At 32.9% G+C, this 1153433-nt stretch overlaps 1 protein-coding gene and 2 pseudogenes across 1 annotated transcript; 1 reads left to right on the forward strand and 2 right to left on the reverse strand.

Annotated features, from left to right (window-relative positions):
* Positions 1-83859: 83859 nt before the first annotated feature.
* Positions 83860-730116, reverse strand: Cdh12 (cadherin 12). Its single transcript, XM_076856175.1, has 13 exons — positions 730040-730116; positions 485267-485411; positions 358093-358503; positions 273310-273604; positions 176785-176904; positions 162828-162995; positions 144708-144895; positions 133136-133389; positions 113504-113640; positions 95338-95459; positions 91789-91906; positions 87055-87306; positions 83860-84436 (listed from the first exon to the last, which is right to left on the reverse strand). Exons 3-13 carry the CDS (start codon positions 358321-358323, stop codon positions 83937-83939), a joined length of 2385 nt encoding a protein of 794 aa, XP_076712290.1. The 5' UTR covers positions 358324-358503; positions 485267-485411; positions 730040-730116; the 3' UTR covers positions 83860-83936.
* On the reverse strand, positions 361119-361465 carry LOC143399462 (ubiquitin-conjugating enzyme E2 D3-like; annotated as a pseudogene).
* Positions 528045-528292, forward strand: LOC143400508 (ATP synthase F(0) complex subunit f, mitochondrial pseudogene; annotated as a pseudogene).
* Positions 730117-1153433: the final 423317 nt, after the last annotated feature.

The raw sequence follows: 1153433 nt of genomic DNA on the forward strand, positions 1-1153433 counted from the left end.
CTTATTCCATTCTCCAGAAAAAGGAATCAGGGCTCCTTGGAATTATAGATAAACAATGTTTATATTTATACAATATGCAAATGGATATACTACAAATTGGTTAAAAAAGAAGGCTATCCGATACTATAAACGCAAAAATAAAAGTATACTGAAATATTGAAACTAGAAAATCACCATATACCAACTATCCGAAATGTGATTGTGGCACAAAATATGAATACATAAATTGTGAATCAAAATCTCATGGAAAGTAAATGCTTTGTACACTCAAAACAACTGCTCATAAATAATGCTTTACTTAAAACCTGTAAGTTAATTTATAATGGAGAAACTTGACTGATTTCACTCATGGTCAAAAGTACCTCACCACTAATGTACTATATGAAAACTGTGTATCACTTGAAAAAATGAAGTAACATTCTTGACAAAAAACATGGATGATCAAAGTTCAATTATGAATATCAGATAAACCAAAATTTGCTAGGATATTGAAAATCATCAAATTGTGAAAGTGAAAGAGAGTCTTAGGAATTTTTTCAGATTGAATAAGACAAAAGAGACATAACAAATAATTGCAACACATTATTCTATAATGGATTCTTCGAGTTTGTGGCCTACAATTTCTTCAATATTTATTGCCATCCAATGAATACTTTATAACAAATGTTTTTGTTTTAGTTTATGTTAAAGTTCAATGCACATATATTTAATCAAGAATGCTGATGATATTATTCAAGTATTTTATATACTTATATTAGTATATGCATTACTATTACATATTTATAGTTGTTACATTGAAATGTTTAACTACAAAGTCTAATATTTGAGCTTATGCACAAGAAATCAATCTCTCTCTCTCTCTCTCTCTCTCTCTCTCTCTCTCTCTCTCTCTCTTTATTTTCCTTGTATCTTTTGTTTGAGTTACACTCTTTTGTTTCCTGACATGGCCTACCGTTTTTTCTTTTCTTGTTGAAAACTGGAATATCTATATTTTTTGAAAACTGGAATGTCTATATTTATATCTACACACTCACTAGTCAAATGTTTTGCTTTTGTTAAAAATTATATTATTTTATTTTATTTTCTATTATTCTTCAGATTAACCAGCTAACTACTGTATTAACTATTGAATTTATTACTTATCCATTTCTTGGTTAATACTAAACAATATAGTTTTTTATTATCATATAGATGTGGTATAATCAACTAAAAATCAGTTGCTTAACTCCAATTAGGAAAATGAGGACATATGGAGTAATGAAAGAGATGCCCCACCAAGCTGATGAATAACAGATGTAGAAAGTCATGGGAATATAGTTTCCCATGTATATTGAATTTTTTAACATCAATTGAGTCTTGTAAGGTAACCCACAAAATGCTCTGTTTCGGTAAAACTCATGTATATTTGAAAAAATGTTGATATTTTTGGTAGCTATAATAAAATTCTCTAAATAATTCCTAGCCTTAAGGTGTGAGTGGACCATGTGCTCGCACTTGATGAAGTAACCAGAGAAAGAAAGGTATTTGAAGGATCCTGCCTAAAAGAATTTAAGATTGTTGATAGAAAATAACAGGCAAAGGCAGTATTGCTTAAAGAGATATTTGGGAATTAATAATCCACCATTTTTTCCTCCCTTATTCTAATATACATGTGTAGTGTAAAGTACAGGAAGAAAAGTCGTATAGTTCTAACTTCAAGTTCAGGACAAAAGGATAATTGAATAGATTGCATCAGGACCTGACTATTTGCTCCTACAAGAATTTCACATTAAATATAACAATAGATATGATGTAAAGTAAAAGGATATACAATACTTCAAAAGAGTCAAAAGAGGACAGGAAAATGAGAAAAAAATTGATTTCAAGACATAGAACATGACCATGGATAAAGAGGGCTAGTCATAATAAAGTGCTCAATTCAAGAAAAACATAGAAATCATAATTCCCACACATTTTAAACCTTCAAAATATTTTTACAATGGTGAAAATTCTAAGAGAACTAGACAGATGAGCTATTATGCTATAAGATTTCAACACCCTACGTCAATACATAATATAATTATAAAATAGAAATTAAGGATATAAATGAATGGAAACTATCAACACTCTTTTACTTCATTAAGTTTGTAAATACTCCAAAAATATCAATATTTTTTTCAAATATGCATGAGATTTATCAAAATAGAGCATTTTATGGGTTACCTCACTAGACTTGATGGATGTTAAAAAATTCGAAACATATAATTATTTTTTCTGATCACCAAATAATATTATTAGAAATCAATACCACAAACTTGTCTGGAAAAATCCATGAATGACTGGGGGAAAATGTTACAATTTCAAATGACCCATGCATGAAAAAAAGAAAATTAAAGATAAATTAGAAAGTATTCTGAGTTTAATTAAACTGAAAATGAGAATATTAAAATTTCTTGGATGTAACTTTTTTACTACTGAACTCTTGTGACAAAAAAGAAAATCTCCCAACTTCCACTAACAAATCTATAAGTAAAAGAGCAAATGAAACCCATAGTACAGAGAATAGAGGAAATAATAAATACTGGTGGAAGCATCAAACAAATAGAACAAAGAATAAGCAATAAAGAAATTTTACTCTGGTTCTCTGTTGAAGGCAAAAGAAGATAAATCCTGAGGCAGATCAATTTGGGAAATGAAGACAGAAGTTATCAAAATAGCAGGAAAAAGAGAAGTTGCATCACTAAATATTATACCCATATTAAAATGACAGTAAGGAAATGAGATAAACAACTTTATGACAATAAATTTGATAATTAAATGAAATACACAACAAAATTTTAAAAACTCAAATAAATAAATGATATAAATATTAAAATATCTACTGAAGAAACTGAATGTGGTTTTTAAGGAAGCCATTCCACAAGGAAATATTTTGTACTCTTTTTCAGAAAAAAATGGACTTTCTGAAAATAAGAGGAAATGAGACAATAGTTAAAAATTAATTTGCTTAACAGTTAGATGGCTACAACATAAACTAAAAAATACATATCATATTGTATCATCAGAGGAGAAAATGAGTGATGTACCTAGCATGCCTCAACATGGTGGAACCTCACAACATTAATGTTGAGCAAAAGTAGTCAGAATCTATTTAATTCCATGTTGAGACACAAATCACAAAGGCAAGCACAACTTCCCTTGCAGGTTAGTCAGGATAAGCATCACTCATGGTAGTCTAGAGTGATTGGAAGGGGATATTTATATGCTAGCCGTGCACATTTTTGTCTCCGAATGTCCATCATATAGGTGTGTGAAATTCACTAAAATTAATTGAACAAAATTCTTTAATACTTTTCTGCATACATATTATGTATAACCAAAAAGTTTTAAAAGTAGGAATATGCAACCTGTTTTATTAAAAAGACATTTTTCTAATACATTTTCAAATAAAATTATGTATCTATCAGTAAAACCTGATCCATTGGGTAGAACAACAAATATTTTCTTAAAAAAAATGAGATTATGTTTTTCCAAAACATTAATGTGTTTTAAGTATATATTTGCAACTTGTCTAAGCTATAATTAAATTTTATTTTTCTCAGTAAATAATTATTTTTGCATATGTAAGTTATAGTTAAATAAATGATGTTTCAACTTTACAAATGTGTTTGCTTCTTTATAAATTTTCCATTAGCTAACATACCACATTGCAACTTTTAGTCTTGGGGAAAAATTAGTTATCATAATCTGAAAAATACATAATACAAATTACAATAACAACATAAATACAAATAAATGTCTGATAGTCTTATGCAATTCAGGTTTTTTTTTTTCACTCTGGTTGAAAAACTATGATCTTAGAAACTCTTCTTTTTTTTTTATTAGTTGCTCAAAACAATACAATGATCTTGACGTATCATACATTTGATTCAAATGGTGTATGAATTCTCATTTTTCCACGTGTACAGATTGCAGGTTCACATTGGTTTACAGTCATGTATATACATACAGCAGTACTAGTGTCTGCTGTATTCTGCTCCCCTCCCCTCCTATCACCTCTCTCTACCCAATCTACTGTGACACTCTTCTTAATATTAAAATATAATATTAAATGTTGACCTGTTATTAATTCAAAACTTAGTTTTCCCTTTTTAAGAAAAATTAGCCAAAATAATTAAAAAATATATTTTTCTTTTATTTTATGGCAGAGATAGGTTTTGCTATTTTATTCATGTACTTTTATTGAATATTTCATTTATTCTTACTTGGGACTTTACAGTTTGTAATTCTGGGTTAATAATTCACCTGTCAAGTATGTTTGGAAATAGATAACATAAATAATAAATGAATGAATGTTAGTTGATAAAATACTAATATTTTGGACAAAATAGTTAATGATTAACTGTGCAGCCACAATTTTAACACTATTGTCAAGTGAGAAATTTATAGGATGCCAAAACCATGATATATTGTAACATCCCATGAAATATTTTCATTCAATCACAACCTGGAACAAAGAAGGCTAAATTAATTATCCCTTCCTTGGTGAAAATAAATAATGGAAAAACAGTACTGAAAGACAGTAGATATCTTTAAATAATGAATGAATGTGGGATAGTTTGCAAATAAAACACTTCAATTGAGGGGAACCAAGAACTCTGAAATGCCAAATCTGTTCTATCCAGACATCAAATGTATTACTTTAGGAATTTCTTCCCCTGTGGATATTTTGGTCCAGGATAGAAAACTTAAATTATTGATTAGATCACCACTAGCCTGTCATTTACAATAGTATCAACTACAGATAAAGTACAGAGTTGCAGCAGGAGAGCTTCAAATCTCATCTTTAATGCTATCAGAACAGTGTGCACTTAGGAATCTCACTACACTCAACCTCAAAGATTTATGAGTTTCCAACCCAAATACAGCATTGTAGTTCTAGTATCCTGGGAAATGAATCAGACAGTCAACATCATTTATTTGGTCTGGCACTGGCATTGATCCACAGGAGAGTAATAGCCCCCCCTAAGGTGAAGACGTAGGAAGGAACACACATTTTATGTTTTTAAACTGTGAATACTAGTCTAACACCTGGGAGAAAAAGCAAAGGTTTTAAAAATTCAGCAACTTTTCAACATAGATAACTGTAACTATGTTTGTGGCCTGCTAATGTTTGTGAGAATTCTACAAATTCACATAATCTAAAGTAGCCAATTTTGTTTCAAATGATGCATATTGGCTATAATGAATTTCTGATCAGTCATAGGCAAATGAGTTAAAATGCAGATGAATAAACAAAATCAAGAGTAAGTTTCACTCTGTGTTGCTATTACATCAAGATGAAAGCATACCAAATAAAAGTAAGTCATAAATCCAAATAATTTATTTACCATCTCTGTTTAACAACATTTAAGTTGTGGAATTCACCTAACAACTAGATTTTCTTTGTCTCTTTTTCTCTGTAGTTGTATTTCCTCTCTTCTGTTTGATACAAATTAGTATCAGAATTGAAAATGGAAAAAAAAGTGTATCCTGTATTTAAAAATATCCATCGTAAATATACATGAAAATAGAGATTCAAATTTTTTTTTTAAAATTTATTAATATTATTATTGAAAATAAACAATTGAAATACATTGATAAAAGTACAAAACATAATTTTAAAAAGGCTTAATAACAGAATGCAGGGTTTTGGATTATCAGCATTTACTAGAGTACTTTTGTTTTTGTATTTTCTTTTTTTTTTTTTATAAACGAAACATGATAAACAAAACACATAAATAAAACATACATACAATTTGTAATTGTATAATACACGAGTCCAAGAACTATTACATTGACAAATCTGTAAATCTTTCACTTTCTTGCATCAAATTAAATTTCATGATAAAAAGTGTTCTTACAAATTTCATGTTCATAAGAATACAAGTGGATTTTTAGTTAAATAACCCCCAAAATATGTTGCTCTTTTTTTGTTTTTAAGTTAGATTCAGAGGACTTTATTGATGGAACATGACCAAGTAATTCCCTTTTTTAGATCTGAAACAGAAACTGTGAGGGGGAAAGAGTTTATGTGTCATGAGAGCTGACTTAGGTTAGGGACACCTGGCAGCTGAGCTCTTCTCTCTTCCTCTCAATGCTCTTGATAGGGCTGGAATTCTTGGGGTTCATACTTCCTGGAAGCCATGTGGAATGTAGGGTATACCACCCTATTGCTGTTGTAAAATTCATTGTCACATCATTAAATGAAGCTGATAGAGTGCTCATTGAGGGCAATGAGAGACCCAGCATTGAAGGTGTAACAAAGAGTCACTGTCAAAGTTGCAGTAGACAACCTGGTTCCTTGTGTAACCTAGAATGAATTTTAGGGATCTTGCTGATGTGCTTAATCAACTTCTTATTTGCATCATTTTTGGCACCTTTATATAGATTACTGATCATGCCCATAAATGACACATTGGGGTGGGTCCGAAGAAAGCAGCGCCAGTGAGCTTTCCATTTGGCTCAAGGATGAATTGTTTATGGTCTAGGATTCAGAAATGATATTGTTGGTAGCCCCAGGGTGTTGCACCACAGTTTCGCAGAGGGGCCATTCACTGTCTTATGCATCTCTGCAATGGGAGGAACTATGGTCATGAGTCCCTCTGTGGTGCCGAAGTTGTCATGGGTGACTATTATAAGCAGTTGATAGTACAGTAGCCACTGTTGATGTTCTTGAAGTAGTTGCCTTACTTCTTAGAATTCACACCCATCACAAATAAGTGGTTCTCAGCAAAAGATGCAGAGATGATGATGATTTGTCTTCATCTTGAAGTGAATGGCAGTCTTCTCCATGGTAGTGAAGATACCAGTGGACTCCACAATTTTTTCAGCACAAGTACCATACCATGTGATGTATGCAGGATCTTGCTCCTGGAAAGTGAAAGTGAGTTTCCCATTGATGACCAGATTCCTGTTCTTGTATTGACTGGGCCATTGAACTTGGCATTGGTGGAATCATAGTGGAACTATATAGATCATATAGTCGAGGGTAATTAAGAGGTCACTGACAGAAACAATACCCACTTTACCAGAGCTAAAATGGGTTCTGGCGACCAGAAACACAATATAGTTAAATTTGTATACAACTTTTATCGTAGTGTATTAGGAGCATAGATGGTTCTACATGTCTCTTAATGAGTAGAAGTAGAGCCAAAGTGTCATGATTTTCAAGAAGTAAAACTATAAGCTTTACCTAACATAAATATTAATAAACTTCATCATTGAATTTGAATATTTGAATATAATGGTGTTATATAATAAATATAATTTTAAAATAACCCAGAACATCTACTAACATTTTTTAATTTGAAAACTTTTTATTAGTGCATATAATTATACATCATAGTAGGGATTATTATGTCTTATTCATATAAGCACATAACATAATTTGGTCAATCTCATTCCCCCAGTATATTCTATTTTCTTGAGATTTTTTTTCAACTAAATTATAGATACAAATGAAACATCTAAAATTTAATTAAAACTAATATAAAAAAACAGGAATTAATTTGTAGAAAACATATGGAAAGAGGATAAAGAAAAACAGCCTATTTAAAATATATTTTAAAATTCCTAGTCTCCATGTACACACACATACACACACACATACACACACACCCTACATGGATATAAAAGTGCTTCTAAAACACGTGGATAAATACTCACCTATAATTAATGGTATGCATATTCATAAGACATAAATGGAATTTACACCTGTTATAATTAGTAAATTTTAGTTAAGCATGTTTAATAATATACTTTAATGAGAATGCAGCACAATAGGGACATATCTGTCATCCTAGGACTGTTTTTAAAAGGCATAAATACAAATATAACCCAATCTTAGTAACATGCACATCATGAAAATAACAACTGTATGAATTGTTCTGCATGCATTAAAGAAAATTATTATATATCACCTGTTTAGCAAAGTGAAGCAAACCTGTATGTTCTGATCATGAAAATGGTAACAAAACATTTCGTGCCTAACATATATAAGACATTTTTGACTTCTGGGTTTAAGACAGACATGTAATGATATTAATTTAAGGTATTTTTCCAAAGCTGTGATATTTAATAAAACTTTAATTTAAAAGACTTTAATATAAATTTATATAAAATATAAATGGTAGAATTTTTTCTAGTATACCCCCATAAAATGTGATTCTAAAACTAAGCTAATAAAGGGTCCTTATAAAGTTTTTTTTTCTTTTATAAAACCTATGATAATGTCTTCAGCTGAAGAGATATCATTTTTCATTTCCTCTGAGGATATCATTAGATTTGAATTTGACAAATAACACTAGGTGTTCAAAATTGTTTAACCTTATATCCTGCATATGCTTGAAAAAAACATTACAAGCTAATCAAGAATGTAGGCATCTTTACTTTCAGTTTACAGAAAATAGAGTGATATAGAATCAAGCCAAGTGTGTGGAAACAATACGAGAAATTGAGAATGTGGAACACTATACTTGAGCACTAGTGTGAAACCTTTCAATATTGAAATTATGAAAATGTAAACATGACCCAAGAAATCAACGCATTGGAGAGTAAAAACCCAAAACTAAAAGTCATTCAATGTAATTAATTTTTGTTGTTCATTTAGATCCTGGTTTATAAATCAAACTCAATAAAAATATTTCTGGAACAAAATCTAAAAATTGCTGAGAAAAATTTAAATTCTGATAGGATATTAGATAATGAGATGGTTATTTTCATTGTGTCCACTTGACAATGATGTCACTGTTGTATACTTGTAGGAGACAGCTCTTATGAAGTAGTGATAGAATATTAAGGCATGGAATGTCATGCTTTCTTAGATGGGCTAGAAAGACAATAGATGAGAAAGGCAATGTACAAAAATGGTAAGGTTTTACTTTTGGAATCTAGTTGAAAAGTAAATGGATGCTCCTTGTACAATTATTTCAACTTTTATGTGTATAGAAAATTAACATGATAAAAGTGGAGGAATAAATATCACTAACTACTAATGTACCAATTAAGAGTTACAAAAATTTTAATACTTTCTTTTTAGAAAAATTACCTGCTAATTGAATGAAAAGCTAATTAGCAAGTACAAATTTTCTTTGAATAACAAGTTTTTCAATAAAGACTAGTTTTTTATACATTTTTCATTTAATAATTTTAATAGCTTAATTAATTGTTTACTAATTAAAATTATATACTAGGCATGAAAGTACATGGATCTCTAGATAACTCTGAAATAAACAGGTTTATTTTTCCTGCTAGCAATTGTATAGTCAGGCATATCCATGAACCTGAATGGGTTTTTTATTAAATTAAAAAATAGAGTTTAAGGCACAAAACAGACTTATGTGAATAACATACTCGCACATACAAACACCCACACACATACACTAACACCACCATAACACGTATTTGATAGTGATCACTTAAAAATACATATTTTATTTATTTATTTATTTTGAGAGAGAGAGAATTTTTCTTAATATTTATTTTTTAGTTCTTGGCTGACACAACATCTTTGTTTGTATGTGGTGCTGAGGATCTAACCCGGGCCGCACGCATTCCAGGCAAGCGTGCTACCACTTGAGCCACATCCCCAGCCCCATATTTTAAGAGTTAACATATGAAATAACAGAGTCTTGATAGAATTAAACTTATTTGCATTGTTTTCTATTTTTTTAGTTTGCATATGTGAATAGAAGATGTCAGATATTTCATAACATAATTGTCCTTAATTGTAACTAACATGGTAACATCTAAATGCCATGCAAGACAGTACAGAAGAGTAAAAAACCCATCACAGAACTGAGAATTTCAAGGTCAAATCAGCCTTTAATTATAATAAATGGAAAAGTGAGAGGTATAAGTCAGGATAGCATTCAAACACAAGAACCTTTAGTTTAGTTTTGAGGGAGAGTCAAGATCAATTTATATCAGTGAAATTGCAATATTTAAAGTTCAGAGCAGGTGAAATACATATGCACAAAATGATTTTCCTCTCTTTGGAGTATATCACCAAATATTCTGTTGCTGTGAGATTAGCTTTTGAACTAATCACATTCCTTATTCCTTGCATTCTCTAAACCCAGTGTGCCCCATAGCCCTGTTCAACTCACTCTTGCATTCCCTGGGGACATAAGGAAAAGAAAATCAGAGCTCAGTCAGCTGTGTTTCATTATCGCTGTGATGAAACCAGAAGCTGAATGCAAGTCCAGACCTCTATCAGTATCCGACAGTTAGGAGAAATAGTATACAAAGCCGGGAGAGATCTTTGTCTACAATGTTTGTAATTATGAAAAGTTGGGTAATAGGAGTGATTTTACTAGATGTGGAATCCTGAAGACCATATCTTTTTTGTTGTTGTTTCCTTTTAGTTACACATGACATTTGAGTCCATTTTCATATAATTATACAAGCACAGATATATCTTATTCTAATTTTGACCCCAGTAGCTCTTCTTCCCCTTCCCTTTCCCCACACCTTTTCCCTTCCCTTATCTTTCTGCCATTTACCCATAGTTATTTTTATTTTTACTTTTTCATTAATTTCTTGTCCTTATACATAATGGTGAGATTAACTGTGATGTATTCACATATGTAAGTAGGATTTCCTTTTCCTATCCCTTCTCCCTTCCCTTTATTCCCCTTTGTCTGATCCACTGAACTTTTTGTTTCTCCCCCTGACCTTTATTGTGACTTACCTTCCACTGTCAGAGAAAACATTTGACCTTTGGATTTGGGGGATAGTGATATTACATTTAAAATATGGAATACTTCACAATTTGTCTATCATACTTTCACCAGTTTCCATGCTAACCTTCTTTGTTTTGTTTCAACTTCGGTAAGTGTGCTGCTGACATGAATAACAGAAGACCTTATCTTCAGTGATAGTATACTTCTGGGAATAGGAAATGTTCTTTAATAATAAATAATAGCCAAGACAATAACGATGTGTAGAATAAAAATTAACAAAGATAAAGACCATGAATACAGTGCTTTTATTATTTATTCATTTAGGCCATGTTTTACTCTTAAACTATCTAGTGCACATTCTAAAAGCTAGTAATATAGAGTATTATATTTCAAACATGTCATGTCAATAATCCTGTACAAAACTGATCTTTATTTTAAATATTCTTCTTTGTTAACAAATTATTCAATTTGAAATCACTCTGCATAAGGATATATTGACCAAAGATTAAATATAATTAATAGTGAATTTTCTTAATTTCTCCGAAAATTTTATGCATAGACAAATGTAAAGATTGTTTGCTTTAAAAGTCCATTGTGGGGTTGAAGGTGTAGCTGGGTAGAAGAATGCTTGCCTATCTTCCACAAAGCCCTGGGTTCACTACCCAGTACTATAAAAACAAACAAAAAGTCTATTTATGATTTCCTATGCTTATAATTTATAATAAAGTTCATTAGATTTATAATTTCGCTGGCAGCTAAGCAGATTGCATTTTAAAATGGTGGGTTTTATAAAATAAGAATACATTTTAAAACTTTTATTTTTAATGTTACCATTCTAAATTTAATAATAGAGGCAAAAAGGAGTGAATAGAAAATTTTATTTAATCAAATATGACAACTCAAGCAATTTATATTAACTTACAAATTAAAATTTTTTTCAGAAAAGGCAACAAATTAAGATGTACCATATGCTTACATAATACCTAATGCTAGGGTTGGAAAATTCTCCTAATTGTTACTAGTTTATTTGAGGAATTTGATACATAGAAGAATAAACTTATCAAGATCACAAGAGCTGTAGGAAAACTATCACTAAAATAATATTTGCTGCAAAACTTCTAAGTGCCCCCTCAGATTAAAATATCCAAGCAGAACATACTAAAAGATTATAGTTTCTAATCATGCTATGTATTTCTGGCTGAGGTTGTAAGTAGAGACATGAAGGGAAATATCGAATTAAAAATGGTTCTGGTATTTTACTCAAATTTCTCAAAATCTCAGGTCCTATTTTATGCTACATTGTTATATACTATTTTTTTGGTAAGTAGAAATGCATATATTAAAAGTTTCAAGAGAGTCAAATGTAAGTTATGTTGGTATAACAGCTGCCTGAGCATAAAGCATAATTTACCATATGAATTAATTATGAAAATATGTCTAACACATGTGTGATTTTCATAATGCTTTACACAGTCTGCTTGCCAAGAAATTCATAATATCTATTAAACCACTTTATATTATAGGAAAAGTGAAAAATAGTTTGGCATGATTGAATATATAATTTAATAATCATTATAAAAAGCTGATATCACTTTATCTTATTGTTGAAAGTGACAATTCAATGATAACACCAGATTGTGGTTTGAGATTTCTGGGTCTTTGACCAGTTGTTATGCTAACAATTCAATATATTTTTGAGACTCATTTTGCTGTGAAAACCTGATTATTAAAATATATTTAGACTGTTCTCAAATCTGAATGACATTATCTTGACCTTCCTGACCAGAATACTGAAGGAAGGACCAGAAGCTGAAAACTGATGGAACTCTCAGCCCACTCCACAGGAAGCTTAACCAGGTCCTTTCCTAACCACAAAAGTAGGAAAATGATATTGTTTGAAACCAGATCTTTTGAGGTAACATCTTCTATAGTTATAGATAATTGTAAGCACTGCTTCACTCTTATGACATGAATTAAAGTTTCTACTAAGGGTTTTGTTCAAGTACATAACAACAGAAGAAATATCAAATTTTGTAATTATGCAGATTTGCAGAATTGAGGACAAAGAAAACCCAAGCACTTCCACAAAGTAAAACAACTTTAAATTCAATACTAATCCATATAAATGCATATGCCTACTTATGGAATTCTTTTGTGGTCAAGAGGGCAAAGTCTTTATTCTGAGGCCAAACACTGCTTCAAATTTTATCCCTCAAATTCTTTAAAAGTCCAGCTGTCTAAACTATAAAACACCTGCTTGAAAAAGTCTTATTTGTAAAGTGTGTGGTAGAAGTTTAGCTAACCTATGCTGCTCCTAGATAACCAACAGACAAGATAAGTAGACAAGATGCCATTTCTCTTTACTCAGAGACAAGAATGAATATTGCAGACATCAAAGTAAATCATGTGATGTATCACACATTAGAACCAACAGTCGTCGTTCTATGCTAAATATTTGATTGATTCACTTCAGAAATGTGATAATCAATGAATTGAAGATGTCTCTCCTTACACTGATGTTAAAAGCCAACCACACTATACCCACACATGCAGAGATGTTAAAAGCCTTCTTAGTATATAAGTGTGACCTGTGTCGGAAGGATATTTTGCTTTTTTAATACCACCAGGGCAAATTGAATCATCTTTTGCATGAGTGGGTATCTCAGTCACAATTTCTAGCAATGTGTCCTTAGAAAAGGTGTTTTTTCTCCTTTGTAAAATATTTAAATCACTCTGCATGTGTGGGTATGAGTGTGTGTGCGTGTGTGTGTGTGTGTGTGTGAGAGAGAGAGAGAGAGAGAGAGGGAGAGAAAATTGAGTGAGTTAATATATCAAGTTTAGAAAAGTACTTGACACAGTATTCAACATAGGTTAGCTATCTTTATCATAGTTGTTATATTGGAATTTTTGGTATTAAAATATAGTTATTATTAAAGTGCCTATGGTGATACCTCAGCTATTTATGAGTTGATGTTAATATATCCACTGGATATCTATCTAAAGATTTATCTATCTATATATAATGTACACATTTATATTTATATGTACACTTTGTCTCTTTTGAAATTATTTTCTCAATACGAATTTTTGTCATTTGAATTTTTGTGTCAAATGTCATGTGAAAATGTAAGGATTTTGTTACATGTGAAATATATGGCCTCCAGAATACATGTATTATTTAAATTTCTTAAAATTTATAAGATCTTTCATTTTTCAAAACAATTTCTACTACTAGATATTATCTGGTTTGCTGTTCTTTTAACAGAAATGATTAAAAATAACAACATAATTTTGCATTTAGAAATACATATTTTTACTTTGTTGTGATGAATGTTTATTGGAAATTTAAATTATAAATTTCTGCATTAACAAATCATACATGGTTTTCCTCCATGTATTTATTTAAATGATAATACATTACTATCTGTTTTTCTAAGCCAATTTTTATAAATTCTGATAGACAAAATGTTGTACATATATAATGTAGACACTGTCATTCATTTGGAGAAAAGCATATATGCATCATGCCATCACATGATCTATGACATATCTATCTCCATTATTCATTCCTTCACTCTATATTGTTCAAAGGATTTGCCAATTTCATAAAAACTGTTCAATCTGTGGCCACAGGAATGTTAGATAATTATTACTCTCAATGGCCACAAGATTAGAAAGGATAACTCTTTTTCATTTATGATATTGGAAACTTGTGTCATCTCATTTTTTTACTTGTGTAGTTTGGCTAAAAGTTCATCAATTTTTTAGTGTGTTTCAATGAACCTGTTAAGACTTCTCCGGCTTTTCTCCAGTTTATTTTGATTTCAATTTCATTGATTTCTGCTCTAACTTTTATTACTTCTCCTCCTCTTTGATATTCTGAAAATATTCTTTTATCTATATCATTTCTCAAAATTGTTGTCTTTCTCATGAAGATTTTTAAAAATTTATTTATTTATATGCGGTGCTGAGAACTGAACCCAGCACATCACACATGCAGGGCAAATGCTCTACCACTAAGTCACACAACACCAGCCCCTGTCTGTATCATTTGAAGGTCAGAGATTAGATTTTATATTTTATATCCTTCTAATTTTCTATAGGAAAACCAACAATACATTGTAAAATTGTTACCTTATATCAATGTTGATCTAATGAAGTTGAGAAAAGAAAAACAGTACACTTTAGCAGTAAATCTTCATCTGTTCCTGTGGATTCAAGTGACTCCTTTGTCATGTTCCTACCCTAGTGTAGATGGACTCCCTTTTTTGTCTCCCTTGTACTGTTATTTTCTTGGTTTTAGATTTCTCCTAACTTTGTTCAAAATAAAGTCACTTCCACTGGGAAGAACTTTGGACTTATCTGTTCCCATTGTAAAGGGAAAAATAGATGAGGATGGCTGGGATACAAAGTTTAGAGAATAATTCTATATAAAAAGGCCCATTATACTGACCTCCACATGTTTTCTTTGCCAAAAAGCAATTGCCTGATCCCCCACCTGGCCTGACGGGACAGAAAATATCACATTCCTTAACAAACTGAGACAAAGGGTAGAAGGCTTGGAAGTAAGTGTAAGTAATGAATGATGAAATAAATGAGAATATGAGGGCTGGTTATCAAAGAAATGACAACAGATTGCTGACGTCTAACTTCCTCCAGGATGACACTTTTCAGCACAAGGAGTTACTAGTGATCACCCTGTGCTGCTCTTTCCCCTTAGTCAAGAACAGAAAAAAGAAAGAGAAGGTGGAATATTCTGGGGTCTACAAAAGAGCAATATGCATTGACTTCCACAGGCACCCAGCTCTGGGCCCCACTTCTTTCCACAGAAATCTGTCTCTGTCTCTTTCTTAAATAAAACTTGCTTTCCCCCTTTGTCTTGGTGTTTCTCGGCAACACCAGAGGAACAGGACCAGATACTGATCTCCAAGACTGTTTTCACCACAGTAATCTGCATTTCCCTTAGGAGTAAACTGGGCACTGGGAAGGGACAATGGCCTCTGAACTTCTTGGTTGTTCTCAGCTACATGATGCCTCTACTCCATAAGTAAAATGAGACAAGAAAATGGGAGTTCATAACCCACTTGAGTCAAATGTATGAAAGATGATATATCATGAGCTTTGTAATGTTTTGAACAACCAATAAAAAAAGTTTAAAAAAAAATTAAAAAAATAAATAAATAAAATAAATAATATTTTATATTTACATAGCAAAAAAAAAGAAAAAAATCTTAAGTAATCTACAGAAAAACCCTGATATAACTAATAAACGATTTTAACATATTTATGGAATAAATAGCAATATGCAAAGACCAATTGGTCATTTATAGATGAAAAACATTATTAAAATGATAAAATATACGGCTGGGATTGTGGCTCAGTGGTAGAGCGTTTGCCTAGCATGTGTGAGGCACTGGGTTCAATTCTCAGCACCACATATAAATAAATAAATAAATAAATAAATAAAACAAAGGTAAGTCCTCAACAACTAAACAAAAATTTAAAAATAATAAAAATATAAATGGTTTGTAATCAGCATGGAAAAATCATAAAATGTATAGTGATAAATTTAATGTAAACTTTGTAAACTTCTAAAACTCGCTTACAAGAGATATTAAATAAAATCCAAATGAATGGCAGAAAAAAAAAAAAAAAGAACTATGGAGGCCTGGCTATGCTCAGCCTTCTGCACCATGGAAGACATAGGTAGAGGCCAAGGGGTAGAGGACACAGGCAGTCTCTCTAAAGAATTTAGCTTTGCAGCTGAGCACAGCATGCACTCCTATGATCCCAGAAGCATCGGAGTCTGAGGCAGAAGAATCTCAAGTTCAAGACCTTCCTGGGCAACTAAGGAAGATGATTTCTCAAAATTTGAAAAATAAAATAAAAAGTGCTAACTGCCAGGACTCTAAGATAATAATACATTTTTATTACTTTAAGCCAAAAATATTGTTGTAATTTCTTACATTAGTGATTAAAAATAAAACAATTTGTTAATGTTTTTATTCTTTAAGCTGTAAAAAATCATTATTTATTTTTATGTACATATATGAACAGTGAGTGGTTATTGACATTACAGTGGATTTTCATCTTTGTCAAATATTTCTGAACATTAGATTTTGTTTATAATTATGACATATAAGTTAAATAATTAGGAATCTACTTGAAATATGCAAAAGAGTTGAATTTTTGCAAGGTATTTGAAATACATTATCTAAAAGAAAGAGAATAACAAGATTAGAATGGAATAGAAAGCTTGGGAGATGTGTTGGCTAAATTATGGAAGTATGAAGAAAAGAGATGTAATGGAAATCAAATTAGTTTGTGAGGACTTTGTCCCTGTAGTAGATATTGAGGATCTACTTAAGGTTTTTATGAAAAAAAAAAATGAAGATAAGCCCAAATTTTGTAACAATGCTATATAAACTATTATGAGAAATTAATGGAAGTAGATACATAATTTAATGGAAAACTTTTCTTTTTATTTAAATTTTATATTCAAATGCTATATAAACTATTATGAGAAATTAATGGAAGTAGATACATAATTTAATGGAAAACTTTTCTTTTTATTTAAATTTTATATTCAAAGTGTGCTATTTAAATGGCAAATGTATTTTCCATTATATTAATGAAGCAAGACTAGAAGACAAGGAGTTAGTGTAGATAGATGATCTACTAGAATCAGGGAGATGGAAGGTGATTTGGCTCTGGGAAGATGAAGACTGCTTCTGTGGGATTGAAATGTTAAAACCTCTGATGTCCTTCCCCCTGCTCCTCCCCTCAGTACTAAGGTTACCTGCATACAGGAAACTGATCCTCCCAAAATGTTGTTAATGAAGTACTTCCAGGGCAGCCCTTCCAATGTCAGTTGGGCAGACACAGACTGGAGAGGCACCCCAGGAGGGCTCCCTTCTCACCTTTTAGCTCATCTTCTGGGCACTGTCAGATAGGGAAGAGGAGAAAGGCAAGATAAGGGAGAAGGAGAGCATGAGCACAAAGGAAATCTAAAATCTATAAAAGGGGCAATACATACACACACACACACACAGACACACACACACACACACACACACACACCCCTTCTTTGGTTATCCAGCACTGGGACCCCTTCTCTTCAGAGAAGTGTATGTCTATTTTATCCTTTAAATAAAACTTGCTTTCTATGCCTGCATTGGCATTTCTTGGGTGTTCAATCTTCACATCTGGGGAAAAAGAACTGGGCCCTGGTTAAGCTTCATCAAAAGCGGTATCATTAATATATTATCTATGTTATATAGAAAGTAAAATATATGAATAACCATAAAATACATTAGAAAATAATAGAAGGACTCCAGTATATTTTAACTTCTTATAATCCCTTACTAAATAGGGGGGAAATGAAGACACAATATTTGCCTGAAGTTGGTAAATTAAAGTTAAAATTTTATTTCATCCCCCGGTTAAATGTGACATTCTGTATCTACTTTATAGGTAAGTTCTACTCCATGAGGAACTTTGAATTAGAAGTATAAAACTGCAGTTTAAAACAATTTGTTCCCTCTGAATTTTTTTAATCCTTTAATGTTCTTGGAAATTACTAATATTTCTCTGTGGTCCTGAGTACTGTTATTAGGATACTGTTATTTTTGTAGGACTTTTAGTGTCAGAAAAAATCATTATGTATTGATAAAGTGATGATAGAATTTTGTGATTCTATAGGGAAAAAGTGCTTAGCACTTAGTGTCATTCTTGAAGAAAACCTTTATGGTAGCTCTAAACCAGTAATTTTATTCAATTGTTGTATATTCTAGTAACTCGATCAAATTTTGCTTTGTAGTAATACAGTTTTTTGTGTTTGTTTTAAATTCCCAGACCTAAAGAAGTTCCAGAAAAAAAGATAGAATCATTTTAACCATGAATACAAGCTGATATGCTAATTATATTTCTTTTAATAGGTATATTTATGACAGTTTTGTTTTACATTAATGACAGATATCATAACTTAAGCTTAGAATATATAGAAAGAATTAAGAGAAGGGAACCCATTTCAGTAGTTGGATGAATGGAAGTGCTTCTTCTTATGTGCTCTTTAAAGTGGCCCAATATTTTGATTAACTGAAAAATAGATCAAATTTTTACTATTTTGATTTCTATACTTTTTTATTTATTTTTAGGTGTAGATGGACACAATGCCTTTATTTTCTTTGTTTATTTTATTTTTAGTGGTGCCAGGGATCAAACCCAGTGCCTCATTGATGCTAGGCAAGCACTCTACCACTGAGCTACAAACCTGGCCCCAGATTTCTGTATTTTTTGACAGTTGACATAAGCATTGCAGATATTACAGTTACCTTTTTATAAGTATATTAAGCATAATTCATTTCTACCAATAAATAAAAAGTGTTATTTATGACATTTACCTTCTCTTAGTGTATCATCCCTACTTCTGGCAATTGTACCTTAATTTTCTGTGTATGATTTCTGGACACCAGCAAAGAATATATCAGATGGATATATCTGATGTATCAAAGACAAGTTATTTTATATATATAAAAAGAAGAGGTTTATATAGCTCATGATTTGGGAGACTGAAGGTACGAGATCATATTGCCCACCTATGAGGCCTCTGGTGTGGCCCTCTTGTCAGGTGCCATCACTAAGTGAGCATGCAGCAGAAAAGAGCACATGGTGAGCCAGAGAACTTCAGGGGCCAATCTCTTCTTTATAACAACTAATTCTTGAGAGAATTAACCAAAGAAGTTATTCTATGCTTATTGCTCTGCTTCTGCTTCTGATTCTTGTTACACCCACAGGTACACCAGAGCTTAAGTAGAACCAGAGAAGTCAAATTTCCCTCAATTAAAGGAAGCTGATATTCAACTCTTCCATTCTATGCCTATGCCAGTTTTCCATCTGGAAATCAAAGAACACAGCCTGTCAATCTGTATAAGAAGAATAAATATTTGCAAACAATTTTCTAGTAACGGGTTAATACCACATCACATAAAACAATGACAAAAAAAGTGTAATAAACTGATTGAAAAAAATGAGCAAAGAACTAAAGAGGCATTTTTCTAAGGAAGATTTATGAACAACCAAGAGGTATGTTAAAAAGGGCTCAAGATCTCTAATCATAAGAGAAATTCAAGCAAAAATCAAAGGAAGTATCACCTCAGACCTCTAAGATGGCTATTATGAAAAAATTAAAAGAGGCTTGAATGGTAAATCAGGCTTATAATATCAGCAACTCAGATGGCTAAGGCAGGAGGTTTTCTATTTCAAAACCAGCCTCAGCAATTGAGCAAGACCCTAAGCAACATAATGAGACTCCATCTCAAATAAAAATAAAATAGCATAAATATCAAAAGGGTGGCTAGGGATGTGACTTAGTGGCAAAGCACATCTGGGTTCAATCCCTGGTAGAAGAACAAATAACTAAAGACAAAACAAATATCGTAGTGAGAAAAGAATACCCTATACCCTATACACTGTTGGTTGGAAACAGAAGATTGTAAAGTTATTATGTAAAACTATTACATAAGAAAAATGACAATCCCAAAATAGTGAGGCCTGGGAATAGGGAGTAAAAAAGAAAGCCACACATTGATAACATTGATTATTTTCCAATACATTCTTTCCCAGTGACAAGACAAGCCCTAGGGAGGATATATCCATCCAAGTCTACACTGTTCAATTTCTAAAAAGAAGCCAAAGTATTGACACTTCCCCCAAAAAAGTCCTTTCTCAGTGACAGTGCAATGAGAACCCAGAGGGGAAGAGATAAATACTGACCACTGACTCCAGTCCCTCCATCTGGCCCATTGACTGCTGACTCTGGACCTTCCATTAGACACATTCAGGCATTAATTATAATTATATTACCTCTCAATATAACCTATGTAAGCTCAGACCCTTCCTTTGTCCATTGGCTCATTTTGCATCAGGAAAGTGGGTCCATCAGAGGCATGACTCCATTCCTGAATGAAGGCTTTTGGCTGATCCATGAATTTTGTGTCTGGCCCTGTTGGGGTTGTCTCTACTCTGAATAATGCTGTGACATTTGAATGCAAGATTTTATGTGAATAGGTGTTTACAATTCTCCCCTGGGGAAAATACAAAGTTAGACTTGTTGGGTCACCTTCCCTTATTCACATGTTTTGATGGTCTACTGATTTGTTCTCCAGAGCAGCTATACAATTTCACATTCCCAAGTTCTTCAGTCTATCCGTGACTTTTCAACATGTCTTATTTTTGTCTTTTTAGGTATACATTACATTCAAGTTTGTGTGAAGTATGAGATATATATATATATATATATTGTGTGTGTGTGTGTGTGTGTGTGTGTGTGTGTGTGTGTGTGTGTAGTGTTGGGGATTGAACCCATTGCCTTGTCCATGCAAGAGGCAAGCACTCAACTAACTGAGCTATATCCCCAGTCCCATATATTTTCTCAATAACTAGTTTTGTATCTCTATCTATGAATACATATCTCTGTATATCTGCTGATAAATTTTCCCACTGTGGTTGTCCTAGAAATTGTTATTATCATCTTGATTTATCCCAGTTTAGTTTGGAGTAAAACTAATTCAATTTCAATAACATTCAAAAATAAAAATTACAATTCCATTTTCCCATTTGGTCCTATCATTATCATATGTATTATTTATACACTGCATGGTAATCAACACAGACTTTAAATTATTTCTTTATGTAGTTGTTTCTTAAATCAAAACTAGAAATAAAAAGGGTGATGCAAATATACTCTATACTTGTGTCCCTGTCTTTTACATTTACTAGCATAGTTACCTTTACTGTGTTCTTTGTTTCAAGATGTAAATTGGAGATGTTGCAAATGTCCTTTCAATTAAGCTTGAATTACTCCATTTAATAATTCTTGTAGTTTAGGTCTGCTGGTGAAGACCACTTGCAATTTGTTTATATACTGATCTTTATTTTTGAAGGGTAGTTTTTCTATTTATAGAATGCATAAGTCCAAGAATTTATAGAATTCTTTATTTTCTCTCTCTCCTTTCTCTTTCTCTTTAATATCATTGAATATGCCATGCCACTGCCTCCAACCTCCATAGTTTCTTATAACAAATTACCATTTAATATTTTTGAGGGTCCTGTGTTTGTGATGAGTTGTTTCTTTCTTGTTTCTTTCACCCTTTTCTCTTTGTCTTTTAACAATTTTATTACATGTCTAGACATAAGTCTCTCTGAGTTTAATTTGCTTCAAGTTTGGTGACATGGTGATACACACACACACACAAACACACACACACACACACACACACACACACACATATATATATATATATATATATATATATATATATAATTTTTAATCAAATTAGGCAAGTTATACATCAATGCTACCTTAAATGCTATCTCAAATATTCTGTTTTTCTATTTTTCTCCTCTGTCACACATACTATACACATGATTTTATGCTTTGTCATTTCACTAGGTCTCTAAGGTTCTGTTCATTTTTCTTCACTCTTTCTTTGCTTTATTTCTCTGACCTATCTTAAATTTTGTGTATTTTTTATTCTTTTTCACTACATATGCCTTTGAACTCTTCTACTGAATTTTTCAGTTAACTTTTACTGTTTTCAAATACAGAATTTCCATTTGGTGCTCTTTTATCTATGTTTCTATTGATCTTCTCCATGTGGTGAGAATTTTCTCTTGTGCTTTTCTTTGTTCTTGGTACATAGTTTTCTCTAGTGCTTTGAAGATACATAAATTGCTGATTTAAAAGTTTTTGTGTAATGAGTAATATGTGTGAACTTCTTGAGGATAATTTCTTTTAACTGTCATCCCTGTCTCCTGTGTACTTCTCTTTTTCTTTGCATGCCTTCTAATTTTCTGTTACAAAATGGATACCACCAATGATAAAAATCATTCAGGGCTGAGTTCTAGAGTTCTGTTTTCCCAGATGTGAGGACTGAATACCAGAGGCTCTTCAAGTTGAGAATAGAAAGCAAGTTTTATTTAAAATTTAGAAACAGACTTAAGAGAAGAAGGGGACGAAGGGTTGATTTTCCAAGAAGTGGAGGTATCCTGCCCCTTGTGCATATTTTAGTTTTTCTTTGCTCTACTTCCCTCTTGCCCCCTTATTTTGCCTCTTTTCTTCTTTCCTTTCCCCAAAAGGTGAAAAGCAAACATGCCCAGGACTGCTTCATTAACAGCCTTTTGGGAGAAACAGTTTCTTAAAGGCTGGTAACTTTGGAAATAGGTAGAGGAGGTGGGGAGGGCTCTGGAGGCATTAGCATATCAATCTCCCAAAGGCAATCTACATCTTCCCATATCCAAATCAGATATTATTATTATTTATTATTATTATTATTATTATTATTATTATTTACTAGTCTCCCCTATCCTACAGATCACCTGTCTACATTAACTGCCTGTCTTTTACTCTTGTTTCAAAACTAGACATTTAAAAATATTATAATGTGAAAATTCTTGCAGTTACTTTCTTCTCCAAAATGGAGCCAGTTTTAAAGATAGGTAGTGTAGTTAGGTAAATTGGTCTCATATGAATCTAATAAAGAAAATGGAGTCCATGAAGAAAGTGGAGTCCAATCTGAGCCTGGGAAAACCAGCACAACACCTGGGAAATTGAAATGTTAATATCCCCCAAGTCTGACCTGTCCTAAAGAACTGTTAATGAGGTAGCTCCCAGAAAAACAGGGAGATGTTAATCAAACCACCTTGATTCTGCCCAGATGGCTCCTCCCCACCCCATCAGTCCACCTGTTTCCTACCTTTTGGCCTTCCCACCTGCATCCCTTATCACATGCAGGAGAGAGGGAAATAAAGGACAGGACTGGTTTCCAGGACTCTGCCTTTTGGGTCCCCTTCTTCCTCCAGGGGGAAGTCTTCTCTGCTATTCTTTTTTTTTTTTTTTTTTTCATTGTAATTGGACACAATACCTTAATTTTATATATTTATTAATTTTTATGTGGTGCTGAGGACTGAACCCAGCACCTCACAGTGCTAGGTGAGTGCTCTAAAGCTGAGCCACAACCCCAGCCCCATTCTCTTCTATCCTTTAATAAAGCCTTCCACTTTCCACTCTACACTTGCCTCTGTGTACTTCTCTGGTGTTACACTTCAGGATTTAGGGAAGCAAGGACTTGTTATGGTAAACAGCAGAAACAACCAGTAACAACTGGTTTTTATTATCTGGTGACTTTTTAAAGTAATTCAATAAAATTTTGTGGTTTCTTGCCACAGTCTGGCTGGGCACAAATCACGGGCTGCTGAAGCAGGAACAAACTTTATTTCCGAACTCCCGCGAATGCCATGCACGTGGCCTTCTCCCAGAACACACTACACCAACCAGAATATCCCTCCTCCGGAAATCCCTCCTCCTGCACTTCCCCAACCAATGGGAACTCTCCGTGAATCCCCAAACTCCAAAGTAGCAGGACTAGGCGGACAGCAGGGGTCTAGTATACAATTGAATACACAGCTTAACATAACCATTATCATCTCAATGGCTTGCTGGCATCACCTCTCAACCACTCTGTTCTGGCAAAAATGCCATACATCATTCCGACTGGGCTATGGCTCTCAGCATTTTTTCTCTTGTATGATAATTTAATATTATTTTTTCTTTTCTACTTTACTAGTCAATTTAGACATATCTTTAAAACTCTTAAGCCAGTACATCTCTCTCTCGCTCAGTCTTTGCCGAGTGGTTCTATGTGAAGGTGATAGGGCCAGTTATCACTGATGAGTTCTGCTTCCTCAAATGTTGAAGTTTGAATGCTAGAGAAGCACACTGAGGCAAGCATAGAAAACAGGTTTTATTAAAAAAAATAGTAACACAGACTTCTTCCCAGCTGGAGATGAGGGTCATGGCTGTGACCTGGTAACCCTAGAAGTGAGAGCATCCTCCCCTTTTATATATTTTATGTTTTTCTCTGTTCTTCTGCCCTCTTTCTCTTTATCTCTCTTTTTCCTGTATGCATGACTAGGCCAAGGAGATGTTGGTGAGATGGTCCAAAGGTGAGAATGTAGTGCCGCTGGAAGGGCCAAGGTGGAGCTATAGGAAGGGGAGGAGCTGCCCATGGGGTATTAATTAGCAGGAGTCTTTTCAAGGGATGCTTTATTAACAATTTCCCGGAAGGGGCAGTATAAGCAGGTAATCTTGGAAATCAAAGGGCTCTGGAAGCAATAATAGTCCAATCTCCCAGGGGTGGTCTTCAACTTCGGGGACCCAAATCGGCTTCATTTTTGATATCTGACCAGATTACATATCTACACTGACTGCCTGTCTTTAATTCTTGCTTCACAGGTTGGTGAATGTCCTCAATGCTCAGGGAATAAATAACCTACAACTCCACCATAGCCTTCACTTTCTGTTTGCGTGAATCTTCAATGTAGTCAGGCGTAGGAGTTTAGGACTTTCTTAGTTTCTTGTGCTCACTCATGGGTCTGGATGTGTACACAGCCTGAAGTATGCATGTGGCATTTTAGATATCCAAGAATGGCAGAGTATCTTAAAGTACTCTTTGGACATCTCATTCATCAGCTTTTGTTTTATGTATTGTCTTCAGTGTACTGTTGTCTCCAACAATTATTCACTTCTTCAGGGAGTCATATGTCAAATGGTTGCCTCTGATTGTTCTTGAAAATGCACCCCTGGGGGGGGGCAATTCTGTTGAGGCAAGGTTTAAGTAGGTTTAAGTTATGCATATTAAGTGTGCTTGTGTAAGAGAGGTCTTTGGAACCACCAGACAGGCAACATAATGAGGGTTCACTGGAAATAGGCATTTGAATTCACTCCAAACCTATTCTTTCCCTGCACTAGCTGTCAGACTGTTGTTTGCAATTTTAAGACCATTGTGGAGAGGAGAAAGGGAAATGGGAATAGTGCTAGTTTAAACATCACAAACTTGTTGTTATGATTTCTACATTTTCCTTGAATAAGACCTTGCAGAATTGCTGCAAGGCTTTGGTTAACCTGTGGATCTCTGAAACAGTTGGATTTTTTTTCCAATGTTCTTATTGATTTTAAGAAGGAGAACACTTTTGAAGCTCATTACTTTATCATTAGCTCTTGCATCATCTGCCCTGGATTATTTTTAAAGTGAAGGGAGCTTTGTAGTGGTGAAACCTATTGACATTTGTTTGTTCACTATAAATCTAAAACCAATACAGTTGTAGCTATTTGAGAACAGTGGTCACAGTTCACGGAATCTGTTACAGTCCCTCTTGTCTACTAGGTACCAGCATTGTCTCTCCCTACCCCCATTACCCCCTCACTTTTTCTCTCACTAATGATATTACCTTCTTTCCTTCAGGATCTACAAACTCTCTTTTGTTTTTGAATCACTATAGTTTTCTATAGACCTGGACTGTTGGGAAAAAAATAAAAGTCATTTCACTGAATGTCCTGGATTTCAGAAATAGCTTTCCTTGCCCCATTTTATAATAGTATCTTAATTTCCTCCATAATAATAAGAATCAATTACATTTTGTACTCTACCCCTACAGCTCTATGTTACTAATCAAATAATTTTGTTCCCTTTAAGCCCTTGTTCAGCCACCTGAGTCATCAATTACTGGTTATCTATTAATATCAAACCTTCAGAACTTATCCCTCTCATGAGGTGCAGAAAACTATAAAATACTGTACAAAGGGCAGAAGTTTCTTCCTCTTTGGAGTATTTCATTTTATCCTTGCCTTTAGGGTCACTCTAGGTAGGGATGTGAGAAAATATATTCATGTGTATGTGGTGTAGACCACAGGACATACTTACAAATAATCCATAGCTACAATTTTTTGTCCTTTATGAACTCATCAAATGCCTCATGAGTCTTCAGGTAGATTTTGAAGCACATGCATACACTCAATCTTATATGCACAATTTCTATTTGGCAATAGATTCCTGTTGCACACATTCAAATTTGTTATGTGACAGATGCTATATTAGCAAGTCCATGATAAATACATTTATAAAGTCACTTAGAGTTCAATAATTAGAACTTATCACTTATGCAAGCACAGTAAATCCATCATCTGCTTTCCCAAAACAAGTTGAAACAATATAATATAGTTTAGTATAGGTTGTTCCTGAAAATTCAAAGAAGCAAACAAGGGTTGTACCTACAATCCGTCTTACTTTGTAGTGGGCAAGTTATAGCACTTGACTCTGAATTTAGGGGATAATGTCAATACATTTTTTTTCTGGTAACTTATAACTGCATTAACTTGAAAATTAAATTACTAAAAAAGCCAAAATAATTTACTTTGCTCTAGAATTTAATATGCACAAATCTCAGAGGATAATGAAAGTAGTATTTCTGATGCATAAGATACAATGATCCCAATAGGACAGAATAATCTACTTTAGAGATAGCTGTCTTATTACTAATGAGTTGATGAGTTGATAGTGACTGTGATCAGTCATAGCCTTCCATGTGGCTGCTTAGGCTTTATCAAAGAATGAGTGTTGCACATCAGATCTAAAATTGCTCTTCTCTGTAGTCATGTCAGTAGATGATTTACTTGTTTTATCCCTTGTTGCCAGTGATTATTTAGATGCCACAGATCTTTGCATGATAAAATGTTCATGTTATCAGTCGCTTTCAGTGGCTTTTTGTGGTAATGCATCCGAAATTTTTCAAATGGTTAATTGCTAGCACTTGGCCTGTACATCTCCTGAATCTCATTATTTCCAATGAAATCAGAGAAAGCAATATAATTGCAACATCCATCACCATTACCTCCAATCTAGAAAGTACATGAACCATAATATTTTAAAGGATACTAGTGTTCTCTCACTAATCCACTTTTAATTTCTTATTTAAGGAATAGACTCCAGGTCATCAAAGTGGTACGGATAAGATGTCTCAACCGGTCTACAAAATACATCCATTTCTATAAATTCACTCCCAGAAACTTGCAATATCTTAGTATGTCACAGAAGTTCAGGCATTTCAATTTCACTAATAGAAAATCGGGTTTTTTTTGGGCCCAGGCTTCCATTAAACAACTTAGTAGATTATAAACAACACTCCCATCTCCTCATCACACTAAATCCTCAAGTCAAAGTGAGAGTAACTGTAACAGTATTTGGCCTAATCAAGCATTCTACTGCATCCTTTATAATCTAACACCCTAGGAATCCTTTCCCATAAATCTTACCTAATTTCTACCAATAAAGGATAAGTAGAACTTGAAACATTTTTCAGACATAAATTATATGCTTACATGAGAAGATTTATACTTCTCCATCTGAACTTTGCAACTCTACCCTATATCATGGCTAAAAACAGAGAATGTTCCTGAGACTTGTCCTGAGAACAGCTGTGCGAAGAGATAGCCTAAGAAGGCAAGTTTTGTTTTTGTTCCCTTTCCATCTTTCTCTTTTCGTAAATGTAAATGCTGATTCCTTTGGAAGGGAAGGCATTGAGCTGTCTTCAAAGCAAGGAAATTGCAAGACAATTTGGTAATGGTTCACATTTCCCAGCCTCTTCTGTGAGTGTTTAAATGTCTCAGTCCTCTATTTCCAAGTCCTATGCTTGATACTTCAGTCCCCTTGATACAGTCTAAGACACCTGCTAGTATTGAATTTAAGTAAAGTTGTAGCTCTACAGGCCACAGAATAAGCCTCTGGACTTGATTATTAGTTATGTCAACTTAGAAGTATTTACTAGTCAGGTGAAACATGAAAAACTGAGAAAAGTGACTGAGTTGTGGCCATGAAATATTTTAACTCATTTTAGGTATCTTGAGAAAAAATTTTCTCAATCAAAACTATATATATATATATATATATATATATATATATATATATATATATGAAGGTGATATATCTAATGTGTAAAACAAATCTATGTCTAACATGTAACTTCTGATAAGAGAACCCAAGCCACCAAGCCAATAGATAACAACTTTAAAAAATATAGATTCCATTTTAAAATTTAAAAAGCATTTTGCATAATGTACAATTAAAACCGTTTGATTGTGTACTAGCTATTCCTATAAACTGCATTCTAATTACCTTGAAAGAGTTTTTTATTCTCAAATGAGGATAACTAGTCAAATTGTTGTCTTCTCTATTAAGGAAAGGATCAATTTACTAAGTATGATTTCTGTATAATAAACTTTATCCTCTTAAAGTGCATAGTTAAATGAATTTTGATATCTATAGTTTCACCACTATAATCAAGATGCAGAAAAAGGTCTGCTGCCTTTCAAACCTTGCTCATGTCCCTTTGATATCCATCCAATAACTCCTTCTACTGCATGCAAGTATTAATCTGCTTTATTCACAATAGATATGTTATAATTTTCCAATTATTATATAAATGGAATCATATAATATTAGATATATATAAATGGAATTACACATTATTTATTCTTTTGGTTTCTTTGATTCATCATAATTGTTTTGAGACTGACCCATACTCTTGCAGAGTTATATTATTTTCTCCTTATTGCTGAGTAGTATCTCAATGTTTGTTCATACAATGTTATATTCAACTATACACATATTGATAGACAAAAATGCTTTCTTTCCACTTTGGGGATATAATGATTAAAGCTGTGACAAATATACACATACAAACTTGTGTGTGCCCATGACAGTAAAATGGTAATATCATTATTGCACATATAAATTTCTGAGGACACTTCAAACAATAAATATACCACTACATGCTCCTATGCAGTGTTATGGTCTCTACATGTCCTTGGCAGCACTTTTTCTATTTCAGTCCAAACATTTCTGAAGGACATAGCTTACAACACTGCAGTGTTGAAACTTTTTTCTGATTACAGAAGACGCTTGATGCTTTCATATGTGTTTACTGACAATGTGCCTATAAAATATTTTCTTTCATTAAATTTTGTTTTTAAATTTTTATTTTTTGTTGAAAATTATTGTTATAAACATTATTTTATTCAACGTTATTGAGCGATAAACATTTATTAATATTCTGCATATAATTCTTTGCTGACTATATTATCAAGAATATTTTTCTTGGACAGACATGGTGGTGGACATCTGTAATACCAGTGGCTCAGGAGGCTGAGGTAAGAGAATCACAAGTTCAAAGTCAGCCTAAGTAATGGTGAAGCACTAAGCAACTCAGCAGCACCTCATCTCTAAATAAAATACAAAACAGGGCTGAGATGTGGCTCAGGGGTTGAGTGCCCCCGAGTTCAATTCCTGGCACTCCCCCCAAAAATTATTTTTCTCACATTTTTGACATGTCCTTTAATAGGTATTTTTGAAATAGTAGATGATTGAAAGTTTTATAAAAACAATTATTGAATTATTATTATTATTATTATTATTATTTTTTGGTTTTGTTGAGTACATGTCCTAAGAAAAAAAATTTCCTGCTCTAAGAGCACACAGATTATCTCCTGTGTATCCCTGCCCCACAGGTTAGCATTTTACATTTAAATGCCAAGAATTGTTTTGATATGTTACAGAATTAGGATAATGTTAATTTTTACCACAGATATTATTCCATAATTATTAGTTATGAAAGACTCCATTTCCTCCTTGATTCTTTTTGGTTACTGTGCTAAAAAATAAATTTATTATGTATGTGTGGACATTTTCTAAATTCTATTTTACATTATTATCTATGTGTTTATCTTTGTGGCATTTCCATCTTGATTAAAGAAGCTTATTGTGCATCTAGAAATCAAGTAGTAAGTCCCCTAGCTGTATTATTGTTTTACACAGCTGTTTTCTTTAGTTTAGGTCATTTGCATTTCCATGAACAATTTAGATTCAAATATTTTGTTTCTGGAAAAATACAGATGGGATTTTGTAAAATTTAAGATTCCTGTTAGTTTACTTATGTATATAATAAACAGTGACAAATAGTGTACCTTAAAAACAAATATATGTAACCTTTCATGTTTTATGAGGATGTACGTACAGCATCAGGATGTCAGAAAAGTCAGTTCCTTCTGAAAGTTCCAAGAAAATAGATTTTTTTGTCCCATTCCAGCTTTTTACATTAACTTTAACCCTCTAAGTTCCTTAGTTTGAAAATGTATAACTCTGAATTTTACCTTTATTTTCATGGAGCATTCACCCTGTGCCTCTGTGTTAAAATCTCTCTCTTACAAGCTTCTCAGTCACATTGGATTTAGGGCAGGTTCCAATCTAGTATAACCTTGTCTCAATTGATTACATTTGATTTTACATGTGATGATCAGTCTTGGTTGTTCATTTGATTGGATTGAGAGACACCTAGAAAACTGGTAAAGCTCAATTCTGGATCTGTGTATGAGTGTTTTTCCAAAGATTTTTGGCATATGGTTCAGTGAGCTGAAAGAAAATTCTGCCTGAATGTGGGTGGCACCATCCATAATCTGGGTTTCCAAGTGGAACAAAAATCAGGAGGGAGAAGTTTGTACATTAGAGTGTGAGATTTTTGGTGCTGCCATTACCTGGACAAAACCTGGGCATCAGACTCCAGATTTTTCAGCCTTTGCAAGCCCACTCACACCAGTGACTCTACAGGGAGCTTCTAGGCCTTCAGCCTCTGTGTGGAGCTGTGTGGAGCTCTGTTCCTCCTGTTCTAAGGCTTCCAACTTTTTGAACTAAGCAGCAACTGATTTTCCTGGATCTCCACCCAGAAGATAGGCATTATGGGGCTATCCAGCCTCTTCTTGTATAAGTCAACATACTAAATCACTTCTTAAAAACCTATCTACATTCTCTTGCTATCTATTCCTCCAGAGAACTCTCACTAATACAGTCATATTTATAGGTTGAGTAGACATGAATTTTTAGGAGGCAATGTTGGTATATTCCCCAAGCCACACCATCAGTTTCTAAGTCTAATTTTGGGTATCCAAGATTATGCTCAGGTTAAAGTTCTGGTTTTGAATAAAAAACATATTAAAATTGGAAGAGAGAAACAGCATATAGAGTGTTGCACAAGATTTATCCAGGTGGGCAGCTTCCAGTTGTGCTCTACCACTGAAACCCTGCACAGAAAACTGATTTCTCCCAACAGTGATGTGAGAAAATACACATCAACTATGCAAACCAGGAAGGTCACCAGAGAGCCCCTGTCCAGAGAGTTTATTAGGGTTCAATCTTGTAGAAATTATTTCCTTATTCATGTGTCTGCACTTGGTCTATTGCTTTTTTATAAATCAGTATGATAATATGTAGATCAAATGTTTTCTTGATAAATGGTGTTGTTAATATAGAATATCTGGTGTGTTTATAAGAAAAACTTAAAATCAGTTAAACAAAGATACTCTTATTAGGTACAATATTCCAGGATTTTAAAGAATGATTCCTAGGAGCTAAGTGCAAATGTAAGATTTTATTTTGGCAAGAATAATCCTTTACCAATTTTTTATTAGTAGTTTTTGATCATTTAATTAACCTGGGAGACATTATTATCTGAACACTCCTGGTAAATATAATTACCAATTCTATATTGTATACTTGAAATTTATAAGAGGGTAGAACTTCAGCATTCTCATTATAAAATAAAAGAAAGAAAATGGTAACTATGTGAGGTGAATCAAGTAGTTTTATTATATAATCATTCCACAAATAGCACATATACTATTTTAAATTGCATGTGACAAATATAATTGACTTTGCCTCTATTTTCTGGCATATTGCCCCCAAATTATTTCAGATCTCTGTAGTGATACGAGTGTCTTTTGTATGCTGACCAATGACTAACTGGCTTCAAGTTGGGGGATTACCCCTAATAAAAAGCCATTGTGTAATTAGAAGTTTGAAACTTTCAGTTCAATCTCCAACATGTAGGTAAAGAAGGATGTTTCTCAGTGTGATCTCCTGGGACATATACATCAAAATCATTTTTTCAATGAATTTATGGTTATTAAAATAACATTTTCACAAGTGGTTATGAAAATGTTATATTATGGATTATAAATCAAACTTACTAAGTCGAATGGTATTTGGAAATTCTAGGAAAATAATTTCTGCTTAAACATATTTATAAAGATATTCCAAATCTTATTGTTAAATTATTCTGATTATTACAGTTTGGAGATGAAGTACACCCACAGACTCAGATGTAGAAGGTTTGGCCCCTAGTTCAGTAAGATGCAGAGATGGGGCTTTATAGAAGTCACTGGATCTTGATAACTTTCATCTCATTAAAGGATTAAGAACTAGAAGTCATTATTGGGAACTGTAGGAGCTAGAACCTTGTTGAAAGAGGTAGCTCAATGCAGGAATGTTCTTAGGCACTACATCTTGCCTCTGGCCCCTTCATTTACCTCTTTAATTGCCTGGCAACCATTATTAGTATAGCACCTTTCCTCTGTCATGCCCTTCTGCCATAGTACTCTTCACTTAGGCACAAAGCAATGTAGTAGAACATCACTGACGGAGATTATGAGCCAAAACAAATCTTTGTTCCTCATGTTGTTCTTGTCAGGTGTTTTGATCATAGTGATGGAAAACTAATTAACATATGCCCATCACAAAAAAGCACAGATAACTTGTTCCTTCAAAGAACTGCTTCCTTGAAATACATTCTGTAGCAGTACCTATAAACTATGGAGGAATGTAATAAGTTGTACATAGAAATTTTATTAAATATATTGTAAGAATGTTGTTGAATATGTCATAAAAATCTTTAAGTATGTTCATTATCAAGGAAGAATCCAGAATCAGTTATCTCATATATAAAGAAGAGATTTTAATTTTCTGAAAAGTGTTAAAAATTAGATTATTTAATTTAGTTAAATGTACAGCTAAAATTTAGTCATATGTAAGATAAATTAGTTGAATACAAGCTGCCATGAAATATAGTGAAGGGAAGATTTATAAATTACAAAAAAAGCCAATAGAAAAGGGAAACAAATAAGAATTTATTTTGTTTTATTTTCCTCTCCCATGGCAAAGCTTATTTGCTGAAAACTATCAAGAAGAGCAGTTTGCCCTGGAGCAAACTGACTCACTTATAAGGGAAAGTAATTTCAGTTATTTATGGGTTTCCAGAGAAGCCTTGTGAATTCAATACTGTCTTGTTTATCTCTGGGCAATGATGTTGTTTTCCTTCTGCTGGCATCTCCACCTTACTTAATCCCAGAATTGCACCATTTCCCTCTTTATGATTCCTTAGTGCACTGGTATATTAATTTTATGAATGAGTTATGAATTTTGAAACTTGTTATACCAGTTATAACTTTTGAAAGTCATAATTGAGCATAATTCTCTGTGTGCTTTTGCTGCCAAAAAGCTATGCATTGTTTTGCCATTGAAATTTAAAATCTATATGGAATTTCAGGGAATGCAATTTCTATGTTTGGACTCTATTTTGGTTTAATAATATTCTGTTGTTTCTATCCTGCTGTTTTCTATTTTTATAATATATTTCTATATTCTACTACAAATTCTATTAAATGTGGAAAATATGATTGGTTTGACAACTTATGATGTATTATTATTGTTATTACCTTCAATATCTTTTCTCATGATTTTCCCTTAAATAGGGCCAAAATATGTTGGTAAATACCTTGACCTAATTTGTTGAATTCTGCCCATCTGATTTAACTAGATAAAGGCATCTATGAGTTCTCCTCTCTTTTTAAATAGTAAGAAAGTCTCCAAAATAGAATAGTATAGGAAGTATTAAAATGTAGGTAGTTCTGATTGAGCAAACATTTTTAAGTTAAGCAGAAAATAACATACCCTCCTAGCAACAATTCTGCAACTTTGATAATAATTTTTATTGTTATCCATTTATTCCAACCACAATCTTAAGCAAAAGCTTTGATTAAAATTTTTGTAACTTACTTTGAAATCCAAAATGCAATCAAAATTCATCCCTGAGGCCTGCAATTTGCTTTGGATATTCAGGAGAGCTTGCCAAAACATTCTTGTAATTCTTCTCATGCACTAGTTATGGATACTTCATCTCAAAGAATAGCATGATCATTTTTTCAGTGATTGGTACTACAATATTTTCCTTCATATTTCAACTGCATTTTTTTTGTTTCTCATTCACAGTATACAAAACAGAAAAAGTACATGGAGAACTTCTTTTGCTGACAGAAGAAGAACATTTCTGATTTAAATCTCTGAATTGTAAAGGTTATGTATGATAGTGGGGGAAACATTATAGGAGTTAATATACTTCATTTTTGAGGTCTACACAGTTTGTTTTTAAGAAAGAAAAAAAAGAACCGTAGGCATGGACTATAAACTCTGAATTTCAATTTTCAGATCTCTAAAAAATAATAACATCAGCTGGCAGTTTCCACACCTGTAAAATTTAATAATAACAGCACTTGGTCAAATTTCTATCTGAGAACAACTTTTTAATATATACAAACAGTCCCTGGCTTATGAGAGTTAGGCATAGGATTTTTCTGCCTCGTAATGGTGAAAACAGAATTTGAATTTCTGTATTTTCTTGCACTAGCAATAAGTGGTATGATACTCTTTCAAAATTCAAGGCAGTGAGAACTATCTCTTGATCACACAATCCTGTGGACAAACAACTGATCCTCTATTGAGCATGGTGTTGCTAAGCTATGCTATTTGGTGCATTATGTGTATTAAGTAAACTTTTGACTTTTGATATTTTCAGCTTACAGTGGGATTCTGCAATGTGCTGCAACTATATGTTAAGTTTAGGTCTTTTATCTCACCCATTAGAACAAATTGTAGTTTTATATTAATATTGAGTGGACTCAAAAAATCATTTTGATTTCAAAATTACTTATTGATATACTCAATGATTAAATTTTTTATTCACCATTTCTCTGTGAGTTGTGCCTCATGAATCTATAACTCTAGGTTTACATTAAGTAATTTATATGTGATACATTACATCATAATTATGTGAGTCATTGGGTTTTCAATATTTTTGGTAACAAATCCAATTAACATTTTCACAAAGGTGTCTGTTTAGAATCATTTATTTCACCCATTAAAGTGAGGAATAGTGAAAGAGAGACAGTTATGCTGTTAAATTTTTTTGCATCAGTATTTTCATTGTATTAAAATTAGTCAAACAAATGTTTTCTGAGTCAGTCTACTGTGTCAGGAATCTTTGGCTTTCTCTCTCCATATTCTAGAATTTCATGAAGGTGCTAATGGAAAATATATCCTTCTAGCAATCCATTTTCTCAAACTTCAAGTCGTCTTTTATTTCTATTAATTGATCCTGTGTTGATACATAAATTCGTACTTATCGGCCAACAGTGGTTTTCTAATTTACATATAAAATAAATTTTTTCTCCTTTACAATACTTTGTTACTAAAAAAGGTGTTTCTTGGTTTTACCTTAATGTTCCCCTAGGTTTCCTGGTACTAATTCTGACTTCCTGCAAGATCTTAACATTTAACATAATCTCATTCAGTGTTTCCTAGAGGTTTACTTTCATATTTTCTGTGTTCTATAACCTCATTCCCCACTTACACTAAACATACACTAAAAAAAAATATATATATATTTACTGACTGGATCATGGTGATATTACTGGTTCCATAACCCTCTTTCCCTCTATCATTATTTTCCCTTAGAAAATATTTAAATCCCATAAATAATATTTTGTTTTTATATTTTGAATATAAACTTTGTTTCTTCTCCAACCCATTCTACATTGCTTTGCAGTGCAGTTAATAGAGTGAGCCCAATATTTGGAATCATTTTTTTTAGTTCTAATTTCAGACCTTCCCATTGTTTGTTATGTGATCTTTAACTATCAGAAAATAAGCTCAATTATTATCATTTTCCATTCTTTCTGAAAATATTGCAATGGCCTGATCACTACTCTGATCAAAAGACTTCACATTCTCCATACAAAGAAATTTTATGTTCTTTGATCATCTTTCATTACATTCCAGGACCATCTTTCTACTCTCATGTTCCCTTATTCTTCACATACAAAAAAATGCCAGTTGCTTCTTTTCATTTTTCATTCCTGAGACACTTCATAAAAATATTTAAACTTTGCTTACACTTCTGATTTTCATAATATAATTACATTAATACTTCCAAAAATTATTTTGGCATTTTCAAATATTTTCATTATACAAACCCTTACAATGTAACAAATACTTCACTTTGACAATGAATGTAGAAAAGATAGCTTTTAATGAAGGAATATAATTCTGTAGTAAATCAATATATTACAAAAGAGAAATAAATGCTTCTGTAGTTGAAAATATGGGTAATGTTTGAGGTTATTTATGGATGACATTCAAATTTGTGATTTTATGAACAGATAATAGACTTCCTTAGTCCTTAGTTGCATGTTTTCAACACATTTTAATTAATCCTTTTGATTATTGTGAAAATATGTATTGACAGGCATGAATATTGATATTAGATTGATTCTCAGGTTTGATGCTTTTAAATGTTCAAGTTCTGGGAAAAGCAAATGTAAGTCTTCTGTACCTATTACTAAAGTGAATTTTAAAATAATTTGGTATTATGAGTTCTTTATTTTTACTAAAAAATAAAAACAAATAATTATTTTCTCAATTATGAGCTCTTAAATAGTAACATCATTTAGAGAAAATGTTTCAAATCTAAATTTAAATTCTGCAGACATTTCTAACTATTGCCTTAATTGCCTATAAACTAGATTATTACTTTCATTAATAGCAGACAAACAACAAAAAAATCAACTAAGTTACCTTAATACTTTATGATTAAGCATTATTTCCAACTTTAAATGGAACCATCTAGCATTTAAAATGCATACCAAATGATACTAGATACTTTTTGTGTTAATAGTGTCAACTAGATTATATTATATAAAAGCATTTGTGAAGTGAATTTGGGATTTTTCATTGTTTTTATTTGGTCTCCTTATCTACAATTTTAACAACAGTTTTGAATTAGTTTATAATAGGAGTTTTTATTTGTTTGTGAAATTAATGTAAGATTTGAAAACCAGTATTAATGATGTCTTTGTTGTGGTTACTACATACTTTTTATTTAGTGAATAATCTAAATTTTTTACATATTAATTAACTTCTAATTCATACACTTAAGTGTCATATAAACAGATTTTAACATGAGCAATGTACAAATATATTGTAAATAGGAAAACTTATTTAATATGCTGTTAACAATCACATCAATCACATGTATTATATATCTTATACTATGCTTAATAAATTAATTTATGAGCCATTTCTATGGAGAGTATATATATATCATTTTGTTTTGAAATTCATATAAATATGTGTGCTTAATATTTTATTATGGGGCTGGGGATGTGGCTCAAGTGGTAGCACACTTGCCTGGCATGCGTGCGGCCCTGGTAGGATCCTCAGCACCACATACAAAGAAAGATGTTGTGTCTGCCGAAAACTAAAAAATAAATATTAAAAAATTCTCTCTCTCTTTAAAAAATATTTTATTATATTAATTCCACATACTTTTTATTAGTTCTTAATATTAGTTGTGATATTATTTTATTGCATGCACTATCTTATTTATTTCTTATGTATAATATAGAAATAAACTTTATGGCTATTTCAGAGAAGAGAAGATTGAGATAAGAAGTCAAATAATGGCCAGTTTTCACAAACAAAACAAAACAAATCCTCATTTTAAACTTAGGTAATTTGATCTCAAAAGTTGTTACATAAGAAAAAAATATATAAAATATACAGAGAAATTGTGAGCAAAACAGTAGTGATTTAATCTATAACATAGCTTATACATTTCAATTTATAAACAAAATGCTTAATCAAAGAGTAACAAAGTTCTAGATTAGTTAAGGCAATACAGAGCAATGATAAGAGCTGAAATAACTATTTCTTATTATCATGCCAGTGGTACACTTTTTTAAAAAATTCTTTTAGTTGTATATGGACACAATACCTTTATTTTATTTTTATGTGATGCTAAGGACCAAGCACAGTGCTTCACATATGTGAGATGAGCACTCTACCACTGAGCCACCACCCCAATCGCCAGGAATACACTTTTAAAAAATAATGATTATTTGCCAGGAACAGTGACACTCACTTATAATCCCAGCTGCTAGAAAAGCTGAAGCTAGAGGAACATAAGCCTTAACAATTTAGCGAGATCCTGTCTTAAAATAAAAATAAATAAATAAATAAACATGGGCTGGTAACTAGCAACCACTATCACTTTCTAGAGGCTACCCGCACCCTCACTTTTGTCTTCTGGTCCCCTCCATCTTCCAGACAGTGAAGTGCATCAAAACCCTCCCACATTTAAAATCTCTGATTTTCCCTTTTGCTATCACCTACACCAGATTCTCTGTTGGACTTCATGATCAAGGCACATCTATCTGGATAATGTTCCTATGGAGAGGTCCACTTATTTAGGTTTATATTTATAATATCTAAAATCTTTTTATTATCACACCTTGATTATGTTTGCTTCAAATAAAGTCAAGTGTCAAGTAAATTCAGGGGTGACACTCATCTTTGGAATTTAGTCTATGATTAACATTCATTAGTGGAAAACAATTACATATTTAGTCTATGATTAACATTTATTAGTGGAAAACAATTACATGTATCTCAACATTTAAGTATAAAGATCATGGCAAAAGTTTCTAATATTTATTGGTATTTTTATTATTCCCTTTGTAGATGATAAAACTGAATTTTATTGAGGATTTCTCTGGTCATGTTAACCCACTTAGCTGAATCTAAATTTAATCCCAGAGATGTGGTTGTAAAACTCAGACATCATTATTAGGCTCTGAGCAAAATGATACTGGGAAATAAAAAAGATAAATGTTTGAGAGGAAGTAAATTGAAATAGTTTGCTAATCTGCATAGAACATCTATATTAAAAATGTTCTACTTCTGATGCTATTTTGTGCTACAAAAAATGAAGATGCTCTAGAGCTCAGGGATGATATTTAGATTTACTCTTTTCATTGCCTGTCAGTAATGTAATAGGATAGATCTTGCTGAAATATTGGAGCTTTGTTTCTAAATCTTTTACTTTCTTTTTAAATTGTGGTTCTCCTCAATGGGTTTTATGTTATATAGGACTAAGTTTCAATTTCCTGGTTTGTTGCATTTTCATATTTCAAGCACCAAGTCAGATTTGAAGGATTAAATTTTAAGCTTCTTAATGTATTTTCTGAAAAAGGTTTTCATAGTAAGTACCTGGAGAACCTACTTCAAATTTAATTTTGTAAACATGACCTTGAATTTCTTCCATATGTTAACTCTTTTTTTTCTATTATTTTTAATATATGTATTTTCAGTTAACATTTATTATTTTATAATTAATATGTAATATTTTATTTATTTATGTATTTACTTTAAAGAGAGATAGAGAGAGAGAGAATTTTTAATGTTTATTTAGTTTTCAGTGGACACAACATCTTTATTTTATTTTTATGTGGTGCTGAGGATTGAACCCAGCGCCCTGCGCATGCCAGGCGAGTGCGCTACCACTTCAGCCACATCCCCAGCCCAATATGTAATATTTTAAATAAAGCAAAATAATCACTTCAAATATCTTGATATTTGATCTTACTTATATCACATTCCAGTTGAAAATTCCATACAAATATATGAATTCAAAGAGAAAGGTAAAAAATGGACAGAATATGAATTACTGATTTAGTTATACCTAAATTTAATGTTACTTAATTAATGTTTAATATATTGTATTAACAAATTTGGTTGAATTTTTATATTGCCTTTGTTTTGACTTTTTTGTGTGTGTGTTTGACATTTACATTTTAATTTCCAAAAATGCATATCATAAAATTCATTCATCATAACTGTGGAATTCTATGACTCAGTGATTATCTACATTTGTACAACATTCTCATAATCAATTTATATATTTATATATTTATTTATTTATTATTTTTTAGGTGTAGATGGACACAACACAATGCCTTTATTTTTATGTGGTGCTGTGTATTGACCTGGTCCGGCCCATGCTAGGTGAGCGCTCTACCACTGAGCCACAATCCCAGCCCCTCATAATTATTTTTTATGTTAGAGTCTGTAAACAAGTCAGGATGGTGCCTGGCATTTTGCCAGAGAAATGTTAGAGTCTGTAAACAAGTCTGGATGGTGCCTGGCATTTTGCCAGAGGGAGTGGTTTTTGAGGTGGAGCCAGCGAGCCATTAAGTGTGGAGATTCCTTATTGGTTGACTGCTGTATCTAGTTTATGTTAATGCCATTAAGTGTGGAGATTCCTTATTGGAATTGAATTCCTTATTCCTTATTGACTGCAGTATCTAGTTTATGTTAATTAGATAAGCTGTGTGGAATGTATAAATACCGCTCCTGTCCTACAATAAACGGCGGCTCCCATTCCTGTTGTATCAATCTACACAAGTTGTTCGTCACCCAACCCCCCCTAGTTTGCTGCAGCCGCAAACTAGCCACACTAAAGTATCCTGAAGTACCACACTAAAATATCCTGAACTTTGTTTTGTTTTCAGTCAGCACCATCTTCCATATGTGCCAGTCAAACGTTTACATTGTGCATATAATTCATCTATCTGTCCTTAAATCTGAAATATACATACATATACAAACAGTCACATTTATACTTTTTTTTTTCTGTCATGGACATTTGTTAAGTGAAATGATATAATATACATTCTCTTCAGTTTGGGTCTTTCACAACATACTATTTTTGAGATTTATACACATGATTAGATATGTTTGTAGTTTTTTTTTTTTTTTTTTTTTTTTTTTTTTTTTTTTTTTTAGGATGGTACATGATTATTTCAATACTCTGTATTTTTTTCATCCAGTAACTAGTTTCTGTCATTCAGATGTTTCCACTTTGGGACTACAACAAATAATGCTGTTAGGAGTATTTGCTACAAGTCTTTGTGGGGATATAGATTTTATGTTTGCTTTGGTCAATATCTAGAAGTAGAATTCTGGATCATATGTAAGCACATATTTTAAAAATTATCTAATTTTGTCCAAAGGGCCTGGACCAGTTTGCATTCCCACTATCACTACAGGAGAATTTGCATTTCTTCACATCCTCGCTAACATATTTTTTTTTAATTTTTAATTTTTATTAGTTGCTGGAGACAATACAATGATCTTGACATATCATACATTTGATTCAAATGGGGTATGAATTCTCATTTGTCCACGTGTACAGACTGCAGGATCACATTGGTTATACAGCCATGTATATACATACAGTAATACTAGTGTCTGCTGTATTCTGCTGTCCTCCCTATCCCCCTTCCCTCCCCTCTCCTCCCATCACCTCTCTCTACCCAATCTACTGTGACACATTTCTCTCTCTCTCTTTTTTCCCTTCCCCCTCAAACCATCATACATGTATTCTGTGTAACGATAAGGGTCTCCTTCCATCTTCCATGCAATTCCCCTTCTCCCTCCCATTCCCTCCCACCTTTCTTCCCTGTTTAGTGGTAATCTTTTTCTCGTGCTCTTCCTCCCTACTCTGTTTTGAGTCATCCCTCTTATATCAGAGAAGACATTCAGCATTTGTTTTTTAGGGATTGGCTAACTTCACTTAGCATAATCTGCTCTAATGCCATGCATTTCCCTGCAAATGCCATGAACCTTTTTATTTTTAGTGCTGAGTAATATTTCATTGTGTATAAATGCCACATTTTTTTATCCTCAGTAACATCTTATATCAACAGCACTTTTTATTATAGTCCTTATAAATGGTTATTAAGTTTGCATTTTCCTATTGAATAATCATATGCAATGCCCTTTAACATGTATGCTGGACATTTGTATATCTTCTTTGATTAGTCATGCTATAATTCATGTAGGGTCAATGAAATCACAGAGGTCTTTATCAGAGGAAGGCAAGAGCATTAGTCAGAAGGGATGTGCTAAAGGAAGCATTGGTCTGATTCCAGTGCTGGACTGCAGCCCAGAGCCCAGGTCTTTGGGCTGCCTCTGAAAGCTGCTTTTCTATGAAATTGTTTCCTAAACTGGCCACAGTTTTAAACTGGTTGCAATTTGATCATTTGTAATTTACTTTAAAATAAGTTGGAATTATTTAATCAGTGGACTTTGGGTAAAGAATCAGAATTGCATTTTTCAAGACTCCCATTTGATTTTCACGAACAATTAACTTCGATATCCTTCTTCTGCAGAAAACTCAATCTTAATACAAAGGATATATTATATCCATCTCAGAACTCAGCTTCCAGTTTTGTCAGTCCTATAAGGACTTTGCTATTCTACCCTGTAAATCCATATTTTCAAGTATTCTGACTTCTGTATGTTGAATATTAGCATTTGAGTTCAGTCTTTCATTTTAGGTATAAAAAGCTTACTTTTTGTTTTAGTTTGCCTTTGGCATGGACACTACATATTTTACAAAATATATGTTACAGCATAATCTTTGGTAGAATTAATGGATATGTTTTTCTTTCTGGATATTTCTCTCTTTTATCCTGTATTCTACCCTCATTTAGGTTAACAGAAATACATCTCCAATGCTGCAGAGAAGGGTCCCATAACCATGGTCCCTGCAAATGCATTTTGAGCATCATCTTGGAACCCTCGAATTCTCGGACCTTTAACTGGTATTGAGCATCAGAAACGTCAAAACTGGCCCCAGAAATAGTGTTTATTCTTTAATGATCCTGCCACATGTTTCAAGTTTGAGAACCCCTGTAGGAAAATTGTCACCACCAAACAACAAGAGAATCTCGTTAAATATTTGAATTTTAATTATTTAAATAAAAACTACAATTCAAAAATATCTATTTTCTCTTGGAGATTCTCATCTTACATTTCAGCTTTCAAATTTAAATATTCCTTTCTCTCAGTTGCACAGTAGGAATCTGACCTACAAAAAATTGACTCACAATTTTTTGACTTTAGAAAAAGTGAAACTGATAATGCCTTAATTAAAATGCCTACTTGGAGTTTTGAATTTTGATGTTCTCTGGACTAGGGATATGCTGTATGATAGGCTTTTGTGATATTGGGCAGGGGCAGGAGGTGAAGCCTCCAGTCATCCACATATTCATCATTCTGAACAATCAATATGCTGCAAGGCACTGTTTTGCCTGGGGATTTGGAATTTTGTATTTTGTGTTTTTTCAACCTGTTGGGTGCACAAAATGTTCACATGAAATACTTAACAATTGAGTATAAAATAGGTTTTGTATTAGATGATTTTTTCCAACTCTGGGCTAAAGTAAATGTTTTACACATTTCCGTTTGTCTAGGCTAAGCTATCATGATTAGTAGATTAGATGTGTTGTGTGCATTTTTCACTTGCAATATTTTAATTATGTGATAAGGTTACATCCTGACAGATGGAGGTGCCAGAATCCCATCTTAAGTCAAATGGCATCTGCATGACCTAAATCTTACATAAATTAGTGGACACTCAGTTTTGTAACTCATAATGTTTGGGAAAATTCCTCTCAATCAAAGCAGTAAATAAGACTTTATTTAAAATTTCAAACCTTCTCATATGTCAAGTTATTTTATTCAAAGGAATTGAACATAAGTTTTCTAGCTGAAAATTTCCATAATTACTTTATAAATTGAGTATTCAGAAAGGCAAAAACACACAGAATCTTGTGCAACATGATTAGAGATGAAGAAGGAAAGAAAGAAAGAAAGAAAGAAAGAAAGAAAGAAAGAAAGAAAGAAAGAAAGAAAATGAGAGAATAAAAAATTTATTTCAATGTCCATTCAAAAGTTTGATTCTGGGGCTGGGGTTGTATCTCAGTGGGAGAGCACTTATCTAGCATATGTGAGACACTGGGTTCCATTCTCTAAATCCCAAATAAATAAATAAATAATAAATGTATGATGTTTATCTATAACACACACACATATATATTCTTAGAATTTACCTATATATAAATTCTTAGAATTTGCCTGCAAATGTATTATATAAGAGGGCATAATCATATGTAATTCTATATTGGCAGGTACTACTAGTAATAATCAAAACAAACATGATTGAAATAAGATTGAAGCTGATCTGGAATGTGGAGCCATGTGCAGGTAGTTGAGCTAAGGAAGCAATATGTGATAATTCTGCATTTATCACTGTTCTACATACAACTTCTGTCTGGGTTGAATGATAACTTTCTGGGCCTCAAACACCTGAATACAGGGCTCATGTTGCTAAGGCATAAAGAAAGTCTTTTCGTCTTCCTATTAAAACAAGTTTTACTCTCCAATTCCACTAAGATTTCCTGACCAGAACTTAGCCATTGGGAGATATCTATCTATCTATCTATCTATCTATCTATCTATCTAAGAGATCTATCTTTATGCTAGTTTATGTGTGTATGTTTGTGTGTGAATACACCCAGACACACACATATATATACACACACACATATACAAATACATATACATATATATCTGGCAGTGAGTTTCAAAAATATGGACTCCTTCCTAAGGATGCAGCCATTTATTTATAATATAATGAAGATTTATTAAGAAGAATTAAAAAATGAATATTGGGAAATAACTATGGTTTATATTAGAAAATATAAAATTTTGGTCTCTAAAATATTTACTGCTTAAACTTTCTCCTTTATTGACATTGGATTTATATAAATTTTAAAAAGTACATTTTTAGTTTGCAATATGTAAAAACTCAAAATGTTAACCATTTGCCGCAGTCTGGCTGGGCACAAAATCATGAGCCACTCAAGCAGGAACAAACTTTATTTTTTGAAACTGCCACCAATGCTCCTTTAACTATGTCTTGTCCCTGTGGATTGTATGGAATTTCTGTTATGTGAGTAATGCCAAATGATGAGCAAAATTGTTTAAAAGAGGTAGAAGCATAACCAGGACCATTATCTGTTTTTAACTGTTTTGGAACTCCCACAGTGGCAAAATTTTGTAAGCAATAAGCTATAACATCTTTATTTATTTATTTTTTTGGCATGAAGGGAGCCCATCAAAAATCCAGAAGAAGTATCAACTGTAACATGCAAACATTTTAATTTTTCAAATTTTGGCAAGTGTGTGACGTCCATCTGCCAAATATGGTTAGGTATCAGTCCTCTAGGATTGACTCCAAGATTAACTTGTGGTAAAAATGTCACACAACTTTGAGATTGTTTTATTATATGTCTGGCTTGTTTTTTAGTTATTTTAAAATGCTTTTGTAAAGTATTAGCATTGACATGGAACCTTTTATGATAATTTATAGCTTTTTTTATTATGGAGAAAATATGTATGTCATGTGTAGATTTATCTGTTAATTTATTGCCCAAACTAAGGGTTTCAGGCAATCCTGTATGTATCCTGATATGTCCTATAAAGAATGGATCTTTTTTGTCCCAGATTACACTTTGTATAGTGGAAAACAAAGAGAAAACAGTAGAAGAAGGGAAATCCTACCAGCATCTTTAAGGGATACTATAGCATTAACTACATACTGACTATCAGAAAATAAATTAAATACAGAATCTTTAAACATCATAAAAGCTTGTAATACTGTATTAAGCTCTACCTTTTGAGCTGATTGTTTGGGTACTAAAAATGTAAAAGTTTGATCAGGGGTAACTACTGCTGCTGTACCATTATTTGACCCATCAGTGAATATATTTGGAGCATTCATGATAGGGTTTTTTTTTTTTTTTGTCATTTTTGGAAAAACTACAGGATGCTTAGACCAAAAAGACAACAAAGGATTAGATGGTAAGTGATTATCAAATGAAATATTAGATTTACACATGATTATTGCCCAAGTATTTAACTCATTAGCTAACTCATCAATTTGATCCATAGTATATGGAGTAATAATTTTATTGGGAGAAATCCCAAATACTCCCTTTGCTTCTTTTATTCCTTTGAGTATTAATTGTCTTACAGCCTCAGGATATCTAGTAAGAATAGTATTAGGAGAATAAGATAAATGTATCCACAATAATGGAACTTCTTGCCAAAATACTCCTGTAGGAATATTTTTTGTTGGTAGTACAATAAATAATAAAGGCAAACTTATATCAATTCTATCCAAATGCATATTTTCCATATATGTTTCAATGATTTTTAATGTCTTTTTTGCTTCAGGCGTTAACATGCGGTGTGAATTTGGATCTGATGGACCTTTTAGGATATCAAATAAAGGTCCTAGCTCTCCTGTTGGTATGCCTAGATAAGACCTTATCCAATTTATGTCTCCCAATAACTTTTGAAAGTTGTTAAGTGATTTGAATTGATCTACTCGTATTTAAATTTTTGGTGGACAGACCATGGTTGAGGATAATAGAACTCCTAAATAATTAATTGGAAGATTTAATTGTACTTTATCTATTGCTATCTCTAGATTATAACTTTTTAATAAATTTGTAAGTGTGGCATAACATTCTAGCAATGTGTTTTATCTTTATGTGTCAATAACACATCATCAATATAGTGAAATATTTGTAGTTCAGGGTTTTGATTTCTAAGTGGCTGGATTGCTTTGTTAACATAAATTTGACACATAGTTGGACTATTAGCCATCCCTTGAGGGAGTACTTTGCATGCATATCTCTGATCAGGACCTTCATGATTTAGTGCAGGAATAATAAATGCAAAATGTGGACTATCCTCAGGATGAATTGGAATTGAAAAAAAAACAATCTTTAATATCTGTATCTAAAACATACCAGGTTTTTGGTAAAGCAGACAATTGAGGAATCCCTGATTGAGCAGGTCCCATAATAACCATCTCATTATTAATGACTCTTAAATCTTGCAATAATCTCCATTTACCAGATTTCTTTTTAATGACAAAAATGGGAGTATTATGGGGAGATACAGAAGGTTGTATATGTCCCTCCACTAATTGTTGTTTGACCAGGTCATGGGCTACTTGTATCTTTTCTTTAGTCAGGGGCCCATGAGGAACCCACACTGGTCTTTCTGATTTCCAAGTAATTTTGATTGTCTCAGTGGCCCTTTTTGAAAACCCAGTCCATGTCTATTTATTTCTTGACCTATCTGAATCGGTGCTGTCATACCTTGTTCTTGTTTTCTTAATCTTTTTTCTTTCCTAAAGCCTTGTCTAGCCCGAGTAGTGGGTGCGTTAGGACTGATGTTATTTGTTAATGTCAAACCTAATTGATCTAGGACATCTCGTCCCCATAAATTTATAGGAAGATGATTCAATACATAGGGCTGTATAGTTCCTTCACATCCTTCAGGATCCTTCCAATCTAATACCATTGCACTTCTATGGGGATTAGTCGCCACTCCTAGGCCTCGAAGCGTTTGAGTGGCTTGTTGTAATGGCCAATGTTTTGGCCATTCTTGACGAGATATGATGCTAAGGTCAGCACCTGTGTCCAGTAGCCCATTAAATTTATGTCCTTGAATATTTAGTTTTAGCATGGGACGAGAATCTAAATTTAAAGACAGCATAGCCCAATCTACACCTGTGGAGCCTAATCCCCTGGTACCTCTTTCTACAGCACGACTGGAAAATTTATCATGTAGGCTGGGTACTATTAATAAAAGTGCTATTCTATCTCCTGGTAAAATTACTGATATACCTCTTGGAGAACTAGCTATAATTTTTATTTCACCTTTATAATCGGGATCAATTACCCTGGGACTTATCATAAGTCCTTTTAGTGTAGAAGAACTGCATCCCAATAATAAGCCTACTGTTCCTTGGGGAAGAGGTCCTTTTACTCCTGTGGGAATGATTTGAACTCCCATCTCTGGAGTTAGTACTGTTCTGACAGAGGCGCAGATGTCCAACCCTGCGCTCCCTCTAGTTTGTCTGATGAGGGATTTAATGGATAATGTGTCCTGGGCACTACCTTGATGGTGCTGCTGGGTTCCTCCATTGCCCCGTATATTTGTGGTTTTGGGCCCCCGAGCATTGGGCCCTCCAATCTGTTTTTTGGCAATGGAGCTTAATGTCTTTTTCCATGATATCGTGGGTAAACACTTGGTCCTTGTCCGTTTTTTGATAACTGAATACCCTCTATGGTGGTTTGAGAATGGCACTCATTAGCCCAATGTCTCCCTCTATGGCATCGTGGGCAAATACCCAGTATTCTATTCCTTTGATACTTAGCTTTGTTAAACTCTCCTCCTATGGGACAACTCCTTTTAAAATGTCCTGTTTGATCACAATTATAGCATGTTTTTGGCCTGGCATCTAAAGCCTGTTGTACTGCTGCTAAGACTTACCCTTGTTCATTAATGTCTCTACATAATTTAATATATGTGTTTAAATCTTTATGTCTCCATGGTCTAATGACCTCTCTGCGGCAATGATTTGCTTGGTCATAAGCCAGTTGTTTTATAAATGGCATTGCCTGTTCTGTATCTCCAAATATTTTAGAAGCTGTTTGAATAAGCCTATCTACAAATTCAGCGTAAGGTTCATTAGTTCCTTGTATTACCTTAGATAATTGTTTTTGTAAATCTCCATGCCCTTGTAAAGTTTTTCATGCCCTAACCACATCTACAGCAATTTGTGTGTATACACCAGGATCATATTTAATTTGTTGTCGTTGACCCTCATAAGGTCCCTTTCCTAACAACATTTTTAGATTTTTTTGAGGGTAACTGGCTGCTGCATTTTGCCTAGCTGTCTCCGTGCAAAATTCCTCATTGGCAACCTTCCATAACAAATATTGTCCTCCATTTAGCACAGATCGACACATGTTAGCCCAATCTGCTGGTGTCATGTCCAGGTTGGTAATAGATTCGACCATACTTATGGTGAAGGGTGCTTGCGGCCCATAGGTTGTTACAGCCTCCTTTAATTGCTTCACTGTTTTGAAATCTAAAGCACGGTGAATTCGTTGCCCTCCTGCCTGTTCAAGTACAGGGCATGCTAATCTTTGGGGTCCTGCCTCAGGATTCTGTCCATTAACTAGGGGAGTTGAGGGCCGCTCAGCTGTAGATGGAGCTGTTGGTTGAATTACGCCCTCTGGTGTAGAACGGAGTTAGTAGCAGCCTCCTGTTGTAATTCCCCGCCTGATGGTTGTTTTTCCTCTAAGCTTCCTTTTTTCAAATTTTCCTCTGTCTGACTAGCTCAAGAGACCTTCTCTTTTGCTTGACCTAACATGTTTTCTACCATAGTCTGGACCTCTAACAATTTACTTAACACTCTTTCGGTTTGTTTTTTACTAGTTTCTAATCTACTATAAAGGTAACGCAACCCAATAAGATAGCATAAAACAAAACCGAAACAGATTGAAACAAAAATGGAACAAAGGGTAATTGTATCAATTTTCTCTTTCGCAGGGCCGAACAACTTCATACCTTGAGCCAACCATTTTTCCCAGTTTGCCTGAGAAAATTCTAGGGATACGCAGCTTGAAACAAAACAAAATGAATCAAAACAAGAATCACATTTTTTTTGAAATGGTCACCCATTCTGTCGCCTTCCCTCAGGGGCGAGCAATTTTACTCACCTCCAAGCTTCAGGCATTCCCCGTTCGGGCCACCAATTGCCGCAGTCTGGCTGGGCACAAAATCACCAGCCACTCAAGCAGAAACAAACTTTATTTTTTGAAACTGCCGCCAATGCTCCTTACGCGTCCGGGAAGATTCCCGATTGACCCACGCCATGTTCTCCCGGAACCCCAGAGGAAGGTCCTCCTCCAGAATTCCCTCCTACCGCACTTCCCCAACCAATGGGAACTCTCCAGGAGTCCCATAGCAGGCCGAGGTGAACAGCAGGAATCCAATATCCATATAAATGCAAACCTTAACATAATCATATCATCTAAATGGCTTGCTGGCGTCACCTAAACCAAAAATGCCATGCATCATATTACTTGGCTGTGGCTCTTAGCAACCATTTACTTTTATCTTTGACTTATTTTATCATTCAGCTCTTGATTTAGGACACCATCTTCATATTTTTTTTTTTTACTTTAACATATAACATGAATGTGGTAATAAAATTTCAATGGGAGTAAATTGATTTCCATTTTAAATTCATTGCTAACTCAGTCGGGTAAAATAGTTTAAAAATGCCAATTATACCTTGAATTCAGTAGTTACTTCCCATTGGTTCTAGTAATATATCTTCATAAAAATCAAGAAGGTTTGCATTCTTTGAATTAAAATGATTCCTTCATCCTGTGTGCTCAAGAACTCCTAAGGCAATCATCTTCAAAGTCTTTTCTCTGTTGGGTGGCTATACACACAGCATTTTATAGAGCCTGTGTTCAGTCTTTCTACATGAGCCTAACAAAGTACTTTTTGCAATTCAGCCTAAGGTCAGGCTCTGGCTTTCTATTTAAACTTCCAGGAAGTTAGATTTTTATGAAACAACAAATCACACAATTGCAACTCAATCTGAAATCAACTATTTTGTAAGTATAGGAAGAAAAATCAATTGCCCTGTAAAGGAAATGACAGAAAAAAGCTTGCATTTCTAATATGATGAAAACAATCATCATGATATGTCATGGAGTGAAATAATTATAATAAAATGTATCCCTCTAGATTTTCTGGGCATCTGTTAGAAGAATTTCTAGTCATGTGTAGTATTTCACTATAATAAAATGGTTTTCTATTAAATAGTTATTTTCATCTCCTAAAGGCAGAATAATAAATATGATATAACATACTATATATGAAACATAAGGTACATAAATCACATTTAAAATGGTACATAAGAATTTTGATATAAAAATGTATGTTAATATTTAAATATTTAATTTAAAATGCATGAGTTTGATTTATTTGTTTATTAAATAGTCATTTTTTAGTTGTAGCTGGATACAATACCTTTATTTTATTTATTTTTATGTGATACTGAGGATCAAATCCAGGGCCTCACACATTCTAGGCAAATACTTTACTGCTTAGTCACAACTCCTGCCGAAGTTCAATTCATTTTTTTAGCTTGAAATAAATTTAGGATTTGTTTCTGAAAATACCCTACATAAAAAGTTATAGGTAAATAATTACTGGACAAAAAGCAAAGTAATAAATAGCATATTCAAACACAAATTTTGAGGAAGACACTCTCTGGAGTGCTATTTATGGATTTTAGTCTGAATATATTTTGTATGCCCTTTTAAATTAATGAATTAATTAATTTTCACTTACTTTCTATAATTTGCAGGTATGGGATGGATTCTTTTGTCACAAACACCTTCGTTAGAATAAATGTTTCTCGAGGGTTTCCATGTAATGTCAATTTTAGAAAATATATTAAAAAATAAATGTGAAAAAATATTATCCTGCAATGGTTTGCTTTCTCTAACATAAACAATATTTAGTAGTTACTATATGATACTTGAGACATGCCAACATAAACTAGATGAAGTTTTGTTTTCCATATAGATTATTTTTCCTCTGGAAAATATGGAGGAAATAAGAGCTGCCTTCAGGGACTCACAGTGCAGGAAGTTCTGACTCTTCTAGAGTACAGCTAGGACATAGGGCAGTTCCAGGAGAGGCAGAACAGGTGAGGTCACTAGAAGGAAAAGCACAAAGGGAAACCTAGAAGGAGGGTTATGGGAGAAGAAACCGAAAAAGAGCAAAGAGAGCAGCAGCCAGAGAGCTCTCTGAAGTAAATTCTGCATAGCCTAAAGGAAAAGGACAAATCTAGATATCTATATTTGCTAGAATCAACTTGTATTCGATGTTATCTAATAGTAATATTTCTGATAATGACAGTACCTAAATATTCTCTAAAACATTATGAAATTATTAAGGAATTGTGGAAAAGTGCCATAATATAGGGGGATAATGAATCATGGCATTATATTCACCTGCACTGAACTTATAGGCTTGGGGTTTCTCCAGTGAGCAATCTAGAAAAGACAGTGCTAAAAACTCTTAGTGGAACAAAGTTTCAATGGTGCTTACATTCTTATTCTCAGATGGAGGGTGAGTTTGAGGTGGTTACAATCAGTGTACTACAGACAAGAAGGTATCAGAATATAGGAACTGATAATCCATCTAAAAGTTTGGTGATGGGCTTTTCTGTATAATTTTATCTTAAGTATTGTAGGAAGGAACACATGGAGCTTGGTTAACATATCTCAATTGTCCAATATTGGATCACTAAATTGATCACAGAATTGTGCCTGGAAGAGCAATCTCTGGCTCTGCTTAGGCTCCCCCAGGCACCAGGGATAATCCAAGAGAGAGTCTAAAACCAGTAAATTTTAAAGGAACCTTGAGTTAAACACTGTCAGACCATCTAGATTCTTCTGGGGATATAGAGTAGTTTTCAGAATTCAAAGTTAATAAAGTATAAACTGAAAGGAGTACAAATACCCATCTAGGGAAAGAACCATAATATGAGAAGAGTTGTGTTATTCATTAGAAAATTCCAAAGTGAAGGATAATGTAGTGAAGGGAAACAAGTATAAGTATAATTATAGGTATTATAGTAAAATTTGGAGATAAAAAAATAATTATTTGTGAAATGAACATAATTATTTGTGAGGAAGCTGGACCATGCAGATCAGAGTAATAAAGATAATGGCCATCAGAGCTCCCCATCTTGTTCAAGAGATCTTAAAGTGCCAAGTTAGCAAAACCTACAATACTTCGTATTAATCCTGAAAGTGTCAGAAACAATCATGCTGTAAAAGTGGTAAACTTTTTCATTATTATAGTTGCATTATAATTATATGTAATATAGTGGGATTCATTGTGACATATTCATTTACACATGTGACAATTTGGTCAAATTATCTCCTGTACCTTTAGTTTTCCTCCACTCTTTCATCCCTTCCAAATTCACTCTCTCTAGTTTACCTTAGTACTTTTAGTATTATTATTTTAATTAGTGCATTAGTGTTATATACAAAATATGTATTCCTTGTGATATATTTGCATGTGGACATAGAATAATTTCTTGGATTTTGTTCCCTAGTATTCCCCCATGCCCTCACTTCCTCATTTTCTCTGAATTCCTTCCTCTTCCTTCTATTTTTATGAGCTCACTAACTGAAGTAACAACATTTCCAGATCATGCAATGTTTTTATCAGTAATATTGTTTCATATTTGGTGACAAGATACATATGAAAAAGTCTAATTGAATCAGATCCCTAAAGATAAGATTATATAAACAAATCCATTGTAAACTATTTGACCTATATGATTGAAGACTAGAATTTAGAGTATATAGTGAAGAGAGTTGCAAATCACTTCAGCAAGTTTTCAATTTTTATTATAATTCATAAACCATAAGTAATGAGTCCACACTGATAATTAGATTGTCAGGAGAAATTTTTGCATTACAGTTTTTTTTTTCTGTCTGTTGTAAATGTATAGCCTATTCTAAAGTGAACTAGTGAGACACAATCTTCACAAATTTAGTGGGATATATTTTACATTCCATAAATTTTGTCCTTGTTTTAAATGCACTATTCAATAAGTTATAGGCAATGCTATATTGCATTATGTGTCATTGAACTTTTGAAGAAAGTCTGGACATACATGGTTATTAATGAAAGAGGAGAATTATACCTTAATTGAATATATAAAATCTTCTTGTTATTGTTTGAAGTGCAGACTGGAGTCATTCTAATGCATTTTTTTTAATGTGGTACAATACTCTTCTTATTAAAAAAATTTAAGGAGAATCCTAAATCCTTTTTGCCCCAAGTTGGATCCACAATGATTTGTGATTTTACTCTCTGGTTTAGTGCCTGGTTATTGTGAAATTGAGTTGAATGCAGAACTACGAGTTTTAAAAGCCAAAGAAAAATGAATGGTAAGTTTAAATTTTTGTTATGAAATAGGACAAGTTGAATAATATTGTTCCTTCAATGGAAATTATCCTACTAGAGAACGATAACTGGGCAGAGTTAAGAGCAGACTTTGATCATTTCACTTAGAGAAATGGCAATTTCAAAATGAAGTTTAAGGATTTAAGATATACATTGTGAAGCAGGTGCATGGTATTCTGGTTACCAACTTGTTTGAGTCCAGTGAGACAGAATACACTTGTAGGTAGCAAGATACATTAAGTAGATTCATTACTTATAAAGAGGCTGCAAGGGACAACAGAAGTTTAGGATTCATTGCATTAATTTAAGGTAAAAAAAATGTATGTACATGTTTAAAGTATTACATATTTTCTTTGTGATTCCATGACTATCTACCAGTTTCATGATTTAATCAAAGTAGTCAAATGATTTACCCTAAGTCCATATTTACAGATAAGATTTATGACAATAAAGTTAATAGGAAAATAATTCAGGAAAACAATATATATATATATATATATATATATATATATATATATGCAAAGTCATATATAAGTCAGAGAGGTCATATGCAGTTTCTTTGTCCCTACTCTTATAGAAGTTAAAAGAAAACATCCTTCTTACCTCTTCCAAATGGCAGGAGCATATAAGAGAAATTCCTGACCCTGAAAGTCCTTTTGAAAAAAGTTGATAAAATGAACTAAGAATCATTTAGTTGTACTAAAATGATACAAATATTTATATTTCTCTTAAAAATCAAGGGAAGAAATTGCAGGTTATTGTGGATAAAAGTAATTTATGTTCATTAGTAAATGAAGTATAATATTCTTTATAAAAATACAAGGCATCTCAAATAAAAGTTTGAACACATTCAAAACCAATAGTCTTAGTCTATTATTTTAACTCTCAAATTAGTTAGAAATACTTACACATGTTTTTGTATAATGATGACCCTCTTCTTCCACCATCCTTGCTATTCCCCTTCTACCTCCCTTTCCATCCTACCCCTATTCCCTATATAGAGATAATCTTCCTCCCATGCTCTCCCTCCCTACCCCACTTTGAGTCATCCCCCCTTATATCAGAGAAAACATTCAGCATTTGTTTTTTTGAGACTGTATAATTTAGCATAATCTTCATGTGAATTTGGTGTCAACATACCTTATATACAAACAGAGATCTGATAAATTATGGTATAAAGGTGTATTAAAAATTGCAATGCAAAAAAAATTAATAAGAGAGCTCAGTATAATGGCATAATTTGGCATGAACATACTTTATATACAGAGTTATGAGAAATTGTGCTGTGAATGGATAATTATGAATGTAATACATTCCACTATTGTCATGTATGAAATAAATAAATAAAAAGAAAAAAAAATACTTACACATGTTCTATTCCCTATGTTTCATTTTCAAGAGTAAAGGGGAAGTGAAAATATTTATCCAATGTCACAATAAGATTTTAACCATTTTTCCAAATGTTAAATGTTATGTTTAAGGCACTATTGTCGAACAAAATGTCTTTCAATAATTTTATTCTCTAATACTCCTAAGTCTGCATAGCTATTGGCAAAGAGATGTATCACTGCTATGATGGACAAAACCCAATTTTTAATTTTATATTTTATTCATTTTAATTCAATTAGGCTCATGCAAATAATGCCCCCCATATGGACAGCACAACTTGCAGTTATAGATATGGATATTCCTTTGGACAAACACTTTATCTGGAAACCTGTGGCACATGCTATCAGTGTCCACTCATAGAATATTGTTCATATTGTTCCTGCACTTTCTGTATACTCTCACCCACAAATAGGGAAAACTGCAGGGAAGTTTATTTTCATGAAATATAGCCTTCAGGAAAGAAGCAAGTGGATTGATAGGAAAAGACTCTATCATTCTCACACTGCAGTGGGTGTGGAGATATCCTGAGGACAATGCTATTACTGGTCTGAGGATCTGCAATAGGATTGAATCCAGTTGCTCACTCCAATTATTTATTTATTAATATTCCTTATTCTTTTTTTTTCCTGGTATTCTTCCTTTTCTTAAATGAATTCACTATTTCTTCTTACCAGTAATTCCTGGAATCATCTCCCACATAAAACCTTGCTTTAGGAGTAACTTCCTTATTTACTTGAAATAGAATTAATAGACTGTCACTTCTCTCTATATTCATGACATTCCTTCCTTTTCCCCTCACTAATACATTTGTGAGCCATGTCAATATTTTAATCACCATTGCTACTCAAATATTGATATACTGCCTGACAACATTAATGAATATAAATATTTAATGAATGATTGGTTGGGTAAGTGAATAAATAAATGTATGCATAATCAATAAAAAAATTAAACAGAGTAAATTCCAAAACTCAGTGGTAGTTATCCACTTTTCTACTGCCTCTAAGCTGATGTCAATTTTCCTTTTTCTTATGATTGCTAATTAATGTATTTGTTATCTACTTTTTATATTATTGGGTTTTGTGTTTTTATTTTCTTTTTTCATATTTTCACTGTTCTCTCAAGAGAGCTTATGCACATATTTGCTTTGCTAGATTAACATACTTAATCTAGGTCTTATATAGTGCTTTCTTCCAGTTTTATCCTCAGAATCTACCCTGTATGCACAACCTTCTAATTGTTTTGTTATCCAACACTTTTATCAGTGCACAGTTTTTAACAAGCACATAAGCTGGGAATTGTATTTCCTTAGTTTTGCAAATGAGGTAAAACAATAACAATTTTTAAATTAAATGTTGAGAAAAAATTCAGATATCCTAATGTATCTGAGTCCCAATAGGAAACACACAACACATTCTAATTTGAATAATATTACCAAGAGGTTAACTGCAGAAGCACCTCAAGAAATAATAGTGCATAAACCTGGACCTGATCAAAATTGATATCACTGTCCCTAGAGACCTTGTATTGAAGAAATCTAGTTTCCTGAGTTTCTCATACAGGCAGAACCAAGGAAAAGTTACTCTCCCTCTCATTTCTCTGCTTTCTTGCAAGGGCTCCTCATTGGCCAATCCCAGCAGAAACCAGAGCTCTGTCAGGATGGTTGAATAGAGCAGGAGAAGTTACAGGGTAGACCTGGAGTAGCAATTAGAAGACCTAATACATACTCATGAATAGAAAGCACAATTCAAAGCTCACTCCTATTCAGACAATTTCTACACTTCCAGATCCCCTTTAGCGAATAAATAAAAATATTTTGCAGAACATCTTAATATTTTGATAATTAGTATAATGAAAAATGTGGTAAGAATATCTTTCTATTCTGCTTCAATCACATTTAAGATATTATAAGGAAGCTTACAACTGCTAATAGCATGCTAATGCTTAAAAATAACAACACAGTTATGTGGCATTTTTAAAGTTCAGAATTAAAGCAGAATTAATAATTCAGGTATGAGATTGCTCAGTAGGGTGACTATATACAATAACAGCATATTGTGTATTTCAAAATGGTAGAAGAAGAGGTTTCTTAAGTATTCACTACAAAGAAAAAAATGATAAAAATTGGAGAGGGAGGGATATGTTTAATGTGAATCTACAATGTGTACCTATTGCAAAACATCACTTGTTGAAACATTAATTGTGTATTTTTGTCTTTTTTAAGTATCAGTTCAAGATAAATTTATTTTAAATAACAAAATTTAAGAATAGTAAAATATTTATGCAAAAGATCTAAAATCAGCATATTATAGTGATATAGTATTCATAACAGCACAATACACAATTGCAAATTTATGAAAGCACTCTATGTGCCCATGAAAGGCAAATGAATTAACAAAATGTGGCATATAAACACAATGAAGTTGTACTTAACCAGAAAGAAGAGTGAAAAGATGGCATTTGCAGGTAAATTCATCGAACTGGATAATTTTGCTTAAAAAGTAAAGCAACACATATAATACCATATGATAAAAACATTTTTCTACCTTCTCAATATCATATGCATATTTTTATTAAAAAGTGTAAACTGATTCCCAAGTATGTGATATTTTTATGTTTTTACTGTATTATTATATTTTTCGTTATGTAGTGAAAATGAATGTATTATTAAAAATCATTTTCGTGTTCCTGATATTAAAAAATTATAGTTAGATTTTTGGCTCTTTTAATTGTCTACTCATTCAATGTATTAATTTTTACTATGATCATTTTAGAAATTCAATTCTATACTAAATACATTCAAAGATTGAATACCATTTTTAGACATGGTAAAGGCGAGATTCAGTCATGCTAATATAGTTTGTTTAGTAATGGTGATGTTTAACATCACTGTGAATTATCTTAAGGAAATGTTAGGATAATATCTCATGCTTTAACACCAGCAGCTAAAATTTCTAAGAACAAGGCCATTGTCTCTTTAAAGTTGAAAAATATTAACTTTTTCCCCATATAATCTTATAAGTACATTTTCAAAAGCAATTTCAAATATTTGGACATACTTTTAAAATTTGTTGAAGTTGAGAAAATACTTGCCAGATTCCCACAACATAGTTTTTAATAAAATATAGAATTTATTTTCTTTAAAATATTGACTCATAGATAATATTTTTGAAATAAAGTTTTAAGAAATTTGATTTTAAAAATCCATGATTAAACAAATAAAACAAATAACAGTATCCTCAGAAAAATACAAAATAACTTATTTCTTAAAACATTAAATACATACTAACCTCAATATAAAAGTTTTGAGAATACACATTACTTTAAAAAAATTGAGTTTTATTTCTTGGAGAATAAGAAAGACAAAAATATGTTTGAATAAATCACACACTGATAGTAGACCTTGTGTTAAAACCAAAAGGAAACTGATTTCTTCTCATGATAAAGGTCCATGTAATATTTATAATTCTCATCCATTCCTCCTTCTTGCCATAACCCTTGGCATCACAGTCTTTCTCCAAATGACTAAATGGTGCCTCATCTACCCTGAAAACATTACTGGCTTCCAGTTCAGCTGCTTGCACTCTGTTGTATTACGTTTTTCACCTATAAAGTCTGAGTCAGTTAGCATCAAACACACAAATTTCCTCATTGAGAAGGAACATGTAAACCAGAAGTGTAAATATCCCTTTGAAGGAAGCTCTGATTAAGGCAAAGCTCTTGATTAGGATTTATTTTATTAGTATTAATTGATATTAACATTAGTATATTACAAAATATTTTTCATGCATTAATTGACTTTACAATATAAAGATTATAGTATATGTTAATATGAAATAAAAGATAAAACAATATTATGCTTATTTAAATTTTGTTTACTGTGGTCTTATATTATAAATTCCTCCTACATGATGGTAAAACTCAATGTAAACACTTTTGAACTGAACACAGATTATGGCTAACCATATAATCAGACTTCTGCAAAATGTGGGCGTGTGCTGTGATATGTCATATTATTTTATTGCTTTTCTTTCCTTTAATGTGAAGATACTACAAAGGCTTTTCTATGAAAATATTTTATTATAGGATTCTGTTTCTCCTAAAGTTAAGTAAACTGAACTTTTCTAAGGCTGTGTGGTATCTTGGATATCTTTGCAAGTTAAGTACATTCATTTAAAATGTTGTATAATTGTGTAAGTTATAGGCAATGAAAGGTACTAAATTGTGCTATCTGTGTTTTCATTTAACCAGATATAAGTTGTAAGAAACTTTAGGAATATCAATGTATTGCATAATTTTTTTTTCACATCTGAGTCTCTCTTTGCCAAAATATCTATCATAACAAAAGCAAAATCTCTAAAACTTAGGTAAGTAAAATTGTTTCAGTTTTGAAACCTAAAGAGAGCTCAGAGAATTGCATATTCTGAACATTCATCCTTTTAGTATACTCTACCATGCTGAATCAACAGGTGGAAAATGGCATGGACAACCAGAATTTTCTCTCTCACAAATCACATTAATTTTTCAATATGTCTCTTTTCCTACAAAAATATGGTTTATTAAATGTTCTGCTAATTTGATTGGGGAAAGATCTGTAATATTTATTTTCCTATATGTACCATTGGTAAAACCATGCTTTGTCCCTCAAAGGTGCTTAATAAATAATTTGATAATATTTTGTAAAGTGAGATTGAATTATGTGATAAGGCCTAAGGAAGTTCAGACATTGAAACAATTTAAGATAATCTATGATGAGAGAATCCCCCAATATATTTTATTACACACTTCATAAAGTTAAAAAAATAGTTTATATATTTTTTTCTGATGGAATCCAGATTCTAACACAAACATTTATTGAAATATATTTTCAAAATTCCAAATACTAAAAATTAACTCAGATATTGCTGTTGCAAGTGAAATAAGAAGTCAATATTCTTACATGTGAATTTATTTTTTTTAATTATGGTGCTTTTTTCAAAAATTGCACAATCTTAAATGATTTTATTTTTAGAATATTAAATATGAAGTACCCTTTGATCCTTATTTTGGTAGAAAGATTAGTACTGTTACTTCTGACACAAACACCCGTGAGGCATTCCTCCTCACTTCTACTCCGGCTGGAATCCACATGAGCATTAAGTGGGCTCATAACTTCTAGATAGCACCATGATACTTATAAACAGGCTGAACATGTCAAAGAGTTAAATACATCATACTCCAGAAGTTAGTCTATGTTCTCAAAATAGTATCTGGTACTAATACTTGGAACTGAGACTATTTCTTTTTTCTTTCTTCTTTTTTATTTCATTAATTTATTTATTTAGTTGTATTTATTTAAACTTCTTGTTGAACCTCCAGGGAAAAGGAGGTCAAAAATGGTGTCTTTGGAGAATCTTTCATTTGATTACTTTTTTAAACTGAACTTTTCTAAGGCTGTGTATTATCTTGGATGTCTTGGCAAACTTCTCATTTTCTCTAAATTTCAGAGCTAAAATTGTGTTGAAGAATAACTTCCTGAATGTGTTTTGCAATACAACTTACTAAAGCTCCATTTTTCAGCATAATGTTCAGTTATAAACCATAAATAGAAAAGTTCTAACTGGAATTAGACTTAATATTCTCATTGCTTTGCTGAACTTTCAAGTCCCAGGTGCTGTTATTCTCAGATCTTATCACCTGAAAGCCTATTTACCACTGCTGAAATCAAATGCAGAATACTTTTACTATCAAAATAGCACAGTTTATTAATAATTTTCTTTCAAATAAACTTCTGTCCCTGGGCTATTACTTAAATACCAAATAAATCTTTATTCAGAGCTTTACAAGGCAACAAAAACACGTTGAGAAATGGTTTATTTAGCATAGGTTGTACTGGAACACATACAAATAAAGTCAGCCGCTGGTTCTCATGCATTGCAGTAAATCCCACTGTCTCTCCTCATTGCTCCTATTCAGAGATTACGAACATGTATAAACTATTTTCAACTAATAAGATATTCTCTCTGGAAATGCATTGACAATTACAATGAAATATAAATATTAAATACAATTTTAAAAACAAGACATGATTATATAAAACAGAGACTTGAACCTTTGTGTGTTTCTCTAATCCTCACTGAAGTACTTTAATCACGCTTGTAATCAAATTGGATGCATAAATTTGCTTTATCTATATACTCTATTTTCTATTCCACATCAAGTCACTCTTGTTTCTGGTATTTTCCTGCCGTTTACATCAATAAAAAGCCACACTCATCCCCGCGGAGAGCATTTTATTGCCAAATACATCTAATTTTCTAAAGTGTAAACAGCTTTGTATCAGTGTTATCCATGCTGTCAACAATTAGCCTGTGAAGCAGCACTATAAAGCACATAGGGCTGATGTTGATCAAATTCCAGTACTTTGACTCAGGATATAATTTTGGAACTAAGTGCCTGACTTGCACTGATAAAGAAACACTATCCTTATTTATCAATGTCTATCTGAAGGGTCAGAATTCCAAATATTCTCAGATGGGAAGTACAGTAGTTAAGACTGGGAAAAAAGGCTATCTTTACTAATAATGTTAAAAATAATATGAGTTTCTTGGAGGTATTACTGAGAATATGAGCCCTAATGAAAAGGAACTTATGCTATTTAGCTCTAGTTAATTTTTCACATATGGTGCTGGTAACCTACAGCAGCATCATTTTTTCATCTCTATGTATTTTTAGGAGACAGAAAATTTAAATTCTTTTCTGACTTCTCCAATAGTTAAATGTTAGCAAAAATACTGACAGTTTTCACAAAAGACTAAACACTATATAACTACTCTTGTGAGCTCTCAAGTAGAATAATAATTTATTATTTAATAAAACACATGTCCTTAATTGAACACTGGTGGTACAACCAGTATGGAAAGTGGGATGGAGATTTCCCAAGAAACTTAGAATGGAACACCACTGGCCCAGTTATCCCACTCCTCAGTATATAGCCAAACAACTTAAAATCAGCATACTACAGTGATGCAGCCACATTGATGTTTAGAACATCTCAATTCACAATAGCTAAATTATGGAGCCAAACTAGATGCCCTTCAACAGATGAATGGTTAAAAATGTGGAATGAATATATATATATATATATATATATATATATATATATATATATATAGTAATATTCCATTATATATATAATAAAGAATAATAAAGTAATAAAGAAGAGTGAAATTATAGCATCTCCCAATAAATGGATGGAAATAGATACTATCATGCTAAGTGAAATAAGCCACTCATAAAAAATTCATAGGGCAAATGTTCTCTCTGATACATGAATGCTAACCCACAATAAGGCAAGGTGTGGTGGGATGAATGGAAACTCATTGGATTATATAAAGAAGGATAAAGGGAAGAGAAGAGGGATGGGAATAGGAAAGACAATAAATGAATCAGACATAACTTTCCTATGTTCATATATGAATACACACCAGTGAAACTCCACATCATGTACAACCACAAGAATGGGATCCTAATTTTATACTCCATGTATGTATAATGTGTCAAAATACATTCTACTGCCATGCATTAAGGGAAATTGCATGGAAATGGAAGGAGACCCTCATGTTATACAAAATTACATATAAGAGGTTGTGAGGGGAATGGGAAAAAAACAAGGAGAGAAATGATTTACAGTAGATGGGGTAGAGAGAGAAGATGGGAGGGAAGGGGAGCGGGGATAGTAGAGGATAGGAAAGGTAGCAGAATACAACAGTTACTAATATGGCATTATGTAAAAATGTGGATGTGTAACCGATGTGATTCTGCAACCTGTATTTGGGGTAAAAATGGGAGTTCATAACCAAAATTAAAAAATAAAAAATAAAATAAAATAGAAAAATTTAAAAGTATATTTTAAATAACAAAATTTAACAAAACTTTAAATAATATTAGAAGTAACCTAGTGAGTTTCTCTTAATTTACATATAGTATGGATCTAATCTTGTAGGTTATTTGCCTTGAAGTCAAAAAAGTATATCAAATAATGCTCACCAGCAAGGGACATGTCTCTCTCTTTCTTTCTCTCTGTCTCTCTCTCTGATTTCATTAAAATGTGAAAGAATTAAAACAATGAAAAACTTTCTTTGTTTTAATGAAAATAGGTGAATGTAATGCATTAAAAATAAAATTGAGTCTGGGGTTGTGGCTCTGTGGCAGAGTGTTTGCTTGCCTAGACCTACACATGTAAGGCACTGCGTTTCATCCTCAGAAGCACATACAAATAAATAAATTAAATTAAAGTATTAAAACAGTTTATTTTATTTCATTTTAAGTCACATAAATTTTTAAATGAATCAATATTTTAGGAAAAGAGTAAGAAAATAAAGCAATAATAAATTTTATAAACATCTTTTAATCAAATCAGTATTTGTTACAAAATTGATAGAATTCCTTTCAACATTCATATATAATACATTTATATATTCATGCAACTAACATTGATATTTATAATTATGAACTAAGAAAGACCTAAAGAGAAACAGAAAATTTGACTAAGATCTCTATCCTTCACTGTTAAAGCACAAATATTAATGTGGTTAGTCGAATGAATTTCTTATTGAAATGCAAACTACATTGAGGGCTGGTATTGTAGCTTTGTGATGGAATGTTTGCCTTGCAAGTATGAGGCACTGGTTTGATCCTCAGCATCATTCATAAAATAAACAAGATAATAAAAGGTATTATATCCATCTACAACTAAAAGTATTAAAAAACAAACAACAACAAAAAAAAACTACACTGAGATTTCTATCACAATCCAGTCAGAAAGACAATTATCAAGAATATAAGTAACAATAAATGTTGGCAAGGATATGGGGAAAAAAGATACATGCATACATTGCTAGTGGGACTACAAATTTGTGCAAACACTCTAGAAAGCAGTATGGAGATTCTTCAGAAAACTTGGAATGAAACCACATTTGACCCAGTTATCCCACTCCTCAGTATATACGCAAAGGAATTAAAATCAGCATACTATAGTGACTCGGCCACATCAATGTTCATAGCAGCTCAATTCATAATAGCTATGCTATGGAACCAACCGAGGTGCCATTCAACAGATGAATGGATAATGTGGTACATATATATAATGTAATATTACTCAGCCAGAAAGACAAATGAAATTATGACATATGTCAGTAAATGGATGGAACTGGAGACTATCATGCAAAGTGAAATAAGCCAATCCCTGGAAAACAAATGAGTGTTCTCTCTGGTAGGTGGATACTGACTCACAATAGATTTGGGGGTGGGCGGGGAGAGAGGAGTGAAGTTCATCAGATTACATGGGGGAGGGGGGATAGGAGAAATGGAAGATGGATAGGAATAGGAAAAACAATAGAATAAATCATACATAACTTTTCTATGTTCTTATATGAATATACCACCATTGTAACTCCACATCATGTGCAACCACAAGAATGGGAAGTTATATTCCATATATGTATAAGATGTCAAAATAACATTCTACTGTCATGTATAACTCAGAAGAACAAATAAATATTTTTCAACCACTGTAAATTCCTAAAAACTCAATTTCAACTTTTTTAAGAAAATAAGGGATTAGACTTTAACAAATTAAAAAATTCAAAAGTATGGCACTGAGATTTAGCTTTGCCCATTTTACCTCTGACTTTCCTCTCCCTTAGTTCTGTGGATTAATTCTTAGACTCTATTGTGATCAAGTAGCTATTTGTTGCTTCCAAGTTCATCAAAGTAAAGGGATTTTTTTTTCATTCTACCAAGAATCTAAGATTTTTTTTTTCATGTATTTAGTCTTGTTTTCATATTTTAAGTGCTCTCTGTGGGGATGTGACTCACCAAACAAACAAAGCAAGGTTGTCACTGGTCTAGTGGGTGTGTTCAGTGACACCAGAATCAAAGGGCCAACAACGTGAACTGTATGTAATTCACAATTTCTTAGAAAGAATGAATGCTCACTGGGTGATAAATCAACATATAAACCCTTCTATATTGAAAATATCTTATTAATTGCATATTTGAATAATTTGATAGGGAAATGGAAACAATAAATAAAATTCAGTGAATTATTTAAGTTTCTGAATAATTTAAATCCAAATACAAGTAAAATATGTCAGTCCTCCAATGAAAATTCACCATCTTCTTTCCACCTTCAAGCATGTTCAAAATGTCATTGAAAGTCTATAGTCATGCTACAGCTGTTATCATTGGGTGGTGGGCTAACCACTCTAAATATGTCCCTACCTGCTGCTTCTTCTCATGGTGACTTAGATTTTTCTTTATTTTGGAGATCATTTAAAATGTTAATTCAAAATATATTTAAAATTTTATTTCTTGGCAAAATGTTGTTTTAATAATTTTCCATACATGCTATGAAAAATTACATTTGTTGGATTTAAACAACAGTAATTTATGTTTGCACAGGTCTGGAGGAAGAAGTTTGATATTAGTTCCAGTAGGTCAAAACTGAAGTATTGGCAGGGCCACATGCCCCCTAGAGGAAAAGTTGCTCCATTCCTGTTTGCCTTCTGATGATGGGCAACGTTTTTGGTCTGTTGGCTCCATGCAGCGTTCAAGGAGAGCATCTTCAGATTTTACCTTACTTTGTATTGACATCACCTTCTCTCCTCTGTTTATCAGACACCCTTTTTCCCTCTTTTATAAGGTCACATGTAATTGTATTTAGAAACCAAGCACAATCTGAGATAATTTCTCTCAAAGTTCTTTTCCTTATCACATCTTTTGCAGGGAGACATTTTCTAGCATACCACAATAAAATCTGATTTATCAAATATCTGAATGTAAACCTTTGTAAATATACTATTATAGTCTGTAGATTTAAGCATTCAGATTTTCTTTTTTCTACTCAATACACTCAAGCACTACGATTTTGAGTTATTTGAATATATAATTACTTGATCAACTATATGAAATAAAATATATAATTTAATTGCATATAATTGTACTATTTTTTTTTCCAGGATTATCTTATGTCTTTGATTGTGCTGATGGTCCACTGCTCATGAAACACTTTCTGGACCTTTGCCATATGCTACCCTTAGTTCCATAGGTATGTGGTGTAGCAGAAAACAAATGAATAAAAACAACAAGAAAGAAATTTTAAAGCCATAAAAACTTAGAAGTTTGTAAGAACAAGCAAAAGAGTAACTGTGAAGGCATATTGCCTCTAAATTGCTGTGCAGATATTATATATTATTTAATAAACCCCACACTAATCACATAGTCCCTATAGCTAGAACAATCTCAACATATATCTTTGTGTCATGCTGTTATAGAAGAAAACTCTCTAAAATGTTGGGGTTTACAAAAGCATTTTTTTTTGTCAGTCAACAGTGTGCCTTGGGCCATCTTTTGTGGTTGTTTGCTGGTCTTCTATGATTACTCAAAAGGCTATGATTACTCAAAATAAAATTGGCTTGAGCTGTATGATCATGAGGGCCACGTTTAGGATACTCATGATTTTACTTCTGGCCATGTGTTTCCATAGGATCAACATAGGCATTCTCATAAGGTGAATAAATCCAAAGCAAAAATGGAACAGAGCATGCCCCAGGTGCAATCACTTTTAACTTTTTACACTGCAAGTTTTGGCTTTCTATTTACCAAATCATGTCACATGATGAGGTCCTCAGGCAATGTTCAGAGCATGGATATAAAGAGGCATGTATCATTGACTATTGGTGTTATAATATTCTCCCACATTTCTTTCTTTTTTTTTTTTTTTTGTTTAAGCATTTTATGCAGTGTCTTTAAAAATGCTTGATTATTCCATACTGGGACCTAAGAGAATCTTTACTTGTTTACAGGAAAGATTTTATGCCCTTGAAAATGCTCAATTTATTAGTGTCTACAGCTTCATACATGAAAAATTATTACATTGTTTTAAATTAAAAAGGGGCTTCTGTTTACCCTTTGGAAATTCAAAATATCACTGAACAAAATATTTTGGAACAATGATATTACCACTGTACAAGAGTTACTCAATTTCTTAGACATGCAAGCCAAAAGAAACCAGAAAATGTGGATAGACAACATACTTGGATGAGACTGTAGAATGAGATGCTGTCAAATAATGTACTTTCATAATATCTAACCAAATAGTTTCTTATTAAATCCTCCTCAAATTTCTCTCATATCTGAATGTTCTTTTTAAAATTAACTACCTGTTCATTATTTTCTAACATGCTAAATTGTGTGTTAAGCATAAAGAAAACAATTGAATAGTTTATTACTTCATTTATTCTTGTAAGAATTTGTTTCCTGCTTTATGGACAGAATACTAAGATAAGTCTATACATGCCATACTCTGAACGGAAAAGTAACACAAATCCACATGCGATTAGTTAAAGAGAATTAGGCTACATAATAAACTGAAAGTGTCACCTCATTAATTTTACAGATAAAATTCATAAATAATAATTATGTTTCATGACATTTATAGATTACTTTGCATGGATTTCAAGAAGGTACACTAAGCACTGGGAAAATGTGCAATTGATTAATCCACCACAAGATTAAAGAACAGAAACACAATTTCCTTCAGATATCTAGTATATATACATACAATCTGATGGAATTCTTTATTTTAATAGAGTGGAAAAAAATAAGAATGAGCCACATGTGGTGGCTGGAATGCCAGTGGCTTGGAAGGCTGAGACAGGAGGATCCTGAGTTCAAAGCCAGCCAGCAAGAATGTGAGGAACTAAGTAACTCAGTGAAACCTTGTCTCTAAATAAAATGTAAAATAGGGCTGGAGATGTGGTTCAGTGGTAGAGTGGTCCTGAGTTCAATCATCAGTATCAAAAAAAAAAAAAAAGGAAGAAGAATGATTTTATAATTTTTATATTTCCTTGTATAATATAACATCTCAGCCTACTAAATTATCAATAAATATTTGTTGCAAAAATAAACAAAATGTTGAATTATTGAATATAAAGCTACCTGCCTATTTAATGAAATGCTAAAATTTATAAAAATTATGACTTGAAATAGTTTTATATTGTTATAGGCTATTTTAAAAATGAACTCGTTATCTGATTGGATAAGTGAGTTTTGGTACAGTTACTATGAAAAAAGTTATTTGTTTATCTGAAGCAAAACATTTCATATAAGCCCAAGAAAAAAATAATTCTTAAATAGTTCAGTAACTTTTAGTGATAATCTTAGTAACCTGAGCCTGAAAACTTGAAAAAAAGATGGCTCTATTAAAGAAGCTTTATACCATGTATTTTTTTGTGTGTTATCTAAAGAAAAAACAATTGAATATTTGTTACTTATGTTATATGGATGTATTAAGACATGTACAGTTTCGTGTCCAAATTATTTATTGTTTATCTGCCCTAATTCATGTAAAGACATATAAAAACAGATGCCATCATTTTGATTTTTTCCAATGTAGCTTCTTTACTGACTGGCACAAAATAGATACACAATGAATGGTATTTCTTGAAAGAATGAATAAATGACAATGACAGTACTCAAGAGAATATTAACATAATTCTGATAGTGATCTGAAAACCTTGACAACTTGATAATCAGCAAAATAAAAGATAGATAAATTCTTAGAAGAAAAAAGATAAGGAAATGTATAGTGACTTCAAAATTATATTCTTTGGAGCTTTATCCGTTAAAATAACTTTCAAGAGTACAAGCAGTATAGTATGCTTTGGCTCAGATACTATCAAATTGACACTACTGAAAATTGTGCAAATGCTATCTATAAGAGACAAGGGAAGAAGGATGAAGTGGGAAACTGTGGAACAAAGAGAATTACTAGTTACTCTATAAAGCTGCAAGTATGATTTTCTGCAGAGATTAGCTAGAAGGGTGGGTGTGTGCCAGTGAACGTAAATGAAACCACCAGATAATTTTTAAACAACTTCTATAACAAATGACAAGAGAAACCGGCCAGCGATAAGTAAGTGATTATCAAGCTTAGGTATGTCAAGAAGAGACAGAGAAATGAAACTGGAAGAGCTTAACTCCTGAAGGAAATTCAACAAAAGCTCCTATTAGAGTTTTCAAAATTATTAACTTTGAGGCTGTGGAAAATTGTATAACTTCTAGTGTTTCAGTTTTCACACCTGAAAAAAAAAATTAGAAGTTCAAATCTGACCACAAACAAATTGACAAAACAGCATATTTTGCTTTTCCTTCAGAGTGACAACTGAATCTTAAAACAAGACTTTTGTTAGGGAAGAGGTTTGCCTGTCTAATTGTACTGATTGTCAATGAGAGTGGCTTCTTTTGATAAAAGAGTCCACTTCAGAAGTGAAGTGCCTGAGAAGGAAGGAACAGACATCAGAGCAGATGAACTTCTACATCTTTATGCAGAAACAATTCTTTGTGGAGTTTAAAATTGAGCATTTTTTTCTGATCTCATTTTTATGGTTTCTGTTTTTGTAAAACTGGGCTTTTTTTCCTGACCTTTGTTTTTACTGTTACCATTTTTATTTTACTTTTTTTAAGAGAGAGAGAGAGAGAGAGAGAGAGAGAGAGAGAGAGGAGAGAGAATTTTTTAATATTTATTTTTTAGTTTTCCACGGACACAACATCTTTGTTTGTATGTGGTGCTGAGGATTGAACCCGGGCCACACGCATGCCACTTGAGCCACATCCCCAGCCCACTGTTATCATTTTTATTGGAAATATTTTTCTCCTCAGAAAACTTGTCACATAAGAGTTATGTAACTGTAGGTGCATTTTAAACTCAAGCTGATAATTTCCATAAGGTTTTTGTGTAGATTAAATGAAAAGATGGCAGTAACTGAAACATGAATGTTATTGTTAATATTCATTCAAATAATTATTCCAGTCGAAAATTACATGTCTATATTTTAAAATGCATTTCACTAAGTCCTAAATATTTTTAAATTATGAATTGTGCTTTTGTTTCTTTATGAAGTTTTCTTAGAACTCTATAAATTAATCATATTATTTGAATATCTACAAGGTAGCATTCCTTGAGAGATAAATTCTCTGAAACAAAATACAGCATACTTATGAGAACAAAGCTTTAAGCATATCTTTAATTTGCTTTGTGAATTTGACTTAATCTTTTCTAGCCATTCAGAGATGCCATAATGAGGCTGGATTTTTAAGGGTAAAAATTTCAGATTTTCCTCATTTTCTATCTACAGCTGGAACATTCATACGCTGTGTGCATGATGTATTTTTATCATTTTAGTTTGCATATGACCTTTTCATTTTTCAAGAATTTAAAGGAGTTTATAATAAATGCTCATTATTAACCACTAATGAGCAAAGCCTAAGGTTTTTCTCTGCTCATTCTTTGTGTCCATAGTTTAATAATTTGTTGAGAAATGGCATCTTCCATGTTTTATTCCTAAATAACAACTTGGTATGTGATATTGCCGTAATTGAACAAGTGTGTATAAAATAGCCAGCCATAATATACCAAACCCTACTTCCATTTCATAATGTTGTTGGGTTTAAGAACAGTACATCCACCATGTTTAATATTTAGAGGAATGTGTATATGTATACACGCACACATAAACAATAATATTTCAAAAATCATCTGAACAGGCTATTATAATTGAATGTTCAGCAAATTTTACTTGTTTTTTTCTCATGTATCATCAGCAACTCACTTTTATTCTAGTATATATTTAGGCAAGTCTAATTTTCACTTTTTATTTTAACTTTGCAATTTTGTATAGAGAAAATTTAAGCAACAACATATAAGAGTATATGTTGACAATGAATGAAAAAAAACATTTCTGAACTACAAATACAAAGAAAAATAGTTTGGAAACACTAAAGAGAGTAAACACCAGATAATAAAATAAAATTCTTTGTCACAGAAAAGTACTTTGAAAAGTCATAGACTTGAGATACATTTTTAGTGAAACATTGATATTTAATCAGAAGAGTAGAGAAATCTCCTAGTCCCTCACACTCCCCAAATGCAAATGAACTGTAGTATAATGTTTCATATATGCCAATTAAAAGTCATAGATGATCAGAGTAAAGAAAAAAGAAGTACTGATATTTTCTATATAGATACTGAGTATACATAAATTAGAAATGGATGCAACAAGATGTGTTTCAGATTTTGCTTTATTTTTTGTATATTTGAATATTTGCACGTGCATAATGAGATATCTTGGGGATAGAACCCAAACCTAATCATAAAATGTTTCATTTGCAATTTATATTCATAATCTCTTGGTATTTTTGTACCATATTTTTAGAGTGCATATAGTTTGACTGTGACTTCTTCCATGAAGCCTATTATGACATTTCAACTTGTGGTGTCATGATGGTAATCATAAGATTTTAGATTTTGAAGCATATTGAATTTGGCTTTTCAGATAACCTGCACTTGAAAATAGGTTTAAAATTATTGAGAGGTAAAAATAAAGAGGTAAATGTATGCAATGCTAGCATTAATAAAAAGAAAGCTGTATTAGCTATACAAAATTTAGAAAAAGCTAATTTCAAAACACAAATTTTCAGGCATAAATAAGGACATTTATCAGGTGTTAGGAAGGTGTCAACCCTCCAAGAAGAACCACAATTGTAGATTCGTGAATGAGGCAAAAGAAACAGACATTATGAGAGAGAGAGAAAAATCCAAAATTTTTATAGGAACTTCCACATCTATTTGTTGGATAGATATTTACAGATCAAACTGGCAAAAAAGTCAGTGAAGATATGAATGAGATGCATCTACCTGTCCATTTTATGTAATTGACATTGAATATTCCATCCAAAGACAGAACTATGCACATTCTTTTCAAACAGGTATGGAACATTAACCAAAATAAACCATATTCTTGGCTAAAAACTTGCCGAGCAAACTTATAAAATTAAAAATCATACAAAATAAAATGTAGAAGTCAAACAAAATATTTTCTCGATTTTCAATGGAATTAAAAGTATAAATCAATAACAGAAACTTGGAAAAAAAAACCTTAACTGTTTCTACATTAAAGATTCTTCTCTAAATAATACATAAACTAAGGAAGTTTTCAGAGAAGTTAAAAATATGTATGACCCAATGAAAATTAAAATGTATCCTGTTAAAATTTCAGGGACACGGTGTAAATTCTCTCTTCAGAGAAAAGCATGTATGAAGTTGGACCACTGTGGAGTGTACCCGCAATCCCATCTCCTCATAAACAGAGAAGGATCATCAGGAATGCAAGAAAAGCCTGGAAAACATATAAAAACCCCACCTCAGAAATGCATATATTTAAAAACGAGTTAAACTGATGCTCTACCTAAAACATCATAGAAGAAAGATTAATATAAACCACATAAGGTAAAAGAAATAGTTACAATTAGAACAGAAGGTGGGAGTGGTTGCTCAAAACTGTAATCTAGCTACTAGGCATGATGGGGCAGGAGGTGCAGGAATTCAAAGTCAGCCTGGGCAACATAGTGAGACCCTGTCTTAAAATTTTGAAAAAAGGTGCCCAGGGATATCTCAGTGATAAAGTGCTGCTGAAGTCATTCCCAGCCCTGCAAAACAAAAACAAAAACAATAAACAAAATAAAATAAAATAGAGCAGAAACAAATGAAAATAGGAAACAGTATAATAAAAAATCTGTTTCATTGAAAAATATAAATGACGAATTTATTTTTATTTAGCAATCAAACTAACCATGAATAAAAGTAATAAGACAAAGATTAGCAACACCAGAAACAAATTAAAGTGGATCACCATTGTTGTGAATTTGAGAGGCATAGAAATTATAACTAGTGAATACTGTGACCAAGCCTAGGGTCACAAATTTTATAACCTTGATACCAGAGTCCTATTGTAAGACACAAACTAAAAACAAAAACAAACAAAACCCCACCTCACACAAGGAGAAATAGATATCCCTGCACCTATTAAATCAAGTAAACACACAATAGGTTTATACTAAAAATGTAACAGGTCCTGATTATATCACTTGGGATTTCTTCCAAACTTCAAGTAAGAATAATACCAATTCTAAATAATATGTTTCCAAAATATACAAGGATATATCATACTAGCTAATGTATTTTATGAAGCTAACATTACCCTAATTTCAAAACTAGAAGTGATATTCAAAGAAAGGAAATCCAGGTTATATATATATAACAAACACAGGTGATTCATTTCAAGTCTGCTTCGATATTCAATATTTATAAATGTTATCTACAATGCCAATTGATTTACCAAGAAAAATCATTATAATCATATAATGAATAGAAAAAATATTGACAAAGTCCAGCAATCATTCTCTATTTTTTAAAAAAAGTCTCAACAAATTAATAATAGAAAGGAATATTCCTAACTTGATTTTACCTAAAAAAAAAATTATCTAACATCAATCACAATACAGGAACATGACAAGAATATCTGCCATAACTATTTCTTCAACATTGCAGTGAAATTCTTACCTAGAACAAGGAAATAAATAAAAGGATATATTGATTTTAAAGAAAGAAATAAATATTTGTTTATTTGAATATGACATAAATGTCTATGTATAAAATTTGCAATGTACAAAAATCTCAAATGATTAGCAAATATAGCAATATTACAGGATGCAAGTTTATTTAGAATGAGTCAATTGCTTTCCTATATACCAGTGAACAATTAAAATTTTAAAAGTTTTATATGCCATTTACAATACACACCAAAAAAGAACCATTTGTGTATAAATCTAATAAATTATATACAAGGTCTTTACACAGACTACAAAAACTATTAAATAAAGTAAGAGACATATAAATAAATGGAGAAGTAGTCAATGTTTAAGGATTAGGATATTCAATTTTGTTGAGAAGTGAATCCCTTCCAAATCAATTTAAAGATTTGAGTCATTACAATGAAATTCTAAGAAAATTACCTCCTGACTATCAACAAATTTGTTCAAAATGAGTATTAAAAAGCAAAAACCTTCAATGACCAACACAACATTGAAAAGTAAAACAGGAGTACTCACATTCTCTATTTCAAGACTTAAAGAAAGTGATGGTGATCAAAAGACTGTGGTTTTGTGAAGGAGTAGACACAAAGATCAATAGCACTGAACAGAAAGTCCAGAAATATACTCCTAAAAGCCACTGGACTTCTAAATATTTTCCCAAGTAATTTGAAAATGTGTGTTTACACAAAGACCTGTATGTGAATCTGTATAAATCTTTATTTACCATCTCTGAAAGATAGAAGCAACCAAGGTGTCCTTCAGTAGCCAAACTGATAAACTGGTACATCCATACAGTGGAATGAATTCCATAAAAACAAATGCATTATCACATCACATCACACAAAGTCAAAGATGACTCTTAAATTCATATTGCCAAGAAAAACATCCAGTGTACAAGGGCTACACAATGTATTATTCTATTTATATAACAGCATGGAAGTCAAAAACACAAAGATATTTCATAATTCATGTTTCACAATAGTATAGGGAAGTCTCTGGAGATTACGAGAATTGCAGCAGATTTTCTTTTTTAAAGCAGTAAAACTATTTTGTTGAGCCTAAAATGGTAAACTAACAACACTATAAATGTGTCAAAATCTATAGACCATTATATTACAAACAGTAACTTTTAATATGCAAACTAGAATTTTTATTTAGGAGATTAAAGGATCTAACAATTGAAAGAGAATGTGACAAAATAATCTCACTGTTTAACAAATGGTCAAAACTGCATCACTGGTAAAGTTATGATGAGTGACACTGGAAAATCTAAGACTGAAGGCTAAAGAATTCTGATAAAGTCGTCTTATGGCTTAATAGTTCTTAAACACTATACTGGGATTGAACAATTCCTAAATGGAGGACTGATGCTAAGAGGTAGTTTTCTCAGTAATGGAGTGAAAGTTTTTCATAAACAAGAAAGACTACAAACAATGATGTAGGTGGTAAAGAATTATAGAAGTGATATTACCCTGACTCATTCTGAACCGAATGAAGCCACCACAGATGGTTACACACTGCAACACTTACAGACAGATTCTGATCCTCACACATGTATTTTCTTGTTCTGTTATCTGAAGACCTGAAACACACACCTGGTAATGAGAAGCACTTTTACCTTCCCACAAATTTGTAAGATAATTTCCAACAAAAAGAAATAAGCCTTTTTGAAGAAATGGCTAATTCCAGAACTCTGTCAAAATAGTTTATAAGACAAGTCTGGAGATTGCAGTGGCAGAATGTAAGACAGTGTTCAGAATATACTAACAACCAAACACACACACACACACACACACACACACACACACACTAAAACTATTGAGGACATGCAAAGGGCTGTATGAATGAATGGAAATAGGTTTATGAATAAAGTAACATTGAATTATAGGCCAAAATATCAAATATCTATGAGTCCATTGTCATATAAATAGATGACTAAATATATAAATTGAGAATAGACACATATCTCATGCAAAATTCAAATGTTTTATGACGAAACTCTGCTCTTAAGTCACAGAACACAGCTCCATGCCTCTTACATGTGGGCAACATGAAGAAACTCTCTTGCAAGAACTGCATAAGGATTTGGGGAAAATTAGCAATGTACAATAAGGAAACCTGAAAAACTAACTCAGCCAGAGGATAAAAGTTAACATCAACAGTGATGTCATTTGAATAGCATATCATTCTGATCTATGTGAAGAGAGTGACACTTTATCTCTCTGTTCTTCCCCAGAACACATCCTCAGTCAAATCATGAAGTGAAAATATCTGACCAATACCCAGTGAGGGACAGTCCACAAAGCACCTGATCAGTAATCCTTCAGACTTCCAAGAACCTGTGAAGTAGAAATCTGAGAAACTGTCACAGCCATGAGAATCTTAGAGTGACCATAAGCAATGACAACCCTGCATGGGATCCTGAACGGTGAAAGCACATTAGGTGAAAATAAGGAAAAATAAGGATTACATGTCTGTAATCCCAGCAGCCCAGGGAGCTGAGACAGGAGGATTTTGAGTTCAAAGCCAGCCTCAGCATAGTGAGGAATTAAGCAACTCAATGAGACCCTGTCTCTAAATAAAATACAAAATAGCGCTGTAGAAGTGGCTCAGTGGTCGAGTGCCCTTGAGTTCAATCTCTGGTACCCTAACAAAAAAATATGTAAGAGTAGGGGAAACTAAATATAGGGTATTTATATGTATATATACATATATGTTCATATTTATACATATATATGTTTTCTGCACTTAGTAATTTTAAAAGTTTATTTTTAACAGTTGTTTTATTACTATAAGAGCAATACAATGAGAGAGTGGCAATAGTATTGGAAATAAAGATTATTCATATCTCGGTGGAAGTATATTGACATAATAGGGCAAGTGATAGGAAGGTTTTATGTGTGTGTGTGTGTGTGTGTGTGTGTGTGAAAGAGAGAGAGAGAGAGAGAGAGAGAGAGAGAGAGAGAGGGAGGGAACAAAGAGTTTAGAGTACATTAGAGTCCATTTAACAACAGAAATATTACATTCAGAAAGTGGAATATATAGATTTGGATCTAATGAATTCAAAGCCAAAGAATTGCCAGGAGTATATATTTAGAAAGTAGCAAATACTACTTACTTATGAATATGTTTTATATATAAATACATATATATATATGCTATAGGAATTATATGTATGTATATTGTGTATATAGATATACACACATAAATTTAAGAATTCTTTGAATGCTATTTTGTACAGAGATAAAAATTGCTTCATGAAAGAACTCCAAATGTTGATGATACCAAAACAAAGAAAGAAATGAAAACAGAGTGAGCACTCAGTGGAATTACCTCTGTAGAACATGTGAGGGTATAAAATACTTAAAAAAAAAAAGAATGAACTGAGGGGTGGAAGCAGAATTTGAAGATGAGAGATGACAATGTGCTTAAAACCATGGAAATCACAGGAAGATGAAAGGAAAGGTCGTTGGAGGGTTTCAATTTTGAAGTTACTAGTGAGCTTCAAAAGAGACAGACTTCAGGCTGTTAGTCAGTCATGAGTGAGTGAGGTAGGAGAGTACAGTACACTGTACCTCATTACTGACTGAAGTGTGCATTTCAGAATTCTGTTAGGGTCCTGGCTCTGCCACTTGCTTTTGTCTAAATAGAGGCCTTTCGTTACATTTTTAAACCTGATATACTAATTTACAAAATAATAATGATAATTAGTGTCTCATCAATGTATTCTAAGAATTAAATGTTTATAGTATAATTGTTAGCATAGTATGTGCTCAGTAGAAACTCTTTCTATTTTAGTTGTTGCATTCTTTTAAAATGGTTACAGAGCAGAAATTTGGAAAGAAAAATTTGATGTTACTGACCATCTTAAATCATTCAGTGACCATATATATATAGTAATTTTCAATCAGGTCAAGCACCATATTCAGTGAATGATGTATTGGGAGAAATATAAGGTAAGTAAATTACTTTTGGAATTTGTATCTTTAGTGTTGCTAAAGGTTAAGGTAGAAGTGCACTCAAGGCAGCTAAAAAGAAAAGACGTTGAACATAACTGCATTGAAAAATAAAGGCCAAGGTTGTATTTAGATGACTTATGTGAATGCAGTAAAAGGTATAATGCAAGGTGGTTTCATATATTTGGATTACTGGTAATACACACATGGATATCTTCAATTATGTAATAGAGTTCTATTTGTACTGTGGAAAAATATTGTGTCATTCAGTCTTGACTCTTGGGTAAGATATTGGATATCAGAAACAATGATGTTATTTCTTGATAAAGTATACTAATATGTTGTATTATGAACCATAATTCCCAGAAGTTACTGTTGTTTTTATTTTTCATTGTGGAGTAGTAAATAACAGTGTTGTGGTTGGAAAACCAGTGAAAAAATACCAAGAATGGAAGTTAACATTAGATTTATTTAACTCTCCATGAATGAAGAACTTTACTTCCTATTCATTTATTATTTCTCAACTTTGCACAAGTTGTTTGAGCATCAGTACCTCCCATAACATTAATTTTAAAGTTAGACAATAAAAAATGTGATTAAACATAAATACCTAAGGAATTTAAGAACTTTGGAAAAAAATAGAGATTCAGACTGACTGTTATAAAAATCTGTGCACTAAGAATTACAAGAAACTTGAACAACGTGGTGGTTCATAATAAAATTTAGACTTATTAACATGCAATGGCTAATATATAAGTGTATTATTTATATAGTGTAACATATATTAACCAACCATGGAGGATTTAGTCTCACTGTTTTATAACAATGTCAGAGACAAATTATTAAGGTTATCCAAGTTTTTATATAATTGTGACTGTTTATATGTCCCTGCCATAATTAGACAGAGTTATGAAGATAAATAACATAATGTTAAGGAAACAAATATTTATGAATCATCTAGATATGCTATTTTTATATTATTCCTATATGCACATCAGTGTATTTGTATTTTTACACAATAAAGAATGTGGCATATTGTCTAATAACAGTCAAGAGTTTTGGGTAAATGACTGGAAGGTTGGTGGAGCAGGGATGTGTGAAATTATAAACTCCAGAACTCATGTTGCTGCTGTTTGAGATTCTATCTTCTCAACAGAATACTTAAAAGTTTCAGAATTTGTTCATATCATGTTTGGCAGAAAACTGAAATGAGATCTGAATTTGAAATGGAATACACTACAATTAAATCTATAGTTCTTTTTCCTGTACTCATTTGAAGCTCATAATGTATGAAAGAATAAAAAAGTGTAACTATTTTTAAAAAGAAGCTACAATTAACATCATCACAGAAAATGAAGACTCATTTAAATATGACTCATCTAAATATAAGAGCAGAGCAAGCAGGAAAAAAAGAGAACTACCAAGAAAATTATTATCACGAAAATAGGATAAAATATTAAAAGATACAAAATTAAATATAAGACAATGAGCCATTACATCCAGAGCACCAAACAAACAAACAAACAAAACAGCAACAAAATAAAGAATACCAGGAAATCTCCCAGAAGTGAAGGTTCTGAGGCTACATATTTAAAGAAGCCCTCAAATATCTAGTCCTAAGAATTAGGAAATTCTCATCCTTGGCTCATTAGTATGAAATTTTGTAACTCCGAGGGTAAGAAAAAAATTTTAATATCATCCAACACAAACCATTTCATATACACATGAAAGAGTAATGCAATCATATTTGTCTCTTCAGCTGAGTTGTATGCCAGAATATGATAGAAAAATACTTAAAATAATGAGGAAGGAACGATTACAACAAGAACTGAATATCCGGAAAAGCTGCTGTAGTTGAGGAGGCAAAAATAGATATTTTCAAGCAGGGGGTGATTTATACATTGATCCATTGTACAGGCATACTCTTTGGAAGGATACTGAGACTGTTTACTGATTTTTTTTATCGCCTCGTTTTTATTTCTAGTCACAGTTTGACCACCTCACATATAATACGTGCGCAGTTACATCTGTTATTAGTAATTCTCAGTTTTATACAATAGCTATTGAAATTTTTGCAAAGATTTCTATAGGGAATAGTGAATATCTTTTAATCTTTCCTTCCGATGATTTATTTTTCCTCTTTGCCTCAAGATCTGGACTCTAGCTATTTTCGTACTATTTTCTCTCTCTTCCTATGTACACCTAAAGAACTTCTGCATCTGTATTTTAAAAATGGCTCCTTTCTGTGATACAAGTGGAAAATTTTAATGTATGATCAATCAACGACATACTTCAAAGATTTCTGTGATTTATGACTTAAAGATCTCTATGAGTCTCAAGATTTTTTTGTAATCCACAAATGATTTAATGGACTTGTGATTATAGCTAGAATTTAATAGCCAATAAATTTTAGAGGAAGTTTACAAAACATTAGGGTGCAACAAATTAAGTTTACCACAGTGACCACTAGAACATTGAGAGATGAAGAAGGAACTTGCCCAACCCTTGGACATTACTAGTCAGAGACAGAATTTGGTACAAAAGCAATTTTAGATTATTTCTAGTGTATCAATCACAGAGTTTCACTGCTAGATCTTGATAAATATTCTTTGAATAAAATCAAAGGTAGTATATTTAAAAATTTATAACATACTTACTTATATATAATATGTACATATATATTTGTATAAAGATACATATGCAAGACAATAAAATTATAGTTTAATTATAGTTAATAGTCAATATTTACCCATATAAATATAAATTATTAGTAGTTTTATATTGCTTAAAGCTTGAATGAAGTTTTGTGATTGTTAATATAAATTTTTAAAAAATTGACTGGGTTTCTGGTTCAGTGGGAGAGTGCTTGCCTGCTACATTGAGGTACTGGGTTCTATATTCAGCAGCACGTAAAAATAATTTAAAAATAAAGGTATTGTGTCCATCTACAACTAAAAAATATTTAAAAATAAAAATATTGATATATTAAATCTATTTTTTGTCATAGCATAAAAAGTATTCTGTAACACTTCTAATTAGTTAATATTAACAGATATCTTTCCCCATATCGATTTTTCTAGTTTCCCATTGTAATGAAGATTATTTTCTTCACTTTCTTTTGACATAATTGGGTGGTTGGCTATTAGAAATCAAATGCTTTTTTGGTTAAAAAAAAAGTTTGCTGTGATTATCTGTATTGTTGTTATATGCCAAATCCCTATGCTGAAATCTATCTCCTAATTTGTCTTTGCGACTGCATTCAAAGATAAGGACCTAGAAGAGATTAGTAGGGTAAAAAAGAGGTTACATGACTAAGACCTAATCTAATATTCAGCAGGTTCTTTTAAAAAAATAAATAAAAACATAAACACAGAGTGAAGACCATGTAAAAACACAGAACAAAGGATTTATCCTAAAGCAAAGAGAAAGGCCTCAGAAGAAACCAACCATCCAGAACTGTAAGGAAAAGCACCTCTTGTTAAGCATTTCAATCTTTGATATTTTGTTAAAGTAGCCCTACCACACAAATAGTGTTGAAAATGTAAAAGAGATAGATGTCCTAAAAATAAAATTTATTAATATGATTAAAATAAGATCCACAAGTTTCATACTTTTGCTTAGTATTTTAGTCACATGGTTTTACATAATCTGCCCCTCCTAATTTTCTTCATGTCACATGGCTTCTGTTGAATGTAGATCCAATGATATTCCTTTACAAAATGTCAAATGCAATAATTTCTGCCAATAATAATCATTTCAAAAGGGAAAGATATTGCACATTAACCTTCTTCAGGAGGTTTTTCTTCATTACAGTGAATCATGTTGTGTGGGCAAATCTAGAAATTATCTTAATTTTTCTCTTGGGAAAGATGATGATATTATAAGCTTCCTAAAAAAAGTATGTAAATATTTCCCAAAGTGTACTATATTAGAAAGTATTATACTACATGAATATTGTAGTTCTCAGGAATGAGACTGAAGTAAAAACTGGGTGATCAGTAGAGGAAAGCAAGTTCGTCAGTCATTCCTCAGAAGGAGAAAAGGAAACTATGCAACTGGTAGAAAGAGGAAAGAGACGGGAAATGCAGATTTGAAGGATCCCATTGCCATAGCATCAATAATAGATAATTTTAAAGTAAGCATTTGTGTGTGCAAAAGGCTGAGTATAATTTACCAGTTATTCATATTTCCACGTGATTTTCCCATATGTGAATTCTTGGTTTTATGATCTTGTAAATGTTAAATATATTCATAGATATTTTAAAACTATAGTTAGATATTGATCTTAGATTTCAGATGGAACTACAACTTTAATTTTCTAATTATACATAGTGTTAATCTTTCAGAAGACACATTTATAGGTTTAATATTGAGAAATATACAACTTTAATTAGTTGATATCTGTTATGTGTATTTCTAAATAGTATACAATCCAGTTGAAATTAACATGAGTGAAGTTTACTAATATGCTCATTAAATTGATATTTCTTAGAAACTTGTATCAAATTGAAAATCTATTTACAGGGAAGTTGTAAAGGATGATGAATCTGAGGATTGTTGTTTGTGAGATAGCAAAGAGGTAACTCTGAGCTGTAGTATAGAATGGCATTCACAAAGTACATGTTAGTAAGTGCATCAGCTGCCTGACTTTGCATTTGTGTCCCTTTTAAGATTTAGTCATTGGATTTAACATTCTGAAGTCCCTGACTCATTTGTTCAATAACATAAAAAATATTTAGAGATGTATTGTACATCTAGCCTATGTTATTTGATATGTATTTTTTTTTCCATTGGCCAAGAAAGAATCACTAGAATGTAATAAAATCCAAGAAACTGTAATGAATTGCTCTTTCTCTATTTAAATTAATAGCTGTTGTTCCCTTTGAAAATATTCATAGAAATATAAGCTGGTATTTTATCTACAACTGAGAGTTTAAATGATTTGGTGACTTTTTAAAACCAATTTCCACACACCACTACAGTATAAAACAAAACCAATATTTATTTTAATGTGGAATTTGAGCCCTGAGGCCTCCCTTTATAAAGAGGGATTTTTTTTTTCCATTTCTTTTTTAAAATTTTATTTTTTTGGAAAAAAAGTAATATTTTAATTAACATTCTTTAATATGAACTGATGTTACGATCAAACATTGCTTTTCAAATTCATGGGTTACATATTTAATTTGATATTATTATATTTATTTCAATTTTCTGAAAGGGTAGGAAAAGCAAATATGTCTTGGCATACAGTTTTAAAAAGAAACACTTTTGAATTATAAGAAGATGGAGTTCAGAGTTTCCTTTTTGTCTCAAAAGGAATGAGAAGAGTCAGCAGGGTGCTATTGCTCCTTGAAGATGTCTTTGTTTATTCCTCTTTATCACTGAATCCTGCAACCACATCACAGCAGAGTGTAGGGTACACCACTTTAAATGATAAGAGTTTCAATAGGCACTTTAGTGGAATTAAGAAAAATCTAACACTCTTCCACCGTGATGCCACATAGCTATCTTCGTTGTAGGTTGTCATGTCAGTAAATCGTATTTAATAGGCCTGAGCTTGTCTCAGCGTGTTTCTGAAATAACAAAACAAAACAAAGCAAGTACATATTATAGGATTTATCTTGTGTCGACAGAAAAAACCAAAACTGACAGTATGATAAATATAGCCACTTGCTAGAAACCAGATCGTCAAAAGAATCCTGCATTATAAAGCCTGTGTGTGCGCGGGTTGATGTCTACTTGTGTTGCTCCTGTTAAAAAATCTCTCCTCCTCTGCACCTAGCCTCCGCCTCTCCCTAAGTGACTTTGTCGGGGTGGTAGCTCTCTTCTTCACCGAACATGTCAGCAAGGACCTTGAAGCGCGGTCCCCAGTCGGCCAGGTAGTCGTAGTCCTGGTCAGCATCAGTAGCCAGCGAGTCAATGGAGCTGAGCGACCCGGCTAGCGACCCTGCGCCCTCGTAGGCGAAGGTGGCCAGCGAGTCATAGGGCGGGGCGGCAGGGTCCAGGTCGTGCTCCTGCAGCCTCTGATGGATGAAGTCCCTGATGTCCGTGCTGTCTTCCACCGGGGGCCTCTGGCGGGGCAGGCAAAGAGAGTCTGGCTTGATATCCCTGCGGATTTTGTTCTCTTCGACTGCTGTGGGGTTTCTCAGCGCCCCAATGTCGAAGGCCTGCGTGTCCTCCTCTCCACCTCCTTCGTCGTCATAGTGAATAACGTTGTCTCTTATGTCTTCCTTGGAGGTCATCAGAGTATCCTTCTTCTTCTGCCTGCGCAATGCGATGTACAGCACAACTATGGCTGAGAGGAGACAAATTGTAATTGGGGAAAAGAAGGCAGATGAGTCATTTATCATTCCAAGAAAGTTAAAATTGATCAAGGCATGCTGTTTCCAGTCTTAGATTAAAAACACTACAATCAATAGGAGCACGTATGTGTTTATGTTTTTCTCATTGTCTGAAGTCAACAACTTTATTTGGAAAGGATAACAAGAAACCACAGAACAGTTATTCAAAATATCATTTTTGCCCTTATATTTCCGTATTTTAGACTTCAATGTGACAAAAATGCCTGGGTGGGGGTGGGGATGTTCTAACTATACAGAGTTGTAAGAATTGATACAAAAAAAAAAAAAAAAAAAAAAACAACACTTAAATATCATCATCTGCAAGATGTAAATATCATGGTTAATTTCCAAATTGTAGTATTCTCATTTGGAAATTGGAAATTTGTGTTTTTAATGAAATAAGTAATTTTTTGAGATAATCAATTAAAAATAATTAGGGGAGCAAAATCCTTTTGATTTACATTGGAAGAGTCTGGAAGACTCTTGTCATAAAACTAGAGAGTAGAGAAGAATACATCATGATGAAACTAGGTTATTTCTCTTTCTCCATAATTAGAGTCAGGGCATTGGAAGAAGGGAGGGAACCTAGGGAGGACAATGGGACTTTGAGAGAAGTTTAGCAGCTCTGCACTTTCCCTATGACTTAGGGAATCCCCAAACCTAAGAGACTGTTGTTTGATTGCCTGGGGAGTATGTGAGAGACTGAAAGCCTCATAGAGAATTCCTGAATGCAAACTGGTTTAGGAGTCATCATGAAAGTAAAGCAGACTATTTTAGACTTCCCTGAAGTCCACCTAAAAGAAAATCAAGTAACACTGAATTCTTGGGCTTCCCATCAACTCACAAAGGAAATGAAAATGGCAGACCTAGTGAAGTCTGTGATTGGTTACAGAAGTCAAAGAATAGTGGATATTTAAGCAGACACCATGGAAAGATGAAGAGTGCCAATATTCACTACTCTGTTCCAGTGAATTCACAGCCTCTAGAATAGCACAGGTATTTTGCAGGCATTAGGAAGCATGGAATAAAGGAGTGCATGGTAGATTTCAGGGCTTTGTAATGATGAACAGACATGTTACTTGCTACCCTGTTTCAAGGTAGCAATACAAATAGACCAATACACTCCCAATGTGCCTACTCATTTTAATCAATTAAAAATAATTAGGGGAGCAAAATCCTTTTGACTTATATTGGAAGAGTCTGGAAGACTCTTGTCATAGAACTATAGAGTTCTTTCATCACGATGAAACTCAGTTATTTCTCCCCAGGAGGCAATCAAACAAGTCTCCTAGGTTTTGGGATTCCCTAAGTCATAGGGATAGTGCAGAGCTGCTAAATTGCTATGGAATTACTCTGGTATTCCAGTAGTTACAAGACAAATGAGCAGAATGAGAAAGGAACACTTGATTTGAACTTAAACCTAATTGATTATGTTCAATTCCAGATGTTAGAATTTTTTTGAATGTGCTCTTTTAAGTTTTATATCAACAGCACAAATAGATACTAATACTTATTTATGATAAATTATAAGGACATAATATTTCATTATGCTTATGAAAGTTATTTAGATGTAATTAATAATACACATGTAAATTGGACTACAACTTTATCATTCAAGACAGCATGAACATTTGACTCAAGGCATGTTCCCACAAGGTATCATTCCTTACTCCATGTTCTACCTCCTACAAGTGGTTTAACAGTTTTGCTTTCTATCCTACAGTTACTGGAAAGTGTTCATCTTTTTCAGAATATTTTTTCCTGAATGGAAAATATGCATATACAAACTTATCCCACAGTGCCCAGCAGTGTATCTGTTGTAATTTGATTTTAAAGAAGTGATGCAAAATTGAAATCTCTCTGTACTAGTGTGAATATGGCAATAAATTAGAAAGTGAAATAGAAAAGCTGAACAGTTGATGGGAGAGGCAAAGCCCTGAAGTTGGTTGACATTCACTATCACAGAGATGGTGAACACATTTTACTTCAGTCCTTTTTCTTTGTTCTGTGCCTAGATATTTTAGTCAGTTTTCTTCAGAGTAAGAATAGTTAAAATTTTGATGTGAGGGGATGTGGGGAAATTGGAAGAAGAATTGCTTCTGAAAGGCAGTTTTAACCGAAGGAAATAAAATTTGGGGATTCCTTTATATTCTATTTCTTTACTGCCCTTTTCTTTCTTCTCTTTTCAGAATTTGAGAGCTTTTGTTCACCTAGTACATTTCTTAGAAGACTATAGGATCTTTTATTCAATTGTAGTAATTACTAGAATATAAAATGAATTGAGAAATTGTTGCCAAAAAATAGATATTTTTAGAGAGAATCTCATTTTGCAAAGGCCACAAACTTGAAGATCCAGTTTTATATTTTAAATGATGTGATTTATGAGGGATTAAATAAAAAATATATCTCATAAAATATTGTAATATAGATAAATTATAACAAGAAGTGACAGCTCAGTGAACAAAAATCTATTTACATGGTAAACTGAGAAGGAGAGCATGCACGCTCTAGAAAGAGAGAGATAGAGACATAGGAGTGTGAGAGAGAGAACTTGATCAATGTTGAAACTAACCTAAAAGTATAACGATGCATAGTAGGATTGCAATTAAAGCGCCAGTGCTCAATCCAACAGGCAGAAAAATTGCTTCCACATTACAAGACAGGATGGTACCGTCAGAGTCACACCTACAAACACGAATAGTCATTGTGTTTGTACTGCTCTGGACAGGGTAGCTGCTGTCTTCTATTACAACAGGGAGGAAATATAACTCTTGCTGTCTGCGGCTGTATCCATTTCTTCTGGTTTCAATTCCAGCTGTGTTGTCTACAAAACAGGACATTCAGATAACATGGTGACTGCGAGTTTCACTTCAATTCTTTAAGTTGGTATCCACTAAGTATAAGAAGACCTTCTTGAATTGGTAAAATGCAACCTTATATTATTTATGTCATATATCATCATGAAAGCTGCCAGAAAAATAATCCTTAAAAAAGGAGTAAACACTAATCTTGTCTGCTGCGAGAATTAGCTTTCGTATTTGGAAAAAAATACAGAATGTTTTATGAGAAAAGAAGTCGTTGGGTTACTCTTTTTTTTTTTTCTTATATGAAAATGTCATTGAGGAAAAGAATATTTCCACACATATTAGCATAACAAAAAAATTAAAGCATTAATCTGTTGAATATTTTATATAAAAATCTATTCTTTAAAATTCATTAAAAATCTATTGACGGAGGCTATGGTTGTAGCTCAGTGGTGGAGTTCTTGCTTGCCTAGCATGTGAGGCATTGGGTTCTATTTCAGCACCACATAAAAAAAAAATAATTAATTAATTAATTAAAGGTATTGTGTCCATCTACAACTAAAAAGATTATTTTTTAAAAAATCTATTGACTCTTTCAGATTAAAACTTGTGATTTTTCCTGTGTTTTACATGGATCATTTATACATAAACAAATATACATGTTTATATACGGATCCCCCATATTCACACATTCCATAGCAATGGATTGAAAATTTGAGAAAACAAGCAATGGAAAAAAATTTCCATTGCTATACATAAAGAGTACAATTGACTATTTATTTTTGTATCATTTACATTTTGTTAGGTATAATAAGTAATGTAGAGATGATTTGAATTTTTCAGAAGACTGTGCACAGATTATGTGTAAATACTATGAAATGCTTTATAAGGAATTTGTATTTCTGAAAAATTTGGACTCTATGGGTGTTAGGTTCCTGGAATTAATCCTTAACATACCAACAGACAACTGCAGGTATGAGTGTGTGTGTGTGTGTGTGTGTGTGTGTGTGTGTGTGTGTGTAGGTATTTAAATGCTTTCACTCTTGAACATCAGATAAAATAAGAGAGATGGAAAAATACATTCCAATTATAAATGTAAAAATACATAACAATTGTGAAAATCATGAACTATTACCACTTTAATGTAATTACAAAGGAAAATCATTTTAACTTGAATAAAATTAATAGTAGTGATATTTGTAGAAATAAAAGACACCAAAATTCCATTTCATATAAATTTAATTAATGTTTCTATTGAAAATATTATTTTGCATTCATTTGCTCTTTTCTTATATGTTTCTATACATGAAAGCATAAATTTTAGTTTATTTGAAAACTCTCCATTATTATTTCCAATAAACTCCCCCCAAATGTTTTATTTTTACAAATAAATTGACATGTAGTTTATTATTTATCAATATATTAACATTCATAATTCCCACTTGAAAATAGATTTAAAAAATTAGAAAAATATATTACTCAATAAAATATAAGTCTGTTAAAAATGTTATCATTTCCATTATGTTACATTGTACTGTTTGTAGATACTCAATGGAGCCATCAGAAGTTACTGAAAAACGAAGTACCTTGATGAGCAAAGTATAAATGTGATAAGATCAGGGTTTGTTTTGGTAAGATTACTTTGTTATTATTACAGACATAATACTTTAAAATTAAGAAACAAAACTTAAAAATGCCAGGTGTCTACTAGGATACTCCCAATTAGATTTACGTGTCAAATGATTGTGGGGACAATAAGGATTGAAAAATGGAGACTAGTCTAAGCAATGCTAAAATCTTCAGCACTTGATGTTTTTCTACATGAATCTGAGGAAAAGGAACAAAGTTTAAGTGTTGTAACCTGAGTGAAAATAATTAATAGGTTTATTTGTTTCTGTAGCAATACTGAGGATTGAACTCAGGAATGTTCTACCACCCAGCTACTTCCCCAGCCTTTTATGTTTTTTTTTTGACACGGGTCTCGCTAGTTTGCAGAGCCTCAAACTTGTGATCTTTCTGTCTCATCCTCTTGAATAATTGGAATTACAGAAATGCACCACAATGTCTAGAATCTTTTGGGATATTTAAAATATTTATTTTCAGTTTATTATTTTTTTGAAAATAGATTGCATGAAAATTGTACATTGTCAATATTGAGATAAAAAAGGTACAGTAAACCTCATTTCCCCACTTAAAACATTTTCTGTACCCTAAAAAGTGTACAAATATAGCTTGCAGTAAAGAAGAGCAATAATTGACATTAAATTCTGTAGCAGGTATATGTGCAGTTTGTAAGCAAACACTGCTCCTGAGACCAGAGGGTCTGGTCCATATTATCATGATTATCTTGGTCTTCCAACAAAGACCGATTAGGGGGGCATAGCAGATACTCAGAGTGAGTAAGTGATATGAGCGTCAATCTTATGATCTGGAAATCTGATTTGTCTGCATTATATTCATGAATTAAACCAAGAGCATCCTGCATTGGGCTCTATGAATTCTTTCTCCATCCTCTTGTCTTCATTTTCACAGCCAGTCTCACCCAATAATGCAAAGGTGCCAGGACTAGTCTTTTCTCCCTTTCATGTCTTTTCCATATTACATAAGACTGATCTTCCCAAAATGAAAATCTGAACATGTTATACTGTTGCATAAACTTTTCAAAGACTTATAAAATTACTCTATTTGAATTACTATACCTTTAGCTTATTTATAAATAGTGTGAACATAATGACCTGATTTGTTTTGGACAGCTCTATTTTAGATGGGTTGCTCTAACTGAAATCTATAAATATTTTCTACTTCTGTTCTCAGAAGTGTTACCATTTTCATGATAAAACATGTGGTTGCTTTATTCATAAAATCCTTCAACTTTGGGGTGCTATTTCATGTACAGCTGTGCTTCAGACCCCAGCATTGAGTCATTCTCACTCAACTTTCTTTGGTGACAAAACATGGGTACTCCAATTTCTTTCTCTAATTATTTAAAGCAAACCCAGTTTTCTCAAAACATCCTTAGGCATCTACCAATAATCACCATCATTATCATCCCATTATAATTTAAGTACTTAGTTCTAGAAACAGAATTTATTAAAACTTTAGCTTCTCACTACCCAATATTATAAAAATTGGCATTTCAATTCTTATTTTTTAGCATATAGAAATTTTGAAGCCAGGAGCAGTGTGGCACATGCCTGTAATCCCAGTGGCTCAGGAGGCTGAGACAGGGGGATAACAAGTTCAAAGCCAGCCCCAGCAAAGGCGAGGCTCAAAACAACACAGTAAGAACCTGTATCTAAATAAAATATAATAAAAATAAGGCTGGGGATGTGGCTTAGTGGTCGAGTGCCCCTGAAGTTTAAACTCCAGTGGTCACTTTATTTATAAAATCAAAAAAAAAAAAAAAAATTAAGAGATAAAAATGTCAAAGCAAAAAACAAACAAAAAGGCAAAAAGCAAAACTATAATTTGCAATTACTTAATAGAGAACACATAAACCTTAATATAGACAGTTCCCAACTTCATGGTTAAATATTTTTAGTCCATATGTTGTATGAAAGCATACCTATAGTATGAAATTATTACCCTTTTCATTTTTAGTATGATATTTAAAAATTGCATGATATATTCCAAACTTTATTCTAAAATAGACAATCTGTTAGATGATTTTGACCAACTGCAGATTAACAAACTGTTCTAAACACATTTGAGATAGGATATGCTAATCCCTGATGTTTAGTAGGGTAGGTATATGATATGCATTGTCAATTTAGTATATTTTCAACTTTATGATGAGTTTATGGAGACATAATCCTATCATACATTGAGAAGCATCTGAAATCCAGTATTCTTTATGTTTTTTGTAGTGGATATAATAGTGTCACATGCAATAGTAATAGCAGAAGTAGTAGCAATGCTGGCCATAATAGTAGTAGAAAGTAAGTGTAAACATGGTATATGAGGGGATAACTAAAATTATAGTGGCAGTAATATATTATAACCATTATGTTTCATACTTTGTATACATGAATTTAATACAAGTACGGTGAAGTTCTCATCGTTTAGTACAATTTTCTGAGTGTCAACCATTTTGGTATGGCCTGGGAATCATTCTAATTACAATATCTACATTAGTAACCAGTGCTATACTGAGTGTTATTAAAATAAAACAGATACTATAGAGTTACCTATTTGTATGTACAAGAAATATGCATGGAAGCCAAAGGATATATTTGATAGGAACAACTTTCAATTTGTCTGGTAGCTTTTTACATGCATGGCTCATTAAAAGACATTCCTTTGTATGGTGGAAATACATTGGCCTTCTAGATAGATCCATATAAATATTTAACTTATTACTATTTAGACAATGTTGGATTTCTCATATGTGGATTTCTTTATTTTACAAAATGGAATGCTTTTAAGAAAAGTATCGATTCCTCTATGTGTGCCCTTTGAAAAAGCTACTTGAAAAAGGTAAATCTTTAAGTGTTTATACTTACTTCTGAAGTCACGGACTGTAAAATTTGGTTTGATGGCAGCCTCAGGGGATAATCTAAAGGAGAACTGCTGCCCAGCAGGTGAAAGATCTCGATCTGCAGCACTGACTATCTGAATTATCTGAAACAAAGTTAAGATTAAACTTGAAGTCAATCAGTTTTGAAAGGAACTTTACATAACAGGTTTATAAATCCATTTAATGAAGCATGCTACAGAAATTATACTTTTTGAATTCATTTCAACAGGCCAATTACTCACACATAATTTTTATTAACAATTTTCTAAATGTTTACAGGTTTTAATAGCAGGCTCAATTATAGGACACAGGTTAATTCTAAATCAATATATGTGAAACTGAAAAGCTTAACAGCATCGAAAATTCTCACTATTAAGCAAAATGAAATTAAAATGTACTTGTTTGCATTTTAAATTAGATGAATTAAATTCTTTCCAGCCTAAACATGAAGCTGCTTACTGGAAACAAAATATTTGATTATCTAAAAGTGCTAGAAATAGCAAAATTTTAGAACTGTTGTTTGTTAGAATGAGTTTTATTTTCATGTATAAAACAATGGGAAACAAAGAAAGAATTTGTATATTGTTTCTTTTGTTACATTAATTTTCCTTCATTGGTTAGGAACAAAAATATGTTATTATAGATTTCCATGATAAGCATTACAATCTCTATTTCAAAAAAATGTTCTTCACTGTCACCAAAAGTAGCACATAGTCTAGTTAAATTCCTGATATTTCAGTAAGATGCTCTTAAATTTGAAAACAATCAAAAGTAATTTCTCAGAGCCAAACTATAACATGCATAATTAACTACATAGATAAGCAAGTTACAATGGCTTTAAGTGATTAGACAGGCAGCTCAGTGGTAGAGTGCTTACTTAGCATGCACAAGAATATGGATTCCATTCCACCAAAAACAAAACAAAACAAAACAAAATCAGAATGACTTTCAGGCACTTTTGAACCAACATATCCAATAGCTGTGTGCCAGACAGACTAATTTCAGGAAGCATGTGTGGGAAAAGACAAAGGATGTGTGCTGATCAGAGGATCATGCTTTTGAACTAAATTTCAATCTGGCAGAGGAAGACATTTATATTCAATTATGGTAACCTGCCATAATTGTGTAAAATATTCATCATATGGCTGATGCTATTAAACTGATGCTTTTGATTTTTGTTTTATTTCTGGTTTTTATTCCTGGTTAAATCCAGTCTCCTGACTACAATTTACCTTCCCATATATTTGGGCACACAGAGAGATACCTAAATGATGGATAGATGAATCACAGCTGTTATTGGCATTTATGTATCAGTGCAGCATTAGTAACAAAATTAGGAATTTTGGATTCTGGATTTGAAATTTTAATCTTACCATAGTTCAAATTCTTTGCACAGAATTTATTTTCCCTGTATAATTGTCATAAATAAGACTTTTATAATTCATCATTAGACAATGGGATATGATAATTTAGAAAGAATCTTAATACATATCCTGAAAAATTAACTTTTTTGACTCAGACCAATGTACTCCAACCATAGAATTTCACCCCTAAAAGTTCTGTACATTACTTAGGGACCAATATTTGATTGTCAATTTTTATTTTGTTTTCTTAATGCTGTTAGCTAGTGCCACTATTAAATTAAAAAATATTTAACAACAAAATATCAAGAACATATTTTTGAAGAAAGAAAATGGTCTTAGGACAGCATATAGAAACTATTAAAGACATTCATTTATCTGGAAACGTTATTTGGAAAGCACTGCCCTGAAGAAAATAACTCTCACATAAATTTTCACAGGCTTACATAAGACAAACTTATTCCCTACTATTTCTCTCCTTTTTAGAAAAGTACACACACACACACACACACACACACACATATTCATATATACACATGTATGTATTATATATATATTCAAGAATAATCCAGAAGAGAGAGCTATTTGCTATGCATGGTTTGTAGGCCAGGGGCGCTATAGTTGGGTACCCAAAGCAGAAAATGGCAATATATCACACACCCTGCAAACTTAAGGGACATTTCAGCACTGTGCTTTGAACATAAGTATTGAGGAGTAGGACACAAAAACCCAAAAGATATTTTTTGATATAGAGTTCGCAAGAACACAACAGATTTTTCACTACTTTGTCCACAAATAAGAAAATCTGGTTGATCTCTAGTGACATGGACTTGTACCAGTAGTTCAAATCTTTTACTTTATTAGACAAATATAGCTAAATAGAGCTCTGTTCCCAGAGGCTAATTTCATTTGGAGCATTATAAGATTTTGATTAGTCTGATACTATTGATATTCCTAAGTATCCAGAAGACAAAAAATGGCTTTTTTATATACTTTGGCACAGTGGAGCTCCTCAAAAGTGAAAAAATAGTTAATTTGTAGAATTTTTGTAAACTTCTATTAATTTTCCAATTATCCAAAAAAATTAATTTATGCTCAAATACTTATATAGCATCTACTATTAAAAACATTGGAGCAGAACAAGCGAAACAGACATCCATGAATATTGTGGATGCTTTCAAGGTGATAAGGTTTAATCCATTCTGTGACTATTATAAATTAATGATGCAGATTTCTTATTTGAGGTAACATGATGAAAATATGTAGTAATGTAATTCATTTAGTGATTTCCTCACATCATCTATGAATGATTGGGACAACACAGTCAATCTAGAAGTCTCCATGCTTATGAAAATGTAACTTTACTCACCAAAATGGTGTCTGCTTGACACATACAATTTCTGAGCACTTGAAAAGTTACTAGAGTGAACATGGGCTCTAAATTTTATTTAAACTTCATATAATAGTTATATTGATAGTACATATCACTGGTGCACAGCTTTTGGACAAATAATCTACTAAGTAGTATTACATGCACAAATTGAAAGACAGTAAATTTTAAAGCGTGCCCTTTAAAAATATTCTTTCAAATGTAAAATTTATTTCAAGAATTAAAACTCATTCAATTTACCTAAGTAAGTGGTTATGTTATTTAAAAGTGATTGAAGTTTACATCAATATATCAGCATAGAGTGTTTGCTCACAGTTAAGTTCTTTAGAAAAGCTACAGTAAGAGAGTACGAAAATGGCAGAATGCATAATCCAAAGAACTTGCTAGGAAATCAAAACTTTATTCCCCATGGGATTATTTTCACCATAATCCACACAAGTTTAATATCTCTTATGATTTATTTTATGAGGACTTGTTCTGAAATATGAGCATATGCACATGTATATATGTCTGGACTTAGAGTTGAAAATATACACATATGATATGTCTTTAAACATTTTTTTTTTTTTTTGGAAGGGGGCAGTGGGTTCTGGGATTGAACCCGGGGTTTCTTTACCAATGAGTTACATTTCACTTTTCTCTTTTTGAAATAGGGTTTCACTAAATTTCTGAGGCTGACCTCAAACTTGTTATTTTCATTTCTCAGCCTCACAAGTCAATGAAATTACAAGTGTGTACCACCAATAGTTTTATATATTCTTGATTCACACTATTTGTAAGATACCTGTCCTGGTTTTGCATTTTCACAGACGGCTGTCTCATATGGCACAGATATTTCTGGAGGAAATTCATTGACATCTAAGACATTAATTAGTATGTTGACTTTGCTGGTTAATAATGGGTTACCTGTTGAAACATAAAAACATAAATTATGATTCAAATTGTTTTAGTTATTCTTTCTTCAATAAAGAACATCAGTGCAACACTGTTGCTTAGGTGTCAGAACACAAACAAGGCATATTACCAGGAAACTAAAACTCGCCATTAGGTAAGACCAACCACTTAGCTGGCATTTTATAAGTTTAGGGCATTTCTGGTGGAATGACTTACCTATCTTACCAGGATTAGTTCACAAGAGTAATCTTTGCCATTAGCAATATTTTTATTAGATTAAAAAACATAGTTTTCTAGGTTTTACAAATGTAGTAAAAATTTTACTCTCTGCCATGTTTTACATCTTAAATGACCCTTTTGAAATTAATCATCTCAGAAGTTTCTTCCTGAATAAAAGAATAATGAGTATCAAGAAGAAAGAGAAATTGCTTTACTTAAGTTATAATTAGGAAAATAGCTTTAAGGGAGTAAAATCAAGGAATATCAGAGAAAACTAGGATATCCTGAAATTACTTGTTGGTTATATGAAAGAAAAAAATAAGCAAACTTTTGTTAGAGAATAGGTTCTTTCTACAGTATCAAAATAAATCTCAACTGAAAAGGTATCAGTTAAAATCCCATCACAGGGTTTGGGTTCAACCTAATAACTTATCCTTTGCTACCTGTCATTTGCTGAAGGATGCTCTAAATAATTTATTACAAAACATAAAAGTATTACTTACAAAACATAAAAGTATTATGCTATAAATAATTAGTTTAATAAATTATTTATAACATAATACTTTAATATTTTGTAAGTTTTAGCTTACAACATACAAAATTTACCTTTAAGATTTTATAGGTGAATCAGTTGTCTCAAATTTTTAAAGGCCTACCCAGATCACACAGCTAGAAGAATGGGAAGTTAAAAATGTAAGTCCAGGAGTATGAAAATTGAAAGACGTATATATTCTACCATACATTCTGTCTTGATTCTTCTGTAGAAGAAGTTAAATTCTTCTATAGTGTTATTGAAAATTCAAAATATTCTTATACACCTCTATCTGTAAAGCTTTAAAGAAATGAGTACACAAATATTTTGAATGACTGATTGTCATAAGTCTATAAAATTCAGTAGAAAGAAATTTAAAAAATGTTGAACGTTAATACAAAAAATATCAACACGTTGCCATATGTCACTGTGAAATCTACTCTTGTATACCAGTATGGACAGAGAATATATGAAATGAGGATATTTGGTGTAATTATGAAAAATATGTTGTTAATCTTGGAGAATGATTGTGAAAATACATATGATGTAGACATTGATATTGGTGAAAGCATACTAACTTATTTGATAAGAAAAACTTTGGCTTAGTTTTCAAAAGTTATTGAACCTTTCTTATTCAGTTATTTCACTGAGTTTCCCCATATAAAACACAGGATATCAATAAGTCCTACCTCATAGATTTGTTGTATTAAATAAGATGCTGTTTTACATAACTTTCAATGTTTTGGTGAAATTCTTATTATTCTTATGACCAGTTATATTCTGTGGAGATTAGCTAGAGACAGTTATTTTATTAGTACTTACATTTCTGTAGTGCAGAATAGGGATAAAAGTCAGTAAATTTGCTAAACTTGGTTTAAATTTCTAAAGAAACTGTATATCAACAATAAAAATAAAACAAATGCTTAATACTTTAAAAAGTTAACAATGAATCAACAACATTCTAAAACACATTATACAGATTAACTCATTTATGGTTCATGGTAACTATTATATAGACACTATCATCAACCCTATTATGCATATGGAACTCTTAAAAAAATTGGCGAGTTGTGACTTTTCCAAAAACCACAAGTGAAGGTAAAAATGCTGACTTGGAATCAGATGTTCTGGCTCCTTAGTGCTTCTCAATTCTATTATATATTATTATTTTTAAAAAGCACACTGATAATTATACAGCCACTTAAAATAGATAAATAATTTATATTATGTCTTAGATTTCGCTGTTAAGAAGAATGACAACATGTTCAACATCTGGACAATGGGAAACAGTCTACTTCCCATTTTACATGGTAAAGTGGGTTCAAGTCCAGAGCCCACATGAAGATAGAGAATTTCTTTTCCACTTTTTTCTAGGGTAGGAGTTTTATTTCATTAGGTTAGAGTGAGAGGGAATTTCTTCAAGAGGAGACAAGTCTTATCCCTCAATTGTATTTATCTTAACAATCTACTTTTATAATATATAAAAAGGTTATCAAAATGAATTCAGACCTACATTCATTCATCAAAAATTCTGGGTATTCTTTGAATTATTTAATTATTGCCCTAAAATGTCATTTTAGTTGATGTTTTCTATGAGTAAAGTGTCACAAAAAAACATCAATACTGTAATAACTTATTATTAATAGTGTTTCTCCAGGGGATGCTTTAAGCGTTTTAACTAAGACAAATCTTTGTTGTGTGAAACAATTCTGTGCCCCGCAGGACACCTAGATTTCCTGAAATTAAATGTCAGAAGCCAGCATTGCAAAAACCATAAAATAAATGTTCAATCAAGGATAGAAGAAAAACAATAACAACAGCATGTTCATATTGCTGAAAATGAGTAATGGGTTTATGGATTTAATTATGTTATTTTTTCTCTATTAAATACATTTTTAATTTTTTCATAATTAAGGGCTTAAAAACAAAATACTGAATTCCTTAGTGCCAAGCTAGGTAGGAAGAAACATCTCTGTTTGAGAACTACTGAAGTCTAATAAGCCTTGAACTTTTTGCCATAGTATATAATTTATAAAAGTAATGCAGCATTCTTTCATTTAGGTATATAATTTACTAAAGTGTGTTGACAAAGTAATGACATATTTTCTTTCTGACCCATCTAATCTATATTTCACAGAGCAATAATGAAATTTCATTTAACTTTGATTCAGCAAGAGTATAATGACCAAATATTTGACAACAAAATTATACAGGGTTTAGTTATTATTTAATACTTAAAAAAGCAAATTCAATTATGGGCTTAGTAAACATTAAACAACTGATGTCACACATAATTGTGATGTTCCTAATAGACCGTTTAAATTTCCATTATCATTAGTCTACTTTGTTTATATTTTAGTTATCTGTTAATTAATAATTTGTGGTCCATTTATGATAACCAAGATATAATTCTGGTCAGGTGCAGGGTGCACATATGGCTGCTTTGAAGGCTGAGACAGGAGGGTCAAACAAACCTCAGCAATAGCAAGGCACTAAGCAACTCAATGAGACCCTGTCTCTAAATAAAACACAAAATAGAGCTGGGGATGTGGCTCAATGGTTGAGTGCCCCTGAGTTTAATCCCTGGTACCAAAAAAAAAAAAAAAAGAAAGAAAGAAAAAAGAGAAATAAAAGAAAAGAAAGTATTCTGTATATGTCTCTCATGCCTTCAAAATATTTTGTCAGATGTTTGTCCAAATCCTAAACGATATTGCAGTCTGTTCTCATGCTCACTCAATGAATGAGAATTAGAATTGCTTATTCATATTTAAAGTACAACTTTAAAATAGGAAAAAGAAAAAAAATTACCAAAATCAGAATAAAATAATAAATATATTTTAATCATAAACAAAACAAAATATTGTAAAGAAATATGATAAGTTATTTTATTGCAAAAATACTAAAAAATTATGGTCAAATTCTTATAAAGATTCAAATGATCAAAACTGACAGAAGAAATAGGAAACATTTGTGTTCCTAAAACAGGTATGAAAATTTAGGTATAATGAAAAATCTCCTCACAAAGAAAAGCCTTTTTCCATATGTATTTACTAGAAATTCTATCAAACGTTTAAAAACCAAATAGTGTAAATTCTTCAAAATAGAGGAAACATTTATCACTTGATAACAAAGCCAAACAAAAACTTCACAAGAAAGCAAAAGTACAGACCAGCATATTTTATAAACAAAGGCCCCAAAATTCCTTAATAAAATGTTAAATCAAGTCATCTATCCAAAGTATATGTATGAAGACACGAATTGTTGTGCATATACTATGTATACAACCAGAAATATGAAAAATTGTAGTCTATATATGTAATAAGAATTGTAATGCATTCTTCTGTCATATATAAATAAAAAATTACATAAAAAATGTTGAATCTATCCCAGAATTTAACAAATAATAATAATAACCAAATGAAGCAAAGACCATTTAAATTCCACTTAAATGATATTCTAATGAAGCAAAGTTAATATAACATCAAAGAATAAACACTTATTGATGGTACCGGTGGAAGAAAGAAAAAAAGTCACACCAAATTTCAAATTTCAAATTCAAAATTAGTATCTGAAAAGAATCCTACATCCATTCATTATAAAAGTTCTATACAGATTAGCAACTCAGATTAATGGCAGCTTCTTCAAACTGATAATGTATCCCTAAGACACTGAGAGCTAACATCATGGTGAAAACTAAACACATCTTCTCTAATATACACAGGGAAAGAATATCTGCTCTTGTCATTTATATTTAACAATGTTATGGAGGGTTTCACCATGGAATCAGATAAAAATACAATCTTTCAAAGGTCTCCAGTTGTTTAACCATTCCCATTAGATAAATCTTTTTAGAATTCAGAACCAAATAAAATCTGTGATTTGTTATGCAGCAATATATAACTACTGGTAATGATGAATATTTAAAATTGTATTAAAGAAGACTGGCGCTGGTCTTTGAGATGTTTTTTTTTTTTTTTTTTTTTTTTTTTTTTTTCTTTTTAGCTGGGGCTGTGTGAAGTTTCCTTTATTATCATGTTAGGTGCTCAAGGCTCCAGGTCTGTTAAGAACTATTTGGAAATGTACACATAGGAACTCTCCCAGGACTCTTCATGTAGTCTGGGCTTCTAAATAGTGTAGTGACTATGATCCACATGTAAACATGACAAGAAAGAGAGAAACCCAGACAGAAGCCACTGCTTTCAAAATCTAAGAGAGTAACAAAACAATACTTTTTCCCTATATTAATCAGAGCAGTCTTTAGTTCCATTCTAAGTTCAAAGGAAAGGAAGACAGACCCCACTACCTGAGGATGTTAAGATCAACCTCAGTGTCAAATGCTTGTGGGAATGAGATAAAACCTTAAGGGAGCACCACCATTGTGTTACAGGGCTGGAACTTGTTGAGGTAGCATGAAGCAAACCATGCCCCCTATCTCTAGCCTCCATGCAAACACTGATTCTTGGGATCAGGACAGAAAGACTTCAGACATGTTCCTTAGAGTAACAGGCATGAGTTTAACAGCATGTTGGAGGGATAGGAAAGCAGAAAGTGTGGGGAGACACCCTTTGCCCCTGAGCTGAGCTCGTTCCCCAGGCCTGTAGCTATGGGGGCACAGGTCTGGCACAAACATGAAAGCTGTGCAGAGCAAGTGGCCTTTACCCCCTAGCTCAGCAACAGAGCCCACTTCAAGCCCTACCTGGGCGTTACCTAATGGGAATGGGCAACCCCCTGAAACCCAATCCTTGCCTTATTTGAGTGGAATATTCTTGAATATCTTTTCCCCAATAAATAGAAAGTTTCCCATGTGCTCACTCTTTTGTATTTTTTTTTTTTTTTTTTTTTTAGTTATTGGCGGACACAACATCTTTGTTTGTATGAACCTGGGCTGCACGCATGCCAGGTGAGCGCGCTACCACTTGAGCCACATCCCCAGCCCAAATCTTTTGTCTTTCCAGTGCTGGAGCTGACCCTTGGGGTCACCGAGGAGAGCCATCCTGTCTTATGTTTCTGTGCTGTGTGGTTAATTAACCATTTTCTTAGTTATTGATACAGTCAGCTCCTTTGATCCCTGTTCATCGCCAGTCCAGCTAGGTGGTGATAGGAAAGGGGAACATTCTCAAGGCAAATGGTGGGTTGGTCCTCTCAGAGAATGAGAATATTTCCTTTCCTGTCTTTAATTTTATTGGGGATCCAAGGGAAGTTTCCAGAGAATCCTACCCAGGTCTATCTCTTGTCTTGACTGATAGCAGGATGACATTGGACTTTCAAGTCCTCACTGTCATCACAAGTGTAGGTCACTTTGGACCAAGCTGACTGTACTCACAGGAAACTGTTCTTATAGATTTTATGATTTGGGTGGATTATACTTTTCATCCTGAGTTATAGGATCTGGTATGTGTAAAAAGCCCCCCTTTTCAGAGAGAATAATTTGTATTCTAATTGGCATTTGGGCCTGCATTTTTCCTTCATATAACAGATAGTGTGCTGAGGACTGTTAACATATTCTGTCAACTTAAGCCAGGCAGGACTGCAGGTAAATTGGTTTTTAAAAAAGAAAGCATGTGGGAATTAACACAATTAGTACATTTAATAAAATTATTCCCTTCATGTTCCCATAACTCTAGTCTGCCTGTTATTAATTGGAAATTAAATCAGAAATCTCTTTTACAAACAGGTCACTAGTGACTATTCTTTATATATAACATTGATAATCCTAGATAAATAAGACTGTTACCTAAAGAGAATGTAAAATTCATGTAACTGTACTATTCTCTCCCAGGTCTTCTCAGTGCCAAGTGGTTTCATAGAGAGCAAATCGAAGGCAATACATTTATGGAGAGCTCTCTTTTACATAGTATCTTGAGACTCTGTACCAGATTTAAATCTGCCATAGTGTCTTAGTGATCTACAAAATTTGAAAATTTTATATCTATGAATAGGTGAGAAAATGGGCAGAATCTTCCCTAAGATTTCTGCAGAAGCCAAAGCAGAATTCTGAGTCTCCTCAGTGTTTTTATCAAATCCTGAGATCTGAGATGTCTATGAAGGAACTGAAGGGCAAGAAGGCATGCTGCCTTAGATTGCCCAGGCAATTATCACCTCTCTTCTGCAAGTCACCTCATAATGCACTCCAGCCACCATGCTATGAGGAAACCCCTTTCAGAGCCAAGAGAGAGTTTTGCAGTATTCAGCTCTGTAGATACTCAATAAATATAGTCAAATAATGCAACATTTCTTAGAACCAAGTGAGAAGTCTAATACAAAATGTTTTGAAAATTGTAAAGTTCTAACAAATACCAGGTTCTGGTTATATTAATAAACATGGGAACTACTTTGCTTCCTTATTTAAAAATGACAAGTGCTTTGGAATAGCTATATGAGTGAAAATTCCATTTTGTGATTGTGTACTAAATTATAACTACAATCACTTCAAAATTGGAATTGTAGCCTTTTATACCAAAAACTGAATTATAATTGTACAAACAGTATGATACATGTAAATGAGTGAATAATAAAGGCTTTCTTTGGCTTTCCTCTTTAAACCAGTTCACTTCTAAATTGCAAGTCAAGTTAAACTATGTTTAATGATAGCTCTGTTTAGTGGTGTGATCTGCAACTAGACTGAGCAATCCATAAAAAGGATTTAAATTATTCATAGATGCCTATGGTAAAGTCAAATATTACCTTCTGTGCTTCTGGTTACAAAATGTGATCTCCAAAGGAAAAGAAATCCCTAAAAATACCACTAATCTTTTTATTTTTCATAATAAAAACTGTATGAAGAGTAAATTTATATATATATAAATTTAAAATAATATGAAGTATTAGATACTTTGAATTCCTTGAGGACAAGAACTGTGCCATATTTACCTTGACATTCAGAATATAACACAGTGCTAGTACATTATACTCAATTAAATATACAAACAAATAAATATAGTATTAAAAACAGACTAGGCTGAAAAGCTAAAACAGTTTAGATGGAGTTGACAAGACAAGAAAACTGTATGGATCATGCCCCACTGATGCCTTGGTTCTCAGTGTATGTTCCCTGAATTAATCCAGGCTTAATAAAATCTATACACCTATCAATTCTATTTTACTTTATGTAAAACCATTTGTAATATAAAAGGTTATTCTCAAATTACTGCCTCTATAATAATTACAACAACATTAGATTAATATTTTATGGTCAACAAAGAATAAGAAAAAATGCTAAACATCACTAATCATCAGGGAAAAAAAATCAAAACCACAATGAGGCATTTCATCATCCCAGCAAGAATGGCTGTCATCAAAAGACTAAAGATAACAAGTGCTGGGAGAAAATAGAAAAAAAGGACCCCATACACATTGTTGGTGGGAATGTAAACTAGTACAGCCATTTAGGAAAACAGAATAATAATCCCTCAGGAACTTCAAAATTGGGCTACCATATGATATAATATTTCCACTCCTGGGTATATACACAAAGGAAATGGAATAAGTATGTCAAAAAGAAAAAATACACTGCCACGTTTACTGTAGCCAAGAAAAAGAAACAACAGAAGTGCAACACTTGATAAATAAATAAAGAAAATTTGGTAGATATTTACAATGGAATATTATTCAGCCATGAAAACAAAATGAAATTCTATTACTTATGACAATAAAAATAGAAATAGAGATAATTATACTGTATACTTCAGAAAGCTAGAGAAAGGATTCTGTTTTCACCATAAAGAAATGATTAATGTCCAGGCAATAGATATAGTGAGTGATCCTGATATAAATATTACAAAAGTTCAAAAATTTTGAGATATTACTTGTTATTCCACAAATATGTATACTTTTTAGACCTTAATGTATTAGTTAAAGATAAGTGTAAATAAAATTAATAAATGAACAATAAATAATTTGAAATATTTGAATTTTGAAAACACATAAAATTCACTAATATTAATTTTATAATAAAGATGATTTTGTACCAAAATTAATTAACAAATGTCCTTTGGTAAGTAATTAAATTTCTGAAACACCCAGTTACAGAGATTTAATAAATCATTAATATTTTATATTTCTATGTAGTTTTCTTTCATTATAATCAACTAAGATGCAAAAGCAATAAGAATATAATGCACAAAATAATCAGTTGTGTTTTAGCCTCTTCTATATTTTGTTGATTAATCAAAATGTGGTTTATAGTTTCTAAAAATATTTGTTCATTTCTATGCATTCATGTCTTGTTTGTCCTTCTACCTCCTCATCATTTTTTCTTCTAAGGGCACATTTTCAGTTTACTTAACTTTTCTTTTTCATACTCACTTATAATCTATTTTGCTGATAAACACATATATCTACTGAGATCGAACACAGTACCTCATACATGCTAGGTGAGGGTTCACCGCTGAGCCTCAACCCCAGCCCCACCAAATATATTTTTCAAAGCTAAATTATTACTGAATTATGACAAGTATACACAATTGATGGCAATGATTTGTATGAGGAGCAAGCATATTCTACCCTTTATGTTCAAAACTAAGCTCAGAGTTTGCAAACACCGTTATTTCTGTTTCTCTGTTCTACATCAGTTTACTGCACCCCTTACTCCTATCTCCTACCTGAAACCTGACCCCTAATACTGATGTCTCACTCCCGACCCTGTGTTTTCACATTAAATGAGTTTCAATTTTCATCATTTTAATCTTTCCATTTTCATCCACTGTCAACGCTTCATAGAACACTAAAGTTTTTGTCTTAAATTATGACAAAATTTTTTATTAGCTTTTTCTACTGTTCTCCAAACCTGCTTTTCTTAAATCCTTTTAATTATTCTTCAATCAACATACATTTTCAAAAATACAATTCATACTTCTATTTCATTTTTTCAGATTTTACCTCTTCACAATAATATTGAAATATCACACAGGCTGGAACAGAACACAAACCTTAATTTTTTCTCACCTTGATTATCTTTATTATAGGGATGAGAAAAGTATGGGGAGAGAGACAAAGACAAATACAAAAGAGTGTCACCTTTTACTCACCCTAAATATTTTCCATATACTTAATTATTTCTTTTATATTCAATTACTTTATTCTTAGTATCAGTGCTTTTCCAATCAAGAATGAAATAGATGATATTTCTAGTATCCAATATACTAATAATTTTAATATCTTTTCCCTGACATTGTAGTTAACATGCAGCATTATTGTGGAGGTACTCCCTGATACCTTTCTCTCTGCTCCCACAGCACCCTCCTTCTTTGCTTTCCTTTGATTGACATTTTAACATGCTATTTTTTTTACAGTATACTGTGCTTTATGGTCATTATTCCATAAGCCCATCTAATGAAGTTTTTTTTTGTTTTATAAACATTAAAAATGGCATGTTAAGATACACTAAGGAATAAATAAGTGAAAAAATATTAAAATATTGCTGTTGTATTTATACTCATGATGAATAGTTTTGAGAATCTAATGAATAGAAGGTATAATGTAGTGTTGGTGACTTAAATTATTAATATGTAATATATTTCAAGAAAGGTTGAACATTCACAATATATTAATTACAAACATATCCATGTAGTTCATAATGTGTAATATACCTTGGAATCAAAGATGTATAAGATAAAGACATTTCTTCTAAAAGTTCATGCTAAATTGATAATATCACTCTACAAATAGATTAGATATGATATATCATGTCAATGTAATAGTTTTGATATTTTTTTTTCTATCTTGAACTCTGTCAGGTTAAAGGAATATTTCTGTGTTAATGGAACTTTATATATCATATTTGTATAAATATATATTTGTATATGGATTTCAGCAATTAGGTGAAAAGTTCATCATGTAGTTTTTACTTCCTGAGAAAACTGATACTAATTAAGTAAAAAATAAGGCTGACATTAATGTTGTACATGTGATTTTGTTGAAGCAATTATATTGATTTAAAGTACTCTTAAGCAGTTTGATTATGTTTGTATACTCATAAGCAGTTGAAGGTTTAAAATAAAATATAAGCTCTCACAACATAAATTTGGATTTCATTATATTTACATAGCATAGAATAGTGAGCAAAATGGCAACATTTCTAAATTAAGCTGATAATCGAGATGACATTAATGATTATTTTTTCCATGTTATATGATACACTGCAGAGCTTTATGAAATAGTTTGAAAACTTTACAAGTGATTCATTCTTCACAGTATCACTCTTAGAACTACTATTGAAATGTTGCCAATTCTAGTATAAATAAAATTTATTTTCATTTGAGAATACAAATTAGTTTCAAATAGTTACTTGGGGGAAGAAAAAAAGGAAATTAGAAAATGGTAGACAAATTACCTAGATTCTACCAGGAATCTATGAAAAGGCTTCTATGAAAAGTAAGAGAAGGTTAATTATCTGGGCAACTGAAGGAAGAAAAAATGACATGGGTTTAGAATCATAAGCAATTGCTTCATGCAGTCATCAAACCTCATCTATGCTGAGTAGTGACAGGTTTCACATTTTTATTTCCCTCAATTTGTGCTCATCTTTAGGACACTGGAGAGTTTGGCAACATTCCCTCTGTACATCCAACTGTCCCACAATGGTTGCAGTATCTGATCTCAACATGAACTTTGATGCCTCTTTGACTTTGCTTAAGCAGTTTCCCCACCTGATGTTTGTTTAATGACATAGGGTGCTTGTTTCCAGTACAGGTTTCTTGACAATAATCCCAGAAATTCTGATCCAATGTGACTTGAATGTACCCAAACATCTGTCTTATAAAAAAAAAAAAAATCCCAGATGACTGTGATACTTGTGATCATAGTTGGGGAGTAGAGGAACAATAGTAGAAAAAAAAAGGCAACCCAAGGATATTACTTTTCAATAGCATACATAGAAATATTATAACTTTTTTGAAAAGTGATCCAATCAACGGGGGAAGGAGAGTAGGAGAGTACTGCTGGTAAGACACCACAAAGAATTGCAACTCACCCTTGTCACCAGCTCCCTGGTCAATCACAGTGAACCAGATAATACACTGTGAGGCAGTCAGTGCTGGATTAAAGAAATGCATTCCAAATCCACCAACAAAAAAAGTTGGAGAAATACATGCCTTTTAGAAAGGTGTTAAGCAAAGGACATACAGGTAGAAACAACAAAATGAGGGTAGACTCAAACACATAGGAAAAACTAAATTCTCAGTGAAGCTTTAGATAGCTGAATGAGACTACAGACAATCTTTCCCCTCTATTCCCTCTGTACATCCAACTGTCCCACAAAGGTTGCAGGATCTGATCTCAACATGAACTTTGATACCTCTACGACTTTACTTAAGCAGTTTCCCCACCTGTAATTCCCTCTTCTCCCTATGACAAGGTACATTTTTCCATAAGTTTCTTTAAGCTTTAAAGTTTTATGTGGTGGTAGGACTTATTGTCCCTTGTTCTTACATGCACACAATGTATGTGTGTGTGTTTTAATGTTTTAAACACTCAGCTTAAATGAAAAGTTATATGGGATATAGTGAGAACACTTTTTATTTTGATTGGGCATTTAATTCATTTCACCAGATATTTGCTTCTCTCACAAAATTTTCAGGACTTAGAGGCAGATAATATGGTTCCTAAATTTTCTTCTTTTTAAAGTAACTTATTTAATTGCCAAGAGTCACATAAAATAGTCAACCTTTTTAAAATGGTCTATAATTATCACTGCCTTCTTTTTACACACTTGCTTTACTCTCTGTTTTTACATATTGTTTAGATTTAGTAGTTTGCCTCTACTGAACCAAAATGTGGCAAAAGCGATGTGATGCAATTTCTCAGAGTAGGTTATAGAAAGTTCAATTTCATGGAGTTCGGGTTGAGGCTCAGTGGTAGAGCGCTTACCCAGTATGTGTGAGGCACTGAGTTCGATTCTCAGCACCGCATATAAATAAATAACAAAATAAAGGCCCATCAATGTCTAAAAAAATTACAAAAAGGATTAATTTTGATCTTTCACACATTCACTGTCTCCTGTGTTTATTTTGATCGCACTGACTGAGAGTTGTAAACTGCCCTAGAAGCTCTCATGACAGGAAACTGAGAACATCCTGGGACCAACAGCCTCTGAGATTCTAAGTCTCAAGTCCAGCATCCTACAAGAAACTGAATCTTAATATCACCTATGGAGTGAACTTAATTAAAGTCTAATGAGAGAACATTTAGAGGACTCAGTTCACCCATGAATGAATAAATGAGATAATAAATGTTGGTGTTCTATGTGACTGAATTCTGATGCAATTGGTAACATAGCATAATTATCTAATATCCCATAGTTAACTAACACCACACCTTTAAGGAGAGGTCTCTTTTCTACTTTCTCATAGGCTTCCTCTGCAAAGACTGAGAACCTGTTGACAAACAGCAGTGGTGTGCTTGAGAACACATTTCAAATCTTCCTTTCTTAATGTGTAAATATGATTCCCAGTATCCTCTCCATCTATTTTTGGAAAAAGTGTTACTGGTTTGTTTTTGTAGCATTGCCAGCCCATTTACAGAACATCTGTACTATATTTTTTATTCAAAATGCATTTGAAAATTACCATGACTATTGTTATTACTCATTTAAAATAAAAGAAGGAAGCAGAAGTTAGTGGATACGCATCCCAAAATGTATTTTGGAGAGTCAAAGGGTCCAAACCCAGGTTTGTCCTCTTTAGCTGTGTGGTGCTGGGCTACGAAGAAATGTCTCAAGGCATTGATTTCTTCACTCCTACACCATGGATAGTAATACTAACCTTGCAGTATTATCAAAGGGGACCATATGAGTTAATGGGTATACAAGTATTAGAATAGTTTAACTATTTTATTATTACTTCACCTTGTCTGAGAATATTATTATATAGCTAGTTTTTTGGCATACAGAAAATCATTTCAGAATATTCTGCCAGGGGCTGGGGCTCAGTGGCAGAGGACGTATGAGGCACTGGGTTCAATCCTCAGCACCACATAAAAATAAATAAATAAAATAAAGGTATTGTGTCCATCTACATCTAAAAAAATGTTTTAAAAAAGAATATTCTGCCAAAAGGTCATTTATTTTTACTTAAATCCTTCATCACTTTAAAACCACATAGTGGTCAGTCAACCCTTTACAACTTCTTTCTAGTATTTACTTAAATATGAATTTTGTAGAATTAAACACAATTTTAACAATTATAACTTATTTTAATTCATTAATTTGGTTAATTTCTATCTATACTTTCACTGCAATGTCCTTAAGAATTGACATTATTTATAGTTTTCTCATAACCTACAACAAATGATGCTTTGCACAAATGGTTCTTAATATAGTGAATAAAAATAAATGCATAATTCATGTTGAGCTTGAATTATAGTAAAAAATCTTATAACTTGATTTTTCTGTACATATTAAAATCATATCACATCTTCTATATTAAGTAAAACAAGTTGTAACATAAAAATATCTTCATGCAGAAACCTTAAAAATTGATTACCAAACAATTAAATTTCAACTCATGAACTTACACATATATATATGAAATTTCACAAAAATAGCATTTAGGAAAAGAGTTCATTGATTTTTTTTACTTATTTCATAATAAATGAAATCAATCCATGTTATTATTTGAATATCAATAAGAAGAAAATTGTCTCCTATGTAATTTGTATATATTATAAATATGGAATAAATTATAGGACTTCAGTGTCATAGTCATTTACCCTCTTTAACTAATAGCATTTGCTACATTAACACCAAAATATTTAGATACATTGGCCTTTTGAAATTTTCTGATAATTTGAATGAGGTGAAATTTTGAAGCTTCCCTCTCTTTTAAAATTTTGAGGTTAATATTATAAAAAGAACAAATTAGTAAATCAAAGAGAATTATTTGGACCTCTGACTATAGCAACACTGATAAATGATTGAATTTTAATTAATTTAAAGTTGTTCTGTCATTGTACCATTTAACTTAACCTGAGAGTTTTTAATAGAAGAGTCAGGTCAAAATATATACTATTTCAACCTGCAGTTTGGTCTACTTAAACAATTTCATTCTTCATGCAAGAGCAAGTAATGGGTATTTATTTCTCATCCATTCACTATGATAATAATATCTGATCAGTGGGATAGCTTGATCAATGAGGTCAGCTTAAGGAATTGGAATATGAATAATGTTTACTTTAAAAGTTCATTGGCAAAAAATAAAGACTCAAAATTAGCTTTTATTATGGAATCTCTAATTATCATATGATGATATTTTGGCATCTTTATTTTGTCCTAGAAGACTTCTTTGATGGGTCTGATATCCATTCAATCGCCTTTGAACAGATACTGAATTCCTCAAAATGGAATTGATGGTCAGTCTGTTTTAGGAGTATTAATTTGGCATCACTCTCATATTGTGTGTGTGTGTGTGTGTGTGTGTGTGTGTGTGTGTGTGAGAGAGAGAGAGAGAGAGAGAGAGAGAGAGAGAGAGAGAGAGGAGTATATATAACCCACATAACTCTCACAAATAAGCATGGATATACAACTGTTGGTACCCAATCCACAAAATATACTTTGGTAAAAGAGTCCAGGGCTCTAATCTTAGGTTTGTCATCATTAGCTGTGTGACACAGTGCTATAAACAATTTGAATTCCTTTACTCCTACACTGTAGATAGTAATACCTTGCAGGTTTATTGAAGAAATTGATTTCTTGGACACATGAGATACATATGTACAGATGTATCTTATATACCTAAGTTCCAGTGCTGACTATCAGGGCTAAGAAACTACTTGTTATCCATAAACTAGGATTTCCTAACTCACATTTTGCTAAAATCTACAGCTTACAATTTGGGAGAGCATGTGCACTAATTATAGAGATAAGTAACCAAATATGGTTCTATAAATTTAGGAAATCTAATTTTTCAGTGACTGAAGACTTTATTTTCACACAAGGGTTTATACTTTCTTCCCTGTTTCAAGCAGTTGAAGCTAAAGGCTCTAAAAGGAGGCCCTGGACATTATTTTTATGTCTATTCTCACACCATTACCATGGTTTTGTAGCTACTGGGAGAAAGAAAACTTTTATAGTATGGTAAAGATTACCAATGGATTATCCACAAACATTTAGCTTGAAGTAAGGCAGGGGTCTATTACTCCTACTTCAAAGTGATTTTAGCAAGACTCACAATGGTTTTGTATTAAATAGTTTAGGAAAATAATTTTCATAAATTAATTGTCCTCAAAATTCTATAGGAATTAATCATTGAAAGTTATCAAGAGGGAAGAATTAACCTATGCAAGTACAGCAGATACAGAACAGAAGGGAAGAAAGATGTCCATCGCAAGTGAGACTACAGCAAACAGTGTACGGAGAATGCAGGTGGAGGGTCCACCAAGATTAGCTGACTGGTATTCAACTCTACAATAGCACATTCGCTCAAGTAGTTCACTTCATACTCTTGTGTCTGAGTCTAGCTGAGCAAGAAGGTCCAATCTGAACAAAAATGACAAGGAAAAGACATTGTGGTAGCACAGCCTGGAATTTACCTTGGCAAGAGTTTTTGAGTTTTCTTAGGGTACAGTGGACACAGCAGATAGGAACTGGCATGGAGAAATTATACTGTTATCAAGAATTATACTGTTATCAAGAAGGCTGCTTGACAATCAAGAGGAAATTAAGAAAGTCTAAGGTTTACCATTGTGTGGTGGTATCTGATTCCTATGCAAATGTTTCCAAAAGCCCCCAACATTAAAGGATCAAATCACACAAGAAAATAATTGGCCTTCAGACATTTACCTTTACTATCAGTGCAACTCAACTCTAAAAGTGGTGGGACAGATAAGAGGAATTCATGCATTTTTATTTCCTTTACTCCCAACCCAAGAGACCTGAATATCTATATCCTTATTCCCACATTCTCAAATATACAAATTATGGTTTCTTTGTAATCTTCAGTCATTTATTTCCATTTTACCAAAAAACAACCTTGACATGGAAAGTAAAAAATAACATTTTCATGTTTCTCACAATTCCATGAGTTAATATTAGTTTCACAAGGCAATGGGGAGTACACTGTGGTATTCATCTAGCAAATGGAATTCATCTAGAAAGTAGATTGGATGGGGGGTTTCAAGACTGACATAACCATCAGCTGACATGTAGTGTCGGAAGGCTGTACTGAGCCCCAGTTGTGATCTGAGCAACAACAGGCGATCTCTCTTTTATGGCAGCCTCAGAATAGCCAGACTTTCCACATGACAGGTTGAAATTTTAAGAGTTAAGTGTTGAAACAAACAAGGCAGTAGTTATTTAGCAATCAAGAGTTACCTGAAAGTCGTGAAATTGGCTAAAGATATTCTAAAGGCGTGGGGTAAGGTATCTGACTGTTCATGTTGAGCCGCAGTTGTTTCAGATAAACAAAATTGTTCCACATTTATGCCCCCACCGAGTTGAGACTGATCAAAACCCCTCCACAGAACTATTCATAGCTTCTCTCTGATCTGAAAGGTGAAATTAGCTGCAAAAGTGTTATAAATTTGTACCAGATGCACAAAACAAATGAGAAAACGAAATGAAAGATACTTAGGGATTTTCCAAAACTTTTAGGAAATCATAAGCAGAAGAACTAGGGAAATGCATTTCTGTGGAAAACAACCAAGTAAAAAGAGTCAAATGTCACATTTCCACTCTAATTGATTACTTAAAAAAATTTTTATCACAGTCTCTATTATACTGTTAAACCATAAGAACTACAATTAAGCTCAGTTGACAGGATTCTATTTTGGACCAAGCAGAAATGAACACAAGGAACAATTACAAACAATTCTAGGGATTCTGTGCAGCTCTTTGCAGAATTGCACTTATAAGTGTATTCCACAGTTTCATTTATTAAAAATATATTCTAGTTACAGGAAAGAGACAGGGAGACGATTTTTTAAATGCTCTTCTTGATTTCAAAAAATATTTTAGAGTGAATAATTTTATTTGATTATTATTTCTTCTTGACCAGCCTATGAAACTCTTAGGATCATGCATGGCAGAAAAGCTGTCACTCTGGTGACTTTTTGAGAGTACAGAGTGAAAACGATGAGACCTCACAATGAAATGCTTTTCTAGGTATTCATTCGATACTGCAAACAGGGCTCATTGGCAGCTGTCACAATATCTCTGGACTTATGCTAGGAGGAAAAGGAACAGGTTTCTGAGTTTCCCCGGGAGACCACTCAGCTGTCATTGCAAAAATAAAAAACATCTCAGCAGGGACTCATTTAAAAGTGTTAAATCCAAAGAACTGCGGTATAACATTGATTCTGTCCATGCCATACTTACTAACTTTACTCGCAATTATGGAGAAATTATACTGTGCAGTGCTTTCTCTGTCTAGTAATTCATTAGTGGCGATGGTTCCTTCTGTTCCATCTATTGTAAAGTAGCTGTCCCCATCACTCTTCCAATCTATGAAGTACCTGCATGTGAAAAGAGTAAATGCAAATGTGCAATGATTACACATTAATCATAATGGCAGTTAGGCTAACTTGACACAGTTCCTTATTTTTCTCCCTGTAGCTATTACCCACCTTGCAATAAAGAAGAGTGTAAATGACAGCTTCTTTATTGCAAAGTCAGTATGCTCAAGGGGAAACTGGAAATAATGAAAGATTTAGTACTCCTGCTGTTCATATTATTTTAGGGTCTTGACACCTTGAAAGCTCAGCAGAGACTGAAATTCTAAAGCTGACCATGGATTTCCTTAACCTGCTGAATATTAAACTTTTTTGAGCAGTAAAAAAAAAAATCCTTAACAGTGGCTGTGAAAGGGCTTTGGATGAGGGAGACTTCTGCAAACAATAACAAAAATCTATACCAGAACTGAGGTAGAATCTTGATGTTAACACAGACAGGGGAAAAATCACATTATGGAAAATGAAGGAAAAAACTTTGACAATTTGGTGATTGTACAAAAATATTTTTCTTTATACAAACATAAAAGAGCCATTGCTGTTTTATTATACTATATGTCAGGACAACTTTCAAAAAGAAGTGGTGACCTTTGCTAATGATGTCTTTTTTATCGTTTTTATTGTCTGACATATTTGGTAATAAATGTTGCTGACTTATGTGAAGCAATAGGAGTAGAACATCCAAGAAAATGAATAATAAAACAGAAATTGCATTCACTTAAGTCGTTAGGAAATGGTGAACACATGAACTGATATGTTATCAATTATAATAACAAGAGTTGGCATTTTTAAAGCTTGCCATATTTCTCTCGATGTTGATAAATATTATCATTAATTCATACAGTAGCTCTAAAAATATATTATCAATCTCCCCACTTTACTTATGAAATTATAGAAATGAAACCATAGAAACAAGAAAGAATTTGTCCAAGTTTACATAGATTCAATGTTTTATGCTGATATTTGAACAAGTCAGTAATGATCCCCATATGATCATCACTCTGTATTATTACCAAATTGACAAGGGATATTATAAGGAAGAGCTCTGCTAATCATATGGTGTGATGCACAGAACATTTACCAACATTATGTTTCTGGCAGGGGAACAAAAGATAGGTTCATAACAGTGGCTGAGAGCAGGTGACATTATTGCAGCTGGCCCATTGAAATACCCATGCCACACAAAGTGATCCTGTGTTCATCATGGAAAGTCAGTTAAGGGAAGTGTATCTCCAAAGAGCAGGTTATTATTCTGGCAAGCTTGTTATTATTCTGATAAGTTTGTAGTTCTCATGTCACTGCAGTCAGAGATCAAAACTTGTTTGCCTTTACAAATGAGATTTATGAACTTAACTTGTCAATATTTGTTAGTAATTGATTTTCACACCTGAAGTTACTGAATGTAATGGAAGAGGGTATAAACCCTGCTATTAATCTTTTTATATCATGGCTGTTGATTTGAGGTGTGAGAATGCATTGAAGCCATGTGATTTCAATATAATAGCTTGTCTTATAGGAATGCTCTCAAAAATATAAATGAAGTTAAGTTACATTTAAAAGTCAGGAAGCATGAGGATATAATAAGTCTAATTCTCTCTGTAGCATGTTCTTTTTTGAACAAGAAAGCATTGTCTCACAATAGTCCTTTTAAGCACTTCTATTCAACTAAATATATGCCTAATTGAAGAAGAAAATTTCGACTGAATGTTTTATCAGCTAGCATTTTGAAAAGAATTATCAATGCATACTATGCTCAATTATGCAACTCATTATATTTGATGAGTGTACACCATGCAGTAGACACCTTGCTAGAGTTGAAACATGAAAATTAAGTAAAATAAACAAGAATTGGGGTTACACATATCAACACATGATCTTAATGACTGATAGAGGGATAGGGAAGACCATAGGAGAGCCAAGAAAAGGCAACAAGTGTAAAATCAAATGGTTCAGGCAAGACATCCTGTGCATGATGTTTGGTGGCACTAGAAGGATATGGAGAAATGATCCTGAAAAAGAGACTGAAAAACCCAAAGTGAAGGGGAAAAGATGGTATTTTAGAGAGCAATGCAACCACACTATCAGACCTGTGAAAGTAGTATGGAGAATTATACATTGTTAGTACTTGCTACAGAAAATACTTGAGAGGAACAATAATGAGAAGATGAGTGATTTAGGTCAAAGAAGGCCTTACACATACTATTAAGGAGGTAGGCCACATGCTAAGGGAGATCAACACTGCTGAGCAGGGTCACTGAGGCTTACATTTAATCCCTAGAAAAGTAACTTGTTGGATGTATTTGAAGAGGATGAGACTGTGAGCATTTCTGGATCTCCAAAATCTTGACAAAAGACGGAGAGTAAGCAGGGTTGTAAAGACACTTGATTCAACAGGCTTTGAGGAGTGATGAGGAAAACTAGGGACACTTGCAGCCCAAAGAAGACACAAGATACATTAGCTGACTTTAAATTGGTAGAAATGGACACGTGCAGGGGTGACAGAATTACTTGTTATGTTTTGATGGAATAGGTAGGACTGAAGAAGAGAACATATATAAACACAGATTTCAGATACTTAAAGCAAATATGTTTATATTAGAACTGTAAACATTTATAAGGGGTTTCCTCAGGAAATAGTACACACTGTGGGCGATTTTGGAACTGCTCCAGTAAGTTCCCACTTTGCTAAAATGTACTTCACCTTCCATAAACTTTATTGAGATATAATTTATATGCTAAAAAATTCACCCACTACATCCGTAAAATTCATTCATTTTAGGTATCATGAATGTTGTGCAAGAATGTGGTAGTTTTTAGAAAATATTTTAAATTTATTAACTCTATATGTATATATTGTTATGTGTTTAATTTTCTGGAAATTTCATTTTTATGGATAAAAATTGTGATGGGGTCAAGGAATAAAATAATTCTGTCCCTGAGGAGTTTTTAATGATAAAAGACATTCTCTTGCCTCCTGTTTAAAAGTCATTTGTTCTTGTGTAGGTAGACCTTGGTGCAAGATTTATATTAGGTACTCTCCAACGTGACAGACAAGAACTGCTACTTTATGTTATTTTTAAATTTAAATTCATCATACATTTCTAAGAACATTTTAGAATACCTCTCCAATATATTACTTGATAATACTTTCCACATTCATTTTTAACTTCATGTACACACATGTATTAATGTTTTAACAGACATATTTGAGAGTGCCTTACAGGTTTTATATCCCCTGGATCCTAAATATTAACATGTTTCTCCAAAATCAAAGACAACTAATTTGTCCCAATATTGTTGAGGGTTAATGTTAACAATTTGGTTAGTTCAGAAATAAATACTTACTCACACACTTAATCTCAGAATAAAGTCAAAATAAACAGAGGTGAGTTCCCTGTAATTTTAGGCAATTCTGATGCCCAGCCTATGGGGAACTACAAGTCAAAATTAGTGGCTTTAACATTTTTATGGTTTAGATATTAGATATCGCCCAAAATATTATGTGTGAAGCAATGCAAGAAGGTTTAGAGAAGAAATGATGAGTTTATGAGAGTCTGAAAGTAATCAGTGAGTTAGTCCCCTGGTGGAATTGGCTAAGTGGTAACCAAAGGCAGGTAGGGTGTGTACGGAGGACACGGGATGTCTTTGGGGTATGTATTTTGTATTTGGTAAACGGAGTCTCTCTCTTTTCTTTTTCATCATCATGTGAGCTGCTTCCCACTGTCACCCTCTTTCATATAATGTTCTACCTGACCTCGAGGCCTAAGGAATAGAAGAGGCTGTCTATGGACAGGACCCCTGCAACTGTGAGTCCTCAAATAATCTTTTCCTCCTGTAAAATTGTTTTTATCAGATATGTAAGTCACAGCAATGAAAAAGCTAACCTTTATTGAAATCCTATGCTAAGCGGCAGAAGGAGACCCCCTTACCAAGAAACGTCTCTGACTAAATGTTTTCTCAGGGTCAATTACTCTGTGTTTACAGACTGACTTCACTTCACCCACTTTCATATTGCCCCACACTCCGTGGCAGGCCCAGTCTGATAGGCAGAAACTTTCCCGGCTCTCCAAGAATAATATCTCTGAGCCCTTCCCCTATCTATGATCTTTGAAGTCCCACAGTATCAGATTCCCTGAGGGAAAGATGGGATATACTGCAAAATGATATAAGTGTGTTATCTATACAAAAAAGGGTTGAGACATTTGTGAGGCCCAAAGAAGTAAGGTTGCCTAGTGTAGTTACTTGCTACAAAATATTGAAAAAAAAATGCGTGGCCATTTGCACAGAACCAAGGACTCAAATTGGCTAACTTTGCTACCAGAAATTTATAATCATACAAATCATGTTTCATCAGATTTTATGTAGTTTCATATTTTCTGCCTTTTGATTAGATTGTTTATTCCTTTTACATAGAAGGTCTTTGAATTAATATTGAATCTGCATTTGCCAGTTTATTTTTTTTCCATAAGTTTGTTTCTTTTTTCCTCTATTCCTTCTCTACTGTTTTCTTTTTCACTAAGTGAATATTTTGCATTGTAATATAAATCCTTATACTTTTTTTCATTGATTTATTTTTTCTTATACCTATTCTGAGGTTTGACCATATACACCTTATCAGATTCAAATTCCCTAACTGAATTCCAGTACTATCTATAAATATTGCTCCTATATATCTATGTGCTTTTATTAAATATGGTATAAACATATTTACACCAACCTTTATGTATCTATGTCACAAGTCTAATAAAACATGGTAATAATTATGAAATATGTCTATTAAGGCTTAATAAAAACAAGTAATTGGAGAAGAGCTTCAGATCTCTGGGTTCTCAAGGACTCTGTTTCAGCCTGGGCAAATTCTCTGAGCCAGTGCTCTAGGCATTGGGTGAAGACAGCAGCCTGTGGACTTCCTGTTCTGCCTCTCATTGTTCAGGGTGTTTGGGCCCCACATTATTAGTCTCACTGGGGTAGAACCTCCAGCTGTGTGTGGTACTGACTGGAGAAGAGATGCTACTGGTCCCTTAGTCACACTCACTAGAAATTTAGCTTCTGAAACCTGGAGGTGGAGGGGATGAGAAATATTGGCAGCCTGACCCTCCTAGCAAACCATAATCTCTTGATTGGCTACTGAAGAGAGGGAAGACATGTCTCTTCAACCACAAATACCCAGGGCAGGCATTTCTACCAAGGTAGCTGGGACATAGTAAGGGGGGAGGTAGTGGCTTTGGGTCCACTGCCAAAGTCTGTTGCTTTTCACAAATTTTTGTTGACTTTCTTGAGTAAATAGTTCTTCTTGTGCTGTTAGCCTTTAGAAAAGTTTTGAGAGACAGTAAATGATTGTTTTTTATTTTGATCATATTTTTTTAAAATTTTTATTTGTTTATTTGTTTTACCAAGGAATGCCTTTGCAGAGTTCCACATTGGCCATTCATTAAGTGGAATCTCCATCAATTCTTACAATTCTTTTCTTCCTTTATATTGCACTTAACCTGCATTTTATTTTTAAAATATTTCATTATTTGAGACTCTACCCATCTTGGAAATGTGAACATCTTTCTTGCATGCAATGTAATATGTTAGGGTCTGTAAACAAGTCAAGATGGTGCCTGGCATTTTGCCAGAGGGAGTGGTTTGTGAAGTAACGCCAGCGAGCCATTAAGTGTGGAGATTCCTTATTGGTTGACTGCTGTATCTAGTTTATGTTAATTAAAATAAGCTGTGTGGAATGTATATATACCCCTCCTGTTCTACAATAAAGGGCTCCCACTCCTGCTGTATCAATCTACACAAGTCCCTCGTCACCCCCCGGTTATTTTGCTGCAGCCGAACCCCGGCAGATGGTGGCCCATATGGGGAGCCCCAGGACACTTGGGGGTAAGTGACGAAAAAAAAAAAGCTGCCCGTCCATAGATAGGAAGGGAACAAATCTGCTCGTCCCTAGACAGATAGGGCGAGAGGAAAAATGGCCATTTCGAGAAAATGGAGAAGATTGATACAGTATGTTTGTGTCTTGTTTTGTGGAGATTCCTTATTGGTTGACTGCTGTATCTAGTTTATGTTAATTAAGATAAGCTGTGTGGAATGTATATATACCGCTCCTATCCGACAATAAACAGCTCCCACTCCTGCTGTATCAGTCTACACAAGTTCCTCGTCACCCTCAGGTTATTTTGCTGCAGCCGAACTCTGGCAATAATATTCAATTAATACGGTAGATTCCAAATAAGATAACATAGCTTGTATATATTTCCTGTAGGTGATTCAATCTCTTTTCTTTCCCACTGCCTTTTAAATTATGTAAAAGTAGAGACTAGTTTTGTTCATCTTTCTGTTACCAACTGCCTGGGATAGTAATCTCCACAGACAACTTGCAACTTATATTTTGCACTTAATTTGATGCACAGAAACAATTCTTCCAGTTTATATGACAGCTAAATATTTCCACTAGAAGGCAATAAGACATTTTAACATGTCTTATTCAGGAAAACCAATTTATTTTTCTGATTTGCAGAAGAATTTATTAGCTTTAATACTCAAATTCCTAAATCCCAGAAAAAAAACTTCACATTCCCAGACAAAATAAAAATTTACCATTTTACTTATACTTAATACTTGGAGACATGTCATAATTTACAAATTTGATTCAAACAGAAATACAACTTTGTGTAGTTAATTACATACATTTTAAGTTTTTTGACAACATATTAAATATTCAATGATTTGTATAATGTATGCATAAAATATTATGTCAGGCTGGGGACTTAACTCAGTAATATAGTACTTCCCTAGAATGCACAAGGCCTTAAATTCAGTCTACAAAACAAATAAAACCTCTAAATAAATAATAATGTGTCTATAGCATCCTGTATCTTGTTACCATAGTAAGCAAATTTCATTTACTTTGCTCAGTCTGACACTGACATATAAGTGCACTGCATAAATTGACTATTACTGAAATGCAATGAAATAGTTTGAAGAACACTTATTTTCTGGACAGAATGAGTGATGTAAAATATCACTCACTCTTTTTACAGTTAGGTGTGGAATCTTTCTTTCTAATGCACACTATTCTTCATTTTTACAAAATTTGGAAAATAATATGTACCTGACTGTGTAACTGTCTTGTTAAAAAGATAAAATGTGTTGCTTAGACCCAAAATCACACGTGTCAATTTGCACTGTGTGTTTGTGTGTGTGTGTGTGTTTTCCCTTTCCACATTATTTCATTTAATTTCCAGATAAAATATACTTCCATACCCACAAACTAATGCTTAGTTCTAGCATCAAGTTATGCTATACATTATCTTCAACTTTAAAATACCTGAACTACGAAGCTGCACACAAATCTCTCAAACACAAACCATGAGCACAGATTCTCAGGCTCTGTATTATAAATGGTTTCTGTGTTTGGCTCTCATTCACCATTTTATGTCACCCAGTTTTTAGATTGTCCCCTGGTGAGATTTGGTACCCTTTTCTCTGGATGCTCTCCTATGAGGAAGCCCCCTGACTTCTGGAATATGGCTGAAACTTATACGGACTAGTATTTTTCTGATGCCCTGCCTTCACATGACTGACTGAATCCAGTGCCCAATGAAAGAGTAAATGTTGAACAAGAGCTATCATTTTTTATTGTGATATTTTACCCAATATAATAATTGGGAGACCAATAGCAGAAAAAAAAAAAAAACTGCCACGATCTAACTGACAATGAAACCACAACTATAATTTTTGAACATTTACAAAAAGACACGGCATAGTTTCTAAATATAGAAGGGCTTTTCAGGAGATACACCTTCCTAGAGACAACCATCACACACTTTGAGTTTCCAAGAGTCTTCATAAAATCTAAGGATAGATTAATATTTACTTGCAACCAATCCCAGCAGTGTAACCTGAACTTATAATTTGTTTAAACATACCCTTTTCAATGAACAAGAGACATAACTATAAAGTATGTTTGTACCATCTTCTACTTACTCAGTAATAGTTGAGATTTAAATGAAAAACTAGATACTTATGATATATGAAACAATTCATACAATTATTCAATGACTATTGCAAAGAAAACTGGTTTAACAATTGAATAGAAAAAAAAAAAAAAAAACTAAAACAGTAACCTGACCTGTGAAGGCTACCTGATAGAGTACAGTTTTTATTACTTCTCTGTAAATGAGATTTTAGAAATGCCTCAAAAACTTTTATTCTCTTCATTAGGTAAGCATTCCCCTTAAAATTGTTTCTTTTAATTTACCTAAATAACTTCCTCTGAGTTAATGGAAATGCTAACTTTGACCCTGTCCTAATTCTCAAAACATTTTGTAAAAAGTACTTGATGGTATAGAACTATACTAAAACTATTACATCTTATACTTAGGTAATAAAATGTAAAAATAATGATTCAGGTCAATGTAGGAAACAGTCTTTTGTTTAGGTAATAATTATATATCAAAATCTCTTCATTCTTATCTCCTCTAAGTTGCTAATATTTTGTTGTTGTTGTTGTTGTTGTTGTTGTTGTTGCTGCTGCTGCTTTTGTCTTTGGGCAGTTAATGAAATGAAAGTCAATTGAATCTATTTGCAGAAACATTTTACTGAAAACTTCAGCCATATACATCAACACTCAGAGTGTAATTGCTTCCTTAACAATAACAATTAAGCTTTAAACTTTTTTCTTAGAGATCTCAGTGTTTATATGAACCTTTTTAGGCAAACATAAGTTTAAAAAGGTTCATATAAACACTGAGATCTTTATTTCTTTCATTTATTTATTTCTTTATCTTATATTTCTCCTTATTTTTAATTTTTTCTTAATAAATTTAAAGTTGTATCTCAGTTTGGATAGTTGATTGTTTGTTTTAGATGTTTAATGACAAACTAAACACATTATAAAGTTAGAATGGTTAATAGTTAGCACTCATGCTGGGACATGGGACACAGTGAAAGGGGAGGCTAAGGAAGGAAGATTGTAAGTTTCAGGCCAGCCCAGGAAATTCATTGAAACCTTGTATCAAAATAAAATAAAAAGAACTAGGGACATAGCTTAGTTGTAAAAACACCCTGGGTTCAAGAGAGTATTAGAAGTAACACACACACACACACACACACACACACAGAAATGTTTCACTTCTTTGTTTAAGTTTCTCATTTGGATATAAGTAATATGCTTAGAATAAGTGTCTAAAGAGGTATAAATATAAAATGTGCTATTAAAATTATATATATATATTTTAGAGAGAGAGAGAGAGATAATTTTAATATTTATTTTCTAGTTTTCGGTGGACACAATATCTTTGTTTTTATGTGGTGCTGAGAATCGAACCCGGGCCGCATGCATGCCAGGCGAGCGCGCTACCACTTGAGCCACATCCCCAGCCCCTAAAATTATATTTGTTATGTATTTATTTTCCTTTAATTTTCTCATACTTTCCTTTTTTTTTTTTTTTTTTTTGGTATTGAGGATTGAACCCAGAGATGCTTTACCATTGAACTATATGAACTCTATTTTCATTCCTTTTAAGTTAAGACAGGGTCTCACTAAGTTGTCCAGAATGACTTCAAAATTGCCATCCTCCTGCCTCTGCCTCCTGAGTACCTGGGATTACAGTTGTGCACCAAAGTGACAGGCCTGTTTTTGTTGTTGTTGTTGTTGTTTGTTGTTTGTTTTTTTCTTAAACAGTCACACATTGTATTCTAACTATGAATCTTTTTATACATGTGCATGTCAGTGTTCAGACTCCCCTGTACTCTGCCATTCTCTTCTTCTATGTGGACCATATTTTGTCTTTAGATAATCTCAGAGAAAGATTTTTTTTTTCCTTAAAGAAAACATCATCTGTTCCCAGAGCTTTATATGTGACCTTTTGTTCAATTTGTTGAGACCTGAAGCAGCTTGCTGTAATGGTGGAAAATGTGGTTTACACCAATACTGAGCTTGGGTTCTGAACTTGATATCTTGAATATACAACACAGATTCTCAGTTTTGTTATGTATTGAAACATACAGATAGCAGGGTTTGATAATACAAATAAAGAATGTGCTTAATAAATGTAGGCATTTCATCCCTAGAAATATTTCTGACTCTGGATTTTCTGTGTCCTTCATTGGGCCGTGGTTCTCAATTCAATCCAGCTATTTTCTGAATTCCCTGCAGCACTAAATGCACATTTTGCCTTTGCTCGTGTTGTTCCCATGAAGGGTTCTCAAGTCCTTATGAGTGACATCCATCACTTCTTTCCTACAAAATCCTCCTATGTTATTTCTTTTGTCTAACCTACATGTTTGAATTGATGTTAATGGTGGTTTCTCTAAAATGAAAATAGCAAAACAAGAGTTTTGTATTTTGTTTTGTTGAGTACATCAGAAGTTCCTTTCATTAGAGTTCATCAGTGAGTTCCCTGTTCAGTCATAGGGCCTTGTACTTACATGGGTGCACTGTATTATTTTATAAGAACATCTGACTGCTCTTATTAACAATATCCAGGCCAGAGGGTAGACATGGAATTTCTTAATTTATATCAATGAGTGTTAAACATACTTATCCTGAAGTACTTTCCAGATAGCTTCATAATAACTACTTCATATTAGTGCCTTGAAGTAGTATATGTTTGTTCAGGTCATCATTAATTTTATTTACTGTCTCTAGGAGCCACAGCAAAATGATCTGAATCTGTTTGCTATTTTATCTAAAGCTATTTACCATTTGTGTCTTAAAAGCTTTTATATTATGTTTTAAAGAATCTTTTATTTCTTCTAAGTAAGCTTGATTTCCTACAAAACTAGACATGTGTATTCTTTAGTTAATTTACACTAAAATTATTCACATTCTAATAATTCATTGAATGGTTTATGACAGCTTATTTCATGGACTAATTTCTTTAATTTTCTAATGATTATTGACTGTTACAGTATTTTTTCAGGAAAATATATGATGATTATTTACTATGCATTTAAAATAACTAATTATTATGTGACAAAAGAACTATTCTTCAAAAGCAACTGAAGAAATTATAGAGAGAATGAATGGAGCCAAGTGTTGTGGTACACGCCCATAATCCCAGCAGCTCAGGAGGCTGAGGCAAGAGGAGCACAAAGTTAAAGCCAGTCTCAGCAAAGGTGAGGCACTAAGCAACTCCTGTCTCTAAATAAAATACAAAATAGGGCAGGGGATGTGTCTCGTGGTTGAGTACCTCTGAGTTCAAACCCTGTTACCACCACCCTGCACACTCACACACAAAAGATAGAAAAGAAGAGAAAGAGAATGGAAAGGGTTTTTTAAATGTTTGCTCCCTCAGCACTTGGAGATAAAGCAAGTAACCTGAACCACTAGCAAAAGGAAAGCATAGCAATTCAGGTCCATGATGCATCCCATGTTCACCTGGGTGGTCTGAACTCCTGAGGAGTTACCTAAGGCAAAACAGGTTAACCTCTGAAATAAATCACCATCCTTTCCATTATAGTGACACTGCATAATTGAATGTATTACTAAACTAATATAAAATTTCTTTGTAAATAAAAGCAAATTCTTTGGCTATCTAGTTCCAAGGCTTATAATAATGAGAACTTGGGGATCTAGCTGTATTTCTTCAAATCTTTTGCCATCCTTCCTGAAGACATGATTTGATCTTCTGGTATCTTGATTTCTCTCTCTGTAAAATAATATCAGCTATTCTATTGTGTGTGATGTGAGACATGTGCAAATCCCAGAACTAGTACAAATTAAATATGATGATAACATTATATGTTGATAGTCACTTGCTACCAATATAAATAAATCCTTATTTGGATATAAGTTTTGAGGGAACAGAATGTTTTTTTCCTAGTGAAAACAAACTAAGCAATGCATTCTTATAAGAGTGTTGTTGTCCTTTTGTATTGTCAACTAGAAATATGGTATATGAGCAAGATTCAGAAGGACCAATAACATGATAAGAGCATGTCTGCAACAAGTATACCTAATTGTCTCCCAGGGGCTGGTTCCTGCTGAGTTTACAAGCAATGGTTACTCAAGGAGATTAGGTGAGATCACAGTTATGAAAATCAAATCACTGATAAGTTTTAAAATGCATTTGAACAATTATGAAGACATGATTTAGCACCACTTTTTTATTGTTCAAAAAAATCACATTCCCTATCACTAAAATAATTTCTTATACTCCACTTCTTTTCCTTAATCCTAGACTTCTGCTTTCACAGGTACCAAAATGATATGCATATTTCATTGCCAATTCCAAATTACTGGAAGAACATTTAAGAGGCATAGCCTAGTGGAAGGAAGTTACCTCCATCATTGGGAGCAAGGCTATGACAGGGATAGTGAGAGCAGGACTTTTTTTCTTTGGTTTTCTGGTCACCCAGAGGTGGACAAACCTTCTATGCCCCACTTTTCCACTGCATATGATACTGAGATGCCACAAGTCAAAAGCATCTTGGCCAAGAACCTGTGAACTGAAACCATAAACCCAAATAACCCATCTTTCATTTAAGTTTATTTTTCTCATGTATTCTGTGACTGTGATGAAGAGCTGACTAACATGGTACTATTTAACAATAACCCCCAAATGTGCAAGTGAAAACCTACTTGATTCAATACTTTATTGAACAAGCTTTAAATGCAATATGCAAAGTTAATATTTTTGGAAGTAAAACATGTATCCTAATATGCAATGCAATGTTATTAATAAAATGTATATGCATATGCATATGTATATGTGCAAGGGCATTTTTCCAAATTTATCATAAGCAGAGGTGTGTGTGTGTGTGTGTGTGTGTGTGTGTGTGTGTGTGTGTGTTGGCCTTTTTTTCTTAAGGGCTTACATACATGAGAATTTTGATATAATATTTATAGAACTTATGCTCTAATGTCATAGCAAAAGGCAGTTTGATCAATCTCTTCTCAGAAAAATTTCTTTCCTCCCCCACTCTTTTTTTTTCCCTTTGTGTAAAATAATTCTCTGTTCTTAGCTTCTATAAATGCAGTTAACGAAAGCTAAATGCCATCAGCATATTTGCAAGTAGACTTCATACAAAAACCAATTTCAGAAAAATAATTCTCTTGAGAGTCCTAAATCATAAGGATAGCATAGTTGTGACAAATTCAAATAAGGCAAACTCCCCAGAGATTAACACATTCAGCGGTTGCTGCAGTTTCTAAATTCAGTGTCCCCTTTAATGCTTGGTTTGCCTTGAGTTTCTTTGAAGTATTTCAAACCATGTCCTGTCTGCTTTTTCTCTTTGGTCCACCAATATTTGTACACAATATCTTTATGTTTTTCATTTAACATTTTTGGAGTTGTTTCTGCTCATTTGATTCTGCACGTTTTCAAGTGATGTAAGAATTCATAATATATCTTTTAGTGGAACTTAGTGTTAACTATTGTAAATAGTTAGCTGTTCCTAACTTAATAAAATAATCCATGAAGAATAGTTTATGGCATAGAAACCAACACACTATTTGTTTCTTATTGTAAACTTGAAACATACTTCCTTTTCTAGAGTCCAGTTGGTTTTATGACTCTAGTAAGTTTTTCCTGTATTATATTTTATCAGTTAGTAGAGGAGAATTATTTCTGTTTTCATGACCACTTTTCATTTTAAAATACTGATGATTCAGATAGGTATCAGAAGGAAAACTAGTACCTATAAAACTTTATAAAATATTTATTAAGATAAAATATTTAATACTTTTAAGAACTGCAGCCTTATCTCTTTACTTTGTATTTGCAATGTAAATTTTAATTATATATATATATATATTCTTAGAATCATTTAAAGATTGTATGCACTACAAAAATTTGTTATATATAAAGATATATGGTCATGATCCATAAAAAGTATATATGCAGTGTTTCTTGGAAGCAAGTCCTATCAATTAATTACTGAGTTTCCCATGTATTGTTCTATATTTGTAAACAAAATATTTAATCATTTTGATTTTTCCTTCATATTGAAAATATTTATAAATGAATAGTTTGCTATTTGGTTGTAGTTTGTAATATAGAAATCAAGTCATTAATTTAACCAATATTTATTTACCTACCCCTATGTTCTAGGTAATTGTATTAGTCAGCTGTGTATTGCTGGGAGCAAAATAACTCTCAAGAATAATTTAGAGTAGAAAAAATTATTTTGGTATCACAGTTTCAAAACTTCAGCTCTTTAGAGCAACTCTATTGCTCTAAACTTATGATGTAGCAGAAGAAAGTCACACAACCCATGGCAGTCAGAAATGACGGGCAGGAAGAGAAAGGGAGGGAGGAAGGGCATAGAGACAAATATATTATATTATTATAATTATATATATATGTAATATGATGTTATATATAATAAAATATAATACAATACAAGAACCCTGCTTCCAGTGACATTCTGGATCATGACCATACATCTTTATATGTAACAAATTCTTATAGTGCATACATTCTTTAAATAAATATATATAATAATTATATATATAATATAATATATATAATACAATACAGAAACCAGACTTCCTTTAGCTATGCCCCATCTGCCTACAGTTACCACCCAATAATCCATTCAGGTTATTATTCCATTAAATATATTAATCCACCAATTATCTTCTAGCCCTAATCACTGTAGGAAAGCCCTACCTCTGAACCACTGCTTCATGGGGTGACATTTCTAGAACAAATTATAACATTAATGTTTGAGGTATGTGGGTCTCATCAAGACCAATGCAGAAGAGAGGGGCTTGGTAGATTGTGATTATATCTCAGTGACTATTAAGACTGAGACAGAAGAATTGTGAATTTACATCAAGCTTGGGCAACATAGTAGAACCCTGACTCCAAACATAAATAAATAGATAGATAGATAGATAGATAGATAGATAGATAGATAGATAAAAAGCCAGTATAGAGCAGTATCTGGCCTTCTGAAGTTTATATGCTGAAGGAAAAGTAACAAATCACATATGCAACTCATAGAATGTGGCAGATTAATCTAGAAATATTTTATACCACCACATATTTTAATCATCACAAAATTCCTGCTAAGGAAGATAAAAAAATAGAATGGACATTTTTTGAACATGTAGTATCTCCCATCCAATTTTACCAATAAGTAAAATGAATTTTATCTGTTGCCTTAGCATGCCATATGGGAAGCTTGGCCTCACTTTTGTGTCTCTTCCCACATGTGCTTTGTGGATAAATGTGTATTTTTGCCCATCTGATTAAATTTCCGTTGTATTGAAAAAGTAGCTAGTAATAGGTACACTTGTTGCAGTCAGACTTGACTCACTAGAAATCATTTTTATGACCTTTATTGTGATAAGTTCTACCACAAAGGGTAGACAATACTAGGGGCAGAAGAAGAGTGCATTCAAAAGCAAAGGCTGGAAGAACAAAGGGGAAAATATTTACAAATTAAACTAAGAGTACTAGGGAACTGTGTGGTAAGTTTGCCAGGCAGAAAATCAAAGCCAATCTTTCTTTGAAGCTGGTTTAGTTCTTGGTGATGGTATTACTTCTGGCTTTCCTGTGCTTAGTGATAATGATAATAATAATAGCAGTAATAAAATATCCAGAGATAAAGATTAACACTACTAAATTTTACCTTGCATAGTAACACTGTGAAAAGACGTTAAACAAAGAAAAACAAAACAAATAGATCGTACCCAAATGTGTCAAATAATTATAGATTTGATATTTAGTTTTCAGAACATATTTTCACTATCATTGTTAAGTGAACAAACATGTTTTTACACCAAACGAAGATGACTCAATAGGATATTTCCACAACTGGTGTGATTCAAGTTTGTTGTTTACTCCATGAACATGGACCAGTTTCATGTTTTCAAAACAATTCTGCCTTCTGACAACTCCTCACAGAATCAATTAGATCCATCTTCATCTTGGAAGCAGGCACTACTCATTAGAAGAAAGACTAGGGTGTGACTTTAACATAAAGTGGCATTGTCATGACTCCTATGACATAAACAATGAAACTTGAAAGCCCACTTGTGCAGGATAATTTCTCTGAAATGTATCCTTCTTTTCCTTCTCACACCAGGATCATGAATTAGACAATTTTCCTGGGTTTGAAACTGTCCCTTTACCTAAGGATGTGTTCTACTTATATAATCTTTAAAATTTTCTGTGTGAAAGGGTTTTGAAGTACTGCATTAGAAGGACAACTTTAGTTAATGTTTTGTTTTTTTTTTGTATCATCATGTAATTCAACATTTAAAAACTTGAATGTGATTTTGATATATGCAATTAGATTATTACCCCAATTCTCTTTTATTAAACTGTAGGGAGTTTTAATCAGTGTTTTTTTTTAAAGTTTTCATTATTTTTTGTTAAAATCTTCAGTATTTCTTTAATAGCTTTACACATTTATTTAAAAAACTATAATTTTGTTTGCAAGGCATTTTCTACTCATTCTCTTTAGATTAACTGGAACTGAATCATGTTGCAATGTTGACATGCAGAAAAACACCCTGAGCCCCATGAGTAAACTGGCCAGTATTTGACCTGAAAAGTAAGGTGTGCTCATTACTATTATTTTTCTCCCTTTTTGTGAGACAGATGTGCTTCTTTAAGAGTTCTGTCCTGATCACAGATGTGCTATAGAAAATAAAGAATCTGTTGTGATCTGAGTGGTCATGCTCCCCTTGTACATATGTTGATGTTTTAACCTGCAATGTAATGGTATTACAGGTCAGCATTTTGTGGATTATTTAGGTTCTGAGGTGAAACCCTTATGGATGGGATTAGGGACTTTTGCATTTTGACAAATTATGGGCATTCAGAGTCATCCTGCATAAGGCACAGAAAGAAGGAAAGAAGTATAAAGAAAGCTTCTATCTTCTTAGAGAACAGGTATAAAATCACCAACAAATACTGTAGAAGGTAGATGGTAAAACCATTCTGTTGAAGTTGAGAGAGAAATAAATAACATACTAGGAACTGGAGGAAAGGTGATATTTATTATCAAAGAACAAAGAACTTGGGGAAGTGTGTTCATATTCTAGCATTTTGTGGAACATAGAACTTTCAAGGGCTGAAACTTGCTATTTAGCTGAGATTTCTACACAAAGTGTTGGAGAAGAAACTTGGTTCATTCTAATTACTTATAGCAGAATGTGGAGTGAAATTAACTAAAGGTAGAATGGTTATGCCAGTGGGAATCATAAACTTAAAATGTGGAAATAGCTCATCCATACAGTAAAACATGAGAAAGTGTGTTGAGAAGAGCACAGTAGGGGTTGGCAGACTACTAATTTGATAAAGGGATTCCTGTGGGTGTGAACAACAGACTCCATCCACCATAACAACAAAAGCCAGGAGTAAAGATGTCATCACAGCAGCAGCAGCACTGCCAAAAAGGACTGAAGAAAGCAGAGAGTGAGAAAAATAAAAGAAGACTCTTAGACTTCCAAAGCCCTACAGTACCAGATCTCAGAACCCTTCAGCTGAGAACATGTGCTTTCCTTCAGTTCAAAAGAAGAAGGACTCCAACATAATTCAACCTCCCCAGGGCTAGGGTCATGGCTGCCTTCCCAGTGATTTCATAGTGCAAGATCAATGCCTATAGAGCCAAGGGGTGAGGATGCCAAATAGAGGGCTGGGAGGCCACCTTCCTACATGGGTAGGGCCAATATAGAGAGTCACAGCATGTGTTGAGTCCTGCTCAGAAGTAGGGATGATGTTAGCACCCTGGTGAGTGCAAAAGCCTGGAGCTCTGCCCCAGTGGTCCAGGAGGGCAGAGGACTGACCAAGAGAAGGTTTATTCTTAAATCTTAGGGCTGAAGGGAGTCTGGCCAGCTACAGTCCACATTCACATAGGACTTGTCATCACTTTTGCATTGCCTGTTTTTCCCTTTTTGAATGGTGATGTCTGACCTAGGTCCCAGAATTGTATTTTGGGAAAACATAACTTGTTTGGTTTCATTGGTTCATAGCTAGAGGGAATTTTTGCCTAAGCATGAATCTTACCTTGAATCTCAGCCATACTGGTTTAGATTTAGGTGAGACTTTGTACTTTAGACTCAAATGATTATGTTGGAATAATTTGAGACTTTGGGAGCTCTGAGGATGGAATGAACATATTTTGAAGGTGAGGACAAGAATCTTGGTAGGTCAGAATGGAATGTTAAGGACAGTGATTGTGAACATCTCACACCCTTAAGTCATGATACAAAATCTGAATCTCCAATATGATGGTATTAAGAGATGGTGGTAATTAAGCTGTGTGAGAGGGGCCCACATGCTCTTAAACAGTGTACCACAGAGAACTTTCTGTCTCTTTCTGCCTCATGACCACTGACGAAGATGACCACCATCTTCTGTATATTCACCAGATACCAGACTTGCTGGCACCTGGATTTTGAAAGTTACAGCCTCCAGAACTCTGGGAAATAAATGTTTATTGTTTAAGTCACCCAGTCTGTGGTAATTTAAGACTACAGCCTAAACTGACTGAGCACCCCATGGGATAGATTCAGATGAATACAATAAAAAAAAATACATGCTTTCAAACCACTTCTTCAGATTGTGCTATCTACAGTGATGTGCTTTCTACCACTGAATACATGATGCAATTTTTTGGTATTTACTTACCACTTGTCATAAAATCTTAAGAGATATGTTTATTCCTATCTATATCAATAGAGTATTTTTGTTTTAAAAGACTACATAATGTTTTCTTAATTTGGTCCAGAATAGCTTTCATTGCTGTTCTCTATTGGTTCTCAAGAGTTGAAGGCGTGTAAGGTCAGTTAGCAAACAACAGAATATGGAAGGAAGTCTCAATCCTATTGCAGGATCAATGTAAGGAGAAGGGGATTTTATCCTCCCTCCACAGTGCTATTGTAAGTTATCGCTTTATGGGAGATAGGGAAATAGGAAGGGAGAGAGAGAGAGAGAGAGAGAGAGAGAGAGAGAGAGAGAGAGAGAGAGAGAGATTAGTGAGGAGGTATCAATAGAAAAGAGCTCCTTGCAAAGTCTGAGTTCTGAGCAATTCCTTAATTCATCTTACTCTTGGACTGACTAAATGTGTTTTCATTGTCTCAATCTCACATTCAGAATGAAAAGTCATTACAACAAGAAAAAAAAAATCGCTTTCAAATCCCAAATGGCAAAACCATCCATTTTTAAACACTAACATTGGGGACAGAAATTTTAAAATAATTATAACATGACTGCTACGTTCTAGGCACTGTGAAAGTATTTTAAATTAACTAATTTGGAAAATCATTCTTTGAACTTCATTTATTAAATCTTTCATAGATTAAAAATTGAGATTTGTTAGTTTGTGTGACATATCCAATAGCCTATCAGCGGTAAATGTTGCAAGGAGGACTGATACAGATGTTTTGTCCAAATCCTATGGCATTTCCTCTATTCTTATATATAATTTCTAGCATAATATTCTATATGTGAATCATGATGCACTTTTGGTCAGAAAATTGTTATTTTTTTTGTTTTTGTTTTGTTTTCATGACACATAAAAAGAAAATATTTCTTATTCTTACCTAACAGCACTACTGCCCACATCCAGGTCTTGTGCAGTTACAGCGCCAATGATGGTCCCGACAGGGGTGTCTTCATAAACTTCCATGGTGTAAAGTGGCTTGCTAAATACGGGTGGCTCATCTACATCCAGAACACTGATCTTCACTGTAGCAGTGTCTTTGAAAGGGCCAGCAGAGTGAAACCGGTGGTCAAGGTGAAGGTTGGAGGCCTCTACTTTAAAAGTATATGCCTTCTTCGTTTCAAAATCTAAAGGCTGTAGTGAGGAAAATCAAAAGTGAAGTGTTACATTTGTATAGAATGTGGCATAAACCATGAGCATCATTTCAGAGCAATGCAAGTTGGTATTAATTACACTGGTTTTGAAATGTCTCACTTTTATAATTAGTGTGTAAGTAAAGCCCAAGGTCAAACTTTCTGGGTAACTCATAAGCATAATCTTTTGCATATATTAAATTTACATAATGTACTTTTGAGCATACATACTAGATAGGGGTTACACATTTTATAAAAGCAGTTTGAGATCAGTTAATAGTTTAAGGAAAGCACTTCTCACATCTTATCCAATACTGACATCTAGTGGAAACAAGCAGTGATAAAGAAATGGAACAAAAATGGAATTGTATAATTGAAAATTTCTAGATTCCATTTGTAAATTTGGCGTAACAACACGTTTTTAAGCTCATTTTTCCTATTGTGACATTAGTATAATTTTAAATACTTATGAATTAATAGATCTTTCTATTAGAAAACATTTGTATCAAGATTCAAAATCACATACAATGGTAATTATGAAGAGTGTTGGTCTTTTGTGTTCCCAGAACTGCATAAAAATACTGGGTACTCCCATGCATTGTCAGTATCACCAAGAATTCAGGCTTCCAACATATATGAACAAATTAAAGAAAGCACTGGCACAAACATACAAGTCATTTACCAGATCTTCAGTGATGCTCAATTTTAACTAGCTACTACTTACATTCACCCTCACTGTAAATGTTAGTTTTATTATGAAAGTAACTGAAAATGCTGTATTCCAGAAATATGGTGCTACTATGTTGCTTTGTTAAGTGATAAGCTTAAGTGTAATGACTCAGACTTCTAATCTCCAAGGAAAAACTAAGACAACACAAATTTAACATCAACAGTGAATACGGGGACCCTTAAGTTTCTGTTTGCTAAAGCAGTTCCCTATAGTGTGACCACAATGATTTGCTAATTGCCTTGTCAGCATCTGTTCCTTTATCTAACACACCAGAGGAAACTAAAAGAGGTTTATTTTCATTTTTAAAGACATGAGTATTATTTTATGTATTTCTTCTGAAAAAAAGAGAAAAAAAATCACTTATGTATTCAAAAACTCTCACAATTCAATGGAATCTGCTATGGTAAAAACAGTTATAAGTCTTGTATATGCAACAAGTAAGTCTCCTCACAATATTTTTAATGCATGAGAACATACATTTATTTTCCCTTTAATTATTCCCTTTATTTTATCAAGTTCATTATATTCTTGTTCCTATTTTTATCTTTGTTCTATGCAAATAATTGATTTTGACTTTCTGATAATTTAGTCATACCTGTTAACATATAACATTGATTTCCTTCAGTTTTTATTACTTTCCTGTTATAAATGTTTATTTCTCTTAAAACAAATAGAAATAAAATTGATAATATGGCCACTGGTCCCATGATTAGAAATGAAATATCTAAGAAAGCATAGATAGAGGATAATCCCATGATGATATTTTCACCCATCTAAAGCTTGACTCTCATGCTTTGAGAAAGGAATCAGACTCAAGAAAATACAGCTAATTTCCAGAAAAATATGTCAAAACGTTATTTAAGACAAAAAGAAGAAATCAGTACAAATAGTGAGAATGAACAGTTTCGAATAAATAAGACCAAGACACGATAAGACACATATTTTAAATATTAAAGGACTATAATGGTGAATATAAGTTAGGATTATTATGTAGGTTTCTGAGTAGTGAATTTGTAATAATTTAAATTCTTTACAAGAATAACTTTAGTTTGGAAAAAGGAAGAAACAAATAACAAATTAAAACTTTCAGTACTGAATTAGTTAAAATATACAAAGTTCTGGCAAGGCAAGAGATATCCCCTCGGAAGAACTGAAAGGTACAAAGGTAAATAAGATTTTTTTTTTCTCTCAGCATTCAATAAATTCTAGAATAAAGGCATGTTGTCTAATGGAGGAGTTTGAAGAAGCAATAAAATTCATTTAAAATACCATAAAAGTTGTCTGAAAAAAAAAGAGAAAAAAAGTAAGTTGGAAGAGTACACTGGCTAATTCAAATTAAAGAAAATACAAAGTTCTTCTTGCATGTAAAAAATAGGTGCTCCATAAATGTTAAACAATGTATTTTCCTAACAGTGAACCCTAACATCTATCTTAGAGCAATCTAATTTTAACAACTTAGGAGTCCTTGATTTCAAAGCAAACTGAGTTGCCCCAGCTCAGACTTATTCTCTTTTGGGCTCCAAATCCACTGCTATCCTAAAATGTAGGCATTCTTACCAACTGTTTCCCATCTCTAATTTTCCTATAGATGTTGAAATGCCTCTGACTATCTGTACTAATGTGTATATTTGTATATATAGTTTATATATTGTATCTATAGTTTTATTTTCCCTCTTAATAATACATTACATCTGTCTGGATGAACTTGACTCTTTACTGGTAAATCGATTTCAAGCCAGAGACAGAAAGAGACTTCTGAAACATTTTTCGCTTTTTTAATTTTACTTTAATTTTTAGGAGATAAGACATGATGTATGTTTTTAAAGAACAACTGGCCTATCACAACAGATAAAAATTTGGCAGTGAGGGAAATAGAGAGTGAGATGAAAGAACCTTTTTGTACATATAGATTTTTTTTTTTTTTTTTTGCAACCGAAAAGTTATTTCCTACGAAGATCAAAGAACAGGAGAAAATTGTAAGAGAAATGCCACAATTATATTCTATGTGGACTTCTTCATGACTCTGACCCTTAGGCAAATTCACAAAATGGTGTAAATCTGAAAGAGCAAAGAATCACCAATCATCTCTACTTGACTGTACTCACCCATCTGACGGACCAAAGCCATATTTGGAGGGAGATTTTGTAATCGACAAAAATTCTAACATTTGATATAATTATAGAACAGAAAAGATTTTTTTTTGGTAATTGCTAGAAAATTAGTTCTATTTTTGATGGGATTAAATAAATTTGAAATATTTATTTTTTACACAGTACTTTGAGAATTTTATGACATCTGGGCATATTTAATTCAGTGAGCCTTTCTAGAAGAATAAGAAAAAGACTGACTGAAGAGAGTTTAACTGAGCAACTTCTTTGGATTTTTCTGTAACGGAAGATTAGTAAGATCAGAACTTTTGGAAAACAATTCACAATATAGGAAATTGTGCTACATAAGACCGTGACTATGGTGAATTGGAGAATGGCATATTTAGCTGCTCTCTGAAATACAAAGTGAGAGAAGGGTCAAATTATCACCTTTTACTTCTTTTTGTTACATTGCTTTCTTTACTCTTTGCTGAAGTCCAGATAATTAAATATACTTAAAATGTTAAGTGCCAAATATTTTTTTCACTTAAAAGGAGTATAAGCTATTTTTAATATTAAATATCAGAATAACCCCCTGGGTTCTTTTAGGCCTCCTCTTGTTTCCAGATAATGTTGAGTGGAAACAGGTACCTATAATTATAGATACATGAGAACTGGAAAAGAACAGCTGTGGCAGACAGAATTCTGAGATGCTCCCTATTTTTGTCCCCATTGCCCTCAACCATTTTATGTAATAATTCTGCTCCTTAGTGTGAGGGACTTGTGAATTAAATGGCATATTACTCTTGTCAACTTGTTCAGTTCTGTAGAAAGATTAATATGAATATAGAACTAAGGCCCTTAATCATTTGACATTGACTTAAGACACATTTTGGAGATGTCTGACCTAGCAAATGGTGTAAATGATTCTGGCTGGAGTTTTTTTTTTTTTTTTTTTTTTTTTTTTTTTTTTTTTTTTGGTCGTGCTGGGGATTGAACCCAGGGCCATGTACATGCAAGGCAAGCACTCTATCAACTGAGCTATATCCCCAGCTTCTCTGGCTGTTCTTGAGCAAGTTCACATGAGAGCACAGGAGCCAGCGTGGCAAGTGCCTAAAGGATACCTATGAGGACTGAGACTTGATCTCAGCCAAGAATTAACAAACAATCATAAAACCTCAGCAAAGTTAATTCTGCAGGCAACCAGTTAGCTTGGTAAAGAGTTCCAACCTTGTATCAGATTGCAGCCTCAACCCACACCTTCAATTCAGCCTGAAAAGCCGACAGTGAAGGACCAGGGATGTGGCTTAGCCGTCTTCCCATCTATAATGTTATTGCAGCAGTTTTCATGATGAGCATCTATCAGTTTTACCAACACAGTGAAGGGAACACTCCAAAAATGAACAAAAAACAATGTATCCTTGGCATTAAGGCTGTACTCAATCACTTTGTAGGTCTTCACAGTCAAGAGAATAGAAAATTGTGAAGGGACACAAATGAGCGAGGGATGTAATGTTTTCCAAAATGTACTAGTCCCTTTCAAGATAAGGAGTTAGAAAACAGACTTAAATCAGACTGAACCATGATGAAAATACATTAGAAAAACACTCTTCCAAAGCAAGTTTATATACCAGCTGAACAATAAAGATAAGATGTTCAGAATACATATTATTTTGAAAGAAAGTCAAGTTTTCCATGAGTTAATTTTATGATCAATAAAGTCAATTCCTCTCTGAGAGAAGAGATGGGAAAGCTTATATATGTATATAAAATCTCCAGTGAAGAAGGAATTAAATTCAATATTTCACTAAAAATAATCAAAGATTTGATGAATAATTGATATTCTTGTACCACATGAGAAAGTCCCTATAGTGAAGAAGCATGCAACAAAATAAAATGTGGATATTTTAAATATAGGCTTTACTTTTGACAGTGTTCACAGTATTTCTTATACAATTAAAAATTATATAACTATAAATAAAAAGAATTGCCATTTTTATTTAAAGAATAAAATAAACACTACATCCAACTTATCTCTAAAAATATTACAACAGAACTACTTATTTAAAATGCATTTAGTTTTTCTTTGCAAAGTTATTGCATTCCAGTCTTTTGTAATACTGAAAATATTTTGACAGTTGTTTAACAAGTACCTGAAAGACCATGGACATTAGTTCAATGTCTGTTTTTTAGTGACAATAATTTTTGGAACAAATCTAGTAACAAAGACAAAATAAATCAAAACAAAGGCAATAATGTAAGGGCTTCTTGCTACACATTGTCAATAATAATTTTCATAAAATGACAAAAGGTTTCATCAAGTATTATAAATGCTTAAGTGAAATACATGTGTCACATACATGTACAGTATAAATCATTCCTATCTGGAGAGGCCAGTTATTTTTTTGTCACATATCATTATTCATAGCAATGAAAGTATATGCTTTTCAAAATATACCATAGTTGAAAATAAGCCATGTGATTTTGAAAAATGTATCCTTCTTCCATGCACTTCAAATTTCCCATTAATGAAATCAATAAAACACTGCTTTTCTATATACTTTGCAAAATATTTTGAACTTTATATAGTATGTAAGTGAACATGAAATGTTTTTTGTCTTATCCAACAAAACATTAATACCCTATATATTTTAGAGATTTTCTTTAACAAAGAGGACAAAACATAAACACGATAAAGGACTTCAAATAAAAAAAATCAGATATGTCATAAATGAGTGTCATAAGTACAATAAGTGCTGTTGCAGAAATGCTGAAATTTTGGAAAATAAAGTAAGAGACAACCAGTTTGGGAAGAAGGGCTCAAAAAAACCATGACAGTGTGTACAGAGGCTGGTAAAAGAAAATATGCAGCCTGCTTTTGACCTTTCCAGCAATGGGGACCAGATAAAAGTCTAAGTAAGATAAACAGATGTAGTTCCCACCCTTCATTCACAGGATGAAGGAGTTCTTGAAGGAAGATACAGGGTGAAGCTGGCAAATACTTAGCAGTGTTGGAAGGGAGTATTAAAGAAGGATATAAGCCACAACATTAATGTCTGCTCAGAAGAAATCACTGGCTAAGCTCATGGCCTGTTTTTGGCAAACAGAGGTCTATGGGAATGGTAGAAACCTAAGAAATATCCTCGACTTTTTGTTTAAAAAACTAGAATAGACAAAAATAAGACAGGTCACATGTTTATTGGAGAAAAAGAAGGAATATGGCTTTATACATTTTGAGGTTGAAAAAAGCATTAAGAAATATTCAAATAGAAAAATCTGCAAACCAGTAGAAAAATTGGCCTTGGTTTTGTTAATTTGGGGTTAATTTAGAGTTGAATCTGTTAAGAAAAGTTGGGCAAGGTATTTAAAGAATATAAAGAAGGTTTAGAAATTTAAAAAAAAAAAAAAAAAAAAACAGAAGAGAAAGACAAATATTTGGGGAAAAAAAACACAGGATGTTTTTATTTGTAGAAACAACATAAGGAGTACCCCTTTCTCTGAAATTAGGAATATCAGAGTTACTAAAAATAGAATTTTTAAAATTTATTTATTTTTTTGAGCATATAAATTAGTCTAAAATTTATTTTCATTTTATTCCTAAGAGATATTCTAAAATTTACCACATGATGGTGCTGTTACCAAGTAATATAGTGTGGAAATACTTCTCAGTCATATAAAATGATAAAATTAATGAGTTTTACTGATTCATGAGTAAATATAAAATATAGATGCCCAATGGAACCAATTGAGGCCACAGCCTACTTATGAAAGGGTTCTGTTGAAAAGTCAAATCTTTCATCTCCTATTTAAAAATCCTTCTACTTTAGATTTAATGTGATCTTTAGTTATGTAAATTCAAAATAAAAAAATAAGCTAAGATAACATCAAACTGGTTAAACTTTTTAATTTCAAAAAATGTTTTACTTATTTTATAATAAATAGGCCACTACTTCATCATTCTTCATTTTAAACAGATGCCACCACTACTTTGTAGTTCTTAACAGACATTTTTATAAAGATGGTACAGACTCTTTCTGAAATTCTGCAGGATATTAAACTGTTCTTTGTATAACTGAAGTATTCACTCTACTGTTTTAATTACCTAAGTTTTCATTCAGCAACAAGCAAACCAAAGTGTTTCTCAATATATTTATCCATTTAGAGTTTTTTTAACTAATGTAAATTCCTATTCATTTTTATATTCAAAGAGTATATATTTTATTTTTATTTTTCTCATAGGGAGTAATTACTAAGATATAGCTTATTTGTCTTTTTAATATAAGAAATTTGTTGAATTTAAAACAGCTGATTTTCTCATTGCAAATATATCCCAGCTCCTAGATTTAAGATGTGATTGAAACTTTCAGAAGCATTATTCTAGTTTTTCTAGTGTTGGTATTACTATATTATTCAAAAACACATAAGAGAATTTTAATTTCTGTATACTTTGTTCAGTGTAACATGCAAGAGTAGAGTAAGAGTTGGTTTGTGTTTTTACCAGTATTGTGTGCTTTGGAGAGATTTACAAACTTTCCTAATTTTACTCTGAATTCAACGTGATACAGTGAAATGACACCTTTCTTCATTCTCCTCATCTTATATAAACCTGAGTTTCATTTTTATATATCCTCACCCTACAGAGGAAAAGGAGAGAAGTATACAGTAAAATAAAACTAAATAAAAGATTTTGAAGATAAAACAACATTGAAAATATGTGCTTCAGAACATTGAGCATTTGAATGTATTTTAAGTGGGTTAAAAAAAGAGAAGCTCTGTTAAATTGAAGAATATATCATTTCATTCCTCTACTGCTGCTTAAAAGTTTGTCAGCCAAAAATTTAAAATAACTCATCTTTAAAATACAGCTATGTATTCATATGTAGGATATATATTTATGGATTTCCTAAATGTATTTAGTATACTTAAAAATATGATTTATGTAGGAATTCATAATTCTTGCATTGCAATTCTATGCTGAGATACAAAATGGGAAACTGTCAAAAAAATAATTTTAAGATCATATGGAAAATTAAAATACTACTGTTGATGTTTACATTCATATTTATTTTTGCTCATTTCATTCTTCAAAGACCAATAATAAGTGCAAGATAAAGTTTTCTGAGAACCTACTGCATGTAATGCTTGAATAGTCTTATTACATGAGCTTTAACCAAAAGGATTCTGTATTTTAAATACAGCTGTCATTTTAATTTATTTTGAGTTTTCCATGCACTTTATTCAGCTGAATATTTTTCCATTATTCCTTTTTCATAAAATCATACCACCATGTTTGATAAAGATATATATATATCTTTATATATATATATATGTGTGTGTGTGTGTGTGTGTGTGTGTGTGTGTGCGTGTGTGTGTGTGTTTGTGTGTGTGTGTATGTATATGTACATAAGCACATTTCATGCAATCCAACACGTAGATAGATGTTAGATAATTCAAAAATTGTGTTGCAAAACTTACTTCTTAGATTTAATAGATGTAGTCTATAGATTGCATTTTTTTTTTCCAACAGAATAGGTTACTAGGTAGTGATTGCCCCTGGTGGATCCTTATTTAGAGATCACAGCAAGTTACAACATTGAAAGTGACCAAGTATTCTGTCAGGCTTTGTAAGTACTGAATTGTTTGGTGTAATTTTCTACATGATAAAAATAGTTATAACAATATGTTTTGACTGTTTCTTTAAAATTTAGCCAGAATCACCAATTCTCGCAGTCTTTACTTCTATGAGCGTCTCAATCTGTTTCTTAGATTAATTTCAGTGATCTTTTCACTGGGCTTTTTTCAGCCTTACTTAAGTAAGTCTTACTTGCTTAAGTCTGATTTTCCTCAAAGCATACAGAGTAAACTGACTCTATTAGAACAGAGGTGATTTACATATAGCTCCCCTTATCATTACCAAGCTCAGAGTCCTTGACCTGACCTACAAGACCTCCATCATGGGACATTGAATACCTTGTCTCCAATCAACATTCCTTTTATTCATTGACCTTTCCAGTCTCTTTGTCCATCAGTCCCTCCTCAGAGGGAGATTTTGCAATTGTTGCTTAGTTTTTCTGAACACATGTAATGTACACAGTTGTTGTTCATCTGTCTTTCTTCAGAAATATGCTTATATTTCACCATAGCCCCAAAGTCTTCTTGGCCTTTACTATAAGACTGCCTTTCACATTCCTGTAATCTCTTTACCTTGATTTATGTCTATCAGCTTGAATCTATCATTGCTGATAGAGATATTTCATGTGTTAATTTTCCGATTTTCCCAATTGAATGGATGGAGCTGGAGAACAGGGAATGTCTATCTTTGAGTCCAAAATGGATCTGGGACATGGTGGCTACACCATAAATATCCCTTGAATGATGAAGGGAAAGGAATAATCACATATTTATTTGGACAAGGAGTTTTATGCCAGTAAGATGAATGATTAATTTACCTCAGGAGAAAACACTGTTTTGTCTTTTTTAGAGATACATTTTTCAGATTGATTATCTGCATTATGTAATTCAATTTTAATAAGGCATTTCCATAGTTTTGTAAATTTCAAAGTCAATCCAGTAAAAAAATTTTAAAAATTCTCAAAAATTCAAACAAAAAATGATGTAGCACCTACTCACTATGAATCTTTCCTTGGACTGAAAATGCATTTTTACTGATTAATAATAGTTAAGTTTTTTATAATTTATAACTACAACACTTCCTTAAAACATTATATTTTTGACATCATAAAATAATAAAGAAATATAACACTATTTCTTTCCAAATATATTTAAAAATAAAGATTTTTCTGATTGACATCTAATCATCAGTTACTTAAAGGCATGGATGAAAAATAGGTGTCTATAAAAGTAAATATAAAATATATACAACTACATTGATGAATATACAATACTTTTATAATAGCAAGATGAAAGAATATTTAAATGTAGATATGCATAATTTAGTATTAATTCTGTCCCTCAGATTAACTTTGTAAATCTAATTAATTTAATGGTTAAATTTTAAATTTTAAGATACTATTTATGATCATAAATAGTAAAATATTTTCTACCATTTTTAGTATTATTAGCTTATTAATATTTGTTACAGTTTTTTCATTTGGATTGATTTTGAAAAATATTTAAATATTATTACTTTTACATAAAATTAATAAGAATATTCACTGATATGTTACTGAGTATAAAAGAGAAATACTAAATAACAATAGAGAAATACACAAGAATCATACACCTTTTTTCTTTGTGTATTTCTCAAATTCAGCATTAATGCATAATTTTAAATGGTATCATGTGTGTTAACTAACTTCTGGACTAAGTACAATTTATGTACATTTGTGGGAATAAAAAAAAATGACTATCTATATGAAGCTTACATTTACTTTTAAGATGATTTTCATTATAATTCAGTGTTTCTTATTAAAATTCAGAGCTCCTAACAAATATGAGAAGAAAAGACTGATTAATAGCACTGATTTCAAAAATATTTCTTCTGGGTTGAAATGATCATAAATAGTAACAGAAATGACATGTACTGCAGTTTGGGGTTAAGAGAGTAAACATTGTACAAGGAGAGGGGGAAAGAAGACCTAAATTTAATGAGGTTCACTTTTTTGCTATACTTCACTACTCAAAATTCATTGTTTTCTTCATTATAATGGAAGCAATCTACATGCCTCCAATGGAATCGGGTTTCTTTCTCACATTTACACACTCCTTCATGTGCCACTACCCAATAAAAGACAAAACTACATATTGGGCAAGTAACGATTTCTTTCAAGGGTCTGAATAACTTTGCTGTCCTCCTCTACTGCTCTTTCCACTCTCCCTTTCTTTCTCTTGCTCTAAAGTTTGGCCAGAATCACAATTCTCTCAATCTTCACTACTATTAGCATCTAAATCTCTTTCTTGGATTATTTCAATGGTCTCTTCACTGGGGATATTTCTAGTCTTACTTCCTAACTGATAAAAGTAAAAGTCTCTGTAGGCTTTTTTCTTACAGAATTCTCAAGTCCATTATTATCCTTTCTTATTTCTTCCACTTCTGCACTGAATAAAACTTACCAACAATAGTGTATCTCCACTGTGATATCAACTCTCACCAATAATGTGCTAACTTAGATATTTATACTCTGTGTTCTCCAAAAAGTCATGAAATGTCAAGATCAACTTTGGTAAGATAAGAGTTATTGACTGTTTTTTCATTTTTAAATTGATCATTTTTGTACATACATTGCTATAAAATTAATTAGAAATTAAACTCTGATAAGAGTGTTAAAAAAGTACATAATCAAATTATTAGGCTTCATTATTCAATATAAATCCATATTTGTTAAATCATAGAATAACACTATCTGTGGGAGTGAATATTTCATAATTATAACTTTTTTATTTAAAATATTACTAATTAAAGGAAAATTAAAATTGCTTATACCCTTTCATTTTCTTTAATTATTTTTAGATAGTAAACTGTCAAAACCTTTGTTTATGTACCTTTTTCAGTTTGATAACTCCTTCTTGTGTATCCTCATCTGTGACGATGTCAAACAAATTCCCTCCATCTCCGGGAACAATAGTGTATTCAATTTCCGCATTTTGTCCAAAATCAGGATCCACAGCTCTTATTCTTCCAATAGCTGAGCCAACAGGAGAAGATTCAGGAACTTTCAGATGGAAGATGCCTGATAAAATATATGTAATTTGCATTGACAGTGAACTAGTAAAGGAAGATTATCAGGTTTGAAAAATGTAGACTGCACAAAGTAAATCAAATTTGGAACATTATAGAGCAAAATGCAAAGGCAATTTGTTGTCAAGGATTATGATTATATGTAATAACTTCATTTTCACTTCAGTAGACCTGCTTTTGATTTTTAAATGGGTATTATAAATAATAGAGTGTGCTATATTAAAATTACTGTGTGGAAATATTTTAATATGATGGATATCAAAGTATACCTTCTATGTGAGGGTAAAAGTCTTCATAATTGTCATCAAAGTAATCAATACCAATAAAATAGAATCTAAAACACAATAAAAAGATATATATATATATATAATATAAAAAGATATATATATATATATAATTAATAAATTGATGATAAATAGATAAAAGATAGATGGATAGTTATTTATGAATGTGAAGGTTATGTATCCAGAAAGTAATCATTACAATGACTATGAATTTATCTTACAATGAACTGAAATAATAAGCTGTACACTAATACAAAATTCTACCTCGATGAATTTAAATAAGGCATATTGGAGACAAAGATTCAGCTCATTTTTTTAAAGAGAGAGAGAGAGAGAGAGAGAGAGAGAGAGAGAGAGAGAGAGAGAGAGAGAGAGAGAGAATTTTTTTAATATTTATTTTTTAGTTTTTGGCAGACACAACATCTTTATTTGTATGAGGTGCATCAAACCCAGAGCCACGCGCATGCCAGGCGTCAGCTCATTTTTAATACATATTAACTTGGCATACTTTCTAATATTTAAACTGAGTACATAAAGTTTGAACTCCCCAATTTTTTTTCTTTTTCTCATTAAAGGAGAAAAAATTAAAATGATTATTTTTACCACCAAATGGAATACTTACATTACATGAAATAAGTACTGGATCAGAAAAAAATGTAAAAAAAAAAAGAATACTTATCTGTGGAAAATATTCCAGGACTATGAAAAATAGTAGACATAATTTAAAACCTTTGTCAAAAATTTAAAGTTTGAGATGAAGAAAATAAATAGGACATACTATTTTTTTACCATCTCATCAAAGTGAATATTAATGGGGTAAACAATAATATTCAAATCAAAGTTAAAAAAAGGAAAAGAAAAGGAGGAAATTAAAAGTGCAGATGCTAAAATGAATGAAGAAGTTCAATGTTTAATTTTGATACTGGATTTCCAGTTTCAAATTCTATAAATAAATTTTGAATGTCACTTTCCCATGGACAAACAAAGTGCAGTGATTAAGTTCTTTTAGAATTCTAGTACATATGTGAATATTGAGTTATGACGGCACTCAAGAATTTTCTTGCATGGTGAAGTTCACTCAACAAATTACTTTTAAAAATTATAATCATTTGCTTCAAGATGGCATGAAAAATTATTAAATTAAGTCACTTCATTTTTCATTAACAATTATTTTTATAGAATATATAGTTATTTCACAACCAGTTGGCAAAACTTGGTAATCTCATCAGCCCTGGTAACAGTTAAATCTTGCAGCTACCCTCTACCTCCCAAATATTTCCCATTTTTTCCCATTTTTTTTCTTGTAAATTATTTTGAAATCTGCCTTATTTTAACTGACATCGAAAGAACATCACCTCAATAGAACACACATTCTGTCTTAAGAGGGCCAAATATCCACCCAGATCTTGTTTATTTGATGCACAAGAAAGAAGGTATATATATATATATATATATATATATTTGGGGTTGGTACCAGATATTGAATTCAGGGGCACTCAACCACTTAGTCACATCCTCAGCCCTATTTTGTATTTTATTTAGAGACAAGGTCTCACCAAGTTGATCAGCGCCTTGCTTTTGCTGAGGCTGACTTTGAACTTGCAATGATCCTGCCTCAGTCACCTGAGCTGCTGGGATTACAGGCATGAGCCACTGTGTCCCACTAGAAGGTATAGTTTATACTGACCTAAAATAATTGTGTGTAAGTAATTAATTGTTTAGTATTACACATGTAAGATGACTTTCTGAAAGAATACACTATACAGTTTAAATAAGTAAATATACAATACAAACTTTCTTTTTAATTTTTTTTTCAGAGTAGAAATTAGAAGTTTATTAAAGGACAGCAGAAAAGACTTCTCCCGGGGGAAGAAGGGGACCCAAGAGGTGGAATCCCCCTTTTTAAATTTTTAATGTCTATTAAATGGAAATATGATTTATTAGGAAGTGAGTCTACAACATTTGATTCTCACTGTGTGATTGGGATAAAAATCAGAAGAAACAATAAAAGCCTTAAATTGATAGTATGATTAGTCACAGTCTAATCTCATGGTCCATCAGTGTTAGAGTCTTAAATTTTTTGCTGAAAAAATAGAGAAATGAGGTTTAAGTTGAATGAGTACTATAAATCTCCCTCTAATAGGATATTTAGTTAGGAAATTTATTGTTAAACATTACAAAGTAAAGGGATAAAAATTGATTTGAGAGCAATAGCATGATGCTCTATACAGGGGATTTTTGTTGGGTTGGTGAGGATATCTCCCTGAGGAGTGCAGGGCAGGTGTTGGATGATATCTTTAGGGAAATAGGAGGATATAAAGAGCATAGGGTATTTCTGCAGACACCTTCCAATATATTCAGTGAGAGCAGCTTCAAGTTGCGTATTAGATTTCATAATGTAGCTTTTCATTTGAAAAGTATAGAAGCAAAAATAAATAAATTGTATATTGAGAAAAATAATAAAGACTAGAGTCATGTCTACTGGATAATGGTTAGTGAGTATGGAAAGTCTAGCCAGAACTGAGACCCTTATTGTGAGAAAAAGCACTTTAAACTTTGACGGGTACCAAATAATGCAGACTAGACATGAAATAACCCCCCTTGAAGACACTATGCCGAGATGTGAATTTTATGCTTTAAAAAAGAACACTTTATAAGGCCATTAACAATAAATGTGAAGATAGCTATTCTTTGTAGTACTCTGTCAATCTAAGTTATAAGTTATCTAAGCAGTTCTTTTTGAAAATTGTCATCTCAGAGCATTCTCACAAATTTCATTAATATTTAATGGCTTTGGAAAACTTGTGATAAATTCAGAGTGGCATTGTCCATAGATGGTTGATGTAACAGCATTTGACTAATCTGTATCCCTTAAAATTAAGACATAATGAGTAAAGAAATTATTTATCACTTACATTTCTTCTGTGCATCGAGGTTTTAGTGCATGTAAAACTCAAATACACAGAACAGTGGATTTTCTGTTCTTTACATAACAGACATATATTTCAATAAGGTGAAAGATGTGCATGTTCATTAAGACAAGCATTGCTCTGTAAAATACTGCAGCTGGTAATAGAAGCTACAGAGTACGGAAAAAGCCAGAGAAACTGTGCATTAGTCACATCAGATTGTTTAGGTTCTGTCGGTTTATTTTCAATGACTTGACATTTTATCATTTCTAGAATCTCAACAGCAATAAAGCTGGGGTCATTCAGATTAATTCAGAACTCTGAAGTAATCTTCAGCTGTGCGAAAGTCGAATCGTTTATGATGTACTATGAAATTACACTGCCATCATCTTCTGGGTGTCCTACTTTTGATGCATATGAAACATCTTAATGGTACTACCTGTACAACACAGATTAAGAAATAAAACAGATGACAAGAGATTGTACACACAGTAAAATATATATTTACATATTCATCGAATGCACAAATGATGCTTTCCCAAAATCCCTTGGGAAAGAAGAAATATTACAGGTAATGATCTAAGGTGGAATTTTAGTGATCAAATTTATATAGTTTCCTTCAATTTTTCCCTTTTAGAAAATTCAGAAGCATTAATGAAACTATCAAGAGAGATATATTTACTTAAAAGAATATAAATAATGTTTTAATTTACTGAGAAAATATAAGATATAACCAAATATATTAAATGAATGAACAAATTATAAATATCATGAAAACTTTCAGCAATGTGAAAATTTTTAAAAAAGATGAAATAAATTGTTACATATTTACTTTTGAAATACATTTCATATTTAAAGCAATAAGTCTTCAGATAACAAAAAAATTGTGTAAGAGCTCAACATTCAACTATTTATAAAGATCATTTGTATATGACAGGTAATAATTGGAGCTTAAAAATACTAGAAGTTCATTGGATTAAATAAATGAGAATGAAGGGAAGGGAGAGATGGGAATAGGAAAGACCACAGAATAATTTGGACATAACTTTCCTATGTTCTTATATGAATATACAACCACTATAACTCCACATTGTAAACCAAAAAAATGGGAAGTTATACTCCATGTATGTATAATATGTCAAAATATTTTACTGTTATGTATACCTAGAAAGAACAAATTAAAAAATTTAAATACTAGAATGTTAGGGTCTGTAAACAAGTCAAGATGGCGCCTGGTATTTTGCCAGAGGGAGTGGTTTGTGAAGTAATGCCAGAGAGCCATTAAGTGTGGAGAGTCCTTATTGGTTGACTGTTGTATCTAGTTTATGTTAATTAAGATAAGCTGTGTGGAATGTATATATACCCCTCCTGTCCTACAATAAACGGTTCCCACTCCTGCTGTATCAATGTACACAAGTTGCTCGTCACCCCCCTGGTTAGTTTGCTGCAGCCGGACTGTGGCACTAGAATGCTAGAAATACGAAATGTTTAAGAATAAATTGATATGAATTATTAAACATTTTAAGAACTCAAAATTGTATCCTTGAGCCCACCTAAATAATTATACTATTTTTTTAAAAAGTTTACATTTAATATTCAGAATGTGTATATGCATATACATACACAATCACCTAACTGTAGATTACATAATTAGATTTAGACATAGAATTGTTTAAATAATGATCCTGTATGCTTTTTCCTTGAAATGCCATCTAATTGCACCTAATTGCATATGATTTGATTTCTTAAGCAAATGTAATAATAGACAAATAATGTAGTATGTAAAGAACATACCAAAAGAAAGCAACCAACACCGTTGTAAATTTAAAAAAAATAATAACTTTATAGAAACTTTACCTATATCTCTGTGACCTTGGGCAAAATATTTAGTAATTCTTTTATTTGTAAGATTGGTGTAATAAAAATTTTGATTCACCTTGTAGATTTATTTTCAAAAATTCACTGGTACAATAGTAAATAAAATTTAGTATTATATATATGTGTGTGTGTATATATAATAACATAATTTATATTATCCATTACTACTAATTAAATTTTAAATGATATTTTTATTGATAATGTCCCCATGAATATGCATTATAATATTTTTTCTATATGAATAACAGTAAGAAAGAGAAAGCTGCATATAAATGTGTGAGAATGAAAGAAAGTGAGAGAATGCTGAAAAATTATTTAAAATTTTACTAAAATATTTATTTTCTTATTCTGAAAATTGGAGAATTCAGGAATAACAAAATATTTTGATAGTTTAGTAATATTTTAGGACCTCTATCTTCAAAATCCTAAAGCAGTTTTTTAATTAAAAAAAAATAAAGTCCACAAGAAAAGACCTTTCTGATGACAAAATTGAATTCAAGCTGGGCTTTAACCAAACACATTAAACATCTGTAAATAGGACCTCAGGAATGACAAATCTATCCCTACTCAGTCTCAGAATGTCTATGAGACCAGTGACAATAAATGTGAAGAGAACTAGTGTTCATTCTACTCTACTGATATAAGTTTTCTAAAAAAGTTTTGAAATTTTTCACCTTAAATATGTTCACAAACTTATCATTACCTAAAGCCATTGAAAAACTTGTATCAATTGAAAGAGAAGCATTTTCTAGCAATGATTGACTTAGTAAAAGTGCAGGCTGAACATGTTTTAAAATGTCAAGGATTGGGCACCAACAACTTTACTATTTTAGTTAAATTATTTCCCCTTTAAAATACAATAGTAGAAAAAAAATAAAGGAAATTCAAAGAACTCAGAAGAGGAAAGGAAAACAAAATGTTTGTAAAATCTAGTGCAATTTAGAAATGTTTATATCTAACACAATCTCAGTTCTCAACAACTAAAAGAGAAAAGAATGTTTACAAAGGTTATAAATGTCCCTTCTAAATTGTACAAGCATGTACATGAATTGTTAAGTATATATCTAAAATTAATGGATTAAGTTTTATAAATTCTATGTAATGATAGCAATAAATCTTTTCTAAGAGTGATAAGAACTCATCCATCTAAAACTTCTGGTTCTATGCAAATAAAACAATGCAAAAATATAGGGCCAGATGTAAATCATATTTATATAGTAAGTTAATTACTTAGCATGCCTGTAATTCAGGTAAGAGATTAGGTCCAACTGCAGCTTCTAGTAGCTTTGTCCACAGGATGATGAAGACAATATAAAAATGGATAAACAGATTTTTTATAGTTTTGTCTTTTTCAGAATTCAATAATTTTCTTTTGAATGATTACATAAGAGCATAAATTTGTACATATTTATGAGGTTCCCCATCTTTTAAAAATATGTATATATTGGGCTGGGGATGTGGCTCAAGCGGTAGCGCGCTCGCCTGGCATGCGTGCGGCCCGGGTTCGAGCCTCAGCACCACATACAAACAAAGATATTGTGTCCGCCAAAAACTAAAAAATAAATATTAAAAATATTTAAAAAATATATGTATATATTGTGTAATGTTCAAATGAGTTTAAACATATCTAGGAGTGTTAACAATTTAATGTCATTGAAGAATTTAATTGAAAAATCACAAATATTAGTCTAGCATGGCAACCTCAAAGGTCTGAAGCAATGTATATAATTCTATTCTGTGTGTGATATTTAGACTGAGAGTCTGAACTGAGCCAACTTGATATTGGGTCTGTGAGGTCATCTAATAGGAAACAATCCACAGAACCATCAATCCATAGAATCAATCCACAGAAACAACCACATGAAAAAGCTAATAGGCTAAGAATTTCCTGCCTTATAATTTTCTTTGTTCAGCTACTCCCACTGTGATCTATCAACTCCAATATCAGAAGGACCACTGGTATATTAATCTGTATAAATTCTCATCTTGTTCCTGTCCTTTCCATATCCACTTGAAAAGTTTGATTTATCATTTCAATAAAATATTAATGTGTGGCCTACATATATTCCCAATGCCCCCCACCTTTTTTGTACCAGGGATTGAATTCAGGGATGCTTAAACATTAAGCCACATCCCCAGCCCTTTATCATATTTCATTTAGAGACAGGGTCTTGCTGAGTGGCTCAGGGTCTTGCTAAATTGCTGAGGCTGGATTTGAACTTGTGATTCCCCTGCCTCAGCTTTCCAAGCTGCTGGCATTACAGGGGTAAGCCACCATGCCTGGTTTCTGACATTCTTTTATTACTGTATCTGACAAAAGACAACCCTTAATAGTTATAATTAATCTTCTAAAGAGGAGAGATGTATGACTAAGAAAAAACAAGAAAGACAGCTAGATATTGGTTTAAATTATGATCATTAATCTAGAATTCACCTTCCTCATTGCTTGCAAAGTATGCAGATGCTAAAGTAACTACCATTCTCTTTTCATTTCTATTTTAAACCAATCCACTCTCCACAAACTCAGCTTTACTAACTTCACTAATTCTTTTCCCAGATAAAGACTGTGAACTGTATTTCACAGAATGAAATTAGAATGGTGTTATGTAGATTTTTCACTTTCCCAAACCTGCAAACAATTCCTCACTAATATTCCTATTATTGGAATAGGTACAGCATCTTCATTTTTCTCCTTCTGCCCCTCTCCATTTCCTCAGTGAATGTCTTCTCTTGGATGAAAACAATGTTGAGCCAGAACATCATCTGCAGCAGTAACTACAATATAGTGGTCAGTTTTTTGTTCCCTATTAATTCTCCAAGATATTACTCCCCAACTGTAGGACACAGCAAAGCTAGGAGTTTGGTGTGTCCTTGTTTTAAGGTATAGTTTTGCTTCTCCAGGTCTGATTTATCTGAGTGGCAGTGAGTGAACAGCTCTTGGAAGCATCTCATCCTGCAACCCCCAAGAGCAAGGAATTGCCTCTACTTTGATAGAACACTGCCTCACCCTCCAGATCCCTCAGTGATGCACTCCACACACAGATTATCAATATGAGGAAAATCTCCTTTGTAGGACTTAAAATGACTCTAGGGTATTTTTCCCTTCTGCAGCTACATCTTTACCCTTTATTTTGTTATCATGTAATTATTTTTACAACAGCTTTCCTTGGGTACTTCAACATTCTTAAACATATGGAAAACACTATCCCAAGGATTTGCTCCCTGTCTGGGAAAATAACAGCAGCCATTGTGATCTGCCCTGGTTGCCGAGGAGGCTCTTCTCTACCTGAGGCTATGAAAAGAACAACCACACTCCTTACTTTGATTATATGGGGACTCTTCATCACTCTCTCAAATAATACCTCTGCATAAACTTTTTCTATTATTCCCCATACTCTATAAAAAGTGTTTTAAAAAAAACACAAAATATCTTGTTCTGACTAATGACTCAACAGTCTTAAATGCATCCTGACATTTTCATTTTAAATTCTACATTTGACTTGGGACAATACTTGGCTAGATGATATTCACTGCATTTTAGCATCATGGTAAAAACTGCAATAATAAACTTTTATTACATCTGTAAGCATCCCCCTCCCGCTTTTTAGCCAATTTCAATTGAGATATCCTTCATCTTCCCTTCTTACTATTGAACTCCAGCAATATGCAAATACTGGTACAATTTATCACACAGTCTGTTTTCACAATCAATATTCTTAACTGAGATATTCCCAAGAATAGACAGTGTTCATATTTGATTATTTCACAAAGTTTTTCTTTTGCTCCAAACTGAATCCAGGCACTCTTTTAATTATTGTCCCCTTTTTAACATAATTTCTCCTTTATTGTCACTGTGACCTATTTCTACCTAACAAGCAAGCCACATGTAGACTTAGGCTGGTTTTTGAAGCCACTATTCTGTTAAAGATTTCCTCTGATATTGCCAGTTTTATTTCTTTGTCATTAAATTCTTAACAATTTTTCTGCATCATTCAACCCTCTTGATCATTCCCTCTTTTCTGAAGGACACTTCTAACATCTCTTACATGCTCTATATAGAGTTCTGGTTTCTCCCACTTCACACTGTCCCCTCCCCAATGCCCTTTGTTATGTCCTCAAGATCAGATAAAATTCCTGCTGCATGTTAGCATCATATGGAAAGATTTGGATACAATGCTGCAGCCCAAGAATAACCCAAAGAAGAGTTACTTTAGTGGTTCTGTGTTTAGACCTGAATAACAGGATTTTTTACATTCCTTCTGGTTCTATTGACAATCATGGTCAAGAGCCATTGTCTCCAGCCACCCCTTTGATTTTTCTCTTCTAGTTAATTTCATCTATCCTCTTGACTTCATTTACTCTCTTCACACTAATTTTTTTTTATATTTTAAATTTCTCTATATACAAATTCTGAGTTTCATACTTGGCAAACCATTATGATGTTCCAAAACTTCAAGGCATCGATCTTGATGCATTCCACATAGAGCTTATAGGATTGCCATGTCCCCCAAAAGATTTCTAATATGCACTGTCTCAGCAAGTAGTATTTCTCCTGTTCCATAAATTAAAATCCTCCATTGATAGAAAATAAATACTACCATTTTTTATCCAATAAAATTGTTCAAATCTATACACATATTATCATTTTCACAACTACCATAGTCTTCGCTAACAGAGATCTCACACATATTTCTTCTCTGTATTACTGTTATTGTGTGCTAACTGAGTCTCCCCTAGTACTTCTCTCTGAGGTACCTGCAATGTCTTCCTCATGCTCTTCTGCAAGAAGAGACAGGGTCATGTCTATCACTCACAGGGAGTGAGTACATTATTTTATGTCACAGAAATAACATGGAATAAATGTATAAAGCTTTTAGAAAGTCAATGGACATAAATATGAAGGAAAGAAAGACATTTTTAAATAGATATTACCCTTTAAGAGGAATAAATATTTTTAGGAATCATTTCTAAACTGCTTTACATTTTGTAGCATGTATCTAAAATCTTTTCCATCATTAAATATTTTTATCATCACATTAGAACTATGATGTCTATACTGTTATCATAATTCCCATTCATACCCTGGTAGGGTATGACTATGAACATACATATTGAGTAGGGAGGGAATGCAGGTATAAGCCCTGAGTTTTAGTGTTTCTCAACTTCTATGGCATAAGAACTCCCACCATAGACAATTTAAAGTCAACAATGTGTCATCATTGAACACAGTCCTGGGAGATGTGCCCTATAAGCTCAGATAATCTGTTCAACACCTGTTTCAGGTGTTCTAGGTTATGAGAAGGACCAGTCAAGTGGCTCTCTGACCCACAGAATGATTACTTTATTTGGTTTGTTCACTTGGTCTCATTTTACTACCTGAAATCAATTAAACTGAGACAATATTTTGTTAGTAAGCAAGCTTTTAAAATACAAATAACTCAAAATTAATACTTTCAGCCATATTGAAGCATGTACATTTCAATAATGTGTGACTTAATGGGTTAGGCATAAACAGGAGGGTTTCTATTTTCAAAGTTTAAAGAGCACAGTCAGTGAAAATGTGGAGAAAAAGATCATTAGGAGATATAAAAATATTCAAAAGGGGATGAGGCTTTAAAGATAAAATCAATTTATTTCTACACCCTTTCTATGCCTGTAGTGCAAAAAAAGAAGGAAAACTGACTACATTTTTTTTTCTGGACTTCTGATTCTCCTTTCCTTTTTACAAAGTACCTCCTATGCAAGTATAAGTTTTTACATCTAATACTGCAGTTATAGTAGCTACAGTTTCAATAAACATATCTATATTTCCCTACAAATCTAATTGTCCTTTATATTTTTTTTCAAAAAATTGCATTGGAATTTCAACAGCCCATTCATATTACTTAATTATTATCAGAATAAAAACCTCTTTCACATTCTATAAAATATATATATATTCAATACATATGAATTATATACTCACTATTCCTGTTACATGGTAATAAACATGATGTAGATCTTGGCAAGAGTTCACATCCTTTCAAGTGCATCAATAACTTTCCATTGTTCATTCATCTTAACAGAGTGCATTTAATATTCCCTTAAATCCTCCATTAAATATGTAAACAGTTCTTTCGGTTGACTTTATCCCTATAATTTCTGATTAATCAAATAAGATATAGCACATTAAGAATTCTAACATATATTGTCAAATGACCGTATCAAAATATTCCACAAAAAATAATACAAATTTTCTTATGATTTAGAAAAAAAAATGAGCACCTTTAAACTAAGAGCCTATCTGGGCATGGTGGCAGATGCCTGTAATCCCAGCAATTCAGGAAGCTGAGGTATGAGCATCACAAGTTCAAAGTCACGCTCAGAAAATTTAGGAGGCCCTAAGAAATATAGCAAGACTATGTCTCAATATAAAAATAGATAAATAAAAATGGCCAAGGACGTGGCTCAGTGGTTATTTGCCATTGGGTTCAATTCCTGGTACCAAAAATAAGCAAACTAACAAAATTTTAATAAATATTTAGACTTTCAAGACTGGGATTGTGGCTCAGTAGTAGAGCACTTGCCTTGAACCTGTGAGGCACTGGGTTTGATCCTCAGCACCACATAAATAAAAATAAAGATAGATATAGATATAGATAGATAGATATAGAAATACTTAAAACAAATAAATATTTAGACTTTCAAATTCAGCTGACCTCATCTATTTATTCAAAGGTTTGGTTACTCATGAATTTCCTTTTGAGACTTTAATAAGGTAATCTGGAAGAGATGAAGTTTTGTAATAGTCTCTCTCATGGCAGAGTTTAGTTTCTTTTAGCCAAAACCAATTCCTTAACTGACAGTCCAACTAGCTGTCTCTTAATTTGATTTCTTAATGGCCATCATACCATCATGAATCATGTGCATATGCACTGGCTTTTCTTTTTTTCTATTGCCTGTATTTGACTGTTGGACTTTCCTTGTTTAGTTGCCAGTGCCTTAATGTTTCACAAGCTATTACTACAAATCTCTTCATGTATAAATATCTATCATTTATTTTTCAGGAATGGTTTCAATGCACTCTTTGATTTTTTTCTCTCTCCCCCTTCTCTTTCTCCTTCCTTCTTTCCTTCCTTCCCTTTCTGTCTTTTCACTTCCACTTTTTCATAGTTCTATGTATACAAACCTTTAAATAGGATGTCATGTTTTGCAGTGCTGTAAGTATTTCAGTATAGCTTTGGTTTCCCACTAACACTATTATAAGAATATTATTTCAGGAATCAATGTAGATATCATTTCTTCCAACATTTCCATTGTTCTGTAATGATATGGATTCCCATCCAGTACATTTATATATATTGTGTTCATAAGTTTATCACTGTTTTTATTCCAAGTTATGTGATTGTCAGTTACTTAAAAAATCTATACTTGGTGCTTGAGGGAAGAAATTTAAAAATGTATTCTCTTTATGCAGGTTCAAATAAAAAATTATATTATTTTTACATTATTCAATTACTTCAATTTATTACTTCAATAAAACTGCAGTTTTAATTATTTTTTCATTCAATGATATATTTTATTACATCTAATATTTGTTAATAAGATATATTTCTTACATATCAGAATTTTGTTTCCAAGGTTTTTACTATTACACTTGGTTCTGTGTTGCTCTTATTAACAAAACGGTTTCAAAATCCAGTTTCTTTGTATAGCTCCTAAGACCAATAATAAAGCAAAAATGAAGTAGAGAAATGTGAACCATATGGAGTTAAAGGTAGCTTTAGGATTCTTTCACAACTATGGTTAAAGACTGTCACTAATGTCAGAAATTTAAGTAATAAAGACTTGATGTGCTTTTCTTCATCTTCTCATAACTTCATTTTCCTTTCAAGATTTTTCATACTCTAATGATAAACAGAGCATGATTTCTTTAATTCAGTTATTTTTTCTCTTTGTGTGAGAGTTCACGTATCACTTCTTTGCTTATATATCTTAGAAATATTTCTTTGTGGCTTCGATTTTGAAAACACTTTTTAAGGATTTTAAAGCCTTTTTCAATGGCCTTTTGCTTTCTCCCCTCCATCAAGCTCATCGTATTAACACAAAAGCCATCTTCTTGCTGAAGTCATTTCTTCATTGGTCTTCCTCTTACTTAACTTCCTTTTTGAGTCCAGAAGATCCCCATGTCCTTTCCACTCTGTTATTGAGGTATCTCCAGGCTCTGCTTCACTTACTGTTTCTGTGGGCTTTCTCTACACTACTGGATACTTCAGTCCTTATCACATATCAAAGCTATTTTATCTAAAAAGCAATACATGGCATTGCCCTTCTGCAATAATGTAACATAAATACATAGTGTATACATATTACAACTTTGTAACATTTGTATCCAACTTACTCCAGGCTCAAAGGCTTTGATTAGCCATATTATGGGGGTGTTATTAGGTTTTTGTTAGTTTATTTTTTTGTGTTTGGTGAATAAACAGGTTGCCTGCCCTTAGCCAGAATTTCCAGGCAAGATAGGAAGCGAGGTGTAAAACATGCACTTGAGAGTAACAAGGAAGCTTGTGAAAGGAACTGAGTGATCCTCACCATATCCAGATGAGTAGTACAAGGCCTTCTCTGAACTCAAAGGCCAGGAGATATTCTATTTTATCCTAAAATGTGATTTTGTTTTTCTGAGACTGTGTGTATGCTTGTGTATATATAACCGCATAAATATCTATGTGCGTATATGTTTATACTCTTGAATTGACCCCATTACTTAAGTAATTTGATTTCATAATATATACTTTAGATCAGCTTGTTAGATGGTTTAGCCACTTAAAATTCATGTAATAGAAATCATTAATATTTTTGTAGCTTACTTACAAATAAAGATCCTCTAGAGATATCCCTGATTGTAATAGATAGGAGCCATAGAACTCTCATGCAAAACATTTTTAAAAGAAAATACTTTCTCTTCATATGATTTCAGATAGAGTTCTTTTTGTAGGTATTGGGTTATTTCCACTTCTGATCCAGTATTGTTGGTTTCATTAGTGGACACTTTTCTGGGTTACTTGGAGGATCTTTTTGGGTAAACATAGGCATCAAAAATAAATTTCCAGAGAGAAAAATTTCTAGAGAGAGAGTTAATTTAAAAATGGAGTTCCTGGATGAATCTTTTTTACTTTTTAAACAATATAGCATTGCAATTTTATTTCTGAAACTGAGTCATTATAAGAGTTAAGTGAGAAGAAACATCCAAATCATTGTCACACAACAATTTCTATGTTGTGTGAAACATAGTAATTTATTAGTCAATACCATAGTCATCATCATCATTATCAGACTGAGAAAAGTTATAAAATCCTGGGGCAATCCATTTTAAATCAACAGTAAAATGACAAACTATTTCCATAAGTTTTATACAAATACATTTGCCATTTATGGTTTCCCATGTCCTTTTATAGAAGAAAATGGATGCAAATGGGGGTTTAATAAGTCATACATGCATATGAATACACATTGCCATAAAGCACTGTGATAAGTAAATTCTAAGAAATTATGTTGTGCATGTTTAAGCAATGGAAAAAGTATGTCAAATTCATCTGAAGCAAGATTTTTTATCATAACTGCTTAAGAGTCATGAGCAAATATAGCTAGTCTGGGGAATTCTCCTTTAAGTTATTTATGTAGGAAATAAATGTTTTCTTGACATTAACATTCAAATAGATATCATTTCAGTTCATAATTTTATGTCACATTTGCTGTTTAATTGCTCCATATGAGAAATGTTTCTACTAAATGAGCACTGGCCTCGAAAGAAATGGTTTTACTGTGTATAAATGTATTCTGTCTTTTCCTCTGATGAATGTAATTCAAAATGATGTTACACTAAAAAGGTTTTGACACAAAGACATGTAAAACTTCAGGCAGTTGGACTAATTTTTTATTCATGCAAAACATGAAAACCTTCTTCTTTCAAATAATTCAACAATATCTCCCACTTATTATAATGCCAGACAGTGGTTCAAATGTGCATGTAATACAATCATAAAATAATTTGATCACATTGATCTGCTAGGTAATTTTCTATTGCCCTCTCATTTTTCTCTTTATGAGTATAGGCATTTTAATATATGTTATGATTGTTTTAGAGGTGCATTTAAAATAATATTGTTTTAGAGTGGCATATAAAGAAAACCATAGTTTTTATTTTTAATATCATGTTAAATTAGAAGAATTGTGAACTTCAGAGTTTAAAAACTTGTAACTTCAATTCATTGTTGATAACTGAGTATTTATCTCTCTAAGGGTCCATCTTCTTTATAGGTAAAGTGATAAATATTAATCTAATAATGTTATTGTAAAAAAGAAAATAAGACTGTAATCATAAAGTTTATGGAATAGCTTATAAATGTTCTAACAGTTTCAATGCTCTGATCTCTCACATACTTTCTTGTTTAATCACCCTTAAAAACACAAATTGAAACTTGAATAAATACCCAACAAGCCTATGGACCTATCCATATTCTTTTACCCCCTACATATGATCTAAAGTTATCTTTCTGTTTCAGTGGGATCTAAGCAGGAATTTGTGTCTCCTAACTATATGTAGCTTCTCTTGAATCGAGACTTTCACTGTGTATTTTCCAGGTCTATTATCCCTGCCCAAACTTCTACAAAATACTCTTCACCCATACTTGTAGGACATGACTTGCTGCCTGCTTCCCGGTCTTGGGGCTGCACATGTGACTGGGATGGCGCCTGTCAATCAGCCAGTAGGTGGTGCAGTGGTGACAGAAAAAACAGACCACCTCCAGGATAGATAGGTCCAGGACTCTTCCGCCCTTGTGGACAGCTCCTGCCTTTGCTTACAGAACATGGGAAGGGTGTACACGTGAACTCACTCCACCCCTCTGACCTTTATCCTGATTGGCTCCTGTGCATTATATTAGCTGTGTGTACTTCCCCAATAAACAAGATCCTGCTTTGACCTGTCTCCCTAGCGTGTCTGATTGTCCTTCGTGGAGGGAGGGCAGGGTGTGGGCGCCTGGATGCAGACGGCCAGTCAACCTTTGCCTTTCTTGGCTCATCCTGGTCAGGGCATGCTTTCCCCATCTCTCCCGCAGGTTAGGAGGAAACCAGGGGCTAAAACCCTGACACATACCCACTAATAGGACATCTTTCCACTGGTAGTGGTTTTGAATTTCTGACCTGGAAACACCACTATCACCCATATAAATAAGAATATCACATTTCCCAGAACATATTTGCTACACTATAGATTCCACATGCTTTTATATACACAAAACCTGAATCTGAACCCATGTTTAATATCCTACATTTTACAAGCAAACAGAATAATCTCTCAATCTATACTGCTCAGTAATCTATCACAGCTTGCCGTATTTAAAGCAGACATAAAAAAAAAAACAGAAAGAAAGGAATAAGAAAAGAAAGAACTAAAGGAGAAAAGAAAAGAAAAACATGGAAAGCTTTTAGAATTGGAACCATATTCTTTAATGAGATCATATGATAGGTAATCAAATTAATTATTTGTTTCTCCTTTTAAATTTTTTTCTGTTTCCCTCAATGGAAAAGTAAGAAAAAATATTGCTTTAAGGAATTTTGTGTTATTTCTCATAACGTTATCTAGTAAACTTTGTTATATACTTTCCATGTTCTAAAGTTTGGTGTTATCTTTGAAACAAATTCATACATTTTTTAAATTGACAGAAACTATGTATGTTTAGCATGAATCACATGGCATTTTAAAATATGTGTCCTGGTAGAATGGTTCAATTGACTAATCAACATATGCATTAAAGTATAATGATTTCTAAATGCCATTCCAAACATTTGGCAATTAGACTTTCTGATTACTAAATAAAAAATATACCAATGAAGAAAATATAGGTTGAAACTATAAAGAAAAAAGTTACAAAGCATTCAAATATGAAAACATGTAGCCAAAACAATAAAACATACAATTATTTAAATATTCTTAGTGCTACAGATTTTAGTAGATGAGCTTCCTAATTGTCCTTCTGAAGTGGAAAAAAGAAAAATCATTTTGGTTTTTAAACTCTCTAGACAACTACCTGGTGACTTAATCAAATTTCTTATAAAACTATGACTAAAACCATTCAGCATCAATATTCTAACTCTGAGGAACAGAGAAATAATTCCCCAAAATGCACTGGGAAGTGAATAGGTACTGATTGGTGTTAAATGTAATACTGTAACAGAAAACTAGATGAAATACAAGTGAGAAATACTCATTTTCAAAGGGAAACACAGAGTTATAGAGAGGATACAGGTGTGAACCATTCTATTATCAAAAGGAATTGTAGCAATTTTCACCTATTGCAAAACTAAAATGAAATAACTAGTCAGAACTAAAATAATAAAATATCATCAATATCATTCTATGCACAAAAGTATATGAAAATAGTTCCATGTGTATATTTACAAAAACGTAGTCACAGAATTATTATGTTAAATATATAATAAAAAATATGATGGTACATGTGTTATAAATATGATGTCTTATATCAGATTATGCATATTTGTGTTACATCTTAAGTTAATAATGTATCAGGGTAAGATCCCACCCAAACAACTATAAATATTTTGTTTTAGTTAACATTGATTTAATAAGTCTGATTGTTCAATTATTAACTCTATTTTCTATTAAAATAACATGGGATGTGAATTACATTGAAATTATAAATTGTGAAGTCATGCAATTTTTATCTGTTGACTTATGCTCCCTAAAACCAAAAAAATGGGAAATGATTTTAATTGCTAATGCATTATATAACATTGTAATTCAATAATTTCAAATGGCTCTGCAAATTTTGAGTTAGGGTAAATTACATACTTTTGGGGAAGCGAGGTGGATTGTCATTGACGTCACTGAGGGTGATGTTGACTACTGTTGTTCCAGCCAGTCCTCCTAGTTGTCCTCCCATATCTTTGGCTTGAATGAGAACTTGGTATTGTTCTTTGACTTCTCTATCCATGTTTGGCAAAGCTGTTCTAATAATACCTTAAGGGGGAAATAGTAACAGAAGACAAACATCACAAATCCTGTACTTTCCTTAATAAAATAGATTGCAACCACAATAAAATGATTCTATGTAGATTCACTCGCAAAGTTATGCTGGCGAAAAATCATGTGTTATTTAAAAACACCTTAAATGCTCAATACTTAAGATATAATTTAATATATTTTGGAAACAACCCTACAATGAGATATAGAGCAGCAGTGAGGAATTATTAAAAACTACCATATTAGTTCTAAAATGTAATTAAGAACATTAGGTTAAATTTTATTTATACAAATGTGTCTATTTCAAATAAGAATTGATTAAAAAAATTGGTAAACATAATCATGTGAAAAAATGTATATGGTCAATTTCTGTTGAGTGTTCACTTTCTAATGATTACCATTTTCTTCTTCACTTTCATTTTCTAGGATAAATATGCCACTTAGTTTTTTTTAAATTCATGAATAATCTCCTTTGCATATTATATTTTGTCTTTCACCATCTCCCTCAGTTACTTTAGCAATAGATTTTTCATTTAGGTATCATTAAGCTTTATAACTTCTGGGACTTCTGTCTCCTTTGTCACCAGGTCCTCCAGCACTAGGACAGTGCCTGATATTTGGAAGGAACTCAACAGCTGGTTGACCAAATAAATGATTGTTCGAGTGAATTTATCCATAATTACATTTTTAGTCATAAATTTAATGGTTCATATGCATATTTATACATGATGTTCATTTTCTACTTTTGTGTCCAAATTTAGAACTAATTTATATTTACACTTATTCATAAGGAAGTAAGTAAAAGCTTCCAGCATTCTTTAAAAAAACAAAAACTGAATGCATTTTAAACCTAATTCCTATTTGCAGTCAATGGTTTTAGGGTAAGATGGGACAGCCTTTGCCTTCAACCTGTGTGGCATTGATAGTGTGGTTTCGTAAGGGAGCAAGTATGACAAAGAGTGTCAACAGGAGCACATAACATTGAAATCACAAACCAAATATGCATCCTCATTTTATCTTTGCTTTCTACTTACTATCCAACTACCAAATGCCATTTTGAAGCCAATTCAGATTTAACTGCAATCTGAAATTTCTTTTGACACTTGGAAGAAATAATTATAAAATGACAGCCTTCATTTTGCTACTGATGTTTTATTCAAGAATTGGTACTGACACCATTTTGATTCAATCTGTTTGTCTCCAGCTTAAGCTCCTGATGCCTTATTTCCAACTAAATCTTACAACTAAGATTTTTCATCTCTACTTTTTAATGTCTCTGTCCTGCCTACCTTAATCTGTGTGACTTCTTTCTGAGTTATGCTTTCTGCAAATTTTAGATAAATCCCTGAGTTTGATTCGTATGTTCATATGCTTACTGACTTGTTCTTCTATTCACTAAGGCCTAGCTTTGCACAATTTATTTTAAATATAATAACTACAAATATATACAAAATATTTTTATTTGTTTAATTCGTTTGTGCTTGAAAATCCTCAATATCAAATTAGAGAGAAAGAAAAGAGAGACGGCAGGAAAGAGAGAAAGGGAAAGAGAATTTTGGACTTGATTCTTTCTGCTTAGTGAAGTGTATAAAAAAGCTATCTACTGAAATGAAGTTAGATCAAAACATTAAGATACAATTGCAAAGGGGGTAGATACATATAACTCACTTTCAGAATATCTGTTTTTTTTTTTCCTGTGATCTTTTTTCCCCCTGTGATTTTTAATTTTGTCAAGATGTCCCCATGGCACCTGCCACCCTGCCCTCTTCATCTGCCCTGGGTATGATAGGTGACCTGCCTTCTGCTCCCTGCCCTCCTTTGGTACCATGCTGCCTAACTATAAGGTAGTACATTAAAATTTTGGAAGAGCAAGAATATATGTGATGATGAGAATGATGGTCTTACCGCCATCACTTACATTCAAGAAACCACGGTTCCACAGAAATAAAATGCAACATTTGCACATTTTTGTATCTTGTACAAATCTGGGGAATCGGGAAGACTACAATATTGAACATGAAAAGAGAATTTTTCATTACATCACTTTTTAAAATGCTGAAAATTTCTCTTTCAGGAAATTATTCCTCTTAAGGCCACTTGTTTATCAATCAATTAAAATATGAAAACCAATCAAACAAGCAAGAATAGATTACATGGTTTTGATGTAGGAGGACTTTGCAAAGAACTGAGCTGCAGTACTTCCATACCAGACAGCAGGAAGCAGAAGAAAATGCTTCATGCCAACTAAGTTTACATGTTAGTATTAGTGTCCATCCTATCTACCTTCCTTTTGGTATTTGTATATAGATACAGTGGCTGACTTATAGGAGAGCAGTTGAAAACAAACCCATGAATTTTATAGAACAGTATAAATATTTCACAAAAATGATGCCACTTACTTTAATTCATACCATATAATTCTAAAATAAATCATATTTGTTGGATAAAAGGAGACAGAGATAATTAATCCTGGGATGATTTGAATATCTTCTAACTGAGGATATTTCTAATGTATTAATCAAGACAAGTAGAATGGGAAAAATATTGTTACATAGTTTCTGCCAATATAAATGGACATATATGATTGAGATAGTTTTACACATTTAAAATAATATAACAAAGAAAAATAGTCTGCAGAGAGTTTATTTTCTTTGGCAATAGTCCCTCAATCTTAATGGATGTCTGATTATTTTATAAAATAAAGTAAATGTTCCAAGAATGCCATTTTGAGATGAAAAATAACACAATATTATATAGGAAAAAAATATCATAAACAGCATCTGTGATCATCTAGAATATAATTTTACAAAAGCTATTTTTTGAATGAAGAGGTAAAGTGCAGTACTAAGACATGGGACCACATATCAGGCAGGCCTTGTACTAAAGTAAACATTTCATTCACCTTTTGTTATTAGAATTGAGGATATAATCTTCTTCTCCTGCTCTTCCTCCCTATCCCATTTTGAGTCACCCCCCTTATACCAGAGAAGATATTTGGCATTTGTATTTTAGGGATTGACTAATTTAACTTAGCATAATCTGCTCTAATGCCATCCATTTCCCTGCAAATGCCATGATCTTGTTATTTTTTAGTGCTGAGTAATATTCCATTGTGTATAAAGCCACATTTTTTTTTATCCATTCATCTATTGAAGGGCATCTAGGTTGGTTCCACAGTGTAGCTATTGTGAATTGTGCTGCTATAAACATTGATGTGGCTGTGTCCCTGTACTATGCTCTTTTTAGGTCTTTAAATAGGGAAGAGAGATGGGTGGGAAAAGGAGGGAGAAGGGGAATTGCACGGAAGATGGAAGGAGATCCTCATCGTTATACAGAATACACATATAATGTTGTGAAGAGAAAAAAAAAGAAGAAGTGTGTCACATTAGATTGGGTAGAGAGATGTGATGGGAGGGGAGTGGGGAGGGGAAGGGAGGTAGGAAGGGCAGCAGAATAAAATAGACATTAGATTATTATTATATTATTATTGCTATATGTATATAGGTGACTGTATGACCAATATGATTCTGCAACCTGTACAATCAGAAAAATCAGAAATTACACCCCATTTGATTCAAATGTATGAATTGTCAAGATCATTGTACTGTCATGTGTAGCTAATAAAAAAATAAAAATAATTAAAAAAAGAATTGAGGATATAATAGACACACTCAATTGCTGCCTCCACCCCCGCCCCCACCCCACAGATCTACTTTAATGCTTTTCTAGACTTTGCTCCTTGGCTCCAGGAAGCCTTAGGTCTATTGGCAGTGTATTGTCAAGTAAAACAGAAATTGGCCTGGGCTTTTGTTCCCATAGTAGCCCACAACCCATTCCTTCTATCCCAGGGACCCTCACTAGATAATGCCTGTGTCCCTAGACCCTCTCTCTCCTTAAGTCTTAGTGAGCTAACAGCACCCTCTTGTTATTCCTTCTCCAGGTACTATGTATGCCTTAGTGATTCTCTAAAGTGTGCATGTGCTTTAGCCAATTGTAGTTTAATTAAACTAATCTCAAACTGTCCCATAGTGGCATATGAGACATATGGGATGATAATTCATACACTCTCTGTACAGTTCCTTTCAAAATTTATATTTAATGGGTTTGTGTTTGTGGGAGTAAAAAGCAGATCATAAGGAAGTACACAGTGATTTAGGCAATTTCATATGATGATGAGTGTTGTGAAGACTATAAGAGCAAGTGCCTTGGACTCGGGGGCTTTCTAAGGAGAGGAGACAGCAGAGCGTCCCTACTTCAAAGCCCACTGGAAGAGCCCTCAGGCCCAGCAGATGAGAGAACATGACATGAAACAAGACTGCAGAGGGGCAAAACAGGCAGACAACTGTGTTATTCAAAGACAAATAAGCCTTTTGAGAAAGCATCTTGAAAATTATGTGATCACTTTTCAGTATCACAAAAAGTCTTCTGACATCTATTTGGTGACAGTCCAGAATAAAAACACAATTTGGGGGACTATTATGCACAATCCCCTACTGGATTTAATATAGATTTACTATTATTGTTGTTGTTACCATTACAGTTGTTATTATTATTATCTGAGACAGATTGATAGATTCATCCTGCTGTCTTTCATTTTCAGCAGTGTAGTGACTGTGTCAATCAGTGGGAGACTGACATTTCTAATTTGTGGGTGACCATGGTATACTAGCATTGATAACCTAACTTTTAGTCTTGGACCAATCATGATATTACACATATATTCAAAATGATGGTGATTTAAAGAAGGGACAAGGTGGTCGGGAATCATTTGAGCAATGCAAATTCCAGAATTGTTATATTCCCTATAAACAGAGTTGGGGTAGAGAAACTCTCAGGAGAAATGCCTTCACTGCAGTCACGCACCACCACCAGTCATAGATTCCGAGAGGGTGGCATTTCAGGTTCACACCTTGGAGCACTCCACCTCTGCTATCCCAGCCTTGCCAGGCTACCTGTGCCCCTGTACTTTTCCAGGCATCTCACTCTTATTGTCTCTGTTCCACAGATGGCAGGCTGCTCATTTTTCTCGTTCCTATGAAGTCATTTCTGCCTCAATGACCAGCTCCATCTCTGACTCATCTGTGACTATATCCAACAGGATTCAGGTACAGATGCCCGTTATTCATGGTACACACTTGCTCTTTTTTTCTTATCTTCCCTCAATAGACAGAAGGCTGCCAGAAGACTGAAAAGATTCTTAATAATTTCTATGAATGTATATCTATTTTCCTGTTTCACCTTTATTAATACAACTCTCTATATTTTTTCTATATGTAATAAAGGTAAAATTATTTACCTTCACGTAATAGAGGTAAAATAATATGCAATATTTTTTAGTGTACTTGATACTCATTATTTTGAAACCACTTTCCTTTATGTTTTGTTGCCTGCAAATCAGAAAATACAAGCATGTTTTTTTCTTTCCTTTTATTTAGGGAAGATACACAATATCCCCCATATCAATGCTCTGATTTAGCAATTCACTATGGTCTTTTTCCCGTGTATCTATTTATTTTGCAATAAATATCAAATAAATACATAGAATAAGGTTCATTGCAAAAGCCTTTTACATTCTTCCCAGTTCATCTCCATGTCATTTTAAAGCTTAATTCCGAGACAGAAATGTCTATGCTATATTTTAATCAATCTTTATCGTGTCATGGAAGAAGAAAATATTTTCAAAGACAGAAGGGAATCAGGTTATTTTCTTCCCTCCAAGTCCTAGAGATTTAGAATAGAATTATAGTTTGGGTTTGGGAGATGAACAACAAATGAATCCCGTCATTCTCCATTCACTGAGTAATCTAGCCCCAAGAAGTCCCCAAGGCCACCAATGTGTTCTCATTAGAGCAGCTATAATGGTGAGTTTCCAATGATCTTCTCTCTGAAGTCTTCAGAAACTGCAGGACTCAAAGTTTTCACAAAATCCCCACCTTCCCACTGAGCTCTCTGATTGTCTCCCCTTAACACCCTTCCTGACTCACTGCAGGTCTCTACCTTCTCTTTTTGCCTCCTGCAAACGTTATCCCATCGTAGGTTCATGAAAATTTTCTCAACTTCCTTCAGATTTTTTTCTCAAAGTTATCTTTTAAAATATTCTTGGTCATTTGATCCAAACTCTCATGCTAAATTTGTTTCCTATTGCTTCTGTCACCAATTACCATAAATATAATGGCTTGATACCATATCAATTCTAGAGGGTCTTGTTAGCCTCGAGTCCAGCTGTCAGCAGTGCTGTGTTCCTTTCTAAACATTTTCATCTTCTGGAGGATGCCTAACTGCCTGTATCCTCATCCCCATTCACCATCTTCTGAGGCAGCAACAGAAGCAGCATCTGTAATTCTTTTTTGACTCCTCTGATTCATTAAGAAAGACCCTTGGGATTACTTGGGTCCACTGAAAGGAAACAGGATGATCCCCATCTCCATAGCAGATTATCTGCTGGATAAATTAAATAAGCTACTTAGCTCTTCTTTGCATATAGTATAACACATCTGCAAGTTCAAGCAATGAACAACTTTTCATACTCGGGTTGGGTCATTATTCTATGAGAGATACTAGTCCTCAGCATTTCATGACCTTTGTCATTTTCTCTTTAGTTCTTATTGCTATTCAAAACCCTGTTTATTTTTCTTAATTATTCTCTTTGGTTTGTGGTCCCCAACAAAATATAAGTTGCTGAAAGCAAGCTTTTTTCTCTGTATTTTTGGAGAATACTTACTTACAATAATGTCAAGCATACAGAAGCCACTAAAAAAATAATATTTTAAAAAGTAGATTTTAATAAAGTAATAGTTAATTTACCATATGGAAAAAAGCATACATACATTTTTTTCAAGAGAGATTATTATTTAATGTGTTTTTAAAAATTCTGGTCACTATTTGCAGAAAAGAATTTCTGATATAATTTTGAATGGGATGAAGGATTTAGTTTGGACTTAGCTGTATTATAATTGCTCTATCATGAGAAACATCTTGAATAAACATTATTTTTGACCAGAGAGTGATCTCTTTAAGTAAATCATAGGCTCCAGGATTGACCAAGTAATAATCAACCTTTACACAAGTAATAATGTGGAGAAAGCAGTAGAAAATATATTTTATATATAAGCCTGTTAAAGATAGATGGCAGGATAGGAAGAACAATAATAGTGTAAGAACTAAGAACTTTAGCAGGCATAATATATATTTCCATTTTCAATTTCACAGCTAAGTAATTAAAAACACTAAATAAGAGATCTGGTTTTTGTTATCAGTTGATTTGAAAAGTTACTGAGTTTCATTTCCTTTTAGACTTAATTGGCCAAAAATGATGCATTTTTAAACCATATTGTTTTGATTTTCTCTCTCTGACAGAAATTATCAACAAGAACAAATAAGAGGAAGAACTGCTAATTTGGGGCTCACAATTTCAAAGGTCTAGTCCATCGCAGACTGACTCCATTGCCCTGGGCCCAAGATGAGGCAACACATTATGGGGGAACATGTTCAGTGAAGGAAAGCTTCTCCCCTGTGGCTGGGTGAGGAAGTAGAGAAAGAGAAAGCATGTGGCGAGGAAGGGCCACAGGGAAGATACACTTTCAGGCCACATCCTTTAGTGATCTATCTCCTCCAGCCACATCCCACCTGCCTGTAGTTATTACCCAGTGATTTAAACTAAGATGGACAGATAAGTTTATAGGTCTCATGGCCAAATAAGTTTACCTCTAAATATTCCTGCATAAACAGGAATTTTCAGGAAAAACCTCATACCCAAGCCATTATAGATATTAGTAAAAATTCTGCATCCATCACTGCATACATGAAGTTTATATGAACTTCATGTATGCAGTGATGGATGCAGATGTAAATGTTGTCAACAATGTATTTAGATAATAAGAAGAATTAACAAGTTATTTTTAACAGGGAACTCCCACTATAATAGGCCTTAACAGTTCCATAGGACTTAGGAGTCATTTTCCCCAGGAGATGTTTCTCAAGAAGTTTCACCCCTCTAATCAGTCTATATCTGTAGTGTCCATTAGTAGCATTATTCATCATAGAAAATCGTGTCTTACAAAATTCAAATATAACCTTCTGAGGACTTGATGGGCTCCACCCAGTAGATGGGAATCTACTTGATTCATCTCAGTATCACAGTGGCCAAGAACCTGCCAGGCCATAGGTTATAAATAAATGTACATAAAACAAATTATTAATTAAATACATTACCGGTCATGGTATTGATCTATGATACCAAATCCAGTGATGTCAAGCTCATAAGATTATGACACATCCCCTTTTTACACACACAAACAGTGTATTTAGATGAGAGAGCCATTGAGAGAGCTTCTCCTCGAAAGCAACACAGAATGAAACTAATTCCTACCAGCATATTTTACATCCCTCTGGAGTATTGTCTTTTCAAGGTCAAACATTCTTAGATCTTTCTGCTCATTCTAAAACAAGGCTAGTGGAACTCAATTACACTTCTCTTAAAGAGGGACAATGCCCAATATAAGGGGATCTTTTTCTATGATGCATTCATGGCCAGCTAATACTGCTACACATATGCAAAACATTGCAGAATAGCAAAACATGTGTGCTTTTTTATCTTAATAATGGTGCGTTTCCTTGACACATTTTTCTTCTTAATATGTACTGCATCTATTGATTTCCTTGCCCTTGGTGTGTCCATAAGGAGTCTTTGTTTTAATGTTTCCTGGCAATTCATTCACTCTGGCCAACACATATTGAAGGAATGGCTACTTTGTGTGAGCACTCTAATCCTTGAAGGATGGAGATATTAGAAATTTAAGTTTGACAAAATTATATTATGAATTAATATGAAAATAATTTTCAAGACACAAGACATCACAGGCATTTGCATGGTCTTATAAAGTATTGGCTCAAAACATATGGTATGGTCCATGCTGCGATATTAGTATAAACTTTAGAATACCAACACACTTTAAAACCTAAAAAAAAAAAAAAAAAAAAGCTTTAGTCAAAACATAAGAACACATAGGATATAGACTTGAAGATTATTCTATCTGGATGAACGATGATAGACTCAAGAACAAAAATCTTGGTAAGGTCACTGAACTAAGGAGGGTCACACAGCCTGGAATATCAGAACAACAACAACAACAACAAAAAAAAACCAAAGTAGCTCATGCAACTGCATTTTCCCTTAACTGTTTTGGTATAAATTATATAAATGATGTATACATCCACAAATTCTAAAAGAATTTAGAAAGGACACATGTTTAAAATTTAATGTAAATAAATTGGCCAAAAATTTCTGGACATAGAATACTAGTTTTATATCTATATCTATACCTTGTTATTTATACAATATATCTGTCCATTGTTGGTTGCATAACAATGTAAATATACATAATACTGCTAAAATTTGCATTTAAAATGTTAAAATGTTGATTTTTTTATATCTTGTATACAGACAAAATTAAAGTTTATGGAATAACAAATATATTGAAATTGATATCAATAAGCTTCCTCAAGTAGGGCTCAGATATTTTAGAAAAGTACAAAATATCATCACCATATGATACACAATGTAGATATACAATGTGGAAATCACTAGTTAATTAATGCAGACTAGTTACTTGGAATCATTTGGAAAAAAACTAAATGAATTAAAAAATGTTAAACGTTAATTAATGCATTAGATTCAGTTATTAAGAGTAATATTTTTTGTTCTAACTTGAATATCTCTATTATTAAGGTTACTATGTTCAGCAGTATTCTGATGCCATGCATTAGATAAAATACTACATTATTTTGCTTTTTAAAAAATATTTTATAACTTATGAAGGCTTTTCATTGCTCTTTAAACATTAAGTATAATTAAGCATTATAATTTATATAATTAGCTGATAAAAGCTTATGATATAATAATGTCATTGTATGATATAATAAATAATTAAATATCTTATAAACATTAAATATAATAAAATAATGCATGTTTTATAGATGCACTTACATTTGGATTTTTATGAATATTATTGATTTATAACTTAAGGCATATATATGAACATACCTATAGCAAAGTATTTCTTGGTTAAGACAAAAAAATTATCAAATAAATAAATTTTAAAAAGTACCCTTTCTTGATTTATTGCATTCAATAAATTAATTTATACTAATGTCATGTGTTTATATTTAGAAAAAAATCTTGCCATATCTACTCAGAAATGTTAGAAAGGCTTATCAAAGTGAAATATCAGTACAAACATTAATTTTATTTTCTCATGTCTAATAAATAAAATATAGAAATATTAATCTCTTCCTAAGTATTTATGCACCAGAAGTTTTGATGAGACTCTTCCTTTAAGAATTATTTTAAACTGTTCTCTACACTCAAATGTGAAAAATTTTAGATAATATTGGCTTTTCATGCATTTTATTTAATAACAGCAAGAGGAATCATAAAAAGAAGCTATATGGCTGGAACAAATGGAAAGTATTTCTGAGAAATTGCAATTATCCTTGATTTTTGATTTATTCTTATCTACCACAAGGTGATAAATTTGACAAAAAGTCTTCTTAATGGTTTTTGTGCATGAAGAACTAGTTTTCATTCTCTTAATGAAGTGTCTCATCATCCACTCTTTTCCTGTCTAGTGGTCTGAGGCATGGCTACTACGAAGACTTCTGTCTCCAGTGAAAATCAATGCTTCAAAAATCTATTATGTACTTTGTGCCAGAATTGTTTCACATTTGGTTCTATATAATAAGCACTATACAAAAATACAAACATGAAATTATAAAGTCGTAATGTGTATTCATATATTATGGTGTAGCGTAATACTTTTGAAATGAATTAGAATTTATTTAAAGTTAATACTGCCCAAGTAGACTCAAAAGGAGAGCATTTGTCTTGACTCACATACTTGATATCTGGATGGTATTAATTTGACTATAGTTAGTATATTCTTAACACAAGTGTTTAGTTTATCTCTGTATATATTTTTTTCTTATTTTCAGTTAGGTTTTAATTATATCCTCATCACCTACAGTTTTTCTTAACAGCATGAAGTCATTCATCTTTCATTGGCCACTTCTCTGTATATTTTTTAGTTTATCTCTGTATATTTTTTTTCTTATTTTCAGTTAGGTTTTAATTATATCCTCATCACCTACAGTTTTTCTTAACAGCATGAAGTCATTCATCTTTCATTGGCCACCCTGCTTAGGATGTAAACACATGCAGTCTATAGAGTACATAATTGCAAACCCATGAGAGTATTCTAATACTGACCCTCTTTCTTCACAAGTTGCTATATACTTTTTTTTTCTTTCTTTTGTCTCTCAGGAGTGCTCCTCAGAGACTGAAGTAATTCATATTTTCATTTCTTATCAGATTATCCATAAAAGTAAATTTGGATATGATTTAAAACTCTTTAAGAAAAAAAAATAGCCCAGGGGCTGGGGTTGTAGCTCAGTGGTAGAGTACTCACATAGTACATGTGAGGCACTGGATTTGAGCCTTATCACCACATTAAAAAAAATAATAATAATTAAATATAGGTATTTTGTCCACCTACAACTAAGAAAATCACATATATATGTATATATGAAGAAGAACTAATGACCCAATCTAATGAAAGGATACATTTTAGATGATGTCCCTTCATCAATCCTTTATATATTCTGCCCATTTTCCAAAACTCTGTAATATCTTGGAAACTTTGTGTCAACATAAACTTCATTGAACAACATCCTCAACTTTTTTCTTCTTCAATTTTCCCTGTTCTTCTAAAATAAATAATTTCCCATAGTTAACAATAATCAAAAATCTTGTTTAATAATGATATTGATATATATCTTCCTACATTCACTGCCATATTTACTGTAAAATACCTTCTAAAGGTTACTTCCCCATCACACACTCACTGGTAGCATTTCATGGTCTGACTTTTAATCTACAATACTCTGTCTAAACCAGAGGAGGTTTTCACCTTGTGGATTCTCTTCCCCTTATAATTGCTTCTTGTTTTAGTTAGCCTTTTATCTCTGTCCCCCAAATACTCAACAAGAACACCTTAAAGAAAGGAAAATTTATTTGAGGTTCACAGTTTCAGAGGACTCAGTCCATAGATGGCCAATTCCTTGCTCTGGGCCCAAGGTGAGGCAGCATATCATGGGGGAAGGGTATGGTAAAAGAATCCTGCTCTTCTCCTTGCACTAAGGAGGCAGGAGGTGGGGAAAGGAAGATGTACCCTTGCAGGGCACATTCCCAGTCATATGTCTCCTCCAGCCATGCCCAACCAGCTTACAGTTACCATCTAGTCCTTTCAAACTAAGGTGAACTTTAGGTTTCAGATCTCCCAATCCAATTACTGTACCTCTGGACATTGCTTCATTAACAGAGGAGTTTTGTAGCAATACCTCATATCCAAACTATAACACTTCTCAAAGAAATTCTTAAAGGAAAGATGTGTTCTCTTTACTCTCAACTCTTTTTTTGGATCTAGACAAAGAAGAAATTCACTATCTTACTCTCAGCTTCAAAATTTCTGTTTCCCCCATTGACTTCATCACAAGGGAAATAAGTGAGCATGACAGTAAGTTCTGTAGGTCCTGCATTTGTTTCCAATTTAGTAGAAAAACAATATGCTTTGTTTCTAGGCAACATTAGTAGATGGCTAATTATTAATAACATATCTCATTGGCATACCAGATTTCAACACATACCTCTTTTAGGAAATATATTTGGATTATATCAATAAATTGTATACAAACATATATATATACATAGATATAATGTGTCTTAAAATTTATAAATTTAATATTTTTCATGAAGAGTAATTGATCTACAAATTTTAAAGATAGTTTATTTTAGTATATGTTGACAATTCTGATTATCTTCAGCTAACATAAATAATAGTGCCCAATTTATTTTGCAACTTATTTAATTGCACTATATAAGAGGGGATAGAATGGCTATCACCTGGAGTTCCTGCTTTAACTATGATGTGACATGGAATACCTTCTTCATTCACTGGTTAGAGTGGATGAATCTCCATAACAATGTATTTAGTGTTCAAAAACAGACTGCTTAGAAGAACAGAGATCTCATGTCATATATCAGGGAAAATAGGGGTGAGGGTTTCCTCAGTGGTAGATCACTTGCCTAATATGCATGAGATCTTGAGTTTAATCCCCTGCACCACAAAAAAAGCGGGAGGGATATAAGATCTTTTATGTGCATATGTTCCTGCCCTTTCTACATCATCCATATTATATTTGGCCTTTAAATCTGCAATTTAGGTTAGGTTGTTGTTGTTGTTGTTGTTGTTTTTTAGAAGTGTGATGGCTTTGAAGACACAGACTACAGAATCAATGGTCTTCATGTCTTTCATGCTCTACTTTGCTTTATTACAAACGTGTCTCTTGGCTTTAGCCAGCCACTTATGACACTTATACAGACAGCAAAAATGATCTAGGATTTCTCCATGCACTGATAAGCCTAAAAATGGAATGTAATTTAATTCAGCCAAGAAACCTGGAATGAAAAGTTATTTAGCCAGATATTAAAAAAGTAGACTTTTGAAAATTTAAAATAAGACAACCAGAGAAGTTGTAAGTATATGTGAAAATGTTTAGATTTACACAAGTCACTATCTATAGCAGATAGGTGAGATGCTAGTTTCTTTGCTCAGTATGAAGCTCACAGAATCTTTTTTGCTGTATTAGAATAGGTGATTTCCATGCCAAGAATTAGTTAAAGTTTAAATATTTGAAGGAGTGGTGATTAGGTTTTCTCTAATAAAAAATTTACCTGTCTTGGGATCAATAGAGAAATAAGGTTGTCCCTGAAGAATGCTGTAAACAACTCTGGCACTGTTTCCATAGGTCGGGTCATCTGCATCGGTGGCCTTGACCTGGAGCACATATGCACCTGGAAAATAAGACAGTGTGATTCTAGCTTTCTTCCTGTACAGAGTTGAAAGCCATTTCTATAATTTGCTGCACTCTGTTTTCCTTTGGAATTTGGCATTTCTCATGGATGTCATGAGATATTATGCCACTGAAGAAAATTTAACTGTTACCATCAAAACATCATATAATAATATATCAGAACCACAGTGAGATATCACATCACCCTATTACAAATGGCTAGTATCAAAAAGACTTAGAGGCTAACAAGAGCTGGTGAAGATAGGGGAAAAACAGAACTCTTGCTCAATGTTTGATAGAATGCACATTAGTACGTCCATTTGGGAAATTAGTGTGAAAGATCCTCAAAAATCTTATAACAAAACAACTTCTGAACCAGTGGTTCTAAGAGAAATATATCTAAAGAAAATGAAATCAGAATGTGGAAGGCCATCTGCATTCCTCTGCTCATTGTGGCACTATTCACAATAGCCAAGAAATGGAAACAACCAAAGTGTTGCTCAACTGATGAGGAGATTAAAAAAAAAATGTTACAAAGAGGATAATAATCTGCCCGAGAAATTAAACCCTGTCCCTTGCGGCAGCATGGATGGAACTATAGATCATTATGTTAAATGAAATAAGCCAGGCACAGAAAGACAAGTATTGCATGATCTCACCTATGTATGGAATCTAAACATTTGATATTATAAAGGTGGAGAGTGATATGGTGGTTCACAAAGGCTGGGGAAGTCAGAGTGGTGGAGAATAGGGGAAATGTTGATGAATATTCTGAGTAACAAGAGGAGGAGCAAGATGCTCTGATGTGGTACTGCATCTAGGGGACTATAGATAACAATAACGTATCATCTAAAAGCAAAAAAAAAAAAAAAAGTATTTTTAAGGTTTTCATCATAAATAAATGATAAATATTTGAGGAGAATCATTAATTTGATTTAAACATTTCACAATTTTTACATGTGTCAAAGGATACCACAACATATCATTAATATATATAATTGCTATATTTTCACATATGAGTTAAAATAAATTTAAAAATGTGGAATCATAGAGCTGTTACTTCAAATAGCACATATTTTAGACATCTATTTTAAAAGTTAAGTCCATTTCCAGTAGATAGATCATTGAACTGAAAGTTGTCAAGATAGTATTATTGATTTCTACACTAAAGAAAACATGGACACCACTTACATTAGCTCATCTGCCTACTGTGGATGCTTTAATTTCATGATTAGAATATCAATAGCTAAGCTAAAAGGTTTAGAGGCTTACTGAACTTTAGAGGTTAAGTGATTTGCAATTTCAAGTTACAAATCAGCAAATGCATACACGCATTAGGAAGCCTTTAATTAGAAAAGAATACTTGAAAAATTGAAAAACCATATTTAATTGCAGTGTCAAATAGCTACAGAACACCTCTTGGTCTCAAGACTAAATTAAACTGAGGGTTCATTGGCATTGAAAGACAGTCCAAATTATCTGCAGCTTTACTCCTTTTTTTTTTTTGAAATTGAGAATATTATTTAAGTACTAAAGGGAAGTTGGAGAGAATTTTTCTGTATTTTTCTCTTATCTACTTAAGCACATTCATAAATCAGTCTTCAAGAACTTTTTAAGTACCGCTTCCCAATGTCTTCTTCAACATTGTTATTCTTAAATGAGTAAAAAAAAATCAAAGATATCATACATAACTTGTAAAAAAATTATATTTTGCTTTTACTTAGAAATCTCTGCTAAGCATACACACACACATATGTATATGCTGAGCAGGGATATATATATATATATTGTGTGTGTGTGTGTATGTGTGTGTGTGTGTGTGCATCCTAAGTTTTACTGTGTACTCTATCCCTTGGAGGCATTCAGAGTAGTTGCTGTGTTTGGGGAAAGCACAGTTGGCCCTTTCCATCCAGTTATTTATTTAGTCTTTTCTCTCAAGTTGGTACCAATTTGAACTTTGAATAAACTAAGTCTTATAAAGCCTAAAGGAATGAATCCACTCTTCACCATTACTTTTTTAAAAAAGTAAAGTATTAGAGATTAGAGTAAGAAATGCTAACTTTCCCTGGGCACGGTGGAGTGTACTTCAAATCCCAGCTCAGTAAGAAGCTGAGGCAGGTGGATTCCAAGTTCAAAACCAATCTCTGCCTCTTAGCAAGACTTTGTCTCAAAATACAAAATAGAAGAGCTGAGGGTATTGTACCACAAAACAATAAATCAATAATAAACAAATAAATAAAAATTATAAAGTAAATGACAACTTTTTGTAGATATTCAATATCAAATGCTTTTGCTTAATATGCTTTGGTATATTCTATCAACAAATGAAAAACATGTTATAGCAGCCTTTCCCAGGGCAAGAAACTTCTAGAAGGAAGAAAATATTGCTAAGTAGTTAAGAGTGATGAGTAGTATTTTCCATCACCAGCACCAACATTTCCATGCCATCAATAGTTGCATTAATCATACCACTAATCATAATGAAACCATAATTACACACACACACACACACACACACACACGCACGCACAAGAAATTTCATTATTGATTAGTGTTTGCTTCTGTGAATCACTATGTTCCTGTCTTAAGGAGTCATCAAAACTGGTCTCAATGTTGTAGATATGAACATTTTATCAAGAATAAATTTTCCTCTCCTCAACAGTGATTTTTACCCTCAGATTGATTACCTATATTTCTTTACCATACATGTGTTTTATAGAAAAGCCTATCAATTTTAAATATTACCCCAATCCTAAATATGAAATTGCAGTTTGAGAGGTGTGAATTGTTCTACTGTATAGGTACATTTGAACTTAAAACATTTTTTAATAAGTAGCAAATAAAAATATTTAACAAAATAGATATATGTAGTAATAAATTTAATAAAAGTTTGCCAAACCTATACCACATGCAATATCAAAGAGGAATACAAATATAATCTTGTCTTCCTTTTTACATGTCTGTTTTTAATGTTAATATGAACTTCCAATAAACATGTTGAAGAAATTTTTTTCTTGAAATCTAATATTAAAATCTTGTGTGAATCATTTATAAAGTTTGTCACTTAAAAGAGTGAGAGTACTTCATTAATACATATAAGTAGCAGAGATTTTTCATTCAATCCTATTAGTCACATGATAGCAAGAATACATGTTTCTCTACTTGAAGCACATTATTAAAAAGAGCTGTCTGTTCAATTTCAGAATAGGTGAGTCCTGGCTTGCTATGTCAACTTTCCCATGCTTTTCTCTATACTAACACAAAAAACAAAACTTTCATGTTGTTTCATGTTTCATGTTGTTAAGAATTCTCAGTTAGAGGGCTGGGGCTGTAGCTCAGTAGCAGAGTGCTTGCCTAGAGTGTGTGAGGGACTGAGTTCGATCATTATCAGCCCCCCAAAATAAAATAAAATAAAGGCATTCTGTTCATCTAAAACTATAAAAAATTTAAAAAAAATAATTCTCAGTTAAATTTAAGGAATATTTATGCTTCTAAGCAAGACTACCTTCTTCAGTGCTAAACTCGCACACCAGTTGTTCTTAACACTATTAAATACTAAATGCCCAGGAAGTAGAAAAAGATTGTGGATTTGAAGCGAAGGCATTTAGTGTGCAATAGGGAAATAATATACTAATCAATGATTTGCACTGAAAATGGAGGGGTCTTCTATGTTGACAACAGCCTGGAATTTATTTCCTATGCCTCAAATTCAAATACAATAATATAACATTCTAACTGCAGTGCAGAGAGAATGTAGTTCACAGAGAAAACATTACTTTATAAATGGTTGCAGATAGTGTGCAAAATGAGGCAGAGTATCAAATCACTTCAAGTTCACTTTACACTGCCCTAATCATTACAAATTTAATAGTGTATTTTTAGTAATAGTTAAGCCAACCCTAACATATACATATAAAACTAAGAGCAACAGAAAAATTGAACATGGAGTTATATTATACAATAATGAAGAAAGAAAATGCATCAGGGAACCCAATTGAGAGAAACTGAACTAAGTAAGTGTTCCCTAACATCTAAATCATCATATTTAGAATTCATTTGAGATCCAATTTGGATGTGGCATTAGTAAGACTATGATAAACAATAACAACAACAAAATACTAAAGGCTTGGGTGGCTTAAACAACAGAAAGCAATGTTCTCACATTTCTGGAGGGAAGAAGTCTAAGACCAAACTGTGAATTTTTTTTTTTTTTCTGGTAAGACTTTTCTTCTTCCCTTCCAGATGGCCACTTTCTCACTCTGTCCACATGGTCTTTCCTTTGTGCTCATGTGAACTGGGAGAGCTCTGCCATCTCTTCATCTTCACATAAGGTGACCAGATCTATCAGTTTAGGGCCCCACCCTTATGACTTCATTTAGGCTTAAGAACTCTTAAAATGCTGTGTCTTGAAATACACATGAATAGTTTGGTATTGGACATATAAATTATTACAATTCAGAATAAAATTGAGGAATGTTTTCTATAGTGATCAGGAAAAAATATTTGAGAAAAATAATTTATATGGACAAATGAATAAAATGAGGTAAAATTTTTGTACTTTTTTCTAGTTTATTTCTTTTTTTAAGAAAGGGGAGAGAGAGAGAGAGAGAGAGAGAGAGAGAGAGAGAGAGAGAGAGACAATCTTTTTTGTAGATGGACACAACAAAATGCTTTTATTTTTACATGGTGCTGAGAATCAAACCTGGGTCCCGCCTGTGCCAGGCGAGAGCTGTACTGCTGAGCCACAGTCCCAGCCCTAGTTCATTTCTTTAACAAATAAAATTCTATATCCTTATTGTATACAGCTTGATGTTTAAAATATTTGCATACACTATGGAGTAGCTAAATTGAGTTACTTTTTATATGCATTACTTGACATACTTATCAATCTTTGGGTTAAAAAAACTTAAAATTTGTACTAATTTCATTAGTGATTTTCAAGTATATAATACAGATAGTTTCTGACTTAGTGACAATTCAACTTAAGACTTTTTGTTTTAGTTTCAAAATAATATGAAATTTGTGCATACATTCATTTTACAGTCAGTAAAAACCATACTTCAAATTGTGAAATATGCTCTTTGCCTGAGCTAGTGATACACAGTAGATAGGACACCCCCTTAGTAATCTCAGAAGCATCAACAGCAGGCAACAGCTCCCCCAGGTAACCATGTGACCATGAGCGTAAACCACCAATGCTCTTTTTTGGAGATAGGTATAATGAATTAAATAAAATATTCAGGACTTTCTTATAAAATGAGTTCATGTTGATTTCACCCAACTCTAACCTAACATAATGGTTCTTAACATGTTGAAAGCAGGTTTAGGCTCAACTGTGATTTTCGTATGTTGAGTGTATTATTCAATACTTAAATTATTTTCAAATCGCAATGCTTTCATTGTATGTAAATCCACCTGTACATTGTTATTAATTACAGTCACTGTGTTGTACAGTACATCTCCTGAATATATTTACCCTGAGATTTTGACCAAGAACTCCACAATCCCCCTCTTCCCAGCTCTTGGGAACCACCATTCTACTCTCGGCTTCTATGAGGATTTTTGAAGAAAGTTTATTCCATGGAGAGACAAACTCTAGGGCTAAGTCACATTAAATGTGCTGAGGGATCCAGGGAGCAGTGAGCCACACTCACTGGGGATAACAAATGACACAGAAGGGATAATAGAGAAAATGAATGTGTATGGCTTTCCAAAGCCATTGTTAGGCCTGTCCTACTTCTCCAACACGTCATTGTCTTTGTCTCATTATAACTCATTGTACTGTCTAATTACCCAATTATCCCTGTTTCAGCTTTCTTTTATATAAAATATAGAAACATGCACACATTCTCAAACCTTACTTTGCTCACTCAAATCTTGAGAAGACATCCTACAAAAGCACAAAAAAATTCTTCTGATTTTTAACTAATATTTACTTAGTGAGTACTCATTTTAGAAGTTTCTGTTTATTGTCTCTAACACAAATAATTCTGAAATTGGAAAATTCTTATCCATTGGCACAGCTCAGTCTAAAGGCATTTGAATTCAAACATATCAATATCCATTGTCAAGTTTTTCTACAAAGGACTATATAATTTACATTTTGACCAATGTATGATTTTTAGCGTTCTCATCAGTTCTCATATGCAGTTGTGTTTTGACTGCACTTTGGTAGTCCATCACCTTATGTTTATTGTTATTTCCATCTTGTGTATGCATTAGATACACACACACACACACACACACACATACACACACATACACACACACAAATATAAATTGGTATCATATTCTTAACCATCTGTCCTTTACACATTATGTTATATATTAATCGGCAAATTGGTCATATATTTTCTAGCTTATTTTTATTTATTTTTTTACCTTTAGTTTTTTATTTTATCTTGGTTCGTGATTTTTGTGGAAAACCCTTTTTTGGTTTGTTTATTTTTCCCTTTAGCATTACTAAGGGTTTAATCAAGGGATACTTTATCACTGAAATACATCCCAACACCCCTCCCTTTTTAAATTTTGATGCAGAGTCTTGATAAGTTGCCAAGATTGGCCTCAAACTTGTGATCCTCCTGCCCCAGTCTCTCAGGTTGCTAGAATTAGGTGTGAGCCACCACGACAGGGTTCATGAAATTAGGTTGTACTAATTAGAACTTTTTATGCATATATGTTAACATATATGTGTGTGCATGTACATTACATACATACTTTAAAATATTATGCTCTGTCCCTGGTGAGATTAAGTTGTCTTTATTGTCTCTTCTTCATAATTTCTATCACAGTGTATATGGGTTCTGGAACACAGAAAAGACTAGTCACTTTCTTTCACAATGGAACCACAGAGGCCTTGCTTCTGCTTGCATGTGTCTTGTGATAATTATGCTTTATTTATTTGATTAAGTTAAGAGTGATATCATCAGTGTCTGAAAGTAATTATAGTATCTCTACTGTCTGCATTTCATAACACAGGAATTGAAGGTCAATGCTAATATCACTCTCTTTGATACTACCACAGATGACTCTAGCAAGACAATGGTAGATTGCAGTTATATTAATTCACAACTTCAACTGAAATAGTCATTAATTTGTTGGTGCATGAATTTATCCTTTCAGTCAACATACATTCTATTGTATCTACAGATATCACTTTCAACATACAAGAAAGCATATTGCATAAACATATATTCTGCCAATGCCACTTTTAGCATGAAAATTTTATATTCTGCATATTATATTACTTGCATTTTGAGTACTTAGTAAATAAGTACATAAACTTGCTAGAAATACATAGACAATTTAAGTGTATTAAATCTAACATACAGTTTCTGTAGAATTTTTCTTTAAAATATTCCCAATATATAGGAATATTCTATTCATCAAAGACGTCCTTTGCTTTTTATCATTCTGAGACTGCCTAAATCCATTTGCATCCTCACCACTATGAAGTAAAAAGCATCTCAAATGCTTGAGCAAAGATTAGGTTTATCATGAGGTGCATCATATTTTTGTTTTTTGGTTTTTTACTTTTACCTTATGTACATTGTATTAGAACATTGTAAATGTTCTAGATATATAATAGGATGTATGGAATGATATATATTCTGACACTTATTCGGCTAACATTTGAAAAGAAAAATACATAAAATTGAAAAACCATGAATTTTATTATCTAGAAAAGTGTATGTAGTATATGCTATTTAAATACATGTAAAATAAAATAAATACACAGAAATTTATTATTTTTTCTTTTTTTCATCACCTATAGGCTAACAAAGTTTAACACTAAAATGAGTGATGAGCTCTTCCCTTCCCTTAATATTAAATTCTCATCTGAATTTTATTTCCTATGTATTAGACAAAGTGACTTTGGTACGTATTTTTAAAATATAATAAAATACAAAAAAAAGTAGACTGTAATAAAATTGGCCCACTATATATACTTGAATTCAGAAGTACTCTAATTAAATGGAAATGTGATCTTATGAAAATTATTATTATGATAATGTAACTTCAGTGCATGTGTAGTACTAGAGATTAAATCTAAGACCTCACACATGCCAAGCAAGTACTCTACCACTGAACTACATTCCTTTATTTTTATTTATTTATTTTTAATTTTGGGACAGTGTCTCAGTAAAGTACAGCTGAATTCCAACTTGCAGTCCTCCAGCCTGTTTCCTGAATCGCTGTGATTACAGGCATTTGCCATCATATCCAGTGAAAATACAATAAAATACGAGAGAGAGAGAGAGAGAGAAAGCAGTCCCTAAACTGTCCATACACTAGCACTGTTTCTATCACCCACTCTTCCATGCATGCAAAAGTAGAATTCTGTGGAATCAATAGGCTCAAGTTTAAACTATATAATTTTTTAAAAAATGTTTTAACAATGATTATTTCAGGATTGCATATGTTACTCATTTCAAGCCAACAAAACTCAAAGAGATAGGTGCTGGGACTTTCTAGAAAATGTTCTCTTTATTTTTTCTCTAGAAATAGATGTGTGGATGTCTGAAATTGATACAGTCTTTTAGAACACCTTGGGAAGAACTTGAATGGAAAAAGTCAAACAGAAGAGGATATAACCCTAGAATTATAAGAATGGAAATCAAGTCTTTTTTTTTTTTTTTTTTTTTACTAATGCTGCCTGAAGCTCAACCGTCAACACTTTCTATAATTTGAAACCAGAAACCACTTTTTAAATGCTACTTTAGACTTTGAGTTAGATTTTCTGTTACTTCTACACAAACAATATTTTGCAAGTTATTTAAACCCTATTGGCCGCTTTTACCTCAGAATGGAAGTATAAACTGTCCAGTCTTCATTGAACTTATTAATGCATTAATTCATGTGAAAATATGAAAAACTCCTAAGTGTAATAACTGGCACATAGAGAAAGCTTATCACAACAGTTGTCACAGTTCTTTAGCATTGCAATGAAAGCATAGAGTCTTCCTCTATTTCCAGTAATATATTGTACAATTTGAGATGGAATTCTATCAGAATTCCTCTCATAATAACTTTTCTATTACTGCAGCATTATCTTTTGGATACAGGATTTTAAACATATCACTGCTCTTTCCAAAACCAGGCCCACGAATAGCTGTAGTGTGAACATCAAGACAGTCTGATTTCTGTTTTCCATTCTGAAATTTACCTAGTCAGCACCTCCAAACTCGATCTATAGGACATTAGTTTTTTCTGCTGTCCAACAAAAGTTAGAACTTGGCTGCTTAATTTTGGAGACTAACAAGTCTGAATTGCTAAGAATTGGAAATTTTGTGTTATACTTTGACAGTGTGATGTCACTGACAGTTCACCTTAATTAAAATCCTGGTTCCCCTGAGACTCCAAATATCTGTTCAGCATTTAGAACTCACAACAGCACTGCTTCAGCTTTCAGGTACTGCTTCCAATCAACTCAGTTTGCTCTCAAGAGAGAAAGGTGCTCCTCATGTTTCCTGGTCTCTTTGAAGGTATTTAATTTGGAGGTCCCAATCTTTCTTCAAGTTATTTCGCTTTATGGTTTCCTTAACACCATTTCCTCTTTGCTTTCTACTTGCTTCTCTGATCATCAGTTAACCTTTTATATAAAATCACATTTAGCTCCCTACCTGGAAAGGTTTCTGTGCTGTAGACTTTTACTCTAAAGCTGTATGTTCTACTACCTAATCTCATTCCTATTAGCTGCTAGGTGCTAGACCTTGGTCAACATCCATAGTTTTCAGTTGTTTCAGAAGCAAAATTGCCAGTAACTAGAACAAGATAAGTCTTGATTGTATTCTAGAATGGCTTTTTTTTTAGAACTTATTTTTCAGATTCATTCCAGTCTATTATTAGTGAATCATTGATAAAATATGTCCCTCCTATCTGATATTATTTTTAATTAAAATATTAGTTTCTCATCTAGATCATAGTATTGCAATAACCCCAAAGCTGCTTGTTCAGTACCTAGCATCAATTCTGTGTAATTCAATCACACTTTTCTTTTATGTAAAAATGTAAATTTGACTTTGTCCTCAGCAGTATCTCAGATGTTCTTGTGAACTGCCTCTCCCAACACCTCCGGGTTCATCTCTCGCTAAGGACTCGTGTTTATGCTGCCTCTGTAAGATAGCAGTTTCCTAAGAGATAGTGCTGCTCCATATTCTGCTATGGATTCATGCTGTTGTTGATGTTAGAAATATCCTCTTTGCCTACTTCAAAGACTGGATCAGTAGCTCCTCTTACAGAAACTCACTTCCTATATGTTCAGAATGTCTTGGTTCCTGTCTATCCTTCCCCTACTGTGTCTTCCACTAGTCACCTACAGACTGATTCAGCTTTACTTTCTTTTGGAATCTCAGAAATACTATAGATCTTGGTTTATAATACATACTTAATACATGTATCTTGTGTAAGTTAATAAAGGAACAAATGTGTCTGGCTAAAAAAGTAGTTTCAATCAATTGATGTTAGAAGTTTTCAATGAAGCCTTAGATTCCTTGACTTAGCCTAAAGGCTCAATGTTCCACCCTGTCAATAATTGTGACAGCAGCACTCTTTTGCTGTCTGTTGCAGAAATCAAAGGAGCAGCTTCAAATCAAAAGTGTCTTGAGAACTCTTAAGGGCAATGGCAAAATAGTACCACAAAGAGAATATACTTTCCTAAGGGCAAAAATTAAACTGACATCATATGCAGAAAATTTGTTTGAATAACATTTAGAGATTGTTATTGTAGTTCACATGACCTGGAATTAGGTGACATTAATACTGATTTTCACACAGAATCAAAGGCATGATGATACATATGACTTTACCACACTTGCAAAATTGTTTTGCATTCCCTTGAGTGCTAGGCCCCATGTTGTAAATGTGTGATACTAGTAACCCTGGAGTCTGAGATAGGAGAATAGCAGGTTTGAGGCCAGCCTGGGCAACTTTAGAAGACCTTCTGCAACTTAGTGAGATCCTGTCTCAAAATAAAAAACAAAAATTTCTGGCTTAGTTCATGTGCCTTCTGATCCAAATTCTCCCAATTCATTAACGTGACATCAGTTTCTTCTTGTATAAAACAGGAAATTTTGGAATAGATTCTTCTATGCAGATAAATATTATGAATACTGACAGAGATAGATTGTATTTATAGTTCCTGAAATCAAACACTGTTGAATGGCCCAATCTTCACATATGATCAAGTTATCATTTCACATCATAGGTTTCTGTATGAAGATTGGAACGTGTGATTTGCTTTACAGCTGCAATATAGCAATCATTCTCATGATGATTTTTATTTTAATATTATAAAACAACTTTAAAAGTTAGGTATCAGTTTCAAAGCTCACTAAAAATAAATAAATATTTGTTTTTATAACTATTTATGTTTATTACTAATTTATCATTTATAGAATAATGTTTTATTGACCACTTTGAAAATTTCAGAGTAGCACACACATGAAAAGGAAGAAATATTGTATCATTAAACTATAATTCCATGCATACTATATGGAACCTTGAATTTAACCAAGAACTTACACGATTAATTCCGATAGCTGGAGCATTCCTGTTACTTACAAAAGAAAAAAAATGTTTTTTGTTTTTTTTGTGCTGTAGACTTTTTTATGACATTTTTTATGACAAAAGTAGAACTAAGTATGCCATTTATTTCCAAATAAATGTGATGGGTCTTATCTAATTTAGGACTTCAGTATTTATCTTGAAGCTTCTGCCTCTATACTGAAGTATTTTTTTTTCTTTTTAATATCTCAGTGATTATGTCATTACATGGAAATTTTCACATATAGTATTTTTAGAAAAGCTTTCAGGTTGTAAACCAATGATAAAATATAGTAGAGATTAAAAGACAAAAAAGGGATTAAAAGTCCAAGGGGGAATGAGTTATAGCTAGCTGAGTTTACTTAGGAATGTATTTTATGACCCAGCTGTGGAGACAGAAAAAAAAAAAAAAAACTAATAAAAATCTAGGGCAGCAGTAGCTGATGCTCTGGGATGAATATTAGAACAGTGAATTTGATTCATGTTTGATTTAAAAGATAGATTAAAAATTTGGTGAGGGGCAATTTTGCCTAGTAGAATTGAAAATTATTAATGAGTGCTATTTAAAATAATAATACAAATAAAAAATAAAACTGTGAGAAGATAAATTTCAATAAATTTAGCAGCTGGCTAGAAGTCCATCAGGCAATTCAGAGTCCTGAATGTGTGCTAGGCCTGAGATTGGGCTCAAGTTGTCCTCTCCTTTCCTGAGCATTGACCTGGGGCCACATTCAGGCAAAGGCTGCGAGGACTCTGATATTTTGGCTAGCAGTATATATGGCTTTGAAGTTCCAGAAAGCAGTTTGGCCTATTCCATAAATCTTACCCCAAGGAGGACCTCTTACTCAAACAAATTTATATTTCCTTCAAACCATTCACCCTCACTGCTATCATGATTTCCTTCATGACCTCTTTTGTAGAGAGTGCTCTTTTCCTTACAGGGGAGTTGTACCTGGAGTGTGGCTTCCTTTTCCTCTTCAGTGTCCCTGCACTAGGCTGGCACTTGTTTATTAGAGGATCATGTTAGCATGGAATACTTTACATGTAGTGCTCCTTTAGTTTTTCTTCTTTAATCTGACATATTTAATAACCAGAAGTGCATACCCTATGAACTAGAAAATAATAGATAGCTAAGTCCTTGTGGTCCCCAGCCATTAGCATTTCCTTCTTCAGAAAGGTGATTTTATAGGCTCAGGACTTCTTCTTTTTTTTCTTTTTCTTTTTCTAATGGTAAAAGGTGGGATTTTTGCATTTAAATGCAAACACAAGACTTCCCAAATTTCAAAATTCTGAAACCACAGAACTTCCATTTACTCTTCCAGTAACTGACACTGAAGATACATATTTAATACCAGTGGACATTTTTTAGATGTTCTCTGGTGTGATTTTTCTTTATTTTTAAAATTTTTTCTCAGTTTTTAGTTTTTTTTTTTTTTTTTTTTTTTTTTTTTTTTTTTTTAATTTTAAGGCATGCGTTAAGTGACCAGAGTTTCAAGCAGCTAACTGAAAATAAGACCCCAAAACAAGCAAAAGCAACAACAAGAAGCACCACCATAAGAGCAACCAAAAAACTCTGCTGTTAAAAACAATGTTTGAAGAACTTAAGACCATTTTATATGAGTTTTGGGGAATTCAGAAAGTAATTCTCATCTGCAGCCCCTCTTCTTCCCTAAAATGATAGAAACACAGCAATTAATATATTTGGATGTACTACAATATGTGAAACACAGTATAAAATATTTGATGTGTATTATTGCAATGAAAGTTAAAACTATCCTACCTCTATGACTCACACTGTTTTTATAAATGTAAACACTTACATGAAGTTTTAGTCAGATTTTTTATTGCTGTGACCAAATGATCTGACAAGAACAATTTAGAGGAGGAAAAGTTTATTTGGGGGCTTATAGTTACAAAGATCTCAATCCATAGACAGCCTCCTCCATTCCTTGGGGCTCGAGGTGAGGCAGAATATCATGGACTAAGATTATGGTGGAGAAAAGTGGTTTAAGCGGAGAGAGAGCTCTGTTCAACAAAGAAAAAATATATACCCCAAAGGCATGCCTCCAGTGACTCACCTCCTCCAGTCACACCCTACCAACATAGTTACACCCATTTAATCCCTATCAGTAGATTAATTCACTGATTGAATTTAGGCTCTCATAACCCAATCATTTCATCTCTAAACCTTCTTGAATTGTCCAACACATGAGTTTTGGTGGACACCCTATATCTCTATACCATACCACATGATAAGGCAGGTCATCTAAAGTCAGGACTTTTAACAAATGCAATGGGAGGAAACTCATTCAGCTGAAACCAAAGCCTTTGCTCATAGCCACCATAATGATCAACTATAGGGTGAAAGAAACTCTGGGTTAAGTATCAAATTTGCTTTTATTTGTACAGCTTGGTACAAAAGTTTGTTTGATTTTATTTGCATTTTTGTTTTAAATCAGGAATTCAGCTCTTTAGAAATGCATTATTCATTGTATTTTGTTTTATAAGTAACCAAATAGTCTATTTCAGTGAAATTTAGTTTTATATTTATGGTTTTGCTTTTTTGATATTAAATGATATTTTTAAAAAATACATATATATTATAGGATTTCACATTAACTGAATATTTAGTACACAACTTTGAAATCAGTTTTGTATGCTTAAAGCTAAATATAAGTAATATATATTAAGACTTAGATCTTTATTTTATAGTCTTATCATTTAAAAAACTAGCTCCACTATAACCCATATTTGACATTGAGCAACATAGCAGAGGAATTGATAATTTATCAAAGTGCTAATTTCTAATGCATTTGTGTACTTCATGATTTATTGATTTGGGATTTCAAGATAAATAATAGATGTCTTATCAAACCAAAATAAATTCCAAAGCAATATTTGTAAAGTTAGATCAAACAATATTTCCAACAGTTAATTAATAAAACAATGTCCAGGATTCTTTGCTTCGTTTTTAGCATGAGACAGATATTATCTATAGAATTTTGTTCATGTTATGACAAAATAAGCACTGCTTCATTGTGCTGATTCTCCCATTAATTGAAAAAATTTTGTCAAATTTTATTTTTATGTCAAGTTGTTCGAGTTGTTCGTGACTTATATGTAATTTGCTTTATTGACACACTCTCACACAGGCAAACACAGAAAGTGATATGAAGCAATTGTAAAATTTATGAAAGAGATGAATCCTTATTATTTTGCTAGTATTTCAAGAGGAATTTTTAAACAGAAAAAAAGTGTTTGAACCAACATAGATTGGTTGTATTATTCTCATTATTGTGCAGGTGTCTATGTATTCTATTTATAGTACAACTACCACATTTAATAGTTGACTAATTTAAAGTACTATATTAGGCAGTTTTTAAAATTGTCATTTAAAAATACATTCAGTTAATTTTTGCAACTCCTTTATGAGGTAATAACTTATTACATTAGACTCTATTATAACAACTTCCCTTGTTTAAACAAGTTAAGTTCTCACAAGGATACTATAAAAATTACCATTTCATGCATATTTTACTGGTGAGAAAACTAAGATTTTCTCAACTTTACCAAAATCCTAAAATTATAAAAGTCATTTATGATTGGACAGCTGAGCCACTGTTATTGGTTATAGTGTGACACAACTTCTTCCTTTACATAAAATGGGTATTTGCCAATTGAAGTAGGTATTTGGCAGCATCACCTTTAGCTCCACATAAATTCACCTATTATATAAAAAATTCATGCAAATTTGTAATATGTGGTCAAACACAATTTGTGGATAGCAAACTTGAACCCATGACTGAGATAATTTTATAAATATTTAAATATGTAATATAATTTTAAATTTAACTCTTTTTGATTTGAGTTGCATTTCCATGCAAGTCTTTTTTAATTTAATATGTCTTTACCAAAACATATCTTCCAATGGCTTAAAGCAATTATCCTTTCCCCATTTATTTTCTTTTTATATATTTAGTATTTTTCATAGTTTCAATTATATTTATTTTATTCCATACTTATATTTATAATATCATCAGTGTTTTTCAAATACTCCTTTATATTAGTATGTTATTAAATCTATTTTCCTAAATAGTCCTGGATAGTACATTCATCTTTTTTCCTTACAGTTTTACTGGATAACTTTCTCTGTTCTCAGTATATCATGTTTAATTCTTTCTTGACTTGGTTCCTTAATTTTGAAAGTGTTCAAAAAATTACTTGGAAGGTATATGTGTTTTTATTTACTTAACTAGATCATTTTTGGAGTACATTGACCATCTGGCAACATTTAGCATTCTTGGTTCAAAATCATGTTTCTTGCAACATAAAATGCATTGCTCCATGAATTCCTAGCATCCTTGTTGTCATGTTCCTGCAAACTCTAATGTCACTTTGGTTCTTTGTTTATAGTAAATTTCGAGACAGGGTCCAGGCTGGCTTCATACTTGCAATTCCCCTGCCTCAGCCTACCAAGTTGCTGGGATTACAGGTGTGTACCACCCACTAGGCTGATTTGTATTTCTTTAACATTTATTTTTCCTCTCTGAAATTTTGGAAAGGTTTGTCAAACTATGCATTCTGATAACTAAAATGAAGAATAGTTTTTTTTTTAATTCCTTATCCTGCATACTTTTTAGTGAAATTTTAAGTCTTTACCTCATATAATCAGATTCATAAAATTATTATTAACTTTGTTCTTCCTGACTTCTTTTTCCTGTAATTCTTATTCTCATATTCTCTTGCTTATAATTTCTCTTGCTCCCCCACCCCCAACTTTAAAAAAGAAGAATCTCTTACACACTTTGTTCTATTTTTTAAAAAATGCCTCTTCTTTGCTTAAAGGTAACTTCAAATATTAGGTATAAGAACTTATTGTATGATTATTTCATTTTTTCACATTTTCTAGTTCATTTTATTTTCCATTGTCACTTGAATTTCTATAATATTGGTAGAAGTGGTTTCACAGTTCTTTTGAGTATGCTGTTCCTAATGTTTTTGGTTTAAAATTAATTTTTATCTGCTTTTACGTTATAGTTTTCCTCAAATGTGTGATGATCTTTGCTCTTTAGCTCAACTTTTAAGATGAACAGTAGCATCTTTTTGTAAGATAGGCATGTGTGGTCAGAGCTTGTTTACTTAGGGCAAGGGCTTCTAACAGGTGTGCTGTGAAACATGGTGTGCAGTGAAGGTGGTTCATGTTTGGTAAGAGATTGATTACCTCTCTCCAAGAAGCAGGAGTCAGAGGCCTCAGATCAATATCCTCCAGTGTGCTACACAAATTGTCTTATTATCAACATGGGTTGTCACAGGACCGAGTCACTGTTGAATATATTTATGTGATAAAATGTGATATGAAAAAAAGCAGGAAAACTTAGGATTTTCCTACTTATAAATAACTACAACTTATTTAAAGTTCCTGTTTATAATTTCTCAACTACACAATATTTGAGAAGATGTTCCACTTATGTTCTCATTGTCTTCATCTTTATACACTCATTGAAAAATATTTCTCTGGTGATAACTCTTAGAACATTCTTAATTTGCCCATTCTTTTACTTTTTGTGGAATTTTGGATTTAGACACCTACTTTTTAAGGTTGATGTGACTTGGTTGTTACAGATGGACAAACATATAAATATATAATAATAACTATAATACAAAAACTGTAACAAATACAATATTTTGAGAAAGTAGGTAAATACTAAGTTTATTTTACTCCTTTTTGAACACTAACAGCTGCATGAGATATGAAATGTGAAATGTTAAATTCTTCTTACACAGTTAAAATATGTCCTCCAGTGACTTTTTGCTCACTTGCCCCATGGAGACACCGTGCTTCTATAACTTACAATGATAAACTTCTGAAATTGGAATTTGGCTATCATGTTACTCTTTATCTCTCCTTGTTCCGAATGAATATATTCACCTTCTTCAACTCTGCCTTGTATAACGTGATTTCTCACTATGAGCTTTATTGGCCAGCCCTCCTTGGTCCTATGGAAACTGATAAAAGTCATTTCTTGTGTCTAGAAACTCAATCTTGGGTGGCAGACAAATCAGTACTAAGTTGTAATAGGATTACACTTTTATGTTAATATAGAGCTGTTATGAACTATTTTACATAATTTGCTATTTGGGGGTACATAATCTTTAAGAATAAAATCACTTATGAGCAGTGGTGAGAGTAGATGCCCTAAGCAGGAATGGTACAAGTTATTTTTCCTCTTAGCCCCAGATTTTCTTTCATCTTGTTTTTTTTTTTTTTTTGTACTAATGAGACAATTCTTTGAGAACATGATAAAACAAATCACATGAAAGTATAAGATACAAATATGTACATTAATGAGGGCCTGAGAAGACCACTGTAGATAAGTCTCGGGAAGTATCTTGCAGGCAAAATATTTGTTTGCAATATTTTGCAACAAAAAGTTAACTCAACTGGGCATGGTGGAACAATGCCTGTAATCCCAGCATCTTGGAAGGCTAAGGCAGGAGGATCTTTAGTTCAAAGTCAGTATCAGCAAAAGCGAGGTGTTAAGCAACTCCTTGAGACCAGGTTTCTAAATAAAACACAAAATAGGACTGGGGATGTGGCTTAATAGTTGAGTGCCCCAGAGTTCAATTCCTGGTACCCCTCCCCAAAAATGTTAACTCATATATTGATGTGGACCACACAGTGTGCCAAGTGTAAGAAAGGGTGGAGAAATACTTGCCAGACTTTCATTTCTTTCCTATAGTTTTGTTTAATACACAATTGAATTATTAAAAGTTTAATTTCTTCATAAGAAACTTAGAGGCTTCTTGGTTTTAAGAATTAAAGGTAATTATTAATCAATTCCAAAAACCTCACATAATAACTTATAGATAATATATGTCATTAACATTACTGGGGAACAGAAGGCCTAGCTTGTGATTTTAATAATCTATTTAAAATGTTTTTCTCTAAATATAGAAGTAACATACGTTCATTCAAAGTTCAGTTCTTTCATAATCCTGATATCTAGTAAATATTTGTTTTAATATATTTTAGGTTTTTATTGTGCTTTCTGCATAGAGAAAATAAATTTTTATCATATTATTCATAATATATTATAATCTGCTTTTTAACAAATTTGAAAATATATAATGATAACCATTAAGTTTCTTAAAATATTGTTGTTGATCTATTTTTGTTAAAATACAAGGTGTTTCATGAAATAAATTACTAGACTATTTTTAAAACCAATCTTTTAATGGTTGACTGGTTTATTACATGGTTTAAGCATTATAAGGGCATAGTGTACATTCTTACACATACAAATGAATGCATATTAGAGAATTAATTTACTTTTAAGCAGGAACTAAGAATTTAAAATAGAAAAGTATATCTTATTATATATTTATGAGAGAAAAATTATTGTATCTTAGATACTACTTTACATACTTAAGAAAATATAAAATCGACATGCCTTGTGTACATGATATTTTTGTATTTTTATCTCAGAAACAGATTTTCAATAAAAGATAGAGAAAAATGTCTCAAACATTTTTAAAAAAATAAAATTGGCTCATTAAAACTATTTACTGACTTAATTTCTGAACTACACAATGTGTAAGGGCTATTTTTCCTTTAATTATTATCACAATTTAGCAAAACAACATGGGAAGAAGGGAGACTTGGTTTCTGGCTCACTGCAGGGGTACACTGCAACTCAGGTTAGGAGGCCCCCTGGTCTGTGAACAAGTTCCCTACCTGTCACCACCTCACAGCTTTTGCAAAGCTCTACTTGCTTGTACCTATAAAGTGAGAAGCTGGCATTGCCTTTTTAGCCTTTGTCTTCTATTAAAAAAAAAAAAAAAAAAAACAGTCAATTAAACATTTTGAAGCCAGACTCCGGAAGTTGCTTATACAGAAAGAGTGTGAAACAAAATATTTCACTGAAGGAAGCCTCTTTCCAGTCTATGTACTCACATGTGTGAGACCTTGATAACACAGAATTCCTATGCCTTCAGTATCTTCAATGCTGAGAAATCTGAAAGGCATATTCTATTCTAGTTGTCTTGAAAAGACTGGTTAATTTTTTCTCCTGCTTTGTTCTCTGTTGCCTTGGGAAATTTCTTAGTACAGATGATAAAGAATGGCTGCCTTTACCTAAATCTCTTCCAGTGTTAGCACCAGAGGCCATACTCAGCTCTTTCCTTAGTCTGTAAATTACCACACCCTGGCATTGTCTGATTTGCCTACATAATCTGTTAAAACGTCAGTTATAGTGTCAGAAACTTTCTCTTACAGCTATATGACCAAGAAAATAAAAATCTCAAAGCTTCATTATTTGTATCATGAAATAGGGGCAGGAAGTTTAAATGACTGACAATTAAATGAATCAAATCCAAAAAAAGATCTTGATTTTTCCCCTTGTAAAATATAGTAAACACACATACACATGTGTGTATATGTGTGGGGGATATGTGCTGCAAGCATGTAATTAATTTGTTTTCAGGACTTAAATATCTACTTTACTTTACTGGCATTCATTTCCCCCACTCATCTCCTCTTCCCCACTACCAAGCACAGCATCACAAACTTTTGATGAATGGCTGCTTAAGGACTGAATAATTCACAAGAATTTGTGAATTAAGTTTTGAATCTCTCTCTCTCTCTCTCTCTCTCTCTCTCTCTCTCTCTCTCTCTCTTTTTTACCCAAGAAGCATTAAATCAGTTGTTTGTTATAATAGTTAATAGAAATCAAGAAGAAATAGAACTGTGGCCTTACTTTCAGCTAGTTATTTGGCTAAGAAATGATTTCACTTAGTGTATTTCTCATGTGATTTTAATATTTTTCCTTCTACAAGGCCTCAAACTCAATGGAGGAGAATAAAAATTATTATGTGTGTCATATTTAATTGCATTTGCATATTACTAAACATGGATACACCCCACTCTCCTTAAAACATACTTTTAGAAACAGAGTGGTTTTCCATCTGTAGGTTTTTTCGCAAAAATGTACATTAAATACAAGAATGTTTGTGATTCTGCATGTATTTGAAAGCAGAGTTCTTCAATAAAGCTGATTTTATAAGACTGCACTAAAACACCAGAACAGTGTCAAGTATATCTTATAAAAGTAAATGTAAATGGTTTTACCTATAGTAAAAACAAAAAGTGAAAAATGAAAATCTAAAGAAATATCAAAGTAAGAAAACAAGTTTAGAGACAAAATTGTTACTTTTTTCATTTGAACACTGTTTTCAATGTTATCCAAATTATCCAAACACCATTATAATTGTACAGAATATATAAGTATTGTCAGAATTCCAATAAATGATGATGTTAAGTACCCCAATCATGATGGGTCAATATTTATAGATTTCCTTCTCAAAAGAAACAACAATCAGTCATATCCTGGTTTTTTGTATCAAAATTGCAATTTATATTTCTCTATTAAACAAAAGATTTTCATCACTTTTGAATCAGCATAACATTTGAGATAAAGAAGTATTGAGAAGTTTAGAGGTCAGGAAACTATGTCCTTAGATATTTGATAATACATTCCAAACATTTTCTTCATATAGAACAAAGTAAATTTACTAATGTGAAACATTTAGACCTAGACTGATTTTGGGAAGATTCAGCAAAGGAATATTAACTTTGATTTCTTCTTAAGCTCACAATGTTTGAGTCACACATTACTTAAAATTCAATTGCTAGCCCAGTGTGGTGGCTCATGCCTGTATTTCCAGCCTCTCAGGATGCTGAGGCAAGAGGATCATGTGTTCAAAGCCAGTCTCAACAAAAGCAAGGCACTAAACAACTCAGTGAGACCCTGTCTCTAAATAATAAACAAAAAATAGGACTGGGGAGATGGCTCAGTAGTGGAGTGCCCTTTAATCCAATCCTGGATACCCCCTCCACAAAAAAATGAATTGCGTTTTAATCTTCACTTTATATGTGAGGAAAACAGCCATAGAATGTTAATTGATTACATATTGCATAGCCTATACTGTACCACCAGGTATAAGAAATTGAGCCCCTTTGAGCTTCAGCCCAAATTCTTTTCTCTGCCCAAATTTAAAGAAAATCTTGATTTCTTCATCCTTCTTATAGCAGAAAACACGGGGGCCCTTGAGTGACTTGGAAAATGATGCAAGCACAATCACAATTAAAGAATTTTATCTCATTTTCTATGGTTTCTTTTCATAGGGAATACTACTTACAAAACCCATCAGCAGACTAAAGAAGGATCAAAAGTCAATCTCTGGATTAAGTCATCTCTGTGTGGATGTGGCCAAAGCAGCTGAATTTATCTCTGTGAGTCAGTACAAGCAAATCAATATTCCATGGTTACAGTTTCTATTTTTACTTAATTCTCCTTACTAAATGTACCTTATTAATTATTTGGAAACAAGGGGATGGATGTGTGGCTGGGTCAAATCAGAACTTTTAAGAAAGGGAGGAAGGAAGAGAGGTAGGAAGGAAGGAATGGAAGACAGAGAGGGGTTGTGGAAACTAGGAAAGATTTCTATTCCTTTTTAAATCGATGGGTACTAATATGAGTTCTATTGAATTTTTTCTAAATCTGAACTGACAAATTTAAAAGTCCATGAAAGTTATGTCAAATTGATATAACACATACACAATACAATTTCTTTGACTTTAGAAAATTAAAATCATAGTTAATTTCTCATAATTTATTTCAATAAATAAGAATGATCCCAAAGATTAATTCAGTTAAGGAATAAAAAATGAATACCACTTTTTTTTAGAAGATTTTTTTTAAAAGATGGACACAATGTCTTTACTTGATTTATTTTATTTATTTTTATGTGGTGTTGAGGATCGAACCTAGTACCTCATGTGTGTGAGGCAAGTGCTGTACTGCTGAGCTATAACCCCAACCCCGTGTGCATACCACTTTTAAATGACAACATTGATAATGTTTGCAATGCCACAGATGTGTTTAATAAGAGAAAATCAATGGTTAATAAACAGCTGGGTATAGTAAAGATATTGGCAAGGCTCAGAGTGATGTGGCTGTCAATCACAGTACTGAGCTGTCTCGGTGTGTATGATTCTTCCTGGAATGAAATAAAGTGCCCCTTAAGGAATCCTTAAGCTTTGGAGTGGATAGTGATTTCTAGGATAGCAATGGGAATAAGTAGAAGCTTTTACTTTTGTCACTTTACTCAATTTTCTCAATCACATGGAGTTAATTACTTAGAACAAAGATTAATTTGGATTGTAAAAAATCAACTTTGCTTTTCCAGTCTGATTTTATTCACTCAAGCATCAAAAGACATAATTTCTTGCTGTAACCAAACATCATAATATATGTTAAAAATGTTTATTTTTGCTCAAATGCATGCAATTAAATATTAATGTATATATAATGTTTGTGTCAGAATAAATTGATCTATAATGGTAAAACTTTTGGAAAATAATGGAAAGTGGTTGGCAAGGATTTGACCTATGATGCTTTTGATCCTTGAACCTAATGTTGCCTGATTTGGATTTAGAAAAAGCAATATTATGTTATCCATCTTTGGTTGCACCCTCACAAAATCTGCTTTATCTATTAACTTAATAAGTTTTCTAAAATGATAATTAAGATATTTTGGGTACCCTTGATCTACAAATGTGGTATAATAGAGTAACAAAAAAACCCTGAAATACTGCACAGGTCTTGTTCTTGATAAAAGGGTTATGTAGATCAATTTTTTCCATCCCTGTTCCTTCCTCTCTGCTGTGCCACCTACAGTAACAGCATTTCCTGCATCTTGTCATTGTCCCTATCTTTTAGACATCAACATCTGTTAGCAGATACCTCATTTGCACTGCACTACAAATGACTCAGAACAGGTTTGATCATTGCCTTTCAAGTTAATTGTGAAATTTCAAGCATGAATGGATCATTTTAATGGGTAATTGCAAGAACTATTTAGTCTAAGCTATAGTTGAGGGTTGAAGATAGGATTCAGGAATTACATTAATAGGAACTCAGCAAAAAGTGTCCACAATAAATGGAAAATTGAAGGGAATGAGAAGAAAGAACATAAGCAGGTCCAGAATTGCATAATGAATTTTAAAATGATTATATAAGAGAAAAATGGAGCAAATCCAGCCACATCCCCTTATGAAGAAACACATACCTAGAGACATATTATTTGTGTATCTTCTCTTTTGATAAATAGTGCTGGTTACATTTATTGATACAAACTGAACCTAACAGTCTTGAATTCTCAGTAAAATAATGTGAAGTTAGCACTTTTGAGCTATTCAACTTTTTTTTTTTTTTTTTTTTTTTTTAGAGAGAGAGAGAGGTAGAGAGAGGCAGAGAGAGAGACAATTTTAATATTATTTTTTTTAGTTATCGGCGGGCACAACATCTTTGTTTGTATGTGGTGCTGAGGATCCAACCCGGGCCGCACGCATGCCAGGCAAGCGCGCTACCGCTTGAGCCACATCCCCAGCCCTATTCAACTTCTTAAAAATAGGAATTCCAAATATTCTTGTCATCTTGACATTTTCTGTAAAACTTAGAGTTGAGTGTAACCATGGCCCTAAGATTTTTTAAAGTGATGCTGTATGTTTTCTTATCTACTGGCATAAAAACATAGAAGCAAGTGTGATATTTAGAATTATTTATATGACCTTTCTTTACCATTGGTTTTAAATCCCCAGGGAGTTTAAAGTAAAAAATTCCTAAGAGGAGTGTACCAACTGAATTTCATCCTTAAACACATAGTTATCCACGAGTAAAAATTTTCTCTCTGTTGTTTATTATAGTCAGAGAATGAATTTTTTTTCAATTCTTTATACCATAGACTAAGAATTCAAGATTTTTTTCTCTAATAAATTATTCACTTAAAAAAAAAAACTGCAGCTGATAAGAAACTGGAGCCTGATTCCACCACCCTAGAGAGATTCAGGTCCTGCCAAAGTGGTTAGGTATGACCAGTCCTCATGTTGGTAGACATGTTTCCTGTAAATAATTGTGCATGAGGGTACAGATAAAAAGATCACCCATATCCAGGAGCCAATAGAGCATGGCAGCACCCCTCAGAGATCACTTCAACAAAATCTGTTTGTTTGTTATAAACTGAGTGGCAGGATAACTATGAACCAGTCTGAACACCTTCACTTGCCAATCTTGAATTGGAGAATAAATAAAAGTACATTGGCTCCCTTGACTTGACATAGTGTGGGGTTTTCATGTTGAACTTTGGATGTAAATGATGACCAATATTTGCCCTGGCAGGAGGAAACACTGCTCAAACTATTTAATTTTGAAAAAAAAAGTAATTTATAGAGTGTGGATATATATATATATATATATATATATATATATATATATATTATATATATATAATAAATATATATATGCATATATGTAACATTGAAGAATTTTAAAACTTAATAATTGTTGTAGACAGTCAATGTGTTTTAATATCAATGTCTTTCCAGACTACTCTCTTTACAGTACACAATTTAGAGATAGCAAAAAATAATTTTTCTTTCTTAAAAATCTAAAAGATGTCACTTTTTTTGAGTATATGAACTATTTCACAAACCTGGATATACACATGATGCAATATAGGTTTTGACAATTCTGAAAATCCCTCCTTTCTGTTTCGGTGATCTATGAAATATCAGGTATCATAAGAACTTCTAATAACTGCACTCAGTGAATAAAATGAGTATAGTGTTCAATGGCTAATTGAAGGCAATCCACAACCCAACTCATGTATAAACAAATATTGTCTAACTGGTGTGTGTGTGTGTGTGTGTGTGTGTGTGGTGCTGAGTGATGAACCTAGTGCTTTGGACATACTAAGTGCACATTTTACCACTTAGCTTCCTGTGTGTGTGTGTGTGTGTGTGGTGCTGAGTGATGAACCTAGTGCTTTGGACATACTAAGTGCACATTTTACCACTTAGCTTCCTGTGTGTGTGTGTGTGTGTGTGTGGTGCTGAGTGATGAACCTAGTGCTTTGGACATACTAAGTGCACATTTTACCACTTAGCTTCCACCCCAACCCCTAGCTTGTGATTTGAAATTTAAAAATGACAAATATCTGATATTAACATTTAAATGAAAATGTATGAAACATATGCAAATATTGAATTTTAGACAAATAGCTATCTTGCTCATAGCCTGCATGATCTAATACTACAGAATATTATGCTATAGATTCATGAGGTATTAAACTTGACCTAGCATACAGCTTTTGATGTTTATTTGGTTTTTAAAATTGCAGTCAGTATAATTCTTCTAAAGCATATTTAAAGAATTTCAATTTGCTGTATTCCTAGTTAAAAATGTAAACAAAAAAGTAAAGCTGTTTAATTCTCTGCTCTTTATCCACAGAATATTTGGAAAATATAAGGTGACCAAAAATCATAATAACTACTGATGACTAAATTTGAAAAAAATATTGTTTGAATGGATCATCGTATGTTGTTGCAGTAGGACTTGCCAGAAGAATATGATCAATTGAAAATCTTCTTAATATGGAAATAGAAAAATAATTATAAGTAGAACCATAGACAAGCATTATAATCTTTGATGACCCTGTGACTAATGTTCATTCTGTTTTTTTCTCATCTTTTACCAATCAAACTTTTATAATCAATTTAAGAATTAAAATTTATTGATCAAAAACATAAGTTTTATGTGGCAGTGCACATCTAGGAAGCATTGACATTATAGGCATTTGTAACATTGATCTTAGTTGTATTTTGCTTATCAAAAAAATCTCTCAGGAGGTGACATCTTGATATTTTATGGGGAAAAATGATGTAACTGAGAGAAAATGAAGCACAGAATACATGTTGAATGAAAATTTATCGACATGGTCGATCCTAAGTTTTTAGAGAACATCATTACCCAGTCCCATAGGACACCAAGTTTCTGTGTTACCCCAAAATAAAACAAAGAGTGGGTCACAAAGTCATATATATGGGTAGCTTAGATTGAATTTACCTCAGCTCTGAGGGAACCCTAGACACATGAATTTATTACATCCTTATTATGTACATAGATGTTTACAATAAATCTTTTTATAGTAAAATTTCACAAGTATTCCCCTCATATATAACATATATGACAAAAACTCAGGGTAGTTTACAGGGCCATTTTGAAAATGAAAATGGGAAAAACATTTAAATGAAATCTCAAATTTATCTTTTGCAGAATGCTTCAGGCTTGTTCATCATTTGGACTCTATCCAACTACTTCCAGGAGACTAAAATTGTAAATGCTCACAGTTGATAATTACATGATAGAAAACATCATCATTAAAAATATAAAGAAAAATTGAATAGGTAATATGTCACTTAATATTATAATGGTTCTGATATTTTTATTAAAGTCATCATAAAATTGACATGTTCTTTCTTAATGACAGGCATGACCTTATGTAGTAAAAAGACTATTTTGAATATTCAACAACTGCTTAAATCATCAGAATAAATCAAAAGGTTGGCTTACCTTGGGAATAAATTATAGGAGGAATTCATACTTGGGGCCATTAAATGTCATTTAAAATTTCTTAAAGAAAAACTTTCAGGTGAGATAATTTAAATTTTGTTAAAGAAACTTGAAATACATGCACAATTAATTCAAGCTGAACGTAGAGAAGAAATCATGAAGAACTGTGGGGAAAATGATATCCATGAAATGCAAGTTTCTTTGTCAAATCACAAAAAAGATTCCATCTGAGAAATAAAAAGATGTTTATGGACTGGTGTTGTGGCTCAGGTGTAGAGCACTTGCCTAGTATGTGTGTGGCACTCTGTTCCATCCTCAACATCACATAAAAACAAATTAATTAATTAACCTGTCCATCTACAATGAAAAATATTTTTTAAAAAAGACATTTGTAATGGAAAACGTAGTCATAGCTTACATTCCCTTTCCAGATTATCTATCACAATTTGTCTTATCTTTCAGGAAAACCTGACTTCTGTTTCCTAGTGTGGTCTTCATGATGTGGTCTTTCTATGTGTATGATTTATTTCACACTTTTCTTCCCAACTGGGGCTCTGTAGTTCTTCCATCTTTCACATTGGCTGTGTGTCTACCTGTCCTTATGATCTAAATGTAAGTAACATAACCCCAAGTATTCATCCATAATCTTTCTGCCTAGAATTAACTTTCTCCTCTCCTGTGCATCTACAATGTTTCCGACTCACATTAAAGTACTACTGCATGTCCCCAGGTGCTCATTTGCACAATTGGGTTCTTTCTGGTTCACAGACTTCCTGATTTGCCTTGTATCCCTCATAGCACCCCGAGAACATAACACAGCTCCACATTAAAAATTAGCTGTCCAATTCAACACAAGGTGAGCAGGTCTAGAACCATAGTTATAGAGCTTGCTGTTGACTAGGTTAGAGTCTCAAGGTTTCAGGTTTACTGTGTTTAAAAAATTAAGTATGTAGACTGTTAAAAAGCAACAAACATACAGTTTAAGTCCATTTAAAATTTTAAAGGTCTTAAATACTTGAAGACCTCTAATGCAAATCAGAAATTTAAAAGGCATGTGTGGCATTGCATTCCTCTAATTTAGGAAAACGAACTTTGTAAGTAAACTTAATAGGATTCATTAGAGCAAATGAGAATCTATCTAACAGTTTACTTACCAATAACCTTGATATCGATAACATGATGATTATAACTGTATAAACTACAAGTCAAAAGCCATTTTATATGCTCTGTGTTTATTAAATAACTTAGTATTTGTGATATTATCCATTTTTGTTCTCAGGAAAGCCATTATCATGATCCCCATGATAAAAATGAAAAAAAGGTCAAGAGTATAGAATTTTTTGGAAACTTTATAATCCTCAAACAATTATTTAACATTTTGTTTGTATAACTATGATGTTAAAAGATACATAGTGAGATATTAAAATATCTTACAAGTCTTAATAAAAGTTAGTTTATATTTTAATTGCATACATTAGATTTTAATATATGTTACTTTTAGTTGCTGCTTTATTTGTTACCAGCTCTACAAAGTACATATTCATGAATCCAATTGTGTATGTCTGTGCATTCCAGTATTTATTCTGGACAATAATGTTTGTTACTTTACACCTATTAAAAGAAGAAAGAAATGAAAGAAGGAAGAAAGGGAAAAGGAAGAAAAATGTGGGAGAAATAAAGGAAGGAAAGAAGGAAAGGAAAATGAGGTTGAAAGAAGGGAGAGAGGGAGGAAACAATAAACGCTTTTTAGGGTATGATCAAATGACAATGATATATAAGAAAGAATGTTTGATGGTAATTAACCAAACATTTACCAGCAAACAAGTAAGAATGCTATATAAAAGCCAGTTAGAGGGCTGGGGCTGTAGCTCAGTGGTAGAGCGCTTGCCTCACATGTGTGAGGTACTGGGTTCAATTCTCAGCAACATATCAGTAAATAAAACTATTGTGTCCATCTACAACTAAAATCATATCTTTTTTAAAAAGCCAGTAAGAAAGGACTCTCTTAGCAATAATTTCTAGTAACTCTGATATCAATAACATTACTATTATAACAGTATTAACTATATATAATCCTATACACTAGCATACACTAACAGTACCATAAATCTTACAGCTTGTATGGGTCAGGTATACTGAACTATTTAATAGCTATTCTAAATATAAAAAGACTGAGGGCTATATCATTTTTTATGTAATGTTATGTGAGTTTTATCAATATGTTATTATAGTCACTATTCATTAGTAAAATCACAGAAAATCACTGAAAGTTGGTAGTGACCTGGGTGCTACATCCCTGAAGGAAACAAATACACAGGAAGTGTCACAGTATTTATGTTTCTTTGCTGTGGGTGATCCAGTTCTAATTTGGACATTGAACAGAAAACACATTCTTTAAAAATTTCATTAGAAATTGGCCTCCTCAAAATCTCCATCATCATCACAACACTGGCAAACACAGTACTAAGCAGTTAGCACAGTGAGAAAAGCAATCTTGATATTAAAAATTCAGAGAGGCAAAGGGTTGCTGCATGGTGCAAATATCTATCTTTAAACCTAAGTAGGGAAGAGAAATCCCCGAGACAATAAGTGAGCATCACAGCACACATGGAATTGTCACATTGATCTAGATTCAGCCAGAGAAGAAATTGTTCATGCATCTGCACGGTTTTCTTCAAATGCTTACTGAAATGGTACATATTGAAGTACATGTTGCACATCATTCTTTGTAAAATGTAGATTTAGTCATTTTTTTAAGAACATTTTTGGGTTTTATAAAGTTCAACACTGAAAAAAAAATTTTTTCAAGAAAAGATACCTGGAATTGGGTCTGGTGCTATAGATCAGTGGTAGAGCACTTGCCTCAAACGTGTGAGGCACTGGGTTCGATCCTCAACACTATGTAAAAATAAACAAAATAAATAAGTAAATTGTGTTCATCTACAACTAAAAAAAATTAAAGAAAAGATGCCTGGAATTTAGGAATTATATTACCTAGTAGAATTAAGATTCCAGTTCTGAAAGTGGGCAAAAGAGGATAAAGTACGCCATTTATAAGTATCTCAAAATATGATTTCTACCAAGTGTAAATTCATGTTAAACATAAGAGCTCATGTAAATCTTTAACTCTTCAAATCTAGACAAATTGCCTCAGAATAGCAATTTTCAAATGTTCTTATTTTTCAGAAACTCTTTGACCTTAGTGCTATGACATATTTTCCCAGCTGACCATAAAATGATATTTCAATTTCCTTTGATCTGTATCTCTGAAACTTCTGCTTTAGTGCTTTCTGATTTCATACCTTCATAATAATGTTCCTGTTTTGCCCACAAACATTTGGCAATCCCCCCAATCTCTCTATATACTATCTTCCTCAAGCCTCCAGCCTTATTTCAACCAACAATCTCTACAGGGAATTTTCAGTAAATCTTAGTTCACAAACAACAAAGTCTTCTTCCTTATTTAGTCCATCTGCACTGGCAAATAGCATAAACATTCCCCAGTTTTATATACATTGTGAATTTTTCCCAAACGTCAGTCATTCAATTATTTTTCTAATAATTATGTTTTACCTGTATATCACTATTATCACTATGATGTGATTATATAGCACATGATCCCTATGATAAAATTATTTTCATATATGAACAGAGGTTATAATTATATTTGACATGTAGTGAGTTCTCAGGATACATCAATTGAATAAGAAAGTGGACAGATTAAGGCATGAATTCACAGATGTAGTAAAATTCTGTGAAACAAACACGATAGTAGATCTTGTCACTATACTTTTAACTTCTTCAGGATTCTTTTAAAAGGTCTACATCTTTTTTAAAAAATTTTAAATAATAAACAAATACAAACATTTACTAAACCAAAATGAAGTCTTTCCTTTCTCAGATTCTTGTTATTCAAAATGTGGTCCTGGGGACCAGCAGTTCAAGCATGGTACTATAGATCAGTGAGTCTTTTTTGAAATGAAGAAACTCAAACTCCCTTCTAGGTTTATTAACACACAATATTTGGTTTAAACACATGCCAAAGTGATTCATATGCATTTGTAAATCTGAGAGGTTCTGTCCTAAATGTACTCAGAAGGATAAGAAAGACTAAAGATACATAAAATAATTGAAAAAGAATATTTATTTCTTACTATATGACCAAATTTTACTTAATTCTATTTTTCTTATTCACTACTAGAAGTTGAACCCAGAGGCAATTTAAATCTGAACTACATTCCACGCCTTTCTTTCTTTCCTTCTCTTTCTTTCTTTCTTTCTTTCTTTCTGATACAGGGTCTAAGTTGCTGGGGGACTCTCTTAGGCTGGCCTTAAATTTATGATCCTCCTCCTTCAACCTCTTATATTGCTAGGATTATAGGTATGCACCACCTCAGAAGGCTAATGTTACTTAATTTTAAATTAGTGTTACTAATAAAAGACTTTGCAATGACAAAAAAATGTTCTATATATACTTATCAATACTCTATCCACAAGGTATATGTGGCTATTGGTAATTTTAAGAAACTAAAATGAACTTTCGTTCAATTTTAGATTCATTTTTAATTAGCTACACATGTCCAATCGTTGCTATGTTGGAGAATATAAGTGTATTTAATCAAGGTAATAACAGCTAAACATTGGGGAACATGTTTAGGCTCATCTAAGGACATTGCAAAATGGAGAATTACATAATAATAATGAGTTATATCTAAGAAAACTCAGGAATAAAAAACCCTGTTCATTCAAGTTATTATACTATGTATTTTATATACAAGTTAATACACTTATGATAACATTTCTGAATAACAAATGAGACAGAACTATATTTAACAGAAAACAAAAATGATTAGACTCTGTTGTCTTTTCCAAATCCCATCACAATACTAACAAACAAATAAATATGATATTCAGAAGAGACAAGAAAAAACTTTAAAAGTCACACACACACACACACACACACACACAGAGAGAGAGAGAGAGAGAGAGAGAGAGAGAGAGAGAAATAACTAACAGAGTAGTCCCCAAATATTGACTTTTATGAAGTGGTAGTGGTGAAATTCAGGAGTCATTGTAATCATACCATAGATGACTTTAAAGAAAGAAAATTGGCATTATTTAATCTCCTTTTGAAAACAATGATAAGTGAGAGGTTGTAAGCAGGAAGTTCAAAAAATTATACACAAAACATATAGATACCAATGTTTTCAAGCTCTCTCTATTGAGTCAGGTGACTCTTAATCTTATCCACCATCACCCATGGCCCAGTCTCAGGAGAAGCCTCAGTGTTTACTCCCTATAAGGAGTAAAATAGAGTCCTGAACACTAGACATAGCTGAGCACAGGCGCAATTAGTTCATTCTGAAAAAAAGAAATTAAGAAAAAATTTACATTCTAAAACCTGAGGCTGCATATGTTTGGTCCAATAAACTCACAGAACTGCCACTACTTAGCTTTAGACCCTGTAGTGAAGGAACAGAAAAGACTGTTTTGGTTAGTAGAAACAGCCAACATAAGTAAATAAAAATAAAATCACAAAGGAATAATTCACATTAAAAGACTTATGGAAATCTTCATGAAGGTAAAACAAAACAAAATAAAACAAAACAAACAAATAAACAAACAAAAAATAACAGATGAGAAGTAGAGGCCAAAAGATAAGAAAATGCAAATTAAAAAAATCCTAATAATAGTAATTCCAGAAAGAGAACAGAAAATGGAACCCCAAAAGACCATCAAGGACATAATTTTTTAGAAGCAAAGACATGCATATCCAGATGAAGAAAAGTTCCCATTAAGCTTCCTGCACAGTGGAAGCATAGACCAGCACCATGAAGACTAGGAATTTTCAACACCAGTGTGGGTTCTCCTGTGTGTTGTCTTTAAAGAGGCATTCATCTCAGCAAATCTCAGCCTTCTCTGCCAAACAATTATAACTACTGTCTGCTTTGTTGATTTCCTTCTTTAAATTCTGCCAATAAATCTTATTAAATATTTTTGCCATGTTTCTAGTGAGAATTGGATCCTTTCCAGTCAAATGACACAGGAGCTCAGTAATTTTGCCTAATATAGGTCTTGTCTTGGAAGTGTCTGGAGATATGTGGAGGAAGCAAACTAGGCAGAAGAAGATCAGAAGTTCTGAGAAATAGGTGAATGAACAAAGTGACAGGTGGAAGTAATAAAAAGAGGATGATTATTTGCCACAGTCTGGCTGGGCACAAATCACAAGCCACTGAAGCAGGAACAAACTTTATTTCTGAACTCCACCAGCACACTCCACACACGCTCCCAGGAAAAAAATGCCGAACCACACCACTTGGCTCCTCCCGGGACACACTACTCCAACAGAAAATCCCTCCTTCGGAATTCCCTCCTACCGCACTTCCCCAACCAATGGGAACTCTCCTGGAGTCCCACAAGAGCTCCAAAGTAGCAGGCCTAGGCAGACAGCAGGGGTCTAATCTCCGATTGAATGCACATCTTAACATAATCATTATCATCTCAATGACTTGCTGGGGTCACCTTTCAACCAAAAATGCCATGCTTCCTTCCTACTTGGCTATGGCTCTCAGCAATTATTAAAATACTGTCACTTGGTGCTAGAATTCTACAAAATAATCAAACTAGATTAGTGTGGTTCAGAAGACCCAAGGAGAACTTCATTAAGACTATACAATTTTTAAAAATAGAAGATATATTCAGATGTGACTTACACTAGAGGGGAGACTGAGGCTGTATCAACAATAAATAACAGCATGTCTCCAAATAACCTCAAAATTCACGATTTTTATTCAATTGAGGAAAACCAAGGTAGTATGAAGAAAAGTAATCTCATGGCTCAGTTACGAAAGCATTGTTGCAGGCTGATGATGTATGTTCTGAATGTTGGCTCATCTCTGGAAGAAAAGTAGTCAAGAAGATTTTTAAGTGGATGCAGGTTGATCTTTTCTAATCTCAATATGTGAACTTCAAAATCTCATACTTTTTGAACATCAATGAGATGCCACCAGCAGGATGTTTCATACCTGACCTCATGACAATTCACAGTCAAACTGCAGGTGTGCAAGAGACACCATAAAAAATTATCCTCAAGTCAAAGCATAAAATGTATATGAAACAATTAAGCTTTATGTTCAGATTGAGTCCCATAACAAAGATATTTCATTCTGTATGTGCAATGACTTCAAAATATATACATGTTTTAAATCCAAAACTTGTAACACTTCTGATCCCAAACATTTGGATAAGGGATACTCAACCTGTACCAGTGAGTAGAGAAAAGGGGTGACATGAAGAAGAATAGCAGACAAGTTGGGTGGAGGATCCCTTTGTCTCTCAGTCTTACAGAACCTCTTGACTGGATGAATTCACATTTAAATGGGCAACTCATGCAAATGACAAATTGACAAAACAAGTGAAAAGCTAAGTATTAAACAGATAAAGATATGGTAAAATACTTCCATATCAATTTGAAAATACCCTAATTTTAATTTAGGACTTTCTCTTGGTTTCCCACTAGGCAATGTCCTAGGCACTAGACACAACATTAAATAAAACATCCCAAATCACTGACTTTGCAGTTTGTCTTCTCTGCACAGATTGGAAAATATAAAACCAAATCAGCCTTCTGATTTCTAACTCCAGATTTTAGAATTTTCAGAAGATTCAAGCTATTTGTGTGATTTCTTACCCTGTGACTTTCCCTCGGATGCCACCCCCAATCTACTTCGATACTGTCCTTCACAATTCATATATTCTGTTTCTTATGCTAGAAACAGTCAAAACAGGTGTTCCAAGAGGCTTATTTGTTTCAATCTGGGGGAAAATGCCATCTCAGCAGAGATCTCCTCCATCACTGTCTTTAAGTCCTCACCCCAAACCTGGTCATTCTCTCTTCTTTCACTATTTTTTCTTCCTGGAAATTCTAATGACAACTTAATAGGATATGCACTTATTTATCCTTATGTTTATTGTCAATGTTTCCTAAGCTAAGATGTATGGGAGCAGGAAGTGAAATGTGCTCTGGCTGTTTCTCATTTCATTGTGCCTATAAAACTACCAACTTAATCCAGAGGCTCAGTAGTACTTATACCTGGAAGAAAGAAGAAAAATCACATAGGAGAAAGTAAGATGATGAATTGCAAAAAATAAGCTTTTATTTTATCATGTCTGCACTGTGTGTGTGTTTGTACATGTTTGTGTTTTAGTGAGAATTTAATGTAGGGATGTTCTACTATGTGCTATACCCCTGGTCCTGCTTTATTAAAAAAAAAGAAACTAAGAAAACAAAAACGTTATTTTAACTTCTAATTATTAATCAATACTTAGACCATTTTTTAGAGACTGCTAATTTAGTTGAATGCTTGAATGCAATTACACTTAAAATACCAGTGACTCAGGAGGTTAAAGCAGAAGAATTCCAAGTTCAAGGCCAGCCTCAGAAACTTAAGGTGACCCTGTCTCAAGATAAAACAAAGTGCTGGGGATGTAGCTCAGCTGTAGAGCTTCACTTGGATCAATCATCTGTACAATAAAAGAGTAAAAGACTAGTATTTTAGGTAGCTTTAGAAACAAAAATTAGTGCTCAAAATTGATTATTGAACTAGAATATTATCCAGATAGGAAAACAGTTACATAAACCTGAGAGGTCAGAGTTTTTCATAGCCTTGGCCATTCTTTTCAAGGTTCTTGACATATTTATTCATTGAGCAGACTTTTTTTTATATACATTTATTAAAAAATAAATAAATAAACAAAATTTTCAATGCTCCCTGTACCTCATAATGAGATTTTGACACATACTTTAAAATACAGCAACACCTTATTAGCTACAGTATAACAAAGTGGTATAGAAAAAAGATCTAGACAACACTGAAATCCTTCTTTCCACATTACTCTTTGGGGAAGAAAAAGGTGTTAAGAGGTGATGAATAATAATCACCAGATGAGTCACTTCCTGACATTGTTGTCTTGCATGATTTACTTGAATATAACCTTTCAGGTGACCTTTGCTGTTTTTTTTATTCCTTCCCAACTCCCCAAAGGAGAGGTTATTTTCTACTGTGGTTGTTATATTTTATGTATTAGAGTTTAGGCAAATTGACCAGAACTTTGCCTGCCACCATTTGCAAGGCTACAGGTAAGTCAGATGTCCTTCAGTATCTGATGTAACACTTTGAGCTATAAACAGATACCTCTGAGCACCCATTCTTTTCAGATGTACCCTGCCATTACTTAAATATGAAGTAAGAGATGGTAGTTTTTCTCTTGATAGAGCCTAGTTCCCGTGAAAATCAGCAGTGAACATGATAAACTGGCTATTACAAAAGACAGGCTCCATCTTAACAGAAATACAAGCTACTTCTATACTGTTATTTATTGGGCAGACCAAGCATATAAACTCTAGCACATCCCAAAATGTGCTTAGGAAACTTGCAGTGCTGCTACAGCATAGCAGACAGCTGAAAGATGCTAACAGGATTAAAGGGTTAAAAAAAAAATAGGCCAAATAGATAAGAGTTAAATTGAAAACCTTTCTGCCAAAGATATCCAGGGTATGCATAGGGGGTGGGCAGCTACACAAAGCCAGTGACCCAGATAGAAAGGAAAGGAGAACAGGGGGATGATTTCTCACTAATCTTAAGAGCACTGGGTGGGATTTAAGTGATGAGTATATATGAAACTGCAAAGCAAGCACATAAAATATAATTTGTTTCTATGCTGGGAAAGGGAGGGGACTGCAGGTGGGCACTGTGAAAATCTGTATCGTGCAACGTAAGCCTGATGGAAATCATTTCAGAAAAGCGTATGATTGCTGCAACCAATTTGAAGTTGGAAGTAAAATATGATTACTCTGTGTCTGGGAGTTCCTGCCCTAGCTCCATCCCAGGTGGCATGCTTTCTTTTCCCAGCCCGAGACTCATGCAGAGCCTTTAGGGCAATATGTTGATAGAAATAGCATTCCAGAGCAAGATGTTGATAAAAATTACTATTTTCAAAAATTTGTAGCAGTTTTTAGGGATGTTCCCTTGTAGAAAATGAAAGGTTATTTGCCTAGGACATTCTTGTCTGCTACCTTGAACACCCAGGATGACATCACCCCCTCACTGAGTCTCAGTCTTCACAGTTACTTCCTTATTTCTCTTTATTCTGAGGCTGAAGTTGATGATAAATGTTTCCATTGTATGGAAGAAGTTCTATGGCAATTGCAGAAGCAAAAAAGTAAACATTTCAATGCTACATAGACATACTCAGTTCTAGCCTCTGTTGGGTCATGTCTCTTTATATACCACAGACCCAAATTGTATCATCAAGTCCCAAATCAAGGAGATAAATACCTTATAATGTAATAGGAGGCCTGGCAAAGTCACACAACCAAGTGAATAAATATATGAGGAGTGCTAGTCTTCAATACATCTGAAAAGATGGGGAGCTCCTTCCCTTCTTTGCCAGTGCATCTCCAGAAAGGGCTTTTCTTGTTCTTCGTTGCATTTGGAAGCATAATGTAACTACCCCTGTGATCTTTATCAAGTAGAAGCAAGGCATACATGAGGGTGTCAAAAAAAGGGGGAGGGTATTTATTTAGGTTTTCTCCACTTAATAGTTTTCTGGATCTTAGTATTTAAGAATCATCTTTTCTCTTCTGCTTGTGCCTGCATTTTCATAGAACAAATTTGTCATTAGAATAAATAGACCAGTAAAAACAATCAAGAAAAACTCCCCTTCCATTGTTTAATAATTTAAACTGCAGCTGTCTGAACATCACCAAAGCTCAGGTTTCTAAGGAAGCCCTCATGCCACCACCCTCCAGCATCCTCCTTTCCTGTGTCTATCTTTGGGGTTTGGGATTTATGGCATCACTAGTGATGATTATTTTCAATGTTAGGGATCCATGCACACCTCTGGGATAGTATCACATTTTGTATGTGTTTCATCTACTTGTTTAATGCTCCCAAAGACACATACCATGCCTCAAACCTCCCACAGCAGCCAATTGTAAGAGCAATACAGGTAAATCTGAACTATTTCTAAAAGAAACAGATAAGACATTTTTTGGTAAACTTGGCCTTCAAATTTTTTTCCATAGATTAGAATGTAATGAATAATACCATGTTATAATCAGAATAAAGCAGAGAATACTTAGTACAATAAAGTCTTGGTTCAACTGCTGAGAGCCATAGCCAAGTAGGAATGACACATGGCATTTTGGGTTAAAAGGTGACCCTGCTCAGGGATTAGGGTGGCTCCGGGTTTAGGGTGGATCCTGCTGGGAATAGGGTGGCTCCAGATTTAGGATGGATCCTGCTGGGAATAGGGGGACTCCAGGATTAGGGCGGATCCTGTTGGGATTAGGGCATATCCTGCTGCCTCAGGCGCCCGCTCCTTTGGAGTTCCCCTTGAGTTCTCCAGGGGTTCTGAGAGAATTGGTATGCAGAACCCAGTGGAGGGAGTGTATTCCCAGGTAGTGTGTGTAGAGTGTCGGTGAGAGTTCAGGAATAAAGAGTTGCTGTTTGAATCTACAAGGTTTTTGTGATGGCTCAGTTATTTTGTGCCCAGTCAGACTGCAGCATTCAACCACTTTGGATTGCTCAAAACGATTGCATTTCATCATGTTGATAACAATAATGACAGCAAAACAAACTAAAAAACTGTGTTTGTTAATATTTTATTATTAAGAATAAGAGCATTGAAGAAAAACAAATAAATGCCAAAACTATAATAATCATAGATTCACCTTATAGAATCATGTGTAAACCCCCTCATTGATAAGACAGTTTACTTTCATGGGAAAAAGATGCATGTCTTTTTCTTGATATTTTCTCATTCTTTCACTCCTAGATGATAACATCTTCACAGACTGGAACTTAGGGATCAAAGTGCCTTATGTATTTATCCTTGACCCACCTATGTCAAGATTCATCTGACTGGTACAGAACTGCAAATGCCATGGGGGTCAAATGGAAATTTCTTTTGGTCACAGAGAGAAAATAGCTGTTATCTGACACAGAACTAGATTGTTCCAGTTTAGAAAAATTTTGTGCTTCTCAGCTATTTTTACTATTGACAGGGTATGGTTAGCAGTCATTCCCCATTTAACACCTAAGCCACTACTTATCTAAATGAGTCACCATGTGGAAAAATGACAGAGCATTCCGGATGCATTATTCAGAACTCTCCCGGCTGCAAGTGATAGAAAATCAACTTAAAAGTATCTTAAGGGAGAAATGTCCTTTATCGACTCACAAAACAAAAAGTAAAGCCAGATCTGACTTCAAGCACGTTGGATGCAGAGGTTCCAAGGATCTCATCAGGAAGTATGCTTTTTATCTCAGGGGTCTGTTTTCATCTGTGGTGCCTTATTCCTCAGCCACAGCGAAGCGACAAGGTACCTGCCAGCAGGTTCCTGTTTGCTCATTTTTTATCAGCCACTTTAGGAGAAAGAAAATGTTTCTTTCTTGTGAGATAGATTCAACTTAAGCCCTAGAAATGGAACCTGTTGGTGAGGATCAGTTTGCCATGGGTTGCAGGGCATCTTTGAACTTAAAGTGAATTGGCCAAATATATTTCACCTCTTGACAGGATGTTGCTGTGACCCACAGCAAAAGGAACAGAGAAAGTGAGAAAACATACTTCTCAAGAGAAAAAGCAGTTTTTTTTTTTAAACACACAGTATTCCACCAAATCTAAACCAATGGCAACAAACTATAACAAGCCCACTTTCTGCAGGTTTATCTACAATAAAGTTCATCCACTTTTCTGCACTAGGAAAAAGTGATTGATAGTTCCCTCATTTTATGAACTTGCACAGGCTTCAGTAACTAATATTCCAAAGGTCAAGAGTGTTAAAGGATTCAACAAAACCAGTCCAATTAGCAAATTTGTCTGTGACACCAATATGTTGATTAGAGATATTTGTCAATGGTTTTAGGCATGTTAAGTGAATAGCCTAATAGGAAGCCATGCAATGTTTCAAATAAATTATTTGCAAAGTTAAGTTCCAAAATATAAAAAATAGCATACGTATTTTTACTTGCACCTGAAAATGTATTAAATTTATTTTCCTTAAAAGCTTTGTACAAAGACAGAGATAATTATTGTTTCTCTTTCCTGATGCCTATTACAATATATATCTTTTGAAAGTAGTTTTTAGAGACATGTTGACATGTTGAGTTTCATTAAAATCAGAACCTAATTCTAGTAAGTAAAATAAATATAAAAATCCCAATATATCATATTAAAATAAAACCATTCTACAAGTAAAAATTGAAGGTTGTACTTATTACTGATTTTAAGGTACTTATTAGAATTCTCATCATTATTAATCACCAGTGACTTTTGCTTAGGGTTTATACAGATGAAATGCCACTAAATTAAATGATAGTACAATCCTATTGATAAAATTTTATATATAGTACTTATGTTCAATCTACAAAAAACAAATGATAGGAGATATAGAACAATTATTTAAAATGGTTAAATTAATCAAAGTTCGAACACTCAGATTTATTTATGAAAAACAATAAAGAATTCTTGAAAAATATAAACTAAGACTATACAACATTTTAACCTTGACATAGTTCATTGTATCTACATTTAAAAAAAAATTTCATTTGTGCTTCTTGAAGGGAAACATATCTGTACTTGTTCTTTTGATCACAATTACTCTTTAGCTTGAAAAATATAAGTCAAATTATTTTATATAAAATGCTATATAATTCATCAAATATTAAATCTCATGTGACACACATTCTTGTTTAATTTAAAGATCAATTAAGTTTCACAATATTTTTTTTACATTTTCACATGGAAGATTTTGTAACTTCTGTGAGTATGCTAAAGTTTGCCCCTGATGACTATATTATATCAACTATTTTAAAAATTTCAATTAAAAATCTTGAAAAAAAGATTCCCTAAGGAAACTCTGAGTCTTATAAAGATAAATCAGTTTGGGCACTTTTGTACTGTTTTTAGCATGAAAGTCAAGGGAGAATAAGACAGAAAATATCAACTCCAAATATATATATAAATTACAACACATCTTAGGAACCGTATATAAATGTTTTGAATACAGGTATTCATCATTGTTCTACAAAGGATTTCATTTAAATATACTTACAAAATTGTAGAATACATATGTACGTATACATGTGTGTACATGCATTTATATGTACATATTCCATGAGAAAACTAAGAATCTGTGTGATTTTTGAGACTATTAGGTTTGACACATTTGAACAAATATTATATTTACCTTGTTTTGTGTCAAACAAGGTAAATATAATATACAAAACCAAGGACACAGTATGCTTTTTGAGTGAAAACAAAATTATACATACAAAAGAAATGGACTGGAAAATTGATAAGCAACATTCCCCCCCCCCCCCGGGGTCGGGTAGGCAAAGGCTTATAAAACTCTTGATCCTACCCATCAGCCCTATATTCAGTCAGATCACTTCAATAAACCCTTCCACAACAAGGTATCAAATGAAACTCCTACTTTCTTAGTGTTTAGACTAAATCCCAAAAATGAGAATAAAAAGTGTCAAATGCCTCACATTCATAAAAGAAGCTAAAGCAAAGACAGTTCCAAAGCCCAACTGGTGGAAGTGGTATATTAGCTACTAGCAGGTTGTCTTGAGATAGATTGTTCTTGGAGATGGATGTCAGTAGGTAGAACATATTTAGAGAAGCTACTGTTGATCTCGAGTCATAAAAGATACCCAGGTTACACCTGAAATGCCAAGTTAGGGTTAGTGGGATTCAACAAGCCCCTGGCGGCCTTAAAGGCTCATAGATGATTCCAGAATGCAGCCAAGTCAGAGACACTACCAGTGTTTCACTCTTGCTTTCTCAAGTTAAAAAAAAAAAAAAAAGGCTTAGGGAAGATTGAGAAAGACCACTAGTGTGTTAGAGAGTTCAGGGTTGAGAGGAATTAGTACTGAAGAACCCTTGAAAAATGTTCAAAGGAGGGAGTGCGGGAGTGCAACCCATAAAAAATCCGCCTTTTTTCCTTAACCTGTCACTACAGGTCCAACTACAGAAAGACAAAAAACGACTATTGGTTAGTAGAAGTTGGGTGTTAGGTGGGATGAAAAAGAAGAAATGAACTCTGCTCTTCTTCCTAATTAGCTTTCAATAAGGCCATACCTTTGAAGAAAGAGAAGATTGGAATCAAAAGAAAAGTATTGACAATGGACCTCCTTGGAATACCACAAATGGGACTCACTTGATCTGCTGAAGTTTTGACACAAAGGCTAGATGCTTTCAATGGAGCTTGTAGCAAAAGAGTGCAATAGAAACAAGTTAAACTTTTCTTGTATAAAAATAGTCTATTGGTGCATCATAATTATACAAAATGGTGGGGTTCATTGTGCCACATTCCATGTGTAATGGACTAAAACCATTACCTTTGAGAATTTCATTTCAAATGAGAATTCAATCACTGTTGTTTCCCAGGATTAAGTTTTGACCTTCCTTTCAATAATTATGACACTTAAATCTTAAATTCCTATGTATCAGACAACTGTAAGACTAAATGCTAAATTTATAGGAGACAAATGTGATTACATTTACATGTGTACATGGCTTATCTACCATTTTGATATGAATTCCTTGCATATAAAAGAATTATAAGGTCATAATTATTACTACTGATTTGTTGTTGTAGTGTTCATTATTACAAATTATTATTATTTGTCTCATATCACTCATGCCTGGCACTCATAAGTGTTCCAAAAAATTTATTAAGTGGTTAGATAAATAAAGAAAAATGTAAGTATTAATTAAGGTTAGATTCACTGGCACTGTGGAAATAACCACATATTTATTACTAAATAGTAGAGCTTATACTTTGTAGTCTATGTATTTTTGCTAATTAAAAGTACCAAGGCCTAATTTCTATTTCTTCACTCTAGTGAAGAATGGCTTTTTTTATGTTTCTTATCCTAATCTATTTTTTTTCCCAATCTTTAAACTACAAACAGTCACACATACTCTCAAACATATATTCTTACACATTATAGGCTGCAAGGAGAAGTAAAACTAAAAGACAAAATGAACAAACAAAAACTTCACCTAGGAGGAGCCTGATGAAATAACTCAAGCTGTGAGAAACTTTGGCAAGCTGTGCAGAAGGACTGTGAGGTATCTTCTCTTCCTCTGTACTTTTCTTGAGAACTGACCTTCCTCCACATTTCTCCCTTTGACTTAACCTCCTCAGGCAGTGAAGCAAGGGTGAATTTCCTACTCCTCTGTGAACAGCTTGCTATGCTAGGGAGGAGGGATTAGGATGTGGCCTTGCCATAGTCCACACTGCTAATGGGTAAATCTGTCTAATCCTGGGATTTCTTATATGAAAAATTCTCCCTAGCTGCTGATAGAACCTATGTTTTCCAAAACAAATCATATTAGAAATGGATGTGGTAATTTGGTTCCAATTTCTTACTCTTGAATCTATTCTTAGTCAAGTCATGAGAGAAGTTATTTGTTGTGTTTCTTTCAAAAATCTCAATAATAATCTTTGTTTTTCTCCTCAGTGATTAGGTCAGATCTTGAAAGTACATTCCTGAACATTTTTGTTTGTTTTCTCATATTTACCTTCTCTCAGCATTATTTTTACCATTAATTATTATTAACATGTTATTTATTACAATGAAAATAAAGCCCTTGATCCCAATCTCTTCTAATATCTAGGCTTTTGTTCAATTTGTGCTGTAAAACAATAAAATCAAATTTATCTTTCCAAAAGGCAAATCTTTTTATCTTACATTTTGATGAAAAATCTATTGGTATTATTTGCCTTTAGGGGGGGAAAAAAAAACTGGCTTTTCAGATCCTTCCAAGCTGAATTCACCCAGCTTCCCAGGGTTTCACCCTTCCTCATCCTCTCTGCATTGACCAAATGTGCCTGACAAAGTACTATGTCCCAAATTTATCTCCCACAATTTTTCTACATTTTCATCTTTTGTTATATTAATCATACACTTCAAAAACTTCCTGTTCTTTAAACAAATGCTCATTTGTATTAATCGGCTTTCCATCAATGGGACAAATACCTAAGACAAAGAACATGAAGGTATAAAAATGTATTGTGGCTCATAGTTTCAGAGATTTCCATCTTTCAGTTCATGGTTGACTGGCTCCATTGATTTTGGCTTGTGGTGAGGCAGAACAGTGTGGTGCAAGTGTGTGGTGAAAGAGAGCTGCTCATCTGTAAGGAGAGAGGGAGGGTGTTGGCGGGGGAGAGAGAGAGAGAGAGAGAGAGAGAGAGAGAGAGAGAGAGAGAGAGAGAGAGAGATGCCAGAGATAAGAAATACCAAGGCCATTGCAGGGTATGCCCACAGTGATCAATTTCCCCAAACTAGGTCCCATCTCCTGTTTTCTGCCAGGTCACATTATTGTCATTAAATTATTAATCCATCAAACAATGAATCCATTGATGAGGCTAGTTTTCATGATCCAATCAATTTACAAAAGCTGCACCTGTGAACATTGCTGCAGGGAACCAAGCCTTCTACACACAAAGTTTGGAGAAAATTCCAGATCTGAAACATAACACCACTCTAAAAAGCTCACCCAAATTGGAATAAGTTGTTGTGATGGTTAACTTTATGTCTCCACTTTGGAAGTGTGAAGTGCCTGGTTATTTAATCAGACACTAATCTATGTATTGCTCTGAAGAGGTTTTTTTAGATATGTTTCTCATCTATAATCCATTGACTTTAAGGGAAAGAGATTCCCCTCCATGATTTTAGTGTTGAAGTTAAGAGCAAAAATGTAGATTACCTGGAGAGGAAGAAATTTTACCTGAAACTATAGAATCAACTCCTGCTGGAGTTTCTAGTTCCCTGAAGTCCTATTTATTTCAGGTTCACTAGGTCCCATTATCACATAAAGCAATCTCTTATTCCCCTCTGCATCACTATCTGTCCCTCTCTTAGTCATTCTCTGTGTACATATGGATACTTCAAGACACCTGCATGAAAGTATACAGTCATGTGATGTGTAACAATGATTCAGTCAATGATGGAAAACATGCATGGCCAAAGTCCCATAAGATCACATCATCTAATGCCCTGTTAGTTTGTGTTAGCAGACCTTGTGTGGTTTGTACAATAACAAAATCACTACCAGGACGTTTCTCATAACATATTCCTTTCCTTAAGTGACTCATTCCTCTTTCTCTCTCCACATACGCATCCTGTTGGTGTGTTTCTGTGGAAACCCTTACGAATATAACTGGTTCTTCTCTATGTTTCCCTAAAATGTTTCCTGCTCCTCAGGTGCATCAGCCTTATTCCTGCCCAAATGTTGATATCCTCTTGTTCTTTAATCTTATTATATATGGCAATTTGGTATACTCTGACAATGTTTTAAATCTAGAAGATGAGCAATGAGTACTGCATTGAAGAAAAAGGCAAAAAGCATTCAGAGATTTCATCTCAGTTTTTCACATTAGTTCATTTCCATGCATTAGTGTACTGTATATTTCAAAAATCTAGGATTTTTTTTTCAATTAACATTACTCTTTACAAAGGGGAATAATGGCATCTGTCAGTGAGAGCAACAAAGGCTTCCTGTTTGGGGAGGACACAGGTCATGAATGATAGTCCACGTGACATAGGACCCAGTTTACCCAATGGTGAGAAATTACACTTTCAAAATGTGGAGCAGTGTCATTCATCCTCTAGTTAATGTGCATAAAACAGTTTATATACATATGTGATTAATGCTAAGATTAATTAATTTCTAAAAAAGAGGCTATTATAACAAAAGTGAGATTTTGATTCTGCACAAAATTTATAGTTACTTCAACAAAGAGTGAATTGGGTCCCAGACAGGGTACCAGAGAGAATCTTTGTTTTTCTGCATATTATGAAACTCCCTTGGATTTTTCTTTTATCAGAAGAGGGTTGAGCATTTCCACAGAAATAAATTCCATCACATTTTGCTTGAAAAAGAAGGATACAGTTTTGAAAACTACAGTTGTTTAAATGTATGAATTTTTATCATTTTCACACAATTCAATTTTAGATATTCTGTAAAAGTCATGTTTTCATTTACTCCTTTACAAACAATATTTTCTTAGCCATTGTAACAAGATAAGAATCTACTCAAGTATGAGGATCTGACAAATAGAGGGTGATCTCCTGAGCTTTTCCTAATATTAATTAAAAAAAAAATTGTCTCGACTTTTGGAAAGTATCTTAATGCTCATTCCAATGCAGTTAGAGAAAAAAACTGTCAAAAGTAGATTTCCTGAGTCAATATCAAATGAAAGACAAATTATTTAGATTTTTTCTTTCTTTTATAAAAGTATCTTATGCATGCAAAACTAATTCATTCATCTTAAAGTGTTTTTTCCCTTAAAGAAATAATGATCATCTTAATAATATTATTAATATTAAATTAAAAGTAGACACTGAAATATAACAGTATTTAATGGGATTGTAGTCAGCATTCCCTTATTATCTCCTCTCACTCTGATCTTTGACTTGTGTTTAATATATGTTTCCATTAGAGAAAAGAAAAATCTTAAGCACATGGGTGAGCCAATACAAAGGTAGAACTGTGCTTCTTATTTAGACTTTTCTGTTGAATAATAATGCTTGAAATGCTTAACAAGGCAGGGATTTGTGTCTTAAAATGAAAGTAATATTTTATAATAGACAAGTTCTCATCCTTCTTATTTATTTTCTGTCCCTGAACCTTCTCAGGGATGGCTGCTTCTTCTTTCATGACCACATAACAACATTGACCATTTAGCTCTCCTGGTGGAACAGCCAAACCTTGAACATAGGACAATCTAATCAGTCCAGGAAGTCTCTGACTTTATTTGCCCCCTCTTTTTGACAAAACATCCCAGTTTTCTAAGTATGTGAGCACAGAATTCATTGTCTCTTCCTCTAAAAAGCCATTTGTTTTCAGCCTCAAGACGATCTTATTCTCTTGGGGGAAAGCAGCCATTAGGATTAGACAAAACAGGTTGTAGAAATATGTGATACCCAGCTTTGGATACCATAAGAAAATACCTGAGATAATGAAACTATAAAGAGATAAGGTTCACATTGGAGGTTTCAGGCCAAGATCCATTGGCACTGTTGCGCTGTCCCTGTGGCAAGAAAGACTGTCTTGGCACAGGAGTGTAAAAATGGTGGAGGAAAAACTCCTCATTTCATGGCTTGGGAACAAAAGAGAAAGAGGAGGAGGCAGTGGTCCCTCTGTCCTCTTCAAACTCACACCCTCAGTGACCTAAGACCTCATAGTAGACCCTAGGATTTACAGGCCGGACCACCTCCCAATAGTACCACACTGAGGACTAAGCCTTCACCACATGGACCTTTGGAGTCACTTAACTTCCAAACTATAGCATAGTTCATCTGTTATAATCCATATTCTCACAATATCAAATATAAAATAAAAATTGTTCATTTAATATTTGTTTTGAAAATTATTGAGGAATTTATTTGTGAGAGATCAAGAAATGCCATTCCAAACTATGGAAGGTTAGTGAGCTGAAGACTAGAAGCAGCACATACAGAGACTCTTTCTGGCCTCCCTTGGTTTTCCTAAAAGCAGGAACTGTATAGACAACAGGTATGATGACCCCTCTCAACCAGGAAGGACAAATGTTAGAGGCTCAGGAAGACAATGTTAGAGGCTCATGGCCTGGCAATGACACCAAAGACATGTTCACTATCCAGGCTTTTATAGCCTATTCATTACTTTCCCTCCAGTTGCAGCCTCTCTTGTGACTATTCTAAAAAAATATACTGCTCTTTATTGAAAATAACATGTAAATGGAAATTAAATTCACCACTGAGGACTATTCATTCACTCTCCTGTATATGTATATGTGAAATATACATGTTTATAAGCTTTTCTTTATTTTCTCTTGTTAGTCTATATTCTTTTTTTTTAAAGATAGAGAGAGAGAGAGAGAGAGAGAGAGAGAGAGAGGAGAGAGAGAGAGAGGAGAGAGAGAGAGAATGAGAGAGAATTTTTTAATATTTATTTTTTAGTTCTCGGCGGACACAACATCTTTGTTTGTATGTGGTGCTGAGGGTCGAACCCGGGCCGCCCGCATGCCAGGCGAGCGCGCTAGAGCTTGAGCCACATCCCCAGCCCTAGTCTATATTCTTAATGAAACAGATTCCAAGAATTATACTTTGACCGTATATATTCAATAAATTTAAACCCCTATCATGTCCAGTAGGATGACAAGCTTTGCAGAAAAGAAACATTTTCATCTACTACTTAAAACCATTGTGAACGCATGAAAATATTCTCTCACTGATTATGTAAAAGCTATTGCTTTTATTTATTTATTTATTTTAGTTGTAGGTGGACACAAAATGCCTTTATTTTGTTTATGTATTTTTATGTGGTGCTGAGGATCGAACCCAGCACTTCACACATGCTAAGCAAGTGCTATACCACTGAACAACCTCAGTCCTAAAGTACTATTATTTACAATTATGTTATCGACAATCTAAATATGAAGACTGAAGTTGGAAGAGATTATGTGGTTTTCCCAAGGTAATGGAAGTAATAAAAGCCAAAACAATTCTGTAATGCAAATTCATATAATTACAAAACACCCACATGTTGCCTTCCAACAATGCCAAATTACCTTAAAAAGCTTGTGTGTTTGTACTGGAGAACATATAACACGAGGTGAGGAGTATGTTCTGAGAGAGACAGAATGTAATCATTACTGCAATGTTTATATAATAGCCAAGTTATTATTTTTAATTAAGAGGGTCAAGATTCTGGCAGCATATTTGGCATATGTATTTTCATCCTAACACGTAAATTTTCTGCTCAGCCCATCTGTCAGTCCACAAAGTAAGATAAGATAAACTAGCCAAGTAAAATCTATAATCAGTGACAATATACCTATGTGATTTATGCCACAAGATTTTAAAACTTTATGTGGCTCCAAAACTTTAGATCTTCATTGACTGAAAAAAATAAACCAAAAGCATAATTTAAAAACAAAAATTTCAAAAGTAATTATCAATGTCAACCTTCTTTTTTCAACAGTAATGAAAAAAGGAAAGGGCTTCTTGATGTTCTACATTTGTTTGTGCCTGGAGATTAATTTTAGAAAAAAAGAGGCAGTCATATTTCAAATGTTAGCATATAATGAGAAAGCGATAGCTTGTACAAATACTGCTGTATGATTTTTAATTTGATTATGCATTCTATTGCAGGTACTCATTGATCATGGTAGCATTTTCATTATTGTTATTTAATGCAATGAGCTTCACATTAGAAAAGCAGAGGACTCGTTTGAATTTCACTGTTAAAGCAGAGAAACAAACAACAAAATGATTTGGAAAAGTTTTATTTGCCAGCTATTGAAGGTCTGAAGCAGTCATTATGTAAATCTGACTCCTTAAAATTAACCTTTTTAAGATAGGTTAAACTGGTTTGTTATATTCTTAGATCTTCATGGAGTTCCTATTTATGGTTCCAATTCACTTCTAGACACCAAGGACAAACTACCTTACCTCGTGTGTGTGTGTGTGTATATATATATTGCATGATGAGCCTAACAAATATATATTGAAAGGAAGAAAAAAAAAAAACAAAAATAGAGTTTGGAATAGGCAATATAGTTTACTGAATGCCCTTTCAATGAAATACTCAAGTCCTCAAGGCTTATCTAATCTTATGGGGAGTGTGACTGTCACTGGCTAGCCTATTATAAACATTTATAGAAATACAAGCTAATTTTTAGAAAAATGATAGCAATGCAAATATCTCTGTTCCATAGATATGCAATTTGATTTTGGCTATCTAAATGCAATAGATCCTTGTCCCATGGAAATACCATATTTTCTAAATAATTTTAATATTAGTTTACTATATATAAATTCTTCTTTTGATTTCTCCTTTATGACAGTTATAACATCTTACTGGCTCCCTCAATCAATGAGATAAAGAAGTTCTTGAACACATTAGTTTGAGTTCAGCAGAAAAGTAAAGATTTGGCCTGAGTTTGTGACCCAGTGGTAGAACTCTTCCCTGGTATGCACAAGGCCCTGGGTTCAATCCCCAACACTGCAACAAAATAAAATGAAAAACTTTCTCACACACATGATACCATTGAACTATATTCCTAGCCTGACTCTACCTTTATATTAAGTATTTAATATTTTTAGGTTGTATTTACAAGTAAGAATAAAGATTGATATAAAACTGGTATACAATATATTACAAAAAGATTTTCAACGTACACTGGGTGAGTTTAAAAAATGTTATGTCATTTTATTTTAGTTGAGTTTCTTGCTTACATATAATTGTGCACTGGCATTAAAGAAACTTCATTTCTCTGTAATATAAATTATATCTAAAAATAATAATTAATTTATATGTGTGTCTTTGTTGGAAAACCCATCTTTTTCAATTAAAGTAACTGAAAACATTTTTGGTATAAATTATACTATCATATTGCAATTTATTTTAATTCACAGGGGATTACATAATTATTTAAATTAAAATATTGCTTAAATTCAAGTTTGTTGTTTCTTCATTATTGATATTTTAGTATATATACTACCAACTAAATTATATGTTTGAAAAATAAAAAAAATTCACTTTACTTCATAGTACTAAGAGAAGTGTGATTGTTCCTTTTACATTCCCAAGTCCACTAAAACACCATTAAACCAACATAATTATTATAAACCCAGTCAGAGTAATAAGAGCACCGAAATCATTTTAAAATTAAAATGTTCTATTCTGTTGAAAGAAAAAATCCAAAATATTAAAAAATCTAAAGTAAGTATGTTGTTGTCTGGCCAAAGTTTATTTATTTTTAAATGTGCGGATGATAGCAACCTTTGACAGATCTGAACCACTTTCCTCAATCATGTTCTCTTGATATAATTTGTGCTAAAGTGTTTTTGTCACAATTACCTAAATAACTGACTGAATTACAAAATATTCTTTACCAAAATACAAACATTCAAATGTGTGATTTAGTTATATATAGCCTATTCTATATTTTTGTTGTCTTGATTGCTTGACAATTTAAACTTTCTCATATTCCACACAGAAACTAACATGTAAATACCTCAATTTCATTTAAAATACCTTTATTTTATAAGCTTATTATTTACTTTCCCTCTTTCATAGAAATTCAATTTTAATTTTTTTTGTTTTAATTAGTTACACATGACAGTACACTGACCTTGATATATCATACATTTGAATCATATAGGATATAATTTCTCATTTTTATTAGTGTACAGATTGCAGAATCATATTGGCCATGCAGTCACATATATACACACAGTAATAATAATGTCTGTTTCATTGTACTATTCTACTAGGGACCCTCAAGCTTCCTTGTCCTCTGCCTTTACCCAGTTGAATTATTAATTGTGACCACTAGATGTCACCACTCTCTTTGAAAGAGCAACTAGCTAGAGGATAAAAGGAGAAACATAGTGATAAATACATAATTTATTAAATCTAAAGTCAACACTTTCTGTGAGGAATCATTTAGATGCATTAAAATTTAATTAATAATGCATTTACTGCTTAAAGATGATTATACACCTGACACATGAGGATCAAGCTTTGATAAACATTTTCCTTGTCAAAGAGTTTTATGTTAGGATTTCTGAATGACTTCCCTTCAAATATTTAAGGAAAGAAAGATTTCTACAGCTACCACTGTGTTGTTTCTCCTAATGACAATATTAAAATTAACATTCTCATGTTCATTTCCTAAAAAGTACATGGAAAGTACTGAACAGTTTATTTTATATCCTTATTGCCCTTAAAGTTTATTAACATTAGAACACATTTTTAACTGCTATAATATTATTTGTTAAATATAATTATGAAAGCATCCATCATACACTGACTTAAAAACATTAAGACATTGTAAAATATATGTATTTATTTATTCATCCATTTATATAACACATATTTATTGAGACTAACAATGAAAAGTACTGTATCAGATACTTAAGCTACAACCGTGAATAAAGTAAAAGCAGACAAATTCCCCAGCATTGGTAGAACATCATGCTAGTAGACATGTAAAAAAAATATATATATCATTAACAATAAACAAGGCACTGACTGAAAACAAGTGGCTTATTTCTAAAATCAAATATTTTGACTACATCAGAAGCTTTAGGGAATTATAGGTTTCTTTTGAATACCTCTGGGACTCCAAATCAACCAATATTCTCCATAGTGGAAGTAGCCTTTTTTAAAACTTAGCCTATGAAACCATTCAGATGAATAACATGGTGTATTAGCATGCTACAGTTACCAGTTCCAGATTGTGTGGTGTACTTTCACTCCTACAATTTTATCCCTTTTTCTTGAGCCTTCAACAATCCAAAAGTATTTAAGAAAGAAACTAGATAAAACAGAAATAGTAGGAAGGCAAAGAGAGAAGAATCATGAATGTTTAGTCAGATCTGCTTCCCTGAAGCAGCTGCTAGCAAACTACAGAGGTTTGCTAATTTTACATCTGCTGCTCACATTTTAGAAACCTCTTATACATAGAAAGCCTTACCCCCAGCAGCATCAAAATTGTCATCCCTCTTCTCTATTGTGTCCTTGAGGGACATAAAGTTGATCAATGTATTTGTTGAGAATTTTACGCTTACGAAATGTGAGAAAAATAAACAGAAATAAAAAAGGCACAGGTCATTATACCCTGTTTTTGTGCAGCACTATCCTAAATTTAAGACTTAAAATCAGAAATGATTTTATTTATATGATTTATTTATATAAAACTCATATATAAAATATATATTCATATATAACTCATATATTAAAAACTCATATGTTTACTTACTTTATTCCCAGGGAAATAGGTTTCTTTCTTTCTTTTTTTCTTTATTCAGATTTAAGCTTGTTTCTTTCTTTTAGAAAAATTTCCTTGTCTTACATCTGTTCTTTGCTACTGATTGACTCTCTTTTTTCCAACCCCAATCGTGGGGTTAGAATGGAGTGTGAGAGATCATTACCATGCTATCCACTAAGTGTTTTTTGAGTTAAAGCAGCTACTCTGAGGCACAGACAGGTTTACTGGGGTTATTTCCAATCACCTAATGAAAAAGATAGCCCGTTCTTTCTTTTTTTCCGTCCCTCAGTGATGCCACCGCATTTTTCCATTTTAGATATGACTGGGGAAGGGAAGAAATGCCACTAAGAATTTTCCTCCAAACCAAATCAAATAATGTCCTGTCAATTTTTGCCTTCTACTGACTTCAGAATGCACAACATCCATGTGAGATACACGTGGGCCATCAAAGAAACACATGGAAGGCCACTCCAAACCCTTTGCTGTGTAAAAGTGCTAGCTTTCCTTCCTTTGTCATCTGCTAATTTTAGCATGTCCATTTTTCTGCATTGCTCACACTGACTGAATGTCCAAATCTCAAATTGTAACTAGAAATGAAAGAGAAAAACACATATTTTCATGCAATGTACATGTGCCAGATTGTTGGTAGCAATTCTTGAACCTGACAGCTCCCTAACATTGGCATAATGAAGTTGATAAAATAGAGAGAAAAGTCTCTATGATTTTGACTGAGTAATTAATGATTTATCACTTTCACCTTCGATACCAATTATTATAGTTCTGAAATGGCTTATGGAAGCTCCAATGCAAATATTTTTAGAAAACTGAGACCTATTTAGAAATGTTTATTTGTACATTTCACTTTTATTCAAAATAAAATATTCATAGATTATCATAGAATTTCAGAGTCTAGGCTCTGTACCAGTCATCCAAGAACCAATTATTGATGACTTTTAGGAAAGATGAAAAATCTGGCTTAACATGTTTTTTAGGTGAACATTACTTCTTAAAGTCTGCAATTATATTTTCTTTTCTGGAAATGCTAAATGATGGGTCAACAAAATCTATATCTGCATACCAAGAAGGCTGTTGAACTTGAAGATGAATATGCTTATCTCTAAACTTTCACAGAATACATAGTGAAGAATTTTGTAATAATGAGTGAGTTTAACTTTCTCTGGGAAGAAACACTCTACCCAGGTAAAAGCAGAAGATAAGATGTTGTTATGCAACCATAGTTCAAGTTGAGAGATCTCACTTACAAAGTCAATGCAAACTTATGTGAATAGACACATTGCTTTACTAGAAAAAAATAAATATTTAGATGCTGTTGCTATATCCTTTCTTTGGATGACTAAAAAAAAAAAAAAAAAAAAAAAAAAACCTACCTATACACCACCCTATCACTTCTTTTCTCTTTCAAATCCATTTATATTCTTTCAAAGAGCACAAAGGAAAGGAAAAAAAATTGTTTAGAATCCTCAGTCAAAATAACAATCTAGATCTAAACATTAATAATCCCTCCAAAATCTTGTGTATATCATATTCTTCCCTATATGTTAAATAGGCTATAGTAAAAAAGGCATTAAAACAGAAATACACACACACATACACATACACACACACACATTACTTGGCAGTTTAACGCAAACAAAACATTTAAGCAAAGATTGAATTTTGTAATTTCAATATTGTTTTTTTAATATTCTTTCTTATTGTTTTAATGCAATAAAGTTTTAACTTCCATTCCATACTAAAGGTGATAAATTTTAAGGCACAATATTATAACATGTTTTGATCACAGTGAAGTGACAAAATCTTGTCAAATATGTTGAAAACTACAGCTAAATTATGATAGGTGTATTGAAGAATTGTGAAATTTGAAGGGACATTCTGAGCACTGTAATTCAAATTGCACCCATTGCAAGAATCCTTTAAGGTTTTCAAGAAGCATTTTCAGTGTCTACATGAATACTTGAACAGGTAAGACTCTCTTTTGAACTTTTTTCAGTGTTAGGTATTATTAGTTACATTAAACTGAGATTCCCCACCCCCTAACAACTTTCAACCCTACTCCCACCCAATTGCAGCTAGCAGCATCCTCTAAGTCCTGCCAGTAGCTCTAGTTTTGTCTCTCAGAACAAAACTACAGGGCATGAACTTCCTCCCAACTCCTCAGTGCCCAAAGACAACTGTTCTCTTTCTGTGTGCTGCTGTCCTTTGTGAGCTAGATTGTGTTTGCTTTCTTTAGTGAATCCACAGATGCAGCTGCCATTCTAGCATATCCATGCCTGAAAAGCTTTTGTTTGTTAAAAGTTGATAATTCCATTGCCATCCTACTTAATAACTTTGAGCAGCTCTTAAAAGAGAGAACTTGTAAGTCCTATAAATATTTTGGTGGAATGTTTGGGCATTACGAAGTTCCTTGTTTTCTCTGAATGTATTTCTCACAGTGTTGGGTAATATTTTAGATGACTTTGTGTCATAGTTGTTTTTATTGTTGTTTAATCATGATTGACAGGAATGCATCTAAGTTTCCACATTATGAGAGTGAAAAACCTATGGCTAAATGTTGGAATCTGAAGTTGCATTGCTGATGGGAAGATATCATAGATGTACACTGTCTGCATACTGAAGTCAAGGGCTACGGATTTTAAGAGAAGATTCAGTTGACTATCTTCTTCCTTTCAGTACTAATCTAATTTTTCTGCTTAAAAGAGTGAACATTCAGACTGTAGTAATGCCAATCATGCTATAGGTGAGGAAAACTTTGAAAAAGGAAAACCCTAAGTTAAGATTATAGCTACCAAATGCTTTTCTTCAATGAAGTGTGAAAGACACAATAAGGTAGTGAGAATGAGTGGGAGTGAGGATGATGGGCTGAACTGTCAGTACCTCATTTACTGCCAGCAGTCCTGTCTAGCCTCCAGGAAGCCTCAAAACAAACTTGTAGGCAGCTTGATTGTAGAGCACTTGCCTGCAAGGCCTCAGGTTCAATCCCCAGCTCAGCAAAGGAAAAACACCAGTTGGCAGGAATGACTTTGATCTTTTATTTCCACCATTGTCATTAATCCCTATCCTATTTTTGTATGTGTGGTTATTTCAAAAAGCTGAAGGACAGCTTCATCGATGTCAATTGACTGCTTGACAGTGTAAGGATTTTATAACTTTTCCTCAGATGTCTTTAGTTTGAAACCAGTGTGAACATTTTGCTTTGAATACTTATTAAACAGAATTAGTCAAAGGCATCCCCCTTTTATGTAGAATATCTGTTTTCAGAGTTTTACATAGACAAAAGAAATAACTATATTATTTAGAAACTCATCATCACAGAGACTGAAGCCTTTTCCTTGTTGAGATAATTGATTAGATCAATAATGTACAATAATCCAGGCCAATGTATTTCTTTCACAGGAATACAACCAGCTTAATTTAATTGGGAATTCAGCACCCTTTGCCCTGTATGACAAAACTGAACATAAAGAACAAATAAATAAAACAAGATTTTTAAAAATAAATGAGAAGAAAGAAAGGTTATAACACGACTGCAGAAGCAAAGATTGGAGAAGCACGTCCCGAATGTTTTTAAGTCCAGCTCCACACTGCACTAATACATGCAGAATCTTTCTGCAAATCAAACTGTGTTTTGTAGTTGTTTCCCTTATGAAAAAATTGAAGACAGTTTTAAAAAATCATATACACAAGATTCGCTCTAAAGTAATCTGCTTTGCAAGTTCTCTCTAAATTATTGTATTACTGAAACCTTTGACTAAATAGAACAATCATCATTTTAGTGAAAAAATAAAAAAATAAGATAAAATTCTAATTACAGTTGACAATAATATATTGATACGATGTGACTTGTTCTTATCCCATGACTCAATGTACTCAGACTATTAATCTTTTTTCATCAAAACAAAAGTATTTTTTTTCAAAGCCAAAAAAAAAAAACACTTTTGGATCAAAATATTTTAATAGAGGCTACTGCCATCACATAAAGGAAAACTATCAGTTATAATAAATATTTCCAAATGTTTACTCACTGTAACAAACTTGGTTCTTTTTTATTTAACATTCTATGTTCATATTTTTAAGTTCTTTCAGCTAATTTAGATATAAGAAGTGTTTCATAAGTTCAATTGTAATACTTTTAATATCACTGGACATTGTTCCCTCAAATTCAATATTTAATTAACAAGAGTGAATCTGTGCTCCCCTGTGTGCCCCACAACTGGCAGCAGCAGACCAGAAGATGAGTGTAGGACACTTGAAAGCTTACTGTTATATCCTACTGACTTTCTATTTCATTTCCTTGGAAGTGAATTATGACTCCAATAATATGCTTTTGGTAAAAAAAAAAATGATTTCTGGCATCTTGTGGGGGAGGATCTGAAGAGGTTTTAAATTATATTTTGTCATGAAAATACACATCTTGTCATCTTTCTTTAGATGTTAGAATCTTTCATCTTGCTTGAAAGTTCAGATTGATCTGTAACCTTTTTTTGAAAAAAAATCATATGTCAGACACTTTGATGTGTTGTGCATATTTTTGCTCAGGAAGCTATAGGGCTTCTGGCAGACCATAACTGAGAAATGCAATTGAATTTTATACACTATCTGCTGACCTTGGGATGGTATCGGATGCCCTGGGAATCAGACTGTCCTACTTTCAGCTTCTCTGGGCAATTCAATGACATATTGACTTGGCTTATGTTCTGCAGATGAAGTTTACACAAGCAAGATGAACTTCTTCATTTCCTAAACTCTGATGAATGTTCTGAGAAGAAACCTTGGCTCATGGACTAGAACCAATGAATATTTTAATTCAATTTCCAAAGACTGTCATGCTTTTTTGGTCTCTCCCTTTCTCAACTTACCCTGGGCAAAAGTATCTTGTAGGCAATGTCATTTCAACAACTAATTTAGCCAGCATTTACAAGTGTGCCGGCTTTATTGGTTAAATACTGGGTTGAATAAAACTCTTGAGGGCAGGACTATAGAGACAACATTTTGAGAATCCCCCAAATTAAATGATTTCTGTGATGTCTTAAGGCAAAATCTTATGACTTTTGTTTCATCCATTTTGGAAGGAAAAAAATGGTTTTCTTGAAGGATGTCCTTGACTGAGCAAAAATGATAGCAAGTAATGTAGAATGTAGGAGATGGCCTCAAGAGAAATCCCAAGGGAACAGTTGAAGGTTTGAGGAAGAAGTGTAAGATACGGGGAAGATTGTAGGCTTGAAACTGACTCAGTGAATGAGTGCCGCAGTCTGGCTGCAGCAAAATAACCGGGGGGTGATGAACAACTTGTGTACATTGATACAGCAGGAATGGGAGCCGTTTATTGTAGGACAACAGAGGTATTTATACATTCCACACAGCTTTCTAATTAACATAAACTAGATACAGCAGTCAACCAATAAGAAATCTCCACACTTAATGGCTCGCTGGAGTTACTTCACAAACCACTCCCTCTGGCAAAATGCCAGGTGCCATCCATTTGTTTACAGACAAATGAGGGAGGGCAATGTTATGGGGCAGCTGAGGAGAACATAAGGCCATGTGCAGACAACAGCATGGCTGCATATTTCTTCTAGCCACATTTCACCATCAAGTTTATAGGTAGGGAGTAAGTAGAGAAGAGGATGTTACCAGGGTTGGGGTATATTCAAGTGATTAAGGAGCAAGGAATATAAAGCTGTTATAATAATAATTACCCATAAAATTTAACATACGTTAGGAAGGATGTAAAGTCATGGACTGGGGAGGTTAAAATGGAAAAATAATAGAATCAATCTGTGATATTCCTATTTGTGTGAGAGAGTTTGTGTGTATATGTGTGTGTATTGTTAGAATAGCAGAATGGGGGTACCAAAAAGAAACAACAGAATATATTGTGGTTAGGTTTATTCAGTTACTTAAAATTCATAATATGAAGTCTACAGCTATTGGTGATGATGAAGAAGAGAATGATGATGAACAAGAACATATGTATGTACAACATGTTCATGTATCATTTATGTGGATATTGAACTCACCTAATATTTTAAGTGGAGTAAGACAGGAGAGAGACCAACGCAGGACTCAACATAAAGTTTTAAGTATTTTGAGAGGTTTTAGTGAGGACAAAATAAATATGGCCTGGAACTGACAATAAGGAGAATAAAAGACATTTATCCTCACTTCCAGGGGTCCTACTATGAGGTCTGTGGGAGAAAACTCAGACATTACCTCACAGAATTTTGGGGGGCAGTAGATGCTTTTAGAGAAGACTCTAGAATTAGATGAGCCAAAAAGATGAGAGAAATAAAAACTAATTATGAATTCTAATAATGTTAGATCACATGTTTCAGTGGGCACTCTGGTTTATATCAGAAGATGCCGAAGTTTGGAGGATGGGGCAGAAGAGAGAATATGCAGAGCTATAATGTCCTACAAACTAGCGCCAAAGTTTACTGGCTATTCTTGTCCCTCTGTTGAAAGACGTATGTTCATGTCTTTTTGAATGTGTTAAAATTTTAAATATTGTATATTCTAGTTCTTTATTAAGCCTGTGTGCCTACTCTTGGAACACTTCATTTCCTAACTAGTAATTTCATGCATGTGGGCAGATATTTTATCTTCTCAAATATTATATTTTGTCTTTTGATTAATCCTGAAAATGGCAAAATCCACTTTTTTTATTGCATTTTTGAGTGACTTAAACATTCAATATATGAATTATTCTTTCAAATTTGACATTATCTAAAACAAGATCACATATTCTTGGTTCTTTAATCATTCTTGATATTTTTCCCTCATTTTTTGCTCATCTATATATAATAGTACGAATCACACTAAAGTCCAAACTTGTCATCCCTGCACAAATTTTCAGGATGGAAAGGAGAAAAATGAGAATTATGGTAATGAGAGCACCCCAGGGAATGAAAAGTATGTGTGAAACCAAGGATACATTCAAAATTGGGCTGTAGGAAAGTGTTCTGTATTTTCCTTTTCCAGTCCACATCAAACATAGGAAATCAAGTGGCTGTCACTGTGGTGTTGAAATGAAAAAAGGCTTTTTCAGTTTATAAAACTACAAAATAAAATATAGTTTTAACATGTGAAAGTTGCATTTCTCTCTATATTTTTTTCTTCCTCCTAGTTATGAGAGATTTTTCAGATATGTGGAGAGAAAACATTTGCCTTTTCAAGACATAGGGACCAAGATGTAATGACATGGTAATTATGTACAACATCAGTGATTGGGAAGTATGTAACACATGGTGAGATGTATCTATGCATGACAAATATCCTATTCTCCAAAAAGCCAAGGATACACATGACATGCTCATTAAAACTTGGAAGTTGTAGTGACAGAGAGTGGCAGATGACAGAGAACAGAGATTAGAGTTCACTGATGACTCCAAGACATTGTCTCTTTTCTTTATTTTCCTTTTTATCTTGTCCTTAATTGACTCCTATTCTCAGTCCTTCTCTCTTTTCCTCCCCTAGGATACCTCTGGTCTTATCTGGGGGTAGTGAAATAGTCAGATTCCTTGTTTTTTCTTGTGGTGGTAGGTAGTCTTAATTCCAATACAAATATTATTTGCTCATCATTAGAAAAAAATATTAGCTTAATTTTCAATCTGATAAAGTATATTTGAAAGAAAAGAAAATGAAACCATTTTAAGTCCTTATGACTTAATACCTGGATTTTTCCTCATGAGCAAATCAGACTGATAATCACAGTGTCTGGAAAATTCCATTGTCCAAATATCTTAAAAGTCTTCCTAAAGTTCCACCTCGGATCACTCATTCCGAATAATGAATGGTTTCCTTAAGGGCTAGGAAAATTTAATTCAAGGATACTTTGTAGTTAATAAGCATCATTAGAAACTGCTTTACCAGTTGGCTAGTGAAAAAGAAAATATGGGAAATGTTTGTGATTTGGTCACTGACTTTATGGATGAAGTGAGGATATGGAGGATTGGCTTTAGATGCTGCAAAGTTGCTGAATGCTTGTACTTGGAGCAACTCATCTTGAAAGGGATTGAGTCAGAATTCCTCCAGAGAGTATGCTGCATTGCGTGCTGGCCTCACAGACTCCAGCCTGATGGGGGCACCATTGCTTGCTAGTTAGGCTTGCTGATGAATGTCATCTTTATCACTATCATTAAATCCAAGTTAAAATACAGAATAATTGTATGTATCTGAAAGTTTTACAGACAATGGAATCAGAGAGATAGTAAAACTAACTTTTCTAAAGACCATCTTCCTTTACAGCCATTTAGTAAATATCACCTAGACATTTTCTTTCTTTCTTTTCTTTTCTTTTTTTCTTTTTTTTTTTTTTTGCTACTGAGAATCAAGCCCAAGAGTGCTTTACCACTGGGCTACATCTCCAATCTGTTTTATGTTTGTGTTTATTTAAATTCATTAAATAGTTTATTATTTATGATACTGGGAATGAAACTTAGAGATACCTCAGCACTGATTTGCATCCCCAATCCCTTTTATTTGTTGTATTTTGAGAAAGGGTTTCTTTCTCTGTTGTCCAGGCTTGTCAGCAACTTGAAATTCTCATGCCTCAGCCTTGTTATTTCTTGTCATAATAGGTATGTGGCATAATACCTAGCTTACCCTTACTTTTATTATAAAGTAATAATTATATTATTGTAAATGAATTCTATACTACTAAGTTAGACTGAAATTAATGAATTATCGTCTTGCATCCAATAACCCTATGATCCAAAAAAAATTTTAAAAGGATTTCTGACAATCAGGGAGAACTTAAGAGAAACAGGTATGTTCCAAAAGATCTAGCGTTTGAACTGTATAAAGAGTTCAATCTATAAATATTAATATATGGGAAGATTATCTATGAAAGAGCTTTTGGCTGGATTACTCAGAAGTCCAAGTGGCTCAAGATATCCTTAGACCCTGCATCTTCACAGCTACATCAGAGTATCTTATTAGTATTCTGGAGCATATGATGCCACAATTTTCAGTATTCAAAGCCTGTGAAATTGTGAGAATATTGAAAGTTGTGATAGAGGGGAAAAATGCTAAGAAAAGACGAGCATTTCCTTCACATTTGTTCCCAGCTGGGATTACAGCTGCTTGATTCATACCATCTGGGGGTGTCTAATTAGAAACTACCTAGAATAGGCTCTTAAAGAAGTAATTTGGGAATAAACTTAACATCAGCCGCAGTTCAGATCCCAGAGGTCTGGGAGTTAAGGTTGCATGAACTAATGGATCAATGAACAAAAGAAATATTCACTAATCACGTTGAACAATGTTATTTTTGAAAGAAACAAAATGCCACTTGTTTCTTCATTGCATAATAAATCTGCCTGAGACTGAGTGACCTTTAGATTAGCAAATAAAAATAAGTGGAAAAAAAAAGACATGCATATTAGACTCTTCAACAGGCCTATCATGGTTTAAGTGCGCTTTCATTTTAGATCCAATTTTCAAAATACAATAAAGCATATATTCCAAAACAACCTGTACTTTTCACCTACCAAATAATTATGGCTAATTATGTTTAGATTTCTCTCCTTAAACTCCTTGGTTTGTTTCCTAACAGTAGTCATAAGGAGATACTTTTTTTTTTTCCTGTTTAACCTAATTAATAAAAATTTCACTTACCAGTGAGATTGATTTAGAGATGTGAATGATACATTTTAAAATCTACATCATGCTGCTGGTAGCACCAATGCTAAGAGTTGAAATGGGGACACTGGGGTTGATGAAAGAATTTTAGCCCTTTAACATTTTAAATATTGCATTTTAACTACCTTTCTTGGTGCCATTTGTCTATCACCAGTGTTGAGCTTTACAAAATACCACCAGTATACTGTATACACATTATACAGTACTGTGTTTAATCATAATAACAAATCCTTTCATTACCCTATATTCTTGTCAATAACTTACAGTCTTGTAAAAAAAATGTAATGTTCTCTTGACACATGAGAGATTGATACTTAGTTCACAAGTATCAAGATAATTTAAAACCCAAAAGAGAAAGTACCATGGGTTGTATATCCAACTTATAATTATTTAAAATAGTGTCATTATATTTGCACAATTATTAATTTTATTATCTTGAGCAATGATCATTTCCATGTTTTAAATATCAGAATTAAATATGAGTCAAATGAGCTGCACAACTCTATGAGCCTTAGATAGTACAGAAAGAAAATCCTATCAGGGCTCAAAGATCACAACTAACAAGGAATAAGGGAGACCATCAGTGATATCTTTCAGTATTCCAAAATGCATATCAAGTAATTCAAAGTCATAACAAAACACTATCTCTAAATAATCAAAAGTAAATGAGCTTGGGCATATTAAGAAGTATTTTGAAGTAGGAAAAGGGTTCAGAAATAGTGTTTTTGGAAAGCACACTATGTGTTCTATAGAATGTACTATTTTTACAGAATGGGATTTTTTTCATTTTAATTGATTTTTTAAAAATAAATGACACAGAATACATTACAATTCTTATTACACATATGCAGCACAATTCATATCTCTGGTTGTATATAAAGTATGTTCACACCAATTCGTGTCTTTATACATGTTCTTTGGATAATGATGTCCATCAAATTCCACCAATCCTGCTAACCCCTGCCCTCTCCCTTCCCCTCTCACCTTTCTGCCCTATCTAGAGTTCATCTATTCCTCCCATGCTTCCATTCTCTACTCCACTATGAATCAGTCTCCTTATACCAGAGAAATATTCAGCATTTGTTTTTTGGAGATTTGCTAACTTCACTTAGCATTATCTTCTCTAACTCCATCCATTTACCTGCAAATGCCATGATTTTATTCTCTTTTACTGCTGAGTAATATTTCATTGGATATATATGCAACATTTTATTTTATTCATTCATCAACTGAAGGGCATCTAGGTTGGTTCCCAGTTTAGCTATTATGAATTGTGCTGCTATAAACATTGATGTGGCTGTATCCCCGTAGTATGCTGTTTTTAAGTCCTTGGGTATAGAACAAGGAGAAGGATAGCTGGGTCAAATGGTGGTTACATTCCTAGTTTTCCAAGAAATCTCCATACTGCTTTCAGTATTGGATGCACCAAATTGCAGTCCCACCAGCAATGTATGAGTGTACCTTTTCCCCTCACCAACACTTATTGTTGTTTGGCTTCATAATAGCTGCCATTCGGATTGGAGGGAGATGAACCGATGTCAATCTGCAATATGTATACGGGGTAAAAATGGGAGTTCATAATCTGCTTGAATCAAATGTATGAAATATGATATGTCAAGAGCTTTTTAATGTTTTGAACAACTAATAATAAATAAAATAAAGCAAATATTAATTTTAAAAAAAGAAATATTAGAGTGGTTACAATTTTACAATTTGCATTTCTCTAATTGCTAGTGACGATGGATGAACTTTTTAAAGTATATTTGTTGATTGATTGTATATCCTCTTCTGAGATATGTCTGTTCAAGTCCTTGGCCCATTTATTGATTGGGTTATTTGGGTTTTTTTGGTGTTCAGCTTTTTGAGTTCTTTATAAACCCTAGAAATTAGTGCTCTATCTGATGTGTGAGGGGTAAAGATTTTTTCCCAAGATGTAGGCTCTGTATTCACCTCACAGACTGTTTCTTTTGCTGAGAAGAAACATTTTAGTTTGAGTCCACCCAATTTATTGATTCTTGATTTTAATTGTTGCACCACAAGTGTCTTATTAAGGAAGTTTGGGCCTTATCTCACATGATAGAGATTAGGGCCTACTTTTTCCTTCTACTAGATGCAGAGTCTCTGGTTTAATCCCTAGGTCCCAAACAAATCAAGATACCACATCATTTAGAATCATTGGCAGCCACAGCAAAAGAAATGACAGAGAAGGAGTTCAGGATGTACATGGTTAAAATGTTCTGTGAACTCCAGGAAGATATTAGAGAGCAAATACAGGCAGTAAAGATCACTTCAACAAGGAGCTACATAAACAAATACAGGAAGCAAAAGATCACCTCAACAGGGAGATAGAGATTATTCTAAACAACAACAACAACAACAAAACCCAGAAATCTTTGAAATGAAAGAAACAATAAATCAAATTAAAAGCTCAAATAAAAGCATCACAAACAGAGTAGACCATTTGGAAGATAGGACATTAGAAAATGAAGATAAAATATATAATCTTGGGATCTGTTTTGATTCAAGATTTGTATTAACAAAATGAGTAGCAGACCAGCACAGGTAGAAGAAAGGAATTTGTCAACATGTGTTTGAGAAACATGTGTTTGCTCTGGACACATGAATTGAATGTTAGAAAAGTAACAACAAAAGAACAGAAGATAATAACAGACCTGAGAGCAGACTCTCAGGGATAAGTTTATATATGTCAGAGGCTGAAAAGAGGGAATGGAGGAGAAGCAGTAAAGCAGAAAGAATTCATTACACAATTATTCATTGATCTCAAACATGGCAGTGTAGTTTCATGTGAAACTTTTGTAATCAGATAGAAGATAAAACTAACAGAAAGCATGAAGCAGTCACTAAATCTTTTTACTATCTGTGAATTCTAGGAACACTCTCACGACGTATTTGACAAACAGATTGCTTGAAAACTGTGATTGTGTCATTTGCTGCTTCTTTGGAAAATATTTATATTACTTCAACTTTCCCAAGTTCAGTTTCTACAAATGTAACTGCTTATTGAAGTGACATAATACACTTCACCAAAACAATATGTACTTTAATTGGTAATTTTTGTAATATTTCAAATGAATTGAAGAGATTAATTTTGTCAGAAATATTTTAATAATAAAAGTAAACATTTATGTTATGAATATTATCCTTTCATTTGGCAGAAGAACAATAGATATTAAGATGATCTCCAGAATTCGGTATTAATAATGAAGACAAATAAATATTTTCTAATATACAATAAAACTTAAATAATTATTTGTTAAATTATGCCAAATAAATATGTATGGTAAGTTCTTAATGTGAGTAACCCCTATCATGAAAGTATGCAGTGGTTTGTGGCTTAAATATAGTCTGTCTCTTGCAATCTTGTCTCATATTATGCTACAATGATTTTTTTAATTTTGTTTTTTTTTTAGCTGTCAATGGACTTTAATTTTATTTATTGGTATGTGGTGGTGAGCATTGAATCCAATGCCTCACACATGCTGGGCAAGCACTCTACCATGGAACCACAACCCCAGCCCAAAGTACAATAATATTTAAGGAGTGCTGTATATTTAGGGAAATTTGGTGCATGTGCTCAAGACATATGAATTTTTTTTTCAAATATTATACATTGTCAATTTCTTTAGCCAGGTATTTAAGATGCCTCCAAGCTCTGTGGTTAAATTCATAAATTCCCAGTTAGGATAGTGAGAATGGTAAAAAAAAAAAAAAAAGAAAAAAAAAAAAGAGTTCATAGATGGGAATTTATGCCTATCTTTACAATTTTATAGTTTGAACCTAAAGACAGTATTAAAACTTGCTGAGCCTCTACTACCTCCTCTGGTAAGTAAGTATAAACATTAATTCATCCATTCATTTGTTTAGAAATGTATAGCAAACATCTTTTTGGTGCCACATTATGCATGTCCTATTTATGACAGGCCAATGTATAGATTAAATAATGCATATGACGTTATTTTAAATGATGTACCCCAAGCAAGTATGACATTCTTTTTTTATAAATTTAAATTAATTTTTACTTTTATTGTATCATGTGTGAAATCTAAGTGTTTTGCAGACTGATAGATAAGTATTCATCTAACAGAAGGTTGTCATTTAAATTATGATTCAATTAAATTAATTTGCCATCCAAGAACTGGTAAAGCTTGATATTTCCCACCTAGTGTGAATAACAGATTAAGAACAAATCTTTGTTTCTGTTTTTGTACTGATTCACGCTTAGTCCACTTTTTAATTAGAAATAATTGACTTAGCAATGAGTTAAATATTGTGGAATATAATATTGGTGAAGGTTAATATTCTTACATATCATAATGATATGAATTGAAAGATGTTCACTGAAATAGTGTTTGTAGTATTGAAAACTGGAAGTAACTTAATTGTCCTTAAAAGGTCCATGCAAAAAACAGAGTGTATCATGCTATAGAAAAATATGCATTAAACAGATAAGTGAGCTGTATGTGTACTGTCGAGAAAAAAATGTATACTTTATAAAAGTTTTTTTAAAAAATAATAAGTGTAATAAGCAGGTCATATACCTCCTGTACATATTTGAAATAATATAAAAATATTCCAGATACATACATGTAGAAAAAATTAATAGCTATTTGAGTTTTAAATATTATGAATCTTTGAAACTTCCCAATCATATATGAAAATCCTAATTTTAAAATGCCAGTAAGTTAATTAACATAATATTTAATTCAAATTTAATAGAAACATTTGCAAAATATATTTTAATAAAACTTTAAAATATAGGACAGAAACAAATTTAGCATTCTATTTTCTTTTCAGTTTCCTTTAAAAAGTACTTATATAAATTTTCTTCTTGTTTTTCCCTATTAAATATAAAAAGAGAGGGTTGTATGAAAAATTTCAGAAATCATTATAAATGGGGAATCATGTCTAACATGAAATGAAAAAGCAAATGAAACAGGTTATTTGTGTTTTTCTTTCTTTCTTTTTTTAATTTCCTTGTAATACTGGGATTGAATCCAGCAGGACTATACCCCTGACCTACATCTTTGGTACTTTTTATTTGTTTTATCTTGAGACATTGTCTTCTTAAGTTGCTGAGGCTGATTTTGAGCTTGCCACCATGCACAGCTGCATTTCTGCTTTTAACTCTGAACAACTGAATACTATTCAATTGTTAGTGCTAAGCATTTATGAAAAAAAAAAGATATTTCTTCCTCAAAAAGTTTTACAGTTTCTACCTAATATATCCATAGTTTTCTTTTCTTCTAATGCTTAAAAAATATTCTGAGACATACTCATGATAAACAAAAATACAGAAAACTATACAAATTATTAAAAGCAACTTTCAAAATTAGAAAACAGACCAAAGTTCCTTTTGTTTTTTATTTCATCCTGGAGAAAGTGTGAGCACATTTTGCTTAAAATGTGTTAATACTAATTCTCATTTATTTTTGAGCAAAATAGAATTCTATAATGTACATTTACTTGACATAAATGGAGGCATATTTCCACATTGTTTCCCCATGGGAAAAAAAATCTTGTGAAGTTCATCTCACCTAAATTATCAAGTTCACAATGATTTTTATAAGTTAGGATTATTATAAAAATGATCATCATCTCCCCCTTCAACAAACAAATTGAGAACTAATAAGCTTCCAAACTCAACTTTAGCATACTATTAAATCTACTTTTCTTCCTAAAGTGATCCAAATGCAACTGTAAATTTCTATTATAGTTAGGAAATATTTCAGTCTCTCAGTTTGTCGGTATCCCCACTCCTGTATCTTCTCTTCTCCTCTCTCTCTCTTCCTACCCTGTATGTGTATTAGAAAACAATCAATCTGAGATCTTAACATAAAGTCCAAAATATGTCCATAAATTGTCATAAACCTGTGTTTTACTTGAAATCTACTGTACTCATGAGACAGTAACAAACTTGCAAGTTTTGAATATTCCCTTCACTTCAAAAGGGATTGAACTTCTGAAATGAACCTTAGTACACCTATTTTAATATTCTCTGCTGCCTGCAAGCTAGCTTCAGGATATTTTAGTTACCAGAAGCAGCACTAATTTGCAATATCTTGCTATGACTATTTGTAGGTAAAAATTGCAAACAGCCAAAGGCAAGCTTTAGGACACCAACATAATTCCTAAAAGAAATAAGGTAACTATCCAAACATCAAAAGGAATTGCACCTTGCTTGACATTTTCTTGGGACAAGATAATGGTTTCTGCAATTGTTCAACTTTTATGAAAAGACAGAAGTTAAGATAATGAGCCATTTAAATAGCATGCTTACTTAAATCAATAAAACCATTTTTTATTCTATGGAAAACTCTTCTTTAAATTTTTTTTTTGAGCACAGATGTTTCAAATAATGAATGATTTTTCATGTTATGTTCAAATCCAAACTTGAAAAATGTGACTGGTTATTCCCATTAAGAAACTCAACTCAAAATGTGTTCCACTGAATCAAGATAAATCACTAATTATGTACTTGGATATAGACAACTTCAATAAAATTTTGGACTCAAACTTTTAAACCAACTATATATTTAGTACACTGGTTGATGTTGCTTGACCACAAAGTAAGAAGGACATATTCATTGACAAATCATACAGTGGGAAGAGAGAGGAAATGTCTCTTCAGTGTAATGAGAATGAAAGATTTGACTGTACTTAGACTTCAATGGATATGAAATCTAGGCTGTGGCCAGATTCATTTCCTAATCTAGAATCTCTGGGAAAGTACTTAGTTTTCAAACATGGAAACTGAAGGTCATTCTAGTAAACAGAAAAAAAAAATATGCTGGCTCCCCAAAATATTCACATGAGAATACATTTGCTAATTTATTTAAGGATCTTGAAATGAGAAGATCAACCTGGGCCATCTGGTTAGAGATAATGTAATCACAAGGAGAATATTTTTAATGATATAAGAGTTAGAAAGCAAATGTGACAGATAGAGGATGGAATGATGGAGATGGAGCCATAGCAAGGAAGACCGGTGGCTTTTTTATGGAAGACGCTTTCTTTCCAAATCTAAGTCTATCTTGGCAGGATACTACTAATAATAATAAATTCACATTGCTTTAATTCACTATGTTTGTGGTAATGTGTTACACTTGTACTATAATAGACAGATACAGATATATATATATATATATATATATATATATATATATATATATATATATATATATCTATAGAAAGAATAGATCTAATTCTAGATTTTCTGGACCATAAGACTAGCACTAGAGGTCAAGCCCACATCCCAGATCCACCACACCAGCCTGTGTGAGTTTCAGGAGCACAGAAGGCATGACCTACCCCTCCCTTGGTGGGGCAGACACCCACCACAGCCTAACCTCTGATGAGGGATCACCCCTTCCAACAAGGAGGCCAGGTAAAACCCAGCAGCCCAGATCCACCCACAACAACTTGCACAGGACCCAGATCCAGGATGTAGTAGCCTTCATTGAGGGACACCAGCAGGCTCTGGAAGCCCAACATCAAGATGAGGTACAGACAATCTGCATAGGTACTATAAGAATATAGGGAAGAAACTGTAGCATTTCAGATCCACACTGCAGGAAAGGAAGACACATAGACAACATGACAAAACAAGGAAGGAAAGTGCCCCAAACAAATCAGGATGCTACAATAACAGAACCCATGGACAGCAAAGTTGATGAAATGTCAGAGAAAAAGTTTCAAAGGTTCATAATTAAAATAATCTGTGAATTAAAGAATGATCTAAATGAGCAAATACAAGCAAAAGTTGATCACTCCAACAATGAGATAAGAGAGCAAATAAGGTAGCAAAAGATTAATTCAGGAGAGAGAGAGAGAGAGAGAGAGAGAGACTCTGAGAAAAAATAGTCAGAAATTCTTGAAATGAAGGATACAATAAATCAAATGAAAACTGAATAGAAAGCATAACCAACAGACTAGGTCACTTGGAAGAAAGAATGTCAGATAATGAAGACAAAGTCTACAATCTGGAAATTAAAGTTGATCACACAGTGAAGAAATTTATAACAATGAACACAAAATCCAAGAACTATGGAACAGCATCAAAAGACCAAATCTAAGAGTTATTGGTATAGAGGAAGGCACAAAGTTTCAAACAAAAGGGATGTACAATCTCTTCAACGAAATAATATCAGAAAATTTCCCAAGCATGAAGAACAAATTGGAAAACCAAATACAAGAGGTTTACAGGAACCAAATGTACAAAATTACAACATATCTACACCAAGGTACATTATAATGAAAATGCTTAGCATACAGAATAAGAATAGAATCTTAAAAGTTGCAAGAGAGAGGAATAAGATCACATATTGGAGGAGACCAATTCGTATCTCACCAGATTTTTCAACCCAGACCCTCAAAGTCAGGAGATCATGAAAAAACTTATACCAAGCTCTGAAAGAAAATGGATGCCAACCAAGAATCTTATATTCAGCAAACTAAGCTTTAGATTTGATGATGAAATAAAGACCTTACAGGATAAACAAAAGTTAAAAGAATTTACAACTAGAGTGCCTGCATACAGAACATCCTCAGCAAAATATTCCAAGAAGAGGAAATAAAAACAATGATGAAAATCAGCAGAGGAAGGATTACATTAAAGGAAAATCTAATCTGAAGAGACACCAAGCCACAATAAATACCAAAAATAAGCAAAAATGGCTGAGAACACAAATCATGTCTCAATAATAACCCTGAATTTTAAGAGCCTAAACTCACCAATCAAAAGACATAGACTAGCAGATTGGATACCCCCCAAAAAAAAAAAATCTCATAGAAAAAGACATCCACAGACAGAAGTTAAAGGATTGGGAAAAATTATACCACTCACATGGACTGTGAAGCAAGCAGGGGTTTTCATCCTCATATCAAATAAAGTAGACTTCAAACTAAAGTCAATCAAAAAAATAAAGAAAGAAAGAAGGACACTACACACTGCTCAAGGGAATGATACACCAAGAAGACTTTATAATTATAAATATGCCTCAAACAATGGAGCATTTATGTTCATCAAACAAACTCTTCTCAAGTTCCAGAGTCAAATAAACCACAAAAGAATCATTTGGGGTGAATTTAACACACCTCTTTCATCACTAGATATATCTTCCAAACAAAAGCTGAACAAAGAAACTATAGAATTCAATAATAGAATCAATAACTTAGACTTAACTGACATATATAGACTATTTCATCCTTCAATGAGAGAATACACTTTCTTCTCAGCAGCACATGAATCCTTCTCTAAAATAGACCATTTACTATGCTACAAAGCAACTCTTAGCAAATATTTAAAAAGTAGAAACATTACCCTACATTCTATCAGATCATAATGGAATGAAATTACAAATCAACGAAGAAACAAGAAATAAAATCCACTCCAACATCTAGAGACTAAATAATATGCTACTGAATGAACAATGGGTTACAGAAGACATCAAAGAGGAGATTAAAGAATTTTTAGAGGTATTTTTTGAGGCTACTTAAAAAGGGGTGACTTTCTGTGGATTTGTCACTGATATACAAAAATGCCTTTGATTTATAGGTGTTGATTTTATATCCTGCTACTTTGCTGAATTCATTTACTAGTTTTAGAAGTTTTCTGGTGGATCTTTTAGGGTTTTCTAGGTATAGAATCATAATATCAGCAAATAGTGACAATTTGAGTTCTTCTTTTCAAGAACTATGTTAAATAGAAGTGGTGAAAGAGGTCATCCCTGTTTTGTTCCAGTTTTTAGAGGGAATGACTTCAATTTTTCTCCATTTAGATGATGTTGGCCTGGGGCTTAGCATAGATAGCCTTTATGAGGTTGAGATATGTTCCTTTTATCCCTATTTTTTCTAGTGTTTTGAAGATAAAGGGGTGCTGTATTTTGTCAAATGTTTTTGTTTTCTGCATCTATTGAGATGATCATATGATTTTTATCTGTAAGTCTATTGATGTGATGAATTACATTTATTGATTTCTGTATGTTGAATGAACTTTGCATCCCTAGGATTAATCCCAATTGATTGTGGTTCATGATCTTATGAAAGAGGTGAAAGATCTATATAATGAAAATTACAGAATCCCAAAGAAAGAAATCAAAGAAAACCTTAGAAGATGGAAAGATCTACCTTGCTTTTGGATAGGCAGAATTAATATTATCAAAATGACCATACTTCCAAAAGCACTACACAGATTTAATGCAATTCCAATTAAAATTCCAATGAGATTCCTCATACAAATAGAAAAAAACAATCATGAAATTCATTTGGAAAAATAAGAGAACCAGAATAGCTAAAGCAATCCTTAACAGGTAGAGGGAAGCAGGTGGCATCACTATACCAGACACCAAATTATACTACAGAGCAATAATAACAAAACAGCATGGCACTGGCACAAAATCAGACTGGTAGACCAATGGTACAGAGTAGAGGACATAGAGACTAACCCAAAAAAACTACAATTATTTTATACCTTATATAACTTATATATATCTTATACAAAGGTGCCAGGAACATGCATTGGAGAAGATAGCCTCTTCAATAAATGTTGCTGGAAAACTGGAAATTCGTATGCAACAAAATAAAATTAAACCCCTATCTCTCACCATGCACAAAACTCAACTCAAAATGGATCAAGGACTTAAGAATACAACCAGAGACCCTGTGCCTAATAGAAGAAGAAGGAGGCCCTAATCTCCATTGAGTGGGATTAAGCCCCAACTTCCTTAATAATACTACTGTGGAGGAAGAATTAAAATCAAGAATGAATAAATGGGATGGTCTCAAACTAAAATGTTTCTTTTTAGCAAAAGAAAACAATCTGTGAGGTGAATAGAGAGCCTATATCTTGGGAGCAAATCTTTACCCCTCACAAATCAGATAGAGCACTAATCTCCAGGGTATACAAAGAACTCAAAAACCTGAACACCAAAAAAAAAAAAAAAAAAAACCTCAATCAATAAATGTGACAAGGACCTGAACAGACACTTCAGTGGACTTTCAGTAAGTTAGCCTTGGCCAATGTGATAGATACAAGGCATAGAAAGTATGTATATTGCATAGAGTTTCCATATATAATATATGTGTTTTATTAGAGCATGCTAAAAAATGCTTGAAGTAAATTTTAAGGTGGCATATTTTTTATAACATTTATTCTTAAAATATTGTTCAACCAGTTACTTATGTATTTTTTTAAAATGAACTTCATTTTACCCCATATAGTAATTCTTTTGTGATACTTCTCCTCAATATTGTTTTGCAGAAAGAAAATATAATCTTAAATTTTTAGATAATTATTATTATTTTTACTTAACTGCAACACCCTGGTCAGTGCTAATACACAAAGGGTCACCTGAGGAAGTGCCTTTGCTTTAGGTTTACCTATTGTAGTATGCATTGCTTCTACTGTTTTTATTATTACACTAACAAACAAAGTGAAGCAACTGAAGAACAAAGAACTAGAAAGTGGGAGTTAATATTACTAGCATGATTGTGTTAAATTTGATAATTAGTTGTAGAAATTATTTTATTTTTAATTTCCTTATTAACTATATTGTATTTTGCACAGAAATTTCATCAAAAAGTTAACAGGGACTGGGTCTGTGGCTCAGTGGCAGAGTATTTGCCTGGCATGTGTGAGGCACTGGATTCTATCCTTAGCACTGTGTACAAAAATAAATAAAATAAAGGCATGCTGTGCATCTACAAGTATAAAAAAAATTCAAAAAAAGTAAACAGGACCAGCATGAAAATTTTCAGGTGCTTAATTCAAAATTAAAATTGTCCAACACTTTGTTCAAATAATATTAAAAATTTATGCTGAAGCTGAGTATGGTGGCTTATGACTATAATCCCAGTGGCTCAGAGGCTGAGGCAGGATGATCATTAGTTCAGAGCCAGACTCAACAAAAGCAAGGTGCTAAACAACTCAGTAAGACCTTACCTCTAAATAAAAATACAAAAAAAAAAAAAAAAAAAAAAAAGGTTGAGGATGTGGCTCAGTGGTTGATTGACCCTGAGTTCAATCCTGGTACCCCCACCAAATTATGATAATAATAGCATAGAATTACCCAAATGTTGGATCCATGCAAATGTTCAGATCACGTAACCATAAATCTAGCCTTGTCAATGATTCAGTTGTAAAAAATAAGAGTATATATATATATATATTTTTTCCCGTAACTGTATTTGTATTAGAATGTTTGTATCAATCCATCTGTATCAATATCTATCTAATTTCAAAACCTGATTGAAGAGAAAAGGTAATGACAAATGATCTAGTCCTAAGTAATTTTCTTTCAAAGGAAAACACTGAGCCACACAGTACTGGAATCATTTCAGTATGTGATATTAGAAAGAAAAACAAAGTAATAACTTTCTAAAGATATTTATATATTCCTTCTGATGACCAGTTCAGTGTTCCTGTGATGACTGGTTTATTTTGCTTAGAATTTGAACTGCATATTTCTGCTCTAATTCACTGTTCAAAGTGGTCTCGGAATAGAATGTTTCATCCTGAATTCAGCAGAATAAAGAATGCTGATGATATAAAGAGAGTATAAGAATTTTGAGGAACTGATGATTGTTACATAATTTTTATATAATTTCTAAAAAGTATAAGGAGGTGAATTACATAATTCATCCTCTAAACTGAACAGGGACACTTTTGAGAGTTAACAAGGACACTATTAATAATTATGTTGAGACAACAGAGAAAACATTGCTGTTGAGCAAAACCAGTACCATACATGAAACTAAATCTAACATCTGAAAGAAATTTAGCATTTTGTCAGGCACATGATGTACAGACTTTGCTTGTATCAAGATCTTGTTTTCTCACAACCTCACTGTGAGCTTTACAGCTCCTACATTTATTTTAAAGATAAGAAAATTTAGACGCAAGTGGATGACCCACCTAGCTCTACATGTACATATTTTTGTTGGTATGGATGTATTAATATTTTAATGTGAAACTGTAATTCAAATCCTGCCTGGTATCTGTATATTGAACAAATATGCAGTATTATCTCGTGTATTCCATGGTTTTAGGTTGGCATAAATTGTTTCAGCCACGAGAAAAGCACTATAAATGGAAGAACTTATTATGGATGCTTCAATTATCACACCAGGCTTTTGCACAGCTTCTCCTCACACACACTGCTTGGAAACCACAAAGTGTTGTGTCAGCACCCATTTTCCCAACCCTGGGGAACATTTGGGAATTGAGGGTATACCTTTTCTTAGACACAGCAAAGACACATGAGTCAGTGCTCCATTTTTACTGTGAAGTAGTCAGGGTTTTGAGGGAGAAGCTAATCTTATGCCTCACTAGTCTTTAGTGAGGAAGTGTGAGTCATGTGTCAATGCCTCACTTTTGGTAGGGTAGTTTTAGCGGGTCCTAGCAGGAACAGGCATGCCCATCCAACTTTAAGCTGTACATCAGTAGAGGACTATCTAAAGGAGGAAAATGAGGGAGGAGTAGGACAGAGAACAAAAAGAGAAAAAATAGATTAAAGTGAACCCAGAATGTCATAATAAAATACCAAATGTGTCCAGAATACAATAAAAGTCACTATTTCCATAGATAAATAATAAACAAATAAATGAAACCTGTATGAGAAAAGATAATCAACAGATTTCAACAGACTCCAACACAGATGTGAAGGCGAGGTAGGAATCATCTGACAAAGATTTTGAGGAAACCTTAAATAACTAACTAGAGTTTCTCCTGAAAGAAAAGAAGAAAAAAAAAAACTCACCCTTATTGAGAATTTATGAAATAATCCAATGGAAATTATAGAAGCAAAAAAAAAGTACAAGGCTAGAAATAATATCCTGAGTGGATGGACACACAGTGGAGACAACAGAATATAGCCAGCAAGCGTAATGACTATTCTGAGCAAAAAACTGAACAGGAAAATAGCAGATTTGCAAGGAACACAATATCCAAAGAGTTAACAGTTATTATATTCTCCAAAAGGAGAGAAGATCAAGTGTGGGACTGAAAATGTATTAAATAATAATGACCAAAACCTTTCCAAATTAGGTGGAAGGCATCAATCTAAATATGTAGGAGGCAGAATAATCCTTGAAAGGATTAACTGTAAAGTACACATAAAAGCAGTTGTAGTGCGACTTCAGAAAGCTAAGGACAAAAACCACAAAAGCACACAGAAAAATGGAACATTTCTTATGATAGACAATAATGTAAATGACAACAGATTTTGTTTTTAATCTCAAACAAGGAAGACCAGAAAGAGGTAGATGATGTTTTCAAAATACCGAAAGAAAAGAACTGAGAACTGTGAGCTATATAATTATTTAAAAAAAATATCTTCTACATTCATAAGCATCTCAACTGGTAGGGTGCTAATTTTGTTTCAACTATCAAAAATTACCTAATAAACTCAATAGAAATTTGATGCATATATTACAGTAATTTTTACACACGTGGATGGATTTTTAAAATGCAGAAACTCTACCCTTTTATCATTTCTTTTCCATTCAGATAAATTCCATTAGTGATTCCTAAAGTGTAGGTGTGAGAGCAATACCTTTGTTCTCCTGCATTTAACAATGCCTTGTGTCACTTCGATCCATGAAAGTTGTTGTTGCTGAAAGTTGAATTGTTAGTTCATATAATTTTTCTTTTATGATACTTTAAAACATCATCTGCTTTTTCTGGCTCTCATAGTATCATATGAAACTATGTGTTATTTACATGACAGTAACAAGTCTACAATGCTGATTGTACTTAAGAATTCCTACATTATATTAAGAGCCCTGCATGGAAGTAAGCTTTTCACTCTTCCCTTGAAACAGTAAGACATTGATAACAGAAGACTATAAGTTTATATATATATATATATATATATATATATATATATATATATATATATAATATGCATATATATATGTAATTTTAACCAGAGCAACTAAGAAAACTAAACCATATCATATACTTAAAATATTGCAAATAAATATAGAATTCCAAAGTTTTCATGTAACCCATAAGAAAATGATAAAGACAACGGAAAAATAAAAAACTGACTTAAAATAGAAGTAAATAACAAGTGATAAATTTAACCTCTAATTTATGACTTAATTCATGGCATATTTAAATAACACAAACTAACAAACATGGTCTGGAAGGTAAAATGATTTCTTAAAATAGTGTCCCAAAATACTCTGTCCCCCTGAACTAATTTCAAATACAGCATAATTAATGAGAGAAAAAATTTATCAGGTAAATATGAAAAATGTTACGTTAAGAAAAAAAACTGAAGGCAAGGTAATATTATTATCATTTTTTTCATTTTAGCAACAAAAATTAAAGAAATTAAAATATTAAATTTTATTTCTATTTTTTTGTATTGCTAACTCACAAAACTAAATATGTTGTCAGTAAGATAAAAGATAGTGACACAATTTAAAAAATGCTGCTATTATTTATACACTGTTTACCACCTTTCCTTTTAAAATCAATGTGTTTCTAATTCCAATTTACTTGTTGAAGTAATTAAAATATATTTATATGCAAAATAAAAGTAAGCAAAATAAACATATGACAGCCACTTCTCTATAGTAAAAAGAAAGTTCTCTTGGAGTAAATTAGTCTTATTTAAACTCTGAAGGACCTTGACCTTAGAATGATGGACAACCAGAGTAGGGGATATCCTAGCACAGCAGGTTGATTTGTGATCAAATGAAAGTCTTAATATTGTATTTGTTTTTATTGGAGCATTGATCACCTTTGTGAATTTCTAGGCAAGAGTTTTCAGTGAAAGAGGCGGCTGCCTCTTTAAAAGACTGCTGACATTCTTCCAAGGTGTTCTTTGTTGAAGATAAGGCCCTCCGGAGAAAACAACCATATCCAAACTAAAGCACTGAGTCTCTCTGACTCACCCTTGTAGGTGAACTGCAGAGAGTTTTGTTCATATTATCTCAAAAATTCTAAATCCTCCACCAAGGAGTCATTTCCCCCCACCATTTTTGAATGTGTGAACCATGATCGTGACCTGAGAGTGCACAGGCATGTGCCCACTCTACATGTGATGAGTCTTTCCATATGGATATGCATATATTTCCTAAATAAAAGCTCCTTGCTTTCTTTGTTCAGGGAGACTCTGCTTTGGGAGTTATCCTCAGTGCTGTCCTTGCACAAGTAAAAATTTTTCTTTCTGGGTGCTCTGGTGCACACCAGTAATCTCAGAGACTCAGGAGGCTCATCACAATTCTAAGATCAGTCTTGACAAGTTAGCAAGATCCTGTCTCAAAATAAAAACATAAATTTTAAAAGGGTGCAGGTGTACCTTGGTGGTAACAATGTCCATACAGTCAGTCCTTAATATTGCCAAAAACTCATCAACCTACCCTCAAAAAACACAATAAAAAATAGTTCTCTCTCTCTCTCTCTCTCTCTCTCTCTCTCTCTCTCTCTCTCTCTCTCTCTCCCTCTCTCTCTCTCTCTCTCAAATCCCTGGTTCTGCTTATTGGCTTTGGACTCAACAAGGGGACACTTTGAAAACTTATTTGAGAAGAGAAAATATTTGAGTGAATGTGTATCCATGAGGAGTGAACCAGTTTCTATTCTTTTATTTTTGAATTTATTTTTATTTTTTATTTTTTTTTTAGTTTTCAGCAGACACAACATCTTTGTTTGTATGTGGTGCTGAGGACCGAACCCAGGCTGCACGCATGCCAGGTGAGCACGTTACCGCTTGAGCCACATCCCCAGCCCCAGTTTGTATTCTTTAAAAATCATAGTCAAGTATGACTGAGGCTAGGAGGAGGACACATGGAAAAGGAGAGGAGAAAAAATGAATTATCGTTTTCCTATTCCCAGTTCTAGAGGATTAATGTGAAAGTGAAAGTCATCTGGTGACTTATCTTGTAATAGAGTATTGAAAACCCTGTTTCAGTTCATATCTATTCTACTACAATGTAATAACCATTTTTAAAAACACCTGAAATGAAGACTTTCTTCAGTATCAAAATGTTATTGTTTGCATATAAAGTGTCAACTGAAAAGTTCATGTATTGAGCAATGCAGGAGTGTTCAGAGGTAAAATGATGAGATTATGAGAGCTATAACACCATCAGCACATTAATTTATTTGCTGGATTGATAAATTTTAGTGGACTCCTGGTTGATAACCAGGTACAGTATGACTGAAGGAAGTGGGGGCATGCCTTTGAGCACTTAATCTTATCCCTGGCTTCTGGGGCTCATGCACTTTCTCTCTCTCTTTCCCAGCTGGCACAAGTGGTGTAGCTTTCCTCTTTCACACCCATCAATCATGATATTCTGCCTCATCCTGGGCCTAGAGCAAAAGAATTGTCTGATGGTGGACTGAACCCCTGAAACCTGCAACCAAGAGCCCAAAACAAACTTTCCTACCTCTAAATTATTTTTGTTGGGTACTTTAACCACAGTGATGAAACATTGACTAATACACCACCATTAGTTCTTTTGTGATTCAGAATCTACAGAATATATATATATATAATATATATATATATTATATATATATAGTCATGTATATATATATATATATATATATATATAGTCATGTATATATAAACAGAACAAATAAAATTATGTTTACTAAATTTAATAATATACTTCCTGATGCAGTAGTGCACACCTCTAATCCCCAGCATCTTGGGAAGTTGAGACTGGGGGATCACAAGTTCAAAGCCAACCATACTAACATAATGAGGCTTCCTAAGCAACTTAGTGAAACTTTGTCTTATTAAAAAAAAAAAAAAAAAAGCAAACCCAGAAAAAAAAGAAAAAAGAGAAAACACACTGGGGATGTGGTCCAATTTTTAAACTTATCTAGGTTCAATCTCACACACACATGCAGAATATATTTCATAAGTTATGATAATCTCATTAATTACTATGAATCAAAGACATTAAATTCTAATAATTTTTATTCCCTAAGCTGGTATGGATGGAAAATATTTCTAGTACATGAAATAAGCTTAACCACTATATTGTTTTTGGTAGCATATCATTCAGTCAACCTATGTGGGTAATACTATATAGCACATAAGTATTATTTTTATAGCTTAATAATGATAATAACTATTTTCACTGCTGTAATTTTTTTAAAGAGAGAGTGAGAGAGAGGGAGAGAGAGAGAGAGAATTTTTTTAATATTTATTTTTTAGTTATCGGCGGACACAACATCTTTGTTTGTATGTGGTGCTGAGGATCGAACCTGGGCAGCAAGCATGCCAGGCGAGCGCGCTACCACTTGAGCCACATCCCCAGCCCCACTGCTGTAATTTTTATTCTGGCATATTGACTGACAACAGAATATCTACTTGCTAAACAGGTTAGTTAATAAAAAAAATCCTTGTTTATTATTTTATTTTCTGTAATACAAGAGGGATTTTACTACTGGTAGAATAATGCATGTATCTGTGAAAAAAGGAGAGAGATTAGTTGTTAATTGAGTTGAGGAATGGCTTAGCTCAGTAGTTTCTCTTCTCTAGTTATTATTTGATTGTAATTGTGAACAAATAAGCCATCCTCCATTAAATGTAAAATCAACAGTAGAATGTAGCTATTTAAAAGACACAGGGAAAATTGTTTGAGGAACATGGTTCAATTTGGGAAAAGTACTGGCCTCAGAAGATACACAATGCAATTCATGTTACTGAATAGAATGGTCATAGTCTTTTCTCCTGTGAAGTTCATATCCAGGACTTTCAGTGGCAGATGGGAAGGCTGAGCGCACTAATTTTAGACATCCTATTATTTTCAGGTACGATGTTGTGTGTGTGTGTGTGTGTGTGTGTGTGTGTGTGTGTGTGTGTTAGTTACTTGGGTCAAACCTAGGGCCTCAAACATGATAGACAAGCACTTTTCCATTGAGCCATAGCCTCATCTCTGTTAGATTTTTATACAGTAATTCCTTTAATACACATGTACCCTAGTTATACATTTCCATTTTACAAATGAAAAAAAATATGCACTTGCAAATTTCAAATAACTTGCCCACAGTCATTCAGGTACAAATTTGTGGCACTAATGTCATCTTTATCAAATACTAAAACCTTTTCATATAAAATTAAGGTTCAAAATGTGTTCTAAACAAAGTTAATTAGAAGTTAAACCACCTAATATATAAAATGTACCCCACATATTAAAATGTCAGGATTTAATTCTCTAGTAATAATGAAATAAGTCATTTGGATTACTCTTTCCATTCCAAAATGATTTTTCAAAAATACCAGTTATTACACATTGTAAGATAACATTTTTTAAAGTATGGACAGCTTATAGAATTTTAATGAGCTATCAAACCAAATATGAGGAGAAAAAAGGAACCCTGAGGGATAAGGATATTGCCTTCCTAGCTGCAAATTGCTGATCCCTGCAACTAAGAATATCTAACACACTCAGATTGAATTAGGAAGCAGAACACAGAACTAACTTGTGTTAAGAAGTATGACAAGAACCCTTCCCCCAACAATGGAGATCATCAAGTCCTTGTAGCCAACCAGTTAGAAAGCACCTGTGGCATGGGTCTAGTACTTGGATTTGTGCATCTGTATGACTCAGATAATCTCAAGATTGAAAACATGGTTTAAAGTAGTAATACTTATGTTCTGCCCCATGTATTAATAGTAAAAAAATTCAAAGCTTTTATGAATGTCTCCAATCAAAATCTTACAGTATTCTCAGAGAACACAAATCCAAATAAACCAGAATTTACAAAGTCAACATAAAACAAAAGAGTTTAAACACTAAACAAGTCAAATGCAGATAGAAAATATTTTACTGTTTATAATTTTAGTAAAAAGGATAAAATAATTGCAGAGTAAATTTGAAAATATTATATTCTACAATAACTAAACAGAACTTTAAAAATGAAATATAATTACTCAAATTTTTAAAAAATGTATTATTATTTTCCACCAGTAGGCATAGAAGAATCAATATACAGAAATATAGGCCAGGAGAAATTTACAGTTCAGCATGGAAAGGTAAAAAGACAGGGGGAAAAATATAGATACCCAAAGAAATGAATGATTATGATGAGAAAGATATCAAAATTAATGGATTAAAACTTTTGGTACCTTTAAAAAGCCTCAGTCATCCAACAAAGCATGTCTGTTAAATAATTGCTCTGACATCCATTTAATTATTTTTCCTCACAAGGCAGTTCAGATTGCATAATTTTTTTGGGCATCAGCTTTATTTTTATATTATTTAGCGTTACCAAGTATTGTTTTATAAATGGATTATTGTTTCTTATTTTTACATATAAAATTTATGTTTATGTATTGAATTGCATCATCATTAAAATGTGAGGATATTAAAATCATTCATACTTTATTTACTTTCTTGTGTTAATCCTGCTTTCTTAGTATTTATTTCATTTTTAATATAGTGTTAACTTCATTTTATTACATTTGTTTAAATATTTGGTAATTCTCCAATTCCATGCCTTATTTGTTGGTGAGGGTTTTGATTAAGCATTATGGGTAGATGAAATTTGTTTCCTCTGCTCACATGAGAATCTTTCCCTCAAGTAACTGAAGTTTCTTATTATTAAAACATCTGGTATGCCTTATGGGTTTACGCTTTCTTTTCAGTGGTCAGTACACAAATCTTTTGAAAATGGGGACATTTCCTCCCAACATGCTTGCCACAAAGGACAGACTCTTTTCAGTGAACTGTAATGCTGGGGAGTGCCTGACTGTGAGTTCATCATTTAGACAATGACATGGGGGCTTTCATCTCAGAGCAAAGGCATTAAGGAAATATTGACTGAGTGTGGGATAAGAAATCATTTTTTTTAAAGAATTTCTTTTTTATTGTAGATGGGCAGAATACATTTATTTATTTTATTTTATTTTTATGTGGTGCTGAGGATCCAACCCAGTGCAGCACACATGCTAGGCAAGCATTGTACCACTGAGCCACAACCCCAGCCCCAGGAAATGATTTTTAATAAACATTGTAGCCTCTTCTTCAAGGATGTAGCTTTTCTATTTCTAATTTGGAGATTATTTTTTAATTCAAATGGAAGTATCACTTTGTAGAAATTCCTCATTTTTGCTAGTTTGGGATCATCGATCCCTCACATCTATTAGGATTTGCTATCAGCTTATTTGCACATGATTTATGCATGTATGTATACATGCATGTTTTGTGATTATGTATGTATATGAGTGAATGAATGCCATTTTTTTCTGCTTGGAAATTTTTAGATAGAATAAATTGCACCAAAATTAAAATTTCTATTTAATGAAATTTTCACAAATGTTGAAACCAGTTAACCAGCACCCCAATAAATGTAAAAACTATTGCTTCACTCTTTAGTCTTTTAGACTATTTTAAGACTTATTTTATTGTATAGAATACATGGTCCTTCATAAATGGTCCATGTATATTTGATAAAAATATTTTCGTGTAACATTTTTTAAAAATTTATTTATTTATTTCTTACATACATGACAATAGTGGAGTGCATTACATTTATTATTATCCATTCACAGCACAATTTTTCATAATTCTGTATATAAAGTATGTTCACACCAAATTATGCCATGAGCTTTTTTTGCATACAATTCTTAATACATTTTTATACCACAATTAATCATAACTCTGCTTGTATATAAGGTATGTTGACATCAAATTCACATCTTCATACATGTATTTTGTATAATGATGACCCTCTCCTTCCACCATCCTAGCTATTCCCCTACTCCCTCCCTTCTCCTCCCCTGCATTCCCTATCTAAAGGTAATTTTCCTCCTATTCTCTCCCTCATGTAACATTTTCGATAATTGAATATTAGATGAATTGGTTGATTGCATGTATTTTATTTTTTATTTGTGTATTACTTATTGTGAGCTGAGTGTTAAAATCTACAACTACGAGTAAAAATTTTCTATTTCTGTTTAGTTCTGTTTGTTTTTCTCCTTGCATTTGGCTGCTATGTTGCATTTGTAAAAGCCCTGAGGATTTCAATGCATTTCTGAAGAGTTTACCCTTTTCACAATGTTAACTTATCTCAATTTCTTTCTTTATGTATTGTTTCCACATTTTTTTGTTAGTGCATTGTTGTTGTACATAATGGTGGAATTTATTGTTACATATTTGTACATGCACATGATATAACAATATAATATGGCCAATGTCCCTCACCAGAATTTCCCCATTTCCTTCCCTCCTCCCTCTGCCTTTTCCCTTTCCTCTACTCTACAGACCTCTCTTAGATTTTTCATGAGTCACTCCCTCTTCACCACTCCACCTTTATTTTCCTTTTACCCCTGTAGCTTCTACACATGAGAGAAAACATGATCATTTTTCTACATGACTCACTAAAACTGTATTGTGCATATATGCCAAATTTTCTTTACTGATTTGTTGTTGAACACCTATGCTGGTTCCATTAAACTGTATCATTTTATCTCTAGAAACCCAACTTGTTTGGAATTGCAATCTGTCTGCATTGTCTTTCTATGCTTACTGCTTCCATGGTACTCCTTTTATTTTTAATATATTTCTGTCTACATGCTTAAAGTGCATTTACAATAGAGGGTTATGGACTTGTCATATTTTATCCACTCTGAAAATTTTTACTTCTTAAGTATCTTTTGTGTTGAATTATGTGCTCCCCAAAAGCTATGTTGGAGTGCCAACCCCAGCAATTAATTTGAATCTTCTTTCAAGAAGGGGTCTCTATATAGTTAATCATGTTGCACTGTTTTATTGGTTGCTACAAACTTTAGGTAATGTATTGTAAATAAAACTGGATGTTGTTTTCTGATAAAGGTTCTTAAGACATTTCTTTGAAAGCAGTTAAACTGCTGAGAGATCTTTATCTGGCGTGTCTCATTTCATTATTTTTTAAAGTAAGTCTTTTTTTTTTTTTTTTTCATTTTGTTCTTAGACATAGGGCATAGGCTTCACTGAACAAAATGGCCCTTGTTCTTACTGCCTGAGATAGTCTCTCCTCTGTGGCTGGTCAGTTACTTCCAACACATCCCCTTCCTGTATTAAACCTGAATTCGGTCTCCACAGAAGGTGCTTTCTGCAGGTTTGCAGGGCTGTGTCCATGCACAGAACATGTCCAAATCCCATGCTAAACCCTTTTTACTACTTTGTAGTGCATTCTATGTCTTTTCTCCCCTTCCTACACAATACCAGTCACATCAGTAGCCCCAAGGTCTGATCTCTACTTCTCTACTCTTTCTTTTTCTTTTCTTTTAAATTGATTTATTTATTCTAATTTGATATATATGAGAGCAGAATGCATTTCCATTCGTGGTACATATATAGAGCACAAATCTTCCTGTCTCTGGCTGTACACAAAGTAGACTCAAACTATTCATGTCTTCATACATGTACTTGGGGTAATGATGTCGATCTTATTCCACTGTCTTTCCTAACCCCATGCCCCCTTGCTACCCCTTCTTCCCCTTTGCGGTTATCTAAACTTCTCTGTTCTTCCTACGTTCCCCAAACCCCATCTCAGTGATTGATCAGCATCATCTTATCAGAGAAAACATTCAGTATTTTATTTTGGGGGATTGGTTTACTTCACTCAGCATAATATTCTCCAACTCCATCTATTTACCTGCAAAAGTCTACTCTTTATTCTGAGAATACCTTTCTGTGTCAATCACCCTTGTAAAATTAAAACCAAAAAGTGCCCCTAATCAGAATCTGGCTATGTGTGGTACTCCTTCCATGTTTTTTTTTTCCCCTCAAGGATAACAAATTAATATGGCTCTCCCTCAGCCTTAGATATGGACATTATATATATATATATGTGGTCCAGTTTTATAAATATTTATGATGAAAAATCAAATGTGGTACCAATGATTCTATTGTGTTACAAATAGAAGCCATATTGACATATTTTCTGTCTTTAAGAAAATTCTTATTCTTTGTTCTGTTAGAACTCCTCCCCCACTTTCCAATTATTTGTGTAATTACTATATTCTATTTACTTCAATGGCAGTTTGAAGAAGAAATATGTTTGCTCAGTCTGTTTTTTAGAAACTCAAATTGTATCACTTTACTTTTCACATAAACTAGGCATATTTTTACAATAATTTGTTATGCTTTATAGACCCATCTCATTTGTTTTCTGAGTTACTATTCAAATATTTTGGATAAGTCATATTTACTAATGAGTATGCATTCTTAAAAGGTTTCTGAAATAACCTTCTTAGGTGATTTGTTGGGAACAATTACAAGGATAAACATAGAAAAGAAGTCATTGAAGACATCCATTACAAAACTAAAACCCAATAGGAAAAGAATCTGCTGACATAAGACAGAAGGAAATGGCTAACATTTATTTAAACCCTTCTAGGGTTTAGTTGTTGTTGTTGTTGTTTTAATAGCATCTCTTTCAATTCTTATAACAATATTTTAGTGGCAAATAGTACTTACTCACTAAGCTTGACAAAAACAATACCAATTTCCAAACACTTCCCCATCCTACAACAAAGTTTATAAGCAGATCTTTTGTACTCCAGGGATCCTTCTCCCCTCAGAGCCTTCTGCTTTTCTAGAATTAGCACAGGTGTTTTTTAACAATATTCTGTAAACCTTCTTATCCTTGATATTGCCAGGTTTAATTATTCTCTATTATAATATTTCTACAGATAACCCTTGTGAGAAACAAATATCTGGACCAATAAAATGATTTTTAGAAGTCTTTCTTCTTTTATTATTTACAAAACAATAATCTTACTGTAGGAAAAACTCTCACAACTATTTTGCTTTAATTATGCTCCCAATTAAGCTAAGCCTGCTTCTGTTGTAATAGATTCTAACATATGCATACAGTATTTCTTTTGATTCAAGGTGGGGATTATTGATGTTCCTGTAGTAAATAAGCAAACTATATTTTTAAAAACACAAAATAAAATTTTATATGTTTAAGTAACTATTGGTGCAAAGTTGAAATGTGTTATACATTGAGTTCCACATAATCACTCATTAATCCTCATAATCATTGTTATTTCTTATATTTAGAATTAATTGTCACCTTGTATATAAACCAGATTTTTTTTCTAAACACCTGGGGGTGAGAAATATAGGTGATAAAGCTTATATAACATTCTTAAATTCCAGAATACCCATTCTGACTGACAAGTGGCAGTGAAAATAGTGAGTGAAACTTCATATTAAATATAAAGTGAATATATCTGACAATGGAAATGAGTAGAGAGCTACTCCAAACTTGGGTCTTTTCTTAAGAGGTATTTAACATTACCAAGGAAGAATATAATTTTTGTAAATGACAAATTCTTTCAGAAATGATAATCATATTACTTAAAATGTTTGAGGAACATGAAATATGTTTTCTAATCTTTTAGTGAATTTTCCACTAAATTGTTGTGACAGTGTTTTCAGTATGGATTACTTCACTGTATAATAACATGTATTTTACTAAATACAGTTAAAAAGTAGGGAAAGGACATGAATCTGTCCTTTAGAAATTCAGGCTGCAACCAATCTCTTTCATATTTCATTTGATTCATGTATTAGATAATCATATTTTGGCACTTGCTAGTCATCAAAGTATTTTATAAAATTATTCCATTGCAATGCTTTTCTCAGAGGCAAAATATGGTTAACTGTTCAATTGAAATGTTTCTTTTCCTTTTAGTGCTTTTGCCAATGAAATTAATTGCACCATATTTTCATATTCATTTTTGTTAATCATTTGTAAAATGTCAGCCTCTTGAGCATTTTTTTAAATTTTAATTGTTTAGTTTTGATTTCTGGGTCAGAAATGGAAATAGTGATATTAATAAATTCATGATATTCTTACCTTATGAGGACATTTTCTGTAATACCTACTTGGTAGTAAATATTAATGCTGGTGAGCTTTTAAAAACATACTTTCAGCAATTTTGCATTTTTCTTCAAATTGACTATATCTCAATGAACAACTAGTCTGTAAATCCAGAGGAAGCAGATAGGGAAGTAAGTAATGTCGCAACACAAACTAGAAGCTGCCTCTTTGAAACTCATTAGTATTGTTTTAGTTTTTGTGTAAAATAATAATAATAATAAAGTTACATGTTTGTAAGAATTTTTATTTTTGCAGGATACATTTTTTCAAAGTCCAAAAAAGAAAACCCACAAAAAACAACTTCATCATGAATCTTTAGCCCTTAATAGGAGTGTTGAAATCATTATAATAAAGCCACACCAACACTTCCAGCAGAGACTAGAGACTTCATGTTACCACAGGTTAATGTGGGACTTGCTTTTCCTCTTCATATTTACTCTTGTTTTTGCAATTTCCTTGTTCCTTTCTCTTTGTTTGTTAATATTGTTTTTCTTCTGGAAAAAAAATTCTTGTAGATGCAACATTCTTTTTCTTCATGATTCTATTTTTTAGATGTTGGTCTTAACCTCTTTTCAATTTGCTCAATTTACTATCCAATAGGTCAAAATGCTTTTCTGTAAGTACCAGATAGGAAATGTTTTAGTCCCTGTGAGCCATATATTCTCTGGTGTTGGCCACAGTGTAGTTTGAGCACTGTCATAGACAATATGTAAATGGTTGAGTATAACAAATCCAAACTGTGAATTTAGTTCACAGACCACAGTTTGCTGCCACTGTGTGACAGCTTTGTGATGAAGGCTTTCTGAGGACAAGGGTGGTTGTCTTTTTCACTTATTTTCTAACACTGCAGTATGCTTGTCACATAGATATATGATTAATAAATGATTTTATTGAACTTATTCCTACAATAGAGAATTTAGGAAGAAGAAAATGATACACAATTTGGAAAGCAACTAGATGCTACAGAAATCAAAACTTAAGTAATTAATTATTTGGCTTGAGTATTAATTTTTGTGCCTGGGATGATAGAACCAATTCATTTTGGAATTGTCTCATATAGCACACCTAATTCTCATGTGAATTCGGTTAAAATGAGCACATTTTCAGGGTTAACTTCTGAGTAGAACTTTATATAGTAGTTTCCTCTTCACTTCAGAGTTATTATGCTCAATTATTTCAAATTATTATGCTGAATAATTTCCAAACATAGACTACAAGTCCTTTATCATATTTGAATTACAGGTCTCAGAACTTTTATAGTCTGCCATTTCACCTTTGAGTCTTTTTCACTTTGTGGAGTATCTTTGCCTCGATCGATGGTTATGATAGATCAGTGACGAGTACTTGAAGGTGTTTTCTTTCTTTTTTTAAAAAAAAATAATGATGTTAGTGCATGCGTATCTTTCTACTTCAACACAATACACAGATGAAAAAAAAATATTTTTGAAAACAGAACTGACCTCTGTGGAATTCCGGTACAAGCAATTGAACCTCAGCAAGCTTCTGTTACCAGCAGGGTTTTATACAGGTGCAACTGTTTTCCCATGATCACTTACCATAAAGCAATAGACAATTGGGCCAAGGTAGCCTCTTGCCTGCTTTTGTGTACAAAATATAAATAGAATGGAAGAAATAAGGGAAAAAAATCCCGCAGCTGGAAGGCAACTTTAAAGAAAAATGATGTTCATAGCTATCCTGCCAGTAGCTGGCAAAGCAGTTTTTATAAAACATATTTAATGTTTACAACCACTTGGAGGCTGGGGAAGGAGTAATACTTTGAAAATGTGTTTAATGTTTTGAACCACTCTGTGGCCGAGAAGCAACTCCTGCTAAAATATATTTAATGCTTAGAGTCATTTGGCACTTTAGGAAAAAAGAAACTTCTTGTTAATTTTTAACATTTATTGCTGATCAGTGGCTGCTAAAGCAACTATCAATTCGGCATGTTTTATGTTTAGGGACACATTGTGCTGCTACTAAAACAATTCATTCGCTTTTCTCAAGGCTGCACAAAATCTGTCAATAGCATTACCTTTGCAATTGCACCACCAATAAAAACATGGGAATCAGACGGAGGAATAAAATGCTCCCTGAATGCTCAGTCATAACATCCTATGACCCTGAAAAGAGTTCTGCTATGCCAAGTGCCATGGACATTTCACGGCTGACACAGGCGAGATCATAAGGCCCTGCTCAATTCCATCAAATGTGTTAAAGCCATGAAGAAGACTGTGAAGCAAAAGAGTAATCTGATAATTGATGCTTCTTACAAATCAACACCTTGTCTCCACATATTAAGATAAAAGAGTCCTCTACACCAAAGCAAATATAAATTGGAATAGAAGGTCCATTGTGTTTTAAATAGTTTAGTTTGTAGAAAGGAAGATGGTAAATATTGAAGTTTTGTCAGAAGGAGAGACTGAGAAAAGAGAAGGAACATCTGCAATTTAGGCTTTCTCTGGCTAGTCTCCTCAGAATGCTCACCACATCGGGAACAGGACATGTCCCCACTTAATGACTGCACTTTTCCAGGGATTGTGTTAAGTGGTATGTGCACATTTTTCCCCCCTTGGTACTTCCAATACCTTTGAGAAGAAGATATTTAAATTATTCACTTGCTGGTAAGAAAAGCAAAACACAAACAAGAAATATCACCTATCCGAATGAAATAAGAAAACGTATTTGGACTCTTACCAAAGTGTGGTTTGAAATCTTAACAAATTCAAAACCCATATGTGATTTCAAATACACGATACAGCTAAGCATGTTGGCTCACACCTGTAGTCCTAGTAACTGGGGAGGTTGAAGAAGGAGGATTGCAAGTTTAAAGCCAATCTTAGCAATTTAGTGAGGTCCTAACTAACTTAGCAAGACCCTGACTCAAAGTTTAAAAAAAAAATAAAATAAAAAGGGTTTTACATAGATAAAATGTTTTTGCTGTATTTTATGAAAAAGCAAGTAGGACATGGAAAACCAAGGGCTTAGACAGTGAACCTCAGATTCATGGGCAATTATTCCCAGGCATTAAAGCTAGTCAAATGATTTTCCTCATTGACGACCCAGATTTCAGAATTGCTATTCATTATCCCAAATTTTCACAGAACTGTATGCAGAAATTATATCATGCTTACCTTACCATCGTGTTCTAGGTGTGTCTGGGGTAAGCAACTTAATTCTGTAGTTTAACAGGTCTCAAATATAGATGAGCTGACTTGTCCCATTCTGGACTTGATTTAGATGATGAGGTCCTGGTTGGGGTCTAAGAAAGGGCTTAATATATATTACAGGAGAGGAATGTCCAGAATCATGACAGCACAGGAGGCAACAGAGTGTTAGGTAGAATGTAAAAGAATCAAAATTATCAGTTTCCTCAAGTTTATGCCTTTGTGTCATCCCATGATCTGAATGAGGGCTGGACTTATTTCTAAGAAGTCATGGGATCTCACTCTCAATATCAGATTATAAAGTATATCTTCAATCAAGGTTTCTCTTTCTCTATTTTTGTCTCTTTGCTGACTCTGTTTCTCTCCCTGTCTCTTCCTCTCACTCTCCCTGCCCCACTCTCTCAGCTGCTCTTGGGGAAAACCAGCTGCTGTGCTGTGGTATATCCCTGTGAGATCTGTGTAGCAAGGGACTGAGGACTAGTGATGATCACACGACTTAGTACAGGAGCAAATTCCCACCTATCCAAGATTAAACCAACCTCAGCCAATAGTTTGGCTAAACTTCTTAAGTTTTGGGTTAATGCATTAGGTAACAATAAATAATTGATACACAACCTTCATCACTTACTATAAAGGAATGTCACTAGTCATGAGACAAATCAGAACCATCTTCTACCTGGTGGTGGAACACTAAGAATACTGCACTGGCTCTCTGATATCTCCCACAAAAATATATATCTTTATTTAAACATGAGGCAACTACACAAACTCAAAATGAGGGATATTCTAAAACATTACTGGCCAGAAATCTCCAAAAACTGTCATGTCTACCAGAAAAAGGCAAGGAAGTGCTTCAGATTGAAGGAACTAAAGACATAAAATGTAAATGTGATGTGTGATTTAGAACTTGAACTTTATAAATATAACACCTCATTGAGACAACTGATGAAAGCTGACTCAGGTCTAAGGATTAGACTGTAAATTCCCATGTCTGAAGACTAATTTTGGTTATAGAGTGAGAATGTATTATATGTAGAATCGTCCACATGCTGCCTTGGAGTTCTTGACAAGGACAGTGCTTATGGGCAGAGACAGACACCCAGGAGTTTCCTGCTCCCCTGTGCTATGCAGCTGCTCCCAGTTGGTACGTCAGGCACTTAGACAAGGCAACGTATCTATTTTATAGTTTGTTGGGTTTCCCCGCCCCCATTGGAATCTCTCTGAAAATAAGTAAGTGGGGGTATTTATATGTGTTCCTAAATTGTAACAATGATGTAATAAGTTAATGCTAAAAATAGGTAGAATCTTCACTTTTTCCTTCCTGGAGATATTCTTTTTCAGTACAAACATGCAATACATACCCTACAGTCAGAAACCTCTAAAATACCCTAAAAAAATTTATTTTAGCATTTGTCCCCAAACTTTATGTGAAAAAAAATAGTTATAAGAAACTAAGAAAGGAATACTTTTTATTCTTTTTTATTAAGCCAGTTGTTAATTTTTTTTCAATGTACCAACTTCTACTAAACTTTTTTTTTTCTAAGAAGGTGAATAAGAGATTCCTATTCTTCAGATCAGTTTTCAGTAGGAACCCTATCCTCAGATTATATTATCTAATATAAATATAATATATTTACTATAAGGCAATAATAGGCATTCCAAACTCCTAAGATTATCTGAAAATGAAAGCTAAAATTAAGTTTCCCCAAGATTTTATTTAGTAGCTTCTAACCCTAGGAAAACAGTGTCATTATGATTAATTTCTTTCCAAAGAGCCTAGAAGAGGTTCTTATTTTCTCAGATACAAAATTTACTGTTTTTATATTGAAAAATTAAAACAAAAATAATGCACAAAGTTCTTTTTCTTTCTTTTTAAAGATGAAATCAAATAAAGGATAAAAATTTCCAGTTACATTATCTAGTACCTTGGTATTGCTTAGGAAGCAGCACATTTTACTACATAAATTATGATTCATGATTCAGAATTGACAACTACTAAAACATGTCATAGAGACCTGGTTATTAATAATCTAATCAGCTGTCTCAAAATGAGTTAGCTGAGGCAGAGAAAGAGAACACAATTGTGAATATGGATTTAAACACTTGAATTCTTCCAGTGCTCCATGGAAAGTAACTTAAACTGCATAATCTACTGATGCATAATCATCAGACATTAAAGAGGGCACATTTCAGCAATTCATTGTAACTCTAGTGATCTTAAAGAATTAAGACCACATTCATAAAGTCTAAATTCGTCTCCAAGGAGTAGCTTTGAGTTGGAGAATATCTGGATCATTAAGTAATTTCCTTAGGTCAAAGTAAAAGCACTTTATCTCTGAATATTACTTCCATGGCATATTGGATATAGCAGGAGTTGGTAACAGAGTGACCTTTCTCTTAAACAATTCATAGATTCACTAGAATTTTCTTCAACTTAAGAAATTAAATGCACTCCATAGTGTTATAAGTCTTAAATATTGATTTTCCTCTAAAATCTCAAACTGTTCTGATCACCACCATTCTCTCTTTGTACACTTATATTCCATGTAATGTTAACTTCACTTAATTTCATTGCAGGTTATTTGAATACCATGATTTCAGGTTTCTAATCCATTACTGACACATTGACATTTGTATAAGACACTTCATTCCACTGATACTTCATGTCGTTCTCTTTTGTATTACAAAATAAACTATTTCACTGTATGCATTTTTCAATTGGTTTTTTCTTCCCTTTTCAGAAAATGAAATTGCCACATTCTCGATAGTTAGCTAACATTGTGAATTTAACAGGGAGAGTTCCATCCAGTCTTTTTTTTTTTTTTTTTTTTTTTTTTAAAGAGAGAGGTGAGAGACAGAGAGAGAGACTGACAGACAGAGAGAATTTTTTTTTTAATATTTATTTTTCAGTTTTGGGCGGACACAACATCTTTGTTTGTATGTGGTGCTGAGGATGGAACCCGGGCCGCACGCATGCCAGGCAAGCGCACTACCGCTTGAGCCACATCCCCAGCCCTCCATCCAGTCTTGACCAGTAATTATTTAAATATGCCTAGAAAATAATAAGAGGAATCACTGTCTAGATTGCTTGGTGCTGGGTGGTAGGTAGGAAAATAGAGAAAAATATAAATTTTCCTTTGCTTATTAGAGCAGGGAACCATTTCCACTGGTTAATATGGGCATACTTGAGAATGGAATTCAAGAACTCTTGGTATATACAGTAAATACAAGTTTTGGATACACAAAAGTCGTTGGTAAGCTTTGAATTAGTCATGGAAAAAGAGAAGCAGCAACAGATGCCACAACTCAAGTTGGCTCTCCAGTGTTTGGGGGACTTATATATATGGGGGATTATGAAAAAAGGCAACAATGCATGGTACGTATTCTACTTTTAACATTTAATTCATAGGTGGTACTTTACCTCTGTATTCATTTGAAAAGAGAACCTTGTGTAAATGTATTTCAAGAATACCCAGGCTAAGCTACAGTATGTAAATAGGTTCAGGTTCAAGAGAAATACTCCTGCTATAAAAAAATAGGAATACACCTCAGGGACTGTCACCATCATGTACATCCATAAAACTGGCATCTTAATTTTAATGTTATACTCCATGTGTGTATAATATGTCAAAATAAAATCTATTGTCATATATATCTAAAAAGAACAAATAAAAAGAGAAAATAAAACAGAGAAAGTGGATAGGGTGGTGCAGGCCTATAATCTTAACTGCTGCAAGACTGAGGCAGGAGGATCACAAATTCAAAGAAAAACAGGGAAACTTAGTGAGAACTTCTCTTACAATAAAGTGAAAAGGGTTGGGGGGGGCAGCTCAGATGTAGAGGTCTTGCTGTGTAGGCAAGGAAGACCCTGGGTCCATCCCCACTACCATGGGGTGGGGAGGGATGTGTTGCAAACCAAGTTAAGATTTTACTGGAGTCTCTTGAGTAACCAATAGAAATTTCAGTAATGGCACAGGACAGCACACTTCACAGAGCCTCATTTTCTAAAGACCTTTCCAATTTCTCATGATCTCATAGTATATGGTGTCAAACCCCAAAATTGCAAAAGCTGCATTCACTTTGCTTTCTCACTTACCTACCTTGCTCCTTATCACCCACATTGATTTCTCTCTCGGGCACTAGCTACAAATTTTCTAAATCAGGGCTTCAGCTTTTTTAGCCCTACACTTTATCCTAATCAACAAAAGACATAATTGTTTATCTAATGAGACAAAATTTCTAATACTGTAACAAGATGTGTGTGTTTGCTTTAAGGATGTTGTTTTAGTAATAGAGTCACTTAGCATTTCAAACTCATGTCGATATTTCTAATTTATACAAAGTGGTTGGGTTAAACTACTTATCCAATGAATAGCTCTGCCTTCTTAAAAGCCTTTGTCTCAAAGTATATTACCTCTACTTTTCTCCCCTCTGTAAAATAAAGACACAATTAATAAAATAGTTCACCTCATTTCCTGAGATTATTTTCTAATACAGCATGCTTTTTCACTATTGCATTTCTAAATCTCTAGCAATCATAACACTGCTGAAAATGGACAACTCAAAATGTACCTGAAAATGAATGAGATCTGCAGCTTTTCCTTTGATTTCTTAGGTAAAGTAGAAAATATGGTCTCTGAATGCCTGATAAGGTCATATATACAATTTCAAGTGCATTTGTTGTAAATCTATGTGACAAGTTCTACAGCCACTAACTTGTTTCTGCCCTAAGGCAGTGTGTGCAATCTTCACTGCATGTCCTGAGTGGTTGAAGAGTAATTTGGGGGTTACAAATACTATCAACCTGAATATGTGAATGTTGGAGAGATTCTTTAGCATCTGACAAAGTATTCACGTGCCTACTTACCCACAGGAGACATTTCTGGAACACTAGCAACATAAGGTCCATCCAAAAACTTTGGCTCATTGTCATTAATATCCTGCACTTTGATGATGAATTCTGATTCAGGCTCCAAAGGCTTCCTGGTCTCTATGTCTACAGCCTGTGCACGCAGGGTATAGAAAGGTTTTTCTTCTCTATCCAGGCTCCTTATTGCATGAATGTCGCCTGTGGTTTCATCAATGGTAAAAACGGTCCCGGCACCATCTCCTGAGAGGGTGTATTTAACAGTACCCTCTCCCTTGTCCAAGTCAGAATGAAGCTTTGGGGTGGGGGAAAGACAAGGAAAGAGAGGAGAGAAGAGAGGGACACCATTAAAAATTTTGCCATTATTAAAGAGTCATAATTTGAAAAAAAAAAGTGTGCTGTGAAAACCTATGTAAATAGATAGATAGATAGATAGATCCTTGATATTCCAATTTCACATTTGAGTTCCTTGCCTTATTTCATAGATGGACAACAAATTCGTTCTTTCATTGATTTTACTTTCAGTTCATTCTATTTTTTAATGCATTTTGAAGATTAGAAGCACACTCCAAACCTAGTGTAAGTGTAACAGATTTTGAACATTTGTTGAGTTCCTTTGTATCTCTTTAGGAATAAAATTTTCATCAGAAACTATTCACAAATCTTAAGCATAGTTTTTGTTTTAGATTAAATGATCATATGAAAATAAGTAAGCTCATAAATACCAAGTTGTAAGTCTTCCACATGAGCTAAAGATAGAAATTAATGACCTAAAATAGAAAGAGATGAGTTAAGAGAAATCTCAGAAAACACTGAGCCTTTTTCTTTGGAAAAGTAAGATACGATCTTTCAGTTATATGTGGTAGATTATCTCATTTTAACCAGTCAAGATTGTATTAATTATCCAATATTAACCAAACTATTGATAGCATCCATGGTTATTTTTTCAGATTAACAGATAAGTTTCTTCTAATTCATTATGCATATAGAATATTTGTTTATTGTAATTCAAATAAATTTAAATTCAGTTAATTTCTTTTAAATTTCAACACATTATTAGTTCACTGTATTATAGCATGGAATAAGATGCACATGAAATCCAAAAGGGAGAGAATCAAAGAGAAGGGAAAGTATCACAGGTATATGGTCAGCATTGCTCAAACTGGAGTCCAAGAATAAGTGGAGGCTCAACATATATTTGGAGAAACATAAATTATCTAAGAATAAGTATATACATACAATAAATATCACCTTAAAATATTACATTTTACAGCTTATTTAAAATATTACATATTACAGATTGCTAATGCATATTCTTATGATTAATATAAATAAATGTATAATTATTTTACACAATAATTTATATTCTTATAAATGATATCATCTATATTTCTTTCATTCAGATGCTGAGCTAAAGTGTTTTAGACTATTTTCATTCAGGATTGTCTAGTTTTCTGATTTCAGTATCCAAGACTTTATATTTGAGAGCTTAATGCCCTGAACAGATAATTTAAAGAAAAAACTTTGAACTTTTATAGTGCTCATAACCATTGGGATGTGCCTTACAATCTGCATTCAGGTGCTGCTCTCTGGCAAAACTTTGGTAAAAAATGGCTATTGTGTTTGTTAATATCGCAGCACAAAAAGAGATTTAAAATATTTTTAATTACATAAACATATATTCTATGCAATTACTCTTTCTGTGAGTTAGTATTAGAAACAAATTAGAAATACCCGTTAAATGTAATTCAACATTGGCTACATCTTAGCTTTCAAGCTTGACATTGTGGTTTAGGTTCAGTAAAATGCTATCCTTCAAATTAATGTTACTAACATGAATTTATTCACTTTAGAATTTGTATTTACTTCAAAATTTGCTCTGAAAATATGTTTGTGTATGAACATAAGCATAAGGATTTATACTTGATTGTGTTAGGATTCAGGCATGAGTAAGTTGGTAGGGGTAGGACATCAGACATACACATCTAAGCGAGTCCATAAATCACAGGACTGGGGATAACAGAAAAGTTTATCAAAGCAGGTGAGCATCAGGAAAATGGGAATTGGTATTTCCAAACACTCCGGACAGTTAATTGTAATACCTTAAGGCAACTATTGTTTCAAGATCTCTTGAAACCAGGTCCTCACAACTCTCCCTCTGTGAAAGATCATCACCAAAAATAGGTCACAGCCACCTTGTGACCATCAGGATCCATACAAAGTTTTTCTGAGGTCTCTACAAGGGGTAACAAACCACTTAATGGAGTATTAAAAATTGAGGTAAGATGAAAGGGACTCAGTTCCCTTAAAAAACCCAGACTCTTTAATAGCTACCCTATTCTCTCATGGGAAGGTCAGCTCAGTGCCAATCCCTTGCATGCTTATTCCCATTACTCTGTGCAACATAGTTAAAATCTTTTCTATGGGATTACCAAGATTTGGTCCTTGAAGTCACTTGAACTCTGTGATTCTTCTCTTCAAGAGTTAAGGGACATAGTTAAAAGACTAAGGCAACAATTAGAGGGTATATGAATTTGATATTTCTTTAAGTTTCTACATTTTACGTAAGTATGATGAAAATTGCTATAAATTGTAGGAGGAAGTTTTTCCCCCCTCCTAATATTTTAGAAATGCTATGAAGCATGGGAAATTCCAAGCATAAAATCAAGCTGCAGTTCATCATTCTTTGAACTTAGGAATTTCAATTCACAAATTTCAGCCATATTATTTAAGATATTCAATACAGTGAGTATTTCTTTAGCTTTCAAATTTATCTAAAGATACAAGACAGGCAAAAGTTCAATGCAATACAAATGATTTTATAAACTAGATCCATTATGTCAATCGTTCAAAGAATATGTGGTGATATTTTGAGAACTGAGTGAAAATTCCAAGTTGGTTTTTGAAAAATACTCTGAGTTGCCCCCACACACCAAAGTAAAAATTTAAAAAAATCATTTAACTAAAATCAAAACTGTTCTTTTGAAAATGTCATAATAAAAACAAAAATGTGTTTTCATTCCTATCCAAAATTAAAATTAGATTCACCTGCTGATTCTCAATCTTCTACCTTTTCCTTCTAATTTAAAAAAATGTGTTTTATAGAGATTATAGCTTTATAAGAAATACCTGAAAATACATTAAATCTTTGAGTTGCAAATGAACTTGTTGAATGTAAAACCCTTGAAAGATTACAATTTTTACAGGTGTTGAACATGTGATAAAACGTTAATGCAGATCACAGGTGTTATGCTGAATTGACTGGCAATATTTAAAATTAGTTACTCAGTGCTAATTGACTCAAGAGCATGTGTGACTAGTATAAAGTGTATCTATTTTTCTATATCAATTCTGATGTGAGATAAATAATAATGCTCTCACATTGAATAATATAAAATTTTATTTAGTTGGATTAAATATTTTGAATAGAAAATGGAATAAATTATGATGAAAATATCTATCATCTGTCACCTACAAATAGCTTGTTTTATTTTACCTATATTTTCCAGCAATATAGAAATATAAATATACAGATGAAAAGGATAAAAATAATGCAAATATACATTTGCTATAATTTATACATATATATTTCTCTGAATAGATATGAACACTTGACAAAAAAACTGAGTTGACATATTTCAATAGTATTTTTATAATTATTTTTTCATATCATTTGAAATTCTTCAATTTTTTTTTTTTTTTTGAGTAACTGCCTTATATTCATTTGGTGAATTTGAATGCTATAATGAACATCATCCATTCTTTTATAAACAATATGGTGAGTGTGTGTATGTGTATGTTTTCTTCTGTTTATTTCTGAAATAAAAAGGCAAATATCAAGACCAAAACTATGATCATTTTTATGAATCCTGGAAGATATTGAAAAATAAGATTCAGAAATTGATCTCCATAGATAGAACTGCTATCCCAAGCCTTTCAATAATGGAATTTAGGCTGAGCCTACACTGTGAAGCTATTTCATAATCTCATTTGCATAAAGAGGGCTGGGGTAGAAGGATTCACATGCTTTGCCTCATTTTTGGGTGGTGTTAACTGTAAAAATAAAATCATGGGGCATGCATCATTTTACAGTCACTTCAAGCTACACATACAGCATGCTGATACCTCTACCAAAATTAAATTTATTTTCCTTTATGACAATTTAAAAATAACTGTCAGAAATGTGTCTTATCCCAAGTAATAAAAATAAGCTGTTGCTGAGTAGGTGCCGACTACATTCACTGACTGAAGCAGCCAAGTCCAATAATACCATTTTTTAGTATTGACACTTAAAATAAAATTTCTCCCAGAAACAGAGTTCCATAAATGATGGATGTGGAAATAGACACTGTCCAGGCAGTTGCTTTGTGGAAGTGGTGGTGTTATTTTCTGATGTGTTCCAAGTCATCTCAGATGGTGCGTGAAAATGAGATGCCAAGAGAGGCTTAAAAAAAGATACTGAGGACTAGCTTCAGAGTGTGAGCAAATCTTCAATTTCTGTGCTCAAAAGTTTTGAGAAAGCTAATCTAAAGTTAAATGTTTACTAGCATCTCTCTGATTATATTTTGGAAACTGCTGCAAAAAAATGGAGTTTATTCTTATTTTATATGGGTTGAAAAGTGCACATAAAATGGAAAATGCTTTTGTATCACCATGTCCAGCAGTGATTTTGTTTTCATTTTCCATTTGCCAGGACAGGAGAATGTTTACCAGGCATGAAGCGAGCATGGGGTGTGCTAGGAGGAAAAACCATTGATTTTAAAATTATAGTATTTGTGTGAAAACCAATAATTGTGTTTTTAACAAATGCTATTTATTAATTCATATGTAAAAAATATGCATTTTACATTAGTGCAGTAGACATACCTGTGAGAGAAATGTCACTGAATTACCAGCTTACTGATATCTGTAACAATTTAACGTTTAATTATGCATCATTATGCAGACCCTAAGACTTAGAATTAGGAATATTTCCTAGAGGGAGATGGAAATAACAATGCTGGACAGTTAAAGTTAGGCTCTTATGAGGTAATCAAAAAAGTTGTGAGGCAAGGATAAAAATGGAAAGCTAATAAACAGCATTTTTTTCAAGGAATTTTACCAAAAAAATATTTTAATATTGTTGCAGCCTTTGAAATATTGTTTAAAATTTTAATTTCTGTGCTCTTTAAAATGGCTGCCAGTTTGTGAAGTGTTCCTTGTTTTCCAAATCCCATTCATTCATCCCTGTCTTAACTTTCATAAGCATTCATTTTACCTCTTCTCCTATGGCCTTAGTCTCTGAGGTTGTGATTAGCATAATATTTTGAGGGAATTTTGTTTTATGTTTTCTTAGGCTAAATTATATGAAATTATGGAAATAAACATGAGGTGGGGAATATTCATTGTTAATTTCTTTACCTATTACATAGGTCAGCATTTTTGCCATGAGCAAAAGACCTCAGAAGAACAACATACAGGAATAAGAGTTATTTGGTTTTCACTGTTTCAGAGGCCTTAGGCCATAGTCCAAGGGATTCCATTGCTTTGAGCCCTTTAGGAGGCAGAACATCATGAGTGTTGCTGAGGAACGCAGTTTAGGACTCTGTTTAACAGAGACAAAATGTAAATCCCATTAAGCAACCCCTGATGGCTAATTGTATGTGTCCACTGATTGGTCCATGAGATTCCTAAATATTATTCTGGGTGTGTCTGCAAGGGAGTTTTTGAAGGAGATTAACATTTGGGTTATCTCAATAGAGTGAAAAAAATAGATTGTCCTTCCTCATGTGAGTGAACCATATCCAATCAATTTATGGCCTGACTGTAACCAAAAGGCTAACAGTTTTGTGAATAAGAAGGAACTCTGCTGCCTGATTGTTTTAGAATTGGGACACTACCACATCTTTTAAAGAATATTCTTTTTTTATTACTTTATTTATTTATTTTTGTGCAGTGCTGGGAATTGAAGTCAGGGCCTTGTACATGTGAAACAAGCACTCTACCAACTGAGCTATGTTCCCAGTTGTTAAAGAAATCTTTTGCTTTGAACTTAAACTGAATTATTAGCTCTTCTTGGGTCTTGGGGCTTCCTATATTTATACTGGGAACACAAAACTAACTTTGCTGGGTCCCAGCTTGCTGATTATATGTCTTAATACTAGACAGTTTCCATAATGATGAAGCTGATTTCTTATCAGCAATCTCTTCACAAATCTATATCAATGTCTACATTTATATTTATCTATATCCATGTGTGTATCTAATAATCTGATTATTTCTACTATTCTAGGGGACATTTACTGATACACAAGTTTTCTAAAGTTATTCTGTAATTTGATGCTAAAATATTTTTAAAATTCTAACACTATTTTATAACAATTGCATAATGTAAAAATTTTTGTTTCACCATTGGATAATATGCAATGCTTAGGTGATTTCTGTTTTCATTTTAAATATGGATTTTTTTTCTATTTTATCATGTTTGTTCATTTCTTTACATTATTTGATTTTTTCATACCCTTAATCTCATTCTGTCTCTCAGGCCAACATCAATATCCTTGTCATTACATACTTTCCATAAGAAGGCCTAAACTTTCCAAATCCAAATAAGAGAAGCTGAACAATTGTCAGACTGGAAGTTTTCTTTATGAATCTTCTAATTTAGAAACAGATCTTGCATCTTATGTTTTCTTCTATTTGGTTCATTCTTTTGTTTGCCAGCATCAATATCATATAATGTCTTAAGAATGTTTCTGTGACTGGAGTTTTTGCATATCAGAAAACCTTTATTTTGCAGTCATGTATAATTAATTATTGTCTGGGTACATATTTCTAGGTTGTAAATCTCTTCATACATTTGAAATCATTATTATGTTTTCTTGTATATTCATTGATTTCTAGGAAACAAGACACAATGTTTCATGTTATAGGTAATGAGACTTTTTTCTATTTATTTTAATTAATTTACTTATTTATTAAATTTTTCTATTTATTTATATTTTTTAAAAATCTTGGTATTCTAATTATTTAGAATATCATATCCAAGTATGTATTTTTTGAAAAATTTCAATATTTTTTCTCCAGGTTAAGTTTATGTGTGTTTTTCCACATGATATGCACTTATAAAATTTTCAGTTAAAAATGTATTTTTTCAACATTTAGAAATTTCCTTCTATGATTATTTTCCTTATTATTCCTTATCGTGTTTTCACTGTTATTTACCTAGAATTTATATGTTCAATGTTAGAAATCATGCATCTTCCCTATATCATATACATTTCACTTGCATTATTCATTTTCTGTTTTTTTGTCTATTTCTTTAAAAATGCTTTTATATTAGAATAATTTATTGGTATCTTTTCTCATTTTCAAAGTCAGTACACACATAAGCCAAAGATATATCCTGAGACTTCTTTCTTTTACTTTGAGTGTGTTCCCATTTTAAAGAATTATATCATTATCTTGCAGACATTTTTTTCCCCCACATTTTTGAGGACTCCCACTTTTCGGACTTTGCCTGAATGATCAGTTCTTTAAACACTTATTTAAAGCTTTGAAATCTGAACATTTCTGGCATTCCATGAAATCTAATTACATTTCTGGCATTCCTCAAATATCTGACTACTCTTAGTCTCTTAGTTTTCTGTTCATTTAAAAGATACATAATATAATTTGTAGTTGTGGATTTGTGAGTTAAATGTTTTCATGATAATTTTGACCTAGTATTAATGCAAAGAGTACCAATCATTGCTTGAGTTTCAGATACATGGTGAGGGTATTTTAACCATAGTGTTGTGCTAGTACTAATATAAACACAGATTATCTGAAGAATAATTTCTTTTTTAAATTATAGTTTCTGTATTGCTCATGCTCTGATCATTTATACCTGACTTTATTATTTCATACAGGTGAGAAAAAATTTGTATATATAACACCAGTCAATATCTGTATTTTCCCTGGCAGACTTTATTCCTTTTGCCCATAATAGCTGACAATTGTAAGACTTTTTTTTTTTTTCAAAGTAGCCTCTACTTTGCTGGAGCTCTCTAAAACTCTTGCATCTAGCATCCCTGAGCTTCTTTGACCAGTTACCAGTCCCTTACCTATTTGTCATTTTACAGAAATTAGTTAGCCTTTCTTATGCCATTCCCACCAAAATCATGGGTTGGAACTCTTGTTCTTATACTACAAATTACTGATGATCTCAGGAAAGGAGTTAAATATTTGTGGGCAGTACACCATTTTACCTTAACAAAATTATGTAGAACAAAATTTAAAAACTATAAAAAAACGGATAGAATGATAACCTATATTCTTACCATCTAGAGTAAACAAATATCAACATTGTGTTGTACTTGCTTTGTTCTTATATGTGGACATTTTAGAAGAAAATGCAAATATAATAGTTCACTATACACTCTTAAACAGTGATTTATTTAAAATAAAGTTTTACCTTACACAATCAAAATGCTATTAAATCATTTAAGAAAATTAATGAAATTACTTATTATCTTTTAATAACCATTACTTATTCAATATTCCCCATATCTCTATCCAAATATCTTTTTTTTTCCTTAATTCTGCTCCACATAATTGGGAGAGCTTTGTAACCAGAAATGGACACCTTTGGGGCTAGAGATATAGCTCAGTGGTAGCATGAACAAAAGAGAATGTTCTTACAGCCATTTCTACACACATACATTAAAAGGTAAAGGAAAAATTCCTTGTACAGGATTCCTTCAGGAAATTTTCTTGTAATAATTGCATACAAGTGGTAATACTTATTATTAGTTTAAAATAAATATAGAATGATTTAAGCATAGGGTTCAGTAGACAATGCTTGAGATTTGAAGTAATATTGTACATGTCTTATTTAAATGCAGGATTTACTCAGACAAACTGGCCAAAATATGTTTTAAACTGAATTTCTTTGACAGAAATACTTTTATAACATAGAAAACAAATGATTTTTGCTATTTCTTTACTGGTAAGCCTGTAAAATACTTAATGTTTCCTTTTGTGTAGTTGTTTAGTTTCATATTAATACTTATTCTGCACTAAGAAAGATCACATTGGTTATTGGATTAGATAAAAACCCATCAGATTGTGATTACAGTGTTGTCTATAGACAAAAGGAGACCAGACCTGAAGATGATCTATAACTCTGACTGAGTAATGCTATAATGCAAATTTCTTTCTTCCCAAAGTCACTGAATGCCCAAGAATATTTGACATTCTGTGTGATTCTACTCTCATGAGAGGACTCATTTGTTCTTCCTAGCTTGATTGTTGCAAATTGAGCAACATGATTATCACTTACAAGGTTAGGAATTCCTTTTAAACAGTCCAATGTGAGTAGAGAACTCCCCCACCTGGGTAACAGACCCAAAGCTATTTATCATCTGGAAATGTTTCACTTTCTATTTAAGAAAGTAGAAATCCATTTCAAAAAAGCCCACACTTTCCCCTGAGATATGCTAAGGAAAACCAAAGGAGAACAAAGACTGCTTGCAATGTTCAGGAGCAACTAACGTTAGTGTGCTAGGATATATTATATATCCTGTTAAGGAAAAAATCATATATATATATATTATTCCCCCACTCTTCTCTTTCATCTCTTTTTCTCCTTGAATATTGCATGCATGGTTGGTTGCATGTGACAGGAAAGCTATTTTCTCAGATTGCCATATTTTACAACTGTGCTTAATTTAGATTATATTCTATCATTTGAGATTGTCACAAAATATTAATAATCCCTTTGATAAAAGTTAGAGTGGTCACTGGCTTGATGACAGGATTTTGAAGGAAAAAATTGGAAGAAGGTTAAAATAATTTCTTTCCTACATTTCCCAAGCTGTGAAACATTTTTCACAAAACCAAGTTTTTGGTAGCAAAACATTACTAGAAGATAAGTATTTTAAATCAAATATTCAGGAATATAATCTCTATTTTGAATAAAAATAAATATTATGTATAATATCAGGCAATTTGATTATTTTTCAGAATGCTTAAATATATACAATTTAGTCTGGTCTTAAATTAAGTGATAATAATCACTTATAGCAACATGTTACTATAGTTAGATATCATTTACAAATTTTAATATTAACTATAATTTCTGCATTTTATTATTTTATCAATATTCCTTACTGAATAGCATATACTATGTTAATATCCTATAGGCTTTATTTAACTTTCAAGTCAATCAGTAATATGTGCTCTCAAGATATATTTGTGAAATCTTTGAAAATAAATTCACATATTCAAAATGAAAAGTATAATTTAAAAATACTATATGTCCTACAGTAATTTGTTTGTATATACATTTAATAACACTAATAACACAGATGAACCCTAATCTAAACTCTAAAGTAAAACTAAATTTAACTAGTTTCTCCTAAGTCATTATTATTATTATATGCCTATATCATCATATGCATGTTTTACTTCTCCTTCCATTTTTTTTTTAATTTTTAAATTTTTAAATAGAAATGGATTTTATTTGGTAATATAAAATGTCTTATTTCATGAAAACAAATAATTAGCATGAAGTAAATATAAATAAGATTTCAAAAGGAAATCTAAATTTATTTAAAAATTCTGTCACTTTTCAGTATATCCAAAATATACATAATTGGTAACAAATTATAATAAATATGTCATGTAAAATGTTTTAAATATATTAGATTCCTTCATACTCCTTAATTTTAGTACAGATTAACTGATTTATAAGTCAAGTAGATCCATAATGCTTTCTCTCTATTTGTTGTTGACTCCCTCTTACTGATATATTTCAAAAACATCTTCTTTCCTAAGAGAGAACTAGAGAGATGATACTGGATCTCAGAGCAACACCTGAAAAACAAAAGGTAGCAAATTTCAACAGTCTCACTTTTTCTCCATAACTGACACTTTGGGCCCCAAGGTCTGTTTCATGGGAAGAAACAATTGGAGTCTTAAGTTTCCCACCTCTATTCCTTACTAATATATAATATGAGGAGTTATCTGCTCGCTATAAATCAAACCCTTCATTGTCCTTAGTGGAACCATTTTAATAAATAAAACAATTTTCTATCAAATGTCATGATGGCTGTAAATATATTTAAAGTACTTAAGCACTTCAGAGAAATGTATATGCAGTTTATGAACTCTGGATAATTCAAACGCCTTTTCTTGTTCAAGGAGAGATAATCATAATTCACAGATCAATATTTAATGCATATTTTCCCTAAGTGGATCTGCTAATTAAAGAAATTGAAAAAAAAATCTCTTTCACTGAGTCCTTTGCAACAATATAATATAATCTATTATGTCTGTACTTGCAGACTTAAGTCAAAACAGAGTAAAATGTTCCAAAACAAAGCTATTTTCATATCCCCATAAAATAGCACTACAGATTATTTTGATCAGTTATTTAATATCACAGAATATCTAGACAAAATTCAAAGTAAGAAATATTGTAATTTGGGGCTGGGGATGTGGCTCAAGAGGTAGCGTGCTCGCCTGGCATGCGGGCGGCCGGGGTTCGATCCTCAGCACCACATATGAACAAAGATTGTTGTGTCTGCCGAAAACTAAAAAATAAATATTAAATTTTCTCTCTCTCTCTCTCTCTCTCTCTCTCTCTAAAAAAAGAAATATTGTAATTTTCTCTATATGAGAAGAACACTGAGATATCACTGGGCATTTCAAAAAACATCAAGGTATTTCAAGATGAAAAATCAAGAATGTAAAAGAAATTCAGAGGAAAAGCACATGTAAGATGTTGAGGCAAAGATTAAAATGTTATCTGCAAAGAAAAAGAAAAGCAGAAAGAAAAATATTGGGAGGAAGAAGAGATAAAGGAGAGAGAGGTCAAAAGTATAATCAGAAGTCAAAAGTAATAATTAAATAAGAACACATATTATTTTTCTAATAATGAAAATAATTAGCACACATTATGCTCAAATAAAGTGTGAGAAATAAACATTTACTTTTTGCAGTAGTTTTTAAGTTTATTAGGAAATTTTTCCTTCTAACTAGTTTACCTAATTATTGTGAAGATGATTGAGTTCTATGTATCAAGGGACTTTCTTCATTTAAAACAGTTAATTAGTTTTCATCAAAGAATGTTTTAACTAGTCTCTTCTCCGTGTTTGCTAATCACTAGGTTTGATATTTATCTCTGGAGTAAAAGGAGACAGCCTCTTTGCCGACCAGGAGTCCTCAGGTTGTTATAGAGACTGCCATTTCATAACATCCCCAGTATTCATTGTCTCTACGTAAATTTAAAAACAAAATGATTTCTTAACCCAAAATAGTAATTTTTAGTATGTTAAAATTTTAAAATATATTTGATTTTCAAATGATTGCATTGTTACCAGTATAAAATGATCTTAAGAAATGAAGTTGAAACAATGTTTTCTTGTTTTCAATGAAACGTACCCTAGATATTACCAGCTCTACAAGTGGCTTTATCTTGTGTTTAAATAGGTACAAACTTAGTTGAAAGGTGTCATGTTCAATTCATAATATTTGATAAGATAAAATATTATATATTGATATCAAATACTTTGTTTAATCATATTTTTTTCTCTGGCAGACACACATTTTCTCTCTGTGCCTGCCCAATTTTAGGACTTCTGTTAGTTTTCTCAGATTTACATTGATATTGGTCTAACTTCAGAGGTCAAAGTTGTTATATATTTTTCTTTTTTTAACTTGGTATAGGGGATTAGATACAGTTGGACTTATACTGAGTTTTGTGTTTCTAACTGATCAAATAAAGGATACCTGGTGTGTGCTCAGTAATAATTTAATAAACTTATAAATTAATAGACGAAAAATACATGAAAATCTTTTATTTTTTTCTTTATTTTTTTTTTAATTTTAGTATGTAAAAGGACACAACATAGAATGACCTAAAATCAATGATCATGAATAATAATTATCTGGGAATTAGGATCTTAAAGTTATCACTTATAACCTCTGTGCCATTGTGTAAATTACTGAATTTCTTTGAATTTCAATCTTTATATGCAAAATGTGGATTATTATATTTATATTTTTAATTTTTAAGAATATGTTAGATAATTTGACTTTATAATATTTGTTTTTCTCTTCTTTTACATACAAGTAAGTCTAATTCAGAAATATTTGTTTCAATTTACATTAATTTATATTAGTATATACAATAAAAATAATTGAGTTCAAAAAACAATAAAAATCCTTATTGAGATTTCATTTCTTGCTAGTAATTTCATAATGCTTTTTATGTCTAAATTCACTGTAATACCCAGAATAATTGTATCAGTACAACTTTGCTATTATCATCTTCCCTTTGTAGATAGAGAAAGCAAGACACAATCAAGCTAATAGCTACAGGTGCACAACTACAAAGACACAAAGCCAAGATACAAACCAGGTATTCTAACCCCATGTCTTTTGGACTAGCACTTAAACCATTACTGTACATTTAATTTGATTACAAAGTATCTTATTTTGTTTAACTTTTAAAACTGTTATGATCTTGAAAGAAAAAAATAAATGACCCAAATAAACCTGAATATTTGATCAGATAATTTAGAATAGCAACAAATGAAAATTAGCCAATAATTAGTTTTGTGACATCATTTTGTTTGAACAAAACCAGATTTGTATTATTATGAATTAATGAATGAAAATAGTTTCACTAAAAAACACTTTGTACTGCCCATTGATAATTGTACTAGAAACTAGAATAGAGAACACAATTCAATATTTCCTCCCAGGAGACAGGAATCCTGTGGTGAATAGCTTATGTCATGATAACACAGATACTTATTCAAAACAGTTATTTTTTATTTTTATGCCACTAAATCATATTTTCCTATAGAAATTTTAGTTCAGTATATCTTATCTAAAAGCATGTGCTATTTATACCTTTTTTATCAAAGATATTATGTTTTTAGTCAGAATTTACCTATCTTAATAATATATTTAGAATGATGAATACTATTACAAGTCTTAATTTTATATTTGCAATATTTGGTAGTCAACTAGAAAGAGTGGAAAATATTTACATTGAATAGAATGTAATTTAACTTTATGTCAATAAAATATTTCAATGAATTTTTTTCCCTGAGGTTGTATACATTGTTTACCCATAATTTTCTTTGAAAGATAAAAAGGTCTACAATATTAAAAATATAATAAAATACTTCTACTTAATTATACAAATATTTAATAGCTATATCTCACAATTAACTAACAACTTTACTAATAAATATATGAATGTGTATGAGTATGTTTATATAGATGTGTTTATATAAGTGAAAGAAAAATGAGAGAAAGGTATTTATATTTCCTTTTATTCACACAAAAGCACATTTTTGTGAAACAAATGAAATGACAATTGTTTATATGTAATATAAAACAATGCTCTGAAGAACACAACCTGAAATTTCAGGGTCTTCTTACTTTCAAGGTTTGTTTGAAGGTGACCCATTTTCTGTAGCATACATTAATATGGGAAGTGCTTTTGTGTTTTCAAGCACAAAGCCACCTCATTGAAGTCTTTTATTTTCTTACTTCAATCTATAGTAACTACTTTAAACAGAATTTGAAAGTATAATATCACAAATCCTGGAAAAATAAACCCAAGAACTTAAACAGCTTGATTTCTTTGTAATATGAGTCAATTTTTTTGCCAAATTTATTGTTAAAAATTCATATCTCTCAGTCTTATGTCCTTTAAGTATTTCATAAATATTACATTATTTGCATGATAATTTATACATTACATATTCATATTTTTCCCAATATTATGAAAATGACTCATCTTAATGCTAAATTTAAATGTGTTAATGAGAAATAGTAGCAGTAATTCAGTAAGTGGCATCTTATTTCTAAATACAGGTGAGCTAGAGATTTTTTTCTAAAGCTCTCATTATAAACACATTAAGGAAGAAATCATTCTCAGAATTCACTTATTTCCCACTGGAGCTAATAGGACTCCCAAGAAACCATCAAATAGTTCCACTTTGACAACTTTAAAGGAAAAAAAAGGATAAAGAAAAGCTACCACAGATGCTGTAACTTAAACTCTTTTGCTTTTAGCAAATATATACCATAGTATGCCTGACTGAAACTGATTTTTGGACAGTTGTATCTATAAAGGTCAGAGATGATTATTTTTTTAACAAAGAGAGTCAGGACTATGAAAGCAGATGCTTAATTTGACGTTGATGGAGGCCTTAAATGACAAATAAATCTTTAATGTCTGATTGCTTTTTAGAAGGTACTGAATTTCTTTGTTAGTAATATTATCCTAAAATATCATGGAATCTATATTTGGAATATGTTTATGTGTTTGTAACACATTTTTCTAAAACTGATGAATGCTATTGATTTTACTGTTCTATTATTTCCAAGATTAAAATGAAAATTTGTTTACTGATGTTTTTCAACTGCTTTTTAAAATGCTTCTTTCTCCAGATAGTGCTTGTTGTTAAATTGTATACAGAATTTTTGAAACTAACCAGATTTCAAATTTAGTTCATAATTTTATTGTGTCATTTTAGATCATTAAACGTGAGCATTCTCAACAGAAAATTGAATCCAAATCATGTCTCATTTCTCTATTATGATTGAACTGAAACATATGGGGAAGTAGGCCGGATTCTACAATATTCTGGAAGATTTCTCTCCCCTTGGTGTATGTTCCTTGTTTAATCCCCAGGACTGTGACAACTGTTGGATTTCACTTATAGATAAGATTTATTATATAGCACAGCTAACCCTAAAATAAGGAGGTTATTTTTGTGGCCTAAATAAACATATGAGTCCTTTCAAAGAGAGTGTATTTTTGTTTTTCCCATTTTAGAAATGGAATCAGAGATGTGTCTCAGCTGGCTTGGGGGCGAACAAACACCAATGTGAGCTGCTGACTGGAGGAGCAACCTCCAGGAGTTGAGGACAGACCCCAGCTCACAGCTTACAGTAAGATGGGGACTCCATTCTCAGCTAAAAAGAAAATGACTCAGCCAACAACCCAAATGAGTTTAAAAGCATCTTTTAACTTGAAAGCCTCACTGACAACTTGTACACAATCTTGTGAGACTCTGCATAGAGAGCTCAGGTGTGCTGCACTGGACCTCTGCCTGCAGAAGTAAGAGCTAATGAGTGGATATTGTTCTAAGCTGCTAAGTCTATGGGAGTTTGGAATAGAGCAACAGAGTGCAGAGTGTAGAGTCACTACAGAACCCTTTCATTTAAGAAAGAAAGTTAATTAAGTCTTTAGATTAAATTGGCAATTGTTATTTCTTGGTTATGTGACATGATTTGAGGCACATTATCTAATGTGTTTGATTGTTTAACTTTCCTGCTAGTATCCCTTCTCTTCTGATTCCGATTGGGCACTCTATGTTGATACTTTAATCTCTGTAAATCTATTGATGTTGATGGTTACTGGATTTTGTACCTTTGGCTCCCATATGGCCAAAGACCTCAGGTTTGGCACCAACATTTCTAATGGAAAAGAATAGCTACTTAACTACTAAGATGGTCCCCGCCCTCCTCATTTCCTACCCTGGACAACACAAAAAGACACCTCTGACATCAGAGGAAATGAAGTCTCTACACAAAGGGTAATTGAGAAGAGAGAAATAAGGAATGTACAGAGGAAACGTCTAATAACATCATGTTAGTTCCAGGGAATACTTTTTACTCCCCTCATATAAGAGCCACCAAACCTCTTAAACATGAATTTGGTTTTGTCAGTCTAAAATGAAACAAAAATCAAAGAAACAAAACTGCCTAAATTCCCCCCAAACAAACAGAACCACACTTTTTGCCACTTTCTGTTTCCATGAAACCTACATTTTTTGAACAACAGTAGTATTGAAGTTGCTCTACATTAAAGCCAATAAAGCAATGCCAATCCCTTAAAAACAAATGCCGAATGTCTTCTTTGATATAAGGAGTGCAACTCAGAGCAGGGAGGAAGAGCATGAGAAGAAGATTACCATTAAACAGGGACAGAGGTGGAGGAAAAGGGAGAGAGAAGGGGAATTGCATGGAAATGGAAGGAGACCTGCATTGATATACAAAATTACATATAAGAGGAGGTGAGGGGAAAGGGGGGGAAAACAAGAGAGAGAAATGAATTACAGTAGATGTGGTAGAGAGAGAAGATGGGAGGGGAGAGGAGGGTAGGGGAGGAGGGATAGTAGGGGATAGGAAAGGCAGCAAAATACAACGGACACTAGTATGACAGAATGTATAAACGTGGATGTGCAAACAATGTGATTCTGCAATCTGTACTCGTGGTAAAGATGGGAGTTCATAACCCACTTGAATCAAATGTATGAAATATGATATGTCAAGAGCATTGTAATGTTTTGAACAATAATAAAAAAATAAAAAATTAAAAAATTAAGCAATGCAGCACATTTTACTATTGCTACTATTTCATCCTTTATACAGTTTAAAGCAACTCTGTTTCTTATGTTAGATCAAAATGAAGTGTCTGCTAACCATATCTTGTGAAGGAGGGAATTGTAGGTCATGGATCTAGTACATAGCAAGTAACTACTTTCATCTTGTAAATATTTGCGCAAAGGCAAATGAAATCTTATTTTGTTGTATCCTGCCACTTTGTTGTATGGGCCAGTGCTTCTGCCATTCTAATAATTACAGTTAATTAAGTTTAATCAAATGCATGGATTCATTAATTTTATTGGGATCCCTACCAAACTTTTCCTAGACAGCCATCCTAAGCACTTTATTTAAAAATGGAATTTTGAAAATTAAAGCTTAGCAGCCACCTCATTATACCAAATGTATGCTTAATGAAACAGGGTCATGGTTTGTAGTTGCTCCCCAGGCCCCTTTCCAAATTCAGAATCAAAGTCACACACAGAATCTCTCATGGAACTAAACTTAAATCTTTGGCTTCATACTTCACAATATCACAATTTTGCTGTTGCACAAGCCAATGTCCCCCAACCCTAATTTCTGAGGAAAATTATTTTCACTGACATAATTTTTCTTTAATTCCAAGTGTTGATTTTTCTCACATAAAAAGTCATAAGAAATATTGTATGTTAGTTTAAAACATATTTCAGCTATTGCCTTATAAAATATTGATGTTTTTCCTTCTATGATCTGTCTATGCATGCAGATATAACTAAGTTGCTGCACATTTTACATCCTGAAGCCTTCTCTGAGTAGTTGACATTTCATTTGTTGGTTCTGAGTATACAGTGGCCTCTTATGGAGTTTAAATATTTTGGGCTATTCATAATATGAAGAATGGCAAGGCAATTGAGCAGTCAGCTCACATACACACAGCTGTCCATTTGAGGCTTAGACTCCATCATTCTAGTTCTAGATCTACTTCTATCATCACTCTGGATCTGGCCAGTCTGGTCAATCTAGATCACTGTGTAATCCCTGAATTGAAAAGATGGGCTATGTCCCATGCCAGTTGTTTCTTGGTTTTATAATAGAGGATATAGGCATCTATCATACCAAATTATATTCATTGTCAGATATTGAAAAATTACTATTAATGTGATGTGAATTGATAAGGAGATCTAGACTTAATAAAGAGTAGTCTTCATGCTCAGTGTCTGTAATAGTATAAAATCAGGCCATTGGAACAGAAAGTACCTTAGAGAGCATTGTTTCAATTACTTCATTTCACAAATGAGGAAATTGAGAATCAAAAAGACTAAGTGATTTTCCCAATATCTTATGGCTAGTTAATTACAGAAATCAGAATAGAAACTGGGTTATCCAACTCTCTGCCCAGGATTCTTTCCATTACACTAAATAAATTACCTGTTACTGCTTCAACTAGGTGGCCCATGAAAGGGGCCTTATGATGTTTAATAAATCAAAATATTATGTTACTAGAAAAGTTAATGCATTTTAAAGAAAAAGAAGCTTAATTTTCTCATGGATTCAGATAAAATAAATTACACTAAATGGATTTCATAATAATTTCATATATAAATGCATTACAGCACTTATATGAGAAAAAAGCCAGTACCACCAAAAGGCATCAAGGACTGAGACTAGATCGATGCTGGGATTAGAAAGGACAACATCAATTTCAAGCCTCATTAGCGACACAGGAAACATAATAGGGTAAAATTAGTAGATATAAACTTTATTTTCAGACTCCGGTATCTGTGAAGAGAAAAACATAAATCAAAAGACATGGGATTTTTAGCTTATTAATAATTATACTAATATTTTCTATTTAAATAATTTATCAAAACTCATGTGTTATTTCACAAATGTTGTCTACTTTGACATTAACATTCTTTTTCTTCTTAGCAATGCCAGTGAGGAAACCGAAGCTTTACCTATTAAAATACTTATCCAACAGACTAGTTTTCAGGTTCAGAGACTGAGAACAGAACTCAGGTGTTCTGACTTAGACTAAATAAAGCATTTATTCTTTTATTTTACTTTGTATTTTATTTTGGAAACTCTGAAACCATTTCTCCAACATTTATCCCTATTTTAAAAGGCCCAAAAGTTGTGGACATGAAGTAGCAGTAAATGGTAAATATTTTCTGCACTTCACATCTTTTATTATATGTTATATATTGTGGTACATAAAATTTTATGAAATTATAGTTACAGTTTTGAAATGGATTTTAAATCTCTTCATTTTCGATGTCACAAGTGAGAGTGGTAAGCCTGAAAAATTAAAGTTGCAGTGTAATTTATCTTACCCATAAATAGTCTACTATACATTATACAGTTTTGAAGTAAACAATAATAGACAAGACTTAAAAATGATATTTCTCCATGGAAAACCATGTGATAAGTAGCTTGAGATGCATGAATATAGCTGGAATTATATCACTTTAATAGAGAAAGGAAACTTTCCACTCCCTAAAATGTCTCTCATACTTAGCATATAAGAAAAAGCCAAATAAAATGTATAATATTTTATTTTGTTTGCACTGCAATTATGTGATCAAGTTGATAAGCAAATTCCTATGCTAACATATTATTATTTGTTCAGCAATGTTCCTATCACTAAAGATTATTTATGAAATCTACAGTGGTTTCACACTTCAGAATGTTGTTTTCAATTGTGGGGTAGGAGGTTTAAAAGGTATTATATGATATTAAATAACTTTTAGTTGTGTGTTTTAAGTAGAAAACTTGCTATAAAGAAACAAGTTTAGTTATCTTTATTTTATTTTATTTTTTAAGATTGCTCTTATTTTGAACTTTGGTAATTGTGTCGATTGTGAATATGAGAGCAAAACCTACCTGTGAGAAAGAAAGAAATTTTAATGTTATGTTTGGATGTAAATTGTCCTTCATCCTCTTCTTCCTCTTCTGTGTAACTGCTTAATTTCCTACTTCTGACCCTACAAATTTATTTATAATAAGCACTACTTACATACATAGCAACAAAAAGAGAGCAGTAATAACCATTTTTAGCTATGTAGCATAAGCAATAGTCAGCAAAGGAAATAAAAGGGAATAGAAACTAGAATGCCCCTTCTTTCCTAAATCTGAGAACTTTGTTTAAGATTTCAAAAGTTAAAAGCACTACACCCAGGCAATGTGATTCTACTCCTTGGTCAGCAAATTATGTATTATTTTCATTATTATCACTATTATTAATTTTCTCTTTCATTTCATATCCCAAATTAACTTACATAGTATAGACTACATAAATAATTTCCTGTTATAATAGAACCAAATACCTTTGTGACATTAATAATTATAATATCAAGTCACACTTTATAATTTAAAAGAAGACAAACTATCCAAAATATTGAAAAAATCAGCTTACTTTCTTTTGTTTGGGTAAATTTTTGTTTTTGTTAGATCTTTACACAGGATTTCCAGGGTCAGCTTTTCAAGAGGAACAGGAGTAAATAGTTTCTGACATAAAAGTAAATTTAACCCTACAGAGACGATTTATTTTTCATGTGAGTTGACCTGAGAGGCTGTCCCATCCTTGGTTATGTTACTCAGGACAAAATTCTGTACCTTTTATTTTACTTTCTCTTCTCATGGGAATTGGAAAGACTTTTATCAAAATAAGTCATTGATAGGACAAGTTTTTATGTAGAGTAAATTTTATGCAGGTTTAATTATTTTAAACCTCACAGGTAGGAAATTAATACTCCCCTTTGACAAAGGAGGTATTTAATTTTAATGAGGATCTTAATGCTTCTCTGGTTCCATCCACAGATTAAAATGCTTCCCCCTTTTACAATTTTCAGCAGGACATTTGAAGGAAATTTTATTAAAGCAATAGTAGCCTGTTCTTTCTTTATAAATTAATAATTAATTTTGTTTTAATATATTGTCTAAACTGAGGTTCACCAGATATCGAGTAAGGTAGATGTATTGTTCCACCATCAGAAAATCATTGTTCAACCATCTTTGGATTTATTTTTGTCAGATGCTCTATCATCATCTTAAAAATGAAGCCTTAAAATTCAAAAGAGAAACGTGAGTCTGTCTCTTCTAAAGTTCCCATTGCATCTAATAGTATTTGATGCAAAATATGAGTCTAAGAGCAAATAAAAATTTAACTCAGAATACAAACTCCTTGAGCAGTCCCTTCAGGTTTGATGTTCCATCAGTTAACACTACAGTATTTTCACAAGAAATATGATTTGATCTGAGAAGAACTGCAGCGTCTAAAACATATATTCCCAGAACATGTCTTCAAGAGTACTGTAGCCATTAAATGTCTTCTGTAATGTCTGTGATAAATCTTAGTATTAGTGGAAGCATCGGTTAAAGGCATCTCTTTGGAACTGCTGGTCTAGTCTTACAGGTGCTCAGAAGCTATGAAATTTTCAGAAATGTGTAGATGCCAATTTATCACTGTGTTTCTCAATGAAGTAACCTCACCAGTAGATGAAGGGATAATATTTTAATCTATTTGTCATATCTATGTAGTTACAATGTAGACTATAATTTAAACATCCAGACTTTGGAATTAAAACAGCTTAGGTTTAGCATTGTGACCTTGAAAAAAAGATTTAACTTCTTGCATATAGAATGGGAATAACTGTGATAAATGTGAGGACTAAAATAGATAATAAAAGATAATAAAAGGACTAAAATAGATAATAAAACCCAAAAGAGGGTTTTGTACAATGCAAATAGTAAGCACTAAATATTAGCTACAGTTTCCCTGTAATTGTGCCTGTTTTTTCTCCTCAATTTCTGTTGGAGGCCATCTCCTCTTTTGCTATTATTACTGAGATACAGTCATGCTTTATCTTCTGTCATTATTTTTTTTTCCTTGTGTTTGATTTTCTTCTCTCCTTTCCTTCTCATATTTGGTAACCTGAGTCAACATCTATGTCTCTTATAGAAATGACACATGGAATAATTAGGCTGGATCAAATCTCCTTGAGAATAAATGATATCTACAAAGCAAAATAGATGAATGGATACATGGAAGTCTCATAGAGGGCAGGAAACAGGCTGTTTGGGTACTCTATCTTTTAACCATGATGGATAAGCCAGGGCTAGACTATAAATCTTGATTCTTACTGTAGCCACCTAGAACCATTCTATACCCATGATGGTTTTACTGGTATAAAATGAAATAATTGTTCCTCATTCAGGATTCAGTTATAAATGAGTGTATGAGTTTTATTGGCTAAAAATATTCATCAACAGCTAGGACTTTCATATCTCTCTGTGTATAATTAAAATTGCTAATTTCAACCTACAAATGGTGTCCTAAAACATGAACAAATGCTTTACATGCCATATTTTGCTGTGTGTGTGTGTGTGTGTGTGTGTGTGTGTGTGTGTGCGTGCTACCATCAATGTTAAATTCATTTTGTAATTCCCTTTAGCTATAAAAAGGTATTGAGTGTCTATTCAGATTAAAACAAAGCCTATCATAGTTCTTAAAAATCAGAGGGATTTTTTAACTTAGTTTTTTTTTTGTTTACTTACATTACTAGAATAAAAAAATAAAATCAATTCATTGCCATTAATTTTTTCCTTTACCCAATATTTTACTAATCATTGCAAATATAATTGATTTCATGAATTTTCAGAAAAAAAAATATGGGAGTCAGTTAATCTTTGAATCTACTTAATGCCAATTGATATTTTCGCTCTAATTTCTCCAATTTTATAAATTAGGAAATAAATGCCAAAAGATACTAAATAACTTGCTCAGTCTAACAATTTAGAAAATAGAGAGTAAAAAGTAAATGTGATTCTATGCCGTTTTCTACCATTAATTGTGATAGCTTTCAGTAAATTGTTTATTCAGTTCATTAAATTATGAAAAATAGTGAAGTATGCTACCTTCTATTCCAGTGTGAACTTCTATTTTGAGTAATCCCTTTAACAATATCATAGGCTTTTGGTTCTGATTCCAAACTTAATAATGAGCTCTTTTTAAGGTCACACCCAATATTCAGTTCCCTTCTTTATTTATAGAATCCTTCCATATCACAGTATGCATTGTCAATGGCCTGTACCTGGGTAGTAGTGCTCATTTCCCTAGAATAGAGCAAGGAGAGACATGTGAATAGACTTTCTCTTAATGAGGTAACATGGAAGAATCCTTTTAGGTCTTTCAGGATAACATTTTTCTTTTAATGGACAGATAATTTGGTATGCACTTTTTGATGTTTTTTTTTTTTTTTTTTTTGCTTTTTCACTTCTTGATAGAATAATGAGTAGACATGCAGAAGCTATTTTCAATGGAATGGAAATTTAGAAGTCCTATTTATGATGTTACTATGGAATCACTATACCAAACCTCAGATACATTTCTCTGGGGTTCTTTTTACACAAGGAAATACATTGCTCTTTAAGAAATAATAGTTGAATTTCTATTTCTTACTGCTGACTTTAATTCTGACTTAAATGATTAGTGAATATTTTTCTTCATGTAGTGATATTTAGACCTTCAAAAATTATCAACAACTTTGTAATGAAAATTATATCTATATAAGGAATATACAAAAGAGAAAATCTTAAACTTATTTAATTAGTTATATAAATATGCAATTTGATAAATATAACATGAAAAGCATCCTAAATATTTTGATTGAGCCATTTTATTTTGTATTTTTCCTCAATGTCAAATTTGTAAAAAAAAAAAAAAAAAAAAAAACTAGCATGAAGGGCTAGAGTTGTAGCTCAGTGGAAGAGCACTTGCTAGGCATGTGTGAGGCACTGGGTTCGATTCTGAGCACCACATATAAATAAATGAGAAAATAAAAGTTCACCAACAACTAAAAAATAGTTTTAAAAAACTATTATGAATTCATTAATAAATAATGACACAATGGAAAACTTGAAAGCAAATGATCTATATTGAAATGCAACTGCCCTTCTTGTCACACGTTAGTTAACTTTTCTGTATACTTAGTTGCATAATATCATTATGTAGCTTGTGTTTCCATAATGTTTTCATTATTATATTAGATTTTTAACAAAATGTGTGGCAGATTTCTTAAATGATAATCATTTCTTCATTGGATTTCTTTTCCATACTCCTTTTACAATGTAATCAATATTAAATTTACCTAATTAAAATATATGCAGTTTTCGGTTTTCTGAGCATCTGTAAGTAGTATGTTTGAGCAAAATGTCATTTTTATGAAAATGAAAAGGTAGTGAATTTTTGGGACATGTGGCAATTCTTTTATTATAGAATATTATATAACGTTTGGTCATAATATAAAGTATTTAACTAGCTTGCTAAGATTCAGTGTGCAGGGAAATATGGATAAAAAATTAATATACTGAACATATTCACATGTTCAGATTTTCTGATTAAGATAAGATTCTTTGAAGATTGATTTAAAATTGATACAATCATAAGTATTTTCTGATTGAGTACTATAAGAAAAAATTCAGAGCACATTCACAATTTACTGTTGTCTAATAGGACTTTTTTTTCTGAGCCTAATAAATTGCTTTGCAAAATCACATAATGGAGTTGAAAACAAATATTTAAACAAAAAAATAAGTTTTTGATTTAGTGTATGTATATAGTTATGCCTAAAAAGTGCATTATTTTGTTTTAATGGTGTCTGGGCAGATAATATAAATGGGTGTTAAGGGATCTTCTGCCAGTCAAAAATGTAATTTGCTTTTATAAATTTATATATAATCCTTTCCTTAAATAATATATATATAAAATTTTCAGTATGATGTATGTATATTACATATCTATAAAAAGGATCATAATCTTCATATTTTTTCCAAGCATTTATGTGAGTTGGGGAGAAAATCTGGAGTTCATTTAACTAGAACAAGTTAATCTAGTCAGCCCTTTCAATTTTTATATTCCCATTGTCAAAACAACTTAAACCATATTGAAAGCCAAACATTGCACTCATTAATACTCAAAGACCATGCTTATAAATCCAGTAATCTAGACTTTAACAATTTTATTCAATCATAGATTTATACCATATGAGGAAAACCAAGAAGACAAAGTCAGGATGCACATCATTAACAGGAATTAAAGTTAAAAGGAACTCAATTACACTGACAGTGCACAGTTATTCTGAAGACTATGGGAAATAATAATTCTGTAGAATAATTCCAGTATTGTATTGATTGACTTGAAAAGTGGGTATTTATATGTACTGATGTAGAGCAAAATACATTACTATAATATGGAAAATAAGTGGAGAGGAAGCTTTTGGGAATATATATTTGTTAGATGGAATATTTCTCCAAGAGCCATCTTAATTTGATTTGCTTTGTTTTATGAATGAATGAATATTCAGTGGACAAACAAAAGAAATATCTAGACTTACTTCAAACTGAATTCCAAAGGTATAATATTAAGACATTTTTTAAATGTATAACAATCATGGTGTGTCAAAATATTTTTGATCCAAAATTTTATTTCTTGTCTCTTATCTGCCCCAGTACATTATAGCGTTACCTAGGTTCTTCAAATGGGAGTCATTTGACAATGAGAAAAAGAAAGTATGAAGCTAAAAATTTCTCAAATTTCTTGATCCTGGCTCAATGTATCTATCTTTTTATCAATGAAACAGAACTACAAACTCCTCATCCATTCCCCAGTCCATTTCCTCTTGCTTCTTCCAATACAGCCAACCTGTTTTTTTCTTCCCTCTGTTCATTATGAAGCTGAAAACATATGGTCTTGCATTTTCATAAGGCACTTGTCATACTGTATTTTTGTTATACTGTATTTTTGTAGTGACTGTCAAAACTGGTTTTGCAGTCAGCGCTCAGGGCCTATAATCACAAAATGAACATGACTGGGGAAATTGGAGGACTACTGCCCCATTGTCAGCAATAAAAATGGCTCCTGTTTGACTCAGTGAAAGTATGGTCCTGGCAGTGGCATTCTAGATTCTAAACACTCTTGCCCCTACACCATTTCCTTGCTATTTTAACTCCTCCATTCCTCTCCCTTTGCCACTTGATCCCCTGTCAGAAGTCTTGTTTCATCTGGGAGTCTGCACTGGCTGTTCCATCGCCTAGAGCTCTTCTCCCTACTTACCCATGTAGATAGTGCTACTTTGTTCTGTCTGCATCTTTGCTGAAACACCACCAAAATTAAGGAGAGCTGTCAAATCCATTTTAAATTGTCATCTTCTGTTACTTCAAATACCCTTTTCTTTCTAACTTTGATCCAATTGCTGTTTGTTTTCCTGATACTAGGTATTGAGCCTCAGGGAATCCCTCCCTACCCACCAGCCATATCCCCAATCCTTTTTCGCTTTTATTTTGAGGCAGGGTCTCACTAAATTGCCCAGGCTGGCCTCAACCTTGCAATCCTCCTGACTCATTCAGTCCTTGGGATTACAGGCTGAGCCCACCAAGCCCAGAAGTTCTAATTGTTTCTTAAATACCACTGATTACCTTTAACATATTGTGTAACATTTTTTTTTTTTAAAAACCTGTGGTTTGATGCTTTTGTTATTGATCAGTTTATTAGAAATCCATTTTCATGAAAACAGGGGATATTATCTCTTTTGTGTCCCAAATAAATGAATCACCCAGAATTTTGTCTTATTCACTAAGATTATTCAATAAAATATTTTCTATCCATGTATACATATATAGTCATTCTTTCAATTTTTTCCCCTGAGTTACCTAAAATTGTAGATCTGTCCAACTAATTTCCTTAATCTTTGGAATGGTTATGTGAAACTGACTTAGCCTACTCAGAATTCCAGGGGCTTCCCCTTCACTTGGGCAGCTTAATAAAATGACCCATATGCTCAGTTTGGCTTAATCTGATGAACACGTTTTTCTATTCTCTATAAACAGAAAACATGATGCTACTTTCTATTTTACTTGAAGTATTTCTCTTTGGCTATAGAGATTATACTGACCTGATTTTCTTCTGTCTGGTTGTCTTTATCAGAAGCATTTGCAGGATTATATTGCTTTGCCCACTTACTGGATAATGTTGCCCACTTACTGTCTATGTTTCAGGACACTTCTCTTATTCAAAATTAATTCTCAGGTAACTAACTTTTGCATTTTGTTATTATTGATATATCCTAATATCCCTCTCAGACAGACTTCCTTTTAAGTTACAGAATGCGTCTCAAAAATATGTACACAGTTTGTCTCTTAACCCTGTCTCTACAAAAGGGCAGTAAAAAGAATTCCATCTATTTGAAGTTATATGCTTTCACTACATAGAAAATTAAATATATTTCACTCCATTTAAAATTAAATATATTTGAAGTGGTACATAAGTTAGCTTGTTTAGCCATTTCACAACATATACATATCTCTGAAGACTTTCTTTTATACAAGATAAACATATTTATGTTAATCAATTTAAAAATTCATAAAATGAAGACAATAAAAATAGTAATCGTTGCTTCTACTCACTCAACTTTAGAAACATAAGCACTTTGCTACTTATATTAATTGGTTTTCAAAGTATAGAGGTGAGGACGTTGTTTTTTTTTTTCAATATTAACATTGGTTTTACTCAGTTCCACTGTTACTGCTAGAATACCAATTCTTTTTATTGGTACCAAGATTGAATTTAGGGGCACTCAACCACTGAGCCACATCCCCAGCTCTATTTTGTATTGTATTTAGAGACAGGACCTCACTGAGTTGCTCAGCACCTCACAGTGGCTGAGGGTGGCTTTGATCTCCCAATCCTCCTGGCTCAGCCTCTCATGCCACTGGGACTACAGGAATGTGCCAAGGCACCTGGCCTAGATTAACAATCCATAAGTGATTTTATAGAGATACAAATTGAAAACCATGAGAATGAACCTGGCAGGAAGGAGAAGATGAGTGCTGAAATTTGTAATTTTTGCTACTCTAATTTATAAAATCCCACAGTATCCTGGTTACATAATATGTGTTTGAAGTTTTCATTGTCAATTGCATACATTGTTTTGCCATTATGCGGTTGTTATGGTTTGAAGAAAATTTGCCCCTCTGTACCACATGTTTCAACTTGACTGCCGTTGTGGTGTGGTGGGATCTGTGGCCTTAAGGATATGATTAAGTCATTACACGGGGGTAATGCCTTTCTCTCCATCCAGAGCTAATTCTTATAGGGATGGATGGATTCATTATCACTAAAGCCCTAAAGTGAATTGTTAGAAAGCAACTCATATTTTGCCTCCTGTTTGTGTGCGTGTTTGGCATCTGGCTTTTCCACTATGATGTCAGCATGAGGCCTTTGCCAGCAGCTGCCACCACAGCTTTGGTGTACCCTTGGACTTCCTAGCATCCAGAACCATAAGTCAAACCAACTTATTTATTAATTATCTGGTGTCAGCATTTGGCTATAGAAACAGGCATAGATTTTCTAGATTTTTATCATTATTTTTGTTCATCTATTTTCAATTAAAACTGAAATCATATATGTGCATAATATATATAAAATAATATAATACAAAGTGCAGTGATATACATGCATTATATATATATATATATATATATATACACATATGCATATGTATAAATTCATCTATGGAATACATATTTGTGGAACAGTGAGAGAGAAAGAAAAACAAAAATATAGAGAAAGACAAATAGAATAGAATGTGATATGGACTTTGTGTTCACTAGAAGGAAGTGCCAGGTGTGTGGTAAATTTTTGTTTTCCAGCCTGCTATATTGCCAGCATTGCTGTTTTCCTGCAGTTCCTTGGTCCCCTGGACACTCACTGTGTATTTATTGGTGCATGGTGACATGACCAATAAGAGACTGTTCTGAGGATGCAAAGGTTATTTATAAAAGTAAGCTAAATGGTAAATATCCTAAAAAGCAAACAAAATAGAGTTGAGGTGTAACTCAATGGTAGATCAATTTATGAGAGAGACCTTGGTTCAATACCTAACACCTAAAATAGAAAAAGTGAAAATCCTTAGAACTCTGCCCAGGTACACCAGAGGAATTGTTTAAATTATAATCTTACTGTTAATCCACTCAAGTTTCATTACTTGAGTTTTGACTCAGTACTTTGCTATATTTATCAATGTGCTCAAGGTGCTCTTCTGCTGCTGTGTTTTGTGATGTTATTATCATGAACTCATTTCCTTAGAACTTGCTGGTCTGAGGTTCGAGGCCTGGGAGATTTGAGGCCTGGGTTTAAGGCATATTCCTTAATATATGCTTTGGTTTTGAATATCGTAGGTGGCTAGCATTTCTTCTGACTTAGAAACAATTTTAATTTATATATTAGAATTCAGTTTTCCCAAGACCACCATACAGTGTGAAGGAGAACTTTGAATAAGAATTCTCTAAGGAGTTCTCTTCTGTGCTCACAGCACCCTCTAAGACAATCATACTTATCTTCCGTTCTCCTCTAAGAATTTGCTTAATATTTTAGTCTAATTTGGGGGAACTAACCTGAACTTCGCAGTACCACAGGGACAGAACTTTTGTTTTCTTATACCTGTAGATGGCCCATTAAATCTCAGATTCTAGCTAAATGGCAGGATAACCTCAGAAGTATGCTTGGAGGGTTTTCTGTAGAGAATCTTTTGCTGGGAATTGAGTTGACTGATAGACTCTGGCTCTAGTCCTCTGGATCCAGCATCACCAAGGCCATGTTTCCCAAGGGTATCTTGTTAGAGAATGAGTAAGACAGAATTAACAGTACCACCCACTCTACAGACTGTGGCTTTTCTATTTGGTAAGAAGGCTCCCAAACTTCCTGGTCAATGATGCTTATTTAAGAACTCTGATGTCGTATGAGGATCATCCTATACAGACTGATTCCTTTTCCAGGCATCAGACTTGCAACACACACTAACAGATCTCTTGGTCTTCTTCTTCTTCATCCTTCACAAATTGCCCACCCACAAATCTCTTGCACATGAAATTGCATTTTCGTGATTGTAACTGATATGAGCGGCAGGCACTATTCTAGAAATAGCACCCTTCTCTACAGCAAAATTCCTTGTCCATTCTGCCCCTCACAAATTATCTTATATTGAGTTCAATTTAATAGCTGAGAATGAAAAATAAGCAAATTAATATTTAAAATTTTTATTTCTAGTGGTAGATGTTTTAGGAGGAAGTCTTTAGTTTTCTATTTTGCCAGAAATGAAGGACATTACTGTCTTTTTATTTTCAATTTAATGAAGCAGACACTGTGGCAAAGAGCAGAAAATATATGTAAGAGGCTGAAGCACTGAGGTTTTTGTTTTTGTTTTTGTTTTTTAATCTTAAACATTTTCTTTTTACGTTTGTTAAATCCTTACTTTACCATTGTATTGGAAAGTATGTCAATAGTAGTCTAACATTTTCTGAATCCTTATGCTACATAAATATCACTAGGATTTCAAGTAATGGAATTAATTAATGATTTGTAACATTTTCCTTTTCTCTTCCCCTTTTCTAATGCCAATTTCCACATAGAGATCTTTCTGTCCTTTTCCTGTGATCATAAGAAGGGTGCCCTAGATATTCATGGCCATTAGCCCATCCATTTAACCACTTGCACAACATGTATCCCTGATTTTACCAGGGTTGACTTAACAAGGCTTTTATTCTGGGTGAATGCCAGCTTCACCCAAATCATGAATGCTCCTTGCTTCATGGAACTCTATTGCTTTTGTTCCCAGAACCAATTATATCTTAGCTAATCTCTTTCCCCTTTAATTCTCCTTGATAGTTTCCTGAATGCAATGTGTAAATGATAATGCACTATTACTCCCACTCTTTGGTAAACCCAGTCATGGGTAAGGATGGAATTGCCTGAACTTTTATTATTATAAAATCATTATTCTCACTTGTGCCTAATAATAAAATTTGCCTTCTCCTGATTCAGCAATATTCTCGGTTATCTTTGATATTTAACTAAATCTCTCTTAAAATTACAAACATGACATTGTATTTATACCCCCATGACCTATGTGTCCACATCCCTGTAAGTCCCTATTTTGTGACCATGCCTCAAAATGTTGGGGCCTGATCATCATTTATTCATGTGCTAACAATATTTACTCTCTAAGGGTCCCTAAAGCCCCCTTTGAGAAATGGTGAAGTGGACTTTCATCCAAGCATATGTCCTGGTTTAGCTGGCTTTTAAAAAGATTATTTTCAATTAATATGCAATAAAGCCTCTAAACTCTAGGCTGGTAGTGGTGCTGCACGCCTATAATCCCAGTCAGCTCAGGAGGCTGAGACGAGGATAGGGAGTTCAAAGCCAGACTCACCAAAGAGGAGGCGTAAGCAACTCAGGGAGACCCTGTCTCTAATAAAACAAAACTGGGCTGGGTATGGGGCTCATTGGTTGAATGTCCCTGAGTTCAATCTCTGGTACACCCCAAATATTAAAAAGACTGGAGTTCTAAGCACAAACATACCGCCACTCCATACATACTGAGAGGTAAGCGAGGATAAACAGTTTGTCTGAAACCTTGCTGGGAAAACATCAGGTAAGTCATTTTCCTGGGATTCTGGAATTTTTTAAATTAATCTACACCAGAACCAATTATATCTTAGGTAATCTTGATACCTCACACTTGCTGAGCACACATTTGTTTACAAAACAAAGAAAATAAAGATTCGAAAAAAACCCACTAATTCTTCAATTGTTTTATGCATCTTAAAGTTTTACTAAAGCTTGTAATATCGGCTGAAATTTAGCATTATTACCTACGTACAGAACTTTGCTTTACATATTACTTGCAGTCAAAATTCATATACATTTTTGTAGAATTAAAACACACGTTATATTTTAAAAAGTTTATTTTAAAGATAGAAAATCAGTCAAAATATCTCAAAGCTTCGAGTGGTAGTGCCCACCATTAATCCCAAAGATCCGGGAGGCTGAAGCAAGAGAATCAAAAGTTTGAGGCCAGTTTAGAGAAATTAGTGAGACCCTCACTCAAAATTTTAAAAAAAGAAAGGGCTGGGGATGTAACTTAGTGGTAGCATACTACTACCACTGGGTTCAGTTCTCAGTGGTATAAAAAAATATACATCCACAAATATCAAAAACGTTTGCTATTGAAACTTCTAATTAACCAGGAAAATCTAATCTTTAATCTGCAATGACATAAAAAATCCCTTTTATTTGTTATATTTTTAAACATCAAAAATTTCAAAAGTGAAAAAAATTTAAAAAACTTAACTCCAATACAAAGTTGTCAAGTAATTGAATAAGCTTAAAGACTTTTAAAAACTCCTACTGCAATAGTGAGGAATATGTTATTAGTGATTTATAAAGGAGAAAAATAATGAATTAATGTATTAATTCTATTTTAGTTTTTACAAACAAAAACTATACCATTTTGTATTCAACTTAAAGTCTGTTTCTTCTGTTTTAAAAGAGTCAAATTTATTTGTCTTTCAGTTGTTAGTGAGTTATAGGGAAAAGATTTTACCCTGGTGATTTATAGAACTACTATAATGTCTCTTTGCTATCCCACAGGAGTTACAGTGGAGTTTAGTAGCATAAAGCTATGAAAAATATTTATTTACTTCATTATATTATATTTATTTGGTTAAGTGAAGTAACAGGAAAAACAGATAATTTGGAAGTTAAAAAGCCTTGAATTCAATTTAGCTTTTGTTACTAAATGAATACGTGACCTGTAACAAATAATTCATTTTTCCAAAGCTGTGTTCCATCTTTCTGGATAAAGATAAACATATCTACCTTACTTTCATAGGACTTATTGTGAGATCAGAATAGACTAATATATCTGAAAGTACAATTTGAACTTGTGTTTATGTTATTTTAAAACTACTACTTGAAACTTGATTCTATCTGAAAACTACAAATTTCATCCCTAAATGCAAATGCACTATTTTCATTATTTGATAGGGATAAATAAACATGGAAATTCAGTTACAATTTATTCCAAATTATGTGAAGTGTCAAATGAGTTGGCCAAAAATATTGACCTGTCAGAACACCAAATAAAGAACCTAAGTGCTTATTTTAGGAGCTCATCTGAGATATGTAGTATAATGCAGGCTTCTTTCTAAATGCAAAATCTATAAATACAGTGAATAAATTGAGAATGGTAGAATGTATACCCCTGTAAAATTCTATGCAGTATTGAGGAGCAATAGTGTGCATGTAGGATAATATTAAGTCTCTAGTATTGTGTCTGATCCCATTAGCCATGATATAGAAACTCATAAAAGGAAAGCAAGTTAAGTTTTCATTCCTAGCTACTCTTAAGCTAAAGCATCACAAACAAAAACATGGTTATCAGATTACAAAAAAACTCTAAAAGTATACAATAGATTATGGTATTAATAAAATAAATTTTCTTTCTTGTAGTCAAGATGCCTTTTGTAAATTTAAGTTTTAAGTGTCCCATATTCTTTTTTCAACATTGGCTTCCTAGAAGAATCTTAAAGTTAGACAAGAGAAGGCATTCTACATCTTGAGAGAGAAATTGCTTGTAATAATGAGTAAATACAGTAATGAAAGTGATATAGTCTCACATTTGCTTGGAATATCCCCTAATACCACAGCATACTTAGAGTTGGGATGATGATGGAAGTTCATTGACTAAGTATTAAGTTATGTGTATGGATTTTCAATACATATGTGTGTATAATGTATATTCAAACACATGTTAGATATCTTCAAAGATGTTTCATATCCAGTATGTATATAGATATTATATCTAAGAATACATTCATTATTAGTAATGTGTAATGAAGGTTGATAGACATAACCTTCTCTTGATGGATTAGATTAGTAACCACCTGAATCATTTAGCATAAAGGTCACGTTTATGACTGATAGAGACAAATCAATGATTTGATATGAGCAGCAAGTGATAAAATTTTTTTACTATGTAAAAAGTAGCATAAAAAATAAATAATGATATCAGAAAACTTTAGGACATGCATTTCATTCATATAATACCTCCTTCCAAATTAACTATCCTATCTACAACCACTTAATATTAAAAATCTTTGTGATCACGTCATGATTGTTTTCAGATCCTCATTAATCAGCTCCAAAGTGTGTGTGTGTGTGTGTGTGTGTGTGTCTGTGTGTCTGTGTATGAATGTGCTATGTACACTCACACACAATTGTATGGAGTATCAGCAAAAAACTTATATGTCAAAGAGACATACACTTTAAAACATCATATTCCTAGAGAATATTTCAAATTACAAATATGTATACGTAGAACCAAGTTGATACAGCTATAGTGTAAGTGCTACAAATATAAGTTCACACAAAATATCATGATAACATTTCCTGTAAATATAAGGAAACAAAATCATGGAAAATTTCCCAAAGACTTCAGCAGGAGATAAAACTGGAAGAATGTTTGTTCAATCTTAATTGTGAATCAATCTATTTAATTTTCTTGCAGTTGATTTTGTTTAATTAGGAGATGACATTAGCTAACTTTGCAGTTCTACATCATTGCAAAGAGGAAAGAGGAAATCCCTGACATACTGTGTCTTTCTTATTAAAAAATTCTTGTTCAGTGATTGTGTAGTGTAACATTTCTGTTTCTGTATTTTTGCTCTGAAAGTAATACTTATAAATTTCAGAACACAATAGCTCATCCCAATATAGAGATACACATATTGTACCAATTCCTTTTTAAATTAGTGATAACATAGCATGAAAAAAATGTAATTCAACAAGATAAGTGAAAATTTATGTTTTTATCTATGAAATTGAACACTGACTCTCACAAAAATCATTTGCATTAATAAAATCTGTCAAAATGTGTTGAATATATGCAGCATTAGACAAATGTCACCATTATCTCTTGCCCAGACATGGTTTGAGGCACATGTTCATCATGTCCTTTATTATATCACCCATGCAGATTAAGAGTACAAATGACTTCCAGCCATTTAAATACATAATCATGATATAATGTCTGGTGCTTTATAGAGTCCCAGCAGAATTTCATAAATATTCCTCAACTTGCTTTTTCCATGTAGTGCAGTACTGTGACAGAATGTAATGCCAGATATTTCCAAAGCAAATGATCAGCATATATCCATCTAGTTTACAATATCATATTAAATGTTCATAGATGGTAAAAAATATGAAAACTGAACAAACCTAATTGGAAAGGACATTTTATTTCCTCCCATATCACTGCATACTCTTGGCTAGTAATTACAATGTAAACAGCAAGGGGACTGAGAAATTTGCATAATCTCTCTCTACTTTGTAAAAATCTGTTATTATTTCATGTAAGACAGGTGTCACAGTTGTATAATATTCTTTTTGGAATGATATAAATGTAAGTTGCTACTATGATATGGACCACATTGGTAATATCTTAAATTAGATTAATACCTAACATCATTGTTTTGAAATTGCTTTTCGTGGACATTTTGGGATCACTGACTACATTGGGAAATGTGGAAAATAGCCATCAGTATGATAGTCTCTCAGATTTTAGTGTCTGATTTTTCTACTTGGTTAGTTTAACAAATAAGAATAAAATCAATTAATAGTATTGCAAGGTGCTGATGGAACTAACAAATCCTGATTGAGTGATTGTGATCAGGTGCATATATGCTTGTGAAAATCATTTAGTTAGCCGTTGTTTAATTGATCAGTTTTGTACGATTTTTGTATTCCCACTTACTCAAGAAGCTAAGACAAAGGGTTATTGAACCCAGGACTTTAAGGCAACCAGGACATCAAAGAAAACCACTGTCTAAAAAAGTGCACACATACACACTTGTGTGTGTGTGTGTGTGTGTATTAACGAATCTAAGCTAACCTCCACTAGTGTATGAATATCTTACATAGTAACACTTGCATATATCCAGTTGCACTTCAGTAATTTTTTTGTTCTTCTCTTAAGTGACCCTTTATATTTGTAGGCATCAAAAGCTCATGCCCGTTTCACAATGCAAAATACATTTAGTCCATTTCCAAGAGTCCCCATAGTCTTTACAGTTCCAGTGTTACCCAAAAGTTTTAGTCCAAAATTTCATCTGAAGCTCAAGACAAATTCTTAGCTGTGAGTATTAAAAGTGAATATTAAAAGCATGTTACATAAATCTAATATATAATGATGCATAGTATACATTTCTATTCCATAAGGGAGAAATAAGGGTGTAGAAAAGAGAGATGGAACCAAAGCAAGACCGAAATCCTGTAGGGCCAAAAAGTTCTGTAGCGCAGCACTCAACATCTGGGACACATGGTATTGTGATTTTGTCTCCAAAGGGCTCTGCTCTTATGGCTTTGCCAGTTGCATCCCATATGGCCTCTGTCTTCAGTTGTTTCTACTCCATTTCTACATATTTCGTTGGCAGATGTCCTGCATTATTGGCATTTCTTAATATTGAGGTTCACCTCTGCAGCCTCAGTTTCTTCTCACATCTTCATATGTCACCCTCTCAGGGTAATCCCACAAGGACTCAGATTCTGTCACACTTTGCTTGGCTTCCCTGGCCTTCCTTTGCAATCTCAGTGGAAGCCTTCATGACCCCCTAACTCCTGCATCATGCATTTCTGTAGAACCAGCACCGTTTGATTGATCCCAAGGTCTGCTACCATGTTGAGCAATAGTTAAGCCTCCCAGTACCCCAAATTCCGCAGCCTCTGAGTGCCTTGGCAGCTGAATGTGGTGAAACAACATTCTACAGCCCCTGTGCAAGCACAGGGACTTCATGATCTCTTCTCAAAAGAATTTTTACATTTATCCTCTGGCCTGAGATGGGTGTGGTCTTTCTAGTTCCTGAGATATTTTCAAGCCATACTTCCTATTTTTGGGGGGAAAGTCTTCAGCATCTTGTTAGTGGCTATAATATCTAACAACCACATCTTCCATAGTCTTAGATTTGCTCACTCATTTCTGGCCAAATTGTAAGTTTTTGAAATCTTTCTGCTCTGCTTTCTTCTCCTGATTATCCCAGTAAACTTGGCTAAAATTTACTGTAATATCCATACTACCTCCTGAATGCTATGCTATTTTGAAATTTCTTTTGCCAGATTAATTAGTTCATCACCTTTAAATTCACCTTCATAGAAATATCAACATATGGGCAAATTGTGAACAACTTTTTGCCAGAATGTAACATGGATAACATCAAATTGAATTCTCAATGGAATCCTTATCCCTTAAAACTCATGAGCCTATTGTTTTCTATTCATAGTCCTATTGACATTCTGGTCTTCTGGGCTTCCAACAGAATTTCCCATTAAGCTCTGCCTAAAACACTAGAAAAAACCCAGCTTGCAACTTTAAACTTTTCAAGATTACTCCCTTAACAAACCAGCTCCAAAAGTTTCTAAACAAAATGGTCAGGTTAATCACAGTAATGATCCAACTTATCGGTACCAATTACTAATTTAGATAGCTTTTTCTCCATTGTGAGCGAAGGGTCAAAAGAGAAACACATAGAGGAGAAAAATATATTTGGGGTTAAAGTTTTTAGAGATCTCAGTCCGTAGATGACTTACTTCATTGTTTCTGGCCCAAGATAAGGCATAACTTCATGACAGAAGTGCTTAGTGAAGGAAAGCAGCGGCACAATGTAGACAAAGAATTAGAGGGTGATCTGCTCCCACTAATTTAAAACACAAAGGCATGTGCCTAGTTACCTTCTTTCTTTAGCCATACCCAACCTGTCTACAGATTTGACACAATTAATCACTCTCAGTTAATCCACTGATTAGATCACAATATTTATAATTGGATAATTTCACCTCTGAACATTATTGCCTTGTTTCTTCTGTGAGCTTTAAGGGAATGTTTCATATCTAAACCATAATATTGGCTTACTTTAATTTTTTTAAATTTATGCTTCTTTTGTATCAACTGTGTGTGTGTGTGTGTGTGTGTGTGTATTTCTAAGAAAAAATGCCTCTATCCCCATCAAAGAGAAGACTCCAGTATCTGTTTCCACTCTATGACTTACCATTGCAAACTCAATCTGATTGGAAAAAGAGAGAACATCTGAGTCAGGGGTTGGCAATAATGTCCACTCACACTGTAGACTACTTTGTTTTGATCTATTTAATGCTTAATTCATTGCTTTTGCTCATTTTCTACTCTTTTCTTTTCCTTCCCTTATTCTCCTATCCCCTTTTTGTTAAATCCTATGTTATAGCACGGATGGATGGGGCAATTCCTGGGGAGTGATATTGTCCAAATTATATGATTATATTATGCACATGCACAAATATGTAACAAAATCCCCATCGGTATGTACAATTATAGTGCAGCAATAAAAAATGTGGAAAAACAAGTAAATAAAAAAAGTTGGATTATAGATATTAATCAATACCTGAAAAAAAGAACTCTGAAAACACTGTTCTGAGCACTATTCTAAAAAAAACCACTGATGATTCTGAGCATGAACTACCAACAACTGGAAAAATTTAACTTCTGCAGCTACAACCAATGGTCTCAAAATAATCACAACAATTTCAAAATAAGAGAACTGATGCTTGTGCTAGATTATAAGGCAACAACAGTTTGCATCATCCGGTGCAAACTCCAATCCTTTTCCAAGGCATAGCTGTTCTTTAGATGATTGTTAGAGTCTGCAAACAAGTCAAGATGGTGCCTGGCATTTTGCCAGAGGGAGTGGTTTGAGAAGTAATGCCAGCGAGCCATTAAGTGTGGAGATTCTGTATTGGTTGACTGCTGTATCTAGTTTATGTTAATTAAGATAAGCTGTGTGGAATGTATATATACCCCTCTTGTCCTACAATAAATGGCCCCCACTCTTGGTGTATCAATGTACACAAGTTTTTCATCATCCCCCAGTTATTTTGCTGCAGCCGGACTGTGGCAGATGATCCCCAAAGTGCACCAGATGAATAGTTTTTAATCTCTATTTATATAGTTTCATCTTTTTAGTACTCAACATTATTCCATTTTCTATAACCTTTGGAAAAGATTATAAAGAGACTAATGGCCCTCTATTGTAAAGAAAATGTTTCTGTATTAAACAGAGAAGATGCAGGGGAGAGAGGGAGAGAGAGAGAATGAATGAATGAATATGAGTGGACGTAATGACAACATAGATAGTTTGATTTATTTTTTCCTGCTAAGACCTTTGCTTAATTTTCACTCTTACTATCATTTAGTCAGGTTGTCTGAATTCCTTGGCTAGTTAGAAAAAAATCGTGTAAGTCTTGTAAATATGTTTTTTGTCCATGATTATCTAAGATAGTTTACAATTATTTAATTTTTAAAACCAAAATTACCTTAACTAACATAGTTTTGAAAGACAATTTTCTCTATCTCTTCCTCTGTATTCTAAACTTTTTTGAGGGCTTTCACTTAAAAAAAGAAGGCTTATAGGAGCTTCCGCACAAAAGAATATCAGTCCTTTGCAATTTAAAATTTACTATTATTAAATCTCAATAAAACATATGAGAAATATTATCTGGTGTTTTTGTATTGATGAGGATGACTGGCTACATATAACTAAAAGAACACAAATTCAATGACAGAGATAGTTTTTAATTGTTAGCTGTGTGTTGCATCTACTGGCATTCATTATTATTTGCTGAATAAATGAACAAATGCATAAAAACATGCACAAATATTGTTGGGACAAGAAATTAGAACCTCTGGAGTTACAGAAATCTTCCTTTCAGACTTTGGATACATTAGGCAAAGAAGTTTGTGTATGGTTGTTTCAGAATAGCCAACTGTATACTGTATAAATACTTCTTCCACACTGTTAGTATTTATCGGTGGTTCAATTACAATGAATCAGTGACAGCATTAATCTAGGTAGCATGAATTAAGTACATAAATACATTAAGGATTACTGATTAAATCATTTGAAATAATTGTCTACCTTTCTGTCTCTCTCTTTCTGATCTTCCCTATTACAGATTTTATTTTGTATTTTGAAAAAATAACTGCAACAAAGATAATACCTTTGCCTTTATGTACCTTATATTTTAATGGAGGATACAAAGTGAACAAATACATATATCTTAAAGGTTTAACATAATTTTTTCTAAGAACCTACTTTGGGAAATGCCAGATTGGAAAACAAAGATCATATATTATCATGAACATCATTTTTTTCTGAATGTTTGTATATGGTCAAAATGTACATATTGAATTTTTAACTCCAGTGTATTGGATGGTAGGGCTTTAGGGAGGTACTTAGGTTTAGATGAAGTCAGAAAGTAGAGTCTGCATGAAGAGATAATGTTCATATACAAGGGAAATGTTAGAACATTGAAGCAAGAAATTGACGAAGAACCATATAATGTGAAAAGATCTCTCTTACTCTTGGATAAACTGGAATAATATTGTCAAAATAGCCTTATTATAGAAAATGCTATGTGGATACAATGCAATTCCCATTATAATACCAATGATATTCTTCACAGAATTAGAAAAAGCAGTCCTAAAGTTCATTTGGAAGAAGAAAAAAACCAGAATAGCCTAAGTAATACTAAACATGAAGAGGAGTGCTGGAGATATTATAATACCTTATCTCAAATTATACTATATAGCTAGAGTAATAAAAGCAACATGAGGGCTGGGGTTGTGGCTCAGACATAGAACACTGCCTTGAGTGTGTGAGACACTGGGTTCAATTCTCAGCACCATATATAAATAAAAAATTGAAGATCCATTAACAATTAAAAATAAATAAATAAATTTTTAAAAACCATGATATTGTTATCAAATTAGACATGATGACCAATAAATAGAAAACAGATAAGCCCACACTGCTATAGTCACCTGATAGTTGACAAAATTAACAAAAACACATTTTGGAGAAAAGATGACTTTTTGTTGTTTTTGTTTTTACATAAGATGCAAAGAAAACAGCGTATGTAAGATAGTGAAACTATATCTATATTTTTCACACTGCTTAAAAGTCAACTCAAAATAGATCAAAGACTTAGAAGTTAGATAAGAAACTTTGAAACTTAGCAACAGTGAGAAGAAAATATAGGCTAAACACTCCAACATATTGGCACAGGAACCAACTTTCTTAATAAGACTCCTAAAGCTCAAAAAAAAAAAAAAATCAAAAATCAATAAGGTGGTGGCATCGAATTAAAAGATTCCTGCTCAGAAAAAGAGTGAAAGAGAGTACCTACAGAATTGAATAAAATAATTGCCAGCTTCTCCTCCAACAGGGGATTAATATGCAGAATACTTGAACTCAATATATGTAACACCTAAATAAGAGAAGAAAATGATCAGTAAAATGGCAAAAAGAAATAAGAACATATTTCTCAAAATAAGAAATATAAAAGGCCAACAAATATATGAAAAAAAATGTACTCAACATTCCTTGAGATTTCTTATCACTCCTGTGAGAAGGACAATCATCAAGAATAGACAGAGTAAACACTGGCAGTGATTTGGGAAAAATGTATACTCATGCATTATTGGTAGGACAAAAATTAGCAAAAATATTTTAGAAATCAGTGTGTAGATTCCTCTAAAGACTAGAGGACCACCATATGACTCTTTGGTATTTGTACAAAAGAAACAAAAGAAATAAAATCATTATGATATGGCTACACAGGCACATTAATGTTTATAGTAGTACAATTCACTAAAATTAAATTGTGGAACAAACTCTGATGTCCATTAACAGATAAATGGCTAAAGAAAATGTCATATACATACATACATACATACATACACACACACACACACACACACACACACATTTGTGCATCTGTGCATGGATGCAGTAAGGATTCACTCAGTCATAAAGAAGAACGAAATTATGGTTTTTGCTGCTAAAGGGATGGAAGTGGAGAACGTCATGCTAAGTGAAATAAGTCAGTATCAGAAAGTCAAGGGTCAAAATGTTTTCTCTCATATGTGGAAATTAGTGCAAAATGAGGGATTAAAGGGGGAGGGGAATCCCATGAAAATAGAAGGGAAGTAACATAAGAGAGTTGAAGGGGAGGAAGGAAGGATGGGGAATGGAGGAAAAGCAAAATGAAATTGACCAAATTATGCTAAGTACATATGTGAATATTCCATAGTGAATTCTAACTTTATGTATATCTATAAAGCACCAACTAAAGAACAATAAATAAATAGAAGAGGAAAATAAAATAGAGGAAGGAAAATGAGCATAGGAAAGAGAGAAAGAAAAGAGTTTGTACTGGGGCCTGAAATAAAGATTCACATCATGCATTTTGATTAGGTCAAATGAACCCCATTATTACGTATAATTATAATGTACTAAAAAAATATTTTTTTAAAAAGTTAAAAAATATTTTATCACCCTCTGTCTCTCATTCTCTTTCTTTCTCTGTCTCTTTATGTAAAGACAGAGCAAGGAGCTGACCACCTGCCAACCAAGAAGACCCTCACAGGAACTGAACACTAATGGCATCTTGGTCTTCTTCTTCAAGTCCCCACGACTGTGGGAAATAAATTTCTGTTGTTCAAGCCACCTGGTCTGTGATGCATTGTCTGAGATGATTTAGACAGACATTTTTCATAATGGACTTGATGCTACATGCTTTGGAGAATCATGGATGATAGATGATACCTTAAGGGGCTCATGAATGAGGAGAATCTCCCAAAATGATTGGTTATACTTCAATTTGATCCATTCCATAAAGATACATAAAAGGAGGTGAGAAAGAATGGAAACTTAACAGCAAAAATCCAAGGAAGTTGTGTTGTAAGAAATTTTGCACTGAATCACAAAGTGATTCGGTAATGGCTTTGGGCCATTAACACTGTGAAATTTATTGAGCAGAGAAAATTAATACATAGCATTTGAACAAAAAAGCATACACATAGAGATAGGTTAGAAAGACTGAAAGAATATTCTATGAGTGACAGGTAAATTGATTTGATTTGTTTCAGATCCATTTTGAGGTATAACAATAAGAATGCTAAAAATAATAACATTATGGAATAACTACAATATGACAAGTTGTTTTGGTAAGCTTAGGCTACCATGTATAAAACCACAGACTTTGCATCTTAAATTTATTTCTATCCTATCAGAGTATCCTATCACATGCTGCTAGCCCTGAAAAAGAACAAAATTCAAAATTTGAAGTCTGCTTTCTACCAAATTCTCACCACTTCCAAACCATTATATATTCAACAGACTTTAAGTTAAACCATCTTATGTTGGGGACCGACTATAAAGAGGAAGTAAGAGAAAGTTTAAATATTTCACCCAGAATGGCTATTTCCTAAAAATAACTTTCACAGAACCACTGATGCACACATCAGAAGCACTTTGACTCAGAAGCCTCTGTGTAAAGCATATGAGTTAATGATCCAGAGAGAGGTAACCAAGGACTCCTCAGTGGTCTTTCTCAAGACCTAATTTTATGTAGTGAGCAGATCACACTCTGCCAGGGAAAGAATGTAAGTTAAATGCAGCACACTTAAGAATGACAAATAAAACTGCCACTCAAGTTGAATATGGAGAGCTAATAGCATCATGAGAATGAAAAATGATATAGATTATGTTGGATGGATTAATCCTAAGTGCAGCTAGACAATATGGTTCTGACATTTCAGGAAAGAGTTGGAATGGACCCTTGCCTATTGCCTTTAGATCTACTATAAAGGCAGTGTCAGCTTCTTACATCATGAACAACACTGATACAACAAGGTATAGAATGGCTATTCTATCCATTCAAATGATCCCAAAATATCAAAGTGTATCAATCTTTCTATTCTCAAAAGTTCTTGGTCACTTTATATAGCTTTGATTACATGGAAAAACCAGATCCTTGACAGGACCTTTGATTATTTTCCTTCTTCTATTACCCCCAAATGTAACTTACCAGTATAAACTACTTACTTTTCTTCCAAGTAATAAATGGTCTTTATCGGTTTGTTATTAGCATAACCTCCCATGAACAAAGTCTCCATTATTTCTTATCCAAAGCACTACAATATAATCAAATTTGTTCACTTCTTTCATCCTAACCAATCTTCAAAGAATAATTTTATATAGCAATCAGTAGAGCTTTAAAAATTAGCAAGGAAATCATATTGTCCCCTTCACTCTTGGCTGCATTTAGCATAGCATCTAGCTCATTTGGTCTACAAGGAAATACATGAAGTATTCTTGACTTATGTGATTCCATTTGTTTCACTCTCTCTCATGTTTACTAAATACACTGAGTATTCATATGACCTCAGATCCAAATTTTGTCCTCCTTCATGACTTGTATGAATGCTTTCCTTCTCTGTAGAAATGTTCCTTCTCTCACTTTCTAAACAATGCATTGCACCTAGATATTATGTACTTCAATATTGTTTATTTCCCTAAATGTATTAATCACAATTTGATTAAGAAATGGCATACAGAAGTACTAAAAATATGTCTTGAATAAATACTAAACATTTTACTTGTTTTGATATGTATTTCAATGATTTATACATGATCTATGACTTCATGAAGTACTTGCCTGGCATGTATGAGGCCCTGAGTTTATTTCTCAGCACTGCTATGAATAAATAAATAAATAAAAATGAATAAATAAATAAATAAAAATAAAGTCTATCAACAACTAAATGTTTAAAAAAAAGGATGTATGACCTATTATAAAATATCAGTTCATAAATATCAGGTTTAATACGACAAATGCTTAACTCATGCTAAGTTCGTGTTCTGCTTTGGGTTTTCCAGGAGAGCATTCTTAGACACAGTTGCACAAAAACAAATCTACCACCAATCTGTCAGAGGATGGTATGGGTGGACCGAGAAAAATAATTGCTCTTGTAAACATTATGAACATTTTATACACAATACATGTATATTAACATATTATGCTTATACCTATTTATATAAAAATGAATATATTCTGGGCATTATTGGTATGGAGGAAAATGAGTACAGCCTAATGAAATCAAAGACTGTTTTTACTGCCACAAGTAGTTCCTGACTTCCTATCATACATATTAAGTGCAGGGGGTTCAATTTGTAGAAAGCCTTGCTCCTTGCCTATTCTGAGCTTGCATCATAATGCATGACAATGTACAAGGAGGAAAGATTCCCAGTGCAAGCTATAACTGGGTATGTAGGGACACAGTGCCTTGCCATGGTGTTACAGAGGTGAATCGACATTATGCCAGAAACAGGGGCACTTCTCCCAAAGCCTTTCTATTGCTAAGCATTCCTAGTACAACCAAGAGACTATGCAAATGTCTTGGCCCCCACCCTACAAGAACAACAAATGGCCCAGTTTTACAAAGACTATTGTTTTACATTTTCAAATAACAAGAGGCTATAATTTTATGATGAGTATAAATGTGGAAAGTTTTGAAATGTATTTTACTGCTAAATGCACTGAATACCTATATTTTACAAGTGAAAAAAGTAGCTGTAAGGTATACATTTCAGAAATTTTTCTCATTATGTGGTCTCAGCATTAAAAGAACAAACCAAGCAAGGTTGGAAATCAAATCTATTGTCCATGATGTGGTTCTCCACAATTATTCAGACACATGTTTGAATTCTTTCACAGCAATTACCTAGTCTAGGGTTTTCTATCATCTCAATTTTGCCAGGATTGAAAAGGACACAAATTTTTTTTCTCCAAAATATTAAAGAACTCCTTTATTTCTAGAGAAAAAGACCCTGATGTTTCAGACTACACAATTATGTGAAATTTCACAGTTTTGTGTCAATTTTAGAAAAGAAAGATTTCTTTTTTATATATAAAGCTTTGTTTGGAACTGTCCTGGATGAATGGAAATATCTAATCTGATTCAGGTGGTTATTTGACAAAAATATGAAAATAACTGTACAATAAGTCTAAGTGAATAATAATAATTTTAAAATATAGCTATTTATTTGTAGGCAAAAAGACAAAGATGGATATTACAATTTGAAGACAAAGGAAAAAAAGAAACATTCGAGAAATGCTAAGATTCATGAAAAGTATTTTTTACATATTGTCATTAGATGATAAAAAGCAGTGTAAATGTATTCCCAATTGTGCCCAGGAGTTTCTTTCTCACTGGACTTTCCCTTAATGGAAAATCATGTGATACATTGTGTGTTTCCAAGTGTCTATGAAACAAAAATTCCTATTTAGAACCGTGGGGTCACATGACCTACCATGGTGATTCCACAAACAGCTAAAAATGCATTCTTTTAGTGACCTCATGCTACAACAGATATGATGTAAAGAATAATTTTCCAAACTCACTCTTGCTAGACCAGGATGTTATCTGTAGGTCACTGAATTAAAATTTAGTCATAGAGAAAATCAAATTTTCATAATTGCCATATATTTTTATTATTACCTTAAAACACTTTCTATAAGTGTTTTGAAATGAAATTTATGTATTTGTTTGTTTGTTTGGTTTTTGTACTGGGAATTAAACTCACAGGCACTCAACCATTGCCCTATTTTGTATTTTATTTAGAGACAGGGTCTCACTGATTTGCTTATTGCCTTGCTAAGTTGCTGAACTCGTGATCCTCCTGTCTCAGCTTTCTGAGCCACTGCGATTACAGGCATGTGCCTCTGTGCCCGACAACTTTATTTTCTATTTATGTATAAAAACATAATAATGTACATATTAATGGGGTAACATGTGATGTTTTGGTGCATTTATATATTATGCCACGCTTAAATCAGGTTAAATGTATGTGTCTCCTCAAACAGTTATCATTTTTATGGTATAAACGTTGAAAATACTTTCCTCCAGCTTCTTTTTTGATGTTTTTATGGTGATGGGGATTGAACCCACAGATGATCTAGTACTGAGCTATGTCCTCAGCTCTTTTTTGTTTTGAGAGGGTTTTGCTGAGTTGCTGGGACTGGCTTTGAACTTGCCATCCTCCTGCTTCAGGCTCCCAAGTAGCTAGGACTGAAGCATGTGCCACCATACCCATGTCTTCTAGCCTTTTGAAATGTACAGTTCATTATTCTTATCTGTAGCCACCCTACCAAGAAATAGAACACCAGAATTTCTTGCTCAAACTGTGACTTAGGACCTACTGATCTACTTTTCCCCATCCTTCCCACCTAAACTCCTCAATCTCAGTAGGAACTTTCTGGGGGAAAATTAATTCAATTGTCAATTTTCCAAACAAGTAAGAAAAATATGTTATGAATAACTAAAGAACAAATTGTTAAAGTTGTATGTGAGTCTAAAATATAACTCTAGATATAGGTAACTTGAAAAATGCATAATTTTTTAGTATTCCAAATAAACAAACAAGACAGTTAATATTTACTTTTATCATTTTGTATGTATAATAATTTTATTGTACTACAGTCCCAGGTTAGACTGTATCCTGAGAGCCGCAAAATGAATCAAACTTCATTCTCCAGGTATGTTTTTGGTCTAGTTGAAAATTGGCATGAGTTGGAACTGCAGCATTTTGCTCTCTGGCACACAAAAACGTAATCAAGAAGAAAGGTCCAATTTATACAAATGAGTAGGTCTGACTGGCTTTGGATAGGTTAATTTTTCTGGTCTTCATGTTTTTGTGCCATAATATTAACTTCAGTACAAACATTCAGTCTTATAGAAAGCAATAAACATATAAAATATGAAAATGTGCTTGAAATCTGTAAATAATTACCAATTCTTATGGTTTTATTGTTTCATACACTGAAACTAGGAAGTATAAGGGCTAAAATGTATCTTAATGCTCTATTACCAACAGAAAATCAGAAAAATCAATCATGTATTCTGAAATCGACCTCAGTTTAGAATTAAATGTTGATGAAGAAAAAACTAATTTATACTATTAACTATTTTTACATTTTTACACACACACACACACACACACACATACACAAACACACACACATAGGTTTAATATATCTGTCTCCTCAAATAATTATCATTTTTATGGTATAAACATTCAAAATACTTTCCTCCAGCTTCTTTTTTGATGTTTTTATGGTGATAGGGATTAAACCCACAGATGATCTAGTACTGAGCTATGTCCTCACTCCAGATGATTTTCAAAACATTATCTGGATTTAACAGTATGAAAGCCAAAAGCCTTTCAAAAATCTTAAAAGGAAACTTGACCATTGTTTCAACTCTTTCTTATACTCGCTTGACAGCATTGAAGCTGTACAAATGTCAGCTGCTGGGATTCATTAGAATCATATGAAAATTCTCTTTTGAATCCACAGAAATCCATTGATTGATTCTGAGTATCTACCACTCCTATCAATTAAGGTTAAACTAGAAACAACTACCTGCTGTTGGGTAGATGCTGTTGGCATTGATATATAAGGGCCATTAACTGGTTTCTGTTATGCATTTTTTAAAAAAAAGCACAATAGATGGTAAGATTGGTATCCTACACTAATGATGGAAATGCTCTTTCCTGACGCTTACTGTTCATCAATTGATGCATGTGCAATTACAGGAGCAAAATATCATTTTTTTTTTTTTGAGCACTGGCTTGCTCCTCCATGCTGCACCTATTGCTTGTGGTGATTGAATGCTAAGCATCATGTGAAATGCTGAGGAGGAGAGCATCTTAGTGGAGAATTATATCATAGTAATTCTCATCGAGGGACTATAGGCAGAGTTAGCAGACAGTAACAGGGCTCATTTAAAATGTGGCATGATAATGACAACATGATGAGCTCATCCAAAAAAGAACATTGTCAAGAATCAGGAAATGGAAACCTTTCAGAAATCTAAATTGGAGACTATTTTCTGCAATGGTTAATATTCATGTAAAGAAAGAAAGATGGAGGTCTGTTGCTGATCTCAGTTTGTAGGGTTTTGGTGTTTGTTTTCCCTTTTTTGAGAAAATTTACGTTGAAATAAATACCACATGCAAATGTTTAGAGCCATGACACTGCTAATGAGCCCTGTGTCCTGGAGACCTTTCTTCATCATCTGGAAATAGGGAATATTACCAGCCTTTAGAGACTGTAAAATTTAATCAAGCTAGAATTGGTGTTTTAAGGCCCTACAAAATTTTCTTTAATCAAGATTATACATGCAAATAATTTTAATAATAAAATTTTCTAAACAAAGATACCCCAGCCAAAGATACCAAAGGACACCTTTGAGACTATTAATTGCCTTGATTTAATACAGTTATTTTTCTTAATCTAAGAGAATTTTACTTTTGATTACTTAACAGATGAAAATTGAAAATTGACTTCAAGGGATATAAGAGGAACATTAATTTTTAAAAAATCTTCATCTATAGTTTTTTCTAATCAACTCTTAAACTGAGGAAACAGAATTTGCAGAATTGATAGTACAAAGGGAACCTCAAAGGAGGGGGGCATAGTATAAATTAGTTATATTTGAATAGTTATTATATAAATAACTATAAATATAAGTATATATTGTATATCATCCATTGTTGACTAACATTTACATTGTATTTTACAAAAAAAAATTACAGTCTCCTTTAAATAGTTATTATATTTATATTTAAATTAGAAATATACAGAAATAAGAAAACACCTAAAAATTATAACTTAAAAATTAGAACCTAATGTGGTAGGTAGAATAATGCCTCCCCACCTCACATTTCAAAATGCTTACATCTGAATCCCTAAAGTTGTGGATATTTAACTTTAAAAAGTAAAGAGATTATATAGGTAGCGTTGAATTAAGTAAAACACTTATAAAGAGAGGCCTAATATTACCCAAAGGTAATATTAGGGTATTAAGAGAGTACCTTAAGTACCTTAAGAAAGTCAAAGAAGGAGATTTGGGTCTAAAAGCAAAGACTCAGAATGACAAGTTTTACACAAATCCTTTAGGCCACATGACTTTGAAGATGAAAGATAATTACAATCACAGGAATTTGGGTTTCCCCTAAAAGAAAAAAAAAATAAAAAATAAAAAAGGAAACAGAAGAAAGAAAAAAAACAAAAACGAATTCCTACTTGGAAGAATCCAGATAGAACACAGTACCACTAACACCTTGATTTCAGGCCACTGGGGCTTATATCATATTTCTGACCTACAGAATGTAAGATGTTAAGAGTTGCAATGTTGGGCTGGGGATGTGGCTCAAGTGGTAGCACGCTCGCCTGACATGCGTGTGCCCCGGGTTTGATCCTCAGCACCACATACAAAGATGTTGTGTCCGCCGAAAACTAAAAAAATAAATAAATATTTTAAAAAATCTCTCTCGCTCTCTCTTTAAAAAAAAAAAAAGAGTTGCAATGTTTTAAGATACTCTGTGATGATTTGTTACAGCAGCCACAAGAAGGTAACACATAATATAAAAACTCATTGGCATTAGAAGTAGCCCTGTCCAAGTAAATATTAGATCACCTGTAATCAGTTATGCATTTAATAACAATTTTGAGAAAAATTATGAATGATTTACTTGTTCATGTAGTGTGGCTATTCTGACTGAATCTGTAATCCAATCAACAAATAAAGAGAGAGAATTAAGAAATCAGAGTCATTTGAATCATCCAATGGGTTTTACAATTAAATACTTTATTTAATCAAAATGCCTATTTTCAGTCTCATGACAATCTAGAAATAATTAATTCAAAGCAACTAAGCAGAGTAGTAGTTCCAGCAGTAAAAGTTTCCATCTGCATCCTAACTCACACTGATTTGCTTACTAAACTTGAGAAGACCCTTGATCATTGAGCTTACTTAATGCACTGGTATTTTGTAATCACTATTTTCTCATTTATGAGGAAACATCCTCCAGAGAATTACAAGCTAAATTATGTTTGAAATGCAGCTTGGTACAGTGGCTGAAAGACATGTGAAACATTATCATACCAAATCTCTCCTTCACATTTGAATCATCTGAAATCTTTGAATTTAATGAAAATTCTTGCACATGTATCAGCCTGATCTACTTTTTATTCTATTCTTGGAGACAGAGAAGTGTTTTCCTTTGGGAAGTATGTTCCAAAACCTTGTGAACACCTTCTAAAGCTTATCATTTAAAAATATTTTTTTTTCTAAGAAGGTGCTATAAATCCACTTGGTTACATTTTGGAGATGCACCTGCTCAGATGATAACCAAATAAAAAATGATGTTTGAGGACCTCTTAAGAAACAGTTGTTCGCTGTATCCTCTTAAAATATTTCTGGTGTCTCCCCAAAAACCTCTAAGTTTAAAACCTAAGACATATACCACTCAGTCACAATGCATAGACATGTCTATTTGATGATCCCATTCAGGAGAGGTTTCTCTCAAACCAGGAGAAACCTGGTTGCCTGAAATTCAGAATCTATTCTTCTCCCTCTATTTACTTCCATTCTAATTAACTATTCTTAGGTCATACCATTTTATTATTTTTCAAATGTTTGCCTGCACACTCTAGGGTCCTTTTATACCAAGTACTCAGTCTATTCTCTTTAAATGTACATTGTTGACTCATATTTCTTACTTCCTGGCTATAGGTATCAAAACATTTATTTTGTTTTTGCTACGCTAATTCATCCATTATTGACTAACATTTACATTGTATTCCACAATGAAAACTCCTCTGAGAACTTAAATTACAGTCTCCTTCTATTCAGTTCTTTATAACTACATATTACATGAAAGTATATAAGAAAAATTGGAAGCTAAAAGTAGAGACTTCTGATTGCCACACCCTCTGCCCCAGCTATTCATCAGATACTCATTAAATACTCATTGAACACACTACCAAGAATTCAGTCAAGTAAGACAGATTTCACAGCTGAATTCTTCTGAGTTTTCCCCTATGTGCTGTTGTCCAACCACAACTTCAAAGTCCACTGAACACCATTCACTTTATGCTGGTCATCATCTCAAACATCACATGTCTATCATTCTACTTTTTTTTTTTGTGTGTGTGTGTGTGGTGCTGGGAATTATACATGTGAGGCAAGCCCTCTACCAACTAAGCTATATCCCCAGCCTATCTCATTCATTTTTTTAAACAACTACTAGCTCTTCCTCTTTTATTCTCTCATCTTACTGATGGCAGTGTAATTTCTGAAATGGTCACAGGGAAGCCTTTGAAAAACAGCAAGGTAAACAGTGTTGTAGGACATGACATACATTTCTTTTTGAGTCATCCATATCAACCTTTTTTGAAAGATTCCATATTTTCCCTCTATCTATAAATATCATCCTAAGGAGGATTTTCAAATGTCATAACCTAGCTTTCAGAGGCAGGCAAGAAACAGAGGCTAAAGAAAATTACCATCCTTTCTCTCTGGCATACACAGGTCATACATTGGAAACAGGAAAACTGGGATGTGAGGAGGAAAAAAATTCCTATCTTACCCCATCATGAGGCTGTCTGGACTAAAACGCAATAAACCCTGGCTCTTATTTTCAACACAGGCTCTAATAGAATAAAGCTATATACATGCAATTAAAGAGAAGAAGCACAAGAAAATATGAAAATTCAAAATTAAGTTAAAGTATTCCTGCTGTCAGAAACATGTTAACATATATTTTGGCCATGCCAAAATCATTATTAGTGAATTCATGGCTTGGACCAATGATTTCTTTTTTCCCCTTGCTTGAGATTTAAGTTGTATTCTTGGTACTTGCACTAAAATGCATTAATACATGAAAATTATAATAGAACTGAACAATAGGAAGTGTATTTTTGTTTAATATGTAATCTAATTTGACACTATTTTGGGGTAAATAAATGAATTATCTATTAGAGAATGCCGCAGTCTGGCTGGGCACAAATCACGAGCCACTCACAGCTTTGTAGATTCAAACAGCAATTCTTTATTCCCGATCTCACACTGGCCCTCTACAAACACGTTCTGGGGAAATCCACATTCTCTGACCAAATCCACACCTCCACTGGGCTTCTGTCTCCCAAATATATTCTGAATCCCGTGAGAACTCAAGGGGAACTCAGGCAGCAGGATACGCCCTATTCTAAACCTGGAATGCCCTAAACTCGGATTATCCTAAACCGGGAACACCCTAAACACAGATCCGCCCTGGTCCTTGAGCAAGGTCACCTTCCAGGAGTCCTTCCACTAAGAAACATGGGGGTACGCTGGCAAGGAAATTGTCATACCTACTTGACTAATGGCTCCCAGCAAGAGAAGACAATATAGATTAAGAAAGGGAAAAAAGGACAGAGGGGGAAGATGGATGGGGAGATAGCAACAAAAAAGAAAACATAGAAATAGAATGAGAATTTTAAAAAGAGAATGTGAGAGCATATAGTAGTCTATGCAAGATTCTGTCTAAGACAGTAAGAGCAAACACAAGGTTTTCAGAGCATAAGAAACAAATTAATAAAATTTATACATCATTAATAAAAGTGCCAGAAATATTTGCAGGCAACGTAAAGCATTCTGAAAATAATAAAAGATCATGAAGAAAGGGATCAACAACTTATCATAGTACTGTTACAAGTAGTAAATGCAACAATGAATAACTGCATAGTAATATTCCAAACAGAAACATAATAATAATATTTTTTTATTATTTTAACACATCATAAAGTACACAGGGTATACTTTACTGCTTATAATTATGCTTCAATCAACTCTAAAATAATTTGCATATAATTCTTACAGATAATATATTCAATCACTATCAACAAAACACTAGGTTGCACTAGCAAAATTATAAATTAAATATCCTTGGCTGGTGCTGATATATATACATGTTGGTATTGATATAAATGTATTGTGGAAATCAGTGATCCATATCTATTAACAGCACAAGTCTGGGACCCAGATTCAGCAATTCTTATGAAATGACTTGAAAAAACTATTTCAATTGATTAAAATTTATATCAATGTCCATTTTACACCAAATAATGTCCACCGATAGTCCTGATTCTCTCCTTTCTTTCTTGCCCAAGACCAGTAAATGTTAATAACAAAATAAATCTCTATTTTGTCTTTATCTCTCCACAATAACTGCAGTTGCCTTAGTTCATGTCGCGATGGCCTTAACAACATCTTCTTAGATTTCTTTCCTGAATTTTACTGCATATGAAGTGTACTTCCATATTACCATCAACATCTAGCAAAATAAAAATGTGATGATTTCCCTCCTTTGCTTTAAATGCTCTAAAAAAGCACCACATTTTCCACAGAATTCAAACCAACCCTCTCATCATGCTCAGCTTTTCCCTCATGAACAGCCACATTTGAAACACTTTCACATCATTTCTTGCCCCTCTTAAATCTTTTCTCTGTGCTTCTTCAAGTGCTTTGAACATCTTAGAATTTTGCCAAAGGTCTGTATTGATTTGTGCAACCATTCCTTGCAAATGCAGTTTCCTTTTTAGTGTATCTCTTCTTTTTTTTTTTTTTCTCTAAGAGTAGATTTAAGTTCCTATCACTACTTATGAAGAACAGTAATTCCCTACTCCATAACACCTTCCTAGTGGTTCATAAAAATCCCTATCCACCTGCATTTCAAATTACCTGAACCTGTCACTGCTGTATTGGAAATGTCTTTTCAATTCTGAAATATGACTGTCACTTAAGATACAATAACTTAAAAATTTTGTGTTGTGCTTATCTAACTTCAAAATTGTTCAATCATGAGCTCCTGGTTGTATTCCAATGTTCAAAACACAAATATATCCTTTGGTGGGGTTCACAAAGCTTTACTTAATTTAATTAAACAAATTTAGTAATTGACTGGCTCATTGTGTTACATTTTCCTACAAGAATGATGCAGTTAAATTTATTACTATACATCTCAGCAATTAAATACTTCTAAACTATCAAAGCATGCATTTTCTGTTACTATGTCAGTTCATCTGCCAATTATCACTCTGTTAAGCTACACACACCTGGAATTAATTTAGTCTTGGATTACTGTGACAATTTCAAACTCTTTTCTGTTGTACATTATGAGCAATTGAGGAAATTACAGTCTGTTCTCAATACTTGGTATTCCATGAAAAGTTTCTGAAAAGCTGACAGTTTGGAAACTAAGATTCCCTGTTGAGAATTCAACCAAGAAATCAACAACTATTCTGAGATGTTGAACTACGTGCTTTGATCTTAAAACGAACATGTAAAAGACACAATTTTTCTACTAGTCAGGCCTCATGTTGAGCTCTAAGGTGATGTTTCTCAAAGTGTAATGTCTGGAACTCCTAAATCTGATCCACAAGCATTTTCCTGTTGAAAATGGGAATTCACACATTTGAATAAGACCCTCTCGTGCAGTTTCAGAAAGGGATTTGAGAGTCTGATTTTCTCTCTTTTTAGTAACTATTATTCTAATTAATTATGATAAACACTAAATATATTCTGGTTTTTAAGAAAATTAGAACTACAATGAAATCTGTTCACTGTTGCTCACATCTGGATGACACCTTCTGAAGATAAACTGCCCTGGAGGTGGACCCTCTTGCTTCCCCAGTCTAATTAAGAAACTCCAAGTCTGCCTCCTAGAAGCACTTAAAAATTAAAAGCTATAGTTATTACTTCGTTTTATTTAGGCAAAGTCAATTCTAAGAGAAATTCACCAATCCACTGAATTATAATATTTTCTTTTATTGAGTTGTCAATTTTAATAAAATATGACATTTTTACTTCATAAAATTTTTTTGGTATTGCTATATGTAGTATGCTATAAAAGTAAATGACTGGGTAGATGTAGATGATTCTATACAAACTTTTTGTTGTTTTTATTTTGTTTTGTTTTTCTCTTTTGGTGATACAGAGCAAATCAATGTGACTCTCTTCCAAGTCAGAAGATTTAACACTTGCTCGCTGCTCTCCTTGAAAAATAGTGACTTTGACCACTCTATATCATTTCTTTAAGGGTGGTTTTGTCATCTCTGAAATAATAATATACATGGCACAAGATATAAAATATTAAAATAAAAGAACTTCCAGTCTCCAGGCTTTCCATTCTATTACTTCCTAAAATTATTATTCTAGCTTGAATCACTTTAGTCATTTCTCCTCCTTTGATCTTTAATCTTGACCTTAACTAGCTGACAAGGTGCCCATAACCCCAGAGACTCTGGAGGTTAAGTAAGAAGAACTACAATTTCAAGGACAGTCTGGCAATTTAGTGAGACCCTGTCTAAAAAAAAAAAAAAAAAAAAAATGAGTTAAAGATGGCTGGGATGTAAATCTGCAGTAGAGCATTTTCCCAGCATGTGTGAAGCCTTTGATTCAATCATTCAATCACTACAGTACATGTGTGCATGCATGGGCACGCACACACGTACTTCCACACACATACTACTTGGTTTTATTTATTTTTATTTTTTTAGTTGTAGATGGACACAATACCTTTAATGTATTTACATGTGGTGCTGAGGATCGAACCCAGTGTCTCTCATGGACGAGACAAGCACTCTAAGCTACAACCCCAGCTCCACTTCTTGGGTTTTTATAAACTCTACTGAGGACAAAAAGTAGTGGTGGCAGAAAGTTAATAGAAGAGAAAAAAAATAACTTTTTAGAGATGATACAGGGTAGTTTAAAAAACATATTTTGGGAGAAGTAAGTATGTAATAAGCATGTATAGAAGCATGTTACTTTGGGAAAATGTATTTTCTTCATAGTCTCCAAGAAATGAAAGCAAGTAATTTGAATATGAGGAAATTTCCTTTATCAGATGGAATATTATTTTGACAGAAGTTTCTATCTGGGAGTCAAACATGTTTCACAGCGTCACATCCATCACAGCCTCCTGGTCACAACCTGGTGATTCAGGAAAGATATTCAGCACTTTGCCCTGACAAAGCAGAATTGTATTCAATTTTATTTTTCTTTTCTTTTTTTTTCTCCTCTTCTAAAATCTTGTTTTGAATATATATGTGCTACTCTTTTCCCACAGTTTCCCCACCAATAAAGGATTAGGAGTTTTGTTGCTGTTTTACTTTGTAACTCATTGGTTTCACTTCAGTGACTACCACTGACAACCTAAACCCATATGTGATTATCTTTGCATTCAGCCAGGGCTTGAGAATATTTTCTTGGGAATTGCTCACCTTTGACAGTCCACCCTCCCTCCCTCTAGTGTCCCTTTGATTTATGAAGCTACTTTAACCAAGAATGTGAAGTCCAAGTCCTGAAATTTAATTTTGACATTTTATATATGTATGTATGTATGTATGTATGTATATATATATATATATATATATATATATATATACACACACACACACACACACACACACACACACTAAGGCATTTTTGGGGTTTTCTGTTTTACTCTTTTGCTTTGTAATGAGACAAGAAAATAACAAGTTTTGTGCATTTTCCTTTAATTTGCAAGATTTCCTTTTTTTTCTTATATTTCAATGAATTAATTTCAAAACAATTTGGAAAATGGTATATGCATTTTTCCATGTAAATTTTCTTGTGAATTATTATAGACTCTTTCTTTTTACATGAAATAAACACTTATACATAGGTTAAATTTATAATAAAGTGTGAAGAAGAAAGTAAATTAGCTGTTGAGCTGTTTTAATAAAAGAAAGCAAAGCAACAATAAACTAACAGCATAGGCTCTACCAGGAGGCTTTTCAAAGCAAAACCCAAAACTTCTCGGAACATATTATATATTTTGTTATCTATTATTTATGTAGCAAGAAAGTCCTGTACTTATTCCCTATTTGAAAACAGCTGCTGGAAGAGAATTTTATCACCAATTCTTTTATTTATTGAATGATTATACCTTAATTGTTTTTTTTAATTTAAAATGACTGAAAGTTCTTTTCTTAAAAAACAAATTATCCCCAATAAGTTAGATTTTAAAACATCTGCATTTCTGATTTGTCTGAAACCATTTGGAGTATTGCCTTTTATCCTTGCTGTTCCAAAATACTTCCTTTCCTTTCCACTGAAACATATACTCCCTCAGCCATTCTTTATCCTGTATTGAGTAATTGCAATGTCCTTCTTCAGCAATTGAATTAACATATGTCTTAGGTTATAACCCATTCAACTTCATCTTTGTAGCTCCTTGAAAGTGACACTATGAGAATGAATAATGTGTGTGCCACTACGTGCTTGCCCAGAACTTTCACCACCAGCCCAGTCTCATTGAGGAGCTTGCTCAACTCTCGGTTAACATTCTTGATGTGTCAGAAAGCATATTAAACACCATGAAACACTTTCCTTGGCTATGCAGGTACATCTACTCTGTATCAAAGTGGCTGCTATACTAGCTTGTAATCAGGAAACCCAGCTTTGGACCTCCAATTTCATGAGTTCCCTGTGACAGATGAATGAATTTCCCTTTTCCTCTATTTTCCTATTCTAAATGTATAGGAAAAGATGGTACTCTCCTCATGAAAGTGCTGAATTAATGAAGTCAGTCCTTGATTATTCTCCATATAGATATGATAAATTATAAGGGAACTGTTCAATTATTAACCGTGTTAATTAACACTTCTTATATTACTCCATGATCCCATCCATCACAGGTATTTTCAAATATATATTATTCTTAGCACTCTTAAGTCTTACATCAAAATTAATTTTCCTATGCTAACATTCTTATATCTTTAACACCCATTTTTTATTTCAATCCAGCAAAAGGAATCTTCAACTGTTACTGAAAATCATGTTGTGTCATTTCTCAATAGCTGAACTAGTTTTAAGGAAATCAAGATGATTGAATGAGGCTAGAACTTGAAGAACCTGACTTCTTTAAAAAAAACAAAAATCATGTTCTTCACTTGGTTGTGCTTAATCTCTCATCCTAATGTAGCTTTTGCTCTACAACCCAGGGAAATTTTTCCATGCTTTATCTGCTTCTCCTGTACTGGGGATGCAGCTTAATTGACAGAGCATTTGCTTATGGTAGGCTAGGCCTCAGGTTCAATCCCCAAATCCCCCCATAAATGTCCAACAAAATGACTTTTCTAAAAGCACCATTTATTTATCAGAATCTTCTCTTTGGAATTCCTCACTACTCAAATTTTGTAAAAAAATGTAAATAATTCCAAGAACTGGTAGAACCAGAAAGCTTATCACTAAACTATTACTTTTGATAATATTAGTGGGTATCTTATGAAGTGCTCATTTTATATTTTGGCTGTTAGAAATATTTTAACTGGACATTTTTTTCATTAGTTTCAACCTTTGAAAGTAGGATGACTAGCATTTACCTTTGGACCAGACTCTTTCATAGTTCTGTAAAGAACTAATAGAATGGGTTAATAACTATGGGGATACATCTTGAAGAGGGAAAAAATGTGTAAAAGGACATTATGGCAAAGATCTGCCCAAGTTTTAGCTTATAATGGCTTTTAAAATTAGATTGTTCTTTTTTTTTATATGTATGTGTTCATCTGAAAGTTTAACAAGGAGAAGAATAATTTTTTTTTCTGGCAGAAATGTGGAGTTTATTAATGCAACCAAGTATGCCTCAAGTATGTACAGTCTTTGACAGAGCCTGAATGATCAGAGGACAATAGGAACCCTGAGAAAAAAGTCATCTTAATAATCAGAAGCTCCTGTTTTCAGACCAAAACTACGTCATAGGAGAATGGTGGTATTTTATGCCTAGAATCCACTTATTTGCATAGACATACTCTGGGAAAAACAAATACAAATCTGTGTAGTGATTTTATAGTTTTCTAACAATGTCATCTGATCCTTCATGTCACAGGCAATTTTTTGAGTGATGTACACACTATAGGGGTCATGCAATATGTTGTATGACAGGAACACTTTGAGAGTAAAATAGGTACTATTAATAATTTTAACCTGCCACCAAAAGCATAGTTCTGTATCCCACTGAGTGACTGCTGGGCAGGCAGCACCTCTACTTTTTTATCATGGGAAACAAACCTGGCCTTGCATGGGTAGTAGGGACCTGCAACTGAAGACCAGGTAATTCTTGGATGACAGAATGCGTTTTGGCAGTCAGTGCCTCACACCCTGCAGAGGTAGCTGCCAGAAACACTTTTGCATGACAGGTGCAAACCACCTGGGAAAGGACTAGATGTTCTGCTCAATTGGCCAGAGGAACTTCTTTTCTAATGATCTCAAAATAGAAAGTCACAATGACCTGATTTTGTAGATTTTTACTACTTATACCAAAGACTTAATGGGAGGATACTGAATAATCTTGCCCTGACAGTATTAAAATATATTCTTCTAAGATTGTATTTTATCTTCATCTTAAAATTCTCAGTTTCTGGGTTTTTTTCCCCCATTAATCTAAATCTTTTTTTTTTTTCTGAATTTTCCCTTAGGAAGTTCAGTGCATTGAGACTGTATGTAATATTTCCCTGTAATTATCTTTCTTAATTGAATCGAAAGTATTCCCCTACTCAATTATCCAATTATTAATTTTGTAACTGCTCTCGATCATTATTTGATCTCAACAATTTTATTTAGTAGCATCCATTCACTAATAAAGTTCATTAATCAATTAACTAGTAAATAAAATTCATAATATGTAAAAGCATCACTTTCAAAATACAAAATGATTATACTTTTAAACTAATCAAATCATAAAATAGACAGCTCTTAAACACCTCAAATGTTACTGAATAATTGAATCTGTGGAGTCAAAAGCTAAAAAGTCATTTGGCAAAATAATAAGTGCCTATTTGTATATATTAGTGAAATATGTAATTATACTTCTAAACTTTGAATTTAAACATTGGTTTTCTGAATCATTAAATTAAGATTTTCCTATGATACATAATATTTGGAATTTGATATGTTGCACAATTTATTTACACATCAGTTGTTATAATGTATAAAATAGAGGCAAATGCTATACAAAGTAAGTAAATGTTAACACCAATGAACCAAAGAGAAAAAACAGAAAAGTTTTTTCAACAAGTATTTTACTTTTTTTCTTTTCATTAAAGTTGTGCTACAGATCTCTGTATTCTTGATTTTATTTATGTTTTTTCTTTACATGAATGTATTTGGTTTTCTCCTAACTTCTCCAATGCTTCCTAAACTCAGAAAACACAAATTTTACCTGTGCTTTGGCAGAAATCTCTACAAAGTGAGCTTAATGAATTTTGGTAATAAATTTATCACTTACTATATATTAGATATTTCATTATACTGTTGCTTCATGTTGATAAGACAGGAACGTTTGGAGCATGGCATGCTTGCAACACTGGGAGATTATTGAGAAACTAACAACAATAGTGTAAATGTATTACTTTATAGAATGTGACAGATTCCTCCTTTATTATTCTTTCATTCCAGTGAGTGAAATGTACTTTCTGATGAATCTAGACATTGTTCTGTGAAGCCCAAATCCTCACATGCCATCCAGAAATATTACAATTTTGCAGCCAAAAAAAAAAAAAATGTGGAGTCAGTGTAGTGCAGAAACAGTTGTGAGATTTGCCTGAGAGAATCTACATCTATTTCCCACCTGTGGACTAAGTAATGTCCACAAGAGCTTTTATATTTTTCTTTCCATATCAGCCTAGTTTAAAGATGAGGATATTAGGGTAGAAGTTTATTTGAAACTACACAAGGGCCTGTGTAGGAAGCACAAGGAGACTACACAAGTTGACCTGTTCTGACAATCAGTCCCTGCCCCTAAAAACTTGAGTCTTCAGGACAGAGGCAGGATGAAGAGGGAAATTTTGTTTGTGCACAAACAAAAGGCCTAAATTTATATAGTATTCTTATGGATCCATTATAATTGTCTTAATGAAGATTAGCAAATTGTTAGGATTCAGATATGAGGTATACCCCAAAACTCATGTTTGACAAAATGTAAGAATGTTCAGAGGTGATTAGATTATGAGAATTGTAATCAAATTGTAGATTAACACAATGATATATATTAATTGGGTAATAACTACAGGTGATAGGTGTGGCTAGAGAAAGTAGATCACTGGGAACATGCTTTTGGGGTCTCTATTTTGTCCAGGTTTCATGGACTCTCCCTGCTTCCTGGTGGCCTTGTCCTGAATGGCTTTCTTCTACCATACTCTTTTATCATGATGTTCTGCATCACTTGTGCCCCTCTGCTGAACATCTGAAATGGTAAGTCAAAGAAACTTTCATTCCTCTAAGTCATTCTTAAATAACTTTTTGGTCACAGTGATGCAAAGCTGAGTAAACGGCAGTGGGATCATTGCTATAGCTAACTTGATCACAGAGTTTCAGATGTTTTGGGAAAGTTTTGGAGTTTCTGGGAGGAATTTTCAAAAGATTAGGGAAGCAAGCTAGAAAAGCTTTAGAATGTTGTAGGAGATCAGAAGAATGGACAGAATATAGGACTGTGGAAATTAAAAACTGAGTCCATGAGGTTTCAGAGGTAATGGATGATTCTATTGGAAATTGGCCTAGAGGTCATTTATATTATGTTCTCTCAAAGAAGTTGTCTATATTCTACTCATGTACTAGAACTTTTTATGAGGCTCAATTTAAAGGCAATAGACTAATTAATCTACTGGAAGAAATTTTAATTCAGCAGAGCACTCACTCAGTGGCATGGATATTTGTTCACTGTGATGATCAAAAGTAGAAAGCAGAATATAAAGATTGGAAAACACCTCACAATTTGGCCAGTAAAGTGCAAACAAAACTGGGACAAAGAAAGATAGGATTGTTAAAGAGATTATGACCACTAAAGAGATGCTAAATAGTTTAACAGAACAATAGGAAAGATGGCTTGAGGGTATTAACAAAACCACCCACCACAGGCTCCATAGTGTAAAAGTAAAAATTTCTTTGAGAAGAAATCATGGAAGCACCCTGATTGCACGAGGGCAAGGGGTGTAAGAATTTGTGTCACTCTCCTCAACTACCCAGACAGGCCAAAGCTGCTATGATCATTGTCTCAGGAGGTGTTGCTGGTGCTCATGATGGTGGCAGACTCTTGGTATCAACCACATGCTGCTGGTTCTTCAAGAATGTGCGATGCTGGATTTAGGGATCATGAAGGCTTCCACTGAGATTTCAAAGAAAGCCTAGGAGGGCAGGAAAACTGTAGCAGAGTTAGAGTCCTTATGGACTTCCCCCGAAAGGATGGTATGTGAAGATTTGAGAAGAAAGAGAAGCTATAGTGGAAAATTCCATGATGAAGAGATACCAATAGCATGGGACATGCTTGCAAGGAAGGAACAAAAATTGAGTTTAAACAAGTTGAGAGGCCATATGTGCTATAAACAGCAGGCCTTAGGGACTGAGCTACTCAAGACTTTGGAGAGAAAATCATAACACCATGTGCCCCAGGAGCAAGAAAAATTGTTTGACCAGCAGATTTTGGTCTTGCTTTGGTCCCAACCATTCTTTGTTTTTTAATAGTTTTATTTATTTACTCTTATTTTTTATTTTTTAGGTGGACACAATATCTTTATTTTATTTTTTATGTGGTGTTGAGGATCGAACCCAGCGCCCGGCGCATGCCAGGCAAGCGTGCTACTGCTTGCGCCACATCCCCAGCCACCAACCATTCTTTCTATGTCCTTATTTCTCCCTTGTTGGATGAAAATGTTTACTCTGTGCCATTATATATTGGATATATGTAACTTGATTTTAATTTTTATAAGAACTCACAGTAAGAATTTACCTTGATTCTCACAGGAGACTTTGGACTTGGATTTTAGAAGGAGGCTAAAAATGTTAAGATTATGGATCTCTTGAAATGGGACTTAATGTATTTTGCATCGTGAGATGTGCCTGGGCTTTGGCAACTAGTAACTGAATGCTATGATTTAGATATGAAGTATTCCTCAAGAGTCTCTCTGTGAGGCAAAACAAAAAGGTTCAGAGGTAAAATGATGAGATAATTGCAACCTAATCAACGGATTGGATCTGCTGATTAATCCCCTGATAGAGATTACCTATTATTAATTATAAGGAGGTTGCGAGTCACTGGAAGAAGTAAACCTGTGGAGATATAATTTTTGAGTTTATATTTTCTCCCTAGTGAGCAGAGGTGTCTCTCTCTGCTTCCTTTTGCCATGACCTTCTGCCATGATGTTCAGCCTCAATTCAAGCCTTTGGTTATGGAGTCAGCTGACTATGGACTGAATCTCCGAAACTGAACCCAAATAAACTTTTCTCCCTTGAAGTTGTTCTTGTTTGGTCTTTTGGTCACAGTGTTGCAAACCTAACTAAAACACAAATGTTTCCCATGAAAAGTTAGGTAGCAAATACTTTAGGTGTTATGAGCCATATAGCCTCTGCCATATCTACTCAATCTTTCAATCATTGCCTTAAAAATACATGCAAACAAATGAGTGTTGTATAATAATTATCCTTCACTTATGGAAATAGGCAACACTGTGAATAGGGGCTGAAGGCCATAGTTTACCAATCTCTGATACAAATTTATATTGATTGGCTAGAATTAACATTTATTTTTCTTTATTACCTAAAATATTTACCTGGAACTCCCTGACCTTGAAAGGAGAGCAGGAGCAAGGGCAATAGAAGCAAAGAAGCATCTTTAAGGAAGCAAAGACACTTATTTTGAACATGCATGCAAATATATGATTGAATTTTAATTAAACTCAGTGTCAGAACCCTGGGGAGAGGGAAGGATTAATTCAGGGAAGGGATTGATTGGTCTGTTAGTCTATCTAGTGTATTTAGTCACAATGAAACTGGGGAAGAGATTTCTTCAGGAGTTCTTAATTTCTATTACTTTCACTTCCAATCCACGCAGATGGAGGGTTGGTGCTTCATGATCCACAGACCCAGATATTTGTAAGCAAAATGCAAAACATTTACATGAATTCTTATTGAGTTAATGATGAAGTTCTATTTGCATAAATGCAGTAAGATGGTCAAATTTGTCTCTGGTACATATGTTTCCTTTAGAAAACCAAGGGATAGGAAAAAATTCACAATAAAAGTGTGTCCCCTGCAGAAATTTTATGACATTTGAAAGTATGTTCAAGAATTGCCAGAAGTATTTGATGACACTATCTAGACAAAGAGAGAACTGGTGACATTTTTATACATGTTTGCTGATTTTTTACTATTAGAATAGACACTTTATCCTGTTTGCTCCTTCTTTAAGTGTTTTAAGCACTGCCCTAATCAAGAAAGAGAAAAAAGGAGCAACAACAACAAAAGGCTTACCGAAAACGTTATCTTGTAGCTCACTTTTTGAAAAATATGTACGTTTAAAAGCTAGCCATTAAATGAGGTGAGAGACTCTGGTAGTTTGAGTGACAGAATGCCACCCCATTTATTTGATAAAAATTAAACTATTGCTACTTTCCATGTGCTGCTTCTTTGGCACCATCTGCGTATAGTTATAGGAACAAGGAAAGCATTCAACATTCTAATCTACAGACATTCATGAAGAAAAGGATAATTGAGTTTTAGAAAGTCTGTGATCATGATCATGCAATTAATAAAAAAGATGTGTTTGAATATTTTCCAGTTTGGTGCTCAAAACATTTTTTTTCTTTTTTTAGTTGTGCTGAGGATTGAACCCAGGGCTCTGTGCATGCTACAAAAACACTTTACCAAGGTGTTATATCCCTACCCTCGTGCTCAAAATATTTTAACTGAAGTAGAAAATGACTGGAAGAGCTGTATTTTCAATCATTTTTTTATATAAATAAGGTAGATTGTTTTAGCCAATCGCCAGGATTCATGAAGTCCTTACAATACTGTTATGCTCCTCGCCTATTCTTCATAATCCACCCAACAGAACAAGTCTCCAGCAACTAGATAAAATCTTGTCAAATGTCTTGAAAATTCTAATCATTCTTCAGAAATAGAAAGTCCTGTGACTAATTTAAATCAAAAAGAGTCTAAATTTAATTATTTCAAAGCCCAGTCCCATGGAATTTTTAAGGAGGCTAAATTTTACTTAGTTTCAAAAACTGTCCTTCCAGCAAAAAGGACTTATTATAGTATAAAGTTTGGAGACCAGGAAGAGGGTATGATTAAACTCTTCTTTTCTCTGTCCTTTTTATTTCTACTAACCAATCTTTAGTTCTGGCTCCCCAAAACTGAAATATAGAGAAGGAGGACAGAAAATGCAGGCAGAAAATACTGGCATATTTATTTAATTGGTATCATTATAAATTAGCTGCCATCATCTGAAAGTTGCTTCTTATTTACACAGTATCTAGTAACTCAACAATACCTACAGCCTCTCTTTGCTGAAATCTTGATTCTTGTAGTAGGCTCTGTTGAACAAGAGCTAGTGCCATCTTATTTAAGCTCTCTCTTGCATAAGGCACCAGAAATATCTGTGTAACCCTTTGATCCAGTAAACTTTTGAAGTGCAGGTTTACTCAACCCAAGCACCTTCTTCTAGCCTCCTACTAGAGTAGTGATCCTGGAGTAGGCCATTGCTCACTTTTCAGATTTTCTGGATGGGAGAACCAGAACTCTCCATCCCTCTCCACACTCCAGGAGACACATATTTAGAACTTTGCAGGAAGCTTGGCTATAGCTCTTTCTCCTCTCTCCCTCTTTCTCTGTACCCTCCTCCCCCAAGAAAACAAAATATTTCCCTTTCTAATCTTTGCTATTCTCTTTCCATGAATGAATAATTGTCTTGACACATAAAGGTTTTATATCTAGACTTTTCTCAGATATCATTTTATAAGTTTCTACAATGCAATCTGTCATCTTACTTTGATATCTGATTCCTCAAGGTTTTGAGGAAAATATTCCAATTATAGCAACAATATTTATTTACTTTTAAAACATTTTTTTATTTTATTATCTTAACATTTAGGTTTTATTATTTTTATTTATTTATTTCTTATTTTAGAAACTACAACATTTCTTCATTTAGGGCTTCAGAAGTTACTATTTTAAATATTTGCAAAAGTAGCTGATGTGGTCAACAAGTGAATTATATTTTTTCTCCTGGTAAGAATTCATTGCTCAGTTCAACATAAAGTAGTTGTTACAGCCCTTAATGTATCAGGGGAGAATATCTTTGCACTATTTCAATGTCCATCACTTGGCAAACAATACTTTGAATTACAATTTCATATTATTTATGATAAATGAATGAAGACATTGTAAAGTTCTGTAAATCTTTCAAACTGTCTCAGAATATTTTAAAATTCGAAAGTACTGAAGAGTTAGTAAAATGAGGAGAAATTTAATTTGATATGAGTGTTATACTTCTTATACTAATTCACTGTGAATGATGAAAAATTAATTCTTACATTTTAATCAAGGATTGAGTTTATCAGCACAATTAGGAAGAAACTATATCCAAGACAATTATTCATATGCAGTGTATGAATCATCAGCTAACTTTTGTCCTCAAGATAAGTAAAACAAGTACAAATTCTGTAATGATTGTATTTATTGAGAAGTTTAATTTATATTGACAAACATCACTCAAGATCAAGAAGACACTTAGAATTCCTCTTCATATATACTGTTCCATTATTCCGTTATATATGCAATTGTAATTCTAAGATTGAGAATATACCAGGCAGGGATATAAGCACTGGAAGAACTTTTTTTTTTTTTGGTTTGTGTTACTTAATGTGTAGTAACACAAAAAGAAAGAGAATAGGCACTAATTTAACTTCTGACTGAGCAATTGAGTTAATTAGTAGGAGTTACTTAAATTGTTTCTAACTTTTAAAAGCTAGTGTAATATACAGTATCACATTAGTAAGTCAGATTACTATTAAATTGTTAGGGTTTTGATCTGGAATATGCCACAAGTTTCAAGTTTGAAGGGTTGGTACCCAATGCAGGAATGTTCATAGGTGTTATTTTTAGGAAGAGATTGGATCACGAGGGATCTGACCTTATCAGTGGATTAATGCATTGGTAGCTGAATGTACTGCTGGGAGGTGGTGGAAACAGTTGGCAAGTGCAGTATGGTTGAAGTATGTCACTAGAGGTATGCTCCTGAAGACTATATCTTGTCTCAAGATCATTTTTCTCTCCACCTCCTTGTCTCTTTCAGCTATTGTGCACTCAACAACTTTACTCTGTTGTGCATTTCCATCATGATATTCTGCCTCACCTTGGGACAAAGCAAGGCAGCTGGTTACCATAGACGGAAACCTCTGAAACCATGTGCCAAAATTAATCTTCTCTCCTGGAATTTGTTCTTCTAAAGTACTTTTGTCACAACAGCAAAACACTGACCAACTCAATAATGTCTGAGTACAATTCTTCATAGGTCTCTCATATTCATGCAGGTCTCATATAGAAAGCACTGGATGTTCTTAAAATGATGCTTTTAATTAATTATGTTTATGTGACAAACATCCTTGAAAAAGAATCAGACTGTCCTCTTTCAAACAAAAGGAAGACATTCTAATTGTTCAGTAAAATATAGAATATGAGAATTAGCAGAATACTTCTCCTATAAAGTCACTGAAATGGGAACTGATAACATTATGCTGATATTATGCTGCTTTCCATGCTGTAAGGGTTAACAAAGTTTCTTTTCTATGATGTAGGCATCACTTGTATTCTTTAAGCATTCATGAAACTTAATAATTATTGATAGGTGACATAAATTATCAAAAATAGCACTGTGTAATAAGGAGAATGAGTATTTAGTGAAAGTTTCTTGTAAGGTGGTTATACGAATATATGTTGGAGAGGAAACACCCTTATGCCATCTCTTTGAGTAAAAAATAATATGCTTTCTGTATTAGTTTTTCATTGCTGTTTTCCAAAACACCCAAGTAATCTACTTATAAGGAGGAAAGGTGTACTGTGGATCAGGATAGCAAAGGATTCTATCTATGGTGTTAGAGTTTGGATTTAAAATGTCCCCTAAAAATCTCACATCTTTAAAAAATGCAGCAATGTTCATAGGTGAAAAAATGGATTTTGAGAGCTGTAACTTCATCAGTTGTTTAGTTCAGTGATGGGTTAATGATTTGAATGGACTAATGGGTGATTACTGTCCACAAGTGGGATATGACCAGAAGGTCACTGGGGACATGTTCTTGAACTCTATCTCTTTCCTGGTGCGTTCTCTCTCTCTCTCTCTCTCTCTCTCTCTCTCTCTCTCTTTCTCTCTCTCTCTCTCTCTCTCCTCCCCCCTCTTCTTTTCCACTGTTAAAATATGCTCAGCATATTCCCTTAGTACAGCCTTCTGTCATGATGTGGCTGCCTTATCTAAGGTCAAGACCAACAGAGTCAGCCAGCCATGGAATGAGACCTCTGAAACCATGAGCCTTTTCTTCCTCTGAGTTGTTCTTGTCAGGTGTTTTGAACATGGGAATGAAAAGCTAACTAAAACACATAGTGACTAGGCTCTATCATATGGGGGCCAGTGGTGAGACAGAATATCATGATAGGGAGCAGTATGATATCAACATAATGTCACAAGTTCCATTGAACTTATGCTGCTGACCCCATAAAGAACAGGAAGTAGAGAAGGAGGGAGGGACTGAGGTATCAAAATAACCTCTCAAGGGCATACTCTCAATGACCAACTCCTTCCTCTAAGCCTCAGCTCCTCTAGGTTTCACTATCTCCCATAGTGGCACACACTGGAGACTAAGGCTTTAGCTCATGGTCTTTGTGAGATGTTTAAGATCCACCCAATAATGATTTCCTAATAAAAATTTCATATATTAGTTACATTGATTAAATGTCAAGAGCAATAAATTACGTTGTGCCTTATGAATAATGTAACATATATAGATGGATGATGACTTCTTTGATACTGGTTTCTCTTTTTTCAGAGTCAGGAAACAGAAAATTTCTTATTTTTCACATGTATATGCTATGATTAAATTTTGCCAGAACATTCATATTTTAAGTATAAATCGGAGTGGTATAACTGTGGCATATATTCATGAATTCAATGATGGTAGAAGATGAAAATATTAAATTCAAAATCATTATCATTCAGTTCACTCGAGCATTTCCTATTTTTCATGTGAACCTTTCAGACTTTTTTGCTTTCCTAGGATTCTTATCAAAACATTCCATTGGGTTTTGTCTCTTCTCACCTGGTATAATATACACATTGTAGTTTCAAATGTTAGCCCACAAGCAGTACTGTTTTCAAAAGAATTCAGCTAAGATTTTAGAGGAATGATTTTTGAAACATGCACATGCATGCATACAAACACACGATATGGGAACAAACACAAATAAAAAATAATTACTATGCATTTTCTGATGAATGCACTTAAGATATTTTGATGCAAATACAATTAATGAATGTGATATCACTTAGTGATATGGATTGAAAAATGTGTGCCTAAGTAAGAGCTTTCATGTGGCTGTTTATTACAGGACCTTGAAGTAGAATCAAATTTATCTCATCTTTTAAAGTGACTATCGGGAGGACACTTATAATATAGATAAATGATTGAAAGGGAAGAAAAAATTGAAAATTAATTAAATGTAGGAAGGAAGAATAGCAGGAAGAGAGTAAAAGAAAGAAGAAAAGGGAGAAAAAGAAAAAGCAGTGTTCAAAATTTTTCCATGTTATTTTTGAAATGATGGTTTTAGTGATTCATATATCGATTTAAATATAGCTGAATTTCATTCAAAGTCCTGCCAATTCAGTTTAAAAAATACATTGAATCTTTATGGTAGAACTATTTTTAAACAACTACCATGCTAGAAGCAAGGCACAAGGTTTAAAGGACATAAAATAATTAGCATAAAATGGATATCAAATATTTGAGAACTTTATGTACTGTATGCTGTTGTTATTTTGCTCAAATATCATTTCAAGCAATTTTCCTCTCAAATGTATCGCTATTTTTCATATTTAAATTTAATTATTTCAAAGATGGCCTCAAATTAGAAGAGATTATACATTTCAAAAACATACTTAAGAATGAAATTGTACCCTCAAATTTCAGGGTTACCTAAAAAGGCTTTTAACAAAGAAGATAAATTTGTTACTTCTGGTATTTTGCTGCAGAAACAGCAGGTAGTAAAGATGATTTGATGAGAAGCAATGTCAACCTACTTGGCAGAAAAATGGATTTGAAACAAAATTTTGACTTAGAACACTTGAATTTTCAGCAAAGTTCTGAGACAGGCAAGTGAGGCAGGAGTCAAGGGGATGCATAAGTTTTGGGAAAAAACAAGCAATATAAAACTTTCCTTTCTCTCTGTTTCAAAAATAGCTTTTGAGCTTTCCATTTTCTTCAACTCAGGGGACTCTAACACCTGAATGGCAGTGGCATAAATCAGCAGACAGAGTTTGATGATTGAGTTGTTTTTTTACTGAGTTTTTTTTTTTTTTTTACTGCATCTTAAATGAACAAGATTAATTATAATATTAACAGCTCACACTTGGGCTAGGGTTGTAGCTAGTGATAGAGTGCTTGCCTAGCATGTGTGAGGCACTAGGTTCAATCCTCAGCATAAAATAAAAATAAATACTTAAAATAAAGGTATTGTGTCCATCTACAACTAAAAATATTTTATAAAAAGTTCACACTTTAGGAGTAAATTGCATAAAGAAGCTATTTTATGAACTTCTGAAAAACCAACATGACAAAGATAGATTAATAAACTAAATATTGAGCTATGAAAACTGTATTTTAAAAGTTAGTATAATTTCTAATGTAATTTCCATTTTTGTTGAGTCCAAAGTTTCTAAATATGGGTTCTTTCTAATATGAAGTGTTGAATCAGAAGAAACACCGAATGGACAAATTATTTTTGCAGTGCAATTATTCTATTATAGTATACTACCATACTTCTTCTGTTTGAGTTATTTGCTTTTTTTAACTGATGCAAAACCAATATATACATATTATTATACATCAAGTGAAATTCTATCACTATCTTGAACTTGCCTTCCTGAACATATGAAAAAAATAATATATATGTATGTATGTATGTATATATATATATATATATATATATATATATATATATATATATATACACACACACACACACACACACATACACACACACACACATACACACACACACACACACCTTTGGAATATTTGTTTATAGTAAATTCACTGCATTTTCCCCTTGACATCTCATTTATTAGTAATCTTTTTCCATCACACAAACCCTAGCAATACACAACAATGAATCAATCCAATTATTTGCTCCTTTTCCCTATTTTCTTGGGATTTTTGCTGGAAAACAATCATACATTTCTTATAGGTTCCACCATCTTAAAATCTTTTATAAAGTTTCTTCCTTTAAGTTTGAGAATAAACCAGCAATTTTTTCTTGTACTAGACCACTTAGTTATGTCTTCATTAGCATTTCATTGAATCTATTATTACTGAAAGGCAAGTGACTCACCTGAGATGGAGATTTAACCAAGAGATTTTATTGGAGGGTTGCCCAAAGGGGAAGAAAAGGAGAGGCAGAGAGAAAGAGAGAGCAGAGGAAGAGAGCAGAGAGAAAGAGAAAGGGTAGAGGGAGGAGAGAAAGAAGAGACAGAGGGCAGAAGGCAGAGAGAAGAGAGTGTGTGCTTATAAGTTTTGGCTTAAGAAGGGTTGCCTAGGAGGATGTGGCAGGTGCTGACTGGCAGGGTGACTCAGGAACAGTGAGCAGACACTGTGTCCTGCAGGGATTGGTTGAAAAAACCTTTGAATTTGGCACTCTTCTTTGGCTTGGTGCCCTTTGGAGAGGAGGGGGTGGGGTAAGGGATCCCATGATGTTCTCTGAGAAGGGGGAGTCTCCCCCACACCCAACAATTATTGTAATAGTAACTTACTGTAATGGTTAACTGTAACTTCCTCAAATATTATTCCAGATGTTTTATAATAGTGTTTCATTGTTATTATTGTTGAGATTGACATTTAAATTCATAGACTTTGAGTAAAGTAAATTATCTTTCCTAATTAATGTTGATGGACCTCATTTAAGCAGGAAAGTATTATGCTAGAAGAATTTCTTTGTTTCTATATTTGTATCGAGTGCACACACACACACACACACACACACACACTATTTCCTGTTCATTCTGTTCATCTCTAGTACCCTGATAAATGCAGATTTTGTTATGTGGTTCTAAAAGAAACATACATTTAATTTTGACATTCTGAACTGATTCTGGAGTTTCTGTAATACACTTTCTAGTTTGCTTATATTTAAAGAAAATAGTGATACTGTGTGTGTAGTAAATATTGCTATGATAGTCCCTGGGATAATGTGATAATGTCACTGTTGGATATTCCTAATCAAACCCTTATAAGGTGCAAGGATCTAGGTCACCATATGTAAGATACCATAAATGCTTTTGTTAAATTAATTATTATTACTAAAATTGTCTGGTTGTTTTAATGTCCCTGAATAAAGGTAGGAAAGAAAAGGATGTGCTAAAAGATTTAATCCCAGGTGTCTTCTACTGTCTGCAAAACATCCTTATTTCCTCTACCACAGAACTGTTTTTATTGAAAAACAACCTGGACTTCCATCCTGAGTGGTTGGGTTACAATTTAAATTCAATTCCCAACCTTATGGTGTTGGCCATCAAAGAGGATGCAATGGTTGTGAAGCAGTGGGGTATAATATGTTGGACTAGGAGTGTGCGGGAAGACCCTGATGTACCTAGAGACATCAAGCCCCTAAATTCTGATGAGTTGTCTTTGTCAGTAGAATCAGCCTATCCACATCAACTGAGTACATTAAACTCCATTTTCCAAGAACAGTGTTATGGCCTTCCTTGAAGCCATGATCTTGAGAGAACACTGAGGGTCCTTGGGACTCACTTTCACTGGCACTCTTTATTTTTGGTTCTATAACTAGAGTCAAGGCCCAAAAATTCCCTAAATATGAAGTATAGGATGGGACCATAAGATCTAAGAGCGCTAAAAGCAAAGAAACTACTCAATTTTTCTAATTCTTATATCCAGAAATTTGGGGAATAAATGTGGAAATAGATAGTAAGGTTGTGGGATAATATGAGAAGAACATACAGTTGGATTGAGCTGAATTTATGGACAAGAGCTCACTAAGAAAAATTCTGAATTTAGTGTTGCAGTTAGGGGAGTAGAAAGGATTTTAATATTTTGTTTCTTTGGTTGGCTGAAATACAAAGTAAAGTATTCCCCATAGTAAATAAATTTCAATGAGTAAATGTCTTGGTTTACTGTGCTGTACATGTTCAAAGATTTACAGAGATTAAAATCTTAGATTAATTTTTTGTTAAGACTTACTCACTCATCCTGGGAGATCCAGACGACACACATTTTCTACCATTGTGAGAAATAAGTTTGTGAAGGGAGTACCTGCATCCCAGTGATAAATATTTTCTGTAGAATGAAACTTGCAATATTGTAGCTGCTGCCATAAACTAGGAAACTTGAATGCAAGAAGAATAATCAGATCTTTGAATGATGGGGGCCAAGTGACAGCACTCATTGTCCAAAAAGCAAATAGTACCTAGGTACTTATAAAGGACTGGAGTCAAAAGAGCCATCAGATTATTATGAATCATGACATATTTAGGCATTGGTAGGAAGATCATCTTGTTCCTATAAATGAAATAGATAGGAAGCCTATTAACTTATTCTTTTATCTCTATAATCAGAAAAGTTTAGGTCAAGTGAGTAGAAAACCTATCCCAAATCACATAGTAATCACTGTCCCTCTCTAAATTCTCTACCTAAAGAAAGTTTAGAGATTAAGAATAAAGACATGGCAGGATCCCTTCAGGAAGGATCATACACATCCAAAAATTTCATTCTGCTAATCTTTCTCCCATCTTTCTCCAAAGGGACGAAATCTTTCACCAGATTGACTGCACATTGGGGAGAAGGCAATAATAAAACCTTTTGGTGATTGCTATCCACTAGCTATGAACTAACACTAATTTCAGGAAACCTAAAATGTCACTAATTAGTATAGGGGTTATGATTTTAAGGGGAAGAATGGGTCTTGACTCAAGTCTATTTCACAGTGATATCAGTGGATTCCAAAACCATCTTGTGGTTATTTCCCCAGGTGAAGAATGTATAACAGAAATAGATATATTCAATATCTGGCTTAATTCTCAAATGGTTTCCCTGAACTCTAGAATAAAAGCTATTATGGCAGAAAAAGCCAAGTGAAAGCCAACAGAATAGCTTCTACCTAGAAAAAAACATTAAACCAAAAACAATACTGAACTCCTTGAGGAATGGCAGAGATTAGCAGTACACCAAGGACTTGACACATCCAGTGGTAGCAATTCTCACCACATTCCCATGAGAGTCTCCTTTTTGGCCTGTGAAGAAGACAGATGGGTCTTGGAGAATGACAATGGATTATCATAAACTCTAACAGGTGGTGACTCCAATTGTAGCTGCTGTACCAGATGTGGTTTCATTGCTTGAACAAATTAGTGTATCCCCTGGTACCTGGTATGAAGCTATTTATATAGCAAATTCATTTTCTTCTATATCTGAGAGTAAATAACTCCATTAAGCCATTTGCTTCTGGCTGTCAAGGCCAGCAATACAAGTTCTCTGTTATCCTTCAGGATATATCAACTCTCCATTTCTATATAATAATTAAGTTCACAAGAAACTTGACTATCTTTTTTGTAGGTATAACATTGGCCTATTACACTGATAAAATTTTATTGTTTAGATCTAATGAGCTATAAGTAGCAACTGCTTCAGACTTACGGAAAAAATATTTACTTATCAATGGGGTACATTATATATAAGAAAAAAAAAAAAAAACCACAAACAAAAACTCAAGGGCTTTAAATTGAAGTGAAGTTCCTAGTAGCCTAATCATGTGAGGCATGTTGAAAGTCCTGCTAATATGAAAGACAAATTCTTATGTGTAGTCTCTCCTACAATCATAAAGGAGGCCCAACTCCTAGTGGGCCTGGTTGGATATTGGAAGCGACATAGTCCTCATTTATGGTTACTTTGGCCCATTTACCATGACCCCAAAAGCTGCTCATTTAGAGTGAGATCCAGAACAAATGAAGGCTCTGTAATGTGTCCAGACTGCCATATGATTTCATTATACCACTTGAGCCATATTATTCAGCAGATGCAATGGTGGTCGAATTATCAGTGGCAGATAGGGATGCTGGCTGTCAATTCCCTGTTGGTGAACTGCAGCACAAACCTTAATAGTTTGGAACAAAACCCTACCTCCCTCTGTGAATACCTACTCTCATGTTGAGAAACAGACTATGACTTGCGACTGAGCCTTAGTAAGGCTAAATACCTAGCCACGTGACACTAAGTTATCATGCGTCCTATGCAATCGTGAACATTGCACTATTTGACTCAGAAGGCCATTCAGTTGTTAGGTACAGCACTTCTCTGTAATCAAATGACAGTGGTATGTAGAGATTAGGCTTAAGCAGACAGTAAAGACACAAATAAGTTACATGAAGATGTGTCTAAAATGCTCAGGGGCTCCACTCTTGGTAAATTATCATCTTTCTCCCAGACTATACCCATGACTTCATGGGGTGTTTCCTAAGGTCAGTTGGTTTACAGATGGTTCTCCATAATACACAGATGTCCCTGATATTGTACAGCTATAGTGTTATAGCCTTTTTAGAGCACCACTGAAGGAGAGTGGTAAAGTTCAATCCTTCCAGGTACCAGACTTACAGGACAGAATCAGGTACTTAATTTGGCTTAGAATTCGAAATTGCCAGACATGAAATAATTTATTGATTTGTTGACCATAGTCAATGGTCAGGTATGTGATTAGAAAAGGAATGTGTTTATAAAATTGATCACAGTTATATCTAGGGAAGAGTTTTATGGCTAGATGTTTCTGTACAAAGGAAAAAATGAAGCTGGGTGAGGTATCACTCACCTGGGTCCCAGAGACTTGGGAGTGTGAGACAGGAGAATGGTGAGTTCAAAGCCAGCCTCAGCAAAAAGCAAGGCACTAAGCTATTCAGTGAGACCCTGTCTATAAATAAAATACAAAATAGGGCTGGGGATGTGACTCATTGTTTAAGTACTTCTGAGTTTAATCTCGAGTATTCCCACCCCCGACCTCCCAAAAAAAAAGAGAAAAAAGAAAAAACATGAAGATATTTGTGTTGTGTGTAAATGTTCACAGAATGGGTTACATCAGCAAAGAAATATTGTAATAATCAATAGGATGATCCATTCTGTGGATACCAGTAAGCCTCTTTCTCCAGCCATTCCTGTTACATCCCTATGGGCTCATAAAAAGAGTGGTGATGGCAGAAGAGATGGAGGCTCTTCATGGAATAACATGAAATAACTAAGGCTGAACTGCATACAGGCACTTGTTGAGGGCCCAATCTGATAGCAACAGAGATTAACAGTGAGTGAACCCTTTCCTGAATTGAGTAGCTAGCTACCCTGTAGCAAGTTGATTATACTTGACCACTACCATCTTGGGAGAGTCAACTTTTGTTCTTATTGAGTAGGCACTCATAGTGGGTATAGACTTTTCCTTCCCGTCATTTAATGTTTCTGCTCAAACTACCATCTGTAGACTTATGGAATACCTTATCCATCATAAAGTTTTTCTATATTGTGTTGATTCTGACCATGTAAAACAGTTCATAGTAAATAAAGTTTAGTAATAAGCACAAGCTCATGAAATTCACTGATTTATCATGTTCTTCACCAGCCTGATACAGCTGTTTATCATGTCAACTAGGCAGCAATACTTTGTAGTTTGGGCATGGTTCTCCAGGAGGCTGTATGTGCTCTGTGTCAGCCACAATGCACGGTGCTATTATTATTCCCACAGTCAGAAATCAGTACTGAGCCAGGATTCACCGCTTTTGAATCACAGGTTGTAAATGGAAGTGGCACCACTATTCTGCACCATACTTTGACCCATTGGCAAAATACTGTTTTCTATCCCTCTAACCTCTGCTCTGCTGGCCTAAGGATCTTAATTTCAAAGGGAAGAATGCCTGCACCAGTGTAAAACGTGATTTCATTGAACCACAAGTTAAGGCTGGCCCCAGCCATTTAGGGGATCTTCATGCCTCTGAAACAAAATGCAAGAGAATTACTGTGGTGGCTGGGGTGATCAATCTGGGCTACTAAGCGGTAACTGGACTATTACTCTACAATGGAAGAAAGTATATGTAGAATATAGGGGATGCTTTAGGGCATCTCTTATTTTACCTTGCCTCTTTTGCACCTTAGAGAAAATCATTTTGGTAAAGGTCACTTCTGGCTCACTAATCACAAGATAAAATGAACTTGTTTCAGTAACTATTTTGTTTGACCTTGGAGCTTGTCACTTTTTTTTTTTTGTTTGTTATTCCTAAAACGTTTTTCTTGTTTTGTCTTCCATGATACTATCTTAGCCTTATCTTTTACTTCCTACTAATGACAGCAAAACCTTCACCTGATTTACAATTAAAATTTAGGATTCTCTTTCCTCTGTATTTTTTCCTAGAGTATATTACATACTTGTGTAAATTTTTTCCACTCATATATACACAAGATATTTTTAATGAATTCTAGATTAATGAATTCAAGTATCTGTAATAGACTTTACCTGGTTATTTTCAAGTAATTACAGAATAAAATATCTAACACTGATTTTTTTTCATATTCTCATCCCAAATCTTTACAAGATACTAATAAAAAATAAGTCAAACATCTGTGTCACATTTTTACTTCTCTCTTATACTCTATGTGCAATTATCCACTAATTTCTGAAAATTTTGCCTCTAACAGTGTTCCTCTAATCTGCCTCATCCTTTATATGTCCATGGTGAATAGAAGTTGACATTTTTTAATTTTCTCCCATCTCTTAGATCTTCAACTCTAATATCACATTTCCTCCATTACTTCCTATACAAGCTCACTATGCCCTTTTCCTTCCTTCCTACAAATATCCCCTATCTAGATCTCAGTTTCTCTGTCTTTGATGCATATTTTATTTATTAATTTATTTTAATGTTTATTGGTGCATTATCATTATATACAATAGTGGAATTCTTTTTTTATGCCATATATGTACATATGTATAACAATATGATAATCACATTCCTAGTATTTTTCCTTTCTCTCCTCACCTCCCCCCCCCAATTGCTTTGCTCTACTAATCTCTCTTCTGTTATTATTATTTTAATCATATATATACATATATATGTATATATAATATTCATAATGGTATAATCATACATGGACATAGAATAATTTATAGATTTTGTTCCTAAGTAATTACCCATAATCTCCCATCATCCTCCACTTGTTTACCCTTCTCTATTAGTCTATTAGTCTACCTTGTACTTTTTTGAGATTCCCTTTGTATTTCTCTTTTCTATCTCTCTAGCTTCCACATAAAAGAAAAAAATATTTGACCCTTGACTTTATGAGTCTTGAATATGTCACTTGGCATGGTGTTCTCTAGTTCTATATATTTATCAGCATGTTATAATTTATTTATCTCATTTTTCATGGCTGAGTAAAACTCTCTTTTGCAAATATACCACATTTTTTTATTCATTCATCCATTGACAGACATCTAGGCTTGTTCCTTAACTTTGCTATTGTGAATTGTTCTGCTATAAACTTTGGAAATCTTGTTTTCACTACAGTATATAGATTTTAGTTCTTTTGGATAAATACCAAGCAGTGGGATTGCTACACCATATGGCAGGTCAATTCCTAATCTTTGGAGAAATCGCCATAGTATTTTCCAAAGTAACTTGCAGTCCCACGAAATATATAGAAGTACAACATTTTCCCCACATCCTCTCCATCAAATCTTGTTATTTGCATAATACCCATCAAAATACCAATGACATTCTTCAAAAAACCTGGGACAAAAAAAAAGCAGGCCAAAAATTCTTATGAAAGAATAAAGGACTGAGAATATCCAAAGCAATACGGAGCAAGAGTGCTGCTGGTGGCATCACATTACCCAATCTCAATAAATGCTACAGAACTATAGTAACAAAACTAGTGTGGTCTTGAGACTAAAACAGACATGAAGACCAATAGGATAGAATAAAAGACACAAAGACAACCCCACATAGATACAGTCATCTGACACTTGGCAAAGTTTCTAAAAACATGCACTGGGAAAAAATATATAGCCTTTTAAGAAATGGTGCTGGAAAATGTTCCTTTGTATGAAGAAGAAGGAAATTACATTTCTTTCGATCAACCTGAAAAAAAAAAAAAGCAATTCAAAGTGGATCAGAGACCTAGGAATTAAACCAAAACCACTGCGACTACGAGAAGAAATCATACGATCAACACTGCAACATATTGGCAGAGGCAAAAATTACCTTATTAAGACTACTAAGGCTCAGGAAATAAACTTAAGAATCAATAAGTGGGATGATGTCAAATTAAAAACCTTCTGTACAGCAACAAAGTAAATTTAGAATGTGAAGAAAAAGGCTACAGATAGGAAGAAAATCTTTGCTAGCTACTCTTCTGACAGAGTTTATGAAGAACCTAAAAACAAATAACTCAATCAATAAAAGGACAAATGATCTAAGCAGCACTTCCCTAAAGAAAAAATACAAATGGTCAACAAATACACATGAAAAATATTCATCATCCTTAGCAATCAGGAAAATGCAAATCAAAACTACTCTGAAACTTTATATCAGGGTTTTTAAAAACTTTACTCCATACAACCTCTTCTGGAAATGTCAATCAAATCATTTTTCCAGACTCATCTCAGGTGCTTCCTCATCTGTGAAAACTTTCTTGAAGTCCTACATTTCTTGATACAGTTGCAGAGCATCCAGTGTCCCTTCAGTCCCACAATTTGTCTCCACTATAGTGTTTTTGGCATAGTACTGAAGTTATTGTTCACCTTTGGGAGCAATATAGAATTATGTACCCTGATATTGTCTGGTGCAATGGAGCAAAATGGAGACTACCTAATCTTAAATTTTAACTTCAGAATTTACTGGGTGTTGGACAATGGGTAGATTACTTAGCTTTCTGCACCTCAGTTTTCTCATATGTATTTTTCCTTATAATGCTGTTATGAAAAGATACATAAATTTACATTCGTAAAGCAATTAGAGGTGCCCAAAGGAATCACTCAGTAATGTTTACCTATTATATTTTAATGTAGGGGACTTCATATTTACTTTTAACCTCACCAGGCTTAATATGTATCAGGGTTTAATGCATGCTGAATCAAAATATATTCAATAAATAGAGGCCACTGAAACTAGGGACTGTATGTTTCTTTTTTATATTTTTGTCGTTTTAAACAATTTAAATTTAAGTGTTGCTTCTAACTATAATCATCTGTAATGACAACTTGGCTTTCAGAATTACTCTTAGAGGAAACAAGGGTCAGTATTGTCTTGATATATTGCCTTGAGGCTCTGACAAAACTTGGAAATACACAGACATAGGCATGCAATTGTCTGCATTGGAGTAAGCAACCAAATTATCATTAATTTGTGTATGTATACATGCATGTGCATAATTATGTGGATATTTGTGATGCAGGCTTTTTCCTTTGTCTTTAGTTTTAGCAACTAGCAATACCTAATATGTAATTTTTTTAAAGTAAATTAATTTCTGTCTCACTTGACTACATAGAAACTCACACCCAGGTTATTTTAGTAAATACAAAACATGTATTTTGAGAAATAATTGGCTTCAGTTTAACATACTGTTATGATTTTTTGTATGAAAAGTAAAGCAGCATTCATTCATTCAAAGCACTATATATATATATATATATATATATATATATATATATATATATATATATATATTACAAAAGTATATCAATGTTAACATCTGCTTCTTTAAATACAATTGTTAACAAGGCTAATGGCCACTGAGCCACACACTGTTCTTTCTACGAATTTCTACATTGGATCATTCTTTCATATTTTGATATTTGGAAATAAATTTTCTCTAAATGAATGGAGTCTCCAGTAGTAGGGACTAAGCCTTCTTTTAGAAAGAAAAAAGAAAGTTAAATTGGAGGCACAATGATAGTAGTCATTGTGGTGGGCAATTTTGCATTTGCCTTTTCCCTTGGCCCTCAATTCTATATAGTTGGTAATAATCTGCCTTTCTGTGTGCTATCTCAAAGCCTTTATAGAATGAGCAGAAATATAAATACATTTGTATATTGTTTACATACATATATAAAATATGTTGAATTGGCCTCCATGCTATCATAATTTTATTCCAAAAATTAGAAGTATCAACACAGAGTTAATTAAACTTTAATTAGTTTCCTTGAGGAAAGAAAATGTTGGCAACTGACATTTCATTTACATTAGAAATGTATTTTTGCTTAAGAAAAAGGAGTTTTTATTACACATTACCAATGTACAGCCATATACCTGTAGAAATGACACTCTATAAATGTCGTAATAGGTTAGATGTTGGATCTACTCCTTTTAATACAATCTACAAATGTTAACTTGTCTTCTAAGTGAACCAAATAAATTTCACACCATAAAGTTATAATGGTGGAATTCCAGAATACCAAATAAGAACTTGGACAGTTAACCTAACATTTCCATTATAACTTAAGATCATTGGTAGGTAAAAAACTATTCTACCTTGAAAACAAAACAAAACAAAAAAAAAAGTGTTATTAATTTGTTAACAAAATGTTGACTTTATTATCTCTAATTCTTGTGACTAAAGTCTGTGAGTCTGATCTAATTAAAAATAGAGAGTACCTTCTCTACAGGCATTTTCCAGGAATTTCAATGTGATATATATCATCTATCATAAGCAGAGCTTAGAAAACTGAAATCTTCAAAATGGTTTGAAGCTCTGCCTTGCATTCATTTGTACTGGGTTTCAAACCTCCATCTTTATATTTAGTTAAATAAAAAAAGAAGCAAGTGCACCAAAACTACATGAAATTATCTAAACAGGTCTTAATGGTTTTTACATCACATGGTCCTATTGCAGAATTGTATAAGCAGAAGTTTTCAGCAATTACCTCAGAGACATCAGAACTTTGTAGTACCTTCTCCAAACTACCTAAGACCCTTCTTTTGCCTATAGTCCTAGTGGGTAGCTGTTATATTAGAAGGACATCTTTAAATTGGAATTCTTTGGGCCTCACTGTTTTTCTAACCATTTGGACTCACTATGACCTTCTGCTTAACCCAAGGTTTAAAATCCAGGGATTGCATTTAGAAGGTCATCCCAGGGCTACAAACCCAGACTCAGAATTCTAGTAAGCAGCTGTCAAGGAGATAGCTGAACAATGCCATGGTATCTACTGTTATTATTGTTCTTTTGTAAGATTATTTGAAACTGAATACCCAGAATGGATCTTACATGGAAAGCCGAGGGACTCAACTTTTATATATAGATAAATGTCCAGTAAAAAAACAAAAGCAAACCAAATTATTTTGGGACCCATACAACTGTGTGGTAATCCTGAGTATATGTTCATCTTCAGCAGTTTCTACTGGAACATATTTTTCACTCTATTACTCAGTAAAATTTAAATACATTTCTAAAAGGCAAATTTTAAACAAAATAATACAAAGAACGTAGAGCATGAACAGATATGCTACTTTTATCCAAATTTTGGAATCACAAGTCCAATCATGCTTCTCTATAGCTTAAATTTTCAGAAAACTCACAGGATTTAATGTTCAAGAGACATGACCTTCTAAACCATGTCCAAATATCCTTCCTACCATTGTTTTCCATTTCTGTCTTTGCATTTATTTTGCTTATTTTAAACTCTCCTCAAGAGAGTTAATCTGATTTCATTAAAGTTCATGACAAAATCATTTAGACAATTTAAAAGAAATTTCACAAAATCAAAATAATATAAAATATTCATTTTTCTGGAAAAATGTCTTTTTAAAAAAAATTATATTTTAGTTGTAGTTGGACAAAATACCTTTATTTTATTTCTTTATTATTATGTGGTGCTGAAGCTGGAACTCAGAGTCACACACAGGCTAGGTGAGTGCTCTACCACTGAGCCACAAACCCAGCCCTGGAAAAATGACTTTTTGATAATGTGGATAAATTTTATCTATCTTAGACATAAGGAAAATTTTTAATAAAAGGAAAACAATTATCAAAACAAGCATGCTGAAACTATTACCATTGACTATTTTTTAAAAATCTCTAAGCTTGTAATATGGTTTCAAAATTGTATGCTAGTTTCAATATCAAATGGTGCACATTTCTGATCCAGTATTTATGCCTTTGACCATAAGTAACTTTGAAATAACTTGCAAAACATAACAAAGAGAAATTGTTTATAAATATAAGTAGGTCAAAACAGACAGGTTTTTAGAACTACAATCCTGATGGTGTTTCAAGCTTTAAATAAAAAGGGAAGGAATTAATCCTGCTCATTCAAGAACTTCAATATCAATTTAAGCTATTATGCCTGGAGATTTTTCTTTTTGTCTCTGACTTGACTAGTGAACAATTTCAGACTGGCTGCAAACCATATGTGCTAAGGCTTTTTATGACATCTACATATTTTAACTTCGTTTCTTCTACAAAGAATGACAAAAATGCAAGCAAAATAAATAAACATGGAATGTATTCCAAATACACACACACATTTATTATTTTCATTAAAATAATCAGGGGGAATTAAAGTAAAGAGGGGTTAAATGATATTCCAAAGCTTACCCAGGCCATGAGTCAGGAAGAGAAATCTTGGATTGTAAGTCCAGTGGTCTAGTCACTGGTTTTTTCACTTCCTGTGCAAAACATCCATACACAATACACAATTCATATTCCCCCTTCCTATCAAGTGGTTGTCAAAAGAAACACGCCATTACCTTTCCCACATATTGAGGTTCGGAGCCCATGTACTCCTCCAGCACAAAAAATTGATTCCATACCCAGCCACGTTTAACTCGTTGGAAATGTGATCGTCGCCCTGGCAGATGGATAACATTTTCTCTTGGTTCTGTGCCTAAAGTCTGTTGTGGCTGTGGTTGAAGTGGTGTTAGGAGACCTCCATCAAACAGGATCCAGAGAAGCAGGGATAAACAGTTCCTTGTAAGCATTGGCAAAGGCTTTCCTATAGCAGAGTACTAAAAACTCCAGTGCTCAATATAGAATTCTGGAATCCAGGTTTGAGGTGCCTGTGGTCTTCACCACTTAGATTTCTGTTTTATTGCAGAAATGATAATCCAGGCATTAATCCTTTTGAAGCTTCTGCTTTATTATATTCCATCTAAGAGGACCTATGAAATAGAACAACAAAGATACATTAAATTAATGAGACTTCATAATGATATCATCAAAATTGTCATTGTATCTCCCAACATTTAAAGAAACTAAAAGTACTATCTTGGGAAATATTCGGGGCTATTCAAACTGTTATAAGTTGAATAAATTACATAAAATTTTTCCAGACTTGAAAAGTAATAAATTAAAATAAAACAAGATGAGTTACTTCAAACAATAATATGTTTAAATTTAATTATCATTTAAAGGAAAGAACACAGATAACTGTTTAAAAGTGAACAATAAGAATAGGATTTTGCAACTTCAGCACTAGTGACATTTGGGGGTAGATCATCCTTTGTTTCTTAGAGACCCTTTATACAATTTAAAGGTTTTAGAAGCACCTCTTTATCTACTCTAAAGACGACAGTATAACTTATCCCATTCCCAGTTATGACAACCAAAAATATCTGCAAAGTTTGAAAAACTTTTCCTGACAGAAGAAAAATAGGTCAAGATGGAGAAGCAAAGATTTGAAGAAGGAAAAACAAACAAACAAAAACACCCAAACTATTATTTTAAAGTATAAAGATTCCTAAAGTAAGAGAACTGAAAGAAAATAATTACAAATGTAAAATGAGTAAAAATATCTCACTAAACTGCAAATGATTGATAAATTCATATTGTTATAAGAACTTTTAAACTTTAAGTAGAAAACGTGCTTCACCAGATTCACTGTACTAGAAACATTGAATGTATAGGAATAATTTTGTAGATAAGGTGCAGTGTAGAGCAAATGTGAATCCCTATGGCCAGGGACAGGGGATATCTATTCTGCATTTAGGTATAATGAGATTTGAACTTTCCTTTATAATAATTTTTTATAAAGGAAAGTTTTTATATATAATTTTTATATATAATTTTCCTTTATAATAATTTTTTTTACTTTTGCCTAATGTTCAGTGACTAAAGACATTATGTGTTAGTTTAAAAAAAATAGACAGGGACTTTAGATAGTCCCTCTAAAATCATAAACAGAAAACAACCAGTCAAATAAATAATTATAAGCAAATTATGCCAATAATATGAAAAGGCAACCCAAATATCCTGACAACTTAGGTGAATAAAATCCTTCTTTAGGTGACAATTTCATTGAGAGCTACAATAGGACCATTCCTGTGTTTTATGAGTAGGTATGTGGAAAATGGTGTTGTTCCAGGGAGGATTTATAGCATTAGGGGCACAAGGCCCAGAGCCTATGAGGGTTTCAAGAGCCAAAAATGTTGCAGGCCAGAAAATATACATAATACTTTCTAAAGAAGAGAACTGAAACCAAAGTTAATAATGGATTGATTAAACATCTATAAAAAATGGAAATTTTTGTCAACCAATCAGTTTTAACTAAGGCCAATACATACTCAGTCATGTATCATAATTAAAATGTATAAATAATTCTTCACAAATATTGTAATTTAAACATTTGAAGTGGGAGCAATTCACTATACTTGAGATAAGATGTGCAGTGTGCAGTATCCAAAAGTTATGCTCTGGAAGTATTCTATAAGGACATTCCTAAAATAAAAAGCACAAAGAGGCATGGCATTTTCTCTATTACCCAAAGGAGTATGACTGTCAAAAACATAAATATTATATATTTTATTACATTTGTAATTGTGGTGAATATATTTTATTACATTTGTAATTGTGGTGGAATGATGTTTCTATAATGTTAATTACACTTACATTGTCCATTATGGTAACCACCATTTACACGTGGCTATTTAGTAAAAAAATGGTGATAAGGAAATGTACTCTTCTTTTAAATTATACACTGAATTTCAGAAACTTAGGATGAAAAATAATGTACAATATCTCACTATTAAGTTGTATATTTATTACTTGTTAATACAACAACATTTTAGATCAGAATAAATAAATATATAGTAAAATTAATTTCACCTATTTATGTTTGCTTTATTTAATGTATGAAATAAAAAATTAAACCTACATAGGCAACTCAATTATGCCTTACATTATTTTCTGTTGGAAGGCACTAGTTCACATATTAGAGTTTACAATCACAAACTTTGACTGAATATTATTCTTAACATTCAAAGGCAAATACCTAAAATGAAATATGTTTGTAGGAACAATGCATTAGGAGGTTAGAGAAAAGATGAGTCTATTTTGAATGATCATAGTAGGCATATTTTCCTCATCTGTTTTTAAGTTTAAATTGCTAATGTTAACTTCTAAAATGTATTATTGACTTAAACTTTTCATTTATTCTGTTTCTTCTCATACCCAACTCAATCCTAGTCCTATCACATACAGGTTAGATGGGGAGATAAACATAAAGAGGAATTCCAGAACTCTAACTTCTCCTTCTACTATAAGTAATTGGTTTGTGCTTCTGCCTTCTTACTTCCGTGACATCTTTCTCCTCCACTTTTTTTGAGATGTGAGGTTCTGAAACCCAGAGTTTAGAAAGCATCCACATTTAAGTTCAATACTCAAAACAAATATTTTCTGTTGTATATTTCCAATACATTTAAAACTTGCATCATTTTTTTTAAAGTAATTTAAAGTTTATTCCAGCTATAGTGCAGGTTATACTGACTTTAAGGTAGCATCACATGGCATACTTTTGAGTCCATTCCCAAGATAATCTGTTGTGCTTATGTCTGTTTTATGGATCTGTGCAATATCTGGCACTAAAGGGTCATCTGGGTTTGGATCACATAGCAATGAAAAAATGGATAAAAGAACTTTAGAAATAGTTAAAGCAAGAGACCATTGTGATCTTAGAATATCAAGACAAATGTTGCCATTACTGTTAATATTTGGATAATAAATTCTTGTTGTAAATGCAAACTTAGCTGGTTTGAAGAGGTAGTCTATAGGAAAATCAATTGTCAAAAAGAATACACCACACTGATATGGGCTGTCATAAGTTCCCATAATTGTATCTTGCCAATGAATTAGAGCATTTGTTTTTAAGTTGAACATTGGGTTATATTCACTCTCATTACCATTAGAGGTTAAAAGTGTTTAAAAGATGAGTTTTCATCTCCTATGGAATAATAAATAAGAATTTCTAATCTACCATGCTCTCCTTCTCTGTAGTATTAGAACATGGTTCTGTGATATGAAGTAATTAGTTCACAAATAATCAGTAAGTAGTAAAGAGTATAAATATAACATGAAAAGCTTGTTATTTCATTAAGTCAGTTTTCCATCAAATTTAAAACTTTGCATGACCAAAAATGGCAACTAAATGCAAAATATATGCATAAGGCTGAATTTAACTGGAGCCACAGGAAAAATCACTGTGGAACATAATGTTCATTTCTCTCCAGTTCACATTCTGTTGGTTCTTTTGACTCTCATAATAACATGCTTTGTTTCTTCCACATTTTTGTGTATATCTCTCTTTCTCTTTTCTTAAGTAGTCTATTACTTATATCCATGTAATTAAATCTTTTTTTAAAGAGAGAGAGAATTTTTTAATATTTATTTTTTAGTTTTTTTGTGGACACAACATCTTTATTTTATTTTTATGTGTTGCTTAAGATCGAACCCAGTGCTCCGTGCATGCCAGGCGAGTGCATTACCACTTGAGTCACATCCCCAGCCCCGTTATTAAATCTTTATCTTTTTTTTTTTACTAGTATATTTCCATTTGTTCCATTTCTATGACCAAATACTTGGTACTAAAAAAATGTAAGTATTATGTATTTCATTATGTCTTTTAATTATAAAACAAATGTTCGTAAAATTTTAACTTAGACCTACCTTGTCCAATATGGTAGCCACCAGTTTTACATGATGATTTAAAGGGGTGTTTAAGTAATTTATTTTTGCAAATATCCTCATTAAAATGATGATTGTGAGTGATGATTTTATGGGTTTTAGGAAGCATCTATTTCCATGAATTTTGCCAATTTAATATAAACTTTGTAGGAGGCAAAATTAATTATAAAATTCCATATCACATGTGATATTTCAGAATTTATTAGGACTGCATAAGGTACCTCTGCATGCTTGACCTTTGGCAATTTCCCCCTCTCTTGAGTTTAAAATCTTCAGTTTATATTAATACTAATAATCTTTATTAGAGGAATATTCTTGCACTCTTTCTGGGTGAAATGATGGGTAAAGAGAGGCTGGGAAGTAGTGGAGGTGTTTCTTTTGTCATCTGTTCTCTCTCCAGTGTTTATAGTATTCCCTGTTATATGGTAGGTACTAAATCCTTGTCCACCACCATGTTCAGTGGATTATTCACAGGATGACAGTAGTTAATTTTATTGAACACTTACTAGTTCCACATAGCACTGATCTGTAACTGTACAACAGCTCTTTGAAGTGGATGGAATTGTAGTACACAATGTACAGAAGAAATGGAAAAACCTAGAAGTTAGAAGACTTTAGCATAGTCCACAAATTAGTACATAGCAGGTAGGTTTGAATATGGGAAGTCTGACCCAGAGCTCATACACCTAGTTGATATGGTATGCCACACCTCCATTAATGAATGCATAAACAGATAAAAATGTCAAGGGATTCAAATTCTAGCAAAATAAGGAATATTCACTTGAAGTCCTGAGATCCAATATTTTTTTCTAAACAGAAGTAGGCATTTTAATATTGGTTAGTTTAAGTTTCCTCAAGTAATTTAGCTCTTCTGTAGAAGAAAAGATTGAAACTATCAGGTCAATGTAGTTCAATTGAAGTCAGAACATTCATGAATCCTTTTTTCTAACCCCAGGAAGTGAGAAGGACACATAATTTGAGGAAGAGACAAAAAAAAATAATTCAATGTCTTACAGCACTAGTATGCTAACAGAATTGGATGGTGACTGGGGATTCTGAAAGTGCTCCTACAATGTAACTAATCCACCTAAGAAGTGCTAAACTAGTCCTGTGACTTGCACTAACTGCTGTACTAAGAAGAAGGCAAGTTGTTCCCAGTAACTGCAAAGCTGCAGGGACTCTGAACTATGGGTGTTGTCCTAGGTTGGACAGGATTGGCATCCTATTTGACTCACTTGACAACTCTGGATGTCAGAATAGTTCCAGGATTGGTTTCACTAAAGATAAATAACTCTAATTAATTAATAAAAGGATGGGCCTGAGAACTATATTCATCTTAGGTGTCATGTTAAAAGAAATCATATCATGCTTTTATGCTAAGTAACAAGTAGCTTTTGACTATGGAATAAAGTCACAATATTCTTCTACCTGTAGAGGATATAGATGACTCCATAAATATTTATTAATTTCTTTAGTCAACTAAAACATGTATAAATACAACTATTAACTCATAATTATTTTGTGAATCTAACATCCATTTCAAGTCTGTAGAACTCTGCAGTCATTTAATAATCAGTTGAACTGATATTTTCAGTGTATGATGGTGCTCCCCACATATCCCATCCTCTGGCCTCAGCTGTCAGCCAGAGAGCTTTAAAAGCATAATATCACAACAATGAGAAAAAAAATTGCAAGCAAATTGAAGGACCCTGGTTCTTAGTTGAACTGGAAACAACTATCCATGACATACAACATCAGCTAAACTATAAGGAAAAAATACATTGAGCCCCTGTATCAATGATGCTGTTATAACTTCAGAAAGTTCAGACTTATTGTGATGTATCATTGCTTTGTGTAAGCAGAAGAACCTCAAAGAAAACTTAATCATTAAAAAAGATATTGCCAGAGGGCTCTTTTATTCCACATACCGACTTCAGGCATAGTGTTTAAAAATCCATACTTGTCTAATATTACTAAACTTTGTGGAGCCAAAGTAGTTTTCCTAAGACTTTCTAAAACTGATTTGCATCTCTAGGAGCCAAATATACCTTTTAGCACAAAGGAGAGTTTAAAAAATTCAAAAAGATCATATATCAAAGCAGGGGATGGTGGGTTGTAAAATATCTATGGACTGTGACATTTCCCTGTGTGCCTCCAGAGCTGAGATATAGGGGCTATGGTTTCTGAAGCTATTTATTTAATTTTGTATATGTTTGCTTTTAAGATAAATACTGATGAGGGGCCTTATTCATATGCATAATGAAAAATGCTTTTCAGGAAGCTTTTATTAACCTGACAGATGTGTTAATTATGGCTAACATTCTATGACTACATTTATTATTGGATAACTCTTTAGTGGTAACAATGCTTGTGGTATATTTTAAAATAATATTATATGGATTCTCAAGAGCACTTTTCAAAGATGAAAGAAAAAGAAGAATCATAGTTTTTCTTGTCCCTTCTTTTGATAAATGGACTTTTAATTTGAAATAGTAATTGAAAATGATCCCCTATCCAAATAACATGAGGGACAGCCTTATTTTTCCTTAGGAAAAGTAATCAGTGGCAACAAAACATATGTCATTCACAAATTATTAAAATATCAACAATAAACTTTATATTTTATCTCAGGCTATACTTTACCTTAAAAACATAATTTTAAAAAATGTGACTTAACTTCACAAATTACATTTTCTTGATTCCCATTCTATCAAATTCATCATAATCAATAAACACTTAGAGATTCCAGGCAAATCAAATAATGTAAGAATATAACTCCTGGGAAGATTATCTGAAAGTTTTAATGGGCATCATTATGTAAATTTTGACTTGTGTTCTGAAATAAAAGTTCTTCTCACAATGCTTTGGGGATGAGCAACATTCTCACCAATGCTCTCTTGGTTCTAGTTAAACACATGCCAAAATGAAACTCTAATCTTTCTGTGGAGTAGCAAAACCTTTTCTGTGGCTCCTCTGTTTTGAAAACTGGCCACTGAGAAGTAGAGGTAGTTAATCTACCTCTGTTGCCTCTTATGAGTGAAACAAGAATGAAGGTGATTCTTGCTCTCTGGTCTTAGTTCATAAAGTCAATTAATTCCTAGGTCTATGACTTGTCCAGATCCTCCTTCTTAGTTCACAATTATTTAGGAAGCCAACAATGCTAACTAATTTTATCTGAAAGAAAATGTCTGATACTGGTATCTCCTGTAATCCAAGAAAAATATATTGAAAGAAAGAAAGAAAGAAAGAAAGAAAGAAAGAAAGAAAGAAAGAAAGAAAGAAAGAAAGAAAACTAGTCAAATGAGTCATATTCTCAGTACTTGATGATAGGGACGGAATCTCTTTTACTGAAAAGAGAAGCCTGAGCACAGGCTTACTTTTGTGGGGTGATTTTTAACTGCAGTCTAAACTCCTTGATGTTATGTTTTAGAAATAGTGCTTTATTTCTGCAGTCTTCCTCATAAAGACCCAGAATCACAGCTGTAAGAGAAAACCATTAGACAATTCTCAATTGAGGGGAATTTTGTAAAATATCTAACTAACACTTCTAATAACCCTGAATGTCATCAATAACAAAGAAAACCAGAGAAACTGTCACAGCCAAGTAGAACATAAGGAAACCTCACAACTGAAATCCTCCAATGGAAGGAGATCCTTGAATAGAGAAAGGATCTTAGATAAGAACTAAAAGTGTGGACTTGAGTCAGTAAGGATAGGTCAATAGTCTGTACAAAGTATACCATAAGAATGTCAGATGCTAGGGAAAATGAATGCCAGATATATGGGGACTCTGATCTATATTTTCAATATATTTGTAAATCTAAACATATTCAAAAACAAAGTTTATTTCAAAAAAATAAAATAAAAACTGATTGTAACATATGAGATTCAGGAGTTTAAAAATCTAACAGAAAGACAAAGAAAACTTTCAGAGAAAATGGTAGAAAGTCATCTTTTGAAGATAACTATGGTATAGTGAAGGGGCAAGAAGCATCAGTCCAGATTGGAGCATCCAAGAGACAGAACATGAAGGAGTGAATATTAATGGATCAAAATGAAAACATTATATGGGACATTTAAATGATGAAGTGGAAATGTACCATTTGTTTAATAATTTCTTGAGGAAGTAATGATTGTACATAGAAGAGTAAGTAAACCAAAAAGGCAGTAATTTACTTCTTGGAAACAAAAAATATACATAAGAATGAAATTCAGTTATATCATTATGTTACATGATTTTATTCAAGGGAATACAATTTTGTAGAATCATGAGTTGGCATAATTTTAGATAAAAAAACACTTATGCTAATATTTACTAGAACGATAACTTCAATGGGCATCATAACTCAATCTTAAGAAAATGAAATCATTTTTTTGGTAATTTGAGAAATTATGGTCAACTAAATGAGATATCTTCAAAATATTTCAAAATATTTGCTGACAAGTAGCTGAAAGCTCATCACCCAAGGACTAGATTAAAAACAACAGTAAAAACAAATGGTACAATTTACATTCTGCCCAACACTGAGGGAATATATAAGAAGTCCTGGAACAAGAAAGGAAAATAAAAACATGATTCCTGCTGAAAGAATTCCTTCATAATGGATGGAAATCTTCAATATTGAAGATAATTCCAGGGCCAAAAGCTACAGAATTTTCCTTTTCATTGCTACTGCATAATGCCTGGAAAAAATAAAACTATGGACAAAAATAGACTTTTAAAATAGCATTCAGATTTTCTATTAACAAAGCTCCAGCAGGGATAGATTGAAGAACATTTACAGGAATTCAGACACTATGGCCTAATGGAGAATAGCTCAGAAAATCAGCTCATAATAAACTTCTATTAAATTTTTTTTATAGAAAATATGAAGATCATCTGAAGAACCTTCAACTCACTATATTTTAAGTGGCCTTCCTAAATTCTCAGTTATATGAAACTAATCAGGTCTGAAGGAAAATAAATAATTAGCACATTCTGAAAGCATGATGCAGTATTTGTGCAATACTTCTGGGATGGCAGAGTATGGAGTTCAGCAGGTTTACAATACAACCCAATTTCTAGGGAAATTATTTAATGACAATTTTTTAAAGTCTATAAAATGTCTTCAATGTGTATGGCAAATGAAGAAACATTAATTTAAGGAAATCTACTAAATTTTGGCAGAAACATATCAAGTCTGTAGCATTGAACCTGCTTTATCTGGGTTCAAGAATCGAGAATGTAGCCAAGAAAAAGGCTGGATTTTTTTTTTTTCTGTACCCAGTTCCAGAGCTATGATTTCACCCTGGGAGTGACAGACTGTCAACCTGGATTCTCATCACATTTCCCAACTTTTGTTACAGAAACACTATTTCTGAAGCAGGTGTAGCAGAGAGGACTAAATTTCAATTATGTCCAATCCCAAGTATAGCACCAAAACATTACTCCAGACCCATCAGGGCAAGGATACTGGAACCTGATCCTGTCACTCTAGCTCTCTTATGGAGCAGAGATTTCCACATTTTTAAGAGCAAACTGGGAAGGCTAGAGATTGTTACTGCTACCATCTCCACCCCAATGCTTTCTCATACAATGAGAATATTACAATAGAAAAAGTGACTCCTGACTCCCCTTTGCTGAGGTGATTCAGGTATTCTTACTAGGGGGGAGAAAGGCCCAAAGCACAAAGGGTTCTAAGACACTGTTGAAAAGGATACACATTGCTTGGAACAGAATGCAAATCCTTGTCTAATTATGCTATTGAAATTAATGAAGATCTGGAGAACACTTAGAGCAAAATTACAAAGTAATTTGAGATTAAATAAAATGAGAAAACATGATACAGAAGCACAAGGGAAAAATGTTAGCTATCCATCACTGGCAAAATACCAAAGGGAGGGATAGGAAAATAACAAGAAGGAATCATACCAAACCAACTAAGACCCAGAGGGGCAAACATTCAATCCTAGGTGCTCTACATTCATGTGGTAGCAGAAAATGAGATCCAAAGTGCTTGAGCATCCCACCCCTATACCTTGCTGGCTACATTCCCCATGACCTCTCTCTTATGCTAGCTCTGATCCAGCAACACACTGCCTTGGCTCACAGACTTTCCCTTGAAATCTCAGCAGAAGCACCTAGGACCCCCTCACTCATACATTCCACTTACCTGCACACTGGCATAACACAAAAGATAGAAAAGTGTGTCACTGGCCAAAGCAGTAACATAATCCACATGAATTATGGATGCAGCAACTTCTGGAGTTCTTGGCTAACTGAACACAGGGAAATATATCCAAGGGAAATAATTCCCTAAGTGATCCTGTGCAAGCAAGGTGAACAAGGACTCTCTCCTTAAAACAAAAAATAAAAAATAAATGAGCCTATAATGGGTGTGGTTTTGCTGATTGTTGAGAGGCTCTCAAGACATTTTATTATCTGCTGTCCCAGTATTTTGTACTTGTTTTTATTTTAATGACCTCAATCTTTTAACCAACTCTACCTTAAATTTAAAGTTGGGGCCACAACTTTAAACTCACTCCTTTTCTGATCAAACCACAATTTTTCCACATTATTCTCTCTGAGTTTTGCTCCTATACTCCTAATCCCCACTCTAAAATTGGCTAAAATAACCAGTAACATCCATTCTATATCTTGAATGTTGTATTATTTTGAAAGTTATGCCATCAGATAAACTGTTCCATCACCTTTAAACTCAGACTCTACAAAGTCTAAGGGTATGAACAAAAATAGAGACAAGATCTTTGCTGGAATGAAGCACATGTGACTTGTAGTCCTATTTTTTTTATTGATTGCTCAAAACATTACAATGATCTTGACATATCATATATCATACATTTGATTCAAATGGGGTATGAATTCTAATTTTTCCCACATGTACAGATTGCAGGATCACATTGGTTATACATTTGTAATAGAGACTTCATTTCCATATGAAACTTCATCAACATGGCCTTAAATGTTTAAATTCCTAATTGACATTCTGATTTTTGAGTTCTTCCTAACCCTAGAAACACTCATTAATCTACCTCTACCATTACAGGCTTTCTCTGCCTACTTTTACAAATTTCCCCAAACTCCTGGATACCAATTCCAAATACTTCTATACCATTATTACATATAATCATGGCAATGGCACCACCACTGACAGTTTTCTACAAGGATACATAATCAACTTAAATTTAAGTGATGATACTATAAGACTCAAATAAAATGTAAGATAGGCAATATGTATTTCAATAATCTGTCCTCAAAAGTGCACATGACAAATATAAGATAGTTGGACTTTGTTAAAATTGAATTAACAACTTCTTCATTTCAAAAGCACCAATTATGTAAGTGAAAAGAGAGCCTACAGGGTGAGAAAATATGATTAAAACTTATGCATGACAAGAGATTTGTATTTAAAGTATACAAGAACATTTACTATTCTCCAGTAAAATACAACACCATCAAGAAATCAAAGAGGTAAGGTGAATTCACATTTTCCCAAATAACATATACAATGGGCAATGAGCACATGAAAATATAATAAAAAGTATTAGTCACTATAAAAATGCAAATAAAAATCACACTAAGGACAGCTATAATCAAAAGGTAGATAGGTAAGTTTTCAAGTATTTGGGGGCTGATCAAGGAAATGTGTAACTAATAGAAGTGGTAACACATAAGTCTTATTAGTATGCTTACACAGTGTTCTCTTATTTATTGAGACCACCCAGAGGATTAAGGTAAGGGTCATTGTTCACAGCGGAAGAGAATAAGGGAACTCCCAGGCAATAAGAGATACAGAGAAATGATTTACATATTTGGAGGAGAACAAGAGAAGTCCCAGGCAATAAGAGATACAGAGATTCGATTTATCTATTTAAGTGATATCACTCAACTTCATGACCAGGGGTCTCTGTTCCAATGAGCTCCAAAGGGCTGCAGAAGTTTAGGTTTTATAACCACAAAAATATAAAGCAACCTGGTAACAATGTAGAAGGCTCACACTTGGCTCATTTATATGACACCATGTAATGGGGTGTTAACACTGAAAAGATATACAGCACATGCTATAACATAGATGAAATATTAAAATGTTATGCTAAGTGAAACAAATTAATCACGGAAGACCACTATACATGCCGCATGGATTTCATTTTCATTTTGTATAAAATATCCTGACTCAGCAAATATACAAAGCTAGAAGGTAAATTAGAGGTTGCCTGAGGCCAGTATTTGAAATAGAGCTTGGGGAATAATTACTAATGGGTCTCATCAGCTTTTTGTAGGCAGTGGTATGTTTCAGTATTAGACTGTGGATGCTGGTACATATGAACATACTAATAAAACATTGCATTTTATACCTTCAGTGGATGAATTGTGTGGCATGAAAGCTGTATCATAATAAAGCTGTTGTAAATATATTTAGAAAAATAATGACTAGATGACACACTTTATACTCAAGAGTTTGGGCTATCACTAAGGGACCTGCAGTTGTCTTTGCTGTGTAAAGTAAATTGAATAAAACAAGACCCCAGTGTATTAATCAATGTATTATTTTATAAGACTAATCAGAGTCTTGCTCAGTATTTGAGAATGTCCCTAAAGATTTACTTACTGTAGCACCTGAGAACTTTCCTGTGACTACTTAGGCTTCATATAAACCATTTAGAGTTGAACAGAAACCATCTAAGTAGGAAAAATTCCAGTGTTTGCTTTATCTGTGCTGCAGAAGGCAATCAAGAGGCAAATTGTTAACACAGATCATTTTCTTTAAACAAAGGCAATTCACTTAGGTGAAAGAGAAGTCTGAAACTATGCCTTGGCTTATTTGTCAGACTAAGCCATGAAAGCCCATATATATATGTGTGTGTGTGTGTGTGTGTGTGTGTGTGTGTGTGTGTACAAAAATAAATAGCCTTTGAGTTGGAAACTAGATGACATGCTACTCTTTACAGAGAACAGAAAAGCTTTGAAGAATGAGAATATGTAAAGGGTAGTGACTTCTTTTCTCCATAAGTACTCCAGAGAAACTTACTCTAGGGTGAAAATGAGGTTGAATTTAGCACAAACTATATTTTCAGAGAAATATGTGGAAGTAATGAGAGACCATCAGGACCGTGAAGAGGTCACATGGTATACAGGTACAGGGTGTGTAGAGAGAAAGAAAAAAGGAAGAAGAAATTGTGGAGCCAGATTTGGACTTGGGGTATATTTTAATGAACATTAAGAGGATGCAAAATGATCAACTTCATATCAGTACAAATTTCAAGATGCACAATAGCAGCTACAAAGTTATCAATAGGATTTTTAAAAATCAAGACAATATTTTCTTTAACAAAGAATTCCCTAAAGTCTTACCAGAATATTATCAGAATGATGTCCATATCTATTATATTGCCATATCTATTATATGGCCATATATATTATATGGCATAATATATATTATTATATATATATTATAAATTTATTATTTAAATTTATTATATATATAAATAATATATATTATATATATATAAAAACATCTATAGATATCACTTAAATATGTACATGTATAATTACATACTTTATATATAGAGAAATCATTCTATTTTTAAAAAACATTTCCTAATTATAAATTAGTCTATTACACTCTTGAAGATGTCCCTGCTCATCATTGTCCTCCTTATCTTTATATACCACAGAGGAGGAGACCTAAGGGGTTCTTTTTTTGCAAGGCAGGGGCTGTCTCATAATATCTTACCTCATAAATGGATTTAAGTTGTTATTGCAGAGGGCTGACTACAAAAGAAGCACACTAGGGTCCCTCCCACCATGTGGACCTTCCACCATGGGATGATACAAAAAGAGATCCCACACTAGATGCCACACAATGGTAGACAAATAGGTAGACACCTATTTGCCCACCATAAGGTAGGGAGCTCTGACATCATCTTTCCAAACAAGGAACAGACCCTGAACTGCACTGCCTGTCATGAGGCTCTGAAGAAGTGTTCCCAGGGTGACTTGTTCACACTCCTCACTCTCATGAGTAATGAATACAGCATTTCAGCAGATGCCTGCTCTGACTTTCAATTCTCAGAGACAGCAGATGGGTGACAGAACAAGAAAAACAAAACCGTACTTCCGTGACAGCTTCTAATCTTGGATCTTGATGTATCCTGTCTCATGAAATTAGATCTAAAACCCTTTCTCTCTTATTTATTTATGCACTATTACTATTATTTTTCTTCTTTTACCTTCTCCCTCTCAGGAGTGGTTTTCAAATAGGTAAAAAATATGTTCATACTGAACTCTAAAGGATGATGCAGATAGATACCTTTCATTCTTGCAGTTAAAGGAATGACAGAGGGGAAAAAGGATCTTAACACCTTTGCAGCTATTCTTACTCACAGATATCCTCAAATGATAAATAAACTGCCCTCTATCTGCTGTTGTGAACACATAGACAAATATTGATTTGGACAGATGTGCTGGGCTTTTCTTTAATTTCATAAATTTCTTTGTGTTCCCTCTTTATTGCCATGAGACTCCTTATTACTTTTCATGCAGCTAACCATTTATTGCTTTTTAGACAGCCAAAGCCAAATTCCCCAAACTAGATTTTTTTTTAACAGATTAATACATCTCTTCAAGAAATCTATGTCATGCTATGGTTTCATACTCACTCACTTTGAACTCAAGGTTTTTTATATGACAGACAGAAATAGCTCTTCCATATCTAATTTGTTTTCAGAAAGTAACATTTTGTATTTATTCAAGTTTAAATTCTTTTGTAGTGAATTTATTTTTTACGTATGCAATAACAGGGATATAGAGGTATGTTTAATGGTGACACTGTGTACTTAAGGGAAGTCATGTCTTTTCAAGTTAGAATTCCATAATAAACATCAATTTGTTTAGATATTGCAGTTTGAATCATTATGATTAGGAAGAAATATCAATAATGTATTTTTAAGGGTAGTGTTCACTGAATCTAATCCCAGACACAGTCTTTGATAAGGCCGCACTTTAGATGAATTTACAGTGGAATGTTATAAAAAAATTAATGGCAAATCCACAGCCTTAAATTTGAGAAACTAATCATCAGTTATAGAAACCTTGCACAAGGAAATATATGTAGCATCTATACTATACTGTGTATGTCATGCCAAATTAGAAACTACTAAAAATAATTGACTATCAAATAAGCACTTTCAGTTTCTTCATAGCTATATTAATTAAATAATGTAAAAATTAGTATCATCTTAAAAGTTTTTAAATCTAGTATTTAGCAATGTCTATATTTTGATGTACCTACACATAAGAAAAGATTTATTTGGAAAGGGTATTGTTTCATTTTGAGCCAGTTTAATGGAGAAAGGCAGAAATGAAAAAAAATACAAAAGGAAGAAAGAAGAAAATAAATTTGAAAGTGTTTTGTTTTTTTTTTTTTTTTTTTTTTTTAGTTTAAATCTAAAAATGTTTCCTAAAGAGTTTATATTCTAGGCATTACAGCAACATGTAACAGCAGCAAATTGGATTATGGGACCTATAACCTCATCAGTGGATATGAATGGATTACTTGATGGTAACTTGAGGCAGATGGGCCATGACTAGAGGAAGTAGGTACTGAGAGTCACTTGGATGACATCTGTCCTTGGCACCTTCCTTTCTTTCTCTCTACTTAAAGGCTACCAAGATGTGAGCAGCTTTTCTCCATCATGCCCTTCAGCTAGGAAGTTTCTCCCTTGGAGCTAGCTGACCATGGATTGAGACCTCTGTACCCATGAACCCCCCAAAACCCTTTTCCTCTATTTTTGTCAGTTATTTTGGCCATAACACAGAAATCAGTACTAAGAGTTGTGGTTACGGATATGACAACACGGGACTACATGGTTCAGAAGCATTTTAAACTGGCTTGTGTCGGGGGGGCGGTGTGGAATTATTTGGAGATTCAGGATGGAGAAGCTACAGCATTACTGCAATCATAATTAATGAATAATTCTGGTGGGAGATCAGAAGACCAGAAGACCAAAAGGAATGTGCATAGTAATGACAGAACTCGTGAAGTTCAGAATGGAGGGAGGACTCAGTTAGGAACTGGACTACAGGCTACACATATGACATTCTGCAAAGAACTTGTCTTTATATCATTCATGTCCTGAAATTTTCCAAGAGGCTGAATTTAAAGGCAATGGACTAATTAATCTGGTGGAGAAAAATCTTAAGACATCTCAGCATTCAGGCAGTGATATAGGTTTTGATGGCAGCTTTTATCCAGCTTTACTGTGAGAAAAGAGAGTAGAAAGCAGAGAGAGAATATTCAGAAAACTTGCTGTTTGACAAGAAATCACAAGCAAAATTGGGACCAAGGAAGGTGAAAAGATTATAGTCATTAAAGAGATTCTAAGTACTTTCACAGAGACAATAATAGGAAGAATGTTTTGAGGGCATCTCAGGAATGAGCCATAGCACACACATACTGGGAAAACTCAAGGGTATAAAGTTAAAAAACTTCAAGACCATGGGAGTGTCCTAATTGCACAGGGGTCCCTATGAAGGTCTATTCCAGGACTCATTTCAGCAACCCAAGAATTCAGAAGCTGTTGCACACAAGGTCCAAGTGTGTCTGGCTACTGCTTTAGCTGATGGCAAACCTTGGTATCATCCACATGGTGCTTGTTCTGTAGAAATACAGGATACTGGAGTTATGGGGTCACAGAGGCTTTAAAGGAGATACCAAATGAAGGCCTGGAAGGTTAGGCATAGGATAGCAGTATTGGAATTTCTGCAGGAAATTACTAAGAGGGCCAGGTGTGAAGGTGTGTGTAAAGTAAAAGTCCCAATGGAGACCACTGGTTTTAACAGATGTGAGTAACATGGAATCTCTGTCAAGGATAGCTGTACTTAAACAAATTCCAGCAAAAAGAGAAGTCATATGAGTTACAACAATAAGGACATAGGGATAGAGGTATGCAAGTCCTTTGGAGATCCTATCTTGATCCCATGTGTCCCAGATGATGGATATGGAACTACAAGGATTTAATGTTTGCATTTCTGGGTTTCACTCTTATTTTGGTCCTATTCCTTTTTTGCAACACTCCTATTTCTCTCTTGGAATGTGAAAATATTGTATATTGGATGCATGTGACTAGCTTTTGATCTTTGCAAGAACTCTTAACTGAGAATTTTCCTTGAGTCTCAGGACAGACTTGGAAATGGACATTTGAGAAATGCCAGAACTGTCAAGACTATGAGATTCTTGGAGACAGACCAAATATATTTTGCACTGTGAGATGAACATGAACTTTCTGGGGAATGGGTAGAATGTTATGGTGTGAGTCTAGAAATATCTCCCAAATGTTCATATGTTAGGAAATATAGCAATGTTGATTGGGGAAAATATCAGATTTTGAAAGTTTTAATCTCATCAATGAATTAATTCACTTCATCAATAAATAATTTTAATGGATATATGGGTGGTGATGTTAAACAGGTGAGACATGGCTGAAGGAAACCCATTACTGGGAATGTGATATTAGCTTATATCTATGCTTAGCACTTCCTATCTTTCTCTCTGCTTCCGGGTTACCATGAGAGAAGAAGCTTTTCTCCACCATCCCATTTGGTCATTATATTTCTCCCTTGCAGCAGCTGACCACGAATTAAGAACTCTAAAACTATAAGTCAAAAATAAACTTATAGTTCTCTATGTTATCATTATCAGGTAGTTTGGTCACTGTAATGAACAGCTGATGAACACAATTGTTCTATTTTTAGCAATTGTGCCTTGGAAGGAAGGGATTCCCTAACAAATTAACAAAAGGACATGTGTCCTGATAATCTCAAGAATACGTATATTTTAAACATTGGGTGATATTCCCAGATTGGCTTTCAATGAAGGTAAACATTGGTATCATTTCACTAAAATAATAAGAAAACCTACAGTTTATATCCTCTAGAATTCTTTCTACTTCTAGGCTTTCTGATCTTTATAAGCTAATGACAGTTGAGATTTATAAATTAGTTTTAATTTCACTTTATGAATTATCACAGTGGTTTCTCATCAATCATCTATCTTTCTAATGAATACAAGGCATTCAACATTTATATGTATTTATTTATTACTTTTTGTACATTTTTTTACTGGAAAATATACAAATATACAAGAGTTTCTATAAGCAAATATTCCAAAAATTTTGTGGCTAAATTTTTTTTTCTTACATTTCAGGTAACTAGAAGTCTGAAACTAAGATTTTGCAGGGTTGGTTCCTTTCCTTGGTAATGAGAAGACTCTGGTTCATGCCCCCCACTTGGCCTTTTTTTTTTTTTAGCTTCTAGTAGCTTTTGCTATTCCATGACATTTATAAAGCACTCTCTTTGTACCTTTACATTATCATATATGTGTAAATGATATAAATGTCTTACTTTTTTATATTTATGGGTATTATATCTATTCTCTGATGTTTTTATCTAGTACTATTATTTTATTTTTATGTCAATCTTCAGTCCTTGGAATGTATTTAAAGATACAGAATGATGTAGGTATTCATCTATACTTTATCAAACAAACATGCCAACTGCCCTAATATCTTTTAATAAATAATACATTTAAGAAAGTTGTATAATAAAATATAAGTGAATATTTATTAAATGTGCAAGTTAATATTTATTGAATGTTTCTTTTATAAAATATAGGCAGTCTTCTAAAATCTTTATATTATTATTCATTCACCTTTTTAAAAACAACTATAGTGTTTTTTAATATATATATATATATATTTAGTTGTTGATAGTTGTTTATTTTATTTATTTATATGTGGTGCTAAGACTCAAACCCAGTACCTCACACATGCCAGGGAAGTGCAATACTACTGAGCCATAACCCCAGCCCTGATGGACCTTTATTTTTTTTTAAATTTTTTATATGCAGTGCTGAGGATCAAAACTAGTGCCTCACACATGCTAGGAAAGTGCTCTACCACTGAAGCTCAAACCCAGCTCAATACATATATATCCACTGAAGCTCAAACCCAGCTCAATACATATATATATATATATATATATATATATATATAATTTTTTTAAGTTGTTGATAGGCCTTTATTTATTCATTTTTTTTAATATATGGTGCTGAGAATTGAACCTAATGCCTCACACATGCTAGGCAAGTGCTCTACCATTTGTCCACAATCCCAGACAGACTATATTGTTGTTTATTTGCATTTTATATACCAGAAAACAGAGAGCTGGACTTGTCCTGCATGTTGCAAACATGCAAAGGTTCCATGCCTCCAATCTCCCTGGTTAAGAAAATATTTAATACATCCTCATGCTCTGGAAAAGAACGTTCCTCCAACAATTTATACAAATACTGTTTGTCCACCAGATAATAATATTTTTGTACTACTGTTTGCCTCTTTCCTCCTCTCTTCTCCACCAAATACATGAAGGATGTCAAAACCAGCCCCTAAGAACTGTCAGAGAATGAAATTTCTGTATTTCATGTTATATATCTACTTAAGAATCTTAAGATTTTGAGCAAAATAGTATGCATTGGGCTATCTTCAATGTAAAGGGCTTAAATCATGTATGACACCAAACTAGGATATTAATTACTTCAGTAAAATTATATTTTAAAGCTTGATGTATTAAAAACAATTTACAAGAGTTCTATAATAACTCCAAGAAAAATCTGATACAAAAATCAGGTGAGAATATGAATCTTGCTATGTGTATTACTATGACTCGTCTATCAGTATGAGTTTAGGATAGACAATGGATGTAAACACATAATTATGTGTCATTATAGCAGCAGGCATATAAAGGAGTTATAGCCATAAGATAAGATACTATAAAGCAATCAAAAGTAATGGAGTTACATGTAGCCACAATATAGTTTTGAATGAAAAAGCATGGTACACAAGAATATTTTTAACAGTGACAATGTCTGAAATTTAAAATCATGCATAATCATAATTAAATTTTATCACATTCATCTAAGGAATGTCATGAGAAGACACAAATATCCTTGAATGCCTATTTCTAAATGTATGGAGGCATGGAGAAGAAGGGTGATGGAAAAATCCTATACATTATACAGATTTGATAAGTATTGCATTGTGCAATGATGACAGTAAACTATGATGTGAAGTATACAATCAATTCAGGTTTGGTAATATGTGTTCTGACAGAAAGTGGAAAGCAGCTAGGAGTATATAATGTGGGCAAGGCAAGCCCAGAGTCCAACACTTAGACATGGAGTGGTTCTATTGCTACAGAAATGCCATCCTGTGTCATAACACAGATGACAAATGATGAAAGACTGCAAAAACCTTCAACATAATAATGTGTCTTATATCACATTAGGCTCATAATGAAATTGGAAAGGACTTGAAGAATTAATCAATGTTTTTTCCAGCAACTCTGATGAGAAAATGAAAATGTTATACATGAGTACTATATTAATTTTAAAAGTACAAACACATTACTGATTTGAGATAATTTTTATTCAATATTGGTATGTATAATTTAAATAAGCATCTTAATATTTACCACTCAGTTAATAGAATGTTTTGAATCAAATACTTGACAAAATATCATCATTAGTATGTGTACAAAACTATTGACTGTGATATATGCTACTTCTTTTTGAAATTTGGAGACCACTCTCCATGTATCTCTTATGTTTCTTTACATTTTCACACAAATGAGGTACTGACTACATTTTTGAATCTGGACTGTCTTTTCAAGGATGAAAGATAGAGATAGCATCTTTCACTGGTGCAAAGGGCAGGTCTACTTAGAGTCTCAGGTGATAGAGATAAAATCTCCCTCTAGAACAAAAGTCAAGCAGGTTTACTGCCCATTATAAATGATTCAAACTTTCTAAGCTCAGGAGTCTTTTCCAGTAATGCAACTCATTATGTGTGCAGGTGTTACTTGGTCCTTTTCATATCACCTGTGGGATTAGAAGCTCAGAGAACTGACACAAGAAAATGCTGATACATTGGCTACTGCTGTCAATGTGAGTAATGAAGTATATTGTCTCTGACCTGTGAATCTCATGCCTTCTACCATCATCCATGAAACTGGCAGTCTTATTTCAAATTGCAGGAAGGCTAAAATCTTGAACAGATCACTGGTCTTGGAAATATTCAAGAGTTAAAACATTGGTACTCTATACTTTAATTTTTGTCATCATCTGCAACCGCATCAAAAAGAGTATATTTTATTTATCAACAAAGAGATTCATTCCTTAGGTTATCAAAGTTGTTAAAAGGGGAAAAAAGTCCACTTTTAGTGTGTCACCATGAATTCTGCACAAGTATTTGAAACAGTTACTAAACTATATTATGTGAATTAAGTAATTCAGAATGTTGGCCAAATCTAAGATGACTGAATAGGAAAGAATTGTATTTACATCCACCACAGGAAAGAACAAGAACAACAAATAAGCAACTGAAGCAGAATTCGGGAACTCAGTGCGGAGTAATGAGAACTGAAGAGAAAAGCACAGAGACTTCCTGTGCCAGTACAAAGTGAAGAACAAAGTGGACTATGGCCTTGATCCTATCTCCTCTGCCAGGAGAAGTTAACTGGGAAAGCAACACTGATCTCCATTATCACTACAGATTGGCAGTTCTAACTATGCAAGAATTCCATAGTCCTCATAGACTTTAAGTTCAGATGGGGAAATTCGTAAAGTCCCTGCAACTACTTTTCTCCAGAAGAAAAAAAAAAAAAAGTTACATTGAGTACCAAGTCCTCAGAACCAAAGTTGCAATTGTATGTCACCAGTTTCAAAACAGAGCTATTGCTAGATTCTGCTCTAGGAGTAATGAGACAGCTCCAGCACTCCTGCTCCTCAAATCCCAGATCTGGTCCTTACCCAACAGAGTGAGAGGATAGGCCCTTAAGCAAATAGCTATTTAAGGATTGCAGCTACAAACAACATCAGTCAAGCACAGAGTGGGGCCTGATTCCATGCACCTTTGGAATGCTACATTCACTGAAAAGTTACATCACTACCTTCACAAGCATCTGCAGTCTAGATTATTGAGGTTTTCATAAAAACTGCTTCTATAGATTATAACTACAGCAATTGCACAGAAGTTATACTTTTGAAAACTAATACCAAAGAACTCATGCAACTGACACCTGATATCCTATCTAAACAAAAAATTCTTCCTGAGAAAATTTTAATCCACAGAATCGAAAAAGGTGACTGCTATACCAGGTATGCAGGAATCAATGTAGGATCACAAGAAAAAGAAAAGGCAAGAAAGCATAGTATCTTTAAAGTAACAATATTTTTTCCCAATATGATCCTAAGGAAATTAAACAAAATATAAAAAGATTCACATAGAAAATTCGATGAAAAGAAGTAAATAATCCATGGTATGAATGAAAAATTTACAAAACCCATAAATCATGATAAAGAATCAACTAGTAATCTTGGAACTAAAATTTTCAATTCAAGAAGTATACCTACAGCCTACACCAAGCAGAAGAAATAATTTCTAAACTTGAGGATAGATCTTTTGACACAACTCAGTTAGACAAAAAGCAAACAAACAAAACAAAAAACAAAAGACCTAAACTAAAAGTAATGAGGAAAAATTATGAGACTTCTGGGACAAAATATTTTTGCCTTATGAAAGTTTTAAGAGGAGAAAAGAAGGTAAAGGATATTAAAACTATTTAAAGAAATGATAGGTAAAAAATATCTTTGAAGAGATGTTAAAGAAAAGGGCTTTCAAGTGAGCAATACCATCAAACTCCTATTAGATAAATTGGACTTTCAATTTAAAAGAAATTGTAGAAAGAGAAAAAGAATGTCATTATATATTGAAGGAAGCATCAATTTGGGAAGACAATTTAACAATTGTAAATATATGCATACCCAACTCTTCATGAATTGAATACATTATAAAAATGTTATTATATCACAAGTTATAGAATCCAGTATCTTAATAGTTTGGGGTTTCAGCACAATACTTTCATTGATGGACAGATCATCTGGATAGAATACTGACAAAGTCAAATCAGAGTTGATATATATATATATATATATACATATATATATATATACTATTTATAACATATCAGAGTTGATATATATACTATATATATCATATACAGCATATCAAATGGAGTTAATTCATATACAAAATATTTCATTCAAAAATTGATGAATACACATTATTCTCCTTAAGCCCATGAAACAGTCTCCAAGATAGACCATATGTTAGGCCATAAGAGAGCATTAACATATTTTTAAAACTTGAAATCATATTCTATATCTTCTCTAATTATAATACTAAAAACTAGAAATTGACAAGAGGAACAATGGAAAACATAAAAATGTTTTTATGCAACATGCTTCTAAACAGCAAATAGGTCATTAAGGAAATTAAAAGGTAAATTAAAAAGTTTCTTAAAACAAATGAAAATGAAAACAATATTTTAAAATCTGTGTGATAGCAGAAAGAGTACAAAAAGGAAAAATTATAAATGAAAACATAAAAAAAGAAAAACGCTTCAAATAAACAACCTAATAATGCACCTCAATGACTTAGAAAAGCAAGAACAAATTAAACACAAAATTCATAGAAAATAAATAATAAAGATAAGTTATGTTTTCTCTAATATGTGAAAGTGTCACGGAGAAAAAGGGTGGAAAACTAATGTCATGAAAGTAGATAGAAGACCATTAGGTAGAGAAAGAGGATGTGGAAAGGAGAGGGATGCTTGAAGAAGTATTGGGGATTTGACCCTATGTTTTTATGTATATACAAACACACCACAATAAAACCCACCATTCCTTATAATTAACATAAACCCACTTTTTTTTTAAAGTCAAATTTGGCATGAACATACTTTATACACAGAGTTACTAAAAATTGTGCTGTAAATGGGTAATAATGAGTGTAATGCATTCCACTCTTGTCATGTATGTAAAAAATAAATTTAAAAAAATAAAAGCATAATGTGTTTGTACAGGGGAAAAAAAGTCAGAAAAAAAATGAGGCGAAAATCAAAATAAAACAAAACAAAACACTGAAGATGAAATAGCCAGATATGGTGGCTCCTACCAGTAGTTCCACCTAATTCAGAGGCTGATGAGGGAGTATCCCTTGAACCTAGGTATTTCAAGCCAGCCTAGGTAAAATAGTGAGACATTCATCTTAGAAAAAAGTAATAAGTAGTAAATAAAAATTAAAAAAAACTTATTAAATGAGATTGAGGTGAAAATGTGACAACTAAAACTGGTATCACAGAAATATGTAAACAGGTAGAAAAACTATTATGCACAATTGTGTGGTAACAAATTGGAAAACCTAGAAGAATATATAAATTCCAAGACATATACATAATCTGTCAATATTGCATTAAGAATAAATACAAATTCTAAACTAGCCAAAAATAAGTAATGAGACTGAAGCAATAATTAAAATTCTCTCACCAAAGTAAAACCCAGGAAGTCTTCATAGTTCAATTCTACAAAACATTTAAGGATGAACTAATTGCAATTCTCTTAAAGTACTCTAAAAATTGAAAGTGAAGGAACTCTCCCAAACTCTTTTATAAGAGCAGTATTATCGTGATAGTAAAACCAGGCAAACTTTCCACAACAACAAAGAAATATACCAACCAATATCCTGAAAAGCATAGATTTAAAAAAATTCAATTAAATAGTAGCAAATGGAATTCAAGAGCACATCCAAAATATTATATGCCATATTCAAATAAGATTTGTCCTAGGGATTCAGTTATGGTTCCTCATTCACTGATCAATGAACATCATAACACCACCACAATGAAGAATAAAATTCCTTTGATCTTCTCAATAAATGAAGAAATAGCATACAAGTTTCAACATTACTTCATAATTAAAACTCTCAGCAAATTATGTATGGAAGGAATATATCCAGCCCAATAAAGCCTATGATATTTATCAATTTTTCTTCACTAAAATAAGATACCTGACACAGGCTGCTTATGAAGAAGAAATCATTTAACTAACATTTGCAGAGGGTCAAGGGCATGGCACATCCATACACTCAGTTCTTGGTTTTACCACACAATGGTGGACAGCAATGGTGTGAGTGGAAGCAAGTTAGCGATTATATCTTAAACCAGGAGGAGAGAGACTTGGGTCCCACATTAATTTTGCTTCCAATTTATCTAATACCTCCCACGAGGCCTCACCTATTAAATGTTGTAAAACAATTCCAATAACACCACCATGAGGTCTGAGTGTGCAATCAAAATAGCTCATTGGGTGACAATCAACTATAACAAAACCATATCAGATTTATCCGTAAAGCCAACAGTGGACATTATACTTAAATGGGTTAATCCAATTGTTTCCTCTAAGATCTGGAACAAGAGAATTATGCCCACTTTTACATGGTTTAAGAGTAAAAACAAGAAAAATTAGGTAGGAAAGTAAAATAAACAGCATTTATATTGAAAAGGAGAAAAAAATCACATTATCCTTGTTTGCAGTTCTATATGTAGAGGAGCCTAACGTCTGACCCTAAATCTGTTAGAATTGACAAAAGAAATCAGTAAAGGTACAAGCTCTAGAAATCAACATATTTTTATACACCAAATAAAAAATGTTTCAGTAAAGCAAATCAAAGTGCAATCCCAGCACACACACATACACACACAAAAAAACACAGTGAACACATAGTAAAAAACCTCTATAATAAAAATGATAACATATTGAGGAAAAAAAAATTAAAGAGGACGCCAAAATTTGGAACAATATTCCATGTTCTTAGAGTGGAAGAATCTATATTATTCAAATGCTTCTACACATCATTTCCACAATTGGTGGAAATGTAACTTCCTCAGATATCCAACAGCAATCACACGATCCAGTAAGCTCAATACTGGATATTTACACAAAGGTAATGCAATTATTATATCAAAGAGATACCTCCACACCTATGTTTATTACAGCATTACTCAAGACAGATAAATCTATATCAATGAATGAATCCATAAATGAATGAAAGGATAAAGAAATTATGGTATGTATTCACAACAAATTATTATTTTTATAATATTACAAAAAATAATAACATTCTTTCATTGGCATCAGTATGGATAAAACTGAAGGATGTATTTACATAAAGAAAATCAGCCATGGGAAAAATGCTGCCTGTTTTCATTCATTTGTGGAATCTAAAAAAAATGATCTCATGGAATAAGAGCAGCATAATGTTCACTAGAGAGAAGAGTAGTGGGGAAAGTGAATGAAAACAAGATAAAGAGGCTTCAGAATATAGTTAGGAGGAATTGGTCCTGGTGTTGGATAACTTAGTAACAATAGTCTACAAAAATCTGTGATATATTTAAAAATAACTATAAAAAGTATGGTTTCCAAAATATAGAAATGATTAATGTTTGAGAAAATAAAAATGCTTAGTATCCTGATTTGATTATTACACATTGTGCATATATATATCAAACTGTCACATTGTATTCCATGAATATGTATATATTATCTGCCAATAAAATATATATTATAAAAAGTTCTTTGAAAGAAGTTTGGGGCAAGACTGATTTTGAGAAGAAATCTTGCCTGATGCTTATCTTTGTCTGAATTAATCACCACATCAAATATAGTCTGACAAGATCTGTTTTACATTATTTTTTAAAGTGGTTGAAGAAGGGATTGCTAAACAGTGTTAGTAATTTTTGTCATTGGAGAACTGTATTAAACATGTAGTATTCACCCGAATATTTAAATTCTTTTCTTTTTTTTTCTTATGTGTTTTTAATTTAACCTATACTCATTATTTTTTTTTTAATTTGCACAGTCTGATAAGGTAACCACAAGTCATGTATTGCTATTGATTATTTAAAATATTCATAGCGTGAATTGAGATGTGCTAAAAATGTCAGTTTTGCACACTGGATTTCAAAGACGGTACAAAACTTTAAAATAGCTCATTGATAGTTTTTGTATTGATTGAATATCGAAGTGACACTCTTGATTTATTGGGCTAAATAAGATACATAATTAATTTTTAAAAGTTCCCCAAGCCATATTTCTCTTATTTTCTTAAATAGGTGGGGGTGGTAATTATTCATACCCCCGTTTTCCTGTGATCTCAGGTAAATATTCTTCTGCAGGTAAAGCTCATGTATCAACTCAACATGTACACACTTGCCAGATGATGTCCTAAGATGATAGAGTGATTTGACAAAGCATGAATGTGAAATGAGGCTGTAGTAAAGAGAGATATACCCATAAAAATCAACCTTCATTTAAAATAAGAGAATATATAAAGGTTAGGTCAGAGTATGTGGATCATATGCAGCTGCTTCCTCCCCATTTTTCCTGGGACCAACCCTTTAGGCTCTGATCATAAATTCACGAACATTCTCTATACTTTGTTGAATAATTTAATTTAAGTTTCACTTTGTATCTGGCGCTCTTGGTTTGAAGTGAATTTTTCATTTACATAATCACATTCTGCCCACTTGAATATTCCCAACGCAGTTGCACTTTTATATAATATACTTGTTCACCATCTGTCCTCAATTTTGGTCAAGAGATGCTTCATATTTTCTAACACTTTGCATAGCAATTATACCACCCCAAAAGTCATTTTTGTTAATACACATCTTGCTTGTGTACTGTCAATAAGACACGTTAGGCTTTTACTGGCTGAAAGATGGCCTTTCTTTGGAAGTTCTGCAGCCACAAAAGATAACTTTCCTACACAGCCATCAATTATAATTTGAAACTTAAAATGCATGTCTACACACATACGTGCTATAATTGATATGAAGGAACTGCTAAAATAAATGACCTTGCATGTGCAAACATAAACTACAGTAATTTCTGTCTTGATTTCATATATTTCAATTACAGAATTTATCTTAAAATTATAATGAGATGTATAAGTAATTTAATACCACTCATAATTTGTAAAAAAATTTCCTTAGGCAATCCCTTATGAGATTAAAATATGAAATATTTATTTATTTTGAAACTATTTTAGATTATCAGGCAGATTAAACCTCACTCCTTTTTTTTTTTTTTTTACCTTCTGGTAATGTGAAAAGTACAATTAAATGTGTATGGTAAATAAAAAAAAAAAAATTTAAAGGCTTTGACTAGGACCAAATACTTTGCCTGAGTTTTCTTCAAATACACAGATATCAGAAATTTTGATATGTCTGGGAGGCTTTCCCTCAGGTCAAACTAGTTTAGTACATTCATATTTGTATATACACACACATTCAATGAAAATCAACAGTTTTGCCTATTCTTATAACACATTACAAGCTACATGGTCAGTTGTTTTATAGTTAAATTTTTATGAGAGTCACCAAACTAAATGTAATATATCAAATTTGAAACATCAAGAGATTTTTACAACTTTTTCTTATTCTTCAAATTAGCATTTTGTAAAATTGGTTGATTTCATGGTTTAGCATGGTCCTGTTGGTGAATACTTAATTGCAAAGAAAAGTGATTTGTGATGGGCATGGCAGCGTACACTTGTAATTCTAGCTATGTGGGAAACTGAAACAGGAGGATCCCAAGTTGGAGTGTAGTAAGGGCAATCCCAAGTTGCAGGGCAGTATGGGCAGTATGGGGCCCTCTCTCAAAATAAAAATATAAACATCTGGGGGATATATACAGAATTCCTGGGCTTAATCCCTAGTATAAATAAATAAATAAATAAATAAGGTTGAAAATCCTTTCTTAAAGTGATATTATGTAGATCTCCAAGCTCAGTAGAGCATAATAAAATATTTATCAAAATAATCAAATTTTCTACTAATAATACTAGAGACTCATGTCAGTTTGTAAGTCAAAGGAAAGTTTTAGTAAAAACCTGAATTTGATTGCCCACTGAGGACCTTCCTGGCTGTAGGACTTTATGTAAGTCTTGTATTATTTTACAGCTAAGTCTGTCTGGGCATTTATTTCTGTTAAAGGAGTGATTTAATTCAAACTTTTCAATTCACACTGTGTGAAAATATATATGCAAAGTCATTAGCACAGCCCATGGCACAGGATAGTCTGTCAATAGAGCATAGTCATTATCATTTTAATATCAGTTTAAACTATAACCAAAGAAGATATCAGAATAGAACTGTTATGGTTTGGGTGTGAGATGTCCCCTAAAAGTTCATGTGTGAGAGAATGGAAGAAGCTTTAAAGGAGAAATGATGGTGTTATGAGCGCCATAACCCAATCAGTGAATTAATCCCATGGTGAGATTAACTGAGTGGTAACTGAAGGCAAGTAAGGTACAGCTGGAGGAGGTGGGTCATTGGGGGTGTGCCTTTGGGGTACATATTTTATTTAATATATATGGAGAGTGGAAACTCTCTCTGTTGCCTAAGCACCAATGTAAGCCACTTTCTTCCACCACACTTTTCTGCCATGATGTTCTGCCTCCCCTCGGGCCCTAAGAAATGGAACAGGCTGTCTGTGGACTGAGACCTCTGCAATCATGAACGCTCAAATAAACTTTTCCTCCTCTGAAGTTATTCTTGTCAGGTCTTTTAGTCACAGCACTGCTAACTCTGAGTAAAACAGATATAGTCTCTCATTCTCTCTGCTTTTTCCACTTACTTTATTATAGTATTCCCAAAGACTGTGTACAGGTGCTTATTTTAATAATCTTCCACTCTCTCTGCCTTCCAAGTGGCTTTTTTCCTGAGGGGAGGAGAAGTTCTCAGCCTGAACAAACAAATATTAGCAAACTTAACTGCATTGCTGTTATATTTTCAGCACTAGCTTTTTTATTATTTAATATTTATTATGTGTAGTGCTACAGATGCCTTTTAAGAGTACTTCAATCAAAGAAAAGACATGTGTACAAATATATGGATACCAATTTCTGATAAAAGTATTATTTTTCTTTTTTATATCAAGTGGTGAATGATCATTTTACAAACTTTAGTTAGAAACATAGCAAAAAGTAAAATATATAAATAATTTTTATGACCCTACCATCCAGAGTAAATTACTGCTAACATTTTATGCTATGTTTCTGGATTTTTGATGTTATGCTTTCTTAAATGTAGTTTTCTATGTATTTTAGCCTTGTTTTACTTGGATGCCATTTCTTAGGAGTAAGTACTTTTGTTGAGCAAAGTAAACTTTGCTAACAATGTGTAAGCATAGATTTCAAAAGATAAAGATATGGTTGAGACACTTGAGGCATCAGAAGATGTACAGACATTATATAAATATACACACAAAGAACAGACAGCTGTGTGCCGGGTTTCTGTTCTCACAACTAAAAGGCTCAGGAGTCACTCCAGAAAAACTGGGTTGACTGGACTGTGCAAAATAACCACACAAGAGACACAAATACTTTTTTCTTTGGGGTCACTGTGACGGCTCCTCTGATCTTAAGGGTCTGCAGGAAGAGAGAGAGAGGGAGCATGTGTGACCCCTTTTATTTAGGAGAAGCTATTTAAATGAGGCAAGGGGTCAGGTTTCAAGGGGCTAAGTCTATCTTAATGATGTCCACTGTCAGCAGGTTGATTGACATCTAGGTATGCCACACCCAAGGGCACAGTAAGAGAAGGGGACACACACAAGGCACTTCCATGGAACATTCTATCCTAAACAGGGCAAGGGGTAATATTACAAAGAAACAGGTGAGCATAGCTCTACCCTTGGGGTTGTAGGAAGTCATGCCTGGGCACGAAGACACAGTCACTTGAACCTTAGAATAGCGGGGCAGTCTAGCAGCATGGGTGCCTGATGCCATATCGCCCAGCAGGGAAGTTAATTCATCATGTGCTAGGTTGGTCTCCCACAGTTGTGCAAAAATAACAAAAAATAGAAGTTCTGAATCTGTTTCTCTTCCTTCTCCACCCCTCCATGTTGCTATTAATTGAGCACAGGACCTCATGCATGCTAGTAAAATGTTTTACCTGAATCTTGATTAATTGATTTTCCCTTTACTACTGTTAAGAAAGAGAGATAGACAGAGAAAGAGGGAGGAGCAGAAGAACTCTGTGTGGGGGAAATATCTCAAAAATAAAAACTGCATTACAGTGTTAAACAATGTGCCCAAAGATCTGGATCCTTGGGTCTTCAGAATGTTTGCCTTCAAATCCATCCATAGATCTCTGGGAGGCACTCTGGGATGACTTGCAAGTACTTGTCAGTTAAACTCCCTCCCCAGATTTAACCAATTGGAGATGTTAGAGAGATCTTTAGAGCAGGAAGGAAAAGCTTACATGTTTCATCTCCTTCAGCATCAGATAAGTTGGCTTCTGTAGCAGCTGGCTGGAGTTCCCACAGAGAGGTCTGCTTGATTTCAGTGCCCACTGTGTAATAAGTCAGGACTTTAGAATAAGCAAATCCCCTTCTGTGCTGTCTGTAAACAGCAGGAGTCAAATTTTGCTAGGCCATCTTACTCTACTTAATTGGCTTTTCAGCTTTTCTTCTTCCCATACTAGCAGTTCCCTGCCATGAATTCTGTTTCAAATGCTCAGAATGATCTTTCTTTCCTGGTTGGTGTGCAATTGATACTGTGTGCAATTGAAGTGTTATTCTATAGGCTATTTCTACATGATATAAACATATATCATTTTCTAATGATATGAAATTTTATCTTCAGTATTAACTCAGGGCATATACTCTCTCCCCTTTGGATATGCCTTCAGAGCTCTGTGCAATTTGTTAAACACATAAAATGTAGCTTACTACAGAAAACAATCACAAATGATTAGATTCCAAAAGAAAAGGATTATAAAGGTGATATCTTCAATTGTTAAGTGCTTTGCTTACTGTATAGAGGATAAAAAGACATCAAGTAACTATTGCTTTAATAAAAACTGCACGCGAAATTTTTGTATTTAATAATAAGGTACATGGCTCTTTATTTTTTATTTTATTTTTTTAAGCTGTTGCTCTCCTTTGGGAAATAATAGTACTATAGTTTTAATTTTGTTATCAATTAACATATGCATAATCTTTCGATTTGAAGGCACATTGTATAAAATAATTCTTTACTATCTATTGATAGATACAAGATAAAATCCAGGATATTAATAAATTTCATACCATCTCTTTCCAAAAGAGAAAAATCAAGTAAGTTTACAAATAGTTTCATATTTAAGAATGAGAAATGAAATGATTCCCTGACACCACAGCACAGTGGATATGAAAACAAAGAGGTGAAGTTTTCGAAGCATTACTTATTTGCTATAGTGAATGCACATCTCCAGAGAACAATTTTGAGGCTAACAATCCAGGAACAAAGAGGTTTAAAGTTTACATCTTGGTTTCAGTCAGTAAATCCCAAGATAATCTATATTGTCTTTTAACCACCGGGATAAACACTCTTTTATTTACATAGATGCTATTTGATAGTATTCAAACACTATCAAATCTTAATGCTCTTGATAATATTGACAACATCACTTTCAGCTATCTCTGAGGACTGTCTTTTGTAAGCTGACTTTGGAGTGCTATGCATTTTAACCACAAGATCACATTGTCTGTTTCCATAATGCTTATCTTTATGACATACAGCTTTGTTTCTTGCATGGTTTAACTTCATCTTAGAAATTTTAATTTATTCTTAATGTTTTCAGAACATTAACATAGTTACAAACACATAGTTTTTTTCTCAGCTTCAAAAATGGATATGATAATAAGATGAGAGTCTGCATTGTAAGATGAGTGGCTAAAAAGGCCTTATTGTCATCAACTGCTTCATGGCACCAATTTTTTATTGGTTAAGTATCTTTGTATCTTCCATCCATGAAAAAGTTAAGTTATATGTGTTGGTTGTAATAATATTATGATGATATATGTTTGCCTTTGATTGTTTGACCAATGGTACATGCAGAAAATTTGGTTTTGTGACTGTTTGCTTTTCATCAATATTGTAACCTTGGTTTGTCACCAAAATAAGTAAATTTGGAGCCTTTATGTATTGTTTATTCTGGCATTGTACTCCTAAATCTATTATATTATATGGTAAAATGGACTTTGCTTTTGTTAAGTTACTACCAGTTAACTTCTAAAAGATTACCTTGACATATATGGTGGGGCCAAACTCATCATGAGTTAAAACAGATTTTCCACACCCATATATGGGCATAAAGGTAGTTAGATCAGGCAAAGAAATGAAAAACATTAAAATTCCTAGTGCTATTGTGAGCTTGAAGATCAAAGGGGCCATGTGTAGAGAGAATGGACATTATTCCTGCAATGACACCTGTAAAATCCTTGCTTAGCATCTGGATGGCCATCCTAAGTGACAGCTGCCATTTTAAGGAAAAAGTTTCACTTTCACATCCAAGGGCATTTCTGAGAAAGGCTCACCACTGGCCCTCACACCAGCTGAAAACCTAACCGCTCACATTAGGACTCACCTGGCTCTGATTTCTGAGCCTGCCGCATAAAAGTTTTGCCAAGCCTGTTTTGCCTCTCCACTATACAGAGATGGCCTTTATTTGTCAGCTTTGACAAACTTGCACGTGTATCTCTGACTGGTCTCCATCTTTCATTTCTCGCATACCTATTTCTTGTTCATTGTTTTCCCTTCATTTTGGTGCTGAGACTGGGATCAGGTTCCTCAGTGTGCCTGCTCCCCTCTTTGAGTGTCACTGGGCATCCTCGAGCCCCAATCTAATTCCACTATAGGACCAGGACCTCCATTCTGCCAAAGGCCTTCTTTGCAACTACCACCAGACATTCCAGGTAAGACGCCTGTCTCCGGTCAAAGTAAATGGCCTACGGATCCCAGGAAATGACTGTTGATCATCTGGCCCTTCCAGAGTTACCATATGGTTGGGCGTACCCCCAGCCACAGCTTTCACAGATATGGCTGATTCCTACTGTTGACGGAGTCTATAGGTGGTCTTTTATTTGGGTCCAGGGTTTTGAGAACAAAACTACTGAGGGTGATTGGGAGTTATTCCTGGTGGGACTACCTCTTGGGCTTGAGTTAATTTCTATGGGCTTCTGCCCCTTTTATGAGCTTTTGTCCCTTTTACTGGCTTCTGTTCCTAATAAATAGTCCTGGCGGGGTGCCCAAGAGCCTCTTCGGGCTCCTGTCCTGATGCTTACCCAGTGGTGGTGACCACCCCCTAAGTGTAACTGTCCTCTTGACTACGTGATATTAGAGACTGGGGGACGCCCCACCTCTAAACTCATCTTCTAAGTCTCACCATGGGCAGCTCCTGATTATTCCCTCCCATAGTTCCCTAGGCTACCTCCTGGCTAACCTAGGGTCTATCTCTCTTTCTTACTCTAGACCTAAAACCCCCAAAACTTATCAGTTTGTGCAATCAGACCTGGCTTCAATATCCTTTGGATAACTACTCTAAATGGCTGCTTAATGGCACTCTAGATCGCAATAATACCAGGGATTTTTTCTACTATTGTGAGCGTTCAGGAAACTGAAAAGAGATAGCATACATTCAGGCCTTCTCCTCTCTCTAAGCCCTCTCTCTACAACTCTTGCTCTCCTGCACAAATCTTCTTAGCTCTCACCTCCCCTATGACTGCTTCCAAAGGGACAGAAGATCCTACCCATGATTCCTCCTCCTTCTACCCCCACAATAACACAATTCTCTTTCTGATGGAGCGACCACAGCAACTGTCCCCTCAGGCCCTCCGCCCTTCTCGCCTCCTGCCACATGCTCACAGGCTGCTGCTGCCCAACCAGCATCTCTGTGTCCTCTATGAGAGGTGGCTGGGGTAGATGGTGTAATCCAGGTTCATGTGCCTTTCTCTTTGTCAGATCTTTCACAGATAGAAAAGCCGCTTAGGTCCTATACTTCAAGTCCCACCACTTATATCAAAGAATTTCAATATCTCAATCATATGATTTGACTTCCATGATGTCCAGAGGATCTTGTCTAACACCCTCCTGCCCGAGGAGTGCAGGCAAGTTTGGAAGCAAGCTAGAAATTATGCTGATGAGGTACATCAGACCTCCCCTGCCCATCCCATTGGCACGGAAGCAGTCCCTGATACGGAGCCCAATTGGGATTATAATTTGCCTGGAGGAGTAACTAGTAGAATCCAATTCATTACTTGCTTCATAGCAGGACTTAGAAAGGCAGCCCATGAGGCTATCAATTATTAAAAGCTCCAGGAAATCATCCAAGATAAGAATCAAAACCCCTCAGCATTTTTAGATAGGCTAACCAAGGCTTTATTACAATATACTAATCTGAATCCTGAGAGTCTAGATGGAAGACAACTATTAATGACCTACTTTTTGTCACAGAGTTTCCCTGATATTAAGGCCAAACTAAGGTGCTTTGAGAGGGGGATCCCTAACTTCCCAAGCTGAGGTTCTGGTAGTTGCCTTTAAGGTATATAATGGGAGAGATGAGAAGGCCTGGAAACAGAAATATTGAATGCTTGCTCAAGCCATACATCCAGCCTCATCATCTGGCCCTGGTTCCACAGGCCCATGGAAGGGTCCCTTGGGACTGCCCAGACTCTGTTTTAAATGTTGTCAGATGGATCACTGGGCTCGTACATGTACCAAGCCTTGCAAGCCTCTGGGCCCTTGTCCTATATGCCATCAGGAGGGATAATGGGCCATTGACTGTCCTTGATCCCATAGAGGCCCCTGGCCATCCAGCTCTTCTATTTCCCATTTTCAACTCTTAGGTATTGCTGCAGAGGACTTATGAGGCTAAGGTCCCCATCACCCAACCACTACCATCACTCCGTGGGAATCCAGGTTAACTTTGCATATTTCAGGTAGGCCTGTATCCTTCCTCCTAGACACAAAGGCTACATATTCAGTCCTCAAGGATTTCTGGGGGCCTACCACTTTTTCTATGACCTCTGTTGTTGGGGTAGAGGGTAAAACTTACCAACCCTTTTAGACACCTAGCCTTTTTTGCACTTTTGGCTTTCTGATTTTTACCCATTCTTTTTTGGTCATTCCACAGTATCCTGTTCCCCTTATGGCAAGGGACATCCTCACAAAGATGGAGGTTACGCTTTCCTTCTCCTTTCATATATGCTTCCATACCGACTCACCTGCGGCTCCCCTGGTCCTTACCCTTACCTTAGGACCATCCCCTATTCTATCTGCTAGTGCCTTCCCATTACCCCCTTACAAGGTGGGCCCTATTGTCTGGGATATTTCAAGTTCTATCAACTCACACCACAAGCCCATTCACATTTGTCTCAAAAACCCCTTCATTTTCCGGCCCAATAAAAACTCCTCTTGCATAAGGAATTCCTTACACCTACTTATTCCCCTTATAACACCCCCATGTTGGCAACAAAAAAGCCCTGTGGTTTCTTCTGCTTGGTCAAGATCTTTGTTCCATCAACTCTTCGGTCATCCCAGTCCATCCCATGGTAACCAATCCTTATACCCTTCTATTCCAACATTCCTTCTGGGACCCTGTACTTCTCAACGCTAGACCTGAAAAATGCCTTCTTCTATATTTCCCTTCATTCTGACTTTCAAGACACTTTCGCCTTTACATGGACAGAGCCTGAGTCATATAATTCCACTCAGCTGATGTGGACACTTCTCCCCCAAGGGTTCCAAGATAGCCCTCATATCTTCAGACAGGCCTTGGCTAAGGGCCTACTATCCATATATCTCACTCAGTCTATGGTGCTACAGTATATTGATGACCTCCTTCTTTGCCATCCCTCAGGATACCTGTAAACTATTCAACTTCCTTTCTGCTCATGGCTATAGGGTTTCTCCACCCAAGGTACAGCTTTCCTTGGCAATGAAAACATACCTAGGCCTCCTCCTGACCCCTATACATAAGGCCATTATGGTTGATAGGAAGGGCCTTATCACTAATACACCCTCTAGTAAGGAAGAAATTCTCTCATTTCTAGGTACGGCAGGATTCCTGAGAGCTTGGATTTCTAACAACTCTATATTGGCTAAGTCTCTGTATGATGCTGCCCAGGGTCCACTCTCTGAACCTCTATTGAACTCTGTTACAAAGCTGTTCACCAGGCTCCAGCAGGCCCTCCTCTAGGCCCCTGCTCTCCGTCTCTCTGATCTCATGTGCCCATTTTACCTTTACATGGCTGAGAAGCAGGGATTTGCTCTAGGGGTCCTTGGACACATGCTGGAGCCAACCTTTTCCCCATGGCTTATTTAGTGAAGGGTCTTGACCCTACTGTTTGAGGATGGGCCCCTTGCCTACGAACTTTGGTCACAGCCTTTCTAGTCATTAATAAATGCAAGAAACACACCTTTGGGGCCCAATTCACCATCCTGGCTCCCCATTACCTAAAGAAACTTCTCGCCTACAATGGCTTTCATTCCTTACCCCTTTGTCCAATTTTATCTCTATGGGTTTCCCTGGTGGAAGATCCCAGTCTTACTTTCCACATGTGCTCACCTTTAAACCAGGCTACTCTCCTCCCCAATCCTCAGGACTCTCCATCCTCTTTTCCTCTTACCCATTAATGCAAACTCTGGAGGAGCTTCTTTCACATTCCTCTCACATACAGGAAGTCCCCTTGAATGCTTGCCCCAAGTCATTAGATTTGTTCAAGACCACATCCAAAAAATCTCTAACCAAACTATAAACCAGCTTTTGTTACAGGAATACCAATCCCGCACCAAATTTGGGCTGCTGGAGACAGCATTCCACCATCATTCAATCTCCATCATCATTCAAATGACATCCCAGGCCCATAATGAGGGACTCAAATACTGCTCCTTCCAGCAGGAAGGAGTTACAGAAGATTGACCTACATCCCTGTTCCCTAAGGGGGCAAATAAAAAACAAAAATGGTGGAAATATAAGATCCTTCCATAGCATCTGGACAGCCAGCCATCATTTTAAGAAAAAAAATTCACTTTCCCACCCAAGGTTGTTTCTAAGAAAGGCTCACCACTCCCTCATACCAACTGAAGGCCTAACCGCCCACATTAGGACCCACCTGGCTCTGATTCCTGAGCCAAACCCATTAAAGTCCCAGAACCCAAGCCTGTTTTGCCTCTCTCTGCTTTAAAGAGATGGACTTTATTTGACAGCTCTGACAAATAAACTCTTGTGTGTATCTCTGACTGGTCTCCATCTTTTATTTCTGGCTTACTTATCTCTCTTTCCTCACTTTCCTTTCAACACCCAAGTGAATTCTGCCAATATCAGTGATCTTAGAATGGAATCCAAGCACAAGATTACAGTGCAACCCTGGCCAATACAGACATTTTGGCCCAGTGTTGCCTTATGCAGAGAGCCATTTCAGCTAGGCTAGGCTTCTGTACTTTAGAGCCATGAGACAACAAGTAGGTGTTTTTAGGCTATTCCATTTGTGGTAATTGTTTTCAGCAGCAGTAGGTAACAAATATGTTGACCAATGTCAACTTCACTCAACTGTTCTAAAGCACCTCCAATACTCATGGATTTTGTGGCAGTATTTTGTTTTTTTCCAATCATTACTTTTCTCTAAGCAACTTGATTGCCCTCTGAACTCTGATTTCACATCTATTTGTGAAATGAACAAAGAAGCAATATGTTATAATGATGAAATAAGAAATAGGGGTCATAAGGTATGAGTCTAGGTCCAACTTTGCCTTACTTCACATTGCAAACTCATTCAGGTCAGGGAGCCTTTCTGGGTCACCCCTTCATCTGCTGAACACAATGAAAGTTCACTCTAATTTCCACAAAAGTGTTAAGGTGCTATGATTACATGACATATTTATTGAATTTCTTACATATACTGAATTAATTTTGTCACTTTAGACAATATGAAAAAAGTTTAAAACAGAGTGTCAGCCGCTAAGTAGTTTATTTATTTGAGGTAACTTGGATAGGTACATAAAAAGTCTTAATGAATGATATGAAAATATAAAAAAAAAAAAACTTATGAGCTATCTACTTCAGAAGCCAAGAACTATTCTGTTACTTAAGAAAGTATATCACTGGGGGAGTAGAGGAAATGTCAGGAGACTAAAATTGACTAAATTGTATTACTATGCTGCGTGCATTTACAAATATGTAGCAGTGAATTCACCCATTATATATAATTATAGTATGCCAATTAAAATAGTATATATTATTATTAAGAGCTATGGGTCCTTGATTTAGAAAACTGGATATAACTCAGTTATGAAATGATAAAGAAAAATGTTATTCATTTTAAATTGACAATTTAATGAGTGTTTAAGTACCAGGCAATATAAGAACAAGGAAGATAAGCAACCTCCCCTGGTCTTGATGGGATTACAGTTCTAGAAGTAGATTTATGTGCACACTGAGTGCAACAGAAATGATAATATAGTGTCAATAATAACAATAGCTTTCCTTTATAAAGTGCTTTCTCCTTTGGTTTACCAAACTTTATATTGATCACAACACTTTAATCCATATAATTTTTCAAATGTTTAAGTGTCACCATTTCTCCTTTTTTTTTTTACAGTAAGCCAATCAATGAAACTGGTAATATAAATAATTAGTTTAAAGTCACATATGTAGAAAACAATTAAAACATGACTTATACCTACAGTTCCCTACTCCAGAACCAATGAGGAATCAAGCCAATGTCCTGTAGCTATCTCTATTGTTTCCTTGGAACATAAGTATGTCCACTTTTCCAATTACTGTATCTAATAGAGATAAAACGTTATGACAAACAACCTTTCTTTCCAGTTCAATTCCAACCCATCATCAAGTGTGTTGCTTCAGCCTTTCCTGCTTCTCAGATTTATTCACTATCTTGGTATCTGCAACCATGGACTCACTGCCACAACCATCCTGAGATTGTGATCTAGATGTTAGAGCCCATGTCATGATGGGAATGTTGCAATCCGAATTCAAATCTGGTCCAAGTACATTGAAAACCGGAATTCTTAACATGAGCTCAAAGCCTCAAATTATGTGCTCTTGCATCTCTAGAACTATGAGTTAAGTAAATCTCTTTTATGAGTAAAGTTCCCAGTGGCAGGTAGTTTGGTATAACAACACAAAACAAATATACTCTTTTTATTCACATACATTTCAAAAACAAAAGAGTACACCATTTTTTAAAATAAAAATTTCTGCTTTTCCTTATTCTTTAGGATCCCAAAATGTCAAAGAACCATTAATATTATACTTCAGAACAATATTCTCTACCTTTGTACTTATTATTTACAGTCTTCCATCTATTTTGTTTACATCTCTTCCTTTTCTCTTTGCCACCCTCTTCTCTGTCATACTCTGAAAATGTCCTATGTGAGTTTCTTTAAGGAATATGAAATTCTTATTGTACCAAGTTAGTCAGCCTTCCATATATGTGATCTATATCTAATTTTAAAATGGCTATAACTCCATAGCTATAACAAATACCTGACATAATCAACTTATAAATAGAAAAGTTAGCTGGGCATAGTGGTATATGCCTGTAATTCCAGTAGCTGGGGAGGCTGAAGCAGGAGGAATATGAGTTCAAAGTTAGCCTCAGCAACTTAGTGAGACCCTGTCTCTAAATAAAACATAAAAAGTGGTGGGTGTGTGGGGTGTGTGGATCAGTTGTTAAGCACCCCTGGCTTCAGTTTCCAGTACAAAAGAGAGGTGGGGGGCAGATGGAGGGAAAGAGGATGATAAAAGTTTTGCTTTGGCTTATACTTTCAGAGGTTCAAGTCCATGACTACTGAACTCCATTGCCTTTTGGCCTGTGGTGAGCCTATATACACATCATGACACAAGTGTGTGCCAGGGCAAAACCACTCACCTCATGGTCATGGAGTAAAAAAGAAGAGGAGAGGGCTGGACACCCATTATCTGCTTAAAGGCCATGCACCAAGACATGAGACTCCCTATAATATCCGACATCTTAAGGGTTCCACCACTTGCCAATACTGTATTTAAAACTTGAGCATTTGGAAGACATAAAAAATATAATCTGTAGTCCACCCTAATTGTTTTTCTCACTAGAATAAAAACAATATAGGGATAAATTCTGTAGGAGAATATTGGTAGTAAACCAATTAAGCAGGCCACATTGAAATGTTCTATTCTGGGGACTTTTAACTGGAGTTATAAAGTAAAAATTTGACAGCAAATATGATGAAAAGAACAATTTAAGAATGAGAAGACAGTAATAAGATCACCTTTTTAAATCTTCCTATGTGCATGGAAGGCTTCATTTCCAGTCAAGTCCTTAAGCACTGAGAAAATAAAGATCATATGCACTTGATGTGGATTTGTTTGTAAGAGGAAGACAATACTCTACCCTGGTCAACTTAAATGCCTTGTATCCTCAGTATAAAGTTGTTAGCACTAACATTCTTTTTTATTTCAGTGTACGCAATGTAGCTAAAGAAAAGTATAAAATTGGACACTGCTGTCTTCTGTTTTTTAAGACGCATTGAAAGAAGAGTTGACATTTCAATATATAAATTAGTAGTTCTTGTCAAAGCACTTTATGTCTTCACAGCCAAAAGCACTAGCAATCTCTGTGATCTATCTATGCCTTGATTGTCTTTTTTATTCACTCACACAAAGTAAAGCCTTTATGTACAAGAAAAAATGGAAATGTGATATATATCTAATTTTAAAATGGCTATAACTCCAAATACATACCAGTGTCCCTAGGTTGCTTGGAGATTACAGATTTGCATTGTTTAAACATTGGTATTATTCTCAGAATAATAGAATGCTAATAAAAATTCCATTAAAGAGGAGACAATTTGCATTTGAACAAGAAAACTCCATTCCACAAGGATAATGTTTGGTTTTTTGAGAGCTAAGCAAATGTGACAAACTTGCCTTGCTGCCATTTATTGATTATTTTCGCACCCCTAGGAAATCAAGGGGAAAAATTCTCAGATACTTTATTTCCATCATCTTTCAACAGACTGAATCATCACTTTCTTTTCTGGTAGCTGAAACTCCCAGTGCTAGTATTTTCTTATGGATCAAAATTCTTAGAGGTTAAATGTCTTTTCATTGAGTATCATCATAACTGCATTGGACCATGTAAACACAAAGTTAATTTTGCCTTGACAGCAGAATTGAGAGCTAAAAGGCATACCATGACAGGGAAAATAAATATACATATCCAGTTGAATTTAAATGAGCCTTCAATACAGCATCCCCCACAAAACACCAGTAGAGAGGACCAATATTACATATTATGGGGTGAAATATTTTCCATATGAATAAAATTATATTTGAAGTTATGAAGGTTATAAAAACAATAGGTATTCAAGTTCAGAGGCAGAAGAAAGCAAGAAACAAACCAGTATAATGAAATGCTATGTTGGCATATTTATAGAAAACAGAAGAAGATATTTACATGAATTTTCATATGATATTTTGACATCATGAATAATATATTTTACTTGATTTTAAAATACGTAAATATGAATAAAATAGTGCATAGTAAAACAATTGTTATGAAAGCCATAATACAAACTTATTAGAAGTAATTTATGAAGGCAACCTGATATTATATGTTTTTACATGGTTTTATTTACTTTACTTTCTTTTCTTTGATTGTCCTAATTTCCTAATGAAATGAGACTTATTCTATAAGAATTCAAGGGTGGAAGGTAATATGGATTTTTTTTACTCTGTAAATTTTATTTAATTTTTTTAAATGATCATGCCATTTCCATACTTTAAATATTTATTTTCAACCGAATTCAATAAGTTTATTGTTACATGGTGATTTTTCTGGACAATTTCAATAGAAGTAACAGGACAAAGTATTTTTTGAGGGACACTTTTTCTAAAATAGTTTGTTAATTGAATGAATATTAATCAATTTTATTATAAGCAATTATACTTTTGAGATAACCAGAACAAATGGCTCCATTTGTATTTCACTTAATTGTCAATTTAGAATTCAAAATTTATAATTATATCTATATTTTGATTAAAAAATACCTTTGCACTTGTGAATGTTGACAGAAAATTCTCCTAGGTCTCTTGCATTTCTGCAATCTAGGGAAGAGACATTGATGATTTTTGTTTTAGAATGTCATTTCTAGGACGTGTGTATTAACAGCAGCCTTAGAAGATAGAGATAATGTCTGCACCACCTTGACAGGTATTTTACAAGCTTCCCTCTTATAAGATTTCTGGTATCTTAAACTCAACAATCCTCTGCAATGATACAAAACCACTATATGTGCAGCATCTCTGTAGGTTGCTTCACATCACCTTTTTGGCTTTGAGGGAGAAATAGGAACTAGTATGTGCATAAAGTTTATGCTATCTGCTATTCATGAGTGATAAAACGTCTGATTCAGGAGTCTCAGATTTTCCACTTGTATCCATGAAACTGTGAAAAGCTCACTTGGTAACTTGCAAGGAGGTTAAAAGGTTAAAAACCCAAACAATAACACTAAACATTAGGCTTCTGTTTATAATACTTTTGATTGCTATAAACAAAACATAAATTGTATAGGAAGTTACATAAGCTTTTATGAATAAAATTTTATGTACTCTTTCATATAAAAGACTATTGCTCTTTTATATTTATAGCTTGTCATATCATTGGGATACTGCTAGATGCATTTTTATAAAATGAACAGGTATGTTGATCTAGGTATGAAGACACCTAGGCCTGAAATCTAGAAACAGAATATCACCAGCCATCTGAAAATTCTCCTACTCAGTATTAGTCATATATTCTCCATCAGAGATAATAACTAGCTGAAATTTTAATTTTATTTTTTTAATTAGTTATGCATAACAACAGAATGCATTTTTATTAATTGTACACAATGGAGCACAAATTTTCATTTCTCTAGTTGTACATTGTAGAGTTACACCATTCATGCTATCGTACATGTACTTAGAATACCTCAATATTGTAAGAGTTATCTATGTTAAGCCCCAGGCCAACATCATTCTAAATGGAGAAAAATTGAGAGAATTCACTCTAAAAATTGTAACAAGACAGGGGTGCCATCTTTTACCACTTTTATTTAACATAGTCCTTGAAACTCTAGCCAGAGCAATAAGATGAAAGAAATTAAAGGGATACATATAGGAAAAGAAGAACTCATACTATTACTATTTGCTGACTATATGATTCAATATTTAAAGGACCCAAAAATTCCACCAGAAAACTTCTAGAATTAATACATGAATTCAGCAAGGCAGCAGGATATAAAATCGATACCCATAAATTAAATTCATTTCTATACTTAAGTGATGAATTCTCTGAAAGAGAAATTAGGAAAACTACCCCATTCACAAAAGCCTAAAAAAAAAAAAAAAACTTGGGAATCAATCCAACAAAATAGGTGAAAGACTTCTACAGTAGAAACTACAGAACACTAAATAAAGAAATTGAAGAAGAACTTAGAATATGGAAAGATCTGTCATATTTTATATAAGAAGAAATGGTATTGTCAAAATGGCCATATTACCAAAAACATTATACAGATTTAATACAGTTCCAATTAAAATTCCACAACATTCTTCACATTAATAGAAATAGCAATCATGAAATTCATTTGGAAAAATAAGATACACAGAATAGCCAAAGCAATCCTTAGGGAGAAAATTAAAACAGGAGGCATCAAAATACCAGAACTTAAAACTATTCTACAGAGCCATAGTAACAAAAATGCCATGGCATTGGCAACAAAATAGACACAGTCCAATGGTACAGAATAAAAGATATGGAGAGAAACCTTCAGAAATACAGTTATCTCATGCTAGACAAAAGCACCAAAAACATACATTGGAGAGACGATATTCTCTTCAACAAATGGTGCTGGGAAAACTGGAAATTCATATACAGCAAAATGAAATTAAACACCTCTCACCATGCACAATACTCAACTTGAAGAAGATCAAGTACTATCTGAAATTATAAAAACATAAATTAATTGTTCCTTTCTCCTACATTTCTTACAGATATATTTAATTAACAAGGATTATTTTGTATCTGCCTCACTCAATCTTATTATTTTTTGAGACTAATATTTTTGCATAGTTATAAATTGTCTATGTTTATTACTGTTCAATATTTTGTCATATGGATGTGTCAGTAGTTATTTAGATATATGTTATATTCTTGATCAGCCTTTACACACTTTCCTGTTTAAAGTCACTACAAATGCCACTATGAATACTCTGGTATGTTCTTTAATGAACAGATATGAATATTTCTGTTTGAACTTTGTCTATGACTGGATTTTCTGAGCCAGAGAATAGTTATTCCTTCAGCTCTGATAGACATTAGCAAAATCATTGTACTAATTTACACACTTAAAGTAAAAAAATATAAAAAACCATAGTGGTTCCTATCATTGTCCCCTTATTATTTTCTATCATTCTTCTGTTAACCATATTATTAGATGAGCAAATACATCTCCTTCTAACTTTAATTAGTAATTCTTGAAGATTAAGAAAATTAAGCAAGATGATGATCAATTAAAATATATTTATAGATAGATAGAAAAATAGATAGATATAGATTCCATACAAAAAATGCTACAACTGAAAAAAAAAGTCCTCCAATGTTCCAAAACTATGAAATGCCCACAATCATATGCTGGGCACGATGGCACATGCCTGTAATCCCAGAAGCTCAGGAAATTGAGGCAGGAGGATCACAAGTTCAAAACCAGCCTCAGCAACTTAGTGAGGCCCTAAGTAACTCAGTGAGATTCTGTCTCTAAATAAAGTACAAAAACTGGTTGGGCATGTGGCTCAATGTTTGAATACTCCTGGATTCACTCTTCAGTTAAAAAAGAATTATCATCAATTCTTCTATTTAATAGAAAGACAATGAAAACCTTCCCCCTCCCCTGGTACTATTCTAGGATTTAGGGTAAAGTGGTGGAGCTAGTCAAGTTTTCCAGAGATTGTATTATAGGTTAGAGATTAGAAAAAGCTTTATTAAAGGACTTGGTTCTCAAGATTATGAGGCTAAGCAGTCTTCAGATCTCCAGAACATGCTGCGAAGCTGGAGATGCAGGAGACTCAGGAGAGTTGATGGTTTAAATATGGTCTGAAATCTATCAAACATGAAAACTAAAAGCATATTTTCAGTTAGAGCTCAAAAGCAGGAAAACAAGTTGATGTTTAGCTCAGGCAGTCAGACAGCAGTTTACCACCTTACACCTGAAAGGGCCAGCTTCTGCGTTATCTGAGGTCTTAAATGAGTTGAATGGTGGACATCTACATTGAGGAGAAGGGGCATAATTATAAAATACACTGATTCAAATATTAATCTTATCCAAGAACACCCTAACACAGGCACATGGAACGATGTTTTAACAATCATCTGGACACTCCATAACTCAGGCAAGTTGTCATGTAAAATTAATCATCATACCCCCCACATTTTTCTTCACACTTCAGCTCCAATTAATCAACATTATCTTGAAAGTAAGTTATCAACTTCAATGCTCATAGCCACCATGCTTTTTTATCCATCCAAGTATCTGATTTCCCATGGCAGCCAGAGTGACCCTTAAATGATATATTTTAGGTTATATTATATGTATCCTGTTTAGAATCTCTATTCCAATATAAGTTTATATTTGTCCTTGCTTCAAGGTGAGTAGACTGTATCTTTGGAAGCTTTAATATTTTGAAAATGTGTGGTTTGACATAACTAAGTATAACTAAGTTGTATTTATTTAGTTACTTTTTTTTTAATGACTCAGCCAATTCTTTGTTGGTTTTACATATTCCCAGCTGAGTTAGTGACTCATCTTTTTACTTTACTGGTATTTTTTAGCATTTATTTTTATTTTTAATTGACACAGAATATTTGTTCTTATTTATGTGGTACTGTAAGACAATTTATACATACATAAAATATGTAATGATCAGTATAATTAGCATCTTCATTTCCTAAGAATTTTTTTTTTATTTCTGTGTACTTGGAACTTTACTCCATTTCTGCTACTATCTTCTTCCAAAAAACACTCAACAGCATTTGTAACCTAGACTGGAGGCTGCTATATATTCATATTGAGGAGAATTTGAAGTACTTCATCTTTCACCTTTCCCCAAGTCACCTGCATACCCTGTCTCCATCCTCATTTTAAAAACACCATTGAGCCTTTTTATACATTTTCCTTCTTGTTGCAAAGTAAAACTGAAGAAGGGGAAAACCTGCACTGATATTGTGACTCTTCATTTGATTTATCTCAAAATTATTCTTGGTCAGAATGATATCTCTTAAAAGTTGGGGTAGAAATTGGATACTTCCCTATTTTCTGCTTTCATAACATTTAAAAGAATATCTTGTTTATTCTAATACTTTGGAAGCTGCTTTTACTATTATCAAGTTTCTACTGATAGTCACATCATTACTTGTTATAAAAACACACAATAATCTTAATAAAACCTTTAGAAGTAAAGTATGTATAAAAATCCGTATTTATTTATCTACAATAAAAATAATGTGCTACATTCTCCAAAGACTCCAGGTTGCTCCTTGGTGTTGCATGAAGCATTTATGGAAATGCATCAAATAATTCAAGTCATACATAAGAACATTATTAGACTTTAATAAAGACAACCTGAAATTCTCAGCTCTCTAATTGGCCTTTTGTTTTGTGTCAACCACTGTTCCCCTCTACACTAAACTATCTACTAATACTTATTATAAAGTACTAAGGGAAAGTTACTGGCAGCAGCACCTTGTTCTTTGGTTTGAGATGAAAAGAATGGCAGAAATTCTACACATTTTCATGAGAGGCATTAGAATACATTTTGCAAAGTAAGCAAACTGACCCTTGAGATTATCAGTTTATCTTGCATCTAAAACAGCTTGCAAATGTTTGGGGTAATAATAAAAATAACAAATATCAAGAAAGTCAGTTTTGGAAAACCAATTGCATGTCCATGGATATTGAGTATTTGTCATATATACTTGATTCACTTACAAGATATATCTTCTTCACAAAGTAGGCAACAACTCTGTCCCTGGAGTTGTTGCAGCACCTGTGTTGCAGTCTCACCTGCACCTGCCTCTCAGTAACTTGCAGAACTGGCAGCTGCACCAGAAAAACTGGTTAAAAGATTTGCAATCTTTGAACCAAACTGTTTTGATTTTAAGAAAATGACCATTTCCTTTTATTACCTCCAGTGCCATGTAAAAATGCTGCAAAAGCAGGTGTTTAATGTTTCATACACATTGAATCATCCTAGTCTTAAGAACTGTGCTGTGGGGAAAACAAAATTTACCACAGAATCAACAAGAGAGCATGTGTTAACAGAGGACTTCCGGACAATTTTACGGAGTTGGAGAGTCTCAAAATTTGTGTATGTATTGGAGCATTGAATACTCATAGTCTGCTATTGAAAATATTTTAAAACTACCCCCCCAAAAAAAGCATTTTCCCCAATAGACACACATAAAGAAGAAGCAAGAAGAAAGACAGATGTTAGAAATAAAAGAAAGAGAAAGGTAGGTGAAAAGAAATAATTAAATGGGAAAAAGTATGTCAGGAATAATTGTCTGAAATACAAAAATCCAAAGAATGACTTTAATGTATTTTGAGCCAAAGAATATTAACCAGAATCTTATTTTTCTTCCCTTCAGGCTCTTCATGTTGAATAATATCCATGCCATTTTCACAACACTCTAAAACTTCAATGTATTTTGTACGTTTTCAGAATATAATATCATGCAAAAAAAAAAAAACCCCTCAGAACTGGTAAAATTTAGATTATCTAAGGTGTTCTTATATGTTCTGTAGGACATACCATCATTTTTTGGCAGCATGATTTCCACAGTATTGTATTCAGTTCTAGAAATTGATTTAAATAAGTTATTAACAAGGAAATATAAAATATAAGAACTTATTATGAATCTGAATATTAATTTATTAATAGAAGAAGATATACATAGTGCACTTTCTTACTCAGAAAATCACTGATATAATGACCTGGCATTAGCATATTTGATGTGGAATATGCTATCCAACTGGGGCTTTTTATGAAAGCTACAGGTTACGACCTACTGTTCATTACACTTAGTTTCTAAGGTGCAGAGATTGATGTGGAAGCCAAAGAGCATTATTGTTCTTCACTGGACCTTTGCATTTATGAGTCACGAGACTGATGCTAATGGGATTCACTCTTTTGTTGGATTGATGTTTAAGGTTAGATGGGCAGATGAGTCCCTGATCTTGACCAGAAATGATTTGCCCACTGCCAATTAGAAAAGGAAAAGGGCAAGGTGGAGGTTGAACTTGGAGTTAATAGGAATAAGAATAATGCTGAGGGTGCATGATGAAACTCAATGAGATACTGCACTTTAATCTTAGACTGATTGACAATACTGCACTTTAATCTTAGACTAACTGACAAATTTACATAGTGAAGGGACTTTTTATCAATGTCAGCCAAACAAATATGATCCTATGAAAAATGCCCCGGCTACTTTTGTACTCTCTCCTTCTTTTAACCTGTGCAAGGGACAAGAATTTAAAATAATCTGTTAGAAGTATGTATTATTTAATACATTTAAAACTGTCTATTTTTCATACATGAAAAAACAAAAAAAATCATTTATTTTAACACATAAACTCTCAGAGTATATGACCTCCTATAATTACATCTAGTAAAAATATAATTCAATATTATGATAAAAGTGAAAAACAGAAACAGGACAAAGTAGTTTTTAAAGTTATATCTGCCCTTCTAAAATATTGTCACACTAAAGAATTCTTTCCACTTTTTCTTTTTTTTTTCACTGTGAATCATTCTTCAAAATGTAGTAGAGACCTTTGTGGTTACCAATGAGAAATATTTTGAACAAAAGTAGTCTGATGCCATTTTTAAGAACTTTTTTTTTCTCAATTAATATTCTAAAAGGTAAAAGTACTTAATTTGCACTTGTCCAATTTCTCTTACTATAACAAAATACTTAAATCTGGGTGACTTTATCATAAAAGAAGTTTATTTTGGTTCATAGTGTTAGAGTCCAAGGCCAAGGGCTCACATCTTGTGATGGCCTTTTATCTGGCAGAATCCCAGGTTGATAACAGTATCACATGGCAAGAGGCTGGGAGCACTTGTGTGTATGTGTCCTCTGGTCTCTTTTCCTCCTGATCTGTAAATGGGCTTAACAAATCCAACTTCATAGAATTGTCATGAAAATAAAATGTATTATTTTCATGCAATTCTATGTGCACAGATTGCTAGGCAGAGAGTATGTGCTGCATTGAGTTCTCTACAAGCAATATCTACAATTTTTATTCTTATGATTAGTATTTTCATTCTTCCAGGAAATGAGAAAATCTCATTAAAAGTAATCATTGTAGGCAAGATCTAGGCAAAACTGTCTCTGTAGTGTGATTTCAAAGCATAATTGAAAGTGATCAGTTAAAAAAAAAGAAAAATTAGAGGTTAAATTGAAAATTAGATCTTTGAGTGTTAACAATAGAATACTGAGCATGCCTATTTTTTTTCTATCTACATATTAGCACATACCTGTGCTTTTTATTTCTCAAAAAATATTCCATTACTTTTTTTTTTATTTAAACAAAGTTTTCTGATAAGCACTGAGAACAGGCAAGGAGATATAAGATTTAACATGACCTGTGCATTAATGGTATTCTCACGTAACAGCAGTGTATAGGGTGAATTGGAGAAGAGTAGAATGTGATTAGAAACACTAAGCCTAATGATAACTATAAATATTTGTCAAAACAACTGCTGAGATATGTAGACAGGGTAGAAATAAGAATATATGTAAAGAAAAATCCTAAGGATTCATTAAATAGGTGTGTGATAGATCTAAAGGGAAGCTGAGATTTAAGTTTCAGATTCAAGGTATTTCTTGTAGAAGAAGATTTGGAAAGTTAAACTTAAGGTATTTGGAATTACACCTAATTATAGACAGTGGGATAGATTTAGACAGTTGTACACCCCCACAGGACCATCTCCACATTCACAAAGTAGAATAGTATTGCCACCCATAATGCATTTCTTTTCCACCTCATCATCACATACCCTAACAACATGTGAGCACTGACTTTGGATCTATCACTATGAAATGACACCTTTCCAAAATTGTATTTAAATGTTATCATGGATATGTCATATTTTATTGCTGGCTTATTTATCTGGGCATACAGTTTTTGAGATCAATACTGTCACTAAATGTCTCAGTGGTTATTTCATTATTGTTCCTAAACATATTTTATTGTATGAATAATATTCATTCAATTTATCCTTTTATTCATTTTTTTTTCAATTTTTGAAGCACATTTAAGGATTTTTCCCATATTATGCCTAATATTAATAAAGCTGCTATGAACTTTCCTATACAAATCTTTGAGTATATGTTTAACCATTCTTGGAAAACTCAGAAAACAGACATTGAAAATTCAGCATTGGTGTCTTGTGTAGATGAGGTATTAGTTTTCTAGTTTATTAAATAGCAGGACTACACCGTACAAAATACCTCTTCACAAGTCAGTTACGTACTTGGACTCTGCAGACATTCAATTGCAAGTTGCTGACGGTAATCCTAACCCACACTGAGCCAACAGTCCCTGGGATAGATTACAGTGATTATAAGCTACAACTGTCTGTAATATGTCTTCCTCATCCAGTCTAATTAAGGTTGTTTAGTGTTTGTGAGTCAGCTTTCTATTACTTTAATAAATTCTTAAGATAATTAACCCATAATGAGAAAAAGTTTTATTTGTCTCACAATTTTGAAGGTCCCAGTACATATACAGATTGGCCAATTAGCTATGGGCCCCCAGTGGGGAAAGCAGATTGCAACAGCTGAGAAAGTGTGGCAGAACAAATCTGCTCACCCCATGATGATCAGGGGGTGAAAGGAGGGAAGAGGAAGGGGCTGGTTCCCACTCTATTTCAAGAGCATACTCCAATGACCTAAACAAACCTCGATAGCCCCACCTCTTACCCTTTCTGCCACCTGCTGTAGTATCATCTGAGGACAAAGTTTCCAAAACCTGAGGCTTCAAGAGACATTAAAGGTTCAAGCAAAAGCAAAACAAATGAAAAAAAAAATTCATCTCCTTAGTGATTAAATGACTCTCCTCTTACTATTCTAGGTCACCTGCTGCCTTAGTAAAAAATACAGACAGATCCTTGCCTGGCTCTTGCCTCTCATCTTGGCATACATTCTCCACAGGCAAATCTCATTTTGCAAGGATCTCTTTCCAGGTAGAATGTGAAAGTATTTTTTCTCTCTCGTACATGAGATTGAAAAGTGCATCCTCCTATTTTTCCAAATCTAAAGAGTATAAATTTCTCTGCTATCATTTTCAAATTATATAAATGTTTGGTGAGTGAAGACTCCTGTCTAAAAAATTGATCTAACCCAAGGTAAAAGGGGAAATAAATTGTGTGTGTGTGTGTGTGTGTGTGTGTGTGTGTGTATCAGATCCCTTGCTGTTTCTCCATTAGCTGGAGGAAGTTGAGATTATTCTGAAAGGCACTATACTCTAGCACTTGTTCTTAAGCAGAAATGAAAATGATCAGCTATTAAAAGAAGAACTTAAACTCTTATTTCTAAAAGTGTAAAATGAGTATCTCCATGAAGGGTCTGCATAACCCTTGCAGGCTAGGCTGTATTGCCTTCAGGAAACCATGTTCTTCCTCTAGTCTTTCAGTTCCCTAGAGTGCATGCTCCCTCTCATTCCCACTTTCTCTCATAGACAAGATGGACAGAACACACAGGCAGACATCCTTCAAGTCTTCAGAGGAAGTGCCACAACCTCTCTCAGTACTGTGCTAAATGCCTTCTTAGGAGATGTGGCGGTTGGGTTGGGAGGAGGAGAGGTCTTCTACGGGCAGAAGATAACATTTTCTGAAGTGGAGAAGAGCAAAGAGAAATAGAGGAACAGAATAACTGAAAGGGGGCAGAACCTGGGAATCAGGTCACAGCCGTGCAGGAACTCTGCTTGGGGTTTACATTGCTTTACTTTTCCATTGGACATATACAACAGTTATACTGAGTACCCATAATTTAAATTTGTTGCTGTTTGGGGTTTTTATTTGGAATATTTCCTTAGAATACTCCAGTCATGGGCAAAAAGAGTCACACATCATGAGGGTAGGGAAAAACAACAAACGTGTTAAGGAAAACAGAAAGGAGACAACCAAGCAGTTGTTTAGAAAAACAACAGTTAAGCTTCAGGGTATTTATTTCTTAAATTTCCTTGTATGAGAATAGAAATACACCCCTGCCTCCAGAAAAAAATGAAATTCCCATGGTGTCATTGCTACTTGTCATCACATGCAAATAAAATATAAAGGCAAATACTTTAAAAGAAGGAGGCCACTGAAGGAGGCAGAAAGTGGCAGGCATTTAGGGGATATGAAGTTTTCATCCAACTTAGCTAAGCAACTTGGCCCAGGATTCCTTTCAGCTCCTAATTGTTCTAGATTCCAAGAAGTCCCTGCTTCACATTAATGCACTCTGCTTTCCTCACAGCCTTCAGTTCTGATCAATTATGCTTTGGTCTTTATTATTGCACAGTTTATTCTAAAGCCAAATATTATTTCCAGAAAATATGTTATATCATTTTAGAAACTGAAAAAACTCTGAAATGATTGTATTTATTTGACTACTTTGATGGTTGACTCAAATATATAAGCTGGAATTTAGTGTAAAGTATTATAGTTTGTCAGTGGATAAATTTGTTTTGAAGATTCATTGAGACATTCTTAAATTTCCTTGAATGAGAAATGAGTTAAATTGATTCTGCTAGTTAATATTTTGGGAGGTATTACTTTACTTTAACTAGTATATTATAACTAGAAAGTATCTATATCTTCAAAAGAATTTCACTGGATGCCTTGGAAAGTGTGTCTCTGGCAATAGTTTAGCCCAAAAGTCTAGAGTGGGCATTGGGGAATTCTCAAATCCACCCATCCATTTCAAGTTGTGGCTCACATTTTGCCCCAAATACAAGTTAGAAATCTGTGGGAAAATTATAACACTTCTGACATTTTAAAAACTAGTTAAAAGAAACTAATGTCTATGCAACAGTGAAGATAGAACTTTTTCTTATTTATAATTCAATCTGAATTAAAGACTTTTAGTTATAACATTAATCAAGTTTAGTAGTGCATATGGACTAGATAAACTGATAAGTTCTAGATAAACTAATAATTTGAAGTGCCATTGTCTGAACGAGGATGGTTTCTGTGTTGTGAGTTTACTTATAAGTCATCCTGCATATGAAAGAGTGAAGTCTACTTGGATAAATGAATAAAGGAATTAAACAAATGCTACATTTGTTTTTATTATGCAAGTTCCCATGTAAGTAAATACATATAAATGTAACTAAAAAATTGTCTTTTTAAAAAAATATATTTTAGTTGTTTATGGACCTTTATTTTATTTATTTATATGTGATGCTGAAAATCAAACCCAGTGCCTCACACATTGAGGCAAGTGCTCTTCCTCCGAGCTACAAACCCAGCCCAAATGTCTTTTTTAATAGTAAGTAAATGAGAAAAATAGCATATGCTGGGCTTCACTTAATCAACCATGGGTATTTTAATCCAACTTATTGTTAATTTTGTAACTAGAGAACAAATTTCTTTTTTTTTTCTTTTCACTTTTTACTTTTCTTAACCACAACTAAGGTTTTCACATAGATTAGACATGGAATAGTGGTTAAATATTGAAAAGCCTTGTTGGAAAGTCATGCCAGCAGTGTAGCAGTTTGCATGGTGAAAACCAAGAAATATCAATGAGCAAATACAAGAATAATCGTAGAGTTGATATTATCCAAGGTTCTTAACTTCAGATAACCTGTTCTCATTGTGAGAGCATATATTAATATTGTATCATTTATCATTTATCATCTCTACCTTGTACCCACTTCAGGATCCATGAATAGAATAATAAAGAATTTGTCCTGATTCTTCTAACAGGTAGAGAAAGCAAGTGTCCAGATGCACTGCTTTGGAACAACAATGCTACCTAGAGTGAGAATTCAACTTGAACTGTAGGATATTAGCTTTCTCTAAGCATGACTAATAGTCACCATGAAATTCACTGGGCAGGGCTCATTCTGAAAACCCCACCACACTTCCTTTTTGTGATAAAGTATTTTCTAGGATCAGTAGTTGGAGTTTGCATTAGAAGCGGGGAGGGTATAGGCACTTTAGTCACTGTTAGAAAGTGAGTGGGCTGTGACATTGACTGAAATAGATTAACTCTGGGAAACAGATATATTTTTGATCGTTTTATATGCAGCTGGGTAGAAAGACATTAAGCAACAGGAAAGGAGGGACTGATAAAAGAAAGTCTCTTTTCTTCCTCTTCATTCTTACAATCTCCTCATTCTTTAGCCAGGAGCTTTAAATATTCTTGTAAGGACTTTCTTGAGAAGACTGTTGTTTTACAGTAGTTTTGTATGTAGTGAGATCCTAAAGCTATGGATGCTGTACAAAGCTACAATGTAAATTTATTTCTCTTCATAATCCCTGTCACTTGCCTTGTCTCCATATAAAAAGCCAGCGATGTAACATTTCATTATTAATTACAGCAGCAGCAAGCTGGCTGTCAGAGTCAAACCGATACACTTTCTGGACCAACTGCTGAGCTTTCAGACATTCACTCATTAAGCTTATGATGATGATGGAGTTTTTAAAACCTGCTGTTTGTAATGGACAGTGGAGCTTAAAAATCTGTCATAAACTGCTCAACTGAGGAAACCAAATTGGCAAAGAGAGTGAACAAGCGTAAGAGCAAACAAATTGCTCCATAAAAGAAAGTTGTCTCGTTAAATGAGCTTTTATTTTTACAAAGAATGTGAGGGCAACTCTGAGACTATAAGTGAATGCTGTGGAATTGTTTAACTGAGAGCAGTTATTCACATTAAAGAGACTGAGCACATAGAGAAAGAATAGAAATACACCCCCGCCCCCAGAAAACAACAACAAAAGCACCCTGGAATGTTTTTGTTGTGGTTGTAAATAATATGGTCCCAGTGAATGAAAATGACTAAATCATTTTTTTAAAGTGTGTATTCTCCTAACATTTTAAAACAAAACTATGTTGAAAGCACATTTCAGGGTAAATAGAAATCAAGTTAAGGATCTAAGCATATGACAGAATAAACTCTCAATTTATAGGTTTTCAAAATGCATATTTTTGGACATTTTTTGTACATTTCTAAGAACTTAGGAATACAAGGAAGAATTAATTTTAAAAAGTCCTCTCTAAAAGAGGAAGCAATAATAGTGACAAAAAAATGTGTGTGTATGTGTGCATATGTATATTACGTAGCACACATACACATACATACATATATATGTATATAATGTGTAGTTAAGTTACAAGAGATAAATGATGAAAAATAGGAAAAGCAGTCCAGGCAGAAGGGAAGAGGAAAAGCAGATATGGTGGTGAAATAAGAGGAGGATGCAAGCTGCACTGGGGCTGAAGTTGGTGCCTGGAGGAAGAACAGCTTCCAGGTGGAGATTAGATCAGGGAGATTAGCTGGGGAAGCAAACTCTCCTTTGTATTCAGTGGAATGTCTTATACCTTCAGGGAGCAGAGGTATTGTCAGGCTCATTGTTTTCCAGAGGAAACAAATCATAAAACAAATTTTTGCAGCCTGGGTCAGGGAGTTAAATCCTGTTTCCCCACAATGATTATATATACTGAGCTCTTTTCAAGGTATATATTTAGCCCCCCAAATGTCTTTACAAGGGGGACCTGTGTACATCTATTTTTACTCATATATATGTCATTCTCCAACTATTTATACATAATAAGAAACAATAAATAAAATGTAAATGTGCCGATGTACTATCATTACTATTTATATTGTTACTTTTTGTATCAGAGGAATGTTTTTCTATTGTATTGTATTGTCATATAAGCCAATTCTTTAGAGTTATTAATCCCAGGAATCTATTCTACCTGCATAATATAGATACAAATTTGCAGAGAAAAATAATTGCATTATTACAAATATATTAAAAACGAAAGAAAATCTACTTTTATAATATAGAATATGTTGGTTAGTACATAAAATCTTACCTGCACAAAAAGAAATAATTCTGAAATTGTATCGAAGGTGACATGAAATGATCAATAGCAAATCACCAAATATAAGCTAATATAACAAAAGAAAAAAAATTACAGATTATGACCAGAGCAGCTCATGTCTGTAATTCCAGTGCTATGGGAGGCTGAGGCAGGAGGATCACAAGTCGAAATTCAGTCTCAGAAATTTTATGAGAACATGTGTCAACATAAAAATAAAAACATCTGGGAATGGAACTCAGTGGTAGAGCTCACCTGGACTCAATCCCTAGCACTGTTAAAAAAAAAAAAAAAGGAGGGGAGTAATGTATGAGTCATTAAAATAAAACTGAGCGTTTGTTAGTCTCAAATGTGACTAACATGATGCAAAGCTCTTTAACTTGACTTCTCAGTATGATCTGCAAGGCAGTTTCCACATGTAAAATCCTGTTACAACTCAAAACTCTGTAACTTTTCTAAGAAACACACTTGAGTGTAAAGACTTCTTTTGAATTTTATGCTTTTTCCTTTTTTGTATGTTAATTGACATTCAATTTTGAGTAATACATTCTCCATGTTCCTAAGTATGTGACTGTGCATACAAATTATTTTGAAATAGGTTTTCCCAGTGTTCTGTAATTATGATATATATGTAATATTGACATAACTGAATCTCTTCACAAGTTTTTGAGTCTTTGGGGAGTGATATTCTCTGTCTGGGTGTTGTTTTAGAATATTTACTAAATACAGTACTGTATGTTTCTCAGTGATTATTGTTGACAACATTCAGTAGCTTTTTTGTGTGTTCACAGAACATGAAACACTGTTTTGTGTTCCCATTTAACATGTCTGATTTTAATCGTGGAAAACGACCTTTGCCATCATGGATGTGCAGTCCTCTCAATCCATCCCACCAATTTCCCAAAAGCAAATGGTATAATTTATTTATTTTAAATCTATTTTTAAAAATTTGTTCTAATTAGTCATACATGACAGTAAAATGCATTTTGACACATTGTATACAAATGAAGCACAATTTCTCATTCTTCTGGCTGTACATGGTGCAGAGTCACACCAGTCATATAATCATGCATGTACATAGGGTGATCATGTCTGTTTCATTCTACCATCCTTCCCATGTCCACACCCTGTCTTCTTCCCTCACTCTCTTCTGCCCAATCCAATATGCCTTCATTTTTCCCTATCCCCCACATTATAGACCAGCATCTGCTTATCAGAGAAAACTTTTGGCCTCTGAGTTTTTTTTTGTTGTTGTTGTTGTTGTTGTTTTGTTTTGGCTTATTTCACTTAGCATGATATTCTCCAGCTTCATCCATTAACCTGCAAAAGTCATAATTTCATTCTTCTTAAGGGCTGGGTAATATTCCATTGTGTATATGTACCACATTATAACTCAAAAATATGAAAAAATGACAATTGGCATAATTTAAATATTTACCTAACTATTCTCCTTCTATTGGAATTGAACTCATCTATTTTTAAAGTAAACTCTACTCTTATACCATTATGCCACTTGGGTAATTCATTGAAACCCACTGTTTTAACAGACACAGAGGAGTTATAAATAAAGAAATCTGATAATGGCTCAATCAACACTAGGTTCAATGGACAGACAAGGAAATCTCATTAAGTTTAAGGTAGAGAAGAGTATATAACTTCAGATCCCTGCACACACACACACACAAAATAAAAGACAAGCATTGAGAAGTGTCTGAAATTTCTCTGGATAAGTTCTACCATGTCTCTGTACAAACTAGTGTTCATCATATAAAACGAGTTTTGAAAGACACCAGCAATTTGCTTAAACAAAGCCTAAGTGAAACATGGTCACAGAGGCATAATTTGTTGTTCTAAATTGAAAAGACAAAATAAATGACTGTGTAAAAAAAAAAAAAGAAAGTATTAATATGGAATCAATGAGGCTTCCAGTATAGAGATATTTCACATTTTAAAAGCTTGCTTCCAAATTTCCCATTTTGACAATTTTTCTTTAATTTGTTCTTTTTGTTATACATGATAATAGAATTTATTTTGGCATAATTATGCAAGCATGACATATATCTTGTTCTAATTCAGTTATTTTGTCAGTTTGCTAAATAGTTATTTTTAAAATTAGTTTCTGTGGATACACACAATGGTGAGATTCACTGTTGTATATTCATATATGTGGTAAGAAAGTTATATCAGATTCATTCCATTGTCTTTTCCTTTTCCCTTCTCCCCTCTCTTCCCTTCATTTACCTTTGTTTACTCCACTAAACTCCTGATCCTTCACCCTGACTTATTCTGTGTTAGCTTCCACACATCAAAGAAAACATTCAATCTCTGGTTTTAATGGATTGCCTTATTTCACTTAACATGATAATCTTCAGATCCATCCATTCAATGACAAATATCATAAAGTCAGTCTTCTTTATGGATGATTAATATTCCATTGTGTATTATACCATATTTTCTTTATTCATTTTTCTGTTGAAGGGTACCTAGGTTTACTCCATAGCTAAGCTTTTATGAATCGTGCTGCTAGAAACATTGATGTGTCTGTGTCACTGTAATATGTTGATTTTTAAAATTCTTTGGATATATACCAAGGAGTGGGATAACTGGGTCAAATGGTAGTTCCCTTCCTAGTTTTTGGAGGAATGTCCATACTGTTTTCCAGAGTGGTTGCACTAATTTGCAGTCCCGGCTACAATGTATGAGGGCAGGCTTTTCTCGTTATCATCGCCACAATTTATTTTTACTTGTATTTTTGATAATTGCCATTCTGACTAGATTGACATAAAATCTCATCATAATTTTAATTTGCATTTCTCTAATTGCTAGAATTGTTGGACATTTTGTTATATACTTGTTGACCATCTGTGTTTCTTACTTTGAGAAGTATCTATTTAGTTCCTTTGCCCATTTATTGATTGGATAATCCATTTACTTTTATTTTCTACTTATACTTCACATAACCTATCCTGTCTTTGAAAATTAAAAATGGCACTCATGGTCTTTTATTGTTTTCATGAACAATTCAAACAATATAATCTAGTATTTTAGCTTGACTGAGGAATTATAAAGATGTAGGTCCAAAGGTTGCTAATTTATAAAATGACCAGTTACCTTATCTACAATGTGAAAGGTTTATAAATAGGAAGTCTGAAATCCTAATTATATTTAAATTTATAATATAAAATGGAATTAAAATAATAGAAAATAACTCTGAAAAAATAAATAGGTGCATTTGTTTTTTCTGTTAGTGAAAATTTTAGCTGCTTTTCTTTCTCAAAGATTATTTACAAATTGTGTATTAATATTTATGCTTTAAAACATATTAATTATGAGAAAATAAAGTCATAATGAATATAATTGTCTTCCTTTCATAGTTAGAAGGAAGACTCTAAATTATTTGTCTTTGAAGTTTATGAAATTCTTTTTAAAATTACGTTTACTTTTGACACCTCAAGTGCATGTCTGAACATGAATAAAATCTAGGATATTTTGAGTCAGACATATAAGATCTTACAACATTTGTTTCATTGTCATTTGAGGTCGGATAGAATTGATAAAAGAATAGGTAGAAAGGAGACATAAAGGAAGAACAGGGGAAAGACTTTAATTCAGAATTTTCTTATATTTTTCAGAGCTGTCAATCCCCAATTCAGTCTCTCTTTCCTGCCGATTACATACAAATTCCTAGTAATTCTGTAAATCTCCCTGTGCACTATAAAATAACTCCCAATAAATAGATTAAAGAGAGATGTAATATCTTGAGGAAATTATAATTTTGGGGACTTTCCAATGCTCTTTATTGATCAGATAATGAAGACAATGTCAGCCTAAGAATTTGGAGATTTGCCAAGAGCACCAGAACCCATCTTGAGAGCACCAAACTGATATTATCCCTGCATACATTTCCATATACACCCCTCACCACGTTTCCTTTAAGAGATGAACTGGGACTCCCCCCAAACTATATATCTCACTCTCAAGATCGCCCATATTCTCCCTTGAATGTATATCTCATGTAGTTTACACCAAAAGGCATTTCTGTCTTGAGATTGCCCTCATTCTCTCTTCATCGTGTATGCGTTTTCTTAAATCAGACTCTATGCCTCTGACTGGCTTGTGCTAAATTTTTTTCCCATCATATAAGCCAAGAACCCTAGATGACAATGCCCTCTTCTCTCTGGCTAGTCCATGGATTCTTCTGAAGAGACCACTTCTTCTCCCATAGCAAATTGACTCCTCTCCAAATTTTGACATGGCAAATCTTATTGATTATTTATAAATATGTAGGATGAAGTTATGTATATAGATATGTTATATGGAAATGGAAATCTTGTCTATTGACAATTACCAGTCACCTTTAACATCAGTCATGAACTGAAATCTGGTAGACACAACAGACAAGATATTCTTTTACATTCTTCAATAATTTGAATATTTGTTAAAACTGTTAGGATCAAATGTTTTGACAATTAAAATCAAGTATAGTAATTGTGGAGGATTGATAACCCTGTGATTTGTTATTTCAATCGCAATGATTCAATATATTGATCAAAGTGGCCTTAATATTAAAACAAGCAAGAAAAAAGAACCCTATGTGTTATTTAATATATACAACTTTGTAAGTGAGGTTTCACAGCAGAAAACCACTGCTTCATTGGCAAAAGTAGCATCATTCTTTAGGACCAGCCCAAGTGTTTAAATCGAGGGCGGTTTGCAGTGGCATGTGAGTTGGCAGGCCTGTGAGGAAGCATCTGCAATGACTGTCTACAGCATGTTTCCTTTTAGCTGGTGTCACCATGCTGTCACTTTCATCCATTCCACAATTTGCATGAAAAGAAAGCATTCCACAACAACCCTTTAAATTCTGGAAATGTATGGTAAATTGTCAGTTTCTTTTCAATGTAGTTGTTTATCTCAGGATGCTTCTTGGCACATAATTTCTCAGTAGATACAGTCCTCTTTCCCAAATGCAGCAGCAATTCCACTGATCAATGCAAGTTACAGCACTTTTCAACATCAAAATGGAGACAGTTTAATTCCTTACATTAGGATTTGGCTCAAATCCGTAGAGTTTTCCTGATAAATTACTATTAATACATTTAAAAGTATCCAACTTTTCTATCTTGTTTCTATCGGCTCAAAATATAAGCCATTGCCATGTGGCTGCATCTTAATCATGCTTGAGCTGGAGAGCCATCCGCTGAAAGCTTGTCTCCGTTCATAGATATGAGAGATTGTAATATTTTAACATTTCCTACTGCCAAGTTGCTAAGCAATAAAACTATCTTGGCACTTTCCTGCCAGTTCATCATGAAGAACTACTTTAGTTTTGCTTAGTCTCTTGATGAAACAAATGTAAGGCAGCTGCACCAAAAGGCCTTTCAGAAATGTGTTGCCAAACAAATCCCTGGAACTTTCACCCCTTTGCATAGCTAATTGAGATGGCTTGAAGCAGAGAAATCCCACATATGCATCAGAATAGAAATCAAGTCTTAAATGTTAGTGATTAAGATTATACAAATATTAGCTCATTACCATTCTAGCATCCTGTGCTCCTTCCACATGTGCCTTCTCCAAGGCACAGAGAAGTATGATGGTTTCTTAGATTACAACACATTTTTCAAACTAAAGTCAAACTAAAGTCAAGCATACCCATCAAACTATATTCTAAGTGAAATACATATTCTACCTGATATTTACTAATCTTTTTAAAGTTTTAATTACACAATTAATGTCAAAAGGTATGTGAGATTGATAAGCAAACAAGAGATATGTGTAAAGTAAAAAATATATAAAGTATAAACAGACTGTATGAAGATTTTCCATCACATGCAGCCAACCTATAATGTTGTATGTATTTTTCAGAACTTTCTCTCTGTGTATTGGGGTTAATATATTTGTGTGTATGTATAAACTAAGAATTTTGATCTACAAATTCATAGCAAAAGTCAGCATATTTTTTTTATTATATTTATTGTCCTTAAGAAAATTGAAACAGATTTTGAGTCCTCAACCTGACATCATATCAACAAATTTCTCTCCATCTCAGAGGAATCAGAAAGTCCCAGAAGTCTTGATTAGAGAAGAATGTTTTGAGAGAGCCCCTTGGGCTTACAAGATATGGGTCTCATGGGATCCTCTGTGCAAACTCACACTATCCACTGAACAAGCCACTTGCCTCCTCTTTCCACAGACTGTATCCTTCTTGGCCTCAGAGAGTGTGCAAAGGAGTTCTTCCTCAGCCAGTCCATATCCTTCACCTAGCTACTCCAGCTCTCCTGCAATCTTAGCCTGAATCAAGCTAAGGCTTGTCCCCATGAAGTAAAAAGACACTGTGTATTTCCCTCATGATACTTCTCTCACTTGCTTTTGCCGACTCCCATTTTGTTATTAAACTCTGATCTCCATAAGAGCAGGATACAGTGCTGGATATTTATTTCTCCACTGGACAGGTGAATTAATATGCTGGATACTGAGGAAAGAGTGCTGTATTGAGATGCCCTGACATTCCCTCTCACTGTCCTTACCACTGAGATAGAGGTGAACAATAAAGTTCCTACAGAGTTTCTTAGCTATAGTATTGGTCATGTTTATGACGGGGAGTGTGGTAGTCAAGTGAATGCTCAGAGTAGGTTAGTCTGGTTTGAGAGGTGTGTGTTTAGAGAAATGCCCCAGGAGAAGCCATCTTTGTATTGAGGGGCTTAGTAAACAGTGCTTCATCAAGTAGAGATGGGAGTCCTTTGCTACCTGGGGAAATGGGAAGTATGTGGAGTAAAATGATTAGAGATCTTCAGTGGATTGATACCTGCCTGGAAGGAGAGGGAGTCAAAGATCAGGCAGGTGAGCCACTTACATATAATATTAGTCATTTGCATTCCTCATCCCCTGAGAAAGCTGGGAAACAACAAAGCAGTATTAAGAAAGGAAATTATATAAGTAAATGTGCAACAAATTACCTTGTTAGATTTGCCCAACTTCTGGAAAGCAAAGAGAACAGGATTCAGAAATATTTTGGATTTAGAACTGGAGGAACTTAGTGACTGACTGAGTCTGGAGGGTCTGCATTGAGGAAGATAAAGGTAAAAAAATAAGAAGAAAAGCATCCACATAGTGCATGTACAGTACCAATCATTATTTAAGTGTTTCACATTTTAACTTTGCAATAACCACATGAAGCGGGTACTAATATTATCACACATCATGGATGAGGAAAGTGAAGGGCAGAGATAGGAATAACATTAGGTAGGATAGCTGTCGTTCAGTTTTTTGTGGTTTGGCTCCAGAAACTTTCACTTGAAGTTGCTCCTAATCTTATATAATGAGAAGTCAAGAAGATTGTGCTGCCATAAATGGAAGCAGAGTTCACTGGAAAGGGTACAAACCAGCATTAAAGTATGACTTGAATTTTGGACATCTAGAAATTGAAGTGCCTCTAGACATGCTAGTGAAAATGGTGAGTCTGGTATTCTACAGTTGAATGTGAGCAGAAAGCATCATTTGGGGACTTAATGAAGTGTATGTGAAAACTAAAACCAACGGATAAATGAGGTCTTCAATCCTTCAATAGCCAGTAGGAGAAAAGAAAGCCCACGTTGACTAGAAAAAGGGTACTGTCATAGGACTCTAAAAAGGAGTTTTCCGAGTACTCAGAGAAAAATAGTGGGATTATGTTGTTACAAGAGATTTCTGTCAAAGAGAATGCAACCAGCAGAGTGTAGGTTCTCAGAATGAGTATTGAATTCCTGATTATTCCTTAGACTGTGTGCTGACATCTGTATATTTTATCCGTGTTTCAGAACAATTTTACCCATGTATAAATCTGAGAATGTGGTCTATGAAAGTCAGTCCTTTCACTACTCTATTAAGTATAAATTTTAGAAAATAATAAATTATTTTCTCTAGAAATATAAAATGTTCTTTTTCAAAAACCTTCCAATGAGTAGTTCAGAAATATAATTAATTTCTATTCTGTAAAAAAAGAATAAATCTTGAAAAATCATATCTATGTTTAAATCTAATATATTTAATATATCTCTAAAAATAAGTAGATGTTAGTTAATTTTAATTTCATCCAATTACTACTTGAAAAAGGGCATTGCTTTATATCACTGCCAGCTTATAACAATTTGAATGAGTATATTATTAGTTACAGCAGCATTAGCTTCAATTTTCCATATAGACACAATGTCTTGCACAGGAAGAAACTCTTTTGATTATTGTTTCCATCATGGTAAATGTACTATGATAAAAAATCAACTAAGATTTTATAACATAGGCTGGAAGCATTACTCAATAGTAGGCCATCTGCCTGGTGTATGTGAGGTCCTGGGTTCAATCCCAGGCACCACCAAATACATAAACACAAATATATTTTTCTCTAAAGGTAAAGTAGAAAATTGGGCTGGAAAAGTGAAGTGTGTTTTATTTGCAAAGAAACATCTTCTTGGTAATGACATTTAGTTTAATGAGAATTATATAAACATTTCTTCCCAATTTTTCACCTTGTGATAAGATAAAAGTTTTGGCATAGTCTTATGCCAAGTTTTGATTGCAACACAACCCAAATCAAATATTCATAGTTAGATATATAAATTTAGGAATAAGTATCAGGTACTTTTTATGACAAATGTAGATAAATACCTTAGATGTCATTTAAATTGAATTATATTTACTTGACAGTAGGGATATGAAATCATTTGACAGTGCAAACACATAAGATTTTAAATTCCTTTCTAAAAATATATACCTTCTTAACATATTGACATCCAAAACAGCACCTCGATCTTATCTGAAGTGAGAGTTGATTCTGAGCTATTTTCACCCATTTGAACACATTGATCAATGAATGACTGATTTTTAATAAAAATTATTTCATTTTTGAAATATTTTTGAAATTAATTTAAGTAAACATATTTTTTTTCAGAGATGTAGATTTACTTAGGAAAGCAGATACACATTCAAGGGGGAATGCAGTGTGGACTCTTTTAAGGGAAAGAAAGTCTTGGTAAAAAATGCACATTCAAGATAGAATGGGGATCATTTCCAGAAGGATAATCTTAAATATATATTTTTTAAATGTAGAATTTAACATTTTATCTAGATCCTTGGGAGAATAAGTTTTAAAAAGTAATATATTAATAATTTATAGAGGTTATTTTCTCATATAATATTCATTAAGTTTCAAAAGTGATACAGGAATACAAGGTTTTCATTTCTTCATCAATTATCCACTTTCTCCTTCATTATCATTTTGTCTCTTTATTCTAAGTTATTCCCAAAAGCTTTTAAAGAATTATGAGATTTTTTCTATATATCTTTAAAATTTATTAAAATTTTATTATGAGGAATAATAAAATATTATTAAAATATTATTCCTAATCCAATAAAGCACCCATCTGCAAATTCTGCTGACTTTTCTCAAAGTCATATATGACCACTCAGCCCACCTGACATTCTACCTTTAAGGCCAGCCGCCACCATCTCTCCCACCTGGATTTCTACAGTGGCCTTTTACAGTATCTTCTGCTTTGCTCCTTATAATTATTTCTTCCTGCTGCACCCAGTAATTATTTTAAAAGGTAAATCAGGTTATATCCTCTCCTGCTTACCATTATCCATTGACAACCTATCACACATTGAAAAAAAATACAGATCTTTATTGTGACTTCATTGTGATCAGCTCATACTTGTGTCTAAACTGAGTTACTTTCTCCTCTGGCTGGCACTCCCCAGTTGCTGACCCTCTCCCTTTTGCTTTAACAGTTCAAACTCATCCCTTCTCACAGCAAGACATTGGGATATCTTCCTTCAGCCAGGGAAACCCTTTCTCAACTACTTAGTCTGTCTGTTTGGCCTCTTAAGTGAAACCCTGCCACTTATTTCTCTTGCTTTTTCTTTCTACATAGTTTTTTATGTATTTTTTTTTTAATTTGTAGTTGTAGATGTAGTGCATACCTTTATTTTATTTGTTTATTTTTATGTGGTGCTAAGCAACCAAACAAGTGCTTCACACATACTAGGCAAGCTCTCTGCCACTGAGCTACAGACCCAGCTTTACATAGCTTTTCATCAATATTTACTATCACACTTTCTCTTCTCTCTTTCTTTTTTTTTAAAGAGAGAGAGACAGAGAGAGAGAGAGAGAGAGAGAGAGAGAGAGAGAGAGTTTTTTTTAATACTTTTTTTCTTTTTTTTTTTTTTTTTTTTTAGTTTTCGGTGGACACAACATCTTTATTTGTATGTGGTGCTGAGGATCTAACCCAGCGCTGCGCACATGCCAGGCAAGCACACTACAGCTTGAGCCACATCCTCAGCCCTCTCTTCTCTCTTTCTTCTATCCCTCTCTGTCTTTCTTTCACCCTTCCCTCTTGATTGTCCTGTTTTGTGATTATGATCCTTCTATTTTTCAATTCAAGGAAAGGCAATCTTTCCACATTTGAAGCTGAAATTTTGGAACTTTTTTATTTTTATATCTGGAACATAAAATTAAAAACAGACAATTATTTCTTATTCTAATTCAAATGGAAACAATTTTAAATCTTGTTTTATACAGGCATGATCAATAGTTAATAGAAAATATTTTTGTGTTCCATGAATACATATCTTTTTTTGGTAATTTTTCATTATTATTTTATTGAACTATATGTATTATATATTATATAGTTTTCAAATTAAATGAGATTATTATAATTTTATAGAGTTTAGCTGTATTTCCAGCTGGAGAGACTATGTTTATATTATCAAAAGAGGGAAAGTATCCTAGAGTTGATGTAGCAGCTTCCTTTGTTATTTTACAAAGTAAGATGCCAAAACTCTCAGCATTTAAATTACCTGTCATAAAAGATAGAGGATTCTGGAAACATGGTGACATCAATCAGGGTTTTTGTAAACCCATATCAAGACAATTATATTTTGTGAGAAAATGTCCACTGCCGTTTTTAATTAATAAAATCATAAACAATTATGTAAAATTAATTGTGTACATTTGTATTTTTACATATACTATATGACCTTAAATTATTAAGTTTTTTATGGCTATACAACTAGTTGTGTAGGGATATGGGACCACACCCCCTTCTTATGAGATCTCTGTTCTTTCCATTGCATTTGTCAGCTTGTTCATGAAGTAAGAGGTTCTTAACTATTTACTGAAGTACTGTGAAAGTGATGGCAAGAGAAGTTGCCACCTGGATCCTCTCTGGTACTAGACAAATTCACATTGACTCCTAACAAGTTAAACTTCAAATCAGTTTTTGCCAGTGTGATGTTCTTGTCCATGATATTTTGCTATGGATTACTGTTCCATCTATATCTGTTCCAAAGAACAAGCATACCTGCATATTCATCTCTTATTTCATTTAAACAAAAATTGAAATAAAGAGAAGGGAAGAAGTCCAATTGTGGGAAATGGCAAAACATATGTGAGACTACAAAGTATTTTCTTTGAAAATGGTATAGACTAGCAGAAAGCACTTGTTGAATCAATGTAGTTTGAAGGCATTCACACTTAGGGACAAATTAAATAAAATTTTCATTAAAATAAAATATACATATACATATGTGCACATATATGTGTGTACATACACACACACACACACACACACACATATATATATATATATATATATATATATATATATATATATATATGCTAACATACTAACATAGTGAGACAATGCATTAATAAAGGAATGAATGATTATCCTGAAAAAAGAGATCTAAGATTTGAGAATAAAGATATTTGTTAACCATAACATAGCTCAGAAATTCATTCTGAATATATTCAAGTTCAGTGCCTTGCAAAAGATGCACAGTGATTGCTGATTCTTTCTCTCATACAAAACTAATTCATAGAATTTATACACTTTCAAGCATGACGATGCACCTAGGTTATGCAGTAAACACATTACCTAACTATGAATATAGTGGTTATAAGCTCTTGATTGCAATAACCTGCAAAACAAGCTGTATTTTTAACTCAAGAATTCTGATCAACAGTACTTAATGAGATATGTGACAGTTCATAACAACTTTTAAATACTTTTTGTGGCCACAATGATAAGAATTCTCCCACTTGTGTTAAATCTAAATTTTAAACACTGCATTAAGTTAGATAAAATACATCTGAAGAACATTACATGAAACAGTCAAAGAGAAGCTGCTCTAACATGTCCTTAAAATGTTGATCTACTGAGATAACCATAAAAGCATTTTTTCCTGTAGTTATTACTATGATATTCTTTATGTCAATCAGTATTATATTTTCAATTTTTCATATACTTTTACAGGTACAATGAAAGGCTTAAAAGATTTTTAATACAAATTAGGAAATATTTTCTATAATTTAAAGACAGAAGAGATACAAACAACAATTTGGTAATCTAAATGTGCTTATATCTGTGTTCCATGGCCCCATTCCATTATGTTATTTATTTCCCTATAATTATAGATCTTTGGCTACCAAATATATTAAGTGTACCAGATACTTTTAACTAGGAACTAATCATCTGTAGGACTCTTTGATTTGGTTTTGACTTTGTAATGAAATCTCATTAATTTAAAATTTGATATAATGAAAAGGCAAAAAAATATTACTTCTATATTTCTTAAGATATATGGAGAAAAATAGTTACATATCAATCTTGATACAACAGGTGTTTTTTTGTTTTTTTGTTTTTTTGTTTTTTTGTTTTTTTTTTTTTTTTTATCACAGTGTTGTGATAGTTTCTCCTTGAAAGGTTATCTCAACTTTACTTTGTATCATATTAAAGAAATAGTCTCCCGGGAAGCTGTGAATTATCTATTTCCACATCCACAAAAACTAGCTAAGACTGTAAGAAATAGAGGACAGCTTAGCTATAACCTTCAGAAAGTTCCAGAAAAGATGTTTATTGCAAATAGATATTTATCATAAATGTATGTAAAGTTACATCTTTGTGAAATTAGTTAAACGTGTTCTTATGGAAACTTAAATTGTACATCTGTTCTTAGCTTTTCTGTAATTTATTTATTGTTACCATTAAGTGAAATCTTAGCACCCTACTCTTTTTTTGCTTTTTATTCCTATTCTGTCACTTATTTTACTTACTTAAAAGTCCTTTCAGCCTAGTTAATTTCCAGTACCATTTTCTTAAGGAACTAATGCCACTTAAGGAATGATTACCATTTGATGTTTTATTCCAAGGGACAGTAAGGCACATGTCTCTAAGTTTTCACTTAATTTGTAATAAATACTTTCAGATTCTCTTTTAGTTGTACTGTTCGTTCTTTTCTTGACTTGCTCCTCAACTTTAAAATTAAACTATTAAAACTTAAACTTTTAAGTCACAACTGTCTTCTCAGGAACACAAGAGAATTGAAATTAAAAAATAAAATATTAATTATCAGTAACTGACATAGTTTATTAATAGCAGGTCATTTTTGTTTTTAAGTGCTGGAGATTGAACCCAGGGCTTTGTGCATACAAGGCAAAGGCTCTACCACTAAGCTACATCCTCAGACCACAAGTGATGTTTTTGGAAAATACCATCCATCAGACCCATCTGGCAATGGCAGGTTAGCTAGGTACAACATCAGAGGCAGCTGGTTCTGGACTTCCATGCTTACTCACACACATCCTTCATTTCTGAACTTAAGTGCATAAACCAGCTATTTTGCTCTGTTTTTTTTTTTTTTTTTTTTTTTTTTTTTTTTTTTGTATGTGTGTGTGTGTGCTCCTAACCTGATGTTGTACAAGTTACTTCAGGAATATCTCTCTATACCATGTTCCTTTCCTCACTGCCACTTACACGCTATTAAGTACTTAAAAACTCATTCTTGTCACCAGAATTCTGATGCTTGCTTATACTTCCTTATGCCAAATGTCTATGTATGAGTCTCGTATACTTGTTCCTGCTGCCGCCTCTATAGCTGGAAGTTACCATCTATTAAGCATTTGCTGCATTTCAGAAATTGCTCCAAGTACCTTACTTCTGTTGTCTCACTTCATCTTCATAGTCTTCTCAGTTGTGGATTGAATGTGGTCCTTGTCCATATTTCCCCCTGAAATTATCATGGCTTTAAGTTTATTTTTTTTAGTTTATTATATGGCCAATGAAGATTTGGAGAAGTGAGAAGTAAATTGGCCAATACCATGCAGTAGAGACGGGAACGCCTTTAAAGGTGCCTCTATCAGTTTCTGAGGTTTGTCATTGAAAAAGACCACAAACTGGCATTTGAACATAAATTTACTTTCCATGTACAGAGGCCAGAAGCCCAGGATCGAGGAGTCAGTGGAGTGTTTTTCTGGAGGTTCATAGATAGGGAAGGTCTGAGTCATGCATGTTTCTTGGCTGTGGGTAATAGCCTGAACTTAGCTGTGGGCGACCGCCAGCTATGGGTGTGCCTTGACTAGCCACACTCTTTATTAATTGTCAGTAGTGTGGCTTTCTTACTCCTGTGTGTCCTCTGGGACTCTATAATCTATCCTCCCTTTCCTTTCTTTCATAAGAGCATGAACCATTGACTTTAGAAACCATCTCATCCAGTGGGAACTCATCAAGATGACTCCAGCAAAGACCCTATTTCTAGATAAATCCACTTTCTGAGTGTTATAGGGATTGGAAGGTGAACACTTCTTTTGAACTTGACCTACTGAAACATCTAACTCCAAAACATGGGCTCAGCTGCAGAGCTTGAGGTCCATAGCATATGGCCCTTCTTACTGCTACCTCCCTGCTACAGGTCTGCATGGTGTGGATTCCACCACCTTCCTTCTCCACATCCATTCCAATTGCATTGTTCTGTATGTTTTTTAGACCCAATTTTAAGCCATTCTTGGCAAGAATTTGAAGGAGAAAATCTTTAATACTACATAATGACTCCGACAATCCAAAATAAATAATTCCTTCCCTGCTTAGTCCTACTGTGTTCCTCCTGCCTCTGGAACCACAAGAAAGCTACTCCTCCTGAGCTCTATTAGAGCCTTTGTAACTATTACATGTATGATTTGATAATCCATAATCTCAATAGACTTCAGACTGGTAATTAATAGAAAGTCCTTGATTTTTATTTAGAATATTTAATTTTTTTAAGAGAGAGGGGAGAGAGAGAGAGAGAGAATTTTAATATTTATTTTTTAGTTATTGGCGGACACAACATCTTTGTTTGTATGTGGTGCAGAGGATGGAACCTGGGCCGCACGCATGCCAGGCGAGCGCGCCACCGCTTGAGCCACATCCCCAGCCCTAGAATATTTAATTTATGAAGTAATTTGCTCAAAAAACATTACATTTAGATTCACTCAATCACAAATTTGCCCACATTAGCACATGGTACCACTGATACTTGACTTTAAATCTTGGAAATACCTCTAACTCTGTCTATATCTACTCAAGTATGAATATTCTAATTGAGTAATTTTTGTTTCTGCTCTCCCACTCTTTTGTGATATGCATAGCCTCCTTATCTGTTATCACTTTTAATCTGATAATTACCAAATTATCTACAAAGTTAGTTAATATTTACAAATATTTAATATTCCTTTGTTCTACTAGTTTCTATTTACTTTTCTTGCCTTCTAAATAAAATAGAAGCCCTTTAAAGACAAGTACATAATGCAATAACTTTATGAATTTCCATCCTACTCTTGTATGCATTCAATACTCAATAACTGTAAGTAACTATAGTATCTATACCAATAATAATTTTTACACACACACACACACACACACACACACACACACACACACGGAGAGAGAGACAGAGACAGAGAAGAGAGAGAAACATGACTATGATACCTATATTCAGCATTTAGTCCTAAGAAAAAAATATGCTTTATAGGAACTTAAAAAAATGAAATGTTTACTACATTTGGAATATCCAAGATAAATTATATCAGTATTTCCTATTCATTAAATAGAGCAAAATTTAATTATAAGCATTGGGACACACAAAGCAGAACTTTATTGGTCTTTTAACTGGTAGACTTTACTAGTACCTTGACTAGCAAAAAAGTGTACTTCTTTAGTTGGACACATCAGAAGGTCTAACTGGCTATGAAAATTCTCAAGCCTGTGAGCATTAGCAGATCAATGGAAGTGAAGATAGAGTTTTAGGCTCTAAGAAAAATTCTGCAAGGTAGCATTGTGCAGTCTACACACAGCACAACTATACAAGGTGGTCCCTGTTTTTATTTAGAGGATAAAATAGTTTTTAAATAAGGAAATAAGATTTTAGGCCCTTACATAAAATCTTAATATGTATTATGCCCTTACTGGTGTCAATGTCTTATATAAATATTTATACCTACATATAAGTGCATACACACCTATTTACTCATGTGGAAAACAAGGCACAGAGAAGTCAAATATACTCAAGCACACAAAACTCTTAAGTTGTAGATTCAGTAATCAAATATGTATAACCTGATTCTCAAACTGTGTTTATTTGCATTTCATTGTTACTGCCTCTGAACTGATGAAGAAATTAGAATAAATAAATGTTGAATCCCGGAATTACAAAAACAAAAGCTTAATAAGAATTAAGTAAGAGGCCTTAATAAGTCAATAAATTCACTTTGAGAAATAGCAGCTTATCACATCACAGACTTATGATAGGATTTATTTTTATAAAGGAAAGCACCATACATAGTTCAGAAAACATCTTGTGAGTTGTAGATAAAGATCTTATCAGTGTTTGTACCAGACTAAAATCCTTTCTTCAGAGATTAAATCAGAAAAAGGTCATCCTTTTGTTTTGCCAGAAATTTTTCCACTGCCAATTATCTTGGTCTCTAAGTAGCAAATAAGTAATTCCCAATTTAAGAGCATTTTAGGCCTATAGGTCCTCATTTACCTAATTGCAGAGAAAATTATTTTAAAAGTAATTTCCCCTCAGAAGCAATTCTAAGAGTGAAAATTAAATATGCATAGAGGGTATAACTCAGTTTTTTTAAAGAAACAGAAAATGATTTTTTAAAGAAATGTAACTGAAAACAATTGCAGTTAGTATATTTAATTACTAGGATTTTATTGTTCATTTTACTCACAAAAAAAGATTTGAAATATAACATATATCCTCTTCACATACTATCAGATCTGATAATTTCAACTTTGTGAACAGATAGTTATGGCACAAGGAAGGTTTAGGGAGTGGCAAAGACTGCTCCTACATATCTGGAAAAATGATTCCATCTTATCAGTGTTTTGCTGTCCTTGGAAGAAAGGAAATCACAGAGCTAAATACAACTTGGTATTTTCAATAGTTGGAGGTTAGCTTATGGGGCTGTGGAGCTGGCAAGCCTATTGTATCCCATTCTAGAAGTCTCATCTGGCCTCACCACACTATTATGATGCCGGATCACCAAGGTAGAAATGTGATTACAAAGCCAGGCAAACTTCATAGAGACGAAATTCCTAAGAAGTTCTTAGTATCACCCAATTTTGTTTACTTTCATCATTAAAAAAATAAAGATAGCTATAATTTATGAATTATTACATGGCAGATTATGTGCTAGACATTATAGCATAATTAGGTTTTAAATTAGTATCATGTCTCTGTTTTATAAACCTATGAAATCATCAAAATGCTGGTGTACACTTATTTGGCTACTGAGAAATTACCGATTTTTATTCAACTTTTTTAAAAAAAAATTCTTAGGACAATGACTATGTATTAAAACTTTTTGTCATTTATTTTGGTACTTGGAATTGAACCCAAGAGTGTTTACCACTGACTACATCCAGACCCATCTGTAATTTTTTTTTTTTTTTTTTAAAGACAGGATCTCACTAAGTTGCTTATAGCCTGGATAAATTGCTGAGGTTGGCCTCAAACTTGCAATTCTTCCAAGTCACTGGGATAACAGACATGTGCCACTTGCACCTGGCTCAAACTTTGCTAGATTCTGTATATAAATGATACCATGCAGTATTTTTTCTTTTGTTTCTGTATTATTTAATTTAGCATAATGTCATCTAAATTCATCCATGTTATTACAAATGGCAGGATCTCCTTTTCTAAGGCTGAATGATATTCCATTGCACATCTATACCATAATTTCTTATCCATCTATCCATCCATCCATCCATTGACAAACACATTAGTTGTTTCTACATCTTAGCTGTTGAGGGTAATACTGCTATCAACATATGAATGTAGATTTTTCTTTAAAAGTGGTAATTTAATTCACTTGGATATAGTAGTTCTTTCTACAGTGTTTGCTACTCTTACTGTACCAAATACCTTCACAAATTTAAAAACTAATATGCAGACAAATCCCCTCAAGTTACTGATAAAATGCAGCAGCTCATTTGGGTCTGGTGTTGCACTTGCAATGTTGAATTTCTCAAAAATTTCTCTTGGAGAAGCTAGGGTCTTCACCACATTACTTGTTTTCCTATTAGAGCATGTAATCAGATTCCCTGAGCTCTGAGGTTGTATGAAACCCTGAGGGGAGACTTTTTGGTTTTATATTCTGAATTTGATATTTAGTTACCATTTTTACCTAAAGGAGATTATTCAAAAGTCTTTAGCCCTCAGTTTCTCCAAGTTCCGTAGGAGTAAGAGTAATATAATATTACAATATATATAAAGAACAAATGAGAAAATATATGTAAATAAAAACTTACTTTAATAAACATGGTAAGTACTTAACCTATGCTAATGAATATTTTAATTGGAAAATGTATTGCAATATTATTCATTAATGAAGATATAGAATCTATTTGTGTCCATCAAATATATATATATATTTATATATATAATGTGATACACACAGAAAGAGAGAAAGAGAGAGAACCTTGGAAAAGGAAGAAAATTAACTTCATTTATGAAACTCTTCAGAACAATATGCAAAGTGAAATAATTCAAGCATAGAAGACAAATTATTTATTTTCTTAAATAAGGAAACTAAAAGCCATAAATTTCATAGAAACAGAGAGTAGGGTAGTCATTTCCAAGGGAAATAGGGAGATGATAGACAAAGGGTGCAAAGTTTCAAATACACAGGATGAACATTTCTGGAGAATTAATGTACAACATGGCGATTCTAGTAAATATACTGTATTTTATACTTCAAATTTGCTTAGACAGTAAATTTGAAATGTTCTAATAAGCAAAATAAGTAAATAGATATGAGGTTATGGAAATGCTTGAGTATGATAATCATTTCACAATGTATACGTACATCAAAAGATTGCATTTTACATCATAAATGTACTCTATTTTTGTAAATTATGCCTGAATTAAGCTGGAGAAATTCAGCCTGAGCCAACATTTAGAAAATAAATTAATAAAAATAAATTTAAAATGGTTTACAAAACTAAAGCAGCAGGATCTCCTTCTGAACTCCCTTAGTTCACAAGGCATTGCATTTTTGTCTGTTTTTTTATAAAGCATTCTCAAGAATGTAGGTACTTAAAGCAAACTTATTATTACACCATTTCTCTTGGTCAGGAAGGAGTCTGACATTTTAACTAAGACCTCATGTGACGCAGATCAAAATAATATCCAATTGTATTCTCCTATTGAGTCCTGATTTAGGAAAGGTCTACTTCTGACTCTTCTCAGATGGCCAGTGCACATTTCTTTTCTGGTTGCTGGACTGAAGTCCCTGTTTTCTTTCCATAGTCATTTGTGATTCATCACAGATGCAGGAGGCTGCCTCATGCTGTGCCTCCATCATAGCAATAAGATACCTTCCTTGATTGAATTCCTATCACAACTCGAATCTCTCTGGCTGCCCTTCTGCTTCCAATGAGAGAAAACTCTACTTTTATAAAGGCTCGTATGATCAAATGATGACCTTTTCTAAGATCAACTGTACCATGTCACATGACCAAATTATGGTATGAAAGCTATGACAGGGGCACAATGGCAGAATTATGCAGAGTATTTACAAGAGCTGAGGGAAAGCTTGAGGGCTAATGCATATGAACACTTAAGTAGAGCCTGTATATAACTGGAGACACTCAATAGCATAAGCAAAAAGTGGAATTTTCATTTGACTGAAGAAAGCATATAGTTAGAAATTCAGTGTTTTGAGCTGATATAAGAATCTTCTAATCATGGTGTCATTTAACTGTAACATTGGATAAAAGAATAATAATTAAGAATATTCTATATTTCAGCAAAGCAAATTATAACTTTATTTTAATGGTTTATTCTGTACAGGCTTTGGGTTTTGTAACAGTTCATTGAGTATAATATGGTTTCAAGTACTTAAAATCTCTTTAAAATAAAGTGAATTATTTTATAGAAGCAAGGACAAAAATATTAAGTGGGAAATATTGTATCACATTATTATTATGCTTAAGGAAATATGCTCCTAAACAATAGGAGGAAACAAAGCAGTGATTATTTTAAAAAGATTTACAGACATGAAATGTGTGCATGTGTTTTATGTGCTCGAATAATTCCATACCTTTTAGAAGCAGAGAATATGCAATGTCTTATTCTGCCTCATGGGCATTCAGAGCTTTTAATCTAATAAAACCTATGTGTCAGCCAGTAGCATGTCAGGGTCTTATTACTCTGCTTCCGTAGCACTTGATGTGCATGGCTAAGTCCCTGCACAATGTACCCTTTGGGGCTTCCTGAGGTAGAGTCATGCAGGTTTGCATGTTTACTTACTGACAATAAAGAGAGAGAGAGAGAGAGAGAGAGAGAGAGAGAGAGAGAGAGAGAGAAAGTGCGAGCAGTAACATTAAATGTTCTATCCCTGTTTATACTTGTGCATTCACTAAGAATGATGAAAGCATAGACTATGTGGAATTGTTTGAGAATTGTGCATGAGCACGTTCTTTGTCCTCCATGTCTCATGAGAAGTCAGTTTCTAGTCATGTTCAGTAGACAAATGTGCTACCTCTTTGTTACAATACAACTTGAGCTTCCTCAGAGAATGCAGTCATTCAAGTTAGCTTCAAAGCCCAACTAATGACAAAAATGTGCACTTAATTTTCACCTAAGTGAAAAAAAAAATGACAGAGAATTGAAAAACCTTTTCAAATACAATTTTGAAGGCATCATTTTTATTAGCAAACTATAATTGCCTATGAGGCTTAACTTAATGAAAAAATGCTAAGGTAAATTTTAGAGAGCCCTCACATTAATACTTTACATTATGGAATCCCATCAACATATGCTTAAGGATGAAAAATTAATAAAATTTATCAATCACTGAAAAAAACAGTTTTTAAAAACCACATGCAACATTTAATTTATTTAATGAATGAAGGTGATTGTAAAGCACATAGCTTTTATATAAGATACCAAGTAGCTTTCTGGGATTGTTAATGTTTTAAAATTTTCAATCATTAAAATAGAATACTGCAATGAGTGTGGGAGAACAGAGAAGTTTTAAAATCAAATTTTATCTGCACTTACTCTCATATTGTCTCCTTAACCTTCTTGACACTTTAATTGCTTGCCATTTTTCACTGAGATGGCAAGCGTGTTTTTACATATGCAGAATGCAGCCTGTGTTAATGTGTATTGATTAAAGTATAGATGGTGATGCTAGGATGTTGGAATTTTCTCCAGTGTGACTACTGAATAGCTTTTTATATCATCTCCACTCACTTTCTTTTTTAAATAGAGGAAAGAAAGCATGCATTTTCCAATATGTCTCTGTTACATAAACTATAGTATTAATAGGTTAAAAAAAAGACATGATTTTACCAAAGAAAAATCAGAAAACAGCTATATCAAGAAACTTGCTAAGTCTTTCATTTTTGTTTTTTTTTAATTAATTTTTATTGTAGGTTGTTCAAAACATTACATAGTTCTTGATATATCATATTTCACACTTTGATTCAAGTGGGAGAGAGAGAAGAGGGGACGGGAGGGGGGAGGGGGGATAGTAGAGGATAAGAAAGGCAGCAGAATACAACAGACATCAGAATGGCAATATGTAAATCAATGGTTGTGCAACTGATGTGATTCTGCAATCTGTATACAGGGTAAAGTCTTTTATTTTTGTATTGAAGACGCTACAGGAAAATCAGTAGCTTCCTATGAGTCCTAGTGATCTTGCAGCTTCTGAGAAATTTACATCTCCCTGACAGGCACTTTGTAAGATCTAGTTCACCTGGGTCATGAGAGTTCACATAATTTGCATCTTGAGCAATTTCTCTTTTTCCTTTACCTGTTCCAGGAGGAAGGAAGATTGAACCTGGTCATAAAGAGGAGCTCATTATGTAAGTCTCAGCTTTCGAAGAGTAATTTTGTAGGTGTTCCTAAAGTGCAAGAATGTCACATAATGATAATATTTTCTCATAGCTCCTCAGATCTCCACATACACTAGAAAATGGAAGTGTCATATACTGATGCACATTTGAAGTTTCATTCACCAAATAAAATTGAAATGTCCCATCAAGGTCATTGGAGAAATATCATCCCAAGATGGATTCACAAATTATTTGCCAATGAATATACAAAAGAGAAAGATACTTGGTTTATCTCTCACAAAACAACAACAACAACAAAACAAAACTATATATATATTCTCCTGATTTTATTCTGTCCTTTAAACTTGACAAGTCTAAACATCAAATATATATTTATATCATGATATGCTATTAATTCATAGCAATGCAATAAGCACAGTTAATAATAAATAAAAAGCACATAGGCAAAACTGAAATATTTTGAATTAAAAATAAAGTGCAATAGCAGTGACTAAATAGTTAGGGCTTAAGTATGCTTACTTGAATTTAACCGATAGTTCAGTGTGGATATCTTTCAAAATAAATTCTGGGATGGTGTCTGAAATCCACTTTACTTCAGTATTTTCATTTCAGGATAAGGTTTTGCCTAGATTCAGATATATAAATTTTCCAGTATTCATAAAAACTACAGTTTAGATATAAATGAAATGTATTATTACAATTCACTCTCATATTTATACACCATGTATGAGATCTGATATATAAAACAAGTGGACAATTCAAGTTTAAAATGGTATTTGTATATTCATTTTATAGTTTTCCCCTTTAAAATGTAGGATGGATATCCTTTAGAAAACATTATTTTGGCTCCTACATTATCATGTCTAATTAGAACAACTGAAGTCATGTACAAATAACCCTCAGTGTTTAAGGTTGCCTAAATTGTGGTTGATTGAAGTAAACCATATAATCTTGCAAAAATATTCTGGAATGGGACTAGACATTGGCCCCATTTGGAAAGGAAAAATGACACTACCGCTTTTTATGTTCATACTTACTTCATTGCTTTTGCATATAATAAAAACAGATGATGTTTATTGAGCACTTATTATTAGTCAGATGTCTTATTAAGTGACACATGAACATTTTCTGTTTCTCTCCAGAAAACCATTCTGTGGTTGGAGTAACATAGCTGCATTTTATTGGAGGATCCATTCATGAAGACCTTGCTAACACATAATGAAGATTAATTACCCACAGGAGCAAATAAATAGCTGAATGGGTATTCTTTCAAACTTTATTTAGAGTGAAATTCTACTGTCTGGTTCACTGTATTTGGTGGCTTGCCTTACAACTTTATCATTTGCATGCCTTAGTTCAATATTATTATTACAGAATGCACTTATTTTCTGTATGGTCACCATGCATGTTCAAAAAAACCCTGCACATAAGCACAATCAGTCACACATATTCTGAGCTTCAGTAACCATAAAGCTCATCTAGGTTTTACCACAACTCCCTGATTTACTACATGCTGACAAACTAGGGCTTGTCACTCATTTTATTATCTAAAGTTGTATTGTAATATAAAATAATAAAACATTTATAATGGTCTCCTCTCAGTTATGAAATTTTCAGACAATAATAGCTTTACTGGTGATTTTAAAGTTTGAAATACTAAATGAAACTTCATTATTTAAAAGTTTGTGTAGAGTTATATTGCTTGCATTGTTTCACCAGTTCCCTAAAAGGCCTATAGTTTTCCTGGAGCAGATTTTAGAGCAGGGGTTTATATGAGGGGAAAAAGAGGAGGAAGAAGAAAGACCTAGTAACAGATCAGTTAAAAGAGAATTTATTAATGCACACCACTCAACAGAGGACAAGACAGGATATGTTGACAGTGGGATCTACAGAAGGTAATATTTTTAAAAAAATACTGCTTTCAACTTCATTAAATACAATCACCTATCATTCAAATATCTTCAAGTTGAAAATTACTAGATTTCTCTAATCAAATCTTCTAAGATAATGAGCACATGCCTATGAATACATGCATTTGTGCTGGAAAAACCCGGTTATTTTAATTAGAAAATCAGGCTTATGTATAATTTTCTTGGAAATCTTTTTTTTTAAGTTGCCACATTTTTTCTTAAATTATATTAACTGAAACCATACTACTTTCCTTTATATCTATTTTTATGATTTACATGGCCTGGATGAATTTCTTTTCTGGAAGCTTTCTGTCTAACATAATCATTGCTGGTAACTAATTATCATTTTTATTTTATTACCTTTTGTTTGTATTGCACATGTGTAAATGCTGAGAACTACCTAAAGCTCATCTGAGTTTTACCTAGTAAATAAATGACTTATCTAATTGGGTCAAACACATGAATTGTATGAGAAATATCTATAAACACTAGAACCAAGTTTGTCCTAAAATACCTTAAACTGTTTAATATTTTACAAATTGCTACAAATTTCTGAAAAGAAAAGTTAGTCAAATGTAAATTTCCAAAAGACAATAGCAAAAAGTGTGTATATGTGTGTATGTATGTGTGTGTGTATTTGTATTGTGATTCCTTAAGATACTGTTAGAGACAACAAACAGTAATAGGGTAAGAAGAAAATATGTACCCGCCAATGAAAATTAGAAAAACTTCACAAGTCTTTTTAACATATGTTGCTCTTCTTTTCTAGCTCAGCTTCATAAGCATGTGTTCTACACAGTTCAGCAATTACTCAACAACTCTTCGTTTCAGTAAGTTATCCATTTTTTGGCACATACACTTGAAACTGGCAAGAGGTTCAATCTGGCAATAAAATTTTCACCAGAAAGTTCTTTTGTTTCTTTTCTTTTTCTTTACATAAGAAAAACATAAACACATCAAATTTAATTATTAGCACTCCACAGTAGATATGTTAGATATTTTTTCCTATGGACCCTGTGGTATCTTCTTGACTGGATATTTTCCAGAAGTCTCAATGTAATACATTCTTACGTTCTAATACTGGTTCTCTTTGTCTTTTGAACATGGAGCAGACATATGAATGCTGCTTACCAGGAGGAGGTAGATCAAGTCAATGATTCTGTCAGATAATGAGGATGGGAATAGGCATGACCTTACACAAATCAACCAAAATGTTTGTCGTATTCTGCATTACCATAAAAACCCATCACAAACCAGGTAGCTTGTAAGCAACCAAAATTTATTCCTAAGAGTTCTGGAAGATTTGTTCGACTGAGGGTACAATTTCTGGTTCCTAAATATTGTCTTCCTTATATTCCTAAATATTGCTGTGCCTCCCCATGGTGAAAGGGACAAATAAGGATGACCTTCCTTAGGCTTTTAAATAATGGTAATAATCCCTTTCATGAAGTATTCACCATAATTCCCTAACCATCTCCTAATAGGACCTACATCACCTCAGGGAGAGGATTGGTTTCAACATATGAATTTTGAAGAGAAATAAATAGTCAGATTATGGCAACATCAAATGCCATAAACAGCAAAACACTAATTCTAGAATGTTCTTTATAACTGTGTTTGGGAAAATTGCCAGTGGCTTTGCACAGATTCCCTGCTCAGCTCTCGTTTAAAATGCATGGCCCTTGAAATACACATGCTCTGTGACTTTGCCCAAATTCTGAGTCTTCTGCACTATAATTGAAGGAAAATGTATAGAAAAGGTGCATAGAATTGAGCTGTCACAGGAGTTTCTATATTAATTATTTTTCCCTCATTCCTTTCATTTTTAACATCTATGCTATAGCATTCTCTTAAACTTTACTATCTTTTTGTCACCCTGTTATCTTATGATCTGTTGTAAAAATTAAGGAGAGAGATTTTAAAATATATATGAATCCTTATGAAATAACAATAAGCCAATTTAGGAAATTAAAAATACTAAAACACTTAAAAGAAAGCAGAAATGTTTTATGAATGATCAAAAACTGCTAGAACAAAGAAATCCAAGGACTTTGTGTTGGTTAGATGAAGTTGGATGCTTAAATTTAAATTTACTTTAAGCTGAATTACTAGAGAAGCATATATGTTTATTGTTTATTGTAGAATGAAGGATTCACCTTCCACTAAAATGCACTTGTCAAAATTACCACATCACTCAAGTCAGACTCCCATCTGCCATCCCTTCTGAAATACTCCCATCTCCTGCATCGGGCTTTCAATATAGCCTGTTCTCCTCCTACTACCATGTGTACTGTTCCCTGACAGTTTCTTTTGTCAGTTCCTTTTCTTTATGCTCTCCTTTTAATGTCATGCCTCAGGGCTCAGTTCTTGGCCCACTTATTTATTCTGTTTATACACCTTTGGTTATATTTCTCACCTAGGGTCCTCAAAATGATCACAACTCCCAGATATATACCTCCATTCAAGACTTCCCTCCAGCTTTGTGTATTTCATGTGCGTGATATCAAGAACTGTATTTCTTCCCACTCAATATACACCACTCTGATGTCTAATATATGTGTCAAATTTGGCACTTACAAAACTAAGCTCTGTCTCCAGTCCCACGCACACAATCTATTTTCAGATTCACCCATTTCAGAAGACAGCCTCTCCATTCAGACTAAACATTTTGAAGTTTTTCTTGAATACACACATTTTAGTTTTACACTTTAAAACTAATACTACACACACTATTCATAATTTGAAAGTTTTCATCATCATGGTTGCTATTTGCCTGACAGGAGCCACAATTGTCTCTTGCCTGGGTTATTGTTATTGGTAGCAGTCCCTAGGATTGGGCTGTCAAATGAGATTCCCCAAAATCAGATACTTGATCCTCAAATGATCTTATTAATATTCTCAATTTTGCAAAGTAGATGAAGCATGGGGAATTCCAAAATGCCCAGGATGATGTCCTATGACATTTTTTATATCTTCAAATTGTATGTGTTCCAATAACAGATAAGATTTCTAATGAAATGTAAGGCCACCATATTTTAAAAGATATTGATAACAGAACGTCACTATTTGGTACTTATATCGGTACATAATTGCATTATATAATCCATGGATCTAAGTCCCACCAATCTATAGCTTTCAGGCTTGCTTACCAAAAACAGTTATAGAAACAGCATATACTGTTCAAATTTTTCCATAATAAGGACTTTCCTCCCAGCACAAACACAGAGTTTACTTGCAAGAGGTCTGTGTCATTTTCACTTTCAATGGGAGATCAGACTTATCTTTGAATGCTCCTTGCCCAGGATCTTTCCTTGTATGGAAGGAGTTCATTCACCAGTTCATGAAGACCCGCCATGCAGACACTTTCATCTCATCTCTTAACAATGTCTCTTTCTTTTACTCTTCCCCTGATTCCACTCTGTTCTCAAGGCAGCAGTTAGAAGATGGTCTGACCATGTCATTCCTTTGCTCACCATTTGCAAGGACTCCACATTTTATTCATGAGGAGAGCCAAAGTTTTGGCCAAGTATGACAAAGATTCACATGAGCAGTCCCTGACTTTGTCTTCTACCATGTCTTTCACTTTCCTCATGGCAGCCACACCAGCCTCCTGGATGTCCCACTCATTAGGCACATTTCTGCTGCTCTTCTCATAGACACACAGGAATAATTCTCCCATTTCCTTAACACCTTCACTGAACTGACTCTTTTCCAACATACTCAGACAGACTCCAAACACTCATGGCCTGAAGCTCTATGGTGTTTTAACTGTTCTGTCTTATCAGTTACCAGTATATTTCATATACTAGTAAAATATACTGTTAGAATATGAGGTTCAGAAAAGCAAGAATATTTATCTCTTTTGTTCACTGAGGTACCCCAAATACCTAGAGGAGCAGCTATGTACAGTAAGTTGCAAATATATTATAAAGAGTGTATATGCAATTGTGCATTTGTCTTCGATATCTGGTTATCCTCTAATAGGACTAATTATTTTTCTCAGGTCCACATCATACTGCCTGAAAGTCAATTATGAGAATAACTTTTCCCAGAATATCTTTCACTAAACAATATTTTTCTTCAAATTTGCTTCTAATAAAATGTTTCAGTTATTTTGTTAAAAATATTTTAAAAGTGGATAAATCAGAATAAATCTGAAGGATAACTATTTTTTATAATAGTATATTGCCAAGTCCTTGTTTTGCAAAACAAAATATGCATATATACTTTAAAGATATTTTGACAGGTAGAAAAGCACAGAGTAATTTTATTTTGTTGCATATGGATTTCTAGTTTTCCCACCACCATTTGTTGAAGAGGCTGTCTTTTCTCCAATGCATGTTTTTGGCACCTTTGTCTAATATAAGATAATTTAATTTTGTGAGTTAGTCTCTGTGTCCTTTATTCTGTACCATTGGCTACCAGACTGTTTGGTGCCAATACCATGCTGTTTTTGTTGTTATTGCTCTGTAGTATAGTTTAAGGTCTGGTATAGTGATGCCACCTGATTCAATCACTCTTCCTGCTAAGGATTGCTTTAGCTATTCTGGGTCTCTTTATTTTTCCAGATAAATTGCACGATTGATTTTTCTATTTCTATGAGGAATGTCATTGGGATTTTGATTGGAATTGCATTAAATCTGTATAGTGCTTTTGGAAGTAAGGTCATTTTGGTAATATTAATTCTGTCTATCCAAGAGCAAGGTAGATCTTTCCATCCTCTAAGGTCTTCTTTGACTTCTTTCTTCAGGGTTCTGTAATTTTCATTATATAGATCTTTATAGCAGCACAATAGCTAAACTGTGGAACCAACCTAGATGCCCTTCAGTAGATGAATGGTTAAAAAAAATGTGGCATATAAACACAATGGAATATTATTCAGCAATAAAACAGAATAAAAACATGGCATTTTCAGATAAATGGATGTATTTAGAGAAAATAATGCTAAGTGAAGTTAGCCAATCCCCAAAAAACAAATGCCAAATGTTTTCTCTTATATAAGGAGTCTGATTCATCATGGGATAGGGAGCGGGAACATGAGAGGAATACACAAACTCTAGATACGGCAGAGGGGTTGGAGGGGGAGGGAGGGGACATGGGGTAATTAATGATGGTGTAATTTGATGGTCATTATTATCCAAAGTACAGATATGGAGACACAAATTGGTGTGAATATACCAGAGATATGAAATATTGTGCTCTATATGTATAGTAAGAATTGTAATGCATTCTGCTATCATATATTTTAAAAAATCACAAAATATATGTTGTTGTTAATGCTTTTTACATTATAGATTTTATATTTTAAAATAAACATTCTGAAATTTTTTAAAAAAGAAAAGTACAGAGTAAAACACTACTGTAAAATAATTACAAGGAACTTCATTTCATAGAACTATTGATGCTCTAATTAATATATTTAAGGTATATTTTTAATTCAGTGTTTACATTTGAAAAATTTATTTAGTAATGATTGTTCCATGGATAGAAAGAATAGATTTTAAAGAAGATAATGATTACTGTGAAAGTCATTTTGAATCAAATCTAGTAAGTCTTTTAAGTAATGTCATGAAAATTTTTATTCTTTAAGTTTCAGTAAAATCTTTAATTGGTGAGCTTGTTTTAGATAAAAATGTTTGCAAAAAAGTTATTTTGAACTGAGCAAATGATTTGAAAATAATTATTCCCCTTTGCTAATAATAGTTACATGAAAAAATATATACTAGCTTTATACATATAAATACTCACACACACCCACACTTTATTTGGCAGTAAACATACATTCAGAGGAGAAAATAGAGGTGTAGGTTATTTAGATCAAGCTCCTTTCAGTCCAGTGGGTGGAAGTGTATACATACATGGCTTGGAGACAATGTGTTAGAAAATGTTTATATTCAAAGAACTGCTAGTCACATGAGTGATTTTAAGCAGCAGAATATATAAATGCCAATCAAGGAAATCACTCACAGAGAGCCAGAGCCTTGCTGAAAGAAAGGTACTCCAGGGAATTGGAATGACCTTACACTGCCAAACCAAAGTGGATTGAAAAGTTTAATGCCACGGACAGATTTTGACAGTGGTAATGGCATTGGTGTCCTTGGCTTGGTCCCACTCTAGGGAGTTATAACTTTAAAAGCTTTGATTTTTGTTTATCATGACAAGTTCTTCAAATATATTGCTCTTTGAACTCAATGCCTATGACATGGCTCATTTCTCTTCTGAAGACTTGGAATCAACCACAAGAAAAGAAAACATAGCAAATCTTAATTTATAAAACATTATTTCAATTTTACTTCTATTTTGGTACTCCTAAATACTATAAACAGAGAGTTATGATCCAATAATGATGTCATGATAAATAAAACAGGTTTTCATTTTACATAAGTTTGTTGAATAGCTTTCCATTACAACACTAATATACTTGAGATTATTGGTGTGTAAGAGAAAAAAATTGCGTTAGCACACAGTTCTGGAGATTGAAGTCTAAGATTGAGAAGACCCGTGACTTTGGGCCTCTGTTGGGAATGCCACAAGGTAATCATGGTGAGTGCATGGTGGAGCAAATTGCTACCTAATAACTAAGAAGGGGCCAGCATCCCCAAATACACCTCTGGGTTCACCTCCAATGACTTAAGAACCTTCCACCTCTTAACATTTCACCATCTCGCTGGGGAACAACCCTCTGACACGTGGGCTGATGGATGATTTTTAGTATCCAATCTGCAGCAATAAGCTTGGCTAATTTCTTTTGTCAAATATTCTTAGTGTGATTTCTCTGAGGTTTTACCAATGAAATTAAAGTTGAGCTTTAAAAAAAGTTTTTCCTCTCATATGTGAATATATCTGACCTCAATATGCCTTGCCAATCCTGCAGGCTTAAAATCTGAGCATCTTGGGATGCTGAGGCAGGAGGATGGCAAGTTTAAAGCCAGCCTAAGCAATTTAGCAAGGCCCTAAGCAACTTGGTAAGATTCTCTCTCTGAAAATAAAAATAAACAGGGGCTGTAGCTCAGTGGTAGAGCGCTTGCCTAGCACATGTGAGGCACTCAGTTGGATACTGAGCACCACATAAAAATTCAAAAATAAAACAAAGGTATTATGTCCTGTTAGGGTCTGTAAAATGTTAGGGTCTGTAAACAAGTCAGGATGGCGCCTGGCATTTTGCCAGAGGGAGTGGTTTGTGAAGTAAGGCCAGGGAGTCATTAAGTGTGAAGATTCCTTATTGGTTGACTGCTGTATCTAGTTTATGTTAATTAAGATAAGCTGTGTGGAATGTATATATACACCTCCTGTCCTACAATAAAGAGCTCCCACTCCTGCTGTATCAATCTACACAAGTTCCTCCGCCCCCCCCCCACCGCCCCGCCCCGCCCCGCCCCGCTAGTTTGCCCAGCCAGCCGGTTGCGGCAGTGTCCATCTAAAACTAAAAATATTTTTAGAAAAAAAAAAAAAAGTAAATAGCCTGAGGATGTGGCTCCGTGTTTTATTGCTCCAGAGTTCAATCCCTGATACTAAAAAAATAAATAAATAAATATAAAGATAATAAAATGAAATTTAACATTTTTTTTTAAATTAAAAAGAGTGAGATCATGCTTTCTTTCCTATGTCACCTTTTTCTCAACCTCTTGTCAAAGCAATGACATTAGGATGCATACATTTTCCATTGTTCCTATAAAATCTTCATTTTCCTCCCAGTATATACAATTGCCACACACAAAAGAGGATGAAAAGATTTTCCAGCACCCAAGGGGATGCTGAGGACTGTCAGAGAATGATCAGAGTTTGTCTTTTTTCTTATTTTATAAAAAATTATTGGGTTCTGTACTGATAGCATCTTTGATCTGGTTAGGAGTAACATAACTTTGCAGGATAATGTGCTATATGCTTATACCCATGAAGAAATAGGTACATTTGTAGTTTTTTATTAATTTTGAAAGAATCACAAAAATTATGTGGTTCTTCTTTTCATATTTCTTCTCTCTTTATTACACTACTGGGCACCAAACCCATTCATATTTTCCAATTTCCTGAATTCCATTCCACAGTCACAGCTCAGTTCTCTAATATGCTATCTACTACTTGTGTTGTAATTGCTTATATATACTGCTGTCATCAGAAATCCGATGGAGTTGGCCATGTTAAGCCACTTGAAGGAGAGAGGCATTTAATTTTAAAACAGACTGTGTAGTGATTACAGTCTAACAAAGGCAGATTGATACCTGTTTATAGTAATATTCATATTTAATATTTATGTTTCTCCTGTTTCCTTTTCATTGCCCTAAAATTAAATTAAAATAGGCAAAATCTGGTTTTTGTTTGCCTGGTTTTTACTTTTCAACTTCTAATTCTCTGTCTCCTTGCAGTGTTCACATATGGACACATATTATTTGTGTTGAACATGATTCAAGTACTGTTTTGAGTTATGTGGTTCAATGTTTGAAATATGTTGTATATAAAAATAAAGAGTCTAATACATTCCTTCAAAGAATAATCAAGGTAAATAATGTGCACACAGGGAATACACTGCACAAATAAATACCACAACGAGACAGCAGTCCTTGTTGTGCTGCACATATCTTCCTTGGTGACCTCCCCAATGACAATATTCACACTTCACTAAGGAAGAATAAGGATTCTTTTTATTCTAGCAGATGAGAAGAAAGTACTATTATTTTCAATGTTTTTATCTTCTCTTTTTTCATCTGTCCTTCTGCTTCCTTGTCCATCCCATTTCTATTTCTCAAGTCTAATTCAACTTTTCAGACATGACATGGTTTTTGCTCTCCAGTCCTATATGTCTGTCTCCCTTTCTCTTTCTCTCTGCCTTTCTGTTATATATTTCTTTGAATCTCACTTTCTCTCTTTGTCTCTGTGTTTGTGTTTGCTGTATGTTTGTGTTGTGCATCTCCCTCTATTTATATACACACACATTCACACTTCATTTTCCCTCTTTTTGCTTTATATTCACACACACACACACACACACACACACACAGAGAGAGAGAGAGAGAGAGAGAGAGAGAGAGAGAGAGAGAGAGATTGAGAAAAGTGAGAGAGATAATTAACACTTTATAGGGTTAACTCATTCTTGTTCTGCTCTCTTGAATAGTAAAATATCAATCGCACTAACCCACTTACTGAGCCAAAGTTCTTCCTTACAGTCAAGAAACCTCCTAAGAGTCTAAAAATGAACAGACTTATCCATAATGATGACAGCATGCATCTGATTTGCATAGTGCCTCTTCAGTCAGACTCTTATGCAGCCCAGTTAGACCTCTGAGAACAAGAGTACATACAGACTTACTTAACACAGTGACCTTGACAAGCCTCACAGTCAAACCACATTTTGAGAGAATCACACTTGAAAGAAAAAAAAATACATGTAGCATTCCAAAGTCTAATTATACCCATGATAGGCATTATTTCTCAGGGCTGAATCTATGGCTACATTATATAGTGCAATGGGAAAGGAAAAGAAAGAAAGAATTGTTTGTTGAATGCATATCAGTGACTAAGCACATGGCTAATTATTTTATGCATACTATCTCATTTTCTTCTATGTCACACATTTATCCTTCTGGGTTACTTGTTATATAAATGAGGAAACTGAAGTTCTAAGAAACTAAATGTACTTATTTAATGTCATAAATTTAGAATGTGGTATGTTGAGGCTTCAATCCCAGAGGCAGAGGATTTAAAATGTGCAATTGCTATTTCTTTGTTGGATGTTTTATTGAAACATGCTTAATTGGAATAACCCCCTACACTTTTGGTTTCCATTGCCAACTTCAAGTTAGTTTTCCAAAAGCTGACATCTAGAAATTCCTGAAAGTGTGAAATGTGTGGCAGAAATACAGGAATATAAGAGGAATATAAGGGCAGAAACCCGAGTGTCACACACACACACACACACACACACACACACACACACACAAAGCTGCTTCTCTTGAACATAGGTCATAGAAAAAATAAATATTCCAAAATGAAAAGTAATAATATGATCAGAACACTTAAGTTGTTCTTACTGTCTGGGCATATCAGTTTAGGGTAACTGAATACCTTGACTAATTCAATTGACTAGTTATGTTCTATTGACTAACATTTGACTAGTAAAGAGCTGAATTCTGTTAGGAAAGCTTGAATCCTTAACATTTTTCACCCTGACAACAACCATAAATACATGATACAGTGGAGCTAGAAGAGTCTGGTTAAGTATTCAAACTTAGGTATTAATTAAAATGTTGAATCAACACATATATTTTTAAATTTTTTTCAAGTTCAATACTTTTTACTAATCACTATTTTTCCCAGATCAAGTGAAGACTGAGTTTTCTATACCAAAGTAATATTCTGTGTTAACATTCTAAAATCCAACCTTTAGCAATAGAACCCCTTCTTCATTGAATTTGAGAACTGGTGGCATATTACTTGTGATAATGATGACCTTAATAGTAAGAATTTTTTTCTAACCTTCAATTGATTGAACTATAAAATTAACATTTATCTTGTTCTACTCATTTTGTCAGTAGCTACTGTTAATTAAAATTTTAATTAAGCTGCAGTTGTTAGCAATTCTAACTTGTTAGAATTCATGATTGTCTAAAATGAAAAGGTTAGTAGATACATGATTAAAAATAGGGGCTATCTGAAGTCCATAAACAATTATTCTTGCCTGTTTTAATGGCTAAGTTTAGGTATACTTACATGTTATTTGGAAGGAAACAATTTAAGGATATGCAGTTCAAAAACTAGCATGTTTCTCTTAATACAATCCTTGACAAGGAGTCAGGCCTTTGCTTCTATTCCTGCTTATAAGCTGAAAAAATCAGTTTGAACTGGCACGCAGCTCACTGGTTTTCTATATCAGTATTGTTATCAGTAACACTGAGATAATAGTTCTGACCTACTTCACAGGGATCTGTAATGATTAATTGGATAATGTCCACTAAGTGCTTAGCACTTAGAATAAATGTACTATATAGCTATTAAGCATTGTTATTATAAGATGTTGCTTCAATGTAATATCAGTGACTGACTGTTCCATGATTATGAAAGAAATTACTTCCTATAGTATTATGAGTGCAATATGTATTGATTTAAAAATATATCTTTTGGAATACATTTAGGTTTTTTGAATGAGCTAAGCAAAGGGCAGTATTCTGCATAGTTTTGTAGTTGTATATTTAATTACACACACTACCAGTTATTTTATAAGCACTAATACTATACATAGACACTATTTTCTCACATTTTATAGAAAGAACCTAGGGCATTAAAACTTTAATGGTTTGCCCAAAGCCACAGAGGTAGCAAACTGAAGAGCCAAAACAAAATCCTTGGAAAACTGACTTTAGACCATTCAAACTTGAACACTTAGTTACACTCCATGTCTCTTATGATTACACTTACATTTATCTCTTTGTTCAAGAAAGTAGAAGGCTCAAGTGGTTCCATATTACATGTAAAACTTGCTTATACATCTCCTTGAAGACAAGTACAGGAAAATTTCCCAAGAAAACAGTATCTTAATGATGGATTGACATACACAGAAGGCAAGAGCTAGAGTCACAAAAGAAAGGTAAGCTGAAGGTTCCTTTCCCTGTTCAGCCTGCTCTCACTTCCTATTCTTTGGGGAACATATTTCCAGTGTAATCTCAAATTTAGTTGTTTTAGATTTTTGAAAATACAAAAATAAAGAATAATGGAGAAATAAAAGAATTGTGTATGCCTCTGGGAAAGCAACAGATATTTTTTATTCTCTAATCTTTCATCAGCTGGAACAATTTGGTTTGTAAATAAAATGAATCCCAGTACAATGTATTTAAATAAAACCAAATTATTGTTTCTGAGATAAAGAATCCCAGAGGTAAAATCATATAATTTAACTTTTAGTTCAACACCTCAATAACCATCACTGGGGCCTAGACTCTTCCCATGTGTCTCCTCTCTACCCCACAGCATGGTGCCCGTTTCTCTCTTCCTTTGCAAGAAAGCAGCAGCAGCAGGTTCACATACCAGTTTCCACACACAGATATCTACCAGAACTAGTGCCCCATTTTCCACGTTTTCTTCCAAAACCCTGCCAGAATCATACTTCTAATGTATCACTGGATAAAACTTGATTGCATGCTTACCTATTATAAAAAAAAAAGTAGCAAGAGAAATTAAACAACTTCCATGGCTAACTAAATTATTTAAAATGCATTCCCTTGCTCAAGGACCTGAGCTCCCCATTTTGAACCCCAAGATTCATAAACAAATGTGGTTTTCTGAACATAATTAGCATTCTCTTAACAAGAAACAAGAAGAATGTCTATTGGATGGACGATCCAAAAGGGTCTGATATCACCATTATATTTTAATAAATACAGTTCTGTTTTTTCTATCCTTTATATTTCTAAAGTGAGAATGAATGTATTTAATTTTTATTGATTATAAACATATCTTATTGAAATTATACATAGCAAAGTGAGGAAAAGTCCAGTAGATTCTATGGCACTACTGACCTGAATTTTCTCCTAGTTTCATAATTCTGAGTATGACTCACAACCCATTTTGAAACAAAAATACAGACATTACACAAGATTCATTAATCAGACTCAATGACATTTATGTCTGATGTGCATGATCCTCTAGATGTCAAACCAACATGCACAATGCACAAATGCACAATGCAAACTTCCCTAACAGGCATGCCCATTTCAGGACTCTATCCTCTTTAATATGCCATTTACATTTTGATTTAGTGATTTTTTTAGCATAGCAGTTTGTGGTTGCTGGTGGTGGTATGTGTTTATATGTTTACCTATGTACATATATTACATGTACCTATGTAATTGTATATGTACAAACAGTGAAATGGGCTTTGGGTACCCTCTCTTACCTTCTGTATGGGTTATATCAAATATTATGAAGGATCACTTAACTTGATTTTCACAACACTAATTAGGACTCCCTTTCTATGTGATTTGCACTGTTTTTATTATGCTGTGAGTCTATGTGTTGCAGCTATTTGTATAATTATATCATTACTCCTACTATACTAAGATAATAAAGACACAACTAACATTTACATAATGTATAATTTCCTCAGGATTTTCCATGGTATAACAATTTCCTGCAGTGATAATAGGTATTGTATGACAAAGGACTTCAGTTACAATTTTTGGAGAATGCTAATTTAAACAAAATTTTTAAATTTCTAAATGCTTATATGTAACATGCCACTCTAAGTGGAATACATATAGTATGATAATAGATATTATGTGATGTATTTCCAAAAAAAAAAAAAATTTGACCAAGAATCACTTTTCTTGAAAGTCTTAGCAGGACTAGTATTTGGTGAGATGAATTACATTAATAATAATATTATGATTTGTAAAGCACAAAATACACTTCAAAATATGTTTTATATGATTTTCATAAAACATTGTGTGTAGGTAGATCAAGAGTTAATATTAATTATTCATTAGATGAGAAAACAAATATTTAATATGTGCCACATTACTATATTGTAAATTCAAAATAAAATGGGTTCAAATTTCTACTAACTTGTGCTGTCATCATTACACAATTAGAAACACATGCTTATATATTGATTTTCTTTGTATTTCTTTCTGCACCTGGAACAGTAATTTATGCCTTGTTACATACTTTAAAAACTACTGGTACTTTAAACTTCATCTGCTTTAGTAGAAATTGCCATTAAAGCAACAAACATGTAATCAAGATATGTAACTAATATTATACAAATTAGTATACAAGATATACCTAATATTTTGTGCACACATTTATATAATACAATTATTTTTATTTAATTAGTTCTAGGTCCTATGAACTTTTTAAAAGCCTGTCAAAATGCAATTAATTCTGTTTTATTTTCTATCAATCTGCAAGTCCATAATATAGTGAAAAATCAGGTGTAAATCATGAATTGGAAAATCTGTTCTGACATAGCTCTAGGTATGAAATGGGATGATTAATCCAGACCATAACGAATATAAATGGAGTTTTACCTGTTCTATTAAGTCAACCACAGGAACTAGTCAATACCATTTGTCTTGAAGACAAGTAAAGATTGAGCCAATGTACACACTAAAAAGGGCTCTATCGATGTGGATTGGTAATTAACCAGAGTCCCCACAATCTGGTCATGAATAATAAAAATATTATACATACATATCTGCATATATATATAGAACTGATGTCAATCCCTGTGCAAAGGCATAATATTTAATCTCATATATTTTAACTATTTTACTTTTGAAATAAATTTTCCCATTTAGAGACTCTAAGAATGACTCTGTGAAGTTTGTTTATCTTTCCCTTTCACCATGAATGTTATTATTATAAATGTTCTATGTCTACTGAGAGTTAAATTGAAAATTTTACCTAAAAATCAATTAAAATAGGTATTAGCTGTCCAATCACTAAACATAAACAAAAGTACCTACTTTTTAATCAACGTGATATTACAGACAAAAGGAAAAATGTTTTGGCTTCATGAATTATCTATAATATAATCTCTGGTCTTCCTTTTGGCTCTGATCATACCTGGTTTAACAGTTGCCAATATTTGCTAAAAACTCATGTGATAACACTAACTTGGAAAATTTAATTTACAGCCCAAATTTCTTTATTCATAAAGAGCAGTGTATCCACTATCAGATGTAGAAAAAATACATTTTAATAATACAAAATGAAATATGACAGCTTATCCTCTGTGGGGTTATTTCATTAAATGTTGGAGGCACATGGACTCAAAGGAGAAGTTGATGCAAAACTATTTGAAAAGTCTGAGAATAGAAAAAAAAAACAAATACAATGTTTTTTGCCTATTTGTTCTGTTTGAGTTTTTTTTTTTCAATTATCAGAAGAAAAGTGTATTTCCATGAGGTTAAATTGGAGAATATGGTATTAATAGGATAAATGAAACACTTCTGAAAAAAACGAATCTGCATGGGGGCCATCTACTCAGGACAAATTGCAGAGAAAAGTGAAGATGACAGCGGAAGAATGAAGTTTAACTGGGTTGAGGAGAGAAGACCTGTTGGCGCCTTGCCTTCATCCTTCAAGTGATTTCCAAAGAGATGGCTCCTTTCCTCTGAATGGCCTAGGAGGGACTGGATGAAACTGCAAGCTAACCTCTGAGCACTCTCCTTTCAGCGTGGCCACTTCCTTAGGCAGGTCCAGTAAACATCACAGAGTGGCTAAATGCAACTCTTTTTTTTTTTTTTTATAATTACCGTACAATTTATTTTTATTTATTTTTTAGTCATACATGACAGCAGAATGTATTTTGACATATAACAGATACATGGAATGTACATACATCAATCATATTGTCTATTCTATCCTGCTGCCCTTCCTATCCTGCCTACTCCTCCCTTCCTCTCCCATCCTTTCTCTCTATCCAATCTAATGTGACACATTTTTTTTTTATTTTTCTTATTCTCATCACAACATCATATATGTATTCTGTATAACAATGAGGTTCTCCTTCCATCTTCTGTGCAACTCCCCTTCTCCCTCTTTTTCCCTCCCTAAATGCAACTCTTAAAGTGTGTAGACCCTTACAAGATCTGGAGGCTCTCTACTGTAGTTCTTGCTGTGGTGAACTACAGGTGCACCTGCTTTTAATGAAAGAAACTGTAGATCATTTGTGTCATCCTGTTTCTCAAAAACAAACAAAAAAACCCCTCAATATTACATATACACTTTAGAGTGCTATTGATGAGTGTCTATCACCCCTATAATGTAAGCCAAGAACCTTATATCTAAACACATCTGCAAAATCTAGATTTTATATTAAACAAAGGACTTTGGAATTCTAGTTTGGTGATAAAGTGCTTGTCTGCCATGTAGGAAGCCATGGGTTTGATCCTGAGCAACACAAAAAATACTTAGAACATATTAAACAGAAGATTCAAAGTCATGTAAACATGAAAATGTCTTTCACTGTTTGGGGTTTTGCTATTTTTATTTTAAATATCTCCTTTAATGTAAGTTTTTTTTTTTTTTTATGACTTAACTCAACCTATTCTCTCCTAAGCCATGTGTTTAGGAAGCAGCCCTTGTACTTGTAATAGCTATTTGCAGACATCCACGTGAGTTCTATGACACTCTGTGCTCTATTATCCTCTAATTTTGCTTTCTTCCTGCATTCCTCACCTGAATAAGCTAGCAATTTAGCTTCTAACAATATACACCAGGTTCCTTCTTTTATTGCTTTCTTTGATTTCGTCTTTTATTAATAGTCACTCCAGTTGGTTTCACCTCAAATATCTTCTCGATTCTTGGACTTCACATCTCTCCATTGCAAATACCCTACTCCAGGACAACATCAGTGTCTGCCTACTGCATCCTAGCTTTCTCTCCTTCCTCTCACCCTCCTTTCAAACCAACTCTCCTTCACAGGGAAATGAAACTATCATTTCATTAGACCATGCCATTTCTTTCCCACTAAGAGCAATGTTCAAATTCAGAATTATTGCTGATCTGGCCATTTTCCACTACTACTTTACCATCTACCATTATCCATATTTTTCCTTGGAATTTCTTCCCCTAGATGTTCTCATGTTTTGTCCATTTACATTTCAATGAAAATGCCATCTGATCAGAGAAGTCTACTTTACCACCTCACTCACAAACAGGCCCATGTTCATATATACAACTTTAATCACTGTCACTTTTGTTTTTTATTCTATAATATTGATGACAACTTTAGTCATACCTATTAATTTTCATTCATATTTACTTATTTATTGCTTCACTGAATGTAAATGCTGTAAAATAGGGAACATGGCTTTCTAGATTATTATTGAACACTTTGTACTCAACACATTTACTAATGTAACTGTTTATATAAATTATGCAGTCATATGGCAGAAACAATAAATTCTTCATTGTATGTACTTATTTTAGAATTTTTTTTTGTATTTGTGGATCGACAGAATGCCATCATTTTATTTGTTTATTTTTATGTGGTGCTAAGTATTGAACCCAGTACCTCACACATGCTAGGCAAGTGCTCTGCCACTGAGCCATAGACCAGCCAGAGAATTTTTTCTTTTTAATAGAGAAATTATTTTGCTTTTTCTCTTGTCAATTACATTTATCTATTGAATGCAATGAACATGTATTGAGAAATAAAATGAAACTTCTCCAAATTTGAGTGTGAGACTCACCCTGTAATACCTGGTGCCTTAAGATTTTGCTTCAGATTGGAGGATATTTTGAATTCCAGATGTAAATTGCATAGCACAAGAAGATATTATATCAACCTAGACATTTCCAGAAGTTGATTGAAATTACAATGACTCAAAGAAATCCACACAAAATCACAAACTATACTTTAGAGTTACTTTTCTGTTGGATCTGTACATAGCCTGCAAAACAAAACTAGCTTTGATTTCTGCATTAAGGAATTAATGACACAGCTGGATCATGGCCATTGAGGGTGCAGTATTAGAGCAAACTTGCTCTGACAGACTATGAAAATATTAGGAGAACAGCCCCCACCACACCACCATGCACTCCTGCGTTCATACAACCTACAGAGGTATTGCCTCATATGTTCTGCTCTCTAAAATCATTAGTTGGAAATTTCTCTCTTAGCTTTAGCAACTCTTGGTGAGTTTTTAAAAATGACAGATGATTTTGACAGATTGATACAATCTCGTTTAATAAACATAGGCCTGTCAACTCTTAATTCCCATAATAGAATATTATTTTACTATCTTCATATCATGAGAAGTAGGGAATAGGAAATGTCAGTACTGATGGTGAGATAAAGGAAGTGAGGAGCTCCTGCATGTGTCTCCAGATACATTGTTCTGCACTGCTGTACTGTTGCAGGACACTTCAGGAGAGCCAACATGTTTGCCATGTCCTGAATAGCACCCTCAGGGCTCAACTGGCCATGCCTCTGCCTAGAAGTAAATGACTTTCTCTCTTTCTTCTTGCTCACTTTTATTCAAATTTTAGGTGAGGGTCCAGAGTTGTTACTCTCCTCCAGATGGCCTCATTCTCACCAGGGATCCAAATGAGGCATTGTTCAAGCTGGACTCAACTGAAACACTATGGGTATTCTGAAATATTATTGACTTAATCATTCACATGCTCATTAAAGCCCTCCTTGTGTTATTGTGCTACATTATTGTTAAGGAGGTTATTAATTATCCTCACACTGACTATAGCTATGAAAAGAACAGTAACATTTTGTGGGTATATCATTTATATATATTTATATATATATATATACATAGTTCTACTTATTTTTAAAAGCATTTTGTTATAAATAATAAACATTAATTTATGAAGTGGAAAATTTACTCATTAGTTCTTGCACTTTTTTCTGGTTGTTTCTATTAATTAAATTGTTGGAAGCTGAAATTACTGGATAAATGATACAATGTCATAGTGCCATTCTGAATAGTTGTACCAGATTAAAAAAAAATGTTAATGGGTATGTCTCTTTCCTTACATAAATTCTGGGTATCATCAACTTTTCTAACATTGAAAAACTGAGATAGAAATGAACTGTATTGTTCTGTGTTCTATTGTACCACAAGAAGACATGAAAGCAGACAATAAAAGTCTTAATGCCATTACAAATTGATATTGAAGAGAATTTCCCTTTCTAGTTATACATATCTACTTTCAAGTTTTTTAATGAATATACTACACTTTAATCATAACATATGTACTAAAATTATTTTCAATTGATAAGTCTCTTTAATAGTGTGACTTTAAAAAGACAGTCTTGCGCATTGTTTAAGATTGTGAGGTCAGAAGTCAATTGGACCCAAGTTCAAATTCAAGCACATGCAGTTGAAACTTAGTGTCTTTGTCTGGACAGAGAGTGTGATAAAACTTGCACATTTAGGGAGCATATACTGAGGACTCACACAAGCATCAGCACATAGCAGTTAAAACATGAGGTTTTAACATTGAAGAAACTCATGTTGAATACTGCAACTCAGACTAGTGAGTTTTCAAAACAGAATAGCACTCATCTCTCTGTGTACTTGAACATCTAGTCTTCATCATGTTTTTTTCCCCTTTCTTTCTTTCTCAAAGATAATGGATAAAAGGAAGCTAAATTAATTTCCATGTGATCATTTGTTTTGTTATCAAATATGGGTTTATGACAGAGTATTGTTTTGGTGCAGATTAATTGCATTTGTCCAATAAAAAACAGATTTAGTACTATAAATAGAAATCACTTAATTTTTTTTGGAATTTGTCTTAAAAGTAATTGAAGTTAAATATAAACTATGATATTTTTCTCATTATCTTCAAGTGCAAAACAAATTAAAGGTTTCAGAAATTAACTATTTTAATGTGAACCTGGAGTCAAATTACTAGTTTTTTTTTAAATACAATACATTAGCTCTAAAATTTTTACTCAGTTATAAGTTTAAGTGGGGGGGGGGACCTTGATAGTTTAGAGTACTTAGCTGTGGTTGTCTACAGTATTTTTTTAATTCTTAATTTTATCACCCTAGTACTCCCACTGAATAAAATTCAACAGTATACACAATTAAAGAAAACTATCAGAAACAAATTAAAAATAAATTCACATGTAAATTAATTGACAGAACAAATTTTTCTTTCCCAATATTAATTTAGCATGCATGAAGTTTAAGACACTAGTGATTCAGGGCTGTATTGAGGGGGTAAGTTTTGTGATCTGTCTCAAAAACTGAGAAGCATTAATGTACTAAGCAAAGAGAATGGTCAGGTAATAGAGCACAAGAAGCAGCTAACATATGCAAACAGAAGGGTTAGGCCAAGACACAGTCCCCCAATCTGTTTGGTGTGGGAGAAGCTTGCCATGAAGCTCTTGAGTTCCATCAGAGTCATGGTAAAGAATGGACTGTTTTGCATGTTGTAAAGTTACGGAATTGTTTTAGAGTTGGTAAACAAACTAATTCACATTAAATTTAATAAGTTATTTTTTTTAAATGAACTTTTAGGAGAGTCTACCTTATTTACTTTCTTCACTTATCAATTAAATTTGAAATTCTCAGAGATTTTGTCTCCATTAACATATACTGCAATCTTGGGATGACATGAATGGCACAATTGATAACTTAAACTGTCAATCATTTTCCTGCCTAATCTTGCAATTTTTTCTACTTTGGCTGCTCTGCGGTCATTCTCTTTTCTCTACACTTCAAAACATAAGCTTCAAAATCACATGACATATACATGATAAATGTCTTACTCTTCTTCCTGTAACAGATAAATTAATCTAAGTTAACAATGAATAACTTTTTTAAAAAATCCTTTTATGACAGATAATCTATTTTCTTATGCAGTACAATCCTTTTACCAAAGTTTTCTGTACTCAGTGGAAGTATTTCAGTTTCTGAATCAGAATGCTTTTAAGGAATAAACTACAGTTCTTCACAGCATACATAACAACATACTGTTTATAGCTAGTGATTTTTCCTATAGAGGTCACATTACTAGAAATCACAGTCAGGGTGTGATTTTAGACAAGGCACAGAATACCTATTAACTATGTTTCTTTGTTTATTGAGTGGGCAACAATGACTTAATCTGAAGAACAGATTAAGACAACTATTCAAAATATTTGGCATGTAACACCTGCAAAAGAGATAAAAATGTCCTGCAGGATGGCTCATACCTGTAATTCCAGCAGCTCTGGAATTTGAGACAGGAGAATCTTTAGTTTAAAGCCAGCTTTAGCTAGTTAGCAAGGCACTTAGCAATTCAGTGAGACCCTGCTTTTAAATAAAATATTTAAAAATTGCTGGGGATGTGGCTTAGTGGTTAAGCACCCCTGAGTTCCAGTACCAGAGAGAGAGAGAGAGAGAGAGAGAGAGAGAGAGAGAGAGAGAGAAACAGAGACAGAGAGAACACCATTTTTCTTCTTGACAGAGCCCTAACTTGCAAGAAAATAGTGAAATAGGTAAAGGGGTTTATGGCCATGTATGTATGTATATTAATTGTCACTAATAAAATTTTCAATGCTGCTTTTTCACTAAGCTGAAGTTCAAGGCAGCATTTAACTTCAGAGCCATAAATAGCCCTTGTTGGGGAAAGCTTCTTTATCCATTCCTCAACAACCATATCAAATCTTTTCTCTGGGTATAACATTTCCATTCCTACTAACTGTGCAAATAGTGACCCAAAGCAAATAAAGAGTACCAAGCTTTTAATATACATGCATTCAGAACAAATGAACACTGGAGTCACCAACCCAAGAAAGAAAGACCAAACTGGAAAGCAGGAAATAGAATCCTTCTGAGTCCCCTAATTCTTCTCACTTAGGGTTCATGTACTGACTTCACCCATGAATACTTGGATCAAGATTGATTTGTAAGGATCACATCATTACACTTCTGTGAACTCCATCACCAAACTGTTCTCTCATTCTTCACATCTCTAGTTTGAAAACAAGACCTTTCATGCATTTGCTTAAAGTCTAGTTTCATTAACACAGTGCCTACTACATAGTTAGTATTCAAGGCATTTTTATTGTTTTATCTCATCAAGTCTTGTTTATCTCTAGATGTGTGCTTATAAACTTTCTCCTCCCTTTCACTTCTCACAAATAAAATATTTGATTTGCTCATCTTAAAAACTAAACAGATTTCTCTCTTTCTCCAGGGCAAATATCAGGGTATATCATTAATCTCCCTTTTCAGAAATGATACACCTGAGCTATTGGCACACAACCTCATTTGCTTGGAAGAAATAGCTATGTAGAAAATCTAAGATGTTTACCTTACCATTTACAGTATTGCCCTTGTCAAACCATTTCTTGTCTTAACTACATTTAGGTATAAATGAGAGAATCTGTGCTTATCTTTCATAATATAAGTGAAGAGGTTCATGGTCAAAATTAATCAGACCATGCAGCAAGATTTTTATTTTTATTTCTATTTTATAATGTAACAGAAGTTTTTTACTAGTAATTTATCACTGAAGTAGATGTTGAGAAATCAGTTCAATTCACATTCTTTCTACAAGAGATTTCTGTTTCTTATCTATACCTGAGCATATATTAATTTTGCTGTTGTTATTATTGTCATTATTGGGGATTGAATCCAAGACTTCACACATGCTAAGCATGTGCTCTACCACTGAGCTGCACCCAAATCCCCTGCTTGTATATTCTAAAACTCATTTTTAAAAATGCTGTGTGATTTGCACTAAAAATAGTAAAAGCTAATATTGAGGTACTTTATAGAAAGAATTTGGGAATACAAGTCACATTAAACACATTTGTAATTCCCAAAACATTTTGAGGGGATACTTGAGTCATTCATTTGATTCTGAATACACCTGATAGAAATTCATCTGGGCATTCCCTCAGGGGAATTTTCTCTCCTTAAGTGCCCTTGAGTTGAATCTCTCTGGCTAAGTACCTGGTATTAGGAATCTTAATTTTATACTTGCATTCTTATACAGGCCCCTTAAAATTTAGGAAAAGTAACACTGCCTCTTTCAAAGTCAATTTAAAACACACTTATGTGGGGAACTTTTAAAAAGTAACTATTTTATTCAGTAAATCTTAACTGAAATTTATTAATTCTAAGCCTTTTTTCTATTTTATTCTGACTTCATTTTATTTCATAGAGATAAGTTTGAAGTCAGTCTTTGAACACAGAACTTTGCTTTTCTGAAGACAGAAGAATTAGTGAAAATCTCTTCACATATTTTATTTTTCATTGTCAGATATAGCAACTTTTCTATGAGCATTATCTATGGCATTTTATGTACCCACATAAGACAGTTTGAAATTATATATTTTAATCATGTAATTGAACATAATGATTCCCATTTACATAAGAGTATATTAGGAAAATCACTTAATAACATAAGAGGTTTTAATAAAAATATCAGATAGTAAACTTCTTATTTTTATTTTACTTTTATTTTTTACTTATATGGTATTAGGGATCGAACCCAGAGGTGCTTAAACATGAAGCCATATTCCCACCCCATTTCATTCATTATTTTTATTAATTTTTTTCCTGAAATAGGCTATTGCTAACTTGCCTAGGTCTTTACTACGTTGCTGAGGCTGGCCATGAACTTGAAATCTTCCTACTTCAGGCTCCTGGGCTACTGGGATTATAGTCATATGTCACTGCACCCAGCCTGAGTAATCTTCTTGAAGAAAACATTTTTAATGACAATTTTAGGAATTAAACCTAAGCCTCATGCTTAAATACTTCAGTATATTTAAATCTATTTAAAATAAAACTTCTGAAAAAAAGTCAGTATTCAGATTAGGGATGTTGTATTAAAGGAGGAGTAATCATAAATAAGTTCAACATTAGGATATGATTTTGCTTTTGAGTTACCAAGTCGAGACCTCTGCATTTTTTTTGTGGGGTTGTTGTTTTATAAATTACCAGTGTTGCTCATAGGTGCATGTAGTTCACAGCTGAGGGCTCTTGTGCAAACACCAGAAGGAACACACAGCACAGTCCTGAGGAGTAAGAGACCAGTGCTGGTACCCCAGCAGATGGGACTTACATTGCTGGGCAGGTGATTAACTGAGAAGACTGAGTTATCTCAAATTCCAGGGACCAATACTTTCATCCCAGAAATGAAATTACGCCACTTACCAATCCCAGAAGTGGAAGAATCTCCTACTGAAATCATTCTAAACCATTCCTTTGTTCTGTCACCCTCTCAAAAGGAAACACAGAGGCTCTGTTCATTTAATAAACAACTAAAAGTTATCTTTCCTCCCCTCTCCTAAGCTGCTCATATTCACCATAACAGTGGCCATTTAATCAAGATTCCTTTTAAGCTGGTGAGCACTAGCAGAATATCTCAAAGAGGGCTGATTTCCTTCACTTTCAAGTCCATTTTGACCCCAGATGCATTAACCTGGGTTGCCCACATCTCTTCCTGTGCTGTCATGTAAGATATACTCCACATAAAATAAAGAACATCGACCTTGAAACCAGAGAGAAGAAGGGGGAAAAAAGCACATTTAGTAACCCCGACTAGAATCTAGGCTCTGTCAAAGTGATTTCTTATTCCATTTTACTGAAGCAGCTCCATGCTTTATCACTCCTGGGTCCGTGTCTTACAGCTGATGCAACCCACTTGAATTGCTAAGTTGCTTAGTTAAAGTCTACATGTGCTGTTCACATTGTCACTGCGATTTAAAGTGAAAGAAGTATTGTGCAGGTAAAATGCTATGGAAATGCACTAAGTAGGAACAAGAAATGTCAAACTATGTGTAATTAACAGCTCTGATTCAAACAGGTCCTCCGGAACTCTTTCAATGGCTGGAATGCAGATGCCCTATTGCAGGTAGGGAAAAGATACTTAGTGATGATGGTTCTGATTTAGCATTATCCTACATTCTTCATTTAAGATGGCTTCAGGAATGAAAATGAAAAACATAGGTCTGATCATGGCAGCTATATCAGCTGTAACTGTTATCTACCTACAACATTGGAATACTATATAATCTCACAAAAATTCCACAAATGTCTTCTATTAACGTTTTTAAAGGGCTTTATGAGCACCACACTTTCATTTTGGAGATAGGAAAGTTTCATTATCTTCGATTAAAACTCTCTAGAAAGAAAAATTGGCAAGCATTTATTTATATATTTTTCTTAGAGTCAGCATGGGAGGCATGGATTTTGTAAAGTAGGCAGGGTGCTGCTCTGTGCTGCAGCAAAAGGCAATGCTGATTTGGAATAATTCTCCTAATGTGAAGCTATCCCCATTAAAACATAAACCATAATTGTGAAAAGCAATTTGCTTAGTAGCAGAGAACTAACAGGGTTTCTTATTGTGATTCAGTAACAAGGGAGCACAGAGATGTAATGCTGAAAAGGCTACTGAAACTCTTTTAATTTTGTTGAAATGTGATTTTCCTCCATGAAACCAATGTGAAGAGTTGAAATCATTTCTCTTACGCTCAGAAGCAAGACGTATGTACATTTTCTGTAAATTAGCATTTACCAAGTTCAGTGAATTTCAACACTATCATTTGTACATTCCAAAATGTGAACTGATAAAAACTTGAGCCTGTGACACTGCTGTCAAACAGTGGAAGCAAATCAACAGCTGGGTCAAGAGTGGGTTTCCTTACAGTTCTATAAGATTCATAGTTACACAGTTCCTCCCTTTCACTAGCAATTGATATAATTCAGTAAGTACATATACCAATGTGAAAGCTTAATAAATATCAATAATAAATATGTTGAAAACTAATTACATTATTAATAGAATCCTTTCAACATAATATAGTTAAAATCAATAATCACATATAAATATATTAGATTCTTAGATATTTCATATTATATGCTACTAAAGTAAAAATCAATATTAACAGTCAGTGGATCTTTTATTACTTACAATAAGTAGATAGTCCTTTTATATATCACTGTTTATTAGGTATACCATGGATTAAGCAAGTGTTGGAAATATACATGATTCTAATGAATTTAGAAGAGATTAATTTGTCTAAAATTTGTAGCCAGCTCATTTTTTTTTAAGCATTATCCACTTTCAAAGACAAGAAACAAATACCTTTTATTTTCTTTTTAATTTTAGTGGTAGTGCCCAGTAGTTCTACAATCAATGCCTTGGGGATTCCTGTGACCCAGGGGATAAGAGCACAGGTGCACCCTCCCCAGTCCCTTGGCCCTGTGTGCCACAACTCCCTGCAGTCCCTGCATGCTTGTGTAAGTCTTGCTGGATTCACAGCTGGAGAGCGGATACTTTCATTCCTTCACCTCTTGGCAACAGATGCCTCTCACTTAGGCACAGATGCTCAGTACCCCTCCCCGCATCCCTAACATTAGCCTTGTGTTCTGGACTAATTGGGCCAGCAGAGTTGCAATTAAGATTTGAATAATTAGATAACAGACATGATTACTTTTGTAATTAATCGTCATATTGAGTCATCATGATCTGCCCTGGGTGAAGACCACTTGTCCATACTTAATTCAAATGGAAGCAACAACGAATATTAAAAGCAAAGCGTTGCCAAAAATATTGTCTTATTTCTCCCCAAGAATGAAAGTATTTTTAATATGACACTATGTATAGATATATAATTTCATTTCCGAGTAAATTTTCATTGGAATCTGCTAGATGAAGAGCACTCATTTTAATTCAGTTCATTCTAATGAGTTTGGCTGCTACACAGTTTCGTGCTGGATACCACATTAAAAAGAATGCTTTTTTTGTCCTTTTTCATGAAGTTTATGTTACAATAAAAATATATCCATAAAAAGAAAACTGAAGGTGACCCTTCTTCTCTCTCTTGCCTGCACAAAGCCATAGATACTAGCATTTCTTTTGGATTGGCCATGAGTCCCTTCTCTTATCCCTTCTCTCTACATCTTGTCCTCATCGATGGCCTGCAAAGTAATACCAAGAAGAACTCTAATGCTGAAACACACTAAAAACCAAATTCCAGAGTAGATTTGTCAGATTTCTTTTTTCTTCCCATCATGCACTGGGATCCACTTTGAATCCACTTGGATTCATCCTCATTTCAGTGAAAGAATCTACCTGCTCCATAAATCAGAGTTGTCAGCCACATTCCCCTCATTGCTCATTCCCATGATCATAACATTCCAACCCACCATCAAACAATGATGACTTTTCTTTTGAAATATTTCTCAAGTCCACCCATTTTTCCCCATCACCATAATGCAGGGACTACTGATATCTTCCCTGAAGTAATGTATTACATTTCCTTTCCCATCCCTGTCCCATTCCAAAATCTTCACAACTTCCTTTTCTTTTCTTTTTTTAAATTGTTGTTCTTTTTAGTTGTACATGACAATAGAATATAATTTAACTTATTTATACAAACATGGAGTACATCTTATTCTAATTAGGATCCCAGTCTTGTGGTTGTACATGATAAAGAGATTCACTGTGCTGTACTCATATACATAAATAAGAACTTTATATGTCAGAATCATTCCATTCTCTTTCCTATTCCTGTCCCCACTCCTGTTCTACAACTATGTTCCCCCATGTCTGTCTTTTACAACTTTGCCATCTTTCAATCCTCTGAATATAGCAACATCTTGCTTCTGCAGGAATCTGCCCCATCAGCCTGGCATGGTCTTTCTTCCCTCTTCACCTAAAACTGCCCAGGCTCAGGGTCTTCTTCTTTGGTTCTTTCAAGGAGCCTTCTCAAGCTCTCTAATTCTTTCTTTATATTTTTTTCATAGCATTATTAATATTTATTTTGGAGTACTATACTCATTTTATGATTATATCCTTTTTTGTTGTTGTTTTTGTTAATACTTTTGGCTATGGTAACTCTGAATCTGGCCCAGTTTCTGAAATATGAGACTTTTTTTTCTATTAAAGTAATAAATAGGGCTGGGGGTGTGGCTCAAGAGGTAGCGTGCTCGCCTGGCATGCATGCGGCCCGGGTTCGATCCTCAGCACCACATACAAACAAGGATGTTGTGTCTGACGAAAACTAAAAAAATAAATAAATATTAAAATTCTCTCTCTCTCTCTTTTTCTCTCTCTCTTTCCCTCTCTCTCTCTTAAAAAATAAAGTAATAAATAAGATAGCATTAGAATAAAAACTACCAATTATATGATAAGTAACCAAGAACGAGGGAGATCTCAAAAGTCATTACTTAGTATAATTTATAAGTTGGTCATAATATCAATACTCTGTAATGAACAAATTCCTTCATATATACTCATGTTTAACAGAATTAGTAGTGAAGTATAAACAGTGACACAACAGTATAGATCATTGAAAATATGAATAGACTTAAGAGAGAGGTTGGGCTTTCAAGGAAACTGAAATCTCACTGGCGATACAGATCCAAATGGCAAAATTGAGACATGATAGGGCAAATGTAGTAAAGTCAGTGAGGCTGTGGGTTGGAGATCAGAGGGAGGTGCCTGTTGCATAAGATGTCTGTTTTGAGTTTCAAAGAGAAAGTAGGAATCAGAAAAGTTAAGAGGAGTGTAAAGATAAGGGGTAAAATGGGAACACAGGTAAACGTAAGGCCCCATGGAGGATGTGGATGAGATACATAGAGGGTACAAATACCCTTAGGGATAAGTGTGTGTGTGTGTGTGTGTGTGTGTGTGTACAAATTTACATGTGACTACAGATTATGGCAGTGTCTAAAGACAAAGGAATGGTGAAACGTAAATGGGATGGGAAAAGTTGGAGTCTCACATGAGATCATTTTCGCCTTGACTTCCTTGTTAGAGACAAGTTCTCCATGTAGGTAATAGCCATTAGAGGTTTCACGTAAGAAAGTGGTAAAGTCAAACCTGTATTTTAGAGAGATCACGACTAGGAGACTGCATGTAAAGGAGAAGATTCTGAGGCCAGAATATGAAAGTGGCGGCTGAGCCCAGGAAAATGTTGCTATTCTTGCCTGTATAGCAGTGTAGCAAGAATAAGGTGCTACCTTTCAGGGAAAAACAGCCAGTGTGAGGATGAGGTTACAGAATTCAACAATCAGGAAGCCAAACCAAGAACTTCAGTATAGGGATGGAACATGGAAAAAATATATATATTTTAGTAAGGCATTCAGAATCAAACATGCATGTTGGGGGAAATTATAGGTTAAACAAATACACTTGTTATCTCTGACTGATGAATTCAGTTCTTACTTATAAGGCTTTTTGTTTGCTTATTTTTGAATGCTGCTTTTACAGTTTGCATGAACGCAAAGTCTAACATGAACTAAAGTTATTATAAAGTCCCAAATTTTCAGGCTAATGTTTCTGGTAGAACACAAAGCCGAAATTAAACTAGGAATATAAAGAAAATTGATGGAGTAATGTGAATGAAACTATTTTCTGAGGTTGTATTTTTGAAGCTGTAAATGGTAGATGATGGGAAGACTGTCATTTCCTTTATGCTTTCCATGGGGTATTTTTTTATTCTTCTGTTTTGTTGGCCACTTTTCCAGGCACTGAGGATTATAAATGGATTCATACTTTACCTTTGGAGTAGGTTTTCACCTTGTGCTGTCAACTTTGTATTTGAATATGCACAATTTAGTTTAGAAAGATAAGTATTCTGTTAGGCTGTACTCCTTTTAAATCTTTTTATCTTCAGGTGTGTATGGGCTTGTGGAAGCAACCAACTCTGACAGACATATATTTGGGAAGATCCATGCTTACATAATCATTCTTGTCATTATTTACATACGCAAAGACCAATGAAAATTGCTGGTGAATTAGGGGTCTCTACTGCATATTTTTGTTGCAGAGAAACAGGTAATATGAGTGTTGTATGGCTCAGAATGATTTTCTAAACTGCCCTTACATATGTTATTTAAGAATAATAGAAACAATTTGGGTAGGATTATTTTCTTTTAATTTTTCTGTCATGAAGAACTTGGTGGATAGAAGTGAAGAATGATTTTTTTTTTTTTTTTTTTTTTTTTTTTTACTAAAATCAGTGAGCATTCCCATACCCAGTACTTAAGAGAATTAGCATCAGGAAATGAAAATGAAAAGTTCCCTAATCAAAGTGCAGAATGGAGTCTGGGGTTTTACCTTGTATGCCTCATGGGATCTGAGTCCTGACCTCTATTCAGAAGATCTGTTTGAATGTAGTTTTGATGAGCAAAGAAAGCTGACTCTTTTCTCATGGTGAGTGAAGTTTTCATCAAGCATTTGGGTACCTGGCCGGAGACTTTGAGAGGTGATAAAATGCCTAGCTGTCAACTGTGTCTTTTGTATTCTACCTCCCTATCACCATTTCTTGACTTTGTGAAAGGAAAACAAAACTTGATACTTAGTCTTGAATGTGCTGTGTGGCCTTGATGAAAAGGCCAGGCTCATGCTATATATAAAAAGCATAAGGAAAAGGACAGTATTCTAACCCTGTGACTGCAGTTATGAACAGTGAGAACCATGTACAGGGGATGGTTTTGCCCAGAGGAGTTGTGATCTCCCAAGAGACATCAGCAGCATGGGTCTTACCTGACATATGGCAAGAGGTTAGAGAAAAAAACACAAGAATCTCGTTTTCAAAAACATGAGCTTGCATCTTGGGAGCCCTCACATGCAGCCCGGGAGACACTGAGTGCCCCAGGTACAGCAATCAAGGCAGAGGTCCTGAATCATAAAAGTAGCCTTTGATGAAAATAGAATCCAATTTTATTACCCCAGGACTAGACATCTGGGTTGTCATAGCCCCTCAAAAAAAGTTAATTTTCCAACCTCCTGGTACACAAAAGCTTTCAAGGCTTGAAATTAGTAGAAATATTTGGGGTCAAGGTTAAAACTGGGGTCAGAAAGAATGAAGCTAGCAACTCTGAAATGGAAAGAGGCTGAAAGATTACAAGGGGATGGGTGAGGAAATATGTGGACCTGGGCCATGTAGTTAATGTGATAATGATAAAATCCGCAAAAGCAGTGTGAGTGTTATAAGTCAAACATTTTGCTAAGCACATTTATTATGGTAGCCTACTATGTAATGACCAATAAGATTCATGATATAATCTGTGTTACACTAGAGCAGGAAACCAGGGCTCTAAAAGAGTGAAGAAACCTGCCTAAAGCTCAAAGGAAATAAGTGCTAGAGTCAGTGTCCAATGGCAAATGCCATCCCTTTAATCATTAAATCATTACCCTCTTTTGGGTTTTTCCTCTATAGTCCTGGGTGTGCTACCAGAGAAAAAACAATTATTATTATTATTTTTCTTTAGAAATTGTCATTCATCAGGCACTATGATGGGCACCTTTTTCATGCTTTATTTCATTGATTCCCCCCCCCCCCCCCCCCCCCCCCCCGCAAATGAGGAAACATAACAATGTATACTTTAGACCTTTTAAAAACAAACAAGCAAGGAGACCTCTGACTTTTACTCTATTACACCAGGATTGTTTCTTAGGAAGATTTATCTTCTATAATCTTCTGAAAAATAGAGCATGTTCTGTCGTGTTTTTCTCCTTTACTTTCTTGTTCCTGGATTTAGATCAACATGAGGGAATAAAAAATTGGGGATGAAGTGCTCACTTTTTTTTTCCCTGCACAGTATCTTTTTTAATATATATGTATGTACATACACACACACACACACACACACACACATACACATACACAATCAAATTTTAAAGCTTAAAGAAAAAGAAGCATCTCTATATTAATCACAAGATTTAATCCTGTATATCTATAGGAATTTTAAGTAAGGACATAAACATCTTCATTTTACATTACATAAGTCCTGGGAGAAATTGTGTAAATGTTTGTGTATTTTCAAACTTGTGTGTGTACTTTCCATTCACTTCTGAGAGATAAATATAATTTTCCTACTGCTGTCTGGTGTACTTCGTTTCATATAATAACACATATGCAAGTCAAATATAAAGTCAGATCCTGCCTCTACTGAATTGACCTCAATTAGGTGGAAGAATTTATACAGCATTTAAAATGCCCTTACTTTTTTCCTCAGAAAAGATTATCTGCAAAGAAGATAGGGAATAGGGGAACTTACTCCAACATGCAAATCAGGTTTAACATGACTTGGGAGGTACCATAGGCTCATATAGGCCTCTCTTATCCTTTCGCTTTGCTGTTCCCATTTCTCCCTCATCATCAAGTCACTGTGAATTTGGGATACCACTGTGGCTCCTGGCAGGATCATCTTTCCTTTTAATTATCTCATATGACAGTCTTTTCTTCTTTACTCCAACACTTAGGGTGCAGAGTGGCTCAGTCCCAACTTCTCAGTCCCCAGCCAATAAGATAAAAATAGATCATGATAATATATTGGTTAGGAAAAAAAAAAGTGCTGTTTGCATTTTCAGCACCAGGGACTTCAATATTCTCAAAGCAAAGAGGGTTGGGGGAACTACTAACCTTGGCAAAGTAGGTTTTATCAGCAAGGTTTGGGGAATGCTTTGGATGAGAAGAAACTGCCAGCATTGTCACTTCTGTTCTGCTCAGGCAACTCCACTGTTTTCTCTTAAATTAGCATCCATTGCTCTTTTAAAGATTATGTTGTGGGAAAGTGTCTATATTGCATTTGTTCATCTAAAACTATGATGCTATTATCACTGATTTCTAAAATACACCTGCACATTTAAAAGTTTGGACAATTATTTTATTTCTGTCCCAACCTTCCATCAGATAAGCTCTTCAAACACAAAATCATTATCTTTAAAAAAATGTCTCTCCACAAGTATGGATTTCTCTGATTTACAAATTTGAATGCTTCTTACAGAAAATTCTTGAATGCTTCTCAATTTCTTTTCCTATGAAGCTATGTGCTATCAGTTTGAAAGCTATAAAATATTTGGCATACAGTTCCTTACTTGAAAACTGGTGAAACAAATTAATTATGGCATAACTGAATATAGTGAGTATTTTTTCCTTCACAATAATATCAATCAATCTTATTTTTTAAATAATCAAATAATATATTTATAATTGCAAAAATGTTTATTGCAAACTATTCAAAATAATATTTTATTATTAAAAAGTCATACTTTATATGTGTCTGTGTGCATATAGATAAGTAGGTAGAGAAATAGATAGGTGGACATAAATTCATAGAAGCACATTTCCTATTAAAGTATCCATTTCTCGTCATTCAGAAGACTATACATATATATATATATATATATATATATATATAGAGAGAGAGAGAGAGAGAGAGAGAGAGAGAGAGAGAGAGAGATGGACACAATATCTTTATTTTATTTATTTGTTTTTATGTGGTGCTGAGGATCAAACCCAGTGCTACACAAAAGCTAGGCAAGCACTCTATCACTGAGCAGCAACCCCAGCCCCAGAAGACTCCTTTTTTGTATCCTTTCTCAGTCAATACCCCCAATAGCAAATCACTTATAATGTTGACTAATATTAAAACATTTTCTTCTCATTTTATGCTTCCATTATATAATAACTAACAAGTTTGAAAATTGTTTCAAATACAATGTCCACACCAAATGAACATGCTGTGTGTATTAGTTCACTTTTTAACTGCTGTGATCAAAAGCTGACAATAACTTAAGAGGAGGAAAATCTTATTTTGAGCTCATGAAAGCAGAGGTCTCAAGTCTGTGGTTAGTGGACTCTATTGTTCTAGGTCCAGGTGAAGCTGAACGTCATAGAGGAGGGTCATAAGCTATTCAGCTCAAGGTGACCAGAAAACAGAGAGAGAGGGACTGAAGTGCTAGGAAAAAAGTATGAATACCAAGGACCTGTCCCCCATGACCTACTTCCCCACCCATACCCACCTTGTCTTCAGTTAATATTCAGTAAAATAGTTCTTTCAAATTATTAATTCACCAAAAGGATTAATACACTGATGAGGTTACAGCACTCACATCTAATTATTTCACTTCTGAACATTCCTGCATTATCTCACACATGAACTTTCAGGGAACACCTCATATATAAACTATACGCTATACAAACATGATACATAGATGATAATTATGCTATGTGGAAACAGAAAAAGCCAACGTTTTGATATTCATCAACAGTTTTATTTTATTTAGGAATCATAAATAAGGCCCCAAAACCTTAGTTTACATTAAATTGTTTCTGCTGTTTAAATTGTGTTTAGCAACACAAATGGTTAACCAGCTCCCTTTGCACGTACTCTTTAGGTCCCATCAGATTTGAATGAACAGCTTCATTCTTTGTATTCCTGTATCACTTCAATAGCTCTACTGTATACAGTAAGTACTTTATACACAAAACTCAAGGTTGATATTTGAAAATATCTGTTACTTATGTTGTTAATAATGGTTTCATGCACAGAAACATTTCATTAACTCTAGAATTTCCTCCTTAAAATGAAAACCAATGACACATTTCAATGAGTGTAAGACTAGCAGTCACCTTTCTTACCAATCTCAAAGATTCTGAAATGTTTAACAACCCAGATGATATGGTTTGGATATGGTTAGAATGTGTCCAACAGGAATTCATGTGTGGAAATTTAATCTGCTTTGTAAAGTATTAGAAGATGGAAACTTAACCCACCTGACTATGGGGTTTAGAGATGGGGTCTCTTGGGGGAGTCTAGGATTAGACAAGATCATTATGGTGTAGCTGCCATGATTGAATCATGGTGGCTTTGTAAGAAGAGGGAAAGAACCAGATGAGATACAAATACACATTTGTTCCCTTTCTCTGGCCATGTGATGTCCTGTAGCACCTCAGGACACTGCCAGAAAGAAGGTCATCACTATATGTGGCTTCTCAATGTTAGACCTCCAGAACTGGGAGCCAAAAAAAGGTTCTTTTTCTTTCACCTATCCTGTTGTACTAGCAACAAAAAATAAACCAACACACCTGGCAAGGCTTATTTTTTTTTGTAAAGCAAGCAAATAAGCCATAGCTTCATATATGGAATAGGTCAAAGGTAAGACAGTATGTGGTCTTTCAAGAACCTCAAGCTATCCTACACTCAAGAGTGGATCGTGGATTTATGCATGTACCTGGAGTCAGTCACAGGGAAAGCATTAGAGTACTGAGAATTTTAAGCCTGGATAATATTAATTATATTAGAAAAATGGTTTTCATATGGAAGAATAATTTTATTTTGCTTATTGACTTGTTAATTATTTTACAACCACACTATTCAGAACCAGCCAAAGGTAGTTGAAAAAATATAATTTCATTTCTATGGTTCTAAAGAGGATGATATCTGTAAGCACTCAATTCTGCTCAGAATGAGGGAAAGCATTTTCAGTCTGATTCCACATTGGGATGAGCCATTTTGAGAAAAAAACATTTTAACTTTACTGCTTCTAGTCAAGCAAAAACCAACAAATTTTTGAGTAGGATGCTACCACCACAGACACACAAAAATATAAAATACAGAGTCTCTAGGTCTCTGTTTATTTGGTCATGAGAGTTAGATGACTCAAGTCTATAGAAACTAAAGTGAGAATATAGAAGGTAGTGAGGTTAGTGCTGGCTGCTTCACAAGTTACTATGCTGTTCAAAACCCAGGGCAACATGAGCCACCGTCACACAAAATTTGCTTGCTAAATGGAATCAGGGTGACACTTCCATTACTTCATGTAAAGGTTTCTGTGTTAGCCATTCTCACTCACTACTGTTTAAGTCTGGGCTGGTACTTTTTCCCATGCCTGCATTCTTAAAGAGCATAATTGAACCTCTTTTTTTTTTTTTTCTGTCTCTCCCTCAAAAATAAAAATGGCTTATCACTCAGCAGAGAAAAAAATATCCTGATGTCTAATTATAACTCTGAGTACATATAGAACTGTAAAATATTAAATCAATTTACTATTTTATTCTGACAAGAGATATTTCTCTATTATGCTTATATTATGTTCCTCCTTAGACACTAGTCACAACATTTATCTTTGCATTATGTTTCTCTCTGCCTTTCAGATGTTTGCCTTCAGGGGCACTGAAAGAAAACATTATATTTGGTGGATCTGCATTAAAAATCACTTCTCCTCCTGACAAGCTATTTAAAATGTTATTTGTGCCTTGTGAAGGCTTTTAGAAAAATCCAGAGACCTAGACCCAGATGACCCAAACTGTGTTTCTGCAAGGACTGCAATTTCCTTTTGAGGATTATGGTTCCAGGGAAGATTGCTGCTAAATATCTGTGAGAAAAATACCTTCCAAAATTAATGCTGCTGTTCACTCTGTATTGATTTTTAGAGCAGTTCACCTCACCCCATATAAAGGACAAGTAATAAAATACAGTTTAATTATGGTAATATTAAATAAAACAATGCAGCCATTCTTTAAACATGAGAGGTTACAACATATCTATTCAGGATGTGCTTTTTGATTACTGATTCATAAGTAAAAAAAAAAAATCTGTTGTTTACTCTACCAATTATATTTTTTTTAAGATCAAAAAGCTTAAAAAATAAGAATTAGTGTATATTCCCTGCACTAAATATCACCTACTTACAAAATAAGGAGGCATAAGAGTCTAACTTTTGTAGCGAATGAACTGGTGAATTTAAATCTGCATGTTCATTGTTCACAATGGGATAAGAAATGTCATCCTGTTATTACACAGAAAGGAGCTGGTTAAAACAGGTGACCTTTAGTCAATGTGTGTGAATAATTTCTACTGTTCATTAAAGACAAGATATCTACATAGTTCATAAGGTGGATATGGTGTTTGAAAGCATTAAACAGGTTTTAGTAGTTAGAATCATTAATCTAAATGTTACTATATTTTCATGTTTTTTAAAATTTCTTGAAGATGATTTGGAAGATGATAACTCTTTTCTGAATGGTAGGAATTTAAGTTCTCAGGTGAAAAGAACAAACACTTGCCTATGAATAAATGATTATTTTTAATTCAGAGAGGAAAATTAACTGATATTTTTACCAAGGATTTTTGTATGTAAGCCTCTGCCACAGAGAATGTAGTAGTGAATAAAAAAGGTTTAGAGCTTGCCAGCAAAGAATTTGGAGTTTAGCATTAAATAAACAGCACAGTGGATTCTGTGATTAGAGTTGAATTGTCATAGAGTATGTTTCAGAAACTTCTGGGAGGGGCCCTCAACTTGTTCTGAGAATCAAGAGATCTAAAAATGCAAAATTCAACTTAATATGACAGCAAAAATAAAGCCTCGGAAATTAAAAAAAAAATGATATTGACTGAGGCCAAGTCAAACACTGATGGAAATCAGGCAAGAGAAGAGGATACAGCATCCAGGCCATGTGAAGAAATGGATATTAAAAGAATGTCTTCATTCCTAAAAGAGATGGGAAACTCTAGGTGGAGCCTTTAAAGTAGGAGAAATTTGACAAGTTTGCGTTTAGAGTGATCAGTTTTCTAGCACTATGGAGCATTTATCCTGGAAAAGAGGAGTACATAAAAGTAACCAGAGGGCAAGTAACACACTAAGGTGACATGAAACATGGGAAGAGAAAAGGAAAACCCATGTGAGAGAGATTTAGAAAACAAGATTGACAGGACCAGGTGTCTATTGGATGTCTGCATATAAGAAGTCATGGGGTGCTGGGCTGTAGCTCAGTGGAAGTGTTTGCCTAGCATGTGTGAGGCACTGGGTTCTATCCTCAGAACCACATAAAAATAAACAAATACAGGCATTTAAAAAAAAAAAAGAAGTAATGGGGCTCCTATGTAGATGTATTTCTAACTGGACACACTGGTTAAACAATAGCCCACTGTCATTTACCAAGGTAGTATGGACAGTAGTGTGGACAACAGAGGTAGAAGATTTATGCACCAAGACTGGAAGATGCATTCATCCCTCCAGCCTGCCTTCTCCACTTTTTCTCTTTTCCTTGTTCCTTTCTTTCTTTCCTCCATTTAAGGCAGAAGTGCTAGCTACATGATAGACACTGATCTATGTGTTAAGGCAGTAGCAATAAACAAAGCAAGGTTCACAGAGCTTATGTTCCCATAGGAAGACTATCATCAGACAGTAAATAGTAAATGTGAGATGGACAGTCAGAAGGATGCTACCTTAGGTGGAATAGCAAGAGAAATCTTTGTTGAAGAGGTGAAATAATCTATTTAATTTCAGCTAAAATTAACCATACCAACAAAAAAAGTACCACATAAAAGAGGCAGAGTTTTGCCAAGTAGAGTTAATATCTAATATTCTACCTCTGAAATGAAAGGCTCAAAATGTTTTCCTCCAAAGAATGGTAATGCTGATAATTCTGGATAGTTCATGTAGAGTTTGGCTATCCAAGAAAAGTAGAGGCCTGGCTCTATGATCACAGACAGAAAACAGGAGAATGTGAACACTTCTCCATTCAATATTTGTATATCCTTTCATAGTCTGTTACTTTTGCTAAATTTTGAAATTGAAATAAATTAATCAACTAAGCTTTCAATATAGAAACCTTAAAAGTTACTTATGGATTATACTTGGCCAAGTTCAATGATCATTGAAGCTTACATGTGGTTCAAAGTTATACATGTGAACTTCCAGGCATCCTTTGCATAGAATTTTAAGTGTGTTTCTCTTTCTTTCTTCAATCCCCATTATAAAATTACTTTATCTTTTGATATTTTTGGGTTGTTTTGAATTTTCATGTGTCTTTTTAAAACTGCTGATGTCATCATTGTTATGTATTCTACAGTCTGGTGTCATTTAATGATGGGGATATGGGAGAAATTAGTATATAGGCAAATATTTTGTCATTGTGTGAACATCATAGAGTTCACATACACTAGCTGAGAAGGCTATATCTTACAAGAATCTCACATTTTATCATATGATAAAATCTTATGGTACCACTATCATATATGGAGCTCATCGTTGACGGAAATATCATTATATGCACATGATACTGTGTATTTTTTTTTTAATTTGAAGTAATGAAAAATAAAAAGCAAGATTCAGAACAAATCACTGAAAAATTTTTGTTTTCCATTTTCAAAATTCTTCCAGGGTTTTCATTGTTCCTAGGTTAAAGTTAAGCCTTCTTATATAGGCATATATAAAGTTGACATTTTTTTCATATATACAAGTTTTTCAAATATTATAATATTAATGTGGTGCTGAAGGGTGTCAGGAATTCTCAAATTCTGTCTCTGTTCTTTCATGCATAATATGACTTCTTTTAACAGTCAATGATCCTTCTGTTTAATTGCAAGTTACCCTTCAATTTTTAGCTTAGGTAACTTCTTGGAAGCAAGAAGTTCATTAGCCACTCTGAGTTAAATTAGGAACTATTCTCTGGGTATTAATAATACCTGATACATATTTTCCATCAGTGTACACCTCAGCGTATTATAACTACTCTTTCTCTTATCCCTACTGCCATCATCCGGCTTAGCATATTATGCTTAGGAACTAGGATTTGTCCACATGTATCCCTAGCATCTAGCACAAAGTAGCTGAAACTTGGGAGGTTTACAATGATTACTGTGGTAACCAAATGGATAGATTCAATAAAAATCTGTTAAAGTCCTATACAGTCCTAAGGGAATACAAATATCATTTAGTACTTGCCTCTGTCCTAAAATACAGACCATACATCTATTTGATTACATTGGAACATCCATCCATTCATTCTCTGTTCACCAGATATTTTCTGAGCACCAGCGTGCTCTCTCTCTCTCTCTCTCTCTCTCTCTCTCTCTCTATATATATATATATATATATATATATATATATATATATATATATATTTGGCTGCAGCTTTGAAAAGTATAACAAAAATCTCTGCCTTCGTGAAGCTCACATTCCAAAGTCTGACAGGAAGTGGAACAACAAATAGTAATAAAATCAACTTAAAAGTATATGTTCACCAAGATGTCAAACATTCTAGAAAAAGTATTGGAGAAGCATAGTAGGAAATGTTGTGAGTAGGTTTGCAATTAAAAAAAGTAGAATAATATAAATTATTTCAACTTTGTGAAATATTACAATTGGGAATTGAAAGAGAAAATAACAAAGAAATATCACAGTTGGGAATTGAAAGTGAGAAAAGATTAAATAGATTGCTAAAGTCAATATCCTTACAATTCACTTGGGGGGAAAAAAGAAGAAAGGGGAACTGACAAATAACACAGCCTTAGAACACCATTCCCAGAATAAAGAGATCCAAGAAGTTAACACTTTCTGAAAATTTTTGAGCCCTGGTATGGAATTTCTATGGATGGAATTAAAGAAAAAGCTTTTTGCTTGCTTGAAAAGTTTGGGATAACAATAAAAACCCTGTTTTCCTCTTCACCACAAAGAGTTAGACATGTTAGTGATGCTTACTTAAACATTTAACTTTGTGAAGCTTCTAATTATTCTGTGTCCAAAATGAGTAACTGAAAATCAAAGATACTTGTGTATGTATAAAACAGTTTAGTAAATATTATACTATATATTCACACATATGTATATATATTTGGGGTGTGTGTGTGTATGTGTGTGTGTGTGTGTGTGCGCATGCATGCGCTCGTCAGTTTTGACCTGACTCAGATTTTCCCATCACCTTCCAGAGATGAGAAGAACTTCTTGAGAAGACTGATACATTCTGGTAGTAAGTCACAGCCCTACTAGGTCTTCAAATAAATGTTTGCACACTCGCAGGGACCATGGAGCAGAGAAAGAAGGTGGGGTAAGATAACAGCAACATCGCCCAGTGACCTCAGCATGAACATTTCTGGGAGGTTTTTATAGAAATGCAGAACTCAGGCCACACTTCAGAATTACTAAACAATACTCCAAGATAATTTACTCAGATTTTGGAGTCACTAATGTACTTTAGCATCCTCAACTTTGGCTGCATAGTAGAGTTACCTGAGACATTTTTAAACCCCTGATGATTGGACCACATTTTTACACATTCTGATTTAATTGTAATTACCTACAAAGGTCTCAAAACTGTGTTTCCTCTGTCTTTTTCTAAACCTACTAAATCAGTACTTCAGTAATGAGACTCTGGTAGTATAAAGTGCATAGCAATTAATTCCTGTATGTACTAAACTATAAGAATACTTAGCTGGGACTCTACAAAACAATAGGTTCTATTATAGGACCTATTATGCTAATTACATGAATCAATATACAAAGTATGGACTGGAAAATCTTTGCATAGATAGAAAGGATATGATAAATGATAACTTCATCAAAATTTAAAATTAAAAAAGATTTAAATCCCATATTAAAATATGATGAGTTAGTGGATAAAAGGAAATAATAACTATGAATCTATAAGTACATGGACATTTTCAATATATTTAATTATTTTTTGTCAAATATTCATTGCACATATAATAAAACACCATGAAAGATGAATATTTTCTCATAAACAAAGAGTCAGTAAGCTTCTTTTTTTTAAAGGCAAAATAGGAAATGTTTTCAGCTTTGCAGACTGCATAATCTATTTGTGCTCAACTGTTCAACTCTGGCCTTGCAGCAGGTGTGAGGCAATCGACAATACAGATGTGAATAGCCATGGCTGTGTTCTAGTGAAGCGCCATTTACAATAATAAGTCACGGACCATTCTTTTTATGCCATTATAATCTAGTTAGGTGTTGACTAACAGTAGGTAGTCAAAAAGGACTTGCCTTTTAATTTTTTTCTCTTCCTGCCAACATTCTTAAGACAGCATCAAAGTGCTCCATTAGTCCTCTGTCAAAAATGGGAAGGTTTCTGTAAACTTATCCCTAACTTACATGCACTCACTAGTGTAAGCCCTCTGTTGGAAGAAAAAAGGCATGTTTCTAGAATTTGAAGTTACAGAGATAAGCACAATATTAAGAAGCTAATCTAGGACCTCTAGCAAGATCCAATTGTTCATTATTACTTAAGAGAGAATATGTCCTTAGTTTTGTATATATGATAAATAAGGGATAAATAACAAGGTTTCCTGTTAATAAAAGTAACTACTATTTCCTGAACTTTTGAGAAATTATGTTAGACTAATTATGTTTTTTTAATTATTTCTCACAGTCATTCTGTTGGAAAGTTAATATAGCCCACTCCCTATTGAAGAAGATGAAGAGCATAAAGACACCTTAACTCATCTGTCCAAGGGCAAAGAGCAAGCAAGTATCCCAAGCTGGATCTGAACCCAGAGGGCAGAATGCAGAACATGTACTTGCAGTTACTATCAGAAATATGAATATGTAAGATGTTTAGTCAATCACAATCTTTTTATTTTTAAAGAAAACAAATGTGTTCAATTCAACTTGATTAATGGAAATGGAATCACAAGGTGGAAAATGGTAAAAAGGCTCACCATTGCATGCTTGGTGCACTTGGAATGCCACTCAGAACCATACAGTCTCAGTGCCCCTCCACAAGGGAGCAACATCCTTGCACTTAATCATTATGATTGGTCAGAAAAACGTGTCTATTTGAATTGATCTAAAGCAATTTCCATTGCTCCTATCCATCTCATGATTGAAGTTTATTTGTAAATCAGAGAACTACCATCTTCACACGGCTCAAATTTTGTTCCTGTCCACTAACTACTAGCGATTCATATGGTATTTTGTATAAAAATTCACCAAGTAAGATATTTGTTACCTCATATGGAGACTCTATTATCATCATGGTTTTCCTATGAAGTCACACGGTAGCTACTGGCCTTTCTTCAAATGCTGTCTAGGCCTGGTCACACATGTGGTGAGTCCCTGGTCAAATATGCAGAACTAACACATAGTCAAAGAGTCTTAATGGGCACACCTGTGCATTGTGAACACTCAACATTGCAAGCTCTTTTGCAATATAACTCTTTAAAGACCGTGTTTATTCATTTGGAATGTTAATAAATAAATAAATGCTCTTCATTATACAATAGTTTATCAAAGCCAACAGTTGATTAAAAATAAAACTCTAGAAAATCAAAAGTACACTGGTTAGTGATTGAAGATTATACATATATATTTCCTCATCACAATTCTAATAACTATATGTTTTTATTCTCAGCATCTGGTACAGTGGACTTTTTATATTTAAATAAATTTGCAGACATGCTGAGGCATAGTAATTGATAATTCTTACTATGGAATTTAACTTACCTCTATTACCACCTTAGCATGTCCTCGCATATGATAGCTAATTGTACTAAAATTTTCAGGGCAACTCTAACTTTTTAACATCTCTCCCTACTTTCACACAGTTGTGTAAAATTTTAGTTTGAAAATATAAGTATTGTTATAGATCAACATAGTTAGGTACAGGGGAAATTTTATGAAAAACTAATAGAGCAATAGGCACCTGAAAATCCAAGTCTATTTGCTAGATAAATACACTTTGGGCACTCAATTCCAACCATTAGTTTCTCTGTCCTTTTGAATATGTATGCACCTTTTGCTACTAAAATGAATTCCCCTTTTCTCATTTTGATACAAATGGCATTAGTATTATATCTTTGTATTTTATTTTTTCCTAATAGTTTGTCTGTCAATTTGGAAAGATGTGCATATCACAAATACTAAATTTACATCACACTGATTATTATGTTCATGATAGAGTGTTCTGTCAGTAATAATCAGAACATCTAGAAACAAAGACTTCTAAAAATACTACTTTCAAAAGTTAGAAGTAAAAAGTACATTTTTTTTTTTGGTGATACTGGGGATTGAACCCAGGAGCACTAAACCACTGTGCCACATCTCCAGTTCATATATATATATACAGGGTCTCTTTGTGTTGCTTTGGGTCTCACTAAGTTGCTTAGGTTGGCTTTGAAATCACAATCCTCCTGCCTCAGCTTCCAGAATTGATGGGATTATAGGCTTTTGCCATCCTGCCTGGCTACAAAGTATATTCTTATTTCAAACATCTGTGCCTATGAAATTACTTATAAATTGCTTTAGATCAATTAAATTACTTTAAGTAAAGCAAGAGTTATACTATTATAATGGTGATAGAATTACTTGGTACCATTATGAATATGGTAAAAATATTCATGTGTTTCATATCAAATACTGGAAACATTCACCATATAAGAGGTAATAAAATAGTATGGTATAAGGATCATAAACTCTGAATACCCAGATCTGAGTTTGAAACTGTTATATGAATTCATAACCCACTGTGGTGTACCCTTGGCCGGGTTACATATCCTCTCAGCTTTTATCTCCTTCTCTGGAAAATGGAGATAAATAACATTATAATTTGGAATTGATGATTCTATCAACATACACATAAAGTTTATAACTCAGTTATCTGGAATTTTAAACCACTTCATGTATGTTATAGATTGCTTTTTTCTGTTTTTTTTTTAATTAAAAAACCATATAGTGAAGCTTCATGAAGTTTTAATAGTCATTTTTCTTTAAAATGTGAAACTGTGTTATTCCAAATGAGGTTGTCCTATAAAATATTTTCTGATCTTATAACAGAAATAAATTTTCATAAACTGAATGAAAATGGGAAAGAGATATGGTGGTAGCTGAGGGTACTATAGTAACTTTGAAAAATAGAAGGGGGAAAGGGCTAACTAGTTTCCATAACTACTAATTTTCAATTGCACTCAATACTTTCTTCATTTCTTATCAGTGTGGATGACGCAAATTAAGACAAAATATACAGAAATGACAAAACTCCTTTAGAAACTTTAGATAGATGCTTTGGAATAAGAATTATAATTACTTTCATGTTTAAACATAAATATTTCATTATGCACTAAATGCACACTTCAGTGACCATACACTATTTATATACTTGAGTGGTAAGAACTTCCAATAAAAATTCAATGGGACTGACAGCCATCAATTTTGAACTTGGCTCATGGCACTATCTTACAAAGATATTTTGACCAATGTACAAGTTTTTTAGTATTATATGTGCTCCTGCTTGACTAATGCTCCTTATTTCTGTTTATTATGTTTGCTTTCAAGAAGAACAATGAAACCAAGGACCCAGTGACAGTCACTGTAGTCAACACAATCTTCTCATAGTTTTCCTTGAATTGATCAAGAAACCATTTGCTCCCCAAACAAGATAGAAGTCTTAGTGCACCAGAAGTGGATAGCTGTCTTCAGTCTTTGGCTGAAAACATGCAGACAACTGGCAAGAACATGTCAGAACCTATCCATATCCTGGAATTTTCCCCCTAGGGTAAGAACCAATAACATCAAGATCAGTTTGAAAAGTTCTTAAAGGAATTTCAGAAGGACAGCCAAATACTATAAAAAGTGTTCTGGCATCTTTATAAAATATGCTACATCAAGATACTTAAAAATACTAGAGGTACTCAAGATACCCAGGAAATATGAGTGCTCATTCCAGAAAATATGCTTAAGATGCATTTTAAATTCTAATACAAAAGCAGTTAGATTTTTACACTGCTACCATTAGATATTTACTACTGAAATTCGTTTTCTATATATGTTAAAACAACATGTAGCTATTTTAAAATGTTTTTTCTCATTATCTGAAAATAATTTCCTAGGGAAAGTCCTAAATAATAGCAAAGTATTTGATTGCTACTTTTCATATATTTAGAGTGCTAACAAATAGGTCACATAAAATTATAGTAATAGAATTAGTTTGTTTCTCTTAATTACATAAGACTTAAACATAAAATTGAATAGAATCATCATCCTATATTTACATGTACTAACTAAAATAGAAAACAAAAAGTTCAGATAACTAAGCCTAAGTTGGGGAAAAAGTTTCCTCTATTACCTTTGTAAATTTTATTAACCAGCTTATGAGGAAAAGTAGAAATAGAAGAAACAACACAAACAAACTTATCTACATTACCTGGACACTTACCCTAAACTATAAAAAAAATGTAAGGCTAACCTTACTTCACTATTGTTTGATAACAAAAGCCTACTCAAACATAAAATATCTAAAAGTCAGGATTTCAACAAATGCATAACATTAATCTCTTAAAAAAGAAATTTCTCATCAAAAATAGGCATTTTAGAAAGTAGTTAATTTTCTTTACTTAATTTATTAATCTATCTCATACAAGAATTACATCTCTCATATATATGAACCATAAAGCATATCAATGGAATGTTAAAACTTCTAGGTTCAGTTTTCTTAACAGTTTCATCAGAAACTGTAACATTTAAATTTTAATCTCTAAATGGAAACATTTAAAATATTAGGGATTCAACCCTAAACCCTTAAGCCAAAAAGGATCTCAGTGACACTGCTAACGTAGAAAGCTTCATGAAATTTCAACTCCCATTTGCAAATTTTCTTTTTATCTAATTTAACTTTCAAGCTTTCAACTCAGATTTTATCATAGGACATCAACAGACCACTTCAAACAAAATCCAGTCGCTTTGGCAGTGCACAGTCCTCTAAACAGATTATTTAAAAGACAAAATAAGAAATGAACTCTGTTTTCACATTTTCTTCTATTTTATTTTGATGCAAGGCAGAATGGCTGTATTTCAAAAGAATTGCTCCAAATTATCATTATCCCCCAATGCCAGGTCTCATTCTAGGACACTTGCTTATAAGCTAAGCCTTTTTTCTGACATAAACAGTCACTTGCTGCAGTGCAGAATGTCAGTTTAGTCAGTTAGAACTTTCAATGCAGAAATTCAGTGCGATGCAGTCACCCAGATAAAGCCGGCACTTACCTTAATTGAAATATTTTCTGTGAACGAGGTGAGAAATCAGTCAAATCAACCGTGAAAGGGGTGGGAGATCGAAGTTTTCAATCAACACTCTCCAAGTAGCAGCATACTGTGCTCTTTCCCCTGTTTATGTTGAGCTCCTCACTGTCTAAAGGGAGAAAAAAAGATCAGCTGAAATCCTCAGAGATTCCCAGTGAGTAAATGAGGACTAAGCGGTGTTTCTTAACGGGAGATTTCTCCGTGAGCGTGCAATATTTGGAGGCTCCCTAACTGCTGTGATAGACTCCTGTCATGTCCCTGGAGCACGGAGATACTCATTGACCTGATTAGCAGGAAAAGCCCCCTCTGCCCGGCAACACGCAGAGATTTGGTGGGTCTCCAGGGAACTGGGAAAGGAACCGAGGCCACTTGGGGATCTGGTCTTTTCCAGCCTAACGGATGAACTACAACTATGATCATAATTTGCAAGATTAGCCACCGTGTTAGTCATTGCAGGATTTAAGCAAATGTGCTTTCTCCTGCTGGTTTTCAAGATGCATTCGTGCTAGATATAAGGTACAGTGAAACAATTACTAGACTGAGAGAGCTGATTTGTAAGACAAGTCTAAAGCTGAAAAATGTTTAAAGCAATGTGATAAAACAGATAGCTGCACTTGCCTTTGCCCCCAGCCTGCCACATATATCAACCTTTGTCTAAGTAAAATGAATTTAAAGGTTTATTACAGCTCTCCAGAGTGTAACTTCTGAATTTATAAAAAGGTAGTATTCATACTAAATAAGCATATTTGGCAGTTTTCTACAGATATCAGTACTCAGACCAAAGCATGCAGGAAACAGCATTGCTTGTGTAGTTTATCAAATAGCATTTTCAGTTAGCACCACACTTGCAAAAATGTTTGCATTGTACCATTAACCTGAGTAACGCAGGAGAGCACAGTATTACACATCTCTTCTATTACCTGTCAAACTAATGATTTACTAAAACAAAAACAAGCAAGGGTATGAATGGATCCAAAACATCAAATAAATGTAGTCATGTGTCTTTGCCTACCTACTGATCTCTATTCCTCACCCACTCTTTCTGCCAGTGACGCCCTTCTCAGTACACTGCTACATCTCTCAAACCCAAAGTTACTATTTCCCTGAAGAGATCTCATTCTCTGGAAAAGGTCATAGAACTGAATGGAAAACCCCAAATGGTTAATTTTTTGACAGCTCTCACTTTTGTGGAAGAAAATTATGCAAATAACATAAAAAGAACAGATGAAAAAGTCATTTGCATGTCTTGAGGGTGAGAAACTTCTCATTGCCAGAGATAAAACTGACTGACTGTCCTCTCACAAGGATGCTGTGTGTTATGTTCAGCACTTCTGTTTTCCATGTAGGTCTCACTTGGGACATATGGCATTTCCTTTCTCTCTCTCTCTCTCTCTCCCCCATCTCTCTCTCCCCCATCTCTCTCTCTCTCTCTCTCTCTCTCTCTCTCTCTCTCTGTGTGTGTGTGTGTGTGTGTGTGTGAGAGAGAGAGAGAGAGAGAGAAACACTATATTTGCATTGCAATATTTAGATGCATCTCAGAAAACCTTCAAATATCCATTGGAGAATAATACACAAAACATACACAATAAAATTTGCCTTTTTATAATCCCAAGTAAACTTTCTTTAAAGTATCTAATTAAATACAAGTTATTTGATGCAACTTCTTGGGCAAAATAAACTTTTGTGTAATGAACTTGCTGTAAACAGGATAGATGCTCATACTTGAGCTTAAAATGCAGATATCCCCTCAGAAGCCCCAGGAGGATGGGCTGATACAGCCTCCTGTGCAGAGGTCTCCTGCTCCCTCAGCTGGTGGAGGATGAGAGCTGAAGATGAAGAAAGCTGATCAATACACCCCAGGAGAGGGAGAACAACTTTAGCTGCTGTTAAGCAGGAAGCACATTATCCAATTATAGACTGGCATCAGAGTGCTCCACTAGAAAAGAGGCTGCTTAAATTGAAATTGATGAACCCTGAGCATAAATAGCAAACAGGAAACATAACTGCTAATTTCTTCTGAGAGGGTCCTGACTAGTCTTTAATACAGCCCTTGTCAATGAATATTGGTTGGATTTCATGGTTCTGGTGCGTATTTGTTCATGCAATTAAAGCACTCTGTTTCTCCTAATGCTCTAAGCCCCATTATGTGGATCTTCACTTTAATTATAATCTTTTAAAAACTTTTTAATGCTTTAACATAGAGTTAATTTTCCTGAACCCTATTCACTGGACAAATTGATATAAACTAAAGCAGGTGCCTACAAAACTTTGTGCCATGGTACATGTTTATACCTGGATCACTTACAGTGCTAAGACCATAATGATGATGCTTCCAAACAGTCTTTCCATTCTTAAAGAGGGTTTCTTCACTCTAACCATGCCTTCAAGGAGAAAAACTGATGCTTTAGGAATTCTTAAACTTATGTCAAATCCCTAATTGACCTTATGTGGGTGTTTACGCACGACAAACAAAGCAAAATTAGTCTATTCTGTGGAGACATGTTAATAGTAGAGATGTTTCAATAATAGTTGCTGTATAGTAAGAACATGTTGTGTGACAGGTGCTTTTAATGCACTTTAGCTGTAGCTATTCATGAAATCTTGTTATGTGGACTTTATTTTTAATATTTTTAATTAAGTCTCAAAACAGTTAAATAAATTGACCAATTCCAGACAATCAGTTCAGAGCAACCCAAGAATTACCACATAAACATTAAGAAATTACTCAACATTAAAACCAATAAAATATATACTTCCAACAGAATAGACAATTTGTTTATTTTTTATGATTTGCAAAAATCACTTTTGCATACTTACAAATATGTTTCCAAACTGATAAAATATTACAATGTAATAAATTACATCCTTACAAATGTGTTTTAAAACTGATAAAATATTATGTACTGGTATTTTTTAACCAAAAATATATTTGGGTATATATTTCCATAATAGAGAATTCAAAGTAAACTTTAGCCTAAAAATAAACTCAGTCCTGAACTGCCAAATATTTTAAGTTAACAACACTGATTGACCAAATTCTAAAAATGTGTTGTATCTTTTGTAATTAATTTGTTCCCTCAAACAACCATAGTAATTATGCTTTTTTTAAAAAAACAGAAAAATAATCTCGTTCTGAGTATGTGGCTATTCAAAAACACTAAATATATATTAGTCAAAAATTATGGTGATCTTTGATATTCAATTTTTCCAAGAATCACAATGTAAGAGCAAAGCTCAGAAATAATGTGGAGCTAAAAAATTCATTTCTAGTTTGTTCAGGTTTTATCTAGCAGTTTCTCCAACTTCACAGGAATCCCACTATTTCATATACTTCTTTGAAATTCCCAGACACATTCATAAGCTTCCAGAAAAATGTTGTGACCACATTTTTATAAAGTGTCTAATAAAAATTCTATCTGAAAAGAAATGATGAGAACTCATATTAATTCAGTCTTTAAACTTTGCCAAGAACTTTCTTACCTATTATCTCATCCAATTCTTTCAGAAATTTTGTGAAATAAGTCTTTTTAAGTATATTCTCTCATTTTAATAATGGAGAAATGAGTTATGAAAAAGATGATTGTTTGTCTTTAATCTTCAACTTTTAGTGAAAACTCTTTGTCCTCCTTTTCAGAAAAGGTTTAATATTTTTCACTATGACTAATAAATATGTTTATCAGAGTCATGTTGAAATCTAAAGTGTTTCTTAGTACATATGCAAATGCAGGCACTCTTCCTCTGTTTACTTACATTTGTGTAAACTGGAAAGGTCATTTAAGAGAAGGTAAAATTACTAAGAGCCAATAAGGAGATTGCGAATGTAATTCTCCTCTTAGATTTCTCCTAGACTTTGCCTGATCTTGCCTACCATTATCTGAGTCTTAGCTATGTTAAGATAATTGCTCAAATGTAGTTTTTATAATTCTTTTGAAATCTAATCTTATATCTCCATACAACTTTGGATGCCAATATTACCTATTTTCAAATCTTTGTGTTTGTAAGAAAATAAGCCCCCAAATATTTAAATATAAGAAAAACAAGTCACTTAATAACAAATTGATCTTTCAGCAGCAGCATGGAGCTAATACTATCACAGAGATATTTGCTGAATGCTAATAGATTCCTATGTATTTTAGATATTTCTGCTTATGTCAAAGTCATAGAAGTTGAATGGTGCAATTTAATAGCTTTTTTAGGGAAAAGTTTTATATTTTGGGAACCAGCTTTATTCATATATATATTTGTGAGTCTAAGATACAATAAAATTTATGGGGAATAAAGAAAGCTAGACTGGATATTAGAAAGCTTGGCCTATAGTCAAAAGTATGACACTAACTTGCTTCAGAACTTCAGCCATTAAAAAAGAATCTAGTCAATAATTTCTTTGTATAATGTGAGGAAATTAAACTAATTGTCTCTAAGATCTCAGCCAGCTATAAAAACACATTATCTGACTAATAATTTGTGATATCATTTCTACCTAACTCAAAAATAATCAGGCAGTCAAGAAGAAAATGTTTAAAAATTCTGATTCTTAGCTGAAAAAAAAAAAAAGAAGAAAATGTTGTGCACAAATAACATTGTGTCCTCTCTCACCCTTCACAATTTGTTTTTGTGTATAATTAAAGAAATAATATTTTTATTTTATAGTTCAAGCAATTTAAGAATCAGCTTCTAAGTTACCGATACAACATTTTATCATGGGTCCCATGCAGTACTAGAAAGATTGCTCAAGTCAGAAGCATTATTTAAATACTTTTATATTACTGGGACATTTGCCTATAAAAGGATTTAGTTGTTTTATTGTAATTACATTGGATGGTTTTCTTTTTCCTTTATTGTTGTGGTCAGTGAGAAAAATGAAAGTAATTTAATTAAAATGATTAAAAATTAACTTGGAGCTGGGGAGCATAATTGAAAAATGGACACATAATATTAATATATTTTGTCTTTTTTAAACCACATTTTCATGTTAGGGTTGTTACTACAAAATAATAAAAAAGGACACTGCAAATTAAAATGAAAAAAAAAACTTTCTGCAGACATAATAGCTTGGCATTTTAAACATTTCTTGTTAGCTGAGATTTACTGTTTTGTATCTTTCAAATGTGACTGCTAAGTGCAAGCAAAATGAAATAAATAATATGCAAAGTTTTTGATAATATTAAGTTTAATTTATATTAAACAGACTTAAAAATTAGTGATGACAAAAATCATACACATTAAGCCCAAATCTAGCACATTTTATCCATGGTTAAGAAAATAAGTCATTAAAAATATACATATGTGAGTTTTCAATGATGAGTAATATTGCTTAATAGTAAAAAGAGGGGCAAGCTTATTTCTTAATATATTGAGTGGATTTTTTGACCTTTTTTTTTTTTTCTTTCTTTTTGGAGAATGGAGAAGTAGAGTCAAGCATAGAAAGACCTAAAGTCATTAATGTGAGATATCATATAAAGTCAATTTTCTGATCCTATGGTTGCGGTAAATCTTCATTTAAATATTCCTATTCAGGCTAGAGCAGGAGGGCAGGCTGGCCCATATCCTCCCACACTGACCTGCATGGGACCCAGGCTCACAGTAGGCCCCAGTCCCTCCTACCACCTGTAGACACCAGCCAGAGCCCATCCTCTGGCAAAGGACCACTCTTTTAAATCAGCAGACTACTGTGGGAGCTCAGGCCCAGACCAGATCTGCCCTCACTGACTTGCAGAGGACCCACGTCCAAGATCTACACTGCAGGAAAGGAAGACACATAAACAATAGGAAAAACAAAGAAGGAAAGTGCCCCAAACAAACTAGAATACTATAATAACAGAACCCATAGACAGCAAAGTTGATGAAATGTTAGAGAAGGAGTTCAGAGGTTCCTAATGAAAGTGATTTGTGAATTAAAGAATGACTTAAAGGAGCAAATACAGGCAAAAATAGATCACTCCAACAAGGAGATGAGAGAGCTAATATAGGTAACAAAAGATTACTTCAAGTGAAAAATAGAGACCCTGAAAAACAAAAGTAAAAAATCCTTTAAATGAAGGATACAATAAACCAAATAAAAAATTCAATAGAAAGCATAACCAACAGACTAGATCACTTGGAAGAAGGAATGTCAGATAATGAAGATAATCTATACAATTTGGAAAATAAAGTTGATCATACGGTGAAGATAGTAGTAAACCATGTACAGAACATCAAAAAATTATGGGACAACATCAAAAGACCAAATCTGAGAGTTATAGAGATAGAGGAAGGCACAGAGTTTCAAACCAAAGGAATGAACAATCTCTTCAATGAGATAATATCAGAAAAATTCCCAGGCATGAAGAATGAATTGGAAAACCAAATACAAGAGGCTTACAGGACACCAAATGTAAAAAATTACAACAGGTCTACACCAAGGTACATTATAATGAAAATACCTAGCATACAGAATAAGGATAGAATCTTAAAAGCTACAAGAGTGAGGAATCAGATCACATATAGGGGAAGATCAATTCGTATCACAGCAGATTTTTCAACCCAGACCCTCAAAGCCAGGAGATCACGGAACAGCATATACCAAGCACTGAAAGAAAATGGATGCCAACCAAGAATCTTATATCTAGAAAAACTAAGCTTTAGATTAGATGATGAAATAAAACATTCCATGATAAACAAAAGTTAAAAGAATTTCCAACTCAAAACCCTACACTATAGAATGTCCTCAGCCAAATATTCCAAGAAGAGGATGAAAATCAACAGAGGGAAATATTACATTAAAGAAAAAAACTAATCAGAGGAAAAACCAAGTCACATTAAATAAAAAAATAAACAAAAAATTGCTGGGAATTTAAATCATGTCTCAATAATAACCCTGAATGTTAATGGCCTAAACTCATCAATTAAAAGATATAGACTAGCAGATTGAGTAAAAAAAAAAAAAAAAGACCCAACAATATGCTGCCTCCAAGAGACTCACCTCATAGGAAAAAAAATCCACAGACTTAAGGTGAAAGGTTTGGAAAAATTAGACCACTGACATGGACTGCAGGGGTTTTCATCCTCCCATCAAATAAAGTAGACTTCAAGCAAAAGTCAATCAAAAGGTATAAAGAAGGTCACTACATATTGCTCAAGGGAATCAAACACCCAGGCTTGACAATTATAAAAATATATGCCCCAAACAATGTAATATCTATGTTCATCAAACAAACTCTTCTCAAGTTCACGAGTCAAATAGACCAAAACATAATAATTTTGGATGACTTTAACACACCTCTTTCACCACTGGATAGATCTTCTGAACAAAAGCTGAACAAAGAATCTATAGAAATCAATAATACAACCAATAACTTAGACTTAACTGACATATATAGAATATATCAACCTGCATCAAGGGGTTACATTCTCTTCTCAGCATCACATGGATCCTTCTCTAAAATAGACCATATACTATGCCAGAAAACAACTATCATCAAATATAAAAAAGTAGAAATACTACCTTGCATTCTATCAGATCATAATGGAATGAAATTAGTAATCAATGATAAAATAAAAAAGAAAAGCTACTCCAACAGCTGGAGACTAAATAATATGCTACCAAATGAACAATAGGTTGTAGAAGACATCAAGGAAGAGATTAAAAAATTTTTAGAGGTGAATGAGAACACAGATACAACATATAAAAATCTCTGGGACACTATGAAGGCAGTTCGAAGAGGAAAGTTCATTGCATGGAGTTCATTCCTTAAAAGAAGAATAAGTCAACAAATAAATGACTTAACATTACATCTCAAAGCCCTAGAAAAAAAGAATAAATCAACACCAAAAGCAGTAGAAGATAAGAAATAATCAAAATCAGAGCTGAAATAAATTAAATGGAAACAAAATAAACAATTGAGACAATTGACAGAACAAAACAATTAGTTCTTTGAAAACATAAATAAAATTTACAGACCCTTTGCCATGCTAACAAAGAGCGGAAGAGAGAAAACTCAAATTACTAACATATGTGATGAAAAAGGAAATATCACAAAAGACGAGATAGAAATACAGAAGGTAATTAGAAATTATTTTGAAAACTTGTTCTCCAATAAAATAGAAAATATCAAAGCCATTGACAACTTTCTAGAATCATATGATTTGCCCAAACTGAATCAGGATGATATACACAATTTAAACAGATCAATTTCAAGCAACAAAATAGAAAACGCCATCAGAAGCCTACCAACCAAATGCCCAGGAGTGGATGGATACACAGCCAAGTTCTACAGAACTTTTAAAGAAGAAATAATCCCAATACTCTTCAATTAATCTCAGGAAATAGAAAAAGAGGCAGCACTTTCAATCTCATTCTATAAGGCCAATATCACCCTGATTCCAAAACCACACAAAGACACAGCAAAAAAAGAAAACTTCAGACCAATATCTCTACTTAACATAGATGCAAAAATTTTCAAGAAAATTCTGGAAAACCACATATAAAAATATTTCAAAAAAATAGTGTACCATGATCAAGTTGGATTCATCCCAGGGATGCAAGTGTGGTTCAACATATGGAAATCAATAACTGTAATTCATCACATCAATAGTCTTAAAGATAACAAGCATATGATCATCTCAATAGAAGTAGAAAAGGCATTTGACAAAATACAGCACCCCTTCAAGTTCAAAACACTGGAAATATTAGGGGTAACAGAAACATATCGCAACACCATAAAAGTTATCTCTGCTAAACCCCAGGCCAACATCATTCTAAATTGAGAAAAAATGAAGGCATCTTCTCTAAAAACTGGAAGAAGACAGGAATGAATGCCAATTCTATTTAACATAGTTCTTGAAACCTTGGCCAGAGAAATAAGACAGACGAAAGAAATTAAAGGGATACACATAGGAAAAGAAAAGCTCAAATTAGCACTATTTGCTGATGACATGATTCTATAGCTAGAAGACCCTAAAAGATCCACCAGTAAACTTCTAGAACTAATAAATGAATTCAGCAAAGTAACAGGATATAAAATCAACACCCACAAATCAAAGGCATTTCTGTATATGAGTGACAAATCCTCAGAAAGGAAAACTACCCCATTTACAATAGCTTCAGATAGATAGATAGATAGATAAATAAATAAATAACTTAGAAATCAACAAAAGAGGTGAAAGAACTTTACAATAAAATCTACAGAATCCTAAAGAAAGAAACCAAAGAAAGATCTACAATGAAATGTAGAAAATGGAAAGATCTACAATGCTCTTGGATAGGTATAATTAATATTACCAAAATGATCATACTTCCAAAAGCACTATACAGATTTAATGTAATTCCAATCAAAAACCCAATGGCATTCCTTGAAATAGAAAATAAAGTCATAAAATTCATCTGGAAAAATAAGAGACCCAGAATAGCTAAAGAAATCTTTATCAGGAAGAGTGAAGCATATGGCATCACTATACCAGAATTTAAACTATACTACAGAGCAATGGTTAAAAAAAAATGGTATTAGCACCAAAATAGACTCATAGACCAATGGTACAGAACAGAGACACAGAGACTCACCCAGAAAATTACAATTATATTATAAAAAGATTCCAAAAACATGGATTGAAGAATAGATAGACTGTTTAACAGGTTCTGTTGGGAAAACCAGAAATCCATATGCAACAAAATGAAATTAAACCCGTATCTCTCACCATGCACAAAACTTAACTCAAAATAGAGCAACAACTTAGCAATACAACCAGAGACCCTGCATGTAATAGAAGAAAAAGTAGGCCCTAATCTACATCATGTGGGATTAGGCCCCATCTTCCTTAATAAAACTCCTTTTTCAAAGAATTAAAATCAAAAATCAATAAATGAGATGGATTCAAACTAAAAAGCTTCTCAGAAAAAAACAATCTGTGAGATGAATAGAGAGCCTACATCTTAGAAGCAATTTTTATCCCTCACATATCAGATAGAGCACTAGTCTCTAGGGTATATAAAAAACTCAAAAAACCAAACACCAAAAAATACAAAGAACCCAATCAATAAATGGGCCAAGGACCTGAACAGACACTTCTCAGAAGATGATATATAACCAATCAACAAATATATGAAAAAATGTTCAGCATTGCTGGCAATTAGAGAAATGCAAATCAAAACTACTCTATGATTTCATCTCACTCCAGTCACAATGGCAGCTATTATGCATGCAAACAATAAATGTTGACAAGGATGTGGGGAAAAAGGTGCACTCATACACTGCTGGTGGGACTGGAAATTGGTGCAGCCAATATGGAAAGCAGTATGGAGATTCCTTGAAAAGCTGAGAATGAAGCCACCATTTGACTCAGTTAACCCTCTTCTTGGTCTATACCCAAAGGACTTAAAAAACAGCATACTACAGGGATGCTGTAGTATGTTTATAGCAGCACAATTCACAATAGCTAAACTGGGGAGTCAACCTATATCTCCTTCAGTAGATGAATGGATTAAAAGAAATGTGGCATATAATCACAATGGAATTTTATTCAGGAATAAAAGAGAATAAAATCATGGCTTTTTCAGGTAAATGGATGGCATTGGAAAAGATAATGCTAAGTGAAGTTAGGCAATTTCAAAAAACAAATGCCAAGTGTTTTCTTTGATATAAGAAGCCTGATTCATAGTGGGGTAGGGACGGGGAGCATGGGAGGAATAAACCAAATCAGGATGGGGTTAGAAATGATTGTGGAGTGTGATGGTCATCATTATGCAAAGTACATGTATGAAGACATGAATGGTGTGAATATATTTTCTATACAACCAGAGATATGAAAAATTGTGCTCTGTGTCATATGAATTATAGTGCATTCCACTGTCATATATAAATAAAAAATTAATTAAAAAATGTTCCTATTTGTTTGAAAGGATACAAAAATGAACTGCTTATTTAAAAAGTAATTTCAAACACAATTTCTATTAGAATAATTTAGCTCAAAAAGGAAATATAGCCAAGTTCAGTGGCACATGTCTATAATCCCAGTTACCCATGGGACTGAGGGAGGAGGATTCCAAGTGCAAGGTCAGCCTTAGCAATTTAGCAAGACCTTTAGCAACTTAGCAAGAGTTTGTCCAAAAAGAAAAAAAAAATTATGGGTCTGTCACTCAGTAGTAAATTATCCTTTGGTTTAAAGCCCAGTACAAAAAAAAAAAAAAAAAGAAAGAAAGAAAGAAAGAGATATAAAAATTAACAATACCAGGTCTCACTAGGGATGTGAAAAATCATACATGGTATAACACTTTGAAAAACATTTTGGTAATTTATTTGAAAGTTAAGCCTATGCCTATTGTATGATGTAGGTACTCATTCTGAAATATTCACTCTAAAGAAAAGAAAATGCTGATGTTATTCTGCAATCTGTATATGGGGTAAAATTGGGAGTTCATATCCCACTTGAATCAAAGTGTGAAATATGATATATCAAGAACTATGTAATGTTTTGAACAACCAACAATAAAAATTTTAAAAAGAAGAAGAAAAAAAAGAAAAGAAAATGCACATTCTCCTAAAGACTTACACACATGATGACCCTAATTGCTTCAAACTGTTAACAACCAAAATATCCATCAACAGATGAAGGGATAAACCATGAAAGTTTTGTAAAACAAAATACTACTTGTTTATTATATGAAAAAAAACTAATAATTCACCAAAATTTCTGAATTACTACGTCATTACACAGTTAAAAGAAACTCAAAACCAAATACATTACTATTACACTATTCCATTTATAAAAATTCAAAAATGTGGATGTTAGTTGATAATGACAGAAAACACATAATTGGTTGATCATATTGTGGGGTAGAATAAAACATGGTAAAAACCTTAAAACATTTGGGAATAGCTGGGCAGAGTGGCCCAAGTCTGTAATTCCAATAACTCCAGAAGTTGAGGCAGGAGAATTTCAAGTTCAAGGTCAGCCTCAGCAACTTAATGAGATACTCTATCAAACTCAAATAGAAAAGATTGGAGATGTAGCTCAGTGGTAAAACACCCTTTGGTTCCATACCCAGTTTAAAAGAAAAAAGAAAAGAAAAAAGAAAGAAAGGAAAAGAAAAAAAAAGAGAACCACTATCTTGATTATCATGGTAGCTTCAGAAGTGTAAAAATCCCTCAAAATTTATTTAACTTGCAATTTAAATATATGCATAATTATACATCAAAAAGTTACAAAACCCCACTTCTTCCCATTTTTGTTTTATAAAAGATTATAAGCAAACTTAAAAATAATGGATATAATATGATATTATAATATGATATCATATTATATCCATTATAATCTAGCAATCTATATACCTTTAACACTATTTCTTATTTTCTAAAGAGACCATATGGAAGATGAAGTAAAATCACGTACTTTATATTTCTAATGGTTTCTTAAATCGTGTAGAGCATTCTCCACTCAATCACAGTTTAAGACAACTTTAAACTTAATGTTTTAGTACCTATCCAGATAATAGTGCAGTAAAATTTTATATAGGGAAATAAAATGCCAATCCATTTCAAACAATGACCATTGTGAAATGCTTAATTACTTTTTGATACACATATATCATTGTCCATTTGTTCTTAACTTCTTTGTAATGTGTATGGAACTCTCACTATAGCATATCTTTAGCATCTATGCCACAGAAAGTGACATTATATTATAGAAAAATCATTGGGCTTTCTCAGGCTCTAACTGCATTTGACAAGCCATAAGATGAAAACACCTTATGTAGCATAATAACGCTGGCCTAGTTACAGAGTGGCTCTAGAAGGAGATCCCTCTTACCTTTATTTACTTATTTACTGAATTGAATTTTTCTTCAGATTTCATGGTGACTCTATTTAAACTTCTAAATATCAGGTTCTGTTCTGCTCTCAGTTACACTGACTATAATACCCCATTTCCTCTTATGTCAACTAGCTCTTTTTCACTCTTGGAAAAAGTCAATAATCTGCTGCCACAATATAAAGAATAGGTAACTTCTGCCTGGCTCATTCTATTTTACTTATTAAAATAATTTAAACTCTCCATACAGGATTGAACATATCCAAGACTGTTGGGGAACAATCTGAAGTGACACTTTTACTGTCTACATAAACTATTCAGGTGTAAAATTTTGTAGTAATAATAGGAACAGTGATGAAAATTGCTATAGTTTCGGTGATTTTCTTTTGAGTTAAAATAACACAACAATGACAAACAGCAGTCATGAATCATTGGTCTACTTAAAGTACCTTTGCCTCAGTTTTCTAAAATGAAACAGGGTAACAAAATATTGTGAAATGTGTTGATGCACATAGCAAATCTGATTGAGTTAATAGATACACAGCACTAATAAGAGAATATTAATGAAAGAAGAGTCAATAGATATCAGCAGACAGTGTTTATGCACTGTGTATATCTCCAAATAAAACTTTAGTGTAAACTGCAATGATCATGTCTATTTTGATGTTGGATGAATTACACATACTATTGCTCATACTTTGAATCATGAGATTTTTTTCCCACCAAGATGTCTTTACCATTATCAATAAAAATGTTTTAAAATTTTGTAGTAAGAATGACAATGGATGTAATAACAAAATGCTGGTGGAAATATAAATTTCTCCTACATGTTATTGGAGCACCATTGAATTTTGTAACAAAATGGCTTGTGTATTCAGGTGTAAGCATGTGTGTGCATGCATCTGGATGTGTGCAAGTAAATAGACCGGGAGTTCTACAAATAATAATATTAAGAAAAAAAATCATGCTTATAATAGTGAGAAACTAGAAGTATTAACATTTAAGATTATTTAGATATAACATGAACATTTCTTTGATGAAAGTATTCTTTATTATGTTTTATAACTATATTTTACATACAGTTGTGATTTAGTAATAAATCTAAATAGATAATTTAAAAGATAAACAAAAACATTTTATTTGTCTAATTCTACTCCAAATACCAATGTAAAACTCTGATTCCATATCTGCAGTAAAAACAAAGACCCTGGCAGAGTTGATCCAACAGGGAAAAGCAGACAATTATACCACACCTTGGGAATATGTGTATGGAGTTTTCATAGGTTATCTGGTTCATAAGTACTGTAAGATTGAGACAATGAATGAAAGTGATAATATTTATTCTGTTTATCTATTCCCCTTCCACAAAGAAAGACAAAGCCACAATTTAGGTAGCTATATAAAATTCAGGTTTAAATATTTTAAATGAGAGAATACCTGACTTCTTTCAGGGCATATATTGATTCTCTCACAAATGGCTTCAAATGCCCTTAGCAGATGCATCAACATAAATGTTCAAGCCCCAAAGCCTTATGGTGGACAAGTATAATATCATTTTCTCATTTTGCTTCCATCTCCATCCATCAAGAATGGGAAAAAAAATAAAAAAAAAATGGTTCTCATTCCACAGAGAAACAGTTTAGCTATTATTTTATGCAAAGCTTCTATGAAGATACCTCAGCCAAATAAAAATATAAATATTCTGGAGTTGGGAAAAAAATTCCATGACTTAGTGCAATCTTGTGCTTTTTATAGTTGGATCAACACTGTCTGGGTCTTTGTTTGCATTGCAGAGATGGAATCAGACATTCATATTGGTCTTTGGAGTAGACTAAGGCAAATAAAATGTTTACTTTTGTTTAGTTTTTAATTTATCTATTTAGACTTTTTATTACTAAATTTCAAACAAATACAAAAAGTAGAGGAAACAGTGTTAATACACAGGTATATGCCAATCACTCAGCTCCATCATTTAGATATTCTTGGCCAATCTTGTTTAATGGATATTCTCTCATTCTGTCATGCACTTGCTATAGAGTACTTTGAAGCAGATACTAGATGTTAAAATTAGTCTGCATATAAATATTTCAGTTTGTTGTATAAGGATCTCTTCCTCTCCCCCCTCCTCAAGACATCCACAATATCCTTATCATATGGTGTTTTCTTTTTTCTTTTTTTTTTAAAGAGAGAGAGAGAGAGAGAGAGAGAGAGAGAGAGAGAGAATTTTAATATTTATTTTTTAGTTTTCAGCAGACACAACATCTTTGTTTGTATGTGGTGCTAAGGATCGAACCCAGGCCACAAGCATGCCAGGAGAGCGCGATACCGCTTGAGCCACATCCCCAGCCCGGTGTTTTCTTTTTCATTGGCTTTTTTTTTTTTTTTTATACCAAAGTTTGAAACCAAGGGCATTTAACCACTGAGCCACATCCCCAGCACTTTTTTATATTTCATTTAGAGACAGGTTCTCGCCGAGTTGCTTAGGGCTTCACTGAGTTGCTGAGGCCAGCTTTGAACTTGTAATCCTTCTGCCTCAGCCTCTGGAGGCCCTGGAATTATAGGCATGCACCACTGCGCCAAGCTATTTTGTGTTGTCTCTTAAGGGACTACCACTAATGGTAATATGTTGAGCATTTTATCCAGTAGAATCTAGTATTTTTCTGCATGTGGTGTGTTTTAATGCTCCAACTAATAAACATAGTGTATATTATTCTACTACAGATTTCAAAAAGAGGTTAACTGGAAAATAATGAACTTGATGTGGGTAATGACTTCACAAATTAAGTTTATTGAAGCCATTATCCATATCTCCCAACATGTCCACTGCTAGTGGTGAAGAACAACATTATTTATTATAAGGTCTGTAAAGTAATTTCCTATAATTTAAAAAATGAAAGTTGATCGTTTTAATTGTTATTATACTTTACTGTTTACCCTCAGTTTTCAATTCTGGTGCTGTGCCTGATTTCTTCCCAAACTCCAATATATGTGTGTGTAAGTAAAAGAACATGTTACTATCTGACAGCTCCAGCAGTGTTCAATGTAAGTACTGGATACTAAATAGACACTAGTTAAATATTTGCTGAACAAATCGTATAATGCCTTATTGAATAAAGCATTGCCTCTCTGTAAATGGCATATGTTTACCTGCACCATCATTTCACTATTCTATTTTAAAGCAGCACTGAAATATGTTTGGGGAATATGATTTCCAGATGCTGCTTCTCTGCTTGGGAATATGAAAACGTATTACAATTCACTGCACCAGAACTATTTTCATTTAGGACAGTTTTCTCAAAGGGACTACAAAGCAAGGACCATTTGTCTTTATCATATAGGGCTATTTTTTAATTTAAAGACCAAGAACTAGGTTCATGATTTCTAATGGGAAAAAACAGTCCTGACTTTGAGATGCCTTTTTGGTATATTATATTTTAAAACAACAAACCAACTTTACAATCTTAGTTGGTCTCACTGATTTTGTATTCCATTTAAAAACTGAGTTATCTTTCATTTTATAAAGTTGTCATTTTTAAATCCATTTTAAACCCAGTGCTATGGATATGAAAATATCAGAATCATATATTATTAATAAATATTTCTTGTGAAAATTAATATTTCACAGTTTATATCTTCATTTATAATTAAAGCGCACACTTCATTATATTAATGACAGAGGACAAACATGCTTTCAGTTAGTTGCAAGATGATGAATTATGGTACAGCAGATTTGCTATACTTTCCTTTTACTAGCTTTAATTAAGAAAAAAATCAGATAATTAGGGAACTCATTTGTAAGCAAGATAATTTAGAAATAATTTAACACATAAAAATCATTTAAAAGGAACAAAACTATTATAAATAATGTTAAGTAATTCTCATTACTACAGAATTATCAGGGTGCTAACTTTATGTATTCTATCCAATGCTTGTGTTTAATAGGAAGATGGTTCGTCACATTCCTGGTGAACCTTTTCCAATGCCAAAAACTTGAAAAAAAAAAACTGCCTTTTCTAAATTGAGGTTTGACATATGATGAATATGATGAAATAGATACTTTAATTTAAGACTCTAATAAGACTGGGTCCTTTCCCTAGAGCTGACCACATGGGATTGGACCTCAGGTTCAGACTTTTTAAAAATAAAGGAAAATAGGAAAGTTAAAGGTAACAGGCGTTCAAGATACCGATATTTCAGGGCATAAATACTAAATGTCAAGCCGGTCTACCATTTGTAGCAAGTATAGATGACTGAGGGATATAAATGAGACCAAAGCTGGGTGAAGTTGAATGTCTCTGAATTGCCCTATGAGGAGCAGTGGTTTAATCAAGAAAACACAGGCTTTTAATAACCGGTAGGAATACATTATATTTCTTTCTTTCTGTTTTTGATACCAGATGGATATTCCTAAGTGTAATCTTGCTGGTATCATTCTTGGATGAAGCAAGTCTAAAAGTGTGATGTGTCAAGCCCAGGAACAGGGCTGTACATTGAGTTTTGTAATCTGAATTATGACTCAGAAAATCCAACAGGATGACTTTTTCTTAGGAGATTTATTTACTAGAACTCTCAACTATTGCTGATGTGTAAGCCAATGAAATTCACAACATGCCTACCCAAGGAAAGGGGCGGGGGTTCTTATAGTAGGAAATTTATTTGAATCTATTTAGAGTTCAGCAGCAGAAAATTGACCCACCCATGCACTATTTGCAAAGGCTCCTCATTACCCCAGGATTATAAGGAAACAGATTAAATCAGAAGAAGACAGACCCTCCATTAATGTGGCAGGGGAAGTATTGTGGAGCATGCATGAAAAATAGCCTGAAAAATCACAATTCTAGGAATAAAGGACAGGTTCTCAAAGAGAAGATCTCAGTCAGGTGTGGTGTTTTCTCAGCAACTGAACCACAAAGACCTTCATTCCTATGAGAAGGGCATTCCAGAAGAAAACAGTCATTATTAGGGCATATGACACTGTCCAGGAGAGAAGCAGGTAAGAAATAATTAGGGACATAGGACCCTACTAACAGTTGCTTCTTAATTGGGCCTCAATCCTCAGTCTTTATTAGGGCATATGACACTGTCGGTCCAGGAGAGAAGCAGGTAAGAAATAATTAGGGACATAAGGATCCTACTAACAGTTGCTTCTTAATTGGGCCCCTATCCTTGTACACCAAGAGGTTTTCCAAAGATTGCTAGGGAGACTATCCTAAACTAACATGGGTAATTTTTCTTAAATCAACAATGTTAGTAGGTGACCCACACAACGTTAAAATCCAGCATTCACACAGTCTTCTTTTAAAGTTGAGACTTTTTAGTATTCTGATTTCTCAACATGTTCATTTTATACTGTTATATTCTTTGCAAAGAGATTTTTAGTATGCTATTTTCTTCAAGAAGGGAGACACTGTATAAGTAAGCAAAATCACATTAATATGTCCATTTTAAAGATGAAGAAAATTTAGGCAGGCTAAAATAAATGGTTATGTTATGAAATTACATAAATTAATTTACAACCTGCCTAAGATGATTTAGAGAATGACTTTAAAAACAATAGTTCAAAATTTATGGCTTCTGACATCTCACTTCCCTGTGTTTACTTGACATGAAGTTTAGAACACTTTTTTCTTAAAAAGATTTCAAGCAAATATCTTAGATTTTGAGACAAGAAGACAAAACTGAATATTATGCACATATGCATGGAATCATCTAAAATATAATCATTTCCAAACATAATAATATCTTTCTTTGTGTGAGTCATACAAATACATGCAGAAGGTCAGATCTAAACCATGAGCTGTAATTTGATAACCCTTGAGTAGCAAATGCTGAATTAGAACTTAGTGTATATCTTTTATTCAATTAACTTCTGATTTTTTAAAAAAGAAACTCAAATAAGTCTTGATTTACACATAAGAAATTATGTGTAATGGCAGAATTTATAGAATTTTGTATCCACCAATGCATATATGTGTGTGTGTGAGATATGTGTTTTATATATGTATATATATATATATATATATATATATATATATATATAGAGAGAGAGAGAGAGAGAGAGAAACAAATACATAATCATTCTCACACACACACAAAAAAAATGTTGACTGGAGGTAAAATACATATGTCAGCACTTTTTTCTCCAAAGTAACAATTGTGGATTAACATAATGCCATAATATGTCTTGTAGCATTTCCACAACAAAGCAATGGTTTCAGGTATGTGAAATTATGGTTGCTTACTCAATCTGTGATGTTTCCTGATAATGTTTTATGAGAATTTAGTTTATACATATGTTTAGAATGATGTATAAAATAACTCCATAATTATAGACATTAAAACATTTTTCCCCTCTTCAGGAAACAAGTAAACTTTGGGAAAATATTTTTTACTCAAATATAAATAAATAGGAAACATGTCACTTTGTCTTCCTTGTTTTACAGGCTTTTATAATTTCCATGAATAAAGGACAAATTGAAGGCAATGACAGCAGTTGTTGGTAATACAAATGAAATGTCAATTAGCAATCACTAAAATTATTATGGCTCTGCCATAAGCTTTTCATATTTTTCATCCCTAGGTTTAAGAAATAGAGCTTTTTTAAAAGAAAAGTTATTTGAACATTTTTGAGGATAAATAACTTTTTATTTTTATTTTTATTTGTACTCTTAGAAATTGCCTAGGGAGAATGAAGTGTCCAATTGTCATGCTCTGGTATGATGTATGAATTGGAATACAGTGAAGCCCTTAAGGAAGACTTGAAATTAGGGTGTACACAAAATATATGAGATTCACTATCAGAATGAAGCAAATCACAAACTTTTGCCAATTTTAAGTGCCTTCCTATATCAGAGTGTGTTCTAAGTCAATCTCTGTATGGCAAATATAGAATGTTTGTCAACTTTTCCTTACTATGATTAAATATCTGATAATAAATAAATAAATAAGTAAATGTCTTAGAGAAGGAAACATTTATTATTTTATGTCATAGTTTCAGTGATTTCAGTCCATAATCACTTGGAATATTGCTATAGCCTGAAGGTGAGGCAGAATATCATGGCTAAGATGGTGTGGCAAAACAAAGAAGTTCACCTCATGGTGACCAGGAAGCAGACAGACACCAAAGAAGGGACAAGGGACAAGATATATTCTTCCATGGCATGCCTCCAATGAGTCACTTCCTCCATCTAGATTTCATCTTTTCCAGTTTTCAGACTTCCAAATAATGCCATCAAACTACTCATTTATCAGTGCCTTAATCTATTGATGAGGTCAGATTTGATCTCTTGATCCATTTACTCCCCAGAAACTCCTTCTCTGAACATTGCTACATTGGGGACAGAGTCTTCAATGAGAGACATTCCAGTTCCAAACCACACCACAGCATTGAAGAGAACAAAAAAATATTCAAGACTGTGATAAATTGCTTTTCACCTGGAAACATTTTACTAACCCCAAACCAGTTCTGATTAATTACAGGGTCATAAGGAACTTATTGCAATGTTAAAGTTTTAGAATATGTAGAGATTTTGTATTTGTGCTACTGATTACTACCTATTTTTCATCTAGTGAAGCATATGAGCAAATGACTATTCCTGATTGTGCTAGTTGGGTCCTTATCAAGGCCATCCGGGAGTTGCACACCATTTCCTGGTGCATATGACAGTTTAATATATTAATCAATTGAGAAATGTCATTGGAAAAGGCAAGAACTAGTTTTGATAGGGTGTGATACAATGATGCATTACCAAGACAGAAAAATGTTTGTTGTTTAAAAGTATTCATAGCATTTTATTCTTATGAAAACTTGGCTAGGATAAAGTCCCCAGTCATGTAATTAAACATCAGTCTAGGTGTTATTGTGAAAGATGGGATTAAATACATTACTAGTTGATTTAAGTACATACGTTGTTCTAGAAAATGTGAGTTGGCTTAACACAATCTGTTGTAAGTCTTAAAGAGTAAAACTGAAAGTTTGCTAAAAACAGAGAGATTCTTCTATGGATAGCAGAGTTAGCAGAGCTGCAGCTTATTCTTTCTGAGGCCTATGCTGCAAATGATGGACTTGCCTGGCCAGCCCCTTCTCTTCCTTAAGCCAATTCCCAAAGACATATAAATCTCTTCATATATATTCCAGTTAGTTTTTCTTTTCCTCTAATATAGACCCACCTGATTCTCCAAGCCTTTCATTTGATTAAAGATTCAAAAACTTCCTGTAAAATCCCCTAAGGAAAGTGAATGATTCATAATATTATCAACAAATACATAATGGATGGCCAACAACAACAAAACCAATAGAAATAACAACTGTAGAAGCAAAAAATAAACACATGGGGATCCAGAGTCAAACATGAAACAGAATAGGGAAGAGTAGCCTCAAACGTAGAATGCCAATTAGCATCAGTTTAATTTTTATTTTGTGTCAAATTATGCAATGTAGATTAATATAGATTAATCAGATTAATCAGAGCTAAGGAAAATGTGGATAATATAGAAAGGCTTCCCAATTGCCCTACACTGTATTTTAAAGGAACTAGATAGATGTGGAGTACTGTTGTCCAGGAGTCTAGACCTTCTCTAATTTTCCCTGATCCCAATTTCTTGAATGGTCTACTGTAATGGAAGAAGCAAAATATATGTAACTATGTGGGGGAATCATCTGTATTCTGAGAGATCCAATGGTTAAAAAATTAGATGAATCAGTTTATATAGATGAATGAGGTCCCACATAAACTGCCTTTTCAAATTAGAAACACAATAATGGTTGAATTCTGCACATGTAGAAAATTATTTGGTCAAGGAATTATTTTTTTTTTATTTCAAGGCTTTCTCCAATACACTTTAAGGTTGATTAATTTTCAAATTATTCAAAGTGGGAACTTTGAAGAGCAACTACTTCTGAAACCTCAGCTAGTGTAATTTAGAGTCTTTGAGAACATTCCCTTGAGTGAGAAGCAGGCCATCTCAGTGCAAGAACACTTTTATACAATTATTTGTAATATATTCTCTTTATTATGTTCAAAACACTGGAAACTTCAAAGATACAGAGGAAAAAAAAAATGCTGTGGGAAGTTGATGAATCTTTAGCTCCCTGATTGCCCATAGTCTCTTCCCATCCTTAACAAGTGGCCACAATGGCCCTGTTAGTCCCCATTCTCAGAGAAAAGAAAACCATGATTGTCATTGGACAACACTGTAATTCCTTCACATATCACCCTTGATTATTCCTTGGTAAAGTGAACCATTCTCGATCATATTGTCTCAGGATGGAATTCAAGGTCATCACTATTCTATATCTGCCACATTTTTCAGGTAGTGTAAAATTATTTGCTATTCAATAACAGCAAACTTGGGACAAGTGATTTCATTTTCAAAACCTCAGTTTTAACATTTGTGAAATATGATATGGCAGTGTCTATATTTAGAATATTTATAAAGATAAAATGAATGTATTTCAATAAAACATTTAGTGGCTGGGGACATGGCTAAGTGGCATAGAGCTTCCCTAGCATGTGGGAGGCCCTGGTTCAATCACCATGACTATGAAAGATAAATAATAAAAGTTTAGGGAAGTGCTATTAAATCATAATTAATTAACTTACACCAGCTTACTACTTTAATGGTGAGTTGGCCCCAAGGACCTATGTATGTAGAGAATCCCAATCTTGCTGGTGTGCAAGTAGATAGTACTCTAACCTAAGAAGATAGCTGTGCAGATAAGCAACAGAGGCCTTAGCCAATATCTACATCCAAACCACTGCAGTTAACAAGCTATACTTAAATAAGGCAATGTCAAACTAAATAAATCATAATTTATTATCTTTCTGATTATAAAAGGAGCTAATTCCATTGTAAGACAAGCATCCTGAATGAGGTATTGTCAGAAATGTTGCTGGGTGCTAGAGACTTTTCCTTGTGCAAATAATCTTCAAATAAGCTTTTTCCAAAAAATAATATTGTGAGCACTTCTTAATAATGGTACCTGCTACTATTATTCATACTAATACAAGTTTAATAAATCATAGTGATGAAGTAATAGATGCAAGTATAAAAGTATCTGAAAAATTTGGTCAAAGGTCATTAAATATGTTCTTCTTCTACCAAAATTTCAGACAGTTTTCCTTTTTATGTAATGATGAAATGAAGTTTTGAAAAATGCTAAAGTTGCTAATTAAATTTTTAATATTGGTCAAAAAGTATTTTCTGTGAAAAATTATAATTCTGTGTATAATGCTTTTCAGTTCTGTTAAAAATGAATTAATATGTAAATAAGTCAATGAATAAGTGTACTCAATTTTTTTAAAAAAAATAATAAATCATTTTTCACTTTTTTAGTGGAAAAAATAAACACAGCTCAATATCTTGTAGTATATATTTTTATCATGTGTTTGAGGAATTCTATTCTACTCTCATTAATGAAAGCATAAGCATGATTCTAATTAGCCTGACTGTGCCCTGGAAATGCATAAATCCCTTCATCAGAAATGAGAAATGAAGTCTGGTCACCACCTTGAAATGCCAAATATATTATATTCTTAGAAAAAAAATATTTTTTCTTCTAATAAAGCCATAACTTCTATAATAAAAATAATCTAATCAACAATATAATAAGATAATCAAGAAATGTTTTACTTCATTATATAAAATCTTATTTCAGTAGATACATTAAAAGGATAATTTTATATTTCCTTAGAAGTTACAATTTAAGTTTTCCAAAATTAAAATATGGTAATTATGGGGCTGGGGATGTGGCTCAAGTGGTAGTGTGCTTGCCTGGCATGCGCAGGGTGGTGGGTTCGATCCTCAGCACCCACCACATAAAAATAAAACAAAGATGTTGTGTTCACTGAAAACTAAAACTAAAAAATAAATATTTAAAAAGTCTCTCTCTCTCTCTCTCTCTCTCGCTCGCTCGCTCGCTCTCTTTAAAAAATATGGTAATTATTCAACTTATTAGATATCCTGTGTTCAACTTATTATATCTCCAACCCAAATCATGAGTATTTTGAAGAATTACACAGCATCAAATTTGTAGCATCAATTATTTCAATACCAATACTTATGATTCTGCAGGACTGCAAATTCTTGCTCTTCTTTTGGTGTATTCCACATTAATGTAATGAACTTTTCAGAGTGTGATTGCAATTTGTCTTCCAAACAAAATTAATTTTGGCACCTTCCATTCTTATTCTTTCGATTGGAGATGGATATTTATACCCATTCTATTTTATCATCTTGTTCCATAATTTCTAGGATCAAGCATAGATGCTATTTACTTATTTTTTTTTCTCATAAACATTGCTATGCATCATGTCTAACATAAGATTCGGCTTTCTTCAGTAGATGCTGAAAGAACCCAAAAGTAAATTTAAATCATGGAAATTATATAAATGTTTTAGAAAGATCAATACCTTAAAATGACAATTATTCAGTTATTTGTTTTGCAATAATGTTCATAGCAACAAAGAAACTCAATGCACTTCAATCCTTTTGTAAGCTATGTTTTATTTATTTATTTATTTATTTATTTATTTATTTATTTATTTATTTATTAAGTTGACTCAACATTTCAAGCCCATGTCTGAAATGTGTGTCCTTGTAGTGATTTTGCCTTCTCTATCACCTGCAGTTTATTCTGGATTCCACATACCCTTTGTATTATAGTCTGTCAGTGTTAAAAATACTGCCACAGGTTTAATGTCAGGATGCCTGGCCTCTTAGGACTCTCACATATATCCATGCTTATACATTACTTCAAATAATAAAGTAAAAACTTGCAAATTTTTAACCTTTAAAGAAACATTTTAAAGGTTAGTAATAAATTAGTTAAAAGTAGTATCTATTGATATGTGGGGGTGGGACTTTGCTTCTACAAAGGCATATCGGTTTAGAAAATAAAAATAGGACAATTATTTGGAAATTAAAAAACAGTGTTCAAAGCTCAAAAAGCATATGGATTTTTTGGACAAGAACTTGAATTTAAAAAAAAAATCTATGTGGACAATACTAGTTCTACATGAATGAATGGTCATGTAAGAGTGCACACACACAATGAGGTTAAGTGGTGCTACATTTTTGTCCTTTTGAATGACAAATCCAAGAGGAAAATCATTGAGAGAAAAACGGAGGAACCTCATTTTTGCCTACCATTTTGTTGCCATACATTAAACAAAAAAGTTTACTTTTCAATCTCCTTAGTATTGCACAAGAATTAGGGAGATCAGCTCTCTTATACCATCACCACATCTATTAACAATAACATAGCTTTATGCAAAACTAGATTTTATTTCCTTATTTTTCAACAAATTGTTACTGATAAAATGAGAGTACTGAAATTTTGTAGTATTTTGAATGATTCATGGAAGGAGACTCTCCAAGGCATTTGTGAACTGCCTTTACTTCCTTTTCTTTGTTGTAAGAAATGGATTTAAAGTTTGCTATCTTTACTTCAATTTATGAATAATAAAAATGCACAAATAACATGTAGTAAAACACACTGAAAAGTTAGATTAGGGTGTTTCTTTTTACTGTTTTTAAATAATGCCATGTGTTTATCACTTCAGTTGCAATGTGGGCAGTATATAGAAAAAAAATATGATTACATTCTGCAAATTCCAATCAAAACAATTTTGTTACACTAGGCAGAAATATAGATATATGCAGGAACTATTTTATGATAATACAGAAATTTTAATCATTTGTTTCTCTTTATATTTCATTTTAATGTATATTTATAATTATCAACATGAAAAATTATCTCAAAATTAACAATAAAGGAGGAAATCCCACTCTACAATATTCATTACAGCTGGTAGATTAGGCTGAAAATTTGGAAAGGGAACAACATCTATTAGCTCAAATTTTACCAACCTCTGTGGGGTGAGACATTATTAAACACAGATTATAGAGAATTTATGAAGAATAACTACGGTTTTCTTAATTATTTTAATGATTATTTCTTTCTTTTTAATTTAATGGGTATCCAACAAACTGTTCATTAGAGGATTATATGTTTAATATTACTAATGAAATTAAATGAAAAAGATATATAGTACCATTAAAGTACCATCTAAGAAAAATACAACTGCTAAAATAACTCTGCTTAGTAGGTACCAAGAGATACATATGAAAGTCATATTTCATGTGGTAATTCTTCTATTGGAAACTATTAAAATATGAGGCATATTTATCTCTTACTCTTTGTAGAGGCATAAACTCAAAGTTTTCTCTTTTTACACTTTGTGAGATATTTTAAGCAACTCCTAAACAAACAAAATAGAAAAATTTCAAAAGCTTTAAAAACTTTGTCTTATACAAGTATAAAAGCAAAACTCTTGCTTTATCTACTCAATTGCACTGACAAAATCAACCATCATAAATGGATTAGCTATCTATATATAAATAATTGCTAAATTGAATGAATTCAGGGGGGCATAAATTTACATTGCACATAAAGAAACATGAATGCTCATTAGAGAAGGATTAGCATAAATAAAAATGTAACTATTTCAGAAGGCATTTTTATAGATTCCCTAAACTATTAACAAAACACTATGTTTTTATTTTATCCCTTTACATTTAACACAATAATCTGTGTTAGTGATTTACATTCTTAATGGTCACAGATACATCCTAAGTTCATTGCATTTTATATCTAAGGTACTGTGAAATAACTTGTTGTGAACAATGATTTTGTTATCTATTTTCAATTTTTAAAGAATATAAAAATTTTTAAATTTTATTTTAATTTCATAAAGATGTATGCAGCAACAATACTTTTAAAATTGCTTTGAAATATTTTTGGACTTCTTTGAAATGCAACTTGAGTTATAAAATTATGATTTTGTATTATAAATTATTTCACAGAAATAACAGGAAAAATTTAAAACTTAGAATTCTAAACATTCTAAAAATTCAAATGATAAAAACTGTACAGTGAATGAAATATTAATGCTCTAATTTCTATTAATAAGTGCCTAATTAGCTGAGAACCACTGAAGCTAGCAGAGACCTTTGGGAGTACATCAACAATGCCAAACCATGGTTATTGAGAAAACATTAACAATTTTTTAACAGCTGACTATTCAGACAGTTTAATGAAATTGTTCTGAAGTGATTTTACATTGTAACATTGTGCTGGAAGTTATTATTTTAATTTTTAGATGATCCAAACAGTATAAAAAGAAAATAGTTTAACTTCTTAAAGGAGAAGAAAGCTGTATGCATGATTTCCCCACCTCCCCACTCTCATGGCTAACAATTATGTTGTTACTTCAATATATACTTACTGAAATTTGTGATATAAGAAATACCAAGTTCATTCTTTTGGGGGCTATTTTATATGAGACATAGGGACCTCAGGGCATGGCTAAAAGGAAAATTCACTCCTGTCAAGTCACGAATGTTTCAAGCAAACCCTGACTTCTTAGTTTCTACTTTGTCCAGTAAACTGGAAGCATCCTCTCAAGCCCACAGTTTACTAATAAAAATGTCATCAGTAAGTCAATGTTACTGCTTTTTTACTGTTTGATATAAAAATAAAACAATATTAATGGGAGTGATCAAACACCAAATGTCATTTCTTCAGAGTCAGAATTGTGTTTTATAGAGACTCTCCAAAGGTACAGTATTTTTTGAACAAGAGGAACAGCAACATTTTATCAGTGTCATAGCTATATTTTTGATAGTGAATGATATAAAGTTGGACAAGAAAAACTAGATAAGGCCTATAAATCCCAAGACAACACACAAAAATGTGACTCATATTTTACAGAAGTTTAGTTGAAACTCAATGGGTTGACACTATTCAGTCTCATAATCATAGCAAGCAAATTTTAACATGCACCCCAAGTGATCAGATTCCTTCCACTGAAATAATTGTCAATCCATAATCCCAACATTCTCATTATGTTTTTTGTTTGTTTGTTTGTTTGTTTTTGTTTTATGATACCAGAGATTAAATCTGGGGTGCTTAACCACTAAAGCCACATCCCCAGACTTCCCCCCACCATTTTTTTTAATTTTATGAGACCTTGTCTCACTGAGTTGTGAGGCTGGCTTTGAACTCAGGATCCTGCTGCCTCATCCTGCTAAGCCCCTAGGATTACAGGTATATGCCAAGTATGCTGGGCATATTCTCATTTATTTATAAATGTAGATGATTGATTTGAATTAGTTTATACAAAGTAATTTCCCTTGTCTATACTTTAAAAATATAATGTGGAATATTGAAAGTGAAGAAAGAAAAAATATTATGACAATGGTCTGTTTCTTTCCTTCATAAAAAAACGTATCTAATAGGTTATTAAATTCATTTGACTATAAAAGTCTTAACTATCACTTTTAGTATATTTAATTACCTTAATTGATACAATGTAGTAAACATAAAATGAGACAACAATAGAAGAAAACATTGTGTATGCAAATGAAGCTATATTTATAGTGTCTTAGATTCTTTTTCTTCTTCTTCTTCTTCTTCTTTTTTTTTTTTTTTTGGTACTGGGAATTTAATCCATGGCCTGTACAGCTAGGCAAGTGACCTACCATGGAGCTACGTCCCTGTAGCTGAGACGTCCATGTGTCAATGTATTTATCTTTATACCTATTTTTTTCTTTTACTTCTCTAAGAAAAACAATAAACTCGGGTGCCATAAAACACATAGACAAAAATGGAAAATAATAAAAATGTAAGTAATGACTTAAAATATAATATCTTCTACTTTTGAAAGACAAAATGTTATTTTTATTATAAAGGTGTGTATATGCAAACCTATAAAACACATCAATAACCCCTCCTGAAAAACAATAAAAACCTGAGATGTACCCAAATAATATAGCATGAAGAAGGAGACACATTCAGAATGACTTAAAAGCATATGAAATAATATTTGATCATTCTAGAGAAATAATATATTATTATTTTTACATAACTAAATTTTAGATCATCATCTTGTGTGTGTATATATATATATATATATATATATATATATATATATGTTTATATATGTTTATATATTTAATGTATATGCTAAAACTTAAAGTTTCTTTTGAAAATCTTTGTGGAGTAACAAATTTATGTATATGATTTATGTGTAATGTATGTATAAATTTAAATAGCATATATAAACTATTTAAAAATGTATCTATACAATACAGAATGTCATGTGATAATTAGTATATGAGGTTAAACAAGAACAGATTGACATCTTCAATTAAAACAACAAATTATCATATATATATATATATATATATATATATATATGATATATATATATATATAATATTGCTTCAAATATTATAAATATTTGTCCCTTAGTAAACAATAAGTGTATTTTTTAAAATTAGAATCATATTACAGTAAATGATATCAGGTCTGAAGAATGAATTGGAGCAATATAAAAGAAAAAAAATAAAATAAACAAAAAGGTATGGTACACATTAATTTTGAAGACATTTAAAAAAATAACAATAATCTGATTTTTCAAATTTTTCACCAAAATTGTTTCCCATTTTGACTTCAGGTTGTATTTTAGTCTGAAGTTTTGTGACCCTGAAATTTCATATGTTGAATTCTTAACCCTGAAGGTGATGATATTTAGGTGTGGGGACTGGGATTAGTTTTGTTCTAAAAGATGCCCCAGAGAACTGCCACCACTTTCCACCTCAGGAGATTGCAGTGAGAAACTGAAATGTGGTTTGGTTCATCTACACTACAAGTACTATGACTTGTTTATAAGTAGCAGTGCAGGTAATTCTGGACACAGCAAAAATTTCCTCCCACGTTATTGCTATTATTATTTCCAAATGATTGACCTTCTTTTCTCACTGGCATGTTTCATACATTTACCTCTAATTGAACTAAACATAACAGAAAATGAAGGCACAAAGCCAGCATCCTTCTCAGCTGCTTCTGAGATATGAGCCCTCAGCAGATATTAAAGTGCCTTAACTGATCTTGCCAGCCTCTATAACATATATAAAGATATATGCTGTTATATACTATGCATTTGATGGTATTTTTGTTACAGCATCTTGAACTAAGATGGTTTTTCCTGTGAAAACTGAATATGAAACAGTTTATAACATATGATATTGATGAGATATATATAAATGTTAAAGAAAAGATGATGAAGTTTGTATATTGAGGTCATATTGTACTCATATTGTGAGAAGTTATAATCACAAGATAAACGGAAGCCATGGTTACAATACAGAAAATCTTAACTGGATTCTAATACACTCTTCTTTATGTGGTGGCAAATGGCCTATTACATTGCTCTTCTTAATTCTTGTACTTGTGAGTGTAGGTAAACCGTAGACAGCAAAAATTACCTACAAGTTATTGCTAATATGATTTCCAAACGATTGACCTTCTCTTTTCACTGGCATGTTTTGTATATTTGAATCTAATTGAACTAAACATAACAGAAAATTCAGGCACAGAGCCAGCATCCTCCTTGATTGACCCTGTTTTGAATGCCAAATCCTGAAGGAGCTTCAAGAGCAGACCAACTTCTCTCGGCAATGTATAAAATACATCCTGCTCCTAAAGCAACACAAGAAACCATAAACCTGCTACAGCTGGGAAGAATTTCTCCGAGATTACATGTGTTTAATAGTAGGCAAACCTTATAATTTGTCGTGTATATGGCTTTTCCTCATGAAATATGTACAAAACACTGAGTTTTTCAGGTAGAAGGAGCTGGGGTATTTGTAAAACAATCTATCTTTTTTTTCAAGGCTTGAAATGATAATAATTGAAGTGGATAATAAACAATCTTGGGTATCTTATAGAGCATTCAAACAATTCTAAGTGTCAACAGATTATGGGAAGATTATGAGAAGGGAAATAGCAGCACTGGGAAGGTTTTTCCTTGCTATAGGAAGACTTTTGCAAATTTAAAAGAGTCAAAATGGCCACAATGAGGCCACGTTTGCCAGGAGAAATCCAGGAACTAGAAATTGAATCCAAAATTTTAAAAAATACAATAAGAAGAGCCTTATTGCATATATTTTCACTCAGTCACACATTTAGAGTTAACTTTGAGATGAGCGGTAGAGCTTTTGCGTAAGCACCAAAAACTTTGTAACCTTAGATATCAGATATTGTTAAATCTTTAAGGTTCTAAAGAAGACACAAAAAAGTTTCTTCTCAAAATGATTACATCTTACATTTGGATGGTAGGGAAAGACAATTATTTTCCCAAGGATTATGTTCAGAAAATATTATTCAGGGAAAGAGTAAACAACATGAAAGAATGCCTGACCACAAATACAGTGATTTTGTATGAAATAGTTGGGCCTTAAGAAAGATTTACATTAATTACATTAAAAAATGAGTAAAATTATTGGCTTCTTCTTAGGCTGATGACAGCATAGTCCATAGATGCACCCCATATTTATAGAAAAAAAAAAGAGAAATAAATTTGTTCTACAGCTTACCCTCTATCATTCTTTTTTAGTGGTCAATGGACTTCTATTTTATTTATTTATATGTAGTGCTAGAATTAAACTCAGAGCCTCCCACATGCTAGGCAAGTGTTCTACCACTCAGCCACAAACCCAGCCCTTAACCTCTATCTTTGTAGCACTGATACTTTTCCCTAAAAATTCCAAGGGAATTTCCTCATAGCATAGCCAACAAGAATCAGGCACAGCCCATCTGAAATGTGTTACTCTTTAGGAAATAGGATTATTAAATAAATTTATTGTAGAGATATGTATTGATAAGCATCCACTGAGGCACAAAGCACTGTGAAGAATATTGAGCAACTGAAATTCTATGAAAGGAAGGGCAAGAAGGAAGGAATCAATGTTAAATAGGACCCCTCTCAAATCTGTCACTCTAAGACTCAATGTTAAACTATATTAAAATTCAAATCATGATTACAATATCCACTGCCTCTTAAGAGAAGGAATAGATTCACATTCTATATGTTATAGTCCTATTTGTTGTAGGAAATTGTAATTTAATACTCCTGATGGAATTAAACTGTAATAGAAACTTATTTCAGGTGGAATGTTGACTTGCCAAACTAGTTATAATCACAAGATAAACTGAAAATATTGCATAAGGTTTTGAAGCAATCCAAGTCTACCCACTGATGAGCTAGGAGGTAACAAATATACTGAGTAGTGCAGCAGAAAAATACATGTTTTTCTTTTTTTTTCATTTTCCTTCTACCTTAAGTAGAATTTTAAATTTTATTTAAACTAGTATAATTCCAGTCCCTTCTACAATATTTGCAATAGCATTAGCAGAATATTTCTCAATACCTTTTATTGCAGTCTCTATATTTTATTCCTTAGTGTAAGTTTCTGTAGCTTCTGTTCTAAAGTGTGACAAAATATTGTAGATACATTTTATTAAAATATTGATGATGGATTAAAGCAATTTGTTTTCCACAAAAGCCACACCATATTACTATGCTAATTAGTTTTAAAAATAAAAATCGTGCTTTTGAAGTATATGTAATTCTTATACTTTCTCTACTAGGTTATAGATTGTTAGGGTCTGTAAACAAGTCAGGATGGCGCCTAGCAAATGTTAGAGTCTGTAAACAAGTCTGGATGGCGCCTGGCATTTTGCCAGAGGGAGTGGTTTGTGAAGTAACGCCAGCAAGCCATTAAGTGTGGAGATTCCTTATTGGTTGACTGCTGTATCTATTTTATGTTAATTAAGATAAGCTGTGAGGAATGTAAAAATACCTCTGTTGTCCTACAACAAACGGCTCCCACTCCTGCTGTATCAATGTACACAAGTTGCTCGTCACCCCCCCCCCCCCCGCCCGTTATTTTGCTGCAGCCGGACTGCGGCAATACATAGTGATGTGCAACAAAGAAATCTGTTTGGAACAGTATAGACTTGCTTGGTCTTGTTCTGTATTAGAGTGCAGACAAGATCTTCTATTAAAACAAATGGCTCCAGTGGCTTGGGAACCTGAGGTAGGGATCTCAAGTTCAAAGGCAGCCACAGCAACTTAGGGAAATCCTGTCTCAAAATAAAACATAAAAAGGGTGATAGGGGTGCGGCTTGGTGGTTAAGGGTCCCTGGGTTAAATCACTGGTACCAAAAAAAAAAGCAGCGGGGCAAAGGCTCCAGAATACTGGCTATATGAAGGTTAATTTAAATATTTTGGTAATATCTATAAATATACATGTAAACTGAATTAATTATAATAAAAATCTACTGTTTAATCATTGTAAAAATAAAAGAATTTTTTAAAAAACTGTGTAATTTCTTGAAATTGTATCTGGAATATTCATATTATTTTTATGGTCATTATAAATTTTCATAATTTTTAATTCATCTATTGAAAGATTGAACAATATTTAGCACTGTCATTTATGGGGACAGGAATATAATAATATCTTCACCAACATTTTTCTAACTACCTTTTAACAACATTATTTTTTATAATAAGCTATAAAGATTGTAACACTGATATGCACTCTATGTTTTATTTATATCCATTTTAGGGTCCTATTCCTAATCAGAAAATAAAGAATTTCCTGTACTTGCAATAAATACTAGTCAATCAGTAAGAATGTTTTAAAAAGCATATAGTAGGTGTTCAAATATAAAATGTCATGAAATTATTCAAACACATATAAAGATACATACATGAAATTGGATTTTTAAACTAATGTATTGACATATTTATGAATAGATTGTTACAGATATGCTTGTATTTTAATTCATTTTAAAATGCCACTTTAATTTGAGATCATTATATTAAATCACAACTCTCTGCAGGCATTTTAGCATGAAGTAGAACCAATAAAGCTCAGAAACTTAACTTTCAGATCATTAAATTTAACACAGCTATGCCAAAATAATAGAAAATTATGGGCATATTGTAATTTTTATCCCTCAATCCATTCTTCCTTAATGTGTATTATAATATTAGGAAGAGAACCAATGTGGACCTCGTGTCCTGACTCCTTCCCCAGCTTTCCTAGTGGAAGATTGGGCACACTGGAGGTGTTTGGACAGGGCAAGGCACCAGGGGTCTCTTCCTTACTCTGGTTCCACCAATTCAGTGCATCCCAAACAGTGACAGGTAGTTCTAGTCTGCATCTCTTACTGTCTTCATCAGAGCCAGTCTTGCCACTCTATCCAGTCCCCTCAAAGATCCCAGCTACCTTCAGGCCACCTTCCTTCCATCCACAGATGCTGAGTTATAACTCTGCAGAGTGTCTCCTGTGAGATGAGCTTTGTTAAGCCCACTTCATTTCCCTTAGTCTTGTTCTATGTTCTAGATATTTTCTTTTTTTTTGCTTCAGGTTTAAGCTGATTTCTCTCTCTCTCTCTCTCTCTCTCTCTCTCTCTCTCTCTCTCTCTCTCCACCCCTCAAAACAGTCCAGTACTAGTAATATTAGATACTAAATTATTAAATAATGGATATTAAATAACTGCTATAGATAGAGCTATTTGTCTTTGTTTTGTGTTATTACCCAACTATGCTCTGAATAAAGCCTTCCAAATGATTTACTATCTGAAATATGAATCTGTAAAATTTTCCAAAACACACAAACAACGTATGATATATTCATTTACTTGTAACAGAAATTTTGAATTAGGTAGCCTGATTTGGAAAAATGATGTCAGTGGGAGAAGCCACTGGACAAGACAATAGAATGTTGTGTAAGTACTGGTACACATATTTGATTAAAATCAACATCAAAATGAGAAAGAATATGTTAACAGTAAATAAAAATGTCTCAAAAAATTTTAACTACATTTGAAGTAGAATAAAATGTAAGGAAATGTAGGAATATGAGGGAAGGGAATAAAGTAGAAAGAAAAATTGCACATAAAAACAAGGGAATAAAGAAATAGAAGAATATGTAAAAAGTTGAGTACTAGATGATTTTAAGAAATCTAATGTAATTTGATATGGAAATAAAAGATAAAATCACTCACAAATAGCAATTCAGATGTTTTTCAAACTTTTACTTTAACATTTAATATCAGAGGCAAATGGCAAGGAGCATGGATTTAAGAGTCAAAATTACAGTAACAAAATAGAAATTTGTTAAAATTTTCTTTGGAATTGAATCCTCACTATGAACATATGTTCTCTGAAAAATATTCAATATCTTAAAGTTTATATGTACACATAAAATGAAGATAGTTGTTCTCCATTTCTAATATTTAAACTTGTACGAAATAAACACAGGTTTATGAAGAGCTTGTCATAAAGCAGCAGCAACGAATATGTTTCAAAAATAGCTTCTCATTTTTGCTTAACTCTTCAAAGTGATGAAATTGAATGGGTATACAATCAAGAGTCATATGCTAGGAAATCAGACATCAACATGTGTTATCAAGTTCCTATCCTATACTTGTGACTCTCCAAGCACTAGGAAAAGAAGCACAGATCAAAAAAGAAAAAAAAAGAATATATATATATATATATATATATATATATATATATATATATATATATCTCCCAGTTCTTTTCAGTGAGGGTAAACAATAAATGTACAAGATATTGGATAGTTCTGACATCAGAAAAACAGAGCAAGGGCAGGATGTTTGAGAGAAAGAGCTGAGAGCTCATACACCAATCTATTTAACATGTTTAGAGAATGTCTTCTGTAATTTATTATTTGAACAAAGAGCCATCAGAAATGATGCACCCAGGTATCAAGAAGTCCTTCCAGATAGAGGAAACAGCAAATGCAAAGTCCCTGAGGCAGATCTTGCTGACATGTTAAGAATGGCACGGAGAAGATTGTAGCTAGAACTACAATGCTTCATCAGAAAATCAGGGCATGTTCTAGGAGAAGGGATATTAGAAAGGTGGTAGAAGGGAGAACTATGTAAGACTTTATTGGTTATAGTTTGGATTTAGGATTTTATTCCTAGAGAAATAAAAAGTCATTGCAGTTTTTTAAAAGACATGAGGCTCTGCTCTGCTTTAAAATGTAATCCTTGTGAAAATATGAAGAAATAGGAAGCAGGATAGAATCTGGGTGACATCTGGAGAGGGGTTTTTAAATAAAAGAGAGAAGTGGCTTTGAGTGGATTCAGGTGTATTTTTAGGGAGGTATATGGAATTTATTGAAGGATTTGATGAACAACAACAAGGACATCATCACTAAGAGGTGAAATTAGCGATATTACAACTTTCAAATCTAAAGAGTTTCTATTGATTCAGTATATAAGTAATACATGATAACAGCAGAAATAAAGTAGAAGCAAATACACAAAGATCTTTTACTTACATAGCAAAATGTGTGCTATTACCAGAAGTTCTAGCTCTATTTTTTCCTTTTTAATCATTTTTTTTATTTATACATAACATTGAGATTCAGGTTATGTATAACATAATTTTGACATAAATACAAAGGCATGGAATATGATCTAATCCAGTCCTTAGTACTTCCATTTTCTGCCTCTCCTCCCTCCCCTTCTTCACTTCCCTCAACTGATCTTTCTGCTGTTTCCTTTTAGCTTTTCTTTTTTTTTTTCATTAGTGTCTTGTGGATGTACATGATGGTGAACTTCACTGTAGTATATTCATACATGTAGACATGTATTCTATGATTTTTTAAAAATTCATCTCACTCCACTCAGAATGGCAGCTATTAAGAATACAAAGAACTATAAGTGTTGGCAAGGATATGGGGGGCGGGGGCACACTTATACATTGCTGGTGGCACTGCAAGTTGATGCAGCCAATATGTAAAGCAGTATGGATATTTCTTGGAAAACTAGAAATGGAACCACCATTTTACCCCGCTATTTCATTCCTCTGTCTATACCCAAAGGACTTAAAAACAGCATACTGGGCTGGGGATGTGGCTTAAGCGGTAGCGCGCTTGCCTGGCATGTGTGCGGCCTGGCTTTGATCCTCAGGACTACATACAAAAAACAAAGTTGTTGGGGCTGGGGATGTGGCTCAAGCGGTATCGCGCTCGCCTGGCATGCGTGCGGCCCGGGTTCGATCCTCAGCACCACATACAAACAAAGATGTTGTGTCTGCCGAGAACTAAAATAAATAAATATTTAAAAAAAATTCTCTCTCTCTCTCTCTCTTTAAAAAAAAAAAAAAAAAAAAAAGATGTTGTGTCCGCTGAAAGCTAAAAAAAAGAAAAATAAATAAATAAACATTAAAAAAAATTCTCTCTCACACGCACACACTCTCTCTCTCTCTCTTTAAGAAAAAAAAAAAAACAGCATACTACAGGGACACAGTCACATCAATGTTTATAGCAGCACAATTCACAATAGCTAAACTGTGAAACCAACCTAGATAAATGGGTAAAGAAACTGTGGTATATATACACAATGGAATATTACTCAGAAATAAAAGAGAATAAAATCATGGCATTTTCAGGTAAATGGATGGAGTTAGAGAATATAATGCTAAGTGAAATTAGCCAATCCCCCAAAACAATTGCCAAATATTTTCTCTGATATAGGAAGGTTGATTCATAGTGGAGTTGGGAGTGGAGCGTGGGAGGATTAGATGAAATGTAGATAGGGCAAACTGGTGGGAGGGGAAGAGAGAGACAATGGGGTAGAAAACATGGTGAAATGAGATGGACATCATTACCCTAAGTACATGTATGAAAACATAAATGGTATGAATATACTTTGTATACAACCAGAGATATGAAAAATTGTGTTCTATATGTGTAATATGAATTTTAATGCATTCTACTATCATATATAACAAATTGGAATAAAAATGAACTAATTAATTTAAAAAAGTGTCTTGAGAGTGAAGGAAATCATTCCAAGGGGAAGCCCCATGGGATGTGCCTTGTGCCTGGGTGGCAGGTACACATTAGCAAGGGAATTACATTCACAGGCAAATTGCCTGGATTTATTATCCTCCTATTAAGTTCATCAAAATCAACCATTTGAATAAAAATAGCAGGAAGATTAATGATCTGAATAGTTGTGATGAATTTTGCTATGATGAGGGGGGATTAACCATGTAACAAGAAGACCCAACACAGCAGAGACTTATCAGCTCAATCTAAAGGTTGGTCTTGAGGCTCCAATACACGCCAACATTTAAATTAGCCATCGAGATAATGAATGCTCACTTCCACCCAAATTGTACAGCAAATATTTTACGTTTTAAGTAAGAATTACATTTTGAGGTCTACTTAATGAGATGTGATTCTACACCATAGTTAGTTAATTGAAATAAAAATGGTTGTTAATGACATATTCTATGTAAGGCACTGGAGAAAATACACTTATTATTGAGACATGATACCAGCCTTAATATGTTTGTGGCGTAAAATACTTTATTCAATGCTTCATTTAAATGTAACAGGTCTTGTCTATGGAAACCCATATTCTGTATTCAAGAAAGATCTGCCTCTAGCCTGCTTTCCATCAAGAAATGCTTCACCTGAAAATCAGACTTTGCTGAAGAAATCTGTGATTACACCTTGGAGCAGCAGCAAATGCAAACCCTTTGTTTCAGTTGTTCAATTTGTAGAAGCTATATGTTCTACTCTGAAGTATGTACAGCATAGATCTGAGTCTTTTGGATCTATGCTGTACATAGTTCAGAGTAGAACATATAGCTTCTACTATGAGTTATATGAGTCAAGATCTTTCCTAACCTGAAATCATTAGGGATTTACTTAGCCCTGCTTCCTGTAAAGGTGGAGACATGTCCATTATCTACAGGATAGTGTTAAGAGCTTCCATTCTGTTCAGTGACTGCCTAAGTCACATAGCTCTAGTTCTATCAGCTTCTCACCTGTAGTGCCCATTTTTCCTTGGGACCTCAGTAAAAGGGCGCCAGGATAGAGCTGACCTTACTGAATCCATATTAAGTGATGTCTTCCAAGTTTTCTGATTGCTGTTCTAGGTTAGGCCTTGAGAGTATTTGCACTCAGTCTTGAGGCATAACTCTGAGGGACTCCTCCTCAGGCTTCTTTCTCCAACTGACTGCATTAAACTAACCAAAAATGGCACAGGAAAAAAAAAAATGTAACTTCAAGCTTTAATGTAAGGTGACATGAATAACACATAGTCTAAAAAATTAGGATGGGATATATACTACAGTACAATAGAAAAGATCTAATGCAAAAACAAAAATGAAACAAACAAACAAAACCTTGCTAACCTAATTCTACAGTGCAGGTTTTGAAAGTTCAGCTTTACTTTAATGAACATTTCATATTTTTTAAAGAAAATTATTTATATGATATACATAATGAAGACACCATTGAAAATATATTATAAATTTGGTCTCCCAGTGTATTACTAAAATAAAACATTTAAATCCTTTTAGCTAAATACTTGAAAAGAAATAAGAAAAATTAAAAATATTCTTTTTTTTAAATTTTTTTATTTTTTGGTACCAGGTATTAACCCCAGGGGTGCTAAACCACTAAGCTACATCCACATTCCCACATATCTCCAGCCCTTTTAAAGTTTTATTTTTGTTTGTTTGTTTGTTTGTTTGTTTGAGACACTTTGGCATAGGGCCTCACTAAATTGCTAAGACTGAATTGCATAGGGCCTCATTAAATTGCATAGGGCCTCACTAAATTGCTGAGGCTGGCTTTGAACTTTCAATTGTCCTGCCTTAGTTTCCCAAGCCTCTAGGATTACAGGTGTGTATCACCATGCCCAACTCAATGTTTTGTTTTTATTCTAAACAACTTCTAAATTTTGGTCAAACAAATAATTCCTTAATAAGTTATTAACTGTGCTGTACAGAAAACTTTTATGACATAATTTCTTAATTAAGAGAAAATGATAATTTTTCAAATGAAACTATTAGAAATTAAAGAGACTTTTACCCACTTTTTGAAAATATTTTTATTTGTAAAGTTTTCTTGTGCTTGATTTTTCCATAAATATTTTGGTGATCTTTGGGAGAATGTGATGAATTTTTATTTAATGAAATTAATATTACTGTGAAGAAATAAATAATATTTCACATTCAAAAGCATTTAAGACAACAATTAAGATCTATGAATTAATCACATCAGTCTTTTCAATTACATACATAAAATTTCTGGAACAAATTATGTTTTATTTATTTTTTATTTTTTATTTCATTTTATTTATTTTTTTGGTGGTGCTTGGGATTGAACCCATAACCTTGTACATGCAAGAAGGCAAGCACTCTACTAACTGAGCTATATCTCAAACCCCTCAAATTATGTTTTAAAATATGTGTATGGTTATTCATAAATAGGTACCTAAGACTCATATTATTTTTTAATTTTTTTTTTTTTTTAGTTGTAGGTGGACACAATATCTTTATTTTACTTATCTATTTAGGCTCAGGATCAAACCCAGTGCCTCACATATGCCAGGAAAGCACTCTAAACTGAGGTACAACCCCAGCCCAGACTTACATGTTTTAATTCTAAAAACTCTTCCCAGTCAGTTCATAACACTCCTAGGTATCAGAAATACTCCCAGAGAATTGACTTGTCTTACTAAAGGGCATAAAGTGGTTATAAAGTCCAGATTAATGCTGAAAATTATATAAAATCTACTAGGATTACCAAACATTCATTAAACATATAGTAAATGTCCCTCACCCTCCCTCCCAGCCTCTTCTTGTGGACTTCTTCATCTAAATTACTCCAAAGTTCACTGCCTGGGTAAAGATTCATAATATTTCATATGAGCACATAAGGATAGCTACCCTACTCATGGGGGCCTGAAGAAAAGCATTTGACAACTTCAAACTCTCTTCTTCATATTCATAAATCCTTTGAAATAAAAATTTAACTCTTTTACTGTCTAGTGCATTATTATTTTTTTATTATAGAAACAAATAGTTATTTAGAAGGAAAAACATGTGTAAACATTACCGGTTTTAAACAAATGTTCAGATTATGTGGAAGATAATTGCTCAAATGTAAATGAACAAATCCTCTGTGGGTCTATGAAAACTTCAATATCTTTATATGAATCCTCACAAACTTGAATTTGGTAATCTGCCATTTGTAAGGCAGACCATTTTAATGTCGAGAATATCTCATTTTCACATTTTGGATTATTTTTAATAATTAATATTTCAAACACTAAATACCAAGAGATTCCCAGGAGCATTTTCAGAATTCCTGAAGAATTTCAGGGGATATTTTAAATCAGAGAAAAAATAATGTGTTTGCAACCTCTGTAGTCCTTTCTTGTCTTATACAAAGGGCATTTGTGCATAAATACATGCTGAAAAGTCTATTTTTACTTGATTGATTGGACATGATCACTCTGGATACCACATTTTTGGCTGACCCCAATGAATGAAATATAATATGAAAATAAAGAGAACGGTGTAAAACCTAGGGCCAGAATATTTAGTAGGGGAATTATATTTTTATTTATTGAGAAATCTAAAAGTATTATCAAGGTTCTTGAATATTCCCTAAGTTACATAGCTACTGTTGCTTTATCATGCAACCCATATCCGACTTTGTGTACTTTTGGTTACAAAAGAAAAAACAAAGATTTTTTAAAATCATAAACACCTGAATTTTTTATCATAAACAACTAAATTTATTTAATCATTTACATTTAAAATAAAAAGAAGCCAGATTTTGGTAAAAAATATTCAGTTATGGGCTGGGTGTGGCTCAGTGCTTGCGTGGTAAGCACAAGGTCCTCTGTTTGTGTCTCCAGTATTGCCTAAATAAATAAATAAGCTATTTTTAAAAAAAGTCATGTCATGCACAAATCTAATCTCACATTGTATAGGATTTTACTCAACAATCTATCATTCCTTTCTAATATTTGCCATTTTATAAGTGTGAAATTTAAAACTTGAAATTTATATATAATGATGGGTCTATAATGATGGGCAGTTTTTTTTCTGTGACTATTCAAATAAAATATTATCACAAAAATAAGATCGCACAACCAATATCTTTTTTTTAAACCCAGGAAAATGACAAAAGTATCACTGAACCATAGTCTCAATTAATTTTAAATTCATAGAACAGCTGTGAATGTTAGAGCCATAGAGATTTCTCCAGGACCCCTGTGAATTATCTGTCATGGTTAAAGGAAGCATAACAATTTGCCACAGGTATACCCACAGGGTATGAACTCATAGGGAAGAGAAGAAAGAAAGTGGCATGGTTATGAAAAAAATATGATTGGAGAAAGCTGCACGGGGAAAGGAGATAAGGTTGTAGAAGAGGTAGAGTTCAGAGGAAAGATAATGAGAGCACAGACAGAAGAGTTGAGCTATGAGGAGATTAGGTTTACAAAGCAAGATCTGTATCCATGACTCAAATCTCAGAGAAGAACATTTCTACACATCAAAGAGCTGCAAAGAAATGGTTTACTTTTAATTGAATTTGAAGGCAACAATAAAATATCAGTGTTGTGGCTACTACCTAGGTGTCTGATATGGTATGATTATAATTCCTGAATGGAATCATCATCCAACTGTATTTCTCCAAAGAATAAAAACAAATAGAGCAGAGCTAACACTGCTTCAGTTGTTACTGACAGCTCACATTTTAGCTTGTAAAATTAATACTAGCTAGAAAGGCTGACTTTTCCTATAAATGTAACAAATAATTTACAACATTTTGATGATCATATTCTGATAGATTGTATGTGTTAATTGCATGAACTACACTTACAGAGCATTTATCCATTTTGGTATTGATCCAACACAAGTTATATTTGATGTTAAGGTAAAAGAGAGAAATGGATTTCTAATGCAAACTGGGGATTATGGAAAGGCACTGAGAAGTGGTGTCAAGAATTGAATCTTAACTAATAGTACTTTCTCCAGAAATGGCAGAATTGTTAAGAAGTGTTCAGAAAGAACTTTCCTAAGGTCTTATGTCTTCAAATATTTCAGTGTCTAAAAATATAGTATCTATGGGCAAGTGCAGACAGTTTAATATAATTCAAGCTATGTATGCAATATGGAGTGGAAGGTTAGGTTAAAGATTAAGATAAGAACCTTACAAGGCCTGGCTCAGCAGACACTAAGATTTTAAGATGACATTAGTCATGCCAGTGAAAGAGAAGAAACCCATGGATGTCAAACTAGGGGAGTGCCCAAGCTGGATATTTATGTGGGATTTTTCCCCTAAAGGCATTGGGTGAGCATTTCAGAGAGGTTACTACCAGTGTTACAAGTACATCAACGTGAAGAAGGGGAGCATTGCAGGTGTCAACATGGTGATGGCAGCATGCTGCGTTTCAGCTACTGCCTTTCTTAACAGTACCTCAAGCATGAGTGGTGATGCAAGTACCAATGAAGAGGGGTCAGTGTGGAGAGTATACTATGTACTCCTGATTGGGACTGCCTCCAGTATGAAAGTGGCCTCATGGCTGAATTCTTTCATATCCTGAGTATTAACACCCAATAAAGGTGACTGGTTAAAAAAAAATTAAGATTTCTTTGTTGTTTGTTTATGTTTATATAAGAAATAAAAATCCAAAACCTAGTGGCTTAAAACAATGAAAACATTTAGAAATCTGGTTTTTGAATAGGGCATGGCAGGAAAAATTTACCTCTACTCCACTTAGTAACAACACTCAGAATCCTCTGTAGTCCCCAGTATTCAGTTGTTGGGCAGGTAGATGATGCTGGCTGTCACTTGAAACCTCAACTGGGACTGTGATTAGAATCTGTTCTGGTTGATGCTGGGTTCTATTGTATGTTTTGTCTTTTATAACCCAGTCTTATAATCATACCATGTTCTTTCACTACTTATTATTCATTAGAAGTGAGTCACTAAATCTAATCTATATTCTTGAAAGGCAAATTAGACTTTGTCTTTCAGTGTATAAATGACAACAGCTGGTTGCTAGAAAAGTCTTTTAAAAAGGATATTTTGGCATAATCATCTTCAAGGAAAAAAAAAAAAACTCATACAACTGCTTAGTTTAAAACTAAGAATGATACATGGATCCCAGTGGTTTTTAAACAGATAGGAAGCATTATAAGACATGTGGCATAGAGAGCTCTGTCTGGCAATTTTAGGAGAAAGGATAAGCTAGAGCTTGCATGTAATGGAAGGAAGTTCAGTTAAAAACCCATTGCAGAAAGTAGTGATGACGCTTTGGATTACAACAGTGAATGCAGAAACAAAGTTCAGAGGATCAAGTACTACTAGGAGAGAAGATCTGCAAATGTAAATGCTAGAGACAACACAACATGTTGATGCAGTTTGGAAATAATCTTAGCATAAGTGATAAAAACAGAAGGAAGAGGGTAGATTTAAACAATTTCCAAAGTTAATGAAACATTGGAAATGTAAGAATGCAAACACAGAGAACATTGACCAAAGACATGTGACAAGACATGTGAACAGACAGAGGAAGAAACTGTAAACCTAATGCATTGTTGTATTTATTTAATTTTTTACTTTGTTTTAAAATAGGTGAGGATGAGATTTCATTGAATGAGGCTGAATTCACTTTGGAAGAGCTAGATTGTTTAGAATACAGAAGAATGATTCATTTTTGGACTGCTACTGAGACTGATAGAAAGTTGGAAAGATAAGATGTAGGTTAGTGGGAAAAGATTTGTTGAGGAGGGGAATCTGCTCAAGAATATTGTGCAAATTACTAAATTTGGAGAAAACATAAGTGAGCAATGGAATTGCTTCATATGTCAAGAAAAAAAGGTACATGTGAAGGAAATTTTTCTTTTTTTTCCCCTTGACTCTGGTATGATGAACTGCATGAAAATGAGATCATTCCTTAACCTTCTGCCTTCATTCTGTAATTCGGGGGTAAAAGAAAATGGATGCTATATTGTAAATGACCTAATTAATGGAAAACACTTTGATGCCTCACACATAAAATTTCTCTATAATCATTAGTTAATTTATAAAATCAAAGAAAATGATTCTACAAGACCAAAGGCACTTTGAGCATATAAATAAAAGCAAAACAGAATAATACGTGACTACAGGACCATGTCTGCATTAAAACTATGTTGTGTAATGATGTCCATCTCATTCACCATCTTTGTACAACCAGAGATACAAAAATTGTGGTTATATGTGTAATATAAATTGCAATGCATTCTGCTGTCATATAGAACAAATTAAAACATTAAAAAAAAAAAAAAACTATGATAGTAGATAGTAGAGCTGTGTTGGATCTACCCTTTGGGGAAATATTACTTACCAGAAAAATTTTAAAGAAGTTGAACATCACCCAAATAGTAGAAAAATGTAGACCCACTTTAATGTGATTAAAATATTTCTAAAAATATTACTAAACATAGTGTATAATAATGAACATATGGGTAGTTTTCTAAATTTCCCCAATACAATCATAGCTTAAAATAACATTTTTTTCTTAACATTATGGAGATTAATATTAAATGTCTTTCAAAACAGCATCTAAGTAAATACAGTTGGTGATTTCTATTGCCATCATTTTTAATTGAATGACAATGAATAATTGATTTTCTTGGTTCTCAATTGACTCATTTTTTAGATATTTCATCTTTTGAAGGGCAATTCTTCAAGAAAAAAAGGAAACAATAAATACAACAGAAAAAAAGTATATAGATATTAATGTTGATTATCTGATGTTAGATGTGTTCAAATTTCAAAAGTGTTAAAGTGCAAAACAAAACAAGAATGGATCACACACAGTGAATAGAAAAATTATTTTGTCTGTGTGTGGTTACTGTGAATTTCTGTAGTGTCTTTGGCTTAATTGATCATTGTGGATCCCAGCTTGATTGCAAACAGAGAGAGAGAGAGAGAGAGAGAGAGAGAGAGATTTTCAGAGATTGAATTTCAACACTTATTTTGTTGAATAAAAAAATGTCTATTCGGATTTTAGGAATTGTTTTGTTTTCCCAAATTATTATCATTATTCCAATATCTCTCTGTTACTGAATATTATATTCAACAAACCAGATAATCAATTTAAAACTTAAGGATTAGCTTTTTTATTACTGTACCTCTCACATATTCAAATAAAAAAATTTAAAAAACTTTTATTTTTGGAACCTCCCCAAAGGCCAGAGTTTTCTTTATGTCTGAAAGAGCCATCAGCACCTTTCTCACGGCCTTGAAATAGCTGCTTGCTACCAAGTTGGGACACCTGCCTACTCTCCAGTTTGCTCTCTCTACTGAAATGGAACCATGAATGGGATTCTTTTCTCCTAATCTCAGTCTCATCATATTATGGCCCTGCTTCAAAGACTCAAGCACTCTGCTTTCACTGGGCTTCTGCCTACTGGCTCCAGTCACCTTAACTCCACACATTTGCTGTAGCTCTTGGTTGCAAGCACACTGACTTTAATCTCCAACACCTACCCTCATTCCTCCTCTCCAGAGGCCTTATGTTTGCTTTCTCTCTCAGTGGAGTGTCTATCCTGCCCCTCTTTTCCAAAGTAGCTCTGCCTTATCTATGAAGTCTTAGTTTAATTGCATCTTTTTCTGGTAAGTTTCATACTCTTTCTGACCTTGCATATTTTGTGCTGTAATTGACACTGAGCATTCTTCACGAAAACTTTTATTATAATTGTACAGCTATTTGTGTCATTAACAATTGTTATATGCTTTCTACATTAGAATAAAATTTCACTAAGGGACTGTTTGTTTAGTCCTTACCTTTGGATATTAGACTTTTAACATCAAATTTGATATCTGGCATCATGTTCAGAACATCTAGTACAGTGTTGATCATGTACTAAAAACATTCTTAATTGTCATCTGATGAATTAAATAAATTATTGTATGATTTGGCATAATAGAATATGAAATGTGATATAGTAACATGAGGTTATTTAAATTTTGTATTTATGAAGAAAATTATAACATTCAATATCATAATTGTAATACTATATGACCTTTGAAGTACAATCAGTCCTGAATACCTGTGGGTTATGTAGTTGTAGATTCAATGCATGATGTGTTTGAAAATATTTGGGAAGAAATGGAATCGTTACTGAACAAGTATACATTTTTTTTCTGGACAGTAATTCCTAAACAATATTGAACAATATATTTTGTGGGATGTTATAAATAATGTAAAAATGATTAAAAGTATACAGGAGGACTGCAGTAAGTCATATAAACATATAACACTACTGTATATAAAGGATTTGAAATCCAGCAGATTTTGGTGTTTGTGTGTGGAGGGTAGAGGTTGGAACCACTCTCCCATGAATACAGAGGGACAACTGTGCAGTACAACACAAGGACAGGTGGCTGTTTTACCATAAGAAATACCATTATTAGTTTTGGTTGATAACAGAATGAATAAAACTGTACATAATTTACTTATATACAATACTTAAGCTAAAAGAAGACATTTTCAACCTTTATTTTTAAATATTAACTGAGCTTATGATAAGACCCAGCAAAAACTTAATTGAAAAAAATGTATCATTAAAGTATTTGTCTCTATAATCTGACAAACACCCTAACTTATTTTCATGATTTACATGTCTTTCTGTACCTCTTCAAATTTTTGCTTAAAAGCTTATATTCATGTAGTCCCTATTAGAAAATTTTATTAACATTTATATTCCTAATATTTACTCTAGTTTCTTGTCTTCTCAATGTTCTCTTTCAATCTAGTTTCAAAATTTTAGAAGTCCACTCTACCACCTCTCCTCCTCCTCTTCTTCCCCTTTATTTTTTTTAAATATTATTATGCTGTGCTCTCTTGGTGAAGATAAGTACTTAGTAAAGATGAGGCTTAAAAATATGAACAGAGATTTTTAAAATCATTTCAAGAACAGTGAATGGAGATAGTATATCTGAATACATACTTATGATTTTACAAATATTTCCATCTTTCACAAATATTCATGGGGTAGAATCACAACCAGAAATCAGATATTGAAGATAACTGTCTGAAAGGAATATGAGTAGAAACATGAATGAAGAAGAAACTTGTCTGCGCTAGGTAACAAATTGCCTACAGTTATACTCAAGCTTTTCCCCCATCTCTTGTTATTTAACATAACATGATTGTTTTAAAAATTTTAGTTAATATGCTTGAATAACTAGATTTAGATGAATCTGTAAGAAACTTGCTGGAATTCCAGATATTGAATTAAAGGAAAGCACAATTGGAAATGAAATCCAGTTTTTTTTTTTCTTTGAACTTTGTCCTTACCCATGTCTATGGGTAAGGACATCCAATAGGGTAGATTCCCAACATTTTTGCTGCTCTGAATCAGTAGTCAGCATATTCCATATTATGGTTTCTCAAAAACTTTGAATTACTTGTTATAAATGCATTAGGATGAAACAGAGGAAAATATCAAGAAATTAGGAAGCTCCACTCACATGCTTTTGCTTCTGTGGTTCTTTTTTTCGAAGTGATCTCAGATAGTATCAGCACACAGAGCAATGTAATGCTGGCTGCATCTTAAAGGAAAACTGATAGCTAAGTCAGGCTGGAGGGAGAGTGTGAAGCTGCCTTGCCACCAGAGAAGACAAACACCCTAACCTCTAACTCCTGCTTAACTTTGAATGATGAATGAGTTTCTATGTTTTATCAGGACACTCACAAGAATTAAGATTTCCTGATGAATAGCATTAATTTTTTATATACAAATGCCTCTCAGTATTCATTATAGAGAGCACAATGACTTTTAAAAATTATTTAAGCTTAAGATGGTCAAGCCATGTTGCTAAATATACCTACACATATGCATATATATTCTCATTAGCACTGTGGCTGTTGCTTTCTGGGGGAGCTCAGTTACCAGGTCATATAAAATGTCATGTAACTTCTATTATTCCAATTGTGTTTTTCTTTTGTTTTAGTAGTAAAAATTAGAAAAATATTTAATGGCATAAATTTGTTACCGAGACAAAAATTATATAGAATTGTAGCCAAGCACATTTATTTTGAAAAGAGTTTCAGAATGATGAATCTTAATATCAATCAGCAAGTATTTTTAAAATACAAATCCAACATCAGTTAAAAATCATAACTTTCTTAAAAGACTGGTACTATTTCAATAAATATAAATTTGTTCGTGAAAATTCAAACAGGATATTGTTTCGATGTAAAACTGATTTCCAAATAAGCAGTAATAAGTATAATCCTAAAATTCTGAATAGGTGTTTTGATTTTCCGAAGCAGCTTATAATCCTGATAGATTTGCCATAATTTTGATCCATGAATTTGTTATTGTGGTGTATCATGTAATTTGAATCTTATTTTGTAAACTCAAGCCTGTAATAAAAATGAAAAATAACCCATCACAAAATATTTAATCAATGATTCAATTATCATTTTAGAAGTGGAAATTACATACAGTTTTACAAAAAGTATAAAACCTAAAATAAAAATTGACCTAATGACCTGTATGTTATCAGGAAAATATTTCACTTTCAAGGTCAACATTTTAAATTGCCACTATTTTTATCCATTAGAAATATTTTTAAGAATTAAAATAATTAAAAAATGTATGAGACATTTAGTTTCATGTATAGTATTTCTATTCTATATATTTTAGATTAAATGAAAAGAAAAATAAGTACAAGGAAAAATTTACTGATTTTGAAAAAAATGGAAAATCAAATTATTTTTTCTTCTAAATGGGCATAACAAAAGCAACTGGTTAGACATTGCCAAGATTTATCTTTAAGGACAAGAAAATAATGGGAAAGGATTTTATTAAGCAGACTCAATTTAATCTATATTTCACTTCACTTTATATCAAGCACTTTGTAAGAGATTATAATTATAATCATTTAGTTTTAATTTTCAAATAATCTTATAATATTACTATAAAGGAAATTGTACCATTTATTTTTGTATCATTTAGTTTTCAAATAATCTTATAATATTACTATAAATACATCAGTTTACACTGAGAAAAAAGAAATTTAATGAATAGTTTGTAAGATTCTCTTTAAGATACACAAATAAAAATTGAAGCAAAGTTGTATTTTTTTTATTTAAAAATAATATTGATTATCAGGACTACATTTCATCCTAAGCATTCTAAAGCATGAGCCATTACTATAGATAGAATTATGATATCATGTTATCATTTGCATTATTATGTATAACATATATAAAATCTCATCATCCATCACTGGGTTCATTAGTTTGAATGATATTTTGTTTTATCCACATTACCCAAATAAGAATATTAAAATGAACACAAATGAACAATTTTAATATACTTATTTAGATATTTGTACAAATAGCATGAATTACACTTATTGTTACCTTTGCCTCATTGAAAACTGTGTAAACTGAATATTGGTCTATGATAAATTGGAAATGAAAATAAAAGTAAACAAAATTCTTCTTACCCTGATACACTGAGGATTATCATAGGTTCTGAAATTCTCATACTGTACTCAAGTAAATTAACTGAATACTGTGAGTGCTAAGACCCCAGTTTAAGGATTTTTGTTCCAAAATATCATAGTTTCACAGCTCTGTAAAATTTTGAAATGATAGAAATTTCTTAGCCACCCATCTACCAATGGGTAAATAAAATTAAAAAGTATTCACTATAATAACATATATTCAATTACAAGTTTTAATCTACTGAATTCAGTGGTGCTGTACTATTTTCATAAGATTCAAAAGAAAATAATAAAACTTGTAGTGCTTTTTTATAAATATAACTGAAATACTTGATTTATTGACGTATTTCTTCCATATGATCTCTTGAGCTGCAGGCAATTTGAGATATGCAAATGATATTGTAAATCTTCAAACAAAGTTTGAGATTACTTTTTGATAATTTTTCATTTTTTATGATAAAGAATAAAACATTTATGTGTTTATGTGAAGGAATGCCGGTCCTCCTAAGATGAACACATTTTGAACATGAAATAATAATTATATGCTTAACATTATTTTTAGGTGTTCAGACATTAAATACCTGTGGCTACTTATAATGCTTTGAAAACTTTAGTAGAGACTATATTATTTCAGTTAAATCTTTTTAGTTTCTCAAGAATTAAAATCTAAATGTTTAGTCAAATGTGCTTTAAATGTCTGTTCAACTATGTAAATTGTGAATTTCACTTACTTTTTAATTTTATTTAGGTAGTTTTTTTTTGTTCTGCAGTAATGGAGTTTGAACCAAAGGATATTCTGTTACTAAGCAACATCCCTGGGCCATTTTGTTTTATTTCTTTTTTTTAATTATTTTTTTTAGTTGTAGATGAATATAATACTATTTATTTATTTATTTATTTATTTTTATGTGGTGCTGAAGATCAAACCCAGGGCCTTACACATGTGACGCAAGCACCACTACCACTTAGCTACAACCTCAGCCCCATTTTGTTTTATTTCGAGGAAAGATTTTGCCATATTGCCCAAGCTCACCTGGAAATTGTGATCTTCCTGCCTCAGTCTTCTATATCCCTGAGATTACAGGTGTATGCCACCATTCCTGGCTCAAATTATGAAATTTAAACATATTTACTGAATAAAAATTAATAATTAAGAACTCTTCACTAAAATCCATATGGTGCCAATTTATACTAGTATTTTTCAGGTGTCTTTTGAAACTTTTATAAAATTCAGTTTTTTATTTGTAAATCCATGGATATTCTGAAATTTAAGGTAAAATTTAAATAGCTGTTCTGTAAATAATGGCTGTGACTATTCTGAGAATATCATTTTTAACCTAAAGTGAAGCAAAAGATATACCTGAGTGGAAATTGGGCACAGTGGTGCACACCTGTAGTTCTAGCCACTCACAAGGCTGACAGGAGAATGCCAACTTCAGCTTGGGCCATTTAGCAAGTCTTCATCCCAAAATAAAATTTGTGGAAGTATTTCAGAGGTAGATCATTTGCTTTATACAAAATTTAATTCTAACATAATTTAATTCTAACATAGATAGCTATCTTCCTTCTGCTGCATAATACTAGCACAATGAAATCAGAAAACCCTATCATGCAATGATCACATAGTTCCAAATTATTAAATTTACATCCTAGGAGAGTTCATGCATACATGTATACTACTTGAGTAAAACCATATACATATAAATCAAAACCGTATTTATATAAATCAGGAAAACAATTTAGTCTAATCATGTAAAAGTCTTGGTACTGCAGTGCAAACTTTAAATAATATGATATCAAATGCTATAGAAAAATTTTCCTACATGATTTGCTTACCATGGACTCCATTAAAACACTGAGAGTCAAATTTCTGAAGTAATATCATTTTCTTTAAAAGTAAATATCAAAACATTTCACTATTTATCCTCTGAAATTATCTCACTTTTCTCCTTATTCAAAAATTTATTTCCTATAATACTGTCCCTTTGTTCAGTTTTCTTGTCTGCACTTTTTGTCACTTTATTTTTAGGACAGACTGTTGTCAATAGTTAGTATACCTATATCTCTTCTTCAACCAAATATCAGCCAGATTATGAATATTTCTGGAGTTGAAGTGGTATTAGCATTTTCATAATAAAACTGCTCTTCAGAGGTTTATAATTCAACTCTACAAATTCACACTGGGCTCATCTTGGCATATGAGGTCAGAGCCTGAAGCAAATTTGTTTTACCAATTTTCAAACAAATTAATGCAGCCATTACTCTAAGTGGTACACATACAAATCAAACACAGGAAAAAATTATCCTCCCACAATAGTAATAACCATTTGGCTCATACTTATTTTCAATTTATTTAGTTGTTTTTGTTGAATTTTTATGCATTCCATGCAGGTGTTAGAAGAAAAATTCTAAGAGAGAAAGAATGTGACACATGATGGCTTTCCTCCAAGCAGCTAATGCTAACATATGCAACCATAAAATTAATAGCCTTCATGGCAGGTGGCTTACCCTGGAACAATAAACCCAATCTCTCAGTATTTTACATAGACAACGATGTAAAATATGCTGAGTCTTCTTTTTAGAGAAATAAACTGTCATATCAAACATCTTTAAAAATATATTTTAAATGCTGTTAAAAATTCCAGGATATTTTTAAATGCTGTTAAAAATTTCAGAAATGGCTAGGCTTGGTGGCATAGGTCTGTAATCCCAGAAGCTCTGGAAACTGAGGCAGAAGTATTGTAAGTTCAAAGCCAACCTCGGCAGCTTAGTGAGGCCCTAAGCAACTCAGCAAGACCCTGTATCTAAATCAAATACAAAAAAGGACTGGGGATGTAATTCAGTGGTTTAAAGTCCTGGCTTCAATCCCCAAGACCCAAAATAAATAAATAAAGAAGTGTCCCAGAAATATTTTTATATTATATAGTAAATACAGGAGCAAAAAATAGCAATTTATATATAATTGAATGACTTTATATTAATGACAAAAGAATATGCATTATAATTCTATAAATATTTCTCTCTGTTGAAAAATCAAATGCAAATGAATTTATGTCATGGTTGGAACCATGAATTAAGGATTCGGAAAAGAAAACTCATGGGCATGTCATCTCAAAATGCCCCTTACTTTGAACATTCACAGAGGCTATCAGCAACTGTTATCAACTGTTTTTAATTACAAAAATTTTGGTAAAGTAATAGTAAAAAATAAAAATATATGAAAGCAAAGACATAAATTAATAATAGAAAAAAACAAAAGAAAAAGAGTATTTCATTGCAACATAAGTAATGACTGTTATTCTGGAGAAAATGGGGAAAACCAAGTATATAAAAAAATTATTATTAAGCCTTGAGGCCAAAAGTTTATTGGTAAGTAAAAGTCAGATATGATAACATATTTGATAAAATTCAAATAAAATATCATCACCCTAATAACATGCTGGGCTTTTAAAATAGCTTTTTTATTTGAGGGGTGTGTGGCTTCATGCTTTTATCATATATATATATATATATATATATATATGATACAATTTTTATTTTGTTCTTATTGCATTCTTATTTTAAAACTTTATGGTGTTTACACGGCTATAGTAATAATGAAAGTTATAGTCCTAACCATAATCAAAACTTACAGAGGACTTTCTGTATACTTTTATTTCATCTTCATAACAACTTTCAAATATTATTAGCTTCACTTTTTGCATAGGAGGAAACTTTGAGTTAGCAGATGTAAGTAACTGGTATAAAGCTTCATGGTTATGGGATAGTAAAGCTAGAATTACAACTCAATCACTATACTTACATGTATGGTGTATTCTTTGCTATCTTAGATTTTTATCATTTTAACATTTTATTTGCTAAGCTTATAAAAAAAGCTCATTTCTCTACTCTTAGAATAGTTATTTCCTGTCATTCATTTTAAGAAATCACTTTTCTTTGAACATCGTCACATATATATCTGCTGTTTTTATATTATTTCCTTTGTATTGATGATTAGAATAAGTATGATTGAGGCTAAAAATGTAAATTATTCTAAATATAATTTGATTGTGTTTTATTTAGTGATTATTACTATTAATTTGTACCTTTGTCAACATAGAATTGGGGATGTTTATATGCAAACACACAAATGTGCAAGCATTTCTAGTCCATTAGTATAACATAGGCCCCATTCATTTTTTAAGTCCTTGGTGAGGTTTAATTTTTATTTTCTTTTAAGTATATTTATTTTCCTAATTTGTTTATAATTTTTCTCCCTATAGTTTTTAAATAAATTATGTTATCTTTATAAAATTAATTTGTCTTTGTTGTAAAATTTACTAGATTTAGTGAGAGAAGTATAGTCTTCAAGAAATAAAGTTATACCAGTAAACAGTAAAAATTCATTCTGGCTTGACCTTCACTGACTGAGGTATATCTGTAAGATGCTGTCTTTAGAAGTTGTGTCCAGGAGTGATCATGACAGCAGGATCATGAAAGTACTTATCATCAGCCAGTACTTTGGGACCTTTGAATAACCTGATAATAAATGATACTCACTCACATCATGTGGGTGTGTTGGGGAAGATAACTGGATCTGTATGAAAACTGGACTTGTTTCCATTTTGCATCCATATATCACACCTGAGGGATTCTGAGCTTAAGTGGACAATGCATATCTTTGCTCTTACTTATGTCCAATGGACAGTCAACATTACCTTAAATTAAATGTCAAGGTTATAAACAACTGCCATAGTCCTGATACCTGTGGCTTTATCACTAATGAGATACCAGTTATATTTATTTTACCTATAATTGTTGAAGATACCTTAAAAATGCTTTCTATACTCACTCACAATAATAACTATTAGGCCCACCAAGACAATAAGGTCTTGTTTTTAAAAACATAGTAAAGTATGCATATATTTAATTAGACAACATGGACTGGCCAGGATAGAAGTGCCTGGATAGTGAAGAAGTCACAAAAGCTAATTATCTCCTTCACTCTTCATCCAGTATGTTCAGGGGAGGAGGAATAGTCATTTGGAGATTTAATTCACTTCTAAAATAATAGGTCTAATCTTATTTCATTCTTAGTTCCCAAAGTACAGGAATGTGACTTGCACAAATTTATTCATAGAAATGAAATGATCACTGACGATATCATGGACATCAGTGAATGCCCTCTGAGCTATGTGATGGTGAATCTTGATCCAGAATCTGATATTAATAATACTATGTGTTCACCTTTCACTTACTTTGTTGCAATATAAGATTTTACTTTCCTGATATCAGATAGAAATTCTTTTTTCCTAACTGTAACTTTTCTGGTATTGCTGTGTGAGGCAAGAAGTGAGCCAGCACGAGTCCTGCTGGGAATCCAATCTATGTGTGCAATGTGTTATGGGCCTGTCACCCCAAATCGTTTATGGCGAGACATTGTTTGACTTATAGACACTTGTCAAGGTCATGCTGCTGTAAATGACCCTCAGTTTGGGAACTGAGAACAATCTTTTCACAATAACTTTTCTCTGAATAGTTTCTGTTAGCCTGAAGTTTTCTTAGCTACCTGAGAAACTAACCACCAAACTTCAAGGACAACAAATTAAATCAGATATGAGTTCCGGCCAGAGAACAGAAGAGGGATGAGAATTGATCTCTCACAAAATGCTACTTACAAAATATGAATGGGTTATTCAGTATGATTAACACTTATCAGCAGAAGGTTAGAATGCTCAGGAGAAATATTAGAGGAGAAGGAAATTGAAAATAATAAAAATAGAGCAGAAATTATAATGATTGATTATAGCACAAAAACTTTTTTTTGCTAATTAGCATAGAAATAAGTATCTCTTGAAAATTTGAAATAATCAGTTAAGATGAGATTCTATTATATTTGACATTAATCTAAATTTGGCAATTTTATTCTGTTTTTCTTCCAACATAAAAATATTTGTGCTTTCCCTGGCAACACTAACAAGCCCTGTATATGCAGTGTCTGGGCAATGTGCTCTCTGCTCAGAAGGAGGCCAGACCTGATCATATATTGACTTTAAAGCCAAACTTTGAGATTTTAGGGATACCGTGGAGTTTACAGTAGGTTCATGGATACCCTAAGGGAGGAAAACAGCAGAATCAAATCATCGTGGATTGCATATTATTTTGATGGGAGATAAATGCTTTGGCTACAACCTGATATTTATCAGCCTGTGGAGTCTACAGACATTTTGAACTTTTATGAAAATTTCAAAGCAAGAATAGTTAATATGTAAAAATGGGCTATTTCCTAATTTTCAGATTAATGATAAAATACATTAGGATTCATATTTTATCTTTTTCAACTGACTGCAAATAGTTAACACATATTTATTTGTGAAACCTTCTCAGTTTCCAAACTTAATATATTTGAGAAATTAATATTTCTGAGTCCAATCTTGCTGTTCTTACAAATTAAAATTAATTGTAGACATTAAAATCATTGAAGAAAACATTATAATTAGATTGTTGCTTTATGAAAGTACTTTAAATTTAGTGTTACATGATGGTGATATTAGTTATAAAAAACAAATCATTATTAAGCAAATCAAGGTCTTCCTTCTTTTTCATATTGTGAGAAGTGTATTATGAGGCAAAGGTACCTATTAAAAAGTGTGCTGTCAAACACCTCATTTTATAATGGAGAAAAACATATTAATATACCTGAAATTAATCTTTTGTTAATAGTGACATATGAAAACAGGTGGTAGGCAGGGATAATTTTTTGTTTGTTTTCTGCCTAGGAGAAGATATTATTCTGAGAAGGTTTAATAGGCTCAACTGTGAAATACAGGATATTGGCAATAGTGTCACTATACTTATATAGTTAAATTCACTTCAATATGCACACACCATAGTTAAATTCACTTCAATATGCACACACCTGACATATTTTCATACATATAACTTCTCTATAAACCTATTTTTTTAGGGTATGAGATATCTAAAAGTCCAGATGATTCAGGTTTTCTCTGAGCATTTAAGGTATATCTACTTCTGTTTTATTTTAGAAATTAATGAATATTTGGATTAAAGTGTATGGTTTAATCTCTATATGGAGAATTTTATATAGTCCACCTGGTCAACAGATACTCCAATGGTACAGAAAATCACTTAGTTGCAACTTAGAAATGAAAGCTTCTTTTACTTACTGAATAGTTTCAAGTCACCGCATTTCCATTTATTCTGAGGGGTGAAAAATGGAATGAATTTTATTATCTGGAAGAGTTGCTACACTGTTTCTTTTGTTGAGCATAATTTGGATTCCCGTGAATCATAGTATAGATTGCCTGTGATACAGGCAGAGTAAACTGTCTCTACTTTTTTAGGCATTTTGCTTTGTAAGCTTCACATTTTAAGAAACCTCACTAATTATATGCATTTCTGCAGTTTCTCAACAAATAATGAGACACTTATAGTTAAGAAATTTTAGTCAATTTAACTTGGTTCTTATCACCCCAACCAGTGCATCCAAAGCTTTTTTGTTTTATGATATGTCCCATGGCTATTTACACATGATTATAGTTTGTGTGTTTGTACAGAAAAGAAGGTAGAGATTGGAAAAGCAATAAAAGAGAAAAATCCATTATTCTTTAAGAAGCTACTTGAATAATTTCATTCTATTGATTTACTGGTTATAAGTCATTGGCTTTAATTCCTCAATATTCCAAAATATATACTGAGTGTTGATCAATACCATGTCTCCTGAAATCCAACATAACTAGGAGAAAATTGAAAAATTAGTTTATTGGTCATTTCAAATCTTTTAGTACAATTAAATAGCATTAAATAATATCTCATTGCAGATGCTTTACCTGATTACCAAATGACCAAATACCCTTTTTTTCTTGTCTTTCTCCCTGCTCCCACTGAGGGATCTGTTATATTTACAAGTATGTGCTTTCCTACTATCCATGATTAATTCAGAGTACAATGTATTTTTATCATGTTCCAGAAAAAAAATTTAATTGATCTTAATCAATCTTGGTATCCTTCTTTAGAGACCTAACTAGAGAATATGACAGATAAACAGCTGGAGGCTTTTGGATGTTTTCCTTTCCCTTTAGAAGGCATCAAAAAGGCTTTTTTTCTTCTCCTCCTGAGAGTTTGCCAGATCCAATCTGAGGATGGCAGAAATGTGGAGTGTTAGAGTCTGTAAACAAGTCTGGATGGCGCCTGGCAAAATGCCAGAGGGAGTGGTTTGTGAAGTAACACCAGCGAGTCATTAAGTGTGGAGATTTCTTATTGGTTGACTGCTGTATCTATTTTATGCTAATTAAGATAAGCTGTGTGGAATGTATAAATACCACTCCTGTCCTACAATAAATGGCTCCTACTCCTGCTGTATCAATGTACACAAGTTGCTCGTCAACCCCGGGTTAGTTTGCCCAGCCAGCCGGACTGCGGCAGTGGAGGACAACAAAATACAGAGAATTATAGAAAACCAAATACGAGTTTGAAGATTGACTTACATGCTGTCATTTACATGTGAAAACACAAAATTGTTTACTTTGCTTTCAATTAACATGTTTTATTTCTGCCAGTTTTAAATGTCTTAGCCCTTATATACATTTGTCTTAGGTCAATTTAGCACTTTATAGTTCCATCTAAGGAAGTTGAGTTATCCTCAGTCATCCTTGTGAATGATTAAAAGATGGGTTTTGGGCTGGATGTGGTGTCCTACACCTTTAGTCCCAGTGGTTTGGGAGGCTGAGGCTGGCTGAGGCTGGAGGATTGCAAATTCAAAGTCAGCCTCAGCAATTTAGCAAGTCCCTTAGCAATTTAGTGAGACCCTGTCTCAAAAATAAAATATAAAAAGTGCTGGGGATGTGGCTCAGGGTTGTTAAGCACCTCTGGGTACAATTCCTGATACATACCCCCTCAAAATGGGTATTAGGTGGGCAATGGAAATGTGTAAGGGGCATCGGGGGCACAGGAAGAAAAGGCCAATACAGTCATATAAACAATGCCCCATTTTCACTAACACTCATTCAGAATAAAGCCAATTATTGCTTTGACTACATGAAAATGTATACAATAGCAATTTTAATTCTGGTTAGTAAACCAAAGAGAAAAGAATAGCCAACATTGATAAGAAGGAAAACATCTGTTTAGTTTGAAAACTGCTACAATTTTTCTAAGATTTGTAAAGTGACATATTTTTTTTAAATTTAGGAAGATAAAACTTGTAGTAGATGCCCGATTTTAATTTTTAGGAAAAAAAACTACTATTTTTCATGAAATATCAAAATATATGCAATGCTGAATCTAATCAAGTTTAATTATTCACAGTGTACATAGCACATTGCTATTATTTGTGTAATTATTTAAATATTATTTGGTAGTTAGATTCAACCACCTCAAAAAGTTAACTAGAACCTTTTTAAATAAAAATAATAGCTTTTAAAAATTGAGCACCTCCTTTGTAATATTCCAAGCATCTTGAAGCTTGGGTATCTCTTATGTATTGTATTTAGCATTATGCCAGGTATGATCCCTTTACAGAGGGCTTATCGGGGTTGAGTGTGTGTACACACGAGTAGCAGAAAGAATGGGTAGAACATGGTCGCACCATCAGTGCTGATATACACTGAGTGGGCTCAATCCTGGCTCTCTCTAGAGGCTTTATGACCTTGGGCAAATGTGGTAAATACCTTGTGTCTTAGCATCCTTACCTGAGAAATGAGAATGGCAATAATATCTCCCATGATGGCTTGATGAAAGTATGGAAGCATTAATACATTGATGCATGTGCTTAGACACACCTTGGCAAAAGAAAAAAAAAAAGCTCAATACTACTATTACTTTAGTTTATATTTTCATTGGTGTTTTACCTTGGTTAAAAATAAAACAGTATATTATACAAACAACATACAATTCCTATGCAATGAATCCCTTTGTGTAGTCCTGTTTTCCACTCCTCAAATATCTAGCCTGTAATGTATTGTTGATGCCAGTAGCTGTATCACTTCTATTATTTCTACCACTTGATACACTATTTTCTTTTATAGTAATTTTATTCTCATGTTAATGGATCTACTTAGCATGTTTGCTTGTGGTTTCTTCATGAACATATGGAAACCACCCCATGTATACATATTGATTAATTTGTTTCATATCATTCTTATGTTAATAGTATCTGAGCAATTTATACCCTGTTCAAAATAATGTAAAACAATTCATGAAGAGCAGAATGGAATCTTGGAAGGTCTTGATCTTAGATTGGAGCCAGGCAGCCATTTAGATGATGTGTGTAACTCCAGGTAACAGTGTCTCATCCTTCACCTGAAATGACATTCTATTTACAGAATACTATGAGACTAATTATACATCTCTGTATGGCATGAATAATTTATATTTTTATATTAAATCAAAAGTAAAAGACACCAAAAATGTTCCATAGAAATAGTTTAAAATAAAAAAGTTTGTGCCACATGAATGTCTTGAACAAGCTTCAGACCAATTCTAATTTTCATTTGAAAAACAAATCACCATCATCAGAATACAGACATTTCCTAGAAGGATACTTCAAATTATAAAATTTTGATTGGTTCTACTTATTTTGGTATGGGTAATTACATACATATTCATATATTTTAAAGTAGCTTTTTAATTCTGTGTCATCTGATTCACTATTTAAATAAAGGTGTCTTCTAAATTAAAGACATCTGTGGAAAGGGTTTGAATCTGGAATTCTACTTATTCTTTAAGTGTCTTTGAGCCTCTCTGTATTGCCCTTGTCAAGAACCTGGTATTCCTAACATAGAAACTATTGATAAGTATCCTCTTTCTGTTGGATTTATTTCTTTCCATTCCTGTTGCAAAAAGTAAACGGATTGTCAACAATTGACACAAAATATTTTTGTGTATTGATACATTTAAAAAATTATTTTGACTTATTTTATATTTATCATATATATTACAGTTTCTTTGAACTGGATTTTTTCTATATATTTTTTTTCTGAATGAATGGTGTTTACCTTGGGATTCAAGACCATATTTACAGTTTGAGAAACAACTTGCTATATATGTAATTAAGTTAATGGTATGCGATTTCCCTCAATAGTTATTTCATCCAAAGGCAGATTTGATGTTTAATAGCATTTGAAATGTAAGTAGGAAAATTTAAAAAGTTAATTATGATAACAAGGAAGCTGTGTCCCTCCTTCTCTAATACTATTCAAGTTGGTCATAGAATCCAAAGAAAATGTTATGTGGGAGAAAGAACTCAGACTTAGGTTCACATGAAAAAGTAAGCAAGTACACATATTCATCTCTTACTAAAAGTACATAGAATAGGCTAAATAAAATACAGCATACAAATTTAAATACATAACAAATTTTAAAAGGCATAATTATAAACTGGTAGTAGAAAGAAACAGAAATATGAAAGCTATGCTACATCTATAATAACTGGTTATTTAGTTCTAAAACATTCATTCTAAATATTGGAAAATTTTACATTCCTTCCTATACCCAGTAATGATATTATAGAACTGGGCTTGTAAAATTTTCAATTGAATTTAAGTGACAGAAAATGATATAGTGTTTTAGATCCTGTGGACACTATTATTGCAGTTATCAGTTTTTGATTTTTAAAATATTTTACCATAAACTTTAATATAAAATATACCTTTAATTTTGAAACAATTAGCTATTACTTTCTGGGATAAATTTATATGTTGAAGCCCTGAACTATTGTATCTCAGAATGAGATTATATCTGAGGATGGGGGCTTAAAAGCACAGTTATATAAAAGTTAGTCTTATAGGAAGGTTCTAATTTAATCTGACACAGAACAATATATACTCTAGATTAATTAGTGTATTTTTGAATTTGAGAAAATCTTTGTCTTAACTGTAACTCTTTAATAAAAAACTTGAATTATACTCTTAATTTGACCAAGAATGGCTTTGTATATATATGCATACATATATACACATATATGTATACATAGTATATGTATATATGTATAATACATGTAACATGTATAATATACATATATGTATATACATATGTATTAACAATATATAATAAATACATATGTGGTGTTATTTACATTCTAATATCATGTAAATGGTCATAATATTCATTGTTCTTATTTATCTCTTGATGTCTTCTTATGATGTGAGACCTATGAAATACTTTGGAGTCTATAAAAACCCTGGTAATCTGACAATTTTCCCATATTCATATATGAATAGACACCAGTGAAACTTCATATCATGTTCACCCATAAGAATGGGATCCTAATTAGAATAAGTATTAGAATATATGTATACATACATATATTGTTCATACATATGTATATACATTATGTATATTATATCTATATACATATATAATCATATACATAAATATATGTATATGTGTGTGTGTTTGTGTGTTTGTGTGTGTGTGTGTGAAGTTTCACTGGTATGTATTCATATATGAATATTGGAAAGTTGTCAGATTACCAGGGGTTTATTTTTATTTATTTATTTAGTTAATTTATATATGATATCAGGGTCCATTACAATTCTTATTACACATATAGGGCACAATTTTTTCATATCTCTGGTTTTGTACAAAGTATATTCACACCAATTTATGTCTTCATACATGTACTTTGGATAATAATGATCATCACATACCACCATCATTTCTAACACCATGCCCCCTCCCTTCTCCTCCAACCTCTCTGCCCTACCTAGAGTTTGTCTATTCCTCTCATACATCCTCTCCCTATCCCACTATGAGTCAGCCTCCTTATATCAAAGAAAACATTTGGCAATTGGTTGTACATGATGTGTAGTTTGACTGGTGTATATTCATATATGAATATGGGAAAGTTGTCAGATTATCAGGGTTTTTATAGACTCTAAAGTATTTCACAAATCTCACATCATAAGAAGACATCAAGAAGTAAATTAAAACAATGGATATTATGACCATTTATATGGGATTAGAATGTAAATAACACCACTTGTAGCTATGGAATTTTGTGTATAATATCATTAGTTGATTCTTCCACATTTTTAATCACTTTATCCCATAAAATATGAGTAGGATCTTTGAACAACAGGAAACCTAAAGAAAGGATTTTAGGGAGACTGATAAAAGTACTATCTAAATCAAACTTAAATCTGAATTTTAACAAAAGTGTGTGAAATAAGATAAATCAGTCAAAATAGAAGCATCCATAGATGTGATTTTCAAACCCAATGTGTGTGTACTAATACAATGCATGTAATAACATAGATAAGCTACCATAAATGAATGGTAATGTGAAGAGAGGCCACATGTAACAACTCATTCTCTTAGAGGAAGATTTATAATTTGAAATTCACCCTGTCTATGATGTTAATTAAAATAATTGATCACTTATAGTATGCATACAGAATTATTTAGTTGACCATTGAAACTTAACATTAAAGAAGCTTATATCTCAGTAAATAATAGCAATAATAACTATAATTATGTATTAATCGTGATGTATCAGTCCCTATTTTAACCATTTTTTCAATAACTTATTTAAATCTCACAGCAATCCTATTAGATAGGTTAAAAACATTGTAGAAATTTTGTGAATGAGAAAATGGAAGCAAACAAAAGATTAAGTCGATTGCCCAAGTTTGGGAAGTTAAGTTCTACAGGCAGAATTTGAACTCACAAAGTCAGTTGGTGTTTGCAGTCTGACTCAGGACTGAAGACTTCTTCAATCTTAGCATTTGTACTGCTGCTAAAATAGAAGATTAGCAAGAATAACAACAAATTGGACAATAAACTTTGAAACCTGCTTCCTGACCATCACCACCAAGCCTTGCCTGTTATCTCTGCCAAAGCTCCTCTGCTTCTGTGTAATAACTAGTATACTTCTGCCAAGAATACTCTTAATGTCAGGTAAACCAGTTTCAGCTTAGCTAGTATTCTGTCACTCCCCACCCAGGTGGCAGACCCAAGAACCTTAGGTAACAGGTGCTTCTCAAGTAGACTGAACCCTGAAGGTTCTGGCTTGTTTGGAGAAATCATGCATCACTGAAGATATCTTTGGAATGTGGAAGGGCTGAAACATACTACTCTGCCCAGATTTTTTTTTTTCCCTGACATCGATAGAGTTACTCTTCCTAGGCCAGTGCCATCCATCAAAGACATATATTGTAATCAAATACTCAATTAAGGTTGATGCAATTTGAAAACCCTTCTCCTGTCCTTGCCACAGTAAGCAGCACACCAGGATCACTGCATAGTTCACCTTTCACTTTGAAAAAATAGAGAATGCATTTTCAGTGATTAGCATGTAAGAAACTGAACATCATACTCTGGAAAGAGGGACCTTCCACTAATTTATAAATAAATGAAAACAAAGACTACTTATTAATTTCATTGCCAAACAGCAAATGATGAAACAGACTATTTCTCACTAAAAGAAGTAGACATTTTATATATTGTAGCTAAAAACAAAATAATCATAAAATCAATAACGCATACCCAAGAAACTACTTCTTTAATTGAATAAAGCAGAGTAATAAGGCCAATGAAAATCCTCCTGTAACATTTAAGATGTGAGCTTTGTTGATTTTGCCAACACTTTACATTCTATTGAGGATTTGTTGGCTCTACCACCTGGCCTAAGTATGGAACTTGTGTCAGCCAGAAGGATGGGAAAATGAATCAAATAAATGAGACAATGTAGACAGTGTTCAAATGAGTATCTAACTCTCCCTCCTTAGGAAATGCTGAGTTACACAAATGACAAGACACAAATCACTGGAATCTGCTGAAAGGGGAGAGAGGAGCATTAGGCATTTTAGAAGTCTCTCCAGCCATAACTTTTAAAGTCGGATTTGGGCACTTGAAAGGATAAAACCATGTAATCTGAAAATTTACTTATGTAGAATACATAAGTGCTTTCTTAAGCATGATATACATATTAATTATTACTCAATGATTTTTGAATTCTTTCCAGCTTTGATCTTCATATACATAATTCTGTATGGATTGTATGACATATATTCCACCCTCCAGGTGTGTTCTTTTGTGCACTTTATTTTTTTAAGAGTAAGTAATTTTGCATTCCACACAGCAGAGGGAAAGGTAGCTCTAGAGGTCATTTTTTTCAAGAGATCAGAATAAACTAGAAAAAAATGCAAAATGAGTATATATATATAAATATGAATATATATATATTCATATTTCTTTGAATAAGTTTAAGGGGTCTTAAGTATGCCCTTGAAGAGTCTAAACAGCACAAATTACAGAGAAATTTATCTCATATCCAATTCACCATTCTATGCCCTGTAACAAAATGTGATTGAAACACCACATACAGATGGTATATATTACAGATATATATTTTCACATTTACAATATGTAAAATTATTTACCTACATGTGAACATTCAAACACTTTCACCACACAGTGTATTCAGGACCTAGATAACCATGGTTCAAGTAGTGGTACCTCTACTAGTACTCTAACCCCTGGCTTCTCTAAGTGTCTTCATTTGTAAAATAAGTTTTTCTAGATGTCTTATTTATAAAATAGTGCCTTTATTTGGAAAATAACCTTAAATAGGCTTCATGGGTATCACAGATGATTTTTCATGTCAATGGGGCAATCTTGATTTACATCTATTATCATAGTGTCCTGTCTAGTTTACCATACTTAAACTAGGTTTTTTAAAACAGAAACTAGTATATATAGTTGCAAAAAGGCAATCTAGGATGGTGTCATGAACTGAGTATTTGTGACACCTATAAATTTGTATTTTGGAATCCTAGTCCCTATTGCAAAGTTATTAGGAAATAGGACCTTTTGGAGGTAGTTTAGAAGAAATTGTGAAGGTGGAGTCCTCATGATGGAATTAGAATCCTTATAGGAAGAGAAAAAGAATAAAGTTCCTTTGCTTTCTACTTGTGAACATATAGCAATAAGGTAGCCAGCCAAGAACTAGTTAACTGGCATTAGAATCTCAGAATCCAAAATTGTGAGAAATTAACTTCTTTGGTTTAAACCACCCAGTTTGCAGCATTTTACAATTTTGGCTTGAGTTACTGATAAATGTTTTGTCTGACAACTCCTTTGTAGATTCAGGTTCTGCACAGGGTCATCTACTGATTCATTGAACACAAGTGCCATGAACAGTTCTCACCTTAACACAAAGTGAGAAGATGGCCCAAAATAACCCTATCTCTTTTCCTGACCTCTCGGTGCTTATTGCCTGAAAAGACACCAAAGAGGACACATCTAATCAAAATACACTTAGGGATGTACTCCCTCTGGTCTACAAATGTGATAGGAAGGTATTTGACACTCTTCTAGACAGTTATCTTGCAAACCCAGCACAACTTTTTATGCATATCAAGTAGCCAGGCTGTTTGTTGATAGTGCTCAGTGAGAATAGGTGAATTTATTGATTAATTAAGATATGTGTAAAAAAAATAAGCTCAATATCAATGTAGAGACACTTGAAAAACAGTCTTAACTGAACTGAAGAATAGAAAAAATTCATATCATTATACTTTCTATAGATTGTCATTTATTATAAAAATAAAATGTTCACTCATTTTATTGGTTATATATATCTATCTATCTATATATATATATAATTTAATTTTTAGTTGTAGATGGACACAAAATCTTTATTTTATTTATTTATTTTTTATGTGGTGCTGAGGATTGAACCTAGTGCCTCACATGTGTGATGCAGGCACTCTACCACTGAGCAACAGCCCCAGCCCTGAACTAAGAATTTAATTGTATAAATCCCAAGAGATGAAATTGTTGAATTATATGGGGATTTTATTTTTATTTTTTAAAAATATTACTATATTTTGCCATAGTGGCTATGCTAATTTACTTCACCATGAACATTATAAAAATGGTTCTCTTTTGCCACATCCTTGACAACACTTGTTAACATTTATTTATTTATTTATTTTACTTTTCTTGGTATTGGTATTGAACTCAAGGGTACTCACACACTGAGCCAATCCTCAGCCCTATTTTGCATTTTAGTTAGACATAGGGTCTTGCTGAGTTAATTAGCACCTTGCTTTTGTTTAGGCTGGTTATGAACTCTGGAGCTTTCTGCCACAGCCTCCTGATCTGCAAGGATTGTAGGTATGTGCTACCAAGTCCAGCTCTTTTATTTTTTTAAGGTAGCCATTTTAACAAGAATGAAGTCACCTCTCACTATGGTATAAAATTGTATTTCTCTAATTGGTAATGATGCTGAACATCTTTTTCATATATATGTTAACCATTTCTATGTCTTCTTTTAAGGAAGTACTATTAAGAAGTTTTTATCTATTTTTGAGTTGTTTGGTAGGATTGCTATTGAGATTTTTTATAAAAGATACCTTACTATTGATATAACAGAGATACAAAGAAATACTAGAGATTATTATGAACAACTGTATGTCCCAAAATTTGATAATTAGGAAAAATGGACAAGTTATTGTACGTGTGTTCCCTCCCAAGATTAATAAAGAAGAAACAGAAAACTTGAATAGACCAGTAATGAGTAATGAAGCAGTTTGCTTAATCAAAGAATAAAAACCAAATAGGTGATAGTCTACAAGCAAATTTAAGTCAGAACCTTATATAACCTGACCACGAACTGCGTTTAAAAATGTATGCTGGAGGGGCCAGGGATGTGGCTCAAGCGGTAGTGTAGTCTCGCCTGGCATGCATGCAGCCTGGTTTCAATCCTCAGCACCACATACAAACAAAGATGTTGTGTCCGCCGAAAACTAAAAAATAAATATTAAAATTCTCTCTCTCTCTCTCTCTCTCTCTCTCTCTCTCTCTCTCTCTCTCTCTTTCTCTCCTTAAAAAAAATTTAGGCTGGATAATATTGGTGATTGTCTACAAGTCTCTTTACCAAGCCCTCTTTTTGTGAGAAGGGTTCAACCAGGCTGCGTGTGCTAGGAGGCAGGAGTTACTGAAAAAATAAAAGGGGTTGGAAATGTAAAAGAGAGGGGGAGATTGAGATTAGATGAAAATGAGAAAAAATAAATCAGGAAAAGAAAGATAAAAAATAAAATGAAGGAGAAAAGCACATTTAAAGGTTAAGTGAGAAAAAAAATTATTAAATTTTCAAATTTATTATGGAAGATGAAATATCATGTATTGAGAAAGATGTTATAGTGTAAGGCCATGGGAATAAAGCCACTAAAACACCAATTAGTCTTCTCAAAATGACAGAGGCAATAAGGACTATATTTTTTTTTAGTGGATAAGACTTTCTCTATTTGAAAAAAACGAAAAAGGTTTTGTATATTTTATGTCTATAATATATATTATTTAAAATTTTTGAAAAGCATTTGTTTTTTAAAAAAACACTTGGCTTATAATTAAAATAGTAATATATTTCTCTAAAACATAAAAAGTGAAGTATTGTAAACTGGGTAGATTTGTCCTTTCTCTATCTCACCCTTTATATTTCATGTATATGAGTGTATACATTATTGGAAAATTAGATGTGTATTTCTCAATAGTTTAATTACATAATTTTCTATAAGTAATTGATTTATTCAGCACCACTTTAGGAAGAATATCCTGAGCCTCATTTCCTTATGTAAAAGTGTAAAAGTCCATAATTAATTCAGAGTATTAGGAGAATTAAACATAAAGCTGATTAGCTCTGTTGAACATTTAGTTGATGTCAATTAAATATCTGCTACATGAATGAATAAATATTATATGGAACTGTAAAAACTTTACATCAAAATGAATTACAGGGATTAATTTAAATTTTTTAATTTACACAACAATTTATTGCACATTGATCATACTTCATGTGATACTTCAATACAATGGATTGTGCACTGTTCAAATGAGGAGAAGTATATATTTGTGGTGTTTTGAGAATGCTATCAGACACTCTTCTTGACCCTAAGTTTGAAGCAGAGAAAGTGAAGCTCCTATTTTATGGAGATGGTGTTCCGGATCATGTAGAAGCATGTATGGAGTAAATACATATATACCTCTCCTTGGAGTTTTCTGCATAAATTTAGCTTTGATTTTATAACTATCTTTATCAATTATCTAAGTTGCGAGTAGCTTTAAACCACATTGACAATACAAATATTCTTAGTTTGAGTTATAATATATTTTTTATAGTTGCTTATTTCTGGCTGCCTCAGATATTTCTTATTGAATTTAATCTTGTGCATTGCTTCTCAATTTCTGCAGAATCAAAATGTCTTATGTGTAGTATTCTAGCCAAAACAATGCAAGGAGAAATTGAATCAAAAAATATAATTCTCACAAAGGCATGTCACACAAAGCAGAGAGAGAAAATAAACGGCATGCTAGCCATTTTTGCAATAATTTTCCCCCTTCAATTAATCAGACACTCAATTGGTTTGAAAAAACATATATCATCTACGACAAGCCATCCATCTTGGCTGGCACCTGAAGTAGATGGGCCATTCTTTACCTTATACCACTTGAGCTATATAAACCCAAAAGTATAAAATAAAATTCTGGACACACAAGGTTAAAGAATAGCAGAGTCAGGTTTCATCTTCTGAAATCATGTTAAATGGTCAAGGTGAGGAACAAAAGTAATATCCGTGTTTTGTGAAATAGGAGGCAAATGTGAACCTGAATGTCAGGAATGATAAATGTAGCAAGAACCCTCCAATACAGAAAGAAGCTTACCTACACAGCACAGTCAACAAATATACCACACTTTTTTGTATGTGTTCTTACACCAGCAAGTGGGTTCCTTGCAGTAAGGGTTAACATGACCATTTTGAATGATTTGAACACAAATTTGAACAAATGTGATTATTTATTTGAAGAAAAAGATATTTATATCACTTTTAACAAAACCATTCTTTAATGTATTTCCAAATTGGTGATATGAGACATTCTTGAAGTAATGCAGTTTGTGCTTGATGCTCTCCCTTCATGTTCTTGTGAATTAGAAGCTTTCTTTGAGATTCATTAGACACAAAAGTGATGTGCCAATATGCTTTGATAACCAGGAGGACATTGAGGCAAAAATCAGAAAGTGGATCAAGATTACAATGGAGAAAAGAGTTGAACTGGGCCCCAATGTCATCATTCAACCCACCAGATAGATCAAAGAAACAAAATGAGCTGGTTGACCATGAGAGAATTATGAAGCAGAGGCACACACAGCTGCACGCATGAGGGACAAAGAGCATGGTTTTGCTTATAATGTTCTAGAATACTATTTTTCTTTTCCCTTTTATATTCAGATGATTTGGTTTATTTTACTGATAGTCCAAAGAACACTAAATAATATTAAGTCTACTACATGATTTCATATTTTTGTTAAATGAACTAAGAAAGATATTTAAATTTGAAACAGATGATAATTTATATTACCAAGTAAAATATGCAATATAAAATACAAAATTAATTTAAGAAAATTTACTAGATAAATTATAAAATGCAAAACAAAATATTTTGTAATTCCTTGTAATATCATATACAAAAAATGACAAATTTATTTAATCTATATATAAATTTAAATGCACAGCTATAACATTAAGTTTGAGTGTTTTATGTATGTACATATTATAACTCACATTAGCATTAAGATTTATATATATATATATATATATATATGAAACATATATATATATATATATATATATATATATAATATAGTTTATCACTTGCCTCTTCAAAACAAGCTCATTATCCCCAATTTGAAGAAAAATAACATATATATGTATATATACATATATATGTTTATATACACACAATCATATATGTCTATTTATATGATTCTATTCTGTTCTTCCTAAAGTTGGGAAAAGCAAATCTCATTTTTTAAAAATGAGACTCAGTAATAGATCTAATCAAGCTGTCATTAGTGTATAACTTGTGACTTCTGAGGTATATAGAAAAGGGAAACAGACAGGGAAGAGGTTATGAAAGAAAGGCATTTTGCTGTTTTCTTTCATGCTTTGTCTTGAAATTTTCAAAGATAAAACTCTTGAATATAGGGTTAAAAATGTATATCAGTGGTAGAATGCTTGCCTAGCATGCATCAAGCCCTGGATTTCATCCCCAGCACTACCACCTATACACATACACAATTATTAAACCTGATTTTAAAAATATGATGATTCATGGTTAGGAAACCATCACTCTATCCATTTGTAGTTCTAACAAGATCAGAATTTTAAAACTCCAAAATGCTATTTACCTCACTCTGAAAAAAGTTTCCGGTATCAGCAAGTGGGAATTTTCTACAATTCACTCCACCAAGCATTGCCAATATCATATCAGTAATATGGATTCAGTAAGCAAAGAAAGGAGGTGATCTGCTGATCTCTTTTTTTTTACTGGTGGGGAGTGCAGCTGAATATAGAACATGTAGGTCAAGGTGCACTTTCCTTGGGATTCTCTAGGAAGACAAATACATTTCAAGCATTTAACTTCCTTAGAGAATAATGAAAGTCAGAAGCAAAGGGGAAGATATTCCTGGAGGAATAAAAGGAAATCTCATCTTTTTAAGGCAAGTTTGGTTGCAAATGTGAATTAGTACACCTGAGATATGCCTACCACTTTGGCCAGGACTTTGGCAGACCTTGCTCATTCTGCTGAGTGAGCACCTGTCAGGGAGCTACAGTGGGCAAATGAATTGTCTAAAGTTGCCAATGATTAGGAGAAGGTTATCATCTTTTACCTGTAAGAATTGGACAAAATAGGGCTGGGGATGTGGCTCAAGCGGTAGCTCGCTCGCCTGGCATGCGTGTGGCCCAGGTTCGATCCTTAGCACCACATACAAACAAAGATGTTGTGTCTGCCAAAAACTAAAAAAAAATAAATAAATATTAAAAAAAAAGAATTGGACAAAATATGTAACTATAATTACTATTATTAATAAAATTCCTATTTAGAATTTTTGTAGCTAAAAGAAAATATATGATCACCACAACTAGAACTTGAATTCTTTATATGCAGAATTAATAAAGAGAAATGACTTATTGTTGAATAAATGTTTAATGAAATGATAAATAATGTGGAAAAATTAAGAGAATTATATTGTAAAGTAGATACAAGAGGAGGGGGTGGATAAGAGGGTCTGAAAAAATAAGGAATAGCAAGAAGGGGAAGCCAAACAAGAGATGCATTTCCCTGAGCCTGGAGATTTCAAATGTTTATTATATCCCAGACAGGATTAATGATAAATTATATATCGTTTCTAACACATTGATAAATATCCTCAATTCAGAAAGGGACAAAATCTTACAATATTCAGGGTAGAAAACTATTTCACACACACCAAAAAATTAAAATTAAAAAAGACAGAGAAAGAGAAAATCTTCCAACCATGGGATTTCTGACATACCAGAAATTGAAGGGCACTGAAGTAAAATCAATGAATTACTGACTACAGTTCTCTGCTCTTTAAGAGTAATTATAGCCAGTGGCTATAATTCTATTTTTGATTTAAAAACAAAAGATAATCACAAATTTAAAAGTCACAGCTTTACTCCATGTAAATTTGGACAACACTAGAGAAAATAATTAATTTAGTAACAATCAACTCTGTTCAGAATTATTAAAATAAGGAATAAAGATAAAAATAAATTTTAGGAAACATTGAATTTTATAGTATATTTATAAACATATTAGTCAATAATACAATTAAAATTGTTGCTGTGTTATTTAAAATCATTGAAGTAGACAATTGATACTGTTTAAATATTTAATATTCCAGAATTAAAGATGTGAGAGGTACCTAGAGATGATAAATGACAGACAGATTGATAAATAAGTAGATAGAAAGATATTTCAAGAAAACATAGGATTAGGCATGGTCTAAAAGGTACTTATTTCTCATCCAGTAAAGACTGAGAGGTGAAGAATCAAGCAAGGTAAGATACTTAATTTCTGCATTTAATAGAAGAAGGTAGAAACGTGTGTAATATCTACATTATGGATAATAATAATAATAATAATAATAATAATAATAACAAACAAGATGCTTGTTATATTGATGACTAAATACTAAATACCATCATGAATGAATGACAAAATACTAAGAAAAAGAAAAAGAAAATTGCTGAAAGTTCTGTGCTAGATTCAATTTATTGTAAGCCTAAAACAAGAATCCTGTGTGTTTATTCAGAATGATAGAGGATGGGCCAGCAAACTGAGACTGCTTTCCTAAGGTCTGGGGACATAGGAATATTAGAAGGATCAAGCAATAATTGCATATTTTTATATAAAAATTTTCATCATTTATTTTCTTAAAGAAAGCACAATTTTGTTTTTAAGTGTCATAAATATTTCAATGGAAGTCATATTTTCTTGGAATTAACTAATTCTGTAGAGAAACATTTAATAGACACTAAGTTTAGGATATCTGTATGAGAAAAATAGCACTTGAAATGGAAAAAAATATCAACACATAGGTATATTTTTTTACATGTACTTGAAAAATTGTAATATGTCTTTGTTGTTCAGTAACATTAGTCAACTAACAAATTAATTGTTGATCATAGCAGTAGCAAAATGTCAAACTAATAACTTATAGGACTACAAGGCACATGTACTAATTTGCTAATCTATCTTAGAGGATCTGTCTCAGGAAAAATAAAGAAACTGAAAAAAAAAATACTATTCTAAAATATATCCTTGCATTTTGATCTACTAGCTAAAAGCTTAATGTATGTACACAATCAAAAGAAGGAAGCTAAGATATCACTTGAAATGGTATTTTGCATTAACTTTCTTTTCAAGTCATGAATATTAAGGAATATTTTTTGAGGTGATGATTTCAATATGTGATGATTAGTAAATTAGAGGGAAATTTTATTTTTGTAATTTCAAACAACATCCCATAATTAATTAGGCTCCAAAGTAGAAAAAAAAGTTGAATCTTTAAAATACAAAATATTTCCAAAGAAACAACTGGGAAGATATTAGTTTGTTCTAATTAATTTTATTTCTATATTTTCAAATACACATGCAAGTTATTTAATAGAAATTGAGTTTTATTAATAGAGGAAATTAAATTGTGTTAATCTGTTTAAAAAGAGTGACATTGTTTCTGATTTAAGAACTTACAAATGATTTCAGTAAACCATTCTAAACAATAAAGTTTTGCTACTTTGTCCAACAGATAATAAAATATGGAAACCTATGCAGTAGTTTTACTCCTACATTTAGCACCATGAAAGTATAAACATACATGAAACACTTGGCTTTATGAAAGCATACAAGGTGACAAAACACTTATGAGAAGGAAATAGTCATCACTTTTTAAAATTATTTCTAAGTGAAGTATACATACATATGTATGTTTAAGGCAGGTTTCTAAATGAGTTCAATGACACTAACTAATGTGATGGTTTAAAAGGAACATAAGCCATTACGCATGATGATATCATGCAATCACAATTTGCTATTTTACATGATTTTCTTCCAAACTCTAAGATTTGATCTGTTAATCAAAAATATAAAAACTACACAAGTTTGACATTAATAAAATATCAAAACTGTATAGATTTAATGCATTTCTGATTAAAATTCCAATGATGTTCTTCATATAAATAGAAAAAGCAATGATGAAATTTATTTGGGAAATAAGAGGGCCAGAATAGCCAAAGAATTTCTTACCAAGTAAAAGCAAAGCAAGAGGCATCATAATACCATACCTAAAGTTGTACTACAGAACTATAGTAAGAAAAATGTCATGGTATTGGCACCTAAACAGACATACAGACCCATGGTATAGAATAGAAGATACAGAGACAAACCCACATAAGAATGTATTTTAAATAATTATGTATGAATTAGCCTGGTGTGATATAAATAACTTCTTTAAAATAATTTGAAAATGTGGAAATTTTGCCATGGCTGATACTAATTAGGTCTGTGAACTTGAACAAGTTGCAAAAATCTCTTTGCCCTCAGCTTCCTGTTTACTGAGAGAGATTGCCAGCTGTGATTTCTAATGCTCTCCTAGGTCTGAATTTCTGAAACTCTGTGCACTGGGTCAACTTCCTGAACCTTTTTTTTCTTTCCAGTTGCTGGGCAGATAATTTAGTAATTAAATTTAACTCACTCCAGTTGTCTTTGTTGTTTACACAAAAAGCAGTTTTATTTCCTTCATTCTTTCTTTTATTAATATCATATTTAAAAATGGTGGCTAAGTAATAGAAGATGATACAATAATATATTTTTTTAAAGAGAGAGAGAGATGATTTTTTAATATTTATTTTTTAGTTTTCAGTGGGCACAACGATTTTATTTTGTTTTTATGTAGTGCTGAGGATTTAACCCAGCACCCCGCACATGCCAGGGAAGCGCGCTACCACTTGATCCACATCCCCAGCCCCTACAATAATATTTTTATATGTTCATTTGATTTGTTTTCCCATTCTTTTGCAGAGCCATACACTTTTCAGTATTAAATTCCAAGCAAATTAACTACAATTCACAGTAGATTTTTCACTAAAGTGCATAAATACTAAGGATAATAATAGGTTGAGAAGTTGATACCACATATGGAAATGCCTATATGTTCATTTCAGCTAAGGTAGAGGGCATTCATTCTTCTATAAGTTATAAAAGTAGTAGGAGTGAATATGAACTGAGGGAATGAAACTTGGATGAAAATGAGGTTATACATATAAAAATAGCATTTTCTATAAGGAACATCTATTTGTGCTTTAGATGTGGACAACCAGAAGCCACAAAGTAAAAGTGTGGGTGCCATTGGGTCTGTGGTATACACTTTGGGTAGGTAAAAGCTTCAGCTACCACAACACCATTTATGAAGAATCCACAATATGTGTGCACTGGTTCCTCTTCACTGTATTAAACTTTCAGCTGGTTCCACTTGATTTTTTAAGTGACTCTTTAATATTAGCCAATGAAAGTGAATGCTTCTTCCATCTGTGGCTCCAAATTAAATTTCACATTAATTCCATACTTTCCAAGGTCAGAATCATGAACTATGCTGAGAATTTCTTACCAGGTTATTAAAGCTGTCACTTTCAAAGAACTGATTACCAACCCTGGCTTATTCCAGTTTTCAATTGAAAAACCTGAATGACAATAGTTTTAAAGCCATTCATTTTTAATCTCCTGCAATAGTGATCAATTCCCAATATAGTGTTTTCCACAATAACTTTGTGAAGTGTTCTAAAACCTTTCTCAGATACAGGAATGCATTCCTTAGGTAGGAAACTGGTTTTATATTTAGTATGCGTAATATTTCCATACAAAATCCATAACGGTCATGTGCAAAGACCATTCATCTCCTAACGAGATTTAGTTTTGTGCTGGCAAATAATGCTAAAGCTAAAAACCAATAGCATTTTTGACTTTATCAATTTTCCATCAAAATATAAAAGTATTTTTCAAAGTCATATAATTAAGGTTTGAACATAAATATGGCCAATTAAATAATAGTTATATAAAATTCTTTATGGGAACCAAGCATTAAAATATTATGTTTGATATTGTTGACATTGGCTATTAAATGATAAAATATCACCTTCCCAATAGCAATTAAGAAACTTGGAATTGTTTGAATTTCATGAATCTTTCCTTTGATGTCAGAGACTAAATCCAACAAGGTAGCTTTGTTGAACAAGATTTTTCTATCAAGAAATGTTTAATTTTGCTCAAGCTTATTGTTTATCTCTTATGCAGATGCTGGAATATGGGATGCCATGACATATAAAGTGTTGTTACTGTCATTAAAATACTTTCAAACAAGATGAAAAAATAATCATTTATCCATTTATTCACCAAATGAAGCTCAAAGACATGCTATGTAGGTGGGACCGATAACAAGGCCCTGTCCAAAACCAATGGTGCTCTTAGACAAGACAAGCATAATAAATCACATTTGCTGACATCTATAGTAAAAGAAAATATATTAAAACATTTCGGCTTTATCTAACCACTGAAAAACATTACTTTTTCAATATTAAAATGTGGTTTACTGAAGACATCTCATATTAGTTGGCTGGTTATGTCTAAATTAAATAACTTTTATTTTTATTATTTTGATAACATGATAAGGCTACAACCATAAAACCCTTGAGAATATTTATGATTTTAATAGGTTTTTTTTAATCCTGAAAATTATAATAAAAATGCTCACTGGATATAGTACATATTTCTCTATAGGTAATTATAATTTTAGAATTAAGGAAAGAAATTGTGACTATAAATGTACCATAAAGATAAACTCTTAATTACTCAAAACAGGATTTCCTTCTTTCTTTCTTTCTTTCTTTCTTTCTTTCTTTCTTTCTTTCTTTCTTTCCTTTTCTTTTCTTTTATACCAAGGATGAAACTATTTTTTATATTTTATTTAGAGACAAAGTACTCACTGAGTTGCCTAGGGCCTTGCTAAATTGCTGAGACTGGCTTTGAACTTGTGATCTTTCTGCCTCTTCCTTCCCAGCTACTGGGACTATAGGTGTGCACCAACATGCATGGCTTAAAACTGAATTTCTACAATAAAATATAAAAAAGTAACAAAGACATAAGTTGCTATTAGTTCATAAAAGCAATTAAATGTATCATCACTAATATCCTTATTATCCAAACCAGGGGTATTGTTACAGAAGTCAGTTCATAAGTGGACATCTTATAGGTCTGTAACTTCTTGGAACACATAAAGATTCTTCAGGTGAAGTGGGGCATGCCAGAGGCTTCAGAGCCTGAGGTATGGAGATTAAGGAGTCAAAACCAGCCTCAGCAACTTGATGATGTACTAAGTAACTTATCAAATTAGTGTGACCCTGTCTCTAAGTAAAAATATTTAAAAGGTGGGGGGGGGATATGACCCAGTGGTTAAGTGTTTCTGGGTTCATTCCCCAGTAAAAAAAAAAAAAAAAAAGTATTTACATGGATGTTTATGTTTATGTTGGAATACATGAAATCCTAAAAGGAATAAGAAGAGCTAATGAAAGTTCTTTAGAGAAACAATGTTTTCATTTATCCTTTTTAGGAGAGAAAGGTATAGTTCATGTGTGTGTGTATGTGTGTGTGTGTATGCATACACACCCTTTTTTATTTGGTTATTGGCATGAGAGAGTTCCCTTGTTATGCACACTCAGAATCAACTTCAAAGTCATATGTGTATATATTATTTACTTGGCACAAATCCAATACTCTTAACTAATGAAATGTGAAATCAAAATAGCATAAAGGGGCTAAATTGGAAGGGAAGAAGACTGACACTGGCTTTCAGCATTCAAACTCCTACACAGGAATGTGAAGGTGGAAACATAAATTTTCTATGTTTATAAAAGATAGAATGAGAATAACCACTACCCATTTTGATTTAAATGTACAAGTTACCCTTGGGCATCAATTATAACCTAGCTGAGGTCATAAGTAATAGCTAAAAGCTGATAAATGTGCATGTAGAAAGTACTTAAAACATAATCACTTTCCCATCAGAGAAGGAGCAAGGATATCATAAACAGGCAATTGGGATGCCTTGTCATTTATATATGAATTGGGCAATAAAGAAAATAGCTTGACATAGGAATGCTTCATCTTGGAAGGGCTGCAGAGGTGAAGGAATCTTGAGTTTAATTTGAGGATGTCTGTTGTATGTCTTCAGCATCACAAGGCCCTACATCACACAGCAGAGTTGATGCATGTATAAATGTTTCAATAGCTCAATAGCAGATTGCAAAAAATCTGCTCATGCTGTTAAAAAATATCACTTGGAATCTGAAATAATGGGCTCCAAAATATATCTACAACATATGAGAAACATGAAAGATATTTTGGATTTATTATTCAAAAATTCCCAACTATAAGTTTCCACTTAATTTTTATTCTTAAGCTATATAGTCCTTAATATCCTATCTGCAGGAGACCTTTGTCAAGTCCCCTCTAATAGAGTATTTTTAAATTGAATATATTGCTTTTCAACATTTCCCCTTTCTTGAATTCATGTTTGATAATGAAGTTCCACTTTAGGTAGCTGGGCACCATTGTTCCAGTTGGGGTCACTAAAAAACTAGATGCTGAGATGGTGTTTTGGGTGCAGGATTTTTTTGTTTTAATTGTCACCTGTCAAAGTAAAGGAAGAGAAGGATTAAGAAAAGGTAAAATTCAAAGTTCCATGATGGCTGGATGAAGACTCACAGGAAGCCTTGGCTGGTGTGGGATATAAATAGTCCTCAGCTGCTTTTCTCTTTCTTTCCTGTCTTTGGATGCTGGCTGCCATGGGAAGGTGTGACCTTCGGACAAGTTGTCAACCAAGAAGGAGCCCACCTTGCAGGTCATCTACCGGCCCTGCTTGCTGTTGCATCAAGTCCTCCACGGAGGCATCAGCGTCTCCATCACACTCTGCATCCCCCCCTCACACGTCACATCCCCCACATGCTCACTCACTATGTCCAATAAATATTAACTCTAAATGTTTTTTTTATTTGTTGGGTCCTTTACATCTTGGCTATGGCTGTCTTAAGGCTTTTTCTTCATCTTCCTTTTCATTTTCTTTTTTTTTTCTTTCTTTGCACATTTGTGCCCACTTCCTTTCCTGTTGCCATGTCAGGGAGCCTGAATGGTCTTCTCTCTTGCAGTGCTCAATTACACAGAAGTTTCTGCTTTCCTTCTAGACAAGGTCCACACCTGCCTTCTTAAACACCTGTTCCTCTGTCTTCCTACAACTTGGACTGCTATAATTTTCGGTGAGCTATGCTCTTTAACATCTTTGTGCCTCTGTTTGGACTCCTGTTTCTGACAGAAACATACAACCCATCATGTCAGCCTGGCAAATGTTCAGTTTCCTGTAAGAATCCTTCTGCCCATCAGCCAATGTATAAAGTTCTTTGAATCATCATCACAAATAGCAAAAACTTCAGCAAATGCCAATTTGTACCCTTATTCATCTTAATGCAATGATGGCATGTACAATTCTTCACTAAGTGAAGTACCTGGCACATGTGGACCCTGAGGTTTGATTTGCCCTGTGAACTAAGAAAAGAGTGGAGGTGGGGGTGGGGAAGGGAAAAGAAAGAGGAAAATAGAAGCAAGAAGAAGGAGGGTGAAGAGAAAGAGGAGATAGAATAGATACCCAAATATCAGTTATTTAAAAAATGAGGTGATTTAGACACAAAGAGATATTTATATAACTTGCTGTGTGACATCAAGGATGTTATTTTGAGTTTTTTAATAGGTAAAATGTATTTTATGACATCACAAAGATTTAATTGGGATTCAAGTCATTATTTCTAGCACAAAGAAGTACCCTGTTTTCTTACACTATTACTTGATTTGTACAACAATTCCATTTAAATGGTGATAAAAAGGTCACCTTTTATGATAATTTTTGAATCTTGAAAGCAGATCTCTGCTGTACACATTGGCACTAATATGGATTCCACAGCATGCAGTGTCATCTCAATTCACAGCTATACTTAGTAGTTAAATTTTAATTTCCACATACTTTCTTGTTTTTATTTCATATTCTTTTGAAGAATAAAATGAAAATGATGTTTCTAAATTTCTATTCTGAGACTGTCACTTTATTAGGAATTTTAGATTGAAGAGTATCACTATGAATCACAGGACCACAGGTGTTTTATCCTCACCCACCTCACCCTCCCTACCTCCCCTACCCACTTGTAATGAAGGATGGCTAAATTAGTTTGGCAAGGTACTACTGGGACACTGCCACCTATAGTGTACTGAACAGCATTACTGTTATTTTTAACTCAGTAAGAATGGGCAGGATATATCTCTGAGAGTAATATAATTAGTCTAAAATTATTATCATGGTTGTACATCTGTATAAAGGAACTAAAATCATGTAATTCTACACCTAATGTACACATGTAATATAAATTATGCTAAAAATTCCTGCTCAGGTTCTACCCATGATTCAGAAAAATATGCCTGTTTCAAGATCCTTAACGTGATCATATCTACAAAGTTTATTTTTCACACACTGGATCTTAGCCAAAAGGCCGAGAAGCGATACAAAGTTTACTTTTCTATTTAAGGCTATATTCACAGGTTCCAAGAACTAGGATACGGACATTTTGTAAAGACCATTATTCAGCCTATAACAATGCCCTTAAGTGCATATATTCATAACATAAAAGTCACTTTCTAAATTGAGAAAGGAACTTGATTATGCAATAAGGTATGGACATATTCAATAATGGAAGAGAGGCAAGCCATTTAAGAAACAAAATATTTAGTTTTACATCATAATTCACATAATACAATATAAAGGCAGGCTTAGCTAACATATTGAGGATGGAATTAAAATATGGAACCAGTGATGGAGTGTTCAGAAAACATTTATTGTTCTGTAAAGTTGTGCAAGCTTATCAGGATAGTAAAGAAAATAAGAATGCCTGTGTTTCTAAAAAGTCCTAAGAACCCATAGAACTAGAAGAACCATAAAAAAACCCATGTGTTAAGGATCTACAGACACATTCAGAGTAAAAGTGAATAAGAACTAAATTCAAAATACTAGATGAAAAGTATGGTAATTGTGAGTGTTTAGAATGCAAGTATGAATGATCTCCCAGGTCAAACTGATGATCCTGTAATGTTTTGTTGTATGAAATTAAATTGTGAACTACAATATTATGATATACATATATGATGAAGAAATGACAATAGTCCAGTAAAATAAGATAGGACCATTTCACATGGTAAGCTTTTCTTCTTTCTTTTCTTCTTTCTTTTTTTTCCCTTCCTTGTTGTAAGTTCACCTAAATTCTATTCCCTTAGCAAATGTCCAGTGTTCTACACAATATTATTAACTATAGTCCTTATGCTGGACCGTAGATCTCTCTAGTCTTCATCCTCCAAACCATAGCATTGGATTTAAAATGTTTTAAGCTTGAAGGAGGTCATTAGAGAATTCTCTTTCCAAATGAGAACCTTGATCCAAAGTTTCTGCCAGTCATTGTTCTTCCAAAATAAACATTCTCAACAAGCATTTTTTTTTATTTAGGGAGAGGGGACCAATTGAAAATTCTATTTTAAAGCCCCTCGCTCCCAAGTGCAACCATTAATAAGAAGCAAACAAATAAATATCGAGATTTGAGAACTAATAAACAACAACAAACCCTGGATTAACAAAAGCTAAATACCATTAATCACATAAAGGAGCTTAAAAATTTTCTATCTAATTTAATAATGCCATAGTTTGACTTTTTCTCTTTTGGCATTTTTGAAATTCCCTTTTTATTTCAAGTTAATCTGTCCCATAGCCTCTATGTAATAAAGGAAAAAAAAAATTGATCTTGTTATCCATATGACCACCTTGAGGGCACACTGCAGCTTGCAGAGCACATGGTGACACTTATGGAGTCAATAACAATGTCTAAATAACACAAGTTTTAATCACAGTCATCTTTTATCATCATGGATGCTCCCTGGGCTGTTTTTAATTTGATCATATTGAAATGTGCTGTCCTGATTTTCATGAATTAGGACAAAGTCACCCTTACTCACCATCTGAAGTCTCAGATGTTCCTTCCCATTCAGTAATGAAAATGAAAATGACTTTCCTTGGCAACTCAGACAATTTTCTGGTTAATTATGTGGATGTAATTCTTTGATTATTTGCATATTTTATAGCTAGAAAGCCCTTTTCTTTATTGCCAGTTTCTTTTAGTTTTGCTTTATAAACATAATATTTAAAATTGTTTATGATGTTTTGCATATTTTAAGAATTTAATAAATATACCTGAAATTCTTTCTGCTGCAAAGTAGACACTGTATACAATGAAATACATCATCTATTTTTTTTTAATCCACAATATTTCTAAGTGGTGTTGGTATACCTAAATATGTCTTCACATCTATTGTGATCACGAAGGGCCATCTTATAAGGTAGAAGTTAAAATTAGTAACAATGCTTATCTTAATTAACTACACTGGCTTTAGAAGTAGATATTAATCCCCACCCCCACAAAATAAGTGTTCATTTGGAAATAAATTATTAGCCCAAATCATATACTTCATATAAAATTTATGTGTATCGAAGTTTACTAACCAAAAGAATTATTTTGAGTGAATATATTATTCAATTTATGTGCTCTGCAAACATGTTGACTGAATTATTTGAATTATTGTGTTGGCATCCCGTGAATGAATGGATATATAGATTTTTACATTCTAAAGTTATTTCTTTTCAGTGGGCAACTCTTCAGTGGAAGACATGGTAATTTGCTGTGTGCTTTCTCATATTACCATATTTTCTTACCATTATAAGTCTCTTAAGAAACTACTGAAAATTTTTTAGAATGACTTCAAGTCACTAATCTTTGCCAAGTGAAGACTCTATTAGCACTTAAAATTTATTCTCAGTAAACAAATATAGAAAAGAGCAAATATATTGTGCAAAGTGATGTAAACATCCTAAATCCAAAGCTAAGTTTCTGACATTACATGTTGGTTCAATTTTCCAATTTATGGTGGGAGATGTGTCTCTCTGGCGAGTAACTGTTTAGCATGTGCAAAACCCTGAGCTTGATTGTCACCAAACTGCATGTGTATGTGTGTGTGCGCACAGACACACACGCAATTACTCAGTGTCCCAATTTAAAAATCTTGGAAAAGGTTTATAATATCTAATATCTGCTATTAATTGAGTTTGTAACTTGTTATGGGGCCAAATTGACATCCTTTCATTTATTACTTTAATAATCTTAAATATGTTCATTTTCTGGCAACTTGTAAACTAGGGGAGTCTGCATTACAACACTGATTAAACCACAGAGAACTAAAACCCTGTTCTGACAACATTACACTGATTTCTGTGCTTCCAGAACCTGAACAAATAAACCACATGGGCTGCAGTTTACCAAATAAACATAAATGCCTCCATTTGTGAACGCCCATTTCCTATAGAGTATGAGACACTAGAAGTGAATTTTATATGCCCTGCTATCAGGACCCAGAATTATAGGATAAATAGATTTCTTAAAAGTGTGAATCCATCAGGTATTCATATTCTATAATATCAAGAATGAGAGAAGAACATAAAGGTCAAAAAACAACAAAGAATTTCATGTTTTGCATTGGAATCTGGGCAATGATAACTGTCTTTAAAAGAATACCACAATACTCTGTAGGGCTCTTTATCTTAAATGGTAAAGAGGTTGGGTAGTTACAGGGAAAAAATAATCTTGTCTACTTTTTAGTCTCTCTGTTATTAAGTTCTCCTGAGATGTTGGGAAGATAATCAACTTCACTGCTTTGGGTTTGATAAAATACGAATGAGATGAAATAACTGTGGCTTTTTTCACATTAAACTCTTTAGTTTATTTAAATTTTATATAATTAAATGACTCAAGCAAATGTCTGATTCCAGAAAGATATAGTAGATGTGAATTTCCTTATTCTTCCTAAATAACCCTGGGCTTTATATACAATATAATGTTAGAAGACTGTGAAAATTGGAGACAAAAGAGTCAGATAAGCCTCTTTTATTTTATTATCAGACTCCAATGAAACACTCAATAAGTTTTCTTTTTGCTTTATGTGTCCTGGACATGGAGATGAAGAAAGGCCAATGGTTATAGAAAAGTAGCCCTAATTAAATCCTGGAAAGGCCAATGAATACAGGAAAGTAGTCCTAGTTAAATTATGTATGCTTTATGCAAAAGACCAGGAAAAGCTCAGTGTAGCAGAACAAGTTTTTATGATAATAACTGTGAGACTTCAAGAAAACATTACACACAGTAAAACCAAGCTGTTGCTTTGTCCCCCCAACAATAGGAAAGAGTGATTGGGGCCCTGGACTTCTATACTTATCAGACTTAACAAAGTGTCCTATCACCTTGTCAAGGTTGCAGCAGAGATAGCCAAGGAAAGAGCAGGAAGGCCATTCTAACCACAGTGTTATGGAGACCACAAGGGAACCAGGGCATCCACTTCTCTAAGAGCAATGATATAATAGTCCCCATCTCTGTTGGGTGAGGTCAGGGGAAGCCTAAGGAAAAGTCTGTATTTTGACTACCTTTGACCACTGTCCTGCAGGATCTATCCAGTCCCACCCCCATCCCATTTCTGGGCAGGGATAAAGTATTCTATGACCTCCTCAACAAGGTGATATCAGGAAAGCTCTGGTGGCAAGCTGTAACTCACAAGTGTGTCTGAAAACAATAGAGGCAATCCTTCCTCCTGTGTCACTGGGGTAATTCTCTCTTCTTGCATTATTCAGTGGCCAAGGAAAATCAACTAAAATTATCTGTAACACTCAAAAGCAGAGAAATCTCCACTTGAATGAAAAAAGAAAAAAAAAAAATAGGTGTTCACATCAAAACTAAAAGATGATGAGAGAATTATCTGAAAAAAAATTCAATTTATCCATTATAAAATTTTACAGCAAGCAATTATGAATACATTTGAAACACGTAAAAAGGGATATTCAAAAAAGTAACTGTCCTCAAGAAAAAAAAATAAAAAGTATAAAGTAAAACCAAATAGAGGTAACAGAATTGAGAGGACAGAAGAAAGCATCAGTGAATTGGAACACAGAAGAGCAATTATACAATCTGAGAAACAAGGAGAAAATAGATTGAAAAAATAATGAGCAGGGCCTCAAGGTCCTATGGGGCTCTAACAAAAGAACTGAAATTCATGTCATAAGAGACTCAGAAAGAAAGGAGAAAGCACTCAGAAGAATAATAGCTAAAAACTTTCTAAATTGATAAAGAACATAAATCCACTACTGACTCACTAAACTGCATGAATTTCTAGCTGTATCAACTCAAATCCACAAGAAAAGACATCATAGTCAAGCTTCTAAAAACTAAAGACAAAGAAAAACATCTCAACATAGAAAGAGAAAAATGGCATTTCATGCATGTGGGAAAATCAATATGAATGTCAGTGGATTTCCCATCAGAAACTAAAAAAGAAAGTTTAACAATATTTTTCAAGGGATAAGAGAGAAGAACAATTAGCCCAGATTTCTATTTAAAATAAAATATATCCTAGGAATTAAAGAAATGTCAAGGTCAATTTAGTTGAATAAAAACTAAATAATTATAATTATAATAAAATCATAAGCAATAAACCTACTCTAAAAGAATAGCTGAAGGCAGAACTCAAACTAGAAAAGACAGAAATAATTTCAGGACATTAAGAACAAACAAGAGAAAAGCAGATGTATGCATAAAGATATTATATTACCTTTTCCTAATTAGTTTTCTAGATTATCTTTTATGATTGAAACAAAAATAACAATACTATTTGATGTATTCTGTCTTTTTTAGACATTCATGGACTTTATTTTATTAATTATTTATATGTGGTGCTGAGAATCAAACCCAATGCCTCACACATGATAGGCAAATGCTCTACCACTGAACCACAATCCCAGCCTTGATGTATTATTAATTATATAGGAATTAATTAAAATATGTCACTAACAGGGTAAGTGAGGGAAACATAAAGGAAGGTAAGATTTTTGTCATTTGAAGTGGTAAGATGTCATACCACTTGAGTGTAAAAAGTTATGTGTATATATAATATAAGGCTTAGAGTAAGAAATATAAAGCTGTATCAAGAGAACCACTTAAAGATATTACACATATATCAAAATGAAATTACAAACTATATTTGAGTATTACATCAGAAGTAAAGAAACAGAAACAAAAAAAACAATGATTGCACAGCAGAACACAAAAATAAAATGGCAGCCATAATATATTAATGATACCAAAAGAATGTGTCATCTAAATTAAAGGATGGTTTAAAAAAAATGATATGGTTTTGTTGTTGTGAATAATTTTTTTGTTGTTAATAATTTCACTTCACATATGATAATATAGATTGGTTAAAATTAAAAGCATGGAAAAACCTAAAACTTACAAATTGTTATCAAATGAAAAGAGAAATATCTGTAATACTAACAAAGAAGATTATGGAGCAAAAGAAATGTACAAAAGGGGAAAAGGGACATTAAATACTTATTGATTGATTTGCCTAAGGAGACTATATGGCTATCTGAATTTGTATACAAGAAATGAAGGAAAAGCAAAATGTGAGAAGACAAATCTGATAGAACTAATGAAGAACCAGAAAAATCACCAGTTCACATTAAAAAATGTCACATACTCTCCTTGGCCACCAGGAGAATCTCTAGATGAAAGACCATCAAGGAAATACAGCACAACACCACCATCAGATGAGAGCATCTGATGACAAGATGTAGATGTGGAAGACAACATTGGCCTGCACAGCATTTTTAAATGCATACTGTTTTTTGTTGTTGTTATTTGTTTGTTTGCTTGTGGTACTAGGGATTGAGCCCAGAGATACTCTACCACTGAGCTACACCCCATCCCTTTTTATTGTTATTATTATTTTTGAGACAGTATCTCACTAAGTTGCTCTGGCTGGCCTCCAACTGATGATCCTCCTGGCTCAGCCTCCCAAGAAAAACACCTCTAAGCAAACAGATGCTAAACAACAGTCCTGCAGCTAATTTAATGTTAAAAATAAGTTAATTCAAAAGTACTTCATCTGAAATAATATGAAATTACTGCATTTGTAACTGATTTGAAATAGTTAAAGCATCATTGAGAGGGAGATTTATAGCACTAAATGAATACATTTTTTTTAAATGTTGAGACATATTCAATTATCTACATTCTTACCTCAAAATACTAGAAAAAGTAGATAAACCCAAAGTTAGTGGAAGGAACAATATAATTTAAATTGAAGATAGAAATCATTTAAATTGGTTGTAGAAAAAATATATAGAAAAAAGAATTTTTTAAAAAAAATCAATATTGTTAAAAAACCTCTAGCAATATTTACTGAAAAAGAGAACCACAAATTATCAATATCATGAATTAAATGAGTTATCACAAGAGAACTGGTAAACATCAAAGTTATTTTAAGGAAACATATAAATAACTTCAGAAAAATATATTTGAAAATTCATTATGAAATGGGTTACATCTTTGAATAACACACTATACCACATTTTATCCAATATGATACAAATATTTGAATACCCTCTAAATACTAAGGGGACTGTATAATTTTAAAAATTCTCCTAAAAGAAATCTCAAGAACCAGACAGATTCAGTGAATAAACCTAACAAAAATTTAAAAACCTACAAATTCTATACAATCTGCTTAGAAGTATAAATTCAAAATTATGAATACTATATCACTGTGCAACTATCAGAGAAATTAAAATAAGTATGCTGACTACACAAAATGTTGTCAGGAATCCCAAGAAACATGACCATTCCTACATTGTTTGTGCAAAATATTTCATCAGTTTCTTTTAAAAATAATAAAAACTGATAAAAATTGTAGTTACAATGTGGCCTAGATATTACATCCCTAGACATTTATGCCAGAAAAAGAAAAATGTAAGGTTACACAAAAACCTGTAAGTTAATATTCTTAGTATCCTACTTGTAACAGGTTAAAACTACAAAAAACCCAGCTGTCCTGCAGCAGATGAATCATTAACACAATATGATATATCCACATCATGTAACTATACAGTAAAAACAAAGGGATAAATAATTGGTACATAAAACCTTGATGGATCTCCAGAGAATTACAAAAAAAATTTTTTTAATTTCAAAAATTTACATATTTTAGATTTCATTTATGTAATGTTCTTTAATCTTACAATGATGTTCAATTATTGAAATAGAGTACAGATTAGAGATTATCAAGTTTGGAGGTGGGTTGCCAGCTCAGGTGGAAAGTGAGTGTAGTTATAAAAGAGTATCTTGAGGGATCCTCAAGGTGGTTAAAATGTTCAATACCATGTCTATCTTGTTTCACATCAAAATATTTTGGTTACTACATTCATTGTAGTTTCCTAAAATGATACCATTTTCCTAAAATGTTCAATACCATGTCTATCTTGTTTCACATCAAAATGGTTACTACATTCATTGTAGTTTCCTAAAATGATACCATCGGTGAACCTGAGTTAAGGAGCCCAAAATATATTATTTCTTTTACCAAATATGAAACTAAAATGATATCAATTAAAAACATTAATTAAAAAGATAACTCTAGGAAGTGAGATTAAAAATAGTAGCTTCATATTTTTTGTTTTCTTTTATAATATACTAGTTACTGATTAATGTATTCATTCATTTTTATTGAGTCATTCATTTGTTCTCAGAATTTTAAAATTTATTTTCACTCTACTTATGGAAGTATACATTTAAAAAGGATATTTTGAGATTGTTTTATTTGACTCATCTTATTCACCATACTTTATTGCTTCAAGTAACTGAAAATGATAATTATGATGGACTTACATATGATCTCCTGTAAAAAAGTTGATGTATCCTTCTTCATAAATCAGTTACTTTCTACCAAACACTAACATATTTTTTTCTTTTCATCCAATAAATATGAAATGCATATTCTGTAGCAAATGTTGTTCCTGGGACTAACAATTCTAGGGAATTATAGTCTCTTCCCCTTACATTCAATTGGGTGGGTACAAGGGAAACATGAATATCTTTCCAAATTTCCAAGAGATGCTGTCTACTTTTGCCTTGAACATTCAAGGAAATAGAGAGGGAGGGAGAAAGAGGAGGGCCACAGGAAGTACTAAGGGACAAAATCTACCAATTTATGTGATATCCATGTAAGAACATACCATAGTGAATCATATATTGATAGGTAGGTAGGTAGACAGATAGATATACATATATACATATAATGCAATAATTGAAATAATAATAATGATGATGATGATGATGATAGAAGGGAAATCAGTAAAATTGAGCAAGTGGATCAGAGGGAGGGAAAGGGAAAGTCCTAGAGAATGAGATTGATTAGATTATGTTATGTGCATAATATGACAGAATATTATGCACATATTATGCACATAACATATTATGAATATGACATAATGAATCCCACTATTATGTACAATTCTACAGCAATAAAAAAATTGCAAAAAGAAGATACTCCATTTAAAAAATATAAGGGAAGTGAATGGGTTTCATAAAGAAAAATTACAACAAAATATTCTTTATTTGTGCAGTTTACCTCTTAGGACAAGGTTCATCATGACTTCTGTTATATGGATCTGGATGTCAATCTGGTTTGGGGAGCTACACTGTACATGTTATCAATATGTCAGGCTTCTACCCATCACATGCCAGGAGCATCCACTTTCAGGGTTGTGAAAACCAGAGCTTCCAGGCCTTGCCAAATGTCCCCTGGACAAATGATCAAGAGGAACTTTGGTTGCAAAGTAGTGCTCAGGTACTCTTGAAGGGTTTGTTACAGGGACCTCAGGTTGGGTATTAAACCTTTCTATTGAGGCAATCTGTTCTGAAGCTAACCTATATGAAGAGAGAAGGTGGAATAATCAAAATTAATTGTCTAAGGCCAAATGAAGAGAAATTAAAGTCAGAAACGGAGGTCTAGAACTTTAGAGGAATTCTGACTATGACTAGTTGGATGAGTGCCCTCTGGATCCTTTATGAGCACAGGAGTAAGGTTATATTCATTCCATCCTGGTTTGCCTGGGAATTTTCCATGTTCTTCACCCTAAAAGTGCTGTTTTTGTGAACTCTCAGCCATAGCTAGACCACAGTTATTTAACACAATATGTAAATATTATTTTAATATAATTTAAATGATCATTGTGGTCACCTTAAGTACATATGATAGGGCAGAAATTAATCACAGGTGGAAGATATTCAGAATATTATAGTCATAATCTATTCAAGGGATGAAAGTTTCCTTCTTCTTACCGTTTCATTCAATTTTGGACACAATAAGTTTGAGACATATATGACATGGCAAACTTGAAATGTTAATAGATATTTGGTGCAAATATGAAACTAAAAAATGGATATAAATTTGGGTATAATCAGTTTAAAAAATATTATGTTTTGCCTGAATTTTATTTCATATGTGAAAGTAATAATAAAAATAATGAAATAATATGGAAGAATGGAGAGCCCTACTTTTGTTCACAAAGAAATTGTAAAATGAGGCGAAACTAATTAGAAAGGTTTAGAAAGGGTTTACAGGGCTGTGAGGTTTTACAGTACTCAGTGGTAGAGAGCTTGCCTAGCAGCGTGAGGCACTGGGTTTGATACCAAGCACCACATAAAGTAAATAAATAAATAAAGGTATACAAAAAAAAAAAAAAAAAAAAAAGAAAGAAAGAAAGAAATAGAAAAAAAAGGGGGTTACTAGTGAAAGTAAGTAATTAGAAATGTAGACTATGAATTCTATTGTGATTAAATAAATAATTACATGTTTGGAGCTTGGAGGAAAGTTTGGCACAATAATTTGGGGTATTCTGAGAAAAAAAATTGGAATACATTTTACGGGAATGTTGGGAGATAGAAGAGAAGTGGGAAAGGATGTGGGATAGTTATAAAGAATGGCTTTTAGGTTTTGTGTTTAAGGAACTGGTGGCTACCTCATCAAATTCCTTTTGAAAACATCATTCGTGAAGTTTTGAAATAAAACTTAGAATTCTTTTGTTTCAAATTTTATGGAAGATTGCTAATAACAGTGTTACCATATAAAATTAGGGGTAAACTAGTCTCGGAAGCATTCAGCTAAGATCGCATTTTTTAACCTCTCTTCTAACCTGGAGTGAAAATGGGACAAATTCCTGACAAGAGACAATGTGCTACCTCTAGACCTTGTCCCTAAAGAATTGGGCTCCGCACCACAATGGCCTCACCCTGAAATGAATGGCATGAATGGAGGATGCCAACACTATTATACTATTTTCAATAAATACCAATGAAATAGTAAATATGTTAAGAGAATGTTACAAAAAAATCTGGTTTATATTGTTTTTAAATATCCCATAGAATTATCGATAAAAGGTTCAGATATGGAAAGACATTGTTCTATTTCAAAGTGAGTCCTCATACATATACATATACTCAAAACACACACCATAATCTGTTAAAAACAGAAAATTTGCAAAATGATTCATTTGTCTTTTTTGCATTAAAATTTTATGAGAATATTTTAAATTAATTTAATTAAGATCACTTGCTCTAAGGAAATATTTTAGTTTCACTGAATGGTAATATTATTTAATTTTGTCTGCTTAAGAGAGAGGATGGTTTTTCTAAACATCTAGAGGATTTTACTGCTAAATTAAAGGATTATTTAAGGCCTTAATACCAACATAGTTCCTTATGTGACTTATTTTCTTTAGTTGCTTTTGAATTGAGCAACGGGTTTAAAGATGTACTTCATATTTTTGAGAGTCCAAAATTATATCTGTTTCTATAATACCCTATGGTCCTAACCACAGTACTATTTAAACATTTAAAAATATTAAAAAGAGAAGAAAGAAGTTATATACAGGGGAAAAATAGCAAAAAAAGACATATAGGATTATATCAAGCTAAAAAAAGATTCTACACAGAAAGAGAAACAATCACCAGAGGGAAGTGACAGTGTTCAAGGTAAGAGAAAATATTTATGATCTAATAACTGACAAGAATCAATATCTAAAATAAAAAGGAACTCAGAAAACTCTCAGTGGCCAACAAATAAACAAATTAACACATTTAAAGAGGGCAAACTAAAGTATGCTTTTTAAAAGAAACACAAATACTCAGTATGTAAAAACTGCCCAACATCATTAATCAGGGAAATACAAATCAAAATTATAATGAGATATCACCTTGTCCCAGCAACAATGGCTATTATGAAAAATTCTAAAATAACAATACTGATAGAGAGAGAAGAGGGGAGGGGAGGGGGAGAGGGGGGATAGTAGAGGATAGGAAAGGCAGCAGAATACAACAGACACTAGTATGGCAATATGTAAATCAATGGATGTGCAACTGATGTGATTCTGCAATCTGTATACGGGGTAAAAATGAGAGTTCATATCCCACTTGAATCAAAGTGTGAAATATGATATATCAAGAACTATGCAATGTTTTGATCAACCAACAATAAAAATTAATTTAAAAAAAACAGTACTGGTAAGGGCATGGAGAAAAGGAAATGATTACAAGCTGTTGATAGGAGTGTAAATTAATAAGCCATCGTGAAAAGCACTATGGATATTCTTTAAAAATTTAAGAATATAATTACTATATAATGCACAAATCCTACTACTGCGTACATATCCAAAAGAAACAAAATCAGTATGTCAAAAAGACCTCTTATTGCTATATTCACTGTAGCACTATCACAACAGCCAAAAAATGAGAATGTTCATCATTTGATTGGTAGATAAAGAAAATGTGGCAAATATATCCAATGGAATATAATGCATCCCTGAAAGAAAGAAATTCTGTCATTCAAGACAATATGGATGGAAATGAAAATAATTCCATTAAGTAAAATAATGGCATGGAAGACTAATACTCCATGATCTCCAACATATTTTGAATTTTTGAAAAGTTGATCTCATACAGGTTGAGGAAAGAATCACTATTACCAAAAGCTGGGACAATAGTATGGAAGGAGAAATAGGAAAATGTTGATCTATAGATACTATGTTAGCTTTCCATCAGTGTGATAAAATTTCTGAGATAATCAACTTTTAAAAAGGAAAGGTTTATCTTGGTTTATCATTTCAGAGTTTAAATCTTGGGCCTGTTGCTCTAAGCTTGTAGTGGCAGAATATATCATAGCGGGAAGAGGTTAGTTCACCTATGGTGGTCAGGATGGGAGAGGCTAAGGCCACATTATCTTCTAAAACAGCATATTCCCATTTATCCAACATCCTTCTACTGAGTCACACCTACTAAAGAGTACCATCTCCTTATGTCACCACAGGCTGGGGATCAACCTTCAACACATGGGTCTTTGGAGGACAATTCAGATCCCACCTATAGTAGGTACTAAGTTACAATTAGGAGTAAAACATTTTGGCTTATTAATGTATAATATAATGATGATACATAACAATAATGCATGGTACCCTTCCAAAGGATAGAAGAGGGAATTTTGAAAGTTTTCACCACAAAGGATAAGTGTTTGAGAAGATAGATGCACTTAATCTGGTTTTAGTATGCAGGTATCAAACATTACTATTTTGATGAATACATAAATATGCTCAATTTTAATTTTTTAATTTATCAATTAAAACAAATATAGATTAAAATGGATGTGATATGTACTGCTGTAAAAATGATGAAAATCCTATATTTAGTCCATTTACTAATATGACATATAAATCAGTACAAGAAGAAAAAAATATATATAAACACTATGATTGAACTATGGGAAGATAAAATGCTTTGAATTTTAAATGTCCCTAAAACGTTCAATAATGTTGAAGGCTTGAACACTATTGCGAAACGGTAGAACCTTTAGGATGTGGAACCTGTTTGGATGAAGGAGGACATTAGGGGTATGCCTTTGAAGAGTATATTGGAACTCCATCTCCTTCCTCTCTCTTCCTTTGCTTCCCAGTAACCATGAAATACACAAACACTCACCATGATTTTCTGCCTCAGCACAGGCCCAGGGTAATGGATCCAAGCAGCTGTGGGCTGAGACCTCTGAAACTGTGAGCCAAAATGAGTCTTCCACACTTACAAATTGATTGTCCCAGGTATTTTGACACAGAGGTAGAAAGCTGAATACAACAATGGTTTCATAATTTATTACTTTTCTTATTTTGGGTAATATTTGGTCTTGCTTTTCTTCATTTGAATGTAATAGTACTGAAACATTCTATGTGTCAGAATGGCAAAAAACCTAGTGCTAAACTACTAGAAAAGTAATGTGGCATTTTAAAAGTCTTTATTGGTCTATATCACTAAGAATATTAACTGTTAAAAGAAAGCCTAAAATATTATATTACAAATGATACTTGCAACTTCTAACTATAAAATTTATCTATAAATATATTTTGTATATATTTATGTATGCATACTTTTATATACACACATGTACATATATATATATATATATATATATATATAAATATATACACACATAAATATTTAAAGAAATTATAATATGGTCATAAACACTAGAAAGACAAAATGATAGAATTTTATACAGTTTCAGTTTTTTAGTAAACTGCAGTTTGTAAAATCCTACAATTTAGTTGCATATGGTCTATAATTTTAGTTGTTTTAACTTTTAAAAAGCTATATGATCAAGACTAGGGTTGTGGCTCAGAGGTATAGTGCTCGTGTAGCACATGTAAGGCCCTGGGTTCCATCTTCAGCCCCACATAAAAATAAATAAATAAAATAAAAGTATTGTGTCCAAGTATAACTACAAAATGAATACTAAAAAGTTATATGATGAGAGATTATTTTTACATATTAAAATATCTACTTTGTAGCTGCAGAAAGTACTCAAAGCATAAGTACGTGAGCAATGATAGTCTTTATTTGGGCCAATGAAACACTTACCATACAATTTAAAACAAAAATTAGTAAAATAATAATCTGTTTAGAAATAATGTGGCATACACTTATGTTTTATTTCTAAGCAAATCACAGGGAGTAATAACAGCAACTGTTAACCAGTATTGTTGTTTTGACATACAGAAAAACTCACTTTTAATCAATGTGTTTCTCCTACAACTAAACCACAGTGTTTAGATAATAAGTCCAATAATCATTCAGGCAACTAAGGAGAAGGTTGCATTTTCCAATCCTACCTTTCCAAGTTCTTATTTCTTCCATCTTAATTTACAAAGTTTGGAACACTTAATAGGAAAGAATGGTTTCAGTGTCTTTGAGGAAATTAAAGAACTGAAATAGCCTTCATTTTGGAAACAATCAGTGGAGTAATTCCTATGTGCCAAGTGGAGTGTCAAATCAAATCACTTTAGAAAGTGATCCTCATGTGTCTGAGATTCATTAACCAGTGGGAACAAATGAATTCTTGTTACTAGCTACAGCTTTGTTGCTGCTGTTTCAGAGTCTGCAGAGATATCACACAGCACTAATAAACTTGGTCAATTCGCCTTTTTTGAGCAGCCTCTGCTATCACCAACTCCTAACTCTGCCTCTTACAATGATTAGCAAACTGCCTTTGCTTACCTACCACTGAGTGTCATATGTGCACCCCTGCAGTCAAACTGTCAGCTTGGAATCAAAATTCATTATCTCCATGTGAAATGTGTAGGGGAAGCTTCCTTACACCTATATGAGTATCATTCATCAAAGTTCCAGTTGAAGATTGCATGGCCTCAAAAGTGTAATAATTTTGTTCCCCAAAGAATGCTCACAAAAGTTTAATGTACCTGGATTGAGGCAATCCAAGTGACAGGTATCATGTTTTATCTAAAGCCAATGCCCTCCTAGTTCTCAGAACATCAGTAGCTCCTCCAGAGCTGATCTTTGCTGAGGGTAGATTTCTTTTGGGGGCCTCTCAGTGCTGACCTTGGAAACTGCATTTTGGGAGGAATCCTTAGTCTGTCCTGTCTGTACAAACATGTGTTTGTATATTTATATGTGCAAGCATATTTCTCAATAGATGAGACTATTTTAATTATTGAAACATTGTGTGAACCAATAATTCAAAATACATATCTAGTAGGGCAATAATGATTTTATACACTATGTGTGTGTATTTTGTTTTGGAAAAAATAATTTAAAAAAGCCTTGAAAGTATATTACTTATGTACTTAATATACTTCAGTATATTACTTATGAATATATTGTGTAAAATGATTCCACACAATCTCAGTTTTCAATGGAAAATGAAATTTTTCTTATACTCAATCTGTGTTATGTAGCAATGACGCAGAATCATCAGAACTACTTAGAATTTTAGATTTAAAGCAAATCAGGAACTATGTTAGAGATGCTAATTCAAGACTGAGTTAAATAAAGGAAATGTAAAATAGATGTGTGCTCTAATTATATAAATTAGAATAGAATTAGAATCATCAGTGATACTCTAGAAACAGAAAAGATCGGTAAAGTACAGTGAAGCTAAGGGTTCACTGGAAAGCTGGGTGTCAACCAATCTTATTTTTTCTCAGGAATGGAACAACAGGGCTTCTCAAATACTTTAAGATGAATGTCCTATGTGGGAAAAGGAGGGATAAAGGCAGCTTACTTCACATAGATAGTAGCAATATGATACAGAAATTTAGGTTTTTTTCCTACAGCGAATGATAAAGTTGGTTTACGGAATATAGTTGATTTCACAGAGGCCTGTTGCCCAGCACTGTTATAACCAACATTACAATGGTAAATAGGAATAAGGAAACAAAATAATGACCTTAATTACACAAATGGGAATCAGTTTCACAAACTATGTTTTTTAATTTTTCATTTTTTTTCTTTACAATTGCAATAACTGGATATTAACCAACTTAATAAACCATCACTTTCTTCATTTGGTTCATGTGAGGGTTTATGAGAGAAGCAGGGGTAGTTACAGGGCTGGGGGGAGGAGACAAAAGGAGAAAGAAAGGGGACATGGGGAGGTAATAGAGGAGAAGGAGAGATTGAGACTTCCTGATACTTTTATCTATTGAGCAATAGGGAGATTTTTTTGAGCCCAAATTCTCGAGGCTACAGACCTCAACTAAATAAGCTCTTCAGGAATTAAACCCACTTGGGTCTGCCCTTATATTAACCAGAAAAGGGTTAAAATGAAAAAATGAGAAACATTTACATCAAACAGAATCAGCCAGTACCTGAAAAGAAACTAGACAATATAAATTGATAAAAGCAAAATTGATTATAGGTGATAGGTTTCACATAGGGAATAATTTAAAATTAGTACATATTATAAAAACAATTAAAAGATGTTTCCTATTAGCATGAATTTATTTAATTACCCTGGGTGAGAAAATTGCAAAAGCAAATTCTAGTATATTCAATAGATTATACCTATATCTATATATTTATTCAATGTCATATAATAGATATATACTTATACATAATATATATATATATATACACACACACATCAATCATTTTAGAAATTGCGTGACTTTTCTATTTAAGAATTCAATAGAGAATTTCATAGAGTAAAGGTCCTTACTTGCTATTTATAGAGGAAAATTATCACATATATTTTAAAACAGAGCATACCTATGTGGCATTCAAATAGACAAGTTCAAGCAAAACCCTAGGAATTAAATTCATGGCATTTACTGAGTATACATGCATTTATTATTTAACTCTATACCAAAGAAACATAAGAATAAAAAATTTATATAGGATCTTCATTTTTTTTCCAGTATTATTTAGCTCTGGCTAAATTGAACAGTGGTGACTAATGACTCTAACAATCTGTTTACCCAAAATGATTTATTTACCACCAGTCAATGGTCAAAAGTTAGTCTGCTTTTTATTACTCAAACTAAATGCCTGAAGTGCAGTAACATTTCAAAGAAAAGAGGTTAATTCTAGCTCCTAGTTCTGGTGTGTTGATGAGGGAGACTATCTGGTGCTAAAGGTCTTCCTGTTGTCAGAGTCATCAGGCAGCATGGGTCATCATAGGACTGGTAGCAGGGAATACTTTTCTGGTCCCCTCCCCCCTTCTTTTCTTATGAAGTCATCAGTATTCACTCACTCTACCTTAATGACCCTCTCTGATCCAATCAGCTCTAAAGCCCTCACTTCTAAACCCCTTGGTCAGGTTCCCACCCTTTTAAAATCTCACAGTGGGAATGGAATTTCCACACAGGAACTCTTGGGAAACACACTCAAACCATGTGCAAATCAGCAGCCCTCAACTACACACTGGGTTCCAAGCTGGCAGAATGGGAGCCAAAACTAAGTCCTGGTCAGTAATTCTTAAAATGGGTGGACAGAATATATTTTGAATAATGATACGATGTATCACACTAACTATAAAGAGGACTAGGCAATTGTTGTAAATACTCGCATCACACCTCACAATAACTAGCGCAAAATTAAAAATAAACTAGCATGTTTTGCCTAATGGTGAATATTAAAATAATCCTAATTTTATGAAACTTTAATTTTAATTAAAAGGACACAAAACTAGTCAGGGGCATGAAGTATATTACTGTCTTTCAGAAAAAATAAGTTCAACATTTAAAGCACTGTATTCTTTGCAATTTTACAGTTCAGTGTCATTTTGTTGATCTATAGATTCACAAATTAAAAATTCTGCTCTTATTTATTTATTTTGCAGTAGCTCAGTACAGACATTTTGTTCATATACCCCTCTAGCTAAAGAATAGCAAGCAGCAAACTATCTTTAAAGGAACTCTTGGTTAAGACCAGAATTATAATTTCTTTATTATGATGATTAAGCAAGACAAAGTGATGAGAGCAAAATTTCACATCAAAAGCTGTGACTCCAGTACTGACAGAACAATCAGTCTTTGACTTTTACACAATAAGAAAATTCAATATGCATTTCATAAATAGAAATAAATGGACAACCTCAGAATATCATTTTAATGAGTGTGACTTTCCTGACTATAACCACACATTTGGTATTCACTGAAGCTTCCTGTTTAGGATAAGAGTCAGTAAGCCTTAAAAAGCACTTAAAAACCATAGCAGACAGTGGAAAGTAAAAAGGCCATTTAGGTTTGGTGAAAAGAAAAAAAGAAGCATAACAATATGCCTTCAAAAGATCTCAAGAGGCATCAGTTTAGTACCCCACTCTGGGAACTAAGACCAAGCATTAATGGAGAAAAATATCAGAAGCAGTATAAAAATCATCTTTCTCAAAGAAATATTGAGTTTCACAAATGCATTTTCACTTTTTTTTAACTTGGTAAACTGCTTTGATTTAATATTATTTATGAATGCATGAAAAAAATACTCTTTGTGAAGGTTAGGACTCTAGAAATATTTTACCTCATTATTTTTTTCTTTGCTCAGTCAGTTTCAATACTAAATACTCAGTGGGACCTCAATAAATATAAATCAATGATAATGATAATAACTGTACTGAAATATACACATACAAGTTGAAAAATCAGTTATTAAGTCCATGTACATTTTAACTTTGAATTTGTCTTTATAAATAAGTTGAAATCTGATTTATTTTGATTTTGCCTCTGTTTTACTTTTAAGAGAAGTGAAGAAACTGCAGACACAGACTTTGTTTTATAGATGATGCAGGATGTATTTATTAGGTTTTTTCAGTAGGCAGGTTAGTGAGCTATCTCTTTTGATGTCATCCACTGCATTCTAGGGCAATGAGCCCTTATAAACTACAAACTCAATTATAGCCTGGATTAATACTTAACACATGAAATTTCATAAGTTATACTTGGTTGAACAGAGTAACTAAATTAAAATATGATTTATAATTAAATTCTTATCAATCACCCTAATAGGGCAACCAATCTGTATATTTGTTCTCCAGTTCTCATTTAAAATTGTAGAGTGACTTTGCAGGTAATAGGAGTAATCATTTTTAGGCAAGAGACAATTGCTTGCTGCAATACAGTCATATTTGTAATTCATCAGCAATGGTGTGATGAATTATCATTTATGAGACATGTGACACATCAGAAAGCTCAACTTAGTTGTTGGAGAATTCATCCTCAAATTTGAAAATATCTTACAATCAGGACATGTGAATGATTCATAAATATGTTCCATGTTTCTTGTTTCTTAAAAATACAAATATAAAACTAAATTGACTTCTCATTCTCATTTAGTTTATATAACAAAATATTCATATTTTTTCTTGTTACTCCTATAAACATATTGTCCAACCATTCAAAATGTGAAAAACTGTTACCCCTAGGCCATGCTGTTGGAAGTATATATATATATTCACACACACACACACAGACACACATAAGTTGTAGAAAAAATAGAGCAGTTATCATCTCTATGACTATGAAATACTTATCTAATGTCAGACATCCAAATAAAACCAACACATTTGTGTTTGAGTTGCTTAATATCAAACATGGAAAACAATGGCATGTCTGGTCACATTGAAGAAGTCTACTGATTGAAGAAAGAAGCAACATATTTCCTGATGGTTGGTGGTCTGTATGTACAAGGCCCACAGGTGGTAGAAAATGAATAAATTATAAAACAACATTAAAATAAGGAGATATGGAGTTGTATCAATAAATAAAAGATCAAACATTCACATACTGTTGATTTTGTGTTGCTCTGAATTAAATTACAGGAGAGAGGAAAATAGAATATGTTATCATCACAGTTTACAGTATATATACCAAAGCCCTGCATTCAGTATGGCCTAATTACTCATCATCTTGAATATCTTATTTCTACATCTATAAACTTGAATAATAATTTACTTTTGTCAAAGACTTAGGAGAAACATCAAAATAATAAATGCAAAAATGGTCTAATAACTTAATTCAATTAAAATGTGCTATTGGAACATTTCATTCAATAGTCAGATTAAATGTTTCTCTCTGTTGATAAGTTTTTCATAGATATAAAATTTCTACAGTATAATTCCCCAAATTCACAATGATTAGTAGATAGTCTGTAAGAAACATACCTGCAAAGATGACATTCTAATGAAGAAATTTTACTTAAATTATGTTTCATGAAGAATTCATGATGCAGGGCCAGGCATGGTAGTATATGCCTGTAATCCCACCAGCTCTTGAGCCAGAGGCGGGAGAATGGAAAGTTCAAAGCCAACCTCAGCAATAATGAAGTACTAAGCAACTCAGTGACACCCTGTCTCTAAATGAAATACAAAATAGGGTTGGGATGTTGCTCAGTGGTTAAGTGCCCCTGAGTTAAATCCCTATTTACCTTCCCAAAAAAGAATTAATGATGCAAATTTAATTAAAAAGTAAATAGTAAATATGAAGTCAGGTCAGGGGTGGTGATACATTTCTATAATCCCAGGGATGCTGGAGGTAGAGGCAGGTGGTCTGGAAATTCAAGGTCAGCCTCAACAACATATCAAGACCCTGTTCCAACAAATAACAAGGCCTGGGGTTGTAGCTTATTGGTAGAGCACTCTTGTGTTCAATCACCAGTATCATTTAAAAAGGAAAAATAATAAAAGAAAGGAATTAATTTCTATTTAATTCCATCATTTTATCTTATTCATGTAGTTACATCATTATCTCAGTAGATGAATAAAAAGCATTTGAGAACATATAGTACCCATGAATGTTTAAAACACTGGATAAAATAGGGATAGAAGGATTTTACCTCATCATTATAAAGGATATATATGACAAACCCAAAGTCAATATCATACTGAATGGGAAAAAAACTGAAAACTTTCCTCTAAAACCAGGAACAAGATAATGATGCCCACTGTCACCACTCCTATTCAACATAGTTCCTGAAACTCTAGCCAGAGCAATTAGGCAAGAGAAGGAAATCAAAGGAATATAAATAGGAAAAGAAGAGCTCAAATTATCTCTATTTGCTGATGATATGATTCTATATTTAGAAGACCCCAAAAACTCCATCAGAAAACATCTAGAGCAGATAAACAATCTTAGTGAAGTAGCAGAATACAAGATCAACACACATAATTAATTGCTTTTCTATACACCAGTAGCAAACACACATAATTAATTGCTTTTCAATGCTCCAGTAGTAAACTTGCTTAAAAAGAAGAAGAAGAAGAAGAAGAAGAAGGAGGAGGAGGAGGAGGAGGAGGAGGAGGAGGAGGAGGAGGAGAAGGAGAAGGAGGAGGAGGAGGAAGAGGAGGTGGAGGAAAAAATTAGGAAAACTATTCCATTCACAATAACCTCAAAAATATAAAATACTTGGGAATCAATCTAACAAAAGATGCCAAATACTTCTACAGTGGAAATCATAGAACACTGGAGAAAGAAATTGAAGAAGCCCTCAGAAGATGGAAAAACTTCCCATGTTCTTGGATAGGCAGAATCAATATTATTAAAAATGGCTGTATTACCAAAAGCACTATAGCGATTCAATGCAATCCCCATCAAATTACCAATGACATTCTTCATGGAACTAGAAAAACTGAAAAAGAAGATACTTAGAATAGCCAATGAAATCCTGAGTAAGAAGAGTGATGATAGAAGCATCAAAATATAAGACCTCAAAATATACTATAGAGCTATAGCAACAAAAACAGCATGTCACTGGAACCAAAACAGACACAAAGACCAATGGAATAGATTAGAACACATAGGGATAAATCAAATAAATACAATTATCTGATACTAGACAAAAGTGTCAAAAACACTCATTAAATAAAAGATATCTTTTTTAACTAACAGTGTGGGGAAAATTGGAAATCTGTATATACAAGAATGAAACTAGACCCCTATCTCTTATAGTGCTCAAAAGTCAACTCAAAGTGTATCAAAGACCTAAGAATTAAATCTGAAACTGCAATTGCTAGAAGAAAATGTTGGTCCAAGACTCTGACGTGTTGGCAAAGGGACCAACTACTTTAACATGACTCCTAAAGTACAAGAAATAAAACCAGAAATCTGTAATAGAGATCATAGCAAATTAAAAAAAAAAAACACTAAATAAACAAACAAAAACTACTGCTCAGCAAAGAAAATAAGAAATAATGAGAAAGCCTACAGAATAGGAGATCTTTGCCACCTTCTCCTCATATATGGCATTAATATCCTGAGTATATAAAAAATTCAGTAAAACTTGAAGCTGAAAACAAAACTAAAAACAAATAAACCAATTAAAAAATTGGCATAGGAACTAAACAGACACTTCTCAAAAGAAGAAATTCCATTGTCCAAGAAATATATGAAAACATGTTGAACATCTCTAGCAATCAGGGAAATGCAAATCAAACTACACTAACATCTCATTTCAGTCAGAATGGCAGTTATCAGAATACAGATAATAATAAATGTTGTTGTGGTTTTTGGGAAAAAGGCACATATACATTGTTTGTGAGACTGCAAATTAGTGCAACCATTCTTGAAAAGCAGTGTGGAGTTTTCTCTAAAAGTGAGGAATGAAACCACCATATGAGCCACCTATCTCACTCCTTAATATCTACCCAAAGATCTAAAATTATCATACAATAGTGACTCCGCCACATCAATGTTCACAGTGACACAATTCACAATAGTTAATCTATGGAACAAAGCAAGGTGCCCATAACAGATGAATGGATAAAGGAAATGTGGCATGTATACACAAAAAATATGGCTAAATAATACTTTATTTAGCCATAAAAAAGAATGAAATTATGGAATTTGCTGGTACATAGATGGAAATAGAGATCTGACAGGTAAATAAGCCAGAGTCAGAAAGTCAGAGACAGATTTTTTTTTTCCATATGTGGTGCCTGGTTTAAAATAAGTAGGGGGAAAAAATAGAAAGACGGTGAGAAAAAGAGAAAAGTGGGGTGGGGGTTTCCATCAAAATACAAGAAAGACCCGGATATAAGGAAAGAACAGAGGAATGAATCCTATGTACTTTCCTATGTACATTTATGAATATACCATGGTAAACCTTACCATCATGTATATCCACAAGATACTATCCCCCCACAAGAAAAAAGTCTAAAACTAAATATCAGAAAAATCAGTAGAAATGGAAATGGAACAGGGGTAGGGAGTAAAGGACAGCGGAAACCCTGGGGATTGAATTTGAGCAAATTATATTCCATGCTTTTTTAATTATGTCAAAATGAGTCTTACTAACTAAAAAAAAGAAATAAAACTTAAAATTAACCATATATAGATTTCTTCAAATTATGACTATTTTTCATTCATTAGAAAAAAGTCACCTTGTTTTTTACAGTCATATACAAAAAATGTAAACTTGGTTTATAATTCTTTATTTATGGGATGACAGTATATTCTTTTTTTTTTAAGTTGGACATTTTCCTATAGGATTGTATACATCCTGTTTTTGAAAAGTTACAAAGTTACAAAGGAAATAGTTTATATTCAATGAGTCTACCTCCAACTATATACTAATTAAAAAAGAGAGTACATGAGAACACTTTAAACTTCATATCGAATAAATAAATAGTATTTTTCCATAAAATATATTTTAGTAGTTGATTTTAAAAGTTAACTTGAAAAAGCAGAAAATATATTTATATTTATCATTGTTTTTAATTTAACAAAACTTCAACAATAAATATAAGAATTTATAACCAATCAAAATCATCATAATGTTTTTTTTTCACTGATATGTTCCTTAGTAATAAAATACAATGTTTCTTTAATTCCAAAACTGAAAATGAGGTTTCCATCTCTATAATTTGTAATGAAATGTAATAGTTTATAAGAAGATTAGGGGTCAGTTTACATTAACCAGCATAAACCCAAGTGTGCTAACTTAATAAAGCATGGTGGGAAGACCATTATCCATATGGGAGGCTGGCTTAATATACCTTCTACCTGTAAAATGACACTCACAAAATAAAAAAAAATACTCAATATTTATAGCTGTAGGTAATAATTCAATGTCAGTGAAAACCAGGGCACATGTTTTAGCAGCAGAAAGTGACACACAAGAAAATTGTGGTATTATATTGCTGAATGGTAGACATCCCTGATGAGGGCCAAACGATATCACTTAGCATTTAACAAAATACAAAAAAAAAACAAAAAAACAAAAAAACGCTGTTTATTTTTTATTATTTTTTATATACAACTGATGTTAAATATAAATCATGGCAAAAAAATAGACTTCAAGTGATTGAACTCAAACCTGTATTCATTTTATGTTATATAGTAAATAAGTCAAAACATGTAGCAACAAAAGAGAAAGCTAGAAATATATTTTAGAGTGAAATAAATGTCTAATCAGATAATACTTAGATATATAAATGATGAAAGTTCTTCTGTGTTTATTTCATGAAACATTAATATAAAATATATTGAAAAATTGTCAACTTTATTATTTATATCTTGTTAACTACAAAAGCAAATTAGAAGATCTAGAATTATAGTATCAGATATTTATACTTTAGAAGGTAGAGCTTTGTTCTCCAAACTGATTGAATCCTTTCACTTAAGTAACTGATCGATCCCAAAATAGTAGTACTCACAAGCAATAGAGCTCATGAAGATAAATAAATTGGATTAATGAGGGGGGAAGTTCATACTTGGTCTGATCGTTAAAAAGAAATGAGCATATGCAGGTAGTTAACATCACAGTATCCTTTTGAAATAGTGTGGTATTTAAGACATTAAATGTAGTTTAAAAAGAAGTGTTCAACCTCTTTCTCTCCTAATGTCAGTATTTGGAAACAAAGCAAAACAAAATTCATGCTCTTAATCAAGGATTTGTCTATTTCTGCAAGAGTCTAATTTCCCAGTTGGCTTTACATCTGATGAAACTACAAAGAATAACTCTGTTAACATTCTGGGCATCTGCAACACATCACATCAGATATATGCTCAAAAGTGTCTTAGAACAAAGAATGGAAGGACAAAAATGTTTCTGTTTCAGTTGTGAAAAATTGTATGTGTAATGTCCTGTCAAATTCTGTGTCTAAATTTGACAGCAATAATATACTGTATATCAAGTCACCTATCTAGCTCCATCACTGATAATGATCATATGAAAATGGCAAAGTTTCATGCTTCAAAATACTCAAAAGATATTGTAATATGTGCTGCATTTTGCTTACTCCAGTTATGAATTCATTGTCTAAAATCCCAATTGTGAATATAACTTTCATATGTACAAAGCAACAAAAAAATTGAGGTAAATGATATTAACAAATCTTGAAATCTTGTTATTTCTAATTAGTAATGAAAATAATCACAACGGGGTGTCCTTTTATTAAGTGATCGTTTTGTTTCATACTGCTTATTTCACATTTTGTTAAGAAAGACACGATTCTTTTAAAGGGCACAAAAGACCAGAGGAAACTTTATTTTCCAGTTGACATGAGATATTTAATACAATAGAAATGGCTAATTGGTGTCATACAAGGTCAGATGACTTTTTCCCCATATTCAGGACTCCTGGGAGATGAAAGGTCAACATATAATATATCAAAACCTACCAGGGAAAAATAAAAAAACACAAAGAAGTTATTTCTTCTTATGAGAATAATCACAGTGGTATGCATTAAAATGGTAATGTTTTTCATGAACTGTCAATAGCTTATTATTTTTATTAAAAGGGAGGGTTCCTCGGAAGGCCACTCACTGGAAAATAAAATTTGTGTGATGTGTGTGTGTGTGTGTGTGTGTGTGTGTAGAGTAAAAGTGTATTTTCTATTGAAAACTGCTATTGCATCTTGGAGTCAATTTCCATAAAATAGACTGACACCTTCTGCATATTGTCAAGCATCATGTATGCAAAATGAGTTACTCCTTTAGCAGATCACAGAGAGGTAGTCCTAAGAAACCAGAGGAAACTATATTTTCCAGTTGACATGAGATATTTAATACAATATAAGAAGAGAAATTACTACTTTTTCCTCTTATTACTCCATTGTCTCCAAAGTTCTATAAGCCTATAAACTTTTACTGTATTACTATTATGAATAATACCCTGCTAAAATACTTTGAAACTTTTTCCTCTCCCTAGGCTACATGACAAAAAAACTCTAAATTTCTAAGTCTTCTTTACTTAAGCAATATGACCTTATGCTATGATCTGCATTTGAGGGGTCATATTATTAAGTATGCATTTGATGGATTCCAGAAACAAGTTTATGTAATAAATATAAATAGATTAAAATGGTTTAATATATTAGCTGATGGTATATTTACTGGGACTAGATTTATGTACTACAATAAGGTGTGGGTATGTTATCAAAGAATATTAGTCAAAATGGCTTAGTTTATCATATTTGGAAATGGAGGGAAAGGCTGGGTTTAAGAAGAAAATATATAAAGTCTTAGAAAATCTTTCAATAAATTCTCTTGGTTCTATTGTAGAGACTCATATATATTATGTATTTTTTTAAATATTTTTTTAGTTATAGATAGTCACAATACCTTTATTTTATTTATTTATTTTTATGTGGTGAGGATGGAACCCAGTGCCTCAATATGTGCAAGGCAAGTGCTCTGCCACTGAGTCACAATCCCAACCTTACTATGTATTTTTGATACTTGTATTTTTGACTAAGGAATTAATTCTCTCTTGGTAAATTGATGTTTTTGTAAAAAAAAATGTGTCATTTGGCTTTTTACTTCTACTAGTCTTCATACATAGTCATAAATTAGTGCCAAACGGCTATATTTAGCACTTTGTGTGTGTGTTGGGGGGGGGTACTGAGCATTGAATGTAGGGGTGCTCTATCACTAACTACATCCTCACCCTTCCCTTCTTATATTGTTCTATTATTTATTTATTTATTTATGTATTTATTTATTTTGAGACAGGGTCCGTTACTTGAGGACTTGCTAATTTGGTGAGGCTGACTTTGAACTTGGGACCTCAGCATCCTGAGTCTGTGGGATTACAGGAGTGTGCTAGCTTGTTCAGCTATATTAAATACATGATTTTTGGTTTAATATAGTGTTTCTGTGAGATATAAGAATCATATCAATGAAGTTATTATGTAGCAATTTGTTTACTTGTTCAACTTATGCTAATTAAAAATTACTTCATTGATTTGTGGTATCAATATATATTTTCAGACAGTTATGCATCAAGTCATTAACAATTAATGTATTTTCATGTGCTGAAAATAAAATTGAATATTTACATACCAAAACAATTTGCAACATTTTTAAAGTGGTGTTTCTATATGCTGAGTGAACTTTTATGATATCCAGATAAGTGGCTAAATTGCATGTAAGCACACTGAAGAGTCATTTATATCATAAAATGCCTGAGTTGGGTGAAATGTTCATTTAGGGTTTGAGTTTTAGGAATTCTTGCACTGGAATCTACCAAGGAAATAGGAACAATAAGAAGTCACAAAGTCTTTCAAGGAAATCTTGAGCTCAATAATATTAAATAGCATAGCATTGATTTCTTTAAAAATAAATATAAAAACAAGAAGGGGAACAAGTCCTAGGAGGGAAAATAAACCAGGATAAGATAATACAGAATGTAAAGAAAGAAAAATTTTCAAATAATACTGTATATTGTAGGTTCAACGAATTAGCATTCAATTTAGAAAGATAAAACTGACCTTATAAAAAAAATGTCACAGGATGATCAAACAATATCAGAAAAATTAATGCTAGAAGATGGCAAATTAGAATGTAGGCTATAAACCAAGCAGCATTAACAAAACATATTACCCAACTGAAAGCAAAGGTTAAACATAGGATGGAACACTCAAGAGAAGCTGAAAAAATTCAGCAAATAGAGGCTCTTCTGTAATGATGAAGCTGGACTAAAAGTTGCAAGAAAGTACAAGGTTTTAGAGGATAAGAGAGATCTGTGTGGTAGGTCAAATTGTATGTTGTAGTTTAGTCAGACTCTCCCTGTCTCTCTCTCCTTGAGTGCCTATGCTCATTTCTAGCCACCAAAAGGTGACAAAGATGATGGAATTTCATCTGATTCCATGCAGAGTAGCTAGAGAGAGAAATTCTCTAGCTGGCTGTGAAGAAGTAAGCTACTGGTTTGTAAGATAGTCTGAGAAGGTCAGGTGGACTGGAACTAATTGGCCCTCCAGGAGTTGAGGGCAGCTCCTGGCTAACACTCAGCAAGAAAATTGTGACCTCAACTCTACAACCACAACAAACTGAAATCCATCCACGACAATGTGAGCCTGGAAAATTACCTAGAGTTCCAGATGGGAACAAAGCCCCTTGACCCCCTCCATGCAAACTTGTGATTCCTGAGTAGGAAGCTGCCAAATTTGCCCAAATTCCTGACCCATGGACCTTGTGACTCAATAAATATTCATTTTTTAAGCCATTACATTTATGGCAAACTTATATACCACAGGAAGAAAAAAAATTACTGTCTTCATTTTTGCATTGGAGGCAATGGAACTGGGTGGCTAAGCAGACAAATCGTGCATCTAGTCAGGATTCAAATCCTAGTTCTGATAGTGTTGTGAACATTATCTCAGTTCTCTGTACCTCAAAGGATGCCTAGGGTTGCTAGGCAGGTTGATGTAAATCAGGCCCAACGCTTGAAGCACAGTGAGTGCTGAAATAAATGCTAATCATGCTTATAAAGGTTGGATTTTGTTTGTTTTATTGTGTTTTAAAAAAATAATTTGAGTGGTTTTATTTTATTGTGTTTTGAAAAAATAAAAATAAAACAACTGAGGATAAAGGAGAGGTGAAGCTAATAATCCCCAAGATGCTGTTGAAGACCATGACCCTAAAGGAATGAAGACCTAGAGAACACAAAGATTAAATAGAAGTAACTATAAAAAAGCATAATTTAGCTTCTTTTAATTATGAAAAGTTAAAACAGAATTAAACTCATGTTATTGAACACACCTCACAAGTCTTTAGTAATCCTTGAAACACAAATGAGTAGAGAACAAATGAGTAGCAAGACCTTATTGAGCATCTCTTTTCCATATCAAAGAAAGAGTGGAAGAATAAGAGTACATTATATATGTACATGTAAAAATTTTTATCAATAATGTGTTGAAATTCTTTTAAATTTAATGTATATCATAATTATAATATTACTTATGTTTCCATTTATGTATATATACATGTGTATATTTAAATACTTAGATCAATCTATACCTGTTCAAACATCTTAAGCATTTATAAGGTGATTCATTAAATTACATTTCCTCTGCAGAAAATTTTATACTCTTTTAAAAAATTATCTGAGTGACTTGGAATGAAAAAAAAAAAAAATATATATATATATATATATATATATATATATATACATAAACGTATATAAACATATAATTATATTAATTTGTATTGTACGTACATATCATTATCACATTTAAGAAAAATACTCTTTGCCTCTGCCTTTTTCAAGTTATCAATTCTAGATTCCTTAGGCCTATGTGGTAGTGATATTTTTTGAAAACATTCTTTTCCACACTCTAATGGATTTCCTAAATACAAAATGTCCTTCATATAAATTTCATTTATTTGGTGTTACTTTTTTTTTCTTTTTTTTCTTTATTTCTTACATACATGACAATAGTGGAGTGCATTAAATTCATAATTATCTGTTACTCTGTATATAAAGTATGTTCACATCAAATTATGCCATTACACATGAGCTTTCTTATTTTTTTGCATATAATTCTTAATACACCTTTATACCACCATTTATCATATCTCTGTTTGTATATAAGGTATGTTATATATATATGTATATATACATACGTATACATATATATATGCTATATATATATATATATATCTTCATACATGCATTTTGTATAATGATGACCCTCTCCTTCCACCATCCTAGCTATTCCCCTTCTCCCTTCCTTGCCCTCCCACCCCTATTCCCTATCTAGAGGTAATTTTCCTCCTATGCTCTCTCTCCCTATTCCACTTTGAGTCACCCCCCTTATATCAGAGAAAACATTCAGCATTTGTTTTTTTTGGATTGGTTAACTTCACTTAGCATAATCTGCTCAAATGCCATTCATTTCCCTGTGAATGCCATTATCTTATTCTTTTTTAGTGCTGAGTAATATTCCATTGTGAATAAATGCCACATTTTTTTTTTTTTATCCATTCATCCACTGAAGGACATCTAGATTGGCTCTACAGTTTAGCTATTGTGAAATGTGCTGCTATAAACATTGATGTGGCTATGTCCCTGTAGTATGCTGTTTTTAGGTCCTTTGGGTATAGTCCGAGAAGAGGAATAGCTGGTCAAATGGTGGTTCCATTCCCAGCTTTCCAAGGAATCTCCATACTGCTTTCCAGATTGGCTGCACTAATTTGCAGTCCAACCAGCAGTATATGAGTGTATCTTTTTTCCCCACATCCTCACCAGCACTTGTTGTTTTTGACTTCCTAATGGCTGCCATTCTTACTGGGGTGAGATGGTATCTTAGAGTAGTTTTGATTTGCATTTCTCTGATTGCTAGAGATGATGAGCATTTTTTCCTATATTTGTTGATTGATTGTATGTCCTCTTCTGAGAAGTGTCTCTTCAGGTCCTTGGCCCATTTATTAATGGGATTATTTGTTTTTTTGGTGCTTAACTTGTTGAGTTCCTTATATACCCTAGAGATTAGAGCTCTATCTGATGTGTGAGGGGTAAAAATTAGACAAAGGTGCCAAAAGCATGTACTGAAGAAAAGATAGTATCTTTAACAAACGATGCTGGGAAAACTGGAAATCCATATGCAACAAAATGAAATTGAATCTCTATCACTATGCACAATAGTTAACTCAAAATGGATCAAGGATCTAGGAATTAAACCAGAAACTCTGCGTCTAATAGAAGAAAAAGTAGGCCTTAATCTCCATCACGTGGGGCTAGGCCACTACTTTGTTAATAAGATGCCTATAGCACAAGAATTAAAACCAAGAATCAACAAATCGAATAGACTTAAACTAAAAAGTATTTTTCTCAGCAAAAGAAATAATCTGTGAGGTGAACAGGGAGTCTATATCCTGGGAACAAATATTTGATGTTACTAATTTATTTGCTTTTTCATTTATTTTATTCCATAAATTTTTTTATATGTGTACTATGACAAGGTATTTGAAAAGCTAAATTTTGTATTATATAAATAGCAATTATTGTAAAATTTTCTAAAATACTTTCACTGTCATTAGTGTTAATAGTGAATATCTCTGAGAGCTATTGTATCCTTGCCTACTGAAATGAAACAGTCTGCTTCTTTACTCTCCAGAATGCACTGGGAGACTGAAGAACAATATACACATTTCCAAGAAAAAATGCATTATTAGGAATCTTCTTTGGTCTTAAATATAAAACTCTTTGGCTACTTATAATTGTGATGTACATGAGAAATTTTATTTTAGTTGAAGTTTAGAGTCTACAGTTTCATGAAGCGTGTCCTCTGATTTACAGATCTGAAGTCATTCTAATAATATATATGGGTGATTCTTACTCTAGCTTACATATTCTTTGAGACTCGAACAATATAGATTGCTCCATTTTAAGACCTAATTTCTTAACAACCAGAAATCATGGTGTCATTCTGTTCATGAAAATAAACAGATGATCTTTCAATAAAAGAATAATTAGACTTAACATGTAAGCTAAGTTGGATGTGAGTACTTACTAACAAGAGAAACAGGTGCCCTTTCGAACTTCTGGGACTACAAAAATAAAATATGAGACCACCATTTGGACTTCTGGATGAAAAAGACAGTGTTTGACAAATTAAGATGTATTACAAAACAAGGGGAAAAAAAGTTCTGATCATTAGCTCCAGATAAAAAGCCATACTAAAAGTAGTTGTTGATTCATTATTAAAACAGTCCCCATTTTTGCAACTTTCTTCTGTGGCTGCTTCAGATGAGGCAGTGTTGAAGATGTATTTACTGAATAATTAGAGATTATTATGTGAATAAACATGAGAAAATTCTGAGCAACTTCAAGAAAGCTAGATATGCCAGAGGTAGATTATTAGTCACTTCCTAGTTATTTCCTTGCATGACCTTTCTTTGGTGCATATATTAAAAGAGAGGTCAGGTCTCTTCCTCTTTTTAATAGGATAACAATCCCATTAGGGGACCTTCTCTACATGACCTAATCAAAACTTCCTGCCTCCGAAAGGTTTTTCCTCCAAATAAGTTATCACTTTCGGACTTCCACATATGAACTGGGGAGTTACCAACACTTAATACATAGCAGAGTGGGATGAGGAGAGTTCTCACTATTTTATCACAAATTCATTAGGATAGCTATAAAATTCTTAGCAATCACAGAATATATTTCATATATTTGAGGAATAGTAATAATATAATTTTTTTTCATATCTGGTGGGAACACAGGACTTAAATAAATCCCACAACATTCAGCAAATATATCGCCACTTGTTTTTTGGTTGTTGTTGTTGTTATTATTGTTGTTTTAATGGTATTTTCTAATGGGTTCTTTTTAGTTATACATGACTGTAGAATTCATTTTGATATGATTATACATGCATAGAACATATGATATTCTTACTAGATGTAATTTGGTGTTTTTTTTTTTTGCATTACAATTCTCATTGCGCATATAGAGCACAGTTTTTCATAGCTTTGTATATAAAGTAGGTTCATGCCAATTCATGTCTTTATGCATGTACTTTGTTTCTTTTGCATTACAATTTTTATTGCACATATATACACAATTTTTCATATCTCTGTTTGTATATAAAGTATGTTGACACCTAATTCATGTCTTCATATGTGTACTTTGGATAATGATGTCTATCACATTCCATCAAGCTTGCTAATCCCCTGCCCCCTCCCTTTTCCTCCCACCCTCTGCCCTATCTAGGATTCATCTATTCCTCCCTTGCTCCCCTTTCCTACCCCACTATGAGTCAGCCTCCATATATCAAACATTCAGCATTTGTTTTTGGGGGATTGGCTAACCTCACTAGCATTTGTTCTTAATGAGGTTTCAGGAAACAGCTTTGCTGCCTTTGAGATTTATCTAAAGTCTGCATCTGGTATTTTATTTTTTTTTAATTTTTATTTTATTTCTTAAAAATTTATTCTAACGTGTTATATATGGCATCAGAATGCATTTCAATTCATATTCATATATAGCACAATTTTTCATATCTCTGGTTGTACACAAGTTAGAGTCACACCATTCGTGTATGCATACACAAACTTAGAGTAATAATCTCCATCTCATTCCACTACCTTTCCTACCCCTAGGCCCCCTTCCTTCCCCTCCCTCCCCTTTGCCCTATCTAGAGTTTGTCTATTTCTCCCATGCCCCCTATTCCCATTATGAATCAGCATCCTTATATCAGAGAAAACATTTAGCATTTGTTTTTTTGTGATTGGCTTACTTCAATAAATGGGATGGATTCAAACTGAAAAGCTTCTCAATTAAAGAAACAATCAGTGAGTCTACAGAATGGGAGCAAATTTTTACCACATGCTCATCAGATACAGCACTAATCTGTAGAATATATAAAGAACTCAAAAAATCTTAACACCAAAAATAAATAAATACATAAACCAATCAATAAATGCATCCGGTTCTTCTGTGGCTGCTTCATATGAGGCAGTGTTGAAGGTGTTTTTACTGAATAATCACGAGAGACTATAGACTAATATGGGCAGATTCCATATAGTACCAATTCTCCATTCATCAAAACTCTTATAATAAATTTAAATCAGAAAAAAAATATAGCTTGGAAATTAGTTTAAAAGAAGAAACCTCACACACACACATACACACTATAGACTAAAGAACACTGAAAGAGTACTGACATTATGACCTTTTGCTCCATAAGGAATTCTATGGGCATTTGACAACCAGATTCTAGTTACAGAAGCTCAAGTCTCTCCTAACCACACACAGGCATATTTGATAGCCACTTTCAAGTTTTCAGGAACACTAGTAGAGTTTCTCAACACAAAAATCTGTTGTTAATTGCTCAATTTACCATGCCATATGTTGGCACATGTAGATTCATTTTCTCTTTAATGCCCTGTGATTTTCTCTCTTTCATGATGGTGGCGAACTAAAACTCTTCATCTTTTTAAAATAATTAAAACAATGATAATTTGTGATAGGCCCAGTCAAACAAATCATGTGAGAAACACCTTGAAGAGCTTGACAAATGTATAATGGTCTTTGGCTTAGAGAAAATAAAGTTCTAACATATTTTGATGGAGAAAAATGTCTAGAGAAAGCCATAATTAATTGCTTTGTCATAGGCAAATATTTGTTCTTCACTCACTGGTACCAAAGATTATATATATGTAATTATCATATACGTTTTCAATTATTTTTCTGAACCAAAAAAAATGTTTGTTTTCTTGCTGTTTTATGCACAGTAATCAATTTGAATCCCTATGTCATGACCATCTTTTAAAACTTTTAGTAAAAAGAAAACTTTTTGTTTTTGCTTCCAACACACAGTAGAAAATGTCATGAAACCAGACCTGTTTATATGTGATCAATAATAAAGCAATGACCATATTAGAGTGCTGATTAATCCAAAAAATCTAAAATTAAATCAATTTCACTGTTTACCCTATAATAACATTAAAAAGGCTCTTTCATTATGTGGTTTTAAGGTAGCATGAGACCCGGTTTTTCTCTCGGGCTGCCACCCACAGCTGACAGCTATTCACTAGTAGAGCTCAGCACCATCAGGCATCTTTATAGATAATATAGTTACAGACCAGCCACTTAGTATAGGTGTGAGCCCAGGGAAAAGGCTTAACTTTCCTGACTCTACAGGCTATGTTAAGAAATCTAAAAGCAATATGTGTTTTCAGGATTATATTAACTCTGGTATAAAGCACTACACAAATATAAAGATGTATTATGAACGTTATTGGGCTTTTCAGATATTTCCAAGGACAGCCAACTACAAGATAATGAGCTACCACATTTCTGAACAGCAAATGAGTATGGCAGTTTGGAAGTAAGTTTGTATGTGTGCTGCAGATTCAAAATTTCCTTCATCTCTTACTAAGATAGTGTGAGAGTCACTTAGATACCTTATCAAGATGCTTTTAATAATATCTTTCCTAAAAAAGTACCATTGTTCAAATTGGCATACATTTGGAAATTACCAGTGCCCTTACTGATTTTTATTTTGAAAATTGCCAACTTTAAATTAAAACATGATGTCTTAAGAGCACACTCAAGCACTGATGTGATGAGGCCTTTGTCAAAGGGCCCCTGGCGTTCCCATCCTGACAATTACCCTTTTGTTAATGCAGCTCAAATGACTTCAGATTCTTTTTTTTTTTTTTTTTTTTCTCCCCTGTTTGGCATCCATGTCATGCTGATGGCTCACACTGAGTCTGAGTCAATTATAGCTTGGTACCTGCAATATTTTCAAAGGAAACAATGTTAAACTATTTCTTTTCCTGAACTGTAATTATCCAGTTAATTCTTTTGAAATTTAATATAGGAAATTCTCTTCTTTCTCTTGTATGCATACTTTATTAAACTGTACACACCATTCTAACCTGAAGAAATTTTCCGAATCATAATTTAAAATCCAATGTACCAGATTTGTGCTATTCACATACTCCTTAACATGTACCATCGCCTTTATGTAAGGTACTGATGTGTTGGATGTATTATTTAACACTAATAAATATGAATATATTAAATATATTTTATTTATTAGCCTTAGATTGATGTCTGCAATTTCAGTGACTAGTTCTATTTGAGTATGCTTGCTTAACTAATTAAAACAACCTTATGCATTATCATGAATTCACATTTCTCCATTTTTTTAGAAGAGACTATTAAGAGAAACTTTGTCAAACGTTTACTGGCAGCAAGATATACTACATTTAGCCATTGCAATTTCAAGGTTGCCAAGTCCAGTAATTATTTCAAAATATAATCTGGAACTAGTTGTCATGATGTACCCCTAAAACCAAGACTGCCTTCAATGATTATTGCATTTCATTTTAAACACTTATCCATACTTTTAAAAATATGCCATTCTAAAAATTCACTTTGGATTGTTATGAATTTTAACTGTCCTTAGTTCACAGAATCCTTTTTATCCCAAATTTAAAAAGGGTATAATTCTTTTCTTAGCTTTATTTAGCTAATCTATTTGTTATATGAACCATTATAAATATATAAGATTTTTCCCCCAGATTACTGACATTTCTACTTATCTAATTGGTTTATAGTGACCCAAATTTAAAACAAACAAGTTCTATCATTAGATCCACATTCTCCTGAATTACCTGTAAAAATGTTGTAGATATATATGGTAAAAAAGTAGTAGATATATCATTTTCCCCATAAACATATGTGAATGCAATTGCTACATTGTATAACAGACTCTAGCCCTTGGTAACATAAAAATAATACTTCAAAATTTATAAAAAAAATAACATAGTGAAGATTTCAACCTGGGGAAACAGAGCATCACATGAAAGTTGAACATGAGACATGGCACTCACTACGGAGGTCCTTGACAGTAGAGCATTGCTCAGAGGTTGATTGCCGACTATGAGATCTTTTACAAAGGAACTATTCATGTACAGTACAACCTGCTGGAAAAGGTCAGCGGAAAAGTCAAAACCCTTAAAGCTGGGGAGTTTTATACCTTAACTATTCTTTGAAATGTTACTCACTAAAGTGGAGTGGGTATACTTCAGATCATGTGCAGGTAACTGGGAAGGAACCAAAAAAAAGGGGGGGGGGGGAAGTGGGGAAAGATGAATTTTAGATCCTATGTCCATTTACAAGGTATCTTACTTTAAATAATACAAAAGTTTTCAATGGACTTTGTTCATTTTAAAAGTGAACTTTAAATTTTCATATAGTTTTAAAAAATCAATTTTGACTGTAAAAGCCACAAATAGTACTGCATACATATTGATTGCTATTATTGGGTATTAATATTTCAGGTTATCAGAGGCTTGTAATGGTGATCATTACTCTTATTTATATAATTTATAGCATTATTATTCACATTATTATTAGTATTGTAGTATTTAGCTGATCGATTTATTATATTATTACATAAATCTGGATTTCCTGGATTTCTATATCCCAAGCTCCATTTATTTCAGTCATGGGAAGTCATTTTGTTTGCTAAACTGAGGTAGGGCAATGCTAATTCTTACTCTGGTAAGAAGTGCTTTCTTTTTATTGAAATTCTGTTCACTGTTTATAAAGCTTCAACTCAGAGATGTAATTTTTTTTTCAGAATACTTCATAGTGTTGTAAGCAGACTTAGAAAATAAATAAGTTCTCATGTATACATTATATATGTGCACATATAAGTCCATATATATTATTTTATGCTGGGAAAATTAAGGATGATTGAATTAAATATTTCCCTGTATCTTGATGCTTCCATTACCTTGAGTGATCGGTGTCAATTATTTCAGTTTTAAACTGGTATTAATGGATCAATCTACAACATTTTATTATGGATTAAAATATTTCCCTTTAACTGTTGTAAGAGAAATGTCCATAATTTTAGGCACTCACCAGTGAGATATAATTCATCTATAACCAGACACCAGCCTGCACCTTGAGTCTCTGTGTGGGCAACACCAGGAGCAAAGTTAGCAGAGACTGGCATATGGCAGGCCCTCAATAAAACACCAGTGCTATAGTCTGAATGTTCATTTACTCCCTAAATGCAAGTTTCAAACTCCTATTTCCTAAAGGTTGTTAAGATGGTACTAGAAATTATTATATCATGAGCACAGAGCCCTTATGCAGAGGACTATGCTCTTCTAAAGAGGTTCCAGAGAGCATCTCGTCCCTTCCACAGTGTGAGGGTTCACTATACAAGGAAACTTCTCTCTGAGAAGTGAACCCTCACCAAAGCATTATATCTACCAAGGTCTTATATTGGACTTCTCAGCTCTCAGGACCTTGACAAATGTTTCTGCTATTTATAAGTCCCTCAGTCTATACTGCCTTCTTATAATAGACAGAACGACTTAAGACAAGTTGGTTGCTTCAGACTGGATGACTGTTAATAGGCAGTTCTTGTTTAAAAGAATGGGAATATGTTGTCAATAATATACAATATATTCTACTTAATTTTTATTAATCTGAAATTATAATTTACTTTTCCTCTATATGCATTATTTACATTTTAAATTATAACTGTAGGTCATGCACCTTTGCTTTCTAATTTTTAATTTATGTTTTAACCACTAGGTATGTGTCTTATACATATTTTAATCTCCTCTCTCTCTCCCAATTGATGACATTGATACAATTTCTTCTTGTGGTATTCAAGGTATTTGCGAGCAAATCTTTACTCTTCATCTTGCTCAATCAACATTAAGATGACTATTGCTCACTTCCAAATATGGTTTCTGATTTCCTAAACTTTTTCATTTTCATCTGTATTTAAGGGTTTTGATGTCCTGTCTTATTGCACACTTTATCTTTTAGAAAAATTGTGAACATGCAACTCACCAAAAGATTTATTATGTGAACAAATAAATGTGCTTGCACATGTTTTGAGACTGTGGAATTCCTGAGAGCAAATGTTCACCTATTACATTTTAAATTTTATTATTATTATTATTTTTTAGTTGTAGATGGACAAAAAACCTTCATTTTAATTATTTGTTTTTGTGTGATGCAGAGGATAGAACCCAGGGCTTGACATGTGCTTGACAAGTGCTTTACCACTGAGCTACAACTTCACCTATTACTTTTTTGTAATATATGAATACATTAATCACATATGTACATTTATACATTATGAGTTCTCAGTTGACTAAATTGAAATGAATCAAACTGCTACATAAGTTAAATCACTTTTACTTCAAAATTTTATTAACAGGTTAAAATACAGAAAATTATAAATTAGTAAAGCCTATGTATGTTTCCAAACATTTGATTGACTAGGATTCTGATTTTTCTATTAGGAAGATTGTATAAATCTCAGATATCCCAGAAGAAAGACCTAAATTTATTAATGAACAAAATGTTTATTAATAAATAGTATTCTTAAATTTTATAGGAATATTGGAGATTTGTAAATATTTGATTTTTTAAAAATTTATTTAATGATTATTTCCATTACTTTTATTGAAGCAAGTGTCAGGCTAGAATTGTAGTCAGAACAGAATTATCAGGTGTGCTAGGAAGGGAACTATGAGTAGAAAATACTGAAGAAGAGCCAAAAATTTTCACTTGTCTCTGTTTGATTTTTTCTTATTAATGTGTAAAAGATCGTCCAAGAGTACTTAATTTCAATATCTAAGAAGTCCTTATAGAGTTTGCCCAATATAACTATTACATAATAAGACTTTTTTAAACTATGGAAGGTAAAGAGAAAACTGTATCCACTTTTACCTACAAATTCTCTTTGGTTAATATTGCCCTACTTCTATCGACATAAATATTAGCAACTATTCAGAATTGTATTAATTTTATTTTTTTAATTTTATTTTTGAGAGAGAGAGAGATAGAGAGATAGAGAGAGAGAGAATTTTAATATTTATTTTTTAGTTCTCGGCGGACACAACATCTTTGTTTGTATGTGGTGCTGAGGATCGAACCCGGGCCGCACGCATGCCAGGCGAGCGCGCTACCGCTTGAGCCACATCCCCAGCCCAGAATTGTATTAATTTTAAATTCAAAATGCAGACAAGTAACTAGGAATGTGCTCAAGATACTTAATCAAAATGTAGTGGATTAATGTTAAATCTTATTTAAGTCTAATATAACTTTAAACTTTGGAATTTGGTTCATGTTTTACGTTTTCAGGGAAAGGTGAGGGAGAATGCGATATCATAGAGGGTAGAGGGATTTTGTTGGGAACATTGCATTTTACACAGACAATAGTGTGTTCTTGAAGCTAATAAATATAGTCTCAGAAGAAGCTTTGGCTAAATTACATGTTAAACAAGTTTTTAATGTTAATTCCAAGGTAATGGGATTCAGGTAAAGAGTTGAGTTTTACAGAGTATTGTGAAATTTTTTTAAAATTTAGAATCTTGCTACTTATGAATAGTCACAGTACGAATGAAAGGTTGCAGACTATTTTTGATAAATAGCATCTTAACTTATCAGCTTATTGACCAAGGTAACACTAATTAAAGTGAAGAAAAGTTTATTAAATATTTTACTTTGTCAACTAAGGCAGTTAATCATCTGATGATGAAGCATGTTTTATATCATTGCCACATCAAGTTTGCTTTTTGATATCACTACTTTCCATTTATTAATTAATTAGATATTTTAAAATCAAATTTATCAAAATGTTGGATATGAAAAGCTGTGATAGGTATTTGGGATAGTGTTTTTAGACATGGTCTTGTGTTTGGAAATCCAGCAGACTTTTTCTCTATGTATTATCTAGCTTGCCCTTAACGTTTTCAGAAAGCTGAATTATTTTATACCTGTTATGTGCTGACAATATTATTGAATGTATTCTTTTCTGCTAGCTTTCGTTAGCAGTTTGTTAGTAATTATTTATCTTCTTTTTCTTTCATATTACTGACTCTTTTCTTCTTCTTGCTTATTGCCTAGTGTTAGAAACAGAGTGATGATAAAAATTGTAAACAAAATAAAATAAAGGGGACAAAAACAACCCTACAAGGTAGAAGTTGTTTTCTAGCAGTAAACGAATTACCAGGAAAATAAAAACTGGAAATCTGACAGGATTAGTTTGGTGCCTTGCTGAGTTTATGAGACTTGTAAAGAATAGCAATGTGGAAAAAATAGATGATAGAGGACAACATTATAAATTTTACCCACAGAGTTATTCAGTGAGATCTGGGAAATAAAATCAAGTTCTCGATACCATTAATGGTTAGTATGATACAAAGGTGCACCAGTTTTCTCTCTGTTTCTCTGTTTCTCTGCCAAGTAAAAATAAGAACACTGGAGCTCTCTGTGAATTAGTTAAATGACCTGCTGGGCATTACTCTTAAGTGCAAGGAGAACTGGTATAGACAAACAACTGGAAACTGTTGACTATTATGAGGACCAGTAACAAAATCTACCAAGGATCAGAATCAAATGGTGAGAACTAGGTGGAAGCATATGAAGAGTAAGTTAAAAATCAGACTTCGCAACTGATTTTGTGTGTGCAAACCACAGAGTCTGCATGATGCAAAGACTTTGCCAAATGTGAACACCAAACAGTTACTCACTCACACAAGTTAGAGAAAGGGTTATGTGTAAATTTGAGTAGTATTATACAATATGAAGGGAAAAAAATGTCATTCATTAAAGGCTTACATTATCACATTATAACAACTCGATGAACTTTCTGGGAGAAAAATAAACCCACATAATTGATTTTTAAAAATCTTTAAAAATCTGATGAAATGTGGAATTCTTTGGAGAATAAATTAACCATGGATGCAAACATTTTCCACATAATTACAAATACTGCATAGACTCACTGAAATCTGCTCAAGAACCTCAATTAAACTATTCTTCAGGTATGGGGTAATGTTTTTCTATATTTAAAAATGATAGCTCATAGGAACAACTACATAATATTCTAAGAGCAATCAACTACATGTTTCCTATTTGGTCCACATAAGGAATTAGCTAAAAATACAGTATCTTCATACAGTCAAATTTTTCCATATTTAAAATTCCCATTTTTGATTCAGTAGTTTTTTACTTTAAATGCATAGAGTATACATACACAATCATAAAGAAAAAAATCAAAACTGTGAACCCAATTATATTTCATTCTTATTAGAAGAAAATATACAAATATATACAAAAATTAATTCCCAGAAATATTTTGAGAGCTTTATAGTTGTTTCCTGTATTTGACTTATCTATTTTACTTACCCAAATTGTCTAATTTTTTTTAGTCCTAAATATCTACAAAATTTACTCATTAGACGTCAACATACCTTAATGACATACATTTAAACTATGGATATTTATGTGAAGCATAATGCATCGAAATCTTCAACTTTGGTATATAGATTGTACCTGGATTGCTTGAAAGGAGACATAACCAATGAATTCAAATGTGAATAGCAGAAAAGTTACAAATACTAAATCTTATTCCATGGCATACATCAACACAGAGGAGAGACCAAGAGTCAACTTTAGCAGTTCTATGGACTGAAGGGATTTTTGCTGAAGTGGAATCAGTTGTGTCCTGCCACTTCCACCTGCCCACAGCTGCCCCAGGAACCACAATCATCACAACCAAAGATAGGGAAGAAAAATTTAGAGTCAGTAGTTTTTAGAATTTAACATTTACCAAATAGATGTTTGAAAACCTAAATAGAAGATAGCAGACTATTGTGCAAGTCACATGTAAGTTAAAAAATACTCAGAAGCTGGACAGGATTGTTGTCTTAATTTCTAGAACTAAGCAAAGCTGCTCAAGGTGCCTTGATGTGGATATTAAAGTTGGATAGGGATTTCTAGATCATATAAGAGCTGGGTATGGTAGTGCATGCCTGTAATCCCAGTGGCTTGGGAGGCTGAGGCAGAGGGATCATGAGTTCAAAGCCAGATTCAGCAACTCAGCGAGGCACTTAACAACTCAGTGAGACCATGTCTCTAAATAAAATACAAAGAAGGGCTGGAAATGTGGCTGAGTGGTTAAGCCTCCCTGTGGTCAATCCCTGGTACCAAAAAGAAAAAAGGAAAAAAAAAGTGTCAACATTCTAGATCATATAATATTGGTCAGGGAAGAGGGCTAGCAAAACCCTAAAGAGTATTTAACAGTACTGAGAATGTATCCATGGCACTGCTTAGTGTCAGGTCAAAGGCAGCCTTCTCAAAGAAATTCCACTGGGGGAAAATATGTTTTAAAAGATTAAGTGAATTATAGATGTTTAATGGAGGATATCTCAAAGGTTTAGCCCTGCCCACTATAGTTTAAATTCTTAAGCAAAACCAGCAAATGTCATTTATGTAATAGTTAATGATATTCATATTGATAATATCACCATTTTATAAAAGGAGAGGCTGAATCACTGAAAATTTAACTGAATTGACTGAGTATGAGTTCCAACAGAAGAGGTTCACTCACACTATAGCTGTCTCCATCTAAATGCCTACATTTAATTCATGTACCATGCTGACTTTCATGACCATATAAACCTATAAAGAGAATAATAATTTATGTTGGGACATTCACTTTTACTATGATTAATTTCATTGTGATAAATGATTTTCAATGGCTGCCCCATTTGGACATCTTAATGAGTGTCATTACTAAACAAATTTGCATTTCTAAGTAGAAATAAGGTGGATGATATACTCCTTTGTGTGGGTAATTTACTGTCAAAAGGGAATTATATCATTATATAGTAATAAGGTTCTTATATTAATGTGCTTTTACAGCATTGGTAATCAGAATATAACTTGTCTTTAGTGAACTGAAATTTTCACCTAGGAATATCCTTGATGTGCTCAAGGACTAATAAAAGCAATTAAAAGGTAATAAACATTGATTATTTGTTTGTTAATAAAACTTGACATAGTATGTACTGTTATAAACCTACTCTATTTACTTAAAAAATGGAATCATTTTACTATATTTCAGTATATTAAAATGAAAATATATATATATATAATGTGTATCTTTTTTCAATTTATACATACAAATTATACATATTTATGGAATGCAGTAGTGTAGTATTTGAATAAATGTATACATGTATATAAAATTCAATAACTAAATCATAATTACTATATCATAAACTGAAATATTTATCATTTTATGTGTTTAGAATAATTAAAACTCCTTTCTGCTTGTAATTTTGAAACATAATGAATTGCTGCGGATGTCGCTCAGTATTAGAGTACTTGTCTAACATGTGCAATGTCCTGAGTTCAAACTCCAGAACTGGAAAAAATAAAATGTTAACCACATTCACCCTACTATACTGTAGAAAACTAGAATTCATTCTATCTACCTAATTGTAGTTTTGTACCTGAAAACCAGCTCCTCTCTAAATAATATTTTCATGTGTAAATAGGTAGGTAGGTAGAGATATTATTTGTATTATTTTTCAATTTAAAAGACAAACTAATAACATAGTTATTTCTCACAAACCATAAGTAAACATGGAAGGAACAGGAAAAATCAGCAGAATTATAAAATTGTCCAAGCTGAGTATTCCCATGAGAGGCATACATCATTTGTTCTTACAGCTACTGTCAATTATTTCTGATTTCTGGTGTTTACCTAAGCTTGTTTTTTCCATCTAGGTGGGTAATTGACAACTATTTTAAAACTGACATATTGAAAAACATTATATAGGTCTAAAAGTTGTACTGCTTATAGAATTTCCCTACCAAATATGAACTCAATATTTCAAATAGAAGATAATAATAATTCTATAACATATTATATTAGCATGATGATATGTTAAAAGAGGAAAGGAACACTAATTTATACAAAAACGTCCTCACTAAACGCAGAATGGGGAAAATGTGTATAAATCTTAGTATGTTATAATAAAAAGACTATTGTCATGTTAGCTCAAGTAAAATCATTGGATTTATATAACAATATGTTTCAGTCCCAATTGGGATATAAAATTAGTAAGCAGTTAAAATTAGGTTTGTTATTAATAATTGAAAGTCAATAAATTTTCCTTCAGGTATAAAGCAGATACATAATTCACATTACTTGCATTTAACATGTGGCATATAGCAAAGATAAAAGTCTGGTAGAGTGTGTAGAAGACAAGGTAGAGTTATAAGAGCAAATTTGTCATGATAAAAGGTAATATTTAAAAATGTATTTTTCTATCAAATATTTATGACCTTATTAAAATTCATTAGTATTTCTATTTAGTATTTAATATTTCATTAAATATAGGATTTGAACATGTGATCAATATTGTTAAATATATATCTTCTTTTACCATTAAGATGATTTGAAAATCTAAACAATATTAAATGATTCTCTGAAATGATATACCAAATTAAACTAAATATATACCCACCCATGTGGAGATTTTCTTAGAAAATGTTAAAGGAAAAAGTAGAACCCACCTTGAATGAGTCTGACAAAGGCTGGTATTATCTGTGTGGCCCTATGTTTAACTTTTCATGGACTATCTGGAGTGTTATTTATCTGTAAAATGTACCAACACTGTATACCATAAATGAACCCACACAGAATTTAATAAACAGAACACTCTCTGATAATCTGATTCAAATGTTGTATTATGTGGCCCAACACCTATTGATATAGAATTAGTGAATAATACATCTGAAATTTCAAAGAGGAAAAAAAAAAAGGTATTACAGAAAATGTTTACATAGAACTTAACTAAATATGTGACTTTTCTCACCCATGGTAATAGTTAAGTAAGATTCTCATTTGGTACTTCCTCAAGCCAATAAATAAATGTTTGGTTGTCCATGCAAATTAGTTTGTTAAATCCTAGTTAGATTGAGGTTGGTTTACAAAATTCTAAAAAACAAAGAAGCTATTTAATTTGTGCAAAAATATTATGAACAACAAAATTGCCATGTATTTACATTTTTACCTAAAAGATATTTAAATAACTGATCACAATGTAGAAATTTTAACATAATTTCAAATGAAAAATTTTAGAAATTATGAGGATGTAATTGATAATTGAGGTAAAATAATCAATATATTACACTTATCCAAGTCTGTAAATTAATTATGATAATATCCTTGAAACTTTCTTAAGTTTAAAAGTATGCAAAGTAAATGGAGAAATGCAGATTTCCAATATCAGCATGTGTGTTATTCCAAGTGTATGTACATTATAATAAGATATAGTCCCTTGAACTTAGGGAATTCAGACTATAATTAAATTATGTGCCAGTTGGCTTATTATTTAGGAAGAATATAATACATTCTTATATGATATGTGGTAAAAGGCATGAGGAAGATATTTTTGCTCATATAAAAATGCTTTTCAGGGGGCATGTTGGCACATGCCTGCAATCCCAGAGGCTCAGGAGGCTGAGGCAGGAGGATCATGAATTCAAAGATACCGTCAGCAAAAACAAGATGCTAAGCAACTCAGTGAGACCTTGTCTCTAAGTAAAACATAGAAATAGGCTGGGAATATGTCTCAGTGGCCAAGTGCCCCTTAGTTCAATCCCCAGTACCAAAATAAATAATAAATAAATAAATGCTTTTCATAGCTAGTCTATTTTTATTTAAACTACCTTCAAATAATAAGCTCTTTCATTTTCTTTCTTTTTCTTAAGGTCCATGTATTTTAGAAGTTGAGGGATATAATGGCAGAGACTCCTGATTACATATAAATGTATTTGTATATGATATTGCTTGAATAATCCTTCAGGCAAATAAGAACTTCACAGATTAAAATTGTGTTAGTCTGCTTTTTATACCTGTGACCAAAATAACTGACTAGAACAATCAGAGGAGAAAAATTTTGGCTCATGGTTTTTGAGTCTTTATTTCATGATCAACCAACTATATTGCTCTGGCCCTAATTTGAGGCAGAACATCATGGTAGAAGAATATGGTGGAGAAAAGTTGCTCAGATCATGATGAGTAGGAAGGAGATATGGGTCAGGGAGAAAGGAGGAAAAGGCCAGGTATAGTTATGGTCCAAGACCACACCTCCAATAACCTCCTTCCTTCAGCCAAACCCAACCTACCTATTGGGTGGTAACCCAGTAGTCCAATTGGATTAATCCATTAATGAAGTCAGAGTCCTAATCATTGCCTAAAACCCCTATCTCTGAAGCTTGCTGCATTGGGAACCATGTTTCCAACACATGAACTTTTAGGGACACTTCAGAACCAAAGGGTAATATAAAGCATTTTTAAACATAAATCTTTTGGCAATTAAAAGACATTTTGAGTTACACAAAAAGTACTGAAATTATCATCAGTTACTAGTTAACTAAAGAGAGTAAAATAGACAAAGAGAAATAGCTATTCTTACAAAAGTATTCCTGCTTATAATATTTCTACTTAGAATATCCTCAGAATACTCCTACAGAATATCTTAAGAGTACTCTATTCTTTCAACCAGGACACTGCTCATATTAGCCTGTCCTTGATACAGTGGCCATGTGAAGGCATTAGGCTATTATTCCTGCTCTCTTTTCTTCTTTTCCATTAACCTGCTATAGAGTTTTCAGTTAGTGGTAATGCAGGCATTGAAAGAAGTACAAAGAGAGTCTTTTTGGTATCTAATTTAATGTAATAAAGGTTTAAAAGATTAGTATGTGACCTTGTGCCAAAAAAGTTATTGCTTCATCTGAAGAAATTGAATGATATGTTTGTATTTTATCTTGTTTTATATTAGGTTATTCTCCATTAACTAAAGGCTTAGGAAAAAGAAAAGAGGAAAAAAGGAAATCTATGTACCCTTAATAGAAATTATGGGAAGAAAAGATGATGGCATCAAGAATGGTGTAAACAAAGATGTGAAAATACTAATGAAAAAGATTTATAGGAAAGTCATAAATAATATAAGAAAATCTGATACACAATCTGACTTTGTATATAATCTGGGATATAATTTATCTAGCTAATGGCAGATTTCTGATGAAGCTTGACAGTTCAAATCTAGCTGTTGGAGACTATTTTTTATGTGTTGACTTGTTGAAAGAAATTGGTTTACTTATGTTTGTTAAGAAAGAACTTACAGGTAAGCAATCTATGGGAAGAAGGAGGTAAATCAAATTTAGGCATGGTTTTATGTAACCATGAGAAGGGAACATATGTGACCTGGGCATCTTGGAACCTGGAAGAGAATTGCTAGTCACAATGTCACTGCCCAATAATTGAGTGAGTGGATGAAAAAATTGTTTCGGAAAGTTTTATAAAAATAATAATGCATTCCTGTTACCTTAGCATCATGTAATGTCTAAAGAAATTATTATACAAATTTGATCTATGAGAAATTTTCTCTCTTCAGAATATGAGAATGAGGATAATTTAACATGGGTATATATGTATATGGGACTAAAGATAAAAGCATACTGAAAGTTGAATTAATATGGTCAATTTTGAAATTCAAGCATTAAAAATCTTGTCAATATTCACATAAATGCCCATAAAGGGATAAAGCAATAATATAAAAATTATAATTGCTCCTCACATGCAAACATAGTAAGTGACATTTCAAACTAAAGCATAGATAACAGTTGGAAGAGCTCCCTTTCTTCATTATGACCGAGGTCACACAACTGAAACATAACAATTTCTATTAATAGTTAATGGAGAGATTAACTTTTTATTAAAATTTGGTATATTTATTCCTCTGGTGATAGACATGCCCAGTGACTAATTCTCTAAGAGTTGAGATATACCCAATACTGAGGGTGTGATTTTGCCTTTTCTTGTTATTGATCGATAACTTGAAAATGTAGTGAAGCTTAGGACCTAATCTGCTTTTTAAATGCCTACAGAAATTGGATATGGCTAAAAAATGCTACTGTTCTAGTAAAATAATCTCATCTCTAGTTTTTCAATGGTACACTTTGATCGCAATATTTAGAAAGCAATTTTGACAATGAAAGACATTCATCAAGTAGTATTATTAAATGAGTTCTAGATGCTCATCTCCTGGTTCACAAAAGACTAGTCAGATATCTGTCAATTTTCAAAGAATTTATAGTTCTTAAGCAAATAATTTAAATTTAAATGTAATCATATGAGAAATAGATATTAATAAAAGTCACACCAAAAGTGAAATTGAATAAAGGTTTATGGATCCTTAAAGTAGAAAAAGTTAACTAGCCAGATTAATTAAATGTTGATAGAAAAAGTTTTGTTTTTAAATAAATCCAAAATAACTTTGATTTCAACATTAATTGATCTACAAATGCTCCTTAGCTTCCTCGTAGTTATTATTTTTGACTATTTCCCTTGATGAGGAAACTATTTCATCATCATTATCCTGATAGCAAATTTTAATTTACTAGAGCTAAATGAAAAAATAAATAAAATAATAAAACCCCACAAAATAATAGTAGAAATTATTGCATTAAGAGAAGATAAAATAAAAGAAGTTAGTATGAACATTTTAGTTTTATTCAACAAATGTTCAGTGGCTATTTTTAGTTGAAGTAGTTTGAAAAATAGAACTTCATGATGCTCATTCTGTTTACCAAGAAAATATTCATATATAGTTTGATAGATAAACATTAGAGAGGTATATGATGAATGATGGATAGAGAGATAGATAGTAGGTAGGTAGACAGGTGGATAAATAGATAAATAGGTAGATAGCAACCTTCTTGCCCCAATGACTCAGTGCCATCTTCAGAAGATCCTTCTGTAGTGAAAATTGAGTAAAGTTTATTTTTCTATAATTTTACCCAGTAATGAAATTTCTCATTTTGAGATTTGAGGACATGAGTCAACTGACACTTTTTTCTACCCTTTTCATCTGTTTGCAGGCAACCAGTGCATTTCATTACCTGATTGTGATATATGTGGGTGGGAGAATAGATAAGTGGATGGATAAACAAATCCATCTGGAAGGTAATCTTATCTCCACACAACTACCAGTTTCACAGTTTAGATAGAGCTTATGAATTAAAAAATAATTAATGTGGTTCAGCATGGTGGCTCATGCCTGTTAATCCCAGTGGCTCCAGAGGCTGAGGCAGGAAAATTTTGAGTTCAAAGCCAACCTCAGCAACTGCAAGCCACTGAGCAACTCAGTGGAACACTGTCTCTAAAAGAAATACATATAGGGTTGGGGATGTGTCTTAGTGGTAGAGTGCCCCTGAGTTCAATACACAGTACCCCCAAAAAAGTAATTAATATAAAAATTATTTCAGTGCTATTTAATAGAACATTAACCTTAGCCTTCAACTAAGATACTAATCCTAACATTCTGCATTTAGTGTCTGTCACTTTGTGCAAGGTGCTAAAACAATCAAGGTTCTAAACCTGAGTTGTATAATTCATGTACTCCAAAGAATAATGCCTGTTGTATAGCTTGTGGAAATTTGCTTCTTTTGCTTTGTTTTGGTTTGGTTTATAAATTATCAATATATATAAATATACAATATATATTGTATATATATATATAAATTATTAATATATATAAATAAAACATAATTTGTTCAGAGGTTGTTTCAAAAAAATTACTTCTATGAAACAATTAATAGGAACTATTAAGCTCTTGGCTTATTCATAGGTTCATCTTATTTTGCTTTTCATTTTCATACACTTGAAATCACATTTCATCTTTCCTTTGTTTTTTCCGACTTGTTGCATCTCTTTTGCTCTAGGAGCCTAGTGATCTAATTGATCAAATTCTGTCTAAACTTTTCCTTTTAGCAATTTGGAATAGGCAGAAATGAGAATAGGAAATTCTGTAAGAGATAATTTAAAGATAAATTAAATAGGAAACTTTGGTGTACTTAAGGAATCAGATTAAAAACTAAGTTTAATAACCATAAACACTAGACTATGTGTTAAGGAAGAACTTGCTCAGGTGCTACACAGTCTGCCTTGCTGTGCCATCAATAGTGAGAAAATCATCTAAAAAGAAAATAACTGGAAAAAGTCTAAGCATAGACAGATGCAAAATTACAAAGAGCAAATATAACAAATAGGATACACTTCTGTTTGGAAGGTACAGCAAAGCATTTAGAAAGGAAAGGTATAATAAAAATAGTAGGATGGAATTCCAAAGAGGCAAATGACTGGAGGTAAAGCATAATAATACAGGTCAGAGTGCAATTAACAATAAGAAAGAAAATTCTTTGCAGGTTGAAATTTTCTCTAACAGCTTTATTTTAATTGCTAGTGAACTTAATAAGTGTACTTTTTTTCCCTAAGTGGCAATTTAGGAACATATTTGAAATATTTGATGAACTATTGAACTCAGAAATGTCATGAAAATAGTTTTGAATTAAAGTAGAAAAAAAATATTAAATAAAGGTACACACACACACCTTATGTGTTTGTACAAATAAACATAAGTTAATGCAAAGCAATATTATATTGATTTAGCATATTTTTTCTGTAAATGATGTAATGTCACACTTGAAATAATCAGAGCAAAAAATAGATAATTCTGTTTTTAAACTGTAAAACAAGACAATTTACTGCTCTGACAGGTGAGTAATATGATTTGAAATGCTATTCTCAAAACAAGCAAGTGAGTTTTCCCTGGTTTTTCCATGTGTTCCCTTCTAATTCTTTAATTTTCTTTTTTTTAATATTTTAACCAAATAAAGTTAAGTATATACCAACCTTGTTAAGACTTAGAACAGGGCTTTTGTTAGTATTTTAGTTAATCTATGTGAACATTAATCTTTTTAAATGATATATCTGTGTTCTCTACATTATATGAATTAGCTGGGTTTTAGAAGCAATTGCACTTATAAAAGACAGAATATCAAATACAGAGTACATATTACTAGAGAAATAAAGTTACCTTCAAAGATATTTTTAAGGGAAGGTTTTGATTAGAACAAAGAACATAGAGAAAGAGTATGAAATATGAATTTGAGTATGTAGACAGGAGCCAGTTTGTTATTCTTGGATATTTGAAAATAACTTTTAAGGGATTTTAAGTTATGACAAGACAAGATGACATTTGTATTCTCAACATAGAGTATGGATTCAGTTAGGAGAGTCAATTGTAGGACAAATTTAGAACTAATTAAAAGGAGAGACTAACACCAGTTACTGGTCCAGCAAAGATGCCAGGTTAGGTCAGGGTGGTTGACATGTTAGTGAAGAAAAAATATAGCAGTTAAGACATTCGGAGTTGCAGGTAAACAGAAATTCAAGCGTGATTTGGCTGAGTTAAATAGGTAGTATAATAGTTTATAATTTACTACCAGGAATATTTGAAGAGCGTACAAAAGACAATAAGACTTGAAAGCACAATTTCCCAAATGTATCTTACTCTTTTCCTACTACAATACTGCAGGTATGGAGTGTGCTTCCAAGGTTGATATGTGGGTTTCTGTATGGACTGAGGCAGCAATTCAGTAACACCAAGGATACAGATTCTTTAAACTCCTTCAGTCCTGCATTTGTTTTGTCCAAAATTTTATGTGCATAACAGACTGGCTTCTCTTGTACAGAAAAAAAAAATTTACATACATACTTAAGAGTATTTATAGGTTCAGTAAAATAGAACATCCAGTGATAGGCAGAGTTTATAAATGTTTGGTAGATTCAGTAGCTTAACAAGGTCACCAATGACACAGTTTCTCTGTACACTGTCATGAACAGTGCCAGCTTTACTCTAAAATGAGCTTTCCGGGTGGAATAGGATGGCTTCCAGCACAGTGAGGGCCAAGGGCTGACTCATTTGCATCCAGCTCGAGAGAGAGTGCTGGGACAACATGGACAAGTTGTCATGAGCTTTACTCTTATTGAACTAGCTGAGCTAAATGTTTCACAAATGCACAGAAAAGATCTATGAACTCTGTGCTTTCCTTCCTGTACATCTATATTTCCATAGTCTATTATTCCTTTCAACACCTTACCTTCATTGCAAATTTCCAGTACAATGATTTCAGTTTTCACTAATAATGAAAAAGCAATTCATTTCCCATTTGACAGGTGACATTTGTGGCATATTTCCTTAAGCCAGGATGGAAACGAGGTGAGTGACACTTTAACTCCTAACAAAGGTGCCCACCTATGCTGTATTAATTTAGAGTGCATGATAATACCAAAGGTAATTTATTACATCTGGAAATGCATACTATAGTATATTACCAATCTATTATAATTTGCTTGAAATTTTTTTAAAAAATAATATATCAAGTTAATATTATTTTAACCACTTATGAAGAAATTAGTTTTAAAGGATAACAGTTTTGAAAATTGAGATAATCATATTTTATGACTGATAATATTTGTTTTACCCTACTAGTAACAACACAAATACTTGCTTCAAACTTACATTTTAATGTCTTTAGTTCTTAATACTGAACATTATCATCTTAGTGCAGACCTCTTGTAATACATACAAGTAAATTCATTGTGTAAGTACAGAATCAGTTTCTGTTCTATAAGGTATTAAAATTCAAGACAAACTGTGTCAATGTATTGAAAGAAAATAAACTGAAGGGCTTTTTTTCTCATTCTTAAAATTAATATACTCCTTTGATAAATATAGATTACATACATTACCACAGCCTGCCCCAAAACAATTTCATTGAAAATATTTATGTAGTGTTTTTTGGTTTGGCTAATGATGAATGTTTTGGAATGCTACATTAACTAAAGAGGCAGCGTAATAACTCAACAACAGTAAACATATATAGCAAAAGTAGTTTTGGTAAGTAAAATCAAATAGTTTGTAGAGTTAAATGGAATAAAAACTTATGGTTCTGATAAGTATAAATAAATAATTATGAATTAGATTTTAAATAAATGAAAATGATCACTTATATAATTTCTAAACACAGAGGAAAGATTACTTTAGAAATGCTTTGACTTAAAAGAATTTTCTTTTGTATATTTTGCTGTTTGATACCACTGAGACTTAGCTTCTCATATAAGCTACTAATCTTTCTTAAACTCAAAAAAAAATTCAATAACATCATTTTGAAAGTTTAATTATGCTTTTTGAGAGTTATATACCATTTGTTGTAAAATAACCAAGTATGAAATACTTCTTCAATCTAAAAACTTATTTAGCAATATTTACTTTTTTAAACCATAAAGTGTAGAGATTCATATATGACTACATTTATTACTTGATGGATAAATTTTACTTAAAGTATTTTGTGAAGTTCTTCAACTAAATGAAATGAGTGCAATTGCTTTTGTCCAACAAATTCATCTCATTATATAGTTTGACTATTTACTTGGTATTATATTGAATCTAAAGCAAAACAAAACTAGTTGGTATTGTCAATTATATAACAAGGTTTGAAAATCACAGATACCAGGAAAAATAATTCATGGTGGCTTTAGAATTACAGTAAAAAACTCAGTTCAGATCTGAGAAATATAAAGACTACTTTGATGTCTTTTAGGAGAAAACGAATCTTCCAATATATGACAAAATAGGGTTGATGGAAAGGGAGCATGCTCAAGGATGAAGTGTTTTGGGTAAAATTAAGTTTCAGTTACCACAGTGTATTTGAAGAAGAGAAGACATATACTGTCAGCTGATTTCCAAAACCTACAAACTACCAAATGTTTAAGTTGCCCTGGATCATGTCTGAGATAAGAAGTAAGCACGCCTTTCAAAAGGTTAAGTGACTCATTAACCTTAGATAATAAAAGAAATCTTGCTGAAATTAATTTTAGCAGGTCTGTGCTTAAAATCCTGAGTCTTCTACTGTGCCATCTTAAGTCTTCTGGTCCTAATTTATTTCCTCAGCAATGAATGAGTAACAATACATCTTTGTGAGGATTCATGCAAGGATCTACTGGCAGAGCATTTGATATGTTTGGCAAACTATGAAGCCTCAATCAAATTTTAGAAATGCTAATTTTAACTCCAATTTCATTACTAATGCAATATCGGAATATAGTAGAGACATAAAACCAGACTCAAGAAAATAATAAAAAAATCCACAGAGGTGCTGAGGCATAAAGAGATTTTAAGTTAATGGACTTAAACATTGTCAAAATCATTACTTTTGTCAGATATGGTGGAGCATGCCTGTAATCCCAGCAGCTCAGGAGACTGAGGCAGAAGTGTGAGTTCAAAGCCAGCCTCAGCCAAAGTAAGGCGCTAAGCAACTAGGTAAGACTGTAAATAAAATACAAAAAGGGCTGCGGATGGGGCTCAGTGGTCAAGTACCTCAAGTTCTTGACCTGGTGCCCTGACAAATTATTACTTTTGAAATAACATTTTAAAAATGTATTAACAGGGTCTGGAGCTGCAGCTCAGTGGTGGAGCTCTTGCCTTATATGCATGAGGCACTGGGTTTGATCCTCAGCACCACATAAAATATAAGTAAATAAAATAAAGTTATTGCATTCATCTACATCTAAAAATATTTTTAAAACATGTATTCACAATAACAAAAAACCTGTGGGGATTATTTTTTAGTATATATAATGTTATTTCTTCTAAAAGCCCTAACATAGGCAAATTAATTTGCCTTCTAAATTATTTCATCTCAAATTCTTTTTATTATATATGTATTTTATTATATATCTCAAGAAATATTTGAAATGAATGGAATCACCCAAAGTATTTTTTCACATGTCTTAATTTGATTTTATCAGGATCAGTATTTTAAATATTTACTTGCTACAGCATTTTGAATGTCATTATCTCCAGTAATCATAATATTAAATAACTTGAATATAGCAGTATAAATCATTATTGTCATAGATTTGATTAATTCAGATAATAATATATATTTAGAACTGCATTCATTTTTACAAGTAGCATTTAATTATAATTTCAAATGCTAATGTCTATTTTTGTGATATACAAATAATGACATAGTTGTGTCATATTAAATTAAATTAGTAATTTCTTACTGTTTTAGTAATTCATGTAATTGCTCTGTAATTTTGAAAATGTTTATAATAAGAATATACAAATGAGTTAAAGCTCATTTTTATGTAAACAGAGTAATTAATACAGAAATCTCAAATTCTCTTAACTGTCAAAATCAATATGCTTATAACTTAGAAAAATCCTGGCTTACTGCCTTGAACAACTTAGGAAACATTAGGAAATTGGCTTTGAACACAATAAATATATTCATAAGCATGTAAATGAGATTCAGGAAGGTATTATATAAGAAATGCTGGAGGATATTATACTTCATTTCTCTTTTTTTCTCTATGATAATAAAAAGACAAATTATGACAATGTTCATTTGAATAGAAACAAAGGCAATTGATCTTAGTACAAGAGAATAAAAATTTATGTAGTTGATCACAATTGCAATCTATTCTATCTTTCTTTTGAAGTTAGTGTCATTCTTATACATGCTCATTAAAATTTAATTGGAATAAAAGTGTATTTATTGACTCTCTTCCCTCAGAATATTTGAAAATATTATGTGTATATCTAAACACCAAGCTGTAGTCAGTTACCAATCACACTTTTGATTTGTTAACATTTTTTAATAAATCTGTAAAGTGTCGACATTATTATATTTAGAATATAATATATTTAAATCCTAAAATAGAATGTTAAAGACAAGAGCCAGATATACCTCTTGTTTTATTTTATTTTCAACCTTTGAGTGGGTAATTAATAATATTGGTCAACATGAAAATTCACATTCTCTTAACTCATTTTATTTATTTTGGTGTCTTCAAAGTTTTATTTCTGTACAATTTCTCTATTTTCTATTATTGATTGTCTTATTATTCAGATGTTGACTGTCACGTCAATTTTCCATTTCTTCTTGAGTAAGAATTGGTTTAAATTGTAACATAAAAGCCGCTTTAAAAACACTCTTATACTTTCTGTCATATGTTTTGGTTTTGGCTATTTAATAAAATTTGGATAGTCTATTCTCACTGGGTAAATTTTCACTCTTTTGCTTTGCTTACATTTTGTACACTTATCTTCTAATCTACCTGATTTTATATAATTCGGAGGATCTGAAGTTTCCTCTCCAAAAAATAAAGCTTCAGTCTTCAGTTATACAAGGAAAAAGGGACATAGGATAGGATGGAATTAAGAAGTAAATCAACAGATCTATATATATTCATTGTATGTGTGCACGTATATACATATGGAGAGAGAGAGAGAGAGAGAGAGAGAGAGAGAATTCTTTCTTTGCCAGTCCAAGAATTATATTTATTTTACTAATGATACCTGTTCTCTTAATTTTTTGCTAGTTGGTTTATGATATTACCAACATTATTTCAGTGACTTCATTGGAAGCACTGAGCACTGGTATCTGTATAAACAATTTATGATTTTTTACCTGAAGCATCCCTGAATTTTAAATATGTGAAATATAATTTATTGTTAATATTGCATTTAAAAAGAAGAAAATGTCATTTCCAAGTCAGGAGCCTGGAGAAACCTTGGGTTAAATTCAATATTAACATTTAATAATGAAATAAATAAAATTTCAAAAACTGTGTTAGCCCCACTGAGGATATGAAAATGAATAAGAGATTCTACTCCCAATGGACCACCATTATCATTAATGAAATTTAATAACTATTATAAAGTGATTAGGATATAAGGAAGAGAGAGAAATACCACTAGAAATGTGCCAGTATAAACCCAATGAGTTGCACAGAGTAAGGCATACATTTGGAAAAATTCCAAAATGACTTAGAGAGAAAGTGTCAATCAACGTGAATTTGTGAAGGTTAGCACATTTCTGCCATTAATGATTAAAGATGGGACGGTCATGCTTGATGAACCTTGCAGGAACATACACAACAGTTTATGTTTTTGAGGTCACTAAATTGGTTTCTGGGGCTGAAGCATAGAATACATATGGAGGTTAGGAACTGTGGCTAGAAGAAATTCCAGTTAACGGTTCCTTTCCTGCTGGTTATTGTCGTTGTCATAGATTTTCTTAGAAAGTACCCTGAGGTACAAAATGATTTCTTGATTCATGTGGATATGTCTTTAATTTGGCATAAGTCCACCAAGGAATATCTGAAATTCCAGTGGCTACTTTGGTAAACTTTTCATACAACTTTTGAATATGATTATTCATCTAAGATACTAATTACGAACAAAAGATAAACTATTCACATTTGGAGATATCTCCCCCCACTACCCTCCACTCGCTACATTCCTCTTTCTTCTGCACTCTCTTCTTCCTCTGTAAATATTTGTTTAATGTGTAAAACCCTTCTATTCTGTTTTCTTGTTATAGGAATAAACAGTAGTATTTTAACCATATAATTTGGTGGGATTGCCATGGATTTTAGTTATTATTTAAACCCAATATAAAAACACTCTCTCATGGGTCTTCAAATAAATTACCCTGAATTTAAACTTTCTACCCAACTTGGAGAATAAATAAAATAATACTTTTACAGGAAGTGTTCCATATCTGTTTAAAACCAGACCTTTCTCAATATTTTTATTTTTATTCCTTCTGTTCCTTCTCTTAGGAAACCTTGTTCTGTTACTATATGCACAATGTAGGGATATGTTGTCCTCATCAGTACTGAAGAATTTCCAAGGGACAGAAAAAAAATTGTTTTCTTTGATGGCTTTATCCATTATTAAAACAGTTATTCAGAAGGAAATGTTTAACTGTGAATTTGGAATATGAAAGTAAGAACGTCACATCCATAAACACCAAGTGGCAATCGCAGATGGGATGACCTAATCACAATAGTCAATGTGCTCTGAACATTCTCAAATGCTTTTTCTCTCTTTTATCACCTTAGTGCTTAAATGCTCTCTTTCACTTTGTTTTAGGGCAGTTAAGTTCAATCTGGTTCAATTGCCTTGAAAAGTGTCTCCCTACCTATTTAATTCCATTCAGGGTAATTTTATTTTGATAAATTAAAAACAAAAATATCATAACAATAGTATATAAATCATTCTTAAAGTACATGTTCTTAAGAAAAATAGATAAATCATTCTTAGTTTTCTGCAAACTAGATCTCTCTTATGTCTGGAAACATAAGACTATCACCTTGTTTAAATATAATAAATCACACATTTCATCACAGAGAAATTAGGATATATATAATAGATAACAAACACCTTGTTTGCTACTATTCATTAAGATGAAATAATAAAATGCCTAAATTGTTTAATACAGTCATAATGTTACACTATTTGCATATTTGAACATTTTGCATATTTAAACACAGACATATTTGAATGTCAATTAAAAGGTTTATAATTGCTAAATATGATAACATGGAATATTTGTGGGCATACTATAATTTTTTGAAATTTGTGAAATGTGATTTATTCTTGTTTAAATTCATCATACATTCATTATTTTAAATAATGGATCATTAAATTGTGTTGAAAAATAGAATGTTTTTATTCACAAACTAATATTAGTAAGTCAACTAAAAACTGACTTGAATGTTTTTTGGAAATTAGAATTTAGGTGTTTTTCTATAACTGTCTTAAGTTGTCCTGTGCCTAGGTATCAGAGTCTGTTGTATCACCAAACTGTTAACTATTTGAACTTTTGACTTATTACTAAGTTATTTTGACCAAAATGCTTATAAAAAGTTATTTACCTAAAAAAATCATCTTTTATCACTAATACTTGTTTTAAACACATTGTCTGTAAAAGTATTTTCCCTTCATTTAAAAACAAAGGCTTCTTTCTGTGAAACCTCTTGATTTTGTTTTACTAAAACTCATTCCATCTGTTTCAGAGCTATCTATTTATTCTTGGCTTTGCTGTAGTCGTCTTGAGTAAAACCACATCCAGTGTGGCCCTAATGACTGGCACAGACTTTGTAGCACAAGGCTTTTGGTTGCTGTTTACTAATTCCACAATATTTAGTTGTCTCTATAAAGTGCTAATCATTCTTTGGCCTTCTGTGTAAGAAGATAGAAAGAGAGCAAGATGGAGGGAGAATGCAGAGAGATGTTTGGACTTATTTTGATACTTTAATTTTTAAAAGGACAACCATAGCCTCTTTTGAGTTCACAAAATTGAACTACCAAAGGGGATTTTTGCAACATCTACTTCTGCTCCTAAAATGCCTTTTAAATGTTTTATAACAGGCATGAAAGTAAGCAGGCTATGTCGTGCCACAGTTCAGAGAATATATGAACTCGAGAGATAGAGTAAGACTGTCAAACTCATCATCAGAGAAGTTCATGAAATTGGACAGGCAGTATTTCAAACAAAGCTATTGTAGAAATAATACTGTCACTTGAGGTAAAGTATATCATGCCTTAGGAAAAGGCCATTTTATTTACCTTCCTGTAGTCTTATTTTTATATAGACTATTAATAAAAACAAAAAAAATCATAAAATTAAGTATCTTTCATTTTTTTTTTTTTTTTTTTAGGATTCTCAATGTGCCCTTGGTTGGTAGATGGAATATGTTCTTGTATTTTATTAAAGCTCTCTTGGATTCTTTCTGCCTTACAAGTGAAGTGTAAGGGTATGTTGAAATGGCTGAATAAGAATTTCAAGAGAACTCAATATTTCTGTGCAATTGCTAACATTAGAGGATTCAGCCACTGATGTTTCAGGAAAAAAAAAGAAAGAAAGAAAGAATACAAAACCTGGCACAGGTTTTGAGAAACTACCTTCAAAAACTCTTCGCATGACCTCTGTGAACACTGTACAGTGGTGGAGACCATCACAGGTCATGTTTCAGTACACCAATGCTGTACCTTCCAGCTTAGGCAAAGGAAAGAAAAAAGGGAAGTGAGCTAATAATGCACAGCAACATAATTCCTCGTCCCTACATTAAACAATTCTGTGACTAATTGAAAAATATCCTAGCTGTTTTATTTGAAGAAATGGTGTCTCATTTAATTTATGGCATGAATTAATTAAAGAGCTTACCAGACTTAAAACTTGTTCCACAACATGTAGTTCAAAAACTAACCTGAATCCTTGCCCAGAAGTCCAACAATGTTATGTGATAAATCCCAGCTAATGCCATCTAATTGCCAGGCTTGCTATTTCAGTGTGGGAATGCTAGGACCTAAAATCAATCTTATAAATATCCTATCCTCTTTTCTCCAGTTGAAGAAGTACATAATGATGTTGGAAGCTGGTATTTTTCCTTACAGGAGTATTTATAGTAAACTTGTTTAATTAGTTAACAGTTGAAGTCTAACACCTCTATGTTATTTAAAGAGATTCACTGTAACAGGATTTTAGGAATTTTACACTACTCTGGGAAAAGAATTCCAAAACATATAGGAAGTCTCAATTTTGTTTAAAAAATTAGTAAGTAATCTCCATCCATGTGAGTTTTATTTACTCTCCTTGTGCATATACAATAAAAATTACCATTTATGTGTAGAGCTAACATAAATAAAAGGGCAAAAAACTAAATTCTATTAATTCCTAATAAGAAGAGAACATGTGAAAAATATTTTAAGTTTAGATTCATTTTTTATACACTAGCTTTTGCATAGACACTGATTTGATGCATCTCAAATACAAGTTATTCATATTATGTACAGTAGTCTTGCTATTTATAAAATACAGTTAATTTAGAAAATTCTTAAAATAACAGCAGCTTTAATTTGACATAGACTACCACCACCCAAATGTGAAATCATTTTTAAGGTATCTAAAGGTTACTTTAAATGTCTTAAATATAACTCTTCTCTCAAGTGCAATTTGATAAATATCTGAAATTTACAGAAAGAATATTGAATTTCTATGAAAATCTATAACTAAAAAGCTTACACTTATTTTTTGTAATGTTTCCACGAAAAGGAAATAGTACAAACAATGAACCACACTTGGAGTTTAAACAAATGGTCATCCATTAAAGTTTTTCAAAACATTTTAAACATCTTCTCTTATGGTTCTTGACAGCTGAGGGCAAACAAGGTTCTTTGTCAATTTATGACTAAGCCAATACCTATAAAGATCCTCTGAGATTACTGTAAGCTCCAACTAATGTCCATTTCCTTTATGCTACATTTGGGCATTCAAGAGTGATGTCTTCCTAGGTAGCTATCTGTCTCCCAGACTCATTTACCTGAATGCATTAAATGAAAAGTGATGAGCTTTGGGGGTGAACTTAATATTTGGCGCATTAAAAGCTAATTTATTATAGATTAATATGACCTTAACAATTCCATCTTTTCTTCATTTCATTTTACTTCTCAAGTAAGGAAAAAAAAGACCTTATGGGATAAGGACAAGCTGACCTAAAATAGATTATGTTTTATAAGTTTCATGTACATGTATTTATATATACACATATAATTCTTAGAAAGTTAAAATCCTTGTGTAGTCAGACTTCTAGATCACAATGAGTATCTAACGTTGATTTTGAAGTTTGGATAAGCTTTATTGTTTTACTTACATAAAATTATAAGTAGTATTTTCACTAAAGTAGAAGTAAATTTTGCTTAAAATAATTAAGCAAAAATGCAAATGCACTATTTTGTGTCACAATTAAATTTAGATGAAGAGAACACAGTCTTAAATCCTATTTTTTTTATAAAAAACTACCTTTAAAATTACATAAAATAATGCTTTATAAGATTGTATTAATAATTTAAGAATATACACATAGATAGATATACATTAAAATATTTATTATCATAAATTCATAGATAGGCTAGCATTCTTGGGTACATACCTATAAATATGAGGGTATCATGACATTAAATTCAGGATTAATTTTTTAAGCCCATAGACTTATAACTATTTTGAGTTTCAATAACAATATTAATGAATTAAAAATTAGTATAATTAACATTTTTTATTTAAATAATAAGTAAATATGAAACTAATGAAATTTGCTTCAAATAATCTTAATGGTGAAAGTATATCCAAATCCTTTCGATTTCTTTTACAGAAATGAAACAGTAAAATTAGTATCTATCTGCACAGCATTATCTACACAGGTTTATTATAAAAACATCACATATAAAGAAAAATTTTGCCCATATAATATTTTTGACTATTGCCTATATAATATGAATTTTCAATTTCCATATATATTAACTTTGAAAAATATTTTATGACATCTTCTAAGTTTGGGGAATCAGCCATTTTGGCAGTTTCTGTATTAACAGTGGGAAAAAGAGAACTGTGGCCAAGAACACAAGGGCAACTTACTTGCATGAAAAGCATAACAAAAGCTGAAAATAAATAAATCATTTCAGCATGGAACTTTTTAATCCACAATCTTAAATATAAGTATTTCCTAAGCCTATGGGAAATTAAAAATAGCAGCCTTAGCATCTTGACCTTAACAACATAACTCAAATGCTAATGTGAGTTTAAAAATATCTACTGAAGAGACAGAATTGCATGAGACCTTATTTAGTTAAAATGATGCTAGATTTTATGTAAAGATAATTACAGAGGGTTGCAGCTATATAATAGAGCTAGCAACAGAGGCTGTCCCTCTATGATAGAGCTAGGAACACAGCACTGCCTTTCTCTCTGAGCTAGACCTATGTCAGGACTGCAATGCCAGGAAGGGGTTCCAGGGGAGGTGACATTCAAGATGAGACCTGAGGGATAAGTAGAGAAGGTCAGGGAAAATCATTCCATGTAGGGAGATATGATTGTTTCAAACCAAAAGGCACCATAAAATTTTGGTAATTTATTATCATTTGCCTGTCATTGATTCAACCAGTATGTATTAAATGATGGTCATTTGAGTGCAGACAGTTTTTAAAACAAAATTTTTCAAAATTCATTAGTCAAGTTGTTCTGAAACTTCTGTGCAATAAAGTTCTCTCATCTTTATACTTCTTTCTCCTTTACCTCAAAAAAAATGATTAATATATGTTATAATCATATGCAAAATTATAAAATGTACTGTCTAAAATACATTACAAGTGGACTTGGTCTTCCATCTGAAAAATGTGTTTGTTCATGATTACATTTTTTTTAAAGAGAGAGTGAGAGAGAGAGAGAGAGAGAGAGAGAGAGAATTTTAATATTTATTTTTTAGTTATCGGCGGACACAACATCTTTGTTTGTACATGGTGCTGAGGATCGAACCCGGGCTGCACGCATGCCAGGTGAGCGTGCTACCGCTTGAGCCACATCCCAGCCCCTCATGATTACATTTTAAGGAAAATAATCCAAAATAAAAACAACAACAGAAAAAAAAACTAATGAATTCCCGAACTTTTTAAATGAAGTTTAGAGCTATGAATAAGAAATCATAAAAGATTAATTTATCACATAATTATCATGGTAAATAAAACCAATCTAGAAGACTAACCATGTCAGAAAATATGAGAAAGCAGGTATTTTCATGTTACATAAATTTTAAAATTGAAAATAGAACCACCTTTTATCAGTAAACTCATCCATTAAAAATAAAAAGACTACTATGCCACTAAAACTTTCAGAAATCTAGTCTGAGAACCTAGGAGTTCAGTTCAAGATAGCAATGAAAAGTTGCAACAGAGGTAAAGCATGAATATAAGCTCAGGTGGGAAAAATGTGCTCTTCACCCCATATGGAGAGATGCTAATCAGGTCACATTTCAGGCCTCCTGTCCACATTTATTCAGTGGGGTCTGGGAGAGTAGAGAGGCTTACTGAAGAGGGATTTCAGGAGACCATAGACAAAAGTGACTGGCCTTCTGTCTTATTATTTTTTAATCAGCCTTCCTGAACAGAGAGTGCCTTGTAAACTGTTAAGAAGCCTGGAAATTTTACTCTAACATAAATATTAGGAAACCACAAATGCATCTATATTTCCCCTCCAATATTTTACAACTAATTTGTAAAAGTTATATTTTACCTCCATGTTTTTAATCTCTGAACTTGCCTCTCAACTATTTTCATATCATTACTGAGTTTGCAGCTTTGTACATAAAACTAAATCCACCATATCTGTATTTGTTGATCTGGGAAATTTTTGAGGGATAAGTTGGTATTTTAAAGAGAAGTTTTTAGCCATGTTCAACACACAGTAGGACTATTTATGTGTTATTAAATAAATAAACATAATTTATTAGATTTTTTTACAACTCCAACACTGAGGGCTCAGACATACCCATGATTTATCTCATTTAAGTCTTTGTTAAATAAAGAAAGAAATTTGGAATGTTCTCAAAGCATAACAGGTAGCATAGTGTGAGGCCTGGATTTTAGGGAAGTAGGAGGAAGAGTTAGATAGCTCTTGCTGCAAGAAGGAAGAAATGAGATGCTAATAAGACTTAAATGAGCAGTTCTACAAAGATACAATGAATGTGGCAGAGGGATTGCATTGGGGAATCTTCCTTATAGTATACAACACTTCCACATAAGCCGTGGAATCACTTACCACCTTTTGGAAGAGGTTCTAATGGTGATTAGTCTACTCTCTTAACCACCTCTAAGCAGACTCTATTTCCTCTCACACAGGTGTCTTCTACATGTAGTGGATGGAATGGTGGCCCTCAAGGTGACATCTCCAAGTTCAAAGTCTAGAACCTATAGACTTGAATCTGTTAAGGAAAACATTGACTTTGCATGTTCAATCAAGTTAAGGGTCTTGAGATAAAGAGATGACCCAGAATTATCTGAGTGCAATATCAAATGACTTGTCATTATTAGAGATAGGAAGAAGAAAATTTGGGATTAACAGAAAAAAATTTATGGAGAAAAATCAATGTTACCCAATGTTATCAGCCTTGAAATAAATAATACAGGGATACCAAGGGGCAGGAATTATTAAGTTGCAGGTTCTAAGCTTGCCAAACTTGTGAAGCATATTAAGATTAAAAAATTCATTATTGGAAAAATACATTCTGGTGACAAGACTAAGAGTCAAGCTCATCAATTTTCATGCTGAAAATTTCTGAATCATGGATCTGTTCAAAGGTTTCATCAGAAGCCAAAAGTAGAAATGTTGCTATCAAGGAAAGCTATGTAGAGGAATGTTTTTTTCTAGTAATGTGTCTCTTTGTGATACACATAGAAAAACAAGTAGATTTTTTAGAATGGTTTTAGTGTGAAATACCAAAAGTGTGGACTGACAAAACAGAATTCTGGTATATGATAGAAATCTTTTAGACTTCCAGAATGCTTCAGACAGGAAATAAGGATGTTGAGTCATTAAGCTACATGTGACCATTTAAGCAACATGAAGAATGAACTTGAAGGCAGATGCTGGGGAAGCAAAGGAAGAGTGCATAGAATAAATGAAATCTGAGGACTGGAGGGCCAGGTTCAAGTTTAGAGAGGGGAACTGCAAGTCATACCCCTAGGCCTTGAAATCTAACTGAAATTATTTTGCCGGATTTGAATTTATTTGGGACTGGTGAGCATTCCATTATGTATAGTTTCTTCCTAGCAAAATGAAATATGTACATTCTAATGGTCCTACCATTATATTTTGAGAGCAAATAACTTGTTTTCTAGATTCACAGGTCCACATAGAGAGAGGAATTTTACCTCAGTGTGGATCATATTAGAGTCTCACCATTTAAATGAGTTAATGATGAGATAGGGACTTTGGAGCTTATGATACAGGGATGATGATCTAGAGATGATGATCTAGAGATGAGATTATAGTTGACATTCCTGGGGATGTAGAGATGGATTGAATATATTTTGCACATAAGATGCACATGAATTTTGAAAGGTCAAAGGATCCTATAGTAAGTTGAATTGTGAAAGGTGTTTTTCTCTTCTCAAATCTTAGTATTGGTAAATGTTAACTTGAAAAAGGATCTTTGCATATGTAATAAAAATGGAAGGTTTTTCAATTAAGAAAAGATTCTGGATTATCTGAGTCAAAACTAAATCCTATGGAAATTGATATTATATAGGTAAGTCAGAGTAATCTTTGATATTGCAGAAAATGAGAACATATAGAGAAGGCAAAGATTTTATGTGAACACAAAAGGAGAGATTGGTATAGTATGACCAAAATCCAAGAAAGAGGAAGAATTTCAATGACCAAAAGAAACTGAAAGATTTGAGGGATGAAATGTCCTCTACCGAATGTGGAGGCAGTGTGGTCCTGTACACATATTGACTCTGCAATTTTTTCTTCCATTTTTAAAAATTATTTTAAATAACTTTATTTTATTTATTTGTTTTTATGTGGTGCTGAGAATTGAACCCAGTGCCTCACACATGCCAGGCAGGTGCTCTACCACTAAGCCACAGTCACAGCCCCTTCTATGGTTGTTAAAAAATTAATTGCATTTTCTGTTATGACGGATACAGGAATCTAAGATGCCCTAATAAATTCCTTTCATGTTTAATTGCATATCAAGACTATTTCCATGAGGGCCTGGGCTAAAACAACTGAGAAATATCTTTTTAGTTGGAGCTGAGAATAATTTTTATTTTCTTCAGATATATTAAATATAAGATTCCTCTAACATATTTACATGGGAATATCTATAGGCACTTCAATATATGGGTCCAAAGAACAGTGGAAATGTCAATGCTAATGAAGTGTCAATGGAAACATGGACACTTAGGTGATATTTAGAGATCTGAGATCAAGGTATCCTGTTTTAGAGGCTGTGAATAAAGATGGAGAGATGGGTAAGGTATGCCCTGGAATATTTCAGCATTTCAAGTCCTAAAGGAGAAAAAGAGGAGTAAGAAGGAGGAGCCTGTGAGGATGCATGTCTTGTCTGCAAATAGTTCCAGTGCCATTCTCTCTTTGACCTCATTCCTGACCTCCTGTCTTAGGCTTTCTCATCTCTGTCCTATACATTTTCTTGATTCAACCACAGAATTTAAGGTTAGTGATAATAGACCCCTTGATTTGTAATGATGGTTGTTTCTTACATTTTATATGCATTCTTTCATCTAAAATTTTTATTCTTTTAAAGTATTTTAAAACTTTTCTTAATCCAATACCTGTGTCAAAGAAATTGGAACCAAAAGAACCCTACTGATATTGTCACAATAAGCCATTTTTTTTTCTGTTCAGTGTTTTAACTGTCCAAAGGGAAAATGAAGGCATAAGATATGTACTGGAGCAGTCATCAGTAGAGGACAGTAATAGTTGGACAATAATAGCAGTCACCAGCAGACTATAATGGTTGATAAAGGTTCTTCAGTCACTTTTCTTGTCTGCCTTACATAGAAAGCTATCTCCTCCACTTCTGTCTTTTTAAATAGATTAAAAGCCTATTTCTTTATTTTATTAAATTTACTCTGCATCAACCTAACATTAGGATATTTATTGTTTTTCTCTCTTATCATTGTGTTTATAATTTTGGTATATCTGAGACCACTGGCTACCTCCCAATATCCAATATCTACCTCATCTTCTTCAGTTGGGAATTTGAACGTCTAGAATAAATGGGACCTACCTCTGCTACCCTTATTGCTGTTTATGGCTCTATTACTAAATTAAGACTGGTGACATAAAAAAAAGAAGTGCATGACTATTCCAAAGATCTCTGAAAGAAGGCGGCTAAAGTGTAAACATGGTATCCTACCTTAGAAATGGAACCTTTGGTGGATAATCAACAATATGGAAAGGACCTGTGTCACTTGGAACATGTGGAGTCAAACTAGTTTAAAAGCCTAGTGCCCTCCCTATTTAACAAAATTTAAGTTAACACTGTGTATTTTATATATAACACTTTTCGTTTGTGGGATCATTGCCATTTACACTTAAGAGTAATCTCAATTGATAGAGACTTTATTTATTTTTTTTTTAAAAGTTTAAACATGTTGCTACAAGGAACAGAATATGTGTTACTGGCTTAATGGAAGTTGTCCAGCAGCAGATGGCAAGAACTCACATTACAGACTGGAAGCTTGTGACCTTATAATGCAGTGATAAAATGTGGCAACACTTTCTTGTGTTTCCCCCTGGAAGATAGAGCAGTTATTGTTGAAGTTGTAAATTAAGAAGTTATAATAAAGAGCCTTGAGTTGAACTGTTTTTCAAACATCATATGCTATAATCCTAACCTCTGTTCTGCTTTCAGAGATCATGTGCTTAAAAGAGGTAACTAAGTTGAAATGTAATTATTACAATGAACCCTAATCCAATACGACCAGTGTCCTTATAAGAAGAGCACCTTAGGTCATGGACACACACAGAAGGAAGACCATAGGAGGACAAGAAGAGAAGATGGGCATCTACAAGCTCATATGAAATCAAACCGGGTGACACCTTAAGCCTAGAATTCTAGTTTCCAGACCTAAGGCAATGAAATCATATTGTACATTAATTATTCTATTAGTAAAGTTTTATAAAGAAAGTTAATAACTTAGCATGTAGATAACCACATGCTGAGAGAGAAGAGAAGGATAATTTTGGGGGGATATCCTTCTTCAAGGGCAGCATATGCTTACTCATTTACAGCAGTACAGTTCATGGGTTGAAAAAGCCAGCTGTTGCTGTACCTAACAGAAAGGGAGTTCCATGCACTGGGCCTCAAGTAAAGGAGACACGATTGTACTTCAGGGATTCCTCCAGAATCTGCAGTAAAGATTTATAAGTCAAGCAGTGGAAATGGCTCTAGGTAAAATATACAACTTGAATTACTGCTTCACACCAACCCCTATTTTTAGCAGTATTTTTGATGAGATTACTTTGAGATAGGGTTGGGATCAGAAACCAAACTCTGCTTAAAGTGTTAAACTTCAGACTTAAAGTGTTCATTTACTGATGTGATTGGTGGTGTTGTATAGCTGTCCTCCATGGACCTCTTAAGAATATGTTCATTTCTTGTTTTGGACCTCATAAGCAACAGAAACTCCCATTCTATAATGAGATGGAATATCTTAACTTCTTTGCCACCTGTTCTTTGGATTCCAAGGTGCGTAGGTAAGAAGTCTTTTGTCTCCTTTCACTACAGATGTCAGTTTCTGCTCATACAATAAATAAAGCTTTTCTTTGTAATGCCATGATCCAAGGTTTGCAATCCTGGTTATAAAGTTCTTCTCATCTAAGACAGTAAGTGTCCTAGAGTAAAGCATAAGCTCTTCTTCTTAATTTCAGAAGGGTAGAGTTTTCAGATAACAGGTAAGTATAAGATTCATAATTTTAAAAAATATTTTTAGTTATAGATGGCTGTAACACTTTATTTATTTATTTATTTATTTTTATGTGGTGCTGATGATCAAACCCAGTGTCTGATAAGGGCTAGGCAAGTGCTCTATTCCTGAGCCCCAGCCCCAGCCCATATGATTCACAATTTTGAAGTTCTGCTGTCGTGCCGTCTACTCTGTACATGCAGTGTCATGTTTCCTCTCCTTACCTAGCCCATGAGGGACTGGGGCACAAGAAACCACATCGGCCTTGAGATATCCTAAGACAAAATTAAAACTTTTTTTAAAAATCCTTGATTAATATCTGGTTTTTGCTGCTAGTGCATTTTAATGTGTGTCAATGAGTGTGTGTGTGTCTATTGATAAATATTTATATACATGTCTGTATCTCTGGATCTCTCCATATCTTTTTGTATATCTGCATTCATGTTTATTTATCTAAGCAAGTAGGGTGACATCTGATACTTTCTATAGATTTAGACATATCAGGCATCTCTACACCTAAACAATAAACCAATAGGCAAATATGTGAGCATTGTTCTAATGTTTTCTTTTCCTTTTTTCTTTTAGGATTGTATTAAAAAAAAAAAAAGACAAAATGAATCAAAAATTAAAAAAAATATTCCAAGTCTAGCCTGCAACTCTTCAAAACAATCCCCAGGCCAACGAATGTACATCAATATAAGTGTCATTTTTAAGCCTTTCAAACTCTGAAGAGGACATCTGTTTCATTGCCAACTTCACATGTGGACAGAGCACATAATGGACAAAAATAAACCTTCCAGAAAGAAAGATCCAGAGGCCATAGAGGACAATGAAAAATGTAACTCCTGCCAGAGAGCAAATCCAGCCACTAACAGATGGTCTAACAGGAATTAACTGCACTGCCAGCACAAGGAGCCTTGGTTCCTTCCTGGGCTAATGGCTGCCTTGTGTTTCCTATTCTTCCTTTTTCTGAATGCAGGCTTTGAAATGGCTTATTCATTACCTCAATACAATTGTACAGTGAATGCATTAGGAACACAGAACTTGAATTTTAATTTATAGGTGTAAAGTACATGTTTCTGCTGTACATCATGGAAATTAATAAAACTCACTGTTGTGTTTATCACTACTGTTATACAAAACAAAAACTATTAAATATATAGTGAGTTTTGAGCCCCCCCCCCCCCCCGGCACCACCACCATTGCAGAACCTCACTGGACTTACCACTAAATACTGGCTCTTCTTTAATGGTTTGTGTGTGCAGGCTGCTGGACTTAGTCCTTCCTCCCCAGAGAGCTCCTTTCCAATCTTCATTAGCAAAATCAAGAAGCAATAAGCATCCTTTGCATGCTTTCCAATAATTAGACACTGCTACTTTGGCTCCTTAGTGATTCACTCACTGTTGTATCCTTGTCTGACTATTTAATAAACATAATTTTCTATTGTTGTTAGCTTGTTGTCAACAAATGCTTTTAAAAATTGCTGTGTCCATTGTTACAGAGTTCACTCTATAATAGGGAATTACATTTTGATCATACAGAAAAGACTGGAAATCACATAAGTATCCTGGACTTTGTATGTTAACAAGTCATCAGTTGGTACTTTAGGATTACTCCTTCCCCACTGCTAGGAGTAGAGTAGCAAGTGTGAAATAGAAACATAAATTGTTTGCCCAGGTGTTTATGTTGGTAACCAGATAGTAATGGGCAGAAACTTCATAATTTTTCTTTACTTCTGTGATATCATTAGACTCTCAGATATAGGGTTGCAATGAAGCCATTTTAGCCTCTCTTGCATAGTGTATCAGTGTAAAAATTTGGATCCCTGCAAATAAGTGGAGGTACATGTAACTTCAAGGAACGTTCATTAATTAGAGTTGGTATATCAAGAACACAAACAATAACTGCTGGAGAAGATGGTGAAGAAAAAGAACACTTTTACACTGTTGGTAAGACTGTATATTACTATGGAAATCAGTATGGAGTATCCTCAAAGGATTAGAAATGAAAGGACCATATGACCCAGCAATATCATTCCTTGGTATTTATCCCAAAGAAAGGAAGGCAGCATACCATAGTGATATTTGAATTCCCATATTTACAGCAGTATAATTCACATTAGCCAAACTATGGAACCAGCTTATGTGTTCATCAATGGATACATAGATAAGACGATGTGGTATATATACACAAGGGAGTTTTATTCAGTGTTAAAAAAGAATGAAACTACATCATTTGCAGAAAAATGCAATGAGCTCAAGAACATTGTGCTATGAGAAATGAGACAGATTCAGTAATTCAAGGGTCATATATTTTCTTTCATATGTGGAAGCTAGAGAGGAAAAGAAAGCTGTATGGGGGGGTGGATCTCAGGACATTCAAAGGGAGATCAAGTAGATAATAGCAAAGGGACTGGAGAAGGGAAGGAAGAAGAGAGAAAGGCTTGGGGAATTATATCAGTCAAATTATATTGTTGTATCATGTGTATATATGAATATGTAACAATGAATCTCAGTATTATATGTAATTATTATGTACCAATAAAAATATAAATGTATAAAAAATTATAGTTGGCATGCCACTTACTTAGCTCTTTCTTCTTTAATCTGACCCTTCCTGACAAATCTAATGAAAATGAGATACCTGAGTTGAATTGCCCAAATAGAAGTGAGTTGACTTTGGGAACGGAGGGTACATGAGAAAAAATACAATAAAAGTAATACATTTTTTATTTCTTTTGGACCAGAGAATCATACATCATTCAATTTATAGACATCCAAATACATCTTTAAATGAAACAAAGTTCTAATTTGAAAATCTTTATTATCTGTAATCCTGGTTATTTATGGTAAAACTTAATCAAAACTAGTTGCTCAAATAAACTATTAAATAGAGAACTTCTCTGATCCCTGTTTAAAAGATTTTGCATTCTTTTACACATGACTGAAACCTTTTTTTTCCTGTGAATAAGATTTATTTAATAACAGTTATAATTTTAAGTTTATAATCACATCTTTAGCTGCCACCTAACATATTAAACTTAGAGCTCTCCTCTATTATAACACATACTTCATCATTCTCTAAAACCTCTTGAATCTTATGTAAAAAGAAAAAAGACATATTAGAGAGTTATGTAAGAAAAAAAAAACAGTATTTCATGAGTTGGGGGATTCTCACTCTATTACAAAGAAAGCTAAAAGGAGGAAATCCACCTTTTGAAGAGCATGTTCTGAAGATAGGATTAAGGGTGTGGCTTGAAAAAACTTCTGTTGAACAGAGTAGATATGATTCATGGATCCAAGCAACCCTGCAGGTAGAAGCCAGGAATAGAGATGGGATTTTTCTAGAAGTGCACGAATCTTTTCCATTTGTTGTGGAGACTCTCATACACCGGAGACCTGCAAAGTTTTTGAGAAGGTAATACCAACAGAAATACTTCCAGCTTGGATTGAAAAGGAAAGAGAGAAGATGTAAGGAAATCAAACTTCTGGGATTCTAAAGACAGGAAATGGGCTAACTCAGGTACAAATTCGCAATACAGAATAAATGGCTACAGGAGTGCCTAGGGAAACGGTGCCAATGCCAATTGTGCAGAGAGGTCTGGAATATGTTCTTGAGTGAAAACTCTGGAAGAAGCTATACTGATATATAACTTTCAAACTTGCAAACTCTAAAACTCTTAGAGAAGAATATTCTATCATTTAAACTACTCGTTCCTGTCAATTTGTTATGATAATCCTAGGAAACTGATAGATAAGATATTCATTATACTAATGTAGATTTAAGAAACTTGAGTTTAAACAATATCATTTTGGTCATTTTTAAAAAAAAAATATTTATTGTTTTTTAGTTGTAGTTGGTCGCAATACCTCTAATTCGTTTGTTTTCATGTGTTGCTGAGGATCGAACCCAGGGCCCCTCAAGTGCAAGGCAGGGGCTCTACCACGGAGCTATAGCCCCAGCCCCATTTTGATCATTTTTAAATTGATCATTATTACACAATTAAATTAAACATAATATAATTACATATAAATAAACTATGGCACTTGATTGCAGTAGTTTACTATTTTTTCCTCATATATTAATCATATTCTATGAGCAACTTGTAGTCATTTCCCCTTTAGTTGATGTTTTCTTTTGAAATCCTTCCAGCAGAGGATTTATGATTGAAAAAATTTAAGGATGAAAGAGCAATCAGAGTACTTTTCAAAAACAGTAATTATAAAAGGAATTTTATTAGATATATCTCTGTGTGATGTCCAATATGCTCTCAAACATTAGGAAATTCCAAATTAATTGTCTTTAAAATTATATATATATACACATTTTAAAAATTACATATACATATATACAATTGAAATTATATATACATGTGTATATATGTATATATAATTTTAAAAATGTGTATATATATAATTTTAAAGACAATGTGTATATATATATATATATATATATATAACAATTTATATATATATAATATATGATTTTAAAAATGTGTGTATATATATCTACACATGTATATATTTATATACATGAAATTATATATATATAAATAAGTGATTGTAAATACATATCTATATTTCTATCCATAGAGATATAAATTCATATTTTATGATTTATTTCTGAGGCTATTGATCTTAATTTCAAAATTCTCATTCTGAATTCAGAAAATTCAAATAAGTTATAAACTCACCTATGTAGAGTAAGTAAAATTTTCACAGAAAAAATTCTGATTCTATTTTCAATTCTTATTTTTAATATAGTCTATAGTCTTCATATCTTTTATGTGCTACAAACTTATGTATTCACTTTGATGATACAAAAATATTGAGTTTGTCCTAAGCTTATTTATCCTTCTAAGCAAATATCTTGCCTTTATGTTTTTTCTGCATTTGCTTTATTAGCTAAAATACATAAAAGTGTCTTCAGAGAAGGACTTTAATGTGTAGAAAAATGTTCTTACATACTTGCCTAAATTATGTATTTGATTAAAACTGCTATACTAGCTATGCCTTTCTAACCAGTAAAATGAATCTCATGCATCAAGGTAATGACTAGACCTTTAAAATGATATATTGTATAGCATAATACCTGTAGAAATGAACTGAGGAAGAATAATTACAAAGGAAGTATATGTTTAAGAAACAACTTTTGCAATTAGAGGCATGTATGTAAGGAGTGTCATGTCTAATTTGTTTGTTCTGTATACTATTAGCAGTAAATAATAATGTTATAAAAATTATAAAGAGGTTATAAGCTATTAAAATAAAAATAAAAATAACAGTTCATCCATGAGAATTATTTCAAAGTTAACTAACCTTCATCATTTTATATATGTATGTCAAAAACATAACAAGTTTGCATATAAGCAATATTTATTTTCTAAGGCTAGTCTATATACCTTACTAGCTCCATTGTCTTTGGCTCCTTGATAATTTGAGTCTATGGTACTGACACCAATACTGAAAAAAGAATGTTAAAAAAATAATGCTTTAAAAATATCCAAAATGCTCCACAATAGCATCAACTCAGCCTTTCAAAAAACACATAATTGATACACCTTTATGAAATTTGAAAGCTCTCACTCATTATCAATTCAGAAATGAAGGATAGTTCACCAATGAAAATTCTATCAGGCTAAAGACAGAAATGCAATAAAAAATAACTAAAATCCTAATCCTAGTTTCATGTAATGAAGACATATTTAGGAAGTATGTGAATTAATTATTTTAAACTATAATCTATTTACAATTGATGTAATTTAGTGATGATAGAATGGAGTTAACTGCATTGTACAGATCAATCTGGGAGATCATAGGTTCCCAAGAAAAGTCAAGTCAACATTATAATGATATTTCTTTATATTATATTGTATATTTTAAAATTCTTTCATAAGAGAGACTCTTTTTTAATTGTCTCAGTAACCTATTAGGTTGTAAAATCAAGAAATTTCTCTGTATTTACTTCTTTCCTTGCTTATTATCAGATAGGAAAACAAATTTTCAGAGAAGAGGCCCAATCAGAATTAAAGAAAGTATGCTGTCAATAAGAGCTATTACTTAAGATTAGGTATTGCTAGCCCTGTAATCTTTTTACTATTCTAATTTGCAGTGATGGACATGATAATTATACCTACATGATACTAAATGTATATTGGTTATAAATTACTGAGATACAGTTTATAGTAGTGCACTTAAAAATGGCAATGTTTGTGATTTTTCTTTTAATCTAGGTATTTTGTTTTCAATAAAAACATTGAAGTATATTATTCTTTCCATCAGAGAACGCATGGTTTAGATAAGTGCTTCTCAAAGGTCCAGGTATCAAATTGTTGGTACTTAGCTTTGTTCTATTGGTAGAAACCTTCACCTACATTGAACTGTAATGCAGTTGACTCCATTCTATCACCATTAAATAACATTCACTGATTGTAAATAGACTTATTGTTTAAAACCTTGCACTGCCTAAAGTGGTGTGCCACAGACCCACAGCAATTAGGATCAGTTTCCAAAACTTGAGGCAAAATAGATCCTTGTTCTTCCTAAATTGATTTATTTCAGGCTTTCATTTCAGTACCAGAGAGCTAGCTAACAGAGAGTAAAAATATCTTAAAAAATTAATAAAAATAAATAAAAAGAAAAGAAAATAGATCAGCATAAAGCTAATTATCAGCAAAACAATGATCCAAAAGTATAGCTGGAGATATTTTCAATAAAGTCTCCAGAGTTAGAGATAATGATAGTAGCCAAGTGTGTGGAAATACACAGAAATGTTTTATCTGGTTTTGAGTATGTATTATTCAACAAATGGTTATTTAGAAAAGTGCATCTAAAGGAAACAATGTGCAATAGAATTGAACAAATCTACATCTACAATATCAAAAACACATGAGCGTGAACTTTTAGAAAAATAAGGAATATATTCGCAAAAATGAATATTAGAAAACAAAGAAAACAAAGAAGCAAAAATGAAAGAACGTAAGTCAGAGTAGGTGCGATTATTTTATCTATTCTGATTCTGATTGTTTACCTAATTCTAAGTAATGAAGAGATTCAAAACTTTGTTCTGTTTCTAATTTACTGACTGCTACTAGAAAAAAAAAATATATTCAACTTGGATCTCTAAGTAGAATTTATATCAATGCCAGCATTACATAAAACAGCAGAGCAGTATTTCCCCTTGAATGAACCATTGACAGACATTTCAATAAACTCCAAAATTTTAATTTAAACTAATTATTTACCCCATGTCTTCAGAGAGTCTCCTCTTAAGATTGCATATTTTAGTGAGAGGCACAGTTATAATTCACCCTGTTTCCTAAACTAAAGTATTGAATACCTTCCTTGATTTCTTTTCTCCAAAATTGGTCATACTTGAAATATCACCAAATTCTACATTCTGTGTTTTCAATAATGTAGCATCCACTTACTTTTCTCAATCAAACTATCGTTGTCAGTCTTATCATCATACCCTCCTTAAATTACTAAAATATCCCCCAAATTTAAGCTTTTATTCATCTCTAATTATTTCTGCACCCTACATTAAAAATGATTTTTCTGACTCCCATATTGATTATCGTACTGCCTTATTAAAATACATTTTACCTTTCATCAGGCCCCTGCCTGAGCCTGACAAGCTTCTTTATCTTTGCTGTCCTTACATCTCTCTCACAGTCCTTCACCTGTTATCAACATCTTACTCCTAAACAAGCTATTTGCACAGCACTCCAAGGAAATGTAAAACCTGCTGGATTGCTCTGGCTTATAAGGCCTTTTGGAATATCGTTCTCTCCACTTATATAATTCTTACTTTCTCTTCTCTTCTCTTCTCTTCTCTTCTCTTACTTTCTCTTACTTTCTCTTCTCTTCTCTTCTCTTCTCTTACTTTCTCTTCTTCTTATTGATCAATGGTATTGATCAATATTTTATAAGCATATGCAAATACACATAACAAATCCCCTATTACATATAATCATAATGTGTTCATAAAAAATAAAAACAATGAAAGCATGTAGGGATGGCTTTGGCCTAAGCAAATCCATGGATTTCATAAACCTGAAATCCTACCAGGAACTAGCCTACAGAACCCTCCTATATTGTCCTCAGGCATCGCCTAAGGAAGACAAGTCACTTTCCACAACACTGATAAAATCAGAGGGAATTCACTGTCATTTGCCTTTGCTCTGACCAGAGTCAGAGATGTGAGATCAGGGTGGAAATCACCAAATCGTATGTCCTGACCCTAGAATGAAAAACGGTAAAAGCTGATAGGGACTGAAAGGGCAAGCATAAGCCCTGAATTTTAATAAATGACGGAGTAAATGAACAGATATTGAGCCAGCTGACACTGATGCCCACATGCTGGAGAGCCTGATGAGGACCTGGACAAACATCCCAACTCTTATCATCTGCTGATCCTCTGCATAGTCCTCACTGCTCTCAAACTCTACAGCCACATCTTGACCCTGGTGAGACCAGTGACCTCTCCTTATACCCTGTACTCAGCTGGCCATCAGCTCTACCCCAGGAGAGTCCTCCATCAGTTTCTGACCTGATCACTGTGGTGTGAGTGAGTGTGCATCTGCTGGACTTAAGACTTAGGCTTAAGACTTTATACCTGGCACTTAAGCTTAGCATGCACAGGGAATGTCTATAATAGGTCTGTCATGATTTAGAGTGTTCGCAGTGCTTAAAGTTAACTTAGAATTTGTTTGCTTTGAATTTGTTGTACTTATTACTTTCATCAGTCTGAATTATTGTGTTTGTAGTGCCTAGCATTAAGGATTTTATTCCTTGATTAAGAACCTATACAGTGAAATTGTATTGAATGATTTGAGTGAATAAAACATTGAAAAGGGCAGAAGCGTGGGGACATTCTTTGTCTCTCCCCTTTGACTGCAGATGTCACACTTTAGCCCATTGCTACACAGCAACAAAATCCTTCCTTGTTTTTCTTTGCTTCTGTCTGGAGTAGACTCCACATTAGAATAGACTATGAATATAGTCACAGCTTCATAGAGGACACAGTTGCAGTGCCTTACCAATCACCATTTTCTATGGAAATTTCCTGTTCCTTCTCCAACTTTCCAACACACCATAAGTGTTTGGATGGCACACAGAAAGTTGACCACCCTCTGAACATCAAAATTTTTCAGATTCCAATCAGTTTATTTTAGTTTTATAAAAGTCTGTGTAAAGCCTCCTTAGTCATTGGTATTAACATTCATTCGATTAGATGGAATGTTTTCTTTAACAATTAGATACTACTAGCAAAACCCAGGGCAGAATGTTAAGATTTTTCTCTCTTAACTACTTATAGACAAACTAAATCCTTAAAGTTAAAATGCAAACAAAACAAAACACATAAGCTGTGTGTGTTGGCACATGCTTGTAATTCTAGCAACTCCTGAGGATAAGGTAGGAGGATCATTCATGCAACCTCAGCAACATAAGGAGGCCCTAAGCAACTTAGCAAGATCTTGTCTCAAAAACAAACAAACAAACAAAACAGAACAAAACAAATGATAACAACAACAAAAGAAACTAAAATGGCCTGGGGATGTGGCTCAGTGTTTATGCACTGTGGGTTCAATCCCCAGTAACTGCCTCCAGACTAACAGCAATAACAACAACAACAACAAAACAAACAAACAACAACAACAACAACAACAACAAAAAACGGGCGTTTTTTTTTCAGAGACAATTTCCTTTGGGGTCTGGCAATTATTATTAAAACCCATGTCTCCAACTGTAGTGAAAGTGAAAGTTAACTCAACACAAAAAGATTCTAACTTGGTGATTTCTTTCCTCATGCTGTTTCTTTGTTTTTTAATTTTAAATGGTTGACCACAATGTATATGAATTATCCAATCTGTAGGTTTCCAACTATGGAACACATGTTCAAAACATTCTTCAAAATATCTGGCAATTTTATGACCTAGAGCTACAGCAATAATCTGAAAATGTTAACTCATGACCAAGGAGTATTTCAGAAATTAAATTGCATAGTATATGTATATTATATGTACAGAATGCTACATTCTACATATAATGCATATGTATTACTTCCTTTGTATAATGTATACGCAAATAAAATTACATATACATTAACATAAATCTATTTTTGCATATATATTTTGTGTGCAGATGCAAATGTGAGTTTGTGTCCTGTAGCCCAAATTGCCAAATTTGACTCAACATCACTTACATCAAAATGCCTAGAAATAGTAAATTTTTCACTCTGAAGAAATCCTAAAATGGTAACCAATTCACTGGGAAATGAGTCTTCTATCTCTGCTTTATTTTCCATAAACAATGGTATTAGATGTTTCTGCTATATGTGAAATTTTGCAGTAATTATAAGTATTCTCTGAGTTTCTCTTATCGTTATTCTACAGTATGCCTTACAGACGCACCTTTCACCAGAAGTAGTAAACCATGTGTTGTATGGTAGAATATTTATATTAATAATTTATTAAAAAGTTCCAGAAAGGTCCTTACACATGTAGGATCTAAAATATCTCTCTAGGGATTTACTCTAAATATTTCAAGGTATCTTTTGTATAAAAAATAGCAGAGTAAATTCTATTATATAATTTCTAAGAGTTAAAGTACAATCTTAAAACTGTAATCTTGACATTAAAGACTTCTTTAGCAGCTAAACTTCTTTGGCATCTGCTCTTAAGAGAAACCTTTTTACAACTGGTCCCATCTGTCTTTAAGGTCTGTTTCTCTGAGGTACACATTTGTACCCCAGCATGCTCTGAGGTTCTGGGCACATATGCAGAATTCTTTAAGATCAAAAAATTAAACATACTCAGAACTATATGCTATATTTTACTTATTTCTGTTTATTTTTACTCAGTTTAAAACTGAAAACTACCTATTTCTTAAACCTAAAAGAGACACATTATTAGCATTAATATTTTTATTTGGAATATTAATAATTAAATTATTATCAACACATTACTTGGATTATTATTTAGATTGTTATCAATAGTATTTATTATCTGGATTAATATTTTTTAATTTATTTAGAAAATAGTGTACAATATAAGAATCTTGTCTCTTTTTCTCTGATAAAAGTCCATGTTGATGGACAAGTATAAGCTTCTTCTACTTTAATATTGTTTTGGATTTTGTTTCTTTACCATAATTGAAACCTAACTTATTGCTTCTACTCATTTCTCTGACTGAAGTAATATAATCTCAGTGGTGTAATGAGACACTGAAATTTAGCAAGCAAGTTTGATTTTTAGAAAAGCAGATAGGTTATTGACTCCATACTACTCTCACACCACCATATAGATCATCTGGAGACTAGTGTTGTAGGTTTGGAAGCTGAAATGGGCTAATACTGGAGATCAGTGTCTAACTCAATTTGGGGTTACTTTTGACAGTAAAAATTAAAATTTGGATTAGTGACTGCTATATAGTAAGCATTATCAAAATACAGATGATTATTCCTTTATACACATGATTATAATATTGCAAATGATTACTGTTATCAAAATTTCTCTTCCTAGTTGAACTTAAACGGAGATTTCAATTGGATGATGAATAGTAAACATGACAGGAAAAATTGTGCTATTCTAATGAAGAATATAATGCTAGACTTAAAGCTGACAATTATTAAAAATGTGTTTGGAATTCAAGATAAATTATCTATGCCAGAGTGTATGCAACACAATTCTGAGAGAGGAAAAACATTCTAAAAGAAAAGAGAGCACCTGGCCAAAGAAGGTGGGGGAAAAGCAAAGAAATTTTGAATATGCCACCACTACCTGTCTTTCTAGTTTTCCAAGTAAATGAGAGAAATGGAGTAGAGAAGAAATAGAGAGAGAAGTGAGTCTAGCATGTGGGAAAGTGAAACTCTGAAGAACAAAGTTTATCATATTAGAAATAAAGACACTTTGTAAATGAGAATTGTAAGTAAGTAGATAATAATTGAGGAAAAAAATAGTCAGAAATCTAAGAGAAAATACATAATAGGAAAAAAGTGCAAAAAGAGAAAATAAAACATTTAATTAATATAAGAGTTTGTGAGGGGAATGGGAAAAAAATAAGGAGAGAACTGAATTACAGGAGATGGGGTAGAGAGAGAAGATGGGAGGGGAGGGGAGGGGGTATAGTAGAGGATAGAAAAGGTAGCAGAATACAACAGTTACTATTATGGTATTATGTAAAAATGTGGATGTGTAACCGATGTGATTCTGCAATCTTTGTAATGTTTTGAATAACCAATAAAAAAAATAAAAAAATAAAAATATTAGTAGTAATAAAAGGTATTGCCTTAGTATTTACATTTGAATGCTTCCACTCAGAAATGATAATATCTATAACTGCAATGTAAAAAATATATATTTCTTAATATTGCCTAAGAAAATTTCAAATTGATATAGGGAGTAAAGTAAAACTAAGTCATCAGAAAACATGATGAAACCTTAAAACCCATTAAAATTTTTATGCTAATTATTAAATCAGAACAAAGAAAAAGAGACTTGGATAATTTGTTTTAACCAATAAGTCCAAATGGAACTGTATTCTTAACACTTGGGAGTATGTATTTGTATTGGAATGGGTACATATATAAGGATATTTTAAATTGTTTATGCTACACAGCTGTACATTATATTTGCATAATCTATATTAATTAGTACATATATGATTCTTTATCAAAATCCATCTATGCAATGACAAATTCAGATAGTAGAATATTTAAAGAATCTCTGAAATTGTTAGATCTCTACAACTAGAATTTTTAAATAATGTCAGATAAAATTTAGAACTAATGTGTGCATGTGTTTCTACATTTGTAAATTACTTTCTATATAGAATTTTAATATTTCCTAGAAAGGTCCAAATGCAAATTTTGTAGAAATACCTATGTAATTGTAAATTTTATGGTGAAATAGGCATTGGAGAATAAAGTTGATGTAGATAGAAAAATTTTATAAAAATTAAAATCACTCTTCTCCTCCAAAATACACTTATAAGTATTTGAAATAGATGAAATGTTTGTAGAATAAAATGATTTACATTAGTGAATTAATTAAAATAATTGGCAACCTATTCTAATACTATTCATTTTACTTATTGTCATAAGACATCCAAAATGTGGGAATTATTATCTGAATTTTATGATAAAAATTGAGCTTTGCTGAAGTTATTCCTTTAAATAATGATTAGTAAATAAGAAGACAGAAGTTTCATATCTAATTATTTCTATTAGTCAATGAGATCTGCAATTATCTTGATAAGTTTGACCACATAACTTTAAAGCATAAATAAACCTTTTTAAGGATATGTTGGTCAGCACAGTTCATGCTGAAAAGATTAGTCTGTGTCACTACTTTTCAACATCATTTTTCCCCAGTGAACAATGTTTTAAAAATGCATAACCTATTAGTGTTTAAATCATTGTAACTGATGTACTTACATTATTGAAGAATGTGTTTATTTTTTAACTTACATATCTTTGAACTGACACTTTTTTTGCTATATATTAAACATCTAGACAAGAATACGTATATAAATGTTATATGTTATACAGCAGTGGTGATCTTTACATAGCTTCCAGGGGAAATAATGACATGACAGAGTAGCTTTATGTGAATTTTCATGAAGACTCCTTGGATCAACTCATTAATCTGTTTGTTTCAGTGAAGACTGAGTTTGATTAGTTGTGTAATGATTTTATCCTATTTTATAATTGCAATGGTTTGACTTTCATCTTTAAAAGCTTCAACTTACTCAGTTGATAAGTGACAATAAACTTACAGGTTAATGTGTCCTGTTTTAAAACAATTTTTTAAAATTTATTTTAACTGATACTTAAAAAACAAAAAAACTGTTAACTTTACTGGGGTACTATGTAATGTTTCAATACATATATATGATAATGTTCTCATCAGGTTAAATATATTTGTACTCTTAGATATTTACCTTTTCTGTATGTGGAAATCTTTAAGAATCCTTTCTTTTAGCTTTTTGAAATACACAGTACACGACTGTTACCTACTGTCACTCCACAGTGCAATAGTACACTAGGGTATCTTACTCCTCTCTTGGTGCTCATTGATTAACATTTACATACCCGACCACTACCTGCCCTGACTAAAAACACCATTGTTTTTCATTCAAAATGTGTCCTTCAGCTTTCTAGGCAGACAGATGTCAACACTGTGAAATTTTCATCATTATTGGAAACAATTTCAGTATTTCTAGATCTTGTGTCCAGTGTTTACCAAGCATAAAAATCAACTAGCATCCATGATCCTACTTCCAATAGAAAATATATATATATTTCCTATATTTTAAAAATGAATATTGATCACCATGTTTATACAATATTATTATAAACATGTCAATAATAAGTCTGGGTCCTTATGGCATAAGCCAATGGAATCAGAATTCAAAGTTTTGTTACAATTCAGAAAGAGGTGTGTGTTTTTCAGTTTCTTTCATAAGACACAGTTACCCATTATAGTTAACCACTAATTCTAGTACAAATTAAAAAATACATTATATTTTATAAATGTGTTTGTTTAATAAAAGTAATATGGTTATCAATGTCTATATGTACTTTTTTTTTTCCAGGAAAGTTATTCTGAATAGATTATAGGACATAAGAATAATTTGGTAAATATATAATTTGGTAAATTAAAAAAACTCAAAAAATGTTAAAACAATTTATCAAAGTGGTCATTTGATTATTTTACATTGTTTATAAATAAAGAGCTATGTAAGAAAGATTCTGTATGTGTTATGTGTTATTGAGACAGAAAGTACAACATAGTTAAATCGAGGAAAATTCATATTATAAAAAAGATGCTTTGGGATGGGTTGTGGCTCAGTACAGCACTTGCCTAGCATGTGTAAGGCACTGGGTTGGATTTTCAGCACCACATATAACAAATAAATAAATAAAGGTTCATCAATAACTAATAAACTTTTTTTTAAAAAAGTTGCTTAATATTGAGTAAGAGGTCTGTGCCTACACTTCATCTGTAAAATAAACTTGATATTAACAGCCATTCTTGTTTTAATTCCTTAGGTCTTTAGGAAAACAAAGTGCCCTTTTGTGTCCATGGGTAATTTTTGCACACATGCTTTATGCATCTAAAATTTCTTCCCTTTGTAGGGATTTTATTCCATATGTATTCTTCAGCCTATGGTATTTTCAATATTTCTCACACTTTACCTGTTTCCTTCTAAATATTAAAATTCTCAATGCTTATTCACCATTGAAATTATCCCCCTTCAAGCCTGTAGCCCTAAGAACTTCAGCCATTACTTAACTTTTGTCTATTATTAATATCATCTTTTAGAACAATAACTACACTATTTTTATTATTTTATCTCAAACTCTTATTAACACATGTAAGTGGTACTCAATGATATTTCATACAGGCATACAATATACACTGTTAATATATAACCAACCTCACTTCTCAACCATTCCCAGTTCTTCATAATCATTCTTCAAATTTCCAGTAAAGGGCTGGGGATATAGTTTAGTTGACAGAATGCTTGCCTCCTGTGCATAAGACCCTGGGTTCAATCCCCAGTACCCAAAACGAACAACCAAAAAAAGAAATTTCTGGTCAACTTTATTTTAGTTTTCACATAAGAGAGAGAATATATGGTACTTGTCATTCTGTATCTGGCTTGCTTTACTTACCTGATGTCCTCCAGTTCTGACCATTTTGTAAAAGTGACAAGATTTCATTTTAATGGCTGAATAATAATCCATTGTGTATATATACACCTGCATTTTTAAAAAAAGATCATTGAAATCATTCATGTTGGTGGGCATTGAGGCTGATTCCATATTTCAACTTTTTTAATACCACCACAACAAACATGGGTATGTAGTTACCCCTTTTGTATGCTGACTTCATTTCCTTCAGATATTTACCAAGGAGTGGAATAATTGAATCATGTTGTAATTCTGTTTTTAAGTTTTTGATGAACTTCCATACTGCTCTTCATAGTGACTATACTAATTTACATTCCCACTATCATAGAACAAGGGTTTATTTTTCTCCATATCCTTGACAACATGTTTTCATTTATGATAGTCATTCTAACTGGGAGAGGTGGCATTTCAATGTAATTTTAGTTTTGATTTGCATTTTTCTTGTGGAAAATTATATTGAGTATTTTTAATATATTTATTGGGCATTTGCATTTTTTTTTAAGAGGCATCCATTCAGATCATTCCATTTATAATTAGGTTACTTGTTGGCTTTTGGTTGTTGTTGCTAAGATTTTTGAGTTCTTTAAATATCCTGAATATTATTTCTCAGGTAGTATTTGACAAACATTTTCTCTGATTCTTTAGACTCTTTCTTCATTTTTTAATTGTTTGTTGCACAGGGTTTTAATTTGATTAATCCCATTTGTCAATTCTTGCTTTGTTTCCTGTACTTTTGAAGTCCTATCCAGGAAATCATTACAGTACCAGTATCTTGAAGTGTTTTTCCTGGGTTTTTCTCTAGTAGTTTTAGAGTTTCAGGTTTTACATTAAGGTCTTTGATTCATTTTTAGTTGATTTTTGTATAGGGTGAGAGATGGGGTTCAAGTTTTAATCTTCTACATGTAGATTTCCAGGTTTTCAGCATCCTGTGGTCAATAGACCGCCTCTTCTACAACTTGTTTTTAATTCCTTTGTACAGAGTCAGTTGACTGAAGATGTGTGCCTTAATTTCTGTTTTCTCTCTTCTGTTCCATTGGTCTAAGTTTTTGTTTTTTATGTAAGTAACATATTACTTTCATTGCTATGGCTCTGTAATATGTCTTGAAATTAGCTATTGTAATGCCTCCAGATTTGCTCTCTTTGCTTAAGATTGCTCTGGCCATGCAAAGTCTTTTGTGCTTATGCATGATTTTTTTTTTTTTTTTTTTTTACTTTTTCTAGTTCTTGGAAGATTGCCATTGTTATTTTGTTGGGGGCTGCATTAAATCTGTAGATCACTATGGGTAGTAAGGAAATTTTATCAATATTCATTTTTTTGAATCCATGAACATAGGAAGATGGAAGGTCTTTCCATATTTAGTGGTTAGGATTATTTCAGTGGTGTTTTCTAATTTTCATTGTATACTTCTTTTCATTTATTCTCAGGTATTCTATTTATTTCAAATGTATGCACATGGAAGCATCTATTGTGAATGGTGTTAATTTCATGATTTCTTTCTCAGCAATTCATTACTGGTGTATAGAAAAGCTACTGATATCTCTAAGTTGATTTTGCATGGGAAAAATCTGGGAGAATGTCTTTTGAGATTAGAAGCAAGAGAGGTGCTCATTGTTATCATTTTTATTCAATGTAGTACTCAAAGTTTCAGCTTAAGTAATTAGGGAAGAGAAAGAAAAGGCATGTCAATAGGAAAGGAAGAAGTGAAATTACACCTGTTTAATTATGAGATTTGTACTAGAAAAACCTGAAGATTCCTCCAAAAGACAATTAAAATTTTTAAATTCAGTAGAGTATACAAAATCTTGCTATTAAAAAAAAAGTGTCATTTTTGTCTACTATCAGAGTAAAATCAGCTAGTAGTTATACATTTAGAGAACTCAAGGGTAGGTAGAGATCCAGATTTAGGAATCACCAAAATTTAAAGGACTTTTCATAACACATTAGGGCAAAAAAATGTTTCCCAGAGATGAGGTATGGAATACAAAGTCTGGAAGACAAAGTTTAGAGCTCAAAATACATGAGAATTTAAAAATAAAACAGAGAGGTTGAATAGGCAAATCCAGAAATATTACAAGAGAACTAGAAGAGATTGGTAAGAATAATACTGAAAGATAGGTATTTCAAGAGAATATCTGGTCAAAGGTATCAAATGTAAGAATTGATTTTACCAACATGAAAGTCATGGGTGACTTTTTTCACAAAGGTCTCAGTAGAAAGGTGGAGTTGAAGTAGGAGTATATTACTTTGAAATGTAAATAAATGGGCATTAAGGATGCAGACATAATATTTTTATATATCTATTTCAACAAGTCTGGATGTGATACAAACTTACAGAAAAATAGTTATGTGTATATTTCGGCTTAAGGCAAAGTTGTACTTTAAAATAATAACTGTCTTTACACAAGCATAACATAGAGATATGCATAAATACATAGAGTAAGCCACATTACATCAACAGCTTTTGAAAAACCAGCCTTTACTTCAGAGTAAAGCCTGTCCAAAGAAGGAGGATGACCCTTGTCCTTGGAAAGACCCACATAGAACTCCTAGGCACATACCCACCCTGCAGAGTTGTTTATCCACAAATAACAGTAGAGATCTGCTGAGCCAGGTGTCCCTGACTCAGTCAGGCTAGGTGGAGACCCATAGCAACCCCCTAGCAGCCACCAATCAGCATGAGACAGAGAAATACTTGGGATGCCAGATGACCCTCCCAGTAGTTTATGATGGTTGATAACACGTTGGGAAACCATGTAGTTCAACACAAACACCCCTCTTGGCTTAAACCAATCAGTTCAAATGAATCCCCCTCTTGTAGTAACCAATCACTCCTAACCAACTTGTTCCTGCCAGTGCTAATCATGTTTTAGAGTTGTTTTATGATTTTCCTGCGGTGTATGATGATTTGATAAGAGATGCTATGATGTATGTGAAGTCCCTGCCACCCCCAAAGAGTGTATAAAACTGCTGCAAACCCTGGGCTCGGGGCCTCTCAGCATCACCAGTTGCTGTGTGTGCCTGGAGGACCCAGCTAGTTCGCAATAAACAACTCTTTGCTCTTTACATCAATCTTGGTCTCTGGTGGTCTTTTGGGGGTCCCGAATTCAAGCATAACACTTTCCAGTATTTTATTTAGTTTCTCCCTATTTATTTTTCAGTTGATTACTTTCTTGATTTGTTAATGTTACCATTTGGAGAAAATAATTCCAACCAAATCTATGTTTTCTACTTTTATAGCTAATGTTCAACATTCTTTCTTTGTATGTAACACTGGTATTTTGTAATTTTACTTCATAAAAGCTGTTCAATGAAAATTTTCTCAAATATAGTGATTAATTGTATTTATCCCCATTATTCAAACACAATAATTTATACTCAGATGATTTAAGTTTATAATTTATCTCTTTAGCTAAATAAGCATAATTCACATTTATAATTATATATTTTGTTTCAAAATAAAAATACTTGAGAAAATTCTAGGCAAGAAAATTCTAAGCAATTCATCAGGTATGCAATAACACTCAGAGTTAAGTTCTGCAAGAAAAGCCTATGCAATTATGATAGTTTGGGTCTTAACTGTCTCCTTAATTCTCATATTGAAGGTTTGACCACAATACACAAGTGTTCAGAGGTGCAACCTTTGGAATGTAATTGGATTATGAGTACTCTGACCTTATTTTAGTCAGCTTTATTACTGATTTGACCCAAAAACCTGACTAGAACAATGATAGAAGGAACAATTTAATTGCTGGCTCATGGTTTCAGAGGTCTTAGTTCATTGATGGTCAACTCCAATTCTCAGAGCCTAGAGTAAGGCAGGACATCATGGCAGAGGAGTGTGGCAGAGGAAAGTAGCTCAGAGTATCACATCAGGAAGGGGGGGGGGGGAGAGAGAGAGAGAGAGAGAGAGAGAGAGAGAGAGATATCACCCTCCAAATCTCCCCCCAGCTCAGCTCACAAAGGAATGCCCCCAGGGACCCAGATCCTCTGGCTGTGGGGGTGGGTGGCAAAAGAACAGTCAGTGTAGGTAATGAGTCATCAGATCTGACTCAAAGAATGAGCTGTTTGGAAAGGAAAAGAAAGGAAAGGAAATGTTAATACCTTTAGTATACTTCCCCCTCCTTCAGGTCACAGAGGCTGAATGGGAGAAGAGGGCATGAGAACAAAGGAAATCTAAAATCTATAAAGTGGGCAGGACACCCCCACTCCCTCAGTATACCAACTTTGACCCCATCTTCTGCAGAGAAGCCTCTGTCCCTCTTTCTCTGTTCTATTCTTTAAATAAAACTTTTTGCTCTGGCCTTAGCATTTCTCGGGAGTACCATCTTCAAAACCAGGGAACCTGATTGTCAACCCCAGTATCATAGCCATACCCCACCTGCCTACAGTTACCACTCAGTTAATCCCTATGGAAGGATTAATTCACTGATTAAGTTAAGTCTCTCATAACCCAATTATTTCACCTCTAAAGCTTGCAAAATTTCACACATGAGCTTTCGAGAACACCTCACACCTAAACTATGACAGACCTGATGGATGCACTAGTCCATTTATGAATTGTACCTTAATGACTGTTGAGGGAGGAGCTTAGTTATCAAACCTAGCTCTCTCTCTCACACTCTCTATTTTCCAAAATAACTTTACAATGGGATTCTGAAATACGCTTTGAATTAAATAAAATATTATCTAATGAAATTCACAATATTACTTAGAAACATAACATCAAAATGAAATCTATGTGTTTAGCAGACACACCTTAGGTGAGTTGCTTCTATTATTAAAACATTTGACATACAGAAAGGACAAATATGTTTATGGGAAATACAATCTTTCCTTTAAGAATATGTAAAGTGTCATTAAAAACACAATGTAAAAACAATAGCCACACTAATGAGAGGCATTCATCACAGTTTTAGAAAGAAAAAAAATGTCTTAAAATTTGAGAGTAACTGTGATAATGCTAGTTTAAAAAATCATTATTTCTTTTTGGTAATTTCCAAAAATGACCAAAGATTCTTTCCCTTGTTGTGTCCTTATCTTCTTTGGTAAAACTTTGACCTTGTTTGAGGTCTTGTGACTTTCCTTCTTCAATGAGATATTAACAAAAATGACAGTTACAAGTTGGAAAAGTACTTAAACAAGATTTGTCCTTCGCTATTTTGAGATTTCCTGCTAATAAGAAAAAGGTGGAGAAGCCCAGGCTGGCCTGTGATGTGTGAAAGACAAAAGACATTATGTCCTCCTGCCAGGCACAGGCTTCTAGCTGAAAGGCATATGAGCACAAAGAAGCTTGCCCAGTAAGACAGGCCAAGTAGGACTATCCTCTCAAAATTGAGAATATGTGCATTTTTTTTTTTTTTTAAATATGGGAAGAGCTTGCTTGATACACAAATTAGTCAGGTACTACCATAACAAAATCTGAAGTATTTGGCATTGCTTTGGAACAAGGCTTTGTTTGTCCTTGTGAAAAACCAGCCTCTACCTCAGAGCAAAGCCTGTTCAAGGAAGGGACATGACCTTTGTCCTTGGAAAAACCCACAGAGCACTCCTAGGCACATTCCCACCCTGCTAAATTGTTAATCTACGGGAGAGATCTGCTGCGCCAGGTGTTCCTGACTCAGTCAGGCTAGGTGGGGATCCATAGCAGCCCCCTAGCAGACACCAATCAGCATGAGATAGGGAAATACCTGGGATGCCAGATAACCCTCCCAGCAGTTTATGGTACTTGATAACAAGTTGGGAAACCATGTAGTTCAGCATGTACACCCCTCTTGGCTTAAACCAATCAGTTCAAATGAATACCCCTTTTGTACTGACCAATCACCCCTACCCAACTTGTTCCCGCCAGTGAATGTGCTAATCATGTTTTAGAGTTGTTATTTGATTTTTCCGTGGTGTGTGATGATTTGCTATGATGTATGTGAAGTCCCTGCCCTCTCCAAAGAATGTATAAAACTGCTGCAAACCCTGGGCTCAGGGCCTCTCAGCGTCACAAGTTGCTGTGGGTGTCCGAGGAGGACCCAGCTAGCTCGCAATAAACACCTCTTTGCTGCTTACATTGATCTTGGGTCTCTGGTGGTCTTTGGGGGTCCCAAATTCGAGCATAACACTTGTAAGTAAGTGAAGAGAATTGTTATCAAAAATTCTGTTATGGTTTGCATGTGAGGTATCCCCCAAAAGCTCACATATAACACAATGCAAGAAGGTTCAGAGGAGAAATGATGGGATTGTGACAGTCTTAACCCAATCAGTGATTTAATCCCGTGATAGGGATTTACTGAGTGGGAGGGTGTGGCTAAATGAGGTGGGAATAAGGGTGTGTCTATGGGGTATATATTTTTATCTCCAGAGTGGGGTCTGTCTCTGCTTCCCTCCTCCACCTCTTTCCATGATGTTCAGCCTGACTTCAAGTCCGGAAGAATGGAGCCAACCTTCTATGGACTACCATATCTGAAACCCGTGAACCTTCAAATAAACTTATTCTCCTTTACAATTGTTCTGGTCAGATCTTTTAATCACAACAGAGAAATAGCTGACTAAAACAGATTCCACAATGTCCAATATGAAATAAAGCAAAGCAACTGAGCTAGGAAAATAAGGAGTGATGTGCTACAGCAGATTTGATAAACAGTGACGACCCACGTTATATATTTGTGAAACAAATAGTAAAAGGGATCCTTGACGTCAATTGGAAGATAGTAATTGTATCTATAATACAATTATAGATCTTGGTAACATGATGTTCTAGAATATGATCAAAGTGCTGATGGAAGTGCATGTATGATAATGTACAGAAAGAAAAGAATGAGTTGTGGGAATCAGTTGGAAATATATATAATTTCCCTATTCTCTATTCTGTTTTAAATCAGAAAGAAATTATAAATGGCCCCAGGATAAAGTTCAAATCTAGATATGAAAACTATGTATTAAAATTTTTACAAATTTTAAAATAATAATTCATAATAATAATAAATCTACCAACTGATAACTTCACATAATTAATAAAAATATAATTTGCAAAACAAAATAATTTTAGTTAAATGGGTAAAATTGTATTGCATCTTACAAGTGTTTTATGTTGTATCAAGTGGAACAAATAATATATTATAGTTCTTCCTGGTATCTGATTAACAATCTTATATTGTTTATTTCTTTATACCCATAGATGTTTGGCATCAAATCAGTCTGATATGTTACTGAAGTTAATGAATATAAAGAAAATTCTTACATATTATATGTATACATATATTTAGCAGAAAATGAAGATATATTTACTGAATTTTTTTGAGATTATTGTGGACATTTTTGTCAAAAAATACATAAAATCTTGATGAGTGGTAGATTCTTAATATCCATTCCCTTGGGCTGGGGTTGTGGCTCAGAGGTGTATAGTGCTCATCTGGCATGCGTGAGGCACTAGGTTTGATCCTCAGCATCACATAAAAAAATAATAAAATAAAGATATTGTGTCCACTTATAACTAAAAAGTAAAAAATATGGGAAAAAATCCATTCTCTTATTTTTCATCTGGAATGCATATTTACCCATTAATGAGTCTCTGACAAATATAATGGTCATTTGGACATGTTCATAATTGATTTATGTACATCTTCTAAATAATAACACATTTCATTATGTAACATTTTTTGTATTTATGACAAATGTATTGATTATAGCAGCTTTCTGAATATTAAAATCTCTATAATAATGGTGTCAATATCTGGAGATAAATTTTACATAGGATTTATCATTCTTATTTGTTGATGAGTGCTTGTGGATCGAATAAGCCTATAAGTTAATATGTACACAATTCATTACTTATTATTTTTAAAATTGCATTTGTATAATAACATCACTGATCTAATAAAATCATTTTATGTATTGAGATGCTGCAAGTTTGTGATGAAAACAAGTTTTCTCAAGTCCTTGCACACGATGGAAAGATCACATTATGTCTTTGACCACAAATGTGCTCATTCCTCCTAGAAGTTACAAGTTTGCTTCATTCATTTCTGATAAAATATCCACCAAATGCCCCAATCTAAATTGCCATAGTGTGTCATCTTCTCTGTAAAAATTAGATTCCATGAGAAAAAGATGGTCCAATCCAGGTTGAAAATCAACCTTGTATGTGCTGTTCTTTGATATAATTTTCACACTTCTATATGTAGTTGACATTCTTTATGTGTTCTTCTCATTAGATAACGATTTAATAAATTTCATCATTTTATGTTTTCATGGTTATTCAAAATGACACTGGGTTCTTTGTTTTTGTTTTTTCCTGAATGTTGTGGCAAAGAATCCTTCTAGTGCAGTTTGGTATCACCTCTGTGATTTGTACTTAAGTGCCAGCAATTTTGCCTATTCTTGATTTTTGCACTGTAAATACTAATTGAAACAGAATGGAAATAAAAGCAAATGATTTCTTAAATGTTTTGAAATTTCTTCATTTCTGTATTTAGGTCCCCCAGAAAGGCAAAAATTAACACAGATACACAAGTGACACTTTTGAGAATAGCTAGATTTTGGATGTATTTCTAAGGAAATATAGAGAATGGTCTAGAAGCCACTCCCAGGGGCTTAACTGGGATCTAGTCAAGGAAATTTCATACTCCAGATCATGTAATTCTGGCAATATTTGACCTGGGTAATTGCAGAATAACTCTGGATCAAAGATTGTGATCTCACAGTTCGGCCTAATTGTTGTGGAGTTGGGTTTTTTACAGGCAAGCTAGCCTTGACTCTACATTGTTAATTAGTGTTTGTATGTGTGTGGTGGAAGAGGCACAGGTAATTTATCTTTTATATTCACAAGTCATTTGATCAAGAAGTGCAGAATATCAGAGAGATCATGGGATCCTATACTTTAAACACAGTGCTGAGAGCATGGCATTTTGGTAGTTCTGAACTGGAATGACTCTCTTATGCTTCTGGGGGAATATGAAAATTTTGTGGCCAAAGGTTCAGCTATCATAGATTGTAAAAATGCTTACAAATTTTTTCTTTCCTTGTATCAACTCCCCTTTCTATGTATCTGTTGAATGGATTTATTGCCTCTGGGCTTGAGTCTGTGCTTTGCTTTGGCCAAAGATAAATAACAAACAGAATTTAAGAAGAAGATGTAAAAGCACTTGAAGAGCAAAACCAGTCTTCTTTCTTGTTGCTTTTAGGAGCTTTGTGAATGACACTGTGAAATACTGTAAGTTAAATTTTTGAATGGTGCGAGTTATATGGGTGATTATCCCTATGATCCAGCTTGAAGCAGCCAATCCCAACTGAGAGGCAACTGACCACAAAAAATTGAGTGGTGATAGCTTTCAAAAGGAAAAAAGTTCTTTGAAACTGCCAACTGTATAACTGCCAACCCTCAGAATCACAATCAAATAAAATGTGTGTTGTTTTTAGTCACTACCTAATGAAATTCTTTGTAACTATTGTAGAGCTGACTGATAACACACTATCTTTATCCAGCATTCTGTGTTCTTTAAAAATAATTAAATTATTCTAAGCCTATGAGATTCCCTCCTTTCTGATCTCTTCATGCCTTCCTCTACAGTACATAGCATTATTCATTCAGTTTCCTGCAGTGTTTTTTTATCTCTTCTTTATACCTTATATAATGGAAAATCCATTTTAATTGATTTGATTATAACTGTAATAGAACTCTAAATAATGTAATATTATAAGTAAAAAATGAATGTACTTAGGCTGTTGATCATTATAATGCAGAAATAAAAGTCAAGCTACTTAGGTTATCAAATGTAAATGATTTTATTATAAAAAGCAATATCATTAATAACTGAAGACAAAATAGTTCTTCAGTTTCTTTAACAAATATCTTTGACTTAATGCCTGATATCGATAGCATGTTTAAAGTGTTTTAGCCATGATTATTTAGTGCATTTGTGTAGAGAAAGAACACGATGTAGTTTCTTAGTGTGTATTAGTTATATATATATAACTTGCACAGCATGCTTGATGCCCTGGTGCCCGTCTCCAGAATAAAAAAATAAAGAAAAATAACTTTATCATCTAGCAATCACATAAAAGTCAATTACCTGGTGAACACACACACACACACACACACACACAAGCACACGCACAATCACTAAGCATTTTGTGTACATTCATGCAGATGATAATATATTCCTAGATTATGAATACAGACTTTTTAGATTTCCACCCACAAAATCTCATTTTTACATATTTGTTTACAGTGAAATGCAAAAGATATTTGTTAAGGTATCAAAAACTACTGTTTTATTTAGTTGTGTTATTCAGTTTGGTCCCATGATTATTTCAAATCTGTTTGTTTTGCATGTTTACATTTGCTTATTTTTAAAAGTTATATTGGGGCTGGAGATGTGGCTCAAGCAGTAACCCACTTGCCTCAGCACTACATAAAAATAAAATAAAGATGTTTTTTCCACCAAAAACTATAAAATAAATATTAAAAAAATTCTCTGTCTCTCTCTCTAAAAATAAAATAAAAAACAAAATGAATTCTTATAATTTTTATAAATTATTTACAAATAAATACAATATTGAATCATATCTATGATCCATATAAGTAAACACCAAAATTAATTAAATATCCATTGCAATATTTAGTTTATGGATAAATACCTGAGGTCATTTAACAGAGCTAATATAGGCACACAGATGGGTTCCTTTAATTCTTTGGCAATGGGAATGAAACTAAATTTAATTGTAGTATATCATCCTCTGTTTGGAAATTGCCTCTCATCATTAAAAATAGATTTTTTTTTTCACATTGCCATTTGTCGTATCACAGTCATTCTTATCTTTAGTTATTTTTCAAGATAGAGAAAATGGGACTGATAGAACATTCAAGCCCTCTAGTTTGGCTTTGCCTAACAGGTGAATCTGCTGTTTAAAGAAACTCATCGTGATAGTTCATAGTATGAAACTTTTCTTCTTCCAATATATCTTTTCCACTGTCACCTCAGTCTCTCCCATTATTCAACACACCCTTCCTCCTTCCCTTAGCTGTGCCTCTCCTTAACTCTCTCTCCTTCTTTCTTTTTCACTATTTTCCTCCTCCAACTCTCCCACCTGTATTAATCCTTTTATTTTCTCACTCCTTTCTTAAGAAATAAATATCTCGATATGAAGATGTAGATTGTCACCATCAGTTATTTATACAATGATTGTACTTTTTAGGGAATAAATGGAATGACAACTTTTGAACCGTAATATTTAACCATGGAACTAAAACCTTTTGATGAAAAACTTATGTCCTAAGTTTTAGGTTCAGTCAGTCAGTCTTGGTTTTGAAGAAGCTTGATTCTCTTCTCTAGCATATGTGCATATCAGCCTTAATGAAATTCCCTGTTAAACTAGGAGAATAACTTCCTTAAAAATATGTTGATGAGTCTAATTACCTGAAATCAAAATCACATGTTCTTCAAGACTTCAAAAGCTCACTTCAACCTTACACCATTTTTTTCACATTACATCTTGATTGAAAAACAATTAAGAAAAAGCCAACTTCTCAACAATCCTCATGTAAAATATCTTTATTATAATTTCTAAAGCTACTGATTTACCTCTCAGTTGGCCTTAAATTTCCCATCAGTCAATACCTCATTTAAAAAAATTGCTTTGAAGTTGATCTCCATGGAAAAATATCTTTAAAAACAAAATCCCTTGAGCTAACATTAGTTTTGCACATCTCTCTATGATGCTTACTATTTTCTCATTTTTTTTTCTTTTCCATTCCTCCAGTCAGTACCCTTTTGCCTTGTCCATGGTACTACTTACATATCTAGTACTGTGTTATGACTCAGGAAATCCTCTCTAGATTAAACATGAACTTAGTAGATCAGTGTAACAATAAACAATGAACTTAGTAGATCAGTGTAACATTGTGCAGAGATTATTATCTTTTGAAGTAAAAATGCTTCGTGCTAAGCTATCAATATTGTGATTTATTGACTTGTATGATCTTGGCAAGTTATACACAAATTTGGAGTTAGTAGGTTATTAGTGTCTTAGGCACTGAAACCATTGGATCTGTATAATTCATGGATGTGTTCAAATTCATAGCAACTTTACATGAGAAGTGAAAAATATGCAATTAATGTTGATGTTGAAAGAATGAAAGTGACCAACAAAAACACAGTATGATGATTTCACAGAATTCTAAAGGACAAAAACAAAACAAAACAAACAAACAAAAACCTTATCCAGGACAGCACTATGTTTATACTACCTCATTTTCCTTTTATATCATCCTAAGATAGATGACAAACAGAGAAACAGCTTGTTATTTACAGCTTTTTGCCATTCTTTTTACATGCTAGTTACTAGTCTACAAGTAGTCAATGACCTTAACATATCATACATTTGAATCAGATGAGATATGATTTCTCCAAATGAGTGTACAGGTTGCAGAATCACAAGGAAATACTTTAAATTCTAATGGAGGAGGGATTTTTCTGCTAGAATAATTGTTAGAAGCAATTGCCCACTGAATCACAGTGTACTATTTTCATGCTCCAGAAACTAGCTATTTGAGATGTTCAGATCAGTATTTCCTTCCAGAAATGATGAGGATTACTTGAACCCCATGGGATCTTGAACTTCATAGCACATCACAGAGAGAGAGAAGAATTTTAAGTGATAAGTCTCTCAGGTAAAATAAAACAGGAAAATAGTGGCTCTCTTATGCAATTAAAAGAGTGAAGAAATACATTATCAACTATACATATCAGAATTTTAAAACATTAGTACAATCAGGATAAAAATTAGTACATTGAGATAAAAAATTGTGAGGGAATTCTTTTAATAATTGAGTTTTAATTACCTAGCATTTTTCATATTTTCTTTTCTGCCGCAGTCCGGCTGCAGCAAAATATCCTGGGGGTGACGAATAACTTGTGTACGTTGATGCAGCAGGAATGGAAGCCGTTTATTGTAGAATAAGAGCGGTATTTATACATTTTACACAGCTTATCTAATTAGCATTAAATAGATACAGCAGTCAACCAATAAGGAATCTCCACACTTAATGGCTCGCTTTTGTTACTTCACAAACCACTCCCTCTGGCATTTTGCCAGGAGCCATCCAGACTTGTTTATAGACTCTTAACATTTCTCTGGCAAAATAACAGGTGCCAATCTGACTTGTTTACAGACCTTAACACTTTTCAGTTCCTTTTATTGAGGGTTTGTTGTATTGAAAATCAGGTGCAAGACAACTTTTGTTTGCTCTCTTATGTCATATATTGCCTCTAAATAAGTTGACTGCAACAAATTGTTACAGCCACTGATAATTTATACATGGAATAAATTATTACACTGGAAATATTGACAAATGGAATTGCTTACTGTTGTATATAATGGGACAGCCCGAATTGTCTGCCAAGTTGATAAAATTAGACATTATTTATTTATTTATTTATTTAGGCAAGTTTCTCACCACCAAGTTCATGCAGATTGAACATTCTTCAGGGGTTTCCTTATAGTTTGCTGATTTCATTTCAATTACAGAAGAATGAAATCTAAAAATCACTGAGCACATCACAATGTGACCCAATTTTGTTAACAGAGTAGAACATTTTTAAACTGAGATTCCTAGGTTTATGTTCATGGGATACCTTTAAAGGGATTGTAATATGGTATTTTCTCCTTTATCTAAATGTCTATGCATTGGAAAAATAATTCAACTATTTTTTATTTTGTCCAATTAAAACATCAAAAGAAGGCAGAGGCTTAAAGTAGGCAAAACATAAATTAACTCAAATAAAGTATATCTAATTAATTATTTTTTTATGTAGAAATTTATTACTTTCAATTAGAAGATTTTAATTATCTATGCATTAATTTATTTATTCATTCATTTCGTTAGAAAGGATCTAAGTGTGAAGACTGGCCTCTAACTTGAAATCCTTCTGCCTCGGCCTCCTGAGTTGCTGGGATTATAAGTGTGTGCCAACTATAAGCTGTTCATATACTTAATTTAAAATGATACTTACAAAGATTTATAAATACACACATATATAAACAAACACACACAAATATATATATGTGTGTGTCTTTATTTCTTTAACACAGAGAAGTCCAGATAGGTAGAATTTTTCAAAATACTGATTTTCCCTCTCATGGAAAATTTCTTTAGACGATATTTTTTTTAATTTCTTGACAGAGTCAAACACTGTTTTGCCCATAAAATCTAAATTTCAATTCACATTGCATTACATCATTTCTCTGACATTCAAAGGTTATAACCTTTTAAAATACATTTATTTTTACTTTTATGTTAAATATAATATTAGGATACATTTTCACATAATCACAAAAACATGGAATTTAATTTGCTCTAATTCAGTCCCCAGCACTTCCTACTCCCCTCTACCCCTCTGATTCCCTCCTTTTACTTTACTGATCTATCTGTAATTTACATATACTCTTCTGTTTGACTGAGTGTCTTCTGTATATACTTGATGTTGAGATTCACTGTTGCATATTTATATATGTACCTACAAAACTTTGTTCAGATTCATTTACTGTTCTTCCCTTATTCTGTTTCTCCTTTCTCCCTCTCAACCCCCTTGGTCTACTCTACTAATTGTCCCTCTATTTTAAGAGGAAAATAAAGGGGTGTATTGGGGATTATAACTTTCTAATAATTCAATGTTATTTTAATTTTCCTTCAGGTTTTCTACAAGAAAGCAATTAATTACATTCACATTGTCAGCAGGCTAGACTATTGGTGAGGTAAGTAAAAGCCTAACAGCATCCAATGGTTCATGTATTTATAATCAGGGACACATGGGAGAATCAGTAGTCACTTTGTTGAGCTTGGTTGGGAAATTCCTGATCCACTGAAACTACCTGGAAAACTTGAGTAACAAATTCATGGATGCATTTTTAAAATGTCATTCCATACTCACTGGCTTCTTCCCGGGTTGTATTTGTATTATATACAAAGGTAGGACAAGGACCGATCTTAGTGGAATACCCAGTGAAGCGTAGACATCCAGGAGAGGGAATATTAATATTCTTGATAATAATTCCTGCCTATGTGGTCAGGTCTCCTCTCTCATAGAGTTTTAATGGCTTTGATACTCTCCTTCTAGGGCCTCTATGACAATTTTAAAAGAGCTAGTATTCATGGCATTGTTACTATAATTTATAACTTCAGAATGGGTATAGGTATCAGTTCTGATGTAATAATCATTATATACACAGCATGTAACTCCTGTAAGTTCTCTGAGTCCTGGTCACAGACCATTTATCATTTATATATTCATTCCTAACACAAGCTCTTTAATAAAGCAAGTTTCCAAGAAATGCTTCACAATAGGATCAAAGAAGGAATGAGATGTATTGAAATAACTCCACAAATATTTATACAGAGCTATTCAGAAGACGCAATTTATGTGGAGCGCTAACTCTTGCTCAATATTGACATAGTAAATAGAATTTGGGGGCAGTTGAAAGAGTAAAAGAGGAGAAGGAAGAAAACTCAAACAGAGGAATATTTCTTCTTCAAATCATTACAATGTTGGTGTCTTAGAGTTTGATATTGACTAGGAGCTCCTAGCCACATATTAATTCTCTCTATATACATCTACTTCTACATCTTAAATATGTAACCAAATACTTATACATTTTATCCTACATTTTAATTTCCCTTCTAGCCCTAAATTGGTCCCCTTTCCCAAATCTTACTAGATATTTTTGTTTAATTGGGTCACAGGAATATTAAATAAATCACATCAAAAAATGGAGCTTATTATTTTACTGTCCAAATGACCTAAATCTACTCTTCCAAGTAAATATGGTGGTCATGAGAACAGCCTGCCTCATATTTTGAGTATCTTGTCATATTAGCTACATGATCTTGTGAATTTTACATGGTATCTTTTATTGTCATTAAATTAATTAGTAGAACATAGTTTGGGATTGATGGTAGCTCAATTTCTGGATTGTTTCTTTTTGGAGGGTAGTAAAATCTCTTTGAATCACCCATATCTAGCAATGTCCATGGCAAATTTGGTGTACTTATCTTCACTTAGAAATATCCCAATTTTCAGGCTGAGGTTAAAAATAACTTCTTGCTGGTAATCTGGTCTCTGGTCTCTCCTCTTGCTGGTTTTCATTCATTTTTTTTTTTCCTTTCTGAACTCCTACCACAATTTTAATTAAATAACTCATTATAACATCATTAGTATCATTTTCCCCACAGAATACAGAAAAAAAATCAATTCTTACATAAACCTCATGGTAACCACAGCACTTCACACAGATCATAGGATTATTATATCCTCAGTAAGGAACTGTGAATGGTTGAAGATATTAATGCTCAGACAAGTGATAGGATGATCTTCAATAGAATGACAGAATAAGTAGAAAAATTAAATAACAGGCCAGGTCTAAAACATTGCCCCAAACTCTTTTCTGTAGACTTTTATATTCCAATATGATAGCCACTTAGAAATCTTGCCTTTTTGAATTTGAAATTAAATGACTATAATAAACATAATTACAATGTTAGGGCTTTATTGTACTTTCCACTTTTCCAAGTCCCAAATGGTTTATGTGGTCAATATCTATTACACTTGACAATGCTGAAGAACTTTTCCAGTTTTATAGAAAGTTGTTAGACCATACTTTCCATGTTTCAAAAATATAAACAAAGTTGAATAGAAAAATGATTATATAATGCTAATTATATCTACTACAGTGTCTTTCTTGAAATTCCTTATTCTTTAACATAGTAATTTAAAATCCACAGAATACTCTATAATATCACTTGAGGTATAAACTTTTAACAATCTTAATGTGTCACTTACAAATAATGTCAGTTTTGTAATGACAACAAGTCTGATTTCTCTATGCTGATGACAGTAAAAATTAGGCTCCTTTTGTAGAAGAGATTTAATTAAGACAAATAATTTGACGTAGCTTGTGTCTACAAAGCACAATGTAAATTGAAGATCAGGTTAATTTGATCATCATGGATAAGCCAAATAAAGAGAAAGGATGAGGAAATGAATTATAACCTCCAATATTAATTTGGGATATGTAAATTGGCTCTCTTATCTGGTTAATACAAACAATTATTAAAATTGGTAGAGTTAAAGCCAAGGACATTTAGGCAAGTTCTATTATACAAAAATATAAATGGACTTCTAAACTGGACAAAACCCAAAAATCACAGGAAAGCTGTTCCTCTGCATTTAAAATACACCATGAAAATTCTTTCTATTTCAATAAAATATTTCTGAAATGTAACATCATTAAATAATATTTAAAAATTATTATGGTGTGGAAATGGTTTAAAAAGGCTGAAATCAGTTTAGAGAATATTTCAGGGTAAGTAAACAATGAAAAATAAATTTCACAAATAAGAAGTTTTGCTAGAAAGGTAGACAGCATTAACATTTAAAACTGAAAGCAACAGATATCAATAGATATGATATAGACATTTAGACATATAGACATACAGTAAGTTCCTGTTCTCTTTAATGTTTGATATTTGGGGAAATTGGTTGAATTTCCTGGTTTTGTCTAAACACTCAGTAAATCTATCAATGTCCCAAATATATGTATCAGGAAAGCATGCAAAGAATAGTAAGCGATATATCTTCAAAGAATCCTGAATAAACAGTACCAGGTGGCTGTTTTCAGACAGCAAGAAGCTTCTCTTATCACTGAGCATGTGCTAATGATCATGAGTTGGAAAACACTCTGTATGTAACTAACTTCTTATACTCTTTCCTATGATTAGAATTGTCACACAGCAAATCATAATTATTTTTTTCTATCCTCATCATTACAGTGTTGATGAATCAACTCTGTTCAGAAGAAAAAATCCGTATCAGAGAGAAGAGGCATTTAGGTCTGATATTTGCCCTTAAAAATGTAAAACTAACATCTTAAAAATAGAACAAAATATTGGAAGGTGTTGAAGGATATGTAAAATGTCATGCCATTAAGCTATCTGTGGCATGTAACAGAGAGAAAGCTAAAAATAGTTAAGTTCAGGGTGATTTTTTCAGGAACTACAAATAGAAAAATTTCCTTATAGAAAGTGAGAGCTGAATTGTTCCTTGAAGTATATCAATGAGAAACTCAAAGCATTATTAAATAAAAGACACTGTTTAATCTGAGTGCTGATTCAAGTGTAAGCCATAGCCCATGTAAAGCCAGAAAATGTTTCCTTTGAACCTCTCTTCCAATAGAGTTGATTCTAGTCTGTGAGCTTGCATTAGTTCCCTACTGGTGCCAACAGGTGATTGAGACAACATTAGGGTCTTATAGTTCTGGAGAACAGAATTCCAAAGTCAGACTCAAGGTATCACCCTTTTCCTTATGGAAATTATAAGGGTAAGCTCCTTTTCAGGCCTTTTTCCAGACTCTAGAAGGATGCCCTTTTTCTTGGTTCATGTGTCCCTCATCACGCCAGCCTTTGTTTCCCTCCTTTCATGCCCTTCTCTGACTCTGACCCTCTCATCAGTACTTTTGTGACCATACTGGATCAATTTGAAGAATACAGGGGAACCTCCTCCTCCTCAAATTGTTAAATTAATCACATCTGCAGAGGCAGAGGCATTTTTCCTTAACACATCTGGTAAAATATTCAGAGGTTATAGCAACTAGGGCAAGGACAGAATTGATAGAATAAGAAGCGTGTGTCATAGATTAGTATGTGCTTGAAAATCTATGAAATGCCTTCAAATGTTTTTACAGAGTTCTTATCCTTTAAGTGTAGATTTTGATTCACTCATGTGAAACTGGTAATGGCCTTATTTTGTAAGATATTTCATTTTTAAATCATTTCAAGGCTCTTAACAATTGGATTAACTAATAAATTACTTTCTCCCATTCACTATGAGCGCACATACAATTATTAGGAAGCACATAAATTTAAGCATACAATATTATTTTGCTCATTTTTATTTCAATGCAATTCAGAATGAAGAAAAAAGGAGAAAATTTGCCAGGCACAGTGGTGTACACCTGTAATTCAAGCAGCTCTGGAGGCTGGGACAGGAGGATTAAAGCTAGTCTCAGCAATTTGCAAGACCCTGAGTAACTTAGCGAGTTCCTGACTCAAAATAAAATATACCAAAAAAGGACTGGGGATATGGCTTAGTGGTTGAGTGTACCTGGGTTCAATCACCATAACAAAAAAAAAAAAAAAGGAAGAAACATAAGCAAAAGTAACATAAACAAAACTGTTCAGGTATTCATATGAAATATAAATGTTTATCATTGCTGTAAAGAAAACAATTTCTCTATTTCAATACACTACTTGATGACTTCAGAATGTCAATGTAGATTAGCTGGTCATTTACAATTCTGAGAACATCAGTTTATTTCAGTATAAAATCACGATTATAATGCTAAATGATAGTTTGTAATAGTTGTTACTTCACTCATTAGCCCAGAGTAAAACACTAATAAAACTCAATTTATTTTCTAAAAAACAAAAACAAAAAGTTATGGTTCAGATGCACCTTCAAAAGTCAGTTATTTTAAATAAAAAAAAAAATTATGTGTTGTCTTTCTAAAAGATCAAAAGAGTTTAATGCTGGCTTTGTAACTATGATTTCAGTTAGACTCAAGTAATTATGCTAGGTCATAAGCTCTCCTCTTATTAGACATTCTCATAGCAAAATAATTACACAATGATAAAAAACAACTCAATGATTTTTTTAAAGAATGATGAATTAGTGATTTCACCCATTAAATATCACAGATATTTTATTGTGTATTTTTTTCAGAGCTGAATTGTGCAAAAAGAGGAGTCGAATCTTATATTATTATATATGATTTTAGTTAGACTCAATGTTTTAGTTAGACTGAATATATTATTATATATTTAGTTAGACTAAATATATTATATATATTATATATGATATATAATATAAAATTATATAATATAAAATATTATATGTAATATTTTATATTATTCAATTATTAAACCATGAATGCGATTCAGTGGAGAAAACCACTGTGGTATATGAAGGTAGGGGACAAAAGCTATGATATTTAGTACTTTCCTGTTGACTCTTCCTTATCTTACACATTGACTTTGAATCTCTTTACTTGCTTGCTATCTTTCCTTTCTATGCATTTACATATCTAATGGACAGTTTTAATCCTAAGAGGCAGGAGACTCCCTGAGGTCAGTCACCTGAATTAAGGTTGAATTGCAATAGAGTTTTCCTTCTACCACCTTCCTTTCTTTTATTGTGCTAACATTGTTGTGCTAATGCTTGTGCATGATCAGGTAACTCCATCACTGGGAAAGGTGGTTGTGAGGATGATTCACATTAGTCAGTAAATCAGGAATCTCAAGAATGAACAGGTTCTGTCACAAATTCTCCCCTGATCCTAAGTGAGAAGTTGCAAGGAAATTAACGTTCCATTTAGGGCTTAAGGAACACTCTTGATTCCAAACATGGTGCACAGACATAACTGAAAAAAAAAGTTTAGTGATTTTTTCAGTTTGTTGTGATCTAAAAATCAAAGTGGTGTGCACACTTATAATACTAGTGACTTGGGAGGCTGAGGCAAGAGGATCACAAGTAAAAGACCAGCTTCAGCAACTTAGTTACACCCTAAGTAACTTAGTGAGACCCTGTCTCAAATAAATAAATAAATAAAAACAAAAAAGTAAAAATCCCAAACACAATTCAAATATCAAGGTAATATAGATGAAGCAGCATTTAAAGTGTCATTCTTGCAATGCCCCTCTCTAGTGATAACAGAGGCATTGCATAAACAGAGGCCCATATTATTTCATATTTATTCCAGCAGAACATTTTTCCTCTGAACTCATTCACTCTGTTGAACGAAAAGCAGATTTAGTGAAAAAGTTCTATATTAGATAATGCATATATACAAAAAAACTTATTATTTAAAACAAAGGCTCATCATTCAACTTCAAAAATACTTTCTTGTGATATCATTTCTATTAGACATTCTGTTCAGGCCAATGGCAAAACGTTTAAAATTTCAGAAAACCATTAATTTAAGAATTCTTTTGGAAAAATACTAAACTAACTATAGTTATTAATGACTGATTTTTAAAGTTCAAGGGATGGAATGTCATATGTAAAATGAACCCACAGTGACTTGTTAAATCCTAAAACTACCATGAAATTTAAAAGTAGCATACCAATTATGTCACATTTGATGCTTAAGAAGTTTTGGGGAACAGCTGCCAATTAGGTGATATATTGTCAACTTTAGACTTTTAAAGTAACCATGGAATTTTATTAATCCATACAATTTCCATAACATGGACCTGAAAATTCAAAGGGATTACAATTCCATAGTTGCATCTGATTAAAATATATTCTCAAATTGTTATAATCTATGATACAAATACATTGAAATAAAGTAAATTTCTATTTCTCACATTTAGATAGTATGCATCAACAAATGGTTATGAGGAAAAAATGCAATCTGACTAAAACGAGTTAAGTAGACATTAATTATAAAGTGGAGGGTATAAAATAATTATATTCCTTGTCTCTTTTTGGTTGTACAGGTATTTGGTTTTTTAAAGTAACAAATTACCTCTTTCTTGCAGTACATATTGTATTTATACACATACACAAACTCATGAGTATATGTATATTTACAGATTATGTATAATATTTTGTGTATGTAGGTATGGACATATTTATGTGCAAATCAGGACTTTGACATATGTAGAGGGAAGAAGTAAGATTTGAATGATTTCAAGAAAATATAGAAGAACATTGATGAGATCAATTTATTATCAATTTTCAGAGCAAATTAGGAGTTATAAGAAACAAAATTAATGAATAAGGGGGGGTGTTTTCTAATGCAATATCTGGTCAAAATCCTACCTTTTAAAGGAAAAATATACAATAAAATATTATGAATCTACAATTTTACCTCCAAATTTTTTATATTGGAATGTCATTGAAACCCAAACATAACATGATTTATTTTCTGTGAATATACATGCACATTCCCTTACCCAGGAAACACACACTTAAAACTTAATTGCTAACTGTTTTATTCCTTCTTTGCTATCTCTAAGGAGTAAAAACACTAATTCTCATTGGAAAAAAAGTGTTTCAGGAACATCATTTCTTTTTGTTGGTAGTTGTATAATTAAACTAATATTACTCAGGAAAATATTTATTACCTCCATGAAAACTTTATCCTTCTCAATGGGACTGAGAGATATTTAAAAAGAAGAAAGCCTGCCAATGTGATTTGAGGCTAAAGATGCAAAGATCAAAGTTGCTGATTCTGTCATGCAGTTTTTAGCAGTTATTTTTTTTTTCCAGTAAAACTTGAGAAAATGTTTACTTGGTTTGAGGGCAGTTTTTAATCTGTTAGTTGACATACATGACTTGAGTAGAATGTGTATAACCTATAATTCTCCAAAGCCCCATCTACTTCAGTTGCTGAACTCAGCATATTTATTGAGACTTTTAAACACAAATGTATTACTGAAAAAAAAATTCATTTGAGAACTACTTCAAATAATAATAAGAGTAACTATAAATTAAACTCTTCTAAATATTATCAACTATTTCTTAGTATGGAAAGAGTCCCCTTGCCAATACTAGAGATTGAAGTCAGGGGTACACTATCACTGAGCTACATATCTAGATCTTTTTTTTTTTTTTTTTGTTCAATGATTTCAGTTTGCTAAATTGTGCAGTAGAGCCTCAAATTTGCAGTCTTCCTGGTTCAGACTAAGTAGCTAGGAGCTAGGGTGTGTGCCACAGTGCCCTACTGGAAAGAATTTTAAGAGAAGAGAAAGACAACTTAAATGTACCTTTCATTATTAGGGCATCTTATCTGGTAAGAAGAAATAAAATATTAGCTGAAGAGTGGACAGTATAATGACATTTCTATAAGAATGAAATTGATAATAGTCTTATTCCCTTCTTTTGCATAGCAATACTTATTGTTATCTATTTTTCTGGTTCTCAATAAAATGGAGTAGTTTTCATACCCAATCATGCACTAATAAACACAAATTATTTTTCAAAGAAAAAAATACTATTTTTCTCAACTGTTTTATTATTTGTATAATATATAGACACTGTGTTTTCAAGAAGGCCGGACTTTATTATTTCAAATTAAGTATTAAAAGTTATGTCATCCAAATTAATGAAGCATTTTTAAGACAATTGTGATTTGATTGGAGAAGACACAGAATCTAAAAAAGAACTACATTAACAAGATTATTATTATTAAATGTGGATAATATAAATAAGCTTTGGGAGAAAGAAAGCATTTCCTGTACATGCCACAAACTGTGAAAATTCTATTGCATGTGGTACAGAATGGAACTAATCAAAGGGAAACACAAGGAGATAACTAAAATTTAGGCTACACTTTGAGGAACCTTGCAGACATAGACTCCTGCTGGGAGCCACAGCCAATTAATATGATGCTATGATGCATGGCATTTTTGATTGAAAGGTGATGCCAGCTAGCCATTGAGATGATATGATTATGTTAAAAATTACATTCATATGGATACCGGACTCCTGCTGCGGGACTCCTGGAGAGTTCTCATTGGTTGGGAAAGTGCAGTAGGAGGGAATTCCGGGGAGGCGCTTGCGCTGGAATGCCGGGAAGGGACCGGCAGAACGCCGCGTGGGTGGATCGGGAAGCTTCCCGGGCGGACGTGTTATTGGCGGTTCTTTCAAATAAAGTTTGTTCCTGTTTGAGTGGCTCGTGATCTTGTGCCCAGCCAGAGACTGCGGCAACTGGTGGCCCGTACGGGGAAATCCTACCTGCATCTTCAAGGGATACTATAGCATTAACTACATATTGACTATCAGAAAATAAATTAAATACAGAATCTTTAAACATCATAAAAGCTTGTAATACTGCATTAAGCTCTACCTTTTGAGCTGATTGTTTGGGTACTAAAAATGTAAAAGTTTGATCAGGGGTAACTACTGCTGCTGTACCATTATTTGACCCATCAGTGAATATATTTGGAGCATTCATGATAGGGGTCTTTCTTGTCATTTTTGGAAAAACTACAGGATGCTTAGACCAAAAAGACAACAAAGGATTAGATGGCAAGTGATTATCAAATGAAACATTAGATTTACACATGATTATTGCCCAAGTATTTAACTCATTGGCTAACTCATCAATTTGATCCATAGTATATGGAGTAATAATTTTATTGGGAGAAATCCCAAACACTCCCTTTGCTGCTTTTATTCCTTTGAGTATTAATTGTCCTACAGCCTCAGGATATCTAGTAAGAATAGTATTAGGAGAATAAGATAAATGTATCCACAATAATGGACCTTCTTGCCAAAATACTCCTGTAGGAATATTTTTTGTTGGTAGTACAATAAATAATAAAGGCAAACTTATATCAATTCTATCCAAGTGCATATTTTCCATATATGTTTCAATGATTTTTAATGCCTTTCTTGCTTCAGGCGTTAACATGCGGGGTGAATTTGGATCTGATGGACCTTTTAGGATATCAAATAAAGGTCCTAGCTCTCCTGTTGGTATGCCTAGATAAGGCCTTATCCAATTTATGTCTCCCAATAACTTTTGAAAGTCATTAAGTGATTTGAGTTGATCTACTCGTATTTGAATTTTTGGTGGACGGACCATGGTTGAGGATAACAGAACTCCTAGATAATTAATTGGAAGATTTAATTGTACTTTATCTATTGCTATCTCTAGATTATAACCTTTTAATAAATTTGTAAGTGTGGCATAACATTCTAGCAGTGTGTTTTTATCTTTATGTGCCAATAACATATCATCCATATAGTGAAATATTTGTAGTTCAGGATTTTGATTTCTAAGTGGTTGGATTGCTTTGTTAACATAAATTTGACACATAGTTGGACTATTAGCCATCCCCTGAGGGAGTACTTTCCACTCATATCTCTGATCAGGACCTTCATGATTTAGTGCAGGGATAGTAAATGCAAAATGTGGACTATCCTCAGGATGAATTGGAATTGAAAAAAAACAATCTTTAATATCTATAGCTAAAACATACCAGGTTTTTGGTAAAGCAGACAATTGGGGAATCCCTGATTGAGCAGGTCCCATAATAACCATCTCATTATTAATGGCTCTTAAATCTTGTAATAATCTCCATTTACCAGATTTCTTTTTAATAACAAAAATGGGAGTATTATGGGGAGATATGGAAGGTTGTATATGTCCTTTCGCTAATTGTTGTTTAACCAGATCATGGGCTACTTGTATCTTTTCTTTAGTCAGGGGCCACTGAGGAACCCACACTGGTCTTTCTGATTTCCAAGTAATTTTTATTGTCTCAGTGGCCCTTTCTGAAAATCCAACCCATGTCTGTCTGTTCCTTGATCTATTTGAATTGGTGCTGCTATATTTTGTCCTTGTTTTTCTAATCTTTTTTCTTTTTTAAAACCTTGTCTAGCCCTAGTAGTGGGCGCATTAGGATTGATGTTATTTGTTAACGTCAAACCTAATTGATCTAGGACATCTCGTCCCCATAAATTTACAGGAAGATGATCCAATACATATGGCTGTATAGTTCCCTCACATCCTTCAGGATCCTTCCAATCTAATACCATTGCACTTCTATGGGGATTAGTAGCCACTCCTAGGCCTCGAAGCGTTTGAGTGGCTTGTTGTAATGGCCAATGTTTTGGCCATTCCTGACTAGATATGATGCTAAGGTCTGCACCTGTGTCCAGTAGCCCATTAAAGTCGTGTCCTTGAATATTTAGTTTTAGCATGGGGCGAGAATCTAAATTTAAAGACAGCATAGCCCAATCTACACCTGTGGAGCCCAATCCCCTGGTACCTCTTTCTACAGTATGACTGGAAAATTTATCATGTAGGCTGGGTATTATTAGTAACTGTGCTATTCTATCCCCTGGTGAGATAACTGATATGCCTCTTGGAGAACTAGCTATAATTTTTATTTCACCTTCATAATCGGGATCAATTACCCCGGGACTTATCATAAGTCCTTTTAGTGTGGAAGAACTATGTCCCAATAATAAGCCTACCGTTCCTTGGGGAAGAGGTCCTTTTACTCCTGTGGGAATGATTTGAATTCCCATCTCTGGAGTTAGTACTGCTCTTGCGGAGGCGCAGATGTCCAGCCCTGCGCTCCCTCTAGTTTGTCTGATGAGGGATTTAATGGATAATGTGTCCTGGGCACTACCTTGATGGTGCTGCTGGGTTCCTCCATTGCCCCATATATTTGTGGTTTTGGGCCCCGGAGCATTGGGCCCTCCAGTCCGTTTTTTGGCAATGGAGCCTGATGCCTTTCTCCACGATATCGTGGGTAAACACTTGATCCTTGTCCGTTTTTTGATAACGGAGTGCCCTCTATGGTGGTTTGAGAACGGCATTCATTAGCCCAATGTCTCCCTCTACGGCATCGTGGGCAAATACCTGGTATTCTATTCCTTTGATACCTAGCTTTGTTAAACCCTCCTCCTATGGGGCAATTCCTTTTAAAATGTCCTGTCTGATCACAATTGTAGCATGTTTTTGGCCTGGCATCTAAAGCCTGTTGTACTGCTGCTAAGACTTGTCCTTGTTCATTAATGTCTCTACATAATTTAATATATGTGTTTAAATCTTCATGTTTCCATGGTCTAATGACCTCTCTGCAGCAACGATTTGCTTGGTCATAAGCCAGTTGTTTTATAAATGGCATTGCTTGTTCTACATCTCCAAATATTCTAGAAGCTGTCTGAATAAGCCTATCTACAAATTCAGCGTAAGGTTCGTTAGTTCCTTGTATTACCTTAGATAACTGTCCTTGTAAATCTCCATGCCCCTGTAAAGTTTTCCATGCCCTAACTGCATCTGCAGCAATTTGTGCGTATACACCAGGATCATATTCAATTTGTTGCCGTTGACCCTCATAAGGTCCCTTTCCTAACAAAGAAATCTCCAGATTTCTTTGAGGGTAACCGGCTGCTGTATTTCGCCTAGCTGTCTCCATGCAGAATTCTTCATTGGCAACCTTCCATAACAAATATTGTCCTCCATTTAGCACAGATCGACACATGTTAGCCCAATCTGCTGGTGTCATGTCTAAGTTGGTAATAGATTCGACCATGCTTATGGTGAAGGGTGCTTGCGGGCCATAGGTTGTTACAGCCTCCTTTAATTGCTTTACTGTTTTGAAATCTAGAGCGCGGTGAATTCGTTGCCCTCCTGCCTGCTCAAGTAAAGTTTGTTCCTGTTTGAGTGGCTCATGATCTTGTGCCCAGCCAGAGACTGCGGCAGACTCCTGAAAATGCTAAAGTTCCTTCCTAAAAGGAAAGAGACTAAAAGTGAAATTGGACCTTAGGATTTAAGAACTGTGAGGAATACGCAACACAGTGGATATAATTAAAACAAAACTTTATTCTCCTCTTCCCATCTCCCAAAGTGTCCAGGTATATTTTTTCTGTGGAATTCATTCATTTCTTCCAGGATAAAGTCTATGACATGCTCCAGGGTTATTTTGCTTATTTTGGCATCCTTAAAGCCTCTGGTAATATCACTCAAGTAAAATTTCAGTTTAGTTTAATATCTTTTCATAATTAATATAGCCAGTGCTGTATTAAAACATAGCAAATAAACTTTAAAACAAAACACTTAAACCTCCTAACTACAAACAAATTTCTCTTACCACTTCCAGAGGTAGGAAGAAGAACGAAGCTGGAGAGATGCTTACATGCATATATGGCAGGAAATTTTCCTTTGGCCCTGCTCTGGTGACTTATCAGGGTAATTTTGGGCATGGATGAAATTGAAAGCTTGTCTTTTCTCTAAAGTGGCCCTGTATCAATCACTTAGATGTCTATCCTCTATTCTAATATCCCCTGCACATCTTACATACATTTCCCCCTGTGCAGACAAATGTGTCCTTCTATAGTCACACTTGTTGATGATTTATAATTAATTTTTAAGCCTTTGTCATCTCATGGCATATTTCCAACTTCCTTCCACTGATGTCTCCCAGCCTCCCTCAAGTAATCCTGGCTGTCTATTTCTTGAAATTCCTTGGGAAACTCTCCTCTATCCTTTGTCCTTGGAAATGCTGAACAAGCAGATAATCCCCACTCAAGTTTATATCAATTTATTCTTTTCATAGAGCAATTACCAGCCCTAACCCTTAGTCCTTGCATTACTTAAATTTGAGTCCAACATCTCTGCTATGTGCAGAGTTTGGAAAAACATGTAGATTCCCAAGCAGGCACATGGAAGTCTCTCCCTTATATGTGAGGATCCATGATACACTGAACATGTAAACGTGATGTCAGGTTTCAAAACCAAAAGTAATCAACAGACTTGCCCAACTTTTTGAGTGTTCTTATTTAAGGATATGGGATAATTGATCTATATTATCTTCAACCAAAATGATATAGAAAACTTCCTCCTGATCAAACTTTTTGCACTATGTTATCTGCATATGGCTCCGATGGAAGATTTCAAAGAAAATAGAGAAAGGAAGAGAGGGAAAATTTTCCTTCTGATATAATTAACTTCTTCCCTTATGCTTTGGACTTAGAATTCTGAAGGAATCAAGAAAGAAGTAAATACTGAATCTGAAATATGGGTAAGGGAAAATGGAAAAGTCTCTTGCCTTTACTGAATATAGCTATAGTTGTCCAATGAATTCATCAACTTATTTAAATAGTGAATTTTTCATTTTCTTTATATCCAAATCATGTCTATCTATAATGTACTCATAATAAACATATTATTTCAAGCCTGAAAACCTTTTTCAATTTTTACCCATGGGAGATGACAATTTTGTAATGTTAATTCTTAGTTCAACCCAGATTGAGTTCTAAGTAATCAATGAATTAGAATAGCCAATACAAAATGGTAACAATCAGTTACCACTCAACATGCTTGCTATCCACAATACTAACAAACTTACATACACAGATTCCTTCCTTGCACTATCATCCCAAATACATTTGCCAAACTGCAATTTTCTTTATCTAATATATACAAAAATGAGTATTACCTTATGATACAAAATACTATAGGTATGAGAATGATAACATTCTTCTGATAGGACCCTAATTCTAACTTATTTCTTATCAAGTTTTCTGTGCACTAGTATTTGTTTTCTCTCCATAAATTAATTTGCTGTATTTCATTTGCACCATATATAGTGTATTAATTATTTTTGGCAAGGTTATTCTAATATAATTTTATTACTTTATCAATAGGGACATACTGACAGGTAAATCTAAACAATAATCATAAAGAGTGACCTTGTCACTCAAAGCTTAATAAATTACAAAACAACACATTAACATGCCTTATGCAAGAATAGTGTCATTTAATTTAAATACTTAAATTGATACAAAAATTTCTCATGAATTCAATCATTAGAGATGGTAAAACAGGAAGAAAATTATTATTTTCTGCATTTAAATGTAAATTCCTGGATGAAGTCACATATTATGGACCCTGTCTAAGTTTATGATTTCATATTCATAGTTATGCAATTGATCTGATATTAAGTATTTTTTTCAAATTTGGTTTCAATATTCCTTACATAGATCTTTTAAGATAACTGGTTATGATTGATTAACAAATGAAAACTATTGCTAGCTTTTCACTTTCTCTGGTGTTTCCCAATTTATGAAAACAAATTAAACCAAGAAAATAAAACAAGGTAACAACAACATATACTATAAACAAATTTGCTGCTGGCTACAACATACCTGAAGTGAATTTATATATTTTATCACATTATGTTAATATATAAAAAGAAATTATTTTATTTAAAATAATATTAAGAAATAAAAATATTAAAATGCAAAACATGAAAAAATTTCAAAAATAATAAAAACTTTAAATGAAGTGGAACAACCAAATCATTGTATTAATCCTGTGAGTTTTCTTAACACATCTTCAAATTTTAACTTCACTCAATGCACAAAAGTTAGGCTAGTAAGTTTCATTTTTTTATATTATTTCCACCACCGCAATACTCAAAAATGAAAGTAGGGACTGGGTTGTGGATCAGCCATAGAGCACTCTCCTAGCTTATCTGAGGCACAGAGTTCGATCCTCAGCACCACATAAAAATAAATAAATAAATAAATAAATAATAGTATTGTGTCCAATACAACTACAAAAAAATATTAAAAAGAAAAAGAAAAGCAAAGTAAAACAAGCATATTCTAAGTCATAATAATACTATTATAAGATTTAAAATTTTCTTAAGACATTCAGTAGAGATAAACCTGACAGAGCAAAATGCCATTATCTGATTAATTATGTCCATGCAGTAAAATAATTCAGATAAATAATGGGGGAATTAATTATCTCTTTGCCTAAATTCCCTGATTGATTAAACTAATTTTCCTTTTGATTATATTGTGCCAGATATGGTAAAATGATGTATCAAGATTAAGTTTAAAATTATAAGAGCATTTACAGGCCAAAGTTTCCATATTAAGATCTTAATTTTGGGGGTGAAAATTTAAATTAGGATAGTCAGTATAGAAAACAGTATGGCAGTTTCTCAAAAAAATTAAAAATAGAGCTAGCATATGATTTAGCCATCTTACTACTATTTATGTATCCAAAAGAAATGATATCTGTGTATGGAAGAGACATCTGCACTATCTGCTCATGCAAGCATTATTTGCAATAGCCATGACATGAAAACAGCTTAAGTATCCATCAATTGATGAATGGAAAAGAACATGTGCTACATATACAAAATTGCATACTGTTTATTCATTAAAAGAAGAATGAAATCCTGTCATTTGCAGCAATATGGATGAAACTACAGATCATTGCATTAGGTGAAATATGCCAAGCATAGGAAGATGTAATTTTTAATTCATATTTTGAATCTGAAACTGTTGATCTCATAGAAGTTGACAGTAGAATGGTTGTTACTGGAATCTGTGGAGAGCAGAGCAGGGTGAGGGATGGGGGAAATTAATTAATGATAATAAGTTACCATTAAATAGAGTTAGAATTTCTGTTGTGAAACAGCACAGTAGAGTGACTATAGATAAGAATAATGTATGGTCCACTTTAAAAGGCAGAGGAAGAGATTTTGAAAGTTCTTATCATAAAGTGATAAATATCTGTGAGATAAATATGTTCAACTTGATTTAAACTTTACATAATTCATACATATATTGAAACATTACAAGTACGCCCCATTAATATGTTAAATTTTATGTCTTTGTATGTTAATTAAAATATTTTTAAAAATATTTAAAAGCCGGATGTGGTGGCATACATCTATAATTCCAGTCATTCATAAGGCTGAGGCAAGAGGATGGAAAGTTCAAAGCCAGCTTCAGCAACCTTACAAGATCCTAAGCTGTTTAGCGAGACCCTGTCTCAAAATGAAAATAAAACAAACAAACAACAGGTTAGTAAAATGGCTCAGTGGTTAAGCACTGCTGGGTTCAATACTCAGTAACAAAAAAATTAAAATTAAATTTATAAAGTTAAAATTTTTATAAAGGCAAAAGAATACGGGTTGATCCTGGATACAAAGAACTTATATTCTAACTTGCAGTTCTCCATGATATGCCTTCTGGTAATAATATATTGATAATATTGTATAAGTAATGGGTGTTTTTGAGATAATGTATATATAACTGCCTTACAAGAGTAGTTTATTTGAAGAAAAATCAATTAAAAAGTAATTACAGCTGTTAATATAGAAGAAAAGTACTCATTCACCCCAAATACATCCACATAAAAAAAGAGCAAGCACAAATCAAAAAGTGAAATTTTAAACATGAAAAAAATGGGGAGAATACAAAGATTTCCACTCAGTCATACACATAATGCTCTGAATACCTTAAATGCTTTATTAGCTTTGGATTCAAATGAATTTCTCACTGTTACTACATTTTTTGTATACATTCCAACATAAGGTTTGACAAGAAAAAAGTGAAATTGGCAGAATGAAAAATAGTTTTCATTAACCCTTGAGGATAGTTATATACCGCCTTTAGATACTTATTAAGGAAATCTAAATCGATTGTGTTTGGAATGCATTGTGAATATGTGTCTTGACTGTAATCACAGCCTATCGTTTTTCCTTTTATTTCTCACCCAGTTAACTCCTTTGGCAGAAAATACATGCAGATCTTGGGAGAATTCAGTCTTATCTTTGAGGGTTTCAGGTAAACTGAGCTGAAAGACTAGGAATGTCATAACAATTTAACTTTCTAACTAAGTAGTTTTCAAAATTAAAAATTTTCATAGGTGTCTATAGAATCTTAATCTAAAATCTAAAGGAATTTCTCTGTCCAATTTTGCTTTCTACTTTGAAATAAAAGATGCATAATCAGAAAATAATTTTGCAATGAACCAAATTATTATAATCAAATTAGACAATTTGGCAACTGATTGTAATCAACTGCATCCTGTAGTATGTTATGAACATTAATGAAAAAAATATTAAAGTAATTAAAGAAGAAGACCATAGTTTGTACATGAGATAGTTAGATCTCCTTATTTGAATGTTCAATAGGCAAGATGAAATAGAGATTACTTATTTTTTTCAATTTTTTTATTTGCTGTTTTTAGACATATATGAGAGTAGAGTATATATTGACATATCATACATACATGGGTTATAACTTCCCATTGTTGTAATTATACATTATGAGGAGGAACACTGGTCGTGTATTCATATATGATCATAGGAAAGTTATGTCCTAATCATTCTGCCTATTCATTCTGTCTGCCCTAATCAAATCCCTCTTCCCTTCCCTTTATTTCCTTTGTCTAATTCAAAGAACTTCTACATGGCCCTTGTTGTGTGTTAGCATCAACATATCTGAAAGAATAATCTACCATTCTACCCCCACCTTTTTTTTTTGGGGGGTGGGAAGGAGAAAAGGCATATTTCACTTACTTCTACAAAATGAAAAATATTGCCCAGGTCATACTGTAGAATAGACAATGCTAAAGTAAGATTCCAAAATATTTCTTTCATTTGTGAGATGAAGGTGTTCTAGTTTTGTTTTTGTTTCTTTGTTTGTTGTTGTTGTTCTTAGTTATTTCATGTTCCTATATTTATAATGTTCATAAAATAGCTTGTTTTTAAAACAATAAAATAATAATACAAGTTATCTTGAAATCTGGCTGGACACAGTATCCCCAGCAACTATCAATCTAATTAGAGAAGACCATTGTTGCTATTTCCCAATTAACATTTCTGTAATGTCTGACATCTCTTCTCTAAAAAATTCCAGTAACTTCTTTATAGCTCACTGAAGTTAGTGAATTATAACTTTGCAAGGATACCTGTATTATTTTTTAGCTCTTAAAAACTGAGTGACCTTCTAAGTCAGTGGCCATATAAAATGTAGCATGTTCTTGCTGTATATATTTGATTTATACTAACCATCCTCACATGAATAAACACCTAAGAGCTAACAGTTATCATGACCAAAGCAAAAATATGAATTTAAGTTCCTGAAGCCTTTTCATTGAAAGTCTTCTCTACCTTTATCCAGGTTCTCAAGACAAAAATGTGAGGTTTATATTTATTCATGTTGATTCATTTTAATATTGTTTTTCCAAATTTAAAATAAAATTCCATTCTCACTCTGTCCATTTTTCCTTTGTTAGTACTACTATACCCTTGCACTTGCACTACTGAAACAATTTCTTAAATTTTGTCTTGGATAAATTCTTGCATTGTATTACCCAGAAGACCAAATCTTTAAAACCATTGAAACAAAAATTACATGAAAAAAATCATATGATGTATTTTATCTTCTTCAAGTCCACAAATGGCCTTTACTTGATTTTAAATAAAATTATGTCCTGCTGTGACTAAATTTTCTGAGTTACCAATCTTGGAATTTGAAGGTCCACTTATCTCCTTAGGATGTTATACTCTGTCAAAATTCTCTCTTTCCAGTTTACCAGGGCCACACAAGTACTTTTCTCCTTTAGAAACTGTGAAGTATACTATTGTTTTTTCAAATTTGATTTCTTTGCCTAAGATGTACATGCCTATTACCTTTGGGTCTTTAAGATTTTAGATGCAACCCATATTCACAGAAAGTACATCTCTCAATCTCAATGTAGGTTCTACCTTGTAATTCTCTGCCCTGTTATTCTAATCTCATTCTATGCATTGATCTTTCACTATAATGTATTTTCTTATTAAATATGGACAAGTGCTTTCTGAGAACAGAGACATTAGTTTTCATGTTCATTCCTTCATCCTCTGTTTAGAATCGCACTTGGTGTATGTTAGATGTCCAAAACATACTGATAATAAATAGAAAAAACAATGACAAATAATTTTATAAAACACAATTTTTAAATCTTATCAAATTAAAATAAGCACATTAAGTTTAGTTTGCATCAATGAATGAATGTCTACTTATTTTAAATATATCGAGTGAACTCTTAAATCTACAATATATTATGTATAGTAACAACAAGAAGTGTAACTTTATATTACCTACATAGTACAACTTTGTAAGCATGTGCAATATTTGGCACTTCTCAGATACTTATATGCACATTAGACATTTTTGTATATGAGAGCTATAATTGCAACATATTTTTTGAGCATGACAGAAATGATACATCCATAAAAAGAAAAACACACAATTTATTCTCCAGAAATAATTAATTCCTTTTTGTTCCTCTTTTTAATTCTCATGACCCTGTCTAGTGAGTCATTATTGTTCATCCTCATATCAGACAAGATAATCTAGGTTATGCTGTGATGATAAATATCACCAAATGCTTAGTGGCTTATCAATACAAAGTCTTATCTCTCACTTATTTCCACTACATGTCATTTAGGGACTGCACTCAGAATCTTCTTCTATTGGGCCTGGACTGTTCAAGTAGCCATGATTTATTTCTAACATTGCCAATTTGTAGGGAAAAGGGAAAAAGAGTTGTTTTGTTTTGTTTTTTTTTTTGCTTTAACATCCAACATCAAACAATATAATCTACATATTTATCTTAACTATTCTGAAAGCTATATTTGTGAATAAATTGGGTGAAATAATTTATAAATGCTATAGTTTCCAAATATTACAAATTTATAATGGATCATTTATACTTAGCAATTCTTTTAGCTTTCATATTAACTTCCCAAATCTCCCTTTCCTGCTGTTTTATTTCCTTTATAATTTTGTATAGAAATTATATCTTGGTGATCTAGCATTTAATTTCTATAATTTATTCAAATTTGTTAGTCAAGTTTTAAATAATCCACAAATATTTGATATTTAAATTATTGTTAAACAAAACATGAAAGATTTTTATTATTTTGAATGATTTATAATTATAAAAGCAAATTATTAATCAAATGTTAAAATAGAGGAAACTCACATTTTAGAAAACCCAAATGCATATTCTATAAACAAAATGCAGTTATTAATACATAATATATTCTCTAAATTTTCCTACCCTTAATTCTTCTACTTTCATAGAAAAATCTGAATTTTGTTTATTTTAGTCACTAGGATTCAGAAGCTTCTTTAGCTTACCAGCTCAATGTGCAATTTAAGAAGAAACATGGTTTTCATAAAAAATATTATTTCATATATCATAGAAAAATATGACTAAAATTCCATTAACATAGAATGTGTTTCTTTTAAATCTGTTCTTTAATGTCAGTCAATACTACCGAGAATGCTACCGATGAAAGAAGTATTCTGTATGAAGAACACTTGAGCTGCTATCATAAAACACTATTGTCTGAGTGGCTTAAACAGCAGAGTTTCTTATAATTCTGAAGGAAGAGAAGTACAACATCAGGTTGCCACCAGATTCAGAGTATGCTGAAGGCTCTCCTCCTGACTTGCAGACAGCTGCCTCCTCACTGTGTATCCATGTGCCCCAGATTGGCGCATGTGAAGATATCTTTCTCTCTCCCTTTTCTTATGATACCTATGCCATCAAGAGGGACCCACCCTCAGGACCTAATCTAAACTTCCTGGGACCCTCCTGAAAATACCATCATACTGGGAGACAGGATTCAAGTTATCTATTTGGGGAAACATAAACATTCACATTCAGACCATCAAAGAGGGTAAAGATTCTTGACTCAAGAAGACTGATGACATAGAGTAAAATAAAATTTAAGAAGTAAGCAAGTATAAGGATATGGAGACTTTTGAAATTTTAATTTGAAACATAATGAGAAATTTGGAAATGTTAAATAACATCTAATATAGGTTCTGAAAAGCTTATGTTTTCAGTGAAGTCATGTATTATTCATGGGGGAAAGATTAGATATAGCTAGTCAGGCAAAGTGGCCTTCACCGTTGCCCCAGCTTCAAAACTGATAGAAACTTCCATGAGTGTAGTACCAAAGTGATGAAAAAAAGAATTATACTGATATTGAAAAACAAAGTATCCAACCATTTGAAGAGATCAGCAGACAAAATTTAGAATATGAGGTTTAGACAGTGGTAAACAAGTGGCCTTCAAAATGCAGTCTCTGATCATCAGCACTACCTGGCAATTCTTAGAAATAAAAGTCCTCAGACCCAGCCTCAGGACTACAGAAGCAGAAGTTCTGGGATTGAAGTTCAGCAATTTCATAGTTAACAAATATTTTAGGCATTTTTGACAGACAATACTTGCAAAAATGTCATTTACTGAAATTGATACATATGGATTTATGGTTTTCAGAGCAGAAGATTGAGACAGAGATATAAATTTACAAGTGATCAGCACACTTGTAATATAGCATTTGAAACTCTGACAATAGGTGAAATTATGGACAATGTGGTTTGGGATGAGAAAGTAGCAAAGGACTGAGGCTAACATTTTGAATTTTTGGTAATTCCATTAAAAAAATGAAATAAGTAAATCAGTAGAGGGGAGAGAACAGGGGAAGGGAAAGGGAAAGTCCTGGGGACTGATTAGAGCAGATTATGTTTCATGATTTTCTAATCATGTCAAAATAAATCCTATTGCCATATATAGCTTAAAAAACAATAAAAAATTGTAGAACATAAAACATAGAACAGCTAGAGAGACATGTAAAAGCAGCAACAGATCTAAGAGATACCATGGAAGCCAAGTGAAGAAAGACATTTTAAAAGGAGTAAATGATAAACTTAATGAAGTTAATAAATTTAGCACACTTTAAACAGTCATATGTTGGTTAATACTCAACACTCCTCTCTGGTTAAAAAAAAGAGAGAGAGAGAAACCTGTTTAGTAATGTTTATCAATTTCTGTTCTGTAAATACTCCTGGCATGGTGGATTTTAAGCTACCAACTTGATAATTTAATAGTATGCAGAATTGGCAAGTGGTTCACAATAATGCTCCACCACAGAGTATTTCTTTCATAAGGTTACAAAAAATATGCAACACATACAAAAACAAAGTAGCAGAATATAATAAAGTAATTAGAAGCAAATGATTTGGTATTCATTTGCCAATGTTGTTATCTAATGAATATATAGTTATAAAAATATAATTAACTCTTACAAATGACCATGTTATAATCTTGCAGATTTCCCAAGAACTAAGCAATAAGCTCGAATGAAGTATCAAGATTTGGCTTCTGTACATAATTATTTATACATCTAAAATGAGATTTCACCAGGTCCTCTGAACATCTTATTCTGATACTCCTCTATATTAAATATTTTTTTTTATTTATTAGCTTTATTTTTAGGGGCTTTATTTTTAGATGGCTTTATATCTTCTACTTTTAAATTTAAAATATCTTAGAGAGTAGATTACATAGTGATAAATATCCTATATAGCCCAGAATTTAGGAAATATTTGTTCACTATAAAATAATTAACTGTTAGCCTCTGAATGTAAAGAGAATTTCTGTAGGAGACTTTGAAAACTATGAAGGATAAATTGTGTTAGAATAATATTCATGATATAAAACAATTAGCTCATGCAAGTTTGAAATCTGACATAATTTATACAAAAGGCTGACATATTTCCTTTTGCTTAAGAAATATGTCACCTGATAGTATAATATCTCTGCATGGTTGACCTCTGCTGTAACTTCAGGGTACAAAGACAATTGTTGATCTAATAGCAGATAGATTGAGAGTATGCACAACAATTTTGAGCAAGGTTGGGGCTTCATTTCCGACTGACTTTGTATGGAATTATGCATGGATTGTAGTTTAGGGTAGTAGAAGTACTTTTTCCTAAAGAAAAAGAAAATCAAGGTTAATTTATCTCCTGGAAATACACAGTTCCTCCCCTGACATGAAAGTAATGAGGCTCTAGACACTGATCTTGATTCTGAAACTTTGAGCTCGAGTGAAATTCATACAAAGCTAAGCTATTTTTCTTTGCTAAACAAGACTCCCTGTAATTGCCAGGGGAAACATTGCCAATGTGTCCTGCCTGTTTCAGTTTATTAGGGCTGCTGTTTCAAAACAACACAAACTGGGAGGCTTAAAGCAATGAAAATTTATTGTCTCATAGTTTCAAATGTCAGAAGTGTAAAATCAAGGTGTCAGTAAGGCATGCTCCCTCTGGAATTCCAAGAAGAAAATCTCCCTTTGCCTCCCCTTGCCTGCTGGTTGTGGGTTGGTAATTCCTCTAATATCCTCTGTTGTCACATAGCCTTCCTCCTCCTGTGTATGTCTGTCTTCTCCTCTTCTTTTACTGACACTAGATATGTTGGAATAGGGCTCACCCTAATGCACTCATTTTAACTTGATACCATCTGCCAAGATCTAATTTCCAAATAAGAGTAAATTCAGAGATACCAGGGGTTAGGAATAGAGCATAGCTTTGTTTGAGATCAATCAAACCCATGGCTCATAACTTTTCTAAGTATGATATAATCTGTCTCTAAAGAAAGAAAAAAGAATATGCTTCTTTGAATGTATCATAACTTAGTTAAAAGATCAACTATTGTTTATTTAATTATAATACACTCGTCACATAATTTATATATTTGTGTTGTGAAGAAAAGTCAACATGAAATGGATGAGTGAGCTGGGCTTGGTGGTGCATGCCTATGTGACCCCAGCAGCTGGGAAGGCTGAGGCAAGAGGATCACATGTTCAAAGACAATCTCAGCAATTTACCAAGGCCTGAAGCAAGTTAGCAAGATCCTGTCTCAAAATAAATAAAAATATAAAAAGGGGCTGGGTATGTAGCTCAATGGTTAAGTGCCTCTGGGTTCAATCCTCTGGTACTAATATATATATAGATAGATAGATAGATAGGTAGATAGATATAGATAGATATATAGAGATATAATAAAAGAATTAATGAGTGATATCATCAAGATGGCTAAATAGATGGGCCTGGCCAATTTCACTCCACCATAAAGGGACTAAACAAAGAAAAGACAACAGATATTTCACTGTAGCATCTTAGGCAGGACTCTGGAGTGCACTGGGAATGTGACAGTGATACCGCAGAGGAAAACACATGATGGCCCATAAAGTAGTAAACCAAGTACCCAGCACCTACTGTCCTATCTCCCAAGATTAACCCTAAACAAAGAGGGGCTTTGCTCAGCGAGAAAAGGTAAGAAGAATGCCTGCAACTCTTCACATTCCTGTCATGGGTAACTGAAGCATTTGCTTCTGGTGAAGGATGTAGCTCTCACAGAGCCTGAGGACACTTTGAGGAGTTGCAAGGTCAACACACTGTTGCATTGTCCCAAAGAAAAATCCTAGCCCATATTGTACCTTTTCCACCCAGTCTCTTAAAAGTGCCATCTTGACACACTACCCATCACAGGTCTTACGATGAAGCTGCAGGCAGTTGTCTCTAACAGCTCAGTCAACCTATCCTTATGAACGAGCCAGGAAGCCATTTCTGGTCTCCCATTTCCTCAAGATGTAATAGGGAACTCTCCCTGCGTATCTCAGCCAGCAAACATCCCCAGAAAACAAATAAGCACCCCTACCCATTTTCCTGCTGACCTGGAAGATGATAGATGTCCTCAGCCACCTTCTCACTGTGCTGAAAGCCAAGAGGATCTGCCTACCTAACCTCAGATCAGGGAAGCAGTCAGGCAGTTAGTTTTGAGTGGCCAAGCCTACCAAACTTCTAGGAAGCAGACAGAAGGCTTTATCCAAGAAGCCACAACCACAGGAAGTGCCTTAACAGACTAACTTGAGTGATCTCCTGGCCTGCTTATATCCCTGGGAATTAACCATGTAGCCATGTCTATCCTCCTGCAGCCCCAAGAAAATTTACCACCCATTCTCACAAGTTTTAAATGGTGAGATCCTGAGAAGCAGATGGGAAGCCCTTAGCACTCAACCCCAGATCAGAAAGGAGACAGGTTGTTACTGTGAGCAGATCAGTCTTTGAAGATCCCATGTAGTCACCTGCACAGTTCCTTGACACTGACAGGTGTCCTATCTAGATACATAGTAAAGTCAAGCTCTTGTGTACCTCTCAGACACTAATAGACACTAAAGTAGAATACTGGGGACCCTCCACTGCCCCCTACAACATACCCAACAAGGTGATCCCATCATTAAGCAACCCATGGAAACTGACATGCACCCCACATCCAGAGCTGAGTGTACTATGCCCACAGCTGTCATTGAATGTGTAATGCCAAAAAAAAGTAACATCTGAACTGGAGGTAACATATCTGTTATAATCCCTGTAGCCTAGGACACTTAGACACCCACCATCATAGATAGCATTGGTTACAACTTAAGAAGCTACATAGACACTATATGAAATTGACCACCTGGAACTTAAAGCAGTGTATCACATTGAAGCGACAGTCTGAGACACACTGCCAGAATAAAATCATTATGAAAGCTACCTTGTAGTAGAAGCAACTGAGCTATCAGATGCACAAATATCAACGGAGGGACATAAGGAAGCATGAAGAAACAGGGTAACATGATACTTTCAAAGGACTTGTAAGTCTCTAGCAACAGATTGCAAAAAAAAAAAAAAAAAGGAAATTGGTAAACTCATGGAAATATAATTCAGAATGATTTTAAGACTATAGACATAAGAGAATATAGATGGGACAATTCAATGAAATCAGAATACAATTCCTGATATTAATAAGAAATCCAGGAAAGAAATTGAAATCATTAAAAAGAACATAAATATTGGAGTTGAAAATAAAACTCAGTAAATGAAATAAAAGAAAAAGATGAGAGCTTGAACCACAGAATAGTAAGAAGGGATTTCTAAACTTAAAGATAGCTCTTCTGAAATAATCTTTTAGAAAAACTATAAAAATAATAACAAAGGAATAAAGAAAGCCTTCACAAACTATGAGGCAACATTTGCATTACAGGTGTGGCAGAAGAGGAAGAGAAGGAAAATGTCATACAAAATGAAACAGTGGAAAAAATTTGCAAATTGTGGGAAAGAAAATGACTTACATGTCTAGGAAGTTCAGTGAGCCTAGTAGGTTCAACTCCCCAAAAAACAAACAAACAAACAAAAAAAGTTCTTCTCAGAGGCATAATATTGTTAACTGTCAAAAATACAAGATAAAAAGAAAAAAAAAAAAAAAACAAGGCTGGGTTTTTAGCTCAGTGATAGAGTATTTGCCTAGCACAAGTGAACACATGAGGTACTGGATTTAATCCTCAGCATCACATAAACAAATAAATAAATAAAATAAAAGTATTTTGTCCATGTATAACTAAAAAAAATCAAAAAACAAAACACAAAACAATAACAACAACAAAAACAGCAATTAACACATAGAGAATCTGCATAAGACTAGCAGTGAATCTTTTAGCAGAATTTTTATAGGCCAGAAGAAAATGGTTGATATATTCAAAATCCTAAATGAAAGCATAAAAACAAAAATTAGACACCCAAGATTACTATTCATAGCAAAGCTTTTCTTCAGGAATGAAAGACATAATGGCTTTTCAAGACAAGCAAAAACTGAGGGAATTTATTATCAGTACATAGTCCTTACCACAAAAGCTCAAGGGAGTACTACATTAAAAGTGAAAGATGATAACCACTGTCAAAGATATGCACAAAAATACCAAACTCACTGTCAGAGAATAAACACAAAAGAAAAAAAAAAAGAAGACAAGCAATCATCGATGCACAAAACCATTCAACCACAAATATGAACAAGAAGACAGGAAGAAAGTGGAAAGGGTACACTGTTTTTTGTCAATGTTAGTAGTGACCAAAAAATAAATAGATAAATAAGCAAAGAAGAGTGCTATGTCTGTATGTATTGGTAGTCATCTTGAATTGAAATATTAAATTCCCAATTTAAAGTAAAAAACTTATTGAATGGATAAAACAACAACAACCACAACAACATTCAATGATATTCTGCTTCCAAGAAATTCACTTAATTAGAAAACAAACAAACTAAAAGCTAGGGTATACAAAAAAGTTACAAGACAAACTGAAACCCAAAGTATACGGATATATCAATAGTTAAGTCAGGTGAAACAGACATTAAGTCAAAATAAAATTTGGAGGAATGACTTTTAATCAAGCAAGAGAATAATATCTACAAAAAAAACTATAAAACACTGAGGAAAGAAACAAGAGGTCAAACACAGGACAAAAATAATATATCCCAAGTTTATGGATAAGAAGAATTAATGTTTGCTAAAGTGCATACTGCCCAATGTGTCTACAGATTTAATGTAATTTTTATCAAAATAACAATGACCTTATTCGCAGAACTGGGTGGAGGGAGACATTTCTAAAATATTTACAGGATTAAACAAAAATATCCTAAATTGTCTAAGCAATCATGAACAGAAAATACAAAACTGGAGGCATATATAACACCTGACTTCAAAATATACTACAAAGCTATAGTAACCAAAACAGAATGGGATTAACGTAAAATAAACACAGGCCTATATGACAGATTAGAGAACCTAGAGAACCAAAAAATAAACCCATATTCTTAGTCCACTTATTTTAACAAAGGCATCAAGAACATATATTGGGCTGGGATTGTGGCTCAGCGGTAGAGCACTCGCTTAGCACGAGCGGGACCCGGGTTTGATTCTCAGCACCACATAAAACTAAAGGCATTGTGTTGTGTCCATCTACAAAAAAAAAAAAAAATATATTCTCTCTCTCTCTCTCTCTCTCTCTCTCTCTCCCTCTCTCTCTTTCTCTTTTAAAAAAAGAACATATATTGCAGAAAAGAAAGTCTCTTTGATAAATGATGCAGGAGAAACTGGACATTCACATGCACAAGAAAGAGACTATACCTCTATCTTAGGCCATATAAAATATCAACTCAAAATGGATCACAGACTTAAATGGAATTACATCAAAACAAATGCTTCTGTACATCAAAGAAAAAGGATTAGCAGAGTGAAGAGATGACACAGAGAATGGGAGAAAATATTTGCCAAATATGTATCTAAAAATGGAGTAATTTCCAGAATGCTTAAGAAGCTCAAATACCTCAAGAGAAAACCAAAAACAAAATTAAATAATCTAATCAAAAGTGACCTTAATGGACATTTTTCAAAAGACATTTATTCAAATGGCCAAAGAGTATATAAAAAAGTACTCTACATCACAACCACCAGGAAAAGCAAATGAAAGGACTGATGATCTCGCTCCATTTAGAATGGTGATTATCAGAAAGAAAAAATAGCAAGTTCTGGTGAGGATATAAAGAAGGGTAACTATCATACACTTCTGGTGGAAATGCTTTCCAGTTTGGAAACCAGTATGGCTGTTTCTCCAAAGTCTAGAAATGGAACTGCCATATGGTCCAGCATATGCACTACTAGGTATATTTCCAAAGGAACTAAAGTCAGTATGTTGAAGAGACGTCTGTACTCCGAATTTATTGTAGAGCTCTTCACTATTGCCAAGATAGAGAATTAACCCAGGTTTCCATCAATGAATGAATGGATAAAGAAAGTGTAAGATAGATATACAATAAAATATTATTTATCCATAAAAGGAATAAAATTCTTTAATTACAGCAACATGGATGGAACTGAACAACATTATTGTTAAGCAAAATAATTTGGTCACAAAAAACCAAATACTGCATATTTTCTTATATATTCAGAGGCTAACAATTAGATCTTAAAGAAGTAGAGAATAAAATCAGAGTTATCAAAGAGAAGAAGAAGAGCTGTTGGTTACCAAGTACCAAGGGTACAATTGGATATGATGGATAATGTCTGATGTACAGTAAAATAATTATACTGACAGCACTAACTAAATTTTTCAAAATAGCTAGTAGATGTATTCAGAATGTAACCAACACAAACAAATTATATATATATTTTAAAAGAAAGGACAAGAACCCTGAGCAGAATATTACACATTTTGTACATATATAAGGAACCGTCACAATTTAAGCCAAAAAATATATTCAATTGATGTGCATCGATTGCAAGTAGAATACATCTTAGAAAAGAGAACAAGTACATATTTCTCCAAGTAACAAAAATTGAAGTTATGCTTTTTACATTTCACATACACATATTCCACATATACAATGTGCTCTTCTAGATATTTTAATATTTTATTAGTTTACAGCTAATAAAATATTACAGTAACACTATATACCCCAAATTAATATATATTGAATGTGAGGCAAAACAGTGTTTCCATTTAGCTCTTTCTTTTTATTTACTTCCAATATAATTAATCATGCTTCCCATTCATTTCAACTTACTATAAAAACCCTATATGAGAGAAAACATTTTTTTTCTTACTTATTAAAACCTGCTCTCTTTCATGTACCTTGAATGAGTATATTCATTTAATAGCACTATTAAAATGTTGGTGTGGCTTTAATGAGATCATTAACTTTATTGCTATAATCATTATATGAAGTTAAACTATACCATCAGCAATACAATTAGTGTTCAATTGGTACAGGTGTCTCTCAGAATTTTCTGAGTATAAGTTTCACCCCTCTAAGTGAAAAATTAATTATATAACACTCATTTTTTTCTATTAAAATTATAGCCATAATCAGGTCATACAGGATACTTTCAGATTTACCAAACTTTCACTTGTTTGCTTTGTTATATTTATATAATAAAATTTATATTATATATTTAGATCATTATTATTATAATCATATAATATTATATACTTATTAAAATGCACAAAATATGGGCTGTGATTGTGGCTCAGCAGTGGAGCACTCATCTAGCACATGCAAGGCCCTGGGTTTGATCCTCAGCACCCCATAAAAATAAATAAAATAGTCTAACTACAAATAAAAAATAAATATTAAAAAATGCACAAAATATGATTTTGATTATGTATCATAAATAGTATACAATAAATTGAAATTATTATATTTCAACATTAAAATATTGTCTCTCTTTATTCAAATAGTAAGTAAAGAGCTTAATATTATATTAGCCAAGCTATTCTCTTATTGTGAAACAAAAGTAGAATAAAATCAGTGCAAATACTAATGAGCCTTTAATGGAGTTTGTTCATACTTTTTGAATGAATAGATGAGACTCATGTGACTGTGATACTTATAGAAACAGGAAATTACATTGCTGTAAGATAGCAATACAGAGGGTAGAGCAGTTAAATCCAGGAATAGAAACACACTGTCAAAGCATGTGTGATATATATATATAGAGAGAGATATGGATATAGATATATGTCCACATGTTGGAGGGAAGTTGGAAGTGGGCTTCCTGTACAAAGCCTGTGAGAAGAAGAGACTTTCCATCTGTTAATACAGAAATAGAGATGCCCTTTGACCCAGGAATGAATTATGGAGGCAAGACGCCTACCTCAGGCCATGGGTAGGAAAAAAGTAACTGAAGAAATACCAGACACTATTTACCATGGCAAAATCTGAATTTCAGGAAACAGCTATGTTAAAATTGAACCAGAACAAATAAAATTCACGATACCCTTGACAAACTAAAAAATAAAATCCAACCATAGAAATGTGTCTAAATACACACTTGCAAATCTTCTAAAGAAGACAACAAATATGTAATAACAAATTCGATCCTTAAGTATAACTATACCAAACCAGTAAAAGTGGAGGAAAAATCAAGACAATATATGCTAAAGATAAACCCTTTAAGTACAATAAAGCACACGAAGAAACCTATTGATAGGGTGTCCATCAAAGTGGAAAACCCAATTCATTCCGTTTAAATAGTTTTAATTTAGTTAACCCGAAAATTAAGGTAGTATTTTGAAAATCATGGCTGAAATCCATGATCAAAAATTTGTGTCATTAAAAATGACAAGAGAACAACATATAATTAAATGAAGAAACAATATAAAGAAGAAAACAACTATGATTCCAGTAAAGGAACAGGAAAGGTCCACAAATGTGTAATTTACAAAAAGATAATGTGCAATTATGAATAGACATTAAGAAAAATATTTAATAAAATCCAACCATAGAAATGTGTCTAAATACACACTTGCAAATCTCCTAAAAAAGACAACAAATATGTAATAACAAATTCAAACTAAAATAATAAAATAAACATGAATTAAAATAATGAATAATACCTTTCACACAAACCTGATTAAAATATGTTAAAATAATGCCAGCAACAATGAATTATAAGTGAATATTTTTCTGTGTGTGTGTGTGTATAAAACTGAACAATGTTTTTAAATAAGATACTGATAATGTTCGCACACAACACTAAAGAATCTATGATTAACTTATTAAATTTTTTGAAAGCCTAAATATTAAAAAGCATGTAAAGTGTAAAATATTTTCTAAATTCAAATGCTTCACTATGCATATAATATATCGTACAGGGTTAAGGTACATAAACAGTCTTCATACACAGATTATTGTCTAGATTAGAAAAAAGTATATGAGGAAAATATAAAATAAAACCTAGTACTAGACAAATGCTAGTGATTAGTTGTTCATTTGTTGAATACATTATCAATTGAAGGAGTTGATAAATCAATAAAAAAAAGAGAAAGAATGATATTGTTTGAGAAATGTAGGAAGGCACAAATAAAATTTTAAGTGTGTTTGGATAAAATTGTTCCAAAGCAAAATATTCATATTATAAATCATTAAATTGAGCTATTCACTGTTATGTTAATAAATTAATTTGCTAAATGTGTAAAGTGTTATGTATCACCTTCATAGTAGGTTTGAAAAGTAGGTAATATTTAATAATAAAGAGAATTTTAAAAAGCTATTCAGAATTCATTCTCTTTCATTCATACACTACTCACAGACAGATGGTGACAAAAACCTTTTCCTTTCAAAAGTTTCTAATCAAAAAACCTGATTTACAAAATGTCCCTCTACGCTCTAATACTCTGGAATCTCTTGGATCTCTAAGTTCAGTATTAAGTTCTATCTAGTTTACTTATCATATATCTTTTCTAAATAATTGGTGGAATTTTATATATTATTTGTATTCTCTGGAAAACTAGCATCTATACTGCATCAGAGTGTATTGTGTATGAAGTGAAAATCAAGCAAATGTTTGTCAACTAAAAACTAAATATTTCTTTTGTCAGTTTGCTAAGTCTGCCATGACAAAGTACCACAAATGAGTCATCTCAAACAAGAGAAATGTATTGTCTAGCAATTCAGGACAATAAAAGTCTAAAACAAAGTTTTTGAGATGATTGATCCTTTCTGAGGACTGGGGAGAAATGTGTTCCAGGTCTGTCCCTGACTCACAGAGGGCTATCTTTCCTCTATGTTTTTAAATCATCTTCTCTCTTTGCATGAACATGTCTAAATTCCCTTATTTTATAAGTGTATGACCACGCTTGCATTGGTGCCTACCCCAAAGACCTCACTGAACTCATTATTTCAGTAGATAAAGACTGTACTTCCAATAAGGTCATATTCTAAAGTACTAGCACTATAAGACTTCAGTGTATGAGTTTGGATGATAGAGTATACATTAATCCATAAAAGAGTCAAGAGGAAATATTTTTGCAGTACTGGCTACATTTAATTTTATTAATAATTACTAGGTATATATATATCATTGTTTTCTTTCTAAAGTTTCTTCTTTCTACTCTAATGATAGAATCATCTTCTAAAGGTGACTTTGGGGCCAAGTACCAAACATTTTCATTGATAGGAATCATGAAAATCCTTACTGTGCAATCTCACAAAGAAATTTCTAATTTATTTCTGCCAGAACTTCAGAGTTGGGGTAATTCTGCAAAACCCTTTAGTCTTTATCTTTTTCCCATTTGACACAGACAAGTGATTTTGTGTATCTTTTCTTTTCTTTCTTTCTTTTTTTTTGTTTTTGTTTTTCCTTTTGAGGAAAGAACAGAAACCCTTAAGACAAGAGAATGAAAACTGCTGGGTTAACCCAGCCAAAGGTGAAAAGATCAAAGACAAGCTATGTTATGGGAATATTTTCTCATGATGAATAATGGATGAGCAATGCAGAAAACAATCTTCTGTTTCTAAGCATCCAGTCAGGACAAGATATGGCATATGAATCTCAAGTCCCAATAGGATTCTTATTCTGTAAGCAAACACCTTGAAGATCTGAGTTTTTTATTCTGAAGTTTTTATTACATATAACTGAAGTGAATTATCATGGTAGGTTATGGGAAGTTATTGTCCTTATAATTTGATGGTGCGCTTATTATAGGTACTTTACATTTTTCATTTTATTTTATTTAATATTATTTATTTTATGAATAATAATTAAAATTATTTTTTTAATTTTTAAGATAGGTAATGATCATATTATGTGATAGATTTGAAGCCACAGTACTTCTATATTGAAACTGCTAGGCATAGTGTGTTTTTCAGCCTTCAGCTTTCTGTTCCTTTTTCCCTCCAACATACTTTCCTGAAAAACTCACAGCCCTTGTTTTGTTCAACAATATACATGTCTCCCAACACCGCATTCCCAAGCTCCTCTCTGGTATACATGTATGAATTTGTCTGACAAATTTACAATTAAACTGGAAGACTTTTTCCTGCTCTTTTGTTATTTTAATGAGGATCTGTCCCTATACATGGGATCCTATAACCTCTTACCTACTCAAACTCTCTTACAGTAGTCTTCCATATGACCTATCATTTTTTTGTTTACTCTCTACTGAATCACAAATACAAAAGTTTTCTTCAATACTCTATTTTGTCACAAATCAAACAAAATATTCCCTTAATTCCATGTTCTATTCCACATACAAGGAAGGGTATGTCTTCCCCAATATTTGATAAATCTCCCTTAGGGAAGAAAATCTCTTTCTTCAGTTTTCAGTTCATCTTGGTCATTTTCTCTCTCGACAAAATTCAAAATAATGTTTTATCCCCATTCTTCAGTTCAGTGTCTGTTTAAAATCACTAATAACTTTACATGGTCAGCAGTTCTTAGTGATAATCTTACTCTAACAGCACTATATGACACAAATCAATCACTCCTTATTTTTTGCAACGTTTACTTTGTTAAGTTTTCGAGATATAATTCTCAAAAGAGAATTATATTTCTATATTTTGTTCAACTTTGTGGATTGTTCCATATCAAGTTGAGTGGCAGAATCTATTTAAGTTTAAAATTATGTGGCAATTTTGAAAATGGAAATTTTTCTTCAAGATAATCAAAGGTGGAGGGAGACAACATGCTAAATTCCAAATTCAGCACAGACATCCGGGAATTATTAGTCAAGGAGCAGATTGAGAGTTCAATTGATGGAAAATCCCCAAGAGGAGAAATCAATAGTAGGGGTATTCTTGCTAAACTAACTCAATAAGAAGACAATCCAAGGACTTACACATTTAATATAATGTACAAGGGTATTTAGGAACTTGTTCAGATATCAAAGAAGATCAGACAACAAGGGTGGGTGGATACTTGTTAAACTAGATTTGGATTATTCTTGCTAAAACTGACCAAGAGAGATCAAACATTGGACATGAAGGTCGAGGTCAAGGTCAAGGCAGATTCATAAAGAAAGCCCCAAGGAGCCTGACTCATGTTTGATCAGTGAAAATCTTCATTAGGAACCAAATACTTTAACCAAATTCTGAATTTTGGAATTCCTCGGGATTTAATCTTTGGAAACTTCCTATTCTTTTTCTATATTTAACTCCCTAAGTAATCTAACCTAACATAGTGGCTGTCAACACTATGTATATTCTTCTAATTTCATTTGAAAATTTCTATCCTAAATATTTTCCAAAATTTCAAATGTAGATATCCAAGTAGTTGCAAGACGTGTAATTTGAATTATTTATAATAATTAATATGTTAAAAATACTAAAATCCTACCTCTGATGTTTGCTTCCCCAAAAGCATCTTTATCTTCAGTATTGTAATCTCAAAAAAAATCACATTACATTACAGAATTATCTTTGTTGTGTCTCTTCATCCCCCTCCCCCATATGTTATATCAAGCTCTTGTAACTTTCTCTTCAAAATATACCCAAAGTTTTATCACACTTAGCAGCATGATCTGAGTTCATATTACCTTGCACTCATACCTGGATTATTATATTTGTCACCTAAAAACACTCTTTCCTCATTTGTCTTGATAACATGTATACTTTTTCCAGCAGCCAAACCAATCCATTTAAATTACAACTTGTTTAATGTTAATCCCTTGTACAATGGTCTCAATAAATTTTCATTTTACAAAGATCTGTGGAGTAAAAACTTCTTACCTGACCTTTGAGGTTTGATCTGATCTGTTCTTCACATTCTCCTCTGTTCTCAATGTGTCACTCGGCATTTGTTACTACAATAAAATACTTGAGGTAGAAAACTTATGAAAAGAAAATGGTTTTTAACTCACAGTTTTGGAGGCTTAAAGTCCAAGATGAGGAGGTCCCTATTAATTTGTATTCTGGTAAGGATGGTGGATAGTGGCATATTTTGAAAGGAGTGCATGTGTGTGGAAAACATGGTACATTGCCAAATAGGAAATTAGAGAGAGAGAGAGAGAGAGAGAGAGAGAGAGAGAGAGATGTGTGTACTGGAGATCCATAATCCCTTTCAACAGCATGCCCCCAATAACTTAAGAATCTCTAATCTGGCCCCACCCCCCAAAGGTAGCATCAATTCCCAACAGTACCAACATGGGGGCCTAAAATTTAATGATAATGAACTCTTGGTGAAAAATTCTACTACATTACATATAAACCAAAGCACTCATCTACTTTTGATTTTTCTCCTCCTTTTTACTGTGCTCGAGACATGCATCTGGGTGAGCTTTGGACAATTCATGTATACTCCTCCATTTGTGCCTTTGTATTGGATAGTCCTTCTTCAAAATTTATCCCTTAATTTTGAATATGACTCAGTTTTTTATTTATATTACATCTTACCTCAAATATCAATTTATTCCAGAAATATTTGCCAAATTCCTTTTACAAAGAGATCTATATAATGCTCCATACATACTTAGGTACTCAGTCTGACTTATATTATTCATAGCCTTTAGCACCAGCTAACATGTACTATATTTATAGAATATTATCTCAGTAAAAGAATATAAAGTAGGGTATAGAAGGAATTTTGACTTTGTTGTACCTCAGCACTGTTAAAATTTCACGATAGGTATTTATGGTTACTGAATTTATATATTATATTATATACAAGTTTGTGCTTAATAAATACTTTTCAAAGAAGGAATAAAAATGTATATGAATCATAATATGGAAGCACTGATATAGAAATGAAAAGAAGATGGGAGGCAAACATTGTAAACTCAGTGGTAGAGTGCTTGCCTAGCATGTGTAAGACATTGGGTTAAATTCTCAGAATCACATAAAAATAAATAAATGTGTCCATCTATAACTATATAATACACACACACATATACATAGATAGAGATATAGATATAAGATGACAGGGTATAAAGCTAGTTCTAATTTTATTAATTACAAAATCTTACACAAAAAGCCCTCAAATTTTGGAGGTATATCCTTAGTTTTAAAAAGGAATTAATACTAATATGAATACATATATCATAGACCCACCTAAATTAATATTTATGGGGATTTTATTTACATAAATTTCTAAGGTTTATTAATGATAAATATGGCAGAAAGTAAATTGATGTACCTATGTAAAAATTGAAATTCTGACTGATATTTTTCTGTGTCAGTCTGTGTGCATATCCTTTTAAATAACCTCAAAAAAATCAAACTGGAATTCCTTTCCAATATAGGTTTAAAGTTTATATGTTTGAATCAAAGAAAATAAATGCTATGAAATATAGAAAATTTTAATAATTTCCCCAAACGAACACAGCTATGAAACAATGAAGTTCTGTTCCAAAGTATCTTCTCAAATTGTACAGATTAATACTTACTCATATTTGGGCCACTTAATCAAAAACTTAGTAAGAAGGAATCCTAAGTTATCACTGATATTGCAGAGAATTTTTTATTTTGTTTTGTGAACATTTCCAGAGAAATGGAGGAGATGCTACTGATGATTACCTGGTTGGAGGATGGAGTGGTTACAGTTTGGTAAGAAATTAAGGAACCACGAGTACAGCAAGGTGCACTCATAGATTAGCTGAGGGGTATCTTTTGAAGTGTCTTTGTCCCATACCTGGACACATGGACCCGGGGAAGAAGAAACTTGACACAAAATCCAATCAAGGAACCACTGAAAAAATTAGGTGGACATGGATGATCCTTATCAGGGTGGGATAATAAAGAAAAAAGAGGTAAACTCAGTTGGAGTTTTGAAGAAAATCCATAGCTTAATAGTCAAATAAAAATAGGTAGTTATAGAAAACTACCATGAGAAATGCCATGGGTGAACACTGACAGTAAATAAAAATGCTAGTGAGGGAATAAATTTGATAGAGTTACAATGAAGAACAGTGATTATTTCCATTGTGACACTGACAACAAGTGGATACATATGACCAAATTAACAAAACGTTGCATGATGAAATTAAGATGGTTTGTAATACATCAGACTATTAATGCTACATACAGATCAATCTGTGGGTATTAACATCACAAAGGGAGTGTCATCCATTGTCTTTGTTGTACATAGTCACTATCACAGATACTCTGACATACACAGGACTCAGGCAAGACTACAAATCATTAATTATAAGGCTAATGAAGCAAAGGGAAACTGATGAATCAGACTCACAAATAATTCAATATATAATCTATTCTCCAACCTGGGCAAATAAACCATTACAACAGCCTGTAAGTCCATGTTAGATGCAAGAAGTCCTGTCTCCAACACCAAAAAAAGCCCAGGAAGCAGATTCTGGACAGGTTGGCTTGAGTGTGTTTGAACACCTAGTAAACATTTCATCTTGAATCCTGGAATTTATTCCCTCTCAACAAATAAAGCCAGAGATGATTTTGGGCATGGACAGAGACTCTCCTACATAAATCTACAAGTCAACTTTTCCAAATGTCTGTAAAATTTTATTGTATTTTCACTTAGACAATATGGCCTTGTAAGAATTTAACTTTCTTATACAATTTTATATTATTAGAATATTTCTTGAGAAAATATTTTGTATGTTTTAGAAATGAAAACACATGTAGTGTTATTTTATCATACAATAAAAGAAAAATAATGCACCCATTATTAGAAAAAAAATTAATATATTCTCTGTGGAACTATAGTTTAAATATAAATGTTTAAGTATAAATGAAAGTGCTTAAAAGGATAAGTGGAAATAAAAAAATATTGACCACAGTAATAGAAACCATACTCCCAGTGGAAAGGATGCATAGACACTACATGAAATGTCAAAGATATATTTTATATTTGTTAACAGATTCACTAATTCAAATTGATATGCAGGTGAGGTGAAACATTTTATGCATAAAATAATGATAACTACAATAAAATGTCACTAGAATTATTTCTTTTAAACCTTTTCATTCAATTTTTCCCAAATCCTTTTATTCCAAAACTAACAAATCGCATTTTAATCTTTAAAGATATCTCTTCTTGTTAAATGTTATTGCTTTTAAATACTAGAAGCTGTATTAGCTGTGATTTACCTGGCCTTCCAAAAATAAGATTTTATAATCACTCAAAACTTCTTAGAGAATATATTTTCATCGGAACCACCAACATATTAATAAAAAAGTAATGCAAAAAAACTGACTTCCATCTAAATGGAAAATCCTTAGCTAGTATATTTTATGAAAAAAAATTTAAACATTCACCTGTATAATTGCTTTCCCAATTATGACTCCTTTCATATAACTATTTTATTTATCTATCCTCACAGAAATTTGAGCTAAATGAGGTAGACATTATGTATTTAGCAGTGTGACTATCAGCTATCTACTTAACCTGTTTGGCAATATTAATTATTTTCATTAACTATGATATTAGTATTCATGTGATTTTTGTACTTATATGAATGGATTGGCAGTACATGCATATCAAAGGCTTAAAAAGTGTAGTCTTATAGAAAATACTTGAACTTTAATGTCTTTAAGAATAAAACTAAGTGGAATGGTTTACTATTCATTCAAAGGTACACATTATTCTTACTATGGTACAGTTAAGTTGGATTTAAGAAAATATTAATCTAAATTTATTATAAAATCAACATTATAAGAGACTTATCGGCTTCATCATTCTATAAAATAGTCAATGAGGATGCTTTCCTTTTTCCTCTGAAATATATCAGTAACACTGTTATTTCACTCTTACCTGTGAAATCTGTCCCCTACTGCTGCTAACCATACTGGATTATACAAATGATGCAATGATGACATTAAATTGACAATAAATGATAGACATTATAAGTGTAATCAATGTATTTAGTTGTACAAAATGCCACACAAAGGTGACAATATTTTAGTATATTGATATATTGACATAACTGTTTTTAAATTTAAAATTAAAGATGTATCTTCTAATATCTTTATCAAAATTATGTGTAATATTTACTTAACACTTCCCATATAGGCATATTGCACTGGATAATTAGAATTTAGAGTGTATCATAGATATACTGATATACTGATTTACAGTAATTCCCAAACAAAAAATTACTAATAAAAATTATCAGGATATTGAGGTAGAGTAAGGTGTTATCAAAAATTGGCCCCAAGGCCCCATGGCCTTTTCCCTTGTACCTGGAGAACCATTAGGCTTTATCTACATATCTCAACTGTTTTATACATTACACACATATATGTAAATACACCCACATTGTAGAGGCATTTATAATTCTACTAGATATACTCATGCTTCAGAACAAAATAGCAAGAAACCAGAAAAACAAAACAAAACAAAACAACAACAACAAAAAAAAAAAAAAAAAAAAAAAAAAAACAACTCATGGGCTTGAAGAACTCACAGGGTTTCAACATTTTCCTACTATGGGTACTGGAATTGGTGCTGCAAATTTACATAAAAGTTTCTTATTTTAATTCACATTCACAAACCTGTTACTTTTTATCCTTGTAAGTTTATTTTAGTTGTAGATAGACATAGTACCTTTATTTTATTTATTTTTTTAATGTGATTCTGAGAATCAAACCCAGTGCTTCACATACACTAGGCAAGCGCTCTACCACTGAGCTATACCCCCCACTCTCACAAACTGTTCTTGTGAGAAAACAGCTCTCGGACGATGGTAAAAATGAATAAAATTTCCCACTATTAGTTGTGTCTAATAGTAATAGTAATAGAGATGTAATTGACAGGAAGAAGAAAGCCTCATTTTTGTCAATCACAGATTTCAAAACACAAAGTGCATCATTTACTAACATAATTAATTCTTATATATCATAAATCCTGACCTGATTGTTATTTTTCTTTCCCTTTTCCTAAAAATTATAATGGACAGATACTATCATCTAGATAATTTTAAAACATCTTTCTATTTTAATTGAAGAGTGAAAATGTGAGAAAAAGCTTCCTATCATTTCTTATCTCAAAAATGAAATTAAACCCAATTAACTATATTAATATTTCAAAGTATTCTAGCATGTTTATGTTTTAGGTTCTTGTTATCCATCCAGTGATTTAGAGGGCATTATCTGTGCACATGAAAAAATAAAAAAAACCCCACAAACACAATAGATTCAAATTCCAAATATTAGGATCTACAAAATGATTTGTTCCCTGGTACTAGTGAGGATTGTTTATAGTGAACATTTCTTGTTTCAAATAAGACTTCCGAAGATAATAAAATTAATTTTAAACATGATCTTCACAACTTGCCTTATGATTTATTTTTCCTTATTATTTTAGTGACTGGTCATGTTTCTCCACCAACTCTGCCAATTTTAGACCAAAATTGGCCATAATTAAACAATATTTTTCAAAATATGAGCTCTTTTTCCTCCCTCACTTTTCAAATTTATATACTTGTATATTGTTTCCCTTCATATCATAAAAATAAATCTGGTTCCTTTAATCTTTGTATTCTCAGTTGCAATTTCTGGCATGCTATAAAAAATATTTGTCTAACATGTTCTAATAAAAAAATTATCCAACTGTTACTAAGTGCCAGTTACTACGTTGATTACTTCACATAAAATAGTAATATAGTCTCTGAACAGACGGAGCTGATAGTTCAGAGGAAAAAAGCAGGCACTAAGGCAGCCACAGCCTCTCTGGGGAAAGGACATTTATCTTGGAATTTGCAGGATGGGAGTGTTTACCATTTTATTTCCTCAAACTGACACCTAGAACAGAGGCTTCTTAGAGGTATCTAAAAGTTTACTGGGTTAATTGTAACCATGTAATACATAATCTAAATAGTTACCTGGTGAAAAATGAATGAAATAAGCCTCCTGTAAGAAATCAAAAGTCATATTTCAATAAAAATTAAAATGTTTCCTCATAATATACAAAGGATTGATATTTGGAATGAGTGCAAAACTGTTTACTTAGGCATTTTTGTGGTTTATTATTTGTGTTCCCTGCTCTTCATGTAATTAATAAAGGAGTAAAACACATTTATTATGCAAAATCAAAACCAAACCAAACATAGTAAACATTTAATCCAACATGATTTATCTTGAATATTCTCAGAAAGATTACTAAGTCTTCTATGACCTTATTTTTCAAGTAGTAGAAAATTAAAAGTCCAGCTTTCTCTAAAAAGTGAAGTAACAATTTTATTTCATCAGTACCAGAAAGTTTGTTAAATGGTAGAACTTTGAATCACCAGCAAAAATTCTGTATTGACTTTATTTTTTCAATATTTTTGTTCAGGCTTATTTTCTACACAAAATAATGCAAGCAAAAATCTATACTTTGAAATGATTTTGCTATTTGTTACCTTGCTAAGTTAGTTTAATGACATATTTTCTTTGAAAGCAAACTTTTTTTTCTTTTTTCCAGACTTTGCCAGATGTACTAAGTACATTTAAAAAAATATTTTAGTTCAATTTTGTGACTATTGTCCAAAGTGTACAATTTCTGTTGAGATAGTGACTCCTTCAGGGAAAAAAAAAAAAAAAAAAAAACCTACAAAATCTAAAATGAGAAAGTAACAGAAAATACTAACATTAGATCTCTTTTACTAGTCTTTCCTGTTTCAGATGAGAAAATCAAATTCAGAAAAAAACAGAAACTTTGATTCATATATCAGAGCACTTTGTCATGGATTCTCTGAAGTCAGTAATATCTCTGCAGAATCCATGAAATACCTTACAATGTGAAGTACCTCACATGCTACTTAGCTGTTTGCTCCTCTGGCTCTATCTTGTTTAAATGTATTATAAAAAATTTTTCTGTTTAACTCAAAAGGTATTATGCCTTTTTACATGTCTTTATAGGTAACAACCCTAGGAAAATACCAGAGGAACACATTCAGGAATGCAAATAAAATATTTTATACTTATCATTCATGTAAATATATCAATATTTTCCTTATAAAATATATAGCAAATACTAATTTCTATATTCCAGTATATTTTTCAATGAATCCCAGTTTAGGCAAATTTTTATCTTAATATCTTAATACATAGTGCATATATATATATATATATATATATATATATATATATATAATATTTAATGCTATCAACATAAAAGAGATTTTTTTCAATTTGTCCCTTATAAAGGTATTAAAGAATATACCCCTGAATATACTTTCTGTTCTTTCTTTTGTTCCCTATTATATGTTAGTCCTATATGCCATCATCAAATTTCTATGAAGGTAATAAATATGATTGTGTCAGGAATTTTCCCAACAAATACCATTCACCTTGTAAGATGATGAATTGCTATATGTCCATCGTAAAATGTTCAAACTAATGTAGTCAATTCATCCATATGGCCAGAGTGTTCTTTCAGTGATGGACACCCTTTGATAATTTAATGCTTCATTTGCTTAGCTGGTACTTCATTCAACTTTCTTAAAAAAAAAATTTATCTAGTGACTTTCATAAAGTATCCAGGAAGACACATGTATTCACCTTCCACTCTTACACTTCTCCTTGTTCTGTTGAAAGCATAAAGTATTTGTAAACTTAATTTGGAAAATGAATGCAGGTTTATAAGGAAAACATTCTGAAAATTGTAACTATTGATTGGGATTGTGTATGTTAATATTGTTGCTATGGTAAGTCAGGTCTTCAAATATGGGAATAGATGAACAAAGAAATGAGGACAGTAGTATAGCCTCAAGTTTTTAAAAATCTAATTAGATACGTAAAGGTTAGATAAATATTACAAGTCGTAATAGACACAAACATACTCATCATTCTTTCAATAACCACTTACTGAACATCCACACTGGGATAGGAGCTGTTCTAGATATTGGGAATAGAGCAGCAGATATAGATTCTGCTGTCATACAGTTTCTTTTTCATAGTGTTACAATATATATAAAACAAAGCAAAGACACAAAGCCATGTAAGCTAATAGATGGTGACTGGGCTTGTTACTCTGAGACTATGGCAGTGTAAGAGATCGGTAATGAGGAAATGCAGAAGCAGATATCAGATACAGCAAAGGGATAAGCTCTGGGAACATTTGCAGAGGGAATGGATATTCAGAACATTTGAGTAGACTTGAACTTTACCTGTTTGGTATCAGGCAGGATAGTGCATTTAGTCTCTGACATCCTATCAACAGTTGTTTTTCTGAAAGCAAGATTCCACAGGGAGAACTTAAAATTAGATTGACCTTATGAGTTCTATTTGAAAATACTAAATTCAAGGTAGGAAACTGGGGAATTATATACAGTAAACCCAAGTCTCGATGGATTTGGGTCTAAACTATCTCACACAAGAACATTTCTTTATGTTATGATCTGTTTGAGACATGAAAGGATAGTAAAAGCAAAATTATTATGTGTACAATAGACACTATATATGAAAGGACAGATGTTGAAAATGAACTTGGACTACTATGTACTTTATTTATTTATTTTATTTTATTTTTTTTAGAGAGAGAGAGAATTTTTTAATATTTATTTTTTAGTTATCGGCAGACACAACATCCCCGTTGTTTGTATGTGGTGCTGAGGATCAAACCCAGGCCGCACGCATGCCAGGCGAGCGCGCTACCGCTTGAGCCACATCCCCAGCCCTACTATGTACTTTATTTGTTGAAACCTGAGAAGGCTTTCATAGGGTAAAAGTGAACTTGTTTTTTTTTTTTTTTAACATAGTATGTAGACTTAATTAACAAGGAGATGCCAGAACACCCAAGGGACAGAAGATAAAGGAATATTAACATTTTTTTCATCCAGATATACCTAGCTCACATGAGGTTCACAAGAATTAGTACAAATTCTAGCAATTATTCACAGTTCATTAATTTATTCATTCTAATTAAGTCTGAGTATGTCCCTAATTTTCTATCTACATGGAAATATTGTATTACATTCATTAAAAGTCTTTGGATACATATACTTAAAAATCTGGAGGATATTAGGGGAAATAAAATTTTCCTGTCTCACTATTTTAGAAAATGTACATGTTTACATTTTCAGAAAGAAGACAGATTTTGATATATTTTATTTAGAGGCTATTTCAATAAAAAATACCCAAGATGAAAGTGGTTTGTTACATCATAATTTCTCAATTGGTTTTCATCTTTAGAGAATACTTGCATACACTGTTAAAGCAAAATTTAAAAAAAAAATGCATCTTTCCTCTATTCTTACATTCTTTTTCTAATGATGTATAGAGCTAAATCATTCAGATTTTCTCTAGGAATAATTTACATTAAATTAAATTTAGACTACTATTTTTTTTTTGCAGTTTTTTCTTTCATTTCTCTTTCTGGTGTCTTTATTCATGAATTTAAAATATAGTTTAAATTAAATTTTACCTCAATTCATCTATTCACATAGATGTAGTAAACATTTAAAGCATGTAAGAAATCATTTTCAGTTTTTTGATAGAAAACAGAAGAAGACGCTTTTAGCAACAAGAGAAAAATTATTCACAGCCAAATAATGGTGTTAAAAGCTACCTTTCCATTTTCTTCATTTATTCAATATCTGTAACAGTTTTGGTGAGAAATGCTTAGTTAATAAGATATAAATGCAACAGAAATAAATGGTCCAAGTGTAGCTATACTGTTCAAGCACACCTAGTGAGAAACTTGTGGGGTCTCCTGCAGAGTGTCTAGGAAGAGGACAATACAAGTGAATGGGAGTCCATCATGGCTGGCTTCACACAGCTGTTGCTCCATGTGTCCTGAGCCTCTAGTCATCCAGTTTGACCCCTTCAGTTACCCTATTCACTTCTTTGTCTTGATCTCCCTCTTCATACTGTCAACATGCTGTCTGCTCTGAACATAGTTTTAATTCTAGTACCTGAAATGGTGACCACCCTTCTCCTACATTAGTTATTACAGGACATGGAGACCTTGAAAAATTATCACTTGTTAACCACTATTATCACTTTATTGTTTCTCCATTAAGAGTTTACATGCTCCCTCCCAATTTTGTCATAATATAACCAATGCTTCAGATAGAAATGGACTTTACATTTCATGAGAGGCAAATAAATGAGAATTGGGTAACTAATAATTATGACCAATAACTCTTATGGGGGCAGATTTGAAAAAGCTTACCTAAAACTAGACTTAGACATTATAGATAATTACAATAACGCACAATTATGAGTTGCACAGCAAGGTAGCCATTATCTCCAATTATTACCACATCTACAACTTGAAATTCAGAGAGGCCAAGTGTCTGCAAGGGTATTCTGTCAAAACTTTCATATCAAAAATTATCATGTCTTGAAAAATCACAAATGTGTCTGATTAACATTAGATTCGTACTTTGGAAAATGTGCATATTATTGAGCAAAGCATCAAAACAAGAAAGGATATTGGTTGCTACAGTGTGTAGTGGACAATGGTGAGAAATATGAGTCATGTAATTTATACAGTCACATAGACTGACAGTGCATGTTAGAAAGATAACAGGGATAAATTGAATCCTATAGAGAAAATTGCTCTAACTTAGAAGCCAGATGAAAGAAAATAAAATTTGAGGACACAGAAAGCAACAAATACAAGATATATAATAAATGTATAAAATGCAAAGCAAAACAAAAACTAAATCAGTGCAAAATATAAAGCTGATTCTAGGAGTTGTGGATATTTATGTCTTGGTGATAATTTGACATGAAAATAGTAGATCATTGACAAGTAGCCAAAAATCAGGTCCTGTATTGAAAAAAGAAAAACATGACTTCCCCAAATCAAGGCTTCCAAAACTAAGCACCTACATTTGTTAATGTATCTACACATATACAGGCAAATATCTCACAATGACATGGTACATTATGTGAGTGTCTGAGTACAGGTTTAATATTGGCATAAAATCCTGGATACTAAACATTAACTTTTAATAAAATTCTATGTTTGCCTAGAATCATAAATCCATCATATTTATTTCATATATGAGGCATGACTGATAATATAAATGTCAATTGGCTTCAATAACTTATTTTGATACAACATCCATCACAGTAAATTATTAAGGGCAGAAGCAAATTTATGTAATATATTCTGGAATCATGAATGGTGTAACTCAGAGGAAAGTTCCTTGAAACAATGAAACATACAACTGTAGTGTTCTGATCTAATATGATTTGACACACCTGGTACAGAAAAGTACAGAAACAGACAAGCTCAGTAAGTTTTCAAACAAAAGCCAACTATATTCTTTGTCTGCTCTTCCTTTGTTATTTTAAATTATGCAGCAAAAATGACTTAACAGTATAAATAATAAATAAATGGCCTTTCATGGCTAAAGTAGTATAAAATTAAAAAGAAACATGTAATCCATGGGAGCCAATTAACCTTACCAATATTAATATGTTTTTTTTCAATGTGGTGACAGTATATGTTTATGTATATATATACATGTATAAATATAAATAAATTTATATAAATTTAAAATTAATTATAATCTTAAAGAAATCCAAATGAATGCAGTTTTTTAACTATGCATTTTATTTTAAATATGCTGATATGTTTTCACTTGGGGGTCTTGCTGGCCCAGTAGGGACTGCACCTCACAGGGCTAACTAATTGGGACAGCAAAGAATTCCCTGTGAGTAAAAATTTCTTAAAAACAAACAAACAAACAAACAAACAATGCAGAGCCCATTCTCTCAACTGTTTACTGGGTTCTCAAACTCCAGGTCACCATCTATCATCCAAAGCATTCAAGGGGAAGATACCAGACAACAGAGTAAAGTCCCTATGTTCCCAGACAGAACCTGTCAAAATTACTAAAACCCACATATCCTTCCTCATAATTTCCTCCTGCATAACCCATAACCACAAAGGTTTCTATGAGGGCTCTTTGGCCACCCTTTCTCCTGGCTCCCTCTGTCCCCTATCAACCCCAGAGCTTGCCCATTGGCCCATGTGGTGTGATGTGTCACCTGTGTATAGAGAACTGAGAAAAAAAGTCTTCATCCATGACAGTCATGTTTATGTCTGTATTTCATACAATATCTGCTTTCTTTTTACATTAGTTTAATATAGCAATGTTTTCCTAGTACATCATTAAAATAAAGGCTATTTAATGAGTTATTAGGTTTTTTGTTTTACTTTTTCATGTAATTTTAATAGAATTAGCAACCCATCAACTATTCATATAATTTAAGTAACAATTTGAATATTGAAAATATTGCTATGAAAATAACAATATCAGAATGTTTAATTTTTAGTTGGATCCCATCTTATTAAATAAGCTGCAATTTTATAGGTGCAAAAGTAAATAGCATTTTGCCAGGCATGGTGTGATTGCCTGTAATCCTAGCAGCTTGGGAGGCTGAGGCAGGAGGATCTCAAATACAAAGCCAGCCTCAGCAAAAGCAAGGCACTAAGCAACTTGGTGAGACCTTGTCTCTAAATAAAATACAAAACAGGGCTAGAGATGTGGCTCAGTGGCCAAGTGCCCCTGAGTTCAATACCCGGTACCAGGAAAAAAAAAAATCAACATTTTGAGATGACTTCATGATGTTTTGAGCACAGTGAGACACTTCTACAGTAAAATATGTCAACTCTCATTTCATTTTCTTTCAATGATATTATTTGAATTTACCTATTTAGAAATAAAAGACATGATTTTAATTACATTAAAATGTAATTAGTACAGTATTAATGTAATTAGTACAGTATTAATGGTTAGAAAAACAATGACATTTTTATCTTTTCTTTTTAATTGCAGATGAAAAACTATTTGAAAACTTCGAGATTCAATGTTTCATTCTGTGATGTTATGCTAATTAATCACAGGAAAAATTTACACTACTAATTTCAAGTCAAACCTGGCAGCAAGGAAGATAATACATATAACACATATTTATTCTCTCACAACATTGCCTTGCATTTCTTCCCTAATGATTCAATTTGTGCTTTTCCAAATTTAAAGCAATTCATATTATCTAGATTTCAGAGAACTGCTTTGTTCTTATCACATATAACAGCAATGGGTTAATCAAGTCAAGAAATGCCTGCATAACAAGATATCACATAACTAGGTTATATATCAGAGAATAGGAAAACTGAGAAATATGTGTTAATAAATATGTACTGTTCATAAGAAGAAACTTAAGACAGAAAGTCTATAGAGGGAATAGAGAAAAATATGGTATTCTGCAGATTTCTCAATTTGGAGAAAAATATATTCTTGTACAGATTTCTCAATTTTAGTATTTCCTTAATCAGTAATTTTTGAAAAGTTGGGGATGAGCATAACTTTCCAGTTCTTTTCGAATAAATAAAAATATGTTAAGTAAACTTCAGATAACTCTCACCTTTATAAACATTATTTCCTGGATGACTAAAGCTACTTAGTATAAGTACAAATGTAGAAGGCACATAATACTAGGTCCTTGCACAAACTTATAGGTTTTGTAGAAAACAGTGTTTTGTCAAGGATTATCAGTGTGAGTCATGAAGGCAGAAGTACATTTGTTGTTGTTGCTCAATTTTTTTTTCTTTGCAGTAGTCTGGATTCTATATAAACAGATAAATAATTGTGTATTTTTACAGTACAGGGGACAGAACATTTGTTTGTTAGGTTTCCTTAACAAATGCTGAAGACTGAATGGCTTGAACAATGGATATTTATTGTTTCATAATTCTGGTAGCTTAGAAGTTCAAGATAAAGGTGTTGGCAGAACCAGTTTCTTCTAGAGATGATAAGGTAAAGATTTTTCCTATACCTCTATCCTTGATTTGTGGACAAACATCTTCTCTCTGTGTTTTCCATTGCCTCTCTCTATGTCAAAATTTTCTCTTCACATAACACACAGGTCATATTGGATTGGGGCTTATGCTAGTATTTCTTAATATAATACTTAATACTTCTTCAAATACTGTATTCCAGAGAGATTGAGGTAATGGGAATTAAAAAGTTTGCTTATGAATTTCTAAGGGGGTACAGCACATTTACTGATGATATTCCTTATTATCAGAAGTCACAGCTAAAAGAGCCTGACAGAAGCACAGAGCTGTGCCATGGAGAATATTTTCCTTACTTCTTAGTTTATGGAATGTGCAGAAACAAAAACAAAAACAAAACAAAAAACAAAAACAACAACAAAAAAAGAAGGACAAAAGCTCTGGGGAGAAGATATTCAGTGAAGGAAATAATAGGAAGCCCAATATTCACTACTGCATGTCTTTCTAATCCTACAATTCACCTCTTCCATTTTTTTTCCCATTTCCTAAAACCCCTTCTCTTTGGTATTCCTCTACCATCATGCAGCTCCTGTTCTAATTTCTTTAGTCAAAATATTTCTCATCCTGTAAGATCTGTTTCAAGGGCTAACTCCTCCCAAGTGCAACTTCTGTTCTCCTAAGAAGTCAGCAATAATTTTGCATTTTCTACATCATGCAACTCCTTGCCCAATACACTCTTAAACAATCACTGATCCATACTTGTTATCATGACAGCAGTGCAAAACTGGTTCCTGACAATCATTTGATGTCATGTTCGCTCCCATCTTGTGCAACCACTCCAGTCACCTGGCCTTCTCTTCTGTTCCTCAAGTTTCCAAACCTTGTCCTTCCCTTTCCACCAGTTCTTACTCCCCATGGTAATCTCTCCTGGTATTTCATGTCAGCAAAAATGCATTCTGATTATTTATATCTTGGTTTAAATGACTTTATTTCAAAGACAGTTTTTCTAACCATCAATCTGATTTAAACTCCCAGTCTCTCTGTAGTATGTCAACTTCAACTTGCTTGATTGGCTTTATCGTACTTTATTAGTCTTTATTCAGTTTTTGTACATTAATTATTCATTTGTGGATTTTATGTCATACTCAACCATGCAAACACCAGGAGAGCAGCAGAAACATAAGTTTGTTTAAGTTTATCCCCAGGCACCTAAATCAGCTCATGGGATTGTTGGAAAAATTTTTAAATGAATGAATGAATACAATAAATTTCATTATGTATGAATGTATGACTATATGCTAGGGAATATGATTATTTCTAAGAATAGATTTAAAATACAGGGAACACACACCATCTCAAAGATGCTATTATCATTGAAACTAGAATTAAAATGCTGAATTTCATAGAAAAGATTCAATTTCTTACTTTATCTAAATTATTCTTCCATACTTTTAATTTGAAATTCCAAATATATGCATGTGTTTCCTCTGATATCTTCTTGTCAAGAGGAACATATTTCTACATTTTTAGCAGAGCTAGCCATATGATCCAAAACAAGAAATATAAATATCTGATGCTTTAAGAAAACTTGGAACCAAGTTGTAATTTCTTCTTTCTCTAGGCTGAAAACTTAACTTTTTGTGTTAACTTTTTAATCTAAACTAATAGTTCACTTTAGTCACCTTAAGCAGATGTGACTATGGAATATTCGAAATTTGTCTAATATAACTAAGAAACTGAATTCTTAATTTTTTGAAAGGTTACTTAAATTTAAATTTAAAAATTGAATCAGTTTAGGACTGCGGTTGTGTTTCAGTAGTAGAGCACTTGCCTTGCATGTGTGAGGTACTAGGTTTGATCCCCAGCACTACATAAAAAACTAAATAAACAAAAAATATAAGTACTTTCTATCTACAACTAAAAATGTTTTTTTAAATGGATCAGTTTAAATATTTCCTATAAGAAAATTGAAAATGACTTTGTTGATAGTAATAAATTCACTTCATAATAAATTCACTCAATCTTATTCATATAAACACATCACCATGTGTGGCACAAGACCTGATATTATGCGCACTTTGGCTTTTGGAGAAAATCAGGACGAATCTGAAATCCTAGTGGCAAGTTCTGCTTCCTATGATGTGCCAAGAAATAAGTTCCCCTAGCCAAAGGACCCTCCCTATGAAAGGTACTAGCAGTGGTATCTGATTATCTCTAAGGTGCAAATACCAGATCCCTGACAGCCACAGGTTAATTCAGACAAGCCAGTGAGGTCCCCCTGAGGTACCAGGGTAACTGCTTTCTCTTTTTTTATAATAAACATGTGATATTTTAATGTACAGTAATTTATTATTAAGCATTAGAAAAGTAGCATACCATATAACAGGGAGTTAGAAAGATGACATGATAAAATGATTAGAATTCAAGTAAGAGAGAAAGAGAGAAGGAAAGAAGGAATAGATAAGGGAAGAATGCAGGGTAGGAGGGGATACAGATAACATAAGAGTTTTTTGCAGTTATTACAGAGTATAAAAATATGAATTTGTGAATGGACTATGAAGCACTGCTATACAGAATACTTTTAGATTTGAAAATAATTTAAACTTAAGCTATATATTTTTTTCATTCTGAAGGTCTTATTTGAGATCAAACATTTATGTTTCTTGCTTTATTTTTGGTACATATTAATTATAGAATGTGTTATAAGTCTGTTGCTATTGACACAACACAGCCAATCTCCCATAACTCAGTCTTGTTTTCTATTTCCAACTGCAATCTCCATATTGCCTTGCACGAATTAATGTCCTCACCTGGGCTTGAATATATATGTTTAATAATCTGGTGGCCAATTCATCTGACCAGTGTTAGCTGTTCAAACTCAGGTGTTTTTGCCTTATAGCCAGCAATACCCTGTTTGACAGTCTCCAAGGAAGAAAATATTTTTTGCAGGCCACTGAGAATGTTCTTAGTTCCATTCCCAGAGATCAGAATATTTTTTGCTCCTCCAATCACATAGTTTAAACATGCATGTCTCTATAAAAAAATTTACCTTCTGCTTAACATAATTCCTGTGACCTTCAACTAAGCTTTGGACTTATACTAGTTTATCAGGGTGAAATGACTCAATAGAAATATTTCATGTTGGTATGTTGAGTGAGAAGAAGATTGTCAGTAACTACATAGCCAAGGTCCTGCAGCCCACAGTAATGTCTGAGAATATGTCATTGAGAAGAATGGGGCAGGGATAAAGATCAAACCAGTAGACTTTGAAACAAACCTGAAATTTAATATCAAATACAGACAAGTAAACAGCTAATAAAGTCATGTGATTAAAATAAAAGACATTTAACAAAGAATTTGGGGATAAGGGAGACATATGACTGGAACCTCATCCTGGGTGTCAGAAATGGGATGATGCAGGTGATGAAGAATAGAGGGGGACCCATGAGAAGGCAGGTCTGGACAAAATATGGTCGCATAAAATTCCCACAGGCTAGGAATGTGGTTGAGGAACTGAGATTTGGAGCTCATACGGTTTTGCATGGTTCACAGTATGGGGAAAGGACCGAAAAAAAGCTGACAAAACAAAGACTATACCATGATGAGCCTTTGAAGACATAAAAGGTCAGGATAAATATATCACTAGAATTTGCCCACTTGTGCTCTGCAAACTCAAGGAGTACTGAGGGATAAGACTCGAGAACTTGATTTAAGGAATATTATACCCCTTGTGTTCATGCCAAGTCTCACTATTCCCTATCTTTGGGAATACCCATATTGTTTTGAAAGAAAATGTGATGATAATTAAACTATCAGAAGGCCACAATGCAGTACCTTATACCATGAAAGAAATACCAGTTGCACAAATGAAACTCCCTTTTGCACCATTGAAGAAGCATTATCCTGTATTTCACCCCCTTTGTCAGACTCCAGGGATGTACAGGACATATGCTTTCTGTCTGACTTCAAACATGTGCTTAGAAGGCAGGCATCCCTTGGGGCAAGAGGAAGAATAGATTTCAAACAACGTGGAAAAAACAGAATAAATATAGTGTTTAAAAATGACTTTCTCCATCTGTCTCATCATATGCAGCAAAAACTTTAAAGGAGCATTCAGCGCTTCACAGGATCATTCCTTGAAATTCTTCAGTGAAACTGTTTTGAACATTGATTATGATAATCGGCTATTCATGTGTGGAAAATAATTATTAGAAGTGAGAAAACAATAGGATATTCCTGTAGATGTCAATTGAATTCAAGAAGATAGAAGTAACTATGTTCTTAGGAAATGATTTATTGTGCTCAAGGACATCACATCTATCTAGTTTAAGTAGCAACTTTCATAAGATAATGGTGTCTTATGATAAAAAAATGTCTATGAAATGTGTTTGAAATGTTGTGAGATATATATGCATGCAGCATAGACACATATGTATACATATACATATGTATCAGAAGCGTCTATTCAAGACATTTCAAAAATTGCGTTATGAGAAATGCACTTTTAAAAAATAAAAAAGCCACTTTTTGAAAAAAACCCACACCAATAATGTAGTGGAATCTTTGAAAAGAAATATTACCTGATTATGAGAGTCTTAAATGTCTACAATAAAAGTTAGTCATGGTCTCCTGACATCAGGAAAATATAGAAAAAGGAAACATTTCATCCTCTCCAAATCCCAGAGGAAAACAAAAAATATAACTTATTTAGTTAAAAAAAATAAACTGCTTTATTACTGGCCAGACACTGTTCTAAGTATTTATAAATCATGTGTGCAAATTTTAACTTACATCATCCTTATAACAACTATAGCAGAAGCATGTATTCTTAGACATGCAAAACTGCACATGAAAAGAATGGGGCAGGGATCAAGATCAAACCAGTAGACTTTGAAACAAACCTGAAATTAATATCAAATACAGTTAAGCAAACAGCTAATAAAGCCATGTGATAAGATGGTTAAAATAAAAGACATTTAACAAAGAATTTGGGGATAAGGGAGATATACAGGTGAAGGGAGGGAGGCATAGAACAGGCCCCCATGCACACTCCAATAAATAGCTAATGTGGATTGGATCCTAGACAATCCCACAGAAAGTCTCTAACACGATCTCTGTAAGCAGGTGCTACATCTAGCCACTGCAACTGAAACTATTCAGGCAACAGTAAAGGCCCAATGGAGAAGACACAAGTCTGTTAATAGTGTGGTAAATTACGTATTTCATTTTGATTTTAAAGACATAGAAATGTGAGGTTTTTAAAACTGAGTTTACGTAATCTGGGAAAAGTTATAAAACATAATGTGAAAGTGTTTTGATCTGTGTCACTCTGTTACAATCACTCCTTGGTCATTTGAAATGTTTATGACAATTAGTTTTTTGAGAATTTTGAGCCTTGAACCATAAGTATGTTTCTAATTGCTTCAAAATAACACAAAAATGCAACATAAATCTTTTTCAGAGATTTCTCAAAATCTACTGCCTTGATGTTGAAAATGAACTTTATCTTATATTCATTACACTCTCATCAAAATTTTGCTCACTATTCATTCCATCAACACTGCTCCAGTCAACATAAAAAAAATGGAACCCACACTGTGATTCCAATGGTCATTTTTCAGCACTAATTTGTTTTTCTTGATTTCAAGCTACCACTTTACTTATCTATTATCCTGCATTTAACCTTTTTTTTTTTTTTTTTTTTTGGTCTTTTCTTCATGCCCTTGACATTTTTATTGAAATGCTTCAGAGCCAACTTCTTGCACCTCAATCCTTATCTAATTATCTTCCATTTGTGATCTAATTCCACATCAAGTTAATTATATCATTTTGTGGTGCCTGGGTTTTGATCCTATCTCTGTCATTCACCAGTTGTATGATTTAGAAAATGTAACTTTCCCCCCTAGCCTCATGTTCCTCATCTGTGAAATGAGGAGAATATTAATTTTTCCTGTCTCATACAGCTCTTTTGAGACCATTAAAAGAGCAAATAATACATACCAAAAGCTTACAGCACCTAATAGAAAGAGAACATTACATGTTTCTGAATAAATGAGTCTGGGTCAACATCATATCATTTATCTGTCAGGATGAACTCACCACAAAATTTCATATAAATATATCTAACTGCCTAGTCAACATTTCTTCTTAGATTCCTAAGGCAACACAGATTTTATATCCTAGGCAAATGACAAAATCATCCTTCTGTTGCTCAGGCCATATATGATGTAATACTGGATACCTCCTATTTTTATCACCAAATTATTTTGTCTCAATCCTTTTAGTTCTTTCCACTAGTCTTGATATATTCCTATTCCCAGCTAATCTCATTGTTCACATGGATAGTTGTAATTTACTTAAATATGGTACCGTCATTCTAACCTGTTCCCAAACAGCATATCATCACCTCTATCACCAGGTAAGTCCTCTGAGAAAAAATGCATCATGCATGGTGTGGCTCTGCTCAGTTCCACTGCTTCCCATGCCCAGGAAAAAATCCTTACACTGTTCTGCAAAGCCCACAATCTGTACCATCTTATGTCCTACAGATTTTCTACCCTCTCTCCCAGTTTTAGTTACACTGGTCCTCTTGTTGGTTTTTAATTGTACATATTAAATATGTCCCACGTTGGTGACTTGTTTCTTCTTCAGATATTTTTGCATCTGGCTTACACATTCCTTTCAAGTCTTTTCAAATGTTATTTTATTGGGAAGATGTTCTCTAAAGGTGCTTTCAAAATTTACAAACTACCACACCATTTCCCTTCCTTTTGCAATAAAGCAATTGCCTAGTACCATTTTGAATTTTCTCTTGTGTGTGTGTGTATGTGTGTGTGTGTAGTTTTCTGTAAAATTATTTTTCTTTAATCTAAACATTAGGTAGTTTAGTTGATTGCTTTTTGTTCTCATCACAATAATGCAAGCATCAGAATTGTCAGTAACTTTTAAGAATATTTTTGATGCATTTATTGACACCCAGAGAAGGTTCTTGGAATAAGTAATATGTAGACTGCTTTCAAGAACTATTTATGAATAGAATCTATAATCCATTCCCAAAACCAAAGCATTTGGATTTTTTTATAGATGAAGTAAAATTATTGTGAATTAAATAAAGTGGAAATATAATTATCATTAGCTTTAATGTCACTGACTTCATAAAGGCATTTGAAAGATAGACATACAAGATTACCTACATTTTACATATAAATTATTTCTGTCTAATATATTCTTTTCATCTTCAAAATTTAAATTTCAATTCACAAGGCTGGGGTTGTGGCTCAGTGGTAGAGTGCTCGCCTAGCATGCACAAGGCACTGGGTTTGATACTCAGCATCACATAAAATGTAAAATAAAGATATTGTGTCCAACTAAAACTTAAGGTTAATACTTTTAAAAAATTTTTCAATTCACAAATAATAGTTGAACATAGGGCACAATTTGATTTTTGATACATACATACATACTGAGATAAGTAAAGTTAATTACCCCTATTTTACAATTTATATATTGAGACAAATAATTTGTTATTTTTCAATGGTAGTGCATCATTGATTAATAGATTCTGGGACCCAGAATTTTGTGGCTAAATAATACTTGTTACTATGAATTTAAAAGTGATTTAGTCTATTTTTTGTCCACATATACACAGTAAATTTCATCATTTGTTTATCTTAGTACTCAGTCTTATTTTATATGGCAGAAAACACATATGAGTCCCCATGTTCTGTGTCTCCTTCTCTAGAAAGGTAACTGGTAAATACAGCACACTCTTTTAAGAAAACAAAGTAACAACTAACAGTAATGATGTATGTTATGGTTTGAATGTGTGAAGTGCTCAAAAGTTCTTATGTTAATGCATGAGGCAAAATGATTAGATCACAAGATCAAAATGGTACCCTGATCAGAGGATTAATCCATTTGATGAATTACTTATCTGAATGGATTACCAGGTGGTAACTTAGGCAGTTGGGGTGTCGCTGAGGGAATTGGGTCACGGGTATGTTTTCCCTGGCTCCCCCTGCTCTCGGTCTGCTTCTTGGCTACCATGAGCTGAGTAGCTTTCCTCTGCCATGCCCTTGTTTCATGATGTTCCAAGTCACTCTGGGCCCAGAGCAATGTTGTTGGCCAATCATGGACTGAAACTCTGAAACTGAGATTCCCAAATAAACTTTCCTCCTGTAAGTTGTTTTTGTCAGGTATATTGATCAAAATGTCAAGAAAAGGTGATTGATATAATGCACAATATAACAAAGTCAGTATAGTCTCAAATCATCATAATATCTTCAATGAAAGCATAAAATATTTAAATTATCTTTCCTAAGGAAGGAAAAGTAGTAGTGAAAAAGTTATTTAAATGCAGTACTATAGTATTGTAATATTGCCTAGCAAATTGAAAGGATGGTTATTTTCCCCCCACATTGAGTATAGGGTATGTATATTCGGCACAGAAACTGCTAAAATTTCAATATTTTAGTATCTGCTATGTTTTACAACCTGTTTTCAAAGATTGAGCAGTGTAGCCATCTCTCTAAAGAAAAAGAAATAATTATATGCTACTCTGTATTAATTATATACTACAGCTCTCCTTAACTAAAATAATTAATTAAAGACTACATAAAAAAAAAAAAAAAAAAAAAAAACATTGTAGCTGGGCATGGTGGAGCATGTCTAGAATCCCAGAACTCAGGAGGCTGTGGCAGAAAGATCTCAAGTTTCAGGCTAGCCTGGGAAACTTTGCAAGACCCTGTCTCAAAACAAACAAATGGGGCTGAAGATGTAGATCAGAAGTAAAGTGCTCTGTGGTTCAATCCCCAGTACCAAAACAAACAAATAAAAAAAAAAGAATATTTGCCAAGGGATATTTGATACTAAACTATGGAATCAGAGACTGAAATCTATTAGTGTCCTACAAAACAGGGTCATAATTGTCCTTCAATAAGTGATTACATTATATTTTTCACTAGCCTTCTATTTTTGTAGAATTAGTAAATTCACAGTTTTATCATGAATTTGATTTAAAAGAAGACTGGAATAACTAATAAATCAGTATTTTTTTAAAGCTTTAAAATTTGATTATAGTTCCAATTTTCTGCAGAAAACAAAACCTCTCACTGTGTATTATTTACTCATTTCCATCCAAAGACCTTTGATTAGAATAATTTTTCAAATATAAACAGTTAGTAACAGACCATTTATTTACTGAATTTCATAGCAGAGAGCCAGCTGTCTGCATCTCCTTCACTTGACTACTCTTAAGCTAGAATTTTCTCATAACATGCCACCATTTAAAAATGTTCAGCTAAACATGACAATCTTCATAGACTAGTTATTAGTAAGGTTATTTTCTATGAACTTTCCAAGAGTAAATAAGCTCAATCTAAGAAAATTATTAATACCTGGGTATGATTTGACTCAATTTATATATTGCCCTCAAATATTTTTTATCACTCAAAGAATTTAGTTTGTTGTGGAAAAGGCCTCTTTTTAATAAACTTTAAAATTATGTTCTACTGACTTGCAAATGGGAGGTCAGGACTAATTGAGACAATCCCTTAAAACCCTGACACCTTTATCCCTGTACTGAGATTCTGTGCTCTGTATGGTCTGATACTTGGCTTTCCCGTATTGTCTTAGGAGGTTAGGAAGATGAATGCTCATTGCTTTTAATCCTCATCATGATTTATGAGCCTCTTGGTATCCTTTCCCTAGAGCAGCTACAACTGTGTGGCTGTTCTGCCTGCTGCTTAAATTACACAGACATCTGCAAAGTAAATTATGGATTGTTGTCCCGTAGACCATAACCAAGCATTCTCTTCATCTCTCTTGCAGTATTTTTTATTTTAATAAAACAAAGAGCTTGTATGCAGTTACTTGCTTATGTACTGAGGAAATTCTAAGTTAACCTGAATGATAGCACTGTCCCAGGTCATGACCTGTCACATAGTATCAAAACAGCATGACATAAAAGCAGGGTAATGTCAAAGATTTATGAAACAAACAACAAATTTCTCCTTTATAAGAGCCACAGAAACAGAATGACTTTTAAACTTAATTGAATATATGTTCCATGGAATTAAACAATCTTATTTTCTGTGGAAGATTTAATAGCATCTTGTGACCTATGATTCTTTAAAATTAAAAATAAAACAAAATAAACAAAGAAATACAAATTAAATAAAGGCAAATTCATGAAAGATTGGATAGCATTTTTAGATTTTTTTTTTCCTGCTTATATTGCCTGTAGTAAACTTGTTTAATAACCCTGGAGTTTTGCAGCCACTGTGAGGAACTGGAACATCTATTTTTTTTAATAAAAAGTCTGACAGAGTCTAAGTGGAAGTAGTCAACTGCTCCTGTATTTTCCTTTCTTTCCCATCCTTGTTATTCTAAGTGGATGATGAATCATAGTTCCGAATGACAAGTCCATTGTGAAATTCTAATAGGCATGTCTCAAGTTATTAACCTTTGACAATTGCCAAAATTAGAAGTATCCCCACATTTATTTTCTTCAGATGTGCTAATTACAAGCCAAACAATATCTCCTCAGGGAGAAATGGCACTAACAAAATGTACAAGATGATTTCTACTTGTGGTTTACAAAGTACATTTTTTCAAAAGACAGATGGCTCTGCAATTTTTTTTTTTGAACCCTATTGTCAACTCAGCAGGGTGCTATGATCACTAAAACCATAAATGCTCAAATCCACCCCTGGCTGAGCAGCTCAGCCATTCCCTCTGTGTTTCCATCAGTTTCAGTTTCACCTCATCACTGTTGAGATTTGGTGTTCACTGAGGGTCAAGACCTGGTATTCACACCAATGCCCTGAAGACTTGAGTTTTAAAAGACATATCCTTTATCTGTGTGCATGTGTCAGCCAACAGCTCATTTCCAAAACTTTCCTTAGGCTGATACCCTTCGTCTCATCTTCAACATGCAATATCCATGAATCCTGAAGAATTCTATTCACTTAAAACACTATACTCTCTAAATGTATCTCTAGACAAATAAATGTCTTAAATACAAATTGCATACACATACTTTTCTCAAATATTTTACTGAATAGAATAATGAAACTACATTATTAATTAATAAAATTAATTTGTGCTCTCAAAATATCAGAAACAGGTGATCTCCCAATACTTTGGAAACAATTATCCTCTTAAATACACACATGCAGGAACAGACAGGTACACACACCTGTTCAGATTGGTTTTCTACATTCAAAAGGAAACAAGAGCAACAAAACATGATTCCACAGCACAAACCACATAAAACCCACAGGTCAGACATTTTAAAACTTCATTCAAGTTTCTTCATTACCTAGGCCTACTCTTGTAGATTTATTTGCCAAATAGTCTCATATTTGACTCACATTTCATTTCCTACCTCTTCAAAGCCTTTAAAATTCACCAATCATAAAATAATAGTAAAAATCTTCATGACTTATATGTCTATATCCTCTTTTATATGCATTTTTCTCCATTTCTCTTTACAGTTCAGCCAAAATCCTCTTGTCTTTGTTTTCCTACCCATTTCAACCATTACAGGCAGAAAAAAATGCTGACCTTATAGTTATTTTTTTGTATTATTGCAAAAAAAGGCATATTCTATAATTTATCAAAGACTGCTATTTGACCACAAAAAAGGTTATGGTTTCATTTCCTTTATTGTATGATACACAATCAATTAATACCTACCAGGGAATCATGAATATACCTGAGAAGTGGGTAAAACAAGCAGCAAATTTTGTAAAATGTTAATAGAAGAACATTCCCTTCTATCATTGTTCAAGAAATAATTTGTGAAATTGGTGGTGGGATTGTAAATGGGCCCCAGGGAGTTTTTCTTTTCAAAATTAAATTAGAGAAAAGACAATGAATTTCATTAAAAAAAAAAAACTTTAAAGCTATTTGATTATACATATGAATCTTCACTGTTATCCAATGTCACTCTATTTTATTATGACATTCCAGTGACATTATTTTTCAGATCTATTTTCATGTATGAAGTTTGTTCCTTATATTAAAAGGAAAAAAAGAAACAGTAAATTATTGTCTCATAATGTCTTCTGTTTTAATATGAATTGTATTATAGGTGAAAAGGTGTGAACATACTAATTTCTTTACATTTATTATGTTTAAATCATTCTACATCAAATATTTATTTATGTCTTTTATTTATTTTTAACTTTAGTTTTAGCACAGGAAGAACCAAAGGAGAGTTGAGAAAAGTGTTCTCCTGCTCTTATATTTGGACCTTTAGATGATTTAATGCTTTATAAAGCTTCAGAAGAAGAGTTGCATTCATCATTAGAATGAGGCAGAGGCATTGTTAAATAATAATAAATTAGAACCCTTTGAAATTAATTAATTTATTAATTTATTTATTTTATAAAGGAGAGAGACAGAGAGAACGAGACAGCGAGAATCTTTTTTTTTTTTTTTTTTTTTTGTAGATGGACACAACACAATACCTTTTATTTTTATGTGTCTCTGAGAATCGAACCCCAGGTTCCACCATGCTAGGCGAGCGCTCTACCACCAAGCCACAATCCCAGCACAAAATTAATTTATTATTCATGGTTGTACCACACATAATATTTAGGTTGCTATAATCATGGGCTGTACGAGAAAAACAAGTTTCCCATTATAGGAAATAAATTAGAATTATTAATCTCTCTTATTCTGTGTGTGTGTGTGTGTGTGTGTGTGTGTGTAATCTGTAATAAAACCCTCACTCTAAAGCTATTAAAGTGCAAATATGTTAAAAATGATTCAATTTTTCTGTAATTCAAGGATTTGGCAACATCAAGATTGAAAATTTTAAATATTAATGAAAACAAATTGATGGTCAAAAAAGATGAGCACAGGTGATAGATACTGTAATATTTGAGATACCAAAAGGTTGATTACATCTTCTAATCTTGAAAATTTATCTAAATTTTGTGTTTGTTTAGGCACTTGAGATTTGTTGATATAAAATAAATATGTATTTTGTATTTAATGAATAGGGACAGAAACCGGGTTTAAACAAATATCACAGTAAGATTTAGAAGACATATTAGTTTATACATGCTGGCCTTATCTTCTTAACCTTTTCTTTTTGAGTTGTTAAATTAATGACTGATTCTAATCAATTACTGATTGGGAACTGTGAATATCAAGGTTATTTTGAACGACATCCTAAGAATAGACTCTAGTATATCCAGATGGGGAGTGTTAGTATTGCTCTTTATTGTGTCCATGTGGATTAACTGTAAGAGTTAAATATCAGAGTTTAGATCCTTGCCTTTAGCAAAGGAAAAGAAGCTTACAATTGTCATCAAAAGAAACAATTGCATAGTATGAGCCATATTAATATTTATAAAGGCAAGAAAATTTGTGACTTTGAATCTGTTTTCTGAATGAGAGCTTCATATGATGTTTGCCTTTGAAATGAGACACATCCAATTTAACAAATGTAATATCTACTAATTATGAAAGAGTAGTCAAAGTACCATGGAAACAGAATATAAAAGAGTAAAATTAGTTTATGGTTTTTAAGAGGCAAATAACTATTAGGTCTTCTCATATCTGCATACAAATAAAGAGCATGATAAAAATACAATATGGGATTAAAACATAGACTCCTTGATAAAGAAAGATTACTAAAGTTTCATAATTTTGTAGTGTTTTTGTCAACCATCTATAGTATAATCAATATTTTACTATTTCAATTTATGCTAAAATATGTTTAAAGAAATCTTAAATATAATGTAAAATTTGAAGTATTTATTAAGAGCTTAAAATCACACATTTTGATAAGATTTAATTGCAACCTACCTTTAAAACAGCTTGCATCCTTTAAAAGTCCAAACTGCTACTCTATTCCAATTTGACTATGTTCCCCAGTAGAGCCAGTCAGTCAAGTAACAAAGCTAGAAAAAAAAAAAAAGCCATATACAAAAATTTGAATTTTAACTATTTGTGATATTTATTTTTGAGTACATTTTACATTTGAGTACATTTTTAAAATTTGCCAAGACAATAAAGAGAGTTCTTGTGTATCCCCACTCAACTTACATTATTATTAATATCTTGTACAACAAGGGTACATTTCTTACTACTTTAAAAACATTGCAGTAGATAGATCTAAATGAGCAAATATTGATGCATTATTTCTCTAATTTCTCTCCTAATGTCCTTCTTCTGTTCAAGAGTTCCATATTGCCTTTAGTAATTATGTTTCCTTAGTCTCTTAAGCTCCTTTGCATAGTTTATTAAGACTTCTTTTGTTTTGATCACCATAACAATTTTGAAAAGTAATGGTCACACATTAATAGAATGTCCCTCAATGGAATTTGCCTAAAGCATTTCTCATGATTAGGATTGTGTTCTCCCTTTTCATGCCATACCCTTTAGAAGGAAGCCCATAATAAAAACTTCATAACATATTCATTCAGGAGATTCAAAACAAAAACCACAACATCATTTTTCAGGCAGTTAATGAGACAAAATAAATGTTGAATGATATATCAGATATTATCAATAATTGAAAATGGAATAATTGAAACTGACATATATTATTAAAAGTGAACTTGGATACTACAGATGTCAAGAATCATTTGGCTGTATCTAGTAAATGTGAAGATGCAGGTAAGTTATGCCCCAGCAATTCCACCTCTATGAGTACATCTAGACAAAATCTTGTACATGTGCACAGGAGGTATGCATAAGGATAGTTAGTGCAGTTTTGCTCAAAATCCTATACAAATGATATTTTTGAAAAGTATTTTATATGGCAAATGAAATGCAATTAATGCTACTTATTTCAACCATTAAATTTATGAAAATAGTTTTACTCATAAATTGTTATAAAATATTTTAAATATGCTTAATGTATGTGCTTGTGTATATTCAGATATATGCATAGGGTTTACACATGGTTAGTGTGTATGAAGCTGAAGAAGTCAGTCAGGGTTTGGCTACCTACTTGGTAATAACAAGTAAGAATACCATACCAGACTTATGAATAATCACAAAACCCGATCAATATTACCAAGATGAGTTACACATACCTAAATATTCAAAATACAGTGGGTCACCACTTTGAAATTTAGTAAAGGAAGACAACACTAGGATCACGTGTCAGTCAGCCTTTCATTGCTCTGACCAAAATATGTGACAAAATGATTTAGAAGTTTATTTTTGGCTCATGGTTTCAGAAAGTTCAGTCAATGTTGGGCTGATTCCATTGCTCTTGGTCTGAAGTGAGGCAAACCAACATGGTTGAGGGCATAACATAGGAAAGCTACTCAACTCATGCAATTCAGATAGGTGTGTGGTGTGTGTGTGTGTGTGTGTGTGTGTGTGAGAGAGAGAGAGAGAGAGAGAGAGAGAGAATATGAATATGAATATGAAGGAACCTGGAGAAAAGACAAACCCTAAGACATACTTGCAGTGACCAACTTCCTCTAACAAGGTCCCAGTCAGGTATAAATCCATCAAATGGATTAATCCACTTAGGAGGATAGAACCCTCATGATTCAGTCATTGCCAAGAAATCCCACCTCTGAACCTTTCTGCATTGGAAACCATACTTTCAGTATATGAGCCTTTGGGGGGAATGTCCAAATTCAAGACAAAATAGATCAGAAAAAAAATGAAGTTAAGGCTCTTAGTTTACAAAGTGATAAGTGCAGACTCTTATTTTATTTTATTTGTTCAGAAAAGAGGACATATTAAAGAATTCTATATACCTGTTTTGTGTTCTTCTCTCTGGTTCTGGTGTAACAATAATCTCTTTGTAATTAGCTAACCTGCTTCACTGTTTGAATGGCTATTTTTTTTTAGTCATTTTTTTTAACCTCTGGAATAAAAAAAATCTGACAAAAACTATTTTAGAGGACGAAAAGTTTATTTGGCACTCATGATTCCAGATGTCTCAGTCCACTGATGGCCAACTCCATTGCTCTGTGCTGGAGGTGAGACAGAAGGGTATGGTAGAGGAAGGTAGTTCAGAACATTGCACCAGGAAGCAGAGAGAGAGAGTTCCACTCACCAGAATCAGAGGCAAAGTATAAATCCCAAAATCAGTTCCCAGAGACCTATCTCCTCCAGCCACACCCTACATGTCTTCAGTTACCACCCACTTAATCCCTATCAAGAGATTAATCCACTGGTTGGGTCACACCTCTAATCATCTAATCATTTCTCCTCTGAACCTACTTGAGTTGTTTCACACATGAGCTTTTGGGGTCATCTTATATCTAAACTATAAAATTGACAAAGAAGAACAAATGGCACCTGAAAAACATAAGCTTAGGGAAGTGTCATGAGCACAGGTAGTAGTTGTGCTTAAACAAGGCTCAGAATACTCATTCAAAGAACCATTTTAGCTTATGTTAGAAAATCCAGAACTAATTTTCTCTGAGTATAAGTAGTTATGAAAAGTATGGTTAGAGAAATCCTTGCAAAAATTTGCAAGTTGGGCATGGACACATATTTTGTTTCCAGTGCCCCTACCATAATGAAAGGATTTGCAAAAGAGGTTAAGCCTGCCCTAGTAATGAAAAGTACAGAAATGTAAATAAATGAGACCAGAGACAAATGTCTGACAAATATGTTGTTGATTTCAATAATTGCAAGAATTAACTATTACAAAATAAAATAGATAGGAAGCTTTCTGTAAAACTCCATTGATACTTCCTCAAATAAAGGATAGAGAAACTAATGTACATCTATTTAGGAATGCACTAGAATCCCTTTAAAGGAAAAAAAAGAAAGAGAGAGAGAGAGAGAGAGAGAGAGAGAGATTGAAAGACAAACAAACCCTGAGAGGTACACCAACAACCATAAGAAAATCAAATGGTGTATACAGGTAGTCAAGTATTACTACTGGGGAAGCAGGCCAACCAGACAGAAGACAGTGTGAAAAACTGGTCACTAACTACTGATGGTTTCCCCCCATTTTTCCCAACAAGAATTCTCCTGACATTTAAACTCCACTTTCATTGGATAATTACAATATGTTGAAAACCTTAATGACCAGATTGCTTATTTCACAACCAACAACATATGAGTATCACCCATGTACCATGATTTGACATCTCTGTATTGGAAACATAATGAGTGACTGGGGAAAGAAGCTGCCATTTGTAAGGATGTCACATAGTACTTTAAATGAATAAGACATCAAGAATAAAAAAATGTGTTAATGAAATAAAGATTCACTTTACAGTGGCATGAGTTTTTCCCATAATAAAATTGAAGAGATTTTGCCTCAAATATAAATGGGAAGTTGTTAAACAAGGGAATGATAAAAAAAAATGTCTGTCTATATCAGGTCAATTGGTAATATACTGTAATTAACATAATATTAGAAGTCCCTATAAAGAAGAGGACTAGAAAACAAGTGCAGGGGGAGAGTAACGTGTACATGTGTTTCTTGACCATTTATTAAGCTGACACTATTCAAACATGATTGGATAAAACTGAAGAAATAACTGGGTGTCAAGAAGGCTATACCCTGAGGGGGCGGGGGGGGGGCGGCTTTCCTAAATTAGAAATCAAGAAATTTATTTTTGCTTATAGAGATTTTTAAAAATACAATTAAAAATTTTTTCAAAGTATATATAGTCACTTGCCCTCTTTTGAGTTGGAGGGATATTACATTTTTCTTTTCATTCAGAATTAATTCTTATATCAAGAATTAAATTTAGGGTTGGGGTTGTGGTTCAGCAGTAGAGTGCTCACCTGGTGCAATGAGTCGCTGGGTTTGATCCTCAGCACTACATAAAAATAAATAAATAAAAATAATGGCATTGTGTACAACTAAAAAAGAAATAAATATTAAAAAATAATTATATTTAAGGTATATTGGGGTGTGTAATACCTTTTATATGAAAATAATGTTCCATGTATAAAAGAAGTCAAAACCTATACAACAAAAATACTTTCAATTTAGAGTTTCAATAAATAGGATGATATCTCATATAAATTCATAAGGTACAATGAATCCTCATTATATTTCAGTCTAATATGATGATAAGAATAAAAAATGAAGATAATAAGAAGGAAGATAAGATTGCTTGAATTTATAATTGTATATTTCTTTGAAAACTCCACAGTATCATCCAAAAGAGATTTATAAGTAGTAAGATATTTTAGAAAGATTCTAAACTGTATTGAGCTAATTGCATTTCAATAGACCTAAAACAACAGTTAAAAGTGCCATTTTATAATTATTTGCTTCATTAATATTCATTAAATATATCTAAAAATTAACAAAAAAAGGTGTAAAATTTTTACTGAGGCAAGTGTAAAACTTGATTAGTAACTATCGAATGCGTGGAGAGAGATATTTTGTTCACTGATTCTGACTTAAGAATTCATCAATTCAAAGAATTCCATGCAGAAAAAATAGACTTTTTCCATGAGACATGTAAAGTTGAATGAAAATTATATGAAATAAATATTAGAATAACTAAGACTTTAATAAAGAAGTTAAATGGGGGCAGACTTGACTTACTCAATATTATGAGTTAAAAATTATATTAATTAAAAGAAAAGAAATAATGATAGATGAAAGATAAGAGAGAACCTTGAAACACCCATACACAAATTCAAGGAAAAAAAAAACAAAAAAACAGATAATAGGGCTGATGTAAAAATCGACCTGGAAACCATATACTATTTAGTAAGCATTACCAAGAAACTTCACTAACTTTATTTAAAAATTATAATATCCCTACCTCACTTCATATGCTGAAGTCAATTCTAGGTAGATTAAGTAATTAAACGTGAAAGTTCAAACTATAAAAATGTTTCATATAAAATACAATCAAATATATTTACCTGGGGTGGAAAATACTATAACTATAAAATTACAAAAAATAAAAAACTTTTTCATACAAAGAGAAGATGATAAATTCCTATAATGCAGTTAGATAAATGATAATTACCCAGGTTTTCTGAAATGATTCTCCAATATAATTTAGAAAAGACGAACAAGCTAAAATACAAAGTTGTGAATTGCAGTGTCTTAAGAACAAAAGTTCAGAGTCGCCGGGCGCCTGCAAGGCAGGCAGACCTGCGACCCACCAGCAGAACAGGCCCAGCAATCCGCAGAGCAGCAGAGCCACCCCCTGGGCCTGCAAGGTAGGCGGACCTGCAACACAACAGCAGGTCAGGCCCAGCAACCCGCGGAGGGGCACAGCTGCCCCACGCGCCTGCAAGGTAGGCGGAACCATGACCACCAACAGAACAGGCCCAGCGGCCCGCCAGATACATCGCCCCGGTTGGGGGAAGGGCAGAGCCACCGCGGGCCTGCAAGGTAGGCAGACCTGCGACCCACCAGCAGAACAGGCCCAGCAACCAGCGGAGCGGCAAAGCCACCCCTCCTCCCCCCGCTCCTGCAAGGTAGACGGACCTGCAACCCACCAGCAGGTCAGGCCCAGAAACCCGCAGAGGGGCACAGCTGCCCCACGTGCCTGCAAGGTAAGCAGAACCGTGACCACTGACAGAACAGGCCCAGCGGCCCGACAGACACATCGCCCCAGTTAGGGGAGGGGCAGAGCCTCCAGGCTCCTGCAAGGTAGGAGGACCTGCGACCCACCAGCAGAACAGGATCACCAACCCGAGGAGCGGCAGAGCCACCCCCCCGCCCCCCCCCGCACCTGCAAGGTAGGCGGACCTGCGACCCACCGGCAGGTCAGGCCCAGAAACCCGCGGAGGGGCACAGCTGCCCCACGCGCTTGCAAGGTAGGCGGAACCGTGACCACAGACAGAACAGGCCCAGCAACCCGCCAGACACATCGCCACAGTTAGAGGAGGGGCAGAGCCGCCAGGCGCCTTCAAGGTAGGCAGACCTGAGACCCACCAGCAGAACAGGCCCAGAAACCCATGGAGGGGCAGAGCTGCCCCACGCGCCTGCAAGGTAGGCGGAACCATGACCACCAACAGAACAGGCCCAGCGGCCCGCCAGATACATCGCCCCGGTTGGGGGAAGGGCAGAGCCACCGCGGGCCTGCAAGGTAGGCAGACCTGCGACCCACCAGCAGAACAGGCCCAGCAACCAGCAGAGCGGCAGAGCCACCCCTCCTCCCCCCGCTCCTGCAAGGTAGACGGACCTGCAACCCACCAGCAGGTCAGGCCCAGAAACCCGCAGAGGGGCACAGCTGCCCCACGTGCCTGCAAGGTAAGCAGAACCGTGACCACTGACAGAACAGGCCCAGCGGCCCGACAGACACATCGCCCCAGTTAGGGGAGGGGCAGAGCCTCCAGGCTCCTGCAAGGTAGGAGGACCTGCGACCCACCAGCAGAACAGGATCACCAACCCGAGGAGCGGCAGAGCCACCCCCCCGCCCCCCCCGCACCTGCAAGGTAGGCGGACCTGCGACCCACCGGCAGGTCAGGCCCAGAAACCCGCGGAGGGGCACAGCTGCCCCACGCGCTTGCAAGGTAGGCGGAACCGTGACCACAGACAGAACAGGCCCAGCAACCCGCCAGACACATCGCCACGGTTAGAGGAGGGGCAGAGCCGCCGGGCGCCTGCAAGGTAGGCGGACCTGTGACCCACCGCAGCTCAGGCCCAGCAACCCACGGAGGGGCAGAGCTGCCCCACGCGCCTGCAAGGTAGGTGGACCTGAGACCCACCGGCAGGTCAGGCCCAGCAACACACGGAGGGGCACAGCTTCCCCCTGCGCCTGCAAGGTAGGTGGACCTACGACCCACCGGCAGAACAGGCCCAGTGAACCGCCATCGCCCCGGTTGGGGGAGGGGCAGAGTCGTCACCAGCGCCTGCTAGGTAGACAGACCTGCAATCAACAGACAGAACAGGCCTAGCGGCCTGCCGGCGTGGTAGGCACATTGCCCCAATTGGAGGAGGGGCAGAGCCACCGTCAAAGCCTGCGAGGGAGACTTTGCAACTATACAAGATAAATATATAGGGGGAAAAATCAATAACACAACATTTTCACCAAGCAGTAAAAAACGCAAACAGTATGAAAAGACAAGGAAAGAAAGGACCACAAGCAATGCAGGTCAACTCAATGTTAGAAGAGGTACTATCTGCAGCAGATGGAATGTCAGATAAAGAATTTAGGATATACATGCTTCAGATGATCTGGAGTCTCAAGGAAGACATTAGACAGCAAAATCAGACAATGAAAGACCACTTTGATCACTTTGACAATGAATTACATAAACAAATCCAAGAAGCAAAAGATCAATCATACAGGGAGATAGAGGTTATAAAAAACAAACAAACAGAAATCCTAGAAATGCAGGAAGCAATAAACCAACTTAAAAACTCAATTGAGAATACTGCCAGCAGAGTAGAACACTTAGAAGATAGAACATCAGACAATGAAGACAAAGTATTTCAACTTGAAAAGAACATAGACAGCTCAGCAAGACTGTTAAGAATCCATGAGCAGAACATCCAAGAAATATGGGATAACATAAAGAGACCAAACTTAAGAGTCATTGGGATGCAGGAAGGTGTAGAGGTCAAAACCAAAGGAATGAGCAATCTATTCAATGAAATAATACGAGAAAACTTCCCAGACTTGAAGAATGAGACAGAATTCCAAATCCTAGAAGCCTACAGGATGCCGAATGTGCAAAATCATAAGAGATCCACACCTAGACACATTATAATGAAGATGCCCAACATACAGAATAAGGAGAGAATTTTAAAAGCTACAAGAGAAAGGAAGCAGATTACATTTAGGGGTAAACCAATCAGGATAACAGCTGATCTTTCAACACAGACTCTGAAAGCAAGAAGATCCTGGAATAACATATTTCAAACACTGAAAGAAAATGGGTTCCAACCAAGAATTGTGTATCCAGCGAAATTAAGCGTCAGGATGGAAGATGAAATTAAAACCTTCCACGATAAACAAAAGTTAAAAGAATTTGCAGCTAGAAAACCATCTCTTCAAAACATCCTTGGCAAAATATTACAGGGAGAGGAAATGGAAAATATCAATGAAAACCAACAGCAGGAGGTAGTACAGTAAAGTGGGGGGGATAATCAAAGAGGAAAACAAACCATGTTTAGTAACATAAATAAACAAATATGGCTGGAAGAACAACCCATATCTCAATAATAACCCTAAATGTTAATGGCTTAAACTCACCAATTAAGAGACACAGGCTAGTAGAATGGATCACAAAACAAGACCCAACAATATGCTGCCTTCAGGAGACGCATTTGATAGAAAAAGACATACATAGACTGAAGGTGAAAGGTTGGGAAAAATCATATTACTCATATGGACTTCGGAAACAAGCAGGAGTGTCCATACTCATATCAAATAAAATAGATTTCAAGCCAAAGTTAATCAAAAGGGATAAAGAGGGACACTACATACTGCTCAAGGGAACCATACACCAACAAGACATAACAATCATAAATATATATGCCCCAAACAATGGTGCAGCTAAGTTCATCAAACAAACTCTTCTCAAGTTCAAGAGTCTAATAGACCACCATACAATAATCATGGGAGACTTCAACACACCTCTCTCACCACTGGGCAGATCTTCCAAACAAAAGTTGAATAAGGAAACTATAGAACTCAATAACATAATTAATAACCTAGACTTAATTGACATATATAGAATATTGAATATATAGAATATACCACCCAACATCAAGCATAAAAATAGGAAAAGAAGATCTCAAATTATCTCTATTTGCAGAATACATCATTCTATACCTAGCAGACCCAAAAGGGTCTACAAAGAAACTATTAGAGCTAATAAATGAATTCAGCAAAGTGGCAGGATATAAAATCAACACGCATAAATCAAAGGCATTCCTGTATATCAGCGACAAATCCTCTGAAATGGAAATGAGGACAACCACTCCATTCACAATATCCTCAAAAACTAAATAAATAAATAAAATACTTGGGAATCAACCTAACAAAAGAGATGAAAGACTTATACAATGAAAACTACAGAACCCTAAAGAGAGAAATAGAAGAAGATCTTAGAAGATGGAAAAATATACCCTGTTCATGGATAGGTAGAACTAACATCATCAAAATGGCGATATTACCAAAAGTTCTCTATAGGTTTAATGCAATGCCAATCAAAATCCCAACGGCATTTCTTGTAGAAATAGAGAAAGCAATCATGAAATTCATTTGGAAAAATAAAAGACCCAGAATAGCAAAAACAATGCTAAGCAGGAAGTGTGAATCAGGCGGTATAGCGATACCAGACTTCAAACGATACTACAGAGCAATAGTAACAAAAACAGCATGGTACTGGTACCAAAACAGGCAGGTGGACCAATGGTACAGAATAGAGGACACAGAAACCAATCCACAAAATTACAACTGTCTTATATTTGATAAAGGGGCTAAAAGCATGCAATGGAGGAAGGATAGCTCTTCAACAAATGGTGCTGGGAAAACTGGAAATTCATATGCAACAAAAGAAAACTGAATCCCTTTCTCTCGCCATGCACAAAAGTTAACTCAAAGTGGATCAAGGAACTTGATATCAAATCAGAGACACGGCATCTGATAGAAGAAAAAGTTGGCTACGATCTACATACTGTGGGGTCGGGCTCCAAATTCCTCAACAGGACACCCATAGCATAAGAGTTAATAACTAGAATCAACAAATGGAACTCTCTCAAACTAAAAAGTTTTTTCTCAGCAAAAGAAACAATAAGAGAGGTAAATAGGGAGCCTACATCCTGGGAACAAATCTTTACTCCTCACACTTGAGACAGAGCCCTAATATCAAGAATATACAAAGAACTCAAAAAATTAGACAATAAGATAACAAATAACCCAATCAACAAATGGGCCAAGGACCTGAACAGACATTTCTCAGAGGAGGACATACAATCAATCAACAAGTATATGAAAAAATGCTCACCATCTCTAGCAGTCAGAGAAATGCAAATCAAAACCACCCTAAGATACCATCTCACTCCAGTCAGATTGACAGCCATTATGAAGTCAAACAACAACAAGTGCTGGCGAGGATGTGGGGAAAAGGGTTCACTTGTACATTGCTGGTGGGACTGCAAATTGCTGTGGCCAATTTGGAAAGCAGTATGGAGATTTCTTGGAAAGCTGGGAATGGAACCACCATTTGACCCAGCTATTCCCCTTCTCGGTCTATTCCCTAAAGACCTAAAAAGAGCATACTACAGGGACACTGCTACATCCATGTTCATAGCAGCACAATTCACAATAGCAAGACTGTGGAACCAACCTAGATGCCCTTCAATAGACGAATGGATTAAAAAAAAAAAATGTGGCATTTATACACAATGGAGTATTACACTGCATTAAAAAATGACAAAATCATAGAATTTGCAGGGAAATGGATGGCATTAGAGCAGATTATGCTAAGTGAAGCTAGCCAATCCCTTAAAAACAAATGCCAAATGTCTTCTTTGATATAAGGAGAGTAACTAAGAACAGAGTAGGGACGAAGAGCATGAGAAGAAGATTAACATTAAACAGGGATGAGAGTTGGGAGGGAAAGGGAGAGAGAAGGAAAATTGCATGGAAATGGAAAGAGACCCTCAGGGGTATACAAAATTACATACAAAGTGAGGGGAAAGGGAAAAAAAATATAAGGGGGAGAAAGGAATTACAGTAGAGGGGGTAGAGAGAGAATAGGGGAGGGGAGAGGGGAGGGGGGATACTAGAGGATAGGAAAGGCAGCAGAATACAACAGACACTAGTATGGCAATATGTAAATCAATGGATGTGTAACTGATGTGATCCTGCAATCTGTATACGGGGTAAAAATGGGAGTTCATATCCCACTTGAATCAAAGTGTGAAATATGATATATCAAGAACTATGTAATGTTTTGAACAACCAAAAATAAAAATTTTTAAAAAAAAAGAACAAAAGTTCATGTGCGTCATAAAATCTGTGTAGTCATTCCCAAATTATTACTAAATAGTTAAAGCACATTAAAAAGAGTGAGATAAAATGTACACCAACTAATTTGGCCAAATAAAATATCAAAATTACCAGCATTAAGAATGTGAGAAAAATTTTGAATATTCATATAATACTGGAAAAAATATAAAGTGTTATGACCTCTCCTACAAATAATTTATCACTACTATTCATAGATACAGACAATAATACAGCCTGATTCATAAGAATAGACAATTGGTATTAAACAAGTAAACAAGTTAAAAAGCAAATAGAAGTCAATTGAGCATCAAAAAAGAAAATATTTAGAAAAAAAAACTAAGGAAAAATAATTTTAATTACAAATTTTAAAATAATCTAAATATTGTTTCTGAAAAAAAGAGAAAAATAGCTAGTCTATCAAAAAATTTAGGAAGATATATATAATAATATAAAAAGTATATTTTTTCTCCCTTTTAATAAGAAGTTAATTGTTACATTCTAAGTCTTGGTATTGGTGATTAGAATATTTTACCTTTATTATGATATCTTCATAATATATTGTTAATTAAATTGAAATAGTGGCCTAGTCATGACATCAATTACAGAAAAAAAAAATTGAAAAGGGAAATAGGATATGGGTACTGCAATGAAAGCAAAATCTCAGAAACATGTTAAAAGGTAAATGGAAACCAGGCATGGTAGTACATTACCTATAATCCCAGCTACATGGGAGGCTGAGGTAGGACCACACCTTTGAAGCCAAACTCAGCAACTTAGTAAAACCTTGTCTCAAAATAATGTTCAAAAACAGCTGTTGATGGATTCAACAATAGAGTGCTTGCCTAGTATGTACAAGGCATTGGGGGTGAGGGGTGAATCCCTAGTACAATTTTTTAAAAAGACAAATTGACAAATCTCAGAAGAAAGCTGAGACCAATGCTGTGTATGAATGGGATTATAAAATGTTAATTTATGCTGTTTTCATTATTGAATTATGAGTAACTTTTATTTCTAATATAGAGAAATTATTTATGAGTTCAAGAATATATTGTGCATCTTATAATCAGATCTTTAGATCTAAAAAGTTATATGAATAAAAGATACAACCACAAAATACAAAATAATTTATAGACATTTGAAAATTTGAAAAAATACAAAAATTTTGGCGGATATTTGTTTAAATGCTTAAACATATGACATGATATTTATAATTCTAAATAATACTTAAATATCCTCTTATAATCAATATTTCTTTTGCATATTATATTTAAAACTTTGCTTTAGGACACTTTAAAATGTTGTGTTGAAAATCTACAGAACCAAATTTTACACTTATCCTTTTTTTTTAACAAAATCAAATTATATTTACTAGAAAATCTTTATGTTAATAGCAAAATTTAAAAGTAATTTTAAAGGAAAGCTAATATCATAAATCAGGAAGATGTAGAATGCTTGAACAAGGCAAATGATTTGGAGCTAACACATAAGGAAGAAAACATCACTAATAAAATTAAAGTCCCACTTTTAAGTTAGAAAATTAATCACAGAATTTTAACTCTATTACTGCTAACCTATCTATCCCTTAAAGCTTGTGTATGAAGAAACTTGAAGCTTGTATTAAGTATTTGGTGTTTTAACAGAAAATTAAAGTTTAAAAATCTAGGATATAGGCATCTGACATTTCATTTAAAAAGGTAAAAGCTCTGTGTCTTCTATTTTGATTACTTGTGGCTCTCAAAATATTAAGCTTTCTAATGTCATTATAAATGTATATATTCAAATGGGTAATCTACATTTCTATTTCAAGTTTTTAAGTTCTGATTTATTCAACTGTGTTTATGGAAGTGATATAGACATTAAAGGATCCTATATTTAGAATAATATTTAAATAGATATTGAACTGGAAGATATAGTTTTAGCACACTAGTTTTTTCATTGTATCTGACAAAAACAAAAACAAGGCCACAGATTAGATCTATATTTTTGTTGTTTCTTCATTTCCTATTTCCACTATTTATTCAATTTTCATTCACTAAATTATTGGTTCAGTGGTTAGGCACCCTGGGTTCAATCCCTGTTTAAAAAAAATTAAAATTAAAAAAATAAAAGGACTTAGTTGATGTTGCAGAAATACAATGTAATTATTTTGTGTGTGTGTGTGTATATATATACACATATGTATGTATATATATATATATATATATATATATATATATATATATATATATGTTAGAGTCTGTAAACAAGTCAGGATGGCGCCTGGCAAAATGCCAGAGGGAGTGGTTTGTGAAGTAATGCCAGAGAGCCAGTAAGTGTGAAGATTTCTTATTGGTTGACTGCTGTATCTAGTTTATGCTAATTAAGATAAGCTGTGTGGAATGTATAAATACCTCTGTTGTCTTACAATAAATGGCTTCCACTCCTGCTGTATCAATCTACACAAATTGTTCATCACCCCCCGGTTATTTTGCTGCAGCCAGACTGCGGCAATATATATATTCACCTCACATGTATACACACACACATATGTAAGGTGAACACATATAATGAAATATATGGTAACTACACATAAACTATACTTAAAAACCATACTTTCATTATAGGTACCCACAAGTATATTGCAATTGGTTTAGGTTAATTATTTATTATGCAGTTCTGATGTCTGTCTCTTAGATGCCTTGGCTCCATTGGATTATTTGAGGGATAAGCAAACAAGTTTGCTTTCATTATTTCTTCTTTTTCTCACCATATGATATTTTTTACTGAGAGTTCTTTATCTTGGTAGGAAGTGATAGAAAAAATGGTATGTTAACATAATAATATGCTTCTGACAATATAGAGCTCATTAAAATGAAAACCCTTATTGAAAGTGCATTTTATACACTTTAATCAATTTCAATTTTGAACTTTATCTATTTGCCAATTTATGTGCAATTAAATAAGGTAAGTATAATCATGGATGGAAATTAATGTTTTATTATATTGTTATTATCTTAGTAACAACACAATGATTACACTTTAAAATATATCATTTTGTTAGTTTCATGGGAATTCTGAAGTTTGACATAAAATGTTTACATTATGTTTTTTCAAAATGGAAAGCCAAATTAAAGGGGAGGAAAATTAAAATTTTGAACTCCTAAGTTAAGTAGAATAAGATGCCTCCAGAATGGGTTTTCTGCACAAAATAAAAGTCATTTGTATGATCAGTATCTAATCTGATGGTACCCAACCACATTGGCAAGAAATCATTGAGAAGAAGTTAATATTTATAGACCAATATTTCCTATTTGCTAGAATTATCAACAATTAACATAGTGTTTATTTAAAAGCATCAGAAAAGAATGTTACAGTGTTCCCGATATTAATTGCCTTATATACTTTGAGGTACTCTAGGTGTTACTTTTCCCTTTATGCAAATTACTTTGGGGTAATAAAGCAACCATACAAGGACAGAGATATCCTCCCCAGGTTACAGATTAGGAACCCAAATCTCAGCAAGTGCATCTAAATTGATCAAGTTCTCACTTATAGTAAATTAAATTGGAGCATCAAATATCAAATTTGAACCTGTCTCACTTCAATACTCAAGTTATTTATTTACTTTTTATCATACTTCACATGTATACCTTATGTGTTATTGCTCTCGTGTATTTAAGCTTTGCTTGGGAAAATTACTTGCAGCCACTGTAAATTCCACTGAGCTCTCAAAAGCTGGACATATTTCTCCATATTTCATTGCCTTTGTTATCTATGCTTGCCTTAGAAGCAGTGAGGTTGCTTCTTACATGGATTACTATAACTTCAGTATTTCTTACTCTAAATAGCTTTAAATTATTCATTTCTTACTTTCTTTTGTTGTATTCTCCAAAATATTATATCTTTTGCTTCACTAAAACGGCTGACACAACCTTCTTTATTCTATCTTTTCCCACTGCTTCAGAGATCATGGTTAGAATAAGATTTTGATTTTATTGCTCTGTTGATTTCTAATCCTCAACCTATAAATATATCAAACCTCTTCCAGCCTGATCTTAATTCTTAATTAACTAAAACTATTTTTTAATTTTTCCCCATTTCTTTCACTCCAAATTCACTGGAAAATGTAGTTTGTGCCTGTGAAAAACTCTGACACCCATTCAAACACCCTGGACTCTTGCTTCTGCCATCATTTGCTAAAATTGATCTCTCAAGTGGCCTGCAGTTCTGGAAAAAAAAAAAAAAAATCCCTTCTGATTGACCTTAGCACTAGGTATTTGGATCTCTTGGTAGCAATTCACAGAGGCAATGCATGTATTCATTGTGAAAACTCTTGGCTTTCCTTTTTTTTTTTTTTTTGGTTCATTCCCTGGACTCCTTCACTGACTGCCTCCTTTGGATTTCTGCTTTTCTTAAACGCCAGCCAGTGCTAACTTCATATCATATTTGCTATTTTTCAATATTATTTTCATAGGAATCTTGCTTATTTTCATACAGGCAACAATTAATCTGTGAGATTCTGTATTTATATGGCCCCTATAATTCCACATTCTCTTCTTTCTGCTTTCCACACATTCTGACGTCTGGCTTTGAATGTACCGCTAGCCAGTAAAATTTAAGATGGCCTAAAACAAACATTCTATGTGTACAAACAAAGAAAAACAATTTTTGTAGTCATCTACTGCTTGGTGCCTCTTTTCCCTTTCATCTCTTCCTTTCTCCTTTTTTTCCTCTCACTTCTAATACTTCAAATCCTATAGTCTATATCTGTGCACTGTCACTTATATTCAAGCCATTGTCCTATCATTTCCTATTGTTTTTGCTGGTCAGGCCTCGTGCCTTCCCATTTTATTACTGATTTTGTTAACATCCATTCTTATGTCATACTATTTAAATTTAAGCCAAAATAACATTTTTTTCAGGAGTAGATCTTATCGTATAACTCTTTCCTTCAAACATTGTTAATGCCTTCTTCTAAGCCCATTCAGTTAACTGATCTCTTCTCATCCTGAAGTCTATGGTAATCTAACATATGGCCCTGGATTGTATATTCAATTTTATTTCCAAGTCTCTGTATGTACTCTATGTGAATCAGATTGCATCAGACTCAATCTCCAGCTGAGGTGAACCATACTGACCCACTTTAAAATGTGTTCACTCCATTTCCATTATCTGAAATGTTCTCTGCTTCTTTTACAGTTTCTAACATTTGAAATATTATGTACACTTCTAGACTTCTAAAATGTTAGCCCTTCTGTGACTAGTTTTATTCAATTCCTTAACTGTATATAATTATTTTCCTTTAGAAATATCAGTTTGTGCATCTTTTATAGCAATTATCTATTTCATTCTCTGACATTACCTCCTGTATTTCAAAATGATCATGTACCAAAAATATGCTTTATTTACAATACAATATACAAACATGTGACATGTATGTATCATATATAAACTTTTTTTTCTATTTTTAACAATAGTTTGAAAGCCCTTTGGCTTATTCTTGTGCATTTTAGTTAGAAAGGAGAAGATATTTCAAGGTATCTGCTGAAGAGAAACAATTGGAATTCAGTATTAAAACCATAAATCAGGAGTCATTATCACAATCAATTATTTCTAAGCCTGAGGTATAATCCCAGCTACTTGGGAGACTGAGATAGGAAGACTGTAATTTTCAGGTCTGCCTCCTCAATTTAGTGAAACCCCATCTCAAAAAATAAAATAAAATAAAAAGGGAAGGGGATGTAGCTCTGTGGCAAAGCACCCCTGAATTCAATCCATCCTACTGAAAAAAAAAATCAATTTCTTTCATAACTGTAGACTTCAGAACATAAAAAGGGTTGGTGAGTCATGACCTAGTAAGAACCAAGCAGATCAGTAGAAAGCAACTAATAATTTTTCCAGTGATCCTGGCAGAGCTCCAATTCTAATCTAAGTTCAAATCCAGGGGGGTATCTGCAAAATTCACTTACTCTCCTTGTATTGGCCCATATATATCTCTGTTCCTCAGAGTCAAAGGAATCTATACTCCTTCCTTAATTAAGTCAAAATAATGTTTGCATAGTCAATAGCACGTGCTAATTTGCTGACAATTATTATTTTATATGTAAAATGTTCTAGACAATTTATACAAAAGAAAATGTAAAACATTCACCAAAGAAAATGCAAAAGTCATTTCTTGAATAAAACCAAACCTAAAAGTTCAATATTGATTTACATTATTCAATTCTAAGGCAGGTCCACTGGGCAAAATGTCATCAATATAATGGTACTTTACATTGATGATTATTTGGATTGGGATTGAATGCAGGGGCACTGTACCACTGAGCTACATCCCCAGTTCTTTTTTGATTTTAAGACATGGTCTTGCTAAATTGCTGCCTAGCTTCAAACTTGTGATTCTCTGGCCTCACCCTCCTGAATCATTGGAATTAGCTGGATATCTTAAGAAGGAAAAATGATCAAAATTTCTGAAAATTAAATGATGATATTTTCCTGGAGAGTTGATATACACCTGAGACAAGACAATGGAATTTTTTTTAACGTTTCCTCCTTTTTTATTTTTTTTTAATTTTTTTATTGGTTGTTCAAAACATTACAAAGCTCTTGACATATCATATTTCATACATTAGATTCAAGTGGGTTATGAACTCCCATTTTTACCCCAAATACAGATTGCAGAATCACATCGGTTACACATCCACATTTTTACATAATGCCATATTAGTAACTGTTGTATTCTGGGCAATGGAAATTTATTGTTGACATCCTCAGTTGAAAGGAAACTCCTTTTTATGGTGCTTATAAGTATAAAGAGAAAGAAAGCCCTTTCCAGATTAGCCCTTTCATCTCAGGTACTAGAGAATGTGTGAATTTGCTCAGTAAAACACATCTGATACAGCAGCTGCAATTAAAATCTCCCCTGGTTAAGATTATGATCACCCAGCCAGTCCTTACAAGGTAAATATGCAAGATGAACTGGAGTGTAGTAAGAATCACTATTCCTATGCCTTCTGATCCCTGACAGTGACTTTAATCTCTACAGTCCCTCAAAGGTGCCCTATTGTTTTTGGCTTACTCTTTTCCCATGGAGAAGCTATTCTAATGGCTTCCAGGTGACCTTTTCTACCCTAGACCTTATGTGACAGGTCAGGGAACTAATAAGGGATTCTGTCAGTTAATGACCAAATATATTCCATTATACATTCCCAAATTGTGGAAATAATCACAGTATGGTTTCAGAGACCTGCAGCTCCCATTTTGGGATGGACCAAAGCTAAAACTTGATTCATCATCTGACTTTCATAAGTGCCTACCTTGACTGGTGAGGTATATGATCTTTTTATTCTCCTGAAATTAGTATCAGTTCAGAAACAGTGCCTAGTATTTCCTGGACAGTCTTTAATTTTCTTTTCCCAAATATACAGTTCCCATGCTAAAAGTTCTTAATTTGCTTTGGAGAAGCTGAAGGAAGATTATACGTTTTGGCTGTGTTTTGGATTCTTCCTTAAAGGGGCCTGGCCTATCTTTCATTCAAAATTTCTGTTTCTATAAACCAATTCAAGTTTGGAAACTGATTTGAAGAAACATGAGTTTCTATTTTTATGATTCAGGTTAGACTTTTGTTCATTTAATCCAGAACTGTTCTGCATATACAAATCAATTAAGAATTTTGAAGGCTTCCTATTTTACTTTTAGTTTCATCATTACTAACTAGTCAACACCACAGCTCTCCTCATCATGATTACTAATATGATTACTCTTATGACTCTGCCATCCATTACGATAACCACTCCAAAATTGCACTTGGTGGTTGAGTGCTACTGAATGACCCTTGCCACTGTGGAGTGCAATTATACCCATTGTATTTAAGTTTCTCAGCTCAGTTACTGTAGTTACTACTACGGGTCTGGCATATAGAAAAGAGTAATCATAGAGGTAGTTCTTCAAGGATGCCATGGCTCCATTCTCAAATTTATTTTTCAATCATGGTGAAAAGTATGTATTTCAGACCCTCCCAATGTAGGTGTAGAGTATTAAATTACAAACTAACATTTCAATTTTTTGCAAACCTTTAATTATCTTCTTGTGTGTCAAACAAAGGCTGCTCCAGCATTTATAATTTGCTCACTATGGGTGATCTTTTGGTCCATGTTTTGATCAACCAACCAAACTGTCAGAGCCTATTGTAATTTATTGAGCTACAAGATTAAATGCAGATTCTTAAATGCATCCCTTAGTTCTAGTCTGAATCTAAACCCCAAAGAATCAGGAGAGATAATGGTGCTATTCCAGTCTGAAGACTGGCACATTCAGGAGCTGGGAAAAGCTGATGTATCCGTTTTAGTGTGAGAGCAGAGAAAGAAAAACAATGTTCTACCTCAAGGTGGTCAGGAAGAAGGAATTCTTATTCTTAGGAGGATTGTTCTTTTTGGTTGTTTCAGGGCTTCCTCATCTTTGATAAGCCTCACCCACATTAGAGAGGACAATCTGTGTTACTCAGGCTACTGATTCAGATGTTAATTTCATACACATACACTTCACCAAAGACAACCCCTAATAATGTTAAACTAAATGTTTTGGTTACCCAGTGGCCTAGTGAAGTTAACAAATAAAATTAAATATGTCTGTCCCCCTTAAAATGTGGGCAAGACATTGGAGACAATGACCATCTTTATCTCAGTGCCAAATATAAGTGATGTGAAAGGAAAATTTTCCCTCTATGTTATTGCAAAAAAAACATTATTGTACTCCAGGAGGTAATGGCAGCAAAGGGTCAGCATGAAAGGACCCTCAGCAGACTCAGTCTGTTGCCTGTCAAACCTGTCACCTGAAGAAAGTTCTGAGCAGCAGCTCACTGGGACACCTCAAAGATAAAAGAAAACACTAAAGGAATAAAATTAAGCTGTTAAGATTCAGTTTCTCTATCCACTATAATAACTGACAATTCTGATTTAGAATTTTGTCATTCCTGCTTCAAACTGTTAAATATTATTAAACTAAAGATGCAGTTTAAAACAAAGTCTTATAGAATGTGATACCACATTGAAAATATTTCTTATTGTAGGAAGTGGAACTGAAAGAAGTGGTAATATTAGGGAAATAATTATAAGAGCATATGCTAATCATTTTGCCATCAATAAGTATTTTTGTATATTTAAAACCCATATCAATCTAGATATATTTTATTTGGATTCATTTGAAAGAAAACAGAGGAAAATTATATTAAAGACTATTAAAATAGTTTGGTTTCAGGTATTTTTAAAAGGCCAGAGATTAAAGATGTGTGTTATTTTGCTGAAATTCTAGAAGTTTTCTTTTCTTTCTTTCTTTCTCTTTTTTTTTTGAAGTAATTTTGTCTACTATACATATAGACCTCATTACAATATTCAGTCTTCTATATTTAAAATTTTAAGTGCAGTTTCTATTCTAGTGAGCAATAATAGTTATATTTTATTTAAATTGAACTTTCCAGAAAAGGCGGAATGTATTTCTCAAATCATCTTAAAAATGACGCTGGTGAGGAAAACAATAATACACTTTAAAATTTAAACTTTTATCACCAGCAACAAAAAGACATTAGTCTAACTATGCCATTTAATTATCTACATTTGTGCAAAGAAGAATTAAGTAGCTCCATTCAGACTTTTAAATTACTCTGTTAATCTATAATCCTACTTATTATTGCTATCTATGTATTAACATATTTACTTATAGCTGAACAGGTTATCAAACCCAGCTATAATTTCTCTTGAAAATTATCCTCTGCAAACCAAAACTGAAGTATTTCTCCTGGAGTCTTTTTTACATAGATCTTCATGTATAGCCCAGAAAGTCTTTGTGAGTTTTGTTTGTGAAAAATTTGCTTCAACTCTTGAAATACTAAACCTCCTCCTTAACATTTTTTCCTGACTACTGTTCACTCCATGAAAAGTACTGAGTTTACTGTGATAAAGATAATTAGTTGAAGCAAATTTTATTTTCTTGTCTAATTATAATATGCTCTATATAAACATTTTGGGGAAGTCAGGCTTTGGGGGAGAGGGATAAGGTTTGCTATAGATGCCATGATGGCATTTAGTGTTTATCTTTTCTTTAATGTTTGTCAATGTATTTCATGTTATAGCCCTATAGTCTGGTGATGCATTAGAAAAAAAAAGCTTAGAAATTATGGAAAAAGGATTAATCAACTGCACTGATAATTTTAAAATATTTTGAATTCATGTATCTACTGTAGCTTCCATATTCATAAACATAGCTAGTAAATATTTTCTTGAATAATCAGTATATATATCTGCAAAACTTGTAATGTAATTGTCAGAGGGAGAAGATAAATCTCACCTCAGAATTAAAATATATGTATATATTAATTTATATTAGGTAAAATAATATTTCAGTTATAATAGTATTTTTATTAAAATAATTATATCTCTCCTGAGTCTCTAATATTATCAATATAAAATACAGAAACAAATCAGAATAATAGTTTATATAGATGAACAGAGAATACTTATTAAATTAAAATTTTCTTAATCTTTGTATTTTTTTATTTTCTAAAATAAAATAGTAGCATGTGTGCACCAAAATAAGTGTAAATATCTGTAAAAGTTGCCAGTCAACCTGATACAAAGTTTTCAATTATGTCTCAAATTTTCTACACTAAAGAAGCTATGAGATTTTCAGTTAAACATGTCATATAGCATGATCACACATTTATCTCTACTCTTTTTCTGAGAGACCAGAAAGATGATTATTGATGAAGCAAAAATGTACACTCACAAAGTCATAAAGAACAGAGTAGAAAGCAAGAACAAAATTTGGCTTTCTAGAAAGTAAATGGAGCAATGACATGGACCCAGCCCATCAGGGAAATAGATCTAGGTGGCATGTACAGATGTCAAAAGAAGTCCAACTCACTCCAAAGAATCCAGAACAAGCTCAAGAATGGAAACAGCAGATATGTTCCTATGCAAGGAATGTGTAGGTGTGAAAATAGAAAGATGGATTGAGTGTCTACATAAGAAGCAGTTAGACCCTGGAATCTCGGGAATCTCCTGCACAGCCAGGAAGTAGCTTCTCCCACACCATGACTGACAGCTTGAGGATATACCTGGAGACTTGGTAGCAGTCTGGAGATTGGGTCACCAGATCAGGCTAAAAGCTAGATGGCATCCTGAGAGTAAGTGTTATCAATGGAATCTCTCCAGTAACGTGGGGTAAGGGAAGAGGTCAACAACTCAGGGGCTTTGAGTGAAAAGCCACATGGAATTGCACAATAATAAAAAATAAGAGAAAGTAGGAAAACAGGGAGAGAAATACCAGCTACACTTTATTCATACACATCCCACATAGTTTCCCATGTTGTTCTATAATTTATCAACTTTTTTTCATATGTTCTCAAGGTTGACTATCTTTGTTCACAGTAAGGGGCATTAATTAGAAGACTAAGACACACGCAGTAGCAGAGTATAGTTTCAATTGCTTTGGAATAAACAGTTATGATGGTCACAGGAAAGGTATCACATATTTTGTCCTTAAGCAGCAGTTTCAGATTCCTAAATAAGAAATATTCAGCAACATTTGAAAAAATCTGGATTTAACCAGATTTACATCAGCTTTTTTTTTGTTTCGTTTTGCTTTTTTTTTTTTTTTTTTTGTTTAGGCAGGCTTTCTAGAGATTAAAAATTACTTATGGAAGCTCTAATTCTGCTAATTTAAATTCCTGCTGAATTAAGGCTTGGTATAATTTCACCATTGGGAAGCATAGTCCTAACTCTAGAGCTGTCTCTTACTTTAAAATCTGTACTATGCTGAGTCTTTCTTACATTTAACTTTTTTGATGACTTCTGTTTTACAAGGTCTCAGATGTGAACTGATATTAACATGGTATAGCTAAAACCTGGAACTAATGGCTCAAAAGTGATACAATTAATGGAACTTGTAAGGAAAAGGCTAGAAAAGTTCTTGCAGCACATGTATACTGATTTTGATTTCTTTATTCAAATAAATAGCCAGAACTTAAATATTAACTAATAAGCATATCATATACATTGAAAACTGCCAGCATTTTACTCAATAATAAAAACACATAAGGCTAAAAATATTAACTGAAAGTATGATTATCATAGTTCAAAATCATACAGAGTAAAACACTTTGCTATTTGAAACTCTAATGAACTATATCCTGGAAATTCCCTTGGTATTTAAACTATCAAAGAAAATGGATGTTCCCAGATATTGACTGTGTCTTTCATCATTTTGCTCAATCCAACAGCTATATTTCAAACTCTTTCCCTGTAGGTCAGTGGTTCTCAACTGGGGAAAATTTTGCTACCTGTGGTGCTTGATAAAGTCTAGAGAGAGGCGGGAACACCACATGGCACTAAGCATGTCACCATGTGCAAGACAGCAACATTACCTGGACAAACACTTCAATAGTTCCAAGTTCAAGAAATCCTCTTACAAGTTCTTCTCAACTTTCAGTCAAGTTTTCTTTCCCTGCATAATACAACATTTCTCCTAATACATCAGTTATGAGAATGGACGACTTACAGTTGTAAAGAGAAACAATTAAGAGTCAAGGGACATGTATTCTGTGTATTTTTCCTAGGCCTGCTACTTGACCTTGAACAAAGTAATGAATCTATCAGGGATTGCATTTCTCCAAGTGAAAGTTGTGCAGTTAATTTTGATCCATGCTCTTTAGGTAAGTAAATAATTCATTACAGAAACTTCATATTGACAACCCAATAAATAAGACAGACAAAAGCACAGACCTTCCCCATATTGAAATGCAGCTTTGGTTTAGAATTCATGAATGATAAGTCCTTCAGTAACTCAATAGGAAACCCCATAGGTTCTACCTATGTTTGAAAACTCTGGGATATGACAGTAACTCAAGAAGTTTGAGGAGCATAATAAAGAATTTAAAAAAACTTAAAAAAGAGTTAAGAGGAGTTTTTAGTTGCTTCTTTATTTTGATTAACACTTAGTCATCTTTATTGTTTAGATATTAGTTGTCCCTCAGATGTTCATATGTGAAATAGTGCAAGAGGGTTTAGAGGAGAAATGATTGGGTTATGAGAATCTTAACACAATCAGCTAATTAAGCCCCCTGATGAGATTAACTTAGTGGTGACTATAGGTGGTTAGGTGTGGCTGGAGAAGGTGGGTCCCTAGTGGCTGCCTTTGGTGTAAAGAGTGATAGTAATAATAAAGAAAAGACAATCAAGGTACAGAGGCAGGTAAGGTGGCAGAGTGGTTCTTTGTCCAAGCATCCATGTTTACTTATAACAATAAGTTACATTAGGTCATTAGTACCATAACCAAATTGTTGTTTAGAGTATCAGTAAGTTTGCTTATTCTGCAGTTACATTTCATAGTTAGAATATGCAATGTTAGGAGTTTTGTGCAGTTCTCAAGAAGTTCCATTGTCTGAAGTTACTGTTAAGTAGAGAGCTCCAGGAGCACTGGAGCTTCGTGAAACATTGTAGTTATCAAGCAAGCAAATCCCTTTATTCCCAGGAGTTATGTGCAAGAATAAAGTTGAAGCTAATAAGACTCTATCATGGAGGGCATTGCCATAGCAACCTCACATCTTATGCCTTTGCACAGAAACTTTCCCAGGCACCAAGCATGCTTCAACCATGAAGTCATAAGGGACCCCAATCCCAAACACAAAACCCCTACACTTTGGGGGATATATATATATATATATATATATATATATATTTATTTATTTATTTATTTATTTATTTATTTATTTTTTTGTATCTGGTGAGTGGAGTCTCTCTCTTTCTGCTTTCTGATCATCATATGAGCCTCTTCCCTCAACTACACTCTTCCACCATGGTGTCTTACCTCACCTTAAGCCCAGAGGAATGGAGCTGGCTGCCTATGAACTGAGACTTCTGAAACTGTGAGCCCACTCACTCCCTGTACAATTGTTCTGGTCAGATCTTTTTGTTACAAAAGCAAAAAAAAAAAAGCTGACTAAAGCAATCATGAACCACATTATGATTCTTCCATCAACAATTGCCCGTATATATGCAAAAGTGGTCATGCATCACAGTGCCACCAAAACAGGAACACATAACTGAAGAAAGGACAAAAGTAAATGAGACTTAAGCAGAAAACAGAGAAAAAGAACCCATAGAAAATTCACAGGCAAGGACTTGGGGAAAACTTTTGTAGACCTCAACAAGCTCCTTATAAAATTTGAAAACCTGGAACTCAACACCAAACTGTCTTCATTAATAGAGAGGAACATCTGTGTTGCATAACATTTGTGTTGCATTAGCTGCTTAGAAGCAAATCTATGATGTAAAAATAAATAATTAAATAAACAATGAAAAATTTTTAAAAAAAGCAAACCTCCCATGGATATGTTTCTGGAAATTGTCTGTCTTAGAGAAGAGATTTGGACAGATCCTTTGGGAGAAATTTCAGAAAAAAAGTGGTGCTGTGAAGGAGATGGCAACACCATAAGTACTTTTGTTGCCCCTGAAGTTGTTCTAGGGGGACAAGATGTGGAAGTAAAAGTCAGAGAGCATGATGACCCTGACCCTGTGTAGCCTAGGCTAAAACATGTGTATTTTCTTAGTTTTTAGTCAAAAAGTTGAAATGCTCAAAGAAAAATAAAAAGGAAAAAGCTTATAAATTAAGGATAAAATGAAAGGGAATATTTTGTGAAGGTATACAATGTATTTGGGTAATAAGTGTTTTCACAAAGAACTAAAAAGTTTTTCAACAGTTAAAATTTTTTAACCATTATGTATATCCACAAGACACTAATTAAAAACAATTGTAAGTAAATTGCAGAAAGATCAGTAGAGTAGAGGGAATAAAGTACTTTTAAAATGCAAAAATAGAAATTAAAAATTGAAATGAAAGAAACAAAAAAGGTACAGTAAGCTAATTTATAGAATGAATATTTTTAATAAATTTAGTGTATCCTAAGTAAATAGTTCTTAAAAAGCCTATGTTAGTGTAGAGACCTAGGATTTTATCTTTATAATTTCTCACTCACTCCCTGATTCTCCCAGAGCAATTTTAGTACTTCAAGCTCCATTTATGATAAACATCCTATAGGATATACAATTATACATTTTAAAAAATCTATTATAGTTTACTGTTTCTCTATTTAGCTATGCTAAGTTATATAGATACTGAACGTTATGTTACCATTGCCCACAGCATGCAGCACAAGTATATTTTGCTCAGGCTTGCAGTCTATGAGCAATAGGCTCTGACATTATACCCTAGCTGTGTATTGGGTACTACCATTTAGGATCGTGTAAGCACACAACAGTAAATAATCTAAGGATATGTTTCTCACAATATGTCCCCACTGTGATGTGATAGAGGAATACATATATCTTTGTATGTATATTTTAAAATAAATACATAGGTAATACTTATATTTCTTATATTTGAAGTTTTAGAATTTCTAGTCATCACTATTGTCAAACATTTTAGAAATTTTGGTAGCATATAATATGGGCAAAAAATAAAAGAAAAACCTTTTTGCATGTCTAATCTTTCTTATATATTTTCAAGACCATTAAAATGTCATCTATCATAGATTCCAAAGTTTTGTATAAAACATTGACTAGATGTATAGATCCTTACACCTTGACAAAGACACTGGCTGTCCACTACTCTCTTTAATCAAGAACAGTGCTCTGGGACCTATGAACAAAGCCTCTGTTTCTCCTCCTCTTGTATACCTGCCACCTACTATGAGAATATCTAAGCTGGACTGTTAAAGAGAAGAAACCTCACTGGAAAAGGGGGGTGGTGAGGAGAGAGAAGAAAAAACAAAGAAGGAGAGAGACAGTTCATGGACACAGAAAAACAGACACACTAAATGATAAGAGAGAAGGGAGAGAAAAGGGACCATGTGGAGAATGCAGTGTTCCAGGATTCTGTGGAATAGAAAATATTAGTTATCTAATGTCACTCATTAAAAAATAATATTTTTTGTGGTTTTAAGCCACTAAATGAGGTTTTTAGAAAGCAGAACATAATTAGGATAATTAGTAGTAAAGAAAAAAAAGGATATTAAGCACGTTTGTAAAAAATTTCTGTTCTACAATGTCATTACTCTGAAAGTTTTATAATGTACATTCCACGATTCTTTGAAAGTAAATCACTTTAGATCTCCTGTTGCATTTTAAAAATTTATCATATATTTGATGCTTTAGACTATCACACTTTAAGTCATTATATTTCAAAGTGTTACATGTAGATTTGAAAAATAAATTCTTGATATCATTATTTCATACATGAGATAAAAGGGTTTACAACACTATGAATAGAAAAGTGCTTAACTCTAGTATGCTAACATGAAATTAAAGGATTTTAAAATTACAAAGTGGAACAGTATGCCTATATAGACTCTGTTGCATGATTTTCTAAGAGAAATACAAAATAGATTGTTCTTTAAGTTTCTTTGCCCACAAATTAATTAATTAATTAATTCATTCATTCATTAAGGGCCTTTAGGTAACAACTTTAGCTATGGGGAGGAGGTTTTGTATATTCTGTTTTCTTCATTAGCAGTTTTGCTTTGTGCTCTTTGAACTTTTTCCCTTCACAACCTATATCCTGAATGTGGATGACCTATCCCATCATTCTGTGTCCTACTTTCTTTATTTACATAAAAATGGTGACCAGAGTACCTATATTTTATGACTGCTATGAGAATGTGAATATAGTAAGTGAAAAGAGGTTAAACTAGCAATAAAGCCACAGCATAAACTTTATCAATGTCAGTGGTGGTTGTGTTGTTATTGTTGTTGTTGTTGTTGGTGGTGGTGGTGACATTGTTGTGTCTCTGAAATTTTTGTACTTGCCAGGTATTAGAAATGGTGTTTTTACAATTTCTAATATAGTAATTCAGTTGCTGACAGTTGTCTAATGTGTGTGAATGTGTTGTTCACCCACTGTCATGAATGACTTTGGTAAATTATGATTATATGATTTGTCTTGCCTAAAAATAATTACACTCTATAAATTCTACAAATAATATATTTGAATTAAACAACAACAACAACAATGAAGAGCTAAAACCTCTAAATTAATGGTCAAAAGCTCAGTTTGAGACCATGAACTATTTTTTTTTGTTGTTTATTTATTTTGCAGGTTAATTGCATGAACTTTAAGGTCCATATTCTACTGCTTAGCTCAGCTCTGAATCCACTTGACTGCACAAAGACCTCTCCTAAGCCTTTTTCTTTTACTTTTTTTATGGTTTTCCTGATGTAAATGGCCTCCTGTATGACCTATAGAAATAACATTGCATCTTAAAAAGAATATTCAAAATTCATTAAAAAGATTAAAGACCTAAGTCTCGAGCTTTGACCCCATTAGAACTGACACACTGAGGGCCTTTGATTCTGAGTCCTGAAGACCAAATATGCACCTTTTATTATGACCTTGAGACATAGACATTTTCTTAATATGTCATTAATGGAAAATGAGCATTAGAGAAGGGTGAAACTTTCAGCAATATGCACTTCAAGCAAAACTTTAAAGGTAATAGGATTGACTGTTGGTAAAGAAATGTTCTTTACAGCCAACTGCTATCTGGACCAGAATATTGTTGCTCAACTGTGGTGTTAATAAACTACCCACTGAAGTTATCTTGAATAGTGAAAAGAAACAACTTTAAATCCACACCAAATAATATAGGAAAAATGTTAGCTCTAAATAAAAAATCATGAAATCTCAGAGGAATATATTAGTGAATTATCTTTACACCAGAATAATTGCAATGTTTTGTAGTTCACATCAGAGTTTTCTAATCAAGCCTCCACTGACACTGGGACTGATCTGCCTCTTCTATAGCAAGATGTTGAGCCTTACTATATGCAATCTGACAGGAATCTAAATTCTAGTTGGCCTTTTCCATTTCCCTCCCTCAAGTTGCTATAAAGTATCATGTTGTACCACCATTAGGGACTGGCATTTTGGGAAGCATAAACATTACCTTTCTTTATCCCACACAGTTCACATATATTCATTCACTACCATCTCTACCCTAGTCTAAACCCCTCATCTCTTCTCTCATTGATTTATTACAATACTTCTTCTTAGCTAATCTTCTCTCTAGTCTCATCTCATATTACTTACCTGTTAACTCTTCTAAGATTTTTCTGAGGCAAATGCTTCAAGAATCTTGAAAACTGGTGATTTAATCTCACTAACTCAACTTAAAATATTTCCAATACGCTTTAAGGCAGGATTTCTGGACATCAGCACTCTGGGCATTTTAGAATGGATAGTTCATTTTTAACCTATGGTAGGGGGTTGCACTATGCATTCTTGACTTTTATTAATGTATCCCTAGCTGATACCAACTGGATAGAGGTAACACTTATCAACACAGTAAGACAAACTACAATTGCCTCCAATCATTGCCAAATATCACTTGAGGAAGAAGACAAGCAAAATCACACCCACTTGAGACTAGGCCTTGCAATTGTTCAAACTATCTTTGTAGAAGGACCAGTACCTTAAAATCTATTCAGACAGCTACTTTTATAAAAATATTTACATAAATTGATGATTACTTTATATGTTTACCTGGTAGATTTAAAACACCAGAATGAGCAATATTCCTGGTCTATTATAAAACAAAGTAGTATACATCTACTCAATAGTTGTATTAATACATTATATAATAAAGTATATGATAAGCTTGGATGTCAGAATGCATAGAGTTTAGCACATATATAAGCAGAACTTATATGTATGAAATGTTAGGAAAATCTTCAGAACAGTAAATAATTCATGCACATATTGATATTCTGTGTAATAACCAAAACGTATCTGCAAATAATATCTACACACATATTGTTTATTTGTTTTAATTAGTTACACATGACAGTACAATGATCTTGACATATCATACATTTGAATCAGATCAAATATAATTTCTCATTTTTCTGAGTGTATAGGTTGCAGAATTACATTGGTCATGTAGTCACGTATATACCCACAGCAATAATAATGTCTATTTTATTCTGCTGTCCATCCATATTTTTTTAACAAATGGGTGAGTGAATAGGATATGTAGAAATATTCTTCTATAAATGCACATGAAGTATGTATGAAGTATGTCCTCCATTGCCAAGCAAGAGGATGAGCACAAAGTAATTATTCGAGGGATAAATTATCAAATTCGTTTTTAATATATTGCTAGTCAATAAATGAATAAATGATTGAATAAAGGATCAGTGAAGTAGATTTTTTCTTTATTTAAAAAAATCTTCTTAGTTGTAGATGAACACAACACCTTTAATTAATTAATTATTGTTTTTTATTTGGTGAGGATTGAACCCAATGCCTCACATGTGCTAGGCAAGTGATCTACTACTGAGCTACAGCGTCAGCCCTGGAGTAGATTAAAAAAAAAAAAAAAGACAGTGAAAACTCCCTGCTTCAGGCAGCCCAAAAGACTGACTCTTTTGCTTGTCCACAGCCTTGCACTGTCCAGATGATGTATGAAAACACATGTTAGAGCTTGATGTAAATGTGTGATGTTTATAAACCAAGATACAGATAAGTGGCCAAATAAGTGAGGTGGTGCTAAATTCAATTCCAGAAAATGCTTTTTCATTTGTCCTTGAGAATGTATATGAAAGTATGTGTGCAAATGAACGAGTGACCAGTGTGTGTGTCATCAGCACAGTTGCCCTACTTTACAAAGCTTCAGAGTTACACTGTTTAATCAAAGTAGCAAGGTTATGAAAATTGTATCTCTGGAACAGAACTTAATCTTGGTTTTAAATGATTTTATGATGTCAGCTCAACAACTTGATCATATTGCTTGCCTTGTAAAATGTTAAGACAGCTATCAGACTGTTTTTAATTTACTCTCTTGGCCTAGATCCTCTTCAGTTCTTGTTACATTCTGTCAGCACTATTTCCCTATTGAATGCCAATGAGATGTTCTTCTGTGATTTCTTCTTTTTAAAGCAATATTCAAAATGAACTGCAAAATGTGTTGATTGACATAAAAAAACATGTTTATATTTTACCAGCTCAGAACAATTCAATTTTAAATTTTAAAATATAATATACCCTAAGTATATCAATATAGATCTGATAAGTATATCAGACATGATTTTATATATACATATATATTTGTATGTATATGTATTTATATATGTGTATATGTTACGTATGTATACAAATATATTATATATGTGTGCATATATTTGTATATATGTAGATAAATATAAATATATTTAAGTATATATATATATATATATATATATATATATATATAGACACACACACACACACACACACACACACAGATACTCAGAAAGACAATCTTATGTCAGTTTAGCAATAAAATATATTTCTGAAGAAAACTATAGAAAATCATAAAAATCATTATTTTGCTTAATTCCAAATAAGAGGATATTTGACAATTTAATTTTCACAAGCATTATTAAACATTTTAGAATATGTATTTGAAAAGAAAGATTGTATCTATTACTTTTTGAAAGCAATTGTCTTCACTTTTGGAAGTTATATAGTATAAAGAATTTCTGAAGTATTTTTAAAATATGCAAATCATTGTTTCTTTGTTTTGGGGAGTACTAGGGATTGAACAGAGAGGCCCTCAACCACTGAACCATATCCCCAGAACATTTTTATATTTCATTCTGAGTTAGGGTCTCCCTAAGTTGCAAATCATTACATTTTTTAAAAAGCACTCAAGTTGCTAAACTCCTAGCCTATAGATCTTTATAAGCAAGTATATGCACTCAGAACCAAATGATTTATACAGGATTAATTTTAGAAACTTTACTCTGATGAAATTTCAATATTATTCCTGTATACTCAAAAAATACATAGGTTGTTATAAAGCCAAGGTCATGGGTACCGTCCTTCCATCTGTTCACCAACAGCTTTAACAAAGAGCTGTTAATCAATATAAAAATGAAAAGAGAAATGTTGATTCTATTAAGCAAATCCATATTTTAAATTTTTTTTAATTGTTGATGGACCTTTATTTTATTTATTCATTTATGTGTGATGCTGATAATTGAACCTAGTACTCACACATGCTAGGTATGCACTCTACCACTGAACTACAACTCCAACCCAAGTGAATTTATCTTAATATGAGTTATACATCAATGATGCATAGATATGTGTATATGCATCTTTACATGTAGCAATGATTTCAAGCCTTAAACACCTGTGTCATCCTATTTATTTATTTATTTATTTTTGTCTTTACATGTTAAATATTTCTCAGTTGAGTTCTGAAATATCTCACTATTTCCAGTAGGGTTGGCTTGGTAAGAGAAAAAAGATGTTCCATCTCTTGGACTCCAAGGGAATTCATTCATTTCTTGGTATTTAGGTTGGTATTTTTAGAAGTGACTAATAAGTCCCCTGTAAGAGCCGTTTCTTCCAGGAGGATTAATTGTAGCTCTGGTACCCACTAAACCATCACAGATCCCACCTCCTGCTGTAAGAAGACAATGGTGTCAGACACTTGAATGACATCTCCTCTGTCAAAGCCCCACAGAATCCCACCTGGACAAACAGCTGCTGCAGGGCTTTGGCCATTTGCCAGAAACTCTTCATTTCATGCTTTTGCCTCTTAACTCGCACATGAAGTGTGAGATGAAGTACTCAATGTTCAGTGAAATGATGCATAGCTCTTGCATCTAAAATAGACACAATTTCACAATTTTTAAGCTGTGTGGTATGAGACACCATGTTTTATCTAAAATTTCAATATCCCAAATGTCCTGAAGGTGAAAAGATTTGTTCCACGTTTGGCACAAACTCACTGGCGGCAATACCTGATGAAATGTAAGGCAATGACAGAGTAAATTTGCTTCCTTGGTGGTGATTCATGGTCCCCTGTAGAGATAATAATGCATTTGATGGCAGGGTGCAGTCTTCAGTGATGTCATGTAATATAGCTTGCTTGTACTCTATTATCATTTTAAAATCCAAAAATAGTTTGAATTCCAAAATCCATTTGCTTCCAAAGATTCAAATGAGAGGCTAGGTTCTGTAATTTAGAGATGGAATTCTGGCGTTTCAATTGACAAGGAGTAAGATTAGGATCTAAACTTTGGGACTTTTTCAAAGACAAGCCTATCAAACTTACAACTAGTAGTAGGATGTTGCTGACCTTTCCAGGACTTAAACCCAGTGTTATGTTAATACCTTATAACTCACTGATACATTGCTTTTGAGTTGAACAGAATTAAAGTATGGGCATTGCTTTTATTTGCTCAAACTACAGAGACACTAAAGATGAGGCTTATTGCTATATGGTTGTTTTTAAAAATTATTTTGCTGAATTTTTGAGAAAATGTATGCCTCATAAGAATGACTACAGTATTTTTTAAAAAAGTAGTGGTTTTTATTGGGTGTGGTGGCTTATAATCCTAGGTACTCAAGAGACTGAGACAGAGAATTACAAGTTCAAGGCCAGTATGGACAACTTGTATTTTTTTCTCAATATAAAAAACAAATGGGTCTAGGGATACAATTCGGTGGTAGAGCACCCCTCAGTTAAATCCCCAGTATCAAAAAAGTGCAGTTGTCATTTTTATTTATAATATTCAATCAAAGTTAACAACTGCAAAATAGAGTTTGGCTGTAGGTCAGATAAGAATGAACTTTTGTACTACTTTTCCTAATATAAACTCTGGTGTTATTCATATTTTATTTATTCTACCTTTTTCAAACAAGATATTTTAAAATTATTTTGTCAATAATCAGACACGTTTTCATTAAAATACAACAAAAATTTCATAAAGAATAATTCATAGGAAATTTGTATTAAGAAAGAAAATGTTTTTTCCAAGTGGCTATTCAACTATGATTTCTAAGTTATTTTAAAGAATATGAGTGCAGCTGTAAACCAATTTTAGTGATTTATAATCACTAGAAGAGTCCCCAGAAGTAGCACTGAAATTAATGATCAGTTTGTAGTTAAAGTAACCACCTTTAGCAATGGCTTTTTCTAAGTGGTACTTCCTTAAGTGTAGCACTCTGACTTAATTATAGTGACAGTTCATGTTTATCACCCTTTGGCTTCAACAGGGACTCTTAAAATGAATTAACATAAATGTGATTCTTTTTTCTCATGAGGTGCAAGAGCAGTGAAGCAATGTAAGACACGAAGAAAATTCTAAATATAGTAGCACTTGTCAACAGAAACTAGGACATTGCACTTAATTGCTTAAGTTAATGATGCCTATGATACCGATTACAGTACTCCTTGCAAAGGAGTGCAAGGAATTCCCAGATGCTTGGCTTCAATTTTATGTTCCTTGGCACTGATAATCTTTGACAGTAGCATTTAAAGAGGCAACCAGTAATAAATGTGATTTGTTCACTGGATATTTTTGTGTGTGTATCGTTTATAAATAAAAATATGATTTTGCTAGTAATTTATTTCAAGGGATCAGAGAAAATTTTGACTCTAAATTCCTATAACTACTCAGAAAAGAAAAAAAGAGCAATAAAATCAGAGTCCTGGGAATTCTGATTGCTCTCATTCTCTTGTCTAGTTTTACTATGAGACTTAGAGCAAATAACTTATCCTTTGGTCATTGTTCTTTAAATATAGGCACTTTTAACCTATACATGTGCAAGGGGATTTGATAGAATGATTAAATAAGATAACACAGTAGTCTTTGATTACCTGCAAGGAAGATGATCAAAGAATCTCAGTGGATACTTGAAACTATAGATAGCATCAGCCCTCTTAATCTAATAACTTTCTCTTCTTAGCTAATAACTTATCATACACCGAGGCTGCAAATTTTGCAGTTTGGGAACAACATAGATTTGCTTTTCCTTTTTCTCAATTTTATGGATAGAAGATTCATTCTTACCATGTATCTTAGCAACTTTAGCATATGATTGTCTTTTCCTTATTAAAAATTTTCAGGTTTTCACTTAATGGAAGCATTTCCTTTGTCATAACCTAATTTCAGCATTATTATTCTTGTGCTTTTTGAGCCTTTGTTAAGTAAAATAACAATTCCTGAACACAGCAATGGGCCACAATGACAGTAGATTTGGTAGCAGCTATTTGTGACTACCAGGCTGGTAGCATATAAAGTATGGATATTCTGGACAAAGGCATCATTAAACGCTTGAGGAGGGTGAAGCAGGAAAATGGGAGATTTTATCACATTTTTCAGAGTGGTGAGCATTTTAAAGCTTATGAATGGTCCATTTATTGAATTTTTAATTTACCATTTTTAGGCTGCAGTTGACTATGAGTAAGTGAAATAATTGAAAGCAAAACTTTAATTAAAGGAGGACTAATATACACACAGAAAAACATGCAAGTCCTGAACAAACTTCTCAATATTACTCAAGTATAAGGATGCTACATAAATGGTAATAACAAAATCTAGGTTGATTTTTTTCCAAGAATATACCAAGTACATACTTGTATTTTCATGCCCATACAATGCTTTATTTCTATGATATATTATTTCATTGAATGCTATAAGGTACTTCTTATCTATTTATTACTAATCATAAAAAAATCCACCCCAAAATCTGAAAAATTGAGTTATAAAATTGATACAAGACCATGAAAATTTAAAATTTTCCCATCAATATTAATCAATTGATGATTGACTTAAAGGTATTTTAAAAATATTTCAAAACAATAATTCACACTAATGCAATTAGTAGTAATTAAACTATGTTTTTATCAATTAATGTTCATTGCATGTAAACACAGGAGTCAGCAGTATTTTTAATAATAAACAAAAGGAAAATAAAATTTAAGACTAAAACTACACTGAAAAGTAAATGTAATCTTAATCATTTCTTTCCTGTAGTCTAGAAATTAAACTTTAAAAAATGCAGGCATCCACACTCTATTCATATTCTGCTACCAACTACAAACTTGCTCCATCCTATGAAGCAAATTTAGTCAACTTAACTTCAATGGTCTTATATCTAAAGTGAAGATATTGAGGAACAGTCAACTTCAATTCTATGATAGTTTAAATCTTTGGGCCTAAGGCACTTTCTCTTTATCTGTTCCTATACCTGTAAACATCTCAAACTATATGTCAGTATTTTGAAAACTAAAATTCATCAAACACATTTAAATTTTCCTTTTTGACAAGCTGCTCCTGGTATCTCTAGGTGATTTTAGTATCTTGAGACAAGTCTGTGACCTGGTAATAACTATACTCACTTCTTTCATCTCCAAAACAAGGAAAATGCATGTACATGTTGTAAATAAAGGCCAGTAACAAGGAGACAAAAATGGGCCTACTTTTTCTTTACTCATCTTTAAAACCTTAAATTCTGACAGAATGTGCATGCCATCTTTTTTCTTTTATTATGTATTTGGCTCTGCTCTGTTTTAGGTTATATTTAACCAATCATGATTGCCTTCCAATGATACAGAGAAATATAAAATTAAACAATGTTTACAATGATTTCTGTGGAATATAGTCCATTGAAAAATTAATGTCAAGAGAATGACAGATTGATACTTAGTGAGAAAGTGAGAATTCCATATGTAATAGAATATAATTATTTGGCAGCAACTAACTGCATAGACTACCTTTGAACTCTCTGGCCATATAGCAAAATCAGGTTTTTCTTACAAGTTTAAGAACTATTGTGTTCTATTCAAAGATTTTAAAAGAATGTATAATATTATAGCTTCAGAACATCCAACTTAATGTGAGAAGCATATTAAAATACTCTGTTGTTTGATATATTATCAAATATCACCTTCTCCTTCTCTGTCACAGTGAGCATTTATGCTGTATTGGAAGAAGTGGTACAGGTAAGCTCCCTTTTTAAAATGAAGGAAGGTAAGTATAAAACATAATTTGGCAAGATATAGTTAAAACTATGTTACCAATGTATACACACACTCACCATGCACTCACAATATATTATCCCATGTAACACATGATTTAGTGATGAGTTTTACAGCATCTTGCCAGCTTCCCTTGAGGAGAATATGTGTGCAGAGAGGGGACAGATTACTAACCCTAAATTTAACTTGAAGAAGCCATCTCCAGTGTTGGTTCAATACCCATCAGTGCTGGGGGCCACTTGGCTTGGAAAGAATGCGCCTTGGTTTTCCTGGGTAAGCTACTGCAGAAACAGCATTTAAATCAGCTAAGGCTGTATTTAGCTTCAGCAACAGCAAAGCATGCTTTTGCCGCACTGAGGAACAAAATTGTTTAAAATTGTGTGACAAGAATTAATATACTAGTGTACAAACAGCGTGACTTATAAAACCTACAATATAAATCTCTAGATGATCCAGGATATGCTTGGGAAACAAGAATAGCAAGGTAATGACAAATTCTGTACTAGGATTGAAAGAAGGGTAGCAACATCCATATATATATATATATATATATATATATATATATATATATATATGTTTTTTATGTATATATAAAGTTTTTTAGTTGTCAATGAATCTTTATTTTATTTATTTATATGTGGTGCTGAGAATAGAACCCACAGTCTCCCACAGGTGAGACAAGCACTCTACCACTGAGCTACAATCCCAGTCCCTGGACTATATATTTTAGATCTTTGGGTGAATATATTTTTAAAATAAAGCTGTGTCTTATAGATGGGATATACATAATCATTATCAATTATATTTTAATCTACAAAATATCTTTTTAAAAATAGTGTGTAAATGAATAACATGTAAAATACATTATAAACACTGCATTTTGTTCTTTTATTTAGCACCTTTGAACTTACTCAATTTCTCAAATATAAGGTACAAATACCAGGAGAAATTATCTGATAAAATGTTTATTGTTAAAACAATTTTCTGGAATATTTGTTTCATTTAGGATAACATCAGTAAAATACTATTTACTTTTGTTGTCAAAAAAATAAAAAATTACTACTTTGCTCAATATACTCATGTTTCCCATTCCTACAATAAGGGAAGTGATCACTAATGAGTATGAAAAAAACAATAGCAGCAGTGGTTAAAGAAAATGAAAATTTTGTGAAAACTCTATGACATGTTCAGGACATTTCATTGCTTAAATTTCTATAAGTCAACAAAACCACCATTAAACTTCCATATATACATTTGGTTTAATTTACATAATGCAAAGTAACACCCTATCTGTAAAATGCTGTGACATCTTTATTACATACCTGCAGTAAAGAATGTCCTTCAAGTTTTAAGGCAGTCTTATGCTAAATTACATCATAAAGCATGGAACACAGATATTAGGCTATGCTCTGTGATAGCCCTGTATTTCAGTTTAGTAATTTTGTGACTTGGACAATTAAAAGGAAAGGAAACACAATGTTCTGTGCTGAAAAAGACAGAGGACCTAAGATCCATATTCACACAGGTATTTAATGATACATTGAAACAATGGGATTATATTAAAGTGAATTTGTTTCCCAAGTCTCCACTTAAAATCTTATCATATTTCACATATGCTAAGAATTAGTCACATATTGCAGAGTATAGCAAAAAATAAAGCTTATTTATTTTACTTTGATGTCAAACAAGTATAGAGCATATTTAGTATTTCATTATATTTTTTAAACTACACCATTTTCCTTATTAGATACTTTTTAGTAAATAGCACAACTCTTTTCTATTTAAATTGAATTACTCATTTGAGGTACAATTTAAATGTGTGGTAACATATTCTCCGGCTGATAATGTAACCTATCTAGAAATAAAACCATATAAGTGTAATTTTATAAATTATGCATCAATTGATACATAAAATAATATTTAATATATTTTGATATTGGGTTAATTAATGATTAGTGTTTATTTAGCATTTAAACAGGCAGCCCAGTCTGAATGCATTGTGAAAATGTACAGAAATAATTATCCAATTAACAAAATACATTGAGTGGAGGATTGTAATATCAAATGATGCCCGGATTGAAATTCAGTCTCTTGTGCAACATGTTTTTGCCCTGGAAACCTTTTCCTCAACCCTGTTATTAACCTTATGTAGGGCAGATTTTACAGGCAAATAACTACATTAGATCTAAAGGATTAAAAATAGTTTATTTTGATTACACTGTCAATCAATTTGCATAACTAATTTGATCTCAGAATTGAACTTCCTTTGAGCCTGTTTAATGAATAACATAACACAGCTGGATCTATAACTAAGAAAATCTACTTGATGGATCCATTTATTATTCTCCTTTTAACCTGTTATTCAATATATCCAAATAATAACTTTTAAGATTTCAGGTACATACAAAATAGAACAGTTAATAGTGTGCTGTTATGGATATTCTTGTTACCACAACTGACACAGCTTATTTGTTTATAAATGTTGTTCTTATTTTTGGCCCTGCTAACAAAAATTTAATAAATTAAAATGAAATTTGTGTCAAACATAATTTTCACACATCTTTAATGCTTTAGCTATGTGATCCCTACCCTGTTATCCTGGCTGGTTTGCATGAACTAAATTTTTACAGTGTATTTATGTATATCTGCATATACTATAAATGTATTGTATCTGGTGTTTTCCAGATTTCAAACCCCTAGAAATTAAAAAAAAAACTTTGGTCTTTTTTTGTTCCATTGAAAAACCACCATTTAAGTGAAAAAACAAAAAAGCTCAATGAGTCAAGCTTTTGAATCTGAGCCACTGGTGTCTCAGTGTCACTTTGCCTGCTCTCTAGGACACATGATTCCATCACCACAAAAATGAATGCTTCTGTGGATTTGCCTCCATCATATCTGACTCACACATGGGGCAGGACAATCATTGAGACGCAGGAGAGAGTAAATAAATATCTTAGTTTCCTCATTCTTCAGAGAGAAAATCTGGGGCAAGTTCCACAATTGATCTCTGAAGTCCTCCATTGGATTGAACAGCTACTCTTAGTGGTTATTTGTTCACGGTTGCATCTATATCACCACCATCCCTGCCTGTCTCCCTTTCCCCTGTCTCCCAGGGGTCCCTGGAAAAACAAATCTAACCATCTGGCTATATGGTCTCAATTCAAAGAGAAATAATCTTCATTTTCTTAAGGAAAAAAAAAATTACTTTTCTACCATTAAAACCACTGACCCTTCCAACATGGCTCTACATAGGGTCTCAAATCCAATTCATTTATATCACAGGAAGGACAGTTAGTGTTATGTGTCAAGTGTATGTATCTGTGTTACTGGGTATTAAATCCAGTGAAAGATTTACATTACATCCTGACAATTTTTTTTAATTTTTTTAATTTTTATTTTGAGTCTCTTTAAGTCATGAAGACTGGACTTGAACTTGTGCTTCTCCTGACTCAGTCTCCTGAATTGTTGGAATTACAGGTGTGTAACAGTAAACCAATTCTGCCAACTATTTTTTAAATCATTATTATTCATTAAAGCCAAATTATGTTTTAATTTACTTATAAAATAATGCTATATTGTCATCCAGTCTCATCTACAGCCTGCCTGTCAGTGAAAAAGGATGTGCTAGTAGGGAATAATGTTGAAATTATTCTAACAGCTGCTACATACTTATGAAAATATTGGAGCTTTATAATATATGTAAATATTTAATAGAATTGCACCTGAATGTTCTATTGGTGTTGTGAATAATCTATGACCAGAAAATCGAATGCGGATTCCTTAGTTAATATTAAGAATTGATCAACAATCTCCAGATTTTACAAGAGCAAGCATAGCCTAATGTAAAGGGAAACATTTTTCCAAAGTATCCTCCTCTGTGGCTCTCATATTTTTGGGCTCCTTACACAGCAACTCTTGACAGCTCTAACTATATTTTCTGCTTCTACTTCGTTGTCTTGCTCAACTCCTATCCTAATTGGATTTAAACCTAAACACTTCACTGAAATTACCTTCAAAATAATTCACCCACAACTTCATCTTGGGGAGTGAGGCAATCATTTCTCAGTCTTCCTTTCGTTCAGCTTTCTCAGCAACATTTTAAATACTTGGCTATTGCTGCTCTAAACCCTTCTTTTCATGGAATCTAGAACTGCCATTCTCCTTGTTTCATTTATGCCTCAGAGAAATTTCCTTTCCTTTCCTGGCTTCTCCTCTTCAGATTAATAGAGCATAGGAAAACGTTTTAGACTTAGTTCTTAGACTTCTTAGACTTAGTTCTTGTTTCAATCTCTGCAGTTTTGCTTCTAGTGATGCAATTTTACATATAATCTAAATCTTTAACTCAGATCTCACTTAGAAGCACCTGAAAGGCATTTCTCATTGCCAGTTTGACAAATATCAATGTCTAATAAGGAAACTAAACTTCACTTCTGACAGTGAAATCTTATTTTTACAGTGAAAACCTATCCCTCCCTTCAGTCTCTCCCATCTTAGTGAGAGCCACAAAACTTTCCTAGGTGCTCAGGATAAAGTCAAGGTGCTACTTTCATTTTCTCTGTTGCATGCCACACTGAAAGCGTCAGTTGATTCTAACACCAAAGTCTCCACAATGTACCACTTAATTTTTTTTTTTTTTTTTTTTTTTACAGTACTGAAGATTGAACCCAGGGGTACTCTACCACTGAGCCACAATGTAGCACTTAATATCGGTCACACAACCTGACTTCAAATAAACATTTTATTTAATCCTCATACTACAATTTCATAGTTTCCTTAATAGTACTTCTGTCCTTGAAGATGATTCTCCATGCAGCATGCAAAGTTATTATTAAACCATTTACTTCTAATTGTAACATTCTCCTTCTTAAAACATTTATTGGCTTTCCTTTGCCCTGGAATCACATTCAACTTCTTTACAATGTCACACAAAGCTCAAAACATAAGCTCTGCCTCCTCTCTTCTTCCATATCCCACCATTTTGTCCATTCTATCTTCACTGTGCTTCAGCCAGGGATTTTATTTCTGTCAGAAACATCCAGAAAATAAATAAATAAATAAAAAGTTTACATTCAGTATATGTTACATAAATAAATGAAAAAACTTGAATTATCTGTCTTCCAGTTATTATTTTATGTGACATGAGGCCAGTTGCTTGAACTTCTGAAATAAGAGATTTATATTCTACAAAAGAATGCTCTGCATAATCCTGAGTAGTCACTGTAAAAATTGTGCTGACATGCGTACATATCTCTACTACTGTGGGTTACTTACTGGATGATGGTAAGATAATTAATTATCCACTAATACTAGCTCAGGGATTCCCATGTTGGAAATCATCAACAGATCAAATAATAAATAAAAATGCAAAACAAATCAAAGTGAGTCTTTTAGATATATGTGGGTAAACTGTAGACACGTTAAATGCTCAAAAGCATTTAGGTGATGACTTTACATAAATATAACTTAGTTATTTTAGTAAAATGTTGATTGTCCAGCACACTGGCCTGTGGTTTTAGGCAGGTACCACAATATTTCAGAGACTTGGCACACTGTCTATACTGCAGTGAGAGCTGTAAGATAGGCTCCGTTGAAGGTAATGAGGATTAAATTAGAAATCTCAGGAAGGACTGTAGAGCAGTGCGTACCACATAGTAAACACTCCATTTAGTTCTGATGATAATGATCATAGTAATCGGCAAAGTAATCACAATTTGTCTTTTTCTCATTACTGTATAATACAAATATGAATTTGTAAGGCATTACTGGAACATTCTCAGGGTGCCTCTCTTCTTAGGCTGAACCAAATATTCAGTTTTTCAAGACTAGGCCCGCACTTGGCACCAGAGGTTTAGTACAAGTTGTTAGCATTAGACATTAACATGAACCAAATTGTGTCCTCTCACATGCTTAAATTTATATGTTAAAGCCCTAAATCACAAAGAGACTACATTTGAAAATAGGGCCTTTAAAAAGGATTTGTGTTTAAATTAAGCCATAAGAGTGAGGCCCTAATCTAATAAGATTGATGTTAAAAGAAAATGAAGAGGCAGCAGAGACCTCTGTCTCGCTGTGCATATATAGAGGAAGGACCATGTGACAACAAGGCCAAAAGGTGGGCATCTGCCAGCCACAGAGAGAAAGCTCAGAAGACTCTACCCTTGTTAGCACATTGGTCTTAGAATTTCAGACTCCAGAGTTGCAAGAAAATAAATAGCTGTTGTTTATTCTGTTATGGCACCTGAGGAGATAAAGGCAAACATACATGGGGGGAAGGTGGCAAGTCCTCTGCAGTGAGAGCCAAGGGGGACATGGGAGCAAAATCTCTTGAAACAACTGAAAGGCAGAGTTTCCAGTGTCTCCACAAAGGCCATTATGATATTAAAGGTAGCCCATGCATAACAAGCCCATCTGATCTGATGGTCACAGTAGTCATATTTATCAAAACAAAAATACATGACATTATTCTCAGAGATACAGATATTTAACCAAAGTTCCCTTCTCACACAAAAGAACATATTGTTTGTTAAACCATTATTTCAAAAAAAAAAAAAAAAAAAATATATATATATATATATATATATATATATATATATATATATATATATTAAAAGCAGAACTACAGTTTATATAAAATTAAAATCCAGAAGAAAAATCATAAGATAAAAAAGTAGTAATTCATTTGTGGTCAAAGATATAATTTTCAGAAATATAATAATAAAATTGCTGAATGTATTTATCAGTGGAGAACATAAGATAGCTTTAGTTTGTTTTGCTTTGTATCACAAACTCACATTACACATTTTAAATATTCTTCCTACTGCATAGTTTTAATTTTTTTTAAGTTGTTCTTTGGTAATTTTCTAAAAATTTAAGTAATAAATCAATAGCTATGACTTGGCTACAATGGATATACATGTCTGAAAATGAGTGTTTTCTGGAGGATGCAGTGTTTCACTGAGTTGTAAGCGTGTCCCTTCAAGATATAAGTAGATAGTATGACAGTTATTTTATTATATTGGAGTCTGAATATACAAAGGAAGAACTCCTAATAAGGCCTCTCATATAATTTTCAAATTTGTCTCAGAGTCCTATGTTCTTCCATCCAAGATGCTGTACTTATATTTAATGTTATGTGCCCTATCTTCTGAATTTCCAAGCAGTACTGGTCCTATGATTTGATTTTTCTCCATTCACCATCCCTTTCCTGCAAAAGCTAAAGGAAGACTGTCATCCCCATTTCATATTAACATTTGCTCCGCTGTCATGAATTGTTACTTATCACAGTGTTCTATGATGTGTATGTCCACAGGTTTCTTATGCTAGTGGATTGTGGTGTAATTGAGGGTGGATGTCATTTTTATCAGTGAAATAGATTTTGAAATCGTAATTTGGGCAAGAGTAGCAACAGTCAAATAAATTAGGTAAATCAGGATAGAAATATCTATATTAGTTTTGTTTTGTTTTGTACTGGGGATTGAACTCAGGTGCACTTGACCCCTGAGCCACATCCCCAGCCCTATTTTGTATTTTATTTAGAGAAAGGATCTCACTGAGTTGTTCAGAGCTTCACCATTGCCGAGGCTGGCTTTGAACATGCAATTTTCCTGTCTCAGCTTCCCAAGCTGCTGGGGTTACAGGCATGCACCACCACATCCAGGTAAATTAGTATTATATTTATAATATTATAATTTTAAAAATTTAGTATCTTTCTTACCCCTTAATACTGGTCAATGTTTATCATTTTAGTAGTTAGGCACTTATAGGTGTTCATTTACAAAAGAATGTGTACTAGTCTTCAAAGAGTACTTAATTCCTCACTCTAAACACAAAATATAAACAAAGGAATGTTTTGTAACATTATACCTTTAAACTTAAAAAAAAAAAATCTATTTTCTTTCTTTCTTTAATTCTAGTACTGGGTATTGAACCCAGATGTACTTTACCACTGAGCTACATGCCCAGCCCATTTTAATTTTATTTTGAGATAGTGACTTTTTTAGTTGCCTAGGCTAGCCACAAACTTGAGATCCTCTCTCAACCTCTCAAGTTGCTAAGATTATAAGTGTGAGACCCACATCTGGTTTGAATCTTTCCACTTTATTAATTGATCAGTAAGTTTTACTTTGTTTTCTCTGAACATGTTATGATATTCAAAATGGTAACTTAAAAGTTAGAAAACTGATATCTTAGCAATAAAATGATCATTATATAATTAGTAATCAGTTTGAAAGGGTAAATACACTTGAGTTTATTTTCAGTTATATTAACATGTACAAATTAATTCCCTTTCTCTTGTGGTGCCAGGAATTTTGGTAGCCATAACTGTCCCACTTCTGATATAATCATCAGTAAGGCATCCTCAATTTGAAGGTATGGTGTTTCCTGATGGACAGACATCTTTAAGCTGAAGTACTGGTCTAGTACAAAAAAGAGTATTGGCAATTTGAAACTAAAAACACAACATGATTTACCTTAGAACTTCCAAAGATTAAATGGTTAGATATAAATATGGCAAATATAATTTTACTCATATATATATCGCAGATATATATATGAGTAAAATTATAAAATACTGATCAATGATATCAAAGACAAACTAAATACATGAAAAGATATTCCATGTTAATGGATAAGAAAATTAAATAAAGGGTATATGGATCTATGGTGTTATCTGTCATGAACTATTCCTGGATGAAGCAGATTAATTAAAACTTCCCCATTGTCAGTCGGCTAAGCACATGATGTCACCTTCCTTCCTAATCACTAAGTTTAATTTTAAACTTACCTTGTCTTCTCTATCTGCAGAGATAAAAGACTCTATGGTCGTGAATGACATGAAGGATGCATGGATTTTTTTTTTTTTTTCACTAACTAAAGATAGAATTAGAAATCAGGAAAGGCCATGAATTTGCTCACAGGGAAATAATCAAAGATAAATAAACCCAATCTGCCCAGATTCAATTTTTTTTAACATGCTTCATTTGTATCATATCTTCACAATCAAAGCAACCAGGTTTTCAGAAGTATTCTCAAAATGAGTGTGTGGAAAACATTCAGACTTTTTGTTCTTTCAGGAGGACAAATTGTTACAAAATATAGAGACAAAAGAAAGAAATATTTTCTTCTCTGGAAATACTTTTTAGAATCATTTATCTTAAAAATAAACTAAGCAAGAGATTTTGGTTTATTTTCAATATTTCCAAATTCTTTCTCACCTAGTGAATATCTTCAATAATTGATTTTTATATGGTAGATGTGCATTTTAAACCAACATCTCAACTGAAGATTTCCTGAAGTATTCATTTAAGTGTTTGTCTATTTAAGTTTATGCTTATAGTTTACATAGTGTTATAAAATTTTTGAGGCAGATTATTAAAAACATACATGATATGTAATACAATACTAAAATAGAAACAAAAGTATGAATTACAACATAAGTTAAAAATGTAAAAAATCAAGGACATACAATGTTATTAGTTAAGTAGTTTTTGTGTTAAATATATATCAAAACACAATAAACAGTGTTCTTTCACATCCTTATCATTTGCTGGAAAACAAATTTTACTTTTCAAGGAAAGAAATATTTTTCTAGAATTTATTGAAAAATTAATTGCAACATGTGGCTTCAGACAGGATAAAATTAGCTAGAGTAACATTCAAACAAATTATTTTGTTTTTATGAATGACTTCATGAAAGCATTTCTATGGGCAAGTTGAAATGGAGAGAGGTTCAGAACACTCATGAAGTCAGGAAGGATGTATTATTTAAAATGTAATCCCAAGCTCTGGCACAATAGTAGAATGTGAAAAAAATGCATAAAATAATAATTGTGATATTTATTTTTTTTTTAATGGAAACAAGTGGACTAATATCACTTGATGAATTGAAAATCTCCACAGGGAAGTAAACAATGGTAGTAACTTGGGGTACAAATGAAATATTTTCTGAAGTACTAGTTATAGGTCCCCTTAATATTTAGAGTAAGTACCTGTATGTCCTTCAGTTTCACCCTATCCATTGTTAATAACAATTATAGGGGTCCCAAAATCATGTTATCTGATAACAGCTGATATTCTAGAATTTTAATGTTGATTAAACCTCAACTAAACTTGTTTCATTGCATATTAAATAATTATTTATTTTATGTTATGCATAGTTTTCAGATGAGATATTTATTTAAAGAATTTTGACAAAAATGGCCTTAAGTTTCCCTTCAGCTTGAGGTTTCTATCTGACTCTAAACCCCTGACCTTTCTTTTCTTAGAGCATTTACTTTAGAAAATTTTCCATTGTAAATCTTCCTCTTCCCATTTGAGATGTAAATCTTCTATAACCTGGTAATGTAGATCTGCAGGACCTTGGAGCTATCCTTCTGAAATGTAATCATCAAGAAAGATCCTCTCCTTCTTCTCAGTCTCTACCTGAGGGAGGATGGGAGTCTAAAGTTGATAAAGGATGATTAGCAAGGAGTGGTGGCCTAATCACATCCTCAACCTTACCCTAACATCCTCTGCACTTTCCCTCTAGCTCAGCCAGCATTTAAACACTTTTCTATCTTTTGTTTCAGGGGAGTAAAGCTTCCTGTCTTCCCATTTGCAGTTGTCAGAAATAAAACGTTTCCTTGCATGTTTAATTTGGACATTGCACTTCTTTTTTGGCAACAAACAGTAGCTCATGCACATATGATTAATTCTATAAATAGATGCATTTTCACATGTCCCAATAAAAAGGAGCAAATTAGAACTAAGAATTAATTATTTAGAAGTATATTTCACCCATGCAAAAATCATAAACAAATCAATAGAACTGTAAAAAAAAGTAACAATATGATTTCTAAAATAAAATGTTTGACAAAGTTCAGGAGGACAGTGGATGAAATGCATCTTACTCTTCTCTGAAAGTCCATGAGATAACTGGGGAGACCCTGCATGAATGAAAACTTTAAACAATGAATTTAATTTTTACACATAGCCAAACAAGCAGAAGGCATTTCCAGCATTTCTGTCAAAGAAAACATGTATTGAAACCAATCATATAAACTAGGAGAAAAATGATGTAAGGAGAATTAGAAAGAAAAGGATCTTAGAATATGACTGTAGTATAGAAGTTAATTTCAAGTTGTGGTTATAGAGTGTTCAAGTGGAGATTTCATCTAAATTATTTTCTGTGGGCCTGATATGAGCACTCATAATTGACTGCACAATCACCAATAATGATGAATCTCAATATATTGCTCCATATTTATTTTGAAACACATCAAAATTTCAAGTTAGAAGCTTACACTATGAAGTAGAAAAACCTAATTAGTCATTAGTAATTGAATTAAGTAATTGTTCTCAATCTCTACTTATAGGAAACATTGCTAATGACATTTAAATGTCTAATTCTTGATTATTCAACTTGAAAAGTACACATTTTTATCTAAATTATGTATTTCTCAAAGGAAACATTAGTGCTTTATATTTACAATGATAGGATGTGTTTTCTTCCTCTCACTCCTGAGGATTAACAGCAATTACAATGAAGGAAAATATTGGTAAAGACTCAAAATTATGGAGACAATGAAGAGGAGCCAGGAAAGGTAGAAAAAATTCAGTAAGCTAAGGAAGAGAGGAAAAGATTAGTTGGTGGTGAAACTGGCAGCATAAGCCAGAAACTAAAACATACATAAAGAGATAAGCCAGAGAAAGTTACTTAGTTGCAAAAGAGAAAGTTAGGCAGGTTTCTAAATCAGAGGTAGCAGTTACCAGGAAAGCGGAAACTGGGATCCTGGGAGAGGAGTTAATTGAATGTGTATGTACAGAGCTGCCTTGTCCATGTCACCTCAGAAATCAAGGAGCTTAGAGTTGACTACAGAAGGATGTGAAATGTTGGACAGGGGAGGGGGGATGCAGAAATACAGGAAAAGAGATACTTAGGAAAGAATAAAATACTTATTGACTCTCGATCCAGTTATTTCTTTTCAGTGCTCCAAAAGACTTCCAATATTATCTGACTTTCCTTGTTGGACAAATATTAAACGGTATGTGCAGACCACAAACCTTGCTCACTGAAAGATGGCCTGTGTGGGGCTTTATTTTAAAATAGAAAGGAACCACATACAGTGAATATAGGAAAAAAGGAAACTTGAGGAAAAAAATACAATATGAAAATTAAAAAAAAAAAAAGACCCACGAAAAGAAACAAAGGGGAGGGGATGATCTAATACTCAATGATAATGCAGGAACAAAGAGAAAGTTTCTCATTAATATAGTTAGAGGGATCCCTAAAATAAGAACAAGCTGTTAAAGTGTCAAAGGCTTGAATAGGATAAATGAATGGAAAGCTTCACTTTGGGAAGCCCAATTCCTCATTATCCAAAATGGCAAGAGGAAACGTACAAAAGAAGAAAGAGAGAGATGGAAGAGAAATCTTCCCTTGGTAGCAAAGGAAATTAATTAACAAGGTGTATTTTTTTAATTATTTAAGGAAGTTAGGGAAAAAAGTGAAAAGAAAAGCCTTTAGACCTCCCTTTGTTGCTCCTTGAGTTTCTTTCATAGTGCCATTTCCCTCTGTATTTCTTGCCATCTCTTTTACATCCTATGAAGTCCTAACTTCAGGACTGCTGGGAAATAGCTGTAAATTTGTTGTTAAAATTAAACCAAATGGCTTATTCTTATTACCCAGATAATGATTCTGGCAGATAAATAATTTTAGTTCATAAAACAACATAAAGGTCACAGGAACTGGGCGGATTGTATAAGAATCTCAATGAAGTGGGAATCAAATAACAAAAGAAAAAAATAATCAGCAAGTTAGAAAGTCATGATCTCATTTTTTTAACTTCATGAAAATATATCAGAAATATGTCAAACTGTGTACATTTTCTATACAAAACTGCATAAACCCATTTGGAATATTTCCATGAACACTTGCAACAAATTTTTTTTTTTAAGTACCAATAAACAGAAGAAAGGAGATCCATTTGACGATACTAATTTTTATTTTTATAATTGTTTGTAATGTTTAAAAAAAAAAAAGCAAATGCTTTCCTCTTGGCACTTCTGCAAGTTTTAGTAGTGTGAGGTTTAAGTTAGCTTTCTGGGTAATCACAAAAGAAGCAGTTCATAGATGAGTAAGACTAGTGTTTGTGGTTGGAATTTCTTTATACTTTTTGTCAAAGAATTTTTAACCCTTAGCCACTTTAAATTATGAAGCATATCTAAGATAGGAACAAAGTTGTTTTCATACTTTTTATAGTGATTCATATATGTTGCAACCATTAAATTTCTGCAAATTCCAATCAAAGATTTTGTTCTATTTTGCTTTTTCAATCAATGGCCGTAGCCCTTAACCTTTATTAAAAAGTTCCTTTGATATTTAACTTACAAAGCTTAGATTGGAAAATCTTATCCATTTAGGCATTAACTCCTAAATTTCCACAGTCAATGCCAGTAAAATGCATTTCTTATCATGATGATATAAGCAGAGAAACGTATCTTTAAACTGACACAGGTGTCAGTTTACACAGATTTTATTGAAATATTTTTCTTCCCATTTACCATGAGATTAACAAAATGTTGTAAACAAAAATATTAACATTAAAAATTGTATTGAAAATTTCAAATTACCTGAGAGACATATAAAAATAATATTAATTCTACCAAGATTCATCTTAAAATTCTGATACTAAAAAGGAATGAAAATGTTGCAAAGACCATCAAATGTTGTGCTATATGCCTTGTAAAGATGTTTAATTTATTTTGTATAACAATGCCTTAGGAAGCTGTTGATTCCTACACCTTATATAACTGTGGAATTGCTAAGGGTCAGAAAATTGCTTTCTATAGTCTTACTAGAGCAAGGTGAATTGTATGCTTGCCAGAGCAGAATGCTATTTTGTGCATAACTAATAGTTTTCAACTTGGTGCACAGAAGGTGAGGATACTTGATATTCTATTGCTGCAACAGACACAAAAGATGGTAACACTATATTTTGTCTGTGACACATCTCAAATAATTTACTTTTGCACTTAAAAATAAAGATAATCCAGTTCCAGAAGCTTATTTGCTTTCATTTCCTAGGCAGTTTGGACTAAACAATAAAGGTTTTCAACAATATCATTCTGTCAATGTTTTACATAATACTTTTGAATTTCAATGTGACTTCAATGACTCTTATAATATTCATAGATATCCAATATCCAAATATCATTAAAAGTGTTATAATTGGTTTAAGATTTATAAGTCATAAATATAAACAAAAGATTCTCAGTTAAGAAACTGTTCTCTCCTTACCCCTATATATGTACAATTCTTATTATTCAACTATCCTATTTCCCCTTCATCAGATAAGTTGTGAATATTGTAACCTAACAAAGGATTATAATTCACTATAATTTAATTAAAAATAACTCTAATCACATATATAATTAAATTAATTTTGATTAAAGTCAAAGCTAGATCTCAATAGGCAACTGAATTTGTAATCTTCTTTCCTTCCTTCCTTCCTTCCTTTCTTCTTTTTTTCTTTCACCTAAGGGAGACAAAACTATTCCTTTGTCATATTTTTTTTAGCCTGGTGGGAGTTTCACATTAAAAAAGAAGTTTTCCACAGTATAAAAGCAATCTTTTATATTCAGGCAAAGAAATTTACATCCAACTTTTGAGTTAAGTAGGTTATATAGGTGGGTGAGGGTAGTGGTATTTGCCAAAGGAAGCCAAAGTTAAGAGGATTCAGAATGCAGGATTTCCAAATTGCAAATAGAGTGCAAAATTTCAATTTAGCAATCTGTCAGGTATTTCATCCCTAATCCTAGTGTATAGTATCATGGATGATAACCATCAAGTGTTTTTTAAACAAAATATCTTTGGTTGATTTTACGAATGGATTAGTGTGCCTGTTGAACAGTTAAGGGAATGTAGTGTTCTAAAATTGAATTATAAGAGAAAATCAGTCTATAAAGGTTTTTTTTTACAAATGTAACTTCAACATATATAAGAGATTGAAAGGAAAAACAAACGTCCTGAGAATAAAATATAAAGTCCATTTGTTGAGGTGAATATGAAACAATGAAATACAAAATAAAACCACAAAATAAAATCTCAACTTCTTATCTGAAAAGAGAGCATGTGCCTTTGTTTCTCCTGATGATCATTAAAATAAATAAACAGAAGAGAAGAACTGCAATCAGCAAAGAAAGTGGGAGGTTTTTGACTTTCTAGAAATTGGAAAGAAAAAGTGATGGATTTTTTTTTTCATGAAAATAGAGGGAAAAAATATCACTATCCCAGGGTTTTAAGTTGGTCATATCATGTTAAATCTATTCACACCCAGAAAAGATGCTAAGAAAGCACTATTTAATAAAATCACAATTAATTTGAAAATGCAAGTCAAATTCCTAAAAATAGAAATACCAGAAGATCCCAGAATATTTTTCAAGCAAGGTTTGCTTTATGCAAAGTCTCTTAGGCATGGGCATCTGCCCGTCACTACGCATAGTTTAGGTGAAGTTTACTTTTTCATTTTTTTTTGAAAGAGAGAGAGATAGAAGTTTAATATTTATTTTTTAGTTTTCGGCGGACACACATCTTTGTATGTGGTGCTAAGGATCGAACCCGGGCCTCACGCATGCCAGGCCAGGGCGCTACTGCTTGAGCCAAATTCCAAGCCCAAGTTTACTTTTTCAGTGATGGAGGTTGAACCCAGAGCCTCTTGTATGTTAGGCAAGCACACAACCACTGTCTACCATCCCAACCCTACAGCGATTTTAGAATTTTTTATTTCTCAATGTGCAGAAATTACTTAACCTATTGAAGCTTTATGGGGAGACTGTATTTTCTGCTATATTTTAGTCTCCTTGCTTATAGTAACCAAAGAGAAACTGGCAAAGCTTTCTCTTTTAAAAACATAGGTAGAATGCCATTAAGTTTACTTTGGCAGATATTGAACAAGTACATCCCATTTGTAGCAATTTGGTTTAGCCACAGAATAGTGATTAATGGTAGATAAGTGTTTATGCATATATAAGCAGATGCAAGTGCAGGGCCAAAATACTTGATAAACATATAAGTGCATTCCTTGGCACTCACCCTCATGTCAAATTTGTTCTTATTTTCACTCAGGACCACTATGACCCTGTGTTCACTTTACAGGAATAAAAATTCTCCATTCCTAAATACACACTATCACTGTTCTAATTTCTTTGATGTTGTGTCACAGAGTGTTAGGAAAGAGTTTATTTTTAAGTAATTTTACATGTCAATGTATAACAAACCATGTTAATGTTAATGTTTGACTTATTAGTAAGGCTTTGATAAAAAAGAAATATAAGAGATTTTACTCTAGATAATGATCACACTTTAAAACTTATAATTCTTTTTGACCTTGAGATAGCTGAAAACCTATAATAATGGGAGTTTAATACCAAAGTGTCAACCTAAGTTTATAGAAATACTATAAAGATGCTTTTAGTGTTGTTTTAATGCATGATTTAAGTTCTTGAGGACTTACTAATTTTGAGACTCAGACTATCACATATATATATATATATATATATATATATATATATATATATTTCATATGCACGCTATATAGCGTGCATATGAAATAAGTAGGATAGAAAGAGATAGTAGCTTTATGTGTTCCCTTGAGGATTCCCGTCTTTTGTCTTTATCGACTCCTGCTTCATATTGTAAAAAATGAGGACAATTCCCCTTTACCCAGACACTCCATCTGATTTTACATATTAAATAATAATTGTGTCTGCAATGAAATATAGTCATTTCTAAATGCTACATGACAGAATGTTATATAAAAATACTTAAGACAAATATTTATTAAATGGATTGAAGAGAATGATTAAATATTTGAAGCATAGTGGGTCCTAATAACATAAAGTGAATATATGATAAATATTCAGAATTCTATTAATATAAATATGATTACTATTTCTGAGGAATTAACTAAAGTAAATATCATGTGATATCTTACTGTGCCTGATATTCAAACTAATTGGAAAAAAAATCAATTTGATGAATTTTATTGGTATATATAGAGAAATTTTTTAAGAAAATATTTCTAGTGAAGATTTAATATTGAAATGACTACTAGTGAGTAAATAGTTTTCTTCTTTGACAACTCACTTAACAGGAGTATACCAGTTATTAATTTTATCAAAAATATTGTCCTTATTACATAAATACAGTATTTTCAATATTTTTTTTTTTAGCTAAAGCAGTCAGGAAACATAATTTTTTGTTCTTTAATTCCATTTCTCTGGTAATTCATTTTTTCATCAGGTGATAACAAGGATGTCAAATCTTTTCTCATAAGTATTTTTGAAGTTGTATAAAAAGCAATGTTAATGTTCTGAATTTTTAGAAGTCTCAGGCTAACATCAATTCCTTTTATATATTAATACACAAAGAAAAAGAAACTTCTTTCAGCTCAATATTGTGAGGGCTAAACCTCATAGTTTCCATTTTATCTGATTTCTTAATATTTTTTAACCTTATTTTCCCAGAAGAATAAAGATAGAAAAGTACAACATTTTATTGGGCATTTTATTGAGAGGACTTTTAGAGAAATCCAGAAACAGGTCTACACATTACACATTACCCGCAAATATTCCTCACAGACCTATCAACTAAATGATTGTTTTATATCTCAGCACTCAGTCAGTATCCATCTATTTTATGCCACCCTCAAGTGATCCACATAAATTTAAGATCTGAAATGCCTTATATTAAACAGTAGTGTAATAGTAAAAAAAAAAAAAAAGAAAGAAAAGAAAAGAAAAGAAAATTACAATGTTGTTCATTTTGCCTCAACACAAAGTGTCTCTCTCCAAGATTCATTCATTAAATATCTGTTTTGCTGATGTTTGAAATTATTTAAATTGTAAGAAGTTGTTGGTGGAGTATGTGCTGACAAGGGCAATTAATCCCAGATTAGTCACTAAAGGAGTTTTATTGCTGTTTTATTCAAAACTTGAAGTTTTCTTAAAAACATTTGAAAATTCTTTGCAATGTTCTATTTTTAATTATCACTACCCAAAATATATGTTTATGCACTTTTCCACTTTCTTCCTTCCTTTCTTCCTTCTGTCTTTCCTTTTCCTCCCTCCCTCCCTCCCTTCCTTCCTTGCTTTTGTTTTTTTCTTCTAGCTTTCAAGCTTTCCAAAACTTCCTGACAATTTTGAGGTAAAACTTGAATGTTGTGAGTTCTACATTTTAATGTTACCTTCCCCAAATGATTTTATTAATTAAAATTCATTGAGCAGTATTAGTCAAAACCATTGCTTAAATGAAAGAAATATGAAATAAATGTTTAAAAGGGAGAATAAAATTAAAAGGATTAAAACATACATTTTAGGATTGGTTTTTAAATCTAATTTTTTAACTGATATTTTAACTCTAATTGCCTTTCTGAAAGAAAGGAATCACATCTACAATTAAAAGAAAGAAAGAAATCACTGCTACAGTTAGAATTTTTATTTCAATCATTCATATCTCTTATATTAGTAAAATTCTTTGCATTTGAATATACTATTGAAGTCTAACTATGCTGTGCATCAGATATTTTTTAAATGTTCATGTTTGTTTCTTAAGATCTGTGATGAACAAAGTGTTAGATAAACTCCTTGAATCCAGGGATTATGCCTTCTCTCCCTGAAATCCACATTATGTGCTTGAAATGCTGGACTGTGGAGGATCAATACATGCTACCAGACATGGAGTGTGCCCCTCTTAGCTACTGAAATAGTGTTCCCTTGGAGAAGAGCATGCTTCCTAAGGGAGTGTCCTGATGAATAGTGATAAGTCACACTAATGATCCCTAAAGTGCAAAAGTCTTTTTCAGTAGTTTCTTGTGTAATATTTGATATGTCCTTATCAAGCTCTACCTTGACGCTTTTCCCTGGGTACCTCTTTTTTCCAAAATTAGAACCCGGAAGAATCTTGGAGATTCTTGCCCCAAACCATTCCCCTCACGGATGGAAAAAGAGGTGAAGAATGAAATTCAAAAGAAAATTTTCTAATTTATTTTTGTCTACTCAATATTACAGAAAGCCTGCTAGGTAGTAGAAATTAGGTTTCTTAGTGAACAAAATTATTATAAAAACAAAGAATTCTTAAATTTTAAAAATCAATTACATTATAATTCAGTCTCATTTTTTTTTTCCAAAGCAAGCTTTTGTAATATTAATTCCTATTCAAAGCTTAGGTAATAAGAACTAGCCCACTTTTACTTATCTTCAGACTTTTCATGACTAATTCAAGGAACTCCCTTGTGGTTTATTCATTCATTTTTCATGTAAGAGCATATTTTAAAAAGCAGCATTATTATCATTAGTGTTGTTTCTTATTATAATACTTCTTATAAAATATAACATACAGTAAATTAATTATACTTGGTGAATGATTTTTGTTATTTTAAATGTTTTGAGGAGCATTTTTTGGACATTTATTTTCAATAGGATACTTGGAAATTTTAACAATACTTAAAACTTTCCTTCTTCAAAATGATCAATGCTTTTTGCCATTTTAGAAACTCAATACTAAATTTAACTTGAGGATTTACTAATGTAGTACTAAAAATGAATCTGTTCAAAAAAAATTTTTATCAAGAAACATTAAAAAATTTTCCAATCTATTTTTACAGACATTATCATATCTAAAATTTCTTAGAGTATTTGCCTTAGTCCATTAGGGCTAATACATTTCCTTCCATCCCTTCCTGTGTTCCTCCCTCATTGTCTTGCTTTTTCCCATTCTACTGAGCTAAGGAGAGCAGTAGAATTGATGCTTAGCTGGATTGCACCTATGTGGTTTTGAAACACTCGATTACATGTTGGTAAATAATTTCCATGATAAATAAATTTAACATTAATGCCCATTACAACAGACGTGTCTTGTACCCACTTTGGTGTAAAAGTCACGAGACTGGTTCCATGACAGACATAGCCAGCATACCTTTAAAAGTTCTTATAAGCTGCCTTCAGAGCTTTACCACTGAATTCTTTCTCAAACCCTACAGGGGTATATGTACTTTCCAAACTTTACCCTGTCCAGATAGAATAAGACATGGAAAGATAGTGAGGGATCTTCATGTTGGTGTTGGAAGCTCAAAGGCCTGTCTTAATACCAGTGGATATTTTACATAGAACAACAGGAATTCGGATAAATAAAAGATATCTAGTTTTCTTACAGGAGGAGACAAATAGAAGAGTTAAAAGGCAATTGTCATATGTTAAAATTCAGAGCACTAAGCACAATCTTTGACAACAGTCTTAATAGTTAAAGAATGAATGTCAGAAGAAGTAGCCCTTAATCAAAGTGTGAAAGAATGTACAGCTAAGACATTCAGGGCTTCGGTGAGTAGATAATGGACTGTAGGTATCATTATTTGTAGAAGCCCCATAAAGCTAGGGTCTTTTCATCAGGGTAAAAAAAGTAGTTCAGTTGGAAAAGAATGGGGTGGCATAGCTGGAGGAGGAAGAACTGGTGTTACAGAGATCCTAGGTACCAAAGATCACAGGTACCAAAGAAAATAATATTTCCCATTCATCTTCTTCATACCTTTGTGGAATATACCTTCTGAAACCGAAATCTGATCACAACCATTAATGTTGCATTGCTCAAGTTTGAAACCAGGGACTTTCACATACTAGGCAGGAATTCTGACATCAAACTGCACCCTCGTGTAGCCCAACACCCCTGACTTCTTAAAGACTGTCTCAGTCACTCATTTCTCAAAGAAACCAATCCAAGCCTTTATTAATGTTTCACTAGAATTGTATTTTCAACGTGGTGTTGATTTTCAACTGAATCTAAGATGAGATTGAGATAGATTACATAAAAAGTAGAAGGATTGCCCCTCTTTCTGTCTGTGATAACATTACAGAGACTGAAAACATTGACCTGGAAGCCAGGCAGCTTGGGAGAACTCAGAGCTGTGTCACCAATTAGTTCTGTAACATTGTAAATGCTACTCAACCTCTTAGCCCTCATCTGCAAAGTGTGGGCTTTGAGGAAAATGCTGAGTGTGCCAGAGATTGCCTGACCACAGAACACACATTCAGTATGTGTTAAGAATCACCAATGTTACTTAAATTATAGAGCTGAGGTACTGAAAATGGTCACAGTTATGGGAGGAAAAAAGCTATAATAGTATTTTTTGTCAGAGTAACTATTTGATCACAGAATAATATCTTATTCCAGGTATTACATAGTTGTGGACAGCCTGGAAGGCAGAAAGTTATAAGGGCTTAATTTAAAGTCATCTCAGTCAAGTAAATTAACATATTTTAATAACTTCCTACATCATAGTAATGTAAGCCCAGGGCAATTCCAGAATGTGTAGGCTGAGGTGAGGAGGCAGCCCAGAAGGAAACTAAATAAAGTGTAAACAAATTCAAGGATTATAGGCAGTTAATAGAGTGATGAAATGAGATTGCATCTTCAACTTACAGGGATGCCATAAGATAATTTAGGTAAATTAGAGAGTTAGCAACTATGCTCCCATAATGCTAAAGTACTGATATTATTTCATTTTCTTTCTATCCTTCAGAATAATTCATACAATATTCAAAGAATGCAGCTGTATTCATATTAACTTGTAATAAGACCTAACAATTTCTTCACTGCAGAGAAAACCCAATTGCCTCACTACCTCTAAGAAGTCACTACTTGAAAGGAACTACTAAACTAAATTACAGGTAGAAAACTGCTTCACTAATGGAGTCCCAAATTAACCCTGAAACATTTTGGATGCTCAAGTATCACAAGGGATGTAACTCTGAACACACTTAAGAGCGATAGTATTTATGACCACCCTCCTAGTGGATGAAAGCATATTACTTGGTCTAGTTTTTAAAAAGCTGAAAAGTCTTTCAAGTTTTCTCATCACTCTAATTATTGTCTTAAAATATTTCTCTTTAAATGTACATATGTGTGGTTTATTAAAAATGGATGAATAGAAACTGATAAAGAACAATCATGCAAGAATTTTTTTAAAGTTTTGATCACTCTAACCATAAATATCAATGTTTTCTATTAAAATCATTTTAATAAAGCTTTATTTTAAAATTACTCTTGTTCTAGAAAGAATACAAAAAGTGCACCTCTATGTGTGTCTTACCTTTTGGAAAGACTTGGTATGAAATACTGTTTTTTCTTGAATGAAACTAAGGTTTGTAATTGAGCCAGAATTGTGTTTTTATATTCTAGCAATTTAATTTGTGTATTAAATGCTCATAAAACAAGTATCCCTCTCTTATAGAACATGTCTTTATATTATAAATATGCCCAAGGTTCATTAAAAGGTACTTGACTATAAATTCAGAAAAGATAATTAATAAACTAGTTTCTACTTCTTTTCCTGAAAAATCAGAATATCTTTTGTTATGTTCCTGAGTTATATGCATTCAGATGCAGGGCAGATCACTTGAGCAGTTTCTTCTCCTCCCCCGCCAACCCCACATTTTAAAAAATTTGGTAGAAGGAAATTAAACTGCTATTTAATTTGATTTGATCATTTCTGTCTTAAATTATTCCTTCTCTGGTATTGCTGTATTTTAGGTTCAGAGTTCAATTAGCAAAATTATAGCATTGTTTTCCCATGGAGAGTGCCTTTTAAATAAAACAATTTAACCAAGAAACTGCTTTGTGAGTGATTACATTGATCTCAGCATGCCTTCTACTTCTTTCTGCTTTGGCCAATTAGAGACATTAAAAAAAGGCTTAAGACTCCTATTAATTCTACAAAGTATTCTGTTTAACATTGGCATTAAAATCTTACACCTAATCTCATAGAAGATGTTGCAATCTTTATATACAATATATAGCCTTGGTGTCCATCTAATAATTTAAAGTCTAGAGCATATGGGCATGTGCACATGGTTTCTCTTCTGCAGCAATGTAAGTCCCCCTGAGTGAAACTCTATTTAACTTAATGATACATGAAAAAAAAAAAAAAATGTACAAAGGCAAATGTACTCACACATGTCAGATATTATGAGGTCAATGATTTATTTTCCTTATTAAGGGATCATTGTTATTTGGATTAAATATCATTTCTCATTTTTTACCTTAAAACGTTGTTTCTTTCATGAAATAATGATATTAGTGATTAGTCCGCTTACCAATATATATCATGTTGACATTGACAGCATAAACTTTTCTGTAGTTTCATGATTATTTATTTATACAATCAATCTTTATTGACTTATTTCACTGTTCTAGAAAAGTCAAGGCATGGTCAATAAGGTCAGAAAACTGTACTCAATTGTATCTTTAAATTTTCTAAGCAAAGCCCAATAAAAAATAGGTGTGCCCTGACACATTCCTATGACACAATAGGGGTTGGGGAAAAGTTTCCACAGGTCTCTGTTGCCTCTTGAACATTCTTCTCTCTGAGAACATTGGAACTCAGAAAATTCTATGGGAGAGAGGATGGATGTTATCCACCAGGCAATAGCTAGAAAAGGGAAAATGAAAGAACAGGTACATTTTTCATAACAATGATGTCCAATTTTTACTCTAGGTCATATTATGTAATGTTTTGTAAGAGTTTTTAACACAGAATATTTACAAAGCAATGCTAACTAGAAAACTAGCTAAATTTTATTTCCTTTAAAATATTATGATGTTAAGAGTTACATAGGTAATATGTGGACATACAAAATTTCTTTCAACTTAAAGGTAAAAAATAATGAAGACGTGTTTCTACACCTGACCCCAGAAACCCCCAGAGTAACTTTCTCCCACTGATTCCAAATATACCTACAACCTCACTTTCATTAAATCAATTTTGATGTTTTATATCTTATATGTCTTCTAAAATTTATTTTTCAAAACTATTTTTAGCTTCTAATAAATACATCATGCTTCATTTTTCTACATTTATATTATCCTTCCTATATATTTCACTATTAAAATGCATGCACAGTTATATTGGAAGCAATAATTCATTTATGAGCAAGATAAAATTTATTCCTTCTCATGTTAATGGTAATTTGGGTCAAGTTCCACATTTTCTCCCATTAATACTGTAAATTTTCTTGTGCATACTTTCTGGTAAAAGTGTGAATACTTGAATTACTGAAGAATATGGAATCCACATCTTCAATTTAACCAGAAAATCCCATATTGTTTCCAAAGAAATGCATGAGATCTTCCAATTATCCCATATCTTTAATAACATTTATTATGATCAAGCACAGAAAATGTATCTGTCAGTGATAAGTGGTATTGCCAAACCACATCCTGAATTTAATTTATATTTTCTTAATTACCAATATAATTTTGTTGCAAGCCTAATTACTATAGTATGCATCAGCTAAAAGAAATATTGAGCATATGTGTACATGCTGAATTCAGAAAAGCTACTCTAGCTCTATCACAAGATCCAAAAAGGCAGGATGGACAAGATATCCTCTGAATTTGTAAAACTAGAGGCAAGGAGGCTGGAGTGTGTGTGCTCTTGAATTTATTTGTTGGCTATGGACCTACAAAATTAGGGGTGAATACAACCCTCTTGATGTTTCTGGCTCTGTTCAAGCAATGAAGTTCCTGTTGGTGTCGATCATCTTCCACAGGAGAGTAACAACTAGGCCATTAGAGAGAAAAGCACACATGGAAGCAGAGAGGCTCACAGAAATAATCAAAAGAATTCCAGGTCTTCTGAGTAGATAACCAACAACATACTCTATAGGAGATCAATGGTGGGTTGGTGTGCTTCAGGGTTCTAAGCAAAGTGCTTAACTTAGAAGATTTTCTCTAAAGCTATCTTTAAGGACTATCTGAAATCCAGTTGTAAGTTTTATTTTGATCAGTCACATTAGGGAACACATAGAATCTATATATACCAAATATGAAGATAACTTCAAACTGGAAAAAATAGCACAACACAAATTGGAAAAATTGAATTTCAAAATTCTCTCAGTAGTCAAGATTGGCAAAAATCAAGTTATCAAATAAAAAATATTTTGATTTTAAAATTCATTTATATAAATATAGAAAAGATACTTGACTTAAGAGAAATTGATGGGTTCTAATTGACCATGTATGTAGGCAAAGATATCCCATGGTTACTTTGCTAAAATAAGATAATAAAATAATAGATTAATAACAGCAAACTGACTAAATAAATTAAGCTCCATTGTTCTGCTGATAAGACATCATGGTGAGACTTGCTTTGGAGTGTCATATGTTTTGAGAAACAATGTAAAACAAAATCAGAGCAAAAAAGAGCATCAAAATGGTGAAGAATTTGGAAAGACATGAGGTGAACCTGTGCATTTTAGCCTGGAATAGGAAATCTCTATGAAATAATTCACATCAGTAGTTAAAATGTTTTCACACACACTTTTTTAGAAGTAAAATCAACAGAACCATATATTGACCTTTCTCTTGTGTTATTTAACAAATATGATAAGCCAAATAGCTTACGTGATGAAGTTCTTATTTATGAAGTAGAGTGCTCTCAGCTCCCCTTAGGAAATGATATGCATCTCTTCTCAGTCAGAATTGCCTCTATTGCTTCTAGAGTGAAACATATCCTCATATTTAGTTTTTCTGTTTGTTTGTTTTAAACCTAGGTTCTATACCAGTGTATTTGTAAATAATATTGTCTACTTTTTTGTGCTTTTGAATTTCATATAAATGGAATGATACTACATATCTCTGGGAATTTTTTTCTTTTACTGTTACATTTTTAAAGGTTATTTTTTATTTTGTGTGAAGCTGTAATTCATTCATTTTTATTGCTGTACAGTTTGCCATTTTAAAAATAAACCATGATTTACCTGTACATATTACTGTGGATTGACATTTGAGCGGCTTTGGGTTTATTGCCTATGATGAGCATTGCTGCTACCATAGCCCTTTATATGTATGCTGTTCACAGGTGCGTGGAATTCTTTACTGTATACATGGAGGAGCAGAAATGCCAGGTCATTTCATATTGGGCTTTCAATTTGTTCTGACTGCTATGTTTCTCTTAGATACTACAGGTGGTACAGAATTCTAACAGCTTTTAACTTTTTAACATACACTATATATGGTCATTTAAAATTTTTTTGTCATTAAAAAATGTAGTAAGCAACCAGGAGTAAATTACTACTGTTTACTAAGCCAGACCCTAGTTCACTTACATTTATCACCCGATCTCTTCACTGTCTTCCCAACCCCAAATTTAGGACAATTTATCTTGCCTAAATTATTTATTAAGTCAAGATATTCTAATAGAGTATACATTCATTATATTATTTTTTCTGAAAATAGAATAATTTTGTCATTTGGGAAAGATTTTTACTTTATATAGGCTTGGACAATGAGGAAATATTTCAATACACCAGCTATTTAATTCCACTATCTTTATAGCTCCATTTTTGCTTTGGTGATATAAGAGATCATCCTGTCACCTTTAAGGAAAGGTACCTATTTTCCTGATTTTTTTTTCTTCTGATTTTCTGAAGTATCACTGATCTGTTTAGGCATGGAAGTCTTTTTTGTATATGATATTTGGAATTTGTTGGGTTTCATGAATCCATGAATATGTATCTCTAAACAATTCTTGACAATCTTAACAATGATTTCTCAAATAATGTTTTTGCTTGAGACTTTCTCTTGCTGTTCTTCTGAGACTCCCCACCAAAATCTGTCAATATTCTCATCCTGCCTCCATGACTCAGTAACTTTTGGAAGCATTCAGCATTTTTGTTTCTCTATGCTGCACATGGATAATTTCTTCTAATGGATCTTTCAGTTTATCAACTGACTCCCCAACCAGTCTACTCTTGAACCTGTTCAGTGACATTTTAATTACAATAGCTTTTTAAAATTTTCATTGTGCTATTTTTTCAGATATGCATTGTTACTTTTTTATAACTTTTTTGATCTCTGTAGATACTTTAAAATTGTCTTAAAATTATTTAAAACCTAACTAAAACAAATTTTATTTGTATTTTTGCATGAATTTTGCTAAGGCTGTATGAAACTTCAAAACTAAACAGTACTCTCTGATTATAACAGACAATAAACAAAGATTTTGACACTTGCTCTGATAAATGTTTCCCTTTTACTCTTCATAACATATTTTTACACTTTTTCTTGCTGATTTGACACCCTTTTGACCATATTAATGGGGCTTTGTGTTCACTGACTTATAAGGTGTTTTTCCAGTAAGTTGTGTTGAGAGGACCAAGAAGACAAGATGGGAATAAGGCTGGAATGTTCATGTTCATGGCTCTTCAGCTTTATTTCCCAAGGGTAAGTTTCAGGATTGCCAACAACAGTGTGTGCAATAGCTATAGTCTGAGGGAACCACATTCTGTGACTCTTTGGGTCAAAAGGTGATATTAGTTCCCTGGTTGTGAGACCAGGGACAGTGCACCAGTAGGGGTTGGTTGTCCTTATCCATACCCAGACCTTGACATAACTCTCCCTTGATTAAACTTCCTGCACATGTTTCTCTTTAGTACTTTCTGTTGAGACCTTTCTTAATGTAAATTTAGAATGACTTATTTTTCATTGTTTTTCTATCAAAAAATATGCAACACTATATGTATTTCATATATACTTATATATTAATATGTAATAAATATATACATATTATTTTAACACATGTAGTTTCTGTACATATATATTTCACCATATATACACTGCATTCAATTAGGTTAAATTATAAATATACATAACTATGTTAAGTTTAAAATTTTATCTGTAGAAAAGACAGTAAATTATAATACTTAATGTTAAAAATTAAGAAGTCTAGATCTCATATTAAATACTGTTATATATTGAAAGTGATAATATATATTTGAGAATTTAGCCTACCTAGATTTGTAGGATAATGGTAGTAGTATAAGAAATAAGAAGAAAAAGCAGATGTATCTTTTTCTTTTGCTTTTTAAGGAGTTAGTTAAATGTGCAATGAACCTGACTAGACATATAACCTGCAAGAGTTGAGCAAGGTGGGCAGATCAAGACCTGGCATGATTTTGAGTTTAATTTGTGTATATCAATGGACAAATTATGAAGTGAGTTATACCCAAACAAGAGACTGGTAATAGGCCACAGAGACCTATTTAAGGAAAGAAACATTTTCAGAAGCAGGAGGAATAAGCAAGCAAAAATAGGGCCAAAAACAAATGTGAGATTTAATTATAAAAGAACCATCTCATAAACTTAGTACCTAATCTGCTAATCTGCCTGTGTTTTACTTTTCCTCCTATGACAGTGAGTTAACAGATGCCAATTTCACCTAAACTGAGTTATTTAATTTGTGTACCAGATCCTGTTTCTATTTACTTGAACACTGGCATGAATACTGTCTCTGCAATTATCCCCTCATTCTCATAACTATAAACTTCTTTCCTTTCCCTATAAAGTCACTCTTTAGGATGTAACCATGCCATTATACTACCATTAAAAAAAAGGAGAGACTTACTTGATATAATAAACCTGAAGATAATTTGCTTGTATTTTTCATATGAATCTTTAATAGTTTCCTCTAGATTTGGTGGCATATAATTCCAATATAGCCTTGGCTGCAGATTGATTTTGCCTAATAGAATAATAGAATGCCAGCTAATATGCATGAGAGGCAAATGATACATGTAACATCTAGTCTTTCAGCCTGCACCCTAGAATAAAGACCTGAGAAACAAAGATAAATCCAGCTGGAAACCTTCAGTATCCCCAAGTCAAGACAAACTCAATATAAATCAGCCATGCAGCCAATTCTCAGACAAGGGAATGTAAAAGTAAATCCTTAGTGTTGTAATCTATCAAGATGTTGAGGCTCATTGTTCCTTAAGCAAACCTGTTACTTTGTTCTCTATTCCTGCTGTCAGTTGGCTTTACATTTTTGTTGTAGATTATATCCATAACCTTTTATGAAACTACTCAGGTTGAGGTAATCAAAGACCAGACCACTAGCCTGACAAATGTGGTCAACCACTGTCTTTATATGCATTAATGGAAATATCAGCTATTTCAGAGCACATTTTCACTTGACTCAGAGCATTCTACTCTCCTTATCATTCTCCTGATTTGCTACCACTGATTTTTATTCTCCTTCCTTTTCCTGGCATACAAGTGCTGGCAAATCCTAAGATCTGGTTCTCAGTACTTCACTCTTCCCCATAGGGGCTCACATTTTTCTCTCTCATGTAGCTCATTTCCAAGATTATTTTAATTTTATATTCTGATGTTGGGATCAATCATTTTTTATAATGATTACCAGATTGACATATCTACACAAGGTCTCTACTTTGGGCTTTAAGAGTCAACTTCACTTCCAATGCTGAGAGGAACCTGAAAATTACCAGGTAAGTGATTAGCTAAGATAAGTACCCTGTGCTTGCATAAGATGTGACTGAGAAACTATGGTTAGTACATATGGGTCCTCTCTGTGTTATCCCTTTCCAAAAATCTAAGAGTATTGTAAGATAAAACATTATTTAGAAAAAGAGGTGAAAACCCTCTTTTGCAAGGCATTTAAGTGACATTTTTTTTTTCAACTTTGGCAGTGAGTAGAGTTATATCTGTCTTAAGATAGTAGAACAGGCCATTTAAAAATTATACATTGTTTTTCTTTTTTAAATAAATGAATATGAAGATCATAAGCCTCAAAAATAAAAGTAAAAACCAAAAAGGAAACATACAAACATGCCAACCCTTATACATCTGGTACCTTTAAAGTGGTGCAAATCATACAATGCTGCATAAAATTACCATTTGATATCCATCTTGATTTTTCAAAAAATGTAAAATCTTGGATCTTTTGAAGATAATAATTTTTCCACAAAATATGTAAATGTTTAATGTAAAATTGATTAATAAGATGAAATTTCTAAGCATTGTATAACAGATTTTTTTCTGAACAAATTGTCATAAATGATTTCTAACAAATCCAATAAAAGAAAATGTAAAGCTTAATCTTTACAATTTATCACACATAGTAAAAATTCCAGTTATCTAACATCTTTCTATAGCTTTTTAAAATATCATTTTTTAGTTGTAGTTGGACACATACATTTATTTTATTTACTTTTATGTGGTGCTGAGGATCGAACCCAGTGCCTCTCACAGGCTAGGAGAGTGCTCTACGGCTGAGCCACAGCCCCATCCCTATCTAACATATTTATGTGACAAGAATGCATGTTAAATTACTGTTGCTAGAAACAATGTTTGCAAATTAAAAAACCCAGAAATTAAATATTATTGTAATTTTACTATGCATCTACATGTTTTCAGTATATTCCATTCCAGCAAAGGCCTATTTGCAGTTCTGTTCAATTGCATAGTCTGTGTTTCCTTCTCTTTTCTTTATTTCAATGGAGTCTCCCCTTTGTCTCATACATTTCTCTTGACACTAAAGCTATGTATTTTATTCTATTGGCGGCTTGTCCTGAGGATAATTGTAAAATCTGTCTTTTTCCAATTATGAGAGGTGTTCTATAAATTCTTTGGGGTATATTCATTTTGAAATGTGTGCCCATAACTCCCATTAATGTTGCCCATTTAAACTTGATCTATTGCTTTTCTTTTTTCTCTGACTCCAGCAGCCCCTTAATGCAGTTTTGTTTACAATCTCCAAACTCCCCCTTAACTAGAAGCAGTCTCTCATAAATGCTTTGCATGTAGGTCATTTGTTAAATTGTAAACCAAAGTCACATGAAAACAACTACTTTTTTGAAAGGTGGGATATTATTCTTTTTCAGATGCCATAGTACTATAATATAAAATACACTATTTGAGCATGGTCAACTGAGAAAGAGTAACATTGCACTAAAATAAGCTTAGTTTTAGAAATAACTTGCTTGGAGTGATCAATGAAACAATGACTTGTGGGAATTAATAACACAGAAGTTATGCCCTAGACAATATTAAAAAATGACACACTCCTCATTTTATAGTTGAGAATATATGACTAGCCTTTAAATCTATCTATTTCTGTGAATATGTGGTAAAAATCTTTTAAATACATGTTCTCATGAGTGTGGCCAATCTGAAAAGTTCCTTTTTTTAAATTTCATCCCATTTTCTTCAACTTTGATATTCCAACTTCGAAAATACCTCCTAATATATGTTACCAATTCAATATGTATTTCTAGTACACTGTCCCTGCCCCTTGCTGCCTGCTGCTGTCTCCCTTCATGCCAAGGAATTTGAGCCGTATTTCCATTTGCATTATCTGTAATATGAATAGTAGTATATAAAGTATTTTCTACTCATACATGCAGCATCATTTATAATAAATGGTTTTAAAAAATTAAACATTGGTATTCTTCTTGGTTCATTTCTATGTGATTACCTTCCAGCTAACCCTGTCCTTTGATGAACCTGTTCTCCCAGATTATTGAGGTTTTGATTTTACAAGGCATTCAGCTTACATCTTGTACCCACTCTGTCAATCACTGTGCCACCAGCCTTCCTTTATTCGTTGACCTTTGCACCACCGTAATTATGTAGCCAGTGTAAGCCTTGGGTATCACTAATCACTTTGTTTCTCAGGAAGTGATCATTGTGACACCAGGAAGTTCACAGGTAGGCTGTAAAGATTGATTACAAGTAGGTTTCTAGCTTTCTCTGCAAATTTAGTAACATTTGTGGAATTAAAAAAAAAAAAAATACAAGTATACCAAGAATAGCAACAACAGAAAGCCTCTTTATATGTGAATAGCTCAGCTGGACCTTCTTTTTTTGTTATTCACAATGAGTATTTTAAACCTTAATTCTCAATTCCTTGTTCCCATGGGGCTTATTCTCAGCAAGTCACCTAGCCTTCTGCTTCACAGAAGTAAAAACAGTAGTGTTCTTTTTTTTTTTTTTTTTTCCTCTTTTGTCTAAAAATCATTGCCTCTTTACTTTGTCGTCTCTCCAAGCTCAGGTGAAATTCCTTCCACATATTCCCAAAGTCTTCTCCCTTCTTTAGGACTATATAAAAGCTCATTTATTCTCTCCTGTGCCTTACTTTTTAATTGTATTCCCTCCCTTTTCCTTCCTTTTCCTACTTATAAAATCATTTTTAAAAATCAGTGTTTTTAATATTTCTTAAGCCCATTCTAAAATGTTTTCCTTTATGGATCACTCTATGTCTTGTATTCTTTTCATTGCTAGGTTTCCTGAACAAATTATTAACCTCTACTTTTTTTTTTTTTCATTTTTTTAAAACCCTTCCTCTTTCCAAGATCCACCAAGATTTAATGAGTGTCATTTTACCATTCTTGATAGCAGCATTGATGGAGTTTAACACACAAGAAAAAGGGGTCTTTCTCTGCCCCTCACTTTGCTAAATTTTATGCTTACTATTCATAATGACCACTATCACTTTTTCTGGGAAATCTTCCATCTTTGATTTCTGAGACACACATGTGTTTGACCCACTTCTAACTGCTGTCAAAAAGGGTTAGCAAATCCTAAATTTGTACAGTTTGTCTTAATTTTTCTCCAGGGATCCAGGCTTATATTTCTAATACTTGCTAAAATCTGAAATAATTCCTAGTAGGCAGAAAAATCTCAAAAGTCTAAAAACTGAAACTTTACCCATTAGCTACCCAGAAGTTGACCAGAAGTAATTTGTATTTCTTATTTTCCCTGTATTAATTAGCCATTGGTGTAATTTTATATCTATACCCTCTGCTCTAATTAATTCTGATAGTGCAGATCATCTCATATTTGGGGCTTTTTATTTTTGTTTTTATTTCTATTCTTAAAAAGAAATTTATATGACACTACTTATTTTTAGTTTTTATAAGATTTTTTAAATAGTTTTACTTTGGTTGTAAATGGCCATTTGCATTTTTTGTTTACAGAATTTACTGGACTAAGGGGCTCAGCTTCAAAAGGGACTTTAGCTTTGGGTCTGACTGGATCCAAGTGTGCAGAAATGTCCTCGGTTCTTTCTGTCCATGCTTTACTCTTGCTTCTTTCTTGGATTCTTATTTCTCATGTTCTCTGTTTCCCACTGTTGTTCTCTTAGCTATATTCTATCAATTTGTTCCATGTAAAAAAATCTATTACCCAAGAGTTCCAAATACTGGTTGTCCACAAACACTTTATTTATCATATATTTTACTAGCAAAACGAGACAAAGTAGTGTTTGAACTGTCCAGGACTGAGACACATACCCAAGTGACTACTAGGGGAATGTTCAGATCCATTCAATTCAAAAGGACTAAGAATTGGGAGGGGGTGATATTCACAGAGAAAAATGATTGACAATCTAAATTGCTGTAGCTATTATAATTTTCTAAGATACAAACTTGACACTTGATAGGTACAGTCCAAACTTCGTAAATGGTAAGCAAGCCTCTTCACACACTGCCTAAGTTCTATTTTCCCACATCTCAATCCTGTTCTTTCTGAGATTCTTGGCTCCTCAAACACATCATGGTTAAGTAGGGGAAGGCTCACACTGCTCTCTGAAAAGCCTCTGTGCCCCTTATGTACTGGAGGTGCCTTCTTCATCTTTTCAGGTAGAGCTCATATACCATTTTTCTTTCTTCCTCTCAGTGGATATATTCAATTCTACAGTGAACATCATCTCAAGGTCCCTAGAACGCAATTCCCCATTCTTTCTCTATTTTCTGGAAGCAGGAGCCATATATTATTTGCCTTTAAATCTTCACCATTGGGGGAATGCTGAGAAGAATATACCTGGAGAAATTCCTGACACAGAATTATGAGCTCAGTGTTTGTTAATACAAGTCTCTGTGAATAGCTGACCTTGGACAGGAAATGGCTGAAATGAGTTTAATCACTGATGCCAATTGGGGAGATGGAGGAGCAACCATCTATAAATATTACTTTAAACTTTATAGGACAAAAATGATGTGCTTATTGCATTTTGTATTTGAGGTTAATTGCAGGAACACATTGCTGAGGAAGAAAACAAGAACTGGCTGTTCTCTATTCTCCAAATGGTTTAGAAATTCAGTGCAAAATGTACATTTCCATCAGCCTTCCCTCAATTAATGATTCATGGCTTCTTTGAATTTTCTTCTCTGGGTGATACTTTGGCAGAGTTTTCAGCTACTCAGAATACTGTGATTTAACTAAACATAAAATGATTATCTCAGTAATTTTTCTAAACATTTTTGTCCTACAACCTATGTGTTCACAAATCAAACTTCTTCTCTATAGTTAACCACTCCCCTTCTATGTGGACATATTTTTTCCTCCTCATATTTTATGTTATATTACATATTACCATAGTATAAACAATGTGTAGAGACTCAAAACCCAAGATCTGTCTTTTGAAGAACTGCTGCAAAATTTAATTAAGTTTAAGGTTCATGAATCATGTAATTTATGCACAAGTTACCTTTTTAACTTTAACTTGGCTCTGCTTACATATTGTGTGCAGAACTGAGGAGTCTGTATCCAAACATCTTAATTTTTGTTGTAGTACCTGAAGGCAACTCTAAACTCTACTTCTGGGTCTTTGTACTCCTGAGCCCATTGCCTGGACAAATGCACCTTCCCCCAGCACTAGATTATTTCATGGTGGATTTAACATCATTTATGTCTGCTCAACAGATTGATTTTGAAGCACTTATTACTATCTTAAATTCCATATTTTTTTTCTTTAAAATTTTCAATGTCTTATCCTTAAGAGTGTTTGTCCCCTGACACCTAGAATACTGCCACACATATAGTGTTTGAACTGTCCATAAATATTTCTTAAATATTTCTTAAACAGGTGAGAAAATACCAAGCTAAATGAATAAATGATTCTCTATTAGGACTTACTTTTCATAACTATATAGATTTCACTAATATTACTCAAATATTTTGGTTTATAGTCTTTCAACCATATTGATTTTATCTTCTCATATGTAGGGATTTATTTGCCTTCTCATAAGTATAACTTCACAAAATATAGTATAAAGCGTTAGTGAAAGAGAAAATAATTGATAAGCTAATTCAATTGATTCATTACATTGATCATGAAGAAAGTTCTGAAGAGCTCATTCTATTTCTAAACAATTGGCTCATTTGACTAAATCTCAGAATTAAACTGCAAATGAGGAGAAAGATTCTAGTTGTAATAATGAACTAAATTTGTCATTATGTGTATACAAAATTAACCTTCTGGATGATATATTACTGAAGTTCTAATTCAAGTTTGAGTTCTGTGAATGAAATGAACATTAGGTAGTTAAGATAAAATTTGTATTCTCCATTGAATATATAGATAAATATGTATTGCTCAGTGAATTCATAAATTCCCCAGATATTTTAAAAGCTGATAAAGTTTGCCCAATATTAATATTTCATGAGAATTAGAGCAATATCTCTTATTTGTATGACATTTCAGTTATAATTTACAGTTTAGTTTGTAATTTGAAAGAATTTACACATACATTATCTTAATTGAACCTTATAGTTACACATGTGCATAGCCAGTTTCACCTAGGATCAGAGTTGGTATCATCCTCCATCCCCTCTCTTGTCCCTCCCCAAAGAAGGCAATTGGTATTTTAAGAAGTTAAGTGAGTCACCAAAGTCTCCTTGACTGAGATTCTTGACATTTCAAAGTTAATATTCTGATTTTTCCAATGCTATTTTCTCCTTTGTTCTGGATCTGTCTGCAGCTCAGTGATGCTTCTTGGCTCTCACTTATTTTGAGATTTGGAAGACAAAATTCAGTCCTATATTCAAGATGTTTTTCATAAAATACTGACTTACATAGCCAACTGTCTACTGGTCATTGCCCATTGAGCTTCCTCTAGCTATCTATGGTTAAACTTCTCTGAACATGTTGCAGCTAAACTTTCTCCAAACATATGTCATGAAGGAAAATTGCACCATTCATTTTTCAGTGGCTGGAACTTAAGGTGTGAAAGTCATTCTTTCTCCTATTAGGCATGAAGGAGAGGATGCTGGGCTGGTGATAAGATTTGGCAACGAGCAAAGCTTGTGGTAAAAACTACCAAAGTGCTGGGCTTGGTGGCACACACCTGTAATCCCAGTGGCTCAGGAGACTGAGGCAGGAGGATTGCAAGTTCAAAGGCAGCCTCAGAAATTTAGGGAAGGCCCTAAGCAACTCAGAGAGACCCTGTTTCTAAATAAAATATAATAGTATGGATGAGGATGTGGCTCAATTTTTAACTGTACCTGGGTTCAATCCCTGGAACTAAAAAAAAAAAAAAAAAAAGTCAAAAAATTATCAAAGCATTTACTTTTATAGATGAAAAAGAAAATAAAAGCAAGGTTAGTAAATTCCCTTCTGCTCCTAATGAATACACTTTCCATTTGAGTTTCTTAGCTGGGTTATTTTAAGGTCCATGGGTATAAGTACAGATCAGAAACAGTCTGGACATTTGCACCAGGTAAGCACATTTTTAACTTAATATTTTTAGTTATGTGTTTCTAAGGTAATAACCTGTCCCAGGAATTGCCCCTCCCTACAGGGAGCTAAAAAGCTGTTAATTAATGTGTCCTGGGCTGCACTATCCTGCCCTTTCCCCTTCAGCCCACCAGTTTCCCACTTTTGGCCATCCCACCAAGCATTCCTGGGCCTAGTCAAGTAGGCAGGAAGGGGAAAGATAAGGGGAAAAGGGCAGGCAAACAAAGGAGGCCTAGGACATACAAAAAGGACAGAACACCTCTAGTCTTGGGATACCACGATACTAGCTATGGGCCTCTTCTCCCTACCGGGAGAAGTCAATGTTACCCCTTTTCAAATAAATCCTGCTTTATATGTTTATCTCCGTGTGCTTCTCTAATGTTCAAACTCCAATGTGTGAGGAAGCAGAACTTGTCACTGATAATTAGCAGTATCAATTCCATTGTTCTTCCCTTTTCCTGTCCTGTCTTCCTCCTCCTCCTCAGTCCCCATCATCTACTCTACTCTCCTTCCTCTATTTCAATGAAATTCCCTCTTCCCTTTCCCACACCCCCTCTTCTCTTTCTCCTTCATTTTTTTAAAGTAATATCCACCTCATTTTTTAATTAACTCACTCATGCCTGAGGAATGCCACCTTTAACTTACTAGGACCTGTTTACTTTACTTAGCATGATAGTCCATTTACCGCATCCATTTACCGCAAATGTCATAATGCCATTCTTCTTTATGGCAATTCTCCATGTGTATATATGGCACATTTTCTTTATCAGTTCACCTGTTGACAGTCACCTAGGTCGGCTTCATAGCTTGGCTATTATGAAATGTGCTGCTATAAATATTGATGAGGCTGTATCAATGTACTATGCTGATGTTGGATCTTTTGGATATATACTGAAGAGTGGGACAACTCAGTGACACGGTGGTTCCATTCCTAGTTATTAAAGGAATCTCCATTCTGCTTCTCAGAGCCATTCCTGTTCAGCAAATCAGTGTAAAGATGTATCTTCTCTTTTTATTTTTTTTTAAAGAGAGAGAGAGAGAGAGAGTGAGAGAATTTTTTAATATTTATTTTTTAGTTTTCAGCGGACACAACATCTTTGTATGTGGTGCTGAGGATTGAACCCGGGCCGCACGCATGCCAGGTGAGCGCACTACCGCTTGAGCCACATCCCCAGCCCCATGTATCTTCTCTTTTGCAACTTAATTATAGTACTCATCATTGGATTTTTAAAATGGAAGTCATTTTCTTCAAGTTCTATAAAATGAAACTATTGCTGTATTATTAAAATGGTATGAAATCATGTCGGTTTAGAATCAAAAAACACTGGAATTATATCAAATATTTGATAGAACTACTTAAGAAGAAATTTTAAAATCTGGCCCAGGTGAACATGAGTTCATTAGTTCAGTAGAACATTAGTAAATATATTTACTTATATATCAAATTGAAATATGTGTATCATTTTTTGCCAATAGAAATTTTTTATACACATTGTCTTTTTTTTTCTTAAGTGGCAAACAGAGATCCCCCAAAAGTCATAAGTAGTAAATTCTTTTCTCAAAGAACAACACATTTGACAATGTCCATTGCTATGATACTGTGAATTTGGGCACATACATACTACTATAGTATTGGTCCTGACTTATATTCATTATTTTAAAATTAGAATAAAAATAAAAATAAATAAAACTTCATTGTGGACTTCCAAGTTTGTCTCAATGGTGAAGAACAGAATCTCTGAACCTAGACACTTTGGTTTAAATCTGAGCTCTGGGTTAATAGTTATGGGCAGGCCATTTTGCTTGCTTCATTGGGATGATGGGGTGATATGTTAGATTCACTTGTTGTATAAGATGATTATAAATATTAAATGAACGATATATTCAAAGCATTTAGAACAGTGTCTGACACAAAATGCTAAATTGCCTGCCCTCAATATTAATGTTGCTTAGCATCTACCTGACTCCCATTTCATCCACTCGCTTCCTCTCAATAGTAACTGAATTTTGTTTCTAAGTCAGCTTTTTTTTATGCTTCTATTAGATGTGTGTGTATCTCCACTTGTAGTAAATATACATGTATTCATTTATTTTAATGTTTCAACTGTTAATATTGATGCATTGCTGCTTATTAAAATGATACTGCAACCCCAGCAACTTAGCAAGTTTCTAGGTAATTTAGTGAGACTCTGTTTCAATATAAAAAAAAAAAAAATTAAAAGGTCTGGGGATGTTGCTCAGTGGTTATGCACCCCTGGCTTCAATCTCTGGCAAAATAATAACAACAACAAAAAAGTTACCATAAGAGCTTATTGTTCTAAAAAAAAATGTTCCTGCAACATTTTTTACCATTAATTACTGGCATCTAATATTATTCAAAGTGTTGCACATACTTATATTTTATTGGTTTTTATATTTAAGTTATTCCACATGACACTATAATAAACATTAAATTTTCCATTTTCAAGTGAATACAGATTTGGTATTTTACTTTTTAGAAATTAATTCATGATATTATCAAGTTTCTTCTGCTAATTTCTAATGTTCCTTACATTTTTTTAACCTCACTACTGTTATTTGCATAATTGTATATTTGAGTGAAAAAAGCAGCATTTTTTGGTTGGCATACTTTGAAAAGACAATTCAAAAGGCAGGATTCAAACTACTTCAAACACTTGGATCTTTGAATATTTTAAATCAGATAAATTTACTGTAGTTAATTATATATCTACCAGGAAATAAGATCTTCCCTTTCTTAAACATTTAGAACTATTCAGAAACAAACTATGGCATACTTATTGTACTTAATATTTTAAAATAAAGCCATTATCAGCTTTAAAAATCAATGGCCATTGGACAATGCTTTACTGTATACATACATTGCAACAGAAACTTTTCTGAACTTTATTTCTTTTGATACATTAAAAATATTTAGGGACTGGGACTGTAGCTCAGTGGCAGAGTGCTTGCCTAGCACATATGAGGTACTGGTTCCATCCTCATCACCACATAAAAATAAATTAATAAATTAATATTAGGTATCCCTCTAAAACTAAATATATATATATATATATATATATATATATATATATATATATATTTAAAAACATATTTCGACCAACACTAAAGAAAAAACACATAACTTTGATAGAAGAAAGATTTACTCTGGTTGGGGGTACACTTAAACTAAAAGCATATAGAACTAATAAAAAGCAATACAGGGGCTAGGGAAGTGGCTCAGGTGGTAGCGTGCTTGCCTAGCATGCTTGAGGCACTGGGTTCGATTCTCAGTGCCACATAAAAATAAAATAAAGATATTGTGTCCACCTAAAACTAAAAAATAAATATTTAAAAATAAAAGCAATACATGACCAAGTGATACTGAAGAATAAATGAAATCAAACATGAAAGATCAGGAAAGAACATCTCCAGGTATGGCAAGGGATTAAACTAATCATACATCATATGGTTTTATTAACTACAAAAGGAATCTCAGGATTGGGAAACTTTCTCCTATTTTAAATAATTATCTTTTGCTAAGTGATTATTTATAAGCCACCTACTGGACACCTTTAACACCTGTGTAATCATATTGAATCCTTGTGTCTCCATGATGTGGTGTGTTATATCATTTTACAGCTATGAGAAAATAAATGAGATTAAAGACTCCCAATTTATTCTTAAAAAAATCATTACTGAGAGATAGGTATGTAGTTCAAAAGTAGGATGACCTTACTTTTACTCCAAAGTTATTATCTATCTATCTATCTATCTATATATATATATATATATATATATATATATATATATAAAACAAATAAAATAAAGATATTGAGTCTATTTTATGTGGTGCTGAGGATTGAACCCAGTGCCTCACATGTGCTCAGTAAGTACTCTACCACTGAGCCACACCCAAAGTAATCATTTTATCTTAAAGACATTTTAAAAGCAACTTTATACCCTATAACAAAGAGTAACACTCTATTACTAGAAGTTGCCCAAAAAGAAGTGTGTGTGTATATTAGTATATATAAAATACATATATATAAAATACATATATATACACACATATGTATAATATATATTTTATGAAGTATATGTATACGTATGCACTTTTCAATTATACATTAATGGGAAAATCAGTATATAAGACACATTCAAAGGAAACTATGTATGTAAATCAACTATTAAATAATGTGTCAGTACTTATCTTTCTTTTGACATTAGCAGTTGAATGAAATGGTTATTTAAAATAATTCCTAATTATTTCCAGTGATTAAAGAAGTCACAATTTACTGGTGTATGTCAAAATAATTAGCTATCAGGATGGAAAAAACCTTATATTATTTTGTAAAGGGCAGAATTATTCTCACCTATGAGTTGCTTTGATTATATTCATTCAATATATGCCAGACAGGTCCATTCAACTAAAAATATGACAGACTTTGTGTTCAGTTTTATCTCGATATTCTATTGATAATAATCACATTCAACAAATAATCCTGGCATGTCAGAATAATTTAATAATTAAGGAAAAGTATCATTAGCTTATAAATAAATAAAATGAATACAGAACAAGAGGAAAGCCAGAAGCTGTAAAAGGAACCTTGCTTCTTGTTATATCATTTCCTCCAGATTCAAGGTTATCCTGTCAGCTGCACAGTGTCTTCCTAATGTAATTATCAAGGCTTGCATGGAATGAAACCAAAAAGTCATGCAGAATATTCAAAAAAAAGACCGGAGCAAGAAAAAATACTGTGAACAAATGATGAAAGAGAAATTAACCAGAATACTGTATTATTTTTTTTTAAAAAAATATTGTTCCTTATGAGATGACAGGTATTGCATTCTCATGTCAGCAACTATGCAATACCATTACTGCTAGTTTAAAAGCACCTGTCAATCATGATACACCACATTACATCTCATATTTCATGATGCCAGTTCCTTTGGGGTTATAAAAAAATAATACTCTCATTAACAGAGTAATAAGTATTTGAATGGTGTGCCAACATTTAACTCATGTCTGCCAATCGAAAAGGGAAAATGTTCTTTATTGATTGGAGAAAGGATCTTGTTTGAACATAATTGACTCAGAGTCTTTCATTGACATAATAACACCTCAGGAAGAAACATACACGCATCTTAGAAAACAAAGGTTAGATGTAAGAGGCTGATCACTTTTTCCTTACTCAAACACAGATCCTATTGACTTGACTAAAAATTCTGTCTGCCTGTGAATCAAAGGATTATAGATCATGTAGTCCATTTAAGAAGTTGAAAATTCTTCAAATAAGCAGCTTAACAGGAAGCCATACAGATATTTCACAGAGCCAAAAGCCTCTCAGGAAAAAAGAAATGGAAGTGGAATTGGATGGCCAGGCAAATATTTCTTATTTCAAACACACACACATACACACACACACACACACACACACACACACAATTTTATCACACTATATAATCACTGCTAATATATTGGCAAAAAATGAGATATTCTGTCTTGGAAATGTCAAGTTTGTGATATCAACAGATCATCCAGGTAAACATATCAGGTGAAAGTAATTTAAAATCACCTGCTATTCAATATTGAGGTGGAGTTTGGTGCTATACATACAAAAATAATGTATGTGCTTGCACACACACACACACACACACACACACACACACACACGGTTAGAGAAGAGAATTTGTCCAGTGATGGAGACCACAGCACAACTGTGCATGTCATGAAAATCCAATGGTATCAGGTATGTAAATTGAGAAACAATGGAAAATGAGATAAAATCCAGAAACCAAGAGAGGAAATGCTTCATGAAAAGGGGAAAATGTTTAAAATTGTTTAAAATGCTATTGGGATCAAACAATGTAAACTCAGAACTGTGTTTGGGATTTCACTAATGACTTCAATAAAAAAAATTGGTGAAGTCACATAGATAAGAATATAACTTCATCAGGTTGCACTGACAAAAGTAGATGAAAAACTATTAATTTTAGATGTATATAGTACTTTTAAGGAGTTTTTCAGTGAAATAGTCCAAAGAATAAATTGGTTGAATAAAACAAACAATAAACAAAAAGGCTTCACAAAGAAATGTTATGTTAGTAGGAATGATCCCAGTTCCATTAATGAAGAATGGTATTGATGACACAGGAGAGATAAGGAGGATACAAAAAATGATGTTCCCGAGTGAAATCTAGTTTACAGTGTAGGTTGTGGCCCTCCTAGGGAGCATAGGCAATTGATAACAGCCTTAGAATGTAAAGAATAGTATATCAGTCATGTTGTGAAATCTAAGGATGCAGATTGTAGCGATTTGACACACAGTAGTATCTACCCAGGTTACCTTAAGGAATGATATTACTGATGGGTAGTAAGTTTTTACAGGTAGTAAACAGCAGCTATGGTTTTTTTTTTTTGGGGGGGGGGGTACATATATATGCTGTTTATTGGTTCCCCGAGACTATGAGGAAGAGAAATGCCAGGGTTCCATTCATCATGGTGCAACTGTGTTTCTTAAATTCAAGCACTCCTTGTCCCAGAAATGACATGTAGCAAATTATCTCAGGCCATATGTACAGCTATACTCTTTGATAAGTGACTGAGGCTCAACTTCCTGGATGAGCAAGTCATTGATCAGTGCACTTCTAAAATGAAAGTCATTATGAAAAAATTATCTTGAGAAAATCTAACATCACTAAAACCAAAATTTTCTAATATGTTTAAACTAAAATATTAAGTTAAAACATTGCATGAAGAAACACCTTTTAAAAGGACAAAAACATTAAGGTGCACCCACACTGTGGTTCAAGTGTGTGTTGTTGGCCCATGTGGCAAAAGGGTGGGGACACTGCTGTGCCCACCCACTTTGCTGCACAGGTTCAAACTTAATATAAGACATGCCTTGACCCTGTGATCCCAAAGGCTATCACTCTCTCCAGCATCACCATCAAACTCAGCATGGCCTTTATCACTGTCCTGCTCTTCTCCAATGTCAGCTCTGAGAGTTGATGAAGGCAAGGATACTCTCTCTTTGGCTCATTGATCACCAACTTGTGATCTTCAATTTTATGCATTAATGTAGGGGTGCTTCTAGATGAGAGTTGCATTTAAGTAGGTGAACTCTAAGTAGATTTTACTCCCTAATGGGAGTGGGTCCCATTCAATCAGATGAGGCCTAGAAGAAAACATATGGTTTCCTTGAGAAAAAATTATCCATCAGGCTGCTTGTCGGTTTCACCTGCACTCTTGAGTTCTCCTAGGACTGGAGCCTGCACTCCCACACTGCAGACCTGGAATTGCTAGTCTCTTACTATTGTGAACCAATGCTTTATAATAAATAATTTCCTTTTTCTAAATGTATCCTATGGATTTTGTTACTCTAAAGAATCCTGACTTGGGACTAGACTTGTGGTTTAGTAGTAGAGCTCTTGCCTGGCATGTGTGAGACCCTGGATTCAATCCTCGGCACCACAAAGAAATAAATAAAAGATCCATTGACAACTTGAAAAAAAAATAGAAACCTAACTAACACACATAGGCAGTGTGTGGACTTCTCCACAGGAAGATGGAGAGCCTTCCATCATGCCTTCCTGGGCTGACATTGAAGAACCAATCTGGATTCCACCCCAGCTTTCACACAAAGTGGAGCAACCATATTACCTGTACCTCCCATGAACACAAAGCTGAGGGACTCCTCTGGAATTTAGTCACCCTTCCTCCCATCTCCAACCTCTGAAGGGCCAGCTAGTCCCAAGAGTTGGGGAAACATGGTGGCAAATATGAAAACACTGCATGATATCTGTCTGCCACCATATCCCATTCTTGTGACTGAGAACAGTCAGGACATGCTGGGTAAATATTCCCCTACCACCTTCAAGACCAGTATGATACAGGAAAGGAAGCACTGTTTCTCCCCCAAGAAATAGGCCTAATCACTGTAGCTATATTTGGTTGGCTCTTGTGCCACAGCAGGCAAACATGTCCAATCAATAGCCTTTATCTCCATCATTACCATGCCCTTGACAATCAGGCTTAGTAGCAAACCACTTTCATGGGCAACCGAAGGCAGCTGCTCCCAACCCATGGTACATCTGGTTGAGCCTTCTCGGCTAACCTGCCAGCTGGACATTTTTCTCTGTGTTTATTCAGAGGTTGAAGGGAGGACATCTTAGTGTTCCTGAAGTACTGGAAAGACTGTAGCACTAGTGCCAGGCCATCAGCAGCCAGGTGAGTAGTTGAGTTCTTTTCTGCAGGTCTTGCAGCTGAGTAAGGCATCCTTTATCAGTTCTCTAGGAAAGCAAGCTTCTAATAATTCAATGACATGGGTCACCTCTCTTCATTGTACCCCTGCAGCATCCAGGTGATCATGTGCTGGAAAATACTCTTGATGTGGCCAGAAGCTCAGAGGACATATAGTACTCCTGAGCCATAGGTGAGCATTAGGCTTTCCAAGTCATGGATAAACTGCATCAAGGCAGGAAACATCAAGGGAGCATCTCCTGGAAGGGCAACATCACCAGTGCAGAGACAATTTGGTGAGATTTCTAAATTTTGGAGGCACCAAGATTGTGTGTATGTGTGTGTGCATGTGTGTGTGTTTGTGTGTGTGAACATGCACATCACATGCACTCATGAACATGCATTTGGAGTGTGGACAGGAGGGAAAGTGGATGGCCACTCAGCTTTAAGGTACACCTAGCCAGCTCTTACTTTCCCTAAGCCGTTGAAACCAGTTGTTCTATAATGGATTTTAGAGTCTGATCTTAGCCAAGTTACTCCATGAATCAAGGCCCTTTCAACTGCATGTTCACACTTGTACACAAGATGTATTTTAATGCTTCACTCCTGTCATCCTTAAGCTGGGAAAGCTTTTCACCTTGATATCTCAGGGAATCCCTATTAATATATGTTTCCACTTGGCATTCTTAGAGCACCTATAAACACATCTATTTTAACACTCATAATATAAACTGAAGTTTCTGGTCTAAGTGTTTGCATTCCCTGGTAGACTCTGAGAATAGTATGTATCGTTATATCTCTGTTAGCTCAGTGCTAAGAATATAAATGTCCAAAAATGCCTGCAAAATTGTACATGTAGATCTCTGTGCATGCAGTCTCTTCTACAGTGGAAAGGAATGTGAAATTCTAAGCAACTGACATAAGAATTCCTTTCAAGAACAGAACTGCCTTTGTGAAAGGCTTTGGCTGTTTTTGGATATGTAAGTGATATTGAGGATGGGAAAGAAGAAAGAAATAGGAAAAAATATGGCTAATGATTTCTACTAAAGCAATTTGCAGGATATTTCTGAAGTCTTCAGCCAAGCATGCCATACACTCAAAAATCTGTGTTAGTGTTTTTTGTTTGTTCTAATCTGAATTTGTGGAAGTCAAAATAGCTCAACTGTATATGTGGGCATATGCTTGAGTACAATATGATTTTTATACTGAACTAGTACATGAGCAGAAGATATAGAAAACAGGTGGATGAGAATCACTGTGAACTTTCCAACCCCCTGTAGTAGACAATTTCTTGTCTAATTTTACTCTATTCCTATCCAGGAAAATTGCTAAATAACCACTCTATAAAGGAAGCTTTTCTCTTTTATTCCCCTACAGCACTGGGGATTGAACCCAGGGCCTCTGACATTCTACTCAAGACTCTACTACTGAGTTATATCCCCAAGGTTTTTAATTCTTATTTTGAGGCAGGTTCTTGAGAAGTTGTATAGCTATCTTTGAATTAACTATCCTCTTGCCCTGGCCTCCTGAGATGACAGAAATAGCTCACATGACTATGTTCTATTAAAAAGGCAATAATGCCAGTTTTGGTCAATGCAAACTTCTCACAATGACCCTATTTGCTTCTTGACTTTTCTCTTTTCTTGATACAGATCAGCATAGAAAATTTGAAAGATACGTGAAAATACAGAGTTACATGATGGGAGTGACTGGTTCCTGTGTCATATTTTGGAACATAGCCTCCCACTTTATGAATAATCATTTTAGATTTTGAGTGAGTAAGAAATACATTTTTATTCCATCTGAGTCATTGTACATTTATAATTTGTAGAAAGTTTGGCAGATTTGCAAGATTTCAACATTAATACATATAAGGAAAGCAGTCAATCAAAATAAAACCAATCTAGTAAAACATATCAGATTCTGAAAATATGAGAAAATGCACGTTTTTATCATTTTTCAGTTATATCAAAAATCCTCAAGTGATCTATAATTTGTAGAATCAGTAAGTATGGCACATATTCATTTAAATAAGATAATAAACTCTAGTATCTTCTGGAGTTAATTTAACAATTAAAGTCTGTCTTATCTCAATTATGGAATATTTGATTCTTAATATTCAATTGTAGTATTTTATTAAACTTCTCATTGTAATTTGTGTGTGTGTGTGTGTGTGTGTGTGTGTGTGTGTGTATATATTGTTGTACTTGTATTATGTGGTCCTATTAATTAAACTTTGTTAAAAACTAGATGAAAGTTGGGAGTGGTGGCACAAACCTATAACCCCAGCAGTCTGGGAGGTTGAGAAAGGAAGATTACAAGTTGGAGGCCAGCCTTAGCACCTAAGCAACTTAGTGGGACCCTGTCTCAAAGGATAGGGATGTTGCTCAGTGTTTAAGCACTCTGGGTTTAATTCCTGGTACCAAAAATAAATATATAAAAACATAGTTTAAAAAATCAGATGCAGTATCAGGGGGTATAGCTCAGTGGGAGAGTACTACTTGCCTTGCATACATGAGGCTCTGTGTTCATTTAACTCCATACAAACAATAGCATATTAATAACTATCCATGGGATAGCATTTTAGATTTAAGGCTATATTGAGACCACTAATGACTAATTTTCTTAAAATGATAGATTATTCAAACTTAATCCCAAGACCTCAGACCCAAGGTCCTTAGTTTAAGCTGCAGCATGTATCAGAGAGTTTAGTATTTTCAAATTCTATGTTCTACGTATTGCCACAGGAAACATTTCTGCTCATCTAATTTTCATGCTGCATTCTAGCACTGTGAAAACCTTTTATCCTAGACACTTTGCATGCTTCAGATCCCTACTCTTTCTTCTAGATATTGGTATGTGGAGGCCACTGAAGCACCAAAGACTTGTGTGAAAGTTACTCATTTATATACACTTAAACTTTTTATGCATTCTATAATTGACCTTTGGTTAATTGCAGAACCATACATTTTGTCAATTAGGTCACAAACTTTATGATCACCATGAAATCATTAATTTATTTTGCTCCCTGTATTCAATAGGTAAGTCAGTTTTGTCAATTCTGGCTCTTAGTTCCTTCCTAGCATCATTCTCTCATCTTGGCCTTTGTATAGATCAGCATGGCAGAAGAAACAGATGATCCACTCAATTTTTTTTTTTAAATATTTATTTTCTTTAGATGTAGATGGGCACAACACAATGCCTTTTATTTTTATGTGGTGCTGAGGATCCAACCCAGGTCCTGCCCACGCTAGGTGAGCGCTCTACCACTGAGCCACAATCCCAGCCCCTCAATTTTTAAATTTGAGAAAGTTTAAGGAAAGTCAGGTTTAGCAATAGCCCTGGACTATCAGTGGTGGAGTCGGTATTAGTATGCCCCAGCCTTCATGAGGAGAGTAAGAAAGAGAAACCAGAGAGACTCATTAAGAGAGGGCAACTGGATAGGAGACACAGTTTTTGGAAAAAGAGAATGGCATAGGAGGAATAAATCTATATAAATAGTTCCACTCAGCTGACTCCCTGTATATCACACAATCTCTTGCCACTGCTTTCTATCCACTGAACTATAATCTAATTGGAAATCAGTGGGCAGCAGAGTAGTACAATCCATTTAGCTCAGTCTTCAGGGCAAGATCAGGACACAAAAGGGTGAAGACTGGATCCAGACTAGCAAAAGGAAGATAAGCCTTTCTTTAGATTCCCATTATATTTTCCTAACTTCTTCCCTAAACTTTAACTCTGTATTCTAATTTAAATCAATGTATTCTTTCAGAATGGGAAATCTGGTCTTTCCTCTCAATAGCATTAAATTCTGAAAAGTTTAGGCATTTTCAGAAATAATTACAGAATATTTAATAATGTATTTAAAAATATTTAAAATTTGGCCCCTATTTGTTTCTCATACCTCTCACTCTATGGTCGAAAATTGTGTTATTTAAAATACATGAGGTTTTCTAAATTTTGTTTCAATGCTACTCTTGTGCACTCCCTTTTTCCTTCAATATCTTATTCAAAACTTATTTTGCTTGTTAGACCTCAACAAAAACAAACACCCATCATTTGCATTTCTGTAAATATCTATGTAGATTAACTCTTACCTTTCCATAATGTGAATAGATGTAACAGCATCCCTTAAATTTATTCTTTTTATTCTTTGTGTCTGTAAAAATATTCCATGCTTGTTCAGAGTTCCTGAATTTGGCACAGAATATGGGTAATAACAATTGAGTTGGATGAAACAAAGAAAAGAAGGACTTGAAAAGAAAGACTTTGGAGCAATTATTGATGATCCACTATTATTCTAAGCATAGTAATTTTCACTTACTCCCTCATTGTCTTTTGTCATGTAATCATGTTATTACAGAGTTAGATGCAGAAGTAAAAGTTCTTTTGTTGACATGTCCCCCCATATTTGCTACTATACAGATAAGGTGCTCTGAGTATAAGTACATATTCAAATCTGAATCAAGAGTGTAACACAGTATTTCTGACTAATTAGTGTGTTCCCAGCTACAGTGAATTCTCTAACTAGAACTCTCCTTTTTTTTGCCCTTCTCCCCTGCTTATCTGTGAGATTTTCCAGTGCAACTCAATAAGATCTATAGATTTTTCTGCACTCAATCAAAGAATAAAATTTACTCCTCGAACCTGACATATTCACTAAAGATTTTATTAAAAGGATTAGATTACCAAGATATTGGCCTGTTTAATGTAGAAAAATTACTTGGAAAAATTGAAATTTGAACGATCTACAGATAATGAAGATGGAGTATAGCAAGATAAAATCGTTTATTTTTATCTGTAGACTTTTCTATACTTTGCTATTTGTAGTTTTACAGGTGTCCATGAGGAAAAAAAAGGGGAAGCAAGTGATAAGCATCTTAATATGATGACATCCATACAATCTACATGTTACATTTTATCAAAATCTATCCTTCTATTGGAATTATGAACCTCTGTAAATAGGAGACAAAATGGATAGGCAGGAACATTTATCACCCTAGATCCTAACACAATGAAAAGTGACAACATAAAACAAAAGTAAGTTTTGGTTAAGTTTCAATTGAAAACACCCGAAAGAAGAATTACAATAATTTTTAAATGTACTGGGTGAAAATATTGATGTTGGCTTTAATGTATCCTTATTAAATCTTATATGTGTAGGAATATATATGAGTCTGATTTTTATATCATTTTCACTCTATACAACCATACAGAAAGCATGCAGCACAGGCTTTTGTAGCTACATTAAAAATGAAAATTCTCAATGACCCTGGCAATCTTGTGATGAATTACGAGACACAATTCTATTTGTATACATAGTAAATAAACTAGTGCTTTAATCTATATATCCTAAAGTGTTCAGTATAGATTTGCGATTGCTAAAACAGCTTCACATGCTGCTTCTAAAGTGTTATATATGTATTTATGCATGTTCTGGCTTGTTACAGAAAGGATTACATGTGATCGAAATACATATAGGACAAAATAAAATAAAACTGGCAAGGATGAGTGTGGACACAATGCTGAGTGACATAGAGAGAGTTTTTTGTTTGCTTGTTTGTTTTTTAACGACAGAAAAATATTTTGGCCAAATGCCATCTTTAAATTAATTGGGAATCACACATGTATGGAAGGAAATAGAATTCCAAAATGCCAAAGAATAGCTAAGAAACTATTTAGTTCAATATCTTTTATTAGATTTTTTTTTTACATTTTTAATTTTGAAGGAATGCATTTCCTAATTTCAAGAAATCTAAAGCAGAAATGTGTGGAGTCAGAGTCTGACATCTTCCCTGATTTGCTGTCTACATGTTTTGCTGAGTATAGATGTCTCATTTTAAAAATATAAAATGTACTTTAAAGTACATGTACTCTTCTAAAACTCAAAATACATGGCAGGAGTTGATGGAGAAACTCTTTGTAGAGAAGGAAAGTTGGGTTTCACTGATGTATTAGTGTATATTTATTACGATTCACTAATATACGAGGCATTTTCTAAGCTTCCTACACCGCAGTGAAGGAGAGAGATCAACATACCCTGCCCTCTAAGAACTGATGCCAGAGGCAGAAGTTTATAATAAAAATGCAAAAAACAGCTTCATAAATGCAGCTCTGGGTAAATTCCTTGAAGAACTGCAGGCTATTGACCCAGCTTAGAGCCTGAACTAAGAGAGGGAACAGAAAAGCATTCTCTACTGGGAAATTATGAGCCATCATGGGTGAGAGACCAAGCTAGGTGAAGAAGACTGCAGGAAAAGTGGCTATTTCTAATTCTGAAAGGGTGGGGGGACGAGGTTACAAAGGCACTGCAGTTAGAAAGAGACAGTTTATTAGTTTATTTATGGAAATGTAACTGGAAAGACACTGGTCAGTGTTGGAAACTCTAAAATATGTCAGCATGTTGTAAGTGTGGCAGGATTAGTATGTGTTCTGAAACAGGGTTGACCAAAATGTAGGAAAGTCCAGATCATGTAACAGGAGATATGTTATAGGAGATTCTGGGAAAAAAATGATCCATTATGGAATTTGATTTAGATAAAATAGGAAACCAAGACTTTATTCATGTGTTAATAAACAGAATTACAGTATTCTACATCTCCTTTCTTTGATTACATCCTTAAATTAAAGTCTTGGATGTGTCTCAAGTAAGCAAATCATGTGTTATTTGAACTATAAATACTCACTGAAAGCTGTATGTTGTTCTTCTTTCATGTTCATCTCAGATGAGATGATGTTTTATGGAGCTAAATTGTTCTATATCTACTTACAGGACATAATTACTTGTGTACATAAACTGCCAAATTTTTTCTCATTTTCATATTTGGAAATATTAGAACAACAATGTTTTATAGTTCCCGGGAAATGTTAAGTACTGGCAGAGAATTTATGAATGGATCATTAAGCTACTCATTGAGAACCCTGTTACGCTAAACTTTTATCTTTCTAAGAATTTTAAAGGTAAAGATTCAGCCGATAAAACAAATAAAACAAAAGAAAGGTGAGCAAAACAGTTTGATGATAAAAATAATAGAAAACAAAAATAAAAATGGCCTTAATTACATTTGTATATTTTACTTATTTACTTAATGTATAAATTTTTAAATAATAAGAAGTAATTTAATCTCAAGAGTATACAAAGAACTCAAAAAGTTAAACAACAACAACAACAACAACAAAAATAATAAATAACCCAATCAACAAATGGGCCAGGAACCTGAACAGACACTTCTCAGAAGAGGATATACAATCAACAAATACATGAAAAAATGCTCATCATTTCTAGCAATTAGAGAAATGCAAATAAAAACTACTCTAAGATACCATCTCACTCCAGTAAGAATGGCAGCCATTAGGAAGTCAAACAACAAGAGTGCTGGCGAAGATGCAGGGGAAAAAGGTACACTTGTACATTGCTGGTAGGACTGCAAATTGGTGCAGCCAATTTGGAAAGCAGTATGGACATTCCTTTTTTTAAGAGAGAGAGGGAGAGAGGAAAGAGAGAGAGAGAGAGAGAGAGAGAGAGAGAGAGAGAGAGAGATTTTAATATTTATTTTTCAGCAGTTTTCAGTAGACACAGCATCTTTATTTTTATGTGGTGCTGAGGATCAAAGCCAGCGCCCTGGCATGCCAGGTGAGCGTGTTACTGCTTGAGTCACATCCCCAGCCCTGGAGATTCCTTGGAAAGCTGGGAATGGAACCACCATTTGACTCAGCTATTCGCCTTCTTGGACTATACCCAAAAGACCTAAAAAGAGCATGCTACAGGAACACAGCCACATCAATGTTTATAGCAGCACAATTCACAATAGCTAGACTGTGGAACCAACCTAGATGTCCTTCAATAGATGAATGGATAAAAAAAATATGTGGCATTTATACACAATGGAATATTACTCAGCGCTGAAAAATAACAAGATCATGGCATTTGCAGGGAAATGGATGGCATTAGAGCAGATTATGCTAAGTGAAGTTAGCCAATCCCTAAAAAAACAAATGCCGAATATCTTCTCTGATATAAGGGGGGTGACTCAAAATGGGATAGGGAGGAAGAGCATGAGAAGAAGATTACCACTAAATAGGGAAGAGTGGTGGGAGGGAAAAGGAGGGAGAAGGGGAATTGCAGGGAAGATGGAAGGAGACCCTCATCATTATACAGAATACATGTATGATGATGTGAGGGGGAAAGAAAAAAGAAGTGTGTCACATTAGACTGGGTAGAGAGAAGTGATGGGAGGGGAGGGGAGGGGAAGGGGGCATAGGAAGGGCAGCAGAATAAAATATACATTGTTATTGCTCTATGTATATAGGTGACTGTATGACCAATGATATTCTGCAACCTGTACAATCAGAAAAATGAGAAATTATACCCCATTTGACTCATATGTATGAAATGTCAAGATCATTGTACTGTCATGTGTAACTAATAAATACATTAAAAAATAAAATAAAAGAAGTAATTTAGGATTAATCCTTCTTTTCTAATAATAACTACATTGCTATTTAATCAAATAAAATAACTTGATATAAAGCTTTCTTTTTTTTTTTCTTATTCTCAAACAGAGGCTAGCATATAATGAATCCATGTGGAATGGTAGGTTAGGAAATAATATTTTTAGGCAGTGAGAGGTTGTTTTCATTTTAGGGATTGGCTAACTTCATTTATTAAAATCCACATACAGTGAAAATTTTAAATAAAATGTTAATGGATAACTAAATATGTACATGCTATCATATAGCAGTTATGTTGTCATATAGATTGTTTTTGGAGAATGGGTGTACAGGTGGTCACTGCCTTGACCTAATGCTTAGTCTTGGCAGCACTGTAAGTGCATATCCAGAGGTTGAGGGGCTTTGTGATTTAAAATGATATATGGTGTTCAGAATCACCTGTGAAGTAAGATTGTCATAGATATTTCACCTATATTTTTACCTATATAATATAAATATACATGTGTGTGTGTGTATACATATATATGTATATATATATATATATATCCTGAGAATATAAAAAATAAAACTATTATCCATACGAAGAAAAGAGGAAAAGGACAGTGAAGGGAGGAGTGGTGAGAGATGCTGTGTTCTGAATGTTCATGTAGTACCAAAATTCATATGTGGAAAACAGGTCCCCAGGGGACTTTTGGGAGGTTATTATTTCCTGAAGACTCCTCCCTCATGAATGGGATTATATCTTCATTAAATAGGTTATTGGAGCTGCCTTTTCTTTCCATCATCATGTAAAAACACAGCCAGCAGGTGCCATCTATGAACCAGAAGGCACGAGCTAACAAGATTGCATGGCACTTTAGTCTTTGGCATTCAGCTACTAGAGAGAAAAAATTCTGTTGTTTATTAGCAATTTAGTGTATGACACTCTGTTATAGAAGCAAAAATGAACCAAATCTAATATGGGAGGGGAAGAGAAGAGGAAAAGATCATAAACTTCCCATTGCTTTATAATACCTAGCTAGCTTATAGCTTATTCACGAGGTGTTTTTTTTGCCATAATTGTTGAATACCTTTGCATGTGAAATGTGCCAATTGTAACATTTTTGCTGTTTATCTATGGCTTGACCTACTGGTCAATCTTGAAATATTTTCCCACCTCTAGGTATTATTTTCAGAAATTCCTATTTCAATTTCTTAACCTGGTATTGGCCAGTATCCAGGTCTCCCTTGTGTCTGCTAAATTGACTTTGCTCTTGTTTGCTTCTGTCTGAACATAGGAACTAACTCATTTAAAACAAAGAAGTTCACAGAGAGATCTCTAACCCAACTGTAGAATAACTTAAAAACTTAGTTATGTACTTTTTTTTTTCCTAAAGCATGAGCTCTGTTCGCCAATGCTATTATTTTACAAAGGAATTCCATCATATCATTTCCCATAAGCCACCAGAGTGAAATATGGCAGTAATAATAATTAATACTCTCCGTGTGTAATCAATATTATTGATACTAATATGATTGCAATGGATAGATTATGCCCATTTCACAAATGCAGAAACTGAGAATTATAAGTCAACTACCTTCCTAAAGACAATCCAATTAAACATTTGAACTGGGTTTTAATTTCAATTTTCTCTGCCTCCAAAACCAATCATGAAATTAATTGCAGATTTGATCTTAAATTATGACAATATTTAGCTTGCAGAAGTCTAATTTTCATAGTGCCTTATTAGAATAATGATTACACTATGATTTCCAAGATACAGATTAATCAATTATGAGGCACAACACCCTGGATTATCTTTGCTGCAGTTCAATTTTCGAATAGTTATACCTTCAGGCCATTGTGGATATTTATTAGATTCTTTCCAGACCACCAGGTCTGGAGATATTTTGGATCAACATTATGGGGATCATAACAGTTTCATTGAGAAATTTCCTAGCAATTGCAGACAAAGCCCTGGCTTTACACTAGGGAACTTAAGAGACATCTGTCACTATGGAGGACAATTTTAGAAAGCTCTGTTGCACTGTGTCTGAACTTTGAATTGTGTGTTGACCTTAATTGGCAGCAGGACTCAGCAAAGAGTTTGTTGCTTTCTGAGAATCACGGTTAAGTATCGAGAAAGTCTCACATTTCCTGAATATCTAAGTCAGGGGTCAGTAACTGAGGGGAATTGCTATCCTTTATAGATTATTCAAAGCCATATTTAAAAATCTCACGGGCTTGAAATGCTGCAGCCTTTCTCACCTTCTATTTTTTTCCCTCTGTTTGTATGAGCCAGTTTTCTAATGGTAGGCTCAGAACAGTTCCACTTATATTGGTGGGGATTTGTTTGTATTTGTCTCCATGCCTTTTGATGCTATGCTGCTTTTCAGAGGAGGAAGGACATATATTTTACATGTAAAGTATTACCAGAAAGACTAATTGTTTGAAAAAGAAGCACCACTCTGTAAGAACTTATCAGAGCAAACTGACAAGACCACAGAGTAAATTCTATTAATGTGGTCTAAATGGATCAGCTCCTGCTGATTTTATATTAAGTACTGACCCCAGTCCTGCTACAAAGGTATCTGGCTTATCAATTAAACTTGTATGGTATATTTTCTAAATCCTGAATACTCATTTTTGATTAATATTTTTGTAACTTATATTAACTTATATTTGTACAATTCCGTTTTAAATATTTAAAATGCATGTATCCTTTCATATACAAGAACAAATGTGTATTTCCATTCATTTGCCTTTTCTAAAAATCCAATTCTTCAACTCTTCTATAATTCTCATCTAAAATTGGACATTGATTCCTATAGAATAAAGGTTTGTTGACACAATGACCCCACTGCAAATCAATTTTATTTTTCCTACAATAGTTTTTCACTGTTTTTTAGTTATTTGGTTCTCCCAGTGAACATAAGCAGGAATGACTTATCAAATATAGTCATACTTTAGAAACAGTAAAAAAAAATATTGTCATCAAATAGTGAGATTACAAATTATTTTTGTTTCACTTTACTGTATTCTTTTGAAATGAAAGCAAAATCCCATTAGCTTAGTCATTTTGTGACCTGGATATTGAGTAGCACCATATTGTCTTTAGAGAAAACCTAGGAAAACACTATTTTACCTATAATGATATTGTCCAAATCTTTCAAGTAGGTTAGTCAATTAAAAAGAAAAAGTGGTTTGTTTATATTTTGCTTTGTATTTTCTTTTAATTATGGTTAAGTTTATAGAAATGAAATGAGGTTAGCTTATCAAAATGCAAATGTCACAAGTAAAGCTAGCATTTCAGTCAGAAGGAAGATGGGGTATTTCAAATAGCCAATCTACAAGAAATTAAAAATTAGGTACTGATACGTAAAAAATAATTTTAAAAATGTTTGGCTGAAGTAAGTAATAAGAGAATTATAAAGAAAGAAACCAGGGAAAATGGAGAGTTTTAATGTAATGATGAAAATTTTAATTCATTAAAAAGAGGATAGTTGTAAGTGCATATGCACTTAATAGCATAGTGCAAAAATAAAAGTGAAACAAGCAAAAGTGACACCTGAAAAATAATTACTCTGTCAGTAATTCATTGAGCAAAAAGATAATGTTTTTTTAAAAAAAATCAAAAAAGAGAAGTAAAAATAGCAAAGGTTAAGAACTTAATACACTTCTAGTTTATATTTCATCCTTCCTTTGAGGCCTTTAACAACTTAGTGAGACTCTGTCTCAAAATTTTAAAAAATTAAATAAAAAGTGCTGAGCACGCTGGGTTCAAGCCCTAGTACCAAAACCAACCTACCAAATAAATAAATAATCAGATTGTGGTAAAAAGAAACTTTAATGGATATTTATAAAATTCTTAGAAGTGATAAAGTGAATAAATAAATAATCAGATTGTGGTAAAAAGAAACTTTAATGGATATTTATAAAATTCTTAGAAGTGATAAAGTGATAGTCCATAAAACTATACATTTTTTTTTGGATGCAGTAAATGCAATGTGTTTCTTATTGCTGCTGTGAGAAGTTACCATAAACTATAAAATTCACAAATACATTATTTTCCAGTTTTGGAGGTCAGAATTCTGAAAATATCCTTAGAGGGATAAAATCAAGGTATTGGCAGAGCTGCATTCTTTCAGAAGTATTAAAAGGAATATTTTCCCCATTTTTCCAGCCAGCAGCACAATACCTTTACATCTACTGAGTCTCTGCTTCTGTGTTGTACTAATGACGACTTCATACTTACATAGGATTAACTTAGATACTATACAAAGGGCAAGACAGTTGAAAGTCTTTCACTTACTCAAGTCTAGGAATTTCCTTTTCCCATGTACAATAATGTTACTCGGTATTAGGCTAAAAGGAAATCTGTCAGGTTCTATTATTCTGTTTACTATAACAGTATTCAATGGGAATTTAAATTTATAAGTGACTTCAATAAGAATGTAAGAAAGGCTCACAATTAATGAACTAATCAAAATGAGAAATCTATTTTTAAAAAATCTACAATAAACAAAAATTAGAAAAATAATGTAAATAAAAAATGTGAAAAATTTAAAAAAAAGTTTTGTAACAAAATGGAAGCAAACCTCAACAAAAAATAAACATTTCTCTAAATGAATTAATAAACTTGACAATCCTCTGTAGAAATTAGTGAAGAAAATACAGTGTGTATAGAGACAACATAAGAAATGACAAAAAGGACACATTGAATTGTTGGAGTTCATGAAAATAACAACTCTATAACAATGAATCAGAAACCACCATTCCTCAAAAATACAATTTACTAAATTTGACTAATAATTATAAAATATTAATGAACTCGTAGCTGGTATATAAACAGAATGAAAGTTCAAGTTTCACTCACAAACATACACAAATTAGGATCTCATGCAATCATTTCAAATTAAATTTTACCTAAAATACAACCTTTAATTAAATTATAACCTTGTGCATCACTTCTACAAAAAATAAATAGAGTGATTGACCCCTTTCTCCTTGGCTATGTTAGGCTCAAAAGCAAAAGTATATGTTTTTTAAAAAGGACAGTTGGAGGCCAATTTTAGTAAATTGTTAAAATTTTCATGTCTATTAAATAAATTCATCTGGAAAGGGGCAAATAAGTAGACACATACAAACATATTCGACTCCATTTTCAAACCATTTAAGAAAGTTATTTAGTATGGTTGGTTCATGGACAAAAATAGAGGAGCTAAAATTATAAATTCATAAAAGAAATTGTAGAAGTAAATCTTTGTGAACTTGAATTAGGCAATGGTTCAAGCAGAAACAACAATAACAAGTGGTAACAGGAATTTTACTAACATTAAAACTTTTGTGCTATAGAGAAAATCATGGAGACAATTAAAAAAATAAAAAGTCAACCCATGAGATGAGAGAAAATATTTCCAAATTATATACTAAAAAAAGATTTTTATCCTGAATAAACACATTTTCCAACTTAATAACAACAAAAAAAAAATGAACATAACAATCAAAGAAAGTTTGGATCCATACTCCTTTTTTTTTTCCCTCCCTGGGCATTGAACCCAGGATCTATTACTCGCTAGGCAAATGCTAAATGCTCTACCGTACATCCCTTTGAGTAGACCATTCCAAAAAAAGTACACAAATTCTCAGTAAGAATATGAAAACAGTTTCAACATAATAATTTGCAATTAGGTAAACCAAATCAAAAGCTCAATGAGATGCTACTACTTTACACTCATTATATGGTCATAAATAAAAAGGATACAGAATGAATAATTTGGAAAGAAAGTGAAGAAATTGATAACTATATATTTCTAATGAGAATGGAAAATGGTATATTTACTTTAGAAAACAGCTAGGAAGTGTCACAAAATGTTAACTATAGAGTTCAAACATGATTAATCATATTTTTCTCTTAAGTATTTTTGCAAGAGAAATGCAAATACATGTCCAAAATAGAACTTGAATTTGTCAGCAATATTAATGCTAGTCCAAATGTGAAAACACCTAAACATAAAAATGTGATGAGCTTATAAATATGGTATTTTTCATCTATACATGAGAATATTATTTATCAAAAAAATTATATATTAATATATGTTACAGTATAAACTATGAAAATATGCTAAGGGAAAGAAGCTAGTTATAAAACATAAAATTATATATTGTAGGAAGGTCTTTCTTTGAAATGTTCAGAAAAAGAAAATCTGTAAGAAATGGATATTAGTGAATGCTAGGGCTGAGAAGAAGTCAAGGGAAGAATAATGATACTTTTGGAAAGGAGGAGTTCATTTTGTGATAATCGTTTCACAAGTCGGGATATATATTAAAAACCATTAAATTACATAGTTTGGTTGAAACCATTTCGTGACTTATAGATTTTATCTCATTAATGATGATTCAATAACTAAATTTTTGTTTAGTGTCTATTGGTACTTAGAGAGTATTGGAAGTGGTCAAATTTCATAAATGGGAACATTTATGTGGATATTTCAGCAAATTACATTAGTTCTGTTTAGATGGAAATGTTAAGAAACAATTAAATGTCATAGCTATAAAGACTTGATTAGTAATAAGGGTGAAGTTTATCAAGGTAGCTACAATAGCATAGATATTTTATGCTTCTTCATCAGGCAGCAATCATACATTAATACACATTAGTAAACACTTTAATATATTATAAGCTGAAGTTGCATTCTTTAGATGTTCCACAACATTTATAATTGTGCATTATATTCTTTTAAAAAAACATTGAAATGGAACCATTTCTTTAGTCACAAAAAGGTATAATTTTGTATATCAATAAAGAGATACTTGGACATATACTTCTTATGATTGAGAGTAAAACAATGTAAGGTTACAACTACTCCAAAAGAGCCACTAAAATCTTTCTATTACAGTTCTCATGATGAGTATAGTTTTCTGTTAAGTGACATTCTCTGCAAAATTATCTCAGAAAACTCTTCATGCTATTCTCATCCCCAGGCAACGCTAGCCATCCACCTCCCTTTGAATGGCTACTCAGTGACCCTGAAAACCCCTTCATTACATTGGTGATGAATCACTTTAAGGAAGGAGAAAAGGGAAGAGAAACTAAAACATTTACTATGACAAGCACCAGATGCTACAAAGTGCTGCATAAGCACAGGCCAAAAGTGTTCAGTTTCACAGGCAGGGAAGGAAGAATAGCAAATTGCTCAGTCAGAACATCAAAATGGCGCAGATTGCTCTTCCTCTCTCACGATCAGTGTATGATTAAGGGCATGGTCTCATTAAAGCTTCTTGCAGCCAATCAACAAACCACTATATGTTATTTCTTTACAGTTGACATAAAAGTTGTTTATCTTTCTAATTGTAATGAGCTAATCACCTGAATCATCAAAGCCTATTGAGTATATTAATGAAAATGTATCACTCTCTGATCAGTTACTATGACACTCAAGAAGAAAATAATTAGCAATATACACGTTATATGCCAATGGAGATTCCAGTATTATTATTTTGTAATTCTAGCATTGTTAGTATAATTACTGCAATTGTTTTTATTTTTTCTGAGAGTGCCTTTGGTGAAAGAAAGATTACATTTTAAGAAGAATGAAGAATCTCTCCATAAAAAGCCAAAGACAGGGCTCAAAATATTAATCACAAGATAATAATTATAATCACAAATTATTGGTAAGTTTTTATATGTCAAGAGTAATAGTAACTTATTGGCTGCATCACCATTGAAATGAACATATAGAAATTTGAGAGTCTAGTGAAAGAATTCACTATATAAACCAATAATCTACATTGTTGCTAGATGCATGCTTGGGAAATTACACAGTGGGTGATTCTGAGCATCTACACTGTCAGAAGAGGCAGTAGTCAGGGAATGAGGAAGTAGACATTCTGGAGAAACTGCCAGTGAGGGAGTGGTAGTAGCTATAATGATGATCAATGCAATGGGGAACTCAGTTTTTAAGGACGACATGAGCAAAAGTGGGAGGCTGAGAAGTATTGTGTTGTGTGAGAGAAGAATGACTATAGGCCATAAAAACTATGTGAATATATACCCTGACATATAACTATATAACTACCCACACACACATAGGTACACAATCTGAGTCCTAGTCCCAACATTGCCAATAATTAATAAAGTGGCCGAGCCCATTCTTAAAACATTCTAGAATGATATTTCAGCTTTCTTTCAAATATTCATTGATGGAACTGCAAATCATTCTCTGAAAATCACCATCTGCTCACAACAATCTTGAGCCAACCTGCAAACTATTCTGAACTGAATTATAACTAAAAGGGACCCAAACTGCCATCAGACTATAAGTGATCCTCACATACTATTTTATGAAAATTAGAAATGTATTTTGACTTTACAGTTTCTAAGGACTAAAGTTCTTCTAAGTGAAAAGATCATTTCATTTTTAGCTGTTAAACCATTTTTTTTCTAATTTGAGCCTCATTGATTAATGTCATTCTGGTGTGGACTCTGATACCCAGGATTATATGTATTAGTAAGAGAAAATCAAGCAATTTAAATCTGATTTACCTCAATATAGCTTCATCAGAAATTTGAGGGGAGGGCACCCAAAATATATATAGTTTCAGTTAGTCATACACAGTCAATCCATTAATTTGAAGACTCAACTGAAGTCTAAACTTTATGCAATTTCTGTAAATAAAACCATTTTTTCCTGCTATTTCTTTATTCAGTTTAGAAAATAATAATGTAACAGATATATGGGGCACTGAAGAGTTTCTAGTGGTTACAATAAATTTCTGAAAAAAATTACCCTTCCCATCTTTATCTCATATTCTAGTGGAGAGGGGGAAAGTAGACAGGAAATAAAAATTAAGGAATTAGTAAGAAAATATCATAAGTTGTGCTATTTTATAGCTATTATTCATATGGAGAAATTATATTCCCATTTGATTCCTCTAATATAAAACTTCCACATCAAATTTTTCTAAACTTCATTGCACTTTTGCGAACTTACATGGTTGTTTCCCTTGGGTAACCTGCCTGGAAAGAGAGGATGCCAGGATTGATCTATCTATCTATTTCAGCTTTATACAGCATGATTGATAAAACCCATATATAAAAATTCTCAGAACATTAAAAATAATTACAAAAAATATAGTATCATTTCTTCATGTATTTGGGATAGTTTCTCACCTCACCCCAGGACACTGAACTTCTAAGTATTTCTGCTTCATTTGGTCTGATTTGCTGTGATTCATAAATTTTCTCTTTCCCTGACCTCAAGATGACATTCATTTGAAAGAAAATAAAGACATCTACAATAGAACAAACAAACTTTGACTTAGAAGTCTATGACCTTGGTATTAAATAAATTTAGCAGAATCATCAAAGAAAAATTTAATGGTGCTGATAGTGCCTGGTAAATCTTATGTGTGTGAACATGATATGAAATGAGATGTCAGAAAAGCAAGTTGTAATAATGAGGAAGTTAGTTAAAATATCTGGTCAAAATTTGATTACTTTGTTATATTTTATTAAATAGAATATTTAAAATCAATGTAGTTAACAAAGATTTGCAGCAGGAACAGTTTGCCTTTAAAGTGTCATTGCAACACATCTATTTTCTACAACTTTCCAAAGTCAAGTTCTAAAAAACAGGTACAGATAAAAATTCTACATTGAAAGGGATAATTTAATGGTTACATGTAATCCAATTTCATCCTTACTTAACTATTCCAGTTTTTGTCTCTACAATTGACTTTTCTTTTTGTTACTGTGCAAGGGAATGGGGCTCTCTTTGGAATTTATGTCCAGGAAGCCCCATAATTCCCAGAGGTAATAATGAAAAAATAAATCACTTTACTTCACAATGTGCCTATGAAGCTTTTGTATTGATGCTTAAATCAAATTAAAGTAAGGTCACAGAGATACCTGACTCTTCTGGCATTAGAAAAAAAGTACTAGGTATATTGGAAGAGACTGCAAATATTTAATAATATTAAGACTTCATGAAATAGAGCTAACATTTAATGGTAACTCCCAATTGTTTTCTCAGCCCATAAGTCTGTATTGTAATAATGTTGATTGTTCGCTCTGGGAAGTCAGCTGATTTTACATTAATGTCTACTTACCATCATGATTTATTTTTTTTAGGTTAGAACTGAGACCCTAAAATTTGTGTGATCTGCCTATCATTGATTAAAAAGAAACATTCCTTGTGTTGCAATCCCTTTAATTCAATGACACACTAAAATAACTCATAAAAAGGGAAAATTAAATTGTTCCAAATCCATTCAGGCCTTTTCCATAAACACATTTTTTTCTGGATACTAATACGTGAATATTCATGAAATCTAGGTTTTATTTGGCATGAAATTGTTGGAAACACCATGCCTACAACTTAGCACATTCTCCCTGTAATGTTATAAACAAACAAGTTAAAGCTAAGTTCTTGCCAAAAGAATTCAAAGTTGAGTACATTGAGCATTCTAAAAATTGAAATAGCTTCTAAAAACTTGTAAAATAAATAGATCCAACAGAGAAATTAATCCCCCAAGAGCTCCTAGGTTTAAAAATAGTAAAAAATCTTCCCCTCTGAGAGAGCCACACTGTGTGACAGGGTCAAGGAGATGACTCACATGTGTCTTTATGCACCCACTAACAAAAATGAATGCATTAAATGATGCAAATTGAAGATTCCCACATAAGTCCAACCGAATAATTCCTGCTTCTTTTCTCAGAAGTGTAATTACAACTATTGGAAACCAGTTGATCCTGCTATTATTATAAATGCTTTAGAGTTAAGTGGTAAGGTGGGCACAGTGGCTTACATCCATAATCCCAGCTACTTAGAGCCAAAGGCAAGAGATCTCCAGTTTCAGGCCAGCCTCAACAACTTACCTGCTGCAAAATAACAAAGAAAAAGGGATGGGCTTCCATGGTAGTAAGGCCTGGGCAAAAGTAAAGTCAATGTAGATAATGAATGATTGGGTCAGGAAGATAGGCTGATTCAAAGAAAATAAAATGCTAATACCTCCAGAGCACTTCCCCCTCCTCCAACCTCTTGCCAAGGTTATCTGCCTGCAGAAGATTGTTCCTCCTAGCAAAGAGTTGTTGGTGAATAATCCCTGGGTGGCTTCCTTTCTGCCTATACCCCTGGGCAGTTTCATTCCCAGCCTAATCACTCCACCTTTGGTCTGGTAAGCAGGATGGGAGGAGGGGGCATGAGAACAAAGGAAATCTGAAGTCTATGAAAGATGCAGGACACCCCCACTAACTCCCTTGTGTGGGGGGGGATCATTTAGATTAACACTGAGATACATGATTCTGTAGAAGCACATAACAATAAAATAATCCTGCATTATAACTATGCTCTGACAATGATTAGCTAGATGATAAAGGAAATCCAACCCTCAGTCCTCACATCCCTCCTTCCCCAAATAGGGCGTGAACTACTTGATGAAAAAGTATACTTCAACAACCCATATGTTAAATCTTATGGGATCATTTCTCATGTTCTCTAATCCACAACAGACAGGCAGTCATGGAAGCAAGTATTAATGCAATATTATAGATTGAAAAATAAAACAAAACACAATAACCAATGAAACATTTGTAGATATGGGACTCAGGCCACCAAACCAATTAGTAAGAAAAATGTAAGACAAAACAAACCTCCTAGTTCATAGTTGGATGACTTTCCACCACTAAAAATCACACATGGAATTTCTCTGTCACTTGCCTTCAGAGAACACTGCTCATGAAATTACAATAGCATCTTTAACCAGAGTAATTTATATTCTTTATCAAAAATAGAAATTTTAAAATTTATTCATACATTTAACTTAGCATTTCAAATAATTGATCATCTAAGAGAAGCAATAAAGCCGGGCACAGTGGATCACATTTATAATCTTATAATCCAGGCAGTTTAGGAGTCTGAGGTAGGAGAATCAGGAGTTCAAAGCCAGCCTCAGCAATTTAGCAAGGCCCTTTCCGTAGATTAAAAAATAAATAAATAAAAATAAAAAGAATTGGGATGTGGCTCAGGGGGCAAGTGCCTCTGGTTCAATACAAAATCAATCAATCAATCAATAATTATTTCAAGTAAACAAAATATCATAGAGGAATAACTTCATACCATGTAAAATATGAAGACCCTTCTTCACTTTTAATTCTAGAAAAGTGGTTGGAAAATTAGGGACCCAGTTTATAACCTTGGGTTCCTCACGTGCCATATGTGCAACAAACTTTAGACAAGGTACTTATCTTCTCTGTATCTCAAGTCTCAGCAGTCAACTGAAAAAAATGATGATGTTATTTCAGAGAGGTAGGATCTGGCACATGGTTAACATTCAATTATGGTATAAATGAATAATATTTTAAGTCTATAACATTTTCCAGTAAAAATATTTTGGTTTTATTCCTCATATAATTGCTTCCATATTAGCTTGGGTTTCATGACAAAATATATAGAATTGGATGGCTTAAACTCCGGAGATTTATTTCTCATAGTTCCGGAAGCTGGGAAGGGCAAGACCAAACTGCATGGTCTATTTGGTGAGAACACTCTTACTAGCTTGTAGACATGTGTTCCTGTGTGGGTATATGTGAGTGTATGTACATGTGTGTCTGTGTGGTGGAAGAGAGAGAGAGAGAGACAATGTTCAGTTTAAGCACAAATTATCTGATTAATAAATATTTTTCTGATGTTTGTTTTTAAATCTGAATTCTGAATTAGACCTTAAATATTTGTAAATTGCCAGTTATTCACTATTTTTTTTATTTAAAGTGTCCTTAAGATGCCTCTTTTAATTGCCATCATAATGTAGAAACAACAAATGCATTTTGACAAATGCTGATGTGAGTTTTCTTTGGTTATTGTTGCTTCAGCCTCCTATTCACCTTGTCCCCCAGAGTCCCTGGGCAAGGGGAAGTCACACACACCTAACTCAGGTGTCTCCCATATATTGCTCACCCAGTGATTTTTTTAGCTGCTTTTCCACCATCATACTCTCTCCTGCTTTTTTACAGATTAGAGGACTTCCTGAAGGTTGCAGTGTCATTCACAATGATTGACAGATTGAGTATGCACATTGCACTGTTTTTTGGTCAGTTCTGCTTCTGTATAACCTAAACATCCTCTGAGAGGCTGGGACACAGATCTGGCTTCCTACAAATTCACTCTACTTCAGTGAACGTGGCTTCTCTTAAGCTCCATATTTGGGGCTTAGGAAAATGTGGTTGCATTCTCTTTTAGGAAATCTCCGGGTCCCTAACCAAAATTCTTTCAGCAATCCTTCCTACCAGCTTTCCACATGTTTGATTGAATACTAACATTTAAATTTCTTTTCATATGGACATAATATGGAAGCATATTGTTTTTAATCCAAATTGAAATCTATAATTTAGAGCTATTTCTTTAAAAACCTACTTTATTTGCCACTTAATACTATTCTTTGAATATTTCTAATAGAGTACACATTATTATGCATAACAAGAGTTAAATACTGAAAGTATTTCTTCATCCCCTTCTAAAAATGGCATACATATCCACAGGAATTTCTTCTTTTAAAATGAAAACTTTTTTTTTTCATAAAATTACCTTAAATTCGACAAAAATATCTATTGAGAGTGAGAAAAATGAAGGACAAGAGAAAAAATACTGATATTTAGGTGGCAAAATTTATTGTAATGTAATGCTAATTATGACAATATATTTTTGAATCTTAAAAGTGAAAAATTATTCAATTATAAGCCTGTTTATAGATCAAAACAAATCCATCAGTAAAGAAGGACATGACAAAATGAAATTGTCAAGTAAGGTAGAAAAGTGAAATGAAAGCTAAGATTTTAGATATGAAATCTTCTTAATAAAAATATTAACCACATTTTATTAACCAGGAACTCTGCCAGACTATAGAGTTTATATTTTCTGTTATTAATAAGTATTATTATTAATATGCTTTGTTTCCTTCCTTTTCTTTCATGAGCTGGCTGAGTTAATAAAAAGCTGGGGACTTGCCCACGGCTAGCGAAACCCTGACTCAGATAGATGTTTTTTTCCAAAGCCAATTTTCTTTCCATGCACTGAGGTACCTTACAAGTGAAAATGTGCGAGCAAAGAGACTCATATTTCTTCATGTACTAATCTAACTGGAACAGTAAGACAAAAAGGGAAGAGGAGCAGCAGGAAGACTAACGATCTAGACATGACATTTTTAAAAGCAATTATCAATTTAGCACTGTGAAAACTTATACTTCAAAGATCAGAACTTCCATATGGAATTTAGGTTATTTGACATTTGACTGCCGAATATGATATTAGCTTTGTTTAACAAAGAAACAACAAGAAAAAAACAATAACCAGATTTATGTGAAAAATGATATGACCCTGCCAAAGTATAAAGAATGACATACATCTGATGCATTGCTGATCCTATAAATTTGCTACAATTGCCTTGAAGAACATTTTCTTTTGGGCATGATCTAACAGAGCTGAAGAATAATAATCTAAATTTCAGATATCCATTCTCAGAAAACTTTAATTCTGCACCAGTCACATGCACAAGTGCTGCAGTCCAGCTGCAGCAAAATAACCAGGGTTGGGGCGGGGGGTGACAAGCGACTAGTGTACATTGATATAGCAGGAGTGGGAGCCGTTTATTGTAGGACAGGAGACGTATATATACATTCCACACAGCTTATCTTAATTAACGTAAACTAGATACAAGCAGTCAACCAATAAGGAATCTCCACACTTAATGGCTCGCTGGCATTACTTCACAAACCATTCCCTCTGGCAAAATGCCAGGCGCCATCCTGACTTCTTTACAGACCCTAACACACAAGACTGTTTATATAACACTTTTTTTAATGTATACAGTTACATATACATTTATGAAATAAAAGATACAAATATATATAAATGCATAATATGCATGTATATTTAGTTTATTTTATTGCATATATTTGCATATGTGTATGGGGAAATGTTTGAGTTTCTATATATAACCTAGGTAAACGTCAAATATTAATGTGTACAAAGTTAAATCATAAAAAAATGGATGGAGTAGAACTCTGATAGTAAAATAATTAACACCAGAAAAAAGTAAACATTACATAGTGAAACCCCAATGAAAAAAATATTTTTAAAATGATAGGAAATGATTAATTAACATTCAGGATTAATGATCATAATAGAAAGGGGTTAGAAAAGCAAAATATTTGTGAAGAGGCACCTAGAAACCATATGGGGCAAGGTTAGCATCATTCCTCAAACTTAGTAACAGGAATATGGCCTGTCCATTATTTCAATCTGTGCAAAATATATCTACTTGAATGCAGTTTGTGGTACCATTGTATAAACAAACAGTAAAGCAGTATTTGGAATTATTAGCAGTGATTAAACTGCTCTTAGAGTAATCATAATCATTAGTTACTTCAAAGGGTCAAGTGCTTAACAATTTATTCATTTGAAAATGTTCTTTGCACGCAAAATCAAACGCACACATTTGCAATAACATTGCTATAGGCATTTAGAGGTGAGGAGAGGAATGCTCTCCTCATTATGTACTGTATATCCTATTCCTGCCACAGTGGTTTGAACCTGTTAACCATTTCATCTTATGTACTCTATCTATGAGAGAGAGAGATAAGTGTAAGATGACCTGGGGTAATGAAGCATTACACTCTTCAAGCTACCCATCACAGAAACACATGTACAACATCCATATCAGAAACTCTGAGATCAGAGGTGCAGGTTCTTATCTGTCAGAACAAGTAGGTTTACAAGAAGAACTGGCATTACAAAATTAGTTTATTTATATGGAAATCTTTCCATGTGTGGGGAGTTTTCTTGGAAACATAGTAGTCAACTGCTAATATTCACACTTGAACACTCTTATTATTAGTGCTGCCATTAATGTTAGTATGGCAAGAATAGTGGGTTTCTATGTTTGAAAATGTTTTCAAGAGCAAACGATTCCAATTATAAGATACCTTACTGATAATATAGGGAGAGGGACTTAGCCAACATACCCAAAATATTTTAAAATATTATATAAAAGGGCTTTAATTATCTATTTCACTGTTTTAAAATGTCAGGCCTGGCTCATTTCTTTCATATTTGTTTTAAACATTACCTATAATTGAAACTGCCTCTTTCCTCACTCAAACCCACACCTTTATCCTCTTTATCCCTTCTTTGTTTTATTTTCCATGAAACTGGTCATGGTAGATACCTCTGATAACAGTTATTCAGGTAGCTGAGGCAAGAGATTTGCAAATTTAAGACTAGCCAGTGCAACTCAGTGAGACTGTGTCTCAAAATAAAATTTAAAAAGTGATGAGGATGTCCTATTACCGAAACATTAATTATTCAATCAATTAATTATCAGATGGATAAGGAGTATGGGACTCCTTCTGTGGGTAATAAAAATGCAAAATTGAGACAATTCATATGCAACTCTATAAATATATTAAAAGTCATTGAATTCTACACTTTTAAATTGGTGAATTGTGTGGTATGTGAATTATGTCAATAAATCTATTTAAAAGAAAATAATGGAACAAATCTTTTTACATTTGAAGTTCCAAGTTCTGAAGATCATAGGGGTGTTCTCCAACACTAAAACATTAGAATTTTAAAAACTAATACCAAATAGACATGCAGCAGCAGAGGCAGTAGATACAGTCTCAATGTGGCCAATTGCTAAAACAGGCTTTAAATGACTATTAGAAGTTACAGAATGGAATTTCCCTATTCAGTAAGCTTTGAAATGACAAAGATTAAAATGAGAGATATTGAGAAGGTAATGAAGACAGGACACAGCAGACATTCTGAATCAGGATGGTACCAGTATAGTAAGGAACTGGAGAGAGTCAGGAAATGGATTCATTAATTAGATGATTTCCTGCACAGCAGTTAAGAGATAAAAGCTATAACATAGGACACAAAGCACAATGACAATCATGGCCTGTGCAAATATGATAGATTGAAGAGGGAGCCCCTCACCCCTACCCCGGAACATTCTCCAGCCTACTATCATCAAAGAGTAAGAGAAGAATCTTATCAGACTCATCAGTCAAACCAGATTATATACTCTGGAACTGGAGTGATGGAACCGTATTTCGCATACATTTAATTCAGATTAGTTTCTCTTGAACAAATGACTACATCAAACTTCTCTGGATCTTGATTCTTTCCTTGCTTACTGTTGAATATATTTACTTTGTCCTTAACCCATAAATGCATTAAACAATGAAGTTAAAATCAAAACTTACATGTCAATTCCATAGCTGATATCGAATATAGGTTTTATACATACAAATGAGAAAAAATATGTTTATAATTGTTTGAAAATTTTGGTTGAAATACACAAGAATTCCTGTTCTCATTCATATCTGAATCACCGTGACTAAACCCATATCTTTGCATGAGTCTTTAATATAGTCCCAAATTAATATCCTCAGTCATGAGTTCTTCATAAAGTCCAGATTTATGTCAATTATAATTTTAACATTTTCACTTAAGTGAAAAAATATGAATTTCAAAATTAAATTTTAATTTCATTCCACTTCCACATATCCTGGTTCTTCTGTAAGATTGCAGAACAATCACTACTTATTTGATAACTAAGATAAAAAAAGATAAAAACCCAGAATTCACTACTGATTATTCTCTTTCTCACAAATGCTAAATCAGAAATTCCTGTTATCTCTAGCTTTATGATCTATTCTAAAGTTCACATCATGCCCAGTACTAATCCCTTTGCATCCATTGTCATCCCTCACCTAAGATATAGCAATAGTTGCCTAAGAGCTTCCGACTTATAATGCAGTCCACTGCTGTCTATGCCTACAGTGCAGTCAGAACCAGGATAATTATTCAAAAATGCAAATTAGGTCTTCTCAGAAGTCTGCTTTTAATCCTCCTGTAGCTTCCTATAACACCACCTGGAGAGAATCCAAAGCCCTGACCATAGCCAAAAAGTCAGCTATGCTATCAAGTAGCATTCCACCTAACAGAGCCAATGGCTCACTTCATACATTATCTTCATTCTGATATTGCTTTCTTAAATATGCTGTGTTTATTTCTATCCTAATTCACTGTATACTAAATACATGAATACATATATACATACAATCATAAAGTCTCTCCTGAATGCTATTATCTATTCTCATGACGTGCAATATAATCACTATATTATTTCTAATATTTTATTTGTAAATCTGATACCTCTCAAGCTCCAGACCACATTATTCAATTAGTTAAGTAGCAACTGTTTTTGAAAAACTTTAATAATATAACTCATCTTTAGTAAAAGTTATTTGCCACCATTAATTTAATTGCTTACCTCTAATCAACCACTTGTTAATTTTTGTGAATCTAAACTCATAAATAAAGCTCTGCTCAACTAGTTCCTTCCAAACTAATTGGCAATTGCCTGGACTATTCTATATTATCTATCGACAAGAGGCTAGCAACACCTTCACACTTGTATTCCTATATTGAGATCTGCTGTATATATGTCAAGCCACTCCATTGATTTAATTCTCAAATGCAATGCTCAGTGTCACTCCACTGCAAAAAGAGTTTCCATATCCTCCTTTACACTCCCCTCTCCTAAAATTATTAAACATACCTAATATTGTATTTAAGATATCCATTATTCGATGCAAGATGATTCCATTAACAACACCCTTACCGTATTCCATTAATATCTAGCCATCCTAAATTGCCTACGGTTTTCAAAGTTAACAAGATCAGCTTTGCAGTTGTATGTTGTTTCAACTTTCAAGAAGAACCCCTAACTTGAAATTACCTTTTTTTTCACATGTAAATTGTATTTAAAATACTTAGCTGTGTTATGTGATCACTGTGATCTGTCCATTGCTTTTATTTTTGCTGTTTCACTTCACATCACAATTTCCTTCCTCCCATCACAATCACACTATCAGCCTTGAATATGCTCTATATGTGGGGACCAGAATTTTACCTAAGTCTAACTAAAGGTGTGTATCTTGCATTTGATTTAATTAAATTTAACTACATTTATGCAGGACATTGGTATGTTGCATACTTCAATCACAGAGAAAAAGATCATTTTGCAATTCTCTCAATTATTGCTGTGGTTAAAGACGAGTCAGGCAGATGCTCTTTTTATACCACTATTTAGGTTTAATGTAAGCAAGTGAAATTACTTTATTGTGTATGTTAGAGCTTAATGTAAATAAAGATAATTTCAGTTTGGATACTTTTAAAGGATTTACAAGATAGGCCTCTTACTGTAAATCTGTGCAAAAGAAATGAGTAGATATTTCATAGGGGGCAGTTCCTTAACAGTCAATAATGACACAGATAAGTACCCAACACCCTTGAATCAATAAAAGAAGCTAATTAAATTAGATAGTACTATAGGGCCACAAGAATAGCTGATATTATAATTTGAAAAAATGATACTAAATGTTAAGAACTGTATGAGCAACTGTAACTTGCATATATTGCAATGAAAGTTAAAGTGATAAAATCACTTTGTTAAAGTGTTTGGCAGTATAACTCAAGCTAATCATACATTTACTCTATAAAATGACAGGTAATTTAACTTCTAGAATCAACCCAAGACAATGCAGTGCATATGTGTCTGCAAAAAATAGTTATAAGTATGTTCACAGAAACTTTATTTATAATTGACAAAATTATAAATGACCAAAGTCCATTCAATAACAGTATGCTGAATATATATATTTTCATATTCTTGAACAACAGTTTACTATTTTATTGAGACAAAAATCAAATTATTTCTAGGTAAAACAATATAGATGATGCTAGTAAGCAGAAGTGTTGGAAAGTAAACATGATGTGCTTAGAGTTTATATGAAAGTCAAACAAAATCAAGAGAAAGCTTATATTTGGAGGAGGCGGAGGTTAAATATTGATAGGAAGTGGGCATGAGAGGTACTTCAGGTCTAGCTGCTCACATTGTAATTTGGAGGCTGATTACATGAGTGTTTACTTATGTAACTGTGATCTGGGGGTCTCTTAGATTTTATATACTTGGTTGTATGTAAGTAAAAACTCAAAACTATTACACTATTACACCCCCCCCCCAAAAAAAAAGCTATCTTAATGAATAGAAATATTTGGGTTTTGCTGTACAGTTTTACATTGTTACTGAAGCCTTCATGGTTCCCAGTTAATTATCACAGGTACATGATTTTTTTTATTACTGTATTATACATAGAATTATGACTTAGCCAGTCTACATTTTTAGACTATTTTGGAAGAGAAATATTTCTATGGTGGTGTTTTTCACTAACAAATGAATTATAATTTTAAATTATTTCTAACACTTTTTACCAGAATTTCCTAAATTATAAATGTATATTCATTCAAAATAAAATTTAAACATGAGGAAAAAACTGAAATAATAATTTTGGCATGGAGAGTAATAATTCTTGGTGTAAAAGGAAGTGAGAAAATATATATCCAGTTTTTCTCCTAAGATCTCCATCAAGTACAATTACTGTTTGATTAAAAATAAAGAGAGGATATTAATTAATTAATTAGTTGTCTATATTGCTTACAAATTAGAAAAATAAAAAAATGGAAACTCATATTTTATTAATTTTAGTATGGCTAAGGAACTGAAAGTATAATCATCTTCTTAAACTAGATTTAAATCTCCCAATCTGAAAATGCAAAAAAACAAGAAAAAAAAAAAAACTTATTTCAAAGTAGTGACAGATAGATTTTGGAAATGAATCATCTTATTCAACCTGTCATAGAGGGACAGGCAAAATCTGTGGGCAAAGCTTTTTTTAAAATTTTTTTCCTTTGCATCATATTAGTTTTCTGTCACAACAAGATACCATACAAGTTTAGGTTTTAAATATGAAAAGTCCTTTTCTTGGTATTCTGGGATGAGAAGGTCAAAATTGGTTGGCTACTTTCCTTTCTGGAAGCTCTAGAAGAGAGTATATTTTCCAGCTTATTCTAGGATCAGAAGGCCATCTTCATTCCTCAGCTTCTATCTAGTTTCTTCTCCCACCTTCAAATTTAGCAATGTTGCATTTTCTGACTATTCTTATGTAGTCACATCTCCATGAGGCTGGGAAAATTTTTTCTACTTTTAAGAAACCACATAATCATAAAGGACCCACTTAAAGAATGCAGAATTATCTCCTTACTGTGGTCTTTAACATCACCACACCTGCAAAAGTCTTTTTCTAATTCATAGGTTCTAGAGATGAAGACATGCAAATTTTTGTTCTGCCTACAACACATACCAACTTTGAAGTGTCTGTCTGTCACCTAAATGATAATGTACACAAGCCAGTCAGACATAAGGCTGAAGGTAGTAAGTGTACACTTATTGGTTGTGGACATAAACTCAGGAATCACACAGTAAGAAAGTATTTAAAATCTGAAGCTTGAATCAGATAATATAGACAGAAAAGAAAAAAGGAGAAAGGATTGAGACCTGCAGCTCTATCAAATTAGCTGATCATGGAAGAAGGGAGGTGGGAGGTAGAAAATCCCAGGAGATTAGTTTTCAGAAGTTAGCAGAAGTGAAAACAAGCTGTAGTGACCTGGAAGTAAGTGAAAATGCAAGTCAAGATATATGATCAAATCTCTCTGAGACAGGGAAAATAAAAATTTAGAATTAGTGGAATATTCAAATCTATTGAGGAATTATGGCATATTTAAGGTGCAGTTACTTGAAGGAGATAAGGAAAGAAAGCTGATTAAGGGTAGCTGTAACAAGTGAAAAGAGTTAAAATTAATATGTATAAACAAGTCTGTTTTTAAGAGTTTTAGCACCAAACTTGAAGAAATAGAGTGGTAAAGAAATGTTTATTTAATCTTATTGTTTTATTTATTTTTTAAATAAAGGAATAATGATATGTAAATAGGCCAATGGAATCACTGAGCATAAAGGTGTAACTTACTTGGGGAAGAGGTGAGGTTTTGCTATAATGCCCTTGCTATTTGAGAATTTGATAATAAGAGAGAAAACAGAGTGTTTGGATTCAGAGGCTGATAAGTGGTAGATATGTTGATCTATTCTAATTGGTTTAATTTCTATATAGTCACTATAGTTATCTGCCATAGATGACAATGGAGAACGGGGAAGAGATAATTTCAGAAGAATGGTGTGAAGTGGCTGTCAAGGTGAGAAAGAGACTGTATGGGCATATTGAATAATCTCTAGGCAGAATTTTATATGCCTAGTTGAAATTCACTACATTACATAAGCCATGTGAAGAGACAGATCTTATGTATATTCAAGAATTTACACATAGATATTTTAGTCCATAGTAGGCTTGATATATGCTTGGAATTTAATGTGCCTTCCAAAAGAGCTAACTTTATCTTAAGCTGCCATCATTAGTTATCCAGAATAGGAATGGTGATCTAGTTCATTCAGCAATATACTTTAGAAAAATGAGAGCTTCAAAGGGAGGCAAAGAAATAGCAGCATGCACGTGGGTAAATGGAAGGCTAGGTGGTTAAGGATGAAAATAATGACAAACTTATTTGAGACTGAAAAGTGATACATTATTTTCTAAAAAGTCCAAAGTCTGTAAAATTTCAGAGAATGACAGAATATGAGTTGTAAAGTACAATAGAAATTATTTACTGAAAACTTCTAATTATAGCAGGGAGCTGAGACCCTGGAAGGAAGGTACTCATAACTCCAGTCCCTGGTACATAACCTGTACTTGAGTGGGACTTCTACTGATTTTCCATAATCTGTTCTCCATGGGTTGTATTGTGTATTTTCAAGTAAAAATAATAAAATAAAAGTCCAGAAACACTCTTTAATTGCCGCAGTTTGGCTGCAGCAAAATAACCGGGGGGGGGGGGGGGGGTGACGAGGAACTTGTGTAGATTGATACAGCAGGAATGGGAGCCGTTTATTGTAGGACAGGAGCAGTATTTATACATTCCACACAGCTTATCTAATTAACATAAACTAGATACAGCAGTCAACCAATCAGGAATCTCCACACTTAATGGCTCACTGGTGTTACTTCACAAACCACTCCCTCTGGCATTTTGCCAGGCACCATCCAGACTTGTTTACAGACTCTAACATTTAATTATCTGTGTTCTCCGTTATTTTTTTTCTTATTTAATAATGGGATAATACAAAAATTTTTACCTACTTTTTTGATATTCTGTGAGAACATTGTGGTGGTAAAAGATTATAATAAACCTTTCTAAAGAAAATATTACATGTTTATTCATTCTGTACTATTTAATTTCTAGTTTAATTTTTAGTTTAAGATTTACTGTTTAATTTTTAGTTTAAGATTTAAGCTTCATGTAAAATAATAATCATTTTTTAAATATAAGTAGAAACTTACAGCCTCAGAATTTATTGGATAATGTCTTACAACTACTAACAATATGAAAAACATATAGGAAGTTCCCCAAATCTCTTGTTTAGAAAGACCTTACTAATTTGTTTCCCATGAATGTTTCATCACATCTAAAAATCTTTTTCTAAAAAATGCAAACTCTATTTTTTTCCTCCATACTGAATTTAAGACACTAATTTAACTTTTTTTTTTTTTATATATAGAGACCTAAAAATAAGGTTTATAAAAAGGTTAATATGTAACAACATAATTGTTGGCATTCTAGAAGTCACATTAGTGCATGGGACCTCCAGAAAGCAGGCTCCTTTTTTTATAATTTCCTGTTATCCATAGTTTATTAAAAAGTAAGAAAGTCCTTGTAAATATTTTGATTTACACTGAACTAGATTTATGTTCCTGAATCAGGTGTTTTGAACCACTGACACAGCCTATCCAAATTCTGCTAACATCATTTTAGTCTCAATTTCATTGTCAAATGGTGCATAAGCTTCTCTGTAGTATGCAGGTAGAAAGCTGATATATTTTGTGTCTATTTAAATTCAGTGGAATGTATAATCTGGCTAACAGAGAGTATGGTAAAAAATCAGCTATAGGACAATAAAAATGTGTCCTTATTCTGGAAAAGAATAAAACAATCCTTAAAAATCTTTCATTTGGTTTATATTTGTCTTTGCAGTAATGCAAAGGCAGCAAATGGGGTAATCCCAGTTGGTCATAATCTCTAAAAAAGAAGGCATCCTCCCACATAAGGAAAAATATCATCATGTCTCAAGAGTTCTATTTAATCTTTATTGCCCAGCCCTTTAATAAAACTCCTTCCTTGTTCTGTTGAAATGTGCTGAATGAGTCAGAGAGATAAACCAAAAATTCTTGCAATGTAGCAAAAGTGAGAACTGCATTTCTCCATAAATTAGGTACAGTTCACAGGAGAAAATTGTCTTCCATCATGTAATTATTTTCTCCAAAGCAAAGTCTTGTGCTAGTGATGTATCTCATTTTTTTTTTTTTTTTTTTGGAGTTCAACACTTCAAAATTATTTATATAAATAAAATCATCAATTGGGGTAGTAAGTGTATTTATCTACCTGTTTAGTATCCAGTGGGACAATTTTAGCATTATGGCCTGGAATTAAAACGTCAGAAAGAATAAAAAATGACATGATGTACTTAATCAAAGATCTAAATCTGTTTAATGTACTTTGTGTTGTGAAATAGATTTGTTTTCTGTATGTAGAATGGAACAAGTCTCAGCTGGATTTTAATTGTACTTTGTGAAGAGAAAGTTGATACTTTCACACATGGGAAAACAGAAAAAAAGAAAAACACAGAATTTAGAAAACTGTGATTTCTTTCAAATCTGCTCCTGTTGTTTATTAGCTTACAGAAATTTCCTACACCTTGAAACTTGTTAGTACATGTGATTAAGAGATAAAATACCTGACTTACAGTGTTTTATGAACAATACTTAGCAAATTACAGAATTCTACTATAATGTGAAGGCTGTCTGGTGTTAATAAAATTAATTTGAAACTTGGGACAGAATTCTAGGCGGTTTTGGTAATTCTTTGTATGTATTATCTGAATTGCTGAACCAGCATAAAAAAGTGTATGTCATGCACAAATATATGTGATTTTTCATAATTTTAAAAGTACCAAACATTGCTTGAATGTAACAAAAAAGGTACACACTTTATCACCAAATTTAATTTTACCAAATGCTAATATGCTGTGCAGTTTGCTTCACTGCATTCTTTTTTTGTCATGTGCTTACCAACACAAATGTATCTGTATATTTGTTTTTACATACATCCACCATTTCTTATATCTGCAGGCATACATACAAGTACCTTATAGACATACACACAATTTTTAGAACTACAAAAATTTAGATTGAAGATACCACTTTTATCCTTACATATGTCAGTGAATTTTTCAAAATACAACTGTTATTCTACATAAATGCCATGAAATTACAAAAATCAGAAACTATAAGATTATAAAGTCATAATCATATTGAAATTTTTTGCACTGATTTCTTAAAAATTAAAATTGATATTGATGTAGTAATAGCCATTTAAAATTCATTGATTAAATACACTTTGCTTTTCTCAATGGAAAAACAAACAAATTTGTACAAAAACAAAGAGCCTGAAGTTCCATCACTTTGCATTAAGGAGTTGAGGAGTGTGAATTAGGCAATATTCTAAATTCTTTGCAATTGCATCTCTGCACACCTTGTATTAGATTTGGATTTCATCTTCTCAGTAGAACCTGATACTTGTAAAGTGCAATTAGATGAAGCAAAGAAACCTTGTTTGTACAAATAGAAAGCTAATGAGATGGTGCAATCAATGAGGATACATGATCATTTCAGAGCTACAACCAGAGTCCTTCACCACTTAATCTAATTCCTAACAAAGAATTAGCTGCAGCCAAGTGAATATCCTGAAGGAAATTAGCTTTTCTCTTGTTTGTCTTTTCATGATCTGGATTAAATGCAAGAACCTCATTATCAGTGTTTATCCCTCTTCTAAAGTCATCCATTTTGTTTTCTTTAAACATTTTACCAGGTGTTATTGCATTTAGTTTTCCCATTTGAATGTATAATTTTTAGAAAATTCCAAAATAAACATATTTTTGTGTGTTAAGAAAATAAGTTTTAGAAAAGTGAGTATTTCATTGTCAACTATTCAATAGTAAATGTTTGTGCCTGAAAATTATTTGAAATGTATTTACATATTGTATCCTTTGCATAGTTTTTGAGAAGTTTAAATAATTGTTAGAAACCAGATAGTTCCTTTCCTCGATTTACATGTTAAGGAATCAAGATATAGATTTAGGTGATGTTGCACTGTAGTGAAAGGACTCTGGCTAGAGTAATATTCCAATATTTATTCTTATAATGGTGTGCTGTCTCCCCTGGCTACTTATACTAGACCACTCCAGTAAATTGCATCTATATGCACAAATAAGACATAAACATTTTAAATAAAATGATATCTAATAATAATAATAGTTCATGATTAATGAGAGTATGCCATAATACTTTCTGTTTGTTTTCACACATAAGTTTCGTTTCGTTTAGTTTGATCCTGAGTAAAAATTATGGAAAAAAATAAAAATAAAAACAAACCTGAAAAGCATCAAGGAATTTGAGTTGCGGAAAGTTGTAGGTAACACAGCTGGAGGGTTTCCAGTGAGCACACAGCTCTTTAGACCAACACACTTCAGAACTTTCCAGATACTTCATCCCCCTGCTTTAAGAAATTAGATGTTATCTTTTAAATAGTTAAGCTTAGATGTTTAAGAGATGCTGAAAAGAAGGTCTTGTAGAGAACAGAATAGAATACTGTTTACTAGAGACTGGAAATGGCATGGTGTGGAGGCAGAAAGAAATAAAATAAGTTGGAGACAAATTCACTCTGTTTTTATGTGGCACTGTAGGGTAGTTACTGAGCAAAAACAAACTCTATTTTAAATTACTACAAGAGTAGATTCCAATGCATAAGTAAAACTGATGAAGAGATGAGAGCACTTATTATCCTGTTTGATTATTATACATTGTGTACATGTATCAAATAACTCAATGCATTCCATAAATATGTATAAATATTACAACTCAATTTAAAAAAAATTAAAAATGAGAAATGCTAAACCAAGTCTTGCCATTGTCACCTAGAAAGAAATTGATTTGGACCTCAATAAACCAGAATATTATGCAATGAAGGCAGAAGATACCAAAGATTGGTTGAAGGAAAGATAAGATCAGAGCAATGAAATGGAGTGCAGTTATTTGAAAAATGTCATGTGAAGGAAACAAGTAGATAAAGATAACAGGGAAATGTACTTTTGTAGTAATGGAAGACATGAGCAAGGAGACACATGAATTAAAGGGAGGGCAGATAGGAGCATCTTCCCAAGGAGCCCTGTCCAAAAAATGATATAATTTGTCCTACCATTTGTAAAAAAAAAAAAAAAATGAACAGTGAGAAAGGGGGAAAATAACTAAAATCACTTGATCTACATTGTGTATCACTTGTATAACACTGGCACCAAGCCAGGATATAAATAGGTTACTTGAATGCTTCCAATTAGTATTAAGCCTTACAAAAGTTTTGATGAAATTTGTTGTCAGCTGTTTCATTCCCTAAAGATGTGATTCTGGCACAGGCTTCTGTGTCTTTTCATTGGGAAGTGTTTGCTAATATATTGCAAGTGGCTTGCTGGGCAGAGAAGGAAAAACAACCCTGATTGCTGCCAATATTTGTATAATTATAACAAGATAGTCACTCTTCCCCAACAGTGAGAACACACGTATTTTAAAACTGTTTAAAAGGTCAGGGAAAACAACAACTACAATAACTTGATTTTGCTCTAAATTTTAATAATTATGCATCCCTTCTATCAATAAATGACAGAAAATTTATAATTAACAATCCTAAAATTATTTGTACATAAAGTTCAGATTTATATTCTGTGGACATGGGGAAATTCTAAATGTAGAAGAAAAATGTTCTATGTAAATTTATGCTTATTTCAAATGAACAATAATAAAAATTTGGAGATGACCTAAATAAGATATTATAGCAAGTTTAAATTATGAGAATTAGTTAAAACACAAAATAAGAAAAGTAACAGCATACTGATATTTCTCAGAGGGTCATGAAAACTTAAGATAATTTTCATCCAATCATTACATGTTAGCAACCAAAATCTCACATAAAATTTTCCCAATGACTAATCTGTGTTAGTCTTTTCACTTCACAGCTGAAACAACTAGTTCTCACTGTCTTGAAAGAAAAGGGTTTTAGCCATGGGTTATGACAAAGAACTCTGACCTATAATCCCATCCATCATTATTTCTGGAGTTTACAATTTTATATTTCTGAATATTGTTTTTCACAAATATAAGCATCCTTTATGATGTCATAGGTTATTGTGAATAATATAAATAATCTATAGTCTTTAAAGCTAATTACTCTTCACAAATAAAACTACTTACCCTTAACATGAGTCCTGTGCCTTATAGGACAGGCATTGTAATAATACTTGGCTTCATTTTAATAACCTTGACTGGTTTAAAATATTCAATAACATGATAACTTATTACCTATTTTAATGCAATAAAAATCTACAGCCTTCTTTCAACTCTAGTATATATTTCTGTTGAAGTCTAAGTCTCATCCGATTTCTAGATCATGTAAAATAAGCAATATTATGATATAAGAATTATTACTTTATTTATCTCAGTGAATGTTATAATATTAAAACATTAAACAAATTACAGAGCTGGAAACATAGCTCAGAGGTAGAGTACTTACCTAGTATGTGTTTTCTACCCTAAATACTGCAAAAAAAAAAATTACAATCAGGTATGTCTAAATTATTTGTTAGGGAAAAGATGGGGGAAGTGAGGAAAGAGGGAAAAAGAGAGAGAGAGAGGGAGAAAGAGACTAAATAGCATATATAATATAGTATGTTCGGTACACAAGATATTATTAAGAGAGAATTGTTATTTTTATTAGTGTTAATTATGTTTTATCTATGGAAAAACAATGTTTTTCCTAAGGTTAGTAGTACCACCTGACTGGGTGTTGACTATGCCCTTCCAAGAATTCTCTTTAACCTTGGTAACATCTGAGTAAGGTAGTTACCCTCATTCTACATCAGTGAATGCCAAGTCACAAGCTAAGTAATTTATGCAAGGTTGTATAAGCAGGTTTCAAATCCAGAAGTTCTGCTGTGAATTCAGTAACAATATCTTAGGTTTCAAAAAAGTGGATTTACTTTCAATGGAGCTAATGTTTATATGATATGATTAAAACTCAAAGAGAATTTTTTATAAATAAGTCATTTAATGAAACCATGACAAATGATACAGAATTGCTTAAAATAGACAATGGCTTACTTCTCATTACCTTTATTCACCCATCCAGGGCTCCTGGCCCCCAAAGAGCATGCATCTCTGTATTTTCTCTTATGTTGATTGTATGCATTTGTTTTCCTCAAGCTTCCCATAGGACATGAACAATTTCTCCAGGTGAAAATTTTACTGACCTAACTCTGTGGTAAGTAAATGAGGACAAACAGTTGGAAGAACAAAGCTGGAAAGGAGGGGCACATAAGGGATCAAGCAAGACAGATAACACCAATAAGAGAAGGAAAGCCAGAGGAGGAATGTTGCATAAAGACATGTCTAATGAGGTAGCTCTACAGTTGTTTGTGTGTGTCTTACACATGGTCTTTGACATCCATCCACAAAATTGTAAAATAAAAGAGAAATCCACTTTGGTTACCCCCCTTTTTTTTTCCTATGGACGGCTTTATAAATGATACCTATGGAAAGTGAAAGGCAGCCTTCTACTTAATAGAGACAGAAATCAAGGACACACTGGGCCATGCTGGCACCTGGGTTACACTTTGAACTCAGAGAATCTGTAACTGGGTTTATTCTAATTTTTCCTAAAAGTAATAAAGAACATTATTACAAACTCATATTATATTACCTAAAAAAATTAGCTTAATATATATCATATATTTTAGAGATGAGAAAACGGTTCTGAGTAAGTAAAAACAAAATAGTTGTTTAAAACTGAAAATCAATTTTGATTTCTGAACTATGTGAATAATTTACTCGATATATGGGTTATCTTTTAAAAAGCTATGTGCCCTAACATATGTATGGCTAGTATTTATATTACAATAAAGTGTATAAGTGAAAGTTTGTAATTTTCATATAAAATAATGTGATAGATTAGAAGTTTTAACTTATGATATATTGCTAATTTATATGTGGTCTAGTTAAAATACAGATTTAAATATGATAATAACAAAAGTTAACACATCACAAAAATTTCATATATTCACTAGATTTTAGGGTTAAGACAATCTGAAATGTTTGTAATACAATGCAAACCTAGATACCATTATATTTTTATTTTGTTATACCTTAAATTTGTTGTGGTCTGTTTACACAGGTGATGATCTCTGAAAGTAAATGTTCCTCCTTTTGGGGGGAGGGTGGTGTTGGGAGTACTGGGAATTGAACTCAGAGGTACTCAACCACTGAGGCACATCCCTATTCCTATTTTGTATTTTATTTAGAAACAAGGTCTCACTGAGTTAGTGCCTCACTTTTGCTGAGGCTGGCTTTGAACTTACGATTCTCCTGCCTCAGCCACCCAAGCCACTGGGATTACAGATGTGCGCCACCTTGCCCAGCCTTCCTTTGCTCTGGATTCCACCTACATCCTGCCTTTTCAGCATTCTCACATGGTGGATTATCAATTCTTTCTCAGATATTTTTTTACTACTTCTTCTTTCAGGATCATTCTTACCACTATTTCTAAGTTTGAAATCTCCCTTGCATATTGGTAAAACAAACAAACAAACAAACAAAAAACTCCTTATTACCTTGACATATATCCTTTTCTTAGATTCCTTTCTCATTTCTCTCCTTGCTTCCCTCAATAAAAACATTACTTAGGAAATGTCACTGCTAAATCTCATGATGTTATCAGTTGGACTTACTCTATATCTTACTTCAAAATGGCTTTTCCACACTAAGGCAACCCATACTTCATTTTTCTAAGTATTATAAACACATTTCATCCTTATTCATCCCTGCCTCTTCTGATGGGTGATGGATGATCATCTGAATCTTTTTTGCAATGTTTTTCTCTTGGACCAGCTCTTCTGTTTTTTTCCTGTGATTCCTCAGAAAGCACATTTTAAGTCCTCACTCTGCTTCCAAATAATTTAATGCTGAGGATTCTCACAGCTGAATCTTTAAACTGTTTTCTTTTGTCATATATATCCCCCTTAGGTGATGTCATCTTATCAACTGACTCCATTTTAAACCTCTATCCCAGATGTCTTCTGACTCATGTATCTAATTTCACATTCTACATCCCCACTTGGGTGTCCTAAAGGTACCTTAAAGTCAACATCTCAAGAAACAATCCTGTTCCAAATAATAAGTCAACACCAATGCAGCTGTACAGGTCCCAAACTGGACTAATTTGGAGCACCTCATTCACAGTGGACATCAAAGAGTAACAATTGCCACAGTCTGATGACTTCATGTTCTTTATAACACTATGAGCCTTCCAGATCTCTTAGTACTCTAATCCTAGATTTACCACAACCATTTCTTAACAAGGCTACTGCAATTGTCTTCTCTTTGGTTCTCCTTCATTGATTCTTATCTGCCTTCAATATTTCAGCAAATAACAACCAAGGATGAATGACATTTGTATTACAACCAAATTCTGGCCATAAAAATATCTAAAATCCTTCAATGGTGAATAAATAATATTTGTGTTATGTATGTAAAGGTAGGAGAATTAAATAAATGATTCAGTAAAGTTTAGAAAAAAATATCAGTGGGTTCCTCAAGCTCTTTCAGACCACAGAATGATTAATATGGCATATACAATCTTGCATATTCTCTTCTTACTTCTGACTCCAGTAACCTGTGACTTCCTGTACCAATTTGTACTTCAGTCTGTGCAGGATACTTGAACGCTTCTACACAGAATGTTTATATTGAAGAATAAAACTTGGGGCTGGGGATGTGGCTCAAGCGGTAACGCGCTCGCCTGGCATGCGTGCTGCACTGGGTTCGATCCTCAGCACCACATACCACATACAAATAAAATGTTTTGTCTGCGGAAAACTAGAAAATAAATATTTAAAAAATTCTCTCTCTCTCTCTCTCTCTCTCTCTCTCTCTCTCTCTCTCTTTCTCTCTCTCTCTCTCTCTCTCTCTCTCTCTCTCTTAAAAAAGAAGAAGAAAACTATATGCCATTTCTGGATTAACACAGATTTTTTTTTTGAGTTGTGAATGAATTATTGCCCAAAGCTTTCTTTTTCTTTTCTTTTTTAATGCATTCTAGCCTTTCTCTTTCTTTCTCTCTCTGTGTATGTGTGTGTGTGTGTGCGTGTGTGTAAAAGAGAGTTGAAAGTATATATTGAGAGGGAAACATACTCAAACTGTAACTGTATTTTAAGTGAAATCGGTGATATTAGTATATGGGAATTAACGTGAGGCACTTTTTAGTAATAAATTTATCACATCAAGAGGAACAAGAAGCCTATAGTAATACCCTGTTACCCTGCAACTGGGCTCAGGGCTTCTTCTGTATCTCTTGGATCTTCAAGTTCGATGTTTATAATTGTTAATCTAATTTACATCGCAGTGGTTTCTGCATTAGAAGTCTACACACTTCAGTGATTGTAAATAATTACCATCTTAGCTGTATGGAGTGACAGTGTGTCTAGAAGGAACCAATTGTTACCAAAGCCTCTTGGAATTTTATTTGCTTTGAAAACTGGAGATGTGTTCTAAGGATAAATATGCCTTTGTCTGATTTGTATATTGACAATAATCACTGCCAGTAATTCACTTCCGTTGCTTTGGTTTCTTTTCCAATTTAAATCTACCTTTAGGTTATATCAAGAAATTGGAAACAAATGCATTTGATATCAAAGAGACTATTTCATTTTTTGCAATAGAAAAATAAAACATTTAGTTCATATTAGGGAAAAAATTTCAAATCATCCATGGTTTTATAAAACTCATAATAGTTCAGATAATATGAAAAGATTACTTTGCCTATTTTTCTGAAAATAAAGAACACTTTTCTCTTCATTCCTCATTTAAATGTACTACTTATTCTTCCTAATTCATTTTATTATTGGCTTCTACCTTATTGTTATAAAAAAGTAATTTTTTTATCTTCTTTCTAACTTTAGTTGTATAATTAGGCATTCTTTAAATCACCATTGAAGACACTCTCAATCTTTTTTATCTCTATTTTGATACCTCCATTGATTTTTTTCATCTCTGTCATCTATTCTGTATCTCTACCCCCTCCTCTCCTTTTTAAAAACTCTTCTTTCTCTCTTTCTCATAGCTTGACTTTGTATTCAGATCTAAAGTACATCTATGCTTTTCAATTCTATAAGCATTCAGCTTCACTGGTAGCACCAGGATTCATTAGTGGTGTCGGTCTTCAAAGGTATTATCATAACACTTGCTCTCTTCCTCTGGTTGATGAAAATAAAATTACATTTTCCCTTTTAACCATTTTTCATCCTGAACCCATTCCCAAAGCAGCATACACATTCTCCTTAAAGAGATTAGTGGATTGGTTAAAATCAAATTTATTTTGTGCCTTGTGGGATGAAGCTTCAATCCACAAACTGCTGGAAAAATTAAGAGATGTTGCCTTTTCCTCTCATTTAAAGCACAGGGAAAATCTTATATTTTTAATGGTTAAATAAAAGTGTAAAGTAACAATTACAAATGCTGAAAGGACACAGATAGATGAGATGAATGCTAGGAAAAGGGCAGGGATGAACATCTGTGGCCAGCTCAGCTATTTGTCCACTTAATTTGTATTCTCCCCTTCTTTCTGACTAAGGAACGCTAGAGGTGGCAATAGGTGCACCCCCAAATCTCTAATTCCTCTCTTCTCTTGCAATAAAAGGTGGCCAAGAATCCTAGTTTTGACTGAAGAAATGCCAACAGCGATCACTGGGGCTTGTTTCCACCAAAGCTTTTGTGACTGGTACAGTCTCTGTCTGAAACTTGTCCCTCTTGTCCCTTCTGTACCGCCTGTAGATTGACTGTCATGCTGGGTTGAAACTCTGGAATCTACTGTGAATTTTAAAAACATGAAGAAACTTGCTGGTACTTTATTTTAACATTCAGTCAAGCATCAAAACTGTATCACCCAATGCTTCCAAATTTCCAATTCCATGGGCAAAATTAATTCTCTCTCTATTGTTTGGACAACTGTCACTTGTTATGATCAGCCTGACTTATAATGAGTGTGTTATGGTTCAGTAAGAGGTCAGAATTATATAGTATAAGAGAATATATGTTGCATATATGGCTATATCATGTATTTGGCTTTACTATAATTTTTCTTCTGTTGATTTTCAATATTAGTTGTCACTTTTTTAAAAATCCTCTAATATTACCACCTGTTGTAATAGATGTGTCGGGACTTCAACAAAAGGTAAAAATTTAGGAAAAGTTTAAAAGAAGGTAGACATCTGGGACTGGGGTTGTGTCTCAGTGGCAGAGTGCCTGCCTCACACATGTAAGGCACTGGATTCGATCCTCAGCATCACATAAAAAAATAAATAAATAAACAAAATAAAGATATTGTGTTCATCTATAACAAAAATTATTTAAAAAAAGAAGATATACATTCGAGGCTGAACCCAAAAGGAAAGGTTTCAGGCACTTTTTTGAGGTCCCATACTTTCAGCAGCAAGTAGACCTGACATCTTTTTGAGGCCATTTTTTTTTTTTAAGAATAAGATTTCATAATTATAAAAGTGACTTTTAAGATAACATTTAGAATGTAGACATAGAATGAAATAAAAGTTCCTTCCATCACCTAAAAGTGACCCCTTCTTCTCCCTGTGGAATGAAAATCCTTTTTGGCCTCAGGAGAGTATGTTTCTGTGTGATGCCATGGCCCATTTTAAGTTGCCAGTGATATTTAGTGATGAGAAACACTTTATCACATTGATATATACTATAGAGGCTAGTAAACTGGTTTATTTTTAGAAAATGTGGCACTTCACAGATCTTTGTGTGGTAAATATTATATCAATGTTTGGATAAAAAAAATCCAAGTTATCTATGCATCTTTTTAAGGTTTTGACATGTTTCTAAAATAAACTCTAGACTTTTCTTTTTACTTGCTCTTTCCTCAGCAACGTATTTACTGTCTCCCACTTCTTATTACAACACTAAAAATATGGATGGAGCTTGCTGCAGTCTAGCTGGGCACAAATCACGGAGCCGCCACAAAGCACTTGTATCTACAAACAGGAAACTTTATTGCCTGAACTCTAACAGCATTCCATGCACATTCCCTGGGAACTCTCCTAACGCGGCTCCTCCAGGAACCACGGACTGGAAATCCCTCCTCCGGCACTTCCCCAACCAATGGGAACTCTCCGGGAATCCCGAGAACTCACTGGCGTCACCTCTCAACTACTACTTCTGGCAAAAATGCCATGTGTCATTTCCACTCCGCTGTGGCCCTCAACAGGAGCTGAAGAATATCATTCTTAGCAAAATAAGCCAATCCCCAAAAATCAAAAGCCAAATGTTTTCTGATATGCAGATGCTAATTCACAAGGGGTGGGGATTAGGGAAGAATAGAGTTACTTTAGATAAGGTAAGGGGAGAGAAGGAAAAGAGAGGGTATGAGGGTAAGAAGAATAATAGAATTAATTAGATATTATTATCCTGTGTACATATATAACTATGTGCCAGTCTGATTCTATATCATGTACTAGCAGAAGAATGAGAAATTATACTCCATTATATATGATGTATCAAAGAGCATTCTACTATCACATATATCTAATTAAAACAAATAAAGAACAGTTTTAAAAATTAAAATTGACAATATTACAAATAAAGTCAAATTTTTATTTTGCATTGTATTTTTTTTCTTTTAAGATTCTTCCTCTTGCTATCTTTTCTTGAGACAAATTATCTCCTGATACTCCTGCACATCTCAATAAATTAGTTATTTTTCTTTTAATTAAGGTTACTAATATGGTATTGCATCCATAATGATCATAGTAGTTTACTTTTTGCTCACAAATATCCTTTGTGCAGCTTTATTGAGGCAAAATTGATATAAAAATAGCTACATTTTATGTTCTGTATAGAGTTTCATTTGTTTGTAAGCATGCATAATCAAAGTTATAAGCAACATATCACCTATGCTTATATGTCCAATCATGTGTATGTAGGTATGGCAAGAATATTCATCAAAAGATCTACTCTACTAAATTTTTAAGTGTCTTAGTCAGCTTTACATCACTGTAACCTTAGTACCTGACAAAAACAACTTAGGGAGAAAAAGTTTATTTGGGCTTATGGTTTTAGAGTTTCAATTGATGTTCAGTTGATTCCATTGCTCTGGGCCCAAAGTGAGGGAGAGCATGGTGACAGAAAGATATGGCAGAGGAAAGCAACTGAGGTCATGGTAACCAAGAAGCAGAGAGAGTGCTCGGTACCCCAAAGGTATACCTCCACTTACCTACTTCCTCCAGTCACACCCTACCTGATTGTAGTTACAACCTATTAATCCATTCAAATTATTAATACATCCAATTAATTAATTCACTGATTATATTATAAGTTTCATAATCTACTCATTTTTCTTGTGAACGTTCCTACATTGTCTCACATGTGAGTTTTGGGGGGATATGCTATATCCAAATAATAACATTACTATACAATATTCACTATTGCTTACAGCGGTTCTCTAGTTCTACTTTATTCTAAACATCAAATATGTGAGTAACAAAGGGAAAATAGAATACAGCCAAAATTCTTAACCTCAGGGCTATCAGATGCTTTTTAATTAGACTATCGTTTATTGTGAGGAAATTTATAATTACTGTGGGTGTGCAGCAGCATAACTGATCTCTACATACTGGCTCCTAAGTAGTTGAGATGTGCCATGATATTTGCAAAGATCTAATATCTTTTAGACTGGAGTCTCCATATGCAATAGTAGTCTGCGAGAACATATCTAAGTAGTAGCGGATGGTTTTGAGAAATCTTCTTGGTAGATACACTAGTTGTGGAATCATAGTTCTGTATGATTCTGTGATCAAAATGATGTTGATATCTGTACACTGTCACAAGCTTCTCTTCTTGTAATCAAATAAGAGAAATGCTAAATTTCTGCTGGGTGGGAATGCATCTCAGTGGTAGAATATAGGCCCTGGGTTTGAGGCCAAGAATCTCAAATAAAATGGAGGCTAGAATTTACATATATATTTATATTTAGTTACTTACATACATATACATATATTTTTATGTGTTCCTAAGCTTTTGGGACATTAACGTTAAATTATTTTAATTTTTATTCATTTTACATTTTAAAATATTATTAGAGACCAGAGAAAACAGTACAGATACCAAAACTACCAAATAAACTATTTTTTGAGAGATCATTATTTTCATAAATATATCTTACACCAAGTTGAACTGGTGATAACTCCCAAGAAATACAAAACTCTTAAAATAGGCTGGCTCCTTATTAGTATTTGTGGAGAAAAGTGCATGGAGTACTGCATACATGGCATACATTAAGGGCGTCTTGAGTGGCAGGCTACTCCCCTAGTTCTAGGTGTGTGAACAGCAGGCCGCTTACCCTGTAGGCACTGCCCTGGGCATGCGGTCATGTGTTGCAGTCCCTGTGCTTGCTCCAAGGTCCACTCCTTGAATGGTCACTGCAGGGGCAATTAGCAGAAATTTCATTGGTGGCTGCCTGCAATCTGCTTAGCTACTGCCTGAGTATATATACATGGTAACTGAGCAATAAAATCAGATCTGCTTCCTGCTTGGTCTCCGGAGGTCTTGATTATCAACTTTGCAGCCACACTCTCCTCTATCCTGTTCTGTGAACCTCCTCACTGGATGAGAGAGAGAGCCCACACAAATATTATATTAGTTTTATTGTTGTTTCTGTAACCTCAGATATGTGGTTCTTACGATTTCAAATAAATAAGGTAGTGTGAAATTGCCCATAGGTATTAGGGAGGCAAAACTCACAGAAACATTAAATCGCTGTAAAAATACATTCATTAGTGGAAGAAAATCATTCAGCTATGATCCTAAATACCCCGTCTTAAAGGCTCATGGAGCTTGTTTTTTTTATTATTATTATTATTATTATTATTATTATTATTATTATTATTACAAAGATCTTAAAATGGCTGCAATGTCCCATTTATTGGAAGGATGAGTTTTTGTTTATGAGCCCCAGTAGATTTGGGGCACAGGCTGTACAAATTTGGCTCATGTGGCATCGCCTGAGCAGGGCCTCACTCAGCCTTGTTACTCAGAATATGGTTAGGAATAAACAACATCAATGACCCATTTGAACCAGTTACTTTCTGTCGTGAACACCAAATTTTCAACAAGGGAATATGTATTGACTTGTGCATTGGTTTTACGGATGCCATTGATCCTGCCCCACCACTACCACGATAAATATCTGAGCCAGTATTTCAGACTCTGCCTCAAGTTAGCTATTTCACTCTATTCAAGCTGCTATAAGAAAATACCTTAGACTGGGTAAGTCATCAAAAACAGAAATTTATTTCTGCATTTCTTAAATCTGGGAAGCCCATGTCATAGGTGCCAGCAGACTCAAAGCCAGCGAGGGACCACTTCTCAGATGGTCCCTTCTATGTGTTCTATAATGGCAGAAAGGCAAACCAGCTTCTGTTTTATAAGAACACTAATCTACCCTTTAGGAAGGAGGCTCTCTCATGACATAATTCACTTCACAATGACTCCATTTAAAAAAAAATCACATTGAGGGTTAAGGGTCAACATCATATGAGTTTTGAGGAGACAAAGTTATTCAGATGAACATACTAGGCTAAGCAGAGTTTGGAAAAACTTCAGACATGGTGCATATACAAGAAGATAGAGAAGAGGAAGAGGTCTCAGTAACACTTGCTGGTGTAATACCTGAAAATATCCTTCCAAAGGCAGCTTCTTTAACTCTCTCTTCATTTCTTCATTTCTGAAAACCCTTTCTATGCTTTCATTGGTCTTCATACATTTGAGTTATTAAAACAGAATACTATACAGTGGATAGCTTATACAACAGATTTCTCCCAATTATGGAGGCTGGGATTCTAAGATCAGGGCACTAGGGTGGGTGCACTCTGGTGAGGGCTCTCTTTTTGATCCTGGTTTCATGTCATGTTCATGGAAGGAGACAGCAATAGTGAACACAGGTGAACTCAGGTCTTGACAACTGCTAGGTTTCTCTTTCTCTATTATGAAGGACACTTTTCCCATTGTGAGATTCCATGCTCACCACTCATTTTAACCTAAATATTCCTGACCCTACCTTCTAATCTTGTTTTTTGAGGTTTCTTGGGGTTTGAACTGAAGTTTTAGGGGCAAACAAATATGGAATCCATAACTTTACTTCACCACTTAGCTACCATTAATAGATATTATTGTTTAATCCCAAAACAATGTTTATTAACATATGCACCTGATTGAGAAAAATCCTCAACTAATAACCATTAATTGTATATAAACTTAAGTTTGTTTCTTAAATGATAAATTCTTCTCTTTCCTGAGGTGTACTGGGGAGTGAACTCAGGGGGCACTCAACCAATAAGCCACATCTCTAGCCCCTTTTTGTATTTTATTCAGAGACAGGTATCACTGAGTTGCTTAGCACCTTGATATTTCTGAGACAGGCTTTGAACTTGTGATCCTTCTACCTCAGCTGCCTGAGCCACTGGGATTACAAGCATGTGCCACTGTTCCTTGTTTAGATACTAAATTCTTAGTCTTCTCTCAAGCAAGATGTATACACAGATATATGTTTTTTCCTTGAAGTGTGTGTTAATGAAATATTATTGAGTACTTAATAAAGCTATTATTTCTTCTGTCAAATCCACAGAAATAGTAAACTTAAAACTAACGTAAGTACAAAATTTTCCTAGATCAAGTGCTGTTTTTAAATATTAAAACAAATTTATCTCCTTCTCTCCTCAACTTTACAGATCAAATGTATCAACAATTCCTTAAGAATGAATTGATGATGTATGGGGCGAACATTATTTCTGTCCTCTGAAAGCCTTCATAATATGTTATTTTTTAGGCAGTGCTGAAATGATTAAAATTAAATCAGAATCTACTTTGCAGTTACCTTAAAATCTCTTTTATTAATTTGCAATAGGAGATTAATATAAAATAAAAGTAAAAAATGTTTTTTTCAATATTCACATTTGTAAAGAAGTGGATATGCTCCAATAAAAAGCAAAATATAACAAAAAATGCTCTAAGAATGCATCTATGTATTCTCACAGCTAAGGATTTCCAAAGGTGAAAAACTAATTTTTATAACCTAAGATGATGCATCAACTAAGACAACTCTCTTTTATCTCTTGCTTGATCCTTTATCACTTTGAATATATGTAAGGCATGAGACATAGACATCTGTATCATTAAATGTAACTACATTAAGTGAATACATTATATAATATTACAGTCATTTTCCATCAAATTAAAAAATCAATATATCTCTGTTAAAACTTCCCAGTTTATGGAGTGCATTTGAGGTTATGCATAGGACAATCAGACAAGGAATATCCACATTAATCACCAGCTATGAGTGCAATTAAAACCTACAACTAAGGACTGCAGATGTATGCTTAGTGGTATAGCATTTGCTTAACACATGCAAGGACTTGGGTTAGATTCCCTGGTCACAAAAATCAAAAATGCACCACACTCATAGCTACATTGCCTTAAAATGCATGCCTCAAGGCAAATTAAAAGCACATATTGTAATTTATTTCCTAAGTGAATATAATGATTATTACCATTCTCATTGTTACTAAATATCAGGTACATCCTTAGAAAAATTGAAGAAAATAGGCTTACTGTTGAAGATGATTGGAAAGTATGTGAATCAATGTTATTAGGTATGTACATTTCTACCATGATAAAACTCTCACATGCTAACAAGCATTGGGAAATTCATATACTGCTGTAATATAAATCAGCTTTTCCTATTTCTAGAAGAGAATGCATTTGAAGAAAATTAATGCTCTTTTGCTGCAGTTACAGTAACACACATGATTTCAAACTTGAATTTGAGTTTTCTGATTCTCAATTAAAAAGAAAAAAATCCTATGACCAGGATTGCAGGTCTGTTATGTAAATTATTTAACATGCAAATTTCTACTGATATATAAATCCAATCGTTGTATTCATAGTGATTGTGTCATTTTTGGTACAGGACAGATCTTCAGATCTCCTGGCCATGTTATTTGAAAAGTAAAAATATTGCCCATAGAACAAATCTCTTAATTCAAATTTTAGTGGGTTGATAATTATTTCAACTTAAATTCATATAGGCTCATGAAGAATAATAATTTTCCCTCTACTCCTTTATTTTGCAGAAGGAAATATATTATGTAGATGCTACTATCTGGAATACATTAATACAGGTAAAATTGTGAAGACCTATTCACCTAACATAAGAATTAACCTAAGAAGTCTATATCTGTTAGTAAACGTGTTTTCATTTAAAATAAAGGCATACAAATATCAGAACACTTGTCTATTTAGGTTTTGAGTATTCTCTCTCATTTATTCTCCTGGGTACTATAAGGTTTTGAGTATTCTCTCTCATTTATTCTCCCGGGTACTATAAAAACACTGAACACTGTAGTTCTCTAAGAAGTATTCTTACACTGTATTCTCTAAGAATAAGGAGAGAGAAAAAATGTTTTTAGATAAGGTAAGTTCCAGAAGTAGGGAAACAATACCAACATCATCGCTCAATTCATGGGGGATGAGGCAGGGAAGCAGAGTGTGCAACTACAGTCTTTAAGGATTTACATAGATTCAAACAGACCTGATTCATTCACTAACAGTATGGCCCTTGATAAATAAACTTAGCCTATATTCTTCACTATAAAAAAAAATATTAAGTAACTTGCATGGTTGCTGTGCAAATATCACAAACATCAGTTATTTTGTACTGAGAACTCTTCTTGCTATTATTATTGTAATTTTTGTTGTGGTGGTTAAAACTGTACTCTTTGGTATTGGCATAAATTATTATTGCTAATACATTTTGTTCTCTCAATTTTTATAAAAGTAAAATGTAGTAGCTATCTCAAATACTATCATTATGTATAAAAAGTGAAGAAATGAACTCAGACAATTTTAAAAGATTACTTAAAGACACATCTTGTAAGCGACAGGATATAGAATGGGATCCAGTTGTTCTACTCTATTTTCTGTTCTTTGAATAGCCATAACTGCAAAACTCCTCAACAATTAAATTTTAAAGTGTATGGATTACCATTCTACTTTGTCAATTCCTACAAAACACACATTGTGGAGCAACTGAGCCCTGGGGATTATTTAACACATGCTGCCCATTCCTCATCTTTTTGTGTTTCTTTGTTCTACTTAGCTATACATGACAGTAGAATGCATTTTGACACATCATACACAAATGGAGTATAACTTCTAATCTTCTGGTTGTACATGATGTTGTACATGATATAGAAATACAACAGTCACGTAATCATATATGCATAATGGGTAATAATGTTTGATTAATTCCACTATCCTTTCTACCTACATATACTCTACCTTCCTTCACTCCCCACAGTCTAAACCAAAGTAACTCTATTCTTCCTAGCCTCCCTCCCTTTTTGAATTAACATCCACATATCAGAGAAAACATCTGGCCTTTGCTTATTTGGGATTGGCTTATTTCACTTATTATGATATTCTACAGCTCCATCCATTTACCAGCAAATGCCATGATTTCATTCTTCTTTAATATTCAGTAATATTCCAATTTGTATGTATACCACAGTTTATTTATACATTAATTTCTTGAAGGGAATCTAAGTTGGTTCCAAAGTTTAGCTATTGTGAATTGAGCTGGCATAAACATTGATGTGGCTGCTTCACTGCAGTATATGAATTTTAAGTCCTTTGGGTATAAACCAAGGAGTGGGGTAACTGAGTCAAATGGTGGTTCCATTCCAAGTTTTGTAAGAAATCTTCATACTGTTTTACAGAGTGGTTGCACTACTTTGCAGTCCCACCAGCAATGTATGAGCGTACCTTTTCCCCTACCAATACTTATTGTTGTTTGTATTCTTAATAGCTGCCATTCTGGGGCTGGGGATGTGGCTCAAGCGGTAGCGCGCTCGCCTGGCATGCATGCGGCCCGGGTTCGATCCTCAGCACCACATACAAACAAAGATGTTGTGTCCTCCAAAAACTAAAAAATAAATATTGAAAATTCTCTCTGTCTGTCTCTCTCTCACCTCTCTCTTAAAAAAAAAAAAAATATCTATTTCTTAAAAAAAAATAGCTGCCATTCTGACTGGAAGGAGATAAAATCTTAGAGTAATTTTAATTTGCATTTCTCTAATTGCTAGAGATGTTGAACATTTTTTTATATTTGTAGAGCATTTGTATTTCTTCTTCTGTAGAGTGTTCAGCTCCTTAGCCCATTTATTGATTGGATTTTTTTTTATTAGTGTTTGAATTCTTTATATATCCTGGTGATTAATGTGCTATCTGAGGTGCATGTGGTAAAGATTTTCTCCCATTCTATAGACTCTCTCTTCACATTCTTGTTCCTTTGCTGTGAAGATTTTCAGTTGATTCCAGCCCATTTATTGATTCTTGATTTTACTTCTTGTGGTTTAGGAGTGTTTTTAAGTATAATTGCTTCCTTTCCATTGGTTCCTGAAAAGTCCCCTCTTAAGATTACAACATTACACATTTTGTACTAAACAAAGGTAGTTCTTTCTCTAATTCACAAGTATTCTACTACTCTGATGTTTAGAAAGTATGGCAGTTTTATATTACTAGAGGTTTTTAAAATGTATTTTAAATTTCTAAAGTTGATGTTTTGTTACATGAGTACAAACACAAGAACATGGGCTATGTGGAAAGTGTTTTTAAAATCCACTGATTTTAACTAATTATACAAGGTTTTTACTTTCCTTAAATTATTCTAAATAGACCATCTTTAAAATTATAATGAAAAAAATAGTTCCATGGAATTATATATTTTTGTACTATTCTAGGACATAATAGCAGTAGCTGGTATTCCCTTTTCAAGGTTACTCATAAGTAAAAGCAAACAAGTAAATTTTTCAAAAGTATTATTAAATATAGCAAACTTCAAAACTTTGTAATTAATTTTCAAATTTTAATAAATTTCAATGTTTTTGAGTTCTTCAATTTGATTTATTAGATTAAATTATAAAGTTTCTGTTTGTTTTAAATAAACTTTGGACAAATTCATTCTTAATGCATATTTCACCCTAGAATGAGAGCAGACCTTCCATATAACAGTTTTCTTTCATTTTGGCTTCTGTATCAGGCTGTATGACACGACATCCATCAAGCAATAAAAAAGAAAAAAAATTCTAAGTATATACATTTGTGGACATATAAATCAAACTACAACCTCTACAATGTTAAGAAAATATGAATCTCTTTATTCAGTAATGGAATCACACCTTGAATTCCTTAAATCAATAGTTCACTGAACCTGAAGAACAATTTCAAGCATTGGCAGATACATAATCTGGCTTATGCTGTGTGTTAGAACATGTTCAGTAGAATTGAGTTCAACTACTAAAATAAATAATGCCTTCACAATACAGACTGCTGAAATACAAGCCACCTTCAAACATCAGAATTTCAGAATATCCAAGTTTTCATATCAATGTCTATAAATATTGCTTGGATACTAAATAATTGCATTATAAATGAATAGTTTGGTAAAAGTTTAAACAAAATTTTACAATAAAATCTTCATTGCACTTAAAAGTGAAGCAAATCTTACTAACATCTGTCTATGTTTTTTTACATCATGCTAATAGGGACAAAATGTAGCAAATACTCTAAGTGTCCCTCGTATATCTTAAACACAATGGAGATTCTATTTTAAGCAGAGATTTGTAGATTTTCTAGAATTTAGACTTTTCAAACCTCCTAGAAACCAATTATCTTTCCAAAGCATTTATAAGCTTACCCCCAAAGAAATATTTCATTGTCTGTTGAAAGTAGAATTATCTCAGTAAGAAAAGACCACCTGTGAAATTCTAATTTTTCTATACTTTTAAAAGTTTTCACTGGGATTTTATTTGGATGTCCAAAGTGAGTTAGCTAAGGAATGAATTTTCCCTATAGCTACTGTGTTCATCAGTATTGTTAGCCCCTGGGGGGCAGGGGTTGGAGACACTATTACTAACTTGTCATTGTAGATAATAACTAAAAATTAACATTTTTCTATTGACTGATATTGAGAAGAAACATTCACAGCCATGTCTAATATCATCCACAGAGATGATCTCTAAACATGAAGTTTTCTATAAAAATGCTACTGAGGACTCACACTGGCATCTCTTTTTTCTGCAGTTTCCAAACTGTAATGAATTTTTTATTATCTTTCATTTAATTCCATGTAGGTTTATTCTTGCTGATAACATGATCTATTGTTCTCTGAACCATGGTGAGATTGCCATTTCTTAAACAGACAGCACTTATTGGAAATTAAACCTCTACTAATGTATTATAATTATTACTTGAGGGTAATTTGCTGCTCCAGCAGGGAGCCACAGCCAATGTGATGGGAATGTTTCTTCTAGGGAGCTGTTAATATTTCTTCTATGCTGAAATCCCACATAATGGATCTTGCCTGAGGCTGATTAATGATTTCAGAGCTGGAACAGTGATTTGTAGCTAAATCAGTCCTCACTGGAGGAGATTCAGGGTTATTTCAGTCAATACTGTTAAATAAGTATAAACAGTAACTTCAGTTAACACACATGTAATCTAGTAGGTAAGAGAGAGCAGCAATAAAAGGAAGTAAATAATGGTAATCCTGCTGTCCGTGCATTTCATTTACACTTATACCAGATACGGGGGAAAAACACACTGCAGTGCCATCAAACCTACGGAATTACTTCACTCCAACACATTTTTCTGCATTGAAAAAGCAATTTCCTAAACAAGTAAAAGCAAATTGAGCTAAGTGCCTGAAATAAATCAGCATGTTTCCTTCCCTTCTTTACTTTCTATCACCTTCCTTACTAAGGAAGAAATTGGACAGATAAATTGAAATAAACTTGTGCAAAACAGATTTTAAGGAGGGAAGATTGTATTCAGAATGTCCTACAAGTGTACAGATATCCGACCTCATACATACTATCCTATTCAAGCTGTGGAGACTTTGGCCTTCACCCCAAATAATGTGTAACATAGTTCTCACAAGAGGCAACCTTGAGATCCCTTTGCCTTGAGGCTTACCTGAAGACTGTGCAATCAGGACCCTGTAGTCAATTTATTCTTCTTTGTTAATGTGAAGTCAATAACAAAATAAGGGGAGTGATGTAACTGTAATTAAGGACAATCATGTGGACCTTAATGTGGACTTTCCAGTTATGCATTTCAATGATAAACCTGGCTTTCTTCCTTCCAATGATTTCTAAACACTGTGATATGTATTGTTTGCCCAGGATCCCTAGTTTTTGACTAGTAAAATCAAGTAGTAAGCAACATTTCAATAATAATGTTAAGAAAAGTGAAAATTTCCTGTTATGTAAAATCTGAAGTTCTGTCAATTCATTGATTATAAGCACAGCCATTAGAGTGACTGATGAAGTTAGAATAAGAATCATCAATACCTTTACCAGATATGTAACAATTTCAGGCAACACATAAAAGATGGACTCCAAAATAGTCTCAAGTTTTCAAATTCCTGGGAGAACGTGAGCTCAAAGAAATGTCAGTGTATATTGTAATATGAACAAAGAGCTTGAGAAATTTAGTGCTAGGCTTGTGAACTATATCCAAACCTTATTTCTATTTGCAACTTCTTTGTACACTACAGAGCTCTTCCTCACCTGCTCTTGTGCACATATACACACAAAGGGCCTTGAGTCAGGGAACTTTATTCTTCAATCAGAATAAGTACTATGATACATATTAATCTTCAATCAAATCAGTACAAAGTAATCTGTGGATTGTTATTACTGGGCATGGCACATGGCTTTTTCTCCAGTAGACATAAGAAGTCAAATGTAAAAGAGAAATTTTCTTCCTTTGGTAAGGAATTGTCAGACCATCTGTAAGGACTGCTAAACCTATTTTATTGTGGGAACAAAATCAAACTTCTTAGGTTCACAGACCATCAGTTTTGTAAACAGCTTTTTAAAGGTACAGTTCACATATTGTTCATCCACTTATATGTGCAATTATTGGTTTTAATATATTCCCAGTTGTGAAACCAATACTAAAACTCATTTTGGAATGTTTACTCCCCCAAACACATACCCATACTTCTAAACCACATCCTTCTCCCCTTTACCCAGTACTAGGCAACTATGAATCTAGTTTCTGTTGCTGTAAATTTTCGTACACTGGATATTTCACACCAGTAGCATTACAAAATATGTGGACTTTTTCATTTGTCATGTTTCCAGGGTGCATCCAGCTGAAGCATGCATTAGCATTTCATTCATTTTCTTTGCCAAACAATATTCCATTGAATGGATATTACATATTTCTTCATTAATCAGTTGGTGGACAATTAGGTTGTTTCTACTCTTTTATTATTATGAATGATATTGTTGGGAACATTATTTACAAGTATTTATGTGAACTTATGTTTTCATTTCTCTTCTGTACACACCTAGGTATAGAATTGATGGGTTATGCAGTAGCTCTCTATTTAACATTTTGAAAAATAATCACAATGTTTCATAAAGCAGCAGGGCTATTTGACATTTCCTGGAGCAATGTATGAAGATTTCATTTTCTCCACATCCTTACCAACATTTCTTATTGCTTTTGTTTTTGACCACAGAAATTCTAGTGAGGTGAAATGGTCCTATACTCTGGTTTTCATTTGGTAATAACGAATTATGTGGAAAATTTTTTTATGTATAAATTAGGCATTTGTAGTATTCTTTGGAGAAATATTTATTTATATTATTAATCATATTATTTTTATCTTTTTATTATTGAGTTGTAAGAATACTTTATATATTCCAGATGCATGTTCCTTATTATATATTTTCTCTCATACTGTAAATTGTATTTTTACTGTATCAATGGTGTCTTTTGATGCACAAATACTTTGGAAATTCATAAAGTTTAATTTATCAAAATTTTCTTTTATCATTTCTTCATTTGATGTCATACCCCAAAAATCTTTGCTAATCCATTTCATGAAGCTGCACTCTTATGTTGTCTTCTAAGAATTTGTTTTTGTTTTACTCTTAATTTTGGTCTATAATCTACTTGTAGTTATTTTTTTAAAAAAAATATTATGAGAAAGAAGCCTAACTTAAAATTGTACTTCAAGATATATATTATCCTAGCACTATTTTTTGAAGAGGACAGATTATTAGTGCTTAATACTAACAATTTACTTGCCTCTTCTAATCCTCAGTTTTGTCATCAGTAGGATGGAAGTATAGATAAAAATGCCTCATTAACTGTGTTACTTTCAGGATTAAATTCTACAACATAAAATGTATAGCATCACATTTAGCTTGTTAGTTGTAATCTAGCTCTTATCAGATCTCTATTGGTTATTTTAACCTATTTCTGCCTATGCCTTATATCTTATGTCTGTCTCAACTGCTGCCAAAGAAAGTTTTAAATTGTTAAAAATGTTCTTTTTCCTTATTTCCACCTGCAAAATAGCTGTTTCCATGTGACCTCTTACTTGGCTAAAGTAATTCATTCTTAAAAGTAAAAATGATAAAATAATGCAATTCTTTAATGGATCTACATTGCCTTATGTACAGACATATATTACACTAAAATTCCTCCACAACTATTTTAATACTGCTTTATAATACTGGATTGACATTATTCATCTGCATATTAAAGGCCCCTAAATGGAAATGCCCTTTTTCAATATGAAGAGACTATGTGTAGAAAGTGGTGGTTTATTACAAATTATGAAGTTAGAAAGAAAAACATATGTAAAGAAAGTTGTCAGCATACAACAACAACAACAACAATATCTGTTTTTCCTTCACAGACTTGTGAAGTTTCACACATTCTGAAGGATATTGCCCATTTTTGAAAGATACCTTGAAACTGCAGTTTGGCAAACCAGGGAAAGTCTACGGCAACAGAAAATATTAGGAAATTTATGGTAAGGTTTATGTACTGCTTTTGCATGTTCCCAGCCATGTGACCTTGACGTATTGTTTTTTCATATATTCATTTCCATTTTATTGTATGAGACTAATATGTAGCTCTCAGGAAGTTCATGATAATTAAATGAGATTGTGTCAATGGAAATGATGTGAAGATGTAAATCACTAAAGAAACATGATATGTAGTCACAAATTAATTTAAAGTTGAGGAAAGCTGGGAGAATTTAAAATTGAACTGTTATTTGGAAATGTAAGAGCAATGATTATTTTAAACATGATAAGAATTTCATAAATTGTATGTATACAATAAGAAAGAATGTAGAATAATTATAGGAATAGATGTATATTCAAATCATTCTTAGAACTTTAAAATAATAATGAATTATTTGAGCCAGGGACCTCTCTTTCCTGTTTTGAATTTACTTAGTACAGATTTTTAGATTCATTGACTAATAACAGATCTTGAAGTGATGGAACATTTATATTATATTCCTTTTCCCAATAACCAACAGCACCATCTGGCAACCTGAGTGTTTTTCTCATCATTGCAAGTCAGAGGCATGTGTAATTATCTCCTTGAAAGGGAACTTCTCAAGAACAGCAAGTGTAAGAAACATTTTCTCATTGCATTGGATAAAACATGAGTGCCAAATGATGGGCTGTTGCATAAGTTATATAAATCTAAAAATATAAACACAAAATGTATCAATGGAGGCATAATGCTCTATTATTGATTATTAAAATGTTATATTTATGTGGCTCTTGGCATTTGCATTAGAACTGGATGTTGACTAAGAATCGCACTCTTGAATCAGTGAGGAGGAGGGTGATGGGATAATATCAAAACTGCCAAATTATGTTTATTTACTTTTGAACAGGTGTTAAATGATTGATTTAGAAGTGCAATAGTACAGTGTGCTTTATAAGTAGAACTGTGAAAAAAAATATTCACAGCTGAACTAAAAAGAGAAGTGTTAAGAAAAGGGAGGGTTTTAAAAAAAACTCTAATTATATTAGCACATTAGACATACTATAGCATTTTAGTCTATAAAAAGGATGCATGCCTTTTCTCTAGAATATTCACTATTGGCTAAGAGAGAACTTGCTCATTCATTGTCCTGGTTCAGACTTGAAATCATATGAAATCTGTGTAAGCTATGGAATGCAAAGATAATACATGGGTGAGGAATAATGTAATTAAGGATGTTAGGTCTAAGCTGTCCCATGGAGCTCTAGAATCTTTGGTCCTCAGTTAAGAGCAGAAGTATGCATGTCACTTGTAACTGATAGAGCTGGAGAAGTATTGTTTTTAGAACTATTACAAAGATAACATTTGTGAATTAGGTACACAGTATTTAGAGTACATCTTTGATGTCTTTGCCAAATTTACAATGAAAAAGTTGCAAATAACAAATTAAAAGTGATTTAAATAGGAAGATGTTTCTCTATATTGAGTGGAAATACATGGCGAAGGATCTATCCATATTCTTGGATTCTAAAGTTTTTTATTTATATAAATTTATAGAACTTTACCTTCAAAAACAAGCTTAAAATGATGGGGATAAAAGATGAGGATCAAGTTAGGGACACAACAATTATTTTAGTTTATTCCTTAATATTCAATTAATTAGAAAAATATGTTCATAGAAAAGCAACTAGATTGGTAGTGATAAAGTTTATGCTTTTGCATAATTTCAACATGGTACTGATTTGTCACATCTCATGTAGGACTAGGTGTAGTGGCACACACCTGTAATTTCAGTGGCTAAGGAGGTTGAGTCAGGAGAATTTTGAGTTCAAAGCCAGCCTCAGAAACAGGGAGGTCCGAAGTAACTCATCAAGATCCTGTCTCTAAATAAATTATTAAAAAGTGCTGAGAATGTGGCCTAGTGGTTAAGTGCCCATGTGTTCAATCTCTAGTACGCCCCAAAAAGGAAATCTCATGGTAGGATAGACCAATGGAATAAATAATTATAATAAAGTTTACTTTAAGAAATGTTAAAATTTTTAGAAATACTCAAAAGAAAAGAATTCTTAATTTCTAACTTGAATTTAGCAAGATAAAATTCATATAGAACATATTGCACATATTTCTTAAATGATGAGTTAGACAGGTATGGAAAAGGAGGAATTACATTCCTGAAAGAAGACTTAAAGAAATGAAAATAAATATGACTGGAATGTAAATTTGCTGTGTCTGTAAGGAGAAGGCTCCCAGAAATAAAGTATTAAGAAGTAGCCAAATAACTATGTTAATTGAAATTAGTTCATTATATAAACCACCTTATGTATCACAAAACATATTTTGTTTCTTGTTTTTCTTGGCTGTAGTGAATCTACTAAATTGAATTCTAACTGACCTTAAGCATTATTTACTCACAATATCTAGTAGGATAATTTTCAGTGATCATCCAGGCTTTATTGCACACTTCAAATGAAAAGGCATTCACAATAATTTTAAAAAGCCAATCTTGCAATTGAAAGGCATTAATTGTTTGCAGTTATTTCATTGAATTATGATTTTTATGGATTCCCTTACTCGATTTAAATCTTTATTCTTCAGCTACAGAGGAAACTATTTTACCACAGATATTTCATATGACAAGTATATAAAGTAAGGGATAGAAGAAGGATACACCATAAGAAGCAGGAATGTGACAAGAAGAGAAATATTCCAAAGTTATACCATCTGACAACATTTTTGAAAGACAAGAAAAATCATGTCTTTGTTGCTATTTGGGCAAATTACTTAATCCCATATTTTGCCATATTTATCTTTAAGATTGACGTTTTAACATCTAATTTCTGATAAAAAATCATTAGCTGTATAATGTGTTAGTCATTTTTTCAAGACTAAGATTTTAGTATTTTTTTTGCACACAGTCTCAGTCTCTCACCATTTCTCATAAGATAATTTGAGGAGCATGCACCATTTCTCGGTTCCCCATAGAACACCATGTTCAAAGTCTCAGACTGAGATGCTCAGAACTAAATTTTTACCATAGATGAACTGTTCATTGCGGTGAGTCTCATTTCACCACAGCATATTTTGTCTCCCTAGAACTTATTAGGATTGAATTCAATTTTCTTTATCTTTTTATTAGTCATTTATTTTGTTGAATTTTGATTTAGGAGTTTGTTCATTCTTTTCCTTCTTAGAAATTGCTCATTCTTAACTTGTAGGAAATTCAGCAAGGCCATGAAATGTTTTTAGGGTCATGATCAGTACCTGAACACAAATATTTTAAATGAAAAAACAAATAATTAATTTCTTGTATGTAATGAGAAAAGCTTATGCTTCAAATGGGCATTTCTTTTTTTTTAATTTTTTTAATCATCAATCCATGGTGTTTAGTTCCTGTTGACTACACTGGAAACTACATGAACTTTCAGTAACATTATGCAGTTGATCATTCATTCATATCTTCACATGAAGAGATAGTGAGAAGCCTATCTTCAATAATAATGATGTATTTTTCATAGAAGTTGTAATTTGTTAAGATGGGGAAATCATAGACTTTGAACTTGAGCTAGGATCTGCCATTTACTATCTGTGTGATCTCAATTTATTTGAATATTGGATTACTGTTGAAAAGATCCTACTATAATACCAAGTTGAAAGATGTAAATGTTTAAAGAAAACATATTTTAAGCTTCCAATGAAATGATTTTCTTTAAAAAGAATACAACCAGGATTCACAGATCCCACCTTAGAGAAATTATATGCCCTTTAGGTCTTAGAGCTTGTGTAAAAATCATCATCTGGGCTTAGAGCGCCCCCAGCAGAAGTGATTTGCAATCTTCTGTGATTCACCTTTTCCTTAAAGGCAACTTGAAGCATTCCTTTCCCCATAGGCCTTCCCTGGCATAAGCACTGACTATCATCTTTCTGTTGGAAGTTAGCACAGTTCCTGACCTATTGTAAATTGTCATTAAATAGTACCAGAAGCTACAACTAGAATGATGGGGGGCGGGGAGATGACAGAGAGAAAATGCATACCAAAATAAATAAATAAATAAATAATATAACATTTGGTGAGGAATTTCAGCTAATTGCTTATACAGCTTTCCCATTTATAGATTATAGGTGAATTTTTAAAATTCATCCTCAAAACTTGAGGGCTTAGCTTACCATAGTCAAATGCAACCTTAGATATAAGATATTAAAACACTTTGGAAGAAAAAAGTTAACAACAGATTTAACAAGTGGATTATATTTTATATACCAACTCAGGAAAAAAAAAGAAGCAAAAATTTATGACTGTTTAAATGTTCCTCCAGAAGAATTTTACAATTCAATTAGTGTCTTCTGATTAATCTTGACATGAAGTATGCTTTGTCAAATATGAGAATAACTATTCCTGCTTGATTTTGGTCTCCATTTGCGTAGAAACTACATGAACTTTCAGTAACATTTTGTAGTTGATCATTCATTCATATCTTCACATGAAGAGATAGTGAGAAGCCTATCATCAATAATAATGATGTATCTTTCATAGCAATTGTGAATTGGTAAGATGGGGAAATCATTTGCATGGAGACGAAAAGCATCCTCTCACATTCAGCCTATGAATGTATTTACTAGAAAGGTGATTTTTTTTTAAATAACAGGAGATTATCTTATTTTTTTAATATGATTTTCAGACTATGTCTCCTAAAGGGAATGTCCCTTCATCCTTGTTTATTGGCCCATACAACAAGATGATATAACATCTGTAAGTATTTCTGCCCCAAATGTTAATATACCTTCTTACTTGAAACAAATACTATTTGACATAAACTCATAGATAGACTTCAATACAATAGCACTGAATAATTTTAAAACACCTTTCTCACCAATAGATAAATTATCTTGGCTTAAACTAAGTCCTAATACATATATAGAATATTTAATCCAGCAGCCACTGAATTAATTCTTTTCACCTGTACATGGAAATTATCCAAAACAGACCATATTTTAGGAAACAAAAGTCTTACAAAAAAAATAAATAATGTCTTGCATTTTGTCAGATTATAATGGAATGAAATTAGAAATCAATAAGAAGATTAGATTAGAAAACCATTTAACACATGGTAATGGAATAATGCACTTTCAAATGAGGAATGGGTTATTAGAAACAAGAAAAGGAGGGAGGGCGGGAAGGAAAGGAGAGGGGAGGTAAGTATATCAAAAACAAAAACTCTGAGACACTGTAAAGCCGTCCTAAGAGGAATGTGTATATTATTGGGTGCCTGCATTAAAAAAAAAAAAAAAAATAGAGAAAAAAAAACTATTCTTAAATTATCTGGTGTTCTATCTCAAGGTTCCTAGAGAAGTAATAAGAAACTAATTACAAAACCAGTAGAAGAAAGAAAGAATTTAGAGATGAAACTGATAAAATTAGAATTAAACATGTGAAGCATAAATGCAATAAAGATTTGGTTCTTCAAAAACATGAACAGATAGATAAACCCTTAGTCAAACTAACCAAAATAAAGAGAGAAAACCAAAATCAACAAAATTAGAGTTGAAAAAAGAGATATCATTACAGACATTGCTGAAATCTCAAGAATCAACAGGTCTTATTTTGAAAAATTATATTCAAGTAAATGGGAAATCTATAATATATTGACAAATTTCTAAACACATATGACCTACCCAAATTGTACCAAGATTATATAGAAAACCTAAACAGACCCGTATCAAACAATGCGATTAAATCAGCAATAAAAAGTCTTCTAATAAAGGAAAGTCCCAGACCTGTTGTGTTCTCACTTAGTTATAACAGGCCTTTAAAAAAAAAAAACAACTAATGTCAATCATCCTCAAATAATTCCATTAGATAGAATGGTAGAGAACACTCCCAAATTCATTCTATAAATCCAGTATCATCCTTATACCAAAAACAGATGAAGATGAAGATTAACAAAAAATTCTTAAAAATATTAGCAATACACAATCAAAAACATCAATAGTCTTGTACACCATGATCAAATTGGTTTTAAAGCAGGATGCAAGGCTGGTTGGTTCAATATATGCAAATTGATAAATGTAATGTAAATACAATTTAGGACAAAACCCACATGGTCATCTCTAAAGATGCAGAAAAGGCCTTGACAAAAATTCAATACAAATTTATGTTAAAAACACAAGAGACATTAGGAATAGAGGGAACTTGTCTCAACATCATAAAAGCAAACTGAAAGCCAACATCATACTTAATGGAAAAAAAAAAAAACTACAAGCATTTTCTCTAAAATCAGGAATAAGATAAGAATGTTCATGCTCACCACTCATATTCCGTATAATTATTGAAACTCCAGCCAGAACAATCAGAAAAGAGAAGGAAATTAAAATGATACATATATGAAAATAAAAGTAAATTTATTTTTGTTTGTTGATGAAATAATCCTATACTCAGAAGACTCAGAAATCTTCTAAAACAGATAAACTAATTTAGGAAAGTGGAATATAAGGTCAAGCTACAAAAATCAACAGATGTCCCTATGCTACAATGATGCATCTACTGAGTAAGAAATCAGGACTACAATTCCATATTCCATAGCCTCAAAAAACAAATAAAATATGTGGGAATTAATCTAACTAAGGAGTTAAAAGATATCTACAATGAAAATTATGAAAGACTAAAGAAAGAAATTGAAGAAAGCTTTGAATATATTCTTGGGGAGGCAGAATAAATGTAGGCAAAATGGCCAGGTTACCAAAAGTGATATACACATTCCTTCCAATCCCCATCAAAATAAAAATGACATTCCTCATGGAACTAGGAAAAAATAACTCTTAAAATTTATATGGAAAAGTTAATGACCCAGGATAAGCAAAAGAATACTGTGCAATGACATCACGATATTTGACAGAGTTAAAATTATTTAACAGAGTTACAGTAACTAAAACAGCATAATACTGATGCCAAGACAGTAATGAAGACTAATGGAATAGAAGACACTAAGATGAATGCACTCAGATTAAGTCATCTAATCCTTGATAAAGTTTCCAAAAATAAAAATTGAAAAAAAGAAAATTTAAAAATAATTTTAGCAGTTTTAACTGGATTGCTTTAGGTAGAAGAATGAAACTAGATGATCATTTCTCAGTCCGCACAAAAATCAATTCAAGTTCATCGACATCCTTGGAATTAGACAAAGAAACACTGTAATTTATAGAAGAAAGTCTGGAGGCAATACATCAACTTCCTTAACAAGACACCCAAAATTTAAGAAATAAAACCAAGAATCAATTAAGTGCAATAGATTCAAATTAAGCTTCCATACAGCAAAAGAAATAACACTATGAGGAGATAGACTACAGAATGGAAGAAAATATTTGCATGCTACTCTTCTGACATGAGATTAACACCCAGAATATACATAATTCAAAAAATTAACACCCAAAATAATAATTACAACTCCATGAATGAATGAGCAAATGAAGTAGACAGACATTTCTCAAAAGGAAAAATATAAACAGCTGAAGCATGTATAAAAAGATGTTCAACATTCTTAGCAATCAGAGAAATGCAAATTAAAACTACACTGAGGTTTCTTATTTTAGTTAGAAAGGCAGCCATAAAGAATAAAAATAGCAATAAATGCTCAGGAGGATGAGAGGAAAAGAGCACACTCATTCATTGTTCAACAGTGGAAACAAGTACAACAATTTCAAAAGCCTCCTATATGACCCAGATATCACACTCCTTTGTATTTCTCCAAAATAAAACTAAAATAAGGTTTCTATAGTAATACATTCATATTAATATTTACTTTGTAAAATTCATGATAGTCAATTATGAAGACAGCATAGATGTCCCTAGGGAAAGGGAGGAGAATTGGGACTGGGGAGGAACTGCAGAAATTATGCTGTGTGCATGTATAAGTATATCACAGTGAATTCTACTTTATATGTAACTATGATTCACCAATTAAAAAGTAGATCAATAGCAAAGACCAAAAGAATAGAGGAAGGGATAAGGGAGAAGAAGGTGAGTAAAGAGGTTAGTACTGTGAATTGAAATAGAGCAAATTATATGCATTTATTAATAAGTGAGAATGAATTCCACAAGAATGTATAGCTCTAATACACTAATAAAAAAGATACATTAAAAATGCAGTAACTTGATTTCTTCCACAGGTACCACAAAATGATGACAGTGTTCTTTGAATACAATGGTCTAATCACATTATGCAAAAGGCAATGGAATCATTTTTTTAGTCCTTAAGAGTTTCTAACAATTACTATTTTTTCCCTCTGTGTGTTCACAATATATTTGTAGAATTTTAGTAAAGATCATTATTATCCTTGTCACCGTTTCCTAGAAAAAATTATTGCATCTTGTTCTTTATGTTTTCTTTCATTTTCAATGTTCTTTCTTAATTCTCAAGATTAATAAAAGATATACCACAGCAGGTTTTAAATTAAAATGGGATTGATATATGAATTTCCATGAATCATATCCATTTTCCCTTTTTTGACTCACCGGATTTTTTTTCTCAAAGTTTGTAATGCATCTTCAGATTCTATTTGATAATTACAAGGACAGCTATTTCCTTTACTTACACATTCTTTAAATTCTTACATGCCTCCTTATTATAAGCCGTAACAATGCTATATGTGGGGTGGACAGCATTGAGCACAAAAAAAAAAAAAAAAAAAAAAAAATCCAGACAGCTGCCCTGCATCCCATGGACATCTTCTGGGGACTAGAGTGGGGCTGAAAGTCACCTGACCACTGCAATTGTTATACCAATATAACAAGAAAGTAGAAGAGACTTCATATATCCCCATTAAATAAAGGAAAAACTCATTTTACATGCTCTTTCTCTGAAAATTAGCACTTTTTGGAAAAAAAAATTGAATACTACTATAGAAAAAAATAATATATATGAATATGATTGATAAACTATCATTTCTTAAGCCCAATATTAAGCTTCTTTCTTTCAAATGCTATATGTAAATAACGGATATAATATATATCTATATATGTAAAATCAAACATAAGGCATACATTTTCTCTAGTAGTTTATCCTATGCTGTATGTGTTATAGTTATAATTTACCAACTTAAATTTGTTAAGGTTGCATAATATATATTTTATAAGGTTCTAAAATATTTATTGTATGTGTGAATATTCATATTTGAATGTTTTCTTTTTTTGTTGTTATTGTTTTATTTGTTTTCATGTGGTGCTGAGAATCAAACCTAGTGCCTCATATGTGCTAGGCAAGCACTCTACCACTGAGCCACAACAACAGCCTCTAAATATGTTTTCTTATAATATATATTTTTAGACTATTAATTGGTATTTCCTAAATTAGCCACTGTTTTATGTCTTACCTATTCCATTATTTTAAAATATATAATTCTTTTTCTACATAAAATAACATGATGCATACTTTTAGCCAAGATAAATGACAAAATCAGAATTGCCAGTTAAATGAGAAATAACATTAAATCATAGATGTAAAATGATTAATTGCTTTGTAGAATAGTTATACTTTCCTTACCATATCAATCTAATATTTTTTAATAGAAAATCCTTCTATATCCCAAAAACTAATAAAAATATTACCTTCAGTTGATTAGGTTGTTGATATGGTCTCACATCTATACTAGAACTTTTAAATTATTCCTATGTTAATTTTATGTAAGAAGATGCAATTTTCTCAACAACTGTTCCCAAATAATTAACTGTTCAACATAGCTGCTAAATACTCTGCTGCTTCCACATCTGTTGAGATGCAACCTCTATCATGTGGTTACTGCTTCTGTAATCTACAACTTGTTTCTAATCATCTTTTTTTTTTAAACCAGGAAAGAATTTCAGTTCTGTACTTATTTATTTAAATTATTGAAGAGTAATAATACTCTTTAATAATACTTTAAAATAACCATTTAATTCTGTTTACCACATAAATAATGTATTTTAAAATAAACTTCTGTAATAATTTTGTATTTACAAAGATAGTACAGTTTTTTCCACTCCTTCTATACCTCCACCACTACCCTCCTTGTTGCCATCTCATACTACATATACATTTTAATATTATTTATAATAGATTTAAATTTGTATCATTAAATCATTCTACTTTTTTTCTTGAAACACATTGATTATTTCAATAAAGTACAGCAACAATCTTTATTGACACTTTAATTTAATTGACACATTAATCACTGGGAATTGAAAGATTAAACCTGGCAATAACTGACATTTGGATCTATCTTGCAATTAAATCTAAAAAACTTGTTAGATTTCAAGTTTTTTGTACTCATGTCCAGGAATACTTCATATTTTTTTCCTGTGTATTTATATTTCATGGTAAGCTTTTCCCTCTTTTGTTCAAGTCCAATATTATGTATGAAATTAGTGTATTCACTATTCTAATTGACTATAATGTTAGTAACACTAATGAGTTTAATCCAACAATCTTTTTCAGCACAGGTGTTTTTAGTTGGGATTTAATTGTATAAATATCTCTGCAAATAATTTTTGTCTGTAATTCCACCAAAAATAGATACCAGTGTCAAATCTCAAAAATAGTTATCTTTTCCCTCTTTGTATCAAAGTAAATTAGCATATTGACTTTAATATAAAAGTAAAAATATTATATTTTTTCAGGAATAGTTACTGGATTATCTGGAATACCTTTTGGTCCTGTTTGGTGTCAATAAATATACTGGTATTGAGTTCCTTCCATGGACTAACATTATTTGAGCATCTTCATTTTTCTTTTTAAGTCATCAGAATTTTGATGGGTATGTATTTTCCACACACATAATAGTAGGTAAATTTACATATTTCTTGATAGTAAATTCTTTGATTGTGGCCTTATAGCAAACCTTCTAAAGTTTCTCCACACAAGTAAATACTTCAGTGCAGATTTCAATACTATCAAAATGTTTTTTAAATAGTTAAACATTCCATAATTTGTTGAATATTCCCCACAGTATTACAAGGTTGCAATAGTCCATTTCTGTTGACTTAATTAAGCTAGTAGGTAAGGCTTTCTCAGAACCCAGGTCTTCTGGCGCTCAAACCAATATGTAACATCAAGAAAAATAATCTTAAAAGATATTCCTACCTTGTAATGAAAACTGAAGTGATTTTAAAATGTCTTTCCATTAAAACTAAGCTATGAATTCTGAGCCCAGTATTAGAATCACATGGCATCTCAGCAGGGGAATTCCTTAAGGGCATTATTATAAAAACTGTCATTTGATGTCACATCATCCTATTGTAGTCTCTTTTTTTTTCCATTTGAAATGGTAAAACAGATTATGTTAAATTATAGAGAAGGGAAGATTTCAGATGACAAGGTAAAGGGCTTTGATGCAGAGATGTTGCAGGTTAGGTGCATTGCAAGATAACTTCTTTTTGTAAGAGGAAACAGAGGTATATACCTGGGAACAACATTTTCCTCTCCAACTACTCACTGTAGCAACTCCAGTAGCTTTGGCAAAGCACCATGACATGGACATATCTGTGCCTCCTCAGAATTTGTGTGGTAGCATTAAACCCCCAAATTACTGTACTTGGAGACAGAGCCTTTAAGAAGGTAATTATGTCATAGCAAAACTGGTATCTTTATAACAAAGGAAAAAAACATCAGAGATTCCTTTTCTGCAAGTGCTCAAGGAACAGGCCATATGGGGACACAGTGAGCAGGTAACCATTATGAGTTAGGAACAAGACTTGACCAAAAACCAATCCTTAATTATACCTCTAGCCTCCAGAATTTGGTAGAAAATAAATTTCTGTTGTCAAAGTGAAACAGTTTGTGTTGTTTTGTTATGGAAGCCTGTGTTAATACAATTGGATTCATTTTACAGTTTGGAAACTATCACACAGGGTACATTCTATTAATGTCCACATAAACACAGGCATTTACTGGGAAAACACAGCTTTATTAATTTAGAGAACCTTGGACTCACTTGGTTGTGAAACTCACTAAAGCCTGAAAATACTTTGGGAAATTTATATGAAAGCATGCCTTTTTCATGGATGACTGGCAAGCTGAATTTCCCTAAACATGTCAATCATAGAAGTTTTAATCGATGCCATTCTCAGCTACACAGAATGTAGTTAAAAAGTCATACATATACCTGTGTGCAATTCCCAGAGAATGATGTGTGTGTGTGTGTGTGTGTGTGTGTGTGTGTGTGTGTGTTTAAAGAAAGAAAGGGAAAACTGAAGAAGAGAGTTTTGTACTCCAGAAATCTCGCAGTTTCAGGATAAAAACTCTGGCCCATATTTTATGGTGAGTGAAAGGGGCTGAGTTTTATCTATGCACAATTAGATGTAACATATCCATTTGGGGTATATAAAAGCACTTAAAAATAGTATAAGAGAAAAGAAATAATGACCTATGATTCTCAGATTATTGTAGCCATGATACCTCTATTTCTTTGTTTGATGTGCACTTCATGTGAAGATAGAAAATTAAGCTCTGTATTGTGAGAACAGAATTCATGAGTGCACTGATCTGAAAAATAATTTGTTGAATTGCCTCTAAAGCATTGATGCAAGGAAGAAAGAAATAAAAAGCTGCAAACACTTACATACTTCTTCTTATGTGCATAAAATCCTAAAAGAGCAACAAAAGGAGGCGATTCAGACTTATATTTCCATCTGGTGTGCACTATTTCTTTACCATCAAAGAGATCTAATGCTGCCCACTCTAAGTTATTTTCTAGATATTATTACTCATTAGTGGCTTAATAACTGAATTTGTATCTTTAAGTTTGTAGTAAACTTAAAATATAGAGTCAGGTTGGGTAAAGTGTTGAGCCATTTTCCGAAGCAATGCCAACAAATATGTTAATAGAATTCACTACAAAATGAAATTTTGTATTAAGAGATTTCCCACATGTCCTATCTAAGTTTTACTGATTTACTGAAACACTAAAAAGGCTTTGTCCTATGAAACCTCTAAATTATATTTGAACTTTGGCATTACAAATATGACAGCATAGTCATACAATAGTGCCCCCTAGAGAAGTGTATTGTCTCCAAAGCAGGCCGTGGAGGAAACAATGCCTACCTCCATGCTTCACAGGATTTGCTTCTGAGACATTTATCTAAGATACACTCATATTATCAATTAAATGGGAAATATTACATGTTAATCAAACTCACAAGTGTAAATGTAATAAAACAGCAGAAGGCATTATGAAAGATATACACTTTTGTTTTGGACAGAAATTTATTTTCTTATGAGTACATTCAAATGAAGAAACACATACTCAGAAGATCATCAGCTGTGCATCATTGTACGCACCTGCAATCTCAGCAATTCAGGATGCTGAGGAAGAAGGATCAAAAGTTCAAGGCCAGTCTCAGCAATTTAGTGAGACCCTGACACAAAATTTTAAAAAGGGTTGGGGAGGGCTGGGGATGTGGCTCAAGCGGTAGTGCGCTTGCCTGGCATGTGTGTGGCCTGGGTTCGATCCTCAGCACCACATACAAACAAAGATATTGTGTCTGCCGAAAACTAAAAAAATAAATATTAAAATTCTCTCTCTCTCTCAAAAAAAAAAAAAAAAGGCTGGGTTGTAGCTCAGTGGTTGAGCACTCCTGAGTTAAAGAGAAAAAGAGAAAGATAGGCAGAGGTGAAAGAAGATTGATTACTAATGAGCTTAAAATCAATTAAATCAGGGAGAGTTAGGTAAATGTCATTCTATTTTGCTAATCTCATTCATCCACATGAACTACAATAATATACCTGTAAGTGTATGATTTTTACATGGGGAAGACTAATGGAATGGTGACCAAGTAAAATTCTCTAAGAGATACCTTCCAGATTCTCTACATATTAACACCTTTCTTTTCCTCTTCCACTTCAAACATTCAGTGGACAAATGATTGATATTGAATACTCAGGTTGCCCCCTGAGCATATTCTCCCACCTTCTCAGTTCCTGATAGAAGTAGATTCTGCTTTGTAATCCTCCTTTATACCATTCAGGCTTGTGTATTCAGGTGGCTGACCATATTTTCACTGTAGGACCTAGTTTACTCTTAGTGTAGCACTTTACCTAATGCCAGAAATAAGTTAAAACATGGATGTTATTTAACTTTGGCTTATGAATTGCTTGGTGAAATATGTTGAGAGACTGTTTATAAAGTTTCTTTTCTCCTAAGTAGAAACCATGAGTTGAGAAAGTTTCCTTCTCCCTATGAATATTGTTGAATCTGAATATCGGGCATAGGATTGCAATAGCCATTGTCCCACTGAGTCATTTTCTTACTACCTACTGTAAGGATTGGGACATATTAGTGTTAACCAGCAGAGAGGAAAATAATCTGGATCAATGATGATATTATCTAGCTATTGGGATCTACCAAGCCTCTTTGAACTTGCATGAACATAAACTATGCATCAGTTCAAGTTAAAGCTTAATTTTTTCAATACCTTCTCATTATCCTGAAAATATAATTGAACTTTCTAAAACAGCATGTAAAGTAACTCAAAAACTAGTTTTCCTCATCTCTCTTACCTTAATTCATACTATGTTCACCCTCCATAAGAAAGATTCAGCCGCTTGAATTTTCTCTAGCTACCAGCCCTCTACATCATTAACCTTTCTGGCTTGTTCTATATCATTTTGGTAAGAATTGAATACTCCATCTCTCACCTAGCAGGCCTTTCCATATCATCCCATCATAGTTCAAGTATTATCCTCTTAAAAGGTTTTCCCTTGGGACTGGGGCTGGGGTTCAGTGGTAGCATGCTGGGAGCCATCAGCCAAGTAGGTATGACAATTTCCTTGCCAGCGTACTCCCATGCTGTCTAGTGGAAGGACTCCTGAAAGGTGACCTTGCTCAAGTACCAGGGCGGATCCATGTTTAGGGTGTTCCCGGTTTAGCATAATAGGAGATTAGGGTGTTCCCCGTTTAGAATAGGTCATATCCTGCTGCCTGAGTTCCTCTTGAGTTCTTAGGGTCAGACAGTATATTTTGGGAGACAGAAGCCCAGTGGAGGTGGATTTGGGCAGAGAACGTGGATTTCCCCAGAACGTGTTTGTAGACGGCCGGTGACAGTTCGGGAATAAAGAATTGCTGTTTGAATCTACAAGCTGTGTGGAGGCTCGTGATTTGTGCCCAGTCAGAGACTGCGGCATCAGCACACTTGCCTGGCACGTGTGAAGCACTGGGTTTGATTCTTAGCACCATGTATAAATAAATAAATGTCTATCAAACAACTAAAAAAATTAAAAAAGGTTTTCCCTTTATACTCACATATTAAAACATTCTCTTCTTAGCACTTACTAACATCTTAGATAACATTTATTACTTTTTTTTTATTTGCCCTTTTGTACATTTCTTTTTTAAAATTTTTTATTATTATTATTTGTTCAAAACATTACAAAGCTCTTGACATTTATTACTTTTCATTGTAGAATTCTAACAGGAGCTAATTGAGGGCTGTAAATGTTTTTTGTTGTTGTATCAAAACAGTGCCTATCTAGAATGATGTCTAAAGACAAGTTTATTTGTTATTCCCATGATATTGCTATTATATGGAACACTTCTGGTTTGATAAAAAAAATAAATTCAAATATATATATAAAAAGACAATGATAAGATCTTTCACAGGATATGAGTTATTGCTACACTAGTGCTTTCCATAGAGTAACTGCTCCATGGGTATGGAATGTGATTTAACTAGCCATTCATTCTATCCAGGACATATCTCAGGTCCTTTTCTCAGTTATGGGAAGGCTTGGATTCATTGGGAAGGGCAAGAGAAGCAGTTAGAAGTTGTCCCACCTTTGCTTATAGGCATGCATCCTCATCCCTTGGTAATCCCAGGAGATCAATTCTTTGCTTATATCAAGTCTGTCTGAGGGTCCAAACCCTTGTGCTCCTACACCATATTTCCTGAAGCCTACTCACATTCTTCTTAACACTTTAGATCATCTCTCCATTACTTATGATACCTCAAGGATGTGGGGATTGACTCTACTGATAGAATTTGGCTTGCATCAGTTGTTTCTAACAACCCAACCAGATTCTCATTCTGCCTTTGCTATGATTGTGTTCTTTTACTGCTCAGCTACCTCCATCTCTGGTGTTCTCTCTTGTTTGTACCTATGCTATACATCAGTGATCGCTACAATGACCTAAGAAAATTTCCCTTTCTCTCAAAATCATTCTCTCATTCCTTCTCCCCTCCCCAACCTCCTCAATTTGTTATTATAGTTTTATGTAGTGGTGAGAATGTGATGTCCTCTAATATCTGAGGATGGATTAAGCATAAAGAGAAAATGTGTTTTTTCCCTTTAGCTTTGTCATGTCTTCCAGTCCAATTTATCATGTTACCGCGTACCAGAACCTAAGCTTAACAGCAATGAGAGGAGAACCTCACTTTTCTTTTTCTGTTTTCTCAACTTGTAGGAACAACTTGCATACTTATAGAAATTTGGAGAGCATTTCAAATCTCATCTAATTTGGGTTAGATACTTGTTCCCTTTACATAATATTGCCCATTGATGTTCCAAACTTTGCTGAAGTTTTACTTAAAACCTTATCACTTCCTTCTACAATGGTAATAACACCTCATTAAATGAAAACATTTTTTCCTTACAATAAATAATATCTGTCCCCTCATTTCCTCTAGTCTAATTCAATCCAATTTCCCAAGGTACACCAATGAGTCTTATGCTATCTCTATTCTCTACATTTTGCTTCCCTGCTTACAAATATCCAGTAACTTTCCATTTCCCAGGGGATAAACTCCCACACAGTTGACATTTAAAACAATGTATCTATGCACACTCAAATCTTTACTAAGATTTTCAACTTTTCTTTCTTCAGTTTCTGTAAAATCACCGCTGTTTCTGTCAAAAAGAAATTTTTGCTAGAAACCAAAAGACTCTGTGCTGTCTCTTTGTGTCTTCAGATATCTTTTTTCCTACTAAATCCCATAATCATCCTTATCTTTCTGAAGTCCCAGCTGAAATGCCATCTCTCCTTTTCTGAGCAATATAGTCTGACATAATTTTCCTTTTCTCTGAATTTTATTTGTACTAACACTCTTTACCGTCCAAGTGACATTTTCTTCTATTACAGCCTTCACCTGAGTTGTTGACTTCTTATTACTGGGAAACTATTTAAAACAATATTTTACAACCTTAGTATTTTTCCACGTTTTTTTTTTTTTTTTTTTTTACTGTGCATTATAGTTATATGTAAAAATGTTATTTGTTGTTACATATTTGTACATTCACACAATATATAACAATATAATTTGGCAAATATCACTCCCCAGCACTTCCCTCCTCCTCTTTACCTCCCACCCCTTGGTCCCTTTGCTTATTTCCCTTTGATTCTCATGAAATCCATTTACACCTTTCATTTCTTTTTCCTCCTTTTTCCTTCTACTTTTGAGATAAAACACACAACACAACCTTCTGAGTTTGACTTATTTCACTTAACAAATGGTCTCTAGTTCCAACCATTTTCCATCAAATTACGTAATTTCATTTTCTTTATGGCTGAATAAAAGTGCATTGTGTATATACACCATATTTTCTTTATCCATTTATCCATCACTTAGACTGGTTTCATAGTTTGGCTGCTGTAAACATGGGTATGCATGTATCACCATAATAAGTTGAATTTAATTCTTAAGGATGAACACTGGGATTTAGTATAGCTGGGTCTTAAGGTGGCTCCATGCCTAGACTTATGAGGAGCCTCTATACTGATTTCCACAGTGGTTGTAATAATTTGCAATCCCACTGAAAGTATAAAAGTGTTACTTTTTCTCCACCTACTGTCCAGCATTTATTATTTTTTTACATTCTTGATGACTACCATTATGATTGGAGTGAGATGAAATCTCAGTGTAGTTTTGATTTACATTTCCCTAATTGCTAATGATATTAAATTTTTTTATTTGTTGCCAATTTATATTTCTTCTATTGAGAGAGTCTATTTATAAATTGGATTATTTGGGTTTTGGTGGGGTTTTTTTTTCTTTCTTTATAGATTCTATGTACTAATCTTTTGTGCAAGAGTAGCTAGCAAAGATTTTTTCCCATTCTCTAGGTTCTCTCTTCATATTCCTAATAGTTTCCTTTACTATACAAACTTTTTAATTTGATATCTTAACACTTTTGTCCACACAAAACACAGTAAGTAGTCAAAATTAATTATCGACAAGTGTCTAAGTGAAAAGTTTAACCAAGGATCTGTAATTCTAAACAAGATACAAAATAAGTAACACTGTAGAAAATATGGCAAAAATTTTAAATAGTCTTATTTCTTTAAACTTAGTCTCTCCTACCCATTTGGTTAATTTGATATTCTTGCTGTATATCAATAGTAAAAATAATCATTATGAAAGAGAAATGATAGAATCATGGAAAAGACAATGAAATGTTACATAGTAGGATTTTAATAGATAGTACTGGAACTGGCTTTCTGTGTCAAATGTTCCCTTTGCCATTCTTATTGTTGTTCATAATGGAAATAAAGTCAATGACGGTACTATATACGAATGCTATTTTTATGAAAACCCCAAGACAACAATTCAGGTTAAAAGAGCAGACAAATTTTGGGGTAACTGTCCAACACAAAGCAACCCCTGTTTTGGGAGGTGTCCTGTCAACAAAGGAGGAAGATCTAGTTGAGCCTTGTTTTCTCTTTGTTCTATGCTGTCTTCACATTCAAGAGTCAGGTTTTAATTTATGATATTTAGACTGTTCCCACTAAAATTTTGGAAATATTTCCAGAAAATTTGTTTCCAAAAGTTGTTGCAGATGAAGATTGCTGAACTTGGACTTGTTTTGTGCTCATTTTCTCTCATGTATGTAGAAAGGCAAAGACAATAGCAGAAAGCTAAGTTAGTGAGAGGGTGATAAAGAGGTGCTCAGAATGTTGGGGGCAGTGATGTCTAGTTACAGGGAACCACTCTCTTGAAGCATCCAAAGAAGCCCTGTAGGGTTCTGATAAGACATTGGCTTAGCCCCCCTTAAGTAAATTTCTGTTCTTTGCAATCAAATGTGTTTTCACCTAAGGCAGAATTATTTGAAGTGTTTCTGGGATTAACTACATAAAATGGTACAGTTTTGTCACTTGAGTCACAAAATTCCAGCAAAAAAATTAATGAATAATAAACTGTAAAAGAGTGAATCTTAAGTTTTATTTTATAAAAATAAGCTTTAGTATATAGGGCAGCTTATGAAAAATCCAATGGCGTATTTGTAATATGTAATAGTAATTACAGAAAATTCATTATTGCCTAAACTCACAAGGAGAGACTATCTTTAATATTATGAAAAAAATAATAAGGGGCTGGGTCTATATCTTAGTGGCAGAGCACTTGCACCACATGTGTGAGGCCCTGGATTCGATTCTCAGTACCACATAAAAATAAATAAATATATTGTGTCCATCTACAACTAAAAATATTTTTTAAAAATAATGAAAATAGGGCTAGGGTTGTGGCTAAGTAGTAGAGTGCTTGCCTAGTATGTGTGAGGCACTGGGTTCTATTCTCAGCACCATATACAAATAAGTGAATAAAATTTAGGCCCATCAATGTCTAAAAAATATTTTAAAAAATAATGAAAAACAATTGATATGCTCATTCACATCCTTTATGTTACTTAGAGGTCTATGAACTCAAGTATTTTAAAGCAGAAGTTGAATCTAGAGTATTACATGAGTTGTATTTATGAAAGTTGTGACTTTCACCTTTTGGAGAGTTGAATTTGCTCATGATATTTTTTTTCCTCACTTATCCCAGTTTAAATATTTTAAAATATTTTACTTTACTTACACTAGGCATATTCAACATGATGTTAGAAATAAAGATAGATTTTTTTTAAATAATCCAAGAGGATCCATCTTTGTATTGTGTGTACCTGGATGGGTGTGTGAGTGTGTGTGTGTGTGTGTGTGTGTGTGTGTCTATGTTTGAGCACACATTTGTGTGGGTTACTGGTTCTTTGAAGCAGAAATTTATAGTCCTTCAAAACAGAGTAAGAGGAATTAAAATGAAAAAAGTTTAAACACACTTGCTAAGGGCTTCAAAGTTAATGAATGGTTGAGCAGCAAGGGTATTAACAAGGTCAGTAAAACATATGCAACATGTACATTCAAAAAAAAGAGAAATTATATCCCATCTATGTATGATATATTAAAGTGCATAAATGCATTCTACTGTCATGTATAACTAATTTAAACAAATTTAAAAATTAATTTAAAAAACATATGCAAGCTCTATCACAATTTGAAAATAATTTTATCCACCCATTAGCTTCAGATTCTTTAGGAATTAGGTAGCAGCATGAACTCTATAACTTCTATTTCACAACTCTAAATCAAAGCAGACGTGGTAGAAATGATAGGTCACATTAAGAAAACAACACATACACACACTCTTAACATACATGTGCATTTCCCAAATAATGCAACTTCTTTACAGTGGTAACTATTAAAACATTTCCAGTATTACAGTATTTTGGGGAAAAAATAGAATGCTTTTCAGATTCAATAAGTGGTGCAGCTGAAAAAGTAAGACTATGTATGCTACCAAGGGAGAACATAATTACTGTTTTTCTATTTTAATATGCTCAGAGGGATAAGGAAATATAATAAAATTGAAGATAAAATTTACCCCATTGCTTGGTATTTAATCATTCCTTTTTTTGTGTTTGTTAGTAAGACTAAATGTGATGATGATTTATTCATGATTGTCTTTCTATCATAATGGTATATTCAATCAAAATGCTATAAGAAGGTGAATGGAAAACTATTTCCATTACAGTATGTTTACTTGCATTTTTTTGAATAATTGTCATAAAGCATCTGAAGACATATGTTATTTACATCATTTAATTTATGAGAGGCTTCAGATAGCTAGTAAATGTGCATTGCAGAATTGTAATCTCAAAGCACTGAGTGAGATTTGGGAAAGGAAATCACTTTCCAGATAACAGCTGGTCTGGAAAACTTAGGTCTAAGAGTGTTAACTAACTGAACAGGTTTTCACTGGTAAGTAAAGATATCCATCTTATTTATTGCTAGGTCTTTAATATCTATTCTAATATGCCCATAGATTAGAATAGAATCTTAAATGCTTCTATTAATAATAAACATCTTATATATATGATTCCCTTGATTTTCTTTAATAAAAAAGATACATCTATGCTTATATTTTTCAAAGTGTAGTATTATGAATGTACTGTGGTTTAATTTAGCAATTTGCAACTTATATTTCATACTGTAAAACTATTGAGGTCATTATGGGACATATATAAAAAAAAGTGTTCAGGGAAAGAAAACAAATATTTAATAAATCATACTTTGCTAAATAATATGTTTTATTTTGTTAATTTTTATGACTTCTTCATCTTATTTGACTTTATATTCCAAATTTAATTTAATATTTAGACTTTTCTTTAAAGTAAGTTCTGTGTATTAGAATAATGTTACGTATCTCAATTAGAGAGTATATATGGTTTAACTAATACATGCAGAATTACTGATTTAACGTATCGTAGTTTAGTTAGCTCTTCATCTATAAATACTTCTTTCAGTAGATTGCTATTATAGATTGTGCTATAATGAGTATTTTCCTATATACATTTTCATTAGATTCAGTTGCCATATTTGATTTATTGAGGTAAAATTTATTGACATTTAAAATGCTGTTCCTGGGTATCAAAAGTAGATATAAACTGATGTTTAATTTGTTTATAATATGATGTCTCATAATATCCTTTTCTTTTTCACCATTATGCTAAAAAAAGGATAAAAAATTTCAATTTTAATTTCTCATGACACTCTGCCTAAGAAAAGAAATGTAAATACAATATTAATTTCAAAAGCATTTCCCAGATCCAAGTATCTAAACATGGCATGTCTTGTCTGCTGAACTCACATTGCTTTCCAGCAGTCCCTTTCTAACTTATTATGCATCTGGATTCTCATTTTGCATGCACTGCTGTGAATTGGCCTTATTACAACCTAATCACACCCCACCCACATCACATAGCAGAGTGATTCAAGAAGACACAACATTAAGCCTACTAAATATGCATAAATCCCTTCAATTAAAACTCGGCAGGATTGTTTTCATGTTGAACATACTGTCTAATTGTTAATGTTCCTTAACTGTGTTAATATGATTATTTGTGCAAATTAAGTTCTTCTTTATAAATTTTTATAAATTTTTCTCTGTAATTTTTTATTGTATCATAACCAAGAGGAATTAAATATCTTTCATACTGAAAGTATAGTTAACTTTTAACCATGTCTTCACCTTTATTTCAACATTTATCATGTTTTCCAATGTCATTACTTAGTCAAGTGTGTATACTGTATTTCATCTATATTCTAGATATTATGTTCATTTCAGAACACACTGGTGTACATAAGTGTTTGAATTACTACCAATATCATTTATTGTAACAGAAAGAAAAAAATCAAAGAATATCAACAACAAAACCATCACATTGAGGGTACCTTAAAAATATTACTATTGATAGGGAAATGATCAAAAAAATGAGTTTTTCTCAGTTGTGATTTTATTCATTTACTTTGGGATCAAATCTGAAATCAAATGCACATGTTCTTTTAAAAACAAAACAATCAGAACGTTTGTTTGATTTTTATATATTCTGGTTCCACATGCTTGATGTTATGACACGATTTCTTATCATTTGAGATTAGTAATTGTTTTGTTTGGAGAGCTCTTTTTTGTATTTTTTAATTTGTTCTAGTTAATTGTACATGATAGTAGAATGCATTTTGATATATCATACATAAATGAAGTATAACTTCTCATTCTTCTGGTTGTACATGATGTAGAATTACATATAATCCTATATGCACATAGGGTAATAATGTCCAACTTATTCCACTGTACTTCCCAACCTCATATCTCCTCCCCTCCCTTCATTCTGTCTGCACACCCTCTTCCCTCCCTTCATTCACCTCTGTCTAATTCACAGTCCTCTATTCTTCCCTAGACTTCCCTCTTATTGTGCATTAGCAGGCACATATCAGAGACAACATTTTGTCTTTGTTTCTTTGGGACTGATTTATTTCACTTAGCATGATATTCTCCAGCTCCATCCATTTATCCACTCCTTGTTTTGTACCTAGAGGGGTATCTTTTGATCATGATTATGGCAGGTACTAAAATCATCTCCAAAAGAAGCTACTTCAGGGAAATGAAGACATCTCTGGAAAAAAAATCTAGTCTTTGTTCAGTTTTTAAGTGGCTCCAAAACAATTGAAACAATAAAATCAAATCTACCCTCCAAAAATGACTTGAAGGCTGTCCTAACATAGGTTGAGTCTTATCATTGGGGTTAGCATTGGCAATATAAATTAGCTCTCACATACAGGATCAGTGACTGAACACAGAAAAATCCAATCTCCCAAAACCACATAAATGAAAATAAAATACTCTCTTCTAATATCTGTGCACTTGTGCTAGTAGGTATTTGATAACACAAGAGAAGTACAAGAAGTTTGTCTTAAGAAACAATGACTACTTTGAGACTGTAGGGATATGCAAGATGGATGAAATGGCTAAAAAGAAAAATATCCTGAGGAAAAGGATACAATTGTATAGACAAAGAGAATGAGGTCAAAGGAAGAATGACAATTTTCAGGCCACTGTGGTTTGAGTATAGTGACAGTATACTCCAATATGTGGTGGGTTTTTCTGTGTGGTGGATGTTAGATTTGATGATAAAATACATCAAAAACTGTGCTGGGTTCATTTTAAGACTGTAGCAAAGACATAATAAAAGAGATATTTAGGTTGAAGCAAGACAATAGAAATATATGTGATAAATAAAGAACAAGTTACTCTAAATTCAGAATAGTGTTTTGTATTTTCAGAGAGTAACAAAAATGCTGAACAATCTGGCAAGATTTCTCTTTATGATATTAAAATTACTAGTTATCCTGAAAATTTCTTTGATAATGGAGAGGAAAACAAAAAAAAAATCTAGAAATGTTATTCAAACATGTGACTGAGTTTAAGACATTCAGGAAAGTCCTTAAAAAGCAATTTGAAGAAACAGCATCTGCAGGGTCAACTGCCAATCACCAGGTCTCTCATTTGTGTTAGAAATTTTTGGTCCAAAGCAGGAAGAGACACGTCATTGGTAGAAGGAATCAGGAGCCAAATCAATACTCAAACTCAAAGAGTGATGCTCAGATAGGAAATTATGGATAATATAGGGTCATTTTCTGATTAATCAAAGAGAAAAAATGAATTCAGTACGTGTGTCCACTAAGTCCTGCATGGCAATGGGAATGATGGACATGAGCACAAATATGAGAATTCCTAAATGTAGGCCAGTTCTTTGAGATTTGGAGAAAATAGGGAAATGATAATTCAAGTGATTATAACCAAGAATAGACAAACAATCTTTAATTTTAGCATTTATATTGGAACAAAATTTTACAAACTCATGGGCAGAAATACTTAGACAATTTAAGTGTGTATGTTCCTGCTAAATAGCCTGAAAATATGTAGATTAAAAAATAGTGAACTCATAGGGAGGAATTTATTCCACCCCCAGTGATAACAAAAGTTTTCACAATCCATCTTTCAGCAATATTACAATTAAGTAGAAAAAGTGTTGAACAGAATTAAATCTGTCCCAGTGTAAACACACAATCAACAAACCTGATCTTGTGTATTTCTGTGCAAATAATTGCAGACTATATATTCCCTTGCATGTGTGGACTATATTCTTAAAAATTAAGATTATGTAAGAACATGTAGTATTTTCAACAAAGTTCAAAAAATTAATGTATAGAACACTGTCACTCAATATAATATGTTTAAGTTAAAAATGAGTAGCACATCATAAAATATAAACCCATGTCATGTTGATAGTTTACTGTTGTACTAGAGTATTTGTAAAATTTAAAACTAAATTTCTTCTAAGCAGAGTCATTTTGGATCATTGAGCCTATGATAGAGAAAAGAGTTGTGCTTCTATGATTATAAAATCTTTTCCTTGGCAATGTTTTTTTGTTGTTTTGTTTCCTTGTTAGTCAAACTGGAATACAATCTATATTGTTGTGTTCCCTTGCACTCAGGTATGATTGTAAGATTTCTGACCACCAGAAACATGACACAGGTGAGCCACCTTAGACCATGAGTCAGTCATGGTTATAGCCAAGATACAATCTTGAAGGTCGTGAGAGGAAAAAATAATAAATTATGTATGGGGGAAACCAATTTGGTTCTTAACTGATTTCTCAACCCAGACCCTCAAAGCTGGGAGGTACTGGAATCATATATTTAAAGCTCTGAAAAAAAATGGATGCCAACCAAGAATTTTATATACAGCAAAATCAAGTTTCAGATTTGAAGATGAAATTAAAACCTGCCATGATAAACAAAAATTAAAAGAACTTACAACTAGAAAGCCAACACTACAGAAAATTCTGAATAAAATATCCCATGAGGATGAAGTTAAAAAAAAAAGTAAAAACCAGAAAAGAGAGAGTCTACATTAAAGGAATATTTAATCAAATATAAATTAAGTAAAATTAAAAACCAGAAATAAATCAACATGACAGGGAATAAAAATCATATCTTAATAATAGCCTTAAATGTTAAAGTCATCAATCAAAAGACATAGATTGGCAGATTGGATTAAAAAGCAAATCTCAACAATATGCTATCTTCCAGGCTGAAGATGAAAGGATGGAAAAAAAAAAACATATCACTCACATGGATTGCATAAAAAAGCAGGAGTTCATCCTCAACTTAGATAAAGGTGACTTCAGGCCAAAGTTAACCAGAAGAGACAATAAAAGACATTTCGTACTTCTTAAGGGTAGTATATATCAGCAGAACACAACAATTTTAAATACTTATCCCCCAAACAATGGAGCATCTATGTATATCTAACAAATCCTTCTCAATTTCAAGAGAAAAATAGACCACAACACAATAATACTGTGTGACTTTAACACACTTCTCTCACTGCTGGACAGATCTTCCAAACAAAAGGTAAATCAGGAAATTATAGAACTATATAATACAATTAGTAATTTAGACTCAACAGACATATATAGAATATTTTATCCATGAACAAGCAAATATACTTTCTTCTCAGCAGCACATGGCTCCTTCTCTAAAATAGACCATATATTATGCCACAAAGCAACTCTTAGTAAATACAAAAACAAAAAACAACAACAACAACAACAACAACAAAAAAAAAAAAAAAAACGGAGATAATACCCTGTATTCTATCAGACAATGATGGAATGAAATTAGAAATCAATGATAAAATTAAAAATAAATAAAATTAAAAAACAAGATATGGTAACAAATGGAGACTAAATAATACACTATTGAATGATGACTGGATAATAGAAGAAATCAAGGATGAAATTTAAAAAATTCTCAGAGGTAAAGAACACTGATAGTACTGCCTTCATAGTGTTCCAGAAATTTTAATGTTCTAAGAGGAAAGGTTATTGCATTGAGTACATTCATTAAAAGAATAAAAAGTCAACAAATAAATGTCCTAACACTACAAAGCCCTAGAAACACTCAAAGACCTAGAAAAAAAGCAAATCAATACCAAAAGCAGTTGAAGACAGGAAATAATTAAAATCAGAGCTGCAATCAATGAAAATGAAGCAAAAGAAACACTTTAAAAATTGACAAAACAAAAAATTTATTATTTGAAAAAAATAAATAAAATAGATAAACCCTTGACCATGCTAATGAAGAGAAAAAGAGAGAAAACCCAAATTATTAAAGTAGAAGATGAAGAAGGAAACATCACAATGGACATGTCTGAAATACAAAAGATAATCAGAAACTTTCTTGAAAATCTAGACTCCAATAAAATAGAAAATATTGAAGGAATTGACAAATTTCTAGAGGCATATGACCTACCTAAACTGAATGAGGAGGTCATACATGATTTAAACAGATCAATTTCAAGTAATGAAATAGAAAATGCCATCAAAAGCCTACCAACTAAGAAAAGCCCAGAACCAGATGGATTCTCATCTGAGTTCTATAAGACCTTTAAAGAAAAATAGACATCAATACTTCTCAAAGTATTCCATGAAATAGAAAAGGAGGAAACCCTTCCAAACTCATTCTGAGACTGATATCACCTTGATACCAAAAACAGACAAAGACACATCAAGGAAAGAAAATTTCAGACCAATATCCCTAATGAACATAGATGAAAAAAATTTCAATAAAATTCTGGCAAATCACATACAAAAACATATTTAAAAGATCATGCACCATGATCAAGTGGGATTCATCCCAGGGATGCAGGGTCAGTTCAACATACAGAAATCGATAAACATAATTCATCATACTAATAGACATAAAAACAATAATCATATGCTCATCTCAATAGATGTAGAAAAATAATTTTATAAAATATAGCACACCTTCATGTTCAAAATACTAGAAAAAATAGAGATAGTAGAAATATACCTCAACATTTTTAAAGCTATATATGCTAAAGCCAAGGCCAGCATCATTCTAAATGGAGAAAAATTAAAAGCATTCTCCCTAAAAACTGGAACAAGACAGTATGTCCCCTTTCACCACTTCTATTCAACATCATTCTTGAAACTCTAGCCAGAGTAATCAGATGAAAGAAAGAAATTAAAGGGATATAAATAGGTAAAGAAGAACTCAAACTAACACTATTTGCTGATAACATGATTCTATATCTAGAAGAGCCAAAAAATTCCACCAGAAAATTTCTAGAACTAATAAATGAATTCAGAAAAGTAGCAGGATATAAAATCAACACCCATGAATAAAATTCATTCCTATACATCATCAATAAAGCCACTGAAAGAGAAAGTAGGAAAACAACCTCATTAAAAATAGCCTTAAAAAAAGAATACAAAAATTTGAGAATCAATCTAACAAAAGAGGTGAAAGACCTCTACAATGAAATCTACATAATACTAAATAAAGAAATTGAAGAAAACCTCAGAATAAATATCTCCCATGCTTCTGAATAGGCAGAATTAAAATTGTCCAAATGGACTTATTACCAAAATCATTATACAGATTTAATGCAATTCTTATTAAAATCTCAATGACATTCTTCATAGAATAGAAAAATCCATCATAAAATTTATTTGTAAGGATAAGAGACCCAGAATAGCTAAAGCAATCCTTAGCAAGAAGAGAGAAGCAGGAGGCATCACAATACCAGACCTTAAACTATACTATAGAGCTATAGTAACAAAAATGGCATGGTATTGGTGCCAAAATAGACTTGTAGATCAATAGTACAGAACAGAGGACACAGAGACAAACCAACATGAATATGGCTATGTCATACTAGACATAGGTGCCAAAAACATTCACTGGAGAAAGATAGCCTTGTCAATAAATTGTGCTGGCAAAATTGAAAATCCATATGTAGCAAAATAAAAATAAACCTCTATCTATCACCCTGCACAAAAGTCAACTCAAAGTGGATCAAAGACCTAGGCACTAGAACAGAAATCCTTCACCTTATAGCAGAAAATCTAGGCCTAAATCTTCACCATGTCAGCCTAGGATCTGACCCTCTTAACAAGACTCTCTTAACAAGAATCAAAATTAAAAAGCTTCTTGTCAGCAAAGAAAGCAATAATGTGAGGAGAGAGCATACAGATTGGGAGAAAATCTTTACCACATGCACCTCCAATAAAGCATTAATCTCTAAGATATTTAAGTAACTCAAAACCTTGACACCAAAAAAAAAAAAAAAAAACCAATCAATAATTGGGCTAAGGAACTGAACAGATACTTCACAGAAGAAGAAATGCAACTGATTAACAAATATATAAAAAAGTGTTTAACATCTCTAGCAATTGGAGAAATGAAAATCAAAACTACTCTAAGCTTTCATCTCACTTCTGTCTAAATGGCAATCATCAAGAATACAGGCCACAATAAATGTTGACAAGACTGTGGGGGGAAAAGTACACTCATACATTGGTGATGGGACTGCAAATTGGTGCAACCACTATGGAAAGCAGTATGGAGATTCCTCAGAAAACTTGGAATGAAACCATCATTTGACCCCGCTATCCTACTCCTCGGTTTATACTCATAGGACTTAAAACATCAGCATACTACAGCAATGCAGCCATATCAATATTTATAGCAGCTCAATTGACAATAATATTGTCAATTCACAATAGCTAAACTAGGGAACCAACCTAGGTGTCCTTCAACAGATGAATGGATAAAGAAAATATGGTATATATAGTCAATGGAATATTGCTCAGCTTTAAAGAAGAGAGAAATTATGGCATTTGCCAGTAAATGAATGGAGTTGGAGAACATCATGCTAAGCAAAATAAGTCCATCTCAAAAAACTAAAGGTTGAATATTTTCTCTAATAGGTGGATGCTAATTCACAATAAGGTGGAGGACACTAGAGAAGAATAGTATTACCTTAGATTAGGTACAGGGAAGTGAAGAGGAGAGGAGGAGAGGAAATGTGGGGTAGGAAAGCAGACACTATTACTTTATGTATATATGTGACTGCATGAACAATATGATTCTCCCACATGTATACTCAGAAAAATGAGAAAGCATATCCCATCTATGTATGATATATCAAAGTGCATAAATGCATCCTACTGTTATGTATAACAAATTAAAACAGATTTTTAAAAATTATTTTTAAAATGTAAACCCATGTCATGTTGATGGTTCGCTATTGTACTAAAGTATTTGTGAAATTTAAAACAAAATTTGTTCTAAGCAGAATTGTTTCAGATCATTGAACCTATGACAGAGACTAAGAGTCTTTTCCTTGGCAATGTTTTGTTGTCGTTGTTGTTGTTATTTCCTTGTTAGATAGTCAACCTGGAGTAATCTATATTGTTGTGTTCCCTTACACTCAGGTATGATTGTGTGTAAAATTTCTAACCACCTGTGACCACATGACACAGATGAGCCACCTTAGACCATGAGTCAGTCATTGATCATAGCCTGTGGAAGTTAATGCAACATATGAGCAACACAGGTTCCTGAAAGTTCTGAAACAAAATGACAGCTTTACTAGATTGCCTAAACCTGCCTTATTACAGGAAAGTACAATAAACACCTATGGTTATAATTTGTGTTACTTTATTTCTCAATGTCACTACCATGTTTATTTGTATTAAGTACTGAACTCAGATTAATTTGAGGAGCTAATAGGTACCTCAAGCTTTACGTTTTGACTTTGAGAATTTAATACAAGGTTTAATTCACACTTAGTTTTTCTCTAAAATTTAGAGTGAAGGAAAATAAAATGTATTTAGATTTATTTAATGTAAAGGTTGATATTCAAAATGATTTTTTTATTCACCAACACTTGGAGTTGTGCTGTTTAGACTCAAAAAGGAAATCTGAAAGCAAAATCCATTAGAGAGAGTAGCTAATATAGTTAATGGTTGACAACTGAGTTATGTAATAATTTTCAGAATAAGGTTTCTACTGAGGAAAATATGTTGGTTTTTGGAAGAAGAAAAGATTCATAATGTTATTTACCTCAGCATTTTGGGTGTAAGAATTTGTGCTTCATCTACACAGAATAATATTGTCATTTTTGTAGCTTTGGACACCATTGAATTTTAGGAATTTTCAAAGGAGAAAAACAACCAGAAACAAATGAATCAGCTACCTGCACCCTTCCAACACAGGATAAGATAATTTTTAGTCTTCTTCAAAAATAGTTCAATTTGCTTGTTCTAGAAGGCAACTTCAGTAAGAGGTTTAATATTTGTGGTCAGAAAATGTGTAACTATTTAAATTTAGTTATTTAAAATTATCTGCTCATTGCCTCATACAAAGATATATTCATAATAAACTTACAGTATTGTTTTTCTCAACACTATATATTTGAAAGTTAGAGGCACAATTATTTTCATTTATTATTTGCTTAATATCCCATAGGTCATTTTGCGTTATGCATGAGAATCTCATGTCAATAAGACTGTCAGCGCCAGAATTAAGGGTTTTCATCTCAAATGTTTTTTTCATAACTTTAGTCATCAAAATTCCTTATCTTAGACTTTAGCCTAGCAATTCTTTGTAAAATTGGGGAAATCTAAAAGGAAAGGAAATGTTACAGATAAAAATGTATAACAAAGAAGATTAGCAGATTAAGGAAATATAATAGATACTAGATATAAAAGCAAGGCAGATAATTAAATTGTTGAACAGAACAGCAAGAAATTAATTTGAAATCACAGGGATTGAAATAGTCCTAGGGACTGTTTGCCACTTATGTATTAAGTATATAACCTGACAATAATTTTACAAGGCAGGTATAGCTCACACAAAACATGGCCTTAACAGAGGATCATATTCGTTTTTTTTTTTTTAATGCACCTTAGCCTTAGCCATTGCACCATATTTTGTATCAAAGATCATTTAAAAATACTTTTAGAAAAATTTAGTTCAGACACAAAGTAAATTAAAATCAAAGCAACATGATCCCAATGAGTAGAAATGTTTTCATTTCAGGTGTCAGCACTCATTTTACTACTGACCAATTTAATATGAATGTATATTGAAATTATACTACATAAGTTTCAGTATTAATATCACTTTTAAAAAATAACAGGAAACATCTGTATATAATCCTCTAATTTTTGTTCAGTGTTGAGAGAATAATATTCTTTAAGAAACAAAACTCTTATTTGAAAATTAAGCAATAACAATAATAGTTTTAATTCTATTGATATTTAAATATTTCTGCAAGTTCACTAACAACTTTAAAGATAAAGTACTCTGCTTAGAATGTAAAATTCTTGGAATTAATAATTATTTAATTCTCTACCTAATAGAGTATGGGATTTAGCATTTACATGGTCTTTGAGGAAAAATATTGATTTTCTTAAGGAATTGTTAACATATTCAACTCTTTATGGAAAGTTTTATGAAATAGTAAAGGAGAAATTAGGAGTTTGAGTTTTGAAAAAAACAGTTGAAATGAATGTATTGAAGACAGGTAATAACGTTGTGCTCTTTAAAAGACATTCTTGAGGGCATTCACCACAAAATCATATTTGTAATATGTTCAAGGCTTAAGGTGACTCAGAGTTGCTGAATAGAAAGCTACTACCTGAGGCTCACATTTCCTAAAACTCACTTTATTAGTATGCAGGACATTTCTTGAGAACAAATTAAATTTTACTTCATGAATCTTGTATGCGCATATGTTAATGTCCACATTCATGTGCTTACCTATATCACTCAACAATGCCAGAAACAGAAAATGCTCAGTGAGTGACAATGACTATTGTTATTACTTTGAACATAGTACTTATAGCATTTTAATGAAATTTTGGTGAGTATATTTAAAATGGTAAGTAGAATTATTTCTAATAAAATGTTTTGACACAAAAGTGCGATATTGAGTACTTAGGCCTGAAAATCAGAATATCCATTTGTACTAATGCAAACTTTTTTGATTATCAGAATTGTATACTTTTGTAATTTCCTTTTAATTTTGTTAAAAATATAAACACTTACAGGTTCCTCAGTATCAAAATCAGCCTCTGTTTCCGTTTCTCCCTCTTCATTAGCTTTAATCAACAAAAGACCTTTTTGCAACCAGTCTGGACCATTTCATATGATAACCTGGAGAAATCTCTAATCTTCTATTGTCATCTTTCTTTTCTATATTTCTCTCACATTAAAATCATATTAGTGTAAAAAATAGCAAGTGGTTTTAATCGTCTCCTCTGTGGCAGATGCTGTTCTAAAAATTTAACTTACATTTATTATTTTAGTCCTTAAAACATCCTTTCAAGTACAAATTAAAGGCTCATTTTTATAGACTGTGATATTAAGACATAGTAAAGTTTATGTTTTCTTGTTCAATGTCACAAAAAAAGTGCTGAAGCCAACATTTATATAAAGAAATTCTGGGTCTTCAAAATGATTTTTCTTAGCAAATATGCAATAGCCTACCTGTCAAATATCATACAAACCCTTCAAATGAGTGAATATTATAAAACATGTAAAGCCTTATAAATAAATATTTGGAACCTCTTACTCAAGCTCTTATAGAAGCTCCTATTAAAATTTCTACTAGATTCATTTAAATAATTTATAGTCTAATTTGTAATGATCTCTATAATAATGCTTGAAGATATCTATTCTAGGACATCTGGCCTTATTTGATGCACATCAGCAAACAGTTAAAATCCTCTGACTTTGGAGACACTCTGTCCCACCATTTGCTTGTCATACAGCCTTTGGCTAGTTTATTTACTTTACTTTTCTCATCTGTAAATAGGAACCATTAATTTAACACTTGTCTCTCAGGGTTGTGGTGGAGATTGTGCTGATCTTTTGAAAATGCCTGAGAAAATGCCCAGCACATGTTTTCAATGAATTGTACATTAGTAATATATAATAATAAGACTGAAGTATTGATATGCAACATAATAAAGAAGAGGATAGATGATGGCTGCATGCAAACAAACATCCATGAGATGAGAGGGCCTAATTAATGTCTTATCAAACTCATTATTTAATTCCATTGCTCAGTCTTACATCTTCCTTTTTTGTTAATATAATCCAAAATTCAGTTTATAACTAAACTGGAAGAATTGTTCAGCTGACTTTTTAACATCTCACTCGTGCACATTTCATAGTTCTGCCAGTTCTAAGGCTAGCATCAATGTATCTTCAATTTTGGAAGTACACAGCATCCCCACCCTCACTCACAGACGTAAGTCAGTTTCTACTAATTCAATGTCAAGAGCAAGTTATCTTATTGCTGTTCCACTATGTCATTCAAGAAACATATTTTATTCCCTCTCCTTTATTAAAACCCCTAGTCACTTAGTAATGTATAAGTTTCTTTTTAAAAAAATATTAATTGGTTTTATTTCCAATTCAAGAATTGGATGATAGTCCATTCCATAAAATAGAATTAATGTTTCCATTGATCCAGCAGATAAGGTTGGTTTCACTGACAATTTATAACTTATTTTATGCTTGTCAGTTTCTAAAATGAACTGACCCATTCAGTCAACTGGAGATCTAGGTTTCTAACAAAATATTCCTCTCCTCTGTCTCTGGGGTCAAGGGTCCTCAGTTGATCCTTGACCTTTTAGGCTAACCTTTCTCTCTGGAGAATTTATTAGGGTATTTCATAAACACAGGAGTCCTAATATGACAGGAGATCTTTTCATTGAGGGGCATGAGTTAGGATACTGTGGGAGCAGAGTACGTGCTCCACTTGGAGAGAATTTTTATTTCTCTTTATCACCCTTCTATAATTATTCGTCCATAATTTTGATACTAACATTTTAAAATAAAGTAATCAAATGAATATATTCTTATCTGATGGTAGGTCATGAGAAACTTAAGAAACAGTCATACTTTTTAGCTACATATGGATACAAGGAAAAAGAAAAAGAGAAGGAAATATTAATTCTAGGTTAAAAGTGGGCTAATTTAACACTTAAGTTACACTGCTTAATGAAGAATTCAATGCCACCACAGCAGACATTTAACAACCGATTTATCACAACAAGCAAAATTATTTGTAATAATTTAAATCAGTTGTTCTTAAGTAATTATGTTGAAGTATTTTTAGTCTCAGAAACCTTTTTCAAAAAAGATGCTAGTCAAAATGATACTTTTCATTCTGTTCAGAATCAAATTCAGGGGTGGGGGTAGAGGGTATCATTTTTTTTTTTTTTTTTTTTTTTTGATAGAAAACTGGTTCTCTCTTCTTCACTAACTCTCAGGAAGTCTTTATCCAATGCCTAAGAAAACAGTATATCTGCTTGGGCAAAGTGCACATTATGTTTCCAAACATTTTCTTAATATAATATTCACTTTGCAATCCTGAACATCTGTTATTCAAAACATCTGAATTCCTCTTAAATCAGTAGCATGGTCCTCAATGCTTATTAAAATAAAAGCTTAAAATCATGGTATTACTTGACACATCTGAAATTAATTTTTAAGAATCATGTTAATTATCTCTTTAGCTTCTATGAAAAATATAGTTGGATTATACAACCTCTGCTGTCTATGTATTTTAATGAAGTATACCTGGATAATATTTATTAGCTTTTTGAAAAACAATGTGTTGGTTCTGTCTGAAAAATGCATATTCATTGTTGATAGAACCTGCTTCAAAGCATTAATTATTTCACTTACTCATGAATTCATCAATCACTTTTCATGTTGTTATTTGTTATCAAATACTGTGAATGAAGTTGGAGCAGATGGAAGGGGATGGAGACTATCTGTCTCTCAGCAATCAAAATAGGGCTGAAATGGATGCATTAAAATACATATAACTCAGTGGGTAACAAAAGCCTAACAGCAAAAAGCAAGATGCTATTGGAACAAGAGGGAGAAAGGAGCTGTGCCTTTGCTGGTAGACTGGAGAAATATGGGATAAGAATATAGATAACTGCAGTATCCTTTATAAAGGAAAAAATATGTGCAAACATGGCCCAAGGTGCCTGGCAAATTAGAAATGGTAGGCAGATATATAACAAGGAGAAAAATATGTTTTCCAGAACCATTTACTGGAGAATTGATCTAAGTGTTAGGAATAAATACTTGAATTATCTACTAAGGTGTTTGTGGGGAGATGAGAAAAGGAAAATTCATATTAATTCTATGGAAATCTGTGCTCTCTGCTTCTATGCGTTGATGCTTTAAGTTTGCAGTTGTTTCAGCTTTTGTGTGGCTCTGACTATAAGACCTGACCAGAACAACTAGAGGAACAAAAGTTTATTTGAGGGCTTAATGTTTCAGCAGTTTTAGTCCATAGAAGGCTGGCTCAAGGTAAGGCAGATCATCTTGGCGGAAGAGAGAAGAAAAGCAGCTCATATCTGTATACGGGGTAAAAATGGGAGTTCATAACCCACTTGAATCAAAGTGTGAAATATGATATATCAAGAACTATGTAATGTTTTGAACAACCAACAATAAAAATTAAAAAAAAAAAAAAAGAAAGAAAAGCAGCTCATATGCTGTTCAGGAAGCAGAGAGAGACTCCACTCCTCAGATACACATATGTACCCCATAGCCACACCTCCGAAGAGTCACTTCCTCCAGCCACACCCCACCTGCCTCCAGTTTACACTTAGTTAATCCCACCAGGGATTAATTCAGTGATTAGGTTAGGGCTACAACTCAATCATTTCTCCTTTAAACCTTCTTACATTGTCTCACGTGTAAGCTTTTGGGGGACACTTCACATACAAACCATAACAACAATTATCTATTTCAAATATTCTTTTAATTCAGATCTTGCTGTCAAGGTTAACATTCTTTCTGATTTTTGTCTAAAAACTAATATTTACATATGTGAAGGATATAATCATATTACATACCCACAATTCTGTTTTTATTCAGACTTTTCCATATTTCTCTTTGTTATTTTCATAAAGCATGCCTGTTTAATTCAGAAGCATAGGTTTAAGAAGTTGGGTAATACTTTTATATTTCAAATGCCTCCTGCATTTAAAAAATATCTACTGTATTTAATAGATGTTTATTAAATATGTACTGTAATAATTACTCAAATTCATCAAATATTTAATTTTAATTTCCTGGGGTGGGGGGAATATCCATTTAGGTCTTAGAAAAACAATTTAAATAATTTATGTTACAGGAAGCTACACTGCATAGATAAATTTATCTAATTTATATTAAAGGAAACTATAATGTATAGCTATATTTTTTACCCTAAAAAATATACAATGAATACATCCTAGGTTTAGCAATCATGTATATCCACTCCTATGCTTCTCAATACAGTGAAAGTTTAGTATTTATGAGTGGTAAGTTCTTTGCACAGCTGTGAATAACGTGTCTAGAATTTTCTAGTGTCATCTATACTGGGATAAAAGAAAATCTATTTTTGTTGTTTACACAACACTGGGATTTAGGGTCACAGAATTAAGGCTAATGGAAAATGAACAAAGCGAGTGTATCAGAAATATTATCAACTTCTTAAGTTAAATTGATGGGACATCACACATGCATAGTGCTGCATTAACTTCCCTGCAAGTGAGGGCTAGCCTTTGCTGTCAGTTACAGGAAATGACATCTAGTACTCTAATCTTCTGCCTTTTCTGAGTGTCTTTGCCCAGGTGCTCTGGCCACTGGATAGACAATCAATGCGATTTATGATGGAGACTTTGGGATACCAGAAGTCAGTTCCAAACTTCAGAGGAACTGGAGACTAAAGTTGATAACCTGAATCTTCATAGGCCTTAAGGGTTAAGCTCAGCCAAGCACTTGATGATCCAATTCTAATAAAAAACTCTAGACAGCAAAACTCAGGTGAGCATTCCTGGTTGGCAGCACTGTCTGTGCATTGTCACTTGGTGGAGTCACATGGATCAAAAAACAAGAGAGAGGAAGACTTTGAGTTCTACCTCTACCCTCTCTACTCTTGGCTGATTGTAATGTGTCTTTGCTCATAATAAAATAAGTATATAGCACTCTTTAAATAGAGCGCTTTTCCTGAGTTCCACATGTCATTTTAGTGAATTGTCAAACAGGAGGGGTGGGGACTCATGTATCCATACTCAGTTCTTCCAAAGTAAAAATGGTCCAGGAGTCCCCACCTCAGAGCTGCTGTCTGCAGTAAGGCAACACTTGTAGGGATTTCTTTCAGTCTCCCCACCTTGGCTTTCTTTAACAATGTTATCAAAATCATAGTTTTCACTGTGTGCAAAAAGAGTTGGCTTTCCAATAAAGTGTAGTGTCAAATGTATATTTGTATGTAAAGACTTGATTGATGTTCAAAACAAACAAATAAATAAATAAATGTAAAAATATAACTAGGGTAACCTATTCAGCATCATGGGTTATATGTTGGGGTGATGGCATAGCTATTCATCTTTCTACTTTAGAAAAGAGCAAACATGGAAAAAATAGGTCCCAGACCTTGCAGGTGATAATGAGAGACAGTTGGATAAGGCTACAGTTGAGGCTACAAAGGCATGTGGATAGGACAGTGTACTTAATGGAATTTCTTGGGAATGACAGCCAGGTTAGCTTGGGATATAAATTGTTCTTCCCTCTGGTAACCATTTCTACCTGTGTTACCAAGTGCAGGAGGAATCAAGGTATCAGACTCTACTCTTGGGGTAGAGGTAGGTATAGGACAGTAGCATATAAATAGTTTTTAAAGTGCTGTTCACAGTCGGGCAAGACTGCTCATGCTTCTAATCCCAGAGTTTTGGGAGGCTGTAGCAGGGAAATTGACATCTCAAGGACAGCATGAGCAACTTAGCTAGACCCTGTCTGACAATAAACCATAAAAGGGCTAGAGATATGGCTTAGTATGTAGAGTTCCCCTGGGTTCAATCACTAGTACCACAGTAAAGGAAAAAGGGGGAAAAAAGTAAAGGAAAAAAAGTAAATATACTTTATTTTTTCTACTTAAAAGGCTTAGTAGACTCTCCAAATTTTCAGCAAGATGTTAGATTACTCCCTCCAACATAGTTAGCCATGTTATTTTGAACTTGTTATTTAATCTCTCTTGTACTTTTCTCCCATATTCATAGGGTCAGAGCATTCACACGTAGCTTTTCTGGAATTTAAAGGAGAGGATGCTGGTCAGATGTCAGTCTATGCCTGGGCATAATCCTCAATAATAGTTACTATTAATTTTATTACTTCTGGTCCCTCATTCTGAAAATTAGTCTATTCAGGAGTCTATAACAAAATAAAACGGAATGGGTGGCTTATAAACAAATGAAATTTATTTCTCGTAGTTCTGGGAGTTGAAAAATCCAAGATAATGGTCTTATCATGGGAAAATGCTGGGGACCCTCTTCCAGATGTTTTACTACTGACTTCTTATTACACCTTAACTCAGTGGAATGAATAACCTTGTTCCTTGGGTCCTCTTGAGAGTGCTAATTCCATTTATGAGGACTCCATCGTCATGGTCTAATCTGCTTCCCAAGTCTCTACCTCTGAATACCATCACATTCATGATTAGATTTTCAGCACCAATTTGGGGGCAACATAAACATTCTAACTAAAAAAGCCACCTTCCCTGAGTCTGCACTTTCTTCTCCTTTCCTCATTCATCATTCACACTGGAGGAAAGTGGTTGCTGATTGTGGATTTCCCTCAGGATCCCAGATTAGGGAATAACAGAGAAAGAAAACCCTGAAAATAGTTTAACAAAAATTCTCCTACAAAAATTTCCATTCCAAAATTAAATTTACTTTAAGAATATTTCCCCAATTTCTTACAGATATGTTTCAAATTAAATAGGGATTCCTTTAACACGTAACAGGATTAAATGACTTCAATGAAAATATATTATTTAACTATCTTTGTTTGCTTAATGAAACTAATATATTTATCAATATGGCCTGTCTCCCATTAAAAAAAAAAAAAGATTCATTCACAAGAATTGTCTTTCTTAGATGAGTCCATATTCATCTTTTGATTTTACAACTTTATGTGCACCATTGCCCTAACACAGAAAATCTTGCCTCCTCCTTTAGCTCAGAAGATTCATCACGTTTCATGAAAGAACTAGTGTTTTCAGAATCTCTTTAATCATAAAATACTTGGTTTTTGATCATTAAGGTGTCTAAAACCAGGAAGTATTGATGCTGAATGTTGACAGATTCTTCCTGTGATCATAATGACTCCAGCTCAGCACTGAAAGCATCTTCTTGATTGCAGCAATTTTGCTCTTCATTTTAGCAATCTGTATACGCGAGTATTTCCCATAACGGTCAACAGGTTCCTTGAGTGTTAGTGCTGTGTCTTAAAGACATTGACTTTACGTCACACACTCAGGGCTGACTCTGTAGCATAAGCACAATAGTCTCTTACACTTTTCCAACACTTCATTAAGACTCTGAGGATCATGCAATATACAAGTGCCTTTCTACTAAAAAAACTTTTGCTTCTATATTAGATTTTAAAATAAGAGCAACAACAAAAGAACAGAATAGGATTTAAAATATCTTTGTGATAGCTGTAAAGTGACTCTCTCATGGACAGTTTTTTTTGACACAGGGTACCTTTGCTCTTTGGCTATACTGTCAGATGTCTTCTTTCACCTTTGTGACACAATTCTTTCTTTTATCATAGATACTATCTTATCGAACTGTACATAATTATCTGACTGCTTCCCTACTGTGCTATGAGCTTCTAGAAAACACTAACACATCTTCTGCAATTCTGTGTCCCCAGAAACACGCATGTTTTCTGGCATGCAGTCAGCGTGCTTCTGTCCTAATTAAGTGGCTTGAGGCATAGAATCAGAGTATGGAGTGGCATGTTGCTCATTTGCAACTAGTTACAACACAGTTCCTGAAAGAGCCACATAATAAAGTCATTTAGTGCCACTTTATTTAAAAACCACTATATAGATCAGGGACTTTAACAATAAGTAAGAGATAATTTCTTTATTTTATACAGTTAAAATTCACAATGATTCACCCTTATATTTTCACTTATATTTATGAAGAATTACTATGATGAATAGCATATAGTGCTGTAAATCCCTGTCAAGCAGAATCCAGAGACTACAATTGATTTAAACACCCAAGTGAAGTATATGAATTTAGCAAAGTAAATCAGGTAAAATAAATCCACCCAGATGTCTTTCCAAATAGAGGTACACAGAGCTGCAGCCTTTAGCTACTTCATACACATATCCCTCAAAACAGATGTATATCTATATTCACGCAGGAAATTGTGTGTGCTTGCATTTCAAGTATGAAAGAAAAATGAGTGTGCAGATGAAAATAACTGCTCTCTAAGGGAAAACTCTAAAATTGATGCTAAATTTGTGTTTCATCCCATATCTGTTTATGTACCTTGAGTTGTATAAGAGCAAAGTGTGTAATTCTGTTTTTTTTTTCTATTCCTGTTGCATCATTCAGGCATAAAATTATTGTAAAATATCACCCTAAATGAAGTTGCATTTCACTGGGGACATCCCTTTAAATATAGCTTGTAAACACTGAAAAGCACTTTGTGGTTGTGGGGCAATATAATTCAATGTGTCTCTATAGTAACTCTGAGGAAATCAGAAAATATAATGCTACCATAAAGAAGGTAATTGCTAATTCTGTTCTCTAAAAAGCTTTCATTTTGCAGACTTTTTTCTTGTTTTAAATGCAAGTCCTGATATTCAGAGAAAATTTTACAGATTTAAAAATGCACAAAAGGTAGAAAGGGGTGAGAAGCAAAAACAACAAACTTACTGCTTTCCTTACCCCTCAGTCAAATGTCACATAGACATCACCGTATCTCTTTTACATAAAACACACACACACTCACACACACACACACACACACACACACACACACACATTATTGTGGATGAAAAGTATAAAGTAGCTTTCCTTAGACTACCCTGCTATGTGTATTTCTACAACATGTCCAAAGTAATAGAATACAGAGAACTAGTTACAAGAGAGAATCCTAAATTTCAGGCTGATGGTGATTTGAAAAATGTCTACAACAAATCAGTGTAATATAAAGCAGCAGATCAGTGAAGGGATAAGAGTTGAGAGTGAGACTCTATGACAGGTTACGTAAAAAGCATCCTCCTTACCCTGGGCAGGAACTAAAGTTAAGGGAGTGTCCTCTCTGTTTGTGCCACAACTCTCACGGCCCTAAATCTCATACCCGAGTTCACTGTTCACCCTTCTCCATTCCTAACCTATATGATGACAAAAAATTCACTTCTCTGTGCCTCATTTTGTTAGATCACAATGTGGAGAAAATTATAGCAAACAGTATTCTAAATTCTAAACACTTCTAGAATTCCAGAATCTTCACTGTTTACCTTCTGTATTTTGAGACAATGGCTTTGAGAAAAGCAGCTTATTTTCTTTCATTGTTTTTATGAGATTTACTTAGGTAATTATAAATAGGGAAGAGATAAGAGTTAAATAGCCTTAGCCACATATCTGGTACTAAGCAATCTTAGGGATAATTTCCTACGGTTTCTTGAAGTGCTGTTTCCAGAACAGAAAGGAATATAATAAACATACTCTCAGTCATAAGGTTATAAGAACTAGAGGCTAATATTTCATGTACTATGTAATGAGAATTTTTCTAGACTCATTACATGTATTATCCTCTCAACTCTTACCACAAATCTGACAAAGACTTAATTACAATTTTCTTCATCCTATGGTCTAGCAAAATAAGGGACAGAAAAGTGAATTTCTTGTCATCATATAGACTAGAATTGCCAAAGGCGAACAGTGAACTTGGGTACTCAGACTTAGGGCCATGTAGTTGTGGTGCAGAACAGACCTATAATAATTGCTATAGCACTGGATTATGGCACTAGTCAAATGACAACTGAAAGAATGCTTGTGTACCATTATGCCTTACCAGCAGTCTTATTCTTTTAAAAAATTAAATTAACAACATTATTTATTTGTTTCCTTAAGTGTACTCAAAGCATTTTTAAAATATTGTTTACATAACAATTATAATCTGGTGAAATGAAAAAAATGAGAGATATCATGTTCAAATTGCACATACAAATAAAGGTATAACACATTTGTGGATTAGCTCAAATGTGAACCTAACTTTGCATTTAACTGCTTTTGGGTATGCTACTAAGAATCTACAGGGAATGTGCTAAACAGAAAAACAAACAGGGGAGAGCTCAAGTGGGTCAATTATTAATATTTCTATTCAGCTCTAAATATAACCAAACATACATTAAATATGATATCAACTACTTATTAGTTTTACTATTGAATTTTTTAGCATATTTTTCTTATGAAATATTTTGGAAACAATCATTGCTATGACTTATCTTTTTCATCTTCTTTATTAGTAACTTAAAAATAGTATATTTTGATACAGTAACTCATCAGGTCAGAAAACACAAGAAAAATATTTCCCTATTACTTTTTTACTTATATATGAGATTGTTGTTTATTTACCCAATTAATATTACATTTAGATTTGATCACATATTTATAATTTTGTCTTTTATTTCCTAGTATTTTTGAATCATACTCTATTTATTACTCTAGAGAGTATTGTGACATTTCTCTAAGTTTGTTTCTCCTGGTAATAACTTTCTTCCGGTTTTGTCTAAAAAAAAAAAAAAGTTCTTATTTTACTTTATTTTTAGTAGAGCATTCCAGTTTGATGATATATGTATGCATGTATTCATTCACATTTTTTCATTACATTGAAAAGGTTTCATATTCCCAATGCATCCATTGTTTTTTCTTAAATTAGATTTCACTTGTTCCTTTGATTGTAGTTTTTTTAGTGTATTTATCTTTTATTATCTGCATTTTTACTTTGCTGTGTTTAGTTGTAAATTTTCTAGAATTTATTTTATTTAAAATTTGTTGGGCTTTTCAAATTGGGCAATTACTGTTTTATCCATATACAATAAACACAGGCATGATTTTCTAAATATAAATATTGCTCCATTTTCTTTTATCATCCCATATTTCCATTAAATATGTTAGTTTCTCTAATTCTATTTTTAATACATATTTCTTGTTAATTTGTTAACCTTTTATCTTTCCTCCTATAATGAATTCTGTATCTTATCTACTCTTATTTTAAAATCCTTGATTAGATTCTTAATTTAAGTAATTTCTATAAATTCCAGACACATTTTACATTCTGATATGTAAATTTTTATATTTTCTAGTTCTTTGAGAAAACTTTTAATCATGTCATGTATCTTCTTTTGAGTAAGTAAAGAAGTTACTTTATGTATGTGATGGTTCTATTCACAGGATGTTCTCTGGGTCTGTCTATCAATTTGTTTCTTTTTGTTGTCATTAATGTTGTCTTATCAACATTAATGTTGAAGAGTTAACTTTTTTCTTAATTTCTATTTCATGATTTCTAGTTCATGATTCATGAAACAATTTATATTGACAATTTGAGAAATAGAATGCTAAATTATTCTGGTAAATATTTGTATTTGCTTCTCTTAGGTAATAGCCATTTAGAACCCTCTTAACCATGATTTAGGAACTGAAAGGTTATTGCCATTTGGGAAAAGATAAATCTTAGTGGGGAGGGTAATACATATATTATAGGAGGATGAGCAGCATCCCTGTTCTCTACTGAATTGTGGACAAAAGCATCTCTATCTCCTAAATTGTGACAACCATAAATATCTCCAGACATTGCTATGTAATCTTTGGGGAAAAATTAACACCATTTAAGACCAACTTGGCTTAACCCTAATTCCTAGGTTGAGATTCACTAAAACTTTCAAGTTGAATGAGGCTATACTTGAGTCTATATCATGGCTATTGAATTGTTCCAGTCTTAAATTTTAGGTATGTTTATACAATCTCCATTAAATTGAAGTTTTCACTAGAGTACCCAAACTTGTTGGGATCTAAGCTCTAGTCTTGCTCTCATAGGATTTAATGTGTTAACTTTTTCTCACTGTGACCAAAATACCCAATAACAATATAGAGAAGAGAAAGTTCATTTGGGGCTCACAGTTTCAGATATCTCAGTCCATATAGATATGGATGAAACAATTTCCTAGCCCCTCCATATAGATCCATTGCTCTGGGCTTGGCATGAGGCAGCACCTCATGGAGTAAGGACCCAATAAAGGAAAGTCCCTCATCTCTTGAAAATCAGAAAGTATAGATAGGAAAGAGAGTAGAAGGAACAACAAGAAGAACAACCTTTCCCAGGCACATCCCAAGTAACCCACCTTCTTTAGCCATACCTTACCTGTCTCCAATTGTTACCTAGTCATTCCATTCAAAGTGGGGTGGGATGATTAGGTTATGATCAGAACTGTCATAATGTAATTCTTTCACCTCTGAATATTCCTGCATTAAGAGCAGAATTTGGGGGATGTTTCATATTCAAATTATAATATACTGGCCCTGGCCCTGCAAAGCTGATGACTTTCTCACACTGGAAAATATACTTAGTCCATCTCACGTTCAAAGTCTCCTCTGAGACTCAAGGTAAACTCTCAGCTGTAAGCCCTTGAAAAGTCAAGATAGTTAAATATATTCAATATACAATGGTACATAGTAAACATTCTTATTATTGAAAATAGGAATTAGAAGATAGAAAAAAAGGATGTAGCTAAAACAAGATCAAAACCCAGAAGGACAAAGAGCTCCCAGAATTCTGCCTGTAATTCCTTGAATAGAGAACAAATGGTTAAGGGCTTGGGCAGCCCCGCACCTTTGGCCCTGTCAATTGCAGAGCACATTACTTGTCTTTCATCCTGGCTTTCTACATAGTCAGCAGATTTTCTTGGCAGCTAGCCCATGTTACTAATATCTCTTAATTCCTGGGTTCAACCTTCCTTCTTTGGTTTCATCTTCACACATTGCCCTTTCAGTGACAACCCAGAGGGACTAAGTCTCTGCTTCCTTTTGCTTTGCCTCTCAGACCTTCCTTTGAAATCTTGGTGAAAGCCTCCACAAACCCCAAACTGTAGCATCCTGCATTTCTGCAGAACAAGCACCATGTGGAAGATGCTAAGGTCTGCTACTGGCTTGGGCAATACTGGGACCCCTGGAATCACAGTTGTACTGTCCTCTGAGATTCTAAATAACTCAACATGATTGAACAATTTCCTAGCCCCTCCTATGTAAGCAGGTGCCCACACAAGCTGTTCTCAAATAAATTTTCCCTTGGGACCCTTGATCTGACAATTTCTGTGGTCTTGCAAATTCTTGAGATGTAATCAAGTCATCTTTCCTATTGTCTTTGGAAAATATTTACCATATATTCAGGGGCTATAATCTCTTCAAGAAGAATCCCTTCCTTGGCCCCAGTTTTATAAGCACTTTTCTATCAAACTGCAGGTTTTCAAACATTTCAATTCTAATTTTTATTCCCAGTCTTCACATTAAAATTGGCTAAATGTTGCTGTAAATATCCATGCCACTGACTGAATGCCGTGCTGCTTGAATTTTCCTCTACCAGATTAATTATTCCATCACCTTTGAATTCAGCCTCACATAAAGTCTCTTGACATGGGTGAAATGTATTCAAGTTCTATAACAGAATACTGCACAAGTACCCTGGTGTAGTCAGCTTTTTTACTGCTGGGAACAAAAGGTCTGACAAGAACAATTTTAGATGAGGAAAAATGTATTTGGCACACATGATTTTAAGGGTCTCCATCCATAGATGGCCAATTCCATGGCTTTGGGCCTCAGAGGAAGAATATCATGGTGGAAGAGTATGGCAGAGGAAAGCAACTCAAGACATGGAAATGAGAAAGCAGAGAGAGATAGCTGTCACTCACTAGAGACAAAATATAAACTCCAAAGATATGCCCCCAATGACCTACTTTTACCAGCCACAATCTACCTGCCTAAGGAACCTTTCACTTCCAAAGTTACCACCCAATTAATCCATTTAACTGGATTAACAAACTAATTAGGTTAAAGCCCTCATATCCCAATCATTTCACCTCTAAATTTTCTCCTGCTGTATAACACATAAGCTTTGGGGGGACACCTCAAATCTAAACCACCACATAATGATTTCCAATAGAACATTTCCTCTGAAACCTCACAAACAAGGTCCACATTTCTATTGGGATTCCAGTCCTCTTAATCACCATTGGAATTGCTGCCCATGAAGCTCTGCTTACAGCATTCTAAATTTTTCCAGCTTGTATTTCTAAACTTTTCAAAATTCCTCCTGTAAAATAAGTACAACTGCTTTTGCACCACATGGCCAGATTAGTCAAAGTAATAATTCCACTTCTTGGCACCAATTTCTGTTCTAGTTAGACTTTTTCATTGCTGTCACCAAAACACTTGACTAGAACAAGTTAGAGTAGAAAAAGTTTATTCAGTGCTCAAGTTTTAGAGGTCTCAGTTCATAGAGAGCTGACTCTATTGCTATGGGTCCAGGATGAAATAGCACATCATGTGGGAAGGGCCCAATGGAGAAAATCTGCTCAACTCATGGTAGTTAGGAGAGAAAGATGAGGAGGTGAGACCACATGAAAAATAATCCTCCTAGGACATGCCCTCAGTGACCTACCTCCCTGGCCATTCCTCAGCTCCCTACCTTCCTAGCCATACCTCAGGTCCCCACATTTACTACCCAGTCATTCCATTCAAAGTAGAGTGGTCTGATTAGGTTATAGCTACAATGATCCAATCCTTTCACCTCTGAATGTTCCTGTAGTATCAGGAGCTTTGGGGGAAACCTCATATCCAAATCATAACAAGTGGCCATGTACGGATTGGTTTCTCTAAACTAATTAAGAGTAGGATGGGCTGGGGATATAGCTCAGTCGGTAGAGTGCTTGCTTAACATGCACAAGACCCTGAATTCAATCATCAGCACCACTAAATGGGAAAAAAAAACAAAACAGAGTAGGCTGCTATAAAAATTACCATAGACTGGTAACTTTAACAACAAACATTTATTTCTCACAGTTCTGAAGACCAAAAGTCAAAGATCAAGGTGCTTGAAAAACTCATGTCTGTTATAGGCCCTCTTTCCAGTTTACACATGACTGTATTCTTGCTCAGTCTTTATAAGAGCCAAAGCAGAGAGAGTATAGTAAGCTCTCTCAGGTCTCATAGTATAAGGGCACTAATCTCAGCATGAGGGCTTCACCATAATGTCCCAAATACCTCCTAATACCATATCCCTGGGGGATAGGGTTTGAATGTATGAATTCAGAGAAGACAAAAATACATGGTTAATAATAGCCTCCCAGTCTGAAGAGGATGGCATGTACCTGCAAGATAACGTCATTCCCCAAAGTTGTTTTTTTTTCCTCAAAATATTAGACCAGCAAATCTTAATTGACATGTTAACCCTTTCTATCAATTAATTATTTTGCTGTTGCAACAATTTATTATACATTTAACAACCAAAATACTGATCTATTTGCTCAAAGTTTCTGTGGTTAAGAAACCTAGGCACATCATGGCAGAATCATTTTTCTCAGGGACTCAATAGGCCAAAATCAAGACCAAATTCTAGGTTACTGGGACGTAGTTGTCATGTTAGTCTCAGGATTTTTTCTGAATTCCCTGTTTGTTGATAGAAGCAATTTCTTTTTATCTCCTCACACATGACTCTCTGCAACTTTAAGCAATCAAAGGCATGATGAATCCTCTTTATGCTTCTAATCTCTGACTACCTCTTTGATTTTTGCTTTAAAAGATTTCTGTGATTCCATAGAGCCACCTGTATAATCCAACACAATCTTCACACTTTAAGTCGAACTGTTTAGTGACTTTAATTACAATGGCAATGTCCCTGTAGCCAAAACAAATTTATGGCTATGATATCTCATCATATTTGCCATCCCAGGAATTAGGACAGGGAACCATTCCATGACATTTTCCCGTGCTTTCAGGTAAAATTTTTAGAAGATTTTTTTTTTTTTTTCCAGTTTTTCTGGTTGTTACCAACAGAAGCCCTGCACTGGATATTTATTCTCCTACTACTAGAAATAGAAATCCTCTTAGTAGGTTTTAGTTCAGTGCTTTAAGTTTGTTTTGCAATTTTCTCCATTTGTCCAGCTTCACTGGTAAGAATGTCAGTTGTTTGAAAGGCTAAGGAGGTTCAAATTCCAGGTTTTCACTTACTTCTGTAGAGCTGTCTTTTGAGTGCCTCATTTCTTTATGACATAGTCCTTATCTATTAATTTACAAACATATAACCTATGGCATTGAATTATGAGACTTAAATTAATATACAAAGAACTACTTACAGAACTAAAATTTTATAGTAAATATTACTTTTCAGAATGCTCATTTTATTATTAACACAGTATTACTAGAATTTTTTTAACAAACACAATGAATTAGAAAGATGCCTAATCATCTGCATTTTAATTCTTAAGGAAAATGTATCTTTGCAAATAGTAGATTACATCTCCTATTGTCTATACCAATACTGCTGAAAGTAAAATAGGAAAATTCAAATATCATACAAATAAAAAGTAATAGCAACAACAAAATTAAACCTATTTATTCTTCTTTAGACTTGGTCATTCTAATTACTATATGATGATTTAGAAAATTATATATGAGATTGTGACTCAATCAATCATGAACTAAACAAATTGACATGCTTTATGTGATCACTTTTGCCAATCTGTAACAACACTTCCATAAAAATTTTATAGCAGCAGGAAGTACACAAAATCACAGAAAATCAACTTATTTCTACAAGTAAAAAACCAAAGGATATTATTATAGCTTTTGCTTTAAATCTTATTGAGCATGTTTGAATTCAAAGTCGATTAAAATATGTCAGCACATTTACACCAACTCCCCAAGAAAAACAGTGTCAAACTTAATTATAAGCAAACTTTGAAAACATCACAAAGGTCATCTGTGAGATTTGTACAGAAAGAGTTATTCATCTTAAAGTAGAAGAAGTTCTGAGATTTAAGTAATTGGTGGTTAGATAAAATGAAACAAACATGAGAAATATATCAAATATACAAATGACCATTTGTAATATTTTGGTCATTGAAATGATATTCCTTCTTTTATTTTTAATTTCCTCCTTTTATACATGAAAATGATAACCTAAATGAATTCAAGAGAAATAAAATATGAAGACAGTAAAAAAAAATTAACATGGAAGAAATAAAAACCACTGTGATATATTTTGTCTCATATATTTTAATAAGTTCCAAAAGTGATCCTCATACTATGAAATCTCAGCAACTGTTTTTTAAGAGCTATTGTAGGCTAGGTGTATAAAAGGTTTTATACACCTAGCCTACAATATAAAAGATTTTAAATGAATGAGGAAATAAACCAAAAACATGGATGTCATGTAAGGATTTTGTGGATTAAGATTTTAGCAAGTGCACAACTGTCATTAATTTTGATTTCTTGAGGGAAGAAATCAAATAGAGAATTCAGTCTCCTAAATAATGTAAAATGTAGGAATTTAATAAATTGCCATTTTTAGGTTAAGACAAAAGGGTAATGTTTGAGTTGGAAAAATGAATGGTGGCAATCTAACTTAACTTTCTATACCATTTTCATATTCTAATAAATATTAGACTTTTGAAACATTCAAAAAGTTTACTTCTATAAATGATAAGCAATGTGCTGCAAATATTAGTTCTTGTGAGGTGTGTCCTTATGTATAATTTATGTGCAGTAGTAAATTGTTATAATTGGTTCTATTTTTGCCTTCTGGGTATTTTGCATTAGGAGACTTCTCTATTTTAAACATCATCTCATTTTTTAATATACACTATAGCCTGTTTCAGCTAAAAATATTCTTTTAAACAATTAAAATGCCACAGAGGAATTATTTTAATCATAAAATTAGTACTAACCAAAATGAAAAGGAAGTCAAAACAATTGCTCAGAAATTTGTAACAATATTGAAGGAATTACCAAAAGGAAACCTGAGAGAAGCCAGCCATCCTCTTATAGGTTGAATTGAATCTTCCAAATAATTCTACATTATAGTCTTTTTTAGTTTTCTAGGGCTACAAGCATAGAGTAACACAGATTGGGTGTCTTAAAAAAATCTTTATTTTTCTCAATTCTGGAATCTAGAAATCTGAGATGAAGGTGTTTAGTGGTATTGGCAGAGAGGGTTTCTTCTAAGGTCTTTCCTTGGCATACAGTTAGCTGTTTTCTCTGCCTCTTCAAACCATCTTTGTTCTTTGCTCTAATCATTTCCACTTCTTAAATTACTCCCATTATACTGAATCAGGACTTATTTAATGACCTCATTTTACAGCAGTACTGGGTGTTACAGCTTCAACATATGGATTTTGGGGAGAAGCATTTCAGCCTATAATAAAGTCCAGACCCCTCGTAACTCAGAATATGACTCTTTTGTTTGTTTGTTTAAATACAGTGAGTTGTTGCAGATATAAAGATTAAGTCCAGATGACACTGAAGTAGAGACCTACTGTACTGTGACATACTGTTGTCTTTATGGATGGGTGCCATTTGAACTCAGGCACACGTCACATGGGGAGAGTGGTAAGTGAAGAGGAATGTTGAGATTCAAGGTGGTGCACCATCTTTAAGCCAAGGAATACCAGCATCTCCCAGCAAACTGCCAGAAGCCAACAGAGAGACACAGACATCCTCCATTCTCCATGACACAGCCCTCAGAGGCCAGCATCTGCTGACACTGCTTCATGGATTTCTTGCCCCCAGAACCGTGAGACAGTAAAGCTCAGTGGCTCTAAGCCATGCAGTTTGTGGTGAGAAGCATACAGCTCTATAAAACTAAGAAAACACCTTCTGAAATATTCCTTCAACATTCATGTTATTATGTTTTACTAAAGTAAACACTTAAGTGTATGGTGAACAAATCAACTGAAATAATTACTTTAATTGATGTATCATGGCAAAATACAAATTATTCAGAAATTACTCAAACTGCTAAGAAACAATATTAGATAAATGACACAAACATATGTCAGTCAGCCTTAAATAAACTTTCAAATAAGTTTAAAATTACTGATTACTATTGAGTTACAGAGATCATCTGAATGCAGGAAAAATCATTTGTTGTAAAGATTTGCATTGTTTTATAATAATATTAATTAAGTATTTCAAGAGTAAATTTTGTATGTATTTCTTAATTCTAGGTTTTGTACATTTATGATTCTTAGAATATTTTCAAAGAAATGCGTGAAAATAGCAATATTCAAAAATAATATTCTATGAAATGTGTCTTTATATTGAAATTATACTCTCATTTTCTTGGCAATTCATTCTTATTTAGCTTAGCATATTCATCTTGAGTGTCATTTTATGATTGAATTCTCCGACCCAATTTTTTTCCTATTTTAACTTCTGTAAAGAATATTGGCTCATTTGTATATACCCGTGATGTCATTTTTTTTTCAAGATAAAATTTTAAATTGATGAAGTACAAATAATTTCTGTATGTAGTTTCCAGAATGGGCAAAAATACCTATGATATCCGAATATTGCCATGAAGGCCTTCTTGCTAGTTAATAAGAGGGACACTTATTCCACTTCTCATATTTCCGCCTGGACAAACTGCCTTACTGAAATGCCCCTGAATGCATGAGATTTTTTCTTGAGAGGATTGACTTTTTTTTTTTTTTTTTTTTGGTCAAATTGAAGGAATACATGGAGAAAAATTGATTCAGTCTCCTCTGGGTTTGCTTCCAGAAGGTGCATTGTGGTTTCCTCTCTTGTGAAAATAAACACCTGTCCAGGCTTGCACTGGTGATGGCTGGGGAATGTCCCCATTCTCACCACCTGAGCCTGCCCTTTACAGCCAATGATATACAAGGCTGTAGAGTAAAACCTCTGGTGAGGTAGTACCTGTGTATTATTACTAACCCACTAACCGAGCTGTGTTACTTTAGGCAAATTTTTAATCACATTGTGGTTCTTTCTTGAAATGTAAAATGGACATGATACTATATCAGCTTTTTTCAGGTTTTGTTCAATTTATAAGACCTAATCCTTAAGAACTGATTGCAAATGCCTGGCTTCCAATGTGTATTTTGTGTTAGTGGTTACCACCCAGTTGTCTTCTCTGTTCTTTTTTCAATTGTTCATAATTTGGGTATAGTACATAGTGGTTTCATTTGTTTATCCCATACAGATTTTGTTTTCTCCCTCCCTCCTTCCTTCTTTTCTTCCTTCCTTTCCTCCTTCCATCCCTCCCTCCCTTTCATCTCCCTTCCACTCTTTCTTTCCATTTTCTTTTTTCTTTCACCATACTAGTGTTTGAACTCAGGACCTAACACACATGATAGTTAAGTGCTATAACAATGAGCCACATTTCTGGCCCCCTTTTTTATTTATTTTTTTTAATTTTGAGGCAGGGTCTTGCTAAGTTGCCAAGGCTATTCTTGAAACTGCCATTCTCCTGCCTCAGCCTCCAGAGTTTCTAGGATTAAAGGCCTAACATTGTACCTGGCTAATTTCCAACATCAGTAATTTAAAAAGGAAAAAAGAATAAATCTTATCTTGAAAACATAATTCGAAGGAATTTTGAGAATTCTTGGTATAGAATAAGAAAACTAAATATAGACCAATTTATGTATTTTTTTCCTACTCATCTACTTAAAAGCCATGAAATTCTGACCCTAGTCATTAGTTTGGGCAAGGTTGGTAGTTCTATTTAAGGGTGGCTCATTTAAACATTTGTTTCTCACATTCTACACAGTCCTTTATTTATATCTAATTCGTGTCCCATATACTACTAACTCGTCTCTTAAAGATCCAGAAGTCTCCAGGTATATGTCTTATAATCCCTATAGCTCAGGAGGCTGAGATAGGAGGATCGTGAGTTTAAAGCCAGCCTCAGCAACTTAGCAAGGTGCAAAGCAACTGACTGAAATCCTATCTCTAAATAAAATCCAAAATAGGGATGGGGATGTGGCTCAGTAATTGAATGCCTCTGAGTTCAATTCCTGGTACCCCTCCCCCACCCACACACACACACAAAAATGAAAACAGAAGTCACTCTGCCACTGTTACAGGGTTGGGGCGTTCCAGAAAACTGAGACAGCACAAAGATCCCACACGCTATCCAATTGTGTGATCAAGTCAGAAAGATTTCAAACATGTTATTCAGAGTAACCAGCATGAGCATATTAGAAGGGAGGAAAAGGGAACACTCACAAGGTAGAGACTGGTCAGCATACCTCTCCTGCCCACTAGTTTTACTGAAGGCCCCAGGGGTATTTCCAGAGAGTCCCACCCAGGTCTATGTCTTGACTTTTGACTGACAGCAGGATGACTTCAGTCTTTCAAGTTCCCACTTGACCATATAAGTTACTTTGGAATAGACCAAGGCTGTTTTTAAAGATTTTATGGCTAGGGGAAATTTTTCTCTTCTTCCTGAGTAATGGAATATGGTCCATGTAAGGGCCACAAAATCTTCCTTCAGGGTGACTTGTGTTACTCTTATCAGAATTATTTAGGGCCTGTATTTCTCCTACAAATAATAGGTAGCTTGCTGAGTTATGTGACATTCCTGTCCAATTAAGCTAGGCAGTGCTACAAGTAAATTGTTCCTTGGAAAATAAAGCATATAGGGGTCAGCACAGTGGAACCATTTAATAGAATTATTCCTTCAACTTCCTGTTCCCACCACTCATGTCTATATGTTGTGAAAATTTCTCCCAGTACTGAGTTGAATTTTATCCCTTTATAGCATCCCAAAATTGGTCTTGGGGTGGGTGAAAAAATATAACTGCATAAGAATTCATTTGTAAAGAGATATTCACATATTGGTCAGCAGGACTTTCTGAAATAATGTAGCAATCACATCAAAAAACAAAAAAGAATGCACAAAGAGTAGCTGCCCCATATTCTTGAAGTTTCCTGAATTGTATTTATATTGGTCATCCTCACTGATGACTTTCAGTTAAAGAACGAATGGCCAGGCAGAGGCACACACCTATAATCCTAGACTTGGGAGGCTGAGGTAGGAAGAGGGCAAGTTTGAGGCCAGCCTCAGTAATTTACAAGATCCTAAGCAATAAGTGATACCCTCTCTCAAAATAATAAATAAGAAGGGCTGGAGATGTGGCTCAGTATCCCTGGGTTCAATCACCAGTAAGAAACAGAGGGGAAGTGGGACAAAAATGAATGAAAGCAAAGAAATGAAGCAGGAGAAATTATTCATAAATAAATAAATGATTAGGCAACATAAATGCACATTAATAATCTTATCTGTGGATAAAGATGGTTTTATTCCTTTTCAAATATCTTATTTTTCCTCCAGCCATCTTGCATTATCTTATACTTTCAGTAGTGTGTTAACAGGTGAAGAGACAAGGATATACTTGTTTTGCTTTTTTGATCTTAGGAGGAAAGCATCCATACTGCTGACTATCAAGCGTGGTACTAGGTGTAGGTTTTGTGGTAGATGATCTTGCCATGAATGGGTGTTGGATTTTATGAATGATATTATATAACCTAGCTAGCCATACTTGAATAGTTTTTTATTTGAAATTTTAGTTTTATGCTTCCAATAAGTTTTATATTTTTAGAAGGACCTACACAGGCATGAGCATGTGTGGGCGCATGCACATGCATGCACAACCACACACACACATTTTAGGAGAGAAGAATTTTTCTCTTTAGATATCATAACAGAGAAGATTATTAATTTCTTTAGACTTTCAAGGAAGTTGAAATTGACACATACAGTCCTGTAAAAAAAGTCAATGGATTAAATATCAGTGAATTTAAAACAGGCATTACTGAAAATATTAGTCATTTATTTTTCATGAAAAATGAATGCTACCAATATGCAAGTTTGAGCTTTAGTGTGCCAATATTTTGTTCTTGATGTTATTGCAAATCAATCTGGAGAAATGTCTCTACCAAAAATTATCAAATAGTACTAAAAGGTTTATCTTAGAGGTATTTGACCAGAATCTGAGGCTGAATATTATTTTGGAATAATTTTGAAATATAGTACATACAGACACATATTTTAATTTTGTATTATCTGCTAATCATTCAAATATGTAAATTACATTATCTAAATTATTTAAATATTCTGAACATGGAGTTCAGAATATTTAAATAATTATATACTCTTAATATTTTTAGCTCTGTCTAAAAATATTAAGAGTATATAATTATACATTTAAACTCAGTTATAGAGATTAAATATAACACATTATATAAAAGCAGAATGAGTTGGGGTTTTGGCTCAGCGTTAGAGCACTCGCCTAGCACATGCAAGGCCCTGGGTTAGATCCTCAGCACTACATAAAAATAAATAAATAAAAACATTGTGTCCGACTAAAAAATAAATATTAAAATAAAAGCAGAATGACTTTTTATCTTTCCTTCATTTTAATCCACATTAAATTTTTTCATGTATTAGTTAAATAATTTCTGCTTTAATTTGAGATATGTATAACTTTCTTGGGTAATATATTTTAAATTTATCATATAATTTTTACATATAAGATATGCACTCATATATGTATATTATTTTTAAGTGAGATGAGTTAAACCAAACAAAATATTTCTAGCATTATTGTGTAAAATGCATTAACAGAAGAGATTATTGTGTTTAATTATGCAGTTTACTTTTCTTTTTTTAAGTTTGAAATTTCTAACAAAATTTAAACTCTTATTAATATTCCTTACATGCATAGACATTTTAATATTATTGGAAATAAAGTATTTGTTGGAGTCAGCTTTTTTAAAAGTTCCTTTTATTGAAGGATAATATTGCAGAAAATGTTATGAATATTTTTCCTTGTTATACTTCCGTCAGCATTTTCATGTATGTATCAGATAGGTTAGGGGAAAAAATTAAGATACAACCCAGAGGCTGAAAGTTTAAATGTAAGAATGCTTACAAGTAGAGAAGTCATGGTTGTCATGGCAACATAATCTGGCCATATTTATGTTATTTTTTCCTCAGTAGAAGTATTTTCAAAGCTCTCTAGAGTTGTTCCAACTGACATGGGAATGCACTCTGTATGCATTTAATATAGAACTTTAGGGTACTATTTAGTACAGTTCACATTCTCCAGAAGCAACATTAGATTTGAAAAGTAATTCAGAGAGTATAGTCACTTAGGGATATTTCTAGTAAAATAATCTTTTTGTAATAATGTATAGTTAAGGGTAAACTCCTGCTTCTTTTTAGGAACTATTAAGACAAAAACCTTATATAGTAATACTTTAAAATAATCTTAAGGCTTTATTAAATCTGTTTTCTTTTATTTCCCAGTGGCTTTTTACTGATTCTCCTAATAAAGCTGTAGATGTCATATATATTCTTTTATTAGGGAATATTGTATATTTTTTCTTACATATTTGATTCTGAGTATAAGCATGATTCTTCTAATCTTGTTGTGCCCCTCTTTTTACTTTAAGATATAATATTATGTATTAACTGATTTTATTATAATTTTTAATCCTTTGCAAGAAAAAATTATAAAGCAAAAATAAAAAAGTAAAAATATTGACAAGGGAGAATATAAATAAGTATGAAGCTTAAAATAATACATTTATTTTCATTTTGGAAAGACTTGTTAGCTTTTTTTTTTACTACTGATTTAACTGATTGTAATTATCAGTATAATTAATTTCCAATTAATCTAAACATACTGTATAATAATCAGCTGCAGAGTGAGAAAAATTTATACTATGACAACACAAAGGAGAAACATATATTAACAGTTGATGATATGATATGAGAATGAACTAGAAAGATTTGAAAAGAGTTATACTTCTAAAAATGAAGCATCTAGGAAGAACCTCAATGACAAAGTTATGACATCTGAAGGCTAAGCATTTTAAAAATATGGTTTTATTTGGTCAAAGCATAAGTACTAACTGTTTAAGAAATTAATCTCTCCTAGAACTTTTGATGAGATTCAGAAATATTATATTATATTTTAATAAAAATAATGACAAAATAACACAGAATATATGGATCTATTTAGACCATTCAGAATTATGCCAAGTAACATTGTGATGTAGTATATCTTAATATTTTCATATTAATTTTCTTCCTCCATATCTAACTTAATGTTACCAGAATTGTCCAGCTCCAGATAGAGTAAGGTTCTTTCCAGAGTGGAATAAGTGATGTAAAGGGTGCATGGGAAGAAAGAGAAAGTTTCCATAGCATTTAAAATTGGACATATTGACATAATTCCTTGAGCATGCCAGATGAAAGCCAGTTCAAGGCAAATATGTAAAACACTGAATATCAGGGAACAGTTTGGAGTTGAAGAACAGCACAAGGGGCAAACTAAAATGAGGTCTGAGCAAGGTTGTTAGCAGATGCAATTGCTACTGCCCCAATACTCAATTTAGGAGCACAAGTACTACATTGTTTAAGGTCAGGGGAAATGTTTTACTTTGTCTAGTATTTACTTTGTTTGCATTCAGATTTATGTTTGCATCTTGTGGTGGAAATATTGATCTTAGGGAATTTCAAGAAAAACATACTTTGATGGAGTAAAACCATAAAATTTCACTGACAGTAAATTATTATACTAATTACTATATTACTTCAAGGGCATTATTCTTACAATTTTCAGAAAAATCTATTAGAACTATGAAAGGGAGAAGCCAGTATAGTATTAAAAGCAAAACCACAAAGCTCTGACATATAGTGTGAATAAGTATACATACATTGAATTATCACAGTATACCATAAATATGTATAATTTTTTATGAATGTTTGAAAAGACAAATAAAAAATAAATTATTAAAAAAATAATCAGACTACAACATTTGAGCCAGGCCCTGCTCCCCAGCTTAGCAAAAGGGATGCTGCATTTGAGTTTTTGCAGCCAAGAACACAAGGCTCCCTTTTCCCCTGCCTTCCATTCTAGGGCTACAGACTATCACCAGGAGGAGTGGGATGCCACCATTTCCGATCCTTCCAATCTTTATGCTAGGCAAGACTGTCTAAGATGTCTGGGATCACCCAATTTATAGGGTGTAAACTCTGTCCTCCAACTCAGAAGAGGTCATGATTGCCCAAATGGAGCCATGATTGCCTTCATATCAGCTCACTCAAGAACTGGGAATTCCACCCTGGATACCCAACTCAGTTTCTTGCTCCTAAGTCAGTACTGTCATTTCAAACAAGAACTTGCTGTTGTCCCTGCACACCTATCTGAAGCAGGGGCATAGAGGCTTTGATGAGGGAGCAAGGCAGCATTAAGTACAGTATAATGTAATCACAAAATGATACATGCATGTGTATTTTGTCTCCCTTTCCAACTGATGTAAAAAGTCATTGTATAATGTACATACTAAATGTTTTAATAAAATGTGATCTGTATGAAGGGACTTGACTATTTACATTATAGAAACAACTGTATATAAAGGAACATTATAAACAACTGCACAGGTACAAATTAGATAACTAACAAAAAAAAAAATTCTAGAAAAACGAAGACTACCAAACTAATACAAGAAGGAACAAACAAAAAAATATCTGAATAGAACTATAATAATTTTAATTGTAATTAGTAACTTTAAAACTTCTCACAAGGTGATTGAACCCAGGGCTTTACACACCTAAATCATGGGCTCTACCACTGACAGTCCTAGTTTCTAATATATACATCTTAAGGAGATTAAGTAGACGGTTGTGAAATCACCACTACCACTAGGGTCATTATCATACCCTTAAAGATTTCCTTCTGGTCTATTGTCATTATTGCTTTGAAAGAATGCTAATACTATCTCTCCTTTCAGCAAATTTTAAGGACAACATACAATATAGGCACTGTGCTGCGTGAGGGAGCTCTCTAGAATCTACTTTTCTTGAATAACTGAAACTGTATGTTCTTTATCCACTACCTGCCATTGCTCCTTTCCCTTGACCCCAACAGCAAACTTCTTCTCACTGTTTTCAGCCTATGTTACAGAATATTTAACATTCGTTGAACTAGTAAAATTGAGTTGTACATACATAGATTCCAAACTTGATTTTGACACTTGCTCTGTAAACTTTTAAGCAAGGTCCTTACTTCCAAATATATAAAATGTGGTATCTTATGTCACCTAACCTTGCTTGATGTGCAGAAGGATAAATGTCATGAAATTGGACCTCTTTAGCAAAGATTAATATACTTCAAGGTGTAAAATTCAATGGGATTAGTTATTTCAAATTAGAAGAGTAAAATTTGCTTTTGGACAAACAATAATAGGTTCTTCTATAGTTGAGTGTAATATTCTTTCCAGGTTCTTATAAGAAACAAAATTTTCCCATTTGTATAAAGATTCCTTTCCCTGAAATATAGTCTTACCTATTTGGAAATTGAACTCTGTTTTTCAGAGGAAAAGAAGATCTTATTTTCTTACTTTATATAACATGGATATTACTCAGCTATTCTGTTTTTTAAAATTTTTATTTATTTTTTTTAGTTGTTGATGGATCTTTATTTTATTCATTTATTTATATGCAGTGCTGAAAATTGAACCCAGTGCCTCACACCTGTGAGGCAAGTGCTCTACCACTGAGCTATGATCCCAGACCTCATTCATTTATTCTTTTAGGGTGTTTTCTTAGCTCAGTTTGCTTCACTAATTTGTTCAGCATCAACTGGTCTTCCTACATAATCAGAAAGTTCATCTTTCATAGACACATGATCATGTATTAATGCACAATATTCCCTCTCTACTTTGCTTACACTTTCATTAGATAGAAGAGAAACTTGACTCTAATTATGTCTTAGGGGGAGTTAAGAGTCTACTATTATGATTTTCATAATGTTTACAGTAGTGATTGTTAGAAGTCATCATTAAACATTGATTTGATGTTTACAGTATGTGTTTCTAGAAAACCTACTACTTTGTACATTTTAACATCAAATAAATTGTTATGAGTTTTTTTAAAACTGACATTTGTGACATATTCTAAATAAGGCGAGATAAAGTAAACAGAATTATGTACATTTTTGAATCTATTATTGATTTTGTCATTAGATATTTTGTACTTGGCCTCTCTGGACTTGGGGAAAATATTTAACTGAAGAGTTCCATGATTCAAAGATTTTTAGGATACCTTCCAATGGGCTAAAACTGTATTATCTGTAGAACTTTGGTCCTGTAAATAATAAATTTGAGTGCTCTTTTTAAAAAAGACAATCTGGCTTGAATGCTAATACATTGCTATATTGTAAACTATATTTATATATAAAATAAAAATTGTTATATTGTTATGTTAAACATATCTATGAAAGCAAAAAATACTATAGTATACTTTAGATATGATAAGATGCTTCATGTTTCTTGTCTATATTTATTTGTATACCTTCCATAATATTACATTTTAATTATGTAGAAGGGATTTTAGAAAATATCTGAAAATGATGTCTTAAATAACTCTGGTGATATCTGTGTAAGAAAATCAAAAACTTAACATCAAAAAAATAATTGGAACTAAAAGATTCTGAGAACCATGCATTATCTATTTGAAAGTTGGAACCTCAAATAGACAATATTGTTTTGCTTAGATTGTGTCCTACTGTTAATAGTAAGGAGAGCTGAAGTAAATGCTTCCATATGACTTTCAGTGAAGAGGAGCAGTTTCATACAATAGGAACAAAATCAGGTCCAGGGATTGTCTCAGAAAAATTACACTTTGAAAATCTATAACAATTACATAGCCTTTGCTTTTATATTCATCAATTTTAATATGCACATTTCTAAAGATGAGGTGCTTTTTCATGAAAGTAACCTTAGTTCCCACATTTGATATTGTTATTATTAACTTATATTTGTTAGGATACTTTTTGTAACAAATATCAGAACATTTAAGATCAATCTGGTTTAAATGATGTTATTTTTTCTTAACCAAAACGTGATGTCTAGAGACAAAATGAGCTTCAGAAACTGATGGTACAGCATCTAAATCATTCTCTGAGCTGATATCTAATGTCCATTATCTCATCTCTCCAGTGGATGAGAAAGTAACCTGCAGAAAAATGAAGTTCATAGAAGGAAGGAAGCACATGTGTGCCTCCTTCTGTGGAAAGCACTTTAAGCACTCTGCATTCCGAACCATGAGGTCAGCATTGAATGAGACATGCAATGATGCAGAAATCTCTAGCTTGTGCATAGTGTACTGTGACTTGGACTGGAATACAAGTAGCAGAGTTGGCCATAAATTTTGAGATTTCTTTTCTTAATGAGAAAAATTCTTTAGAAATTGTAACAACAACAGCAAGAACAATGGGTTTATCTTTAGGGAAATCAAGGTTCAGAACTGAGTGTGTTCTGTTTTGTTTCCTAAGGACCATGATAACTGAGGTGGAAGAATACAAAGAAAAGAAAGCAAAATGAGGCCACAAGGCTTCTATAAGAAAGAGCCAGTGAAGAATGAAACTGGGCCTCACCTTAAGGCAGCTGTGGACAGTACTTTAAGGAACAATTGATTAGAATGTGTTACTCTGCTATGGATGTCTACAGAATGTCAACAGCAGAAAATCTGCAGAACTTTCTCAACCAGGAATTCCTCACCTTCTACCCTTGATAATCAGATGCAGGAATTGACAAACATAGTGGGTAACCCACACTGATAATCCAAACCACATCAATGGATATATTTAAGATTATTACCCTAATATATACATATATATATGTGTATACATATACACACACACACATATATATAATATACACATATATAGAGAGATATATAGATATAGATATATAGATACTCCTCTTTTTCTCTGCTATATATATAGCAGTCTGCTATGAGATGGTTAACAGTGGTTATTTCTCTTAATGAGATTAATATTAAAGTCATAGATGGAATAAAGCTGATTGCCATCATCAATATGTACAGACCTCATGCAATTAGTTGAAGGCCTGAATACAACAAAAAAGGCTGACGCAATATCTGAAGCAAAAGATTTCCTCCTGCATGACTGGTTTCAAATGGAAACATGAGCTCTTCCTGGGTTTGATACTGGTTACCTGTCAGCCTGGCATTTAGTCTATCAGCTCTCCAGATGCTCAGGCATTCAGACTCAGCCTGATTCTACACCAACCAGTCTCCTAATGTGTAGCTTCTAACACGTACTGTGGGTCTCAGGATTTCTCCATTTCCATAGCCACTTGAGCCAATTCCTTATCTCTCTTATACCCTCTCTCTCTCTCTTTATAAGTATATGCATGCATATATGCATATACATGCTTCCTTTTAGTTTTACTTCTGTGGAGAATCTTTATCAACCCCTATCATTAAACATAAAATTTTATGAAAGAACACTTGGTTGAGGGGAGCAGCACTGACATTAAATCTGAACACAAACGATGACACAAGCAACCTCATGTGCTCATCATCCTTCGGTGCTAAAACCAGGAGCTCCTCTCTGCAGTTTGCAGGGGTTTCAAGTCAAGAATTCTCATTTCTAAGACTGTGTGTACAGGCTAAGATTCTTGGGATGACAAGTTATTCTAGGCCACTACACATGAAATGTCATTCTGATCATTTTACTTACTATTCCAGTAGTTACATACTTCAAAATATTAACTCCATTACATTTGATATATTAAACATATATTAACTTATTAAAGATAGACATTTTAAAAATGCCTTTATCTGGCACAGCGATTTTTATCTTTATCTCATTAAAAAAATACATAAAATCTGTTAAAAAAGTCAAAACTTTCATGGCCAACATTATTTTACATTAACTATAACTATGTACGTACTTAGCAGTCTCTGACTGCTTTAATATGATATGTCACATTCAGTAGTTTAGAAAGTTAGGTTTTTATTATAGGAGATTTTGTTATTTAACATGTATTTGCATCACTTCTTTCAAAGTAGAAGTAAAGTTTAAAAGGACATGTATATTTTTTCTTCTTAACATTTGGACATAAAATGACCAATTGACTCAACAACTGTGACAAATCATGTTTTTAGGAAAGAACTCCTATTCGCAAACCTTCAAGTGTTTCTTAATAACATATTAAAACTGTATGCTATTAAAATATTAATTAATTACAATTTTGTTAATCTTCACTGGTTATTAAACTTTCATTGTTTTAATACTGTTTGGCCAATTGTTTTAAAGAAAAATTATTTTTGCTTATTATATATAAAGGCTTTTATAATATAAAAGGATAAGTTGTGTGGTAACTTGAAAGGCTTCCTACTTTATAGAGCTTGAAAACTGTTTTGTTTGCATTTAAATCTTAAAATAATTGAGCATCTGTCTTTTATGAGTATTAAACTGCTGTTTGTTTCAAAGGAACCTCACAATCAATTAAAATTGCTTATAAATGTGATTGTGCTTTATATATGGATTGAAAAGTCACCTTATCATGACAAAGTATTCCTACTCCTACCACCTCTGTGACACTGGAACAGCTCAGACTTGTGTTCTCATCCTCATCTGTAAATGGAGATAGTAACAGTATATTCCTGATACAGTGGATTTAAAAATAAGTTGATCTACATGTGTGTGAAGGCACATGACACATGGTTAATGCTCAGTAATTAACTACTGGATAGGTAAAGGTACTAAATATCTCTAAATATCATTATTTCTGCTGGAATTATTGTCCTTTCATTAACATGTCTACACTCACACTAGTATGAAAATATTTTTGCTGTATGATATGCTCACTAAATAATTATGCCAGGAATGATATGCCAGTTTTTTTCAAATATCTGTTGTTCTTGCACAGGTGAATATTATCAACCTTGGACCAAGTTCTCAATTGAAATGTTAAGCAAATAAAATTACATATAAGCATGCCATTGTGTTTCTTAAAATTGTATCAGTGTTTACAAATAATTTGCAAAGGTTTGACATGCTTTCAGATTCAAATCTTTCACCTAAAAAGATCAGTTATATAATTTAAAATGCAGTGTTTAATTTGTCATTTTAGCAATTAGCTGTTTCCCCATAATGACAGACCCATTTAAAAGGTCAAAAATATTTACACTGAGTGAAATTTGATAATTGGTCCATGTGTGGAATATAATTGGTTCTTCTGCCAAATGAAAAAATATCTTAGCATTTAGTAATTAATTTCTCCAAACTATAATTTGTGTATGTCTATAGAAGGAACACAATTTGTCTACATGGTACATTTGCCTCAGCAGAGTACCACCTGAAGTAGGCATTTAATTGAACACTGGCTGGACCTTTACATGACTTTCTTTTGTTAATTGGTCTTTGGAGTCTATTTGATAGTATCCAATTAACACTTTCCCAAACTTCACAACAGTAAGAGCAATTAAAGAAATAGAAGGCCACTTTCCCTTCCTACTGATGAGTCCTTTATAAAAATGACATATTGGTGATATTTGTTTATATCTGGTTAAACAAAGATCTGCCATGAAATATAAATATAGACATGGTACATCTTTTGCCAAAGCAAGGATTTTATTCTAATTGTTTGCATTTGGAAAACTAAAAACAACATCAACAAAAATTTAAACATCACTGATGTGCACTTATTTATTTGTTTATGACAACTGTTTCAGAGAATTGCAATATATTTAAAAAAAACATGGAAGTTATTTTGAAATTTATTAAGTATAAGTATTATGTGTGTCTGCTTTTCATTTAATTTATAATATAAGTCACTTCAGTGGCTACATTGTTATGTTAGATATATAAATCTAGCACCACATCATCTCAAGTCAACATTCTATATAATTATATGGAAAACATATTTGTAAAATTCTATGGTAGACTTAAAGAAGAAAATTACATTTCAAACATTTATATTAGAATTTTTATACCTCAAACTATAGAATGACAAAAGCATGTGGTTATTATGTGATAGAGGCAGCAGCACCCTCCTCAATGCAACTGTACATAGAAATACTGTGAGAATCAAAACCATAGAGAAAACCCAGGAACAAAACTGCCTCAGTGAAGCACCTGGCATTTCCAGTGTAACTTCTTCCTGACTACTTCCATTCTAACGTGCTTGTTCATCCCCTTAATGTTCCTCCATCTTTTTTGTTTTGGTACAGAGGATTGAACTCAGGAGCACCCAAACACTAAGCCATATCTCCAGAACTATTTTGTATTTTATTTAGAGACAGGGTCTCACTGAATTGCTTAGCTCCTTGCCTTTGCTGAGGTTGACTTTGAACACGTGATCCTCTTGCCTCAGCATCCTCAGCCACTGGGATTATTTGTGTGAGCCACCACGCCCAGCTGTTTCCAAATCTTAGAAAGCAATATCTACTTCAACATATTAAAGATGAAAATAAGTAAAAGTCGAAATGTCAGGCTACTTTGACAATCAATATCTAAGATCAATGGTTTGAAGCTTATTTTAAGTTTCTTTTACAGAGAGGCCCTACTCATGATCTAAAACTTGCAATTTCTAGAATCATAGAAGATGTACAAATAACTGAATATTGTAATCAATTTGAGTATTCTCCTCCCTTTTTTATGCAGTGAAATAATAACTAAAATTTCACACTGAGTGCTTGCAGCTCAGAATATATTCAATAAGAGCATTATAAATGCAGGACTCTCTTAAATAATCATTTATTATAATTCCTAGATTTTGGCTGGGCATGGTGGCATATGCCTGTAATCCCAGCAGCTCAGGAGCCTCAGGGGTCAAGAGTTCAAAGCCAGCCTCAGCAGTGGGGAGGTGCTAAGCAAGTCATGAGACTCTCTTTCTAATAAAATACAAAATAGGGCTGGGGATATAGCTCGGTGGTTAAATATTCCTGGGTTCAATCCCTGGTGCCAAAACCAAACAAACAAACAAATAATTAAATATTAATAATTCCTAGATTTTTCAAATTTTGCTTTGTGGTAAAATAGAACCAGTAAGTGCTTATTGATTAGGTCCTTTAAAAAAATCATTTGGTAATAAATAGATAGGTAATTCTGAGAGCAGTATATGTCTAAACATTGCTCAAATTCTTATATTTTGATAATGTAGGAAACATTATATCTCTCTTTCTAAGCAGTACAGAGGAATTGTTTTCCATGAAGGGCATAAATATATTTTGATGACTGAGGGGAGAATTGATTAAAAGCCAAGTTGAACAAACTTGCTATTTTGTTGAATTTGAAGAATTAAGTGTTAAAATAACTTTTACATTGAAAATCCCTTTAAATAAAATGTATCTAAATTCAAACAATAGCACACAAATAAGACCTTTAAAAAAATGGAAAAATAAATATGCTGATGTGCATAAGTCCCATTTTCTCACTACTACTGAATAAACTGATTGGTAGTGTCCTACTATTTTAAGTGAAGTACAGGAGCTGGCACTCAAACTCTTCAGCTGTCGAAGTGGTTGTGTACAAAGAAAGATGATGAATTCACAAGACATAAATGGGGACACTGGATGCAGCAAAGTGCTCCCCAAACACAGATGACACTGGCCGCACAGGAAATGAGGACCCAAGAAAAGCATTTGAGAGACCTCAATGGATGGAGGAGAAAAAACAAAAAACAAAAACCACAAAGATAAAAGTGGGCCTCAAAACCTTGACCTGCTTAGTATAGAATATTGTGTGAATGAGAATAAAGACACACTTTGTTTTCTTTAGGGCACTGTTTCCAGAAGCTTAATGAAAGACTTGGGTTATCTTTTATAATTCAAAGAGAGAAAAAGCACACTTTTAAGATCTAAAGCAACTTCTGTGTAGAGAGTACACCAAAGACTCAATTTCAAGTATCATATCCACAGGAATGAAATCTCAAAGAAGTTTACAAGAGACTGAGGAAATGGTAATAATATGATGAAATATTGAGTTGCACTGTCAGAAATGCCTCCCACTAAAGCTCTTTATTTAAAATGTTCATTATATTTTAATGGGAAAATAAAAACAAAAATAGTCTCTCAATGTTTTAGTTATGGGCTGATTGAGACTTGAGTACATTTGTTAATAACTGTTTTCATGCAAGTCCCTATGTTGAAGCCAGAATACATGCTCTTGACGTTGATGGGTTAGGGAGACAGAGAGAAAAAGTTCAGAATGCCCATGATAGAGGCATACTTGTGGCAAAGCAAGGCGTGATAGTGATTTTGTTTTATTCACAATGATTTTAAGCCCACAGCCAAGAGTGGACAAATCGTGCAGTATTTGACTCTGGTGGATGTGTTGGAACAGACAACTGATAGACTGACATTTGAGTTGTAATTTGCCAGAAGAGATTGAAAATGTGATAAGAAACACAGAGGCTCAAGCACCTGCACTTTTTGGAAATAGGTTTCATGTCCAAAGATCAAGTGAGAAATGAGTCTCGAAAAAAACACAATGTCCCAGTGTTAGATAATTTCCATTCTCACGATAACTGAATGTTTTACCAATGTGGAGCATACCATTTTGAATTTTGATCAAATCTGAAGAAACATAATTTAAATATTAGATGTTTCCAAATGTTGTCTTTAGTTTAATGGTTTTCATAGACTTTCATGCTAAGTGATAAAAGTATGACTGGTTTATAGTTTCTTATAGAGACACAAGATAGTTTTATATTTTAAGTAAAATCAAATTTCCTTATATGAGTAGAAGAAACATTGTATCCCAGGAAATTCCATGGGAAAAAAAGTTTTTTTTAAATACATGTGATGTATAATATATGTCATTATCCATTTTTCTGCAAACATTTAAGGTCATTGCTTTATGGGGAAAATGCAAAATTAAATTCAGCAAGAATATAAAAATGGCACTGAGAAGTAGCCTGCCCAGCTCACATGGGTTCAGAAATGGATTCCTCCATCCTGCTACATTTGTAGACATATATATGAATAGTTAGTACCATATCATTATGTTTGTGTTCCATTACTTTTGAGTTCCATAATCACATACACAACTGTCTAATTCATAATCATCATCTACTTCTTGCTCCTTCACTTATGACATTCACCACTTAAAGTCTTGAACATATTTCTTAACCTAAAGCACAATTTTTCCTCTAGAGAAAAGCACATATTGTATTATTGTTATTTTTAAATACTACAGTAGATTCATTTGTCTATCTATCTATCTATTTATTTATTGTGGAAATAAGCAGAAAATTCCTGGATTTCTTTTACTGGCAGAGAGTAGGAGACTAATCACAGGGAGGTACTACTCATTTTGGGACTTGAACCTGGAGAGCCATAACAGTCCACAGTGAAAAGCATAGCTGAGTTAAAGAATGGAGAACCCCGATGATCATATTCAGGTATCTGGAATTTTTGGGAAAATGTAATGTCAAGCCATGTTTAATCATTAAACTATGGGTGTAACTTCATCTACTTTGTGTCATAAATGTAAGATTGAACACATAAGAATGATGGGAAGAGAATCCAATGGAAAAGTCTTGGCCTTAGTTCAAGCAATGGGAAGTTACATCTTAATTAAGATCAAAATGATGAGAATAAAACCAAAGGATAAAAAATTACTAGTCACAAGATAGAGGAGAGAAGCCCTGGAATTTAAAGAAATAATTTGAATCAAAATGAGAAGGAGCAGTGAGCAAAGTAATGCAGGGCAGTGTGGGACATGGAATATCTAAAATGTGTCAGAGGGTCAGGTTGGGATGCTGATGACGCAGAGTTCATGTTTCATAGCTTATTAGGAAGTAAAGGGAGGATGATGAATTAGGTTTTCAACAAAATAATAAGGAAATCCCTGTGAGATGCCAGAGAAGAGCCATTTGACTCATGAACAGGTGGCTCTACAGTTGAGAGACAAGGTTTTAACCCAATATACACATTTGAGGTTGTTAAAATCTTGTTGGTATATTTAATGTTTTATACACACACACACACACACACACACACACACATTTACATACACTAAAATAAAGTAGTAGGGAGAAAATGAAGATGTTGAAGTTTATAATTCTGGATTAGCAACTAAGAATTTAAAATTAACCATTGGTTTCAAAAGAGTGGAACACTAAATAACTTACTGAGGTGCTAAGAATACTAAATAAGTGGATAAGGAATCAAGTGACAAAATTATATTTTAGAAGGGGGAAAAATAAAAGAAGGAGAAAAAATAAAAGGTTTCACTTGCAGGAAAGAAACGTTTTGAATCATGTATTAAATCTGAGGAAAGATAGTTGGAGATGTAATTTCTATAAAGCGAGATTTTTATGTAAGAGAGCACAGGGGTCCATTTTTGAGAATATGGGGGTAAAATAAAAATTCCAAAAGACAAGATTATTACATTATGACTAATGTAAACAATATCTCAAAGTCTGTGGTCTTGTCTTCTCTTGAATATTGTCACAATTAAAATATTTTAGTCATTCTAATGCACTGTTGAGTTTTTTACATCCATGATTATTTTAATATGTTTACTTAATTAGAATTAATTCTCTAGCTTCTGTCCACAAATTATGATGGTGTAAATAAAGTTTAGATTTTTACTTTGGGAAAATTTATCTATTTAGCATTATTTTTTAAATAACATAGAACACTATGTTCCCTATCCCCAATTTGAAAAGTGTTTACAAAGTTGAAAGTGTTTCAGTTGATTCGTCAAATATATCTGTTGCCAGGTTAAAGTTGTGAGTTCACTGAAGTGGTTTGGTTTGAGTATATAGCCACCTAGTAAAACACATCCAATAGTCTTCTGAAACTTTACAATGAAACTGTGATCATATTTTATTGTAGAACTTTCTGAAAAGATGCTACTATGCACATTTATTATTAGTGGAAAAATAAAGTGACATATGTTAATAAACATTATATGAACATGGATTGAGGAGTATTGGTAAATAAACATCTATCTGGGCATCACTCTCTGTAATTGACCAGCAGATGCTACATTCTGTTTAGTTGGAAGAGTAATCAGCTACAAGACTAAACAAAGTGTACTCACAGATGCTTCACAGTTTAAGCTAATTGCTATCATTTTACTGTAGAGATATTCAGGGGAAAAAAAGTAGAAAATCTAGTATTATTAAAAAGTAAATATATTATATTATTGCAACAGCTGCTATTTATTTTGGTTTTCTCCCCCCTTTGGCTTCATGGCAGGTACAATTAATGTTGTTTTAGGCATTGATTTATAAAATTTTCTCCATGGGTAGTTTCATTAGAGAAAATGTTTGCACTGAAATACCCACAAAGATTCTTATAATATTTGCTAGTATAGAGCATAACAGGAAAAAATATCCTTAATATATCAAGTACTGTATTAATTAACAGTGGAGTAACTTCAATAATTAGACTTTCAAAGAAACGGTAAAGTATGAACTCTGCATTAACAAAGAGTTTCTTATGCTTTTACCTTTAATCATTTCTTCCATCTCAAGGTCGTCACTATATGACATTTGCCACACGTGTTTGGTCAGTCAATCAGCTTGGGGCTGCACATTTACTTTAGTTTCTGGTGATGCAGTGATGAAGAAAGCAGGTGAGCGATGGTTGTCCTTAAAACCCAAGTTCCCACGAAGAAGACAGACAAAGACAAGCTACACAAACACTTAAATGCATGAAGGTTTTATAATGGTAAATGTGATGGAGAAGATGAAGAAAGCAGGAAATAGTGACCCAGGAAGAGGCCCCTTTTAGTTTCCATGTACCTGAAATAGCTCTTTGAAGAGGTAAAATTTTAGCCAAGTTTAGATTGATGATAAAGAGCCAGGCAGGTTAAGATCTGAAGGCAGAAGACAAGTAGAATCAACATAAACTAAAAGATATAGGCAAGTTTAATAAATTCAGGGAAAAGGAACAAATAAACAGGGTTGAATATACTGAGTGAAAAGGTAAGGAAGCAAATGGGGTGGTGATGGAGAAAAGGGTAGATGACCTAGGGTCTTCTGGGCCTCAATGAGGAGTTTGAATTTTATTCTAAATACAAAAGAAAGACTTTGGAACATTTTGAGCATGTATTAAAGCATATATTTTTTTTGACATTACATCCTATGGAAATGGAGGAGAATAACGGTTTGAAAGGAGTTGAAATCTCAATTAGAAGAAATATTATAGTATTCTGAAATAGAATTGAAAAAAACAAGTGGAAAGAAAAAGAAATATTTGATATATACACATGTTAGATGAATGAACGTATGTACATGTGTGCATATTATATATATATGTGTGTGTGTGTGTGTGTGTGTGTGTGTGTGTGTGTGTATCATATAGTATATTATACAAAATATAATTACCCTATATTACTTTTTTTTTTGGTGGGAGGTACTGAGGATTGAACCAGGGGTGTTTAACCACTGAGTTACATCCTCATCCCTTTTTAATATTTTATTTAGAGATGGGGACTCACTGAGTTTCTAAGTGTCTCACTAAGTTGTTAAGGCTGACTTTGAACTCAGAATCTTTCTGTTTCAGCCTCCCAAGCCACTGGGATTACAGGCATGTGCTCCACACCTGGCATAGACTACTTTGTTTTTATCCTCCAAATTTGAACATTGAGAAATAGTATTCTATTCCTCATTCTTATAAAATCTTCCATAATTTGCATTGTCGAAAAAAGACCTAAGACATCAAAAATCTTGACTATTAACTAACTTCAATGCTTTTCATTGCAATTATTATGTTGATTTCTTTATTTCCTCATCTTTTCCCACTTAATGAAAAAGGGAACAGATGTTCTACCATCATCTACATCATCCTTTTTATAAACTTGAAGTCTATTATTAAGCACTTCTTAATTTGCATGTAATCACCCAGATTGACTATTTGAAATCAAAAGTACTGAAAATAAATCAACTATTTAGATGACCCAAATAACCTAGTCTTTTAGATGACCAAAACAAGCTGACAATCATCCATCTTCACATCAAAATAAAGAACACCATGTTTTGAAATCAATTTTATTATTATAAAAATACCAGAAAACAATTTTTAATTTTTTTTTGCAAATGAAGTTGTTAGATGTGTGCCAGCTGTCAAGAGAGGGTATACTCATGTATGTGCCAAAAGAATATTCATAATATCCTGTTCTAGAAACTAGGAGAACAATTCTAGAGCATGTCTTTGGCCACACAGAGATAATAGTGCAGAAGGGCATTTAGACAAAGGGATAGTCAGAACAGGGGGCTATACAGATAGTGAGAACAGGGGGCTGTCCTGTGTTGATTGAGGCTATACTGGGTGATGGTGAACCTGTGATGGGAGCAGAAGAAGGAGGACCACCACCAGAGAGAAACAGAGAGAAGGGAGGAGGCAAGGAACCATATTCTTCAGTGTAGAAATTTGGAGTTTTATAGATTTTTCTTAATCTCTAACCCATGTTTTTTTTTCTATTTTGGTTATACAAATATTATGTACCAGAAAAAATTTTAAATGTGATTTTTCTGGAAAAATAATCAACTTTGAACTTAAGTATTTGTATCTTAGGCTGCTGTATCTACTATCATTTTCTATTCCACATTCTTATTATTTAAATTAGTTTTATACATTTCATTTCTATGGTTACTTGTTCCACTCACAAAATCTTTAATGTATCACAAATTGGAAATCAAACAGTCCTAGTACTGTTTTGTTTCCTAATAGTATCTATCATCATTGAAACATATTCACCCCTTTGTTATAGGCAGTGTTTTTATTCACAACGTCAAATGTTTGTTAAGCTGCATTGGGTATTGTGATACCATTTTAGTTGCCTTTAATTGACAGGTTCCAAAGATTTTGTCAAGTACAAACTGTTCAAATTTATACTGCTAATACATGATGACTGTAATAAAATCAGGGGTTTTCAAGTGGTCAATATGCTGCATTTTAAGTTTTCTTCCAATTAATGCTTTAAAATAATAGCAAATTAATATATTTATATGGTGGAAAGTTTTTGAAGGTAATATATGATGACCAATGAAGCTGATATATATTAATTTACACAATAAAGCAACTTATGTCAGAAACATAGATTTTTGCGGGGATGTGGAGTACTGGGGATTGAACTCAGGGTCACTTGACCACTGAGACACATCCCCAGCCCTATTTTATATTTCATTTAGAGACAGGGTCTCACTGAGTTGCTTAGTACCTCACAGTTGCTGAGGCTGGCTTTGAACTCGTGATCCTCCCGCCTCAGCCTCTCAGACTGCTGGGATTACAGGCGAGTGCCACAGCCCTGAGCTTAGAAACATAGATTTTTCAATTATAAGCAACATTGACATCATTCTCTCATGGTAGCTAAATATTCTCAATGTTGATATTTTAAAAGTTTGCTTAACTGAATATATATTTTAAAAATTTGGTAAGAATATAATTTAAAGTTAAGATTTGTGTTTCACTCTCATTGGCTTGGTATTTGCCTCTTTATATTTAAACTGCAAACAATATCAAGGAAAATACTCTGAAGTTATTTTAACCTTTTAAAATTTTGTTACGATACAGTTTTGAATAAGCAACTTACAATTGTATACAATGTAAGTATGCAATATACCCATAAAAATGACATAGTTTGCTTTTATTATAATTTTATCTGTTGATCTGGTCAATTCCACTAAAGCTTCCTTAAAAGCACTTGATGATAAAAAATATATATATTTCTTTATAGATGACAGATTTTTCTGAGTGTCAGAAACATTCAGGTCCTTACTTGAAGTACCACATGTATAAAATGGCCTGTTTTATTTTGCTCTACTCTACTCAAAATCCATAACAGCATATTTACACATATCAAGTGGTCTATATATATTTATTGAAAAAATACATATTAAAAAGCAAACATTGATGAAACTCAACTATGGTCAATTAATATTATCATTATACATTTTATTTGTAACTTTCAAGGAAGAAAGAGTATATTTTCCTAAGAAGCCTTGTTTTAGTTATAAAGAATGACACATTTCAATTTCCAAATATAATGAAATGCTTGAGGAAATACACATAGTGGCTAAGTTAGTTATCTTTTCTTTTTTAAATATAATTTTAATTGTAGATGGATGCTTTATTTAATTGAACCCAGTACCTCATACTTGCTAGGCAAGTGCTCTACTACTGAGACACAACCCCAGCCCTAAGTTAGTTTTCTACCCAATTCTAATTGCTTCTTATTTTGTTTGTTATTTTGTATGTGTGCCAACACACACACACACACACACACACACACACACACACACACACACAGATGTCCTTTTTTGGAGGGGGATTACGAAGGACTGAACCCAAGGGCACTTAACCAATGAGCCACAATCCTATCCCATATTATTTTTAATTTTTATTTTTTTTTTAAATTTTGAGATAGGGTTTCATTAGATTTCTTACAGCCTCACGAATTTGCTGAGGCTAGCCTCAAACCTGCAATCCTCCTGTCTCAGCCTCCTGAACCATTGGGATTACTAGCATGTATCATTAGGCCCAGCAATGTTGTGTTAATGGATATTCAGTATGTAGAAAGGGGAGAATACTTTGTTATCCAAATCATGATATGTTAAATACCAAATTCCTGATTGTAAAAAAGATTCGTAAAAATATAAAATGAAAAATGGTTAAAATGTAAACCCAAACAATAAGTTTCTCAGCTTGATTATTTTAACTGTCCTATTAATTTTGCATTCCCTATTGATACATGATACATCTGTTTTCTAGTATCCATGAAATCTTTGTTCCATTGTAACAGGGAGTTAGGTAGACTAGTGAATGTCCTATGGAATACAAACACATAGTGGTATTTGTAAGATTAGGATCCTCTTTTTAAAGCAAGGGAGTTTGCCTTTCTTTTCTGGGGTTGATATTCCCTATGTATCTTTTCTTCTTACACCTGTAGATAAAAAATGCTTGTAGGAGATGAAGATGGCCTGGCACAGTACCAGCCCTGGAACATGAACCTATGAACTTTTACACCTCATTTTATATTCATGGTGTTCAATCTTCGGATTCATTACATGAAAGAAAATATTTACCTTAGTCAAATATATGAGGTTTCTTTGTTATAGCAGCTAAAAATTGATTATAACTGATACATTTACTTGAGAAAAACAAACTATGAAACAAAATCACACAATCAAAAATAATATATGGTGCCCAGGATTAGATTTATTGTTTTGAACAAACTTAATAGGTCTGGAAGTGTAGCTCAGTGGTAGAGTACATGCCTAGTATTCACAAAGCCTTGTGTTTGAGCCCTAGTACAGTAATAATGATAATAATAATAATTCACTTTTTGATAGTAACTGATAGTGTTTAATTATATTCAGTATAAAGAGTTTATAAGTTTATCAGTTCATTTTATTCTTATGAACTATTTGCCATGTTCATTTATAAACTCTCTTATCCGAAAGCTTTTTATTAAAAGAAAAAAAATTGTTAATAGACATGGATACTTACTTATACTTCTGTTATCTCTATTTTCAATACTTTTCATGTCTTTTCAAAGCATATAGTGTTGAACAATTAACTATTAAAATGTGTAATTCATTTGCAAGTTTTCTGATAATCCTTAGTGACCTTGGATATTCAGCTTTGTCCTCTTCTCAATAACAACTTATAAAAGTTGGAAGAAAGAATTGGTCCCTCATGAAATCCTGTAAATGAAGTAAATTTTAAAATCCTTTCATGCATTACACTGCCAATCACTGTGGATAATCCCATTCAAGCTCCATAATTAGTATTCTAAAGGAGGGATTCCCACCTGCACCATGTAGTACAACATCATGAAGCAAGGAGGGGTGGAAAAGAAAGGCTCCCAGCAGACCTCTACATGACAGAATGTGTGAATCAATTTTAATTAATTCTGCCTCTTTAAATCTGTCTGCTCTTTAGGAAAGATTGCTATCTGTCTCAGACACTATGGCAAGATAATTAACAGAGCCCCTGCTGGAGGCTGATAGTAAAAGCAGCTGATACTCATGGCAGGAGTTCCCTGCCATCCAAGTGCCATAGAATTATAAAGGTAAAGGACATGCAGAGAAGTACATTAATTTTACCAAACAATTGCATTATAAATAGCACACATAATAGAATTGTATTTATGTAGTGTAAAATTATCAATATCAAGATGGCATCAATCATGTCAAATGCAAAGTCAAGTCAGGGGGTTAAAAAGGGAGGACTCTCACACACACTTACCTATGATAAGAACCACTTCAAAGAACCTATCGATGGGTCTTCTTTACATGTGCCTGCAACTGAAACTTTTGCCATGGACTTTCTGATCTGATATTTGCTAGTCACAATGTCACCTAGCCTGATGTACAAGAACACTTGTCCTGACAGTCTCCAATAATGAATTGACTTCAAGTCTTGCATTAAGCACCTATATTGTTTTCTTTGTCTCCAAAAAACATATTTATACGCCTCACTTTTACCCTTTAAAGCCCTTGTCTGTTGTCTCCTTAAAGATGACCAGAGTTTACTTGATTGATTTATGACAAATCAATTCCCATTGCAAGCTCTGCTATTCCAGATTAAATTTATCTTTGGAGAATCTGTGTTATTGAGATTGACACTATCATGTAGCAGAAATAACAGAGATTGTTTCTGAGCCATTTCAAAATGTACTGGCAACTAATATAGATTGTTCTGGCAAAGAATCTCTGTGGGCATGTGGCCCTGCTTATGCAAAATCATAAAAAAGCAAAAAGAAAAAAACATGTATAGATAAAGATATAAAGATATAAGCTATAAAATTGAATATTAAAATTGTGCATTCTCTAATATCTATTAAATATATAAGATTTTTTTTAGTTTTTTTTCTTGCTAAAAAGGAGGTTTTTCCTGGTTTCTTCATTTTATAAGAATAAAAATGAGAAGTTTCTTATTAGGCAGCATATGTAGCATTAACAAAGAATAGAGTAAATTCTGCTTGTCATAATAATACTAGAATTTAAAGTCATCTTTTAAAGTTATAAAATGTTGCCCATCTAATTGATGAATAAATCTTTATGATTGCAAAACTATGCATGATGGATGGATTTTAGATGGTCAATAAAACTTAATATTCAGGTAGTATGAGAACCAAAATATTTTAAACAATTACCAATTATTAATAGACCTATAAATCACTAGTTTATTTCAAGTATTTATTTCCAACATCAATACATCAGGCATTCTCTGGAGAGCTTATACTTATTAATTATTTAGTATATGTGTTCCCTATTTTTAGTAAATGTATAAAAACTAGAGAATTTTATTAATTGAATAAAATCCTGGCCATGATAGCATCTAAAAGGTGAGAAACTCAAGACCCAAAGACATCAAATGACTTCTGAGTCACAATTTATTGGAGTTAGAATTGGTAAAATAGACTTTTGACTTCTGCGTCAGTGGGTATGCCATTAACTAGACTGCTTTGAAATCTCAAAATTATATTATTTTGTTTTCAGAGAGGCCACCACAAATATATTTTTTCTTCCAAAGACTTATTTTATCCCTTCTAGCCACTACCCTCTATCTCTAGTATACCCACAGATACTTTATATTGAAAATGACAAGTCCTGTCCCTGTTATTAACATGTCTAAAAAAAATTTTCTTTCCTTACTTTGGAGGTAAATAAATAATATGATTAGTCTACATAGGTACTTGCCCCAGGAGATACTTGCTTTTTGAAGACGTAGAATGCATTGGAATAGCTGACTTGTCCAGACTAAGAGCTTACTCATCACTTGCCTCTGTACTCCCTTCTCTACCAACTCATTAGTCAGTCAGTATGCCATTAAACTCTGCTCAATCTGAATGATCTCCTTCAACTATACAACCTTTCGGATAAATTTCAGTCCTGATTTCTCTCTTTGGAGATAAACTCATAAGATTCTCTCATCATGGTATTAGCTGATTCTCCCAAGACACAGAATCTATGGGATCTATATTTCAATATAAATTATGTTAAGAAATTTACTTATGAAGTTTTGGAGACTGGCAAGCTCAAAATCTGCAATGATAGCTGATTGACTGGAAATTCAGGAAAATCTGATGATGCCCTTCTAATCCAAATGTTGTCTCTCATGTAAATTCTCATTACAAAAGAGGGGGAGGTGCTTCTTTTTCTAAAGATCTTCCACTGATTAGATGATGTCAATCAACTTTATTGGAGAAAATCTGCTTTACTTAAGATCTATTGATTTAAGTTTTAAATTCACCTAAAACATACCTTTAGCCTAACATCCAGACATGTCTGACTAAAGGGCTGGGTACTGTGACCCAGATAAACTAACATGTAAAGTAAACATTACATCTCTCACAGCAGTAAATTTAATAAGCTTAGTTTTACTTCAACAAGTTTTTCAGGTTGAATAAGTTTTTCAGGTAGTCTTTGTGAGAAGGTGACAGGTGACACAACATTTTCAAGCATTAGTCCTATATAGAAGTGTCAGATATAATTCAGTTTGTTGATTAATAATCGAATATACATAGAAGTTTAGGCTCATCAGGGGAATTTCTCCTGCTTTGTTATAATTCCCTCACTGTTTAAAACAATGTCTAACAATAAACAGGTATACAATAGGTATTTTTTTAAAAAAGGATGAATGTAAAAGTAAATTAATAAACTAGATATTCTGGTAAATCTTTGTCTGAGGAAAAGGCTATATTTTCAAAATGATCTCAGTATATACAACTGTATTTTTCAACCTCCTGCATTTCAGTTGTTGAAATTTAATGTATACAAGATATGCAATTAAGGTTTGATTCTTATGTGTACAACACAAATATAGAGTCCCACAATGCACATCAAAAGTTTTCAAACTTTCTTTTTTATTGATATATGATCATTCTGTTCCATGTGGGGAATTAAAATTTAAAAATTCTTTTCATTATTAAAGTGAATATCAGGTGCTTGCATGATTCATTTTGGGTTCTTACATTGTTTCACAAATAGAGCTCACTACATTGTGTTATCCCTTAGATATTATTGTTTTTGTCATACTTCTGAATATTCCATCTCATTTTATAATGAATGATATTTTAAAGATGCCTGAATTGTCACTTGTGTGCATTCACAGGTCTCTTTCTTGCAAAGATTCAGGTGAAAAAGAAACCAGAACAGCAAATTGACACTCAGCTTTTTATGAGGATTGAAGAAGTTTTCTGCTTCTTGATTTATACCATGGGTTTTTTACTCATACCAAAAAGATTTTTCACATGTCATCTCTTTTAAATCTTCATAAAAGCTAGTTGAAAGAAACTCATTTTTCTTATTTCAGTTTAGAACTAAAACTACCTAGAGAAAGGATATTGTTATAAAGTTTTATGAAGGACATGCCTCCCAGGGCATGCTCTGAAAAGCTTTTTGTAGTTACACATAACGGATTATCTAAAACAGTAAGTGATACACAATGTTTGTCAAACTGAATCAAACTTTCTTTAAAATTTTTAAAGACTCACTGTATTGACATGTTCAATACTTTTGCCTCTGGGTATATCCTTGTTCCAATCTGAGTGCTAAGAACTTTCCTAGAGTCTCATGATATGGATATAAACAGACAAATGTGCTCTATAGGTTTTCTGCCAAATTGATGAAATTGAGAGACAAAATATCCTTTATTATTTATATCTCATGCTAAAGCTGCAAACTGATAAGTATTTTACAGTTTGATTCTGGAAGTTCCTGAAAATCAATTTATCAGTTCCCAAATTTACTGCTCTGAGAAAGCAACTCTTCTAGCAGTTCTATGATATCTTTAGTGTGACTCAAAATGGCTGAAAAAATATTTCTATTATTGAATGAATAATTAACTGTAAAGAAAACATGTAATAATAATAAAACAAAAATAGTACTTTCTGTTCACAAACCTGTTAAAATGCAAATGAAATCTTGTGCCTGACTCAGTATGCATTACTGATAATAGTGCCATAATCTTCTACAGAATTTCAGAGTTTACATATTTTAAACACATATACACATAAACACATACACATGAACATGTGCACCCCGTAGTATTATAAAAATGCTAAAGGCAAAAAGAAAACTAAAAGATTAGATTATAATACTCAATGTCTTAATTTACCAGAGTTAAAATAAAGTATGCTTATTATATAGAAATAAATTGTTTTAGATCAAATAGCTTGTCGGTTGTTAAACTGGGAATCAGTCAAATATACTTTACGCTGAAACCTATTCAAAACATCATAGAATAACTAAATGTGTATGGGAAAAGAGTATAGCTCACACATATGTATATATGTGTTTGAGTTAAATTCTTCTGATATATGCACATAAAGGAAATCAGACATTTTAAGTACACTATTCTTGAGTGGAAGGAGTAACAATAATTGTTTGAATAAGTTCCTATTAATTATTTACTAAAAGCAGAAATCCAATTTGATCATCCAAATTAGTGGCTCTTCAAATTTGATTCTCAGGCAGTATTTCTTCAAAGTATTACACTATTGCCTTTTGATTTTTCATATAAATAATTTGATATACAGACATTGTTTGTTAACAATAACATAGGTGAATAAGTCATTATATATTAATGATTTGCATTTCCAATATAATTTCTTGAGTGGGTCCAAGAGGTATGCCATCAGTTGTTATACCAAGGAAATCATCTATAACCTTGAAAACTGAGATCAGACCATTTTAATGCAGGTAGCTAAATGATTAGGACTGAGAACCAAGATCAGTTGTGTTAAACTGACACAATCATCTTCTCCACACATCCATTCCAGGGTATAAATTAACCATTTACTATTTGCTTTGGGGTATTTCTGTAAATATATCTTTTTATTTTTTTTAGTTTCCAAATTTAAGTGAAGTTTTATTATTTTCTTTTTGATTAATGAGTTGTTGCTTACTTTCTAAATTTTGCTGTGTTAATTCATGAAGTGAAATTCAATAAACTCTACTTATACAATATGGTATATTAAAATAGCAATAGAATTTAGAAGCAAACAATAATTAAGACATAAAACTCCCATAAATTTTCTGATGCACTTACTGACTAAATAAAATCTAATATATTTCATCTCATGTTCCTTGGGGCTCTTTTGTATTACTTAACAAATAATATAATATATTTTTATGTTTAATTTGTATGAGTTTTGCAAATTAACAATTTAAATCCACTGACAGTTTTAAAAATTAAATATACATTTATATACATATAATTATTTTATATACTTCATTTAAAAATTTTTACCTTACTGAAAGTTTGGAAGACACACCAAAACACTCCATACAATATCCAGATTCTTCAATGGTTTACATTTCTCTTCAATTTACCACCTTTATTCTCTCCAACACTCAATGCATTTTTTGCTGAAGTATTTCAGAGTATATTTAAGATTTTTACACCTATACTTCTAAATTCTTCAGGATTGTTTCCAACAAAAAATCATTCTATAATTATTAAAAGGAAATGCTACTACTATTGATAGATTATTAAATCAAAACTCTAGCTATATTTGTTATACATATTTTAACATTCAGCATATAGATGTAAAAACACAATTTAATGAAGAAAGGAAGGAAAGAAGAAAAAAATGAAAGAGAGTAAAGAAGGAAAGAAAGAAAGAAAGTTTGTTAGATTTTTGTCTCTGAGAACAAGATTCCTGATCAGAACAAATTGGAGGAGTGAAAGTTTATTTATGGATCACAGTTTTGGAGGTCTCAGTATATAGTTACTCCACAACTCTGGGCTTGAGGTCAGACAAAACATCATCGCAGATGGGCATGGCAGGAAAAACTGCTCAACTCACAGCAACCAGTAAGCAGAGAGAGAACAATAGAGGAACCAGAATCCAAGGGCATAGTAGTTTATAGTGGTGACCTACTTCCTCCAGCCATGCCCCACCTATCAAACTTATCACCTAGTAGTCCTTTAATATTATTGATTCATCAAGTGGATTAATCAACTGTTAAGGTTACAGCTTTCATCATCCCAGAAGTCCTACCTCTGAACCTTCCTATATTTGGGATCATGCTTTCAAAAACATGAGTTTTTCTGGGGACATTTATAGATTTAAATCATAACAGGAAGGAAGTAACAAAGAAGAGGGAGGGAGGGAGAGATGGAAATAAGGAAGGGAGGAAGAAGGAAGGAAGGAAGGAAAAAGGAAGAAGGGAAAGTTCTTTTTATTGGAGAATTCTAATCATAAATGTTGAATAAATCATAAAAAATAGACAATAAAACAAGAGTGTAATGAAAAACATGATATCTAATAATCTCACCATGAATCACTAATTAATTAAAAAAATGAATATTGACTTGGTGGTGGGAAAATGAAGAATTATCTTAATGAAGTATTAAAATGAGCACCGCCAGTAATTAGACAGAGGGTCACCACATTCCTCCAGGTTGAGACCTCAAAAAGACGGCATTTTCACTTTCCTGATGGTTCTATCTAACATGTCTATCCTGGCTGAGAGAGTGCTTGACAAGCCAAATTTTCTGATAGTCCATGAATACCTTGTCTTCATTCTTTACAATTACTAAGACCATTAGAAACAAAGAAAGTCTAACATATAGTTACAGACTAAAGGATATTTAATAGCTGACACAATGAATGAATTTAATCCAGGAGCAGGGATTACTATGTATTTCATAAAAACTAAAACTGCAATTCTGCTTGTCTTTTTCTTTCTTTTTGAAATGTATTAGTTCTTTTTATTCGTACATGACATTAGAATCTATTTTGATATAATTATATAGGCATGAATTATATTTATTTCTAGTTAAGAGCCCATTCTTGTGCATGAACATGATGGTGGAATTAACTGTGTTGCCTTCATATATGTACACAGGAAAATTACATATCCTAGAAACTGAAGCAGCTGAACCATGCTAACAATAAACTGAGGATTTAATGTAAGACACCTACTAAATAAAAAATTTAAGTATAATTCTCATTCCCAAGGGTTTAATCATTATAGTAGAGAAGGATATATGTTCTATAAATGTTTATATATGAAATTAGTGTTATTGATGAGAGTCGATGATTTTATTTAATGTGAATATTCTTTATTTTGTTCTGCATAACCCAGATAATTATGGAAAACTTTAGGAGTATTGAAATCTTGTACTGCATGAGTTATTAAGCATTATAAGTATCTTGAAGTGTTTAACTTGTTAAAGTAGATAAAATGTATTATATTGTTTAGTAGCTTTTGGAAAATACGTAAGGTTTCCACTTTAGGGCCAGTGTATGTGTAACTTCATATTTACATAGTTTGACCAGGTAAAATTTATAGGTCAAGAGAGGACTGGCTTTATGTTTAGGGCTTTTGACACATGCATTTAACAAAATGTATAATAAAATGTGCTAAGACCCAAAGCCAAGTAGGAATGCCTCATGGCATTTTTGGTTGAAAAGTGACCCCAGCAAGCCATTGAGATGATAATGATTATGTTAAGATGTGCATTCAATTTGAGATTAGACCCCTGCTGTCTGCCTAGGCCTGCTATTTTGGAGCTCTGCTGGACTCCCAAAGAGTTCCCATTGGTTGGGGAAGTGTGGTAGGAGGGAATTCCGGAGGAGGAGGGATTTCCTGTTGGTGTAGTGTGTCCCGGGAGAAGGCAGCATGCATGGCATTTTTGCAGGAGTTTTGGAAATAAAGTTTGTTCCTGCTTGAGTGGCTCATGATTTTGCAGCCCAGCCAGACTGCGGCAAAAATGTAATACATTAAGTAGATTATTTCTCACCAGAATATAACACATATACACATAACTTACAGTTAAGAGTTTATGTATTTCCTTTTTTTTGTTTTTGTCACGCTGCAGAAAAAATCTAGTGTTCTGTGCATTCTACACCATTCTACACAGGTGCTCTACCACTGAATTATAGATCTAGCTTATTAACAGATTAAAACAAGTAAGTGTTTTAGTAATATTTTTCATAATTTTAACATCAGGTGATGACTGATATGTGAATACTTACCAGTGAGTTCAATTATTAAAAATTTTCAAGACAGTTCCATTTCTTTATTTTTCATGGAACACTCTATTATTAGATATTTTATTAAACTTATGAGTAGACTTTAAGATCATGAATAGGGTATGAAAACATAAGGGAGAGTAAAACAGTAATATTAGAAAATTGATATACTTCAAATATCATGTACTTATCTGCTTGTGCATAACAATGAAAAAATTCAGTTAATTTCAACATCTACTTAGTATCATCATGTAAATCAATCATAGGTAATGCATTTTTTTTTTCTTAAACTTCTGACATTCTAAAAGAGGGAAAATAATGGACACATGCACAAAAGTGGCACAATGAATGATCTAGAAAATACCCAGATAAGGAATGTAGAGGCAGAAGAGAGCAATGCATTTAAATGATATTTCACAAAAGAGATAAAGGATTAATTATACCTTGATGGTAGTGGATTGCTGGAGAAAAAGTGCAAGATAAAGAGAATGAATCCAAAGTTTGGACAGGAGAAAAAAGCTGACTACTGGGAAGTTGGGCTGACTTAGGTCTGGATTTATACTGGAGTATGGAGAGAAAAGGTCAGACTGGTAAAGGTTGGGATCATATTACAGGATTGTTTAAAACACTTGTGAAATTCTGATATCAAGTCATAGACCCAAGATACATATCAAACTGTGTTAGATGGTAGGCATACTTACTTCAATCCCACCATTCTAGGAGACACAGTTGGCACGGGGTATAAGTGAAAATGTTTTTAAGTTACCCTCTTTAATAAAATGGTAAGTAAAGAACTTCCCAATTTTATGGTTTATTTTTAATTGTTTCTTTTTACTTGTATATGACAGCAGAATCCATTTTGATACAATTATACAAGCATGGAATATATCATAGTCTAATTAGAGTTCCATTATTAGGTATTTGGTGGTGAAATTCACTGTGTTGTTTTCATATATGTACGTGGAAATCTATGTCAGATTAATTCCAATGTCTTTACTTCTCTTATTCCCCTTCCCATAACAAAATTCCCCATTGTCTAATCTATTGCACTCCTATTCTTCCTTTACTATCCCCTAATTGTGGGTTAGCTTCCACCTATCAGAGAAAACATATAAACCTCAATGTAGAAACACCTACATATATAAAAGTAAATTTTCAAACCTTTTAAAATTAGTTAAACATAATATATTTTATGGCCTTCAAGTATGCATCATTCTTGAATATTTCAATACAGATATATTATTTTTTGAACTAATAGCATTTCCCTGGAAACCATTTACATAATAGATGAAATTAATAATGTCTTTAACAATTAAAACTATAGGCCATCAATAACACTGAAGTTATGTGTATACAGATTATGAAGACCTTATTAATTTGGACCCTTAAGTAATCTCTACTGCAGATCTAAACTAAAATTTCAAGTAAATTTAATAAAATGAATTCAAACAAGATTCAATTGTCAAGAGATTGTTAAATTTATTGAGCATTACCATAGATTTAAACCAATTCATTCAATTAATATTAGGTATTTTTAAAGAAGGAACATCTTATTATGTTATAATCACCTACATAAATGGGGATTAGAGCCACTGTGGAATATTTATTTATGGATTTTTAATGTAACTATCCTGTTTATTGCAAGGAGCTGTTAACCAAAATTAATAACCCTAATTATATGCAACACCTGCAATATGTATCATTAAATAAAATTATACATGCACTTTAAAAATATATTTTTGAAGGATGTAGAGTTATAATTTACTGTAGTTAAACAAAATCATATTTTGCCTTATACTAAGTTTTATGTAAAAATGATGTTTTATTTGGGGGCTAAAGAACATTGTCATTTTTGAGAAAGAATTTATCTGTGATCTCACATTTTCATCTTCATATATAATGAGCATTTTGGCTATGGTCTATGATTAAAAAGAGGAAATTATTTTTATAGGATGATCACATATAATTTAACATCATTGTCAGGTATTATAGTTATAAAGTCAATGAAATAATCAAGGAATACTTGATTGTGGTATTTGGAATTACTATCAAACTATGCTTAGTATTTCTAGAAAATAAATAAACTTGTTTTATACTCATTATTACTGCTTAATATTTGCCTGTTGTTTTCATAAACTACAAGATTCACAAGGTTTATTTTTTAAAAATAATCTTTCGTCAAGACCACAAAAAGTAAGGAATTTGATTCTGAACAAAATGAAGTTATCTATTTCTATCATATGGTAGTTGAATATGTATTATGATGTATTCTAAAATAAATATAACTTTGAATTAAAATAATGCATTAAAAAGCATTCAGTGATCAAGCTTTTCTCATATTCCAGGAATGGAGCCAAGATACAGGGATCCAATTTTGAAATGATGAAAACATCCTTAAAGTATGTGTAATGTAAATGGATATGAATTCTATGATATTTTCCATAAGGTAGTTATTAATTGATTAGCTTATTTCTAGAGTAAGAGAAGTTTTATTGTATGAGAATTGAAAGTTGGTTGAAATGTAAACACCAACATTTCAGTAATGTGAAAGAGAGAAGACAGTTTTTTTTATAAACATATCTTTATTTACATAAAAATAAATAATATAGGCAAATATTCCAATAACATTTAAATTATTATCCCTAAAAGTTACGGGTAATAATTTAAATGTGAATTATTTCATGAATTTTTCAATACAATAAATTTGTATTATGTTTATAATTAGCAAATAATCTTGTAAAAGGAAGACAGAGATGTCCAATTCAAAGATAGCTAAATATATTTGTAAGGGGGAAATGAGAAATAGTTTCAGTATACAGGTTAAGTGACACCTAAAATCAAGAGCTAGGATCACTGAGATATACCCTGGTCTCTGCCACAGACTTCTCAGACAGTTATGAACAATCAAATTCTCTGGGTGTTATTTATTATTAATTTGTTTAGATATAAATAAATAAATGATAACTTTCTACCCTGTAACTAAGGGCTTCTGTTTTCCCATAGTTATATGTAGAAGATAATGAATATGACAAGTAATTTAGTATAGCACAGCTAAGTAGTTATTGGCCTTCTAAAATAAATTTTTCTTAGAATGTTTTGTGTTCTCACCAAATGAGCATATTTGGGGGTAGATAAGAAGGAGGTTACCTACAAAAATGGTGGAATTTTCTCATGGTATTTTACTGAAATCCAACCTAGGACTTTTGTTAATGTTTTGTGTAGAAGGAACACCCAGTAATTTTTATACTTACTGATCTGTTTTATTTGGTCTATATTTCAGCTGGAATAGAGACACATACACACACAGAGGTTAACTTTTCATAATAGGTATACAAGATATGTCACTGTTATAAAGTTGTACTGATCACTACTTCTTCATCTATCTTTATCACGTGATTCACGGGGTGACTGTTTGAGTAGTATCCACATTCCCCAGGCCTGGACTCTCGAAGTGATCCCTCATCCTGGCAACCTGTATGTCTATCACAGGCCGATCCTCAAAAGATCCTGCCATCATAGCGACAAACTATCAAGAGAAATCAATCCTAAAACATCTTTTTCTCATAGGCATATATCCTTGAGGCCTATAACAGGATAATGGGTAAATAGGAACAGAAACAGAGTTGGCATATTAAGAAAGAAGACTCCTGAACTCTCAGATCCCCCATTTTATTAAACTTTCCTTTGATTCCCTCAGGAACCAGCAGATTTTGCATATTTGGGCTCTATATATTGATTTTAGGTTAGTGCTGGTTAAAACTGATTTTTTGTCCTTTACAATCATATACATACTCAAATCAATGAATAAAGTAGAGTAATATATACATTGGTATACAATATTGATGATGCTAATTCTAATATATCATTATACAAAATTAAATAATAAAAATAATGTTTGTTTCTTTAAATTACATGTTGTTATTTATTCATTTTTTTTTCTCTTTTTCCAGTACTGGGTTTTGAACCCTCTCATGTTCTATAGTAGATACATAAAACACTACATTCTCAGCCTCCCTCCCTCCCTCCTTTCCTTCCTTCCTTCCTTCCTTCCTTCCTTCCTTCCTTCCTTCTTTCTTTCTTTCTTTCTTTCTTTCTTTCATTTTGAGAGAGGATCTCATTAACTTTCCAGGCTGGACTCAAACTTGTGATTCTTCCACTTCAGCTTTCCAAGTCCCTGGAATTTCAGGAATGTCTCTCCTCATTTACTATATGTTTTCATTTAAAGATGGAAAAAGGACCTCTAAAACATACATAAGAGTTTTGTAATTCATAATACTGTACCAGTAGTTTTTTTATGTTTTAGAATACATCTTCCATTCTATTTTAGTATCACAATCCAGTTTAGCTCCGTGATCCTATTTTGTTTCTATGACAATGTTTTACATAATTATTAATACCTATGTTTCTTATGAATATTTATGATGTAGCCACCGTGGGTCAAATGCTGTATTTGGACCATATGTCAAACTCATATTTTATCATTAAGTATTTCATATAAATCTAGATAAAGTTTTATAAAAATAAATTAATAAGCATCTTTTATGGTAGAGATTTTATAAAGGGAAACTTTTCAAATAGATCTGCATTATAGCTGTAAGGCACAAAGAACATATCCTACTGATAGAATTATATCCAAGAGTATCTTACTCTATACGTAACACACAAACTGATAGCATAATTTAATTCATGATTCCACTTACTTTTAGACAAGAATCTAAAAGTAATACCAAATGAACCCATTAGATTTAATGATAAATTACTATTTCAATTCTCCATATTTATTCTGTTAATACAGTTCTTTGCTTTGACCATATAAATAGTGTACCCTAAAAGTTCCTATTTTTGAAGAAACTGAAGGTTTCCTGAGGTTGCAGTCTTATAAGAAGTAATAAGTTTAACTGTGCTAAATGTATTTCTGGTGGTCTTTGGCTGATGGACATTGACAACAATTCATATTCACATTTTATAGAAAAAGGAAAGCAAATTTAAGAGAGAATTTTATGCTTATAAAAAAGCTCATTAATGTTAGATCTTCAAGAAATATGTTAAATAATCTAGTTAACCTAATCAATTTATAGATGAGACAACTGATAAAGGAGAGGGATAAATGACTTGATTGTTGTACAGATATTATTAATATTAAAATTGGAATATAAAGTATTTTCTCTTAATTATAATTCTATTTATTGTAATAAAAATTCTGATGTCCCAACAAATGTAACATAATATCAGTGATTATGAGTGAAAGAACTTCAATTTAATGATAGTAAAATAAATTTTTCATGAAAAATTTTAACTTATAATTTTTTTTAATTTCTCAGAATAGAATTGTCCCTTACACAATGTATTTATGAACTTACCAAAGATTAGTCTCTTTTTTAAAGACCTTTAGATTCAATCTGCAGCATCAAATCTTCCCTACATATCCCACCTTCTGGTTTAGGGGTTGTATTCTATGTTATGGTAGGAGTGCTACAAGAAGAGGACAATTAGAAAAAGTCAACTTGAAGATGTGCTGTTTTTGTAAAGATCTGAAATACATAATGGAGTTAGTCATGGAAAGTTTTTTTATTCATTTTACTTGGTTTATTTTAGTCATGCATAATGTTAGAATTTATTTTTACATAATTGTAAAAAGCATAGAATATGATTTGCTCTAATTTAGTCCCCAGTAGTCCGCTTTCCTTTCCTTCTCCCTCCCCTGTTGCTTCCCTCTACTCTTGTTATCTTTCTGATGTTTATAGTTGATTTTTGTTTGTTTGTTTTTTAATTAGCATCTTGTGAATGTACTTGATGGTGAGATTCATGGGAGGTTTGGAGAGAGTATTTTCAGGTCAGAGAAATAAAAATAGAAAGTCCCTTGTAAGGTATATTGAGGAATGGCAAAGGGCCACTGTGAATTAACAAGAAGATACTACATAAAATTGAGAAAATAGGTTCAGAGAAGAAAGCAGCCAAGGGCTTTATAATAACATACCCCATCTTAAGTATGTGGCTGTTGGCAATAATCCATGCAGAAGGTAAAACTAGATGTCAGTTCTTGTTCCACAGTTCTGTGAAAGGAACAAGAGCTGGAAACTCTGATACTTATCCTTTTCTCAATGATCTATCAACCAGTTAAACAAATAACCACAGAAGTGGACAGGTGAACTCAAGAGTACAAGAATCAACATCCAAGATGGCCGAAGAGGAAAAAATGAAAGGGATTTCTGCTTGTGTCTCAAAGTTCTAGGTCTTGAACAAATTGCAAATATTTCCATGTAACCTGAATTTTAGCTTTACTGAGAGTGAAAAGTATGTGACAAAAGGTACTGTGTAAGGTGGGAAGAAACCATGCCTGATTAATGCACAGAGTCTGCAGACAGTGTTATCTACACATTTTTTTTTTTTTTTATTCAGACATACTGCCTAGCTAAATCTGAAAATACCTCATGTGGTATGAAGAATGATGTGTGATGGAAACTGAAAATGCTGGTACCCCAAAAATCCTAATTACATTTAAAATGCTATTTTGAAATCAAAATAGAAAATTAGTCTTAAAAATCTGTAGATAATATAAATGCTTAAAACTAATTATGACTAATTATATTATTTCAATCATATATTCCATCCATAAATATATAACATCTGAACATACATGTCTCTATTATATGAATATATGTATGTATGTGTGTGTCTGTGTGTATACCTATATTGAGAGAAAAATCCATGGGAAAATTTTTTTCTTCAATACAATGAATTGAAAAAGCACATTTTCCCCCCAAGGTAAGAGAAATCCTCACTTGCTATTGTTGGAAAGATCAGCCTTGACAGCATGAGGTACACTTTAAACTTAAAATGTGTCATTGTTACATACAAGGTACAGGTTAAAAGATGTTGTAATCAAACTAGACTTATGTCATTTCTGAAATCAATATATCATTGACCCAAAAATCATAGTCCATAACATTACCTTGGGTCAAGGTGATTCACAGTGCCATACTTAAAATTCTTATTCATAGAATGAAATCTGTTGTGCCACTGATTCAAGTTGAAAAGTGTCTTTTACCTACTTCAGTAAATATTTTAATTTTGCTTTTCTTTGGAGATTCAGAATATCAAATGATTTAGAGGAGTAATTATATAATAAGGAAAATTTAATTGTGTATTAGAAACTGGAGAATATTTATACTGTAGTATATACTGAAATGTTTTCTTTTTGGTGGATTAAAACACATGATGTAAGATAACTTCATGAGGTTTGGTAAATATGAAAAAGAAAGTGAGGGTGAAATAAGATGTAAGTAGAATATTTTACATATACTATATATCTAACTACACATATGTATACATATATATTTCTTTTATATATTTGTAAACATACAAATAAGTATAAATATTTATTTATTCTAATATATACTTTCTTTTATATTTCAATTATTCTAATTACCTGAGTGTTTATTATCATTAGATAGGCTTAGTAAGTTAATGGGTATTCAGCAAGTACATAGAAGAGCTGGAAAATTTATTGAGATATTGGACTATATAAAAACAACAACAAAACTAACCAGTAAATCAGTACACACACCACAAAAGAATATATATAGTAATAATAATAATGATGATGATGACAAACCTCTGGCTGCTCTACCACTTCCATTATTATACCTTTTTATCATTTTTATTATTTGATAATTGCTTCAGACTAATCAATCCTTAGCATCTTCTGCTTTAGAACCTATAAGCAGCAGAGTAATACATAAATGTGCCATATCCATCCCTCAAGGAGCTCAGAGACTTTGTGCACAGGCATGCATGCATACATGTGTGGATTGAGGAAGGCTAGGGCTGGACAATAAGACTACAATATGTTAATGTCTAAAATAATTTCATATATATAACTCTGTAGGGACAGAAGGAAATTTATCTAGCCACATTCTTAGATGGAAAGGATTTTAGGAGAGAAATCTATTCTAAATTTACTTAGAGGAGCAGGAGTTTTTCTAGGAAAATATGGGAATCAATTCTCACCTCCTTCAGAGATGAGGAAGGATGTTCAGAGAGTACATTCTAAATTTGGTTGGATGAACAGAATTTTTCTAGGAAAAAAGTAGGAATTCTATGGGAGTTTTGAGAATTTTAGAGCTGTGAAAAAGACAAGCAGATTTAAAATTAGGTAAGTAATTTGTGACCATTCTGTGTGTGTGTATATATATGTAAATATATATAAGTGTGTGTGTGTGTGTATATATATATATATATATATATATATATATATGAATATAAATAATAAACTTAGAGTTCATATGTTTCTGCAAGAATGGCTTTTTTTCTTATTTTCAATATTTGCACGCAAAATACACCAAATAAAAATAGTGATATTTGGACACCATGGGTTCAGAAAAAGGTATAGCTACAAATTAAGAGTTTCTATTTAAAAATGTCACATAAAAACGTGAATTATGTACCACTCTGTTCAAATAATCCTAAATACTTTACTGTGAGTGTGTTCACCAAGAGAGGAGACTGAAGAGGTGGCAGCTTCTACTGTACTTAGTCAACCAGGTCAATACTTGATTTCCACATTCCCAAGTTTACTAGTTTCAAAGGAGTTTAGTGCAGTTTTCATTTAGGGGCATTCTCAGTGCTCAACTCATTAGACTTGGTACATCCCATTATCCAAAAAAAAAAAAAAAAAGAAGAAGAAGAAGAAAAGAATGGTGAAGAAATAGTGCAAAAGAGCAAAAATCTTCCGAAGAATGATTCTCCTCCACTCTCTCTTACCAACTACTGCCCAGACATTTTCCTCCTTAAGAGAAGGAGAAAAGATGTAACACCTCCCTTGGGTTATACCAATATATAATATATGTTTATTTATAAAGTGTTGTTCACTTAACCTATTTTCTGTGGCACCAGTTTAGATTTTTTTGATTGTCATTTTTCTCATTAGAATTGTTGAGATGTTATTTTATTTTGGTACTTCTCATTTAGGATCAGGATTTGAGGGACAAGTAAATTGTAATTAAGAGTTAGATATGAGTGTTAGTTGAGCTTAACTTTATTTATATTATTTGAATGACTTATTTTAATTTTCCAATGACTATGATTGAACATTTATTTGTTGTCTCTCTGTGAGTGCCTATGTATGAATTTTTCCTGTGAAATGCCTGTTTATTTGATTTTTGCCCTTTTCCCCAGTACTAGAAATTCAAGAAAGAAAGGTGTTTTTCTTTCTCAATTTTGAAGAAATTCTTGAATTTAAAGAAACCATTATTTTTATGAGCTTCACAGGTATTTTCTCAACTAGTTGTTTTCCCCGTATTTATGTTGATTTGCAATGAGATATTAACTATGTTCTTTTATGAGTCTCATTACATATTTAGAAAACAAGTCACAACTCCAACATTTAAAGACAAATGTGCATTTTATTTAGTTTTCTGTTTTTGATTTTGTTGGCCATGATTATTAATGTTGCTTAGGGCTTGCAACATTTTCGAGCTTGCTGTTACCTCAACATTTTTACAGTAATATAGAGTTAGATTCCATACCATGGAGGCCTTTCCCATGGGAACCTGCCCTTCCAGTAAGGAAGAGAGAATTTGCAGTCATTATAAGTACATGCATCTCTAAAAGGAAATGAAGAAAGAGCTGTCACTCCTCAGTCCTCTCACTTCTCAAGTCATTCTACTTGAACTTTTCACAAGGGATATTTCTTGCTCCATGAAATAGTTGACCAGCATACCTTCTCCAACAATTTTACAGATTATGGGAGCAATAAGTGAATTAAATTATATAAACATAATGTGTTTATCACCAATCATGGGAAATACATTTCTAAGCGGCAATATTTATCTCCTTCAAATGTCTCTATTTCTATTTTTATTGGTGAAGTTAGGCTACTTTTAATCAGCATGTAAACAACAATCTCTACCACTAATTCAATTTCAAAGATTAAACGATTTTAATCATTCTCTAGAGACCTTACATTTCATCAGATTTTGCTGAATTTAAATAATTTAGTTGGATGTCATCTTCCCACGAAAATTAAAGTGTAAAAATAAAGTACTTCAGAAGATACCTTTATACTGTTCTATTTTTTTATAAAATTTTCTTAATTAATAATATATCTTTCAAATGTTAAGAGTGGTCATTAAAATAAAATTTTTATTAGAACCAAAAATATATTGTGAAACAAGAATGTGTTTATAAACTGAGTCAGGATGCCATAGCAGCTTTTTCATCATTAAAATAATATAGAAAACTTATTGTGTGGATGCTAAAACCCTGTTATGGAATTTTGAGTTTTGTCTTATTGTTTCTGATTTTTCCTTTTTTTTTTTTTTTTTTTTTTTTGCACTGGAAATTGAACCCCAGGAGTTTTACCATTGATAGCCATTCCCAGAGCTTTTTTTTTTTTTTTTTTTTTTTTTTCCATTTTGTAATAGTCTTGCTAATTTTTGTGGCTGGTCTTGAATTTACAATCCTCCTGCATCAGTCTCCTGATTTGCTGGGATTATAGGCATGTGTCACCACATCCAGTGGATTTATGTTTTTCAATGATTTCTATTTGCTTCAATCCTGAAGGAAGTTTATCCAACTAAATTTCTCTCTACCTTGGGATCTAAATGTAGTTGCTCTTTCTGGAACAGCACTTTGATGTTTTTGAAAGACTTATACTTGAGAAACACTAAGTAGAAATTCAGAAATGGCTGTCTCCTAACTATTTATATTTAAATATGTTTCAGACATATGGGAGAAAATATTTTCACTATAAACAAGTACTTTTCACAAGGGATGTTTCTTATGTTTGACAAGTACTTAAGTGGAGATTTAACTCATGTGTATCTTGTTGCATAAACTAAGAGAAAATATGCAAAATAATAATTTTAAAAATTCTGAGTCACCCATTTGATAAGACAAATAAATTAAACATTAAAAACATTATTAAAACTTAATATAATGATTAATCCTATAATTGAAGATGGCAATCTTTTCATCTTTTTAACTTCCATGATTCATACAGAATTTGGGTCCTTGTTTCTAGTAAATAATTAATACATTTTCAATAAATTATTATACTTATATACTGAAAATTCATCTGCTGTGTGACATGTTATCAACAGTTGTTGCTCTCTGTTTTTCAAATTTATTAAATGAGCCAATCTTCTTATTGCTGATACTGTTTTTTAGCTTTTACAATGTGTGATCTGTGGAGAAATGCATGCTTATAATTTTTATAAAAAGACATCCTATATAATTTTGGTAGGAATATTTGTTTTCATAATTTGTAAGTCATAATTTGAACAGTAATGGGAATAGCTTACTGGGAACTTAAACACAATCACTATTGACACAATAGGACTTTGTGGGCAAAAGCAAACAGTGTAAATTTCTTTATTCCCCCAAATCGTCTTTCTTCACTACAAATGTAACAAAATATGAAAAGAATGAGTATTTGTATAAACTATGCATGATCAGGATCAGTCAGCTAATTTTTCAAACCCATGATTTATTACATTTTAAAATTTTATTTTGGGGTCTCTATAATATAAAGTATGCATTCCAATTCTGAATAATATTATACAAATATTTCTCCAAAAAAAAAAAAAGAAAGAAAGAAAGAAAAGAAAAAGAGAACATGAAAATCTTGATTTTTCTTAGCAAATCTTTGTTGCGTAGAACTGTAATCAGAAGCATGGTGAGTTTCAAATCTCATTAATCATTCTAAAGATTAACTATATTTACATGGCCTGGAATCAATACAAATTTTCTGTTTCAGCAGCAGAAATTGAGGCTGGAAAATGAGTAAGGCACAGAGTTAGTGTAACTTATATAATGAGGTTTTTCAATGCATCTTCTTTCTCTTTCTGGTCTCTCTTTCCCTCTTTGGCTCTGCTGTTACCAACTTGACACTCCCCAAGTTTCCTACTACCACTGGACTCTCCCTTTCTCATTTCATCCCTTGTACTGACCTATTTTCCTTCATTTCAAACTCCAACCCATAATTGAAAAGCTTTGTTAGCTATTATTCTCAGCAGCAATGGGCAGCTTTCCTTTGGAAATAAGTGACTGCAATTGCCCACTAATAGACTCTGCACTCTTTAGGCCAGAGTAATTGAACCTATTAATTTTCCCACTTCTTAGGCCAGAATGCATTTTCTGGGGAAGACTGGTGAGGCAAGAGTGTCTGGCTTCTAAGAATAGTCTTGAAGAGCAGACATTGGCGGAAATGAGGATGGCTTCTTTAAAAGATTATATTTTTAAAATGTTGGGGTTTTTGAAACTTGATATTCTTATACATGATCTAGTTGACTTATTCACTGAGGACATAAATTTTGAATATTACTGGATGACAACCTCCAATGAAATTAAAAATTTAGGAATTGTCCTTGTTTGTCTCCTTGTACCCTATACTCAGTTACATAAATGTGAAAATCATAAATAGGATTTGATGGAGCATTGTGTGTCAATTAAATATTAGAGGTCACATTTTTAAGTTTTCACAGTGAAGTAAAAAAGTCAATTTTGGAATAATAGTTCAAAAAATTGAGTATTAGCTTCTAGTCACTAATTCTATGTGTTTATCTCCAATATTAAATTATCTTAAAAAGGAAATGTAAGTAAATCATTTCAATTTTCAGAAATGAAAGAAAAAAAATTGCTGTAGATATAAATACCATTTTATTGTGCCTCAGAAATATATATACACATACACACACATTTGGCTAATGTGTAATATAGTCCAAAAATTAAATTAAATATTGGCAATTTCAATGTCATAGAAAAAATGGCTAGGGGCTAGTATATATATATAATAGAAATTATACATATATAATTTCTATTCTATTTACAAATACATGAGACATTATCTAAGTGAATTTTATTCAAAAATTGAGATTAAAGCTTTGCATAAATAGAGATTAATGGAAATTAATTCAGCTCATCAGAACTTTGCTGAGGGCTGGGGCTGGGGTAGTGGTAGAGCACTTGTCTGGCATGTGTGAAACAATGGGTTTGATTCTTAGCACCACATATAAATAAATAAAATAAAGAATCTATCAACAACTAAAAAATACTTTAAAAAAAAGAATTTTGCTGACTATCTAAATTCAGTAAAATTCTATGATTCACAGAAAATGGGTTTTCTCAGGTAAATGAGCAAAAATTCATAATATCAATATAACATTTCTATAGTTGTAAAACTACCAACTCATACCTCTAATGAGTAAAGGTAGATGATTTCATTCTAGAAATTATCTTGGAAAACATGCAATGTGAAGTTGTTGTTACTTTTATTATTATTAATTTAAGGTTAGAAATTCATACAAATGTGCACAATTAATAAAGAAAAGATAAGCTAAAATAGATAAGGGAAAGAAGCATCCATGGTAAACAGCGCTAATCCAAACGAAAGACATTTTCAGACAATTTATGAAAGAATGTGAAGCAAATGACTTCTTTCATACCATGACTAGACAATGAGTTGGGTCTCAAGTATCATTTGAATAAGGAAGATATGAGCCTACAATGAGACCTAAATCATCTACAGTGTTCGTACTCTTTACTTAACATTTGCCCAGCAGAATGGGACAGGTTCTTTAGTGATAATTTGCTTTCAAAGATTTTAATGTAAGAATTATGTACTTAAGTGTCTCTTACTGTAAGGGTTCCTCCTACTGTGTATGTTTATAAAGAATCCCTGATTATTTTTCTTAAGATATTTGCATCAAGAGACAAAGTATTGTATACTTTATAATGCAATTTATTTAAATTTTAAAAAGTATAACAACTAATGCATAGTGTCATGAGGAAAGTTGTGGTCATATTTGGGAAAGGTTTAGTGACTAGAGATGGAGCATGAACATAAAGTTGTTTTGGTAATTGTATTGTATTCCTGCACTAGGGTGTTGAATACAGTAAATTCACTATGCAATTAAAAATGAATAAAAACATATTTTATATTTACTAAAGTTATATTTTCATTTAGTTCCACTCATCTAAATATATTCAACTTACCATTTGTTTTAGTTACAATTATTTTGGTTGACAGTATATGTACATATTTTTGGAATACAGTATGACATTTTAATAGAGGTACATAAAATATTTAATGATCAAATTAAGGCAAACATTAATGATCTGTTTGGGAACATTGAAAATTAATTTTTTCAATTTATTTCAGAATATATGATAAAATATTTTTGCCAGGCATTATGGTGCATGCCTGTAATCACAGCTGTTCAGGAAGCTGAGGGAGGAGGAACATAAATTAGAGGGCCACCTGGACAACTTAGGCAGATCCTATATGGAAAAATAAATGGGTTAGGGGTATAGGTCAGAGAGAGAATGATCTGGCTTTGATCCTAATACCCACCCCCCCCCAAAAAAAAACTTCATATACAGGAACATTATATACACATATGTGGATATAGTCACACTCATCAATATAATTATAGTCACCCTATTGTTCTGTATTAAAGTGTATTTGTATATTCATTCAACAACTTTTATCTCCCTTTTCCTAACACCCTTTCACCTCTCTGGTAATCACTATTCTACTGAGTGCTTTGTACTTGTAGAAGATCAATTTATTTAGCTTTCACAAATGGATGAGAACATTTGGTAGTAATCTTTATGTGCTTATTTCTGGCTTTTTCACTTAATATAATGTATTTAAGGCTCATCTATGTTTCCAAAAATTATGTGATTCTATTTGTTTTATGACTGCTTAAAATTTTGTTGCGTACAGAGTCACATTTTTTTTTCTGTACATATATTGACGGACACTTGGCTATTGTGAATAGTTCTGCAATAAACATGAGACTACAGACATCTATTTCTTCAATATGTTGATGTCCTTTCCTTTGAACATATAAACAGTACTAGTGAGATTTCTGGGTAGACTGGCTATTTTTATACAGAATAACAAAACTGACATGTATCTCCCACTATTTACAAATATCAAATCAGACTTAATCCAAGACAGATATATAAAACCCACAACTTTAAAAATCACTAGAAGAAAACGGGGGGCAGGGAACACTTCATGAAATTGTTATATACAAAAATCTTTTTGTTTTGGGTAAATGCACAGGAAACAAGGGGAAATCAGACAAATAGGATTATATCAAAGTAAAGAGAAAAGGCAACAAGCAATAGTGTGAAGAAACTATAATGTATAGAGTAAGAGAAAATATTTGTTAACTAACCATCAAACAAGGGATTAATATCTAGAATATGTAAGAAACTCAAAGAATTCAGCAGCAGAAGATAAAATAATTCAATTTAAAATGGGCAAAGATCTGAATAGACATTTATCCAAAGAAGACTTGCAAATGACTGTAAGAATTATGGCTGGGGAAATGTTCAAGACAGTGTTTGTCTGGTGAGCAAACTCCTGGTAACAGACATCCTGCTTTCCACACTTGGAATATTCTAAAGTTTCCCCCAGTAACTAATAAAATAACTAACAAATGACTAATAGTATATGAAAAATACCCAGTATCACTAATCATTAGGGGAATTCAAAACAGAATCACAATGAGGTATTACTTATTTCTTCCACAAGATATGATATATAATTTTTAAACATTATTTAAAGATTTATATACATTTGCTTTAACATGTTCCTGCACAAATAATGTTATACAACTAGTAGATTTACACATTTTATTTAATTACAACCTATGTGTTTCTTTCAAGTTCAGTATTTTTCTTGATAGGCAAGGCTCTTTCTTGACTCCAAAACTGAAATTCCTGGTTTCCTGCTATATTTTACTACTTACTACTATCTAGTTTACACCTTTCCTCTTTCTTCTTAACTTTCTCTGCCTTGGACAATCATTTATACAACCACTTTTCTGTCCTGCTCACCAAACCACCCCGATTAAATTGTTCATCAACTGATGCTAGTGACTATTGTAATGAAGATTACTATCAGTTACCACAATGGAAAACTCACCAACCTATTATTCTTTCCTATTTCACTCTATCTACTCTCCTTACTAGATCTAATATAAACTAGTCCCAGATAAATTCTATTATTGCATGTTGCTGCTATACCAAAAAGCACATTTTCAGTTTCAGAATCTTGGCAGGCAGCAATACCCAATTTAAAATTTAAAATAAAATTCCAATGTGTTTATTGGAAGTACAACTTTTTTTATATGTTAAACCATATTCAGTTTATATTCACAGTATTGTTCTAAAGTTAGTTCTAAAAGTTTTACTTAAAGTAAATTTTAAAGTGATTTAAGTAAATGACGATTAGTATACATTATGTGAAAAACTGACCTATTAGAAAAATTTCCTATTGTTGTACAATAGAAATTAATTTTGATATTCGTCTTTTCTGCACTTCCAATGACAAATAAAATAAATGGGTTTCCATGCCCCTTCTCACTTCCGCATCCCTTCCACACACGTATGCCCAGACAGGCACACTGATTCTGCTCCTTTTATCCTTCTCATGTTTACCCACTGTAAGAACACTTGATGGAGGAGTTTTTCATTATTGCTTCAGGATGGCTCATTCTTCTTAAATTTATTTTCTATCTCTTTGGAAAATCATTTAATTCTCAAGAGTCAGTCCGTGGTTATCACAATTCAAAGGAGCTCAATTCATCTTTTGAATTTTGTATTTATAGGAGATGTTGATGACAGGTTATGCACATTCTTGATTCTCATCTAGACCACTACTATTGAAATTCACTCTGTAAAGTCTACTATTTTCTCCCATTTCTGGTCAAACCAAGAAATATTTTTCTAACATTTTTGATTAACAGAATCTCAGAGAAAATATTCTCAATATATTATTACTTATTTTCTCTTGATAAGAGTATACATTTTGTTGATAACAGGATATTATATTTGGAGAAGGCTTAAACCATACCATGAAAAACAGTCATTAATATTTCTGAGGTAGCTTTGATCAAAACAAGAGTCTTATAATAAAATAATTGCTTAATATATGTTATGCATATATAAAAATTTTTAATTGAGAAAAATGCATGAGATTTACATATATATATATATATATATAGTCAACTGTATTTTATTTTCTGAAAGTATTGAATAATTTACTCAACATTTGTGAAAAGAATTCCATTTTTTTAAATAATACAGAATGTTGGCCATGTTTTTCTATAAAAGACCAGATGGTAAATATTTTTGGCTGTGTGTGCTATGAAATCTCTTCTGTAACTATTCAACTCCATGTGATTGTCTTGTGAAAACAGTTTTGGGTGGTACATAAACAAATATTTGTGTTTGTGTTTTATGTATACTTCATTTCAAAAGTAATCCATATTTTCAATTTAGTCCACAAATCACAGTTTGTTAATAACTACTCAGCAGGGAAAGAAAATATGATTACTTGTACATTTTCAAGGGTCATTAGGAAGATATGACAATGTATAATGCCTATTCTCCCAGAGGACTAGGTTATTGGGGCAGATGAATGTATTTTTATCAACAAAATGTCTTCATGATTGCACTTGTTGCAAGGCTCAAGTACTATCCTATAGAAGTTTAGAAGAAGAAATTATGAAAAAGTTCAGAAATTATATGTATTGTTCCTGAAAGATTGAAATTTATTATAAGGTCTTTCAGGCTTTACCTGAAGAGAAAATCTTCCATTTTGCATCACACAAATAATACACATACTATACCGAAGAGTTAACACAGCAGCCTCATGTTTCTATTTTCAAAATAACCCATTTGGAACTGGCCCTTAGCTGGTATCATGGAACATGTCTTTTCTCCTAACCTGGGTGCTGAATACTTGCTCTACTTCTTAAAATATGGAATTTGAAAAGTGTAGCTACTTGTTACTCTTATATGACCAACCCCCAATATAACCTTGGACTCTGAGTCTCAAGCAGGCTTTCCTGGGTACAACGATTGCACACATAGTGTAGGTTGCAGGTGGAGGACACTGTGTGCCCATGTGTGTATAAGTATTAGGGAAAGGTTGGAGCAGAACATAAGATGTCTCTTCCTGGGTCCCTTGAAACTCAGCTTATTGCATTAATAGGTGACAGCTGTGAGTACAACTATGGCAGGTACTAAGCAGATCACTGAGTATGTACATGTTCTTAGGACACACCCTCACACAACACACACACACACTCCCACACATACACACACAGCTAATAATTGCAAAAACAAGTAGATAGTTTGTACTATTATCTATTATTTTATTTTCTTGCATTTTATTCATTTAGTTCTGTAACATTCTACTCTAATTCCATTTTAATTCACTATCCTCCATGACATATAAATTTGAAGATGTTTGTTTCACACAATACAAATACATGTTGCATTAATGTGACACTGTTCCGGGTACCTACTGAACTGTTGCTTTAACTTCTCTACCTTATACAGTTTCCCATCATCTGCAGAAAAGCACACAGAAAGTACTTTAAAAGGATTTTAGTGGTAATCATTACCAAAAATACCACATATAGTAGGGTATTTTTGGTAATGGTTATCTAGGGCAACATAACAAATTATTTGTCAGTGGTTATCTAGGGCAACATAACAAATTATTATAAAATTTATTCACTAAAACAATAAATATTTCGTATTTTATCATTTCTAAGGGTGCTTCTCTCTCAGGAACCCCCTATAGGCTGAGATCAAGGCATTACATCTGGCTACAGACATTTTGATTTTCATCTGGACTATTAGTTCACAAATGCATTCATAATGGTTGTTAACATATATTTACTGACTGTTGTCTGGGGAAATTATTTCCCATGGAATCATACCTATACCCATAATATGGTTGCTGGCTTCCCTCAGCAGGCAGAAAAAAAAGGAAGGCAAAAAGATATAAGCCAATGTATGCTTTGTAACTTAATTGCAGAAATTACACACCAATGCTTTTGCTATAGTGCATTTAGTAGAGATGAGGAATTTCAGTCATACCCATGGGATGGGTGTCACCCAGGGCATCAACAGCAGCAAATACAGGTCTTTGAGGGCCAACTTATTATGATCTACATTCCAGGATCACAAAGATATAAGGAAAACAAGATGAAGTTACACCAGTTACAAAATGCTACCCAAACACATGGTCATGTGCTTTGTATATTCTAGTTACTCTATAACTGTCCATTTTCATTTTAAAAAGATTATCTGCAAGTAAGTGTCAACCTGTGTTGGTATTTATATAAAAGACTTCAAGACTGTTTATTCCTTAAGGATATTGTTAGCTTCTAAGCCACTATAATTTGTCATAAAAGTTTCAGTAATTTATTGTATGTGTTACTTTACACTAATTATTTTATTTTGTAGCAGAAAGACAGGTTTATATGTTCTTATTTGCTAAAAGGTTATCCAGGTGTTTAGAACGGGAGGGGTGAGATGGGGAAAGAAATGGGAAGAGAAAAAAGGTAAAGTCAAAGAGAACAAAAATTCATTATTTTAACTAAAATGCACTGAGTATTCATTATATGCCATAAACAATTCAAAATTTGTCATATGTACATAAATGTAAGTATAAAAATATGCATATAAATATATAAAATAGTTATATATTGTTATATAGAGTATCTGTTTTTAATGTAAACACACAGCTGTGCATATATAAATATATATAAAACTATGCATAATTATTTAATTATATACAATATATAGTGTAAATCATGCATATATTTATTTTCCTTATTGTTTGAATAAGATAATTTTTATTTCCATACTACAGAAGAGTACGAGCACCCTCAATCAGAACTGGAATTTTAGTCCAGACAGTATACTTAGAGTTCACGTTTCTAACTTGACAATGTCTCCTTATGTGGATTCAAATATAAATTCAAGCATATACCATTTCAAAACTCAAATAGAAATTAGAAATTAGAAGAGAATAATCTTCTAATTAGAAGAAAATAATCAATTGGGAGATTGACAATGTATTTAGTGTGCTTGTCAGGTAATTAATAAATGTAGGTTACATAAATATAATATTGTTATAGTTTAATTTGAATTTGGGGGAAATTGACCTAAAATAGGAATATAATTTGTAAGTTTAGACACTTGCTTTGCAATATGTGAGTTACAAAAATTTAGACAAGACAATATTAAAACAATTTAAAAATAATGTGTAAAAAGGGAGAAAGGAAGGAAAGAATGAAAGAAAAGAGAAACCCTAAACTTTGGATAATTGTACTTATAATTTGATATTATATTTAAGGGGCCAAGCTAGATTATTACTCCAGTGGCATATCACTTATTGTACTCAGTTCAGCACAGAAAAACAAAATTTTTACAATTTTAGAATTAAAGTTATATAATACAATCTTAATTTGAGATATTATATAATTGTACACCAAGGAATACAAACTTTGTAAACACAAATTAATCATGTTCAGAGTTTTAAAATGTAGCAGTAATGTGTAATAAAACTTATTATCAGCATACAAATGTTAATGTGATTATTTCTTTTAGTTAAAAGAGACAAATTTACAGTTATTTCACTAAACTCTGCAAGGTTCTGGAACAAAAGAACTTATTGAATTTAATATATTTCTCATAAAAGTGTCTCCGAATTATTAATTTCATGCTTGACACAACTTTTCATAGGCTTTGTGATTTTATGTCTCTGATTTACAACAGGCTAGTTTTGTTGGACAATAAACTCTCAATTGCAGAAATTTTAAAACTGAAAGGAGATTTCTTTTTTTAAATTTAGCAAGGATGTTTGATTGGTTCAATATGAAATATGAACCTCAAAGTGAGTTCATTTTGCCAATAATAATATAGCTATAATAGTTCTATATTTATTAGTAAAAATGAGATATAAGTTAAGTAGTCTTTATTTTTAACTTAGTGGATTTATGTGAAATGGAATAAAATCTTAGCAAGATAATCAAGAATTTAGGAATTCTTATCCTTTTCATTAACATACAGAAACAAAAATAACTTAAAAATTAGTGTTAGTTGATACAAGAGCAGTTCCTAAACTTGTAACAGTACATAACAGACATAGGCAACAGCCTGATTTTAGGTCAGGTATGGCTTTGTTGTAAAAGGTATATTTTCTAAAAGAAATTATATGTGAATGATGAGGAAACTGTTACAAAGTGATTGTTCAGTTCAGTGACTACTTCAAGTGATATCGGTAACAAAGAAAATAACAGAGAAAGTAATGAGTTAAAAATAAATCCCATCTTCTTAACAAATATGAAAAAAGCCAATACAAATAATGGCTTCTCAAATGCATTCTGTCTGCTAGCTTATGAACAAATCAATTGAAAGACTTCTGCTCATAAAATTCCTTACAAGTTGGAATAATAACCTAGCAAAATGATCCATGTAACTCTCATCCTATAGTGCTTTTAATACAGGAGTCACTGTACCTACAGTATGTATTGAGTGACAGTGTGTATTTGTTGAAAGAAAGACTCTTATGGTTATTTTTTTTAATAAAATAGATCATAACCAGTTTCAAAAGATAGGGATCTCTTCACTGTGGGAGGTCGATGCATAACCAGAATTTTAATTAAAAAATTTCCTCGTTATAAAAACTATGATTGGCCTTTAGAGAAAATCTATCCTTTGGTTTTATATTGGAGATGTGTGTAATAAAAATGAATCCCTCTTATGCTTGCAAAGTTTAAATATTTGAAGAAAACTCTCTTGAGTAAATGTTGTAGAGATACCAATTTATGATTTCTCTGCACTATACCTTTGGTCTCATTCCCCACACACCCTATTTCACAACATTACCCAGATTTTTATGGTAGGAAAGTTTTCAAAACCAGAGAAAATTTACCTGAACATAGATGTGTGTTGTATTTTCTGATCACATAAATTTTGCCAGCAAATGTTAGAGACCACATCTTTTTACCCAGAGGCAAGGATTATGGGACCAATTGAAAAGTTAGCCACAGACTCAGTGTGCATTGCTCAGTATGAAAGCAATTATTACTTACCTTAGAGATCAAATAACTTTCTACTGAAAGGATATTTATGGTAACCATGAAAGACTAAATATAAAGGATCTTCCAATCTTTGTTAGCTATCACAATTGGCCCAGATTCTTTCATGACCCTATAAAGAAGAGGATCCTCATAATGCCCAAGATTAACTTTGATCTAATGGTATGGTGTTTCTAGGCCTAAATTTGTCAAAAAATACGTAAAAAAGTGAATTCCCTCACACATTTATTTTGGGGATAGTATTTGTATCAATTACAGGGCAATCACAACTCTCCTTAAATCTTGTCTTCACAACTTCAAATTAGAATTCCATTTGGCTCTCATACTTGTCTGCTAGTCTAAAGTAGGATAGGGTAATATAAGAGCAGAAGCTCTAGTATCAGAAGAGAAATGGATTGCAGTCCTGTCCCCAAAGGAAACATTCTGTATTCAAATTTAAGTTTTTTGAGAAGAGGCTCACTTCTCAAAAAACATTTAAGAGTGTGCCTCCTGTGGCTGGGGTTATAGCTCAGTGGTAGAGCACTTGCTCAGCACACATGAGGCACTGGGTTTGACCCTCAGCACCACATTTAAAAAAAAATAGATAAAGAGTATGCCTCCTGATTTCCATTGAATCTTTAATTAGAATAGGAATCAGTAAATAAAGTTTTGGGGCCAGATTCTCCCACCCCAATTTTTAAATGGCTAGTGAAGAATGATTTTACTTTTTTTGTTTGTTTGTTTTTTTTATTTTTCAGTACTGAAAATCCAACCCAGGCCCCTAGCATGCTAGGCAAATGCTTCATCACTGCACTATATCCCCATTTTTTTTTTTTTTTTAATTTTAATTTGAGACTAACTTGCGTAGGCTGGCCTCAAACTTGCAATCATCCTGCCTCAGTCTCCTGATTATCTGGGATTATAGCCATAAGCCCATCCTCCCTGGCCACCTTTCCTTTTTTAAATTGTTGGAGAAAATATCAAAATACTTATATTCTGTAAAACATGAAAATTATATAAATTTCAGATTTCATTGTGTGGAAATAAAGTTTTATTGGGATATAACTGTAAAAAAAATCAAATTTAAGTTTTTGCAGGTATAAAACAAAAAGAGCAATGCTATTAGGTACCATTTGGGGCATGACCATGAGTCAGTCACCTTCTGCCAAAGAACAATGCTGCCTGAATGCCCAACCCATTTTTAGTGTTTTAAAACACAGTTATGCAGATTCCCTTGATCAGATATTTTCAGGCTGGCAGGATTATGAAATGTGTCTCATCAATTCCAAGACTCATCATTTTGTTCAAAATTGTAACATTTCTAAATTTGAGGTATATTTTCAAATCAGAGTTAGCTGAAGACATTTCTTCATTTTTTCTTGCATAAACAATGGTGTTACCCTGCTGAGCATCATCACTGGAGAGGATATCACAAACCTGGGCTTTAACTGAAATTTTTTATGACAAATGTAGTACCATTAAGACAAAGATTAATTGAGCTGTCTTTTGATTAAAATCTGTCTTACTGTATATGATGTTGATTCTTGGCAAAATATGTCAGCAGAAAACTGAAATACAGATTTTGTTATAGGTTTTTTTTCCCCTCAGAATTATTAAACAGATGATTTGAGCAAATTCTGTCTTGATGAACTTGGTGAATTTAAATCAGCTGTGAGAGATATGAACAATTTTGTTGTGCTGATCACATCTACCCTCTGACCTAGTATGAGGTTAGGAAGCAAAAGCTGATCATCAGCATGATTTTTTAAGAGTGGTCTCTTGGGTGACAATCAGATGCCTTCTGAGGTCACTCACAAACATTTCATTATTATCACCTATCAAACTTTATATTAGTTTTTAGAGAAAAGAAGCAATTTACATAAAGCAGTTGTGAAGTCTTAGGTACACAATAGGCCTTCAAGAATTATTTTCACCTTAGAATTGTCATTCTCTGAATTTATTTTAAGTTGATTAAGCATAACAATGTATGGTAGCCAGAACCAATAAGATTTCTAAGTGTGGCTCTCACTTCCTCAATTGGTTTCTATAGTTTTGTTTATAAAACACAAGTTCCCATTAGCTCTGTTGGAGTGACATCTTATGATTGATTCCTACTGATCTCACTGGCAAGCCAAATCTGCCATCTATTTTACTTATAACTAAGTGATGCATTCTTTTGAATGGTTGATATTTTGGATTAGGACACAAGACTTTATATTTATCACTATAAAATGCTCATTAATTTTGTTCTTTCTCTCTTTGTTGCCAAAATGCTGTGAACTCTTCTTTTCTATAAAGTAATTGTCATGATTCTCAACTTTTTGGCATACACAAACATTAACTACTTTACAGATTTCAACTTATCAGTTAAACTGGTCTCAACTACAGAAATGGGACTGAATCTAGAACTCAGGTTCCAGAACTGTGAAAAATAAATTATTGTTGTTTCCAAGCCTCCTAGTCGATAGTATTCTGTTATAGCTGTCTGAACAAACAGGACATCTCTAGTAAGTGATATGTGAAGGAGGTCCATCTTTTCATTACTCAAAATCCCCTTGTTCTGTATTAATTGGCCTCTGGGTCTAATAACAAAGGATTGCATGAGTGAAGTTAAGAAATTAAATACATTATATTTGAATATATTCCTAGAAGCAAAACAAAAAGCAGGAATAAAAAAATACATTTATAGAAGTCACTGCAGAAAATTTTGAGAAGAAATTATTTGATAATAAAAGGTTCTCAAGAACACTTATAATAAAAAATAACTTTGCCTTAAATATCAGAGGATTTTTATTATTTTACTTCATATAACTTTTTTTTTTTTACTGATTTCAGAATCTATTATGAGCTAGATGTGGTGGTGCATGTCTATAGTCCCAGTTAATTGGGAAACTGAGTCTAAGGGATCACCTGAGGCTAGGGGTTCAAGCCCAGCCTGAGCAGCATAGTAACATCTCCTGAAAACAAAACAAACAAAATCCAGAAATAATACTAATCAAGACATTGTGGTATTGATACAAATATAGACATATAGACTGATGGAACAGAATTGTTAGTCCAGAAACTCTCATATTTTTAGTGAATTTGTTTGAAGGTAATTACGTGAGGATCAAAAAAAAAAAAATATTTAAAGAATGGTGCTGGGACAACTGGCCATGGATCACTTGACTCTATTTTATTCCGCTTAGCCCACTTCACATATTTCACATTCCTGACTTAGGCTCCTACACATTAGGTTTTTGAACATTGATCTACCCAATCACCCATTGCTCAGATCCTATAAGCCATTTCCTTTGTGTCTTAGTTCCTTTAAGTACTGCTCTAACAGAATACCTGAGACTGGGTAACTTATAATGAATGAAATTTATTGGCCCACAGTTTGGGAGGGCAAAAAGTTCAACAGCAAGGCACCAGCGTCTTGTGAGAGCCTTCTTTCTGAGTGATAACATGGGAGATATCACATAACAGAAGGAGAGCACAAGAGGGGTGAACCCACTCCTGAAATAATGGTATTATCCATTTATGAGGGCAGAGACCTTATAAACAGTATATCCCTTAAAGATTTCATCTATTCTTTTTTAGTACATTATTGATTCTCATTTTGACATAGTTATACAAGCATGAAATATAGTTTGCTCTAATTCAGTTCCCAATAGTTTCCCTAGTATTTACAAGGTCCTGGGTTCAATTTCTGGTACTAAAGAAAGAATTTTTTTAAAAAGTAAGTGGACAGTGGGTATTTCTGATTTTACAATTTTTGAATTCCTTAACATTTAGGTGATCTTTTAAAGAAAATGTAGGTATTTTTTCAAGCATAAAATGGGAATAACAAAAGCCCAGCCTCAAAAAAGTTGCTTTTGAGGAATAAGTAACAGTACATTCTCTTGGAACACTCCCATACACGCTGTTATTTCTTGTTGTGCAGTGAACATTTTCTTAACAGATTTGTGATATTCAGGAAGCCTTAAGCAAAGCTATGACAAAATAAAATACTTTTTTCCATCCTCCTACTATTCCCTATTTTAGTTCTAACTTAACACTTACATTTTATTCTTATCCTTTCCCTCAAGAAACCCCACAGGTTTTCTTCAGTCTCACATTATAATGTTTAATCAAGTTCTATCTTCCTTGGATAAATCGCCTACATCTAAACTTCCCACTCTTCAATTTTGATCCTAATTTGTCTACCCCAATTTCCCATTTCCTCTGAAGCTTATGATCTGAAAATCAGATTGATACTAATTCCACTGGTAAAAAAAAAATGTGCTTTACACATGAGCAAAAAACTTAGTAATTTACACGTGTGAAGTTATTGAGGTCTTTTGAAAATTCAAATTTATATGCACACACACACCTATGTGTACTCTTATATATATATATATATATATATATATATATATATATATATGAATGATATACACTCAATCAAATTTTTTTTGTCATACTACATATGCTTCTAAGTCATAATAGGGATATAAAAGTTGGTATTAGTCCCATCCTGATAAAATAACTTTTAAAGCATTCACAATATAATTTAATAAAAGATGTATTCAAAATTAATTAAAAGATGTATTCAAAATTAATTTTAAAATATTGCACTATTAAGGTATGGTGGGATATGCCTCTAATCTTAGCTCATAGGAAAGCAGGAGGATCAGAAGTTCAAGGCCCTGAGTAAATCAGGAAGACCCTGCCTTAAAATAGAAAATAAAAAAGGCTGGAGATTCAGCTAGTGTTTAACCTCCCCTGGCTTCAATCCTGGTACCAAAAAAAAAAAAAAGTATTGCCCATGTTCATAGTTTCATATATCTTATATGAATATTCTTAATTAAAAATGGAAATGTTTTATCAATAATTACATATAGTGTGCTTTCTAAATGCTTTTATTTTCTGGTTAAAGATTTCATGAAGAAGACTAAAATAAAGTATCAGCATATGTTGATTTCATTAAATAGTAGCTGGAGCACTTTTCCCCTCTGTGTGCAAAATGAATGTGCTATGAGAACAGTTGTTAGCATTTGATAAAGCAATTAGAACATAAGTCATGAGAACATAAATATTATAGGAACATTACATGTCATACAATTATGACATACATTCTTTCCACAAATGAATAAGATAGTTCAGAGGTTACTGACATTAATGCATTCTGAATAATTTGTAATTTCTACCGTCATAATGTATAGTACTTTCAGTTTTTTTCTTTAACGTATAAATACATTTGTATTAACTTGCTAGAGTTAATGGATTGGAAAATAGTACAATAAAGTAGGCAGAGAGGCATAGCTGTTAAACTTCTTTTTTTTTTTTTTTTCAGCCAGCGATGATGAGATATTATTGTGAGAGAATTCTTACATAAAACACTTTTTAAAAATACCTTTACTCTTTTATTGACTTGTTGCAATTCCAAATTAGTATCTTTTAAAAGCTCTAGCAGGTAATTACATGCATTTATTGTGAATTATTTTTCTGCATTCTTTCAACGAGAATTTATTAAACATGTTGAACACTCATATTGCAATAGGAAATACATCTGTATATACATACAAATCAATACACATCTTGAGCTACTAAAGCATGTAGACATATACAGAATACAAAACAGACACACATGCATATATCTATTAATAAGAAAACTTCATAATCTGAATATTTTATTCCTGGAAATCTAATAAACATTCTACAAACTAGAAAACTAATTTATAATAAATAAATATTTATTGTTAGGAAATTTGAAAGTAAATAGCCTTTAGTCATAAAATATTTGAATGGACTTCATTATCCCACATAGTCCATACAGGGGTGGTTATACAGCAATAAGAGCCATAACAGCAACAAAGACACTATCTATTACAATTACTTGTTTCTTATTATTTGAGTTGGGGGAGTGCAGGCAGTGTGTACTAGAGATTGAACTCAGGGGCACTGAACCACTGAGCCACATCCCCCTCCCAATTTTGTATTTTATTTAGAGACAGAGTCTCCCTGAGTTGCTTAGTGCCTCGCTTTTTCTGAGGCTGGCTTTGAACTCAGGATGCACCTGCCTCAGCCTCCCAATCCACTGGGATTACAGGAGTGGGCCACTGTACCTGGCTACCTTGTTTCTTTATTAAAGGAATCTTTTTTTATCCTTCCTGTCTACAGGTAGTGCCAATTACCATCAGATTTCTTCCTGTTTTGATCACCATAATTTATTTCATATAATATATATGATTGCTTAGAGGAGTTTGGGTTCACAGAAAAATTGAGAAAAATGCATTGAGTTTTCATATATTCACTATCTCACAAATGCATAGTCTTTTTCATTATAAACATAACCTAAAAGGTTAGCACATTTATTACAATTGATAGACCTATTTTGACACATCACTATCACCAAATGCTTATAGTTTACACAAGGGTTCTCACTTGGTATTTTACATACTATGGGTTGATAGATGCTTGTGAATGTGTATTTGGTATTATTATACCAAATATCTTCATCCCCCACCAAAAAAATTCTTGTACTCTTCCTTTTCATAGTTTTCCCTGCTTAATTCATGCCAACTACTAAACATTTTATAGTCTCCATAGATTTCCTTTTCCAGAATATCACATTATTGAAGCAATACAGTACATAATCTTTCCATATTGGCTTCTTTCACTTAGTAATGTACATTTGAAATTCTTTCTTGTTTCACAGTCTGATAGCTCATTTACATTTAGCAATCAATAATATTTAATTTTCTGAATGTACCATATAGTTATTTATCCATTCATCTATTACAGAGCATCCTAGATGCTTACAAGTTTTGGCAATTATAAATAATGCTGCTGTCAACATCCAGGTACAGTTTTTCATATAGATATATCTTTTCCACATTTTTGTAAATGTTCAGAAATACATATGATAATAGTATGTTCAGTATGTTCAACATTTACTATTCCACTTTACACTTTAAGCTTCCATCAGTAATAGGTAAGAGTTCCTGTTGCCTTACAACCAGGCATATAGTGATGGATTTTGGTTATTCTAACAGGTGTTCAGAAATCCCATGGGCTTTCAGATGCAAATACTTAATTATACCAAAGGACAGTGATCCAGGGGTAGACTGTGCTCAAATGTGGCCTTCCTCACCTGAACAATATATGGGGTTTGAAAAAAATTCAAACATATTTTTGTATGAGCTATTCAAAGTTTAAGTTTTTAGAAGATATTTTCAAAATTCAGTGAATGTTTTATCCCCATCTTAGACTGATCTCCCACTCTCTTTGATTTCCTCTGGGTAGAGAGTTTACAATATTTTAACATTCTGAAGTACTGTCAAAGTTATGCTTCTACTTTCAAAATTAGAAAACTGTATTTTACTTTCTAACTACAGTTTATATTTAGGATTACTTTCCTTATGTTTACTATAATTATTTTGTCTGTTGACACTTTTAAAAAGGAAACTATCTATGATTCCAAATATATACTTTATGTGAATATATTTTGAAGAGAAGTTGAACCCTTGTTGTCTGAACAGTTGTGAAAGACACAGTAATGTGAGACACACCTTACATTGATTGCTAATTTTATTGTTGTTTAAATATTCTTCAATTCTAAAGATTTAACTTTATATTTATTGATTTTATCAAAACATTTTAAATAACTTCTGTCCTTGGTATTCCATTTGTGATGATTTTGAAATATTTTCTTTAACATTCTTTTTCCGTTTTACTGATAGTGAATAGTAACTTCTCTTATAATCCAATTTTAAAATTTTTATATCATTCTATTTTTTATTTTAGTTTTGTTTGACATGTATTAATTCTACATATTAATAGTGTTAATTGTGATATGTCCACCCAAGCAAGCCCTTTTATTGTGCATGGTACTGAGGATTGAACCCAGGGGTGCTCTACCACTGAACTACAGCTCCAGAACTTTTTATTTTACTTTTGTATTATTTTATTTTGAGACAAGGTCCTGTTAAATTGCAGAGGTTGGCCCCTTCTTTGTCTTCTCCTGTGGCTGGAATTACAAGCATGCCCCACAATGCCCAGCTCCAACTTCTATTGTTAATAGTTATCCGACTGGGCATGATAGCCTTTAATAATGTTCTGATTCTGAAGATAACTTTTCATGACCTCCATCACAACAGTTGACAAGACTGCTTCTCCTCTTATTGTTATTTTTTGCACATGCATTATTATCACTTAATAATTACTCTGTTGATGTCATCTGTTTTTGTTCTGTATTCTCACTGTGATGTTTAGATGTAGATTTACTTTAATTCTTCCTGAATACATCATTATAGAATCAGTTTCTAAGTTCTTATTAATTATTCTGTCAATACTATCTCTTCATTTTCTTGAAATTTTCATTTCAAAATTTCTATTAAGTATATGTGGATTATGTAATTCCATTCTTAATATGCCTTATATTTTCAACATGTTAGTTTTGCTAGATGGAACCATCATATGATTTCCTACAATTACTTCTTCTAATTAATTGATGCTTTCTTCATCAATGTGTAATTTTTCTTGCCAAAATGAACATTTAGTTCAAGTTCCAAAAAGCATGATTTTGTTTTATTACCACAGATTATGAGATTATTTCTATTGGGTTATTAATTGCTATGGTTTGAATTTGGTTTGTCACCTCTGAAATTCATGTTAGAATTACATTGTCATTTCAATGGTGTTGGGAGTTATGGGCTTTAAGAGGGTTTCATGCAGAACTAAAATGATTCTCATGGATTAGACTGGTCACCATGAGCTTGCTGTTATTATAAATTCAGGTTTCCCCTTGTATATTGTGTCTTTGGCATGTGTCCACTTCCCTTCCTCTTTACACTATGTTTGAATGGAGGCCAATGTCATGCTATTGGACTTCCCAGCCTCCAGAACTATGAGCCAAAATAGATCCCTAGTCTTTATAAATCATCTAGTCCAGGTAATCTTTTAAAACAGACTAGATCCTCAGTCAACACAGAATATTTTTTTACATCCTTATATGTTTGTCATTTTTGGATTGTAAAACAACTATTGGATAGATTTATTTTGAAAGCATCAAGGATACCAAATGAAAAATTGTGTTTTCAGCATAACTTTTCATTTGTTTATACTATGCATCTCATAAATAGCATCATTTTGAAGTTAATTTCTTATCCTAGTGGCTACCAGATGATATTAACTGTGTAAATAAGATCTCCAAACTACATGAGGCACAAATTGGTGGATTAAATTCTTAAACGTTGTCTTTTTAATTCTGTTTCAAGCAGAATATATGGAAAGTGAAGTATTTAGAACTATTTGGCAGAATATATATATATTCTGCCAAATATATATAAAAAAAATTTATAGTCTGTGGTTTTATTAACTTTGCTGTATGTTCCAGGGGTACAAATTTATGTACAACAGGAAATGAAAATGTATCACAGAGATCCAGAGACTTGGCCTGAAATGGACATTTAATCCATAACCTCTAAGTTGGAAGATCAGCATTTCCTGCCAGTCCCACACTAAAGAAAATCTCACTATCAAATTTCCAGTTTACCATCCTGCTTGGCTTTTATCAAACTATTTCATTCTTTCTAGTTATTCTCTGAGTACATAATATTATTTTGTGTTTAATGACTGCATTCATACAAGTTTCAAGCACCTTTTTTTTACATGTCATTTAGTTTTCCACAATTCCAAAATCAGAAGTCAGAGTTTAATCCAAATAATTATTATTATTTTAATTATTCTTGTAACTACTTAAACATACGAAGGGCCTATGCTCATGATGAGAAAATGCATCATGATCTTAGTAAAATTTTCTAAAATTTGAATAGCAAGGAATTTCTTTTCTTTTTACCACTGTAATTACTCTTTCCCCAAGTAGTCTAAACTACAGGGATTCTTGATAGAAATGCAAATAAAGGAAATCACAACACTATTACCCAACTCTCAATTCCTAACATACATATGACATGAAGAGTGTGACTCCGTGTCTGTAAAGTTTAACTATTGAAAACTTTCAAGACTGATTCCTCCCATTTTTCCTTCTGCTCCTTATCTGGTCAAGCTAACATCAAAGCTCTGCTACTCCCTTTATACCATCAGCTATGAGTTCAAACCACACAAGATGACTTACACCCTGATGACACCCCTTGACCTCCATAAAATCATTCAAGCCTGTCTTCTTTCTGCCTTTTCAACTACTTTGGATGTATTTGGAAGCCTCCTTACTGTCCCCACAAAGCCTTGTTACATGAGGGACAGACCTTTCACCCCTTTGCCTTGTTATGTGTTTTCTGATCATTTTTGATGTTGAAATCAAATTTGAGGTGGAAGTTCACACAGTTTTGGTGCAGTAATTAAACAACAGCAGAATATTTGGCAAAACACTTTTTATAAAATGTAAATCATGCCATGATTTATTGAGAATATTCAAATTATCATCAGCCAACATGGTTTTTTTATGAAAAAATAAAAAAAAAAAATATTGCTTAAAAATGAATTTAAATGAAAAAATGTGTACATGTTTAATAATGATGTTTATTCAAGAATAGGGAAGTTAAAAGGTATATCATTATGGTTTGGAATTTATATTAATTGATTTAAATCCCTTCTACTTCAGAGATATGTTTTATTCCTAATTTTCAAATGGCACTAAATGGAAATCAGAATGACTACAGTGAAAAAATATGATAAGATTTAAAAAATATATTTTTAGTTGTAGATGGAAACAGTACCTTTATTTTGCTTATTTAGTTCTTTTGTGTGGTGCTGATATTAAATCCAGTGCCTTATGCATGCTAGGCGAGAGTTCTACCACTGAGCCACAACCCCAGCCCATGATAGAATTTTTGTACATTTTAATTTGAACAATTGAGGTTTTCTTTGTTCAATATTATTTCTCTTTACAAATATTGATACTATACCTAAGTTATATCTTTCAGTTATTTCAATTTTTTGATAAGACAAATTAAACTGTGAACTGTGTGTGTATGTGTGTGTGTGTGTGTGTGTGTGTGTGGGCATGTGAGATAGGGAGAGGGAGAAAAAGGGGTTTAAAGGAGATTATTACTAAATTTGTGGGCTGGCAAATTCAAAATAAGAAGAGCAGGCAAGTAGGCAGAAACAAAAAGAAGGAGAGCATGTTGTAGTCTGAAGTTTGATTTATATTTGTCAGTTTGTAGGACAGGTTGTAACCTCAGGCAGTTTTTAATGATGCAGACTTGAAATAAATTTACTTTTCTGGGGAAACACTTTTTGTCCTTAAGTTCTTTGACTAGAAGAGGGGTACATGCATTATCAAAAGCAATTTTCTTTAAGGTATCTAGTTGTAGATGTGAAGCACATCTACAAAATACATTTAAGGCAATGCCTATGTTAATGAATGATTAAATAAGTACCATGATGTAGCCAAGTAGATACATAAACTATTACAGTGGAAAAAGCACTATGTAATTGTTATGCTTCACATACACTATTGTATGAACCATTGGGATTAAATTTCTTCAATAAAGTAAGACAAAGTAAAAGTGACTTCTTTCTTTTTTCTTGTTTGTAATACTGAACATTAATTTTAAACTCTACATGTTATGCTACTGTTACCATACCAGGGAAGAACCAAATGAAGTTTGACATTTCTAATTCATTGGCTTATATTTGTTCAAGGACAAAGTAGACAAGAAAAATGTTGAGGCTTGAAGTAAAGAAGTAAAATAGTTGCCTGGTGAGAAGCTTTAGATGCTTGTGATGATAAATCTCTGAAAATCTTTTTAGTATCTTTTAGTTAAAAGAGATTCATAGAATAAAACTAAATGTCTGCACTCTGTACTAGTTCCTAAGTATCCATAAGTGAGTAAGACACAGTTCTAAACTTCACACAGTAGAAGGGCCAATGGAAAAGATGACATGTAAAACTTTGTCAGGATTGTGGTGCCAATATTAATGCTTGTTCAATGCATATTTTACTCCCAACTCCTTTTTTACTATTTCCAAAGAGCCATTTAGTTTTCCCACTGAATACTAAAGCAGAAATAAAGAATTAAAAATAATTCAACCTAGTTTAGAGATGGAAGCATTCTTATTCAGCAGTGTTTTACCATTTAAACATTTTCAGAAAGAGAGACAGAAGATTATTGCAATTAGATCCAAAAATGGCAAGTTTATTTGTAGGGCTGTGAAGTAGTAAAATTTAAAGAGAAGAAGGGATCATTTGGACATAGAGGCTCATTTGGATATAGAACAGGGTGATGGTCATGCAATTTCAGAGAGTTTAATTTGAAAGTTATTGTTCTTGTTCATCTATAAATATTTTCGTAGGCAGATGTCACCAACCATAGGCACATACATGGATATTGGGAGCAAGAAGAGAGAACACAGGTTCCTGACCAAATTAGATCCAGACCTCTGAAGGAGTCTTTATTTGATCTGGGGACTGATAGATATACTACTGTTGTTACTATGGTGTGAGCCCTTCATTTGAATACTGTTAAAAATATGATATTTGTTTATATTGAAACAAAGATAGGAGCTATTGCCTCTGGAATAAAGAATATTAGGTATGACTTTAAAAAGGAAAATTTTCCATGGTTTTATGAATATTTTGAGGAATGTTTATTTTAAAAGGAACAATTACAAGGAAAATACTGGGGAACAAAATCAGCCCAGTTATATATTTATATCACATGCATGAATAAATATGTAACAAAATCCCAAAATTATATATAATTATAATACACCAATAAAAGAATGGAAAATCATTTAAAAAGAAGAAAGAAGAAAGGAAGAAAGGAAGAAAGGAAGAAAGGAAGAAAGAAAGAAAGAAAGAAAGAAAGAAAGAAAGAAAGAAAGGGAGAGAGGGAGGAAGGGAGGAAGGGAAGGAGAGAGGAAGGAAGGAAGGAACTATTTCACCAAGGTGTGGGTATTGGTTAAGCCCATCAGATGGTGTAATAGAAACATGAATACTAAAGACTGATAATATTAGAAGAAGAGAGATATTAATAAAGCCCTAAGGAGGAAATCAGGTAGGGGAGCTTGCATAGTCCAATGACTTCTATGAAAAGTTTCACAGAAAGAAAAATCCCTCTCTATTGTTAGGACTTCCCTGACCATATTTGATGAGAAAACAGAGCCAGAGAAGACAGCTGGAGCATCTACAGAAGTCAGCCGTCTGGAATATTATGATAGAAAAGGGAAGAGTTGCACTTGGGACCAATGGAAAATATCCAAGCCAACTCATTGCTTTTGTTGGGCAAGGTTTTCAAAGGAATGCTTTTTCATATGGATTCAGAATCTGTCAAGGTAAGGAAAGACTTAACATTGTGGAATAGGGTATAAAAAGCTATGAAAGCATGGCAATATATGCTATCCTCTTCTTTTAAAATTAGATTTAACTGAGGCTTAAAAACACAGAAATTGTACATATTAATGCAGTTCCAGGTCATGCTTCAATACTTGTATTTATTGTGTAATCAGATCAAACATATGTATCTCCTAAAATATTTATCACTTTTTATTAATATCCTTTCTTCTAAATTTTTGAGAAATATAGGACACATTCAGTATCTATAGTCACTCTATTCTGCAATAACACACTGGAACTTCTTATTCTTATCTAACTGAAAACTAATGCCCCTTGATCACCATTTCTCCAACCCCCACTCTAAAAAAGCACAGTTTAGGAGCTATTAGAAAGTAGGATAGGGAGCAGAAAGGAGTATATCTGGGGGCAGGGCAGAACACTTGTTCACTGAGCTTGAGGCCACATGTGTGTATATTACCACTCCACCCATCTACTTTTCAAAGATGTATGCACAATTGTTGCATTGGATATCACAAGAGGAAAGTTTTAAAAAACGATTATTAAGAATTTCAAGACAGAACAGCAGGGCATTAAACCAAGTGCAGGGCTAATTTTGAAGATGGTGGCCTCTGTAACCACATAGATTCATAGATTGTGCAACATTTGTTCCTTTTCATGTGGAGTAGCTTCTGAAATTGAAAAGAAAAGCCGTAAGTTTAAAAAGTTAGTCCCCTAAAGCCTCCTGTTTTGGGATGTGTGGCAAGTGCTGTAAGGGGATTCAAAGAACTGGGGGTTTCACTGAAAATGAGAAACAGGCTTATAGATATTTGAAAAGAAAATATTTGAAATGATAATAGATTTTAGTTGAATAGTAGGATATAGATGGCATTGTTTCAAAGAGTAGAGAGATAGGTGAAGGCAAACAGTCAAGCTGATTTGTGACTTCAGGAAGTCAAGTGAAACAGAGCAGAGATGACAACTGGTGTTTAGGGAATATATGCTGTTGAGGATCTTGAAGGACTGAGGGTAGATGGAGAGATGATTACTATGAGTGAGGAGATGTGCAAAAGGACAGTTGACCTGATCTGTTTGGAAACTGGTTAGGTACAGTGACGGAGACAGTGATTTAGGAACCAGACTTATTTATCAATTCTGGGATAAGAGCCAGAATACTGAAGTTGAGGACCAAAAGTTCATGTTCTCCTGTAAAAAGAGTTGTGTGTATGATCTCAAATGGAACTGCTAGCATATGAATAGACCCCTTGTTTCTACATGATATGGATCAACTGGTAACCTACCTTACAAAGAATGGCAAGAGTTATAGCATCATGAGTATACTTCATACTTTAACTCTGGCCAGCAAGTGAAGTGCAATTATAATGAAAAGTTGCAAGATTAGTGAAGTTAATAATAAATGCTCTGCTAGGAAACATGCTGCAACTTTTAAAACCTGGAATATTCACGTTTCCTTTTCTTCTAGTATTTAATACTATGAAAACTCACTTTTTTTTCTCTGTGGTGAAGACAACAGGGTGGCCCCTTTCAGCCAAACCCTGGTTTTCTTGTTACTGGTGAGCTCTCTCTTTGGGTGAGAGAAAGACCTATGACCAAATGTAAATTAACAGAATATAGGAAAGGTGATGGGATTTCACTTGTAGGATAAATTTATGTAACATTATAATACATGTTATGAAAGATAATGGTCCATCCTTGTTGGCCTTTAAGAATAGAATGCCACATTGGGGTGGGCCCTCATGGTATTGAAGTGGGAGCTGACACTAGCCAGCTGCTCAACTGCAAAAAAACTAAGGCCCGAAGACAAAGAGCTCACAAAGACCTGAATGCTGCTAACAACCATATGAGCTAGAACTGGGATCTTCCCCAGTTGAGGTTCAGTGGAGGCTTAATCCCCCATCCAGATCCTTCACTAAAGCTTTGTTTGGCCCTGCAGCAGAGAGCCTGGCTAAGCCATGCCCTGACTCCTGACCATGGCATCTGTGAGAAAGTTAGGGTGCATGGTCTTAAACTACTCAGTCTGTGGTAACAGGCTGAGAAGCTTTAGAAAATAAATACAGTCCCAGAACCCATGATTCTGAGTTATATATTTGACAAAAGCCAATGAAACTTTTCCCAGAGATGTAAAAGAACACTTAGGCATGTATTGACTTGACCATTAAATTATAATGTATCTAAGAATGAGGTTACTTTTTCATATTTAGATAATCTAAACATTAGCTATTATAAATGCTTGGCCTATAGAGAGCACCAGATGAGGATCTACCCAAAGATTGCCCCATTAATCAACTTAGAATGCCAAAAGTAATCATGTTTTAGTCACACATTAAAAAGTCTTTCCTGTCTCACCAATAAAATTTAAATCTAACATAAATTCTCTCAACAACTACATATTTATTAAAAAATAAGAATTTAGCACTTATAGTTTGAATCTTTATAGAAACAATAAAAACATTAAATAAAGAGTTCTCTTTTTTATTTGTTCTAGTTAGTTATACATGACAGAAGAATGCATTTTGATTCATCATATACAAATGGAGCACAAGTTTTCATTTTCCTGGTTGTATTTGATTTACATTTGTGCCATATATACATACACAGTCATGCATGTACCTAGTGTAATGATGTTCATCTCATTCCACCATCTTTCCTGCCCCCATGCCCCCTCCCCCAATCCTTTCTACCCTTTGCCCAAAGTTCCTTCATTCTCCTCATGCTCCCTCCCCCACCCCATTATGGATCAGAATCCACTTATAAGAGAGAACATTTGGAGTATGTTTTTTTTTTTTTTTTTAGGGGGGGATTGGCTTATTTTGCTTAGCATGATATTCTCCAACTTCATCCATTTACTTGGAAATGCCATAATTAAGAGTTCTTAGCTTGTTGAATTTTCTGTTTTCTGTGAATGTCTCTGCTTTGACATGAATAGGATATATTATAGGACCATGTACATATCTTAATTAATAGATTTTTATTTAGCAAATAATTTCTTATTTCAATAGATATAAAATTAGTCTAGACATAAAGAATAACTGAAGGGAAATACAAACTGCTAGGAAAGGATAAAAAGGTCTGAAGTTAATTTGTAGTTTTATCCACAGAAAAGCATAATCACATACAGCTATTTTTTTATTTATTGTGTTTATTATTGTGTTTTTTCAGATCACAATTATTGACTATACTCAGATTTTCTTCACCTGATGCAACTACAGAGATGTAGTATTTTATTTGATATTTCTAATTTTAAAACATACCTCTCACAAGCACTAATAGAGTATTAAAATATAAGTAAAAATGGTACATTTATAAATGAATAATATTGATGAAACAGGCAGAGCTTTTTTCCAAAGGTAAATAACATAAGGTTTCCCACAAATTATACATGATCTTCTGCCAGATGACATTAGGATAGAAAATAAAAGAATAAAGAAATAAAATATTAGGAGTGTCAAGCTTGTCAGAAAATGTTAACTGCATACTCAAGTGTTTCTGGCATAGGAAAGGGTTCAATTCTTGTTTAAGAATAAGGAGATAAAAGTGCTGTCAAGAAGGGTAGGCATTAGATTCTGAATAATCTGTTGATGATGACCAGTTTTTTTTTTTTTTTAACCAAGGGTCAAAATAACTTATCACAAATGAAGCAGGCTATGTAGATGACAATCTTTCACACAGCAGTAAAATTTAGCAGAATATACAATGAAAATATTAAAGGTATCATTCTTCCTTTTGCTACTCTGCCATAGATGAGTGCCTTTTATCTGAAAAAAATTCAGCATTAAAAACTAGAGAGAAAATCATGAGTATGCTTTATGGAGATTCTCTCTTTATGTAGACTACACTAGAAAGAGAAGATGAATTTTCAATAAGTGATCTCAAATAATAATGATGATTAGGAGAAAGAGAATAGATCTATACGAGTAAAATACATGGAGATATCTAACTGGAATAAGAGCATCTAAGAGGAAACTGAGAGAACTGCTACCTGAAAGAAAGTTTTAGTGAGTTACAGCTTTAATGGAAACATGAACCAGGGACAGGGCTTGGAAAAACAGGTGTGCACCTTGGAAAGGTATTGAAGGACAGGAAAATGTCTTATATGCTCCTAGCTTAGACTATGAAGGGAATTGACAGTTATAATTAAAAATGCAATACTTTAGCTAGCCTCAGTGGCACACAGTGGTAAAGTCCATCTGGGTTCAACCCATGATCCTTGGTACCAATAAATAAATAAAACAAAAACAAAACAAACAACAACAACAACAACAAAAAACAATAACAAAAACACAATGATTTACATCACATCTTACCTCAAGTCATTCACATGGAACAAAAGCAGCTTAACATTCAAAATCAGGCTTTAGCAGATAAAGTTCCTTTTTCTCTCTGGTTGAAACTATTCTAAATCTCTCAGCCTACATGAAAAATTGTTTGAAGTTGAGAAATTTGAATGAAAGGAATTTTTACATCTTGTGAAGAGTGGTTCTCTTTTCTCAACTAATAGAAGAAGAAACTGAGGCATAGGGAAGCTAATCTACAATCACAAGGAAGAAGTCCTGTAAGGATTCAACCAGTAGTTTTAGTTTTAATTCTTACAGGGGTTGCCCATAAATCTTGTGGGCTTATCCCTTTCTGGACTTCAGTATTCCTTTTAGAGATCTTTATAACAGCTAGATTTCTTCAATTCGGAGAACTTACTTAATCAATGAGACTAAAAAGGCAAATGGGAATATTTTAGCAAGCAGTCCAAGATCAATTTGTCAGATTTGACAAGAACCACAAAGGAAAGGATCTACTTTTCTTGGATGATTAAACCAGCTACTATTGAGTAAAAACATTTACTTACTGTCATGCAAAATAGATCAATTAATGTATTAACATTTTAAAGTCTTTCAGAATTAATTAGATATGGCCCAAGATAAGGAATTGCAAAATTTTAGCAAATATAACTCTGACAGATCTGTAATTAACCTGAGTCCTTGAACGAACTCTTTTGGCCCCACCCCAACACAATTTAACTTAGTGCCAGAGGTAAACTTCTGTCATGTCAATCCACTGATATTTGGGTGGAAGGTTTTATTTATTTATTTTTATAAGAGCAAATTAATAAAATGGAAAAGTCAAGCATACCTCTGTGTATTTGCCTCATAAATAGGAAAGACATAGGTAGGCCTAATTATTCCCTTGAGGAGAACTATTTTATAACATTTTAATCTATAATTTCTTCTGATCTCTCAACATATCTTACTTGGAAGAACATAACTCCTTTCATTTTAAACTTATCTTACATCTAAATTGATCTCTTTCCAATGGCCTTCCAATAGATTCACCCTAGTGTGGTCTCTCCATAAAGACAACAATACTACTGGTTTTAATATTTCTATCCATATTTACATCCCTTAGTTTATTTATTCCCATTAGAAATGTTATATAAAATTGTTATATAACAAGTCTCTTTTTGTCTTACTTTCCATATCTAAATATCATATTAGTCAAGAGGTAGTTTTAGTCAGGTCCTGCTAATTTATTCATGTGCACAGTCAATGCTGTATCCATTTATAATATCACAGGAGTACATGATACACTTTTACTAAATGTGATATGCATGTTAATGATCCCTGCTACAGGACCTAGAAAGGGAATGAAGAGCACTAAGAAGTTTATGTGAGCCATGTAACTTGTCCATTGGAAGAACTGAATAATGTTAGTAACATAAAAGGAAGTAAGAGAATAAAAGATCAAAAAAACATGAATTGGTAGAAATTTTACCTAATATATCAGTGAATCCTGTTAGCTTCCCAGGTACTTTTCTGACAAATAATATGAAAAATGCCAGAATCCTTTGTGTGCTACATAAATCTTTGCCAAGATTCTGAAAATATGTCAGGATCAGCAGCTTTGTTTTATGGAAGTAAACATGCTTTCCCTTTAAAATAGTTCTGATATTTCCTAATTATAAAAGCAGTATATCATATTTGTAACATGGAGGAAGATACACACAACCATATTTTAACCATTTAGGATTTAAACAATAAAAAAACACGTGTTAATCTGTGGTGGGTGTTCATCTGTATATTTAAGGATTTCAATAGACCAAATATTTATTCCTGAAAAATATGTTAAAAAGCCAAAAATGACTGTGAAAAATGAATTTAAAGGTTTTAAGAAAAAATATTTTAAGGTTTTAAGAAAAAAAATATTTTTGACATTATTTGTACATTGGTTCAGGAATTTCTGTTTATTTACCCCCTTAAGGGTCAATTATCTACTTCAGTTAATAATTTTAACCAGAACACATGCAACAACTTTTTAATATATTGTTAAGTCATATGGGTTTAATAAACATATAACAACCTAAGAAGAAACTTTTAAGTTCCTTATAAGTATACTTTATCATCCATTTATCCATAAAAACATGAAACTATGTACTTTGATATAACTCATGCATAAGGAATTGTAAGGCATCAATTTGGCATTCTTGAATTTTAGGATTGTTCATCTTAAATTCATGGCAAGCAAGCTATTAGTTATGTTCCAAGTAAACCCTGAAATACATTTTGTAGACCATGGAAAATAAAAAGTACTGAAGAATGAAAAGTGGAAGTTTTGTGTGGTGAGTCAAACTCAAAAATAGATCATAAGATTCAAACTGCACCAAACAAGATATATTTTTAACAATGGCTTTTGAACATCAGTAATCTAAATCAGAATCAAATACCTTCTACAAATACCACTTTTTCTCTTCCCAAGGTTCATTTTCAACCAGGCCAGGCATGTTGTCCTATGAGGCTTTAAGTGTGTGCTACAAAAGAAGTCACTGGGCACATTGCAAAATCAAGACCAGGTCTCCTCATTCGTTCTCTTATAGTCTACAACAGTCAGCTCCACTCTACTGTAAGACTTTGATCTCTCTTCTTTTAACACCAATAGTTTCATTGCTTACATTGTGTATTTATACAGGAAAGCTTTCCCTCCACCCACTATTGCCAGTATTCATTCATTCTTATTTTTTCTCTATCCCTTTCACTCACCTTTAAGAAAGTTTTTCTATCAATATGGTGTGTTTCATTTACTTTTTTTTTTAGTTTGTTTTTCATAAGGCTAAAGGGATAGATGAGAACATGGTCCTGCCTAAGATGACAAGTCTGATAGAAATGTCATTGTTTAGATAAATATCAGTGTCTTGAGCCTTGGTGATTAGTGAAGATAAAAAACAAAGAGTCATTTAAAATATGTAACCAAAGCATTCTTTATATATGTGTGTTTATAGCTATAAAAAGCTGGGTGGTTCAAAAACTCTATAATTGAGTTTCTTTAAAATATGAATAAGAATAAATGATAACAGAAAGAAACAGAAAACTAAAGTACAAAAAAAGATATCATGATGTAAATATACATTTCAAGATTAAAAACAATGTATTTGTTTAATAGCAGTTGTGAAGAAGTCCAATAGAAATTCATTAACAAAGAATATATAGCTAAATAAATCACATGCAATGTTATTTAGTGAGATCAGATAATTAAATATGTGAAGAACAGGTTAAACTCAATAATTAGAGCTGCAGAAGTAATGAAGAGGAATATCACAAACAGAACCATTTGAAAAGTACTATTTTAATTTGTTCTGAAATGTTGAAAGATACCAATCTAAATATCCCAAAGGTGAAATAAATGCCCCAAAATAAATTAAAAGCTAGAAAAATAAATTCTTATAATGATGGGACTTCAGAACAAAAAAGATAAAGAGATAATAATCACTCTAAGAAGAAAATAAAATCCCTTCAAAGAGATTGTAATTAAATCTGTTGATGTAAAGCATCAATGAAAAGTAGAAAACACTGGCATAATACTTTCAGTAGATTAAGAGAAAAGTATTAACTCATGATTATAAACATAGGAAAAATATTTCTCAGTAGTTATCTTGAAATAGATATTTTATAGCAAACAGAAACTGAGTGTGAAATTGTCAAACTTTCCCAAATGCAATTCTCAGAGATGTATTGAAGATGCAAGAAATATGTTCAGATGAAGTGCATGACATAGAGGAATTATAAACAAAGAAATTTACCAATATAGGACTAAGTCTAAAACAAAATGAATGACACAATGATAATAATGAAGTCTAGGAGGATTAGAATGCAATAAATCTTTTTTTTTTTAAAAAATCAATAACACCATGTAGATAAAAAATAATGTGATAATAATAAAGTATCCTAAAGATCTTATGTTTTTCAGCTTAAGGTAAATACAATAACTTTCTACATTAAGAAGTTGAGTATATATGACTAATTTCTGAAATGCACATTAATCATTAGAAATTTTGAAAATTCAAAAGTACAAGTATAAATCTCTTTAAAAGGATACAATGTAAAGTAAGACAAGAAATTAGGAAAAAAAAACATTGAAGATTGAGTAAATGAAAATTACAAAATAAGAAAGAAAAGGTAATTGAAGTCAGTCAGCAACTTTAAGCTAAGATTGTCAGTCTGGATTTAAAAACAACTATTCAAACAGGCTTCAGGTGACAATGGACAGAAAGGGAATATGACAGGCATCAAGAAACAGAGTGCCAGTAACTTGGACCAGTGCAGATGATGGCATTAGTCCACTATGATTATAAGATGCATATCCAAAATACAGTATCTTAAAATAAAGGATAGAAAATGAATACCAGGAAAATATAAAAAAAAATTTTGAGGGACTTTTATAAAACTTAAAAAGTCTTCATGCAAAAACAACATTCCTAAACATGGTCAAAATATAATGATAATTATTTCATTTTTCTGGGAGGTTTTTGAGATATGATCTTATATGCACTTTGCAATTTAAAACAAGTGACTATAAGGTGAGAGAAATACCTTCATAATTATACTTTCCTTCACTCGTCTAATTATTTCTTCATTCATTTGTTCAGTCACCCTATTGCTATTCTTAATGTCTACTAAAGCTGTTAGTTCTAGATACTGATAATGTAATAAAGAACAAAATAGAAATATACCATCTTTATGGTATTTGTATGCATATTTGTACATATATACACACAAACAATATATACATATTAATATGTAGTAAATATAGACATATTTAAAATGTTATTAAATATATGTGTTTATATGTATTTTAGGAAGGAGAAGGAGGCAACAAATTAGATGTGGTAATAATGTAGTGTCTGCGAGAGGTCTAATGAATGTTAGGGGGAGTTATTTCATTTATCCTGCCTACCCCTATAGGGTAGGCAGGATACCTTTTATTGAGAACATGGATTTATTTACTTAATCATTCATTTATGGGTTACGCTATATTACTCAGTCTAACCTTGAACCTCTGGAATCATGCAGTGCTCCGGTCTCATTCTCTCATGTAACTGGCACTACTGGCACAGGCCACCATATTTACAAAGATGATATTTAATTAAAAACCCAAAGAAAATTAAAAAAAATAAATCAAGCAAATATCTCATGAAGATATTTTCCTGTAAAAGGAAATAGCAAGTAAAAATGCCCATAACTGGGAGTTTGTCTAGTTTAAGTAGCATAGAGTAGAGGTTAATATGTTTAGTGGCAAGTAGGTGAGTGAGAGGGAGGGGGTAGTGGGGAGAGACACACCAGGTCAAGGTAAATATGAACTTAAGGCAGAGAAGAGAGTGGACAGAGTGGACTACCTACAGGCTTCTAATGTAGTCTAAGTCCTCTTTAAAACAAAAACAAAAAACCTGCCTTGTATTTTAAATAAGATGTGATTCCACTGGAGAGCACTTAGCAGCTTGATGTGATGACATTACCCAACTTTTACATTAGTAAGATCAGCCTACCATCGTGTTGAAGATGGGTTTCAGGTGACAATGGACAGAAAGGGAACATGACAGGAATCAAGAAACAGAGTGCCAGTAACTTGGACCAGTGCAGATGATGACTTTTAGTCAAGCTTTATATATTTTTGGACACATCTCACTCACTGATCAATGAATTAACTGGAATAAATAGAAAGTATAGAACTACTAGCAAGAGAAAAAGAACACTAATCACTAATAGTAAGATAATCCTTACTATTCACAGATGATGTAATTCATTCTTCATGGAGATAGGAAAATTTTGCAGGTTTCCTATACAGAAAATTAGTATTAGATGATGTTTTTCTAGCATGAGCAACAGTTAAAGAATATGTGTGAAACTGAGATGCTTTCTCTAATACAAAATGCCTAGGAAACATTTAACAAAACATGTACACAAATTATAAATTTTAGAACCAGAAATTAAAGAAAATGTAAATAAATTAAGAAACGAACCTTTTTATTATGATTTAGGTTAAAAAAGAGCAAAATTCCCTAATTGGATCTTCAAATCAACAAATGTGAATCTTTCTTTTTTTACTGTGTGTGTGTGTGTGTGTGTGTGTGTGTGTGTTTTGTTCTGGAACTTTTCAAGTTGAGACTGCAATGAACAAAAAAAGAAAGGAAAAGTAAGTGTTAAGAATCCCTATTAAAATTTTGTTCCTTGCTTACAAGGAATACAAGACATAAAAAAAGGAAACCTGGTGAGGTGCTATTATTTCTATATATTTTACCTGTGGGCCTTTCACAATTTTCAACTGTGTTATTTTGGAACAGAGCATAGGAAAATTCGAACCTTTGTGGTCCACAGAGAAAGTACAAGAATCACTCAGGGATGAATTTGTCAGGTAATGGTTAATTATTATGATGACTTTGTGCTTTGGGTCCAGACTTACTTGCCTGTCCTTACAATAACAAGACACCAACTATTTGAGAAGTCAGTATGTTGTAGTTGATCCATTTGACAGATATAAAGATATTTGAAGAGGTGTCAGTTTTTTGACAAATACATCAAAAGTCAGATTCTTCTAACTAAATCATACTAGATTTATTTACAAAGAAATTATGACATAAAAGTGAAGCACCAAGGCTTCACTTAGATGAAGAACCATGTAAATTACATATTTTGCTGCTATCTGTATCAACATGATGAACCTGAAGAAGACAGATTTACTCTCATTAAAGCAATACAAATCTTTAGTGTTTATTATGTGCTAGATTTTATTCTATACTGGTTAAAAAGAATAACTGATTTGTTTCTCTCACCACTGTATAGAGAAACTACCCACATTTTCATATTAGGACACTGAAGCAAAGAGGTTCATGTAAATTGTAAATATACACAGGAACCAGGAGTCAAGTTTGCACTGTCTGGCTGCTGATGCCAGGCCCTGTATCTTTACAATGCCCTGCCTTCCTGAACAGTAGATACACACCTCAGAAGAGTACACTGACAGGAACCATTGATGGAAATTCTTAGAAATTTAACAGTAAAATAATATATTGCTTAAGATAGTAAGCATTTGTTAAAATGATGAAGAAAACAAGAGAATGGCAAACTCAGAAGATGATTGCCTTTAAAAAGGGGAAAGGATATGAATTACAAAACATGCCAGGGTACTACAAAATTAATTATACTGCTTTTATTCTTCACACTGGTCTTCTTTATAACTTTTATGAAACTGAACATATAGTTTAAAAATATAATTTTTGTTAAAAGTAAAATTACATGAGAATAAATTATAAAATTCCACATTCACACAACTAAGCAAATTCTAAACTCTGAGGGAAACAACCTCAATTCAATTATTTGATTGTGCTGTGGACTCAGATACAAAAGGAAATTGTGGCATATGAAAAATGCGAAGAATTTGATTAAAATATAAAATAATCCCATAGTAGGAAGAATAAACCTTAGTTTTTCTTTACTCTAAAAGTACCATGAGGTGTATGACTCAAGAAATCTGAATACAAGGTTATCTATAAATATTAATTCTACAGATCGTATGTTTTTCATAAGTGGACAAAATCAAAATACTAGGGAAATACATTTTTATATTGGACAACTGCAGTTTGAATAAAATACCGTATCAAATTGATGATGATCTGGGGTTAAAGAAAAATTCGATTGACATTTCTTTAGAAATGCCACTGGGATCTGCCACTGACCTTATTCTATTTAAATGCTAATCTATATATCAAAGTAAAAGATTACATATATACTTCTCAATGACATAAAGTAGGAAGGAATAGTTAATAATCTTAAAGAAATTGAAAAGTTCATCCAATAACTATGAATGAATGAGTTCAACAATAGTTTGTGGTGAAAAAGACCTAAGGATTTTAGGAATGAGTAAGAGTAAGCTAAAAGTATATTTATACTTACAAGATAAACAAAACTGATCCAAAAGCAATATCTTGAATAAATAGAAATCATGACTTTCATTCTATTCTATACTGGAAAATTAAGTACTTTTCAAAAACAGATATTTGCTTAACTTAGGCAAAACAATACAGCATGAGTGATGTATATGATAACTGTAATTTGAATCATTGTTTAAGAAGTTGAAAATGGTGAATATGGTGTCTGTATGTGGTCATGTTTTTATTCACGTCTAGATCCATTTGACAAATGAATTAAATGACTACCTTAACATTACAAAGGCTAAAAATTATTACTTTTATATATAGAAAATTATAAATAAAAAATATATCATTTTTTCCCTGAAAATTATAGTGAAGCCTCAAAAAGAATGTGATTCTCATTATAAAGGAATCAAAGGAAATTTGGTTAATTCCATAATGATTTTTCTCTAAAAGGGAATTCTAATAATAGGTGATTTATTGAAAAAAAAAGATACATAGTATACTGAGCAGAAACAGATTTTAATTCATATGTAAGCAGATTCAAATTCTATTTCTACTTGTTACTAACTGGAAGACACTGGAAAAAAATTAACTATCTCCATTTCAAGTAATATTTTTCAGGGTCCAGCAACCTCAGAAATATTATAAACACTAACTTATATAATGTACAATATTTTACAAACTTTTGCATAACCTTCAAGATATATGACATTTTGTACATGAAAAATCTCAAGTGGTGGTATTTTACTTTATTTTTTTTCTGGGTACTAGGGATTTATGCTGAAAAGACTTTAAAACTGAGAGATACTCCCAGTACTTCTTATTTATTTTATTTATTTTAAGACAGGTTCTGCTACAGTCCTGAATTGATGAGGCTGACCAGGAACTTGTGTCCTGCCTGCCCCTGTCTCCTAAGTTACTAGGGTGACAGGTGTATGTCACTACGCCCACCACCATGGCAAGCAGGTGGCTGCATTTTAAACTGCCTATACAAAGTACTGAAATGATTTGGTTGACTGAATTAGTGATTCCAACAATTTATTCATTTACAAGATAATTACAGAGTCATAGTCTACTCTTGGCCTACCATCAGGGACAGTTCTTCCTCAGATACTGACTTGGGTTTGATCACAAACCTTGCTTGGCCAATGGAATATTGGCAAACTTCAATAGGAAAGTGAAGCCAGCAGAAATGTGAAATATTCTTTCTCACTTTGGACTTGTTATGTTCCTTTTTGCACAATGGAAGGACTCTTCCCCAAGCAGTTATTGCTATGTGTAGGTCCCCATAACTACATATTCAATCACCTAACCCAAGCTGATCAGAACCTGCAAGAGAATGTTCCAGGTGAGGCTACCCTGGAGCAAGCATAACATAGTTAATTGGTAGACATGTGAGTATGAGAATAAATAATTGTTGGGGTGGTCTGTTACATAACAATACTATGAAAGTAGATAATTCATATATATGAACATGAAAATCTAAAGATTCTTTAAATTTCTTTTTTTAAATTTGATTTTAATCTAACATATATATCAAATATCAGGATATGTAACATCATTTATCACATATCATTACAAAAGTTTGAAAACTTTTTAAAAGATAAATTAAAACTTTAGTTTTACTATGAAATTAACGTTTTTCTTTCAACCTCTTTGAATGATAATAAATATACACATTTTATTTAATCTGTTTTCTGATATAAGGAAGATAAAACATGAATTCTGTCATGTGACTTACAAAACAAATATAAAGTGTCCATATAAAGACAATTTTTCCTCTTCCAAAGATTGTATTAGTCAATTAAATTGCTTAAAAAATTTTACTAGGGGCTGGGGTTATAGTTCAGTGGTAGATTGCTTGCCTTGAATGCTTGAGGCCCTGGGTTTGATCCTCAGTACCACATAAAAATAATGTTATTGTGTCCATCTACAACTAAAAAACAATATTTTAAAAAAACTTAGTAAATTTGTATCTAGTAGGTAAGTAAACATAGCAAAATCGATATTTATGTAATTATAAAATTCTACAACTAGGTATTTATATTATATATATATATATATTTATATATGTGTATATATATGTACATATATATATATATATGTGTGTGTGTGTGTATGTGTGTGTGTGTGTGTGTCTGTGTGTGTGTATGTGGTGCTGGGGATCAAATGGAGGGCCTGTGTATGCTAGGCATGTGTTTTTCCACTGAGCTATATCACCAGCACTAAATTTGAGATTTGAATCTAAGTTCAATTAATTCATTTTAAATTAACTTAGTTTTAATTGATTCTGAGAGAAAAAATGTTGACCCCTTACAGATTATCTATTTTCCCTTTATGAAAATTATGATACTGAATTACTATAAATTAGTGCATCTGATCAACATTAAATGCTGATGTCTAAAATAAGCATATGAAACCAAAAATAAAAACTATATAAGCTCCCTTTTATTAATTATGGCTATCACTAGAAGTTTTCTTAAATTATATATTTTATATAATTTATGTAGCATGGTTTTGTTCAGTTCAGGCATAACTGAATAACTGTTACATACTATACTCTAGGATACAAATATTCAAGGAAGAAGAATAGAAACATGAATCAATCCTATTCATTCCTTTGAGTCTTACAGTCTAAGTTAAGAGATACAGAGCTAAATCAATAAATTGAATTTTATGTTTTAAGGAGAAGGAGAGAGATAAAATAAAGTTCCCTAATGAAAAATGTCACCCCCCACCCCCCCCCCACACACACTTTTTTTGAATTGTGAGGAGAACTCAAGAAAGGTTCTCTAAGAAAATGACTGATTGTCTTGAGGATTTAATTGTGAGTGTGAATTATGGAAGGAGAATGGGAATTATTCTGAGAAATGAAACAGAAGGGGCAAAGAAACTCGAGTCTTAGGGGTACATATAGGTGTTTCAAATGGGCCTGGAATAGTAAGAGATGGAACATGCTGGATACCATGCAGCTGACAGGAAATCATTGCAGAGCTCAAGTGAAGGGTGTGGCCATTAGTCTCAGATGAACTGTGTTAACACTACTTCAAAGATGCATTGTGAAAACCGAAACAAGAAGACCAAATAAGGAACTTTCTAATTTTATAGAAAAGAGAATTAGAACACACAAAAGCAATAGTGAATAGGAATATATTACTGGAAGAGAAACTGGGTCAAGGAGATAGCCAGGTTATTGATTTGCATGACTGAATGTAAGATGCTATTACTGACTAGGGTGAAAAATAGAGGAAACGTAAATCAAACCTGAGAGGATGGGTTTTGGCATGAGACACCATTGGCATCCATGCTATTCCATTTAACATTTTTGTGACCTTGCCTTGCAATTTATATCTCTTAGAAACAGAACGTCTTTATATGGAAAAAGGAAAATGTAGTATTTCAGAGAGTTACTAGAGAATTAACTGTGATAATTTATATGAAGTACTCAGTAGAATATCTGCATTAAGTAAATGTGAGCCAATATCTGTTAATGTATTGGGAGTAAATACAGGAGGAAAGGTTCAATGTTCATTATTAGGTATCAACAAAGCCTAAAGTTCAAGGAATTGGAGGGGACTTTACCTGTCCCTTTGAGAATATTCTTAATACATGTGCTTAGTATACATTATCTGAATGTTGATTTTGCTCAGAGAAAATTGTGGCATAACGCAAAAAAATAATACACGACGTAATCATAGCAATATATTCAGAATAAAACATATTTGAAATTTATTTGTTATATGGAGAGAATTTAAAATGAATATTACTCTTTCATTCATTCACTGTGTAATTGATCTGAAGTCTTGTCAAGGTTATGGTTTTGTTGGTGCCAGGACAACTGTGAAACATGAGAAGGATCAAACAACTCAATTACCAACAAACAATTTTTTTAAAATTATTTTTACTTTGAAACTTGAGACCAATAATAAATGAAATAAACATTTGGTAACTGCATTTCACATTTGATGAACATGATTAGTAGCAGGAAGTTATTTGCATTTTAATCTCCAAGATCAGTGTGTATTATTTTTATTCAACAAAAATTTTATTTTTATAATTGAAAGTTTTCTATTAAAAATACATATCCCAAATAGTTTCTTTAAATCCAGTAATTAGTTTAGTCTTTGTGTTCCTATTTTTTATCCAAAATAAAGTAAAACAACTAAGAAATGAACTTTCACTTAAACAGCCACTCTACATAAGGCATGCAGTAGTCTTCTTTAGTTTTGTTTTGAACTAAAGTATATGACCCTCCATTGACTCTGTACTTGCAATTTCTACATTAAATTTCTGACCAGCATAACTATCACATTAGTAATTCTTGACCTTCAACTACTAAACATAAAATACTCTTTTATCTGTTTCACTTTATAATTGCAGATTTTTTCATTCATTAGTTAATCTCCATTCATTTTGGAGTGGGTAAGTGGTCAGCATCAGTACAATTTTGCTGTGCCAATTAGGGAAGAGATACACTGAGTGAAATGGGAATGTCTTTTTCTTTGTTTGTTTTCATGTCTTTTGTTTGAAAGCCAGATTATTAATTTTCAGAAAGCACAATGGGAAAATGGGAGTAACTGACTAATTTATAATAATTATAATGGCCAGAAATAATAACAGGATAGGTGCAGAAAAATTTAAGTAATAAATTAATTTGACCTCAACACCAACAAAAATATTTTCACATACAGTCCCCCTAGATATGTAGTAATCAAGTATTTTTATTTTTAATGAGCATATTGTTCATAAAACAAAGAATCTATCAATATGATTTCATATCAGTTGTGGTTTACATGCTCCCATTTTCCAATCTTATTACTTCTTAAAACCAAGAAAAGAAAAGTTCAGTATGTCTTTGAATAATAATAAGGTTTTATTCACTTTGTTGAAATAATTCACTTTCAAGATCAAGTATCTTGGAACTCAATTTATTACTCATATTGAGGGCTTGTATAAGAAACATCAAATACTTTCAACTCTATTACACTGACTTTAAATAGCAAATGTGTAGTATTCCAATAGAACAGATTTTTATTTAGTATTACTATCAAGACTAAGCAATTCAGCATATAGTTCTGAAAAAAGAAAGGAAAAAAAAGCAAATCAAAGAGAAATGAAACAAAGGAAGTGAAGAAGGAAGAAACTGACAGGGAGAAAGGGAAAGAGAAAACAAGGAAGAGACAGGGAGGTAGAGAGGAGAAAGGGGCATAGGAGAAATAAAAGTAAATACCTATGGAATCTAAGATAGTTAAGTAGCATTTCAGCAAATGAAAATAGAATGATTCATAACATGCATGGTCATGAAATCTTCTACTACATTTTTATTCCTATTTAGAAATAGGAATAATTTCTATTATTGAAATTAGCAATGAGAGGGATCCTAAAGTTTTCTCTTGCAGTAATTTATTGGCTTTCTGTTAAAATGTAGAACATTTAAAGCTTCCACATGAACCTTGTTATCATGTTATTATTCCTACATTACATCTAGACTCAATTTATACATCACAGATTTCATTTTTGCTTATTTAGAAACAAAATGCTTAGGTCTGTTACATTTTCCAAATTTAATTTGGGAAAATATACTGAAAATTAAAAACAATCAAATGAGTAATAGAAAAAATTATAAAACACACAAAACTTTGATATTCTATAAAGAAGGATTACAGACAAGAAGTAGCACTATGAAATATATTGCATTAATATTTCAAATCAATCCTACCACTCCTCGTTGAGTTCATTATTATTTGAATCTATTCTGGTGTTAGCAATAAAAATATGACTAAACCCTCATCTGTGTACTTTGAGGACTAGATCAAGAAGAATAATCTATTAAGGAGACAGACATGGGTAGTGATTATTCATTTGTTGTCATCTGTCTGTGAAAGTGACAATTTTTCAAGGATGCTATTTCACTAGCAACCTATTTCTGGCAAGGGTATTCTATGTGCATTTCGCACATGATCCTCCATTAATAAACCATTAATTTTACCTCCCTTTACTCTATTTCTCACATATGCAAAATCAAACTGTGGATATGAGAAAATCTACAGAAAACTATCTTTAAATATGGTGGCCCATTGGTTCACTTCCAAATCAGCTTTTACTTTCTTAATTGCTTGTTAACAAAATCCCAGAAGCAGCACTGGAGAGTAACAATCCAGAAATTAAATTCTATCACAGGGAAATTGTTGCCAAAGCAAGTCAAATATCCATCAGTAAACTGAGTCAGAGATCAGGTAACTTCAATAATAGAAATTATGTTTTTCTGGGGCTAGGGTTGTGGTTCAGCAGTAGAGTGCTTGCCTTGCATGTGCAAGACCCTGTGTTTGATCCTCAGCACCACATAAAAATAAATAAGTGAAATAAAGGTATGTGTCCAACTACAACTAAAAAACAAATATTAAAAAAAAGAAATTATGTTTTTCTTATTTCCAGAAATAGGGGTAGAATCATGATATATGTGTAGCAATGTCTACATTGGAAATATATGGAGTTATTTTCTTTACAAGAATTTATATACGGTAGAATGAATTGGACTAGGAATGGATGCTTAATCTTAAAATAAACCATTATATGAAACAGCATAGAAAATCTTGATACTATTGGTGGGGCTTTTGGTTGTTTGATTGATTGTTTAACCTTCATTTCCTCCATACAGAAGGGAGAAAATTTTATTCAAATGCATCAAATAATCATAATATCCTTGAGTAATAGAAAATTATATTTAATAACCAAAATCATTATGAGGCAATATTTAGCATACAACTCATTATTCAAAGAAATAATAAACAAGTTTGTTTCTCTTCTATGAAACTTCCATAATTCTATTGTTAGAAGTCATGAAAACTAAGAATAATCATTAACTAATAAAATCACCACCACAATGATCCTTGTTGCTATTTCTATCACATCAATGAGACCTTCAAGGCTGTGATGATTCCAGAATAACTGTACTTGTTAGTTTTCTTAAATCCCTTATCTGAACTTCTTTAGCTTCTCTAACGGGATATATGTATTAAGGGCTGTAGAAGAATAGTATAAAAAATTCCACATAGACATGAACTTTGGTTTTCCTTACTATAAGCGCAGTACTTTGAACAGTGTTTGATATACATAAGACCACCAAGTGAGTGTTTTCTAAATCAAAGATGAAAGAAAAGATAATATAATCAGGTGACATCAAATTCATTATAAAATAACCCAAATATGTGAAAAACATATTTTGAAATTTAAAGATTCGTAGTTCTACAGACTGCTACCATATGTTTGATAATTTGTAATACATGTAAGTGAAAAAAGCAATAGGTTGTTGACATTTTAATCATGTAAAATAATTTGTTTTGAAGAAAGAAGTGAAGGATCACATCATACTTTTCAATATACATTTTTGATAAATCATGGAGTTAAACATTATATTAGATAGAGCTCTTCATGAATGCTTAATGTATACCACAGAGGGAAACGGGCTGATTCAACATAATAAAGCTATAAACAGTCTATATAGTTTGCATGAAAACTGGACTTAAACATTGATATGTCTTTATGTGGGAAGTTAAAGATTATAAAGTGGTGCATTTGGGTGCCAGTGTGATAAGAAATAGACCTGCTGCATTTGTGACATCAGCCTGTTAAAACTTTGAACAGTGCTCAAAGGAGGCAACATCTTTTTGCAGAAATCTGCTTGAGCAACTAGTCATGATCTTGCCTCCACAGAACTTCCTGGATTCCAGCTCTGAGGGGTCCCCTTACAACAGCTTCAGACAGTACAGAGAGGGGCGGCTTCTCCCTGATCCTGAGTTTTGAATGGCCAGACTGTCACTTCCTCTGCTCACCCTCATCTGTGTAAATAATTAGAGAATCGAACCCCTTGTTCTCATAAAATTTAACGCAGACTCTACTTTCATGACTGAGGACTATCAGATAAGGTGATTCAGTGGTTAACTTATTAATAATTTAAGAGAAGTAGCAGTACTTTCTTATACAGGCAGATAAAGTAGCATTTAGCTAAAGATAATATGCATTTCCTAAATAATATATAACAGTTTTTATACTAGTTTCCATTTAAGATAAGTTTTTGTTGTTGTTGTTGATGGTAATGGTGGAATAAAACTATGTTTAATAAATATATTTGATGGTTCATTTAGTCTAACTCATCTTGACGAAGCATAGATTCTTTGTGTTACAATAGTTAAAAAATTAAGGGGTTAGATATCACACTACAATAAAATAAAAACAAAATATGTGTAAATCAGACATATGGGTATAATTCTCATACTTCATCATAAACACTGAATTTTTTTCTCTTTACCTTTTTCTTTCAATCCTTATTTCCCTGACTGTACATGTGACTGCCTGTATGAGCCTAGTTTACACTTGAAATTCCTTAATTTATAAATTCTGATTTGCTTTAAATCAAGTTAGTAACAAACAGATAGATATGTAAGTAGACACTTGTTCCTACACATGTGTTCATATACATGCCCAATCACACCCAGTTTGGCTTGGAAATGGTTGAGCACTTAGAACTATAAAGATCAAAGTAGGAAAATATTAGATGCAAACAGAGTAGCAGGTAGTAAGTGTATCCCCTACCATGATTTGGAATATGTATTCAGAAACAATAAGTAAAAAGTCTTACTTCAGTTCATTAAAGTGCAATTGAAACAAACAAACAAACAAAAAGTGCAGTCACACAAGAAAGAAAACAGAACATACTAAGTACTGTCAATGTTTCCTCAGTTCAAAAATTCAACTGCATTTTTTTTATTATAAATGAATACATATGATTTCTTGAATATTTTCTTTCTAGTTTAAGATAGACAAGTGTGTAAGTACTTGTGCTAATGAATGTTTAGATTTGTATCAAAAAAAGTCACATATGGGGCATAATTTGACCATTCATTTACTTTTATTTATAAGATTTATTGACAAAAAATAGAGTATGTGCTTACTGTTTGCTGGTCTGTCAAGGAGTGTTCTTGTCTCTTGAGATAAATGAGCATGCAAAATACAAAGATCCTCCTTCCCCAGATGTTTACCCTTCAGAAAGGAGAGCTTAAAATAAATAATAAATAAAATATGGAAAGAGGAACTGTAGAACAGGATAAGAAATTTGTATTGTCTGAGGGTTTTCTGTCATTTGCAATGTTAGAGTACTAAGGATACACTTAATAGAGAAGAGGGAATTTGAATAAAGACTTGAGGGCAGATGGCTAAGTCAGCAACTGGTAAACAATACTCAGTCACAGGGAGTGGTTAGGAAAGGAGTCAGCTTTACGAGTTCCAGGAAAAGCAAGAAGAGGTGTGAAGAGCTATGAACAAACAAGAAAAAGGAAAATGGGTCAGAAATAGGATGAGGGGAGACAGATCAAAAGATGATAGAGACCCCTGACATATCTTCTGGGGCTAACAGGGAGACACTGGTAGTCTTTGAAGAAAGAGGTAAAAGGATTTCGTATGTTTTAGAAGGATGACATTTGCTTCTAACATTAATTGTTGGAGGGATAGTTGCAGTAATTCAGGGAATTGAGTATTGCCACTCCCAGAATTACAGGAACAATAGAGGAACTGATGAAAATTGGAAGTATTCCACATATATTTTGGACATAGAGCCAATAGGATTTTCTGGCCTGTTCAATATGCAATGTGAGAGAAATAGAGGATGCAAGAGGGTTTGATTGAGATTTGACTGAATAACTAGAAGGGACTGTGTTGTTGATAGACAGTGAAGTCTGAGTGAAGAATTACAATTCATTTTTGATACATGATTTTGTGATGTCTATTAGGAATACAAATATATATGAAAAAGAATGAAAGAAAAAAGCAGTTGAGTAGGGATTAGATATTGGGAAATCTGAGTTTGAAAATGTATATTTTGGAGCTTTCAGCATATGGTGTTTGAAACTATGAAATTGGATGAGATCACTATGGGTGTGGGTGTAGACAGGAGAAAACTGAACCTGCTTCAATATTAAGAGAAAAAACAGCACATGAAACTAAGAAGAGATTGGTAGAGATGTAGAAGGTAAAACCTAAGCATGTGGTCATCTGAGAATCTAAGTTTAAAAGTCATGCTGAGGAGGAAGGAGTAATTAACTGAGTCAGTCATTAAGCAAATCAGAGGCAGAGAATAGCCTACTATACATTCATTCACTTATGAGTTGGCAGATGGTCCTGGAAAAGAATAACATAGAAAACTGCTGGTATGAGCAGTTATCTATGGGAAGTGAGATAACAGGTGAGTAGGAAGATGAATATTTCAGTTTAACACATTCAGCTTTAAATTATTCTCTTTGCTAAGAACATGCATTAAATATATAACAAAATCTGAAAGTATACTTTAAATAACAATCATCTTCTATGTGGTAAGAAATAAATGACAACAGATGAAAATTCCAAACAGGTTATATTTGTGGGGGAAAGAAATCTCAAAATGTATTTTCAGAACTGGAACTATAGTAGAATTCCAAAGCAAACTCTATTAGTCATTTCTTGGATTAGATATTATCTCCAGATGGCTCTTTTTAAAAAAAAATGTAAACATGTTACTTGAAATGAATAATGTTAAACCAGTAATCTCAAAAGTACTTTACACGACAGATTGTTACAATTGTTAGATATACTTTTCTACTTACAATGGGTTACATCCCAATAAACCCATTGACAACATCATAAGGAAAAAATACATTTAATACACCTAATTTACTGAAAACCATAGTTTAGCAGCGCACTACACTGTAGAGTGCTGTTTATACTCACAATTGTGTGGCTGACTGGGATCTGTGACCTGATGCTGATAACCAGCATCATGGGAGTATGACCAGCATATCATTAGCTAGAGAAAATATCCAAATTCTACATGTAATCTCTACTGAATGTGTATGGTTTCTTCACCATCCCAAAGTCAAGAAAGGATAAATCAAACCATCCTAAGTAAGAACCACTAACAATATATAAATGCAGAGCTAAGAAAATAATTGTGGGCAAGATAAGGGATAAGGAAGTTCTGTGACCATGGATGAGTATAGGTAGGAGAGCCTTAGAGCTGACTTTGAAAGACACGCACATGGTACATTTTTCAAGAAAATACTGAAATGCTGTTGCTCATAACAGATATTGAAAGGGGTTTGAAACTAGAGGATGAGTCAAGAAAATGATCAAGGGTGGGGTGTTAATGAGAAATCCACTGACATTTTTGGCCAAAAGTACCAGGCAACTCAAGAGAATGGAAAGATATATAGAGAGTGGTAAATGATGAGGTGTGTGGCATCCCTCAAAATCAAAGATAGCATTGCAAAATAAAATTGGAAGTGTTTAACTTGTATTTATTTTTTGGTATGGAAACTAGAATTAAAATTGAAAATACAGAAATGAAAAAAACACAGTTGAGAAATGGAGTCTATAAGAGGTTTTGATACTTTTATAATTAGTCACCAGAAACAAACTGCTTTTTATCATGGTAAAATGCCTGGATGCAGTTTCCTAAATCAATTCTAAGTGATAAATAATAAGCCAAAGGAAAAGTACATTCTGTTACTGTTTATACTTTTCTTAATTTCTATCAGGTACAGTCTCGGGGGAAGGATCTGTTTTTTAAAGAGAATTTTGGTTCTACCTTTTCAACCTAAAATGATCTCATTTTCATGAAGTTTGGAACTTTTCTTAGCTTAAAGAATGGAAGAATAAATCCACTTCCAAATATTGGTTAAGTAGCCATTAATGAAAATATCTTGGCTCTGGATTAAAGTTATTAATCATAGATTTGTGACTAGCAAGCAAAATAATTTTTCAGGTTAGTTCTCTGTGAATTCACAATATGAGCATTTTCTTCCCAATTCTATTTGTAAAAACACTCATAACTTACTAGACCTCAGTGGTGACACAAACTAATGGACCATCTCTAAATAAATTCACTTAGAGATCCAGAATATGTCACAATGTTCTCCTTCTTTGTAGTGTAGTGAAATTAGCATCAAATACAAAAAAAAAAAAACAAAACTACCTATTCTTCACTTCCCCCATGGTTGTCATCTCTATGCTGTAAATCATAGAGTAAGAATAAATGAAGTTGTTTTCCTCTTGTCATTCATATTTCAAAGCTTTCTCTATATATAGAGTGGAAGTGTTTATTTCATTTTTAGGAAGGATTAATGCCAAAAGTGTTTATTGGCTTCTATGAGAAACATTTAGCTAGCTTTAGAGATCTTACCAAAGAAGTTACTCTTAACATCTGTGTACATGCATGACTGTGCATGTTTTCACATGTGTGTGCATGTATGTGAGCATGTCTTTGTTGCATGTGTGTATATATGTGTATGTGTATGTGTGTATATATGTGTGTGAATGATGCACAAGAATACATGGGTGATAAATGTGAGAGGTGAGGAAGGCAAAACAAGAATGCTTTGGACAATATCTAAAATATGTTTCTCAGGGTATTTTCCTTAATTGCTAATGACAGTTTATCACAGATACAGGCCACTCTAAAGACTAAACAACTGAAGGAAAAACAGACATGTCAAGAAAGAAATTACTATGTTTGCAGTGTAAGGAAAATTATTTCACTTCTTGAAATGATGCTTATAAGTGATGTAATATTTTAAAAACCATTAGGAGTGAATTCAAGGTCCACTACGCCTGTTTCCATATGTAATTCTGTGTCTATGAGCAAGCGTATGTACACATGCCTGGGGAAACAAGAGCAACTGAAAAATGAAAATATAATTTGAAGGAGGCTTAATTATGTCGAAACTACCCATGCTTTCTTTATCCTTCAAGAAAAAAAAAGTGAAGAAAAAAACAAAATACACAAAAGGAGAAGAAAGAAAGGAGAGAGAGAACCTCTGTGTTCAAGAAAATGCCCACTTGAACTCTGAATAAGGAGCTGTTATTCTTATGAGAAAATTGCCTGAGCTGAAATTCCAAGCTGTTGGCAAAAATAGTAATTCATCTGTAGTTATAAGACATAAAGTGTTATGGAAATACACATGAAGGCTTCTTGTAATGACTTTGAAATCTACAGGAACAAGGAAAGAAGCTGGACTCATTACTTGGATGTGATTACATGACCCACATGAATGTTAGGGATAACGGGCAACTTCACTTACTGAAAATCAAACAGCTCCATGATCCATCATTAACCTAAGTGAGCCTTCTCTTTATTGAAGCAGCCCTCTAAATGAATAGGTCACCTCCTGTTTAAAAGCTTAGAGATTTGTTAATGTTCCAAGGACTTAGAGTCTATTACACCAGACGGCCCAAGCATGTTTAAGAAAAAAAAATTGTAGGCGCTTTAGATAGCTAACATGCTTTGGTGTATATATAAATATTTTAAAGAATATCATTTTGAGATTTGGTTTAAACAGGGAATACTGCTTTTGTGACATAATCCTGCATAAATGTGCATATGTATCAAGTTGAAAAGAAAAGAGGACTTTTGTGGAGAGACTCCACAAGAGGAAATAAGTTTCCACTGTAAGCCAACTTTCATAATACAATTAACTTCATTAGAGAGAATGGAATTTCAAATACTGTTCAAATTAAGGCAGTGCAGTTAGTAGCAGCAGCAGTTCAGGAAGAATTAGCAATGCCCTTCTTAAGAGAGCTGCTGAATTAAACCTTGGAGGGCTTTAAGATTAAGCCGTTTAATTGCTACTTTAGGAGTTCCGGACTTTGCATAGACTCAAGCCCAGGTGTTAATACTGATTCTTCTCTGTTCACTTCAGATAACAGAACTGAATCTCAGAGCCAATTAAGGTGAAACTTTAAAGGATTTCTTACCCCATTTTAGCATATTCTGGGAGTTTTATTTTAATTGTAGACACAGGGAGAAATGGGGCACATTATACAAAGTGAGGTAGTACTGACTCTTGAGTTGAAAAGATAACCAATCCTCATCCAAATTATTCTGCCTTAAATTTTAAGCATTTTTATAGGTTAGCACTTATATTGTGTTCTTTTTATCGTGCTAATCACTTTACCGGGAGAACACTATTTCTGTACTTAATACCAAGACAGGTGACATGACTAGTAATGCTTAGTACATTTATAGGCCAAGTAATGCACATAAAAATCTTAAAATAAAAAGTCCCCTAATTCACATATAAGTCTCACTGTTCTTCCTAAAGGTACCCACTTCAGCATATAATAGAAATTGTTTCAACTCCTTTTATGGGTGCGGAAATGTTTAGGTGAAATATGCACCCATATCCATCATTCCAATTACTCATTAACCAAATAATTATTGAGGACTTGTATACCCCAAACACTATTCCCTCATGGGCTTACATTTTATTTTGGAAGACAATATGCAGAGGCCATTTGACTTACAATGGGGTTTCGATACCTATAAACTCACCAAGTTAAAAATGATTTTGACCTGCCTACAAACATTATACCTTAACCACACAGCAGAACACTGTGGTTGACTGGGAGCGGTGGCTCACTGCTTCTGCCCACTACTGGAAAGGATCAACATTTAACATCCAAGGAAAAGTTTCTATTATATGCATGTTGCTTTTGCACTATAATAATTTTTTTTTAAAAAAAGTTAATTAATTTAAGCTGAGTTTCCCTATAAATGCAACATCACATAATATAACATAGATGCTATATAAAGAAAAGTAAAGATGGATAAAGGTCCAGAAGAACAGAATTTTGTTCTGGGTAGCTGTGGATGGTGGCACACACCTGTAAATATAGCTGCACAGGGAGGAGACATGTTATGTTTAAGGCCAGCCTGGGCAACATAGTAACACCTCATCTCAAACAAACAAACAAAACACATAAAACAAAACAGAATTTTTTTTTTCTTCTAGAGAAGCACATCCTATTTACAGAAAGAGGATGTAGAATGCAACTTACAAGTAATGTCAATTAAACCAAGATTTACATGAAGTGAAGAGGGAAGCTGGATGAATGTAAAGGTTCTGAGATTGGGACAAGCTTGGCCTTGTGAAACTGTAGAGGGTTGGGTATAAGCCATGGGAAGTTCATTGACATTATAAGAGTCAATGAACTGCCTATATTGCAATGAATTAGGTTAGTAGGGGGACAAAATGTAAAAGTAATAGAAGAATCAGGAGACGACTGCACAATCTGAGATTGCAATACAAGGGGGAAAGATGACTGTGGTGCAAAGATTCAGTACAACAATAAGGCCCGAAGCCAGAAGAATTAATCTTTCGCTAAATATGGGGGTAGTGGGGGAGGCTAGGAAGTGAGATCTTAGAGGACCTTAAGGTGTTAAGCCATTGGTAGATATGATGAAATTTGCTGAAATGAAGATTTAGAAAATAAGTATTTTCAGGTGGTGGTAAAGATGAACAGAAATCATGAATTTTGCATTGAAGTTGTATTTTGAATGGCTATTAGATGTCCCTGTGGAAATATGGATCAGGATTCCTAAGTCCAAAGTCTGATGCTTAGTAAGCAGATTGGAGATAAAGACACACTTTGGGAAAGACACACCAGGTAGCATTTACATCTGTGCTCCTGGATGTGATTCCCTCTTCAGGTTCTCCCTGGGTAGCATGTGACTTAGCCTCTGACCCAGAGTTGACACATGCAGATCTGAAAATAAGAGAAATTAGTGAAAGAGAAAGAAACGAAACAGACTATGAAGGAAAAATAAAATTAAGAAATAATAAAAGGCACATAAAATTTTTCCTGTAGAAAAATTATCCAAAGGTTGGAAAGGCTGGATTTTGCCTTTTGATGTATGCTGCCAAATTTCCCTTCAAAAGATTTCTCCTTTTACAATCCACCTAAAACTCTCTGAGATGAGCCTGGCTTCTGTGGTATCATTATGTTTTTGAGTATTCATGTTCTTAACTTTGTTTTAAAAAAAGTAATGGCTGCTTAAAAATATCTCTGGTTGGAGGTGTGTACAAATCTGTGGGCTGGAGCACATCATATACTACATGTTTTCATTTATATCATCCTTTCCCTCATCACTGGTGATTTAATATTAGCCTGTAAAAATTATTAAATGAAGTGTGAAATGTTGAATGTATTAGAGAATAAACATCTTCTTATATTCCTGCTAAAACTTTATATTATTAGTGTTTAGTATATATAAAAACAGTTTTCTGTATGTGCTCATTTGCTAGACATAAATTCAATTTTGTCACAAAGACTACAATTCTAATATTGGGCTCCATTCTGTTAGAATCTAATAGTGGTAATATTTTAGTAGGAAGTAAGCAAAAATCCTGAATACTGATTTAAACAACTAGATTTCTTACTGTGAGATATTCTTTTATTTTAGAAAATTATTCTGGCTTTCTCATTCTTGCTTATGTAAACATATAACTTGATGTCTTGCCAAGGGCTTATTCTGCACTTTTCACTCACTATCCTATGGCTAGTAATTAGAGATAGTAGAATTTCAGTAAAATCTGACTTTATAATCTGTCTGGATCCCCTTGAACTAACTGCAACCCTTCATGAAAATATTGACTCACAAAGTTGTAGGAGAACATTTCATTTTGAATCTAGAGTCAAGTTTTGCTTAATGAGAGGAATGCACTCTGAAAAACACAACACTAGGCAATTTAGTCATTGCATGAACATCACAGAGCATACTTAGACAAACCTAGATGCTGTGAGTCAAAACTGGACCCAGCCTCCTGATTCAATCAAAAGATGTTGTAAACTTGAGATATTTGGGAATACTTCCAATAGAACATATACTTCTTCACAGTAACTAAAAAAACCCAAGAAGCTCCAGAATACTAATACATAGTATGGTAAGTACATAACCCAGTAATATAATTGTTTATTATCATTGTCAATAGTAAGTACATAACCCAGTGGGTACAACCCAGTAAGTACATAACCCAGTAATATAATTGTTTATTATCATTATCAGTTACTATACATAAGTGCATATTTTGTACTTTTATCATACTAGAAGCCTGCTAGGTTTGTTTACCCAGTGTCACCAAGTGAGTATTACTTTAAGATACCATGGCTACATCAGTAGGTGACAGGAATTTTTCAGCTCCATACTAAACTTATGGGACAACTATCATATATAAAGATAGTGTGTCATTAAATGGAATGCTAATATACAGTGGATAACTGCATTTATGTGCTTGCTATTTCAATTATTCCTACAGTCTCAGAAGTAATTCTGAATATATCACATTAGCCTCATTTTTTCCCATTGGTATAATAAAATCTACGAAAGCTAAATTTTCTGTAGTTTTCAAAATTTGTCAAGCATTTGGACCTAGTATATACAAAAGTATTATTTGGATAATTTAATTAACATCACATTTGATTGATTATATTTGAGCACTCTTTTTTATCATTCAAATATTCTAATAATGTTAAATATTAGATGAACTAATTTGATATAATACTATATTACTGGCATTACTAAGGTTCATGATATCTTCTAATTGTGTCTTCTACCTATGCTCTGGATGTTGTAAATGTTATGTTTGCTAAGACCTTGATCCATCACATTTTCCCTTTCTATTTATGATCAGCCTCTTTCAAAAGTTTCTCTATTTCTCAAGTGCTCAGTCAAAACTTCCCTTTACTGTATTCCTCTTCTAGCTACCTCATATTGTCTTCACATCTTTGCATTTGTCCCTTTTGAAATGAGTGTGAAAATACCATCACTTTCTAAGCTTCATTGATTCTTCAAACTATCTAAAAGATCCCGGCCTATCTATTGAAGGCATTTTTTGCCAAAATAAGTGAGTTTTTTGTGTGTTTGTTTAGGTAATGGCCTGTGGATGATTTCCAACCCAATATTGCAAAGTCTAGCACATCACAAATTCAGATGGTCACATTTTCATTCAACCCAGTGACCAGCCATGGCTGTAGTTATCCTCTATCAAGCAAGCCTTCTATAATTAAGAAAGGTTAACATGAGAATACAGGACCATTTCCAAATCCTCTCTAAAAGTAATAATATATTGAGTTCTGACAAGAAGCCAAGTATCTAAGAATCTTGAAGTAATGTAAGTTGCCCCAAGTATGCAAAGTACTCAAAAAAAAAAAAAAAAAAACCTTTGCCTGACTCCCATATGTTGATCTCTACATACCATCATGTAGAAAATGAATCTGAACTCTTCTCTATAGACATAGAGGACACTTTTTAATGATTATAACAATTTTCCAGAAAATTCCAATTATAGAACCCATTGATTACATGGCACACTGATAGTGATAATCAAGCATTCTTGAAACAAGTATCTCAATCTGCAGATAGTTCTATATCACAATATATACCCTAATGTTTGAAATCTTATTTGGACTTGAAACTAATTGTGCATCATTCATCCATTTGAGCACATCAAATAGGGAGAGATAGTTAAGTCCTGTATTTTTATATGGAGTATCTGTGTACTGACTGGAGCTCTAATTTCTCTCACAAGAGTTTTTATAAATATAGGCATCATATGTACAATGTAAGAATAATTTACATTGTTCAAGTGCCACACCTCTATATTTAAGGTAATATAAATCCATTTATAGAAAGTTAGATATTTATATAGTAAGTGTCATGAATTAAACCAATGTTAAAAAAATGACAGAAATACACAGAATATTTAATTTATTCCTTCAAACCATGAGTTGTAATACAATAGAGTAATACAAATCCTAATAAAGCTATATTTATGAAACTCTATGCACGTCTTTTTGAATAGTGTAACAGGTGCTTATAAAATGAAATGATACTTATTAAATAAATGAATAATTCACATCTTAGAACATTCATTCAGGATCTCACAAAAATAAAAAAAAAAACTATTATGTGGAATTTATCCTTTTTTCAATTTTCCAAATCAAAACTTTCACTTAGTCATTTAAACAAAATTACTTGATCCATATTATTCATCGTCTTATCATAAGGTACTTAAAACATAACTTTGAATACCCACTATAGACATTCAACACAGCCAGCATTATAACACACACACACACACACACACACACACACACACACTTTCCTTTTAAAGTTTGGTAATGATATATCACTCTTTTATCATAGCAATTTGAAAAAAAAAAGTGCAATAGCTTTATATCCAAGAGTTAAAATGCTTTTAAAAGCTATACCAGTGTAAATTGTTCAATTATTATGTATTAGTAAAATAAAAAGAAAGTTCCCAGTAAAAAGCTTCAATTTTCATTCCTTACATAATGATTAAATTTATTTTCTTTTTTCTCATTATGAATTAAGTTTAATCATAAAAATTAATCTCAGTATTTATTCACAGGTTGGGTAAAATATTTTTCACTCAGAGTTCAATATAAATAGGATCATTAATTGGTTATATGTTGTAAGTTAAATGTTATCTAGTGGTGAGGTAGTGATGATATGATGATGCAGGAAATAATTACTTTTAAAACAGCAATAATTTGTTAGAAGACAAACAGAGTAGTATCATGCCTTTAATAAGACATTAGTAATCATACTTTTCCTTTGGAAGAATGAAGACATTAACAACAGAGCCTGCTAGTAGGTCATTTTATCATAAGATTCCTTCGATTTTTAATTTTTACATGAAAACATGGTTCACTTCTGAAGAGAACCATAGCTTGGTGCATCATCCAATCATAACTGTTGAATAGATTTAATAATATGACATGTAATGTGACATAGGTGCAGAAACACACTAATATTTCAAATTTCAGGTAAAAACAATTTAGGCAGAAAATTTGCAGTTTTTCTTTGATCAGTAAGAGTGATTCAGTTCATCAGAAAGCATTTCAAGAAGTAACAGTGTCATAGATTCTTATCAACCACAAAACACTGAAGGTTTGATTGATTTCAACCTGCATTAACGACTATTACATGAAATATGGTTTGCTGAACTAGGAGATGCAAAAAAATAATGCTCAATTTAAGGAGCTTTGTGTTCTTTTCTTAAAGGATGCAATCATATTGAAATGCAAGTATGGCATGTGAAGCTTTAACAGGGATTTTCCCCCATAAACTAAGCACTATATTTGCTAAGAACTTAATACACATCATCCTACAGGTGGAATAAATTACATTCTCCCTTGACAATAATTCAGTTCTTTCTTTTTGGGTGAATTATCTAAAAGGATCATATCACTAAGCAGATCAGTGGAAGGACTGAGGTCGAGTAGGAAAACAGCCTGGCTGGAAAACTTCCCCCTACTGCTTAGAAATGGTACACCGCAGTACAAGTTAAGAATACAGCAACTACAGATTTGTAAAACAAAACAGGAAATAAAATGTACAGCAGGATTTTCACAAGTGTGTCAGGGATTGGCTTAATGGTAGCTCAATCTTAGAAGTTGATCAATAAGTGTTATTAATTAAAAGAAACTAAGTTATATTCCAAAGTTGGAATTTCAAGTTAACATAAAAATATTTTTTACTTCACAAGTTTCCATAGCAGGTAGAGAAATAGCCCCTAAATCTTGGTGCTAAGTAAATAGATGTGCTAATTATTTAAAGGGAAACTCCTGATTCGTAAGTGCCTGTGTACTTGAGCACTCCAAAACAGTTGTCACTGAACTGCTTTTGGCTTGAGAAGAACAGCCACATACCTTTCAATTCCAAAGAGACATTCTGTTGCAATAGTGGAAGTATTTATAACAAACCTTTTCAGTTAAATTCATTTCTAGAAATAACATTGAAAAATAAATTAAAATATTTTAAATTACTTGGGATAATTTGATTAATAATTGATGCTATTAAAAGATGAGGATCTGTCTGGAGGGCTATGCATCTGGATATTATTTGAAAAATTATACAACTAATCAAGTGTGCTGTAAAGATCAATTAAGCTATTCCTGACTTGGCATGATTAGAGTTTTCATGTGTTGTTCATATGTAGTTTTCTTTAAAACTGTAAATATACATTTGTAATATAGTCCATTTAAACTGCTCCCCCAGCATTTAAGGTAATTTTCTTGCTGAGCAGTGTATGAATGAGCTTCGAAATACCTGATAAGAAATTGAAAATCATGAAATGACTACAAAATCAGCCAAAAGTATGTCAGTTGCCTCTCCAGAGAGTACAGAGAAATGTGTCTATAAAGAGGCATCAAACACCCTAAAGTACAGAGGTTCTGAAGCCACTGTGATCCCAATGTAAAAAATAATGCAAAACAAATAATGGTGCTAAAAAAAGAAAATATTAACAAAATCCTGAGGTCACTTGAAAAATGAATTGCTACATGTTCTCTATCATACAAACTTCCTACTTTTTAATAGCATCATCAAGTGATTAAGAATCTAAGATCATTTTGAAATGCACATTATGTAACTCATAGCAAATCTAGTAATCTGCATCTTTCACTTGTCCCAAATTAGTTTTATAAAAGAAAACTCAAAGGGCTATGCCCTGACAGGCATGCCTTCTTCATATGTAGTTTTAAATTGTTTTACAGTTGCAATTTTTAATGAAGAATAATGTTTAATTTTTCCATGTCTGTGGAGAAGTGTATGAGAGGGGACTGTTTGAAATTAAAACATCAATAGTTGTGCTGTACAAATCAGATATCACTGAAATTGTTTCTGAAATAATCAGTTGAACATGTAGTTGAACATCATACCTACTTTTCATATGAAAATTTAGCCATCCTAAGGTGCACTAGTGGTTAAAACATTTTTCTCCCTACCTTTTTAATGCAACCTCTGGCTCTGAAGACTAGAGACTTGTTTAGAACTTATTGAAGTTTCCCAAAGCAAAACCACGCACCAGCTCCAGATTCAGATGCCAGATCTCTGGGCAGCCTCCTTCAGCTTCTAAGTACGCTAAGCATCACTTTATTAATCATGTATGATTTTCCGTGCATGTAGCCTGAAGCGATCATACACGATGCAAATCCAGTGAAATAAAAAGAAGCCTTACCTGATGGCAGAAACAGCAGCTGCGGGAACAGCAGCAGAAACGGCAGCAGCAGGATGCAACAACCCAGCCTCGCACCGAAGGTGAGACCCTTCGCTCGCTTGCTCTTCTGAATCACTGTAGCAGCATGCTGCTTTGCATTTTTGTCCCTTTTCACTCGCAGAAGGTTCTCCAGTCCGAGCAGCCAGTAGACACCACTTTCTTCCTGGAAGAGGCTGCCTCTCTTCTCAGAAACGTTTGGACCCGGGTCTGTGGCTCCCTCCACATTTACCCTTCAGATCAATAATGCTCGCCCAGCGGCTGGAGCTTAGCTGCAGCGGCAAGCGGCGGGCCAATGAGAGCCGAGGATTCCTTCCCTGTCATCTCCCCTCCCTCAAAACAAAACACAGCGTGCCTTTGACACATCACCCAGTTGTGAAAAGTAATTGAATCCTATATCTGAAACGTATCTTGTTTGTTCTCTTTTCCCCCTAGCGTTCATTGGAGAATGCTTTGAATAAATCCAAGACTCCAGGCCTCCAGGAAGACTCTTGAGAGCTTAGCAGTGGCTGAGGATCCTGAACTCTGAGAAAGTGCTGGCACCTGAGTTGGCACCCAAAGCTCTGGTTTTTAAGAGCTCTAGGCCTATTGAAGATAAAAGAACTCTCAACCAGGAGGCAAAAAGCCTGGGCTTTTGTCTTCACTTAAGTATTTATTTTAATTCTTTTCTTTTTTTGGAACAAGACAATTAAGTTTATTTGCCTCCAGTTTTTCTCATTCTTAATCACCCTCTAAACAAGTGTCAGCTCTTAATTGGTCAATTTCTTTGAAGCCACTCACTGTTTTATGGCTTATCTAACTTTGTCCATATCCTGTTCAAGATTAAAAATTCTTCAGACAATATATATAAAGTCTGAGATATCTCTCTCTCTCTCTCTCTCTCTCTCTCTCTCTCTCTCGGTACTGGAAAATGAAATTTGATTTTTTTTTTAATTTTTATTTTGAGACAGAATTTCACTAATTGCTTAGGGACACTAAGTTGTTGGTTTGGTTTTGAATTTGAGACCCTCCTGCCTCAGCCTCCAAGCCTCTGGAATTACAGGCCTGCACCAAGTTGCCCATCTTTATCTGTTTTAATTTGGTTCCATTTACATATTATAAGATTTTTGAGTTGCTTCTGAGGGAATTTATTAGTGTTACTTGAAACTTCATAGGATATTTTAGTGGTGACAAAATATTATAATGAAGAATATCACTGTGGAAAACAATTGCACCAATTCTTCTAAATGTCTCAAATCACAATGCATGCTTTATTCATGATACTTTCTTACCATTTCACTATTAAAGTGTTATATACTGAATAAAAATTTGCTTAAACACGTTCAACAAAAGTCATTTATTTTTTTATTCAAGATTCTGTCAATTTGTCATTTATATATAAAAAATTCAGCAATATTTGAGAAAATCATTTCATCTAAGTCAGTCCAGAATCTCAAGAGTGCAGTTTCTCAATGTAGTTTGTAAAACTATGTATAAAAATGAGTAGAACTGGAAGCTCAAACAACTGCACAAATAGTAATGGCTTTTCAATGTCATTGTTGAATAAGAATAAAATTAATATGTCTTTCTGAAATCCTTTTGTTCCACTGAAGTAATACAAATAGGTTGATGTATTTGGTGTAGCCAAGTTTTGTGTATCATGACAAGTTAAAATAGCTTAGGGAGACTTTACAAACAAAACAATTTTGGTACCTGTCCATCATGTGAAGGAAGCATGGGAAAATGTAATATTTACAGCTCAGTATTCTGTGTCACTATAAAAAGGTGAGTGCTAACTTTATTGTAACTTGTTCATGTAGCCAATAAAATTTTATTCAGGGGAGTGTCTACCTAAGTATAATCACTAGGATTTTTTAAAAACAGCAATATGCTGATTGAATCATAAACATGGTTTTTCCTCAACTGCATATTAAAAAGCATTCATTTACTTACTTTCATTTGTTGATAGCAAATAACATTGATAGGGCTCTGTAGGTCAAGGGTTCACAGTGTATAGTTCTCAGAATGAAAGCAGAGTTCACTAAGCCACTTTAAAAGTAGTACACAATAACTTATTTTTCCATATTCCACCACATGAATGTGGTGCACATTGAAGTTTGCAAATTTTGGCTCTAGGAATGGGTCTTCAAACTACCACAGAAAACTGGTCACCCACTTTTTTTTTTTAAAGAGAGAAAGAGAGAGGGAGAGAGAGAGAGAGAGAGAGAGAGAGAGAGAGAGAGAGAGAGAGAGAGAATTTTTTTAAAAATATTTTATTTTTTAGTTCTCGGCGGCACAACATCTTTGTTTGTATGTGGTGCTGAGGATTGAACCCGGGTCGCACAGATGCCAGGCGAGCATGCTACCGCTTGAGCCACATCCCCACCCCAGTCACCCACTTTTTTAAAATAAAGTTTTATTGAAAAACAAACTCATTCCTGTTTTATGTTATTGATGGTTGCTTTTGCCAACTACTCAACTCAAATAGGTAGTTTTAAAAAGGACCTTTAACTGAAAGGTTAAAATATTTGCCATGTGACCCTTTAAGAAAATGGTTGATTGTTGCCCATGGCATTATAAGATTTACAATATAATTTGTGTAAATGGCAAGAGTTTAGAAAAAAAGAACATGTAAAGATGAGATGAACAAGATGGGATTAATTAATAAAATCAGTGAATTTGAAAATAGACTTTAAATGATAATATTGTAAATTACATTGGGGAATGTGTGTGCATTTTTACAGATTTTTGCTGCTTCCTCTGGGAGTTGTGTTTTTCTTCTCAAGTCTTGATTTGGTATCTGATTTGCTCTGAAATAGAAATGGGAAGAGACATTGTCATTTCCAAGGAGAATACTGAAGAACGAATAAGCTTATGTGCACTTCTGTCAGCTTGGGTTATTGAATGAAGAGGACATTAGAATATTTCTAGAGTTTTTATTTGTTAGCCATGGAGATTTGGAGACACTTCATTGCTACTCTGGAAACTCATCTTCCCGACTAAAGCGGGTTAGAATTAAGTGGAAGTAAGAAAAAGTGATGAAGCAAAGGCATTTCCTGGGACAAGACACTGGCCTGGAAATGCAAACATGATTTTTAATTTTGGGGAAAAAGTAATAAGCCAGTAGAGTCTCATTCAGAAAGGAATGACTTGAAAGATAAGAAATCTTTTTTTCTTTTTTTCCTTCAGTATCAGAGACTGAACTCAGAGGGGAACTTAATCACTGAGCCATATCCCCAAACTTTTTTATCTTTATTTTTTTTATTATTTTTGACAGGATGTTGCTAAGTTGCTAAGGACCTTCCTGAGTTACTGAGACTGGCTTTGAACTCTCAATTCTCCTGCCTCAGCCTCCTGAGCTGCTGGGATTACAGGTGTGCACCATCATGTCCAACAGAAATTTATATTTTAAATTAGATCATTAATGCTAAGAGAGTAAAACTGAATTCTTTACAACTTGGTAGTCCCCGGAAGGCTGTTTATAAAATATCTTTAACGAAGAAGATGTTAAAGTTTTCTGTTGGCAAAGAAGAGACAGAAGAATAGTAAATAAATGAAAATTCAACACAAAGCTGTGATGTACTATGGACCAGGACTCAAGCATTTTCACCGATAAGCTTGTATCCAATGAGTCAAAAAGTTCCATCACTTTGATGTTCTAAATGCAATTTAAAGCCTCATTTTATCCTGTACTTACCACCATTGCAATTGTTTCAACTCAGGCTTTCATGCTTCCTCCTTAAACATTTGTGGCAGCCTCATAATGAGTTTGTGTCCTCAACACATATATTATTGGACAACTGTAGCTTTGATTCACTATTTGTTTATTCCAATACCCACTCAGGCTTGTGGAGCATTTCTGACTTCATAGAAATGGGAGGCAAATGAGCCATAGAAACCAGGAGATTCTCTGAAGAGCAACAGTAACTTTCCTTTAGAAGTGACTAAAATCAGTTCTCTTTATAATTCCTTGGCCAAAGAAAGCAGTCAGTACATTGCTAAGACTAATGTCAATGTGAGAGAGATGTGCAACTTTCCTACAGAGAGCAAGCCATGGGTAAGACCAGCAATTCTTTTGAAAAATAATACCATCTACCATAAAATCTTCTGACCCTAAATAAGGAAAAGAAGTTACCCATCAGGTGGTCTGCATGTCTAGGGTAAAGATTTCTTCCTCTTAGGTCTACAATTTTGTATGTTGTGTTTATTCATAAGTAGGAATAATTTAAAGCAAAAAAAAGAAGAAAAAAATGCATAAGAATAATTAAAAGTAATTTATTATTCATAGATATATATAAGAGAGATAGAAAGAATCAGAGTGCTCTGTGTTTTTTTGATCTTGAAAATTTTCCATATTTTCCTGGCTTCCTAAAGCAGAGGATAAAACAAAGACTCATGTGACTATATTTATGTACCAGATGATCTCCATAGTCAGTTTAAAGGGGCTTAATTATGGTGGTCACTGTCAATAATATGCATAAGTAATACCAGGATTTCTGGAGATCTGTACAGAATACCTCCCAGAATTTCCCAAGCACAAAACTGGAAGCCCTCCCCTCTAATTGGCCTGGAGTCCCACTCAGAGATGCAACTGCTACACACACACACACACACACACACACACACACACACAGTGTAGGCACAGTGAGTCCTACCACCTATTTCAATATAAAAGAAGCCTGAAGGCAGAAGACAATGAGCCAGTGCTCACTTCAGGAATTTACCATCAGTAACATAGACAATCACAATCATAAGCATCTGTTCCTTCAAGATTCAAGAAAAATCAGAAAGTCCAAATTGTGTAAGTTTTCATCTAGAATTCCAGAATAGCATTTATGTCAAGAAGAAGTGGCAGAAAGAGAAGATAAATTCATGGAATGCAGATGTTAAATATTTGGAAATTCAGACTGAGGCAGAATATACAGATTATCAGGATGAGCTAAGGATTCCAGAAACTGAATAGAATCTACTGCTAGAGCACAGAGCAGAAAACAGGGATTTGGCTAGTCATCCAGTACCAATAACAATAAAACACTATGACATCCTTTACTAATAATAAGTGGGTTAATGTTTTCTGAGCACTTACTAGGTGTCAGGCATGGTGTAAAATATTCCACTTATATTTTCACAGCACATATAAAGGTGGTGCTACTATTTTCTTCATTTTACAAATGGAAAAATGACAGCAGAGAGAACATAAATATTTAGTGGTCACTGCATAGTAATCTATGGCAGCTGAACTCCTGGGCTCATTTTTGTCAACATTCACCTCTAATGCTTATTTATGTATTGTCGTGTGTATATTAAATCCCCGGATATAGCATCTTTTAGTTCTTGATTTCAGTGCTGGTTAAAAACTATTGATTGTTAAAAAAAATACTTTTCTCTTAGGAATTAACTGGTATTTTAATAATCCATTCAACAAATAATTGTTGAAGTCACACAACTGTTGAATTCAACAATATCCATTGCTTTGTGTCAGGAGTGAATGGCAAATGTGAAATAATGAACAGTATAATCTTTGGGGATTAAAGAAATTGGCCTTCCTTTCTCAGAAGTTGATAGCTACCCTAATGTATGTAGATTTAAATATTTTTACAGTGAAGCACCATTTTATCCCAAAGTGATAAGTATATCTCCATTAGGAACAAAATAAATGTTTCATTTGAAAGAAAAAGTGTAACTAGTAGGATGCTTTGTCACTAAACAGTGAACTTCAGGCTCAGCAAGTTTGTACACAAGTATAGACATAAGGCCTATTTTACTAATGTGCTCACTGACTAGAAATGCATGTGAGGCTCAGCCTTACACAGAAAAAATTAATTTTAAAAGACTATGAATATTTGTCCTGAATCTAACTAATTTAAATGTCACAACAAAAAGGTGTGAATATATTTGAATTGGCATTTAATTGATGGAGGACTTGAAGGCTCAGAAAAGAAATATCCATTTCTGAAGGTCACACTGGAAATCAGTATGAGGATTCAGAGTCAGGACTTACACTCGGTGGATCTCATTTCTATGTCTTTCTCTTTTTTCTTGAAGTGACAGCAGCCCAAACTGAGTTAACCTGAAAACATGCCAGCTAATACAAATTTCTACTTTGCCAGTGAGCTGCCATCAACTAGTAGAATCCCAACTTTTACTTTATAACCTACTATCCTATCTCTCTAAAATATAGGACAAAGTATGGTTAAATATGGTTTAAGGACATCCCTAGGTATTAGTGACTAAAAGAAAGTGGGAAACATAGGAAACATAAAAAATACAAATATGCCCTAATGTGGTGAGGTATGACTACAAAATGGGTCCTAACAAATGGTTGTGATTTGAAAAGTTGGAAACATGCACATAACCAGGATAGAAGATGCTAGAAAGCATGCTGGTTAGGTTCAGGAATTATGTATTGGCAAATTAATAAATGTGGTAGATCAACATGAATCAGATTAGTTCTTAAACTGACAGGTTGTTTTTTTATTCTACTGGAGATCAAATAATATACAATTATATGAAGCAAATATAATCATTCTGCAAAGAGCAGGGCATGGATTAAGATGAATGAGGAATGAATGAAAATGTAAGATTCTGAAATAATTTTGAAACGAAAAACTGTAAGTTACCATGATTTCTTCTATATATAATTGACCTTTCAACAACATGGGCTTGAACTGTGAAAGTCACTGATATGCAGATGTTTTCTGGACATGTGCTATAATTTGAAAAAAACTTACAGATGAAGTAGAAATGTCAATAAAAATTTAAGAAAAGTAAAAAAAATATTAAGAACAGTCTAGAAATATCAATAAAAATTTAAGAAAAGTCAAGATCAGGAATGCAGAAGACATATAGATATTAGCCTATTTAATTGTTTACTTTCATAACATTAACAAATATTTTATAAAAGTTAAAATTTATCAAAACTTACATTCTAAATCCTGCAGGCAATACAAGTCACCATTGACAGTTGAGAGCAATGTAAACAAATGTAAAAATGCAGTATTAAATCATGGCTGCATAAAATTAACTGCAATACATACTGTATGTACAGAGTAATTTCATAACCACCTCATGTTGCTATTTTACTGAGCTTAGTGTTAAGAGGTTCTTGTTAAGACCACGTTATGCTAATCATCTCTGTGTGAGCATTTCCCCACTCTACAAACTGTAGATCACTGTAAATAATAATCACTGTAAATAATCTTTTGAGGTTCTCACTTGTTTTTCAGTATATATGATACATATAAAAAATAAAATATATGTTAATCCTCTTTGTTAACAGTAAAGTTGGTAGCAAGCTATCAGTAAAGTTTGGGCAGTTAACATTTATTTCAGATTTTCTACATAAAAGGGTTGGGTGGCTCTAAATCACCAATTATTCAAAGGTCAACTGTAGATGGTAAAGCACAGGAAGACATCAGATGTTAATATGCATTTTCAAGTTTGAATAACTAAAGAAATATTGATGCCATTGACTAAAAAGTTTGGAGTGAGCATTACTTGTACAGGTAATAAAGAATTGACTTAGTATTTATTTGTACAAAGAAAATTAAATTATAAAAGATTTTTTTCAATGATATACGGTTCCACTAGACCTCAACATTTTCTTAAAGATACTAATATTAACAAAAATAGATTAACAGTGCACAACTAATTATGAAATAAAGGTATAAAAATATATTGGATTTCACTCATCCTAGAGTGTACAATCAAAACATTAGAACACATGTTAATATCTTTGGCATACAAATAATAAATAAAAATGAGTATTTTTAATTTGACAGTTTATATTTCTATTTTTCTATAGGTTAAAATAATTATATTTTATAACCAAATCTTACAAATAAGTATGCTTGGTATCCAATTAGAAGTCTAAGTAACATCTTAGTAACATTTGATATAAGAAATATTATTGCTAAATTAAAATATATTTAATCATTTTTCTGGAAAATGTCCACAGATTTAAATTTTTATTGAAAAAATTGGTTCTTTGGTTTGAAACAATACTTTGTATGATATCACACATGGTTCTCTTATAGATATTACATTGATTTTAAAATAAATTGTTCATAATTTAAAACAAAATATATCTAGATTATGATTAGATGACAATATAATCTATCTTTGATATCATAACTAAAAGTTGATGTATCAATAAAATTATATTTAAATATAATACTATAATATATTTCATTTCAATATCCTTTTGTACATTTAATTGTTTTTATCTGCCTTTTTCTATAGGCATTTTCTGGACTCATTGATCTTTAATTGGTTTGACAACATTATTTGTTTTCAGTATTTACCACTTTCGAATGATATCCAAAATAAAACTATTTATGTGATGCTTATTGCAATGTTGGTTTTATGATCAAATATCTGTCATAAAAATGGAGCAACCTGAATATGGAAAATATTTTCATATGACTATTTATTAATAGGTATTATAAAAAAATGAAAATTTTTAGATTCCCAAAGTCATATGTTTTTTCCAGATTTTCTTCCTATTGATGTGTGAGATCAAATGTATGTTGCAGGGACCAAAAAAATCTTAAGAAAACTACATCAATTTGGTCTTCAGCAGTCAATATTTTTATTGGCTTCTCCAATTCAGGCTGTCTCAAAAGAATAGTATTAAACATTGCTGAAGTGATCTCGGTCTAAATATGTCAGAAACAGCAAATCTTGAATAAGGTTAAGTTTTAAAATTAAAAAAAATACATATGAAGGTAGTGGGCAAATGAAGGTCATTTCCCATTTTTAGTGATACTTTCCACTCAGCATTGTGTCTGATGTTCTACAGATACTAAAGAACCGACTAATTTTGAAAATAAGAAAATCTTGGAGGAAAAGTTGGGTAAGTTGTGCCTCAACATAAAACAGTGCAAAATAAAGGCATTAAAAATTACAGTACAAATAGAATACAAGGCTTTTTGTTGTAACAACATCATATCCAGTCCTCCAGCAAACATGCTTGATTTTCATGATGACAAGGCAATGTACAGACTTACTCTCCTCTGAGATGTATGGGAGTTCCACGTGATAAATAGCTCATTCAACATCAACATATGCATCAAGGACACCCAAAAATAGGCATAGTTTTTGATAAATGGCTAAGCAAATTTCCTTCCATTTGGAACAAAAAATGATTATTATAGCAAACTTTTTAAGACATACTGGAAATCACTATATTATAAGGGTGACAAATTTTAGGATGCAAAATTTCTCCCCTTTTGCTTAACTGAAAATTACAGGTCCTGTGTGACAAAAACCTGTCTAAGTGGCATCATGCATGAGTATTATTAAGAGAGTTTTACTTATCTATAAGATATATTTAATTAAAGAAAGACATTACCAAGGAAGCAAAGAAAAACTGAAGTGAAATGAATGAAAATAGAATCCAGAGAAAAATATAACTTTTCTAGAAATACGCAAGAAAATAATTGAGAAAATTAAGAAAAGGAGTACTATTATTTATTTATTTATTTATTATTTAATAATTAATGAAGTTAGAATAGTCAGGCTAAAATTGGCATTATGAAAAATAAGCAAATATTTTTCTGATTATACTGTTATCTATAGTATGGTGAACCATGGTTGATTCTAGACGAGAAAAACATGTGTCTCTGAACCTAACATCTGTCCAACAACATATATTCCAATTTCATCTCACATTTGCTTGAGAGTTACAGACTAAGAACATCTAATGATGCCAGGTTTTCTTTAATCTAAGGACCCTATTAATATATAAAATATAGACCATGGAATATATCCATCTTAAAGGTATAATTCAATGTTATTCAATGAGTTTTAATACTGGTGAGCCATGATCACCACAATCCAACGTTAAACATGATATAATCCCAGTGTGATGATATCTGTTGCTAGTTTGGATTTATTAAATCCTCATTCCTGCCCTAGCCCTAAGCAGCTATTTGTCTATTTCTATAGATTTGCCACTTTTTGTCTTCTAATATAAATGGAAAAAATATATGAATTCTATATCTAGGTTCTTTAAATTAGCATAATTTTTAAACTTCATGTTTTGTATCACAATTTCATCCAATTTTTATAGCTATACAGTTTTTTGTAGACTAGATACACAATATTTTGCTTATCCATTCACTAGCTTATAAAAATTTAGATTGTTTCCACTTTGGGGATATTATGAAAAATGATACTATATCATATCAAAGTCTTTTAGTGAACATGTATTTTTGTTCTTTTGAGAAATTAAATCATTGTTTTGTATAGCAATATTATGATTTATTTATCTTAAGATAACTCACATAATTTGTAAAGTGCCTAAATCACATTATAGCCTCAGCTGCTGTGTAAGAGTATCCCATTTTCTGATTTTGTAACTCACAAATTGTACTGTCATGTTTTTTATAACTATCAGGGAAAAATGGTGTCTTATTATGGTTTAATTTGCTCTTATCAAAGGATTAATCCAGTTGAGCATCTTTTTTCAAGGAAAGTAATTTTTAATTAAATATTGTATGTTCCCACCATTTGCAATTTTTTAAAATTCAGATCTAATAATTGCACATATTTATGGAGTACAGTGTGGCAATGTGATGTCTGTACACAGTATGTAATTATCAGTTAGGGTAATAAGCATTTTCTTCACCTTAAATATTTATCATTTCTTTGTGTTAGGAAGCTTGAACTATCTTCTTGTCTTTGTAACATATTTAGGAAACTGCTGTGAGGTATATAGTCACCCTACCTTGCTATAAGCTGCCTGCCTGTTTCCTGGGATGATAGGTGGGGCCACCTAATAGCTTTACAGGCTGTAGTGAGTGTGTGCTGTCTGTGCAACGATTCTTAAGACCAGGTCACCCACACAGGTGCCTGTCTGCTTCATAATGTTCTAGATTGGAAAGATTCTAAAATGGTACCATTCAGTAGGGGCCCAGGGTCAGGTGGATCTCACCATGTGATGGGTCCTTTCTCTTGGATATTGCAGTAACAGATTTCCTGGAAGCTTATTAAACTGAACTCAGATCTTGTAAATCTTCATCAACAAATACTTCAGGTGTCTGTGTCCTTACTAGAAACTGCTGAGGGCTTCCTGCGTACACTTTCCCTACTGTGCAATGTCCCTTTCTACTGTGCAATATCCCTTTTACTTCAGGGCTGATTTTCATTGAAGGGACAGGATAGCAGATGCTGTGTGTTTAGCTCATTACTTTATAAGGCCAATCTGAGCCTTCATGCTCCATTTCAATGCTTCCACATTCCCCTTCACTGCAGTCCTCCACCCCAAACACTCTATTTGATTAGCAGTTGTTTTACTCAGGTGGTGGTGGTGGTTTTACTCCCTTTTCTTGGAAGTACACCAGTCACCTCTAGTTAGTCATTATGTTCATGAGTGTTGAACATCTTTTTAAATGATTATTAGCTAGCTCTTTCATGAAATGTCTATTTGAGTTTTTTTTCACTTTTTAATTCAATTTATTTATTTAATTCAATTTAGGTACTGGGGATTGAACACAGGAGTGCTTTGTCACTGAGCTACATCCACAGCCTTTTTTATGTTATACATTGGGACAGAGTCTTGCTTACTTGCTAAAAGCCTTGCTAAAGTGCTAAGGCTGGACTTGAATTTGTGATTCTCCTGCTTCAGCCTCCTGAGTTGCTGAAATTACAGATATGCACCACAACACCTGGCTGTAATATTTTTTCATTTTAAATTATGGTTTGTTTTATCATTTTAATGTTTCTGTCCATGTTATTAAAATTACAAAGAATATTACTTGTGAATGTTTTTCCTTGCATCTTCTGTTATTATTATTGATGTCTTTTGAAGTGCAAGCTTTTTTTGTTGCCATTTGTTAGTTTATTTGTTTCTTAATATGATTTGGCTTTTATAATTGCATCAAAAGATTTGTTTCTTGACCAAAAGTCACAAAAGATTTTCTCCAACTTTTTCATGAAGTTTTATTGTAATATATTGTATTATATTTGGGTGTGTGCCCTTTTTAATATACATAAAAGTACAAAATCCATCTATTTGTATAAATACATCCAATTTTTCCATCACTAGTGTGGAAAACAATGCTATTCTTTCTCCAATGAGATCTTGGTCACTGTGGGAAATCAACTGAAGTAGAAGATGACAAATTCTATATACTATGAGAATGTTGATGTCATTTATTTCCTAAAGTAAGCTATATATTTGAAGGAACAAATAAAGAAAATTAATGAGGCAGCAATATTATTTCTTTCTTACCCACAGTTCCTCTAATGGCAGAGTAACCTGGGATTCATATAAAAGCCTTACTAGTCAAAATTTAGTGTTTAGTATTTGACACCAACTGTTGGTGATAAAAACAGGAAAGTAATTTTTTTAAAGAATGTCTCTAAATCTTAATATTTTCAGTGCTTATATGAAAAAAAATGCCTTAGTTTGAAACTGCTTTCTTATTTAATCACTCACTTTTTTCAGTGTTTAGAAATATGGTATAGTCTTATTAAAAAGTTAAGGCTATTACTATATTTCATTCCTGTCCATATCATTTAGTGGGTTAATTATGTGTTGACACAGTTTGTGGTAAGAACTGCAGTGCATGTGGTTATAGGAGGACAGGTCATATTAGAGAGTGCTTTTTAAACTATTTTTGCTAAGAGCTGCTACTTATGGTTGCCAGGTGAGAGATAGTACCCAACTTAAGATATTCCTCAGGGAATGGAAGGTGATCTTTAATATTACAGGCGAGAAAGCTGACTCTGAACTACTGTTATAGCAGCTTAATGGTTCCCAGTGGGAGATAGTTACAGGATTTATTTCTTACATGCTGATTGGGGAAAAGTCATGTTTGCACCCTTGTCATATATACAGATTTTCTTCAGAATAAACCATTCACTGATATAAAGTGTGAACTGAATGCTATACATAAGGTACACTAGAGAGAGAGGGAAAAAAGTGGACTTTTTTTTTTTTTTTTAGTAATCAAAGCATAGGGGAGATAAAAATTTACTCAGAAAACAAATTCAAGGATAAAATAATATGCCAAATAACACTGTAGGAAAACCAGAAGTTAAAAGACAGAAAGCAAAAAGGAAGTAATAAAAGAATAAAAGGAATAATAAAAGGAATAAAAAGGTCAGCTGCAATGTTGAGCAGCAATGAAAATTTGGTAACTGGTAGGTTGTGGTAGTCACGGCTTCCAGGCTTCAGTGGTCTCCATACACCCAGATTATTTTGGACATGTGGCAAGTTATATCCAAAAGATGGTGGCAAACACGATACAAGTAACTGCTTGAATGTTGAGGCTCTTGCTATCTCTGGGTTCTCTCACAATGCTTCTATGTGAACATCTGTAGAGATAGAGGTAATATAGTTATGGATAGACATTATGAATAGAAATCACATGAGGAACAGTGATGCAATCCAAGAAGAGCACCTTGTACAGGCTCTCCACTGGCTTATGACCCAATCTGGACAAAATGAACTTAGTTCTGCTCAGATCACAGAAACCAACAGCTACCCCCCCGCCAACTTATTCAAGAAAATATTAATAAACTACAGAATTAGGAGATTGATCAATGGTTGTTGTTTTAAGCCACTACAATTTGGGATGATTGGTTGTGCTATACATGCTAAAATGAATTTCTTATTTTCAGTAAACATAATAATGTATTGCAAGTTTTTAAAAATAGGTGTTTAGCCACTTATATATGGAAATGAGAAATTGTCATCTTGGTCTTATCTATATAGATTATAATTTAACTAATGACTTGAATATTGATTGAGTAGTAATAATATATTAATAACAAAATACAACTTTATTTTTAAACATTTTCACTCCTTTCCACATGTAACAATTATTTTATAATAATAACTAAGCAATCATGAAATTTTACATGCAAGCAAAATTGGCTTGAGGAAAACAAGAAAGGCAAGTTCTAAATAAATAACCAAAAACAATAATGATGATTGCTTCATGCCACACTGTTCTGTTTGGCAAGTTTAAAATATTAGTTATATTTATCCAGAAATATAATTTCATCATTTTATTTATTCACATACTTATGCTTATCATGGAAGAGGGAATTATTACTTAAAAATTTTCAGCCATTTAGAAGAATTACATGGATTGAGGAAACTGTATTTACAAAGAAGAGGGAGGAATAAATAATAACAGTGTGGGTTAGGCATGCCAGTTATTCTAGAAGCTTAGAATGCTATCAAAACAAATCATCTCCTTGTGTTTTATAAAATAGCAGCTATATTTTTCTCAAGTCTGATCACGTTCAGTTTAGATTTGAATATCAACAATAAATCACTTTCCTTAGAATGTAACTTTTTCTTTCCTGTACCCACACTATCTATATTTCCTCTGAAGTGCCTCCTTGAAAATAATTTCCAACCTTTTGAATTTCAGGATAAGGTATACTAATTATCTATTAGATAACTGAAAATACGATGGAATAGAATAATGCTATAAAATACAACAAAAATAAATAAGAAAAGAGAAAAGAAATAACAGAGACTGAATATAAATACATTCAGTTTTAAGGTAGTATTTTAATAAGAAATATACCTAGTGACTAATTAAATATTTTATTTCTCTTTTAAAACAACAACAACAACAACAAAAAGCAAAAGGAACAAAAAATAGAGAATATGAAAAAGGATAGTCCTTCTAAGTGTGTAACTGAATATACAAATTGACTTTTGTTTGTTTGTTGGCATGTAAATTTTGAATGCCTAATGCAATTTTTAGGATTCTTTATTGAAAATGCACAAACTGCCTGCATGGAAAGGATATTTTTCTCCAATTAAGTCTCTTGATGTACAGGTTTCTCTCCCAAAAAGCAAACATTGTCACTCTTTAATATTATTTTGTAGAGATATTTGGGTTCTCCTTTTTTCAGGCTTTCTACTTTTTTTGTCCAGAGGATGGTTTTCTGTGCCAAGAAGCCAAACATACATTTTTTTTTCCATCAGGATTTGATGAAACAAAAATCACAGGAGTTCTACATTTTCTATCTAATAGAGAAAAGGAAAAATGAGCTGCTCTGACATCCTCAATGTTTAGAAAATCCATATAGTGAATGTTTCAGAGCCCTACAAATAATCTATCACTCTCTGGTCATTTAATTTTTTACTTCAAGAACTGAGAGTTGAAAAAAAAAATGTGCTTTCTCATGAAGGCAATTACAAGACCTATTTGTTTTCCTACAATGATCTTAAATTACTTTGAATCATTTCTTTGGCTTTTGTAGAACTAACCTTGAATAGTTTTGAAGAAAAACATTGAAAACAAAACATTTAATAGATTATATTTAACTTTGAGGCTTTTTCTTTTCTTTCTTTTTTCTTTTTTTCTTTCTTTCTTTTTTTTTTTTTTTTTGACTTATAGAGGGATTCATGGAATTCTACATTTTTTAAAAAAATTAAGAAAATGATTCCAAGACATTTGTTACTCAGCTCTTGAATGGTTCCCCATCCCTGCCTATGGCCAGATAATAGGCAATGCTTCCTATTGAATGAGGGTACGTGCATGTATGAATGACATCAGGCTTGGTCACTTGACCTTCTTTGACCAATGGAATATGAATGTAAATTATTTGGCCTGTTTCCAAGTTAAAGTTTTCAGGACTGTCATATATACTTCCCTTTAATCATTCCCATTCCTATGAAAATTCTAAGACATATATAAACTTTGTTTATTCTATCCATTTTTTTTTAAATACTAACACAGTTGTATCAAACTTAGAGCCAAGAAAAAGAGGGAAATGTAAGCCACTGAAATGCCACGACTTCCTATTGGAATGACACAATATAGCAAGAGTTTACTGATGGAATGTACCAAATAATGTGATTTCTAGAAAATTGCTTTTAAATATTTTAAGTGATATTGACTTTATGGATCAATATGTATTAATTAGAATTTTTGTAAATGTAACAGTGGTAGAGTGCTTTCCTACAGCTGAATGAAAAATATTGAATCTATTTTATTTCATTTTACTTAACCAGCCTCACATAGAAAAATATATTTGTATGTTTGTTTGTGTATGTTAGAGATTGCCAACAATTAATGGATCTATATAAATTTTTTAAAATCCTTGAAATAGAAACAGACATCAACAAAAGCAATCTCGAAAGTATACATATTGTTAATTTCCTAAACAGAAAAAAATGATTAGAATATATACACATGAATACACTTAAAATTAATTAGTATAATTTTGAGATAGAAATGAGAATATTGGAAGTAACAGTGAAACATAAGCTTGATTTGAAACATATTTTGTTTGGTACATCATGGCTTATACTTAAATTTTACATGGGTATACATTCCAGTATGAACCTAATGTTATACATTTTCAGCTAGGAAAACTTAAAAGTTGCAAATTAAATATAACCTACGACAATTAACATGATAATTATTTCCAGGGTAAATATGGGTTCGTTAAAGCCAATATACCTTAATGATCTTAGTTTCCTATCAAATTTGAAAGAAATACATAAAAGGCATGAATGCTGACTATATGAAGGAATTTAATACTCTGTGCCTGTCTCTGTATAGGCAGAGTTGTCATTTGTTCAACTATCCTGGTGATATATTTACATAACAGTACACCAGGCATGTGGGTGTGAGGGACAAGCAAGATGGCTAATGAATATTCAGATTATTTGGAGATTGAAATAATGGACAGGTACCAGAAAAGTCAGGACCCATCATTTTGTTGTACCTCAAACAAGCACTCAGTGAGCGATCAGCGAAGATGGTTGTGATATCTAGGCAGGTGTTATGGAGTTTATTCCATTCTCCTGTAGAATAGACAGTGAGGAGCAGGGCAGCAATGGAGAAATTAACAGAGGACTTCAGCTGAATTGGAGAAAAAGAAGGTTCCTAGGCTGAGGCTCTTACCTGTAGAAGTCAAGGAAAGCATCACAAACTCAAATGGTCTCATATTTCCATCAAGACCAACACACTAATAATGCAGATAACTCCAACAAAAGAACTTTTGTGACAACATATGGAAGTGAGTGAGAATCGGTTGACCATGGATAGACCAAGTCTAGAGAGGAGAGGACATGGAAACCTTGGAAGAAGGGAAATTATTATTGGCTGAGTGTAAATTCTCTGTTGAAATAGACATGCATAATATGTGCAGTCAAATTCACTGCACAAAATAAAAACACAGTTATGAATATCTGATTCTTTATCATGTCAATCTTGTATGCAATAAATATTTTAAAGGCCCACTCTATGTAGGAAATAGTGATAAATCCTAAGGATGCTGAGATGAATATAGTTTCTTCATATAGATTAAACTGTTTTTAGTCAATAATTTTTCCTTGAGAGACTGGGGTTGTAGCTTGGTGGTAGAGTGTTTGCCTAGCATGTATGAGGCACAGGGTTCTATTCTCAGCGCCACATACAAAATATTAATTAAAGTTATAAAATTATAATAACATTATTAAAAATACTCATTGCATATCTTGAATATATGCTCTGAATATTATTTGACTGATCAGAGGGATTGTCTTAAGGAATAGATCCGATCTTATTGCCATTCTCATTTTGGTTTGTTCACCATTTGCTTTTCCTCTTGGGAAATTGTTTAAAAAACCCATTCATGCTTCTTGTGGATGAGTTTCTATTTTCTCTGGCTGAAGCCTTTCCTGAAATAAATGCTGAAGTTACAATTAAGTAGTACAGTTTTGCATAATGATGATGGCATCTAATTGGCAGGAATGAACATAAATAAGTGGTTTATTGTCATTTAGGACATCTCAGACACTTATTTGTCAAAAACGTCAGTGATTGTCTATGCAGTGAACACAGTACAGCCTCAACCGGATACTCTTGCTCCTTCCTCAGATTAAAGCACTTATTCCTTGATTGATAGGAATGTTGTCAGGTGATAGTTTTCAGTTAGGTCCTTCCTCTGAGAAATACTCTCAGCAGAGTTGATCTGCATGCACAATAGGAAGTTTACATTGAGTAACTGGCTGAGACAGAAATACAAATGTCTGACTTACTGGCCTCCATTGGTTTATTCCTAAAAAAAAAAAAAAAAAAAAAAAAAAAAAAAAAAAAAAATTCAGCTCCCAAACTCTTCATGTGCTGAGCTGAGACACTGGTGAAACTGCATTGCAATTAAACTGTTGTCTCTGCACAATTCTAACTTATTTGCTTTCCAATAGGCGTTAAGTTTGAGCATAGCAGGCAAATCCCTGTCTCACTGCCTTCTTTTTGAGGACCTGAGACTCTCTCTCATTCTCCCTGCACCCCCCTTCCCCCACCCACCTCTCTCTCTCTCTCTCTCTCTCCTCTCTCTCTCTCTCTCTCTCTCTCTCTCTCTCTCTCACACACACACACACACACACACACACACACACACACACACACCAATATCCAGGCAAGGATGTTTACTTTAGGCCAGGTGGCTGTGCTATTGCCATTGTCAACCCCAGCCCTTTTTATTTTTTTATTTTGAGGCAGAATCTTGATAAATTGCTTATAATCTTGCTAAGCTGCTGAGGCTCATCTCAGTTTGAATTTATGATCCTCCTACCTCAGATTCCTGATTCCCTGGGATCACAAGTGTACACCACCATGTCCAACTAGTATGCAGATTTTTGAACTACTGTCTCCTTCCTGATTTATATAGGATATCATTCCTGATCCCAATATGTCATTATGACTCTGTAGCCTTTAGACCTGTTCCCATTGAAGAGAAATAACATTTTGAAATTGGGGTATTATACTTGAATCCTTGGTTCTTTATGGCATTTCTTCATTTTCCTTGTTTATTTCAACCTGGAATTATTTAAAGTAAGTTAAGATGCTTTGAACAGGATCTCAAAGATATAAAGTTTCAAGCACACTAACAGATTATTTATATATTTCTTTGCTATTTTCAGCATGTGGCTCCCAATAGGCATCACCGAATCTATCAACAAGATGGATAAGAGTATGTTAGAAAATGCCTAGAGTTTGTCATTCATGCAGGCATGTAGATGGACTATGTATGTATACTAATGCCTTTGGATAAAATGTGGTTATCTGGGCATCTCTAGTTGCAATTAAACCTTGGGCTGTGTCCAGGAGGATGGAGTGAACAGGTCTCCATTGACAAAGCCTTTCTAAAGAGACACTAACCTGATAACACCAAGTCGTTCACTAATCTAGAAACATTTTGAAGCATAAAACAAAAGAAAATGTCGAATTAGAGCAGAGTCAAAAGATAATAATGAATGCATATTTAGTTTTGTTTTCAAATGTGCAAATACTATGTGATTGCATATTTAAAACTTTGTTTTCTGGCAAAATGAACACTTAACTTCCAGGTTGTTCTTTATGAATAGACTAGGATCTTGAGGCATTATTTATTCCTTCTCTTTAAATTTACCACTAAATCAAGTACACAATTTTATATAATTTACAAGAATTATTGCTTCTATTGAGTATAGAGCACAAAAGTGTTCATGATAGCTTGTAACTCTTTTCTTTTTAATTTATTAAATTTCTCTACTAAACAGGCGCATTCTTTGACCTGCCACTGAGGGCTACAGTAGATTTCCTATGAAGTGGGGAAACACACTTCTCTTTATAGTAAGACTAAAAACACATTCAGTATTTCAAACAAATATATATATATATATACACACACATACACACATATATAGGTTAAATATATAATATATATATATATATACACATATATTTATATATATAAATAAAATAAATATAAATATATATATATATATATATTCTTTCTGGAAAAGCATACAATTTATGATCTTAAACATTCTTAAGTTTACAGTCCTGCAGTGTTAAGTAGTACATTCATATTGTTGTACAACCCATCTCCAGAATTTTGTCATTGTGCCAAACTTAAACACTCTGAACCTATTAAACAACAACTTCCCTTTTGCCTTCCTGGGGTAGGTATTTTTTCAATGCCCACCAGAGAGAATCTTTGTGTTTCCCAGTCTTACATTGGTAACTCTCACACTTAAGGCTGTAGCTATTTCTTTGTGTGATAATGCCCATGTGTTTCTGAAAGGTCAGTGACTCCCACATCTCCCTTTTCAGCTGGTTCATTTGTTTGAAAAGATAACATGCATAACCAGTTGGGATCAAAGGCAATTACATTTCTGTTAATTTAGTGAGCTGCTTCTCAATTATGATCTTATTCATAATATCTTCTTCCTCAGAGTCACTGTTATGACTTTGTCTTAGTCTGTTGGTGCTGCTATAACGAAATACATGAGAGTTAGTAATTGATAAAGAAAATAATTAATTGGCTCATAGTTATGGAAGCTGGGAAGCACAAGATCATGGAACTGGCATCTGGAGAAAAACTTCTTTATATGTCATCACATGACAGAATGCAAAGTGAACCCCATCCCTAAACCCATTTTATTAAGTTTTTGAACCCACCTATGAATGTGGAGCTTTAAAAGTCTAATCACCTCTTAAACTTTCCACCTTCCAATATCATCACACTGGCTATTCAGCTTCGAGCAAAACTTTGAAACTATATCAGCTTACCAATGCATGATTTATAAATTTGAGTAAAATAGTCCATTTCTAGGTTTTATGGGGAGAGTTTTTTTATCAGAAGCCTGTTTCCTTCATTGGTGCTCGAATATTAAAGTTATTGCTAAGCACCCATAATAAAAACAAACCAAATAATATTCTAAAAAAATGTTATGTTGATTCATCCAAGATCATGACAGAAATAGCAGAGCTAGAAGTCAAATCCATGAAACCAAAACTAGACTACAGAACATCTGTCCAGTCTTTAGGCATATAAATGAGAATAGGGGGGAAGTTGTAATTAGGGCCAATACTCTTTCCTGTCAAATATAATTCAATAAAGCCCACATTTCACGGCTCATATATAAAACATATGTGTTGAATTTTTCCAATTTTGACGAAAATTACCAAATCTTACATAAAGACAATACTAATAAATTGTGAATGTCAAGGTAATTTTCTAAGCCATAGATATCCAACAGGAGGGAATTATAATATTTCTATTATTTTATACATAATTATATGACAAGATTGTGTGAAGAAGTGATTGAAAATTATGCAAACTTTTTAAGAGAAAATATTATAGAGGAATGTGATAGGCAGATAATACACTATTTCATAATTTTTCTTTAGTTTTCCAACTTTAAAATAGTTATTTATTTTTAGTGTTCAGCAGCATATGCCTATAATCCCATTGGCTCAGGAGATGAGGAAGGAGGATCATGAATTTAAAGCCAGCCTCAGCAACATAGTGAGGCTTGAAGCAACTCAGTGAAACACTGTCTCTAAATAGAATACAAAAATAGGCTGCAGATATGGTTCAGTGGTTAAGCACCCTGGGTTCCATCTCTGGTGCTAAAAGAAAAAAAAGTATTCATTGTTTTTCTTCTTATTCTATATGAACATTTACTTGTTCTGTTTATATTAAGAGTTTTGCAATATTTTTCTTATGTAGGTCACCCAAATTATAATATTTGCATTCGTATTATATCTGGGTATATTGTTTTCTACTTTTATTTTTAAAAATAAGTCTCTGAGATGATTTTTCAGTGGAAGACATTTAAACATAAATAAAGAAAAAACTCTGTGATTTGGTTAAGAAGCAACATTGAAATTCAGTTCTCCAAACTCAGTCAAACCTAAAATTCAAGAAAAAAACTCCCAAACTGGAAAGCAAATTATCAAGGAAATTGCTTCTATTAGACAGAAGAGGAATAAAGGAGAAAAGATTATTCTCAGTTGGTTTTGAATGTGAGTGTTCACCTTTTCTATAGTTGGATATCCTTTGGATACAGAGTCCAGAAGTGTATCCAGTGTTGATGTGGTCTATAATCAAAAATAAATATATTTTTTTCTTTCATCTCCTACAGATATAGTGCTTACTTCCACACTCAATTTGTGGCTTGTCCTTGTGATCAACTAATTAATGGCATGCTACTGTGTTAGCTTTTCATCGCTGTGAGCAAAATAACAACCTTGGGCTCAGAGTTTCAAAAACTCAGTCCATGGTTTGCTGACTCCATTAATCTGAGCTTTAGGTGAGGTGAAGCATCATGGCAGAAGGGAATGATGGAGGAAAGCTGCTCACCTCTTGTTAGCAAAGAAACAGACAACAAGAGGAGCGAGGAACAAAATATAAAATTCCCAAGACTCTCCTGGAGTGACCTACCTACTCCTGTCATGCTTACCGTACCTATATAATTATCACTTAGTAATCCACTCAATTTATTATTTATGATCAGATTAAATGGTTAGCTCTCATAATCTGATCATTTCACATATGAATATTTATGCACTAACAGGAGATTTTGGGGAAATCTTCATATCCAAACCATAACATTCTGTCCTTGGCCCATAAAAGCTCATGTTTATCTCATAATGCAAACGGTATTTAATCTATCTCCAAGAGGACTATAATCTCAACAATCCCATCACTACTGCCCAAATGTTCCAGTCCAAAGTCATGTGTGAGACTCAAAGCAAATTTTGGCTGTGAGCTGCTGTTAAGATCAAAATCAACTTTATATATATATATATATATATATATATATATATATATATATATATATATATCACATATACACACACTCAACAAGTGTACACACACACTTGTTGTGTGTGTGTATAAAATATATGCAAATAATAAATGCTTCCATTTATAAAGACAGAAGTTGGGGAAGAGAAAGGAAAAAATAGAACCAAAGATCAAAATCCAGCGGGGCAAAGAAGCTCTGTAGTTCCACTTCTGACATCAGGGGCATACTGTGGCCAAATATCTAAAGGACTTGTGCAGCCCTGGCCCTATGGTCTTCCTGGCTGTAGCCTATGTGTCCTTTCACTTAGACTGGCCCTCCTCATATTCAGTTGGTTTACTGGGAAGATCCTCCATGTTATTGACATTTGTGAATTCCCAGGGTCTTCAATACAGCTTCAGCTTCACCCTCACAGCTTCACACATATCCCTTTTATAAGTCTATCTGCAGGTTTGTTTTGCTTCCCCTCCTCCCCCACTACTTTCCTTTGAAATCTTACAGGAAATCTTTGGGATTTCCTAACTCTACCACCCTGCACTGCTGCAATACCAATATGGATGGTGCCGAGGTCTACCATCAACTTAAGCAGTCAGTGGACAACTTTGGGCCAGAACTGCAATAGCTTCTTAGTGCCTGGAGGGCTGAACATGGTGAAAGGTATCCTGGGAAATAGCTTTCTAGGCACCCTTGTTCAAGCAAGTTTCTCACTTAATCCTGGAATGAGTCTTCATTTTGCCCCCTTGAGTCTGTGATAGTTGTGGTTTTGTTGATTCCTGAGAAAACATCTTTAAACTATCTCTGGGCTAAGTATTTAATTTCTGTTTATTGGCAGTAATCTCTTCAACAGCAATAATTTTCTGGGCCCTTATTTTACATGTGCTTCTTCTCTGGACAAACTACAAGTTTTTCAAGTTTTTCTTCTCTGCCTTTGTTCCAAATTTTCATAGTAAACCTGGCCAAAACCTGTCATAAATGCCCACGCTATCATTTTAATGCTATACTACCATGAATTTTCCTCAGCCAGATGAATTAGCTCATCACCTTTAAATTTATCCTCACAGAAAATCTCAGGAAATGGGTAAAATGCAGACTTTTTTTTCAGATAAAATATAAATGAATTCTATTTAAATTCCAACAGAGTCAGGGTCTCTTGAAACATTATTAGCACAATCTTTACAGTTTGTATTCCTATGAGCATCTTGGTCTTCTAAGTTCCACAGAATTGCCCATTATGCTCAGCTCATAACATTCTAGGGATTGCCTAGCCTGCATTTCCAAAACTTTCCAAACTCTTTCTACAAACCAGTTCCAAAGGCTTCTGAACCACAAAGTCATATTAGTGAAAATGACCGCACTTCAAGGTAGCTATTTCTGTGTTAATACAGATTTCCATTCCTGTAACTAAAACACAATACAAGAATGACTTGGAGGATAAAAACTTTTATGGTGGGGTCGGGGGGTGGGTTCACAGTTTCAGAGTTCTATTCCATGCTCAGTCAACTTCATTGCTCTGAGTTCAAAGTGAGGTGAAGCTTTATGACCAAAGGGTATGGTAGAGGAAAACTGTTCTCATGATAGCCAAAGAGAAGAAAGAGAGAGCAGAAGGGGCCATGGACATAATGTATAATAATGTTCATGGCATACCCAAATTGACCAGCTCCTTCAGATACATCCTACCAGCCTACAATTACCACTTACTAATCAATTCAAATTATTAACATATAAAATGGATTAATCCACTAATTCAGTTGTAGTTCTTATAACCTAACCTGACATGAACACATCACTGTAATGTGCTTGCACAGTGGAGTTTGCTCTTTTGTGTTTCTACTGCCAGGCTGTGATACACACGCTCTGAGGAGTGATCAGTGCTCCTATTGATCCCGGGCAAGGATTCCTTCCTTAATAAGACTTTGATTGAGCTCCATGAAGCCCTGTTTTAGCTTAGCCTTCCTCTTTAGTCCAATCTTGAACTGATAACCCAGTTTAACAAAGAATCCTGTATAGTCAGGTGATTAAAGATGCCCTCACCTTTGATATCCATTCAAACTCATTTTCAATCCACGATATTCAAGTTTGTCTGCTCCCTTACTTTGGCGCCTAACAAAATTTCACTAGTCATTTCCCTCAAATACTGACTTACCCAACTTTTGACTCCTGATTTCCAGTGTCCCCTCTGTATTAGAAGTTGAATTTCACTATTGCAGTAGTCTTGAAAACATGTTCCTTGACTCTGAAATTGGTCTGATGCAATTTTTCTTTTATAGTTGCCACATTCTGGCTGGGCACAAATCACGAGCCACTGAAGCAGGAACAAACTTTATTTCTGAACTCCACCAGCATGCTCCACACACGCTCCCGGGAACTCCTCTGAATGCCACACTGCTCCTCCAGGAACCAGCAGCTGGAAATATCCCTCCTCCAGCACTTCCCCAACCAATGGGAACTCTCTGGGAATCCCCAGGAGAGCTCAACTGGAACTCAACTGGAACTCCACGAGAACTTGCCGGCGTCACCCCTCAACCACTACTTCTGGCAAAAATGCCATGTGTCACCCCGACTCGGCTGTGGCCCTCAACATATAGTAGCCCACTAATCAGAGGTACCCCATAACAGAACCATCCCAGCCAAGCCAGAGAAATCCAGTCTGAAATTGAAAACAAAATGTTTTATGTGCTGTAGAGTTTTAGGGAGTTTATTCTACAGGAGTCTTTTCCTAATACAAACATTTATATAATGATGAGGACAGTAAGGATAAGTTTATCACACTGGCAAATTGGAATTAAAGGAAAATTAAATTGGGGATTTCATTATGAGATGATATTATAAAAAATAGCTAGTACCTGTTACTTTAAGATATAGATGCATAACCTTTTTGAGTAATATATTTTAAAAAGCTTTTAACATACCATATAAAGGAAAAATATTTGTCTTACATCTTTGAGGAAGTTTTGTGTTTCAGTACATATGAAATGAGGCTCTTTTGAGACATCACAATGTTAGGTATTTGGAATCGAAGGAAGTTGTATACACTGAGTGTGTGCAAGACATGTCATCTGACCCTACAGGATTAAAGTGGCTTTAGAGGAAAACAAATGTCCTATAGACATTAGTGAATAATAGAGTTAAATTGTGTGGAAACAGAGTATGCCTTTTTGTGTCCTGAGAAAGAAAAATTCACATAAGATAGAAGAAAGGAATAAATCATGGTGACTTATTTAATAAGGTTGCATTCTTTGCATTTTTTAGGAGGAGGAATTGAGCATGGCTTTTGGGTGCTTGGATGTCAGTTTTCTTTATATTCACTGAAGGTTTATATCATACCTGGAATTTTAGTATTTCATAGTCAAAGTGCAGTACTGCTATTGCTTTCTTTTTCTTTTTTAAATATTCTTATTAGTTGATGATGAATTTTTTTTTTATTTATTTGTATGTGGTGCTGAGAATCAAACCCAGTATGCCACACATGCTAGGCAAGCACTCTATCACTGAGCCACAAACCCAACCCCCTGATATTTCTTTTAAAGATTTGGCTTTTATTGAGATTCCTGCCTAACAAAAGATTTTAGTACTCAGAAATGGGGTACAGAAGTTATATAACAGCTGAAGAATGTGGAATAAGCTTCAGAAATTTAGAAATGGAGAAAGGCTGTAGGAGTTTTGAGGTTTGTATTAGAAAAGAGTGTGTTTCTCTCTTTCCCACCCTCATTCTCTCTCTTCAGGCAACCAGGAAGGTCATGTAGAAACCATGTATTAGCCTGTATTAGGCAACCATATAGAAGCTGGAAAAATATCTCTCATCAGAAACTGCCTATACTGACACTCGGAGCTCAGACTTCCATTTATAAGAACTTTGAAGAAAAGAATATGTGTTGTATAAACCACCATCTCTGGTATTGTAGGAAAGTAGTACATGTTCACTAATACAGATTGTACTGCTGAAAAATGGAATGATGCTCTTAAAAAATACCCCAAAATGCAGAAAATGCTTTGAAACTGAGTAATAGATAGTGGGTAATGTCAACCCAACCAAGCTAATACAAAAGATACTTGTTCATCAAATTATGTATAAAAAAAAATTCCCAGACTACTGATGATTGCTACATTTAGGACAGCTAAAATATTCACCCCAATTCAATTTTGCAATTTTCAGATATTCTTCTTGTTCAGTCTAGAATAAATGCTTTCTAAAATCAAGTGTAAATCACACTAAATGTTGTTTTTTTGAAAATACCTTAAGCATCTTTATTATGTATCACTCTGTGCTATTATTATCATTGCTGATATTCTTGATGTGCTAATTTTGCCCTTTATCAGTTTTATTTCTTCTTGATCATGCTTGCCAAATTTTTTGTTGTTCATTAATATTTTCAAAGAATTCCAATTGATTGTACATTGCTTGCTTATTTTTACTGCACCAATTTCTCTTTTTAACATTAATTCATTCTTCACTTCTACTGCTTTTAAATTCACTTTTAATCTTTGCTACTTAAATCAAAAGCTTAGTATATTAATATGGCCCATCTTGCTTTTCATTAATAAAGTTGGAGTTGTGCTTTTTCTTTGATTATCATTTTGTCCTTCTTCCCTTTAGATTATGACAGTTCAAAACTCATTATATTTTTATTCCAAATAGATTCTCCTTTGATTGCTTTTTTAAGATAAGAAATTCTTAGCAGAACTCTTCCTGATATATAGATTTAAAATTGAATTTTCCTTGATCTTTTATTATGCTTTTATCAGTCAATGAAAACTAGAGAGAAAAAAACTCTTTAAATTATTTAACATTTATTTTAAGTGTTGTGCATGAACAAATTACATGAATAATTTTTTTGTCTATCTGTGAGTTAGTTTTCTCTACTTATTCTGGTGTTGAAAGTCATTCTGTAGTTCAACCTTATTAAATATATATTTTAATGTATACTGTATACTTATTTTTTATGCCGCATTCACAAAGGTTTTGTTAAAAGAACAATTATGAATTCATCACATCAGTACATTAAAGCCCACTCCTCGTCCTTTGGTCCCCTGACTCCTGATGACTGTGCCTCCTTGTAGGTACCAAACTCTGTGCATTACAGTCTCCTTTAAAAAGCTGGCAAACTGATAAAATTTGTAAGTACAGAAAGTTTTGCTCTTTTATGTGTGAAATGAGTCATTACTTTAGTATTATAACTTACAAAAAGAAATATGAGACAAACTATTTACACAAATAAATAACCAAATGTAAGAAAAATCTGAAGAGGTCAAGACCAAAGGTCAGCCTCATAGGAGGATTCACATGGGCGAAATAATTAAAGAGCTAATTGAATAAAATTTTTAAAATTAATAGAATAGAGAGAACAGAGCCAGCTTAAGGAACCAATCTTCCAAAAGGAACTATATATATCAAGAAATGATTTGAAGTCAACAACAGAATTAACTCTCATGGTGATTTCAGAGGATAGAATAATGGTTGAATGAAAGGTCTGAGCACTGAAAGTGCATGAGGAATCCTTTCAGTGGGTTTTGTATGGAGCATATAGTTCACATTTACACGTGTGTTCCATGGGTACATTGCTAGTATTCAACTTGTATATGAATCTCCTTGGGAGCCATGTTAAAGTGCACCTTGGGAACCATGTTAAAGTGCACCTTGGGAACCATGTTGAAGTGCAGATTTTATGGGTTGAGACCTAAGATTTCAAAATATTCAGAGAATGGGCCTGTACTGGTTATCTGTGAGCAATTCCGTGAGTGGCAGGATATTCAACGTACTCTCATCACTTAGATGACCTTTAGAGAAATATAAACAATCCAAAATGTGTAGAACAGCATATACTGTGGGGAAGTCTGTGGACTAAAAGGTTAATTTTTAAATTTTGGATTCTTACTTTTTTGGGTCTTATGGAAGGAAAACTGCTGGGAGATGGGCTGCAGGATTTGGATTTTTTGCAGAAGTGTGTTGTTTCTCATATTAAGGAGAAACTATAGAGTCAGATGTGACCTTCCATTTCACCCACAGAACATCTGAAAGAGGGGATTGTTGAGCTTCATATTTCTTATATTTGGTTGAAAAGCCTCATGGTCTAAAATATCCTGAAATAAAAATATTGGAATATGCTACAAATTACAGAGTAAAAGATATAGCAGTGCTTGGTTATGAAGTGAGTAGTAACAGCCACTGATTAAAAAAAGAGTTAAAATAATTTTTTAAAATAACAAGGAGTCATTTTTATATTAATTTGACCTCTGAACATTATCTTTACAAACAGAAATGCTATCTGTCAATTTGTTTAATTTTAGTTTGCCTATGTCTTATGGAAACACATTTTTTATTAGCATTTATAAGACAATATATGAATGATGCTTTATTTGAAATGATGATATTTTTGAAAAAAAAATAATGAAAAAGATGACTGAAAATTTTGTGTGAGCCAAAAACTTCCTTACAACACACATCCTTCACTGTGTCTCTTACTTGCATTGGGGTCCTATATAAGGGATCTTTTAAACTGATAATTACATACTTTTCTTTACACTAAGACTCATGCAAGAAAACAATACCAAGTTTGATTTCATAACAGAGAATCAAAAGTGTATATTTATAAGTACTTAAACAATATTAAACAGCTCTCACATCTAAATAATCTGAAAGGCTTCCTGAGGATACTACCTTCTAAAAGTGGCAAAATCTTTGTTCTAAAGGAATCATAGTATCTATGAAGGTACTTTGTGGTAGAATAGGGAACCATCACATAGAACACCTGAGCATGCTGAGTAATTCTCTCAGAGACATTCATCATGAAATCAATTTACTATTATCAACATGAGATTGGTGAAGAATTGCCATGCTTCAATTATCTTCACTCCAAATTGGACATCTATTAAATACTCCCAGTATGCAACCCAGTAAAACATTGTGTGATTCACAAAAGGAGAAATTTCATCTGCTATGTCACAGACATCATGAAAAATTCCAACCAAAAAAAAAATTTAATCCTGAGTGTAAGAAAATTAACAAATGCAAGACAAGATAGAATGTTCCCTGATGACATATTGTGATTTGTGTATCAAAATCGTTTGCCTGAAAATAAATTTTTTTATCTTCTTGTATTCAAGGTTTTTTTTTCAATATGGTAATTTTAATTAAATCCTTTACAACACTACTTTTGCATATTTTTTATTTTAAATAACTTTCTCTTACTAAAGTGAAGCAGTCCTTTAATTTGAATGTTACCTGGTTCTAGGCAATTGCCATTTTATTTTGTAATTTCAGTGACACAACCAGAGTGGGAATTGAATTCTGATTCATTTACTTATATTACTGTGATATGGCAAATTATTTAAACATTCTCTACCTTAGTGTTCTATTCTGTACAGTAGGTATAATAAGATTTTCCTCTTCTGATTGTTGTGAGTACAAAATAAAGTAGAAACATTTATTGTTTATTGTACCATAGGTTTCTTGTCAATATAATTTCTTATATCTTTCTTTGTCCTATTTTTCTGAAATAGTAGAACAGTTTTTTAACATATACACACACATATATATATATATATATATATACACAAGTATATATACACATATATAACAAATGTATGATGTTTAGATAATATGATTTGAGGAAACTCTTTAAAGCTAGCAATCTAGAAACTCCATAATGCATGTAAAAATAGTTAATATTAACTATAAATCACGTGCTAAAATCTTATACTACAGAGTGAATGTAATTTATTACTGAATATATTTCTGACCTAAAATATCAAATCATTCTTAAATTTAAATTGTTCTCCTAATCACTTGGGTCTAAAGACAGTAATATTTTTGAATTACAAGATTTTACAAAGACAATGATGATTCCTGTACTTGTCAAATTAATGTTTGTGTACAAAGGAATGGATACAGTGACTAGGTGTTCCATATTGAAATTACACAAGCACATTCAAGTGGCCACTTGTTAGGTAATGATGATCTTGTTGTCATCTTTATTAGTTAAAGAATTGAAATTATTTTTTTCTGCTAAAATGCACTCAATTTGCATTTGAGTCAAAACCAAAATACATGTAACAATATATATTTGTTTTACACACTTTGGAGATTAGTTAATGCATGGAGGATATCAAGGCACAATTTTAAAATGTGCATTTATTACAAGACATATAGAAAATGAGCAAAGGAGGCACTTTTTCTTAGAAATGAACTTATAAGGGCCCCTTAGAGAAGAGATTTTATTATAGTGCAGTTATAGTCTAGTAGAAATTTGAAATACCAATTATTAACACTTTTAAAATTGTAGTATGAGTCACAATAACCAGTATCTAGTGTAAAGGCATTAACAGGCTCCTTGGTACAATGGAACTCCACTTCCTCTTAGTCAAGGCTCCCAGGATTTATAATGTAGAGTCCTTCAATTTAGTTATTTTGTTCCCTGACTCACATAATACTGTGTCCAGATTGTTGTCCCTCTCTATCCCATGTGTGACACCATGGACTTCCCACTTCCAGATTTCACAAAGTCAGAGCCAGGGTTCACACAAAGCCTTGCTGATGAGATAATTTTCTAAAGCATGTTCTGAGGAGTTAGGAAAAAGAATCTTTCCTTTTGCAAAAGAAATGATTTTCACCTTGAAATCTCGCCATTGGTACTTTAAGTAAGGTGGCTTGGTATAAGAAGAGTAGTGGTTATTATTTGCTAAATATTATTAACTGAGACAGTCATGTGCCTTGGGTAATCGGAATTGATAGCTACACAGAGAAACACATGAAACATAGCAACTAGGTAAGTTCTTAAGGAAGTGAATAAAAAACAAATAATGAGTAAAATAGCAAACCTTATGATAAAGTGAAGCAAATCAGGAGGAAGCCTCTTAAAAATATAAAACGAGGATCAAAGTGTGGCTGAATCATCATAAAAATGTAGCACAAGAAGTCTGCTGGGAATGGAGATTTGGGTTTTGTTCCTGAATGAGGCCCAGTTCATGGCATTGCATTATGATTTAAGCACTGAAATAATTTCTTATTTTTTACTGTCACTCTTTTATATACCATAATAAACCTCTATTAACAATACTAACTAGAGTTCTTCTCAGTCTGACACATCTCCAAAAGAACATAACATGCTACCTTTTTCAGAGTTTTCCTTATTGCATCATACCTCCTTCTGACACTTGACAACAGTTGAATGCAACTCTTTCTAGTAAGAATTTGATTCCATCCTCTCCTAAATCTTCTTCCTACTTATTGACCATATATTCTTAATCTGATTTTCTAGTGTATGCTAGCTCATCTAGTGTATCTCATTTATTAGTAGCAATTTCCTACTCTATCAGATTCTTAAAAGTGAAATTTTCAAGACTAAATGAAAACTGTACTCTCTTTTCAGACTAGACTCCACTCCTTGGAAATCTCAATCACTTGAATGACGTAAAGATCATGAATGTCATTATGAAGCTAATTTACACCATGAGATCATATCATTCCTGTGAGCACGTGACATATCCATCTACCTGCTTTCTTGATGTATACACTAAAACTACTACATGAATATCTAAATCAATATTCTGCAATATTTATTCCTAAACTAATATCAATATCTGAAAACCTGATTCCTAAACTAATATCATTTTAAACCAAAGACCTTCCACTCCCCACCAGCAGAGGGTAACACATGTTTCCTTCCAACCCCTCTATCCTCTTTATTCTTTATAATCCACTAAGCACAATGAATTTGGTTTACATAATAAACATCCTTCAAATCAGTCCACTTTTCTTCATCTGAAGCCCCCTTTTATGGAGTTCCTAATTTACTAAAGTAACCTGAACTTCTACTCTGCTCCAATACATCAACATACACTAACTGAAATTACAATTAGGACATATGAATCCCATCATGTTAGTAACCTGAATAAAATATGTTAGTGTTTTCATTTTGCATTTAAAGTGAAACTAGGGCTTCAGTTGTAGCTCAGTGGTACTGTGCTTGCTTAGCATGCACGAGAACTCGGTTTGATCCTCAACAACGCATAAAATAAAATAAAATAAAATAAAAATATTGTTACTATCTACAAAGATAAATAAATAAATAGATAGATAGATAAATAAAATGAAGCTAAACTCTCATTTATGTCCTATATGATCTTGCATGATTTTCCCCAAAAGCACACTTCAGTTTGTATTTTGTTTCACTTCTTTCGTCTCTATGGTCCAGCACTTTAGAATTCTTCCAGTTTTTGAAACACTTCAAACTTAAAAACTTGTGCACTTATACACTGTGGGACATTAGCATAAGGCCTTTTCCAAGTTATATAATTAAGGATTGGAGGCTTCTTCTTGTCTTGAGAATCAGTTTATACATTCATTTTTCCGAGATGCATTCTATCTGATATTCCTTTGCTCTATCTAAAGTCTCTCCGATTAATCACAATCACAACATCCTATTCATCTTTTTCTTAGCTTTGTATGAATTTGTATCCAAATTCATCTGTTATTTCAGAGAGCTTTACTGTTCTTTGAAAATAAACCTAAGTGTACTAAATTCACCATTAAATTTTGCTTACTTTTCTACTATTACGTTCACATCGAGTTGATTGTTTTCCCCATTTACGTGTCTTTATAAAAGCATTCTCTAATGAATCAACTAACCAAAATAAACATTAACATATCTTTATGATACGTAGTTTTTTATTTTGTTTTTATACATATATGTACATATATGGGTATATGTAAATAAATAAATGTGTGCATACACATATAATAAACTGTCCTTCAGCTTGAGTTAATGGAAAGTCTGTGTCTGGTGCTGATAACTTCCAAATTAGTTCTGACCTAAATAAAATCAAGAGCAAATGCTTCTTCTTTTAATTAGGCCACTAATTTTCTGCAATAAAAAGACACTAGTGAAAGGACCTCAGGCTTTTTTATTTGTTTGTTTCCAGATATAACATATGTATTTTTTTTTTTTTTATCTTAGGGACTAAGTGCTCACAGTGAAGCAGACTTTTCTGGAATTCTCATGAGAATCAAGGAGCTAACCAGAGGCACCTATGTCTCTTAATTATTAGAAGAATGTGCCGGTGTTACGTAGCCATTACTATTTAACTTTCCACTCTTTTAAAGACATTATCAACAATATAGAACTTGCTAAAGCAGGGGTTAACAATTTTTTTTTCTGTAAAGGGTATGAAGATGTATATTTAGTAAATAATTGTGGAACATAATTAAAGAAGAGGTACCTGTTAGGGGATTCTCTGCTATAGCTTTAGTTATAAAAACTGATGACAGCAATAAATCATGTTTGGCACTGAAGGATTAAATACAATAATTATTTCTGTTATCAAAGGGTACCATCATAATACTAGTACATATATGAGTATATGTAAATATATAATTCTGACAAGATACAAAATAATAAATATTTCAAAGGAAATCAAAATTTTAAAATCTTTGATGTTATAGACATTAGTCCATCTAGATAGTGTATAGTATGCAGATTTTTTTCTCTAAATAGTCATTGCTCAGGACAGTTTTGAACATAAAAACTTCCCTGACCCCTGCTTTAGCAGGTAGTTGGTTATATAATAATAACAGATTATTGTAACGATACATTCAGATTCAGATTCCCCTCTGGTGAGCTAGAGACTCACCTGGGTAGATTACAATGCATACATATGTTCTCCCAATAGTCATATCTCAAAATAAATTTGGGACTTCTAATCTAGAACTGAAAATATAGTCAATTTGTGAACCACTCAAGAAAATTCATTTTGCTCCCTTATGATAGACCTACATTTGGGGCAGAAAACTCTATTATCCAGCTTAATGGCATATCTCATTATACAAAATTAGCTAGAATAAATTGGTCCAATTTCAAAAATCAGCTTCACCATAAAAGGATAAAGACTGATTACTATTGAATTTCCAAAGAGATGTTTTAGTTTAAAAATCAATTCAATGTAATTTAGACCCACATCTTGCTTATTCCTCATTTGCATATGTCCAGTTGGAAACAAAGACAATACATTTATAGCTATTTTCAGGGCAAATGTGCAGAAAAAAAAATATGCCCATATTGGTCCATATTGGTAATGCAAGCTAAATGTGTGACAAGTCAGTAAGAGTTACAGCAATTGCATGAGGCATGAGGATAAATTCTACAGGAAATGCAGAACAAGTGCTATTTGAAAATTACTTTCCAATGAAAGAAGGTGTGGTTAGGTTTTATAAGACTCTGTGTTTGAACTGGAAAAAGAAAGAAAAATTAAAATGACCCTAAAGATAATTCAAAGAGAAATAAGAGGGATGATTGACAGAGAAATATGACTGATGGAGAAGACCATAAAGAAAATGTTGGTTGAATTATGTTAAAACTGATCCTTTCTAAATGTCTTTATTTCATAGTAAAACAATTTGCTTATTCCTCATGTATGAGATCCTAAAATGAATCTCAAAGAATTTCTCTCTATGTCCCATTTCAGTTCATTTCACTCTGCCAGCAAATCTTCGCATTGCTTTTTTATATCTTTCCCAGATTCTTCTTCCTTACTGTTATCTAGTCACACATATTCCAATCACAATAATTTGTCACTTCATATCCTGAAACCAAGCATTTCTCTGAACAGTGGTTGAAATGTTAAGTCTCACTATTCCTAGATTGCAATCCCAAGTCCATGACTAAGTGAGTTGGTCATAAACACAGCAAACCAAAGCTAAAATACAGTTGCCAGTTTCACCCATGGCATAGGCCCTCTCTTAAAATCTCACAACATTTCAATATTTTCTGATTTTCCCCTATGTCATGTAAAAATTCTGAATTATCACTTATAATCTATTGAGTAAAATCAATTATAGAAAGGAAGGTTTCATTTTTTTAAATTTCATTAAAGATATACAGTGGGGTTTGGGGGTGTAGCTCAATGATAGAGCACTTGCCTAGTGTACATGAGGCACTAGGTTCCATACTCAGCATCACCTAAGAATAAATAAATAAAATAAAGGTATTGTGTATATCTCTCTGCAACTATGTATATGGTGGATCTGAAGATAGACCTCAGCAGTAAAACACTTGTGTAGCATGTGCCAGGTCCTGGATTTGTTCCCCAGCACTGTAAATAAAATAAAATAAAATAAATCAATGAATAAATGAGTAAATGAATAAATAAATATATAAATCTAAACATAAAGTAATGCATGGTGTGATGAAACCAATTGTATTGGTCTGGCCATCAAAAATTTCATTCATGTTGGATTATTGCATTGTATCCATAAATATGCATAATGACTGAGTGTCAATTTCAAATAAAAAACAAGATTCATGGTATGGGGTTGTGGATCAGTGGTAGATTGCTTGCCAAGCATGTGCAAGGCCCTGTGTTCAGTCTTCAGCACCACATAAAAATTAATAAATAAAATAAAGGTATAAAAATATAAGATTTATATTTCTTCATGTTTGTAATAGGGATTAGTCATTGTCTTGTTTTTTTGACTCAACTGTTAAGTGTATTCCTTGCATCTGTTCCTGACAACACTTCTATTTAATGATAAAGCAGGGCGACTTGGCTTAATACATAATAAATAATAAAATTAAGCGCTCTCTCTCTCTCTCTCTCTCTCTCTCTCTCTCTCTGAGTGTGTGTGTGTGTGTGTGTATTTGTGCAAACCTATTTAGGAAAAGAAGTTACAGTTTATTTCCTGATGAGGCAAGCATTAATGTTTGTCATTTAAAACTAACCTGCCCTATTTATGAAGGAGGGTTTAAAAATTTTTTGCAAGATAAGACAGTAATATCATCTTACTACGTTAAAGACACCTATTAGTCATGTTCCTGGCAAATTGGGATTTATGACTCAGACATAATTCTTCCAAATATGCCTGCTGTTCATAAAAAGGCAGAGATATATGACTCAAAAATAACACCAAGACAGAAATAATTTTGCACTTCACTTTACCACATTGACTTTCCTCTGCAATGTATGGCAAAATCTCCCTGTTTATGAATAGGCTTTTGTCAATACTATAGATGTATTTTTCCAACTTCTAAGTCAAGCAATTTCCTGAGTCAAATAAAACAAATGATCAGCTCCAGTGGAGGCAAAGGGACATGGATATGTAAGAACCACACATGGAAGATTGACGTAGAGCCATAGACACTTGTAAAAGTCCCACTACTGTGTTGATTGTGCCTTAAGAAGGTTACCAATGTCACATATCACTTGATATGATAAGTTACTTTATTCATCAGACAGTGTTACATTACATAGAATGAATTTTGGAAGAACAACATACAATTTTTGAGAGAGAGGTGGAGCAGACATGCACAGATTATAGTATGAATGAAATATACATTTTTCCTAAAGTGTGTACAACTATTGCCAAGAGAATGTCAAAGCACTATGGTCTGTATACCAACTGGTTTAGGTAGCATAAGCACAATTACCAAATTTCATTAAGAATGACAACAATGACATCCTCTTTCAAGGGAAATGTTTTGGGATTTCATCAAGATACAAATCTGTAAATGAAGCATTGCCTCCAAGATATAACTTTGTCCTTCAAGAATGATCAAAGTTCTACTTAAATTTGTAAATTAAAATTAAATATATTTTCCAATGTCCAGTAGTAGTAAATCTATCTTTTCCCAGTCCTATTTTTCAAAACCACCAGAAAAGGACATTCTTTTTTTTTGTCTCACTCTTAAGTGAATATTAAAATATAGATCTTAAAATGCACAGGGTTTAGTTATAATTAAACAAGTTGCTTAATATCCCTTGCCAGGAATTATCTAAAGGGAATTTTCATGTTGTTAAAAATCACCAATTTATAATTAGGATTATTAATATTACACTTCCATTATGCTTTAGAATGAAAGAGCTTTTGTCTTATTCCAAGTGCCTAAGGAAAGAATAAACATTAAAAAAGGAGGGGCATTTGTTTTCAAAACATTCTTCTCTCCTCTATTATAATGGAGAGCCTCATACAATTAAGTTTTAATCATTCCCTGATAAATTTTTCAAGAAAGCTAAAAAATCTGGTAAGGTAAAAGATCAAGCAAAAAAAGGGAATTTTTGTCTGTATGAGGAGCATAATCAGAACATAAATTAGTTCCATGTTACTTGTTTTGCAACACCCACCTTGACAGTATCAAAATATAGGTTGTAATTTAACTTAATTATCATATCCAGCATCCTGTACCAGAGGCATAGTGCTCTCCTGATATTTAGTCTCTTGTCTTACTTGCTTACAGATCCCTCATGTGGCCCAGCTGACTGTGTGCCCAAGCCATATGGGGTAAATGTGATACCATGTTGTGTTTACATCACTAATGACAGTCCTGATACTTGCCATTCCATTATTTTATCCAACTCTTTTGTAGCTTGATATGGAGGGTAAATTAGACACAGTCAATAAAACACCTGAGGAATTTTGCTTGGTGGAATTTTCTTATCTAGTAAAAAGTGCCAGGTGATAGTTGGTGATATTCCTTCCTCTTTTCTTTTGGGCCTGAATCAGAGAATCATACTGATGCAATAGGGCCCATGTTGTAACCATGTTGTGGGCAATAAGAAGAAAGAATTCACAACCATATCCACAACAGCCATGGTCCCTAGATTTAAACTGACAAAATAATGCTTTATATATTTAAGCCTATTAGATTGAGTTTCAGATCCTTGAATGAGAATTACAATTTTTAGAGTACTGGTCACAGACTAAAACAAAAGGTGTTTATATGAATATAGCTATTAGAGAATTTAAAATAATGGTGATTTTTAGCACAGGTGTGACCTTATTTTTTAATGTAAACAGAGAATAATCATTATTTAGCTAGTGCTTGCCTCTGTCAAAATATTAACTCATGAATGTGAAATCATAATTTCTATTTAAAAATGGCCTACATAATTGATCAATCAAAAGAAACTTGTTATAAAAATAAAAATGAAGTAGAAATAGATATGAACAGTGAATTATTTTCAGTATATATTTTATAATTTTTTTCATAAAACAATGTACTATTAATGGTTAATTTTACATTAATTATATTCTTTTTTTGCTTTTTATATTAATGTTTTGAAATTTACTTTCACGAATAATACACTATAAAATAGAAGAAAATATACGATTCAAATTCATCAGGAAGAGTCAGTGCTATGGTGCAGGCCCATAGCCCCAGCACTTAGGATGCTGAGGCAGGAGGATCACTGGAGTGCAGGTGTTCAAGGCCATCTTGGGCAGCATAATGAAACCCTGTTTAAAAAAATATTAATGAAGGAGGGTTCATATTTTCTATAGCATGTTCTTTAGTGTTTTATTAGAGAATGATGTAGGGTTTGCTGCCCTCTTTGTACAGATGATGATTATGGGTTTGCATCAGGAGACTTGTGACTAAATAATTAATTGTTTGGAGGCAGGTGGTGAACACACATTTTATGCTGCAATATTATCTTTCTGTTACATCAGCAAGTCTGATTTCCAAATCATCCTCGAATACGAATTCTAGTAATCTTGTCTTTAAAAAAATAATTCCCAAGGACAAAGAAATGAACATATAGTAAAATAATGTGAAAAACAGATAATCAAAATTTAAATATCATCATATACTATCTGGAGTTCTTAAGATAATAAGTTGCATGCTAACTTTATCCTCTTCTTTCTCATGATATCATAGAGTAGAAAAGAGGAAATAAGCAGAAGACAGCTTTGGAGAGGAGTCCAATAGGCACAAACATAGTGAGTACTTAATTTGTATGTTAACACTCAGCCCTAGATAGCTGCTCTCAGGATTTGTTCAGAGAACTTTTCCTAGTAATTAAGTGAAATCACCCTGGAAGACCAAACTACCCATGGTATTTTTTGAGCTTATCATCACTGACATGCAATCTTGATGTTTTCTGGATGAATTTTCACCCATACCTTCTACTATGATACAGAGCATCTGTTAGCATAGTTTGGGTCTGGCTGATTCCTTTTCCTTTTGCCCATGATGAGTGGTGAGATGTAGAAACACTGTGCACTCAGATCATACTGCCTGCCTCACATGAGACAGAGGTAAGAACATAGTACTAGTGTCTCTTCACTTCCAAGCTTTAATTAATAAACTAGAAGCTGCTTTTTTAAAGGTCTTCCTTCAGGTACATACAAAAGATGAGGGTAAAAAAGAAAATAAGAATTTGTCATATTACCTAATGCCTAAGATAAATAACTATTCTATTTTTCAAGAATATTTGTGGGAAAATTATATACAATTCACTTTTCTGCCCCAAGGAAGTTTTTCATGTAAACATAATATATCATAGACCAGGTTCGAGTTTGCAATTATAGTTTCTGGAGCAATAGGAATAATCTACTATTTCTGCAATAATATAAAATCAAATCATTAAAAATAAGTATCAGGTCAGTATATATTGGCAGATAGCCAGGGACAAATACAACACATATGCTTGTTAGTAAGTCCTAGACCATATTTGTGGTATAAAATATACTTTTGTGGTATAAAATACAAAATATAGTGTCAGTAAATATTGGAAAGTAAAAAACTATACCCCTCCCCATTCTATTTCTGCGTTGTACATTCAGAATGAATGAAAATATTAAAACCTGTGATATTAAGCAAAGTACCCATACACAATATACAACTATGGTACCTCTATGGTACCGCAGAGGTACCATAGTTGGAACACAGTGTTATTGAAGAGCCATCTAACCTATCCCAGGTTTGATGATTTATTATAATCATACTCATTGTACACTTATCAAAATGAAAGGCCACAAAACAAAATGAGCAAAGAGAAAAGGTGTGTGTGTGTGGAGGGAGGGAGGGAATTCAAAAGAAACCAAGCACAATGCCCAAAGATATCCTCCCAGTTGAGTCATTTAACACATGCATAATGTCTAAGTACCAAGAGTGACAACAAGTATAAAATGTTGTGCTCTTATGATCTCTCTTTTGTGTGTCAATGAGAGAAGCCAAAAATCCAGTGTCTTTTCTTATCAGAGCATCAGTTCCATCAGAGTAAAGCCCTAACTTTCTGATTGCATGTAACTCTACATTCTTTTAAAGGCCCTATTTTAAAACACAATGATGTCCTTTTGGAGCTTAGGGGTCAACATACCAAATTGGTAATGACACAATTCACTCCAAAATAGTAAGTATAGATAGGAGATCCTCTGTTCAAGTCTAGAATGTTGCTCCATGCCAGGAAATATTAAAATCCCAATAAAACTGGCTGCAAGGAATAAAACAGATATAGAAAGAGTCTAACAAATGTAAATTTCTGAAGTTTTAATCATGATTTCTTGAAAATTTATTTAACTTCTAATTAAAAATCTTTAGTTATATAACATCACATATGTAAAGTAAAAGTGTTGTGAACTTTAGAGTTCTTTCGTTTTAAAAAAAAAAGCGCAATTTAAAATCAGTCAATGCAGAATCAGTGCAAAAAATGTTTTCCAGATTATTGGAAAAATTTCATGTTATTTAAACTAAATTTGAGATATTGTTTAACTGTAGGGAAAGAGAACTGATGGCTGTTGACATTTGATTCCCTAAACAGCCCTGGTGGTGGTTGGCACTGGAATTGATCTGGTTCATTGGACAAACAAAATGAAACTCCTTAACTGATCTGTAACCAAGTGAGTAGCATTATTAGAGATTTGGTGATTTCCTAAGCTCACTTAAATTTCCACATAGAAAATGTTCTCTGCTGGATTACATTTGTTATGTGTTTGACTCACATATTGAACGGGTCAGAAGACTGGGGTAACTGTATGATTTGCACTTCTTGTTTGCTCCTAAGGTGTCCAATGTAACCCCATGGCTACTGATATGCAGTCATACACTTTTTGTGTCATATCTAGACAAATGCAATGTACCCAGAGTGAGAAACATCTAAGAAAAAGGGAAGAAAGGAAGGAGGTGAGGTAGGAAGGGAGAAAGAAAGGAAAAGATGAGAGAAGACAAAACAGGGGGCATCTAACTGGAATATCAGGAGGCAAATGGGTGAAGAATAGATTTAAACAACAAAGATCTTGTATTTTAAAAAAGGAACTGTTTTATAAGGCATACCTAAGAACATAAAAATGAAAATAAAGCTTTTTTTTTTTTAAACCTCAATTAACGAGATCTTCCCAGTGGGAGAGTTACTCATTAACTTAATGATATACGTCATAAAGAGAAGAGTTCCTGATGTGGGATATTTTCAAGCATAGGCTAGGTGACTCTTTTTTTTTTTTTTTTTTTTTTTTGCATAGTTAGAGAAAACTCATAGTGGTTTGGAGTTTAAGCTAATGACCATCAAGATTTATTTCTATTTATTGTGAATATTCCCAGTGACTCAAAGAAGGTTAAAATGTTTAATAAAAATGGCCATAGGGAACTAATTAATCTAAACATTTATTGTGTACTATGTGTTTAGAGATAAAAGAGCAGCGGATGGTAGTACATAAAGGATTACTTGCTTGCTTTGGTTAACTAATAGGTTACATATGAAGGGGTATTTGTAATTAACTTGTAATTTGAAAATAGTGATTTATCATCACATATTTTACTTCAGTTGCTTTAAGGAGATTTAAAAATGTTCTGAAGAAACATATGATAATTACAGATAAAAATTCAGTCTAGTCATTCTCTGAAACTTCCCATATTCTGAATAATTAGACACTGCATTAATAAATTTTATGTTACTCCTTTAGTTAGGGATTATTAAAGATGGGGACATATCTCTATTTCTTTCTGTATTTCCAGCATCTAATAAAGTGTCAGGTTTTTAATCAATGCTCAATTAATGTCATGTAAATTGAACTGAATTAGTACATTACATAATGTATGTTGATTCTCTTACAAATATGATTTTTCCCACCTTACATTCATATTATTTACAAATACAATAAAGTGCAATCAGACATACAAGCACTGTGCACTTGAACACCAAAAGTACTAATGTCATGGAACTTGTAAGATTTAGGCTGAACAATACTAACACTATTATTAATTCTTCAGATGCTAAATTATAGCTTCAAATTACAGAAAATAATTTCTTCTCATAAAGAAGGTAAGGAAAGAAGAAATTATGGTTTTTTTTTTTTTTGGTACTAGGAATTGAATCAAGAATGTTTGACCACTGAACCAGATACCCATATCTTCTTTTATTTCTTCATTTTAAGACAGGGCTCTGCTGTTTTCCAGACTGGCCTCGAACTTTTGTTCTTCCTGACTCAGCTTCTGTAGTCGCTGTGTTTACAGGTGTGTGCTACCATGCCCAGCTGGTAAAAAAGAAATTTTAGTTTACCTACAGTGATTCAATGATTTAAAAAAAAAGAAAGAAAGAAAAAGAAAAACAGGCATATGCAAGTGGAATTACTTGCATTATTTATTTCCTGTTCATTTGTATTTGGTTATGCTATATTTCTTGCATTGTATGTGCATGCTGAAATCCAGATTTGGGACACAGTATTAAAGCATCTTCCCTGTCTTCATGAAACTTCTAATAATTTAGTTCTCTTTTCCACAGAGCTGTGGCTGCAAGAAAGATTCCCCAATATTCAGTTATGTTACAGTACAATTTCTAGCTAAGATATTTGCTGAATCTTAAATATCTTGGGATGACTTATTTGGCTGGAACATCAAGGTACTATTTTAGTAAAAGAACATTTTGGTGATTGTGAACATTGTTATTTTTTATTGTTCCATTTTTTTAACACTAAATAATAAAAATTAAAACATCTCACATTATGACTAAAAGAAGCTATATTTGGAAAAAGAAAAAATAAATTTCTCCTGTGAAATATGGCTCAAAATAAATATTTGGTCAAGTTAATTTTCTAAATGAACTCCTGATATGATTTCAAAAATACAATTAAACCTCTTATTCAAGAAATCAAGGTAAAGGTACATTTAGTGAGATCAATTTTATTTTCTTAACCTCTATTTCATATGCAAAAGAGAAATTATTTTTGGCATCTTTACTTTTTTTCCCCCTTTTTCAGTGCCCTTAAGGCTAAGTGAATTTCTAATAGTTATGGAGCTATGTCCTGGGCCAGATTGGCTTGCACATATTTTGTACAGAACTTTAAGAAAATCAAAATTGGTGGATTTCCCATTGGTAGCTACATTAATTTGATTGGGCTCCTGTAATAAAATACCACACACCAGGTGACTTACAAGATGGGAATTAATTTTCTTACAGATCTGGAAGCCAGAAGTTCAAGAACAAGATTTAGGAAGGTTGGGTTTCCCCTGAGGCTACTGTCAAACTCATATCTCCTTCTCCATGTGTCCTCACATAGAATTTTCTGGGTTCATGGCATAAAGAGTATTTTGTGTTTCCAAATCCTTCCAACTTGTAAGGATACTAATAAGATTAGATTATGGCCCACTTTATCAGTACTATTTTAACCTAATCACCACTTTAAAGCCTGTCTCCAAGTATAGTTACATTCAAACTACTGGGAAATAGAACTTCAAAACATGAATTTATAGGTTTAGGTGTGAGCAAAATCCATCCCATGAGAGTGAGATACTGTATTAATGCTGGAGAAATACATTAACTATTTTATTGTTTAGATTTTAGTATAAGTAAAAAATTGTACACTTTCAGACCAGAGCTAAAGACAGTTTTCTCCAGGATTATGAAGACTGAAATTCAGAGCACAAACATAACTGTAGAAGACCAAAGAACAACCAATTGGGAATAGAGACAAAAGGTGTCGTTATCATTTTAGATTCCAAGAATTAGAGGAATTACATCAAAGAATTGAATTTTGTGTCATATGCAACTTTAGACCTTTAATGGCACCTACTTGAATTAATTTTATTCTATTTATGTTCTATTACCAAAACTTTATTCTAAACAACTGTATAATGAAATATCAAGTAGAAAGAAAAGTATATATGTGAAATATATAATAATACTTGCAATATTTGAAGAATAACCCACATGTAGATTCTAAAAAAAATAAAATCAGTTATTTAAAATTTTCAAAATGGCATGTTTACAAGCAATATTAGATCAAAGATTGTACATTATTATAAAGTTTCTTGTCAGATAAAAATATTCTGCAAAGGTTCATTCCCAAGTATCAAACCTAAGAAAGTTAGAAGGAGAGTACAAGGCATTTTACATTTTAGAATCTAATGTACTTTATTCGAATTGCTATTTGCTTTTTTATTTTCATTTTTTTAATACCATAGGCATCCCTTAAGTAGGAAAGATGGCATTCATCTCATTTTTCTCCCACACTAGGAATAGATGAGTAGAATGTCAAAAGCAATAAGAAGGAAAATTGCACAACATGTCCCTTATGAATATCTCTAAAAATGCCCAGTGCCTCGTAGCACATTCTTAAGTGAAATATAATGAGTAGGATCAGACAAGACATATGCAATCTCATGAATATGCTATCTGGGGAGGTGGAAAACATTTCTCAGCTGAAAACAAGTGTTCACTTGACCCTACTTGCCCTCGAGCATAGTTCTAGTTCTTCCCTACCATTGCAGGCAGAAACCCATGTTCCCAAACATGTAGCATACAGCCCCATCCCTGTTTGTTCAAAAGAAGACAGCTTATTTTGATTAAAAAAAAAGAAGAAGAAAAGAAAAAGAAAAAAATGTACAAGTAACCTATATACAAAACAACAACAACAATTAATAAAAAACAAATACTAGGGAAATGTGTCACATATATAATGTCAGCCACCTTTCTTTTTGTTCTTCAACCTTAAGCTGAAGAAATTATTTCCATTTATTGATTGATTGATTATTTATAATACCTTATAAATAATAATTTATTAAATATTTATAATATTTTATATCTCTAAACATAGAATGACAAATTTGTATAAAATATATTGACTTCTCATTTTTAAATGATGACATTCATCACATTTCTGCTAATCTTATTTTCCTCAGATTTTTTTATTTTATTATCTCAGATTTTACCACTGAAATAATGTTCATTAAGTAAGAATTAATATCCATATATTTACATTTAAAAATAAATTGATTTATTGGTACCAATGGTATGCATTTTCATATTTAATAGATTTTTTTTAGTAGATGTATTGAAGAAAGATGACCAATTCTTCCCCTAATTTGTATCCATGTAGTTTTTAATGTGAATTTCCAAGTCCTCTTAAGAAGCTATGGAATATATTCTACCAATCCTTGGGTCTGGGCATATAACTTATTATTGTAATTTGGATCTGACATCTCCCTCAGTACCATTTATGTTAATGCAGAAATTTTCAGAGACTAAATTTTCATGATTAAATTATGACAGCTATAACCTAATCAAAAGATTAATCCATGTAATGGATAATAATTTGAGTGGACTGACTGAGTCATAACCTCAGGGAGTTAGGGCATGACTGGAGAAAATAGGTCACTGAGGGCATAACACTGGGATTTATATTTTGTCCTTGTTCTCAGTCTCTCTTCCTACTTCTGGGACTCTGAATAACTTTCCTCTACCATGACTTTCTACCAGGATGATTTGCATGATGTTCTGAAACTTAGAACAATGGGGTTGACCAGCCTTGGACTGACCTTCTGAAACTGCGAGTCAAAATAAACTTTTCTTTCTCTAAGTAGTTTTTGTCATATATGTTGATCATAAAAAGCTGACTAACACACCATGACCACTAGTAGGATGTGAAAGAATTTATGATATGCCAGCTCAGAACTTGGGTCTCAGAAGCTATATTTAGTTATGGTCTATTTGTTGGCATGGAGTATATAACTGGAATAGGTCTGGGCAAGAAAACTTGGAAAAGGGACCACATAGGGGAAATCCCAGTTTTTCCCACTGACACTATGAGTTAGCAGCTTACAATACATCAATCCTCCCATAACCAAGAATGCAAAGTCAACTACTTGTCCTACAACTCATTTATGAATCCATTCACCATGAGAAAACTGATCTAGCTGTTATTGTGGAATAGCACTGAACACTGGGTGGCTCTTTCTTAATGCAGTATCATCACTGCAATGAATAACTGACTCTTCTTCGTGTCTTTCTATCCACTTTTCAATTACAGTGAGACATGCAGACTCTGTAACTGTGGTGTTTTAAAGCACTCTAAATGTCCTCTAAATATATTCAAAGACCAATTTCATCTTAGAATTCATTGTCTGGCACATGAGTGTTTATTCCATTGTTCTTGGAGTCCATTCTTCTAAATCCTAAAATTCCTATTAAAGTTTTTTGAGTATATTTTCAGTTAATATTATTGCAAATGTGAAAGGGAGATTAATTGTTTTCCCATAACTAAAATGTTTTCGCTATCACACTACACAGGAATATTAGCTGATTATACAATTGTGTATTTGAAATAAAATAATGCTTCATTGTTGCCTGTGTTAACATTTATTTTGAGAAATGGTTTAAGGTTATTCTGACACTTATTCTATTTAATTCAGCTATATTTATGAACTCTAGTGGGTTTTGAAGTCTCTTTTTGACATATGATGAATATCTGGGGAGTATTCATTCTATTATTCTTCAGCTTGATCATCAATTTGCCTTTTCACTAACAATAATTTCTCTTTATCCCTATATTTGCTCTTTTATTTTTATTTTGGCAGTGTGTTTTTCTCTCTCTAGTTTATATTTCTTACTACTAAGTGATTTATTTATGTTAATTTCTTTGTTCCCCTATATCATCCTGCAATATCTATTTATTTTGCTTTTATATTGCTTGGGAACTTTTTTTAGGAATTATTTTTATCTATCTAAGAATACTTCCTTTAATATTTGTAAATTTTGTGATGTATATCTTCTTTCATCATGTATTGTTCAATTCCTGTGCTTTTTTTCCTTAACATCTATTATATTACAAAAGCAATTTAGAATCTTTTTGAAAACAGTTTGTTTTATTCTCTTTATCCTCTTCCAGAATCAATGTTTTCTTCACTGTAACCTTAGTTCTGTTTGCATACTTTGGTATTTACTTTTGTGTTATTGTATTATATTACTTATGTGGTGGGAAATATGTTAAGACAGACTACTGTTGCAGATTTTCTCCAACTTTTTTAGTACCTCCTTTCTGGTTAGAATGGATCAAGGAAGCTTCTAATTTGCATGTGTAAAAAGAGTAGAAGTGAGAAGGACAATTACTTTCCATAGTGAAACAATGATAGTTTTCATGGAATATAAGGGACACTTTTGGGACCACAGAATTGAATAAGTCAGATATATTTGTTTTTGTTATCTTGGAGCAAGCATGCTACTACTCATAAGGGAAGGGGAAATTGGACAGAGCTGTCCAGTCTATTCAACTTCTGCCATGTTAATCCTCTCATCCATGATTCTGATTAGTAACATTTTTATCACATATGTTTGTGCTAAGTGCTAAGTAGATCATTGCATCAAAAAGAATATGCTTTAGTATGAAAAAGAAATAGCTCATGTACCCATTTGATCATGCTCTTCTGTGAGCTCTGAGTTTCTGTTTCTGTCATATTGATTACATCTGTTCTTCATCACCCTATCCATCTAAGTCTGTCTGTTCATGTTCAACCCCTTTTCTCTGGTCAGTGACTTCTGAAAGATTTTGCTCATATATCAATGGCTTTCAAAAGGGAGGAAAGAGAATACAGATTCTCTTTCTGCCATATTCCCTTAGATAATATTCCTAACAGCCCTTGGTCATCTAGTTTCTTATCTATTACCTTACTTTATATTTTTCACTGAATAGAAGAATCTCATTTTACTTGATTTATCACCAAAGTATTAAATGAGAAATGACTTTTCTCCTTTCACAAATATTTCCTCCTATAATCTTGGGAACTTGCTCAAATAACATAATATAATTAAATTAGACACACTGTATACCAAGAGTGTTTTGGCTTCATAATTGAACTTAATCAGTGTGTTTCTTTCTCATTTGAAAAACACTTCCAGAGCAAGTTAAGCATCTTTTATCCCTTTCTGAACTTCCAAACACATAGCTGAACTCCTTGTTCTGTAACTTCTTTAAGACAAAAGACCAACACGTGGCAACACTCTGGGAGATTAGGTGGAAAAACCATCAAAACTTGTTTGTGATCACCCCTGGCTCTACCTCCAATACACACACACACACACACACACACACACACACCAATTTCTTCATCTAACACTTTATCATACAGGAAGATTCTGATAGTTTACCTTAAATACAGCTTAAATAATTATCTGTGTGAGAGTAGAACAACTAATGCATGCTTACCTACATAGAAACAGCCCAGAATTATGGGTGTCCTGATGCAAAAGACTAAGTCTTGACTCTTGCCCTAAAAGAAAGCCTGATAGTTGGTGCAGTATAATGACACACATAAAACTCATAATCACCTCTCATCTCAACTCTGTCTTTAAAGTCAAAATTCACAAATATAGCCTAATTTTTGAAAAATTTAAAAAATCCCAAAATAAACAAAGGAGAAATGTCCATTCAGAATGCCTTTTTCAAAAGAATGAACATTTAAAAACAAACTTTAAAAAGTCACCTTAGTACTTAGATTTTAAATATCTTATATCAATAACCAGAATTTGATGTAATGAGGAAGCAACAAAAATAAATATTTTAAAATTTGAATTGAAAAGTTAATAATTCAAGTACTTGGAAGGGATAGACTAACTCCCCAAATCTCCTGAAATGTATCAACTGCCACAATAGAGGATTTTTAAAAAAGAAGTGCAATGCCATAGAACTTTACCCAAGATAGTCGAATTCTCCAAAAAGAATTTAAAACAATCAGAGAGGATATTTCATATTAGCATGAGAAAATTTTCCTAAGTTGTAGGAAAACATGAAGTTTCAAATAGAAAGAATCTGCTATGAGTCAGGTGAAATTAAAGAATGTGACTAGACAAAACCCAGACAAAATTTGGAAAATAAAGGGAAATAAAGTTTCCTGAAATAATAAAGAAATTAAACAATTTACCAACAAATCAACATGAATTAGACTGCCATCCAAATCATTAAATGCTTGAATGAGTTAAAATAATGATGTAACATCTTCAAACATATAAAGGAACATAATGTATATTTTGTAAATATATTATTCAAATATGGGAAAAAATTTCCTCTTAATAAATTAGGGAAATTCTGCTCTGCTTTCCTGAAAAATTACTAGAGGATACTTGTAAAAAAATAAGAAAGTAGAGCAAGAAGATGACAGAGTATCCAGAAATAGTGTAAACAATCCAGTAAACCAGTCAAAGAAATCCCCAGAATAGCACTCCACTGAGGTTTTTAGGAAGAGGATATATGTTTCCTTAGGGAGGTTGCCAGAAATAAGGGAACTCTTTAAAATAGAGTGTTACTGAGAGTTTGGCTCATTTGGAGATATGAAATGATATGAACAGAATATAGAAATAATAAACTGGCAATCATAAAATTTTAATTCACAAGAGGTATGGTCCAGATATTAAAAAATAGGCCCAAATTAGGACATGAAATTAATGTACTATAAAGAAAGAAATTAATATTGATGTCAGTCAAGCATGGAGTCAATAAGAACATGCAAAACATTTTAGAATTATGGAAAAGAAGACATATTCTTCACAAAACTAGATTAAAAATAAAAGAAAAAAACAGCATGAGAACATATAAGCCTTGTTTTTCAATATGGTTGAACACTAGCTACATATGTTTATTTAAATTTATGTAATTAACCTAAAATAAAATTTAAAATTCAGCTCTATAATCTCACTAGACATATTTCAAAATTTCAATAGCCATGGCACCAGTGGTTAGCATACTAGACATTTCCAAAACAGCATTTTTATCAGCACATAAATGCCTACTGAACAGTGTTGACATGGGAGGTTACTTCAATTAAACAAAAAATTAATTTCAAGTTAAGACTCTATGTTATAGGAATGTTTCTCAGTGACTTTCAGATGCTGTACCATAGACTGGATGGCTTAGACAAGAGTTTATTTCTCACAGTTAGACTACGTTCCTAGGTAGAACACTCTTCCTGGTTTGCAGACAGGCACCTTCTCATTATGTTCTCCCCTGGCCTTTCCTTGGTTTGGGCATGATAAGAGAGATGAGAGAGTGCAGTAATATTCTTTTTCTGGAAAGCTACTCATCCCCTCACAAGGCCTCCACCATCAAGACCTCCTCTAAGTCTACTTACTTTCCAAAGATCCTACTTTCAAACGCCATCTCATTGAGATTAGGACTTCAACATACAAATTTTGGAAGAAAGCAGACATTCAGTCCCTAAAGTACAGAGAAAAATGTGAAAATAATCAAAAATTCATTTTATTGAATTATTACTTACGGCATGATACCATATAGTTATCTCTTTACATATAGATCCATGTCTACATTCTTTGGTAAAATTGAATTTTCCTAATTGGTTGCTTCACTATGTCCTTTGTTAGTTTTATCAAGCTAAAAGAACATCTATAATCTTCCTTTCTTCAAGAGTCCTCAATTTCATAATTGCCTTAGAGCCATCTTCCCTCTAGATGTGATGTTTAAAAGTTGGTCATATTGCTGGGGCCCTAACACCAGCATCCTGTTTTATTCCAATTCAACTTTGTCCATTTATTTCATTCTTCCTCAGCTCTTAGAATATTGATGGGATTCAGGCAATTACTGTCCTTCCAAGGTTAAAAATTAAAGCAGTTATCCTAAATCACCCTTAGAAAAGCTTTGTCTTCCATCTCTCCCATAGTTAGCCAGTATTCTGTCTTCTTCAGCTAATTTTTTTTTCCTGTAAAAAATAAACTGGTTAGGACTATTCTCATAATAAAAGTGTTTGTAGGTACATTACCACTTGCTTAAAACCTATAAAAACTGTTCTGCCATCCATTCCAATTGAGCATGCTGGGATCTTTGTGTTAGCTTATTTGCTTTCAACCTGATGCTTATTTCATCTTCTAGTTAATGTCATCTACTTCTCAATATGTTAATCCAGCAACATTCTCCAAAGCCTTATTAAGAAAATAAAAAATGATCTTTTTTAGTATAAATTTATATATTGCTCATTATAGCATAGAATAGAACATTAAATAACCCTTGATTGTTATCCAAGTTGGAGTTCATATTTTTAATGAAAGCTATTCATACTAATTTAATTTGTCCACAGCATCTAGACAAATGCCTGAAAATGCTATTGGTTTTCAGTGAATGTCCACTGAGAGAGCAAAATAATTCTTGCTACAAACACAAGAATCCAAAATAATTATTTCCATTGTTTTCATATTCTATGTATGTGTTCAATAATGTATAGCAGCACTCATGTGGGCACCTCTCAAATAGGTCTACAGCATATTAAATATAGTAGCTATATATTATATGTATATGTGATTGCAACTGGCAATCAATGCAAAATAAATACTATGAAAATAAATTAAAAATTGGCTTAAAATATAGGGAAAATATTACAAATAAGCCCAAAGATAAAACTTTCTGGATAAAATATCTTAGGGCATTATTCATTAGAAATTTTATTTCTCATTCATCTCTTATTGTCTAGGAATATGGTAGCTTATTTTTCACTGATTATCAGAAGAGAATACTTAGAAAATCCATGATATTTAATGGACATAAAATCTGGTTAACTGTGTTGATCATTTGTCAAAATCCATACTGACATATAAAGGAATATTGAGGGATGAAATATAAAGGCATTATGTGATCACAAAATTCAGGTATAACTGATGTGACTTAAAACCTAATATTCACTGAGCACTCGCTATGGGCAAAGCACATGGCCTGCCTTTATATTATAGACGAGGAAAGAACCTTGATGCTGACTCCATCCCACTCTAATGTATTCTCTTCACTGCATTTGATGAGGCCATGTAGACCATCTCTAATGAGAAAGATCAAATTAATATTTTCTTCTGCTCAATTATTCATTTTTTATACTGATCTACCACAAAAATCAAACAATGAGAAGTTTCGTTAGACTGTGTGTGTGCCCATGCATCTTAGGCACATCTTTACTCTTTCCAGTATCAGATTGTTTAAATTTAACTTACTTTTTAGATTTTTAAAAGAACTAACATAATCTTGTTTTGTAATCTCTGGTGGGACCTTATTCACCAATTCTGTGAATTCTTATTCAATTTTATATTGATCTAGCATGATTGGGGTAAGGTCATGTAAATATTTTTAGAGGTAATGGAATAAAAATGGGTAAAAATGAAAATTAAAATCTATGTGTGAAATTCATAGAATATATTTTATGATGAATGCTTTAAGCCCATGGCAAGCAGGGGAAATTTAGGAATACACAATATTAGAATTTACCAAGAAGTGGAAACAAGCAACCCCTGCCCTCTTTCTTCTTTCCCCTCAACTTGCCATCATAACACAAAGAGGAAAGAGAGAACTACCTAAAACTTTAGAACTTTGGGAGTGGAAGGAGTCAATTTTGTTTTAACCAACGAGTATTCTGACGATGGTGAAGATTTTAACTATTTTTGTTGTTTCTTATTGTTCATGCTGGACTCAACATTTCCCTCTTTTAATCTTAAGTGTTGAGGAAGAAAAAAAAATAGCTATGGATTCCCCTTTTGCCTCCAAGGTAAGGAGAGTACCCAAAGGTTAGGAGATTATTGGGGGATTTGCACTATCTCTAACTTGAACTTACAAAATAAGACTTTTATTCTTCCTTCCGTGTTAATCTTCCTAATTTCAGGGTGTTAATAAATCAGCTTAGTTTTAAGAAATCTTCTTAAAACATATTTTTTATTTCACTAATAAAACACAGTACTGTGTCTGATTTTCAATATTAGTAGTGATTTGTACTTTTATTAAAACCACATTTTATAGAAATCAGCTTTATAAGAAAAAAAATCTAATGCAGGGAGAAATTAGAGTTCAGCATTTAATGATGCAGTATTAGGGAATATTAACATGAAAAAGTTTGGTCAAGTTAAACAAGACATACTTAACCTCTAAATGGCTCATTAGCTCACATACTGGGGCTCAGAAGTGCAGTGGGGAAATTAAAATACACTGTCATGTAAAATCTATCTTATCAGTTATCTCAGTGTAGCCTGTGGTTTAGTTTAGGATGTCAAAAATTTCACAGCAAGTAGCTTTCCTGAAAGAAATAATGAGTATCATACCCAATTTTCTACAGTTATAGAAAATACTGGAAACCAAAGATATACAGTTAAGAGCATAGTTAAAAATTATTAAAACATACCCCAGTTGTGTAAAGTGATTCACTACATCATCTTTAAACTAAGAGTTAGCATAGTCTTAATTCCATTAATGCTACTTTGATATCTCTTTGTCTCCATCAGATGTTAGAACAAAACAAAACAAAAACAAACTATTATAGCTAGTGACAGTGGCCTTAGAAATTTAGTCCATGAATTCAATCCTTGCTGGAATTTTTAGTTCTGTAATTTTAAGTTTTTATGCCTTCCACAGATTCACTTATCACAGCTCAGGTACATCATTGTCATCAACATCCCTGATAGGCTGAAGTAGTACCCAGTGTTTGTGACCTGTACCCCATGCCTTTGATTCAGCACGTATCTCAGCTCCACCTGTGGTAGAGAGCTCCAGGATCTACCTAATGTTCACCTCATCTGGCTGCCAAGATTCTTAGCTCTTCTCCCTGTATTTTGTCTTCAGGAGGAAGTTTGTTCAGATGCAGTGTACCCAAACAAGACAAGCTGCATCTTACCATTACTCTCTTCATCATCTTCAGTGTCATCATGTTTATTTGTCATAAAAATATTTATTTGATGTTTATTTCCATGCTTTCAATATATAAGAGGAAAAATATGATTTTTCTTAGTTAAGCAGAGATTTTAGTCATACATATTTATCTGACATACCGGAATGTAAAATGAGAAAATAGGATTATTTTAAGGGATGCATATACAGTACCTTTGTGATTACTTAGGTTGCTGTTTGATTTGAATAATGGAGAGATCACAATGACTTGATGAATTATTTCCGTACTCTTTTCCTTTCCTAAGTTTAATCTTATTGTAATGATGAAGAATATCAAATGGTTTCTAACAAAATACTTTTAAAAGCATGGAAATAAGGAAACAATTTCAAAATACTAAATCACTTTGGGAATCCATATTTTGATAAGAGAAGTTGGCCTGAGGGCTGGGGCTGTGGCTCAGTGGTAGAGCACAAGTTTTGCATGTATGAGGCACTGGGTTCGATTCCTCAGCACCACATACAAATAAATAAGGATATTGTATGTCCATCTACAACTAGAAAAATATTTTTAAAAAAGAGAAGTTGGCCTGATATTTTTATGTACTCATCAAATATCTATAAGCAGTTTAGAGTAATAATTTTTACTTACATATTAGAAAATAAAACTATATAATATAAAGTTTTATAGTCCTTGAAATATGTATTATCTCAGATAATCGTTCCCCTGAATCACTGTTGTTATGGTTTTGATAAGAAATATCTCCCAAAGATTCCAGACTCATGTATAGAAGTCTTGATCCCAAATTCGACAATTCTCGGCAATAGGACATTTGGGAAGTGATTGGATGATGAGGGTTCTGAATCTCATCAGTGTATTAACTCATTGGAAAATGAATGGACTACCAGAAGGTGGTCAAACTGTATTCAGGTTGGAGGACATGGTTGGAATAAGTAGGTTACTGGGTATATACTTAGGAACTATATATTTCTCTCTCCCCCTTCCCAGTTATTGTAATTTGAGAAATATTCCTCCACCATGCCCTTCTGCCATGATGTTCTGCTTTACCTCAGTCCCAAAATAATGGAGCCAGCTGATCATAACCAGAAGCAAAATCTTTCTTCCCACACATTGTTTGTATCACATATATAAGTCACATCAGTGAAAAGCTGATAGAATACAACTGTATTCTATCTGCTCAGAAAATGGTGATCTTTATTTTTATACATTTTTGTTTTGAAATATGTTATCAGCCATATATGTGTATATATATATATATATATATATATATATATATATATATGTGTGTGTATATATATATACATTCATATATATGTAAAGACACACACATATATAAATACACTTAATTCAGTTCAGTAAAGAGAATAATTTCACAGGGATTTTGCTGCAGTCCGGCTGTAGCAAACTAACCGGGGAGTGATGAACAACTTGTGTACATTGATACAGCAGGAGTGGGAGCCGTTTATTGTAGGAAAGAAGTGGTATTTATACATTCCACACAGCTTATCTAATTAACATAAACTAGATACAGCGGTCAACCAATCAGGAATCTCCACACTTAATGGCTCATTGGTGTTACTTCACAAACCACTCCCTCTGGCATTTTGACAGGCACCATCCAGACTTGTTTACAGACTCTAACATTTCTCTGGCAAAATGCCAGGCGCCATCCTGACTTGTTTACAGACTCTAACAGGATTTACTACATCTTTTTAAAATAATCAAGGTTTAATAAATTAATCTAGTCATATTCTACATAAAATTTAATATAGCAATTTAAAGATAAGAATCAGATATTAATAGCTTGATGATATTTCAAATTTTTACATATAATAAAAATTTTAGTGTATAAAAAGAACATATATCCAATACCAAAAATTAAATATAAAGAACATCAATCACTTAGAGTGTTCTTACTTAATGTTGAATAATTACTCATATAAGGCAGTCATACCGTGCCAAGAAATAATCTCATTTCTGTGGATCATGATAGCATAGATAGAATCACATCATTTTATGCCATAAGATTTTAGAAAAAGAAATTCAAATAAATAATTGCAAGTGCTTTTGTAAATTTTCTATTAAAATATGTGTTAAAAAATAAAAGTTTAAAAATATACCACCTGGTTATGATCATGAAAATTTCATGAAGAGATTATCTGCATTTAAACTGGATCTTAAAAAATAAGAAGACAGTTCCAAATGGAGGTTTTGGGGAGATATTCCGAATAATACTTATGCATGGACAGAAGATACACAAGAGAAAAAGGAAACACAATGATTAAGTCATTGCAGAATTTGGTAGAATATAATGTAATCTAGAAATATCAATCAGGTCAAATTATCATAGATACTATAATTCACATGTACATATTTAAAATTCATCCTATATTTAGTGAAGAAATTATTTGAAGATTTTAGTAGGTGTCTCTTCCTTTATTTAAGATCTCACTTTTGGACTTTCCTAGGACTTTTCAACCCTTCATATTTTCACCTAAACTTTTTCCTGAGGAGATAATCTCTTCTAGCACCACAGTTATAGTCTGTATTAGTGCTTATGTGCTGTTGTTTCTAAATACCTGAGACTGGGTTTTTTTTTTTTTTTTTTTTGTACCAGGGATTTAACCCAGACACACTTAACCACTGAGCCACATTCTCATCCCTGTTTTTATATTTTATTTAGAGACAGGGTCTCTCTGAGTTGCTTACGGCCTTGGTAAGTTGCTGAGGTGGCTTTGAACTTGTGATCCTCCTGTCACAGCTACCCGACACACAGGAGTCATAGGCCTGCACTACAGCTTCCTGCCTGAGACTGGATAATTTACGAAGAACAGAAATTTATTTTCTTAGAGATCTGGAGGCTTGTAAATTCAAAATCAAGTTTTGAGCTGATTCAGTTGTCTGTTGAAAGTTGTTCAGTGCCTCCAACATGGCACCTTTTTGAATCAGTTGGTTGAGGGAAAGACTCTATCGTCATATGGTAAAAGGAAAAGAAAGAGTGTACAGGAGAGAACTTTCTTTGTTAAACCTATTTATGAAACACTTAACCACATGCATGAGGTGACATACCTTAATGCTATTGCATTAGAAACTAGGTTTCCCCAGAAATTTTCAAACAAATGGTCTGTATGCAGATGACTGTGTAACATTTCCTGCAGTAATTTTACCTGAGGGCAGATAATCTATTTATCTCCATACTTAATATCTTTCTGAAAAAATCAGGAAAGATCTAATAAATTTATTCAAACCTCTCCCTTTGACTTTACCCCTAAATTGTTTAATCGATAATATTTTCAATTTTAAAAAATACCATCAGCACTCTCTCTCTCTCTCTCTCTCTCTCTCTCTCTCTCTCTCTCTTTCTGTCTCTCTCTCTCTCTCTCTCTCTCTCTCTCACACACACACACACACACACACACACACACGAGCTGCTCAAGTTTAAAATAAAAAGAACATTTTTAAGCTGTTCTTTCTGTAACACAGGGTATATCTTCCAGTCTACCAGGAGGTCTGCTGACATTCTTCTCAAAACATCAGATTCTCTATTCCACTCATCACAGTGATCACAGTGACCATCATACTATGGAGCAACTGGGAAAATTCTCTCGTCTGGACTTCCTGCATTCACCTAAACAACATTCTCTCTTGTTCAGTATGTTTAAGCCACTGTGTCTCTCTGGCTGTTCCTTGGGCTCTTATAGTCTGCCTGAGATATGCTCATGAGTTTATCTATCTTGTGAATAAAGTTTGATGAGTGATAAATTTGAGTAAATCTTGTCCTGCCGTTTTTTTCTTACACATTCATTATTTCTTTTAGACTATTACTTTGGTTTTATCTTCAACATGGTATTATAATAGCTCATTTTTTAAATTATATCTTTTTATTGTTTATCATTCTCTCTCCCAAAAATTAAAACAAAACAAAACACTGAATGCTAACCACTTTTCACGTTTGCATTACATCATTGCTATATTATCAACATTATAAAACTATTTATGGAATGAAGGATGCATATCCTGGAGGTAAATATGAAATCAGTGTAAATCCAGGTAAATATGGGAAGTGAGCTTCAGAAAGAGAAATGCTTGTCATTGACAGAGCCTAGTGCAGTTGAATATCCCATAGGAGGCATTTCATAAATTTTTGTTGAAAGATTGAATGATATATGGTAGAGGAAGAAAAGGTCCACAAATATTGTTCTCCCACAGCAATAACATGATATGGTAAAATTCAAAATACTTTCAAGTGTTCTCAGAGAACAAACATACATACCAGCTGAGTAACTGGCTCTCACCAAATGCCCTCATTTGCAAATGACCTCATTTGCAAATGCCCTTCAAAGTGGTCCTTTAGCAGAAGACTGAAGTAAAATATATGATTTTTGGCTTTAGACTTAACAAAGTATATCAACATGGAAGTGTGGAAGAAATCCAAGCAAGGCCCAAAGAAAAGCACTGTAATAATGGGTCATTTTACCACTCTCCATGAGGAAGAAAAAGCTCTATTTTACTCATGCATTTTAGATTGTCAGCAATTAGCATTTGCCATGATGAAAGGAAATTAAAATTTTGTGTCTGAGCCTAAGTTGATTTTGACTATCTGGCTAAAAATGTCTTAATGGACTACTGAAATGATATTGCTGCTGCTGCTGGTGCTGCTATTTCTGCTGCTGCTGTTTCTGCTGGTGATCTTATTGGGTTTTCATTTATTATTAAAAGGATGTCTCTTGCATAAAATTCCAAGAAATGTGTCTCTTGTATCTGTAACTAAGTATGTGGTGTATTTTATTTAAAATACCAACAGAAATATCTGTAACAAATATTTACTGTGTTCCACAGATTTGGTCCGAAGAAGTGTATGATGCACTCTTTCAGTCAAAAGTTGTCCAGGGCATATACAGCAGCAATAACTCTGCCCTGGCTTCAATTAGAAATAAAACCAGTCATTAAGCATTAAAACCACTCACTTGGCTTAATTGCTGTACTTACATGATTTCTCATTAAGTTTGACTATCTAGAGACAGTTGCTGATGGAGAAGGACTTCCTCTTTATGTCTGTTCATCACCTGCTCTGAAACTAATTTAGAATTCATAGAAAAAAAATGGCAGTTTTTATAGCCTGATTCCCACCCAGAATAGGTCACAATATTGTCAAAAGAAAAAAAAATCTATTCCTACAAAATTGAGCATTCACATGTTTTCAGACTAGTGCAAAGACTGGAGAACAAGATTTTGGTTTATTTACTCAGACCTTGTCATAAATATATTTTTACAATTTTCTTAATTCTTATCTTTGAAAATATTTAATTATTGATTGTCTATCAAACTTGAAAAGATTCAGATTATTTTATAATTTACTCATATCTTTATAGTTCATTTATAACCTGTACTGTAGAAGTTCAGATTTCATAATTTAGATTGCAAAAATTTATTCTAGAGAAAACACATTATGCACATTAGAAACCAGCATATAAGCATTTCTCAATTTTTTTTCCTATTACACATAACCACTTTTTGTTAACTCAGGTTTCTCTAAGGAATTAGTATATGCTTCATGTTTACTAAGGATCATCAAGACTTTAATACTTATTTCAGCTAATACTTAAAGATATACAAAACCTCTTTCATAGAGAATACATATTTTTGAAAACACTTGTAGGTAGATATGCCAAAAGAGAGTTGGCTATTTTATTGATGAACAATTTAGTGAAGGTTTGAGATTAATATTAAACTTTTTGACAGTGTTGAAAGAGGGATTCCCTTCCCATACACACACAAAAAGTAACATCTTTTCAATCTCATTCAGGCATCAGAAATATTGCAGGTAGGATGATAAAATGAGACAGTGATTGTTGAAGGAATGAGGGGAAAATGTAGTAGCTATTCTCTGAAACATAAATTTTTGGAGAGATGGCACTACTCAAGATTTCTTAAAACTTTATTCTCATTTACACATTCTATGAAATCTGTTAACCTTAATATTGTCTTTTTCCCTTCAGAGGCTATGATAAAATCTACTTTTTATATTGAATCTTTTTAATCTGACTTGCTTGTGATAATCACTTAATAACTCCATCAAGAAGAATGGTCTATGCATAAGAATAAAGGTGGAAAAGTCTCAGAAAGAGAGTGTATGCTGAAAAGAATACAATGCAACAATAAGAAAATATGAAATTATTTTATTTACTAGAAACTGAGTGATATCAGTGAGAGGAAAATAAAGTATGGTGAGATATTTTAAAAAACAACAAACAAAATCTCTTTAGGGAACTGTTTTCAGCAACTTCTTATGAACCTTCATAGAAGATTGAAATGGGGAATTTTTTTTTTCAATTTATGCCCCTTATGCTTCATTAGAAGTAATAAAATGGAATTGGTATGCTATTTCCAAAAATCCAGAACATACACATTTAACTGAAAATTTTATTTAAAATATATTGAAACCACAGACTTTGCATGGTAAAATGGTACATAATTAAAGGAGTAATAGGAAATGTTCTGTATAAGTCTATGCTCATCTTTTGTCACTTCAAAGTCTACTTGAGACTGAAGCAATTTTCTTGAAAAGACTTCAATCCACACTAATGCACACAGTTAGCAAACGTATCAAGTTTAACCCAAACACATATTAACTTCAGTGTGACTGAAGCAACTCTGCAGAGTGAGATGTTAACAAACAGTTACCAAAAGAAAAAATCTTGACTACATTGCCTGAGGTTATATTTCAATGATGCATGTAAACTGGGTCACAAAGTTAAAAATGATCAACTCAGCAGTTTTAGAAGTACCTGAAGAGTAGCTCATTTTTAGTTGCCCAAAAAATGTTTCAGCTTTGGTTGGGTTTATTGTCCACGTGAAATATTTAAGATCAATCTATGAAAGTAGAAGTACCAAATGAGGATAAAATTTATTTAAATATTATTACATGATTGCATAAACCTTTTTATAGATTTTAAATTCTCATCGTAAGACAAATATTGGCTGCTTGAGTATAAAAAGATTCAGTATTTGCTATATTAAAACAACAACACAATTACTACTATAGGAATAGAAATGAGCATTTCTGGCCAGCTAGTCACCAGAGTTATCCAATTAACATCAATGCTTCACAGGCTTTTTCATGCACATTTTCAATGAAGTGAACCTCATCATAGAAAAGTCATTTCAAAGGAAATATAATCAACAACAAAAACAGAAATGACATTTCAATGAGACAGCTTTATGAAATGAAACAAATTTAAAACACAAATAATGTCTTCACTTTTGGAACACATACCCTAAACACTAATAGAAGCATGGAGAAAAATAGCTTGAGTAATTAAGTAATGCAGAATGGACATGGAGTAGGAAATATCTTGAGCAATGGAGTGGAGCAAGTGTGATTCACTTTTTAACAAAAGTAAAATGATGTAACTCATTTTGTAGCACAAAATTCTACCATTGTGGATTCTCATTTTAGAGTCTAATTATTGAGGAGCAGAGGTGAGGCAGAAATATCAGTTGAGAAAGCCATTTATTAATCCAGAGGAGAAATGATGATTATTTCGACAGGTGGTTGTGGTTGGGATAGAGGTGAGAAATAATAGGATTTTAAGTATATGGAAAATATAAGAAAAAAACTAGTAATGGAATATATGTGAACAAAAATTTTCCTATTCAGAGAGTTGGAAGGAAGGGGTGACATTAAATGGGGGAAAAATAGAAAAACAGCTTTGAATGTAACTGGAACAGAGAAAAGCATCAAAGATTGGATTCTCATGCATTTTGTTGAGCGCTTTCCTCACAATAGGCTTACAATCCACCTGCAAGTGATTTTTGTGCAAGATATTTGGTAGGGGTCATACTAATATGTTTTTAACAGGTGATACCATTTCTACACCTTTATTTAATTTATTTATTTATTATATGTTGCTGAGGATGGAACCAAGTGCCTCATGGGTGCTAGGAAACCACTCTACCACTCAGCTACAACCACAGTCCCCATAATAATAATTTTTAAATGAATGTTTTAAAGCTACTTAATTTTACAACAACAAAACAGTTGTTTAACAAAAAAGTGAATAGGCATGGTAGAATAATTCTATAGCATTTTAACTTAGTCTTGGCTAACTGGTATCTTCCTCTGTTCACGGCAGTGTATAAGACTGCATGCAACCCATGTCCCCAAAGTGGATCCTGATTCCAAAGAAAGCAGAGACCTTATCTCAGAGTTGTGTTTTTCCATTCCAACCTGTCAGGTGGATCCCTGAGGAACTACTATAAATGGCACACCCTTATTCACTCCTGACTGGGAGTGTCAAATCAGATAAAGATTGCTCCTCAAACATATGAAAAGCAAATGAAGTAAGGTTTTAGTCAACAAAAAATAACATGTATTGAATTCTATCATCTCTGTGCTACACAGCAATTTTATTTCTGCATTTCTGTCAAATATGATTCTTTATGTGAGATTCTGTTTCTTTCTTTCTTTCTTCTTCTTCTTCTTCTTCTTCTTCTTCTTCTTCTTCTTCTTCTTCTTCTTCTTCTTCTTCTTCTTCGTAAAAATTGCCTATCTTTGTTTCTATACCACTCTATCTTAATAATAATACTAGAGTGTTGGACTAAGGTTAAAAGTAATTTCTAGATTGCTTATTTTACCCTAATTAATTGAAATATTCTTCTCTATGTTTTCTACAATTTTTAGGCATCTATGTGTCAATTTTCAAAACAAATAGAGTGGATCCTGATTTAAAGAGGAAACAGAGAACTTTATGTCACAATTTTTTTTTTTTAATTTTCTGTTTTTACCTGTTTGGTGAATCCTTGAAGAACTACCATAAATGAATCCCTTTATTTATTAATTTTTCTGATTTGGTACTGTCACACAAGGTCATATATCTCAAGTAAAGAGAGTTCCTAGAAATCTTGAAAGACAAATAAACTAATCACTACCACCTGGGGCAAAGCTTATCTGTTAGAGAAGCAACAGAAATATGATAAAGCCAAGAAAACAAGTAATAATAAATGTTGGTGAAGATGTGGGGGGAAAGGTACACTGATACATTTCTGGTGGGACTGCAAATTTATGCAACCACTCTGGAAGGCAGTATGGAGATTCCTCAGAAAACTTGGAATGACATCACAATTTGACCCAGTTATCATTCTTCAGTATATACCCAAAGAACTTAAAATCAGCATACTACAGTAATGCAAACTTACCAATGTTTATAGCAGCTCAATTCACAGTACCCAAACTATGGAACCAACCTGCATGTCCTTCAACAGATGAATGCATAAAGAAAATGTGGTATATAAACACAATAAAATAGTCCTCGGCCATAAAGAAGAATGAGATCATGGCATTTGCCATTAAGTGGATGAAAATGGAGCTTATCAGGCTAAATGAAATAAGGCAATTCCTCTAAACCAAAGGCTGATTGTTTTCTCTGATAAGTGAGGATGCTGAACACAATGGGGGCTGGAGGATAGGGAACTATAGAAGTTTATCAGAATAGATAAAAGGGAATACAGGTAAGGTAGTGGGACAGAAATAGGAAAGACAATAGAATGAATCAGACATAACTTTCCTCTGCTCACATATGAATATATGACTCAACCAGTTTAACTCCACATCATATACAACTCCAAGAATGGGAAGTTATAATCCCTGTTTGTATAATATGTTAAAATGCATTTTACTGTCATATAATCTAAAAAGAACAAAAAGTGAATGAAAGAAAGAAATACGATAAAGCAAGTGTGGAAAAATTGGAGACCAAGATACTCCAGGCAATAAGGCCTTGATAAAATTTCACTGTAGTTGCAGGAACCTAGGAAGGCCAGATAGGCTCCTCCAAGGAGGCTGCTGTTCATGGAAGAGATGGAAGGTCCAGGATTTCACCTCCGGCTTCCCTTGAGCTACAAATAGAAAGTGAGGGCAAATCCATACTTGTAAATTCTGCACTAAGGGTTGTCAGCATGCAACACACATATGAACACACAGGGCCCAGCAGAAAAGCCTGAATTTTTTTTTGTTTGATTACTTGTATTTAAAGAATTTTCTGTCTAGTCAGCTTTTAGGAGTATGCTAATGTAACAAATATTGTAGTGATGATGCAAAAAGAAACCAAACTTTACAGAACATTATAGAAAAGGTGTAACATAATCAGACAACACTAACCCTAAACAAGCAACAACCACAAACCCAGAGAAGGAGAGATAATGTGACTTTTAGTACTGTGATGTTATGATTTCTTAAATAGTTAGTTTTTGACAACAAAAGGTACACAAAGCATCAAGAAAGCATGGCCCATTCAGAGGAAAAAGAGAAATTAGTGATGATTCTCCCTAAAGAAAAGAGGAAATCAGGCATGGTGGGGCATGCTAAAAATAATCCCACTGACTTGGAGGCTGACTAAAGAGGATAATAAGTTCAAAGCCAGCCTCAGCAACTCAGTGAGAACCTGTCTTTAAATAAAATACAAAACAGGGCTGGGGAGGTGGCTCAGTTGTTGAGTGTCCCTGGGGTCAAACTCAGTACCAGTAAATACATAAATAAATAAATAAGTAGGGCTGGGATGTGACTTGATGGTGAAACACCACTGGTTTCAATTTTATTTATATATATATATATATATATATATATATAAAATCCCAGAAACTCAGAGATGATGAGGCTTATTAGACAATCATTTTTAAATCAACTCTCGTAAATTTCCTCAAATAATTTAAGTTGAAAACATCAACAACAATTTAAGAAAATAAGAAAAAAAGAACAATGTGTAAACAAGCATACCAATACAGTAATAGGATATGTAAAATATATATACATATGTGTGTGCGTGTGTGTATATATATATAGTGTATATATATAATGTGTATATTATATATATATATATATATATATATATATATATATATATATATATATTCTACATCTAAAAAAGAAATTCTTCAATTGCAAAGTGAAATAACTGAAACTGAAAACAAGATCACCAGGGAAATTTAGCGGTATATTTAAGCAGTCAAAGACATAATTAGGGCTGGGGATGTGGTTCAAGTGATAGCACGTTTGCCTGGCATGCACCAGGCGCTGGGTTCGATCCTCAGCACCACATAAAAATAAAAGATGTTGTGTCAACAACAACAAAAAAAATTAAAAAAAATTTAAAAATTCTCTCTCTCTTTAAAAAAAGACATAATTAATAAACTTGAAAATGCAAAAATGGAAATATTCCAATATTGGAGGAGAAAATAAAAAGAATAAAGAAAAATTAACAGCACCTGAGAAATCTAGGACTATCAAGCATACCAGAAGGAGGATCCTTACAAAGGCATAAGAAAATACTGAAAAAGTAATTGCTGATGAGAGACATAAATATCCACATCCAACAAGTGTAATGAATGTCAAGGATAAACTCAAATATGCATACTGTAAGCACACTACCCAAAAGTGAAAAGGAAAATTTGACAGCATGATGAAAGTTTTTGTGTCACATATGAGGGATTCTCAGTATCATTGATATATGATTTCTCTTCAGAAAACAGAGGGCAGGAAACAGAAAGATCAAGTGTTTAAAGTGTTAAAACAATCCATCAGCAAAGAAATCTATAGCCAGGAAAACAATCTTTCAAAAAATGAAGGAGCAATGAAGATGTTGATAGACAAGTAAAAGCTGTGAGCATTCATTACTATCATGAATAGTTTAACACTGTTGAAGAAGTGTCAAATAAAGTCTTGGCAAAAAAACAAAACAAAACTTACGACTAAACAGAAACTTGGTTCCTGACAAAGAAGTGGTGAAAGGTAACTACATACCTACATAAGAAGGTTAGTGTAATTTTATTTATATTGTAACTCATCTTTTACTAATGTTTTCTATGTTAACTAAAAGAGAAATTCATCAAACAATATTTATAAATCTTTGTCAGTACATATCTACTATATAAAACTGGACTTTCGACAATAACAACGTAAAAATAAGAGGCAGAAGTGAATAGGAGGAGAATTGTGAATGTTACTGAAACTAAATTGGTTTGAGTTCAAACTTGTTTGTTAAATGTTTAAAATGTTATTTGGAATTCCCAAGGTAATCATTAATTAATTCATTCATTACCATCTGTTCAAAGTAAAATGTACAGAATCCATACCTCTACTTGCATACTGTCACAAATGATATAGTCCCTACCTGTGTGCCATCTTTCCCATAATCCTATCTAGCCGAAATGCCACACCCATGAAGTTTAGTAATTATTTCCAATAAAGTTCATGAAAAAATACACTTGACATTCAAACATTTCAAGTACAGTTGAGATAATATTTTAAAAATTATTTTATAGTATGATATTTGTGCTTTAAAAAAGAAAGTTTTCAGGGCACAAATGTATCAATATAGGTCTTTGTTCTTTACCTCTGTAACATTACCTATTACTCTGCACACACTAGATGATCAAAAAATGATTATGTAAATAAATAAATGGATACATATATGTGAGAACCTTTAAACTGAATTTTCTCTGTTTGACTAGACTGCTGCTCTGCTATTTTGTCATGGTCAAGAAATGACTTGAGTGCTCTTTTAAATTCTGCCTTCTTGAAAATAAAGAAAAACTCAAAACATACTTCTCAAAATGCTAATACCTGAACACTAATTTTACTTTTTCTCTAGAATATAAAGTTTTGGAATTTCTGGGTTAATCATCATGTCCTTTGCCATTAATGTGTCAGTCCTTGAAAAGTTCTCCACTAGGCATGGAATCCTAAAAATAGATGGCTTTGTACAATTCTGTTGGGTTTTCAATTGATCATTTGAAATTATTTTCATTTGACAGTCATAAATTTATAAAAAACATGGGGATGTTTGGCAGATTTTTTTCTTTAAGTAATTTATATGCCATTATTTTAATTAGGTAATTATAAGTAGTCATCTAATTTAATATTTCTTCTAGAATATAATGAAAGAAACTGATAATTCATGGGGAAGTGCACATATGGAAAAAAATCATGAATTGAAATATATACCTGGAAAGAATAATATATTATTTTATGTTTTAGTAATTGTTAAAAGTTTACATGATTATTATGAACTTCAAAAAATGTGAATTGCCAACATATTTTAAGATACTTTGCATAAATATAAAAGGAAAGCGATTAATCTGAAATGAAAAATATTTCAAATGATCAGCTAAAGATCCAATGGAGTAATTAGTTACTTGCTAGCTTACAGTATTCTAGGAAAAAATGTGAGCATTTCTATCTTGATACAATAGATTCTTTACTTTTTTAAATACTTGAGTTATTTGACAAATATATTTGTAGAATTAATAGAAAAGGAGCAGTGAAAACAAATTCAAAATTTTCATAAGAAAATGGACAAAGCCTCTTTTTATCAAGTAAATATTTTCAATTATCAAAAAGATGAACTAATAATATTGGGTTTCTAGCAAAACAAAAGTTCTAAGTTCTTTTCACAATATAACATATAATGAAATCCTTTCTGTTGAATCATTAACTGGATAAGTATGTCATTTTTTCCCATTAGAAATATATTTACTCAATATTTCAGTTGTCAAAATTTGTTTAGAATGTAATCATTTGAAGATTAATGTTTTGATATTTTAATTTTATGATCAAGCTAATTATCATTACTAATTTTGAACTGCATTATAGAATTCAGGGTTAAATTTCCCATGTAAATTTTTAATTGTAAATAGTAATAAATAATGCAAAATTTATATCTTCTTTATAATGGAATCTACATGACTAGAAGAGCACATCTTAAACAGCACAATTTTACAATGTTTTCCTCATTTCAGAAACTTCTGCAGGACAACATTTGTTTAGAGAGCTGTTTTAATTCTATCCATTTTCAACTTCTAAATAATCATGCATTTCCTGTTCATTTTCTTCCAAACTAAGTCTTTGGAGTAAAAATTCACTTAAGAAAGGTATGCCTGTTAATGCAAGGCTTCAGTGAGGAAGAAGTAAATGGTAGAGCTTTAAATAACCCTCCTGTTTTGCAGATATCTTCTTAATCCTTTTGGTTGTGAATAATGGATAATGGAGCCAATGCACACAAATAGTATGACTTTGAAAAATGCATGGGTATAGATATGAAGGAATGCTAGGTGTGGTTGGTTAATACCAATGGTTACTAGTATTAGTCCTAGTTGGTTTGAGGTAGAAAATGCGATTATTTTTGGAATATCGTTTTGGGTTAGAGTACAGATGGTCATAATAATGTGGTAATTGTTCCTAAGTATAGGGCAATAGTTTGAATAGATTTGTTGTTCTCTATTAGTGGATAAAAACAAATCTGAATAAAAAATTTTGCTACAACTATGGTGCTAGAGTGTAGTAGGGCTGATGCACAAGTTGGGTCTTGATTGCAGAAGGGAGCCAGGGATGCAGGTCGAATTGGGCTGACTTTTCGGTTGGTACTAGGAATAAGTCTAGGAGAGGGAACAAAGTAATATTTATTATAAATAGCTGTTGGAATTCTCATGAGTTTGAGTTTAGTAGGGATGTTAATTCACAATAAGTGGGGCACTAGAGAAGAAGAGAATTAGGGGCTGGGTTTGTGGCTCAGCCTTAGGGCGCTTGCCTAGCACATGGGAGGCCCTAGGCTAGATCCTCAGCACCATATAAAAATAAATTAATAAAATAAAGGTATTGTGTCCAACTACAACTAAAAAAAAGAAATGAAAAATAAAAGATAAATGAAAAGAGTTACCTTATATTAGGTAGAGGAAAATGAAGGGAGGGGAAGGGATGAGATTTGAGGATAGGAAGGATAGTAGAATGAAACAGACCTTATTACTTTATGTATATATGTGACTGCATGACCAATATGATTCTACAACATGTACACTCAGAAAAATGTGAAATTATATCCCACGTGCCTAAATGCATTACACTATCATGTATAACTACTTAAAACAAATTAAAAAATTAAAATAAAAAAACTAAATGGTGATTAGAAAGAGGGTCCCATCCTCCCCATCTTTCACAGTATTTCCATCTAAATGCTTTTGAAATGTTGCTTTTAGAATATGCCATAATTGTGGATTGCTGGTCTACATTTATTTTCTCTGTTTCTACCATATTTTTTGTACTTTCGAATGTACTAACAGTTTTATATGTGGGTGCTTTTGTCTGACTCTTTTGTGATATGGAAATATTCTTGTATATTTTCTTTTACATCTCAAGCACAGCGTGTCATTTGGGCATGCTCAGTAAATCTTAGAAGAATATACATGATGTGAACAGGACAGTGAAAGAAAGATAGAAAAGGTAACGAGAAAGGAGAATTTTCTTTTTGATTTAAAAAATGGCATGCAAAAATACAGGATTTTGGATACAATAAAAAAATTAAACACTCATTTTGCAGAAAAGAAAATGTGTCAAGGATCCTAATAATTTTCTATAGATCCTATTAACTTCCTTTTATTATTGCAACAAATCACTACAACTTGTGTGCTTTGAAACAAGACTGTTATATTATCGAAATATTATTTTTTTTGTTTTGGTCATAAGGTTCATTTTTAATTTTAACTCCATAAAGGCACACAGTAGACATTTAACAAGGAGCTTTAAAATGAAGCAAAAATACCATGCTGAGTGACATTTGCCAATCCTGAAAAACCAAGGGCCAAAGGTTCTCTGATTTGTGGATGCTAACTCAAACCAAGGGAGGTTGGGGAGAGGAATATTAGAAATCCATTGGATTAGACAAAGGGAAATGATAGGAAGGGGGGCAGGAGGATAATAGGAAAGACAGTAAAAATAATTGGACATAACTTTCTTAGCCTTATATTTGAACACATGACCAGGGTAACTGACTATTCTTTCATTCAGCAGTCCTAAGTGGGTCATAATGAACTAAAGCTAAGGTGTTCACAATGTTGTATGTAGTTTCTTTGTTCTTATCTTTCTTTTTTTCTGTTCTTTAGAGGTTCTTAGCTAATGATTTCCTTCCATCTTTTTTTTTTTTTTCTTTCTCTCTCTGGTTTGGAACATACATTTATCACTAACTTAAGCCGACTTTCAAATTAGACTACATTGCTTCATAGGTAATGCACATACATTATAACATAGTTTTCCTAGTTCCTTCCTCTAGCCCTTTGTAACATTGCCATTTTTCATTACGGTTCTCTATAATCATCAAATGCGGTATTTTATTATTACTTTTTGAACAAATTGTTATCTATTAAATCAATTAATAAATTAAATAGAAGGTGTGACATTATCCTTATTTCTTCTCTGCAACTCCTCTTCTTTTCTTCATGGAGAACCAGATTCCTGACTGAAATCTTTTTTTTTTTCTTTTGGTCTTTTTTCTTCTGTTGTTAAATGGAATTATTTTCCACTCCATTTAGCTTCTTTGAAGATTTAGTTTTTGCTTATGGTTTTCTGCAGTTTGACAATATGTCTATGTATAGAGTATCTGATGTTATATATACACACACATATACACATACTGTTTGGTATACTTGACATTCCTAAAACCATAGTTTGGTGTTTCGTTCCTTTTACAACATTCTCAACCAGAGTTTACTCAAGTATTTGTTCTGTTTCTTCTCTATTCTTGTATTACCATTACATATATTACATGGTTTTTAACTGTACCACTGTTGTCAGATATTTCCTTCCTTTTTTTTTTCATTTTTTCCTATTGTTTTTCAGTTTGTGAAATGTCTACTGACAGATCTCCTATCTCACTGATTCTGTCTTCATTCATTTCTAGTATATTGATGAGCCAATCAAAGACATTCTTCACACTTGTTACAGTGCATTTGATTTCTAGAATTTAAAATATATATATATTTCTTAGTATTTTTATTTCTCTGCTTACATCACCCATTGGCTCATATAAGTTGCTCAGATTTCTGTAGGAGGTCCTAGAATGTTAAACACAGCTATGCTGAATTCCCATCTGAGAATTTCAAAACCTCTGTAATATCTAGGCTAGATTCTGATGTTTATTCAGTCACTTAACTCTGTGGTTCTGTTTTGTTTTGTTAGTCTTTTATCATGATTTGTAATATTTTATGGAAAGCAGGAATAATCATGTGTCAGGTAGAAAACACTAAAGTAAACAAGCTTTTAGTATGTTTCACATTCATATGGTGAAAAGCTAGGTAGTTTAATATTTTCTATATACATGAGTAGCAAAGCCTAAATTTCCTCTATGATACTTGTTTTTGTTGCCCTATTATCTTTTAAATAGGGCCTGTGCCTTGCAGTTCTTTTAGTTGCTTTCCATTTATACAGGAATTTGACTGATGTGATGGTATCAGAATGTCAAGTGTCCCCATTGAGTTTCAGTAATTCTCATGTAGAAGTAAAATTGCAATAAAAAATCTAATTTTTTTTAAAGAGAGAGAGAGAGAGAGAGGTGGGGGGGAGGGAGAGAATTTTTTTTAATATTTATTTTTCGGTGGACACAACATCTTTATTTTATTTTCAGGTGGTGCTGAGGCTCGAACCCAGCGCCCCGTGCATGCCAGGCCAGTGCATTACCGCTTGAGCCACATCCCCAGCCCCTAATATTATTTTTAAAAAGTTTGCAAATCAAAATTCTTCAAAAATAGCATCAACAAAACTGAATCATAGCATGACAAAAAGAAATCCTGAAAATTTGAAAGATTTAATTTGACAAAATTGCTAATAATTTTGAAAGAATTTAGATAAAGCCCAAGTCAGGGTCAATTGGATATTCAACCGAAGTTTCCATTCACTAGATATTTTTAATATCTGTGTAGTGGAAATTTGTATTTAAATACATTTGGTTCTCAAAATGTTCCCATGACAAAATTACTATCTGGACTGACATTAATTAGGATCTTTATCTGGCTGTCTCTACAGAAAGACCAAGAATGCATGTACAAACAATGCCACTCTATTAATTGCCTACAGTGATAGACATGCAGGGCCAAATATTAACAGGGTATCACTGCTTTTTCTGTGATAGAAGGTTTGAGCTATTAGTTTCAAATATTGCTTGCACTGCCAGTCCTTTCTGATGAGAACAAATGACATTAGCAGAATGCTTTCAGAGGTCAGAGAGGTAAAGAGTTGACAATGGCTAAATCTCATGTCATTGGCCACCCAGATCAAGATGCCTTCTCTAGCACTTCTAGTTAGTATTTTAATTTAATTTTGTAGAAGGATTATATGCTTCAGTATATTCATAGAGTATACAAAATCTATTATTTTAAAGAAAAAAATTAATTACAGTGTCTGTATTTCAGCAAGAACCCATGAACTAAAGGTATCAGAATGTTCCTTGCTATTACAGATTTTTTAATATAAAAAGAAAACAAATATGACTCATAGTTACATAAAAATTTATTTACTTTGAGACAATAATATTATGTTCATGCAGTAGAAAAAGCAGATATTTTACCTGTAAAAGTTTTTATTGATAAAACATTGTTTTTCAACAATATTTGCATGGAAATAGAGTAAAACAAGAAATACACATACACATTTAAGAATTGAACAGTAATTTAAAATGTACTAGATGAGGCTGCTGTTATAGCTCAGAGGTATCACACTTGTCTAGCATGAACAAGATATGAGTAATCCTGGAAAGAAGGGAAAAAAAATTAAAAGCAAGCTTAGACATACCATAAAATACATAACATTATAAAATACTTATTGTCTTAAAATAACAATGAAAGATTTAAAAGGATTTTTCAATGTATTTTCAAAAGGAAGTACTATTGTTGGTATGTTTTCTTTTAATATATATTATATTCCATTTTTATTTTTATATATTTTTATAATATATGTATTTTAAATACATAATTTGTTAAGAAGTAATTAAATAAAGATATTAACTATGACTCTGTATAAATCTTTACCATGTATAATTTCTATGCAAACCATAGTACCATTTTTTGACAGAATCCCTTTTACAGTATGTTGAATTGCCTAAAGTTGACCTCACACATGATGTAAATGAAGTGATCACTATTACCTTAAAGGACATTGAAACAACCACAGTGATAAATAGGGAGCTACTAGATGGGATCTAACTTAATAACACTCTATTTACTGCAGTCTCTAGTTCTTTATCTGGATGGCTACACAAACAATAGTCACTGAAGTGTTTAGATTTTGGCAACAGCCTATGTAGATCTCCACAGTATTGGGCACTGATGTGCTAAATTTCTCAGCTTCCCCCAGAGAAGTCTTATTTGTCCAATTGTGTTACATACCCTCAGTACTCATCATTCTGTCTTTCTCTTAATCTACTCATTCAAGCCATCATCACTTCTCAGATCCTCTCACAATTATGTAAGACCTGATTCCTCTAAATTTTCATAAAATTCAGTATGGCTATTTCATAAACTTTTCATAAAAATTCATAAAACTCAGAGATTTTTATCTCTGACCAAATTCAAATGATATGGATAAGGTGGGTACTAATAATCCTATTTGACTGACTGTATAAACTATAGATTGGAAAAAAAATTAAAAATTTTCTTAGTTTGTATACTCTCTTCTCCTGGGACATGTTAAGATACAAATCAACTTATAGGTCCAGAAACTCAGCAAATCTCTTTAAGACAATTTTGCTCCTTATTTTTCCAAATAATGATCTGTCTTCAAATTCTCCAGCAAGTTGTCTAACTACCATCTATGCACATGCAGTGTGCCTTATTCAGCACCATGTACTATGTACAGCATCATTACATTTAGGGATTTATTTTATAGTAAAGCAAGGACATAGAGGAACTTAAGGATATAACATTTTCTGTTCTTCAATTCTGAACTTCATTGCCTGGTTACACTTATTTTATTACAACTACAATTATTAGCCTGAAAAAAAAAAAAAAAAGAAGGCACTAGAGTTTACCTTGTAGGATTATGGTAATGCCCTTTAGGATGCACCATGTGCTTTACCTTGGTGACCAGTGCATGGTGTTTTCACCTGTAACTCACATTCATGCATGTAAAAGTCAAAAGAGGGGTGTAAATAGGGAATACTCTTATTATTATCCTTCATAGTTCCTCACAGAACATTTGCTGCCATCTATCAACATTGATTCTACTGCCAGAGATATTATTTTTCAGTGAAGGAAGGATTCTCTCAAGGGACATAAAAGTTTATGCAAAAAATAGTTCTATTAAATTGGTAGTTGAGACCAGCCATATTGTTGTACTATCCCACAACAAAGGTTAGTGTATTGTTTGTAGTGATTTATTCTGATTCTCCAGAGGAATTTGTATTTCTACTTTACAATAAGGAAGTACTGAGAGTGTCTGGAATTGAAGAAATCTCACATTCAAAAGTAACCATTAAAGAAAAACTTTAACAACTTGGTAAAAGCAAGAATTCTAACTGCAGAGATACTATACGAATGAGGATTGTCTTAGTCACTCCTCTACCAAGGAATCATGATAGCTGAAATGGTTTCTAATATCAAAAAGAACATAGAATTTGAAGTATTGGAAGAATATGTATGTGTGTGTGTGATATGTACATATATTGGATATAGCTATATGATCAGTTTATTTGGGAATTTCACTAATTAAGAATATTTATTCCTTGCTTTAACGACTATCCTCTTTTCTTTTACGTTCTTATTTTCTTTGTAGCTAACATAAAATATGATAATTATCCTTATATCTTAGTATTTAATTTATGAGATATCAAAAAGATAGAGATAGTTAACTAGAAGAGGATTTAGCCTTATGAATTCATGGATAGGGAGTATTTGCATGACTACTTTTAGAACAAAGGGCTAGTGAGTCACAGTTGCCTTATGTTGTATAGAAGCAAGTAAATACTGTTTTCTGAATTTGGAAATGCATGTAGTTGCAATAGATATTAAGGATGCCAAAATGTGCTACTGTCACCTTAATTAAGGTGGGTACTACATTATAAACAAAGTTATTTTTATGTGGCTCTGGGTTTGTATTGTCTCATAGAGAAACTGTACTTCCATAACAGGGGCTGGATATACTTCATTTCTCAGATTTCCCTGCAAGCTCCACCTTCTTCCTCTGTTCCAGTGCTTATGAGAACTAGTTTGTTATTCATATACTCTTCTACTCCCTTTCCAGACTTTCACTTCCTCAGATTCCCAGAAGTGGTGTAAGTTATAACTTGTCTCCAAAAAGAAAAAAAAAAAATCCTTTACCCAAGTAACAGACAGACTCTCAATAATCTGCCTCCCTACCATAATGCCTTCATGTATTTCCATACCCTTGAGTGAGAGTAGAATCCATGGCTGCTTTTAATAAGTAAACTGCGGTTAAATGATAATTTTATGTGATATCATTCCTTTGATTATCTTATGTTATATAGGACTCTCTCTCCAGACTGTTGTCCTAAACTGGTAATCCTGTAGCATTTACTATACAGCAAAAAAAAAAAAAAAAAATTAACAGTGCCAAATTTTCTAAGGAACCTCCATACTACTTTCCAGAATGCTTGCACCAGTTTGCAGTCCCACCAGCAACATGTGAGTTAACGTTTTTCCCCACATCCTCATCAATATTTATTGTTACATGTATTCTTGATAATTGCCATTCTGACAGGTACATAATGGAATCTCAGAGTAGTTTTAATTTGCATTTCTCTAATTCAAGACCAGCAGAATGACTCTCTCTACTTGCTAGTGATGTTGAACATTTTATATATATAATATATATATATATATATATATATTATATATATATATGGTAAAGCAAGGAATAAATATTCTTAATTAGTGAAATTCCCAAATAAACTGATCATATAGCTATATCCAATATATGTACATATCACATACACATACATATTCTTTAGTATTTCAAATATATATATATATATATATATATATATATATATATATATATTAGTTGTAGATAGACACAATACCTTTATTTATTTTTATGTGGTACTAAGGATCAAACCTAGTGCCTCACACATGCTAGCAAATGCTCTGCTACTGAGCCATAACCCCAGCCCTTTCATATATATTTTTGACCATTCATGTTTCTCCTCGTTTGAAGTACCTGTTCAGTTCCTTTTCTCATTTATTGATTGGATTATTTGTTTGGCCTTGTTTTGCTTTGTTTTGTTTTTTAATATTAAATTTTTTGAGTTCTTTGTATACTCCGGAGATTAATGCTCTACTTGAGGTTGCATGTGATAAAGATTTTTCACCATTCTGTAGGCTCTCTGTTCATGTTCACAATTGTTTCCTTTGCTGTGAAGAAGCTTTTTAGTTGATGCCATTCCTTTTATTGATTCTTGATTTTACTTCTTGTGCTTTAGGTGTCTTATTGAGGAAGTCTGTTCCTGAGCTACTATGTTGGAGATTTGGGCCTATTTTTTCTTCTAGTATGTATAGGGTCTCTGATCTAATTTCATTTGACCTAGTTATACAACTCCTCAGCTTACATCCAAAGGACTTAAAATCAGCATGCTACAGTGACACAGAGCAGCTTAATTTACCATAGCCAAGCTTTGGAACCAACCTACATGTCCTTCATCAGATGAATGGATAAAGAAAATGTGGTATAGAACACTAAAATATATATGTTCTAAGAGATGATATTTTGTTGGCCCAATCAAATGACACTGTGTTAACATGAAAATATACATTTTGTCAATGTATCACTAAAATATGTATGTTTTTAAGAATAGAATATTACTCTGCTAGAAGGAAAAAATGAAATTATGACATTTTCTGGTAAATGGATGGAACTGGATAGCATCATGCTAAGTGAAGTAAGCCAGATTCCAAAAAAAAAAAAAAAAGAAAAGAAAAGAAAAAGAAAAAAACATGAAAAAAGATCAAATATTTTCTCTGATATGTGGATGCTAATCCATAATAAGGTAGGGTAGGGAGGATAAATATAGAATTTCATTGGATATGACAAAGGGGAATGAACAAAAGGGTGGGGTTATGAAAATAGGAAGGAGAGTAGAATGAACTGGACATAATTTCCTATGATGACCAGCATAACTCCACGTCCTGTTCAACAACAATTATGAGATTAAAATTGCAATGGGTTTCACCCTGTGTATGCATAATATGTCAAAATACTTCCTTCTTTCATGGATATTTAAAAGGAAAAATAAAGAAAAAAAACTACCACTGTAAAATTACCAAAAAATAAATAAATAAGAAAAAGAAAAAATAAATAAACCCTACAATACCCCTAGTGGTTCTACTAGACTGGCTTAAATCTACTTGATTTTCACTTCATAGCAGATATCATAGCTTGAGTTTTATACTTGGTTCATTATTGTTTTCTCCAAATTAGAAATCTGATGAAGGAGTTTCTTGTTTGCTTTTCCAATATCAGTATGCATAAGTATAAAAGGCACCAAAACAATAGCTTTGGAATGACAATTATTAACTAATCAAGTCAATACATTCTTTGAATTCACAGAATAAATTCTGTTTCCATGTCAGTTTTTGTTTAGAAAATGAGAATAAGCAATAGTAGTTAAAACTGTCCTCATTCAATGGCAAGAAAATGAATTGGTAAAATTCCAAGTAACTCCCTCACATTCACTTTGGTGCAAATTAAAAAAAAATCTTTATTTTTATTGTCTCTTGCAAGAGTCATTGTGTTATGCAGTTTGACATCACTATCATCTGAGGTGCTCTTTGAACAAATGTAGATTTATGGACCTCAACTCAAAGGTAATGATTTAGAATGTCATAGTGTGAAACATCAGAATATGCATCTTAAGTGCATCTTTCAATGATTTTTACTCACATAAATGACTCACTTCTCTTTACAGAGAAGCATGATAATTCTTTCACATAAAAGATATGTATCATTATGCAAATTGGTAAATAAAAGTCACCTATACCTATAGTTGGTTGATAATGATAAGTTCATATACTGCTCTTTTAAAGTCAAAGGCAATTTAATTAAAAAAAATAACTGTCAGAGTAAGGGATATAAGCCATAAATTGATGTGATCATCTAATTTTTGTCTGGAAATGCAGTTTCAGAATTTAATTGTAGGCAATGTGTTAAAAATAATACCCTTGATCCACAGACTTTTAAAAGAAACTTTATACAAAACAACATTTTTAACTTAACTGTGAAATAATGTCAGATTATTAGTATTTTCCCATATTTTTAAAAAGGAAGCCTTGATTCTATTTCTGTTAATTAGATATCAGGTTTTAAAAAGGATTTTAATGTTTCTTTCTTAGTCCTTGTTGAAAGGATGATTTTTTTTTTTTTTTTTTTAGCTTTCATTAGTAAAATTGTATAATATGTGGTTGTGGAATTTATTCACTCAAACATAATAGTAATTACTGAAAAAAATCATTAATCAGGAAATTCTTATCAGTGTTTTTATATTAAAATCAATGATACATTTTTATAGAAAATATTCTAATGAACTTTTAGTAGAAAATATATTTACATTGTACTTACTAATGCAAAACTGCTACAACTTTTTAGAAAATAGCAAAGATTTTAAGTTTGTATGATTATGAACTTTGATAACTTTAATAAAATAATAATTACTTCAATTTTAAATATCAAGCACCAATGTGAATGAATATATATTTATAATATTAAAGTCATAATGTTAGTACCTATAATTTTTTCCTCACAGGAAACATAAATAAGGACCCCTCAATGATATTTGCAGAATGATAGAAAATGAGTTGACTCTTCAAGGAAATGTCATTGGCTTAACAATTCTATATTAAATAAAGATTTATAGCTGAAGTTACTAAAAGCTCTGATAACCGCTGTTTTGTAGTCAGTGTCAATCAACTTTTTTTTAAGAGAGAGAGAGAGAGAAAAAAAAATTTTTAATATTTATTTTTTTAGATTTCGGGGGACACAACATCTTTATTTGTATGTGGTGCTGATGATAGAACCCAGGCTGCATGCATGCCAGGCGAGCATGCTACCACTTGAGCCACATCCCCAGCCCTCAATTAACTTTTAAACAATCAATTTCTTGAATATATTTATAGAGGTATTCATTAATTACTTTTTCATTTATAGAATTTTCTGGTATGAAAACAAAGTCTCAGTTGTTGAATTTTGAAATTGGGAAGTGTAATGCATGTTTCAAAACTAGAAGATTCTGAGAAATTATAGATTGTTGATTCAATCAAGTGACACTGTGTTACATGAAAATATACATTTTTGTCATTGTATCACTAAAATATATATGTTTTTAGGATGCTGTTAAAGGCAAATCAATAAACTATTTGAGTTAAGATGACATTTTATTAACGTGCATATTTATGAGGTAGACATTTGAATAATTTAATGTGTTAAACAAAATCAATTTATTCCAAATAGATCTTTCAAAATTATACTTTAACAGATTTTTTTCCGTGTTTATAACATTACAAATATTTTGGTTGATAATACTTTCTGGAAGATTTATTTCCTTTTCTATGTATGGTACTTGTTAATAGTCAATAGACTGGAAGAGTGAGAAGACAATTATTCTATATAACATATGTGAGGATAAAAATTTAATTTAATTAAATTTAGTAGCTCCATTTATTAAATATATTACTTTTTGAAATGTTGAAAATTTGAAAATTTAAAGAAAGTTTTTAGGAAGACAATTATATTGCAGTACTCACAAGTTAAAGAAATGATACTGAAGAAGAATCCTCAAAAACCACACCTTCTGGGCATTTCATTCAAGTTTTTAGGGATCTGATCCTTACAGGTTCTTATTTTCATGAATGAGACCCTAAAAATTGCCCTTTTTGGATTCAGATATTATATGCACTCCTAGCTACCAATGGAGGCTACATTTCATCTCTTTGTGTATATGTATGTGTCTGAATATGTAGGGAGTATATATTTATGTGCAAGTGTGTATGCATATATGTGTGTATGAATATGTGTCTATGTATAGATGCATGTAGACTAGATTTTACATATATATAACCCCACTGCAGGTAAGAAGTTTAATTGGCCTATTCCAAATAGCTTGCTGTCCCAAGATTAGAGAACAGGGAAAATCATTATGAAGCTACATGACAACTAGACTTGGTGTAGGGGGAGAGAACTTTCTGAAGAAAATGCAATATTCTACAATGATAGAATAAACCAAATCAAACTCTAAAGGACAAATGTGCATAGATGTTTGGAAAATGGGGCATGAAGTGGTTGTAGTCAAAATGTAAGTCTATAAGAAGCAGAGGCAAATTCATAGAAGTCTTTACATGCTAAAGCAGTTGGACTTTATGGAATTCAACAGCAGAACTGTGGAATTTGTTATGGATTTTGCCGGTTGAGGCACTGTGGAGAGAGAATTGGAGAAGAGCAACCCGTCTCAACTCTGTCTTGCAAAATTGCACATACAATGTATTTTTCCTAAGCAATGAAACAGAGGAAACAACAACAACAAAAATATTTAATGGATAAAATGACAAAAGAAAGACTAATTATAACAATATATTTCATAGAAAGAAGAATGAGACATGTTTTATAAAATTTGATAAATGCTAAACTATTTGTAATAGGCAATCACCTGCTATTTACAAAACGATTACAGAGACTTATATTTTGCAAAAAGGAATTTAGCATCGGCAATTAATCATCACATTCTAGTTTTAAGAACAAATTTTATGTTTTGTAGGAATAACAATAAAAAAATATTTAAATATGCTCTGAAAAGAAAAAAATTCTTTCTGATAATTATGTGCCTTGCCAAAATTCAAAATATATAAAAATGTCAAATATTGATCTTCAATCATATTGAATATAGATATTTGAAACTAAACTATTTAAGAAATTTGTTTAGTGAGTGTTGGTGAAAGAGGCATAATTATTTTCTCCACAAAAATTAATGTGTTTAAATTAAAGAAATGACTAGAAAAATTATTATTTTTTTATTCCTGTCATTCTTGTCTTGAGCAAATCAATCACCATGGATGTATATGAGTGTGTGTATGTATGTGTGTATATATATTTATAGACATATGTATATATTTGTATATCCATGTAGGGTACTTATATTAATATATTTAGCCAATTGAAAGTTATTAATTTTTATAACACTCAACACTAATATTTACTTTAATATTTTAGTAATTTAATTTTTCTAACATCCTAACAAGGGTATGTACAGCACTTACTGCTGATAAAATTCATAAAATTTTCTTAATCACTCATATACTTATTCATTTCACACGTTTACATTTTCCTGATTTCATGAGCCATGATTCACAGATTATAGCAGTACAGCAGTAAATTAAATAGAAAAAAAAATGTTTTTGTTCTTGCATGTAATTATTTGATTTCATGTTAGGTTCTCTTTCAGCCTGTCAATTATGAATAGTTTTCAAGGTAGCCAGCCATCAAGTTTCAATTACATATTTGTATTTTGTACTTTTTTGAATTAGTTATAGATGGACACCATGTGTATATTTATTTATTCATTTATTTTTATGTGGTGCTGAGAATTGAACACAGTATCTCCCACGTGCAAGGAAAGCACTAAACCATGGAGGTATTGCTCCAGTCCTTAAGTACTTATTTTTAACTAATCTAAGCCTTTATTTAAATAATACTCTAGCCTCAAATGCAGCAAATGTAGCTGGTAATAGAGCTTACCAACTCTTTCCTCTCCTCCCTTAGAACACTGTAGTACTTCCTCTCATTTATTCTTCAACTATAATCATTCAATATAATTTTTATAATTAGTATTATAAACAAAAAGTTACCTTTATCAAACTTTATAATCACTTAGTATATGGTTACAATTATTATTCTAAACAAAAATTACATTCACAAAACTAAAATATTTTACCTTTGATTCATTCCTTCTCTGATACTCTTCCTTTCTGTACTGTCTAGCTTTATTTTCCACCTGTGTCATTTTTCCTTCTGAAGAAGTTCTTTTAACAATTTTTGTAGGACAGGATGGACTGCGGGCAAACATTTCTCCGGTTTTGGTTTCTTCACAAATTTTTTGTTTTTCCTTTTTTCAGTGAAGATTTTTTTTTTTTTTGGATATAGAATTCTCTCCTGCTTTTTATTCTGACAGTAAACATTTCTTTCTTTGTTCTTGTTTTTGGAGTTTCTGAGGAGGGATTGACTGTGATATTTGTCCTGGGGCTTTACAGCTAAGCCTTTTCTTCTATAGTTAGTTTTATGTTACAATTTTTCTCTTTGCTTTTGCTTTACTACATTTTGAACATAATAGTCCTATACAATTTTTGTTGCTGTTTGTTAATTAACTTTTCTTTCTTTACTTGATCAATTTAATTAGTTAATTTTCATTTTGTTAGATTTTCTCTGAGCTTCCTTGATCTGTAGTATGGAGCACATCATTAATTTGGGGAAATTTTTCTATTTCTTTTTCCCTGATGGTACAACACTCACATTTGTGTAACACACTTTGAAGTTGATGTACATTTTTGTGATATTATGTTCTGTATTTTATTTTTTTAATTCTTGATTTCCTTACTTTATTTCAGTTTGGGAAGTTTCTGTTGGACTATTTTCAAGATCAGCCTCTACTTGCCAATATCCAATCTATTCATAGTCTCATGAAAGAAATTTCTAATTTACATTAGTTTTTTTTATATTTTTCATATTTTATTAATATTTTCTTAGAGCTTTTATCTCTCTGTTTACTAGTCTCTTCTTGCAGATGCCAATTTTTTTCAATTAATGCCTTTAACCTGGTAGTCAAATTTCTTTCAATGATAACCTTGTGATATAATGTGTATTTTAATGAACTAGATTTACGGATTCCACCATGTATCCATACTTTAATACTTTGTGGTGTACATGATAGATAAGTACAAATTCATCTGTAAATTCAAAATAAATGAAATTGAAAAAAATCATATTTTCTGATAATTTCAATGTTGTGTTCTGTCTACGACTAGCTGGAATGACTACTTTGCTTTTAGATTGTTTATTGTTGTTGCAATTTGGTTTGTTTTCCTTTGATCATGCCTTGTCAATTTTTTGTTGTTAGCCCTGCTACCTCAATTCTCTGTTCAATCTAAGAAAAGCAATTGGTTTTGTTTTTGTTAGCCTTTTTCTTCCTTTAAGAATGGAAATGATAAACTCCAAGATCCTTATATGGCAGACCTGGGTCTGAATGTTCATAAAAAGACTTAGCAATTTAAAAATATCAATAAATTAGCATATGCAGTATAAGTAGTAGTCCTTAGGTCTTAATTCTAATGAACAAAATATATATTTCTATAAGGAACACATTTTTAAATAAGTTCACATTTATTTATTTACAATTTCAGCACACTCCCCTATAAAGCATAATGAATGTGTCTTATACTGTAAATATCATAAGTTGATGGGAGCCTGATGAATTTCCCCAGTCAGGCACTCCTGCACCTGTTTTTGTTGTAAATGGGAAAAACTCCTTATTTTTAAGACTTAATAATACACCAGTTATATACACATCCCATTTTTATTACTCATTCTATTATTGATGAGCACTTAACTAAATCAATATCTTGACTTTTGTGAATAATGCTTCAATGAACATGGGCACAGGTATTCTTTTGAGATGGTGATTCTATTTCTTTTGAAAATAAATCCCAAAATGAGATTGTTGGATCATATGGTAGTTCAACTTTTAATTTTTGGAGAAAACTTCATATTGTTTTACATGAAGGATGTTTCATTATTTTTGAAGACTTTAATTTGTTAAAGCAATTTTAGCTTCACAGCACAACTGAGAGGTCAATGTTGAGGTATCTCCCTGCTCTATCTCCTCACACTTCACACCCTCCCTGATTATCAACATCTGCCAAAATGGTGCATTTGTTACAATTGCTGAGTGAACAGTGACCCATCATTTTTACCCAAAGTGCATATTTTATGTTAGGGTCCATTCTTAGCAATTCACTTTGAACATGTTTTAACAAACATATAAGAACACATATCCAGTGTTATAATAATATACAGATTATTTTTTTCTGTCCTAAAATTACTCTGTGGTCCCCCTATTCATCCTTCCTTCTTCTCTCTTTAAACTATATAATCAATGACCTTTTAAAATTTTTATCGATTTGCCTTTCCCATAATGCCATAAAATTGGGATCATATAGTTAACAATCTTTTAGATTGTTTTTTCCCACTATGTATTTTTATTTAAGTTATATACATCTATTTTCATGACTTGATAGTTCATTTCATATTCTCACTGAAAATTTTCCATTGTGAATGTACCTCACTTTATTTATATATTGACCTATGAAACACATCTTTGTTACCTGCTTTATGTGGAAATTAATTTTTTGGAAATAAACATTCATATGCAGGTTTATGTGAGGACTTAAGTTATAAGATCCTTTGAATAAATTTAATAGATCATGACTGCTGGATTATTTAGTGAGCATGTATATTTTTGTAGAAAATTGTAAAACTCCCCTTCAAACTGGTTTACCATGTTGCATTCCTGCAATGAAGGAGGGATTCTTTTGTGTCAATGTTTTTTTCTAGCACTTGGTGTTGTCAGTGCTCTGGGTTTGACTATTCTAATCTCACTTTGGTTTTCATTTGCATTTTCCCTATGACATGTAGAGCAACTTTGCATATGTTTATCTGTCATGTGTTCATCTTATGTGATGAATACTCTATTAAAGAAGGAACAAAGTTTGAGGACTGACAAGAACTAACTTCAAGACTTGGCATATATAAATCCATATTAAACAGATACATCAATGAAACTGAATAGACAACACAGAAATAAATTCACATAGATATGGTCATCTGTGATCTTCTTAGAAAGGAGCAAAGATAATAAAATGAAAGACAGGCAGTCTTTTCAAAAAATGGAGTTGAAGAATTGGACATCCTTTTTTGAAGAAATGAACTTACACATAGACCTTACACAAAAAATTTACTAAAATTGGATCACAGATCTAAATGGAAAATGAAAAAGTATAAAACTCATAGAATTTAATAGGCCATTATATGGATGACATTGAGTTAATAGGAAGAAAATAAACAACTGCATTAAAAAATAATTCACTCTCTTACATTTTCTCATTGATTGAAATTTATACCAGATATTGTTTGATTTATATTTCAACCAAAAGAGAGAGTGTGTGTGTGTGTGTGTGTGTGTGTGTGTGTGTGTACTCATATTCTGTTTCTGGACTTGCCTCTTTTATTTCATTTTTCTTGCTAGTTTTAAAGAGCATGTTTATTTATATCTATGATCTTCTGAATACCTTTATATCAAGTTTACTGTTGCTAATCTTTCTACTATAGATAAGTATTGCCAGAAAATTGCCTTTATTTATGTGTTGCAACATTAATGATGTGTAGCAAAGTTCAAGATTTCAGTGGTGTTCAACATAGTCAGTTATTTCTCGGGAACATAGCATGTCCTACTGAGATCACTTATCCAATGGGTTGGCCAGTTATCTGTAGGGTTGACTGTGATGATTGCTTTCTCTGACACTTCTTTCTCATCATCCAGAACCCATTCAAGTTTCATGGTGAAAACCCATAAAAAGGATAGAGCAAGCCCCATTGTACACATTTTTTCAAGCCTTTGCTTTTGTCATCTCTCTTTATATCTGACTTACATGATGGGCCAGTCTGAGTATTTTCTATATTGTACTTCTTTATCTCTAAGGTTTTTTTTTTCTGTTATTCTCTACATTAAAAAATGATGTCTTTAAAAATATGAATATATCTTCATTTTATTTTTTTTTACATTTTAATTGATAATTTGGGCTCATGCTTGATCGTACTTTGAAAATAATTCTCCTTTGAAATGCAAAGTGATTTTTACGTCTTCCTGCAATTTCCAAGTTTTTGATGACAGTCTAATTCTATTATTTTTCCTGTGTAGAAGAAAAAGATTTTTTCTCTTTAACTCTTCATATGATTTTCTTAAACTTGGAATTTTGCATTAAATCTATTTTCTTGGTATTTTTAAAAGAATCTGTTCATATATTTAAGTACCTGAAACTAAACACTGTATTACTCTTTTTAGAAACCATTGTATAATTTGTATTGAGTCCTTCATTCAATTAATGTATTTGTTCACATACAACTTCTCTGTCAGTCATTTACTAATATTTGTATTGATTTGAATTTCCCTTATGTTTACAGATAAATATCATTGATTTTTTCTTTCAAGTGCAATATATTTTTTTTGATTTTTAAAAATCCATATATTTTCTTTCTACATTAAACATAAAGATATAGAAAGATTGAAAGTCAGATGTTAAATGCATAATGTAAGTAGAAAGTTGTTGTGGCTATATTAATGTTATTTTAAAATCCTTTTTTCTGTGGAAAGCATAATGAGAGATAAAGATGACCACTTCATATTACAGTTTCAGTTCTCTAGGAAGACACACTTCAATGCATTTAAATAACAGCTTCAAGATACATAAAACAAAAAGTAACAAACTATAAGCAGAGATGAGCAAATCAACTGTCATAGGAGAGATTTAAACTTTTCTTGTCAATTGATAGATCAAGCAGACAAAGGTACAGATATGAACAACACAGATAACTACCTTGATATAATGAAGCATGTCTAACACTGTAGCCAGCTGAAGAGTACATATTCTTTTTTTTATTATTAATTTTTATTGTTGGTTGTTCAAAACATTACATAGTTCTTGATATATCATATTTCACACTTTGATTCAAGTGGGATATGAACTCCCATTTTTACCCCATATACAGATTGCAGAATCACATCAGTTACACATCCATTGATTTACAAATTGCCATACTAGTGTCTGTTGTATTCTGCTGCCTTTCCTATCCTATACTATTCCCCCTCCCCCCTCCCCTCCCCTCTTCTCTCTCTACCCCCTCTACTGTAATTCATTTCTCCCCCTTATATTTTTTTCCCTTTCCTCTCACTTCCTCTTGTATGTAATTTTGTATACCCCTGAGGGTCTCCTTCCATTTCCATGCAATTTCCCTTCTCTCTCCCTTTCCCTCCCACCTCTCATCCCTGTTTAATGTTAATCTTCTTCTCATGCTCTTCGTCCCTACTCTGTTCTTAGTTACTCTGCTTATATCAAAGAAGACATTTGGCATTTGTTTTTAAGGAATTGGCTAGCTTCACTTAGCATAATCTGCTCTAATGCCATCCATTTCCCTGCAAATTCTATGATTTTGTCATTTTTTAATGCAGAGTATACTCCATTGTGTATAAATGCCACATTTTTTTTTTAATCCATTCGTCTATTGAAGGGCATCTAGGTTGGTTCCACAGTCTTGCTATTGTGAATTGTGCTGCTATGAACATGGATGTAGCAGTGTCCCTGTAATATGCTCTTTTTAGGTCTTTAGGGAATAGACCGAGAAGGGGAATAGCTAGGTCAAATGGTGGTTCCATTCCCAGCTTTCCAAGAAATCTCCATACTGCTTTCCAAATTGGCCACACCAATTTGCAGTCCCACCAGCAATGTACAAGTGAACCCTTTTCCCCACATCCTCCCCAGCACTTGTTGTTGTTTGGCTTCCTAATGGCTGCCAATCTTACTGGAGTGAGATGGTATTTTAGGGTGGTTTTGATTTGCATATCTCTGACTGCTAGAGATGGTGAACATTTTTTCATGTACTTGTTGATTGATTGTATGTCCTCCTCTGAGAAATGTCTGTTCAGGTCCTTGGCCCATTTGTTGATTGGGTTATTTGTTATCTTATTGTCTAATTTTTTGAGTTCTTTGTATATTCTGGATATTAGGGCTCTGTCTGAAGTGTGAGGAGTAAAGATTTGTTCCCAGGATGTAGGCTCCCTATTTACCTCTCTTATTGTTTCTTTTGCTGAGAAAAAAACTTTTTAGTTTGAGTAAGTCCCATTTGTTGATTCTAGTTATTAACTCTTGTGCTATGGGTGTCCTACTAAGGAATTTGGAGCCTGACCCCACAGTATGTAGATCGTAGCCAACTTTTTCTTCTATCAGATGCCGTGTCTCTGATTTGATATCAAGTTCCTTGATCCACTTTGAGTAAACTTTTGTGCATGGCGAGAGAAGGAATTCAGTTTCATTTTGTTGCATATGGATTTCCAGTTTTCCCAACACCATTTGTTGAAGATGCTATCCTTCCTCCATTGCATGCTTTTAGCCCCTTTATCAAATATAAGATAGTTGTAGTTTTGTGGATTGGTTTCTGTGTCCTCTATTGTGTACCATTGATCCACCCGCCTTATTTGGTGCCAGTACCATGCTGTTTTTGTTACTATTGCTCTGTAGTATAATTTGAAGTCTGGTATCGCTATACCGCCTGATTCACACTTCCTGCTTAGCATTGTTTTTGCTATTCTGGGTCTTTTATTTTTCCATATGAATTTCATGATTGCTTTCTCTATTTCTACAAGAAATACTGTTGGGATTTTGATTTTCATTGCATTAAACCTATAGAAAACTTTTGGTAATATCGCCATTTTGATGATGTTAGTTCTACCTATCCATGAACAGGTTATATTTTTCCATCTTCTAAGATCTTCTTCTATTTCTCTCTTTAGGGTTCTGTAGTTTTCATTGTATAAGTCTTTCACCTCTTTTGTTAGGTTGATTTCCAAGTATTTTATTTTATTTTTTTGAGGATATTGTGAATGGAGTGATTGTCCTCATTTCCATTTCAGAGGATTTGTCCCTGATATACAGGAATGCCTTTGATTTATGCGTGTTGATTTTATATCCTGCCACTTTGCTGAATTCATTTATTAGCTCTAATAGTTTCTTTGTAGACCCTTTTGGGTCTGATAGGTATAGAATCATGTCATCTGCAAATAGTGATAATTTGAGTTCTTCTTTTCCTATTTTTATGCCTTTAATTTCTTTCGTCTGTCTAATTGTTCTGGCCAGTGGTTCGAGAACTATGTTGAACCGAAGTGGTGAGAGAGGGCATCCCTGTCTTGTTCCAGATTTTAGAGGGAATGCCTTCAGTTTTTCTCCATTCAAAATGATGCTAGCCTGAGGCTTAGCATAGATTGCTTTTACAATATTGAGGTATGTTCCTGTTATCCCTAGTTTTTCTAGAGTTTTGAACATAAAGGGATGCTGTACTTTGTCGAATACTTTTTCTGCATCTATCGAGATGATCATAGGGTTCTTATTTTTAAGCCTATTGATGTGGTGAATAACATTTATTGATTTCCGTATATTGAAGCAGCCTTGCATCCCAGGGATAAATCCTACCTGATCATGGTGCACAATTTTTTGATATGTTTTTGTATCCGATTTGCCAGAATTTTATTGAGGATTTTTGCATCTAGGTTCATTAGAGATATTGGTCTGTAGTTTTCTTTCTTTGAAGTGTCTTTGTCTGGTTTAGGAATCAGGGTGATGTTGACCTCGTAGAATGAATTTGGAAGTTCTCCCTCTTTTTCTATTTCCTGAAATATCTTGAAAAGTATTGGTATTAGTTCCTCTTTAAACGTTTTGTAAAACTCTGCTGTATACCCATCCGGTCCTGGGCTTTTCTTAGTTGGTAATCTTTTGATGGTTTCTTCTATTTCCTCAATTGATATTGGTCTATTTAGGTTGTCTATATCCTCCTGACTCAATCTGGGCAGATCATATGACTTAAGAAATTTATCAATGCCTTCACTATCTTCTATTTTATTGGAGTATAAGGATTCAAAATAATTTCTGATAATCTTCTGTATTTCTGAAGTGTCTGTTGTGATATTGCCTTTTTCATCCCTTATGCTAGTAATTTGAGTTCTTTCTCTTCTTCTCTTCATTAGCGTGGCTAAGGGTCTGTGGATTTTATTTATTTTTTCAAAGAACCAACTTTTAGTTTTGTCAATTTTTTCAATTGTTTCTTTTGTTTCAATTTCATTAATTTCAGCTCAGATTTTAATTATTTCTTGCCTTCTACTTCTTTTGCTGTTGTTTTGCTCTTCTTTTTCTAGGATTTTGAGATGAAGTATTAGATCATTTATTTGTTGGTTTTTTGTGTTTTTAAGGAATGAACTCCAAGCAATGAATTTTCCTCTTAGAACTGCTTTCAATGTGTCCCATCGATTCCGATATGTTGTGTCTGTGTTTTCATTTATCTCTAAGATTTTTTTAATTTCCTCCTTGATGTCTTCTATAACCCATTGATCATTCAGTAACCTATTGTTCATTCTCCAAGTGATGCATGATTTTTTCTTACTTCTTTTATCATTGATTTTCAGTTTCATTCCATTATGATCAGATAAGATGCATGGTATTATCTCTACTCCTTTATATTGTCTAAGAGTTTCCCTGTTACATAATATATGATCTATTTTTGAGAAGGATCCATGTGCTGCTGAGAAAAAAGTGTAACTGCTTGATGTTGGGTGGTATATTCTATATATGTCAATTAAGTCTAGGTTATTAATTATGTTATTGAGTTCTATAGTTTCCTTATTCAACTTTTGCTTGGAAGATCTGTCCAGTGGTGAGAGAGGTGTGTTGAAGTCTCCCATGATTATTGTATGATGGTCTATTAGACTCTTGAACTTGAGAAGAGTTTGTTTGATGAACTTAGCTGCACCATTGTTTGGGGCATATATATTTATGATTGTTATGTCTTGTTGGTGTATGGTTCCCTTGAGCAGTATGTAGTGTCCCTCTTTATCCCTTTTGCTTAACTTTGGCTTGAAATCTATTTTATATGATATGAGTATGGACACTCCTGCTTGTTTCCGAAGTCCATATGAGTGATATGATTTTTCCCAACCTTTCACCTTCAGTCTATGTATGTTTTTTCCTATCAAATGCGTCTCCTGAAGGCAGCATATTGTTGGGTCTTGTTTTGTGATCCATTCTACTAGCCTGTGTCTCTTAATTGGTGAGTTTAAACCATTAACATTTAGGGTTATTATTGAGATATGGGTTGTTCTTCCAGCCATATTTGTTTATTTATGTTACTAAACATGGTTTGTTTTCCTCTTTGATTATTCTCCCCCCCCCTTTACTGTACTACCTCCCGCTGTTGGTTTTTATTGATATTTTCCATTTCCTCTTCCTGTAATATTTTGCTGAGGATGTTTTGAAGAGATGGTTTTCTAGCCGCAAATTCTTTTAACTTTTGTTTATCGTGGAAGGTTTTAATTTCATCTTCCATCCTGAAGCTTAATTTCGCTGGATACACAATTCTTGGTTGGAACCCATTTTCTTTCAGTGTTTGAAATATGTTATTCCAGGATCTTCTAGCTTTCAGAGTCTGTGTTGAAAGATCAGCTGTTATCCTGATTGGTTTACCCCTAAATGTAATCTGCTTCCTTTCTCTTGTAGCTTTTAAAATTCTCTCATTATTCTGTATGTTGGGCATCTTCATTATAATGTGTCTAGGTGTGGATCTCTTAGGATTTTGCACATTCGGCATCCTGTAGGCTTCTAGGATTTGGAATTCTGTCTCATTCTTCAAGTCTGGGAGGTTTTCTCATATTATTTCATTGAATAGATTGCTCATTCCTTTGGTTTAGACCTCTATACCTTCCTGTATCCCAATGACTCTTAAATTTGGTCTCTTTATGTTATCCCATATTTCTTGGATGTTCTGCTCATGGTTTCTTAACAGTCTTGCTGAGCTGTCTATGTTCTTTCAAGTTGAAATACTTTGTCTTCATTGTCTGATGTTCTATCTTCTAAGTGTTCTACTCTGCTGGTAGTATTCTCAATTGAGTTTTTAAGTTGGTTTATTGCTTCCTGCATTTCTAGGATTTCTGTTTGTTTTTTATAATCTCTATCTCCCTGTATAATTGATCTTTTGCTTCTTGGATTTGTTTATGAAATTCATTGTCGAAGTGGTTGAAGTGGTCTTTCATTGTCTGATTTTGCTGTCTAATGTCTTCCTTGAGACTCCAGATCATCTGAAGCATGTATATCCTGAATTCTTTATCTTACATTCCATCTGCTGTAGATATTACCTCTTCTAAAGTTGAGTTGACCTGCATTGCTTGTGGTCCTTACTTTCCTTGTCTTTTCATACTGGTCGCTTTTCTTTCTGCTAGGTGAAACTGTTGTGTTATTGACTTTTCCCCCTATATATTTATATTGCTCTTGTATAGTTGCAAAGTCTCCCTCGCGGGCACTGGCAGTGGCTCTGACCCTCCTCCAATTGGGGCAATGTGCCTACCATGCCGGCAGGCCGCTGGGCCTGTTCTTTCGGTGGTCGCAGGTCCGCCTGCCTTGTAGGCACGGGCGGCGGCTCTGACACTCTATAGGCCGCTGGGCCTGTTCTGCCGGTGGGTCGCAGGTCCGCCTACCTTGCAGGCGCGTGGGGCGGCTCTGCCCCTCCACGGGTTGTTGGGCCTGCTCTGCTGGTGGATCGCAGGTTCGCCTACCTTGCAGGCACACAGCGGCTCTGCCCCTCCCCCAACCGTGGCGATGTGTCTGGCGGGCCGCTGGGCCTGTTCTGTCGGTGGTCACGGTTCCGCCTACCTTGTAGGCGTGTGGGGCAGCTGTGCCCTTCGCGGGTTGCTGGGCCTGACTTGCCGGTGGGTCGCAGGTCCGCCTACCTTGCAGGGGAGGGGGGCGGCCCAACCCCTCCGCAGGCCGCTGGGCCTGTTCTGTCTGTTGGTTGCAGGTCAGTCTACCTAGCAGGTGCTGTTGGCGGCTCTGCCCCTCCCCCAACCGGGGCGATGGCTGGCCACTGGGCCTGTTCTGTCAGTGGTTCTCAGGTCCGCCTACCTTGCAGGCGCGTGGGGCGACTCTGCCCCTCCGCAGGTTGCTGGGCCTGTTCTGTCAGTGGGTCGCAGGTCCGCCTACCTTGCAGGCGTGGGGGTGGCTCTCTGCAATATATTTTTAAATTAAGTGTTCTTCCTTTTCTTCAACTTTTCTAATTGTCATTATCCACAAAATATATTCCACTTTGTAGGTAAAATTATTGAATTTGAGAACAATCCCATGCTTTTAAAGGAATATATATTTTACTCTATATTTTATATACTTTAAGTGTTTCTATAAATCTATACTGTTTTTTAGCACTAAATTATTTTAATTTCCCAAAGTACCGTGATCTTTGATTGTTAACTTGTATTTAAAATGAAAGATTTTTGCTATAAAATTTCCAAAGTGGCTTATTATTTTCTTGAATAAAAACAGGGATAAATGTATACACATTTTGTGGTGTGAACTGATCAACATAATCTATAACCTATAAACATAGGTTATTGATTATAGGAATATGGCAATATAACATAGATTAGCAACAATAAGATGTAAGTTCATAATAATTCATCAGAAGTAAGCCAAAGTAATAGTAAAAAAGTCATGTAACTGTAAGACATAGGATTTAAGCCACAGGGGGTGGGGATAGTGGTGAGTGGGAATGAAAGAGTGAAAGGTGAGTATTCCAGTATAGTTATAGATAAATATAGTCTCTTAAGTTAATATAGATATAGACAAGGTTAAATCAATATAGTTGTGAACAACTGTATTAGCTTGATTATGTAGACATAAGGCTTATAGACATCAGTAGTAAAATGATGAATAAATGAGATAATTGCAAACATCAAATAACTTACTAGTACCGGGATAGCGGGAATGGAGTCACTGTGGCTATATGAACAAAAAGTGTGGCCGTAGTAACTCTATTTTAGCTGTTCTAGACTCTATCTTAGTTTTTTTGTTTTGTTTTGTTTTGTTACTGCTCCTATGAAGAGGGAACTGCATGACCCATTTCTGAGAAACAGAAATGAAAGCTGTCTTCTTTTAAAAAATTGTTTTTCTGTATTTTGTACCCCACAGAGTGTACCTAACTCAGTATATGGTAGTGGTGGTGTTGAGCTACATCCTGGATTTGATTACATATCTATGGGTCTACATGACTGTAAAATTGTGGTATAAAGGAGTATTAAGAATTGTAATGCAAATAATAATAATAATAATAGAGCTCATGCATAATGGCATAATTTGGTATGAACATACTTTATATACAGAGTTATGAAAAATTGTCCTGTGAATGGATAATTATGATTGTAATGCATTCCACTATTATCATGTATGTTAGAAATAAAAAAAAAAAATAGACTATCGTCCCTGCTCAGCTGAAACTCACAGGATATGGTTGTCTAACACTTGCTCGGATCCGACATGCAGTTAAGCTAACTGCTTTTTTAGCTCCTACAACTTGCTTTCTTGCATGATGCTGAGAAAATCCTCTGAGTTGTGATTTTCATCTTTAAATTCCCAACACACAAGCCAGGAAATTGCTGTTCTCCCATAAAGCATCAGTCTCTAAGAGTGGGTGAGAGTCCCTTGCCAGGTAAACAAAGCTCTCTTTGATTTGAATTCAGACTTAGAGTGTTTTCTGAAGTGGCTCCTCATAACACACACACACACACACACACACACACACACACACCCCACATATTTTTCAACAAGTTGTTACTGTGCAACAGGAAAAAAATGGCAATTCTGCAATTTTTGCAGATATTGATGCTGTAAATTAGCATATAACAGTATAGGATTGGTAAATAAGAGAGAATGGGGAAGAAAAAAGTATGGGTATATCAAGAGGATCCATAATCCATGTCTCCTCTGGGTGAAAACAAAGCTGCATTATTTTATTCTATTAAAAGAACAAGCCTATATAAGTATCTGGGGTTAGAGTTGACACACAGTGTTCCTAGATAGACAACTACAATCCCCCTCTTAATAACCTCCTTTTAACTTGACCTCACTACTCACTCACATGCTCAAAATATTTCCATTTAGCAAAACAGAATCTTCATTTTATTTCATTTATTCTAAGCTCTGAATCCATTAATTTTTCTTGAGTGGTCAGCAATTTTTAACCCTCAACTTCCAAGAATTTGTTATCTTTTGGATAATCATTTTATTCTTATGATATTAATTATTTTAGTTTTCTTTAATTTAAAACATTGTGAATGTTTGTCATATAGAGAGAAGTCAGTGTGATCACTCAGTTTCCAATGAATCATGCATCCTGTGATTGCTAAAGAGTTTGTTTAATACAACTGCCATATTGGCATTGCCATCAGCTTAAAATGTCATTACATTTCTTTCTTTATCCATGGGTGATTTTGAGCTTTGCCTAATTAGATATAAAGAACATAACAGAGGATGCTGTTTTTTTTTCAATAAGCATTTATGAAATAACTATTTGTTTTTATACTCTTTTATTGCTGAGTAATATTCCATTGTGTATATATGCCAATTTTTTTTTATCCATTCATTTATTGAAAGGCATCTAGAATGGTTCCACAGTTTAACTATTGTGAATCGTGCTACTATAAACATTGATGCGGCTGTGTCCCTGTAGTATCCTGTTTAAGTCCTTTGGGTATAGACCGAGGAGAGGGATAGCTGGGTCAAATGGTGGTTCCATTCCCAATTTTCCAAGAAATTTTCATACTGCTTTCCATATTGGCTGCACCAATTTGCAATTCCATCAGCAATGTATGAGTGTGCCTTTCCCCCCACATCCTCCACCAACGTTTATTGTTGTTTGTCTTCATAATAGCTGACATTCTGACTGAAGTGAGATGAAATCTTAGAGTGATTTTGATTTGTATTTCTCTAATTGCTAGCAAAGATGAACATTTTTTTTTCATATATTTGTTGATTGATTGTATATAATCTTCTGAGAAGTGTCATTTCAGGTCCTTGGCCCATTTATTGATTGGGTTATTTGTTTTTTTGTGTATATTTAACTTTTTGAGTTCTTTATGTATCCTAGAGTTTACTGCTCAATCTGATGTGTGAGGGATAAAAATTTGCTCCCAAGATGTAGGCTCTCTATTCACCTCACTTATTGTTTCTTTTGCTGAGAAGAGACCTTTTAGCTTGAGTCCATCCAATTTATTGTTCTTGATTTTAATTATTGTGCCAAAAGAGTCAAATAATGGCATTTTCAGGTAAATGGATGGAGTTAGAGAAGATAGTGCTAAGTGAAGTTCGCCAATTGCAAAAATACAAATGCCGAATGTTTTCTTTGATATAAGGAAGCTGATTCATAGTGGTATAGGGAGAGGGAGCAAGGGAGGAATAGAGGAACCCTAGATAGGTCAGAGGGCTTGGAGGGGAAGGGAGGGGGCATGGAGTTATTAATGATGGTGAAATGTGATGATCATTATTATCCAAAGTACTGGTATGAAGACACGAATTGGTGTGAATATATTTTGTAAACAACCAGAGGTATAAAAAATTGTGTCTATAGAAATAATAAGAATTGTAATGCATCCTGCTGTCATATATAAATTTAAAAAAAGAAAAAAAAGAATTATAATGAATTCCACTGTCATATATTAAAAAAAGCAAAAAAAAAGTTATTTAATAAACAGCATAGTAAAATAGTATAGTTAAATAGTGATGGAAATATTAATACCTTGTGATTTGTTTATTTTTTATATTAACAAATATTTTCAAATATGATAATAACCTGTTTGACATTTAAAGACATAATTTGAAGTTTGTGCAGTCCTTTTGGATAATTTGGAAATGTGTATGAAAAGCTTCAATTGTAGGGCTGAGGTTGTGGCTCAGTGGTAGAGCCCTCGCCTAGCACATGTGAGGCCCTGGGTTTGATCATCAGCACCACATAAAAATAAATAAATAAGATAAAGGTATTTTATCCAACTACAACTAAAAATAAATATTTTTTAAAAAGAAATAACTATTTGATTTCTAGCATAGTATTAGATCTAATAACATGTTAAAAATAGAAACAATATATTCATCATTTATATATCCTGGGTTCTGTGCACAACACTTTATACTCAGCACTTTATTTAGTTCTTACATCATCTTTTGAAGTAGATAATATTATTATTTTACTTTTTCATGACTTCAGATTATTCCAAGGGACTAAGCCAAATACTAAGGTCTCTAATATTTCTTTTTTTCTTTTTGGTAACAGGGATTGAGCCCAGGGGTGTTTAACCATTGAGCCACATTCCCTGACATTTTATATTTTTATTTTGAAACAAGGTCTCTCTAAGTTTCTTAGGATCTCACTAAATTGCTGAAGCTCACTTTGAACTTACTATCCTCCTGCCTCAGAGTCCTAATCCACTGGAATTACAAGCGTATGCTATAGCACAAGGCCCTAATATTTCTTTTATTCAAAATTGTGCTATTTGTCAACCTTAAATGTCTAGAAATTGACCTCAAATTTATTTAAGCTAGTGAAAACATGAGGAAGGTGAACAATCAGTCATTGAACATAAATGATACTCATTTTTCTGGCTTCCCCAAATTCCTCCCTTTTACTGTTGACTTCCTTTGGGTCCAGAGAAAAGCCTTTGAGTTCCCAAAAGATAAGACCTCCCATGGTTCTTACTTCATTCAAATTGCTCTTTTAGGAAAGAGTCAAGGAGAAAGTGGTCATATATCATTTTCTTGAAGATAAGTTTCTGCAATTATTCCACCCTCAGTAATAAACAAAAGAGAAAATAATTTGTTAATATAAATTAGACTTCATAAAGATAGAAAAACAGTACAGAGTTGAGCAGTTTGGGAAAAGACAAACTCATTCAGATTTGATAAATATGCTTCTCTGTAATCATCACCAGACCAGATATTTGGATGCATTTGGGGAATTTGAAGAAGCAATTGAGTAGCGTTAAAGAAAGAGCCAGTGAAAAAAGCACCACCTTAGAACATTCATGAGTGAAACTTTAATAATGTAGAGGGGTATGGAAAGAAAATATTTCAGTTGAATTGGTTAGCCTCTTTGCTCTGTTTCTATGTCATAATGATATTTACTTAACCCTATGCCATACTTGCAAACACAGAAAAATTCTCCAGAACTCGTAGGCTGGTCAAAGACCTGCTGCATAAATACATCAGCACAACTAATGAGGAATTCCACAAGATTCCCATTTTATCTGTTTTAAATTTTCACTCGTAAATATTAATGGACAAGCAAAAACATATATGCAAAATAGGAGTACAGATTTTAGAACAAATCAATCTAAGTGAAACATTTAGCATGACTTTTCTGGGAGGAGGGGGCTGAGGACTGAACACAGGGGTGCCCTACACCAGCCCTTGTAAAACTTATTTTTGAAACAGGGACTCACCAAGTTGCTCATACTGGCTTGGAACCTGCAATTCTTCTTCCTCAACCTCCGTAATAGCTGGGATTACAGGTATGGCCAGCCTCAGACACTGTGCCAGTTGTCAGCATGTCTTTCATGATGAAGAAACAAATTAAGAAATAGAAAAAGAATTAAAAGGAATTCTAATTAGCAATTTCAGAGAAACTCAAGAAGATATTGGATACATAAAAATGGAATGAGATGTTATAAAAAGGAGAAATGGGAGAGTATGAAAGAGATCATAGATATGTAAAATATGCATGCCTAAATAAAATATTTAACAGAACAGACAGAAGAGAAAAAAATCAAGAAAATCTCCCATAGAGTAATCGAGATGAGTAACACGAAGGAAGCATGGAGAGACATGAATCAGTTCATGAGGTTTAAAATTTATCTAAAAAAAGTTTCAGAAAAGAAGCAGAGAGGAAATGGAAAGGAAAAATTTAATAGCAAAATGATAAAGGCATATTTCCCAGAGGTGGGACATAGCCTTGAAATCACAAGTGCTCATGTAGTAGTGCCTAGATATATTAGAAAAAGATCCACACAGGAAAACGAAATACTGCAATTTGAAAAAGACAGGTAATTTCTAGAATTATAGGAAATGTTCTAAATTGTTATTTATTTCATTCACTTGTTCATCTATCATTAATGAGTAGATTTCTGTACCTGTAAAATGGTAAATGAAATTTCAACTGCAGTTATTGAAGTCATAGTCTTATATTAATAACACTAAAGTGCATGCAAACAAAGATCTGATAATCATATGAGCCTTCTTAGCTTGCCATGGCATTTCGTCTTTACCTTCAGAGTCCAGATTTATCTTCTATTGTCTTTGGGCACCAGTTCTATGGTAGTAGGGCTTCATCTTTATTGCCTCATTTAATATTAATTGCTTTCTTAAAGCTCCTATATCCAAATACACTCACATTGAGATTTAGAATTCAAACCATGAATTTGGGGGGAGACAATTTAGCCCATAACAATAACATTAATTAAAACAAAGTAAAGATTAGGCTGTAGTGGGATAAGTGTGGTTGCAGGCATTTCATGAAGGTCACAAATGAAGCCTCTGAGATGATTAATTTTAGACATCAATTTATTTGGGCTACAGGGTGGCCAGATATTTGGTTCAGCATTATCCTGGTTACTTCATTGAATGCAGTTTTTGTTGAGCTTAGTATTTAAATTAATTATAAGTAAAGCAGTTTGCTCTCCCCAAAGCAAGAGGGCCTTCCAATCATTTGGTGTTCAGAAAAGAATAAAAAAGCCGAGAAGGGAGTTCCTGAAAAAGAGAATTTTTCTTGCCTCAATTCCTTCACAATGAAGCATTGTTTTTGTCTACCATTGAACTCAAACTAAAACATAAACTCTCCCTTATTTTCAAGTGTGCTAGCCTTCAGAGAGTTACCCTTCCATCTCCTGAGTCTTCAGCTTACCAAAAAATCTTGAAGATCTTGAACTTTCCAGCCTGTAGGGTCACACAATCCATTTTTTTTTTTTTTTTTACAATCTGTGTATGTATGACTCTCTTTCTTTCCTATGTTCATGTTTCTGCTGTAAATTCTAACTATGGAATGCCATATGAGGAAGGGATATTTGAGTGGAAATTTGAATGAGATATGATAAGTGGAAATATGATAAGTGGAGGTATAAGCTGAAGAGTAAGCCACTCAGAAGAAGCTGTTAGTGAAAAGGTCTACTCTATGTTTGTATAAAAATGTCAAAATCAATTCTAATGTCATGTATAACAAAAAAGAACAAATAAAAAATTAGGGGGCTGGGGCTCTAGCTAACTGGCAAAGCACTTGCCTCAAAAGTGTGAGGCACTGGGTTCAATCCTCAGCACCACATAAAAATAAACAAATAAAATAAATGTATGCTTTCTATCTACAACTAAAAAAAAAGTATAAATAAATAAATAAATAAATAGGGAAAATATGAGCTTAGTTGATGGAAGAAAAGTACTAGAGTCAGAGAGTTTTAGACAAAAAGTGGTAATCATGGTAATTCTTATTACCAAAGAGAGTGGTTATGATGCTGTTGAAGAAGTAGTCAGGCATATCATAAATAGGTTTGTAGGATAAGATCAATGATCTTAAATTTACTTGAAGTGTAATGTAAGTAATTATAGGGCTTGGTCTTGAAAGTGTCATCATCTGTATTGGATTCTTATGTTATGGTTTTATTTTTAAAGATACCCCAAAAGCTCATGCATTGAAGGGTTAGTACCCAATGGAGGAGCATTCCAGAGGTGGGATTTTTCAGGAAGTAATTGGATTGTGAGGTCTCTGACATTATAAGTGGATACATCTATGTGCAGATTCATCACTTAATAGGTTTGGGAGGAGAAAAAGGAATTTGATAGAAAAGTTAGCTCTCTTTCCCATTCCAGATACCATAAGCTAAGCCAGTTTGTTCAACAAACTGCTCCCTGTCACAAAGATTTATACTGTTGTTACCCAAAGTGATGGGGACATGGACAAACATGGGGTGATGTGTGTGAAAATCAGGAACCAAAATATGTATTTCCTCCTTTTAAGCTGTATTTCTCAGATAATTTGTCAAAACAGTGTACAGGTGATTAAAATATCTTCAAATCCACTGTAGTTGCTTTATGAAAAGTGAAATTTGGGGATGGAAGTGAAAATAAATGAAATCGTTCAGAAAATTCATTCTAGTATTTAGAATAAAAAAAGTTGTAGGAGGCAAAGATAATTCAAGTTATAGAAGAGAAATTTAAAGTGATCCAATTCTAATGCAGAGTGATTCAATACAATATTGCACCTATAAGAATATGAAAATAAAAACAGCTATAAAAAAGAACAATGTAAGACTAAAATAGAATTCTTGGAAGTAAAATATCTAGTATTACTAATACAATGGAAGACTGACTAGAAAAGTGTATTGAACGTAATCATGACACAAAAATGAAAATAATAAGCTGGGAATGTAGCACACTGGTAAAGATAATTACATCGTGAAATTGTAAAAGAGGAAGTGGAAATACCATAGAAGAGTCCCCTGTTCAAGAATCTGTTTAGAGTTAGAAGACTGTATTACATGTCAAAGGAAGTGCATTTATCTATGTTTATTCATCTAATTGCATTGTAGACAAATCACTTTTCTTGTTTAGTTTATTTACTGTAGTTGTAAATAAACAACTTGGGCTACAGGGTGCCCAGATATTTGGTTCAGCATTATCCTGGTTACTTCATTGAATGTGGTTTTTGTTGAGTTTGGTATTTAAATTAATTATCTAAGTAATTAATTTAACATTATTATTAATTTTTGGGGGGGAGGGGTATTAGCTTGAGCAAACACAGACTCTTATTCACCTTAGTTTATTACTTTTAATTTTTTTGTGATTTTTGTTGTTAATAGCAATTCATGCCCTTGACAATCTTAGTTTGGTACCTGTCTATTTTACTTTTGAAATTCCACTTGTTATTCAAGTGCAGAAACATCTTTAAGTCATTATGGTCAAATACATAGATATTCTTAAGGACACTGTAAGGGATAGATTATTCTTTCATTGCATGTTTCTTAAATATATTTCAATGTTCTTTCCATTCCTGTTCATTTTAGTAGTTTTCAGATTACTCCCAAATATTAAGTAGCATTTTGGGAATACTTTCATTTTACAAAAGGGGATTTCATATCTGCAGAGATTAGTTTTAATTGTAAATAGATTATTTTTATGTAAATTGTTTTCATTTATATATTATAGAAGAATGAATTACAATTCTTATTACACAGAGCATGATTTTTCATATCTCTGGTTGTATATTAAACATAGAATCTTGTACCTATATAAGGACCTGAAACTACAGCAGATTGTTTTAAAACATTAGTTTCCAGGCTGGAGTTGTAGCTCAGTGGTAGAGCACTTGCCTAGCATATATCAGGCAATGGTTTGGATCCTTAGCTCCACATAAAAATAAATAAATAATGGTTTGTGTCCATCTACAACTAAAAAAAAATATAGAGAAAATAACGCATTATTTTCCATAGCATTTTTTGGTTCAATTTTAAGATTAAGGTAGTAAATGATTCTAATGACTGGTGATCTGTGTACTGAGATTAGAAGATGGTTAATAAGATGAAGCAAGACATCATGACAAATTTTGTGATTTTTTCCCATGAACCTGCCTAAACTGTACATTATTAATACATGGAATTTGAATCCTTTTGATAAAATCTCTCCATTTTCTACCATAGCACAATGGCTTCTTTCATGCTTGGTGTCTCTGCTTTTCTGTTCTTCTCCCTCATGATCTTTCTTCATCTCTCCTTCTTAAATAGAAACAGTGATTCTTACAGGTACATAAGCAATTCTTTTCATAATATTGCTACTGAAACAATCTGCTTTTTACAAGCATACTCAGGACATGGAAAACAATTAAGCTATTTTCCCTTTAAATATTTTTCTACTTGAATAAAAAGTAGATGGAACTGGTAGGCTGAGAATTTATAAGTGTTATACACACTTGTCAGCCTATCAATCACCACTGACATTATTGACATTATTATTAGTAATAAGGCTATTTGATGTTAAGGACTGCTAATACTAATTAATTTTTTAATTTTTCATTGTAGTCAGCCTATTTTATATTAAGTAAGATTTCATAAAATTTCTCAGAGATATTTGAATTAAAACATTATAGTTAATTTACAAACACAAAATACTCTTACTGGAGTATGTCAATTTGAACGATTTCATTTGGTGTTGGGAAGGGTATTGTAGTGTCAGTATTGATAGATAAGTATACTTCTGCATTCCTGTTTGTTGAAGTTTCTTCTATATACTTTGTAGCCATTTGGGGAAGTTCAAATGGAAGACCCCAGGTAAAAAGAGATAATATTGTCCTTGATCATCTAAAGTTGGTTTGGATATAGAAAGTGTTTGTAGATGAGTATAGAAACTACTGGAGTTGGGACATAATGTAAAATAATAAGATTGGATTCAAAGATCAAGAATGTAAAGAAGTCTAATGTGGGCCAGTTGGAAGGACTGGCAAACTGACTAGCTATTTAATTTGAGAATCATAAACTTCAAAATTCTCAGAACTGGGGGAGAAGCATCATATGTTCTATTTCAATCTCAAAAAATCTGGGGCCAAAACATTAGTAAGAGAAAGAAAAAAATTTGCCAGTGATTAAAATTTGAATTGTATCACTCAATTGCTTTAAAAGTTTGTAAGATCTGTTCTTATTTTTCCCATAGCAGTTTTTATCCAAATATCAAGCTTAAATGAAGAAGTGTGCAGAGTATTGCCAATACATTCTTTAAAAATGATCATAGGAATGGGTTCCTCCATTTGGATTACTTGAGTAGCCAGGCTGCTGTTTACTTTGATAATACATCTCAATGTCTGCCTTTCAAGTGGTTGCATAGTGGTTTTTCACTGAGTGTTAATTTGTATATGTTTGATGTCTAATAATTGAGAATCCTTCATATTTTCATTGGCCATTTGGGTGTCTTTTTAGGTGAAGGATGTGTTCAGTTCCTTGTTTTCTTTCTAATATGTCATTAATGTGTTTACAGATGTATAAAAGGCCTTTGTACATCCTGGATATAAGCTTGATATTACAAATCACAAATCTTTTCTTACATTCTCTGATATGCCTTTTCACTGTTAACTTTATCATCTCATGAATATATGATTTTAATTTTAGTTAGATATAATTTGCCAATCATTTAATTTCTGCCTATTTAATTGACCCCCCAACCATTGCCTTTTTCTTTTTCAGTACTAGAGATTGACCCCTTGATGTTTTACCCTTGAACTATATCTACAGCCTATTATTATTATTATTATTATTATTATTATTATTATTAATTCTGAGATAGGGTCTGTCTAAATTGCTGAAACTGGCCTCATACTTTCAAACCTCCTGAGTCAGCCTCCTGAGTCACTGGAATTACAGTCATGCACCAGCACCCAGTTTAAAACCCTTTTTAAAATAAACATTTGCCTGCCTTCCTGACAAATTTATAAAAATAGTATTATGCTCTAGGAGTTTGAAGATTTTGAGGATGATGTTTTTGCTTGTATTATTGATTGTATTAAGTAAACATTGGCTGTAGAGATAAAAGATTCATATATTTTCACTTTTATCTTGAGATCCATTCTCTAAACTGTATCTGTCATCTGTGTCCCAGAGACACCTTTATGTAAATCACTTGGTGAGTCTTGCTCTTCTGCTTTTCTTGGGCTCAGTTAACAGGATAGGGGTGAAGGAAGTGTGTGTGTGTGTGTGTGTGTGTGTGTGTGTGTGTGTGTGTGTCTTGTGTGTGGTGTAGTCTCATGTCTTCCTGTAGGGCTGTGTGTTGAAAATAGCTACGTTCATTCATCTAAGGTCTTGGCTTCTGTCAGTAGTCTTCTTTCAAATGCCTTCTTCCAAGGCTTCAGATCTTACTAGTTTCAGTAACTATTCCCTCCCCTTGTGCTTTTCAGCCTACTTGAGTGTTTCCTTTTTTGCAAGCCCCAGGTTGTCTTTGTTGCAAGTGCATAGATGTTAGTTCTCTTTCCTTTGATTCTCTTACTTTACAAATATTTCTTCATATATTTTATTGAGTGGACCTTCTGTTTTCTTTTGGGACTTTGATAAATATCGTTAATAAAATGAGTTTTCCAATTTTAACTTTCCAAAAGTTAAAATTTTGGAATTTTAACTTTGAAGGGAAGTGTTGCTACTTAAGATTTGTTATAAATAAGGGGGAAAAAGGCCACAGTGATTGAAAGAATAAATTTTAAATTAATTATAGTATGCATTAATTTATAAAGCTGACTCATCTTGATTTCTATACTTCTAGTCTTTTTTTGTCAATATAGTCCGAATAGTAATTTCAGTCTTGGTTTTGACAGATCCTGATTCAATCAGAACTGAATGAATGTTATAATCCCTTAGACTTCTGGAAGAGTTCAAAAATTCTTAATGCAATAGAGAGTAGGAGTTAAGTGAAGACTTTTTTTTTTAATTAGAGAAAAAGCATGCAAATATTGTCTGTTAATATGCTTATATAATTATATTTTCAATGTATATTATTTAAAATTGCTAAATATATTTATGCATCATGAAACAACTTAAGTTTATTTTTAACTAATGTTCAGGTAAAGGTGATATAATGGGGTTATAAAAATTTGATCACAGATCAGTTTGTTCACAATTCATTCCCTTCAAGGGAAAATCATGTGGAGAATGATGTTCCCTCTCAGTTGTATAAAGAAGGCCTGCAAGTTTTACTAAAATGAAATCTCCTTTATCTTAATCAATTTCAACTACATAGAAGAGATCGATGTTTCTTGTTTTCTGGGTTTAGGGAAGGTGCCTATCTGTATGTAACTGTATGTCAGCTTCATGGGAAGGTCAGGGAATCCTTCCTGAGTTTATAACCTGGTTCAGGAGAAAGTGGCAAGTGAGGAATAGGTGAGCATGACCACCTTTTTTGCTGTTTTCTTAAATGCCTAGTTGCTATATTTTGGAGTAGTCCTTCCCTGTCATTGGTATTCAAGAAAGTCAGTTTGATTTGGGGATGGAATAATGTAATGTGAAATCAAGTGAGAAAAAATAGTATTAAGTCAGTAAATCTGAAGGCCATTTCTAGGAAGATAAATCAATATGGTCATATGTAAATTTCAAGAATTTTTCTAGTGACACACTATAGATGTTAGAAAGCATATCATTATTCAAAAAATTCACAAATACTTAACATAATCATATATTTATAAAAATTTAAATATCAGATTTCCTTTCTCATGACCTTATATAGATGAAATACCTAGAAAAAAGTAAGTAAATAAACTAATATGTAGATCTATATCTGTTAAAATATATTTTCGTTTAAAATTTAATGAAGAAACAAATTGCAAAGACCTATATTGTGTAGGCTGTGATGCATTTAAAAATGCTACTTCCTTTGCATAAAAAATAAATTTTATTTTAGACTTTTATATGACTGGTTATAAGTTGCAGCTGATTAAGAGCTCTACATTAAACAGTTTTATGTTGCCATCCTTTTAGAATAATCACACACTATATTGTTTTTAAAATATTCAGATTCCCACCATATTTTGTAAAATCCCTGATACTGGGAACTTCTAGATTTACATTTAAGACTATTGCATTATCTTTAATAAAATGTGCATTGAAAAAGTAATATGATAAGTACTACTTCTACGTATTTATTTTTCAAAAACTACATCATTGATGTTTGAAAAAAATCTGATTAAAATTTTATCTATTTTAAAATTTTTATAGTGCTGGGGATTGATTCTCACATATACTGAAACTTTTCTACCACTGTGCCACATCCTCAGACCCTAATTAAAAGTTTAGTGCAATGATTTTCTTGGTCCTTAGTAAATGTAGAAAAAAAATTCTTTTTGGTTTCAATGGTAGTAAAAATGACATTTTTCTTCATATAAGAATTATGCTCATTCTTAGTTTTGTGTCACTAGTAATTTTATACTTCATATCTGCTCCTAAGTATAGTAGAATAATTTAAGAGGCCATTTTTTTAAATGCAACTTATTATCATTTTGCCTGATCCTTTCAATGACAGAAGTTGAGACTTAATTCAAATTTCCTAAGTTCAGAGATGTTTATACAATCCATGGTGAAACACAACCACCTACCTATTTCTAACCATTATGCAGGAATATGCAAAGTAAGAGCTAATCTTTAAATGGAAAACAGACTATATCTCCATTTTTACACAAGTATTATGAACATTGGTACCCCAATATAGAAATCTCAGACACACCCAGGGAAAGAGCAGAAGAGTTACCAGTAAGAATCAGACACTCAACTTGATAACCTTTCAGACATTATTACCCCTCTCAGTGCAGAGGAAGAAAGTGGACTCACATTTCTCAAGGATTCCTTTGTACTTATGTCACCCTCTTCACTTAAATGGACATGACTTCATGACACTGGTGTCAGGATTTAAAAGTGTGAAAATCAATGAAACAAGTTGTAGGAAGTGGAAGTTCAGTATACTTGTCTTATCAGTGATTTGGACTTCTTTTTTGGATACTGTGTAGACAATAAATAATGGCAGATTGATTTGAAGTACCTTTTGTAAGGCTAAAAATATCATTTTAAAGGGACAACAAAGATAGAATCATTTGCAATGTTTTTAGAAAATATTACATGAAGGAAATGAAACAAAAATGACTCCTTCAGAAATTAAGGCCAATGTCCTCATACTGAGAAATAAAGCTACAAGTTGCTTTAATGTCTCAACTTCCTCACTCAGAGAACAGAAACTACGCCCTGGCCCTGTTGAGTTCTCTAACACTGACAGGCTAAATCTACCTATGCATATTTCCTGCCTTTTATCCCACTCTACCTTCTCTTACAAAGCTTTCCTTGACCTTGAGTTTTCTGAAAATGATGCTTTTGTAACAAAAAAAGTTCTATCTTCCTTCAGTTCTGGATTTGAATAAAGCCTGTTTCCTGCCAGCTGGACTCTGAGTAATTGTGGACAGGAGGAGCATCAGAGCCCACAGACTCTTGCCCCAGCATGTAACACTTCTGCCTGGTAACAGAAACATTATTCCAAAGAGGTGTCACACATTTTCCACCTTGACCAAACTTTTATTCAGGTTTATGTAAGCCTTTTTCTCAAAGAGACTTTGACCTTGAGCCTCTGATCTGCATAATCAGTGATAGCAAGCATCCTTCATCAGTTGAGTAAGAATCAGACACTCAACTTGACCACCTTTCAGATATTATGTGAGCACATTTCTCACCCTCTGCCTTTCTTCCTGTGATGTTTAATCACAAGGGTTTGTCAGAAATAAGAATCCTCTGCAAAATAGCAAGTTATAAAATAAACTCATAAGTCAAAATGAGTACCTCTACATCAGTGATGAATCTACTGAAAGAGAAATTAGGAAAACTACCCCACTCACAATAGCTTAAAAAAATACTCAGGAATCAATCTAATAAAAGAGGTAAAAGAGCTCTACAATAAAAATTACAGAACACTAAAGAAAGAAATTGGAGAAGACGTTAGAATATGAAAAGACCTTCCATATTCCTGAATAGGCAGAATGAACATTGTCAAAATGGCCATACTATCAAAAGCATTATACAATTTTAATGCAATTTCAATTAAAATCCCATTGACATTCTTCATAAAAATAGATAAAGCAATCATTAAATTCATTTGGAAAAATAAAAGACCCAGAATAGCCAAAGCAATCCTTAACAAAAAGTGAAGTAAGAGGCATCACAATACCAGAATTTAAACTATACTACAGAACCATAGTAACAAAAAGGCATGGCATCAGCACCAAAACAAACATGTAGAACAATAGTACAGAATAGAAGATACAGGAACAAATAGATAAATATGGTTATCTCATACTAGACAAAAGCACCAAAAACATTCACTGGAGAAAAGATAGTCTATTCAATAAATGGTGCTGGGAAAATTAGAAATCTATATGTAACAAAAATGAAATTAAACCCCTATCTCTCACCCTGAACAAAACTCAACTCAAAGCAGATCAAAGACTTTGGCACTAGAACAGAAACCCTGTGCCTAATACAAGAAAAAAAAAAAAGCCCAAATCTTTACAATGTCACCCTAGGAACTGACTTCTTTGACAAGGCTCCTACAGTTCAAGAAGTAAAATCAAGGATCAAAAAATGGGATGCATTCAAACTAAAAAGCTTCTTCTCAGCAAAGGAAATGATCAATAACATGAAGAGAGAATTTACAGAATGGGAGAAAATCTCTACAAAATATACCTAAGATAGAGAATTAATCTCCAAGGTATATAAAGAACTCAAAAAACTTAACACCAAAAAACCAAGTTACCTAATCAATAAATGAGCTGAGGAACTGAACAGATACTTCACAGAAGAAAAAATACTGTAAACATATATATGAAACAATGTTCAACATATTTAGCAATTAGAGAAAAGCAAATCAAAACTACTCCAAGGTTTCACCTCACCCCAGTCAGAATGGCAATTATAAAGTTTAAAAGCAACAATAAATGTTAATGAGAATTTTGGGAAAAAGATACATTTATACATTGCTGGTATGAATATATATTGGTGCAACCTTTATGGAAAATGGTATGGAGATTCCTCAGAAAACTTGGAATGGAACCACCATTTGACCCAGCTATCCCACTTCTCGGTTTATACCCAATGGACTTAAAATCAGCATACTGCAAAAATACAGCCACATCACTACTTATAGCAGCTCAAATCAAAATAGCTAAACTATGGGACTAACCCATATGCCCTTCAACAGATTAATGAATATAAAAAATGTGGTACATATATACGATAGAATTTTTGTATTAAAAAAAAATATATTCCTGTTTGGTCATTAGCAAAACTTGTACCTGACCTTGATGTTTTATTTTAGCAATGTTTCATTCACTGCTACATCCTCCATCAGCCCCCAACTTAACCTATTCCCTGGCTATAAATCTCCATTTATCCTTGCTTTCTTCAGAACTATTGCCATTTTGTATTAGTTACCAAGTCAAATCTTTGTTTTTGTTGTTTTGTTTCTGCTTTAATGCCTGGCTCTGTTTTTTAATGAACACAGGCAAGGATGATTTTATTTACTACTTCTGCAATAAGGGAGAATGTCCAAACTCTATTCTCCTGAAAATAAAAGGTATAGGCTTTTATGGGCTTACTGAGATAGGAGTTCTAACCTTGATGACTTTATTTCAAAGCCACAGTCCCCAGGTTTTTGACAAGGGCATTTCTTGCTGGTAAAACTGCAAGAAAGTTAGAGATAATTTGCATGTCAAAAGGGCAGAGAAACAACTTAAATTTAGCAGTTTCCTAAAGCTGGTGCTCTAAGAAAATGGGGGTTAGGTCAAGATGAGGTGTTAAGGTCATTTTGTTCATTGAAAAATTTAGATAATAATTAAGCTTAACAAATCAGGTATTTATTTTCACTCATTTGTAGATACTTTAAAGAATTATTAGACACGAGTTCTCTAGAAGACATTAAAAATAAACTGCTTTTTACACAATATGTTTAACATCTGCAACATCATAGAAGTATCAATAGGGAGTGTTAAAAATTCTTAACATAAATGGAATTTCAATGAAAAGCAGAACAGAGTCATTCTATGCAAAAATGATCAGACAGGCTAAATACAGTTTATTGTGTTGTAAAATTTTGTGTGAATAGTTGTGTGACCAATAAAAAGCTACTCAAGTTGTCTAGATTACATTCATTTTTCACACCTGATCCCAGAGAAGCATATGAAGTTTGGCTACTATGCTTATGACAGACAGTGCTAGAGTAACCATCCAGTAAATGTTGTTTACATTTTGTGCCCCTTCAAATTTCAATTCCTTTAATTTAAAAAATCTACCACCTAAATATTAGGCATAACAGGATTCTAACTTTTAATGAGACAGTATAAGTTCAGTCAATTTTTCTTTCTTTAATAGCAGGATACATTTTTCTATCTATCTTTTTTCTTTCATTATCCCTTCCCCTCTCTCAGAAAAGTATTAAAGCTCAATTATTCTATTGACTCATCATACAGGGAAGAACATATATCACTGGGAAAAACAAGTAAAGAGAATTCATCAGCAGTGTCGTTTTCCTGGAAGTGGAGTTACTCTTGGAAGGATTTGACGATTGTTCAGAAGTTAATTTCCTTCCCTGCTGAAGACAGTGTCTGATGTAAATTACAAAATTTTTACTGAACATGATTCCCAAATATCCTCCCTTTGACTTGAGCCACACAAATTCCTTAACAAGGGTGACTTACATATCCCGCAGTGCCATGAGAAAGTAGGAAAGCAGAATGATAGGCTCTTCATCAGCTGTGGCTGACAAGTAACACTGACTGGTAACCTAAACAAATTTATTTCATGGTTGTGGAAAATATAAGTTCAAGATCAAGTTTCCATCAACGGTGGTTTCTGATGAAGCCTCTCTTTCTGACTCCATCTCTGGAAGACATTGAGTCTTCATTACCTCTCTATAAAGACCTTGTCTCCAAGAATTCACACTGGGCATTCAGGTTATGGAATATGAATTTCCTGGGAGGAAGATACTGCTAAGTCTATAACAGGTGGACTTTCAATCCAGGCACTATAGACAGAACATTTTAGCTGCAATAAGCCCAGTGTCCAAGAATTTCTGGTCATTGCCTTATAATTCCAGATAAATTCCTTCTTTCTTCTATTCCTTTTTAATTTCTCTCACAGAAAAAACAAAACTTAAATTGCCTACTACCCCAGTAGGCAATACTTCTAGCAAAACAATGTGACATTGGTATCTGCTACATCAGCTGGATCAATTTTTTGTCATATTTAGGAATAACATTTTCTGAGTTAATAAAATTTAAAGAAGGTAATTTTTTATTACTAGCTTTCTTTTTTTTAATTAATTTTTATTGTAGGTTGTTCAAAACATTACATAGTTCTTGATATACCATATTTCACACTTTGATTCAAGTGGGATATGAGCTCCCATTTTTACCCCATATACAGATTGCAGAATCACATCAGTTGCACAACCATTGATTTACATATTGCCATTCTGGTGTCTGTTGTATTCTGCTGCCTTTCCTATCCTCTACTATCCCCCCTCCCCCCTCCCCTCCCCTCTTCTCTCTCTACCCCCTCTACTGTAATTCATTTCTCCCCCTTATATTTTTCCTCCTTTCCCCTCACTTCCTCTTGTATGTAATTTTGTATACCCCTGAGGGTCTCCTTCCATTTACACGCAATTTCCCTTCTCTCTCCCTTTCCCTCCCACCACTCATCCCTGTTTAATGTTAATCTTCTTCTCATGCTCTTCGTCCCTACTCTGTTCTTAGTTACTCTCCTTATATCAAAGCAGACACTTGGCATTTGTTTTTAAGGGATTGGCTAGCTTCAATTAGCATAATCTGCTCTAATGCCATCCATTTCCCTCCAAATTCTATGATTTTGTCATTTCTTAATGCAGAGTAATACTCCATTGTGTATAAATGCCACATTTTTTTTATCCATTGAAGAGCATCTAGGTTGGTTCCACAGTCTTGCTATTGTGAATTGTGCTGCTATGAACATGGATGTAGCAGTGTCCCTATAGTGTGCTCTTTTTAGGTCTTTAGGGAATAGACCGAGTAGGGGAATAGCTGGATCAAATGGTGGTTCCATTCCGAGCTTTCCAAGAAATCTCCATACTGCTTTCCAAATTGGCCGCACCAATTTGCAGTCCCACCAGCAATGTACAAGAGTACCCTTTTCCCCACATCCTCGCCAGCACTTGTTGTTGTTTGACTTCCTAATGGCTGCCAATCTTACTGGAGTGAGATGGTATCTTAGGGTTACTAGCTTTCTTAATACTCAATTTTTGTTTCCTTTTGAAAATAGAAAAATATAAAATGTTAAAAGGAAACTTTAATGTCAATGCTCATATAATTCCATAACATTGATTCAAACACAAAATTGTAGCTGACATTTATGAAGACTTTTAAAGTACCAAGAATACACATCAACAACTTTATAGATATGATATCAATAATGTTAAATTTCTCATAAATAATCAATATTTTCAGAGCATGTCATACAGAAGCCATCTTGACCCCTGCTGTCTAACTTTCAATAAAATGGACCTGTCCTCATGTAAAGGCTTGTGACTTTCCAGCTGTGTCTATGGGTGAGTGAAGCAGTCTATTTCTACTGAAGAAGACTAAATCCTCAATGTATAGACATATTTACCCATGAATATGTATTGTACTAGGAATCATAATTTTTCAAACTATGACAAATATTTTTTTAACTTAACTGAAGAATATAAAACTATAATGCTGTTGATTCTTTAAAGTTCTAACAGCATAGAGCATGAACGGTGTGTTAGTCTGCTTTTTCTTGCAGTGTCCAAATACTTGACAAGAGCAGTTTACAGGAGGTAAGATTTTTTAATTTTGGCTCATGATTTCAGAGTTTCAATTCATGGTGAAGCAGCTCCAAGGCTCATTTCATAAAAGAATGTAGCAGAAAAATGATGCTTAGTTCCTGACAGGCAACAAGGAGAAAAAGAGAGAGAGAGAGAGAGAGAGAGAGAGAGAGAGAGAGAGAGAGAGAGAGAGAGATATGAAGGGGCCAAAGAGAAGATAAGCACTCATAGAACAAGCCCCCAGGGCTTGCTTTTTTCAACTAGGTCTTATGTTCCAGTAATATATTCAGCTCTTAATGGATCAATCTGCTGACAAGATCAGAGCCTCATAATCCAATCATTTTCCATAAAACCCACCTCTGAACACATAGAACTTTGGAGAACATTCTAGGTCCAAACCATAACAACCTAGGAATACAGAGTTATAGAAAATGAGTAAAATGTGAGAAATAAATTTTTAAAGAAATTCAGAACTTAGGCAAAGCAATGCATTTCATGCTTTCATAGTGCTTTGAAAACTGTGAAGCTACCCTCTAGGATCCTATTGACAAGCAAAATTCCTGCTCCTACAGACCTTATTTCTGCTCTGCTAATGAAAGGGCTAGACTTGAATAATATCCTTAATCTCTTCATCTTTCTTTTGTCATTTTCTCTCTTGTTCTATTATTTTCAAGAAGTCAGCTTTTTATTTCTACCAGTTTATCTTAAAATTATTAACTTCTTTGGAAAAAGCACTTTTATATTGAGAACTCATAGCTGAACACTAGTTTTAATTTTCATTAGTTGTCCATCCCAGAACTTTGATTTTGAACAAGCTCCATGTTTTAAGTTCTGAATACCTGAATCAAACCTTGGGAAAACATCAAGAGAATTATTTTCTATAACCTGTTTTATCAGAACTGTTGAAACATGGCTACATATTTTCATCTTCTATCAATTTGTGTATGCTGCTTCTTTTTTCCGTCTTGGGAATATTGCAGTTGTGAATAACTTTAAATTAATTTAAATAGTCACTCTGATGGTCTTTCTTAGAGCCCTTGCTGTTGTCTCTCTTTCTGCCTTTCAGAAGGGTACAGAATATATGTGAGATGAATTCAATGTTTAAATCTACATGGTATGCAAACTTTCATTGAAATACAGAAAAGACAATTTCATTATTTAATACAGAGTATGAATAAAATAAGTTACCTTCATGCCCTATTTCTTAAGGATTATTTCCTCTTTTGTGTGGTTCAGGCTATGGTGACAAAAAGGAATGTGGGGCTTCTGGTCTGTTTTGCCACTTTTGCAGGCACTAGATTCAGCCTGTTGCACAAAACTATTGCACAAAACTCTAAATTTGCAGAAACCTTTGTATTCCCTGGAAGGAATTTCTGGTTTAATAGTAGCATTTATCTTTGGAGGAATACATCATTTTTGTCTATTTGAATGACTTGACCTCACTTCTTGTATTTTCAACAATGCTTTTAAATATGCTTTAAATATTTCAGTAAGCATTTTTTATATTTATTTCAAAAAAAGAGAGGGCTCTCTGGATGTATGCCTTGCTTCATTGTTAGAAATATCCATTTGGAATAGGGATGTAACTTAGTGGTAGAGCACTTGCCTAGAATTTGCCATACTCTTGACTCAATCAATCCTCACCACAGAAAAAATAAATAAATAAACACATAAATACAAACATTGATAAGTAAACAAGCAAGTAAATAAAATGTGAAGTCTTATTTTTATAGAAATCTATAACACTAAACCTGCTTGGTGATAGGTAGAAAATCAGTGTGAAATATACACAGTTCTATATTTTCATCACACTGAAATTTTTTGTTTGCCATAGAAAATTAGACATCTGGGGAGGTTATCAAGAAACTGTTAGTAAATTTAAATGGTTGGAAGAAATTACCTCAAACAGCTTTCCATAACATATTTTAAAATTTTCCCTTCTTATTTGATTGGTGTTCTCAAAACCTACCTTGTTAATATGCATAAACATGAAAAGGCACATTAAGTATATATTAGTAGTATTTTTGTTTTATAAATTCATATGCTTTCTATTTATAACAAGCAACAGAATTTAAAATGGTTTTAATATGTAGAAAATGTAACAGTTTTTAAATAGTATTTCTCTTATAAACAGTATTCATGATGTATAGATTACCTTATGAGATTAATGTTAATTAATAGTTGATAACATTTGATATCTCTTGGATTACTAAAGCATGACAATTTAAATCAAATAGATTAATAAAGTTTAATTATCTTTCATGAAGTTAAGATTACAGAAATTGGAGAAATAGAAGAAATGACAAGGACAATGGGTAGAACTGCTAGTTGCAGTCAGATTATAATAATAATGTGTGATTTACTCCTTGGTTTTGTAGCTAATACCCACAATTTTTGCAAACCCGACAACATGTTATAAATAGAATTTCCATGATGATTTCCAGCAGGCAGAAGATGGAGTAGATGATGTGTATTACACTTCTCAGCCATGTATGCATTACAGTAAAGGCTACAGATTAGGAAAAGGAAGATTTAGTGCAGGTTTCATTGCTCACTTATCTACTCTAGAAGTATCATCTTTCTTAACTCAATATATTAAACTCTGATACCCATTATTTCAAACAATCCTCACTCAATTTAAAGACATATATATTTAGCCGCATGTGCTTGAATGGTTATTTGATTAAATATATATAAATATATATATATATGTGTATATATATATTTGTTAGAAATGATTTTAGTAAAAAAAATTAACAGGGAAGATTTATAAATCATGATCTCTGTTTTGTGTTTTATTGACCTTAAACCCTAACTGAGATTCTGCTCTAGAAATGAAAGGCAATTCATCTTCCATTTCAAGCCAGTCCAAAAGATTGAATTGTGTTAAATGATGTGCTGCACTTTCTCAGACCTTCATTATGGCCCTATATAGATTTTGCTGAGATGAACAAACTCACAGAAAGTTTTTATGTTAGATTCATACATTGAGCCAAATTTTGAGGTCATCCCTTTGAAGTGTGGGATAAAACATCTTAAAAATGAAAAATAACATTTTCCCTAAAATATGCAGCATTTGAAGATCTAAATGCTCTAGACCACAGATATTATTTATTTTGCAAAGAAATGGATGGAAGCAAGTTGTATGTTAAAATTCTCTTAATGGACATTATAGGATATAATACTAGATTTTGTTGCTAATTTTGTTTAAGACTCATTAGACTTAAAAGAAATTCTACTGTTCTTACTTCATTTACTTACTATACTTTCTTCACAAAGGTTAGATGATTAGAACACACTCACATGCATATGACAACATGGCTAGAATTACAATTGTTTTTTGTTACTAAAAACTGGCATTAATTTGTTTATACTATTTACTCAATAGATAACTATGTTTGAGGATGGTTAACTTGTATTCATGAATACTAAGTAGATAACATTTTAAGGATATATAAATGAATGCCTATATTGATAAAAAAAATCAATTCTACATCATTTTGAAATTATGGGATCTTTGTCAGGACTGGTGTTTTATTTAAGGTCCTGCGGTGAGGCATTTTTTAAATGCTCCATACTTGATAATTGCACCATATGTGGTATGAGGAAGAATACTTGAGATGTTAATGTTGAGACATTAATCATGCTCCTGAAATAAAAATGGGAAAAATTAAGGTTATGAGCAATAGCTCATGTTGAAAATATCTACCTTAAATGTACTCAAATTATTTTTCCTACATGTAGAAACTTTTTTTAAAAAATCTTAATTTAGATTATTTGACTGCTAAAAGCTGCTATAGACTATCATAAACTTCATTGTTTCCTTCAATTACTGAATACTACTTTTTTATTTGTTTCTAGAGTGTTAATATAGATCTTAAGAACTGAGTAGTTATCAGATAACTCTTAAGAGTGCATTTGAATGTTTATTTTTAAAGCAAAATGTAAACAATAATTTTAATAGAGGAACCCCTAGATTTGATAGGAATGAGGATTTGTGGAGAAAACACAGCTCTTCGATACTGAATACAACATGAGCATGCATACCCATAACCAATCAAAAGAAGAGAAAATACTAGAGTAAAACAACTGCATAGCTCAGTATTTCTCCAAACAAGATGTGTAACTTGAGTTCTCTACACTAATGTTATGACTTTCACTTAAGATCTTCATTGAAGTCATAACCTTCATTGATGGTTATGACTTTCACATAAGACCTTTAATTGAATTGAAATATTTTAGTTTTTAAAATCATGATGTGGTAGAAAACCACTATAATAAGATAAAAGTTCTTATAATGAAGCCCTTTGATCACGACTTAAAAATCACAAAATAAAAACAAAGCTGAGTTCAATTACTAATTTTGTATCGTGGCTTGAGCCATATACTTAAATAACATTTCCATCTTTTATGGCCTGCAAGAGTTGTTTGATTGCAATGGCAATCCAGCTTGTTAACCCATACTTTAACTCTTTCTTAGATAGGCTCACAACCTGGCTGAACCCCATTTATCATTAGCACAGATTGATGCTTACCTTATATGGTGTTTCCATTGTTGTTTGTGACTATTCCTGCAGTAATATGAACTTTTAATTTAGAATATCACCTGCTATCCTTAATAATATAGCAGCAATACATAACATCTATGTTATATATATGCATATATATTTATATATGTGTATACATAACATGTATATACATTATATATGAATATACATATTTATGTATATGTGCATATATATGCTTGTGTATTATATCATATATATATATATATGATATAATACTGGAATGAAGAACAGTAATATCAGAATCTGCTTAAATACTACACAATAAAATAAAAGCTATTCAATTTAGATAATCATTGGATTTTCTTGAATGTCTAAGATAATTTTCTTTCTTCCTGAAGGATCAAATTCACCACTTTCCCCTCATTCCCCATCTTGGTGTTGCCTGGAGCAGGGAGAGGACAGAATGTGATAATCACTGTGGCATAGGAGCAGACAGGCTGCAAAGTGCTTTTGCCTTATGGCTTCTGTACTGTCAGGCAAACTGTCTTCTGTGTGATAAATATGTAGATAGATTAGTTGGATCATAAACTGATGGCAAAGTTCTCTTTTTCCTGTGCTGAGGTGCAACATCTTATACCAGACCTCCACAGGAAAACTATGAATATAAAATGGTAAGTAAATACCAATTATTGTTCCTGTGTTAGTGGTAATTAAAGTTTTAAAGTTCTTAAGATATTCATCCTGATTTTTGAGAAATTCATATAAATCAAGTTCATAAATCCAGCTAGAAACTTATTAAGAATTAGTATTTTTTTTTCAGGGTTACTGCTAACAAACCTGATCATTAATGATATGAGGGAGTCCTGTAGTATTGAAAAAATTAAATCATTTAGAAATTGGGAGGAAAAGCCCATTTAGTCAAAACTGTGTTAAAATTATGCTGTGTATTTTAAAATTATCTACATTTGGAAACTTTTTAAAAATATTTTTAATTGTAGATGGATACAATATCTTTATTTATTTATTATTTTTATGTGGTACTGAGGATTAAAGCCAGTGCCTTACAAGCACTCTACCGCTGAGCTACAATCCCAGCCCACTTGTAAAAATGTTAACCAACAGTATCAAATACAGCAATATAGTCACATTTTGATGACAGGATATAATGTCCTTTTTTACATTCAAGTGATTACTTAAGTTTGAAAGAGTTTAAAAGTAAAACAATTACTTCTAGTAATTGAGTCCTTATTCTGTACTTACCTGATTACACTATAATTTTAAGGTAAAATGTTTAATCTGATGAATAACTGTTAAATAAGAGTGCTTGAAGAATTAAGAAAAGTTTGAATATATTAAAAAGTAGTTAAAAGTTTGAAACTTATTAGGTAAAAAATAAATATGTCTAGTTTGCTTTACAGGTAAGACTTTGATCATTAAAATAAAACTTTATTTCAACATTGCACATTTCCTGTAAAATCTCAGTCATATTTGTTTCAGTTGGTATAATGCACATTATTTACTTTGATTGGTTTATTCTAAAATATACACTATTTCAATGGTTCTGACTTATTCATGCTATAAAATAAAATTTAGATGAGGCTATTTTTTTTTTTTTGGACTGAGATCCTATGCTAGACACTGACAACCAAAACAAACAACAACAACAACAAAAATAAATATAGTTATTTAAGCTACATGTCACATGAGCAAACAGAAACTTTAAGGAGGCAAGTATGTCTCCAAATAAGACAGTTTTTCCTGAAGACAGACACACAGCAACCAAATGGAAATGTCTCAGTCAACCTGAAACTTCATCATAAGGCAGTCCCTTCTGCTTTATTCCTTCCAAGAAAAGTAACTAGAAGTAACCTGATATAAATTAAATTAGTGTTTTTCTACTATTTGTTTTCCTTGGTTTCACTTTACCAAAAGCAACTGTTATTCCTGCCCCCTAGAGCCCTCATTCTATTTTATAGAACTATTTTCTAGAACTGCTCCTGAAAACCAATTAGAATCTTAAACTAAATTTGCTATAATGTTGTTTTTCTACCAATATATTACAGAGCATAACAATTATAAGCTGGGTAAATGTATTTAAAATCATAAATAAAGCAATTATTTGATTATTTCCAGTTTACTTCCCCCAATAAAGAGCATGTTTCTTCTTCCTCCTCCTTGTATTCCATTTCGCTTTTTCTTTTTTTTTCTTCAACATTACAAATCAAAATACATTATTTGCAGAATAGTTAAGACTTGTCAGATTAACATAAACTCATTGTAAAGAAATAGTACTTTAAGTATATAAAACAAAGAAGATCAGTTCAAATAAAAATAACCTTGCACATGCATCATATATTTTTGTGTCTCCCAAAGTGCATTCTGGAATGTTTTAATCTTATTCAGGTTGACTTAACTCCTGGTAGAATAAAACCACCAAGATCCTTAGGAAAAATCAGCAATATTGTTAGGGCTCTTGTCCTTCAGTGGGAGATGCTGACATAATGGACAGGCTGCCAGTATGTCTGACAAAGTCATTGTGGGCTCCATAGTTATTAATTCTTCAGGAATTACTTCTTACATTTAGCACTTCTTTTAATTATTTGATACTAAGTATTAGTTAATGTGAACAAATTAAATTGGTGTCATGCCTAATGAATTTCTTTGATTAAAAAATATACACAAACAAAAACCTTGCCAGCACGTTAATCATTCATAGCCCACCTTGGAGTGTGAACAGATGTTTTAATTAAAATTGACTGTGAGATAAATTACCCAATGGTGCAATTCGATAAATAACCATTGAAACAATAAATTACAATACAAATATTTACTTGACCACTACTGCTTTTGATTGTTTGCTGCAATAGAGATTGCATTTCTTTCGATGACATTCTTTATAACCTTTGGAAGAAAAAAAATAGAGGTTATTGTTCTTCTTCTCTTAACAATATACTTACTATTCATCAGCTACTCAGAAACTGGTGTCTACATTTTCATGCACTCATTTTTATATTCATCAAATGCTTAGTTATCTTCTAGGTGAACAGAAAGACAAAAAGAGACCAGGAACAGCTATCATATTTCAGAAAACATGATAAAAGAAATAGTCCCCCCCACTTGGTATTCATTTCAATCTAGATTTTTATTGTACTGAAACTGAAATTTCAGGTCATTCAAGTGTTTTATTACAGAGAGAGAGAGAGAAAGAGAGAGAGAGAGAGAGAGAGAGAGAGAGAGAGAGAGAGAGAGAGAGAAAGGAGGAGAAAGGAGAGAGAGAGAAATTTTCATAAAATGATTATTTTAAAATAAATATGTATATGTATCAAATGATCAAGTGATGTTTTCCTTTGGATAGCTTTAATAGAAAAAAAAAATAGTGTTTTGAGTTGTTATTCTATTGTGGGAGACCAACCTTGCACTTGACTGAGTCACACTCCTGGCTGGGTGCTGAAGTGCTCAGTCACAGAAATGTGGCAGAGCTTTTCCCACCCTTCTTGGGTTCAAGGGTCAGTGTCTCCTGCATGGGTGTTTCTTGCTACAGCCCCGTGGGTGAAGCTATGCTCACCTGTTCCTTTGTAATATAACCCTTTTCCCTGTTTAGGATAGTATCTTCCATGGTAGTGCTTTGTGTGTGTCCCCTTCTCTTCCTGTGCCCTTGGGTGTGGCCTACCCAGGTGTCAATCAACCTGCTGACAATGGACATCATGAAGATAGACTCAGCCCCCTGAAACCTGACCCCTTGCCTCATTTGAATAGCTTCTCCTCAATAAAAGGGGTTAGAGCATACTCTCAATCCCTCTTTTCCTGCAGACTCTTAAGTTCAGAGGAGGCAAAACAGTGACTCCAAACAAAAAGGTATTTGTGCCTCTTTTGTGCTTATTTTGTGCAGCCCAATTAGCTCAATTTAACTGGAATGACCCCTGAGCCTTTTAGTCACAAACAGAAACCTGGCATTCTATGTGAATATTAATGAACAATAAGATGTATTTGAATTTATAATTACACAGTTTAAACAATTTATGAGGAGTTTTTGTCACATTTTTAGAAGAGGTGTTTCTCTGTAATTCTGGAGATAATTTATATTAGAAGGAATTTTTGCTTACTTTGCAGGAAAGTTTATAAGCACTATACATTTTATTTATTTAGTTCACAGCCCTCTTTAAATTTTGACTAGATATGTATAGATTTCTTATCAATATATATGTGGCTTTTTAAATTTATTCCTAATTCCCCCATCTCTTTGGCATATTTAATTATTTTTATATAGTTTATATATATAATATTTTTTTGGAAAATTTGGGAAATTGTTTTAAATGTGCACATATGAAAGAAACCCAGAATTTTCCAAAGAAAACTTTTAGGGATTGGCAGAATTTTTTAAAACTTTACAGAATGGATAAGACCTTGAGCCAGACCTACTTTATTACATTATGAGTGTTTTTAACAGAATGGTAATACTATTTATACCACTCTTCTATTTTTATTATTTCATCAATCAAAATTATTTTGCATTTTTCCAAGTATTATGAAATTCACTTGTGAAAAACCATATTATATCCCATGAGTTCTAATCTCTACATCACTGCTATAAACATATTATTTTAAGAATGTTAAAATAACTTAGATTTTTATGGACATGAATGACTTTGTTATAGGTTAGAAAAATACACTACAAGCTACAAGACCTGGAATAGTGGTGCTCACCTGTAGTCCAAGCTATGTCAGATTGAGGCAGGACACCAAGTTTGCAACTAGTCTGATTGACCTTGGACGACCCTGTCTCTAATTTAAAAAGGGTAAGGATGTATGTCAGTGTTAGAGAATTTCTGGATCTCTGGGTTCCATCCCTTGCAACAAGAAAGAAAGAAAGAAAGAAAGAAAGAAAGAAAGAAAGAAAGAAAGAAAGAAAGAAAGAGAGAAGGAGAGAGAGAAGGAGAGACAGAGAGGAGAAAGGAGAGAAGAGAGAAAAGAAAAGAAGGAAGGAAGGGGAAAGAAGAAAGGAGTGACTCTGGATACTAATTTTGCTTATTTGGAAAAATGAAAGCATAGCACATATTAATTAAATGCATGTTTCACTATCACTTTCTTATACCAAAGTAGTCCCAGATTTTGAGACTTACAGTGAATTTACATGCATACATTCATAATATTTTAATAACTACAGAATATTTTCATACCCACTTGGAAATTATATAAAGGGAGTAGATTTGAGCCATGGATAAAAATTGTGCTATAATGAAGTTGCCTCCAAGGTTTTAGCCCATTCTGTGGCAGCCTTGGAGCTAGGATGTCAGTGGTAAGGCTTTATACCACATTATCTCTGTGTCATCAAATTATTAGATTTGAATTGCCCTGGGAGGCTCAACTTATAAAATGCAGTTCACGTAAGCCAACAGCAAGTCCAGAAATCAAACATAGATGTCACAGTCACCATCACTCCCAGAAGCTGGGGGACCCAGTGTCAGTTAATTGCCAGTGACCCAAGTAACCCCATATCATCCGGTCCCACAGCCTGGGCTATTACTTAGTCACATAATGCTGTTTATTTGTGTTTGTCTTTAGCTTCCTGCTCTGCTCTGTTCACATTTGTCTTTGTATTTTGTATTTTCATTTCCATGATAACAGTTCTACTTCCATGCATTGTGTCAGCAAAGCAAACAGAATGTGTAGGTGGGCAAACTTTGAAGACAAGAACTCTCACCTTTTTTGGAATAACAAAGTTTCATCTTCTCTACTTGTAAGGGATTTTAAGGAGGTGATTGCTAATGAATAGGCCTATAGTCAACAAAAATGATTTAGACTTCCTTTTTTCAAAGAAGGCAAGGGAAACGGGTGTTGGCTAGGCATTTACATTCATTTCTTTCCTCCTATCAATATTTCAGATATTTATTTCATTAGCAGCTATGTTTTTTTCATAAAGAGTTGAAGTATAGGACATGGCAACAACTTGAATGTTTTTAGGGAATGTAGATATAGATATAGATATAGATATAGATATAGATATATAGATATATATACATATATATCTATATATAGATATATAAAATACAAATATTTATATTTTATCCAGCTTGTATTGTATCTAAACATGCATGTAATCATGCAACTCTGCTATTTATATATATCCACAATTTCCTCTAGATTCTTGATGAATTTAGATGTCTTCAATGTCTTTGATACTATCACAGCATGCTACTTTTATAAATTGGGCAAGATAATGAAAAGGGTTTGGGGCTTTCCAAAGGAGCTGGTTCTTTTATGAATATAGAGACAGCTCATAGAGTTCCTCAAAATTATTAATCATTTGAAATTGTTTCTCAGCCAAGGTGTGAATAATGGTGAAAAATTATGGCCATTCAGAATTTACAGCACATTATATAGAATATTTTTAGGCAGAGAAACTGGTGACTTCTGCCTGGCCTGAGGTTATGTGCTTCCACAGTTAAATGTGTTTTTAACTAACATAATTTATATTACATTATAAAATATTTTAATTTGGGGGTCACATGGACTGTTTCCTTAGGTCTTAATGCTCTAATAAGCATAGCCTGGTGTAAATTGTTTTTCCCATATTTTTGAATTCCATACAGAAATTTCTTGGGTAGATTTTGAGAAGAGTTTTAGCATGAAACCTAAGGAAAGTCAGGGCCTTTTTTTTTTTCTCTTTGGTATTTATGTATCATTTGTTGAGATATAAAATTTAATTTTTACATCTGTACTACTGTGTAAATTCCATAAAAAATTACATAACTTGCCCATTTTAGAAATTCTTCATGCTATTTAACCAACTGACACTAACATGAAAAACATCTCTACCATATTTAAAGTAGAAACTATGGATTAATTAATGTAAGCATGGAAAATTTTCATAAAATATAAGTTTCAGTATTAAAGATTGACTTCCACACTTTATTCTTAAGTCATTGCAAATATGACTTCTTAAATTTTGTTAATAATTAGATTTTGTTTTCTTTTAAAATGCATAAATATGAATCTCTTGAGAAATGAGATGTAGTATTACTAGTAACACATTATTTTCTTAGATAACCTTATCATCTTACACTAATTTTAAAATTATAACTCTAATTTTAATAATTAAAATAATATAACTCTAATTTTAAGATTATATTGTTTCAGAAACATATGTGATATAATGTGTGTGATACAATTATAAAAATTTTTCATGAAAAAGATTCATACAAGTTTGAAAGTTTGTAATTTATTTTCTGAAGTGATGAATTTGCTGAGAGCGTTAAATAGGATTCTCATATCTTTCTGTTTATACCATTTTATTGTCATTGTTTACATACTACTGTATTGCTCATGAGAAAAAGTGAGTGACCTTGACCTAAAAGCTCCAACAATTGTACTAATTAGTTTAGTTTGGTAATCCTGTGATAGTAACAGTGTTGTTCCTAGTTTTGAATCCTGCAGGAGTTTTATACTTCACCACATAAAGCCAAATCCTGTTCCTTTCATTAGGCATTCAAACTTCCAGTTCAAACTGTGATATCCTCAAGTCCAATTCATCCACATCCTCCAGATTAGGTTTAATGAATAAATTGGAAGTCAGTCAAGAGATATAATGTATTAGTCACACTTTTAGTGTGAATGTCAGAAAATTGGCTCTAAATCCAAAGATTATTTATGGATTTTTATATAAGGAAAGAAATATATATATTACACAAGAGAAAATCCTTTCAAATTGATTAGTATATTCTCCCTGCTTTGGTTTGCTCTTCAAATTTGACTTTCTGTGTGAGTAAAAAAGGATTGAAATATACAATGCATTAAATCCTATATCTTGTGATTTTGAACAATAGTACTTTATATGTTATCTGCAGGAAAATATGTCTTGGTCAGAAAGATAAAATAAGCCTTTCAAATGATAAAGAAATTGTTTTTTTTTTCCTCATTAAATCAAGAATTTTTTAAAAAGTGTTTCCTAAAGGAATTCTGTGTGTTATCTTTAAAGTGTTTGTGATCTGACATTTAGTATACCTACATTTCAGTCACAATTTGCTATGTAAACCTCCCATATTACAAAACTTATTTTGCTACTTACAAATAAACATATTTTTGTTAAGATCTTTAGATGCCCTAAGACGTTTTTAAAGTTTTATCACTATGAAAACAGAATATTTCTATAGTTGAGATATTTTGATCTTGGCTTGTTTGGTTATATAAACTGGAATCTATTTTTTCACTGGTGCATTATAGTTACATTTAAAAAGTGGTAAAGTCCAATTTTAATATATACTGAGCACTTGGAATCTGTCCTTATTTTTCTTCCTTTATAAATTGATGATAGATGATGGTAGAAGATTAACTGATAAATACATTCTATTAATATACATTTTAACTGAATGTCACAAAATTTATTGGATGTCAAACTGCAAATATTAACATTAGTTTCTTAAAAGCAGACCTTGTTCACTCTTGTCTGACACCCTATCTTGATCACACAGGAAAGTTCCTGGCACATCTTGAAGTGTAATTATGTTGAACTGAATAAGAATATATTTGAATTGTATTATTGTCTCTCTTAAGGAATAACTATCACACATGTTAGGAGATGATGGTGTCAAAATAAGCAAGTACATATAAACAAGAAATGGTGAGAAAATTGATTTTGCATTTCTTGTATTTAATATTGAATTTGTACAAATTATTTCCATGTTAACTTACACTTTGATCATTTTAGTCAGAGCAAGGCAAATATCATCCTTAAAAGCAAAAGAGCTCCATTTCATAGTTTCACAAATCCATTGATTTATTCTTCCATTTTTTAAAAAATTTGTTGATACATAAACATAAAGTATATTCATAGTTTGGGGATTCTATAAGATGCAAGTGTACATTGGGTAGTGTTTGCATCCATTTAAACATATTTCCTCAATCATTTAATTAAAATACTTCCTCCTAGCTCTCTCAAATGTACAGGATATTGCTGGTATATATAGTCACCCTATTATGCAAAAGCACATCAGAACTTTTAACTACTATCTGACTGGAACTCAGTGCCCATAGATGAACCTCCCCACAGGAGATCTCATGAGCTCATCAAAGGCTGTTTGGATTTGTTTTGATGTTACTTGTTGGCTTGAATAAGTGAATTTAGGAAAGCCTTAGAGAGGCTTTCACTTTCAATATTTAGGTAAATTTTGTCTTTTATCTAAGAGTCTCTTTGCCAAATAATAAATGATTACTTGTTAGATATAAGTTTGGAAATGCTAAGAGAAAATATATATAGTTTTTTTGAGAGGGTAGTAGACTACATTGGGAGTATTTATTTATAAAACTGAAAAAGTAACCCTAAAGAGTGTCAAGTAAAGAACTCAAAATTTGCACAGGCATGAGATTGCAGAAAGGTGTTAATGATCAAAATTAAATACAAATTATTGGTAAGGAAGAATGGCTATTTCTGAATCAAAAAGACCCATGTTCAAATTGCTTTCAATAAAATTTATTTTGGCCAAAGCACTTAATCTGTAAAGAAGAGATCAGAGATAAGATATTGGAAATACCTCTAGTAATGCTTCTATTCATTTTTAGTTATCAAAGTTACTCAGGAGTATAAATATGTTTTAACTGTTACTTTAAAGTTAATCTCTAATGGCATCTGTATATAAAACATACCTCAGTGCTGGCCAAATTTTTATCATATGATTTCACTTTATTATAATATTTCTTTAAACAAAGCTGGAAATAAGTTTGTAAATAAAATAATAAAGTGTGCATTGAAGAAAAGTTTAATTTAATAATCTAAGGAAACTGGAAAGAAAATAAGAGCTCCTTTGTCTTCATTTCTACCAAAAGTTCATTTATAGTTGCATGACCACTGACGCAGAGGAGTCCCTAATTCCCCATTTAATCAGACATCTTAGAGCACAGACACTGGGGAAAAAAAAAAAAAAAAAAAAACCAAAACCCAACATCACAAAACTCTGATTTACTCTACCTTGCAAAGAAAAAAAAAAAAAAAAAGAATCAATTTTACATTTGGTGTTGTCCAATGAATCCCTGGCCTGTGCTAATTTCCAAGATACCAATCTGCATTTTCAATTTCACTACTTAAATGCAAAGAAATCTGCAGAAAACCAACTTCTCTTTTGGATTCACTAGAGGCTGAATCCAGTTTCAGAATGATTAATATAGTAAAATAAAATCAGGGACAACTGTTTGTATTATCTATGATCCCAACTTCAAAAAATCAGGGCCTGTGGGGATTGCAGACACTTTATGAAAAGGATACTTGGTCTGGGGGTACTTTAAAGACAGAACCACTATTTATTTATTTATTTATTTTTGCACCTGGGGTTGAACCCAGGATTAGTCTATCTCTGAGCAATATATCCAGACATTTTAACTTTTTATTTTGATTAAAGTCCTCACTGAATTTCAGAGAGTGCCCCCTAACTTGGAATCCTCCTCCTATAGCCTCCCAAGGCACTGGAATGACAGAGATGCACCACCCCACTGGAGAAATATTATCTTTTATATCAGTTGAAAAAGTAAGGTCTAAAAGTGGTAAATTATTTCCCATATTTCACTCCATAAAGAGCCTTTAACTCACATCCACAATAAAAATAAAACATATTTTCAGCTACATTACCATCTCCCAACAAGAACTCTCAAAACTCCCTGTAGTCTTATAGTAAAAATATAAAATGATTCAGTTCATTCACAATTAAGCCCCAAGTCTTCACAGCATTTTACAATAAATTATTGTAAAAGTAGTTTGTATTACCTATATTGTATCGTTATTCCATATGAAATGTATATTGTCAGAAAATGTGAAAGTCAGTCTTTCACATGTTGAATTCCTTTTATATCGTATGACTAAAACTGTCTATAAAATGCTTTCAGTCTTTCCTAATGATGGATTTATGCTTATATGTGTAGCTTATATTTATGTCTTTCATGAGGACTTCAATTATTTTAAACCACTACAAATTCTACTATAATTACTATGCTCTTAAATTAATAATAAGCTGACAAAATTTCTTCTTGGCAATGATAGAAGCATAAACCAATATTGTTGTGGGATAATGAAAGGTACAACAAAAATCATAGGTTGTTTCCAGTACCTACAAACAGGACTATTGATAAAAATAGAACAAAAACTTAGGCAAAATGTAAATACTCATGAAATGGCAATGCTATAGGAAGAATGTCCTTATCAGTAGACAAAATCATGTGCTGGGGACTCATGTATTCAAATAAATGTTGTTTCTTCTTTTTCCATGTATTTATTTACACACACACACACACATACACGACAGTAGAGTGTATTTTTGACATATTACATGTACATGGATTATGTCTTATTCTAATTAGAATCTCATTCTTATGGTTATACATAATGTGGAATCACACTGGTCTTGTATTCATATATAAACATAGAAAAGTTTTATCCAGTTTATTCTACTCTCTTTCTTATTCCCATCCCCGCTTTCCTTCCCTTTATTTCCTTGTCTAATCTAATGAATTTCTATTCTTCCCTATCCCACTATTACTGTGTATTAGCATCCACATATCAGAGAGAATATTCAGATTTTGATTTTGTGGGATTAGCTTATTTCACTTGGCATAATAGTATCCAGTTCCATCCATTTATTGGCCTATGCTATGATTTCATTTTTCTTAATGGCTGTGTGTGTATATCTATCTATCTATCTATCTATCTATCTATCTATCTATCTATATATGTATATATGTATATATCTTATTTATTCATTCATCTGTTGAAGGGCATGTAGGTTGGTTCCATAGATTAGGTATTGTGAATTGAGCTGCTATGAACATTCATGTAACTGTGTTACTGTAATATGCTGATTTAAAGTCCTTTGGATATATATGAAAGGGTGAGTGGAATAACTGGGTCAAATGGTTGTTCTATTCCAAGTTTTCTGAGGAATTACCATACTGCTTTCCAGATTGGTTGCACCGATTTGCAGTCTCCCCAAAAATGTTGAGTGTACCCTATCTCCCACATCCTCACTAACATGTATTCTTAATAATTGCCATTCCAACTGGAGTGAAATGGACTCTCAGGGTACTTTTAATTTGTATTTCTCTAAGAAATACAATGAATAAATGCTTGAAATGTTGCACATTTTTCATATATTTGTTAGCCATTTGTATTTCTTCTTCTGTGAATTGCTTGTTCTTTTCTCTTTCCTTTAGAAGGTTACAAATTGGGAAATAAGAAAATACTGTGACCAGTGGCATGAAAATGAGTATCCCTCCTTCAGTTTTATGAAAATATTTTTCCATTACAATCACATATTTCAGGTAAGATACCTTTTTAGCATTGAAATAGGAAACTATTATTTCTCAGCTAGAAATTTGAGGTTAACAGATGCATTGAACATGTTTCCCACTGCTGCTTGAAACCTTTTAACTTTGCATGACTCGGGATTCCTCAATCCCTCTCCTATATTCTGGGGACTGCAGCCTACCAATTCCTGCAGACATGTGAGCTCCTTCTGGCTGAAACTGAACAACCATCTGAGGAGCCAAAATCTCTGAGCCACTCCCAGGCAGAAGTGGAGAAGTTGTGGTAGTTAAGGGGCTTGCTTCCAGTCTACTGTCAAATAGACCTGCAGATGTGATTGCATCATCACAGAGTGATAATTCTCTCTTGCAATAAACTGGAGCTTAGAAGGGACAAGGAAATCTCTTTTTTTCCTCTATATGTAAAATTCTTTCAACACATGAGTTCTCCATATATTTTGCATCTTATTCCATCTTGCGTTGCTGTAACAGAATACCTGAAATACTCAAAATAAAAGGAAATTTATTTGGCTCACAGATCTGGAGAACAGCAAGTCCAAAAGCATGGCACGGGTATCAAAGAAATGTCTTTATGCTGGATTGTCCCAGCTTGTAGACAAAATTGCAAGAGAGGTAAGGAGCAAGCAAGAAAGAGGAGACCAAAGTCCTTTTTATAGAAACCCACCTTCACAACATGTAACCCACTCCAGTGATAAAACTCTATATACAAATAAGGTCTATGACAATCCGTTAGGAAAGAACCTCCATGAATCAATGAATTATTATTTGGCCCCACCTCCCATCACTGTTACATTGTGAGTTAATTTGTCTACACAGGCGCTGTGTGGGACACACTCAAAACATACTACCCTGTGAGCACCACAAGATTCTATCTCAGTACAGACAAAAGAAAAAAAAAAAGCAATAGGCAACAGTCATATATTTATTATCTAAACAGTTATTAAGCACCCGAATATTCCAGGCAGTGTGCTAAATATCATAGCACAAAAATGATAAGATTGGGTGCCAATCAACTGGTCATGCATTAAATAAACTTTTATGTACTTTTCTCAATTCAAGAACAATGGCACCAATTTTTGCCTGGATTTTCTTTTGTACATAATCAAAATCAAATTAGCATTTTAATAAAGGAGTTCATATTTGAAAT

Source organism: Callospermophilus lateralis, chromosome 5 (genome assembly GCF_048772815.1).
Source record: "Callospermophilus lateralis isolate mCalLat2 chromosome 5, mCalLat2.hap1, whole genome shotgun sequence".
In the NCBI taxonomy this organism is placed as follows: Eukaryota; Metazoa; Chordata; class Mammalia; order Rodentia; family Sciuridae; genus Callospermophilus; species Callospermophilus lateralis.

Bases quoted from the DNA above. Each gene is read 5' to 3' on its own strand.
- Cdh12 (XM_076856175.1), bottom strand. From the start codon at position 358,323: ATGCTTACAAGGAACTGTTTATCCCTGCTTCTCTGGATCCTGTTTGAT. The intron at 162,996-176,784 runs GTAAATTTTTTA...TTCCCCCTTAAG, and splicing joins CTCTATTGATCCCAAGACAG to GTATTATTAGAACAGCTTTG. The intron at 95,460-113,503 runs GTAAGTATGGCA...ATGTTTCAACAG, and splicing joins CATAATTGCGAGTAAAGTTA to GTAACCCATTATTAACCAGC.